At 49.0% G+C, this 1,118,541-nt stretch overlaps 4 protein-coding genes and 4 long non-coding RNA genes across 26 annotated transcripts; 4 read left to right on the forward strand and 4 right to left on the reverse strand.

Annotated features, from left to right (window-relative positions):
• Nucleotides 1–177,599: 177,599 nt before the first annotated feature.
• LOC101931550 (uncharacterized) lies at nucleotides 177,600–237,101 on the reverse strand. 5 transcript variants are annotated; one of them, XR_010590410.1, is made up of 7 exons: nucleotides 236,962–237,101; nucleotides 235,216–235,461; nucleotides 229,174–229,288; nucleotides 226,886–226,978; nucleotides 218,311–218,592; nucleotides 182,988–183,123; nucleotides 177,600–180,885 (listed from the first exon to the last, which is right to left on the reverse strand). It is a non-coding gene; the product is annotated as an uncharacterized LOC101931550 (long non-coding RNA). The 5 variants fall into 5 exon arrangements; XR_002889916.3 differs by lacking the exon at nucleotides 218,311–218,592; XR_010590409.1 differs by lacking the exons at nucleotides 177,600–180,885; nucleotides 182,988–183,123 and adding an exon at nucleotides 196,399–204,681 and having other exon boundaries at nucleotides 207,047–218,592; nucleotides 235,216–235,458.
• Nucleotides 235,228–700,360, forward strand: MID2 (midline 2). Of its 13 annotated transcripts, none has more exons than XR_010590406.1 (12): nucleotides 236,976–237,112; nucleotides 295,311–296,026; nucleotides 488,738–488,833; nucleotides 515,992–516,099; nucleotides 547,375–547,523; nucleotides 550,080–550,207; nucleotides 551,797–551,940; nucleotides 581,445–581,606; nucleotides 618,379–618,586; nucleotides 695,862–695,970; nucleotides 697,714–697,813; nucleotides 700,039–700,360. XR_010590406.1 is itself a non-coding variant. In XM_065557194.1 (12 exons), the coding sequence occupies exons 4-12, from the start codon at nucleotides 295,367–295,369 to the stop codon at nucleotides 652,559–652,561; spliced, it is 2,058 nt and encodes a 685-aa protein (XP_065413266.1). In that variant the 5' UTR covers nucleotides 236,978–237,112; nucleotides 252,950–253,023; nucleotides 278,516–278,665; nucleotides 295,311–295,366; the 3' UTR covers nucleotides 652,562–658,143. The 13 variants fall into 13 exon arrangements, 11 of the variants coding, with proteins under 11 accessions (XP_065413272.1, XP_065413273.1, XP_065413274.1 ...); XM_065557194.1 differs by lacking the exons at nucleotides 695,862–695,970; nucleotides 697,714–697,813; nucleotides 700,039–700,360 and adding exons at nucleotides 252,950–253,023; nucleotides 278,516–278,665; nucleotides 652,159–658,143 and having other exon boundaries at nucleotides 236,978–237,112; XR_010590405.1 differs by having other exon boundaries at nucleotides 697,714–700,360.
• Nucleotides 305,309–312,731, reverse strand: LOC135973524 (uncharacterized). The gene is made up of 2 exons (XR_010590412.1): nucleotides 312,594–312,731; nucleotides 305,309–307,202 (listed from the first exon to the last, which is right to left on the reverse strand). It is a non-coding gene; the product is annotated as an uncharacterized LOC135973524 (long non-coding RNA).
• LOC135973522 (SRRM2 protein homolog rsr-2-like) lies at nucleotides 313,016–318,608 on the forward strand. 2 transcript variants are annotated; one of them, XM_065557203.1, is made up of 3 exons: nucleotides 313,016–313,321; nucleotides 315,456–316,890; nucleotides 317,963–318,608. In XM_065557203.1, exons 2-3 carry the CDS (start codon nucleotides 316,338–316,340, stop codon nucleotides 318,511–318,513), a joined length of 1,104 nt encoding a protein of 367 aa, XP_065413275.1. In that variant the 5' UTR covers nucleotides 313,016–313,321; nucleotides 315,456–316,337; the 3' UTR covers nucleotides 318,514–318,608. The 2 variants fall into 2 exon arrangements, with proteins under 2 accessions (XP_065413275.1, XP_065413276.1); XM_065557204.1 differs by having other exon boundaries at nucleotides 315,888–316,890.
• LOC101953387 (uncharacterized) lies at nucleotides 338,507–381,802 on the reverse strand. The gene is made up of 3 exons (XR_010590407.1): nucleotides 381,291–381,802; nucleotides 362,714–362,813; nucleotides 338,507–340,556 (listed from the first exon to the last, which is right to left on the reverse strand). It is a non-coding gene; the product is annotated as an uncharacterized LOC101953387 (long non-coding RNA).
• LOC135973372 (CLK4-associating serine/arginine rich protein-like) lies at nucleotides 622,079–629,937 on the forward strand. The gene has a single exon (XM_065556327.1). The coding sequence runs from the start codon at nucleotides 628,923–628,925 to the stop codon at nucleotides 629,934–629,936; it is 1,014 nt and encodes a 337-aa protein (XP_065412399.1). The 5' UTR covers nucleotides 622,079–628,922; the 3' UTR covers nucleotide 629,937.
• Nucleotides 700,361–748,224: 47,864 nt separating the features above from the next.
• On the forward strand, nucleotides 748,225–756,342 carry LOC135973373 (uncharacterized). Of its 2 annotated transcripts, none has more exons than XR_010590179.1 (2): nucleotides 748,225–750,842; nucleotides 752,676–756,342. It is a non-coding gene; the product is annotated as an uncharacterized LOC135973373 (long non-coding RNA). The 2 variants fall into 2 exon arrangements; XR_010590180.1 differs by having other exon boundaries at nucleotides 748,225–750,834.
• A 57,707-nt stretch (nucleotides 756,343–814,049) lies between these two features.
• LOC135973523 (uncharacterized) lies at nucleotides 814,050–819,555 on the reverse strand. The gene is made up of 2 exons (XM_065557205.1): nucleotides 815,549–819,555; nucleotides 814,050–814,728 (listed from the first exon to the last, which is right to left on the reverse strand). The coding sequence occupies exons 1-2, from the start codon at nucleotides 816,084–816,086 to the stop codon at nucleotides 814,226–814,228; spliced, it is 1,041 nt and encodes a 346-aa protein (XP_065413277.1). The 5' UTR covers nucleotides 816,087–819,555; the 3' UTR covers nucleotides 814,050–814,225.
• Between the last annotated feature and the right edge of the window lie 298,986 nt (nucleotides 819,556–1,118,541).

Genomic DNA, 1,118,541 nt, shown 5'->3' on the forward strand with positions numbered 1-1,118,541 from the left:
TCTCTTGAGATGGAGTTGCTGCAGGTCCGGATAAGCTGAACGCCCAACCTTCTTCTATTAGTATAGGTTATTCGTAGACGAATTTTCTGCCCTTTGTCGACCCCCCTACTACACATTGATACTGGTACAGAAGGCCTTGACGGAGTCCTCCACCAAGAAGAGCCACATCAATGGAGACATGTTGCCTATGTTAGTAGGAGAAGAGTCGGACAAGACTCTTCAGTTCACATCGTAGAGTTCTTATCATTAAAGTGGGCTGTGACCGACAAATTCCCTGATTTCAGTCTGTTCTGATAATAATCCCTTAATTATACGCAGAAGTTGGCTCGTTTGGATGTCACAAGGCATAGGTGGCTATCAGCGTTGGCTACCTATTATGCTTTAAAATACAGTGGTGGTTTCTGATGCAGAAGGCCACAGAGAGAGAGAGGTTACCAGACCAGGAATGGTTTGATAGCCCAGCGCCTAGAGTGAGAGTTTTTTTATAAAATTGCTGAGACCTATTTTATTGATGTCATTGTGAACCAGATTCGTTTAGCAAGGTGCTTGGAGCCCTCCTTATACTATACCTATCGTGTGTACAAATGTCTCCTATACTGCACCCGAAGGTTAACCAGAGTACTCGGCGTACAGCACCTAGCCGAAATTGATTCTGACTGCCAAAGGACTGGGGAGACCTGTGACTACAATACAGCATGCCCATCCAGATACCAAACTGATCTTGAGCGAGTGAGACAGGCTGATATTAAAAGGGGGCCTGTTATATTGAGAGACGAGGCACTCTCTCCATCACCATCAGCTGGTGATGCCTAGTGCTGAAGTCCTTACATGATGAAGGCGGGCACTTTGGGGTAGACTGGACTCTTGAGCGGGTAAGTAAAAGATTCTATTGGCTCACATCAGTGAGGGATGTAAAGGACTATTTTAAGAATTGCACCAGATGTTTAGCTTGGAAGACGTTATCCAAACCACCTTCCTAGTTAGTTACCATCCAAAGCAAGGGACCACATGGTTCTTTTGTGTATTGACTTTCTGTCCTTAGAACCTGACAATAAAGATAACTGGTACCAGATCATTTCACTCAATACGCACGTGTTCCCCATGAAAGATCAGTGTGCTTCCGCTGTAGACAAGATACTATGGTTCAAGTATTTTGGATGGCCTGCCAGAATTCACTCGATTCCTTGGCATGATTTTGAAAGTAGATTTAAGCACAGAACCACTACAAATAATTGGGGGGCAAAGAAATCCCAGACCATTCCGTATCACCCACAAGGAGACCCACAGCCAACAGGATTCTTTTGAACATGTTTGGGACTGTCAGCTTGATAGAAATTCACAAATGGAGCCAACATATTTCACAGATTCACAGCTTACAGTTGTGCTAGTAATGCTATTACTGGATGCTACGCTTATCAGCTAATTTTTGGGAGGGAAGACTCCAAAGAATTAGGAAGAGGCCACGTGGAAGCAAAGAAGACATGCTTCATGAAGTAATGCAGCGGTCCCTTAAAAGAATCTAAAAGCGCAGGAGTGGAGGGAGAGTGAAAGGAAGCTCAACCAGCAGAATGAGGAGCGCTGACAGAAAAGCGCAGAGCTCCGGTAGCAAAGCATTGATGGGATGATAAGCATCATGGAGCACGAAGCGGTCTTGAGCCAGGCGCTCGTAGCCAGTCACACAGAGCACTACCACGCCCACTCCACCCTGCAGCCGGTGTCCCCAAACTCTTTCCCTTCTGCCTCCATGTCACCTCTAACCCACTTTCCCCAACATCTGGGTTCTTATCGCAATCAGCTGCCTCCAACATCTGCAACTTTACCATCCAGCCCTGAAAACTACGACCCTTACCCACTGCAAACAAACCCCATCAGCCATGCATCATAGCCTTCCTGAAGTTGCACAGCACTCTAGACAGGAAGGCTGTCTAGAGTATGATAGGACATACGCAAAGCTAAGATTGTACCATTCCCCACCCACTTGCCCTTTCTCTTTGCCAAGGAGTTGTGGGGAAGCTTCGCCAGGAGGATCCCCTGCTGGCCGAGGGGTCACGAGATCCTCCCAGCCCTTCCCCTAGGCATAGGTACGAGGGGTCTCGGGAAGCCATCGGAAGCCATCTGATCACTCCCAGCTTAAACAGCCATTGGTACCTGCGCTGCATCTGCCAGGCTAATTATACAGGGACCGGCTCATGCGAGTGATCCTTTTCCTCCAGCTGGGCAATCAGCTATTTTTGGTGAGCCTCCCAAAGCGCAGCCCCCTCTGCCTGCACAGCTCCAGCAGGTCGCTCTTAAGGCGCTTACTATACATCTTTCTGCTAGCCTGTGTGCTCGCAGCACCAGGGTTTCCAGCGTTTCTGCAGATCACCACCTCTCAGGGGCTAAGCATAGCTCCTCCGACCCCACAACCACTTCGCTCTTCATCTTCAGCACACCTGGTCCCCGTCAAGCCCCCTTCGTTTTACTGCTCCGCTGTCACTTACTGCAGGAAGCTCCATTAACGGGGTGCAGCACATCCCACCTCTGCCACCAAGTGTCACGGAGTGTGGGGAAGTAAGGACCCTGCACCCCCCCCTCCACTTCCTGCGACTCACTGTGACAGACATCCAGAAGGTTTATTAGCGATGACAGGAACACAGATCAACCAAACCAGAGCTTGTGGGCACAGGGAGGGGGGCTGTCAAGGAGATTAAACCCCAAACTTGTGGGCTCCCTCCTCTTCTCCAGCGCACTCCACACTGAAACCCCCTCCAGCAGTCTCACCCAGCCTCCCCCCCAGCTCCTCCCCCAGGCTTTGTCCAGTTTCCGGGGCAAAGGTGTCACCTGACCCCCATCCCCTCCCAGCTCAGTTAGGCTCAGACGACAGTCCCAGGTGAGTCCGCCCGGATCTCTAATGCGTCGCAGGATTTTAGACCCCAGCCTTTGGGTTCCTTTCGATTCCCCATCCAGCCCAAAACTGAAAACGCTCCAGCCCCTCCTCTCCCTTTGTCTCTTTCCAGGGCCAGATCGCTTTGTTCTTCAACAACTTTAGTTGGCAACTTTGCAGGAGTGTGTGTGTGTGTGTGGGGGGGGGAACACAAGGCCCCGCACCCCCGGCTTCGTGCGATTCACCATGACTCTCAGCCAGCCAGTAAAGCAGAAAGTTTATTTAGACGACAGGAACACAGTCCAAGATAGGTCTTGCAGGCACAGACAACAGGAGCCCTCTCAGAGACGTTCATCTTGGGGTCCCAGGGCACCACAGCGCCCTTGGGGGGGGCCAGAGCCCCGTCTGCCTCCCAGCCCTGTAACCCCCTCCTCAGCCTTGTTCAGTTTTCCTGGCAAAGTTGTCACCTTGGCCTTGGTTCAAGGTGACGGAGGCTGTTTCAACTGTTTGAGCATAGCTGTATTTGAGCAACGGCACGGCGCAGTGTCTGGGAGGAGCGCTGTGCGAACACTGACAGGTTCAGACATTTGCACTAAAGCAAAGTCGCTAGCCTCATTTAGGACTCAGTTCACGCACCCAGACTTTGAGCCTCAGTATTTTCTAGATGCCTCCATAGTAGTCATGGCCGAGTCACATGCCAGGATCTTCCTCCAGCCCAATGTCACCATTTCTAAGGGGCCAGCAAGTGAAAGGTCTTGTCTCCAGGGATAGCAAACCTGGAGAGGTTTGACAATGATTTTATCTCTGGAATGCTGGGCCGAGACAGGGAGGCCGTGGGGGAGGCAATGTTGGAGTGCCGAGGGCATGAACGAAGGTTTGAGCAGTGGGGATAGAAGGGAAACTGTGGGTCCAAGCGTCCTTCAGAGGGAGACGCTTCAAGGTTTGGCAGGGAGCACCCTCCCGCCCGATCCCAGCCCACCCCCAGCCCTCTGCCCTGATCCCTACACCCCCCCCTCACACCCCAGCCCCCTGCACCCCCCCACGACCCCAGCCCTGACTCTGGTACCCCCACACACATTCCACCCCCCCTTCCCCAAGGCCCCGCTCCTGCCTCTTCTTCGCCTCCTTCCCTGTCAGAGTAGCGAGGGTGCTGGGGCTCTTCTTCTCCCCTCCCTCTCAAGGGCCATAGACGGCAGGGAGGGTGAGGAGGCGGGGCATGACGCAGAATGCTGGGGGACGAGGTGGAGGAGGGGGAAGCTTGGCTGCCGGCGGAGCCTACCCTACAGCAGTGACCGCCAGGACCAAGCTTGCTTCTGCCTCCTGCCCCCGCCAGAGAGAGCGGTAGTTGGGGGGGGGGGCGAAGAAGAGCAGACTGGGCCAGGCAGGCTTTTTAATCGCACGCTGCTGCCTGCTGGGTTCCCTGCCGTCGGCCCCGCTCAGCCCGCTGCCGGGGTTCGGCAGCGGGCTGAGCAGGGGCAACGGCGGCCGCAGCGTGCCATTAAAAATCGGCTTGCGTGTCTTCTTTGGCACGCGTGCCAAACATTGCCGAACCCTGGGATAAAATTTCAGTTCCCTGCACATCATCGAATCATTCTACGGTGGCGGAGAGGAAAATGAGCAATGAGCGGCTGCTAAAAATATCAGGTGCTAGACCAACATGGAAAAGTACATGTTCGCTGTGTGTACTTACAATTGTAGGTTGCTGGCGAGGGCGGAAACGTTAAACCATCTGATGGAGTAGAAGAAAAGGATAAGATGAGATAGCCTTGGTGTCTCGAAACCCGACGAAAGAAGGAGCTGGAAGTCAACTGGAAGGATAGACGTGCTGTGAGGCTTGGAAAGGGAGACGGCGCTAGAAATGTTGGAGGAGTCGGATTTATTGTCTTGTTCTTTGAACGTCATATCATGCCACCTATCATCACGTATTGGCGTGTTGCATCTTCAGATGGAGTCAAAAGCTACCCTCAAGGTCATCCCAGCCTACACTCCCACAAGTGCAAGTGAGGACGAAGTGGAAGACATCGACCTAGAGCTCGAAAGAGCCCTCGCGCAAAAGTCCACTTACACTGTCATAATGGGAGATTTTAACGCCAAGGTCGGGCAAGGGAAAGCTGGTGAAAAGTTCATAGGGAGCTACGGCAGAGGCAAAAGGAATGAAAGAAGAGAAAGGCTGGTAGCGATAGCAGAAATAAAAGAAATCTATGTGGCGAACACCTGGTACAAAAAGAAGACCGCAAGAAGGTGAACGTGGATTGCGCGAAACGCGATGAGCAAGAATGACAGCGACTATATTTTAGTCAATAAAAGGCACATCGTTCAAGACGTCTCTGTGATGAAGCCTTTCAACACTGGCAGTGACGTTGATTTTCGAGGAAGCAATGGAAAAGAAGGCATTACAGATGGCAAATAGGAAACAGCGGCCGAAGACATTCGATGAAGCAAAGCTGAAGAAAGCAATTTCTGGGTTTGACTGAAGCCAGACGGAAAAGTGTGATGAGGACTATAGCATCTTTGCTGACAAGCTGGGACGTTGCCTAAAAGCAGCTGAAATTGAAAAGCTGAAGAAGGAGAAGGGAAGACTCTCGAAAGAAAGGAAAAGCATGTTGGAGAAACATGAAAAGGAGCTCGGATAACAATCTTGAGTACCTCTACTCTGTGCAAATTTATACGGCAAAAACTGAAGGACGACTTTGAGAACTTCTGGAAAGAAAAGCTCGTCAAAACAGATGAATTATACAAGAGCCTCAAGACATGCAGGGCGGGAATTGACGCAGTATAGAGTAAGTGTAACAGCATTGAAGAACAAGGACGGAGAGACTGTAATCGATAGAGCAAGGATGGCGGAGTTATGCAAGGACTGCTATACAAAACAGTTCAAATCAAGAATCAAAGTCCCCGTCCCAACGCTCCAAAAGTCAGAAGAACGCGTCCAAACCAATAATTGTCAGCAAAGTACAAAGCGCACTATACCAGATGAAGAAGGAAAAAGCTCCAGGCAAAGATGCAATAATGTCAGAAATGATTTCTGAAGAAGAAAAAAACTTTGGAAGGTCCTCGTTTTAAGATTCTGTCGATATCTTGAAGAAGGAAAAATACCATCAAGCTGGAAGGAGTCGAACACCATCATGTTGCATAAGAAAGGCGATCAAGAAAATCTTAAGAACTACCGCCGTATATGCCTGCTCTCTCACGTGTACAAGCTCTTTACAAAGGTGATAACAAACAGACTCTCGCAGAGTCTGGATGAACAACAGCAGAGAGAGCTGCACGGCACTGGGGGCTCAGTCCCTGGGTGACAGGCAGTCACCCAGCCTGGTGGGGAGCCTCATCAACCCCACAGGCTGCGCTAGGAGAAGAAGCGCTGTGTCGAGTGGGCATGGTGACACCACGCAGCAGGGCCATCCTGAGCAGAGCCAACTCCTCCCAGTCTGGAGCGAGGCGGGTGATCTCTCGGTCCCCCGCCCATCCAGGTCTGTTGGCTCGCTGGCGATAGGGTCATTTGCAGCTTAGCTTTGGGTCGCCAGAGACACCAGCTCATTCCGCACATTCCGCAGAGCAGCTGTCACGGAATGATTACGACCAGTGCCGGGCTCTGGGCCCAGCTCCCATGCCCTGGAGCCGCTGCATCCTTCAGGGGATGGGTGGGAGGTGGCTCTTCGCTTAGGTTGGGCTCGGGCCATCACTTTTATGAAATAATGAAACACCCATTTGAGATGCTTAATTTAAAGCAGGAGCCAATTAATTTTTGGGGGGCTGTAACGTGCATGTTTCATTTCTCAATTGACAGCCTGGGACATGCTGAGAGGGAGGCAAGTGCAGAGGGCCGCTCACAGTGTTTATGAGGGGCGTCTAGATGAGTGGTGGCTCATAAATTTCTCTGGCTGTAGTTAGTTCTTGAGGCACTCAATGTCATCAGCTCCTGTGGAGCAGTCACCCCCGCTCTGGCTCCCTCTCTCAGCCCACTGCTACCATCGGTGCATTTTTCATTCTCTCCCCGCACTCCGGAAGGGGAGAAGACCCTGCTGCAGCCCCCCCCCCCGCAGGCCTGAGAGTGGGGGTAAAACCCAGGAGGAGCAGAGGTGATGCTGGGGGGGGGGCGGCTGGGACAATGTGGGGGGATAAGGTAGAGACAGAACTAATGTGGGAACTGGGGGTCCAGGACGGGTTTGGAGGTTTGGGATAAACTTAATTGCTGGGCAGGGGGACTGGCAGATGTGGGGGTGACATGTCCTGCAGCGAAGGTTGAAATCACTTTATCCGATACCTCTGGCAGAGCAGGCAAGAGGAATTGTCCCAACATCTATGGGGATGGGAAGGGGCAGTTCAACAGTCAAAAGATGGACCAAAACATGGAATGTTTTAAAACATTTCCTGGGCTTTGGGGCTGCTGATGTGGGCTTTTTGAGAGAGAAGGGGAGAGACAAAGGCAGATCTAGTTTTGCTACCGAGATTGGGGGATAATTGGTGGTTTCTTGGGCTGGTGCCATCCCAGCCAGGTTTCTGCGCTGGGGCAGCAGGAGGAAGCACAGACCGGCCCTTGCTCAGCAGCCAAAGAGACATGCTGAGTTAGCACAGCAGAACCCTCCTTTCCTGACTGAGGCCAGGCCACCCCTCACTACCAGCTGCCTCCAGAAGCCGTCAGATCACATGGTGGCTCCATTGATCCATGTGAATGCTCAGTACTGTCTGGCATGCACAGATTCAATTGGCTGTACTCTCCCACATGCCACAGGGTGAGGTTTCTAACGTGAAGGTTCATCCCACAGAACATGCTCAGAGATGTAGCATACTCGTACCCCCTTCCCCGCACTTGTGTAACCACCACATTTAGAGCTTCTAGTGAGAGACTGAGAGCCTCTAGTGGCCCCTATCCAAAGGTCTACAGCTCTGATGGCTACCAGCACCCTCAGACGCCAGCATGCTTGGAGTTGGAGTAGGGCCAAAGGAACTAGAAGCCCTTGCAGAGATTAACAGAGAGTGCATGGAGTGATCTGGCTGAGCAGTGAACTGGAGCCATGAAAAGCCAGGGCTGCCCAGCGCCAGTGGGGGCTAGCCTGGCTATGCTCAGAGAGTGCTGGTTTAGTTTGGAAGCTGGGAGAGAGGGGTCCCAGCTAAACTCCCACGCTGACCAAAGGGAGTTCTTGTACTGTTCTGAGACCTATTGCATGGACCCAGCAGTCCCAGCACTGCAGCAACCAGCATCCAGCAGAGAGAGTCACTCAGGGTGGAGCGTGCACAGAGAGCAGGGGAAGGGTACACAAGGCATGGGGAAGGGACGTGCAGTGAGGGTGGTTTCACTGAAGCCAGTGAACTGATTCCAAACAGGTGATAGTGGGAGCTGCGCACCTGATCCAAAACCTGGGCACTGAAAAGAGACCCTGAAATCCCCTGGGCTTCGCCTCAGGCCCTAAGTCCTGAGGCTGGGCAGTGTGTAGTTGTAACCAACACACCTCCTGGGTATGGTGTTCTGTCCCATCTAGTGGCATCGAGTCCATTTAGAGTTTAATGAGTCTCCTACAGCCTTAACTAAGGGCATGTGGCTTTTAGCTCAGGAAGTAGAGGCTCATGCATTTAGCTCCCGAGGTCCCAGGTTCAATCCTGCCTGCTGACAACGGGGGTCTGTGGGTGTTACATAGTGCATGGGTTGAAATTCATGCCCCTAGGCCTATTTCAAGGTGCCTGGATTGGGCAGTGCACAGCACCGGACTGACCCTGAAACGGTGCATGTGTCGGTAATAGCCAGAATGAGGCAGGTCTGTGCAGAAATACCAGCATGAGGTGGTGTGGGTGGAGATGCCCTAGCACTGCAGGTGCCCCACGGGCAGAGTCAAACTTCCATGAGCTCCGTACCATTGTCATTTCCTGCTGTGCCAGGGTTTTGCCTTGCAGCCATAACGTCCATCCTGTGGAGCGTCCTGACTGTTGAACGTGCACTTTGACACATTTTAAACAATGAGCAATGAGGAGCCCATCGCCCTCCACCCCTCCCCCTTGTGGCAGCCAGATGTGCTGTTCAGCAACAGCAGCCTCCCCATGTGCTCCACTCTTATGGGGGTCTACATGTCCCTGGGCTGATTGTTAGTGCTATGCCCAGGCAGGATGCCCAGGAGATTGCAGGAGCCTGAACTGCTGCAGCTTGGGGGAACATGGCCCCAGGGTACTGCTGGGCTTCGATTGTGTTTGGAGCACATGGGTAACTCCTTTGCCTTGATACGCCCTTTGGCAGCACTGTGCATAGCACAGTCAGATGAGGGCCAGCTTGCAACACAGGGGAGAAACACCATCCTGACTTCCCACACCCCGCCTCTGCACATGCTCGGTGGAAGCTGACAGGCAGAGCTGGCTGGCATGTTTTGCGTGGGCCTGGAAAGCAGTTGTTCAGACATTAAGGATTCCAGTCCCTTGGAGCCCAGCACTGCACCGGGCCAGTCTGAGGACATTGGGAACTGAGGGTGATGCCTTTCACACAGCCCTCACCCTGGCCTCACCCAACCCGGCCTCCTTGGGAGCTGGGCACTTTGCTGCACTCATACACCAGCCAAAGTTTGATGAATTCCGGTCAGACGGGACCATTGTGATCATCCAGTCTGACCCCCTGTATTGCACAGGCCACAGAACTGCCCCACAATCATTCCTGGAGCAGGTCTCTTAGAAAAACAGCCAATCTGCATTGAAAAATGGTCAGTGATGGTGAATCCACCAAGACCCTTGGTAAGTTGTTCCAGTGTCTAATTACTATTTCTGGTAAACATTTACACCTTATATCCGGTGTGAATTTGTTTAGCTTCAGCTTTCAGCCATAGGGTTGCAGTGATGGGGGTGTAGGGCTGGTGGGGAGGAGTTGTCCAGAGTCTGAGGCTACTGGCGCCAGCAGCGGACTCAGAAAGATTGTCCAAGGGCGGGAGGATGGTGCTGCTGGGGCGTAGGTGATGCTGGTGAGGTGCTGCTGGGTCTGGCCCGCCCCTGACTCCATGAAGTGGCTGGGCCTCCCCTCCAGCAGCTCTATTCCCAGCACTCGGAGACAAGAATACCTCAAATTCCTGAGTGCCGGTGATGGGGCGACAGACCACGGTTTGCAACCCAGCTTGAGACCAGCCACAGGAGGAATCATAAGAATAATAGAATATTAGGGTTTTAAGGGACCTCAGGAGGTCATCTAATCCAACCCCCCGCTCAAAGCGGGACCAATATACAACTAAATCAACCCAGCCAGGTAGCCTGACCTTAAAAACCTCTGAGGAAGGTATCACGGTTCCTTCCCCACTCTAAATTTTAGAGTACAGATATGGGGACCTGCATGTGAACCTCTAAACTGAATTATCAGCTTAGATCTGGTTTTGCTGCCACCACCCCCAATTACTAACTCCCTTCCCTGGGTAGCCTTGAGAGACTTCTCCACCAATTTTCTGGTGAACACCGATCCAAACCCTTGGATCTTAAAACAAGGAGAAATTAACCATTCTCCCTTCTTTCCCCCACCAATTCCTAGTGAGTCCAGATCCAATCCCCTTGAAACTTAAAACAAGGAAAAATGAATCAGGTTCTTAACAAGAAGGGTTTTAATTAAAGAATGAAAGGTAAAAAAGCATCTCTGTGAAATCAGGATGGAAAATAACTTTACAGGGTAATCAGATTCAAAGAGCCCAGAGGAATCCCCTCTAACCTTAGGTTTGAAGTTACAGCAAACAGAGATTAAACGCTCTAGCAAAAAGGAACATTTACAAGTTGAAATAACAAAGATAAACCTAACACCCCTCGCCTGGCTGTTACTTACAAGTTTGAAATATGAGAGACTTGTTCAGAAAGATTTGGAGAGCATGGATTGATGTCTGGTCCCTCTTACACTACCCATTTCTTCACAAAGTATGTAAAATATTCTGGAATTTGTTGGCTGTGATTTTATTAAATTCACCATTTTCACTGCATTGTCCAGCACTTCCTTCAGTCCCTCAGACATGCGTTTTGCTGCAAGGCTTGTCTATGGATACTGCAATGAGTCCAAGAGATGTTTGATGCAACCTTTTTTGGTTGAGCTACAAATCCGGTATACTTCCCCGTCATTGATGTGGCCCCATCAGTGCAAATGCCTAGGTAATGAGACCAACTATTTCCTTTTCTTGAAAATATGCATTAGTCAGATTGAAGATATCTTCTCCAGTTGTATGTTCTTTCCATGGTCTGCAAAATAACAAGTCTTCTTCAACCATACCTTCATTCACATAACATACAAACACTAGCAAAATAGATAGATTAGCAACATCGGTTGATTCATCCAACTATATAGCATAATATAGACTATTTTTCACTCTATGTACAATTGTGGCCTCTATATTACTTGGCATGTCATTAATTCTTTGCAACAACGAATTATGGACAAAGGTACTACCTCAATCCTTTTAGCAGCCTTTGCTCCGAGCATGCAATGAACTATGTCTTTTATACATGGACCAATCAAGCTCTCTGCTATGGTATGGGCTTCTGATGCTGTTGCTACTCAGTAGCTCACTCAGTACGATGCTTCAAGTGCATTTTCATTCTCAGTATTTGCTTTGGATACAAAACTGGTAATGTCACTATTCCACTTGGCTAATTTTCGCTTGAAAAAATCAACAGGCTTCTCGCGTTGTGCGGATGCCTAGTTTCTAAGTGGCACTGAAGTAGAGAAGGTTTGAGGCTGCTGTCTGCTAGAATATCACCACAAATTATGCACTGTAGTTTTGAACACTCTTGCTCACCAATGCATGTAACGCCATATTTTATATAATCATTGTCATATTTTCTTTTCTTCATAAGTAACTTTCCAGGACCATCATGATCACTTGACTTAGATTTTCCACACTTTGGACTTGACGAAACACTAGCTGATGTCGAACGTTAGTTTTCTCATGTCTTTACACTTTCCATTTTCATACACTTGTCCATATTGGGTGTACAACAGTTCAAATAAAAATAACACACTGAGAACGCTAACAAACGAACAAACTAGTAAATGAGAAGATTCATTCACATCTCATTGGAGCAAAATGGCACGCTACAGTGAATGACTGAGTATGGACTAACTGAGGGTCGTTACTGCTAAATTGGCTACAATGACCTTGGTTCTGGCTGATTTGGTGCACAAACATTTTTCTTCCGCCATCAGGGGGGTGCGGGGCCAGGGACAAATTAGCCTCGATGGCCCTCCCAGCTACAGCGTGGCTCCCCCTCCCACTCTGCCCCTCATGCTACCCAACTTTCCATGTGTGCCAGGGACAGGGTCCCTGCTGCCACCTGCACACCTAGGGTCCCCGTTGCCCGGCCCCGCCTGCCATGAGGCTCGGGCTGCCCGGCCCCAACCACCACAAGGTCCCTAGGGATGGCCAACCAGCTTCTTGAAAAAGACGGTTTAGTGTCTCTTTGGGCAATACAGATATTGCCCTCAGAAGTTGGTTCATGTCGGCCCAGGTGGGATTATAACACTGGATGACCATTTTTAGTTGTTCCTGTAATTTTACAGGGTCTTCTTTTATCTTGGGAAATTTTTCAACCAGGTTATATAAATCTGAAGGGGCCCACGGTGCGTGACATAGTTCCCCCTTTGTCCCGATCTATCCCAGGGAGTTGGCGAAGGGGAAACTGTAAAGTCTCTTCTGGGGTTGTTTTAAAAACTTCCTGTATCCTTTTAAGGGCCCCCTGATATCTAGTGTTTTTTGCTGGTGGTGAATATTTATATTCCCTATATTCGGGAGACTTAACGAGTTCCTTCATAATTGCAACATGATCAGACAACCGTCGGAACGGGGCATCCCTTAAGTCCGAATCTGAACATTCAAATTCAGTTAATAACCTCTCTGCCCGTTTAGTTCAGTCTTCAATGGGGTCTAATCGGGCGTTTGAGGAATTCGCAATCAAGGACGAGGACGGTGTGGGTGTAGATGTAGACCCGCCAAGCGGCGAGGTCTGGGTTGACATTGCCACAGCTGAAACCGTGGGAGAGGCCTTGGGTCTGGGCTCCTGGGCAGCAGGTTTCTCTGAATAGTCTGGGGCCCGCAACTCAGGGGGACCAGCTTCCCCCATGGCTTCTTCACTGGGTCGCGGAGGGGGAGGCCACTGTCGGCTTTCTACAGAAAAATGTATGAGATCGGTGGATGGAGCAGAAGGGGAAACCCTACGGGGTAATGGAGACATAGCAGGATAGAGGGGGGGCCTGTTGGCTTATTGGGCCGTGGCCTATTGCCAATTTTTTCTTTGTCTCTTTTAATTGAAAAAAGAAGAACAGGAGTACTTGTGGCACCTTAGAGACTAACAAATTTATTAGAGCATAAGCTTTCGTGGACTACAGCCCACTTCTTCGGATGCATATAGAATGGAACATATAGTGAGGAGATATATATACACACATACAGAGAGCATAAACAGGTGGGAGTTGTTTATGCTCTCTGTATGTGTGTATATCTATCTCCTCACTATATGTTCCATTCTATATGCATCCGAAGAAGTGGGCTGTAGTCCACGAAAGCTTATGCTCTAATAAATTTGTTAGTCTCTAAGGTGCCACAAGTACTCCTGTTCTTCATTTTGCGGATACAGACTAACACGGCTGCTACTCTGAAACCTGTCTTTTAATTGAGTTTTAAGCTTTTCCTGGGTGTCCCTAAGACCCCTCACCTGCGATTCATGGCGCCATTTCTCGGTTTCCCCATACCAATCTGGACCCTATATAACATGTGCTGTTAATGGCTTGCCCACCTCCTTTCTAGTAGACACTGGCGCTTCCCAATCCACCCTCTGCGCCAGTGATTTCCCCTCTCTCCCTTTGTCTTCTGAAATTGTAAATGCAGTGCGGGTCGGCAACATTCCCATACCCCATCCTGTCTCTTCACCCTTGTCTATCGCCATTGGTCCTTTATCAGACCGTCATGCCTTTCTCCTTAGTCCTTTCCCCTTGACCACAGAATCATTTGTCCTTAAACGTCTAAACTTTGCAGAACCTCTTCAAAAAACCCCACCAAAGTCCTCCCGCCCCCGGAATGGTGTAAAACCACTACCCTTCCGTAAAAAAACAAAAAAATAATCAATCCCTAAGCCTCAAAAAAACTGGGTCTCATATGGGGTATCAGGGTAACACTTTTTTGACTATTTGCAAACTATTGCAAATACTAGCCATTTGTCAAACTGTTAAATTTGTGCCCACGGTCCAAAACATGCAGAACATCGGGTCCTTCTTTTTAGTATCCCTAACAATAATTCCTGAACTCTTAAAAAAAAAAAAAAAAGTACCTGGCTCGGGCAACTGCTAAAGACATACCTCCCACTTTTGCCTGGTACATAAAAATTTCCCCCAAAGAAACCTCCATTTTGTGTATTAAAGCAAATCAAACATTAAAAACCACTCCAGTAAAGAACACCCAAAGCTGCCAATATATATTAAATTATGAAAAAAATAAAACTTTCAAGCTAATTGGTTCCCCGTCCACCAAAACCTAATGTAAAAACCTCAATTGTTATTTTTATACAATCCAATCGGCCTTACAATTATTTAACAACAAATGAATTCTTAGGCCAAATTCTTCCCTTTGTCACGCTAATACCACCTTTCTGTTAAATAAAAGCGTTCATCTTATGAGCCAGCCTGGTATGCAAAAATGCCTCTAATACTGAATCTAGCCTCTAAAAAGGCACCTGCAAGTCCAAAGGAAAAGGTGCCCTGTACCATGCCATCTATCAAAAGGGTGTGTACTGGCTCTGTAAAAAAAAAGGCATATAAAATTTTGCCCACTAATTAAACCGGCACCTGTAGCCTGGGGTTGATTGGTTCTGGTGGGTCTGTTCATAAAACCATCCCAGAACACCAAGTAAAAAACTATGGTAGCATCTCAAAGGGCCAACGCGTCTGGGGCATATTAGTCTCGCATTATGGGGTCGCGGTGGCCTTTAATAAACTCAAAACCCTGTTAAAAGCTTTAAAGACCTTAGGCAACACCACTGCCAGCGCCCTCCGCTCCCTAAGTGGCAAGCTAGGTCAAGTTCGTAAAGTGTCCCTCCAAAACCAAATGGCTTTGGACTTTTTGTTAGCCGCAAAGGGGTGTGTGTGTGTGAGCTAATTTGGAAAAAATGCTGTGCATATGTCAATAACACCTCTCAAATCATAAAAAAAATGCTTCGGCCATTAAGAAAGCAGTAAGAAGGGCTAAACAACCAAAGGCCTAAAATAATCCTTTGTCTTGGTTCACTAACATATTTTCTTCATGATCTCTTCGCTTAAAGCAAATATTTTTTGGAATTATTCCTGTATTGTTGGATGTTGTTGCTATATGTTTGGTGTTCAGGTTGGGTTGCTGTCTTTGTAATTGCTTGCCTTGTTTATCGAAAAAAACACCTAAACCCCCCACAAAAAACAAGTGGCTTTAATAATTGTTAACAAAATGTATAATAAAAGTTGAAATAAATTAAAAAAAGGGCTCATAAATATAAAAGTTTAGGCCAAGGTGATGCCTACTTGGCATCAAAAGCGGGGGGGGGGGGGGGGGGCTGTTGTAGAAAATTTCTGGGCTTAAACTTGGTGGGATCCGGCTAGGCCTGTATTTTTGTCCTGGGCCTGAACATTAGTCAAGTCAGACAGAAGGAAAGGGGTTTTTGGAGAAAAAGGGACTTTTGGAAAGAGGGTAAAGGAAAAGTACAAAAGAGGAACTACCTGTAGTCACAAGGCTGGTAATTCATAACTGCCTACTGTTAGTCTGTAGGAAAGCATGTAACCACAAACGGCAAATTAAGAAAAACAGGAAAGCTTGCTATGCTATATTCCCTTTTAAGAATATTGTATTCCATTTATGGCTATAATGCTAACAAGAAAGTATGAATTAATAATTGTGGTTTTGTCCTATATAAGCTACTAGATTTTATCTGTTGGGTGGGTGTTCGGCTGCCTTAGCTGACTCCCCCATGCATGTTTGGTTAATCAATAAAGGAGCCTTAGGCTGTCTGATCCAAAATCTACCGTGTGGTCAATTTTTCCACAACAATAACTTCAACTACAAAAATGATACACACATAAAGCGAGCATAATCATAACCAGCAAACCATAACCTTGTTTTAGACACCTCATTTGACCGCCTTTATACAAGATTTGGTGCCACTACAGGACTTTGATTGCACCCATGTTCTATATTGTCCCAGATTATGTCAATAATGTCACAGCTGAAAAGGAAGGTTTTTTTGGGGGGTGGGGGAAACAGACGGAGGGGGAGCAGCGGCGCATGAAAGGGCCGCTCGGGATCTCCCCCTCCCTCCCAGGTTTGAGAGCCTGGGAGGGAGGGGGAGACTCCAAATGGCCGCGGCGCAGTTGATTCGTGCACCGCTGTTCCCCCTCCCTCCCAGGTTTGAGAGCCTGGGAAGGAGGGCGAGTAGCGGCGCGTGAATCAGCTGTTTCGCGCGCCGTGGCAGCAGCAGCGGAGGTGAGATAGGGCAGCCGGGGCACATTTTTAGGGGCGGCATTCTGGCGCCGGCCATGTCGCCCCTAAAAATGTGCCGCCCCAAGCACCAGCTTGTTTTGCTGGTGCCTAGAGCCGGCCCTGGGCGCGAAGCTGGTGCACAGCTCCTAGATTTGCTGTTGCTGCTTATGCCCAAGGATTATGGAAAGGCTCACCTCTTCTATTCCATTTCTACCACCATGTCAAGGCTAATTCCCCACTCTGGCACTTCGAGTGCAGAAAGTGGGGACCCACACGGATTCTAAAAATTAATACTGGCCACTCCAGGCTTGTATTAAACTCCCAAGCTTACGGCTTTTCTCTCCCCTTGAATTGGTAAATGGTGCCACCACCCAAGTGCAGAACGCCTTTCAGAGCCCAGGAAGGTACACTTGGGAATTCCTTCCTGTGGGCTACCCTCAAGCCCATTCACACCCCCTCTGGGGAAGAGCTGAGAAAGAAAAAAAAAATGAAATCAGCTGTTGCCATCAGCTAATTAAACAACATGCACAAACCTTTTAAGACACAAAAGTCCAATTCTGCTCTTTAAAAAGGTAAATTTTATTAATAAAAAAAGAAAGAAAATACATTTGGGAACTCAGGCTATTGCTAAATTTAAAAAAAAGCAACTACAAGGATTAAGCATCAAGAATAGCTTTCTTGAGGTCCAGCTTAAAGGTTACAAGCAAAACAAAAGCACCTGGGTTTAGCACAGAGGAATCCACTAGCCATAATGTAATAAAAGGGATCATAGAATCATAGAATCATAGAATATCAGAGTTGGAAGGGACCTCAAGAGGTCATCTAGTCCAACCCCCTGCTCAAAGCAGGACCAATTCCCAGCTAAATCATCCCAGCCAGGGCTTTGTCAAGCCGGGCCTTAAAAACCTCCAAGGAAGGAGACTCCACCACCTCCCTAGGTAACGCATTCCAGTGTTTCACCACCCTCCTAGTGAAATAGTTTTTCCTGATATCCAACCTGGACTTCCCCCACCGCAACTTGAGACCATTGCTCCTTGTTCTGTCATCTGCCACCACTGAGAACAGCCGAGCTCCATCCTCTTTGGAACCCCCCTTCAGGTAGTTGAAGGCTGCTATCAAATCCCCCCTCATTCTTCTCTTCTGGAGACTAAACAATCCCAGTTCTCTCAGCCTCTCCTCATAAGTCATATGCTCCAGACCCCTAATCATTTTTGTTGCCCTCCGCTGGACTCTTTCCAATTTTTCCACATCCTTCTTGTAGTGTGGGGCCCAAAACTGGACACAGTATTCCAGATGAGGCCTCACCAATGTCGAATAAAGGGGAACGATCACGTTCCTCGATCTGCTGGCAATGCCCCTACTTATACAGCCCAAAATGCCGTTAGCCTTCTTGGCAACAAGAGCACACTGTTGACTCATATCCAGCTTCTCGTCCACTGTGACCCCTAGGTCCTTTTCAGCAGAACTGCTACCTAGCCATTCGGTCCCTAGTCTGTAGCAGTGCATGGGATTCTTCCGTCCTAAGTGCAGGACTCTGCACTTGTCCTTGTTGAACCTCATCAGGTTTTTTTCTGCCCAATCCTCTAATTTGTCTAGGTCCCTCTGTATCCGATCCCTACCCTCTAGTGTATCTACCACGCCTCCTAGTTTAGTGTCATCTGCAAACTTGCTGAGAGTGCAGTCCACACCATCCTCCAGATCATTAATAAAGATATTAAACAAAACCGGCCCCAGGACCGACCCTTGGGGCACTCCACTTGAAACCGGCTGCCAACTAGACATGGAGCCATTGATCACTACCCGTTGAGCCCGACGATCTAGCCAGCTTTCTATCCACCTTACAGTCCATTCATCCAGCCCATACTTCTTTAACTTGGTGGCAAGAATACTGTGGGAGACAGTATCAAAAGCTTTGCTAAAGTCAAGAAATAACACATCCACTGCTTTCCCCTCATCCACAGAGCCAGTTATCTCATCATAGAAGGCAATTAGGTTAGTCAGGCACGACTTCCCCTTCGTGAATCCATGCTGACTGTTCCTGATCACTTTCCTTTCCTCTAAATGTTTCATAATTGATTCCTTGAGGACCTGCTCCATAATTTTTCCAGGGACTGAGGTGAGGCTGACTGGCCTGTAGTTCCCCGGATCCTCCTTCTTCCCTTTTTTAAAGATGGGCACTACATTAGCCTTTTTCCAGTCATCTGGGACCTCCCCCGATCGCCATGAGTTTTCAAAAATAATGGCTAATGGCTCTGCAATCTCACCCGCCAACTCCTTTAGCACCCTCGGATGCAGCGCATCCGGCCCCATGGACTTGTGCACGTCCAGTTTTTCTAAATAGTCCCGAACCACTTCTTTCTCCACAGAGGGCTGGTCACCTTCTCCCCATGCTGTACTGCCCAGTGCAGCAATCTGGGAGCTGACCTTGTGCGTGAAGACAGAGGCAAAAAAATCATTGAGTACATTAGCTTTTTCCACATCCTCGGTCACTAGGTTGCCTCCCTCATTCAGTAAGGGGCCCACACTTTCCTTGATTTTCTTCTTGTTGCTAACATACCTGAAGAAACCCTTCTTGTTACTCTTAACATCTCTTGCTAACTGCAACTCCAAGTGTGATTTGGCCTTCCTGATTTCACTCCTGCACGCCTGAGCAATATTTTTATACTCCTCCCTGGTCATTTGTCCAATCTTCCACTTCTTATAAGCCTCTTTTTTGCGTTTAAGATCAGCAAGGATTTCACTGTTTAGCCAAGCTGGTCGCCTGCCATATTTACTATTCTTTCTACACATCGGGATGGTTTGTTCCTGCAACCTCAATAAGGATTCTTTAAAATACAGCCAGCTCTCCTGGACCGCTTTGCCCTTCATGTTATTCTCCCAGGGGATCCTGCCCATCTGTTCCCTGAGGGAGTCAAAGTCTGCTTTTCTGAAGTCCAGGGTCCATATTCTGCTGTTCTCCTTTCTTCCTTGTGTCAGGATCCTGAACTCGACCATCTCATGGTCACTGCCTCCCAGGTTCCCATCCACTTTTGCTTCCCCTACTAGTTCTTCCCTGTTTGTGAGCAGCAGGTCAAGAAAAGCTTTGCCCCTAGTTGGTTCCTCCAGCACTTGCACCAGGAAATTGTCCCCTACGCTTTCCAAAAATTTCCTGGATTGCCTGTGCACCGCTGTATTGCTCTCCCAGCAGATATCAGGGTGATTAAAGTCTCCCATGAGAACCAGGGCCTGCGATCTAGCAACTTCTGCTAGTTGCCAGAAGAAAGCCTCGTCCACCTCATCCCCCTGGTCTGGTGGTCTATAGCAGACTCCAACCACGACATCACCCTTGTTGCTCCCACTTCTCAACTTTATCCAGAGACACTCAGGTTTTTCTGCAGTATCATACCGGAGCTCTGAGCAGTCATACTCCTCTCTTACATACAGTGCAACTCCCCCACCTTTTCTGCCCTGCCTGTCCTTCCTGAACAGTTTATATCCATCCATGACAGTACTCCAGTCATGTGAGTTATCCCACCAAGTCTCTGTTATTCCAATCACATCATAGTTCCCTGACTGTGCCAGGACTTCCAGGTGGCTGCAACATGCCCTTAGTGAAATGTCAGAGGAGGGCAGATTGACAACGCTAAAGATGAGACAGGCACCTAATTGCTTCTTCCTAGACATTTCCTGATCTACTTACATCTCTGGGGTTTTAAATCAGTATGATACTGATTTTTTTCATACCTGGCCCAAGCATCTTACAGCATAACTGCTCTGTCCACATCTCCCCGGAAAAAAAACAGACAGGCAGACAAAAGGGGAGTCTTTTCTCAGTTTAAAAAAGTTCTAGCCTTCCCATTGGCTTTTTTGGCCAGGTGCCCACTCACTTCCTTTTACCTATGCATAGCAGTGAGACTTTTTAACCCTTTACAGGTAGAGCAATTAAAAAACAGCTACTAAGAGGAATTTTATAGCTACTGGCTGGCTGGGTGTCCATAAAAGGGAACTACAACCCAACCCCTTCATTAATCACAGACTCCCAGTGTGATCTTGGACAAGTCACTGCCCCAGTTTGCCTGTCTGTACAATAGGAATCATCTCGACCTACCTCACGGGGTGGCTGTGATGCTCAGTCAGTTGTTGGTTAAAGCAGGTGGAGATTTTTTAACAGAGAGGCTATTGACTTACAAAGCACTAGTAGAATTGTTCAGGGAAGCATGGGTTCCAGTCCCTGAAGCTGCACACTGCCCATGTTATGCTTATAAGAAGCACACGGGATCTTTTTCAGGGAAAAAGGCAATACGCCGCATTTATTGAAGATAAAATAATTAGCATATGCATTCAATATGCAAATTAGAGGATTGGGCCAAAAGAAATCTGATGATGTTCAATAAGGACAAGTGCAGAGTCCTGCACTTAGGAAGGAAGAATCCCATGCATCACTACAGGCTAAGCAGTAGTTATGCAGAAAAGGACCTGGGGATTACCTGAAAGGGGGGTTCCAAAGAGGATGGAGCTCAGGTGTTCTCAGTGGTGGCAGATGACAGAACAAGGGGCAATGGTCTCAAGTGGCAGTGGGGGAGATCTAGGTTGGATATTAGGAAACACCAGTTAATGTTATAGTTACCAGTCAAGAGTCCAGATCAATCAAGATCAAGTCCAGATAGGAGCTGGATTCTGTCGGTGGCGACATGATGCTCTGAGGAAGTCTTGGCAGGATGAACCCCAAGTTTCATGGCAAGGCACCCTGTTTATGTAATGATTTTCCTTCATTGGGCCCAGTTAGTTTTGCACTGTCATGCTGTAATGAATGACAAGTGCTTGTTTTCTTAAATTGTCCTTTTCATTCTTTATCTTGTTCTTTTATCAAGTTTTTCAGGGAGTTATCCCATGCTGGTTTTGATCACAGCTATTGTCCCCATTGATACGTGCCTGTCTCATCTTTAGCGTTGTCAATCTGCCCTCCTCTGACATTTCACTAAGGGCATGTTGCAGCCACCTGGCACCCTTGTGTCTGTGTCACGTTCCTCACTACACTATCTGGTTCAGTGATGGCCTTCACACTTATCTCTTAACACAAATTCCTAATTCACACACAAAACAGAATTAATTTACACAGAACATTTTGAACAGGAACATCAAGTTGCAATGCAAAAGAAAAACCATTATGACATTCTTTTACTTATTTTAAAATGCTAAACCTACAACAAAGTGGTGACCCTTAAAGGTGTGTTACTGTCTTGAAATCAGTCCAGTCACAAAGAAATTCTGGCTGATGCATCTCTACCAATGGCACATTAGGCCATTCCTTTCTGCTATTCAAAAAGGGTGGCTGGTAGGATATGGTCAAATCATACATTAATACATTTAATACATGCTACATTATCTTATTATTCTTTATCCTTCATTCTAAATTATACAAAATACAAACATAAAATCCTACTCTTACACCCTGACAACTTAATTGGAAGGGATGTTCACATTCCTGACAGGCCCTCCTCCTAAACATACACACGCACACACCTTCATACACAGACAGACTTGCAACACACACACATATTACACACACAGATAGTTGCAACACACACACACACACCCCCCTACGACACACACAGAGAGACCTATACAGTTACCTATAACACAGAAAGACATATTTGAAACACACACAGACCCCTGCAATGTTCATGAACATATAAACACATATAAGTCAGCAAACAGTTGCCGTATGTATAATATACCTCCCCTCTCCACACACACACATCAGCAGGAGAAGAGGTTGCGTCTCCAGGGGTTTCTAAAGCTGTCTTGTCAGTTGCATCCTTTGGAAGATGAAATTGAAGGGGCCTTTTGGTCTGTTTCCTAATCTCTGACTGGGCGCTAGATGGAGAAGGACACCAGGAGTCTGATTGCAGCTGCTGATGGAGATGGATGGGTTACAGGAAGCAATCTGAAAGCAGTTACGCCCCACAGCTAGAGCTGTCTCAGGGTGAGTCAGTGCCTTGCACAGAGTGTTTTGGGTTTGTGTCTTCCCAGCTGCTGGAGAGAGCGAAACACACAGATATTCCCGCTGCAGAGTCACTGGCCTGGGTAAGGGCGAAGACCCAGGCCACCAGAGCCTGCAGCTCAAGCGGAACACAGGCATCTCCTCCAACTGCAGTGTGTGGAGTGGCAGCATTCAGGGCTCTCAAAGCGCGTGGGTCCCCCCTGTGCAGCTTCCTAGGGGTGCCCAGGCTGCGCAGCCCTGGTGCCAGGTATGTGCCAGGCACAGGCCAGCCCGCTATCTGCTCCAGTTCACTGGGCCAGCAGAGCAGCCCAATGGAGGCTGTGGGAAACCACCATAACTTAGAGCAACCCCTGTGGGCTAATCAGGGCCGGCTCCAGGCACCAGCCCAGCAAGTAGGTGCTTGGGGCAGCCAAGGGGAAAGGGTGGCATGTCGGGCTCTTCGGGGGCGGAGAAAAGTACCTGTCGCCGAAGAAGAAAGCGGCGTGGTGGAGCTGCCGCCGATCGCAATTGCGGCTTTTTTATTTTTTCCCTCTGCTTGAGGCGGCAAAAACCCTGGAGCCGGCCCTGGGGCTAATAACAATAATAGTACCAGCCAAGCAGTGATTTGCAGTCAGTCTGGTCCCAGGAGGCTGTGGGTCCCACTCTGGCCTGTCATTCCCGTGTAGCACACAGGCTGCAGTATGAACACCAGTGCCGTCAGTGTACACAGTGTGCCTGGGCAATCACATTCTGCAAGGCCCATCTCTGACCATCCTCCGCAGCCTGGAAGCCATCCTATCCGGAGTACGTTTGTTATCGCGACAGGAGGATGTGACCAGGGGAGGGCGCAGAACTGGGACAGAAGCAGACAAATGAATGAGCAGTGACTTCAGAGGCCAGCCTGGAACATCAATAATTAAAGTAACTAGACAAATCTCCGCTGAGTGCCTTTATCTACAAACATGCGGTGACCAGAGGCTAGGTCCTGCCTCAAACAGCTCTCTCTGCGGAGAATGTGAACTCTCCAAGGCAGCATGAAGGAGAGAGGGCTCCACACTGCAGCACATTTGTCGAGTGTCCTCCTGCCTTTGTCAGGTTGCAGGGGCTGTTGCTGATGAGCCTGGGAGTCAGTAAAAGGCTGCGGGAGCTGACAGGACAGGAACTGATTTTGCACAGTTTGCCTGCTGGACTGAAGCCCAGACTTGGGTGCGCAGGGATTGCAGAACAGCCTTGCTGCTGCAGAGCTGCATAAGGGCCAGTACTTCTCTGCAGAGACACAGAAAAACCAAGATTCAAGATTATGCCTCTGCTACAACCCTAATGTAGTGCATGCCCCCAGGCACCCTGGGATGCCCCTCTTCCTCTTTTGCACCATGCCTTAGTTTGCTCCCTAGTCCCTACTACACAGCTAATCACCTACAGGCATTTCAGCCATTCATAGAATCATAGGGTTAGAAGAGACCGCAAGGGTCAGCTAGTCCAATCCCCTGCCTAGATGCAGGATTTGTTGGGTCTAAACCATCCCACACAGGTGGCTTTCCAGCCTCCTTTGGAAAACCTCCAGCAAAGGGGCTTCCACAACCTCCCAAGGCCTCTGTTCCATTGTCCTAGGATTCTTACAGCTAGGAAGTTTCTCCTGAGATTTAATCTAAATCTGCTATGTTGTACTCTCAACCCATCACCTCTGGTCCTACCCTCTATGGCAAGAGAGAACAACTTTTCTCCATTTTTTATGGCAGCCTTTCAAGTATTTGAAGACCATTGTCATGTCTCTCTTTCCTTTTTTCCAAACTATAAACATACCCAGTTCTATTAGACTATAGATATTCAGGCCTGCCTGTAAAGCCTATACTTTAAGAATTTAGGTATATTTTTATCACTTAGCTACTTACAGGAGTATAAAACAAAGAATCAAAATCACAGACAGCCTGTGTATGGGCCTTCTCTCACTAGGATAGTATGAGGCGGAGAATGGGAACAGGGAACAGGAACACAGGCAAGGCTCTGTGGAGTCAGAGCCGGGAAGGGAGACATGGTGTAAATGCTCTGCGGCGTCAGAGCCAGGAAGGGACCGAATGGCTAGGCAGCAGTTCGGCAGAAAAGGACCTAGGAGTTACAGTGGACGAGAAGCTGGATATGAGTCAACAGTGTGCCCTTGTTGCCAAGAAGGCTAACGGCATTTTGGGCTGTATAAGTAGGGGCATTGCCAGCAGATCGAGGGACGTGATCATTCCCTTCTATTCAACATTGGTGAGGCTTCATCTGGAATACTGTGTCCAGTTTTGGGCCCCACACTACAAGAAGGATGTGGAAAAATTGGAAAGAGTCCAGGGGAGGGCAACAAAAATGATTAGGGGGCTGGAGCACATGACTTATGAGGAGAGGCTGAGGGAACTGGGATTGTTTAGTCTGCAGAAGAGAAGAATGAGCAGGGGTTTGATAGCTGCTTTCAACTACCTGAAAGGGGGGTTCCAAAGAGGATGGATCTAGACTGTTCTTAGTGGTACCAGATGACAGAACAAGAGTAATGGTCTCAAGTTGCAGTGGGGGAGGTTTAGGTTGGATATTAGGAAAAACTATTTCACTAGGAGGGCTGTGAAGCACTGGAATGGGTTACTTGGGGAGGTGGTGGAATCTCCTTCCTTAGAGGTTTTTAAGGTCAGGCTTGCTAGAGCCCTGGCTGGGATGATTTAGTTGGGAATTGGTCCTGCTTTGAACAGGGGGTTGGACTAGATGACCTCCTGAAGTCCCTTCCAACCCTGATATTCTATGATTCTATGATTCTAAGAGAGACATGGGGTAAACACTCTGCAGCGTCAGAGCCGGGAAGGGGGACCCGGGGTAAACGCTCTGCAGCGTCAGAGCCGGGAAGGGGGACACTGGGGAACAGACTCTATCGACATATAGAGATAAGCCTGACTGGTATGAAGGTCATCGGAATATGCTGCTCGGAAACTAAACCCAATAAACATCGCATTGTCTGCACTTCGGACTTCTGGTCTTTTGCTGCTTGCTGTCTGTGCGACAAGAACTGGGGAAGTGGGAGGGTGAAGGGAAAGCCCGTATTGCTCGCATTCCATCCCTTTGATCTTCTTTGTCGCTCACCTCTGGATCCTTTCCAGTTTCACCACATCCTTTCCATACATTAGTGACCAAAACTAGACACAGTACTCCAGCTGAGGCCTAACCAGTGCCGAGTAGAGTGGTACTGTCCCCTCCCATGACTTACATGCTATGCCTCTGTTAATGCAACCTAAAATTACATTTGCTTTTTTTGCAACAGCATTGCATTGCTGACTCATCTTAAGGTTGTGATCTGCCACAATTCCCAGACCCTTCTCAGCAACGTTGCTGCCAAGACAGTTATTCCCCATTCTGTATTTGTGCATTTGGTTTTTCTTCCCTAAGTGTAGCACCTTACATATGTGTTTGTTGAATTTCATTTTGTTGTCTATAGCCCAGTTCTCCTATTTATCAAGATCCCTTTTAATTTTAGCTCTATCCAAAGTGTTGGTAACCACCCTAGCTTTGTGTCATATGAAAATTTGATCAGTATGCTCTCTATACTTTCATCTAGGTCACTAATAAAGACGTTAAACAACACCGGGTCCAGAACAGATCCCTGTGGAACTTCACTTGAGACTTCCTTCCAAACCGACATCATTCCATTAATAGTTACTCTTTTGTTTGCAGATGTTTAACGAATTATGTATCCACTTAATGGTAGTTCTGCCTAGCCCGCATTTCTCCATCTTACTTATGAGAATGTTATGTGGGACTGCGTCCCTCACCAGGCTAACACTGTAGGTGGGACGGCACCTCCCCTGCCTCTGTGACCCACCGGTACTTACTGCTGTCTGACCAGCAGTTGAGGAGGCTGTGGGTCCCACTCTTTTGGGCCCTGGCATGGCACATTGCCTATGATTTTGCTATGAGTGGGTGAGAAGCCAGAGACTGCTGAACAAAGGGCAGAGGGAGAGGATGGGAGAAGGTGACATTGCATTTTCAAAAACCTGGGAAGAGGGAAGGGGAAGGAGAGAGAGGCAAACAGTCAGGAGTGTTCTGGTAGCAGCATTAAGGAAGCAGGAGCTGGGGCTGGAGCACCGGCTTGGCAGCCTGCAAAGCTGAGTTTTGCTCTTCCCATCCCCCCATTCTGTTATAAACAGGAGCATTTGGGGCTTAGCTGCGGTATCGTGTGGAGACCTTACAATAAAAGCAATGCTCAGCAACCAAGGATCTCAAAGCACCTTCTAAGCACGGGCAAGTAGCACCAACCCCTTTTCACAGGCAGGATAACTGAGGCTTGCAGAAGTAAAGTGTCCTATTCCAAGTCATCATGGCAGAGATGGAAATGAAAGCCAGGTCTTGTGACTCCTAGCTTAGTTCCCTATCCTTTGGAGCACCCTATCTCCTAGCATCTGGGGCTGTAGTTGCCTGTGATAGCCACAGCCACAGAGCCAACCTCACCATGTGTGAACTCCTCTGAAAGTTAATGGACATGTAGGAAATGACAGGAGGCTGCCGTGGTCCACGCTGTCTGCCCCCTGCAATTGCAAGGAACTGATTGTATCTGATGCACTTGCCCGAACCTAATGTACAAACCCAGCTCCGCACGCTCTAATGAATGCTCATTGGTTAAAGTGCCAAAAGGTGAATTTCGTTATATATTATTCCACACCAGCTGGAGGCTTTTACCATTTCCTCGTCAACAATGATGTCAACACAATTCACTTGTGTCGTCCCACATTACGGTACACCAAAGCTGGCTGAAAGTGCTGTGTGAGCCATTATTTTGCTTGAGAAAAGCTTTAAAGCTCAGCTAACAGCAGCAGCAACTTGAGTCAAATGACTCTCTCACTTATTTTATGGAAACAGAACCTATCTCAAACTGCCCAGGGTCTCTGAAGAAAGAAGGAGCTGGAGGGTGGGGTGCTGGGTTTCCAGCACACCCCAATGCACACACTGCATTGAAGAAGAGCCAGCAAAACTGGAGCCGGTCAAACGTTTTCTGACAGAAGAGTTTTCCTGTTGCAAAATGCTGATTCCACAAAATAGAAATGTTTTGCAGGAATGTTGGTGTCACTAGGCATAACCCTAGGTAACTCGGGAGGGTGGAAGGCCACAAAGTGTCAATGAAGCCTTCCTGCACTAGTCCTATATGAACCAAACTTCTTCCATGTTTAAACTCTAATCAACCTCAAAAGCCAGGTGCAATTGGAATACATAAGCAACCAGTTATCTGTGTGCAACCCCCTGCTCACACCAGTATCAAGCGGTAATAATGAGGCCTGAATGTTTATGGCTGAAGGGAAAAAGGACAAGATAACAGTTTAAAGAAGTTACTAACAAGCTAGGCTTATAGATGCCAAGAATGACTTAACTGCTTAAATGTAATCGTTATTTGCTTAGTAACTGTTACCAGGGAAGGGAGGGGTAGAGGGGGACAAAAGGAGGGGGCGGTGAGGCTTAACTGCAAAATGTATAAAAGAAGAAAAACTGTTTCTGTTGGTGTTTTTGATTTGAGACTTGCCAGTCTCCTTGCACCGCTTTGGGATCCCAAATAAATTTGGTTTGCTTCTCCACCCCTGGTGTGTTTATTGGCATGAAGCACACCGGGCAACGAACCCCGCTGTTGCTGTCCTCAGGCACTCTGTGCCGGCAACAGGAAGTTATTTGATTTTGTTTAAATTTTCAATGGGAAATTGTCAAAGTGTTTCTTTTTGACTTTATTGTTTTGACTTTTATGCTATTATAATAGAATAATAGAAGATTACGGTTGGAAGAGAACTCAGGAGGTCATCTAGTCCAACCACCTGCTCAAAGCAGGACCAACCCCAACTAAATCATCCCAGCCAGGGCTTTGTCAAGCCGGGCCTTAAAAACCTCTAAGATTGGAGATTCTACCACCTCCCTAGGTAACCCATTCCAGTGCTTCACCACCCTCCTAGTGAAATAGTGTTTTCTAATATCCAACCTAGATCTCCCGCACTGCAACTTGAGACTATTGCTACTTGTTCTACCATCTGCCACCACTGAGAACAGCATAGCTCCATCCTCTTTGGAACCCCCCCTTCAGATAGTTGAAGGCTACTATCAAATCCCCCCCCACTCTTCTCTTCTGCAGCCTAAATAACCCCAGGTCCCTCAGCCTCTCCTCAGAAGTCATGTGCCCCAGCCCCCTAATCATTTTCATTGCCCTCTGCTGGACTCTCTCCAATTTGTCCACATCCTTTCTGTAGTGGGGGCCCCAAAACTGGACGCAATACGCCAGATGTGGCCTCACCAGTGCCGAATAGAGGGGAATAATCACTTTCCTCGATCTGCTGGTAGTGCTCCTACTAGTGCAGCCCAATATGCCATTAGCCTTCTTGGCAACAAGGGCACACTGTTGACTCATATCCAGCTTCTCATCCACTGTAATCTCCAGGTCCTTTTCTGCAGAACTGCTGCTTAGCCAGTTGGTCCCCAGCCTGTAGCAGTGCATGGGATTCTTCCGTCTTAAGTACAGGACTCTGCACTTGTTCTTGTTGAACCTCATCAGATTTCTTTCGGCCCAATCCTCCGGTTACTCTGGACCCTATCCTTACGCTCCAGCTTATCTACCTCTTCCCCGAGTCTAACATCATTCGCGAACTTCCTGAGGGTGCAAGCCATCTCATCATCCAGATCATTAATGAAGATGTTGAACAAAACCAGCCCCAGGACTGACCCTTGGGGCACTCCGCTTGATACCGGCTGCAAACTAGACATGGAGCCATTGATGATCTAGCCAGCTTTCTATCCACCTTATAGTCCATTCAGCCAATCCATACTTTTTTAACTTGCGCCATAATGTGATACCAGTCAGCTCTGTGTTCTTGGGGAACCAGGGCACAGTATCCAGCCTGTCTGACTCATGAAAGATACCCCTTACCGCGACCAGCCTCTGCTTAAACTAAAACCCATCATAGTAAAGACTTGCAGAGAGCAAAGAAGGGCGTTGGGAGACACACCTAGACCGCTCCTGACAAGGGTGACAGTGTTAAGACATCTTCATTAGCATACAGAATGAAGAATAGAGACAACTCCCCTAGCCTCATCTGCATGAAAGATGGGACAGGGAGATATCTCAATTTGAATACAGAATGGAGAACAGAGAACTGCATTGAACTCTGGGACCAGAAAAAGCTGGGAAGCACTGCATCATGGGAATCTCTGCTCCAGATGTTAATGAACGTATGCCTGCTCACACCCAACTCAGTAGTTATCAGACCAATTCTAGTAATGAATCCTTGATTGATATCCAAAATACTTAAGCAGCCTAGTTGCATTGTGAGCTCCTTGGAAGAAAACACCACCCATAGCCAAGAGTGATTAGCTCCTATTGTCTAGCCTAAAGAAAACCCTTGCGTCATCAGTTTACCTATAAACAAATCTAGTGTTCTCCCTTGAACCATTGTATTTTCTCTATAGAAAATCCCGACTCACCCTCCAGTAAGTGTTCTGATGCTTAGATGCAAACTATGCATCAGTTCCACTGGGACTCCATATTCTCCTGACTTATCGTGCTGGGGGCTCTGCCTGTCTCCTGCCCTCAGCACCCTGAGCTACCACCATCACCTGGGAACCCTGACCAGTTCAAGCTTCAAGGAGCGGTGAGATTCCCCTTCTCTTTCTCTCTCTGTTTTCCTTTCTACCTTAGGTACTAACTAATAATGTATGTTATGTTGATTTAGCCTCCTTGTGTAATTATCACTATTATTCAATAAATAACTTATGGTTAAGTTGGTTGCTTCTCTCTCTCTCTTGCTGAACTTTACTCTTTTGTGTTTTTAGCTTCCCCCATTCACTCTACAGCAACGCTTCTTTTGCCTAAGCTAAAGATCCCTGCAGCACCCAAAATACTGTGGGGTTTGCTCATCAAGTAGATTACTGCCAGTACAATTGTGATGTGAAAGTGGGGATAGGGACGTGCTGAATCTGGGATGCATAAGGGTAACAGCATGAAAGTGCTGCTTGATCCAGTCCATGGAGCCCAGGGGCATATAAGGAGAGGGAGCTTGAAAGTGCTGCTTCATCCAGCCCAGTGAGTCCAGAGACATAAAAGGGGTCACCTCGACAGCGCTGATTGACTTGGTCTGCTCAGACTTGCTCTGTTAATGTATGTGTGGGTGTGGGTGTGTTCATCTGCGTCCAGCCCTAGGGAACCTAGGTCCTGCAGGATAGCTCCATTCGGGAGGGGACTTGCAGAAGGGAGAAATAGAGCGGCATATGAAAACACAAGTGACACAAGCAGTACATTGATAGAATTACAGAACACCCCGCCCCCTGAGAAGAGTAACCCGTATAAATGAGCGTACCCCAAAGTAACTGGCAAATCTGGTAACTTTGTGGTAAGGCACCTCCTTCGTCTCCCCAGACTTAGTGCTTCCTCCTCTGGTGATGGCAGGCCTGGGGTAATCAGCCCCACTCAGGGCAGGGTTCGCCTTTCCCCTTCTGTGCTCCCTTGGTCATTCTTTCAGGGTAGGCCTGAGGGTAGGCCTGAGGGACGGCCTAAGGGGTGATCCTCCACCAAATAAAAAGGAAACAGTCTCATAAACAAAAAAGCTCAAGGGGATACCTTTCGCTGCCCCCCTCACTGGTGCAGAGTGTCATCCTGTTGGTTTTCCCTGGGGTGTCAGTCCTTCCCCTAGCCAGAACTCAGGTTTGCCTATTTCCCCTCCCACAGCCTCTCACCCTGGAAAAGCTTATTTACCTACTGCTAGGGTGACCAGATAGCAACTGTGAAAAAACGGGACAAGGAGTGGGTGGTAATAGGCGCTTATATAAGAAAAAGTTCCAAAAAATGGGACTGTCCCTATAAAAACAGGATAGCTGGTCACCCTACCTACTGCCTTAGCCTGGCAGCAGCTTGTCTCTCTCTTCCCCTTTTCTCTGCCCAGAGGAGGGATTTTTATAGGCCCCAGGCAGCCCTTAATTGGGATTAGGTGTTCCTAATTGACCTGAGATAACCCCTTCTCAGCTTGAAGGGAAAAGGGCCTTTAACATTGTAGGGCTAATATATCGGCCTTCCAGAGGCAAAATCCAAGGCTCTGAAGGATAAAAAGGCCATCTTGAAAGGAGTCCACAGTCACAAGAAGAAGAAAATCAGGACATCTTCCACCTTCAGGAAGCCTAAAACTTTACGATTATGGAGACAGTCAAATATCCTAGAAAGAGTGCTCCTTGGAGAAACAAGGTTGACCACTATCCCATTATCAAGTCCCCTCTGACCACAGAGTCAGCCATGAAGAAGATAGAGGATAACAACACCCTGGTCTTCATCGTAGATGTCAAGGCCAAGAAACATCAGATCAAGCAGGCTGTCAAGAAACTGTACGATATTGATGTGGCCAAGGTCAACACATTGATCTGGCCCGATGGTGAGAAAGAAGGCTTATGTCCGTCTTGCTCCAGACTTTGATGCATTGGATGTATAATCTAAAGTGCGTCCACCAAGAGCTGGGAGGTTGAGATAAGAATCTTTGTAAAACAAAAAAACAAACAAAAAAGACCCTCTTGCAGCTGTCCGGCCTGACTTTGTCACAATAATATAATATGTAAGACAAAAGTCATAATGATGAAGTCAAAGTGACCTATTATAGAATATTTTGATTTGCAAAAACTTCCAAGATTTCAGCTTTGTATCCTGATTTGGCATGAAACAGAATGTTGAAATCTGAGAATTTCCTGCAGAACAGAATTTCGGTGTTTTGGACAACTCTCTGCACGGGTACAGAGCACAGCCAGTCAGGCTGGTAGCTAGAGCATGTACTCTTGGTCTGCAGGCAGTCATGCCGACTAGTGCAGTGACTGAGTACCATGCCTTGGCTGCAGCACACTGAGACTTGGCTGATTTTGAATATCTGAACTTGCATTTCTAGGTGTAGTTAGTGCCAGTGGAAGATGCTGGGTTGGCAGTGGTGGAGACCAAATTCCTTCATTTATCCATAGAACAGGTGCAGCATGGGCAGCGCAAGGCAAGTCTCCCCCTCAATATCCCAGTACCCTTGTACCTCATCCCAGCCCTGGAGGGACTCTACATGTAGGAGTGGGAATGGGGGTAGAACTCAGTCTCCATGGCCCATTCAGTTCCAGGCCTCTCTGCTGAAGCAAACAGCTGGTGGTTTCTGAGATATGGACACCTTCATTTGGATTTTTGTGACCCACCCAGTTTGTCAGTGACTGACCCTCAATAACCAGGACTGTTGGGGCTCTGGAACACAACTGCTGTCCCACGAAAGCAGATCTAGCCCGTTCTGCATGGCTGTCATGATGTTGGCCTGGATAGGGAGGGTGCAGTTGCTCTCCCTTTTAGCAGAGCTGCCTTCCCTGTGTTCATATTGGTGAAGGAGTGCAGGAGCCATCCCTGTCTCTCTTTAGGAAAGTTGAGTTCTGCAGAGGAAGAGCAATTCTTTCTCTAACACTTCTGCTTCTGAATTTGAATAATACAGCTAAATGCAAGGTCAAATATATAGGAATCAAGAATGTAGGTCACACTTAGAGGATGAGGGACTGAATTTTGGAAATAAGTGACTGAAAAGAACTCAGGTATCCTAATGGATAGCTAAGGCTCTCAGTGGCTGAGAGACAGAGAATGTAATCCTTGGATAAATGAGCAGGAAGGTGGTGCTATCACTGTGTATGTCATTATGAGACCTTCAGCGGAATATTCTGGGTGGTTCTGATGCTCACACTTTAAAAGGGATGTGGACAAATTGGAAAGTGTTCAGAAAAGAGTTATCAAAACAATTCGAGGTCTGAAAAAACCTCCTGTCAAGTGAGAGACTCAAGCTCAGCCTAGCTAGTTTATCTAAGAGAACAGTCAGAGGTGGGTTGAGCATCTATGAGGACTTACGCAGGAGAAGATTTCTGCTAGCAGAGGCTTGCTCTTCACTCTAGTGGCGAAAGACAGAACAAGATCCAGCGGCTGGAAGCTGAACCTCAGACATTCAGACTAGAATTAAGGCGCATTTTTTTTAACAGAGCAGGGAATTAGCCATTGGAATCATTTACCTAGGGACATGCTGGATTCTCCCTCACCTGTAGACAAGGTTGAGTGCCCTTCTGAATGAGATGCTTGAGTTCAATCACAGGTTACTCGGCTGGATGCCGGATTCCCTGGGGGAGGGTCTGTGGCCTGCACTATCCAGGCATCGGACGGGATGATCGGAACAGTCCCTTCTGGCCTTAAAAACTATCCCTCGTCCTGGAGGAGAGGCGGCCCATGTAGTGGCATGCACAGGACTGCTCTGGGACTGTCTGGCCCTGCCTCCCCTGAGACATGCCCCCATTCCCTCACTAAGTATATGGCTGGGGCAAGGCAGAGCCTGTTCCAGGGTGAAAGGCAGATTCCTGCTGGTCGACTGACAGCTAGGATGCACGGCAGCAATAGCAAGAGGTCCCAGGGAAGAGAGCTGGCTGACAGGCCCCAAGCACAGGCTGGTGGACCAAACACAAAGGGACTTGTGAGACTCTCACTACACTGCATGCTAAGCCTGGGCTCGGACTCAGGTTTGAGCCCAAATCCCGCTGCTGTCCGCACACAAATCAGTCTGACTTGGGGCAGCAAGCACTCAGGAGCTGGGTCCTGCTCGGGGAATAGGTCAGAGCCCAAGTCCCACTGTGACTCAGTCCAAGCCCTGCCACTTCACAGCGTGGACACAGCTCAAGACACAGACCTGAGTCAGAAGGTCTGTGTCATGCAGTGTGGACACGTTAGCATGGCTGCAAGGCTTACAATGTAGTGTGAACGCTCAAGCATGGGCTTGGAAACACCAGGTCCACAAGCCCGGGTGTCACAGACACAGGTTTGTAGTGCAGCCTAGACATCCCCTTACTGTGACCAGAATCCCTTGTGTGCAAGCGTGTGTGTGGGGAAAGGGAGCTGCATGAGCAGCATCAGAAGTACTATCAAAGCCAAGGCGGGGGGGGGGGGGGGGAGAGAGAAGGGTTGTTGCTGAATACTTTTTTGCAGTACTCCTCACCCCCAGCTCTAATTAGCATCAGTTCCTGACATGTCAGTGTCCGGGGAATCTAAGAGAGACAGAGCTGCCCAAGGGTTTCCCAGGAGACACTGTTGTGCAATGAACTTCTTAGGTGAGGCAACTTTCAAATGCTTCTGCCTTTGGAAAATAAAAGCTATTGGGCGGGGAGGCAGGGTACATATGTGTGCACAGGAAAGAGGGGGGCATGTGAAACGGCTGCAGAAACTACCTTGGGGCTACTGGTCCTGTCAAGAGAAGTCATTTCAGTTTTAAAATGCACAGCGAGCTGCACTGAGAGCTTGAAGTAACAGGCCATGATTACAGGTTTGCTATGGTGCTGATTGGCTGCTTGATGACTTCTATTTGATGTCTGTCTTCATTTCTCAGTTTGCTCGCAGCCCCTGCTGTCAGTTTTCCCTCTCTAATTATCGCTTTCCCCATTCTAGTATCTCAGCCATAGCTCAGGGGGTCATCTCAGCCAAGCAGCACAGGAGTTAAACGTAGTGCGGTAAAGGATTGCCTCTGCTCAGCATGCCCCAGGAAATTCGTAGATTCTAAGGCCAGAAGGAACCATTATGATCATGTAGTCTGACATCCTGTGTAGCACAGGTCAAAGTAATTCCCAGACAAGAGCTTTTAAAAAACATCCAATCCTGATTTTAAAATTGTCAGTGATGGAGAATCCACCACGACCCTTGGTAAGTTGTTCCAATGATTAATTTCTCTCACTATTAAAAAATTACACCTTATTTCCAGTGTGAATTTGTCTAGCTTCCACTTCCAGCCATTGGCTTGTGTTAGACCAGGGGTCGGCAACATTCGGCATGCGGCTCGCCAGGGTAAGCACCCTGGCGGGCCGGGCCAGTTTTATTTACCTGCTGACGCGGCAGGTTCGGCCGATCGCGGCCCCCACTGGCCGCGGTTTGCCGTCCCGGGCCAATGGGGGTGGCGAGAAGCGGAGCGGGTGAGCGATGTGCTGGCCGTGGCTTCTCACTGCCCCCATTGTCCTGGGACGGCGATCCGCTGCTAGTGGGGGCCGCGATCGGCTGAACCTGCCGCATCAGCAGGTAAATAAAAGTGGCCCGGCCTGCCAGGGTGCTTACCCTGGCGAGCTGTGTGCCGAACGTTGTCGACCCCTGTGTTAGACCTTCCTCTGCTAGGCTGAAGAGCCCATTATTAAATATTTCTTCCCCATGTAGGTACTTATAGGCTGTGATCCAGAGACCCCTTTCTTTGTTAGACTCAAGAAGTTTGATATATTTAGCTTATCACTATAAGACATGTTTTCCAAACCTTTAATCATTCTTGTGCCTGTTTTCTGAACCCTCTCCAGTTAATAAACATCCTTCTTGAATTGTGGGCAGCAGAACTGGATACAGGATTCCAGCAGCAAAGGTAAAATAACCTCTTTGCTCCTACTCAAGATTCCCCTGTTCATACATCCCAGGATTGCATTAGCCCTTTTGGCTACAGAGTCACACAGGGAACTCACAGTCAGCTGATTATTCACCAGCACCCCAAAATCTCTTTCAGAGTCACTGCTTCCCAGGATAGGATCCCCCATCATGTCAGTATGGCCTACGTTCTTTGTTCCCAAATGTATCCATTTACATTTAGCCATATTAAAATGCATATTGTTTGTGTCCAGTTTACCAAGTGATCCAGATCGTTCTGTATCAGTGATCTGTCCTCTTCATTGACTCCCCCAATGTCTGTGTCACCTGCAAACTTTATCCATGATGTTTTAAATGTTTTCTTCCAGATCTTTGATTAAGATGTTAAATAATGTAGGGCCAAGAACTGATCCCTGCAAGCTACCACTAGAAACAGACCCTCTCAATAACAATGCCCATCTACAACTACATTTTGAGATCTACCAGTTAGCTAGTTTTTAATAAATTTAATGTATATGTGACAGTCCCCTGGTGTTATCTGGACTGGTGATCTGCTATGTCACTCCAGTCCTCGGTTCTGGGAGCCAGCCTTACCCATCTCTGCTGTGAGAACCCCCCCCCCCCCCCACTCCTGGGCTGTTCATGCATAGCCTATAGCATGTACGCTGATCCCAGCTACGTGAGTGAGCATTTTTGACCAGCCGTTCCTTGGATTGTACAACTGAATGACACTAGCCAATATCTCCGGTCCCAGACTCTAGGAACCTCCATCTTGCAGTGTCCAGTTATGCCCACTGGACGCTGCAAGCTTATATGAGTCCGTCAATTTAACAAAGACATTGATATGTACCAGGCTTGTTATCCCAAGGGGAGTCTCTGACACGCTTCAAACCAATCACACTGCTTCAGGTAGAATAAACAAACACATTTATCAACTACAAAAGATAGATTTTAAGTGCTTATAAGTCAAAGCATAACAAGTGAGATTTGATCAAATGAAATAAAAGCAAAATGCATTCTAAGCTGATTTTAAACACTTTCAGTGCCCTGTGACAGACCCAGACCAGTGGGGTACAGGAGTCTGGTAGAGGGCAAATATACTGGTCACTGGATGAGTAGTTTTCTGTTCCCTGAGTGACCAGAGCAGGGGCTGCACTAGAGTAATCAGGAACCTGCTAGAACCAGTTAAGAAAGGTAGGCTAATTAGGACACCTGGAGACAATTAAGAAGAAGCTGCTAGAATCAATTAAGGCAGGCTAATCAGGGCACCTGGGTTTTAAAAAGGAGCTCACTTCAGTTTGTGATGTGAGTGTGAGGAGCTGGGAGCAAGAGGCGCAAGGAGCTGAGAGGGTGTGCTGCTGGAGGACTGAGGAGCACAAGCATTATCAGACACCAGGAGGAAGGTCCTGTGGTGAGAATAAGGAAGGTGTTTGGAGGAGGCCATGGGGAAGTAGCCCAGGGAATTGTAGCTGTCATGCTGCTGTTACAGGAGACACTATAGATAGCTGCAGTCCACAGGGCCCTGGGCTGGAACCCGGAGTAGAGGGCGGGCCTGGGTTCCCCCCAAACCTCCCAATTGACCTGGACTGTGGGTTCTTCCAGAGGGGAAGATCTCTGGGCTGTTCCCCAACCCACATGGTGAATCTCTGAGGCAAGAAAATCCACCAATAAGCGCAGGACCCACCAAGATAGAGGAGGAACTTTGTCACACTGGTGTTAGGAGTGGGCTCTTGGGGTGCACAGCGCGGCGGAAGAAGGAGGGTGATAAAAAAAAACAACAACAAAAGAACACACCAACAACAAAACACAAAATGGACAGGGTTTATATTTTTGCCCCCATCACAATGGATGACGTAGTGCGGGCACTGATAAAAGCTACGGCGGCCCAGCATGAGGCTACCCGTGTCCAGGCAGGCTCCCAACAGGAGGCAGTGTGCAGCTGCAGCAAGAGACTAATTGCCTGCTGATGGACCAGGCTGCTCAAGACCGAGCTATGTTGCTGGAACTGGTAAACCAGGTAAAGTCCCTTACAGAGCTGAATCGCGGCCAAGATGGGATGCGGCTCATACGGGCCAGCCATTGGCTGCAGAAAATGACACGGGAGGATGATGTATGGGCATACCTTCTGGCCTTTGAGAGGACAGCCCTATGGGAGGCCTGGCCTTGAGATCAGTGGTCTGGCATCCTTGCCCCATTCCTGTGTGGGGAGGCCCAGACGGCCTACCATGATCTGCCTGAAGAGGCTGCGGCAGACTACCCCCAGCTGAAAGCAGAGACCCTAGATATGGCCAGGATAACGACAGCAGTGCGGGCCCAGCAGTATCACGGTTGGAGGTACCTGGAAGACAAAACCCCGCGGTCCCAATTGTATGACCTCATCCATCTTGCACGAAAGTGGTTGCAAACAGAGTCCCGGAGTCCGGAAGAGATACTAGCGGTTCTGGTCATCGACTGATACATGAGGGGACCACCACCAGACCTTCGTGCCTGGGTAAGCCAGAACGAACCCTCCACCTATGACGAAGTTGTCGCCCTGGTAGAGAGGCGAAGGACAGTGAGGGAGCTGACCCGACCAGTTAAGGAAGAGGCATCCTGGGTTAAACTAGTAGCACCAAGCCCTAAAGTTCGGGTGACTGGGCCACCAGGAGGGCCCAGGTGGAAAAGAGAGGCTGAAGGCCCATCAGAGGCTACAAAGAGTCGGAGCACTGAGGGAGAAGAGGATCGTGATGTTAGACTGCCCAAACCAAGAGACCGGGGAACGTCTAGGGCTCCATACAGATGTTATGCCTGCGGGGAGTGGGGACACATAACTGCACAGTGTCCCAATGCTGAGGAGCCTATGCAGTGTAACCTGGGAAACTGGGCAGATCCAGGCTCCCTAATCCACCTTGTGGGGGTCTCACTAACCCCACATATGTATACCAGACCAGTGAAACTAAATGGGGTAGGGACCACGGCACTGGTTGATTCAGGGAGTGCTATCACGCTTATCTCAGGGAAGCTAGTGAAGCGTAGTCAGCTGCTGCAGGCTAAATGTACAGTGATAACGTGTGTCCATGGGACAGTTAGTTACTACCCCACCATCCCAGTAAAAATTGAGATCCAAGGGAACACTACTGAGGTAGCAGCAGGTGTAGTCCCTAAACTCCCATACCCGGTGCTCATAGGGAGGGACTTCCCAGGGTTTGGAAACTTACTCCCAGTAGGGGGACTGGAGAAAGATGGGGACCCTAAAATTGAGGCATCCACAGCAGACTGTCAACCCCCAATCTTCTCTGAAATATCCCCAGATTTGTTCTCCACTCCCAGACAGGGTAGAAAGACAAAAAGGGAAAGAAGGGCAGCTAAAGCCTTGGGAACCCGAATACTGACTCAAAGCCAGAGGGTCGCTCTTGTAGGTAGGCGGACCCGCGCAGCTGAAAAGGAGGCCACGCAGGAGGGAGAAGCACCTGAGTCTAACCCCCACCCTAATGCTTGTGAACCAGTAGAGGCAACAGAGACTGGGCCCCTAGATCTTGGGCAGATTAGCCCCGGGAGAGGAAATTTTGGACGGGACCAGGCAGAAGACCCAAGGTATGACAACATTAGGAAGGAGGTGACTGAGATAGATGGGGTCCCTGTGGAAGGAAAAACCCAGGGACCAGGACCCTACTTCATAGTGAAGAAGGATCTCTTATACCAGGTTGCACCAGTACCGGGGCAGAAGGTACAGCAGATCCTAGTACCTCAAAAACACCAGAACACTGTATTAAGTCTTGCTCATAGCCATCTTTTTTGGAGGTATTTGGGGGTAGAGAAGACCCTGGCACGAGTCCTACGATGGTTCTTCTGGCCCGGAGTACATGAAGAAGTGCGGAGGTACTGTGTCTCCTGCCCGGAGTGTCAGCTGCACAATCCCCGTCCCCACTTGAGGGCACCTTTAGTACTCCTTCCCATCCTAGAGGTCCCCTTCGAGCGAATAGCCATGGACCTAGTGGGACGCCAGGAGAAGACGGCTCGGGGCCACCTATTCTTGTTGTTTTGGACTATGCTACTCACTACCCAGAAGCCATCCCCCTGCGGCACAAAGCCTCTAAAACTATAGCCAAAGAGCTGGTGGGGATCTTTGCCCGAATGGGGCTACTGAAGGAGATATTAACCGACCAAGGAACCCCATTTATGTCGAAGCTAATGAAGGACCTCTGTACGCTGCTCCATATACATACCCTGAGAACTTCGGTCTACCATCTGCAGACTGATGGGTTGATAGAAAGGTTTAACCGAACCCTCAAGCCTATGATAAGGAAGGTGGTAAGTCGGGATAGGAAGGATTGGGACACCCTACTACCTTACTTTATGTTCGCTATCCGGGAGGTACCACAGGCCTCAACTGGGTTTTCCCCCTTCGAGTCACCCCCGTGGCATACTAGATATCGCCAAAGAGATCTGGGAAGAGGAACCCAATGAGGGGAGAAATATAATAGAGCATGTAATGCAGATGCTAAATCGGATAGCCCGGGTTACCCCTATTGTACGGGAACATTTGGAGAAGGCACAGGAGGCCCAGCGAACCCATTACAATCGCCAGGCAAGAGTGCGACAGTTCCAACCAGGGGATTGGGTTATGGTGTTGGTACCCATGGCAGAAAGCAAGCTTCTGGCCCAATGGCAGGGGTCCTATGAGGTGGTTGAACCCATGGGGGAAGTAACCTACAAGGTGCGGCATCCAGGATGCAGAAAACAAGAACAGATTTATCATGTTAACCTTCTGAAACCCTGGCATGCACAAGAGGCATGCACAACGGTCCAAAAAGACCTAACCCAGAAAAACAAGCCTTCCAAACAGGTGAGAGTGTCTCCCGATTTAACACCAGACCAGAAGAATGAGGTGTCTGAGATGATCTTCTGGAACCAAGATGTGTTCTCAACAAAACCGGGTCGAACAACCGAGACATATCACCACATCGTCACGAACCCTGGGGCCAGAGTAACAATGAGGCCCTGTCGGGTGCCAGCGGCAAAAAGGGAGGAAATAAAAGCAGAAGTAAAAAAAAAAATGCTGGAGTTGGGGATCATCGAAGAATCCCACAGTCAGTGGTCCAGCCCAATCGTGCTGGTGCCCAAACCTGATGGCACCACAAGATTTTGCAATGACTTCTGGCAACTAAACGAAGTATCCCAGTTCGACACGTACCCCATACCTCGCATAGATTAGCTAGTGGACCGTCTGGGTAGTGCCCGGTATTTGACTACCCTAGACTTGACAAGGGGTACTGGCAGATTCCCCTTGCAGAAGACGCAAAGGAAAAGACTGCATTCCCTACAGCAGAGGGTCTTTTTCAATATACTGTCCTCCCTTTTGGACTACATGGGGCCCCAGCTACCTTCCAGCGCCTCATGGACAAGCTATTATGCCCGCATAAAGTTATGCTGCTGCCTACTTGGACGATGTGGTCATTCATACCCAAGACTGGGAAATCCACCTGGAGAAGGTGGAGGCAGTCCTCGATACCTTCAGGCGAGCTGGCCTTACAGCAAACCCTGCCAAGTGCGCTGTAGGGTTTACAGAAGCCAAATATCTTGGCTACATTGTGGGAAAAGGTTTGGTAAAACCCCAAGTGAACAAGTTAGAGGCCATCCAGAATTGGCCCCGACCAAGTTGCAAGAAACAAGTCCGGGCGTTCCTAGGTGCGGTGGGGTATTACCGACTATTTATCCCCCACTTTGCCACAAAGGCAAGCCTCCTGACAGACCCAGTGAAAGCCCATGGACCTGATCTGGTGATATGGTCTGACGCAGCAAAGGAATCATTAATAGACCTACGGGCTGCCCTCTGCAATAACCCCATACTGATAGCCCCTGATTTCACCAAGGAGTTTATCCTGCAGACGGATGCATCGGAAGTAGGGTTGGGGGCCGTTCTATCACAGATGGTCGGGGAGGAGGAACACCTAATTCTATACCTCAGTCGGAAACTCCTTCTAAGGGAACAAAAATATGCAGTGGTAGAGAGAGAATGCCTCGCTGTAAAATGGGCCATGGAAACATTGCGCTACTACCTGCTCGGGCACAGATTTGTCCTCGTGACCGACCATGCCCCTCTTCAATGGATGCAGCAGAACAAGGAGAAGAACACAAGGGTGACCAGATGGTTCTTATCCCTCCAACCTTTCCAGTTCTGTGTGCAACCCAGAGCAGGGAGCCGTCATGGCAACGTCGATGGCTTGTCACGTGTGCACTGTCTGGCGTCCCAAGCTGCCCAACCCCTTGGTGTTGAGCAGGGGGGAGGGATATGTGACAGACCCAGACCAGTGGGGTACAGGAGTCTGGTGGAGGGCAAATATACTGGTCACTGGATGAGTAGTTTTCTGTTCCCTGAGTGACCAGAGCAGGGGCTGCACTAGAGTAATCAGGAACCTGCTAGAACCAGTTCAGGCAGGCTAATTAGGACACCTGGAGCCAATTAAGAAGCTGCTAGAATCAATTAAGGCAGGCTAATCAGGGCACCTGGGTTTTAAAAAGGAGCTCACTTCCGTTTGTGGTGGAAGTGTGAGGAGCTGGGAGCAAGAGGTGCAAGGGTGTGCTGCTGGAGGACTGAGGAGCACAAGCGTTATCAGACACCAGGAGAAAGGTCCTGTGGTGAGAATAAGGAAGGTGTTTGGAAGAGGCCATGGGGAAGTAGCCCAGAGAATTGTAGCTGTCATGCGGCTGTTACAGGAAGCACTATAGACAGCTGCAGTCCACAGGACCCTGGGCTGGAACCTGGACTAGAGGGTGGGCCTGGGTTCCCCCCAAACCTCCCAATTGACCTGGACTGTGGGTTCTTCCAGAGGGGAAGGTCTCTGGACTGTTCCCCAACCCACATGGTGAATCTCTGAGGCAAGAAAATCCGCCAATAAGCGCAGGACCCACCAAGATAGAGGAGGAACTTTGTTACAGCCCTTACAAACTTAGATGCTTCTCACCGCAGGCTGGCTGGCTGCCCTTCAGTCAGCCTCTCCCCTTTGATCAGCACTTCAGTCGCTCGGTGGTGGTGTCTGTAGATGGAGGTGGGAGAGAGAGCGCGCATGGCAAACGTTTCTCCCTTTTATCATGTTCTTTCTTCCCTCTTGGCTTTGCTCCCCCCCTTCAGAGTAAGGTGAGCACTACCTCATCGTAGTCCCAATCTGACCCAGGGAAGGGGGGTGACTCACTTGAGAGTCCAACAGATCCTTTCTTGCTGCCTAGGCCAGTGTCCTTTGTTCCTGTGAGGCTGGGCTGGGTTTGTCTCATACATGCCCTGATGAGGTGTGAACCGCCCCTCTGCTCCTGGACAGTTTTGCCTGGGCTTGTTTTAAGCCATGAGGACACACTTTCAGCCTCATAACTATATGCAGGAAATTACAACCTATAACATTACTATAACAACAACGCTCAGTGCATTATGAGCCTTCCGAAGACACCCGACATGACAAACTTTGCATTGCATACCACACAATCATATTAAAAGGATGAACGTGGGGGTGCAGGGTGTTTCCCCCGAGGTACAAAGCATCACATTATGCCATCTTCATTTTATAGCATTCTACTTTTTTAATCAAATACCAAGTCAAACACCTTACAGAAGTCTAAGTAGATTATGTAAACACTATCACATTTTTCAGACAAATTTGTAATCTCATCAAAAAAAGATATCAAGTTAGTTTGAAAGGATGTATTTTCATAAACGCCTGTTGATTAGCATTAATTAAATTACCCTCTTTTAGTTCATTGAGTCCCATATCAGCTGCTCCATTATCTTGCCTGGAATTGATGTCAGGCTGACAGACTAATCATTACTTGGGTCATCCTGTTTACCATTTTTACCTGGCACAATATTAACTTTCTTCCAGTCTTCTGGAACTTCCCCAGGGCTCCAAGACTTATTGAAAAGCAACATTAAATGATGCAGGGAGCTCCTCAGCCAGCTTTTTTAAAACGCTTGGATGCAAATTATCTGGACCTGCGGATTTAAAAATGTCCAACTTTAGTAGCTTCTGATTAACATCCTCCAGAGATACAAGTGGAATGGAAAATATGTTATCACTATATGATGAGACTGCATCATCTGTTTTTTCCCCAACTACAGAACAGAAATGTTTACTGAATATCTCTGCCTTTTCTGAGTTACTACTGATAATGCTACCATTTCCTTCTTGTACTGGACCAACACCATTGTCAGGATTCTTTTTGTTCCTAATATAGTTAAACAACTCTTATTTAGTGTTCTTTACTCTGCTGGCAATTGAGTTTTCCTTGTGTCTCTTGGCTTCCCTTATAAATTTCCTACAGTTTTTAACTTCTGATTTAGTTGCATTACTATCAGCTTCCCATTTCTTCCATTTGTTGTGTGTGTATTATACACACACACACACACACACACACACACACACACACACACACACACACACACACACTATATTTATTTATTTATTTACAGATGCCTTCACTCCCCTTCTAAACCAGGTTGTTTGTTTTTTTTTAAATAAGCACAACCTTCTTCCTCCATTGTGGGTGTGATGGGATCCCCAGGATGCAACCTAGGGCTGTGAGACCGTTGTGCCCCCTTCTCTCTCCAGCCTGGGCTGTCTCTCAACGCTTTGCTAGTGAAAAGCAGTGAACCCCTCCAGGCGCTATTATCACTCAGCACGACAGCATGTGGAGCCCCACACCCAGCTACATTGCATGAATGCTCCCAGAGCCACTCATGAATCACACATAGAAAAGCACCAGCCAAGTCTTGCCAGCTGCCAGCCTTGTACCCTAGGAATATACCATCTTGCCCTGCTCAAGACCCTTTCTTGAGCAATGCAGGTTTATTAATTGTTTCACCACTTCATCCATGGAAAGTGGGCATACACCAGCCTTTGTGTCCTGAGCTGATTTACTAAACACTTCAGTCAAACTCACTGGTAAAGATAAACAGTAAACAAGTTTATTGATTACAAAAGATAGTTACCAATCACTCAAAATCTATCTCTGACTTTTTGCCTAAGAAAACGAAATAAGTGCACAATCTAAATACTAAACCTAGGCAGTATTTAGATTAAGCACTTCTCTCACTCCACTGGATGTTACAGTTCATAATACACAGATTTCACCCTTGAACCCTGGGCCAGATGGAGTCTTCTGAGCATCCTTGTTGCTTGCAGTGTAGGGGGGAGGGGGAGAGGGGGAAAGGCAAAGCTTGGGGCCACTATGTGATTTTTATACCCTTAGTCCATATACTTGGAGAATATAAGACCAGGCATGCCTGGTAGGCACTGCTGAATCACCAGGCAAGGTTGAGCAGTTCCCCTGATGTGGCCTTGTGCAAGTGAGTCATTGAATTGTAGCTCCCTTGCTGGACAATGGCTGTTGATGGTTGTTCAACACCCACCCAGGCATTTGTTAGCTCCCTTGTCCTTGTCTCTGGGGATCTAATATCTGGGCAAGTCCCCAACTCACAGCATATTTTAATGACCACCCTAACTTCACATGCACTAATGATATACATATTTAGATAGAGCAGTGTCTTTCAGCAAATCATAACCTTTCCCCTGATACCTCATATGACATGCTTTATGTGCAATATCACAATTATATATAAATGATGAATATGGGGGTGTGATGCCTGCTGCTGGTCATCTTGGGAATTAGCTCTCCAGCATATGGAGCGCCCTCTGCAGGCCAGTGTCTCACCTGCCGCAGTCCCCATGTCCCTCCTGGACCCTGGTGCCCTTTACCTCGGGGTTCTGCCCCAGCAGTACGCCCACACTCTGGGTCTCCCCTCGCGGGGAACCCCCAACCCTCTAACCCCACTTTGCCTCATCATCTAGCCCCTGCTCACTGGGGCAGATTGCAGTCTGTAAAGGCCACTCATCATTGGCAAGGGAGTCAGACCAGCTGTCTCTGCCTAAGCCCGGGCTGCACCTCTGCAACTCCTGTACCAGCTTTGGCCTTTAGCCAGGCCTGCAGCCTGGGGATTTGCCAGGCTGGAGCTCCCCAGCTCCTCTTGCCTTTCCCCAGCACTGGTCTACTCCCACTAACCTAAGCTCCCAGGCAGCCAGGTCCTTCCCTCTCCTGAGCAAGAGAGGGACTCCTGCATCCTGGCCCCACAGCTTTCTTATAAGGGCCAGCTGGGCCCTGATTGAGCTGGCCACACCTGTGGTCACCTACTCACTCAGCTGCTCTCACTCTCCAGAGCTGCTTTTAACTCTTGTTTTCCAGGAGTGGGGCAGCTGCCCCACTACAGGGGGTTACAGGGCATTCCTCTGAGGTATAGAATGTGACAGTGGATTTGTGGCACCTAGTAAGGTGTTTTTACCACAATTATCATTCACATGTTTCTGACTGAATTCTTCCCCACTGCTGATTTGGCTCATAATTGTTTTCAGCTTTGAGAAATTGGCCCTATTAAAGCACCAGGTATAGATATTACTGCTCTGGACTTTATTCTGCTTGCACATTATAAATGTGATCAAGTGACAATCACTTGTACCTAAGCCACAATTAATGTTTAGTTCTGTCATCAGCTCCTCTGTATGTTAGGACAAGTGCTAATATAGAATTCCCCTGTGTTGGCTGCAATACTATTTGAGTTAGGAAATTGTCATCTATAGTGTTTAGAAATCCCAAGGATATTTTAGCACTGGCAGCGTGGCACCTCCAGCACCTGTCACTCAAACTGAAGTCCCCATGAACACACATTTTTTCCTACACATTATAGATGAGTGCATAAGGAGGCAGTCATCCTGTTCCCTAGTGTGAGTTGGAGGTGTAACAAGGTTGGGACTCACCACCGCAGTGCCTCCTACTGGTTACTCCGGGAATTAGCTCAGACCAATGGAGCGTCCCCTCTCGGTGGTATCCCGTCTGTTGTCTTGCCCTCGGTTGGCTTCTGAGCCCACGTCGCTCACCAACTCGCGGTGTCCTCTTCAGGACCACTGCCCTCTGGCAGTGCCCCTTAGTCCTTCCACACCCCCTTCAGGGTGGGAGGGGGGGAAGAAATCAGCAGTCTCTATGTCCAGCCACCGTGGTCAACCACACACCCCAAAGTCTAATCCCTCCTGACGGGGATCTGGTGTGGTCTGTAATGGCCGCTCCCTACGGCCAATGGCTGGGTGTACGGGAAGGGGGGGGGGAACCAGGCCCACCCTCTACTCTGGGTCCCGGCCCAGGGACCCTCTGGCAGTAGCCTCGCTGTCCTCCTTCTCTCCACTCCATCTGCCTACTTCCCTGGGCCGCTTCCCCTATGGCCCCTTGCACCCTTCTCTCTCTTCAGTGCCTGCAGCCTGGCAGGCCTCAGGTTAGAGCGCCCTTTTGCTCCCCGAGCCTGGCCAGCACTGCGCTGTCCACGGTGCTAGTCTCCCTTTGCTCGAGGAGCAAAGCAACTGCAGAAACAAAGAGAATTCAAACCACAGAGAAAAGATATGCATAAAAGGGATTCCTAGAATTAGGACTGGGAAGCAGAGGTGGGTGGCCTGTAGTGTCTATGAAAGGGTTAATATCTGACGAGAGAGCTCTGAATCCTGGCTTTGCAGTAAAACCTTAGGGACTTTATCTACACTGGAGCGGGAAGATGTGATTTCCAGCTTGAGGCGACATACGTAACCTGAGCTAGCTTTGATCAAGCTAGCACACTAAAAACAGCGGTGTAGCCACAGTGCTGGGTGTGGTGGGAGGGGCTAGCCACCCAAGTACGTAGCTAGGTCTCGGATGGGATCATTCTCAGATGGCTAGTCCCTCTCGTCAATCAGAGATAATGCAGGGACATCTGCCTGAGCTGGAGACGACATCTCCAGCTCTAGTGTAGACATACCCACTAACACGTGGCTGATTCTGCTGGGGCGGATGAGTCCAATCTTGCAAGGTGCTCAGGCCCGGATCCTCAAAGCCTTTTAGGCACCTACTTTTGATGGGAGTTAGGTGTCTAAATACCTTTGGAGGCTCTGGGCCTCAGTGCGCCACACTTCAGCTCTCAGCCAGCACTCAGCACCATGCAGATTCTGGCCCCCATTCCTCCAAGTGCTGGCCTGTAAATGGTTAAATTATCCACCACAAAGAAATCATCTGGTGAGTTCAGCCCTGGTTTTCTGTTTGTGAATCATCAGGAACTCAGTCCCAATTTCTGCAGCTATATTTGTAACTTGTAATGCACCAAATTCTGCTGATTGACAAAGTTTGGCTAGTGGGTTACTTGCCGGTTGTTATTCATAATGCATGATTGGCCAGCCAAGTCACATGATATTGTTTCTACCTACTGATCGGATGGCCTGGCAGTTTTAAACAGGAGTATAATCTACACAGCGAATAATGAAGAGCGCATACACTTTTGCCTGTGCACAATACTCTGTTCACAGGAAAATATGAATTGGACCAAGAACAGTAATGTGAACAAAATCCTATTTGAATGTATGTTTGCAACTGAAATTGGGCACAAACACAAGAGTTCAAATGAGGAAGCACTGGGAGGTCTTTTGCTCCTTAATCTGAGTCCACTTGGAAAACACCGCCCCTGGAAAAGATGGCATCTGCTACCTGCTGCTGAAGAAGCGAGACCCTGGCTGCTTGGTGCTCACTGCCATCTTCAACAAATGCAAGCAGTTCCATCGCGTTCCCCGCTCCTCGAAAGAGTCCATGACTGTGCTCATCCACAAAAAAGGCGAACGAGATGACCCCGGCAACTGGAGGCCCATCTCCCTCTGCTCCACATCTACAAGCTGTATGCCAGCTGCCTCGCGGCAAGGATCACAGACTGGTCAGTGTGCGGGGGCGCCATCAGCTCAGTGCAGAAGGGTTTCATGTCCTGCGAGGGATGCTATGAGCACAACTTCCTCCTTCAGACGGCCATCCAGGAGGCCAGGAGGTCCAAGAGGCAGTGTGCAGTAGCATGGCTTGACCTGACCAACGCCTTTGGGTCCATACCCCACCAGCACATCTCTGACACCCTGGGAGAATTCGGGATGCCAGAAAGCTTCATCCAGATCCTCTGGGACCTCTACAAGGACTGCACCACCACCATCCATGCCACGGATGGAGAGACAGACGCCATCCCCATCCGCCATGGCATGAAACAAGGATGCCCCCTTAGCCCCATCATCTTCAACCTGGCCATGGAACTGCTCATCTGAGCCATCTCCAGCGGCCCGACCGGCTTCGACCTGCATGGCAAGAAAATCAGCATTCTGGCCTACGCGGACGATCTGGTCCTGACCGCGGACGACCCAGAGAGCCTCCAAGGTATGCTAGATGCCACCAGCCGAGCTACTGACTGGATGGGGCTCAGCTTCAATGCGAAGAAGTGCGCAACTCTGCACACTGACAGCAGCAAAAGGGACTCGGTGCAGGCAACGGGGTTCCAGATCCAGGGTGATCCTGTCATCCCCCTGGCAGAGGGGCAGGCATACCAGCACCTGGGCACGCCAACAGGTTTCCATGTCCGGCAGACACCTGAGGACACCATCCAGGAGATCTTGCAGGACGCCGCCAAGATTGATGCCTCCCTGCTGGCACCTTGGCAGAAGATAAACGCCCTGAACACCTTCCTAATCCCATGCATCTCGTTCACCCTAAGGGGATCCGCTGTGGCAAAGGTGCCCCTCAACAAAGCAGACAAGATCATCCAGAAGCTGGTGAAGAAGTGGCTGTTCCTTCCCCAGAGAGCCAGCAACGAGCTGGTCTACATCACCCAGAGGCACGGCGGCGCCAACATCCCCCGCATGGGTGACCTATGTGACATCGCGGTGATCACCCACGCCTTCCGCCTGCTGACATGTCCTGATGCCACAGTAAGGAACATCGCGGCGAACGCCCTGCGTGATGCGACAGAGAAGTGGATCAGCAGAGCCCCCTCCAACCAAGACATCGCCACCTTCCTGAGCGGCTCCATGGATGAGGAATTTGGACGGGATGGGTGCGATATCGCTTCACTGTGGTCCCGCACTCGCAACGCCACGCGTCACCTGGGGAAGCCCATCGGCTGCCGCTGGGAGTGGTGCGAGGAACACCAGGAGCTGGGAGTCCGGGTGCCGCAGATCAGGTCCGACGACAACCATCGTCACCCCGAGCGCCAGGGGCTTGCTGGAGAGGACTCTGAAGGACGCCATCCACTCGCTGTACGTGGAAATCCTGAAGTGTAAACCGGACCAGGGTAAAGCCTTTGAGTTAACCAGCAAGTGGGACACCAGCAACCACTTCTTCGCCAGGGGTGGCTTCACCCGTTTCGCCGACTGGCGGTTCATCCACCGTGCCCGGCTCAACTGCGTCCCGCTCAATGGAGCCGTCCGCCATGGGAACCGAGACAAGGGTTGCAGAAAGTGCGGCTACTCCAATGAGACCCTGCCCCATGTCCTGTGCAGCTGCAAACCCCACTCCAGAGCCTGGCAGCTGCGTCACAACGCCATCCAGAACCGCCTGGTGAAAGCCATCGCACCACGCCTGGGGGAGATTTCCATGAACTGCACCATCCATGACATGGTTGTCACCAATGAGGTCCAGAAAAAGATCATCCTCGTCGACGTCATGGTCTCCTTTAAGAACAGGACCCCGGCATTTCGCGAAGCCCGAGCTCGTAAGCTGGAAAAGTACGCCCCCCTGGCTGACACCCTGAGAGCGAAGGGCTACGAGGTGCAGATGGATGCCCTGATTGTCGGAGCCCTGGGCGCCTGGGACCCCTGCAACGAGCATGTGCTGTGGACCTGCGGGATCGGTCGACACTACGCACGGCTCATGCAGCGCCTCATGGTCTCGGACACCATCTAATGGTCCAGGAACATCTACATCGAGCACATCACTGGCCACCGACAGTACCAGGAGGCGTGAGCCAGAGTGACATCGTTCTCCCACTACGAGAAAGGGACTGAGTGACTTTCTCCATTGGATCATATCAACTGGAACCATAAACTCTCTGAACATTATATCTCACCAAATGAGGGTCAATCCATCCTCATCATCATATCCACTCATTATACTCCACACCCGAACATAGCCACTCTATGAACTTCATACCCTCATATTTCAATGCCTGTACCTTGACCCATCAACCTTTTACCCCCAATCGGGGATATTGCAGATTATGTATTCCTTATGCCACCTGATCTTAAACCAAACTTTGCACCCTCGATAATCTGCACGTTATTCCCTGATAACCAGAAACTTCTATGCTCAAACTCTGTTCACTTTTTTTTTAACATCATCTTAATAACATTTTTAAACCTGTTCTTACCTAACCTAGCATGACTATATCCTGTGATGAGCAAATCCCCCGTGTTCTGCTCACAGCACAAAAACCCAAGCTCAGCTCTCAATATTGTGATTAGGTTACATGCTGGGAGTGCTGATGGTTACGCATCATGGGGTTTAATATCTTTTTACCATAATTTCACTCAAACAAATTTACAAATAAAAGAAGGCGCAAATAAAAGAAGGGCAACAAAGAAAAACCATTATTAAAAACAAGAAAAGGAAAATATCTGAACATTATGTATAGAGATAAGGGACAGCACATCTTGCTATTTCCATAATCTCCTTGCTGAGACGTGGACTGCCTTCTCCTACGTGTACTGGTTTTCATTCTCTGCACTAAAAGTATCTTCCGTACAATCCCCATTCTCAGGGAGGGCAAGTCACTGTAAGAATTTAACCAGATGAAGTGATGATCTTCTAGCATTAGCGCTAGATCATAGCCTGATAGTTCGTTAATCAAGGGTATGTCTTCACTACCCGCCGGATTGGCGGCTAGCAATCGATCTATTGGGGATCGATTTATCGCGTCTCATCCAGGCATACATACGGGGTGACCAGATTTCAGTGCCAACAGAGTCGATATGCTGAACTGCATACAATTTACTCTGTCTGTCTGAGTGTGTGTCTTTCAGAGGAAACCTAAAAACCTGAAGGCCTGTCTGCTCTCCATGGCAATTTAATATCTCCAAAAGCTCTTAGTACAAGACAAACTTAGCTCTGCCCAAATTTTTCCTCCCTGTTCTGCATGAGGTGGTTGGTAGGGTTACCATATTTCAGCAAGCAAAAAAGAGGACGGGAGGAGCCCCGCCCCCGTCCTTCCCTAGCCCCGCCCCTGCCCCTCCCACTTCCTGCCCCCCTCAGAACCCCCCAACCCTCCCCCCCATTCCTTGTCCCTTGACTGCCCCCTCCTGGGACCCCTGCCCCTAACTGCCCCCCAGGACTCCACCCCCTACCTAAGCCTCCCTGCCTCTTGTCCCCTGATTGCCCCCTCCTGAGACCCTCCCCCCATCCTAACTGGCCCCCTAGGACCCTACCCCCTACCTGTACCCTGATTGCCCCAACCCTTATCCACACCCCCACCCCCAGACAGACCCCTGGGACTCCCACGCCCCATCCAACCACTCCCCACCCCTTGACAGCCCCCCCCAGAACTCCCGACCCATCTAAACCCCTCTGCTCCCTGTCCTGACTGCTCCGATCCCTCTCCCCACCCCTGCCCCCTGACAGCCCCCCCCCAGAACTCCCAAACACCCCCCCGCTCCTTGTCCCCGACTGCTCCCTCCTGGGACCCCTGCTCCTAACTGCCCTCCAGAACCCCACCCCCTACCTAAGCCTCCCTGTTCCTTGTCCCCTAACTGCCCCCTCCTAAGACCCCCCAAACTGCCCCCCAGGACCCTACCCCCTACCTGTACCCTGACTGCCCAAAACCTTCTCCACCCCCCCAAAAAGCCCCCCCCGAACTCCCGACCCCGCCCCCGTCTCTTGACTGCCCCCTCCAAAATCTCCCTGCCCCTTCTCCTGCCCCCTGGCCCCCTTACCCCGTCGCTCAGAACAGGGTGTTGGGCTCTGTGCGGAGCCGGACACGTGGCTGCGCTCCCCAGCGCAACACACAACCCGGTCCCTGGCCCTGCACAGTGCTGCCAGAGCAGGGCGCTGGGCTGCAGGGGAGGAGGAGCTGCCAAGGCCGATGCAAACGGCCCGGCAGGCCGGCCGGCTCAGAATGCGGGGGGGGGGGGGCGGGGAGGAGGAGCTCTACAGCTGCTCCGGAGTCCAGCCCGGCAAGCTGCGGGGGAAGGGCTCTGGCTGCCAGCGGCTGACTTTCCTGCAGCCCTCCCAGCCGCACCTCGCTCTGCATGGGGGGGAAATCCCGGACATTTTTAGTGATTTACAAATTCCCCCCTGGACGCTATTTTTAACACAAAAAGGAGGACATGTCCGGGTAAATCCGGACGAATGGTAACCCTAGTGGTTGGGACTGCCAGCGACACCAGCCTGGAGCAGTTCGTCACTGGACTCTGACTCAAAAGGCAGGGGGGACTCCAGGGACCAGACACAATTTAGGCCACAGTCTGTAATGCACTTTGGGATGCTGCGGGCTGCAGGCTGAAATTCTGCACTGGGCTAATGGGAGGTGCAGTACAGGAAGTCACAGCTGGGGAAGGGATGCTAAAATGGTTTTAAGCCAACTTTGTGCCTCTGGGATTCCGGGTTGTCTCAGGGGTCAGTGCAGTTCCCAGTTGCTCTAATTGATGGTAGGGTCCCAAGGGCAGCCTATGGGCTGTTGCACAGCTCAAAGCAGTCCAGCTTCCCCCTTGAGTGCTGGGGGATCTCCCCTTGTGCCTCCAACCTACTGTCCCCCAGCCCCGAGTCAGGGCTTGCAAGGGGAACTGCGAGTGCATGCATCGGAGGAATTCCAGCCTCTGTGCACTGCTGCAGTGGTGCAGATTCCTTCTCTAGTGCATTATTGTTATTCTTTATCGCTTTGCTTGGTTCTGTCTCCAGTCCTAGCGATGCCTGGGTGGAAGGGCCTTGGGAGTTGGCAGCTTCACTCACTAACAAGTGCTCACCCCAGGAAGAGCCTCTATCTCTGTAACAGACCAAGGGGTGCATTTGAGAGTAGTCTTCTGCTGTTCTGAGGCCAGTCATATGCTGTAACAAATAATATGGGCTCTTCCATCCAGCTTCTCTTCCAGGGTTGTGTCGTGGTCTTCAGAGTGAGGAGATTGCCTGGAGCACCGCCTGTATGGATCCATCATGTGAGCAGGCAAAGAGAACACACTAGACAGCATATCTCTGGTGCTGGGTGAAGCATCTGAGACCACGTCTCATGAGGTCTTCCTTGGGAAATGACTGCAAATCAGCTTGGAAAGGAGCATGGTCTCGTACAGGAGATAGTGCAGACTGAACTGGGCTTGGGAGCTCTCCCTCTGCTTTGATCAAAGAGGCAATTCTCCTCTCCCGAGGCCATGCAGACAAAAAGGCTGATGAATACCGGCAATGATAAATAGCCATGTCTGAGGTGTGGGGGGCAGTGCAGAGATTGCTTTTAGGTCTGGCTTATTTAGCATCATCATTAAGGATTCATACATTCCAAAGCCAGAAGGAACCACTGTGATCATCCAGTCTGACCTCCTGGATCGCACAGGCCAGAGACCTGCCCCCCAATAATCCATGGAATAGATCACTTAGAAACACATCCAGTCTTGATTGAAAAATGGTGAATGATGGAGAATCCACCACGACCCTTGGTAAATTGTTCCTGTGAAAAATGTACACATTATTTCCAGTCTGAATTTGTCTAGCTTCAACTTCCAGCCATGGGATTGTATTAGACCTCCCTCTGAGAATAACTGAAGAACCTGTTATTAAATATTTGTTCCCTATGTAGGTACTTACAGCCTGGGATCAAGTCCCTCCTAAACCTTCTCTTTGTTAAAATAATTGGATTGAGCTCCTTGAGTCTATCATGGGGGCGGGGGGAGGGGAGGAAAGGGGGGAGATAAACAGAATGGTAATTTCAGTTGCAGCTGACACTAAGGACCCAGCTAAGTAGCCCTATTGCTCTCTGGAGTGCTGGGGAACAGAAGCAGCTGAGCAGAGGGGCTCCTAGGCACTCTGCCTACATAGGGCCAATGCCAACATAGTCCCCTGGGGGCACAGCATGCCTTATACCAGCTTGTGAAAGACACCACTGGTGTCTCCTCCCAGATGTGAACAGGAGAGAACTGAGGGCTGGGGGGAACCTGCCTGCAGCACCGCTGGCTAGACCCCCATGGGACCATGGAGCCAAGCCAACAGCTCAAAGGTTTATTAGATATGACTGTCACACACATGGCTGCCCAGCAGTGGGGAAAGGCGCATCCATGGAGCATGCAGAACATTGCCTCAAACAGGGAGGCATGGCCAGCACCAGCAAAGACAGGCTGGACATTCAAAGGGACGTGGAGGTGTTAGAAACAGGGTCAGCAAAAGAGAACCAAGAGTCAGCCAGAAGAAATGCACATGGATACATCTCAGGGGAAAGCACTCAGAAAGGAAAGGGGCTCAATGCAGGTGGGGGTATAACCTGAGCCCACGGGTACTTTGGGGGAAGGGGTAATCTGAGACACAGGTTCCCGGGGCTGGGGAGGGATAATCTGAGATGCAGGTGGGGAGCAATAATCCACAGTGCAGTTACTCAGTGGTGTGGGACAAGGCACAGGGAAGCAGGAATAGAGAACTGGGCAGAAATGAATAAACTGGGCACCAAACTTTTTCCAACCCCCTATCCCCACCCCAGAAAGATCCTTGTGGAAGCAGGGAGCTCTCTCATTCCCCTACACACAAGGGCTGGTCTATACAGTTTTTGTAGCACTATCTCAGTTTAGGAACCAGCCTAGTTCAAGCAATGCAGCCCCCGTGTGGACGAGCTATACAGTGTAACAGAGCCCCTAGAGCTACAGCGTATTCCCCTAAACGTAGGGTCTAATGCACATGTCAAGGCTGAATCCCCACTCTGGCACTTCGAGTGCAGAAAGTGGGGGCCCGCAAGGATTTAAAAAATTAATATTTGCCACTCCAGGCTTGTATTAAACTCCCAAGGTTACAGTTTCTCTCTGACCTTGGCTTGGTAAACGCTGCCACCACCCAAATGCAAAAAAAACCCCTTGAACCCAGGAAGGAACACTTGGGAATTCCTCCCTGTGGGGTACCCTCAAGCCCTTTCTCCCCCCCTCCCCCCCCGGGGAAGAGCTGAGAAAGAAAACAAAGGAAATCAGCTGTTGCCACCAGCTAATTAAACAACGTGCACAAACCTCTTAGGACACCAAAAATCCAATCCTGTTCTTAAAAAAGGTAAATTTTATTAAAAACAAAAAGGAAGAAAATACATCTGGAATTTAGGCTTTTGCTAGATTTTAAAAGAGCAATTCCAAAAATTAAGCACCCAAAATAGCTTTCTTGGGGGTTCAGTTTAAAGGTTACAAGCAAACAAAAGCATCTGGGGTTAGCACAGAGGAGTCCACAAGCCCTGACTTTGCTCTGTTCCCCCCTCTCCAGAGAACAACCACAGACACAAAGGGAAAGCTTCCTTCCCAATTTTAAAAATTTCTAGCCTTCCCATTGGCTCTTTTGATCAGGTGCCACTTTTCTTTACCTGGGGGACTTTTTTAACCCTTTACAGGTAAAGCAAGCAGAGAACAGCGACCATGAGGGATTTTATAGCTAACTGGGTGTCCATCAAAGGGAGCTACCCACCCCACTTCATTTATCACAGCACATTAGACACGTGGGCTTGGCTGAACCTTCCCAGCACAGCCCTGCATTGGGGCAGGCTGGCTCTAAGGAGCACAGCACCAGCTCTTTTCCACCCCAGGCTGGCCCAGAGCCAGGGACACAGAGACCCCTCACCCCTAGGGTCACTGGGGGTGCTATTCTCACTCAGATCTCATGCTGGAGTGGAGGCGCTGGCCATGGGAAGTGTCCTTGCTCCTCCCTTGTCCTGTGCATCCACCCTGAGCTGGGCACCTGGTGGCTGAGGAAGAGGAGTGTTAAACATGGGCCTGGAAACAGCTGCAATGTGGATGCTGGGAAAAGCACAAGGATGGGGCTGTCGGAGTGATACAGTTAGACAGGGTATGGATATGCCTGGGAGTGAAAGGGGGGGGGCAGCAGCTGAGGAGGGACGATGAAGGACGAAGATGTTTGGGTGTAAACTAGACTTAGAACCTCAGTGGGTGTGACACCTATTTATGCCAGCTAAGAATCTGGCCCTATATGGGCAGGAGAATATGGTCACTATTGTGGAATACAGACTGTTCCCCAGTAAACCATTTTAAGGGAGAGCACCCAGACAGCTCACTTGTGGGCCTTTGGGCCTTGCTCTGGGTGTCCCCAGGCCCTGCCATCTCTGAATCCCTTCTCTGCAGTTAAACAAACAAAAAGCAAGTCTCTCGTGCCAGGGGAAAATATGTTTTTTGATCCCCACCTCCGTGGCTGAAACGAGGCCTAACAATCTCTGGTGCGCCAGTGCTACTGCTGGGCCCTATGGCTGCACATTGTGATGTGGGGAGTTTTATTTGGTGTTATGCACATCTGAGCTCCTTTGTTCAGGGAGGCTGCCGCTCTTACGATGGGTAATTAAGTAACTATCAACATAGAAATTATCTCTCCCTGAAGAAATATACAAATAAAATAATTTGCAGCTAACACCACAGAGTGATTAACTGCCTGAGTGGCAAAGGGACAGGAGGGAAGAGAAGGCTGCAAATACACCAGGGCAGAGACAGCCAGGAGCTCCCACACAACTGAGCTTCTTTTATAGCTGCACACTCTGCTCTCAGGACACGAAGGAGCGCAGCTGCTGCCCCTGGAAAGCCCTGGACTATAATGACTGCTAGCTCCCTTGGCTCAGTGATGCACCCCCATGCTGGGCAACAGTGCGCACCCCACCTCTATCTGCCTCCTGCTTGGCTATGAGCTGTCTAATGTGCAATGATGCTTGGTCTGCTCCCAACTCCGATCTCTCCTGGGGACCCCCCCAGCCAAATGACAGACAGCTGACACTGGTCTAGTGGGTTTCTCCCTACAGTGACCCTTAACAGAGGATGTTTTCTGGCACTTCCTAACCAGGACCCCTCGAGGACAGCCTACCCACCAGTATTTCAGCTAGGAACAGGCCTGAGTTGAAGGAGCTGGGCATTTTTAGAGCTCTCTCCGAGCGCATCACTCCCAGTCCTGCTCCCAGCTGGCAGTCCTCCTGCAAACGCAGTGACTAAAACTGTGCCAAGGTTAAGGGGAAAGAGTCTAACCTAGGGGTGGTCAACCTGTGGCTCTGGAGCCACATGCGGCCCTTCAGAAGTTAATATGCAGCTCCTTGTATAGGCACCGACTCCGGGGAGTGCTCACTGCTCAACGCCAACTTTCCAATGTGCCGGGGGCTGCTCACTGCTCAACCCCTGGCTCTTCCAGAGGCCACAGGCCCTGCCCCCACTCCACGCCTTCCCACACCCTCCCCTGAGCCTGCTATGCCCTCGACCTCCCCCCTCTCCCCCAGAGCCTCCTGCACACCATGAAACAGGTGCAGGGAGGGAGTGGGAGGCGCTGATTGATGGGGCTGCCGGTGGGTGGGAGGCACTAGGAGCAGGGGCAGGGGGGAGCTGATGAGGGGCTGCTGATGCATTACTGTGGCTCTTTGGCAGTGTACACTGGTAAATTCTGGCTTCTTCTCAGGCTCAGGTTGGCCACCCCTGGTCTAACCTGAGCCCAATCTCACTGCCCATCCCTAGAGTGGCATTTGGGTGCTGGTGGGTTTGGTTTCCCAGGTTCATTTTGGCCTAGAGATGTGAATATGCCAAGGAAACTGTTCTCCAAATACTACAGTGATGGGAGCATGAGAAATTGGTCCACAGCCAGCCAGCCAAGATGATAGCTCTGTAGACAGACCGAATAGCGTCTCCTCACTTGGGCTGATCCAGCACAATCACCCCCTGCAAACAGGTGCCAGAATAGTGGCTGTTCCATGAACCACACCAATTAGTTGTGTGCTCCAATAAAGCTAGGTGACAGGGGCTGAATCGTTTAACTGCCAATTTGGAAACGGAAAGACACTTCAACATGCATGAATTATTTTTTAAAGGCAGCTTTACTCTCGTCTCCCCTATTCCACAACAGACTTGCAGTCCTTCTCTGACTCAGTCTAAGAATGAATTTGACAATATATTTTATTCATTTGAATAATGTTATATTTTATGGACCCACAAAGTCCATGTTTAATTTTCCGTCAGCCTTCACAGTTCCAGCAGGAAGGAGGATGCTGGAGCAGAGGTGTTGAATGCAATTGGGATCAACACTTTTCTGCTCAGAACTGACTGACGAACATTATGTGAATTTGGAGAGGTTGATCCCTAAGGCATGAGGTGTTCAGCCTGCTTTGGCCACATGAACAGAGCATTAGTTGCTCTCACAGTTTAAGGCCAAGAGACAACCCAGAGAAACTAACATTTCAAGGGACATAGAGAGACAAGGTTGGGGACAGAATAACTTTTATTGGACCAACTTCTGTGGGTGAGAAAGACAAGCTTTCAAGCCACCCAGAGCTCTTCTTCAGGGCTGGGAAAGGAACTCCCAGCATCTCCGCAAAATGCAAGGTGGAAGTGATGTCACTTCCAGGACCAACTGTGCCGGGGGTGGGTAGGAGCCCCAAAGAGCCATGTGTGGCCCCGCCCACACTCCACCACCCCAGGGGCCCGTTTCAGTGGTGCCGCTGGGCTCCGGGGGGCTGGGGCCACACGGCCTGCCTTCCCGGGCTGGGGAGGCTGCAGCGGCACTACGTGCACTCTGGGGCGTGCGCTCTCCTTTGGGTGAAAGGGGCGGGGCTGCGGGTAGCCTCCCCCAGCCAGTGGTGCACTCGCTGCCCATGCAGCGCTGGCCAATTGCGCTGGCCCGCGGGGCCCCCCAAAGCGCAGGGCCTGGAGTGGTCGCCCTGATTCGACATTCCCTAGGGACGGTTCTGAGCACAGTGGTTCTCAACCCATGGCCTGCACGTGGCCCAATTAGCACCCAGCTGACGCCTAGCTGAGTGCTAAAAAAAATTCAAAATTTGCCATGCCCAGCTTCCCTCCATGGGTGTCTGAGGGGCTCCTGTAGGAACCTTCCTGTTCTCTGCAGCCCTCAGCCTTTGCAGAAGTATCTTATCTGTCTACAAACCCACCCATCTTTCTTCCCACCCTCTCTCCCCACATCCACCCATCTAACACCCTAGGCCTCTCCCTTCTCTAGCCTAGATACCTGAATGAGTCACATGATCTTCTTCTCTTTCCTCACCTGGGAAGGAGAGTTGCTGTGTCACAGGTTGGGCTGAGACCTGTCTCCCTTTCCAGGGCCAGCCACCCTCTGTTAAGCCCATTAATCTGCTACGGTGCAAGAGGAAGCGGGACAGCAGACTGTGACCTAGGCACTCCTGTATTCACACCCCACACCCTGCTGCCTTGTGAGCTATCGTATGGAAGCTAATACCAGGCTGGTTAGTAATAGCATTCTAACATGCAGGTGTTAACGCTATAAGTGAAGTTCTGAATTCCCCCTGTATGATGTTACTAGAACATGTTGAAGACCCAACAACTTAGCTTAGATAAAGGTAATAAACAGGTCTGGCCTAGGCGAAGGAATATGGGTTACCTCAATTTACATATTAGCAGTAAGCAAAGCCATGGAGCTGAACGAGCAGGGGTTATCCTGGGGATATATGAGACAGACAGAGACTCCATCTTTATCCATCATCTTAGGAGACAAAGGAACCAAGGAATTTGATCTGTGTGATGGGTCCAGGCCAGGCCAGCAAAAAACTGGAAAGGAGATGTAGATGAGACAAGCCATGTTGAACAAAGACCATAGTTTGCTAGATTATGTTTTCGACTGTTAGATGGATGTTTTCACTTGCTTGTAACCATCTCTGTCTTTATCCTTTCTACCTGGTGTCACTTAACCCCTGCTCTTTTGTTAATAAGCTTGCTTCACTTTCATTAGAAATCAACAATGCTGGGTAAGGTCAATGAAGCATGGACTTATAGCAAGCTGGCAGCTGGGCTGTTGGCTTGTCTCTGCAGAGGCTATGAACCTGAAATTTTCTCTAGGACAGAGGGGTCAGTGAGAGGGACTGATCCCTGCAGGAGGATGATCTGGGGGCTGGAAGGGTGCTAAGGTTGGCCTGCCAGGCATAACCACATTGGGCAAAGCCAGGGTGAGGCTTGTGGGCTGCTGGCATCAGAGCTCTAACCCAAAACTTCACAATCACCAGGGCTGCAAGGCAGATGCTGACTGAACCCCTTCCCAGCCTAGGTGAACCCCCAAATGTCGCACAGAGCACCCGAAAGCAGAAGTTGGTGCAGTTACAATTGGGTGAGTTCTTTACTGAATGCTCTGCAGCAGTGACTGTCCCGCCAGCCTGGCAGTGCAGGGAAAACCTCTCTCCAGCAGACTGGACACTTTGCCAGTTGTCTGCATTCCCTACCTGTCCCAGGGCTGCAGGTCTGGAGCACGTCTGCCCTTTCTCAGGGCTTCATCTCCCTGCTGCAGTGGGGAAAGCATAGCCAAGTCCCCTGTCTGGCTTTGAAGCTGCCTTCTACACTCCATGGATTTCCTGCCACAAGAGAGATGTGAGGTGAGCAGGCACCAGAGCTGTGCAGAAATTAAACTCATTAGTCAGGTATCTTTAATGAAGCACCTGGGAAAATTGCTGTTAGCTGAAGATGGCCGCAGCAAAGAGGCAGCTCCTGGGGGACTGAGAGGATAAACGCAGGATCAGGAAAGTACATTAGGAGCGAACCCAGGAATCCCACTAACATCCCCCAGGCCAAAGTGATGGGTCCTCCCCTCACCCGTACACGGGAGAACCCCATGAGAGTGGAACAAGACAGACACAGAGCCGGGCTGTGCTGCCAGAAAACCATGGCACTGGCAGGCAAGTTGAGAGAAAGCTGCCTATTTATCGTAGCAGCGCCGCCTGTGAAAAGGTGGCAGCAGAGGAGTGGAGCTGGCTGGCATGGCACGGTGGGCGTATGGTCCCCCACCAGGAACAAATTCAGCCCCATCTCTGGTGCTTCCCTTTCTCCGGCCAGGCATTAGAATGTGAATAGCTGATGAAGGGGAAGGGGGACGCACAAAAACTGTGCTCAGAAAAGCAGCACCTATTCTAACACCTCTCTTAGTCTGGCTCAGGCAGAGCTGGTGCAGGTGGGCCCGCAGCAGCACTCTGCATGTCAGGGCATGTACACAGTGCAGATCAGACTCCCCAGCCAGGGTACAGCAGCCCCACTCAACACAGAGAGCGGATTGCCAGTTGGCTGGCAACAGCTTCAAGTGGCTGAGGACTAATGAGCAGGAAGGTATTTCAACATGCATCTCACTGGATACAGTGGAGTACGTGTCTGTTGGCTACAGCTAGCACATGTGAGGCACAGTCATGGGATTGGAGGAGGCCCAAAAGATAATCCCAGTTTGCATAGATTCACAGGAGTTACCAGTGGGACAGATCTGCTGCACCACCCCATCCATCTCCTGCCGGATGGACTAACATGCGGGCTTCCGAGGGGGTTCCAGCATAGTTCTCAACGTGCCCCTAGACCTGCCTTCAAAAGATGTGTCTCACTGAGGCTGAAGATTGAGAGAACAACCTGACAATGTTGAATTGCTTCATTTCATGAGCACTCAGAAGTCTTTCTCCTCACTCACGATGCTTTCCACCCAAATGCAAGTGTTCCAGCACACCCATTTCTGGGCTAAGCTGTTCAAACACAGCTTGCGACTTAACATTCTGTATAATAACAGGGATGCCAATTCTCAGTTTTATCAAAGGTCGCATGATATTTGGTGTTTTTCCTATAACCCCCCAGCTCCTGGAGTCATGTGAGCATGGGAGAAGCTCAGCTTGCATTTGAAAATGTGACCTGAATTAGAGCTCCTGGAACAATGGGGATCAGGAGGCCATGGCCCATCACTTTTTACTGGCCATAAGGGTGTGCAACTGGGGGGAGGGGGCGGAGAAGAGCGAGCGAGGGTGGGGTCTTGGGGGGAAGAGGCAGGGCGGGGCCTTGGGGAGAAGGGGCAGTGTGGGGATGGGACCATGGTTCAGGCACCTATAGTCCCCCCCCCACCATTTTTAGGGAGCTTCCACCACTCCCGAGTCCTCACCTGAATGTGACATAATGGCTAAGAAAAAGGAAGACAAATGCAAAGACAATCCAAACATATCCTTTTCTTTAAAATCTCTTGATTTTGGAAGGCTTGGAGGGGTGATACTGCAGGAAGGCAGGTGTATTCCCTTGCTCCTCCACCCGTTATCCTGGTGCTCAAAGGCAGCTGCATTGTTATTGCTTAAACATTGCTCCCAAAACTGAGCAACGAAAAAGCCCAGAAAATGATGACCACCGTGTCAGAAATTTACACACAACTGAAAATAGGGTGTGAGAATGGAAACTGTAGCAAAGCTAGTTATATGGGGAGCTGGGATCTGCCCATGTAATGAGCTCAAGGGTGAACAGCTGGGATTGGAGAGGGGCCAGGCAGATCCAGCAGAGCAAGGTAGTGGGGAAAAGCCAAGGCAGCAGGACATGAGAAGTGATGACGGCTTTCCCTGTGCACCCCTCCCACCAATCCTGGGGCAGGACCTCTCCGACCCTCATTCATCTGCAAAGGGGGGGGGGGTGAAAGAGTAACATTTCCAGATTTACTAGTTGTTGTGTCAGCCCATCCCCTGTCCCTCAGCATCCACCTGGGACACCCAAAGAGAAACACATCCATGATCGCAGCCACACAACCCATCCGAGGAGGAGACAGTGATGAAGTGCGAAAGGGAAGGAGCTAAAGCAGAGCAGCTCTCCCACCCTGAGAGAGAGCGAGCGAGAGCAGCTGCAGTATCTCAAGAGAGAATGAGCCACATGTTTATGCAACAGACAATATGTTTGCAGCAGAGAATGTTCCCAAGAGGCAGTTTCTAAATGAAGCCTATATATATATATATATATATATATATATAAAATAAAGTGGGAGCAGCTACTTTACCAGACACTCATCCCACCGCTGCCCCAACTGACAGGCAGATGCCTTACAAATTTAAAGGTGCAGAATAGTAAAAAGCAAAGTCCTTGTATCCGTTTCTCTTGTAGCTACACACTATACATTGCAGGTGCAGGCACAAATGACCTTATGTCCTAGTGAGCTGTCCCTCTATTTTCCACCAGCAAAGGTAAGAGAGGCCATTTAGAGTCACTGTTTTCCCGATACAGCTTGACTCTGGACAACGTGTTTCATGCCAATTGTGGGCTTTAGCAGGGAAGGGATGTGTCAGGAGTGACGTCACACCAGCAGCTGGGGCCAGAGGTCTTCTGCTTCTATAGGAGAGAGGCAAGCACCGACTGAAAAGAGCACAGGGGGAAGGGGCTCCTACAGCTGCCTTCTGGAGATGCGGCATGCGCTCCCCATCAGTGCTTTCCTATCACGCAAAGGAGCAAGAGTTTGTTGTATTAATTTTGATGGAACAAGTGGCCTCAGAGGTCTTACGATGACTATGTCACTGTCCATCATTAACATAGTTAGGAGAAAGGCATGGCATTTTGGAGTACAGAGACCTTGGCCGCTTAACACCAGGGCAGACAAACAGCCATTAAAAATCCTTTTCACCTCCTATTAGGGTTAAAGAAAAATAAAAAATAGTTAACGTATTTGGAGTGTAAAGTATAAATAAGGCTTCCATTTAACAATATTCCTTGGTTCCTTTAGACAGAGAGAGTTTTTAGAAGGACAAACCCCCTGTCTGCATCACAGCCAGCCAGAGGTACTAGCCAGAGCCAGAGTTCACAGTCATGAGACAGGAACCAAGAAGCAGCTGGGTCAGGACACTAGGAAGTCAGAGGCAGGAGACGAAGTGGAGATCAGATCCATGTATTGGAAACCAGAGTCAGGTCAGGCCAGGATGCCAGGGGCTCAAAGGCAGGAGACAACCTGGAGGTCAGGACCTACAAGTCAGATACCAGGAAATCAAGCCAGCAAGTGCAAGACACATAGTCCAGAGCAAGAGACTTTTAGTTATTCAAATAACTTCCTGCTCCTGCTTCTGGCTTAAGTAGTGTCAGTGAGCCAATCAGCTACAGTGGGACTCTCCCAATTGGACCTCAGGGGTGGAGCTTCACAGTGGGGGCTGGGCTTCATGGGTCCCAGGTAAACTAGCCCTAGCTTGCTGGCAGGTGGAGGGTTGGAGCATGGCTGTCCCATGAATTTTAAGGGCCCAGGTTTGTGACCTGTAGGGCATGGCAATTTGCCAGCTCTTTTAATTGGAAATGAGAAAAAGTTTGAGATGGGCTGGAGCTGTTGTTGTGGCTGTTGTTAAAGTCCGACTCCTAGAAGACCAAACAAGACAAACACACATAAAAGGGGAGAGGAAAGAGCAGCAAAGAGGGAAAATGCAGCTTCTGTCTCTGGTGTTGATTCTCACTTGCAACCTCCCTGCTGGAGAAACACAGGCCTCAGCTGCTCTGAGACCTGGCAAAGTCTCACATCTTGGGTGGTGTTTAGGATCTAGCCAAAGCTGGTGGAGGTGATGATGTATTCTGGAGCCCTGTGATGGGATAGACTAGATCCAGAGGCCCCCTGCTGGAAGCCTTATGGCCCTGCCACACTCTTCCCCAGAAAAGGGCAGTAGAAAGGTCCTCCAAGCTCTCTAGAGTGGCAGTATGGGAAGCAGCCAATGAGGGCCCAGCAGGCTAGTATAAGAAGAGCTGCAGGGCCAATGAATTCAGGTCTTTGCTGCAGCTGGGGGACTGTGGATGGTGCTCCTGGCTGGCTGAGGGAGCTACAGGATCCTGGACAGAGCAGTGCTGGGACTTGGCTTGGACAAGGCCCCAAGGTAAGAATGAACTCGGGCCACATGAAAGTGGCTCAAGGAATTGTAGCAGTGATGCAGTTTTTCATAGACTATCAGGATTAGAAGGGACCTCAGGAGGTCATCTAGTCAACCCCCCTGCTCAAAGCAGGACCAATCCCCAGACAGATTTTTACCCCAGTTCCCTAAATGGCCCCCTCAAGGATTGAACTCACAACCCTGAGTTTAGAAGGCCAATGCTCAAACCACTGAGCTATCCCTCCCTCCAATTTAAAGGGACATGACAGATAGCTGCTATCTATAGGGTCCCTGGGCTAGGACCTGGAGTAGAGGGAGGGCCCAGGGACCGGCAAAGAGGCTTGCACTTTGATACACCCCAGAAGGGGAACTGAACTCTTTTAGTGGCCCAGCTGAAGAGTTGGGGCCAGAAATGGCCCAGAAAGGTGAAGGGTCTCCAGGGAGGGAGCCTTGGGCGATGTGGCCCCATACAAGGGCCAGGACTGCTTGAAGAGCAGGGACAATTTGAGGGAGTCCAGAAGGGGCTGAGAAACCGTTCAAACCAGGGTACTGTGATAGGCCCTGATGGCCTGATTAAGAAGCGACCCAAAGATAGTTCTGCAGATCAAAGGACCTTACAGAGGGCGCTGAGATAGGCCCCCTGTTGGACATATATCCCGGAAGGGGTTTTGATCTTTATCTCACATACAGACTGTGTGACTCGGCTGGGGGGCTGAGTCACCAAAGATCAACCACAAACAGAGAGAGAGAGAGAGAGAGAGCAGGCACATAGACTGAGACCGGGGGTGCTCATGAGAGGCGAGTGCACCCCATTCCAGGCCCTCTCTTTGGCCTGGTCTGCTCAGGACGTCTCTCAGCATGAGGATGACAAAGGCCCAGCTGTGTCATAGGGGATGCTTGGGTCTCAGGAGACCGTGAGATAGCAGCCTTGATGGTGAAGCTTGTTTTTTTCAGTCCACTCATCTCTCAGTCAGACAGCCTGACTATCCCCCCAAAACCATTTTTTAAGGCTCCCGAAAGGGAGTGATGGGCAGAATAGCTCCCCTCGTTATTTGGTTCACCAGTTAGGCCTAATTTACAGCACACCTATTTTGGTCCATTGATTTCTGGTTCCACACTTCTCTTGTTTACCAGGCATGATCTTAAACACAGTCCTTGGGTTATCTCAATAGCCATTTTGTGTGGACTAATTCAGCCTTTCTAACTCCCTTTTGGATCTTTTTCCAGCACCATTTATTATCAGTTATTCCCTCACCCATCTTTTCTCTTTAATACTCTGGGACTGACATGGCTACAGCTACGCTACATATTGGTTATTGTGACATTTTTTATGAACTTCCACTCACTTCTCACAGCTGAGCCCACAGCTGGGGTAGATTTGTGGATCCAATTTACACTGCTCTACAGCCAAAATGCTTCTGAAATAAATGTAGTCAAACTTTACTAATTCTGGGTCACTGAGAACGAAAATGCTGCTTAAAACTGTTGATTGGCTCTAGTTTTCAAGATATGCTATTGGGTCAGTATATACGACCCTTGACTTGGGAATGGCGGAGGATAAGTGAGTTATAAATGGAAGGGATCTCAATTTAAACCAGAAATGACTAAAATACATCTTTGACTGGATCTATGAATAAATCTATGACTGGGTTTGGACAGTACTTGCTTTTTAGGCAAAACAATGAATGATGCAATCTGAAGCTGGTATTGCATCATGCATGATATGAATTGCATCATGTTATTTCTAGAAGTCATGGATGATGCAATCATAATGAAGCTTACATCACTCTGCTGAACAAATTGCCCTATAACAGCTCTAGAAATCATACAGTGTCGTGCTCTCTTATTTGTCAGTGTTTGATTTTGGAAAGGGACACATTTCTGTTTAGCCAAAGTGAGCAGAGATGCCTCGTACTTGTGTGAACAGTGCAGATAACTTCTGCTATGTTTGTGGTGAAGTGACTTTTGCATCACAAAAGCGCAGTATAACCACTATGGTTAAGAGAGCCTATCACCTTTATTTTGGCTGCAAAATTGGAGCTCAGGACAAGAGGTGGGCCCCACACATATGCTGCAACACTTGTGCAACAAATCTTCGCCAGTGATTGAACAGGAAAAGGAAATCTATGCCTTTTGCAGTGCCAATGATTTGGAGAGAGCCAACAGATCATACCAGCAATTGTTACTGCTGCATGGTGCCTCCAGTTGGGAAAGGTGTGTCAAAGAAGAAAAAGTGGACTGTGCATTATCCAAACATTCCATCAGCTATACGCCCAGTACCCCACAGAGAAGGACTGCCGGTTCCTGATGCACCAGAATCATTCTCACTTGAGTTAGACGAGGAAGAGGAAGAGGATGAAACTTCTGGTCCTGAACCATCAATGTCACAGGACCCACATTTTCTCCCATCCTCCTCCTCTGAACCACACCTCATTATGTTAGCCAAATGGGCTCGTTTCCCCCTGGAGCTGCCCAATTACCCCAAGGAGGCACGGGAGTCTAGAAGACGGCTTCAAGTTCTTTATTGTTCAGTCAGCTGAGCGGGTGTCCCCCTCGACTCATGCCAGAGGGAGGAACATACCTTAAAAGCGTAGAGCAAGCCTTTTTATACCCAGTAACAAATGACTTAACGTGCATACATTCTGCTGACCTATGGAATTTTTAAATTCCTTTCTAGGGGTAAATAGGATACATCTGTTGGGGCCGTAAATAGGATACATCTGTTGGGCCTCTTTGATTGTCTTGCTATACGTTCATATACGGGAAATAGAGCTATGGCCATGGGGAACAGCTGGGATAATAGGCGAGTATTTGGCCTTTGTTCTAACAAGGTTCTCCCCCCTTAAAAGCATTTTGAGAGCCCTATGGCCCCCAATCCTCCACTTTAACCGGTTGATATAGTGCCATCATGCGTTGGCGTACAATTTGATTAGCCATTCGTCGGACTGATGCAACTACACAGGGAGCAAAGCAAGCTAGGGATAATAGGGTTGTAATAAAGAGTATAAAGAGAAGAAGGCCTTCTCGGAGCCATCCCAGTTGCGGTAACCAGGACGTGAACCAGTCCATATTCCACCCGCCCCACGTTTGGACCGGGACATGGGCTAGCTTCCTCATTTCTTTTGTTAGCTGTTTTACCGCCTTTCCATTATCATCTATTTGTAAACAGCAATTAGATTCGTTTAATTTTGCACAGATTCCTCCTTCTTCTGCCAGCAAATAATCAAGAACTAGATGGTGCTGGTAGAGCACATTCCTCATCTGAGTGGACTGATCAGCCAAAAGATCGAGAGCTGCAGCCGTTTGATTAGTTATTACTTCTAAAATGGCTTGCAACCTAATTATCCGATTTAGGTTGTAAATGGGCTCCCTTGCCCCTGAGATCCACTCATTAGGATTCCATGTAGCTGGACCATAATGTTTTATAATTCTCTCAGGGGGCCACTCTTGAGCTCCCCACGTTTGGGAGCTTCCAGCAGTTAATGCGGGATCAACGGACCGCCTCTCCCTAATCAAGTCGTCATATACCTTAATTCCTAATTTATTTCCCTGAATTTGGGGTAGTAGAAAGAACAAGGGCCTAATGTACCCAACATAACATATTCCTGACCAATTTGGAGGCAATCTTCGATAAGCGTATTGCCCACATATCCAGTAATGGCCTTTTAGGGCCCATTGTCCATTCGCAAAGGGGCCATCCCAGGTCTGGGGGTAATCCTCAGGGCCCGGTTCTTCATAATACAAAGGGTTACCCATCTCCAAGGGCCCCCCTAGTACAATAGATATACCGTCAGGATTACAATAGTCACACTTCCATGCCCCAGCCCCTTCTCTCTAAGCACAATTACAACCAAATTTAGGGCTATTGGTAGTAGACCAAAAATGGTTAAAATGGATTACCCGAGTTCCATTAGAGTGTTGCCATGCCCACTGATACCAGCGTACCACGTGATCCTTACTGGCGGTATTATCTCGCTGGCAGCTTAGAAAGAGGGCATCAAAGAACCCATCTTGTCCAACTGCCTTACAGCCTTCGCCGGTATGATGTTGGTAGGAACATCTTACCCAGCTATGGTTAGTGAGTTTTACGTGGGTATGGTTCCATCGTCCTTGATATTTAGAACAGTCATATGTATGGCAACTAGGGTGACCATAACAGTCAAATCCTAGAGATAGAGTCCAGTCACATCGGCTTTTGCCCACATACACCCCTTCTTGTTTTGTTCGGTTGAGACAAAGGATCCCTACTTCAGAGGAATAGAGTCGCCAAGGGCTACTATCCTCAGTCCAAACTTCTGTTCCTTTGTGGACTATACTTAAATTACTGATCCACCATTTAGCTTGCACTGGCTGGGCTACCCAAGGCCATTCATTTAATTCCCCTGGGCCTCCGCATACCCAACAGTTACTGAGGTTAAAGGATTCTGCTATTGTCTCCCCTAGCTGTAAAAACCTATTTTCCCAACCGTAATAGTGCTGGAAGTACATAAACAGAGACATTAACAATAATTTCATTATCTTTTCCTAAACAGTCCTTTTAGTCCGTCCAGCTGCTGGTACTCCCAGATGGAGTCGTCCGGAGCCGGGGTGGGCAGAGGGCTGGTGTCCTCTTCCGCTGATTCTGTCTCCAGGCTAGGGTTCAGAAACCGTTTTACCCACGTATGGTGTGTCCATTTGTCACTCCCAAGAACTTTAACTGCCGCCTGGCTGATGAGCCAGACAGTGTGCGGGCCGTCCCACCATGGTGTAAGGGGGTCACGCTTCCACTTCTTGACAAGGACCTGATCACCGATCTGGAACGGGTGCACGGGCTGATCCAAGGGAAGGGCCTGAAAAGGCACCGCGTATCGATGTAGCTGTAACAAGACAGATTGCAGCCCAGAGACCTGTTTCCATAAGGAGGACTTCCCCATTTCCCAGTTTACATCCTCCTGGAACCCCGGGATAAGGATTCGGGGAGGGAACCCGAAGACCAGTTCAAAGGGTGAAAGCTTAAGACCCTTACGTGAGGCCCTCCAAATGCGGGTAAGGGCGAGCGGTAGCGCATCAAGCCACTTTAAACTAGACTCTGTGCATAGTTTAGTGAGGGTATCCTTGAGAGTTCTATTCATTCTTTCTACCTGACCCGAGCTTTGCAGCCTCCAGGGTGTATGCAACTTCCATTGTATACCGGGTGCCTGGGACACCTGTTGGACCACTTGTGAGGTAAAGTGGCTTCCCTGATCAGATTCAATCATTTCGGGGAGATGGAATCGGGGAAGTATTTCATGCAACAGGGCCTTAGTAACAGCCCGGGCCTGGCAATGCCGGGTGGGGTAACACTCTACCCATCCAGTAAGCTGGTCCACAAATACGAGTAAGTATTTATAGCCCCTGCAAAGGGGCATTTCTGCAAAGTCAACTTGCCACTTTTGGAAAGGGAATGTGGCCCAGGGCCGGCCTCCCATTGGGGCGGGAGGGCCACATCCCTTTTGGTTGGTTCGTTGATAAACAGGGCAATTGATAACAATTCTCTGGCCTGAAGCTGTGATAAATCCTCTCTCTCTCCACAGGGTCCCGTGAGCATGTACCACCATGTAGGCATAGCGACTATCAGTATACAGGTTAATAGTTTTCCCAGTCCCCAACCGGAGAGCCTCAATAAGAGCCACTAGCTCCGCCGCTTGGGCGGACAAATTAGGGCTGAGTTTAAACTTGTATATTCCTTTGTCCTTAATTACTACTGCTGCTCCGGTATACCGCTTGCCATCTATCACATAGCTGGACCCGTCAACGTACCCTTCAATTTCAGGGTTGGGCCACGGCAAGTCTGAGAGATCAGGGCGGGGTTTGGTTTCCTGTTGCAAGACTTCAATACAGTCATGAGTGGGGCTGGTCTCATGGGAAACCCGAGGATCGGGCAATAGGGTAGCTGGGTTGATGGAGCTAACTGTCCTAAAGGTTAGGTTAGGGGCTAGCAAGAGCCCTACTTCCTATCTGGTATGTCGGCTGGGATGTAAATGCTTTTCCCCAGCGCCTGTCCCCAGTATTTGAGGCACCCCGTGGGGAACCACAACCTCAGTGTCCCCTCCCAGGGTCAATTTTTCAGCCTCCTGTACAAGGAGAGCGGTTGCTGCAACGGCCCGTAAACAGGCAGGCCACCCCTTGGCGACAGGGTCCAACACCTTTGAGTAGTATCCAATGGGTCGCCAGGTTGGTCCCGATCTTTGGCACAGAACTCCAGCAGCCACCCCTCCCCTCTCGTGAACGTATAGAGTAAATGGCTTCCGGGGGTCTGTGAGGGCTAGAGCGGGAGGCTGAACCAAGGCTTCTTTTAGCTCTCGAAATGCTTTTCCCATCTCCCACGTCCAATGGAGCAGACCTTCTTTAGTTAAGGATTCATACAGTGGTTTGGCTCTTCCCCCCGTAGTCAGGGATCCAGAGCCGACAAAAGCCAGTCAATCCCAGAAAAGCCCTTAATTCTCGGGGGTGCCGGGGTTGAGGGCTATTAAGTATAACCTGGATTCTTTCTTTACCCAGACTACGACTTCCTTGGCACAAATGATACCCAAGGAAAGTGACCTGCTGCTTAACCAGTTGTGCTTTTTCCTTTGAGACCTTATACCCCTGTGCCCCAAAGTAATTAAGGAGCTCTATAGTTTGCTCTTTACAGGCTGCCTCTGTTTCAGTACTTAAGAGCAAATCATCGCAATACTGGACTATGTTACATGAGGGGTGTCTAGCCAGGAATGGGGCGAGGTCACTTCTTAACTGGCTGCCAAAAATCTCGGGTGCACAGGTAAGTCCTTGTGGGACAACGGTCCAAAGGTATTGAGCTTTGTAGTGGGTATCTGGGTCCTCCCACTCAAAGGCAAACAGTCTATGCTATTAACTTGTTAATTTGTCTTAGGTCCTGGACCAACCGATACTGCCCATTAGGCTTAGGCACCCCCATTATCGGAGTATTGTATGGGGACGTGCCTTCCCTGAGCCACCCGCACTGCAGAAAACTTTTGAATCAGAGGTTTTAACCCGATTCTAGTGGTCAGCTTAAGAGAATATTGTCGAATTCGGACCGGCCTGCTTCCTTCCTTAAGGGAAATATGCACTGGGGAAGCATTCCGGGCCCGACTGACGCCTCCCTCCTCCACCCAAACCTCAAGGTTAACCCCTGACAGCTGGCTCTCTTCATTCTTCCCCTGGCAGTCCGGAAAGTGATTTCCAGCGCTTATCAGGGCCATCTGGTAATTGGAGGACTGCTGCTTAGGGAGTCTAACTTCCATAGTCCCTTTATCGAACGAGATTTCTGCCTGAAGTTTAGTAAGAATATCTCGTCCGAGCAGCGCGATGGGGCAAGAGGGGCTGCAAACGAACTGGTGGGAAATTTGACGGTCCCCTATTTTTACTAGGAGAGGCAAAGTTTTTTCCAAAGCTGTAGTTTGTCCCTCAATCCCCTGGACTATGGCACGTCCCCGAGCTCTATCTCGGGGAGGCTTATTAAGGGGGAGCAAACTAAGAGTGGCCCCAGTATCAATAAGGGCTTCAATTGGGCGGCCCTCCACCTTAATTTTTACCGTGGGATCCAGGCTGGCAGCTTGTGCTGTCAGGAGAGGCCGCTGGGTCCCCCAGCCCCCCTATGGGGAAGACTCCTCCCCTGAACGTCCTGTACTGTTGTAGAGGATGGGAAGGGACGGGGTTTTATCTTTACGTTCCTTTCCCATGGCCTGTCACCGGGGGCATTCATTCTTCCAGTGCCCCTCTTTCCTACAGATAGCGCACTGATTTCAACCCAGGCAGGGGCCCCGCCCCTTCCCAGGTGGCCCTGGCCGTCCCTTAACTTTGTCCCCCCTTTCTTCATATCCTTCCCTTAGGGCCATGGCTAAAATGCAGGCCCCTTTCTTCCGAGAACGGTGGATTCTGTTGCTTCCAATTATATAGATCACTAGTGGTAAAGGGAACATATACCATAGTGAGATTGCCCTCAGGGACTACAGTTTCCCGCAGTGGACACAAATAATTCTGTTGCAGGGGCCCTTGGAGTACCGGGCCACCCTTGCTCGATGAGCTAATAAGGGTAAACCGAATATCCCCAGAGTTATAGTCAGATGACAAGTTCCACTGCGTTTCGGAGCTCTGAGCTGTCACGGGGCCAGTCTTTCTCCTGGTGTGGTTAGACACCTGGGAGCTCAGAGAGATCGGAGGGGGCTCCCGTTTGGAAAAGTCCTGGTCGCTTGGCTCACCCCTTTCAGTTGAGGCATTATCCTCAGAGGAGGGGGTGGGGATTTCAATTGAGGGTACCGGAGCCGGGAGGCCAGGATACAAAGGGGGAGGGGGCATAGGATCAGGGGCAGAGGGAATCACAGCCTGCAGACAAGATTTCTTAACAGGGGGACAGGGTTTCCTAATAGGGGCACGGGCCATCAAGGTCTTAATAGTTTGTACTTTACATTTCTGTAACCATGGGGGAGGATTGGCCACGAGGCCCTGCCAAATATCTATATAGGGATATTGGTCCCAATGCCCATCCCGGGTCACAACGCTATGTACTGCTTGTACAATTTCTGGCTTGAGTGTCCCCCCTTCGGGCCATTCCACCCCGAAGGTTGTCCATTCAAGAGTACAAAATCTTACAAGATTGTCTTTGCATAATACAGTTCCATAATCAGCCTGGCGTCTAAACGCCTTCCAGTTATCCAGCATACATCCCAGGGGCGTACTGGAGAAGGTGCTTTGTCCGGACCCCATTATGCTTTACCCAGGGGTTTGTTCGAGACAGAGGTATCAAGGGGGTTTTAGGGATCTAGTTTTAACTCAGATATCCGCTGGGTCACGAGGTTCGGCTGACCCCCCCTTGCAATCAAGATATCCTGGTCACCGGGTTTCCCCTCGCAGGAGTCTTGGGGCGGCTGAAGTCAGCTTAAGCCTCAGACCTGTCAGCGGCACTCACTCATCTTTTACACAGATCCCTTAATCAGTTACAATCTTGGTTTCCAACACACCATTAAGAGGAGAAACAAGATTACCCTTCCTATAAACAAGAGTAATCCCTGAGGTTGCTCCAAGTCCCAATAATTGTTAAAAACGGCCCATGGACTTGTGGAGTTAGTTACGTTACTCATTGGCCATTATTTGCTTAACCTTTAACCAAAAACACAACAACAAGACATTTACAAAGCTACAATAATGTTAACATACCTTCCCGTATACAGGCTGCCTAGGGGATTTCCACCGTCCAACACACACCTCGGGGGCGTTATTCCTTAAACCCAGGAGGTAAACGCACTTACCGCCCGAAGTGGCCGCGTCCGGCAGTCAGACTTCCCCTTCTTCTGAAGCCGTCTTGCTTCCGTGTCCTTCAGAGTTCTCTTTAGAGAGGACACAGCCGCCCCGGCCGATTGTGACGACCCGAGGCCCGAGCAAACCAACCGCTCGAGGTGGCCACTCCTCGGAATCGCCCTCGGCCGTCGGTCAGTGCCCTTTACAGGGAGAGAAGTCCCTTCGTGGTCGCCATTTGTTAGCCAAATGGGCTCGTTTCCCCCTGGAGCTGCCCAATTACCCCAAGGAGGCACGGGAGTCTAGAAGACGGCTTCAAGTTCTTTATTGTTCAGTCAGCTGAGCGGGTGTCCCCCTCGACTCATGCCAGAGGGAGGAACACACCTTACAAGCGTAGAGCAAGCCTTTTTATACCCAGTAACAAATGACTTAACGTGCATACATTCTGCTGACCTATGGAATTTTTAAATTCCTTTCTAGGGGTAAATAGGATACATCTGTTGGGGCCGTAAATAGGATACATCTGTTGGGCCTCTTTGATTGATTGTCTTGCTATACGTTCATATACGGGAAATAGAGCTATGGCCATGGGGAACAGCTGGGATAATAGGCGAGTATTTGGCCTTTGTTCTAACAATTACACAAGGTGAACTGAATGACCTTGTCAGGGATTTGGAACTACCCAAGAGTAAGGCAGAGCTGTTGGGCTCCAGACTACAGCAGTGGAATCTCCTGGCAGGTGATATTAGGGTTTCCATGTTCCGTGACCGTCAAAAGGATCTTGTCCCATTCTTCTTCATGGAAGGTGATCTTGTAGCCTGTAACAACATCGATGGTGTGATGGCAGCCCTCAACATCGTTCATGAGCCAGGTGAGTGGAGACTGTTCATTGATTCATTGAAGACGAGTCTTAAAGCTGTTTTACTGCATAATGGCAATGTTTTGCCATCAATTCCAGTTGGTCATGCAGTCCATATGAAGGAAACCTATGACAACATGAAACAACTTTTGAGGTGCATAAACTATGACCAACATCAGTGGCAGCTTTGTGGCGATTTGAAGGTTGTTGCTCTCTTGCTTGGTCTGCAGGCTGGATACACAAAGTACTGCTGTTTTCTCTGCGAATGGGGTAGTCGTGCAAGAGATTCCCACTACATCAAGAAAGATTGGCCACTCCAACAGTCATTGGAGCCTGGGAGGAAAAGTGTTCAGCATCCACCACTTGTTGAATCAAGGAAGATTTTGTTACCACCCTTACACATCAAGCTGGGTCTGATGAAGAACTTTGTCAAGGCCATTGACAAAACACAAGCAGCTTTCAAGTACCTCTGTGGAAAATTTCCAAGGTTAAGTGAAGCTAGGATAAAGGAAGGTGTCTTTGTTGGTCCTCAGATTCGTGAACTTCTTTGAGATGATGCATTTGACCATGCACTGCGTGGCAAGGAAAAGACGGCATGGAAAGCCTTCCAGTTAGTGGCAATAAATTTTCTCGGAAACAACAAGGCAGACAACTACAGGTTGTTGGTGGAAAACCTCCTCAAGGCATACAAAAGCCTTAGTTGCAACATGTCACTAAAGATACATTTTTTGCACTTTCATCTAGATTTTTTCCCACCGAACTGCAGAGCAGTGAGCGACGAGCACGGCGAGCGATTTCACCAGGACATTGCAACAATGGAGAAACGCTATCAGGGCAAATGGAGCCCATCAATGCTTGCAGACTATTGCTGGACAGTGACAAGAGATGCTCCATTTAATGAATATAAGAGACAAGCCAAGAAGCGCCGAGTAGACACTGAATAGGACTAAACTATGTACAGAATAGTTTTTTGCCTTTTGTTTCATAATAAATTTTATTTAGATAACCCTTTTGCTGATTTTTAAAGTGTTACATAAACAGGACAGGTAAAATATTATCATGTAAAGCAACCATAAACACATGAAAAGACCTAGGTTTACAATTTATGATTAAAACTCTACTACCTACACAATATACATAGACATAAAATGTAAAAACTTAAATATCTTAGAAACAGTAGCCAGTTGTTTTAATTGTCATATTTGAATTCAGCACATGAAAATACATAATAAATAGCACATTTTATCTCTGAAGCAGATGACTTCTCAAAAATTGTAGACCAGTGTTATCACAACAGGTTTCCTGTGCCCTCTCCTGCCACCTGAGCACAGAATCTGGCCCTGAACCTCAAAGCACTTCACAGAAGCAAATAATTCAGTTTCCTGGACAAGTTCACTTCACTGAGAAACATTCACATTCTACATCAGGTTTTTCTAAATGGTCCAATTTTGGGAAGAAGCTTATGAATGGCACCCAAAGCCACAGACTGATTTTATTTCTGATTTCAGTGAAAACAAGTGTAAAAAGTCCGATGTAAGTGTTCTCAGCCCTTGTGGCTGCAGAGACAAGCTGGAAAGGGAACCAAGTGCAGTCTGAAGGCCCCAACACCACCGGAATGGACATTAAAAGAATCCAAGAGTTATGATTTTTAAGCCAATCTCATGATTTTTAATGCCTGGGGTTGGCGGTTGAGCATCCTCCTGTGTGCCGGGAACCTAGTTTTGCATTTGTGCTCACATGGAAAGAGAAACTGATCATTCACAGTGCGAGCTGAATGAGGCACAAAGGAATAAACAATATCACTGGTGAAGAGGAAATTAGATTTTAGAAAGAACAGGAGTACTTGTGGCACCTTAGAGACTAACAAATTTATTAGAGCATAAGCTTTCGTGGACTACAGCCCACTTCTTCGGATGCATAGATTTTAGATTTTAGAATCTTCCTTCTATTAATCTCAGTTGTTAGTACTAACTCAGGGATCTGAGAATAAATTAGATTTTAATTGGTGAGTATTCCACTAGCAGAGACATGGGGCAGGAATCATCAATCTCCTTGTGAGAGGGGTAACTGGTCTCGGTGATTATCTTCCCAGCAAGGTGCCGTTATAATCCAGCCTGTGTTTCTGGGCATTTATATACCAGAGCTTGTGATTTGGAGCTTGACATGGTAGCTTTGCATCTGATGGAGTACCACATCTCACCATCTCTGTGCTAGGCACCAATTTAACAGAGAGGGGAAAAGTCAGTGCACAGACAGAGCCAGGAATGTTGCAGTCAAGCTTTGATTTATGTTTATTTTCAACAAATCTGGATTCATATAAAAATCCCAGGCAGAGGAAACAATCCTGTTAATTGCACTGGGTATTCTCCTGTCTGGTGTCCTGGGCTTAGGAGAGATTTGAGCTTGGTACACAGCCTGCCTGCTAGGCTTACATCCCTTGCTGTTTGTTAAGTCCAGTACATTTGCAGGTTTAGGAGCCAGGCTAATTAAGGCAAAGGTAAAAGAGATAAGAAATCGGTTGCAAAGGAATAGTAACAAGACAACGTTCCAAATCAGCTACCTTGCAGTAGGGTACCTGTCATGCTCTGTGTGTTTGAGAGTGACCTGGGGGAGGGGCAAGTAATATATTTTATTGGACCAATGAATGCCAAGAGAGTGCATTCCTTCCTCTCCCACAAAGTGTGTCCTGAAAGTAGAGGTCTCTACATTTCTAGACATAATTGTACTACAGTGCTGCCTATTGTAACATCCCTTTTGTCACATTTATCTCAGGTAGAGGTAGCAAAATTAAACATGAATCTCACAGCCTACTCACATACTCAGCAGTCTGTTACACCCCTATAAAGTCTAGATCCTTGTCGCAGACTGGCTGGCCCTTCAGATGACAGGAGACCGCTTTGCACTTGGCTCTTTTACGGGGGTCGTGTTTTGAGGGTCTGTTCCAAAATCTGTCCATTGTTTGTTGGCTTGTGTTCCTGCCGTGTCCTGCTGATCAAGTCCCAGCAGAGGGGGTATTTCACTGTCTTCCTGATGCATTGTTTTGTCTTGTGTTCACAGTGGGTGAATGTTGTGACATTCTACACCTTGGGGGAGTGCCCTGTAACCTCCAAATACCTCATTTATATATAATTGTGATATTTCACACAAAGCGTGCCATGTGAGGTATTGGGAAAGGTTATAATCTGCTGAAAGTAATTTTTCTATCTAAATATGTATATCATTAATGCATATGAAGTTATGAGAATGTGTTTTATGGTTATCACTAAAATATGCTGTGGGTTTGAGACGCAGGAGACACACCTGGGTATTGCTTCACCTTGGGACTCAACAATGCCCACCAGACATTCCTGGACTTGTGTTCTCCAAGCACGTGGACTAAGGGTATAAAACAGAACACAGTGCCACATGCTTGGCCTTTCTCCTTCCCTCACCTATGCTGCAAGCAGCAAGGACACTCAGAAGACTGAAGACTCCAACAGAGGAGACTGGCCCAGGTTTAAGGGACAAACCAGTATATTGAGAACTGCAATACCCAATGGGGTGAGAAACAGCTTAATCTAGATGTTGCCCAGCCTAATAGTGTTGAGAGTTTAGACTGTGTGCTTATTTTATTTCTTTTGGTAACTAACTCTGACTTTTTACCTATCACTTCTAAAAATCTATTTTTTGTAGTAATAAATTTAACTGTTTTTATCTTTACCAGTGAGTTTGCCTGAAGTATTTGGTAAAGGTGTTTGCTCTGGTTTACAAAGGCTGGTGTAGATCCTCTTTCCATTGATGAAGTGATGAACCAATTAGTAAATTTGCACTGCTTGTCTTGAGCAATGCAAGATGGTATATTTCTGAGGTACAAGGCTGGGAGCTGGGGGAATTTGATTGGGCCTTTCTCTGTGTGATTCATAGACGATTAGCATTGGAAGAGACCTCAGTGGGTCATCTAGTCCAACCCTCTGCTCAAAACAGGACCAACCCCAACTAAATCATCCCAGCCAGGGCTTTGTCAAGCAGGCCTTAAAAACCTCCAAGGATGGAGAGTCTAATACTTCCCTAGGTAACCCATTCCAGTGCTTCACCACCCTCCTAGTGAAATAGTTTTTCCTAATATCCAAACTAGACCTCCCCCACTGCAACTTGAGACTATTACTTCTTATTCTGTCATCTGCCTAACTCCATCCTCTTTGGAACCTCCCCCTCAGGTAGTTGAAAGCGACTATCAAATCCCCCCTCATTCTTCTCTTTTGCAGACTAAATAAACCCAGTTCCCTCAGCCTCTCCTTGTAAGTCATTTGCCCCAGCCCCCTAATCATTTTTATTGCCCTCCGCTGGACTCTCTCCAATTTTCCCACATCCTTTCTGTAGTGGGGGGCCCAAAACTGGATGCAATACTCCATCAGATGTGGCCCCACCATTGCCAAATAGAGGGGAATAATCACTTCCCTTAATCTGCTGGCAATGCTCCTACTAGTGCAGCCCAATATGCCGTTGGCCATCTTGGCAACAAGGGCACACTGCCGACTCATATCCAGCTTCTCATCCACTGTAATCCCCAGGTCCTTTTCTGCAGAACTGCTGCTTAGCCAGTCAGTCCCCAGCCTGTAATGGTGCATGGGATTCTTCCTTCCTAAGTTCAGGACTCTGCACTTGTCCTTGTTAAACCTCATCAGATTTCTTTCAGCCCAATTCTCCAATTTGTCTAGGTCACTCTCGACCCTATCCCTATCTTCCAGCATATCTACCTCTCCCCCCAGCTAAGTGTCATCTGCGAACTTGCAGAGGGTGCAATCCATCCAATCATCCAGATCATTAATCGAGCATTGAACACTACCCATTGAGCCCGACAATCTAGCCCGCTTTCTATCCACTTTATAGTCCATTCATCCAATCCATACTTTTTTAACTTGCTGTCAAGAATGCTGTGGGATACCGTATCAAAAGCTTTGTTAAAGTCAAGATATATCACATCCACTGCTTCCCCCATATCCATTACAAAAGGCAATCAGGTTGGTCAGGCATGACTTGCCCTTGGTGAATCTGTATTGACTGTTTCTGATCATCTTCCTCTCCTCCAAGTGGTTCAAAATGGATTTCTCGAGGACCTGCTCCATGATTTTTCCAGGGAGTGAGGTGAGGCTGACCAGTCTGTAGTTCCCCTGATTCTCCTTCTTCCCTTTTTAAAAGATGGGCACTATATATTCCTTTTTCCAGTCATCCTGGTCCTTGCCCGATCGCCATGAGTTTTCAAAGATAGTGGCCAATGGCTCTGCAATCACATCAGCCAGCTCCCTCAGCACCCTTGGATGCATTAGATCTGGCCCCCACAGTGGATTCTCCAGCTCCAAAATGCTTGCTACTGGTCAGCAGGAAATCTGGCCTTGCAAGTTTCCGCAGTGCGATCACCACTCGCTTCTTCACTGTCGGTGCAGATCTCATTCTGGTGTCCCTGCAGTGGAGGTCTGGGGCGAACTTAGCACGCAGATTCAGGAATGTGGCCTTGCACATCCCAAAGTTCTGCAGCTGTTGCTAGCCATCCAAAGCCTGCATTATGATGCGATCCCATCAGTCATTGCATGTTTCTCAGGCCCCAAAGCAGCACTCCACCATTTGCACCTACTGTGTGAACACAACCAACAATCTTGAATTGGTCCTTGCAAACCCACAGCAATCTGATCTCTAGGAAACGGTCATTGTCCCTGTGGCTTTTCTTGCGGCTCTGCAAATACCAGAGGATCATGCGTTCTGTGCTTACAATGCTCATAACAACAGTGCAGAGCTTACAGGCTCCATGTTTCTGTTAGAGATGGCAGACAGTGACAAGTCCTCGGGGTGGGGAGAGAGATTTTCAAAAGAGGTTTGAAAATTATGGGATAGAGATGGCATTATGTGGTGGAGAAAGTTGCATGATGGGAACTTGACCCTGCAGTTCCACTCATCCCGGCATGACTAGTTTCTGCCCTACTATGCCTTGCCAAAATGTCCCAAAAGACTGTGCACTGGACAGTGGTGAGTTGCACACTGGGATACACTGCATCAATACAAGCACTTCTGGGGAGTAAGTGTAGCGCTGATGCAAGAGGCCAAGTATCCACATACAAAACAGTGATATATTAACTGCGATGGCGATGTAACTTGCATCAGCAAAAGTTTGCAAAAGACGTACCCTAACTCTCCTTTGTCTAATGACTGCAGCTTAATTGCCCACTTTAATTCGAATGATTTCTTGCAACATGTGTTCATTCCTTACACTTAACAATCTGTTCCATCTTGTGTTTAGCTGTGACACTCTGAATACATTGCCCAGCCCTGAAGAAGAGCTCTGAGGTTGAAAACTCATCTCTCTCACCAACAGAAGTTGGTCCAATAAAAGACATTACCTCCCCAACCTTGTCTCTTTAAAATGTAAAAACCTGCCAGGCCTGATTGCCCCAGCTACCCTGGGGCGAGACGGGACAGCTGCCAGAGTGGTGCAGTTCCCACTGGCAGCAAACAGCCTGCTCCAAGCTGTTGAGATGAGTTCCTGTCTGCATCCTATAAAACTTGCCCATACCAGTATTGCCCTGGCCTCTTCTTTTGTCATTCAGTGTTGCACGCATTCTAAAGCAATATGCATTTCCTCACCTTTTGGGGGCGAAGCCAGACTTTGAGGCACCTGCTCCCCTACTTGGTGTAAACTTTGCTTGTGCCAATCAGAAACGAACACAAACAGGTTTTGGGCCCCGTCCCCTATGACACTTCTATGATGTCATAGTTGGTACTTTATGGGCCTGCCTGCCATGTGCAGGCAGGGAGAGGAGAAAGAAAAACGAATCCTGTGTATCCTGTGTACACCCGTAACCGAGCCTGATCACCTCGAAGCCTCTCTCTCAGCTCACGTGTTTCAAACAGTGTCTACGTTTGCCGGTCATCATGCGTTGGTTGGTATTTGTAAGTATCAGTTATTACTAAATGCTGCATCTTTGTTTATAAATATTGTTAGTAGATATTTTAGTCATTGTGTGTTTTAAGTTTCATTAACTCTATTAGCTAATCAAACGCTGCTCCCTTACCCCTTGTAATTATCCCCAATAAAACTTTAAATTGATTAATTTTAGTTGTTTGTGTGTGTGTGTGTCTGCAGTTTGCATCGTAACCCATACTCTCCTTGCATTCCTTACCAATATAGTCTATTGCCACGTGCAGCCTGGTAAATAACAGGCCTGCATTTTCTTTCGCCCCTGCGTGCCCGTGGCAATCCACATGGCGTCACGAACAGGATGCAAGGGAGTTGGGCCATTCCCGTGGCACGCTGCAGACCGCGCAGATGATGAAACTGAACAGTTCCAATATTTGCAGTTTCACCTTTTTACTAGCCAAAATTCGACTGATCCAAAAATAGAATGGACCTGTTCCCTTGGCTCGGGTAAAACTCTAAAAGGCTATACTGTACCATTAACCCTGGCAGATACGGGATGCCTCTTTCGGTGCCACCCGAGCTTTAGGTGTCAGCCAGCCGATTGTTCCCTACAACCTCAGTGCACGGAGGCTGTGGAGAACCTCGGTACTGCAGATCCCTCTCAGCTTTGGAGAGAGTGTAGCCACATTGTTAGAAAATCTGGAGGTACCGTTTCCAAATTGATTCCCCCACCTCGGGTAATACTTGCTGATCCAGCACACAGATTATTATGCCAGATGATAAAAGAATTAGATTTAATTAAGAAAACCAAAAAATTGCGACCCGATGAATATAAATCTGAGGATGTTTCCACCGTCCTGTTTAGCATGATATGTAAGGCCCTCGATCTGTGCTCTGTCCTCCACGAGGGCACAATGTTTGCAGCTAAACAGGCAGCCCCAGGCTCTCCTAAAGATGATAATGAGGAGAAGACAGAAAAGGTAGAGCCCATCACTACCTCCCCCTCCCCAGGTCCCTCTCAGAAAATTTTGCCACCCCCATATGAAGCTCCTAAAACTCCTGTGTATCCAGCTCTGCCAACAGCCCCAAAATTGACTGAATCTGAAACTGTAGCAGAAGCTTTGCCTATTGCGATAACTAAAACTAAAATAGATGTACAAACAGGCAATACCACGCAGGTTACTGAACTGCGAACACGTACTGTGGGGACTTGGGGATGAAGATTGCAGTGAAAGGCAATTCGCCTGGCCAGCCGTTGTCTGCGTTGTCTGGGTTGGGATATTTGGGGCTGAGCTCACCCCTCCTCTGAGTTCCTTTTGTCTGAATCTGCAGTGAAGTCACTGTGTGTCTCCTGCTATTGGAAGGCTTGTGATGTCACCCATTCAGCACTTTGACTTCGCTGCAGGTTTCAATGAGAGAAGAGGGGTGTGATGGGGTGTTCACCCCACACTAGCTTAGAAAGGGTTAATGATGCTGAAACAGGGCCAGTTAAGCAGATAGGCCACCTAATTCCCCTTGCTGTGGCCTAAATAACCCCAGATTGATGATGGAGTCCAGCTGAGAAAGAACAGGTGGGGCTTGTATGGAGCCAGGAAGCTGGCAGCAGAAGGGGGGCTGCAGAGAGGGAGTTTGCAGCCATTTTCTGGAAAGGAAGGACCTACCTACCTGGGGCAGAGTAGAAACCCAGGGGTCTAGGCCCTGCAGAAAGGGTTTACCCAGGAGAGTGGTGGAGCAAATAGCCTGAGTAGGAAAAGGAAATAGCAGCAAGATGGGACATTACAGACCTTGCCACTGATTAGAATAGGGTTACCATATTTCAACACTGAAAAAAGAGGACACTCCACAGGGGCCTGGCCCTGCCCCAACCCCGCCCCTTCCCCACCCAGCCCCGCCCTAACACCACCCCAGCCCCGCCCTAACCCCGCCCCCTGCCCCTGCAGCCTCTGTGATCCCTGCTCCCCACTCACCCTGCAGCCCCTGCACCCCCCAGCCTACCCTGCCCCTGCAGCCTCTGTGACCCCTGCTCCCCACTCGCCCTGCACCCCCCAGCCTACCCTGCCCCTGCAGCCTCTGTGACCCCTGCTCCCCACTCGCCCTGCAGCCTCTATGCCCCCGCCTGCCCTGCCCCTGCTCCCCCGCTCACCCAGTCCCAGCCGCAGTTTCCTTCCTGCCGCCGAGCACGTTCTCCGGCCTGTCTGTTCCCGCCGGAAACAGCTCCCGCGGCACCGGGTTATAAGCTGTGCGGGGTAATGGGGCCACAGGAAGGGTCCCCCAGTGGCTGGGGGGCCTCCGCCCGCGAGGGAAGCCCGAGCCCCCCCATTCCCCACCTGAGCATTGTAGCTGGGGCAGCTGGGCTGCACTGCGGATCTGGCGGATCGTGCTGGGCGGACCCTGGCTTATGCCTCCCTATTTCCCCGGACATGTCCGGCTCTTTGGAAATTCCCCCTGGACGGGGATTTGAGCACCAAAAAGCCGGACATGTCTGGGGAAATCCAGACGTATGGTAACCCTAGATTAGAAGGTCTCAGACCTGGAATGTATGGCAGGCCTGGGTTCCCCTATCAGCCGCTGGGGAAGTGGCACAGTCTGGGCAGCGAATGGGAAGGCTGCCTGAGGCAGTTTAAACAGAAAGATTTGATACCCCAGAACAGAGAAAACACATAGTGACCTGGCTGGAGGGTCAAGATATCATAGAATTATAGAATATCAGGGGTGGAAGAGACCTCAGGAGGTCATCTAGTCCAACCCCCAGCTCAAAGCAGGACCAATCCCCAACTAAATCCCAAAGAGTTGCAGAGGTAGACAGCAGGGTGTGCAAATGAATGACAGAAGGGGGCATCAGGCCTGGAAGGAGCTAATCCCTAGAGCAGCCAGGAGGAGGTGAACTAGCAGTGAGTGAACTCTATTACAAGGGGCTACGCTGGGGGAGAGGACCCAGGGTGTTAACCTAAATCTGCAAATATCAAATGTGACGGAAGGCTGCAAAGCAAGGAACAGACAAATGGATTTCTGGTTTCAGCCTGATTCACTGGAAGTCGTGCCAGGGAACAGACCCCACTGTAGAGCAGGCTGCTCACCTGGTACCTAGGAACAATGGCAACTGGCCCATTATATATGCAGTCCTAAATAAAACAAAGTATCAGAGGGGTAGCGGTGTTAGTCTGGATCTGTAAAAGCAGCAAAGAGTCCTGTGGCACCTTATAGACTAACAGACGTATTGGAGCATGAGCTTTCGTGGGTGAATACGCACTTCGTCGGATGCATCCGACGAAGTGGGTATTCACCTACGAAAGCTCATGCTCCAATACGTCTGTTAGTCTATAAGGTGCCACAGGACTCTTTGCTGCTTAAATAAAACAAAGTAACTGCATGGTTTTGGGCGAGACCAATGGAAGGTTGTGGCTGGAGGTGGGGTAGGGAGGAGTCATCAAACATAGACGTAAGAGGCGTTACATTTTCGCTCAGCCAAAGCACTAACTTTGGGAGCAACTGCTCAGGTCCCATTTGGGATAAGAGCTCTAGGTGATTTTGGGCGACCTAAAATGGCTCAGGCCTGAGGGGTCTTTGGACAGGCAGGAAGATAAAGACCATTAGCATCGCCAGCTAGATCCTCCATGGTTGCATATAGCATCCATGGATTGAGGTGAGACCACTGGAGCTATAAAGGGAAATGAGGCAACTCTTCCAAAACTGGACTTGCAGCAATAAGGACTGTGCTGGGTCTTGACTTGGCTTTTGAGAATTAAGAACCTTATACATCCTCTACAGCCCCGATACCACTTGTAGGGAGGGGGAAGCAGATGTTGCCATTTTATACAAAGAGAGCTGATTAAGCCTGAGCAAAAGCTAGAGTGATGCACAGATATTGTAATCAGGCTAGCTATAAATTTAAACCGATTAGTCTTAATCTCTGCTGTCTTCTAGTTATTACCATTGCAGTTCAAGGCGCAGCACGCCTTGTGCTCATCTGCTTTAATTAAAAAAGGAGGAGTGGTCCCAACTGTTTATTAGGTTCATGATTTAAGGGCCAGATCCTGCTCTCGTTAGGTGACACTCCGTGAATATTTTCACTGAAGTCAACAGGACACTTTGTGGAGCAAGGTGCCACTTAATATGAGACAAGGTGGCAGAATCTAGTCCCAAATACAGAGCAGGTATTTGCACCAGGTAGCATATGTTTCCAGCTCTGCTTTGGCTGGACAGTGAGCTGATGACGTGCTCCCCCATTATCCCATCTGGCCTTTAAAGATACCCAGGCACCAGCGTGTCCTGATTGGAAGAAGTGAGTTCTGTCGATCCTGCACATAAGTCACAGGGCTGTTGTGAGAATTAATTAATGTTTATAAATCATATTAAGAGCCTTGTCTGGAAGGTGCTTGGGAGTGAAATTGTTGTTGTTCTCCCCCTGTGCTGGATTTGCCTGAGTTCCTTAGCTCACCAGTAAGTACAGACTCTGGGAAGCATGTAGAGGCAAAGGGAATTTCCTGTATTTGGGGCTCAGTGGGCTTACCACTGCTGGAATCAGGAATGGGGGGGAAGGCACCGAGATGTCCCCAGTTGCGGGGTGTGGGGTGAGCAAGGCAGAGGGAATCTCCCCAATTGTGGGTGTGAGGAGCAGAAAGGCCTCCATTCCCATCCCTTGTGTGTTTGAACTGCAGCTGGAACTCCCGAATGTGCAGCTTGTATTTGCAATAGGCAGATGCGTGGGTCGTGCTCCCAGCTGAGTTGGGAGGCAGAAGCATGCAGATAGGCTGCCATTTGTTGGTGTGTTTCAATCCAGACAGCATAGGCTCTTCTGTGAGGATACTGTGGAGATGATATATCATGCTGTTTAGAATATTAAACTTCACATCCAGAACATCAGCCAAAGTGGTGGCACCATCTAATGTATAATCATGGACCCCAGCACACAGCTCTGTTAATGAATCTGACTGTATGTTTCCAGCACACCCAACATACCCGCCAGTGCTCCTCAAGTCTTGATCTGCAGCATGCTCTGCTATTCCACTCCCGTGCCTGGGTTTCTCCCTGTTGTGAGTTCTACACACCCAGGGCCGGCTCTAGGTTTTTTGCCGCCCCAAGCAAAAAAATTTTTGGCTGCCCCCCACCCCAGCCCTGGACTCTCACCCCGTCCCACCAGTGCCCTCCCCCACCTGGACCCCCTGCCATCCCAGGCCTGGTCTCTCTCTCCCCCCCCACCCGCACTCCCTGCCGCCCCAGCCCTGGGCTCTCTTCTCCCCCCCACCCACACCCCCTGTTGCCCCAGCGCTGGGCTCTCCCACCTATCCCACCCCACCCACACCCCCTGCTGCCCCAGCCCTGGCTCCCCCCAACCAGTGCTGACTCCGCCCGCATCCCCCCTTGCCTCCAGCCAGTCTGGCACTGGCAGGGTCGGGTAAGCAGTGGGGCTCTTGGGCCGCGCCTCAGCCCAGGGTCCCTCCAGCCAGGGATCCCACCTCAGGACTGGCCGGACCCGGGAGGGCAGAGCTGGGGAACCGCCCTGGCAGGGGGCTGAGGAGCCGGGACAGGGTAGCCCCAGAAGGAGTGGAGCCCCGGAGAGCGGGATGCGGGCCCCGCATGGCAGCACCCCGCTCTCTATGACCCCGCTGCTGCTTCTGCTTCTGGCTGCCCTGCTGCAGTCCCTGGGCAGCTCGGGCTGTTTCGCCCAGCCCCGGCTGCAGCACTGGGGGGCGGCTGCCCTGCGGTACCTGCAGGTGGCTCCCTGTGCCCCGCGGGGCGGCCCCCAGCACGAGTATCTCCTGCTCGGCCCAGCCACAAGGTACGGGCACTGCTCCCCCACAGCTTGAACCGTAGCAGCCCCAGGAGCGCCCTGCGCGCACCACGCACTGCTGCTGCCAGGGCCGGCTCTAGACTTTTGCCGCCCGAAGCAACAAAAAACAAAAACAAAAAAAAGATGGCCAGAATGCCGCCCCTGAAAATGTGCCACCCCAAGCACGTGCTTGGTTTGCTGGTGCCTAGAGCCGTCCCTGTACACACCTCTCCAAAGGCCTGTGTGGGAGACCACCCAGCTAACTTTCACTCAAGACCTAGGCATGGATTTGAGTTGGTCTTGAAAGACCACAGCTGTTTGCTTAACCTCCTACAGCCACACTGTAAGGGGAGACCAAGCCACAGGCTAAATAACAGCATTGCTGCTAGGAGCAATAGCCAGCAGAGGCTCATAGATTCATCAATTTCAAGGTCGGAAGGGACTGTTGTGATCATCTAATCTGACCTCCTGCATAGCACAGGTCTCCCCTGAATTAATTCCTGTTTAAATTAGAGCAATGGTTCTCAACCAGGGGTATGTGTGCCCTAAGGGTATGCAGAGGGCTTCCAGGGGGTACATAGAATCATAGAATATCAGGGTTGGAAGGGACCTCAGGAGGTCATCTAGTCCAACCCCCTGCTCAAAGCAGGACCAATCCCCAACTAAATCACCCCAGCCACGGCTTTGTCAAGCCTGACCTTAAAAACCTCTAAGGAAGGAGATTCCACCACCTCCCTAGGTAACCCATTCCAGTGCTTCACCACCCTCCTAGTGAAATAGTTTTTCCTAATATCCAAGCTAAACCTCCCCCACTGCAACTTGAGACCATTACTCTTGTTCTGTCATCTGGTACCACTGAGAACAGTCTAGATCCATCCTCTTTGGAACCCCCCTTTCAGGTAGTTGAAAGCGGTTATCAAATCCCCTCTCATTCTTCTCTTTTGCAGACTAAACAATCCCAGTTCCCTCAGCCTCTCTCATGTGCTCCAGCCCTCTAATCATTTTTGTTGCCCTCCGCTGGACTCTTTCCAATTTTTCCACATCCTTCCTGTAGTGTAGGGCCCAAAACTGGACACAGTACTCCAGATTAGGCCTCACCAATGTCGAATAGAGGGGAATGATCACGTCCCTTGCTCTGCTGGCAATGCCCCTACTTATACAGCCCAAAATGCCATTAGCCTTCTTGGCAACAAGGGCACACTATTGACTCATATCCAGCTTCTCATCCACTGTAACCCCTAGGTCCTTTTCTGCAGAAACTCATCTAGAGCTATGCAAAGTTTTACAACAGGCTACATAAAAAGCACTAGCGAAGTCAGTACAAACAATTTTCATATAGACAATGACTTGTTTATACTGCTCTATATTAGAGCTGTCAAGCAACTTAAAAAAATTAACCGTGATTAAGCACACTGTTAAACAATAATAGAATAGTATTTATTTAAATATTTTTGGATGTTTTCTACACTTTCAAATATATTGGTTTCAATTACACCTCTACCCCGGTATAATGCGACCTGATATAACACGGATTCGGATATAACGTGGTAAAGCAGCGGGGAGCCCTGGGCCCTTTAAATCGCCGCCCAAGCCCCTTTGCTGGTGCTCCGGTGCTGATTTAAAGATCCCCGCAGTGGCTGGAGCACAGGGCCCTTTAAATCACTGCCGGGGAAGCCTGACCGTACTGGCTTACTTTAACCTCTGGATATAAGCGGTGAGATTTTTTGGCTCCAGAGGACCGCCTTTTATGGGGGTAGAGGTGTACAACACAGAATACAAAGTGTACCGGGCTCACTTTATATTTTTGATTACAAGTATTTGCACTACAGTACTTGTATTGGGTGAATTGAAAAATACTATTTCTTTTGTTTTTATAGTGCAATCTCTTTATCATGAAAGCTGAACTTACAAATGTAGAATTATGTACAAAAAACAGAATTCAAAAATAAAACACTCTAAAATTTTAGAGCCTGCAAGTCCACTCAATCCTACTTCTAGTTCAGCCAATCGCACAGACAAAGAAGTTAGTTTAGATTTGCAGGAGACAACGCTGCCCGCTTCTTGTTTGCAATGTCACCTGAAGGTGAGAACAGTCATTCTCATGGCACTGTTGTAGCTGGTGTTGCAAGATATTTATGTGCCAGATGTGCTACAGATGCATATTAGGGCTGTCGATTAATCGCAGTTAACTCACATGCTTAACTCAAAAAAATTAATCGCAATTAATCACAGTTTTAATCGCACTGTTAAACAATAGAATACCAATTGAAATGTATTAAATATTTTGGATGTTTTTCAACATTTTCATATTGTATTCTGTGTTGTAATTGAAATCAAAGCATATATTTTTGATTACAAATATTTGCACTGTAAAAATAATAAACACAAGAAATAGTATTTTTCAGTTCACCTCATACAAGTACTGTAGTGCAATCTCTTTATCATGAAAGTGCAACTTACAAATGTAGATTTTTTTTGTTTGTTTGTTACATAACTACACTAAAAAAAAAAACGAAGTAAAACTTCAGAGCCTACAAGTCCACTCAGTCCTACTTCTTGTTCAGCCAATCGCTCAAACAAGTTTGTTTACATTTAGAGGAGATAATGCTGCCCGTTTCTTGTTTACAATGTCACCTGAAAGTGAGAACAGGCATTTGTAGGGTGACCAGACATCCTGTTTTTAAAGGGACAGGACCGTATTTCAGCCCTCCTGCAGGTGTCCTGACTTTTTCTTAAAAACGGGCAAATTGTCCCATATTTTCTGTCTTCCCCCTCATCAGTACTGGTGGGTCCTGCTACTGGCCAGATTGCTGCTTGCCAGCTGCCTGCCCACCAGCGGCTGGGGGGGGAGGGTGTCCAGTGGCCGATGATTGGGGTGGGTGTGCAAGGCTAGTGTCAGGGCAAAGATGCAGCGTGCAGGGCCTGTCGAATCCCACTCCCAGTGCTGTGCAGAGAACCAGCCCCTGTTCAGCTCACCAACAGCCTGGCCGACAGGCTCCTTCCTTCCCTCACTGCATTGGGCTGGAAAGCCCAAGAGCCTTTGGCCCGGGGCATTAGCCAGGAGGAGCTGAGCCCTGCATGTACCAAAGCCCCACACAATGCTGGCACAGGGAAGCCTCTCTGCCCCTCAGCTAAGCTCAGGAGTGGTGGTGGTGGGTGGGGAGGTGAAGCAATTTCCAGCCTGTTTACACCTCAGCCCTGCAGGCTCCATAGCAGCTTCCCAGGCAGAGACATAGCACCTTCTTCACCTGCCCCTACCGCCCTGGCTCCCACCCCCAAGTTGTGCGCGTCTGCTCCATCCCCTAGCCACCCTCTGCTGAGCCACCATGGGTACCTGGATGGAGGCCTGAGGCTGGATCACTTTAAGGGAACTATGTATTGTTTGGACTTCTGAGTAACCAGTAAGGTAATAAAGAAGCTGTTTTATGCTGGCTTGGTAAATCTAAGTATTGGAATATCCACCAGCTTTATGGGGATTGTCTGCTCCATTCTTTGCACTTCACCCTAATTGAGTGACCACAACTGGCCCCCACTGGGACCCTGGTCACAACAGAATTCACAGATTCCAAGGCCAGAAGGGACCACTGTGATCATCTATCTGACCTCCTGTACAGCACAGACCAGAGAACTTCTCCCAAAGAATTCCTAGAGCAGAGCTTTTGGAAAAACAACCAGTCTTGATTTAAAAATTCAGTGATGGGGAATCTACCACAACAATTAATTATTTTCATCATTAAAAATGTGCACCTTATTTCCAGTCTGAATTTGTCTTCCTTCAACTTCCAGCCATTGGATCATGTTAGACCTTCCTCTGCTAGACTGAAGAGCCTGTTATTAAATATTTGTTCCCCATGTAGATACTTATAGCCTGTAATCAAGTCATCCCTTCAGCTTCACCTTCTAAATAGATTGAGCTCTTGGAGTTTCTCTAGGAGACAGGTTTCTGATCCTTTAATCATTCTTCTTCTCCAACCCCTCTCCAGTTTATCAACATCCTTCTTGGATGTTCAAATGCTTCTAACTTTGATAATCAGACACCCTCCGTGCTGGAATGCACCCCTGTATTCACACCCTACAACTGTTGTAATAATCTTTGTACAAAATGTGCCTTGTACGGTATCATTTGAAAGCTAATAACTTGCTGGTCAATAATATCATGGTAAATTGTATGTAACAACATTGTAAGTTGGGTTAGTCAATAGGCACACTGCGGGCCAAATCCAAACTACCAGATGCTTTTGGACAGGCCCCAAAATCTTTTTTACTTATTATAATTATTGTATTTTTATTACTTTCTGTGACCTCTGGACTTTGACTACACCTTGACTAAGAAATTTGGACCTTGACAAAAAATAATTGACTACTCTTATTATAAGTAAAATTATGAACATAAGCTGAAATCATGATTGAAGTGTGTTTACCAGACAAGGCGGGGGAGTAGGTAAACCTGTTTCTCAAAGACAAAGGACAAGTTTACTCCCCAGCCAGGTGTCATCCAAGCTGATGGGCCATCACCTATCAAGTGACCATTCTTTGGCAAGGAACAGGGGCAGGAACAAACAAATCTGCATCTCTGGGCTTGGCTACACTTGCAAGTTAGAGTGCATTAAAGCAGCCCCAGGCGCTCTAACTCACGACTCGTCCACACTGGGAAGGCACTTAGAGCACCTGGACTCTGCAGCTGGAGTGCTCCTGGTAATCCACCTCCACGAGAAGCATAATGCTTGCTGTGCCTTGGCTGAAATGCTGCAGTGTGAACGAGGTGTTGCATTAATGCGCTTTGATCGGCCTCCGGAAACATCCCATAATCCCCTTAAGTCAAGTGGCCACTCTTGTCATTGTTTTGGAATCGGCTATAGGAATGCGGATATGCCCTTTCAAAGCTCTGTTTCTGACAGACGGCATGCTTATCTGCTGTGGGACAAAGCAAGCCATTAGTGTGGAATGTTGCTTGCTGTGAGTGTGTGAGAGAGAGGCGGAGGGGGGACTGAACTTACAGAACAGCATGCTGACACACTCTCAGCACCCCAAAAACCAACTCTCTCTCCCCCCACATACACACAACACACTCCCTGTCACAGTCCACCCCACCCCCTGCATTTGAAAAGCACATTGCAGCCACTTGAACGCTGGGATAGCTACCACAATGCACTGCTCTTTGTGGCGTTGCAAGAGCTGCTAATGTGGCCATGCCAGTTCACTTCCAGCTGAGTGTGTAAACACTCAGCAGCATTTTCCCTGCTGTGGTCTCCAAAGGCTGGTTTAACTCCCAGCGCTCTACATCTGCAAGTGTAGCCATGCCCTTAGCAAACAACTTAGCAAACCTCCCCCCACCCCACCCTGGCCCCCTTGCTCTGAGCTGGAAAGAACTTTATGTAGGGGTCATTCTCAGCAAGTTGCATTTCAGAGGGTGACTGAACTATAAAAGTGAGGGGGAAAAGCACCCCAAATTCTCTCTCCATCTCTCTTGAACCTAAGAAGACAAAAGAATCCAGCAATTTGACTTTGGAAGGGATCCTAACCTGAAGCCTGGTCAGCAATGCTGTTGGGAACATATGGTAAGAATTTTACCTTGAACCAAGCCTAGGTTAAGTTTAGTACTAGGGAGTGTTTGATCTTTATTTTTTTCTTGTAACCATTTCTGACTTGAATGCCTTAATACTTATATTCATTGAAAATCACTCTCTTTGTAGTTAAACTTTTCTTTTGTTCTTGGATCATAATTAACCCAGTGTTGTGAACTGTGGGGGAAACTCCATTTAAGGTGACAAATTGTTGTATATTTTTCCCATATAGGGACAAATGACCATTGTTATCTGAACCGTCCAGGAGAGGGCTGGACAGTGCGGTACAGAACCCACATTTTTGGAGGGAGGAAATCTGGGAGTGTGTTGGGTTCATCCTGCAGGTGGTAACGAAGGCTGGTGGAAGCCAGAGGGTGGCTGGTGTTTGCTGACAGACTGCGGGGGTGTGAGCTGCTGGACCAGGCCTGTGGCTATACATAAACACTCAGGGTGTGACGTGCATGCTATTAGGCTGTTTGTGAGGAGCCCAGGTTGGGAGCCACAACAGCAAAGCATGAGGAGCAGAGCCGGCTCTAGCGTTTTTGTTGCTCCAAGCGCGCGCACGCGCACACACACACACACAAAGCCGCAATCGGCAGCAATTTGGCGGCAGGTCCTTCGATCCCAAAGGGAGTGACGGCCCCGCCGCCGAATTGCTGCCGAACGGCCGGACGTGCCGCCCTCCCCTTCATTGGCCGTCCCAGGCACCTGCTTGCTACGCTGGTGCCTGGAGCCGGCCCTGTTTGGGAGGCACCGAAAGCTGCAGGACAGGGGTGACACAGCCCCCCACTGGTCTGGCTGGCACCCTAAAATGTCATCTCCAAAGCAATCAGAGGCACCAGTCCTTAATGAGTACTCTATCCAAGCCAAATTTCAAGTTGCATGGTTCAGCCATGTTTGACATAGTCCTGTTCAAAATGTCTAGAAAGTTTTAACATGGGAAAAGTGTATTTGTTGCCTAAATTAAAAAATAGCCGACTGGACTTTGCTCAGACTTGCTAAACTAATTCCCCCCAGGCAGAGACTGAGCCTACAAAATATTCAATGCAAATTGTGAATGTTTTAAAGAGTTAACATCTGGGGAAGCTGGGTGGAGGATTGGAATGGAAAATGCTTTGCAACCTGAACAGCAGAAAAAGCAAATTATCGAACTGGTCACAGGTGTTAGCAATTTCAGGCTATTTTTTTTTTTTTAATGCCTTGACTCCAAAGTTTTAAAATGAAAAATGTCAAGCTATTGGTTCACAGTGCAAAGTGGAGCTTTTGGGAAATGTGGAGCAGGAAGACTTGAAAGTGAGTTATTTTGCATGCACGTTATCTTTGTTTCAACCCAGATCTCCCAAGCCTTTCAGCCTCCCATGACTTTGTCCACATGTGTGGCAGGTACATTAACCTGCTCTCCCATGTCAATAGTCCATGTCACAGGGTCCTGAAGAGCTCAGTGACACAAGAGAATGCAATAGCTCACTCCAAGTCCCATGGACATTGTGCATCCACACACAGGGCCCCTTTTCTAAATAAAGCCAGGCATGCTGGGAAAGAGGTTGAATACACATGGGTAGAATGGCAGGGGCTGCCAATAGGGCTGGGCAGGAAACGGTTTTCCCGTTCTGTGAGAATCTCTGAGATTTTTGACATTTTTTCCTGCACTACACTGCCCTGCCCTCCACTGCACGATCCTGCTCTGCTCTGCCCAACACTGCCCCAGTGCCTCACATCCCTGTCCCACACTGCTCCATACCAGACCGCCCTGCCTCATAGCCGCATTTAGGGCATGGCGGTTTCTTCACAACTTCACCCACGTATCTATTCCTCCTAGATTTTGGAGAACTCTTTTTTTCCTCTTCCCTACTAAACCTGGGGCCTGACGCTAGCTGACCCAAATGCTTTACCTCATCCCCTCTACAAGGGATCAGTCACTCCCTGTACCCCATAGCAAGGGCATTAACTCAAAGGTGAAATTTCCTCTGACTGGAGGAACAAAATGAATTCTCTTCTTGCAATAATTACCCCAACCATTGCTCAGCTCAGCAGGCAGGCTCCTGCTAACAGCACAGCTAATTCCTTGGGCATGGAGCTGTCAGCGACAGAAAGGGAAGGGCCAGGTATAGCAACCAGGAAGGGGAGCTTGCCTTTGTTTCGCTTTGCACATGGCGTTCCCACCAGCTCGGCGGCCTCTTCCTGGAGCAGTGCGACAGTCTTACAGTTTTCGCTGGAGCAGGGCAGGATGAAATCAAAGCAATACGCAAAACTTCTCCATAGAAAGAAGCCCCAGTGCCAGCAGGAGCTGGCAAGCCTCCCACTTGACATGCTGCATGCTGTTTGTTAGGGCATGTGCTGGAATCTCCTGGTGCAGGAAGCAGGCATTTGGGAAGCAGGAAAAGTCCTAATAATGAATGTCCAGCCCCAGCACTGTACAGATCCCAGGGAAGGACTATCCACCTCCACCTTGATGCTCCCGGGGTCCCTGCCCAGCGGCTTTGCCACAAGCCCAACCAGAAGCAGCACATTGGGGTTGAAGGACCATTTTTAATGAAGGATGAAACGGCAAGGGAGACAGCCCCTTCCTAGCACATGGCTTGGGGACATCAGATGTGGGGGAGGGGGGCAGCATCTCACATGTGCAACCCTGTGCATTCCCTGCCGAATGTGTCCCCCACAATCACGCAGAAGCCACCTGCTGTTGCACTGAGTGGACCTGTCTCCTCTGCTATCAGCAAGGCAGAGGCAATTCCCCACCGATCCCTCATGCTGCCTCTGTGGCACTGTCCCTGCGGGGAGGGGGCAAGGGGAGGATATGCCTTGCGGAGCTTGCAGCACACATCAGTCCTGGAAGGGGTTATCCTAGAGGCAATGGCTCTGATGGAGCTGCTCTCAAAGAGCTAGGAGGGGACGGACCAAGGGCTCCAGAGTCAGCATGGGAGCATCAAGGTGGAGGTGGATGGTCCTTCCCTGGGATCTGTACAGTGCTGGAGCTGGACATGCTGCCTGTTGCACAAGGGAGGGAGTGGATGATCCAGAAACACCCGTCTCCCGATGGCCTGCTGTGATCACAAACACATTGTGTGCCAAGATCTCGCCTGATGCTAATAATACAGCAAAAGGCCCAGCAAAGATCAAAGCCCCTGCCTGTCTCCATAGCCCGGCCACCCCAGCACACGTGGCATGGGGCATAGGCTGCCTACACCTTCCATTCCCCATCTGTCAAATGGGTGTAAGGGAAGAGGAGAACGGCCAGGGGTGAGTGCGCACAATGGCTGATGTTGTAGAGCTGCCTCCATCTTGCTCAGTCAGCGTGTGGTTGTAGCAGCATGGGGTTATAGGGAGCTGGAAACAACCCCCTGAGCAGGATACCCCCTGATCCATTGGATACCAGCCCTGCATGACTGTTACCAGGGCCATTAGAGCTGGGCAGCTAATGGATCTTTTGGTTCGCTGGCCAAAAAAAAATTGGTTTCAGGTAGACCTAAATTGTTTGGAATCTTCAACAAATTGAAAATAAAATTAGTTGGGATTTACCTAAAGTTTTTGTTCCACCTGTAACAGAAGGTTCAGTCTCCATTATGACCATTTCAAAAGATTTTTTGTTTTTTATCTTAAATAAAATTAAGAGAAATTTCAAACTAAAATGTTATTTTGAACACCCCAAAAAATCCAGACATTTAATTTCAAAATTGTCAAATCAAACTATTTCAACTTTTTCAGCATATTTTTCTGACAAACAATTCAGTGAGACATTTCAGTGTTGCTCAATCTGCATTTTTCACTGAGGGGGAAAAAAAAAGTTTTGGACAAACCATCGTGCAGTCCGCTAGCTGGCATACTGTCTGGCTTGCCCAGCCTCAGGGATTCTATCTGACCAGCTCTTGGAATGTCCTGGCAGCAACACAGTAATTAGGAAGATGTGGAGAAGGCTTCAGAAGTGACTGCTCCATCTAATTGGCAGCGATTTCCATAGCAATAAGCTATTAAACCTAATGGTGGCCTAATAAGTGTTGCTTGTTAAATAGCAAACCCCAGCGCAGGCTGCCTTAGTCAGTGGCTCCACTGCAGCAGAATGAGCATAGGATCAACATAAACAGGTTCCCAAAATTAGGTGGGACTCACTGTTCATGGCCCGAATCTTCAGTCCATCCTCCCCTGAGGACAGGGGTACACACAGTGTTCCTGCCTTTTGAACAGATTTATGCTCATGACTGCACCTACTTCCAAGCAGAACCCTGTCCCCTAACAACCAGAGCTGCCTGTCCCAAACCTCTTCCACACTCAGTTTGGAATTGAGCAGAGTCTGACACAGGCTTACTCTGTGACCTCAGGCAAATCACCCCTCTGTGCCTCAGTTTCTCCATTGGTAATTGGGTGTTAGGGCTGTGAGATCTCAGCAGGGAGGTGCATAGTACTTCTGGACTTTTTTCTGACAGGCTTCAACTGAAAAGATGAAATGTCCCAACAGAGGCAGAAATATTAACTGAGAATCTTTGGGAGTTAACTCACTGCACTGGAATCCATACAGATGAGCTGGCCTAGTAAATCCTGACCAGGAATTTGTCAGCTGTCCCTTGATGTTCCAAATTAAAGTCACACCCTTCTTCTTTCTCCTTCAATATTTATGTTTTGGTAGCACCTAGGAGCCCCATCCTGGACAGACCTCATTGTGCCACTCCCCACTGTTTTCCAAACTGGCCCCACTCCTACTTTCTGTCCCCCACTCCTGCTGCCTCCCCTGCCCCAGGGCTCTCTCTTAGTGAATGGTGGGGCCAGGATCCTAAACAGCATGAAGGATGAGAGACACTGAATGTAACTGGAACATACAGTCAGATACACCAGAATGTTGTAACCAGGACACAGAGATACTGGAACACTGTAACTGGAACACTCAGTCAGAGACACCAGTATGTTGTAACCGGAACACACAATCAGCGTTACCAAAACACTGTAACCACAATGCACAGACAGAGATATCAGAATGCTCTGACATGAGAACACTGTGACATGATTTTAAATCAAAGTCGGAACTATTCCAAAGACTCATAGCACTAGCTGGTTCTTTAAGTAATGTTAATTTTATTCAAAATAAGCTCCTGATTTAATGAGATTGCTATGAACATTTCCAGTATCAGAACATTACTGTTCCAGCATTGCCTGAGTCATTAACACTACAGCTCGAATTTCTTACAAGCTTTCCTTCCACATTTTTGGCTCGGCTGGCCAAAGCAATGTGCTCAGCATTTATGTAACTTGAAAACGTGGAAATTCCGAGGCTGCTTTAAAGCCTCATAAGACATCACTTCCTAAACTGACACACTCCTTTATGGCTGTTTCCTTATGGTGAAATAAATCAGGTTAAATGCAGTGCAATTGCCACTTTATCTTAGAAGAGCCAAGATGTCAAAGACATCTGATTTTTGAGGGAAACATCAGACTTTAAATTGGTCTAAGTGGCAGCATCCTCTAGACAATGAAAAGTCTGACAAGGAAAGACGGCTTCTCAGGGAGCAATCTTCAGAGCAAAGAGGAGCCTGCCCTGCATGCTCAGCTGTGCAAAGGCCATGTTTAGCTTACAGGTGGAAGTGTGAGATTGGGAAATGCATGTGTGTGTGCAGTGGAAAGTTACCCTGTTAAATGGGAGCCATGCTGCAGCTGTATTATTTGAAGGAGAAAGGGAAAGCTGCTTTAACCTGGTTTTGATTCTGGTTCACTAAGAAGATTAAAGCTGAGAGAGGTATTCTTGGCCACTGATTCATTTGATGAATTCAGCCAATTATTCTGTTTTGCAAACTATCAGCAAGAGAGGCGTGGATTTTTGTGAATGTGTTCATTATTCTACATTGCTCAAAAAATGCTTTCCTGGTACATAAACATTGCAGCTGATGGACAGCTGGCAAACTGCTTTGACTGTCTGCTCTGTGTTATTCATGGTACATGAATCTGGGCTTCTAAGTCACATGGTTTATACTCCATGATTGAATTACTAAAATGTTGTCACTGGCAGAAGGGGTGTCACAGCCCCACCTGTGACAAGGTTAGCTCACCTCCCCAGATGGGAAAATGCTTTTGGTCACATGACAGGAAGGTCATGTGACTAACTCAGGCCAGGCCTAGGGCTATAAGAGAGAAGCCTCAGAACAGGAGGAGCAAAGTGGGAAGTAGTGATACTCTAGTTAAGCAGGGTAGGGGTACCAGCCAGGCAGGCATGACAGACGACTGAGAAACTGCAGCAGACTTGAAGAAGTAGCTGCACCTGAGTGCTGCAGGGAGTAAGACTGGCTCCTGCAGGGAGAGAAGGGACTGTTTGGTTCACAATCCAGTTTGGGGAAGAAGGACTAGGGGCTCCTGGCTCAAACAGAGAGAATGAGAACTATCTGAACCATCAACAGAGGGTCCTGTGGCACCTTTGAGACTAACAGAAGTACTGGGAGCATAAGCTTTCGTGGGTAAGAACCTCACTTCTTCAGATGCAAGTCAAGATGTCTTGCATCTGAAGAAGTGAGGTTCTTACCCACAAAAGCTTATGCTCCCAGTACTTCTGTTAGTCTCAAAGGTGCCACAGGACCCTCTGTTGCTTTTTACAGATTCAGACTAACACGGCTACCCCTCTGACACTATCTGAACCATGGAACTGGTGGTTGAAGGGGCCAGCTGGGTGAAGCCAGAGTGAAGTATTACATGGCTGTGGGCTGGAGGGCTAGTATTCATATGTATTAAATAAAATGGATCCCCCCTGGAGAGAAATGTTTTAAAATTATATGGACTAGATAGAGTTTATTGAGGATCCTGAGAAAGGAAACAGAGGCAGGGTGCTGCAGAGACACCCCAGCCCATGAGGGTCTGTTCTGGAGATGGCAACCCAGAAACAAGGAGAGACAAAGAGGTTTAATTGTGACTGCTGAACTTTCCTTAAGGATTCCTCTCAACTGTCAAACACATCAACAAATGACACCAGCAATATATGGAACACCTGGGTTCTGTTGCAAGTTTCACCATAGTTGACAAGTTAGAATGGGGGCTAATTATAAAACCTGGTTTTAAGGATATTTTCTCCCTGTGGTTAATCAAATCAACCTGCTTTTAAAACAAGAAAACTGGGAAAAGAAATTCCATCATGTGCAACCATAAGGCTACTCCCAGCTGAGCGCAGCACCTCCAGTCTCCTGCCCCAGACCGCTACCGTGGGAGCTCAGGGGGGATTGCTATGCTCTTGGCCAGTAGGTTACACAGCTATTTGCTAGGCAGCAGTAGAGTATTGGAGCTCAGGAATCCTGGATTTGGGCTGGCTCTGAAAGGGGAGTGTGGCTGAGCAGTGTTTGAATACCTATCGATAGCTCATTCCATCTGAAAAACGATGTGGTTGAGTGGCTGTACCAGACACCTGGGATCTATTTCTGACTCTGCCTGCCATGACTTCATGCAACCTCTCTGTTAATTTATGTATGTAACAGAGTGGGAAATACTTGACTGACTGCTAGGGTTGGGGTACGAGACCTTGGTTAGTAATAGGGGCTATGAAATGCACAAATTTATAAACAGCCGTCATTAGAACTGTGACCAGAGCTCATGATTTCCAGACTTTCAGCTCAGTGCACTGTCCCCTTGGCTAAAACAGCCTTTTGCATGGGGAGGAGGCCTTTCTTACTGGAACTGATGGTGTAGCAGAACATGCAGCCTCATTCAGCTGCAATGGAAATATTTTACAAAATCCACAGCACTGACAAGCTCATGAGACTTTTATGTCAGGTCAAAGTCCTTATGAACAAAGACCTGCCTTTATATGAGAAAAATGATTTCAAAGGGGGAGGAATCCCCCCACGAGCAGCGTGTGGGTTTGGATCTGCCCAGTTCTGAGCAGGGGGCGCCATGTGTCAAGGCTGCTTCCCCACTTTGAACTTTAGGATACAAATGTGGGGGCCTGCATGAAAACTTCTAAGCTTAACTACCAGCTTAGCTCTGGTCCGCTAACACCATCCCAAAGCTAATTCCCTTCCCTGGGTAGCCTTGAGAGACCTTCACCAATTCCCTGGTGAATACAGATCCAAACCCCTTGGATCTTAAAACAAGGAGAAATTAACCATCCCCCTCCTTTCTCCCACCAACTCCTGGTGGATCAAGATCCAACCCCCTTGGATCTAAAAACAAGGAAAAATCAATCAGGTTCTTAAAAAGAAGGCTTTTAATTAAAGAAAAAGGTAAAAATCCTCTCTGTAAAATCAGGATGGAAAACAACTTTACAGGGTAATCAAATTTAAAGAGCTCAGAGGACCCCCCTCTAGTCTTAGGTTCCAAGTACAGCAAACAGAGATAAACACTCTTAGCAAAAGGTACATTTACAAGTTGAGAAAACAAAGATAAACTAACACGCCTTGCCTGGCTGTTTACTTACAAGTTTGAAATATGAGAGACTTGTTCAGAAAGATTTGGAGAACTTGGATTGAGGTCTGGTCCCTCTCAGTCCCAAGAGCGAACAACTTCCCAAACAAAGAGCACAAACAAAAGCCTCCCCCCCCCCCCCCCCAAGATTTGAAAGTATCTTGTCCCCTTATTGGTCCTTTGGGTCAGATGTCAGCCAGGTTACCTGAGCTTCTTAACCCTTTACAGGTAAAAGGATTTTGGAGTCTCTGGCCGGGAGGGATTTTATAGTACTGTACACAGGAGAGCTGTTACCCTTCCCTTTATAGTTATGACACGCCCCACAAATCACAGATAGTGTTGGACAGCCAGTTCCACACTGGCTGTGATTTCTTCCTGGAGCTCTAGGAGAAAACAGAGTTAATAAGACACATGCACCTTTAGACATACTACTGATTATATAAAAACTAACAATATGTTCCGCATTCCAAGAACAATTTTTAACCAGTTGATTCTGGGAAACTTTCCCGGGAGAGTGCATCAGCCACTTTGTTAGAAGCCCCTGAAATGTGTTGTATTTCAAAATCAAAATCTTGGAGAGCTAAACTCCACCAAAGAAGTTTTTTGTTATTCCCCTTGGCGGTATGAAGCCACTGTAGCGCAGCATGGTCTGTTTGTAGTTGGAAACGCCGTCCCCAAACATATGGGCGTAGCTTTTCCAGCGCGTATACAATGGCGTAGCATATGTAGCATGACCAGTGGCTTTCCCTCTCAGACAGTTTCTTGCTGAGAAACATGACAGGATGGAATTCTTGATCCGGTCCTTCCTGCATTAAAACTGCTCCTACGCCCCGCTCGGACCCATCTGTGGTTACTAGGAATGGTTTGTCAAAGTCTGGGGCCCTTAGCACAGGGTCAGACATGAGTGTCGCCTTAAGCTGGTGAAAGGCCTTTTGACACTCATCAGTCCACTGAACTGCATTTGGCTGTTTCTTTCTGGTTAGGTCTGTCAGCGGGGCAGCAATTTGTCTGTAGTGTGGTACAAATTGCCTATAATATCCGGCCAAGCCTAAGAAGGATTGGACCTGTTTCTTTGACTTTGGAACCGGCCACTTTTGGATAGCATCCACTTTGGCCTGTAGGGGATTTATAGTTCCTTGACCCACCTGGTGCCCCAGGTAAGTCACTCTGTTTTGGCCTATTTGATGCTTTTTAGCCTTAACAGTTAGTCCTGCCTGCCGGATGCGCTCGAAGACTTTTTTCAGGTGCTCCAGGTGTTCTGTCCATGAATCAGAAAAAATGGCCACATCTTCGAGGTAGGCAACTGCAGATTCTCCCAATCCCGCTAGGAGACCATCTACAAGTCTTTGGAAGGTGGCGGGTGCATTTTGCAACCCGAAAGGGAGTACATTGAATTCATACACCCCTGCCTGGGTGACGAAGGCTGACCTTTCCTTAGCGGGTTCATCTAGTGGTACTTGCCAGTACCCTTTGGTTAAGTCTAAAGTAGAGATGAATTGGGCATGTCCCAATTTCTCCAATAGCTCATCTGTGCGTGGCATTGGATAGTTGTCAGGACGAGTTACAGCATTTAGCTTACGGTAGTCCACGCAAAAGCGTATTTCCCCATCTGGTTTGGGAACTAGAACCACTGGAGATGCCCATGCATTGTTAGAGGGGCGGATTATACCCATCTGTAGCATGTCCTGGATCTCCCTTTGTATAGCAGTTTGGGCATGAGGTGACTCCCGGTAGGGTGGGGTTCTAATTGGGTGAGCATTAGCATTACCTGTGTCAATGGAGTGGTATGCCCGTTCGGTCCGTCCTGGGGTGGCTGAGAAAATTGATGCAAAGCTTGTGCACAGCTCCTGTATCTGCTGTCGCTGCAGACGTCCAAGGGTCGCGGAGAGGTTCACCTCTTCCACGCCACCATCCCTTTTTCCTTTGTAGTAGACACCTTCAGTGTCATCTGTTTCCTGGGCTGTAAACTGGCAAACGTTTAATTCTCTGGAATAAAAGGGCTTAAGAGAATTAACATGGTATACCTTACGCTTTATGTTGGAGGTGGGGGAGGCTATGAGATAGTTAACAACTCCTAGGCGCTCATGGACCGTGAATGGTCCTTCCCACGACGCTTCCATTTTATGGGCCTGGAGCACCTTTAAGACCATGACTTGGTCTCCTACTTTGAAGGACCGATCTCTGGAATGTTTATCATACCAGGCCTTTTGCTCTTCCTGAGCATCCTTTAGGTTTTCTTTAGCAAGGGCTAAAGAGTGTCGGAGGGTGCTTTGTAGGTTGCTTACAAAGTCTAGAACGTTAGTTCCTGGAGAAGGCGTAAACCCCTCCCATTGCTGCTTCACCAACTGTAATGGCCCCTTAACCTTGCGGCCATACACAAGTTCAAATGGTGAAAACCCTAAACTGGGATGTGGTACAGCCCTGTAGGCAAAAAGCAACTGCTGCAACACTAGGTCCCAATCATTGGAGTGTTCATTTACGAATTTACATATCATGGCCCCCAAAGTTTCATTAAACCTCTCCACCAGGCCATTGGTTTGATGGTGATAAGGGGTGGCAACAAGTGATTCACCCCATGAACTTCCCACAGGCTTTTCATGGTCCCTGCCAGGAAATTAGTTCCCGAATCTGTAAGGATGTCGGAGGGCCACCCTACCCTGGCAAAAATGTCTGCTAATGCCTGGCACACACTTTTAGCCCTGGTGTTGCTTATGGGTACTGCTTCTGGCCATCGGATAGCAAAATCCATGAAAGTTAGTATGTACTGCTTTCCTCTGGGTGTCTTCTTTGGAAAAGGACCCAGAATATCCACTGCTACTCGCTGAAATGGGACCTCAATTATGGGTAGTGGCTGGAGAGGGGCTTTAACCTGGTCTTGGGGCTTTCCCACTCGTTGGCACACCTCACAAGACCGGACATAATTAGCAACGTCCTGGCCCATTTCCTCCCAGTGGAAGGACTTCCCCAACCGGTCTTTGGTTCTGTTCACCCCAGAATGGCCACTGGGATGATCATGGGCTAAGCTCAAGAGCTTTACCCGATACTTAGTGGGAACTACCAACTGTCTTTGAGGATGCCAGTCTTCCTGGTGCCCACCAGAAAGAGTCTCCTTGTATAAAAGTCCTTGTCCTACAACAAACCGGGATCGGTTAGAAGAGCTGAGAGGTGGTGGGGTGCTCAGTGCCGCCACCCAAGCTTTTTGAAGGCTGTCATCTGCTTCCTGCTCAGCCTGGAACTGTTCCCTTGATGCTGGAGATATCAGATCCTCCTTGGACTGTGGACTGGGGCTTGGTCCCTCTGGAAGCGATGCAGGTGCTGGGGCTGTTTCCGTTGACTGTGAACCGCTGTCCGCTGGTGCACTATGTGGTATCTCAGGCTCTGGCTGAGCCTCTTGGGTAGGGTTATCTGCTGCTTCCGCCAGGTCAGGCTCGCTGGTGCCCTCTGGCATTGGAGTTGTAGACGGGTTTGCAAGCGCTGGACTCAGTGCTGGCAATGGTTCTGGTGCTGGTTGCGTTGCCAGTTCCGGTTCTGGGACTGGCTTTGGCTGGGTCTCTGGGATTGGATCCACTACGGCTGTTGCAGTCGTTGGCAGGGGATCCGGTTCCACCACCTTTGTTTGGGTTTCTGGTAACACAGACGGGGCCCTGGTGGACGGCTCAGGAACAGGGATGGGGGTGAAAGCTTGCTTAGCCTGGCTGCAGGTGACTATTCCCACCCTCTTGGCTAGCTTCACATGGTTGGCCAAGTCTTCCCCCAGCAGCATGGGGATGGGATAATTGTCATAGACTGCAAAAGTCCACATTCCTGACCAGCCCTTGTACTGGACATGCAACTTGGCTGTAGGCAAGGTTACAGACTGTGACACGAAGGGTTGAATTGTCACTGGAGCCTCCAGGTTGATGATTTTGGGGTCCACTAGGGACTTGTGCCCCAGTGTCCCTCCAAGTGATAACCTTCTTTCCGCCCACTCTCAAGGTTTTCCTTCGCTCCGAGGGTATGAGAGAGGCATCTAGGTCTGGGGATATTTGGTGTGATTGGGGTGTAATGAACTGTAATCGGTTGGGGTTCTTGGGGCAGTGAGCCTTTATATGTCCCAGTTCATTACATTTAAAATATCGCCCTGCTAAGGTATCACCGGGGCGATGTTGGTTGGTGGAGACTGGTATGGTGGGGTGAGAAGGCGTCTGGGGTTTCCCTTGGGATGTGGGTGGGGCCTTGGGTTGTCCCCAGTGGTAAGGTTTTGTTTCGGCTTGCCCTTTCTGATATTCGCTCCAACTGCTACTAGTTTTTTTCTTTTCTGCCACCTCCTCGGTTACAGTTTTGGGCTTCCCATCTAGGATGTACCTTTCTATTTCCTCAGGAACACCCTCTAAAAACTGTTCCATTTTTACTAGGGAAATCAGATCTTCCAGAGATTTAACATTTGCTCCTGATACCCAGGCATCACAATTTTTGTCAATGTGGTAGGCATGTCGGGTAAATGACACGTCTGGTTTCCACCTTAGGGCTTTGAACCGCCGACGGGAATGCTCGGGTGTTAGCCCCATTCTGAGTCTGGCCTTGTTTTTAAAAAGTTCCTAACTGTTCATGTGTTCCTTAGGCATTTCAGCCGCCACCTCTGCTAAGGGTCCACTGAGCTGCGGCCTCAGCTCTACCATGTACTGGTCTGTAGTGATGCTGTATCCAAGGCAGGCCCTTTCAAAATTTTCTAAGAAGGCCTCAGTATCATCGCCTGCCTTGTAGGTGGGGAATTTTCTGGGATGGGAAGTGGTACCTGGAGAGGGGTTGTTAGGATTGGCTGGTGTATCCGGCCTAGCCCGTGCTAATTCCAGTTCATGCTTCATCTATTTTTCTCTGAGCTCCATTTCTTTTTCTTTTTGCTCCATAGCTCTCTTGTGGGCCTCCTCTTTGGCTTTTTCTTCTCTTTCATGGGCCTCCTCTTTGGCTTTCTCTTCTCTTTCTCTCTGCTCCATAGCTCTCTCATCAGCTTCTTTCTCGAGTTTTTTTAATTGAAGCAGTCTCTGATGTTTCCTTTCATTTTCTTCTGCTTCTAGTCTGGCCAGTTCTAGTTTGTTAGCTACATCACTGGTACTCATTTTCCTGTTTTCTTGTGCTGGGTCACACCCCTCTGCAGTTGACTGAACCTGGGATGCACTCAGCTAAGGCTGCTGCTGAGGTAACAGAGACTTTCTAACTGGCTATCCCCGAGTAGAAAAAAAAAAACAATTCAGCTTGTAAATTCCTTTTACCAGTTGTTTGCTCACTGACTGAACCCTTCTCTTAACAAAGACCCTTGTTAAAAAAAACTTAACACCTCTGCCTTCAGGCAAGGAGAGATAAGATATGCATCTACCTTCAGCTCTGCTTTCCAAGCAGCTAGAAAGGAGAAAAAAAAATCTTACTGGCTTTTGGTTTAAAATGATCCTACGGCTGCCACCATGTCAAGGCTGCTTCCCCACTTTGAACTTTAGGGTACAAATGTGGGGGCCTGCATGAAAACTTCTAAGCTTAACTACCAGCTTAGCTCTGGTCCGCTGCCACCATCCCAAAGCTAATTCCCTTCCCTGGGTAGCCTTGAGAGACCTTCACCAGTTCCCTGGTGAATACAGATCCAAACCCCTTGGATCTTAAAACAAGGAGAAATTAACCATCCCCCTCCTTTCTCCCACCAACTCCTGGTGGATCAAGATCAAGGTAAAAATCCTCTCTGTAAAATCAGGATGGAAAATAACTTTACAGGGTAATCAAACTTAAAGAGCTCAGAGGACCCCCCTCTAGCCTTAGGTTCCAAGTACAGCAAACAGAGATAAACACTCTAGCAAAAGGTACATTTACAAGTTGAGAAAACAAAGATAAACTAACACGCCTTGCCTGGCTGTTTACTTACAAGTTTGAAATATGAGAGACTTGTTCAGAAAGATTTGGAGAACCTGGATTGAGGTCTGGTCCCTCTCAGTCCCAAGAGCGAACAACTTCCCAAACAAAGAGCACAAACAAAAGCCTTCCTCCCCGCCCCCCCCAAGATTTGAAAGTATCTTGTCCCCTTATTGGTCCTTTGGGTCAGATGTCAGCCAGGTTACCTGAGCTTCTTAACCCTTTACAGGTAAAAGGATTTTGGAGTCTCTGGCCAGGAGGGATTTTATAGTACTGTACACAGGAGAGCTGTTACCCTTCCCTTTATAGTTATGACACCATGTGTTACAGGCTCTGTGCGCTCTCATGGTGTAGTATACAGCCGGGGGCTCACCACACTGTGAATAGTCCCACTGCTGAGCTGGCTTCTGTGGAGTGGCCCTGTGACCCCTGGGTATTGGGGCTAAGCTCAACCCTTTTACAGCCAATTGGTGACTAGCAGCCCCTTTGCCTTTACCAGCCAGCCAGAAGAGTGGGTCTTTTGGACTGCGGTCACAAGACCATCTTCGTGTCGTCTCTGGCGGTGGGAGCCAGAGAGGGAAACAAAGAGTAGGTTGGGTTCACTGCATGTCTCCTGCCTGTAATGAGCAGCAGAGAGAGGGACTTTTCCCATTGTCCACGTGCTGTTTGTGGCTGCAGTAGATGAGGGGGGATGCCACATTTATGGGGGACGGGTAGATAGCTAGATAGGCGCATATAGAGGATGGAGAGATATTTCTGAAGGCATTATCTTTCTCCTAGTTAATGGTGGCTGCAGTGACCCTTGACCCTTCCCTGGCTCTGGTTTCTCATGGCAGCAACCCCAGTCCCACAGAGATCAGAGGCAGCCGCTTCCTGGGAGCCTCTCCGGGTGGTGAGTTATCGCAGCTGTCTGGCCCTCCACCAGCACGCAGGACAGTACATCGCTTTGCCTCTGCTGTGGGGGTATTGCATCAGGCCCAACCCCATCCTCTTGTGTGAAAGAGAACATGGCCCAAATTGCTCCTGAGAAAGGCCTCCCTGGCCACACAGCTCACTCCAGCCCCCCGCAGAGGTAAAGGCCAGCGGCTCCTACAGAGATCAGACAGGGATGGGGACAGGTTGAGCCCAAATCTCCATCGCTCGGTCAGCCAGCACCTCATGTGTGTGAGATATGATGGGCAATGGGGGATGGACAATAAGCAACCGGAATATGCTTTATGCAAAAGGTCTCTTGTAAGGTATCATTACAAAGGTTCATAATTTTACCCTGTATAAGCTTTATACAGATTTATTTCGGGTTTGGATCCCATTAAGAACTGGGTGTCTGGGTGCTGGAAATAGGTAACCTGCTGAATGGTTTTCAGTTAAAGCCTGCAGATTTTGGGGCGTGGTTCAGAACTTGGGGCTGTGTTGCAGCAGGCTAGCATTTCTGGCTCAACAAGGCAGGGTTCTGGAGTCCCAAGTTCACAGGGAAAACAGGCTCATAGGTAATTCCAGCACGTCAGGTGACAGTCCCAAGGAGGTCTCAGTGAATGAACCCATCACAATGGTGTAGTTGAACAGGATCTGTGCACAACTGATTGCTTTGAGATACTGGTAGTGATTTTAAGTGAGTTTTAAGAGTGGTGGCCAGAGAACAGACAAAGTGGTTACTGGTTTATTATTTTCTATTTGTTTATTTGAATACCTATCGATAGCTCATTCCATCTGAAAGACGATGTGGCTGAGTGGCTGTACCAGACACCTGGGATCTATTTCTGACTCTGCCTGCCATGACTTCATGCAGCCTCTCTGTTAATTTATGTATGTAAAAGGGTGGGAAATACTTGACTGACTGCTAGGGTTGGGGTATGAGACCTTGATTAGTAATAGGGGCTATGAAATGCACAAATTTATAAACAGCCGTCATTAGAATTGTGACCAGAGCTCATGATTTCCAGACTTTCAGCTCAGTGCACTGTCCCCTTGGCTAAAACAGCCTTTTGCATGGGGAGGAGACCTTTCTTACTGGAACTGATGGTGTAGCAGAACATGCAGCCTCATTCAATGGAATGGAAATATTTTACAAAATCCACAGCACTGACGAGCTCATGAGACTTTCATGTCAGGTCAAAGTCCTTATGAACAAAGACCTGCCTTTATACAAGAAAAATGGATTTCAAAGGGGGAGGAATCCCCCCACGAGCAGCGTGTGGGTTTGGATCTGCCCAGTTCTGAGCAGGGGGCACCATGTGTGCAGAGTTACAGGCTCCCTGCACTCTCATGGTGTAGTATACAGCTGGGGGCTCACCACACTGTGAATAGTCCCACTGCTGAGCTGTATGGCCAGGGAGGCCCTCCTCAGGAGCAAACCAGGCCATTGCAGACAACTTTTTATCTCAGAAGGTTGAAAAAGCTACTGGGGGGAAGCTGTTCTAGACTTGGTGTCAAGTATCAGGGGGTAGCCGTGTTAGTCTGTATCTACAAAAACAACAAGGAGTCTGGTGGCACCTTAAAGACTAACAGATTTATTTGGGCATAAGCTTTCGTGAGTTAAAACCTCACTTCTTTCTTTGGAAGAAGTGAGGTTTTAACTCACGAAAGCTTATGCCCAAATAAATCTGTTAGTATTTAAGGTGCCACCAGACTCCTTGTTGTTTTTGTTCTAGACTTGATTTTAACAAATAGGGAGGAACTTGTTGAGAATTTGAAATTAGAAGGCAGCTTGGCTGAAAGTGATCATGAAATCATAGAGTTTGCAATTCTAAAGAAGGGTAGAAGGGAGTACAGCAAAATAGAGACAATGGATTTCGGGAAGGCGGATTTTGATAAGCTCAGAGAGCTGATAGGTAAGGTCCCATGGGAATCAAGACTCAGGGGAAAAACAACTGAGGAGAGTTGGCAGTTTTTCAAAGGGACACTATTAAGGGCCAAAAGCAAGCTATTCTGCTGGGTAGGAAAGATAGAAAATGTGGCAAAAGACCACCTTGGCTTAACCACGAGATCTTGCATGATCTAAAAAATAAAAAGGAGTCATATAAAAAATAGAAACTAGGACAGATTACAAAGGATGAATATAGGCAAACAACACAGGAATGCAGGGGCAAGCTTAGAAAGGCAAAGGCACAAAATGAGCTCAAACTAGCTACAGGAATGAACAAGAAGACTTTTTATCAATACATTAGAAGCAAGAGGAAGACCAAAGACCGGGTAGGCCCACTGCTCAGTAAAGGGGGAGAAACAGTAACAGGAAACTTGGAAATGGCAGAGATGCTTAATGACTTCTTTGTTTCGGTCTTCACCGAGAAGTCTGAAGGAATGCCTAACATAGTGAATGTTAATGGGAAGGGGGTAGGTTTAGCAGATAAAATGAAAAAAAAACAAGTTAAAAATCACTTAGCAAAGTTAGATGCCTGCAAGTCACCAGGGCCTGATGAAATGCATCCTAGAATACTCAAGGAGCTAATAGAGGAGATATCTGAGCCCCTAGCTATTATCTTTGGAAAATCATGGGAGACGGGAGAGATTCCAGAAGACTGGAAAAGGGCAAATATAGTGCCCATCTATAAAAAGGGAAATAAAAACAACCCTGGAAACTACAGACCAGTTAGTTTAACTTCTGTGCTAGGGAAGATAATGGAGCAAGGAATTAAGGAAATCATCTGCAAACACTTGGAAGGTGGTAAGGTGATAGGGAATAGCCAGCATGGATTTGTAAAGAACAAGTCATGTCAAACCAATCTGATAGCTTTCTTTGATAGGATAATGAGTCTTGTGGATAAGGGAGAAGCTGTGGATGTGGTATACCTAGACTTTAGTAAGGCATTTGATACAGTCTCGCATGCTATTCTTATTGATAAACTAGGCAAATACAATTTAGATGGGGCTACTATAAGGTGGGTGAATAACTGGCTGGATAACCGTACTCAGAGAGTTGTTGTTAATGGTTCCCAATCCAGCTGGAAAGGTATAACGAGTGGGGTTCTGCAGCGGTCTGTTTTGGGACCGGCTCTGTTCAATATCATCATTAACGACTTAGATATTGGCATAGAAAGTACGCTTATTAAGTTTGCAGATGATACCAAACTGGGAGGGATTGTAACTGCTTTGGAAGACAGGGTCATAATTCAAAATGATCTGGACAAAAAGTCTGAGGTAAACAGGATGAAATTTAACAAAGACAAATACAAAGTGCTCCACTTAGGAAGGAAAAATCAGTTTCACACATACAGAATGGGAAGAGACTGTCTAGGAGGGAGTACGGCAGAAAGGGATCTAGGGGTTATAGTGGACCACAAGCTAAATATGAGTCAACAGTGTGATGCTGTTGCAAAAAAAGCAAACATGATTCTGGGATGTATTAACAGGTGTGTTGTGAGCAAGACACGAGAAGTCATTCTTCCGCTCTGCACTGGTTAGGCCTCAGCTGGAGTATTGTGTCCAGTTCTGGGCACCGCATTTCAAGAAAGATGTGGAGAAATTGGAGAGGGTCCAGAGAAGAGCAACAAGAATGATTAAAGGTCTTGAGAACATAACCTATGAAGGAAGGCTGAAAGAATTGGGTTTGTTTAGTTTGGAAAAGAAAAGACTGAGAGGGGACATGATAGCAGTTTTCAGGTATCTAAAAGGGAGTCATAAGGAGGAGGGAGAAAACTTGTTCACCTTTGCCTCTAAGGATAGAACAAGAAGCAATGGGCTTAAATTGCAGCAAGGGAGGTTTAGGTTGGACATTAGGAAAAAGTTCCTAACTGTCAGGGTGGTTAAACACTGGAATAAATTGCCTAGGGAGGTTGTGGAATCTCCATCTCTGGAGATATTTAAGAGTAGGTTAGATAAATGTCTATCTGGGATGGTCTAGACAGTATTTAGTCCTGCCATGAGGGCAGGGGACTGGACTCGATAACCTCTCGAGGTCCTTTCCAGTCCTAGAATCTATGAATCTATTTCGCGTGAAGGAAATAAGCACAAGAAAGCAGGAAAATGACTACCAGTGAGGCAGCTACAAAACTAGAGCTGGCCAGACTGGAAGCAGAAGAGAAGGCAAAGGACTGCGAGTTTCAAATTTGGCAGGCAGTAATGAGGCTCAAAGAAGCAGCTGCGGCCAGGGAAACCATGGAGGCCCAGAAAGAGGCTCAAATTAAAGCACAGAAAGCTGCTCACAAAAGAGCCATGGAACTAAATGACAAAGAGCTTGACGCCCAGAGGCTAGAACAGCAAGATGCTCAGGAGGAGAAGGAAAGAGAGAAACAGCTAGCTCTGGAGTTAAAAGACAAAGAAATTGAAGCCCAGATTGCGACCCAGAAGCATGAACTAGCTGTAATGGAGTGGAAGAGACAGAACCCTTCAGCAGCTGGCTCCACTTCCCCAAAAATCCATAAATGGGAGCGGTTATGCCCGCAGTATGATGAATCCAGTGATATGGCCGAATATTTCATCACCTTTGAGAGACTCTGCACTCTCCGTGCGATTTAAATTGACTGGAAGAGCTGGACATATTCAATAAGATGCCTATTGATGATGCTTCAAACTATGGTAAATTTAAGGAACTGGTTTTGAAACAGTTCCAGATTACACCTGAAACCTACAGAGTAAAATTCAGGAGTTTTAAGAGGGGATCTGGGTTGAGTAATGTGGCTTATGTGAATGAAATGAGGGATTTGTTAGACAAGTGGGTGAGGGGAAAAGATATCACAAGCTTGGAAGAAATGTGTGATTTGGTTACTCAGGAACAGTTCCTGAATATGTGCAGTGATGATGTAAAACAGTATTTGTGGGACAAAAAGGTGGATGCAGTGGGTGAATTAGCTGGGTTTTCAGATTCTTTTGAGCAATCACAAGCTGCAATTAAACATAAACCACTGGCAGAGGGTTGATGGAAAACACAATCACCATTTTACCCCTGGGAAAAAGAAGTCTGGGTGTTCACCTCCCCATTCCCCTATTACTTGTCCGAAGTCTCCTGTGCAAGCAGAGGAGCCCAAAAGGTGCTTTCATTGTAAGTCCACTGAGCACCTGAGGAATAAATGTCCTTGGCTGAGTGGGAACAGGCACCAGGTAACACATGAAGCTGCTGATTCTCAGAGTACAGGGATATCCCAGGCTACAGCCTCTTACCACATAAAATTTGTAAAGGTTGCTTCTACACAACCAAGCAGTGAGCATATGCATACTGTTAAGCTCAATGGCAAAGTGCTACAAGATTGGAGGGATACTGGTGCAGAGATCTGTGTGGTCAGGAGGGACCTGATCCAAGAGAAGGATTTGTTACCAGAAAAATGGCAGAATTAGAATTGGTGGGAGGTTACAAAGTCCTTGCACCTTTAGCTAAGGTACAAATGGAAACTGACAGGTTTCAGAGTAGCAGCCGTGTTAGTCTGTATCCGCAAAAAGAAGAACAGGAGTACTTGTGGCACCTTAGAGACTAACAAATGTATTAGAGCATAAGCTTCTTCGGATGTGATTTTGGAGGCTGAACTGACTGTTGCAGCAGTGGCACACAATTTTGCACTGTTTCTAATGGGGAATTATTTTTTTAATGTGGCAGAATCTATCTATCCCTAGGGGAGGGTGAAGTCACGTGCTGCTGAGGAAATAGGGGAGTGTCTCTTTAATTCCTTAGTAGCAATGGAAAATGGGTTGTGTAGCCCCAGGGCTCAAGGCAGGTCACTGCAGGAAGGGCTGGATAGAGCCAGCTCCTGTCCTATGATCATCTCCATGGGGGAGGGGGATGTTCCACCTTGTAACAGGGAGGCCTTCCCAGCTGCTGACTGCCAGGAAGTTGCAGGTCAGCAGGGCACAGTTCCTGCCCTGGGGTGCACAGAAACATGTATCCCGGAGATGGAAGTTGGGGTCCTGACAACCGCTGCAGTGGGAACAGACCCCAAGGGCTCTATAGCTGGAAGCAAGCCCAACATGAGTGAAACGGGGGGCAGGTTGCTGGCCAGTGAAGGGTCTGTCATAGCTGGTAGCTATGAGCCCACAGCTGGATCAGGGTCACCTTCTCTTTTGGAGGACACAGGGGTGTCTGCCTCAGGGGGGGAGCCAGAGAGAGAAGTCCAGACGGAAGGGGAGGGTCTGCCCACCTTTTGTAGGAAGGCTTTTCCCCAGGAGGAGGGTGAAGGATCTGCATCTGAAATGCCAGACCCCTCACCTGTGGGTCAGGTTTTAAGGGAAAACTGGGGGTCAAATCTCCTGGAGGGGAGAGTCCACCCAGCTGACCTTTTGGAAACAGAGAGTGGGGTGACTGAGGTGATCTTACCAATCCAAAGCACTCCATTGAAAGATGTTGTTCCTGCTAGTCTTGTAAGAGACAAAACTGTCTCTTCAAGGCAGGAGAACGAAAATCTTTGCATTTGGGAAGCTTCACTAGCGGGTGGGGCCCAACACAAAGAGATTCCAGAGGAAGGGGCCAAGTGCAGGCATGGTTGCAGTGCACCCTTTCCTTGCCAGGACCCCAACACATACCTGAATTAATAGCCGTCTCCAAAGAGACAGGAGTATCTGTATCTGAACACTTACCATGGTACACAAAGGGATTGGGAAATGGAATAGGCACTGAACAAGCCAAACTGTGTGAACAAAGTCTTTTTGTCATAAATTGGCTGTTAATCTTGTGTCTTTTCTACTTCATCTATGGGTCAAGACAATGGAACTGATGCTATGGACAAACCCTGTGAAAATGTGTAACTTACCTAATTTTGGGGGAAAACTTTTGTACATGCTAGGAATGGTAACAAGACAGTATCACAAACATGATGCCTCTCAACTAATACTGGTAAACAGGCTTAGAGCTTGTCACAGCTGCAAAAGCATAACAGGCCTACACAAAGGGCGTTATGGACGTAAGAATCCCATTCATTGTTACAGACTAGGGACCGAATGGCTAAGAAGCAGTTCTGCAGAAAAGGACCTAGGGGACACAGTGGACGAGAAGCTGGATATGAGTCAACAGTGTGCTCTTGTTGCCAAGAAGGCTAATGGCATTTTGGGCTGTATAAGTAGGGGCATTGCCAGCAGATTGAGGGACGTGATCATTCCCCTCTATTCGACATTGGTGAGGCCTCATCTGGAGTACTGTGTCCAGTTTTGGGCCCCACACTACAAGAAGGATGTGGAAATATTGGAAAGAGTCCAGTGGAGGGCAAGAAAAATGATTAGGGGTCTGGAGCACATGACTTATGAGGAGAGGCTGAGGGAACTGGGATTGTTTAGTCTCCAGAAGAGAAGAATGAGGGAGGATTTGATAGCTGCTTTCAACTATATTAATATATGGAGATATACCTATTTCATAGAACTGTAAGGGACCCTGAAAGGTGATTGAGTCCAGCCCCCTCCCTTCACTAGGGGGACCAAGTACTGATTTTGCCCCAGATCCCTAAGTGGCCCCCCTCAAGGATTGAACTCACAACCCTGGGTTTAGCAGGCCAATGCTCAAACCACTGAGCTATCCCTCCCCCTGCTACCTCTGAAAGGGGGTTCTAAAGAGGATGGATCTAGACTGTTCTCAGTGGTACCAGATAACAGAACAAGGAGTAATGGTCTCAAGTTGCAGAGGGGGAGGTTTAGGTTGGATATTAGGAAAAACGTTTTCACTAGGAGGGTGGTGAACCACTGGAATGGGTTACCTAGGGAGGTGATGGAATCTCCTTCCTTAGAGGTTTTGAAGGTCAGGCTTGACAAAGCCCTGGCTGGGATGATTTAGTTGGGAATTGGTCCTGCTTTGAGCAGGGGGTTGGACTAGATGACCTCCTGAGGTCCCTTCCAACCCTGATATTCTATGATTCTATGATACACTGCTGTGTGGAAGGGGAAACTGAGGCACACCGCCTCATGGCATTGGTGGCTAAATGCCAAGACACCTACACTTTAACAGATATTGCTATCTGCATTCTGTTAGCAATACTACACCCCAACATATTTTCAGGCACCCAGAGACCAAGAACCCGAAACTTTGATAGAACACCTATGAATGACATTTTAGGGTTTAAATGTACTGGGAAGGTGTGTAACCAAAGATGAACAGGGATTTTACATGTAGTACCTCTGCAATGGACAGTGTCCAAGACTCCGGCAGTAAGTTCAGGAGGAGGGTGTGATGTCGGCATCCATATGCTTTATGAACGTGAATATGATGTAACTGGAATATGATTTATGCAAAAGGGCTCTTGTAAGGTATCATTACAAAGGTTACAATCTACTGAATATATTCATCCTATTTGTATGAATGTATCATTCTTGTATCTGAAACTAGAAATATGACGTATTACTCTGAGGTCCTACTGTAATTATGTAAAGTGCGGGCCATTAATGATGGCTTAGGATCTTGATGGCTCCCATTGACTAGGACAATTGATTGTGAATGGGTTTATTTACCTGCAAGCCTTCCTGTGTACATGACCTGACATGGGTAATGAAGAATGAGGTCTTACAGTGACATGTGACCATGACACATGATACTGGAATCCATCTTAAACCTGGTGCTTTTCCATTTAGAAGGAGGGGTGGGGACCCAGAGAGACAAAAGATTCCTGTCTTGGGCCAAGGCTATAAAAGTGGATGGAACAGAACAAAGGGGTGGCCAAGTCATGAGAAATCCTCTAGTTACCACCTAAGCTGGAACAAGGACTGTACTGGGGAAAGGATAGGTCCCAGATTAGGAAGGAGTCTTGTCTGTGAAAGAAGCTTATGGGAACATCTCTGAGGGCGATATTTACCTGTAAACAGTTTCTTACTGTATTAGGCTTAGACTTGCGTGTTTTTGCTTTATTTTGCTTGGTGACTTACTTTGTTCCGTCTGTTATTGCTTGAAACCACTTAAAGCCTACTTTTTATTCTTAATAAAATCACTTTTGTTTATTATTGAACCCAAAGTAAGTGATTTAATACCGGGGAGAGCAAACAGCTGTGCATATCTCTCTATCAGTGTTATAGAGGCTGAACAATTTCTGAGTTTACCCTGTATAAGCTTTATACAGAGTAAAACGGATTTATTTGGGGTTTGGATCCCATTGGAAACTGGGTGTCTGGGTGCTTGAGATAGGTAACCTGCTAAGTGGTTTTCAGTTAAATCCTGCAGATTTAGGGGCGTGGTTCAGACCCTGGGGCTGTGTTGCAGCAGACTAGCGTGTCTGGCTCAACAAGGCAGGGTTCTGGATCCCAAGCTATCAGGGAAAACGGGCTCAGAGGTAATTTCAGCACATCAGGCGAAAGTCCCAAGGGAGTCTCTGTGACCGAACCCGTCACAACAGGTGGGGCTATAATAATAGCTCTGACTCCGTGGGGGGTGTTTGGCATGTGTGTTGTATTTATTTCAGCGGGAGGGAGAGATGCGTCAGGAAGTGATCACTGCCAGAGTGGAAAGCCAGACTTTGTGAACCAATCATTATACTGTTACATCAGGTGCCACCAGATGGCATAGTTGCCCAATGTCTTTTTCCTAGCACACAAGCAAGTTTTGACTATTGGGAAGACACACTGTGTTGTGGTTAGTCTGGGTCCTGCGAGGCATTGGGCAGGGGGAGCTTTGTTAGCAACAGGTATGTTTGCTCTCTGCCTTGGGCTCTGATTAGTGTCAATCCTTGAAGAGACATTGCTGCCTGGGCTGGGCACTGGCTGAAATTCCTGGGAGAAGGGTATGTCCTGCAAGCTGGGTGACCATCTCACTCCTGGATTGCTGAGGGGGGAGAGGATGCGTGGGGGAGGGGTGTGTAAATAAAGCAAGTTACATGTAGAGTATGCCCAGATTCCACATCATTGGTTTCTCCTCCAATGGGAAGCCAACCTGCAAGGGCCCGGAGAACTGCTAATGCTTGGCACGTATGGCAAATCCTTTGTTCTTTAGCCTGTAACTCAGGGGCAATTCCCTGCTGTGCCACAGATTCCCTTGTGTGATGTTAGGGAAGTCTCTTAGCCTCTTTGTGCTGTGCCCCAGTGCCAATCTGTAAATGGAGGAAATGGTTCTGTCCTGCCCCACCCCCCTTAGCCCCCGTGGCATGAGGGTATATGCACCAAAGATGGTGAGGGGCTCAGATACTACTGGGGCTGGAAGTGCTGGCCAAGTCATGCAAGTCAAAGGGGAGCAGTGCATGCTGGGATCTGTAGTCTCCAAGGCCCCAGTGTAGGGATGGGCTTGTCTGCAGGACTCCATGTCCCATGTGGTGGCTGGTTTAGGTGATGAGCTATTGCAGGAGTGGGTAGGTGAGATTCTGTGGCTTGCACTGTGCAGGAGATCAGACTAGATCAGTGGTTCCCAAACTTTTGAGGGTTGTGCTCCCCCTTACCCAGGTGTGAGGCCGGGAGATGGGGACACAGCTGGGGATGGGATGTGAGCAGAGCTGGGGGCAGGGAGGGGCTGGGTGGCACTCCCTCCCCGCCCCTCATGGAGGCTGGCCCTGGTCCTGCTGTGCTCACCCGTACTTTCCTCCATGCCCCCCAAAGAGGGCACAGCCCATAATTTGGGGACCTCTGGACTAGATTATCATGATGGTATCTTCTGACCTTAAAGTCTATGAGAACTGCCTCCCAGGGCTGCAGCTGGAATCACCCAGCACTTTACCCTTAAACCAGATGCTCTATGGTCTCTAAGGAAGTGGAATAAGGCAGCTCCAGGAGGCGCCCTCTTTCCAATGCCCCAGCACAGCCACCATCTTAGCACAGGGCCTGTGCATGCCTTGCAGGGAGTAGACCCAGGACTGGAAAAACACAAAAAGGCCACCCTGGACAGCCTTGAGCTGCTCCCGTTCCTGTGGCTTCCTCTGGGTGGCGGTTGTTATGTGTTATTTGTACTACCATAGCACCTCAGAGTCCCAGTCATGGATCAGGACCCAGAGTGCTGGGGGCTGTACAATCACAGAACAAAACAACCGTCCCAACCCCAATAAGCTGACAATCCAAATATAAGAAAATAAATATCAGGGGGACACAGACAGATGGAGGGAGGGGTACAAGGAAACAACAAGGCAATATTGGCAGGGTGCTGCCAGGCTGTGGTCTCAGCACACTAACTGCCTCGCCATTGCCATGTTTTCTGTAGGTGCCATGGCAGAGGAGAGTATGAAGGCGGGATCTGAAGGAGGATGGGTTACTAATGGGTCAGTTTTGCAGATGTTTACAGTGAGCTCCTCCCAAGCAGAAAGAGCAGCAGGGGAGAAAGTGCAAAGGGGCTTGTTTGAAAATGTAACAAGTGACCAACAGAGGCAGGTGTCCGGGGCTAAATGCAGGTGGGAGTCAACCTCGGGATAGTGAATGAGAGATGACAGGACAGGGAGGATTGGCTGGGAAGGGCCTTGAAAGTGAAGACACACAACTTATGTCTGATGCAATAGAGAAGGGGGAGCCAATGGAGGGATGCAGAGAGAGGATGACGTGGTCAAAGCTGCGGGCGAGAAGGATCCTTGCAGCAGCGTTCTGAATGGGCATGAGTGGGAAGAGTGGGTGTCATTGGTCAAGGCCAGAGAGAAGGATGTTGCAGTGGGTGAGATGCAGATGAGAGCCTGGGCGAGGATTTTAGCTGTGTGGATGGCTACGAAAGGCGTAGCTTAGACATAGCGTGGATGAGAGGACCTAGAGAGAGAGCCTAGCAAAGATGATGCCCAGGGTATGGGCCTGAGCGCCAAACAGGGTTGTTGTGTTGTCCACGGTGATCCTGCAAAGAGATAGCAGAGAGGGCATGGGAGGGGGGGAAGATTAGGAGTTCTGTTTCAGCCGTGTTGAGCTGATGGCCAGACATCTGTGATGTCGGAGAGACAGGCTAAGATTTTAGTCAGGACAGAAGGAAACAGGTCTGGAGTAGAAAGGCAGATCTGTGAACCAGCCACACAGAGATAGTAGTTGAATTTGTGTTTGCGGATGAGATTACCAGAGATAAGGTGTAGAGGGAGAAGAGAAGGAGACTGAGGACAGAGCCCTGTGGAACCCGCACCGAAAGCTGGAGGGGGAATGAGGAGGATCCTGCGAAGGACACGCTGAAGGAACGACAAGAGAGCTAGAAGGAGAACCAGGAGAGGACAGAGTCACAGAAGCCAAAGGACAAGATTTCAAGGAGAGCTTGGTCAGTGGTGTAGGAGGTGGCTGATAGATCAAGAAGGATGAGGATGGAGTAGTGGTTCTGACCGTTGGCTAGGAAGAGCTCATTAGAGGTTTGAGTGGGAGCAGTGTCAGTCAGGTGCAAGGGGAGGAAACTGCACTGGAGAGGGTCTAGGATGGAATTGGAGCAGAGGAACTCTTGTCAGGGATTGTAAACGGCATGTTCAATGAACTTAGCGATCAAAGGGAGACGGGAGATGGGGTGGTAGTTGGAGAGGCAAATGGAGTCAACGGTGGTTTCTTTAAGATAGGAGAGACTAGAACATGATTGTATTGAGAGGAGGGAGAGCTAGAGGAGAGATTAAGGAGAAGAGTAAAGCTTGGGATATAAGAGTAGGCACAAGGGAGATCAGGAGGTGGGATGGGGTCATTGGGGCAAGTGGAGGGGTTAGAGAAGCAGAGCAGACAAGAAACTCCTGTGTCTGTGATGAGGAGAAGGTGGACAGCTCTGTGGGTGGGGTGGTGGAAGGGAAGGCAAGCCCACTGCATTTACTCTGGGAGGAAATAGGTGAGATCCTGCTTAGAGAGAGAAGTGGAGGCAGGAGGAGGTGGGGGTTTTGAGGAGGGAGTCCAAGATGGTAAAAAGACATCTGAGATGGCCGATGTGGAAGCCAATTAATGCAGAGAAGTCGGGGGGGGTTGGCCAGAACTGGCAGAACTGAAGGAGGAGAGAACGGATGGGTAGTGGAGGAAGTCAGGATTTCCACCAGAGACTCTCTGCAGCTCAAGAGGAGCAGTGGAGGAAGTGAATATTGTGAGTAAGCCAGGGGTGGGGGCTGGCAGGGTGGACTTGCGATGGGAGAGAGGGGCAAAAGAGTCCAGGGTGGAGGAGAGTGAAGCATGAAGAAAATCGACAAATCAATGAAGAAAGGGAAGAGAGGGCTGGGAATAGATGAGAAGTCATCAGTGCTGAGGGACTGGAAGTCATTGAAAGACCAAGTGAGGGGGCATGAAGGGGCCAATGGGCAATATGGAAAGAGACCAGGGGATGGGCAGAGGGGGGAACTTGGCAACAGCCAGTTCAGAGGGAGCAGTGCTTGGTCACAATCAAGTTAAGTGAACGACCTTTTTGTTGAGTGGGGGAGTTGAACCAGTGCTGCAGCTCAAATCAAGAGGGGAGGGGAGAAAACATGCAGCTGAGGGTCTGATGGCTCATGCGTGTGGAAGGTGAAGTGAGCAAGGGTGCATGTGGGGGCACTGTGAGGAGAGGGTGAGAGAGGATGAGCCAGGGCTGAGCTCAGAAAGGAAGGCTGCCAGGGAGGAGTTGGGCAGACAGCTGGGGACAGCAATGTGGAATGGGAGGGGAGAAAAGAGTTGGACGGCAGGCTGGTCAAAAGAGGAGAAGGAGTAGGAAGGGAGTGGAAGTGGCAGGAACAGGAGAAGAGAAGCTCTACATTCCCACCACAGTATCTCCGTAAAAGATGGTGGCTGCACAGGCACTGACAGACAGACGGGCCAGGTCTCTGTGAGAGCTGGGAGCTGGAGGGAGGGAGGGAGATAGGAAGAGGTCATGGATAACTGTGAACTTTTCAGAGATGGAGTGAGCATTCCAGAGCCAGCAAGAGAAGGGCAGGTGGATGCCAGGTGAAGAATGGTGGCACCAGAAGCGTGGCGGTGGTGTCAGGGGCGAGTGTGGGAGATGGGAGAGGATGGGGATGGAGGGAGGGCCAGGGTTGGGGCAGATGTCACCAGAGGGGAGGAGGAGGCGAAGGCAGAGGAGGGTATTGCCCCACGGAGGGGGAAGAAAGTGGCTGGGCTGCACCACTGGGAGGATCTGGCCTGGGAGACCCCTGGGAGATCAGCTGTGTGCTCTGCTGTGCATCCCTTCCCAAGCTGGCTGGGCGCGCACGCAGGAGCAGGAGTGCAGATGTTTGATATAGATGAGCTCTGAGCTCTCCCATCCCACCAGACCCTCTTCCTGCCCTAGGGGTATGGACTCTGAACCCAAACCAAAAAGTTAGTAAAATGACCCTAAATCTGAATAAATGGAGTGATTCCTCCAGGACGAAACATATTGAGCCCAGCTAATATCTAATAGGCTTTGAAAGGCTGCAGCAAGGGAAAGAAACGGAACTGACAGGAGCCATTCATGCAAACGTTTGCCCTTTTGAGCATATGGAGCAGGCCTCTGCACTTCCCCCACCCCCTTTCCTCTCTGTCTCACTGCCCTTTGCATTGAGGTAATCACAGAATTGTAGGACTGGAAGGGACCTCGAGAAGTTATCTAGTCCAGTCTCCTGCACTCGTGGCAGGACTAAGTATTATCTAGACCATTCCTGACAGGTGTTAATCATAGAATCATAGACTTTAAGGTCAGAAGGGACTATTATGATCGTCTAGTCTGACGTCCTGCACAACACAGGTCACCCACTCCTGTATCAAACCCCTAACCTGTGGCTGAGCTATTGAAGTCCTCAAATCATAGTTTGAAGACTTCAAGGTGCAGAGAATCCTCCAGCAAGTGACCCTTGCCCCATGCTGCAGAGGAAGGCGAAAAACCTCCAGGACCTCTGCCAATCTGCCCTGGAGGAAAATTCCTTCCTGACCCCAAATATGGCGATCAGCTAAACCCTGAGCATGTGGGCAAGACTAACCAGCCAGACACCCGGGAAAGAATTCTCTGTAGTAACTCAGATCCCATCCCATCTAACATCCCATCACAGGCCATTGGGCATATTTACCACTAATAGTCAAAGATCAATTAATTGCCAAAATTAGGCTATACCATCATACCATCCCCTCCATAAACTTATCCAACTCAGTCTTGAAGCCAGATATGTCTTTTGCCCCCACTGCTCCCCTTGGGAGGCTGTTCCAGAACTTCACTCCTCTGCTGGTTAGAAACCTTCATCTAATTTCAAGTCTAAACTTCCTGATGGCCAGTTTATATCCATTTGTTCTTGTGTCCACATTGGTACTGAGTTTAAATAATTCCTCTCCCTCCCTGGTATTCATCCCTCTGATATATTTATAGAGAGCAATCATATCTCCCCTCAGCCTTCTTTTGGTTAGGCTAAACAAGCCAAGCTCTTTGAATCTCCTTTCATAAGACAGGTTTTCCATTCCTCGGATCATCCTAGTAGCCCTTCTCTGTACCTGTTCCAGTTTGAATTCATCCTTCTTAAACACGGGAGACCAGAACTGCACACAGTATTCCATATGAGGTCCGCATTAGCTTTTTTCACAGCCATATCACATTGGCGGCTCATAGTCATCCTGTGATCAATGAATACTCCGAGGTCCTTCTCTTCTTCTGTTACTTCCAACTGTTATTAATCCCTAAATGCATGACCTTGCACTTTTCACTATTAAATTTCATCCTATTACTATTACTCCAGTTTACAAGATCATCCAGATCTTCCTGTATGATATCTCGGTCCTTCTCTGTATTGGCAATACCTCCCAGCTTTGTGCCATCCGCAAACTTTATTAGCACATTCCCACTTTTTGTGCCAAGGTCAGTAATAAAAAGATTAAATAAGATTGGTCCCAAAACAAATCCCTGAGGAACTCTACTAGTAACCTCCCTCCAGTCTGACAGTTCACCTTTCAATTGTAGTCTCCCCTTTAATCAGTTCCTTATCCACCTTTCAATTTTCATATTGATCCCCATCTTTTCCAATTTAGGTAATAATTCCCCATGTGGAGCCATATCAAATGCCTTATTGAAATCGAGGTAAATTAGATCCACTGCGTTTCCTTTGTCTAAAAGATCTGTTACCTTCTCAAAGAAGGAGATCAGATTGGTTTGGCACAATCTATCTTTTGAAAAACCATGTTATATTTTGTCCCAATTACCATTGACCTCAATGTCCTTAACTACTTTCTCCTTTCATACTACAGATGTCAAACTAACAGGCCTGTAGTTACCCGGATCACTGTTTTTTCCTTGTCTAGCCTGTTCTTAAAAACCTCCAATGAGAGAGATTCCACAACCTCCCTAGGCAATTTATTCCAGTGCTTACTACCCTGACAGTTAGGAAGTTTTTCCTAATGTTCAACCTAAACCGCCCTGCTGCAATTTAAGCCTATCTGGTTCTTGTCCAGGCCTCAGAGGTTAACGAGAACAATTTTTCTCCCTCCTCCTTGTAACGACCTTTCATGTACTTGAAAACTGATATTATGTCCCCCCCTCAGTCTTCTCTTCTCCAGATTAAACAAGCCTAAATTTTTCAATCTTCCCTCATAACTCATGTTTTAATAATTTTTGTTGGACTCCTCTGGACTTTATCCAATATGTCCAACTTTTTTCTGAAATGTGGCGCCCAGAACTGGACACAATATTCAAGTTGAGGCCTTAGCAGCACGGAGTAGAGCAAAAGAATTACTTCTTGTGTCTTTCTTACAACACTCCTACTAATACATCCCAAAATGGTGTGTGCTTTTTTGCAACAATGTTACACTGTTGACTCATATTTAGCTTGTGATCCACTATGACCCACAGATTCCTTTCTGCGGTACTCTTTCCTAGGCAGTCATTTCCCCTTTTGTATGTGTGCTTCCTTTCTAAGTGGAGTACATTGCATTGTCCTTTCTAAATTTCATCCTATCTAATTCAGACCATTTCTCCAGTTTGTCCAGATCATTTTGAATTTTAATCCTATCCTCCAAAGGGCCTGCAACCCCTCCCAGCTTGGTATCGTCTATAAACTTTATAAGCATACTTTCTATGCCATTATCTAAATCATTGATGAAGATATTGAATAGAACTGGATCCAGAACTGATCCCTGTGGGACCCCACTCGTTATACCCTTCCAGCATGACTCTGAACCACTGATAACTACTCTCTGGGAATGGCTTTGCAAACAGTTATGTATCCACCTTATAGTAGCTCCATCTCGGTTGTATTGCCCTAGTTTGTTTATGAGGCAGTCATGTGAGACAGTATCAAAAGCCTTATCAAAAATCCAGATATACCGCATCTACCGCTTTCTGCCCCTGCCCCCATCCACAAGGCTTGTTACCTGTCAAACTGGTAGACTGGTTTGACATGATTTGTTCTTGACAAATCCATGTTGACTGTTACTTATCACCTTCTTATCTTCTAGGTGTTTGCAAATTGGTTGCTTGATTATTTACTCCATTATCTTTCTGAGTACTGAAGTTAAGTTGACTGGGCTGTAATTCACTGGGTTGTCCTTATTTCCCTTTTTATAGATAAGCACTATATTTGCCCTCTTCCAGTCCTTTGGAATCTCTCCAATCTTCCATGAGGTTTTTGAAGATAATCGCTAATGGCTCAGATATCTCCTCAGTCGGTTCCTTGAGTATTCTAGGATATATTTGATCAGGCCCTGGTGACTTGAAGACATCTAACTTATCTAAGTACTTTTAAAACTTGTTCTTTCCCTATTTTAGCCTCTGATCCTACCTCATTTTCACTGGCGTTCATTATGTTAGAGGTCCAATTGCTACTAACTAAAACCAAAAAGTCATTTAGCACTTCTGCCATTTTTCTGTTATTGTTTCCCCCTCCCAGCCCCGCATTGAGTAATGGGCCTACTTTGTCCTTGGTCTTCCTCTTGCTTCTAATGTATTTGTAGAAGGTTTTCTTGTTACCTTCTATGTCTCTAGATGGTTTAATCTCGTTTTGTGCCTTGGCCTTTCTAATTTTGTTGCTACATACTTGTGTTATTTATTTATATTAATCCTTTGTCATTTGACCTCGTTTCCACTTTTTGTAGGACTGTTTTATGAGTTTCAGATCATTGAAGATCTCCTGGTTAAGCCAGGGTGGTCTCTTGCCATACTTTCTATCTTTCCTACACAATGGGATAGTTTACTCTTGTGCCCTTAACTGAAAAACTGCCATCTCTCTTGAACAGTTTTTCCATTTAGACTTGCTTCCCTGAGTTTTCTAAAGTCTGCCTTCTTGAAATCCATTTTCTTTATTCCGCTGTTTTCCCTCCTACCATTCTTTAAAATCAAGAACTGTACCATTTCATGATCACTTTCACCCAAGCTGCCTTCCACTTTCAAATTCTCAACCAGCTTCTCCCAGTTCATCAAAATCAAATCTAGAATAGCCTTTCCCCTTAATAGCTTTCTCCACCTTCTGAAATAAAAATTTGTCTCCAATGCATTCCAAGAACTTGTTGGTTAATCTCTGCCCTGCTGTGTTATTTTCCCAACAGAAGTCTGGGTAGCTGGAGTCCCCCAAGACCACCAAATCCTGTGCTTTCGATGATTTTGTTAGTTGTTTCAAAAAAGCCTCATCCACCTCTTCTTCCTGGTTAGGTGGTCTGTGGAAGACCCTTATCATGACCTCACCCTTGTTCTTTTTACCTCTTTTATCCTTACCTGGAGACTTTCAACAAGTCTGCCTCCCACTTCTATCTTTAACTCAGTGCAAGCGTACACATCTTTGATATACCAGGCAACACCTCCTCCCTTTTTTAGCAACTGTGCTAACCTTGCGATTTTACTATTACTTTCATCCAGAAGAAAACTGCTCCCAAAACAGAGAATTTTCTGACTAAAGAACAAGGCAAGTTTAGCCCCAAAAGATGTAAATTGGAGCAAATATTTAGTCTGCCTTTGTTAGGCAAGAAAGTCCTGGGTGGTCCATGTCTTTGTGGATTTTGCAAAGGCATTTGACAGCATATGGCACAAACCTCTTTCGTCAATCCTGCAGCTGGCTGAAATTGGTGAAAATTGAATAAGGCTGACACACAATCTCTACAGAAGCGTGACAGCTTCAGTGTTTGTGGGGTTGTTGGTAGTTGGTTTTGTTTGAGGGTGTCAGACAGGACTGCATGTTATCACCAGCTCTCTTCAACTGCTACCTTGAAGAAATCTTAAGAAAAGCCACTGATGCAAATGCACAGAAGGGCTTACCCACTGGTGCAGGAAAAATTAGTCATCTGTGCTTTGCCAGTGATATTGACTGATTGGATCCTTGCAAAAAGAGGTACAAAAATTGCTAGAGAGAGTAGCAGCGGAAGCAGAGTAGTTACGTCTCAAGATATCACATGAAAAGACAAAGACAATGGTGACACCTGAGTCAGTTGAGAAGGCGAAAATATTCCTACCCAAATCGACAGAGGCACTGGAGTGCATTGACCACTTCAAATACCTTGGCGGCATGACTCCCAGGGATGCTAAGCATCGCGCCGAGATCCAACAGAGAACAGGACTCGCAAATGCTGCTCTCTAGCAGCACTCCGCCACGTTCGGAGAAGCAAAGGTGTTACTATGATGTGTAAAATGAAATTGCGGCTGGAATCTTTTGTCTTCAATATCTTGCTATATGCATATCAGACTAAGGAAACAGGATGCTAAGAGGCTTCCTACCTTTGAACTGAAATGCTACAGGTGAGTGCTGCATGATGGTTATCCTTGCATACAACAAACAAAGAGGTAACTGCTTGAATTTACAGCATAGCTGGAGTGATACCTGACACCATGAAGATGAAGACTTGAGTTTGTGAGCAGCGGGTTGGCTGAGGGGAGGAAGGTCGTCCAAGCAGTCTTTAGGGACAGGTGCCAGGGGTAGGGGGTGCCTGCAGCCAGCGTGGTTCGATGGTGTATCTGCCTGGACGGGACGTGGTATGGCATGGTTCTCAAGGCAGTGTGAGGACTGAGAAACAGGGAGGAAGATTGTTGGCCATTGACTCCCCACTCCCCCGTGTTCACTCTGGTTAGAAGTTGATAGATGTTTGGCTGCGTGTGTGTGTTTCCTCTGTGTGCCGCCCCAGCTCTGCACAGACAGCTGGCACGGCAGAACTTAAGCGAACCACCCAATGACCACAAGTTCCATTAAGGGACAAAGGCACCCAGCCAGGTTTATCAACAAAGCACAGTACTAGTATCCGGCAGACTCTACCTGACCACTAATACATATATGCCTGTAACAATGGACCAGCTCAATGAATGGCGGGACTTTCTGTTCTTCCCTAGGCTAGACAAAAATACACCCTCTGAGATATATTTTTATACCCTGATACAAACAAATTAGTACTGCCCATCTGACATAGGTACTGTAGTTACTGCCCCCTGATGTGGGTAGTTATTACTTATTCTTGTACATATTGATTTGATTAAAACATTTCTATTATGTACTGTTATCCTGACCTTATCTTTTAAGAAGGGTCAGTGTGTTCCTGTTATCCGCAGGGAATGTTTTTTATACCATCCTTGATATCGGAATGTTCTGGTACCACTTGATATTGGAATGTGTTCATGTGAGTACTCTGTGACTAGCACTTCTTAGGAATGTGTATTTCTGCAATATCAGCCCTGTTCTTGCCAGATTCTGTGAACTAGTCATACCAAGCCTCTGATACAAGGGCTTATGTCTCAAGCTCTCTTCCTACTACATTCACTAGTCAACGTGAGGGGACTGTGGTGCTTGGCACAACGATGGTAATAACAGTATGCTCTGTGTTTGGTCTCTCTGTGGCTCCACTGAGGCAAGGGCAGAGAGCCTGAGTGTTGGATTTGTGACAGGGCATCTGCCCCCACACAAGCTGAGTGAAACATCCACCAAGCCCCACTTTGGGACCCCTCTGAACAGGGCTGAAATTGAGCCTGTGACATGCAGGTGAAATGCTCTGGTCCAAAGCCTTCCAACCATCCTGCCCTTCCATTTGCCGAGCCTGGGGAGTTTCCAAAGATGCCATAATGCCCGGCATGAACAGAATCCTCCTTTTCTTTCCACCGAATCCATATCCTCCGGCAGACCCAGGCACAGGACAGCGCTGCAGCTGCCACATGGGATGAACAAAGGCTTGACCTAGATACATCAACCAATAAACCCCTCCCACAGCACTGCAGCAGGAGGGAGAATTTCACATGCAGTAAACCCCCAACTCGCTCGGCTTCTGCAGATTAGACCCTGATATTAAGTGTTCGAACGGATCAAATGGATTTCAGCACTAGATGGATCGGGATTGAGAAGCGCTGCAGCTGCAAAACCAGCCCCAGAAACACTGTCCACACCGGTGCTCCCATCGCCATGGGGCAGCCATGTGTTGCAACGTGCCGGGTGAGCCATGGGGCTGGTTAGGGAGACATGCTCGTCGAATCCCTCCCACACAAACACGGTCTCCACCAACTGTCTGGATGTTGCTCTTCAAAATAGGAGGGTCTTGGGAAAACTGCGTGGCCCCATGGCGAAGCAACCCCCACCCAAAGCATTGGGATAGAGAGCGCAGGGCAGCTCTGCAGCCCCAATGCAGTGGGGGTGAGTGGGGGAAGCACAGTTCCAGGCAGCCCCCACTACACAGTCCTATATTATCAGTAGGGAAGAGTCCAGCCCTGCGCTCCTTTCAGGACTGGTTCCAGGCACCAGCTTAACAAGCAGGTGCTTGGGGCGGCCAAGGGAGAGGGGCGGCACCTGCGGCAATTAAGGGGCTGCAGGTCCCTCACTCCCTCTAGGAGCGAAGGACCTGCTGCTGAACTGCCGCCTCCAATCGCAGCTTTTTTTTTTTATTATTCCAATTGCCGCCGCTGGTCGCGTTTGCGATTGCGGCTTTTTTTTTTTTTTTTTTTTTGCTTGGGGCGGCAGAAATATTGGAGCCGGCCCTGGCTCCTTCTCCCACCCCCTGTGGGGATCTGCTCCCCGCCCCTTGCTGAAGAAGAGCAGGGCGTTGAGGGGGTGTTACACCTTTGGCTGGAAAGCAGGGGGTTGTACTATTCCCCTGTGGTTTCTGGGCCGGTAGGGCCTGGGAGCGACTCCAGGCAGCTGTAGTAACAAAGGTGCTGCTGTCCCATCAGCATCTGGTGGCCAAGTCTGGCCAGGCCTTGCACTGCAGCGTGCTCCTTGGGGCTCTGCATGGCAAGTGCTCAGACACGTCCACCAGGTGGAGTGATGCCCACCTCCCTGACATGGAGCTGTCAAGGGTGCACCACCCTCCAGCGAGCTCCTGGGTGCTGCCTTCACCATCCAGCCCTAACTGGGTTAAGGCCTGGCTTCCTGGGGATCTGCCAGCCCTGTTCATGCTCCTGTTGGTGGCACAACAGAGCTAACTGGTCAGACGTGTACAGCTGGGACTGGGCGTTCCCACACTGCAACCCCCCCTGGTCTGACAAAGCCCGAGTTTGCTGCCTGGCCATGTGTGGGTCTGGGGAGTGGGGGCTGGGCTGCACTGCAGGGGGAAGGTTTGGTCGCTGAGTCAATTATTTGAATGGTTTGTGGTTTATATTCTGTCCAGGCCCTGAGGGATGCTGATGGACGCAGTGAATGTGCTGACAACTGACTCGCTCATCACACTGCCATAGTGCAGGGCAGAGGCTCCTTCCTGACATCTGCAGGCTCCCTGTCACTGGAGCATGAGGTTACATTGCCCCCCGCTTATAGCATGCATTTCTGAGCCAGTCCCCTGCAATTGTTCCAGGCAGTCTTCTCTCCCATGAATCCTCTGGCTCAGCCCACGTGCTCCCTGTCAAGGGGACACAGCGTGGCAGCAGTCACCTTCGCTGTGTCAGCATCAGAGAGGCTTTGTCCCCTGTGAAGCTGTCTAGCTTTTGGTTCCCAGTAGGTCACGCCTCCCCCTGCAGTGACAGTCCCAGGCACGTGGCTTCGCATCAGCCAGACCAATGTACCAATGGTGTTTTGGTTGCTCTCAAGGAGGAGCCTGAAGCAAAGACCCCACATCAGTGTCTGGGTCCCGTCCCCCCCACACTTTTTCCCAGCTTGGGCTCAGACTGTATCGGCTGGCTTTGGCCCCAGGAGGAGGCGATGGGGCACGTGTTAAGATTGGCTTTTACAGGCCAAGGATTTTTTTCCCTGCAGTTAATTGCAAAATGACTGTGCAGCTGGAGATGAGTCTGGGTTTGTTGGTCATGCCTTGGTGCAGGTGCCTGGGGGGATCAGCTTGTGGTCTCTGATCGGAGAACGCTAGCACACAATGTGACACAGCTGGCAATCTATGCTCTTGAGCCAACCGGGTGCATTAGAATGTGTGGGCAACCCGGGGCTGCATAGGGTGGGTGGGAGGAAGGAGGGGGAAAATTGAGGGGTATAGGCAGAGCTGCGTGGTGGGAGCCCATGGTTGGAACAGCAGGGAGCTGTGGGTTGGGATTGAGGGGCATCAGCAGAGCTGGAGTGGGAGGAGCCCAGGGCTGGAATAGCCGGGGACTGCGGCTCAGCATTAGAGCTAGTTAAAGTTTTTCTTCTGGGCTTTTTTTCAATATAAAATGCCCCTTTTGGAATACTGGAAACTTTCACAAAAAGGAGTTTTTTCAAATGTCCCAGGTTTTGGTGGCACGGGCAGTGTGAGAAGTGGCTGTTGGAGACCATGAGGGTTTGGGTGGGGCGCTTTCCCCTTTGTCCTGCTTAACGCTTTGGACTGCTGGTGTAGTAGGATGGTCAGTGTGGCGGGGGGGAAGGGTGGCAAGTGGTTCATTTTTCTTTCTTCATTCTTCCATTCAAAGTTACGGAGTGGGAGAGGGGCAAATACAGAGAGATCCACCCCGGGCAGGGGCAGCTGCAGCCCTCGGGCACCTGCTGTTTTATCAATGCAGCATGTGGGGGGCAGTATTCAGGCTCCCGACCTGCCCCTGCTGCTTGTCTCGCACACCCAGGCTGGGCTGATCAGCAATCTCCCTTCGTAAACACAGCATGAGTCCCGTGTAAGGTGACAAATGTCTCATTTTAGCCAGGACGGTCCCTTTTTTTTAGCCCTGTCCTGGCCTTCCAACTGGGCATATGTCCCATTTGCTCTTGCCAACAGATCATCAGTTGGCCAGAGTAAACTGGACAAATGCACAGTTTTGCCAAAAAACTGGGATACGAGCCCTAGCAGGGCACGCAGGAATGTGCGGGGGTGGGAGAATGGCAATGCCAGCCCTGTGTGGGAGGGAGGGCTTGGAATAGTGGCTTGGGCCATTCCAGCCCCGTGTGCAAGGCTGGGGGTCTTGGGTTGGCCCCATGTGCGAGGGAGAGAAGGGGGGCCTCAGACTGGCCCCGTGCAGTGTCCTGTTTTCCCTTTGGGAAAATATGGTCACCCTAGTCCCACATGTTCATTACCCCAGACCCTGTGCTGCTGCCACGCCAGCGTCACCTCCACTCCACCACTGCAGCCAGGCAGACAGCTGGGGGGAGCAGTGTTCTGACCCAACAATGCCCTATGTTGGACACAGGTGCTTGTTGCTTTAAGTCCTGGCTTCATGGCAAGAGCAGCTTGTTACATTGATGGTGCAAGATAATGACATGATGGATCAAATATCAAATCACTGTCCCCACATTTAAAAATATGTGCACAACTTCCTGCACAGTGCACTGCCCAGGCCAGGCAGGGCGGGTGTTGCTGGTTGTTGACTGTTCTGGCATAGTGGGTGTCCTGTGCCAGTGAGAACACAGAGCACCCAGCATCAAGACAGACAAACAAGCCTATGAATCAGCCCATCTTCGGCACTGGAGACTGGAGCACCCCAAGCCAAATTTGCTTTCAGCTTTGTCTATGCCACCCCACTGCTTTCCCAGAGGGGCACAGAGCAGTGCCCACTCACTTATTATTCCAGCATTTTAATTTCCGATGCTATGCCTTCCCTCTGCCCTGCCACTCCGTTCAATCCTGGCTTTACATTTTCAATCTCTTTTCTCCTGTCTTGCGCTTTTTTTCATTAATCTTCCCCCTCCTTGCAGACACAGAGATTCCTTTGTGGGTTAGCTGTGGAGCCTGCACTGCTGTGATTGTGTGGGATTATTCTCTGCAAGCGGCCTGGCATGCTGCTGAATAGCCAGAGATACACTAGCTTCTGTTGGAGACAATTTTCTCTTTCTCGGGCTGCTGAAAAGGTGATGGAGAAGGGGATGCAGCCGGAGCACCATACTGATAAATGTTGCTTTGAAAAGAGTAAATACCCTTCGAATAGCAAGGACCTGACTCTAGCTATCTGCACGAGACATTACACAGGAGCAGAGCTGGCAGGCAGTTCCTCTCCTGGCAGAGGTGTTGTGGGATTAGCATCCAGCACTGCACGGCAAAGTCGTTCACGGGGATGGAATCTTGGCCACTGTGACTCAGGTTTGTGATGTTCTCCCTGCCACCTCTGGCTAGGGTGCTCTCCCTTGGCCAGGGCAGGAGTGAGAGACCACAGGGGGACATCAGCACAGATCCCAAAGCTCAGAGTGTGGGGGTTGTGACGTTGCACTGTATATGATTTTATGAAAATATGCTAATGAGTGTGAATATAATGTAACTGGAATATGCTTCATGCAAAATATCTCTTGTAAGGTATCATTACAAAGCTTATAATTTACTGAGTGTGGTCATCCTATTTGTATAAATGTATCACTCTTGTATCTGAAACTAGAAATATGAAATATAACTCTGAGGTCCTATTGTAGTTATGCAAAGTGTGGGCCATTAATGGTGGTTTGGAATCTTGATGGCTCCCATCAAACTAGGACAATTGGTTGTAAATGGCTCTGTTTATTTACAAGCCTTCTTGTGAGTCAGGCCAGGAAGAATGAAGGCTTGGGATCTCACAGGCCATGTGACCACGTCACCTGGTATTGGAATCTATCTTAAACCTGGTGCTTTTCCATTTAGAAGGAGGAGTGGGGACCCAGAGAGACAAAAGATTCCCATCTTGTGCCAAAGCTATATAAGGGGGTGAAACAGATCAAAGGGGGTTCCAGTCATGAGAAATCCCCTAGTTACCACCTGAGCTGGAGCTAACAAGAACTGTATCGCGGAAAGGATTGGGCCCAGACTAGGAAGGAGTCCAGTCTGTGAAAGAAGCTTATTGGAACATCTCTGAGGGTGAGATTTTATCCGTAACACTGCTCTACAGCCAAAATGCTTCTAAAATAAATGTAGTCAAACTTTACTAATTCTGGGTCACTGAGAACGAAAATGATGCTTAAAATTGTTGATTGGCTCTAGTTTTCAAGATATGCTATTGGGTCAGTATATACGACCCTTGACTTGGGAATGGCGGAGGATAAGTGAGTTATAAAGGGAAGGGATCTCAATTTAAACCAGAAATGACTAAAATAAATCTTTGACTGGATCTATGACTAAATCTATGACTGGGTTTGGACAGTAGTTGCTTTTTAGGCAAAACAATGAATGATGCAATCTGAAGCTGGTATTGCGTCATACATGATATGAACTGCATCATGTTATTCCTAGAAGTCATGGATGATGCAATCATAATGAAGTTACATCACTCTGCTGAACAAATTGCCCTATATCAGCTCTAGAAATCATACAGTGTCGTGCTCTTATTTGTCAGTGTTTGATTTTGCAAAGGGACACATTTCTGTTTAGCCAAACTGAGCAGAGATGCCTCGTACTTGTGTGAACAGTGCAGATAACTTCTGCTATGTTTGTGGTGAAGTGACTTTTGCATCACAAAAGCGCAGTATAATCACTATGGTTAAGAGAGCCTATCACCTTTATTTTGGCTGCAAAATTGGAGCTCAGGACAAGAGGTGGGCCCCACACATATGCTGCAACACTTGTGCAACAAATCTTCGCCAGTGGTTGAACAGGAAAAGGAAATCTATGCCTTTTGCAGTGCCAATGATTTGGAGAGAGCCAACAGATCATACCAGTAATTGTTACTTCTGCATGGTGCCTCCAATTGGGAAAGGTGTGTCAAAGAAGAAAAAGTGGACTGTGCATTATCCAAACATTCCATCAGCTATATGCCCAGTACCCCACAGAGAAGGACTGCCGGTTCCCGATGCACCAGAATCATTCTCACTTGAGTCAGATGAGGAAGAGGAAGAGGATGAAACTTCTGGTCCTGAACCATCAATGTCACAGGACCCACATTTTCTCCCATCCTCCTCCTCTGAACGACACCTCATAACACAAGGTGAACTGAATGACCTTGTCAGGGATTTGGAACTACCCAAGAGTAAGGCAGAGCTGTTGTGTTCCAGACTACAGCAGTGGAATCTCCTGGCAGCGGCAGCAAACAGGGCGGCTAACAGGGGAGTTTGAGAGGGAGTTCTCATTGGAGGAGAAGGTACCTGTATTTGCATCTGTCCTTGTTGTTCTTGTGTGTTCTTGTGTGTTTGTTTGTAGGGGCCGGCAGGGGCTGGGTGCTGGGAAGGACGCCGAGCCCTGAGTAGGGGGCGGGGCTTGGCTGATTAAGGGGCCCATAAAAGCGGCCACCCAGCCAGGCAGCGGTACAGCTGCGAGCAGCGGCAGCAAACAGGGGAGTTTGAGAGGGAGTTTGCAGGGGGAGGCAAGGGGGGCGCGGTGCGTTCTGTGCTCCATTCCCCCAGGTGTTGTGGGCAGGGACCGCAGCAGCCATGAGCCAAGCAGCAGCAGCAGACAGAATGCAGATGGCGACATGTGGGAGCTGTGGTATGTATATAGTCCTAGCAGGAGACCTGGAACTAAGGTATGTGTGTATGAAGTGTCGCCTGATAGTGTTACTGGAGGAAAAGATTAAGGGGCTGCAGATGCAGGTAGATACCCTGGTGGAGTTTAGGCGGGGGTTTGAGCAGCTGATGGAGGAAAGGCAAGGGGGGGGCTGAAGGAGAATGCCCTGTGGCGGAGGTAGAGGCAGAGGTAGAGGACGGTGAGAGGGGAATGGAGGGGGGAGAACATGGGAGGTGGAAGCATGTGACTGTGAGAAGTAGGCCAAGGAAAAGAAGGGCCAGTGAGGGGGGAATAGAACTCAGGAATAGGTTCGAGTGTTTGGATAGTGAGGTGGAGGGGCAGCGGGTGGCGACTGAAGGTGGGAGGGTGAGGAAGAAGAGAAGAGCAGCTAGTCCAAGAGAGAGAGGGGAGGAGTTGATGGAGACAGCACCAATTCTGGGCCCCGGGAGGATTCAGGAGGGCATAAGGGGGAGCATAAGGGAAGATAGGAACAGGCACAGGTCAGGACTAGAGGGATCGGAGACTAGATTACTAGATCGCACTGTTGCCAGGCAACGGCAGGTGTATGTGATTGGAGACTCTTTACTGAGGAGATTGGACAGGCCTGTGACCAGGGCGGACCCGGAGAACAGAAGGGTGTGCTGTCTCCCGGGCGCAAAGATACGCGATGTGGACCTGCGGTTGAAAAGGATCCTAAAAGGAGCAGGTAAGAACCCCTTGATAATCCTTCATGTGGGAACGAATGACACGGCTAGGTTCTCGTTAGAGAGGATCAAGGGAGATTATGCCAGGCTGGGGAAGACGCTCAAGGAGATAGAGGCTCAGATTATCTTTAGTGGGATTCTGCCCGTTCCGAGGGAAGGGCAGCAAAGGGCTGATAGGATTGTGAGAATAAATAGTTGGCTAAGGGAGTGGTGCTATAAGGAGGGCTTTGGGATGTATGGCCACTGGGAGGCTTTCGGGGACAGACACCTGTTCTCGCGGGATGGGCTTCACCTGAGTAGGGAAGGAAATAGACTTCTGGGAGGGAGGCTGGCTCATCTAATCAAAAGAGCTTTAAACTAGGAAGTTTGGGGAGACGGTTGGGAGATGCACAGTTAATCTCCATGCCAGATTCCAGTATGGAAAAGGTGAGTAAAAGGAGAGGAGACATAGCCGGGGAGATGAGATTGGACATAGGAAGGACAGGGGGGACGGACACAAGGAGGCCCGCAACATATAGTGCTGCTAATGGGAGATGGGCTAAACGACATACATTAGGGTGTTTATACACCAATGCCAGAAGCCTAGGTAATAAAATGGAGGAATTGGAGCTCTTGGTCCAGGAACTGAAACCGGATATCGTAGGAATAATGGAAACGTGGTGGAATGGCAGTCAAGACTGGAACACAGGTATGGAGGGGTATGCGCTGTTTAGGAAAGACCGGAACAAAGTTAAAGGTGAGGGGGTGGCCTTGTATGTCAATAGTGAAATAAACTGTAAAGAAATAATAGTGGATGGATTAGATAACACAGAGTCTGTCTGGGCAATACTCACACTGGGTAATAGGACTACTAGAGCCTCTCCGGGGATAGTGCTTGGAGTGTGCTATAGACCGCCGGGATCGACCCAGGATATGGATAAGGAACTATTTAATGTGTTTAGAGAAGTAATTACTAACAGAAACTGTGTAATTATGGGGGACTTTAACTTCCCGGATATAGATTGGGGAACAAACGCTAGTAGCAATAACAGGGCTCAGATGTTCCTAGAAGTGCTTGCTGATCAATTCCTCCATCAAGTGGTAACTGAACCGACGAGGGGGGAGGCCATTTTAGATTTGATTCTGGCAAGTAGTGAGGACCTTGTTGAGGAAGTGGTAGTAGGGGACAATTTGGGCTCCAGTGATCATGAGCTAATTCGGTTTAAAATACATGGAAGGAGTAACAGAATTAAATCAAAGACTAGGGTTTATAATTTTAAAAAGGCCAATTTTAACAAACTAAGGGGACTGGTAAGGGAAGTGAACTGGGCAAACGTATTAATGGATTTAAAAGCAGAAGAAGCCTGGGATTACTTTAAGTTAAAGATGCATGAGCTGTCGGAGGCCTGTATTCCAAAAAAGGGAAAAAGATTACTAAGCAAGAGATTTAGACCGAGCTGGATGAGCGACCGACTCAAAGGGGCGATTAGGAAAAAACAGAAAGCGTATAAAGAGTGGAAGAGGAGAGGGATCAGTAAGGAAATGTACCTAAGTGAAGTCAGAGAATGTAGAGATAGAGTGAGAAAGGCCAAAGGCCATGTAGAGTTGGACCTAGCGAGGGGAATTAAAAGCAATTGTAAGAGGTTTTACAGCCACATAAATAGGAAGAAAGCAAAGAAAGAAGAAGTGGGACCGCTGAAGTCTATTGCCGGAGAGGAGATTAAAGACAATCTAGGCATGGCGAAATATCTTAATGAATATTTTGCATCGGTGTTTAATGAGGCCAATGAAGGTATTAGGGATACTAGCACCACTATAGAGGGGCATTCGGGATGGGGGATTACCGTATCCGAGGTAGAAACAAAACTTGAACGCCTTAATGGGGCTAAGTCGGGAGGACCGGACGATCTACATCCGAGAATATTGAAGGAATTGGCGCGGGAAATAGCAGGCCCGTTAGGGTCTGGAGGGTAGTGGCAATTGCGATAAATTACAACATGGTTTTACGAAGGGCAGATCGTGCCAAACGAATCTGATCTCCTTCTTTGAGAAAGTAACGGATTTATTAGATAAGGGAAATGCGGTGGACCTAATATACCTGGATTTCAGTAAAGCGTTTGATACTGTACCCCATGAGGAATTATTGGTTAAACTGAAAAACATGGGGATCGATATGAAAATCCAGAAGTGGATAAGGAATTGGTTACTGGGGAGAATGCAGCGGGTTGTATTAAAGGGTGAACTGTCGGGTTGGAGGGAGGTTACTAGTGGAGTGCCTCAAGGTTCGGTTTTGGGACCCATTTTATTTAATCTATTTATAACTGACCTCGGAACCGATTGCAGGAGTGGGCTGATAAAATTTGCGGATGATACGAAGGTGGGAGGCGTTGTAAATTCAGAGGAGGACAGGGATATCCTGCAGGGAGACTTGAATGAGCTTGTGAATTGGAGTATCAGAAATAAGATGAAATTTAATAGTGAAAAGTGTAAGGTGATGCATTTGGGGATGACTAATAACAATTTTAGTTACAAGATGGGGACGCATTGGTTAGAAGTAACGGAAGAGGAGAAGGACCTAGGGGTTCTTGTAGACCGCAGGATGACTATGAGTCGACAATGTGACGTGGCGGTGAAAAAAGCCAATGCTGTCTTGGGATGCATTAGGCGAGGTATATCTAGTAGGGATAAGGAGGTCCTGCTTCCGTTGTACAAGGCACTGGTGAGACCTCATTTGGAGTACTGTGTGCAGTTCTGGTCTCCCATGCTTAAAAAAGATGAACTCAAACTGGAACGGGTGCAGAGAAGGGCCACTAGGATGATCAGAGGAATGGAAAAGCTGTCATACGAAAGGAGACTAGAGGAGCTTGGGTTGTTTAGTCTGACAAAGCGAAGGCTGAGAGGGGATATGATTGCTATCTTTAAATATATTAGAGGGATTAATACAAGGGAGGGAGAAGAATTATTCCAGCTTAGTACTAACGTGGATACCAGAACGAATGGATACAAACTGGCCGTGGGGAAGTTCAGACTTGAAATTAGACGAAGGTTTCTGACCGTCAGAGGGGTGAAATATTGGAACGGCCTACCGAGGGAAACGGTGGGGGCGACGGACCTGTCTGGTTTTAAGATAAAGTTAGATAAGTTTATGGAGGGAATGGTTTAATGGTAAAACATAGTAGTCAAGGAAAGCCAAGCAATGGTGGGTAAATAGTATAATGGCTAACGGGGTCGGGCTGGAGACTCTTGCCTATATGCTCGGGGTCTTACTGATCGCCACATTTGGGGTCGGGAAGGAATTTTCCTCCAGGGCAGATTGGCTGAGCCTCTGGAGGTTTTTCGCCTTCCTCCGCAGCATGGGGCAGGGATCTCTAGCAGGAGGGTCTCTGCCGATTGCAGTCACTAAAAACAGGATTGGGGACTTCAACAGCAGAGTCCAGGGAAGGGGTAGGGACGGTTTTATGGCCTGCAGCATGCAGGGGGTCAGACCAGATGATCATAATGGTCCCTTCTGACCTTAAAGTCTATGAGTCTATGAGGTGATGTTAGGGTTTCTATGTTCCGTGACCATCAAAAGTATCTTGTCCCATTCTTCTTCATGGAAGGTGATCTTGTAGCCTGCAACAACATCGATGGTGTGATGGCAGCCCTCAACATCGTTCACGATCCAGGTGAGTGGAGACTGTTCACTGATTCATCGAAGACGAGTCTTAAAGCTGTTTTACTGCATAATGGCAATGTTTTGCCATCAATTCCAGTTGGTCATGCAGTCCATATGAAACAACTTTTGAGGTGCATAAACTATGACCAACATCAGTGGCAGCTTTGTGGTGATTTGAAGGTTGTTGCTCTCTTGCTCGGTCTGCAGACTGGATACACAAAATATCATAGAATCATAGAATATCAGGGTTGGAAGGGACCTCAGGAGGCCATCTAGTCCAACCCCATGCTCAAAGCAGGATCAATTCCCAACTAAATCATCCCAGCCAGGGCTTTGTCAAGCCGGGCCTTAAAAACCTCCAAGGAAGGAGATTCCACCACCTCCCTAGGTAAAGCATTTCAGTGCTTCACCACCCTCCTAGTGAAATAGTGTTTCCTAATATCCAACCTAGAGCTCCCACTGCAACTTGAGACCATTGCTCCTTGTTCTGTCATCTGCCACCACTGAGAACAGCCGAGCTCCATCCTCTTTGGAACCCCCCCACAGGTAGTTGAAAGCAGCTATCAAATCCCCCCTCATTCTTCTCTTCTGGAGACTAAACAATCCCAGTTCCCTCAGCCTCTCCTCATAAGTCATGTGCTCCAGACCCCTAATCATTTTTGTTGCCCTCCACTGGACTCTTTCCAATATTTCCACATCCTTCTTGTAGTGTGGGGCCCAAAACTGGACACAGTACACCAGATGAGGCCTCACCAATGTCGCATAAAGGGGAAAGATCACGTCCCTCAATCTGCTGGCAATGCCCCTACTTATACAGCCCAAAATGCCATTAGCCTTCTTGGCAACAAGAGCACACTGTTGACTCATATCCAGCTTCTTGTCCACTGTGACGCCTAGGTCCTTTTCTGCAGAACTGCTACCTAGCCATTCGGTCCCTAGTCTGTAGCAGTGCATAGGATTCTTCTGTCCTAAGTGCAGGACTCTGCACTTGTCCTTGTTGAACCTCATTAGGTTTCTTTTGGCCCAATCCTCTAATTTGTCTAGGTCCCTCTGTATCTGATCCCTACCCTCCAGCGTATCTACCATGCCTCCCAGTTTAGTGTCATCTGCAAACTTGCTGAGAGTGCAGTCCACACCATCTTCCAGATCATTAATAAAGATATTAAACAAAACCAGCCCCAGGACCGACCCTTGGGGCACTCCGCTTGAAACCGGCTGCCAACTAGACATGGAGCCATTGATCACTACCCGTTGAGCCCGACGATCTAGCCAGCTTTCTATCCACCTTACAGTCCATTCATCCAGCCCATACTTCTTTAACTTGGCAGCAAGAATACTGTGGGAGACCGTATCAAAGTCAAGGAATAATACATCCACTGCTTTCCCCTCATCCACAGAGCCAGTTATCTCCTCATAGAAGGCAATTAGGTTAGTCAGGCATGACTTCCCCTTGGTGAATCCATGCTGACTGTTCCTGATCACTTTCCTCTCCTCTAAGTGTTTCATAACTTTGTCAAGGCCATTGACAAAACACAAGCAGCTTTCAAGTACCTCCGTGGAAAATTTCCAAGGTTAAGTGAAGCTAAGATAAAGGAAGGTGTCTTTGTTGGTCCTCAGATTCGTGAACTTCTTCGAGATGATGCATTTGACCATGCACTGCGTGGCAAGGAAAAGACGGCATGGAAAGCCTTCCAGTTAGTGGCAATAAATTTTCTCGGAAACAACAAGGCAGACAACTACAGGTTGTTGGTGGAAAACCTCCTCAAGGCATACAAAAGCCTTGGTTGCAACATGTCACTAAAGATACAATTTTTGCACTCTCATCTAGATTTTTGTCCACCGAACTGCGGAGCAGTGAGCCATGAGCATGGCGAGCGATTTCACCAGGACATTGCAACAATGGAGAAACGCTATCAGGGCAAATGGAGCCCATCAATGCTTGCAGACTATTGCTGGACAGTGACAAGAGATGCTCCATTTAATGAATACAAGAGACAAGCCAAGAAGCGCCGAGTAGACACTGAATAGGACTAAACTATGTACAGAATAGTTTTTTGCCTTTTGTTTCATAATAAATTTTATTTAGATAACCCTTTTGCTGATTTTTAAAGTGTTACATAAACAGGACAGGTGAAATATTATCATGTAAAGCAACCATAAACACATGAAAAGACCTAGGTTTACAATTTATGATTCAAACTCTACTATCTACACAATATACATAGACATAAAATGTAAAAACTTAAATATCTTAGAAACAGTAGCCAATCAGTTGTTTTAATTGTCATATTTGAATTCAGCACATCAAAATACATAATAAATAGCACATGTTATCTCTGAAGCAGACGACTTCTCAAAAATTGTAGATCAGTGTAATAAGTTTCTTAAAGTATTAGGCTTAGACTTGCGTGTTTTGTTTTATTTTGCTTGGTAACTTACTTTGTTCTGTCTATTATTACTTGTAACCACTTAAATCTTACTTTTTATACTTAATAAAATCACTTTTTGCTTATTAATTAACCAGAGTAAGTAATTAATACCTGGGGGAGCAAACAGCTGTGCATATCTCTCTATCAGTGTTATAGAGGGCGAACAATTTATGAGTTTACCCTGTATAAGCTTTATACAGAGTAAAACAGATTCATTTGGGGTTTGGATCCCATTGGGAGCTGGGTGTCTGGGTGCTGGAGACAGGAGCACTTCTTAAGCTGTTTTAGTTAAGTCTGCAGCTTTGGGGTGCATGGCTCAGACCCTGGGTCTGTGTTGAAGCAGACTGGCATGTCTGGCTCAACAAGGCAGGGTTCTGGAGGCCCAAACTGGCAGAGAAAACAGGTTGAGAGGTAGTCTCATAGTCCTAAGGGGTGATTGAACCCGTCACAGGGGTAATACAGTCAGAGTTGTTCTCCGACAGACAGGGCTCATCATTTATTTGCAGGGCCCTACCAAATTCACGGTCTATTTTGGTCAATTTCACGGCCAGAAGGTTTTTAAATGGGTCAATTTCACAATTTCAGATATTTACATCTGAAATTTCATGGTGTAACCATGGGGGTCTCAACCCAAAAGGGAATCATGGGGGGAGTCCCAAAGTTGTTGTATGGGGGTCACAGAATTGCTACCCTCACTTCTGTGCTGCCTTCAGAGCTGGGTGATCAGATTTCATGGGAAGGGCTTATTTCACAGTTGGTGACAGGTTTTTCACGGCTGTGAAATTGGTAGGGCCCCACTGTTTCTCCATACTTATACTGTAAGCTCTTGGGGCATGGACCATCTTTCTGTTCAGTGTTTGCACAGTGCTGAGCACAACAGGGTGCTAGTCCCAGCAATACAAATAATAATAATGTCCTGGCTTCGATGTGCCTGGGCTGTGCTGGGTGACAACACTAGAGGCACAGTTCAGTGGGTTCCCCAGAGGCATCACCAGGCAGACTGGAGAGACCATATGGATCAAATTTGGACCTACCTGCAGTGTGCATCCAACCCATATGCCCCCTGCCACCTTCTGGGGGTACCTATTGGCATGTGCCCCCTTCACCCTAGTGTCTTTTGTGGCAGGGTGGCTGGCCCCTCTCCACTCAGGAGGGACAGATTTCCCCGACAATGAATATGTTTTATCTCCCAGCTCACCTCTCACAAAGGGGAAGTAGCTGCAGCAGCTCCAAAGCCTCTGCAGAATGAGTGGAGTGGGGAAGGCACTGGTCTGAAATCTCCAGGAGCTGGGGCAGAGCGGGCTACCTGAGCCTGCCTCAGGAGAGCCATGGTGACCGCTGCCCCCATGGCCCTGAGAGGAGTTTGGGAGGTGTTGGGGGGTGCAGATTCTGTGTCATGCCCCTGAAGCCAGCAGAAGACAAGGGGAGAGGCTGGGGCCCTGCAGAGATGGGGTCCTGTGGGTATCACAGCGCTAGGGCTGAGGCACTCACCACATGCAAGGCGAGGCTGTCTGTCCAGGTACTTGCACAGCCCTCATCTCCGCACTATCTGAGCACCCCAGCCAGTAAGGGATTTCCCTTCACACGTTCCAGGGGGTCAGGGCAGGGCTAGTTTCCCCATTGTACAGATGGAGAACCGAGACCCAGGGTAGATCAAGTGACTCACCCAAGGTCCTACAGGAGGCTGTGGCAGGAATTGAGCCTAGCTCTCCTGCGTGCTAGTCCAGGCCCTATCCATTGGACCACCATTCCTCCCTGCCATCTGGACAAGCACAGAGGTGGAAAAGGCCTGTTCTCTTGCCTGATCCCACTCTGTCCCCCAACCCCACAGTCATGCAGCACTTGTCCCTACTCTACACCATCGAGTGCTTTCTCCATCTGAAATGTTTCAGCGATGGGGACAGTGGAATTGTGCTGCTTGAGATGCCTTAGGAGGCCCATCCTCACCACAGTGGTATGGCGCTGACAACCGTGGGCAGAATTGCTATGTATGTAGGAACTCTACCCCATGGTGCAGGCTGTGTTCTAAGTGTGTAGCCAGGGAGAAGACCCCTCAGTCTAGCATGCAATTACACTGTACAAGCACGGGCTTCCCAGCTGCCATGAAACATCAGGAGAACAGCCCTGAGAATGTATCACCACCATTAGGTTGCTAAGGGAGCCCCTACTGGAATAATCATTGTAAATTGCAGGATTAACGGCTGTTTATATAGCACGTTACAGCACTAATTCAACTGCTTCCTGTGAAGACACTTCCCCTGCCTCCCTTCCATTCCCTCTGCTGGGCAGGGGCTGGGGGCTGCTCACGGAGTCACCAACTGTTGATGGGGCTACAAGTGTGATGAACTCACTCTCAGGAAAGTGGTTTCCTCTATAAGTAAGACCCGAAAGAACTCTTCCCTATGATGTGCCGTGTGAAGCACTGACTGATGGGCAATGGGTGATCTCTTGACAGATAGTGGGGACCCCTTGGTGGATGGTGTCCCTTCTTGTGGGGTGAATGGGAATCCCCTCCAGAGCTCTCCAGTCCTGGTTCTCCTCCAGTTCATCCATACGGGGCTGGTCGGAGGGAGTGGTGGGCAGAGGATTTGATGGGGGATTGTCAGAGGTGGTTCATGGTGTTGTACATGGCCACCTTCATGTTTCTTTACTATGCTGGGGTGGCGTATGGGCTCTGCAGCTCCCAGGATGCACTGCACCTTGTTCAGAACAGACGGTCACTCAGATCAAGAGTGACATAGCAATGCATGCTGGAACCTGTAGTCTCTGTGAGCCATGCCACTGGCGGAAGAGGAGGGCAACTGCATTGTGTTCAATTTTAGGCACATTGGGGGCAGCCCATGGTGGCACCCCATTATAGGACACTATGGATGTGACTGCTGGGCTGTGCACTTCATCAGTGTATCACTCACCCCATGAAGAGCTCTTCAGACCCCAGAATTTGCTGTGAGGCTCATGAAGACTAGAATGGGTTACCTAGGGAGGTGGTGAAATCTCCATCCTTAGAGGTTTTTAAGGCCCAGCTTGACAAAGCCTTGGCTGGGATGATTTAGTTGGTGTTTGTTCTACTTGGAGCAGGGGGTTGGACTAGATGACCTCCTGAGGTCTCTTCCAACCCTAATATTCTATGATTCTATAATTCTAAGGCTGATGGTGCTGTCTGGACACCAGAACCTTTAAAAACACCCTCTTATATAAACTGCCCTTCAAGTGCTGCTCTTGAGTCAAAAGCAGCTTCAGCCTGCTCGTGCCCTGGGCTTCCCTGAGCAGGAATGCAGGCTCAGACAGAGGAAATCACATCTCAGCCCGAGACACTCCTTCAGAAAAGGCCCCAGTTCTTTATTCCTCCATGTGACACCAGCCTGACTCCAGGGACTGGCTTTGGAGAACCAAAGGCTGGCCCCTTGTTTGGAACTTGCAGCCCCTCCACATGGGGCAGGCCTGCTGCCACACAGCACAGAAGGATACAGACTGTGCTCACCTGCTCATCACTCACTGCCTCTCTGCACAGGGGTCCTCCTCAGCCCCTGGGCCTGGCCCTTGCTCAGGCCCACAAGTTTTTGCCTCTTTGGCTGTCTTAGCAGCCTGAAAGCAACACATCCCAGGGGACGGGCTCCATCTTTGTCCGTTTGGAATGTGAGTCTCCTGCGCCCCTCTGTCACTGGGTTCTTCCAGTGGAGGGGTTTCTGCAGGCTACTCGGCCATTTCCACTGATCTGTTTTTGGATGCTTGTCACTTTGTCAGCCAGTTGCCTCTATGGGCTGCTGTGTACAGCCTGGCCAGACATCATGAGGCGGGCCCCAAAAATCACGACTCTGAACAAAAATGGGGACATTTTACAAATCATCCTTGCTAGGTTCTTTGTCTTCGCTTTATGGCAATGGAGCCATTTGGAGTCTCGATCTCAGGCTTTCTCTGCAGCCCAGCAGGTGAGACACTGACTTCTTTTCAAATGAAAGTTGAGAATGTGTAGGTGCTGCTTGTGGGGAACATGCAGTAATGCAAGTAGGGCGGTACCCTCCAGTATGCAGTACCGGCAAGAGATTTTTAGCAGGTATGGGGTACCGGAAAGACTTGGGGCTAACCCCCCTCTCCGGAGGGGTGTGGGGTGGGGGCTGTGCTCAGCTCCTTAAAGGAGAAGAACGCAGCTAGGGAGGGCATTCAGTCTTTATATGGCTTTAACAGCACAATACATATGCTAACAAGCCTTTGTTGTTATGTTGGTCAGGAGTCCTCAAGAGGGGAGGTAGGGGTCGCGGGGGGGAATGGAAGGTTTTTAAACAGTGGTTTTGATTCTGTTTCTCCCCATTGGTCTGAATTATCCATGACATTCATACTGCATCACATCAAGTCCTAATCATTAGAGGAATGCTTCTGCTTGCACTGACCAGAGGATGTTTGGATTCTGATATCAGCCCAGTTCTGCAGCCTGACAGGAATCAGATATTGTCCCCAGTGTACATAGAATTCTTCTTTGCAGCCAAACTAGTCAAACATGCATTGTGTTAACTAGAACTGGAGCAGCAAAAAAAAAAAAAGAAAGAAAACAAATGTCTCATTTTCCAGCTTTGTGGGTGAGAGAACTATAAGTGAAGATTATAATGCCGGACACTGACGGCTTTAAACCAGCTGCCTCACAAATCTGCCAAGAACTTTGCTGAAAATATGTTCCTCATCTTAGCAACGGAGCCAAGACTTATCACATATCTGCCCACCTTTATTTGAATGAAGCTCCTTCTGATCTGACAGCTCAGGCATTGTCAATTTCATCCAGAACAATTTACAAACTTGGAACTTAATCCCGTAAACCCTTAATCATTTGATCAATCCCATTGAAGATAATGGACCACTTTTGTGGTAAGAGTTTCAGGAGTCTGTTCTGTTCCTATAAAGGAAGTTGAATCTCCCATTGAAATGCAATGTTTGGGTACAATACCATAAAGCAGTTTAGGATACAGTTCTACTTAAAAATTGTCTTTTAATAAATCATACATATGCTGAAATGGCTTCTCATTTAACTCCCATATTCCATATAAACAGACTGAAATACTACATATTTGGGGGGAAAGTGAGTAGTTAAGCATGTTGATGTTTGTATATACAAACACCCATTTCATCACTGTATTGGAAAATATAGTTGAACTTAATTTTCTATGGAATTTGAAGAAAGTTTAACAGCCCCAATTGTTTTCTGTGTTAATCAATTTGTACCTGAAAAAATTACATGCCTTCTAAAGAGAAAAGAATCAGTCCACTCTTACTGAAAAAAAATTCCTTCCAACTGGTGTTCAGAAGAGTGCTACAAGACACATACATAACCTCATGAGCAGAGGGTGGAGAGGATATTCTCCCACATTATAACCAGCAAAAAATAAAAATAAAATTAATAATAATAAAATCTCAAAGAGGCAGAGGTTCAGAGATTTGCAAACCTAAAACCCTGAGTTATGCTTTAAACCACCTCAGCACATACCAGGTTTATGAACATTAAAAAGTTAACTACAAAGGAACACTGAAGCCCATTAACCTGAATGTGTGCCAGCCAGTATGCCCTCACTGACTAAAGGTACAGTCACACCTGAACAGCTAAAAATTAACCTTGCCCTTTTAGGCTAAACAGAGTCATGTTTAGGCTCCATCTCTGTTGTTACATAACTGATAACAAAACTCTAGTGGGGCATGGTGCTGGCACATAAGGTCTCAGGTATGTGATGTGATTTTTCAGAATCTCTTTTGGGAATAGTCATGTATGTGGTGAAATAGCTGGTACTTATGATTATGCTATTTCTATGCATGTATCATCTTGGTATCTGAAGTTATGAATGTTAGCTATGTTTACTACATGGTTGCTCCTGTGGTAATGCCCACAAGGTATTTAGCCAGCAAATGAAGGAACAAGTCAAGTTGAATAGCCCATTAAGGAACAATTAGCTCGCAATAGACCCTGGAAAATGCATCTACACTGAATGGACTTTTCCTGTGAACGTTCTAACTAGAATATGGGTGGGGGTGATGGACATGTAACTTGCCCATGTGGCTCCAAACACCATCTTTCACAGTGAGAACAGATTTCCCTTCACTTGGCAGAAGGCAGGGCCCCGAGCTGGGGACAGGGCAGGAAGGAGTCACGTGGAGGGTCACGTGGGGAGGTCAGGTGCCCCCTCTCCTCCCCCCCCCCGTCCCTCCCATGAGTGCAGTACGGGCAAGAAATGATTTCTGCTTGCACCACTGGGAACATGCACATCAGAAAGGGTCTTGCCTTCTGGAGCCTGGATCCGTGGGAGCTGCACTGGTGAGGATGGTCACAAGGAATGACGCCTGGGTTCCATTTACCCCCATTCCTGCACTTGGGCCTCCCTTCTGGGAAATGATGCAAAGCTGCAATTAAAAGGGGCTTTCTGTATTTAATTGCGAGCAGGCTGAGCTCAGACACTTGTCTCTCGCGGCCATCACAAAAATGATTAGGGGACTGGAACACATGACTTATGAGGAGAGGCTGAGGGAACTGGGATTGTTTAGTCTGCAGAAGAGAAGAATGAGTGGGGATTTGATAGCTGCTTTCAACTACCTGAAAGGGGGTTCCAAAGAGGATGGATCTAGACTGTTCTCAGTGATACCTGATAACAGGACAAGGAGTAATGGTCTCAAGTTGCAGTGGGGGAGGTTTAGGTTGGATATTAGGAAAAACTTTTTCACTAGGAGGGTGGTGAAGCACTGGAATGGGTTACCTAAGGAGGTGGTGGAATCTCCTTCCTTAGAGGTTTTTAAGGTCAGGCTTGATAAAGCCCTGGCTGGGATAATTTAGTTGGGAATTGGTCCTGCTTTGAGCAGAGGGTTGGACTAGATGACCTCCTGAGATTCCTTCTAACCCTGATATTCTATGATTCTATGATCAGCACTGTAATGAGAAGTGAAAAGGTTGAGGATGGAGTGAGTTTGGCATTTGCTGGTTTGACTAGTCCATTTTTCACCCTGTCCCTCTCGTGGCCTTGCGGGAACTGTATGAAGAACATATTTCTGAACGTTCGCTGGGAGACAGAGGAGCCGCCAGCGTTCCCAGCGTGCAGTTCTGTGCCGCAACTGCGTTAAATATTAAACACGGGACTTCCCCCAATAAGCAAGAGTAGCTCTGATCAGCAGGCCACATGTCAGGTTCAAAGGAGGGCTGGTGCTTTGCACGGTGCTGCTGTTAACGTTCATGTAGAATTAAGCCCCTTTACACACTGTGCCTACGCACCGCTCTCAGAGATGGTCAGCCACCCTCGGCAGGCTGATCACCCAAGAACCCAGCTTTTGTCACATTTTAACACCTGCTCTTCCCTCTGCTCTCAATGTCTGCCTGGCTTTGGTGGAGGGTTTTCTAGGCATCACACCAGAGGTGTCTGATTATGACCTGCAAGCCGTGGTGTGTATGAACACCCTCCCCCTATCAGAGACATGCTGGCTGTGGCAACAATAGGTGTAAGCACTCAGCCTGGCTGCTCTGGTAGATAGACCATTGCATCCAGGAACCTCTAGTCTCTGCTTACAGGGTGAGGGTGGCTGGAATCTCCTGTATAAATCATATGTGTGCCTCAGTACATGTGCATGTGGGTGTGTGTGCCTTTTGAGAGCAGGTTTGTTGGGGTTGCATAGCACAGCAGTGGGTTTGCGGGTTACAGACAGGGGACTCGAGTGTGTAATTGCATTTATCAGGTAATTACACAGGTTTGCTCATAATTTCCTGTCTGGGGAACGTGCTAATGGCTGCGTGCTGCGCTCTGTCATTACCATGCAATCAGCACAGTGTGACATTGCAAAGGCACACCTGTTTGCGAGGCAGCAGTGACCATCCTCTAATCCCATCATCAGAGCCAGAGAGGCATGTGCATTCAGGCGTGCAAGGGCTGGTTGTTTGCCCAAGGTCCTTTGACTGGAAACAAAATCTTGTATGTCAGCGCTCTGAAATAAGCATGTCTGGGGGAGAGAGATCCAGGACTCGGCTGCCCCCGTCATGGGTCTCCCTTGTGCCAGCCCACCCTGCTAGATGCCCAGGCTGGTCTGAAGAAATGACTAAGAGGAATAATAGGTCATTCCTTCCTGGCTGACCCCAGTCCCTCTCCAGCTGGGCTGTGGGGGACGAGGGGTGCTCAATGTGCAGACGGAAGAGCCGGGATGGGTTCCATGAGCGCGAGTGACTGAGGAGTGAAGGGCAGTGATGGATATGAGGGCTGAGAGGTTCCCCAGGAGTGCTGGGGCTGGGTGGGGAGCAGGGACAAGGGTGGGAGGAGGGGTGTAAAGAGAGTGATTCATGTTGAGAAGTAGGAAGTGATGAAGGAATGAAATGGAAAGATGCGTCCACTGGTGGGAGGGCAGGCCGGGGTCGTTAGGAGGGCTAGTCAATGAGGCAAGGACGGAGCAACTGAATTAAAATCCACTTCATCAGGCTCCCTGTTGTAAGGCGAAGGCCCTGCCACACCGGGGGCAGGGGAGAGCTGGTGTGCCCGTTGTAAAGAGGGGTGGGATTTAGCCAGTCTTGTAGGAAGCTTGGGGCAGGGGCAGCACTAGAGCCCACATCTCTTAATGCCCTGGTCTGCGCTAGCCAGCAGCCCAGCCTTCCTGCCGGCGCCCCTAGGAGCTGGGATCTGAGCTCTCCCATGTACCCGCAGCCTGCACTGTTGACATCACACACCCGTGAGTGATAGAGCTCACAGACAATGCGCCAGGCTGAGCCTTGAGATTTACCTGTCTAATACCTGGCCTGTGCCTTTGTACAGCTGCGTAAGCTCATTGGTTCAGTGGGGGCTATAATATTTCTGTGGCCCGCCACACCCATGGCACCTGAGCACCCCAGAACGGTTACTGTATTTACCCTCCCACACCCCTGTGTGTAGCACAGGTCTGTTATCCCTATTGGGCAGATGGGGGGCTGCAGCACATAGACTGAGTGATTGGGCCAGGGTCACAGAGGCTCTGTGACAGAGCACAGAAATGAACAGCACTCTCCCAAGGGGCAATTCCCACCCCCACCCCCCAGAGGGCCAGCTGCACGGGCTCATGGATAGTGGAAATGGGGAGGTCTAATCCCAGCACTGCCACTGGCCTGCTGGGTGAACTTGGCAAGTCTCATCAACTTTATGATCATCATGATAATCTAGTTTGACCTTCTGCACATTGCAGGCCACAGAACCTCACACCCACCCAACCCCTGGCTGAGTTACTGAAGTCCTCAAACCTTGATTTAAAGACTTCAAGTTACAGAGAATCCACCATTTACTCTAGTTTAAACCATAAGAACATAAGAATGGCCGTACCGGGTCAGACCAAAGGTCCATCTAGCCCAGTATCCTGTCTACCGACAGTGGCCAATGCCAGGTGCCCCAGAGGGAGTGAACCTAACAGGCAATGATCAAGTGATCTCTCTCCTGCCATCCATCTCCATCCTCTGACAAGCAGAGGCTAGGGATACCATTCCTTACCCATCCTGGCTAATAGCCATTAATGGACTTAACCACCATGAATTTATCCAGTTCTCTTTTAAACTCTATTATAGTCCTAGCCTTCACAACCTCCTCAGGTAAGGAGTTCCACAAGTTGACTGTGTGCTGCGTGAAGAAGAACTTCCTTTTATTTGTTTTAAACCTGCTGCCTATTAATTTCATTTGATGACCCCTAGTTCTTGTATTATGGGAATAAGTAAATAACTTTTCCTTGTCCACTTTCTCCACATCACTCATGATTTTATATACCTCTATCATATCCCCCCTTAGTCTCCTCTTTTCCAAGCTGAAGAGTCCTAGCCTCTTTAATCTCTCCTCATATGGGACCCGTTCCAAACCCTTAATCATTTTAGTTGCCCTTTTCTGAACCTTTTCTAGTGCCAGTATATCTTTTTTGAGATGAGGAGACCACATCTGTACACAGTATTCAAGATGAGGGCGTACCATCGATTTATATAAGGGCAATAATATATTCTCAGTCTTATTCTCTATCCCCTTTTTAATGATTCCTAACATCCTGTTTGCTTTTTTGACCACCTCTGCACACTGCATGGACATTTTCAGAGAACTATCCACGATGACTCCAAAATCTTTTTCCTGACTTGTAGCTAAATTAGCCCCCATCATATTGTATGTATAGTTGGGGTTATTTTTTCCAATGTGCATTACTTTACATTTATCCACATTAAATTTCATTTGCCATTTTGTTGCCCAATCACTTAGTTTTGTGAGATCTTTTTGAAGTTCTTCACAGTCTGCTTTGGACTTAACTATCTTTAGCAGTTTAGTATCATCTGCAAACTTTGACACCTCACTGTTTACCCTTTTCTCCAGATCATTTATGAATAAGTTGAATAGGATCGGTCCGAGGACTGACCCTTGGGGAACACCACTAGTTACCCCTCTCCATTCTGAGAATTTACCATTAATTCCTATTCTTTGTTCCCTGTCTTTTAACCAGTTCTCAATCCATGAAAGGACCTTCCCTTTTATCCCATGGCAGCTTAATTTACATAAGAGCCTTTGGTGAGGGACCTGTCAAAGGCTTTCTGGAAATCTAAGTACACTATGTCCACTGGATCCCCCTTGTCCACATGTTTGCTGACCACTTCAAAGAATTCTAATAGATTAGTAAGACACGATTTCCCTTTACAGAAACCATGTTGACTATTGCTCAACAGTTTATGTTTTTCTATGTGTCGGACAATTTTATTCTTAACTATTGTTTTGACTAATTTGCCCGGCACAGACGTTAGACTTACCGGTCTGTAGTTGCCGGGATCACCTCTAGAGCCCTTTTTAAATATTGGCATTACATTAGCTAACTTCCAGTCATTGGGTACAGAAGCCAATTTAAAGGACAGGTTACAATCCAGCAAGTGACCCCTGCCCCATGCCGCAGAGGAAGATGAGAACCTCCCTCAGGTCTCTGCCAATCTGACCTGGGGGAAAATTCATTCCCAATCCCAAATATGGTGATCAGTTAGACCCTGAACTTGTGGGCAAGACCCACCAGCCAGCCAGACACCTGGAAAATAATTCTCTGTAGAAACTCAGAGCCCTCCCCATCTGTGTCCCATCTCCAAAGCCTTGGAGCAAGGACCTGAAATTTGGCAAGGGAGGGGTCACCCTGGTGTCAGGGGTGTGTTGTTTGCTGTGAAAAACTACCCAAATCTGGCCAAGTATGAGTCTTTGAAAAAATCTCAGTGTGCACATGCTCAGTAGAGACTTGTTAGAGTTTGGCTGCTAAACTCTCCAAAGATTCCATCTGCACTGAGCATGCCCCAGCTGCTCACAGCTACTCCATGTGACTGGATTGGGGATGCTGCAGTGTGCCATCCACCCAGAGTGGCTGAGCAAGCTTCATCCTGGGGCTGCAGGGGCAGAGCAGGACCTTCCCTGGAATTGCTGTTCTCATCTGCCAGGGGCTGCTGTGGTGCAGACAGTGGAATGGAGATCGGGGATATCATTTGTCCTGCATTGTCAGTGCTGCCTCTGATGGCACCCTGGCAGTGCAGAGGGAAAGGAGGAAGCTCCTGTCTGGAATGCAGAGGGGTGAGAGTAGGAAGTGGGAGCTGCAGGAGCCAGAGATTGGGAAGAGCAGATAGGGTGGACAATGGGGGTCAGTGAGGGGATGGAGAAGAGCAGAGGGCTGGAGCTTGGGTGTGGAGGTAGGTAGGAGCACAGTTGGAGGGGCACAGGAGCTGGAGCTTTGGGGTGCAGAGAAGGGGGCAGGGACAGCACCCACGCGAGGAAGGACAGGAGCAGAGGAGGACAGAGACAGACTTGCAGGGACATAGGAAAGACAGGTCTGTAACCACTAGAGAACTCTACCCTCTGGAACCTGGACTAGAACCCAGAAGTCCTGAGTCTCACCAGTCTTCTACTGTGAAACCCACAGGTAAAGTGTCTGTCTCAGCCCAATCTAGTGCTAACAGCTGTAGCAAAGTGGCCCTGACAGGGCTAGCTGGGCTACCCAGAGAATTATGGGATGGAGCCAAGCTCCAGTCCTGCCTGACTTCCCATTCAGTCAGTGGGAGTTCTCCCCCTCCTGGTGTGAGGCAGTTACACAAAACAGCCAGTTCCCTGCTTGCAGTCCTGGGAGCAGACTTATTTCTGTTGCACTGAGCAGTTCCTGCACAAAACCAGCCTGCTGATGCTGTAGGTTACTCCCTTAGCTCAAGGGGCAGAGGTCTGTGCCAAGGATCCAAAGGCCCAGCCCTGCTTGACCCAGTTGGGGATCAGTTTGGTTCCATGCAGTGGAATTTTGGGGGGTTCAGGTTTTTTTTTTTTTTAACTTAAGAAATTACATCAAAAAAATTACACTAAGGCTGCAAATAACAGCTCTCAGAAGTTGGGAAATGCCAGCTTTAAAGATGGCTGGTGCTCAGGGAATGGAGCAGGGCTGTGCAGTGTTGTCTCTAGGGCCCTTTAATTCTGCAGGACGGCCAGCCTTGGCGCTGGCATTCTCTAACTATGGTGCGCTGAGCGTTGCAACCCTAGCATTGGTTACTCTAGTTTTTATCTGATGTGATCATTGTTATTCCTACTAAGGTAGCCCCCTGCTGAGAGCAGCTCCCCCCCACCCCCCGCTCATTGTTTTGTGCATGGGAAAAGAACCTAGTAAGCAATGGCTCCTGCCCTGCAGAGCTTACAGCTCAAACCAGACAAGGCAGATAGGCTGGGAGGGGAAAGGACTTGCCCAATATCACCCCACAGAGCAGTGGCAGAGCCAGGAGACAAGCCCAGCTGTCCTGAATCTTAGTCCTAGACTGCACTGCCCCCTCTCCGGGGCCCAGTTCGGGACACTGGAACCTGCTCTCAGGGGGCCATGCCTGCATGTTAAAGGGGAGTCTGCTCCATGGGAAGCAGCCATTTGTGGATGGGCTCCCAGTAACCAGGTGTAATCCCCTCCCCAGCCTTCCTGACAGCATTGTCCCCAATTCTGCACCCCCCACGACCCAGGTCTGCTCTTCCTCCATCTCTGCTTTCCAGCCAGCCACATGCTGGGAGACCCAGAGGAAGACACAGCAGGAGGCTGGCTTCTTGCCAGCAAGTGAAAGAAGTATGGGCTGGATGAATGGACTATAAGGTGGATAGAAAGCTGGCTAGATCGTAGGGCTCAACGTGTAGTAATCAATGCCTCCATGTCTAGTTGGCAGCCAGTATCAAGTTGAGTGCCCTAAGGGTCGGTCCTGGGGCCGGTTTTGTTCAATATCTTCATTAATGTTCTGGAGGATGGCCTGGACTGCACCCTCAGCAAGTTTGCAGACACTAAACTGGGAGGAGTGGTAGATATGCTGGAGGGTAGGGATAGCATACAGAGGGACCTAGACAAATTAGAGGATTGGGCCAAAAGAAATCCAATGAGGTTCAACAAGGACAAGTGCAGAGTCCTGTACTTAGGAAGGAAGAATCCCATGCACTGGGACCGAATGGCTAGGCAGCAGTTCTGCAGAAAAGGACCTAGGGGTTACAGTGGATGAGAAGCTGGATATGAGTCGACAGTGTGCCCTTGTTGCCAAGAAGGCTAATGGCATTTTGGGCTGTATAAGTACGGGCATTGCCAGCAGATTGAGGGATGTGATCATTCCCCTCTATTTGCCATTGGTAAAGCCTCATCTGGAGTACTGTGTCCAGTTTTGGGCCCTACACTACAAGGAAGATGTGGAAAAATTGGAAAGAGTCCAGTGGAGGGCAACAAAAATGATTAGGGGGCTGGAGCGCATGACTTATGAGGAGAGGGTGAGGGAACTGGGATTGCTGAGGGAACTGGGAACTGGGAAGAGAAGAATGAGGGGGGATTTGATAGCTGCTTTCAACTACCTGAAAGGGGGTTCCAAAGAGGATGGATCTAGGCTGTTCTCAGTGGTACCAGATGATAGAACAAGGAGTAATGGTCTCAAGTTGCAGTGGGGGAGGTTTAGGTTGGATATTAGGAAAAACTTTTTCACTAGGAGGGTGGTGAAGTACTGGAATGGGTTACCTAGGGAGATGGGGGAATCTCCTTCCTTAGAGGTTTTTAAGGTCAGGCTTGACAAAACCCTGGCTGGGATGATTTAGTTGGTGTTGGTCCTGCTTTGAGCAGGGGGTTGAACTAGATGACCTCCTGAGGTCCCTTCCAACCCTGATATTCTATGGCTGGCTGTTGGCTGGCCAGAAGGGAAGGTCCCCTTCCCACAAATCCTTCCCCTGTGCACGACCCTGGGATTCCTCTCCCCTCCCCACAGCACAGAGAGCTGGGGGACAGTGTTCTGTATGGGGCTGCCAGGGACTAGGTGAAGCGAAGCTGTGGGGTTCCTCTCTCCTCTCCCCACATCAGAGGGGAGGGGCCTGACGGCTCCTCTTGTCCTTCACGTTCCTTAGACGGGTGGCTGAACTGCAGCTGGCTCTAAGCAACTTGAACATAGATCATAGCTCCTCCTCTGCACCTACCACATGGGCCCCAGGGACTGGCAGCTGCCTGGCCTCTGTGCGCAGTAGGATCTGTGGGGCAACTTGACATCCCTATTCCTGCAATTAATGCTTGTGAAGTGCGTCCTCCCAGCCTGTGTAGCCCCGGGCCGGGCAAAACTTCATCTTCATCATCACCATCATCACCCCGACGGATCCCATAGGCACATGGCCTACGTGCAGAGCAAGTGCCCCCTGGAGCTAGCTTGGTCCTGAAGAAAGTCCGTCTGGATGTTCTGTCTCGGTGTGTCACTGGACAAAGGGCCCCTAGGATGGCCCGTCTCTGCTGAAGTCCTAACATCAACCGGAGGAGCGGTTACTTCAGCTACCAGCTGATTCTCCAGGAGCCCTAAATCTTGGTGATGAGACAGAGCTGGAAGTGTGTCCACACTTTCCAACCACTTGGAGATATTACAAAAAGGAAGTGATAGTATTTTTTAGGTCACCTGGCTGAGCTGGCACCCCAAAGAGCTTGCCAGCCGGCACTCACTGCATCTGCAGCACAAGGAGCTTGAGTGGGTTTGGTAGAGAGGCCGCAGGGGGGATTTTCCCACCATCCAAGCAAGCATAAAAAGGGGGACTGTCCATATATGGAGTGTGCATTTGCCGGGTTTTGTGGCTGAACTAACACTGGAGGGCAGGGGAAGGGGCAGAAACTGTCCACAATTCCGGTGATGGTGGGGAGGAAACCCCAGAGGGACCTGATAGATACAGCCTCGGCCTACTCTCTTGTAAAGCTGCACTGGATGATTCCTGGAGCCAAGATGAACCTAAAATGTGTCCACGGGGATAAGAGACAGTGCCCTATGGCCCAGGTGCCCCTTGAAGTTCGGGGAAAGTTTCGGTGGAAATGGGTCAGGGTAGTGAAGGGGCTGTCTTATTCAGTAGTGTTGGGCACGGACTGGGACACCTTCCCAGGAAAGAAAGGAGGTGGTGGGAGGAAGCCCACGGTGGGGAAAAGGAGAGGTCCCCCCCAAAATGGGGTGGAAACCCCTAAACCACGAAGCCCCATTAAGAAGGTAGACCAATGTCCACAGCCCGAGTCGGAAAGGAAGTGAGGAAGGAGGGTTGGGGGAAGACATCCCACCCAGGATTTTTGCCGCCTCAAGCAAAAAAAAAACAACCACGCTGGCCGCACTGAGAGGGAGGGAGAAGCGAGTTGCAGCGCGCTGGGAAGAGGCGGAGCAGAGGTGAGCTAGGGCCCGCGGGGAGTAACGGGGGGCCGGGAACCGCTCCCCGGCCCGCCCCAGCTCACCTCTGCTCCACCTAGGGTGACCAAACGTCCCGATTTTATCGGGACTGTCCCGATATTTCCTCGTTTGTCCCGCGTCCCGACGGACATGCGGTCGGGACACTGGACAAACAAGGAAATGCCCCGGAGCCTAGAGCCCGGAAGTGCTCGCACCCCGACTCCGCCCCCTCCTCCCCCGATTGGCTCCCTCCCCGAATCCCCGCCTCTTCCCCGGGCTCACCATTCCCCCTCCCTCCACAAGCGCTGGAGGGAGGCCCGGGAGACACAGGGGAAGCGCGGGGCCGGGGTGAGTAACAGTCCGGCCTGGCCGTAGGGCGAGGAGGGGGGCGGCCCGCGGGGCCAGGCGGCGGCTGCTCTCCCCCCCGGGCAGCGGGACTCGGGAGCAGCCGCTGCTGCAGCTCCCACTGCCGCGGGGGAGGAAGCGGCCATGGCGCTCCGCGGCTGCAGCTCTGGCGCCCCCGAACCCCCCGAGCCGGGGCCTGCTGCGGGGACCCAGCAGTGCGCACGCTGCGCCCAGCCCCTGGCTAGGCACGTCTGGGCTGCCCAGCTGGTGCTATCCCGCGGCGGCCCCGGGGCGGAGGCATCGGCAGCCCAGCCCCGTTCGTTCCCCTGCGGGACGGGGGGGCTGGGGCCTGCTGCCCCCACTCCGGGGCCACTGCGGGATTGCACCAGCTGGGCAGCAGCCCAGACGTGCCTAGCCAGGGGCTGGGCCCAGCGTACGCGCTGCTGGGTCCCCGCAGCAGGCCCCGGCTCGGGGGGTTCGGGGGCGCCAGAGCTGCAGCCGCGGAGCGCCATGGCCGCTTCCTGCCCCCGCGGCAGTGGGAGCTGCAGCAGCGGCTGCTCCCGAGTCCCGCTGCCCGGGGGGGAGAACAGCCGCCGCCTGGCCCCGCGGGCCGCCCCCCTCCTCGCCCTACCTCCCAACTGAGTCCTGCCTGCTCGGGGCCAGGCCGGACTGTTACTCACCCCGGCCCCGCGCTTCCCCTGAGTCTCCTGGGCCTCCCTCCAGCACTTGCGGAGGAAGGTTTTTTGTTTTTTTTTGGCCCCGCCCCCCGCCACGCCGCTGCGCCCCCCCCCCCCCCGCGTCTCACACACACACACACACACACCCGCGTCCCGATATTTGTCTTGGGTGATCTGGTCACCCTAGCTCCGCCGCCGCCATCCCCCGAGCGCGCCTCAACTCCCCTTCTCCCCCCTCCCTCCCAGGCTTGCTGCGCGAAAGCGCTGGGAGGGAGGAGAAGCGAGTAGCAGCGCGTTCGGGGGTTGGCGGAGGTGAGCTGGGGCCGGCGGGCACGGGGAGTAACTCTTGGGGGGGGGCAGGGAACCACTCTCTGGAAGGGAACCACTCTCTGCCCCAGCTCACCCAGCTCCACTGCCACCATCCACCGAGCGCGCCACAACTCCCCTTCTCCCCCCTCCCTCCCCGGCTTGCCGCAGGGGAGCAGAGGTGAGCTGGCGGGGGGCGGCAATTTTTTGATGGCCTAGGGGCGGCAAATTTGTTAATCCGCCCCTGGGTCTGAACATAGCCACTGGGACTTGACATGACAATGGAGCCAGCTGTTGGGGTTATTCCTGGGCACAGAAATGCTTGTGCAGGGCTGATCCTGGGGACTGTGAAGGGGGCAGTTCTGCCTGGCATCACCTGCCTCATAAGCCAGGAGTGGCAGCAAGGCAGCCCTGGCATCTCTTCTTGTAAATAGGAAGATGGAAGGGGTGAGATCGGCAGGGGCCTCATCAGGAGGGGAGCGGGGAGAGGGATCTGGCGGGCCAGGTCCCAAGAGGCTGGTTCAGGCAGCAGGTGCTACAGAGGAGAAGGCTCTTGCGTCGGGCATGGTGAGATTGCAAGAGGGCGGCGAGTGCAGTTGGAGAAGCAGAAAGAGACGAGATCGGGGAGGTCCAGAGCAGCACGTTGCTGCAGAGGGAATTTGCCCCAGGTCCTACAGTGCACGTGGGACCAGTGGAGTTGCCCACTCTTGTGCAAGCAGGTAGGTGACAGCTTCCTATCTGTGATGGAGTCTGGAGAGCAGGGGCATGGGGAGGGGGCAGGGAGAGGCATTTGCAAGAGTTGAGGGGCCAGAGGTGCAGGGGATCAGGCTACAGACCCTAGTGAAGAGGATTGTTGGGTCACCTGTCATCAGGGTGAGCGTCACTCAGTGCAGCAGATGAAAGGTGCTGGTGCCTCCCTGTCACGCTTGGTTTGTCAGTTCTGTGGGTATTCAGAGACCAGCTGGGGGCATGAGCTTAGCTGGCATCCAGCTCCAGCCAGGGGGGAGCCTGATGGGCTGGAGACCCTGCCAGAGGCTGGCTCTGGGGCCCCAAGGTCTAGACTCTGTCCCCTGGATGCCTGCATCTCTCATTGGAGGTGTGGTCCGCAGAGCCCAGCATGAGCTGTTGCACCGTGACCCCTGTAACTCTCACAGCCGGGCTGCCCCCTCTAAGACAGGAGACGGAGGCAGCAGTCTGCTCCATTCATCAGGCAGCAGGGTCAACCTAGGGCGCCCCTGTCCCCTCCTTGCAAATGCTGCTGCCCCTCCCTGAGAGTCCATCTGGAGCGGAACTGGCAGCATTTTCAGACTGCACACGGTTTGCGTCACCTTCCCTTTGTGTGATGGGCACATGGGGCTGGCTGAGCTCGGCTGCTGATGTTCTGGGCGAGGGTTTGGCCTCCAGAGAGATGCTAACATCTCCCAGCCAAAGCAGGCTGCTCTGCCTGTGGGCTGGTCTACACCGAAAACTTAGGTCGACCCAGCTACATCTCTTGGGGACGTGAAAAATCCACACCCCTAAACGACACAGTTAAGCTGACATAGCCCCAGCATAGACAGTGCTAGGGTTGATGGAAGAATTCTTCCATCGACCTAGGTACTGCCTTTCAGGAGATGGATTGCCTTCAGTGATGGGAGAACCCCTCCCATCGCTGTAGTGAGTATCTACACTGACCCACTGTACCTGTGCTGCTGTAGTGTTTTAAGTGTAGCCCTGGCCTGTCTGAATAGACCCTGCTTTAACCCTGGCTCAGGAAGGTGTTTCCCAGACAGCTCCAATCCCAGCGGAAGGCTGTTGTTAATCACGAAGCAAATGATCACCTCTAACTGCCCATTTTGGCAGCCTCTCCTGCCTCCCGAGGCACGTAGGCAGACTCAGCAGGTTAAACATGGAGGTGATCAAGTCCAGCATGCTGCTCCTCACCTGCTCTCCCCAAGTAGCCACTTCCTTAGCACTGCATCTCCTTTGGCTATGAAGCGCTGGCTTCCAGCCTTTGCATCGCCTCCCTGTCTCTCTCCTTTGCTAAGTCAAGCTTCCTGGCCTGCCCCCTGCTCCCCAAATCCCAGTTGGAGCAGTGAGGGCAAGGTGCAGTCACGTGGCCTGCCAGCTGCATGCTGAGCTCTCTGAAAGAGCTGAGCTGCGCCATGCGAATGTCAAGGGAATAGAGGAGGCTGGGAAGCCTTTGGGGTTTCCACATCAAACACTTGCTTGAGTAGAGAGAAAAAGAGCAAGGCCCTCAAAGCAGGCGAGAGAGAGAGGTGATTATGATAGCAGAGAAACTGGGGCAAGAGTGACTTTATGCAGAGAAAAACTAGAGCGTCTCCTGGCTTCCAGCCTCTTGTCCGCCCCAAAAAGGCTGAAAGATTGTGCTGCTTTCATGTGCTGAATTGATTTGTAGGAAGGGGCAAGGATCTGAAGATCTAGGCTGGGGAATGGGGCCAGGGCTAGTAAACACTTGAGAAGCACTAGTGTGGGCTGGGGCCCAGATGAAAGAGCAAATGCTTTTTGTTTTTAATGATCTCACAGGACTCTGAAATGAAGCCCAGAGGATGATTTCAAAAGACAGCAGAGGGCTGGGAGCTGACATGTGTGTTTCTCTGCTGTGGACCCCACCCAGACAGAGAGGTTCAGGGTATGGAAAGGTGAAACCTGCTGCAGTCTGAAGTGAACAGGCCAATGAGAGATGGGCAACATGGCCTTCTGGACATAAAATCTATTGTCAGCTGCATGCAGACATTCTGTGGTGTCATCCCCGTGGGACTGGCAATTATCAAGTGACATCCCTCTACAGAGACACCATCCTGCCTGCTCCGATCCCACCGCAGCACCTATGGCTATACAATGCCTTTAATTAAGTTTGGTCACCTTACAGCATCTGTTTCTGCAAACCGTATCAGCCCCCCCAATGAAGAACAGATGCTTGTGTCTCTCTTATTTGTGCTTTGCTTAATTCCCTTTTTTCAGCTTCTCCCTCTGCCCTTTGTAGTTACAGATTGAGCTTGGGCTCATGATGGGGAGGAGGGGAATGAAGAGGGCTTCTGATTTCTGGGGTTTATTTTTAGCACTTTTTTGGTTTCACGTAGATGTCCAAAACTGGTGTGTTTTGAGGGCTTTCTCTTGTATATACTGTAATCAGGAATCTTGTCATCATGTCCCATATGCGGCCCCATACCAGCAGCTCCTCCAGCACAGCTGTACCACCCCAGCCTGGCCCCACCCCCAGCCCTGTCCTGCGGTGGGGCTGCTATACAGACCCCAGAAAGGGCTCAGGAGACACAGCTGTGTGGAAGGGCTGGGGGCGGGGCTGAGGGCGGTTACAGATGTGCTGGAGAAGTTGCTGATATGGGGTCGCCCAGCGGCCCCACGTTCTGCTCCTCCTGTGTCTTTCCAGTATGGCATACCGGCTATAAATAGCTTACTGGTACGGCAGACCAGACCGTCCTATTTGCACCGCTGTGCACTTTAGAAACCACCTCCCTGGAATCCACATTAGACACCCCGAGATACGAGCCAGGGAGCTGGGACATCGCCTGTAGAAACAAACTGCCCCAGAAAAGGAGGGGAGTTAAGATGAAGGGAGTAACCATTTCCAGTGTCTATTGGATAAACACCAATTTCATTTTTGCAAGGTTTTTTTTTATCAGTGTTTATTGGTTAAAACCAAAACTCAGATGCTCTGTGTGTAAACTAAGAGGCAGTAATTTCTGGGGGTGAGATGCCCCATGAGGAGCACCAGTGTCAGACCTAGGCCCCGCTTAGATACATCCAAAAAGAGCTTAGGGCCAGATTTCCAAGCGGGCAGCACCCATAATTGGGGCCAGATGGTCAAACATCCCAGTGCCCAGCATGAGTCCTTCTGAGAATCTCCACCGTGCGGCTCTAGTGGGACATTGGTGCATAGCCTGGCACAAGCCCTCTGCACCTTTTGCAGAGTGGAGCAGAGGTGATGAAATAGGGACTGCAGGTTTTGGGCTGGGCTTCCTTGTAATCCAGTATTGCCTTCAGTGTCTGTAACGAGGTGTGAAGTCCAACCCCCGTCCACGTGTCCTGAGTGGCAGCACTGCAGGAATGTAACCCAGAGAAGTGGGGAAAGTAACCCCCCGTTGCTGAAAGCCAGCTCACTGAGCCCTTCCAGCTGCTGCCTGCATTGCATTGGCAGAGGGCGTGTTACTCTCGCTAGTGTAGCTGATCCCTGGACAGTAACACTCGCGCTCACAGTGCAGATTCCCAAGGACCAAGGCACCCTGGAGCTGGGCCTGGCACATGGACACTCCCACTGCCACCCCACATCCTGAGTCTGGAGTAACCAGAGCTGCTCTGCAGGGGGCAACAGGGGGTTGATCAGTGCCCTCCTGTCCCCCCCTCCCCCCCTGCGCCCAGGCCAGGGGGTTGTGGACTCCACGCATGGGTTTATTGAATCTTCCCCTTCCTCTGACCGGCTCCATAGCATCTGTGAGTCTCTGCAGCCTCTGAGCCAGGCACAGGGGTCAGCCCCTAGTCAGCAAGTCCCACATGGGCACATCTAGCAGACAAGGTAAAGAGCAGGTGTATAGTGCCAGCTCTTTGAGCTGGGAGGCAGAGTCTGACCCAGGCCCAGGATGGTATCTCAGAGTCCCACTGTGTTCATAAAAGTGTCCCAAGAACCAGTGCCCCTTCTCATTGCTCAGCTCAGCAACCTGCCTGCACTGACACTGGCAAGTCATTCACATGGAGCCGACTCAGCGCCAGGAGAGTGAGCCGGGGGCTCTCCTGCCTCACGCAGGGCTGGATTAAAGAATTCCGGAGCCATGTGTGCTATGGAAATTGCCCCCTTCATTCAAATTTGGCCTGGCCATCCTTCCAGCCCTGTCGTGAGGGAGGGGCAGCTAGGCCAAACCTGAGCAACGCTGCAACTCTGCTCTAGCTGTGCTTCAGATGTGCTAGCCCTGCCCGGCCTGAACGGGGTGTGACATTCCCCTGGTGTTATCTGGACTGGTGATCTGTTAGGTCACTCCAATCCTTGACTCTGGGAGCCAGCCTTACCCGCTCTGCTGTGAGAACCCCCACTCCTTGGCTGTTCATGCACAGCCTCTGGCACAAAAGCTGATCCCAGCTATGTGAGTGAGCACTTTTGGCCAGCCACTGCTTGAATTATGCAACCGAATGACACTAGCCAATATCTCCGGTCCCAGACACAACCCTAGGAACCTCCATTGTGCAGTGTCCAGTTAAGCCCGCTGGACTCATAGACTCATAGACTTTAAGGTCAGAAGGGACCATTATGATCATCTAGTCTGACCTCCCGCATGATTTTCCTAGACTTGATTTTAACAAATAGGGAGGAACTCGTTGAGAATTTGAAAGTAGAAGGCAGCCTGGGTGAAAGTGATCATGAAATCATAGAGTTTGCAATTCTAAGGAAGGGTAGAAGGGAGAACAGCAAAATAGAGACAATGGATTTCAGGAAGGCAGATTTTGGTAAACTCAAGAGAGCTGATAGGTAAGGTCCCATGGGAATCAAGACTCAGGGGAAAAACAACTGAGGAGAGTTGGCAGTTTTTCAAAGGGACACTATTAAGGGCCCAAAAGCAAGCTATTCCGCTGGTTAGGAAAGATAGAAAATGTGGCAAAAGACCACCTTGGCTTAACCACGAGATCTTGCATGATCTAAAAAATAAAAAGGAGTCATATAAAAAATGGAAACTAGGACAGATTACAAAGGATGAATATAGGCAAACAACACAGGAATGCAGGGGCAAGCTTAGAAAGGCAAAGGCACAAAATGAGCTCAAACTAGCTACGGGAATAAAGGGAAACAAGAAGACTTTTTATCAATACATTAGAAGCAAGAGGAAGACCAAAGACAGGGTAGGCCCACTGCTTAGTGAAGAGGGAGAAACAGTAACAGGAAACTTGGAAATGGCAGAGATGCTTAATGACTTCTTTGTTTCGGTCTTCACCGAGAAGTCTGAAGGAATGCCTAACATAGTGAATGCTAATGGGAAGGGGGTAGGTTTAGCAGATAAAATAAAAAAAGAACAAGTTAAAAATCACTTAGAAAAGTTAGATGCCTGCAAGTCACCAGGGCCTGATGAAATGCATCCTAGAATACTCAAGGAGCTAATAGAGGAGGTATCTGAGCCTCTAGCTATTATCTTTGGAAAATCATGGGAGACGGGAGAGATTCCAGAAGACTGGAAAAGGGCAAATATAGTGCCCATCTATAAAAAGGGAAATAAAAACAACCCAGGAAACTACAGACCAGTTAGTTTAACTTCTGTGCCAGGGAAGATAATGGAGCAAGTAATTAAGGAAATCATCTGCAAACACTTGGAAGGTGGTAAGGTGATAGGGAACAGCCAGCATGGATTTGTGAAGAACAAATCATGTCAAACCAATCTGATAGCTTTCTTTGATAGGATAACGAGCCTTGTGGATAAGGGTGAAGCTGTGGATGTGGTATACCTAGACTTTAGTAAGGCATTTGATACAGTCTCGCATGATATTCTTATCAATAAACTAGGCAAATACAATTTAGATGGGGCTACTATAAGGTGGGTGCATAACTAGCTGGATAACCGTACTCAGAGAGTTGTTATTAATGGTTCCCAATCCTGCTGGAAAGGCATAACGAGTGGAGTACCGCAGGGGTCTGTTTTGGGACCGGCGCTGTTCAATATCTTCATCAACGACTTAGATATTGGCATAGAAAGTACGCTTATTAAGTTTGCGGATGATACCAAACTGGGAGGGATTGCAACTGCTTTGGAGGACAGGGTCATAATTCAAAATGATCTGAACAAATTGGAGAAATGGGCTGAGGTAAACAGGATGAAGTTTAACAAAGACAAATGCAAAGTGCTCCACTTAGGAAGGAGAAATCAGTTTCACACATACAGAATGGGAAGAGACTGTCTAGGAAGGAGTACGGCAGAAAGGGATCTAGGGGTTATAGTGGACCACAAGCTAAATATGAGTCAACAGTGTGATGCTGTTGCAAAAAAAGCAAACATGATTCTGGGATGTATTAACAGGTGTGTTGTGAGCAAGACACGAGAAGTCATTCTTCCGCTCTACTCTGCTCTGGTTAGGCCTCAGCTGGAGTATTGTGTCCAGTTCTGGGCACCGCATTTTAAAAAAGATGTGGAGAAATTGGAAAGGGTCCAGAGAAGAGCAACAAGAATGATTAAAGGTCTTGAGAACATGACCTATGAAGGAAGGCTGAAAGAATTGGGTTTGTTTAGTTTGGAAAAGAGAAGACTGAGAGGGGACATGATAGCAGTTTTCAGGTATTTAAAAGGGTGTCATAAGGAGGAGGGAGAAAACTTGTTCACCTTTGCCTCTAAGGATAGAACCAGAAGCAATGGGTTTAAACTGCAGCAAGGGAGGTCTAGGTTGGACATTAGGAAAAAGTTCCTAACTGTCAGGGTGGTTAAACACTGGAATAAATTGCCTAGGGAGGTTGTGGAATCTCCATCTCTGGAGATATTTAAGAGTAGGTTAGATAAATGTCTATCAGGGATGGTCTAGACAGTATTTGGTCCTGCCATGCGGGCAGGGGACTGGACTCGATGACCTCTCGAGGTCCCTTCCAGTCCTAGAATCTATGAATCTATGATGCAGGCCACAAAGCCGTCCCAACCCCTTTCACTTGACTCTGCTGTTGAAGTCCCCAAATCCTGTGGTTTAGAGACTTCAAGTAGCAGAGAATCCTCCAGCTAGCGACCCCTGCCCCATGCTGCGGAGGAAGGCGAAAAACCTCCAGAGCCTCTGCCAATCTACCCTGGAGGAAAATTCCTTCCCGACCCCAAATATGGCGATCAGTAGAACCCCGAGCATGTAGGCAAGATTCTCCAGCCAGACCCTCATTGGCCATTGATACTAATTACCAGCAATGGCACGCTGTTCATTTGACTAAAATCACGTTATCCCATTAAACCATTCCCTCCATAAACTTATCTAGCTTAATCTTAAAGCCAGACAGGTCCTTCGCTCCCACCGTTTCCCTCGGAAGGCTGTTCCAATATTTCACCCCTCTGACGGTTAGAAACCTTCGTCTGATTTCAAGCCTAAACTTCCCCACGGCCAGTTTATATCCATTCGTTCTCGTGTCCACATTAGTACTGAGCTCAAATAATTCCTCTCCCTCCCTGGTATTTATTCCTCTGATATATTTAAAGAGAGCAATCATATCCCCCCTCAGCCTTCTTTTGGTTAGGCTAAACAACCCGAGCTCCTCAAGTCTCCTTTCATACGACAGGTTTTCCATTCCTCTGATCATCCTAGTGGCCCTTCTCTGTACCTGTTCCAGTTTGAGTTCATCTTTTTTAAACATGGGAGACCAGAACTGCACACAGTACTCCAAATGAGGTCTCACCAGTGCCTTGTACAACGGAAGCAGCACCTCCTTATCCCTACTAGATATACCTTGCCTAATGCATCCCAAGACCGTATTGGCTTTTTTCACCGCTACGTCACATTGCCGACTCATAGTCATCCTACGGTCTACCAGGACTCCGAGGTCTTTCTCCTCCTCCGTTACTTCCAAGCGATGCATCCCCAGCTTGTAACTAAAATTCTTGTTAGTCATCCCTAAATGCATCACCTTACACTTTTCACTATTAAATTTCATCCTATTTCTGTTACTCCAATTTACAAGGTCATTCAAGTCTCCCTGCAGAATATCCCGATCCTCCTCCGAATTGGCAATACCTCCCAACTTTGTGTCATCCGCAAACTTTATCAGCCCACTCCTACAATTGGTTCCGAGGTCAGTAATAAATAGATTAAATAAAATCGGACCCAAAACCAAACCTTGAGGAACTCCGCTGGTGACCTCCCTCCAACCTGACAGTTCACCTTTCAGTACGACCCGCTGCAGTCTCCCCATTAACCAGTTCCTTATCCACCTCTGGATTTTCATATCGATCCCCATCATTTCCAATTTAACCAATAATTGCTCGTGCGGTACCGTATCAAACGCTTTACTGAAATAGAGGTATATTAGGTCCACCGCATTTCCCTTATCTAATAAGTCTGTTACTTTCTCAAAGAAGGAGATCAGATTGGTTTGGCACGATCTGCCTTTGGTGAAACCATGTTGTAATTTGTCGCAATTGCCATTGACCTCAAGGTCCTTAACTACTTTCTCCTTCAAAATTTTCTCCAGGACCTTGCACACTACAGATGTTAAACTGACAGGCCTGTAGTTACCCGGGTCACTTTTTTTCCCTTTCCTGAAAATAGGAACCACATTAGCTATTCTCCAGTCCAACGGTACCACCCCCGAGTTTAAAGATTCATTAAAAATTATCGCTAAGGGGCCTGCTATTTCTTCCGCTAGTTCCTTCAATATTCTTGGATGAAGATCATCCGGTCCGCCCGACTTAGTCCCGTTAAGGTGTTCAAGTTTGGTTTCTACCTCGGATACGGTAATCCCCCCTCCTGTATCCCCCTCTGTCACGCTGCCAATATTTCTAAGCCCTTCATTGGCCTCATTGAAGACCGATGCAAAATATTCGTTTAGATATTGTGCCATGCCTAGATTATCCTTAATCTCCACTCCAGCTATAGTCTTCAGCGGTCCCACTTCTTCTTTCTTTGTTTTCTTCCTATTTATATGGCTATAAAACCTCTTACTATTGGTTTTAATTCCCCTCGCAAGGTCCAACTCTACACGGCTTTTGGCCTTTCTCACTCCATCTCTACATGCTCTGACCTCAATAAGGTAAGTTTCCTTACTGATCCCTCCCCTCTTCCACTCTTTGTACGCTTTCTGTTTTTTCCTAATCGCCCCTTTGAGACGGTCGCTCATCCAGCTCAGTCTAAATTTCTTGCTCACTAACCGTTTTCCCTTTCTCGGCATACAGGCCTCTGACAGCTCCTGTAGCTTTAACTTAAAATAATCCCAGGCCTCATCTGGCTTTAGATCCATAAATATGTTAGCCCAATCCACTTCCCTTACCAGTCCTCTTAATTTATTAAAATTAGCCTTTTTAAAATTGTAAACCCTAGTCTTCGATTTAATTCTGTTAATCCTTCCATTTAGTTTAAACCGAATTAGCTCATGATCACTCGAGCCAAGGTTGTCCCCTACAACCATTTCCTCAACGAGGTCCTCACTACTCACCAAAACCAAATCCAAAATGGCCTTCCCCCTCGTCGGTTCAGCTACTACTTGATGAAGGAATTGATCAGCAAGCACATCTAGGAACATCTGAGCTCTATTATTGCTACTAGCATTTGTTCCCCAATCTATATCTGGGAAGTTAAAGTCCCCCATAATTACACAGTTCCTATTAGTATTTACTTCCCTAAACACATTAAATAGTTCTTTGTCCATATCGTGGATAGATCCCAGGGTCTATAGCACACCCCAAGCACTATCCCAGGGGAGGCTCTAGTAGTTCTTTTACCCTGTGTGATTATCGCCCAGACGGACTCCATCTTATCCATTCCATCAGTTATTATTTCTTTACAGCTTACCTCATTATTGACATACAATGCCACCCCCCCACCTTTACCTTTGTTCCGGTCGTTCCTAAACAGCACATACCCTTCCATACCTGTACTCCAGTCATGACTACCATTCCACCACGTTTCAGTTATTCCTACGATATCCGGTTTCATTTCTCGGACCAGGAGCTCCAATTCCTCCATTTTGTTACCTAGGCTTCTCGCATTGGTGTATAAACATCCTAATGTATGCCGTTTAGCCTGTCTCCCATTAGTTATGCAATTTGTTACAGACCCGTTATGGTTCATCCCTCCTCTCCTTCTTATGTCCAATCCCATCCCCCCGGCTATATCTCCTCTTATCTCATCACTCTCCTTTTCAATGTTGGAATCTGGCGTGGAGATTAACTGTACATCTCCCAACCGTCTCCCCCAACTTCCTAGTTTAAAGCTCTTTTGATGAGATGAGCCAGCCTCCCTCCCAGAAGTCTATTTCCTTCCCTACTCAAGCTTATATGAGTTCGTCAATTTAACAAAGAAATGTATATGTATCAGACTTGTTATCCCAAGGGGAGTCTCTGACATGCTTCAAACCAAATGAATTGCTTCAGGTAGAATAAACAAACACATTTATTAACTACAAAAGATAGATTTTAAGTGATTATAAATCAAAGCACAAGTAGTCAGATTTGATCAAATGAAATAAAAGCAAAACGCATTCTAAGCTGATCTTAACACTTTCAGTGCCCTTACAAACTTAGCTGCTTCTCACCACAGGCTGGCTGGTTGCCCTTCAGTCAGGCTCTCCCCTTTGATCAGTGCCTCAGGTGGTGGTGTCTGTAGATGGAGGTGGAAAAGAGAGAGAGCATGGCAAATGTCTCTCCCTTTTATCATGTCCTTTCTTCCCTCTTGGCTTTGCCTCCCCCCACCCCCCAGAGTCAGGTGAGCATTACCTCATCGTAGTCCCAAACTGACCAAGGGAAGGGGGGGTGACTCACTCGAGAGTCCAACAGATCCTTTGTTGTTGCCTAGGCCAGTGTGCTTTGTTCCTGTGAGGCTGGGCTGGGTTTGTCCCATACCCCTGATGAGGTGTGAACTGCCCCTCTGCTCCTGGAGAGTTTTTGCCTGGCCACATTTTCAGCCTCATAACTATATACAGAAAATTACAACCTATAACATTACTATAACAACAATGCTCAGTGCATCATGAGTCTTCCGAAGACACCCGACATGACAAACTTTGCATTGGATATTATAAGGATGCACATGGGGGTGCAGGGTGTTCCCCCGAGGTACAGAGCATCACACAGGAGCTGCCAGCAAAGCTCCCCCACAGATCCCTGAGTGCCTCTGCCCCCATATGGCCCCCAAACCCTCTACAAGCCCTCTCTTGTCCTCACAGCCCCCTTCCCTGCACAAGCGTCCCAGCAGCCCTGACATATATCCTGCTTTCTGCAGTCCCCAACACCTCAGCCCCACCTGCCACAGCCTCCAATGTCCCCCACTCACTCCAACATCCTGGCCCCCAAACCCACTGCCCTCAATATCCCCCCCAACATTCCCCTCATCTACAGCCCCCCAACGCTCCCCATACTCACCAAGTCACTCCCTATCCCCAGGACCTTCCTGGCCACTCCACTTCCTTCCCGGGCAAGGTGGCTCCTCCCAATCCTACTCCATCCAGCTGCTTTGCTCACTCCTATTGCCTGCCTTGTGCTCACAGGGTGAAGGCCAAATTTCAGTGAGGTGGCCAAATTTTCAGTGACCTGGGGCACAGGGTGGCCCGTTGCAGTGCCACCCACCCAAATCCAGTGGTCAGCCCCCTCCTCCATGGCGTGTGTGCCCCGCATTGAACTAGAAAGGGTTAACCTCACTAAGAAGCAATGGATGTGAGACCTCCGAGCAGCCCAGAGAGGGTGCATGAGGTGCAGCCAATCAAGGGGGAATTACAGGGAGCAACCAATCCCAGCCCAGCAGGCTCAGATAAGAGGAGCTTCAGGGCAGAACAAGGTTAGTTGCTGCTGGGAGATCAAGGAGTGAGGACTGTGTCTCTAGTGGGCTGACAGACCTTGGACAGAGCAGCTGCTGGCAGGGACCTGGGGAGCAAGAGGGAGCTTCTGACTGGCTGCTGGGACTGAGGCTGTATGTCCTGAGGCTGGGGTGAAGAAGGTCCTGGGGAAGTGGGCCAAGGAGACATCGCAAGAAGCTAAAGAGCTGTAGCAGGAGGCTGCTATCTATAGAGTTCCTGGGTCAGGACCCAGAGTAGTGGGCAGGCCTGGGTCTCCCCACGCCACTGGGGAAGTGGCTGGAATATCGGACTGCGATACTAATCCCCCCCCTCCCCCATGGAAGGGAGAAACATGGATGGTGACATGACTGGAGGGCTGAGCCACAAAGAGGACACTGTAAAAAGCAACAGAGGGTCCTGTGGCACCTTTAAGACTAACAGATGTATTGGAGCATAAGCTTTCATGGGTGAATGCCCACTTCGTCAGATGCATGTAATGGAAATTTCCAGAGGCAGGTATAAATATGCAGGCAAGAATCGTTCTGGAGATAACGAGGTTAGTTCAATCAGGGAGGGTGAGGTCCTCTGCTAGCAGTTGAGGTGTGAACACCAAGGGAGGAGAAACTGCTTCTGTAGTTGGCTAGCCATTCACAGTCTTTGTTTAATCCTGATCTGATGGTGTCAAATTTTCAAATGAACTGAAGCTCAGCAGTTTCTCTTTGGAGTCTGGTCCTGAAGTTTTTTTGCTGTAAGATGGCTACCTCTACATCTGCTATTGTGTGGCCAGGGAGGTTGAAGTGTTCTCCTACAGGTTTTTGTACATTGCCACTCCTGATATCTGACTTGTGTCCATTTATCCTCTTACGTAGTGACTGTCCAGTTTGGCCAATGTACATAGCAGAGGGGCATTGCTGGCACATGATGGCATATATAACATTGGTGGACGTGCAGGTGAATGAATCGGTGATGTTGACACTGCCGTTCTTGAGGCTGAGAGAGGGGCTGCAGTTGGATAACAGAGTGACAGTGTGCAGATCATGGACAGAGGGTGTCGGCCTCGAGCTAATCCTCAGAGTGACCAGGAGGAAGTGTCAGCCCAGCGGTGAGTAATGCACCCATGACCTGAGGGCACTGCAAATGCACTGAGTGCACATTGGTTAATCCAGATCTCATTTCACACATCATCAACACAGGAGTCAGGCCAGGTCTCGTTGTAGCCTATTAATGTGCCAACCTGAAGCAGGAGACGGTGCTGGAGTGATGGGCATCCCAATGTGGCAGCTCATGCCCTGGGCATGGCACTTTGGAGCAGAAGGGGTTTTAGAGCCAGGAGGGGACCCAAAGGTGCCACAGAGTCCCAAGACAGTAGTGGAAGCAACCAGAAGGGCAAAGATCCTGGGCCTGATCCTTCCTGCCAGGCACTGTGTGTTGCCATTTACAGCTGTCAAATGTCTCCTGATCCAGCAGTATTTCACCATCACTCTGCACAGCTGCCAGCAACAACAGGTGCTAGGCCAGGGCCAAGCAGGCCCTGCTTCTAGCCAACCCTCATTCAGGGAACCATCAGCAGGGCTTATGCAGTGAAACCCACATCAGCAGCACAGGAGCAAAGGGATGGGGGCGAGGTGTTTGGGAGAGACAACTGCTGGGCTATGGATGCACCACGTGCAAAGGGAATGTCAGTGCAGAGAGGAAGGGGAGGTGGGCTGGTGTCTTCAGTGAAAGGAGAAAGAACCTCTTTAGGAGCAGTCTGGGTTTAATTTGCATTAGCTCTTCCCAAATTGAGTCAGATCTGATCCATATTAGCTTGTTTCTAAAGTGCCTCTCACCTCAGTGTCTAAGTGCCCAGTGTAGGCCAGCGGGGATATGTGCCTTTGCCCCACCTGGTCCGTTCCATGCAAGATGGTGGGCCGAGAGGCTGGTCTGAACCATACAAAACTCAAGCACGCCTGGTATCAACAAATCCACAGGCACTGTCTGAAATTGGTTTATTCTTCTCCCTTCCATGTGCATCTTAGCAAGTTCCAGTGAGGCATAGTGACCATATCATCCAGGGGCCTGATCCAGCCAGGATGCTCTGTTAGTGAGGCTGCTCAGCACCTCCCAGCAATGGATCCTGAATCTGCAGGATCAGGTCTATTGTCTCTGAATGGCCTACTTCGAGCATAAACTCACCCCTAAGATCAAGCAGGACATAACAAGGATTTATTCATTTTGATATAACCAATCCCACTTCCAAGCTACAAACAGCAACGATTACTCTGAACTAGCCAGAAGCCTTGTGTGCATACGGCCCTTCTACATTAATAAGTATTTATGAATATAACAAATGAGTTGAGCTTTGGAAAGGGATATTTGTGAGCAGAGATTTGCTGATCTTCCTGAAACTGACATATGCTTGTGAGCTGTGAAATGTGGTAGGATTACTTAATGTAGTTGACAAACAAGATTGCAATATATCATGATTTCATTGGCTGTTCTGCACCTTGGGGCTGTGTACTGGCTTGTAGCAGATGTTGCAAATTTTATGTTAATATGTGCTCAAGCAGTAAGAGAAATGTGCTGTCACAGAGCACGTAAGTGTTCTGGTGAGCTGCTCTCTCCTATGCATCTGAGCAGGGGCTGCAGATAAAGACAAGACCATAGGGCTTAAGAGAGGGAGCTTTCATATCTGTAAGAAAGTTACCTGGGAAATATTGTCTCCCTCACTGCAGGCAGAGAGTGCAATTGACAAGAGCAATCCAGGCAGACAGCCTGGGAGCTGTCATTTCAATTTTCCCAACAGAAAATCCAAAAAATTCCTGTAGAACATTTCAATTTTGTGAAAAGGGCAATTTCAGTCAGAAAATAATCCTGATGAATTTCTGACCAGCTATAAGAAGAACAGGAGTACTTGTGGCACCTTAGAGACTAAGGTGCCACAAGTACTCCTGTTCTTCTTTTTGCGGATACAGACTAACACGGCTGTTACTCTGAAACTTGACCAGCTATAGTAATGATACTTCCCTACCTGGTGGGGGTGCTGTGTTAATAAATTCATATTTGTGATGGGCTCAGTTTCTGCAGTGGTGGGGCACTTCGGAGCACCTAGGAGGCTAGAACAGCACAGTGATCACACCAAAGGCTCAGCTTGCTTGCAAAACTGAGAAGAGATTGATTCAGCGGTTCCAAGGCCAGGGGGACCAGGGGTGGCCAAAATATGGCCCACAGGCCGGATCTGGCCCATCTAACATTTCTGTCCAGCCCGCCAGGCTCTTTGGCTGCCCCCTCGCAATCTCCGGGCTGCTAAAAGTCCTGCAGCGCAGCGAGGCGCTCAGGCAGGCTGCCTGCCTGCCATGGCCTCATGCCGCTCCCGGAAGCAGCCAACTGCTGGTGGCATGTGTCTGCATGTCTCTGGCGGGGGGGGGGGGGGGTGGAGGAGCAGGGGGAGGGAAGGCGGCTCCACATGCTGCCCCCATCCCCAGCACTGTCCTCACAGCTCCCATTGGCCGTTTTCCGACCAATGGGAGCTGCGGGGGCAGTGCTTGCGGGTGCGGACAGCGCACAGAGACCCACTGCCCCCCTCCCCCCCAGGGGTGCACAGAGATGTGCCACGAAGCCAGCAGCTGGTTGCTTCTGGGAACAGCGTGGGGACACAGCATGCAGGCAGCCTATCTGAGTGCCCTGCTGCGCTCCCAGGCAGTAACCGCCTATGGTAAGTGCCTCCCGGCCAGAGCCTGCACCTCGCACCCCCTCCCACACCCCAACTCCCTGCCCCAGGTCTGAACCCCCTCCTGCACTCAGATTCCCTCCCAGCCCCCGCACCCCTTCCTACACCCCAATCCCCAGCCCAGAGCCCCATCCTGCAGCTCCCTCCCAGAGCCTGCACCCCCTCCATTAATATAGTAGAAATGTGCGGCCCGTGACAATTTACCAAAATTTGTGGAGTGGCGCCTCCTGCAAAAATTATTGCCTACCCCAATCTAGTTTGATCTCCTTATAACAGGCCAGAGAACTGCCTCCCAATAATCCCTAGAGCCGCTGTTTTAGACAAACATCCAATGTTGATTTTAAAATTGCCAGTGATGGAGAATCCACCACGACCCTTGGTCAGTTGTTCCAGTGGTTGATTACTCTCACTGTAATAAATTTAAGGAAGGGGTGGTTATAGCAGTACCTATGTGCCAAATAACGTTGAGCGAATAAACGATTGTTTTCAATTTGGAGGGCCAAACCAAAAAAAATCTGGCTTGTTTCAAACTAAAATTGACTATTTCAAAAATTTTTGCCAAATCAAAAACAGTTCTTTTAATTCAAATCAATCAGTGCAGATCAACTCAAAATTTTTTTTTTCAGTTTTGTGATTAATTTCAAGTTGACCCAAAGATTGTGTTTTACGCAATGATTTTTTTTAAGTTGTTCATTTTCAATGTGACGGGCTGTTTTTCACCCCTTTTTGTGTGGTTTATGTAAAAATTGGCCAAATTTGAAAACAGAATGCTGTTTTTGAAATAAAAAATTCAAAATGAAATCGTTTCAAAATGATCAAAAGAAAACATTTTGACTTTTTTGGGGGGAAAAATCATTTTTTTTGTTTTTTTTTCCTGAAACTATTCATCAAATTCTACCCAAAATCACACATAGTGGCAGAGCCCTGAAAAATGTAGTTTTGTGGCAAAATTTCTATTTGCCAAAAGAAAAGTCACCAGCTCACTAGTACTGCCACAGAGTCACCAGGGTGATGCTCTGGAACTACTCCGTATGAAGCCAGCCAGGTCTCTGGGGGAGCCTCCTCTCTCTGAGCATACTGTCGCCAGGGCAAGAAGCTTACACAGCTTTGACCTTCCTGGGTCTGATCTCGGAGCATCCAGCATCCCCTTCCACACCGTGTGCTTCCTGCAGCAAGTCCACCCGGGTGGGGCTCCTGGGGAAGCCAGAGGGTCCTGCACCCCAACTCCGCAGTCAGACGTGACTCTCAGCCAGCGTAAAACAGAAGGTTTATTAGTCAACTGGAACACAGCATAGAACAGAGCTTGTTAGCACAGAAATCAGTGACTGTCAGCCAAGTCCATCTTGGGGAGTCTTGGGCCAGGCACATAGGCACCAACTCTGTGGGTCCTCTGGGGCTGGAGCACCCCCAGGGACAAATTAGGGAGTGGTCCGCACCCACTGGCAGCCCAGCTCTCGCCTCCTTCTTCTCCCCCCCCCCCGAGTGCACCACATCCCTGCTCCTCTCCCTCCCTCCTAGCGCTTCCCACCCCCCTCCCCCCTGCTGCCTAACAACTGTTTAGCGGTGCTTAGGACTTTCTGGGAGGGACGGAGAGGAGCGGGGAATGTGGAAGCGGAGAAGAGGCAGGGCGGGGACTTGGGGGAAGGGGTGGAATGGGGGTGGGGCCAGAGTTGGTGCAGGGGTGTGGCCAAGGGCTGGGGGAGGTGTGACGTTATTGATATAATCTGGGACCATACAGATCAGTGTTGCAACCAAGGTCCTGTAGTGGCACCCAGATCTTGTATAAAGGGGGTCAAATGGGGTGTCTAAGACAAGGTTATGGTTTATGGGTTATGATTATGCTGTCTATATGTGTGTATCAATTCTGTAGTTGAAGTTGTGAGTATTGGCTCTATACTGTCTGTGTTTCAAACTTATGCTATGCTGCTGGGTGACATCCCAGACAAACTGATGCTAGCTCTGCCTAGCCTGCTTGATGGCCCATTAAGGACCATCAGCTATACAATTGACCCATTGAGAGAAGGCAGATACGCCTTGTAACTCAGCAAAGTATGCAGGGACTGGCCCATGTGACTCCAGGCTCCATTTTGCTGTAATTTTCCACAGTAAGAACAAAGAGGTGTTCTTACACCTGAAAAAGACTATATAAGGCTGATGCCTCATCTCCATCTGGTCTTCAATCCTGCTTCATACCTCTGGAGGAACTTTGCTACACTGAAGCTCTGAACAAAGGACTGAGGACCCATCCCAGCGGGGGATGTATTCCAGAGACTTGATTTGAACCTGCAGTTTATTCCATCGCTGCTGCAAGCCTGAACCAAGAACTTTGCCATTACTATATGTAATTGATTCCATTTAACCAATTCTATCTCTCATCTCTATCTTTTCCCTTTTATGAATAAACCTTTAGATTTTAGATTCTAAGGGATTGGCAACGGTGTGATTTGTGGGCAAGATCTGATTTGTATATTGACCTGGGTCTGGGGCTTGGTCCTTTGGGATCAGGAGAGCCTTTTTTCTTTTATTTGGGTATTGGTTTTCATAACCATTTGTTCCCATAACGAGTGGTACTGGTGGTGATACTGGGAAACTGGAGTGTCTAAGGAGATTGCTTGTGAGACTTGCGTTTAGCCAGTGGGGTGAGACCAAAGTCCTCTTAGTCTGGCTGGTTTGGTTTGCCTTAGAGATGGAAAAACCCCAGCCTTGGGCTGTAACTGCCCTATTTGAGCAATTTGTCCTGAGTTGGCACTCTCAGTTGGGTTCCGCCAGAACTGCATTGTCACAGGAGGTCGAGCATCCACCAGGCAGAGGGGAAGTCGGCGCCTATGGCCAGGTGGCCTGGACTCCTCCTCTTCCAGTCCCCCCAAGCAGACTGCCAGCTTCCATGGCCCGACCTCAGACACCTCAGTTGCTCCTCCTCCTTCTCTTTGTCTCGCTTCCCTGGCAGTCACCTGGTTGCAGCCCCGTCCTGGGTCTCAGGTTACAACCGGTCATAGCATACATGTAGACAACTGGAACAGCCTCACCTGCCCCAAAGGTCTAAGCCAAAGTCACACACCCCTATTCCCACCACCAAGGTATTGGTGCAGCACACAGGGAAACTGAGGCACACATTATTCATGCAAAACAGTAAAACTCACATGGGCACAACATAACAAGGGGAAAATCCCCACTTCATCACAAGTACCAAATAATGTGACAATGGGACAGCTAAAATGTGGCCTGCACCCAGCTTGATCTTGACTATGGAGGTGGGGCTTACAGAGACCTCAGCTCCCAGCATACAATGTGCCAGCTTGGGCTGAGCGGAAGAATCTCTAGTCCCTAAAGGCAGCATCTTGGTGTTAAGGATGAGAGGTGACTCTGCCTGCTCCATTTTTGCCTTCAGCTGTGCAGGACCCTGACTATTTTCTGGCTACTAGCCTTTTGTGACCAGCGTAAACAGAGTCTGAATGAGCTCTCCCTTAATATCTAATAATGCACCAGGGGAAAAAGACTTCAGGGAAAGAACTTGTTTGCATAGACATACCTATTCTGACTAAGTGCATAGCATGATGGGGCTGCTTTGCCTAAATGATCAATTTTGGCTGGTTTGGGTTACAAATCACTCTAGTATTCAAATGCAGGGGTAATGAACTGTTATCCTTATGGTGCAAGTAAAAGGCAGCAGAACTGGCATGCATGGGTGGCGGGTATAATAGGCAGGGGAGTCTCAACCTGCTGCTGCCTCCAGACCCCAGTTGTGGGGTTTGAGGGGGAAGTTTCTGCTTTATTATGCCCCATGCAGGTTCCGGGTGGCTGAGGATGCTGTATGTGCTATTCAGTTTCCTGGGTTCAGCATAATCTCCCTGGACTCTAGAGAGATTACTGAGGAACCCAGGAAGCTGAGTAGCAAATATCACCTTCTCAGCTGCCCCAGAACCTGTATGGAGCATATGAAAAGCTTCTTCCGAGGACAGTGAAATGCTTTTCTCCAGGGCGGCTTGAGGTCTGGGGAGGAGAGGCGTGGTGCGGCTGGCCCAGGGCACCTCTGGGCAGGTGGAGGAGGTGACTCAGGGCACCTCTGGGCAGGTGGGGGGGAAGAGCTTGGGCCTCTGGCCATCCCAGGGCTCCTATGGCCAAGGGGAGGGGGCGGTTGGGCCTCTGGCCAGTTCGTGGCTCCTCCAGCCAAAGGGAGGAGGAGGGGGCTTGGGATTCCTCCGGGTGGGGAGGGGGCTTATGGCTCCAGCCATGGGGAGGGGCAGGGGTTCTCAGGGCTATGGCTGTAGAGGGTGGCTCTGGGCAGGGGCATGGGTGGAAAGGGTAGAGCTGGGGGCTAGCCTCCACAAAGGCTCTACCCAGCACCCATACTGGCATGCTCTGATCAAGGGTCTCCTTAAACTGAAGCTCACTTGCTCAGCAAGGGGTAGGGATGCCAGATCCTAGTGAAGATGGGGATAGATGTGGTGATGTGGGTTTTGCCTAAAGAGTCTTAGACACTGCTTCATCTGTACCTCTCCCACTTTTAAAGACAAAATTGATAAGACCCAATTAAGAGTCCTTGTTTCCGGTTGGTGATTCCTAGAGCTGTCCTCACTATTGAGCAAGTTTAGAGGCTAAGCCCTAGACCTTGTGTGGAAACAATGAAAGGCAGCACAAACTGCCCTGGCAGTGGGGTTCACCGTTACCTGCTGAAGTCACTGAGAGCTGTGTTACATGGTGAAACCTCAGAATGGGATATTGCAGCAGCGGCAGCGAGAAACAGTGGCTGTTGTGAGCCAGTTGCAGAGGCTGTGGCTCAACACCATCTCCCCGTGAATGCACCTCTTGGGTCTTTGCTAGCCAAGGACTGTGAGTGGGGTGCTGTGGAGTCAGAGGGAAGTGGTGTGTTAAGGAATATTCGTTTGGTGGAATTTCATATCACAAGGTGAGAAGCTGAGGCAAAGGACACAGTCCAATGCACTGTGCAGTGGGCGTTTGCCTATGGTCACATGCTTTTCAATTGTGATTGTGGTCTTTTCCCTAGTTAATGTTGGGTCCCCTTTTCCTTCTTGATGAAAGTTGTATTGTCAGACACAGACTCGGTGCTTGTGAGAGGGGAAGGGTTGCCTCCTAGAAGTGCCATGGGATGGTGTTTAGTTTTCCCAGACTACTAGGAGAGGCTCAAGACTGTTCTATTTTCTGTTAAGAGAAAGCCCAAGATATTGAACCCAGCCCTTGCTGCTGCCGACTCCACTTGGCAGAAGGGTTACAATAGAACAGAAGAGCTCCTTAAGAACAGAAGGTTTGTAGGAGAGTAGTCATTGTACGGGCTCCATGCAGGGAGCTGCAAAGCTCCACTGATATTGTAGTCTGTAACTGCAACTTCCCCACCAAGAATGCACATGCTGGGGGGTTGCAACCCATGTGCCATGTACAGCTATTAGCGAGGGAGGTAATGTCTTTTATTGGACCGACTTCTGTTGGTGAGAGAGACAAGCTTTCAAGCTACAGGGAGTTCATCTTCAGTCTGTTATGACATGGGCATCGTAGCAGCAGTCAGGAGTTGTAACATAGTGTGCGTCACTAACACACTTATGCAATGTCTGCCGACCTCTGGGCACCAGCAAAGCTTTCTCACTAGTGTCAGGAACATAGTGCTCAGATCTCATGGTAAAAATGGCCATCTCCCACTAGCTTATTACTGCTGGTAACTGGCTGAGCAAAGGGCTGTGAATGGCTGCCTAATAGTTTATTTGTAATGGTTAAACCCCATTTCAGAATTGCAAAGACACTGCATAGAGAGCATTTCAGGGAGATTATGTACTCCTCCATCCAAACATAACAGCATCTGAGGTGAGATATAGTCACCCAGAAACTCACTCTCATTTGTATTTTATTGCTTAATTAAAGAATCCTAAGTGTGTGTTTAAATGATAAAGCATAATGACACTGGAGCAGCCATTACTGATCAATGAAGAGTGTACTGAAGAGAGACCAAGTGCTCACTGACAGGCACTGACTCATACACTTCCACAGGGAGCTGGGCCAGTCCTCAGGATGAGTCAGCTCATGCAGTGCTCAGAATCTTCCCAACTAGCCACAAGAGTCTTCACCCAGATGAGGAGAGTGACTGTTTTCCCCCAGTGGCTCAGGCTTCTGGAATTGACTTGCTCGCTCTGCACACCAGGGTCTCCAGCTGGTGGGACATGAACTGTCTTTCTGTTGCATGTTTGTACAGCGCCCAGCACAGTGGACTCCTACTCTGTGACTGGGGCTTCCCGTTGCTATGATATTACTTCTGATAATAATCATCATAATAAATTGTTTTGTGATGTCAAGAATCAGAACCTGCAGCACAGCTGGACTCTGGGCAACCTAATGAGTGCAGGTGGCCTGTTGTAAGCTGCCTGATTGGCTACACCCCCTGATTGGTTGGAAGAGTGAGCAGACTGGGTTTTAAGCCCAGCAGCAGTTTAGTGGCTGGCTGCTCAAAGCATTCACCCATGGCAGTGATGGCTCCTGCACCTGCCTTATTCCCAACCCTGCTTCTGCCCCACTCCCGATAACCTGGTCCTAATCCTTGCCTGTGATTTCTGACTCTGGCTTTGACCCTTGGCTCCTATTCCTGGCTATTGATTCCAGTTCTAACCATGAGGTCTGACTCCTGCACTGACCTCTAGGCCCAACTAGCATGTGGTTTAGTTCCTCATTTGGGAGGAGGGGCCATTTTTACCAGTTTTCCAGAATAGTAAATGGTTCTGTTTTTGTTGTTGTTTGTTGGGGGGGGGGGGCAGTGACATCAGCCCAGAACTCTGACCTGGGGGGAATTTAAAATAAATCCAAGTAGTCAGAGCTCAGTTTCTATCAAAAGGGCACCATCCTGGGGGTCATGGGCATGCCCTGAAGTTATTAGACCTAGTCACTTTCCACTGCACAGCTGTCCAGAGAGCTGAATGGAAACAGTTTCCCATCCTAAATCTCACCTTGTATTTCCTTGCGATGAGATCAAAAGGTCTCTTGGTAGGTTTTTACTGATCTGGTTCTGCCTTTGTAATCTCTGGTCATCCCAGAGCCTGCTGCTCTCTTCAGAATTCAGACTCTCCTTTCTGAGCCTTGTGACTGTGAACATAAAATAAAAATACTGAGGAGTCCTTGTGGCACCTTAGAGACTAACAAATTTATTTGGGCATAAGCTTTCGTGAGCCAAAACCCACTTCATCAGATGCATGGAGTGAAAGATACAGTAAGCAGTAAGTCTATTTTTCACTCCATGCATCTGATGAAGTGGGTTTTAGCCCATGAAAGCTTATGCCCAAATAAATTTGTTAGTAGGGTATGTCTACACTATGGGATTAATCCGAATTTACAGAATTCAAATTTTGGAAACAAATTGTATAAAGTCAAATGTATGCAGCCACACTAAGCACATTAATTTGGCGGTGTGCGTCCATGTACCGGGACTAGTGTCAATTTCCGGAGCGTTGCACTGTGGGTAGTTATCCCATAGCTATCCCATAGTTCCCACAGTCTCCCCCGCCCATTGGAATTCTGGGTTGAGATCCCAGTGCCTGGTGGGATGGGATGTCGCAGGTGGTTCTGGGTACAGCCTCACCCCTCCCTCCATGAAAGCAACGGCAGACAACCGTTTCGCGCCTTTTTTCCTGGGTGAACACAGCAGACGCCATATCACGGCACAAGACAGCAGTCATGAACATTGTAAACACCTCGCGCATTATCGTGCCGTTTATGCTGAACCAGGACCAAAAAAACGAGGCAAGGAGGAGGCGGCGACGGCAGCGCGGTGATGAGCGTGCTGAGGACATGGACATGGACATGGACACAGAATTCTGTCAAACCGCGGGTCCCGGAGATCATGTTGTTGATGGGGCAGGTTCTATCCGTGGAACGCCGATTCTGGGCTGGGGAAACAAGCACAGACTGGTGGGACCGCATAGTGTTGCAGATGTGGGACGATTCCCAGTGGCTGCAAAACTTTTGCATGCGTAAGGGCACTTTCATGGAACTTTGTGACTTGCTTTCCCCTGCCCTGAAGCACCAGAATACCAGGATGAGAGCAGCCCTCACAGTTGAGAAGCAAGTGATGATAGCCCTGTGGAAGCTTGCAACGCCAGACAGCTACCGGTCAGTCGGGAATCAATTTGGAGAGGGCAAATCTACTGTGGGGGCTGCTATCATGCAAGTAGCCAAAGCAATCATTGAGCTGCTGCTACGAAAGGTAGTGACTCAGGGAAATGTGCAGGTCATAGTGGATGGCTTTGCTGCAATGGGATTCCCTAACTGTGGTGGGGCGATAGATGGAACCCATATACCTTATCTTGGCACCGGAGCACCAGGGTACCCTGTACATAAACCGCAAGGGTTACTTTTCAATGATGCTGCAAGCACTGGTGGATCACAGGGGACGTTTCACCAACATCAACGTGGGCTGGCCGGGAAGGGTTCATGACGCTTGCGTCTTCAGGAACACTACTCTGTTTAAATGGCTGTAGCAAGGGACTTACTTCCTGGACCAGAAAATAACCGTTGGGGATGTTGAAATGCCTATAGTTATCCTTGGGAACCTAGCCTACCCCTTAATGCCATGGCTCATGAAGCCATACACAGGCAGCCTGGACAGGAGTCAGAAGCTGTTAAACTACAGGCTGAGCAAGTGCAGAATGGTGGTGGAATGTGCATTTGGCCATTTAAAAGGTTGCTGGCGCACTTTACTGACTCGCTCAGACCTCAGCCAAACCAATATCCCCATTGTTATTGCTGCTTGCTGTGTGCTCCACAATCTCTGTGAGAGTAAGGGGGAGACCTTTATGGCGGGGTGGGAGGCTGAGGCAAATCGTCTGGCTGCTGATTATGCACAGCCAATTCCAGGGCGATTAGAAGAGCACACCAGGAAGCGCGGCGCATCAGAGAAGCTTTGAAAGCCAGGCTACCGTGTGAAAGTTCTGTTTGTTTCTCGATGAAAACCCGCCCCCTTTATTGACTCATTCTCTGTAGGCCACCCACCCTCCCCCTTCGATCACAGCTTGCTTTCAAAGGAAATAAAGTCATTATCATTTAAAAATCATGTATTCTTTATTAATTGATTATAAAAAGAGGGAGAGAACTGACAAGATAGCCCGGGTGGGGTTTGGGAGGAGGATCAGAGGGAAGGAAAAGGCCACTAAAAAAAGGTTAAAATAATGACAGCCTTTTGCTTGGGCTGTCCACTGGGGTGGAGTGGGAGGGTGCACGGAGCCTCCCCCCCCACACGTTCTTACACATCTGGGTGAGGAGGCTATGGAACATGGTGAGGGGGGAGGGGGGTTATATAGGGGCTGTAGCACCAGTCTGTGATACTGCTGCCATTCCTGAAGCTCCACCAGACGCCGGAGCATGTCTGTTTGCTCACGCAGCAGCCCCAGCGTTGCATCCTGCCTCCTCTGATATTCCTGCCGCCACCTCTCATCTCGAGCGTCTCTCCTCTCCTCACGTTGGTCCCTCATGTCCTCACGTTCACTGGCATCTTTCCTATATTTTGAAACCGTGTCCTTCTACTCATTCAGATGAGCTCTTTCATTGTGGGTGGATTCCATGATTTCCGCGAACATCTCGTCTCGCGTCCTCTTTTTCCGATGCCTTATCTGAGATAGCCTTCGGGACGGAGGAGGGAGGCTTGAAAAATTTGCAGCTGCTGGAGGGAGGGAAAAAAGGAGAGAATTTTTTAAAAAGATACATTATACAGAACAATGCTTATACTCTTTCATGGTGAACAACACTATTCACATTACATAGCACATGTGATTTCTGTGCAAGGTCGCATTTTGCCTCTTAATATTGAGTGCCTGTGGCTTTGCTGCTAGAGATCACAGACGCAGGTCCGGGCAACAGAATTCGGCTTGCATGCGGCCATGGTAAGCCATTGTCTTTCGGCTTCTGCGTCCTCCTTTCCCACATACCAAGCAAAGCCCGTTGAGTGCTGTTAACCTTCAGCAGCAGAAAACAAACTAACCTCCCCTCCCCATCCAATTATCTGGGATGATCGCTTTATCCCTCCCCCCACTGCGTGGCTGGTATCAGGGAAGATCTCTGCTAGCCACACGTGAAAAGCTTAGCGCCAAACTCTCCCCCCCACCCACCCCCCGTGCTTGGCTTACTACAGGGAAGGATTTCTTTTCAGCCACAGGCAAACAGCCCAGTAGGAAGGGCCACCTCTGTCCCCTTAATTAAATTCCCATATTTCAACCAGGTTACCATGAGCGATATCACTCTCCTAAGGATTACACAGTGAGATAAAGAACGGATGTTGCTTGAATGCCAGCAAACACCGGGACCATATCCTGCCAGGCTTTGTCATGCAATGATACCAGATTACTTGCTACTAGCATGGCATGGTCAAGTGTCCTACCATGGAGGACGGAATAAGGCTGCACTGCCCAGAAACCTTCTGCAAAGGCTTTTGGAGTACCTCCAGGAGAGCTTCATGGAGATGTCCCTGGAGGATTTCCGCTCCATCCCCAGACACGTTAACAGACTTTTCCAGTAGCTGTACTGGCCGCGAATGCATCCCAAGTCCTCAGGGCAAATTAATCATTAAAAATGCTTGCTTTTAAACCATGTTTTATATTTTAAAAGGTAAACTCACCTGAGGTCCCTTCCATGGGGTCGTGGTCTTGGGTACTGGCTTGGAAGAGTACTTCAGTCAGGCTGAGAAAAAGATCTTGGCTGTTGGGGAGAACGGAGTACTGTGTGCTCTCCGCAAGCTCCTCCTCCTCCTCTTCCCTGTCTGCAGAATCCTCAGGTGTGGCTGATGAGATTACCCCCGCCTCGGAATCCACGGTCAGAGGTGGGGTAGTGGTGGCAGCCCCCCCCCCCCCCCGAATTGCATGCAGCTCATCGTAGAAGCGGCATGTCTGTGGCTCTGACCCGGAGCGACCGTTTGCTCCTTTGTTTTCTGATAGCCTTGTCTGAGCTCCTTGACTTTCATGCGGCACTGCTCTGAGTCCCTATTGTGGCCTCTCTCCATCATGCCCTTGGAGATTTTTTCAAAAGTTTCGGCATTTCGTCTTTTCGAACGAAGTTCTGCTAGCACTGAATCCTCTCCCCATATAGCGATCAGATCCAGTACCTCCCGTACGGTCCATGCTGATGCTCTTTTTCGATTATCGGCCTGCATGGTTATCTGTGCTGATGAGCTCTCTGTGGTCACCTGTGCTCTCCTGTGCTGGGCAAACAGGAAATGAAATTCAAATGTTCGCAGGGCTTTTCCTGTCTACCTGGCCAGTGCATCCGAGTTCAGATTGCTGTCCAGAGCGGTAACAATGGTGCACTGTGGGATAGCTCCCGGAGGCCAATACCATCGAATTGCGGCCACACTAACCCTAATTCGAAATGACAATATCGATTTCGGCGCTACTCTGCTCATCGGGAGGAGTACAGAAATCAATTTTAAGAGCCCTTTATTTCTAAATAAATGGCTTCGTTGTGTGGACGGGTGCAGGGTTAATTTGATTTAACGCTGCTAAATTCGAATTAAACTCATAGTGTAGACCAGGCCTAAAGTTTCACAAGGACTCGTTGTTTTTGCTGATACAGACTAACACGGCTACCACTCTGAAACCGGAACATACAATGTACATAGGCTGATTGTATCTGCAGCCAGAGGGACTGAAACAATAGAGCCAGGAGAGGTGGGAACTTCCTGCCCCATTTACCTTAATGGAGTGTTGACGTCAAACACTTGTGCCTTCTTCAATATGCAGTATGGTTAACTCCTTCACTTCTGACTAGCACACCAGGTAAACCCAGCAAAAGTGCTGATCCAGTGCACCTAGCCCCTCCCTTCACATGAAAGGAATCCAGCATGTACCGGCTAACTAATACCACAGAATAGATTAGATTGGTTACCATGGAGATCAAAGTTTTGTCCTCTCCTTGAATGTTGCATTCAATTTGGTGGCCTTGGTAACATTATCAAAAGCTAAGGGCTTGTCTGTACGGGGAAGTTTGATCAATTATACCACCAGGTACAGTTATCTGGGTATAACCCTCCATGGGGCAATCTTATTCTGGTTTAAGGATTTGTCTTTTTGTTGTTGCTTGATTCCCCTTCCCCAGTGACAAAAGCTAAACTGGAAAAAGACCACTGTTCTACCGGGAGAGGTGTCCACATAGGGGAGGGGGGGGTTCTAACCAGTTGTTTCAATTCACACCTTAGGTTATATGGAAACAAATCCCCATGTAGATGAAGCCCAAGTCCCATTTTGAGAAGTGAGTTAGCCATTTAGGGCCCAGCTCTGGGATTCTTAGAGCCTGGGGCAGCTGACTCAGGCTTGTGCTAGAGGGGCTAGAAAGAACAGTGTAGACATTCAGCCTTGGGCTGGAGCCTGGGCTCTGAGACCCTGACCCAGAGGTGAAAGTAAGGCGGTATGGTACGGTACGGCACAGCATGGCATACCGGCAAGAGCCAGTACGCCGTACCGGACTGGACCGGCTTCCGTGGTGGTTATTTAAAGGGCCCAGGGCTCCAGCCGCTGCGGGGAGCCCCGGGCCCTTTAAATCCCCGCCAGAGCTCCGGCAGCTGGGCTCCCGCAGTGATTTAAAGGGCCCGGAGTTCCGTGGCAGCCAGAGCCCTGGGCTCTTTAATTCACCCCTGAGCCCCGGGGCTCCCAGACGCCTCAGCAGCTCGTAGCTCCGGGGTGATTTAAAGGCCCTGGGGCTCCCAGCCACAGCCGGAGCCCCAGGGCCTTTAAATCTTGAAATGCCATGCCTCTTCCGGTTGAGGCCACGCCTCCGCTCAGGACTCCAGCAAGTCCTTTAAGTTACTTTCACCCCTGCCCTGACACTCCCCCCCCCCATTGCCGGTTTTCCAAACTTGGGATCTAGTTTCCAAACTTGGGATCTAGCCCAGGGGCAATGGAAGCTCCCTACAAGTGTGTGTGTGTGTGTGGGGGGGGAGGCACTGCTGCCCTTCCCCCCCCCCAAAGATTCCACTTGCTCCTCTCCACCCTATCGCCCCTTCACTTGCCCTTATGGCGGTAAAATGTGGGAGGGCATAGTCCTCAAGAAGACTTGAGAGCCTGGGAGGGAGGGGGAGAAGCGGCGCCCGCGCCGTGGCCACTCGGAGTCTCCCCCTCCCTCCCAGGCTCTCAAACCTGGGAGGGAGGGGGAGACTCCGAGTGGCCGCGGCGCGGCGCCGCTTCTCCCCCTCCCTCCCTCCTAGGCTTGAGAGCCTGGGGGGAGGAGGCAGGGCTGGGGATTTGGGGAAGGGGCGGAGTTGAGGCGGGGCCGGGGGTGGGGTAATTAAATAAGGTTGGGGGGCGGCCAAAATTGTTTTTGCTTTAGGCGGCAAAAATCCTAGAGCCGGCCCTGACCATGGGGCCAGCAGCCCGGAGCCCCTGGACTTCCAAGAGCTAAGCAGATCAAAGCAAGCATATCTATCACACTGTGGAGATTTAAACTTCAAGACTCCTTATAAGAAATGGAAAGGGAGGTGGATATTTTTTGCTGTCTTTAAAATTAAATAGGCAGCTAGTATTGTTTTTAAAATTATTATGAAGAACAAGTTTAAGCTTTGTTGTAATGTGCGTTGTTTGCCTGGACTGCTCAAGACCTGAATGTTTGTGTAGGAGGAACGATTTGAGTTGGCTTCTTAAATACCTTCATGCTTGTTTCACATCTGATACTCCTTGACGAAACATAGGAGCCTAGTCTTATAACAGGCTTATTCAAAGTGATACAAGCTACGAAAGTGAGATCTTGGAAGAGTGTTGCCGTTTTCATAATGTAATAAAAATACTGTAATGATAATCATTAATAATAAATAGTGTGTAATAAGCATGTCATAAAAACAAATTTTATATTTCCAAGATCACTGCTTTTATAATTTATACTCAGGTAAAGGAGACAATCCCTGGAAATATTCATTTTTAGGAGGGGGTTCGCGAGACTTGACAGTTTAGTGAAAGGGGTTCACAGGTTGTTAAAGTTGGGGAACCACTGCTGTAGTGCAAGCCTGAGTCAGTTGACCTGGGCTCTAAGACTTGCTGCTGTGGGTCATTTTTTGCTGTGAACATAACATAAGAACGGCCGTACTGGGTCAGACCAAAGGTCCATCTAGCCCAGTATCCTGTCTTCTGACAGTGGCCATAGGTGCTGACTCCATGGGTGCTCCGGGGCTGGCCTCTGCCTCCTCCCTGAGCGCACCACATCTCCGCTCCTCCCTCCCTCCCAGCACTTGCCACTGCCAAACAGCTGTAGCAAGCACTGGGAGGGAGGAAGGAGGAGCGGGAATGTGGCACGCTCAGGGACGAGGCGGGGAAGAGGCAGGACCTGGGCGGGGATTTGGGGAAGGAGTCGAATAGGGGAAGGGAGGGGGCGGAGTTGGGGCGGGGACTTTGGGGAAGGGGTTGGAATGGGGTCGGGGCAGGGGTGGAGTCAGGGCAGGGCTGGAGGCAGTTGGGGGATCGAGCACACACCAGTGCCAGAAGAAGTCTGTGCCTATGACAGTGGCCAATGCCAGGTGCCCCAAAAGTGATGAACAGAACAGGGAATCACTAAATCATCCATCCCCTGTTGCCCATTCCCAACTTCTGGCAAACAGAGGCTAGGGACACCATCCCTGCCTATCCTTGCTAATAGCCATGATGGACCTATCCTCCATGAACTTAACTAGTTTGCTTTTTTTTTTTATAATCCTGTTATAGTCTTGGACTTCACAACTCTGGCAAGGAGTTCCACAGGTTGACTGTGCATTGTGTGAAGAAATATTTCTTTTTTTTAAACCTGCTGCCTATTAATTTCATTTGGTGACCTAGTTCTTGTGTTATGAGAAGGAGTAAATAACACTTCCTTATTTACTTTCTTCACACCAGTCATGATTTTATAGACCTCTATCATATCCCCCCTTAGTTGTCTCTTTTCCAAGCTGAAAAGTCCCAGTCTTTTTAATCTGTCCTCATATGGCAGCCATTCCATTCCCCTAATCATTTTTGTTGCCCTTTTCTGAACCTTTTCCAATTCCAATTTTTTTTTTTTTTTTGAGATGGCGTGACCAGTTCTGCATGCAGTATTCAAGATGTGGACATACCACGGATTTATATAGAGGCAATATGATATTTTCTGTCTTATCATCTATCCCTATCTTTATGCTTCCCAACATTCTATTAGCTTTTTTGACTGCCACTGCACATTGAGTGGATGTTTTCAGAGAACTATCCACAATGACTCCAAGATCTCTTTCTTGAGTGGTAACAGTTTAGACCCCATCATTTTATATGTATAGTTGGGATTATGTTTTCCAATGTGCATTACTTTGCATTTATCAAAATTGAATTTCATCTGCCATTTTGTTGCCCAGTAACCCAGTTTTGTGAGATCCTTTTGTTGCTCTTTGCAGTCTCCATGGGACTTAACTATCTTGAGTAATTTTGTATCATCTGCAAATTTTGCCACATCAGTGTTTATCCCTTTTTCCAGATCATTTATGTACAGACCCCTGGGGGGACACCGCTATTTACCTCTCCATTCTTTGTAGTTGTACCCTATATCTCATTGACTTTCAGTGGGCCTTAGGCTGATAAGTACCTATGTCACTTTTGAAAATGGGGCTTAGGCTCCGAAATCACTTTGGTGCTTTTGAAAATGTTGCCCTCGGGATATGAGACAGAAGATGCGATAGAGCTTTGTACAATGATGAGTGTGCACAGGAAGCAACCAAGTGTTCCTAGCTAGTTCTTCCCATAATCAAAAAGTCAGAGGGCACTGGATAGAAGTAAAAAGACAACAATTAATAATAAAGACTCATTGAATTACAGCAAATCTAATTAACCTGTGGAGTATCCATGAGATTAAAGGAAAGTGATTCGATAAAGCATGGCATCTGCAATTACATTAGCTGGGATCAAATTAAAGGGGCTATCAATCTTCATGCTCCTGGGCACTGCACCAGCTGGGGTCAGGAAGCAATTTTACTAGGGGTGAGGTTTGCATAATTGAGTAGATTACAGGATGTGTTAACCATGCAGTGAAGCAGTCAGCATCAGCCATTGTTGGAACAGACTGAATTAGATGGACCATTGAGCTGTTCCACAATGGCAGTTCCTGTGGATGTTACATAGGAAACTATTGCCAAATGGCATGTAGGGGGTAGCCAGTAGGTTAACCTCCCAAGTCCTTCATTATTATGGTTATCCCCCAACCCAACAGGTGACAAGTGATTTTCCAGCAGCGTCAAGTAAAACTTCCCAAGGAGTTGATGGACATTTCATGCCCATTTCCCTGAAAATCACAGTTTACATTTCATTCTTTTCATTGAATATCAGGGTTGGAAGGGACCTCAGGAGATCATCTAGTCCAACCCGCTGCTCAAAGCGGGACAAATCCCCAGACAGTTTTTTTTACCCCAGTTCCCTAAATGGCCCTCTCAAGGATTGAACTCATAACCCTGGGTTTAGTAGGCCAATGCTCAAACCACTGAGCTATCCCTCCTATGGCCTTTTGGAGGTCTGCTCTCCCACTGAGGCCCAGTTTAGCCAGGCAGCAGACAGATTAATTGTCCTAGAAAAAGGATCTGTCCTGCTAGCAGTGGAAGGGGAGACTCCTCCCCAGACTACTTCATTGTTTCTTATCGGCGTAACAGAGGAACTCCCCGTACACTTTCTTGTAATGAAAATGAACCGTTTGGGGGCTGGAGTTTGGCAAAATAAGAAGTGAAAATGAACGTGCTTCAAGCTTTAGCCAGTTTGGGATTTTGGCGGAAGAGGGAATGGGGTAAAATGTGTAAATCTGAGCCAGAGGCATTTGAGCAATTAATGCCTGAAAACCATGGTTCATGGAAACAGTGATAGAACTTCAACTACAGCAGTGTGCGGAGAGCTGTTAATACAATTAAATTAACTGTGCAATTAAGTCCCACGGCCACAGCTGAGGCTTCATTACTTTTGATCAGTGTAGAAGTCACCATTTAAAATATACAAAACCCTGCCACTGTTTTTCTTACCAATTCATTACTGCAAAGGTCCTCGGTTCAGCCCTCCAGCCTATTGTCTAATACAGAGGTTCTCAAACTTTTTGGGGGCTCCCCTTTGAAAATATTTCAGGCTGTGATGATGTCCCCCAAACCATGCCACTCTTACCTCTGCACTGCTGCTGACGGCACTGCCTTTGGAGCTGGGCACCCAGCCAGCAGCGACCCCCTCCCAACCACCAGCTCTGAAGGCAGCGCTGCTACCAGCAGCGCAGAAGTAAGGGTGCAATATTGCAACACCCCTACAATAGGCTTGTGAGCCCCCCATTTTGGTTCAGAACCCCCAGTTTGAGAAATGCTAGCCTAATACATTCCTTAGCACACTCCCACCATCTCCAACTGAACATTGGCTGGCAAGATATCCTCTTGGGGTTTACACACCATTTGGCGTCATCTTTCCAGCAGTTCGGCCTGCCAGAGAGTGGGAGCTATTAGGATAACAGTAGTTTGTCTCCTTAAGAGCTGAGGACAAATGACCCAAAAAACCATTTGATATTGGCAGTTAGGGAGACTGATTTCTAGCATCACCCAAAGGAAAGGGAATGAAAAAGTGCTTCCTGATATGTTGCACATTCCCTTTGTAGTGTCCAATGGCTACTGTGTCTTTGTACACTGTATCATCCAGGCATCACAGAAGCTCGGCAAGGTTTTAGTTCTGGTATTGTGTGGGCTTTATAAAAACCCAGTCTAGGCACGAAGCATGAAAACCGCCTGGCGTTCCCGAATGTGCAGGCATCCGATCACTCAGGATTAGCGTTACATGGCTAGATCTTCCATCAGAGGGTGCGTAGCAAGCTTAGCAAACAAAAGGCTTCTCAAAATAACTTTTTAAATAGAAAATACTGTATTTTGCAGTTTAAAAAAAAAGTTAATCTGTTCACATATCTATACACCCAATTCAAAAGGATCCAGCTACGGGGAAGAGATGCCTTGAGTGACTGTTAAAAGGGATTTACATGAAGGTTTCGCTGGAGGCATGCATGTTTAATGAATTAGCCCCTCCATAGTCACCCCAGGGATACCAGATTTCCTTGATTTTGAATCTATTTTTTCTTCTCTGAAATGAATCTCTCCCTAATTAGGATAAATATAAATATGGTTATAAAAATAATAGGCTAGATTCTGTGTATAATATGGGGGGAATTTGCATTGACAGAAAAATAAAGCAAAGGGTATGCAATCTTTGCAATGTTTCAAGCCCCAGAAATGTTAACAGATCTTTCCAAGAGAGAAGAATACCAAAACAGAGGGGAAGAATAAAAGGCACATGTCCCTCAAAGCTGCTAATGGAGGATTCCCTGAGGCAACTCGTAGAGCTGGCAATTCTTCTCAATTTATTTCTTGACAGGCTGGCATCTTTGAGTGAGCCATCACACCAGACAGCTCTGTATTTCAACACAAAAAGGCTGCCATCCACCAGCAGGAAGGGCCAGTAAGGAACAGCCAGAAATCAACTGAGATGCAACATGTGCCAAAACCAGAAACTGGATAATCCTTCCTCAATCTTACATTTTTTTTTTCTTCTCTTGAGCTGCTTGCTGAGATTGGTAAATGTTTTCCTTTTTAATGACATTAACGCTGACTTGTGTAATCCTGTATTTATAGCAGTGGACTAAATTGGACAGGGATTTGACTAGAGATTAGAAAAGCAAGCACTCAAGCCCAAACTAACCTATAATCCTGCTTGCTAACCAAGATGTTTAAATTGATGGATTGTACAGAGTTCTAAAATGCACTCAGATCCTATAAGAGTTGGAATAAAAATGACTTGTTGGCCCTTTGCATGTCATTCCCCATGCCAATGGCCTTTTGAAGACAGACCATTACCAATCAGTGTGCGGACAATGGTAAGCAGTGGCCAAAGCCGCATGAATGAGAACCTCAACATTTCAACCAAAATTAATTCTGTAACTTTGGCTAAGAAAATTGTTTGGCCTGAAAATTGCCAGATTTACTCTAAAGGGAATGGTGAACTTTTCTGCAAAGTTTGAGGACAATTGGTCAAACTGTTTTTGAGTTACAGGGAACTAAAATATTACACTAATTTGACATTTTTGATAAAGTCTAGCAGTTTTTTGTGCATCTCTAGCAGAAATATGGCTTGTTACTATCCCATCAAATCTTCCATATATTAAAACTGCCTTGACAACTAATGCCTGCGCTATATATGAAGAAAATAGATCATAAATAAGTGATTGTTTTCTATAAGTTAATGGCTATAGTGCACATGTAATCATGTTGCCCTCTAGTGCAACGGAACGGCCTCGGTGTGAGGAGAGATTAATAAGACCGGGACTTTACAGCTTGGAAAAGAGACGGCTAAGAGGAGATATGATTGAGGTCTATAAAATCATAACTGGTGTAGAGAAAGTAGATAAGGAAGTGTTGTGTACTACTTCTCATAACACAAGAACTAGGGGTCACCAAATGAAATTAATAGGCAGCAGGTTTAAGACAAACAAAAGGAAGTATTTCTTCACACAACACACAGTCAACCTGTGGAACTCCATGCCAGAGGATGTTGTGAAGACCAAGACCATGACAAGGTTCAAAAAAGAACTAATACATTCATGGAGGATAGGTCCATCAATGGCTATTAGCCAGGATGGGCAGGAATGGTGTCCCTAGCCTCTGTTTGCCAGAAGCTGGGAATGAGTGACAGGGGATGGATCACTTGATGATTACCTGTTCTGTTCATTCCCTCTGGGGCACCTGCCACTGGCCACTGTTGGAAGACAGGATACTGGGCTAGATGAACCTTTGGTCTGACACAGTAGGACCATTCTTATATTCTTATGTAGTGGCTGGTTATAGCTTAAAAGGAGCATACCGGTCTTTCTACAGGTTTCAGCTAAGGAAGAGTTTTCCAGTGCTTTTTTGAGGTACAAGATTTAGGTTCTAGTCTCAGGCCCCAAGGGGTGTGCATATACATTCTACTGTGTCTAGTATATTGAATCCCACCTGGTTGCGAAATATCTAGTTGTGACAGGTTGGATCACAGAAACCCCCTTGGGAAATGCCACCTGATGTGCCTAGACTACTTCTGACCCTGTTTTCCCTGCCAACTTGGGACTTCAGTGCCCTGCCTGGTTTGAGCCAGACACGCTTGCCTGCTACAAACCTAGCTCCAGGTCTGAACCATGTCCCCTAAAAGCTGCAGGCTTAACTGAAAACGGCTTAAGAAGTGCTCCTGTCTCCAATACACAAGTACACAGCTCCCAATGGGGTCTAAACACCAAATAAATCTGTTTTACCCTGTATAAAGCTTATACAGGGTAAACTCATAAATTGTTTGCCCTCTATAACACTGATAGAGAGATATGCACAGCTATTTGCCTCCCCCCCACCCAAGTATTAATACATACTCTGGGTTAATTAATAAGTAAAAAGTGATTTTATTAAATACAAAAAGTAGGATTTAAGTGGTTCCAAGTAATAACAGACAGAACAAAGTGAATTACCAAGCAAAATAAAGTAAAATACGCAAGTCTAAACCTAATACAGTAAGAAAGTGATTACAGATGAAATCTCACCCTCAGAGATGTTCCAGTAAGCTTCTATCACAGACTGGATGCCTTCCCAGTCTGGGCCCAATCCTTTCCCCTGGTACAGTCCTTGTTTCAGCTCAGGTAGTAGCTAGGGGATTTCTCATTACTCCATCTTGGCCACGAGGGCACTAAAGTTACATTAATAATCAAAGGTGCAGAGCTTGGCTTTCACAATGAGTCATTTCTTCAGTGAATTTATCCTTTTGCTGTTCACAAATTGTCCACAAAGAGATCACGAGTCCTTTCCCATTTAGTTACCCTTTGAGTTAATTTTTTTCTTTGAAATTATTCAAATACGTTCTGCAAATAACACCCAGTTCACAGCTTGCTCATTAGACGTGTTGCAATTATTCCATATTCAAAATTAGATCTGGTTTGACTGGTCACACATGGTATTGCTTCTGTGCCCTGGCTGGATGAGTATAATGCTTTACAATCAGGTTTCCCATGTGAATGTTCATAATTATATATTTTAAATTAATTTCTCAGGAATGAGCTGCAATATGTGTGTTAAAACTGCAGTTTTGGCAGCAGTTTGAGGTTTGCAAAGCAAGCAGAAGGAAAGTGAATTTGATTGAAAATGTTTTCCATATTTGCAGAGTTCCAGCTAAGGAAACACAGACAGGGACGTGTGTTTTTTAGAACACACACAATATTTAAGCTGACAGAGTCCCTGTACATCAATGTGAAATTTCTGCCGTGCAATTGGTCTGTTTTCCTTTAAACGGCACTTGGCTTCTCAACTTGGCATATTCGGTATAAATAGCTGTGACAAGACTTGTCAAATCTGCTCTTGTGTAAAGTTACCACTGACCCTATGGCTACAAGAGCTTCTCCCATATTTCTTTGTTTCTTTTTTAAGCAATTGGCCTCATTGTGTTGTGGATTGGAACCTGGAGTCCTGCAGGATGAGTGCCTCAATAGGACTTCAGAAAGTGTTTGCGCTGGCAGAGATGACCTGTAATTGCCATGGAGTGGCAGGGTCCTACACACAATTTAAAGGTTCGGTTGCTCCCAGAACATCTTGAGTCATGCCCCCATTCTCAGGCTCAATTTTGGATACATTTACCTTAGCCTGTAGGGGGTTGATAGTACCTTAACCTACCTGGTGTCCAAGGTACATTACCCTTTTAGGCCTATTTGACACTTTTGGCCTTAATGGTTAATCCTGCCTCCCTTATGCGCTGGAAGACAGCTTGGAGGTGTTCCAGGTGTTCTGCCCATGAATCTGAGAATATAGCCACATTGTCGAGGTAGGCGACTGCAAATTCCCCAAATCCAGCCAGAAGGTTATCTACCAGCCTCTGAAAGGTGGCGGGCACATTTCGCAGTCCAAAAGGGAGCACATGAAATTCATACTGCCCTACATGGGTGATGAAGGCTGACCTTTCCTTGGCTGGGTCATCTAGTACTTGTCAGTACCCCTTAGTTAAGTCTAAGGTGGAGATGAACTGGGCACATCCCAGTTTCTCCAGTAGCTCATCTGTGCGTGGCATTGGATAGTTTTCTGGGCGAGTTACAGCATTTAGCTTACGATAGTCCACACAAAAGCGGATTTCTCTGTCTGGTTTGGGAACCAGAACCACGGGAGAGGCCCATGCACTTTCAGAGAGACGGATTACACCCATCTATAACATGTCCTTGATCTCCCTTTCTATTGCGGTTTTGGCTTGAGGAGCCATCCAGTAGGGTTGGGCTCTAATTGGGCGAGCATCACCTATGTCAATGGAGTGGTACGCCAGTTCTGTCCGTCCTGGGGTGGCTGAAAACATTGGTGCAAAGCTGGTGCACAGCTCCTGGATTTGCTGTCTCTGCTTATGCCCAAGGGTTATGGCTCACCTCATAAAGGCTCACCTCTTCCATGCCACCGTTGCTTTTTCCTTCATAGTATACTCCTTCGGGCCACTCAGTGTTGTCTTTCTCCTGGACTGTAACCTGGAGAACCTTGATTTCTCGGGAATAAAAGGGCTTTAGAGAATTAACATGGTATACTTTAGGGTCTGGGAACGCTATGAGATAATTAACAGCTCCCAAGCGTTCTCGGACCATAAATGGCCCCTCCCATGACGCTTCCATCTTATTAGTCTGGAGTGCTTTCAGGACCATGACTTGGTCACCTACTCCGAAGCAACGCTCTCTGGCAGGAATAGCATCCCCGATACTATCATGGCAAACCTGGTGGCTGAACTTTGTGACTTTGTCCTCACCCACAACTATTTCACATTTGGGGACAATTTATACCTTCAAGTCAGCGGGACTGCTATAGGTACCTGCATGGCCCCACAGTATGCCAACATTTTTATGGCTGAATTAGAACAATGCTTCCTCAGCTCTCATCCCCTAGTGCCCCTACTCTACTTGCGCTACATTGATGACATCATCATCTGGACCCATGGGAAGGAGGCCCTTGAGGAATTCCACCATGATTTCAACAATTTCCACCCCACCATCAACCTCAGCCTGGGCCAGTCCACACAGGTCCACTTCCTAGACACTACAGTGCTAATAAGCGATGGTCCCACACACACCACCCTATACCGGAAACCTACTGACCCCTAGACTTACCTACATGCCTCCAGTTTTCATCCAGACCACATCATATGATCCATTGTCTACAGCCAAGCTCTAAGATACAACCGCATTTGCTCCAATCCCTCAGACAGAGACAAACACCTACAGGATCTCTATCAGGCGTTCTTAAAACTACAGTACCCACCTGCTGAAGTGAAGAAACAGATTGACAGACCCAGAAGAGTACCCAAAAGTCACCTACTACAAGACAGGCCCAACAAAGAAAGTAACAGAATGCCACTAGCCGTCACCTACAGCCCCCAACTAAAACCTCTCCAGCGCATCATCAAGGATCTACAATCTATCCTGAGGGACAATCCCTCACTCTCACAGACCTTGAGAGACAGGCCAGTCCTCGCTTATAGACAGCCCCCCAACCTGAAGCAAATACTCACCAGCAACTACACACCACACAAGAAAAACACCAACCCAGGAACCAAACCCTGCAGCAAACCCCGGTGCCAACTCTGTCCACATATCTATTCAAGGGACACCATCATAGGATCTAAGCACATCAGCCACACCATCAGGGGCTTGTTCACCTACACCTCTACCAATGTGATATATGCCATCATGTGCCAGCAATGCCCCTCTGCCATGTACATTGGCCAAACCAGACAGTCTCTACGCAAATGAATAAATGGACGCAAATCTGACATCAGGAATTATAACATTCAAGAACCAGTAGGAGAACACTTTAGTCTCCCTGGTCACTCAATAACAGACCTCAAAATGGCAATTCTTCAACAAAAAAACTTCAAAAAACAGACTCCAACGTGAAACTGCAGAACTAGAATTAATTTGCAAACTGGACACCATCAAATTAGGCCTGAATAAAGACTGGGAGTGGTTGGGTCATTACAAAACCTAATTTCCCCTTAGTGTTACCCACATCGTCTTGTCAACTGTTTGAAATGGGCCACTTTCATTACCACTCCAAAAGTGATTTTTCCTCCCTTGGTATCCTACTGTTAATTGAATTGTCTCATTAGACTGACCTCCCACTTGGTAAGGCAACTCCCATCTTTTCATGTGCTGTGTATTTATACCTGCTACTGTATTATCCACTCCATGCATCTGATGAAATGGGTTCTAGCCCACGAAAGCTTATGCCCAAATAAATTTGTTAGTCTCTAAGGTGCCACAAGGACACCTCGTTGTTTTTGCTCTCTGGCATGTTTATTATACCAGGCCTTTTGCTCCTGTTGAGCATCCTATAGGTTTTCTCGAGCAAGGACTAGAGAATCTTTGAGGGTGTTTTGCAGGTTGGTTACAAAGTCTGAAATGTTAGTTCCTGGAGATAATGTAACCTCCTCCCATTGCTGCTTCACCAACTGTAATGGCCCCTTAACTTTGTGGCCATAAACGAGTTCAAAGGGTGAAAATCCCAAACTGGGATGCGGTACAGCCCTGTAGGCAAAGAGCAACTGCTGCAATAGTAGGTCCCAATCATTGGGGTGCTCATTCACGAATTTACATATCATGGCCCCCAAAGTCCCATTAAACTTCTCCACTAGGTCATTTGTTTGATGGTGGTAAGGGGTGGCCACCGAGTGGTTCACCCCATGAGCTTCCCAAAGACGTTGCTTAGAGCTACTGCTTCCAGCCATCAGGTGACAAAATACATGAAAATCAGTATGTACAGCTTTCCTCTGGGTGTCTTCTTAGAGAAAGGACCCAGAATATCCACAGCTACCTGCTGAAATGGAACCTCAATGATGGGGAGTGACTGGAGAGGGGCCTTGACCTGGTCTTGGGGCTTTCCCACCCTTTGGCACACCTCACAAGACGGGACATAGGTAGAAATGTCCTTGCCCAGTCCCTCCCAGTGAAATGACTTCCCCAAATGGTCTTTGGTCCTGTTCATCCCAGCATGGCCACTAGGGTGATCTTGGTCTAAGCTCAAGAGCTTTTCCCTATACTTAGTTGGAACTACCAACTGTGTCTGAGGATGCCAGTCCTCCTTGTGCCCTCCTTGTGCCCACCAGGACTCCTTGTATAAGAGTCCTCCTTCTATAACAAACCTGGACCTATTAGAAGAGCTGAGAGGCAGTGGGTCACTCTGTGCCGCCGTCCAAGCTCCCTTGAGTTTTTTATCTGCTTCCTGCTCTGCCTGAAACTGCTCCCTTGATGTTGGAGACATTAGTTCCTCTCTGGGTTGTGGACTTGGGCTTGATCCCACTGCAAGCAATGCAGGTGATGGGGTTGTTTCTGTTGACTGTGAACCGCTCCCCGCTGGTGCACTAGGTAGTATTTCAGGCTCCGGTTGAGCCTCTTGCTTTGGTTTAGCTACTGCTGCAGGTGCAGGCTCTGTGGCGCCCTTTGGTGCTGGCTCCCCTGACTCTGGTGGGGTTGCAAGCATGGGCTCTGGTGCTGACTGCTCCACCAGTTCCGATCCTTGGGCTGGTTCTGGCTGGGTCTCAGGAACTGGATTTACAACTGCTGCCATAGACTCTGGTCTGGAGTCCTGTTCTACCACCTCTGGCTGGGTTCCTGTAGGAGGCTCAGGAATGGAGTTAGGTGTGGAGGTCTGTTTAGCCTGGCTGTGGGTGACCATCCCCACCCTTTTTGTTAGCCTCATATGGTTGGCTAAGTCTTCTCCCAGCAGCCTGGGAATGGGATAATCATCATAGACTGCAAAAGTCCATATTTCTGACCAGCCCTTGTACTGGACAGGCAACTTGGTTGTAGGCAAGTTAAAAGAGTTGCCCTTAAAGGGTTGCACCATAACTTGGGCCTCTGGGTCAATGAATTTGGGGTCCACCAGGGATTGGTGGATAGCTGACACCTGTGCACCAGTATCTCTCCATGCAGTAATCTTCCTTCCACCCACACTCACAGTTTCCCTTCACTCTGCGGGTATTTGCAAGGCATCTGGGCCTGAAGGCTCTTGGTGGGACTCCAGGGTGATGAGTTGCAGTCGGTTGGTGCTCTTGGGGCAGTTGGCCTTCATGTGTCCCAGCTCATTACATTTGAAGCATCGCCCAGCTGACTGTGGGCTGGGGCAAGGTGGATGGTTGGAGAGCGGGGTGGTGGGACGAGAGGGCATCTCCCTGGCTGTGTGAAGGGCTCCTCCTTGCGAGATGGGGCTTTGGGCTGACCCCGATGGTGGGGTGTTGTCTTGGGTTGCCCCTTCTGGTATCTGCTCCAATTGCTACTAGCTTTCTTCTTCTCTGCCACCTCCACCCATTTGGTTCCGATCTCCCCTGCCTCGGTTACAGTTTTGGGTTTCCATCTAGGATGTACCTTTCTATTTCCTCAGGAACACCCTCTAAGAACTGCTCAATTTGCATTAGGAGAGACAGATCTTCCAGAGATTTAACACTTGCTCCTGTTATCCAGGCATCCCAATTTTTTACAATGTCATAGGTGTGTTGGGAAAATCCCACGTCTGGTTTCCATCTTAGGGCTCTGAACCACCAACGGGCATCCTCGGGTGTTAGTCCCATTCTAATTCTGGCCTTCTGTTTAAAAAGTTCATACTTGTTCATGTGTTCTTTAGGCATTTCAGCTGCCACCTCTGCTAAGGGTCCATTGAACTGCTGCCTTACTAATAATTACATGAAGAACTAAACGGTACTTTTTACATTTCAAGGACTACAATGATTTAGAATGCAGGGACATTTTTATCCAGCTGATTCTGGTAAACCTTCCCAGGAGAGTGCATAACCACTTTGTTAGAGGCTCCTGAAATGTGTTGTATTTTAAAATCAAAGTCTTGAAGAGCTAAACTTCACCAAAGAAGTTTTTTGTTAGTCTCTTTGACTGTGTGAAGCCACTTCAGTGCAGCATGGTCAGTCTGCAGGTGGAACCGCTGTCCCCAAATGTATGGGTGTAGCTTCTCCAGAGCATACACAATGGCGTAACATTCTTTTTCTGAGACTGACCAGTGACTTTCCCTCTCAAAGTTTTTTGCTGAGAAACACGACAGGATGGAATTGTTGATCTGGTCCTTTCTCCATTAAAACTGCTCCTACACCACACTTGGACGCATCTGTGGTTACGACGAAAGGTGGGTTGAAGTCTGGGGCCCTTAGTACAGGGTCAGACATAAGGGCTGCCTTAAGCTGGTTAAAGGCTTTTTGACACTTCTTAGTCCACTGAACTGCATTTGGCTGTTTTTTCCTGGTTAGGTCTGTCAGTTGTTGCTCCTGCCTCTCTTGTGCAGTGTGGGAGCCAGGGGGGCTGGCAAACCCTGGGGGGACATATGACCCCGCATCCCCCGCCCCACATATCGCCTCTGTTTGCAGCCACATTGTTTCGTTATATTGCCTGCTGCCTCCACTGCCTTCCATCAGATTGCGAGATAATTTGTGATATACAGATAAAAGATCCAATCACCCAGGTACTGGCCACAATACAAAGATTCAGCAAAACTGCAACAGAAATGATCACATTTGTCAACACAACCCGCGTCTGCTCTGGTGCCATTACAACCACAAAACCCATTTCATCCATAGATACCAAAACACTTTACAAAAGTATCCTTATCCCCATTTGGCAGAGAAGGAAACTGAGGCAAAGTGAGCTGAATAGCCTTGCACAAGGTCACACAAAGCTGAAATTCTAACACAGGCCTCCTGGCTCCCAGGCTGCTGTTCCAGCCATTAGGTCCCATTACCATCAACTAGCCTCTCTCCCATCCCTCTGGGGCATCCACAAATAGCTGCAGCACCCTGTGGCTTTCAAATTCCAACAGCCCCCCAGGGAATTACTAAAATGGTGTGTCTGTGTAACACCGACAGACCCCGGTTATCGGCGTGTGGGATCGAACCTGGAGCTTCTTGAACTTAGTGCATGAGCCTCTACCGCATGAGCTAAAAGCCAACTGCTTGTTAGCTAAGGCTGTAGAGCAGACTCATTAATCTCTCTCTGAGTGGTCTCGGTGCCACAAGATGGGACACACCACCACATCCAGAAGGTGTGTGGGTTACATCTGCATTTTTCCATTGGCCTCTCTGCTGTCTAATGTCAATGGTGCTGGACACGAGGGGATGTCTTACACCAAAGCCCTGCAGTACTTCGCATACTATTCACTTCTGCACAATAGCCTTTAAATCGAGGCTAGCCGCAATGTGGGCCAAAGGTCACATGCAGACCGCTGGCGTGGACCGCCCTCCATCCTCTCATCTTCAGAGGCATGGCCCATGGAGAAGATGGGAACCTGCTAGTAACCTGGGATCTAAGAGCAATGCTTTATCTAATTAACCCACTGCAGTACCAACTATTGGTATTGAGCCGAGTGGAAAACCAGCTGGATCTAGGCGGAGTGCAGTGCTGGGCCTGTGGATGTTCTGCAATGCTCCTCTACATCGCTGCTGCTGTCTGCTCCATGTGACAGAGGTGCAGGCCTTGTGATCCTGGCATGCTGGGTAAAGTGTGGGTTCCGTGCTGAGTGGCCCAATATTTCACATTCGCAAGCAGGAACCACCTTGTCCCAATATTGAGTGTTTACACAGTTTGTTGGTTAGCTCTGAGGCACTAGCTTAGCTGTCCTGGCCTCGTCCTCAGATCTCGCAGACCTCAGACAAAAGTTTACTGAAGGGAAGAGATGAAACAGAAAAACAAAAATGGAACCAGATGCATATTTTAATGGTTGTTTAATAATGCATCGATTCCAAGATCAGACGGGACCATGATGGCCACATACTCTGACCTCCTGCAATAAGTCAGGCCAGGGGACCTCAGTGACTCCTGCATCAATTCTGATTGCTAGAGCCAATCTGTTAGAAAGTCATCCAGTCTCGATTGTAGAGACTTTGAGTGATAGAGAATCCATCATTTCCCTAGGTTAGCTGCTCCAGTGTAGCATTAAACTCACTGTCTAAAACATACACCTTACATCTAGTCTGTATAATAATTAATAAATACCCTACAGTAATAGAGCACCTTCCAGCTGAGGATCTCAAAGCATCAATCCCCACTGTACCCTATGGGATCTATAACAGAAATTAGCATTATCCTTCTCCTACAGATGGGTAAGTCGAGGCCCAGAGAGGTTTTGGGACATTGCTATAGTCACACAGTGACTCAGAGATAGAACCCAAGGGGCTTGACTTACAGTCCTCTGCTCCAACCGCTAACCAATAGAGAACTGGGCTGTGGTGTCGTTATTCAGGGTTTCCCCTGGATTTTCCAGGCAATAACAGATGGAACAGTACTGAGGCAGCCACTCGTTTCTAAGCCAAATATATAAGGGCCCTGCTGGGCCAGCGGGGTCAATGAGAGTGATGAGCATCAGAGAGCAGCTGCATTCAGCTCATTGGGAGACCTGCCTTCCACCTCCCACACAGCGCACCGCCCCTGGGGAAACAGCCTGGCCCTCCTGATGGAGCTATAACGGCATTGCCCGCTGTGCTGGTTGGACATTGTTGGGGTGTAAGCATCTCCCCAGAGTCGGTTGTTTTGGAATAGTTAGATCGAGGCTTAGGAATGAGTGAAATGGCAGCCGTGATGAGACTTTAATGCTGGGTGCATTTAAAGCTCTCCCCGTGAAATGCTTTGTGCATGTCAGGGTGCATCTGCCAGTGGCACTGAATCTCCGAGCCTGGGTCAACTGATGGAGGCTCACAGGACTCAGGCTGCAGGGCTAGATATTTGGGCTCAGACCATTCCCCCTTGCAGGGTTTCAGAGCCCAGCTCCAGCCAAAACCCGACCATCTACATGGCTATTTTTAATCCCGCAGCTCAAGGCAGCTGACCCAGGCTCTGAGACTCACTGCCTAGGGGTTTTCATTGCTTTGTAGATGTACCCTAACCTGTGTGGGTTCTCCAGCACAACATATCCTCTTGCCTCCCCACAGATTTGGGCCAGGAGTTACTCTTATACATCTCCTCAAGATAGCACCTACAGGCCTCACCCAGGCTGGGTGTCCATCAAAGGGTGCTACCCGTCCTGTCCCCCCCGCCTTCATTATCACAGCATCATAGAATGAATACAGCCTGCCATGCAAATGGCCCAGGTGGGCTTCAGCTAGTTTACATCACCCTGGTTGCCACTGATCTCAAGGTGATGCTTTATTACACTGAGCAGCTCCTGTGCATGCTGAAGCCATTGTCTTGGCTGACATTACAGCGCCACAAAGGCCATGGAGGTGAATGGGGAAGCAGGCTGCTAGCCCCTGTGCTGCTGTGATGGTGGTGATGTACTGTTCACACAAGCCCGCTTGCATGCAGAGGGCTTTAGGGTGGGCTAATGGTTTACCAAACTGATTCACAGGGCTAAATTGTGACTCTGTGCAAGCAGGGACGACCGGCAGGCAGCCTTCTCCTCTCACCACCTTGGAGTGCTGGGTGTGGGACAGGTGAGGCTCACCTGCAGTCCTGCAGCCCAGGGTGACTGGGTTCCCCACAACCAGAAGGGAGGAGCCACATCCCCCAGAACAGCAGAACTGGCGGCACATGGAGCAGGGAAGCGAAGGCTGCCTCTTTGAAGGGAGCTGCAGTGGCTGGGCAGAGGTTACACTCTGCAGGGGAGAGCACCCAGTGCAGGCACAGCCTGTTCTGCTGCACGTGCCCTGCCGTGCTGTATCTTCCCCACTTCTGGGTCTCGACACACAGGCATCTGCACAGGAGTTAACGCTGAGACTTACGTTCTCCTGACGTTGAGGCCCTGAGCTCCACTTCGGCTGCTTTTCTCCCCATGTCATTGGGCTGAATTCTCCCCCTGAAGGCGGCCCATGATCACACCCCAGTATTTTCTGCCTATCTTGAAACTGGGTAACTGCTGCTCAGCACAAACTGAGTCCTTTTGGCCTCTCCCTATAATGCTGATGAGCCTCCTTCCCTGCATGTACAGCCTGACCCCCTGCCACATATTAAAGCCAGCCAGAGCTCTGAGAGCTCAGTAGTTCTCAGGATCAGGCCTAGGGCCCCGTCCAGCAAAGCACTTACACATGCTTACCTGTAAGTGTGGGAATAGCCCAGTGAAGTCAGTCAGAGACAGCGTGCTCAGCAGCTTGCAGGATCAAGTCCTTGTGCAGGACCCTTCCCCACCTTGGGACTTAGTCCTGGGAAGTGTAGAGTTCCCGCCCCCTCCCACTGCAGGATCAGTGATTGCTTGCTGATGGCAGGACTTGGCCGGGTGAGGTGAAAAGGAAACTTCCTACGCCCACATGCCTGCTGTTAGAGCGAGGTCACAAACTGCTGCCCAAGATCATCTCTTCTGCCTCTGGATCCATTATTCCAGCCCAGGCTCAGTAGCTCATCTTCCACGTATATGAAGTTGCAACAACCTGCCCAGGTCACTACATCATCCACTAAAGCTGGCCCCAGCAATTTACACAGTAGCTACCTGCTATGGGGGATAGTTATGTGATGTAGTTAAAAACGTTATGTCTGAAAAAAAAAATTGAAAATAACGATTTTACCCTCCTGCCACTATTAGATGGCACGCGCCCCAACTGGTAAATCTTGGCTAACTGGCAGATATTTAAAAACTTTCATTCATCGATAATCTACCATATGAACCAGAAGGGTTTTGTAAAGGTCCTAGTAAACCAAGATTTGTGATTGTTTCACTCTACAGTAAAAGTGGAATCCATTAAAAAGCGCACAGCTGTTAAAGAGCACATTTCTCTGCACCCTGTGAGGCAAAATTACAATAATAAATTGCTCGGGAATAGATCCATTTGAAGAATAGATTGTCTGAACCACAAAGCAAATACACAATCTCCATAATACAATGGAGCCTTCTGACAAGAATGCCTGCTAGTGCCATGTGGGCTATAAAAAGGTCACTGTTTAATCAAAACACCATCACTAATTTCCTTCCTCTGATAGTTAGCAACTTGGACCCCAGACCTGGCTGGAATTGCAGGAATAATCTCACAGACCTATTGGGATCCAGGAAGTGGGCGGAAAGGATCCCCCCCAGCCTAAGGGGGTTCCACAGGACCTGGAGACCAAAAAATTACGGGGGACAACTAATAAAAGAACAGGGACAGGAGTGAGGTCAAAGGGTCAAACGAAGCGAACCAGACGGGGACACCGAGCAGAGAACCCCGGACAGAAGAGGGCAGGCAGGCCTTTGACTTGAAGTGACGACTAGTACTAGCCAGGGTCCTGCCATGCCACCAGTGCTTAGCAAAGCTTCCACAACATTTCTGTGGGTGAGGGAGGCAGAGGCAGAGAGAAGCATTGTTATTCTAATACTATTAGGTAAATTGATTTCCCTGTTGGGTATTGGCTGTCTCCCAGCTTCTGCCTTTGCACAGCATGTGGTAGAAAAGGAGGGGGTTTTTATTTTTTTTTTCTGTCAATTTCGGGTGGGTTAGTTGGAAAGCGGAGTGCCCCAAGGGTCGGTCCTGGGGCCAGTTTTGTTCAATATTTCATTAATGATCTGGAGGATGGCGTGGTCTGCACCCTCAGCAAGTTTGCAGATCACACTAAACTGGGAGCAGTGGTAGATACGCTGGAGGGTAGGAATAGGATACAGAGGGACCTAGACAAATGAGAGGATTGGGCCAAAAGAAATCTGATGAGGTTCAACAAGGACAAGTGCAGAGTTATGCACTTAGGACGGAAGAATGCCATGCACTGCTACAAACTAGGGACCGAATGGCTAGGGCAGCAGTTCTGCAGAAAAGGACCTAGGGGTTACAGTGGATGAGAAGCTGGATATGAGTCGACAGTGTGCCCTTGTTGCCAAGAAGGCTAACGGAATTTTGGGATGTATAAGTAGGAGTATTGCCAGCAGATCGAGGGACGTGATCATTCCCTCTATTCAACATTGGTGAGGCCTTATTTGGAGTACTTGTCCAGTTTTGGGCCCCATGCTACAAGAAGGATGTGGAAAAATTGGAAAGAGTTCCGTAGAAGGCAACAAAAATGATTAGGGGATTGGAGCACATGACTTATGAGGAGAGGCTGAGGGAACTGGGATTGTTTAGTCTGCGGAAGAGAAGAATGAGGGCGGATTTGATAGCTGCTTTCAACTACCTGAAAGGGGGTTCCAAAGAGGATGGATCTAGACTGTTCCTGGTGGTACCAGATGACAGAACAAGGAGTAATGGTCTCAAGTTGCAGTGGGGGAGGTTTAGGTTGGATATGAGGAAAAACTTTTTCACTAGGAGGGTGGTGAAGCATTGGAATGGGTTACCTAGGGAGGTGGTGGAATCTTCTTCCTTAGAGGTTTTTAAGGTCAGGCTTGACAAAGCCCTGGCTGGGATGATTTAGTTGGGGATTGGTCCTGCTTTGAGCAGGGGGTTGGACTAGATGACCTCCTGAGGTCCCTTCCAACCCTGATATTCTATGATTCTGTGAAAGGGCTGGCCAGGAGAATGCAGCCATCTGGGACATCATTATGCACGTCACTGATACTCTACCAACACAGGAGCACAGGCCTGGCAGGGAGGGGGTATGACTGAGAGAAAGGGGGGTATATACAGCAATGAGCTGCCAAAATCTTAACAACCGGTTCCCTATAAAAAGTTCTGATTTAAGGGATGTGCCACTGTATGTATTTTTTGTAGCAATAGGGTTACCATACGTCCGTATTTTCCCTGAAGGAATTTTTAAAATTTAAAATTTAAAAATTCCTCCCGGACAGCGATTTAAGAACCAAAAAGCCTGACATGTCTGGGAAAATACAGATGTATGTTAACCCTACCTAAAGTTCTTTTTTAAAAAGATGGGCCTGAACTAGAAATGAGCTCCGTTTCACATGTGTGGGTCTAACAGAACCGGTGTACCATTCATAGGCCATGCCCTTCCAAACATAATCTCGAAGGGATTAAGCCCTAATCTGCCCTTTGGGAGAGCGTGAACTAGGAGCAAAACAAGGGGTAAGGCATCAGGCCACTGTAGGGAAGCCTCCTGGCAGACCTTTGAGAGATGTCACTTGAGTGTCTGATTTGTACACTTCACTACCCCACTGGCCTGCAGTCGCCATGGAGTGTGGAGCTTCCAAGGGATTTGCAGGGCATCCGATATCTTCTGAACGACTTGAGATGTGAAGTGTGTTCCGTTGTCAGATTCCATCCACTGGGGAGTCCGAAGTGGGGAATGATTTCCTTGACAAATTTAAGAGCCACCGTTTTGGCAGTGTTGTTTCGGCATGGAAAAGGCTTCAGGCCATCCGCTGAATCAATCCACCAAGACGAGGAGGTATCTGAACCCTTGGGTTCAGGGGAACTCAGTAAAATCTATTTGCCAAACCAGTCCTGGGCCTGGGGTAGGTTTCAGAGTGGCTGGTGGCACTGACACTCCCGGTCGAGGGTTATTCTTTTGGCAGATCAGGCATTCAGCCTGTACCTGGGAGGCCAGGGGTCTAAGGCCAGGGGTTAGAAAATATTTATTCATAAGCTGGGTAAGAGCCTCCCTGCCAGCGTATAATTCTTTGTTTCTTCACCATGGTCAGTTCTTAATGTCATTTGTAGTCAGGAATTCCTGGACTTTGTGGTTTCAATGAAGCAAGTGTTTTGTCTTTTCTTTTCCTGAAACAGTGTGGTTCAGCATCATACAAGGGAGAGATTACTAGCACATTACCCTGTAATGGTTTTGCTTCTTTTAGAAAAATCCAAAGGCATAGTAGGTCTGTCAGTGGACAAGGGAGAGGTTATTAGCACTTCACCTTGTCCTTTTTTTTTTTTCTGCTGTCCAGAAGGCACAGCAGAGCTAGAAGGAGAAATAGGCTTATCATCAGTTGGAGAGTTCTCCCGAGGTGGAGGGGTCTTTTTACAGTGAGAAGCATGGGTCCAGGTAGGCAGTCCTTGGCAAATATCTTACATGGCATATCTGGCATAACTCATTGCAATTTTACAATATTAGTATTCATAATATCCTAAAGTGTCCCCCAGATTCCATACAGCATCACACACAGCACTCACTGGACTCCCTGCATGGGGAGAAGTGACATGTTTAAAGTCACCAACCCTGCTTCTCTGTGTCTAGGAAAGCTGCAGAGGAATGAGGGCTGCTTTCAGCAGTATGGCATCCCTCCAGTTACATCGCATATGTTGTCATTACAGGGTGGCCAGAGGTGAACAGTCAAAAATCACAAGTCAGGCTTCCAAAGTCATGAGGCGGTCTTAAAAATCATGAGGGGTTGTGGCAGGGCTGGGGTAAAACCCCTTGAATGCCCTGCCAAAAGGCTGGCCAAGCCCTGCTTTCTGGTAGGGAAGCCAGGTGCAGGGGCCCCGGCAGCCAGCAGAGAGCCCAGCTGCAGGCCTTAATGAGGGACAGTTCACAGCAATGACTTGAGCTAAGTAGACACAGCTGGGCTGAGGGCTATAAAAGCCCTGGAGAAAGCTCAGTGAGGAGGCTTACATCTCGATCTCCTCACCAAAGGCAAGGAGTCTCATGGGCCAGGAGACCCTGAGAAGGGTCTGACTGGGGATAGCTGTTGTGGGAATAAGGGGGACTATACTGTTGCACTGTAAATAAAGACACAAGGCTGAAGCACTGAAGAAGGCATGGGGACTTTTAATTGAACCAGCCAATGCAGGGCACAGGCTCGGGAGGGTGGAGACCTGTGTGTATCCTGTGACACTGGGGGCTTGTCTGGGATCCTCCTAGCCATTGTTACTGGGGTCTGCCAAGATGGAGGAAACCCTAAAGTGGCCGGTGACCATGGTGCAAGAAATGCAACAGTCCCAACAGATGGAACAACAGGCCCTGATGACCTCGCAGGCAGACCAACAGAGGGCACTCCAGGAGTTTATCACGGAACAGTCGGCGACCCAACAACAGCTCCTCCAAGGAATGGTGAGTCTGGCCATGGGGAGATGGAACCAGGATGCCGGAGTGGGGGCTCTGCAAGATGAGCCCTGCAGATGATCCTAATGCATTTCTTGGGAATCGACGTGCTTACTCCACCAGCGGAGGTAGGAGTAAGCGCCGTCGACGGGGAGCCGCGGAGGTCGATTTTGCCGCCGTCCTCACAGCGGGGTAAGTCGGCTCCGATATGTCGAATTCAGCTACGCTATTCGCGTAGCTGAATTTGCGTATCTTAAATCGACCCACCCCCATAGTGAAGACCTGCCCGTAGACTGCTTAGTTGTTTAAAATATTTTTCTTTCTTTCTGATGTTAATCTTTAAAGACTGTCTGATCACTCTTCAGCACTGGTCACTGCTCCCACAGGAAAGAACTGCAATTGCTGCACCCGGGAGGACCTGCTGCTTAGCCACAGTTGAAGCACATGGTATTGTAGCCCAGGGCCCAGCCTATGAAGAAGAGAATCACATGATTCCACCCCAGGAGGGGTAAAGGCTCCAGGTCTGACCCTGAGAGACCAGAGAGGGGCCAGAGGAACAGCTGGCCTGGTAACCATGACACTTGTGATAAAATCATGAGAGTTGTCAGTGCTGTCATCATCCCCAAACCCGTGCACGGTGCAGGACAACTGAAGAGCCCAGAGGTTTGTAACTTGAAATGCAAACCTCCTGTAGTTTAGGAGGAGGCATGAGTCTGACCTACGAACCCTGGGAGGTTGTTCCCTAGGGCCCGCTTTCTGATGATTTCTAATATAATTTTAAACGTGCTTATCTTGGAGGTGTCCATCCCTTCCCTGCAGGTGGGGCTGTACCCATTGCACTCTCAAGCAGTGTTCCTGATATGCACCTTAAATTCTCCCTCTTAACATTGTCCCCTTTCTCTTGACTACACTGCCTTGTGCTGTCCAGAATCAAGGCAGCTTTACACTGCAGAAGCCCTAATGTAGACAAGCCCTTAGTCACCACTTAGCCAAGCTGCAGACATTTAACTCTTGGGTTATAACTTTTTTTGTAACCCTTCCTGCTAGCGCAATGCCTTACACCTCCTAAATCAGTTGATTTGCTCTTCTTGAACGCCCTCCAGTTTGTCATCCACTTTCTGCTAACGAGGTAAAAGACAGCTCCAAATACAGTCATACCAGAGCCATCTGGGGACAGGCGACTATCTCCCTGCAGGGTTACATGATATTGGGTGAACAAGCCTCAAACGGCATTAATTACTTTTGCTGCCACCTTGCATTGCAAACTCTGCTGTTCTGCCTCCATTTCTTTCAGCATCACTGCCTCCCAGCTTCTCCTGGCAGTTCAATAGTGGTGTGTTGAATCATTTTTCAAGATGTACTCACCTGCATTTTTTCACGCTGAATCTCATTTTGTTAGTTTCTATCTAAATCAAATCTAAATAGGTTATTTTGGGATCTGCACTGTGGTACCTGAGTGCCAGTTCTCAACTCTTTAGCTCTCCCTGTCCACACAGGTGTTTATAGCGTCTCTCAAGCTAGTGTCCTAATTTAGTGAATTTCAGTAACATGCCCTTTACTCCCTTCCCCAGATTATTAATGGAGATATTAAATAGGAGTGTATCTAATTCTCTCTTGGTCTTAAGAAACAGATGCAAGATGTGCATGGACACATGCACACACAAACACACCAGTACTCCTATAAAGGGAAAGCTCTGCTCTCTGCTCTGCATGGCAGATCTCGGGCTTGAGCCCCTATTGCCCAGCGCTTTGCACAGTCATTCACATCCATGCAACATAAGCAAAAATGCTACCACGTCAGAATGGTGATGGTTTGTACCACTTTGCATAGAGGTAATGGCTGCCCAAGGCGAAGGGCAATGGGGGCTCAGAATCCATGACTGAAAGTCTGCTCTCCCTCCATGCATAGAGAGGGGCCTATCAGATCTGAGATCCCCTGTGCATAGCTGAGAAGGGGATTTTGCTATAGATGGCTTAGCATGCATGCTTTGGGGGAAAGGAGAAAAACCTCAGCAAAGCCTGTTATGTAGCTTAAACTTATCATCCATCTATCGAGAAGACTTGCTTGAGAATTCCTCCCATTCATACATTCTCTGCTACAGCTCCCTCACCTGCCCAATAAAATAGCTTAGCTTCCCAGCAGCACTGCTACCCAGGACAGCGGTGACCATATTTCTTCTGTACTGAACTGCTCTTCATGGGACAACACTCCTCACAGTGAAATATCACATTCCGCAGTATTTACATCAGGAGCAAATCCATATTTTCCTTTGTTTAATTTCCTCCTACATTGATTGCTTTGGGCCTGTGCAATCAAAATGAAATCTCCCCAGATGAATGGTTCAGGGGACTGACTGATAATGGGATATGGAGCCTTTCATAGCTAGGTTGCTGGGCTAAATCCAGGCCAGCTGGCAGTGACAAAACACCACGAATATCTGATGTGAATTGTATTAGCAAAGTTCAGTGTGGGGGAAATAAAGTCTTTGAACCCCTCCTGGTATACCCTAGGGACCTGTCCATGTAGATGGGGGGCCAGGGTCATTGAGGACAATTCAGCCCTTATTAAATAGCTACAGCTCCATTTTGGCCTATTGCGTTGCACATCTCTGAGTGATCCTGGTGAACTTCTGCCAATGGACAGAAAGGAAAGCTGGTCTCTCGACAGGGTGGATGCTGAGCGAGGCTCGGAGTGGCTAAGAATTGCACACATCTTAGTATGTTTGTTACCCTGTCTTCCACCAACTTGTTTCTCATCCGCCTGTGGTCTTGTCTTTGGGCTCTCTGATGGCCTGGTCGTGCCCTTGAGACACAACTGCAGTGTAAATGTTAAATTGTGTATGAAAGAACTACATTAAAGAACATTATTGAGGTGCAAAACCAAGCACTCAGAAGTTAGGAAATGCCAGAATGAAGATTGCCTCTGCAACCTTACTTCAGCCCCTGCCACCATGCATATATATTATTATACAGTCTTTAATCATCTGATCAGAGAGTATTTTTTCCAAAAGATCGCTGCCTCATGAGGTGCCCTGGGGCGTAGTTCTCCCTCAGTTGATAGTTATTCAGTATTTCTTTGTATGTTCATCATCGAACGAGTGGCCACAGGCATTATTTACCACACACCAGCCAAATACTGCACTGCGTCTGGAATTATTAATTTTCTCATGGGCTTTTCTGGGGAGCTCATTATCATATTATGTGTACTTCACAACCACTAATGAATGCATCTTCATGACACCCTCGGAGGCTGGTTGAGGTGTGATGGTATTATTCCAGCACAGAGACTACCACTTGAGCTAACAGAGTAACTGGTTGTAGTAGTAGGCTATTACCCTCTATGTCAGTGTTTCTCAAGCTTTCTGGGCTCAGGACCCAGTTGTAAATGTTTATGGCCTATCGTGACCCAGTAAATAGTCTGGGGGTGGAGGCTGTGGGGTGGTTTTAGTTGGGTCCTGCCCCCTGGGGGGGTTGGGTCCAGCCTGGCACTCACCCCCCAGAGGCACTCCTGCAGTTCCTGTGCTGTGGGGCCAGCTGGGCTTGGCTCTCAGCTCTGGCTGTTGCAACCTCAGGGGTTGCAGTTCCGCTCAGGTTGGTCCCCCCCTGCCTGGACCAAATTTGTGTGAGTGGAGCTGGGACCTCACTTGTGGGGTTCCAGTGACACTTGCAGAAATTTGGCATACCTGGACTCCTGTCATCATGATGGCTGGGCCAAACCTGAGTAATGCTGGGACCCCAGAGGTTGCAGTGCCTGGAGCAGGAAGGTGAGCCCAGCCAACGCCATGAGCTGCCACACGACCCTTTGTAACATTCATAGAATATCAGGGTTGGAAGGGACCTCAGGAGGTCATCTAGTCCAACCCCCTGCTCAAAGCAGGACCAATCCCCAACTAAATCCTCAAATCCCTAATGGCCCCCTCAAGGATTGAACTCACAACCCTGGGTTTAGCAGGCCAATGCTCAAACCACTGAGCTATCCCTCCCCCCCAGTTTTGTGTCCTGACCCACGGGCTGAGAAACCCTGCTCTCTGCAGGGCTGCCCAGAGGATTCAGGGGGCTTGGGGTCTTTGGCGGCAGGGGCACTTCGGCGGCGGGTCCCAGGGCAGACGGACCCACCGCTGCGGGTCTTCAGGACACTTCAGCGGCGGGTCCCGGGGGCGGAAGGACCCCCCGCTGCCGAATTGCAGCCGAAGACCCGGAGTGGAAGAAGCTCCAGGGGCCCGGGCCCCATGAGAGTTTTCCGGGGCCCCCAGAGCGAGTGAAGGATCCCGCTTCAGGGGCTCCGAAAAACTCTCGTGGGGGCCCCTGCAGGGCCCAGGGCCTGGGGCAAATTGCCCCACTTGCCCCCCCTCTGGGCGGCCCTGGCTTTCTGTGGAACTACCAATAGAGGAGGATGACACACACTTTGCTAGTGGATTTCACAGCTGACAGTAGAGGAATGAGGAGACTCAGGAATTCTGGGTTCAATTCCCAATTTTGTAGGGAGTGTCCTCTAGTAGTCATTACAGACCCTTCTGCCTCTGTTCTCCCCTCCTTCTGGAAAACCTGCCTTACACTGGTAGACTCACAGAGCTCAAGCAATTTAGCCTAACAAAGAGAAAATTAAGGGATGACTTGATCACAGTCTATAAATATCTACATGGGAAACAGAAATGTGATAATAGAGGGCTCTTCCAATGCCTGGATGCTGAAGCTAGACAAACTCAGACTGAAAATAGGGTGCAATTCTTTAACGATGAGGGTTATTAACCATTGGAACAACTGACCAAGGGTCACGATGGATTCTCCATCACTGGGATTTTTAAACAAGATTGGATGTTTTTCTAAAAGATTTGCTCTAGTTCAAACAGGAATTAATTCAGGGAAGTCCTATGAATCATAGAATCATAGAATATCAGGGTTGGAAGGGACCTCAAGAGGTCATCTAGTCCAACCCCCTGCTCAAAGCAGGACCAATTCCCAACTAAATCATCCCAGCCAGGGCTTTGTCAAGTCGGGCCTTAAAAACCTCCAAGGAAGGAGACTCCACCACCACCCTAGCTAATGCATTCCAGTGCTTCACCACCCTCCTAGTGAAATAGTGTTTCCTAATATTCAACCTGGACCTCCCGCACTGCAACTTGAGACGATTGCTCCTTGTTCTGTCATCTGCCACCACTGAGAACAGCCGAGCTCCATCCTCTTTGGAACCCCACTTTAGGTAGTTGAAGGCTGCTATCAAATCCCCCCTCATTCTTCTCTTCTGGAGACTAAATAATCCTATGGCCTGTGTTATACAGGAGGTCAGTTTGCATGACCAATATAGTCCCTCCTGACTTTATAATCTATGAATCTATGCCCCCTTCTGTCCCTGTCCCCTAGCACAGTGGTTCTCAACCTGGGGTATGTGTGCCCCTGGAAGTACGCAGAGGTCTCCCAGGGGGGACTTCAACTCATCTAGATATTTGCCTAGTTTTACAACAACAGGCTACATAAAATGCACTCGTAAAGTCAGTACCAACTAACATTTCATACAGACAATGACTTGTTTATATTGCTCTGTATACTATACACTGAAATGTAAGTACAAGATTTACATTCCAGTTGATTTATTTTATAATTATATGGTAAAAATGAGAAAGTCAGCAATTTTTCAGTAGCACCGTGCTGTGACACTTTTATATTTTTATGTCTGATTTTATAAGCAAGTAGATTTTAAGTGAGGTGAAACTTGGGGATATGCAAGACAATCAGACTCCAGAAAGGGGTACAGTAGTCTGGAAAGTTGAGAGCCATTGGCCCTAGCATGTACCCCAGCAACCTTTCTCTGCTCCTTCCCTGCTCCTGTGCTCGCCACAGGATGGCTCTGGCCTTGGCTACACTTGCGAGTTACAGCGCTGTAAAGCCGCCCCCAGCACTGTAACTCACTCCCCGTCCACACTGGCAAGGCATTTGCAGCGCTGTAGCTCCGTGGTTGCAGCGCTGCATGTACTCCATCTCCCCAAGAGGAATAGCGAGTATTGCACTGCCGCTGCAGTGCTGCGGCGCCAGTGTGGCCGCCAATGCGCTGTGAATGGCCTCCAGAATTATTCGGCAGTATCCCACAATGCCTGTTCTAGCCACTCTGGTCATCAGTTCAAACTCTACTGCCCTGGCTTCAGGTAACCAACCATGTGACCCACCCTTTACATTCCCCGGGAATTTTAAAAATCCCCTTCCTGTTTGCTCAGCCTGGCGTGGCGTGGAGTGCTATCAGCGAATCTTTCCAGGTGACCATGCCTCCACGCGCCAAGTGAGCCCCAGCATGGAGCAATGGCGAGTTGCTGGACCTCATCAGTGTTTGGGGCGGAGGAAGCTGTACAGTCCCAGCTGCGCTCCGGCCGTAGGAATTACGATACCTTCGGGAAGGTATCAAAGGACATGATGGAAAGGGGCCATGACCAGGACGCCCTGCAGTGCAGGATTAAAGTGAAGGAGCTGTGGAGTGCCTACCGCAAAGCCCGCGATGCAAACGGCCGCTCGGGTGCTCCCCCCGCAACCTGCCGATTCTACAAAGAGCTGGATGCGATGCTTGGGGTTAACCCCACCTCCACTTCGAGCACCACCATGGACACTTCAGAGCCGGTGTGGGGGGGGGAGAGGAGGAAGAGGAGGAGGAGGAAAACGGGAGTGAAGGTGGTGGGCCGGATGGAGACACCCCGGAATCCCTGGAGCCATGCAGCCAGGAGCTCTTCTCAAGCCAGGAGGAAGGTAGCCAATCGCAGCGGCCGGTACCTGGTGGAGGACAAACAAAAGAGCGGGTTCCCAGTAAGCAGTTTTTTTTTCGGGAAGGAATTTTTTCGGTGCAGGCTCTTTGGAAGAGGAGGGTTAGGCATGCATGCCTAGATGCGGAACAGTGCATTGATGTGGTTTATCACATCACGGTAATCAGCCTCGGTAATCTCCTTGAATGTCTCATCCAGAATGTGTGCAATGCGCTTGCGCATGTTTATCCGGAGAGCCACCGTGGTCCTTGTCCCAGCCAGGCTAACGTGTCCGCGCCACTGTGCCGCAAGGGGCGGGGGGACCATTGCTGCACACAGGCAAGCTGCATATGGGCCAGGGCGGAAGCCGCATTGCAGTAGAAGACCCTCCCTTGCTTCCCAGGTCACCTTCAGCAGCGAGATATCGTCCAGGATGAACTCCTGTGGAAAATGTTGGGACGGTGTTCAGTGTAGGTGCCCCCTGAAGCTGTTGGCTCTCCCCAAGGCACAGAAATCCAGAGGACAGTGCAGCCCTGAAACAATCAGTCCCCCTTACTCACCATTTTGAGGCTCCCGTGGTATATGTGTGCTCTGTTTCGGACAGGAAACTTATGCTATTGTGTAGACCCTGTGTGTTTCCCCCCGCACTTAAGGAGTAGAAATCATTACTCTGTCTGGTATAAACAACGCTGCCTCTGTTAAATGTTGCATTTTGCCTATACAGCAGCATCAACCTTGAGCCTCAGCCGTCCCTCTTATCGCCTGCTCAGAGACTGCAAAGACTCAGGAAGAGACCGCGAAAAAGCAAAGAAGACATGCTGCAAGAAGTGATGCGGCAATCTATTAAAGAGAATGAGAAAACATAGAACTGGAGGGAGAGAGAAAGCAGGATCCGCCAGGAAAACGCAGCGCACCGGCAGCAAAGCACGGAGCACTGGCAGCAAAGCACGGATCGGCTCATAAGCATCCTGGAGCGCCAAGCAGACGCTATCCAGGAGCTCGTAGCCATGCAGAAAGAGGAGCAGTACCGCAAACGCAAACGCCACCTCCCCCCCACAGCCCTTGTCCCAAAACTCTTTCCGTTGTGCCCCACTGTCACCTCCAACCCACTTTCCCCAACTTCCGTGTTCTTCACGCCACCCGCTGCCTCCAACAGCAGTATCTTCACCATCCAGCCCTGAAAACCATGACCCTTACCCTCTGCACTCAACCCCCATCACCAGGCAGTATAGCTATCCTGAAGTGCAGCACTCACTGCACAGCACACCAGACAGGACATATGCGAATCTGTGATTGTACCGTTCCCCACTCCACCCCCTTATTTCTTTTCAATAAATGGATTTTTTGGCTTTGAAAACATTCTTTATTATTGCATAAAGTAAAAGACTCCTTAGCCCCGTAAATAAACAGGCACTGCAAGTCTGCTTATCTGCTTAGCAGACACTGATTCCTAAAGATTGGAACTACTGCACTTCACTCCTGTGCACGGCACCAGATATCACTGCTGGTTTTCAGCCTCAAATTGCTCCCTCAAGGCATCCCTAATCCTTGCAGCCCCACGCTGGGCCCCTGTAATAGCCCTGCTCTCTGGCTGTGCAAATTCAGCCTCCAGGTGTTGAAACTCGGAGGTCCATGCCTGAGTGAAGCTTTCACCCTTTCCTTCACAAATATTATGGAGGGCACAGCACACAGATATAACCGCGGGATGCTGTTTTCGGCCAAGTCCAGCTTCCCATACAGAGATCGCCGGTGGCCCTTTAAACGGCCAAAGGCACACTCCACAGTCATTTGGCACCAGCTCAGCCTGTAGTTGAACCATTCCTTGCTGCTGTCAAGGCTCCGTCTAGGGTTTCATGAGCCACGGCATTAACGGGTAAGCGGGATCTCCAAGGATCACAATGTGCATTTCAACTTCCCCTACTGTGATCTTCCACTCTGGGAAAAAAGTCCCGCCTGCATCTTCCTGAACAGCCAAGTGTTCCGAAAGATGCGTGCGTCATGCACCTTTCCGGGCCAGCCTGTGTTAATGTCAATGAAATGCCCACGGTGATCCACAAGCGCCTGGAGAACCATAGAGAAATACCCCTTCCGATTAACGTACTCAGATCCTAGGTGGGGTGGTGCCAGAATAGGAATGTGCATCCCATCTATCACCCCTCCACTGTTAGGGAACCCCATTTGTGCAAAACCATCCACTATTTCCTGCACATTACCCAGAGTCACGGTTCTTCTGAGTAGGATGCGATTAATGGCCTTGCAAACTTGCATCAACACAATTCCAACGGTCGGCTTTTCCCACTCCAAACTGGTTTGCGACCGACCGGTAGCTGTATGGAGTTGCCAGCTTCCAGATTGCAATAGCCACCCGCTTCTCCACTGGCAGGGCAGCTCTCAATCTCGTGTCCTTGCGCCGCAGGGTGGGGGCGAGCTCCTCACACAGTCCCATGAAAGTGGCTTTTCTCATCCGAAAGTTCTGCAGCCACTGCTCGTCATCCCAGACTTCCATGAGGATGTGATCCCACCAATCGGTGCTTGTTTCCAGAGCCCAAAAGCGGCGTTCCACGGTGCTGAGCATGTCCGTGAATGCCACAAGCAATTTCGTGTCGTACGCGTTACGCGTCTCGATAGCATCGTCGGACTCCTCACTCTCACTGTCACTTTGGATCTTAAGGAATAGTTCGACAGCCAAACGTGACGTGCTGGCGAGACTCGTCAGCATACGCCTCAGCAGTTCGGGCTCCATTTCCCGCAGACAGATCGCGCTGCACAGAAACTGTTGAAAGATGGCGCCAAAGGTGAACGGAAACAAAGGGATTTTTGGGATGCAAAGCGATGCATCACGGGGCGTTGGGACAGGACCCAGAATGCCCCGCACCCACGCCCCCTTCCCACAACCCATGGCGCCAGAATGAGAAGAGGTGCTCTGTTGGATAGCTGCCCATAATGCACTGCTCCCAATAGCACTGCAATTGCCGCAAATGTGGCCATGACAGTGCACTGGGCAGCTGTCAGTGTGGACAGACTGCAGCACTTTCCCTACTCAGCTGCACGAAGTCAGGTTTAACTCACAGTGCTGTCCATCTGCAAGTGTAGCCAAGGCCTCTGCCTCCCTGTAATTTTCTTTACCTGCAGCCTGTCTCTACCCCTTTTCCCACCAGAACAACTCTTCCCCTATCGCCCCCTCCACTCCACACCGCTCTGCACTCCATTCAGGCTGTTTTCTGCTTCTCTTAGGTGCCAGCAGGGGGAGCATTGAGAACACAGAAAAGAGAGTCCCTGAGCTCTTAGTTCTTGTGCCCAGTGTCATACCGGCCTGGCAGCCTGAAGGAGAAATTGTAGGGAGATTATTACTCAGACCCTGCATCCCTCGGCTGGAGCATGCTCAGTTGCTCTCCCGGGAATGGCATATGCACAGTCCAGTCTGCACGTAGAAGCTCTGTGGGTCTGGAGACTGTCCAGTGCAGATGAACTCTTTGGAGAATTTCAGTATTGACAACCCCAACAGTTCAAAAATCGTGAATTAGAGCCAAATAAATCATGAAATTCACCCAAAATTCATGCATTTATTTATTTTTAAAAAAGATTATATTCGGTTTTTGGTCTGTCTTTAGATTTTTGAATTCCCCCGTTCACTCCCAGGGCATGTGTGTCGCCAAATGTATAGATGAAGGTGATTTGGGGCCCTGCTGCTGAGACTTTCAAAAGAAAAGCACCCTGAAGCAGACACACAGCATGAGACATTTAAGTCCAAATGGTTAACATAACATTTGGCAATTATAAGCAACTGACAACAGGTTCTTATAACACTGGTCTACAATTTTTGAGAAGTCATCTGCTTCAGAGATAAAATATGCTATTTATTTTGATGTGCTGAATTCAAATATGACAATTAAAACAACTGATTAGCTACTGTTTCTAAGATATTTAAGTTTTTACATTTTATGTCTATGTATATTGTGTAGATAGTAGAGTTTGAATCATAAATTGTAAACCTAGGTCTTTTCATGTGTTTATGGTTGCTTTACATGATAATATTTCACCTGTCCTGTTTATGTAACACTTTAAAAATCAGCAAAAGGGTTATCTAAATAAAATTTATTATGAAACAAAAGGCAAAAAACTATTCTGTACATAGTTTAGTCCTATTCAGTGTCTACTCGGCGCTTCTTGGCTTGTCTCTTATATTCATTAAATGGAGCATCTCTTGTCACTGTCCAGAAATAGTCTGCAAGCATTGATGGGCTCCATTTGCCCTGATAGCGTTTCTCCATTGTTGCAATGTCCTGGTGAAATCGCTCGCCATGCTCGTCGCTCACTGCTCCGCAGTTCGGAGGAAAAAAATCTAGATGAGAGTGCAAAAAAATATATCTTTAGTGACATGTTGCAACCAAGGCTTTTGTATGCCTTGAGGAGGTTTTCCACCAACAACCTGTAGTTGTCTGCCTTGTTGTTTCCGAGAAAATTTATTGCCACTAACTGGAAGGCCTTCCATGCCGTCTTTTCCTTGCCATGCAGTGCATGGTCAAATGCATCATCTCAAAGAAGTTCACGAATCTGAGGACCAACAAAGACACCTTCCTTTATCTTAGCTTCACTTAACCTTGGAAATTTTCCACGGAGGTACTTGAAAGCTGCTTGTGTTTTGTCAATGGCCTTGACAAAATTCTTCATCAGACCCAGCTTGATGTGTAAGGGTGGTAACAAAATCTTTCTTGATTCAACAAGTGGTAGATGCTGAACACTTTTCCTCCCAGGCTCCAATGGCTGTCGGAGTGGGCAATCTTTCTTGATGTAGTGGGAATCTCTTGCACGATTATCCCATTCGCAGAGAAAACAGCAGTACTTTGTGTATCCAGTCTGCAGACCAAGCAAGAGAGCAACAACCTTCAAATCGCCACAAAGCTGCCACTGATGTTGGTCATAGTTTATGCACCTCAAAAGTTGTTTCATGTTGTCATAGGTTTCCTTCATATGGACTGCATGACCAACTGGAATTGATGGCGAAACATTGCTATTCTGCAGTAAAACAGCTTTAAGACTCATCTTCGATGAATCAATGAACAGTCTCCACTCATCTGGATCGTGAACGATGTTGAGGGCTGCCATCACACCATCGATGTTGTTGCAGGCTACAAGATCACCTTCCATGAAGAAGAATGGGACAAGATCCTTTTGATGGTCACGGAACATGGAAACCCTAACATCACCTGCCAGGAGATTCCACTGCTGTAGTCTGGAGCCCAACAGCTCTGCCTTACTCTTGGGTAGTTCCAAATCCCTGACAAGGTCATTCAGTTCACCTTGTGTTATGAGGTGTGGTTCAGAGGAGGAGGATGGAAGAAAATGTGGGTCCTGTGACATTGATGGTTCAGGACCTGACGTTTCATCCTCTTCCTCGTCTGACTCAAGTGAGAATGATTCTGGTGCATCAGGAACCGGCAGTCCTTCTCCGTGGGGTACTGGGTGTATAGCTGATGGAATGTTTGGATAATGCACAGTCCACTTTTTCTTCTTTGACGCACCTTTCCCAACTGGAGGCACCATGCAGAAGTAACAATTGCTGGTATGATCTGTTGGCTCTCTCCAAATCATTGGCACTGCAAAAGGCATAGATTTCCTTTTCCTGTTCAACCACTGGCGAAGATTTATTGCACAAGTGTTGCAGCATATGTGTGGGCCCACCTCTTGTCCTGAGCTCCAATTTTGCAGCCAAAATAAAGGTGATAGGCTTTCTTAACCATAGTGGTTATACTGTGCTTTTGTGATGCAAAAGTCACTTCACCACAAACATAGCAGAAATTATCTGCACTGTTCACACAAGTACAAGGCATCTCTGCTCACTTTGGCTAAACAGAAACGTGTCCCTTTGCAAAATCAAACACTGACAAATAAGAGAGCACGACACTGTATGATTTCTAGAGCTGATATAGGGCAATTTGTTCAGCAGAGTGATGTAAGCTTCATTATGATTGCATCATCCATGACTTTTAGGAATAACATGATACAATTCATATAATGTATGACGCAATACCAGCTTCAGATTGCATCATGCTTTTTAGGCAAAACAATGAAAGTACTGTCCAAACCCAGTCATAGATTTATTCATAGGTCCAGTCAAAGATGTATTTTAGTCATTTCTGGTTTAAATTGAGATCCCTTCCCTTTATAACTCACTTATCCTCCGCCATTCCCAAGCCAAGGGTTGTATATACTGACCCAATAGCATATCTTGAAAACTAGAGCCAATCAACAATTTTAAGCATCATTTTCGTTGTCAGTGACCCAGAATTAGTAAAGTTTGACTACATTTATTTCAGAAGCATTTTGGCTGTAGAGCAGTGTAATGGAAAAGTGTCCTGCGTGTGTCACCTACATTGGTGGTCTGCTAGGATTAGGGCTGAGGAGAGCAGGGGAAAGTGAGACATCGGCACTGGGTCCCCAAGCTCAGGGGGCCCCCAAAACATCTATGGAAAATGAAAAGAGAGGGGCTGGGCTGGGGCCTAGTGAACATGATGTTCTGAGGCCTGAAGTTTCTCTCCATGGGTCTGGCTAGGATACACAGAGGAGTCTCACTAGGAGAGAGAACAAAGCCGCATTTCGGCAGAAGCTACAGAGAGGGTTTCAGAAGCTATACATGGTGAAACAAGACCCTTCTAGGCAGTTTATCATAGCACCTGCCCAGCTGAGGCCAGAGCGTGGGGAAGCCAATAACAGACATTGGAAGCATAAGAACGTAACATAACAATGACCATACTGGGTCAGACCAGTGTCCTATCCAGGACCGGCCTTAGGGAAAATGGCACCCTGGGCGAACTTGCATTTTGGTGCCCCTGGACCCATGGGTGTGGTGTGCCTCTCCCACCATTGCCTCTGGTCCCACATGGGCTCCCCACCCTCCCTTCCCCCTAGCCCCTGCACTGTGCCACCTTCACCTCTAATCCTGCACCTCCCTCCTGTGCCCCCAACCCCTGCACTGTGCGTGCCCCCTCACCCCAACCCCTGCATTCCCCTCCTGTGCCCCTAATCCCTGCACCCCTTCACTCCGACCCCCTGCACCTCCCTGCTGAGCTCCCAAACCCTGCACTCTCTTCCTGTGCCCCAATCCCTGCACCCCCTTCACTCCTACCCCCTGCACCTCCCTCCTGCACTCCTAACCCCTCCAGTGTGTCCCCTTCATCCCAACCCCGGCCCCCTCCTGTGCCCCAAATCCCTGCACTGTACCCCCTTCACTCCTACCTCCTGCACCTCTCTCCTGTGCCCCTAACCCCTTCACTGTGCCCTCTTCACTCCTACCTCCTGCACCCATGTGGGGAAACTGACCCAGCTGGATGCACAAAGCGGCTGGCATTGCTGCTCGCTCCCCCACTGGACTGCTGCTCCTCTGCCACATGCACCCTGTGGGCTGTGTAAGGAGAGGGCAGGAGAGCAGCAGCTGCTGATGCCTCAGCACAGCCCAGGTGGGGAAGTGACCTGAATACAGGGAGCCCTGGTGTTATGTGTGTTGGGGGAAGTGTGTGTGTGTTTGTTTTTTGAGGGGAGTGTGTGACAGAGTGTATGTGTGAGGTAGTGTGTGTTGTGTTGAGGGGAGTGTGTGTGTACCTGAGGGTATGCGTGCGCTATCTCTTTAAGAAAACACTCAGAGGCAGGAGCCTGAAGGCTTGTGTTCAGACACAAGCAGCCACCAGCCACTCTGGACCCAGAGAGGCAGCAACACACACACAGATTCCCCTGTCCCGGCCGTCACCCCAGCTCAGTGGAAATCAGGTACATGGGGGACACCCCAACAACAGCCCTCTTTCCCCCCCTCCAGCAGACAGGAGGGCGCTCCCAGTCCGGAGGAAGAGGGGTGGGCAGGAACAACGGTGGCTAAACATGTGGAGCAGGGGGAAGGAGGGGCATCCCTGCTCTGGAGGAGTCACCTGGTTCAAACAGCTGGTCATCCAACTGACCCCTGCAGCTCGGGTCTCTCCCCGGGACCCCTCTCCAGAGCTGCTGCTCACCTGCCTGACTGCCTGCCACGGCAGATCACGTGGGAATCCAAACCCTGCTCATGGTGCCCTCTTTGGCGGGCTGCCTTGGGTGGGGGCCCAGACAGCCCATCCCAAAGGCCGGCCCTGGTCCTATCTTCCAACAGTGACCAATGCCAGGTCCGTCAGAGGGAATGAACAGAATAGGTAATCACTGTTGCCCATTCCCAGCTTCTGGCAAATAGAGGCTAGGGACACCCACAGCACAGGGTTGCATCCCTGCCCATCCTGGCTAATAGCCACTATTACCCTGTTTCCCCGAAAATAAGACATCCTCCGAAAATAAGGCCTACTTACAGTTTTGCCTCTCGTTGTAATATAAGGCATCCCCCCGATAATAAGACCTCCCCGATAATAAGGCATCCACCGATAATAAGGCATTTTTCATTTCTGAAAAATAAGACATCCCCTGAAAATAAGACCTAGCGCATCTTTGGGAGCAAAAATTAATATAAGACACTGTCTTATTTTCGGGGAAACAGGGTAGTTCTTTATCCAAGCAAAATCTTTTTCCAAAAAAGTTATTAAATAGAAGTCCTTAAACCAAAAGATCCTCCAGGATGGTCTGCCCCTCCCCCATTATTTCTTCTGATGCTGCCACCACCACTTTGATTTTGCAGCTAGCCTTGCCCTTGCCTCCACTGCCCCCATGCTGCAGTACTGGGAGGACTCGATTCATGACAGCCTCTGTCAGATCCCTCGCTGCCTAGGTCTCTGGAGGTGAGGTGTGCTGTCGAAGGGTCCCTCTTGGGCACTAGGGAGCAGTAACAGTTTCCCACTTCTCTGACTAGGCATGCTTGGAGCCGGGGGAGCCGGAAAAGGGGGGCCAAGTCCACTTTTCACCACAGGCCCGGCCCTCTGCTCTTCTTCTTCTCCATGAGGCCTTGCCCATGGCCAGGCTGGAAGCTGGAGCCTGGCCCGGGTAAGAGTGGCCTGGGGAGCCCAGGCAGCCAGACCCTCCACCTGTCCAGGTTCGGGAGCTGAGCACAGGCCCCGTCCGTGACCCCGTCCCCCAGACTCCTCATCCAGGGCAGATGGAAGGTCCGCGTCTCTCCATAGCTGTCCCGAGCGGTTCTTACCATGGCCTAGCTGCAGCTCTTCAGCCTCGCTTCCAGGCCAGAAGCCAAAGCTGGGTTGTGGTAACAGTCGTGCAGGCAGCTGTGGGGAGCCACGGATCCTCCACCTGCTCTGTGGGGTGGGGTGGAGACACAGGCAGGGGCTGCTCTTGGATCCCCCCACCCTGGACAGGTGGAGGGGCCTGGGCTCCCCAGCCAGGATCTGGCTTCTGGCTTTGCCAGGGGCGGGGCTTGGAGGGAAGAGGAGGGGCAGGGGTGGGGCCATGGAGGGGTAGGACTTTGTGCCCCTCCACTTTTAGGAAGTTGCCCTGCGTGGAGCACCACTGCATTGGCTTCAGAAGACTCATTGGGTGCAGGAAGGACACGATGCAAATGGCCATCTGGAGATGAGAAAAGACTTGAGGGGTGGAGAAGGGCAATGCTCAAAACCTACAAGCTTAGACCTGGGCAGACCAGCCATAGGGGAACCAGACGACCCATAGCCAAGTGACTGGGAGTGAAATCCTGTTCTCATTGATGTTAATGGAAGTTTTGCCATTGACTTCAGGGCCAGGATTCCACCGCTGGATGTCTAAGCTGAACTCACAGATGACTTGAGGCTGAAGCTACTGGAAAGCAATTTTATCTGAAGTACATCTTTTCATTTTCCTTCTGTTAAGAGCGACTGGGCTAAGTGCAGAATGAAGTGACTCTTCGAGAAACACTGCAGAGATGGTTTATGTGCACAGACTACAGCACACAACGTGTTCTAGAAGACAATACACTGGCACCGGATGAGAGAAGTCAAACACTAAAGAGATACTTTAGCCTGGCTGCTGATACTCCTATCTGAGAGAGCTGAACAATAAAGCACAGGTTGGCACTGATGAAGAGCAGGACTCTCAGGATCGATGCCTTTCAGAGATGAATAGAATTTGTGCTAAGTGAAAAAGAAGCCAGAAGTGCTTGTGTCAAGGTAGCTTGGAGAGGCCTTTGGATCGCTCATCATAGGGGCCAGCTGAGATTCTGATTAGACTTGGAAATTCCAAGGATCATTGTAAGTACCCACTCCATTTGTGAACTAGAAGCTGCTGTTCCATGTGCATTTGATGGGTAAAAAAATGCATACCTTTGGTTTAAAAATGAAGAGGAAGGAGGTGCTAAGGAAACCTGGAAAAGCTGAGTCATCCAAACTGGAGTAATTGCTCAGTGCTGGAAAATTAGAGATTCCTTTATGGGAATCTATCTAGGTGCGTCCATGACCCCCTAGCACTATCTTCGGGAATAAAACACATGGAAAATAATAAAACACTGGCAGCTGGGAAAGAAACAGACACAGACGTTCAAGATTTAAGCAAAGTGGATGATCCTGACCCTGCTGTATATAGAGGAATAAGAACAAGCTCTGGAATCAGGAAGTCCTGTGTTCTAATCCTGGCTGTGTTGTTGATTCACTAGGTGACCTTGAGCAAGGTGTGTCCCTTATCTGCCCCAAGTCCCCATCTGTACAGTGTGGATGATATCACTTACCTCCCAGCTCCCAGGAGTCTTGTGTAGAATATCATTTGTGCTGGTGCTGAGCACTCACAACTCCCAAAGTACTTCAGTGGGTGATCCAGGATTCCTTCGACTCTGCAAATCAGGCCTGTAGGGTTTCAAAATGCATGTGATTCATTTTAAAATAGTTACCATGTTAGTGCAAAGAGCTGTGCTGGGTTAGTGCTGTATTGCACAATTCACCCCTTATTTGGCCATCTGCTTTTCTGTATTAAAAAAAGGAAGTGAACAAACAGCTATTTGTAAACATTTGCCAAACATCACCTATGGCATTTCCAGCCCCAAATGCTGGAAAGAATTAAGCTTAGAAGAACTTTTTAGACAGAGGATGCATTTTGATGACAGGGTCCTCTCTACTTGTTTCCCAGGCTTCTTGCATTTGTGTATAGGCACTTAAGATAACTCATGATAGTCCCTCTTTCTCAGCATGAGACAGGAGTCCTCCCCTCTTGCGCTCTCCTGCTTGTGCTTCCTCCCAGGATCCCATTTCCCCACTTACCTCAGGGCTTTGGTCTCCTTCCCCCGGTGAACCTAGTTTAAAGCCCTCCTCACTAGGTTAGCCAGCCTGCTGGCGAAGATGCTCTTCCCTCTCTTTGTTAGGTGGAGCCCGTCTAACGAAGAGAGGGAACAGCATCTTCGCCAGCAGGCTGGCTAACCTAGTGAGGAGGGCTTTAAACTAGGTTCACCGGGGGAAGGAGACCAAAGCCCTGAGGTAAGTGGGGAAATGGGATCCTGGGAGGAAGCACAAGCAGGAGAGCGCAAGAGGGGAGGACTCCTGTCTCATGCTGAGAAAGAGGGACGATCGGTGAGTTATCTTAAGTGCCTATACACAAATGCAAGAAGCCTGGGAAACAAGCAGGGAGAACTGGAAGTCCTGGCACAGTCAGGGAACTATGATGTGATTGGAATAACAGAGACTTGGTGGGATAACTCACATGACTGGAGTACTGTCATGGATGGATATAAACTGTTCAGGAAGGACAGGCAGGGCAGAAAAGGTGGGGGAGTTGCGTTGTATGTAAGAGAGGTGTATGACTGCTCAGAGCTCCGGTATGAAACTGCAGAAAAACCTGAGAGTCTCTGGATAAAGTTGAGGAGTGTGAGCAACAAGGGTGATGTCATGGTTGGAGTCTGCTATAGACCACCAGACCAGGGGGATGAGGTGGACGAGGCTTTCTTCTGGCAACTAGCAGAAGTTGCTAGATCGCAGGCCCTGGTTCTCATGGGAGACTTTAATCACCCTGATATCTGCTGGGAGAGCAATACAGCGGTGCACAGACAATCCAGGAAATTTTTGGAAAGTGTAGGGGACAATTTCCTGGTGCAAGTGCTGGAGGAACCAACCGGGGCAGAGCTTTTCTTGACCTGCTACTCACAAACAGGGAAGAATTAGTAGGGGAAGCAAAACTGGATGGGAACCTGGGAGGCAGTGACCATGAGATGGTCGAGTTCAGAATCCTGACACAAGGAAGAAAGGAGAGCAGCAGAATACGGACCCTGGACTTCAGAAAAGCAGACTGACTCCCTCAGGGAACTGATGGGCAGGATCCCCTGGGAGAATAACATGAAGGGCAAAGGGGTCCAGGAGAGCTGGCTGTATTTTAAAGAATCCTTATTGAGGTTGCAGGAACAAACCATCCCGATGTGTAGAAAGAATAGTAAATATGGCAGGCAACCAGCTTGGCTAAACAGTGAAATCCTTGCTGATCTTAAACGCAAAAAAGAAGCTTACAAGAAGTGGAAGATTGGACAAATGACCAGGGAGGAGTATAAAAATATTGCTCAGGCATGCAGGAGTGAAATCAGGAAGGCCAAATCACACTTGGAGTTGCAGTTAGCAAGAGATGTTAAGAGTGACAAGAAGGCTTTCTACAGGTATGTTAGCAAGAAGAAGAAAATCAAGGAAAGTGTGGGCCCCTTACTGAATGAGGGAGGCAACCTAGTGACCGAGGATGTGGAAAAAGCTAATGTACTCAATGATTTTTTTGCCTCTGTCTTCACGCACAAGGTCAGCTCCCAGATTGCTGCACTGGGCAGTACAGCATGGGGAGAAGGTGACCAGCCCTCTGTGGAGAAAGAAGTGGTTCGGGACTATTTAGAAAAACTGGACGTGCACAAGTCCATGGGGCCGGATGCGCTGCATCCGAGGGTGCTAAAGGAGTTGGCGGGTGAGATTGCAGAGCCATTAGCCATTATCTTTGAAAACTCATGGCAATCAGGGGAGGTCCCGGATGACTGGAAAAAGGCTAATGTAGTGCCCATCTTTAAAAAAGGGAAGAAGGAGGATCCAGGGAACTACAGGCCAGTCAGCCTCACCTCAGTCCCTGGAAAAATCATGGAGCAGGTCCTCAAGGAATCAATTATGAAACATTTAGAGGAGAGGAAAGTGATCAGGAACAGTCAGCATGGATTCACGAAGGGGAAGTTGTGCCTGACTAACCTAATTGCCTTCTATGATGAGATAACTGGCTCTGTGGATGAGGGGAAAGCAGTGGATGTGTTATTCCTTGACTTTAGCAAAGCTTTTGATACGGTCTCCCACAGTATTCTTGTCGCCAAGTTAAAGAAGTATGGGCTGGATGAATGGACTGTAAGGTGGATAGAAAGCTGGCTAGATCGTCGGGCTCAACGGGTAATGATCAATGGCTCCATGTCTAGTTGGCAGCCGGTTTCAAGCGGAGTGCCCCAAGGGTCGGTCCTGGGGCCGGTTTTGTTTAATATCTTTATTAATGATCTGGAGGATGGTGTGGACTGCACTCTCAGCAAGTTTGCAGATGACACTAAACTAGGAGGCGTGGTAGATACACTAGAGGGTAGGGATCGGATACAGAGGGACCTAGACAAATTAGAGGATTGGGCCGAAAAAAACCTGATGAGGTTCAACAAGGACAAGTGCAGAGTCCTGCACTTAGGACGAAAGAATCCCATGCACTGCTACAGACTAGGGACCGAATGGCTAGGTAGCAGTTCTGCAGAAAAGGACCTAGGGGTCACAGTGGACGAGAAGCTGGATATGAGTCAACAGTGTGCTCTTGTTGCCAAGAAGGCTAACGGCATTTTGGGCTGTATAAGTAGGGGCATTGCCAGCAGATCAAGGAACGTGATCGTTCCCCTTTATTCGACATTGGTGAGGCCTCATCTGGAATACTGTGTCCAGTTTTGGTCCCCACACTACAAGAAGGATGTGGAAAAATTGGAAAGAGTCCAGCGGAGGGCAACAAAAATGATTAGGGGGCTGTAGCACATGACTTATGAGGAGAGGCTGAGGGAACTGGGATTGTTTAGTCTCCAGAAGAGAAGAATGAGGGGGGATTTGATAGCAGCCTTCAACTACCTAAAGGGGGGTTCCAAAGAGGATGGAGCTCGGCTGTTCTCAGTGGTGGCAGATGACAGAACAAGGAGCAATGGTCTCAAGTTGCAGTGCGGGAGGTCCAGGTTGGATATCAGGAAAAACTATTTCACTAGGAGGGTGGTGAAACACTGGAATGGGTTACCTAGGGAGGTGGTGGAGTCTCCTTCCTTGCAGGTTTTTAAGGCCCGGCTTGACAAAGCCCTGGCTGGGATGATTTAGCTGGGAATTGGTCCTGCTTTGAGCAGGGGGTTGGAATAGATGACCTCTTGAGGTCCCTTCCAACTCTGATATTCTATTATTCTATTCTATGATTCTACTTGTCAATCTATTAGGAAAATTGCTTGTGAACTGAAAATGCCTCTTTTAATTCAGAGTCACAAGAGCTTAGTAAAATCTGTCAGGTGAGCAAGCTGGCATCTAAAGAGAAATACACCAACTGCATTTTTAGGTCCAGGAAGTGCTTAATGAAAGACCAAGGAGAAATTAACAGAAACTGGGGCAGCACAAATCCTCCCACTTTAGAAAGGGAGGACATCAAAGGAAAGCCGGGAGGATGCAAAAAAATCATATTGATCTTAACTGTGCTGTGTAGTTCCAGCCTAATGGATCGCAACCCATCGGCATTAGAATAGCTGACACGCTTGGCAGATGGCTCCCAGCAGGGGCAGGGGCACAACTGTGCACATCTGTCACTGGCGCTAGATTGGTAATTGTGTGGTTGCCAGCAGTCAGCAGATTTCTGAAAGATGCACACAGATAGAGAGAGGAGTGAGAACCACTGACACTCATTTTCCTCCACATCACGCTCAAGCCTGAGTTGCTACTCCAGCTCCCCTCCTCCGTGCTGAGTACCTGTCAGCTTGTTTACCTTCCTCAATGACTGAGGTGCAGTATGTGTGCTGGAGCTTAGCTGGGAGACCAGGATACTGTGTGCCTGGCTGCTACACACGCTACCTGCTGCCAGGGCTCTATTTCATGTCAGCACCCTTTCCTTTACAAAGAGTGGTGTCTTGTAATGGTTCCCTCACAAGAGGAGGAGAGACGTGGGGCTCTGGCTTTCTGAATTTGTGACCAGGCCAGGACACCAGACCCCTCTTAGATGCAGTGATTCTGAACATGGCAGAAAAGGAAGCTCTCTTTCAACTAAGCCTTGCTTAGAAACCTGCAGGGTCCATTTCAGAGGGTGTGGCCATTTTTGTAATTTCCTTGTATTCATTATTTGTCAACATGGCCTGACTTTTGTGCCAGACCTATACCCAGGCCCATGGCACTGGGCTGGACACCTGCTCTGCTAGTGCCATGATCACAAGGACTTTTCTCCCCTCATTGCTTTGTGTTAATGTTTACACCATGCTTTGTCTCGCATCTTCCCGTCTCCTGCCTCCCCAGTAACCCAAACCTTGCCGCACATTCACACTCTGAGGCTGAGATGGGCAAACAAAGTCACAGCCGGCCTGTCCACTGCCTGGCACCTTGTGTGATCATTTACACCTGATTCTCATCCCACTTGCACTGGAATTCCAGAGCAATACCACTGAATTCCACACTGTGACTTGCGATTTGCACCAGTGTAAACAAGATGAGAATCTGGCCCTATCATTCCAAGCTGGCTGTGCTTCATCCCCACTTCACATAAGACTCAGGCCCAAAGCAGTTCTCAGTTAGTGATCCATGATGGAGTGATCCCACTTGTGGTTGTGACCTGCTGCACTGCCAAAAAAGGTGTGGTTTTGCTGCAAGATGACTGATGTGCATTAGCGATCGTGCTGTGAAATCCTAGTGGAGACATAAGATAAATTAAGTGAGGTCAACTATGGGCAGGGATGTAGTGCTGATATCATCCAGCTACCTCACTGGAAACGCTGCAGGTGCCTTGTCACACCATGGATTTTAAACCAGGGTAACTAACACATGTTAAAAACTCTACCTCTTTTGACATAGCCATAACTAACACATGTTAAAAACTCTACCTCTTTTGACATAGTGAGCTAAAAGCAAAGCTGGGACCAGAACCCAGGTCTCCACATTTGAAGTCTCCTTCCTACAACAATTCCTTCCTCCCATTTAAAAAAACAAGTCACCCAGTGGTTCCCAACCTTTTTCCCTGCATGACCCCATTTTCAGCAGTATTGTTTCCCGTGACCCCGACAGACTGGAAGGCGCCATTTTAAAATGGCATCTTCCCTACACCGTGACCTCGCACACACCATGTGTGCAATGGGATGGGGTGCAGGGTTGAATGCAGGCCAGATGGGCCAATTATTCCTTTAGACAGCTGATTAAAGAGGCTCAGCTGGGCAGGAATAGGCAGGGCTTATAAAACCCAGGAGCTGAAAGGAGAAGGGGTGGCTGGGAAAAAGGCAGATGCTCTGAAAGTGAGGCGAGAGTAGGGACTTCAGTCACTCCCTGGGAAGTGGGAGGAGGCTTTGGGGAACTGGTAGGCCCAGAAAGAAAAGGGGAAGCAGTAGCAGCCCAGGGGTAGAGCAATGAGGCCAGAGAGAGAAGGCCCAGACTGCTGAGGTGAGGGTCCCTGCGCTGGAACCCAGAGTAGAGGGCAGGCCTGGGTGCCCCTACCAGCCACTGGGCAAGTAGCACCAAGGCAGTGAGTGAGAGGACTGCCGAGGGGGAACACAGACAGTGATATGGCTGGAGAGCTGACTCACGAGTTGGATGCTGCAGTTCCTGAGGCTGCAGGAGGAGCTGCAGGCAGATGGTGTAACAGTGTGCAAACCGCAGATGGGGCAGGGTTTTGGTCTTGAGCTAATCCCCAGAGAACCAGGAGGAGGTGCCAATCTGTTGGTAAGTGGTGTACTCTGACATGCAAGATTGTAAAATGCCATCCTCCACACATTCAGGATTGTCCAGATCCAATCCACTGATGGAGTGATCCCACTTGTGGTTGTGACCTGCTGAAATAAACAAACAAGGAAGCAATAGCCTGGAGGTATTTCTTTGCATATTTATTCTTAAAGAGGCAGATAACTTTAACTTGCTGGGCAGGTATAAATAACCGATTCAGAGTGTACCTATATTATGGGAGAATCATTATGTTTCTGGGATTAACTTCCCCTCTTTTGCTTTCTTTTTACTGTTACTAATGTATAGAGGTGCACTTTATAAATACCAATAACAATTCAAACTTATCAAAGTGTCTTTAGTGTATTAAATGTACCAAACACCCTTCCACACTTTTCTGAACTAGAAGAAAAAAATCTCATTATTTCTCAGCTGTATCTACCAATGGAAAAGCAAACACATTAAAAGTGTTTCTGCAAAGAAATTGAATCTCAACTTACTGTCTCCTCCACTGTGATAATGAATAATAAAACATTCCATGGATCTCATAAGGCCTTGGCCTGACACCTGTATGTGACTACCTTTGTAATCTTTACTTCCTTGTGAACAGGGAAGAAATATTCCTTAGTGGCCCACTCATACTCCTTTCTGTCCTGCAGGGTTCAATACATGCTGTTGCCAGAAACTTTAGCCCTGATTCTGTAAACTAACCCACAGAGGATGATCCTGGCTGGTGGGACTCTGCATGGGCTCAAGGGTTTATCTGGGTGGATCAGCATGCTGAATTGGCCCTCCTGCTCCATCTATGAAACCCAAACTCATGGAGCAAAACCATCAATAATTGCAGTGGTTTGGAAGGGCTCAAATTCCAAATTACTGAATTGTTGTCATATGCTATATGAGCACTGTCAAACATAAGTGTGAAGGAGTGGGGTGGGAGTGTATGTGAGCCTGCCCAGAGTAGAGGCAGCACTCTCCTTGTTCTCCTCCATCTCAGACTTCATTTTTTTTAAAGTCAGTCTCTGGCTGCTATAGTTGTAAATGGCTTGCTGTAAATGATGCAGCAACATCTTCCTGAGTTTGCAGAAAGCCTGAAACAATAGCTCTGAGGTGTGACCTACCCCTCCTACTTTCCATGGGCACTATACTCAGTTGCCATTGATGCTATATTAAATGTCAGCTTAGTTAAGGCTAGGGCTGCTCTCCAAAGCTGTGGGGAAGGTGAGGCAGGAGATTACAGAAGAACTACACCAGCCTCTGCTAAAGTGTTGGAAGAGCCAGCGAGGGTGAATCCCAGCTCTAGGCCTTTCACAGCACATGGATGGAGGGGAGTGTCAGACTGGCTTCGCTAGCGTGAAGCAGGGCTCAGCTTGCCGAAGCTTGGAGACCCCAGCTCCCGACGATGGGAGCGGCAGGGACCGGCTGTCTCCGTGCCCAAGGCAAGTAGCAGCTTAGGGCCGGGCGCCGCTCTCCGCCCTGAGGAAGGCTGTTGGGCATGGGGAGACCTGGGTGCGGGGCTGGAGGCGGGAGCAGCTCAGACCCGGCAGGAACAGGCTTCCTTGGCCGGGAACCTCCCGCCGGCTTGCAGTCCAGGCAGCTCCGTGTGCCCTTACCTGCGGGGAGCGGAGCCGGGGAGGCGGGGCGGGAGGCGGCGCGGCTCTGCCCTGCCTCCCCGCTCGTCGCCGCTCGCTCCCCGGCCGGCGCTGTGTCTTCTGCGCCTCCAAGATGAGCGGGCAGCGGCGAGGCGGCTGCCGGAACCCGCTGGTAGGTGGGAGCCGGAGCCAGCCCGCCCGCCCGGGCACGGCGCGCTGGGGGATGGGCTGCCGGGCTGCCCTGGGGTGGGGCGGCGAAGCCTGGCGCCGGCAAGGGGCTGGCCAGGCAGGTCCGTGTCCCTGCTGCTTTATGGGCGCTGGGCGGGCTGGGGTGGAACTTGGTGCACGCTGCGCGCCGCTGGTGGGAAGGGAAGGGGTTAATGGTGTTTGTCTCCAAGGGGAAGGAGGTCGTTTGATGTTGGAATAGGGGCGTGTGTGAAGCACCCCCCCCCCCAACTGGCTTCCCAGGGGAGCTCTTAGCCCAGGGCCTGGCTTGTTTGTTTGGCAGAGGGCGAGCAACTGGCGCAAACAGCAGCTTGTTGTGAGGGAGTTGATGCGAAACCCGATCCCTGTTCCTGGCAGGGCAGCGTCCTTGCCGTTTGGGGTAGGAGTGCGCTTCCTACTACCAGCCCTGGCCTGGTCCTGACGTTGAAAGGTGGCTGGGGGAGAGCAAATCCACCGTGCAAGGCACGGCTCCCCCAGCATGGGCAGAATTAGCAGGTCAGAGTCCCGCGCTTCTCCCCTCTTGTTTCCTACAAAGCAAGGCTTTTCTAACTGCCAAGAGTGTCTGCCCTAGTGGGGCAGATAGATTAGTTAGTACTGCCAGTGCTTCGCAGCTTGTTCCCTTCCAAAGCAGGAAGTTAGGTGCCTTGAGTCCATCCTTAACTCCGGCTAATAGCAGCTGAAGGAAGAACTCCCCCTCTCCCCTTTTCCTTTCCAGGTCTCCCTGAACAGTTACAGTTCAAACATCGATTTATTTACTAGTAGCTTTTCTGAACTTGTCACTTGCTGGGCTCCGCTACCTACCCCCCAGCTTGGTACATGCTCCTGGTCCTGTATTAATACATAATAATTAATAATAGTCTCTCTCCAGTCTGACTTTGCAGGCTGGGTGGTGGCCTTTCCCTCTTTAAGTCTAGAGACTAAATTTTCAGTAATCATGTTTCAGTTTCAAGCTTCCCTTCTGGTCAGCAGGGTGCAAATGCTGTAGGCTTGCTCCAGTCTGATCTTGTTGCTAACAGAGTTATTCAGCTTTAGTGGCCATAAAGTTTAGTTAAATGGGAGTTAAGAGATAATGGGTTTCTTGTTATTTAGACAGCTCTCCTCTGAAATCAAAGGCAGAGCTAGGGAAGTGCACACATAAGGACAATAATAATGCTAATTTGTCAGTTTTGAGCGGTGAGGTCTGAGAGAGTGGCTGGTATTTGAAAGAATGTTTTGCTATTGTTTTTTTATTGACTTTCTGCTTTTACTGATGTGATCACTGGCTTTGAAATGTAGCATATTATGGTTGAATGTCTACCTTGTCAGATATTCAAATGTGTCTGAGTTAGCACTATTTTAATTCCTAGTTTTCAAGCCTTACTCATAGCTTTTGGAAGCACAATGTGCATCACCCGTGTAGTTTATGACTATAATACATATATTTATGCATGCAGCTGCAGTGGTTCAGGTGCTTAATGGCAGCTCTGGCAAATGCGATGGGGGGATTTGGGATACATGTCTTGGTTTCTCACAGTTCTCTCAAGTCTGAGTGTGTTGATGGGTTAAGCACTGCCTGTTCCCTGTGGTCGTGGGTGTGATGCCTCCGCCCCATGGAAAATGAATTCTGAATCCTTGATTCAGTCATTGTTCGATAATAATTCAAACTAGAACGTCCCCATCCAAGGAGCTGCCACAGCTTAGACAGACTGGTAGCCTGTACCCACTACAGCTCTGCAAGGCACAGTTGCTGTGTGTTTCTAGCCTAGGGTGACCAGACAGCAAGTGTGAACAATCGGGACAGAGGGTGGGGAGTAATAGAAGCCTATATAAGAAAAAGCCCCAAATATCGGGACTGTCCCTATAAAATCGGGATATCTGGTCACCCTATTCTAGCCAGTGTGTTGTTTTTACCCATGAGCAGCGAGGTCAGTGGTGGGCAGCATGCTGGGAATTTGGAGTGCAGTGCCAATTGCTTGTATTGGGGACTGAGATGTGTTGGGCACAGGTTTGAGCAGCTCCTTTATCCTATGAATAATATTAAACACCCCCTTCCTTCTCGCTACTTTAAAATAACCCAAGTACCCCTGTCTATAAATAGCACTGATGTCCTGCTCACGAACGGGGAGGCAAGAATGTCACCTGATGTAGATGATGACAGACAAATTTGAGGACAGGCTGCTCACCACTGCCATATTTCCTGTTTGCTGTGCCTGTCACTGCTGCCCATAACTTGTTAAGAATCTGCTTGTGTTGCTTTCCCTTTTCTTTTCCTTTTAATGAATAAATAATAAACACACTCAGAAATGAAGAAAAGCAACAACTTGCCTTGATGCAATAGAACAAAACACACAAGTGACTGAAACTGTGTGTACAATGAAGCTACAGGAAAGAGAGCAAGCAGGGTCAAGATCCCGAAGGAGGAAGTGCCTTTGGCAAAGGTCCGTTGCATGGAGTTAGGTGGTGGTTGCACCCAGAGCCTTGGGTGTGCCTGATGTTTACAAACAATTACAGACCAGTCTGTGCCTGGAGGAGCCTTTTGCAGTGCCAAGGGAAAGCCGTATGCACCCTGTATGTGCTGAAAGTTACCCTGCCTGGTTTGTAAACATTGCTCTTCTGAAGCTACTGCTGCTGATGATAAATTCCATCCACTGAAATAGACCACTTGCATTAATAATGGGAGCCGACAGCATCCCTGACAGAGGCACAACATGTTAAGTGACTGCTAACTGTTATGTGTGCAGACAGACATACGTGTGCGTTAAGATAGGGGAGGTACAGTTTCTGAGAGTGCACGTGATTGGCTTCTGACAATTAAAAACATACTGTCACTTTAAATCACCCTCTGTTCAGGGTTGAATCACTTTCCCAAATGTATATATTTTTACCCTTAAAGTCTGGCCTGATTTTTAGGTTTGTTTTAGTTGATGTTTCTGCCCCCTGTTGGGTGTTCCTCAGTCAGTTCTGAGATGACTGTGTTCTGTTTAACCTGGCAAGTCTTGGGCAGAGGTGATGAGAATTGTCCCAATGGTGCATTTCCCAGTGACAGCGCTTTCAAAAAGGGCTTATGGCTGCTAAGATTAAGTGCCTTGGTTTTCAGTTCCAAGTGAAGCCAAGGATGACGGGTGACCAGCCCCTCTGGAAATGTGTGTGTCCCCAGTCGAGCACTTGAAACCATTCTTTTTTTTAAAAAGTGACTGTACCCTGTCCCTTAGGGGTCGGTCTGCTCTAGTGGGATAAGTCTGTGCTATTCCCTGCAATATTGCACTATGGCAAGGAATAAAGGGACTCTTTGGGACAGAAGCCATTTAAGGCTGAGTTCTGCTCATGTAATTCTGTGGTACAGGCTTAGATCTGCATATTGAACTGCTGTGTACTGATGCCACTGAACTCACGGCTTAAATGGTCCCAAATGGCAAGCCTGAAGGCCAGTTAGCAGCTGCAGTCTTCTTCTGTGATATTTAAAACCTTGTTCTCCCCCTTAAAAGAAAAAATAACCTGGGTTGGTTTTGATCTGGATTTCAACCCCCCAAGTTGAGGAGTGTCCGGATCTGGGGGTTTGGTTGGGCTCCCAAGCTGAGATTTGGGCCCAGCGCTGCTCATTTTGCTTGCCAGGTCCCTTGTAGCCAGCTGAGTAGGAATGATTGTCAGCAGCGCTGCTTTGGCTTTCAGTCTCCTTAGAGCTTTCGGCGCTGTGTGTGTACCTGCCAAAACAAAACTGCTGTGCCTAGCCCTAGGAACCCTCTAACTCTGTTAGTTGCACTGATTAATGAGCAGAATACACAGTAGGGAAGGAAACTACTGACCTTATTGGACCTTCTGTTCAGGTTATTTACTTTAGGGTTACCATATTTCAGCAAGCAAAAAAGAGGACAGGAGGAGCCCCGCCCTAAGCCTGCCCCTGTCCTGCCCTAGCCCCGCCCCTGCCCCTCCCACTTCCCGCCCCCCTCAGAACCCCCAACCCTCCCCCCACTCCTTGTCCCCTGACTGACCCCTCCTGGGACCCCTGCCCCTAACTGCCCCCCAGGACTCCACCCCCTACCTAAGCCTCCCTGCCTCTTGTCCCCTGACTGCCCCCTCCTGAGACCCTCCCCCCATCCTAACTGGCCCCCTAGGACCCTACCCCCTACCTGTCCCTTGACTGCCCAACCCTTTTCCACATCCCCAGACAGAGCCCTGGGACTCCCACGCCCCATCCAACCACTCCCCATCCCCTGACAGCCCCCCCAGAACTCCCGACCCATCTAAAGCCCTCTGCTCCCTGTCCCCTGACTGATCCGATCCCTCTCCCCACCGCTGCCCCCTGACAGCCCCCCCCCCGAACTTCCAACCCCCCCCCCTCCTTGTCCCCTGACCACCCTCCTGGGACCCCTGCTCTTAACTGCCTTCCAGAACCCCACCCCCTACCTAAGCCTCCCTGTTCCTTGTCCCCTAACTGCCCCCTCCTGAGACCCCCCCCACCCTAACTGCCCCCCCGGACCCTACCTGTACCCTGACTGCCCAAAACCTTATCCACACACCCCCAGAAAGCCCCCCCCACACTCCCGACCCCCCCCCCGCTCCCTGTCTCTTGACTGCCCCCTCCAGAACTTCCCTGCCCCTTCTCCGACCCCTTGGCCCCCTTACTCTGCCGCTCAGACCAGCGTGCTGGGAGGAGGAGCAGGGGGAGGAGCTCCAGACTGCCGGTGCGAACGGCCGGCTGGTGATCTGCGAATGCAGGGAGGGAGGGAGGGAGTGCTCTCAGCTGCAGGGGAGAGAAGGGGGAAGTGGAGGAGGGGGCTCTCTCTGGCTGTCGGTGCCCCATGTAAGTGGCACCATCCGGCCGGCTGCCCTGTCAGCCGCGCGCTCTCTGCATGGGGGGGGGGAGGGGAGTCCGGACATTTTCAAATTCCCCCCGGACGCTATTTTTAACTCTAAAAGCTGGACATGTCTGGGGGAATCCGGACGAATGGTAACCCTAATTTACTTGGTTGCTGCGTCTTGTTCATGTAGTGACAACACTGGGTTGGAACTTGAAGTCCCAAGAACACCGGCGAAGATTGGTTATTTAGGGAAAAATTCTAGCACTTGTGTGAGGCTGAAATACCCATATTGTGCTTTGTGCTACACCACTGCTGGGCTGTGAAGAATCCCCACGCCAAAGCGGAGTTCCCTGGGCTGGACAGATCTTGGGAATGGAATGTCTCAGCCCTTGAATCAGATACCAGCTTCCTGTTTTCCCAAGTGTGGCTGTTAGCAAATGTGAAAAGGAACTCCTTTGCCAGCGGCCTAGAACGTATTTTTGTCCCTCTCCGGCTGTGGAGGAGGAAGCAGAACAAGGCCTTAGCCCATGCACACTTCATTCAAGAAAGCGATATGCTCTAAGCACTGCAAACACTCCCTGCGCTGTGTCAGGACTGGCGTGTGGGGCAGGAAGGGTTGGGGCCTTGGCCAGCTTTAGTAAAATGTATCTCACTTGTTGGCTTTAAGATCCCCCACCGTGTGCACTCCTTGGTCCCTCACCGAGCCCCTAGGAGTGAGGGGCAGGCTGGGGAGTACAGGAGAACTCCTGCATGGCTGGATGTACTGGCTCCTCTCAGGAAATACACCAGGGAGTGATCACTGAATACAATAGCTGAGCAGGGGTCTCCCAGCTCCGATTTCCCTCTGCGGGGCTTGTAGCCATCCCCAGTTAGGTGCTGCTTGCACTCTGCCCCTGCTCAGCCCGTCTCTCTTCTCTCCCATCTCCTTTTTGGCCTGTCTCTTCCTAGTGCGTTTGCTGCCCCCACTGGGGCAGTGGGGGTGGCACGGCGGGGGAGGGGGACAGAGAGCCCTGGGCTGGCAGCTCCTGTGGACAACTCCCCTAGAGACCCCTCGGGAGCCAAGAGGGTAGGCAGGTGGCTTTGAAGGAGCATGCGGGCAGATCCACTGGCTTTACCTGCAGCCGTGGGGGAGGAGGGATGGATCTGGGGCCCTGCAGCCCTCCCTGTCCCTCTCCCTTGCCCTCTTCCTCAGCCTGGCTTAGTGCCTCCGAGCGCTGCAGGTTTTTGTGGTGTTACATGATATGTGTAAATGCCACAATCTTGTCCTGTGTTGCATGTGTGCAGGGAAGAGTAGCGGGAAGGGTAGCGGGATATGGAGCTCATGCTCCCTTGGGCATCAGGCTGGGGTCCTGCTGCTGCATCCAGCGATGCTCGCCTGCCTGAAGGCATGAGGAGGCGACCAGTTCTCAACTCCTCTCGGGCAGCAGGTTTTGGGGAGGGGGCTGCACACTGCTCTGCTTTAGGGCGTCAGAAAGGAGTACGGCTGAGTACACTGCCCCCTGTCTCCCGGGGCCCCATAGCCCTGAATGGCTCAGGGCCTCGGCTCAGTGCTCCATCTCTGCTACTGCCTTGCAGCCCCTCACCTTGGTCAAAGCAGAATCTTGCTAAAACGCCCACCCTTTTTACATCCGGTATTTAAAATAAACTCCCCCAAGGTTGAACTGCCTCCGGGGAGGAGAAAACCGAGTGAGCTGGCAGGAGACAGCAGGTCTCCAGTGACTAATTTTTCCAATTCCCCCCCAACGCACTTTTGTGTTTAAATGGTCTGTGTCCAATCCCGGCCTGCTGGCCCCAGCACTGCACCGGCCTTGCGATTGGGACTGCACACGCTTGGCGAAGTGATCAGAACGGTCATCTGCTTGCACTGTAACTGCTGCAAGCTCCTCGGGGTCTGCTGCAGAAATGCGTGGCGTTTGCTCCGTGCTGCTGCATTGCAGCCCACGTCCCTATTTTTATCTCCCCTCTGCAGCATTGGAGGCAGCACTGTCACCAGGGCGGGGATGGACCACAGTCAGCCTCTTGCTTCACTAACAAATCCCCCCTGCTCCGGGGAACCATTCCAAACCACGGCAGTGTATGATGTGATAGCTCCTTAGGGAGTGGGTGGGGGCTACGGTCCATGTGGGATCGCAGACCCTTCTCTCACCAGCCTGGGTGCCTTAGGGATTTTGAGGCATGCAGTAAAGAAGAGCGGCTAGTGCTGCTGCTGGGATGGGGGCAGGAGAAGCTGAAGCAAAGGCTTGGTCCCTCACAGCTTGTGGGGGTGCAGGCTGTGGGCAAGGGGCTGTGCCCTTCTTTGTTCCTCTGGGATGTGGGAGGGTGAAGGGTTCGGTGTATTGTTTTTCTTCCCCTCCGAAAGCCGTCTCTTCCTTGCTTGTGCTGGAGGACTCCTTGGGAGTCTGGGATGTGCCTTGTGAGCAATCCCCCCCCCGCCTGCCTGGGTCCAGGCTGCCCAATGGAGGTCCTTTCTTCCAAATGCCGCTAGTCAGAGGTGCGACCCAGCGAACACAACTGATAGTTCGGAGCAGGCTGCGGCTCTGATCCTGCCCAGACTCATGTATGTATTCTGGTGAAGGTGTGGGATGAGGCCTGCTGACCCCAGTGGGATTCCTTGTATGAGTCAAGCTGCCCATCACCCAACTCTTGCTGTAACTTTGTCAGTTCTCTGTCACCACAGTGTCTCCTAGGGTGGGCAGGGCCCAAGTATCCAACCTTTTGGGTTTTAAACTACTTTAAGAATCAGAGAAGGGCACAAGACCAATATATTCCCCCTTTGCAGGCCCCTTTTGTGACAAGATCATCTTTCTCATTAGTACTGCTTTTGCACAGAGGGGCTCTGCCTCTTTCCCGCCATCCCAGTGTTACATCTGGTAATATGATCAAGGCACGCTACGCTACGGGTGTGTAAGTGGCCTCTGTTGATAAGGCAGGGCATGGGGTGAAGAGGGATGATTATAATGGCCAAGTCCCACGGGGAAAGGTTGAGACTGCTGATCTATGTTCAAGCAGGCTTGGAGAGATTCCAGATGCATCTGGTTTTTCGGCCGAGTGGTGAGGAAATCTGGGGGATTGCTCTGTAGCTAGACTGCTTCCTCCCTAGCAATGGTGTGCAGTGTGACTATGAAGTGAGTGGCCATGTGAGCCCTTTCCCCAGGAGCATTGCCGCTGGATGCGATGAGCAGTGTGACAGAATATACTGCTTATCACTTTCCTGTGTAATTATTTATGGGTGTGGAAAACGCGTACATGATCAAAGGCAGAGGCTGCCTCCTGGTCTCAAGCCGTTAGGGGTTCTCTGTTTGCGCCCTGTTCTCCGTTTAAACTGGGACAGGAGTGTGACCATCCGTCATGTTTCGGTCCAACACTGAGCCAAGAGGAGTCTCCGAATAGGCAGCAAATGTTACTTAAGGGAGCTGGAGAGTATTTCCCAATAAAACCCACATTTATTATTTAAAATTGCGCTAACTAGGATGTGGCCAGAGGGAAAGACGTGCTCAGCATACTATGGCAAGCAACCAGGCTTAATAAACGGATGTCCGTTCTCCCCCACCTGCTGCATTTCTGGTGTAGGGATCGGTAAACAACTGCCAAGTGCTTGAAGGGAAATAAAACCAGGCTCTGCTTCAGGAATATCAAAGTAGCATGCTCAAAACATGGAGTGTAGGGTGTGCTTATTGTATGCTCTTCCCCAGCATCTTGCATATTCTGGACCTGATCTTGCAGTCCTTTCTTAGGCAAAACTCCCATTGTGGATTGGGACTTTTATATTCACCCATGCAAATTAATGGCAAAACTCGCTCTCTCCTCCAAAACCTCCAAGTAAGTTGGACTCTTAAAAAGTCTGCTGAAGCCACTCTGAGCACACATGCCCCTGAAGTTAGCATGAGTTCTAGGGTTGAGGATAGGACTCAGCATTGGAGAGCAGAGGGGTGAAGCCCAATAGATCATAAAAAGAGGGGGAAGTGTTACTTTCCCCATCTGTGATGCCAGGGTAAAAATTATGGTTATCTGTAGAGTGGTTTGAAATTCTCACCTGAAACAGGCTATACAATTTATTATTATTGCTAGAATTCATGTTGAATAGTGACATTAATCAGTAGAAAGAACAGGAGTACTTGTGGCACCTTAGAGACTAACAAATTTGTTAGTCTCTAAGGTGCCACAAGTACTCCTGTTCTTTTTGCGGATACAGACTAACACTGCTGCTACTCTGAAATTAATCAGTAGGTCTATTTATTTATTTCTTATATTACAGACACAGTAACTAGATCACATTAAGGGTAATGGCCTAGGAAAATTTCATTTAAATCCAGTGTTGAGCTAGTTGAGCAAACCAAAGCAAAAAAACCCAAAAGTCTTAACTTCTGTTAGCAAGCAGAAGTGTTATAATGGCAAGTTTCAGCACCAGTATAATAAATGCAGACTGGGAGAAATGCTGCATGGAAGTAAACATAAAAGATGCTAAAAAGATGCACTCCTCCTGCAGCCTCCTTCAGCAGCAAGTCAGAGATGCCAGGGACTAAATTAGCTTCTGTGTTCTTCAAAGAGACACGGAGCGTATGAAATGTGTGTCATGGATAGGTATCAAAACCACAACCAGATTTACTGGGATTCAACTGGGCTGATTAAAATTAGGCTGTTTAATTATGCTCAAGCACCTGAAACGCAGTGTGCTCTGGAGAGCAGTGGAGCTGCGAGTTAAGCTGTGACATTAGCGCAAACATGAAGCTATTAACCTGCTCTGCTGCGGGAAGGCTCCAGGTGCTAAGACAGGGCTGATGATGTCACTGCCTGATGTGGGTGCTCTGTGGCAAACCCACTTTATTTATTTGCCTCTCCTGGGGGGTTCCCAGCTGTGTCCCCCAGGTGGGAGAGGCACACTTGAGGTCCTCGTGTTGCTACTAAGTTACATTGCATTAGAATGCACGTTAGCTAGCACCGGGCAAGCATGCAGGCTCTGATGGTTCCAAAAGGGTCGGCACTGGCTCTACCCTGCCTCCATTGAGCTGTACCATTGGCTGTTGTAGGAGCAGAGTTAGGCTGACTCTGAGGGCATCTGAAACACCCTCTCTCTGCGTAGAACTGGCCCATTGTGCTTACAGTCCTGTGGCCTGGCCCCGGGTGCACTGCAGTTAACCACAAGGAGCTGAGGCAGTGTTAGGCACCGCAGGGCATTCTAGGGAACGTGTCCGAACTCAGGTAGTTTCCCTGTGAAGACGAGCCCTGATGGGCTGGCATTTGCCTTGCCAGTCACCTGCAGGCCATTCAGAAGGCACCGGATGCTGTTAACCAGCAACTTAACATCCAGCCAGAGGAGGGCGCCATAAACCCCACAGCACAACCAGGTCAGGGTAGTCCAGGGTCAGGAGGAAGCCAGAGGTTGCCCGTGAGCAGGTGACTGGAGAGCACAGCCTGGCAGCTGTCGGTGCACGGAAGGCTGGGCACTAAGCAGTCCAAGAGCCAGGACAGGCAGGGAAGCATCTGGGTGCTTGTCGCTGGCAGGAGGCCAGCAGTAGGGTTACCATATTTCAGCAAGCAAAAAAGAGGACGTGAGGAGCCCCGCCCCCGTCCTGCTCTAGCCCCACCCCTGCCCCTTCCACTCCCTCCCACTTCCCGCCCCCCTCAGAACCCTCAACCCTCCCCCCGCTCCTTGTCCCCTGACTGCCCCCTCCTGGGACCCCTGCTCCTAACTGACCTCCAGAACCCCACCCCCTACCTAAGCCTCCCTCTTCCTTGTCCCCTAACTGCCCCCTCCTAAGACCCCCCACACCCTAACTGCCCCCCAGGACCCTACCCCCTACCTGTACCCTGACTGCCCAAAACCTTATCTACACCCCCCTCAGAAAGCCCCCCCCCGAACTCCCGACTGCTCCCTTCAGAACCTCCCTGCCCCTTCTCCGATTCCCTGGCCCCCTTACCCTGCCGCTGGGGAGCGGGGGAGGAGCTCCAGACTGCAGGAGGCGATCTGCGAATGCAGGGAGGGAGGGAGGGAGTGATCTCTGCTGCAGGGGAAGCAGAGGAGGGGCTCTCTCTGGCTGTCGGAGCCCCATGTAAGTGGCACCATCCGGCCGGCTGCCCTGTTAGCCGCGCGCACTCTGCATGGGGGGGGGGAGTCTGGACATTTACAAATTCCCCCCGATGCTATTTTTAGCTCAAAAAGCCGGACATGTCCGGGGGAATCCGGACGAATGGTAACCCTAGCCAGCAGCATTTCTGGCAACGGGGAAGCCCCAGGGGTGGGGGGTTCCCCTTGTACCCGGTACTGAACTGCCCCTAGGGCTGGGCTAGGGACTGCTGGCTTCTCTCTCATGGTGGGGCTGAGGGTATTTGCACCTGTTATTTCTGCAGCCTAGAAAAGCATCATCTGTTCCCTGCAGTGCGTGAGCATTAACGGGACCCCCGAAAAAGGAGCCTGGTGCTGGGAGCACCTGCTGTGCACTGAGCAGGCTGCAGAGGGGGCCGCTGTGTCACGCAACACCCTGCAGCGGGATGTGGACACCGTGTTTGCTTAGAACATGGGGAGTGGTTTTCTCCTTAAGGGTCTCATGGCTCTTCACAGGGATGGATCAAGGGGTGGGGAGAGACACCTACCACAGGGCCTAAACCTGCTGCTGCTGTGTCCATAAAAAAGACGGGGAGTTGATCAGGGAGGTCCAGGGGCAGTGCCCTGAGGAAGAGCTCAGTCCCCTCCTGTATCCTTTCTGCCACGTGGCAATGGCAGTGACCAGGGCTGTGTTCAGGATTGTGCAGGGACTGGTTAGAATAACCAGAATAAATGGCTCAAGATGACTTGGGGATACAAATACAATTTCTTTAGGGTACAAAACAAACCAGCTAAAACTAGTTAATTAGCGAATGGCTGGTCACCCAACTGGAAACTCCACTCCTTGATAGGTTAAAATGGGGCTAGATGGTTCAGGGGCCTGGAGCTGAGGCTCCTGGATGAAGCCGGCCAGCAGATGCCACTGGATAAATAGAGGCAAGGTGGTTGTAGGGCAGAAATTCTCCTTGTCTGGTGTGTAGGCAATGCCAGTGAGACGTGGCTGGATCTTTGTCATAGGGCTGCCTGCCAGGAGCGCCTTCTGTCAGCTGGCTGTGCGCTGCCTCAGTTTCCCCATTCAGAGTCCCTGAAACAGTCCAATTAGTCTTTCTAAAAAAAAAAAAAAAAAAAAAAATTAAACAAAAGGGAGATATACCTATCTCATAGAGCTGTAAGGGACCCCAAAAGGTCATCAAGTTCAGCCCCCTGCCTTCACTAACAGGACCAAGTACTGATTTTTGTCCCAGATCCCTAAGTGGCCCCCCTTAAGGATTGAACTCACAACCCTGGTTGAGCTAATGCTCAAACCACTGAGCTATCCCTCCCTTCCTTCTGAATGCCAATAGCCTGTGTGGGTTTAATTTATAACAAAAGCACGCACCCACGCCCCCATAACAAGCCCCAACACCGTAGTCCAGTCAAAATATCAAATGCAGCCCTGGCTTCCCAGTCAGCCCTGGCACCCCTCACTATGCCCCAGCTCCTTTCCCCTTCCAACTGGAGTCCTGCCCCACTCTGCAACCCCACAGCCTCTCTGTTGGGAGCATCCCTTGCCCCCTCAGCCCTGTCATGGTTCCTTTGGGTCCAGGAAAGTGGTTAGTCCAGCCCTGGAGATGTCAGTGGATGCGCCCCTGCATTGCTCTCTTCAGCCCTCCCTGGCCCTTGGCTCTGGCTTAGAGCCAGCAGGCAACCCCCACTGCTGCTTTCTTGCCTTCAGTGTTCTCCCAGGAACCAACTTCTGCTGGCTTCCAGGTCTCCCCCCGGTCTCTGACAACTCTCACCTGCCCTTCCTGGCTACGCCCATCTGTTCCGGCTTACTGGGACCCACTTTATAGGCCCCAAGTGCTGCCCTGCCCTTTTAATTGGCCAAGTAGGGAGCACCCATTCTGGCAGGGGAGCTGGATATACTTCATTCACATGGGGCAGCCACCCTGGAACAATCCAGTGCCCACATCGCAGAAAACGTCACTGCGGCTGGCACTGATTGTCCCTCTTGTATGCAGTTTCAACAGAGGCAAAGGGGTGAGCGGGCCCTGGGGAGTGAACTCCAACCCTACCAGGGAGGGACCACAGGAGCAAGAGGGAAGGGAGAGTGGCGTGGGAGAAGCTTGCAGCAGTTTTGGCTGTGCTGCCCCTGCTCTGTGGGTGAAGGGTGAATCTCCAGAGCGCCAGTGCAGCACTGAGGTAACAGAGAAATAATTGTTCCAAAGGCGTCCGCATCCCTCCCCCCAGAGAGCTCGAGGGGAGAGCGTAGGGATCTCCTGCATGATGCAGGGAAAAATCATAACTAATGGAATAAGTATCAGAGGGGTAGCCGTGTTAGTCTGAATCTGTAAAAAGCAACAGAGGGTCCTGTGGCACCTTTGAGACTAACAGAAGTACTGGGAGCATAAGCTTTCGTGGGTAAGAACCTCACTTCTTCAGATGCAAGAATAATAGTTTCCAACATTGTCCCAAAGTGACTTATGGGTAGTATTCTGGCTTGTGCTGCCCCTTGGTGTGTGCTGGAAACCTACCACCAGTGCTGCACATTTGGTGGCCCCTCCAAGATATTGCAACGGCTTTGGACCGGCCCACAATGGAGGTGCATTACAGGGTATGTCTCCACTACAGTTGGCGAACCAGAGCTTGCTCGCTCACAGTAGTTGCAGCAACACAGGTCAGCTGACTATGTTCCTCGGGTTCCGGGTGGGATTGTACTTGGGTGACTACCCTATCCCACTGCCTGTGCTGCTGTGGTTAGCTGGATTGAGGCTAGCTTGGGTGTGCCTACATTGCACCTTCCAGTGGCTGAGTTGACATCTTCTAAGATCTCATGCAGATGGCTGCTGCCCAGGGCCGGCTCTGGCTTTTTTGCCACCCCAGGCAAAAAAGCCTCCGGCTGCCCCCCCCCCAGCGCAGCAGGGGAGGGCGGCCGGAGCCCCGGGGGGAGGGCAGCGAGCCCCGGCTGGGGCTCCGCTCTCCCCGGCTGGGGCTCCGCTCTCCCCGGCGGCCAGAGCTCTGGGGGGAGGGCGGCGAGCCGCAGCCGGGGCTCTGCTCTCCCCGGCGGCAAGCCCCAGCCGGGGCTCCGCTCTCCCCAGCGGCCAGAGCGCCGGGGGGAGGGTGGCGAGCCCCAGCCGGGGCTCCGCTGTCCCCGGCGGCCAGAGCGCTGGGGGGAGGGTGGTGAGCACGCCCGGGGCTCCGCTCTCCCCGGCGGCTAGAGCTGGAGCACCACGCTGCCCCCCTCCAGGTGCCACCCCAAGCACAAGCTTGGTGGGTTGGTGCCTGGAGCCGGCCCTGCTGCTGCCTGACCCAGGCTCCTCACGGTCACTGTCTGGTTCCCAGGCACAAGCCCAAGGCTGCTATGTTTGTGTTAGAAAGCCACTTAGCCTGGATCTTGAACGCTTCAGCTTTGCAAACATTTGTCACTATCTTAGGACTCACTTTCCTCTCTTCCTCATGCCCAATAAAATGCAGTTGCCTGGGGCGGGATGGTGGTTTGAGGACGTGCACCACTGCAAAGTGGTGTGGAACTTTGGGGAGAGGTGGGAACAACTTTGAGAAAATGTCCCCCACCAGAAAGCACAGAGTTAGGGTTACCATTCGTCCGGATTTACCCGGACATGTCCTCCTTTTTGTGCTAAAAATAGCGTCCGGGGGGAATTTGTAAATCACTCAAAATGTCCGGGATTTCCCCCCTCCCCGGCAGAGCAGAGTGAGTGGCTGGGAGGGCTGCAGGAAAGTCACGGGCTGGACTCCGGAGCAGCTGTAGAGGAGCTCCTCCTCCCTCCCTGCATTCTGAGCCGGCAGCTCCTCCTCCCTTGCAGCCCAGTGTCCCGGTCCGGCAGCACTGTGCAGGGCCAGGGACTGGGTTGTGGGTTGTGCTGGGGAGCGCAGCCACGTGTCCGGCTCGCACAGAGCCCAACACCCTGTTCTGAGCAGCAGGGTAAGGGGGCCAGGGGGCAGGAGAAGGGGCAGGGAGGTTCTGGAGGGGGCAGTCAAGAAACAGGGGGGGGGGTCGGGAGTTCAGGGGGGGCTTTTTGGGGGGAGTGGAGAAAGTTTTGGGCAGTCAGGGTACAGGTAGGGGGTAGGGTCCTGGGGGGCAGTTGGGGGGGGTCTTAGGAGGGGGCAGTTAGGGGACAAGGAACAGGGAGTCTTAGGTAGGGGGTGGGGTTCTGGAGGGCAGTTAGGCGCAGGGGTCCCAGGAGGGGGCAGTCAGGGGACAAGGAGCGGGGGGGGGTGGGGGGCTGGGAGTTCTGGGGGGGGAGCTGTCAGGGGGCAGGAGTGGGGAGAGGGAGCAGAGGGGTTTAGATGGGTTGGGAGTTCTGGGGGGGGGCTGTCAGGGGGTGGGGAGTGGTTGGATGGGGCGTGGGAGTCCCAGGGCTCTGTCTGGGGGTGGGGGTGTGGATAAGGGTTGGGGCAGTCAGGGGACAAGAGGCAGGGAGGCTTAGATAGGGGGTGGAGTCCTGGGGGGCAGTTAGGGGCAGGGGTCCCAGGAGGGGGCAGTCAGGGGACAAGGAACGGGGGGAGGGTTGGGGGTTCTGGGGGGGCGGGAAGTGGGAGGGGCAGGGGCGGGGCTAGGGCGGGGCTCCTCCCGTCCTCTTTTTTGCTTGCTGAAATATGGTAACCCTACACAGAGTGTTAGCGAAATGATGGCCTTACGAACTGGCTTTTGTTGCTGAAGTTTCTGATGCAGCCCAGGGTGACAGCAGGATGGTTAAGATGCTGTGGCAGAAGAAATCCAGAAACTGCGAGTTGTTACTGAGATTTATTGGCACAGTCTGCATAAAAGCATTTTATTTATCTGAAAGCATCTGACACATACTTAAACCTGGCACTTTAAAGTTTCTGGAATTCTTCCGGCATAACATTCCCTGGAGTATCATTCACACACGTTGTCTCTCTCCTAAACTTTATATGTAAACACTGAAAGCTCATTTATGGAACGTGCACGCTGTAAAGTAACTTCTCTGTTTCCCTGTTTTAGCCCTGGCGCTTTGTGTCCCATCTTCCTATGCCCTTGCAAGTTGAATCCAGAGTCTGACATACTGAAAACCCCAGGTACCTTTCCCCGGAGCTGAAATGTTTATCCAGGGATTTGAGTGCTGCAGCATGAGAATCTGGGCCCTCTGGTGCTCTATGCTGACACACAATCTGCAATTCACTCTCCATCTTGTAAGATCCTGTCTGTTAGGGGCATTCTGGAAATGGAGCCAGAAACAATTCAGTTTATTTAGCAAATTGTCCCTGATTTCTCCCAGTCTGTGCTTTACATTATGGATGGGGAGTGAGTGCTCCAAGACATTGTTTTAGCTCCCCTTAAAAATGCCTTTGTCTGCTCCAGAAATGTGCTCTGGCTTTACTTGGAGGATTTCCCTGGCTGCTGATGGTTCTGTCTTGCTCCCGGGTGCTGGAAGCTTTTGCACATGCATTATTAGAAAGGGATGGTCTGGGACTGTGTGTGTAGGACCCAGCTCTGCCCCTCTCTGTGCCCCACTCTAACTACTGCACTGCTCCTTTGCTTGCAGTGTTGCTGTTCCAGCACGGTTCGTGATTAGCACCGCAGCTCTTAACTATGCCAGTAGCCAGGCCTTGCTCGGGTTGTCTCCTGAGCCCATAGTTCTCTAGCTTTGCATCCCAAACTTGCTTCCCCTCCTCCCTTTCTCCTCAGGACTGTGGCCATTTCTTCAAGAGAACATATGCAACGAGCTTTCTGATTCTGCTCCCGCAAACACCTCTCCTCTCCTCCAGCCAGACACCCACTCCTGGATCCCCAAATGTTTCTTATTAGCTCCTAAGCCCTGACTCCACTCACTTTTGACTTCTCTGGGCCACGCGCTCACATAGACCCCAAGTCCCATTCCTTCACCCCACCTGGCTCTCCAGCTGCTGCCTCCTCCCCTTTGCCTTTCAGCTCCTGACTTTCTGCTGATGCCCTGATCTCCTCTTCTCTGCAATCCTCGCCTCCCCTGAAAATATCCTCCCAGGGCCGCCTCCTGCTTAGGTCCATGGGCTCTCTTCCTGCCTACCGTGGGGCTGCCTCCCTTGATCTCTCCCTGCTCCTGTGCTCTAAGTCTTGGCTATTCCTTGGATCTCCTCTTCCGTCTTCCCCTCTCTGTTGGCTTCTCTGGGTTCTGTCTTCAGTCTCCTCCTTTCCAGTGCGTCCTTGTCCGCTTTCAGGGCCTCTTCAGTTGCCAAGCCCAGTCTCCCTCTCCTCTCCTGTGCAGACTCAAAAACCTCCGACGCATGCTGAGCTCAAACTTCTTCAACATCCTCCAAGCCTCTCTTGTCCTCCCATCACCCAGTGCACAGTCTCAGTGTCCTGTCTCCTTTAGGGTGATCTGATGTCCCAATTTTATAGGTACAGTCCCGATATTTGGGACTTTGTCTTATATAGGTGCCTATTTACACACACATACACACACACACACCCCGCCCCATCCCCTGTCCCGATTTTTCAGACGTGCTGTCTGGTTATCCTAGTCTCCTTCCATCCACTGTCTGTGCCGTGTGCTGTCGCTCTCCTGCACCACCACCCACCCTGATCCCCACCCGTCCCAAATGGCTTGACCACCTCTCACCTCCACTAAAGCAAACGGCTCCTCCTGGCCACCCTGCTCCTCACCTCATCTCCCACCCCTCCCCCATCCCATCCCAAATGCTGCTGCTCAAATCACCTTCCTCTGATGGCTCTGCACCTCCCTTCAGAGCCATCCAGCAGCTCCCAGCTTCTGACCCTCAGTGCCGGGCATGGCTCTGCCCTGGCACATGTCTCTGCTCTCCCTTCTCACTCCTTTTTGATCTGCACAGCCAGCAGAGCTTGCTGCTCCCTTTGTGTCCTCTGCTCACCCTCAGTTGTGTAAGGCTGCCCTGTCCCCATCCTCACAGCACACTCCTTTGTGCGGGCCTTTCAGCAAGGATCTCCGGGAACGTCAGAAACGGTCTCAAATTCATACTGGCCCAGCTGTGTCTGCAGCATTTTAAGCTCCAGGAGGTAGGTCCTGTGTCCCTTCTTCTGTTCTCACAGCACGATGCACCCTGCCGCCCCTTGGCCAGAGAGCGCACTCATCGCTTTCACTTCCTGGGGCTCATGCGCTAGCGTCAGGCGGCAATGTCTATGCTGTATTTAACGTCCACCGTTACAAATGGGTTGAAATGAAATTTGAAAACCTTAATGAAAAGAGCCTGTATTAGTGTGAGGGGCAACCGAACCTGATGTGTGGATCCCTACCGGTGTCACCTTTATTGCTCTACGTCTTGGCGTTTGACATGTTCTCTCATTTCCAGAAGGACATAATAGCGCATCCTCCTTTAATTCCTGTTATCCCCCCGTGACTCCTCAAGTCATTTAATCAGCACTTCATCTAATGAATAATTATCAATCAACATTATCCTTTCGGACGTTAGGAGGTGATTATAAATAGTCTGTTTAGCTAGGTGATTAGAAGTGAGGTAATGTTCATTTCAGCAATCTGTATGCTCCTATCAGTTGTGTTTTTGCAGCTTCCCAAAGCGAATATAAGGGGTAATGTACACCCAGCCTCTGGAATACCATTGTGGGGCTATGGTGATGTGGCAAACCTTGGGAGAAAAGTCAGAATGGTTTGTTAATGTCACCAAACCACACAGATTTATGCTTGTCTTGGGAGCATGTTATTCATTGCATGTGTGCAAACAAATTCTTTGTTTTGATGCTTCCTGTTTATCTCATTCATTCTTTCTGCCTCTTCTTTCTCACCTCATCCCCCCATCTTCTCTCTGTAGAGGGAGTCTGATCTAGTGCTGAGACCAGGGTACTAGGAGTCAGTAGACCTGGTTCTGGTTCTGTTTCTGTCTGTGCCCAGCAGTGTGTGGCCATGGGCACATCTCTTAATTTTTTGTTGCTCAGTGTTCCCATGACCTACCCAGCTGCCTATAAGGCCCCGTCACTGTAGCATGTGAACTAGCCCACAGAGGGTTTTTGAGGCTCTATCAGTAATATCTGTGAAGTACTTTGAGATCCTCAGATGAAAGGCATTATGTAAATATTATGCCCCATGCCACCGAGGGTCTTTGCCTCCCTTCCCAATCTCTCCCCCGAGCACAGCCAAGCCAGTGATGCGGTGGCCGTGATGGGAGATCTAAAGTGTATTCTGGATGTTGGGAGACTGAATTGATTTAAACTCCTGCCCTTTCACACATATTTCATTAAGCCCTTTGCTGCTGGCGGGTTCTCATGTAGTCGTGTGATCTGAGAAAAGTGCCCCCAGCTCCCGATAGTGTCCTCAGGATTAATGTATGTGTATTACAGTTGAGCAGTTGTATACTGTGCCATTGCACACATGGTGCTTTCTGTAGAGAATAAAGGCACAGTTGCTCTCAAGGGGAGAATATGCCTGTGGATATAATGCTCTTTTTCTCGCGAGCCTGTTCCAAGCTCTGTGATTATTCCACTGATCTGCTGCTGCTCCGTGCAACATACTCAAAATGCAAGATACAAAGCATTTATTTTTCTTTCTACTCATTAAAGGAAAACCCCAGTGTAATATACCAGGCATTATCCCACAATACATCTCATCACGGAGATGGCCAATCACTGAGAGCCATCCCTTCCACTCCTGTTGGGTCACAGGGAAAGCTGTGCTGTGTGTAGGTAAATTAACATTGTAGTTAACTGCCTCATGTCTGGAATTGCACCTAAGGAAGGTTGTGCTGCTGCTGGATGAAGAGAGAAGCTGTAGCCTGTGTCTGCTGACAAAACTATTCCAGGCCAGACCTTAAAATAAAATTGCTCCTAGTTGTGGCAACTGGTAAAGATAGCCTGACCCATAGGGCAAGGAATGTAAGTACTCGAGAATGGCAAAATCTAACAAACTGCTGTATGTGTAGAACAGAGGTCGGCAACCTTTCAGAAGTGGTGTGCCAAGTCTTCATTTATTCACTCCAATTTAAGGTTTCGCGTGCCGGTAATACATTTTAACATTTTTAGAAGGTCTCTTTTTATAAGTCTATAATATATAACTAAACTATTGTTATATGTAAAGTAAATAAGATTTTTAAAAAGTTTAAGTAGCTTCATTTAAAATTAAATTAAAATGCAGAGCCATAAAAAGGGTGTGGATAGGGGTTGGAGCGGTCAGAGGGCGGGGAACAGGGGTCCTTGGGGGGGGGGCAGTGTGAGTGCCACTGAAAATCAGCTCATGTGCCGCCTTCGGCACACATGCCATAGGTTGCCTACCCCTGGTGTAGAAGTATAAGCGGAGAGAAAAATGGTATGTGGTTGAATTATCTGGCATGTGATCATGTAATTAAAGACTGTCTTGTAATGCCAAGGGGACAGAGTTAGGGGTTGTGTTGGGTTTTTCACACCCCAATTGATGCCAATGAAATCTAGCCTTCTTTATTTGTGCTTGTGTTCCCTAGTGGTTAGACCTCAGGGCTGAGTGTCAGGATTCCATGCTTGTAGTGGTTCTCATTCATTCGGTATTACCATAGCATCCAAAAGCCAGAGCTGTGTGTGAAGCAAACCAAGTGCTGTAGAAGAGACCAGGGCCGGCTTTAGCAGGTGCGGGGCCCCACATGGGATGTGAATTGTCTCGCGCCTCCCCCCCTCCCCGCCCCGACTCCGCCCCCTCCCTGCCCCATTGGATCCTCCCCAAATCCCCTCCCTGGCCCCGCCTCTTCCCCAAGCACGCCGCATTCCTCCTCCTTCCCCCTCCCTCCCAGGCTTGCGCTGATCAGCTGTATGGCAGCGCAAGCGCTAGAGGGAGGGGGGAGAAGCAGGACGTGGCTTTTTTTTTTTTTTTCCCGCTCCACCGGCAGCCCCGGATGTTGTGGGGCCCTCTTACGCGTGGGACCCCATTCCGGGGAATCGGCCGAATCGGCTTAAAGCCGGCCCTGGAAGAGACAGTATCTGCCTTTGAGAGCTAGTGGTCTGAAAAGGGACAGAGATGAGAGCCTGGGGACAGAAGATCTGGTCAAATAAACACAGTGATAATTGGTGCAGTTGTGGTATTTACCTGCTTTGTTGTTGTTGTTTTGAAATTGGAGGCAGAGGGGAGTGAGGGCCAGTGACCCCTCACTGCCCATCTGTCTGGGTTTTGCCTTGGCTCTGTACTGATGTTCTGTGTGGCTTTGGGGAAGTCATTTAACCTCTTTATCCAGCTATAAAAAGGGTATAACGCTTGCCTGCCTGCCTTGCCAGGGTGTTCTGAGATGCCAGCACTTGTTTTCTCTGCTAGCGCCCAGTTGTAAAATTCACACTGTCGTGTCTTAACTTGGATCATAAGCTCCTTTGGGCAGGGATATTGTCTTGTACCTGCATGTAAAATGCCATCAGGATCAGTGCAGAACATAGAATCCTAGAATATCAGGGTTGGAAGAGACCTCAGGAGGTCATCTAGTCCAACCCCTGCTCAAGCAGGACCAATCCCCAACTAAATCATCCTAGCCAGGGTGTTGTCAACCTGACCTTAAAAACCTCTAAGGAAGGAGATTCCACCACCTCCCTAGGTAACCCATTCCAGTGCTTCACCACCCTCCTAGTATAAAAGTTTTTCCTAATATCCAACCTAAACCTCCCCCATTGCAACTTGAGACCATTACTCCTTGTTCTATCATCTGGTACCACTGAGAACAGTCTAGATCAGAGGTGGGCAAACTACGGCCCGCGGGCCACATCCGGCTCACAGGACCCTCCTGCCCGTCCCCTGAGCTCCTGGCCCAGGAGGCTAACCCCCGGCCCCTCCCCTGCTGTTTCCCCTCCTCTGCAGCCTTAGCTCACTGCGCTGCCGGCGCAATGCTCTGGGCGGTGGGGCTGTGAGCTCCTGCCGGCAGCGCAGCTGCAGAGTCACAGCCTGACCCGGTGCTCTGTGATACGTGATGGTGTGGCTGGCTCCACCTGGGTGGCACAGCTGCCTGTCCTTGTGCTCTGGGTGGCGCTGTAAGGGGGCAGGGAGCAAGGAGGGTTGGATTGAATGCAGGGGAGTTCGGGGTGGTGGTCAGGTGCGGGGGTGTGGATAGGGGTTGGAGTGGTCAGAGGGCGGGGAACAGGGGTCCTTGGGGGGGCAGTCAGAAAGGAGGGGGGGTTGGATGGGGCAGTGGGGGGCAGTCAGGGGCAGGGGTTCGGGGGCAGTCAGGGAGAAGGGGGGGTCGGATAGGAGGCGGGGGCCGGGCCACACCTGGCTGTTTGGGGAGGCACAGCCTCCCCTAACTGGCCCTGCATACAATTTCAGAAACCCGATGTGGCCCTCAGGCCAAAAAGTTTGCCCACCGCTGGTCTAGATCCATCCTCTTTGGAACCTCCTTTAAGGTAGTTGAAAGCAGCTATCAAATCCCCCCTCATTCTTCTCTTTTGCAGAGTAAATAATCTCAGTTCCCTCAACCTTTCCTCATTAAGGGTCTGGGGCACATGACTTATCATTTTTGTTACCCTCCGCTGGACTCTTTCCAATTTTTCCACATCCTTCTTGTAGTGTGGGGCCCAAAACTGGACACTGTACTCCAGATGAGGCCTCACCAGTGCTGAATAGAGAGGAATGATCACGTCCCTCGATCTGCTGGCAATACTCCTACTTATAAAGCCCAAAATGCCGTTAGCCTTCTTGGCAGCAAGGGCACACTGTTAACTCATATCCAGCTTCTTGTCCACTGTAACCCCTAGGTCCTTTTCTGCAGAACTACTGCGTAGCCACTCGGTCCCTACTCTGTAGCAGTGCATGGGATTCTTCCATCCTAAGTGCAGGACTCTGCACTTGTCCTTGTTGAACCTCATCAGATTTCTTTGGCACAATCCTCTAATTTGTCTAGGTCCCTCTGTATCCTATCCCTACTCTCCAGCGTGCTGAGGGTGCAATCCCCACCATCCTCCAGATCATTAATGAAGAAATTGAACAAAACTGGCCCCAGGACCGACCCTTGGGGCACTCCGCTTGATACCGGCTGCCAACTAGGCATGGAGCCATTGATCGCTATCCGTTGAGCCCGATGATCTAGCCAGCTTTCTATCCACCTTATAGTTCATTCATCCAGCCCATACTTTTTTAACTTGCTGGCAAGAATACTGTGGGAGACCGTAACAAAAACTTTCCTAAAGTCAAGGAATAACACGTCCACTGCTTTCCCCTCGTCCACAGAGCCAGTTATCTCATCATAGAAGGCAATTAGGTTAGTCAGGCATGACTTCCCCTTGGTGAATCCATGCTGACTGTTCCTGATCACTTTCCTCTCCTCTTAAGTGCTTCAAAATTGATTCCTTGAGGACCTGCTCCATGATTTTTCCAGGGACTGAGGTGAGGCTGACTGGCTTGTAGTTCCCCGGAAACTCCTTCTTCCCTTTTTTATAGATGAGCACTACATTAATCTTTTTTCAGTCATTTGGGACCTCCCCCGATCGCCATGAGTTTTCAAAGATAATGGTCAATGGCTCTGTAATCGCATCCGCCAATTCCTTTAGCACCCTTGGATGCAGTGCATCCGGCCCCATGGACTTGTGCTTATCCAGCTTTTCTAAATAGTCCTGAACCACTTCTTTCTTCACAGAGGACCGATCACCTCCTCCCCATACTGTGCTGCCTAGTGCAGTAGTCTGGGAGCTGACCTTGTTCATGAAGACAGGCAAAAAAAGCGTTGAGTACATTAGCTTTTTCCACATCCTCTGTCACTAGATTGCCACTCCCCATTCAGTAAGAGGCCCACACTTTCCCTGACCACCTTCTTCCAACATGATTCTGAGGAATTCATTAGCTAGTGTTTGTAGAAGTTACTTGAAATACTGTGATGCTGGACACTATAGATAGGGTGACCAGATCAGCGCTATAAAATATCGGGACGCAAGGGGGAGGGGCGAGCAAAAAAAGAGGGGGGGTGGAGCAAAAAAAAAAAAAGTTTCAAAGGGGCCGGGGGCATTAGCAGGCCCTGGCCGAGCGTGCTGCCCTCCTTGCGGAGCCTCCCGGCCCTCCACGGGCATATGCGGTGTGCGGTGGGTCCGGGCGGGGGCAGCGCAGAGCGAGCAGGGGCCAGGTGGGCGGCGTGGGGGCGTGGGCCGAATCCCCGCTGCTGCTGGGGACCCCCGCGCCTCTCCCTCCCGCTCGCGGCTGCGGCGCCTTCCTAGCGGGACGCGCCTCCCGCCGCCCCAGCCACATGCGGTGCGCGTCCCCCATGCCTAGTCTCCCTCCGGCCGGGAAGGAGCCGCTGGACGCACGCCGCATGTGCCCGGGGCAGGCCGGGGGGCGCGTCCCGCCGGGAAGGAGCCGCAGCCGCAAGCGGGAGGGAGAGGCGCGGGGCTCCCCGGCAGCAGCAGGGATTCGGCCCACGCCCCCGTGCTGCCCACCTGGCCCCTGCCTGCTCCGTGCTGCCCCCGCCCGGACCCACCGCGCTGCCCCACGGGCTGCAGGGCTGAAGCAGCCTCCAGGCTGCGCTCCCGGCCCTGGTGTGCAGCAGCCCGGGCAGGAGCCCTCTGGCGTGCCGGGGGGCTCAGAGCTGAGCCCCCCGTTTTCCCTCCCTTGCCAGTCCCCCTTTGCCCTCCCGGTGCCTGGGTGCCGGAGCTGACTCACCAGCTCCAGGATCCAGGCACCGCCACCACCCCTTCCCTCCAGGCTTGCTCCGCCATGCAGCTGCAAGCCTGGGAGGGAGGAGGAATGCTGCGTGGTTGGGGAAGAGGCGGGGCCAGGGCAGGGATTTGGGGAGGGAGCCAATGGGGAAAAGAGGGGGTGGAGCCGGGGCGGGTGGGGCGTGAGCACCAGAGCGGAGGGCAAAATTTCTTGTTCGTCCAGTGTCCCGACCAAACATTGGTCGGGACGCGGGACAAAGAAGCAAATATCGGGACAGTCCCGATAAAATCGGGACGTCTGGTCACCCTAACTATAGATGTGAAAGAATATTATTATTGCTCTAGAATATCATCCAGGAGACATCCTATCATCCTGTGGCCTGGGAATGTCTCCACTCATTTTACCTGTGTGCACCATTCAGGTCTGACAGTATCTGAAATGTTTCTTCATTGGCGCATTGTTAATGCAGATTTGCAAATGAAAGACTTTCTGATACAGCAATATGTATCTTCCCTACTGCTTAGTGTTATCTGATGGCTGGTAATGAAAGACTCTCTGTCCTGGTTTTTCTATGTCCCAGAGGTGGGCTATACCAGCTCTCTCTTTCCTGCCTGTGGGACTGTGGGTTTAAATTTCAGCCTAAGCATTAACAGTTCCTTGCAATTAGCTTTTCTTTTTGTACCTCCTGTTGTAGCTTTGTCAGGGTTGCTGACATTGGATGCCCCATTTAGCAGGTATGTTGGTGTTTCAGCATCTTCCCCTTGTGTCGGCTGCTTGCAGCTTAGAAAGTTCAAGAGGGTCTTTCTAAAAGTGAAGCTGTAGCTCAAGTGATGGAGCCTGCACTGTTGGAGCTGTAGAAAGCAGGGCTCTCTCTGCAGGTCTCTGCACTGTAGGAGTGTGGCTTATTACTGAGAGGTGATAGGTTTCAGAGTAGCAGCCGTGTTAGTCTGTATCCGCAAAAAGAACAGGAGTACTTGTGGCACCTTAGAGACTAACAAATTTATTAGAGCATAAGCTTTCGTGGACTACAGCCCACTTCTTCAGATGCATATAGAGTGGAATAAATATTGAGGAGATATATATACACACATACAGAGAGCATGAACAGGTGGGAGTTGTAAGTTGGTAAGACAACTCCCACCCGCTCACGCTCTCTGCATGTGTGCATACACATCTCCCCAATATCCACTCCACTCCACATGCATCCGAAGAAGTGGGCCGCAGTCCACGAAAGCCCACGCTCTAATAAATTTGTTAGTCCCTACGGTGCCACAAGCACTCCTGTTCTTTTTAATCTAAGGTAGTTTTTTTGTTTCCATGCTTTTGGGGTTGTGTGTTGAGTACATTGTGTGTGTGTGTGTAGCCATCTTCCCTGTTTAGGAAATAAACACAAAATTTTGTTGTGGGGGAAGAGGATCCTTGATCTATACCTTGAAGTACAGCTACTGCTAGAGAAGTTTCCATCTATCAGCAGCTGCACTTCTCTGAAACAATAAACCTTCTCTGTTATCGGATAAAATCTGACTGAAAGGTGTAACTGCTGTCAAAGTTTTTATGCGTACACTAGAGAAGATTTCAGAGTAGCAGCCCTGTTAGTCTGTATCCGCAAAAAGAACAGGAGCATTCGTGGCACCCTAGAGACCAACAAATCCATCAGAGCACAAGCTCTCGTGGACCACAGCCCACCTCCTCGGATGCATACAGAGTGGAACAAACACTGAGGACACACACACACACACACACACACACACACACACACACAGCATAAACAGGTGGGAGTTGTCTCACCAACTCTGAGAGGCCAATTAAGTAAGAGAAAAAAAACTTTTGAAGTGATAATCAAGATAGCCCAGTACAGACAGTTTGATAAGAAGTGTGAGAATACTTACAAGGGGAGATAGATTCAATGTTTGTAAGATTCAATGTTTGTAATGGCCATTACAAACATTGAATCTATCTCCCCTTGTATTCTCACACTCACACTAACAAATTTATTGGAGCGTGGGCTTTCGTGGACTGCAGCCCACTTCTTCGGATGCATGTGGAGTGGATATTGGGGAGATGTGTATGCACACATGCAGAGAGCGTGAGCGGGTGGGAGTTGTCTTACCAACTTACAACTCCCACCTGTTCATGCTCTTTGTATGTGTGTGTATATATATCTCCTCAATATTTATTCCACTCTATATGCATCCAAAGAAGTGGGCTGTAGTCCACGAAAGTTTATGCTCTAATAAATTTGTTAGTCTCTAAGGTGCCACAAGTACTGCTGTTCTTTTTGAGAGGTGATAGTTGAGGTTGCATTACAAGGATGATATTGTTCCCTATTCTCATGCTGTTGCATTTTCAGGGTTATTGCAACATTTTTCTTTATTTACGTTTATTTAAAAAATGGAACGGACTACACCACGCTTAGCACAAAGCGATATCCCAGAGTCTGATTATTTATCACACCCACATACTGAGTGTTGTCTTAGATTGGATGGCAAGCTCTTTGGGGCAACTCTCTCTCAATATGTGTTTGTACAGCACCTAGCGCAGTCAGACCCCTGTCCTGACTGAGGGCTTCAAGTGCTACAGCAGTGCAAATCAATAATAATCTCAGTGACACCTGGATTATGGTTTGGAAATGTTGATCAAATTGAATGGGGAGCGGGGGGGGGCAAAAAACCTAACTGGCTTCAAGACTGAGCGTGATAAGTTTATGGAGGGGATGGTGTGATAGGATGGCCTACAGTGGATGTGGCCCATCGGCAACTACTAGTCGCAAAAATCCCCAATGGCTGGAGACGGGACACTAGATGAGGAGGGCTCTGAATTACTATGGAGAATTCTTTCCCAGGTATCTGTCTGGTGGGTCTTGCCTACATGCTCAGGGTCTAATTGATTGCCAAATTTAGGGTCGGGAAGGAATTTCCCCTGGGTTAGATTGGCAGAGAGACCCTGGAGGGTTTTCGCTTTCATCTGCAGCATGGGGCATGGGTCACTTGCAGGTTTAAACTAGTGTAAATGGTGGATTCTCTGTAACTTGAAGTCTTTGATCATGATTTGAGGACGTCAAACTCTGCCAGTGGTTGGGGTCTGTTACAGGAGTGGGTGAGTGAGGTTCTGTGGCCTGCAATGTGCAGGAGGTCAGACTGGATCGGGGCGGGCCAACTTTTTGGCCTGAGGGCCGCATTGGGTTTCGTAAATTGTATGGAGGGCCGGTTAGGGGAGGGGGTCGTGGTCCGGCCCCCACCTTCTATCTCTCCCCCCCCCCCTCGGGACTCCTGCCCCATCCAACACCCCCTGTTCCCTGACGGCCCCTCTGGGACCCCTGCCCCATCCACACACACCCCGCTCCCTGTCCCCTGACTGTCCCTGGGCCACCGCCACCCCATCCAACCCCTCCTCTCATTCCTGACAACCTCCCCGGGACCCCTACCCCATCCAAACATCCCTTCTCTCCCTGTCCCCTGACTGCCCCCGGAACCCCTGCCCCCATTCAACCCCCTGTTTCCCCCCCAACCACCATCCACACCCCCACCCCCTGCCCTCTATCCAACCCCCCCCCCGCTCCCTGTCCCCTTACCATGCTGCCTGTAGCACCGGTGGCTGGCTGCGCGGCCAGCTGGAGCTGGGCTACGTTGCTGCCATCGCCACCATGCAGCACAGAGACCAGGTCAGGCCGGCTCTGCAGCTGCACTGCCCCAGGAGCTCATAGCCCTGCTGCCCAGAGCATTGCGCCTGCGGCGGAGCGAGTGAGTGAGCTGAGGCTGCGGGGGAGGGGGAGGGACAGCAGGGGAGGGACCGGGGGCGAGCCTCCAGGGCCAGGAGCTCGGGGGCCGGGCAGGATGGTCCCATAGGCCAGATGTGGTCTGTGGGCCGTAGTTTGCCCACCCCTGGACTAGATGATCACAGTGGTCCCTTCTGGCCTTAAAGTCTGAGAGCTTTTTGAGATTAAGGGTAACATTTTGAAAGCATTGGAAAGTCCCATTTTCAAAAGTGACTGAGGCGTTTAGGAGCCTAAATCTCACAGTAAGTCAGTGGGGTCAATGAGTTGCTTTTGAGAATTTTACCTCACAAGATGTTAAAATGGTCTTTTTTGAACATGCTTGTAGAACATCTACCTCATCCGTACACTGGGATAACAGCACTGCCCTGCCCTACAGGGATATGAGGAGAAATACAGTAAACACTGGGAAGTGCTTTGAGATCTACTGATAAAATATCTACTGATACATAAACGGTTGTTACAAGGAGGAGAGAGAGAAATTGTTCTTAATCACAGAAGATAGGACAAGAAGCCATGGGCTTAAATTGCAGCAAGGAGGTTTAGGTTGGGCATTAGGAAAACCTTCCTAACTGTCAGGGTGGTAAGCACTGGAATAAATTGCATAGGGAGGTTGCTGAATATCCCTCATTGGAGGTTTTTAAGAGCAGGTTAGACAAACGTGTAAGGGATGGTTTAAATCAGGGGTTCTCAAACTTCATTGTACCGTGACCCCCTTCTGACAACAAAAATTACTACACGACCCCAGGAGGGGGGACAGAAGCCTAAGTCTGCCTGAGCCCCACTGCCCCAGGCGTGGGGGCCAAAGCTGAAGCCCCACTCAGGGCCGGCTCTAGTGTTTTTGCTGCCCCAAGCAGGGAGAAAAAAAAAACAAAAAACAATCCCACGATCGCGATCGGCGGCAATTCGGCAGCAGCTCTAGCACCGCTTCATTCTATGGCGGCAATTCGGCGGGAGGTCCTTTGCTCCCAGAGGGAGTGATGGCCCCGCCGCCGAACTGTTGGACGTGCTGCCCCCCTCTTCGTTGGCCCCCCAGGCACCTGCTTGCTATGCTAAGGACTTCAGCCCCCGGGCAGGGGGCCTGTAACCTAAATCCCACCGCCGAGGGCTGAAGCCCTCAGGCTTGGGGCAGTGGGGTTGGTCCCCAGCAAGTATAAACCAGCCCTGGTGACCCCATTAAAGGGGGATCGCAAGCCATTGTTTGTGAATCACTGGTCTAGATAATACTTATTCCTGCCATGAGTGCAGGGGACTGGACTAGATGACTTCTTGATGTCCCTTCCAGTCTGACAATTCTATGATAAAGAGTGCTATATAAGACCTAGTTAATACTTATTATTATAATTTAGGTGACCTGTATATTGTCAGGGCTGTGCAAAAAAAGGGAGGACTCAGTTGGGAGTCTTAACTTTGGCAATGCTCCTCTTCTTCAATCTAATTTATAAGTTTGAGGACCCATCTGACCCACTCACGTGCACAAAAGGGAAATTTGATAATGATCAATAACTTCATTTAAAAAAAACAGACCATTACAATCACTTCCTGATCATGTTGTACTTACCCATTCCCTCACTTCCAAAGCCCAGGCATTTGAAAGCAGAGCGATGACTAGATCATAAATCTCATACTGCCCACAAAATAGCAAACACAGCCTTATAGTTGGGTGTACAAAATTTTAACAAATTTATTTGAGCATAAGCTTTCGTGGGCTACAGCCCACTTCTTCGGATGCATAGAATGGAACATATATTGAGGAGATATATATATACACATACAGCGAGCATGAAAAGGTGGGAGTTGTCTTACCAACTCTGAGAGGCCAATTAAGTAAGAGAAAAAAAACTTTTGAAGTGATAATCAAGATAGCCCAGTACAGACAGTTTGATAAGAAGTGTGAGAATACTTACATGGGGAGATAGATTCAATGTTTGTAATGGCTCAGCCATTCCCAGTCTCTATTCAAGCCTAAGTTGATTGTATCTAGTTTGCATATCAATTTGAGCTCAGCAGTTTCTCATTGGAGTCTGTTTTTGAAGCTTTTCTGTTGCAAAATTGCCACCCGCAGGTCTGTCATTGAATGACCAGACAGGTTAAAGTGTTCTCCTACTGTTTTTTGAATGTTCTGATTCCTGATGTCAGATTTGTGTCCATTAATTCTTTTGCGTAGAGACTGTCCGGTTTGGCCAATGTACATTTTTTTTCTCTTACTTAATTGGCCTCTCAGAGTTGGTAAGTCAACTCCCACCTTTTCATGCTCTCTGTATGTGTATATATATCTCGTCAATATATGTTCCATTCTATGCATCCGAAGAAGTGGGCTGTAGCCCACGAAAGCTTATGCTCAAATAAATTTGTTAGTCTGTAAGGTGCCACAAGTACTCCTGTTCTTTTTGCGGATACAGACTAACACGACTGCTACTCTGAAACCTGTACAAAATTTGAAGTTCTTCAAAATGCAATCCCCTTAACTCTGACCTCTCATAAATGCTGTTCTTTCACTAGTGATCACAAGATCTAATTACAATGCCAAACCCTCTGAAAAGCAAAATTGATGAACTTGAGTCATTGCTGTGTGACTCCTGTTTTATATGCAATAATGATGCTGTCATGAGTATTGATCAGCCTGAAAAGCCTATCTACAAAATCCCATCATTCTGCCATAAATGCATAGTGTTAGACTCTTCCTGTTTAAACCATCTAAGTATAGATTATTCTCATGAAACCTCAATTATAAGTGTTACACTAAAATATTCCATTTCCTATGTAGCAGGATCCCTTAAAAAAATTAGATACCCAGGTCTGTGACTGGGCTCTTAGGTGCTATGATAACACAAATTATTAATAACAGAACACCACAAATACTTTGACCCCCCTCACCCCTGCCCAAACATTGTGTAGGTCAGAGTTAAAGTGGTTGTGTTGCGATGAACTTTACATTTCCGATCAGAATAATGCGTGTGTCATTGCCAGTAGGATCACAGGTGTGGTGCCCTTAACTCTCCACTTCCTTGCCTTGGAGTTCTGGTGCTTTGCAGCCATCACTCAGTTCTAAAAGGAAGGGTTCGGCTTTGGAGTGTATAATGTGCTTTGGGCTCTCCCGATGGGAGGTGTTGCAGACAGCGCAGTACTTGCGTTCCTCCATCTTGTGCTCAGTCTGTGCTGCCAGCCGTGGGTTTGTTACACTGGAGCAATTCTACTCCTTTTCCTTGTGATGTCCCCAGGGAAGCCCTGTGCGGCTGAGTGACTCATTGACTGAGCTGCCATGGTGCCTTGGAAATGGACCTGGAGCCCTTTCAGTGGCCAGCAGTTCTGTTCTGCCCCCTCCCCCCAGTAGATACCCATCAAACCCCTGTCAGCTCATGCTGCCACAGGGAGTGGGGTGTGCAGTTTTGGCTGCTGATTGCCCCACTTACCCCTCTTGTCCTGCCGCTTGGGGCACTTACTCTCTCTGACCCCATCTGCCTTTTGGGTTTTGGCAGCAGTGAGATGAGATTTCTTCCAAGCCGTCATCTTAACTCTACCTTGGTATAACTACTTTTGAAATGATTTTTTAAGATCTGGTCTCCAGTCAGTTCTAAACTCCAGTGTCCTGCTGCTCCTCTGGATGATTTATACGCCATGTTTGCAGGAGTCCCTTCAGCAGAGTGGAGCTAGTAAAGCTGTGATTTGTTTGTGTCCCGTTCCTGTCCGGGAGACAAATGGCAGCTATGAAGCAGCCTGATGAACAAAAATAAAAAGGTGATTTGCTCGCCTTGTAGAGTTCTGATGATCGGGCATGGCTGGCGAGGTGAGCGTCCCAAAGGAAGCCTGCCTGTCTCTGTGTTAATAACTCAGGAGGTGTAAAGCCCATGCCGAGAGCACCGGAGCAGGCTGTTTGGCTCTCCCCAGATCTCCGGAGGGAATGAGCAGATCATGCTCAAAATATGCTTTTCCTTTGGGATCGCGATGTTTAAAGGTCAGCAGGATTAATGTGCAGTTACTTGTAGTATATTCATCTGTAATTTTGCAAAGGAGCTGCTGGCACCCTCGCAGGCCAAGCACGGAGGAGCAGGCTGAAGCACTGAGAGCTGCAGTGCTGCCCTGTCAATGCTCACTCTTCCCTTCCAAAGGGAAACTCCCACACCTTTGGAGTGTTGAGTTAGGCACTGAAATACCTGTAAGGATCTGGGCCCTAGAGCCCTGGTGGGTGCACTGAGCAGGACTGGGGTGGAGAAGGGATGGTCCGGGCACTAGCCTGAGACTTGGGAGACTTGATTCCATTCCCTGCTCTGTCACAGACTTTCTGTGTGATGTTGGTCAAGTCCCTTAGCCTGTCTGGACTCAGTTCCCTGAGGATGCTAGCACTGCCTTGCGCACGGAAGCACGTGAGGATACAAGCATTACAGACTGCAGTCCGCTCACCGTACGGGGTTCTGCCTGTGTTTGCCCTGTGCAGACAGGAGGCCTCACAGCTTCTTTAACTCCATGCAGCATCCTCCTGGGAACACGAGCGCCACTTACCCTTGTGCCTACAAGCGAGGGGTTGTTACGGCATATCAGCTGTTTTCATAGTAAATAACCAGTTAACCCCCAGCTCTGCTGCTGTCACTGTTCAGGTTTGCTGGCAACATGGAAATAGGTGGACTGTGCTGAGCTTCTGAAAACTTGCTAAGTTATTGGGTGAGGAAAAGGGGGAAGAAATGTAGGAAAGCTGGGAGGTGTATGCATGTGTAGGGCATTGGAGAGCTGGCTTCTGTCACTGACTCCGCTTGTGTGACCCTGGGCAAGCTGACTGCCAGTACTGTGCCTCAGTTTCCCCCTCTGGAGAATAAGATAATGAGCCTTACTTACCATTGCAAAGTGAGATGTGACCCTCAGTTAAAAGTGCCGCGTAGGTCCTAAGTATTTGCTGCTGTTGTTCCCATGAAAGGCCCAACGCATGGATGGGAATTTGCATTTCTGAGCATGGTGCCGGTCATGCAGCGGAGAGGAGGATCCTCATCTGGAAATAGCTGCACTTTGCAGCTGCCCTTGGGTCGCTTCCTCCAGCAGCAGACGGTGTATGAATTGGCCTGAGCCAGACCTGCTGAATTGATTCTTAAAATGTTTGAATTTATTAAAATTCTTGTTTAAGTGTTGTTGATTTTATAGTTTCGCCTGCGTTACAATGACAGCCGCTGGCACATTGATTTCATTGTGGCATAAAGAGCCATTGCCCTCTGCTATAGTGCTCCAGTTTAAATCCGTTCAAAGCAGATATTCTTCTTTGAGTGGTGTCCCTATGGGTGCCCCACTGTAGGTGTGTTTGCGGCCCCGTGCTGCTGATTGGAGAACTTCAGAAGCAGTGTCCCTTGGGACCGCACATGTGTTGTCTCCCTGTGCTGTGCCACAAGGCTAGCCAGTGCAGGCTTACCCCTCTGAGTTCCTTCTCAACCGCCCCTGGCTAGAGATGGAGCCATTACTTGTCAGTTAGTGGATCGTTAACTCTCCTTTTCATTTGTTAAACTTCAGCTTTTAGAAACCTTCTAACTTTCTTCTGACTCTTTATTTGGCCACACCTGAAAAAAGAAGAAAGAAAAGACTTTGTTCTTTTGCTCAACCCCGGTGGTGGTGGGGAACCCCCTGGACAAGTGTATACCTGGCTCTCTGGGCTTCAAGAAGTATTGCATTTGTAGTGAGGTGATTCCTGGCTGCGGACAAGTGTTCCCAGTGCATTTCGCTGCTTCGGTGAGGGCCACATCCAACAGTAGTGTTCCCTCTGTCAAGATCCCACAAGGACAGAGAGCGCCGCCAGAAAATCATCTGTATGGATGCAGCTCTTTGACCCCAGCCCTCCGACTGTCATGAGTCTTCCCCTCAACCTTTGACTTTGAAGAATAGTGAGTTGCAGAAATGGGCCAGGGACTCCTTTCACAAGTCGAAAAAGAGAGTGGGAAGTTCCCTCAACAAGCTCAGGGATAGCCAAAAGTGATCACCATCTCACTCAGTATCCTCAGCAACGAGATCGTCTGGCACCTACACCTCACAGCGACCGTCAGTGTCCAGTACCGTTGATAGGCCCACGGACCCTTTGGGCATGGGCACCGAATCTTCGGTACAGAGACACAAGGGCAAACACCCTAAGATGCTCCTGGTACGCAAGCTGATGTTGGTACCGCCAGTGGCATCAGCCCACCCGGCACCGGAGAGATGGGTATGGGCGAGGTCCCCATGTCCCCCAACACTAGGACACTTGGTATCGACGGAATTCCATCATGAGCATGTTGGAAGCTTGACTCTCTGTCCCTCGGTACCAAGATCATGGCGCCAAGCCATGGTCACCTGAGGGTATTTCCCCACTATCATGCCATGCCCCTCCAATGCCAAGCGAGGGATTGGATATCAAGCCAGAAGGAGTTTCACAATACTCCTCCCAAACTCCATATGGGACCCACTATTAACAGGGTCCGGGAATACACCACCAGATGGCACCACCACCATCCTGGTGCACCACCCATGGGCACCGCCACCGGGCCCTATGCCACTGCAATTGCTATACTGGGACCCCTGGGCAGTGCACAGACAGTCTGCCTCAAGGGCACCGAGCACTGCCCAAGAACCTCCCAGACATGCTCCCTCGGCCACAGCATCAGGGGCCTCAGGGCCTCAAGACGTGGAGAAACAGGAGGACGAGGTAAGACCTAAGGCTGTATCCTATTCTTCACTGGATGAAGTGGTCATGCCATCACCATGAAAAGAATGGCGGATGCTCTCCACATACCTAAAGTGCCAGTCAAATCTGCCTCCAGCTCCTGGTGCATATGGCAGCCGGCACGGTGGTGGTTCGTACGCCGGACTCCACGTGCAATGCTTATAGTTTTGGTTTATCTCGATTTACTGACCGAACAGGGACAGTCTGGACAAACCCCTGTCACTGCCCAGCAGGATCAAGAATTCCCTGGGCTGGTGAAAGAACCCGGCCAATGCATGTAAAAGGATCCCCTTTTCACAGGCACCACCTTCATCGCTCCTTACCACCAACACCTCCTTCATTGGATGGGGCGTGCATTTGAACGACCTCATAGCGCAAGGCAAATGGTCGCCTGCGGGGATCTCCCTGCACATCAATCTCCTTGAGCTGAGCGCGGTCAGGAATACCTGTGCCCATTTCCTCCCGCTGATAATAGGATCACGTACAAAAATCTTAACAGACAACATAGCCTGCATGTAGTCTATCAACCGTCTGGGAAGGGCCAGATTGCCCTCCCTATGTACGGCGACAATGAAACTATGGAACTGATGCATCTCTCACAACGTCACCTTGTCCATGGCTTCCCTTTTGGCCATGCAAAACTCGATAGCAGACAAACTCTGTCAGTCACACATTCCCTCACGACCACGAGTGGTAGATGCACCCATCAGTACTTCAGGACTTGTTCACATGGTGGGGAACACCATCCACAGATCTGTTCGCCACTACCAGATCAAGAAGTGTCCGCGATACTGTTCCAGGGTGGGGATTGGACGGCACTCTCTGGGTGATGCTCTCCTCCCCCCGTGGGACAAGAACCTTCTTTACCTCTTCCCCCCCATTTCCTCTTCTTCTGAGGGTCCTGCTAATGATAAAGAGGGACGGAACTTGTGTAATTTTGATTGCTTCCATGTGGCCGACACAGACCTGGTACCCTTGCCTCACGCAGTTTGTGATGTGTCCACCAATCTCCCTTCCGGCTACTTTGCACCTTCTCTCTCAGGACAAAGGGCACACCCACACATCCCAGTGTGGGGATTCTGCAGCTCAAAGCATGGTTCCTACATGGTTCCAGCACCTAGAGAGCTCATGCTTACAGGAAGTGCAAGAGGTTCTACTGTACAGCAGTAGACGCACTTATCCGCAGAAATGATCCAGGATCCAGATTTGGTGCACATCCCAACAGATCTCTCTGGTGTCAGTAACTCTTCCACATATTCTGGAATATGTCCTGACCCTTAAGGTTGGGGTTATCCCTGAGCTCTCTCAGGGTCCACCTCACAGCTACCACAGCATTTCACCAGCCCGCAGAGAGGTGCTCAGTACTATCACACCCAACAACTAAGAGGTTCCTTCAGGGAATTACAAACCTTTTCCCTCAACCTCGGCTTCCTACCCCCTCATGGGACCTAAACCTAGTGCTGAAAGGGCATATTAGGCTCCCCTCTAAACCTACGGCCACCTGTTCACTACCATACCTATAGATTAAAATGGTTTTTCTGATCAGGGTTTCCTTGGCTAGAAGAATTGGGGAAATAGCAGCTCTGATGGCACATCCCCCACACAGTGATCTTCCCAGATAAGGTCACACTCAGCCCACATCCAAAAGTGACCTTTTTTCACATGAATCAGTATATTCACCTTCCCCGCCTTCTACCCCAAGCCTCATCGAGACAATAGGGAGGCCATACTGCATACCCAGACGTTAGGAGGGCCCTTCATAGAATCATAGAATATCAGGGTTGGAAGGGACCTCAGGAGGTCATCTAGTCCAACCCCCTGCTCAAAGCAGGACCAATTCCCAAATAAATCATCCCAGCCAGGGCTTTGTCAAGCCGGGCCTTAAAAATCTCCAAGGAAGGAGACTTCACCACCTCCCTAGGTAACGCATTCCAGTGCTTCACCACCCTCCTAGTGAAATAGTGTTTCCTAATATCCAACCTGGACCTCCCCCAATGCAACTTGAGACCATTGCTCCTTGTTCTGTCATCTGCCACCACTGAGAACAGCTGAGCTCCATCCTCTTTGGAACCCCCCTTTAGGTAGTTGAAGGCTGCTATCAAATCCCCCCTCATTCTTCTCTTCTGGAGACTAAACAATCCCAGTTCCCTCAGCCTCTCCTCATAAGTCATGTGCTCCAGCCCCCTAATCATTTTTGTTGCCCTCCGCTGGACTCTTTCCAATTTTTCCACATCCTTCTTGTAGTGTGGGGCCCAAAACTGGACACAGTATTCTAGATGAGGCCTCACCAATGTCGAATAAAGGGGAACAATCACGTTCCTCGATCTGCTGGCAATGCCCCTACTTATGCAGCCCAAAATGCCGTTAGCCTTGGCAACAAGAGCACACTGTTGACTCATATCCAGCTTCTCGTCCACTGTGACCCCTAGGTCCTTTTCTGTAGAACTGCTACGTAGCCATTCGTCCCTAGTCTGTAGCAGTGCATGGGATTCTTTCGTCCTAAGTGCAGGACTCTGCACTTGTCCTTGTTGAACCTCATCAGGTTTTTTTTGGCCCAATCCTCTAATTTGTCTAGGTCTCTCTGTATCCGATCCCTACCCTCTAGTGTATCTACCACGCCTCCTAGTTTAGTGTCATCTGCAAACTTGCTGAGAGTGCAGTCCACACCATCCTCCAGATCATTAATAAAGATATTAAACAAAACCGGCCCCAGGACCGACCCTTGGGGCACTCCGCTTGAAACCGGCTGCCAACTAGACATGGAGCCATTGATCACTACCCGTTGAGCCTGACGATCTAGCCAGCTTTCTATCCACCTTACAGTCCATTCATCCAGCCCATACTTCTTTAACTTGGCGGCAAGAATACTGTGGGAGACCGTATCAAAAGCTTTGCTAAAGTCAAGGAATAACACATCCACTGCTTTCCCCTCATCCACAGAGCCAGCTATCTCATCATAGAAGGCAATTAGGTTAGTCAGGCACGACTTCCCCTTGGTGAATCCATGCTGACTGTTCCTGATCACTTTCCTCTCCTCTAAGTGTTTCATAATTGATTCCTTGAGGACCTGCTCCATGATTTTTCCAGGGACTGAGGTGAGGCTGACTGGCCTGTAGTTCCCCGGATCCTCCTCCTTCCCCTTTTTAAAGATGGGCACTACATTAGCCTTTTTCCAGTCATCTGGGACCTCCCCCGATCGCCATGAGTTTTCAAAAATAATGACTAATGGCTTTGCAATCTCATCCGCCAACTCCTTTAGCACCCTCGGATGCAGCGCATCCGGCCCCATGGACTTGTGCACGTCCAGTTTTTCTAAATAGTCCCGAACCACTTCTTTCTCCACAGAGGGCTGGTCACCTTCTCCCCATATTGTGCTGTCCATTCTATCTTGGTAGGACAAAGGCCTTCAGAAAGTCCCTAGACTGTTCCTCTCTGTGGCAGAAAGGTCTAAGGACTCAGCAATATCAGCCCAAAGACTCTCCAAGTTGTTCTTGAATTGCATCAGACACTGCTACCAAATTTGTAACATGACCCCTCCAGACTCGATCCATACACATTCCACAAGATCGATCTTCTCATCTCTCGCCTTCTTGAAGGACGTCCCCATCTTAGAGATCTGCAGAGCGGCAACGTGGGTGTCAGCTCACACCTTCACGGAACATCATGCGATCACTGGGGACTCTGCCTCTGATACCATCTTTGGCTACACAGTACGGTCATCTGTGACTGACCCGACTCCAAAGTCCCAGCCCTCCAGTGCAGGTACTGCTGGGAGTCACCTACAGTGGAGCACCCACAGGGACTCTACTCGAAGAAGAAGTTACTAACCTTGTGCAGTAACAATGGTTCTTCGAGATGTGTGTCACTATGGGTGCTCCATGACCTGCCCTCCTTCCTTCTACTTTGGAGTTCTCGCTATGACTCTGGGTAGAGAAGGAACTGAGGACTAGCCCGCACGCACTGGCTAGCCTTGTGGCACAGCACAAGGAGAGACCGCGTATGTGCAGGCCCAACAGACACTGCTTCCGAAATTCTGCAATCCGCAGCGCAGAGACGGAGACACACCTACAGTGGGGCACCAATAGGAACACTACTGGAAGAACCATCATTACTGCACAAGGTGAGTAACTTCTTCATCCTAGAGGAGCAGTATGCTGTGGGGGGCGTAATCTCCCAGTGCTGCCTCCTATTGGCCGCAGTAAATTGCTATCACACAAGGTTATGCTTCATTAGGGCTCAAACTCTCCCTGCACTGGGACACAGAAATTGCGGCATAATAGAAACGGCTGTTGGCTTCCCATTGCTAGCTGTTCTTTTCAACCCCCTTTCCTAGTTAGTGTAAACAGACCTGGATCCAAGTGACTACTGGTGCCAATGAAAACAGGTTTAATTCTTGAACGCTGAGTGCTGGTGTTGCCACTAGAATGCCCCGCAGCCAGCATAACCAGCAAGAAAGTAAACAAGCAGGTTTTCAGCTCTCAGCGCGACTGAACGCAGCTTTTCATGCTGCATGCTGGCGGCTGGGTTGTGGGTGGAATCCCATCTACTGGCATATGGGAAGGAATAAAAGCCTTCAGGGAAGCAATGAAGGAAGGGAATCATTCCCAGTGTCGGAGGATGGGATGAGAAGCTGAGGCTGGTAGTGAAGGGAGGAGGAGTTTAGCTTAAATATTAGGGGGAAATTGATGTGTCCCACTGCAAGCATGTGATACCCGTGCTTTGCATTGATGCAGAGTTCATGGGCCAGAACCAACGTCTTACAACTCAAGGGGTTTGGGACAAGAATGCGTGTGATTGTCACTCTGTGTGTTCCATCCTGCCATGGTGACTGGAGCTACCAGGATTTAAACAGGGTTTGGCTGGCCAGTTATCTTCTATGAAGAGATCAAGGCTTTGGTATGCATTCCCCTCCCCTGTGGCTTGCAGACCTCCCAGGTGTGCAGCTTGGGCTGCTGAGTAGTTTGAGGGGGTTGGAGCCTGGTGCAGTGGTTTGCTCTGGTTTTTGTTGACTGGCTGTTAATTGCACAGGGAGGAGATCGGAGGCTGATGCTTCCTGGCTTGTGGTTGCCAGAATGCTCAGAGCCGGAATGGATGCTGCCTTGACTAGAAATCAAAGGAAGCAAATGAGAAATAATGATGCGCTTGCAGCCTTGCCGAATTCTGGGGATCAGGCAAGAGGCGCTCTGCCCACTTTTATGGTCCTTCATTCCACAGGCCTTTGAAGGAAGCAGAAGGTGAAGATTTTCACAGCTGGTGTGTACAGCTGTGGCAGCTGCAGCTATCAAAGCCCTCCACGCACTGGGGGTGGGGGTGACTTAGTGAGTGGCTACAGAGGTGATTTTAAACTACTTTGATTGCAGAAAAATACATGTTGCTTTTCCTGCACACATGACACAAATCAGCTAAGCAATGGTAAGAATCATAGAATAGAATCATAGAATATGAGGGTTGGAAGGGACCTCAGGAGGTCATCTAGTCCAACCCCCTGCTCAAAGCAGGACCAATCCCCAGACAGATTTTTGCCCCAGATCCCTAAATGGTCCCCTTAAGGATTGAACTCACAACCCTGGGTTTAGCTGGCCAATGCTTAAACCACTGAGCTATCCCTCCCCCGTAGGTTAACACACTACATGTGCGCACACGCAGCATATTGCACTAAACAAGCCCTAGACATTGGATTCTGTTGGAGATTCAGATAGACACAGGCTCTTTGGCTCTCTCGGCATTGCCTGTAGAGGGGAGGGAGGAGGCTGCAAATTCTGTGGGGCCAGGGGAGAGTGTTATTCTTTATTTGTGTAGTGTGGAGTATTTGTGGGTGTTCCTAGAAACTGTAGTGAGGGTCTCAATCCAGAACCCCATTTTGGCCCCTTTAGTGTTGCTCCTGCAGTATCAAGCAGTTGGAAAGCCAGAATCTCCTCAGTGGGGCAGTGGAGAGCAGCCATGCTTTCCTCTCCAGGTCCTGTCAAAGGGATCATGCTTGGTCTGTTCCAGGGTGAGAAGGCATGGTTGTAACGTCATGCAGCACCCTTGGACTCCAAGAATGTGGACAAATTGGAAAGAGTCCAGCAGAAGGCAATGGAAATGATTAGGGGGCTGGGGCACATGACTTATGAGGAGACGCTGAGGGAACTGGGATTATTTAGTCTGCAGAAGAGAAGAGTGAGGGGGGATTTGATAGCAGTCTTCAACTATGTGAAATGGGGCTCCAAAGAGGATGGAGCTAGGCTGTTCTCAGTGGTGGCAGATGACAGAAAAAGGAGCAATGGTCTCAAGTTGCAGTGGGGGAGGTCTAAATTTTTCCTAATATCCAACCATTTCACTAGGAGGGTGGTGAAGCACTGGAATGGGTTACCTAGGGAGGTGGTGGAATCTCCATCCTTAGAGGTTTTTAAGGCCCAGCTTCACAAAGCCCTCGCTGGGATGATTTAGTTGGGGTTGGTCCTGCTTTGAGCAGGGGATTGGACTAGCTGGCCTCCTGAGGTCTCTTCCAACCCTAATCTTCTATAATTCCAGCAATCTCTGGCTGACAGGTGGCCCTTTTTGGGTCATTGCTATTTGGGTGATTTGATTTTTTTTTTTTAGAGCAGCCCTGCACTGCTCAGATTGCCCCAGGATTGAGGTGCTGCAGATGGCTCCTTTGTAGCTTCCGCAGCTCGGCTGCATCGAGTGGACTGATCTGAAGGTTGACCCCTTACCGTGCAGTCACCACCACCAAGAACCTCTCATGTACAGGTAACCTCTGTCATGTGGCATTCTGTTCTCTGTCTGCTAAGGGCCGCTGCTCGTGGATGCTAGTGCCTTTGGATAGTTTACAGGTTTCTGTAAAATCCTAACAAGTACACTGTAAACCTACCACCCATGGTCATCGTGAAGGATGGCTTGGCTTCAGACTCTTGCAGAACAGGGCTGGCTATATAGATCACCGGTTTCTAAGTGACATATCTGGTGTATGGTGTGTTAGGGAGCCTGCTTAAAAAAATACCATAGTCTTTGCTCCCAAGTACATCCTAATCCAGTCAGACTAAGCAAATGGAATAATAGCAGCTGATGGTTAAACATTAGGCAACATCTGTTATTGACATGATCCTTCCCCACTGCAAATTTTCCAACCCAGAGGACTATGACTCTTCATTTCACACTGGGTGAGTAGGAAATTGCTGCAGAGGGAAAGGTTTCATTTCAGTGTCAGAACAAATACCTTAATCAATTGATTAAACAGTATTAGCTGTTTAGAATGATAGGAAATACTTAACTTTGGTACGATGGAAGAAGAAAGAACTGCGGAGCATTGTGGACTGAGAGAATTTTGGGCAAGGCACAAATATAGAGATTATAACTTCTAGGTCATGACCTTTGATGGGGTGACAGGTATTTTGCATATGGAGAAGCCTAAAAATGTTGCTGTGTTGTTAGACGGCAGGGATACACGCAGAGCTGCTCAGTAAAGCAGAGATGTTATCGGGAAAGAACTCAACAAAACAAAACAAGCCACTTGTCCTGTTGTGTCAGGAATTTGTCCTTCTCTGTCAGTCATTCTGGGAAACTAAAGCGTACACAGCTCTCTGCTTGCAGTGGAAAAAAATAAGAGCAAACTGCTACAGAGTGCAGGTTGCATGGCAGCTTGCCTGGTGGCCCAGGGATGGATGTGTACACTGGGGCGAGTGGCCCTTGGCGCTCTGACTGCAGGGGCAGCACTGAGAGGTCAGAGCTGAAGAATCAAAGGAGCAGAGATGGGATTAATAGGACGTGTGACATCAGAACGGCCTGGTCCCGCCCTCCTGTTGAGGAAACTGGTGTTATGATCTCAGGGGGCCAAGGTAATATGGTGGGAGGGACACCCCCCTGAGTTGGCACCTTGTTATGGAAGAGGTGGAGCCTGGTCTTTGCTCATGCTTGGAGGGGATATCTCCAGCCTCTGGAGCAATGGTTGTGAGAGGTACACAGGCTGTGCCAATAGTGGATTCTATCATTAGGAATGTGGATGGTGGGTGGCTCGCCTACGGGCAGCAGAGGGTCGCATCTTGCAAGGCACTGAGACAGATTTCCAGACAGGCGTGGCCAGGGAGGAGCCCGTGTCTCCTGGTATGGTTAGGGAGGTGTAGGAGACAGGTCCTGGAAGCTACATTTAGATTGCTAGGAGAGAGAGGCCTCTGTGGCAGCTTTCCCTGGAATGCCTCCAGTTCCACACACACAGCCAGCTAGACCAGAGGGCACCTCAGAGCCCAGGTGAAGGTGACGGAAAGGAGTGGTTTATGTCTGGCAGTGGGAAACTTTTTGGGGAGGGCAGAGTCTATATGGAAGGGGAGCAGGGTTCCACACTTACCCAAAGGAGAGCCAGACAGCTGACATGCCCAGCTAACAAGGTTTCAGGGGGTTATTTATCCTAGTGGGAGGGGGAAAGGAGCATTCATGTTGGAGAAAGATCTCTGCTAGGGATGTTTATAACACAAAAGTCTCTTTATAGCCGGGAAAGGACAGGACAGAAATTATAGATAAACTGGGGCAGAGACAGATTGAGATCAGAGGTAAATTCTGAATAGGATCAAGGTGTTCGCTAAAGAAGCTAAATGAAAAATACACATTGCCAAAAATATAACAATAAATGTCTGTAGAGCAACACAAGAAGCTAATGTCTCAAAATGGGTGAACTCAAATGCCAGGCAATGGAAAAGGAGCCTGAGATGACAGGGATCACTGAGACCTGGTGGAATGACAAAGATCCACGGAAAAAGAAGAACAGGAATACTTGTGGCACCTTAGAGACTAACAAATTTATTAGACCATAAGCTTTCGTGGACTACAGCCCACTTCTTCGGATGCATAAGTGGGCTGTAGTCCACGAAAGCTTATGGTCTAATAAATTTGTTAGTCTCTAAGGTGCCACAAGTATTCCTGTTCTTCTTTTTGCGGATACAGACTAACACGGCTGTTACTCTGAAAGATCCACGGGATAGCGAGCACAGCAGATCAGTGTGCTAAACCTGGCTCTAAAGTACCCAGCAAGGACAGCTGAGATCCTAGAGGTGGGAGGGCATCATTTACCTGGAAGATTTCATAGACTCTAATGAACTAGAACTTCTAAATGGAGAGAGCCATACTGAGAAATTGGTAATAGTTTGTATCCAGAGTCACCAGAATACAAAGGTACTACCAGAGTTATATTGCTGACTCTTGATCATGGAAAGGATGCTGAGTATCTAGTGCTGAGGGAGTTTAAAGAGGCAACTAAGTCTAATAAAACAGCAATAATGGGTGGCGGCTCACATGTTAAGTGGTCAGATGTCACAATCAGACATGATTTAGAGAAGCAGTTTCTTGACACCGTGAGTGATTGCTTCCTGCAACAGCTAGTTTTACAGCACATAAGGAGAGAGCTATTTGAAGACAGCTAGCCAAAGACATAATTAAAACAACCCAAAATAACACTAGCAGCCGCCAAGGACCAAGAGATCCTTTCAGAATCTCAGAAGAGGCAAGCCTGTGAGAGAATGGGGGGTCTGCTAGACAACCAGAGAGTAAAGGAAGAAATTAAGGAAGAAGAAGAAGGATGTTGCAGAGAAGCTAAATTATTTCTTTCCATCTATCAAGAGGCAGTTGGGGAAGATAAAGATGAGCTATGGCAGAAAGTGAGATGCTGGAATAAATGGCTAAATTAAACAGCAGCAGATCATCAGGCCCTGTGACTGCTGCCAACTGTTCTGGAAGAATTCAGAACTGAAGTGACTGAGCTGCTAAAAGATCTTGTAATCTCTCATTAAAGTCAGCTGCTCCACAGGAGTAAAACCTTGTTGACGCTATCTTTAATTTAAAAAAAAGGTAGAAGGAGGGATTTTGGGAATTTACACACCAGTAAGGGCTTTTTTTAGTGCCAAGAAAATTAGTTGAGAAAATAATTAAAACTAGAGTTAAAAAATACTTTGCGGAACGTGACAGATTAGGGACCCCCAAACATCATTTCTGTACAGGAAAACTAGGCCTGTCTAGTCTACGAGGATTCTGTTAGCATTTCAACAAAATGATAGTGGAGAACTGGCTGAGATAATTTATTTGGACTTTTAAAATCCTTTGTCAAAGTCCATGAGTTATTAAGGAAACTAGATAGTCATGGGATTAGAGTAAAGTTTTTTGTCATGAATTAGAAACTTACTTAGGGCTACTCTGCAGTTCTGTGCTACATTGGCACAGCTGCAGGGCATCTGATGAAGATGTAATTACTCCACCTCAACAAGAGGCAGAAGCTGCTGACATAACGTGCTGTAGACACTGCTTTAAATTGATGTAATTTACATCACTCAGGGGGGTGGCTTTTTCGTACCCTTGAACGACATAACTTACATCGACTTAAGCAGTAGTTGTACACGAGCCCTAAGAGTCAGAAAACAAGAGCAAGATTGTGTGCACATGTATGCATGCACAAACACTAATGTGCGCACACAAACGCTCAAATTTCAACATTGCCAAAGGTTTTTCACATTCCAGGTTTCCGTTCTGGGCCTGGTGGTTTTTGTTTATTACATTTACACACACACACACACACACACACACACACACACAGAAAAGATGGTGCAAAGTAAAGCATGACAAAGTTAGGAAATGCCAGAATTAAGGTTGCCTGTCCAAATTTAATTTGGCCTTCTTGTGTGTATGCATTGTGACAGTCTTTGATTACGTCATCACATACTGTTTTTTCCACAGACCCCCTGCCTCATTCAGTGCACAGGATGGATCTACTCTGGGGATGCATCAGGGTTGGGCAGTGAAGGGGACTGTCCTCTGTAGGACCTGAGCTTCCTTTGTTGCAGAAGCTGGAATGTGTTTAGAGAATGAGGCAAGGACATTCTCATGAGTAGGGCAATTGAATTTTGCCCTGAAGAACTGGATTGTATCCCGCCTGCTTCAGAGTATAGTGGTGGTTGAGCTTCTCAGAGAAAAGATCACCGAATTTTTTAACACGAGCAAAACATGTTTATCCTGAGACTTGTTCTTAGAAATGGCTGAACTGTTTTGGTTTAAATAAGTAAAAAAAAAAAAAAAAAAAAAAAAAAAAAATCAGCTTGAGGCAGACACCCAGCATGGAAAATTTTGGCCCAAATGGTAAAAGTTACAAGTGGAAAGTTACAAGCAACTGAAAACGGTCTTAAATTGGGAAGTGTCAGGTAACCTTAACAGGTGGTGCTGCCAGCTCTGGCTTTAATTATCTGCAAAAAGAGTTGACTAGTGAGCTGCAAAACGTGCAGCTAACACACGAGTATTTTGACTAGTCAGTTCTAAAGAAGACTGAGGAATTGGAGAAGGAACTAATAGAGGTGAAATTCAGCACTGGCAAATGCAAGACAATGTGTATTGGAAGGGAGAATGTGATCTATTCATGCACCTTGGTGGGTTCTAAATTAACTGTAACCACTTAGGCAAGAGACCTGGGTGTCCGTGTACACTGGTCAATAAAACTACTGCTCAGTATGCAAAAGGCATACTTAACCTGTGGAACTCATTACCACAGGATAGCATTGAGGCCAAGTGCTTAGGAGGATTAGATTTTTATGGGGTAAAGAGATTATCCACAGCTATGTTAGGTAGGATTTTTTTAAAAATGTGGTAGTACCTTCATGTTTCAGGGCATAAATTAACTCCCTAATCAGATGGAATTATGAAGAAATATTCTGTTTGTGGCGATTCTTCCATAATTGGCTAATATGGGGTTTCTTGCACTTTCTTGTGAAGCATCTGTTACTGAGTCACTGTCAGAGACAGGCTAGCAGACTGTAAGGATCACCGGTCTAATCTGGTGTGACAAATTCCTAACAAATGCATAGAAACGGCAGCCATCAGTTTTGAGCATAAAGGTACCATGTTGAGCTGTAACTACATTTTGGGAGTTGCATGGACTGGATACATGAGAGTGGGCAGTTCACTCCTCTCTGGTCACTGGTTGCAACAGCTGAGTGAGCTAAGCAGTGCTTACAGTAACCCCAAGGGATGCCATACAGTAGCGGAGATAAATCCCACAAGACATTGGTTTGGGGAGGATCAGAGCCAGAGTTTAAGGTTCTAGTGTGGGCAAACCACGATTAGGAGAAGAGGGAGAAGATTTTGCAAAATGATGTTTTTAAGGTGGGTGTATCTTGGGAACCCCTTGCTCCAATGACTAGGGTTGCCAACTGTCTAATCACACAAACCCAAACACCCTTGCCCTGCCCCTTCTCTGAGGCCCCGCCCCCCACTCACTCCATTCCCCTTACCCCGTCACTCGCTCTCCCCCACCCTCACTCACTTTCAGCTGGCTGTGGCAGGAGGTTGGGGTGCAGGAGAGGGTGCCATTCTCTGGGCTGGGGGTTGAGGCCGAGGGGTTTGGAGTGTGAGAGGAGGATCCAGGCTAGGGCAGGGGTTTGGGGTGCAGGAGGGGGTGCAGGCTCTGGGAGGGAGCTTGGGTGCAGGAGGAGGCTCAGGGCTGGAGCAGGAGGGTGGGGTGCAAGAGCAGATGCAGGCTCTGGGAGGGAGTTTGGGTGCTGGGAGGGAGTTCCAAGCTGGGCAGGGGGATGGGGTGCAGGAGAGGTGCGGGGTGTGGCCTCTGGTTGGGCGGCGCTTACCTCGGGCGGCTCCCAGAAGCAACTGGCATGTCCGGCTCCTAGGCTTAGGGGTGCCCAGGTGGCTCTGCGAGCTGCCCCTGCCTGCAGGCACCGCTCCCGCAGCTCCCAGCCAATAGGAGCTGTGGAGTCCTGCGGTCAGAGCGGGGACAGCGCGCAGAGAACTCCTGGCTGCCCCTTTGCCTAGGAGCCAGAGGGACATGCCGGTCACTTCCGAGAGCCATGTTGAGTCGGGGCAGGTTGGGAGCCTGCCTTAGCCCCGGGCCCTCGCTGCACCACCAACTAGACATTTAGCGGCCTATTAAAATCTCCTGGATGGCTTTCAATAGCCGCCGGGAGATTGATGCCGATTCCGGGAGACTCCTGGCCAATCTGGGAGTGTTGGCAACCCTACCAATGACCCCAGGTTTGGACTGCTCATGCTACCCAGTGAGGCATTACAAATTTTGAGATAATCCGAGTAAGTGTGCCCTTGTTGCTAAGAAGGCTAATGGCATTTTGGGCTGTATAAGTAGGGGCATTGCCAGCAGATCGAGGGACATGCTCATTCCCCTCTATTTGGCATTGGTGAGGCCTCATCTGGACTACTGTGTCCAGTTTTAGGCCCCACACTACAAGAAGGATGTGGAAAAATTGGAAAGAGTCCAGCGGAGGGCAACAAAAATGATTAGGGAACAAAGAGTAATGGTCTCAAGTTGCAGTGGGGGAGGTTTAGGTTGGATATTAGGAAAAACTTTTTCACTAGGAGGGTGGTGAAGCACTGGAATGGGTTACCTAGGGAGGTGGTAGAATTTCCTTCCTTAGAGGTTTTTAAGGTCAGGCTTGACAGAGCCCTGGCTGGGATGATTTAGTTGGAGATTGGTCCTGCTTTGAGCAGGGGGTTGGACTAGATGACCTCCTGAGGTCCCTTCCAACCCTGATATTCTGATTCTAAGCATGCAGATTTTAGAGCATGGAGAAGTCTCGCCCTTTAAGCAGATAGCGATGCTCAATCTTACCTACAGTGGAGTTGGTGCTCCGCTATAATACCTGCTCTGCAATCTATATAGTGTCAATGTTGCATTCAATGACTTCTGCTGTCTTTGTCCTCTTTATTTGGCATACATTGATTCCCACCCCCCCTCCTTGTGTTTTGAATGGAGCTGAAATTAACACAGCTGCTTTTGTTTCTCAGCATCAACAACAACTTGCCATCAGTGTTGTTTTTATCCTGCCACAGCTTCTTTGTCCTTTTTCTAATAGGCCGGCACTCTAGTGAACAGGAAGTACCCATGTACTGATACGTATGACATGCTTGGCAGAGCAGAATCTGCCTATTCTATTAGGAGAAAAAGGATTACAAAAGGGTGGAAGCGACTAAGTAGAGACCTTTGTTCACACCAACTTGCTGATAATGAGCTCCAGCGAGAGAGGCTTGTTGCTTCAGAGGTGAAGGTTCTGGCAGGCCACAGCGGGTCCTTGCATCAGGGATTTAAGGTGAAGTCAGAACCAGAACATGTTCGTTGCAGTAAATGAAAATCTGGTCAGTGACTGCCCTGCCAAGCACTCTCTGCACTGCAATGGCACCTACTGATCCCAGGAACCATTAACTTCTCTTTGATTTTGCAAAGCCTCCAACAGGAATATTGAGGTTACTTTCCAGCACTGTCACTGCCTGAGACTGCTCCTTAATTGGGATAAAATAGCCTCTGATTAACACCACCATCTCAGAAAATCTCCTTCCCTGTTTCCCATGTGCTCTCATGAAACCAATTGACTTGACAGTGCAGGGCACAATCGGCAGGGTGCTGGGGCAGCAAAATAGCTAATGATGGTGTGTTGTGGGAGTGGCTGCTAGGATGAAAACTGTGATTATTTTCCACATTGCCCAGGCTGGTGAGAGTTCTGGGGCAGAGTTGCTGAGGATCTCCTCAGGCATATTAGGAATGGGCCAGCACTGCTCCTAGGATCCCGACCCTCAGCGGCCTGTGTTGGGTTATCTGTAAAAGGATCTGTAATCTGCTTCTGTGCGCAGTGCTGCTGAGTTCTCTCTTCTTCTCTTTTAAACCCTGTTGATCAAGTTCCTTTGACTGACTCACCTGCACTCTGCCCACTAACTCACCTCTGTGTTTAGTGATGCAAAGTGTGGCTCACACATCAAGTGTGGAGTTCTGGATTGTGGTACGTGGCTGCTTTTGTCTTCAGCATAGAGTTGTAGCTCACAGGCTGCAGCTCCCAGCATGTAATGCTCCATCCTGACCAAAAGGGGCTCTGCCGGCCACGTCCTGATGTTAAAGATGAAGGTGGGTTGTGGGTACTGGCCCCACTTTGCCTGCCCCTTTGCTGGAGAGTTAGAGGAACCCTGGCAGCAGAATGAGACTTTCAGAATTTGATCTACATTTAAAATTGCCCCCTTAGGTGCTAAATATTTACCAATTTCTTACTGAATTAGCACCTTAGATGAGATTTTGATCAAGCAGAAAGAATGCTGGAAATAGCTGATGTCTGATACCTGAACCCCTCTGCTGAGTGGGTGGGAGACTATCGGCTGCTGCCTGGAATGAACTTTCAGCAGAATTTCTGCTTAAATATCAATGGAGACCAATGTGAAGCTGCTTGTTACACCAACATTTTGACAAGCAGAGGCCCTGGGTAGATATGCTGTGAAGGCAACGTGTGTACCGATGGATTATATAACTACATGGAAAGTCATCCCACCCAAGTGTTTCCATGGCAAAAATATTTGCTTTTATGTTGAACTTTACTGAAACACTGATTCCTGTAACTGTAGCCCTGTCCAACAGCTGCTTTCCTGTAGTTTCCCCAGAGGGTGATTTGTGCTGTGGTTTGGAATAGTTGATCTCGCAGACCCTCATGCAGAGCCTGTGCATTATGACACATGCTGCTGCCCTCATATGCCTTGTTAATATTGTATAGTTTTTATATTTAGGGAGTTAATTACTGTAAACAAAGCAGATTTTAATCTAATCAGCTGTTCTATCCGCTGCATCAATCACAGACATCAAAGTGAACATAAAAGAAAGAAGAATAAAAGCACTTTGAAAGCAGAGCCAACTGATTCACCCAGGTGCATCTGGACTAGCTTCCCAGTCCATGTCGTTTCTCTGTTTGCTTTAGACCCATTTCAAGACTTCTTTCCGTTATCCTAGATCTGTTAGATATTGCAGTGCTGGGCAAAGGAGATTACCATAAGAATGGCTGTATGAGAACAAAGCAATGTAGTCCAGTTTTTTGCCTCCTAGTGCTTGAAGGAAGGTGTAAAATCTCTACAGTGCATCTGCCTGTGTGATGCCGTCGTGAGGGACTAACTAAAATGGTGAGCAATTGTGACATAAAGCAGTGGTTCCCAAACTTTTCCCCTGCATGACCTCATTTTCAGATGCATTGTTTCCCGTGATCTGGACAGATTGGTGTCCTTCAGACAGCATGACCTGGCATGGACCCTACGTGCAAGATCACACTGTGATTTTACAAATTGGTGTCCTCCACACACCTGGGATTGCCATGACCCAATCTGCTGATGGAGTGTCCCAACTTGGGATCGCGACCCGTAGTTTGGGAACTGATGCCGTAAAACAGAAGGATGCAAGTCCCTTGGGAATATCCTAGACATTGTAGCTGCAGCAGGTGTTATTCTTACTAACCAGTTGCACCAGTGACTCCATAAAGAAGGTTGCAGAAATCTTCCCTTTATAATCCTTACCTGCATATCCTTTATTAAGGTTTTTAGAAAGGCAAACAAACCCATTTAGGGCTCATTTCTGCAACTCTTGTATTGCCACTGATCTGAATGAGATTACTCATGATCGTAAACCCTGCTCTGTGCGGACTGCTGAATTCTGTTTATAAGCATTGGCCTCTTAAAAATAAAGCAGGTGGGCTTACCTAATTGGAGGCTCCCGCCTCAGCAAGTGACAAATGCTGAGTCAAGGGTGGTTTGTAATGTCAGAAGGTCACAACATTCTGAACAAACCAAAGGAAATGCAGTGTAGTTGCTAGCAGCAGCAGCAACAACAGTGAGGAATAGCCAGCATGGTGGTGAAACAGATATTTAACACAATCCCTACTATCTGCACAGGCCTGGATATCACAAAGGAGTACGGCGGAGTCCATTTAGGAGATGGAAGTATTGGGGCACGTGGGAAAAGCTTTCTTGGCTGCTCCCCTCACTCTGCCATGGCCCAGACAGGAGTTGGGGTTTGAGAACTGATACTAGGGCAAAGGGAAAAGCTAGTGCTGGGAACAGTTTCCTTTCTCCAAATGTTTTTGGACACAGCTGCTTTTCCACACTCCAAGTCCTTGGGTACTTTTGGAAGGCCTCAGAAAGGTTACTGCAGCAGTAAGATACATTACATTTTTAATTACTTAATTTTATAAGCTCTGCGAGCTGGTGCAGGCAGAGACGAAAGTCTGCTCGAGGCACTTGCAAGTGTTATTCTAGGCAGTTCGGAATAGATTGTATGATATGCGGGGACTGGCTCAGGCAGCTTCCAACAAGCTGCCTGCGTTATTGAATGTTTGAAGATGCCTGAAGCTGGGCAGGGAAGCTGGGTCCCCAAGTCATGCTGCTGTCAGTCCACTTGTGGTCAGGGAGCGGCTGCTGGTACTGCCCCCAGGTTGCGTAGGAGCCTGTCACCTCCCTGTGATCTTAACGATTGCTCTGGGCTTTGGAGCCATTTAGGGAATTGCTCTTGTTGGAGTTGGAGAGAGAAACCCACGGTGGGACCCCGAGGCAGCAGGAGGAGGAACTGGCCCGGTCAATATGGTGCAAGGGTCTTCTGTCCCTAAGATTAACTTGTGACATTCCCAAAGTGCCCCTACTCCTACTCCTGTCTGTCAAATCCTCTCTGCCCTGAGCACCACTGTGCTGAACCCTCGAGCGCCATCCCAGCTCTCAAACCTTCCTGATCACTCCCCTTCCAGTGAGACGCCTCCAAAGTGTCTCCCAGCTACCAAACCCTCTTTTCCAGCTGCCAGAGTGCTCTCTGCCCCACCTGTTCTCATGTCAATGCCTAGGTCTGGGGATGGTAATTAGAACAGATTCCTTTATCTCCAAAGTTACGCGCTCTCTCCCCCACAGTGACTGTGGCATCAAGGGAGGGTGCTCTGCCCTTCCCAGATAATGTAGGGGAGTTAGAGCTTTGAGAGTACCTGACAATAGGGCATGTAGCCATTGCTAGCCCCAGACAGCCAGGCTCTGCGCTCCCAGTGTGCCCTCTTTGTTGCAGTCCCACGGATTTCATTAGAATTACTCCTGACTTACACCAGCGAGAGACCAGCGTGGCCCCAGGCCTGCAGGAACTACAACAAGAGACGTCTTGTGCAACGTTTTATTCCAAGGGTAGGTATTGCTTGGAGCATCTGCTCTGAAGGAATTCAGGCAGGCAGGTCTGCGCGTGGTCGGCACATGCTAGTCAATCCGACATGCAAAGGAACGACAAAGCTGCAAAGCGGATCTGCTGAGTCTGATTGTTTCCACCAATGGTGTTAGGGAGATGGCATTAGCTCACCCAGAGGCTAGTGCATGGCTGTGGCTTAGGGAGCTGCAGTGATACAATGCTGGGGGAATGGCAGGTCCTTTTAGCTGGATCAGAGGTCCCTCAGTTGAGGGAAGTGCTGATGCTTTGGAGTGGTGGGTGGGTTCTTTCCATCGGTCATAGGTTTCACCCCCACTCTGGACTTTAGAGTACAGATATGGGGACCTGCATGTGAACCCCTAAACTGAATTACCAGTTTAGATCTGGTTTTGCTGCCACCACTCCCAAGTTCTAACTCCTTTCCCTGGGTAGCCTTGAGAGACTTCTTCACCAATTTCCTGGTGAACACCGATCCAAACCCTTGGATCTTAACACAAGGAGAATTTAACCACCCTCCCTCCTTTCCCCAACCAATTCCTGGTGAGTCCAGATCCAATCCCCTTGGATCTTAACACAAGGAAAAATCAATCAGGTTCTTAAAAAAAAAGGCTTTTAATTAAAGAAAAGAAAGGTAAAAGAAACCCTCTGGGAGATAGCATACAAGCTGATCTCACAGACAACAGATTCAAAACACAGAGGATGTTCCCCTAGGCAAAAACTTAGTTACACAAAAAATACCCAATTTAATTATTCCCTAATGCCCAAGACAAGTTACAAAGAAAATAAACATAAACCTATTTATTCCCTTCACTAATACTCACTACATGATAAGAGGCTGATTTCTGGACCTTTCCCACTCTGGTCAAAACTGAAACTAAACTCTAAAGGAAGGAAACTTCCCTCCTTCCTTTTGAAACATCTTATCCCCCCATTGGTTCCTCTGGTCAGGTGTCAGCTAGGCTAGGTGAACTTCTTAACACTTTACAGGTAAAAGAGGCATTAAACCTTAACTATCTGTTTATGACACCATCCGAGGCTGGTCATAAATGCTAAGAGAGTTCGTGTTCCTACCAAATGGTTGCAGTAACTATTCAGATTGGGGACCTTTCTGGTACACAGGACTCTCTCTCAGTGGCAGCTCTGTTCCTGAGGGAAGAAGTGTGTCACTGCAGTGATGGACACAGTCATGTACTTTGGATCACTGCCTCTGATGTCAAAGTGCCCCATTACTCACAGTGTAATCTGAGGTTTTGCTACCAGGATCTTCCCACAGGAATGACTTAGTGCAGTGGTTTTCAACCTGTGGTCCATGGACCCCTGGGGGTCCACAGACCATGCTTAAGATTTCCAAAGGGGTCTGCACCTTCATTTGAAAATTTTTAGGGGTCTGCAAATGAAAAAAGATTGAAAACCACTGATTTAGTCTATTAATTCTTTCAGAATCAGGGACGTTATATTGAGGAACAGATTTTACTTAGACCACATTGTAGGGTTTTGTGGGGGCAATGAAAGGTGCTGTGGTCTAGTGGATTGAGCATGGGGCTGGGATCCAGGAAGCTGAGTTCTAATCCCATTTGTCACCAATTTGCTGTCTGGACAAGTCTCTAACTCCTTTATGCCTAATTTTTTCCATCTCTGAAATAACTCCTCCTTACCTACCTCTCAGGAACTTGTAAGGATGACTGAGTCATTGCCCGTCAAGCACTCTGCTATGTCAATGCTAAGGACTGTGTTCTCTTGAATCTAAATAGATTTTAAAGTAACTTTGTTGCTAAGATGTAATAAGAGTAATCGAATGTGATGATTTAGATTTAATATTCAAAAGCTGTGTGAGAAAGCGCCTGTTGCTCTCTAGCAGAAATTAATGAGTTTCCTCCATTCCCATGGCTGTGCATTTATCACTGACAGTGCTGCTGCCTCAGACACAGGAGTAAACAAACAGCCGCCTGCCCACCACTAGAAATGTGGCACCTCGAGTAGTGCGTGGGAGGGTGTTTGCAAGCGTCTCAGAGGTGTGACAGACCAAGGGAACATCTGGTGCCAATCTGGAATGACTAGGGCTGGGTTGTTGGCTGGTTTTCTTCTAATTTTGAAGGCAAAGGGCAGGCTGGATAACTGACCCCTCCTTTTACTGGTGGGGTTTCTTCTGAGAGCCCCCCTCTAAGTGTCTATCCACGGCCTTGCCCAACCGCCGTGCCCTGGGCAGAAGAGGCTGGGCCTGCCCATAGAGAAGGGCTGGCTGCTCTTTCAGAGTGGCCCAGACTTGGTGGGGGCTGGAGGAGCCGCCCTGTGTGAGGGTGGGAAACAGCTGCCCCATTCCTCAGTGGAGAGTCCCCCCGCTGGGCTGAGGGGCAGGGCGAAGGCACAGGAAGGCAGGGAGAGGCCATGGGGCTAATGAGCCTCCCTAGCAAACAAAGACAGCTACGGGTGGGGGGTAGGGGAGCAGGGGAGAGCACCTAGCAGTAGGCAGCACTCCTACTCCTTCCCACAGGGTCAGCCAGCACTAAGTTACCCACAGGCAGTTTCCCTTTGCCCTCCTGGGAGGAGAAAGAGAGGAACAGGAGTCTGTGTGTCTTGCCCTGGGTAAGTGTCCCCCACACCCACCACGCACACACCAGGAGTAAGAAACCCTCCAGGTCAGCCACGTGCCCATCCTGCCCATCCCTCTGAGTCACGGCAGTGCCACGACAGCTTGGCACATAACCAGCTCCTTCCAGATATTCTCTTCGATAGCCAGCTCAGAGCATTATGCATTGCAGGGCCTCTACCAGCCCAACTGTTTATTGGTTTGCCAGCAGTGCAGTGCGCTCCTCTTTAACACAGAACAGAACTAGTGAGAGCACGTGTCAGATATACACAGCCAGACTGTCCCGCAGCCTACTGCAGTGCCCCTGCTTGCTGATTAGCCTCTGTCACTCTGCATCATGCCAGGCGTCAGGAGCCTTTGGGTCAACTTGTTTTTTCCTCTCCTTAGTGCCTGCAGTCCATTATTCTAGCGTGTTTCAGAAGTGAAAATTTCCCCCTGGAAAAGAAGCTGGTGTGAGGTCTGGAAGTGGTTTTACCAGGCAACCTCCACTGCAGATGGCCATTGCTCATCCAGCAGGTGTTTAATAATTACACTTGGAAGGATTAGATTTGTAATGGTGAATGTTGGTACACGTCAGTTTCACAGTACACACACAAATTGAGGAAAAAGTATTTCCAGCAGTAATAATCAAAAAGTAAGAAAAATGCCACTTGAGAACTTCTGAGCATTTAGGGATGTTTCCATTGTATATTTTGACATGTGATCATGCTAAATTGGGTTTTAATGGTTATAGAGCTTTAACTTTCTGACTTTCAGTGTCTACTGCCATTATATCATTATTGTCTTGCTCCGCTTGTGTGTGACCCCTTCCCATAATGTTGAGGAACTGTGAAAAAAACTAAAAAATGGATTGAAAATAAACATCAATATTAACTGTTGAAATGATCAAAACCCACAAACTTCTGCCAAGCCTGTTGATAACGTACCTGTAGAGAGTGTCGCATCACTTACGCTTTTTTTCCAGCCATCTGAGGAGCTACTGCCATCTAAACTCTGCTAATTGCCTCTTTTTAAGCATTTTTGTTGAAGGCAGCTGACCTGGACTGAGGGGTGGGAGAAGGTTGGGATTGGGGCTGGGGGGGATGGGTGAGCTGCTACTCAGTTTGTCAGGAATGAAATGGAGCAGCCCGTTTTACCCAGGGCAGTGGAGAGCAATTTGAGTTCATGCACTGTGAAATCAGAGCCATTTATTGTTCTGTGCTCGGAAATGCATTTTGTGATGCAGCTTAAAGCCGGGCATCTGAACAGAGCCCATTTCAAACCTTCCTCAGAGGAGGCTGTGTAAAAATATAGCCCTGTTTTCCTCCAGCTGGAAATGATTTAGGATCCCCTGCATTCTTCCTTGAAGTGCTTTGGAGAAAATAGAGCGATGGAAGTTTAGAGACTATCAACTCACTCTCCTCCCTTCCCCACCCCAAAGACTGAGGAGCTGGTTCAAACACACAGCAAAAGAACAATACATTGGAGTCCCTGACTGTTTTGCTTGGTCAGAGGTTCCAAGTCTCTCCCTTCCCATGCTTTTCCTGGGATCCTTCACTGAAAAGAAGTAGGTGCTTTCTAATCAGTAGAGTAAATGTTTAGGGTTTTATCATTGCTGCTTGTTTTTCCTCCTTGATGTACACCAGAATTCTCATGCACACAAGACAGGCATGATCCCCTCTGTTTCTTGTCTTCTGCAGTGTGAAATTGTGCAGTTTTCCTTGCCTTAGCTTTTTGCATTGATGTCCCATGCTTCCTTCCCAGGCGAGAGGGAAAGCCTTATAGCAGAGTTGGCTTTTTTTTTAAACCTCCCCCCCCCCCCCCATTTCCTGTCTGTAAATATTCCTGCAAACTCATAGACTCATAGACTTTAAGGTCAGAAGGGACCATTATGATCATCTGGTCTGACCTCCCGCATGATGCAGGCCACAAAGCCGTCCCTACCCTTTCCCTTGACTCTGCTGTTGAAGTCCCCAAATCCTGTGGTTTAGAGACTTCAATTAGCAGAGAATCCTCCAGCTAGCGATCCCTGCCCCATGCTGCGGAGGAAGGCGAAAAACCTCCAGGGCCTCTGCCAATCTACCCTGGAGGAAAATTCCTTCCCGACCCCAAATATGGCGATCAGTAAAACCCCGAGCACGTAGGCAAGATTCTCCAGCCTGACCCTCATTAGCCATTATACTATTTACCTGCCATGGCACGCTGTTCCTTTGACTAAAATCATGTTATCCTATTAAACCATTCCCTCCATAAACGTATCTAGCTTAATCTTAAAACCAGACAGGTCCTTCGCCCCCACTGTTTCCCTCGGAAGGCTGTTCCAATATTTCACCCCTCTGACGGTCAGAAACCTTCGTCTAATTTCAAGCCTAAACTTCCCCACGGCCAGTTTGTATCCATTCGTTCTCGTGTCCACATTAGTACTGAGCTGGAATAATTCCTCTCCCTCCCTGGTATTTATCCCTCTGATATATTTAAAGAGAGCAATCATATCCCCCCTCAGCCTTCGTTTGGTCAGGCTAAACAACCCGAGCTCCTCGAGTCTCCTTTCATACGACAGGTTTTCCATTCCTCTGTGAGTCAATGTCTCAGCTTTGCATGAATATGATCTTGAGGATGTGATGGAAGGTTTTGGACCATCCCCTGCCATGCTCATGTGAATGCGGTGCATTTAAGATCCACACTGGCTGCATGTCTTATTTTTCTCTGTCATCCCTCCCTCTTTCCCCCAAGAAAATGTCTGGTCTTAGTTTCTGGCAGGAAGGAGTCACTGCTATTTTTCCTTTTGCTGATGCTAATGTAGTTCCTGATGTCTCTTGTATTGAGTAGCTTGCTCTCATGCTGCTCCTTTCTCCTGTTCTCTCCTGTAGGTATCTGACCAGCTTCCCTGGTTTTTGATGCTGAAGCAGGATTGTTTTAACTAAAGATGGAAACACTGGAGTCGGAATTGACCTGCCCAATCTGCTTGGAGTTATTCGAAGACCCTCTGTTGCTGCCGTGTGCTCACAGCCTGTGCTTCAGTTGTGCCCATCGCATCCTGGTGTCCAGCTGCTCCTCCAGTGAGTCAATAGAGCCCATCACAGCATTCCAGTGCCCTACCTGCAGGTATGTCATCTCCCTTAACCACCGCGGCCTAGAGGGCCTCAAGCGGAATGTGACCCTGCAGAACATTATAGATCGCTTCCAAAAGGCTTCTCTGAGTGGCCCCAACTCCCCTAGCGAGAGCCGCCGAGAGAGAACGTACCGCAAGAGCCCTGCCATGTCCAGTGAAAGGATAGCGTGTCAGTTCTGTGAGCAGGACCCGCCGCGGGATGCGGTGAAGACCTGCATAACTTGCGAGGTGTCCTACTGTGACCGCTGTCTCCGGGCCACGCACCCCAACAAGAAGCCGTTCACCAGCCACCGCCTGGTGGAGCCCGTGCCGGACACACACTTCCGAGGACTCACTTGTTTGGAGCACGAGAACGAAAAAGTGAACATGTACTGTGTTGCGGACGACCAGTTGATCTGTGCCTTATGCAAACTGGTGGGACGCCACCGGGACCACCAGGTGGCGTCGCTGAGTGATCGATTTGAGAAGCTCAAGGTAAGAGTCACTGGCTTTCCCGAAACGAGTGGTGTGAGCTGGGGAGGGTCCTTCGCAGCTCGCTGGGCTCGCACGAAACCAAGGGTGGCCGAATTGTGCAGGAAACGGAGCAGGTGCCAGCTGGGAGCCTGATGAAGCATTGCATGCTGGGAGCTGCAGTTTCAGTGGGCCTCAGCTCTATGGTGAAGTGTCATGGGTCAAATGGTGGAACGCTGTGAACTGTTGCTCTTTGGCCAGTGGCAGAGCCCTAGTGCCACGAGGAAGGCTGCTGCTTGCTGGGAGTTGGACAGCCGTCCTTGTAGGGACCATGGTTTTCCAGTGGAGTATTTTCAAAGCTAAATCAGTTCCAGATGTCCTAGTCAGTCTCTTATTTACACCTAACTAACCCTCCAGGCTTTAGAAGGTCCATAGGTTAATGAAAACTGCACGATCCTTTAGCGGCGAGCTCTCCAGACCATTGGCAGCTAGAGGGTTAAGCAAACCACATGAGTGAGAGATCCTGCTTGTATGATTGCAGGAAAGTTGTTCATTTTCTGCTGATCTACATGTCACGAGTTCAGTCCTCAGGCATGCTAACAAAACCATAGAGCCCACAAAGTACAGAGCAAGCCTCCCCGTGCCCCAAATTACAGGGAGTTGTGTGTAATAGAGAATGCAATGGTGATTCTGGGCAGCAGCACCAAGAATGTCCACGTAACGGAGGGTGCAGGGCTGGTTCGGGGCAATGGGCGTGGGTGGGGAGGGGGAGCTTCAAGGTAATGGAGAAGCCAGTACTAGGGCTAGGCACTAGGTGCAGGGACTTATGAGATCTGGTGCTGGCTGTGGCTAGTGGACCCAGGAATCTCAGGGATTTGCTTAGTATTTACTGCGCAGATTCTCCTACTGAAAAATCTTCTGTGCATGTCCCTGCAGATTTCCCAGGTTCTGGATCTTCCAAGCTGCTGCTCTCCCTGCCCTAGCAATGGGTTCTGCGTGCAGACACTTGCTATGTCTATTGGCTGGCTGTAATTTCCGCAATGAAGGATTATTGGAGATGAGGTGTGTCTGACTCAACACAGATCAGTGGTGAAGTGCCATTGAAATTAGAGGTGTACTGTCCCCCTGATTCACTCCCTGCAGTGGAAGTGATTTGGGGGTGCATCTGTTCCCTCCCTGATGCAGGCATGTAGTGTAATCCCCCTGAATGGGAATTGTGTCTGCACGCATTGCACGTGAGGAAATGTCCTCCTATCCTTCCATATTTGAAGCTGGAATCCCAGCTTTGCTCCCATTGCTAGATGGGACCGGTGTCTTACATCTGGGACTGCAGGGTGAGTTGGACTAAGCAGATCATCTAGGGGCACTTTGCCACAAACAGCAGATCCCGGTCCGGGTGTGAATATGGTGGCGTGCATTTAATTGTGGTACAGTAATGACTATGCAAGTTAGATTTGGCCCTCAGGCCCCAGGCAGTTTGTCATTGGGGGGCTCCAGGGTTTCTCGCTACATTGGCCAGGCCCTGGATTAAAGTTCTTGGTTTATTAACCAATGGGAGCCTTGTCTCTCTGTTTTGCCTCAACTCACACTCCCATTCCCCCTCTATTCAGTGCCCAGGTTCCTTAGTTTCTCTGCACTGAAGAGATTTGGCAGCCTTTATTTATCCTGTAAGGACAAAAGTCTTCTGTTGCCTTTCTTTGTCTCTGGGGGTGGCTGGTCTGTCTAGCACTAGTGGGGGTATTACTGCCAGCCATCCCCAGGTTGGCTTGTCCAAAGCTTTGTTGGGGTGACTCCACGATTGGCTCTTGTTCCATGAGATAAGGCCTGGAAAATGAAGGTTACTCAATGGCACTTGGTCAGAACACACACACTGCTCAGCGAATAGCTGACTGAATGCTGAAGTCAGTAACCTATCTGGCAGCATGGCTGCATCTCCCTGCTCGACTGCCTTCCTTTCTGCTCAGCCCCTGTAATCTCCAATAAGCCACCGGCTCCTCTTTATTAGAGGCAGAAAAATGAGCAGATGAACCTGTCAGCTAGACTTGCTGCGAAGATGGCAAGGGCTGGTTAAACGGATTGCAGGGTAGGTTCCTTCTCCCTCCCCGTATGTCTGGCTCTTCAGGAGTTCTGCTGACTCCGTCCGTAGGAGCAGTGCTGACTGTGGTGGAGCTGAGCTCCAAAGGCCATGGCAGAATTCCTGGGTTCAAGTTGCTTGCTTAGACTGCAGGAAATGCACAGGGGCCTGGGAGAAATCATGAAACCAAGGGTGCCAAACCCAAGAGGCGCTGTGACCAGTGTGCCAGGTCACAAAGCCCAGAGCCACCACTGCAAAATGATCACAGCTCAGTCTCTCTCTAGCTAGCCCTGGGCCCCCCCCTCCACATTGGGCTAAGATCAGTGCTGGGGTGGAGGGTGCTGCTGCAGGCGATTAGTGCCGCCTGTAGCTACAATATAGTGCACCCATTGAATCTGGAGGCTCCATCCGCCCCGGGAGCTCTACCCTGGTCTAGCCAGGCTGGGCTGGAGGCAGAATGGGAGGGGTAGACATCCTCACTGCAGAGACTGAAGCTGATGTCGGTGTGGCTGAGGAGCCCTGATCAGACGGGGTGAGCTAACCAGCCTTGTACGATGCAGTTCATATGAGTCTGTTTCTGTGGATAACGGTCCTGGGGCCTGATGCTTCCAGGCGTGGTGTGTTCTGTCCTGCTAGCTGTGATGTGCCCTGGGAACTTCCCTTTCCCCAGCTCCTACTTCTGACAGGTACCGACTGCATGCTGCTCATTGGCCCCGTCAGCTCAATCCTGACAACATCTGTCCCCCTTCCTCTGTCGGTCTCCTGCTAACCGATGCCATTGCAGGATCTGTGCTGGGGATAGCCTCCTCCGGCAGTACCAACAATAAACTCCCCAGCACCACTGAAGTGCACCAGACAGTCTCCCCTTTCCTGGCCCTGTTGGCCAAAGCTCTATATCTAGCCATCTGTCCCGGGCTATTTGGGCACCTATTTGGGGCTTTCAGCACCACAGCTCCCCAGAGGCATGAAGTGCTGTTATCCCATCGTATAGGTACAGAACCAAGCAGCAGGGGAGATTAAGTGACTTGCACAAGGCCTGTGGTTGAGCTGGGAATTGGCTCTCCTGTGACCTGTCCACTGCACCATCCTTCCTATCCTCCCATCTCAGCTGTCTCTGCCATATAAGGACCATTTATCATTTTCATCAGCCTTCTTTTCCCTCCCTCCCCACCTCCTCCCAGTCCCTGCAGAGATACGCCTGGAAGTAGCCTCAGGTGTGTTGCCGCCTTGCTCTCTGTGGAAGCCTGTGTTTTCCAGCCGGAATATCCCCCACAGTGAAGCAGCAGAAATGGGTAATCATCCCCCCAACACAAGTATATAGCATGTGTTTGATCTGAACTGAATTACTGTTCTGTGCTCTCCAAGTTGGAGAGATCAAACTTCCTGGAATACTTCCCACGGTCCCTGAGGAGTACTTTGAAGCCTGATTTTTAAGCAGCACTAGTGGCTCCACTGAAACTGAAGTGAACCTGAATGGCTGATATTTGACCTACATACAAAATATAAAATTAGAAATCTCTCCCCCCTCCCCCGATGCATTTCATGTGAATCTGCAAAATAGTTTTAACTAATTTTCTTTTCAGAAATCAGTTAGTCAGATTTCCATTCGAACCCTCTTTCACACGCTCATAACTTTTTCATCACTTCTCTTTCCAGTTGAAATTTTCCAGGCTTATTCTCAGCCTGAAGATGATTTCTTTTTTTAAACATTTAAGCAAAATCAATTCACCTACTTTTGTTATGTGAGGGGGCAGGAAGAAATATGTTTCCCTCTCTAGCAAAACCGCCAGGCACTCTTTCATGCACAGGTTAGATTTCTAAATAAAAGGACTGATGATTGGACAATGAAACTTTCCAGAACTCTTGTCCTAACTGAGGGCTATTCTCCAGACTAATTTGCATAAACAGAAACAAACACTAACCACAAATTGTTTAAATTTACTATTTTTGCACATTTATAGTGTGAAAATACTGTCTAAGGACTATTGGATAACAGAAATAAATGAAATGGTAGCAATTGAAACAGTCAGCATTTGTCAATGGCAACCCCACATTGGTGATGCTGCTTCGGTTTCTTATTAAAGTGTCTCAGATACCACTGTGATAAATAGTGATGTTTAGTGGTGACCTCTGCAACATAGGCACTGACTCTGTGGGTGCGCCAGGGCTCAAGCACCCATGGAAAAAAAATAAGTGGTGCTCAGCACCCACCAGCCAGATCTGTTCGGCGGGACTGCTGATCAGTGGCTTGGCGGCTGTCGGACGGCGCTCAGGGGAGGGCAGAGAGCAGTGAGAGCGGAGCCAGGGCGGGAACAGGCAGAGCGAGGATGAGGCCTCAGGGGAAGGGGCGGAGTGGGGGCAGGGCCTCAGGGCGGAGCAGGTGTGGAGCACCCTCTGGGAAAAATAAAAGTCAGCACCTGTACTCTCCAATATTGTAGTTTCCTAATTCTGTAGATGTTCTTTGTATTGGTGTTTCAATGCAGCGTTCTGTTTGGGTCACAATTGCTTTGGGGGAGGATAACAGAGGCTCCCCTGGAATAGTACTTGGGGTCTGCTACTGACCCCCAGGATCAGTATATGGCTATGGATAGAGATCTATTTAATATTTTTAATGAAATACTACTGGAAATTGTGTGATTACGGGAGACTTCAATTTCCCAAATATAGATTGGAGGGCAAGTGCTACTAATAATGGTAGGGTCCAAACATTCCTGGATGTGATAGCTGATGTATTTCTTCACCAAATAATTCCTAAATCAATAAAAGGTGATGCCATTTTAGATTTAGTATTGGTGAGTAGTGAGAACCTCATAGAAGAACTGGTTGTGAGGTCAGCTTTGGTTTGAGTGATCATGAGCTAATTCAGTTTAAACTAAATGGAAGGATAAATAACAATAGATCTGCAAATTGGGGTCCTTGATTTCAAAAGGGCAAACTTTAAAAAAGGGAATTAGTTAGAGAAGTGGAGTGCGCTGAAGAACTCAAGGATCTGAATGTGAAGGAGGCCTGGAATTACTTTGTCAAAATTGCAGAAATTATCTGAAGCTTGCATCCCAAGCAAAGGGAAAAAATTCATAGAGAAGGATGGCAGACTAAGTTGGTGAAGAAGCACCTCAACAGGTGATTAAGAGAAAGCAAGGAATGGAAGATGGGATGGATCAGCAAGGAAAGCTACCTCTTGCAGGTCAGAAAGTGTAGGGAAAAAGGGAGGACTGTCAAAATTAAAGCAGAGTTAGCCTTTGCAAAGGAAATTAAAACCAATAGTAAAAGGTACTTTAGCCAGATAAAGAAAACAAGGAAAGAAGTGGGACCGCTAGACACTGAGGATGGGATGGGGATTAAAGATAATCTAGGCATGGCCCAACATCTAAACAAATATTTTGTCTCAGTTTTTAATAAGGGCAATGAGGAGCCGGGGGACAGTGGCAGGATGGCTAATGAGAACAAGGATATGGAAGTAGAAACTACCACATCCAAAGTGGAAGCCAAACCCAAACAGTTTAATCAGGGGTCCTGGATAATCGCCATCCAAGAATATTAAAGGAACTGGCACATGAAATTGCAAACCTAATAGCAAGGATTTTTAATGAATCCAAAAACTTGGGGGTCATATCCTATGACTGGAGAATTGCTAAGGTATCTATATTTAAGAAAGGGAAAAAAGTGTTCTGGGAAACTGCAGGTCTGCTAGCTTGACCTCAATTCTGAGCAAGGTCTTAGAACAAAATTTGAAAGAGAGAGTGATTAAGGACATAGAGGTAAACAGTAAGGGAGTGGGGGAGGCAACAACATGATTTTACAAAAGGTAGATTGTGCCAGAAACCTGATCTCTTCCTCTGAGAAGATAACCTATTTTCTAGACAAAGGAAATGCAGTAGATCTAATCTACCTGGATCTCAGTAAAGCAACTGATACAATTTCATGTGGGAAATTATTAGTTAAATGGGGATTAATATGAGACTGGAAAGGTGGTAGGGTGACCAGATCACCCAAGTCAAATATCGGGACGCGGGGGGGGGTGAGGGGGGAGCATGGCGGGAGGGGGCAGGGCAAAAAAAACCAAACGCCCCCCCCCCCCCCCTTCCTCCACAAGTGCTGGAGGGAGGCCCGGGAGACGCAGGGGAAGCGCGGGGCCGGGGTGAGTGAGAGTCCGGCCTGGCCCCGTGTGCAGGCAGGACTCAGTTGGGCGGTAGGGAGAGAAGGTGGGCGGCCCACGGGGCCAGGCGGCGGCTGTTCTCCCCCCCTGGGCAGTGGGACTTGGGAGCAGCCGCTGCTGCAGCTCCCACTGCCACCGGGGAGAAAAGCGGCCGATGGCCAAGCTCGGTGGCTGTGGCTCTGGCGCCCGGGCCCGAACCCCCCGAGCCTGGGCCTGCTGCGGGGACCCAGCAGCGCGCGCGCTGCGCCCAGCCCCTGGCCAGTTGCGTCTGGGCTGCTGCCCAGCTGGTGCTATCCCGCGGCGGCCCCGGAGTGGGGGCAGCAGGCCCCAGCCCCCCAGTCCCACTCAGGTCCTGCAGGGGAATGAACGGGGCTGGGCTGCCGATGCCTCTGCCCCGGGATAGCACCAGCTGGGCAGCAGCCCAGACGCGACTGGCCAGGGGCTGGGCGCAGTGTGCGCGCTGCTGGGTCCCCGCAACAGGCCCAGGCTCGGGGGGTTCGAGCCCGGGCGCCAGAGCTGCAGCCGCGGAGCTTGGCCATCGGCCGCTTCCTCCCCCCACGGCAGTGGGAGCTGCAGCAGCGGCTGCTCCCGAGTCCTGCTGCCCGGGGGGGGAGAACAGCCGCCACCTGGCCCCGCGGGCCGCCCCTCTACTCTCCCTACCGCCTGACTGAGTCCTGCCTGCGCTCGGGGCCAGGCTGGACTCTCACTGACCCTGGCCCCGCGCTTCCCCTGCGTCTCCCAGGCCTCCCTCCACAAGCGCCGGAGGGAGGAGGAATGGCGAGTCTGGGGAAGAGGCGGGGATTCAGGGAGGGAGCCAATGGGGGAAGAAGGGGGTGGAGTCGGGGGGGGGGGGGCGCGAGCACTTCCGGGCTCCGGAGTATTTGCTTGTTTGTCCAGTGTCCACACCTAACATTGGTCGGGACGTGGGACAAACAAGGAAATATCGGGACAGTCCCGATAAAATCGGGACGTCTGGTCACCCTAAAAGGTGGGTAAGAACCTGTAAAAGAGGAGACTACAACAGATCATGCTGTCAGGCTGGAGGGAGGTTACTTGTAGAGATCCTCAAGGATCTGTCTCAGGTCTAATCTTATTTACCATTTTCATTAATGACCTTGGGACAAAAAGTGGGAGTGTGCTAATAAAATTTGTGGATGACACAAAGTTGGGAGGTATTGCTAATATGGAGGAGGACCAGACTATCACACAAGAAGATCTGAATGATCTTGAAAACTGGAGTAATAGAAATTGAATGAAATTTAATAGTGCGAAGTGCATGGGACTTAGGGACTAACAATAAGAATTTTTGCTATAAGCTGGGGATGTATCAGTTAGCAGCGACAAAGGAGGAGAAAGATCTGGGTATATTGCTTGATCACAGGATGACTGAGCTGCCAATATGATGTGGCTGTGAAAAAGGCTAATCCAATCCTAGAATGCATCTGGCAAGGTATTTCCAGTAGAGACAGGGAAGTGTCAGTATCATTATACAAGGCACTAGTGAGACCTCATCTGGAATACTGTGTGCAATTCTGGTCTCCCATGTTTAAGAAAGATGAATTCAAACTGGAAAAGGTGCAGAGAATGGCTACTAGGATGATCAGAGAAACGGAGAACCTATCTTACGAGAGGAGACTTAAGGAGCTTGACTTATTTAGCCTAACCAAACAAAAGCTGAGGGGTGATATGATTGCTCTGCATTAATACATCCGAGGAACAAATACCAGGGAGGGAGAGGAGTTATTTAACGGTTAACATTGACACTAGAACAAATGGATATAAATTGGTCATCAGTAAGTTTAGGCTTGAAATTAGATGACGGTTTCTGACCATTAGAGGAGTGATGTTCTGGAGTAGCATCCCAAGGGAATAATGGGGGCAAAAACCCCTAACTGGCTTCAAGATTGAGCTTGATAAGTTAATGGAGGGGATGATACGAGATTGCCTACAATGGCACATGGCCCATATCTTCAATGGCTGGAGATGGGACTTTAGAGGGGCGAGGGCTCCAAGTTACTACAGAGAATTCTTTCCCAGGTGTCTGGCTGGTGGGCCCCATATGCCCGGGGTCAAACTGATTGCCATATTTGGGGTTGGGAAGGAATTTTCCCCCAGGTCAGATTGGCGGGTTTTCGCCTCCCTCTGTAGCAGGTGGCACAGGTCACTTGCTGGTTTTAACTAGAGTAAATGGTGGATTCTCTGTAATTTGAAGTCTTTTTAAATAAAGATTTGAGGATGTCAGTAACTCAGCCAGAGGTTATGGGCCTATGACAGGAGTGGGAGGGTGAGGTTTTGAGGCCTGATATCTGTAGGAGGTCAAACTAGAGGATCACAATGATCACTTCTGGCCTTTGCGTCTATGAGCGGTGCACACGGTGGCACTATAAGAATGTGGTGATGTCAGAAGAGAAGTCAATGTTTTCAATCCTCTCTCCCGGTTATTTTTCTGTAACTTTCCATCATCTGTTTTGTCTTCATGTAAACTGTCTGTTTAGTTTCATTGTTACAAATTGACATATTCTGGAGTGTGGGAGAAAGAAGGGTCTGGTAGTAATGGTAGTAACTCAGCCAGTTGCACCTACGTTATGGGGTTTTCCAGGAAATCTCTTGGATGTGCAGCATGACAGAGTTGGTGTTGCTATGCAAACCTTTTCTTTGGCATTTTGATTGTTTCCTTTTCAAATCATTAGTGTCACATTCACCTGAGTTTCTTCCTTTAATATGGATTTAAACTGGAACTGTTTGAAATGTTTTGTTTGGAACTTTTTTCAACCAAAAAAAAAAATAGCATATTAATCAAACCTGAAATTTCATCAGGAAATGGTCATTTTTGATTAAATATTTCAATTTTTTTCACAGAAAATGAAAAATTTTACTTTTTTGGCCAAACTTTCTTAGGCCAAAATTTTCAGTAAAACCAAAATGCTTGCCTGCCTAGCCAAAATGTTTTGGTTGCCAAAATACAAAAAAAGTTTTGATTTTTAATTTTTTGTATGAAAAACCTGAAATATTTTGTAGAAAAAAATTCACAGAAAGGGAAACATTTCCTTTTTCATTACATTTTTTTGCAGAAAAATAATAAAACAGAATCCTGACCAGCTCTAATTTATACACAAGGAGTGTAACTTTGCAGGTGGATTGTCTAGGTAGGAAGATAGAAGGTTGGGGTCTCCTCTCCTCTGTCCATTCTGCTTGTAGATGTGCAGCTACTGGTATTCTTGTGGGAGATGCTGCTTTCCTCTTCCTTGATTTAGGGTCCTTGATAAGGTGCTTAGTTAGAGAGGACATCCAAAGCAAAGTACAGAAGGATTTATTTCCTGCTTGCTCTTCCTTTTATTCCCTTTGATCAATGCTCTATATACTTTTTTTCCTTCCTGCATCTTATGAGGAAGGTAGGATTCCCACACCTGATCAAACCAGTGGCCCACATAACCCAGTATTCTGTCTCTGATGGAGACCTGTACCAGCTGCTTCAGAAAAGGTCCAAGTAATGTTGTACTGGACAATTCTGGGATGACCTGGGCATGATAGAAATTTATTCCTAATCCCAGGCAGTTAGTGGTTGGTTTATTCTCTGAAGCCTGAGAGTTGACATCCATCTGAATGCCTAGCTGAGCTCATATAGCTGAATATTTTTACTATTCACAGAAATGCACAGTCCTCTTCTGCATCACATTATGTTCTTTGCCTTAGCAATACACCTCTACCCCGATATAACGTGACCCAATATAACATGAATTCGAATATAACGCGGTAAAGCGGGGCTGCGCGCTCTGGCGGATCAAAGCAAGTTCGATATAATACAGTTTTACCTATAACGCGGTAAGATTTTTTGGCTCCCGAGGACAGCGTTATATCATGGTTAGAGGTGTATCTGGTGGCATTGAGTTCAGCAAATTAATTATGCATTGTGTGAAAATATTTTTTCCCCAGTTTTAAACTTGTTGTCTTTTAATTTCATTGGTATGTTCCCTTTGTCTTGTGTTAATAGGCATGCCCTATGCTTCTAATTGTTTACATGCCTCTATCAAGGAACTTCTATTTAGTCTTCTACTGAAAAAAAGTCACAATCTTTTTAATCACTGCCCATATCAAGTCTTTTCATGCACCTAATCACTTTATTTGCCTTTCTGTGGATCATTTCTATTTCTGTGTCATCCTTTCAACGATGTGGTGACTAGAACTGAACATAGTATTCATAGTTAGGTGGGTGGGGCCAGTGTTTTCATTGAGCTGTCCCCAATGATGCCCATGTCTTTCTTGTGTGTGGTTGCAGTTCATTTAAAACGTATTGATGAATATAAGTATAGGAGCAGAGATAGTTCCTTCCGTTATGCATTGCCTTGCACTTGCCTTTCATTAATGTAAGCTGCTGCTGTAATCTCCAGTCATTTAGTTTCATTAGGCCTTTCTGAAGTTTCTCACAATCCTTTCTCTGATGACACAATTCTACATCACCTGGAAATTGTTACCTCCTTTCTCACCCCTTCTTCCAAATCACCAATAAATATATTAAATTGAACCCATCTTAGCATGGATATCTTTAACATCCTTGCATACTAAACACTGACCCATTTCACTTATCTGTTTTCTATCTCTTAACTAGGGCTGATCAAAAATTTCACATCAAACAGTCTCTGACAGACAACTGGGTTTGACAAAACTATTTCTTGTAGAAAAGTGTCTGCTTTCCCTGGAAAACTTGTTATTTTGCTGAAAAATGGAATGCCTGAAACCAAAATATTTTGCCTAAAAAATGAGAGATTTTGATTTCCAAATGTTGCCCTGGTGCCTCATGGAAGTTGTAGTTTGGTGCCTCGAATCCCCATTCTCTTCTATGGGCCAGGCTCACCAGCTGGATTACGACTCCAGTGATGCACCCAGGAACTCCCATGATGCACCATTTCCTCTCTTCAGGAGGGGAGACTATGATCTTACTTTATCCCCTATGATGCGCTGGAGAGTCAAGCCTATGGAAAAATGAAAGCATGAGGCACCATGGCAGCATTTCCAAATCAAAAGAGGTGACATTTTGGCCAATTTTTTTAGCATTTGAATATCAGCCAAAAATTCAAAATTTCTGCAGAAAATCTCCCAATTTTTTTACCAGCTCTACTCTTAACCCATGTCCAATCTATGGCAGTACATTGTCACTCTCCTCATGTTATACCAATAGAATAAAAACCAGCAGGATCTTATTAAGAGGGATAAGGCAAAGATGCCACATTTATTGTAAATATACTGCTAAAGCAAAAGATAAAAGTAAACAACATTGTTTGACTACTTATTTTTTATACACACACACACAGATATATATATATAGATAGAGAGAGAGAGAGAGAGAGAGAGAGAGAGAGAGAGATTTATTTACACAATTATTTGATTAAGTTCTGTATAGGTGTTATAGTTACCAGCCTAGAAGTTGCTCATGCCAAGTTACTGGCCAGGTATTTTGGTCATGAGGATGGAGCCGAGTCTATGTCAGGTGCACCTGATGCTCCTGGAGGTTGGCAGCAGAACCAGAGACTTAAAGTCATCAGTCTTTAGAGTCCATTCTTATAGGAATTAATTTCTATGTTAGTCTATGGGAACTGTTTTATCCTGCTGTTGCTGACTCAATCAGCAGATGGCACATTTCTGTCCAAAGTGGCACATTCCTGGTGGCTCCACACTGTCCAAAGTTTGTGTTTCTCATTCTTCCAGGTGATGGGGTGGATCCCAGTTTACCCTCAGGGGGTTGTCTGGTGGTCCTACTCGACACATTCTTCGGCGGATGGATACTCCCTTTCTAGGCTGGCACCTTCCTAACCATTCATGTATAGGTTTCAGAGCAGCAGTCGTGTTAGTCTGTATCCGCAAAAAGAACAGGAGTACTTGTGGCACCTTCGAGACTAACAAATTTATTTATTCATGTATATTAAGCATTCATCAGCATACATTCCATACCTTAACCATATTTTAATTTACTGTTTCCACCACTTTCAGGGTGTGTGCTAATTCATTTGAGACTCCCGGCCCTTTAATCACAGAGGGTGGGGGTCTGTCCTAGGAGCCCTTGAATGAAGTGAAAATCACTTAATGGCTTATAGTGTTTGTTTACATTGTATCAATTACTTCAAGAACAAAGTCAGTTAACTTGTTTGTAAGTTTTACATAGTAATAAAGTATCTTTCACAGGATAGATATAATTAATGGTTTCTACAGACAGTAGCTTACAAGTTTTAACAGAAGACCCAAGAGATTTTTGTACTTGGTGAAACTGTTGGATTTTAAAGTGTGGGGGACAAATTATGAGGGGGTCACTGTCACTTTACACTCATGCCTACTTAGTTCCTTTAACAGTCTCTCACGGAGAACGTTATCAGTGGCTTTTTGAACATTCAGATACGTTCTGCTACCTGTTCTCCTTTATCCATTAGTTTGTTGACTCCCTCAGAAATCAGACTTAAAAGTGGCAATTCTTCAACAAAAAAACTTCAAAAACAGACTTCAATGAGAAACTGCAGAACTGGAATTAATTTGCAAACTGGACACCATCAAATTAGGCCTGAATAAAGACTAGGAGTGGATGGGTCACTACAAAAAGTAATTTTCCCCCTGCGGATACTCAGACCTTCTTGTCAAATGTTGGAAATGGGCGACGTCCACCTTGATTGCATTGGCCTTGTTAGTACTACAAAAGTAATTTTCCCTGTCTTGATATTCACCCTTTCTTGTCAACTGTTGAGAATAGCCCACTTCCACCTTAATGGAATTGGTCTTGTTAGCACTGACCCCCCACTTGGTAAGGTAACTCCCATCTTTTCATGTGCTGTGATATATATACTGGTTACTGTATTTTTCACTCTATGCATCTGATGAAGTGGTTTTTAGTCCCTGAAAACTTATGCCCAAATAAATTTGTTAGTCTCTAAGGTGCCACAAGGACTCCTCGTTGTTTTTGCTGATACAGACTAACACGGCTACCACTCTGAAACCTGTCAGAATTCTGGTAGGTTGGAGAGGTACGATTCTCCTTTAGAGAAGTTGTGCTGACCTTTCCCAACCAGATCCTGCTCAGATAGGGTTTTTAGAACCATCTTTGATCCTTTTGGAGATGTTGTGTCCCTTGTCAGGTCATGCATCATTAGCTCCACTAGGTTATCTACAGGGCGGGAGGAAGAAATCAGTAGCACTAAGCATGAGCAGTTTTCCTGAACTTTTATAAACTTGACTCAGGAACCTCCTCTGACTTTTCAGCAGAGCCTGAAGAAGTTCAAATTTACGTTGCTGTCCCAATGAGCAGCTGTGTGGCTGTTCTTTTTTTAGACCATATAAACAGTTGTGCTCCTGTTTTGGAGTCTTCCTTTTGAGGCTGAATAGTTCTTCCTTTGTTAAAATGGAAAAGTTCATATCGCAGCCTGGAATTTCTGAACCTGCCACCTGGTATTTAATACAATACACAATGGAAGTGCTGCCTGTCTGACAGCTGTGCTGATTTGCTTGGTACAGAGGAGTTTTCACACTGCTCACACATCTGCACCATCAGGAGATTGTCCTGTACCTGTTTTCTTTTTAATGCCACATTGTGCCACGGGCTGGCCCTTTTTGAAGGCAGCTCCATCTCTGTGCTGTCCAGGGCAGGAGGCATAATCTGCCACTGAAGCAGCAAGTAGCATCAATGATGTAAACACCGAGCATAATAAAACAATCGATTAGTCACTGTTATTCTTAGTTTAGCCTGCTGTGTGATGCCTAGGGATTTACACGTAATTCCGTGCACCTGTTTGAGAATAAATACATTTAAAACTAGGCATCTTTCCTACATTCTGTTTCAGATGCTTTGAAATATATCCATTGCCAGCTTTGCTATTTCATATTGATGCTTCTGATTCAAACAACACTGTCAGTTCTCATTGTGCTAGAGGGCGGGACTTGGCCCCTTCAAGGCATCTGAGTTTGACCAAAGCTGCCCTCTTGTCTATGGCAGATGCTTTTGCCCTCTGTTAGAAGGTGCAGAGACTTTCCTCTCGCTTCTCTTGCTGTTAACCACAGTCTGTATTTGCTCAGGGGGTGGATGATGTGACTTTCTAAATAAACAAATAGGCCATGAGCTGTGATGAGCAATGTTAAAAGTTTGGCAAGGTTTGTGGAGCTAATATTGTGAACAGCATGATGGTCAGCTAGGAGTTCTGCTGGGAGCTCTTGCCAAGGGAAACTCAATGGGTCCATACACTTCCATTTTTTCAAGGACTTTGGAATAGGTTCTACATCAAAGGCTACTGGCTGAAAGGCAGAGATGAGTAAATGAGGGCAAAATAGCTCCTTGGATAGAAAAGTGGCTCATGAGAGAGAGTGGCTGGTCACAGTAAGTGTACTGAGGCTCTCATAGAATTGTAGCTATGAGAGATGGAGAGACCTGTGGTAGTGGTTTGCTGGGTGGGTGAGAATAGGAAAGTGGATGATGCCAGAATTTGTTGCTTGTAGCAGAACTGGAGGGACAACAGATAGTGTCATTGCAACCAGATGGAGGGTTGTGTGAGTGCAAATAGAGAGCATGTGCTTAATGTGATAGGCATGCAGCATGCTGGCCTGGAAGGGGATGTGGCAGTTATACTGGGACTGCAGAAATCCTTGCCTGTCAGTCTAGCATGGGGCTGTGATTAAAGAAGGCAAACTAAGGACTAGGCTATATTAACTAAGGGTGAGATAATGCATCAAAAGAAGGGGAAGATGTTTAGTACAATACATATGGCACTGGTTAGAATTTAGGGTTCAATTGTGGCCTCCCCGATATTACTGCCTGATTAAGTATCCTGCAGGACGTCCAGGGTGATTTTAGGTTTCAGAAGTATACTGCAGAAGGAGTTTAGCACTTTTCTACTGGAGACAAGACGACTATGAAGCGGTCCAAGGGAAATGTTCTGAAGCACGGCAACAGGCCGGCGAAGTACAACGACAAACTGTTCGTGGATGAGAGACTCAGAAACCATCACTTGCGGATAGAAGTACTATGTAATCGAGTGTGGGCAGCTCAAGCATTATACTTATACATCTGCTCATACAGCTCCTGATATAGCTGGAAACACTGGACATGTAACAACAACCAAATATGAAGAAGATACAATGCTAAAATCAGAAGACTGAGTAAACAGCAAAGCTGCGTAGACCCCGTATCACTCAGCTGCAAATATGGAATAAGTTGCAAAGTGGGGTTATTGAATCAAACTGTGTTAAAATACATTAAACATTGGGCACTCATGTAGAGAAACTTAGTGACAAAGCAACAGCCAGTAATGCCATTCCACATAGGAAGTAGACCCTAGACCTGAAGAGGAGCTCTGTGTAGCTCGAAAGCTTGTCTCTGTCACCGACAGAAGTTAGTCCAATAAAAAAAATTACCTCTCCCACCTTGTCGTGCCCCATACGAGTTACTCCAGGGGTTCTTAAATGCCATCTCCTCCCAGGCAAGGAGATTGTGCACATGTAACTACCCAGCAGAAGCATTTCTCTTTGTGAACTCTACTGGTTGGGAAAGTGCAGCGGCCAGAGGTCACATGTAGCCCAGGCCACGCGCTCTGATGAGGCAGAGTAAATACCCTACGGCTGCAAGCAGAAGAGTCTCTTTCTCTCTCACACACGTGTGCGCGTGCGCACACACACACCAAAAAACAACAGATTCCTTTTTCATAACGAATTGCATTGCAGAATATGACTGTAGCTCTTCTTTATTAAGGCATCTCTCTGTTAATTGCTGTGAATTTGTTAGCCCCTCTCCCCCAGTGTTTCAGATCTTATATGTAAGAGATAGAGGGTTTGGAAATCTGCCTGGAATTGAATAGTGAGAGGATATTTTCTTAGTCTGTTCTAATAATGAGGTTTAGAGTGCTGTGTATAACTAGGGCACTTTCTATAAAAAATGGGCTCAGCTGAGACTAGCTCTGTTCAGCTGTGTCTGATGACATTAACAAGTTATGGCAAAATCCTTAGGATGCTGAATTTCAAACGGGTTTGTGTTTAGTTTTGATGAGTTAGCCTTTGCCCATGTTAAATCCATGCTGTATCTTAATCACAACAGGAAAAACACAATTCTAAACTCACTACATTTTTTGGTCACACCTTTTGGGCCTCTGCTGTTTGGTTTGTTAAAAGTTTCTAAGAATGATCAATTTCAGAGAATTCTGTTGCAGTGTGACCTTAAATGGTGAGAGACCCACTGAAATATTCATATCTGATTTTACAGTGACAAGGCACAGCACTTCAACCATTAAGAGTGCTTACCTTTGCCTTCTACATATTCATCTAAAACAGCAATGGGTAGAGGGGGGAAGTGCTTTTCCTTTCTCCTTCTTTAGACAAAATGGAATTCGCGTCATATTTACCTTTCCTGGATTGTGTGTGTCTGTTCCAATCTTGCCTGCTAACCTGGAGCTTTAAGAGATTGCGCATGCACGGTCACATAGGCTTTTATGGCAGGGAACTGTAATGCTGCTGGTTTAGAATTCAACTGGCAAGCTGATTATGTTTGTCTGGAGCAGTCGCCCTCTGCAAATCAATTGGCAACTGGACAGTGTGCATTTAGCTGAGAGAAATTTGTGTGGCGGTCTGAGAGGATGACTATATGTAAAGCTGCGTCTTTGGATGAAAGCAGCAATAGCACTCCCATCAGAGGGCTTCCGCTGTTCAGTTCCCAGGCAGTTATCTATCTGAGAGAGTTTCGGTATTAGCAGTGTGAAACTGTACAATCCACCCTGAGTTTGCCTCTGTGTTTTGTGCAACGCCTTGTAATGAATTTGGTACTTGGAAGTGAGGCGTTAATAATGTAAGGCAGATCCACTGGACAGCCTCTTGGCAAGCTTCCCCCAAACACAGCTCTGCCAGCGTCTCTTGAGGATGACCCACAATACTCTGTGCTGTTTCAATCTTGATTTTATCTTGGCCTGAGACTGCTAGTCATGCCCAGCTGTGTGGTGCGCTTGGGTCTACTAGTTAATAACATGAGACCAGCTAACTCATTTGTATTTGTTACCGGAGTTAGCCAATGTCTCCAGAGGCAAGAGGACGATGATGCATCGTTTCTGAAACCCTGGCTTCTATTGAAGGGAAAAAGGTAGTTTGACTTTATTGCTTATCTTTTCACTGTGTTCTTTGTGTTCAGAGATGGATGGAAAATTGAATACAATCTGGTTTATGGTAGCGGTAATGCAAAAATTCCTGAGTTAGTCACTTACTAAAAATTAGCATTACAGATCAAATTAAAAATTAATGCAGATTAAGAGTGAAAGTAATGCCTTGACCTAGATGAAACAAATGCCTGGAATAGCAGTGCACTATCAATGGAATGAAATCCCTGCCAATTAAAAAGTCAGATTAGTTGAAACTCTCACTATTGATTCTCTCTGTGGAGCCTAACGTGCAGAATCCTGTCCTTTCATGCCACACATGTTACTGTACACTGTAGCTGTTTGGTGCTGATTGCTAGTTTGATACCCCTAAACAGTGGGTCAATCTGTGGGCCCCATGGGGGTCTGCAGACTATGTCTAAGGGGTCTGCGAAAGGTTGTCATTACCACAGAACAATGGTTTGCAACCTGTGATCCACAGACCCCTTGGAATCCAGAGACTGTCTAAGATTTCCAAGGCATCCGCACCTTCATTTCAGATTTTTTAGGGGTCTGCAAATGAAATAAGGTTGCAAACCTCTGCTCTAGAACTATAACTGCAGGAGGGGAAGAGCGCCAAGGTTATTTTACAAAGTGCTTGTGTGTGAGCGATTTATATTGGGAAGGGTATTTGGTACAGAGCTCTTTCAGAATGCTCCCATTCATGATTTGTGGCAGAGAAAATAGCTTTCCAAAAGGAGGTTTATTTCCCCCCCCCTTGCATTAATCACTTCATACCAATCAGCACTCTTTCCATCTGTTCTGTGTCTCCTTTTGCAGAGATCAGACAGCTTAGCACAATGTTTTCCTTTGTCAGTGCCTAGATGTTCTGGTGATTGGCATTCCCTAAATACCAGAGACATGCGTTTGTTTTGTAACCTTTTATATTGGCGGTTCACGAAGTACATACTATATACGGGCCAAATTCCATGGTCAGTTACACTTGGATAGATCCACAGACTTCAGTGTGCTCACACGATTGTGTGGAAGAAGTTAGAACTGGGCCAGCATGTTTTTTTTCCTACACAGAGAAGCTGCTGCCCGTTCTAGTGTTCTTATGTGAATGGTGAAATGAATTACTAAGAACTTGCATGAAATATGGACTTTTTTGCCTATGGACTTTTGAAAATCTTTTCACTTCTACTGTGAGAGTTACTGAGAAGATCACTGCTTAATTTATAATTTACTGATAATGCTATGAGGCTAAATTGAAATCTCTTTCCATGTCTTTCCCACACAAAAAAATGAGTTAGCATATATTGTTAAGGTTGCAGCTGTGGTTACTATGACCCTTATACTAAGTCTGTAACAAGTTTATTACCATTTTAAAAGTATCTCAGCCTGGACAGGAAGGAAATTAGAATAAAGGTAATTTTATATGACTGTTCTCTGACACTAACAGGTCAGACATTTGCTTAATGACATTATTTGCTCTCAAAGTTCATCCTACCTCAGAGGTCCCCAAACTGTGGGGTGTATCTCCCTATGGGGGCATGGAGGAACATTTTGAGGGGATGGGGGGGGGGGCTTGGGCCAGCTGCCACAGGGGACAGGGAGGGAGCACTACCCAGCTCCGCTCTGGCACCGCCTGCAGGCCCAGCTCCAGCTCTGCCCCCAGCCTTGCCCTTTGACTGCAGCCCAGCCATGGCTCTGTTCCCTGCCCCAGACCCTAGGTGCTGGAAGTAGGGGTGCTAGGGGTGCAGCAGCATCCCCTGGCTTGAAGTGGTTTCCATCATATACAGGGTTTACAGATTTGTTCAATGGCACTCAGCACCCCCACTATACAAATTGTTCCAGCACCTATGCCACAGATGTGCCCCCAGCTGTGGCCCCCTTACATCTGTCCGCCCCTCCCCCCAACGAGCTGTGGCCCCACTCCTGGCTTTCTGGGGTGGAGTACTGCCAAGGGTAAGGGTGTGTGTGACCATGAAAAGTTTGGGGACCACTGTCCTATCTATTCCAAGACCAATCTTAATTCTGACCCAAAAGATGTCAAATTCTTTCAACATGTAAACAACCAATGATCCAGTTTACATGGAGTAACATACGTTTATATGTTTCTCTCTCTCTCTTGCACCCTAGCTTACAGAGAGATGTCTAAACACAGCATCGACTTAGTCGTGGCCAGATGCACACCTAACTTGATTTGCCAGATAATTTGGATGAGACCACAGAGTATTCAAGCAGGATTCAAAAACCATGCGCCAGCCTAAGTTCCCAGCTCGGCTAGAACATGGTTATTCTAAGATGGTACGGTCCGTTCACAAACTACACCTCTACCCCAATATAACGCTGTCCTCGGGAGCCAAAAAATCTTACCGCGTTATAGGTGAAACCGTGTTATATCGAACTTGCTTTGATCCGCTGGAGTGCTCAGCCCCGCTCTCCCGGAGCACTGCTTTACCGCGTTATATCCGAATTCGTGTTATATCGGGTCGCGTTATATCGGGGTAGAGGTGTAGATTAGAACCCCATTTGCCCCAGTCAAGCTCAAACTTCTTAAATTCCTGTCAGGCTAGTGCAGACAGGTGCCTCTTTGTTTCTCTCCCTCAGGGAAAGAGACTGCTTCCTCCTCCTCCCTCCGGCCTGGTCTACACTACGACTTTAATTTGGATTTATCAGCTTTAATTCGAATTTACCCTGCAACCGTCCACACAACGACGCTATTTATTTCGATGTAAAGGGCCCTTTAAATCGATTTCTGTACTCCACCCCGACGAGCAGAGTAGCGCCAAAATCTATTTCAACATTTCGAATTAGGGATAGTGTGGCCGCAATTCGATGGTATTGGCCTCCGGGAGCTATCCCACAGTGCATCATTGTGACCGCTCTGGACAGCAATCTAAACTCGGATGCACTGGCCAGGTAGACAGGAAAAGCCCCGCGAACATTTGAATTTCATTTCCTGTTTGCCCAGCGTGGAGAGCACAGGTGACCACAGATAGCTCATCAGCACAGGTAACCATGCAGGCTGATAATCGAAAAAGAGCACCAGCATGGACCGTGAGGGAGGTACTGGATCTGATCGCTGTATGGGGAGAGGATTCAGTGCTTGCAGAACTTCGTTCTAAAAGACGAAATGCAAAAACTTTTGAAAAAATCTCCAAGGGCATGATGGAGAGAGGCCACAATAGGGACTCTGATCAGTGTCGCGTGAAAGTCAAGGAGCTCAGACAAGCCTATCAAAAAACAAAGGAGGCAAACGGTCGCTCCGGGTCAGAGCCGCGGACATGCCGCTTCTACGCCGAGCTTCATGCAATTCTAGGGGGGGCTGCCACCACTACCCCACCTGTGATCGTGGATTCTGGGTCGGGGATAGTCTCATCAGCGACGCCTGAGGATTCTGCCGATGGGGGAGAGGAGGAGGAGGAGGAGGAGGAGGAGGATGAGCTTGCAGAGAGCACACAGCACTCCGTTCTCCCCAACAGCCAGGATCTTTTTCTCACCCTGACTGAAGTACCCTCCCAAGCCTCCCAAGCCAGTACCCAAGACTCTGACCCCATGGAAGGGACCTCAGGTGAGTTTACCTTTTAAAATATAAAACTTGTTTTAAAAGCAAACGGTTTTTAATGATTACTTTGCCCTGAGGACTTGGGATGCATTCGCGGTCAGTTCAGCTACTGGAAAAGTCTGTTAACGTGTCTGGGGATGGAGCGGAAATCCTCCAGGGACATCTCCATGAAGCTCTCCTGGAGGTACTCCAAAAGCCTTGCCACAAGGTTTCTGGGCAGTGCATCCTTATTCCGTCCTCCATGGTAGGACACTTGACCACGCCATGCTTGCAGCAAGTAATCTGGTATCATTGCCTGACAAAGCCTGGCAGCGTATGGTCCCGGTGTTTGCTGGCATTCAAGCAACATCCGTTCTTTATCTTGTTGTGTAATCCTCAGGAGAGTGATATCACTCCTGGTAACCTGGTTGAAATACGGGAACTTAATTAAGGGGACAGAGGTGGCCGTTCCTACTGGGCTGTTTGCCTGTGGCGGAAAATAATTCCTTCCCTGCAGTTAGCCAAGCGCAGATGGGAAATTGGCCCTGAGTTTTTCGCGTTTGGCTAGCAGGGATCTTCCCTGTTACCAGCCACGCGGTGGGTGGAGGGGTACCGTGATCATCCCAGAGAATTCATGGCGGGAGGGGGGCGGCGGCGGGGGGGGGGGGCGGTTAGTTTGGTGCCTGCAGGGATCTTCCCTGATACCAGCCACGCGGTGGGGGGGAGGGGTACAGCGATCATCCCAGAGAATTCATGGCGGGAGGGGGGGTGTGGTTAGTTTGTTTTCTGCTGCTGCTGAATGTTAACAGAAAAACCGCAGCACTCTACAGGCTATGCTTGGTATGTGGGAAAGGAGGGCGCAGAAGCTGTAAGACAATGGCTTACCATGGCCGCATGCAAGCCGAATTCTGTTGCCCAGATCTGTGATCTCTAGCAGCAAAGCCACAGGCACTCAGCATTAAGAGGCAAAATGCGACCTTGCACAGAAATCACATGTGCTATGTAATGTGAATAGTGTTGGTCACCGTGAAAGAGTATAAGCATTGTTCTGCAAAATGTATCTTTTTAAACAATTCTCTCTTTTTTCCCCTCCCTACAGCAGCTGCAAATTCCTCAAGCCTCCCTCCTCCATCCCGAAGGTTATCACAGATAAGGCGTCGTAAGAAGAGAACGCGAGACGAGATGTTTTCTGAAATTATGGAATCCAGCCGCAGTGACAGAGCTCATCTGAATGAGTGGAAGGAAACAGTTTCAAAGTATAGGAAAGAAGCCAGTGAACGTGAGGACAGGAGGGACCAACGTGAGGACAGAAGGGACCAACGTGAGGACAGGAGGGACCAACGTGAGGAGAGGAGAGACGCTCGAGATGAGAGGTGGCGGCAGGAAGATCAGAGGAGGCAGGATGCAACGCTGGGGCTGCTGCGTGAGCAAACAGACATGCTCCGGCGTCTGGTGGAGCTTCAGGAATGGCTGCTGGAAAACAGACTGCCGCTTCAGCCCCTGTTCCACCCTCCCCCATCCCCATGTTCCGTATCCTCCTCACCCAGACGTGTAAGAACGCCGGGGGGGGGGGAGGCTCCGTACACCTTCCCATTCCACCCCAGTAGACAGCCCAAGCAAAAGGCTGTCATTTTTTTAACCTTTTCTTAGTGGCTTTTTCCTTCCCAGCAATCCTCCTCCCAAATACCACCTGGGTTCCCTCCCTCTTTTTCTAATCTATTAATAAAGAATAAATGATTTTTAAATGATAGTGACTTTATTTGGTTTGAAAGAAAGCTGGGGGAAGGGGGAGGGTGGGTTCCTTACAGAAAATCAGTCAATAAAGGGGGCGGGTTTTCATGAAGGAGAAACAAACAGATATTTCACACTGTAGCCTGGCCAGTCATGAAACTGGTTTTTAAAGCTTCTCTGATGCACAGCGCTTCCTGGTGTGCTCTTCTAATCGCCCTGGTGTCTGGCTGCGCGTAATCAGCAGCCAGGCGATTTGCCTCAGCCTCCCACCCCGCCATAAAGGTCTCCCCCTTACTTTCACAGAGATTGTGGAGCACACAGCAAGCAGAAATAACAATGGGGAGATTTCTTTGGCTGAGGTCAGAGCGAGTCAATAATGATCGCCAGCGACCTTTTAAACGGCCAAATGCACATTCTACCACCATTCTGCACTTGCTTAGCCTGTAGTTAAACAGCTCCTGACTCCTGTCCAGGCTGCCTGTGTACGGCTTCATGAGCCATGGCATTAAGGGGTAGGCTGGGTCCCCAAGAATAACTATTGGCATTTCAACATCCCCAACGGTTATTTTCTGGTCCGGAAAGTAAGTCCCTTGCTGCAGCCCTTTAAACAGAGTAGTGTTCCTGAAGACGTGAGCGTCATGAACCCTTCCCGCCCAGCCCGCGTTGATGTTGGTGAAACGTCCCTTGTGATCCACAAGTGCTTGCAGCACCATTGAAAAGTACCCCTTGCGGTTTATGTACTCGGTGGCTTGGTGCTCCGGTGCCAAGATAGGGATATGGGTTCCGTCTATCGCCCCACCACAGTTAGGGAATCCCATTGCAGCAAAACCATCCACTATAGCCTGCACATTTCCCAGAGTCACTAACTTTCGTAGCAGCACCTGAGTGATTGCTTTGGCTACTTGCATCACAGCAGCCCCCACAGTAGATTTGCCCACTCCAAATTGATTCCCGACTGACCGGTAGCTGTCTGGCGTTGCAAGCTTCCACAGGGCTATCGCCACGCGCTTCTCAACTGTGAGGGCTGCTCTCATCTTGGTATTCTGGCGTTTCAGGGCAGGGGACAGCAAGTCACAAAGTTCCATGAAAGTGCCCTTATGCATGCAAAAGTTCCGCAGCCACTGGGAATCGTCCCACACCTGCAACACTATGCGGTCCCACCAGTCTGTGCTTGTTTCCCTTGCCCAGAATCGGCGTTCCATGGATAGAATCTGCCCCATTAACAACATGATCTCCAAAGCACCGGGGCCCGTGGTTTCACAGAATTCTGTATCCGTGTCCATGTCAATGTCCTCCTCATGCTTGTCGCTGCGCTGCCGCCGCCGCTGCCTCCTCGCCTCGTTTTTCTGGTCCTGGCTGAGCATAAACTCCACGAGAACGCGCGAGGTGTTTACAATGTTCATGACTGCTGTCTTGAGCTCAGCGGGCTCCATGCTTGCCGTGGTATGGAGTCTGCAGTGTTCACCCACCCAGGAAAAAAGGCGCGAAAATGGTTGTCTGCCGTCCGTTGCTTTCATGCAGGGAGGGAGGGAGGGAGGAGGGAGGGAGGAGGTGAGGCTGTACCCAGAACCACTTGCGACGATGTTTTTTGTCCCATCAGGCACTGGGATCTTAACCCACAATTCCAATGGGCGCGGGAGACTGCGGGAACTATGGGATAGCTATGGGATAGCTACCCACAGTGCAACGCTGCAGAAATCGACGCTAGCCCCGGTACTTGGACGCACACCACCGAATTAATGTGCTTAGTGTGGCCGCATACATTTCGACTTTATACAACCTGTTTTTCAAATTCGAATTATATAAATTCGGATTAATCCCGTAGTGTAGACATACCCTCTCACACAGCTAACCGTTCCTGGCTGGCTGCTGTAGCTTTGGAATTACAGGCTAATGTAATTTCCTTAATTTAAAGTCAAAGCCGCTGTGACTACTGACAGATGTTTCATTACAGGCAGAGCACACAACCCTCCACCTTCCTTTCCAGCACCTGATCCTTAACATGATCTGAGATTTGTAATCTTTCTTTTTCTTCCTCTCCTGTGCAGACCACAATTCCCTGCTGAGCTCCAGCAGTACACAGGTCGTTTTTAAATGCTTGAAGGTCATGAAATGAACACGAGCCAACCAGCACAATTTCGTCTATTTAGTTACCTCTGTGTTGAGCCTGTCAGCAGCAGACATTGCTAGAAATCTCTCTGAGCTGGGGAGTGACTTAAAATAGGTCCTCAGCACAGCACTAAGCATTTCCCTCAGTTTGTGTTCAGGAAAGCCAAATGCCTTGTAAACCAGCAAGAACTTAATTGATGTTGCATGCACACAAAAGAGCATCTTGTGTTGTCCTTCACACAGATAAAGGCCTTTGGTCCCTTGCCAGATTCCCAGATCGAATGATTACCCAAGTCTCCATACAGCAGTATAGTGTGCTCGTCACATCGAAACGACTTTGATTTCTTACAGTGCAAGTCAAGATAGTGATTGTAATTTGGTCTAAAGGCAATGGTGCCAGTAATTTAGCCAGCTGAGGCCCATGCTGGTAACCTGCCAAAGAGGACAAGAGTTGCACCTAATTTCTGCTTAATGAGGAGGAATGGCCCATGAAAGAATACTGTGCTCCGTGTCAGTCCAAGCTGAGACTGCACAAGAGCCAGAAGGAGCATTGCAGCCTGGGATTTGTAGTCTTTATGGGCCTCATTGCTGTACAGACGCTCCCTGGGTTATGCAAGACCTGACTTACGCAAATTCGCACTTATGGAAAAAGTTCCATAAGCCAGAAATAGGATTTTTGAGTTGCGGAAATTTTTGCATAACATACGGGTATACGTTTCCGACTTACGCAAAATTCGAGTTACGCAAGGCTTTCCAGGTGTCTGTATTAGGAACCAAGGTGACTTCACTTTCTGGATTAGTGTCTTGGCCTCTCGCCCACATTTTGATCAGCTTGCCTAAAGAGACTGGCCATAGCTTTAGATCTTAAGCATGTGATAGCTCCTTCTGCAGTGGGATATGTTTGCTTATATGTACCATGGTTTGGTTCTCCATTCAGGGTCATCTGTTTGGGAAGTTGTGGTTTTGACATCATCTGAGACGGAGAGAGCCCTGCACACAGGACAAGGCTTGCAGGGAGCTCTATCATAATTCCAAGTCCTGGGATCCACTCTGTTCTCTGATCCTGTTCACGCTTGCTCACGCCTTTATCATGTGCACAGAAATGACTGTAACTGAATATGTTAATGTGGTGAAACACCAGGTATAATTAAGGCTACTTAGGCTGTGTTGTTAAATTCTGACATCAAGCAACAGAAACCAGGAATGTGTTGGTGAGGAACTGCATCAGTCTTAAGATTTATTTAAGCGTCATGAGTCATACTCAAGTTTGAATTTTCCTGGCCTTTCTCCCTGATCTAGGAGATGGGTCAGAATTTGCAATGGCCTCTGGTGGAGGAGCTAACTGATTAAGTGCTGAACCAGTGCAAAAAAATAAAAAAAGTAGTGGAAGTCCTAAAGATCAGTGACAATTTTCAGTCCAATAGCTTGTGGGCCAGTGGAACTGGAAATAAATACTATTTGCCATCAGGCTGCTGGGATACCTAGCTTTTAGAAGCATACTGCATTTTTTTTTAATCCATGGCAGGTTGTGAGATTTCAGACCTAAAATGCATAATTCTGAATGATCATCTTGCTTTTTTTCTGCCCCACTTCATTTCCCACCTGACTTCAGTGTCAATGTCTCAAGAGCTTTTAGGGCTAGGAACGGAAAGCATCACACTCTACTAAAGCACCTGGGGATGCTTGTCTTTCAGACAGGATAAAGCATTAATCTCTAGCTTTTGTATTCTGAGAGAGAGCAGGCCAGAACTGAAGTGTGTGCACATGTTAGAGAAGCAAGGGTCCCAGAGCTCAGGCTCCAGACCGAGTCTGAACGACTACACTGCAATTTTACAGCCCTGTAGCCCGAGCCCCATGAGCTCAAGTCAGCTGACATGGGCCAGCTGTGGATGTTTTAACTGTAGAGTAGACATACCCTTAGTCTTTCTGTGTCTCAGTTTCCTGTCTATAAAGTGTGGATAATAGCACTGTCCTGCCCCACAGGCATGTGAAAAGATAAATATAGACTGTGAAGTGCTCAGATACTGCACTCACCAGGGCTACAGAAGTGCCTAAGAAGGATAGAAAGCTGAGAACTTAAATCTGCGTTGAGGCCCTTAGAGCAGTGGCCTGATTCCCAGAGTGCCAAGCACCTGCAGCTCCCAGTTAACACCAGTGGAATTGTTAATGTCTGGTGCTTTTGCATCTCCAGGTATTTATTTAGGTGATCCGGCCTGGCTAGCCCATGCTGCCGAACGTTTCTTACCGGGGGAAACTGGGGCATGGATGGCATCAAGCAGGCTGAAGCTCCATGTGGATAAGACTGAGATGCTGGGCAGGGGAAAGTGCCCAGGAGAGACGGTGAGGGTGACTGAAGCAGGGGGCAGGGTGCCTGACGTTTTGTGACTCGTGGTTGGTGCTCCAGAGATGCTGTTGGATCCCCAGCTGCTGTCATGCAGCCAGATTACAAAAGTGTCCAAGGGCGGCTTTTCCCCATCTGGGCTTGGTGAAGCGTTTGCGACCGTCTCTTTTCTTTCATTCTTTCATGCTGTTATCCCCTCCAGCCAATATCACCGCAGTCTGCTCTACGTGGGGCTGCACCTGGAGTCAGTCTGGACACCTCCACCAGTGCATTCTGTAGGGGTGAAGGGTGCCTGTCAGTGGGAGCATGTCACCAGCATGCTTGACTGCACTCCCTGCCTTTCAGTGTGCAGGGAGAGATTAAGATGTCGTTTTTCACTTTTAAATCCTTAGGACCTGCCTACCGGCTAGACACATATCTCACTTGGCCATAGAGCAGCAGCTTGGTCAGTAGAGCTGCCCAAGCTGGAGTGCCCTCCATTTCAAAGACAAAGGGTTGGCAGCAGAGCACTCTCTGTTAGGGTATCCTCAGCTCTGTAACTAGTTCTGCCCCTTGGTCTAAAATAGCCTTTAGGGCACTGCTGCAAGGTGCATTGATTTACTGGAGCTGGGTAGAGGTGGGAAGCATTGTACGTATTTTGTGTCTGAGCATGTGCAGTAATCTGTGGCCTGATTTGTCGGACCATAGTACAAAACTGGTTCGGATCACGTGATACTGTTTCAGCCAATCAGAATTGAGGAGAAAGTATCGTTTAAATTACTTGTAACATTTACTTAGCAGCTGTATCGCTATGGGCATTGAATCACCACTAATGCTGAAGCTAAAGCAGCACAAGAGGTCCCATTATAGCTCCTGTGCTTATGTGTGCTTGTAACTTTGCAAAGCATTTGTGGTTTGGGTTTAAATTTTCCATCCTTAGCCTCTGCCTGACGGTGTTGGAAGTTTTGTTTTTTATGGGTTTTTTAAGTTTGAGAATATTCTCTTTGGTTGCTTGATGAGTTATGGGAGATGTGGAAAGCCTCATCTTTGGCACTGACTATATTTAACTTAGGAGTCAAACCCATATCAAGTCTGTGTGCAGGGAGCAGGCAGGAATGGATGGCAGGGAGCTGAGAGAGTGCAGAATGCCATTTAGTTAGATACTTTAAATTGTTTGCACTGGTGAACTGGACAAATGTTGCATGGGCTCAGGTGCGTCTGGCTGGTGATTCCATAAGCCCTCTGTGCTATGCAGAAAGTTGGAAAATGCCAGTTCCTTACTCTCGTACAACCTGAGCCACTGGGGTTGGCACAGGTGCCCTCTGTGGGCTGGGGAGGGGGAATGGAATGGAATCCTTGATGCACGGGGCACAGAGTCATTTTCCGGTGACTGTTGTGGCAGTGGCAGCTGTACTCCATCTCGGGTACAGCTCTGGTCAGTGGGTGTGTGTAGCCCCTGGCCTTGCCCACCTCCACGCTCCCTGGGGGGTGTTGGGGAGAAGTCGTTGCAGAGGCATCACGCAAGGGTGCATGGGCACTGTGTCCATCTCTACCATGGACACTGTCTGTGCAGAAGAACTACACCAAGTGTGCCTCTGGGACTTTCTATGGCCCCTCCACAGAACACAGAGATTTTCCCTGTGGCAGAGCCTACAGGGAAATGTGGTAGCTTCGGAAATGGAGAGTTTGAATTTTCATTTGGAACAGCAAACCATGCCTGTGGGTAGAATGTGGAGGGGGAATTGTTTGGTATAAAGATGGGCAAACCCACATCAGTCAGGGTCTGGATTTGCCAAAGGCCAGGAACGGTTTGGCTCTGGACCTCACGTATCCACCTGCTCCCTGCCCCGATGCTTAGGGGGGAGTCATTCTCTGGGGAATGGTTCCATCTCCCCCCCACCCATTGTCTGTTTTGATGTGCTGGTGCTGTTCCTCTTTTGCTCCTGCAACACTCTGAGATCCTCACAAAGACCCTCACCATGGCCCTACATCCAGATTTTCCCAAGGGCAAAAGGCCCTGTTCACCATGGCAGGTTACTATGATGATGATTGTTTTGTGGTAGTGCCCAATCACAGACCAGAGCCCCATTGTGAAAGACGCTGTACAAACACAGAGTAACAAATGGTCCCCTCCCTTAAGAGCTTACAGTCTAAGACAAGAGACAGCAGGTGAGGGGAGCACAAGGAAAAGCATTGACAATAGGGGTCACAGCACACCAGCTGCCTAGCCAGTGGAAAGGGGCCCTTCCATTTTACACACATGCTCTTGTGTGCTTTTGCAGTTGCATGTGAACATTTCTGTGTGTTGCATAGTCGGAACATGCAGCTTCTTCTGATCTCTGTGGGCAGCAGGCAAGCAGCTCTGTTTTCTCCCCTCCCTGGTCCTATTGGTGAAGAAAGGACAAGAGCATGGGCTGGATCTTATTCAGTCACAAGAGCTATCAGAACACATCACAGTGCACCTACATTGGGTGGAGTCTGGCCAGTGGGACATTTGAGGTACATGAGGCCACAGCTGCTAAAGGAAAGGAGCAAATTATGTTCTCAGTGTTTCATCTATCTCCTGTAGCAGGGTGGCCTAGAGCAACCAAACCTGATTATTGAAGAAACTGCTCCAGCCCACCTGTGCTGCATTAACAGCCTGGATGGAGCCTGATGGAGAACAGCTGATTGTCCTAGGAAGGAGATCAGGATGCTGTGGTGAAGGGGGAAAGCGCAGGAACCTGCAGAGAGTGAGGGAGGCTGTTGCAGGGAAGACCCTGACATCAGAGTTGTTGAGACGTTAAAACAAGGAGGCTGAACTCCAGACCAATAAAGCCTGGGAGTTTCTGGGATGTGGATTCCTTACTGAACGGGGGAGAGACAATGAAGTGGGGTTGGGTCCTGGATGGCCAATGTGTACCCAGAAGATTGAATAAATTGGACCCGCAGAAGGGGAGTGTTTTAATTAACTTTGGGTTATGTCTTTGAGTTTGAGGACTCGAGGGGAAATAGAGGCAGGGTTCCGCAGGGTGGCCTCTGGCTACAAGGGGGTGCTGAGGAGACAGGATGAGTCAGGGACCTGGAAATGGGATCTAGAGCCTGGGTCCTTTGTTTGAATGTGTCTCGGGTCAGAGGCTGGGAGCTGGCAAGGGTCATAACCTTTCACCTCTAGGGCTCAGGTTTCAATTTGGCCCTGCTCCACATTGACCAGAGTTCCCATCTGATGCCTGTGATGGGTACCTGGTCCACATGGCTCCATACCAGGAACCCTGCGGTCCTACCACACCCCACCCCAGGACGCAGCGAAAGGAGCAGTGAAGCTGGATCCTCCAGGGGTGCCTAGAGAGGACTCTTTGCTCAGCCACTTTGGAACCACAGAGACCTAGTCCTCCCAAGGCTAGATGGGCTAGTGACAGCCAATCAGGGCCCAGCAGGCTGAGATAAAAGGAATGGCAGGGCCCTAGCTGGAACAAGAAGTGAGGAGAGGAGCTCTGTTCTGGCCAGAGGAGCTGGAGGGGCAGCCAGTGTCTGTTCTCCAGCCACATTTAGCACAGACGGGTTTGCAGGGGGAGAGGACCAAAGAGCCTTAACTCTGAGCTGAGGGTGAAGCTGAAGGGGTCTGGGGGGAAGAGGCCCAGGGAGAAGCAGCGATGAATTGACTCAAGCCGTCCATGGCTGTCATGTCTAGGGTCACTGGACTGGTTCAGTGGAATAAACCCCCAGAAGGGGACTGGGGCCTGAACAAAGAGCTGTATTTAAAGAGTCTAGAGTGGGGGCTGAAAACCCAAGCGAGGGTGCTTATTGGACTCTGTCAGGGGATTGGCCCTGCTTTGAGCAGGGGGTTGGACTAGATGACCTCCTGAGGTCCCTTCCGACCCTGATATTCTATGATTATTCTATGATTCTATGAATACCCTGGACGGGGCTCATTAGAAGTTGGTGACTTGGCCAGAGTGCTAATCCACTGAAGACCCAGCAAGGTTGGCTGGCATTCTGCAGGGGGCCCCAGGGATGCAAAAAGGACTATGATACAGCACCCGCCTCTGGGAGGTGCTTCAGAGGTAAGCACACCATTACAATGCTGTGCAGTGATCTGTGTTTAATGAGGTGGCGGTCACAGCCCAGCTTCTAGTAGGGAGTCCCTTATGTCACACTGACATTGTTAATTTGCATGCCTAATGCTGATTTCATCAGAGATGCACCCTGGTTAATGACTGTTCCCCTCCAGGTCTGGATTGAGTTTCAGCAGTAGGGGGGCAATGAATAAGGCTGACAAACCGTTCTGTCCCTGCTTTGTGGTTAGGTAACCTCAGTTTCTGGAACGGTGAGTGTGGCAGCTTTTCACCAGATTGAAATTAGGTTCCTAGGCCCAGGTCACAGTGCTTTTGGACAAGGGCAGCCTCCGTCAGGGCCAGCTCTGGCTTTTTGGCCGCCCCAAGCAAAAGAAAAAGAAAAAAAAAAAACGGGCGGTGCGGCCGGAGCCAGGGGGGAGGGGGAGGGAGAGAGAGAAGGAGGGCGGCCAGAGCGTAACAACACACACACAAAAAAAAGCAGCCGTGCCGCCCTAGGATTGGGTGGAATGCCACCTCCTACAAGCTGCCGCCCCAAGCACCAGCTTGCTCAGCTGGTGCCTGGAGCCGGCCCTGGCCTCCATGCAGGTGTGGTGCACGGGACCTTTACATAGGGAGAATTGTCTGAGCAAAGATGGCTCATTCTGCTTATCCCAGAAACCCACTTCCCCTTCGCTCTGCTCTCAGAGCCTCCTTGAGTGCTGGGCAATGGAACAAAGGGGCCCTCCAGCCAGATAAGAAAAATCAATGTCAACTGTCAAAAAGAAAGGGACTTTCTGGTGCAGCCACGTCAGTCACCACTGCCGATTGCTGTGTGGGAATGGAGTCAGGAAGGAGGATCAGAAAACAGATGTGGTTTTTGGAGCAGTTCCTGCAGAGCCTTTCTGTCCTGTGCAGCAGACACAGGGAATTAAATGCAGTTGGAGGGAGAGATTTCTCCAGCTTTCTTCACCAGTGCATTTGAACAAAAGGAGGATGTAGTAAAATGTGAGTGTGATTTGCCAGCTGGGAAAGAAAAGCCGTGTCTGTGTCCTGGAGACATTGTTTAGCAGGGATTGATTGTTTTGGAAGGATTAGCCCCATACAGTAGAGCCCATGGAATATTTGTACACCCTGGGCACGCAGGACTCGGCTATGCTACTAGCCCAGCTTCCCCAAAAGTCTTTTAAGTCAAGTGAACCCATGCAACACAAGCAGCTCCACCAAGCTGAAAAGTTAGCTCAGATGCTTCCAGGGAAAGGGTGTAAACTGCAGGGGGATGGAAAGGAACTTTACAGCATGCACAAATGGCCAGGTACCATGAGCATGAGTTTTTTTTGTCTCCATCTGGCGATGGCTGCTGCCAGATGTGAGATGCAAGGCCGGTGGGATCCAAATGTTTTCTGCAGTGTTGATGCCTCTTAGTTCCTCAGTTTGCTTTTGTGAATTGGGAAGGGGAGGAGGGAGGAGAACCTTCTAGTTTGTGCCAGGCACCTGCTGGGTTTACATGTGTTAATATCTCTGGGGCAGCCAATGGGAAGCAGGTGGGCTGAGGATAAACCAGGGAGCTCTCTACTCAGGCTCGCAGCCACCCTTCTCTGTAAAGGGACACAGTCAATTCAGTTATCACAGCTCTGCCTTGCAGTGTTGTATCACAGTACTTACAAGTGACCTCTCTGATTGTCAGCCCTGGTCTACAGTTAAAACTTAGATCAACATAAGTACAGTGCTCAGGGGTGTGAAAAATCCACACCCCGCAGCACTGCAGCTAGGCAAACCTAAACCCCTGGTGTAGATACAGCTAGATCGACTGAAGAATGCTGCTATTCATCCAGCGACTGCTGCTTGGGGAGAGGGAGTTACTACAGTGATGGAAAAACCCCTTCCATCACTGCCATATGCGTCTACACTCGGCGCCACCGTGGCATAGCCCTGGTGCGCTAGCTGTGTTGCTGTAGTGTCCGTAGTAGAGATGTGGCCTCTGTTTTATCCATTGCTTTACTCCGTGCATTCAACAGCACTTTGCTTAGCTTCGTCATCATTCCTTCCTAGTTGGAAAGACGCTTAGAAACATTGGTGGGGGAGGGAAACATTTATATAGTGTTTAAAAAAAAAAACAAGCAGGCCCCACTGTGCTGCAAGTTGGGTGCTTGGATCAAGATGAATCCTTCATGCTGGGGCCAACCGCCTCTGTGGGTAGACGGCTATAGCCCTGTCACGGAGTTTGGGGGAGACAAGGCCCTGCACCCCCGGCTTCCTGCGATTCACCATGACTCTCAGCCTGCCAGTAAAACAGAAGGTTTATCTAGATGACAGGTCTTGCAGGTACAGACAACAGGACCCCCTCAGTCAGGTTCATCTTGCGGGCCCAAGGGAGGCCAGAGCCCCATCTGGGCTCCCCTCCATTTTCCCAGCCAGCTCCAAACTGAAACTCTCCAGCCCCTCCTCTCTGGCCTTTGTCTCTTTCCCGGGCCAGGAGGTCACCTGATCTCTTTGTTCTCCAACACCTTCAGTTGGCATCTTTGCAGGGGAGGGGCCCAGGCCATTAGTTGCCAGGAGACAGAGTGCCGGCCATTCTCTGTGCAGACAGTATGTTGCAGAGCCCAAGAAGGCCCCTGTGAATCATACACCCTGATCCCCCCCACCTAGATACCTAAGAAATGCATAGGGGAAACTGAGGCACCCACACAGTATTCAGAGAAAACATTAAGAACATTCCCACTTCGTCACAAGCCCATTCTATCTAATGTGAATTAGGTGCTGCCTTCTGGGCTTCTGTCAGGTTGCCAGTGCCGCCAGCAGTTGGATACCCTCATTCCTTACCATCAAAGTTCCTCTTCTGATCTAGGACTACAACAGACATGCTCCGTCCTTCCAGCATCCTGCTTTCAATGTTTTCCTTATTTCCTATTTGTGTGTGTATGTATCAAACATTCACGGCACCACATTTAATATCTCTCCATTGAAGATCTTTTTTTGTTACTTCATAAATAGGTTCCGAGGCCAGCAGTGCTAATATCTCAGATCTGCAGGAAGGGGATTATTCTACTTTGGAATTTAAGATTGCGGTTTCCAGGTCAAGTAGAGTATGAGTTTTCTATAAGGGGTGGAGAAACAGAACTTTTTTTTTTGAGCAGGGGATAAGAGCAGTCCCCGCCGGAATGCAGCTATTTCATTAGCGAACTAACAAGAAACAAAAAACACATCCAAGTTACTGGTGGGGGAAGGAAAAGTTTTGGCAGAAGTTGCTGCACTGCTAAATTAGAAATGAAAAATTTATGAGCGTGTTAAATTGTACAACTGCAGCAGCTCCAGATCATTAGGCATTAAATTCCTGGTTAACTTTATACCTTATGATGATTGACTTTTATACAGTGATTAGTTGGGTGGGAATAACTTGTGCACAAATGTTCCTTGCACCTCCCCTGCCTGAGCTTTAAACTCTTGTCACGTTGGCTGAGGCAGGCAGCACTCATGATTCTTGGGAAGGAGAGAAGCATTAGACGCTGGAAGTAAATAATTTCCTGCTCTAAAGGGCTTGCAGAAGAAATGGGGTGTGTAACAAGGGAAGGAATTCGTTATCTCTGCAGCGTGGTTTGTCTTTCTGCTGGGAGATCAGGAAGCACATTTCGCCTTCATTTAAACTATATTTTCAGTTGGCAGAGCCTAGTTGTTGTGTATCTTTGTGAACATTTTCTCTCTCGCATTTCAGATATGGTAGGCCAGCTGCCTCTGGTGAGTGCCAGGAAAATGATTTGCTGATTAAAACAGAAATCTCGAGATTCCATTGCTTCAGATGGGGTTTGTCCCCAAGCTCCCAAAGCAGAAAATGAACACACAGCATAAAATGAGCATTGTCTGCAGATGTCTAATTACCATTCCCTTTTTTCCTAATCACCCAAACCTGCCAAAACAAGATGCTACACACTGTAGATAGAACAGATCATTGTATCAGGAGTGTCCCTCTTCTTTTATCCATGCAGTGACGACAGCTCATCCATACCCGTTTTGATGATGTTTTTTTGTGATGTGCTCCCCTATGCTCTTCTTTCTTGCATGCATTAATCCACAGGGAAATAGCTAAGTGTTGTCACTTTAACACGTAATTGTTAGGCTTCAGCGTTAATGGCGTGTTGAGATGGGCAGGGTACTTTGCAGCTCTCAGAAGTATTGTTTCAGGCTGTCTGCAGATTCAGGCTGATGTCACTATGCACATGGGCCACAATTTGACCGTTTCTTTAAAATTGGGTTTCCGTCCTGCGGCTCTCTGTACCTCAGCAGGGGACACCTTATAAACCAGGGGTCGGCAACCTTTCAGAAGTGGTGTGCCGAGTCTTCATTTATTCACTCTAATTTAAGGTTTCATTTGCCAGTAATACATTTAAACGTTTTTAGAAGATCTCTTTCTATAAGTCTATAATATATAATTAAACTATTGTTGTATGTAAAGTAAATAAGGTTTTGAAAATGTTTAAGAAGCTTCATTTAAAATTAAATTAAAATGCAGAGGCCCCTGGACTGGTGGCAGTGTGAGTGCCACTGAAAATTAACTCGCGTGCCGCCTTCGGCATGCGTGCCATAGGTTGCCTACCCCTGTTATAAACGCACGTAGTCAATAGAAGGAAACCCTTTAAAGTACACTTTCCTTAATGCTGGGAAAAGGCACTGTCCTCAAGGCCCTGGAGACCAAAGAATTGTGTGTGTCCATAGAGCAGGCACTGTTTGGGCAGCACAAACTTTTCCCACATGGTGCCCCCTGCAGGGACCACCTGTAAGGGGAGAGGGGAAGTTCAGTCTCTAGTAGCCCTTGGCTAGGATGCCAAAATACATGCCTGTTTTGATGATTTTTTTTGTGACGTGTTGACCCGTGCAGTAGAACAGACCCAGCTTGTACCCCCAGCTCATGTCATAGAGATTATTCAGCATCCATCAGATCACTGGGCTAGATTTGAACCAGTTACCCAGGTGAAATGCTCTGCATTCCTGAGCCATCCAGGCCCATTGGTTGCTCCACCATTTAAACAATTAGCAGCTATATCAAAAGATTGATATTCCAGCCCTAAGTAGATGTTGTTTAATATTCAGGCTATATTCCCTCACTTGTATAATGAATATTCAGAGTGTGAATTAACAAAGCTGATTCTGATCTGTGTGCAATATGGAATGTCCTGATTTTATTATGGTGGGGCTCAGTAATTCAGCATGCATACTGTCACTTGGAAAATGGATCTGAGAAATATTCAGCATCTTTAGGTAATTTGGAGAATCATCTGTATAGTCTTTAGTGAGGGTAATGTGAATTTCTTACTAGGGGTAAGCTCTGAGATGCTGAATATTACTATTATTATCAAATTAGCCCCTTAAATAGGTTTACAAGTGTCATTAAGTGATTTTACCATGACAGATGACAGGCTTGTCTAAGTTTAATTTGAATATCACAGCAGTGTATAGTGGATGTAGATTTAGAAATTAATGTACAGGAGCAGTGCAGCTACCTATAAAAACCCTTTGCATTGGAAGTGGCCGTCGAACTAGAGAGAGCCCACCAATGAGGTTATGTGGTCCATCCGGTCTGGGCTAATGCAGGAGCGCGGCCCTGTCATGCATTTGCTAGTGCTTTGTGCTGTCTAGTTTTATCACAAACCATTGGGCTTCCAGAACCTTCACTGGAGAGACACAACACAGCCCCAACCCCCTCTTTCACAGGAAGCCTCATCTTATATTGGGAATACTTCCCCCCCCCCCTTCTTATTTTTAGCCTGTCACTCTTAGTTATCCCCATTGTAGCAGGAATTAGTGTGTGTGTCCTTCAAATGTGAGCAAACTGGTATGTCTCCCTCCCCTTCACACCCCAGACACCTTTTGTCATTGGTAGGCCATGTGTACACTAGTAATTACGCTGGCAAAATGTCTGTTGTTCAGGCATGTGAAAAATCACCATCCTGAGCGACAGAAGCTTTGCCCCCACAAGTGGTAGTGTGCACAGTGCTATGTCAGTGGGAAAGCAGCTCCCTCAGCAGACACAGCTACTGCCGCTCGTTGGGGGTGGTTTAATTATATCGATGGGAGAGCTTTCTCCTATTAGCATAATGTGGCTACACGAGAACTCTTACAGCGGCACAGCTGTATTGGTACAGCTGTGTCACACTGTAAGTGTAGACCTAGATTCCTTCAGTTGTTGTAATCCCTCTTCTTACATGAGCTCCTCCAACAGTGTGATCAGTTTTGTTGCTCTTCTCTGCACTTCGTCCAGTTTCTTAGTGTTCTGGTAACGGGGTGCTCAGAACTCAGCTCTGTGACCCGGGTCTCTCTCGAGCTCTGGAGATTGTCTCCCTGCTCTATGGAGTGGATCCATGTGGGAAAGCAAAGCACTTTCCTGGAAAAGGTTGGATTTCTCTCCAGGTGCTTATTGGACTCTCTGCAGCGGCGTACAAAAGCTCTTCTCATTCAATAATGGATTTATCCTCATGTGCCCCTGTGGAAGATTAGATGACTCATCCAAGATCACCAGGGAAATCTATGTCTGAGCTGGGAATTGAACCTGGGTCTCCTGAGAACTACCACAATCCCCAGTCCGTCCAACCCCCCTAAGCAGCAGTTCAGGGTCCTTGCACTAACCTACATTAGAACTTCACATCTATTGCAAGTTTGCCGCATTTGGCACAGTCCAGAGTGAGTGAACAAATTAAAAACCAAGAAAGTTGCAAACTGTAGCTTCTGTCTATTGATACCTCATTAGTCCCTTGGTGAATGGCCTGCAGTGTATTTTGTGTAGTACTGAAGACAGGGGACCTCATCATATGTCCATCTCCTATCTTCTGTGAGTTTTCTATGTAGGAATTATGAGGTGTGCAGGTGAATGAATTTCCAGCGGATGAGCAGCCTGCATAATGGACATATACTGAACTCTAGATGTTTAGCCTTTGGTAGTAACTGAATCCCAAATCTGAGTCCTGGGGCTGGCCATTGGGAGTCCCTTCAGGCTCAGGACTGGAGAAGTTTCAGGGCGGAATGAGAGGCTATTCTAGAAGTAGGGGGCAGTGCTGGGAGGATGAAGGTTGGCAGGATCAGGCTCTGTGGCTACATTCAAAATGCATTGGTATTTAGGCCCTGTAGTACACTGTGCAGGCATAGCAGAAGCAGGGTAAACTGGGGGCCGGGGGGAGGGGGGGAAGATACCAGGCAAGCACCAGAACTTGTCAGAAGGGAGTCAGAGCGGACCTAAAATGGCTGATGTCAGCATGTGGTGGCAGCTATCTCAGGTGTTTGCTGGGACTTTTCATTGGCTCTTGTAGAAGTTGGCTGCAGGTGTCAGGGTGCGAGAAGAGCCTTCCTCACGTTCCTTGTGAAAAGCTGCAGCTATGCGTGCTTCAGAGTGGGGTGTGGGCTTGTTCCATATCATTGGTGTGATGCATAGTTATGTGTGATAAAGCTGCTGCAAGGCCTAACCGTAGCAATAATTTTAAAATTAAGACTGGATTTTTTAAAAAAGGGTATGTGCTGGTTCCCCCAGGAATTATTTTGGGTAAATACTGTGGGCTGTATTAAAAGAGGTCAGACTGGGTGATCACAGTAGTTCCTTCTGGTCTTGGGATCTGTGACTAGCCAGGACCAGGTGCTTCCAAGGAAGGCATACCTCCCATCCCCCACATCCCAATGGACAAGTGTTTGAATAACCTGCCCACAAGAAAAGCTTCTTCCTAACCCCAGCCAGTCAGTCACTGGCATATGTCCTGAAGCATACCAGGTTTTCAGTCCCAGGTAAATTTCTATCCTTCCTGTCTGCGGATGTTCACATTCTACACATTGTACACGTGTCGGTCTAATGCTTCTTAGTACCTTGCGAAAGCTTTGGTCTCAGTAGTACCTTGTGGCAGTGAGTTCTGCAGATTAACTCAACAATGGGTAAAACATTTATTTCATGGCCTTGTGACTGATGGGTAGGAAATCAACCTGGGTCATGGGCCTGTGTTATACAGGATGATCTAATGCTCCTTTCTGGCCTTCAACTCTATGAATCATGGTGTTCACTTCCCAGGGGGTAGTTATGGGAGTGAGAAAAAAGGAGACCTCTCCAAAAAATGCTCGGAATGGCTTCATGAGCCCAAAGGAACTAGCTGCTGGATTAGGAAGGGGTTAACACTTGGAATGTCTTGCCAGGTTTAACGATGCGTTCTGGCAGGACCCAACTGAGAGGGCCAATTCAGGACCAATTGCTTAAAACAGGGCAGTTACAGCCCAAGGCTGGGATTTTTCCACCTCTAAGGCAAACCAAACCAGCCAGACAAAGAGGACTTTGGTTTCACTCCCACTGGCCTACCACAAGTCACACAAGCAATTCCCTTAGACACTCCAGTTACCCAGTATCACCACCAGTGCCACTCGTTATGGGGACAAATGATTATGAAAACCAATACCCCATTAAAAGAAAAAAAAAGCTTCTCCTGATCCCACAGGACCAAGCCCAAGGTCAATATACAAATCAGATCTTACCCACAAATTACGCTGTTGCCAATCCTTTAGAATCTAAAATCTAAAGATTTATTCATAAAAGGAAAAAGATGTAGATGAGAGCTAGAATTGGTTAAATGGAATCAATTACATACAGTAATGGCAAAGTTCTTGGTTTAGGCTTGTAGCAGTGATGGAATAAACTGCAGGTTCAAATCAAGTCTCTGGAGTACATCCCCAGCTGGGATGGGTCATCAGTCCTTTGTGTAGAGCTTCCATTCGTAGCAAAGTCCCTCCAGAGGTAAGAAGCAGGACTGAAGACAAGATGGAAACGAGGCATCAGCCTTTTATAGTCTTTTCCAGGTGTAAGAACACCTCTTTGTTCTTACTGTGGAAAATTACAGCAAAATGGAGTCTGGAGTCATATGGGCAAGTCCCTGCATACTTTGCTGAGTTACAAGGCGTATCTGCCTTCTCTCCATGGGTCAATTGTATAGCTGATGGTCCTTAATGGGCCATCAAGCAGGCTAGGCAGAGCTAACACCAACTTGTCTGGGATGTTTCCCAGAAGCATAGCATAAGTTTGAAATACAGATAGTATAGAGCCAATATTCACAACTTCAACTCCAAAACTGATACACACATATAGACAGCATAAACATAACCAGCAAACCATAACCTTATCTTAGACACCTCATTTGACCCCCTTTTTACAAGATTTGGTGCCACTACAGGACTTTGGTTGCAACCCTGTTCTATATGGTCCCAGATTATATCAATAATGTCACACCAGCTGTTCACTGAATAATACTTAGGGCCTGGGTCTATATGTCTGCAGCATATAGAGAGTTCAGGGGTTGGGATACGTTGTGACAGTGTACAAAGTGTTAAGAAAACATCAGCATGGTCTATGCAGTCAGCACAGGTGGCAGCACTGACTTATCTGCTGTGACCTAACTATGATTTAGTGATTGAACTAATTAGACAGCGGCCTGACCTATGCTTCCTTTAAAATTGTGTTCTAGCAATACCCCAGGGGATTTACATGGCTATCTTCCATTAATACTGATGGGAATTACATGCATAAATCTGAGTGCTCCCTGCAATGTTGCTTCTTTTCAATATGAATGTGCTTATCACCAGATAATGTGTAGAGGTTCACTCTGAATTTCCAAGGGTTTTGACCTCAGGGAATGGGCCAATGGGGCCTGACCTTTTGGGGCAATGTTAACCAGTTTACAGATTAAGATACTGGGGTGCTTTTGAAAATTTTACCAAGTCCCATTTTCAAAAGTAATTTAAGCACATTCGAGACTAAGGGCCAGATTACAAAGGTATTTAGGCACCTAAAAATGCAGATAAGTGCCTGGTGGGATTTACAGCAACACTTAAGTGAGTTAGGTGCCTGACTCCCATTGGCTTTCAATGGGAGTTAGGCACCAAACCTGCTTAGGCACTTTTTAAATCCCATGAGGCGTCTGGCTCCATCTTTTGGAGCCTTTGTGAATTGGGCCCTATGTCTTATTGAAAGCAAATTGGATTTAGGCTTTTGAAAATGAGACTTGGGTGCTTTTTGAAAATTGCACCATTATCAATACCAGCCTGTGCTTACCGCCTGCCGGGAAGAATCCCCCTTGCAAGGGGAGACGAGAACACTGATTACAAAAGCCTGAAGCATCAGTATGAGTTGTGTGACCCATGGAACTGTGGATCAGTGAGCTAATGCACCTGTTTTTAGGAATAAAGCTCTGTGTTCCTGTCTTTGCTACTTTGAGCAAAGTGATCCTGGAACGTGATGAATGGAAAAGATTCCGTTAAGAGGTGCTATCTCCCAGGAATGGGTTAGGTGTCTCGTTTCTGCTCCTGCCTATTGTGTTCCTTTTATCTGTCTGTCAGCCTTGCTTTCGGAGGACCACTCACTCTGCATGGGGTGCTGTGTGAAAAATGTTCTCTGGGAGACCGTTATAGCAGTGTTAGTGTGTTGCTTGGGGCGAGGATATGATAAGGTCTGTCTGCCTGCCTATCTTGCTAGAATTGCCAAAGGAGCACTCTATTAATCATTCCCTGAAGATAGCCCACAAACTCCTGCAATGCAGAGATACCTTGAGAACACAACACTAACAGTTTTTACAGGTCATGGCCACAGATCTTTTGGGCAAGTCTGTGTTGTTTTGACTTTCTTCCTCTTCTTCCTTCTCCTCTCCTGGTAACAGGGCTGTAATCTACCTCAGCTATGTACAGGGATCAAAAACACTCGACTTGAAGATCATGTCTTTCTAGTACAGTGGTTGAGCCAATGAAGTGCATCTCTGGCAAAGCTATATAGGTTCTGACACACTGCATTGTCTCCAGAGTGTGGATGCGCCGAGTGTCATCCCTGTTCATTGAGCTCTGGCCCTTCCAAGCAATTCAGGGTGGAGGCAGGTGTGGGCTGATTGAGGACAGCAGTGTTGGCCCAGATGGCAGACTTTTGCTTTCTGAAGGTGGCGGAGTCAAATATTACTTTTAGTCTGTGGAAAGTAATCTGATTAATCAGTTGCATCCAGCTGTGCATTGCAAGTAGAGCAATTAATGAATCCCGTTCGAACCCATCTGTGTGTGCTGAATGGGCGGAAGGAGAGGTGGCCAGAGATCATTTGACAGGTTATTTTTATTGGGTATGGCTCATTTGTGCTTGAATTTGGAAAACATGTGATTGCAGAGAACTAGCATTTCAGGTGACTCTCCATGTGCCCTTTAAGTAAGTTTCTTCTAAGGACAAGTAAATGTATTTATGAAAGGAAACGGAGTTCTTCTGACTCAACTCATTTGCACTTTGTGTAGCATGAGGGGTGTGGTTTCAAGTCTGTCTCAAGTTCAGTTGAGACAGATCACACAGTATTCTTTTCCTGTTGAGTAGTTCTGTTAGGTAAAAAAGCAAGTCCTCACTCACCTCTCCAGCACCCGAGTTCGTGCGGAGTTGGTATGGGCTCACAATCTGTCAGAGACCAGACACCAATTCGTTGATCAACAGGCTCACACTATCCTTAGCTTGAAAGGCTTCAGAGTAAGTGTGGCAAGTTTATTAGGGGTGAGCATCAATATTTATACACAGAAGTAAACAAAGTGATTAACAGATCATAATGGTCATGCATAATCAAACAAGATTCTACAGGATAAAACAGGTTAAAATGTAAATTCAAAAAGAGATAAGGGGAGATGGCTACTTAAGGGGAGGGGGGGTGTCATGAGTAGTTCGCAGGTCAGAGCTTTGATTAAAAGTTCAGACAGAGACATCAAGTCTGGGTTAAGTTTAAGCTCATCAAAAGTTCAGACTCAACATTCCTCCATTTGTAGCTTTGGGATAACTATTTACCAAAAGCTACACCCCATTTTAAGGAGCCAAGGGCCGCTTGGCAATTTCAGCCTGGGCCAACTCGAAGAGAGTAAGGCCCTTGGCTGAAGTAGGAAAAGAATAAACTGACTTACATGAGTCTATGAGGGAGGGGACACACTGAATACAGCAACACAGTATTATAAGGATTACTATGGCCCCAACAATACCCACCAAGAGTTTTTTAACCCACCCAAATCCAGGCAGCCAATTCCATAAGGCTCCCCACCAATCATAAGGTGGCTCATTATGTCTAAAGCCATTCGGTTTTGCAAAGCTAACTGGCCCAGCTGGGACATTTCCCCAGCCTGATTCTCAAATAGGGTCGCAGTTTCATTGGTTAAAGATTCTAGTAGTCCCTGTAGACGGATGACACCACCCCTCAAGCTAATGAGACCAGCCCACCGCTGCCACGACAAACCATCACGGATATTAATATCTCTGAAGGTTTCACGGATGTTACGAACGTGGGGAAAATGAGGGGGAGTGAGGGAGATGCGAGAAGGCGGTGTTAGCCATGCCAAATAACATGACCCTGCCCAATCAGGGGAGAGAAAGTAATAAGCTTTGGGCCCGCACACCCAGTATGTTCCATACAATGCGTTTCGGGTATTCCATTTCTCAAAGTAGGAGGTAACCCACCACCCGTTGGACCACTGTTCCCCTGGTAACGCAGAGGGGTCGTTGTGCGAACTGCAGAGGCACAATTTGGTAGTGGTGTTTTCAAAGGGCAGTGTAGTACTGCTTGAGCAGTTGTAGAAGGCAATCGTATGTCCCTTAGCAATTAGTTGGACACCCTCGTGATCTGAGCAGGGCTTCTTAAAAGCTGACTCTGAAGGCCTGCCCACCCATGAAAAAGTTGGATTGGGGTGAGGGATCCACATGTGGGATAAGTGGGATGCGCAAGGCTTGAAGCCAAGATTTTTACTAAAGGCGGTGCCATTAAAATACATGTTGCATTTACTTGTTCCCACAAAAGTTGACCCCTCTTCTTTAACAAAACACAGTGATCCTGTCTGATTGGTTACCCTGAGATATCTGTTAATTGGCACTCCTGTTTTGTCCCATGTAAGATTGTGTGGGACTGGATCTTTTACTCTAGCCGGTGGCATCCAAGTCATATTAGCAGTGGTCAGGGGAATGGGTGTGAAGGGGAGTCCCTGTTCTGCATTTACTGGAAATTGAGTACATACCCAGCAATTACTTCTATTTCCTAAAATACGAGTTTTAACCTCGTGGGAATATCTAATAAAAGCATTATCTTCATAAGCAGAAAATAAACGAAAAAGGCACAATAAAAAACATACAGTTGTCAGAATAAAAGGTCCTCTCATTTTTTCCGAGTCAATTTAAGTCTGATGTCTGAAAGAGGTAAGCTGGTCCACTGGTCGGAGGCAGTGTCCTCAGTGGTGGCAAGAGCTGCTGGTCCGTCACTGTGGTCCACTACGGCTGGCTTGACGTGGGAGTGGTGGATCCAGGATTTGCGTCCTTCCAGGAACACTGCAGTCTGGGTTGTTAAAAGAACCTGGTGGGGTCCAGTAAACCTCGGCTGGAGGGTGTCGCCACGAATGAACTTTTTGGCCCAGACGAAGTCCCCTGGTTGGAACGGGTGGATCTGTTCTTCCAGCAGCACGGTCTGGGAAAACTGCGAGGCTTTCCAAAGGGTACGGAGGCGAGCCTGTAGGGAGAGAAACTGGCACGCGGTCATATGATCCCCTCCCAATAGTGAAACATCAGCACGTGGTAGCGCCCCGCCTTTGCAAGGGGGGTGTCCATAGAGCAGTTCAAAGGGGGATAATCCCAATACACGGGTTGGGCGAGTACGAAGGTGAAACAGGACCAAGGGAAGTACCTGAGGCCACTTTAATCCTGTTTCCTGACAGTATTTAGCCAATGTAAACTTAAGCTCCCTATTCATACGCTCAACTTTCCCGCTAGACTGAGGGTGGTAGGGTGTATGAAAGGAGTGTGAAATGCCCAGTCCTTGTTCTAAACGGCCAAGGACATGACCAGTAAAGTGAGGTCCGCGATCTGAGTCAAGCACGAGAGGGATGCCAAAACTGGGTACAATGTCTCTAAGGAGAATCTTCGCCACTGTGGCAGCAGTACAATTAGCAGTAGGAAAAGCTTCGACCCAGGAAGTCAGAGGGCAAACCAAAACAAGGAGGTGCTTTTTCCCAAAAGCCTTTGGCATATCTGCAAAGTCAATTTGAAGATGTTGAAATGGAGCAGCAGGCGGAGGTCTTCCACCCTTAATTTTTTTAAGAGGCGGAGCAGGTCCATTACGCTGACATGTGCTGCATGCTTTCACTATTGACAGGCAGTAGGGTTGAATGCCTGGAGCATACCAAAAGCGAGCAATGGTGTCCACAAGGGCGTGCGTGCCGTAGTGACCCCCCTTATCATGGTGCCAGCGAACTGCCACGGGGTATGTGGAGCGAGGGAGGCAGGCTCGGCCATCCGGCATAAGCCAGGTCCCTTTGACCAGAGTGGCTCCGAGGCTTTCCCACGACTGTAGTTCAGCAGCGGGTACTGGTACGGGGTACGGTGGAGTAAAGGAGGAGGCTGCAATAGCCAACATGGGCATGGCTAAGGGTAAGACAGCAGCCGTCTTGGCGGAGGCGTCAGCCAGGGCATTCCCATGGGTGACGGGGCTATCATCTTTAGTATGGGCCCGGCAGTGAACTACAGCCAGGACCGAGGGTTCTTGGAGGGCGTCCAAAAGCTTGTGGATGAGGGGGAGGTGCTGAATGGGTTTACCGGCAGCTGTCTGGAAACCTCGAAACTTCCAGAGGTGGATGTGACAATGCACAACTCCAAAAGCATACTTGCTATCAGTAAAAATGGTAACGGTCTTACCAGCGGCCAACTGGCAAGCTCGGGCCAGGGCATAGAGTTCGGCGGCTTGGGCTCCCCAGTTGCCTGGCAGTGAGGCGGCCTCTTGAATGTCCCATTCAGAGGTGACTGCATAACCGGTGAAACGCTTGCCATCAACATAGAAGGAGCTTCCGTCCGAGAAGAGGATGCAATCAGGGTTGTCCAGTGGCACGTCAAACAGGTTGTCCCTTATCTGTAAGATGCTATAAACTACTTCCACACAGTCGTGCTGATCCTGGAGGACTGGCAGGTCAGGAAGCAAAGTAGCTAGATTAAGGGGCCCACACCTTTCAAAAATTAGGTTAGTGTCTTCTAAGAGTTCGGCCTCTAGCTGTTGCTGACGATTGGCCGAAAAGACTTGGGTTGTGCCCCTACGCAGAAGGGCTGACAAGGCATGAGAGGTCCAAACCGTGGTAAAATGACCCAGGGTCAGGCTCCTTGCCTTTGTGATCAGCAGGGCAGCTGCTGCCAGAGTCCGGGTGCAGGATGGGGTTCCCTGAGCAACAGGGTCGATCTGCTGAGAGTAAAAAGCAAGCGGGAAATGGTGGGGCCCGCTCAGCTGGGTAAGGACGCCACTAGCAATTCCGCCCCTCTCGTGGACAAAAAGGTGAAAGGGTTTGCTATAATTGGGGGGGGCGGAGAGACATGGAGGAGGCCACACTGTCCTTGAGTAACTGAAAGGCTTGGATTGTGTCCGGGGACCACTGCAAAGGGTCAGGAGCAAGGTTAGCAGTGAGTCGGTGGAGCGGTTTGCTTAACTCCCCGCAGGACGGTAACCAGGGGCGACAGAAGCCAATTAATCCTAAGAAACCTCGAAGTTGTTTCTTGGTGTTTGGCAGAGGGCAGTTTTGGATAGTCTTTATGCGAACTGGGTCCATTTGTCTTCCCTCTGGGGTTAACAGGAAGCCCAGATATCGGACCTTCTGTGAGACCCACTGAATCTTGTTAGGGTCTACCTTGTGGCCTCTGGTGTGTAGGTATAATAAAAGTGCCTTACCATCGATGCGGAGGGCAGCTTCTTCGTGATTACCTAATAGGATGTCATCTACGTATAGGACTAACGTGGATCCCTGCGGACTGGTGAAGCCTTCCAAGTCGTGGCGGAGGCATTGGCTGAAAATCGTGGGGCTGTCTCTGTAGCCTTGAGGAAGTCGTTGCCAGACATAACTTTGTCCCTTCCAGGTGAAACCAAAGAGATACTGAGAGTCTGGGTGCACAGGAATGCTGGAAAAGGCTGATTTTAAGTCAATAACAGTGAACCACTCAGCATCCCAGGGGATTTGGCTGATGATAGTAGCTGGATCAGGAACTACTGCATGAAGAGGGACCACATACTGATTAACAACCCGTAGATCCTGTACAAAGCGCCAACGAATAGGGTCTCCGTCCTTTTTAGGAGGCTTTTTGACAGGCAGTATAGGGGTGTTACAGGGGGTGCGCTGAGGGCGGACTAGCTTTTGTGCAATGAATCCCTCGATAATGGGGCGGATGCCCTCCAGGGCTTCCAACGACAGGGGGTATTGAGGGACTGACGGGGGGAGGGGGTTAAGGAGGGCTTCACTTGAATCCTTACTGGCTCTGCTGAAAGGAGCAGGCCAACATCAGTGTCAGAAATTCCCCAGAGGGTTAAAGACAAGTCAGTGAGGTCAGGGGAGAGAGATGGGGGGGTTTCCCAATTACCCTGAGTTGGGGCCAAATCTCCTAACACTGTCATCAATAATCCTACCCCTTCAGGAGTGCAGGTTAAAGTAGCCTCAAGCTTACAGAGTAAATCCCGGCCCATCAAAGGGATCGGACAAGCTGGGGAAAAAAGAAAACGGTGAGAAAAACATTTATCAGCATAAATAACATTTAGAGGCAAAGTGAGTCCCAGAGACTGTGGGTTGCCCTCCACCCCAGTTGCAGTTTTAACCTCAGAGGATAGCCAGGGAGAGGGGGCATGATTTAAAAAGAGAGAAAGTAGCTCCAGTATCAATGAGGAAGGAGACAGGCAGTCCCTGGACTGAAAGGGTTAGACGAGGCTCTTTGCTGGGAGGGGAGAAAGTGAGGAAGGAGCCGGCTAAAGACATTAAGGGAATAAGACCATCACATTGTTTGCCTTCGCCCCCGGGGTACCGTCATTGAGGAGGCTGAGTTTGCTGCAGCTGCTGCTGTTGCCCGTAGTTGATCCAGGCCTGGGGAACGGGCTGAGCTGGTGGTGCAGGGGTGTATTCGTCCCTGGTGTAAGTATCTGCGGATGCAACCAGACCCTCTGGGCGTCCCCAGGGGCATTCACGTTTAAAGTGACCGGGCTGTCCGCACTGAAAACAATTTCCTGGTGGCTGGGGTTGCCAGGACCCTCTTCCCCGAGCACCCTGAAATCCCCTGCCATGGCCACGGCCTCTGCCTCGAACACCGCCGTGAAAAGCTAAAGCCATCAACTTATATTCTTCCTTTTTCTCTTTCTTTTTACTACTTTCCCTTTCTTTCTCCCATGCAAAATCAGCTACGTCCAACACTGAAGTGACTGACTCACCTCCCCAACCAGGGCGAAACTTTAAGAAATAATCCCTTACAGGGGGCACTGACTGATTCACAAAAAATGAAATAAGAGTAGGGTGGTCTGCTTCTCTCTCAGGATCCATCTGAGTGAACATTCGGGCCCCCTCCAATAGCCTCGACCAGAACTTTCTGGGTGGCTCATCAGATTCCTGCCGAATCTGCATGAACTTAGCCTGATTAGGCGAGCGGCGAGCCATTTCTTTGAGTCTCTCTAACAATCGCTCTCGATCTATTCGCAGCTGAGTCAGCCTTGGCTGACTCCAGTCTAGGGGATTCCAGCCAGCAGCTTGATCCCGCCTATCCATCCAAGTAATATTAACCGCATCGCTATCCCCCCATGTCCTTTCTGCCATCCACAATCTACTACGTTCCTCTCCGGTCAAAACTCTACTTAACAACTGATCTACATCCATATAAGTAGGATTATGACTTAAACAATCTTTCTAAAAGTTCTGTGATCTTTCGGGGATTTTCCCCAAAGGACCCCGACAACCGTCCCCACTCTTTCAAGTCCCATTCTAGCCATCCTTTATATTCCACAATATTAGTATGTTGTAACTGGCCATCATTGCCCACAAAAGGTTGGTCGTGCACCTGTAAAGGCATTACTCTACTTTCACCTTTATCACTCACAAAAGGTTTGGCGGAGGCAGCCTCTGGGCTATTCTCAGGGGAGGGGTATGCAACCTGCTGCATCTGCTTGATCTTTTGCCTAGTAATTACTCCTCCCGAGGTGTGCCCTTCCATTTCCCCCTTATCCCTCTGCAGCGATTCCGACCTGGAGTCCTGCAGATTCCCCTCTGCGCCCTGGAGAGAGTCCCCCTGCGGAGGAATAGGGGCAGGTGCAGTGGGGACCAACTGACGAATCAAAACACGCCGTGGTTTACACCCTTCATCGAAATAACATGGAGGGGGTTCACTCTCGGGAGAATACCTGACTGCCATAATTTTTAAAGATCTCCACAGCTCTGCTGCTGTGTCCCAACAAAACCAGTAACATAACTGTCCCGGATGGTCTTTTTCGATCTGGCTCCTTACTCCTCTTAAGGCAGCCTGCTCGAAAGAGCCATACGAAGGCCACCTCATCTCCGGGTTGGCCAATACCGCGGTATACCCAGTCCAATTCCTTACACACAGTGTGTACAACTTTCTCCTAGACATTCCTGTCTGTACTGGGAGTTTCCCTTCGTTCCATAACTTATTTACAATCCCCAACGGACTCTCAAGAGGCACGCTAGTCCCTTGACCCATGGCGTCTGACAGGAGCCCTCCAACTGGCGTTTACCCTGCTGTCCAGTACACGACCCCTCAATATTGAATTGGCTGGGAGAAATCTCCCGTGGCGCCTGCCAATTTGTATATGAGTGGTCTGACCACTGGACAGAGGCACCGCACCAGAAGGAAATCCCGGACGAGCCCCCAAATTGTTAGGTAAAAAAGCAAGTCCTCACTCACCTCTCCAGCACCCGAGTTCGTGCGGAGTTGGTATGGGCTCACAATCTGTCAGAGACCAGACACCAATTCGTTGATCAACGGGCTCACACTATCCTTAGCTTGAAAGGCTTCAGAGTAAGTGTGGCAAGTTTATTAGGGGTGAGCATCAATATTTATACACAGAAGTAAACAAAGTGATTAACAGATCATAATGGTCATGCATAATCAAACAAGATTCTACAGGATAAAACAGGTTAAAATGTAAATTCAAAAAGCGATAAGGGGAGATGGCTACTTAAGGGGAGGGGGGGTGTCATGAGTAGTTCGCAGGTCAGAGCTTTGATTAAAAGTTCAGACAGAGACATCAAGTCTGGGTTAAGTTTAAGCTCATCAAAAGTTCAGACTCAACAGTTCTGTTTCCTTTGACCAGAGGAACAGTGTTTTCTGTCTGAATGCTGCTGTTGTACCAGTTTGTGTTCACCACTGCATACCCATGGTACTGTATGAAAGGCTGGAAATATTTCAAGTCTCAAATCTAGTTTCAAGAGGCTTTGATTTATCTGAAATTAATCTTACTATAAAAGCCAGCCTTAGATTTGTAGATATCCTGGTAAACCCAGTCAGTAGATCCCTTCCATCCCTCCTTGTGTCTGTATTGCCTACAGTATCATTCCAGAAAACAAGAGTGCAAAGAAAAGTCTTGTGGGATATTTCAAAGAGATAACAGGAGAATCTTCACTTGCTTCTACAGGGGGATTTTGAGAATCAGAGCTCTGGTGATTACTGATAGAAAATGTTTGTATAGTTTTAGACTGTGGTCTGAAAATAAAGTTCATGATGGATGAGAGCTTCCTATAGTTATTAATGTTGCTGAGTGTAGAGTCCCAGCGATTACTCCACATTTAAGATTGTAGGAAAGTATCCATACGAAGCCAGTTGTTTTACCCCCCATCCTTAGATTCACTGGAAAAGAGCTTTTCTTTCTGAAGCTTTTGTTTCTTCCAGGCAGGAAGAGATGGTTTTGATTGAAGAATTTGAGGATAATTAGACTAACTTGAGTTATGGGACTTGGCACAGTTGAAGTCTTCTAATGTGTTTGTAGAAGCTGTGACAGACCCAGACCAGTGGGGTACAGGAGTCTGGTAGAGGGCAAATATACTGGTCACTGGATGAGTAGTTTTCTGTTCCCTGAATGACCAGAGCAGGGGCTGCACTAGAGTAATCAGGAACCTGCTAGAACCAGTTAAGGCAGGCAGGCTAATTAGGACACCTGGAGCCAATTAAGAAGAAGCTTCTAGAATCAATTAAGGCAGGCTAATCAGGGCACCTGGGTTTTAAAAAGGAGTTCACTTCAGTTTGTGGTGGGAGTGCGAGGAGCTGGGAGCAAGAGGCGCAAGGAACTGAGAGGGAGAGGGTGTGCTGCTGGAGGACTGAGGAGCACAAGCGTTATCAGACACCAGGAGGAAGGTCCTGTGGTGAGGATAAGGAAGGTGTTTGGAGGAGGCCATGGGGAAGTAGCCCAGGGAGTTGTAGCTGTCATGCAACTGTTACAGGACGCACTATAGACAGCTGCAGTCCACAGGGCCCTGGGCTGGAACTCAGAGTAGAGGGCGGGCCCGGGTTCTCCCCAAACCTCCCAATTGACCTGGACTGTGGGTTCTCCCAGAGGGGAAGGTCTCTGGGCTGTTCCCCAACCCACATGGTGAATCTCTGAGGCAAGAAAAACCGCCAATAAGCGCAGGACCCACCAAGATAGAGGAGGAATTTTGTCATGAAGCTTAGCTCAGAAATAGCTTGGTCTAAAAACTTCACACTGTTTTTAAATATTATTGCACCGTGCCAGCTAGTGCATAGAACTATCATTATTAAGATTGGGTTGAAAATCTTGGCGTTATTAGGTGCAAAGGTTTAAACCTCTGGGATCTCCATGAAGGTATCTATGGACATGAAGTGGATAAGGAGTCTTGAGGAAGTTTTAAGCAATGTGAGAGTGCCTGGGGAGTTTTAAAATTTGGAGAGACTAATAACTAGGGTAATACTGTGATAGTTTCCATTATAAACCCAATTTTCTTCTAACCCAGCTCTAACTTCACGACAAAAGCTTCTTTTTGCCTGTGGTTTCTCATATTTGGTTTACCACTGGAAGAGAACTATTCTGGATAGTTTGAGAATAATTGAATGAGCCAGTTTAGAGAAATAATTTTTGGGGGGGAAAATGGCAAAGAATTCTGTGTTTCAGTGACTTGTAACTCCAAAGTAGCTTAGCCTGAAGACTTCAAATTGTTTTCAATAACGACAACTGCATAGGACTGTTCTGCTAAGGTGGGGTGGGAAACTTGTGAATTCTTAAAGATAAAACATGGCTGAGAGCCACGTGAAGGTCTACAGATGCTATAAATGCCATAAAGGGATTTCTGGGGCCTGATCTACACTGGGGGGGAGGGGGGAGATTGATCTAATTTACGCAACTTCAGCTACATGAATAACATAGCTGAAGTCGACGTACTTAGACCTACTTCTCGGTGTCTTCACCGTGATGAGTCGACTGCTGCCATTCCCCCGTTGACTCTGCCTGCGCCTCTCGTGGTGGTGGAGTACAGGAGTCGACGGGAGAGTGCTTGGGGGTCGATTTATCGCGTCTAGCAAATTGACCCCCCACCGGATCGATTGCTGCCCGCCGATCCGGAGGGTGGTGTAGACATAACCTAAGAGTCAGGAATAATTTGGAGAGCATCTGTATTGTTTGAATGTGCCTTGACGCCAACATGCACAGATGCTGCTAGCACAGCCAGCAGAGATTGTAATTTCTGTGAGAGAAATTACTGCAGATTGCTAAAGGCTAAAAGGTCATTCTGATGTATGTCCTGTGAGAGAAAGAGCTATATGGTTCATGGCACTTACTATCTCTGAGAACACAGCCTGTAATCCCCAGAGCAGAAATATCGACATCCTTGCAGGGAGATTAATACAAACCAAAAAACAAAACCCCACCACAGTAACATTCACTTTAAAAAGGGGAACTACACTAAATGAGGACACTTGTTAGATGGAAATTAAAAGGAGCTGTTGCAAGGGTTAAATCAGGGGTCGGCAACCTTTCAGAAGTGGTGTGCCGAGTCTTCATTTATTCACTCTAATTTAAGGTTTTGCGTGCCAGTAATACATTTTAACGTTTTTAGAAGGTCTTTCTATAAGTCTATAATATATAACTAAACTATTGTTGTATGTAAAGTAAATACGGTTTTGAAAATGTTTAAGAAGCTTCATTTAAAATTAAATTAAAATGCAGAGTCCCCCGGACCAGTGGCCAGGACCTGGACAGTGTGAGCGCTACTGAAAATCAGCTTGTGTGCCGCTTTCGGCACACGTGCCATAGGTTGCCTACCCCTGGGTTAAATTCTTGCAAGCAGCACGGGGACTACTTAAAAACAGCATGGTAGAGGCTCAGACTAAATGTATATCCCCGATCAGAAAAGACAATAAGAGGAACAAAAGAATGCCACTGGGGCTATAAACAACAGAGTAAGGGAAGCTGTTAATGGCTGTGACGGGTTGGATCACAGAAACCCCCTTGGGAGCTGCCACCCGATGTGCAAAGACTACCTCTGCTCCTGTTTTCCCTGCCAGCTCAGGACTCCAGCACCCTGTCTTGCTGAGCCAGACACTCCCATCTGGCTCCAGACACAGACCCAGGGTCTGAATCACTTGCCCCAAAGCTGCAAGTTTACCTGAAAACAGTTCACAGAAGTTTGCTTGTCTTTAGCACTCAGATGCCCAACTCCCAATGGGGTCTAAACCCAGATAAATTTGTTTTACCCTGCATAAAGCTCATAAATTGTTCGCCCTCTATAACACTGATAGAGAGACATGCATAGTTGTTTGCTCCCCCAGGTATTAATACATACTCTGAGTTAATTACTAAATAAAAAGTGATTTTATTAAATACAGACAGTAGGATTTAAGTGGTTCCAAGTAGTAACAGACAGAACAAAGTAAGTCACCAAGCAAAATAAAATAAAATGCACAAATCTATGTCTAGTCAAACTGAATACAGATAATCTCACCTTCAGAGATGCTTCAGTAAGTTTTTTCTCAGACTGGACACCTTCCAGGCCTGGGCACAATTCTTTCCCCTGGTACAGCTCTTGTTGCAGCTCAGGTGATAGTTAGGGGATTCTTCATGATGGCTCCTCCCCCCCTTGTTCTCTTCCACCCCTTTATATATCTTTTGCATAAGGTGGGAACCCTTTGTCCCTCTGGGTCCCCCCCCCCTCACTGGAAAAGCACCAGGTTAAAGATGGATTCCAGTTCAGGTGACATGATCACATGTCACTGCAAGACTTCATTACTCACTTGCCAGCACACACACATACAGGAAGACTCACAGGTAAATACAGCCATCTGCAGACAATGGGAGTCATCAAGATTCCAAACCATCCTTAATGGCCCACACTTTACATAATTACAATAGGCCCTCAGAGTTATGTTTTATATTTCTAGTTTTAGATAAGAGTGGTACATTTCTACAAATAGGATGATCACACTCAGTAGATTATGAGCTTTGTAATGATACCTTACAAGAGACCTTTTGCATGAAGCATATCCCAGTTACATTATATTCACTTATATTTTTATAAAACAATATAGACTGCACAACGTCACAATGGCAAAAAAGCATCCTTTAAAATTTGGAATCAAAACCTAGTGAGGATAATAGGAAGGAGCACAGACTCTGTCAGGTTAAGTGTAAAAAAATTAGGCAGGCCAAGAAAGAATTTGAGAAGCACCTTGCTGAAGACCATGGGCAGGTCTACACTTAAAACATTGCATTGGCGCAGCTGCACCGGTATAGCACTTTAATGAAGATGCTCCTATACCGATGGGAGAGTGCTTTCCCATCAGCATAGTTAATCCACCCCCCTGAGAGGCAGAAGCTCTCTCTTCAGCATAGCACTGTTATATGGGGATTTGGATCAGTCTAACCACGTCACTCAGGAGTGTGGATTTTTCATACCCCTGAGTAATGTAGTTATACCAATATAGGTCTGTAGTGTAGACCAGACCCCCAGAAACTAAGAGCAACATTTTTTTAAGTACATCAGAAGCAGTAAGCCTGCCAAACAGGCAGTGGGGCCACTAGATGACAAAGCTGCTAAATGAGCATTCAGGAAGACAAGGCCATTGCAGAAAACCTAAATTAATTTTTGGCATCGGTCTTTGCTGCAGAGGAGGTAGGGGAGATGCCTACGTTGGAGCTAATCTTTTTGGGTGACAAATCTGAAGTATTGTTCCACGCTAATGTGTCAGTAAAAGAGGTTGTAGAACAAATTTGATAAATTAAACAGTAATAGGTCACCAGGACCAGATGGTATTCACCCAAGAGTTCTGAAAGATCTCAAATATGAGATTGCAGAACTATTAATTGTAGTATATAACTTATTGCTGAACCAAGCTTCTGTACCAGATGGCTGGAAGATAGCTAATGTGACTCTTATTTTTAAAAAGGGCTCCAGAGGTGATCTGACAATTACAGGCCAGTGAACTTAACTTCAGTATCAGGCAAGTTGGTAGAAACTATAGTAAAGAACAGATTTATCAGAAACATAGATAAACACGATTTGTTGGGGAAGAGTCCCCCACACCAAAGGCTCTTAAGGAAACTAAGGTCTGGTCTACATTAGTCTGTTATTTCGGAATTAGCCGAGTTAATTAAAAAAAAAAAAGATTCCGTCCACACGACCAAACAGTTTTTTTCGATTTAAAGGGCTCTTTAATCCAATTTCTGTACTCCACCTCAGCAAGTGGACTAGTGCTTAAATTGAAATCGCAATCCTGGGTTAAAGGTATTGTGGACGCAATTAGACGTTGGCCCCCGGGAGCTATCCCAGAATGCTCCCTTGTGACCGCTGTGGACAACACTCTCAACTCCGATGCACTAGCCAGTTGGGCAGGAAAAGCCCCGGGAACTTTTGAATTTCATTTCCTGTTTGGTCACCATGAGCACAGGTGACCATCAGCACAGTCCACCATCACAGGCAACCATGCAGAGTCCACCATCACAAGAGATCACGTAGTTCTGGATTCGCAGACAAGCTCCAGCATGGTCCGAACGGGAGGTACTGGATCTCATCACATGTTGGGCAGACGAGTCTGTTATGGCAGAACTATGTTCCAAAAAAAGGAATGCAAATACGTATGCTAAAGTCTCCAGGGCCATGACGGAAAGAGGCTACTCCAGGGACACAGAGCAGTGTCATACAAAAATCAAGGAGCTCAGGCAAGCGTACCAAAAAGCCAGGGGGCGAACAGGCGCTCTGGGTCACAGACCCATACATTCTGCTTCTACCATGAGCCGCATGCAATTATGGGGGGGTGACGCCACCACTGTCCATGGACACCTGCAAGGGGGGAGTTGCACGGAGCGAGGAGGAAGAGTCATTGGAGGACGAAGAGGAGGAGGAGGACAGTGCACAGGCGGCAAGTGGGGAATGCGTTTTCCTCCCTAGCCAGAAACTATTCTTAACGCTGGAGCCAATAGCCTCCCCCCACTCCCAAGGCAGGATCCCAGACCATGACCCTTGAGAAGGTACTTCTGGTGAGTGAGAGCCTGATCGGAACCACGTGGTGGGGGGTGGGGTGGAAACCCAGCCACGCTGGGCTGTTCGCGTTTAGTTTAAAGGGCTCATCCCTGCTCAGAGCCTCATCGGAGCCACACGGTGGGTGCGGGGGGGTGTTGTTGTGTGAAGCGATCATCCCAGAGAGCCCGCAGGCCCTCCTTTTATATGGCAAACCCACCAGGCATTGCTTGCTATGGGAAAGGGGACCCAGCAGTTTGAAAGCATTGAAATGAATGTAGAAGAAGCAAAACCCTGTGTGCCCCTAGGCTGCCTGCAAGCTGAATTCTGTTGCCCGGCCGTGTGTGATGGCTTACTCACACCAAAGTGTCCCCTTTGTTCTCTGAAATTTATCTTTTAAAATACTACCCTCCCTTTTTCTCCTCCTGCAGGTGCAAATGTTTCAACGCGGCCCTTATCTACTCCTTCCCAGAGGCTGGTCCAGATTAGAAGGTGGAAAAAATGAATTCGGGATGACATGTTCGCCGAGCTCATGCAGCCCTCCTGCACTGATAGGGCCCAGCTGAATGCATGGAAGCAAACAATTGCAGAGTCCCGTAAAGCATTACGGGAACACAAAGAGAGGAGGGATGCGTGCGATGAGAGCAGGCAGGATGCTATGGTCAAGCTCATGGGGAAGCAAACTGACATGCGGTGGATCTGTATGGTGGATCTAATGCGGGAAAGGCAGCAAGACCACAGACTGCCGCTGCAGCCCCTGTATAACCGCCCTCCCTCCTCCCCAAGTTCCATAGCTTCCTCACCCAGATGCCCAAGAACACGAGGGGGGAGGCTATGGGGACCCACACACTCAACCCCAGAGGATCGCCCAAGCAGCAGAAAGCTGGCATATGCAAACTTTTTTGATTTGGTTTCTGGACTTGTCCTTCTCTCTTTCTCCACCCCCCAACCCAATACCCCCCTCTCCCCTGGTCTACCTTCTGATTTCTCTCAATGTGTTGTGCAACAAATAATAAAGAACAGTTTTTAAACAATTTTGACTTTATTTCCTTTCATATATATACATATACATATATAGGAGGCAGGTAATTTCAAGAGAAACAAACACAACTGTCACACTGTACCCTGGCCAGTCATGAAACTGGCTTTCAAAGGTTCTCTGCTGCGCAGCGCGCCCTGCTGTGCTCTTCTAATCGCCCTGTTGTCTGGCTGTGTGAAATTGGCCGCCAGGCGAGTTGCCTCAACCTCCCACCCCGCCATAAACGTCTCCCCCTTATTCTCACAGATATTGTGGAGCACACAACAAGCAGCAATTAGCTGTCGGGCGTTGCAAGCTTCCACAGTGCTATGGCCACTCGCTTCTCAACTGTGAGGGCTGCTCTCATTTTGGTGTCTTTTTTGCTTCAGAGCAGGGGACAGCAAGTCACAAAGTTCCATGAAAGTGGCCCTACGCATACGAAAGTTTCACAGCCACTGGGAATCATCCCAGACCTGCAACACTATGTGGTCCCACCAGACTGTGCTTGTTTCCCGGGCCCAGAATCGGCATTCCACGGCATGAACCTGGCCCAATGCCACCATGATCTCCCAATCGCCACATGCTGTGCTTCTAGGAACGTCTGTATCCATGTCCTCATCAGTATAGTAATCGCACTGTCGTCGCTTCCTCGCCCGGTTTTGCAGGTACTGCACATACTGCTGGATAATGCACAAGGTATTTACAATGGTCAAAACTGCAGCGGGGATCTGAGCGGGCTCCATGCTTGCCGTGCTATGGCGCCTGAACGGGTAATCTTGGGAAAAGGGCGCGAAACGTAGGAGAGCTGTTCGGTTCAAGATGGCTGATAAAAGGCGGTAAATGGTTGTCTTCTGTAGCTTTCACGGAGTCGGGAAGCTCGCGAGAGCTGCAAGAGTGGGAGAGCAGAGTTTGCGGCAGAAGCTGTGCGATGTTCACGCACAGTTCACGATGGCCGAAAAACGGCAGGGAATTGTTGCCGTCTGTAGCTTCCACGGGATCCCAGGACCGACAACATGGAAAAAGCAGCGGAAGCTGTGCGGCTCAGTTCACGATGGCCGAAAAATGGCGGGGAATTGTTGCCTTCTGTAGCTTCCACGGGAGCCCAGGACAGACAACATGGAAAAAGCAGCGGAAGCTGTGCGGCTCAGTTCACGATGGCCGAAAAATGGCGGGGAATTGTTGCCTTCTGTAGCTTCCACGGGAGCCCAGGACAGACAACATGGAAAAATTAGCTAGCCATGCAAGAGCGGGAGAGCAGAGTTTGCGGCAGAAGCTGTGCTGCTTGGTTCACGGTAGCCGAAAAAAGGCGGGAAATGGTTAGATAAAAGGGTAGATAGAAAGACGAGAGGATGGATTCATAGAGACAGGCGGTGCACCGTACTGCACCGTCTGCTGGCAGTATGGCGTCTGCCATAGCTTTCACGGAGGAAGGAGCGAGTGACGGCACACACCCAGAAACACCCGTGAGAATGTTTTTGCTCCATAGTGCACTGGGAGCTTAACCCACAATTCCAATGGGCGTCGGGACTGTGAGAACTGTGGGATTGCACCGCTCTGACATTCGATGCTAGCCTCGGTACTGTGGACACACTCTGCCGAATTCACGCGCTTTAGTGGGGACAAAACACCGAATGTATAAAATTGCTTCCGAAAATTCGAATAGAATAAGTTCGAATTAATTTCATACTGTAGACGTACCCTAAGTAGTCATGGGATAAGAGGGAAGGTATTCTCATGGTCAAAAGATAGGAAACAAAGAGTGGGAATAAATAGTCAGTTTTCACAATGGAGAGAGGTAAATAGCAGGGTCCCCAAGGATCTGTATTCCTTAATGATCTGGAAAGGGGAATGAACAAAGCGTCAAAGGTTACAGATGATACAAAATTATTCAAGATAGTTAAGTGCAAAGCTGACTGCAAAAAATACAGGGGGATCTCAAAAACTGAGTGACTGGGCAACAAAACGGCAGATGAAATTCAATATTGATAACTGCAACGTAAAGCACATTGGAAAACATAATCACAACTACACATATGGGTTCTAAGTGAGCTGTTACCACTTAAGAAAGAGATCTTGAAGTCATCGTGGATAATTCTCTGAAAACTTCAGCTCAGTGTTAAGCAGTGGTCAAAAAGGCTAACTGAATGTTAGGAACTATTAGGAAAGGGAAAGAAAATAAGACAGAAAAATATCATAATGCTACAGTATAAATCCATGATTACCCTTTTTGAGATGGGGCATAGTGGAAATGGAAAAGATTCAGAGTAGGGCAACAAAGATCATAGAATCATAGGAAGAGACCTCAGGAGGTCATCTAGTCCAACCCTCTGCTCAAAGCAGAACCAACCCCAACTAAATCATCCCAGCCAGGGCTTTGTCAAGCTGGGCCTTAAAAACTTCTAAGGCAGGAGATTCCACCACCTCCCTAGGTAACCCATTCCAGTGCTTCATCACCTTTCTAGTGAAATAGTTTTTCCTAATATCCAACCTAGACCTCCCCTACTGCAACTTGAGACCATTGCTCCTTGTTCTGTCATCTGCCACCACTGAGAACAGCCTAGCTCTATCCTCAAGGGTATGGAATGGCTTTCATAAGAGGAGAGACTAGAAAGATTAGGGCTTTTTAGCTAAGGCCTGGTCTACACTAGAAAATTAGGTCAGTTTAACTATGTCTGTTGGGTGGTTGGTGAAAAATCCACACCCCTGATTGGCGTTGTTAAGCCGACTAAGTCCTTGTGTAGACCGCGCTAGGTTGATGGAAGTGTTCTTTCATTGACCGATTACCTACACCAATGGGAGACCCCCTCCTGTCAGCATAGGTGGTGTCTACACTGAAGTGCTGCAGCAGCACAGCAGTGCCTCTGTAGTATTTTAAGTGTGACAAGCCCATAGAAAAGAGATGATTAGGGGGAGATATGATAGAGATCTATAAAATCATGAATACAGGAGTGTTATTTATCCTTTCTTACAATACAAAAACCAGGGGTCATCCATTGCAGTAATAGACAGAGGTTTAATACAAACGCAAGGACATACAGTAGCTCCTCACTTAAAGTAGTCCTAGTTAGTGTTGTTTCGTTGTTACGTTGCTGATCAATTAGGGAACATGCTCGTCTAAAGTTGTGTAATACTCCCTTCTAACGTCGTTTGGTAGCCGCCTGCTTTGTCTACTGCTTGCAGGAAGAGCAGCCTGTTGCAGCTAGCTGGAGGGGGCTTGGAACCAGGGTGGACTGGCAGCCCCCCCATCAGCTCCCCCATCAGCTCCCCGCCCCCTCTAAGTTCCCTGTGCAGGCTAGCAGTTGCAGCTGTCCCTCCCCCCACTGCCATGTGCTGCTCCTGCCCTCTGCCTTGGAGCTGCTCCCTGAGACTCCTGCTTGCTGTGCCGGGGGGAGGGAGGGAAGGAGGGAGGCTAATGTCAGAGTGTCCCCCTCCACCCCGCTTACCCCATCTTCCATAGAGCAGGGGGGATACACCAGGGCTCAGGACGGAGGGAGCTTGCAGCAGCTGCGGTCTCAGCGAGCTGATCTAATTAACAAGGCAGTGCACTTAAAGGGGAAATGCGCATATCTCCCTCCATTCTTGCTGCCTTGTAGAGTGAGAGAGTTAACCCTTGAGGGCATAGCCAATTGCTAGTTCATCATTTAGCAGTAAGGGAAATATCCCACCCTCTGACTCCTCCACCTCAACCAAGCTTCACAATCATCATCACTGTGTACCAGTATTAAATTGTTTGTTTAAAAATTATACTGTATGTGTGTGTGTGTGTGTGTGTGTGTGTGTGTATGTGTATATATATATATATATATATATATATATATATATATATATATATATATAGTCTTTTGTCTGGTGAAAAAAATTTCCCTGGAACCTAACCCCCTCATTTACATTAATTCTTATGGGGAAAATGGATTCACTTAACATGGTTTCGCTTAAAGTCGCATTTTTCAGGAATAACTACAATGTTAAGTGAGGAGTTACTGTACTTTTTTACACAACGCTCAGTTAACCTGTGGAACTTATTGCAGTGGGACTCTGTGATGGCCAAAAGTATAACTGGGTTCAAAAAAGAACTAGATAAGTTCATGGAGAATAGGTCCATAAATGGCTCTTAGTTCAGGGATGTAACTTTATTTTCAGGGCGACCCTAAACCTTTGATTGCAAGAAGTCAGGAGGGGAAAACAGGGATGGATCTCTCCAGAATTGCCCTGATCTGTGCACTACCCCTGAAGCTCTGGTACTAGTCACTGCTGGAGACAGGATACTGGGCTAGATGGACCATTGGGGTCTAGCTCAGCTGTTGGAACTTGCTGGTACTAAAAGAGAAATGGATATTGTTCCTGGTGTTTGTGAGCTCAACTGGCAATCCACCAATGCAGTGGGAGCAATAGCTCAGGCCATGGTGCTCAGAAATTCTCTTGGCTCTGTCAATGGAGAGCCGCCTTCTTCTTCAAGTGCTGGTCCCTGTGTATTTGTGACATTTTGGGGATTGCAGAGCAATAAGGGGTTTTGTCATCCCTTTCTTTGTAACTTTGGGCATGTTAATACTCTGGTGCTATGGTTCAGTGCACTGACACCAGTAGCCAGTCTACAAGCATATGGTCCCTCCCTTCTTTCTGAGTGATCTCAACAATTCCTTCTGATCCCAAGTCCTCCCAAATCCATCTCCCCAAGTTCTTAACTACCTGACACTTGAAATTTTCCCCTATGGTTCATCCCCCTCAAAGAACTGAAACCTGCCCTCAGTCATCAGTTCACTTTGCACAGATGCTCCACACGGTTTGCATAACAGAGATCTGCTTGGTGTGAAAATCAACAAAAAGTTTACTTAATAGAAAAATTACAAATTCAGAGATGAAATAGTAAGGAAAAGCAAACACATTCAAGTTACACAGAAAATAAACATAAAGAGACAAATCGATTTCAGGCTTTGCACTCCCTTTTCTAATACAAGTTATCTATTGCCTCAGCTCAGTTTCCTCTGTCCTAGAGGGGATCCAGTGTTTCACAGACAGCACCCTGCTTAGATGCTGGCCCTCAGTTTCTGGATGTTTTTTAAAGTTTTTTTCTCTCCTTTTTCCCCTCTATCTCCTAGAATGTTGACTCCTGGTTGTTCAGAATGGGGAGGAACTCCCTCCTTTCCAGGACTGGGGTTTTCTTTTTCAGTTTCAATGTCTTTCCATTAATTGTAATGGTCCACCATTGTGTCCTCCTGTTGCCGTGTTTTCCCCAGGAATTGAAATTAGGGGAGGGGGGGTGTAGTAGGTCTTAGCCGGGGCTCGACCCTTCCGGGCAGGAGGGGAACCACACCGACTCACTACTGTGGGAACAAGCAGTCAGTTAGGGCTGGTCCCCACTTAGTCCGGACTTCGGACTAAGGTACGCAAATTCAGCTACATTAATAACGTAGCTGAATTCGAAGTACCTTAGTCCGGACTTACCGGGGTCCAGACGCGGCCGGAAGTCTCCCCCCGTCGACGCCGCGTACTCCTCTCGGAGAGCTGGAGTACCGGCGCCGATTGTGGGCACTTCCGGGATCGATCCGGGATCGATTTATCGCGTCTTAACCAGACGCGATAAACCGATCCCAGAACATCGATTGCGTGCCTCCGGACCAGCCGGTAAGTGAAGACTAGGCCTTAGTCCCGAAGCTCCGGCTCTTTGGTGCAGGGCCGGAGCAACCACAGTTAAAGCTCAGGCCCTTGACTGCAGGGGCGGAGCAAACACAGTGAAGCTCAGACCCTTGACTGTAGGGACTGCGCGAGCCAACAGTTCAGAGCCCAGGCCCTGAATCAGGGCGGGGCAAACACAGGTAAGCTCAGGCCCTTGTTTGCAGGGGCTGAGCGAGCAAATAGTTCAGAGCCCAGGCCCTGGATCAGGGCGGGGCAAACACAGTAAGGCTCAAGCCCTTGTTTGCAGGGGGCTGAGCGAGCAAACAGTTCAGAGCCCAGGCCCTGGATCAGGGCGGGGCAAACACAGTTAGGCTCAAGCCCTTGTTTGCAGGGGGGCTGAGCGAGCAAACAGTTCAGAGCCCAGGCCCTGGATCAGGGCGGGGCAAACACAGTTAAGCTCAGGCCCTTGTTTGCAGGGGCTGAGCGAGCAAATAGTTCAGAGCCCAGGCCCTGGATCAGGGCGGGGCAAACACAGTTAGGCTCAGGCCCCGGTTTGCAGGGGGCTGAGCGAGCAAGCAGTTCAGAAGCCCAGGTAAGGCACGCCTAGGCTTTCTGTAGCCGAGCGTTGGGTGAGGGGGAAACCTGCCACCCGTGAGCGGGGGTGGCAGGGGGGAACGCAGGCCCACCCACTCCACTGCGTTCCAGCCCGGGGCCCTAGCAGCGGTTACTGCCGCTGCTGGTCAGTGGGGTATCCAGACCGCAACACACTGACATAGGCTCACACTCGGTTGCAGCCGGACCGGGGTCGGCTACCCCCGGGCTACTTCCACGATCCCCCTCAAAGCCTACCTCGTTCGTCGCGCCGGGCTCGGGCCAGTCCATCTGCATGGGCTCCTCTCTGCCAGGGCTCGGTGGCAGGTCCGGTAGCTCTGCCGGGAAGTCAGGCCAATGGTCCTCAGGCGGCTCCTCTGGGTAGCAGCAGGGGCGGAGGGGTTCGGGTACAGTCTCACCCTCAGGGTTGGTGGGGTGGGGTTCCCAGGGATTCTCCCAGTGACGGGAGCGGACGGGCTCCGGTGGCTCCTCCTCGTAGCGTGCCCGGGGTAGCTCGGGCCAGCTAGGGTCCAGGCCTCGGTCTTCGGCGGTCTCCTGGCCGGGAGCTCCCAGCCACACGTCTGCTCCCTGCGGTGGCTGGCCCCCGACTGAGCTCTGGCGGCCGGCCTTTATACTTCCTGTCCCGCCCCTTGACTTCCGGGGGGCGGGGACAGGTGGTGGTGGTCCCACCCACTCTGGTGCCTGCACGTGGGCTCCCTCTTCTGGGCAGGAGGGGAGCCACACCGACTCACTACAGGGGGGTGTTCAAAAATACAGTAGAAGAGGGTGAGGACTGATGAGGGGTAAGACTATTAGCCAGGATGGGCAGGAATGCAACTCCATGATCTAAGAGCCTCTGTTTGCCAGAAGCTGGGAGTGGATGACGGGGGATGGATCACTCAATTGTCCTGTTCTGTTAATTTCCTTTGAAGCACCTGGAATTGGCCACAGTCGGAAGACAGAGTACTGGGCTAGATGGATCATTGGTCTGACCCAATATAGCTGTTCTTATATAAAAATTAATTATAATATAATAAAAATGTTTAGTACAGAAACTCCAAACACCAGCCAAAATTGGTCTCTTGGGCAACACAGCTCTGTCTGCTGGATACTAGGCAGAGTAGGTGAGTTCATGTAAATAGTCTGGTCCTTAAGCTTTCCTCCCTCCCCAGGCTCATCACTAGCTGTCAGTGGAGAGCTCGTTGAGACCTTGCTTACAAATCATCATTTGAAATTATAAGGTTGGCCAACACTGCCGAAATGAATCTGCTGATATTGTTAGAAAAAACAGCGGTGTGAGGAAGCTGGTCTTTGTTCATACTTTTCAAACCTATTATATGTTTTCAGGTACAAGTATTTTATCATACACTGGATATGCTTTTAAAGTGTGTATTAATTTTTCAGTTTCAATTCAAATTTCCAACCAATGACTAAATTGGCAACACTGCATGTAACTAGTTGACTACTGGGGCTGGGGGGTGTTGGGGAAATTCAGGGGGGGTGTAGGGAAATCCCTGCCTGGTTGGACAATGGATAGGTATTTTAATTTGCTTTTCTGAAAACAACTAGCTTGGGAGGTGCCCCTCCCTGCCTGATTACTTCACCCCCTGTGGTCAGATAATGTTGTAGTTGCACTACAATTACAATGTTGTACATGAATACATTCACAGCCGTAACCTGTAAATGGATCTCCTAATGACCATCAGGTTCAGAACATTATAAGCTTTCATAAGGCTACCTCAGCACCTGCCTCAGAACTGATGGTACTCATGCCATGGGGATCTGCACAACCCCCCTTTGACCCTTCTTATTGCCCATAGCGGGGACCATAGGACCCATACCCCCCCTTTACAGGGTCGGAACAAATCTGTCCACCCTTCCCCTGCGGGATGACAACCAAAGCTTTCTACTGACCCTGTGGAAGAAGATTACCACTAGCTGGATTTGGTGGTTCCACCGGTGGTAACAAGACTGTCCTCATCTCTGGATGCAGCTGTCACTCCGATATCCCCATCCCTCAACAGATGACCATAAGCAGTTCCAGGAACTGTTGTTTAGGGTTAAAGCGGAATTATAGAGCTCCCTAGAGGAAGTCCAGGATCCAAAGCATAACCTCTTGGACATCTTACAACTTTTGGGATTCAGGTGAATAGTACTTTCTGTTAATGAAGCCATAGTAGAGCCAGCTAGAGCAGTCTGGCATACCCCAGCAGTCTTGTGCCCCTACCGCTAAGAGGGCTGAGAAACTCTATTTTGTCCCAGCCAAGGGGCGGGATTTATTTTTTTCTCATCCTGCACCTAATTTCCAAGTTGTCCAGGCTGCCATGAAGAGATCTAGATAGCAACATCCTAGAGCTACTCTGGTTGATAAGGAAGGTAAATGCCTAGATTTGTTTGGAAGGAAAGTCATCTATTAGCCTTCAGTTCAGAATAGCCAATTACCAAATGCTGTTTGCTAAATATTCCAAGTTCACAGACTTCATTAACAAGCTTCCTCAATAAGATAGGTCTCAGTTCCATTCTCTCATTGAGGAAGGGAAGTTGGTTGCCAGAACTGCGCTTCAATCAGGAATAGATGAAGCAGCTACATCATCAAGGTCAATGGCAACAGCCATTGTGCTGCGCCTTTGAATCATGGCTTCACGCTTTAGGGTTTCCCAGGGAGGTCCAGAACACCATGGAGGATCTGCCCTTTGATGAAGCCCATATTTTTAACCATAAGTCCTTATATAGTCCAAAATAAGGGTATTTTCTCTCTCTAAAAATGGCTGGTATCTCCATCAAGTTTGTATGGGAACACCTGGCAGCTATCAGTGTGTACCACCCATCTTTATGTGGATATTCAATTTTTGCTCACCCACTAACTAGCAGGTTCTGATTAGTCCTTTCCAGAATCTTTTTGCCAGTAAAGAAACATACTCCTCAGTGGGACTTAAACCTTGTTCTTTTGATACTCCCTAAACCTCCCTGCAAACCACTAGCTACATTTTCCTGTCTCTCTCCTATCTGTGAAAGTTGCATTCTTTGTGGCCATCACCTCAGCCAGAAGGGTAGGTGAGCTCGGAGCACTGATGGCGGGTCTGCCTTACCCCATGTTGCATAAAGACACAGCCTCATTACGTTTACATCCTAAATTCCCCACCAAAGAAGTTTTAGAGTTTCACCTGAGTCAGTCAATCCACTTACCTGTGTTTGTTTTGTTTGTTTGTTTCTGGGTGTTTTTGAAGCCACATGCATCTGAAGAAGAGAGGAGACTTCATTCCCTGGATGAGCTTTAGCCTTTTACCTGCAAAGAACAAAGCCAGTCAGAAAATAACCCAGACTGTTTTTCACTGTAGCAGAATGAGTCTGAGGTCAAGCTATATCCTTTCAGAGGATCTCTAAATGGATCTTCTGCTGTGTCTTACTCTATCATCTTCCTCCCCCTCATGGTGTGAGGGCTCCTTCTACAAGAGCACAAGCGATCTCAATGGCATCACTTCAAGAAGTACCTCTATTTGACATATGAAAAGCAGCTCCTCTGCTGATGCATCCTTTGGGACAGTGGTAGTCCAAATGGCTCTGCCACCTGCATCTTCACACCCTCTTCCTACCTGAGTTCTGCTAGTTAGTAACCCACCGTGGAATACGCATATGGACCAGCACTCAACGAAGAAGTTACTTATCTTACAGTAAGTGGAGATTGTTTGAGATGTGTGATCTGTATCTGTATTCCACTACCCACTCTCCTTTCTCCTCTGCTTCGGATTATTCTTGGATTTGCTGTAGAGAAGGAACTGGAGAGGTGATTGGTCCACCCCATCCTTTATCTCCTCAGTTGGAGGCATGAGGAGAGCGAGGGCACATGCATGGACCAACAGTCACTACTTCCAAGAATTTTCTGACTCTGGGCACACAGAGACCATGCGTACCCACAATGGAATATAAATAGGGACTGCACATCTCAAAGAATGTCCAGTCACTGTAAGTTAAGTAACTTATTCATTCCAGCTCCCAATGGCACAGCCAGGACAGCATGTGCTTTTCCTGCTATGCGTTACTGTAAGGAAGGGGGTAAAATTGGTCCTTTGGACAGGACTGTCATATCTAACAATTACATTACATCCTTCTCATGCCAGTGTTGGTGCACAGGGCAGAAACTAGATATTTCTATTCCTCTCTGTCATTTGCTGCTGCTTCTCTCTTCTCTATGGTGTTGAGATCAACTGTTCTGCTCCTCCTGCTAAGAGTACTCCTTAAAGTTTCTCTTCGGCACCCTTGTTTCCTCACACCAGTTGGTTTCCACTTGATAGCTTTGTGTGGGAGTCTGTGTGTTGGCATCTGAAGTACATGCCCCAAATATGCCCAGTGCTTTCTTCTGATTCTTGTGGAAACGAGATGCTGGTTGGTGATTTCTCATCTCTCTCCATTGATAATGAAGTCTTTCCAACCAGTGCCCAGAATCTTTTGTAGGCATTTACTTTCAAAGGCATCTAGTTTTCTGTCTTAACACTTTGATAGATCTCCAGCTCTTGCACCCATATGTTAGCACTGAGATTACGTCTGAATTGAAAAATCTTAGTTTTGTTCTGGTGCTATATATCTTTGATATCCATACATTATTAAGTTTACTAAATGTTGTGGATGCCTTTCCTATCCTTGAAGGCACTTCCCTCTTGAGGTCTCTGGCCGATATGATGCTGCCTAGGTAGGTGAACTAATCTACTTTCTTGGGGTTTTTTGCCTTCTGATGTGATGTTACTGCTTGACATCTGGGTTTTCAAGGATGTCTGTTTAGCATAACTAATTTTGAGTCCTGCTTGGCCTACTGTTTTTGCCAGGTTGTCTGTCTGTCTTTGTTTGTAACTGTTCAGGGGCGCCGCCCATAAGAACATAAGAATAGCCATACTGGGTCAGACCAAAGGTCCATTTTGCCCAATATCCTGTCTTCTGACAGTGGCCAGTGCCAGGTGCCCAGAGGGAATGAACAGAACCATCAAGTGATCCATCCCCTGTCGCTCATTCCCAGCTTCTGGCAAACACAGATTAGGGACACCATCCCTGCCCATCCTGGCTAATAGCCATTGATGGACCTATCCTCCATGAATTTATCTAGTTTTTTTTTTAACCCTGTTATAGTCTTGGCCTTCACAACATCCTCTGGCAAGAAGTTCCACAGGTTGACTGTGTGTCATGAAAAAAAAATACTTCTTTTTGTTTGTTTTAAACTTGCTGCCTATTAATTTCATTCGGTGGCCCCTAGTTCTTGTGTTATGAGAAGCAGTAAATAACACTTCCTTATTTACTTTCTCCATACCAGTCATGATTTTATAGTCATCTATCATATCCCCCCTTAGTCGCCTCTTTTCCAAGCTGAAAAGTACCAATCTTATTAATCTCTCCTCATACGGCAGCTGTTTCATACCCCTAATCATTTTTGTTGTCAGCAAAGTCTAGGTCTTCTAGGCATTTGCCTTCTACCCATGCTATACCAGTGCGTGTTTTGCTAATATGCTTCTTCATTATCCAGTCTATGGCAATGTCAAACAACAGCAGAGATGGTCTTGATTCGGCCCAAGAGATCCTGTGTAGATCACGTATTCACACTAAGGATCATAATAGAAGAACATGTAGAATAGCAGCTCCCCTTATCAATTTCATGGATTTTCCAAAGGCATTTGACAGCCTGCACAGACTGGAATATTCTTCAGTCCTATGGAATGCCAGCTAAAGTTGGAAATTTTCCCTAATATCTAACCTAAATCTCCTGTTTTGCCCTTAACATGTCTGTAGACTATGAGGTCCCCCCACAGTTTTCTTCTTACAAGACGAAACATGCACAGGTTTTTTTTTAACCTTTTTGTTGCTCTCCTTTGGACTCTCTCCAGTTTGTCCACATCTTTCTTAAAGTGGGGCAGCCAGAACTGGACATGGTACTCCAGCTGAGGCTTCACCAGTGCTGAGTAGAGCAGGACGTTACCTTCTAGGTCTTAAATACAGCACTCCTGTTAATATACCCCAGAACATTAGTCTTTTTCACAAGAGCATCACATTGTTGACTCATATTCAATTTGTGATCCACTATAACTCCCCTGATGTATTTCTGCAGTACTACCACCTAGTCAGTTATTCCCCATTTTGTAGTTAAGCATTTGGGTTTTTTCCTTCCTAACTGTAGTACTTTGCACTTGTCTTTATTGAATTTCATTTTGTTGATTTCAGACCAATTCTCCAATTTATCATGGTTGTTTTGAATTCTAATTCTGCCCTCCAAAATGCTTGCAAACCCTCCCTGCTTGATGTCGTTCACAAACTTTATAAAGTATAATCTCCACTCCATTATCCCAGCCATTAATGAAAATGTTGAATAGTATCTGACCCAGTACAGACCCCTGTAGGATCCTACTAGGTAAGTCCTCTCAGTTTGACAGCAAACCATTGATGATTACTTTTTGAGTACAATCTTTCAAGCAGTTGTTCACCCACTTTATAGTAATTCATCTAGACCATGTGTTCAAGACTGGGGGTGGGGATAGCTCAGTGGTTTGAGCGTTGGCCTCCTAAACCCAGGGTTGTGAGTTCAGTCCTTGAGGGGGCCATTTAGAGATTTGGGGCAAAAATCTAACTGTGGATTGGTCCTGCTGTGAGCAGGGGGTTGGACTAGATGACCTCCTGAGGTCCCTTCCAACCCTGATATTCTATGATTCCATGATCAGGCATTTTCTGTTTTGCCATATTACTTTTCCAACAGATATTTGGTTTTTCTTTGAGTGCTTGTTCACGTCCATTCCACATTAGGTGTGTGCACGCCGCATGCACAGACGTCGGAAACTTTTTCCCTTAGTGGCTCCCGTCGGCAGGGCCGGCTTTAGGCCGATTCCACCGATTCCCCTGAATTGGGACCCGCCCGTAAGGGGGCCCCGCGCAGATCAGGCAGTGTCCCTGCCTGAAGCAAAGCTCTGTGGCTCTCCCGGAAGCAGCAGCTGTCGCTGCTAGGCAACGAGAGACGCTGGGCGGCAGGGGGCTGAGGCAGAGGCAGCAGCTGCTGTTGCAGGTCAGGAGGAGGGGAGAAGGCACATGTGCTTTGCAGCCTTCCCCTCCCCTCCCCTCAGCACTCACCTGGAGGAGACACCTAGGGGGCTTCCGGTCCCGTGGGAGACAGGAATCTCTGCAATGTGGACCTCACTCACCTGAGCAGCTGCTGGGGCTTCGGGTCGGTAAGTGTTTGACCCCGTGATTCCCCATAGGTTTGTAATATTGGGTTGGTTTTGTGGTTTTCGGTGGTGTTGCTGTTTGAGGGTGAGTTTGTGCCTGCCTGTGTCTGTTTCAAAACTAAACTCGGGATCATGTAACCCAGGAAGAAAGCCCCGAGCCAGTACTTAGAGCTGTGAATTCCAGGTGAGAGAGAGAGGGAAGTTTGGAGGAGGAAATCAAATACACCAAGAGGGGAGAATGCGAAAGGTCTGCAACAGGGCAGGCTGAGACTTTTATCTCTCCCCTCTCCCCCGAGAGAGGGGAAACTGAGGCACGGAGTGATCTGATTCCCCTCCGCAAATTATTTTGCAAAGGAGGGGGAAGGGGGCTCCTATCCAAACCAGTTCCCTTCCCATCAACTCTGTTTCCCCTGCCTCAAGACCACTGTAGGGGCTAAATATTTCCATTAAACTCTGACTCCTTCATTTGCCCTGCAACAATAAAATAGACCGGCTTTGGGGGGGAGGAATATCCCCCCCCCTCCAAAGCTGTGTGGACATTACGTTTTTTGGGGGGGGGGCACAATAATATTCCAGATTGATCAAACACCCGCTCAGCTTTCTAGCCATCCAGCAGCTCTAGGGCAGGGAAGGAAGGTGCTCTTGGTGCAGAGTGGTCACAAAATAGGGGTGAATTTAGCGAGGGGGGGTTGAAATCCCACCCGATGCAGCCACACAGAATCACTGGCGGCGCTAGGAGAGGCCAGGAGTGGAAGCAGGTGGCCCGGGAGGTGCGGGGACATTTGCTAGATGGTTGGTGGGTTCAGTCTAGTCTTCCAGCCTGTTGCTCTCGCTGGGGTTTGTGGTTTTCATCTGGCTCCACCGAAAAGATCAAACAAGCCCAGTAGAAAAGGGGGGTGAGAGAGGCGGGAAGAGGTTTGTAAGGGGTTAAAGTGACCCATCAACGAAAGAGTAAAAGCAGAGTTTGACTGGGTTTCCCCCCAGCCACCACTCCTGCAAACACTGGGCAAGGGGCAGCCCCATCCCCCACCGAGGCTATGGTGAGGGGCCGCAGGGGAGGAAGGAAGCCACATGTGATGGCAGTCCCCTCCCCCCCCCCCCCGCACCCACCACCCCCTCTCCGGCCTCCAAACTCTGTCCCAGAGCCTGCACCCACCCCTCTGCACTCCCTCCCAGAGCCTGCACCCCTCCACCCATCCTGCACCCCACACCGTGCCCCAGCCCGGACCCTGCACCCAAACTCTGTCCCACTCAGCCCTGGGCAAAGCTCTTCTTGGCTGGCTCCCAGCCCCTCTCCAAGGGTTGCAGTTGTCTGGAAGTGCCTGCCTTCCACACCTTCCTCATTCACACCTCATTCATTCAACAGGTCAATTGATTACAAAGTGGGGGGAAGATCTTATTCTACTTCTAGCATAGGGTTACCATACGTCCGGTTTTTCCCGGACATGTCCGGCTTTTCGGCAATCAAACCCCCGTCCGGGGGGAATTGCCAAAAAGCCGAACATGTCCGGGAAAAATACCGGCCAGGCACTTCCTCTCCCGCGGCTGCTCTGCTCCTCCCCGGACTCAGACTTCGGCTCTGTTTAAGAGCCAAGCTGCCCGAGCCAGTGCTACCGGCTTCGGGCAGCCCCCTTGCCTCCGGACCCCAGCCGCCGGCCGAGCACTTCCCCTCCCGGGCTCCAGCTGCTCTGATCCTCCCCTGACTCTTCGGCTCTGTTTAAGAGCCAAGCTGCCCGAGCCAGCGTTACCGGCTTCGGGCAGCCCCCGTGCCTCCGGACCCCGAGCCGCCGGCCAGGCACTTCCCCTCCCGGGCTCCAGTTGCTCTGCTCCGGCGGCGCAGGGTACGGAGGCATGGGGGCTGCCCGAAGCCGGTAGCGCTGGCTCGGGCAGCTTGGCTCTTAAACAGAGCCGAAGAGTCAGGGGAGCAGAGCAGCCGGAGTCCAGTAGGGGAAGTGCCCGGCCGGGGGCGCAGGGTCCGGAGGCATAGGGGCTGCCCGAAGCCCGAGCACTACCGGCTTCACGGGTTTGCTGGGCAGCCTCCAGACCCTGCGCCCCCGGCTGGGCGCTTCCCCTCCCGGGCTCCAGCTGTGCTGGGGAAGCGCTGGCCGCGGGCGCAAGGTCTGGAGGCTGCCCGGCAAACCGTGAAGCCGGTAGCGCTTGGGCAGCCCTTTTCGCGTGGCTGGGAGGGAGGAGGGGGAGTTAGGGCAGGGACTTTGGGGAATGGGCAGAGCTGGGGCGGGAATGGGTGGAGTTGGGGCGGGGCTGGGGGTGGGGAAAGGGGCGGGGCCAGGGCCCCGTGTAGTGTCCTCCTTTTTTATTTTTTAAATATGGTAACCCTATTCTAGCAAAAAGACATTTTTCTTTTACCTTAATTATACTACCTTAGGGGCCAGCTATAACATTACCAAGGTTCAATACAAAGTCATATAAAAGTTATACAAAAATGCATAATGCAGAGATTTATCTACAATTGCACTGATTGACTGCTGTGTGCAGTAATATAGTGACCCCTGGGTCTTTGAATGAGGCTTTATACTTGGGTGGCGGGGGTCGAGCGGCGAGCGGGTGGGCAAGTGGCAGGTGGGCAAAGAGGCAAGCAGTGAGCCAGCAGGGGTTCTAGAGGCGGGCATGGGGGTTTCTGGCAGGGGAGGGAGAAGGTGAAAGGAGGCAAGTGGTGGGTGGGGGACTGACTAGGAGGGACACAGCAAGCCAGCAGGGGGCTAGGGGGTGAAGAGAGGTGTGATGGTGGGGCCGAGCGGGGAGGGGTCGGGTCCTATTTTACTGCTGTGATCTGGTCACCCTATGTCAACCCCCCACCCCCACCCTTCCTTTTCGGCCCACAGCTGTTTCAGCGGGGCGGCGCTGTGGAAGCAGGGTTTGTTTCCGCGGGCCGGGAGGCGCTGGGGGGAGGGGAGAGAGGAGGGCACAATTTTATATTAATAAGGAAATATTTTATAAATTTTAATAAAATAAACATTATTGAAGAAAATCAGTTGTACAACTATCAAAACATGAATTATTTTCCTAATATGAAAGTGAAAATCAGCTAATTAATATATGATGTAATGTATGTAATATATAATTTTGTTATTATTTATATAGTCATGGAAAGTAAATAATACGTGGAAGAAATGAAAGGGTTCTTTTTAAGTGGTTTTTTTTTTAGTCATCCCTGCTGGGGCCCTGTCGAAACTGTTCGAATTGGGCCCTGCACTTCCTAAAGCCGGCCCTGCCTGTCGGGTCAGCAGGAGAGCCCGCCAGAGCAGCGCCTCCACGCTAGTGCATATATACCCCTGCCGACCTGACCCCCCTTCAGTTCCTTCTTACCGTCTGTAGCGGCGTTGGAACAACTCTTCTCTCGCTTGTGAGTGATCCCTTAGCATATCAGTAGTTAGCAGTTATCTGTTCTTAATAGTTATAAGTAGTGAGCACTTCTTAATAGTAGATAGTTAAGCTTCCTTAGGTGTCTGGAAGTTGTTTCCAGCACCAGCCCTGGGCTGTGGGGCATGCTGCAGGCCCAAGGGTTTAAGGCTTGTGCAACGTGCTGCAAGCCCATGCCGATAATGATGCCCACAACTTGTGTCTCTGTTGTTTGGGGGAAGCGCACCAGACTGAGCGCTGTAAGATCTGTAAGGCCTTTAAGCCAAGAACTAAGAAAGAGAGAGACTTTCGCCTCAAGCAGTTGCTCATGGAGGCCGCGCTGCAACCTGCGGCCTCGGACCAGCCGGTTTCAGTGCCGGCATCCTCGGTGCGGAGTGCCCCGGCATCAATCCGTGATCCAGCACCGGTGGGTCACCGCAAGCATGCGGCACTGAAACAGTAGGACAAGCCCAGCCATCGCTCGACCTCTCCAGTACGGTCAAAGGGGCAGCCGAAAGGCGATAGAGGGCGCTCCCCACATAAGAAGGCGGCACCTCCCAAGGGACCGAGCACTCAGAAGGGCAGTGCGACCCCAGGACATGCACCAACACTGGTGGCTTCTGAGCCGCAGGGCCCGTCAAGCCCCGGGCTAAGTGGGTCGAGCGCAGAAGAAGGGCTGGAGGACATCTTAGAACAACCCTCCACGCCAGACACCTTTGAGGCGGCAAAAGATCTCATCGAGCAGTCGGCAGCAAGCCCCCGCCCTGGCAAGGAGCAGCCTCCGGCACCATCACCAAGGATGCCGTCCAGGGGCAAGCCGGCAATGGTGCGCCGCTCGAGGTCACTCCCCCGGCACCGGTCCTGGTTGAGCTTAGCCTCTGTGGACTCCCAGCTACCTTTGACGCAGCGGGACTCGATGGCACTGGAACCAAGCCAGCACACGGCACCGGCTCCCCCGGTGCACCGCTCCCCGGGCACTAACACTAAGCCAGTACCAAGGAGACATAAGGCCACAATCCCCAGCCCCGGGTAGAAGGCAACAATCCCGGTCCTGAGAGCATCGGTACCGATCCCGGTCGGGGAGAAGCCGCTCTCCAGCCCCTCGACGGCACCGTGCCATGGCACCGCCTTGGGCCTTCGAGATTGGCATCCTCAGAATCCGAGGTCGACTCAGGCCGCTCCAGCTATGCCCACAAGGCACCGGCTAGCAGGGAGCCCCAGACCGAGTGGCATCCCCAATGGGCACCGCCAGGCCAATGGCCCTTTTGAACACCCTGGGCCTATCATCATTAGCAGGGGACCTCCTCCAGAGCTTTGAGTTCCAACTATTCGGTGCACCGGTCCCAGTCCCCACGCAGACACCCCTCCACACCCAAGGAGGCTACGGTATCCAGGCCGCCAGATGCTTCTCCGGAACACCGGTGAGCGGAAGCGGCACCGAGCCCAGGGCTGTTCCAGGGACAATCTACCAGGCAGGGCTCGGATGTGCCCCCGACATATGACGAAGGGCAGGAAGAACAGATGGAGGAGGCACAACAGGCCCTCACCTCCTCATCGTCCCTAGATGAGGCTGTGGCCTCCCCTGATCGACCACAGGGCACATCAGGAGCTGCTCCACAGGGTCGCCCAAAATTTGGGCCTACAGGCAGAGGAAGTGGTGCAGCAGGAGAATCCTATGGTGGACATACTAAGCCCTGAAGGTCCCTCCAGAATTGTGCTCCCGCTCATAAAAACCATCCAGTCTAACTACAAGACGGTCTGGCAAACCCCAGCCTCCAGCGCACCGACAGCAAGGAGGGTGGAGAGGAAGTACTTCGCCCTGTCCAAGGGATAAGACTTCCTATTTCCTCATCCAACCCCTTGTTTGCTGGTCATCTCAGCCATGAATGAACGGGAGCGTCATGGCCAGCAAGCCCCGGCCCCCAAGGCCAAGGAGGCTAAATGTTTGGACCTCTTTGGCAGGAAGGTCTGCTCCTCTGGGGGCCTCCAATTACGGATTTCGAACCAGCAGGCGATCCTAAACAAGCACAATTTTAATTCCTGGGCAGCAGTTTCCAAATTTAAAGACTCATTGCCCCAGGGCTCTCAGCCTGAGTTCATGGCCCTCGTAGAAGAGAGAGAGGCAGTCGTCAAGACCTCTTTACAGGCCTCTCTGGACTCAGCAGACATAGCAGCCAGAACAATCGCCTCAGGTGTGGTGATGAGGCGTTCAGCGTGGCTTCAGGCTTCAGGACTTCCGCCAGAGGTCCAGAACACCATCCAGGACCTCCCCTTCAAAGGGTCTGGTCTCTTTTCTGACCCGACGGATGCCAGGCTGCATAGCCTTAAAGACTCTCGGGCAACCCTCAAGTCATTAGGCATGCACATCCCGGCGACTCAGAGAAAGCCATTCAAACCCCAACCGTCACAACAACAGCACCAGTCCCGCCCTAGGCAGGAGCCTTACCGCAGGAGGGGCAGAGACAGCAGGCACAGGTGGAATAACATGCCTAGTCAAGGCCAGGGCCAGGGCAAGCCCCAGCCTGGCAGCAAGCAGGGGTTTTGAAGGTGCACTCGAGGACAGCGTACCAACCCAGCTCCCGGATCCTTCCCCATGTTTCTCAGACCGCTTGTCCCACTTCTACCAGGCGTGGTCCCGTATAACGTCGGACCATTGGGTCTTACGCACGGTATAAGTGGGTTACACGCTGCAGTTCTCCTCCTTCCCAGCCCCCTTCCCTGTCCCTCTTCAGGGACCCTTCTCACGAGCAACTCCTTATGCAGGAGGTACAGTTGCTCCTAGAGGCGGGGGAGATGGAGGAAGTCCCTGGGGAACTAAGGGGAAAGGGGTTTTACTCCTGCTACTTTCTCATCCCAAAGGCAAAGGGGGGCCTTCGGCCCATTTTAGACCTTTATGGGCTCAACAAGTTCTTAGTCAAGGCCCGCTTCCATATAGTCTCCCTAGGCACTATTATCCCGTCCCTGGATCTGGGAATTGGTATGCTGCCCTCGATATGAAAGATGCGTACTTTCACATCACTATTCACCCCGCTCACCGGCAGTTCCTACGATTTGCCATAGACCAGCACCATTACCAGTTTCCGGTCCTCCTGTTCGGCCTGGCGGAAGCCCCGCACATCTTCACAAAGTGCATGTCAGTATTTACAGCCTTCCTGCGAAAGAGGAGAATACCCATACCTAGACCATTGGCTCCTCGCGGATTGGTCTGAAGAGGAGGTCTGCTCCCATGTGATGGTGGCCCTAGATGCATTCCGCAAGCTGGGCCTTCTAGTCAACTTGCCCAAGTCTACCCTGATATCAACCCAAAGGCTGGAGTTCATCGGGGCAGTGCTGAACTCGGTGCAGGCGCGAGCGAGCCTTCTGGAATCCAGGTTCCTGGCCATCCAGCGGGTAATGGACTCAATGCTAAGGTTCCCCACTACCACAGCCAGATGCTGCCTCCAGCTCCTAGGGCACATGGGCACTGTGCACCCACATAGTCAAATGTGCTCGACTGCGGCTCAGGACTTTACAAGCGTGGCTTGCCCAATCGTATCGCCCGGGCAGAGATCCCCTAGACCTTGTTGTGATGGTCCCGGCCCAAGTGTTGGACTCCCTGCGCTGGTGGCTGAATCGGCCGGTAGTATGCGAGGATATCCCTTCGCCGCACCGCAGCCTGCTCTGACGCTGGTGACAGACGCGTCAGACCTCGGCTGGGGAGCTCACTTAGGGGACCTAAGGATGCAGAGCTTGTGGTCCGAGGCCGAGATGTCGCTCCACATCAATGTGAAGGAGCTCAGGGCGGTTCGTCTAGCCTGCCAAACCTTTCACGCTACTCTGGAAGGTCACAGCATGACAGTTCTGACAGACAACATCACTGCCAGGTTTTACATAAACAAGCAAGGTGGAGCCCGCTCCTCTCCCCTCTGCCAAGAGGCCCTTCTTCTGTGGGACTTTTGTATAGCCCGCTCCATTAATCTTGTAGTGTCATATCTCCTGGGAGAACGGAACAAGCTAACAGACAGCCTCAGCCGGTCATACCGCAAGCACGAGTGGTTGATAAGATCGGACATCTTGCAGTCAGTCTTCCAGAAGTGGGGATTTCCCCAAATGGACCTCTTTGCCACCAAGGACAACAGCCAATGTCTGTGGTTTTGCTCGTTCCAGAACCACAGTCCGGGTTCGGTCGCAGCCGCTTTCATGATCCCTTGGAGCGGGAGTCTGAAGTACGCCTTCTCTCCGCTCCCGCTCATCCACAGAGTCCTCCTCAAAGTTCGCAGGGACCAGGCGATGATAATTTTGATTGCCCCAGCCTGGCCTCGGCAGCACTGGTTTACAACCCTGCTAGAGCTGTCAGTGGCCACTTGGATTGCCCTGCTCCTACACCGGGACATCATCACGCAGGACAGAGGGCGCCTGCTCCACCTGGATCTGCAGTCTCTGCACCTCATGGCGTGGAAGCTCTCTGGCTAAACGCTATGGAGAGCCAGTGCTCTCTTCCGGTATGACAAATTCTCCTTGGCAGTAGGAAACCTTCCACTAGGGCGGCCTACCTAGCTAAGTGGAAAAGATTTTCCTGCTGGTGTGAGCCTAAGCAGATACAGCCATTCCAGGCCACTATCCCAGTCATCCTAGAATACCTCCTGCACCTCAAGCATCAGGGTCTCGCTCCCTCCTCAATCAGGGTGCATCTAGCTGCCATTTCAGCGTTCCACCCAGGGGATTCCAGATGCTCTGTGTTCTCTAACCCCATGGTGGTGTGGTTCCTCAAAGGACTGGAGAGAGTGTTCTCCTACTCATGCCCGCCAGTCCCTCCCTGGAACCTTAATCTGGTCCTTTCCAAGCTTATGGGGCCCCCGTTCAAGCCCCTGGCCTCTTGCTGTCTCCAACACCTCTCCTGGAAAGTGGCATTCCTGGTGGCCATTACATCGGCAAGGAGGGTGTCCGACTTACGAGCCCTAACCTCGGAGTCTCCTTATACAGCTTTCTATAGGGACAAAGTGCAACTCAGATCGCACCCAAAATTCCTCCCTAAGATAGTCTCGCAATTCCATATGGGCCAGGACATTTGTTTGCCAGTGTTCTTTCCTAAACCACACACGGACCCGAGTCACTGTAGCCTGTACACTCTGGATGTTCGAAGGGCCCTGGTGTTCTATTTGGAGTGAACTAAACCTTTCCGCAAGTCGACGCAGTTGTTTGTCGCCATAGCTGATAGAATGAAAGGGCTTCCAGTCTTGGCGCAACGCATGTCATCGTGGATTGCGGACTGCATCCGCACTTGCTACGAGCTTGCCAAGGTTCCAGCCCTGACAATCACGGCTCATTCAACAAGGTCATCGGTGCACTCTTTCACAGCCTACTATGCAGTCAACCAGCAAGCCAGAGATGATGCGGTGGTTGGCAGGGCTGTTCTTCAATCAATTGCTCCATGACTCCTTCCCTCCTCCTATGGTAAGCTTGTGAGTCACCTAACGTGGAATGGACATGAACAAGCACTCGAAGAAGAAAAATGGTTACCTACCTCTCATAACTGTTGTTCTTCGAGATGTGTTGTTCACGTCCATTACACTTCCCACCCTCCTTCCCCTCTGTCGGAGTCTCCGGCAAGAAGGAACTGAAGGAGGGTCGGGTCGGCAGGGGTATATATGCACTGGCGTGGAGGCGCCGCTCTGGCGGACTCCCCTGCCAACCCAACGGGAGCCGCTAAGGAAAAAAGTTTCCGACATCCGTGCATGCGGCACGTGCACACCTAATGTAGAATGGACCTGAACAACACATCTCAAAGAACAACAGTTTGAGAAGGGGGTTGGACTAGATGACCTCCTGAGGTCCCTTCCAACCCTGATATTGTATGATTAGTGCCCACGTGGATGAGCAGCACGGGGTAATGGTCAGAGGGATGGATGAGCCTTGTAACCTTTCCGTAACATCTCAGATGCAGGCTCTACACAAGCATAACACGCCCAGGTTGCCAGGTCAAGTCAGCAGATGGATGCCTCCATCCCCCTCAGAAAGGGATCTCCAGCATTGTACCTGGCTCCTGGCAAGTGGTACTGACTGGCCAAGAGTGAAGGCACTCTGCCCTTTCTGCCCTACTTTGTATAAAAGGAGCTCAGATGGACTTAGACTGGCCAGGTGAGGTACAAAAGAAACACGACCAGAGGGGACGCTGTTGGCTGGATTATATTTATTTATTTTAAAGAAGAATTTCTCCCTGTTGGGACTGTTGCATGCTGGGAATAGGCCACTCTTACTGCATTGCTAATGGTTTTGAAGTTACTTGTACCAGCCTTTGTCTGATTCTTCTTGATCACATATACCTGTTTTTTCTCTGTACCGTCTCCTTGCCCTGATTTCATTTGTTCAAGTGCATGATGAGAATCTGGATGCTGATGGAGTGTACAGGGTGACATTGAAGGAGGAGAGCTGCAGCACTTTAAGTTCACACTTCATTTTATGCATGATGATGTTGGGCCACTTCTTGCTGCACCAGATGTGGGCATGTAGGGTCCTAAAGGCAGCAGGATCACTTCAGTTCTGCTCTAAAGGCAGGTGCAGGCCACGGGGAGACTACACAGATGCTGCTCTGTGGGGCTCAACCTCCAGCTCCATGGGGCTGTTTGGGCGTAAAATGAGGATGTGCTGGAGATGGGGCTGGCATTGACCTCTATTTGGAGGACATGAACAGAGTCTGTTGTATAGGAGGGTTTATGTTTCTGCCAAAAACTCTGCAAGATATGGATAGAGAAGCTGGAAAACTTTGTGTCCAAGCCCTGGGTTCAACAGAGTCCATCATAGGCTATTCCTGTGTGAGGAGCTCAGATGGATGTGTCTAATCAAGTCCAGGTGAACTCACTCCCACAAGCAGGTATCCCTGTGAAATTCAGCAGAGGTGGTGCATGGGCAGCATATGGGTCAGCAGGTCATAGGTATATTTGCAGTGTCCACACTGAGGTAGCCCATCAAATTACCTGGGGTGTGGTTCAGTGGCCAGAGAGGAAAAATAATCTACCTGGTAAGTAGCAGGATTAATAATAATGCTAATATGCTCCTGTCGACCCACGGCTAGCAGGATCTAGCCATTAAGGAGGAGTGGGTATGCTTAGGATACATGGGAATTTCCAGACTGGATCAGAGCAGGGGCCCATCTAGATGAGTGTCCTGTCTCTAACAGCAGCCAACACCAGATCCTTCAGAGGAAGGTGTAAGAATCCTGCACTGAGTAATGGTGGAATAAGTTCATAACCTTGATCGTAGGGGGTGTTTCTTCCCAAACCATGAGTCAGAGGACAGCTTAAACTCACAAGCAGGAGAGTTTATATCCCTGCCAAAGTCTGTTTTGTTTTTTAAATCCTTACTTTCATACCTCTGCATATTCTTGATTCTGGATTGTCTTCTAATTAGGAATATATGCTAATCTTTTATCTGTGTTCTGTGCATATTGTTCAGCAGCATAACTACTATGGTATGAAGATGACTAATGCATTCTCATGTTGGTGGTCACTGATAGAATGCAACTCCTTAAAATCTTGGTGTATTTGGGAAGCATAAACTCGGCTCTGCGTTCCCTGGAGCATTTGAATGAAGGGTTTTTTTTTTCTTTTAACTCTTAACAGGATTAAAGATGACATGCACTCAATGTCCAGGCATGTGCCTGGAACTTTAAACATTGTCTTAGCAAAGATTTTTATGTTGGTTCAGACAGTTTGAGAATTCTGTTGCTTCTGCAGGCTCTTCTATGCCAAGTACCCAGAGACTATGTGTAGATGTATCCTGACAGTTAGCAAAGCCCAGTCTGTTCTTCCTGGGGTGAGAGAAGTTAGCCTAATTCATCAGTCATAAATAGGCTTGGCAGAATTTGATTTTTTTTTTTTAAATATAATGTTGACAGATAATGTCAATGTTTATTTTTAAAAAATTATAGAGTTTTGTTGATTTAAAATTTCATAGGTGTGGGAAATTATGTGGGGAAGGGAAGATGATAATTATTTAATGACAGTCGATGTTGAGATTCAAAAAGTTAGTTTTTTATAACCATTGAAACACAAATTGTCAACATCACATGTCAAAATATACAAAGTAAATATCCACAAATCAGCTTCTCAAGCAAATTTTTTCTCACTTTTCCTCTGTAAATTGCAATTATTGATTGAAATATTTTTCATCAATTTTAGTGTATATGATGAAATAGACATTTACCAAAAAAAAAAAAAAAAATCCGCTGGGCTCCATGGGGCTGGGGAGGCTGCAGCGCTGCCGCGGTGCGCTCACCCACCCTCCGCACTCTCCCTCAGGTGGAAGGGGTGGGGCTGAGGGTAGCCTCCTCCACCCAGCGCTTCACCTGCTGCCCATGTGGTGCCGGCCAATGGCGCCGGCCCCTGGGGTATCCCAAAGTGCGGGGCCCGGAGCAGTCGCCCCGATTCGCCATGCCCTAGGGACAGCTCTGAATATAGGTCTGACTTGAAGTACTGATTATTACTGATATTTAAATTACAATGTACTTGAAATCAGAGTGTACATTTATTAATCACCCTTGATTTCTTGTTTTAATTTAATTATTTGATATGTTTACCAGCTACCATGAGCACTTTTATGTAACTATCCCTAGTTTTAGAGATACATAAACATTGTCTTATTATAGAAATAGGGCCGAATTAATCTTTTGTGGGCCAGGCGCCAAATATATTTGTAGGCCCCCATGGGGGCAATGGAACATTGGCGTGGGGAGGCTGGTCCCTGGAACAAGAGGCCGGCCAGGGGTAACGGGGCATGGCATGGCGGGGGCAGCCCCACTCTACCCAGTGTGAGGGCACTGTTTACAAACCATCAGTCGCCAGATACACACTGGACCGCCTGGCCCTGTGCTGCTAGCGTGTCCCTTCCCCTTGGGGGAGGGTCCATGCAGCGCCACCCAGCACCCCCCCACACACAAATGCACAGCACCCTGCACACCCACCACCTCTGCCCAGAGCCCCCCTGCCTTCAGGCCCACCACAACTGCCCAGCACCCCACACACAACCACCACTCCCTAGAGCTCCAACATGCACAGATCTCCCCCACTGTCCAGTACCCTTTCCTACAGCCCCACCACCACAACTACACAGCGCCCCCCCCCCCCCAACAGACCCTCGCTGCCTAGGATCCCAAAACACAAACCTCCCCCACGCCCTGCCCCCCGGCCCTGCTGAGCCAGAGCAGAGCAGGGATCCCCCCTCCAAACACAGTGCCAGGGGGCAGGACAGCTGAAGCTTGGGAGCACAGAGTGGCCCCGTCCCCCGGCGCTCCACCCAGCCCTGCCTGCCTGGCACTGGAGGTGCCCACAGCGGAGGAGGCGTTTCCTCGCATGGGCTGCTGGGGGCGGGCAGGCAGCCATCAACTTCCCAGCCCACTGCTTCTGCAGAGCAGTAGGGAGAGGTGGGCCCCGCCCCCGAGGAGCCCAGAGCGGACGGTCATCAGCCGAGGGCTCCTCTCCGGCCCCATCTCCAATGGCAGCTGCCTGCCGGTGACGGGGGCAGACAGGAGCCCTCAGCCGGCTGCCGGCCAAGAGGAGCGAGCGGTGGGGGGGGGAGGAGCCGGGGGGGTGGAGAGGACCCAGCTGCTCCGGGCGCAGCACAAGTGGAGTGGGCCGGGCCGGGGCCCCTTTTGAATCATTGTAAACCCAGTATTGTCTAGAAATACTGTATTTACCTTAATTTAGATGCAGTCCTCTTTCTCTTCAGTTACTGTGAACACCCATAATGTTCTTAGGAATCAGTCTTGCAGTTAAATTGGCTTCTATGTGAAGAAGAGCCAGTGAAGAAAATCTTTCTTTTCTCATCTATTCTATGAACACATCCAGTTTCTAATCTGTCCCGTAGCAGAAAAACTTTTGGCGATGTGGCCGTTCCAACTGGCAATATGAGAGCTAACTGAATGAGTTTGTAATAGTTTGGGTACATGATTTGAGGTATTTCTTTTTAATCTTTGAAAGGTAACAAGAAATTCAGTACGGGCAAAAAGGTCTATTTCTCCAGCTGCAAGGTGAGGATTTATGATGAGTGGGAATGCATATTTCTGCAAGAGTGGCTGAATGCCATTTTTGTCACAACTTAACACTGAATCACAGACCTCAGCAATTTCCATTGATTCTTTTGAGAATAGTCTCTCTAATTCTACAATTATATAATCCAAAATAGGAAGGTGTAACTGCTGATCTCACTTGTTTTTTTCAGGAGCACTTATAGTCTCGGGTGTTTCATGAGGATTTGTTGGTTCTTCTACATGCTCTCTCTGACCCACAGTTATTGGGACAATGAATTCCATAAAGATTGCCAAGGCTTTTACAATTCTCCTTCTTTTTTCTTGGTTGAAGTATCTTCATCTGGCACTGCAATGTTGCGGTCTCGGCAAAATTCTGAGATTTCTTCCCATGTTTCTTTCCAGCCTTCTTCACGTCTGCATTTTTCAAAGTACACTTTCATTTTTCCTATGATAGATAAAGCATTTGCAAGCATGGTACCAACACCTTGAAGTCCTTTGTGAGAGACATGAACAACTTTCATAATATTGTAGTGCCCCTCTCCACCTCTTTACCTCTTTTAATGCCAATCCACTTACAGGTTTTGATGGAGAGGTCTGGGTTCTTTTGGATTCCGCCACCCACTCAGCAGGGTGTATCTTCTTTCTTTTTTTCCTATGAAATTATTTGGCGGTGCCTCCACCCCCCTCGCTCCTTCCTGGCAGGGTCACCAGGGCAGCTTGGGCGGAAAATTCTAACTACAGAGTAATCCCCACTTACTTGCCAGATAGTTGGAGACTTCCAAGAAATAAACACAAACACATAAAAATATATTCAACACAATAATTATATTAAACAGGAGACAAATACAACATAACAGGGTGAAACACTATTTTTAGGGTCACCGGTGCCCACACTGAAAATACACGCGACTTGATGTAGCAAATGTAAAATTAGTGTCCTGTTGGTACGTGTACTTTGCTGGGGCCCTTGATGACATATAACCACAAAATTCTTCTCTGCAGTGGTTTAGCAGTGTGGCTGACTGGGTTCAGTACAGCCCAAAGGACTCACAAGTGGGAGGAGGTGGTAAATCCCTCCACAGGTGTAATATGCAGCAGGTTATAAAATCCTCAAACCCTTACTCCCTGGCTTGAGGACACAGTTCAGGGAGTAGGGGGTCCCCAAAACAAATTCCCTGATTAACTAACTAAAAGATGGTGCACTCACAAACTCCATGAATGATCCTCAGGTTCGAAGATGACGCTGGACTCCTCAGTCACTGCAGAGGGGCTGCTGTCTGCTGGCAGGAATCCTCCTCAGGCAGGAATCAGGCTGTGTCCGTCCCAAGATTTCCCTTCACCACAAAGGGGTGCAGGGCTCAAGGTGTAGGTTATACAACTACACTAACATCCAAACTTTAGCCTCCTAGCCCAGCCTCCAGTCACACACTCAGCAGGCAGCTTCCCTGGACTAGCAGACAGAGCAGAACTGACCATGTGGTGACTGATCTCACCTAGGGAGCTGGAGGGCGAACTCAGCCTGGCTGGAGAAATTTCCCAGCAAATGCTACAAATTGGGAATCATCAATGGGGAAGGAAAAACCCAGCTGAGGGATCTGCTGTCAGATCCCTAGAGGCCTGTTCTCAGGGGGAACCATGCATGCAGGCCTGGGACTCACCAGCTCCTCACACAGCCAGTCCTGCCCTTTTCATGGCTGGCTCCAGACTGATTACAAAATGGCTTCTCCCTGGGAGGGTCTGTCACTCCCTATTGGTTGCTGGGCAGACTCTGAGTCTGCCTTGGCTCCCCCTCCCTACCAGGGACAGTGTGCCTCTCCCTGAGCTGCCAGCAAACAGAGTCCCAGGAATCTATGTAATCTCCTTGGGGGTTACACTATGCTGAAAGATAATCACGCAATGAATGAAACTCCACACATGATAAAGGCCATTTGCTTCTACAGACCACTTTTTGCCTTGTTCGCTGAGTTCTTTAAGACACCGCATGATGGTAGTGTATTGCGTTTTTACTGCAAACACACTTTTACATTTACATGGCCAATGCGTGTCACTGGGCTGCACAATCTCTTGACGCTTAAGACCTAAAGCTTTCTGCATGTTGCAAAAACTCTGATTGCTTGGCTCCACAAAGACTGAATACAATTTCTCAATTATATTAAGAAAGCCCACAGGACTTCAACTTACTTTACAGCATTCCACGAGGATGAGGTTGAGTTTGTGTGCCATACAATGTACATATATTGCAGTTGGATGGTCTTTTTCATTAAGTGCTGAACCCCAGCTACATGTCCTGTCATCACAGAAGAACCATCATAACATTTGTTAGTCTATAAGGTGCCACTGGACTCTTTGTTGCTTTTTACAGATCCAGACTAACACGGCTACCCTTCTGATACTTAACATCATAAGACTGCGCAACAATCAGCAGATTCTGTAATCCAGTTGTCTCCAAAGCTTTTCTTATTGCAGTATAAATGCCATTTGCATTTTGGGAAGGCGAGCAATTGATGAAGCACACAAACCTTTTTTTAATCCCTAGGTCTTCGTATCAGATACAAACTGAAAGCTGCTCTGTCTTAAATGACCTGGCCTCATCTGAAATTACAGCAAAAAAACCAGTCTCATTCACTGCCATACAATTTCTTTGCAAATTAAATCTGCACAAATCTCTAGCACTTCATTTTGAAAGACAAGGCTTGTGTAGTTAAAATAATTTGCCTGCATTTTCTTGAAAGTGGCATCAGATTTTGAAAAGAAATTACAAAATTAAAGAAAATTCCCTTTCAATTTAGATTCTTTTCCCTCATCATGTCCTCGAAATGATAAACCAAGCTTTGAAAGTAACTTGACAATATCACAAATCTTTGTAAGGTAATCTCAGTTTCTGTCCACACTACTTTTATGATTTGCTGAAATAGGGTTACCATATTTCAACAATGAAAAAAGAGGACACTCCACGGGGGCCCTGGCCCTGCCCCAACTCCGCCCCTTCCCTGGCCCCGCCCCAACTCCACGGGGGCCCTGGCCCTGCCCCAACTCCGCCCCTTCCCTGGCCCCGCCCCAACTCCACCTCAGCCCCGCCCCTTCCCCAAAGTCCCTACCCCAACTCTGCCCCCTCCTCTGAGCACCCTGCATGCCCCCTCCTCCCTCCCGCTATGATCTTGGTTGGGGGTTGCTAAGTGCTTCCCTGCTCCCCACTCGTCCTGCAGCCCCTGCACCCCCACCCCTGCAGCCTCTGTGACCCCTGCTCCCCACTTGCCCTGCAGCCTCTGCCCTCCCCGCCTGCTCTGCCCCTGCACCCCCCGCCCCTGCAGCCTCTGTGACCCCTGTACCCCACTCGCACTGCAGCCCCTGCACCCCCCGCCCCTGCAGCCTCTGTGACCCCTGCTCCCCACTCACCCTGCAGCCTCTGTGACCCCTGCTCCCCACTTGCCCTGCAGCCTCTGCGCCCCCCGCCTGCTCTGCCCCTGCACCCCCTGCCCCTGCAGCCTCTGTGACCCCTGCTCCCCACTTGCCCTGCAGCCTCTGCCCTCCCCGCCTGCTCTGCCCCTGCACCCCCCGCCCCTGCAGCCTCTGTGACCCCTGCACCCCACTCGCACTGCAGCCCCTGCACCCCCCGCCCCTGCAGCCTCTGTGACCCCTGCTCCCCACTCACCCTGCAGCCTCTGTGACCCCTGCTCCCCACTCGCCCTGCAGCCTCTGCACCCCCGCCTGCTCTGCCCCTGCACCTCCTGCCCCTGCAGCCTCTGTGACCCCTGCTCCTCACTCGCCCTGCACCCCCCGCCCCTGCAGCCTCTATGCCCCCGCCTGCCCCTGCTCCCTCGCTCCCCTGGCAGCCTCTGCCTGCTGGGGGCTTCAGACGCTCAGCGGTGCTGGTCCCTGCAGCTCCGGCTGCAGCTTCCTTCCTGCTGCCGAGCACGTTCCCCGGCCTGTCTGTGCCCACCGGAAACAGCTCCCGTGGCGCCGGGTTCTGAGCTGCGCAGGGCAACGGGGCCACAGGAAGGGTCCCCCAGTGCCCGGGGGGTCCCCGCCCGCGAGGGAAGCCCGAGCCCCCCCCCCCCTTCCCTGCCTGAGCATTGTAGCTGGGCTGCGCTGCGGACCCGGCGGATCGTGCTGGGCGGACCCTGGCTTATGCCTCCCTATTTCCCCAGACATGTCCGGTTCTTTGGAAATTCCCCCCGGACGGGGATTTGAGCACCAAAAAGCCGGACATGTCCAGGGAAATCCGGAAGTATGGTAACCCTACTGAAAGCTTCACTACTACTGATCTTGTTTCTTCACTGTGTTTGAAGCATTGCCACTTTTCCATACATTTCACATGAACCTGGGAAATAGCATGTTAAAAAGACAATTTTTCAGAGATTTTTTTTGCAGTTCTGCACACCTCTTTTGATTACCTGAATTATCCATAGTCCTTCTTAGAGTGGAAGCTATGGCATGGGAAGCAGAATACAGCATCTTGTTGAATATTTCATTCAACCCAAGGACATTTTTTGTAATGGAAAACTGAAAAAGAACAGTTGTGCTTCCCAAACATTCTCCTTTGAAAACCAGGCAGATGTGGTTGATTAGGCCAATTAATTATTTTTTTTGTTGCTGAGACCTATAGGAACAGTTAGGTTCTCATGTCATCTTCAGTCAGACCTGTGCTGAGAGAACCTATACTCAGAATCCCTTGCAGTACTTGCGATAAAGTGTCTAGAGCTGAGGCAGGAGGTGACAGGGCCCGGGTGCTGTGAAATCCTGCTGTGGCACAGGCGCCGATGCTTCCACAGTAGCTTTTACAAAAAAACTTCTGAAGGTCCATTTTATGTTTCCTGGCTTTTGGATAAGACCATCAAGTTATTTCACTTGATGTTAAACATTAAAAGGTTCGTTGCAATGTTTTAAAGTAGTACTCATGCTGTACGGAAGGAAGTACCAATGATGGTGTCAAAGATGTGGCACCACCTACCAGCAACACCGAACTGTATAAAAGCCTAGCCATGCATTTGAGCGCTCTTTGTTGTAATGTATAGATAGCAATATTTGGGAGTATGTTTCTGAAATTGTTGGTAACTCAGCTCTTCATGTGTGTGTCTGTTTGCACCACAGTATCACCACTCTTACACACTAACATGTCATCTAAGACCTGGTCTACACGGGGGGGGGGAGGGGGAAGGGGAGAGGGGAATCGATGTAAGTTATGCTGAATAATGTAGCTGAAGTCGATGTACTTAGATCTACTCACTGCGGTGACTTCACTGCAGTGAGTTGACTGCTGACACTCCCCCGTCGACTCCGCCTGCACCTCTCGCCCCGGTGGAGTACAGGAGTCGACGGGAGAGCACTCGGGGGTCAATTTATCATGTCTAGACTAGACGTGATAAATTGACCCCCACTGGATCGATCGCTGCCTGCCAATCCGGCGGGTAGTATAGACATACCCTAAGTCAATTGGAAATAGCTAGCCGCTAATGAGGCAGTTGCATATTGTTGCATCATCTTCAAATCCCGATCACACAGCTACCAGCTGTGAGGGGCAGACATAGGGGAGACAGTTGGGTTCCAGTTGGCTTCGCCCCGATGTAAGAAATCACAGGTGCATAGAAAATATTAGTAATTTTTTATTAACATACATAGTTTGGGGGGGCAATGCCCCTGCACACACCCCCATCTCCACCCGTGGAGCTTGTGACAGGATCAGGCCAGATGGCTACAGGAGAGTGGTGGAAGGTAGATACATTAGCCCCAGATTAAGCAGGTCCCTTTTCCATAGGTAAAATAACAGGGACTATTCCAGAACAATCAGGAACCTGCTAGAACCAATTAAGGCAAGCAGGCTAATTAGGACACCTGGAGCCAATTAGGAAGCTACTAGAACCAATTAAGGCAGGTAGGCTAGTCAGGGCACCTGGTTAAAAAGAAAGAGCTCCCTTCAGTTAGGGAGAGGTACGTAAGGAGCTGGGAGTGAGAGGATGTGCTGCTGGAGGACTGAGGAATATGCAAACACCATCAGGCATCAGGTGTTGCAGTGAGGACAAAGAAGGTGCTGGGGGGAGGTCATGGGGAAGTGGCCCAGGGAGTTGTAGTTGTCACACAGCTGTTACAAGAACAGGAGTACTTGTGGCACCTTAGAGACTAACAAATTTATTAGAGCATAAGCTTTCGTGGGCTACTGCCCACTTCTTCGGATCCATATAGAGTGGAACATATATTGAGGAGATATATATACACACATACAGAGAGCATGAACAGGTGGGAGTTGTCTTACCAACTCTGAGAGGCCAATTAAGTAAGAGAAAATTTTTTTTTGAAGTGATAATCAAGCTAGCCCAGTACAGACAGTTTGATAAGAAGTGTGAGAATACTTACAAGGGGAGATAGATTCAATGTTTGTAATGGCTCAGCCATTCCCAGTCCTTATTCAATCCTGAGTTGATTGTATCTAGTTTGCATATCAATTCCAGCTCAGCAGTCTCTCATTGGAGTCTGTTTTTGAAGTTTTTCTGTTGTAAGATAGCCACCTGCAGGTCTGTCATTGAATGGCCAGACAGGTTAGAGCGTTCTCCCACTGGTTTTTGAGTATTATGATTCCTGATGTCAGATTTGTGTCCATTAATTCTTTTGCATAGAATTAATTCTATTCCAGGTGATGGTGCGTCCCGGCGCCATTGATCGGAGATCTTCGGTAGCAGTGCTTGGTCAGGACGCATGCGCTCAACTACTGTCTCGCGTCCTCGTTAGAGTTTGCCTGAGTGCGGGCATCCCGCGCCCCCTTCAGTTCCTTCTCAACCGTCCTCAGCTGAGGACGGGACTCGGGGCAGTGCTGAACCTCTTCCCTGGTCACTGAAGGAAATAAGTTCAAAGACATAGAAATACCTAAGTTAGAAACATCCCAGCTATTTCCCTTCCTTTAGAATAGTTACCTAGTTTAAAAAAGAAAAAAACAAAACTTTTTTTCCCCTCAAGTTTGTCTCCTGTTGAGTCACTCTCCCCTGGCATTCCTAGTGCAGTAATGCCAGGGTCTTCAGGATTTATGAAATGTGACTCCTGTCAGGAGTCTATGCCACGGTCCGCCGGACACTCATGCTGTGTGAAGTGCCTCGGCGAGACACGTCCCTGCCAAGTGTGTCCATTGTACCAGCCTGAAAACTAGGGCTCCTCGTGACAGGAACCTGCGGCTGAAAATGCTCCTGATGGAGAAATCCCTACAGTCTGCCTATGGAGACGAGCAATGTCAAACCCTCTCCCTCACGCTCCCCAGCCAGGTCGAAACCGATGGGAGCACAGCTTCACCCTCTCAAGCGAAGAGGCAGGAAGCCCAACTGTCTCCGTGCAGAGCCTTTCAAAGGGATAAAGGGTCTCCTGCGAGATCCTTACCCTCAGTGCTGACAGCACCGTAGGAAGGCACCTCCGACCGTCCTAGGACCTCAGCCACGGCTCCTGCGGCGTGCAGAGGCAGGGACCCAGCTTCACATAGCGGGGAGATCTCCTGGGCACTGGTCCCCTTGGCACCGAAAATAGACCTGGTGCCAACAGCACATTCTACCCAGGTGCTGACAAGAATGTTGGCACTGAGCCTGCCTATCACTCCAGCAGCAGGAGTGGACCTCCCGCAGGGGGCCTACAAATGGCCCACGGCACCAGCGAGAGCAAAGCATAAGTCAATATGTGCTTCTGATCACATATCATGCTCAGCAGGATCACAGCCCAGGAGCAGAGCAATTCTTAAATCAGGACGACATCTCAGTGGCACCTGAGCCTGACTCTCCATTTCTTGACACACAGCGCTCACTGTTGACCAGCCGCTCTCCACACCAGACCTGGCTACCTTCACTGACAGTGAACTCGATATGCAACAGCAGGCCGAGTTCTCCCCACCTGCCTCTCTTCCTCCAGCGGAACCATTTTTACCTCAGGACACGGCTCACAAGCACCAGCCTCAGTTTCCCTACTTTGCTCCCCCGTGGGCGGAACCTCACTTCTCTTATCCCATGCCTTGGCCTCAGTGCTACGCTTAGCCGGCTCCTGCTGCCACTCGCCCTCATGATTCTTCCACTAGACCACAAGCTTGTTCTGTGCCTCTATCTCTAGCCCCGTCTACGTCTAGAGCGCCTGAACCCCCCCAGAAGAGGTAAGCTATGAACCATACCCTGATTCACCGACTCCTAACTCTCCATCAGCTTCAGATGGAGCCCTCGTGCCTCTGCCTCCACAGAATGTGGACGACTTTAAGCAATTCCAGGAACTTTTCAAGAGGGTATCTCTAAGCAACGACTTTCCAAGTGGATCATCTGGAAGGATTCAAATGAGGAGAACAAATGAAAACAATGTGCATTTTTTCCCCTCCTCCTAGGAAGTGACAGCTACATTACTGTGGAGCTCAGTCTCGGCACCTGGAGAGTTATTAATGAAATGGTAAAGTAGGAGTCAGACACACAGAAACAGTCGCCAGCCCCAGGGAATGCACCTTGTGCAAAATAGGAAAGCTTTTATGTTAATTTAAACTACACCATCCTGATCTGTCATCTCACAGGCAAACACTGGGATTTACCAACCGCACTGCAGAGGCTCCAGATTCCTTTTACACTGAACACAGCAGACTGTTTCATTGTGTGTTTGTGAGTGCACGCCACAGGAAATGCATATAAAAACCAAACACTTCTACTGTAATGGTCCTTTTCCACCACAGTCTGAATAAGAAATAAGCAGTCATTCCATTCTGGTTGCAACATCAGGTAAAGGAATATAACACTGAATTTTTCTTGAAGCATGTATATGACACTGAGTTTTGAACCACCTATAAATGTACATTTGCATTGCTCTTCAATATCACACCTTTCATCCAGAAGCACATGACAGCGATTGTGCATGTGCATATTATTATACTTACACATGCAAATGTGCGCACATGCACTGTGGAGATATCCATGTGATCAAATGGGGAGGCATGTGAACTATTTCCCTCAAGGGCTGCCATCCAAATAGTGAAAAGGCCCAAACCTCCTTAGCATGCAAGGCCTAACAAGATAACAGGAAGTGGTGGACTGGCAGTGGGGTCACAGTTCAGGTGTACTAACAGAGCTGGGGGGATGGGGGAGAATGCTCTCTTTTGTGCATTGTAAATAATAGCTGGCTCTGTTCAGTCCCCAGACGAGGATAAAAGTGTCTACCCCAGGACAACTCTCTGTCCTCAGCCATTTCAGACTGCAGATGGGATTTTCACTTCCCTATCAGCCATGCAGACACGCTGGCAGACCGCACAGTCGAAATTCTATTTTCTCCATCTTTTGTTCTTATGACTTTCATCTTAAAGGAAAAAGAAAAGGAACTTTGAGAACTCCAGCAATAAGGGAATAGGAGCAGCACAAGCCTAGTGGCATTCGAAAGATAATTATAATGGATGTGAATTCTTTTATTCTGATGTACTATAAACATCTGACATTTAGAGTACACTAGGAGCCTGCATGCATCCAAAGAGTAATTTGTCATAGGAACTGCTTCAAAGGAGTGACTTGTTGAGTGATGCACCGGCTGGGAGTCCATGAAGGAGCAGCCATGGAGCATAAACACATGCTCCGGCACCAGAAGCATACAGATCAGAAGTTTGTCTCAAGAGGAAATGTGTGTGTCTTCCAGATTTAAGGTCAGAGGAAATGGAAGATTTTGGGCTCCCTGCTCCAAGGCCCCTGGAGAGGCAGTCAAGTTCACGTACTTCCCGAGTTGCCTGCGTAAAACAGACTCCGAAGTTTGTAAATCTGAAGTGGGGTTGTATAGAAGGAAGATGTCATGATCCTTTGTTTTTCCAGACAGATCAATGGTCTGTACAACCCCAAGGTCTGGCTGCCTTGATTTACATCTCTGCCGCCCTTTTTCATGCGTTTTCTCAGCAATCAAGGAGCTGCAGCTGAAACACAAACACTCCAGCAGGGCAGAGGCTCTGAGCTTTTAGAAGTGCTGGTTCAATCCTAGCAGCAGCAGAGTTCAAGTACTCCTGTTCTTCTTTTTGCGGATACAGACTAACACGGCTGCTACTCTGAAAAGAGTTCAAGTTGACTCTGGAAGGAGGCAGTGCATAATCTTTACCCCCGTTGGAGAGAACAGGCCCCTTTTTTCCCTATAAGGAAGCAATGTGCTTTCTCTGAAGATCAGGGAGCAGAGTTAAACAAACAAACAAAATCAGCATCCTACATGCCTCTTCAGGCATCTGATAACACAACATGGCCAGGGAGGCACTTCAAACTTGCTGCTAAGTAAATAGTGGCTTACTAAGGAAGAGACGGTTACTCACCTTGCAGTAACTGAGGTTCTTTGAGATGTGTGTCTCTGTGGGTGCTCCATTCCAGGTGATGGTGCGTCCTGGCGCCGTTGATCAGAGACCTTCAGTAGCAGTGCCTGGTCGGGATGCATGTGCTCAGCTGCTGTCTCGAGGCCTCGTTGGAGTCTGCCTGAATGCGCGTGTCCTGCACTCCCCTCAGTTCCTTCACTACTGTGGAGAGGTCAGAATAGTACTCCAATAGAGGGGAGGAGGGCAGGGAGTGAAGCACCCACAGGGCACACATCTTGAAGAACCTCAGTTACTGCAAGGTGGGTAACTTTCTCCTCTTCTTCGAGTGCTGTCCCCCTGCGTGTGCTCCACTCCAGGTGAATGTGAAGCAGTACCCAAGATGGCTGGTGGGACTTTGGAGTTGCGGCAGTGACAACTATAGACAGTACTGTGTGGCCTACTATGGTGTCTGCCATGGTATCCTGTTTGATAGCATAATGTTTGGCAAATGTGTGGTCAGATGTCCACGTGGCTGCTTTGCAGATGTCAGTAATAGGTACGTTATGGAGGAAGGCAACGGATGTTGACATCACCCGAGTAGAATGAGTTCTGATGCCCTTGGGTGGTTGGGCGTTCTGAGTTCGGTAACAGGATATTGTTCAGATTGGTGGAAAAGGACCATTACAATAAAAGTGTTTGGTTTTTATATGCATTTCCTCTGGCGACAAACACACAATGAAACAGTCTGCTGCGTTCAGTGTAAAAGGAATCTGGAGCCTCTGCAGTATGGTTGGTAAATCCCAGTGTTTGCCTGTGAGAGGACAGATCAGGATGGTGTAGTTTAAATTAACATAAAAGCTTTCCTATTTTGCACAAGGTGCATTCCCTGGGGCTGGCGGCTGTTTCTGTGTGTCTGACTCCTACTTTACCATTTCATTAATGACTCTCCAGGTGCCGAGACTGAGCTCCACAGTAATGTAGCTGTCACTTCCTAGGAGGAGGGGAAAAAATGCACATTGTTTTCATTTGTTCCCCTCATTTGAATCCTTCCAGATGAAATGCGAGATGAGACAAATACCCCGGAGATTTGTCAACGTGCATAAAACTTCCCCAGTGCAGCTCCGCAGTCCTGTTGTGTTTTAGCTCCCAATATGCTTGATGGGAAGTTAATCAAAGTGTCTCTATTCATCCTATTCCACAGCTCAGACCCAGTAGCTGAGGTCCCTTTAGATTTCAGGTGCAGCTGACGGTTGCATTCTCTCTGGGTCTGAGGCTCCACTTGTTCACACTTCCCTGCTGCTCATCCCATTGGCTCAGTGATGCACATGGTAGGGCTGGGTTGAGCTAGCATGTAAGGAAACACATTTCCCACCCGAGCTGTTCTTTCTTGGTTGGATGCATCCATATCATAGGATACGGAACCGAAGGCAAACAGCTGTTCAACCCAGAGCCTCCCTGAAATATGCAAAATGGAGTGGCACCTGTCTTTTCTGTTTCAACTCATTTACTTATCTTTTTGTACTAGTGCTTCAGCCTCTGCTTGCTAGCAAGGCACTAACATAGTGTACCCTGGCCAGCATAGGCAAAGTATGCAGGCACAGAATGGCGCTCTTGCGCCCTCCTATTCTGCAGTCTGTTTTTGTGAAATAGTCACTAACGTTTGGTCACCCATGTCTACGTAGTGGGAAAAGCTCGTGAGAATGTCGACTAAAGAGAGCTGGCCGAGGGCTGCTGTAATTCATGCCTGACTCTGGCTGCTTCTTTGAAGAACTAAACTTGTTTTTGTTAGCAGATAAATGCTCACTTGATTGGCAGCATGGATGAGTGCTGATATTCCTTCAGCCAATTCAGTTTTAGATGCAGACAGTCCCTAGGGTAAATGCAGTGGAAAATGCATGCGCTCCATAAGTGTCCCTGCAATAAACAATGCAGAATAACAGGCAGTGCATTCTGGGGATTAGCACATGGCAGGTGGTGCATTTCTAAAGGCTGAGAGCCCAACCTCGGGGGGTGAAGGGGTACTCGAGAATGCCGGGTACTGCATTTCTCTGGGAATCATTCCTGAATGAGTGACTGTACGGGGAAATTGCCACATCTAAGCATCCGGTGACATGCCAATCTTGGGACACAAAGGTCACTAGAGCTTACCTTTCTCTGGATCCAGGTATTTCCCCTTCAAACCATGGAGTCTCCCAGAGAGGCCATTAGCACCCATGCCCAGTAAGCATGCTTTAGTGTTTTGACACTGTAAAGCTGATGAGAGAACATCCTTGGCGCCAATGTGGAAATGGATAATATGTGTCAAATTCTCTTCCTTGTCTCCTCATCGATAAATGGAGAGATGGGCCCTGCTGGGGCAAGGCAGCAAAGGATTGTAAAATGGCATTTTGGTGATGTGGGGGATTGGTAACTTGTGGGGGCTGATAACACCTTTTTGACAGCTTAGGCTGTTAGCTAGCTTCCCGCAGCATGGAACTGGCTGTAAGGTAAGATGGTCACTTCATCTTGTGCAATGTAGGGGGGCTAACAGAGGAGGAGTGACTGTTATTGTAGCGGCCATGCTGGTAACCAATGGGATTGTTAACACTACAAAGCACTCCACGCACTTGTTTCAGCTGTTGGTTGTCTTGGCTACTGACATGATAAAGCAAGTAATTGGTACTTGAGTGGTGCCCTGGGACCTTCCATTTCGATAGCTGACATTCGGATAGCATCAGTGATGGGTTAGTTTGATATGACTACAACAGTACCTGTAGAGGAGGGTCTGCTTATTTTTGGCTTCTCCCACTAAGCCCTGTGCAGCTGTTTGCCTGCCCATAGGCTTAGGTTATGGAGCAGGGAAGGGACAATGACAACAGCTAGGAATGTGCATCCCCCATGATGCCGGTGCATCTGGACACAGATACTAGTTGCCTGCATGGATCTGGATAGTAATTTGCAGATTGGTTCTTCGTAGACCAGAGCTATAAACACAGGGTCCATGAGCAACCCCGACTGATTTATAGATGATGTATGGACATACGAAGAAATAATATAAAACTTTGGGGCTTGGATGGACCCTCTGGTCAGGGAATCATGAAATAATTCTGTTAGCATCATTATCCCGCAGGGGCATGGGGATGGGTACTCAGACCAGGAGACAGCATAAGAGAAGCAAGTGCCAGGAAATTCAGAGGGTTAGAGAGAGTGAGTTCCTGGGCAGGGGTGCCATGGAGTAAGAGAAGGCTGGAGCGTCTAGAGAGATGTGGTAAAACTTCTGCTTAGTTGCCTGCAGCTGCTGGTACTAGGGTGACCAGACAGCAAGTGTGAAAAATCAGGACGGGGTTGGGGGGGGGGTAATAGGAGCCTATATAAGAAAAAGACCCAAAAATCGGGACTGTCCCTATAAAATTGGGACATCTGGTCACCCTAGCTGGTACCATTCCCCATCCAGCGTGAGAATTTGGGGAGACCTGTATAATCCCCTCTGCCTCACATGCTCCACACCTAGGAGAGAAAGAATGTCCTCCTTGACACGATGGTTTGTGTGGGGAAGTGTTTGGTATCTCCTTTGCGGGCAGGAATGGGACAGATATACCTTGAAGAGAATCTTCCTTGTACCTCAATTAATTCCTTTAGAGCTCATGGGCTCAGCCTGATGAATTTGGCGTGCCCTCCAGAGCAGGGACTGTTCCTACCACTATCCCAACATCAAACACACTCCCCAGGAGGGAATAGATAGGGAAAAAATCCAGCACCCCTTCCCAAACATACTCCTCTCTCATCCATTGACCCAAACACGCATGACCCATCCTGATGAGCAAACCTCTCCCATTCACCAAGCCGCACTGTAGGCAAGCCCATCCTCGCTGCAAAGCGATTAGTTCATGGAAGAGCAGCTGAGAGAAGGCATTTGAGAATCAGCAGTAATGTCCAAAGGGAAATGAGGTAACAGTCTCAGGGGAACAGGATGAGAGACAGATGGATTTAGACACAAGGGTCTGACTGACTAAACTTTCCTGCACTAGTTGCTTTCATCCTGTCACTGTAATTTTGTTAATTTTTTTTAAACAAAATTTGTTATGAATCGAAATGTTTTAATGAAACTTGTTTGGATTTAAACATTCCCAGGTAGTTATTGCAACACAAAAATTGCAGCCTTGTGCTAATGTGGACGAACCAAGAAGTGAAACTGACTAGAAACAGAATCATAATGCAGCGTCCTCTGTATATACATACACCACTCACATTCCCACACATTACAGTCTGGCAACCCCAAGTGATCAAAAATCATGAGTCAGTTTCCATAAAAATCATATTGATTTAAAAATCAAGGATTTTTAAAAAAAATATTGGGTACTTTTCTTTTCCCTTTGCGTTTTTGAGCCTTTAGTGCAATCAAGCCACATTTTCATGTTTTTTCTCTGCAATCATGAGGGCTAGAAACTTATGTTTTTAAAATGCAATCTGACATCCTCCCCATGTCACCTTACTCCCAGAGCTGGAGCTTTAAGTAAAACACCAAATATCGTGAGACTTGCAGTAAAATCATGAGAGTTGGCAACACTGGAATTATGCCTTGCACTCCTCCTCTGAGGTAAGTTTGCACCACAGTATCAGCACTCTTACTCTTAAGAACATAAGAATGGCCCTACTGGGTCAGACCAAAGGTCTGTCTAGCCCAGTATCCTGTCTTCCGACAGTGGACAGTGCCAGGTGCCCCAGAGGGAATGAACAGAACAGGTAATCATCAAGTGATCCATCCCCTGTCACTCATTCCCAGCTTCTGGCAAACACAGGCTAAGGACACCATTCCTGCCCATCCTGGCTAATAGCTATTGATGGACCTATCCTCCATGAATTTATCTAGTTCTTTTTTGAACCCTGTTATGGTCTTGGCCTTCACAACATCCTCTGGCAAGGAGTTCCACAGGTTGACTGTGCGTTGTCTGAAGAAATACTTCCTTTTAAACCTGCTGCCTATTAATTTCATTTGGTGACCCTAGTTCTTGGGTTATGAGAAGTAGTAAACAACACTTCCTTATCTACTTTCTCTACACCAGTCATGATTTTATAGACCTCAATCATATCTCCCTTTAGCCGTCTCTTTTCAAGCTGAAAAGTACCAGTCTTGTTAATCTCTCCTCATACGGAAGCCGTTCCATACGCCTAATCATTTTTGTTGCCCTTTTCTGAACCTTTTCCAATTCCAATATATCTTTTTTGAGATGGGATGACTACATCTGCACGCAGTATTTAAGATGGGGGCGTACCATGGATTTATATAGAGGCAACATGATATTTTCTGTCCTATTATCTATCTATCCCTTTCTTAATTATTCACAGCATTCTGTTAGGTTTTTTGGCCGCTGCTGCATATTGAGTGGATGTTTTCAGAGAACTACCACAATGACTCCAAGATCTCTTTCTTGAGTGGTAACAGCTAATTTAGACCCCATCATTTTATATGTATAGTTGGGATTATGCTTTCCAATGTGCATTACTTTGCATTTATCAGCATTAAATTTCATCTGCCATTTTGTTGCCCAGTCACCCAGTTTTGAGAGATCCTTTTGTAGCTCTTTGCAGTCTGCCTAGGTCTTAACTGTCTTTAGTAATTTTATATCATCTACAAATTTTGCCACCTCACTGTTTACATCTGACAGGGAAAATGAGGTATAAAGCAGTGAAGTGACTTACCCAAGGTCAGTAGATGAATCAGTGGCAGCTCTGGGAATAGAGATCACATCTTTTTATGCTGTCATGCTCTAACCATTGGACCATGCTTCCTTGACTAACAAATTCCAGACTGAATGAAGTGCAAAAAGGAAACAAGCAGCATATTAACAGTGAGAGCTCATAAAAGGCCAATCCTGGCCAGGGCTTGAGCATCACCAGCTCCCATGGGGTTTGAGAGTACTGAACATCTGGGCAGGAGGTGCTCACCACCATGCAGCATCCAGTCCTACATTTTAAACGTTCTTTCCAGTTGAATCTGATGTGAAGCCGTTTAATTCTTAAAACCATGATTTTTAATTTGACAGTGTCCCTTTAAATTCCATCAGGAGCTGCATTTGGGACCAGCTGAGAAACACAGCCAAAAAAAAAAAAAAAAAAAATACCAAAAGGTTTGCAGTACTTTGATCTATTTTTCACAGAGCTCAGTAAGAGAGAGAGTGATTAGTCTCATGCAATCTGTTTGCTGCTCTCTTGGTACTAGAGGAGGACACAGGCTATACTGATCAAAATCTTAAAAAAGAATAATCCCAAACCCACACTTGCAATTAAACATGTTGCTTACTGAGCTCCAGAGTTTAATCAAATATACATCCTTTTTTGTTTTTTCATTCTGTTTCTAAATCCTCATCTGAAGGCAAGTAAGTTGGGTGAATTCCACATCAGTCAGATGCTGTGCTGTTCATTTTCTGGTCAGGCTTAATTAATGAACAACATTAACATGTTATGGTATAGTCAAAGTACAAATATGCAGAGGGGGAATATATTATAACAGAGGGCACTTCTCTAAAAGGAGCTTGGAATGGACAAAGTAATGGGGTCAGAAATCCTGTTTGGAAAATAGATTTTAGGTTCCAAGTGTTTGCAACATTACTGCTGAGACTGCCTGAGATAACCTGCTTGGTTGGCAAACTCCATTATTATCTAGATTACAAAATTCATCTCCACAAAACGGTTGTAAAAATTATGTGCTGTAAAATTGTCAATCGATGATTGCTTCGTCATGAGGGATGTGTGTCTGTTGCTGATAAACCAAGATGTTGTTAGCTAAAATGGACTCTACTGTGTAGCGGGTCTCATCTCTTGAGGGCTGTTGGAATCATCTGACTTTTCTTCTTGTGCTCTGACTCTATGATAACTTTTAAATATTACCTTTTTGTAAGTTCTCCCTTTGATTTCAGAAACTAATTACCTTAAATGTATTACGCAGACTTCCTCATGGATCTTTCCATAGCCTATCCCCCTCACTGATGCACATCCTACCCCTTGGTACAATATCATTCTTTACTGATCTGTGTGTATTTTTAAGCTGTAGCTACCCTGACTTAAAAATATATCTATTGAATAGTTTCCCTGTAAAGCTTTTGAACAGTCAAAAGTGAGTCTTAAAGCCTTTAGTCTGAGAATTATATGGACAGTAAATCGATATACGCCACTCTGTGGTTTTATAGGAGTATTTTAGTCGGATAAATAGGATGTATTGGTCTAAACTTCTTTCACTCCAAAGAAGCAGCACTATAGAGGCCAGGCGGGCAAAGGCTGTGAAATACTTTCAGTGCTGTTGACTGTGCCCTGAGATTTCTGGTGCTTCTCTTTCTTGTCGATAGGATGCTTTCAGAACCTTCTTGTCTGCCTTTGTGTCAGTGAAGGACAGGAGAAGGGAAAGATGCAAATTCTCCTGCTGGCGCCTCCATTCAGAAGTCACTGCCTCTTTTTGTTTTATTTATCTTTTGGGATAAAGTGACTTGAACAAACACTCAGGTACAGAATAAACTTCTAGAGCAAATCTACTTGTTAACCCAGGTGCACTCTGCAGAACGAATCGCTATGATGGGAATTGACAGCCCAGGGCCAAGTTGTGCCCTCAGATATGTGTGCATCTCCCATGGTAGTCTGAGGGCAGAATCTGGCCTTGAAGGCATATCACTCCTTATGTGTTAAGCATGAGAGGAAATGGACTTGCACTTGGATGGATTAAAAAGTTGTTAATGAAAAAAACCTCTTCAGTGTATGAACCTAAAATATACAGACACCTGTTCCCATGGAACATCGGGAATAGGTAACAACTTCCATCAATGATGATGATAATTTTGTGGTAGCACATAGGGGCCCAGATCACGAACACATTGTCCCAGGGCCTCTGACACACACAAAAAGGATGAATGTGAGACCAAAGGTGATTAGCGGTGCTGTTCCATGTTGTCTCTTCTTGACTGTGCTGGGAGTTGCCCTCACTCTCCAGTCTTTCTGTGTTTTTCCAAGAACATACAACTACCCTCTTTCATTTCCCTTTTTCTTCTCTCTAACAGTGCTGCTGTCTTTCCATCTTTCTCTCTAATACTGGCTTCCCCAGAACACAGAGCCTAAGAAGTAGTTAATAGTAGGCTGCAATTTCAGTCTCTCTGTTCTGTTCCCATATCTCCCCCTTTCCCCAAGTCAGTCTGTCCACACTGGACTAAGCCTAAATTAAAACTTTCATGGCTGCTGCTGGGTGGGTATTGACTTTGAGCCCTGCTAGGCTAAGATGCAGTAACTCTTCAGTACACATGGAGAAAATGTCCATTTGCCAGATTGGCATTTGGTTCTGGTGTGTGGAGAAGGTGGGGATAAAGGTCTTTGAAAAAAACAAAAAAACCCCAACCACCTAGCCCCTTTCTCACTAGCCTCACCCCACACCCAGAACTGCAACTGAAGGCCAGAACCTGCCGCTGTTACTCCCCTCAGCAGTGCCATTGGTTTCACTTAGATGAGAAGAGCTGCAGGCTTGGACTCTAATTCCGGCTGGATGTGGAGGGTGTCTCCTTGCAATGATCAGCTCTAGCTAGAAACTGGAGTGGTTGCTGGGCTTTGCACACTTCTTGGACCTTGCATACTGAACACTGACTAAATAAATATGAGACTAGATGGCTTCCTACCACCAAGCTGGAGGCAGCTAAAATAAATAGTGTTACAATAGAGGGGGCTCTGATGGCAGAACAATGGGATTGGCAAATCGGTGCATTCTTATATCTGCTTTTCCCCTCCATGCAGGAAATGAATGTGGAGTGAGGAGATGTTTGGCAGCGCAGATTTCATTATTGCCCACGTGGTTTGTTATTTACAGTGACCGAAAGATGTTTTCAAATCTTCTTTTCATTCAGGTGATTGTCAGGCTCCAGGCTGTATATCTGCTCTATCGCTGCACATACAAGATTGCAGTCGTGCCAGACTAAATACATTTCTCAGCTTGAAGGATTGCTAACTGAATAATAGCCAGAAGCGAGGACAAGTGCGCACACTTGAGGGGCATATTTGGACATTAACTCTTGTAATCCTGTGCTCTACTTGAGGTTGCGCTATATGTTCTGAACATGTAGTAGCCATGAAGTGCTATGTCCTTAGATTTATGTCTATATGCTGACCAAGTGAAGGACCAGTGTTTATTTCTGCTATCATCACGGATCACTGGATGCATGAATAATGCATGACTGGAGCAGCCATCTTCTCTGGGGTGTCCGTGCAGTAAGCAGCAGAGAAGCACATATCCTCCAGCCTTATTCCTTTGAATAATTTTTGATGAGTTATGATTAAGTAGCTGCACAGCCTGTCTATTTCAGTTTTGCTTCTGTCCTCCTTCGGGCCAGCTCTGTTCCTGTGACAGCTAACCTTTACCTGGTGATGCTGTCCACTAGTCGTTTCCCCAACAATGCGCTTCACAAGTGATCAGAGTGTGACTTACACTTGCCCCTTGCACAAGGAGTGTGAGCACAGGAATGTTTCCAGTTCAGAGTGGTGGGTGAATCTAGACCAGGGGTGGGCAAACTTTTTGCCCAAGGGCCACATCTGGGTATGGAAATTTTATGATGGGCCATGAATGCCCATGAAATTGGGGGTTGGGTGAGGGAGGGGGTGCGGGTTCTGGGGTGGGGCCAGAAATCAGGAGTTCAGGGTGCGGGGTGGCGCGTCGGGCAGGGGCAATGTGCGGAGCCCCCTGGCTGCCCCTATGCATAGGAGCCAGAGATGGAACATGTCGCTGCTTCCGGGAGCCACGTGGATCAAGCCCCCGACCCCACTCCCCAGCAGGAGCTTGAGGGCCAGATTAAAATGTCCGAAGGGCTGGATGCGGCCCCTGGGACATAGTTTGCCCACCCCTGATCTAGACGCAAGAGCCACTGGGACAGAAATGCTGATTAGAGACCCTAGCTGGTGTCGCCACTGTCACTGATGTGAATTTTAAAGAAATGGAAGCGTTAGTCTATCCAGCACAAAGACTGTAACTGTGGTTGGTCTACCCTTTCAAACTTGAGTTTTGCCATTAATAACAGCCCCATACAAAGGACAGTGCAGGATGAAAATCATTGCAGAAATGGAAGCGGCTTTGCCCAGCCCATGGAGTCCTCCTGCTACATTGGCAATTGGGCTATCTCTATATTAAGCTTGCTATTGAGAAGAAATTTCTGTTGAGTGAAGGGATCAGGGAGTTCTGGTGGCTCAGTGCTGGGAAGAGTGCTTGGCTGTAGTGCAGTAGCTCAGTACCTTGCATTCTTATAAGCTCAACAGGAACCTTGAAATGGCGATGTGTGTGCTGAGGGATTCTTTTGTGGGATGAGTGGGTCCTGCCCTGTGGAAAACTTGTTAAAGCCAAGATATCGTCTAAGGAGGAAGAGAACATGAGCACCACTAGGTGGGTTAATCCAGTTGGTGCTCGCTAACCAAAGTCCTCTGAAGACAAACATTCCCTCTCAAAGTTAATGTGGGTCAATCTTTCCATTAAGCAGTTGGACCCTCCCTTTCCCATTGTAGTGCATAAGAACATGCTGATGTTGCCTTCTGTTTGCCTTCCTATTATTTCCTTCTACATTGTGGCCTTTTTACATATTTATCCTTTCGCTGCAGCTTCATCCAGGAGATGTGGCGCTCTTTCAGTTTGCCGATAACAGAGAGCCCCCAGTGAGGTGTGGCAGTCAAGCGCATCATTGGAATAAATGGTGTCATAAATTATCAACGAAACCCGCTCCTTCCTTCTAACAGAGCTCAGCGGTGTCCCAGCCATCACAACCAAACGTGTTTTAATACAACAGCTTCAAAGGAGAGGCCTTTTCAGTATCCCTCTTTTTTATTTTCAGCTAGTGTTTGGGGAAAACAGGGTGTAAAACATATAGTTCAGATCCCTCCAAACAAAACAATTGAAAATACACAGTGGTTTTGCCCTAATACTTTGCATTTTCCCTTCTCTGCTGGCTTGAGCTCCTGCACTGCCCTTCCATACCCCCAGAATGAACCAGTTTTTAGCAAACCAGGAAAGTCCATCACTCACTACAAAAGATTTGCAGAACATACAAGGGCACTAACAGGTTGGGCCAATTTTCAACTTCGTATCCAAAATGAGAGATGAAGAAAGCAGCAAAGAAGGAGCTGGCCACACAGACAAGTGACTCATACTCTATTCTGTCTCCTCTCTTGTTCTGGTACCTTGGAAAAATTGGTTTTACAAATTACTATTTCTCCCTGCTAGGTTCTTTGAGCAGGAGGCACCTGTACTGATAGAGTCCAGCTCCCAGAGAAGGGTGCCTGACCTCAGCAGTATTACAGTGTGCCTGTTTTTCACATGGATAAAGTGTTCTTTAAAATTTCTACAAAATATCCAGCCCAAACAGACTTCAGGCAAATAAGTTGCTTCTTGCTGCTCCTTGGGACTGGTTGTCTGCTGTGTCTAGATTCTGTATGTGTAAAAATACAGGTTGAAGTCCTGGTCCCATCAAGTCTATCTCACAATTCCCGTTGACTTCAGTAGGGTCACGATTTCACCCCAGTGTGTAATAATTTTTCAGATAGCTCTGTGTATTTTTCTTAGTTTATATCTCTGTACTGATAGAGGTCCAGGGTGGGCAAGCTTTGGTACTAGCTTAGCGACATGTTTAAAAGCCCTGTATCTCATGTAGCGCTAGAAATTAGATCTTTTTCCCAATGGCCAGACCAGGGGTGGCCAACCTGAGCCTGAGAAGGAGCCAGAATTTACCAATGTACATTGCCAAAGAGCCGCAGTAATACATCAGCAGCTCCCCATCAGCTCCCAGCGCCCACCGGCAACCCCGCCGAACTGCGCCTCCCCGCACCTCCCAATCAGCGTGGCGTGCAGGAGGCTCTGGGGGAGGGAGGGGGTAGAGCGAGGGCACAGCAGGCTCAGGGGCGGGAAGGGGTGGAGTGGGGGCAGGGCCTGTGGGAGAGCCAGGGGTTAAGCAGTGAGCCCCCTGGTTCCCCCCAGCAGATTGGAAAGTTGGCGCCTGTAGCTCCAGCCCCCTCCAGGTGCCTATAAAAGGAGCCGCACCCCTGGGCCAGAGGATCTTCCTAGCTTCCCCATGGGGGACACAGCACCAGTTTAGTCTTGGAAGGACCTCAAATACTGGGCTCTGAAGATCTTATTTTTAGTACAGAAAAGCTATATGATCTTATTCTTGGTCATTTGATCAGCTTTTATGGCACCCTTTTAGTCTTGTACTGTTGGAACCCAGGGCAAGTCAGGCACTTGGCATTACAGATAGGATACGAGCAACTGTCCCAATAAAACGTTTGAAAAACTCTCTAAACCATTTTTGAAATATTTTATTTTCATGTAACAGATAGGGCATATACTGAGTATGTGAATTATTTCTCTCCATAGGTATATAATGTACAGTAATATCTTAGCTATGATGCTTACATCTTTCAGTTTAATGCTAGTCAATATTTCTGTGGTGCTCTTGGACCTTCTCACCTTGGCTTTAAAGGGAAATGGCTAGGAAGCCTTGACTGACTTGTGTTGAATTAAAAAAAAAAAAGAGGTCAATGAGTGGCAATAAAAATGAACCGTGGTTGGTAGAACCACTCATATGGAGCACACAGATCCACAGCCAGGTTTGCACTCTGTCTAGGTACGTATACAGCCCTCAATGCACACAATAGGATCATAGCAATGTACGGCTGGAAGGGATCTCGAGAAGTCATCAAGTCCAGCCCCCAGCACTGAGGAGGACTGAGTAAACCCAGACCATCCCTGATAGGTGTCTTCCAACTTGTTCCCAAATACCTTCAGTGATGGGCATTCCACAACCTCCCTTGGAAGCCTGTTCCAGAGCTTAACTATTGTTAGAAACTGTAACTATTAGAAATATTTCCTAATATCTAACCTAACTCTCCCTTGCTGCAGTTTAAACCCATTGCTGCTTGTCCTACCTTCAGTGGACATGGAGAACAATTGATGACAGACTTGTTTATAGCGCTCTTAACAGATTTTAAGACTGTTACAGTAGAACCTCAGAGTTATGAACACCTCAGGAATGGAGGTTGTTCATAACTCTGAAATGTTCATAACTCTGAACAAAATGTTATGGTTCTTTCAAAAGTTTACAACTGAACATTGACTTAATACGGCTTTTAAAATGTACTTTGTAGAAGAAAAATGCTGCTTTCCCTTTATTTTTTTAAATAGTTTACATTTAACACAGTACTGTACGGTATTTGCATTTTGGTTTTTTTTATCTCCTCTGCTGTTGCCTGATTGCGTATTTCTGGTTCCAAATGCTGTGTGTGGTTGACTGGTCAATTTGTAACTCTGGTGTTTGCAACTCTGAAGTTCTACTGTATCAGGACACTCCCCCACCCCCATCCCCCTTCGTGGTCTTCAAGACTAAACATACCCAGTTTTGTTTAACCTTGGCTCATAGGTCAGGTTTTCATTTTTGTTGCTTTCCTCTGGACTGTCTCCAATTTATTCACATTAATTCCTAAAAGTGTCTAAAGTACTCTGGCTGAGAGCTCACCAGTGCCCAGCAGAGCGGAACAGTTACCTCTTGTGTCTTATATACGACGCTCCTGTTAATACACCCCAGAATATTAGCCTTTTTTACAACTACCTCCTGTTCAATTTGTGATCTACTATAACCCCCAGATCCTTTTCCGCAGTACTACCTCCTAGCTAGTTACTCCCCATTTTGTAGCTATGCATTTGATTTTTCCTTCCGAAGTGTAGTACTGTGAGTGCCTCTCACGCAGTGAGTGAGGGCTCACAAACACTCCTATGACATAGGAAAGTGTCATTATGTCCATAGTACAGGTGGAGAAGGTGGGGCAGAGAGAGAGGAAATGGCTGTCAAATGGGGTCTGTGGCAGGGTTGGGACCTGAACGTTAGACACCCTGAGTTCTTTGTAATGATGCTCACATAGACCTCCCAAAATAAATGTGCAGAACCTCATAGACTCATAGACTCATAGACTTTAAGGTCAGAAGGGACCATTATGATCATCTGGTCTGACCCCCTGCATGCTGCAGGCCATAAAACCGTCCCTACCCCTTCCCTGGACTCTGCTGGTAATGGCTCTGCTGCCCTCTTATCCCATGTGTGCTGTGACATATGCCCTTCTCTCTCTGAGTGCAAAATGGATCCCAAATGTTATGGGTCTTTCCCTTTAAAGATAAAAATAGAGAATACCGTGACCACATGTGTACTCCCCAATTAAATACTCATTATGCCAAAACCTAACCCAGAAGCTGCTCTACTTTTGGAAATTCAAGGCATTTTTTTTTCTTTCCCAGCATGATAGCTTCACACAGCAAAGGGATGTAGATCTGTAGGGAGAGGAAAACATCCTGCTCCACCGAGACATAGTTGTGGGGCTGAAAACAGAGCAGGCGTCATTGTGTACGAGGGACCATTTCAGCACGTACCCATGAGAGAGAGAAGGCCATTTCAGAAAGCATAGCTCTCTGTGCCACAAGAGAATTCTGCCTGACCATCGCTTGTCTGCCTTCAAGTCATTAACTGAACATGTGAAATGGTGACCACACGGTGGTGCTGAAAAAGTTTGAGAAGTCACTGCATGTAACAGGGTGGGTCTGGGCAGTAGGCCTGAAATCTTCAGGGTGATAGAGGTTCTGATGTGGGTCTAAGCAGTGTCTTGGCATCAGAATAACAGACAGTGTAGCGCTAGTTCTGGGCAACAGCTGCAAGGATTACAGACTCCTGATTTAATATGCATTGTGCATGTTGCCATTAATAATAATAATTAATAGCACTTTACCCTTCTCAAAGTCTGTCACAAACCCTGCCTAGCTAGTCCTCATTGCACACGCGTGAGGTACCTGTCGGTGAGTGGGGTTCCTCTCCCGCAGAGCAAGAAGTGAGGTGCCGGGAGGGGAAGTGGTTTGTTCCAGGTGACACTGAAGAGGCTGGGACTAAGTCTGAGGAGTCCTTCGCTCCTGTGGAGCATGCTTTGCCTCAGGTTGGCATGCATTTTAACTAGATCAGGGTGTGTTTCCAGGCCCTCCGTGCTGCGTTCATCCTGGAGGTTCGAGCAGCTTGTCTGTGGGTTTGCAGCGCTGGCAGTGAATGCAGCGAGGGAAGATGCTGGCTGTTACGCCCAGCACATTGTGATGCCTCATGTATGGCTTAATTCTGCCCGCTGGCATCCGTGCACTCTGTTTGCAGGTGGCATGTAGTGGCTGAAGCTTCTTCCATTCTCACAGCCCTGTAAATACTGGCACACGAGGGCAGGCCTTTCTGAAGTGTTTTATCCCTTAGGAGTCTGTTGCCCTTTGGGGGTGCTACATTAGGGTGGTGCAGAGTTCCCTGTCACAAGTGTGTTTTGGTGGAAAATCAGGTTTTTGACTAAACAAAATTTTCCACAAAATGTGTCTGCTTTCCAGGGAGAAATTCTTTTTATTTTTTGTCCAAAAGCGGAACACCCAACCCCAAAGTGAAATGCTGCTGCAGAGCCTCATGGGAGTTGTAGTTCAAGTGCCTCGTGCTCTCGTTCTCCTCTACAGACCAACTTTCTAATCACACAAAACCGAACACCCTTGTCCCACCCTGCTCACTCCATCCCCCCTCCCTCCATCGCTCACTCTCCCTCAGCCTCAATCGCTCATTTGCACCAGGCTGGGGAGGGTCCCTTTTCGACCGGGTGTTCCGGTTGAAAACCGGACACCTGGCAACCCTATGTAACAGCCAGACTTCCCATGATGCACCGCGGCCATGTCACTGCCATGATTTCCCACCACCCCCCTCTACCAAGAGGGGAGAGACCATGGTGCATCATGGGAGATGTAATCTGGCCAACAAACCGAGCCTGTATGGGAGCATGAGGAACCTGTGCTACAACTCCCAGGAGCACCGCAGTGGCATTTCAGAACCAAAATATTTTGGATTTTGATTTTTTTGTAGGAAAACGAAATTTCCTGTGTGTGTTTTTGTGTGTGTGTGTGGGGGGGGGGGAACCTATTTTCCAGCCATCTCTAGTCGGACACCTTTAAGGCTAGCCTGTTTCTGAGGGGAACTTTGCCAAGTTGTGATAAATAAAGGGAGGGGAGGTAGCTCCCTTTGAAGGACACCCAGTTAGCCAGTTAGTTCTAACATCCCTCTTGGTAGCTGTTCTTTACTTGCTTTACCTGTAAAGGGTTAAAAAGTCCCCCAGGTAAAGAAAAAAAAGTGGGCACCTGACCAAAAGAGCCAATGGGAAGGCTAAAACTTTTTAAAATGGGAAAAGAAACTTTCCCTTTATCTGTGGTTGCTCTCTCTAGGCTGCAGGAACAAGGAGCAGCAATACTATATGCGGAAATACTGCGTAAGGTTTGAACCAGGTATGAAAAATTATTTTCCATACCTAGCAGGACTCATTGGGATAGGGAATGTTTAGGTAGACATGATCTGGTTATTTCTTTATTTTGGTTTGTGGCTCTCCTCTGTGCTAACCCCAGATGCTTTTGTTTGCTTGTAACCTTTAAGCTGAACCCCCAAGAAGCTATTTTGGGTGCTTAATTTTTGGAATTGCTCTTTTAAAATCTAACAAAAGCCTTAGTTCCAAATGTATTTTCTTTCTTTTTGTTTTTAATAAAATGTACCTTTTTTAAGAACAGGATTGGATTTTTGGTGTCCTAAGAGGTTTTTGCATATGCTGTTTGATTAGCTGGGGACAACAGCTAATTTTCTTTTTCTTTTTCAGCTCTTTCTTGGAGGGGGGAAGTGAAAGGGCTTGAGGGTAACCCACAGAGAGGAATTCCCAAGTGCTCCTTCCTGGGTCCAAGTTTTTTTTTTTTGAATTTGGGTGGTGGCAGCGTTTACCAAGCCAAGGTCAGAGAAAAGCTGTAACCTTGAGAGTTTAATACAAACCTGGAGTGGCAAGTATTAATTTTTAGAATCCTTGTGGGCCCCCACTTTCTGCACTCGAAGTACCAGAGTGGGGATTAAGCCTTGACACAAGTGAAGGGAAGTTTTGGAAGCTGGACAGTGGGTCCCCCTCATTCTCTGATTCTGCTCTGTCAGTTCTCTGTCCTTCTAGTTCCTGACCACTCCCTCAGCCAGGGAGAGGCAGCAGGACTGCAGCAGAGGGGAATTGTTACAGGGTTGAAGGTGGCTCCATGCAGGCTGGTGGGTTTGGACATTGGCCTGTTAAAAAGGACTCGCTATGAGGGAGATCATTAGAGACTGGAGGAAGGGCTGCTGTGGGAAGTGCAAGAAGGCCACAGGGTCACAAGCTGCATTTACTCCTCTGAGGGTTAACTGAGGAGATACCTGCTCAGGGTGTCCCTCCATTTCCATGTGGACCTGTCTGTGTCCATCAGTCCCCGAGCAGCCTCATGTCTGTCATTCTATCCAGTGCACTTGCCTCATCCCTATTGCCCTAGCATCTGAACATCCCACATTGACGTCTCAGACCTCGCAACACCCCTGGGAGGAGGGAAGTGCTGTTATCCCCAGGTGACTGAGGCACAGGGAAACCAATGGCTGGGTTTGCAGAAGTGAACATGCCCAAGCTCACCTGCCCAAGGTCGCACTGGGGGGTGTCTCTGGCAGAGCAGGGAATTATTCCCGTCTAGAGCCCTAACCATGCGGCCAACCTTCTCACCTGCAGTTTGTGCCACCTTCCATGCTGATGATCAGCCACAGCCTGTCTCTGCAGAGCAGTAGAAACACCCTTGTATTCCCACTGGACCACTGGATTGTAACTGTTCTTCACAGTTGCACAATTAATTCCATATTCCCCTAACCATGTCACAGAGTGAGCCAATTACTGCCGAGAAACCTGAGCCCGGAGCATAGGCAGCTCCCTGCCCTAGCATTTCTGTGAAATTCCTTCTGCTCATTCTAGGTATGCATTTGCCAAAGAAAGTGTTTGTGTGTGTGTGTGTGGTCAGGGGCAGAAATTATTTTTGGCAAGCTCAAGTCCTGTTTCCCAGCAGTTTTTAAAAGGGCTTTTTGCAGTTTTCCTTCTGTGTGCGTTCTGCTGAACTCTTGTCTCATGGCTTCAGGGAATGATGTGGGAGAATGCTTGCTCTTCTGGCCCAAATAATCTTTTTTTTTTTTCAAATACATTTTGATGGTTTACTATTGTTGGGCAATGTTGTGGTTGACAGACCCATAGAACTTTTCAGTACACAGTGAGTATGTCTACGCTACAGTAGAACACCCACGGCTGGCCTGTGTCAGCTAGCTTGGGCTCTCAAGGCTTGGACTGCGGGGCTATAAAATTGTGGTACAGACATTTTGGCTCTTGCTGGAGCCCAGACTAGAACCTCATGAAGGGGAAGGGTCCCGGAGCCTGGGCTCCAGCCTGAGTCCAAACATCTACACTGCAATTGTATAGCCCCGCAGCCCGAGTCAGCTGAGACAGGGCAGTGGCGGACGTTTTAGTGCAGTGTAGACATACCCTAGGTGTGTGCCCCAGATGTCAGGTATGTGCGTACATGCCTCAGAAAGCAGAAGCATGGTTATACATTTAGGACGCTCTCCTGTGCTGTTGTAGAGCATCTTCTATCCCAAATCAAAGCATGTTAGATTCAGGTGATCACATACTAACAAGAATCATATCCACTACTAAAATGCAGCCTCCTGTGGGGTAGAATGTAGCAGATACTGAACAGTGTACATCATGATTATGCACCAGTTTGGGACAGAAAGTGAAGAGAAGAATCTCTCCATGGTTCCTGGCTTTTGAAGGTCTTAACTGTTTTAAGCGTGATTCATTGACAATTTATTCTAAATCCTGAGCAGTTTCTGCAGTGATGGCCTAATTTTTGGGCTTGGATTTCCAGGCTACAATATGTTGGAAGTGTCTCACTCTTTTTTCTTTTTTTAATTTTGTTTAATACACATTTAAAAAACAAACATATTTTGAGAGCCTGTGTAACTGAAAATCACCAAGCCTCTCCCATTACATTTCCTTTCCTCGCCCTTTAAGCCAACCTCTTTGTTCAGAAAACGGAACCAGTTATATTAAAGAAAAACATGGAGAATGTGTGATGAGCATGCATAGTAAGCTTGGCGCAGCTACTTGGGAGGAGAGAATCCTGTTTACTAGGGTGGTGGTGGTTGGGGTCTTTACAAAGGATGCAGTGGGGCTACGCTTTAAAGTGGTAAGAGAAGCTAACGTGGAATTGGAAATAAGGAAGAATTGTGACAGCTTTTGAAATCATTTAAATCCCAGTCATGCAGAACCAAATGGTTTATCTCTCAAATTATCCGCAGCTGAATTTTGTTGAAACTTGGATAATTTTCTGAGTAATCTGAGGGCTTCCTTGACACATTTGATAATATCTGTACCTGAGATATTTATTTAGCACTGCAATATCTGCTTTTAACATATTTTAAAACAGTTCATTTGGAAAAATAAAAATAAAATGCTAATTGGTTTGGTTCCAAAGCCTTTGACAATACCTTCTAGAGAAGATATATATTTGCAACCCTGCTTGCCAACACATAAATTAGTGGTGTCAAATGGAACAAAAAGTTTAGTTTTTAACAAAAAACAAGGTGAAAAAAAAATCCCAGATAAAGGTTTTCTGAGTAACCCTCTTTATGGAGTTCTGTGTCAGGAAGATCAATGTGATTTTTTTTTTTATTATTGTGCTGTGACACTGCTAAATTATGAAAGAGTCTTTTGAACTATTTGTTAATGTGCTAGAGAGAAGGCAGGCAGTTTAAATGGCTAAAGGAGGAACATCTGAAAATGGTGTGGCAGTAGGAGCAATGTTTACTCTTGTAGCATTTTATTATAATAATGCACGGGCTTGTTTAAAAGCTTTTCATGTCTTATGAATAGGGCTGTCAAGCGATTAAAAAAATTGTATTCTGTGTCGTAATTGAAATCAATATATTTGAAAAGGTAGAAAACATCCAAAAATATTTAAATAAATGGTATTCTATTAACAGTGCGATTAATCACAATTAATTTTTTTAATCGCTTGACAGCCCTATTCGTAAGACATGAAAAGCTACATTTCTACATTTGTAAATTCAACTTTCATGGTAAAGAGATTGCACTACAGTACGTGCAGTGGGGGAATTGAAAAATACTATTTCTTTTGTTTTTTATGGTGCAAATATTTGTAATACAAATAAATATAAACTGAGCACTGTTAATAGAATACCATTTATTTAAATATTTTTGGATGTTTTCTACCTTTTCAAATATATTGATTTCAATTACAACACAAAATACAAATAAAGTGAGTACTGTACATTTTGTATTCTGTGTTGTAATTGAAATCAATATATTTGAAAATGTAGAAAAACATCCAAAAATACTTAATAAATTTCACTTAGTATTCTATTGCTTAACAGTGCGATTAAAACTGCGATTAACTGCAATTAATTTTTTTATCACGATTATTTCTTTTGAGTTAATCGCGAGTTAACTGTGATTAATAGACAGCCCTGCTAATGAAATAAAGGGCCTCTGTGTTCTTGATACTCAGTAGGGGCGAACCGAAAGAGTGTTAGCGAAGGCATTTCCAAGGGTGAACACGCCATGCCTTATTTCTTCAGCCTGCAAACTGCCCTGCCGAGGAAGGGACTTTTCCTGATTTTAGCATCATATTTTAATTTCCCCCATGTTGTCCCTCCAAAAAGCTCTCCTAGTTCAGTGTATTTCAGTGGAGTTAGAGAGTGTTTGTGAAGGCTAGGACTATAACAGCATTTAAAAGAGATCTGGATAAATTCATGGTGGTTAAGTCCATTAATGGCTATTAGCCAGGATGGGTAAGGAATGGTATCCCTAGCCTCTGTTTGTCAGAGGATGGAGATGGATGGCAGGAGAGAGATCACTTGATCATTGCCTGTTAGGTTCACTCCCTCTGGGGCACCTGGCATTGGCCACTGTCGGTAGACAGGATACTGGGCTAGATGGACCTTTGGTCTGACCCGGTATGGCCGTTCTTATGTTCTTATGTTTATACTTCCTCCTGTCCCCACCCCACAGTAGGGTGACCAGACAGCAAATGTGAAAAATCGGGACGGGGGTGGGGACTCTTATATAGGAGCCTATATAAGAAAAAGACCCAAAAATCGGGACTGTCCCTATAAAATCGGGACATCTGGTCACCCTACACCACAAGTGCCAATCCATAGAGAGGAAGGATGGTACAGTGAGTAGGATGTTAGCTGGGGATCTGGGGGAAGCTGGTTCAATTCTTGCTGTGCACAGCATGCCCGTGTGACCTAGAGAAGGGCACTTTGCCTCTCCGTGCCGCATCTGTAAAATGGGGACAGTAGCTCTACTGTGAGCAGAGATCCAGGAAAAGACTGTGAGGCACTCAGGTATTGTGATAATGGGGACTGTATAAGTACTTCAGATAGGGTATATTTGAGATTGCCATGGATATGAATGTACTATATCAGGGGTCGGCAACCTTTCAGAAGTGGTATGCCGAGTCTTCATTTATTCACTCTAATTTAAGGTTTTGTGTGCCGGTAATACATTTTAACGTTTTTAGAAAGTCTCTTTCTATAAGTCTATATTATATATCAAAACTATTGTCTGTAAAGTAAACAAGGTTTTCAAAATGTTTAAGAAGTGTCATTTAAAATTAAATTAAAATGCTGATCTTACGCCACCAGCCTGCTCAGCTCGCTGCCAGCCTGGGGTTCTGTTCACCTAGGCCAGCAGTGGGCTGAGCAGGGCCTGCGGCCGGGACCTCAGACCTGGGGGGAGGTGTTTCAGGGGTCAGGGCAGAGGGCTGGGGGAGGGGGTTCAGGGAAGAAGGCTGGGGTGTGTGTGGGGTTCAAGGGTCAGGTCTGGGGACTGGGGGGGTGCAGGGCAGAAGGCTGGGTGTGTGTTGGGGTGTGGAGGGTTCAGGGCAGAGGGCTGGGGGTGTGTGGGGGGTGCAGGGCAGAAGGCTGGGGGTGTGGGGGGTGCAGGGCAGAGGGCTGGGGGGGGTTTCAAGGGTCAGGGCAGAGGGATGGGGCTGTGGGGGTGCAGGGCAGAAGGGTGGGTGTGTGGGGTTGGGGGGTTCAGGGCAGAAGGCTGGGGTGCTCGGCTCATGGGGGTGCTTCCAGCCCCCTGTCCTGAGCGGCTCAGGGCAGGGGGCTGGAAGGGATATGCCCTATTCCACCCTCTTCCCCCAGGCTCCGTCCCTACCTCTCTCTGCGTCCTCTACGGAGCTGTGTGCATGCTGCCGCTCTTCCCCCTCCCCCGTGCTAGGGCCATCAGCTGATTGGTGCAGGGAAGGAGGGGAGGAGGGGCAGGAAAGCACCACGCTGGGGGACGAAGCGGGGGAGAGGGGAAGCTTGGCTGCCGCAGAACCAAGCTTCTGCCTCCTACCCCCGCAGGGGAGAGGGGTGGGTGGGGGGGCTGAGTGGGGCCGGGGGCCAGGACCACGGCAGGGAGCTGTGTGCCACTCAGAATCGGCTCGCATGCCGTGTTTGGCACGCATGCCGTAGGTTGCCGACCCCTGTACTATATCAACACTAACTTGCTAACTCCTGCAGTGCATGAAATTGAACGTGGTATGTTGATGATTTTTAGTTAGCTTGGCTTTGTCCAGGGGGTCTTGTGTGTTTGCCATTCTCTGCCTGCTTGGTGCCTGTGGTAGAACAGGCTTTGTCAGTTTACAAGGCCTGCGAGGCCTCCCATGTGAATGAGGTGAGAAGTGTTGTTATTTTACCACCTTGCAGAGACATGGAAGGGGGAGGTGACTTGCCCAGCGCTGGAGCTGTTTTTATAACTTGTGAGATCCTGGCTGCCAGTGCTAAGACCAGCCTGCTAGCCCAGGAGAGACTCCATCTTCTATTCAACAGCTGCACCAGTTTGAATGTGCCCAATCTCACCTGCATTGAGGTTACTCGGGGTGGGGGGGGCTGGATAAGGAGAGCCTATAGGTCTGGGGCCGTTATCCTGCATGCTGCTCCACCTGGAGGGACCCCTGTCCCTGTGTGGAGCTCAAGGGCTCCACCTGTATTGAGCAGCTTGTACATTGGGTTCCTGGTCAAGCACTGCATGGGGTAGAGGTGTCACAATGTGACCTAGTTGAAGGCCACATTGGCAGCTGGACAGGATCCAAAAATGGGAGCAAATTGCAGATGCTCTTGACCTTTAATAGTGGATCCATCTTGTGGAGAGTACAGGTGGCTGTTAGTAATCCTGTTCATTACGGTAGTGCCCAAGGACCAGCCAAGTATGGGACCCATTGAGCTGGACACTGCACAAACACAGAGCAGTAGATGGCCTCTGCCCCAAAGAGTTTATAATCTAAGCAGACAAAACAGACTCAGGGTGGGGGAAGGAGTAGAACACAGCGGCAGAGTGAACAATGGGATGGCCACGAACATCAGGTTAGTTCCATACTTCATTTTTTTGAGGTGGTAGGTTTAGTTAGGAGGGGATCAGTTAACTGGGAAGAGAAGTGAATGAAATTGAACTTGATTATTTTTAGTTAGCTTGGCCTTATCCAGGGGATCTTGTGTGTGTGCCATTCTCTGCCTGCTTGGTGCCTGTGGTAGAACGGGCTCTGTCAGCTGACCGACATCCTGCTATATTTGTTGCGATAAACCTGCTACGTTTGTGGCTTGCATTGGCAAATCCTGGCGTCGTCACTGCTGGATCTGGAGAGTTTAAAATGAGCGTCAGTTTCTAAGCTCCTGGCAAAGCCGGATATAGGAGTTCTTCACAGAACTTCACAGCCTCTGGCACTGATGGGTGTGCGGTGCGGGTAAGGAAAGTGGCCAGTGCCAATGTAAAAGAAAAGGTAATCTTTGTTGTTGCTTTCTACTCTGTGTGCTTTACACTGCATTAAACATAATCACTTGATTAAGATTCACCTACTTTTTTCCATTATCAAATGACCCACATGTGCTGCAGTTGCTTTCCTGAGTGGTCTATACTATTACTTGCATAGTTACTCTATGCTGAAACCAAGAGACGCTAAAACCTTTCTGATCTCTAGCTGTTCTGTCAGCCTTAGGTGACTGCATAATTCCTCTCTTCAGTCCTTTTTGTTCTTGCTAAAATCTGGCCCTTGCCTTTCAAGTTCAGTGAGATCAGCCATAATACTAATGAGACGGAATCTCGACTGGAAGAAGTTTGCTACACAGTGCTTTTTGCCGTAACATTCACCAGGCAGTGTAAGTAGCCTCGCAGAACCTGTCAGGTGAGTGAGTAAATACTGTTGTCTCCATTTTACAGGTGGGGAAACTGAGGCAGACATTTTCAAAAGTGACCTATTTTGGGAGCCTCAGTTCACTGTGGTCCTAGTTTGCACAGGTGCTGAAACCACCGACCACTCCCACTGAGTCTAAGTGTGCAGCACCTCTGAAAATCAGACTTGAGGCTTTGAAAGTTGAGCAACCTCTGATTAGGGTTACCATATTTAACAAATAAAAAAAGAGGACCCTCCACGGGGCCCTGGCCCTGCCCATTTCCCACCCCAGCCCCGACCCCAACTCCGCCCCTTCCCCGCCCCAACTCCGCCCTAACTCCGCCCCCTCCTCCCTCCCACTCCCAGCCACACGAAAAGGGCTGCCCGGCAAACCGTGAAGCCAGTAGCGCTTGGGCTTCGGGCAGCCCCTATGCCTCCAGACCCTGCGCCCCCGGCTGGGCACTTGCCCTCCCGGGCTCCAGCAGCGCAGGGTCCGGAGGCATAGGGGGCTGCCCAAAGCCCGTAGCGCTCGGCTCTTAAACAGAGCCGAAGAGTCAGGGGAGGAGCATAGCCGCCGCGGCCGGAGGCTCTGCTTCTCCCCTGACTCTTCGGCTCTGTTTAAGAGCCGAGCTGCCTGAGCGCTACCGGCTTCGGGCAGCCCCCATGCCTCCGGACCCTGCGCCGCCGGAGCCCGGGAGGGGAAGTGCCCGGCTGGCGGCTGGGGTCCGGAGGCAAGGGGGCTGCCTGAAGCCCATAGCGCTCGGGCAGCTCGGCTCTTAAACAGAGCTGAAGAGTCAGGGGAGGAGCAGAGCAGCCGCGGGAGGGGAAGTGCCCGGCCAGCATTTTCCCGGACATGTTCGGCTTTTTGGCAGTTCCCCCCGGACGGGGGTTTGATTGCCGAAAAGCCGGACATATCCGGGAAAAAACGGACGTATGGTAACCCTACCTCTGATAGATCAGGTTTAGAATTGATGCCCAGTTCTGTGCTCATTCCACCAGACTGTGTTGCCTCTTGTCAATGATGTGAATGAAGAATAGTTTGAGAACTCATTTCTGTTTGGGTGACAAAATACCAAACGTTCTGGAAGCATCTCTGCACTTGCTAGCATTGTCTGGGGTCTGTGTGTGTACACACTGAGAGGAATGGCACAGGAGGTGTTAAAAGGTACAAGCCAGACCTTTATCCCAAAACTGGAAGGAGTGGTGGAGGCCGTTCAAGTGGCATATTTGGTAAGTTAATCATATAATTCAGTATCTTAAAAAAAAAAAAAAAAAAAAGTCCAATATATTCTGTGAGCTAAAGGCATTCCAGTACTTCTCCATATTCAGTTTGAAAACCGAACCGCTGATGCCAATAATTTACACAGTGCTATATACCTTTAAAAGATGAATGAGCTTGGAAGAATGTGCTTAACGTATAAAAATAAGTGGCTAGCAATTCCTTAGAACTTTTGGCCAAGTTCTTAAATAGAAGAGGGTCTATTTAAAAGGATACGCTTGAAGCGAGCTGTTTGCCAATCAATGCTCTAACGGGCTCCAGATGAATACAAAGTGGCAAGTGCCATCTGAGTTTGGGTGAAGTATGAATATCGCCTTGTCCTGTGTGAGGTGCTGATCCTGCCAGGGGCCTTGTGCCAGTGTGGCTCCCTTTGATGGGTTAGGGTCTCAATCACTCTCTCTTTTGTTGTTCTTTTATCAGAAATGGAAGCTGAGAATGCAGTAGTAATGTTCGGTTTGTGCTTCCTGGACCTTACCTCTCTCCACTTTTTTTTTTTTCTGGAGTCCCAGTAACTTTTATTCTTCATTTTTTAAGGAAAAAAAAATTAAATGCAATTTCAGTGCCAGGTTTTGGAATGGGGAACGAAATGCTCTTTTCATATTTGAATGGATCATTTACAGTCCTTGAATTAAAGACCCCCTCCCCACCGCTGACCCTTCTTTAACATCTTGTTTATCATAAGTGGGTCACATTCTCTATCTAGGCCACATCTGATCTGCTTTTGAAATAATTGGTTGGTGGTCCGCATCAGTGCTTCATCTTTCTTTGGTGCCTCCTCAAGGCACGGTTCCAATCTGGTGAGAATGGATACCTCTGTTTACTGGAAATAATACCCACTGCAGAGGTTTATCCTTTCGGAGAAGAGAAGAGGGTTTTCCCTGCCAACATCAAAGCCAGGGGTTCTGTGTTGCTGCTGCTGTACTTGGTGGCCAAGGAGCTCTGCTTTGGGTGTTGTGATGCCATGAAATGCCACAAGGGAAGGCACCAGTCAGTAGCAGAGGGGGTGATTCTTACTGCTGTTGTTTTAAAAGGTGTTTGTAACTTTTGCGTGTGCCCATTTACGCCCTTTGGGCTGGACTGTTGCAGGCCTGGCTCAGCCACGCAGGGAAGCTAGCTCTGCACTGCGCTGGCTAGGCTTGTGACACTAGCCATGGGGAGGAGCGTACAGGTCATTCACCCACTACCCTCTGCGAGCAAGGGAGGGTGGAGGGACCCATCATGTGCATGAGAATCTCAGCTTTCATTTAAAAAAAAAAAAAGTGAGTTTCTAAGCCTCATAATTGTGGAGGAAACCTGGAAAGGGTGACTCCTAATGGCCCTACAAACAGGAGGCTGATGATGAGAACCCAACATTTCTTACTTTTAGAAATCTTATAGTTTTTAAAGCAATCTTTTTTTTTTTTTTTTTTTTTGGGGGGGAGGGGGCCTGACTCATGAATTTTGAACACAGTAGGGTTACCATACGTCTGGATTTTCCCGGACATGTCCGGCTTTTTGGGCCTCAAATCACCGTCCGGGGGGAAATCCCAAAAAGCCGAACATGTCCGGGAAAATAGGGAGGTGCTGGGCCGGGGGCCGGGGCTGGCGGTGCTGGGCTGGGGGTGCTCGGTCGGGGGCTGGCCCGGGGGTGCGGGGCTGGGCCGGGCCCGGCGGTGCGAGGCCGGCAGTGCTGGGCCGGGGCCGGGCCAGGGCCGGTAGTGCTGGGCCGGAGGTGCTGGGCCGGGGCCGGCGGTGCTGGGCTGGGGGCCGGGCTGGGGGCCGGCGGTGCTGGGCCGGGGGCCGGGCTGGAGGCCGGCAGTGCTGGGCTGGGGGTGCTCGGCCGGGGGCTGGCCCAGGGGTGCGGGGCCGGGCCCGGCGCTGCGGGGCCGGCAGTGCTGGGCCGGGGGCCGGGCCGGGGGCCGGCGGTGCTGGCCTGGGGGTGCTCGGCCGGGGGCTTGCCCGCCCGGGGCCGGCACCCCAGGGCCCAAGCCGAGCCGGGCTGGGGCCGGGGCTGGCCGCCAGAGGGAGCTGCTCGGTTGGGGGGGGGGGGCAGACTGGGCCGCGCCTCCTCCCCCCAGCTTACCTGCTGCCTGCTTCAGGCTTCCCGCGAATCAAATGTTCGCGGGAAGCAGGGGAGGGGGCGGAGTTGGGGCGGGGACTTTGGGGGAAGGGGTGGAGTTGGGGCGGGGGCGGGGGGCAGGGCCGGGGCCCTGTGGAGTGTCCTCTTTTTGGACACTCAAAATATGGTAACCCTAGAACACAGGAGGTTGTCTAGAATGTCCTTCCATGCTGGAACGTTGTGGGGACACCTCCAGGGTGTAACCTGGGGCTTAGGAGGTGGTGGACATAGAGCTGCTGTGTAATCGTATGAACGCTGTATGTGAGCTGGACAGAGTGGTAGAGCTGCTATGCAACTACTTTGGGTTATTGGCCTGTCCTGGAGCAATGCTTTGGTCTAGCTCTGGGGGGGGAGAGGCTGCTGGAAGAACAAGCAGGAAGGCAACCTGATGGCTGTAGAGGAGCAGCCTCCAGGAAACTCTTGGGGGCCATTACAAGCCAATGGCTGAGCTGTTAGTGGTGAAGATGCTGCTCCCGGGCCCCAGCCCAAAGATACCCAGCTGCTGCCAAGGCTAGCGATCACAGGGCACTAACGTGTGAAAAGACTCCCAGGGGAGAAGAGGAAGGGAGCTGGGAGAGCTGCTCATGGTGGAACAGGCAACAGGGACACAGAGGGCATGTCTCCACAGCAATTAAACACCCGGGGCTGGCCCCGGCAGCTGACTCAGCTCACAAGGCTCAGGCTGCGGGGCTGTAAAATTGCGTGTAGACATTCAGGCTTGGGCTGGAGCCTGGGCTCTGGGGCCCTCCCCCTGCAGACAGGTCCTGAGGAGTGCTGCCCCAAGCGCCCGGGGGAGCAGTCTGTGTATCGGCTCTTTAAGAGCTTTTCCCTTGAAACGCTTTGGTTCTGAACAAACACCGCTCTGCTGCATGAAGCCCATCTGGACCCTGGGCAGCATGGGTCACAGCTCCCCGAGGGGCTGACCCCAAGCAGGGCCTGCGGAGGTGATCACGGTTAGTACCAGGGGACTATAGCCCCCAACCCAGTCTGAGAATCATGGGTTTCCCCCTGAGAGTGGTGATACCTCCAGGCCTTCAAAGGGGAGTGCGCTCAGAGACCCAGAGGTTGACTGTGCCATGGGACACAGAACATTGAGCATTAGTAGAAAGCAAAAAGTCCTGCCAGAATTCATTCAATAGGGGGAGAGAGAACAAATGTGAAAACAGAAACATACCTAATGGAGGAAGAAACATGTTGGTTACTAGAACTTGCCAGCCCCATCCACTGTAAAATCCTGGCAATACCTTTAAGTCAATCTAAAAGATATAAAATGGGCTAAATACTGGCAGAAATGATCACAAAGCTCTGTTTCTAAGGCCTTGGCTACACTTGCAGCTGTACAGTGCTGTGAGGTAAACCTGTCTTCGTACAGCTGAGTAGGGAAAAGCGCTGCAGTCTGTCCACACTGACAGCTGCAGCGCAGTGGTGTGGCCACAACTGCAACATTTGCAGCTGTGTTGGGAGTGGTGCATTATGGGCAGCTATCCCAGCATTCATGTGGCTGCAACGTGCTTTTCAAAACGGGGGGTGGGTGGGGTGGATTGTGACAAGGAGTGTGGGGGGAGAGAGTGTGCTTTTTGGAGCATGTCAGCTCTCTATTTTGCAAGTTCCGAACTCCCGGCCCCCTGCTCATTCATTTACTCACTCAAAGCAAGCTGCAAACTGTTTGCTTTTCTCTGTGGTACGAGCTTTGAAACCGGCACTTCCGCATTCCTGCAGCGGGTCACAACAATGGAGAGGATTGGCCACTTGACAAGGTGATTAGTACAGCGCTGCAAGCGTTTACACTCACACCCGTGTGTCGTAGCCACTCTGCTGCAGCTGTTATTCCTCTCAGAGATGTGGAGTACCTGCAGCGGTGTACCCAGGGAGATACAGCGCTGTAAGTGCCCTGCCAGTGTGGACGGGGAGTGAGTTACAGTGCTGGGGGAGGCTTTACAGCACTGTAACTTGCAAGTGTAGCCAAGGCCTAAGGGTTCAGCTTGGAAAAAAATGGATGTTTCTGACTAGCAGCAGTGTTAAAAAAACCCAGAGAGAGATGCTAGGGATTAGTTTCAAGGCTTGAACTGAGAAAGAAGAGAGGGAGAAAAATAACCGTGCAATACTGATATTCTTAAGAGTAACTATTACCAAAGCAAAGATAAGACAGTGCCCAGGGAGGATGGAGTGAGAGTGCAGGAGAAGGGATGGCATCAGGAGACCAGAGTCATCGATTCTAAGGCCAGAAGGGACCATTGTGATCATCTAGACTGTTTTCCTGTACAACACAGGCCATAGGACTCCCCTGAATTAATTCCTGTTTCAACTAGAGCAGATCTTCTAGAAAAACATTTTCTCCTGATTTCAAATTTTCTGGTGATCGAGACTCTACCACAGCCCTGGGTAAGTGGTTCCTTTGGTTAATTGCTCTCACTATTAAAAAATTTTCACCTTATTTCTAGTCTTAATATGCCTAGCTTCAACTTCCAGCCACTGGATTTTTGTTAAATCTGTGTCTGCTAGGTAGAAAAGCCAATTATCAAATTTCTATTCTGCACATAGGTACTTACAAACTATGATCAAGTCATTGTGTTCTCTTTGTAAACTAAATAGATTGAGCTCCTCGAGTCTCTCACTATAAGTCATGTTTTCCAATCCTTTCATTATTCTCATGGCTCTTTTCTGAACCCCCTCCAATTTTTCAAACATTCTCCGTGAACTGGAGACCCTAGAACTGGACACATATTTCAGTAGTGGTTTTACTGATGCCACATGCAGAGGTAACGTAACGTCCTACTCCTGCTCAAGAATCCCTTGTTTGTACATTCAAGGATCACATTAAGCCTTTTGGCCTCAATGTTGCATTGGGAGCTCATGTTCAGCTGATTATCCACCTTAAGTCCCAAGTCCTAGATTCACTGCTTCCTAGGATAGTCTCCCCCATCCTGTAAGTATGGTCAGCATTCATTGTTGTTAGATGTACACATTTACATTTGACCATATTAAAACATGTATTGTTTGGTTGCACTCAACTTACCACGCAGTCCAGATCACTCTGTGTCAGTGACCCGTCCTCTTCGCTATTTACCACTATCCCAATCTTTGTATCACCTGCAAACTTCATCAGTGAGAATTTGATGTTTTCTTCTAGGTCACAGATAAAAACATTGAATAGTGCAGGGCCAAGAACTGACCCCCACAGGATCATACAGGAAACTCACCCACTCGGTGTTGATTCTGCATTTACAATTACATTTGGAGACCTGTCAGTTTTTAATACATAAAGGCCTTGGCTACACTTGCAGATGTACAGTGCTGTGAGTTAAACCTGACTTTGTGCAGCTGAGTAGGGAAAGCGCTGCAGTCTGTCCACACTGACAGCTGCCCAGCGCACTGTTGTGGCCACATTTGCGGCAATTGCAGCGCTATTGGGAGCGGTGCATTATGGGCAGCTATCCCACAGAGCACCTTTTCCCATTCTGGCGCCGTGGGTTGTGGGAAGGGGGCGTGGGTGCGGGGCATTCTGAGTCCTGTCCCAACACCCCGTGATGCATCGCTTCGCATCCCAGAAATCCCTTTGTTTCCGTTCACCTTTGGCGCCATCTTTCAACGGTTTCTGTGCAGCGCGATCTGTCTGCGGGAAATGGAGCCCGAACTGCTGAGGCGTATGCTGACTTATCTCGCCAGCAGGGCCGGCTCTAGGCACCAGCAAAGCAAGCAAGTGCTTGGGGCGGCAAATTTGCAGGGGCGCAAGAATCCCGCATGAGAGCTGAGAACCAACAGGGAGCCCTGGGAGCTGTAGTTCCTTGGTTAGTTCCCTGCCTATAGAGCCAGCCCTGGAGCAGGGAAAGAACTACATTTCCCAGCATTCCCTTGGCCGCAATTAACAGGAAAGGAAGGGGGAAGGAGTGTAGAACTGAAACCTCACGCTGCAGCTTGCTGTAAACGGTAGGGACAGAGCCAGCTCTAGGATTTTTGCCGCCCCCCCACCCCAGCCCTGGCTCCCCCCGCACCGCTGTGTTGCTCCAGCCCTGGACTCTCCCCCACCCACACCCCCTGCTGCCCCAGCTCTGGCTCCCACCTGAACCCCCCTGCTGCCCCAGCCCTGAGCTCTCCCTCCACCCGCATCTCCTGCCACCCCAGCCCTGGGCTCTTCTCCGCCCCCCGCACCCGCACCCCTGCTGCCTCAGCTTTGGCCCCCACCCACACCTCCTGCCGCCCCAGCCCTGGGCTCTCACTCCACCCGCATCTCCTGCCACCCCAGCCCTGGGCTCTCCCCCAAAGAAAGAATTGGGTGGACTAAATGCACATTGCACCTCTCTATCTGAAGCCTAGCAAGGCAGGTACGTGGATCCCACTAGAATTTTAAAATGAAAAGTAAGGGAGGGGAGGCTCCACTAGACTGGGCAGCTTTAGATACAGTACCAGGCACATAGGAGGATTTACACTTCTGAGCCATGGAATCAGAAATTGACTTTTCTTTTCCAGATTTAGCTAATATTCAGAAAGGGAATGCAGCACCTGCCTTCCAGATTTGAACGCCCTCAAAATTCCAGAGTGCTCAAGCTCAATTGGGGCAGCTGTTACTTCATTTCCCCCAAATCAAATATACTGATCCACTGAAACTTGCTGTAGGAAAAAGTAGAATAAATTGAGCAAAAAATGCTTCCCAGTGGTTATTAGGACTGGAATTGCTATTGCTTTTTTTTTTTTTTAATTTTTAAGTTTTAATTTTATTTGTTTAAAAGGAAGACAGTGATATTGCATTGGCAAATTCCCCATAGAAACAAAGAATGGAACAAAAGAATAATAAAGGCACCTCAACTTTTCCTCATTTATGTAGGACAGTCTTATATCCATCCAGATAGCCTTCAATCACACAAACTGAAAATTGTTCCACTTTACTGCAGTTCTGTAACCATATGGGAACCAATCCTGTCTGTGTTCTGTGCACATCCAAAATTCCTGCTGAATGACCCGCCCTGGGAGCGAGTTACCAGTGACCCAGGGCTGGGGCGGCAGGAGGGTGTGGGGCGGGAGCAGCCAACATTTTTTTTGCTTGAGGCAGCAAAAACCCTTGAGCCGGCCCTGCTCGCCAGCACGTCACATTTGGTTGTTGAACTATTCCTTAAGATCCAAAGTGACAGTGAGAGTGAGGAGTCCGACGATGCTATCGAGCCACGTAACGCGTACGACACGAAATTGCTTGTGGCATTCACGGACATGCTCAGCACCGTGGAACGCCGCTTTTGGGCTCGGGAAACAAGTACAGAGTGGTGGGATCACATCGTCATGGAAGTCTGGGATGACGAGCAGTGGCTGCAGAACTTTCGGATGAGAAAAGCCACTTTCATAGGACTGTGTGAGGAGCTTTCCCCCACTCTGCGGCGCAAGGACACGAGATTGAGAGCTGCCCTGCCAGTGGAGAAGCGGGTGGCTATTGCAATCTGGAAGCTGGCAACTCCAGACAGCTACCGGTTGGTCGCAAACCAGTTTGGAGTGGGAAAGTCGACCGTTGGCAAGTTTGCAAGGCCATTAATTGCATCCTACTCAGAAGAACCGTGACTCTGGGTAACGTGCAGGAAATAGTGGATGGCTTTTCACAAATGGGGTTCCCTAACTGTGGAGGGACGATAGATGGGACGCACATTCCTGTTCTGGCACCACCCCACCTAGGATTCGAGTACGTTAATCAGAAGGGGTAATCTATGGTTCTCCAGGCGCTTGTGGATCACCGTGGGCGTTTCATTGACATTAACACAGGCTGGCCTGGAAAGGTGCATCTTTCGGAACACTTGCCTGTTCAGGAAGATGCAGGCCGGGACTTTTTTCCCAGAGTGGAAGATCACGGTAGGGGAAGTTGAAATGCCCATTGTGATCCTTGGAGATCCCGCTTACCCGTTAATGCTGTGGCTCATGAAACCCTACACAGGGAGCCTTGACAGCAGCAAGGAACGGTTCAACTACAGGCTGAGCCGGTGCTGAATGACTGTGGAGTGTGCCTTTGGCCGTTTAAAGGGCCGCTGGCGATCTCTGTATGGAAAGCTGGAGTTGGCCGAAAACAGCATCCCCGCGGTTATATCTGCGTGGTGTGCCTTCCATAATATTTGGGAAGGGAAGGGTGAAAGCTTCACTCAGGCATGGACCTCTGAGGTTCAACACCTGGAGGCTGAACTTGCACAGCCAGAGAGCAGGGCTATTACAGGGGCCCAGCGCGGGGCTGCAAGGATTAGGGATGCCTTGAGGGAGCAATTTGAGGCTGAAAACCAGCAGTGATATCTGGTGCCCTGCACGGGAGTGAAGTGCAGTAGTTCCAATCTTTAGGAATCAGTGTTTGCTAAGCAGATAAGCAGACTTGCAGTGCCTGTTTATTTCCTGGGCTAAGGAGTCTTTTACTTTATGCAATAATAAAGAATGTTTTCAAAGCCATAAAATCCATTTATTGAAAAGAAAAAAAAATATTTATTGAAAAGAAACAAAGGGGTGGAGTGGGGAACAGTACAATCTGGTGTGCTGTGCAGTGAGTGCAGCACTTCAGGATAGCTATACTGCATGATGATGGGGGGTGAGTGCAGAGGGTAAGGGTCATGGTTTTCAGGGCTGGGTGGTGAAGATACTAGTGTTGGAGGCAGCGGGTGGCGTGAAGAACACGGAAGTTAGGGAAAGTGGCTTGGAGGTGACAGTGGGGCACAACAGAAAGAGTTTTTGGACAAGGGCTGGGGGGGGGGGGGGGCGCTGGCGTTTGCGGTACTGCTCCTCTTTCTGCATGGCTACGAGCTCCTGGATAGTGTCTGCTTGGTGCTCCAGGATGCTTGTGAGCTTCTTTGCCGCTGGTGCGCTGCGTTTTCCTGGCGGATCCTGCTTTCTCTCTCCCTCCAGTTCTGTGCTTTCTTATTCTCTTTAATAGATTGCCGCATGTCTTCTTTGCTTTTTCGCGGTCTCTTCCTGAGTCTTTGCAGTCTCTGAGCAGGCGATAAGAGGGACGGCTGAGGTCTCAAGGTTGATGCAGCTGTATAGGCAAAATGCAACATTTAACAGAGGCAGCATTGTTTATACCAGACTGCGGGTATGTCTACACTACGGGATTAATCCGAATTTATATAATTCGAATTTGAAAAACAGGTTGTATAAAGTCGAAATGTATGCGGCCACACTAAGCACATTAATTCGGTGGTGTGCATCCAAGTACCGGGGCTAGCGTCGATTTCTGCAGCGTTGCACTGTGGGTAGCTATCCCATAGCTATTCCATAGTTCCCACAGTCTCCCGCGCCCATTGGAATTGTGGGTTTAGATCCCAGTGCCTGATGGGACAAAAAACATTGTCGCAGGTGGTTCTGGGTACAGCCTCACCTCCTCCCTCCCTCCTCCCTCCCTCCCTTCCTGCATGAAAGCAACGGACGGCAGACAACCATTTCGCGCCTTTTTTCCTGGGTGGGTGAACACTGCAGACTCCATACCACGGCAAGCATGGAGCCCGCTCAGCTCAAGACAGCAGTCATGAACATTGTAAACACCTCGCGCATTCTCGTGGAGTTTATGCTGAGCCAGGACCAGAAAAACGAGGCAAGGAGGCAGTGGCGGCGGCAGCGCAGCGACAAGCGTGATGAGGACATTGACATGGACATGGACACGGACACGGATACAGAATTCTGTGAAACCACGGGCCCCGGTGCTTTGGAGATCATGTTGTTAATGGGGCAGATTCTATCCATGGAACGCCGATTCTGGGCAAGGGAAACAAGCACAGACTGGTGGGACCGCATAGTGTTGCAGGTGTGGGACGATTCCCAGTGGCTGCGGAACTTTTGCATGCATAAGGGCACTTTCATGGAACTTTGTGACTTGCTGTCCCCTGCCCTGAAACGCCAGAATACCAAGATGAGAGCAGCCCTCACAGTTGAGAAGCGCGTGGCGATAGCCCTGTGGAAGCTTGCAACGCCAGACAGCTACCGGTCAGTCGGGAATCAATTTGGAGTGGGCAAATCTACTGTGGGGGCTGCTGTGATGCAAGTAGCCAAAGCAATCACTCAGGTGCTGCTACGAAAGTTAGTGACTCTGGGAAATGTGCAGGCTATAGTGGATGGTTTTGCTGCAATGGGATTCCCTAACTGTGGTGGGGCGATAGACGGAACCCATATCCCTATCTTGGCACCGGAGCACCAAGCCACCGAGTACATAAACCGCAAGGGGTACTTTTCAATGGTGCTGCAAGCACTTGTGGATCACAAGGGACGTTTCACCAACATCAACGCGGGCTGGGCGGGAAGGGTTCATGACGCTCACGTCTTCAGGAACACTACTCTGTTTAAAGGGCTGCAGCAAGGGACTTACTTTCCGGACCAGAAAATAACCGTTGGGGATGTTGAAATGCCAATAGTTATTCTTGGGGACCCAGCCTACCCCTTAATGCCATGGCTCATGAAGCCGTACACAGGCAGCCTGGACAGGAGTCAGGAGCTGTTTAACTACAGGCTAAGCAAGTGCAGAATGGTGGTAGAATGTGCATTTGGCCGTTTAAAAGGTCGCTGGCGATCATTATTGACTCGCTCTGACCTCAGCCAAAGAAATCTCCCCATTGTTATTTCTGCTTGCTGTGTGCTCCACAATCTCTGTGAAAGTAAGGGGGAGACCTTTATGGCCGGGTGGGAGGCTGAGGCAAATCGCCTGGCTGCTGATTACGCGCAGCCAGACACCAGGGCGATTAGAAGAGCACACCAGGAAGTGCTGTGCATCAGAGAAGCTTTAAAAACCAGTTTCATGACTGGCCAGGCTACAGTGTGAAATATCTGTTTGTTTCTCCTTCATGAAAACCCGCCCCCTTTATTGACTGATTTTCTGTAAGGAACCCACCCTCCCCCTTCCCCCAGCTTTCTTTCAAACCAAATAAAGTCACTATCATTTAAAAATCATTTATTCTTTATTAATAGATTAGAAAAAGAGGGAGGGAACCCGGGTGGTATTTGGGAGGAGGATTGCTGGGAAGGAAAAAGCCACTAAGAAAAGGTTAAAAAAATGACAGCCTTTTGCTTGGGCTGTCTACTGGGGTGGAATGGGAAGGTGTACGGAGCCTCCCCGACCCCCCCCCCCCCCCCGCGTTCTTACACGTCTGGGTGAGGAGGATACGGAACATGGGGAGGGGGGGAGGGTGGAACAGGGGCTGAAGCGGCAGTCTGTTTTCCTGCAGCCGTTCCTGAAGCTCCACCAGACGCCGGAGCATGTCTGTTTGCTCACGCAGCAGCCCCAGCGTTGCATCCTGCCTCCTCTGATCTTCCTGCCGCCACCTCTCATCTCAAGCGTCCCTCCTGTCCTCACGTTGGTCCCTCCTGTCCTCACGTTGGTCCCTCCTGTCCTCACGTTCACTGGCTTCTTTCCTATACTTTGAAACTGTTTCCTTCCACTCATTCAGATGAGCTCTGTCACTGCGGCTGGATTCCATAATTTCAGAAAACATCTCGTCTCGCGATCTCTTCTTACGACGCCTTATCTGTGATAACCTTCGGGATGGAGGAGGGAGGCTTGAGGAATTTGCAGCTGCTGTAGGGAGGGGGAAAAAAGAGAGAATTTTTTAAAAAGATACATTTTGCAGAACAATGCTTATACTCTTTCACGGTGACCAACACTATTCACATTACATAGCACATGTGATTTCTGTGCAAGGTCACATTTTGCCTCTTAATGCTGAGTGCCTGTGGCTTTGCTGCTAGAGATCACAGGTCTGGGCAACAGAATTCGGCTTGCATGCGGCCATGGTAAGCCATTGTCTTACAGCTTCTGCGCCCTCCTTTCCCACATACCAAGCATAGCCTGTAGAGTGCTGCGGTTTTTCTGTTAACATTCAGCAGCAGCAGAAAACAAACTAACCACCCCCCCCCCCCCGCCATGAATTCTCTGGGATGATCGCTGTACCCCTCCCCCCCACCGCGTGGCTGGTATCAGGGAAGATCCCTGCAGGAACCAAACTAACCCCCCCCCCCCCGCCATGAATTCTCTGGGATGATCACGGTACCCCTCCCCCCACCGCGTGGCTGGTAACAGGGAAGATCCCTGCTAGCCAAATGCGAAAAGCTCAGGGCCAATTTCCCATCTGCGCTTGGCTAACTGCAGGGAAGGATTTATTTTCCGCCACAGGCAAACAGCCCAGTAGGAACGGCCACCTCTGTCCCCTTAATTAAGTTCCCGTATTTCAACCAGGTTACCAGGAGTGATATCACTCTCCTGAGGATTACACAACAAGATAAAGAACGGATGTTGCTTGAATGCCAGCAAACACCGGGACCATACGCTGCCAGGCTTTGTGAGGCAATGATACCAGATTACTTGCTGCAAGCATGGCGTGGTCAAGTGTCCTACCATGGAGGACGGAATAAGGATGCACTGCCCAGAAACCTTGTGGCAAGGCTTTTGGAGTACCTCCAGGAGAGCTTCATGGAGTTGTCCCTGGAGGATTTCCGCTCCATCCCCAGACACGTTAACAGACTTTTCCAGTAGCTGAACTGACCGCGAATGCATTCCAAGTCCTCAGGGCAAAGTAATCATTAAAAACCGTTTGCTTTTAAAACAAGTTTTATATTTTAAAAGGTAAACTCACCTGAGGTCCCTTCCATGGGGTCAGAGTCTTGGGTACTGGGTTGGGAGGGTACTTCAGTCAGGGTGAGAAAAAGATCCTGGCTGTTGGGGAGAACGGAGTGCTGTGTGCTCTCTGCAAGCTCATCCTCCTCCTCCTCCTCCTCCTCTCCCCCATCGGCAGAATCCTCAGGTGTCGCTGATGAGACTATCCCCGACCCGGAATCCACGATCACAGGTGGGGTAGTGGTGGCAGCCCCCCCTAGAATTGCATGCAGCTCGGCGTAGAAGCGGCATGTCCGCGGCTCTGACCCGGAGCGACCGTTTGCCTCCTTTGTTTTTTGATAGGCTTGTCTGAGCTCCTTGACTTTCATGCGGCACTGATCTGAGTCCCTATTGTGGCCTCTCTCCATCATGCCCTTGGAGATTTTTTCAAAAGTTTTGGCATTTCGTCTTTTAGAACGAAGTTCTGCAAGCACTGAATCCTCTCCCCATACAGCGATCAGATCCAGTACCTCCCTCACGGTCCATGCTGGTGCTCTTTTTCGATTATCAGCCTGCATGGTTACCTGTGCTGATGAGCTATCTGTGGTCACCTGTGCGCTCCACACTGGGCAAACAGGAAATGAAATTCAAATGTTCGCGGGGCTTTTCCTGTCTACCTGGCCAGTGCATCCGAGTTTAGATTGCTGTCCAGAGCGGTCACAATGATGCACTGTGGGATAGCTCCCGGAGGCCAATACCATTGAATTGCGGCCACACTATCCCTAATTCGAAATGTTAAAATCGATTTTGGCGCTACTCCGCTCGTCGGGGTGGAGTACAGAAATCGATTTAAAGGGCCCTTTACATCGAAATAAATAGCGTCGTTGTGTGGACGGTTGCAGGGTAAATTCGAATTAAAGCTGATAAATCCAAATTAAAGACGTAGTGTAGACCAGGCCTGCGTAATGATTCCCCCAGCACTTAAGGAGTAGAAAACACACAGGGTCTACACAATAGCATAATTTTCCTGTCCGAAAAAAGAACAGGAGTACTTGTGGCACCTTAGAGACTAACAAATTTATTAGAGCATAAGCTTTCGTGGACTACAGCCCACTTCTACAGAGCACACATATCCCATGGGAGCCTCAAAATGGTGAGTAAGGGGGACTGATTGTTTCAGGGCTGCATTGTCCTCTGGGTTTCTGTGCCTTGGGGAGAGCCAACAGCTTCAGGGGGCACCTACACTGAACACTGTCCCAACATTTTCCACAGGAGTTTGTCCTGGACGATATCTCGCTGCTGAAGGTGACCTGGGAAGCAAGGGAGGGTCTTCTACTGCAATGCGGCTTCCGCCCTGCCCCATATGCAGCTTGCCTGTGTGCAGCAATGGTCCCCCTGCCCCTCGCGGCACAGTGGCACAGACATGTTAGCCTGGCTGGGACAAGGACCACGGTGGCTCTCCCGATAAACCTGCGCAAGCGCATTGCACACGTTCTGGATGAGACATTCGAGGAGATTACCGAGGCCGATTACTGCGATGTGATAAGCGACATCAATGCACTATTCTGCATCTAGGCACGCATGCCTAACCCTTCTCTCCCAAAGAGCCCGCACCAAAAAAATTCCTTCCCGGAAAAAAAAAACCGCTTACTGGGAACCTCCTCTTCTGTTTGTCCTCCACCAAGTACCGGCCGCTGCGACTGGCTACCTTCCTCCTGGCTCGAGAAGAGCTCCTGGCTGCATGGCTCCAGGGATTCCGGGGTGTCTCCATCCAGTCCACCACCATCATTCCCGTTTTCGTCCTCCTCCTCCTCTTCCTCTCCCCCCCCACCGGCTCTGAAGTGTCCATGGTGGTGCTCAGAGTGGAGGTGGGGTTAACCCCAAGTGTCCCATCCAGCTCTTTGTAGAATCCGCAGGTCGCGGGGGGAGCACCCGAACGGCTGTTTGCGTCGCGGGCTTTGCGGTAGGCACTCTGCAGCTCCTTCACTTTAATCCTGCACTGCAGGGCATCCCGGTCATGCCCCTTTCTATCATGTCCTTTGATACCTTCCCGAATGTATCGTAATTCCTACGGCTGGAGCACAGCTGGGACTGGACAGCTTCCTCCCCCCAAACACTGATGAGGTCCAGCAACTCGCCATTGCTCCATGCTGGGGCTCGCTTGGCACATGGAGGCATGGTCACCTGGAAAGATTCACTGATAGCACTCCACGCCACGCCGGGCTGAGCAAACAGGAAGGGGATTTTTTAAATTCCCGGGTAATGTAAAGGGTGGGTCACATTGTTGGTTACCTGAGGTCAGGGCAGTAGAGTTTGAACTGATGACCAGAGTGGCTAGAACAGGCATTGTTGGGATACTGCCGAATAATTCTGGAGGCCATTCACAGCGCATTGGGCGGCCACACTGGCGCCGCAGCGCTGCAGCAGCAGCGCGATACTCGCTATTCCTCTCGGGGAGGTGGAGTACATGCAGCGCTGCAACCACGGAGATACAGCGCTGCAAATGCCTTGCCAGTGTGGATGGGGAGTGAGTTACAGCTCTGGGGGCGGCTTTACAGCGCTGTAACTCGCAAGTGTATCCAAGGCCTTAATGTGTGCCATGTTGATTGTGTATCATTCTAGTTTCTCAACCAAAAGCCCTGTGATACCAGTCAAATACCTGACGTAAGTCTTAGTGTATCACTCCAACACTGGAGCCTTTGGGCCGCTACTCACTGCAAAGTTAACTGGAGCTATAAGTGTTACCCCTAACTCTAGTCCTGTCCACACACAAGAATCCTTCACTTCAGTGTGGTGGGACTTTTAAATGGAGGTGGCTAGCCTGGCAGGGGTCTACAGCTCAAGTGAGCATAACTGGTCAGCTGCTCACATGATCAGTCTGCAGTGAGGATGCAGGCTAGTGCCACTTGAGCGGTGCTAGTCCTCCAGTACCTTCCCACAGTTGCCCCTCCTGTGCCCAGAATGGAGAGATAAGATTTCCTGCAATTCCCTGGGAAAGAATTCATGGAGCAGCGTTTCTCAAAGTGGGTCCTGACCCAAAAAGGGGTCGCAAGACTATTGTAGGAGGGTCACGAGAACAGCAGCTGCTGTTCTCAGCTCTGAAGGCAGCGCTGCCACTAGCAGCAGTGCAGAAGTGAGGATGGCATGGTATTGGGGGGTGGTCATCACAGTTTGAAATATTTTCAAAGGAGGTCCCAGCAAAAAAAGTTTGAGAACCCCTGTCATAGAGCATCTCATCTTAATGCAGCACTCAAAACCATGGGATATGCTCTTAGAAGCCTTAGTGCCACACACAAGTGACTAAGCACCAGTGTTATTTCACTGTGGCCACTCTCAGTCAAGCGAGGCTAATTCCAGAGGAGAAACTCATGGAGTGTAGTTAACTTGAGGTAACTTGGCAGTGAAGACATGCCCTCAGATGCACATCCCTGCTTCATGAGCAGAGGAGGGCTGCAATGGCCTCGCAGGAAAGAGATGCAGTTGCAAGAAGGCAGAATTCTAACCTAAGTGCCCCAGCCAGCTCTACTGGCTGGTGTGTAAGGAGAGTGGGGAGGGGGCCATGCCTCTGTCATCTCCTTGTCTTCTTTGAGGTGTCTTAGGTCTTAAGATATTTGGTATTTGTTTGGAACCCTGCCTCCTGGAGGGAGGTGATTATGTGGGAAGCTCGGCTTTCATTAAAAATAAAAAAGTAAGTTCCTAGCCCTTATTGCTGCAGAGGAAAGCTTGAAAACAAGATTCAAGTGTACTCTAAAGGCAAAAAACAAAACAAACCCCCCCAGAAGGCAAACAAAAATGTATTATTTTTAAAACAATCTTAAGATTTTTAAACCAGTCTCGTGACTTTTTGGGCCCTGGTGCATGATTTTTGAACACTTGTGGTTGGCAGTACTGCATAGCTGCAGATATAAGATATGAGTATACAAAATGGGAAGAAGAACAGGAGTACTTGTGGCACCTTAGAGACTCTAAGGTGCCTCAAGTACTCCTGTTCTTTTTGCGGATACAGACTAACACGGCTGCTACTCTGAAAATGGAAAGGGAATTCTCCTATGCAATCCAAAATCTGATTGAAGTTAGAGTGGGGAGAATAGTGCACATTCATTTAAATGTTTGATCCTCTATTTTTCTAGTTCTTTTTGCTTTACTTTAACATACTTTTATTTTGCATTCCTGAAGGCTGTGAGCAATGAAGTAAACTAAAGTTAGTGTAGTGCTCACTGCGAAATAGGGCTTTCTTCACTGCAGCTAGCTAGCCAAGTCCTGCTACTAAACAGCACTGAGACTACACAGAGTGATTAGATTAGCAGTTGAAGTTGTGCTAACTCAGCTGCAGCCCATGGCAGCATTACCAGCTTGAGCATCATCAGCATTCAAGCTTCAACCAACCTACCCACCCACCATCTCCCCTGCCAGTCCAGCTAGCTCCAGTTGAAAGCACCACTTAATGCACGCTGGACATTTTTGTATGTGGATGGGAGTCAGGTTAGGGGCAACACTCAGGTTATACCTTGAGTTAACACTGCAATAAAGACAAGTCCAAAGATGGGTAAAAGATACACTTTTAGCAAGGGAATGTTTGTGCAGTTGTGCTTAATATTAATGGTGTGTCCCATTACAGGGAGCAGTTGAGAGATAAAGCCCAAAACTTGTTTCACTTTCAGGTCCAGAGCATCTTTCATTAAGGCCAGATCTTTCCTGAAACCTAAACATAGTTTAAAAAGAGAGAAAAACACTTATCAGAGTTTACTAAAATCCAGGAATTTCAGAGCTGTTACCTGACCTAGAGAAAACTGTCTGTAAATAATGCCAAATGTAACGATCTCTAAATAAATCTATTCCTGGCTGGATGTTTGAGTTGTAGTTAGATATTTATCTGACTAGCAGTTGCCTGCAAACTGCTGGAGCGTCTCATCAGAGGTCTCATTTTAAAAAAAATGTTGCTTTGGAGAGTTATATTTTCAATCTGAAGGAAAACTGGAGTTGGATCCAAAGTCTTGTACCAAGAGAGTGTGAACAGCTTGCTTTGTTACTGGACCAAGTTTCCTTGTCATCCCAAGAAGGTAAGACACGCAGGCCACTCATTTTGTGTATCCAAATTGAGGCACCAGGCTCTGGTTGTCCAAGGTGCTGGGAACCGAGGGCTCCCATTGAAGTCAGCGACTTTGAAAACTAGGCCGAAGGTTGCTCACATTGGGAACCCAGAAATTACAGCACCAGAACCAGTGGGTGATTTTGAAAATGTTGCATTTGTTTTGGCAGAAAGTGGTTGATAGTGGCCCCAGCTTAGGGTGACCAGATCACACCACTAAAATATCAGGACACATTGGGGTGCCGTCAGCCCATGCCCCCCGCGCCCTTCCTCATCCCCCGGCTCCCTGCTGGCTTGCTGCGTCCCTCCTCAGTCCTCCACCCACTGCTCACATCCTTACCCCGCCCGCCCACCTGCCTGCCACTCACCTCTTCACGCCCCCGCCCGCCACTCAGCCCTACGGCGCTGACTTCCCCTCTGCTGGGTGGGTGCTTGCCCACCTCCCACCTTTTCCCGCCCAAGCATCCATCCTCGCTCCGCCTCCATTCCATCCCCTTCCCCCAAGTCGCTGCCCCTGCCCTGCCTCTTCTCCACCTCCTCCCCTGAGCACGCTGCGTCCCCGCTCCTCCCCCCTCCCTCCTGGAAAGCGCTAAGCGCCGCCAAACAGCTGTTAGGTGGCGGGAAGCGCTGGGAGGGGAGAGGAGCGGGGACGTGGCGCGCTGGGGGAAGGCGGGGAGAAGGAGGTGAGGAGGGGGGGAGCACCCACGGAGTCGGCGCCTCGCTCACCTCCTTACCTGAATATTGGGACAAATGGCATCCTGATTGTACATTGATCAGGACGCGGGACAAACGGTTAAATATCGGGACAGTCCCGATTTTATTGGGACATCTGGTCACCCTACCCCAGCTATATTGCATTTGAACCTGAAAGCAAAACAGTGAACATCAGTTAATCTGACCATTTGAGCCCTCCTTCTCCCTCCCACCCCCCCAAAAAAAGTGTTGCCCACAATGCCCTGGATTCTCTGCATTCCTCATTAGGAATGAAAAGCACTTAGAATGTACTAGCTTGCAGCAGGGTCTACTTACAGCAACTGCCAAGCTTCAGATAAACATGTGAACATAAATATAGCAACAAGATAAGTGTTCTCTCCCCCCTCCAACTAGCTGAGCTGCGATTTGAAGAACATGAAATGCCACTACGTGTCAGTTCAACAAAAACAATGAAAGACACAATTGCTTTATTTCCTTTTGTATTAATTTTCACCAAGGCCTGTTTTTCATTTAAATGATGGGAGTCCAACCAATTCTGGAAAAGGATTGTCCTGACAAACCAGCGACTCACTAAGCAATAAAAATAGTGGATTGCATCGTTACTGTCTTCGTTGGGATGAGTGTGATTTACATATTTATTTTTTCTGGTAGCAACGGAGACATGCAGCTCCCTCGGAAGCCTGGGCTTTCCATACAATTGGGTTGATTGCTCTTGGGTTTGCATTAGATATATATATAAAGCCTCTGTAAACCAGTGATGTGAAATGCGTTTCAGTGTACGCCAAGTCACTTTGTATTAGGGGGGCTCCCTGTTCTAGTGCATGACGAAGACTTTTACAGAACTCTCTCTGCCATGCAGGAGCGCAGAGCCACTGGAGTGCCTGTGCCTGTGTTGTCAACTCGGATGCACTCAGAGTGGGGATGGGTCGCAAAGCTTCTAGCATGAGAATTTAATGGCCTGATCCTGCGAGGCACTGTTGAAATCAATGGGAACTGAGAATACTCTGCTTCTTGCAGGAGCTCTGTTTGTGGTCGGTAGGTATGGCCCATGTCCTCCCTGGTGTTTAAATACCTTTGAGGATCTGGTTGGGGGTGGAGCATTCAGTCATTTTGTCACCTTTGTGTCAGGCTGATCACCTTTAATTTAGGGCCTCACACCCATGGAGTAGGGCTGCAAAGGAGTCCAAGAGAACTTCCTGCAGTCACATGCCTAAGGTTCGTATCACAGCCTGCACTGGTAGAGGCTGCCGTTAGCTGGTGTGGTGATTTCCCACTGATATCAATGGGGAGTTCTGCCTATAGCTCAATGGACGATAAGACTATGTAGCGGTTGTCCTACGCTGTGAGCTCACTTGTGCTTCCTGTGAACTATGTTAAGCCTGCATCTGACCTATCAGTGACCAGGACATGGTCAGTCATGCCTAGTGGTTGGAGAAGGAGTTGAGAATTGGAGCCATCAGGTCAGAGTTGGGTTACCTGGAGTGAGGCATGGCTGGGTCCAAGGTAGAAGCTATCACAACCATGAGCAAATGCTTTTGAGCAGCCAAGGAACTGCTGCTGGGCTTAAGAAGCAATCTGCTGACTCTTCCAACCAAACAGGTGGCGTAGCCAATCAGGCAGCCTAGGACAGGCCACCTGTCCTTGCACTTGTTAGGTTGCCTGTGCTGCAGGCCGTGATTCCCAATACTACTAACAAAGGCCCTCTGGGCTCAGCAGTGCTGTCACAGCACTCCCTGACTACCTGCACACTGCTTCTTGTAGCTCATCCACATGGGGAGAGAGACTTTAGCCCAGTGACTGTAGCACAGTAGACCTTCTGCAAATAGGTATCTGATTGGTACTCTCCTGTGGCGATATGGAATCCTGGGGAACAGCTAGCTTTGACAAATGTTGATCTGCTCATGGATGGAGAGGTAGTGTTGCCGGCTTTCACGATATCCAATGTTATTCTTAGAGTCCCAGCTCTTGGAGTTAGGGGTTATATGAGAATCTCCACTTGCTTTTATTAATTCAAGTTTCTAACCCTCATGGTTGCAGAAAAGAACTTGAAAATTTGACCCCTAAAGGCTCAGAAGCCAGAAAGCAAATAAAAAAAACCCCTCCTGTATTATTTTAAAAAAAATCTCATGACTTTGGAGGGATCTGACTGGTTTTTGAATGCCTGGAGTTGTCAATACTGTTAAGCAGTGAATTGCCAATGTGCAATTAGTGAAGAGAATTAATGCTCCATAAAATGAAGTGGAAAATGGTTTAGATCAGTACAGCAGAATCGGTGAGGCTCTTGTTATGACTAAAATGAAGGAGAGAATAGGGAGGTAGCTTCTGGGGTGTGGGGGATGAATCCATTGGCACTGTTTTATTACTTATTTATTCTTTTAGATTCTTCTTTCTGAATGAATTTCTGCTGGTTTTAATTCCAAAGTGGCAGAGATTTTGTGGCTTGTAAAGTGGTGCCTGTACGTACAAAGTGCTTTTCATAATGCTTTTATCATGCACAGTTTAAAAACCTATTCAGATGAGCTACAGCGAATGTGTTATGTAACACTGACTGCAGCACCAAAGCGGTGGATTCGGTTTATATTTATTCTGGATTCCACCACTCTCGCTCTTCCACTTGCAACAAACACCCTCTCTGTGTTTCCTATTATGTTCAACAATTTCCCAATTAATGGATCTAAATAGAGATCAATCCGGGTGCCACCCAATCTGCAAGGAGGTTATGTCCCTTTAAAATCTGCCATGATGACGAGGATGACTCCCCAATTAATACTCCACTAATCTGCACAACTCCAATGGCTTTCAGTGGCTTTGCACCACTGCACTGCAGCATTTAACCCTGTATTATATATACATCATTACATTTGATGTGATCTGTAATTTCAGGACAATAAATCTGCATGCCTTTTCTGTACATATCTGTCTGTGGCAGTGCGTGTTGTAGGCATGGCTATTATTATTAAAGCTGCCCAACACTTCCTGTTACACTGCTCTACAGCCAAAATGCTTCTGAAATAAATGTAGTCAAACGTTACTAATTCTGGGTCACTGAGAACGAAAATGATGCTTAAAATTGTTGATTGGCTCTAGTTTTCAAGATATGCTATTGGGTCAGTATATACGACCCTTGACTTGGGAATGGCGGAGGATAAGTGAGTTATAAAGGGAAGGGATCTCAATTTAAACCAGAAATGACTAAAATACATCTTTGACTGGATCTATGAATAAATCTATGACTGGGTTTGGACAGTACTTGCTTTTTAGGCAAAACAATGAATGATGCAATCTGAATCTGGTATTGCGTCATACATGATATGAATTGCATCATGTTATTCCTAAAAGTCATGGATGATGCAATCATAATGAAGCTTACATCACTCTGCTGAACAAATTGCCCTATATCAGCTCTAGAAATCATACAGTGTCGTGCTCTCTTATTTGTCAGTGTTTGATTTTGCAAAGGGACACATTTCTGTTTAGCCAAAGTGAGCAGAGATGCCTCGTACTTGTGTGAACAGTGCAGATAAACAGTGCTATGTTTGTGGTGAAGTGACTTTTGCATCACAAAAGCACAGTATAACCACTATGGTTAAGAAAGCCTATCACTTTTATTTTGGCTGCAAAATTGGAGATCAGGACAAGAGGTGGGCCCACACATATGCTGCAACACTTGTGCAATAAATCTTCGCCAGTGGTTGAACAGGAAAAGGAAATCTATGCCTTTTGCAGTGCCAATGATTTGGAGAGAGCCAACAGATCATACCAGCAATTGTTACTTCTGCATGGTGCCTCCAGTTGGGAAAGGTGTGTCAAAGAAGAAAAAGTGGACAGTGCATTATCCAAACATTCCATCAGCTATACGCCCAGTACCCCACGGAGAAGGACTGCCGGTTCCTGATGCACCAGAATCATTCTCACTTGACTCAGACGAGGAAGAGGATGAAACTTCTGGTCCTGAACCATCAATGTCACAGGACCCACATTTTCTTCCATCCTCCTCCTCTGAACCACACGTCATAACACAAGGTGAACTGAATGACCTTGTCAGGGATTTGGAACTACCCAAGAATAAGGCAGAGCTGTTGGGCTCCAGACTACAGCAGTGGAATCTCCTGGCAGGTGATGTTAGGGTTTCCATGTTCCGTGACCGTCAAAAGGATCTTGTCCCATTCTTCTTCATGGAAGGTGATCTTGTAGTCTGCAACAACATTGATGGTGTGATGGCAGCCCTCAACATCGTTCACGATCCAGATGAGTGGAGACTGTTCATTGATTCATCGAAGACGAGTCTTAAAGCTGTTTTACTGCATAATGGCAATGTTTTGCCATCAATTCCAGTTGGTCATACAATCCATATGAAGGAAACCTATGACAACATGAAACAACTTTTGAGGTGCATAAACTATGACCAACGTCAGTGGCAGCTTTGTGGCGATTTGAAGGTTATTGCTCTCTTGCTTGGTCTGCAGACTGGATACACAAAGTACTGCTGTTTTCTCTGCAAATGGGATAGTCGTGCAAGAGATTCCCACTACATCAAGAAAGATTGGCCACTCCGACAGACATTGGAGCCTGGGAGGAAAAGTGTTCAGCATCCACCACTTGTTGAATCAAGGAAGATTTTGTTACCACCCTTACACATCAAGCTGGGTCTGATGAAGAACTTTGTCAAGGCCATTGACAAAACACAAGCAGCTTTCAAGTACCTCTGTGGAAAATTTCCAAGGTTAAGTGAAGCTAAGATAAAGGAAGGTGTCTTTGTTGGTCCTCAGATTCGTGAACTTCTTTGAGATGATGCATTTGACCATGCACTGCGTGGCAAGGAAAAGACAGCATGGAAAGCCTTCCAGTTAGTGGCAATACATTTTCTCGGAAACAACAAGCCAGACAACTACAGGTTGTTGGTGGAAAACCTCCTAAAGGCATACAAAAGCCTTGGTTGCAACATGTCACTAAAGATACATTTTTTGCACTCTCATCTAGATTTTTTTCCACCGAACTGCAGAGCAGTGAGCGATGAGCATGGCGAGCGATTTCACCAGGACATTGCAACAATGGAGAAACGCTATCAGGGTAAATGGAGCCCATCAATGCTTGCAGACTATTTCTGGACAGTGACAAGAGATGATCCATTTAATGAATACAAGAGACAAGCCAAGAAGCGCCGAGTAGACACTGAATAGGACTAAACTATGTACAGAATAGTTTTTTGCCTTTTGTTTCATAATACATTTTATTTATATAACCCTTTTGCTGATTTTTAAAGTGTTACATAAACAGGACAGGTGAAATATTATCATGTAAAGCAACCATAAACACATGAAAAGACCTAGGTTTACAATTTATGATTCAAACTCTACTATCTACACAATATACATAGACATAAAATGTAAAAACTTAAATATCTTAGAAACAGTAGCCAATCAGTTGTTTTAATTGTCATATTTGAATTCGGCACATCAAAATACATAATAAATAGCACATTTTACCTCTGAAGCAGACGACTTCTCAAAAATTGTAGACCAGTGTTACAAGATTCTGTTTTCTGTTGTTTATAACTTTTGCAAAAGGTAACTGTTTGGGCTGAAATTTTCTGTCTGCCTCAGGTTGTTTGTTATTTTTAAATTTCACCCAGAAAGATTGGGCAGTTTCTGAGAACAGGGGAAGGGGAGGTGGAATCTCATAGTTTTGCCAATGTGCAAAAATTCTGGTGAACTTTCCTTTCAGCAGTTCTAGTGCCTCCATGCTATGAAGCAGGCACTTGAAATTTAGCAGGGTGGTGGCCTTTGTGTCAGTGATGTACCGTTTGCTGTCCCCATGAAAATTTGGCCAAGTTACAAGTTTTTGAATAATTGCAGTTTGCATGTGCTCAATAGAGACTTTGATTTTAGCTTCAAAAGTCTCTGAAGATTCTGACCTCACGGAGTGTGCTCCATCTTCTCATGGTTCCTACTTGGGGACCAGAATGTCCATGTGCCACCCCCAAAGAGCAATTGAGCATGCTCCAGCCCAGGGCTATAGAGGTGATGCTGGACATTCCCCTGTAATGGCTAGTCCCAGCTGTTTTGGGGCTGGAGTTGGGTCAGGCAACCTTGCCTGGAACCTTTAGATCCACTAAAAGAACAGGAGTACTTGTGGCACCTTAGAGACTAACAAATTTATTAGAGCATAAGCTTTCGTGGGCTACAGCCCACTTCCTCGGATGCCTATAGAATGGAACATATATTGAGGATATATATACACACACATACAGAGAGCATGAACAGGTGGGAGTTGTCTTACCAACTCTGAGAGGCCAATTAAGTAAGAGGAAAAAAAAACTTTAGAAGTGATAATCAAGATAGCCCAGTACAGACAGTTTGATAAGAAATGTGAGAATACTTACAAGGGGAGATAGATTCAATGTTTGTAATGGCTCAGCCATTCCCAGTCCTTATTCAATCCTAAATTGATTGTATCTAGTTTGCATATCAATTCCAGCTCAGCAGTCTCTCGTTGGAGTCTGGTTTTGAAGCTTTTCTGTTGTAAAATAGCCATCTGCAGGTCTGTCATTGAATGACCAGACAGGTTAAAGTGTTCTCCCACTGGTTTTTGAGTATTATGATTCCTGATGTCAGATTTGTGTCCATTAATTCTTTTGCGTAGAGACTGTCCAGTTTGGCCAATGTACATGGCAGAGGGGCATTGCTGGCACATGATCCACTGCCATTCCTAGTCTCCACTACCCCATCCTACACCCCAGCTCTGGGTTCTTTGTCCAATCTCAATCCCAGTCTCCCCTCTTCATTATTCCACCGGGTCTGGGTCTTCCCCCTCTGCACATGAGGAGGGCTGTTTCCTCCTCTTTGTTGCCTGGGGGCTATCAGGGGAGTGCTGAGGGCACAGGAGAGACAGCCTCCCTGCCCTCAGGTCCTGTAGCTGGTGTCAGAGCAGTCCACAGCAGTTAGGAGGAGCAATCCTGCTCAGCCCCTGCAGCCCCAGGATGGAACATGCTCAGTTGGTCTGGGTGGGATGGTGCACACACAGTCCTGCCACATAGAGGAGCTGTGTGATGCCAGAGCATGCTCTGTGCAGATGGGATCATTGGACAGTTTAGCAGCCAAAGTCTGGCAAGTCTCTACTGAGTATGTGCAAACTGAGATTTTTCAAAGGCTCATAACTTGGCCAGGTTGGGGTGATTTTTTCACGAGAACAGCAAAAGGCATATCACTGACACTAGGGTGACTTTTCCTCTGCCAGATTTCAAGTCCTTGCTTCAAATTATAAGAGCACTAGAGCTTTTCAGTGAAATGATTTGTAAGACTATTTTTAATGTAGGGAAACTAGTGATGTTTTCCTTAGTCTCGCTCTTGCAATTGGCTGAACCATTTTGCTGAAACCTTCCAAAAAGATTCAGCATGAAGCAGATGCTCCATATGGGAAATTTCAGCCCGGATGGTTCAGGTTCGGCAAAGTTGTTATCAACTGCAAACAGGGTTTTGCAATTGGAAGTGTCGGGCAGTGTTAACTATTGGAGGCTCTGCTTGTTTGCAATACCCTTACCCTTGGAGTTGAAATTGCTTTAGGACTTGCACTAATGCCCACTCCACCCTGTTTTCAGAGAGCTATAACTTTCTGAAAAATCCTGCTTTCATGCTGAAATTTCTCAGGCTTGTTCTTAGCCCAAGGTTAAGATGAACAAAATTGGAAGAGTGCGGGGGAAAACACATTTCCTTTTTTAAGTCAAGTTTTTCCAGCTTCCCCAAAGATCTTTCTTTTTCTGCCAGGGCCAGTGTTGCTGCAAGCACCAGATTTTGTGTCTTTCAGATGACTAGTTGGGAGGTCTAATGTGGGGAGCAGCTGCCTGGAGGTATCCAGGAGAAAAGCTGCTGGTTTCAGCGCAACAGCAAAGGGCAGCTGCCTGTTAGCACTGCAGTGTTTGGATGTGCCAACTGGGACAAGGTCATGGTTACAGTGAAATCAACGGGGACCTATTAGATAACTAAAGGCAATCCTGGTTTATTAGGACACCTGGTCACTCTCCTTAAACTGTCCAAACCCATTCACCTTCAGGCTGAGACCAAGATTGGAAAAATTCAGGCCACGAGGAATTTCTGAGCCACTAAGCTGGGCAGGTGGGAGGCAGGAATTGGCATTGTAACTGCTGCTGTTATGTAATGCAGGCATGCAAGGGCAATATGTGAGAGTGGAGAGAGTGATGGAAGTTCTATTTCCACCAGTTAGAGATGACCTTTCGTAACTCAAGAGTGGCAAAGCGAAACCACAAGGTCGTCCCTAAACAGTGGAAATTTCTCATGTCACACGCTCCCTTCTCATGTGTTTGGTTTGTGCTGCAGCCTCGATTATCTGACGGCCAGGGAAAGTGCCGAATAAAGTTCAGTTGATCAAGGAACACTTCGGGGCAGTTACAGATACTGAGCAGCATCACCCTGCTTTGACTAGTGGGGATGGGGTTTGAATGATGAGATTAGGGACAGCAGAGGCTGTGCTGTATGCAGTTTGCACACTCAGAGAAAGCTGTCAAATTCTGTAGCACTCACTGCTGTGTAAAATCGATGTGTTATCTAATCCACTGGTTACCATGGCATCATATGTTTTCCCTTAAGTAGTTGGTAAAGCTGGTTGCAAAACATGCCCAATGTTATCTGAGCCTGGCTGTTTTAATTGGCTAAAAGTTGATCCGTGCTTCGTGCTGGATGAATTAGTGGAGCTAGTGTTTGGTGGTCATCATTTTAGCTCCTACGAGTGTGCCCCGAATCACCAGATAGGATGGGAGCCTGCCCTGAGGAGCTCACAGTCTTGATGGATTTGACAGATAGGTGGCTATAACATACACCAGGCCTGGTGGACTCTGGCAACAGTTGCTCTGCCACGTGATCACTTGGGTTAGGTGTGCATTCGCTTTAGTGAGTCAAATGTTGTTTGGAGTTTTTTAAAGAGTGAATGCACTGATTTTCATAGGCGATGCAGCTTGAGGTGGTGGGGACAGTTACAGCACAGGCCATGTCAGAAAGTGCTTGGGCACCATGCTGTGAGAAGCTAACAATGGCAGAGGATTGGGTGTGCTTAGATTAAGAAAGGGCTGGTGGGTGTATCATCTGTGACAGTTGCAGTGGGGCTTTTCTGGGTGGAATTTTCTTTAGTTGCTGAGCCGAGGGAAATAAGCTAGCTTAGAGAGTGCTCTGTGTCCAGTGGATCTAATGCTTAGCAGTGATGTCTGGCATATCTGGTTATTTCTTCTGCTTAATTTCTAGATTTTTGTTTTGTTTGTTCATTTTTAGTGCAAAAATAGTGACTGGGAGGGGAGAGAAAGGGGAAGGCGCTTCCTTTTTGATCAAATCTGCCCAATGGACTAAATCTTTCCATGGTGTAATCCACTAAAGTCAATGCAGTTACTGCAGGGCTGAGTTTATGGCTGTATATATGTATCTCTAGATCTGTCTCTGTTTTTAAATATTTCACTGTGGCTCAATATAAGCAACGTGGGCAGCCAAAATCATCTGTGTCTTGGGCAGATGCTTGGTGTGTTTTATCTGCTTATGAGAGAAACTCGAGAGTTTGGTTTCCTTTGACAAGACTTGCAAACTGTCCTGCCAACAAAGCATTATTGAATGGAATGAACTGGATGGGAGAGGGGAGGAAAAATGAAGCATTATTCAGGCTTCATCTCTGTCCTTAATTTTCCTTGTTGTACCCAGGTGCTGTAGCTGCCTGATTAGTATGTAAATTCCTGCTAGGCCCCCAAAGAGAGAATCGTATGGTCAAAAATATCCAGGAGGCAACACGAGAGAAGGAAAGAACCTGAGCATTAAACCCCATGTGAAATGAGCTCTCGGTGGAAATCATTTTTAGGTGGGCCCATTGCCTGTTTGATTCTGCTTTTAAATATGCAGATATGTAAGTCCCTTCAAGGTTGTTTGCACATAAATGCCAAACAATAAATGAAATTGTATCGTCTCGCACCCCACCCTAGTTCAATCTGGATGAGTCTGGATTAGCTTGCGCAGTAAGCTTTATGTGAAGGAGCACTGTGATTTTGACAGCAAGGCCCAGGAGGTGTGGCAGGTACTTCTCAGGAACCCAGCCCCTGCTCTCCATGTGTCACCATCCAGCAAGGCCACAGAATGCTTGAGTTTGTTCTCTTGCTTGACTTTGCAAGTGCATAGTGCCCTACCTCACTGTGATCTGGAACAAGATTACCCGCTCTGAAATCCAGCATGCAGTGTAGACAGTGTTATACTCCCTCTGCTTGCTGGCCTGTGCACATTCCGTTTTCAGCAACTAAGCTCCTGGCCTAAGAGATGGTCTGTCTGCGTTTCCCAAATGATTGTGTCTTTTTCAGAGGAGTGGAGGAGGATCATGCTTTTGCCAGGGCCGGCTCCAGGGTTTTGGCCGCCCCAAGCAGCCAAAACAAACAAACAAACAAAAAAAGCCGCGATCGCGATCTAAAAAAAGCCGCGATCGCGATCTGCGGCGGCAATTCGGTGGGAGGTCCTTCACTCCCAGGCGGAGTGAGGGACCGTCCGCCAAATTGCCGCCGAATACCTGGACCTGCTGCCCCTTTCCGGAGCGGCCGCCCCAAGCACCTGCTTGAGAAGCTGGTGCCTGGAGCTGGCCCTGGCTTTTGCTTATCCTCAGCCCATATTAAATCCAGGCCCATAAGGCTTTGAAGTTGGACTGTCCCCAGTTACATGAAGGCCCTTACCATACCATGCACCCTGCTCTGGAGATATACCAGTCATTTACTTCCTAGTCGCCTCTGTATTTGGTTGGCTGTGCAAGCTAAGAATTTCGTAGAGGGAATGCTGCTACACTCGCAAGGCTCATGTAATAATACAACATGGCCACTGTGTATTTGCCAAGCCTGCAATAGGTTCAGTTTTCCTCCTGTGCACTCCTGATGCCCGCCCCGTTCAGCACATCTGACAGGTAGGTGCGTGTGTTACCTTCTGCGTTGTCTCTGTGTGACGCTGCACGGTGCTGTGACCGTCTAGAATGATGTGTCCCTGTACTGCTGTCTCCCAGCGCCCCAGGCAATGGGTATTGGTGCCAAAATGAGGTGTGATTGAACTCAACATTGGCAAGAGTATTTCCAGTTCAGGCTCGGCCACTGGACAAGCCTGCTTAGAGTCTGAGATAGCCATTCTGGTCTGCAGTGGGAATGACACATCAGTCCTTTACTTTAACACTGCAGCCTCATTGTAAGAGTGAACTGCTGATGGGAGGTTAGCCTCCCAATGGGCAGGAGTGTATTTTATGTTTAATCATCCCCATTTGTCATAGTCTTACTTTGCGCAGTGCTAACTCAAAACCAGATTTCGAAAGCAGCCTCGGGGCCTCTTTCAGCTGCTGTAAACCAGGAGCCACAAACCCCCAAGTTTGAATGTGGCTTTTCATTGGAACGAGTGAGTTTTCTGGTCACTGGCTTTCTCCCCTTAGGTGCAGAGCAGAGGGCAAAGTTTGATAAAGAGAGGCTTTCTGTTTTCAGATCAAAAACCAAGTGGCATTTAGAGAACTTAATAAGCAAAAGCGTTTTCTGGTAACCACTCAAAACAAGTCTCTTTTCATGTCTTCAGGTTATCAAAAGGAAAAGCACTTGGCTTTATTTCCTTCAAATAAGTTACTCAATAGAGCGATTTAAATCTATAGCAAACAAGACTGCAAGGGCTGAATACAGTCAGAGGATCCAAGAATATCCAAGCCATCTTCTGGGTGTTCAAGCATGTGCTTAATCATTAGCTGTGTTTGCAGCACTCCACTCTATTCCCCCTCAAGCATCCTGCTGCAGTTGTTTTCTGCTTCACTCGAGCTCTGTTCTCTCAGCCTTTTATGTTCAGATGGCCCATAAAGCAAGCCAGAGTCCAGCCTTCCTCATGGACTCCGAGGCAGTGTGAATCCAGGGCCTGATTCTACTCTCCTTCCTACTGGTGTAAATGGAGAGTAACTCAGTGATATCACACCAGCGTCAGACTGATGCCAGCGAGGGGCGATTCAGGCCTGTAGGACCCAATCCTGGCTGGCGAATCTCCTGTTGGCGTCCGTGGAAGAGAAACTAGTGAGGACAGTGGGACTGGGCCTCAAGGGAGCATCATGCTGGCTAATTAATTGGAATGCAAATGCCCTTTCTGTCCTGAAAGGAAACTGCCCCCATCCTCCCCAGCCCCGCAGTGCAGAGCATCCCAGAGTGAAACACGCTCATCATTGCCTTGAGCACAGAGCGAAAACACATTCTCTTAAAAACCCTTTTGTTTCTGATTGGCATGTTGAGCTGAGGGCTGGAGGCTGCCACCTTGCAGAAGAAGGTGCCCTTTTGGTCCATTACAGCAGGGGGAGGGGGGAAATGGAGGACAGGAATGGCCATGTGACCTGGCTGTGCTCCTGCCCTCCTGTTGCTTTCATAGTCAGCAGGGGATCCTTCATATTCTGACAGTGTTTCCCATGGCTAGCTGGCATCTGGGGCCTGTTGCGACCTGGTGCCCCGATTGCATTGGCAGGGGAAGCTGGGCAGAGGTGGCCTCAGATACTGTGTCCTGCGCAGCACGGTGACACACCGCAGCCCTGGCTGCTGCTTTGGAAGGGTGGTTCAGGTGCTCCCGCTAGAGACTGCTGCCAAACACACCAACAAGCTCACAGGGGAGGGGCAGCCTTGACTACAGCCTCCACCCCAGCAGCCATGGGGTATCTTGGGCACACAAGTGAGGCTCCAGTCTTAGTGCTCCAGGGAATGCTGGTTCTCATGGGAGACTTTAATCACCCTTGATATCTGCTGGGAGAGCAATACAGCAGTGCACAGACAATCCAGGAAGTTTTTGGAAAGTGTAGGGGACAATTTCCTGGTGCAAGTGCTGGAGGAACCAACTAGAGGCACCAACTAGGGGCAGAGCTCTTCTAAACCTGCTGCTCACAAACTGGGAAGAATTAGTAGGGGAAACAAAAGTGGATGGGAACCTGGGAGGCAGTGACCATGAGATGGTCGAGTTCAGGATCCTGACACAAGGAAGAAAGGAGAGTAGCAGAATACGGACCCTGGACTTAAGAAAAGCAGACTTTGACTCCCTCAGGGAACTGATGGGCAGGATCCCCTGGGAGAATAACATGAGGGGGAAAGGAGTCCAGGAGAGCTGGCTGTATTTTAAAGAATCCTTGTTGAGGTTGCAGGAAAAAACCATCCCGATGTGTAGAAAGAATAGTAAATATGGCAGGCGACCAGCTTGGCTAAACAGTGAAATCCTTGCTGATCTTAAATGCAAAAAAGAAGCTTACAAGAAGTGGAAGATTGGACAAATGACCAGGGAGGAGTATAAAAATATTGCTCAGGCATGCAGGAGTGAAACCAGGAAGGCCAAATCACACTTGGAGTTGCAGCTAGCAAGAGATGTTAAGAGTAACAAGAAGGGTTCCTTCAGGTACGTTAGCAACAAGAAGAAAGTCAAGGAAAGTGTGGGCCCCTTACTGAATGAGGGGAGGCAACTTAGTGACCGAGGATGTGGAAAAAGCTAATATACTCAATGACTTTTTTGCCTCTGTCTTCACGAACAAGGTCAGCTCCCAGACTGCTGCACTGGGCAGCACAGTATGGGGAGAAGGTGACCAGCCCTCTGTGGAGAAAGAAGTGGTTCGGGACTATTTAGAAAAACTGGACGAGCACAAGTCCATGGGGCCAGATGCGCTGCATCCGAGGGTGCTAAAGGAGTTGGCGGATGTGATTGCAGAGCCATTGGCCATTATTTTTGAAAACTCATGGCGATCAGGGGAGGTCCCGGATGACTGGAAAAAGGCTAATGTAGTGGCCATCTTTAAAAAAGGGAAGGAGGAGGATCTGGGGAACTACAGGCCAGTCAGCCTCACCTCAGTCCCTGGAAAAATCATGGAGCAGGTCCTCAAGGAATCAATTCTGAAGCACTTAGAGGAGAGGAAAGTGATCAGGAACAGTCAGCATGGATTCACCAAGGGCAAGTCATGCCTGACTAACCTAATTGCCTTCTATGAGGAGATAACTGGCTCTGTGGATGAGGGGAAAGCAATGGATGTGTTATTCCTTGACTTTAGCAAAGCTTTTGGTATGGTCTCCCACAGTATTCTTGCCAGCAAGTTAAAGAAGTATGGGCTGGATGAATGGACTATAAGGTGGATAGAAAGCTGGCTAGATTGTCGGGCTGACGGGTAGTGATCAATGGCTCCATGTCTAGTTGGCAGCCGGTTTCAAGCGGAGTGCCCCCAGGGTCGGTCCCGGGGCCGGTTTTGTTCAATATCTTCATTAATGATCTGGAGGATGGCGTGGACTGCACTCTCAGCAAGTTTGCAGATGACACTAAACTGGGAGGAGTGGTAGATACGCTGGAGGGTAGGGATAGGATACAGAGGGACCTAGACAAATTAGAGGATTGGGCCAAAAGAAACCTGATGAGGTTCAACAAGAACAAGTGCAGAGTCCTGCACTTAGGACGGAAGAATCCCATTCACGGTTATAGACTAGGGACCGAGTGGCTAGGCAGCAGTTCTGCAGAAAAGGACCTAGGGGTTACAGTGGACGAGAAGCTGGATATGAGTCAACAGTGTGCCCTTGTTGCTAAGAAGGCTAACAGCATTTTGGGCTGTATAAGTAGGGGCATTGCCAGCAGATCAAGAGACGTGATCATTCCCCTCTATTCGACATTGGTGAGGCCTCACCTGGAGTACTGTGTCCAATTTTGGGCCCCACGCTACAAGAAGGATGTGGAAAAATTGGAAAGAGTCCAACGGAGGGCAACAAAAATGATTAGGGGTCTGGAGCACATGACTTATGAGGAGAGGCTGAGGGAACTGGGATTGTATAGTCTGCAGAAGAGAAGAATGAGGGGGGATTTGATAGCTGCTTTCAACTACCTGAAAGGGGGTTCCAAAGAGGATGGATCTAGACTGTTCTCAGTGGTACCAGATGACAGAACAAGGAGTAATGGTCTCAAGTTGCAGTGGGGAAGGTTTAGGTTGGCTATTAGGAAAAAACGTTTTCACTAGGAGGGTGGTGAAGCACTGGAATGGGTTACCTAGGGAGGTGGTGGAATCTCCTTCCTTAGAGGTTTTTAAGGTCAGGCTTGACAAAGCCCTGGCTGGGATGATTTAGTTGGGATTAGGTCCTGCTTTCAGCAGGGGGTTGGACTAGATGACCTCCTGAGGTCCCTTCCAACCCTGATATTCTATGATTCTATTATACTGGGTTTCTGTGGGCATGGGTTGGGAAAGAAATTCCCTCCCCCAGCCCCATGTCTGTTGCTCCTGTAGAGAAGCAATCGGGATTGGGTCCAACACAGGCTGGAAACTGGCTGAGGGAAAGAGCGCCAAAGTGACTTACTAGCCCAAATCCCACTGAAAGTCACTGACCATTGAAACCCCCCTGCCTCTTTCCCGGGGACTCGCACGGGTCTAGAACCATACACATGGCATGGCTCTTCAGCAAAATGGCTGCCCCCAGCATGAGGCCCCCAATGGCCAACTAGAGTGTTAAAAAGATACACGTGTGTGTGTGTGTGTGTGTGTAATTTGTGTGCGTGTTGGGGGAACCTGTTGCTTTTCATCTTGTGAACTTTCACAAGGTTGGACTAAGAAAATGGCATCCGTTTCCCCTTAATGTCCGTCCCCCCTCCCTCTCAGCAACGCTGCGATGGGTGATATTCAGATTCCTGGTTTGACGAAGCTCAGCATTCGCCCCTCTCAGTGACCTGGAGCCGTGGCTCAGTCCAGACTGTCTCCTGCCTGGAGTGGTGCCTCCTTGCTGTGAGACAACGAGAGGGGTGAATGCCCTCCATGGGCACTTGTTGACATCACTATACAGCTCAGTTTAGACGTGTCCACTTTTGGATGACTGTGTCCGGGGGGTGTTGGGGAGAGGCTGGCCCCATTACAGCCCTGAAATGGGAACTGGAAAGTTCCTTGGCAATGAATAAATCCGTTCCTCTGACTCCTGTTACAAAGTGACCTTGCTGGTGTTGTATGTGCGCTCCAGGCAGAGCACTATTGTACATTAGTTTCAAAACACATCATGTCATTATCTACTTCATTACAGCTTCCCAGATTAACAGAGCGGCCACACCAGAGTCTGGGGAGAGAGAGCCCAAATACAGCCAGGCCCCCAACTCCAGCTAGAGCTGTGTGAATAAATCATTGAGTGCGAAGCAGCAGCATCAGGGGCTGAGTTAGCTGGAGGGGGTTTTCTGGCTAAGAGCGCTCATATGGTGCACCGCTGGCGATTCACTGCCTGTTTGCAGTCACTGCTAACAAGGCCAGCAGAGCAAGACAACAGCCTAAGCCAGGGGTGCATACTGGAGTGTATTTTGCTGTTTTCCCTCACCGACGCCGATGCCAGCACCGCCAACAAACAGTGGCAGGGTTTATGTGATGGCTTTGAAAAGTTGATACTGATGTTTTGTGACAATCTGGCTATTTATATCACGTTATTAATATTATCAAGCTGCCACGGTGCTAATTATATGTCTGCTTAACACTGACTATCAGTGCTGTTTAAAATGCAATGTAATTTTGCTTGACATTATCCCTACCATTAATAGTAACTCCCTGCTCTCCATGTGTCAGTATATAATGCCTGCATCTGTAACTTTCACTCTATGCATCCGAAGAAGTGAGGTTTTTACTCACGAAAGCTTATGCCCAAATAAATCTGTTAGTCTTTAAGGTGCCACCAGACTCCTTGTTGTTCCTACCATTAATGTTATTTGTTGTATGCTAGGGAAAATAATTTGATGCCTCTAATCACTGTGTTGCCAGTTATGCAAACCATCCCCGTTTGTAGAAGCTTTTGCGGTTGATGCCACCAAGTGGTGTAACTTTTCTAGTGATGTTTCCCTGGGACATTCTGAGCTTCCCCTAAGCACTTTGTCCAGCTGACCTTTTCAGAGAGATGCTGTTAGTAGAGTCTTGAAAACCACATCTTCTGGAGAAATCCTACAAATAATGAAAATTAAGCAATGTTCCTTGACCAGCACTAAATATCATTTTTCTTACTAGGTCTTTAGGAAGGCTGCTCATTTTTGAAGAGGCGCACAGCTGAGCCATGGCGGCCCCAAATTTGACCAACTGTCCCATAACAAAATGTCCCTTTAGGTAGATAAAATGTGCTGTATCTTATGGCATTGATCTGTAGTGTTCAGAGATCATCATCCCCTGTTGAAATGTAGCTAACTCTGGGGTGGAAGGTGGCAACTATATGTTGGGTTTGGGATCTGGAGGAGCTGTAGGAGCTAAACTGAGTAAATACACTTTTAACTTGAACAAGTGAACCCTTAGTTGCATTTCAATGTACATTCACGTCACTTTATTCATAGACAACACTCATTTGTAAACGATACCAGGCTAATCACTAAAGACCTGCATGTTTAGAGTTTGGCTCCTAAATCTGTGTTTCAGGACTTAGATCAGTGACTTGATTTTCAGATTCCCCTCAAATCCCATTGCAGTCAGTGGGAGCTACAGGTGCTCAGCACCTTGAAAATTAGGCCTCTTATGTTTTGGTGCCTCAATATGGATGTAAGAGCCAAATTGTAGACCTTGAAGCTTTAAAAGTGTTGACTAAGTGCCTAATTTTCAAAAGCAGTGAGCATCCAAAGCTCCAATTGGCCCTGGCTAAAATTTTCAAAAGTGCATAAGTGATTTAGGAATCCAGGTCTCAACTTAGGTTCCTAAGTCACTCAGGCATGTTTTAAATGTTCCCACTTAACTTTTCTACATGCGGACTTTGTTGGCCACTTATAGAACTCTGTGACTGCTGTATTCCAGGCTACCCTGGCTGCTGACTGGAAGCCGATGTGCTCTGGGGCTCCAGGCTATGTTCAGCAGAGGCTGTCTCATCCCACTCCCTGCCCTAGTGGATTACTCTCTATTACTGGTTCGTTGTCCACCCTGGTTTAAATGTATGCAGTGATGGAGCTTCCACCACTTCCGTTAGGAAGCCATGCCCCAGTCCACCTCCCTGGCTAGAACTGAGGTATTCAGCTGAACTTTTCTGTTTCTTCATGTCATCCTATTACTCTGGTATTTAAAGTTTCTTACCCACATGATTGAAGAGTGTGTGTATAATCAAAGAGCCTGCCAGGCAGTGTCATGAGAGAGACCAGACCAGCCAGCATTGACGATCAGACTGTGATTGTCTGCAGAAGGAGGGCTTGAGATGTGAAAAGCAATTTTGGCTACTGATGCTCTAGATATTTTTGTGCACCATCCTCCCCTCCCCTCCATATTAGTGAATATCCTGGCTGTGCCATGGAGTACTGGCTGAGCCAGACCCTTTACACTAGTGTAAGAGAATCTCTGTGAATGGGTTTATTCTGTTGCCTGCATCGACAAGGTGAGGTGGTCAAAAATATTAAAAGGTGCCAATAGTCACGGATAAAAGGCAGCAACTGAGCACTACAGTGTGGTTCCCCCCGCCCACCGCCAGACAATGGGTTTTAAATAGAGAGAGCCTCAGATACAGGGGGAAAGGGAGAGAAATGTTTGTTGGTACCTTTTTACGTCTCTTGGAGTCCCTTCTGGTGACTTGGTGTTCTCCCTTCCTCTGGTGGAGGGGCGGGTGTGTGTGTGTGTGTGTGTGTGTGTGTGTGTGTTTTCCTGCTGCTGAGACATCAGGACTCTCCAGTAAAGCCTGTGTGGGAGATCGAGGGTGGAGTGAGGAAATGCAAAAGGAGCTGTTTTTCCACTAAATATCTAAGAGAAAAACCTCTAGCTATGTGAGTTGCTGGAAACCCAGCTGGCACGTTGTTTGATTGCCAACCCTCACTGATGGGTTTAGGGGAGGTGCTCTGCCAGTCTGGCTAGTGGGGCTCCCTGTTAGAGCAAAGAAACTTCAAAGCAGGCAGCTCCAGCCTCAAAGCCATCCCTTAGTAAGAGAGTCTAGCAGGGAGATAAGGAAACCTGTAGAGAGCTGCGTACTGATCATAGAATAGAATATCAGGGTTGGAAGGGACCTCAGGAGGTCATCTAGTCCAACCACCTGCTCAAAGCAGGACAAAAAGAAAAATTAAAGGTTATCAAGTCCAGCCCCCTGCCTTCACTAGCAGGATCAAGAACTGATTTTTGCTCCAGATCCCTAACTGGCCCCCTCAAAGATTGAGCTCATGACCCTGGGTTTAGCAGGCCAGTGCTCAAGCCACTGAGCTATCCCTCCCCCTGATGAAGTGCTGCTCAAGCGAGGGTCTGGGCCAGGAACAGTCAGATCAGACTAGTAAATATTAGAGCAGCAGGAGCTTTGGCAGGGAGCTTAACCTTCCTGCTTCAGGGTGTGATCTAACCTGGAACGACTGAGGTCAGGAGGAAACTTCCCTGCGGCAGGTTATCCCGTGACTACTTGTTGCAGGGCTCCTTTCTCTGTGGGCTGGCTGCTCTTGGGACAGCACACTGAATGAGATGGGCCACTGGTCCAATCCAGCCTGGCGCCTCCTGCGTACCAGAGAGAAGCCTTATGTTGTGCCTTTAAGGTTGCCAAACTTGGTGTCCTGGGGGTAGCAATGTCCAAAGTTGAGAGCGCTCTGCCATTAGTGCTGGGCATGGTGTGCGTCCCAAAACCAACAGGCAGGGCAATCCAGCAGATCCCATCTGCTCCAGCCTAGAGGGAAGAGGTCTCATCTGGTAGTCTCTTAGGCGAGGCTTAGGGGGCTGTGATCAATGTGCTGCACCTGGAAACAAACCAGCAGAGCCCTGGTCTAATATGCGCATAGTGACACGTCCCACTAGGGAGATGAGTGGCTTGAGCAGGAGGAGATTGGTGTCTCGTCCCCATCACCACCTTCTTGTGAGTCTTCTGAAGTCTGCAGGAGGGAACAGACCACCAGGCTTTTCTGCTGGGATGGGGAGGTCTAAGGCATGGGTCTGCATCACATGTAGTGTGGCTATTGTAGGGCTGAATGGCTTCCTCTTTTTGCATCCCAGAGGACCAGTGGTGGATTACCCACTGGGCCAACAGGGCCCATGCCCAGGGGCCCTGGCCAATTGGAGGGCCCCAGAAAAATGGGCATCCTCGTGCCCGACCCCGATCCCTGGCAGGAGGGGCGGACGGGGGAAGCCCCTGCACCCCGACCGCATTTCCCCGGCAGTAGCTGTCACGGAGTGTTGGGGAACTCAGGGCCCTGCACCCCCGGCTTCCTGCGATTCACCATGACTCTCAGCCAGCCAGTAAAGCAGAAGGTTTACCGCCATCTCTGCCTCCCAGCCATCTCTCCAGCTCGCTTCCCACACTCTGCCTTCAGCGACCCCTCCCACAGCCTTTGTTCAGTTTCCCGGGCCCCGGAGTCACCTGGCCTCCAACCCCTTCCTGGGTTCTCATGTTACAAGCTCAGGTATGTTCCCTCGGGCAGACTCCCATCCCCCGATGCAGACTATCCTAGCCACAGTCGCCTGTCAGCATTCACACACCCCAGCAAGAACAGGCCCAGTTCGTCACATCTCTCCCCCCTTCGAGACCGAACTGAGCAGGGTCACTTTAGCCAGTGACCTGGGGAAGTTCGAACCTACCCCCGTTCCCATGGATGCCCCCGCATCCCTCCCATTCCTTGGTGAGAATTACACCAGGCCCCTCCAGTTTCACGCCCCCCCTTAGGTTGGGGGTGCTTGATGGCACTCGCAGTTCGCATGTGGGAAGGTTTATGCGGCCTGTGCCCTTTTCCCACCCCCATACCTCTGGGGCTCCAACTGGGCTGTGGTCTTCTCCCAGCGCTCCAGTCTGGAGGTCTGTGCTTTGGGCTCTCTTGGTTTAGAGCCGCCCTTTTAACCTTGGCCACCCTCCGGAAAGGCTCCTCTATGCTGGGCAAGGGTCCTAAAGCTGTTTTCCCCTTGTCCCAGGCCTTCCTCCCCCTCTGACAGGGGTCACAGGATCCGCAGTACTGTCGGACAGTAACAAAGACCCCAGGCCAGTAAAAGCTCCGTAGCAGCCTCTGCTGGGTACGCCAGGTTCCCTGGTGCCTTGAGAGGGGAATGTCATGGGCCCGGCACAGCAGCTGGCGGCGATACTTCTGGGGTACCACCAGCTGCCTCCTGATCCCCCCTGACTCCATTTTCCCTGGGGGAGCCCATTCTCGGTACAGGAACCCCTTCTCCCACAGGAACCTTTTCCGGCCACCTCGTCCTATGGTCTGTACCGCATTGAGGTCGGCCAGGTCCCTTATCTTCCGCAAGGAGGGATCTCTCTGTAACTCGGCCTGGAACTCAGCAGCTGGGACAGGGATGGCCACCTGCTCTTTCTCGCCCGCTGGGTCCGAAGCTGCAGCCTCCCTGAGCCGTGTCCCTGGGCGTTCCCTCCCCACCAGGTTAGGGTCCTGCGCCTCAGGCAAGGCACCCCCCCCAAGGCCATGGCGCAGTGCCCCTCGCCGGCTCTGACTGCGGGTCACAACTAAGGCGGTCTGGGGGCTGCTTGGCCAGTCCTCTAGGTCCCCCCCCATCAACACCTCAGTGGGCAAATGGTGGTGCACTCCCACGTCCTTGGGGCCCTCCTTGGCCCCCCATTTCAGGTGTACCCTCGCTACGGGAACCTTGAATGGGGTCCCGCCCACCCCGGTCAGGGTCAGGAAGGTGTTGGGCACCACCCGATCTGGGGCCACCACCTCGGGCCGGGCCAGTGTCACCTCTGCGCCCGTGTCCCAGTATCCATAAACTTTCTTCCCATCCACCTCCAGGGGAACAAGGCACTCGCTCCGCAGGGACAGCCCCGCGCCAACCCTGTAAACGGAGAACTTTGAATCCGGAGCATCTGGCCCCCCAGAGAAGCTGGCCTGGGGCCCTTCTCTCTCTTGAGCAGTTGATAAGCTGCCAGCCCCTCTTGCGTGAGAAGCCTGCCCCTCGTCCGTCTGGGCCTCTACCAAGTTAACCCGGTGCGGGTTCGGTCTGCTCAGTCTGTCCTTGAGCTTGGGGCACTGGGCCCGAACGTGGCCTCTTTGGCCGCAGTAATAGCAGCTCATGTCCCGTGGGTCCCCTCGAGCCGGTCGGTTGTCCCTGACGCTGGGCATTCCCCGTGGGAGGGGATTCCCCATATTCCCCCTTTGGGAGGTCCCAGGGTGACTCTCTCTCTGCATCGCGGCGGGCCTGTTCCTTTGGGGCTCCTCCCTGCCACCCCCTGACCGGCTCTTTACAAACTCATCAGCCACCTGCCCTGCGTGTCGCGGGTTCTCTGGCTTTCTGTCCACCAACCACAGCCTCAGGTCGGATAGGCACCGCTCATACAGTTGCTCCAGTACCAGCAGTTTAATCAGGTCCTCCTTCGTCTGGGCCCCACCAGCCCACTTGCTGGCGTATCTTTCCATGCGGACGGCTAGTTGCAGATATGAGATCTCAGGGGTTTTATCCTGACTCCGGAACCTTTCCCGGTACATCTCAGGAGTCAGCCCAAACTCTCGTAGCAGGGCCTTTTTGAATAGTTCGTAGTCCCCTTTCTCTGCCTCTCCCAGTTGGCGGTACAATGCCACGGATTTGGGGTCCAGTAAGGGGGTAAGGACCCGGAGTCTGTCCGCGGGATCAACCCGGTGCAGCTCGCAGGCCGTCTCAAAGGCCTCCAGGAAGTCATCCATGTCCTCCCCCTCCTTGCGTGGGGCCAGGATGCACTTATCAAAGCTCCGTGCAGTCCTGGGTCCCCCCTCACTCACCGCAGCCGGGGGTTCGCTGCCCTTCAATCTCGCCAGTTCCAGGTCATGCTGACGCTGTCTCTCATTCTCCTCCCGTTCATGCTGTCTCTGTCTCTCTTTCTCCTCCCGTTCACGCTGATGCTGTCTCTCTTTCTCCTCCCGTTCATGCTGTCTCTGTTGTTCACGATCCTCCAGCTCTCTCAGTTTTAGCTCTTTCTCCCATTCCAGCCAGTTCCGCTCCACGGATGCCGAACGTCGCCGGGAGGATCCTCTGCTGGCCGGCGGGCTTCGCCGGGGGGATCCCCTGCTGGCCGGGGGGGTCACGGCGCCTTCGGTATTTGCTGGGCTCCTCCCCACCCTTCCCCTAGGCATAGGAAGGAGGGGTCTCGGGAAGCCCTCAGCAGCCGGCTGACCACTCCCAGCTGGGACAGACACTGGTGCCTGCGCTGCATTTGCCAGGCTGCTTCCCTGAGACACAGGGATCAGTTCATTCGCGCGATCTTCCGCCTCCAGCTGGGCAATGAGCTGTTCTTTGGTGAGCCTCCCAATGCGCAGCCCCCTCTGCTTGCACAGCTCCACCAGGTCGCTCTTAAGCCGCTTGGCATACATCTTCCTGCTGGCCACTCACCGGCCTGTGTGCTCACAGCTCCCCACAGTTCCCAGGGGGACCCCTAGTGTGCCAGCCCTTCTCGAGGTCACCACCTCTCTGCCAGGGTCGAGCTGCAGACTCCTCCGCCCCTGGGACCACTCGCTGCGATCCCCCCGGGGGACCCTGTTACTGCAAAAGTCCTTCTCGCTGGTCACACACTCCCAGGGGTAATAACCGTCTCTCTCTCACTCTTCAGCACGCCTGGTCCCCGTCAATCCCCCTTCGTTTTACTGCTCCCCAGTCACTTACTGCAGGAAGTGCCGTCCACGGGGTGCAGTAGATCCCGCCGCTGCCACCAGTTGTCACGGAGTGTTGGGGAACTCAGGGCCCTGCACCCCCGGCTTCCTGCGATTCACCATGACTCTCAGCCAGCCAGTAAAGCAGAAGGTTTATTTGGATGACAGGAATACAGTCCAAGACAGGTCTTGCAGGCACAGACAACAGGATACCTCTCAGTTAGGTCCAGCTTGGGGTCCCAGGGCATCCCAGCCCACCCCCCTTTGGGGGGTCAGAGCCATCTCTGCCTCCCAGCCATCTCTCCAGCTCGCTTCCCACACTCTGCCTTCAGCGACCCCTCCCACAGCCTTTGTTCAGTTTCCCGGGCCCCGGAGTCACCTGGCCTCCAACCCCTTCCTGGGTTCTCATGTTACAAGCTCAGGTATGTTCCCTCGGGCAGACTCCCATCACCCGATGCAGACTATCCTAGCCACACTCGCCTGTCAGCATTCACACAACCCAGCAAGAACAGGCCCAGTTCGTCACATCAGCGCAGATGGGTGGGGGGGGAACTTGCTCTGGCCCAGGGCTCCACAAAAGCTTATTTTGCCTCTGCAGAGGAGGCGTTCAGCACAGTAACCTGGTGCATGCTGACAGAGGTGGTCACTTAGTGCAGCTCCAGCCGATTAGTGGGACAGGCCCAGCCTGCTTGTGTTGGCGTCACCCTGGTTCCCTACAGCCCCACCTCTTCGGCTGAGTTGTATGGAATGTAGGGCACAGTTACTAGATAGGGGTTTATCTCACCATCCTTGGAGTGCAAGGTGCCTTGTCCAGCTGAAGGCGGCTCAGCAGTGACTGAAGCAGGAGGCTGCTCCAAGCCTGGGGTGCAGCGGGGAAAAGACGAGGATTTTTTTAAAAAAATGAAAGATTTGCATTTTTAAAATGTAATTTAAAATACATTCTTTAGAAAATGTTCAAAAATCACATTTGAAATTCTGACAACCTACATCAAGGCCTAAACTAGCCATAGTCTATTAAAATCACTGAAATAAAACAATGCTTCATCTGTGAGCCTTCCTCCGATTTTAATGAGTTAGAGGGTGCTGTCTTTTTAATTACATAGAGAATCAGGGAGAAAACATCTTCCCTGGTTTGGGCAACTCAGGCTTTATAAGTACACCTCTACCCCCATATAACGCTGTCCTCAGGAGCCAAAAAAATCTTACCGCATTATAGGTGAAACCACGTTATATCGAACTTTCTTTGATCCTCCGGAGCGCGCAGCCCTGCCCCTCCAGAGCACTGCTTTATCGCGTTATATCTGAATTCATGTAATATCGGGTCGCGTTATATCAGGGTAGAGGTGTATGTCACAATGTCATGTGACTCATTAAGTATCTCTGTTATTGTCACTCATCACAATGGAGTGAATTCTGGTATTTGCATTTTTTCAAATGTGTTTTCAGTTTCTGTGCGGCAGAAAAGCTGATGCAGAGAGAATATTTTCTTGTAAAGAGTTCAAGAAGCAGGAAAGCTTATTTTCCTCTCCTAGTCTATGAATAAAGAGCCAGGTGGGAGATGAGATCTGCTAATTTAAAACACTTGAAGGACATGGGCCAGATTGTCAAAGGAATTTAGTCACCTAAAGATGCAGCTAGGTGCCAGGTGGGGTTTTCAAAAGCACCTAAACAGATTAGGCCCCTAACTGTGACCTTAGACTCCCCTGTATTCAGACCCCACACACTTCTGCAATGATAGTTGTACAAACTGTCTTGTGAGGTATCATCTGAAAACTAATAACACACTGGTCAATAATATCTTTGTGGAATATATGTCACACTGCTGCATGTGGAGTTATGGATGTAATCTGATATATTTTAAAGTCTGTATTGAACAAAGTAGAAATTTACATGTGCAGTAAACAGAACCATCAAAGCTCACAAGGTGGTTGTGGTATTGGCATATCTGGAACATAAAGAATTGTGTATTTGCTTATGTAACCAGCATCGTCGTCAGGCAGAGACAATGAAGGTACATTTACATAAAAGGTAAACAAAGCCATCAGGCTAACAGGGGAGGAGGTGACGACTCAATTATCAACAGGAGATGGAGACAGCGCCTTGAGGAAGTCTTCTTGCTTCTTGCCGCAAGAAGCAATGAACTTTGAGAGATGCTTTTCAACTGTTTACTGGACTATACAGAGAGGGGTGGTGAACCCTTGAATTATCTTTCATGTAAGATTAAAAAGGAAGCCAGCACCTCGTAGTTCTTTGGAAAGTCCTGACTGAGAGACAGTCAGCCATGCTGGACCAAGAGTAACTGGTGAGCAAAACCATCTTGAACAAAGGCTGTGCCTTGCTAGATTAAGTTTTAGATTTTTAGATGTGTTTTCACTTTTATTTGCTCGTAACCATCTTGTCCTTCAAGCTGGCATCACTAACCTATGTCTTGTAATAAACATGTTTTATTTTCATCTAAATCAGCTCAGTGCTGTGCTTGAATTGAAGTAATTGTAAATTCCAGTTAATGTGGCAGGCTGCTGGGTATTGTCTCTTTAAAGGAGCCACCAATCCTTATTATTTATCTGAGTAGTCCAGAAGAAGGCTGAACACTCCAGAGTGGGCGGTTTTGGGGAAATTCAGGACTAGGAGTGTGTTGGGGTCATTTGGTTAGTAGTAGCCAAGGCTAGTGAAGACCAGAGTGTGGCTGTGGTGTAACAAACAGGCTGCTGGAGTCAGAGTTACTAAACCAGGACCGCTTACCACACAGACCCTCAATGCATGCTTGTATGCTGGCTGAGCATGTCCAGAAAAGGGAGGTACAGTAGCAAAGCATTTTAAGGCACCAAGGGTTGCAGGGCAGGTGGTGACACAGTCTCTCAATGGTCTGGATTACACCCCAAAATGTGACACTAGCTCCTATTGATGTCAACTGTATTGACTGTCAGTGGGTTTTTGGCTCCGAAATGCCTAATCCCCTTCTGAAAATGTACACGTGCAGAATATGATTAGAATAGGTGGTGTATGTCACAGTTCACCTTGCCAAAACAAACACTGCAACAGAGCAAGATTTTCAGACTCCTTGCAGGGCTCCCTGCCCCTCAGATCTATCAGCCAACCCCCCTACTGGGGGCCGCAGTGGCTTGGCTGCTGCATCTCAGCCTGGGAGGGGGATGGGAAGATTCCAGCTCCAATGGACTTTCCCTATTTACTCAGGCTGCTCACTCAGGGGATATGCGAGCCAGGGCATAAATAACAGCTCAGTCCAGAAACCAAGTGTGCAACGGCAAGAGGGCAGCTAACTCGGAGAGCTGGTTCCAGGGATGCTTTGAGGAGGCTGAGTCAGCCAAGGCCTTGCAGACCTCTTGAAAGAGAGAATCAACAACTTCCACTGGAATCTCCTTCCTCTCGCCCCCAAAACACCTTTCCCATCACTGCCCAGGAGGTCTCCTGCCTTCTTTGTATTGCCACCTGCCCCACTGCTCCCAACCTTTCCTGCCTTCTTTCTTCCATTTGCCTCAGATTTATCCCCTCCCTCACTGTCCTCCTCAGCCTCTCCTTGGGTTTTGGCTTCTTCCCCTCTCGACATAAATGAGCCCTGGTCTCCCCTATCCTCCAAAGACTGTCCCTTGCTCCAGCTACCTTCCCCAATGCTTTCCCACTTCATAAAATCACTGAGCACACAGTCTGCATCCAGTGTCCCAATTTTCTGTCCTCCAGCTCTTGGCTTACTTCCAGTCAGGCTGGCTTCTGACATTTCTGCTCTAATGAACCCGCTCTCGCTCTTGTCACTAATGACGTTTTCCTGGCCCAATCTCAGGGCCTCTATTCTGTCCTCATCTTGCTTGACCTCTCTGCTGTTTTTCATATTGTGAATCTTCCTCTCTTTTTGACCATCGTCTCTGTACGGACTTTCTACTCTCCTGGCTGTCCTCCCACATCGCTGATACCTCTTCTCATCATCTTTCAATGCTGCCGCCTCCTCCCCCTCCCTCTCTTGCCATCTCTCCACCGCCAGCCTGTCTCCTTCTCTCTGACATCTTCACTGGGTGTATTCTCATTAGCTTAAACTGAACACGGCCAAAGCTGGACTCCTAATTTCCCCTCTCCCCTTCCCTACTTCCCCATCACTCAGACCTTCTATTTTAGGGTTATTTTCCACTCCTTTTTCTTCCTTTCTTCAGGCCTTTTCCAGATCCTACTGGCTCCTTCAGAGTGTCTAAGAGATGTCCTCTTTTTCTCCATCTGAACAGCCAGGTCTCTTGTTCAGGCCCTTGTTACATCCTGCCTTGATGGTCAACACCCACATGGCCTGCTTCAGTCCCTGCAGAATGCTATGGCTAAATTCCTCTTCCTTGCCTGTCAGTCTGATCATGTCACTCCCCTCATGGAGTCTCTCCACTGGTTTCCCATCCAATATTATAGCAAATTTAAACTCTTTGCCACCGTCTTCAGAGCTCTGCATCTCTCTGTCCCTCCCTACTGATCCTCCCTTGTCAAGTTTCATGTTGCCCTCACCCAGTGATGAGCTGCCAAAATCTTAACAACTGGTTCCCTATAAAAAGCTCTGATTTTAAGGGATGTGCCACAGTATCTATTTTTTGTACCAATAGGGTTACCATACATCTGTATTTTCCGGACGGCGATTTAAGAACCAAAAAGCCTGACATGTCCGGGAAAATACGGATGTATGTTAACCCTACCTAAAGTTCTTTTTTAAAAAGATGGTCCTGAACTAGAAATGAGCTCCGTTTCACATGTGTGGGTCGCCACCACTCCCTGGGGGTGTGCTAGGGTGACCAGATGTCCCGATTTTATAGGGACAGTCCCGATTTTTGGGTCTTTTTCTTATATAGGCTTCTATTACCCCCCCACCCCCATCCCGATTTTTCACACTTGCTGTCTGGTCACCCTAGGATGTGCACATGTGAGGGTCCCAGCTGCTCCCTGCCCCCCTCATTGAAGCAGGTGTGCAGGGTTACTGCCCTGGAAACTGCAGGGCACCAGAGGACGTGGGGCTGGCTGCAGACAGGGGCGTGGGGGAAGGCTAGCTGGAGGCAGGGGGCGCGGGGCTGGCTGCGGGTAGGGCAGGGGGTGCGGAGCTGGCTGGACACAGAAGGGTGCTGGGTTGGCTGGAGACAAGGGGGTGCGGGGTTGGCTGGAGACAGGGGGTGTGGGACTGGCTGGAGGCAGGGCAGGGGCTGACTGGAGGTAGGGGCTGGCTGCAGGCAGGGTAGGGGGGTGCGGGGCTGGCTGCAATTGGGGGAGTGGGGCTGGCTGGCTTTGGGCAGGGCCCCAGGGGAGTGCGACAAGGCCTGTGGTTCCCATCCTCTGTCTCTCTGTCTGTCCTTTGACTGTGAGCTCTTCAGAGCTGGGACTATATCTGAGAGTTTGGAAAGTGCCTGGCACACATTGGGTGCTGCCATTAATAGATAATGACATCCAGAAAAACAGGTAAAGTGTTCGTGTATGCCCCAGAAATGGTAACTCAGCATTTGATCAGAAATGACATAATGATGGAAGCAATAAAAACACCCACTACAATAAAATAAAATCTGAGCGGCTGGGTCAATTAAACTTGTCACGGAATAACGTGGGATCCTTTTTCCTCTGCGCTCTGAAACTAGCGGGGATGCTTGGAAGCAATCCATATTTTACATACTTTTAACATGGTCCAAGAAATTTCTATAGACTGCATTGTGCTCTGGTAGTTCAATTTATAAATTCATCTTCCAAATGATAGAGCTACATTATTGTGGTCGTCCTGAATTCTTGGGCTGTTGTCAGGGCTCTGATTGTGCAATAATAAACCTATCTGCACAGGGTCAGGCTGTACACAGCCATCCTTTCAGTCTCCAAATAATGGGTGACTTTAAGGAAGAGTCATACAGGAAGATAAATTGTATGTTTTGTTGCAAATTAATATTTTGAATTAAATTCATGCTCTGCAATATTTTTGCCCAATAAACATAAACTCTGAGGCAAAGTCATAATAGGAATGAAGTTCCCTGGGAACTTATCACTCTCCCAGTATTTATCACCAAGCTTCAAAGCCGCATCTTCCCAGCTTCTGCAGAGACCACTGTATTCTGTGCAATAATTTAAAATGCATAAGCTTTAACTTTGCTCCCATGCTAATTGTATGCTTATAATTCAAAACACCTTCCCATTGTCTAGGAGTGGATTCTGCTTCTAATTAATTTTATTCATTTCGTTTTCAATTTTTAAAAGCTCTTTGGATATTCCAAGCTGACCCCAGAGAGAGATGAGAAATGGATATTGCATGTATCCGTCTTGAAATATTTCATTACATTTTCATCTCTGAATTTTTCATCAGATAACCAAGTTTTAAGGTGCAACATTTAGGGACTGAATGAGACAATTAAAAGTCACTGGTAAAACCATTCTTGATCTGGTGATAATCTTGAAGGATCTTGTAATGGAGACCAGATGTTCATCCAGAGCACACACAAATCTCCAATGAATTTAACTCTCAATACTTTTCTGAATTTTCTGTGGCATGAATACCCATTGAATTTTAGTGTTTCATTCTCCCAACCAGAAAGAAGATTCTTATTAAGTGCCAAGGTGATTTTACCTAAACTATCAGCCAAATTCCGAATTTCTTTCCTGTCTTTCAAAATTGGGTTCTTTGGATGATATCATTAGGCTGGAGAGGCTGTCAAATATTTCAGGTATATGCTGGGATTTCATATTGCATATAGTCCACTGAATGATTTCATACTTCCTTAGAATGCATGAGGCAGTCTCTTCAACTTTCAAACTATTTAAAATGCTGGCAAAAACCTATATAAGCCAGTGTGGATTTATATACTTACACATTACAACTTTTGCTGAAGGAGTCACAGGGGCCAGGTGGTTGATTATGCAATCATGAAACCAAAATAAGTATACTAATATTCCTTCCTGCATCACTCTATTCTCCAATTTCAAGAGAGTAATACAAAAAAGCTTTTGACTAATGATGCTTTCTGGGTTATGAAATAATAGGCCGCCAGAAAGTTTCTATGATAGTATTTAGGCATTAAAGATGCAGATAGGCATGTAATGGAATCTTATCTGTACCTTTAGGGCACCTAAATACCTTTTAAAATTCTGGCTCTCAGTTCCTGTTACTTTCAGGGGCTGGTTCTTTGGGAGGAAGGAGCACTGATCAGATTTTTTTCATGTTGATCACTATTGGAAGTTAGGAGGCTGTACAGAAACTACTTGGCATCTTGGATGTCTTTGGAATGCACAGCAGTATCTTGGGAAGGAATCTGCATTGCAGCTGGCATACAAAATCCTGTATCTCCAATCTGGGGATCTGCAGTGATGTCTTTAGGGGTGACATTAGTTTGTTCTCTTGCAACTTCCAGATAGATATCAGGGAAGATCATTAATTTGTTGTTTTTCCAGTTCAATGAAGCTGCATTTCTAGCAAATTGACAGATTTTTCTTCTTGTCCCCTCAGTGTGAAAACCTAAAGGGGGTGGTGGTGATGGTGGGGGAGACCCTTGTAAATGGTTTGCTAGATTGCTATGGTTGCATGGTTAACCACTTACAGGTCAGGGAGTTAAAATGTCATGTACAATCTTCCCACTGTCTCTTCGTGAATGTTCCTTAGGATATAATCTTTCATTGAACACCTGCCATCAAATTGGAACTAATATATAATAGATCATGTTTGGGAAATAAAACACTAATTTATTTCCAGATACAGAGAAAGTTAAACATAGGAATGCAAGAAATGCCAGACTGGATCAGACAAATGGCCCACCTAGCTCAGCATCCTGGCTTCATCATCAGCCCCAGTACTAAATACTGGGTAAGAAATCTCAGTTATGGAATCACCTGCCCATTGGGGGGAAGTTTCTTCCTGACCTCAGGTAGTTAGCAGGTGGCCTGTGTCTTGAAGCATGGAAGTTTATATGTCTCTTAAATATTTTAATGCTATCGATGAACTTCTGTATGTAAATTAAAAATAGTTTATTATTTCCTCTTTATCTGCTTTATTTTGTTGCCTTTCAATCTCACTGACTTTCCCCTGGGTTTCGTATTATGAGGAGATAAATAGGAGCTCATAATTTACCTGCCACACATCAGCTCCCTCTGTCATGTTCCCATTTATTTATTTCTCCTCTTTAAACTAAGTGTGTCAGTCCTTTCAGTCCTGCCTCATAGTGAAGTCTCTCCTGACCCTTAAGGCCTTATCTACAAGGAAAGGTTTTTTCCCCATATAACTTAGTGTCAATTTAAATGGATACTTACCCTGGTATAATCCCCCAGGTAGGCATTCTTATTCCAGTATCAGAATGGCCATTTTTCAGTTTAGCTTATGTCACTTGGGAAGGGTGTTAAACTAAACAAACAAACAAAAAAAGCCATTCGTGTATTGGATTAAGCGTAGCCCCATGTGGGGCTATGTCAGAATAACTATATCTGTACACCTGTATTTCTGAATCTGGTGAAACTTTCCCCTGTAGACAAAGTCTACCATTTTCAACCCTCCTCTCTGAATCCTGTCTGTTTCTGCTATTAGAGAGACAAGGTGAGTGAGATAATATCTTTTATTGGATCATCTTCTGTTGGTTAGAGAGACAACTTTCAAGCTTCCACAGAGTTTTTCTGTGACAGAGTGACCAGAATTTAGAAAAGCATGCCAGATTAGAATATCCCACTGACTCATTATGGCACTATAATACTTTGTGATGGTTCAATTTCTTCAATGGGAGGATGGAAAGCTGGGATATCATTCCCTGGAGAATATTTGCTTTCCAAAAATTCCTGGAAAAAGTGATTGCGATGGGGGAATGATTTCTTTAAACAAACAAAAGGTAGGAGGATAGGTCCCTCAATGTCTATTAGCCAGGATGGACAGGGATGGTGTCCCTAGCCTCTGTTTGCCAGAAGCTGGGAATGGGCGACACTTGATGATTACCTGTGCTGTTCATTCCCTCTGGGGCACCTGGCATTGGCTACTGTTGGAAGACAGGATACTGGGCAAGATGGACCTTTGGTCTGACCCAGTATGGCTGTTCTTCTGTTCTTCAGGTAGAAGGGAGTTCAGAAGACTCCAAAGCCAGGGGGTTCTGTAAACCAAAAAATACAAACTCAATAAGATGTATCAAAACCATGTTCTGTTAGATTAAAAAGTCTAAATTGGGGAGTAAAGCATCAAAGATGTAAGGCAACTCACACATTTCGATAATGATTCGATGGCTTTGGTAATGAAAGAAAAGCCATCTTGTCACCGTCTGGGCGAAATTAATAAAATATTTAAACACTTTTCAGCAGCACTGCAGTGGCACAGCAAACTGTTATAATATCCAGAAATAGGAGTGCTATAAACAGATCAAACCCACTGGCACCAGCCTACCTCAGTAATCCTTTTACACTTCAACAGCACTGTACAAATGTCAGTTAAATAAATCACTCTCCCCATGTTATAGATGGACAAACTGAGGGACAGTGAGGTGAAGGGACTCACCCAAGGAACACAGGTTAGAACCAATGCCTCCTGATCCCTTATCTAACACCGAATCAACTAGTATCACCCAAGCCAATTATGTCACCTCTATAGGCTTCAGTAAATTGTGCAGGGCAGTGCGGTAATGGCACTTCTGTATGCACCTCAGAGAGATGCCCACCCTCTTAATGAACGTGAATCTGGCACTCAATATACTGGCCTCCTCGTTCACTGGCAGTTTCCCTCCCAACGCACAGGCAATAAGTATCACGTGCACTGATTGGGTCAGCTTTGGGGAAGGAATCCTGGATCTGTCATTACGTGGATGCCTTTTTAAAATATGGGTTCAATATTTGCTCCCTTCCAGTCCTCTGGGATAGTGGTTGTTTTTAATGATTGCAAATTTTGCTAGCAGCCTAGCTATTGCATACATAAGCTCCTTCAGAACCCTTAAATGGACCATCTGGGCCTGGTGACTTGGTGCGTTTTAAATTATTAGGTTGCTCCAGCATCTCTTCTTCAGTCATCTCATTCTTATTACTAGTAAAGACCAGGTCCAGAGTAGGCATCTCCGCAACATCCTCAGTGGTGAAGACTGATGCAAAGAAATAATTTATCTTCCCAGCAGTGTTGTTACATTTCTTAGCTGTGCGCTTTAGCCCCGGGTTATCCCTCTAGAGCGATTTTCATAGTTACATGAGACACTGTAAAGCAAAAGATGCTAAGGAATTTCATGGGGTAGGTCCAGGCAGTAACAGGAGAGTAAAAGAGAAGGTCTCCTAGAAGTGCAGCACACTCCTCCAGTGCAGTGGAGAATTCACATTTATCCTGGGCTCTCTTCTTGCTATCAGGATGGAGTGCAAGAGATTAAACACAGTAGGCTGGCTCTTGTTTATCAGATTCTTTTGCGGGCTTCCTACTTCTGATAGACTGAAGACTCTCTTGTTTGTTTTTGCTTTGGGATAACGGAACAGCCTATGCCAAGGACTTGCAAGTGTTCGGACCATAACAGGTCTAAAGAGAGATTTCAGAACAGAAATCTGTGTATCTCTCTGTATATCAGGGACAGCACAAAGCAAACTGGGTGGAATTCAGCTCTGTGAACAGCCAGACAGTGAGACCTGCCACAAAGCTGCTCCAGACCAAGTCTGCAGCTAATCAGTGGCTTCTGGAGAGATGACACTGTTAAAAGATGTCATGTTTTTCCCCCCTGCAACTCTGATTTATAAAGGAATTAGCAACCCCACATCCAAACCCTGGATAACTTTGTGGCTGAGCAAAATATTTCATGATGCTCTCAGGGACAGCAGGCAGTTGCATGGGTTTCTGTTGGGGTGTGCATGCTGGTGTCCTGGGAGCCCTGTCCAGTCCCTGCACATCCACAGGCTGTTAGCTTTACACCTGTCCTTTCTTGTCTCATTTCTAAAGTTAAAAAAAAAAGTGAACAATTAAACTTCCAAAAATAGAGGGAAACCTGAGAGTGTGAGTACAGCTGAGGGGCAAGTCTGCCTGGTATGCGAGAGATCCCCTTTGCTCTTGGCTTTGTCATTCTCCAATGTGCTCTCTGTGGGCTTCCAGGTGCTATTTTGGAACTACAAATGTAATGAAGCAGGGGGCTGAACACAGACTGTTGAGAGGGATATGTTAAAAGAGAAGTGTAATCAGCCCTCCCCATTAGCAGTGCAGAGGTTCAGTTATGTGTCTGGGGCACTTCGGTAATTCTGGGGAGATGCTGTGACCCTTGGCTTACTCCATTAAGATGGCCGAGAAGATGCAACATGCCTGGGATACTCCAATAATATTGGGGTAGGTTGGGGTGAAACTGACTCGGCTAGAGAGTGGGTCTTGGTCAGTGGTGTTCTTGATGACCTGTGGCCAACAGAGTTCTTGCTGATGGTTTGTGGAAAGCTGGCTGTTCGTATGGGGCTGGCTCTCCTCTTGGTCCTCCGCTGCTAAGTTGCATTAAAAGGAGTTATAAATGGAAGCTATTGAATACTTTCCGAGTGTGACTTTTCCGGTGAAGCAATTGCTGTGACTGCCACGGGAATGTTATGTGGCTGCCAAAGGGAGGAGAGGTCTGGGAAGGGTGTCATTCTGTGTGATTGTGAATGGGGGAAGGTGTCCCAGAGGCAGGTCTGAGTGCCCCTAACGAGCATAGTGTCATTCTGGATTCGTTCGCTAGGAGTGGACAGTGTCCTCAGCATGGGGAGAGGCCTCTGGCATGGCCCCAGGAGCTTGCAGTCTAAAGAGATGTGGCAGACTCTGATTGTCCCAGCGGAAGGATGCCCCTCAGTATGCCATGTTAGCCTTTCTAGGTGTTAGGTCAGGAGCTTAGTGCCAGTGAGTTTCACAGACGGAATTGGTTTTGAGGTGGGATATGACTGATGTGAGGGGAGGCCCCTGGCATCCTGGGCTGGGGGAGGGGAGTCACCAGACATGGGAGTAGAAATTCAGAAGGGCATGTGAGGGGAGGAGACAAAGGCATCACACTAAGAGAAGTTCCCTGCTTGCTTTGCTCCAGTAACATGGGGCGCTCTAGCTACTGGAACCTGTCTGCCCAAGTGTTCATACTGCACTCCTCACCGTGGTGTCTGAGGGTCACATCCTCCGCGGGTGTAAATTAGGGTCAGTCCTTTGAAGTCAATGATGGTAGGACAGTTTATATCCATTGAGGAGCAGGCCCAGAGTGCCTGTACCCGCTGGGGTTACTCCATTGCCCCAAAGAAGAAGAGCGATGGAACCCTTGCAAGTCCCACCGATATAACAGAGCCCATCTGGGGAGAGACCCTCCCCAGCCGTGCATGATAACAGAATTGCTGCTATGATGCTGTTAAATTCTCAGAGACACCCTCTGATGGGAGGACATGGGGATTAGCTGTATGGGTCTGGCAGTTTGAGCATAACACAGCCAGACCCATGCATTAATGTCTGTCTGTCTCCCTTTGCAATCTTGACTGAGAGAACCCAGAGCAGCAACACTTCTCTCAGCAGGTGAGTGGAAATCTAGATACACAAAGTAACAGTCCTGTCTCCTCTCGCCCCACCCAAAAACTCTTTGCTTTGTGTGTTCATCTCTCAGGCTTTGAAGCATGTTGGCAGTGGGAGTTAATGAAATGTCCAGGCTGTCTGTGTTCCGATCGCCCAGACAGGATTGGCTTTGTTGTGGGAAGTTCACCTTGACTGAAGTTTGCTCTCCTTCTATCACTGAGTTTTAGAGGTTACCCAGACCTGACCTGTGTAATTAAAGACTCTACTCCCCTGCCTTCTACACTGGGGCCTGGGTGATCAGCTCCCAGCAGGGTTTATGCTAGCTAGCTTCAGGGCAATGCTTGGTACACAAACCTTGGGTTTTTTGCACATCTGAGTGCATGCTGGTACCTCTTCTAACCCTGCAATTCCTGCTGTCTGAAGACAAGCTATTCTGCTACTGTGTGGTCAGATCCCTGTAAGCAAAGGTCATAGTAGCTTCAAGAATAAAATGTGTTTTTTTAAGTATAAATTACATCCAGAAACCTTCAAGAAAAAAATGTTGAGCATTCTTATAAATCTTCAAAGAGACAAGACTTCGTCCCAGGTTTGCGGGACACAGGCTGTGGTATATAGCACGTGCCCTACACAATGTAAATCTGCCTTTCCACTGTCAGTACTTCAGAAGTGTGGATGAATCTCCCCAGGTGGAGCTGACAGCACTGTGAACCTGGGTGAGCAAAATTATGACATATCCTTAATTTTAAGTGATGATTCATTTTGATTGCGAGATTTTTCCAGTGGCCTCAGTGGTCAGGAACCACATCTGTGTAAATCGATCATGATTACTGTAATTCTTTTTCAGAGCGATGCCTTTACAGTTTCCATCCTCCCAGGCCTGCCAGAAAACACAGCTCATGAGAAACCACAGGAATAATGGAATTTCCTGAAAAGAAGAAACGAGCACATTCTCATTACCACATTTTTGTCGCTACAAATGATTCTCATCCATTCATATATTAAGGAGTTCTTGTTATTCATAAACAGTCCCGTGCAGTAAATGGTCTCCAGCTGATAATATAGTACAGTGAGGCAGAGACAGAAATGCCTTGGCAAAGTGCAGGGTGGGGACCTGACCACTTGTCTGGGTTTCTCACAGTGAATCTCTCGTCCTTTCCATATTCAGGAGTAGGGGAGGCCACTGGAATCGTCTCTTCATTATTAACTCGTTTGCTCTTCAGCGCCAGATGACTCATCATAACGAACCAATTTGAGATGCGTGCTTCAGAGACGCTCTTTTATTATTCAGACAACTGTGGCTGAATTAATGGACCTGTCGTTGAATGTGCGATTGATAGGCGATATCAGTCAAACATGTTGGGGGAATGCTGGCACTGTAAGAAAGCAGGATGCCTTTAGGCTTCAGGGTATTTTGTGAACGGCAGGGTCAGGCTTGCTGGGTCAGTGAAGAGGGAAAGGCAGTGCCAGTAGAAAGCCGAGGTTGGTCAAAGCCTGGCCTGTGCAGCCACAATGCAAGCATCCTCCTGTGCCACATGGAGATGTGGCCTGCACAGTGCCTAGGGCCCGAGACTAACGCAATGCCTGGATCCCAGCATGCAGCACTTTCTCTGAATCCCACCAGCCTTCAGCAGCCTCCTTTGGCTTGGTCGCAATGGCAGAGATTGAGAATTCATCCACTCTCCCAAGTCATTCAATGTTAAGTGTGGTGAGTCTTCATTGTTAGCAGGGTATAGTTAGTGAGTGGGGTGGGGGAGGGGAGGACAGGAGAGAATGAGATTTGGGAAGAATCAGGGAAGCTGCATGGAGTGAAGGCTGAGCTCAGAAGAGTGCACAGAGCTGGCCTGGGTTGCCAGATGTCCCCTCCTCCGAGGGCATATAAACCTTGTGGCAAAAGAAAATAGCAAGAAATGTGGCAGGTAGTCGAACGCCTGTGCTCTGTTCTTGACTCTGTCACCTTGGGCATGTCAGTGCCTTTCTCTGCACCTCAGCTTCCCGATCTGGAAGCTAGAGAGTATTGTTGTTGTAATGGGTTGTTGTGAGGCTCAGCTAATTAAGGTGGGTGAAATGCTTTGAGATCATAGGATAAAAGAGTTCACACGTTCACGCACAGTGAGGTAAGATGTCAGCTCGGAGTCGCACACAGAACGTGCTGCTCACATGCTGGTGCCTCTGCCTCCCACTATCTCTTTCCTTCAGCGGGATGGTTCTTACCTTGTACTTTCCGGCATGTACCCTTACCTAGCCCAGTGCAGTCATGCGTTCTTCCTGATGTCGCTTGTCGCACTGCAGTCCTCTTCCCCCCAGTTTGTATTGGAAGTGAGGTGTATCTAGAGGTCTGTTCAGTTGCTGTAAATGATATTTATACACGATGGCTGTTTACCTATTTCCACACATTTACTGCACCTCTGTCTGACTTCTCTCTGGGAAGAGCGGGTTACCCTTATTTTTGCACACAGGGGTTGCAGTCAGGATTAGGGCCCCACTGTGCTGGGCACTCCAAAAATATAAAAAGACACTTCCTGCCCCAAAGAGCTTATCATCTCAGTGGAAAGAACAGGAGTACTTGTGGCACCTTAGAGACTAACAAATTTATTAGAGCATAAGCTTTCGTGGACTACAGCCCACTTCTTCGGATGCATATAGAGTGGAATAAATATTGAGGAGATATATATACACACATACAGAGAGCATAAACAGGTGGGAGTTGTCTTACCAACTCTGAGAGGACAATTAAGTAAGAGGAAAAAAAACTTTTGAAGTGATAATCAAGATAGCCCAGTACAGACAGTTTGATAAGAAGTGTGAGAATACTTACAAGGGGAGATAGATTAAAAGTTTTTTTTCCTCTTACTTAATTGGCCTCTCAGAGTTGGTAAGACAACTCCCACCTGTTTATGCTCTCTGTATGTGTGTATATATATCTCCTCAATATTTATTCCACTCTATATGCATCCGAAGAAGTGGGCTGTAGTCCACGAAAGCTTATCCTCTAATAAATTTGTTAGTCTCTAAGGTGGAGAATCCTGTACTTTTGCTAAGAGCTCAGTTTAGCAGCCCTCCCCCATATGCATTATAATGAAGTCAAGAGGACCTTGTGGGTTATCAGTCATTGTACACCAACTTTGTACAGATGTGTGCTGTTAAATAAATTAGACCAGTGCTTTTCAACCTTTTTTCATTTGCGGACTCCTAAAAAATTTTGAATGGAGGTGCTGACCCCTTTGGAAATCTTAGACATAGTCTGCAGACCCTCAAGGGTCCACAGATCACAGATTGAAAACCACTTCTCTATGGTAATGACAACCTTTGGCGGACTCCTTAGACATAGTCTGCAGACCCCCAAGGGTCTGCGGACCACAGGTCTAAAACCGCTGAATCAGACAGTCACCCCTGACAGTTCATTGATTAAATTGCTCTTTTTATGGTACATACTGTGGTTAGGTTCAAGGCTGCTGTCTCAGGCAAGGAGCATCTTTGGTGTCCACTGCCTCCATTTGTTAAACTTTTGAATGCCTTCTTTTTTTTATTGCATTTGTAACCTATTTCACGACTTGTTGCACAATCTGCATGCAAGATTTATCCCTGTCATATAAGATGATAAATTTGCACAGTAGGATCTGTATATCTGTATTTATTCATGCCATATATAAGCAAATTAAAAAAGTTTCCTCTAAGTTTATAGAAACTTTTAAGAATAACTGAAATGTACTAACATCAAGAAATTGAACCGTGCACCAACATTGGGTGGACTAGTATTAAATAGTGTTACAGTAGGTGACCGCTTTAGAGAAGGCTAGTGAAACATATGGAATACCTGAAACATTTTACTTCAAACATTCTATTTTCCCTTTTGTCACTAACAAAAAAACCAGCACGCTGAACCTGGCATTTCCCAAGCCCTGGCACCCCAGGCACCCGCCTGGGTCACCTGACCCTAAATCCATCCCTGGTTGGATTCATATTTAGACTCGACTGTAGGTTGATTGGATTAGCTGTAAACCATGACAGTTTCATTTTACTACCTTTCCCACCAGAGGTGAGGTAAGAAGCATCTTGCAGGTTATACTTGTTGGACAAGAATGTTTGCATGCAGGCAGTTCTCTTAGTCTGGAAGCAGCAATACCGTTCCACTCCCTGGTTTTAGGTGGCAGGATAGCATAAGAATCCTCCTTGTGCCTCTCTGTGAACCCACAGTGGCTCACTGTAAATTGGAAGGAGAGTTTCCAAAACCTCTGAATCTGGTAGGTCCCTACCCTTTGATGGTTAAGTTATTACACTCTCAATCAGGCATGCAGAATACCCTGTGTGTTCATGTGCGTGCACATGCATTCACGAGCCATGCAAAGTGCACTTCCTTTTCTATCATGACCGTAGCATCGGTTTGGCTCTAATGAAGAGTTCTGCTTTGATGTCAAGCCAAGCCCTTGGGAATCACTGAGAAAATTACCTGAAGCAACCTGTGTCCAGAGCAATAAAAATGGCAGCAATTAGTTTGGAGGATCAGAGCTGTTTCCTAGGAGGATGGGATTGGGAAAAAATTTCAGCTGCCTGACTGTCTCCCAAAAGGTAGCGTGTCCTCCCCATTGAGAAGAACTGTATGCAAGAGGGCAGGCATCACACGTCTGCCTAAAGAAAACCAGACCTTTAAATGCAAGGAATACGCTTTTTGCAGAGCTCCCTGCAAATGCAGGGCCCTCTGTAACATGTGCACGTCATGGGTGTGGGATGTTGCTGTTGCAGTTCTTCAGAAGGCGATATGCTGCTGAGCTAAAGCGATACCTGGGCTGAGTGGGGAGAATTTGCCAATCTAGTAGGCTTTGTCAAATTAGTTTTATTTCACTGACACTCTAGGCTGTTCTGGAAACACCAGGACACTTGCCTTCCCCTTGAGAAGAAAGTGGAAACTTCTCTTAAAAACAAACTACACAGCAGATCCTGACCCCTTGTCAAGATCTGAACGCGGACCCTTCATGGCAGTTGTGATTCTCTGCTCAGCCGGCAGCGGTGGGAGTTTGAGCTGGGCTTTGCCATTCATTTCCCCCTTATCACTGTCAGCAGCCAAAACAGCACAGTTGTTAATAAATCTTTGGATGCGATAGCTACTAGATTCCTACAGGCAAGTATTTTCTTTAACACCTACATGCTAATATACACTGCAACAGCTGTCATAAAACAGTACAACAAAATACTACTTAGAATTAGTTACAACTGGAAACACATTATTGAAGTTACAGTATATCACCAGAAGGCAATTTGCCAAGATGCTGGAAATCTGACTAAGAAATGACCTCGGGTCTGTGAAGCTCAGATTGGATCCAAGATCAATATCTCATTTTCTCCCCCTGCTAATTTGAAATGGTGAGGAGGAGGGGGGAGAAAAGAAGCATGAGAATTAGCCAAGTATGAAATGGGAGAGAGTGAGGGGAAGCAGTGGAGGGTGACAGTGGCAGTCTCACTGCACAACTACTGTGGAAGGAAGGAGTAAATAATGCATTATGGTTTTGGTAATTAAGTAAACTTCCATGCAGACCCATCTGATCTCATTAGGCCACTGTTGGATTCTTTCAGTTAATTATATGAGTGTCCTGGTGGTGAACCTGACATGTCTGTCACATGGACGGTGCAGCTGGTTTCTTTTGCTTTTCACAAAGGAGGGGGTGTCTTGCAATGGGGGGAAAATTGCATTACAGTACATGTTTTATTATCTTGTGTGCGACAAGATGTTTATTCTCAACAATTGAGTGTAGTAAGGATGAGTTATGGAAAGGCTGATTAACTCCGTCCAAGAGAAAATGCTTGAAAAGCACTAAGAAGACTGAAATCCAATATGTGCTAATTAGCCAGTGGCACAACAAACTCAGCTGCATTTTTTGCATTAAATTAGCCCTGGTTGCTAGTTGTTGTTTATTATTTTTTTATTTACATTTCCAGGCAGGCATTGGCTACAGCATATGCTAATTCAGCCTGCTTTGAAATGATGAATCTAGAGGTGCTTGTTTCTGCTCTTGTCTGCCTGCAGCAGCAGACCTGTCCCACGGGAATATTCTGATTGGTGTCAGAAGAGTGGTGGATCTGGACTCCAGGAGTGTGATTTTCCTTTCACATCAATGTAAATTGGGAGTAAAGCTGTAGGGCTGGTGGACATGAGAGGGCAAGCAGGTCCGGGGGGAATGATGGAAGAGGGAGGGGCCCACTGGTGCCCAAACTGTGGCCCCGCCGTAGGGTGACCAGACAGCAAATGTGAAAAATCGGGACAGTGGGTGGGGGGTAATAGGAGCCTATATAAGAAAAAGACCCAAAAATCGGGACTGTCCCTATAAAATCAGGACATCTGGTCACCCTACCCCGCCCCCATTCCTTCCCCTCAAGGTCCTGCCCCCGCGCCGTCCCTCCCCCCAAAACTCCACCCTCTCCCGCCCATCGCTTACCCTTATGGCTGGTAAAAAGTGGGAGGGCCTTGGCCCCCCCCCATTCCAATGCCCCTGGGTTCAGGCTTTGCTGAGCTAATTGCCTTTGAGCTTAGGTGGGCCACGGAATTGCTCGTCTTCATCTCTGTGGGAGTGAAGCTGCTAGTGGGATGCAGACCAGGGGGTGAGCCTATGGTTGCCAACTTTCTAATTGCACAAAACCGAACACCGCTGCCCTGCTCTGCCCCTTTTCTGAGGCCCCGACCCCTCACTCCACCCCCTTCTCCTGTTGTTGCTCGCTTTCCCGCACCCTCACTCACTTTCACCAGGCTGGGGCATGGGGTTGGGGTCTGGGAGAGGGGTATGGGCTCTGGCTGGGGTGTGGGCTCCGGGGCGGGGCCAGAAGTTAGGGGTTCAGGGTGTGGGAGGGGGTGCAGGCTCTGCGGTGGGGCCAGGGATGAGGGGTTTGGGGTACAGCAGGGGCCTCAGGCAGGCGGTTGGAGTGTGGGCTTCGGGAGGGAGTTTGGTTGTGGGAGGGGGCTCAGGGCTGGGGCAGGAGGTGTGGGCTCTGGGAGGGAGTTAGGGTGCAGGAGGGAGTTCAGGGCTGGGACATGGGGTTGGAGTGTTGGAGGGGGTGAGGAGTGCAGACTCCAGCCAGGCAGCGCTTACCTCAGGCAGCTCCATAAAACGGCCAGTATGTCTGTTTCCTAGGCAGAGGGGCGGCCACAGGGGCTCCGCCCGCTTCCCCCACCCACAGGCATTGCCCCTGCAGCACCCACTGACTGTGGTTCCCAGCCAATGGGAGTGGCGGAACCGGCACTTGGGGCGGGGCAGTGCACGGAGCCACCTGGCCACCCCTCCGCCTAGAAGCCAGACATTCTGGCTGCTTCCGGGAGCCGTGCAGAGCTGGGCAGAGAACCTGCCTTACCTCTGCTTTGCTGCCGACCTACCTTTTAGCGGCCCGGTCAGCGATGCTGATCGGAGCCGCCAGGATCTCTTTTCGACCGGGCGTTCTGGTCGAAAACCGGATGCGTAGCAACCCTAGGGGAGCTCAGGGCTGGGGCATGGAGTTGGGGTGCGGACTCCAGACATCACTCATCTCAGGCAGCTCCCAGAAGCAGTGATGTGTCCCTCCAGCTCCTAGGCACAGGGGGTGGCTAAGTGGCGCCATGTGTTGCCCCGGCCACAGGCGCTGCGCCTGCAGCACCCATTGGCCAGGAATGCAGCCAATGTTAGTGAGGACCTAGAGAGTGCGTTGGCTCATGCCACCCATCCCCCACAGAGATGACCCCTTCTTGTGAAGAATCATTATGTTTGAACCATTGATGATCAGATTTTGTGGGAAATGAGACATGGAGCAAACTTGCTGTGAAAAACCTGACGGTGTGGTACAATCTCTGGGGAGAAGCAGGAAGGCAAAATGGTGGTTCTGAATAGTGATATTGGTAATAGCCTGTGACCCCTCTCACTGCAAAGGGTTTCACACTTTGCTGTGCATACACACAGTGCTCCTGAAATGCAGCCGCCTCTGTGGAGGAGGGCAACAGCCATCATAGCAAGCCCAGCATGATGAGTGGGTAAGGGCTTCTTGGCCCAGCATCTGAGGTAAGGCCATCTTTATGGAAATGGCCACAGCGTCTGCCTCTTCCATGCAGAATGGGTAGGACTTCGCTTTTCAAAGTGGTGCACATAGGCCCCATGTAGCAGAATGCCTAGAGAGCAGTCGGCGTGTCAGGAGCTGAATTTGTGGTTCCATGGAGCCTCGGTATTTCAAACCCGATGCCTGGATTCAAAGCGTCTGTTAACTGCCCTGAATTGACAGACAGATACATGCCAGGGTATCCGCGTGGAAAGGGATGGCAAGTGGGGGCTGGGATCTACCTGAGCTTTGAAATGCTGACAGGACAGCTGGAAAGCAGCTCACAGGCATGCTCATACTTGCTGGGTTTTAGCATAATATAAAATTTCCCTGTGATCTGCACTGTGTTCAGTGCTTAACTAGATGGCTAGTTGTTTCTGGTCCAGGAGGAGTGTGAACTGTATGTGCCTGGTGGTGATCAGCTGAAAGAGAAGGAGGGTCCATGTCAGGAATTTCTCCCCTTAAGTATGGAGGCTGGCACTGTACCATTGAGCATCCAAAGGGTTAATAGAGTCTGCTGCTCTTTCAGCTGCGTGCAGTTTCCCACTGTTTGAGGGGAAGAACAAAAATGGAACAATGCTGTCTTGTTGGGCTTTGAGGATCCTCTGCAATTTAGAACCAGAGGATCAGAACAGGGACAAAGACCCAGGAGGATCCAACACTTTTCCTTCCGCATCATGGAGGCATGATCATCAATTTGGGACACTCATGCATCAAAACAGTGCCCAGGACACAATGATTTCATTAATGTCAGTGACTGAGATGTGACCTGAGAGAAGAGTGGGTGTCTGAATGCTCTGCTCAGAGCTACAGTTTAGTGTGTGACCTCAGACTAATTAGGCAGAGCAATAAAAGATGGCATGATAAACATGCAACCCTGTCATTGCTGGGGCCTTCCTCTAACTGATGGGATAATTATCAGTCTCTCTTTTGGCTCAAAGCTTCATTTCCAGACTATATTGAGCCCAATTATAAACACTGTCATAACTTCACCATAACAAATTGTTTGATTTTCTAGGTCAAATCTGCTACTTAGGGTGATATCACTCATGAAAGCTGGTATTTTATTTCAGCTTTTACCAGCATTATTTTGCTTCAAAATGACTTAAAATGCATTAGTGTCATAGCTGTGAGCTACTCGGAGATTTTTGGCAAACTAAATTGTACCTTTCCTTGCCTTGTTCTAGTAGCTATTGCAATTTTTTCATTAAGTTACAAAAACGGAATAAATTGTGCTCATCTTCAATAGATTTTTTTCCTAATTAATTTTGCTAAAACAGTCAGGGGAGAGAAAGAGGAGGGTGATTTTTAAACACTGCATCAGAGATGGACACAACTAGTGCAGCTAATGAGGACCTCCACCAATACTCCTGGGGCCTTTCTTCTGATGCGCGCTCTGGATAGCTGAGGTCAGCCAAAGCAGTTCTGTTAACAGCTCCAAGACTTTAAACTCTTTGGATCTGGCATTTTCCATGGAGGGAGCTCCTCAATTCTAGCAGACTTGTCTTGTTAGTGTGCCAGACCCTGAGTTTTCAGCTAGGCAGTGGGAAGTTGTGATCACTGCCCTGATTTGCCCACGTCCTATTATCACCACACTCTCTCCCCTCCACTCCAACCCATGTGTTTGACTCATCCACCTCTTCCATCTTGTCTTTTCGACACTAAGCTCTCTGGGGCATGTTTGCACAGTGCCTGGAACTGTGGGGCCCAGTCTGGTTAGGTTCTTGCTGCTACTGCAATAGTGTGTTAAAAAGTCATAAAAGTTTGTTCACCTTCTATGGAGGGAGCAAGGCCCATGTGTTTATCTGGGCCTTTGCCTGCACTGGAGTTCCATTAAGTGTTGGATGGGGTTTGGGTTTTATCCTCCTTATGGTTGTGTCTGGTAAGTGATTTGGGTGTTGCCTATTTGTGGCCAGTTGTTGGCTATTTGTGATGAATTTTGTAATTATTTTTTTCCCAGTGGCTTGGGCAGCATGTGCCTATTTTTCTGATATGGCTAGCATTACAGCTACTGTGTGTGTATTGACACGGCCTGGTGCATACAGGGCAGGTGCCATATTTCACTCATTCCTGTGATCCTTATTGGCCCAGGAAAGAGGGGACCTTAGTCTTCTGTGTGGGTCATCATCAGCGTTGAGGCTGGTGACCCTCAAGAACAGGGAGTAGTTGCAGGAATCAGCATTGGGGATCCAGTTGCTCTGTTGTGGGTCTGTGAAGAGAACGAAAGCTATCGTTCCTTTAGTTAAAACTGAGTTACCACAGTGAAATGAGTGTCTGAGGCCTGCCCTGGAGATGTGGAGGGATGCTGCCCAGGGCCCTAGCCTCACTTTTAGGGACGAGAGGCGTTTCAGTGACAGGAATGGCTGCTTTTCTGTGCCACTGCATCTAGCTGGCAATTCCAACCTGGTGAATAGTCAGTCATGTTACATCTTCGCCTCTTAATTGGTGACAGGCGGTGAGACTTCTGAGTGCCATCAAGGCCTTCCCAGGCTCTTGCCAGGGCCGGCTCTGGCTTTCTGGCCACCCCAAGCAAAAAACAACTGTGGCGGCCAGGACAGCAAAGCAAAAAAATAAAAAAAAACCTGCGGAGCCATGGTGCAGGGGGACTCCCTGCCCTGCAGATGTGCCCCGGGGGAATGGGGAGGGAGCGGGGGAAGAGAGAGAAGGGGGCCGGGAGGGCTCCGCACTGCTCCAGTCGGCTGGGAGGGAAGGACGCGGGCTGCCCTACCGGGCTTGCTGCAGGGCGCTCCCGTCCTCCGCGCTGCCTCCCCCTACAGGGCGGCCGGAGCGGAACAACAACAACAAAAGCGGCCGTGCTGCCCTAGGATTGGGCGGAATGCCGCCTCCTACAAGCTGCCGCCCCAAGCACCAGCTTGCTCGGCTGGTGTCTGGAGCCGGCCCTGGCTCTTGCCCCAGTGTAGCACCTAAACCTGCCCAAGAAAAAAGAATATTCAGAAATGTCCTTCCGTGGGGGGAGGTAGAGTTACTTTCAGGAAATAGCCCCAAGAAAAATGCCCCGGCCCTGGAGCCAGTGGGGAATGGCCATTGTGCCCAAGAGAGCATTCTGAAAATGTATTTTGAACAGAATTTTTGGAAAATAGAGAAGGCCTTGTATCCACAAGAAAGCTACACCAGTTTAACATCTATCAGTTTTTAAACCTATTTAGTTAAACTATTGCAAACCCCAGTGTGAATAATATCAGAGGGGTAGCCATGTTAGTCTGGATCTGTAAAAAGCAACCAAGATTCCTGTGGCACCTTATAGACTAACAGATGTATTGGGGCATAAGCTTTCGTGGGTGAATACCCACTTTGTCAGACGCATGTGAATAATATGATTTGGTTTAAGGATGGCTTATTTCAGTTCAGCTCATTAAATGCCTACTTGACTTTGGCCAAACCAAAATGAGCCTGGTTCAAACCAAACTGAGTGTCCACATGGCCTTTTGTACCAGCTTAACAGATTTGGTTTAAAATCACATTTAAAAAAAATTAAACTAGTGTAGCATTCTCATGTAGACAGTCTCAGAGTAGCTCCACCGGTTTGCATTTCTGCACTGCTGCACATACAGGTTCAGGGCAAGAGGGATTCAGTTGGTACTTAGCAGATGCCCATGCAGTTTGATTTGCAGCTAAGGGATGTTTGATAACCCAGCTAGGAACTGAATTGATGTACATTCCTAAGGCAATAAGTGAATCTCACAGGCTTTGCAGCTCCCCGGGCTCCTTTACTTACATGGAGAAGGCAATAGTGTGAAGTAGGTCAGCAGGCGTTGGATTGTAAAAGTATTTGGTTCAGAGCATCCATTTATTTGGTTTTAGGACGTAACCAGGATTATGGGATTTAGCTGGGAAAACATAATAACATAACGTAAAGTTGGACTGGGTGGCATAGTTGATGTTTGGAGACCAGAAAACTGTCTCATTGATGAAACCAGGCTTGCTTTGTTGACCTGGACAATGAGTACAATTAATGCATTCCAAACCAATGGTGATAAAACCAGTAGGAATGGACAGTGGTATCAGTATACTGTGTTGCTGTGCAGGAGATCAGCGCTCATGAGCAGCATGGCTCACAAATAATATGTTCAAGGACACTGGGTGATGTGGAGGGGAGGTGGGAGGAAAAGCTGCACTGTTCATATACTGCCAATTCTACTCTATATTATTATTAGTCATATTTATTGAATTATTGTCAACAACTTGCTCGGTGTTGGACAAACCCTTAAGAGAAAGACAGTCTCTGCCCCAGAGAGTCTGAGATGCTGTACACTGGGAAATCCAGACAGGGCAGGGCTGGGATGCTCACCACTTACACAAACCATCAGCCCTCCATTTTGGGGAAAGTAAAAAACCTTATAAAGAAGTCTTGTCTTCCCCATGTCAGCGCTCTTCTCTTGTAGAGTTCTGTGATTTGTATATTACAGTCCCTTGTTGCTTAAAGAAATTCTGCTTGAATTGTTTATTCATTAGTCCCTTCAGGCCCCTGCTCAACTTTAGCTCCGTGTGCCTCCTTTTAAACATAGTTTGTGTCTCCAACTGCTTATCTTCTCTGTCAATCTCCTGCTTAGAGTCAGTACATAGATATTTAACACATTCCGGTGGGTTATCATAAGAGGCAAGTGTAAACGTTGTGGGAAGGTTACACTTGCCTCTTATGAGAACCCACCGGAATGTGTTAAATATCTATGTAACACCCAGCAGGGGCCGCTCACATTTCTGTGTGCTAGATCTCTCAGCCCACTCAGGTGATCTGAGAGCAGTTGTGGCTGTTGCTGTGTGCATCTTCAGACTGCCAAGAGACCTGCTTGCTGGGAGGCTGATGGCTTTGCCCTGTTTGTTTCAGTGGTGGTGGTGGTTTTAAATAGATTTTCCCCATCTCTCCTAGGCCAAAATAGCTTATATCTGTGACCTCCTGAGCATGCTGCACAGCCAGTTCGTGTGGGCTGTGTTTGGGGAGAGCCAAGATGGGTGGGGATGTGAAGTGGTGGGAGTTTTGTTCTGTGATGGCTGTGCCCACTGATGAGTGTGCTGTGTGATAGGGGGGACTAGTGTGCTTCTGTTTCAGTTTGACATTTTGGGATTGTGTTTGTAATTAATGGCTGGGGTGCCCCGGATGGGCGTCCTCTTTAAAAATCCATATAAAGCTGCAAATTTAAACAGCACTCAGCACAAGCAGCCTTTTGTGCAGGGAAATGCAGAGCCAGAGTCCTTTGAGAGCCCTTCCTCAGTTCTGGAATAAGCAAATCACGATGCATTCATTTCGCATCCATTTGCTGCCTTTCTAATGAAGCGTTAGTAGTATCTGATGGGGTTGGATTTAAAGTGAATTTAGTGTGGGTGAAAGGCAGCACATGACAGCCCAGGAGACAGAGTTCCCTTTGTATATCCACTGGGGTGTGAGTCTCTGGGTGTAAAGTGCTCCAGGCATTTCCCCACCAGCAGGAAAGGTAGACACTGACCTTTCTGAAATGAAAGCTGAGATTCTCCTGACTCAAGGAGCTGCAGCTTTAAGAGCCTTGAAGTGAGGCTACTTTCCAGGGATTCAAGTATCAGGGGGTAGCCGTGTTAGTCTGTATCTACAAAAACAACAAGGAGTCTGGTGGCACCTTAAAGACTAACAGATTTATTTGGGCATAAGCTTTCGTGAGTAAAAACCTCACTTCTTCGGATGCATAGAGTGAAAGTTACAGATGCAGGCATTATATACTGACACATGGAGAGCAGGGAGTTACTTCACAAGTGGAGAACCAGTGTTGACAGTGCCAATTCAATCAGGGTGGATGTAGTCCACTCCCAGTAATAGATGAGGAGGTGTCAATTCCAGGAGAGGAAAAGCTGCTTCTGTAGTGAGCCAGCCACTCCCAGTCCCTATTCAAGCCCAGATTAATGGTGTTGAATTTGCTTGAATAGGGACTGGGAGTGGCTGGCTCACTACAGAAGCTAGATGGACCTTTCATCTGACCCAGTATGGCCATTCTTATGTTCTTAGCTGTAGATCCTGGATTCCTAAACAGCTATTTGAGAATTTCATGTAATGAAGGATTTAACTGAAAACTCACTTCTCCCACCCTCCTTGCCCCTCCTCAATGGCATTAGATCATTAAAGAAGATCAACTCCCATTTCAGCGCAGAAACTCCAGTGTAGCCAAGTCAATGATGAGAAAGATAATTAGCATGTTAAATGCTCAGTGTTTTATTCAAATTATGTTTAATAATATTGAGCTATAAGAAAACAGTGGCAAAAACTGTTAACAGCTGGCTTTTTCATTATAAACGTAGGTTTGTTTTGCATAGCATTTTCAGCTTAATGAAAGCCGCTTGAGTTTCATGTCGTTTTTCAATCCTATTTCTTTATTATGTTTTTCAGCCATTGGCTAGCAATTCACAGGATTGCAAATGAGCTCTGAATATTTTAGGAGCCGGTGGGTTTCAGGAATTAATGATTTGCCTGTATTTTATGACTGTGATTCAAGTTCCATTGGCTAACCAGCCCCAGAATTATATGTGCATGCAGAGGGAATCCTTGTTTATGGGACTGTTAGAGTCTTGCTGGGAGCTATGGGCTGCAGTTCCAAGCCAAGTATGAATAAAACACCACGGGGATTCTTTTTCGGCTTTGAAGCTTCAAATATTAATAGGGTATCATTTTCATGACAAGTATTGCAACAGGTTGTGAGCACTTTGTTATAAAACATTTTCTCTTAGTGGAAGCACATATTTTAATGGAAATGTGATGTCATTTAAATTATTGATATCCAAAAGCACAAGTCCACTGTGTGTCCACAGATATTGAAATAGTTTCAAATGGGCTCTCTTCTAGCTGCTCCTATGTCTGTTAGATTGCATTCCTCTCCATAAATATTACATCAACCAGCACACCAGGACCGATGTGGCAGCAAACCAGCATTTAGCGTAATAGGCAGCAAGTGGAAGCATGATTGCAAACTGTCTCAGTTCATCTAAATGGCCCAGGCTTCCACACAAAACCTTCTAGTTGTGGTTAACCACAAATGACTTTTTTTATTTTGCTATAATATTAACAACCCCCCTTCAGAAATTTGGGGTTTTGTGGGGTTGATGGTGCGAGGGTTGTGATTGTATTTCTGACATTTGAGACTGTAGTTAGACAGATTGACCAAGGTGCACACTCTGGCTAGGGGCTGTAAGGCTTCTACAATGCTGCATCTCCATTGGGTGGGGGAGCAGGGGAGCAACATAACACTTCAGTGTATGTTAAGATCAAAGTTTGTTGTATTTACCCATCTGCTAACCCAAGTTTTCTCTCTCGAAGTTTTGAAGCGTGTTTCAGCACACTGTGTGTGCGCTTGCTGGGCTGATTTACACTTCCTCACGCTTGCTTAGAAAATAAAAATCTCTCTCCACCTCCATGCATCTTGCAGATCTTGCATCTGAAGAAGTGAGGTTCTTACCACGAAAGCTTATGCTCCCAATACTTCTGTTAGTCTTAAAGGTGCCACAGGACCCTCTGTTGCTTTTTACAGATTCAGACTAACACGGCTACCCCTCTGATACTCTCCACCTCCTGTTCATTGGCCCCATTTTAGAAAGGATTCCCCTTGCTTTTGGACCCACCCTTTCAATTAGTCACAAGAAAACCGGTTTCCCATGTCCCATCTCAATTCCATCCCTTGACACAGCAGCATCAGTACAAGGCTGTCTAGGTGCTGGACAGGAATCAAACAGTCCCCTCACTGTACATGTGCACTTTGAAAATGTTAAACTCTAGCTCTTTATAAATACAAGAGGATTAAAGGGTCTGAAGGAGCTTACAGTGGGATGTCCAGAGAATCCAAAGTGATCAGTCAAAATGTCGGCATAACCATCAAAATAAACAATCTCTCGGGAATCTCTGTCTGCTTTGGTTGAAATCCTGCTTTCTGTTATTAAATTGTAATTTACCAAGAACAAAATGTTAGTCCAATTGGGGAATTGGCAATGGAAATGAAGACAGCTTGTAGTTATGTCGCTGAGACCACAATTTTTCTCCCAGGAGCCTTTTATCTCAATAACAGACACAAGATGAGGAGGGGAGAGAATGGATAGAAAATAGAGTAACTTATTCATATCAGACAGGTTTCCCAATTGAGAACTGGATGCAGAATAACATCTCGTGCTGCTAAAAGAAGAGTTGGCTGAACAATGTCCAGCTAGGGATGCATTGGCAACTTGTCAGCAGCCTCAAGGGATGCACTGCACTTGTCTCAATCAGCGCAGATTGCAGTCTCCCTCATCTCCTGAAAACTGCAAGCCATGAAAACTACAAATCCCAGCATGCAGTGCTCTGTCTTTACCTGAGTAGCTTAGAGGTAGGCTTGGAAGGATTAGATTTTTATCAGCAAATGTCGATAAACGTCAATTTTATCATACAAACACACAACTGATAAAAATATTTTCATTGATGATGATAAAAATTTACAGATAGTGTGACAAAGCTCTGTCCTTGTCTCCGTGGGTCCCGCATTTCCTGGCGGATTTCACTAGCCTCAGAGGCTCATTGTGACCCTCCACATAGCCCTTCTCTCTCTAGAGGCAAGGGTCACAGCTTACTGAGACATTTTCATCATAAGCCAGCAAGGGAGGTGAGGAGAAGCAACCCTCCCTTGCACAGTCTCTGTTGTCTCCTAGTCTCAGTGATTGCTCGGGGAGGGGAGGGGGGAGCCCGGGCCCGCCCTTTACTCCGGACTCCAACCCAGGGACCCTAATAGTAGCAGCTATGGTAGCTGACTTTTTGGAAATAGGATGTGTACAATTCCCTGGGCCACTTCCCCACAGCAGGCCCCACTCAATACCGTTACCGTTACCTCAGGGCCTCCTTCCTTGCGCCTAATATGGATTTGTACTGCTTAGTTCTTCCAATAGCGCAGCTTCCTCCTACCGCTCCTGATACGCGTGCCTCACTGACTAACTGGGAGACTTTTAACTAGTTCCAGCCAGCCCTTGATTGGCTTCAGGTGTCCCAGTCAACCTAGCTCTCTCCACTGCTTTCTAGAAGGATCTTAACTGGCCCCAGGTGTCTTGATTAACCTGGAGCAACTGCCATTTGGTTACCATAGTACCAGGGATTTGTTTAACCTGGGGCTAACATACCTGTTCCTCATTACTTTACTATAGCCATCTGGCCTTGCCCCATCACAATAGGCAAAGTAAGGAAAACGCTCCTTGAGAACTTATTAGAGTTTGATTTAAGAGTATTTACTTTATATATTTTGACACATTACGTAGACAATTTGTATTTGAATGGTTATAAAGCTTTAACTTTTTGAATCTCAGCAGTCTAAAGTAATTAAATAATAATTGTCTCCCCTCCCCATTCTCTGATGCTGTTATAATTTCCCACAATTGTGAAAATTTAAATAAAAATTTAAAAAAATGCTTAAAAATACACATTCTGACAAAATTATTTAAAAAAAAGGAAATTGAATTCTGCCAAGCCTACGTATATGTATTGCTATATGAAAGTTGGGAAAAATAGGTGTGTGATTTTTATGGGTTTTATAATGTTCAATGGAGCCTGAAGCTATTTAACAAAAAGCTGTTTGCTTTTTACTTTAGAAATATGAGGAATATCAAGTCTGGTCTGCCCTGTTTTTGTTGAAGGACTCTTTGGTAACAATGTGAGATTCCTCTGCTTGCATTTGGAAGGGAGGAAAGATGGGGAGATGTATCTTTAACAAAAGAGCTTTTCTTCCAGGTGTGTGTAGGACATTGGAGTTGTATGCTGTAGCTATTAACATAAGTGCAGTGTGTTTAGTGTCTTCACTTCACTTTCCCATGCCCGGCATCTTTTGATGTCATAACATCAGAGCTGCCAACCCCAATTATTTAAAAACAGGTGCCAGGTCCCAAAAAATCACGACATTTAAAAAATATGGTGTTCTTTTTATTTTCCTTCTGGTTTTTGAGCCTATAGGGGTCCTGTTTTTCAGCTTTGCTCTGCAACCTCAATGATTAGAAATGTATGTGTTTTAAAAAAAAACCTCATATAATCTCATGACTCCAGGAGCTGGGGCTTTTAGAAATACCCCTAATATCATGGGGAAATTGTAAGAGTTGGAATAATCGATTAGTTCTCCTGCTGTGCATAGAGTTTTCCAGGAAAGTCAGGAGAGTCAAACTCAGTTTTGTACATTAAAAGACAAAAAGAAAAAAAATCAAGGCAGGATTAAAAACCCACCTCCCAAATTCCAGGCCTTCGTCATAAATCAATAAAGTAATAGAGGAGGCACAAACACAATCCCTCCTCTGTGCTGATGACCTTTAAGGGTGCAGGCTGCGTTGCCAAACCCTGTGGGTCACTTGCACTGTGCTGCCCTCTAGCCACCCATGAAAGTTACTGTAGCTGTCAACCTGGGATAATGAAATAACATTAGCTTTGGCTTAGAAGCAGGTTATTGTGCCTCCCTTTTCTACATGAAGCAGCATTCCAGCATTCTGTGGTAGCTGCAAATGGCCCAGGTGGAAGCTGCCAATGCAACCAAGCATCTCTGCCCAAAGCTGTTAATGTGTGTGTGTTTTGTCATCAAACATGACCACTGGATAATGTTCTGAGATGTTATAATCCGTGAAGCCGGTTCTCCAGCTCTGCTGATGCTTACACTCTCTTTCTTTTTTTCCTTCCCGTTTCTGTGCCGGCAGCAAACCCTGGAGACGAACCTCACCAACCTGGTTAAACGCAATAGTGAACTAGAAAACCAGATGGCCAAGCTGATTCAGATCTGCCAGCAGGTGGAGGTACGTGGTGGCAATGCTTCAGAGAGCGGGAGTCCATGCTGGCTGAGGGGTGCGTGCATTGGGGGTGTGATACCTGCCTGCAGCATGGGAACCCTGAATCGGGGAGAGGGGTTATTTAGGGTGATGATAGGGGGGCAATGGGGTGAAATTTGGAAAGGGATCATGCAGGGGAAAGCCTTGGCATGAGATGAATGAGGCTGCAGAATGGTGTCCCAAGGGCAATGGCAGAAACCCCATACCTTGATTCATTTAAATCTAGGCAGGACAGACTCCTGGTAAATACACTACATTACAATGAGCAAACTGCACTGGTAATGGGGGAGGTGGCCTAATAGCATGATCCCTCTACCTGAGATTGTTCTGTGCAATTCTCCCATGGCAGCTGGATGTTGGGAGGTGGACGGTGTCACTGATGAGTGGGGCCATGCACTGCCTGACCACTGTGGGTACGTCACCCTCTCGGGGTGTAGGAGGATTAGTTGACACAGGGAGGTGTAGTTTACATCTCCTTGCCCCAGCTTGGGCCAGTCTGGCCCAATATAGCTAGAGCTGTGAGCCGGTAAAGTGTCTGAGACAGTTTCCCGGGAGAAGATAGAGTTTGTCTGGAGAAGGGCAAATGGAAGTGGCTGATGGACCATAAACAGAATAATTATAACTGTACTGTGGAGAGAAGTATGGAGTAGGCTGCATGGGGTCTGCCTAGGAGTCTATCCTCATAAGTGCTGTGGAGGAAGCAGCAACCCGTATGCAGTGAGAGCTGGAGAGACCATGTCGTAAAACACAGGGGTTAGAGGACAAACAAGCGACAATCAATGAGATGAGAGGTAGCGTAGATAGTTGCAGAGGGAACACCTTCCAATCCCAATCCTACAAGGTGATGTGCGCATGTGAACATCTGCTATTGCAGTGGGGCACTGTGAGAGCATAGGGCCCACGTGTGGGCTCAGGGCTCAAGGGGGGAAGTAGGAAGGAAGAAGGAATTCTGTGCTATTTGGAATTTGAGTGCTGCTACATGGTCACAAACTGGCCTGTGTTGCTTGTGAGTGGTTGCGGTTGTGATGGATTGGACCCCCATCCTGGGCCACCACCTGATATGCTAGGGTCTCACTGAGCCCATCCTTTCCACCAGCCTGGGTTTCCTCACCCTGTTTTTGCTGTGCTAGGCTCTCAAGCCTTCTCTAGTGCGCGCACGCACACACACACACACACACAGAGGTAAGGCCACACCCAGCTGCAGACACAGACTGAAATCAGCTCTGTGTGGGAAGACTTAGGTAGGAGAATGGCCAGCACTCACGTGCACACCTCCTTAGTCTCTTTACAGGCTAAACCCCTGTTCTCAGCCTGGACTCATCCCTTGCCTTCCCATAGCTTAGTTCCTTGGTTTCTTCAGGAGCTTTCAGCAGTCTTCCTTCTTGGGTGGGGAGGCAAATGGAGAGCCCTGATTGCCTTGCTTCCCAGCCTTAAATAGAATTTACATAAGGTGGGAAGCCTTTGTTTCCAGTGGAAAAGTACCAGCAATGTCCCAGGTGGTATTTTGTACCAGGTGACCTTATCACCTGACCTTGCAGTGTCAAAGCAACCATGAAACAAGGTTTATTTGCAATGTCCACAGGAAGGAACTCCAGGGAAGATGGGAGATGCGCACATCTTCAAAGACTCATTGTTTTTCCTAATGGCCCTTTAAGGCTGATTGCTTAGTCTGGTGGGTCTTTCCCAAGTACACACAAAGTTGTAATTGATACATAGACAATATTCCTAACTTCAGATACAGAAATGATACATGCATAAAAATTGGATAAACACATTCAGTAAGTATCAGGGGGTAGCCGTGTTAGTCTGAATCTGTAAAAAGCAACAGAGGGTCCTGTGGCACCTTTAAGACTAACAGAAGTATTGGGAGCATAAGCTTTCATGGGTAAGAACCTCACTTCTAATCTGAAGAAGTGAGGTTCTTACCCACGAAAGCTTATGCTCCCAATACTTCTGTTAGTCTTAAAGGTGCCACAGGACCCTCTGTTGCTTTTTACACATTCAGTAAATCATAACCTTTCCAACAATACTTCACACAACCCATCTTGCATAAAGCATGTCTTAGTTATGCCATATTCATATCATAACCATATTTCTACGAAGAATATGAGGTGTAACGTCACAGTGGTGTCTATGCCACTAACTGGTTATAGAATCCAGATAATCGTCATGCCCGGTCTGGGCCACTGGATAGGGTTGCCAACTTGCTTATTGCACAAAACCAAACACCTGAGGCCCTGTCCTGCCCTACCCCTTCTCTGAGGCCCCGCCCCCACTTACTCCAGCCCCCCTCCCTCCATTGCTCACTCTCCCCCACCTTCACTCACTTTCACTGGGCTGGGGAAGGGGGTTGGGGTGTGGGAGGGAGTGAGGGCTCTAACTGGGGGTGCAGACTCTGGGGTGGGGCTAGGGATGAAGGGTTTGGGGTGCAGGAGGGGGCTCCGGGCTCGGGCCAAGGAGTTTGAAGGGCGGGAGTGGGCTCAGGGCTGGGGCAGGTGGTTGGGGCATGGTGGGGTGAGGGCTCCAGCTGAAGGTGTGGACTCTGGGATGGGGCTAGGGATGAGGGGTTTGGGGTGCAGGAGGGGGCTCCGGGCAGGGGCCAGAGGCTTTGGAGTGCAGGAGGGGGCTCAGGGCTGGGGCAGGGGGTTGGGGTATGGGATGTGGTGAGCGATGTAGGGTCTAGGAGGGAGTTAGGGTGCAGCAGGGAGTTCCAACCTGGGGCAAGAGGGTCGGGGTGCAGGCTCCAGCTGGGTGGCGCTTACCTCAGGCAACTCCCGGTTCATAGCTCAGTGGGGCTAAGGGAGACTTCCTGCCTGCCCTGGCGCCACACGGCTCCCGGAAGCGGCTGGCATGTCTGGCCCCTAGGTGGAGGCACGGCCAGGTGGCGCTGCACGGTGCATGCTGCCCACGCCCGCAGGCGCCGCCCCTGCAGCTCCTACTGGTTGTAGTTCCTGGCCAATGGGAGCTGCGGAGCCAGTGCTTGGAGTGGGGTCAGCACGCGGAGGTTCCCTGATTGCCCCTGCGTCTAGGGGCCACAGGGACATGCTGGCCGCTTCCTGGAGCTGTGCGGAGCCAGGGCAGGCAGGGAGCCTGCCTTAGCCCTGCTGTGCTGCTGACTGGACTTTTAATGGCCCGGTCAGCAGTGCTGACCGGAGCCACCAGAGTCCCTTTTCAACTGGGTGTTCCAGTCGAAAACTGGATGCCTGGCAACCCTAGCACTGAAGGGTGCTGCTGAGGGCTGGGAGGGTAACGAGTGGCACATGATCTCACAGTGTGAAGCTCTAGCAGAGTCAAGCCAGTGCTGTACTGGGATATATCACTTAGGAAGTGGTCCCCAAACTTTACCAAAGCGACCCTCTCCCCTTCCCCCCGGCCCCCACTGCCTTTTGTTTCGTTCTGTGAACCAGCATTCCATAAATACACCCTTTGCCCTGGCACCACAACACTAGTCCTGACCCGGCCCCCTCTGCACTCATCCTGTAGTGGCAGCTCCTGTCCCACAGTGTTCAGCCCAATGCCCCACTCTAGGTATTGTGACCTGGTTCATGGGGTCTCACACCAGGCTGGGAGAAGTGTGTGTTTGCCTTGGCCATGGCCCAGGGATGGGTTAATCCAGCCCTGGATGTGGCAACTAATCTAGAACCTTCCCACAACCCACTGTTTGGGAAACACTGAATTAGGTGACTCAACATCCTCTGACCCAAAACCTGTTTGTCAACTTTGTTGTGGACACAAATTTCATACATGACTCCATAAATATTGCAATGATTATGAAGATCAGGATGACATAAGCTTTTGTTAGCTATCTTACGTTATATTCTCTCTGGATAAATACTAGGAAAGCAGTGTGCTAGGTGTAGTGAGTTTGGCACGGCTGTTAGGAGCCTTGACACAGAGTATTGACTCTTTTCCCAACTGGTACCAATTGACCTCAGTGTCACACAAAGGAGCTTGGGAGGGTGGGGATGGAGGGGAAATGTGGAATTGCTGGGCAAGGTGACGGGGACTGAAAGGAGGAAGACTGGGACTAGTAATAGTTGGGAGAGACTGAGACTAGGACTGGCTGGGCAAAGAGACTGAGACAGGGATCAGAAGCCTGGGACTTGGTAAGCAAGGAGAATTATGATGGCTGAGATGATGGCCCAGGAGTGGGGAAGAGACAGGAGTGGTACAGGGACAGGTTGGGGCAGAAGGGGTCAAGTTTGAGGGAAAGAGGCAGAGTCTGAGCCCCTTAAAGTACACTTCCTTCCAGAATCTGGAATGAAACTCAAAATTCCTGAGTTTCACCATTTCTCTGCTGTCAGCAAATATCTGTGAAACCCACTGGCAAAGTTTATGGCTCACCGCTCTCTAGTTGCTGGTCCACATAAAGGATGACAACCTAATATTGCTATTAGTTACTCTTAGTTCAAGTGGCAGAGTCTGTGTAGTGGATCTAAAGGTTCCAGCCCTGCTGATGAGCCACGTCGGTTACCTTTTCAGTTTTCTTTTTTTAAAAACTTAGGAAATTTACACACCAAACCTACATTAAAAGATCATTATTGTGGTTGCAAAGTCAAGCACTCAAAAGTTAGGAAATGTCAGAATTAGGACAACCTTAATTCTACCCCCTTGTGCATGTGCATCATGACACCATCTTTAATCACATGATCACATATAGTTTTTCCACAGGCCCCCCAGCCTCATTCAGTGCACAGAATGGACCTGTTCTGGTGATGAATCAGGGGTATATGGTGAAGGAGGCTGTTGTCGTTCGTTGCAGAAGTTGGATAGCGTGTAGTGAATGAGGCAGGAGATTGCAGCAAGAGAAGAGATGGTCTGATGGTGAAGGCAGTTGAATGCTGCCCTGGAAAACTGGATTCTGTCCCTGTCTTTACCACAGAGTTCCTATGCAATTCTGGGCAAGTCGCATAAACTAAACTTTTCACAGGTGGTCATTAACTGTGTGTTCCTCATTTTCTGGGTACCTGACTTGAGACCCTGGGGTCTGAAGTGCTGAGTTCTCACAACTGAAGTCAATAGGAGCTAGGCTTTGAGCATACAAGGTGCTATATAATGCTACATGATCCCCAAAATCCAGTCCTAGATTTCTCATTTTGGGTCCCCAATCTTTAATGGAGGCGTTTGATGTTAATCTCTTCTTCAGCCCACCACCTGTAAGATATCATCACCACTCCTCTTACAGGAGCATTGGGAAGAGAAATTAACAAATATTTGTGAAGCCCTTGGATACCATAGTGATGAGCGCCACAAGAAAACAATTCTGTCTCCAGAGCAGGGTTTGAAGAGTGTGCAAAAAGTAAGGCAGGGGCAACACCCTGAAGAATGTGGATAATGCGAGATTTGGAAAAGCTGCTCCTTGAGTGAGCACCATATATTCTGTGCACTGAATGAGGCAGGAATCCTATGGAAAAAATTGTATGTGATAATGTAATCAAAGACTATATCATGGTGCATATGCACAAAGGAGCAGAATTAAAGTTGCACAGGAAACCTTAATTCTGGCATTTCTTCACTGTTGAGTGCCTGACTTTGCAACCTTGATAATGTTCTCTTGATGTATTTTGAGTGTGTATAATTATACAACTACATTTGAAACACTAGAGAGAATGCAAAACAGATTGATAAAGATGATGAGAGGAATGGAGCGCATGGCCTAACGAAAGAGAGATGAAGGCAAATGAATATGTGCAGTTTGGAGAAGCAGGGACAATGGGTAAGTGATAACTGGAAGTGCTTGAAAGGTAATGACACACAAGGGGCAGAGGCAGGGCCGGATTAAGACCTTTAGAGGTCCTAAGCACTGAAAAGATTATGGTATCCCCCCCCTATGTAATTCAAAATAAAAACAATATTATACCGTAAAATAAAATTTTATTTTTCGAAATGACACAAAACTTACATGTATGCTGAAATTAAAATAGCTTCTTTCTAGATTTTCTAATTGCAAAATTCTGGATAAGTTCATCGAAGCTGACTTGACGAAGCATGTCCGCTTCCATACACAATAGGAAAAGTGAATCAAGTCTGTCTTGACACATTGTTGTTCTCTGAGGGTTTTTTATTCTTTTCAGCTGAGAAAAAGAGCGTTCTGCGGAGCAGTTCATAATCATCAATGTTAGAAAAATACGTAGTGCAATCTCTACATTTGGAAATCCCATTGTATTCCGTCTTTCAATATTGTGTCATGAAGATCAATGTGACTGAATTTCATTTTTCCTGTTTCATTAAACTTTACGCGCATATAGCTTTCTTTGATAGGATAACGAGCCTTGTGGATAAGGGTGAAGCTGTGGATGTGGTATACCTAGACTTTAGTAAGGCATTTGATACAGTCTCGCATGATATTCTTATCGATAAACTAGGCAAATACAATTTAGATGGGGCTACTATAAGGTGGGTGCATAACTGGCTGGATAACCGTACTCAGAGAGTTGTTATTAATGGTTCCCAATCCTGCTGGAAAGGCATAACGAGTGGGGTACCGCAGGGGTCTGTTTTGGGACCGTCGCTGTTCAATATCTTCATCAACGACTTAGATATTGGCATAGAAAGTACGCTTATTAAGTTTGTGGATGATACCAAACTGGGAGGGATTGCAACTGCTTTGGAGGACAGGGTCATAATTCAAAATGATCTGGACAAATTGGAGAAATGGGCTGAGGTAAATAGGATGAAGTTTAACAAAGACAAATGCAAAGTGCTCCACTTAGGAAGGAGAAATCAGTTTCACACATACAGAATGGGAAGAGACTGTCTAGGAAGGAGTACGGCAGAAAGGGATCTAGGGGTTATAGTGGACCACAAGCTAAATATGAGTCAACAGTGTGATGCTGTTGCAAAAAAAGCAAACATGATTCTGGGATGTATTAACAGGTGTGTTGTGAGCAAGACACGAGAAGTCATTCTTCCGCTCTACTCTGCTCTGGTTAGGCCTCAGCTGGAGTATTGTGTCCAGTTCTGGGCACCGCATTTTAAAAAAGATGTGGAGAAATTGGAGCGGGTCCAGAGAAGAGCAACAAGAATGATTAAAGGTCTTGAGAACATGACCTTAGAAGGAAGGCTGAAAGAATTGGGTTTGTTTAGTTTGGAAAAGAGAAGACTGAGAGGGGACATGATAGCAGTTTTCAGGTATTTAAAAGGGTGTCATAAGGAGGAGGGAGAAAACTTGTTCACCTTAGCCTCTAAGGATAGAACCAGAAGCAATGGGTTTAAACTGCAGCAAGGGAGGTCTAGGTTGGACATTAGGAAAAAGTTCCTAACTGTCAGGGTGGTTAAACACTGGAATAAATTGCCTAGGGAGGTTGTGGAATCTCCATCTCTGGAGATATTTAAGAGTAGGTTAGATAAATGTCTATCAGGGATGGTCTAGACGGTATTTGGTCCTGCCATGCGGGCAGGGGACTGGACTCGATGACCTCTCGAGGTCCCTTCCAGTCCTTGAATCTATGAATCTATATAACAGTGGAACTGCCGTACTTCTCGACAGATAAACTGAAGTACCCAGCAGTACTTATTTCATCCACAATAGCTGAACAAACGTTGTCATTCATTAGACCACTGAGTTCATCACGTATTGTCTTGGATAAGTATGATGGGTTACCTTTGCCAGCATTCCCATATTTTGAAATATGGCCTGCTAAAAATGGGTCAAACTGAGCCACAAGCTCCAACAATCCCAAGAAATTTCCATTCTGCAATGATCCAAATGTGTCATTTGATCCCCGGAAAGGCAGACCACATTAAGCTAATGTTTGAATAACAGCTATAACATGCTGCAAGACATGTTGCCAGTACTCACGCTCCCCTTTAATTTGTTCTTCCAATTTTTGTGTCAATCCAAAGCCCTGTCTTCGATTTGAATATGTCAACATTGAATCTCTGTGAGTAGTTCTATTTTCATGTTGTTCAATTAAAACAGTATTCTGCCAGTCACTAAATCCATCTGCAGCAAACCGGGATGTTGAAGGTTTATATGCAAAAAGTTTGCAAACAAAACAGTACACAGACCCTGTTGATGGTGAATACAGTAGCCATTCTCAAGTGTATTTCTCACCATTTGCTTTCATGCTGAAAAATATTTTTTGGGGACAATATCTTGTATGTTTGCCATTGGTAAAAGTCCGACGTGATTTCTCAAATGGCCCAGTGTGGTGTTGATGGTCATTTGGTCCACAATCTATCCAGTAAACTACACCATCAGTACTGAAATCAACCCACATACCAGGATCTTTTCTCCTATTATTTACAGCTTGAGCAGGTTCAGTCTCTGACACATCCACACCCTCTAGAACAATGTCTGTTTTACCACCAGGAGTAGGATGATCAGTTACAGTCTCTGATTTCCTCGCATTATTTCAATCTACATTAGTAGGACGCCCCCTTGGTTTAGGTGGGGATAGGTAATAAAAAGAGAACAGAAAAATGGGGGAAGAGTGTGTAGTGGAGTGTAAGGAAGTCTAGCAAAGTTCTGATTTTTCCCATGATGATTACTTTGATGCTCTTTTTAAAATATCAAATATCAAATTTTTTTCCAAAAAAAAACCTTCTTTTTTTTTTGGCGCCCCCTGCTTTGCTGGTGCCCTAAGCATGTGCTTAGTTTGCCTATTGGGTAATCCAGCCCTGGGCAGAGGTTGAAGGTGGTGAAATGGGTGGGGAATGTAAGCCAGAGCAGTGGCCTGGAATTAAAGCAGGATGGGTTTCAATTGGAGTCGGTCCTATTCCAGGAGGGAGGTTGAACAGCATTTGCCAAGGAATGTAGATGCAATGGAGGCATCAACATGGGAGGTGTCTGAAAGCAGAGTAGCAAGAATGTTTACAATAAGAGCGGATGAGAACATCCTTCCCTAGTGAAGGAGGAGATGGGCTACATGACCCAGGAGAGCCCTTTCCAACAAGCCGTTTCCGCCGTAATTCAGCGGCTGTTATATTTCAGCTGCTGACACTCGCCCATCAATAGGCAGGCAGCTTGCCACAATTATGGGTAAGTATTTGACATACCTGGCCCCTTTGCAAAACTACTGAAACCTTGTGGGAAAGAAAAGAAACAGCATCTGCTTAGGCCAAGCAGTCTCATCGTTTTCCTCACAAAATGAAGGGGACGTTTTTGTTTGAAAACAATGAAAAGGCTTAGTGGGCGGTGACAATGCAAATGAGAGCGTGTTTGGGAAGCACACTGACAATGCAGGGATGAGCAAGTGTCATACTCCAGCCTGTCAATAAACCAATGCGTTTTGTTCTCTGCAAGATTTCAATTCTTACTGCACCTCAAACCATTGGCCTGTCCTAATGCATCCCAGCAGAGTCTTCTGATGGCGGCATGAGCAAAAGAGCAGCTTCCCAGGCCTTTTGCAGTGCGAGGGGGCACCTAGCCATCCCTTTGCCCTGTGCACACACCCATGGCAATGTTGTGTGGAAATCACAGGCAGTCACGCTAGGCAATCAATCCTGCTATGTACACTGGGACAAAACCCCTCTTGAACCTTGTCCGTGCTATGACTGTGCATCCTCCAAACCAAGCCTTTTAAAGAGTAATTTAAAAGAATGTTGCAGCATGGCATATGCATCCAAAGAGCCATGGTATGAGGCACTGTAGATGACTGAAGTGGGCTCTGCCAGCTCTGTGCCCTCTGATACCCCTCCCCTCAGAATAGAAGTCATTCTGGAGCATGTCGGGAACAAAGGGAAACCTGGAAGATGCTGTGATCCACTGTTACCTCCCCCTCAGTACTTCAGCTAGCTCGTTGCAGTTGTTGGGCACCAGAGTCTAGAGCCTAGACAGGGAGGGGTCAGGGACTAACCTAGTTGGTTCATGACAAGCTTTCCTGTTCCCCCTACATACTTCCTCTCCTGCTCAATCTCGTTGCAGCACCACCCCGCCCACCCCCCATTGCCCAGGAGACACACCTCCCCCCCCGGCCTCGTCCCCGCAACTGCTTTCCTAGCATGAGGGCAAGTGTCAGACCCACTCCAGAGAGGTCCCATCTCCTGCATCCAGAGCTCTGCTCCATCCCAAGCCTGAGGAAAGGGACATAGTTGCGGACTCTCACCCTCTTACTCTGCTGGGTTATGCATGCCTAGGTAGGGTGGGAAAGGTGGGCTGCTGAGCCCAGAGGGGCTGGTTGCACTGGGGGTTCTGAGGCACTGATGCCCATTTTGGAATTAGCAGTTTGTCCCTTTAAGGAACAATAGCAGAGCAATTAATAAGACCCAACTGAGCCACAGGGTCTGCGGCCCTAGGAGCATGCATGGAGTAGGGTGGGGGAAATGTGCCCCACAGTCCATTTCAGATGGGGAATTCACTATCACCATGGGTTATCACCACAGAGGAGAACATGAGCTAGCAGCACACCTTCTGGGAGAGGACTCAGGGTTCCAAGAGATCTGGAGTCCACAGCAGGGCAGGCTCCGGACACAAGGGCAGATTAGAATTTATTTGTCAAAACTGTGTTTTGATGGAAAATTGGGTTTTCAATTAAACAAAATTTATGCAAAAAAAGTTTTGCTTTCTGCTGAAAATTTTATTTTTTTCCATATAAGGTTTCTTCTCTGTAAGCCAGGATTCCCTGGCAGCTGAATTACATCTTCTGTAATGCACCATGGCCAGGAATTGCATGATGCAAATCATTCCCTCACCTAAAGGGGAGACCAGGGTGCATTATGGGAGCTGTAGTCAAGAGGGGCAGAATGGGGACACAAGGAGCAAACTATAACTCCCAGGAAGCACTGCAACTCCAATTTTTAGCCAAAAACCTGATTTTGTGGTTTTGGTGAAAAGTCAGAATTTCCTGTGAGGGAAAAATTACCAAAAACATTTTTTTTTTCATTTCTGTCAAAAATTTTCCACCTGGGGAAAAAAAAATGTGGACCAGTTGTGCTGGACACATTGCCATCACTGTCTTGCCCCTGGGGCATTCAGTGTGGCCTTCCTGGAGAGTCTGAGGCTATTTCTACACTTAAAATGCTACAGTGAGACGTCACAGCTGCAGCTGTGCCACGGTAGCACTTCAGGGTAGACACTCACTACAGTGATGGGATGTAATTAATCCACCTCCCCCCGAGAAGCGGTACCTAGGTCAATGGAAGAATTCTTCTGTCAAGCCAGCACTGTCTGTACCGGGGGCTAGACTGGCATAGCTGCATCTCTCAGGAGTGTGGATTTTTCATGTCTCTCAGAGACGTAGCAATACCAAGATAAGTTTGCAGTGTACAACAGCTCTGAGACTCTCATAATCTCATTAAAATGAGATTTATTAGTCAGAGTCAAAGGTAGAGTTGCCAGGGGTCCATTTTTTTACCAGAAAGTCTGGTCGAAAAGGGGACCTGGCAGTGTCCAGTCAAAAAATCCGGTTACCGTGGGCAGGGTGGGAGGCGCTAGGTCATCAACCTGTGCCAGCCCCTGCTCAGCCAGGGCTGCCTCCTACCTGCATCTCATGGGTAGGTAGGCAGCAGGCTGCAGCGCTCATCCCAGCCCTGGAGCAGAGGGAGCCAAGCTGCAAGTGCGGGGGGGAGTGGAGAGGATCAAGTACTGAGGGAGGGGGAAGAAAGGAGCAAGCAGGGGGTGGGGCCTTGGAGGAAGAAGCAAGGTATGGCCTTGGGGGAAGAGGCGGGGCAGGGGGTGGGCCTTGGGGGAAGAGGTGGGACAGGGGCGGGGCCTCACGGGGAGAGGCAGGGCAGGGAGATCCAGTTTTCAGAAATTAGAAAGTTGGCAACTCCTAGTCAAAGGAAGTCTGGTCAAAACCAAAGAAACAATCCCCTACATAGACCTATCCTGACCCTACAGAGCTCTGCCAGATGGGTCCCCATTGTGGCATTACATGACAGTTCCTTCTCCAACATGTATCATCTCTCTCCTCTCTGACCCTTCTGGCTGGCAGTCTGTCAGGGTATGTTGACACTGGGGTTTTTGGTAATTGATTGTTGATTAACTGGCGGTGGTTAACACCTCTAGAAAGGCTACTCCAGACACTACCTAGATGTTTGTTCCAGTACTCTTCTACTTTCAAATATGAATGACACCAGGTCAGACTGCTAATGAGTGTTGGGCAGGCCCATTGTCAAGGTCACAGAATACAGATGTTTCCAAGAAAGAAGCAGTAGGACAAGGTAGACTGTCTTCTCCCTCTCTGCATTCTCTAAACATACTGTTTTTTTCCCATCGTGCCTAAATTGTTTCCTTCCGCTTTTCTCCCTCTCCTCCGAAAACATGATTATGAAACTACACCCTTCCTGCTCTCAGAAACCAAGATTAGAATTTCTATTGGCTGAATTCTGTAGCCGAACAGCAGATTTAGCAGGCAGGCCAGCAGCAATTGGAAAACGTTTTGTATTGAGGATTACAGGAAAGAATCAGAGGAAAAGAGAAGATCACCTTTAATCCCATTGAAGAAAGGGACTGAGCTGACCTTGCTACTCTGATCACTTGATCTATAAAATTCTTTGTCTTGCTGATTAGCAATCAGGCATCCTTTGTTTGCATTTCCAAGGGAAACCTCCGTAGAATGCACACCCAATAGAAAGTGTATGCCAACAGATTAATGCTTCCTCTTGGCTATTACTGCATGAACCAGGAGTTCATAAATAAGGAGCCCTCGCAAATAACAACTGAAGGGAAGAAAGTGGTTAATAACATATTGTTCTTTCAAAGTGCATAACAATTAATAGTAAATTAGTTTGCTATTTTGTTTGCTGAGGTGATCCATGGAGAGAGACCATTGCAATTATTTTCTTCCTAATGGGCTATTGATTTTCAGTTACTAAATTAAGCAGCAGTTCCTCAAACAAGTTCCTTTAAAAAGAATAAAGACACTGATCTACTGCAGGGATCTCGGAAATGGATTTAGGTTATTTTTGTCGATACTTCAGCAAATTTGTCGTGAAGGTTATTTATCTAGTTGAGTTACATTCCCCAGGCCGAGACACCTCCCCCCTCACACCTGCAGTGGATAGAATGCTCCTACTACTTGGCCTTGCTATAACTTTCGATGCAGCTGCTGACCACAAGCTGCTCAGGGACTAGCTGCAGCCACAGATGACACAGAACTATAGTGGCTCCAATCATCCCTCTCCAATAGGACCCACAGAGTGGTGATGGGTACACTGCTTCTCACCTGGAGTCCCACAAGGACCCCGCTGCCCTCCCTCTGCCTGAGAGCAGAGGGAGAAGTGCTGAGGCTCCCCGACCAGCCAGCTCTGAAACTGCAGGTTTTGGCTAAATCATGTGCCTGTTCTTTGACCAGCTCCACTCTTAATCCAGGAAGGGGAGACAAGAAGCAAATCTAGTCAGGCCCTCCCCATGCAGAGGTAATTTATCTGTGACAGCTGCAATGGACATTAAAGAAAGTCCTGAGTGAGAGAGTGAGCAATCTATGTGAACTTGCTTTTGAATGATGATTTGAGCTTTGTTCTTGCTCAAGTTTTACAGAGATGCAATTCCAGTGGTTTTGTGCCTTGGCATCTGTATCTGAGAGAAATGACCCGGCATTAATCCAAGAAGTGCGGCTGTCACTGTTGCCTCCCTATGACTGGCTGAGGATAGTCTCCCCAAGGGAAGGTTTTTCCTCTAATGGGCATCCTTCTAGCCATGTTCCCAGGGCTCCTTCTCTCCCTCCTGTCTGTGCCCCTCACTGTAGCTCATGACAGAGAGCATTAATAAGGGGGAATGAAGAGTGAATGGATTTTTGCAAGCAGAATACTCAGAGCAAGAGCTGTAACTTCACCAGGCAAAATAAAGTGACTAACATTCAAAGTTTTTATAGGTCAGGGTATGACTCAAAGGCCCTGCCGGGGATGGAAGAGGGACACATCTGGATATGTCAGTGCCTTCAGTTTGTGAAAGGTGGTCATCTAGGGGATTTATATAGAGAGCTGCTGGTAGGCTCTGTGTGTTCAGCTTTCTGAACTGTGTAATGAGTAAATGACAAGATTTTTTGACCTTATGTTAGATCCCCAAGTGAGATCAGCTCCTGCATTAACTATTGCTCACATTTTATAGGTTGCCTTTAAGGTCATCTGCATCAGTCCCATCTGTGAAAGGCTGGCTTCCAGTCCTAAAGCTGAGCGGACTGTGTGGCCGATCCTGATCCAGTAGTAGGGAGTAGATGTAGAGTTAAATATTAGAGACATGTTTTAAACAAAAGATCGTCCTGCAGGGAAACAAAGGTACCTAAATCTAGGTCTTGGCCAGTGCAAAGAACAAAGGAGGGGGCTGTGTGAGAGAGAGATTTGTTGGACAGGAGAGTAGGGGAGTGAGAGTTCACTTCTAGTGAAGACTCTGACTCGTGTTTTTATTTTTATGTTGGGAAGAGGCACTATGTATTTATCTCTGTCAAACAGGTCAGCAGTGTTCAATGCCCTTTCTACTCAGATGGACCACAGAGCCTAGATACACAACTCAGCAGAATCTTTGAATTCTTTGAAATATACGCCCTTGAATTCAAATGTATAACACATCCTGTCACTCCTACATAATCTGTTCCACAGGTTCCCGATCTGCCTGAGAGCAGGATTCCAACTCTAAACCCCTTCCTAGAGAGTGATACATTGTAACCCTTTCATGGCCTCTCACTTTCACTGTAGTGGGGTATCTTCTTCCTGCTGCTCCTTCCCTAGTTCAAATATTGCAGGTATTTGAAGTTTGGGGTGAGAAAAGGGTCCATCAGGGATTAGTTAGCCTGAGTTAAATGAAATGCATTTATAGAGACAAGCCAGCTCCTGACTTCTCTCTCCTGCATTCATTCCACTTCATCACAGGGGTGCTGGAATGGGTGGGGGCCAGGAGCTATGGGCCATGCCCCTCCCCACATTCTACTGGCTGTAAGGGCGAGCAACGGGGGAGGGGGCGGAGAGGAGTGAGTGGGGGGAACGGGTGGTGCGAGGGCGGGGGCTCGGGGAGAAGGAGCCAGCTGGGGGCACAGGGAGAAGGGACGGTGCAAGCATGGAGTCCCAGGCAGTGCAGTGTGTGGGGGGGTGGGGTTCAGGTGCCTGTGGCCCCTCCACTTTTAGAGCACTTGCGCGGCTCCTGCTTCATCATGAATAGTAAGGAGAGCCCTAGAACTGGCTGGTTTCTCAAGCTCACTGACCAAAACCTCTGTTATTAGGATCCTAATTATTTAGTCTGTGTTTGGCCCGTATTCACACATATCAGTAAACAGTGTGTGTGCACTTCATATTTTGTCTTGACTAGATTAGATTCTGCAGGATCCTCTTGGTAAGTGGCTCCGAAACTTCTGCTGTGATTCATAGATCCCAAGGCCAGAAGGGCCCACTGTGATCATCCGATCTGACCCCCTGTATCCCACAGGCCGGAGACCTGCCCCACTATAATCCCAAGGGCAGATCTTTTAGAAAAACATCCACTCTTGCTTTTAAAATTGTCACTGATGGAGACTCCACCACGAGGTGCTGATCTTTCCATTAGCTTGTTTCTAGTCTGAAACTCTCCCTCCAGTGTGTCACCTGTCTCCAGTACAGCTCCACACAGGTTTACCAACCCTTCCCATAACATTCCTTTTTCTATTCCCTGGCAGAAGGCTGCTGTTGTAGTGCCATGGCGTAGATATGTCCTGCATCAACAGAAGGGATTTTTCTGTCGATGTAGGTAATCTACCTCCCCAAGCAGCAGTAGTTAGGTCGATGAAAGAATTCTTCGCTCAACCTACACCAGGGGTTAGGTTGGCTTAACTACAGCGCTCATCACAGCCTGGAGCAACAATCTAAATTTTAAGTGTAGACCAGGGCAAAAAGGTGTTAAGTCTTTAGCTAGAGGTGGCCAGATTTGAAATATTAAGGTCAAGAGATAGTGGTCACGTCTTAGTGGAACTAGTTATTGTATTGCCTGGGTCACCTTTCAGCACATCCTTAATCTGACCTTGGGACAAAAGGAAATCTCCTCCTCTGGTGTAACCCTTTGTGAAGTGCTGAGTAGAGAATCCAATCCCTCTTCTTTGCATTGCAAGTCTCTAGGGACCTGTGAAATTGTAATACACACCCAAAGGGTTCAGTGCCCTTTTCTCCAGCTGTCATGACCCATTGTGTTCTTGGATCTAGCCAAGGTGGAGTCCTGAGTGATAGGATGATATTCGCTTCATATGGTTTTCCTTCTTTTAAGAAGGGAGTGGAGGTTGCAGCTTATCCAGCTGATGCGCTATCATCTTGATGAGACATGTAATGGAGTCTAAGGCCATACAGCCAGCCAGTTCCTACCTACTATGGGATAGGACCATTTCATTCTCCGTTTTCCCCTTAACTGGATACCCAGTTTTCACTGGGCCTTGTAAGTGTCAGTGTCCGGGGAAGGGACTGCCTGTGAGACAAGGATGGGCAGTGCAACTCTGAGTTCTTCAGCACAGCTTGTGAATGCTCCAATCCCCTGCAGCTGCGGCATGCTATGTTTTTTGCAAAGTAGGTGCCCGTGACAAATTGCCATAAGGGCCATAGGATGGTCTAGTCTGGAAGGCCCTTGGTTCTAACCTATAGGTGTCTTGGCAAAATGGAGATGGGCTTGTGTCAGGTCAGCTTGCAGTAACTGCTCTTGAGCGTGACATTCAGCAGCCGTCTTGGCCTTAGGCTGGGTGTCTAGTCACTGGAATCACACAGCTGCTGTAGATGCTGGAGGAGGGGAGACATTTAGATATATACACAGTATGTATGTTTCTCTCTTAAGTTTCTTCAGCCCTGTTTTAATGTCATACAAGCCATGGCCCCTTCTGGCTCACTCACCTGGAGCTGCCCTGAGTAATGCCACCAGCCGTTCTCTTACTCGGGCTATGTCTACGCTACGTAAGTCAACCTATGCTACGCAACTCCAGCTATGTGAATAACATAGCTGGAGTCGACATACCTTAGGTCAAGTTACCACGGGGTCTACACTGCGGGGGGGTCGATGGGAGAAAATCTCCCGTTGACTTACCTTACTCTTCTCACTGGGGGTAGAGTACAGGTGTCAGCTGGAGAGCAATCTGCAATTAGGGTAACCAGACAGCAAATGTGAAAAATCTGAGAAAAAGACCCAAAAATCGGGACTGTCCCTATAAAATCAGGACATCTAGTCACCCTATCTGCAGTCGATTTGGCGGGTCTTTACTAGACCTGCTAAATCGACTGCTGGTGGATCAATCTCAGATTGTTGATCCCTGCTATAGTGTAGACCTGCCCTCAGTGTCTTAGCAAGGAGATAGAATGTGTCCAGGTACTCGGCCTCTAGCTCTGTCTGATTAGGCTTTGTTCCTGTGCCCAGAGCAGACAGACTCACAATCTAGGCTGGTGAATAAGAATCCCCCAGACCAGATTTTCTGACTGTAAAAAATCAAAGCCCTTACCTTTCAGCCCCGTGCTGGCTCCACCCCGCTCGGCCAGCAAGCCAGCCCACCAGCCCAGCGCTAGGATCCTGTATTCTCTAGGGATAGCTCAGTGGTTTGAGCATTGGCCTGCTAAACCCAGAGTTGTGAGTTCAATTCTTGAGGGGGCCACTTAGCGGTCTGGGGCAAAATCAGTACTTGGTCCTGCTAGTGAAGCCAGGGGGCTGGACTTGATGACCTTTCGGGGTCCCTTCCAGTTCTAGGAGATAGGATATCTCCATATATTATTTTTTATTATTATATTCCTGGTAGCTATTAAAGAATCTAATTTCTTTTCAATCCAGCAGGAACCAGTCCCTGTGATACACTGAGTTCTAGGTTAAGTTCTAGACCAGGGGTCAGCAACCTTTCAGAAGTGGTGTGCCGAGTCTTCATTTATTTACTCTAATTTAAGGTTTCGCATGCTATTAATACAGTTTAACATTTTTAGAAGGTCTCTTTTTATAAGTCTATAATATATAAGTAAACTATTGTTGTATGTAAAGTAAATAAGGTTTTTAAAATGTTTAAGAAGCTTCATTTAAAATTAAATTAAAAAGCAGAGGCCCCTGGACTGGTGGCCAGGACCCGGACAGTGTGAGTGCCACTGAAAATCAGCTCATGTGCCGCCTTCGGCACACGTGCCATAAGTTGCCTACCCCGTCCTAGACATTAAGTAATACGAATGCCCCCTCCCCAAGCTGCTCATCACATGGCATGTAGCTCTGTGTTTTCTTTCCTCTTGCTTCTCATAGATCAAAGGGTTTTTCACTAGTATTTTGTGCGCTTTATTTTTCCAGCTCACAGCTGCTCTGTTAATGAGGCAGACTTGTCAGAACTCCCCTCTCTCTCCAGAGTAAGATACATTCCTCTCCCAGACCCGCCTCATGTGAGCCAGGAGAGGTCTGTGGGCAGCAGGAATGGCACAGGATGTCTATTATTTCTTGCATAGTATTTTAACATGAAGATGCTCATTAATCAGAAATTGAACTAGTGCGAATGACGGCCTTTTGCATCTGTATTCAGCACTGCCTCCTCTCTGAGTACCAATTGGGATTGATTTGTAGTAAATGAGGTCAATAAAGTCCTGGAAGCTGCAGGAAACAACCCTTGAAGGCAGCTAACAAGCCTTTTTGACACTAATTATGCAGGTAGCATGTGGCATCCTGTGCTGTTATAAATGAGTGTTCCACCACAGCGGTGGTACAGTAACATTACTCCACTGGCAGCAGCCATCCAATGGTTCCTTGCGTGGATAGTAAAGACCGCAGTCTGTCTAAGCTTAGAGTTACCCTGGTCTGGTAAATGTAAGCCCTGGGTGCTGTACCTTTTGCCATAGATGGGTGTGGGTGTGTACATGAAAGTAACTCGATAAACACGCATATCTAGTCCCGGCCTTGCCTGACTGCAGCACGATTCCCTTCCCTTTGTGCCATTCCAATAATGATAGCAGCACTGAGGTGGCACTGATCACATAGTGCTCAAAGCACTTTTCACGTTAACTGAGACAAGTGTGCTTGCTCCTAAGATCTGAATCTTAGTGACAACGATGAGTAAATGCTTCCTCTGTCTCTCTCTCCTCTTGTCCCTATTCCCCCGCACTACGTCTGTCTCCTCTCAGCTCAAGAACGAGACTCCTGCTTCTCATCATGGCAGGGACCAAAGAGGTTGGAGAAGACACCCATGTCCCCCAGTGGGTGGAAGACCTCATGCTCCCATCCACCACTCTCTAGCCTTCATATATAGAGGAGAGAGCTGCTCTGGGCTGCATGCCAGGTCCTCTGAGTGCCACCTGCCCATCAGTAAGTGGGAATATAGCACACCAAGGGAGGGCAAGCTGAGTTCTGGCGGAGAGGTCAATTGGGGTTTGTTCTAGGCAAGGACAGAGGCCGCTCCATGGCCCTGTCACAGCACCCCCAAAGGCCTTCCTTCAGAACAGTCCTATCCTTAAATACTCTGGCATTAACTGCAGTCTGAGGAGTTACTAAATTAAGCCTCAGAACTCCCCTGCAAGGTGGGTCAGTGTCATTATCCCCTTGTTAGAGGGAAACTGAGGTATAGAGGGGGATAGGGGCCTGCACAAGGTTACACAGTGGCAGGACATGGATTGAGGAGTCCTGATTCCCCATCCTTTGCTCAAAGCACTCAAAGAGCACTGACTCAGAATGCCATGGAGTAGATGGGGCAGCACCTAGCCCGCAGTAGATGTCTTCCCCTGCAGTATTTTGCTGACCAGAAGATTTTTGGGCTGGAGAGGGAGGGAGAGTAAAAATTGCCTCCTCTTGGAAACAATGACACATTCGTGGATGCTGTTGGCCAGCAGGGCGTGGTATGATCTGGCCTGATGTTCTGCGTGACACGGACCAGAAAAGGAGACTCAGGGCTACTGCATCTAGCTCAAGTATCAGGGGGTAGCCGTGTTAGGATGCATCCGAAGAAGTGAGGTTTTTACTCACGAAAGCTTATGCCCAAATAAATCTGTTAGTCTTTAAGGTGCCACCAGACTCCTTGTTGTTTTTGCATCTAGCTCAGTAACTTCTGGTCAGGCTAGTGCATAGCTTTTGGAAAGGTTCATCCAACCTGATTGCATTGCCCCCCAGTGGGGTTGCAGGCTGCAGTGGCCAGAGCTAGACCATGTCCTTCTCTCCTCCAAACCCTGTTGCTGACCAACAAGGCCTTCTGTGGAGCGAGTCTGGAAGATGGCACCAGTGTCTCTTGTGGCCTGTGCCCTGGGAAGGAGAAACTCAGTCGGGCTGTATAGCTCAGACTCGTTCCTTTGTCACTAGACCCCAAACACTGGTGGTGAGGCTGGGGAGATGGGAACATCAGTAAAGGGCCCAGAAGCTAAATGGATATTGCTGTGAAACTGCAGGTTTTTGTGGCTCATCCCAGAGCTTCATTCAGTGCTGGCACACCTGGGGCATGGGCTCTCCCCACTGGGAAGTGTGGGAGTGTCCATTGTAGCAATAGCTCAGTGATTTAGCATTGGCCTGCTAAACCCAGGGTTGTGAGTTCAATCCTTGAGGGGGCCACTTAGGGATCTGTGGCAAAATCAGTACTTGGTCCTGCTAGTGAAGGCAGGGGGCTGGACTCGATGACCTTTCGAGGTCCCTTCCAGCTCTTCTGAGATAGTGAGGAGGCGGAGGCAGGAGAGACCAAGCACATGCCTTAAAAAAAGTATGCCCATGCTTCCCATAGCATGAGGCCAAATCCAAGGGGCTTGAGGGGCTAGTGCCCCACTTCTGGAACTATACTGAATTCCAGGGGACAGATGGCTATTTGCCTGTCTGGGGGAGAAAGTGTAAGGGCACAGAGACTTATGGTCAGGATGCTTTCCAGATCAGGTCTTGATATTAGAGCTGAGCAAAATTTTTGGGACAAACCATTTTCCCCCCTGAAAAATGCAGATTTAGGTTAACAGAAACTTTTTACAAATTCAGCTCAAATTCACCAGATTGTTTTGGCCAGGGGGGAAAAAACAAACAAAAAATCTGAAGGGAAAAAAAAGTGGAACCATTTCATTTTCATAGAATCATAGAACTGGAAGGGACCTCAAGAGGTCATCTAGTCCAGTCCCCTGCATTCAAGGGAGGACCAGGTATTATCTAAATCATTGATGAAGATATTGAACAGACCCAGACCCAGAACCAATCTCTGCAGGACCCCACTCGTTATGCCCTTCCAGCATGACTGTGAACCGCTGATAACTACTCTGGGAACGATTTTCCAACCAGTTATGCACCCACCTTATAGTAGCTCCATCCAGGTTGTGTTTCCCTAGTTTGTTTATGAGAAGGTCATGCAAAAGAGTATCAAAAGCCTTACTAAAATCAAGATATACCACATCTACTGCTTCCCCCCTATCCACAAGGCTTGTTACCCTGTCAAAGAAAGCTATCAGGTTGGTTTGACACGACTTGTTCTTGACAAATCCATGGTGACTGTTATTTATCACCTTATTTTCTTCTAGGTGTTTGCAAATTGATTGCTTAATTATTTGCTCCATTATCTTTCCGGGTATAAAAGTTAAGCTGACTGGTCTGTAATTCTCAGGGTTGTCCTTATTTCCCTTTTTATAGATGGGCACTAGATTTGCCCTTTTCCAGTATTCTGGAATGTCTCTCATCTTCCATGACTTTTCAAAGATAATTGCTAATGGCTCAGATATCTCCTCAGTCAGCTCCTTGAGTATTCTAGAATGCATTTCATCAGGCCCTGGTGATTTGAAGACATCTAACTTGTCTAAGTAATATTTGACTTGTTCTTTCCCTATTTTAGACTCTGATCCTACCTCATTTTCACTGGCATTCACTATGTTAGACGTCCAATTGCCACCAATCTTCTTGGTGAAAACTGAAACAAAGAAGTCATTAAGCAGCTCTGCCATTTCCACATTTTTTGTTATTGTCTTTCCCCCCGCATTGAGTAACAGGCCTACTCTGTCCTTGGTCTTCCTCTTGCTTCTAATATATTGTAGAATGTTTTCTTGTTACCTTTTGTGTCCCTAGCTAGTTTGATCTCATTTTGTGCCTTGGCTTTTCTAATTTTGTCCCTACATACTTGTGTTATTTGTTTATATTCATCCTTTGTAATTTGACCGAGTTTCCACTTTTTATAGGACTCTTTTTTGAGGACTTTTTATAGGACTCTTTTAGTTCGTTGAAGATCTCCTGGGTAAGCCAGGGTGGTCTCTTGCCATACTTCCTATCTTTCCTATGCTCTTGTGCCATTAATAATGTCTCTTTGAAAAACTGCCAACTGTCTTCAATTGTTTTTCCCCTTAGACTTGCTTCCCATGGGATTTTACCTACCAACTCCCTGAGTTTGCTAAAGTCTGCCTTCTTAAAATCCATTGTCTTTATTGTGCTGTTCTCCCTCCTACTATTCCTTAGAATCATGAACTCTACCATTTCATGATCACTTTCACCCAAGTTGCCTTCCACTTTCAAATTCTCAGTCAGTTCCTCCCTATTTGTCAAAATCGAATCTAGAACAGCCTCCCCCGCTAGTAGCTTTTTCTACCTTCTGAAATAAAAAATTGTCTCCAATATATTCCTAGAACTTATTGGATAATCTGTGCCCTGCTGTGTTATTTTCCCAACAGATGTCTGGGTTATTGAAGTCCCCCATCACCACCAAGTCCTGTGCTTTGGATGATTTTGTTAGTTGTTTAAAAAAAACCTCATCCACCTCTTCTTCCTGGTTTGGTGGTCTGTAGTAGACCCCCTACCATGGCATCACCCTTGTTTTTTACCCTTACCCAGAGGCTTTCAACAAGTCTGTTTCTTATTTCTATCTCAACCTCAGTCCAAGTGTATACATTTTTAATATATAAGGCAACACCTCATCCCTTTTCTCCCTGCCTGTCCTTCCTGAGCAAGCTGTATCCTTCTATACCAATATTCAGTCATGTGGAATCCCACCAAGTCTCCGTGATGCCAACTGTGTCATAGTTGTGTTTATTTATTAGCATTTCGAATACTTCCTGCTTATTTCCCATTCTTCTTGCATTAGTATACAGATATCTAAGATACTGATTTAATTCCCCCCCCCCTCTCCCGCCAGTTCTGTCTTCTCTCTCCCTTATTTCTGCTTAACAGCCCATGCTCCCCACAAAGTCTGACCCTTCTCCCAGGTCTCCATGTTTTTGACTTATCTGTGGGCTTTGGTCACTTGCCCCTGTCAAATCTAGTTTAAAGCCCTCCTCACTAGGTTAGCCAGTCTGTAGTCAAATATGCTCTTCTCCTTCCTCGATAGGTGGACCCCATCTCTGTTTAGCCGTCCTTCTTCCTGGAACAGCATCCCGTGGTCAAGGAAGCCGAAGCCCTCCTAGTGACACCATCTTTGCAGCCAGGCATTTACCTCCAGAATGTATCTGTCTTTGCCCAGGCCTCTACCCTTGACCGGAAGGATCGAAGAGAACACCACCTGCGCTCCCAACTCCCTTACCCTTACTCCCAGACCCCTGTAGTCACTTCTGATCTGCTAAGGGTCATACCTTGCAGTATCATTAGTGCCCACATGGATGAGTAGCATGGAGTAGTAGTCAAAGGCCAGATGATCCTTGACAGTCCCTCCGTAATGTCTCAGATATGGGCCCCTGGCAGGCAGCATACCCCCTGAGATGCTATGACAGGGCGACAGAATAGTGCCTCCGTCCCCCTCAGAAGAGAGTATCCAACCACCAATACCCTATGTTTCCTCTTGGGAGTGTTAGCTCTGATCCTCCCAGTCTTGGGGGTACGTGGCTTCTCCTCTTCAACCTTTGGGGTGATTCCTCATCACTTGTTGCCAAGGCAGCATAACGGTTCTCTATCACCATAGTGGGTGGGTTGGGAGTAGGGGTGGAGCACTGCCTGCTGCCAGAAGTAACCAGCAGCCAGTGTCCTCCCTGTACCAGAGCCTTATCCTTCTCCCTCGGTGGCATGACAGCAGTCCTCTCTAGCTGGATAGTGTCCTCAGCCTTGGGGCAACAAAAATGATTAGGGGGCTGGAGCACATGACTTATAAAGAGAGGATGAGGGAACTGGGATTATTTAGTCTGCAGAAGAGAAGAATGAGGGGGGATTTGATAGTTACTTTCAACTACCTGAAAGGGGGTTCCAAAGAGGATGGATCTAGACTGTTCTCAGTGGTACCAGATGACAGAACAAAGAGTAATGGTCTCAAGTTGCAGTGGGGGAGGTTTAGGTTGGATATTAGGAAAAACTTTTTCACTAGGAGGGTGGTGAAGCACTGAAATGGGTTACCTAGGCAGGTGGTGGAATCTCCTTCCTTAGAGGTTTTTAAGGTCAGGCTTGACAAAGCCCTGGCTGGGATGATTTAGTTGGGGATTGGTCCTGCTTTGAGCAGGGGGTTGGACTAGATGACCTCTTGAGGTCCCTTTCAACCCTGATATTCTATGTCTCCATATGAATACTCTCGAGAAATTCCTCGTGTGCACGTATACTCCTCAGCCTGGCCAACTCCTCCTGTAGCTCTCCCAGCTGCTTCCTGAGAGATTCCAGCAGCAGGCACCTCTCACACTGGATGGTCCCCCCCCAGCCTGGCTTTCTGTGAGTGGGAAATGCAGGCCACAGTCTTTGCAAATCCACACCAGTATCTGGGTAGAGGCATTAACTGTTTTGAAAGCAGAAGTTTTGTTTTTTCAATTCAAATTTAATTTTTATTTGAAATATACTTTGGTGTCCTTCCCAAAACATTTACAGGGTAAAAAAATCAGGTAATGGAACATTTAGTTTCTGATCTAACAAAATGTTGTTCATTTGACCCAGGGACCTGCTGTCTGCCCCACTGCAAGCTGCACGACTGACCTGGTGGGCTCTGCCCTGTGTCTAGTTGATGATTATCCATGTTAAAGCAAACCCCGCGATTCCATTAGGCATTGGCCCCTTTGTCAGCAGAGTCAGTGGAGAGGGCAATGGCTGAATGTGCCGCTGAGACTGTCCTTGTCACTCTCTCTGAGAGCAGGGCTGAGTCCCGCTGGCTGCTTAGCGTGAGTGAAGCAGGCCTGCTGCTGCCCATGCTGAACCTGTTCGGTGGATTAGGGGCTTCCTGCTGAGCACCCTCCATCCAGCTGAAATCTGTCCTGAGCACCTTGGGGTGGCTCCCAGAGGCCGTCACTCTCCAGGGCCGTTTCACCAGCACTCAGGCCTTTCAGTGCTTAGGACCAAATTTACAAATCACTGGAGAGAGAGAGAACAGTGGTAAAACAAGGGAAAATAAGCTGGCCTGTCCCCCAGGAAACAGCAGGCCAGCTTTCCTGTTATTCCTTCATTTAGCCATTTGCATGTAAATCTGCTGCATCTTCTTCTTTAATCCACTGCAATTCCCTTCCCGACTGATGTCCTTTTTAAGATCTGCTGTGTTCCTCACCGCCTGCCTCAGCCCCTCCTCCCTCTGGCCCCAATAGCATGGTTGGCTTCAGATCGCACGTGTACAGAAGTGTCTGATAATCCTCCAGCTGCTCCTCAGTGCTGAGGCCTGAAGTGAGCTAGAGCTATACTGCCAGAGGTGAAAGTAAGCCGGTACAATGTACTGGCAAGAGCCAGTACGCCATGCCGGACTGGACCGGCTTCTCCGGCGGTGATTTAAAAGGCCAAGGGCTCCAGCCACTGTGGGGAGCCCCGGACTCTTTAAATCACCGCTGGAGCTCCAGCAGCCGGGCTCGGGCGGAGATTTAAAAGGCTCGGAGCTCCGGCCCCTATGGGGAGCCCTGGGCCCTTTAGAGTGCTGCCTGAGCCCTGCTGCTAGAGCTCCAATGGCGCTTTAAAGGGCCCGGGCCTGGCTCCCCACAGCGACCGGTGCCTCTGGCCCTTTAAATTGCTGCCGGAGCCCTGCAGCTGGGCTCAGGTGGGGATTTAAAGGGCCCGGTGCTCCGGCAACTGCGGGGAGCCCCGGGCCCTTTAAATCTCTGCCCGAGTCCTGCTGCCCCGGAGTAGCGGCGGCAGGGCTCCCACGGTGATTTAAAGGGCCCGGAGCTCTGCGGTGGCCGGAGCTCCAGGCCCTTTAATTCGCCCCTAAGCCCCGGGCTCCCAGCCGCCTCTGCAGCTGGTAGCTCTGGGGTGATTTAAAGGCCCTGGGGCTCCCAGCCACAGCCTGAGCCCCAGGGCCTTTAAATCTTGAAAGGCCCCGCCTCTTCCGGTTGAGGCCACGCCCCCCCGCTAAGGACTCAGGGGGACTGGTAAGTCCTTTAAGTTACTTTCACCCCTGTATACTGCAGACCTTTCTGCACCAACCTAGGGACTTTGGTACTTTGCACCTGGCCCTGCTGCATAAATGCTGCATCATTTTAGCTGCATCTGCCTACAGGAAAGCAATGGATTCTGTCTTGTAGTGTAAAATGGCAAAGCTCTATTCTAGCTGCTGCCTGCTATTCCATTAGAAGCCTAATTCATCCCTCTCATTTTATTCTTTCTCCATGCCCTTTGATGGTGACAGCTTAGTGACTCCTGCTCTGCAATCTCACATTGCTTGAGAAGGTCATGGACCCTTTTCTTTGTCACAATCAGTCGGAAGGACCCCTTTGGATACGTGCTCTGTACAGACAAGCTGGGCCCCAGTATGCTGGGGCATTAAGGCAGGTTGTGGAATCCCTGTCACTGTTGGTTTTAAAGAACAGGTTGGACAAATACCTGTCAGGGATGATCTTGGTTTCCTTGGCCCTGCCTCAGTGCAGAAGGCTGCATTAGATGACCTCTCAAGGTCCCCTTCAGACCTATATTTCTATGATTCTAACTATTAGACCACTGAACCTCACTGGTACTAGCAAGGTTCTAATGGTTGAGCTGTCTGTGCTGGCCTGTGGCCATTGGTATCCAGAAGAAGGCTCAGATTGTGTCATGTGAACTGATTGTATTAAAGAACGTATCTCTTGCTCCCTTCTGGTCATGGCTGGACACCCAAGGGAACGGCTCTTTCCCGCATCATGAGGGGCCCTGTCATTTGACCTAAGGACAGAAGCTCAGGCTCCAGCTCTGAAGAGGTTAATATCTGGCCTTGCTTTGGTGCCTTCCTCCTGATGCTAAAATGGGAATGAATACAGGACATGGCAGCCTGCTTTTATTTTTGTTGCCTGCACAGCAGTAACTGTTAAACAGTATTATATCCTCCCCACTTCAGTCCCTGACTCCCTGGCAGCTGGCACAGACCTTGGCTGACAGGAGGGAGCCTGTGGTGCTAAGCTGTTGCTTATCTCTCTGTCAGAGATGTCAGAGCTGCTGGTGTTGCCAGGCTCTGAGCCAGCGTGTTGCATTCTAACAGCTTGGGGTTTCTGCTGTTTCTGCCTAGGTGAACACAGCCATGCATGAGGCCAAGCTGATGGAGGAGTGTGATGAGCTCATGGAGATCATCCGGCAGCGCAAGCAAGTGATCGCTGTCAAGATCAAGGAGACGAAGGTAAGTGTCGCTCTGAGGTGTGTTTTTCTATGGGTGCACATATGTGGCCAGTGCTGATGCCACAATTACTTGGGGGAAGCGCTGTGGCCACTGGTGCTGCTGCTCCTATGACATCCCTGCCCCAGATTTTCAGCTCAGCTTTGCCAACTTGCCCAGTCCTCTTGGTTTCATGTTACAGCATCCTCTCCAGGATAGCATGCTCCCATCCATGGGGCTGACGTGTCAGCAAACAAAGCCACAGAGGAGGGAGATGTACCTTGAGTAAGTGGTGTAAGAGTCGGGGAGACCCACTGGAAAAGATTGGTGTGTCTGGAAATTAGCTTCAAGTCTCAGCATTTCAGAGGTTGTCAATGGAGTGGCCAAGAATTTGCCTACAGAAGGGATAGGATATGCCAAGGCTGGGTCCTCTAATGCTTTTAAACATAGAGGGCAAGGCAAGGGCTGCTTTTCAGAAATGCTTTATGTGATGCTGGCAGACCAGGTGCCAGCTCATGCCAAGGTCCCCAGGTCTCAACTGAACACTGACAAACACCTAGCTGGAACCAGTCTGGCTCACCTGTGGGTTAGTATAATTGAAACATTAAAATTATAAGAATGTGTTTAGTGTTTAAACTTTATAGAATGCCTGTGAGTTGCTGCCTGCACTAATCTCACTCACAGCATTGGTATCCCACAGTTGAGCATTGGTACTGTAAGCCTCTGGAATGATGTAAATCACTAGACAGGAAAGAGGCATTAAGTAATATGAAGTGCCGCACTGCAACCGACAGTGTTATGTCCTGCCCGACAGGAAAGGCCCATCAACACCAGAAGGACTATTATGGCTTGTTAAAGTGGTCAAAAGACTTTGATGCTCTGCTCTTCCCCTCCCATGAAGACGAGTCTTGCAAGTGGATTACTCCCATTGGCTGAGTTTGCAGCTCAGAGCACATGGGAGGAAGGGAATAAAATCCCCTAACAAGATGGAACTGAACCTCTGTGCTGGTTGGACTCAGGGGGGCAAGGTTTTCTAGGCGTAAGCAAGGGATCCCCAGCTGCTTAGCCTGGGTTAGCCCTAAAAGACATACAGAGTTTACTTATACAAGTTTCTGTCATCTTCTGAAATTTAAGATTATAACTAATTTTTGTGTGTGTTGACCTGCTTTAAATAACTCTTTTGTTTCCTTTTTCTATTTAATAAATCTGTATGTAGTTTATTAGAGGATTGGTTGCAAGTGTTGTCTTTGGGGTGAGATCTAAAGTGCAATTGACCTGGAGTAAGTGACTGGTCCTTTGGGACTTGGAGTAACCTGAATATTGCTGTGATTTTTTGGTGTAAGGGACCATCTGTCACAAAGGCAGGCTCACCTGGGTGACGAGATAGATCGGAGTACCAGGAGGACTGTCTGTGACGCCATGTTATGGCTGTTCCAGTGCCTGAGTTTACACTTGAACATGGAGAGTAAAATCTTAGTATAGACCTCACAACCAATTAGGGGTGGGTGCCCCGTTTCCTAAGCTTACAAGAAGTGAAAGGTTGGACAAATGACCAGGGAGAAGTATAAAAATATTGCTCAGGCATGCAGGAGTGAAATCAGGAAGGCCAAATCACACTTGGAGTTGCAGCTAGCAAGAGATGTTAAGAGTAACAAGAAGGGTTTCTTCAGGTATGTTAGCAACAAGAAGAAAGTCAAGGAAAGTGTGGGCCCCTTACTGAATGAGGAAGGCAACCTAGTGACCGAGGATGTGGAAAAAGCTAATGTACTCAATGATTTTTTTGCCTCTGTCTTCACGAACAAGGTCAGTTCCCAGACTGCTGCACTGGGCAGCACACTATGGGGAGAAGGTGACCAGCCCTCTGTGGAGAAAGAAGTGGTTCAGGACTATTTAGAAAAACTGGACGAGCACAAGTCCATGGGGCCGGATGCGCTGCATCCGAGGGTGCTAAAGGAGTTGGCGGATTATTTTTGAAAACTCATGGCAGTCGGGGGAGGTCCCGGATGACTGGAAAAAGGCTAATGTAGTGCCCATCTTTAAAAAAGGGAAGAAGGAGGATCCGAGGAACTACAGGCCAGTCAGCCTCACCTCAGTCCCTGGAAAAATCATGGAGCAGGTCCTCAAGGAATCAATTCTGAAGCACTTAGAGGAGAGGAAAGTGATCAGGAACAGTCAGCATGGATTCACCAAGGGGAAGTCGTGCCTGACTAACCTAATTGCCTTCTATGAGGAGATAACTGGCTCTGTGGATGAGGGGAAAGCAGTAGATGTGTTATTCCTTGACTTCAGCAAAGCTTTTGATATGGTCTCCCACAATATTCTTGCCACCAAGGTAAAGAAGTATGGGCTGGATGAATGAACTGTAAGGTGGATAGAAGGCTGGCTAGATCGTCGGGCTCAACGGGTAGTGATCAATGGCTCCATGTCTAGTTGGCAGCCGGTTTCAAGCGGAGTGCCCCAAGGCTCGGTCTTGGGGCCGGTTTTGTTTAATATCTTTAGTAATGATCTGGAAGATGGTGTGGACTGCACTCTCAGCAAGTTTGCAGATGACACTAAACTAGGAGGCGTGGTAGATACACTAGAGGGTAGGGATCGGATACAGAGGGACCTACAAGAAGGATGTGGAAAAATTGGAAAGAGTCCAACGGAGGGCAACAAAAATGATTAGGGGGCTGGAGCACATGACTTATGAGGAGAGGCTGAGGGAACTGGGATTGTTTAGTCTGCAGAAAAGAAGAATGAGGGGGGATTTGATAGCTGCTTTCAACTACCTGAAGGGGGGTTCCAAAGAGGATGGAGCTCGGCTGTTCTCAGTGGTGGCAGATGACAGAACAAGGAGCAATGGTCTCAAGTTGCAGTGGGGGAGGTCTAGGTTGGATATTAGGAAACACTATTTCACTAGGAGGGTGGTGAAACACTGGAATGCGTTACCTAGGGAGGTGGTGGAATCTCCTTCCTTGGAGGTTTTTAAGGCCCGGCTTGACAAGCCCTGGCTGGGATGATTTAGTTGGGAATTGGTCCTGCTTTGAGCAGGGGGTTGGACTAGATGACCTCCTGAGGTCCCTTCCAACCCTGATATTCTATGATTCTATGATTCAGTCTCCCTGAGGTTGGTGCTCAAGCTCTTAAGTCATTGCAGGCAGTATGACATTGTCATAGTTGGCAGGATTCATACCACAAGTGAATGAAGTTTATAGATCATAACCCCAGCGCTGTTAAGGTTTTACCTCAATAGTGAGAGTTTTACAGGTTATAGAATGGACACAATGAGTGACCACAGTTATGTAATGGTCTTGTAAGAAAAGAACTTGAACAGTTATGTAAGCAGGGCGGACTATCCTATAAAAAGATAAAAAAAGTTCAGGAGCTGAGAGCTTTGGTTTTAAGTTCTTACCCCAGGTGCTAGGGGAAGGCGAGGACCCTCCAGCCCCAGACGCAGCAGAGAAGACCACTGCAGGGGAATGGGCCCAATTACAGCAACTGAGAGCACCTGAAGAATGTGAGCATCAGAGACTGATGGCAGAATTACCAGTCAGGGAGACCAAGGCAGCTGAGGCAGCTGAGGAGAGAGCCCACCAAAGACACAGGGAACAAGTAGCCAACAAAGGAGTGGGCTCACAGGTGTCTGATGGAAGCTCAAACCTTTCAGCCCAAATTACTGGAGCAGCAAAAGGAGCCAGTGAGTACACCTGCCACCCCACCCCCCAACACAAGGGAGTGGGAGAAAGTCTGCCTAATGTATAAAGAAACTGAATATACAGAAGAGTTCCAGTCCACCTTGGAGAGACTGCTTAGGCTGCACAATATCCCCGCAGATAAAGAGATGCCTGTTCTCTTAACCAGCTTATCTGGGAAGCCAGACAAGTTTTAAATGATCTGGAGGAGGGTGGTGTGAAGGTGAAGAAGAAATTTAAAGAACATTTATTGGAAAGATTTAAGATTACCTGTGAGATCTATTCAGGGGTGAAAGTAATTTAAAGGACTTACTGGTACGCTGGAGTCCTGAGCGGGGGCGTGGCCTCAACTGGAAGAGGCGGGGCCTTTCAAGGTTTAAAGGCCTTGGGGCTCCGGCTGTGGCTGGGAGCCCCAGGGCCTTTAAATCACCCTGGAGCTACCAGCTGCAGAGGCGGCTGGGAGCCCTGGGGTTCAGGAGCGAATTAAAGGGCCCGGGGCTCCGGCTGCTGTGGAGCTCTGGGCCCTTTAAATCATCGCCCGAACCCTGCTGCCGGAGCCCCGGCAGTGATTTAAAGGGCCCAGGGCTCCCCGCAATGGCTGGAGCCCCGGGCCCTTTAAATTACCGCCATGGAAGCCGGTCCAGTCCGGCATGGCATACTGGCTCTTGCCGGTGTGCCGTACCGGACCGGACAGGCTTACTTTCACCTCCGGATCTATTGATTGAAGGCTAGAAATATCAGCCTGTTGGACAATGTCACTCATGTTGAACATGTGCTTAAAATATCATAGAATCATAGCATATCAGGGTTGGAAGGGACCTCAGGAGGTCATCTAGTCCAACCCCCTGCTCAAAGCTGGACAAATTCCAAACTAAATCATCCCAGCCAGGGCTTTATCAAGCCTGACCTTAAAAACCTCTAAGGAAGGAGATTCCACCAACTGCCTAGGTAACCCATTCCAGTGCTTCACCACCCTCCTAGTGAAAAAGTTTTTCCTAATAGCCAACCTAAACCTCCCCAACTGCAACTTGAGACCATTACTCCTTGTTCTGACATCAGGTACCACTGAGAACAGTCTAGATCCATCCTCTTTGGAACCCCCTTTCAGGTAGTTGAAAGCAGCTATCAAATCCCCCCTCATTCTTCTTTTCTGCAGACTAAACAATCCCAGTTCCCTCAGCCTCTCCTCATAAGTCATGTGCTCCAGCCCCCTAATCATTTTTGTTGCCCTACGCTGGACTCTTTCCAATTTTTCCACATCTTCCTTGTAGTGTGGGGCCCAAAACTGGACACAGTACTCCAGGTGAGGCCTCACCAATGTCGAATAGAGGGGAATGATCACGTCCCTCGATCTGTTGGCAATGCCTCTACTTATACAGCCCAAAATGCCATTAGCCTTCTTGGCAACAAGGGCACACTGTTGACTCATATCCAGCTTCTCGTCCACTGTGACCCCTAGGTCCTTTTCTGCAGAACTGCTTCCTAGCCATTCTGTCCCTAGTCTGTAACAGTGCATGGGATTCTTCTGTACTAAGTGCAGGACTCTGCACTTATCCTTGTTGAACCTCATCAGGTTTTTTTTGGCCCAATCCTCTAATTTGTCTAGGTCCCTCTGTATCCTATCCCTACCCTCCAGTGTATCTACCACTCCTCCCAGTTTAGTGTCATCTGCAAACTTGCTGAGAGTGCAGTCCACGCCATCCTCCAGATCATTAATGAAGATATTGAACAAAACCGACCCCTGGGGCACTCCACTTGAAACCGGCTTCCAACTAGACATGGAGCCGTTGATCACTACCCGTTGAGCCCGACGATCTAGCCAGCTTTCTATCCACCTTATAGTCCATTCATCCAGCCCATACTTCTTTAACTTGCTGGCAAGAATACTGTGGGAGACTGTATCAAAAGCTTTGCTAAAGTCAAGGAATAACACATCCACTGCTTTCCCCTCATCCACAGGGTCAGTTATCTCCTCATAGAAGGCAATTAGGTTAGTCAGGCATGACTTGCCCTTGTTGAATCCATGCTGACTGTTTCTGATCACTTTCCTCTCCTCTAAGTGCTTCAGAATTGATTCCTTGAGGACCTGCTCCATGATTTTTCCAGGGACTGAGGTGAGGCTGACTGGCCTGTAGTTCCCCGGATCCTCCTCCTTCCCTTTTTTAAAGATGGGCACTACATTAGCCCTTTTCCAGTCATCTGGGACCTCCCCTGATCGCCATGAGTTTTCAAAGATAATGGCCAATGGCTCTGCAATCACATCCGCCAACTCCTTTAGCACCCTTGGATGCAGCGCATCCGGCCCCATGGACTTGTGCTCGTCCAGTTTTTCTAAATAGTCCTGAACCACTTCTTTCTCCACAGAGGGCTGGTCACCTTCTCCCCATAGTGTGCTGCCCAGTGCAGCAGTCTGGGAACTGACCTTGTTCATGAAGACAGAGGCAAAAAAATCATTGAGTACATTAGCTTTTTCCACATCCTCGGTCACTAGGTTGCCTTCCTCATTCAGTAAGGGGCCCACACTTTCCTTGACCACCTTCTTGTTGCTAACATACCTGAAGAAACCCTTCTTGTTACTCTTAACATCTCTTGCTAGCTGCAACTCCAAGTGTGATTTGGCCTTCCTGGTTTCACTCCTGTATGCCTGAGCAATATTTTTATACTCCTCCCTGGTCATTTGTCCAATCTTCCACTTCTTGTAAGCTTCTTTTTTGCATTTAAGGTCAGCAAGGATTTCACTGTTAAGCCAAGCTGGTCGCCTGCCATATTTACTGTTCTTTCTACACATTGGGATGTTTTTTTCCTGCAACCTCAATAAGGATTCTTTAAAATACAGCCAGCTCTCCTGGACCCCTTTGCCCTTCATGTTATTCTCCCAGGGGATCCTGCCCATCAGTTCCCTGAGGGAGTCAAAGTCTGCTTTTCTGAAGTCCAGAGTCCGTATTCTGCTGCTCTCCTTTCTTCCTTGTGTCAGGATCCTGAACTCAACCATCTCATGGTCACTGCCTCCCAGGTTCCCATCCACTTTTGCTTCCCCTACTAATTCTTCCCTGTTTGTGAGCAGGAGGTCTAGAAGAGCTCTGCCCCTAGTTGGTTCCTCCAGCACTTGCACCAGGAAATTGTCCCTTACACTTTCCAAAAACTTCCTGTATTGTCTGTGCACCGCTGTATTGCTCTCCCAGCAGATATCAGGGTGATTAAAGTCTCCCATGAGAACCAGGGCCTGCAATCTAGTAACTTCTGCTAGTTGCCGGAAGAAAGCCTCGTCCACCTCATCCCCCTGGTCTGGTGGTCTATTGCAGACTTCCACCACAACATCACCCTTGTTGCTCATACTTCTAAACTTAATCCAGAGACTCTCAGGTTTTTCTGCAGTTTCATACCGGAGTTCTGAGCAGTCATACTCCTCTCTTACATACAATGCAACTCCCCCACCTTTTCTGTCCTGCCTGTCCTTCCTGAGCAGTTTATATCCATCCATGACAGTACTCCAGTCATGTGAGTTATCCCACCAAGTCTCTGTTATTCCAATGACATCATAGTTCCTTGACTGTGCCAGTACTTCCAATTCTCCCTGCTTGTTTCCCAGGCTTCTTGCATTTGTGTATAGGCACTTAAGATAACTCGCTGATTGTCCCGCTTTCTCAGTCTGAGACAGGAGTCCTTCCCTCTTGCACTCTCCTGCTCGTGCTTCCTCCCGGTATCCCATTTCCCCACTTACCTCACGGCTTTGGTCTCCTTCCCCCGGTGAACCTAGTTTAAAGCCCTCCTCACTAGGTTAGCCAGCCTGCTTGTGAAGATGTTCTTCCCTCTCTTTGTTAGGTGGAGCCCATCTCTGCCTAGCACTCCTCCTTCTTGGAGCACCATCCCAAGGTCGAAGAATCCAAAGCCTTCTCTCCGACACCACCTGCGTAGCCATTCGTTGACTTCCACAATTCAACGGTCTCTACCCAGGCCTTTTCCCTGCACAGGGAGGATGGATGAGAACACCACTTGCACCTCAAACTCCTTTATCCTTCTTCCCACAGCCACGTAGTCTGCAGTGATCCGCTCAAGGTCATTCTTGGCAGTATCATCGGTGCCCACGTGGAGAAGCAGGAAGGGGTAGCGATCCGAGGGCTTGATGAGTCTCGGCAGTCTCTCCGTCACATCATGAATCCTAGCTCCTGGCAAGCAGCAGAGCTCTCGGTTTTCTCGGTCGGGGCGGCAGATAGATGACTCAGTCCCCCTGAGGAGGGAGTCCCTGACCACCACCACCCTCCTCCTTCTCTTGGGAGCGGTGGTCGTGGAACCCCCATCCCTAGGACAGTGCATCTCATGCCTTCCAATCGGTGGAGTCTCCTTTTGCTCCCTTCCCTCAGATGTATCATCTACTCTACTCTCTGCATTAGTACCTATGGAGAGAACATGAAAACGGTTGCTCACCTGTATCTCCATTGCTGGTACATGGACACTCCTCTTTCTTCTTCTGGAGGTCACATGCTGCCAATTTTCTTCACCGTCCCTCAGTCCCCTCTGTGCAACCTGCTCCGATTCTTCAGAACGTTGTGCCTGTAGAAGCATATCCTGACATCTGTCCAGGAAGTCTTCATTTTCTCGTATGCAACGCAGGGTCGATATTTGTTTCTCCAGACCTCGAACCTTCTCTTCCAATATGGAGACCAGCTTGCACTTTGTACAGACAAAGTCGCTTCTGTCCTGTGGAAGAAAAACAAACATGGCACAACCTGTGCAGGTTACAACAACTGAACACTCACCTTCCATATCACCTTCCTTCTAAGAGCTTCCTCAGCTGTTGCAGCAACTCACAGAAACCTGCGAGATGTAAGGCTCAGTGGGCTATCCGCAGGCGAAATCCCAGGCAAACTCCCTCGGTTAGCCTCCGCTGTTCGCCGCTCAGCTGGTTCGCTGCTGACTGCCTTTTTATACCAGTCAGGCCCACTCAAGGCCCACCTGGAACAAAGCACTCCCAATTCACACTGTTCAAACAAACAATCAAACAATGAAGCACATGGTCAAACTGACAAACTGTCCCCTGCAACAGACACTCAGATACTCACCAACACAGCCCCCCTCCTAAAATATGTATTTTAGGAGAAAATGGATAATGGGGGTGGGGGCTGAATGTGGTGATGGAAAACTGTTTGAGCTGATAGCCCAGGAGCAGTTGTTCTGGGTGGTTACAGATGAGGTGAAGGCAGCCATCTGTGACAAAAAGCCATCCACAGTTTTAGAGGCTGCAGAAATTGCTTATGATGTTGAGTCAAGGGCCCATGGGGGCGGGGGAGTAAATCCCAGGGGAAGGGAAATCCCTATGTCACTCAGGGTAAGAGGGAAGTAGTGATTGGAAAGAAACCTAACCCCACTTAGATAAAACCCCTGAAGGGAACCCAAGTTTTAAAGCCACCTACCAACAGGAAAGGCAGGTAAATCACCAGAAGGGAGAGAGGCATTAAGTAATGTGAAGTGCTGCTCTGCAACTGAAGGTGTGACATCCTGCCTAACAGGAAAAGCCAGTTGACTCCAGAAAGACTATTGTGGCATGTTAAAGAGGACAAAAGACTTTGTTGCTCTGTTTCCCCCTCCTCCCCCATGAAGAGAGGGTATTCACGCATGTTAATGCTGATATAGTGCCTGAGGATTTTACACTTGATAATTGGTTGGGAACATCTAAGTACAGAACTCACAGTCAATTTGGGGTTTTTGCCCAGGTCTTACCAGCCTGCCCTGAGGTTGGTGTTCATGCTCCTGAGTCACTGCAGACAGCTTGACACTTGGTAAAATTCATTTTCCTCATTCAGCTCTTATGGCAATGAGACTAATAGCAAACGATGCTGTAGCTCAGTGCACAGTACTCCCTGGAGCCGTAGCTTTGCAGAGCCCTTCTAGGGGGCCAGCACCTGCACTGTCCAGTCACTCTAGAGACTCACATACCTTACAGCACACAGGCCCAGGCTGTATGTCATGTTGGTATCATTGAGTTGTGCTTCACAAATTCATGAGATGCTGTTAATTTGTCCTACTCCGGCAGCACTTTTTGGGATAGGCTTTGAATAGCAGCTGTAGCTCAGAGCTGTGAGTTAGATCCCGAAAGTGCAGGGGAGTGCAGCAGCTATTCTGTATCAGCTCTTACACAGCCATGGACCAGGATGCTGGCTGCCACGTGCACATGAATGTCTCTCTGCACGTCCTATCAGATAAACCAGAGCCCCTCTGGTGTCTACCATCTCTTCCACATGTGATGACATTGCAGTGACACCCGGCAGCCTTTTTAAAACAGAGTAGGGATTATTAGTCAATTGGGATACCGCATCGGGAAGTCCTTAGGGTAGCCGAGAGAAACAAAGGTGAAGATGAAGTTCAAACTGGCCAATGTCAGGGTTCTACCCAACCAAGCCGCTATAGATTGGCTCTGGCTAGGTCTACACTACGGGGGGGGGGGGGGGGGGGTAGGGGCGGGGGGGGGGTGTCGACCTAAGAGACGCAATTTCAGCTATGTGAATAGCGTAGCTGAAGTTGCGTATTTTAGGTCGACTTACCTGGCTGTGAGGATGGCGGCAAGTCGAGTGCTGCCGCACCGCCGTTAACTCCGCTTCCGCCTCTTGCCACGGTGGATTTCCGGAGTCGACAGCAGAGCCATCGGGGATTGATTTTATTGCGTCTTCACTAGACACAATAAGTCGATCCCCAATAGATCAATTGCTACCTGCCGATCCAGCGGGTAGTGAAGACGTGCCCTCAGTCCCAGTTGAGAGCTCCTGTGTCTCTCCAAGGGCTAGCTCCTAACACAGCCACCTCACACCTTTTGCTCCATTGTCCTCCTCCTGCCAGGACCCATGCTGAGTTCACATGTTCTGCCTGAGGGAGTTTCCCATTATTAGGTGTTAGTTGTTCTGCCCTTGGGGTCCTGTTGTCTTTCCAGATCCTCCATTGATATGGTCAGTTTCAGCCAGTCCTGAATGACCCACTCCTACCTCCCCAGACAGTTGCATGACCCCAGTACCTCAAGTCTTCTGCTCTGCCCCAGGAGCATTTTAACCTTTCTGCACCTCCTGGGTAGCAATCCCTGGTCAGGTAAGTCACTGTTATTCATACAAATATTACAGAAAATTCCTACTTTGGCCCAGCGATAACCCACATCGTTTGGAACCAAATAGCATTCAGACTGTGGCCAGAGTTACACGTTATTACAGAGTATTGTTTGTGAGAATCTTCTCCAGTTTTGCTCTTTAGTGTTTTAACATTGTAACATCATCAACCGGAAGGAGTTGTTATAATCTGTGTAATATGTGAAACATCTACTCCAAAGAGACTCTCATGGCCTGACTGTTAACGCACTTTTCATTCCCCACCTCCCGAAGTTATATGTGAATCTGGGTGGCTCCTCACTGCTCTTATCCCCAGGGTTCAACTGTCTTGGACAAATTAATGTTTGAAAGGCCACGGATGGTATCTGGTTTGGGGAGGAGAATGGCATAGATTTGCATGATGGATTGTTGTAGTCACATCCACCCAGATAATTTCCTAAGGGGTTTTATAACACTGCTGTGTTACTATGATAATGTTAATGTCGAAGGGCCATCTTAGACCCACACAGCAGATCAGTTAAACGCTGAAAACTCTGCAATACACTTAACCTTAAGTTTGCTGGGTATTCCAGTGGTTTCTGTATAATAGGGAGATACGTGGTGCTTGAATTAACTCTGACACTAACACTAGCGTGGGTTCATTAATATAACTAGGTCATATTATCAGTACTGGTGCGCCAGCCTTTTAGATGTTAAATGTTGCTCCACCTCTGTGACAGTGGCCTCACGGAGTTCCATAGTCGTCGTGTATGAACTGATTTCCTCTCTCAAATTTGCTCTGGTTGTAAGTAAAAGGATGTTCTCCAACTGCCAACCCTTCAAACTCACTCTAGCATTTGACGGTCAGCTCAAGCTCTTTCCATCTTGTGCATCATCCCAGAGAATAAAGGGGTCTGAGGGCCCAATTCCAGCCCCGGTGATTGCACAAGTGTCACTGACCTGCAGGTTATGCTGCTTGGGAGGGTCTGTGTGACAGAGCACAGCTTGACTTTCAGATCCCAGAGAGAGTTTGCAGGGATGGCCCTTGTAACAGGGTGGGGGGGGGGGGTTCTTTGCAACCTGAGCAAATGTGGAAAGGAAACGAGTGATACCCAGTGGACAGGGAACCTCACAATGCCATTTATAGAGTCACTTTTCAGGGGAGAAGCAACAGAGGGTCCTGTGGCACCTTTAAGACTAACAGAAGTATTGGGAGCGTAAGCTTTCGTGGGTAAGAGCCTCACTTCTTCAGATGCAAGTCTTGATCTGAAGAAGTGAGGTTCTTACCCACGAAAGCTTATGCTCCCAATACTTCTGTTAGTCTTAAAGGTGCCACAGGACCCTCTGTTGCTTTTTACAGATTCAGACTAACACGGCTACCCCTCTGATACTTTTCAGGGGAGAACCACCATTTCATGACAAGTCTCCAAGAGGATGCCTACAGAAGAGCTGGGGTGTAATTCTCAGTTCAGGTAGGCATGCATGCATTAGCTGTGCTTGAGCTAGTGCCTAAAAATAGCAGAGTGGCTGCAGCGGCTTAGGCTAGCCACCCAAAAAGTCCCTCCTGACTTTTCCCTCCCTCCCCTGCCACACACACATACACACACTGCATACGCACTCAGGTAGCCCACGCCACCGCAGTCCCACCACTATTTGTAGGTGTTAGCTCAAGCAGCACTAATGCGTGTATGCCTACACCAGCTGTGAACTACACCTCCCAGCTGCAGTGTAGACTGTACCCTGTTTGTGCCTCTTGTCAGCTGCCAGTGCCATGGACATTCTAACTCACTGTGACATAAGGACGGCAGTCACAGATAGCCTGAGCTCCATTGTAGGTTTGATCGTGCACAGCTGAGTGGGAGTCTGGCTCCTGGAGTTACGTCCTTAGTCTGGGAAAGTACGACAGAGGCCCCAAAAGGCTGGGGACTGTTCAAATTCCATTCTGCACCCAACGACAGTCAGATCACATGATGCTGGTTACAAATAATACTGGAAAAAGGACAACACTTCCCTGTGTGTTTAGAGGGGAAGCTGAGCTGGTGATACTTCTGAGCACTGTAATGACTGCCACTGGTCAGCCTAGCTACTCTCCAGGCTAACAAAATGTAAATAAATGCCAAGCTGTTGGGGCTCCAGCTGTTTTCTCTCTGTAATAAAGAAGGAGCCTCTCCACCCCCCCCCCCCAGGATACTTGAAGGAGATTGAAACAAAGGACAGTAACTGCAGGGGGTGTGAGTGATTGCTGGACCCAGGCTAAAAGGAGATTAGCCTGTAAAAGGGAGCACTCTGGAATTGGTGAGGAAATTATCTGTATTCAGTTTGATTAGGCATAGATTCGCGCATTTTATTTTATTTTGCTTGGTGACTTACTTTGTTCTGTCTGTTACTACTTTGAACCACTTAAATCCTACTGTCTGTATTTAATAAAATCACTTTTTATTTAGTAATTTACTCAGAGTATGTATTAATACCTGGGGGAGCAAACAACTGTGCATATCTCTCTATCAGTGTTATAGAGGGCGAACAATTTATGAGTTTGCCCTGCATAAGCTTTATGCAGGGCAAAACGGATTTATTTGGGTTTAGACCCCATTGGGAGTTGGGCATCTGTATGCATCCGAAGAAGTGGGCTGTAGTCCACGAAAGCTTATGCTCTAATAAATTTGTTAGTCTCTAAGGTGCCACAAGTCCTCCTGTTCTTCTTTTCTCTGTAATTCGGAAGCAATGTTGGGAACCAAGCAGCTGGAGCATTATAGAGATGACCAACGGTGCTACTTAATCAAAGGTAACCGAGTACCAATATGGAGTGCATTTCCAAGAGCAAAATGAAAACCAATCTCTTTGATCAGCCCCCAACTGCAAATATTTGTAAATCTGCAGGGAAAAAAATCAAAAAGTGGGGGGAGGGGAGGAAAGGGGAGATGGGTAGCAAACTGCAGATAAATTAAATATTAAAAACTGACAATCAGGAAATAGTTTATGACTCATAAATTGCCATTTCCTTTTCCATACGTTCTGGAGTGTTTGTTCTGACTCTGGTGAATGACCCTACTTAGATGGGATGGGCCACATCAGCGCATCAGATGGCCTGATAGCAGCAGGTGGGTAATTGTTGGGTTTTAATAATAATAATAATAATAATGGAGATATCCCATCTCCTAGAACTGGAAGGGACCTTGAAAGGTCATCGAGCCCAGCTCCCTGCCTTCACTAGCAGGACCAAGTACTGATTTTGCCCCAGATTCCCAAGTGGCCCCCTCAAGGATTGAACTCACAACTCTGGGTTTAGCAGGCCAATGCTCAAACCACTGAGCTATCCCTCCCCCCGAGGGGGGGATGTTACTGTTAAAGAAGTTGTCAAGGATATTTGTACCTTGTACACCTCTGCCCCAATATAACGCGGTCCTCTGGAGCCAAAAAACCTCACCGCATTATAGGTGAAACTGCGTTATATCCAGAGGTTAAAGTAAGCCAGTACTGTCAGGCTTCCCTGGTGGTGATTTAAAAGGCCCGGTGCTCCAGCCACTGCAGGGAGCCCCGGGATCTTTAAATCACCACCGGAGCTCCGGCAGCGGGGCTTGGGCGGCGATTTATAGGGCCTGGGGCTTCACACGAATTCAGATATAACGCGGTAAAGCAGCAGGGCTTGGGCGGCGCTTTAAAGGGCCCCGGGCTCCCCGCTGCTTTACTGCGTTATATCCGAATTCGTGTTATATTGGGTCGTGTTATATCAGGGTAGAGGTGTATTTCTGGTAGCCTTAGGAGAGGGCTTCTCTCAATTATGTCGTGTGCAGGTGTCCGGGGGAGCCTCCCAAGAGCTAGAGCATGGAAAGCCCAGTGCTAGGTGCACCATTGGCTTAGGGGCCTAGGTGCTGCTAGGCTGCATCCCGGTACCCCCCGCTTGCTGCAATGCCTGGGTGCTGCTCTGTTGGCCAGGGTACTTGAGCCCAGCTTTATTTGCAGGCTGGGTTTTGTCTTGTTTTAATACATCATGGCTGCAATCTTTGGTTGGTTCTAAAATGTGGTAGAGGGAACCTCTGTCTCCAAACTAGCACTATGCACCTCTGAGGAACTAAAAACCCCAAAGGAGGCATCTCTCTAATGCATGGCGTAACCTGGGCTTTGCTCATCAGGGCTTTTTGCCACTCAAATGCTTTTCTAGTCTTTTTTAATACAGCAAGGCTTTCCTTTCTCGTTCCTTTTCTCCTTTTGATAATTTTCCTGATGAGTCTGGGCATAAAATGAACCATCCATCAGCCCATTAAGTCCCAGCAGGAGAGTCACTGCCTTGTGCAAATATCCCTTTGAAGTTTTGTCCACCCTACTGTTAGTCAGAATGAGCCTGCATGTCTCACTCAGCACAGGCCGTGATGGTTTGGTTCCCATAATGATGAATGAAGGTGTGCATTACAGATTGGCAGGAGAGATGCATGGCCCATTGGCAGAACAAATGGATTAATCAGCCCATGCTAGCATTCATCACTCTCTCCCCCAGCCCCCAGTAACCAAGCAACACCCGAGCCCAGTGCAGTTGTGTTGGTATTGGGGTGTAGGGAGGAGAGAGACTCACAGTCCAAGTGCTCTGGGATGGGATAGCCCAATGCACAGAGCAGGAAGAGATCAGCTGTGTGAGGAGGAGGGCAATGCAGGGCATGGAGGCAGCAGGACATGTGGTTGCTGTGAAACTGAAATAGGCCATATCAGGCTACTCTGTCTTAGGTACACAAAGGGAGAGTACCTGTCCAGGAGCCATTATTTTGGAAGGAGTGTTTGACTGTCTGGAGTTCCACTTTGTTTGTGTGGCAAAAAATGCAGATTCAGATCAACTGCAACATGTGAGACAGATGTGTCTTGGTGCCCAGTTGGCAAAGGGTTCACTCTCCTTTACAAAAAACTTTTGTCTCAGACCAGACCAACTCACTACACCTAAGATATCGCTTTCATCAATTTATCCATAAAGGGCAGCATGTGAGGTCTCTACTGAAAGCTTGTAACTTACCGTAGTGCCCCTCTCCACCCAGTTACCTCCTTTTGTGCCGATTTCCTTTTTGATGGACAGGCCTGGGTTCTTCTGTATCCTGCCTTCAGCTCAGCAGGGAGTAACTTCCTTATTTTCTTCCCATATGAATTTATTTGGTGGTGCCTCCACCCCCATCGCTCCTTCCTGGCAGGGTCACCAGGGCAGCTGGAGAGGAAAATTCTGACCACAGGATAACCCCCACTTACTTGCCAGAGAGTTGGAGACTCCCAAGAAATAATTAACACACACAATATATTCAACACAGTCATTATATTAAACAGGAAGTGAATATAATATAGCAGGGTAAAAACTACTCTCAGCGTCACCAGTGCCCACGCTGATAAAACCCATGAATTTCCAGTCACGTTACCTAATATAGCAAATGTAAAATTAGTGTCCTGCTGATACGTGCACTTTGTAGGGGCCCTTGATGGCCTGTGGCCACAATAACTTCTGTGCAGCAGTTAGCAATGTGGTGAGTCCCTCCACAGGTTTAATAGGCAGCAGATAATAAAATCCCAAAAGGCTCATCCCTGGCTTGAGGACACAGTTCAGGGATCCGGTGGTCTCCCAAACAATCTCCCGGACTATCTGGCTGAAGGATAGTAACTCACAACTCGGTGAACAATCCTCAGGTTCAGAGATGGCTCTGGGCTCCTCAGTCACTGCAGAGGGGCTGATCTCTGCTTGCAGGAGTCAGGCTGCTTTTGGTGTCAGGATTTTCCCTCCCCACAAAGTGGTGCAGGGCTTAGGGTGCAGGTTACAAAACTCTACTAATATCTTAGTCTTAGTCTCCCATCCCAGCGTTCAGACGCACTCGCAGCCAGAGCAGAGCTCGCCATGTGGTGACTAATCTTGCCTAGGGAGCTGCAGTGCTAAGTTTCCTCAACAAAGTTCTACAAACTGGGAGTCGCCTTGGAGAGGGAGAGGCCCAAGCTGAGGGATGTTGCTGCCAGGCCCCCAGAGGCCGGTTTTCAGTCCCCACTGCCAGCCCTGCCCTTTCCCTGGCTGGCTCCAGCTCCTCCAGACTGACTTCTCTCCTTTCCAGGGCTCCTATTAGGCACTTGGGCAGGCTAGCTCTTCTTCCCTGGCTTTCCCTTGTCAGTCATTTGACTCTGCCCCCTCCTTTCTCTCAGGCACTGCACCTCCCCAGAGCGGGGGCCTTGCCACCCTCCTTGTGCCAACAAGGCCCCTGTTCTAAACAGCGTCTCTTCTCTCCCTCTGGGCTGCCCAGAAAACTCTGAGTCTGCCCTTGGCCTCTTCCTCCCAAGGACAGTGCCCCTCCCTGAGCTACCAGCACACAGGGACCCAGAGGCCTAGGGGTTACACTCTCCCTGGGTGAAAGTTCTTGCCATCGTTGGCAAGACTCCTTTCTCCAACAACTCAAATATGCAAGCTCCTTTTCCTCAGGTCATAGTAAACATTGTAAAGCTGACAATGTTATTGTCCAACAAGCAGGTATGGCCATGTCAGAATACAACAATAATTTAAAAACAACCTTACATTGCTGTGCAATTTACATTAGTAACCCACTCTTACTATATTGAAATAAACTACTTCTTAATAAACTTGGAGTCTCCAGGGGGAACTGTCAGGCAAAAACAATAATAGACCACCAAACCCATCTATGTACTAAGAGCAAAGGAATTGGAACATCATAAGTGAGCATCTGTAGAGTTTCTCACTCTCTTTCTGAATGTTGAAGTACAGAAGCTTCTTAGGTGTTGGGGTTTTCAACAGTAATGAGTGCAGAACAATCAATGATTTCCCGTTCTGCATCCTCTGTAGGTGGAACTATACTAGCTTGTGGACCACTTGCTCCTCGGGGCCAGCAAATGCTGCAAAAGAATAAAGTTTGGGGTGAGAATCTGCTTAATTAGATAGGAGAATGACTATTAATGACACCCTAGTTCACATTTTATTATTTAGTTTTGTATGTGACCATTTGTTTCCATCACTCACACTTGTTTCTGTTTGAATCTCTGCTCTTTTTTAAATTCATTTCCTTTTGTTTTACTGTAGCTGAATTCAAGTGCTGTGAGAGACCACTGACCTGTATCTGAGGTAGAACTGGTAAACTGGGGTGCACTGTCCTTTGGGAACAGCGGATCTGGGTTTTCTTGAATACCCAGTGATCAGGAGCTGGACACCACAGGGGACTCGGGGGTTGGGTGCATCTGTTGTCAACCTGGAGGGCGAAGGCAGGGCTGGCATAACCCAGAGGAGAGTGCTTGGGGGACTGACAGGCTGGTGGCAGTCGGGCACTAACACCCAGCGGGCACAGGCCCCACTCCCTCATGCTGGAGGCAGATGGCAACAGGGTTTCTCAGCCCTGGGGGCCCCGAGAGAAGCGGCACAGAACGCTTAGTGAAGTCATAACTTATGACCTCATTCCTAGTCAGAGACTTTATGCAATAATCCATCATGGGCAACTTGGGCAAAAGCTTTCTGAAAACATTAAGCATATTGCTTCCCCTCAGTCTACACCCAGAGCAATTTTACTGAAAACAAACAAGTGTCAGGGTTGCTTAAAGTGATTTATCTTTCATGCATTCATTGCACCCTTAAATAACGCTCTTGCTCTTCCAAATGTTTCCTTATAATAGCAAATGCCCTTGCAGAAACGTTTCCTGCCCAGTCACATGTTCAAGCCTTTCTTCTGCTTATTGACCATTCCCTAGTTTCAGGTAAGGAAACCTTGTCCCTCAGTAATAGTCATATACCTATCATCTTGGGCATATTTTTAGCATCATTGGGAATGAACATTTAGGGCTTGTCTACACTGGCGCTTTACAGCTCTGCAACTTGCTTGCTCAGGGGGGTGAAAAAACACCCCCCTGAGCGCAGCAAGTTTCAGCGCTGTAAAGCACCAGTGTAGACAGTGCCCCAGCACTGGGAGCTATGCCCCTCATGGAGGTGGTTTTATTAGAGCGCTGGGAGAGCTCTCTCCTAGCGCTCTGCCACAACCACACAAGCCATGTTAAAGTGCTGCTGCGGCAGCGCTTTAACCTTGCCAGTGTAGACTAGCCCTTAGTGCTACCATTTCTCACTCAGTAACTTTACATCATAAAAATAGTTATAACAATTTGTGACGGGTTGGATCACAGAAACCCCCTTGGGAGCTGCCACCCGATGTGCAAAGACTACCCCTGCTTCTGTTTTCCCTGCCAGCTCAGGACTCCAGCACCCTGTCTTGCTGAGCCAGACACTCCTGTTTGGCTCCACACACAGATCCAGGGTCTGAATCTCCTGTCCCAAAGCTGCAAGTTTACCTGAAAACAGCTCGCAGTAGCGCGCTTGTCTTTAGCACTCAAATGCCCAACTCCCAATGGGGTCTAAACCCAGATAAATCCGTTTTGCCCTGTATAAAGCTTATGCAGGGCAAACTCATAAATTGTTCGCCCTCTATAACACTGATAGAGAGATATGCACAGTTGTTTGCTTCCCCAGGTATTAATACATACTCTGAGTAAATTACTAAATAAAAAGTGATTTTATTAAATACAGACAGTAGGATTTAAGTGGTTCAAAGTAGTAACAGACAGAACAAAGTAAGTCACAAGCAAAATAAAACAAAATGCGCAGATCTATGCCTAAACAAACTGAATACAGATACTTTCCTCACCAGTTCCAGAATGCTCCCTTCTACAGGCTAATCTCCTTTTAGCCTGGGTCCAGCAATCACTCACACCCCCTGTAGTTACTGTCCTTTGTTTCAGTCTCCTTCAAGTATCCTGGGGGGGGTGGAGAGGCTCCTTCTTTAGCCAGCTGAAGACAAAATGGAGGGGTCTCCCACAGGTTTAAGTAGACTCTCTCTTGTGGGTGGAGACCTCCCTCCTCTGCAAAGCCCAGCTCCAAGATGGAGTTTTGGAGTCACCTGGGCAAGTCACATGCCCCTGCATGACTCAGTCTTTGCATTGTCCACATGGCATCTTGCATGTCTCCAGGAAGACTTCTCATGTGGATTGGAGCATTCCAAGATGCATTGTTCCCTAAGTGTCTCCTGATCAGGTACTTAACCTGGCAAATTCCTTCCTAAAGAAGCTGACCAAATGCCTCACAAAGCTTACTTAGAAATCAGGCAAGCATACAGCCCATATTCTTAAGCTTGAGTAGAAAATGATATATACGTACAAATAGGATGAATAGATATAGTAGATCACAACCCTTACGGAGATATGTTACATGGCACAGGCAGCATAAAACATATTCCAGTTATGTCATACATACATTTATAAGCACCCCCTCCCCATAAAGCCTTATGGGGTACACTGTCACACAATTATTATACATATTACTTGGTTTGCTGCTCTTTTAAATGCTGACCCAGCAAAGCACTTCAGTGCGTGCTTAGCTTTAAGGATCTGACTGGTCAATGGCATTGCTCACATGGGACTGATTTCAATGTCCCCATTGGTTCAGCTTTCAGCCCTTCAGTCTCATATTGTTTATCATAACAACCTTAGCCTGGCTGAATAATTAAGTGATGGGACATGATTCTTTTCGTGGGACATCTTGGACTTGGGAAATGAGCGAGGCAGAGTCCCAGCACCGTGCAGCTACCTGCATTTCACTCATCAGCAAGGAGCAAACACAAAATCATCAGTTGTCCAAACCTTCTGCTGAATCCTCCATGGGCAGGGGAGTTCAGAGTTGGGAACAGTCACGACTTTAGCTCTTGACACTGGCAATACGGAGGAGCACCATGCTGAGCGCTTCTGGAATTCCAGCCCTGCTTCCCCATTGGGAAAGGGGTTGGAGTTACATGTTGATTATAGCTGTTAGGGGCTTTCCTTCACCCCTCCCTGGTTCTTGTCATGCAGACAGAAAGAAGAAGACTAGAAGTCCAAAGTGCAGGCAGTGTGATGTTTATTTGGGTTATTCAAGCAAGCATATCCATAGCTCTGCATGCCAGTAAAGCTTTTTTCCCAGTGTCCCAGTTTCCCCTTCCTTAGCAGGTATAATTATACCTGTAGTGCACGCCCTTGGTCCCACCCCTTACAATTTGTGGTCATGTTCTGTTTTGGAGGGTCTTGCGTCTGGGGGCTTCAGTGCCACCTTTTTTGTAGCCCATGGGAGGGGTAAGGAGTGAGGTGGTGCTTTAATCAGGGCCAGGCATTTTTTCTTTGGCTTTTAGTGTTTTTTATACCTCCCCCCACCCATCCCCTGACCCCTCCTAACTGGTTGCTTGACCTTATCTCGGTCTTATGTCCTTTGAGTGCACACTTGTATATTACACTCCCACTCTACCCAGCAACTCTTTAGCTCTATCTCTTATCTCTTTTCCCCCCATCTGCTTGTGGGCAGATGTAACACACAATATCTTTGTTCACACATATTAATAAGAATATAAAAATAGCAAAAGTCAAATGGGCAAACAAGACTCAAAATTCTATCTCAGGAAAATATACATGCCTGAATACTACATCATTATCAGTAACACTCCTAACAATAGTTCTTAAAGGTGCAGGCCTGGATTTTCTTTTCAACTCTCTCTCTCCCTCAGCCTGCTCTCCTGAACACCTGTGATTTGATAAGTGGGTTTGTCTTCTTAATTATTTAAAAATCCAGCAGCTGTCATTGTAAATTCTCAGCAGGATCTGCCCAGTGCTGCTGCTGCTTCAGCCCTTGGCCTTGTCAGTAGAACTAACACTTGACTCCTGCAGTCGCAGCACCAGTTGCATGGTACTAGTCAGGAGGGTAATACCTGCTGCCTGCCCAACGTGTGCCCACCACAGGGGCTTTGCTAATGGCCGTGTCACCATTTGAGTTGATGGGCAGTCCAGTATCACTGCCTTGACTCCACATGTTATTGTTCATTTCTCCTTTGTCCCATACATGGTACTTTCCCTGGTTTACTTCCCTCTGCTGAATGTGACCCATACCTATTCACGTCTGGTCTGTTGGGCTTTCTTGAAGTTGCGCTAAAAATTTCAAGGCTCCATTTTAAAATTAGGGATGTGGTTTGTGCAGAAAGATTGCTAGGACTTCCACCCAGCTCTCCCTGGGAGCCCCGATAGCACAGACCTCAGGACTAGAGATGGGCGTTGTTTTTCCAACCAATAGTAAATTCACTGAAAAATGCATTTTTCATGACACCAAAACTAACTGTGAATTCGGGTTGATTTCGGCTAGGGAAAAAATGGGGAAAAGTAATTAGAAAAAATCAAAATGGTTCATTTTGAAAGAAAACATTTCAACTTTAGTTTCAAAATTTAACTAATTGGAAAAAAAGTGGCGAAAACACCCCAGAATGGGTTGCAACCCAGGGGTGCACATGCTTGGGTGGCAGGTGACTTGATCAGTAGAGCAATATTCTCAAACACAGTCATCAAAATTGCCCTCACAAAATTTCATTTGGGTGGGGCAGGGGAGATCTTGTGCATGTAAATATTACCTAAAAGCCAGAGCACAGCAGAGTGTCACGGAGTATTGGGGAACTCAGGGCCCTGCACCCCCGGCTTCCTGCGATTCACCATGACTCTCAGCCAGCCAGTAAAGCAGAAGGTTTATTTGGATGACAGGAATACAGTCCAAGACAGGTCTTGCAGGCACAGACAACAGGGACCCCCTCAGTTAGGTCCATCTTGGGGTCCCAGGGCATCCCAGCCCCCCTTGGGAGGTCAGAGCAATCTCTGCCTCCCCACCATCTCACCACCCAGCTTCCAAAACTCTGCCTTCAGCGACCCCTCCCACAGCCTTTGTTCAGTTTCCCGGGCCAAGGTGTCACCTGGCCTCCAACCCCTTCCTGGGTTCTCATGTTACACGCTCAGGTATTCGCCTTCGGGCAGACTATCCTAGCCCCACTCCCCTGTCAGCATTCACAGACCACAGTAAGAACAGGCCCAGTTCGTCACACCTTCCTCCCCAAATCACCTCCTCCCATGCATTGTTTGCAGTGTCATCATAACCGAGTTAGTGTGAGGATTTTAGAGAGACAAAGTGGTGTCTCATTTCATGACATCAGAGTTACTGTTCTGGGTAACAGTACGTTGGAACTGTCCTGGGTGCTGTATGGCTCAGAATATACGGCTGCCTATGCTGGCTCTGGCTTGTGTTTTGGAGTTGTATCTGGTGTATTTCCTCTTGTGGCTGAAAGTCAGGGTGCACCTTTCCCATTGGCGCTGGGGCCTACTTGATTATCCTCCCCGCATAGATCATTAGAACTGATGTGTTTCCAGAGGGTTCTGCAGGAGAATGCCGTTCAGCCAACATATCACTCTGTCGTTTCCCTGATGGGCCTTAGTGATCTTCTGTCCCTTCCTATCGACACAGTGGCTCTCTCCCACCTGCACTGGCTTATGGATGGTCTATGACAGAGGAAGTGAGATAGTATGCCAGTGGCACAAGTACGATGCCGTGTTTGTGGGACTGTAGTATAGAGAATACTCAATGTCTTAGCCTCAGCTTTGCGGGCAGCAAAGACAGCTTCCTTCACATGTACCACAGGGCCGGCGAAGTCCTGAGCAGCGGGCGCCTTCTGGGACGTGGATAATCAGCAGGCTTGGAAAGATTCAATTTCTGTTGTTAATCACCAGTAAATATTGATTTCAGCTCACACATGGAAATTGATAAAAAATATCCATTGATGATAATGGAATGGGGAGGTACCAGGGTGTGAACAATGCCAGGGTAGAATGTGGTGGTGGGAGGGGGAGGGGGAATCTCTGCTCTGCCCAGTAAGCAGAGCCTCCCCTGCCCCTAGCACCCACAAGGATCTGGTTCCTGGGCCCCTTGACCACATAGGGAGTCTCTTGTAGCCCCATTGCAGTTGGCACCTTGGCTATGCAGGGATGCTCCTGCAGCTCTGCTGTCACCAGACTCTGCTTGCTCATTCACCTGCCAGGAGAGCAAGGGGCACCCTGCCACCCCTGAACTGCTCAGCAGCAGAGTAGCCTCCCGTGCAGCGAGGCGCTCATCCGCCATATCACGGTCCTGCAGGAACCAGACACTTCCTTGGTGAAGTTGGCTATGCAGCCAGGCCATGGCACTCGACAGGAGCAGCAGCGATCATGTGACAAAGGGCTACAGAGGCCACCAAGCAGTGCTGCAGCTGAAGATTAACCGTGCTGGCAAATTGTAGTGCTGAGCATTTGAACAGTGTCATTTGAAATTAAAAGAAAGTCAAGCAAAGGGAACTCAACTTTTGATAGAAGCCTGGATGGGAAGAATGGGAAAAATGAAAGAAGAAGCTGCAGATTTCCACATCGTCTGGTACGTGTGACGTGCTTTAAGGTGATTCCAATCAATGCTGGCTGTGCTTCGAGCTTTTCATTAGCTCTGCTTCACAAGCATGCACCGGCAGTATACACTTCGCCATTGTGTCAGCATCTGGAACACAAATATCTGCCTGAAGCTTTTGCTCACACTAAGCTGCAATTAAGGATCTTTTGAGTGGTGAGAAATTCTCTTTAGTACTTGATGAAACCCCAGAGTTTGCTGGACAGCCAGCAGTTAACGTGCTTGCGGTGTTCTGCAGTGACAAAAATAAATCAATAAATACTGTTCTAGTAAAATTGTCTGTTCTTCAGTGCAGCATGGGAGTCATTTCAATTTGGATTCAAGATGTGTTGTGAGAGTACAGCTAAATGTGGGAAAACTGTGTCCATTAACAGTGACTCTGTAAGGCGCATGCAATGGTTAGTAAAGGACTTGAAAGATCTGCATCCACATTCTGTATTCACATTGCTGCGCATTCCATTTGTTCCTCATCTTTTGTAAGTAGCCATTGATCATGCAATCAAAACAATGAGTTCCATTCTGGCAACGAATGTGTGGTACATTTTCCAGTGATATTTAAATATGCCAACAGGCAAAGGTGAGCACTTTTTAAAGTCTGTGCAAGCAACAACGTGACCCCATCGGGGTGCATGTGTCCCCTTGTGTTGTTCCATTGTGCTGGATTTCCTGGCTCAAGGCAGCAAAATTCTTTCATGCGCACTGGGACAGCGTGACAGACTTTCTCATTAAAGAAGAGGATGCAGTCGCTTCAAGACAATGAAGTTATGCCGGATGGAAACCAATGAGAATGTCTTACAAGTTATCTTTTTTGTGTGTGTGTGTTTTTGGGGAAAATCTACGGGGTTCATTTCCAAATGGAAATAAATGCATCGTGATACATCACATTGATATGCTGCTTAACTGCAGTTTATAAGTTGCCGCTGATGTAGATAATGCCTTAAAAGAAATGGAACTCAAGTCAATGGGCTCCAAAAGGCAATTCTTCCATATCAGCATTTCAAAGCAAACTGAAGGCAACCATACCTCACAATGTCCCTGATGGCATATTGGATCTTGTGGATTGGGATCTCTTTTGCTAACTCTAAAGTACTTGATCCATTTGTCAAGGCTAAGATGTCACACAATGTTAGCAGCCCATGGAAATATTCTGGGTGTTTTCCCTTAAAAGGCAGAAGAGTGGAGGCATGATTTTAACTTGTACATGGAGCGTGAAGTGCCCTGTGATGACAGCATAACGGCACTTGAATACAGGAAAAGTGAAACCCAGTCATTGCCTGTCATATCTAGTGTGGCATTATGTGTACTTGCAATGCCACTAACGTTGGCGTCTGTGGAAAGATCATTGTCCTTTCAGAAAAGTTCAAGACAAATGTTGCATGTGCCTCTACGAAGACCAACTTGGGCCGCTCAACGTTTTGTTCTACAATAAAGACATATGCTTAAATTTTGAGGGCTTTCAAAAATCTCATCTGCTGCTTCTAACAAATAATTATGCATTCCAGTACCTGTAACAAAAATCCTGAAATTTCTTAATTTTTATTTATTTATTTTTGCTCAAACTTTGTAGCTGTTGGAACTGAAGACTTTAACAGGCAAAATCCAGTGTTTTAGTCTTTTGAATTAGGCTTGTAATTTGGTTCTTACAAATGAATAGTAAAAACAGGTCTGATTTGTTGATTTAAAGATGTTTACTTTGTATATTTTGACCTGAGATGTTGATGACCTTTTTTTAACAGTTTATAAAGCTTTAACTTTTTGAATCTTAACATTCGCATTCAGTTATTGTTGCACCCATCCTTCATGTCCAGCAACTGTGAAAATTAAAATTGATAAAAATTAAAAAGATGCTTAAAACCTATAATTTCACACAGATGAGAAAATTTAAATTGATAAAAATCTTAAAAATCAATCTCGATATTTGTCAATATTATATAAAATTGACTCCTGCCTGTCCTAATAGTCAGTTAATTGGGAATGTCTCCGCTCAGGTACCAAGCTGAATTTTCTCACAGTAAGTCTTCGTGGATGCTGTCACTCAGCTCTGGACTGACCTATCAGCCTCTGGGCTGGCAGGGCAACATCTGAAGGGGACCAGAACTGAGTTTTGTCTGCTTGTGTTCCACTGGGGTTGCGCACTGTGGTTGTGGAGTGATGTGGGAGTTCCAGGTGACAGTGTCCCAGCTAGGCCCTTACCCCTCCTGGCAGGTGAAAACCTGTGGGGAAGTGCTGGCCCCCTTCTGGTGAGGATTGCCGAGGCCACTTTTCAGCTAGTTAGGGCCAGTTATCCCGAAGGAGGCTATAGCACAGCCCTGCTGGAGAAGCCATTGTTTGTCATTGACAGTAGGGCTTGGTGAAAATATTCTTTCTAAACTGTTTTTTAAGGAAACGTTTAGTTTTGGATTAAATGAAAATTTTCAGAAAAAGAGTCTGCTGTCCAAAACCATTGATGTTTTGATGAAAAAATGAAATATTTTGGCCAAAATCAGAAATATTTTGGCTTTTTAATTTCTGCCAAAAAAATTGTAAATATACAAGAATACGAGAAAATTTCATTGACATTTTTTGCCAGAGGTGCAGCAATCCATTCTCCAACCAGTTCTAATTGAGGAGGCTGCCACACCTCAGTCCGCCTTCCCCCTTGTTAGTACAGGGAGCTGAGAGGGTTGTGCCGGGCAGTTCTAGCTAAGATTTCCCTCACCCAACTCAGTCTAGCCTCAGGCCTAGGCATGGCAGGGGCACTGTGGAGTGGCCCCATTCCTATCTCTTTGACAGGTCCCTGAAGGTTGTTTCGAGTGATGGCTTGTTTAACCCATGGGCTCTCTCGGACGGGATGTCTCTGAGTCCATCCTCTCACCCCATCTGGTCACTGTGCATATGAGGCCCTCTGGCCAGCTGGGGAGTTTACAGTGCTTCCACTATGCTGATGGCACTCCATCTCATCGGCTGTTGTTGATGCAAGGAGGTGACTTGCTCATTGTCTGAATGAGGTTGGTGCTGGGATGAAGGCCAGTGGGCAGGGTGAGATGAGATTAAGGGGGCTGTTGGTAGGTTGGGGGAAACAACTGGAAGAGATGGCAAGACGATATCTGCATCTGCCACTTGTCCAACAGGTTCACAGTCTGGGTGTCGGGTTAGATCCTCGGGTACAGGTGGATGCACAGGTGACATCTGCACTCAGGGCGCTGTGTTTATCTGAGCTTGGTAAGGGTGACCTTTTCTTCGGCTGCAAGGTCCTTGCTATCTTGATTCAGGTCTCCAGATTCAGTAGTGTTCTCTGTTTGCCAGAAGCTGGAAGTGGATGACAGGGGATGGATCACCCAATAATTGCCCTATTCTGTTCATTCCCTCTGAAGCATGTGGCATTGTCACTGTCAGAAGACAGGACACTGGGCAAGATGGACCATTGGTCTAACCCAGTATGGCCATTCTTATGTTCTGTAAATGAGGTAATACCTTGGAACCATTCAGAAGTTTAAACTAGGGCTGTCAAGGGATTAAAAAAATTAACTGCGATTAATCGCACTAATAAACAATAATAGAATACCATTTATTTAAATTTTTTTGATGTTTTCTACATTTTCAAATATATTGATTTCAATTACAGCACAGAATACAAAGGGTACAGTGCTCACTTTATATTTATTTTTATTACAAATATTTGCATTGTAAAAAACAAAAGAAATAGCATTTTTCAGTTCACCTAATACAAGTACTATAGTGCAATCTCTTTACCATGAAAGTTGAACTTACAAATGTAGAATTATGTACAAAAAATAACTGCATTCAAAAATAAAACAATGTAAAACTTTTGAGTTTATAAGCCCACTCAGTCCTACTTCTTGTTCAGCCAATCGCTCAAGCAAACAAGTTTATTTACATTTACAGGAGATAATGCTGCCCACTTCTTGTCCACAATGTCACCTGAAAGTGAGAACAGGCGTTCGCATGGCACTGTTGTAGCTGGCGTTGCAAGATATGTACATGCCATATGCTCTAAAGATTCATATGTCCCTTCATGCCTCAACCACCATTCCAGAGGAGATGCATCCATGCTGATGATGGGTTCTACTCGATAACAATCCAAAGCAGTGTGGACTGACGCATGTTCATTTTCATTATCTGAGTCATATGCCACCAGCAGAAGGTCAATTTTCTTTTTTGGTAGTTTGGGTTCTGTAGTTTCCGCATTGGAGTGTTGTTCTTTTAAGACTTCTGAAAGCATACTCTACACCTCGTCCCTCTCAGATTTTGAAAGGCACTTCAGATTCTTAAAACTTAGGTCAAGTGCTGTAGCTATCTTTAGAAATCTCACATTGGTACCTTTTTTGCGTTTTGTGAGATTTGTAGTGAAAGTCTTCTTAAAACGAACAACATGGGCTGGGTCATCATCCGAGACTGCTATAACATTAGGGTTACCATTCGTCCGGATTCCCCCGGACATGTCTGGCTTTTTTGAGTTAAAAATAGCGTCCGGGGGGAATTTGTCAATGTCCGGACTTCCCCTCCTCCCCCCCCATACAGAGCGTGCGCGCGGCTTACAGAGCAGCCCGGGCTCCGACAGCCAGAGCCAGAGCCCTTCCTGCACTTCCCCCCTCCTCTCTCCTGAAACTTGACACCACTCCCCTCCTCTCTCTCCCTCCCCCTCCCTCCCTGCATTCACAGATCGCTGTTTGTCTGGAGCTCCGAGCCTGCTCCCCTCCCCCGCTGTCGAGCGCGCTGCTCTGCAGCACAGTAAGGGGGCCGGGGGCCAGAGAAGCGGCAGGGAGGTTCTCGGGGGGGGGGTAGTCAAGAGACAGGGAGCAGGGGGGAGGGTTGGATGGGTCAGGGAGTTCGGGGGGGGCTGTCTGGGGGTTGGGGGTGTAAGGTTTAGGGCAGTCAGGGTACAGGTGGGGGGGGGTCTCAGGAGGGGGCAGTTAGGGGACAAGGAACAGGGAGGCTTAGGTAGGGGGTGGGGTTCTGGAGGGCAGTTAGGAGCAGGGGTCCCAGGAGGGGGCAGTCAGGGGACAAGGAGCGGGGGGGGGGGTCGGGAGTTCGGGCCGGGCTTTCTGGGGGAGGGTGGATAAGGTTTTGGGCAGTCAGGGTACAGGTAGGAGGTAGGGTCCTGGGGGGCAGTTAGGGAGAGGGGTCTTAGGAAGGGGCAGTTAGGGGATAAGGAACAGGGAGGCTTAGGTAGGGGGTGGGGTTCTGGAGGGCAGTTAGGAGCAGGGGTCCCAGGAGGGGGGGGGGACAGGGAGCAGAGGGGTTTAGATGGGTCAGGAGTTCTGGGGGGGCTGTCAGGGGGTGGGGGTGTGGATAAGGGTTGGGGCAGTCAGGGGACAGGTAGGGGGTAGAGTCCTAGGGGGCCAGTTAGGATGTGGGGAAGGTCTCAGGAGGGGGCAGTCAGGGGACAAGAGGCAGGGAGGCTTAGGGAGGGGGTGGAGTCCTGGGGGGCAGTCAGGGGACAAGGAGTGGGGGGGAGGGTTGGGGGTTCTGAGGGGGCAGGAAGTGGGAGGGAGTGGAAGGGGCAGGGGCGGGGCTAGGACAGGACGGGGGCGGGGCTAGGGCGGGGCTCCTCCCGTCCTCTTTTTTGATTGTTGAAATATGGTAACCCTATATAACATGAAATATATGGGAGAATGCGGGTAGAACAGACCAGGAGACATGCAATTATCTCGCAAGGAGTTGAGTCACAAATTTCATTATGTGTTATTTTTCTAACGAGCATCATCAGCACGGAAGCATGTCCTCTGGAATGTAGGCCAAAGCATGAAGGGGCATACGAATGTTTAGCATATCTGGCATGTAAATACCTTGCAATGCCGGCTACAACAGTGCCATGTGAATGCCTATTCTCACTTTCTAGTGACATTGTAAATAAAGAAGCGGGCAGCATTATCTCCTGTAAAAGTAAACAAACTTGTTTGTTTGAGTAATTGGGTGAACAAGAAGTAGGACTGAGTGAACTTGTAGGCTCTAAAGTTTCAGATCTCAACATAATTGCCTAGGAGGCCCTCACCCGAGCACAGTCCTGAGGTGTTCTGAGCACTTCAATATGACATTTCCCTTAGTATGGACTTCGGGATTTGACCCCATAAGAAACACTGTTCATTCTGGTTTCATTGCAAACTCCACTGTCACGAGCTGCCCTCAGTTTTGTCACCATGCTTTGCCGAAAAAAGATCAGAGAGATGATACCACAGAACTTCAAATATCAGTGCTGTGAATTTTTGGTTTATCACGTGTATTCTTAAACAGCCAATAAACACACTTAAGGAATTCCCTGCCGAAAAAGCTGAATTGTTGGAAATTTTTCCCTGAAAGTACTGAATTTCTTCTGATTTGAACTTTGGCTAGGGCACAGTATGACTTCCAAAATGCAGCAAAGACTTTGAAGCAGGGAATGGTGACAAGTTAATTGTTATCCTGCCACTTAGAAATGGGCTTCCTGATATCCAAATGCAGCTTGGTGCAGAGTGGGGCTGACTGCTTTTGAGATGTCTGTCATTCTTTGTGCATGCTCAAATCTGATCATGTTTACAGCTGGTTGAGTTTGCATCTGATTCCAGGTGTCACAGCTTGCTTCCCCATCCCATGTTATTGCCACATCTCACCCCCTGGTTGCAGTTATAAAACTATTTGTGGCTGAAACTGTAATGCTTTCTGAGTGCAAGTCTGAGCTGTGCACTGACTGAGCCACTCTAGAGAAGTGTGAAGTTTCCTTGTACTGTTCTGACCTGCTTTCAAAGAAGAGATTCGTCCCTAAACTAGGGCCAACTCGAAAAGGGGTTACATGAATGTCTTATTTTTTTGTGCTAAAGTAAAGGGAATGAGGTGAGATTTAAACCCTCAGAGTTTGAAAATGTGGAAAGTGAAGAGCAGCTGCATCACTTTTGATCACACAAACCTTTAGAGCAACCAAGAGCCTTTTTCCCAGGGTTTCAGTCTGTCTGTTCTGTAATCTAAATGAACACAGAGAGTGCACCTTTAAATGCTTCTTAACTCTCTTTTCCACAACAAGCTGTTTGGCTGGGAGGGGCCGGAGCACAAGGCTCTGGCAGAGTTTTACTCCTGCTGACTTCCATTGAGAAGCTTCCTCTGCTAGGACCAGTGCTTTCTCCTTTGGTTTTAAAGCAATGCCTTTGATGTGCTCACAGGGCGCTGCAGAGGATAAGCCATCAGGGCAGCCTCTCCGTCAGCCTTGTCCTGAACAAGGCAGCTTTAGCCAGTTGATTAATAAGCCCAATTCCCAGGCCTCCTTGCTGATCTCCTTCAAGTGCTGTTTTCTGTTTTTTGTTTCCCCTCTGCTCCTCTCTCCAAGGTTATGAAGCTGAGGAAGCTGGCCCAGCAGGTAGCTAACTGTCGGCAGTGCCTGGAGCGCTCCACAGTCCTTATCAATCAAGCGGAACATATCCTGAAAGAGAACGACCATGCACGGTTCCTGCAGACTGCCAGGAACGTGGCCGAGAGGTGGGCTTGCTAGATGTTACCGGCCAGCTAACTCGGGTTTGAATCCCCAGGGGAAAATGGTGCATGTGATTTTTTTGAGTGGTAGAAAAAATAGCTGTCTCAGCAGTTCTGAGCACAGACCCTTATCCCTTGGAAGCTCATTTATCCTGTGAGATTTTTCCCTCAACCCTGCCTGTTTTCTGAACCATCTTTATCTATTTACTAATCCCCACAGCCACAGAAGTGGTGCTCACAAAGAGTACTCTTAGAATAATAGAATATCAGGGTTGGAAGGGACCTCAGGAGGTCATCTAGTCCAACCCCCTGCTCAAAGCAGGACCAATCCCCAGACAGATTTTTTACCCCAGTTCCCTAAATGGCCCCCTCAAGGATTGAACTCACAACTCAGGGTTTAGCAAGCCAATGCTCAAACCACCAAGCTATCCCTCCCCGCTCTTGCCAGCTATCAAAGTTCTTTACAGTGGTACAGCATGCAGCATTGCACAGGGCCACCAGCAAATTGTATGACAGATACAGGAGTTTGAGAATGGCCGTTGAGAGTAATAGGTGAAACATTGAAAGAATGGTGGCACTAGGCTTCATCTGCTGAATAATTACTGGTCATGGTTACCTCCCTTTCAGTTCCACTAGTGGTGGTGGTGTCAGCCGCCCTCTGGGCTGAAACACCAGGGATTGAACTGAGGACCTCCAGAGCTAAAAGCACAAGCTGCTACTGCGTGAGCTTAAGTCAGGTTCTTTAACTGGGGCTGTAACTGGCTCATAACCTCTGTGGACTGGCCATAGATGGAAACCTGTAACATACACTCACTAGTGGGTATAGACAGGGCCCCAGGAGATTACTGTACGGTTACCATTCGTCTAGGTTCTGCCGGACATGTCCGGCTTTTTTAAATTAAAAATAGCGTCCGGGGGGAATTTGTAAATGTCCGGACTTCCCCCCCATGCAGAGCGCGCGCGGCTGATAGGGCAGCCAGCCGGATCGTGCCACTCGCACGGGGCTCTGACAGCCAGAGCCCCTCCTCCGCTTCCCCCTCCTCTCCCCTGCAATTTGAGACCACTCCCCTCCTCTCTTTCCCTCCCTCTCCCTCCCTGCATTCGCAGATCGCCGGCCGGCCGTTCGCCTCGGGCCTCCGGCAGTCTGGAGCTCCTCCCTCTGCTCCCCCCTCCCCTGCTGCCGAGCGTGCTGCTCTGCAGCACTCTGTTCTGAGCGGCACGGTAAGCGGGTCAGGGGGTCAGAGAAGGGGCAGGGAGGTTCTGGAGGGGGCAGTCAAGAGACAGGGAGCAGGGTTCGATGGGTCGGGAGTTCGGGGGGGCTGTCTGGGGGTTGGGGGGTGTAAGGTTTTGGACAGTCAGGGTACAGGTAGGGGGTAGGATCCTAGGGGGTCAGTTAGGGTGGGGGGTCTCAGGAGGGGGCAGTTGGGGACAAGGAACAGGGAGGCTTAGGTAGGGGGTGGGGTTCTGGAGGGCAGTTAGGAGCAGGGGTCCAGGAGGGGGCAGTCAGGGGACAGGGAGCAAAGGGGTTTAGATGGGTCGGGAGTTCAGGGGGGGGCCAGGGGGTGGGGAGTGGTTGGATGGGGTGTGGGAGTCCCTGGTGTCTGTCTGGGGGTGGGGGTGTGGATAAGGGTTGGGGCAGTCAGGGGACAGGTAGGGGATAGGGTCCTAGGGGGCCAGTTAGGATGGGGGGAAAGTCTCAGGAGGGGGCAGTCAGGGGACAAGGGACAGGGAGGCTTAGGTAGGGGTGGAGTCCTGGGGGGCAGTTAGGGGCAGGGGTCCCAGGAGGGGGCAGTCAGGGGACAAGGAGTGGGGGGGAGGGTTGGGAGTTCTGAGGGGGGCGGGAAGTGGGAGGGAGTGGAAGGGGCAGGGGCGGGGCTAGGGCAGGATGGGGGCGGGGCTAGGGCGTGGCTCCTCCCGTCCTCTTTTTTGATTGTTGAAATATGGTAACCCTAGATTACTGGGTATTCCAATCCAACCCTGTTTAGAGCCGACCTGCACAACTTAGTGCTGAAAACACTGGTGGGTGCTGGTGCTCTAAATCACACCATTGCAGCCACCAGTGGAGATGCAGCAGTGGGAAATATTAGCAGAAATGTCCTAGTGCGGACAAGGCCTGTGAGAATCCTCACTGGGGATCGTATCAGGTGTGGGGTGCCACTCACTCTGGAATCACGAATGTCCAGCTGGGACAATGGGAGGCAAGTCATTCAGAAGGTGAACATGAAGTGTGAATGGGAGCATGTTCTTCCTTGGAAGAACAGGCAGCGCTGTCGCTTAGGTAGCCCTGTCTAGCCCAGCGTAATGTTTGTGATTGTTTCAGAGAGCAAAAGGAGGATGCTTCGGTCACTAATAACAACAACAAAAGCAAACAAAGCCACCAGGCCCTTCCCCAGGGGCTTGCTGCTTTGCTTCTCCAGAGAAGCCTGCTTTGGGTGATGGTTTTCCTCCTGGCATGTTACATTACTGCAAGGCTGTTTGCGCCTTTTTAATCATCAATCTAACTGCCGGCTGGGTTGTCCAAATACACCCTAATGTATATTGATGCTCTTTTCTTTCTTTCAGGGTCGCCATGGCAACTGCATCCTCTCAAGTGCTGATACCAGATATCAATTTTAACGATGCCTTTGAAAACTTTGCTTTAGATTTTTCCAGAGAAAAGAAACTGCTGGAGGGTCTGGATTATCTAACAGGTGTGTGCTGATCCTGCTTTCCTAACACACACTGTAACCTTCTTTGTCCTCTCAGATGAAGTAGAAAATATTTTAATATCAACTACATTGTAAGTTGTTCTAGTCTTTTAAACTGCTTCTTGATGCTGTAACTTGGCATGGTAATGGAGCGGCCCAGTCATCAGTCCTTGGGCTTTTGGTGTTCAGGCATGTTCTTAGGGTGGCTGTTTCTGAAATCTGTTACAATTCTCTGCCTTTTCTGCAAAACCTCTAAGTCACGCTCTCATCCCCTGGCTTGAGTACAGCATCCTTCTCCTCAGACCCTTCTCTTCACCCACATCACTTCTGTCCAGTCAGCTGCTATGGTCGTCTTCCTTCTGACCATGTAACCACCCCATCCCACTTTAAATCCTTCTCATGGTTCCCCTATTTCCACCCCATCCAATTGAAGTGTTTCACTTCCAAGCATCTTCACAGTTCTGCCCCTTCATATCTGCTCTCATCACATTGGCTGCTATCTCCTGCTTCCCCTTTCCCGTCTCCTCTGCTCCACCAGTGGTGCTGACGTCCGCTGCTTTAATGAATGCAGGGAATGCCCTCTCTGAAAAAATCCCTGGAACCTCCTTCTTCAAATCCCACTTCCTGCCATGCTGTCCACAGGAAATGAGCAGCCAATAGTACATTTGAAAAAAAAAAAACATGTAATACATTTAACATGTAATATAGTTTAGTGTTTCCTCTTTGCTGCCCTTTGTATGTGTCTTGAGGCCTTAATTGAAAGCTCTTTTGGATGGGGATCACGTCAACCTTTGTGTTCAGACAGCATCTAGCACATGGGGTCTCTGATCCAGATTTGGGTCTCTGGGTGTGACGGTAATACACATAAGAATAAAAGGTATACCGTAATGCAAGTAAATAGCAATGAAGGGCTACTCCCGTCCTGACGCGCTACAGTCCTTTTTGACGGGTTTTCTTCTACATTTGAAGAAAGTGGGGGAAAAGCTGCCCATGTAGTGTATGGTATCTGCAGAGGGCATAGCCTCAAGGTAGCACACAGAAAATAGCCATGCTGCCATGGCCACACTACTATGTTGAGCATGCTAGCTCAGCTCAAGCTATTATGGGTACGTCTACTTGGACTGGGAATTACTTTGCCCAACTGCAGTATAGATATACCTGTGTTTCTTTACAAGGCTACTTAAAGCCACTGAGGAGACAAACGCACCAGAGAAGCAAGCTGATCTTTAGGTCCATCTATCAGATTTCCAAGCAGATAATATAAGAGGAGAAATATCATATGTGTCCAGAACATTTATCAGATAAAAAGGTTGTTAAAAAATCAGTGCCAACCAGAGGCGGGGCTTTAATTAGCGGCCTAAACCTTCAATGTGACCACATTAATAATGGGTCTCCTAGCCTTGTCCCTGTTGCCTCAGCCCTTCCAGGAGCCTCCATTTTACTCCAGCAATCACTCAACAACACATAGAATTGTTTTTTCTGTGCAGTGGCTGTGCTCCCTCCATATAGAGACTGTCTCCATTATGAGGTGTCACCCAAGTGGATGCGAAAACCCCTTCTTATATCTACATTGTCATCTGTCGCCCATGCAGCACCCAATCCACCGTCTGTCCGAGAGGAGCTTTGTACAGCTTCCCATGACACCATTACAGTCCATTGGATCTCGGAGGATGAGTTCAGTGTCAGTTCCTATGAGCTCCAGTACACCATCTTCACCGGCCAGGCCAACTTCATCAGTAAGTAGCCATTTGCTTGCAGGGAATGCAGTGTTGCAGTGAAGAAAGTAAAGATGGCATCACCAGGGATTACAGTCGAGTCTGGCAGGAAAGATGCCATCGGTCAATGTCAGGAAGGATTCAAGGGCTACAGTAGCATCGCAGTTCCCATATCAACTTGCCAGGAACCTTGAGAGCTGTTTAACCCCCAAATTAGTTTTGGTTAGAAACAAAATTTTGCAAAACTCAAGCACAGGAGAAAATTTTGCTCTGTTTTGGTTTTTTGGGGATATTTTTGGAAGTCCGGTGAAAACAGCATGTGGTTGTGATTGCTCCCTTCCCCTGCAGCATTTGCAACCCAGCCTTGCCATAAAGGGCTCATGCACGAGCGCAAACAAGGGAAACTGGCCAATCAATTTTCATTCTTCAAGGTTGGCAAAATGGCAAAAGTAACCAATAAGTGTTAACGAGACAAAAGTAAATGAGGTTTCCCCTAAGGATTGCCATTTGAGAATGAAGATGGGGTTAACAATCCTGGCAAGCATGTTCATCTTGTTTTCTTAATGGGAATTTTAGCTTGACTGTCTTTTTAAAGTGTTCTCTGCATCCCGTTTGTAAATGGGTTCTGTGCGGGTATCCAGTGTCTGGGGGGGATGGGAAGGAGAGCACTTTAGAGAACAACAAGGAATCTGGTGGCACCTTAAAGACTAACAGATTTATTTGGGCATAAGCTTTCGTGGGTAAAATCCTCACTTCTTCAGATGCATGGAGTGAAAATTACAGATGCAGGCATTATATAGTGACACATGAAGAGAAGGGAGTTATCTCACAAATGGTTCTATATTTGTGAGGTAACTCCCTTCTCTTCATGTGTCACTATTGTGACGTTGTGCAGTCTATATGGTCTTATAAAAACTTGATAATAAGTCAATATAATGTAACTGAGCTGGTTTTAGAGAAAATACGGTAATAAGTGAATGTAACGTAACTGGGATATGCTTCATGCAAAAGGTCTCTTGTAAGGTATCATTACAAAGCTTATAATCTACTGAGTATGATCATCTGATTTGTATAAATGTACCACTCTTGTAGCTAAAACTAGAAATATAAAATGTAACTCTGAGGGCCTATTGTAATTGTGTAAAGTGTGGACCATTAATGATGGTTTGGAATCTTGATGACTCCCATTGTCTGCAGATGGCTGTGTTTACCTGTGAGTCTTCCTGTATATGTGTGTGCTGGCAAATGAGTAATGAAGTCTTGCAGTGACATGTGATCATGTCACCTGAACTGGAATCCATCTTTAACCTGGTGCTTTTCCAGTGAGGGGGGGTGGAAACCCAGAGAGACAAAGAGTTCCCGCCTTATGCAAAAGATATATAAAGGGGGGAAGAGAAGAGAGGGGGAGAGAAGCCATCATGAAGAATCCCCTAGCTACCACCTGAGCTGCAACAAGAGCTGTACCAGGGGAAAGAATTGTGCCCAGGCCTGGAAGGTGTCCAGTCTGAGAAAAACTTACTGAAACATCTCTGAGGGTGAGATTATCTGTATTTAGTTTGATTAGGCATAGATTTGCGCATTTTATTTTATTTTGCTTGGTGACTTACTTTGTTCTGTCTGTTACTACTTTGAACCACTTAGATCCTACTGTCTGTATTTAATAAAATCACTTTTTATTTAGTAATTTACTCAGAGTATGTATTAATACCTGGGGGAGCAAACAACTGTGCATATCTCTCTATCAGTGTTATAGAGGGCGAACAATTTATGAGTTTGCCCTGCATAAGCTTTATACAGGGTAAAACGGATTTATCTGGGTTTAGACCCCATTGGGAGTTGGGCATCTGAGTGCTAAAGACAAGCACGCTACTGCGAGCTGTTTTCAGGTAAACTTGCAGCTTTGGGACAAGTGATTCAGACCCTGGGTCTGTGTCTGGAGCCAGACAGGAGTGTCTGGCTCAGCAAGACAGGGTGCTGGAGTCCTGAGCTGGCAGGGAAAACAGAAGCAGGGGTAGTCTTTGCACATCGGGTGGCAGTTCCCAAGGGGGTTTCTGTGATCCAACCCGTCACAACTATATAATGCCTGCATCTGTAATTTTCACTCCATGCATCTGAAGAAGTGGGTTTTTTTACCCACGAAAGCTTATGCCCAAATAAATCTGTTAGTCTTTAAGATGCCACCAGACTCCTTGCTGTTTTTGTAGATACAGACTAACACGGCTACCCCCTGACACTTTAGAGAGGATTCCCTGCAATTTTCACCTTCCTCCCTGGAGGCTCTTCACCCGGGCCACTGGTCTTTGGCTGAGAAGGGTTGCATGGGCACTTTCCACTGAGGGCGGGCTCCAGATTGACACAGTGTGTTCTGCCCACCCCCCAGATCCCACTCCCTGGGTACTGAATATTTTGCCACTTCCCTAGCACCCTACTTCTTGTCAGACTGGGGCCCAAACTTGGGATCCAAACCTGGGGGTGTCACAGCTTGGTGCAGGGCACTGAGGTTGCTAACCCACAGCAGTCTCTGCTGATTTACCATTAATACTGCTAACACTTTGCACTCATACACCTATCAGTGAGGAATGGTTTACCTGCCCCGCTTAGGAAGGCAAGTATCAGCCCCCTGTTACACATGGGGAAGCTGGCATTGAGGGGAAGTCAATTGTCCAAGGCCATATAGGTAAACAGTGGAAGAGCTTTTTTCAGAGTAGCAGCCGTGTTAGTCTGTGTCCGCAAAAAGAACAGGAGTACTTGTGGCACCTTAGAGACTAACAAATTTATTAGAGCATAAGCTTTCGTAGCCCACGAAAGCTTATGCTCTAATAAATTTGTTAGTCTCTAAGGGTATGTCTACACTACGAAATTAGTTCGAATTTATAGAAGCCGGTTTTATTGAAATCGGTTGTATACAGCCGATTGTGTGTGTCCCCACATAAAATGCTCTAGGTGCTCTAGTCGGCGGACCGCGTCCACAGTACGAGGCTAGCGTCGACTTCCGGAGCATTGCACTATGGGTAGCTATCCCACAGCTATCCCACAGTTCCCGCAGTCTCCGCCGCCCCTTGGAATTCTGGGTTGAGATCCCAATGCCCGGATGATGCAAAACAGTGTCGCGGGCAGTTCTGGGTACATGTCGTCAGGCCCCACCCCCCCCGTCACAGCAACGGCAGACAATAGATTCGCGCCTTTTTACCTGGGTTACCTGTGCAGACAACATACCACGGCAAGCATGGAGCCCGCTCAGCTCAGCTGAGCTCACCGTCACCATATGTCCTCTGGGTGCCGGCAGACGTGGGACTGCATTGCTACACAGCAGCAGCTGCTAACTGCCTTTTGGCAGTAGACGGTGCAGTAGACTGGTAGCCTTCATCGGCGATCTGGGTGCTGGCAGCCGTGGGGCTGCATTGCATCAGCCCCTTGCCTTTTGGCAGTAGATGGTGTATTACGACTGTTAACCGTCCTGTTACAAGTTGGGTCATCGCACATTAGCAGAGTCTTCCCCGAGCAGCAGATCGTGCAATAGGCCTGAAGACCATCATCATACACTAACTGCCAAGCGCCCAGTATTTGCTGCCAAGCACCCAGAAAGATGCCGAGGGCTATCAGTCACGCTGCACCGTCGTCTTAAGATGTAAAAAATAGATTTGCTCTGTATTCATTTGCTTCCCCCTCCCTCCGTCAAATCAACGGCCTGCTAAACCCAGGGTTTTCAGTTTAATCTTTGGGGGGACCATTCTGTGTGACAGTTGTTTGTGTTTCTCCCTGATGCACAGCCACCGTTCTTGATTTTAATTCCCTGTACCTGTACGCCATGTCGTCACTCGGCCCGCCCTCCCTCCTTCCCCTAGTCCGTCAGATACTACTTTCACGCCTTTTCTTTGAATTCTGGGTTGAGATCCCAATGCCCGGATGATGCAAAACAGTGTCGCGGGCGGTTCTGGGTACATGTCGTCAGGCCCCTCCCCCCCCGTCACAGCAACGGCAGACAATAGATTCGCGCCTTTTTACCTGGGTTACCTGTGCAGACAACATACTACGGCAAGCATGGAGCCCGCTCAGCTCAGCTGAGCTCACCGTCACCATATGTCCTCTGGGTGCCGGCAGACGTGGGACTGCATTGCTACACAGCAGCAGCTGCTAACTGCCTTTTGGCGGTAGACGGTGTAGCATGAATAATAGCCGTGGGGCTGGCAGCCGTAGGGCTGCATTGCACCAGCCCCTTGCCCTTTGGTAGGCGATGGCATATTATGACTGGTACCCATCGTCGTCATACTGGAGTGGCTGTCAATCATGGCCACCTGGGCAGACATGCTACTGTTTCGATGATGATGGCTACCAGTCGTAGTATACTATTTTCTGCCAATTGCCCAGTATTGTCTGCTAAGCACCCAGAAGAGGCCGAGGGCGATGCTGGGTGCTGGCGGACGTGGGGCTGGCAGACGTGGGGCTGCATTACCACACAGCAGCAGCCCCTTGCCTTTTGGCAGACGATGGTATATTATGATTGGTATCCGTCATCATCATACTGCAGAGGCTATCACTCATGCTGCACCGTCGGCTGCCAGCTTAAGATGTAAAAAGTAGATTTGTTCTGTATTCATTTGCTTCCCCTTCCTCCGTGAAATCAACGGCCTGCTAAGCCCAGGGTTTTCAGTTTAATCTTTGGGGGGACCATTCTGTGTGACAGTTGTTTGTGTTTCTCCCTGATGCACAGCCACCTTTCTTGATTTTAATTCCCTGTTCCTGTACCTGTACGCCATGTCGTCACTCGGCCCGCCCTCCCTCCTTCTCCTGGTCCATCAGATACTAGTTTCGCGCCTTTTTTCTGACCAGGCGCCATAGCTAGCACTGGGATCATGGAGCCCGCTCAGATCACCGCGGCAATTATGAGCACTATGAACACCACGCGCATTGTCCTGGAGTATATGCAGAGCCAGGACATGCCAAGGTGAAACCCGGACCACCCGAGGAGGCGATTGCAGCGCGGCGAAGAGAGTGATGAGGAAATTGACATGGACATAGACCTCTCACAAGGCACAGGCCCCAGCAATGTGGAAATCATGGTGTCACTGGGGCAGGTTCATGCCGTGGAACGCTGATTCTGGGCCTGGAAAACAAGCACAGACTGGTGGGACCGCATCGTGCTGCAGGTATGGGACGATTCCCAGTGGCTGCGAAACTTTCGCATGCGTAAGGGCACTTTCATGGAACTTTGTGACTTGCTTTCCCCTGCCCTGAAACGCCAGGATACCAAGATGAGAGCAGCCCTCACAGTTGAGAAGCGAGTGGCGATAGCCCTGTGGAAGCTTGCAACGCCAGACAGCTACCGGTCAGTCGGGAATCAATTTGGAGTGGGCAAATCTACGGTGGGGGCTGCTGTGATCCAATTTGCCAGGGCAATGAAAGACCTGGTGATATCAAGGGTAGTGACTCTGGGCAACGTGCAGTCAATAGTGGATGGTTTTGCTGAAATGGGATTCCCAAACTGTGGCGGGGCCATAGACGGAACCCATATCCCTATCTTGTCACTGGAGCACCAAGCCACCGACTACGTAAACCGCAAGGGGTACTTTTCAATGCTGCTGCAAGCCCTGGTGAATCACAAGGGACGTTTCACCAACATCAACGTGGAATGGCCGGGAAAGGTACATGATGCTCGCGTCTTCAGGAACTCTGCTCTGTTTCGAAAGCTGGAGGAAGGGACTTTCTTCCCGGACCAGAAAGTAACCGTTGGGGATGTTGAAATGCCTATCGTGATCCTTGGGGACCCAGCCTACCCCTTAATGCCATGGCTCATGAAGCCGTACACAGGCAGCCTGGACAGGAGTCAGGACCTGTTCAACTACAGGCTGAGCAAGTGCCGAATGGTGGTGGAATGTGCATTTGGACGTTTAAAAGCGCGCTGGCGCAGCTTACTGACTCGCTCAGACCTCAGCGAAAAGAATATCCCCATTGTTATTGCTGCTTGCTGTGCGCTCCACAATATCTGTGAGAGTAAGGGGGAGACCTTTATGGCGGGGTGGGAGGTTGAGGCAACTCGCCTGGCCACTGATTACACGCAGCCAGACACCAGGGCACTTAGAGGAGCACAGCAGGGCGCGGTGCGCATCAGAGAAGCTTTGAAAACGAGTTTTGTGACTGGCCAGGTTACTGTGTGAAACTTCTGTTTGTTTCTCCTTGATGAACCCTCCAAACCCCCCCCCCCCCCGACCCGGTTCACTCTACTTCCCTGTAAACCAACCACCCCACCCCACCCTCCCCTCCCCAATTCGAGCACCGCTTGCAGAGGCAATAAACTCATTGTTTTTTCACATTCATGCATTCTTTATTAGTTCCTCACAGAAGTAGGGGGATAATTGCCAAGGTAGCCTGGGATGGGTGGGGGAGGAGGGATGGAAAAGGACACACTGCATTTTAAAACTTGAAGTCTTATTTAAGGCCAGCCTTCTGATGCTTGGGCGATCATCTGGGGTGGAGTGACTGGGTGGCCGGAGGCCCCCCCACCGTGTTCTTGGGCGTCTGGGTGAGGAGGCTATGGAACTTGGGGAGGAGGGCTGTTGGTTACACAGGGGCTGTAGCGGCGGTCTCTGCTCCTGCTGCCTTTCCTGCAGCTCAACCATACGCTCGAGCATATCAGTTTGATGCTCCAGCAGACGGAGCATTGACTCTTGCCGTCTGTCTGCAAGCTGACGCCACCTATCGTCTTCAGCCCGCCACTTGCTCTTTTCATCCCGCCATTCAGCCCGCCACCTCTCCTCTCGTTCATATTGTGCTTTTCTCATGTCCGACATTGACTGCCTCCACGCATTCTGCTGTGCTCTATCAGCGTGGGAGGACATCTGCAGCTCCGTGAACATATCGTCCCTCGTCCTACGTTTTCTCTTTCTAATGTTCACTAGCCTCTGCGAAGGAGAAACATTTGCAGCTGGTGGAGGAGAAGGGAGAGGTGGTTAAAAAAGACACATTTTAGAGAACAATGGGTACACTCTTTCATTACAAGGTCGCATATTTCGGCTTGCAGGCAGCCATGGTAGGCCACAGTGTTTTGGCTTTTTTAACCTTCTTAACATGCGGGAAAGGTTGCAAACAGCAGCGCATTTCCCATATCAAGGATGAATTGGGTTGTCCATTTAAAATGGGTTTTCAATGTAAAAGGAGGGGCTGCAGTTTCCCGGTTAACATGCGGCACAAACCCAAGTAAACCACCCCCCACACACAGACACACGATTCTCTGGGATGATCACTTCACCCCTCCCCTCCACCGCGTGGTTAACAGCGGGGAACATTTCTGTTCAGAAGAGCAGGAACGGGCGCCTCTGAATGTCCCCTTAATAAAATCACCCCATTTCAACCAGGTGACCGTGAATGATATCACTCTCCTGAGGATAACAAAGAGAGATAAGGAATGGATATTGTCTGCATGCCAGCAAACACCGGGACCATACGCTGCCATGCTTTGTTATGCAATGATTCCAGACTACGTGCTACTGGCCTGGCGTGGTAAAGTGTCCTACCATGGCGGACGGGATAAGGCAGCCCTCCCCAGAAACCTTTTGCAAACGCTTTGGGAGTACATAAAGGAGAGCTTTCTGGAGATGTCACTGGAGGATTTCCGCTCCATCCCCATACACGTTAACAGACTTTTCCAGTAGATGTACTGGCCGCGATTGCCAGGGCAAATTAATCATTAAACACACTTGCTTTTAAACCATTTGTAATGTTTACAAATATTTACAAAGGTACACTCACCAGAGGTCTCCTGTGTGCCCTGAGGGTCTTGGGTGAGTTCGGGGTTACTGGTTCCAGGTCCAGGGTCACAAACATATCCAGGCTGTTGGGGAAACCGGTTTCTCCGCTTCCTTGCTGCTGTGAGCTACCTACAGTACCTCCATCCTCATCTTCCTCGTTCCCCGAACCGTCTTCCCTGTGTGTTTCTCCAGTGAGAGAGTCATAGCACACGGTTGGGGTAGTGGTGGCTGCACCCCCTAGGATCGCATGCAGCTCCGCGTAGAAGCGGCAAGTTTGCGGCTCTGCCCCGGACCTTCCGTTTGCTTCTCTGGCTTTGTGGTAAGCTTGCCGTAGCTCCTTAATTTTCACGCGGCACTGCTGTGTGTCCCTGTTATGGCCTCGGTCCTTCATGGCCTTGGAGATCTTTTCTAATACTTTGCCATTTCTTTTACTGCTACGGAGTTCAGCTATCACTGCTTCATCTCCCCATATGGCGAGCAGATCCCGTACCACCCGTTCGGTCCATGCTGGAGCTCTTTTGCGATCCTGGGACTCCATCACGGTTACCTGTGCTGATGAGCTCTGCGTAGTCACCTGTGCTCTCCACGCTGAGCAAACAGGAAATGAAATTCAAACATTCGCGGGTCTTTTCCTGTCTACCTGGTCAGTGCATCTGAGTTGAGAGTGCTGTCCAGAGCGGTCACAATGAAGCACTGTGGGATAGTTCCCGGAGGTCAATAACGTCGAATTCCGTCCACACTACCCCAATTCCGACTCGCAAAGGCCGGTTTTATCGCTAATCCCCTCGTCGGAGGTGGTGTAAAGAAACCGGTTTAAAGGACCCTTTAAGTCGAAAGAAAGGGCTTTGTCGTGTGGACGTGTCCAGGCTTAATTCGATTTAACGCTGCTAAAGTCGACCTAAACCCGTAGTGTAGACCAGGCCTAAGGTGCCACAAGTACTCCTGTTCTTTTTAGTGGAAGAGCTGGGGTTGGAGTCTGAGTTGCTGTCTCCCATGCTCAGTCCTTTAGACGCCAGCACCCTTGGACAGTCTGTAACAAAGAACTCGCCATCCTGTTGGCTACTGATTTAATCAACATGCAGCGAGAGAACAGAAGTTCCTTTTCCCTCATTACTTTTGTAAGGCCCCAGGACACTCTCCATTCTCCCCCTGCCTATGTCCTATTTGGGTATCATAAATAAACCACAGAAGCTTTGTGCTCTGGCAGTTAGCAAGCTGGCTTGCCCAGGAGACATGGGAGTTTGGAGGAAGCTGTGAGAATAGGTTTGCTGAGGACATGTCTCAGGGCAGTAATCGAAATGATTAAGGAGCAGAGAGGAACTTTGAAGTGCAGTTTGTCAACTCTGTGCTTTGGGGGTCCAGAACTGAATTGTTTTGTGCTGCACTGAGTGTCCAACATCCTTCAGTTCACTGAAGCATCCTCAGCATTAGCAAATCTAATCTGTCTGGTGGCTGGTCATTCGGGGAGCTACCAAGAGACATGTGCATAGCAACACGCTCACATAATTCCCTAGGATTATACAAATAGGACAAAGCTGGTATTCAGCGAGCTGCAGGCTAAAAATGAAATTTGTTTTATTTATTCTCCACAACAATACCAAGAGAAGTCTCTAGGTAATTCATTCAGAAAATGCCTGTCTTATCTAATTACTCGTCAACCCCGCTACACCTTTGCTTGGCCAGCAATAAGATTAAAGGAACGTGTGGGGCTCTTAGTGATTGAAGCCTGTCGGCACCTAATCAGTTAGTAAATGGGCTGTGGTCAAATGATGAGGAATCATCAGTGTGCGCTTCAGTTCCCACCTCATCAGCAAGGACTTGGACAGTGAGCAGCGAGTGCCAGCTCTCACATGGCAGTAGGCTCAATGCTGCAGTAGCCATGCTGTGTTAAGGGCCGTCTTTACAAGGATTCCACAGGGTTGTAACCACCCCCAGTCTTGCTGCTAGAGCAAACAGGGAGACAACTATTTTCATTTGTAACTCATCCCTAACCATCTATTCTGGGTCAAAAAATTTGGAAAGCAGCACCGCAGCCTGGCTGGGATCTCCTTGAACATGAACTCCTGGTTGTGTCCTAACCAAATACTTTGTGCTCTTGGGTTTGTTGACCTATTTTGTGCAATTCACCCAAACTTGTCGTATTTATCCCTACCCTGTTTTATGCCCAGTAGTGAAAAAGAGAAGGCTTGTCCCCTCTACGCATGCTAGACACACGCTGTGCTTAGATAATAATTAAATGGGAGGTTTGTTGGTTTTTTAATCTGAAAAATATTTTCATAGTATATTTAACAAATGGCTCCCATGACTCAGGAAGTTCGTAATGGGATACAAAGTCTTTCACGGGATTTATTGTTATGTATTTGCATGGCACAATAGGTGGACGTGGGGCTATTCAAACGCAGAACATGAGAGAAGGCAGGCTTGTGAATAGAAGTATTTTAAAGACATTTTGTGTCCCAGGACACTCACTGTTTGCAATGAATAAGGATCAAGAGTGGGGACACAGCAACAGAAAAGGGAAGAAGAGAACCCCATCCTAAATTCTGAGAAGGGGATGCTGCTCTTGGAGATGGTTACCCATTGTTTTGTTGAGACAATAGATCGTCTGTGCTGATTTGTTCTGAATATTTCATCTGTTACTGCTGTCCTAAACTAGAGGGTCAAGAGCTAGATATACTGTAATTATATTAGCACTGGAACAGAGGTTAATGGTGGGGAGATCAAGTCTTGCCCAAAAAGCTAGTAACCCAGTCTACATGGGACGTTAGTGCACAGCAAGCCGGGGTGGGAATCTGCAGCACCTTAGCTTGCCATGCAGTAACGTCCTGTGTGGACACTGCTACAGCGCACTAAAATGTGTGTAGTGTGCTGTGACGGACTGCTGTGTGAAGCGGGAGCATGCTGTGTTGTCATCATCTGATGGCTGTCCAGTGGCTTGTGTGAAATAATTTTGGGGCTCACAGTCCCACTTCATACTGCCCAGTTGTGCTGCAGTTGGAGTCAGGGGAGCAGGATGGAGCCCCTACTGGACACTACACACGTCACAAAACCAGGCACTGCAAATGGCACCAAGTCCCCTCGTTGGCAGCCTCAACAGAGAAGCCAAGGACTGAAGAAGGCATTGAAAGATAGCCCCAGAGGTGGGTGCTGCATGCCGGGGGAATGTCAACAGACTTTTCCAGCCACTGCCACTGCAGGACCTGCTCTGAGGTTGGCACAAAATAGAATGTCCTCTAGAGCTGTCAGTCCAGCACCTTTCCCCAGCATTGCAATCACATAATGTAGTTTTTTCTCTGACCTCGCCGATTTTACCATCTAGTCTCAGATGCCTGCCTCTGATTTTGGAGTACCTCACTCACCTCCATGGTGGGGTGTGCACTAGGGTTGGTCTATTACTATTCATCTTTGTCTCTTGTATAACAATCTCTGCCTAGCAGCAAAGCGGTGGTTGTAGTTTTTTCACAGTACCATGCTAGCCTGGGTCAAACAAAATCAGACAGCACAAAGGAACATCAGAAAAGGCAGATCTGGGCTGGCTGTTCTTCTGATCAGGCTCCAGATACAGCAAGTCTGCTGTTTAAAATAATTGTATTTACCATTTCAAAGTTTACATCTGACATTAGCTAATATTAGAACAAAACTCCAGTCACTAGTCAGAATTTCTTCAGACATCAGAAATCAGCTGAAGTCTTGGTGATAAAGCAATATGCAAATTGCCTTGGGGTTAAAATTTAACAAACGTGCTAAACATCTACTTGATTCCCCTGCCCCAAATTAAGAATACCAAACAAGGTTATTGCCAGCTCTTTGCTAGCACCATTGATTATTATTAAGGAGACTCAGTAAATTACAGACTGAGGAGACCAGAGATTCAAAACTGTGGTTGAGATGACTTGTCTTCAGTATCTATTTACTCTTGGTCATTATTCATCATCAGAGCTGATCAAAAACTTGGTTGTAAACAAAGAAAATGTCTTTCTTTTGATTTTTACAGATGTGTGGGGTAAGTGGCAAAAGCACAGAGCCTTTAAAGCCAAGGGCTATTGATTCTGCCCTCAGACACAGTGATTCATTTCTCCAGTAGCCGGACTCATCCTCATGGCATGAGGGAATATGTGAATTTTCTCATTTTAGAACATTGCCTCCCTCACCTTTCAAATATGGTGTGAAAAATTAGTACAATCTGAAGAAACAGGTACAAAGTTCCCATGACAGTTTGTGGAGTAGGTTTTGAGAGGGCTCTGGTGAAGGTCCCTCTCGATATCAGAAGTATTATGCATGTTCAAACGGGAAATTAAGCAAGAGCCACTTAACTACATGATCACTTTCCTTTTTCAGGAAGGTATAATGCTTGGGCAATACGAGCTGTTCATACATTTCCAGCATGTCCACATTTCTATGTGACAGAAACACTTGCTTCTTTAGTCTCTTGAACATCTATCTAAGGCTCTCATCAGTGCACCTCACAATTGTTAATGTCTTTACCCTGACCCACCTTTCTGAGGCAGGGTAGTGCTGTTATGCCCATTTTACAGATGGGGAACTGAGGCACAGAAAGTGACTTGTCCAGGGTCATGCAGGGAGTCTGTGGCGGAGCTGGGAATTGAACTCAGCTCGCCCAAGCTACTGTGCTAGCCACTGGGCCAGCCTTCTTTTCAATAACTTGTTTTCCAGCAGATATTATTTCCTCTTCCAAGTCAGGGCATTTTAAAGCTACCGTATATTCACATATGTTCAGGGCTGTTCTAAAGAGGATGGTGGACAATTGGTTTCCATGTCCACTGAGGGTAGGATAAGAAGGAATCAACTTAGTTTGCAGCAAGGGAGATTTAGGTTAACATTGGGAAAAACTTGGAATCCCAGTCACTGGAGGTTTTCAAGAACAGGTGAGACAAACATGTCAGGCATGGTCTAGGTTTACTTGGCTTGCCTCAGCAGAGGGGACTGGACTCTTGAGGTACTTCCAGCACTACATTTTTATGATTCTGTACTGAATTAGTTTTCCAAAGAATCAGAATTGGTCTCTGACCTGACTGTTACAGAGAAGGTATTTTTCTTCACTGCAGCTTGGACACTGAGGTCGGTGCCAAAGGCCTAGAATCTGGTCTTTTCTCCTGGTAACTCAGCTGTGTGGAGGAGGAAGGATGTGACAGGGACTTCGAGAGGAACGAGTGCCTCTGATTCAAACACTCTGTCCCAAGCACCTCAGTGAGACTCAGCGGCGGGAAACTTTTGTCTCAAGCTATTTCTAGAGCTTCCTTTGGCTGCACGGTGATGACAAGGGGTTGAGCAAAGTGTCTCCTAATGCAGGGGAGGAGGAGAAGAAACAATGTTATAGGAATCCAGCTGAAGGTGGTTAAAATGCATACTGCGTCAGGCTGGCCGACCAAGTCCTCCTGCTAATAGAGGAAAGCAAAAAGTTCTTCCTCCTGTGGCGGGGTGTCCAGCCCAAAAGGCCCAGGGACCACAGTCAGTACTGAGGGACAGGCTCTCTGCCCTGTCTCATGTGGCTGGCACAAAGGAAGCAGAATCCAACCTGTGGGAGAATCCCCTTGTGCAAGGACTCCTTGGCAGGCATAAGGCTGCTGTAGATGCCTCCTTTGCCTCTCTCCTCCCAGCATCGGTGCAAGGGTGGGGAGGGGGAGTGGTTGGACTGTGCTGTGCTTCAGCTATCCACAGCCAGTGTACAGTCCTGTGGGGGAGGGGAGCATTGCCAGCTAGCATCCACTAGAGCAGCCCCTGGTCTCTAACCTGGGCCAGGGCAGGGCTCTAATGGCTATTAGCACTCTCAGTTTCTGCTTTCTTTCCCCCTGTGGAGCCGCGTGGGGGAGGAGATCTGTCCTTTGCTAGGCTCTGCCCCAGATTGAGGCAGAGCCAGTCTGGCTCTCCTCCTGGTCTCCATGAAGCTCCCGCAGCTGGCAGCGATGCAGGTGGTAGAGCCGCTGGTACTGCTCTCCTCCCTCAGCTGGGATGCAGCAGGTGGCCAGCGCAGCGTATGTGAGCAGCCACAGCAGGGAGTGGGCAGCAGGCTCTCGCTGCACTCCCAGAGCTATGCCTGGGGCTGCTGGCAGGTGGTGGGAGGTAGCGCCCCCTACCTCCTCCCTGTAGGGACAGGGCTGCTTCAAACACTTCAATATAAACGTCACCAGGCCTGGCTTAGGGATTCAACTCACCCTCAAAGGAACATTGTATTTTCAGATCAGTTGCCTTGGAGGGGCACAGCGTGGCAGACACCCCTGCTGTACTATACAGAGTTCTCATGTTATTTTCAAAACAGCTGCGATTCTCCCCCCAAAAAACTCCAATTAAATAAAAAGAGGAGAGGGGGCTAAACTCCACCGAATTACCAGCAGCTTCCCTGTTTTGTACTTATAGCTGATCTGCAGTGAACTCCACCCGCGGGCAATTGGAGGAGCTCCACAGGCCAGCTCCTCAGCTGGTGTAACTCAGTGTGGCCCCTGTGCTGGTTGACTCCAGCTCTGAGTCTGCCCCAGAAATGTGCTGCTTAGGATGCAGTTAGGACTAATCCAGAAAGAAACTCCCAGCGTGTCGTTAGATGTATTTAATGAAGGCATTTCCCAGTAACAATTGGAATGGGTACAATGCAAGTGATTTATAGTTGAAGGTTTGAATCGTCTCCTTTCGCCAATGAACTCTCCTGGCTGTGGAATCCCTTGTCTCAGCCCCTGCAGGGTACAGTGTTCGATCCTTTGGGAAGGAGCTTTTAGGAACAGAGTGGAGGCAGTGCAGACTAGTGCCATGGGCCAGCTCCAAGAGCCACACTGCTCTCCAGGGACCATGCTGACAAGAGAGGGTCTGGGTCTTCATTAGAGCTGGTTGGAAAATAGGCTTTCCCCCCCTGGAAAATTTCCGCAAAAATGAAAAAAAAAATATGTTTCCATCAAAATTTCCCATGGAAGAGTTTGGCTTTTAAGCAAAAAAAAAAAAAAAAGCCAAAATCTAAAATATTTTAAATCAGAAACGCTGCTGTGGTGCTTCACGGGAGCTGTAGTTTGGGTGCCTCATGCTCTCATTCTCCTCTATAGGCTGGGATCACCATTCAGACTGCATCTCCCATGATTCAGCATGGTTCCATGATGGGAGTCCCTGGCTGTGGTGCATCATGGGAGATGTAGTCCAACTGGGGGGAGGCATAGAGGAAAAGGAGATCTTGAAGAATCAGAACTACAACTCCCATGTAGTACTTCAACTGATTATCCAAATCAAAATATTCTGGGTTCCGGGTGTGGGTTTTTTCAATGAAAAATTGCAGTTTCCTATGGAATGCATACACTTGTCATGAAAACATTCATTTTGTTGAAAATCCAGTTTTCCATCAAAAAATAGTTTTGATGAAAACTTTTTGATCAACCCTAATCTTGGTAACCCAACTGTAGCAGGTACAGAGAGAATAAGAATGCAGCAATGGGATTATACATCACTGGGCTCTGTCCCTAATCGTGCTCCCATCAGGGGAGGGGCAGACTAGTTCACCTGCCCTGATTCTAGTTGAAGTCCCTTTCTGGTCCTCACAAACTGTCGTTCAGTTTAGAGCCAAGGGAATCAACTGGCTTGTTTCTTATTTCTGGGGCAAAAGCACCAAATTCACTTCATTGGCCAGTTGGTGATCTGCAGGGCATTGAGGTATGTGGGAGGTCCTACCTATGGACTTTCATATCCCCACCCATTACCCTCATGCAGGTGTTTCTCCGAGAGCCAAGGCTGGCTTTAGTTTCTGAAGTGACTCAGAGAGTAAAAGGGCCGTCCTGTCTGTACCACATGGGAGGAAGAAAATTAATGTCAGGTTACACAGTGAAATTGGAATTCAAGTGGTCTAGCTGGCATGTGGGGTTTCTAGGTTTTTTTCCTGAATTAGTGTGTGCTTTCTGCAGAAGTGTAACACTCTCAGGGAAGAGGTGATAAATTTAACTCCAACTGCGCTCTCATTTCATTGCTTTTGCAGCAATGTTCATTTCCTAGCCACTCACTCCTTTTGGAGTAGTTTATTACAAGGAACATCTGTGGCCTTGAACCCTGTGCCTCTGTTACTGACCCAAGCACTGTCACAGCCTATGTGCTGTTAGGAGTCGAGCCCTGGCTGCAGATAAAGGAGTGCTAGTCAGTGCAAAAAAGGAAAATGCAGTGTCACAACAGAGGGAGATTTCTAAAGGAGCTTATTAAGTGCACCTTAAATATGCAGGAGGCTTCCAATGAGAATGGCAGAATAAAATCTTCAAAACTGATATAACCTGCCTATCCAGCCATCTCTGGCATCCTTTGTGCTTTCATTAAAAGGAAAAATCCCATTAAGCTTTTCTCTTTGTAGTCAGACATCAGTTGACAATTAACAAACTTTACTTGTTCCTCCCACTGTGTTCCAGCTGTTAGGCGGTAACCAGCCAAGAATCTCAGCGCTCTGATATTCTGGTCCACAGGGCAAACCATTTGTACAGTCACACTTGGTATTTGGCACTATACTCTTACCTCCTTGCATGCTTCCCCCTTACGGAGTGGGAAGCTGCAGTAGAGATGTTTTAAAGCCATGTTCCTTGGTCTGTGGCACCATCTCGCCTCCCATAAAGCAAGAGGCTGAAAATAGTAACTAATCTGGCAGCAAGTTTTCAGTATCTGGCATGTGACTTTCATAGAATCATAGAATATCAGAGTTGGAAGGGACCTCAAGAGGTCATCTAGTCCAACCCCCTGCTCAAAGCAGGACCAATTCCCAGCTAAATCATCCCAGCCAGGGCTTTGTCAAGCCTGGCCTTAAAAACCTCCAAGGAAGGAGACTCCACCACCTCCCTAGGTAACGCATTCCAGTGTTTCACCACCCTCCTAGTGAAATAGTTTTTCCTGATATCCAACCTGGACCTCCCCCACTGCAACTTGAGACCATTGCTCCTTGTTCTGTCATCTGCCACCACTGAGAACAGCCGAGCTCCATCCTCTTTGGAACCTCCCTTCAGGTAGTTGAAGGCTGCTATCAAATCCCCCCTCATTCTTCTCTTCTGGAGACTAAACAATCCCAGTTCCCTCAGCCTCTCCTCATAAGTCATGTGCTCCAGACCCCTAATCATTTTTGTTGCCCTCCGCTGGACTCTTTCCAATTTTTCCACATCCTTCTTGTAGTGTGGGGCCCAAAACTGGACACAGTATTCCAGATGAGGCCTCACCAATGTCGAATAAAGGGGAACGATCACGTCCCTCGATCTGCTGGCAATGCCCCTACTTATACAGCCCAAAATGCCGTTAGCCTTCTTGGCAACAAGAGCACACTGTTGACTCATATCCAGCTTCTCGTCCACTGTGACCCCTAGGTCCTTTTCTGCAGAACTGCTACCTAGCCATTCGGTCCCTAGTCTGTAGCAGTGCATGGGATTCTTCCGTCCTAAGTGCAGGACTCTGCACTTGTCCTTGTTGAACCTCATCAGGTTTTTTTCAGCCCAATCCTCTAATTTGTCTAGGTCCCTCTGTATCCGATCCCTACCCTCTAGTGTATCTACCACGCCTCCTAGTTTAGTGTCATCTGCAAACTTGCTGAGAGTGCAGTCCACACCATCCTCCAGATCATTAATAAAGATATTAAACAAAACCGGCCCCAGGACCGACCCTTGGGGCACTCCGCTTGAAACCGGCTGCCAACTAGACATGGAGCCATTGATCACTACCCGTTGAGCCTGACGATCTAGCCAGCTTTCTATCCACCTTACAGTCCATTCATCCAGCCCATACTTCTTTAACTTGGCGGCAAGAATACTGTGGGAGACCGTATCAAAAGCTTTGCTAAAGTCAAGGAATAACACATCCACTGCTTTCCCCTCATCCACAGAGCCAGTTATCTCATCATAGAAGGCAATTAGGTTAGTCAGGCACGACTTCCCCTTTGTGAATCCATGCTGACTGTTCCTGATCACTTTCCTCTCCTCTAAATGTTTCATAATTGATTCCTTGAGGACCTGCTCCATGATTTTTTCAGGGACTGAGGTGAGGCTGACTGGCCTGTAGTTCCCCGGATCCTCCTTCTTCCCTTTTTTAAAGATGGGCACTACATTAGCCTTTTTCCAGTCATCTGGGACCTCCCCCGATCGCCATGAGTTTTCAAAAATAATGGCTAATGGCTCTGCAATCTCACCCGCCAACTCCTTTAGCACCCTCGGATGCAGCGCATCCGGCCCCATGGACTTGTGCACGTCCAGTTTTTCTAAATAGTCCCGAACCACTTCTTTCTCCACAGAGGGTTGGTCACCTTCTCCCCATGCTGTACTGCCCAGTGCAGCAATCTGGGAGCTGACCTTGTGCGTGAAGACAGAGGCAAAAAAATCATTGAGTACATTAGCTTTTTCCACATCCTCGGTCACTAGGTTGCGTCCCTCATTCAGTAAGGGGCCCACACTTTCCTTGATTTTTTTCTTGTTGCTAACATACCTGAAGAAACCCTTCTTGTTACTCTTAACATCTCTTGCTAACTGCAACTCCAAGTGTGATTTGGCCTTCCTGATTTCACTCCTGCACGCCTGAGCAATATTTTCATACTCCTCCCTGGTCATTTGTCCAATCTTCCACTTCTTGTAAGCTTCTTTTTTGCGTTTAAGATCAGCAAGGATTTCACTGTTTAGCCAAGCTGGTCGCCTGCCATATTTACTATTCTTTCTACACATCGGGATGGTTTGTTCCTGCAACCTCAATAAGGATTCTTTAAAATACAGCCAGCTCTCCTGGACCCCTTTGCCCTTCATGTTATTCTCCCAGGGGATCCTGCCCATCTGTTCCCTGAGGGAGTCAAAGTCTGCTATTCTGAAGTCCAGGGTCCGTATTCTGCTGCTCTCCTTTCTTCCTTGTGTCAGGATCCTGAACTCGACCATCTCATGGTCACTGCCTCCCAGGTTCCCATCCACTTTTGCTTCCCCTACTAGTTCTTCCCTGTTTGTGAGTAGCAGGTCAAGAAAAGCTTTGCCCCTAGTTGGTTCCTCCAGCACTTGCACCAGGAAATTGTCCCCTACACTATCCAAAAATTTCCTGGATTGCCTGTGCACCGCTGTATTGCTCTCCCAGCAGATATCAGGGTGATTAAAGTCTCCCATGAGAACCAGGGCCTGTGATCTAGCAACTTCTGCTAAAACAACAAGGAGTCTGGTGGCACCTTAAAGACTAACAGATATATTTGGGCATAAGCCTTCGTGAGTAAAAACCTCACTTCTTCGGATGCAACTTCTGCTAGTTGCCAGAAGAAAGCCTCGTCCACCTCATCCCCCTGGTCTGGTGGTCTATAGCAGACTCCAACCACGACATCACCCTTGTTGCTCACACTTCTCAACTTTATCCAGAGACTCTCAGGTTTTTCTGCAGTTTCATACCGGAGCTCTGAGCAGTCATACTCCTCTCTTACATACAACGCAACTCCCCCACCTTTTCTGCCCTGCCTGTCCTTCCTGAACAGTTTATATCCATCCATGACAGTACTCCAGTCATGTGAGTTATCCCACCAAGTCTCTGTTATTCCAATCACATCATAGTTCCCTGACTGTGCCAGGACTTCCAGTTCTCCCTGCTTGTTTCCCAGGCTTCTTGCATTTGTGTATAGGCACTTAAGATAACTCATCGATCGTCCCTCTTTCTCAGCATGAGACAGGAGTCCTCCCCTCTTTCAACCCAGAGCTCGCTGATATTAACAAGACTTCACATCTTTTCCCCTGAACATTGTGATGAGAATGGCAGTCCTCTAGGACTTCCCATACCGGGCTCTTGTGCATTTATACCTTCCATCAAACGTAGCCATCGGGGACCTTCCATACCTTGCATTCTTCAACCAGAGTATGGGAGTTCTGATCTAACTTTGAGTCACATTCTTAAGCAGCCACCAGAGTTAATATGACCTGGATCTCCAAGCATAGCAAGCACATTTGAACGGGCTTGGATGTGAACATTGACACATGGATTAGAAGCTGTGAAGGACGATGCAGCCACAAGCAGTGTGTTGAGCTGACAGACAGCACCTAATGGGCACCAAAGTCATTAACATTAGGACTTGTTTTATTTAAAATGTTCATTAACAGTTCAGGAAAGAGAGTAAACAGCAAGTCAATGACAATTTCAGATTAAAAAATCAATAGTACCCCTTCACCTGGAATAACCCATTCAGAGACAGGTGATGAGCAGGGGCGGCTCTAGGCACCAGCAAAGCAAGCACGTGCTTGGGGCAGCCCATTTGCAGGGGCGGCAGGGATCCAGCATGGGAGCTGAGAACCAACAGGGGGCCCTGGGAGCTGTAGTTCCTTGTTTAGCTCCCTGCCTATAGAGCCAGCCCAGGAGCAGGGAAAGAACTACATTTCCCAGCATTCCCTTGGCCACTACCAACAGGAAAGGGGGAGGGTGTGAGGAAGCTGAGACCTCATGCTGCAGCCTGCTATGAATGGAGAGCTGCATGAGTAGGGATACCATATTTTAACATTCAAAAAGTAGGACAGTCCACAGGAAGGGAGGGTAGCCCCACCCTGCTACCATCCACTCCCTCCGACTGCCCCCCACAGAAACCCCAACCCATCCGACCCTTGCCCCAACTGCCCCCCCCCCAGGACCCCACCCCCTATCTAAGCCCCACTGGTCCTTGTCCCCTGATTGCCCCCTCCCGGGACCCTACCCCCATCTAAGCCTCCCTTCTCCTTGTCCCCAACTGCCCCGTCCTGAGACCCTCCCCAACTTCCCCTCTAGGACCCCACCCCCTACTTGTCCCCTGACAAACCCCTGGGACTCCCATGCCTATCCAACTGCTGCCTGTCCCCCTGACTGCCCCCCCAACCCCCTGACCTATCTCCAGACACGCTGCTGTATGTATGCGGCCGTGCTCCCCTGCGGAGCTACAGCCCCCACCCCCCCCTCCAGCACCTGCCTTCCAGATTTGAACACCTCAAAATTCAGGAGTGCTCAAGCTCAGTTTGTTACTTCATTTCTCCCAAATCAAATATACTGATCCACTGTAACTTGTTGTAGAAAAAGTAGGATAAAATTGAGCAAGAAATGCTTCCCAGTGGTTATTAGGACTGGAATTGCTATTTTCAACAGCCATTGCCTTTTGTTTGTTTGTTTGTTTAAAAGGAAGACAGTGATATTGCATTGGCAAATTCCCCATAGAAAGAAAGAATGGAACAAAAGAATAATAAAGGCACCTCAACTTTTCCTCATTTATGTAGGACAGTCTTATAATATGCATCCAGCTATCCTCCAGTCACACAAACTGAAAATTGTTCCACTTCACTGCAGTTCTGTAACCATATGGGAACCAATCCTGTCTGTGTTCTGTGCACATTTAAAATTCCTGCTGAATGACCTGCCCTGGGAGCAAGTTACCAGTGACCCAGGGCTGCGGCGGAAGGAGGGTGCAGGTGGTGGTGGGCGGGGGAAGAAGAGCCCAAGGCTGGGGCAGTAGGAGGTGTGGGGAGGGGGCAATGGTGAGGGGATAGGGGGGAGCCCAGAGCTCGTGCAGCAGGATATATATATATATATATATATGGGGGGGCAGGGCTGGGACAGCAGGGGGGTGCAGTGAGGAGCCCAGGGCTGGGACAGGGGGCAGCCAAAAACTTTTTTGCTTGGGGTGGCAAAAAACCTAGAGCCGGCCCTGGTGATGAGAATATTAGAGGTCTGGAAAAACTCTCTGATGAAGAAAGATTGAAAACATTGGAATGTTCGAGAGGACACATGGTAAATATATAAAAAATAATGGCTCATCTGGAGAAGGTACTCTGTTCATCCTTTAACATAATACAAGAACATGGGGACATTCAATTAAAGGAAATACTCTTTCACACAACACACAATTAGCCCTTGGAACTCATTGCCACAAACTATCTTTGAGACCAAGAGCTTAGCAGGATTTGGAAATTTATCTGGATAGCAAGAGCACCCGGAGTTAAAATAAAAAGGGTTTAAAAAAAAAAAAAGGCTTGGGCAGGGATATAAACCTTCATATTCAAGGCATCAGCCAACCCCTGATTGATAGAGGAATTAAGAAAAAATTTTCCCCATGTGCAAGTCATTCCATAACTGCCCACTACAGACTTTCTCTCGCCTTCCTCCAAGGCTTCTAGTGTTGGCCACTGTCCGAGACAGGATACTGGGATAGATGGATCACTCCCTATGCTTCTAAACTGGGTGGAGTTTTGAACAGCAGTGAAAATGAAGAAAGAACCCCCAGGGGCCGCGGGGAAATCTGACGTGGGCAGGAAAGATGAAGATGAGTCAGTTGGGGAAATTGCCTGAAATCAGTAGAAAATTGATCACAGAACCCCGGCCATTCAATGGGAGGGGTGAACGTCTAAGGCAGCAATGCCACAAGATACCTACTGCAGGGGACCAAGTGGGCAGTGCGATTCTGGAGCTGAGAGTTTACAATGAGCAATGTCAACACAAAGGCAGTGGAATGGCTCCGGGTCACAGAGGAGGGAGTTATGGGGCTCTGGTGAGACCACAGCTGGAAAATGGCATTAGTTCTTGGACACTGCATTAATAGAAGGGTGCAGTCAGACCAGAGGAAGTACGTGCAAGAGCAGCAAAAGTTCCTGGATGGTTGGAGGGCTTACGAAGAGACATTACAAGAGTGTAGTTGTGCAACAATATAGGGTACACGTGATAAATCTCTGAGCATTTGAAGGCTGCAGAGCCCGAGGAAGGCAATTGGTCAGTTATTTGGGGCAGAGTCTATTTTGTATCTCTTTATTGTAGCTATTTCACCTTGTGCTTAAAATAATGATGCCCTGATCCTCTAAGTGCTTTAAACAAACATTTCAAACAAAATGCATATGGACACGTGCAACCTGTCCTCCCCTTCTTGTGATCTGAGCTAACCAGTCAGGAGCTAAAAACCAGAGCAATGACTCATACCAGGCATTGCCCTAGTTACACCCAGGGATAGAACTGAGAGTGATGGAGCTACAGTGAGGAAGAAGAACAGTAAGGTGAATCCCAGGAAAGGCTTCCTGAGCATGAGATGTATTGGGTGGAGGGATGGGAGCAGTGTGAGTCCCCTGCTTGGGCCATTTAAAACTGGCCTGCAGGAGATACTAGAAAGTGAATTGTGGGACTCAGTCTGATGCTGGCCCCAAGGGATGGGCTGGATGGGACCTAAGAGTCCTTTCCCATCTCAAATGCTTATGACATGATTACAGTGTTTGCTCATGGGGGGTTGGGGAGACCACAGTTAGTCAACCCAGCCTTCCAAACTCCAGCTCACCCTGCTGCATGACCCATGGGTCTCAAACCTGGGTCTGCAGGAGCAGCCATGCTCCAACCCTCCACCAGATAGCCTGCTAATGCTTGCGTACCTGGGACCCATGAAGCCCAGCCCCAGTTTGAGGCTCTGCCCCTGCAGTCCTATTGGTGGAATCCTGGAGCAGCTGATTGGCCTATTGTCCCTATTTAAGCCAGCAGCGGGACCAGGAAGCTGTCTGAACTGGGCTCCACCCTGTTCTAGACTGTGTGCCCCCTGTCTTGATTTCCTGGCATCTGATTCGTGATTCTAACCTCCTGGTGTCCTGACCCAGCTGACTCCTATCTTGTGACTGCACTCTAGCTCTGACTGCTATGTCTGGCTGCCCACAAGCTGTCCATGACAGGCTGTTCGGACCACACTAGAAGCATCAGACTCGCCCAAATATCCCCCCTCCCCCCGCATAATCAAGCACTGCAGGCACAAATTACGCAGATGACCTCAGACAACTAGCAGCTGCAGGAGCAAGTGAGGCAGCTGAGTGGAGAATACTGTGCTGCCAATGCAGTGTGCAGTGCCTGGCCCTGAACAGGAGCCTGCAATACCATTGCCACAATGGCTTGACAGGAACCAGTGGCAGTTCCAGGGCTTCATGAACCAATGCCCCCTTCTGTTCCAGGTGCATCCCCAAATCTGTGCCTCTGACCAGGCCAACGCAGCCCTGGTAATCAGCCTGCTGACAGGAGATGCATTAGACTGGGCCTCCCCCTTGCTGGAAAACCATAGCCCAGTGCTGTTGGACTGGGATGCTTTTCTCCAGTTGATGTCAACCATCTTCGATGACCTGCACTGAGCGCAAGCAGCCGAGGCAGCCCTGAGAGGGCTCCGGCAGGGGCCAGGCATGAGGGCCTCCTATGCAGCACTCTTCCGCCACCCTACAGCACATACGGAGTGGAACGAAGCAGCGCAGCCATACCAGTTCTGATGGAGCTTTCAGGAAGAAATCAAAAATGAACTGGTCCATGTAGAGATGACAGCAGGCCTAGATGCCTTTGTGGACCTTACCATACGCATGGATAATCAGCTGTGAGAACAAAGGGAGGAGAAAGCGGTTGCCTGCAACCTCCCTTGCCATGGACCATGACCCCAGCTTCTGTATCACCTGCCGAACCCATGCAAGCCAATCTGCCTGACCAGCGACTCACACCTGAAGAAAAGGAACGACACCGTCAGCACCACTTGGGCTTCTACTGTGGTGAAACTGGCCGTGCCATCTCAGCCTGCCCAGTACGAATGCCAAAGAGCCTGGGGACCAAGCCGACCCAGGACCGGTGTGGGGAGCCAGCATGGACTTTGAAAGAAGAGAACTTCCCCATACCCTAGTCCTCACTGAGCTGCACACTGAGCCCCATACACAGGCTTCCCCTTTGCAGGTGCCTATCAAGCTGTGCATACCGGGGGACCCTGACAGATTCCCCTCCACCAGGCCCTCATCAATTTGGGAGCAGTGGACAATTTCATGGATGCAGCTACAGCTCAGACTCTAAAGCTCCTCCTGCTACACAAGGCCATGCCCTTGATCCAGTTGAGGAGGAGACTGTCCTCCTGGAGGCTGTTATTCAGGAACACAGAGAAATGATGCAATTCAGTGAGATCCATGTCCCACATTTTCCCCTGATCCTTGGCATCTGTTGACTGACCCTTCATGACACCCTCATTCACTGGTGAGAATAGAAAGTTACCTTCCCTTCAGAACTCAGCTGACTGTAGGAGCCAGCGAATGTTGCACGCAGACCCAAGAAGGCTCAAGTAGGGGTAGTTGGCTGCACTGAAACACCTACTGGGGAAGCTATGGAACTTCCCTCCCCACCCAAGGTTGTGACAGTGGGCTCTGCCTTTGGCTACTAGGTCTGGCCCCCCATGACCCAGCCATCCAGCACAAGTGAAATGTTGGGGCTAGGGAGGGAATTTAAGCAGCGAACTAGTGGCTGCTAGCACCCACCTTCTCCGCATGCTTCTGTTACAGCCCAGCATGCATAACACACTTGAGTGGCGGTGCACAGCTGCTAGAGGATGGAAGCCACCTGCACTTTCCTCCAGCCATGTTCCCATTGTCATCAGGAGAAGGCCATTGGACCTCCTTCAGTAATCCAACATCCCCTTCCCTACAACTCATTATTACCTCTTCATGCCTTACTCCCCCCCCGCCCCAGGAGCCAGCGCCATTCCTCCAACTCCCACCTAGCCAGCATCAGAGCCCCCTCACATCCTCAGTCAGCACCATTCCTCCACCTCCCACCCAGCCAGCGCCATCCCTCCACCTCCAACCCAGCCAGCTCCCCCTCACGTCCTCAGTCAGAACCATTTCTTTACCTCTCACCCAGCCAGCACCCCCTCATGTCTTCATCCAGCACCATCCCTCCACCTCCCACCCAGCCAGCACCTTCGCCCCATCACATCCTCAGCCAGTGCCAGCGCCCCCTCACATCCTCAGCCCGTGCCATCCCTCTATTCCCACCCAAGCAGCACCTGCGCCCCCACACATCCTCTGCCAGCGCCTGTGTCCCCTCATGTCCTTAGCAAGTGCCATTGCCCCCTCACGTCCTCAGTCAGCACCATCCCTCCACCTCCCAACCAGACAGCACCTGCACCCCCTCAGTTCCTTAGCCAGTGCCATCCCTCTGTGATGGGTTCGGTCAGAGACACTCCCTTGGGACTGTCACCTGATGTGCTGAAACTACCTCTGAGTCCATTTTTCCTGCCAGGTTGGGACTCCAGAACACTGTCTTGTCCTCAGCCAGCACCATTTCTCCCCCTTTCACCCAGCCAGCTCCCCCTCATGTCCTCAGCCAGCGCCTGCGCCCTCTCATGTCCTCAGCCAGCACCATTTCTCCCCCTTTCACCCAGCCAGCCCCCCCTCATGTCCTCAGCCAGCGCCTGCGCCCTCTCATGTCCTCACCCAGCACCATTTCTTCCCCTTTCACCCAGCCAGCTCCCCCTCATGTCCTCAGCCATCACCATCGACCCCTCACATCCTCAGCCAGTGCCATCCCTCCACCTCCCACCCTGCCAGCACCATCCTTCCACCTCCCACCCAGCCAGCGCTCCCTCACATTCTCAACCATCACCATCACCCCGACGTCCTCAGTCAGCACCATCCCTCCACCTCCCACCCAGACAGCGCTCCCTCATATCCTCAACCATCACCATCACCCCCTGACATCCTCAGTCAGTGCCATCCCTCCACCTCCCACCCAGCCAGCACCTGTGCCCCCTCATGTCCTCAGCCAGCACCATCCCTCCACCTCCCACCCAGCCAGCGCTCCCTCATGTCCTTAGCCAGTGCCTGTGCCCCCTCACATCCTCAGTCAGACCATCCCTCCACCTCCCACCCACCCAGCACCAGTGCCCCTTCACATCATGAGCCAGCAATAGTAGTCACAATCATTTAACACAGCCGTGCAGAGTCGTCACATAGATCTACCAGCGTAGCCAAGGTGGGCTAGTGGATTGTTTCCTGGGATTTTGCATTTTTGTGGCTCTTTTTGTGAAGCGTTTTTAGATTGTGTTGAAATCTGCTCCATACTCCCCATCTCTCAGACAAATTACGTGTGGTCCTTTCTGAAAATCTGTTTTCTAATCTATGTGATATTACTGTTTTTTTAACTCCAACTGTTCCTTTCACATTGAGCTTGTCCTAGTGTGTTGATAATCGTGTTTATGATATATTGATTTCTATAATTTGAAAACATATTGGTAACAGCCCAATTTCCATTTTCTGCTTATGTTTTTTTACCCCTCCAATCCGTCCCACAATCCCAAGCAGAGCCCCTTTGGCCATTTTTCTTGCTATACTCTTTGTTTCTCAGAGGAACTGTCCTCTGCTCTACATGACGTGTGAGGTGTGGAGCAGTTCCCCATCTTCTTCCACGTAGACATGCACACATATGGATTTTTTTAATACTTCCTCCTGTTGCACCCTATTCAGTAGGTTCCTTCATTCTCTAAATTTCCTTCCCTGAAATCCAATAGTCATGTACTGCTTTATTCTGTGCTCCACCCTTTACCAACCTGAATCCAAGTAGCCTGTAATCATAGGTTCAAATTTCCTTATTATTCTTGTATTCCCAGCTGGTTCCTCTCTGTTGATAAGAAGTAGAGCTATGTTGGATTCCCTGTCATAAAGCTGTTTTCTGATTTACCTGGGAACATCTTTGGTACCCATGCCTGGGTGTCTGTCATGCAACAGATGATACTTGGGTAGTTGCCATCCACCTAGACCATGGGTCTGAGTACTTCAAATTGGTCCAGGAATGTTTCATTGTCTGTTTCCTCCAGTCCTGGTGGTCTATAGCAGCTATTCACTGCAGTTTCTTCTCTAATTGACATTAGCACTTGCTTATAGCACAGATATCTGTAATAAGAATGTCCTCCATGGATGCAATGTTGCTGTTTTCCTTTCCCTTGCTACTTTGTAATCCTGTTTTAGTACAGGATATCACATAATGTGCCTGTATAATGACCACCTAATTGGGGACCCTCAATGCTAAAAGAATAATCCTCCACTGCTTCTGAGCTACTTGAATAACTCCTTTAGCTGATAGCTTTAGTAGACTTTTAATCTCTTATATGAATCAGCCACTAGAGGGAGACAAAGTGACATATTACTAGTATGAGTTACACTAGCCTGTAGTGTCACTTGTGGATTAATATTAATTATATCTGTACCTTCTTTTCCCCTTTTAATCTGTGAGCACTGAGTCCCATGTGGTATGTATGTGACGTGACTACCAGTGGGAAGGTATTAGAACCATAAAGCAGCACAAATGTCATATTTCCTTTTATTTTTAATAGGCTGTGTCACAGGGCTGTGGTGTCACCCATTACAACTTGCTGAGTGACACAGCAAGATTTTCCTGGAGGAGAGAGAAATTGTGAGAGGCGAACAAGCTCATGTTTCATTCAAGAGAGGCCATTAGGCAATGGTACATAGACCTTGTGCTGGCTTGCTGTATGGAGGTGAATGCCCTTTACCCTCATGGCCTTTAATGGTAGCAGCAATGGCTAATGAAAAGGAATAAATATTGACCCCAGCCATAAATGCTGTTTGGTGAATTTGTGTATGGTTGTGGGAAATTTACACTTGCAGCCAGGACAGCAGTGTAGGAGAGAAGTGGACATCGTCAAGGGAAACGTTTTGTTCTACAAGAGGGTGGAAGCAGCTGCAGGGTTCCAGCACCATCCTATATGGAGAACAGACAGAACTGCTGTACTGACAGTGCTTCTTAGCTCCACCCTGGTGGGTTCTCCTTGCATGCTGAGCATGTGTGGAAGGCATGTGTGAGGTGCGTGGGGAGGGTCATCACATTAATGTTCTTAACACTACAACCCACTGAGCAGTGAAAAGGACACGCCAGCATGGCAGGATTACGTTGGCTGGTGAAAGCACGGCTGTGCATGAGGTGGCCTCCAGATAATGAAATTCCACTGGCAGGCAGCATGTTCTGCAGGGTGTTGCTGCCAGTCCATTTCCCTCACTGCCTTTGTTTATTACAACCAAGTAAACGCCATCAAGAGCTCACAGCCTTTCCAAGGTGCACTTCCTGAAGCATTTGTTTCTCATTTTGCTCATGTAAGTCCCCTTGCGGTATTTTATTTGCATTTTACATGGCAACTTGAAAAGGAGACTCAGTGAGGCTGCAGCATATTAGCAGCATTGCTCAGACCCTGTTGCAGTGGTAATCCCTGTAGACAGGGAAAGCTAATTTGAGTGGCTGCAGTGAGGGTGGGTTAAGTTTATAGGCACTGATTCATAGAAACCAGCTCAGGCAAAGACCTTTTGTCTGATAAACAAATCGCTCTGCATTAAGTTACAAACTGTGAGAGCTCTCCGGTCACCCAGCACATTTGGCAAGGCCGGGGGCGCAGCTGCATGCTCCTCCCGGTGTGACCACTGGTGCTGCTCTCCCACAATTAATGGGAGAGCTTACACCTGGAGCTCATTAGCAGCCCTTTTATGCAGCTCTGATGAATGTGAGTCCTAAGCCAGAGACAGACCAACAATCAAGCTTGGCCACTCAGTGAGGTCTCATCAGCAGCTCGTTGTATTTGGCTTATCTTGTCTTCTCCCAGGTGTCCTCTGCTGGATGTTTCATCTTCCAGATGGCCTGGACCTGGAAGAATCTTTATGTTTTAATTTCTGTTCAAAGCTTTCTCTGGCCCTCGCCTCCGTCCCTTCCCCAGATAACAACATGACAGGCTGACTGCAATGCCTGCATCCCCTTTCTCACCATTCCCTGGCCGTGCCAGATTTGACTTATCAAGCTTCGCTTTCATGTGATAATTTAAAAAAAAAAAAATCCCCCAGTAGCCGTTTTCTTTCGTTTATGTAAATTTTCTTTCAGCCTCTTCAGCAAGTTTCTGTTGTTAACTCCTGGGCAGACAGTAAATCAGACTGAAGGATGCATAGCCCATGAACTCCACTTTACCAGCTTGTGTTGCCTTTGCATTATATCTTGTCCTGTGACTCCATTACCTGGTAATAAATCTCCTCTCCATGCCTTGCTCCTGAACTGCAGGTCTGTACAACTCTATGGATAGCTGGATGATTGTCCCAAACATCAAACAGAACCACTACACCGTGCACGGGCTCCAGAGTGGCACCAGATACATCTTCCTTGTCAAGGCCATAAACCAAGCTGGCAGCCGGAACAGCGAACCTGCCAGGCTCAAGACAAACAGTATGTGCCAGGGCTTTTTTTTTTTTCAGGTTGGGTGGGAAGTAGAAAAGCAGCTTTATCAATCTTGGAGTTTAAAAGGATATTGCTGAGATTTTCTTTAACTCTTTAATTGCTGGGGCTTATAACCATCCTTTGGAAACTTGACATCTTTGTTGTTTCCTTGTTTGACTTGTTTTTTCTTCCCATCATGCTCAGAAAGGCCAGATTGCACGTGAGCCCTGGGCATTGCATGCTAGCTGGTGTCTCTAGGGTTGCCTCAGAATGCTGTGTCCATGTTGCTTGTTGGGTATGGTTTGTTATTGTAGGGTTATTCATGAGCTCCTTTATGCAAACACGTCTGTCTCTACTGTTCCCTCGTCCCCAGTCCCTTCCCCTCCATTCAGCTGTTGCATACTGTCTAAATCCTAGGCTCTGGGGCAGGGACTGTTTGGGCAAATGTTCAGGTCAGTTCATATCCACTCTGAACCCACTTCTCCAAATCATATCCAGAAATCTGGCTTGATCAAGAAGCGAAAGTAGCAGAAATCTGGTTGCACAACCTGTTCTTAATGAGCATTCCACATTTTTGGTGCTTAATAAAGTCAAACCTCTTGAAATTGACCTCTCACGTACTTCTGAGCACTGAGCTTGGTGTCTACTGGTTTGTTAAGAGAGGGTCACTCGTGTGAACTAGACAGCTCACTGGTTTATTATTGTGGGGTTATTTGGGAGGACTGTGAGGCATGTGCTGGTTTGTTATCATAGGGTTATTAGGAAAAGAAACCTGAAAAGCATCTATATGGAAAATGTCATGGGCTTTGCCAACAAACATGAGAAAAAAGTTAGTTCAGACTTCGGTTCTTCCAATCTAAATTCCCTCAGAGGGGAGGGAAAGAGTTAAAGACATTCTAAAAATGGGAGCGGGATCAGACAACAGGCTCATTGACTTCAAAGGGAACAGGATTGGATCCACTCTGGCCATGGAGTAGAACATGATATGTGGAGGATTTATACCTCATTTCCCATTAGCTCAGTAACACATCTGGGATGATTATTTCACTCTTAGTGATGATTTGTAATACAAAAAATAAAAAGGTAAAAATGTGAGAATGGGCAGTCGGTATCCAAAGTAGTTGCAAGTAGCTTGTCTCTCCGCTTTTGTCCAGCAGTGGCCATGCCTTGTTGATGATTATAAGATTCCTCTGTCTGGTCCTGACGTGCCCAGAGTTCTTTTTTGTTCCCTTTTCTTGATGTTTCAATCATGTCTGAATTCTGCACTTGAGTAGGCTTGTGAAATGATTTATTGCTTCTACCGCCTCAATCTTTTCATGAAACTGTGGCAACTTTAAATACAATACAATTAAATAAAGTCCATACATTGGAGAGAATGGATAGAAGCTGATGAAAAACAAACTCCAATCTAATTTTCTTTTGTTTATTAAAAATGTATCCCTCCCTCCAATGCTGTTTAAAAGCACGCTCCCTGCTTTGAACTACACTCAAGATGGAAATAAGAAATTGGTGACTTGACAGGCCAAAAGCTGATATGACAAACCTACTCAGAAGAAAGGAAAATAGGTTAGTTTTAGTAGCTCCCTGGGGAGGTTGCAACTTGTTATTTTATTCAGTGTCAGTCATCAGAGATATTAGCGCGCTGCTAAGTGTGGTGCTTTACAGACGAGCCTGATTTACTGAAATATATACGGGATCAAATTTTTAATTCTGATTGTTCACTGTCTCTAGCAGCTTCCTAATTTGTCAAACTGTAAAGCAGGAATTGCATAAAGTGCTATAAGAAGTGCTCAACATTGCTGATATGCATATTACAAAATGAATCTCTAACAGTGGGATTGTATGATCATTTAAATCACTGGTCTACAATAGAAAGGTTTAACCGAACCCTCAAGGCTATGGAAGGTGGTAAGTCGGGACGGGAAGGATTGGGACACCCCACTACCCCACCTTATGTTCGCTATCCGGGAGGTACCTCAGGCCTCAACTGGGTTTTCCCCCTTTGAGTTATTATATGGGCGTCACCCCCGTGGCATACTAGATATCGCCAAAGAGATCTGGGAAGAGGAACCCAATGAGGGGAGAAATATAATAGAGCATGTAATGCAGATGCGAGACCGGATAGCCCGGGTTACCCCTATTGTACGGGAACATTTGGAGAAGGCACAGGAGGCCCAGCGAACCCATTACAATCGCCAGGCAAGAGTGCGACAGTTCCAACCAGGGGATCAGGTTATGGTGTTGGTACCCACGGCAGAAAGCAAGCTTCTGGCCCAATGGCAGGGGCCCTATGAGGTGGTTGAACCCATGTGGGAAGTAACCTACAAGGTGCGGCAGCCAGGACGCAGAAAACAAGAACAGATTTATCACCTTAACCTTCTGAAACCCTGGCATGCACAAGAGGCATGCACAACGGTCCAAAAAGACCTAACCCAGGAAAACAAGCCTTCCAAACAGGTGAGAGTGTCTCCCGCTTTAACACCAGACCAGAAGAATGAGGTGTCTGAGATGATCTTCTGGAACCAAGTTGTGTTCTTGACAAAACCGGGTCGAACAACCGAGACATATCACCACATTGTCACGAACCCTGGGGCCAGAGTAACAATGAGGCCCTATCGGGTGCCAGCGGCAAAAAGGGAGGAAATAAAAGCAGAAGTAAAAAAAAATGCTGGAGTTGGGGATCATCGAAGAATCCCACAGTCAGTGGTCCAGGCCAATCGTGCCGGTGCCCAAACCTGATGGCACCACAAGATTTTGCAACGACTTCCGGCGACTAAACGAAGTATCCCAGTTCGACACGTACCCCATACCTCGCATAGATGAGCTAGTGGACCGTCTGGGTAGTGCCCGGTATTTGACTACCCTAGACTTGACAAGGGGTACTGGCAGATTCCCCTTGCAGAAGATGCAAAGGAAAAGACTGCATTCCCTACAGCAGAGGGTCTTTTTCAATATACTGTCCTCCCTTTTGGACTACATGGGGCCCCAGCTACCTTCCAGCGCCTCATGGACAAGCTATTACACCCGCATAACAGTTATGCTGCTGCCTACTTGGACGATGTGGTTATTCATACCCCAGACTGGGAAACCCACCTGGAGAAGGTGGAGGCAGTCCTCGATACCTTCAGGCGAGCTGGCCTTACAGCAAACCCTGCCAAGTGCGCTGTAGGGTTTACAGAGGCCAAATATCTTGGCTACGTTGTGGGAAAAGGTTTGGTAAAACCCCAAGTGAACAAGTTAGAGGCCATCCAAAATTGACCCCGACCAAGTTGCAAGAAACAAGTCCGGGTGTTCCTAGGTGTGGTGGGGTATTACCGACTATTTATCCCCCACTTTGCCACAAGGGCAAGCCCCCGACAGACCTAGTGAAAGCCCATGGACCTGATCTGGTGAGATGGTCTGATGCAGCAGAGGAAGCATTCACAGACCTACGGACTGCCCTCTGCAGTAACCCCGTACTGATAGCCCCTGATTTCACCAAGGAGTTTATCCTGCAGACGGATGCATCGGAAGTAGGGTTGGGGGCCATTCTATCACAGATGGTCGGGGAGGAGGAACACCCAATTCTATACCTCAGTCGGAAACTCCTTCCAAGGGAACAAAAATATGCAGTGGTGGAGAGAGAATGCCTCGCTGTAAAATGGGCCATGGAAACATTGTGCTACTACCTGCTCGGGTGCAGATTTGTCCTCGTGACCGACCATGCCCCTCTTCAAGGGATGCAGCGGAACAAGGAGAAGAACACAAGGGTGACCAGATGGTTCTTAGCCCTCCAACCTTTCCAGTTCCGTGTGCAACACAGAGCAGGGAGCCGTCATGGCAACGCCGATGGCTTGTCATGTGTGCACTGTCTGGCATCCCAAGCTGCCCAACCCCTCGGCATTGAGCAGGGGGGAGGGATATGTGACAGACCCAGACCAGTTGGGTACAGGAGTCTGGTAGAGGGCAAATATACTCGTCACTGGATGAGTAGTTTTCTGTTCCCTGAGTGACCAGAGAAGGGGCTGCACTAGAGTAATCAGGAACCTGCTAGAACCAGTTAAGGCAGACAGGCTAATTAGGACACCTGGAGCCAATTAAGAAGCTGCTAGAATCAATTAAGGCAGGCTAATCAGGGAACCTGGGTTTTAAAAGGAGCTCACTTCAGTTTGTGGTGCGAGTGTGAGGAGCTGGGAGCAAGAGGCACAAGGAGCTGAGAGTGAGAGGGTGTGCTCCTGGAGGACTGAGGAGTACAAGTGTTATCAGACACCAGGAGGAAGGCCCTGTGATGAGAATAAAGGTGTTTGGATAGGGTTACCATACGTCCGGATTTTCCCGGACATGTCCGGCTTTTTGGGCCTCAAATCCCCGTCCGGGAGGAAATCCCCAAAAGCCAGACATGTCCGGGAAAATAGGGAGGGAGGGGCCGGCGGTGCTCGGCCGGGGGCTGGAGCCGGCGGTGTTTGGCTGGGGGCCGGGGCCGGTGGCGTGGGGCCGGGGCCAAGCCGGGCGGGAGACGCTGGGGCCAGAGCCTCTTGGCCTGGGCCGGCCGCCAGAGGAAGCCGCTCGGCTGGCAGGGGGGCCGGACTGGGCCGCGCCCCCCCCCAGCTTACCTGCTGCCTGCCTGCTTCCTGCGAATCAAATGTTCGTGGGAAGCAGCGGAGTTGGGGTAGGGCCGGGAAGGGGCGGGGCCGGGGCCCCGTGGAGTGTCCTCTTTTTGGACACTTAAAATATGGTAACCCTAGTTTGGAGGAGGCCATGGGGAAGTAGCCCAGGGAGTTGTAGCTGTCATGCAGCTGTTACAGGAGGCATTAGAGACAGCTGCAGTCCACAGGGCCCTGGGCTGGAACCCGGAGTAGAGGGCGGGCCTGGGTTCCCCCCAAAACCTCCCAATTGACCTGGACTGTGGGTTCTTTCAAAGGGGAAGGTCTCTGCGCTGTTCCCCAACCCACATGGTGAATCTCTGAGGCAAGAAAATCCACCAATAAGCGCAGGACCCACCAAGATAGAGGAGGAACTTTGTCACAGTGGCCATACTGTAAGCCTTTGAAAAATCTCAGGTCATACCTGCTTAGTAGAGACTTCAGTTTTAGCAGGTAAAATCTCCAAAGATTGCTTCCACAGTGGGCATGCTTGGGCCTCTCACAGCTCCCAGGGCTGACCAGACTGCATGTACACCATGCCCATGGAGCCAAATGAGCATATTCCAGCCCTGGGCTACAGGAGCAATGCTGGACTTTCCCTTTGATGGCTGCTCCCAGCTGCCTTGGGCCGGGGTGGAGTTGGGCTGGAACTGAAGAGCTGGAAGCCTGTCTTTCCTGTGCTCTCAGTAACCCTCCTATTGCAGTTCAGGCAGGAAACAATCTGATTTGAGTGCCCAGAGGGCAGGGCAAAAGCTGGACTGGGGCAGGGAAAGGAATAGTTTGGGACAAGCAATCTAATAGGATTGGAACTGGAGGCAGGGGGAGGTGAGAAACTGTGACTGGGAATTGGAGGCTGAGAGATTGAACCTGAGTGTGTGGAGGGAGGAGCGTGGGACTGGGCTTATGGATAAAGCAGTTGAATGCAGCCCTGGAGAATTGGATTTTATCCCTGCCTGTGCCACAGAGCTCCTGTGTGATGCTGGGTGAGTCACTTAAACTGGTCACTGTCTGTTCTTAATTTTCTGGGTGTCCAACTTGAGACCCTGGTGTTTGATTGTATAAGTGCTGAGCGCTCAGAGCTGCAACTGGAGTCAACAGTAGCTGTGCTTTGAACATAAAGTTTTACATGTGCTATGAAAAATCAGATCCAAGGTGTCTCGGATTGGGTACCCAAAATGAGTACTTTAATCTTTCTGCCTCAGTACCTCCTCTGTAAAATGGGGATCTTGTTGTGAAAATAAATTGATGTTGGTGAAGCAGTCAGAGAGCGTCATGATGAGTGCCTCAGAAAAGCTCAGGAGGAAATGAATGATTCTGCCCTCACAGCAGGGTTTGAATAGTGTGCAGTAAATAAGGTAGGAGGCACACACTGAACAATGAGAAGAAAACAAAATATTGAATAGCTGCTAATTAAGTGAATGAAGCAAGGGTCCTGTGGGGAAAAAAAAAATAGTATGTGATCACGTAAGACTGTGTTATAATGCATAAGCACAAAGGGGCTGAATTAAGGTTGCACAGGCGACCTTAATTGTGTCATTTCCCAACTTTTCAGTGATTGACTTTGCAACCTTAGTAATGTCCTTTTAACATAGTTTTTCTGTGTTTTTATTTTTATATAACAATATATAGTTACAGATAAATAAACTCCACTATGTTGCAGCATGGCTGCCATTTCCTGAGCATGCAGAGAATGAACATGTGAAGGAACCTGTCTCTTTAAGGTTCTCCTGTGGGTATTAATAGGCCTATTTGCTGCACACTACAAACAAATGTATTGTTCTTTGTGTATGAGGATCCTACCACTTTGTACTGGGTTTGTAGTGGTTTGCTCTTGGTTATTTCTCCTTCCTGTATTTGTCAGTGTAGAACCCGGTGTGCAGCAATTTATTATAGTCCTTCAAAACAGCCAATTATAACAGAGCACATACTTCACAAATGATGTCACTTCAGAAAAATGTCAACAGTGGTACAAGAAAAGAATGACCCATTAACCTATTTCAGATTCTACTCTCTGCTTCTGAAGTAGTGTTTTGAGAGATTCCACCGTAGACTTAAGGCCTGTGGCAAGACAGATATTAACTCCCAGAACGCAACAGTGTCAGTGCTCCCACTGAATCCTCATTCCTTAACTGGTCAGAACGTAAAACCAACTAGCGTGGAGGGTCTATTTTGGTTTTAAGACGGTGAAAAGCCGATGTTTCTGAAGTAAGCACATGCCCTTGGCCTCATTAAGTGTCCCAAAGTGTGCCGGGCTCCTCACAGAATACAGAGAAAGCCACGGCTTCTGTACTGAAGGGAATAGAGGGGAGATAGCTTTTAGTGGTGGAGCTTTGTCCAGTGCTTTAAATGCTCAGCCCTCTACTGACTCATGCTGATGATACGTTTCCACCTGTTGACATTTATGCATCACTTTGTAATGTCTGATGAGCTCCGGGCTATGATAATGTGTGTCCCATGGGCTGGTTTTCTGTAAGTCACAAGAAGTGGAAATCATCATAACATTATTTGGAAAATGGAAATTAATAGTACAGCTAGAAGGGCCCCAGGTTCTGCTCTTAGTCCAGATTAAGGGTTTGTCTTGCTGGGGAGGTGATTCCTGAATAAGGAAGGGTGTGAATTTAAAGTACTGTAGCTTTTGCAGAATAAGAATGTTCACACAAGGAGTTATCCCAGAATAGCTATTCCAGTCACTTTCCCTGTGTAGACAAGCTCTAACCTCTTTGAAGTCGATGTTCTGGACTTACACTGCTGTAACTGAGAGCAGAAGTTGACATCTGGTTAGGAGCTGAAGGAATCAGACCCACTTTCCATTGTTTGTCTCATAATGCATTATGATGATTGAGTACACAGAGAAATGCCTTCACTTCAGCAAAGAAATGTGACAGGTGATTCTAAGGCCATTGCCCCATTTAGCAGGTGTTTCCCTCTGGGCTGTCTGTTGATTTTAGGAACAGTTGGAAGTGTGTATCCTGCACACCCTCATAGGTTGGGTCTATGACAGTGGTTCCAGTTTGGATTTACAGTGGTGGCACGTCAGGCAGAGGCTAGTCTGAGTTTTGGACCAGGGCAGGTCTTTGTTTGTTGTGGGTTCACATTAAGGGCTGAGATTTATCTGCATTTGGGATGAGGGCATTGGCTGGTCCAGTTTTCAGACTCCAAGAAATTATTCTAACTAACAATAAAACACTAGCCAAATGCTAAGGAATGGCCCCCGTCTCTTCTGTGAGGATCCCAATACCACCACACACAAGATACACCTTTTCACACTCGCCTGCCACACACATGACACGCCATCCACAGCCTCAGAAACCACCCTGACATTATCAAAGAGGCTGATAAAGGAGGTGCTGTTGTCATCATGAACAGGTCTGACTACCAAAAGGAGGCTGCCAGACAACTCTCCAATACCAAATTCTACATGCCACTTCCCTCAGATCCCACTGAGGAATACACTAAGAAACTGCACCGTCTACTCAGGACACTCCCTACACTAACACAGGAACAATTCAACATACCTTTAGAGCCCCGACCGGGGTTATTCTATCTACTACCCAAGATCCACAAACCTGGAAATCCTGGACGCCCCATCATCTCAGGCATTGGCACCCTCACTGAAGGACTGTCTGGATATGTGGACTCCCTACTCAGACCCTACGCCACCAGCACTCCCAGCTATCTCTGTGACACCACTGATTTCCTGAGAAAACTACAATGCATTGGTGACCTTCCAGAAAACACCATCCTAGCCACCATGGATGTAGAGGCTCTCTACACAAACATCCCACACACAGATGGAATACAAGCTGTCAGGAACGGTATACCTGATGATGCCACAGCACAACTGGTTGCTGAGCCTCTGTGACTTTATCCTCACACACAACTATTTCAAATTTGACGACAATATATACCTCCAGACCAGTGGCACCGCTATGGGCACCCGCATGGCCCCACAATATGCCAACATTTTTATGGCTGACCTGGAACAACGCTTCCTCAGCTCTCGTCCACTCATGCCCCTTCTCTACCTACGCTACATTGATGACATCTTCATCATCTGGAAACCATGGGAAGGAGACTCTGGAAAAATTCCACCACGATTTCAACAGCTTCCACCCCACCATCAACCTCAGTCTGGACCAATCTACAAAGGAGGTCCACTTCCTAGACATCACGGTGCAAATACGTGACGGTCACGTTACCACCCTATACCGAAAACCCACCGACCGTTATGCCTACCTTCATGCCTCCAGCTTCCATCCCGGACACACCACATGATCCATTGTCTACAGCCAAGCACTGAGATACAACCATATCTGCTCCAATCCCTCAGACAGAGGCCAACACCTACAAAATCTTCACCAAGCATTCTCAAAACTACGATACCCGCATGAGGAAATAAGGAAACAAATCGACAGAGCCAGACATGTACCAAGAAGCCTTCTACTGCAAGACAAGCCCAAAAAAGAAACCAACAGAACTCCACTGGCCATCACATACAGTCCCCAGCTAAAACCTCTCCAATGTATCATCAGTGATCTACAATCCATCCTGGACAACGATCCCTCACTTTCACAGGCCTTGGGTGGCAGGCCAGTCCTCGCCCACAGACAACCCACCAACCTGAAGCATATTCTCACCAATAACCACACATCGCACCATAGTAACTCTAACTCAGGAACCAATCCATGCAACAAACCTCAATGTCAACTCTGCCCACATATCTACACCAGTGACACCATCACAAGACCTAACCAGATCAGCCACACCATCACTGGTTCATTCACCTGCACATCCACCAATGTAATATACGCCATCATATGCCAGCAATGTCCCTCTGCTATGTACATCGGCCAAACTGGACAGTCCCTACGTAAAAGGATAAATGGACACAAATCAGATATTAGGAATGGCAATATACAAAAACCTGTAGGAGAACACTTCAACTTCCCTGGACACACAATAGCAGATTTAAAGGTAGCCATCCTGCAGCAAAAAGACTTCAGGACCAGACTTCAAAGAGAAACTGCTGAGCTTCAGTTCATCTGCAAATTTGACACCATCAGCTTGGATTAAACAAAGACTGTGAATGGCTATCCAACTACAAAAGCAGTTTCTCCTCCCTTGGTGTTCACACCTCAACTGCTAGAAGAGGGTCTCATCCTCCCTGATTGAGCTAACCTCGTTATCTCTAGCCTTACTCACTCTTGCTTGCATATTTATACCTGCCCCTGGAAATTTCCACTACATGCATCCGAAGAAGTGGGTATTCACCCACGAAAGCTCATGCTCCCATACGTCTGTTAGTCTATAAGATGCCACAGGACTCTTTGCTGCTTTTACACATGACATAAACCACCTTTAGCACCATCCTTCTCCAGCTACTATACTCTGGGCAAACCAGTTGATCATCTACTGTAAGAGCAATTCAGCTGCTGTCATGTATTATTCAATAATTTTTAAACCTGTTTGAAAAATTCAAGTTGGGAACATCTGAAAGTTTGATCTCATCCTTGGGGGAGTTGATTCACCATGGGTTCTGCAGCTCTGCTGGGTGAGCACCAGCTCTCTAAGATCTTTCTGTTAACACATATGTTCTGAGGAGCTGGATGCTAGGTAGCAAGCAATCCCTAAACAAGAAAATCCACAGGGAGTCTGTTTGGAGATTTGTATGTTTTGATAGTTTTATTGTGTTTCTGTTATTCAGCGGCTCCATTGCAATCTAGCTGCTTTCCCTTCTCCAAGACAGTATCAGAGAAGAGGAAGATAATCACCAGTTTTCATGCCCACTCTCAATCCTGTTCTCTGCTTTGCAGGCTTCATTCACCGGTTAGTTTTCTGACGCAAGTTGTGGGCTTGCGTACCATACTGAGGGGTCTGGTCTTGCTTGCTTTTTTTCTCCTGCACCCTCAGAGGCATAGTGCACCCAAGTGTTTCAGCCATTTATTTTGGTCTTATGCTGGTCTGTTCAGGCTTCTCAGTGTCACGCTAAGGGATTTAGCGTCTTTCTCTGGGCCAGGTATAAGGATGTAAATTGACAGAGAGAGGCATCATCTAGGGTGACCAGATGTCCTGATTTTATAGGGACAGTCCTGATTTTTCTTATATAGGCTTCTATTACCCCCTACCCCCATCCTGATTTTTCACATTTGCTGTCTGGTCACCCTAGCATCATCAGCCAGGCTTTGCATCCTGGTTACTTCTGCATAATCAGAATCGCTGACTTCTTAGCTGACTGACTAGGACTGGAACATTGCTGGTTCTGCTCTCCAGCTGAAGTAGGCAAGAAAAAGCACTGCAAAGAAAGGTCTCAGGTGTGTGCTGCTTGCAGCATGTTACCCTGGGATTATTCGCTTGGTTTGCACTTCAGCCATGCAGACCGCAATGGGTGTCTGCTCCAGCGCCAGAGATTGAGTCCTTCCTAGACGTAGGAGTCCCAGATCCTCCCTGGGCAATGTTGTATTGAAAGCCAAGCCCAGATCAGGGTTTCAGTTTCTCACCGTCCCTTCTCTCTAGGACATAAATCCAGGTGACCTCAGGAGGGTCTCTGTCCCAATTCCAAACTACCCTGGGGGTCTGCGTTCCTCTCCTGAAGAAGTGCCTTGGGACCAAGACTCCTGGAGGCTTTAGTCTTGCCTCCTTTGCTGTTCCCCAAGATGTAGAGAGTAGGGCCATCTGAAGGTGGGGGAGGATATGCTGCACACACCCCCCCCCAAGGGGAGGTAGGCTCCCATGGTGCTGTGCCCACATGCAGTCCTGCACTTTCTGTTCAGTCTGGCTCTCTGTGCCTTCAAAGAAATTCAAGCTTCATTTCCATGCTGATAGCTAGGGAGGAGAGTGACAGAGCCATAAAACCTAACACAATGCCTCTTCCCAGCAAAATGGCAGAGGCTTAATGAACAGAGTCGCCGTTTACTCATTCTCTGTTTGAATCAATAGGGCTAGAACAATTGAGTGAATAAGTGCTCTTTCAGTGCTGGTTCTGCAGACCAACGGAAGGAGCCAAATGAAGATACAGTCTGAGAGCTTTGTAAAATGCAGAGCCTTGGCATGTTTGTATAATAAGGTGCTTTACAAATGAGGCCACATTGTGCAGAACTCTGGCATGCATCTCCAAAAGCCTGGGCTAGCATGTACCAGTAGAGCTGGGACCTGTGGCAATTGCTCAGCATACCCACAGGTTTGGTTCCCAGACCTAAAATCTACAGAAGAGGCATAAATAGGAGAGGGAGATGGACTGGGGCTCCCAGTCCATCCCCATAGCTTCTACCAAGCCCACCAGCCTAACTGGGCCAACCAGTAGCCTGTTATTAACCCTTCCTACTTGATGGGCTTTCAGAAATAGATACTTCTTCATCTCTAACATAAATATCTCTTCATCTTCAGTTCCTTGTAAAGAGACAGCATGCAGTTCCTATTGACGGGGGGGGATTTGCTGGGGGGGGGGGGGGGGGATTTGCTAGACATCTCTGGCAATCTGATCTCCAGTGCCCTAAGGAGTGTGTGACTATGGCATGTTGACATTGCCCAGTGTTGGTTGTACAGACCAGGAGGCGGGTACCATTTGGACTTACCTCTGCTGGCAGGACAAGTGGGATAGCAGATCCTGCTGAGCATAATTGTAAATTACTCCCCTGCCAGAGTGCTGAGAAGGAAAAGACAGCTTACACTGACTGGCCCATTAACTATCTTTGTCTCACTGACAAAGTACTGCTTAGGTAAACAGAAAAACACATCTCCTGGTCTAAATATTAATGCCCAACCACAATGGAACTGAAACACATGCAATTAAACTGCAGGGAGGTGAAGCAGAGTGAGAAATTATCTGTAGAGAATGACAAAGAAATATTTCTTTAAAAGACAAAAGCAGTTTCAAAGTGTCATATTTTCAAGGAGCTTTGATTTAGGTGGAGACATAGAACACGTTGGGGCCAGTGAGTGGAAATGGCAGGCACCTGACTATCCTGGGCTTTCAAAAGAAGAGGACATCTCAGAGCAGTTACCTTGGAAATTATTAGCGACAAATCCCAAAGCTTTACAAATGAGATGTACGTTGAAAGAGACAGGTTAGAAAAAGGAAAGAAAAGGAAGGAAAAACCATCCAGGCTGAAGACAAGCTGAGCAGGGAAATATTTCCAGTTGTGGTTGAGAGAACAAATGAAAAAACAGCCTGGTTTTTGAAGTACAATCCCAAGGGAAACGAGCAGGGGATTTGAAGAGAATTTTCTCTAGCTCTTCTGTGTAGCCAGCAGGAGGGCACCGTGCTCAATACCCAGTGAAGTGCCTGTCCAGAGTCTGATCCCAGCACAGCAGGAGCCTTTGTGCTCTCCAAGACACCAAGTTAATTTGACAAGCGATGTCCATGTGCCCACATGAAAGGAGAGACAGGAAAAGGACAGAGCAGGCTGCAGTAGCCCAACATATGCTGAAACAAAGACCCTTTTAGTTGCTGAAAGAGAGGCCTTAAAATGATCCTGCCTTGAGGGTTTTACCCTGACAGTGCCCTGTGGCTTCCATCCAGCTATTTCTGCACCCAGCGTCTCTGCAGCATTACAGGTGTGGACGAAGTGTGCCCTGGCAATAGCGTGACAGATTCATGGCCCACACATTGGGACACAGGGCTCTTCTGTTGAGATATCAGGTGCTTAAGCTCACTGTTGGGATGCAGAGGGTATTTCTAATGTCACACTAAGGTTAAGTCAGGGGTGTCTATTCAGCATCAGTCTAGAAGTATAAGAGGGGTTGGAGTAGCTCTCTGAGGCTGAGGGAAGTAGGGGCAGAGACAGAGAGATCCTGTAGGGACAGCCCAGGCGGCTAGAGAGAGCTTTAGTTGATGCTTTTGCTTTGATGGGTGTAGCTCAGACTCTGAGCCCTATGGACGAGTTGGGAGTGTCTGGTGTTCTCAGGAAGAGAGATGCAGCTTCAGAATGGGGGAAGAGGTCAGCCCCAGAAGGAACTCAACAGGCTTTCCATCTCTTGTGCTGAAATGTTTGTAAAATGTCACTCAGGTTCACAGGGATCAGTGCCCCCAGCCATACCACGTAGATAACAAGAAACCTGAGGTGTGCCATAGAGGATTAGCTTCATCGATTCTGTGGCCAGAAGGAACTATTGTGATCATCTAGATTGACCCCCTGTATAATGCAGACCAGAGAACTGCCCCACAATGATTCCTAGGGCACAGCTTTTAGAAAAACATCCCATCTTGATTTAAAAATTGTCAGTGATGGAGAATCCACCACAACCCTTGGTGAATTGTTCCAATGGTTAATTGCTCTCAATGTTCTAAATTTATGCCTTATTGTGAGTCAGAATTTGTCTAGCTTCAGCTCCCAGCCATTGGATCATGTTAGACCTTTGCTAGACTGTAGAGCCCGTTATTCTCTCCCCACATAGATACTTATAGACAAAATCAAGTCACCCCTTAACTTTCTCTTTGTTAACCAAAATAGATTGACTTCTGAGTCTGTCACTATAAAGCAGGTTTTCTAATCTTTTAATCATTCTTGTGGCTCTTCTCTGAACCCTCTCCCATTTATCAACATCCTTCTTGAATTGTGGGCACCAGAACTGAACACAGTATTCCAGCAGCAGTCGCACGAGTGCCAAATACTCAAGGTTCCTCTGCTTATATATCCCAGGATTGCAGTACAGTAGAATCTCAGTTACGAACACCAGAGTTTCAAACTAACCAGTTAACCACACACCTCATTTGGAACCAGAAGTACGCAATCAGGCAGCAACAGAGACCAAAAAAAAAAAAGCAAATACAGTACAGTACTAAAAAACTAAAGGGACAGCAGCATTTTTCTTCTGCATAGTAAAGTTTCAAAGCTGTATTAAGTCAATGTTCAGTTGTAAACTTTTGAAAGAACAACCATAACGATTTGTTCAGAGTTGAAGAGCCTCCATTCCCGAGATGTTCATAACTCTGAGGTTTACTGTAGCTCTTTTAGCCATTGGAGCTCATGTTCAGCTGATTATCTCCTGCTCCCCCTCCTCCTTCTTCTCCCCTGTCTCCCCCCAAGTAACTGTCCATCTATCCTATGTGCTAGCAGATGACAATACCTGAAGTTTCAGAGGAAGGAGAAATCCTTCCCCCCACTGCATCTTAACCAATTATATAATATTGTTGGTTGTACAAGAAATTATCCTCTTTTGACCCCAGCAGGCATTCAGCTTGTTTTTGACTCCAGCAGGCAATCAATTTGCTATCCCTATATTTGTCTTAGCTTGCATAGCTACCGTTGCTCTTAATGGTCATGAAGCTACCCATGGTGGTGCGCAAGAATCCTGCATCTGCCCTGGCATGGAATCCAAAATGCCCTTCCATTTCCATCAGTGTTTGTGTCATCGATCCTCCTAATTAACTTTCAAAGTTTTCCTTGAGGCATCAGCAACTCTTTAGGAAAAAACAAACTCCCTCTTTCCTCTGTAACCCAGCACACCCATAAACCCAGCCAGGATTTCCTCCTCTGAGTTCAGTACATTTCTGCAGTTCCTGAAACTCTCCAGGGAAGGAAAGTAAAATTCAAATAATAAACAGCCCAGAGGGTGTATCCTTGTAGTGTCTGGCCTTGGAGTTGGTTGACCTCCTGCATAGGTGGCGCAGGCGCAGCATGTGAACGAAGAATTTAAGGACTAAAGGGACTAGTCCAATAAGCTGAATTTGTGAGATCAAAGCTACCTGACTGACAGGACTGGAATAGATGTTAATCAAATCTGACAGCAGAAGCTGTCATAACTCCTAGCTCTCTGACAGGCAGCACTGTACTGTACTGTTATCAAGAATGAGGAGGTGTCTGCTAACTTGAGAGCGGGGGAGGCTTTGGGACAGTGAGCAGGGAGCAGAGATGCTGCTCTGCCTGCATTCTCCCTCATGGAATGAAAAGGCCATGCTAGAATATACTGCAGGAAATAGTTTTACCCTGTGCCCCTGGGGGCAAGTGACTGGATGGCACCTAACAGTTCCTCTCCAGCTCTCAGTAATCTCATCCCATTACCTTTTTTTGCAGCCCTTTGGCACTGAAGGCTTGCTTTATAGCAGCACCTTTGAATTGACTGTGACAAAGTTCCTCCTCTATCTTGGTGGGTCCTGTGCTTATTGGCAGATTTTCTTGCCTCAGAGATTCACCATGTGGGCTGGGGAACAGCCCAGAGACCTTCCCCTCTGGGAGAACCCACAGTCCAGGTCAATTAGGAGGCTTGGGGGGAATCCAGGCCCGCCCTCTACTCCAGGTTCCAGCCCAGGGCCCTGTGGACTGCAGCTGTCTATAGTGCCTCCTGTAACAGCTGCATGACAGCTACAACTCCCTGGGCTACTTCCCCATGGCCTCCTCCAAACACCTTCCTTATTCTCACCACAGGACCTTCCTCCTGGTGTCTGATAACGCTTGTGCTCCTCAGTCCTCCAGCAGCTCACCCTCTCAGCTCCTTGCACCTCTTGCTCCCAGCTCCTCACACTCCCACCACAAACTGGGGTGAGCTCCTTTTTAAAACCCAGGTGCCCTGAATAGCCTACCTTAATTGATTCTAGAAGCTTCTTCTTAATTGGCTCCAGGTGTCCTAATTAGCCTGCCTGCCTTAACTGGTTCTAGCAGGTTCCTGATTACTCTAGTGCAGTCCCTTCTCTGGTCACTCAAGGAACAGACAACTGTTCAGCCAGTGACCAGGGTGTTTGCCTTCAAACAGACTCCTGTACCCCAGTGGCCTGGAGGAAGGTAGGTAGAGAGCTGCTTCTCCTGCTTAGGGCTACCATATGTCCGGATTTCCCCGGACATGTCCGGCTTTTCGTTCTATAAATAGTCGTCCGGGGGGGATTTTTAAAAATCTAAAAATGTCCGGGATTTCCCCCGTCGGCTATTTATAGATTGAAACGCGGCGGCCAAGTGCCGCTGGGCAGCCAAAGCCCCTTCCCGGCTCCCCAATCCCCTGCAGCCTTACCACTCCGCCGGCCCCGCAGCTGTCTTTCCCCCTCCTCCCCTCCCCTGAACGCTCCGCCCCCTGCTCCCCTGCTTCCCGCGAAGCTCGAAATGAAGCAGGGGCAGGCCGGCGGCAGCAGCAGGTAAGCTGGGGGGGAGGAGGAGGAGAGCTCCGGGGAGGCGCGGCCCTGGCCAAGCGGCGCCCGGCGGCCCCAGCAGCGCCGGCCCGGACCCGGCCCGGCCCAGGCCCCAGCACCCCAAGCCCGGACCCGGCCCAGGCCCCAGCACCCCAAGCCCGGACCCGGCCCAGGCCCCAGCATCCCCGGCCCGGACCCAGCCCGGGCCCCAGCAGCGCCGGCCCCCAGCACCCCCGGCCCGGGCCCCAGCACCCCAAGCCCGGCCCCGGCCCAGGCCCCAGCACCCCAAGCCCGGACCCGGCCCAGGCCCCAGCACCCCAAGCCCGGACCCGGCCCAGGCCCCAGCACCCCAAGCCTGGACCCAGCCCAGGCCCCAGCAGCGCCGGGCCCCAGCACCCCAAGCCCGGACCCGGCCCGGGCCCCAGCACCCCAAGCCCGGACCCGGCCCAGGCCCCAGCACCCCAAGCCCGGACCCGGCCCAGGCCCCAGCACGCCCGGACCCGGACCGGGCCCCGGCACCCCCGGCCCAGCCCAGGCCCCGACACCCCCGGCCCAGCCCGGGCCCCAGCAGCGCCGGCCCGGACCCGGCCCGGCTCGGGCCCCAGCAGCGCCGGCTGAGCACCTCCGGCCCGGCCCCAAGCCCTGCAACCCCAGCCGGAGCGCAGCCCGATTCCTGGGCTCTTTAAAGCTGGCCCTGGTCAGGGGACAGGGAGGGGGGGTTGGATGGGTCGGGAGTTTTGGGGGGGGGGCTGCCAGGGGGGCAAGGGTGTGGAGAGGGGTTGGGACAGTCAGGGACAGGGAGCAGGGGGGGTTAGATGGGTCTGGGGTTCTGGGGGGGCTGTCAGGGGGCAGGGGTGTGGAGAGTGGTCGAGGCAGGCAGGTAGCAGAGGGGGTTGGATGGGTCAGGAGTTCTGGGGGTCCTGTCGGGGGCAGGGAGCAGTTGGATAGGGCATGGGAGTCACCAGGGGTCTGTCTGGGGGCAGGGGTGTGAATATGGGGTGGGAGTATGGATAAGGGTCGGGGCAGTCAGGGGACAGGTAGGGTCGTAGGGCATTTTCAGGAGGGGGCAGTCAGGGGACAAGGAGCGGGGGGTTGGGGGTTCTAAGGGGGGCAATCAGGGGGTGGGAAGTGGGAGGGAGTGGATGGGGGTGGAGCAGGGGCGGGGCTAGAGCGGGGCTCCTCCCCCGCCCCCAGTGTCCTCTTTTTTGCTTGTAGAAATATGGTAACCCTACTCCTGGTTCTAGGCCCTGGGTTTTCCCTACAACTGCTGTCTGTTGCTGCTGCTCCAGCTACTCTCCTGGCTGGGCTAACCCCCCCCCCCCCGCATCTCTACTACCTGATTGCTGGCTGGCTGGCTGCTAGACCCCCACCCCTCCTTGGTTGCTGCTGCTCCAGTTACAGCCCCTTGGGGGGGCGGCTGCTGGCCCACTCCCCGGAGGTGGGGAGAGAGGAAGCCAGCCATTGCTCCTGCTGCTGAGGACACCATCGACCACCACCTGAGGGGGATCCTTCCTGCTGGCCACCAGACTGCAGCCTAAAGCTGCTGTGTTTGCTGCTGGGAGCTGCTGAAGCCCCGAAGAGGAGGAGAAGGAGAAGAGGACCATTTGCCAGTAGGGGAGCGCCTAAGAACATACCACCGTGGAGGGGGTTCTCACAGACTGAGTAACTTTTGAACTGTGCTCTTGTGGTGGGGGTCTAGACTGCGTTTGTGGGACACAGGGGGTGTGGCGTGGAGCCTGCCCCCTGGTCCATCAGTGTCCCCCCCCCGACCCCCACCACCAACATCATTGTTGCCCCCTCCACCATCCCCACTGGCTACTTACCATCTGCCTCGGGCTCCTGCCTCTGGGACTCAGCTGCTCCCCAAAGCTTGCCACACCCTGTTGCCACCATTGGGCCTGACGCAGCAGCCAGCTTGCAAGGACTTTCTTTTTTGTTGCAAGCGCACATGGGTACACGTGCCCCCCCTTTTGGACTGACCCTTTCCCCCCTGCAGCAAGCCCCCAGCTTTGCCCCTGTTACCTACCCTTTGCCCCTTACAACCTTTTGCCCCTCTCCCTTGCCCCAGCCCCTCGCTAGGTCCAATTTGTTTGCCTGCCCCGTCCTTTCCCTCTGCAGCCTTTGTTTAACCCGCCCCAGCCTCTGAAGCTAGCCTCGTGGTTCCTCTGCTCCATTTCCCGCCTGCCTGGTTGCTCCCTTCCCCCTGCGGTCCCCTTGCCCTGATTAGCCCCTCCCCTCATGCGCCCATGTCCCCTCCTATGCGCTTGTGCCCCTCCCCGTTTTAGTTTGGATTCTGTCTCACTGCACGCCCCCAATGCTGTTATTTCCTCCCTTCCTTGGTGCAACAAGAGGAGCCAGAAACCTTCTCTGAGTCGCTGACTGACCCCTAGCCCTTAATAGCCCCCCATCCACCCCACCCTTTTTTTTTGTCGCCCTCCTCCCCTGCCTACAGCCTAGCGGGGAGGAGTGGTCGACCTGCTTCCCCCTTCCCTACCCCTCCTCCAGTATTTGCTCTCCCCCCGTCCTCATTATGGCAGGGGACGATGAGAGTGAGACCCCTCGGGCAGACCCTGCTGCCCCTCCTCCACCCGCCCCACCATCATCCCCCCTAGCCTCTACCTCAACCGCCGCTGCTGAGCCACCTACTACCACCCCTGCTGGAGCGCCGGCAGCAGTGGGTAACGAGGTGACCTCCGCTGCTGCCACGTCCCTCGCCCCCTCTGACTCTGGGGGAGTCCCCACAGCCGGCAGGAAGGGCCAGGGCACGAAGAAGGGTAAAGGCCCCGCTAAAAAAGCCAGGCCCTCCATGGGCCCACTATCGCCCCTTCCCCTGTCCCTATTCCTGACTCCGACGCTGCCCCTGTCACTGACCCCGTCCCTGTCCCCTCCACTTCCCATGATGCTATTGCCGCCCCTGGGGTTGTCTCCTTCCATATCCCAGAGGATGACCCCCAAGGAGCGGCCTTTGTTTTTCCCTGTCCCGACCCACCAGGGGCTGCTATTTTCCCTCCGCCGGCCCCCATTGAGCCAGGGTCTGAGGCAGGCCACGTGGCGCGAGCCCATCGGACGCCACGTCGAGGGTCTGCCCCCTGCTTGCCCGTCTCGGTGGGCCACGGGGCTGTGACAGGGGCCCCGCTGGGGGATAGCCATAGATCAATAACCCCACCCCCCCATACGCTGAGAGAGGAGCTACGGGACTTCCTTGAGGACGTCCGTGGCTCCCGCAACAAGGTACAGCTTGCACTCCAGCAATGGGGGGATTTCCATCAGATCCTCCGGGCCGCGAGGACCCTCATGGGGGAGGGTAAGAGGACCGGGAGGCAGGCCGCCATGGCCTACCAACGGGTCCGCCTCTTCCGTGACTCCTTAATCGCTTATGGGGTAGGTCACGGATTGTTGCGCGGCCTGACGGAGGCCGTGGGTGTCTCTGCTAGCGAGGATCCCCCCCAGCCCTCCTCATGGCACCGATCTTCTTCGCAACATTAAACACCCGGGGCTGTAGGATGGGTCTCCGCAGGAGCCAGGTGCTCTCCTTCCTTCGGGAGGGGGGGTACTCTGTGATTTTCCTGCAGGAGACCCATACGGATCCGGCTGCTGAAGCTAGCTGGCGGCTGGAGTGGGGGGACAGGGTCTATTTTAGCCACCTCACAGTTCGTACGGCTGGAGTGGCGACCCTGTTCTCCCCCGACCTACGGCCCGAGGTGCTGGGGGTCACCGAGGCTGTGCCGGGCCGCATGCTGCACCTCCGGGTCCGCATGGAGGGGCTTGTGGTTACTCTCGTCAACGTTTACGCCCCGACATTGGGCCCGGAGAGGTTGTGTTTTTATCAGCAGGCGTCCGCCTTCCTCGGCACCTTGGATCCTCGCGAGTGCCTGGTCCTGGGCGGGGACTTTAACGCCACCCTTGAGGAACGGGACCGCTCGGGGATCGAGCAGCACCAGGCCGCTGCGGACGTCCTCCGGGAGATCGTCGAACATCACTCCCTGGTGGACGTCTGGCGCGACCACCACCCGGATGACGTTTCGACATTCACTTTTGTCCGGGTGGAGGTCCGTCGGTCGTACCGTATCTATATGTCACGCTTCCATCTTTCCTGGGCCCACTCCTCCAGCGTCCGGCCGGTCCCTTTTTCAGATCACCATCTAACCACCGTGACAGCCTCTCTCTGCGTGGAGAGGCCGGGGCCGGCCTATTGGCACTTTAATAATAGCTTGTTGGAGGATGTGGGCTTCATGGCGTCCTTCCGGGAGTTCTGGGTGGCCTGGCGAGGGCAGCGGCGTGCCTTTCCCTCGGCGCGACGGTGGTGGGACCTGGGGAAGGTGCGCGCCCGGCTCTTCTGCTGTGACTACACCCGGGGCGCCAGCCGACGGAGGGATGCGGCGATAGGGCAGTTGGAACGGGAGGTCTTAGAGCTGGAGAGGCATCTGGCCGCCAGCCCCGGTGATCCATCCCTCTGCGGAGTGTGCTGGGAGAAGCGGGAAGAGCTGCGGACCCTCGAGGACCATCGGGCCCGAGGTGCCTTTGTTCGATCCCGCATCCGCCTCCTTCGGGAGATGGATCGCGGTTCCCGCTTCTTCTACGCCCTGGAGAAAAAGAGGGGGGCTAAAAAGCACGTCACCTGCCTTCTAACAGAGGACGGCACCCCCCTCACGGATCCGACGGAAATGTGCGGGAGGGCCAGGGCCTTCTACGCAGGCCTTTTCTCCCCGGATCCGACCAATCCTAACGCTTGCAGAATGCTCTGGGATGAACTCCCGACGGTCAGCGCGGGCGACCGAGACCGGCTGGAGCCTCTCACTCTGGCCGAGTTCTCGGAAGCCCTCCGCCGCATGCCCACCAATAAATCTCCGGGCATGGACGGGCTGACCGTGGAGTTCTACCGTGTGTTTTGGGACGTCCTCGGCCCGGACCTTGTCACCGACTGGGCCGAGTCCTTGCAGGGCGGGGTCCTCCCTCTTTCGTGCAGGCGAGCCGTGCTGACCTTATTGCCGAAGAAGGGGGACCTCCGCGATTTACGGAATTGGCGTCCCATCTCGCTCCTCAGCACGGACTATAAAATCATAGCAAAGGCCATCTCGCTGCGGCTAGGGTCCGTGTTGGTGGACGTGATCCACCCAGATCAGACCTACACCGTCCCGGGCCGCACCATCTTCGACAACTTGTATCTGGTCCAGGACCTCTTGGAACTCGGGTGTAGGGATGGTCTGTTGTTCGCCCTCCTGTCCCTGGATCAGGAGAAGGCGTTCGACAGGGTGGACCACGGGTATCTCCTGGGCACTCTGCGAGCGTTTGGCTTCGGGCCCCAGTTTGTGGGTTTTCTCCAGGTGCTGTACACCTCCGCAGAGTGTTTGGTCAGGCTCAACTGGACCCTGACTGAACTGGTCAGCTTCGGGCGAGGAGTACGTCAAGGGTGCCCCCTCTCGGGCCAGCTGTATGCTCTGGCGATCGAGCCCTTCCTCTGTCTCCTCCGTAGGAGGTTGACAGGGTTGGTGCTGCGGGAGCCGGAGCTGCGGCTGGTCCTGTCGGCGTATGCCGACGACGTGCTCCTCGTGGTCCAGGACCCGGGCGACTTGGTGCGGGTGGAGGCTTGCCAGACCATCTATTCGGCGGCCTCCTCTGCCCGGGTTAACTGGGTCAAGAGCTCTGGCCTGGTGGTAGGGAACGGGTGGCAGGCGAGCTCCCTCTCACCCGCGCTTCAGGCCATCCGGTGGAGCGCGGGTCTGCTGCTCTATCTCGGCGTTTACCTTTCTGCCACGCATCCGTCTCCGCCGGAGAACTGGCTAGGTTTAGAGGGCAGAGTGTCAGAGCGGCTCCGGAAATGGACGGGGACTGCTCCGGTGTCTCTCCCTTCGAGGGAGAGCACTGGTGCTCAATTAACTAGTCCTGTCCATGCTCTGGTACCGGATCAACACCCTGACCACCCTCCGGACGTTGATTCTGGAGTTCTTTTGGTCAGGACTGCAGTGGGTCTCTGCGGGGGTTCTCAATCTACCCCTGGAGGAGGGAGGGCAGGGCCTGAAGTGTCTGCACGCTCAGGTCCACATCTTCCGCTTCCAGGCCCTGCAGAGGCTCCTTTATGGTGCAGGTAGTCCGGCATGGAGCGTATTGGCGCACGCCTTCCTGCGCCGCTTCCGAGGGCTCCGATATGACCGGCAGCTCCTTTGTCTCCATCCGAGAGGTCTTCCGCGAGGCCTCTCCGAGCTGCCGGTCTTCTACCAGGACCTCCTCCAGACCTGGAAACTGTTTTCAGTGACCAGGTCCGTGGCGGCCACCGTGGGGGCAGATCTCCTCGCGGAGCCCCTGCTACACAACCCCCAGCTTCGTGTGCAGGTGGCGGAGTCCCCCATGGTGCGCCAGAGGTTGGTCCTAGCAGAAGTCACCAAAGTCGGAGACCTCCTGGACTACGACCGGGGAGACTGGCTGGATCCCCTGACGCTCGCTCAGCGCATGGGGCTCTCCAGACCTCGTACTCCCCGGCGCGTACTTCAGGAGGTGAGGGCAGCTTTGCCGCCCGCTGCTCGGGACTATCTCGATCGGGTCCTGCGAGAGGGCACGCCCCGCCCGCCCACCCTCCACTCCAAGCCCTCCAGACTTTTTCATCGGGCCCCTGCCCCGTGGACCCAACCAGACCCCTCCCCGTCCATTCGCCATGAGCTGGCTGCACCAACTGCAGCCGGTTCTGTTCCGGACCACGCCAAGGAAACATCTATACACGCTCGTGCTCCATGTTCTTCATGTCCTCACCCTCGCGTCCCGCCCCGATACGAAGTGGCGGGACCTTCTGCCACCTCTGGAGGGTGAGGAGCCCCGGTGGGCCAGCCTTTATTCTGCTCTGATCCCGAAGCCCACCGGGGACATCAGTTGGCGGCTCCTTCACGGAGCCATGAGCACGGGCGTGTACTTGGCGCGGTTTACCCCTATCCCAGACACCTGCCCCTTTTGCGGCGTTAGGGAGACCCTGGCGCATGTTTACCTGGAGTGCGCCAGGCTGCAGCCCCTATTCCGGCTCCTCACGGATATTTTGTTAAGATTTTGGTTGCACTTTTCCCCTCACCTTTTTATTTATGCACTCCCTATCCGTCGCCCCACAAAGTCGCGGGACCTCCTGGTCAACCTCCTTCTGGCCCTAGCGAAACTGGCCATCTATAAAACCAGAGTGAGGAGGTTGGCCGATGGAGTTTCCTGTGACTGTGGGGCGTATTTCAGGTCCTCCGTTCTTTCACGTATCCGGGCAGAGTTCCTCTGGGCGGCGTCCACTGGCTCCCTTGAAGCCTTCGAGGAGCAGTGGGCACTGTCCGGGGTTCTCTGCTCAGTGTCCCCGTCTGGTTCGCTTCGTTTGACCCTTTGACCTCACTCCTGTCCCTGTTCTTTTATTAGTTGTCCCCCGTAATTTTTTGGTCTCCAGGTCCTGTGGACCCCCCCTTTAGGCTGGGGGGGATCCTTTAGCAGTGCGCGGGCTTTGCCCGCCCATTCCTGGATCCCAATAGGTCTGGTCACTCAGAGAACAGAAACCCTGTCTGACCTGGGACTAATAAATCACTCTCCTGTAGCCCTCTGGCCTGGAGGGAGGGAGGTAGGGGGCTGCTCCTCCTCTTTCTCTGCTACCTGTTTGCTGACTGGCTGCTAGACTCACCCACACTCTTGGGTGCTGCTGTTCCAGCTACAGCCCCTTGGGGGGGGGCCTGCTGGCCCACTCCCCAGAGGAGGGGAGGAAGAGACCCCAACCATTGCTCCTGCTGCTGGGGATGCCACCACTGCCACCTCCACCTGAGAAGGGTCCTTCCTGCTGGCCACCAGACTGCCGCCTGGAGCTGCTGCATTTGCTATTGGGGAGCTGCTGGAGCCCTGAGGAGAAGAAGAGGACCATCTGCCAGTGGGGGAGCACGTAGGAATTCTACAGACCACCGTGGAGGGGCCCTCCCGGACTGAGTAACTTTTGAACTGTGCTCTTGTGGTGGGGATCTAGACTGTGTTTGTGGAGACACAGGGGGTGTAGCGTGGAGCCTGCCCCCTGGTCCATCTGTGTCCCTCCCCCAATCTCCACCACCACCATCATCATTGCCCCCTCCACCACCCCCACCAGCTACTCACCATCTGCCTCAAGCTCCTGCCTCTGGGACTCAGCTGCTCACCTAGGCTTGCCACGCCCTGTTGCCACAATTGGGCCTGATACAGCAACCAGCCTAAACTGCCTTTCCTTTTTGTTACAAGCGCACGTAGGTGCATGTGCCCCCCCTCTTTGGACTGACCCTCTCCCCCCTGTAGCAAGCCCCCAGCTTTACCCTTGCTACCTACCCATTTGCCCCTTGCAGCCTTTTGCCCCTCTCCTTTGACACAGCCCCTCGCTAGCTCCAGTTTGTTTGACCCACCCCAACCTCTGAAGCTAGCCCCGTAGTTCCCCTGCCCCATTCCCAGCCTGGTTGTTCCCTTCTCCCTGCGTCCCTTTGCCCTGATTAGCCCCTCCCTTCGTGTGCCCATGCCCCCTCCCATGCGCTTGTGCCCCTCCCCATTTTAGTTTGACCCGTTTCACTGCACCCCCCTATGCTGTTTATATCCCCCCTTCCTTGGTGCGACTAGAGGAGCCGGAAACCCTCTCCGAATCAGTGACTGACCTCTAGCCCTTGATAGCCCCCCATCCAGCCCACCCCCTTTTTCTGTGCCCTCCTCCCCTGCCTGCAGCCTAGGGGGGAGGAGTGGTTGACCTGCTTCCCCCTTCCCTACCCCCCCTGCAGTGTTTGTTCTCCCCCGTCCTCATTATGGCAGGAGACGAGGCGAGTGGGACCCCTCGGGCAGACCCTGCTGCCCCTCCTCCACCCGCCCCACCATCATCCCCCCTAGCCTCTACCTCAACCGCCGCTGCCGAACCACCTGCTACCACTCCTGCTGGAACACCGGCAACAGCGGGTAACAAGGTGACCTCCGCTGCTGCCACATCCCTCGCCCCCTCTGACTCTGGGGGAGTCCCCCCAGCTGGCAGGAAGGGCCAGGGCACAAAAAAGGGTAAAGGCTCCGCTAAAAAAAACAGGACCTCCATGGCAGGGGGTGCCCCCACTGCCACGGCCCCGCAACTGGCCACGGCGTCCCTCCCTGTTGTTCCCTCCACCAGCTCTGTGGGTGTCCCTCCCCCGGCCCCCAGGGCATACGCCCAGGTGGCGGCGGCCCCCCCACCTGCCGCTACGTCATCTCCCCCTCTGCTACCATCTATAGTGGCCGGGGCCCCTTCCCCACCTTGACTAGGAAGCACGGCGTCCGTTGCCTCCTGGTACCCGCCTCGCCCCATGTGGAGACCTACGTGCGGGCGTTGGCGAGGGTGGTGGGGCCCACGGCCATTGTGGCGGCCTCCAAGATGTACGGAAAGGTCGTCTTCTTCCTAGCATCGGAGGCCGCCGCCCAGGAGGCAGTGGAGAAGGGCCTGGCGGTGGGGGGCGTGTACGTCCCCCTGGAGCCGCTAGAAACCTGGGCACCCGTCTGGTCCTGACTTCTGTCCCTCCCTTCCTTCCAAATGCCGCCCTGTTACCCGCCCTCTCTACCCTGGGGAGGCCGATCTCTGTGGTCAGCCCTCTCCCATTGGGCTGCAAAGACCCCGCCCTCCGTCATGTCCTCTCATTCCGCCGGCAGGTACAGTTACAACTGCCGCCGGCGGCACGTGACGGTGAGGCGCTCGAGGGGTCCTTCTTGGTCCCCTACCAGGGGGCCTGCTACCGAGTGCATTATTCAATGGGGGAGGCCCGCTGCTACCTCTGCCGGGTGATGGGACACGTCCGGAGGGACTGCCCCTTGGCCCGGCACGGAGGGACATCCGGGACCCCCGAGCCCCGGCAGGGCGCCGGTGCCCCTAGCTGCCCAGCGTCCGAAGCCGCCCCTCCTCCTTTCCGGCCCACCAATGCTCCCGCTCGGGCCCAAGGGGTATCTCCCCCAGTGCGCCTAGATGAGCGGGAGGGCCCCGCCTCTGCCTCGTGCGATCTGGCAGGGCCTGTGGAGGAGGGTGAGGTAGGGATACCGCCGGGCATAGAAGAGGACATGCCCCAGGGAGAATCCTCCCTCCTACATGCTACCCCACCATTACCTCCCCGAGTCTCTAAGCCTTCGCCCTTGCTCCCTGACCCAACACCTGTTAGCCAGGTGGAGGGCTATTCATCCAGTGACCAGTATATTTGCCCTCTACCAGACTCCTGTACCCCACTGGTCTGGGTCTGTCACATGACTTGTATCTCCTCTTTTCTTTCTTTGCTGACTTCTCTGTGTCCCTTAGGAGATTGGGATAGTGCTGTTTCAGATACATGTAAGAATCAAATAGCTCTTGGTATTTACTTCCTTGTTTGTATGAGTGGTATCTGAGCACAGCCTATCGAGAGGTGTGAGACAAACACCATTATCCAAACCTCCATTAGCTGAACCTTTGTTTTCCTAAACAGGGTGAAATCCCTGGATTTTTAATTCTCCAAAGCCTTGGTTGTCATTAACGATTGTTCATTGTCCCTCTGCTTATGGAGAGTGTAATGTGCCGCAGATGCCACAGTAAGTTCGGTGAATGCTGGGAGGGGTCACAGGATAGTGGATGTGAGGTGGCAGGTGACTGAGAGTCTGTTCATTTGTTTAATTTTCTAGCGCCAGGGAAGTATTTTTTTAAGGCAGGTCAGATTTTGGAGCTAAGCTACAAGACAGCATCCCTTTGAAATGCCCTTGCACCAACAGCAGGGCTTGCGATACCAGCCACTCTACTCAGTAACTGTGATATTCAGAGTCAATCCTTGTTTTGTGGATGGTACTTGGAGCCCATGGGCTAGGAGTCACACTCATAAATCTGAGGCCAAGGTTTGACACCATTTGTTTGTATTCACCTTCCAATCAGGTCATCTTTACAACAAGAAAAGTGACTGTCTCTTTCCTGACAGAGTGAAGAATTTTAGCTCTAACTTGCGAAGAGCTTGTCTCTTTCCATTATTGCAGGAAAAAGACAGATACGGAAATATTAAAATAACTGGGGGGTTGAGGATTGGCCTTTTCCAACTGGCAGCTTTATTTTCAGGCCTCTCACTTCAATTATCTTGCAAATTGGACACTGTGAAAAATAAACACTCACTGGCACCAAATTTCACAGGCTATAGGAGATAACCTACATTACAGAGGACACACTCAGCTCTCCAGACTGGCTAATGTTACCCCAGTATCTCCAGTGTTCCCTATTCCTGGCTCGGCAACTGTCTTGCTGAGTGACATTGGCCAGGTTATGTCACCTCCCTGAGCCTCAGTTTCCTCAGCTGAAAATTGAGATAGAAACACCAACCTTTGCAAAGTGGTTTGAAATCTAGTGGTGCAAAGTGAAGCACTGAGTGAAAATGCTGAGAATTACACCATTATTATTAACTTCCCTATGGTTAGTACAAGGAACACTCCAAAAACCAAGGTAATTTTATTTAGTTAGCTAAGGCTACGTCTACACTACATACTACTGGCAGCGGCGTGTAGGGTAGGTGTAGCTATATACTGCAGTGAAAAGCAAGCTGCATCCACACTATGATGTGTAGCTACACCTGTTGGTGAGTGACAGGCTCTGGCAGAGGGGAGGCAGTGGGGAAAGGCTCCGCTTCAGTAGCCTTTCCTTGCTGCAGTGGAAGGCTCCAACAATGGGGAGCTGGCAGAGTCTTTCCTCACAGCCAGAGTCATTCCCTGCAGCAGGGAAAGGCTCTGGCAGCAGTGAGACACTACACTGCTTTTTTGGTCTTTGGCTTTTCAATTAAAAAACTTAAATTTTGTCAGGGGAAGAATGTCCAACCTTTTCCAGAGGAGCTAGAAATGGTTACCAGCTAATAAAAGTGAAAACGCACATCTAAAAGTGTAAAACTTCATCTAGCAAGTTTTGTTTCAAGGCTTTGTTTAAGATGGCCTTTCTCATCCATAGTTTGCCAGCAAGATGGTGACTGACCCTCCCTTCGGTCAGGATGTCTCTCAAAGGCCCAAAGGTACTGGTGCCTTTGTCTTCTTAGGTGAAAGATAATTTTGGGTTCTTCTTCAAGGTCTGATCCTGCTCTGTAGTCCACACGTGGAGTACACATGCGCCCCATGCGCCCCAGTCCAGAAATTTTAACAAGCAGCGCCCGTTGGCCCTCATATGCACGGTAGGTCTCCTCGTGCTCCTACCGAGGGTATAAGAGGCAGTGTGGGCCGATGCCTCTCCAGTGCCTTCTCACTGCCGCATGGCCTGCCTTGGAATCCTGTGTCTGCAGATTTCTCCAGCTTTTCATAGAACCTGTAAATAGTTTGTTATGCTTCTTGGCCTATTACTATAATTAGAGTTTTATCGTATAGTTAGTGTATCTTGTTTTTCCTCGGTTGGGGACTCCCGCCCAGTGGTCTGGGACTATGCCCAGAATCCTGGGGTTCAAGAACTGAATCTCTTGCCCTCTCACTCCTTCTCCGTCAGCGATGACCACCAATGCAGCTTCTACTGCTTGGGTTAGATGCATATCTCAGTGAAGTTCAATATGTATTGCTTGTTTCCATAAGAACTCATGAAGCTCATGAGCTTTGCCTAAGGAAACACCTGATGGAGAAGGCTATGAGACCCCTCACTGATTTAGGCCAAGGAGACCCCCGTGTATATCAACTCCAACTACTGAGCAGCACCCCTCCAAGCATGTGCTTAGAAGTGGAGTCTGCATTTCCTAAGCCCAAGGAATTTTTGTTCTGCCATCCCACCGCCAACTTTCTGGAGGTAGAGGCAGAGAGGACTAGGTCACACCATAAAAGGCCACCCTGACAGACAGGGGCTCAAAGAGGCCAGACCTCCTGGAGAGAAAGGTCTTTTCCTCTGTGGGCCTGCAATTTCCTGTTGCTAACTATCAGGCACTGTTAGCGAAATACACCATGAACAACTATTCCAGGCTGGTGGGCTTTAAGGACAAGCTCCCCACAGAAGACATAGCCCAGTTCCAGTCCTTTATAGAGAAGGGCAAGTTAGTGCAGTAGAGGCAGCAGATATGGCATCCACAGGGCTGGCCACTGGCATATTCATGAGGAGGGATTCTAGGTACAATTGGCAGGTTTCCCTAGGGAGGTCCAGAACTCCACTCAGGGCCTTCCCTTGATGAGTCAAATCTCTTAAACAAGAAAACAGATGAGTCCCTACACTTGTTACAGAACTCGAGATCGACCTTACGCTCCCTGGGGCTCCAGCCCCATGGAGGAAACACCAGAAACAAACCTGTAAACCAAGGCCACCTCTTCCTCACACGTTCTACTGCCAGCGTCCACCGAGCCTCTGCGGAGACCTCAGAGGGTTCAGAGGCCTCGGCCCCCTCTGTCACCATGTCCTCTACCCATGCCCAGTCACCTGCAAAGGGCTACTTTTGATGTCTCACTCAAAACCCTCCTAGCACCACTGATGCCAACCAGCTCTTCCCCCATTATTTTCAGGGGCCATCTTATGCAGTTCACCACAATTGAGAATTGATCACGACAGACAATTGGATCTCAGAAATTATCCATCGAGGATACTCCATGGAGTTCCTCTTCCTCCCCCACTCACAAGCCCCCTTCCCAGTCCCCCTTCAGGAATCACTCTCGTGAGGTGACTCTTCAACAAGAGGCGGACCTCCAGCAACAAGGGTCAACAGTCTCATCTCAGTATCAAGGGAGAGGGTTCTAGTCCCCGTATTTCCTAGTCCGCCAAAAAGGAGGAGAGTGGAGACCCATTCTAGACCTTCAGCAACTCAACATCTTCATTCAAAAATTGGAATTCCGGATGGTAATATTAGCAGAGGGGATGTGGTTTTCAGCTCTTGACATGAAGAATGCATATTTTCATATAGACATTCCTCCCCCCCCGCCCAGGAGGTTTCTGTGGTTTATGGTGGGTCAAAAATATTTCCAGTACAGAGTCTTCCCCTTTGGGTTGGCGACAGCACCTATAGCGTTCACTCCCATGACTGCAGTGCATCCTCGGAGATGTAGTTCAGCCAGAGATCATGACCCTTAGGGGAGAATGGGGGCACATGGGATGTGAAACTACACCTGCCAGCAGTCACACTGGCTGCTCAGGTGGACAGAGACGTTAATGTCGATCTCCTCTGAAACATTTTGACATATTTGATTCAAACATTTTCAGAACTTTGTGCTGCACATGAGGTTTCGATATTTCAGCTTTCATCCCCGTTCAGGATGTAAACACATGTTGAAATATTGGAAGTTGCTATTGAACGGAACATTCGGTCAGCTCTAGAACTGACTATTGTCAGAAGTTGGGATCAGGGCCGGCTCTAGGCACCAGCAAAGCAAGCAGGTGCTTGGGGTGGCAAATTTGCAGGGGCGCAAGAATCTAGCATGAAAGCTGAGAACCAACTGGGAGCCCTGGGAGCTGTAGTTCCTTGGTTAGCTCCCTGCCTATAGAGCCAGCCCTGGAGCAGGGAAAGAACTACATTTCCCAGCATTCCCTTGGCCACAATTAACAGGAAAGGGAGGGGGAAGGAGTGTAGAACTGAAACCTCATGCTGCAGCTTGCTGTAAAATGGTAGGAACAGAGCCAGCTCTAGGTTTTTTGCTGCCTCCCACCTCAGCCCTGGGCTCCCCCCGCACCCCTGTGTTGCCCTAGCCCTGGACTTTTCCCCGCCCACACCCCCTGCTGCCCCAGCTCTGGCCCCCACCTGCACCCCCTGCCGCCCCAGCCCTGGGCTCTTCCCCCCGCTTGCACCTCCTGCCACCCCAGCCCTGGGCTCTTCCCCCCCTCCACCCGCTCCTCCTGCCACCCCAGCCCTGGGCTTTTCCCCCCATCCCCCACCCGCATCTCCTGCCACCCCAGCCCTGGGCTCTTCCCCCCACCCGCATCTCCTGCCACCCCAGCCCTGGGCTCTCCCCCCCCCCCCGCGCATCTCCTGCCACCCCAGCCCTGGGCTTTTCTCCCCACCCTGCACCCGCATCCCCTGCCGCCCCAGCTGTGGCCCCCACCTGCATCTCCTGCCGCCCCAGCCTGGCCCCCCTCCCCCGCCCCCCGCACTTCCTGCCGCCCCAGTCCTGGGCTCTCCCCCAAAGAAAAAATTGGGTGGACTAAATGGACATTGCACCTCTCTATCTGAAGCCTAGCAAGGAAGATACGTGGATCCCACTAGAATTTAAAATGAAAAGTAAGGGAGGGGAGGCTCTACTAGACTGGGCAGCTTTAGATACAGTACCAGGCACGTAGGAGGAATTACACGTCTGAGCCATGGAATCAGAAATTGACTTTTCTTTTCCAGATTTAGCTAATATTCAGAAAGGGAATCCAGCACCTGCCTTCCAGATTTGAACACCTGCAAAATTCAGGAGTGCTCAAGCTCAATTTGGGCAGCCGTTACTTCATTTCTCCCAAATCAAATATACTGATCCACTGTAACTTGCTGTAGGAAAAAGTAGAATAAATTGAGCAAGAAATGCTTCCCAGTGGTTATTAGGACTGGAATTGCTATTTTCAACAGCCATTGCTTTTTATTATTATTATTATTATTATTATTAAGTTTTAGTTTTATTTGTTTAAAAGGAAGACAGTGATATTGCATTGGCAAATTCCCCATAGAAACAAAGAATGGAACAAAAGAATAATAAAGGCACCTCAACTTTTCCTCATTTATGTAGGACAGTCTTATATCCATCCAGATAGCCTTCAATCACACAAGCTGAAAATTGTTCCACTTTACTGCAGTTCTGTAACGATATGGGAACCAATCCTGTCTGTGTTCTGTGCACATCCAAAATTCCTGCTGAATGACCTGCCCTGGGAGCGAGTTACCAGTGACCCAGGGCTGGGGCGGCAGGAGGGTGCAGTGTGGGGGGGGGGGCAGGCAGCCAAAATTTTTTTTGCTTGGGGCAGCAAAAAACCTAGAGCCGGCCCTGGTTGGGATGTGGGGGAGAGTTTTTGGGTGTGTCTGCAGTGCAGCTGGGAGTGTGTTTCCCAGCACGAGCAGACAGACGCGGGCTAGCTTTGTTTGAGCAAGCGTGCTAAAATAGCAGTGTAGTCGAGGATAGCACAGGCAGCAGCTCAGGGTAGCCATCTGAGTACAAACCTGCGTGAACCCCTAGATACATACACAGTCCCTTGCCCAGGCCACTGCTACCCCCAGCTACACTGCTATTTTCAGATCACTATCTCAGGCAGAGCTAGCATATCTGTCTCCCATGCTGGGAAGCACACACCCAACTGCAGTGTAAACACACCTTTGAGGGATGTCTATATTGCAGTTAGACACCTACGGCTGGCCCCTGCCTGCTAACTTGGGCTCGCACGGCTCAGGCTAAGGTGCTGTTTCACTGCAGTAGAGATGTTCAGGATCCTGCTGCAGCCCAAGCTCTGAAACTCTCCCACCTCACAGGGTCCTAGAGCCCAGGCTCCAGCCTGAGCCAGAACATCTACACCACAATGAAACAACCCTTTAGTTCGAGCCCTGCAAGCCCAAGTCAGCTGGCCCAGTGTCTAACTGCAGTCTAGATATACCCTTAGAGATTCTGCTTGTGCTGGGTCACACCACTTGCCTCTCCCGGACAGCCTGGTGGGTGCAGCTCAATGGCGATCCAAAGAGAGGCCATCCCTTTGGTGTATGCAGACAGCCTTCTGCATGAGCCAATCCAGATTGGCTAGCCCAGCTGCAGCGCCTCCTCACCACTGCTGTTTGTGCAGAGATTTATGGCGCCAGGTTACGTTCTGGGAAAGGACAGCTCATTATAAGCTGCTCATATTTCTCCCAGTACAGTTCATCGTGAGCACAATAACCATCTCTCTCCTGCTGTCTGGCTGCTGTTGAAGCCCTCCACTGCTATCAGTAGTGCCCATCTCCAGCTGCCATCCTTCCTTTCCTTGTCATCTGTGCTCAAGTTTGAAGCAAAAGAAAATGGCCTGCTTTCTAAACAGTGAAGAGATTTGTTAGTAAGCCTGTGCTTCTCCGGCTCCTCTGCCTCTTTCAGCCTGTTAGAGAGTATCACTAAAACTCTTCAGTCTCCCTTGCAGCGCAGCCTCCCATTGGTCCCTCATTTCAGTCCTTCTATGACTACGAAAGCCACTCTTGTTTTAACAACCCTGGCATTTTTACAGCAGCGCCCAGCCAGCACCTGAGCACCCTGCAGACAACGGATTTGCCCTTTCAGTGTCCCTGTGAGTTAGACAAGTGTTACTATCCATTCTACGGATGGGGACACTGAGGCACGGAGAGGTAAGTGAGTAACCCAGGCTCACTCCACACGTCCATGGTAGAGCTGAGAATAGGGTCCAGGTTTCCTGAATGCCAGTCCCATGCTGTAATCACACTCCCTATCTAGTGCCAATCACTGTCCAGATGCTATTGCTATAATATCCTGGGGCTGGGCCAAGCTGTTAGAATCTCAGTTTGGCTCTCAGGATGCATCTCTGGATGCATTCTGCCCCCTCCCATGTTTCTCCCCAGCTAGCCCTATTTTTGCTGTGCGTTTTCCCTTTAATCTAAGTGCCTAATGATCCACTGATCAGTTAATTCTGACTCCTGCAGCTCTGTGAAGGACCAGGGGCACTCTGCTCTGGAGTGCCTCAGGACTTAACTGGCAGGGCTGAGGTGCCCTGGAAATGCTGTATGTAAATCCAGGACTGGAGTAGCAGGGGGTTGGAGCGCTGTGACAGAGCCGCGTGTGTGAGGCCCATTGGGCTGGAACAGCAGGGCGGCTGTGGGTCAGGAGTTCAGCCAGCTGTATTTGTGAAGCCCACTGGCTCGAATAAAGTGGGGGGCTGCAGGTCAGGACTGGGATTCTTTGGCCGAGCTGCCGGCAGGCTGGAGGTTGGGAGCCAGACTAGAACAGCAAGGGATGCTGAATGTCCAGCTTACGGTGGCAGAGCTGGCTGCACAGAGCCTACGCACACTGCGCTTGGCCTCCCACTGGGGAAACATGCAGCATCTGCCCACACAATACCTGACTCAAGGCGATGCTCTTAGGGGCTTGCTTTCCTGGGCAGTAAATTCACACTGTTTTTTTCTGAGGTGCAATCTGGGTGATTGGTTCAAGCTGTTGTAGCTCAGGATGCTGCTGCGTAGGTTGATAGCACAGAATTCCCCAGCCCTCCAGATTTAAGGGCACTCGCTTTGCAAGAAACCTGTCTCCTGCGCAAATGAAAGCCAGGCTCAGGAGCTGTCAGCGTGTGAGTTTGCCCTGCCATGAGGCTGTGCAGAGTCAGATGAATCATTCCTTTTTTCCCCGGTTCAGAATCTGATCCCGTTCATTTATAGCCAGGGCAGCATACCTTTCCCAGCATAGCAAAGAACAGAGGCTTTCAGAAAATCCTTAGCACTTATTTTTGTGCTGGTTCCCAGAAAAGACAATTGTGGATTGCTCCATGTTTATCAGCATGAGCAAGGCCAAATGTTCCTTGGCTGTAATGAATCTTTAGAAGGGTTTTATCAAAGCGAGCGGGAGAGTGAGTGCGTGTCAATTAGGAAATAGTTTGGCGTTCTGACGGCTGGTAACATGACAAAGGAATTTCAGTCGTGTTCCAAGCCAGCATTAAAAGACCTGCAGAGAACCCCTCAAAATCTGTTCCGTTGATTGAGAATGAAGTACTCTCTCTGTCAGTGCATGTGCCACAGCGCCTGCTCTTTGATGCCACCGGATTGGGGAAGTATCAAGCTTATGAGCACAGCCTGTGCAAACCCAGATTTCATTGTATGCCTTTGGTTTGTTTCTGTAACTAGAGTGGTGTGTAAGGCACAGCCTGCGAGCAGAAGACACTGAGCTGAAACTTTCAGCTGGCAATAGAAAAAGTACTGAGAAACTAAGGGCATGTTTCCTGCAATGTGTAACATACTGTGGGGAGTAAACGGCATCGGCTGGAGGTGGGTGTGTGGAGATTGGCTAGATACATTGGCTAGTGACGTTATTGTACCAGTACTCAAGGGTCTATTCACCTTTCAGTATGTTTGTATAACTTTCATTAATGCTAATAGAGCTAATAGAACCTAGAGGTCCGCAGACTATATCTAAGACTTCAAAAGAGGCCCACACCTCCATTTGAAAAAAAAATGGGTTTCGCAAATGAAAAAAGGTTGAAAACCCACTGTAATAGAGAATAGACCCATTAACGAATTCAAACCGCTTACCATGCTTGGATTTGGTTTCCACTGCTTTACAGCATCCTAGGCTCCACTTCCATTATCTGCAACCAGCTCCCCATTTCTGTTAAAGAGAATGTGTTTACTGTGGTAAGTCTGAACAATGTAACACAATTAGGGAGGGGGGGTAGCCCAGGACTGAGAGTTTCCCACCCAAACATCCCAGCTGGGATGATTATACAATACCATAGCACTCATCAGCTACCCAGAACCCTTCATGGGTATATCTCAAAGCACTTACATAGGAGGGGAAGCCTCCTTATCTGCCTTTTACAGATGGGAAAACTGAGGCACGGGGGCGGTTAAGTGAGTGCCCAAGGTCACACAGCGAGTCTGTAGCAGAGCTGTGACCTAGCTCTCTTCAGTCCCAGTCCTGTGCCCTGTCCACACTAAGGAGAAGCCATTTATAGACTTCAAAGAAAATGTAAAAATGGCCCCCATGCTATAGACCAGCAGTTTGGAGCAATGCTTGACTCCATTCTTAAGTGGCCAAGCTTTCACTCTCTTTTTAATTATTGCTTTTGTTCCAACTATAATTAGACTTATTTCTCTCTAGCGCAACTTCATAAACCTCTTCTGATTTCACCTCCGAGCTATTCCTCCCTTCTCTGCATTAGGTCGATGAAGATGAAATAAATTCACAAGGCCAGCACACCACCTAGCTCCTGCCTGTGTCCTGTTGTGATGACTTACATGGGACTCAAGTGATGCATGGGCCGTGTTAGTATTAGAGGGACCTTTTGCTCTGGAATCAGCTTTTGACAGTAGATTAGTGAGGCATGTGGTTGAGCCTTGTCCTGCCAGCGTGGGGCAGCCTGGAGGGTGCCAAGAATACATGGTACTTTTTATGAATGCTCTGGTATGTGGTTGGAAGGACCAGGTACCCTGGCTGATGCCCTGTCTTACATCCCATGGCTTGGTGTAACAGGCAGAAGAGAGGCAATTCAGGGTTCAGCCTGCGTGACAGGGAAGGAGACACACTAACCATTGGTATTTCTGTCTCCTTTCAGGTCAGCCCTTTAAGTTGGATCCCAAGATGGCTCACAAGAAGCTGAAGCTCTCCAATGATGGGCTGCAGATGGAAAAAGATGAGAGCTCCTTGAAAAAGAGCCACACGCCTGAGAGGTTCAGCGGCACTGGGTGCTACGGAGCAGCAGGCAACATATTCATCGACAGTGGGTGCCATTACTGGGAAGTGATGGTGGGATCTTCAACCTGGTAAGCAGATCTGCCAGGAAGTGCTCCATTCTCTTCCCCCTTGGTCCCTGCCCTGAAACTGACTGTGAGACAGTATAATGAAAGGACAGTCCCTTTATAGGGCCGTGTCACGGACAGAGGGGTGGCTGTTGCTTTCCCTACCTGCTTTCTCACTGCTCAGGGAGCTGTAACTGCAGACTAATGCCAACAGCGAAGTGAGACTCTGCAGTAACCCTGTACAGGTGATAGGTCACAGCCCCTCCCACAGGCTCTCAGGTCAAATCCGCTCAGGTTCCATGGTGCAGTGTAGAAACAGCTGGTGCTGCGAACTCCCGCCAGGACGTGAACCCCAGCTCGGTGTGTTCTGCCCGACATCAGCCCTAAGCACGGAGGTCCTCCCATAAGATCTCCGCTGGCTGTTTCACAGAAGACACACAAGGCTGGACTCCAGCTTGCTGGTCCATAGCCCTGCAGGCTCCTCAGGGCTCATGGGCTAAGGCTCATGTGTCTTAATGAAGTCTGTGGCTCTGCCTCAGCTCTGAGGGGTAAGAAGTTGCTGCTGGGCCAGCCCTAGACACGCAGCCACAGCAGGAGTGTTACCTGAGGACAGAGTGTTTAATCAGGGTGACAGGGACCTGCTGCTGCTTGCATTGCTGGCGGGCTCCCCTTTCACGGGTTCCGTAACAGGACCTGCGTTTTCCTTACTGTGGCCCCTGGAGGATTAATGTGTCATTCCTCCTCATCTTGACAGTCCCGTGTAATGGCAGGCCCAGCCCTGCCATCTGTAGAGGTTGTCTCTGTCTCAAGGGGCCCTCAGAAAGTTTTGCTGGCTCCAGCATGTGCGACATTTCTTCGCATGCTATGTAAATTCACAGATTTGTACCCCAGCCTGGGCCCTCCCTGGCACTCCATCATGGAAACATTCTGCTGTTCAAGGGACCTCGGGACACTCTGCAGCAATAGATCATGTTACCCATGTCTAGTGCCCCAGCCTCTCCTTCTGAACAAGGCTCAGGAGTGCCACAGCTTAACACATGTGGTGTCACAGGTGCTGCGTGTAACAGACAATGCAGCACTGGGAATTTCAGGCCAGGAGAGAAGAGCATCATCCCTAGGCGGCAGCGCTGGTGAAATTAGCAGGGTAATAGCATCACTGGGGATGTTAAAATAATGTAGACTGGAGTGCCTACCCTGGGCAGCAGCAGCCTGGACAGCAGGGGTTGGTTTGCTATTCCGCAGGCTTTCTCCATCCCCATGGTCTCCTCTGGGGCCTTACAGAAATGAAACGGACACCGTTACAAAGTTAGAATCTGGAAGGTCAGCGGGGGATGGAAGGGGAGAAATGAACGTGTCGGGCCCACAAGACCAGAGATCATAGAATCATAGAATATCAGGGTTGGAAGGGACCTCAGGAGGTCATCTAGTTCAACCCCCTGCTCAAAGCAAGACCAACCCCTAACTAAATCATCCCAGCCAGGGCTTTGTCAAGCCTGACCTTAAAAACCTCTAAGGAAAGAGATTCCACCACCTCCCTAGGTAACCCATTCCAGTGCTTCACCACCCTCCTAGTGAAAAAGTTTTTCCTAATATCCAACCTAAACCTCCTCCACTGCAACTTGAGACCATTACTCCTTGTTCTGTCATCTGCTACCACTGAGAACAGTCTATATCCATCCTCTTTGGAACCCTCTTTCAGGTAGTCAAAAGCAGTTATCAAATCCCCCCTCAGTCTTCTCTTCTGCAGACTAAATAATCCCAGTTCCCTCAGCCTCTCCTCATAAGTCATGTGCTCCAGACCCCTAATCATTTTTGTTGCCCTCCGCTGGACTCTTTCCAATTTTTCCACATCCTTCTTGTAGTGTGGGGCCCAAAACTGGACACAATACTCCAGATGAGGCCTCACCAATGTCGAATAGAGGGGAATGATCACGTCCCTCAATCTGCTGGCAATGTTCCTACTTATACAGCCCAAAATGCCGTTAGCCTTCTTGGCAACAAGGGCACACTGTCGACTCATATCCAGCTTCTCATCCACTGTAACCACTAGGTCCTTTTCTGCAGAACTGCTGCCTAGCCACTCGGTCCCTAGTCTGTAGCAGTGCATGGGATTCTTCCGTCCTAAGTGCAGGACGTTGCACCTCATCAGATTTCTTTTGGCCCAATCCTCTAATTTGTCTACGTCCCTCTGTATCCTGTATCTACCACTCCTCCCACTTTAGTGTCATCTGTAAACTTGCTGAGGGTGCAATCCATGCCATCCTCCAGATCATTAATGAAGATATTGAACAAAACCAGCCCCAGGACCGACCCTTGGGGCACTCTGCTTGATGCTCGATGCTAACTAGACATGGAGCCATTGATCACTACCCGTTGAGCCCGATGATCTAGCCAGCTTTCTATCCACCTTATAGTCTATTCATCCAGCCCATACTTCTTTAACTTGCTGGCAAGAATACTGTCGGAGACCGGATCAAAAGTTTTGCTAAGGTCATCCACTGCCTTCCCCTCATCCACAGAGCCAGTTATCTCATCATAGAAGGCAATTACGTTAGTCAGGCATGACTTGCCCTTGGTGAATCCATGCTGACTGTTCCTGATCATTTTCCTCTCCTCAAAGTGCTTCAGAATTGATTCCTTGAGGACCTGCTCCATGATTTCTCCAGGGACTGAGGTGAGGCTGACTGGCCTGTAGTTCCCCGGATCCTCCTCCTTCCCTGTTTTAAAGATGGACACTACATTAGCCTTTTTCCAGTCATCTGGGACCTCTCACAATTGCCATGAGTTTTCAAAGATAATGGCCAATGGCTCTGCAATCACATCCGCCAACTCCTTTAGCATCCTCGGATGCAGTGCATCCAGCCCCATGGACTTGTGCTCGTTCAGCTTTTCTAAATCATAGAATCATAGAATATCAGGGTTGGAAGGGACCTCAGGAGGTCATCTAGTCCAACCCCCTGCTCAAAGCAGGACCTAATCCCAACTAAATCATCCCAGCCAGGGCTTTGTCAAGCCTGACCTTAAAAACCTCTAAGGAAGGAGATTCCACCACTTCCCTAAGTAACACATTCCAGTGCTTCACCACCCTCCTAGTGAAAAAGTTTTTCCTAATATCCAACCTAAACCTCCCCCTCTGCAACTTGAGACCGTTACTCCTTGTTCTGTCATCTGGTACCACTGATAACAGTCTAGATCAGGGATCGGCAACCTACGCCGATTTTGAGTGGCACGCTGCCTGCCCGGTGAGAGGAGGAGGAGGAGGAGGGGCAGAGGGGCCGGAATGCACCAAGTTGTGGGAAGAAGCGGGGGAGGCGGGAAGCTTGGCTGCCGCAGGACCAAGCTTCTGCCTCCTGCCCCTGCAGGGGAGAGCGGTGGTGGGGGGGTCCCGGCCCCCCGCCCCATTCAGCCCCGCTGCCCACCACTCTCCCCTGCGGGGGCAGGAGGCAGAAGCTTGGTCCTGCGGCAGCCAAGCTTCCCGCTTCTTCCCACAACTTGGTGCATTCCGGCCCCTCTGCCCCTCCTCCTCCCTTTCCCTCTCCCTGCCCGCGATGGCCCTTGCGAGGGGGAAGGGGAGCGGAGCAGAGCCGAGCAGCAGCATGCTCGCTGCTCCATAGAGCAGGCAGAGAGTGGTAGGGACGGGCCTTGGGGAAGGGGGTGGAACAGGGCATATCCCTTCCAGCCCCCTGCCCTGAGCCACTCAGGGCAGGGGGCTGGGAGCACCCCCACGAGCCGAGCACCCTAGCCCTCTGCCCTGCACCTCCACACACACCCCAGCCCTCTGCCCTGACCTCGAGTCGCCCCCAACACCCAGCCCTCTGCCCTGAACCCCCCCCACACCCAGCCTTCTGCCCTGCACCTCCACACAGCTCTCAGCCCTGAACCTCCCCACACCCAGCCTTCTGCCCTGCACCTCCACACACACCCCAGCCTCTACCCTGACCTCGAGTCGCCCCCAACACCCAGCCTTCTGCCCTGCACCTCCATAGAACCCTCAGCCCTGAACCCCCCAACACCCAGCCTTCTACCCTGCACCCCCACACACCCCAGCCTTCTGCCCTGAACCCCCCACATCCCCACTGCCCTCTGCCCTGACCTCTGAACCCCCCTACACACACCCAGCCTTCTGCCCTGCACCCTCTGCCCTGACCCCTGAACTCCCCCGCCAGGTCTGGGGTCCCGGCTGCCGGCCCCTTGCCAGCCGGTGTCCCGGCCACAGGCCCTGCTCAGCCCGCTGCAGGCCTAGGTGAACAGAAACCCAGGCTGGAAGCGGGCTGAGCAGGCTGGCGGCGTAAGATCAGCATTTTAATTTAATTTTAAATGAAGCTTCTTAAACATTTTGAAAACCTTGTTTACTTTACAAACAACAATAGTTTAGTTATATAATATAGACTTAGAGAGAGACACCTTCTAAAAAACATTAACATGTATTACCGGCTCGCGAAACCTTAAATTAAAGTGAATAAATGAAGACTTGGCACACCACTTCTGAAAGGTTGCCTACCCCTGGTCTAGATCCATCCTCTTTGGAACCCCCTTTCAGGTAGTTGAAAGCAGCTATCAAATCCGCCCTCATTTTTCTCTTCTGCAGACTAAACAATCCCAGTTCCCTCAGCCTCTCCTCATAAGTCATGTGCTCCAGACCCCTAATCATTTTTTGTTGCCCTCTGCTGGACTCTTTCCAATTTTTCCACATCCTTCTTGTAGTGTGGGGCCAAAACTGGAAACAGTACTCCAGGTGAGGTCTCACCAATGTCGAATAGAGGGGAACGATCATGTCCCTCGATCTGCTGGCAATGCCTCTACTTATACAGCCCAAAATGCCGTTAGCCTTCTTGGCAACAAGGGCACACTGTTGACTCATATCCAGCTTCTCGTCCACTGTAACCCCTAGGTCCTTTTCTGCAGAACTGCTGCCTAGCCACTAGGTCCCTAGTCTGTAACAGTGAATGGGATTCTTCCATCCTAAGTGCAGGACTTAGTCCTGAACCACTTCTTTCTCCACAGAGGGTTGGTCACCTCCTCCCCATACTGTGCTTCCCAGTGCAGTAGTCTGGGAGCTGACCTTGTTCGTGAAGACAGAGGCAAAAAAAGTATTGAGTACATTAGATTTTTCCACATCCTCTGTCACTAGGTTGCCTCCCCCATTCAGTAAGGGGCCCACACTTTCCTTGACCACCTTCTTGTTGCTAACATACCTGAAGAAACCCTTCTTGTTACTCTTAACATCCCTTGCTAGCTGCAACTCCAAGTGTGATTTGGCCTTCCTGATTTCACTCCTGCATGCCTGAGCAATATTTTTATACTCCTCCCTGGTCATTTGTCCAATCTTCCACTTCTTATAAGCTTCTTTTTTGTGTTTAAGATCAGCAAGGATTTCACTGTTAAGCCAAGCTGGTCGCCTGCCATATTTACTATTCTTTCTACACATCAGGATGGTTTGTTCCTGCAACCTCAATAAGGATTCTTTAAAATACAGCCAGCTCTCCTTTATTCTCCCGGGGGATCCTGCCCATCAGTTCCCTGGGGGAGTCAAAGTCTGCTTTTCTGAAGTCCAGGGTCCGTATTCTGCTGCTCTCCTTTCTTCCTTGTGTCAGGATCCTGAACTCGACCATCTCCTAGTCATAGACTCATAGACTTTAAGGTCAGAAGGGACCATTATGATCATCTAGTCTGACCTCCCGCATGATGCAGACCACAAAAGCTGACCCACCCCCTTTCCCTTGACTCAGCTGTTGAAGTCCCCAAATCCTGTGATTTAAAGACTTCAAGTCGCAGAGAATCCTCCAGCTAGCAACCCCCGCCCCATGCTGCGGAGGAAGGCGAAAAACCTCCAGGGCCTCTGCCAATCTACCCTGGAGGAAAATTCCTTTCCGACCCCAAATATGGCGATCAGTAGAACACCGAGCATGCAGGCAAGATTCTCCAGCCAGACCCTCATTGACCATTGATACTATTTACCAGAAGATGAAGAAGTGGTTCAGGACTAAGTCCTGCACTTAGGACGGAAGAATCCCATTCACTGTTACAGACTAGGGACTGAGTGGCTAGGCAGCAGTTCTGCAGAAAAGGACCTAGTCACTGCCTCCCCCATCCACTTTTGCTTCCCCTACTAATTCTTCCCTGTTTGTCAGCAGCAGGTCAAGAAGAGCTCTGCCCCTAGTTGGTTCCTCCAGCACTTGCACCAGGAAATTGTCCCCTATGCTTTCCAAAAACTTCCTGGATTGTCTGTGCGCTGCTGTATTGCTCTCCCAGCAGATATAAGGGTGATTGAAGTCCCCCATGAGAACCAGGGAGATGTTTTCCAGGGAGATCTGAGAAGAACTTGGGAGTCAGTGACAGGTCTCTGCATGTCTGGGGTAGCTCAGAGGAGTTCCTCCTGTGGCCCACGCTGGACAGACACACAGTGGTCCCAGCATAGGGGGGTATGAACAATGGGATGCAAGCATGATAGCTACTCTCTTGGTTGGTTCCCCAGGGATCAAACCAGGGACCTCCAGGGCTAACAGCCTGAGCTAGAGAGCCCAGGCTCCCGAGGAGGGGGATTGGAACAATTCATCTCCTCTGCAGATCGGCCTTGGGGGGACCTGTCACACACACTCACTAGCAGGCTACGTAAGCGGCGACCACGATGCCACAGCTAATGTACTGTGGAATGGCACAATCCAGCGGGGAAAATGTGTAATCAGAACAAAGTCTCCTGGCGCCATCCGTCACAGAACTCCGAGCACTTTCCTATGGCGGCTGGATATCGTTAATCCCCATTGCAGGGCGGGGAGGGGTGGGGGGCACAGAGAGTGGAAGTGGCTTGCTGGCGGTCACCTTGCTGAATTGGGAGGAGACCCCAGGAGTTCTGAGTTCTAGTGCTCTTCTGTCTTGGTGGAACCCTCTGAACAGCTGGAGCACTCACCATGCCCCTGGCTGGGATCTCTGGGTACAGGAGGGCAGCCAGGCTGAGGAACCACCAGTACAGGAGTGTGGCAAAGTGTAGCGACATCACTGATGGGGAAGCACCATCAGGAGGGGCAGGTGCCAGGTGATGCTGCCAGCAAAGAGGAAATAAGAAGTGTGGGGAGTAGGTAGCGCAGGTGGGGAGTCTAGTGCTGCTGGGGAGAGTCGTGGAGCCGAAGGAGGGCTGGAGGGTATCAATGTGGTGGGAAGTGTAGGGCTGACCAGGATACTTGGCAGAAGGGCACAAAGGTCTGTGGTAGGACAGGAATCAGGGACTGGACTGACTAGGGGAGCAAAGATGGGAGGGGTGGGCAGGAATCTGCCTCTGCTGCTGCCCTGTGTAGGATGAACAAAGCGACATGTGCTGTGCCATGCTGCAGGCAGAGGGTTGGTAAGGAGTCATGCTTTAGCCAGGCTTTAGCCCTTCAGGATCCCCTTCCCCCAAAGGTGCAAGCCAGCACTGAAAGGGTTAACAATCAGAGAGCACTGCCAGGCGCAGGTTATCTATATGGCTACATTGCCCAGGAGAACGTGTATCGCTGCCTTTGGGCAGGCAAAGGGGGCTGAAGCTGTTCTCTAGGCTAGTGCATCTGGGCTCAGTGGCACTGGCAGTGAAGAACTAGTTGTTGTTCACTCTCCATTGATGTGCTACGGGGATGCTTCTGCATTGTTTTGGGAGAAGCCTCATTCACTGTGACGAGCTTCAAGCTTCAGGGAGCAGGATAAAACATCTTCATCGTGTCAGTGAAAATGCAAAGGTCCGTGTATTTCCTGTCAGTGTGCCCTGGGACAAGCTGAAGGCGCCATGCAGTTGTTAGAACAGCTGGAGTAATGGCAGATAGGGAGCCTCAATACATCATTTCCAAATGTGATCTCTGCTGCATGCCTTTACTGAAGTAGCTTACAGGGAGCGGGGAGGCTGGTTTCCCCCAGAGAGTGTCTGACAAAATGCTGTAACCCCAAGCCGGGCTCCTGTGCAGAGTCATACCAGCTGCAGGAGAGTCCAGGATGTCCCGACTCGGGAGAGAGTGGCTTTAGTCAGCTGTTCTGGTGGAGCTGCAGAAACCTGGGAACTGGATTCAGTGCAGGAATCTGTGAGCACCCTCTTGTGCGAAATCAGCAGCTGCTCTGCTGAGTCACAGTGGCTGCAGCAGGGTAAGTGAGATCAGGATCTGTCTTTCCGTCTGCTCCCTGGTTCAAGGTTGGATGGTTGACCTCAAGGCCAAGCTCGGAATGTGGAGTTCACTGTGGGAGGCTGTAATTGCCTGGGAGGCTGTAATTGCCTGGGATGATTATTTTATGTGACACTTAAATGTATGCAGCCCAGTAAAAGGGTGTTTGCTTTGCTTGGTTCCCTGGGATCTGCAGCTGGTGAGTTGGTACTGAAAGCGGGAGGATGTTTGCTGCTCTGCGTGTGCAGTGAGCTGTCATCCCAGCATTCAGAAGCATGGCTTGGTTTATCGTGGGGTTGGAGTGAACATCTCCTCAAGCCTGGGCTGAGGTGGCCACCTGCACCGAGGCTCTGGTCCTGCTCCCACTGCAGTCAGCAGCAACTCCCACTGAGTTGTGCAGGGCCAGGAGCAGGCTGGAGGGAGATGGAGGCTGAGTGGGAGTGTGGTATGTTCACGCCTGGGTTGGCACATGAACAGATTCTCCATTGTCCTGCAGCCTGTGGAGTCATTGACGCCTGTGCACGGTGGGTTTAAAACGCTGCTATTATGATGGAGTGATGTCTCGCACTCACTGGCCATGGCCAGAAATGGCTGCAGGGTCGGGGACAAATGGCGCATGGGCTTGGACCTGCAGCGAGAGGAGGATCCTTCAAATACAGTCCATGAGAATGGGACCATGTCAAGAAATATCAAGCAGACTCAGCAGATTCTTCATTCCCCTTGCCAGCTGCTCTGAGCTCACTGCAGAGCAATGGCTCCTTCTGGGCAGCTTCTCCCCTCTGCACTGAAGCATTCATTGGGTGTGCAGAGATGGAGACTGCTGCTGCTCCTCACCTCCCAGTGACATGCATCGCCTTGTCTCCTCTCCTGGAGGTGCCTTCACCCCAAGGAAAACTCGTACTCAGTCTTTGAGAGGCTCCCTTTCTGAGCGCAGTCTGTGTGGCCAAGCCCTGCCTTGGCCAGCACCACAAGGGAATTGACGTGTTGCCCCTTGGGTGTGCTGCTGGGGCAAGGCAGGCCATGCCACTGGGGTGCCTTAGCTCACCCCTTGCTGCTTAACGGCTGCTGCAAATGGTAGCTTGTCTGCTGGCTGGGGAGCTGAACACGGAGTCACAGTCCTGTCCACCCAGACCCCACAGTGGGTGCTGGGTGGCATGTGAAGATATCCTGCCTAACCATAGCAGTGTTGAGGGAAGACCCTCTGCCTCACTCACCTGTCACCCAGCAGGCAGGATTCAGCCTCACTAAAGGCTCACTCAGCCCCTGTGATTGTAGAGACAGGACTGGAAGGGACCTCCTTGGGTCAATGAGTCCATAGACTATCAGGGCTGGAAGGAACCTCGGGAGGTCATCTAGTCCAACCCCCTGCTTAGAGCAGGACCAATCCCCAGACAGATTTTTGCCCTGATCCCTAAATGGCCCCCTCAAGGATTGAACTCACAACCCTGGGTTTAGCAGGCCAATGCTCAAACCACTGATCTATCCCTCCAGTCCTCTGGTGTCACAGAGTTAATTAAGGACAGTAAACCCTTCCTAATTAATAGTTTCACCATTGACCTGATTCTTCCCATGGCACCAACAGCCTAACCTACCCAGCGAGTTCAGCATCTGATCAGAAGAAGCCATCTGACCAGCATCAGAACTAACCTGGAGAATATGCAAGGCAGCATTGCCCCGTTCTCCCAGCTCTTTCCAGCCTCTGTTGGGAGAAGCAGAGCCTGTCATGTCCCTAGCACAGCGTAGGAGGGGGAGCTGCAGAGCAGCATAGAGCTTGGCAATTTGCTTTGTAAGTTCTTTCACAGGAAGCTGAATTTTATTAGGGGCTGTGCTTTAGAAATGAATCAGTTCTTCTTCGAGTGCTTGCTCATATCGATTCCAATAGGTGTGTGCGCACGCCGCGTGCACGGTCGCCGGAGAATTTTCTACCCTAGCAACACCCGGCGGGTCGGCTGTGGAGCCCCCTAGAGTGGCGCCTTCATGGTGCTGGATATATACCCCAGCCGACCCGGCGCCCCCTCAGTTCCTTCTTACCGCCCCTGACGGTCGTTGGAACTGTGGAGCGCGGCATAGCTGTTCTCCACTCTCCCTAGCTTATCCTGTTATTCTGTAGATAGTTGTAGTTATAGTTGTTGTATAGTGTTAGATACTTGTTCATTTTACTTTTTAATAGTTGTAGATAGTTAGCGGGGATTAAGGGGGTTGTTCTCCCCCCTTCTTCCCCCCGGCGCATAGCCGGGCTCATGCCCAAGGCTCCCGGCTTTAAGCAGTGCGTGTCCTGCGCTAAGCCTATGCCCACGAGTGATCCGCATGACTCGTGTCTGAAGTGCCTAGGAGAATCCCATCAGACAGATAAGTGCAAAATCTATAAGGCCTTCAGACCGAGAACCAAAAAGGAGCGGGACTTTCGGCTTCGGCAACTCCTCATGGAGGCGGCACTTAGCCCGGACCCTCCATCGGCGCGTCAGGCTCCGACACCGAGCGCCTCGGTGCGCAGCACCCCTGCAGCACCGACTGGTTCTGCACCGCGGGTAGAGTCGGACAAGCCTCCACGGCACCGACCTCCTTCGGCACCGCACCCGCCACAAGGGCCTCGGCGCCGATCCTTGTCTCCGGGACATAAGAAAGCCCGCAAGGCACAGGATACTGCCGTCCTGAAGACGCCGGCTCCCCCGGTGCCGGGGGTAGAGCCGCGTCCGCCTTTGGATCACCAAAAGCAGGTGCCTGCTACGCCGTCGACTCCGGCTCCGTGGCCGTTGAGTCCGGTGCGGACTGGATCACCACCTCGGTCGGTGGTGGAGCCTTGTCTTCCGTCGACCCCAGAGACCTTCGCGACGGCGAGAGACCTCATTGCTCTCACAGAACCGGCACCGCTCCAACCACCAGCACTGTTGGTTCCTCGCCCGGTGCAATCCAGGGGCAAACCTGCCCTGGTGCGCCCGCCATCTCAGGGAGTGGACTCACGGCACCGCTCCAGGTCGCAAAGCAGGTCCCGACACCGCTCGCAGTCCCGGCGCCGACTATCACCTCAGCACCGGTCATACTCGCGGCCAAGATCCTCGTCGCGGCACCGCTCTACGTCTCGGCACCGTTACGATCATCAGTACCGATCGAACTCCAGACGTAGTTCCCGGCACCGGTACAAGCGACGCTCGGCTTCGAGGGGCCGCTCCCGGCACCGTGTCTACTCGCGGTCGTCTTCATCCAGATCCAGATCAGGATCTCGGCACCGACGTGGTCATCGTCACCGATCCTGATCTCGGTACCGCTCACCGGCACCGCACAGGGACCGATCATCTCCGGACCGGAACCGAGCGGCACCATATCATCTGGAACCGATTTCGGCGCGATCGGCACCGCCCTGGCCCTCGAGATCGGTGTCTCGTTCCTCCGATGGGGCCTCGAGATCGGCATACCCCCCTCAGGGGCAGGCCGCTGAGGCTGACATGAGCCACTGGCAGGAGGTAGCGGAGGATCCCGCTCAGGGACCTAAGCACTGGTCGTTCTGGACCCCGTGGGCGTATCACCAAGCACAGGGGGCACCACCATCAGCCTCTCACTCGGCACACTCTAGGCACAGGGCTCCGGAGGCCACCATCTCCCGCCCCCCCCCCCCCCCCCCCAGGGGGCATGGAGGCTCCCGTGCCTGCACCACCTGAGGACCTGGACCCAGGGGCAGGCGACGCTCTGCTTCAGGGTCCCTTGGAGCAGGACCCGCCATTAGATCCCTTGCCACCTGAGGCATCCTCCTCATCTTCCCCAGATGCGGCGGTGGCGGGCACAACAGCCACACGTCCGCCCCCGATAGATCTTTGTGCACACCAGGACCTATTACGTAGGGTGGCACGTAATATGGACCTCCAGGCAGAGGAGATAGTGGAGGTACAGGACCCAATTGTGAACATCCTCTCTGCGGATGCCCCATCCAGGGTGGCATTGCCCCTGATTCGCACGATTCAGGCTAATGCCACTGTGATATGGCAAACTCCTGCCTCTATTCCACCCACAGCCAGAGGGGTGGAAAGAAAGTACTTCGTCCCCTCAAAGGACTATGAGTACTTATACACTCATCCCCAACCGTGTTCACTAGTGGTGTCATCGGTGAACGCAAGGGAGCGCCACGGTCAGCAGGCTGCAGCGCCCAAATCGAAGGACGCTAAGCGCTTCGATTTGTTTGGGCGTAAGGTATATTCAGCCGGAGGGCTGCAACTTAGAGCAGCTAACCAGCAGGCGCTCTTGAGCCGCTATAACTTTAATTCCTGGAACTCTATGGGGAAGTTCAAGGAATTAGTCCCCCAAGACTCCAGGGAAGAGTTCGGGGCCTTAGTGGAGGAGGGTAAGAAGGTGGCACGGACCTCCTTACAGGCCTCCTTGGATATAGCGGACTCGGCTGCGAGGACGCTGGCCTCAGGTATCGCCATGCGGAGAGTCTCCTGGCTCCAGGTCTCGGGCTTGCCTCCGGAACTGCAGCAAACCCTGCAGGATTTACCCTTTGAGGGACACGGGTTGTTCTCGGACAAGACGGACTCTCGACTGCAGAGCCTCAAGGACTCGAGAACAATCATGCGCTCCCTGGGCATGCATGTTCCAGGACCCCAGCGCAGACCCTTTAGGCCCCAGCCTCAAAGGTTCTACCCCCCCCCCCCGGCCTCGTCCTAGACAGGACTCCGCCAGAAGGCGGGGACGAGGTGGTAGGAGAAGGTTGACCAGCCCTCAACCCGGTCAGAACCAGGGGCCACCTAGGCCACCTTCAGGCCCTAGGCAGAACTTTTGAAGGTGCGGTCGAGGACGGCGCCCCAGTCATCACCCAGGATCTAGCTCCCTCCTTTCGGGATCGCCTCTCCCATTTCCACCGTGCTTGGTCCCTTATAACCTTGGACTGTTGGGTCCTTCGCACGGTGGAGAGGGGATACGCTCTCCAGTTTTCTTCGTTCCCTCCCTCCCACCCCCCCTCCCCGTCCCTCTTCAGGGACCCTTCTCACGAGCAACTTCTTACACAGGAGGTTTCTACGCTCCTATCTATGGGGGCCATAGAGGAGGTTCCACTAGAATTAAGGGGCAGGGGGTTTTATTCCCGCTACTTCCTGATCCCCAAGTCCAAAGGGGGTCTGCGACTCATCTTAGACTTACGCGGACTCAACAAATTCATAGTAAAGTTGAAGTTCTGCATGGTCTCACTGGGGACCATTATCCCTTCTCTGGATCCTGGAGACTGGTTCGCCGCCCTCGACATGAAGGACGCATGTTTTCATATAGCAATCTACCCGCCTCACAGGCGCTTCCTGCGATTCGTGGTAAACAAGGTGCACTACCAATTTGCAGTCCTTCCCTTCGGCCTATACTCGGCCCCAAGAGTGTTCACAAAATGTATGGCTGTCGTGGCAGCATACCTTCGTCGACAAGGGATACAGGTGTTCCCGTATTTAGACGACTGGCTGGTACGCGGCCGCACCAGGGAGCAAGTTCGAGCTCACGTCCACATAATAGTACACACATTCCACGAGTTGGGCATTCTACTCAACAAGGAGAAATCCACTGTAGAGCCTACCCAGAGGATAGAATTTATTGGGGCAGTCCTAGACTCCAGACGTGCACGGGCTATTCTACCAGACAATCGCTTTCATGCCATCACAAGCCTCATTCGAGGGCTCAGGGCCTTCCCGATTACTACAATGAGGACGTGCCTCGCCCTGTTGGGTCACATGGCCTCTTGCACATACGTAACCAGGCATGCCAGACTTCGGCTTCGCCCAATTCAGGCCTGGGTATCATCGGTATACCGCCCGTATCGGGACAGCCTGAACATGGTGGTCACGGTTCCGAGCTCGGTCTTGGCCTCCCTCACCTGGTGGTTGGATCACAGTGTGGTTTGCGAGGGAGTGCCGTTTCACGCCCCGCAACCCTCTCTGCACCTGGTCACAGACGCTTCATCTCTAGGTTGGGGTGCCCATCTCGGCGAACACATCAATGTTCGAGAACTGATGGCGGTGCGCCTGGCTTGCCAGGCATTTCTCAATCTGCATGGCCGCTGTGTGTTAGTTCTCACCGACAACACCATGGCCATGTTTTACATCAACAAGCAAGGAGGAGCACGTTTGTCGCTTCTATGCCAAGAGGCCATTCGCCTGTGGGACTTCTGCATCGCCCACTCGATACATCTCACGGCATCGTTTCTTCCTGGAGTCCAGAACACACTAGCGGACCGACTCAGCAGGTCCTTTCAGACGCACGAGTGGTCAATTCGCCCAGACATCATCTATTCCGTTTTCCAGAGGTGGGGGTTTCCCCAGGTAGACCTGTTTGCATCTCGAGCCAACAGGAAGTGCCACGCGTTCTGCTCCCTACAAGGGCGAGCTCTGGGCTCTCTGTCAGACGCGTTTCTTCTACCTTGGAAAGACCACCTGTTTTACGCTTTCCCTCCATTTCCTCTGGTCCACAAGGTGCTGCTCAAACTGCGCAGAGACCAAGCACGAGTAATTCTAGTCGCTTCAGCTTGGCCGAGGCAGCACTGGTACACCACACTGTTGGAGCTCTCGGTTCAAACACCGATCCCACTTCCGTTGTGTCCAGATCTCATCTCTCAGGACCACGGCCGACTATGTCACCCCGACCTACAATCACTCCACCTCACGGCGTGGTTGTTCCATGGCTGAACCAGGTGGAGCAACAATGCTTGCAGTCTGTCCAGCAGATTCTGCTGGGCAGTAGGAAGCCTTCGACACGGACCACTTACTTAGCCAAGTGGAAGCGGTTCTCCTGTTGGTGCGAACAACGAGCCAAGTCCCCGTTACAGGCGCCTATTCCTCTCATACTGGAATATCTCCTATCCCTAAAACAGCAGGGCTTGGCGATATCTTCCATCAGAGTTCACCTCGCCGCTATTTCGGCCTTCCACCCAGGAGAACTCGCTTCCTCGGTATTCTCTAACCCGATGGTCGTTAGAGTCCTCAAGGGCTTAGACCGGATGTACCCACAACAACGTCAGCCCGTTCCGACGTGGGATCTCAACCTGGTTCTCTCCAAGCTCACAGGGCCCCCATTTGAGCCACTGGCTTCCTGTTCACTCCTGTACCTATCCTGGAAGACAGCCTTCCTTGTAGCCATCACCTCAGCGAGGCGCGTTTCTGAACTTAGGGCACTTACGTCCGAGCCCCCATACACAGTTTTCCATAAAGACAAAGTGCAGCTTCGCCCACATCCTGCCTTTCTTCCCAAGGTGGTCTCACCATTTCACGTGAACCAGGATATATTTCTGCCGGTCTTCCATCCTAAGCCACACGCTACTTGCCAAGACCAGCGTTTGCATTCTTTGGACGTACGCAGGGCCCTGGCTTTCTATATTGACCGCACGAAGCAGTTTAGAAAGACGACGCAACTCTTCATTGCAGTGGCCGACCGGATGAAAGGCTTACCGGTCTCCTCACAATGCCTGTCCTCTTGGATCACGTCTTGCATTCGGGCTTGCTATGACCTGGCCGGTGTCCCGACGCCGCACCTCACCGCTCACTCCACGAGGGCCCAAGCTTCCTCGACTGCCTTCCTGGCTCAAGTCCCGATCCAGGACATTTGTAGAGCTGCAGTTTGGTCATCAGTCCACACATATGTAGCTCACTATGCACTGGTGCAGCAGTCCAGGGACGATGCTGCATTCGGATCAGCGGTTTTGCACACAGCAATGTCTCACTCTGACCCCACCACCTAGGTAAGGCTTGGGAGTCACCTATTGGAATCGATATGAGCAAGCACTCGAAGAAGAAAAGACGGTTACTCACCGTTGTAACTGTTGTTCTTTGAGATGTGTTGCTCATATCCATTCCAAACCCACCCCCCTTCCCCACTGTCGGAGTAGCCGGCAAGAAGGAACTGAGGGGGCGCTGGGTCAGCTGGGGTATATATCCAGCGCCATGAAGGCGCCACTCTAGGGGGCTCCACAGCCGACCCGCCGGGTGTTGCTAGGGTAGAAAATTCTCCGGCGACCGTGCACGCGGTGCGCGCACACACCTATTGGAATGGATATGAGCAACACATCTCGAAGAACAACAGTTACAAGAGTTGGTTTCTCGATGACTGAGTTGTTCAGTCCCTGTAGCTGAAGAAATTAATTTAAAATATACAGCAGTACCATAGGCTCTGAACAGAGGTGTATTCAAGAGACAGCCATGTGCTGCAAGAAGGCAAAAGTATAATGGGGTTGGCTACAGCTGTGATTGAGTGAGCCTGGAGCCTTGTGTCTCATGGGTCTTGTCTACACTGCCACTTTACAGTGCTGCAACTTTCTCGCTCAGGGGTGTGAAAAAACACACCCCTGACCCCTGCAAGTTTCAGCGCTGTAAAGTGGCAGTGTTGACAGTGCACCAGCACTGGTAGCTACTCCCCTCGTGGGAGTGGGTTTTTTACACAGCCACGTTAAAGCGCTGCCATGGCAGTGCTGCCACAGCAGCACTTTAACGTTGCTAGTGAAGAAATACCCATAGAAACTTACAGCATTGATCAAAAGCACAGCAGGGCCTGCAGCTTTCTGCAGCCTTCAATAAATACTCCATCTCCCCTCTGCTCAGCCCCCACCCAAAAACCCAATCAAATGCCATCCCCCAAGCAAACATGTCTCCTTGTCCCATCACTTCATTGTCACAAAGGACAGAATTAGATTTGGTGCAAATGATTTGCTGATTTGCAGGGCTTCTCAGTGTGAAGACAGCTGTGTCAAACTCCCTTCCCCCCCATCCCCGCACAGCTGAACACAGCCAGCGTTCCCCGCCTCTGTCAAGGACTGAGAGGTGCCAGCTTGTGCTGGCAGAAGCAAATCAAAAAGTGATAGAAGGAAATGAAGTGGCTCTTTGGTGGCCAAAGCTTCAACTGGCAGGTTCGTTAATGATGGCCTGAGGGAAATGCCTGCAGTCCGTGACATTCCTGCTTCGGTGCTTTCTCCGGCTGCTATTTCTTGGACAAAACTCCTAGCCTGTACAGTTCACCTGCTAGCTCCCTGGCTGGAGCCATATAATGAGGAACCCAACAGCTCTTCGAATGCTTCAGGGTCAAGGCTCTCCTGATGGGGCAAAAATAATCAGATGCTTCTCCTTTCTCTGCCCTTAGAAGATAGAGAGGAGTTGAGATAAAAGTGCCCTTTCAGGAAGGATAATACAGCCCAGCTAAAAGTGTATGCCCCGCTCTTTGGGTACTTTAACTTTTTGATTTGTGCATGAATAGCCAAGCAAGGTTCAGATCTTCCAGACATCTGAGACCCACCATCACATCTCTCACTAATTCCTACTCAAGCCTTGTGGAGAAATACAACTGCTCTTTCATGAACAGGCTGCCAGCTGACCCTCAGGAATGGATGTTTGGCTATTTGTGCATTCCTTCCATTCTATTCCTGCACGTTTTCCCCCTGTCCTTCCTCCCACATTTTAGAGTAGTCTATGTAATGGGATCAGTGTTGGGTTATATTGGAGAAAAACTAATAGAGATGTATTTAAGGCTTCAATAGTGGCAAAAGCCTTGAAACCTCAAAGGACTCCCTCTTGAGGGTACTTATCTGGCCCTCATTACCACAGTATGCCAGCCCCTGATCAGGGCCGGCTCTAACTTTTTTGCCGCCCCAAGCAAAAAAGAAGAGCGCCGCCCCACCATAACAGCGTCCCCCCTCCCCCGGCGCCGCATCGCCGACCCCACCCCAGTGCCGTGCTGCACCGCCTAAACACACACCCCCCGGAGCGCCTCGCCGGGCTGCCCAAATCCCCGCCCCCCAAGCGCCTCGCCGGGCCACCCAACCCTCCCCCCGAGCGCCATGCCGCCCAAACCCCCACCCACCGACCCCCAGCGCCGCGCTGCGCTGCACCGCTGAAACACCCTGCGCGCTGCCCGGCCGAAACAAAAAAAGACCCTCGAGCGCCTCCCCGCCGAACAACAAAAAAACCAAAAACACTGCGAGTGCCCCCCGTCACGCCAACACTGGCCGCCCCTTCTAAGGTGCTGCCCCAAGCACGTGCTTGGTCAGCTGGTGCCTGGAGCCAGCCCTGCCCCTGATTCTCTTGTAAGGTATTGCCCTTCACAGCACCCCAGTGCCAGGGGCGGCTCTATGTTTTTTGCCGCCCCAAGCACGGCAGTCCGGCGGCTTTTGGCGGCATGCCTGCTGGAGATCCACCGGTCCCGCGCCTTCGGCGTCCCCGCCGCCAAATTGCCGCCGAATCCGCGGGACCAGCGGACCTCCCGCAGGCATGCTGCAGAAAGCAGCCTGACCACTGCCCTCAAGGCGACCGACAGGCTGCCCCCCGCGGCTTGCCGCCCTGGTGCCTGGAGCCGCCCCTGCCAGTGCCAAGGGACAGTGCTAGCTATTTTAAAAACAGAGAACTGAGATGCAGAGACCTAAGGTTTTGTCCAGGATCACACGGAGAACTGGGACAGAGTAGGGAATTGAACCTGAGTTTTCCAGGTCTTAAGCTAATGCCCTGACCACTAAGCCATCCTTTTTTGAAACAGATCTCAAACAGAGGTGCGGTCTTACAGGGCTGTGCTAGTGATGAAAGAAACTAGCCAGCTGTTCTGCACAAAAATGTGTCTCTTTCCAGTTTATTAACAAAAATCAAGAGCTGCATATTAGTCACATCAGGTTTATCTTTGAATGTAAAATGTATGACTAGGAATATGAGCCACATACCTGCAGTGTGTTACATCTGTTTTAAATAACATGGCAGGAGGTCAGTCTTTTAACATGACACGTGTACTCTAAAGGATCCAAATATACTGTCCCCATAATGCAGTTACACAACAAGCCAATCTAGTTGGGGACAGATCATTCTCTCTGTCTGATGAGCAGAAGCAGCCCTGGGATTAGTCTCCCTTTAAGAGAACAAGTGCATTTTTCTGGCACTGCTGAAGTGGCAGCCGGCTCCTGGATACTGCAGGCCACGTGAGGCACAGCAGGGCTGGCACATGAAAGGACGGGCTGGGGGAGTGTACATGGATGTGTGGCCTCCTGCCCCATGGCTTGGCAACCACTTTTCAATCAGCAGCATTCCAGACTGTGTCAGGCTATAGGAATGCTGCAGAATCAGATTAATTTATACCTGCTTTTTCTGCAGAGGTGCACACGCAGCATGCACTTTGGCCTCATTGGGTTCATACCTGGTGGAGACACGTGCACTTCTGACTCCCAGAGTATGCACAGGCATCACTGAGGCAGAACTGGATCCAGCATGCTTGGGTTTCATTGCCTTTGAACGTGTGCATTGGGGAGCTGGCAGGGTCAAGCTGCATGGATGACAATTCAAATATGCCCACAGCAAGGTTAATGAGATCTGAACAAAAGAGAAAAATCCATCACAGAAGGAAACCTTGCATGTAAATAATATCTTCTCCTTATCAGGATGCATCCTCCCTCCTGCTCTAGGACAGTGGTTTTCAAACTTTTTTTCTGGGGACCCAGTTGAAGAAAATGTGTGGGGCAGAGGGTTGGGGTCAGGAGCGGCGCCAGGGTTTTTGGCGCCCTAGGCAGGGGTCCTTCCGCGCTCCCGGTCGTCGTCGGCAATTCTGCGGCGGGGGGGGCCTTCCGCGCTCCCAGTCTTCGGGGCACTTCGGCGGCAGGTCCCGGAGCGAGTGAAGGACCCGCCGCAGAATTGCTGCCGAAGACCCGGAGCGCGGAAGGACCCCCCCACCGCCAAATTGCCACCGATGGCGGCAAAATGCCGCCCCCCCCCCAAATCCTGGTGTCCTAGGCGACCGCCTAAGTCGCCTAAATGGAAGCGCCGGCCCTGGTTGGGGTCCAGGGGTGGGGCTGAGAATGAGGGGTTCAGGGTGTGGGAGGGGACCCTGGGTAAGGGCAGAGGGTTGGGATGTGGGAGGGGGTTGGGGGTCAGGGCTCTGGGCTGGGGGTGCAGGCTCTGGGGTGGGGCCAGGGATGAGGGATTTGGGATGCAGGAAAGGGTTCCAGGTTTGGGGAGAGCTGAGGGCTGGGGCAGTGGATTGGGGCACCAGGTTGGGGCATGGACTTTCCTCCGCCGGCTCCTAGTCAGCAGCGTAGCCAGGGTGCAGAGGCAGGCTTCCCACCTGTCCTGGCACTGTGGACCGCGCTGCGGCCCAGAAGCGGCCAGCAGCAGGTCTGGCTCCTAGGCAGAGGTGAGCAAGCGGCTTCGCACGACTCTCGCCCGCAGGCACTGTCTCCCCCTACCCAGTTCCCATTGGCCAGTTCCTTGCCTAGAAGCCAGACCCACTGCTGGCTGCTTCCAGGGTGCAGCGCAGTGTCAAAACAGGTAGGCACTAGCCTGCCTTAGCTGAGCAGCACCGCCGACGGGACTTTTAACATCCCGATCGGCAGTGCTGACCAGAGTGACCCAGTGCCTGACATGCTGCGACCCAGTACAGAGTTGCGACCCGAACTTTTAAAAATGCTGCTCTAGGACATTAAAAGGCCAAGAAAATGGCATTAAAAGGGTTCTGGTAAAGCAGAAACAGAATCATAGAAAAATAGGACTAAGAGGTCATCTATCCCAGTCTTCTGCCCAGAGGTGGGACCAAGTAAATCTATTCTAGACCATCCCTCGCAGGTGTTTGTCCATCCTGTTCTTAAAAACCTCCAGTGATGGGGATTCTACAGCCTCCCTTGGAAGCCTGTTTCAGAGTTTAACTGCCCTCGTAGTTAGAAAGATTTTATTTTCTTAAGACTAAACATGCCCAGTTTTTTTAATCTTTCCTCACAGGTCAGGTTTTCCAAACCTTTCATTTTTGTTGCTCTCCTCTGGACTCTCTTTGTTTGTCCCCATCTTTCCTGAAATGTGGTGCCCAGAACTGGACACAGTACTCCAGCTGAGGCCACAGCAGTGCTGAGCAGGACAATTACCTCCTGTTTCTTACATATGACACTCCTGTTAATACACCGCAGAATGATATTGGCATTTTTCACAACTTCATCTCATTGTTGACTCAGATTCATATTTGTGACCCACTATACCCCAGATCCTTTTCAGCAGTCTTACCCCCTAGCCAGTGTTCCCTGTTTAGTAGTTGTGCATTTGATTTTTCCTTCCTATGTGTAGTACTTTCCACTTATCATTATTGAATTTCATCTTGTTGATTTCAGACCAATTGTCCAGTTTGTCAAGGTCATTTTGAATTCTAATCCTGTTTTCCAAAGTGCTTGCTGCCCCTCACAGCTTGGTGTCATCTGCAATTTGTATAAGCATACTCTCCACTCCATTATACACCTCATTAATGAAAATATTGAACAGTACCGGACCCAAGACAGACCCTCTGGGACCCCACAAGACACACCCTCCCAGTTTGACCATTGAGTTCTGGCTACATAGATCATAGAATCATAGAATATCAGGGTTGGAAGGGACCTCAAGAGGTCATCTAGTCCAACCCCCTGCTCAAAGCAGGACCAATTCCCAACTAAATCATCCCAGCCAGGGCTTTGTCAAGACGGGCCTTAAAAACCTCCAAGGAAGGAGACTCCACCACCTCCCTAGGTAACGCATTCCAGTGCTTCACCAGCCTCCTAGTGAAATAGTGTTTCCTAATATCCAACCTGGACCTCCCCCACTGCAACTTGAGACCATTGCTCCTTGTTCTGTCATCTTCCACCACTGAGAACAGCCGAGCTCCATCCTCTTTGGAACCCCCTTTCAGGTAGTTGAAGGCTGCTATCAAATCCCCCCTCATTCTTCTCTTCTGGAGACTAAACAATCCCAGTTCCCTCGGCCTCTCCTCATAAGTCATGTGCTCCAGACCCCTAATCATTTTTGTTGCCCTTTGCTGGACTCTTTCCAATTTTTCCACATCCTTCTTGTAGTGTGGGGCCCAAAACTGGACACAGTACTCCAGATGAGGCCTCACCAATGTCGAATAAGGGGAACGATCACGTTCCTCGATCTGCTGGCAATGCCCCTACTTATACAGCCCAAAATGCCGTTAGCCTTCTTGGCAACAAGGGCACACTGTTGACTCATATCCAGCTTCTCGTCCACTGTGACCCCTAGGTCCTTTTCTGCAGAACTGCTACCTAGCCATTCGGTCCCTAGTCTGTAGCAGTGCATGGGATTCTTCCGTCCTAAGTGCAGGACTATGCACTTGTCCTTGTTGAACCTCATCAGGTTTTTTTTGGCCCAATCCTCTAATTTGTCTAGGTCCCTCTGTATCCGATCCCTACCCTCTAGTGTACCATGCCTCCTAGTTTAATGTCATCTGCAAACTTGCTGAGAGTGCAGTCCACACCATTCTCCAGATCATTAATAAAGATATTAAACAAAACCGGCCCCAGGACCGACCCTTGGGGCACTCCGCTTGAAACTGGCTGCCAACTAGACATGGAGCCATTGATCACTACCCATTGAGCCCGATGATCTAGCCAGCTTTCTATCCACCTTACTGTCCATTCATCCAGCTCATACTTCTTTAACTTGGCGGCAAGAATACTGTGGGAGACGGTATCAAAAGCTTTGCTAAAGTCAAGGAATAACACATCCACTGCTTTCCCCTCATCCACAGAGCCAGTTATCTCCTCATAGAAGGCAATTAGGTTAGTCAGGCACGACTTCCCCTTGGTGAATCCATGCTGACTGTTCCTGATCACTTTCCTCTCCTCTAAGTGTTTCAGAATCGATTCCTTGAGGGCCTGCTCTATGATTTTTCCAGGGACTGAGGTGAGGCTGACTGGCCAACCAGTTGTGCTCCCACTTCATAGTAATTTTATCTAGACAACCTGGGCTGGGGATACTGTCAGGGCCGGTGTAACCACTAGGCGAACTAGGCGGCTTCCTAGGACGTCAAGATTTGGGGGCGGCAAAAAGCGATGCCCCAAAAAATTTTTTTACACTACAGTGGAGTCACATCTTACACGGGGGTTAGGTTCTAAAGTCACCGCATACGAGGAAAATCGCGTATAGTGAAAATTACCATAAAGTACAGTATATACAGTATACACTAGAACAGGGGTCCTCAACCTACGGCACGCATGCCAAGGGTGGCACGTGAGCTGATTTTTTTTAATGGCAGGCTGCAGGTCCCGGCCGCCGCTGAGCCTGCTGCTGACCTGGAGTTCCGTTCACTCAGCCGGCAGCGGGCTGAGCAGTGGGCCAGCTCCTGCCAGCCGGGGTCCCAGCTGCCAGCCCCGCTCAGCCTGTTGGGGTCCCTGCCAGCTCCGCTCAGCCTCCTGCCGGCCTGGGTGAATGGTCTGGGGTTCCGTCCACCTAGGGTTCTGTCCGCCGGCCTGGGGTTCCGTTCACCCAGGCCGCCAGGAGGCTGAGCGGATCTGGCGGCTGGGACCCCGGCTGGCAGCGGGCTGAGCAGGCTCAGTGGGTTGAGGTCCCAGCCACCGGCCCCGCTCAGCCCGCTGCCGGTCTGGGGTTCCGGCCGCCAGATCCACTTAGCCTCTTGGCGGCCTGGGTGAACGGAACCACAGGCCAGCAGGAGGCTGAGCGGATCTGGCGGCCGGAACCCCGGCTGGCAGCGGGCTGAGCAGGCTGAATGGGGCCGGCGGCTGGGACCCCTGCTGGCAGGAGCCGGTGGACGAAACCCCAGACTGGCAGTGGGCTGAGCGGGGTCTGGGGTCCCGGCTGCCGGCCCTGCTCAGCCCGCTGATGATCTGGGGTTCCAGCTGCTGGCCCCTTGCCAGCCAGGGTCTCGGCCACCGGCCCCACTCAGCCTCCTGCCGGCCTGGGTGAACGGCAGGAGGCTGAGCGGAGCCGCTGGCTGGAACCTCAGCTGGCAGCTGAATGAGCGGAACCCCAGGCCGGCAGCAGGCTCAGCAGTGGCCGGGATCCGCAGCCTGCCATTAAAAAAATCAGCTCACGTGCCACCTTTGGCACACGTGCCATAGGTTGAGGACCCCTGTTCTAGTGTATACTGTACTTTATGGTAATTTTCACTATACGTGATTTTCCTCTTATGCGGTGACCTTAGAACCTAACCTCCGCATAAGATGTGACTCCACTGTATTTCTTTTTGAAAATTTATAATAAGTGATGCTCTGGGGGGTGGAGGGAGGGAGCTCAAGGTAGAAGTTTCGCCTAGGGTGCAAAATATCCTTGCACCGGCCCTAGATACTGTGTCAGCTGATCCCCACATTCTCCAACCTACCTGGGCAGTACACCAGACATGGCCCTGCCCACTAGCTCCTCTCCACTCCCTAGCCCACCCACCACTTGCCCCTCTCCCCCCGTCACGCTTTTCTGGCAGCCCTGTTGTCAGGTATCCAGTTTTAGACTGGAAACTCCAGTAGAAAACGGGACCTGAGTGTCCGGTTAGCAGTGCTGACTGGAAACTAAATGTCCGGTTATAGGAGTAACCACATTAGCCTCCACTCCCAACACCCACCCCAGAGGGCTGGAAGAGAACCTGTCCTGCTGCTGTGGGAGGAGGGGCAGCTCAGTGCAGAGAGAGATAAAGAGAATGGGCTAGAACCAGGTAGGTACCCGCTCTATGTGGGCAGGGGCGGGGGGGATCCTGTTTACCCCCTCCCCAGCCCTGCTGCGTTTGCAGTTTACCCCTGACCCCTCCCTTGCTCCAGAGACTGACCCTAGCTCCTGCCCCACTGTGCTTTTATCCCCAGCCCCTTTTACAATCATTCCCCAGGGGGGCCCACACATATGTTTGGCGCCGGGCCCACAAAAAGTTAATCCGGCCCTGGTGCCAGGCAGCACGCGAGCAGTGCTAATGCAAATGTCAGGGGTTTTGGCTGCAAGCCAGTCTTGTGTTACACATAAAGTCCAATCATGGCCTAGCTTGGGGGTGTTTGTATAACTTTCCTAGAATCCAGCATTTCCTCTCTAATGGCTGGAAATCTGGGGAAAGATATTAACTGCAGTGATAGCTAGAGATTTCCTGGGAGAGTAAGCAGGCTAGCCTGTGCCTTTGGGATAGAATGTCATAAGTTTTAGCCCCAGGGTGCATAGAGTTCTACAATCTGCTATTGCATGAGTATGCTGGCAGATGGTAAAGGGCTCAGACAGCAAGACAGAGCCCTCAGACTTGAGAATATCAGTCAGTTGAACCAGCAAAGTAATGTTGCATATTGTATAAGATCATTGCCACCGTGAAAAGGCATATGCCCCAAATATTGTGTGTCCCAGTTTCTGCAACATTAAAAGCAAGGTAACGCTCTACTTCTGGAGTATTCATTTCTTTCTGTTGCTTTCGTTACTACATGATTAACAGAAGCTGTTTTTTAGAAATTAATTATCACAAGGTAGAGATGTGTACATATGATTTAAAAATATGTAACAGACCTTCCTGCAAGCCTCAGAGGTGGGTGTATGTGTGTTTGTCATATTAGAGCTGTGAGTTCTATTCCCAGCTTGTGTCACTTCTCAAGTAGGTAGGAGGCCTTGCTCAGAAATAAGGACTGTGATGGGCATAAGCGCTAAATTTCTCTGGTGCCGGTGGGTGCTCACGTCCCCCCGCCCCTGGCCCCACCCTGACTCCATCCTTTCCCCACCCCTGGCCCTGCCCCCATTCCAACCCCTTCCCCAAATCCCCACCCCAGCTCCACCTCTTCCCCCGGCACGCCGTGTTCCCCCTACTCCCCCCTCCGTCCCTGCCCCGCGAAACAGCTGTTTCGTGGCGCAAGCGCTGGGAGGGAGGGGGGAGAAGCAGGACGTGGCGGCACGCTTTCGGAGGAGGTGGAGGCGAGCTGCAGTGGGGGGGGGGGTACCTTGATGTGGGAAAAGCAGCAGTTGCAGGAGGAGGATTCAGACCCATTGTCATCCATCCTATTCAGAGCAGTTCTGTGTAACTAACATGCTGAAGCGAGGTTCCTGTGCCTTGCTAATGGAATGTTCAGGGGTTTGGCAGCAAACAAAGAATAAGCTGTACTGAGCAAAACCACCCATGACAGGGGTGGGCAAACTACGTCCCGGCCCGCGAGCCGTTTTAAGCCGGCCTGTGAGCCACATCACGCGGCTTGGCACAGAGTCGGGGGCTGCACCACGCGGCTTGGCCCCGCTCTGGCCTGGAAGCCGCAGCATGGTTCCACTCCGACTTCTACGCACTCCAATGGGAGCTGCAGGGGCGGTGTCTACCAATGAGGCAGCATGCAGAGCCACCTGGCCACACTTCCTTGTAGGAGCCAGAGAAGGGACATGCCACTGCTTCCAGGAGCCGCTTGAGGTAAGTGCTGCTCAGAGCCTGCACCCCCTGAGCCTATCCCCGTGCCCCAACTCCTTGCCCCAGCCCTGATCCCCCCCCGCTCTCCAAACCCCTCAATCCCAGCCCAGAGTACCCTTCTGCACTGCAAACCTCTCATCCCCACCATAGGCGCCGACTCCGTGGGTGCTCCGGGGCTGGAGTGCCCACAGGGAAAAATTGGTGGGCGCTCTGCACCCACCGGCAGCCAAGCTCCCTGCCCCGCCTCCCCAGCTCACCTCCGCCTCCTCCCCGAGCATGCCGTGTCCCCGCTTCTCCTCCCAGGCTTGCCGTTTAACAAGCTGTGGGAGGGAGTGGGGAGGAGTGGGAACGTGGTGCACTCAGGGGAGGAGGCGGGGAAGAGGCGGAGCCAGGGCGTGGATTTGGGGAAGGAGTCCAATGGGACAGAGAGGGGGTGGAGTTGGGGCAGGGACTTTGGAGAAGGGGTTGGAATGGGGGTGGGGCAGGGGTAGGGGTGGAGTCGGGGCACCCATTGGCACCAGGAGAAGTAGGCGCCTATGATCCCCACCCCAGAGCCCGCACCCCCAGTTGGAACTGGCACCCCTTCCCCAGCACTGATCCCCTCTCCTGCCTTCTGAACCCCTCAGTCCCAGCCCAGAGCACCCTCCTACACCCCAAACTCCTCATCCCCAGCCCCACCCCAGAGCCTGCACCCCCAACCCCAATTTTGTGAGCATTCATGGCCCGCCGTACAATTTCTATTCCCCGATGTGGCCCTCGGGCCAAAAAATTTGCCCACCCAGGAAATGGCAAAAGCTCATAACTTGTGAAAATTTGAACAGGCTGTTGTGAAACCAGCAAAAGGCTCCTCCTTCACCCCAGGACTAACCCCCTGCCTCATTTCAAGATCCTCCAGCAAACCACATGGGCCATAGATCTCTTCATATCAATTAGAAGAATTTTTATGATGGAAAGTGTTAGGCAGTCTCAGTACAGGGCCTGTTGCTGTTCCCCTGTAATGTCCCCGTAACTCACATTGTTATTGAGTGGAGCTTAGGGGAATACTCATACTTTCCCACAGACTTCCTAAAAACAGTGAAGCAATAAGACATTCTGTCAGAGGCTGGGTAATTGTGTGGCCAATAGTATTTATGCTCAGTAGGCCATTCGATCAGTTCTCACAATGCAGCATCCACTGGTCACCACAGGGCCCGGAAGGCAGTTCACTCATACACAGGACCATACCAAGGGGCAGATGCTCTAGGGTTTGGGGCTGGTTTGTTTTTGCTTGTTTTGTTTCTCTGAAGCACCCAAGCTTGGCCAATGGTCTCTAAACTGGTACAAACCCCATGTTCCTGTCACTGGGAGCCGGCATGTTCCCTTCTGCCTTGGCTGATTCCTAATGCAGCCAAACTCTCTGCTGGAGGCTCTCGGGCCCCTCACAAGCTGACAAACCTTCCAAGAGCCCTGATGCCCCCAAATGCCTTTCTCCACTCCCTCATGAACTTCAGCATATCCCTCCCACGGCCAAGCCCTCCTTTAAAGTCCCTTTGACTGCCCCCTGAACCGCTATTTCCAGATTGTCCCACTGGTGGGTGAGTTGTTGAATGGGTTAATCCCACGTGATTTGAGTGTAGCACATGGGCCACAAGCTGCTGCCACATGTTCCTCTGTCATGAGGTCACCCTCAAAGCTCCACAGGTGTTAAAACAACACCCTTTCATCAGGAAGCTCCTGCTGTGCTCAGATTTGGCTATGAAGAATTGTGGTTTGCTAAACTCTAAGAAATCCCTGGCAGCCAGATTGCTGGGAAGGCTCTGCTTCTGATCATCACCATGCATGGTGCGAGTTAGCCGTGAGTCATTACAGAAACATCATCAAGCTGATCCAATTTTTAAAGCTGTTTTGCCTTGGCTGTCACAATGGGCCTAAAATGGAAGGCTTCTGATGAAAGAGCCTGGCTGTGTCACTTCTAGCCCTCTTCCTTCCTGGCAGGGGGAGATTGTGCTGGGAAGAAATAATGCTTTTCTTAGCAGCACTTTGGCAGGTTAATTTTCTATAGAGTAAAGCTGGTTTTATGCTGCTTTTACACGGTCACATGTAAGGCTGTGGCAGCCCATTCTACGTGTCATGAGGCTCAGTGTAGGAGGAAACAGATGGCATGTTGTGAAACAGCTGGATAGTTTATACACTGAAAACGTAACAGTTTCTTTGCTGAAACCACTGTGAATTCTCCAGGGGATAAGAGGGAAGGTCCTCTCATGGATCACTAACTGGTTAAAAGATAGGAAACAAAAGGTAAGAATAAATGGTCAGTTTTCACAATAGAGAAATGTAACTAGTGGGGTCCCCTGAGGATTTGTACTGGCACCTTTGCTGGTCAACATATTTAGAAATGCTCTGGAAAAGGGGGTGAACAGAGGGGCAAAATTTGTAGATGATACAAAATTACTCAAGATAGTTAAGTCCAAAGCAGACTGTGAAGAGCTACAAAGGGATCTCACAAAACTGGGTGACTGGGCGACAAAATGGCAGATGACATTCAGTGCTGATAAATGAAAAGTAATGCACATTGGAAAAGATAATCCCAATATACATATAAAATGTTGGGGTCTAAAATTAACTGTTACCACTCAAGAAAGAGATCTTGGAGTCCTTGTTGATAGTTCTCTGAAAACGTCCACTCAATGTGCAGCAGCAGTCAAAAAAGTGAACAAAATGTTAGGAACCACTAGGAAAGGGGTAGATGAGAAGATGGAAAATATCATAATTCCTCTATATAAATCCATGCTACCCCCACACCTTGAATGCTGTGTGCAGTTCTGGTCACCCCATCTCAAAAAAGATATATTGGAATTGGAAAAGATACAAGGAAAGGCAACAAAAATTATTAGCATTATCCATATGAGGAGAGATTAAAGAGATGGGAACTTTTCAGTTTGGAAAAGAGGTGACTAAGCGTGGATATGATAGAGGTCTATACAATTATGACTGGTGTGGAGAAAGTGAAGAAGGCAGTGTTATTTACTCCTTCTAGGGAGACCAGATGTCCCGATTTTATAGGGACAGTCCCAATATTCAGGGCTTTTTCTGATACAGGCGCCTATTACCCCCCACACTCTGTCCCAGTTTTTTACACTTGCTATCTGGTCACCCTAACTCCTTCAGATAACACAAGAACCAGGCGTCACCCAATTAAATTAATAGGCAGCAGTTTTAAAACAAACAAAAGGAAGTATTTCTTCACACAATACATAGTCAATCTGTGGAACTCCTTGCCAGGGAATGTTGTGAAGGGTTCAAAGAAGAACTAGATACGTTTATGGAGGTTAGCTGAGCTATTAGCCGAGATGGTAAGGGATGCAACCCCATGCTCTAGGTGTCCCTAGCCTCTGATTGCCAGAAGCTCGGAGTGGATGACAGGGGACGGATCACTCAATGATTGCCCTGTTCTGTTCAGTCCCTCTGAAGCGCTTGGCATTAGCCACTATTGGAAGACAAGATACTGAGCTAGATGGCCCATTGGTCTGACCTGGTATGGCCATTCTTATGTTTATTCTGAAGAGTGCATTCAGTTCTCCTGTATTATTAGTGTGCTGATCACGCCCAGAGGCCGCCCATCTAAGACACAAGGAGAACTCTCACCGTTAAAAATGTACACCTTATTTCTAGTCTGAATTTGTCTAGCTTCAACTAGGATCGTGTTAGACCTTCCTCGGCTGGATTGAAGAGCCCATTATTAAATATTTGTTCCCCATGTAGATAGTTAGAGACTTATCAAGTCACTCCTTAACCTTCTCTTTGTTAAGCTAAATACATTGAGCTCCTTAAGTCTATCACTCTAAGGCAGGTTTTCTAACCTTTTACTCATCCTCATGACTCTTCTCTAAACCCTCTCCAATTTTTCAACCTGCATCAGAAATTGTGGGCCCCAGAACTGGACACAGGATTCCAGCAGCAGTTGCACCAGTGCCAAATCCAGAGGTAAAATAACCTCTCTACTCCAGATTCCCCTGTTTATGCATCCCAGGAGCTCATTTGCTCTTTTGGCTACAGCGTCACACTGGGCACTCATGTTCAGCTGATTATCCAACACCTTCTCCCCTCCCCCAGAAAAAAATCTTTTTCAGAGTCCCTGCTTCCCAGGATAGCACTTCCCCACCTTGTAGATATGGCTGACATTCTTTGTTCCTAGACAATACATTTACATTTAGCCATATTAAAACACACTGCTTGCACCCAGTTTACCGAGCGATCCAGATCGCTCTGTATCAGTGACCTGTTCTCTTCATTCTTTATCTCCCCTCCCCCGTGAAATTTTGCGTCATCTGCAAATTTTATTAGTGAGGATTTTATGTTTTCTTCCAGTTCACTACTAAAAATATTAAATAGCGTAAGGCGAAGACCCGAGCCCTGCTGGCCCCCACTGGAAACAGACCCACTCGATGATGATTCCCCCGTTACAATTACATTTTGAGACCTGTCTGTTATGTGTAGTTGCAGTGAACGGGGGAGGAGTAAGTTGGAGCTGCTTGGGAGAGTTGTGATTGTGATGTGAGGAGAGTGTGTCTGAACCCTTCTCCCCTCCCCCCCATGTGTGTGATGAAAGGAAAGGGGCCCGTGGACTGCGAGGGTCCAGTCTGCAGCATGTCTGTACAGGACTGTGCAGCTTGTGTCAGGAGTAGGCTACTGGGGTGGGATACGAGAGCAGGCTGGATTGAATGATGGGATGGGGAAAGTCCAGGTTTAGGGGTAGCCTGTGTGCAGGTGTGAAGGGGCTGTAGAAGGGTACAAAGTGGTTGTTACATTTGACAGCAGGGGCGGCTCCAGGCACCAGCGCACCAAGCCCTCCGTGAGGGCGGCAATCAGGCTGCCTTCGGCGGCATGCCTGCAGGAGGTCCGCTGGTTCCGCAGTTTCGGCGGCAATTTGGCGGCGGGTACACCAAAGGCGCGGGACCAGCAGACCTCCCGCAGGCATGCCGCCAAATCCGCGTTACCAGTGGGCCTCCTGCAGACAAGCCGCCGAAAGCCGCCTGACTGCCGTGCTTGGGGCGACAAAATACATAGAGCCGCCCCTATTTGACAGGTGTGGTGTTCTGTGGGGGGAACGGTGTTTGAGCACAGAATAGGTATAGGTAGTGCCTGGCCATTACTGTGACAAGGCAGAGTGGGAGTGAGTGTGTCATGGGTGTGTTGGGGCATCACTCAAAGAGGGCAGAGTTAAGGCTGTGCAGGCGTTTACCTTATCTCTGTATTTCCTGGTTTTCAGAGGTTTGAGTTTTGCTGAGCCTGGCACAAGGTATCACTCGGCAGCCTGAACTCTGCATTAGCGAAGGGGTTTTTTCTATTTAGTTTCCTAGTTGTTTAAACAGAAACGTGTTTGTTGGTAGGAGCTACTGGTCATTTAGGCCGTTGTATTCTCACCTCGTTGTTAAGTTGATATGCTACTGTGCCTAGGTAATAATCAAAAGCCCTAGCTCTGATCTAGTGCTTTTCATCAATAGATCTCAGAGAACTTTAGAGCATTACCCCCATTTTACAGAAGGGAAACTGAGGCACAGAGAGGCAACTTGCCCAAGGTCACCCAGCCAGTGGCAGAGTTAGCAATAGTTCCAGTCCAGTGATCTCTCCACCTGGATACACGGTTGCCCTGTTATTCCTCAGTGCTCCCTCCCCTCCTGTATCGTTTGTTATACTGGAATGGTCTGGCTTTGAAAGGTTTGCAGTGTGTAGCTGCTAACAGGGCCCTAGAGAAATCCCATCCATGCTCTATGTCCCAAACCTTGACAGCTTTATGGCAGGCTTGTTACAGTAACTGACCTGTCAGCAAGTGAGAGCAGGCTGGTATGTCTCTTTCTCCACCCCCTGCCCACCCCTCACCTTCAACACTTATTCCTCCCCCTCCCTTTCCCGTCCCACTAAGCCATGAGCTGGCCCTGCAAAAACCAGGGACATGTCTGAAGTTACTCCTTGCTGACTCCTGCCCTGCACTGCTGTGCACACGTCACAGACTATTACTGGAGGGCCTCATGCTACCTGGTTCTGTAGCCCAAGCTGCACACTGAGCTGGGCCCCTCACTCCCATTACCACACACACACACACACAGCTGGGACTCCTGTCCCTGCTTCAGCCAGGCTTCCCCAGCCATGCCCCTAGCCCTCCCACCCTTCACCCCTCACCCCACACAGGGGAAACATGTATCTTAACTATTAATTTTCTGGATTTCAGATGTTTAAATTTGTTGCCTTCATTCCCTGCACCCCAGATCCCAGCTCACATAGAGGTGCAGGGAGACGGACTCAGACATCCCAGGGGGAGCAGTGTCCCCCAGACTTCAGAGGATATAACAGGTAGGGGGCTCAGTCCCCTTGCAGAGGCATAGGGCTCCCCCACTCCCATCACACACAAGGAAGGGGAGAATTCAAGGCTGAAAGCCCCACCCCTAAACCCCCAACTTCCTCTGCTACACCTCATATTCCCCAACCTCTCCTGTCTTCTCCTCTCCTACTCCCCCAATACCTCCCCCCTTATCTGAGCCTCCCAAACCCTCATGCTTCCCACCACCCATTCATCGCTCACCATAATACCCCCATCCCTCACTGCAGACCCAAACCCCTCTTCCCCCTATTACCACCTACTGTTCCATCCCTGGATACCCCTCCTTTCCCAGTGAGGACTTGCATGCATACTTTCTTTTCAAAAAATAGTTTCATCACCTTCTGAATATTCTGCTGTGCTTCGATTCCATTTCCCCAAATCAGAAATTCTCGATGACAGAGCAATATGCCTCCCTTTTTAATTCCCGATTTCTGCTCTGGGTTGTGTTTGAATTGCCGGTGCCTGGGGCGGTGCTCAGATTCAATGACCAAAACACACCCTCAGAGCCACCCAGGTCCTGTGATGTAGCGGTAGTACTGGTTTTCCAGATGGGTAGCCTCTCTCTCTGCACGTGCTCAGTGTAATACAGTAGGAGCTAGAATGAGCACTTGAGGCTTGTGAAAATTTTAACTAGACAAGCAAAATCTTTTTGAAATGACACTGTAATTTGATTTCCCCCAAAGGGCCATCAGGTGCCATACACTCTGTCTTTGAGCATTGGTGCGATGAGCTGACCCTTGGTTTGATCTCTATCTTGAGCAAAAAAAAAAGATTGCCTGAATCTCTCAACTTTAAGAAAAGCTGGGAGTTTTTTTCTTCTTGGGAACCCCTTGGTCAACTGTCCCCAAATTTGGGCCACTGACCAAACCCCATGTACCCACGAGATGTACCAAATTTCAAGGGAATTGGAGTAACCATGTACATTTTAGGGCAAATTTTAAATTGATGGCTGGATGAGCCCTCCGGGACATGGTTTGTGCATTCTGGAGGGTCTAGGTCAGTAACGTGTGTCCCTCTCCTAGGTACGCCATTGGCATCGCCTATAAATCAGCCCCAAAGAATGAGTGGATTGGCAAGAACTCCTCATCCTGGGTCTTCTCCCGCTGCAACAGCAACTTTGTGGTGAGACACAACAACAAGGAGATGCTGGTGGACGTTCACCCACAGATGAAGCGCCTGGGCATCCTCCTGGATTATGACAACAACACCCTGTCCTTCTACGACCCGGCCAGTTCTCTCCATCTGCATACATTCAACGTTTCCTTCATCCTGCCGGTATGTCCAACGTTTACCATCTGGAACAAATCTTTGATGATCCTGTCAGGCCTGCCTGCTCCAGACTTCATCGATTACCCGGAGCAGCAGGAGTGTAACTGCCGACCGCAGGAGTCCCCGTACGTATCAGGGATGAAAGCCTGCCACTAAGCAGCAGCCAACCCCTGTCATGCTCCACAGTGGATCACAGGAAATGTTTGTGGGGGCTTCTGAAAGCTGGGTTGGAAAGCAGGCCCTGACGCCAGAGAAATAACGCTTGGCGAGTGAGCACCTCCCACAGGAATCTCATTTTTAAGGGAAAAACAAAACTTTAAAAGCGATTGACATAAACTCTGTGACTGAGCTCTGTGTGTGCGGGAATATGGCTTGTGAAACTCCTTTGTAGCGGGATGGCGTTCCTACAGCTGGACTGTCACAGGGCTTGTTTGGGAGTGAGTGAAGGGGGATGTGGGCAGTGCTTGTTCCAGGGCCCCCTAGGAGTGTGGGCAAGGGAGGGGATCCTGGGCAGAGCAGGGTGTGGCCTGGTAGGGGCCAGCTTGAGCACCAACCAGCTCCATTGACCATCGCCATTTAGATGGGGGGCTGCAATCGGCCGCATCTCAGGAAGGATCCGTCACATAAGCAGCGTGGCTTTCAATGTCACCCAGACAGGCGGCCGCAGCCAACCTCAAGAGCCATTCAACTGTATGCAAATTGTGAAAGTGGAACCCGCTCTAAGAGAGCCATCCAGCTGCTTCGCCTGCGGGGTGTGGCTGGTGTGTTTAGTTGACAGGGGCACACGCTTCCTCCCGCTCGGGGGGACGCTCAGACCTGAAATCCGGCTCCCCCCAGTGCTCCCTCTTCTTCCGTTATAACTGCCTCCTTTGGGAGGCCCTTTGTCATTATACATCAGGGAGGCCCCAGCCAAGCCCAGCTCTGGTTAATATCTGATCTGTGAAATGGAGCAAGCTGAGGTGTCTGTCCCCTCCAGTGCCCATCTGGGGCCTGTGGAGAGCACAGGCCCCATCATGCAATGCTACTTCTTGAGGCTGGGCTAGGTCATGCTCCATGGTAGAGATGCGTCTGGCCAAAGGATGCACTGGTTTAATGTAGGCCATCCCCCTGGAAAGAGTGTGTGTTGGGAGTGGGGAAAGGGCCCAGTATCACCTGGTGCTGCTGCTGCTGCTGCTGCCGCCAGGCAGGAGGAGTGGAAGCTGGCCAGACAGCACTATCTCCAGAGAAGCAGGAGAGAGCCAGTGGGCCATGGGGTGTATAACTACTGTAGTGTACAAGGACTGTATCCATTATTTATGCCTCTGCACACAGCCCTGATCAGAATTCACTTTCTCCTCTGTACGTTGTGTTGGTGTGAGGGTGACTGGGGGCTACAAGGGAGTAAAATCTAGAAGACCAAATATGAGCGCTGATAGCAAGCAAGGCAGCCTGGCCGGGCAAAGTCCGTCTAGCTCGTTCTCTGTCCCATGCTGGCTGGTTCTTGGGGTCGCCTCTGGAGTCAATGCAGAGCTGTTCCTTTCACTCTGAAGTTAACCTATGGGGCGGAGATCAGAATCCAGTCCCCGGACCTTTATGTTTGGGTAACTTTGCCCCCTCTCATGCAGAGACTTGCCCAAGGTTTTTGTTCCCCATGAATCCCAGCTGGTCTGACCCTCCCTGGAAGGCACCTTGCATCATCACTTACGCTGGGACCGAGCAAGGGCAAGTTCTGCTAATCCTCAGCTCTTCCCTTCCTGATGCTGGGGGAGCGTGTTGCGTAGATAGCTGTGAATGACAACAGGAGCTGGGCAGGGGAGGATGGGCCTGCATGTGTCAGAGGAACCGCAGGTCATGGGGAGACAGTGCCCAAAGCACACAGAAAGCTGCCTCGTGGAGCCTTTGATCTGAATTGGGAGAGGGATAGGCAATGTCTTAACTTTCATAGGTGCAAAGGGAATGCCGTCACCAGCATGTGCGACTTACGATGTCTCGGTTCCAGCTGCTTCTGCAGCTGTGGGCAGGTCTAGCCTGGGTTTGCAGCCTTCCACACCAGAGCCGGTGCTGCTGCAGACCCTCATTCCATGCTGTGGACATGGCTGTCTGAATATCAGTCTACTGACTTTTAAAGTCTGGTTCTTTCACACACAGCTGGTGCTGTTCTGCCAGGGACCCAGCATCCAACCAGCTTTTAGAACTGGCGCTAACAAAACCTCCGTATCTTGGGAAGTCTCTCCTTTGGAACGAGGTTTGGCTCTTTTGTCCAGCCAAGCACCAGGCTGGCAGTATTGGCTAGTGCCGGTCCAGGGGCCAGGTTCAGTGTGTTCTTTGGAATGTCCCTTCTGTTAGTCTCTCCTTAGTTTTGTTGCATGGGGCCGTGTGATCCAGGACAGGAGAAGTTGCCTGACTGCCCTTGTGTGGCTTAAAACTCTGCTTAACTTTTCCTTGTTTCAAACAGGAAGAGACCTCTGGACCTTGCTGATCAGAAACCTACCTCATAGCCAAGCCTCCGGGGAGCAAGTGGATTGATTGATCCAGGGGTAGTCTTAGTGTGTGTGCGCTACTTAGTGTTAGGATGGAGTGGGCAGAGCATGGCTCACCTGGCTGGAGGGAGGTTCCTGCCTAGTTTCAGGAGTGGAGGTCAGAGAGAGGGTGGTTTGGCTCAGATGGAGTGAAGTGTGACGTGTGCACTGGACCGTTGGCTGCTGTAAAGTCCTGCTGCTAGGCTTTGAGGTCGCGGGTTGAAGCCAGGCAGCCTGTGAACCAAACCCAGTATTGCCCCTTGTGACTCATCTGGGTTCACTTAATGCCTCCTTCCCTCCTGCCGGCCCTCAGCTATCCGAGGTGCCCCGACTCGAACTGATGTGCTCCCATCTTTCGGTTCTCTCTGGAAGCTTTCTTGCCTGATACAGGCCCCTCTGAAGCTCATTAAGCAGCCTCCCCAGCTCATGGACAGTCTACCGAATGCCGTTGTTCTTTGGGGTGAGTCAGGATGAGGTGTGCATGTGGCCCCTGAAGCTATGTCAGATGAGATCTGTGGCTGGCTGATCATAAAAGGTTACCATGCCAGCTGATGTGCTGCAGAGCCTTGAATGAGCTGTGCTGAGGGATACTTTTCATTAACACTAAATTGCCATCAGGATCAGCAGAAGATTGATACCTTCTTGCAGGCACAGGGTGTATAAAAATGAACCTGACTTTTCTCCCCTTTCAGTATTCAACATTTATGATGACTGGCTGCCTAATGAAAGGGTGTGTGGGGTGGGGGGTAATATGGAAAAATTATATGCCACCTTGTGCTATGTTGGGAATCAGAAAGGTCTTTTCGTTCCCTGTCTCTGGTCTAGGCAGCTTTCCACAGAAGGCCCTGTGCTGTTTGCCCATAAATTGCAGTGTGAGATGCATCAGTTCAGAGCTGAGGGAAGATTTCTATTTGCTCCTGCTGGCCCAAGCTGCTGATGGTGGTGTGTGGGGAATTCACATCGCCATTCCTGCCTTGCCCTGCAGCTAAGCCCAGAATCATTTTAAGCAGATAAATTGCCATTTTCAAGTTGATTTTTTCAAAGGCACATAATGCCCCCTTTGTACTGACCCAGAGTGTTCCCAACGGGGGGACTGCTTGTGACGGAAGCTGTCTCAAACAGACGCCTGCATGCTGTAGATGGATTTTAACATTTGAAAAATAGGGGCCAAGCTTTTCAGCTGGCCCTGTCGCTGTTTAGATGGGATCGTTGTTGGAGACTCTGCCACATCCTTTAACTCGGAGTACAAGAGCCATTCATGTGACATTGCACCTGAGGAAATTGCACTAATTACATTGGGGTTCTGAAGAACTGTACCAGTGACAGGCAGGAGGGCACTGCGGAGAGCTTGTCTGGGAGAATGGAAATGGGAAGGCCAGCTCAATAAGCTGACTGGCCTGGGGTTCATCGCTTGCATTCCTCTCTGCTGGTTGTTAAAAGCAAAACCCAAACATGTCTGTCAGTGTGGACAGTTGCTGTCCTGTGCTAAGTCCAGCAGCAAAGCCTGGCTCCTTCACTGCGGAAGTCAGGCCCCTGCACTAGAGAGCTGTCCTCTGCAGATGGAAATGGATCCTCAAAGCTCCCCTGTTGCATCATGGCCTTTGCCTCCCACCCATTAGCGAGCAATCCCATTGGTGAAAATGCCCGGTGTCATATGACGCTGCGATAGTTCCAGCCAATCTGAGCCTATCCAGCCTCTGCTGCCCATGGTTGGAAATTAACATAGAAATGCTTTCTTCCTTTTTCTGTCATCCTGTTGGAAGCAGGTAGCAGGATCGGAGGGGGCCGGTTCAAGTCATTGCAGGTAGTTCATTTGTCATTTATATTTCTGCCTCATGCAGAGCTCTGCGGCTGCTGGATGTTTTTATCATAGTAAATCCATTGTATCTGATTTGGGATGTGGTGAAAATCTGATTACAGTGAAACCTGTCATACTTTCTCTTCATATGTAACATAACTGGGGTTTGGGTTGTTTTTTTTTTTTTTTTTTTGGCAATTTCTTTGTTAATGTGTATATATACACTGCTGGCCATGTTTGTGTATGGAGGAGCTGCTACCACATCTGACATCGCACTCATTCTGGTAATCTCATCTTTGAACATTATATCAACCTTAGAGGGACCCCTCACTTGAGCTGAAGATACAGAAGTCAGTCATGTTAAAACCAAAGGCCACAGCTCCCAGAGCAGGGTTCCACTCCTCATCAGTTTCACATGCAATCTTTTCAAATCACCTTTTCTCTGTCAACTGGCTCTCTTTTCTCTACTCAAAATCAGCTGGAACTCTGAAGCCACATCGCAGGCTGTTTCATGTCGGGGGTTGGGGGGAGGGAATGCTGTTATGCTGATATGTGAACTAGCAACCAAGATGCCTTAACTAATCCAAAGCCCCAGTAGCCACATCACAAAGTGAGGTAGCCCTGTTTAGACACTTTAGTGAGTGAGACGAAATCACGGCAGTAAATTAGATAATCACAGCGGAGACAATCACAAGAGTTTGTGTGGGGCAAACGTAAAGCTGAGATTCCAGTGCGGGACTCTGATATTGTATAACCAGGGGAGACGAGGGTCTCCTGTTATAATCCTTCACAACAATCCAGGTGCTTTTCCCAGGATCCCTTCCTAGGCACAAGAGAGACCCCAATTGAGCTGCCCTATTAGAAAACCCCCACAGCCTGGCCATGTAGGGCTGACTGGGCAGAATGGGAGTTGGGGGGAGCTGCTCTTGCAGTAGAGCTCTGTGTTGTTTGTTAGACCTACCCAAACACTTGCTCTTGAGGGCAAATCAAACTGTGGCAAGCTGCTGGAGTTTCCAGAACTGTGCGCCCCTGTGTTACCCCCTCAGCCTCAGCAAGTGAGAGCGTTGCTGCTGCTAAGCTATGTGTCAGCTCCCTGGCACACCAGCTTGTCTGCCATGGCAGCAAACTCTTCAGGACTCTGCCCAGCCAAACCTGGTAACAATCAGTTAACCCCAGTTCCTGAGTTCCTCAGAGACGTCGCTGTGCACTGCTCAGCCTCTCTGTCTGTAGCTCTCACCAAACCTTATCAGATTTGCTGCTCCTTTAAAGAAACCATACATAGCTGCTTATTAACTTAACGTGAGCTGACAAACCCTCCACTTCAAACAGAGCACTGAGTGGGTTTATGGTAAAAGTAAAACAAGTTTATTAACAAAACGGTGGAGGGTTAAGTGATACCAAGTTGAAAGACTAAAGATAAAAATGGTTGCAAACAAACAAAAGTAAAACACACTTCTGTGACTAACAGCTCTAGTTATCGTTCAAGATGGGTTCCCTACATACAGCAAGTTCTCCAGCGAGACTGGCTGGGATCCACCCTGACACAATCAAAGTTCTGGTTACTTTGGTCCCTCAGGAGACAGATAACCTAGGGGTTTGCTCCCCCCTCTCTGTATAGCCCAGTAACCCTTGGACATGGGTAAAGTGCATTTCTCTTGCTGCGTGTGGATGCCATGCTGTCTGGTGTAGACTCCAGGCTGGTTCCTCCCTCGCTGGTGATTTTCACAGTGCAAATGTTCTCTTCCTGCAACCCGACACAAATGGCAACCTACTGAATTTGGCCACACTTGGGTTAGCCTTTTTCCTTTGCCTAAAGAAAACCTGTTTCTCAAAGCCCCTGACATTTTAGTCACATATTTCCAGCACATCTGTGAAGTTCCATGTGGGTTAACCATACTTGCATCACACAGGAATATTAATGATCAGTGAGTTGTTAGTTTTCCAGTGGTCTATTACATGCCATCTTTTGGGGAAGTCCCATGAGAATCATGTGTCATCTGGCATTGGGCTGCGCGCAGGGGCCCAAACACCTAGCTACCCATATATAGTGGTAGGTAACAAACACTTTCAACAAACACAACAAACATCCACCGGGGGGAGGGATAGCTCTGTGGTTTGAGCATTGGCCTGCTAAACCCAGGGTTGTGAGTTTAATCCTTGAGGGGGCCATTTAGGGACCTGGGGCAAGGGGGATTGGTCCTGCTTTGAGCAGGGGGTTGGACTAGAGGTCCCTTCCAACCCTGATATTCTATGATTCTATGATCCTAAAGCAGAGGGTCTCATGCTGTGGCTGGTGCCTTGCTGGAGGAACTGTAGGGAGATGGATGGTCACATGGGGCTGGCTCTTTCTCCCATCTGCTCAGTCACATTCAAAGAAGGTTCAATATGTGCACATATAAAATATCCCCATGTGCCTTGTCCCTGCTAGTGATCACTGCTCTGGGGCTGGTGTAGGCTTGTGAAAGTGAATGGGGGGGCTCTAGGAAACAACCTCGCCATGAGCTGTTTCATGAAAAGGGCTGAGAAAGGCTACCAATGAGCTGTGCAGAGAGCCCAAATTATGGCCCTGTGCCTTCACTGTGGCCAACAGGCTTGCATGGGTGGAACAGAGCAGAATGGGGCCACTGAGTGCACGAACGGCACCCACTGCTGCACAAGCAGGTCTGCACAGCTGGACAGCACAGGGGTGTTCTGCACCCACTGTGTGGCACAAAAGGGGCGGCAAATAGGCAGAGTTTTAGTTATCCAAATTGGAGCACGGCCAGGTAACCAGGATCTGCAGCCCGCTCCTCTTGTGGGAAGTGCCAGGGATTCAGGCTCTCCATTGTACATCCCCTCTGACAACCAGCAAAATGGTGCCCATAATGCCCATGCTTGGGGCCTAGCTCAATACTGACCCTGCTCCCTACAGCCCACCATGCTTAGCCCGTGTGCTGAGAGCTCTCTGCCCCAAGTGTCATGGTCCCTGAGCTCAGCAAGCAGATTGGTGCAATGCATGCAGATGGCCCAGAAATGGGGGGACTCAGAGGTTGTCATGCTCCCTGGGGTGCTCTGTCCCCATTTGAGAGGGTGCAGCATTTGGTTTGCCTGTGCCCAGCTGCTGCTGGTCAGTGTGGAGGGGAGGCAGAGTTGTGGACTCATCCCCATGCCTCTTCTCTAGGGGGGGCTAAACTCAGGGCCGGCTCCAGGCACCAGCTTGGCAAGCAGGTGCTTGGGGCGGCCATTCCGGAGAGGGGAGGCAGGTCCAGTTATTCGGCGGCAATTCGGCGGACGGTCCCTTACTCCCACTCGGAGCGAAGGACCTTCCGCTGAATTGCCGCCACAGATCGCGATTGCAGCTTTTTTTTTTTTTTTTTTTGGCTGCTTGGGGCGGCCAAAACCCTGGAGTCGGCCCTGGCTAAACTCATAGGGTGCCTGCACTCCCCAGCCAGGACAGGGTCCTAGACCGCTCCTTTGGATACATTCTAGGCCTTGCACAAGCTGTCGTGCAAGGGCTTAGCTTTGCACTCTGAGCTGGGGACAGCTTTCCCTGGACACTGGCCAAGACACATGGCATTTAAGGTGCATTTAAGTGAGTCCAGGAGTCCGTGTGAGCCTTCAGTGTCTGGGGCTGGGTTTCAGGTGTGGCACCTGAGCCCTCAGCCACCTGGCTGGTGCTGCAGGAGGCCAGGGAAGAGGTGCAATCCGGGACATCATGCTCCATGGGACCAGGCTGGCCACTGAAACCCAGCCTCATCCCCTGAGCATGCAGAACCAAGGGGCTTGGTAGCACAGGACTGGCACGGAGTTGTGTTCAGTGTTTACAAAGTAAATGCCCCAAACAGTCAGGGCGAGAGAGGGAGGCGTCCTGGCAACTTGTGGTTGTAAATTGCCTGACAAAGCCTAAAGCCCTCGGATTTCAGCCCTGGGCACTGGTCTGGCAGCAGGCAGCTGCTGGCCCATGCAGCAGTGACGATACACGTCACAGCACTTCCTCCTCAGGCCAATCTCACCCAGCTTCCTCATCCGCCCTCTGCTCTCACCATGCACGTCAGTCTCAAAGTCCCCGCGTGAATTGTTCTGCAGACTTGGCAGCTAAGAGGCTTCCAGCCATCCACAGCTCCAGGCTTCGGGGCTCGGAGCAAGGGCACAAGGACAGGACATCGGTTCCAAGAGGCATCGCCAGCACCCAACCCCGTGATACAGTGGACATGTTCATGTGCCAGGGGTCAGCTGCCCCAGACTGACAGTCAGTGTTTGGGGGATTGGAGCCATGTGGGGACTGTTTGAGCATGTGCATCACACTTCCCCAGTTGGACCCAGCTTATGTGGGGCCCCTGCTGTCACTGCAAGGTGCATTTCACAGGGCTTGTTCCATGCTAGGGTGTGCATTGTTGCATTGGGGATGTGAAAACCCCAAGCAGTTGTTCTCAGCATAAGTATGGCTGCACTGCAAAAAGAACCCAAAACCTGCATCAGTGAGTCTCAGCACCCAACTCATGTGGCGTGGGCCACATTAGCAGCTGCAGATGAGATGCAGGGCATGGCTCATACAAACATGCGGTCCAGAGGGACTTAACTGCACATGCAAAGGTAGGTTGCCAAGCGCATCCATTGCACCATCCTCCTTTGAGACCCCTGGCCCACTGCATGGATAAGCCTGGCCCTGCTGACGGCTTAGGGTTTCCTTTCTATATAAGAACCATCTGGGGCCTAACCCTGTTCCCATGACTGAGATCGAGAGAAAAGGGCCCAGCAATGTCAGTAGGAGCCAGAGCAAAGTTTGAATTTTTTGATTAATTGAGTGAGGCCCACAACAGAGACTTCACCAGGGGTCCTGTACATCCCAGCTGAGCTGTTCTGGGGAGGGTCTCGCATGCTCTCTTCTTTGTCATTAAAACTGCCCAAAGGGTTCGGTTTTGTCCACTGGAGACTGGGAAAATGTTTAAAATCTCCAAGATTTTCATAGGATGGAAAAGCAGCTCCAGCCATCCTCTCTCATCAAACCGTGAGAGAGAGAAAAACGTGGCCCCAGCTCCCGCTCAGTGAAATCATAGCTGCAGAGGCACTAATCCCAGCCCTGAGTCAGAGAACTCCTAAATGGGAGTTCGGCATATGTCAGTAAATGGCAGTGTGTAAAACACATGACGCTCCTGTCCTGGGCTGTTGTTACCATGGCTGCTCTGTGTGTGTGTGGGGGGGGGGGGGAGTGAGAGGAGGTGTAATTAAACGGGCGACATGGCTAAAACTGAAATACCGGAGCAATATACAAAACAACCTGGGAGTGCAAAATCTGTCTGCCTGCCTTTAATGAGTTCGATCACTGCAGCCGTCATGCCAGGAGAACATAAGACAGGGCCAGGAGTTTAACGATGGAAGAGACGTGACAGTTTCCATCCCCCAGGGGACAATACAAGATGGCTGCATTTACTAGCATTTAATCCAGCCCTGTTTTACACATGCCAAACATGGTGACTTCTGGCACCTCCCTTAGGACCGGTGCACCAGCTAGTCCATCTTGCCACCAGCAAGTCTGGCCTGATTACACTTTACATTTGCCACTTTCCCGTTGTAAATTTCATCCCAGCTTTCCTAGTTACGCCCCTTTGTACTGCCTGAGTTAATTCCTCTCCTTCCCCTGGGGCTTGCACGACTCAAATAGCTGTGGCAGCTCATCATGTCAGTCTGCCTAAGTCACTGAATGACCAAGCGATATACAGTCAGTTCCTTAAATCTCTCCTTGTAAAGCAAGTCCACCAGGCCTCGGGCACGGCTGCTGCTCTTCCCCGAACCTCAGATGGTGTTTTGTTGACAGTGGTGTTCGGAGCCCAGTGCAGTGGCCCAGGTGCAGCTTTACAGACCTAGGTGGCAAGGGCTGACTACCTCCCTGCTCCATGATGGGAGGTAGTATAGGCCAGTGGTTCTCAAACTTTTGTACTGGTGACCCCTTTCACATAGAAAGCCTCTAAGTGCGACCCCTCTTTATAAATTAAAACACTTTTTATGTATTTAACACCATTAGAAATGCTGGATGCAAAGCAGGGTTTGGGGTGGAGGCTGACAGCTCGCGACCCCCTCATGTAAGAACCTTGTGACCCCCAGAACCCCCAGTTTGAGAACCCCTGGTATAGGCTACGCAACATTCCATGGGCTGTTTGTGCTGTCATGTAGCCTTATAAATGCCTGCCTACTTTACTCTCCTTTGGCATCTCTGCTTTTGCAAGTTCTCTCTGCCGTGGAGTCTCTTTTAGAGTCTTTCACTCAGCTGCATTTTTCTAAATTGATGTTAATTTTCTGCTCCTGTAGCTAATCTCTCAGAGCCCTTTGGCTGTGTTTCTAAATCTAGATTTAAAAATTGCCTGTGATGGAGAATCCACCGCGACACTTGGTAAGTTGTCCCAGTGGTTAATTACCCTCAGTTTTAAAAATGTACATCTCATTTCCCATCTGAATTGGTCTAGCTTCAGTCTAGCAGATAGACCTTCCTCTGCTAGACTGAAGGGCCCATTATTAAATACTTGTTCCCCATGTAGGTACTTATAGCCTGGGATCAAGTCACCCCTTACATCCTCGGTCTGGAGCATGAGGAGAGCAACTGTGCAGCTGTGGCCCACCAGACACCAATTGTTGGAAAGCTCTGAGCTCAGGCGGATGGTGCGCATGCATGCCCATGTGTGGAATACAGCTAGCGACCCCACAGCTCAAAGAACTTCCACTTACAGGAGAGTAACTTCCATATTGAACCCGGCCTGTGTTGCTGCTGACACCACCTGGCAAATGGGTTACAATAGCAAAGAAACACTAGGGGACTAGCCGGGTGCCATGCTACTTGCTATACGATTAGCTGAATTGCAAGTGTACTTAGCCATCTAATTGCATAGCACAGGCAATGTATTTACACCTTCAGCATGTGATTTCTTGAAAGCCACTCTGTCCAGCTGTAAGGCTTCCTGCTGCATTACCCACGGAGCAGAATAAAGCCTGACTAATGGTGTGCTTGGAACTACGTCCCTCGTGTGATGGAGGAGCGAGCAGCAGGAAGAATGGAGGGGAGGGAGTGTCCTGGCTCCAGCTTGACATTGCTGAAGCTTAATGCACCACTGGGAGGTGCTCAGGTACAGGGTGATGAGTGTGGAGTAAAAGCCTGCCTAGAATCGACCAGCCCAAGGCACTGGTGTTTGGGAGGGCAGCCATGTGCATTTATTCAGAGGGGGGATTTCTCTCAGGACCAGAACAGGGGCAAAGCTAATGTTGCTGACTTTTCACTAGTGACAATTAAGCCATTTGGGGCGAAATGAGACACCCTCCTCCCAGCCCCACGGTACAGCTGATCCCAACATGGAGCTGGGGGAGATGCACTTTGCTCCTTACTGGCCAGGGACGCTTTGCAGTCCCTCCACCTCAGGCTGGGGGAGGCCGGGAGGGGCTGAAATGCTGCCCTGGTGGCTCATCTTGGTGCCATGCCAGTGTGACTGGAAAAGAAGAGCTGCCATTGAGAGCACCAGGCCCTGTCCAGGCCCACAGGGCTCAGAGGGCTGGAACAGGGGCCGAACTCGACAAAGGTTTGGGGGTTTCCAGCCGATGAGCTTGGAGACTGCCCGCATCAGCAGTGGCCGCCCAGGGATAATTATAGGAGCATGATGAAAATGCTGCTGGCAGAGGCTGTGCTGGGGCTGCCTGTGAGCACCCACTGCAGTGACAGGTCCACCCAATGGTGTACAGCATGCATTGCCTTCTCGCCCAGCCAATCAGTTCACTGGGATGGTGGGGGTGGGTCTATGGCCTTCCCCTCCCCATTTTAGCTAGCCAGCAGTGGTTGTACAGCAATGATGGGAAACTCCTTGCTTCCTCTCTGCGCCACCTCCCCCCCCAGGCTCACTGAAATCCAGGGTGGGTATTTGCTCCCTGAATCACTTTCTGAGTGCCACCCTTTGGTTACGGATAGATCCAGATCCCCCAGGGGCACGCGCCTGGGTTACACACACAGTGGCACAGCGAGAGGTCAGCACTTGGAGCGGCAGCTACCGTGCAAAGGATTTGCCTAGGATGTGGGGGAGGGGTGACACCAAGCCTCCGAGATCCATGACTGCTGCAGGAGCCTTGCCATGGGCACTAGCTAGAGTTGCCATCTTGGAGTTACACAAAATGGGGGTACTCATAAACTATGCCAGGTTTATAAGCCTGAAGCCCATAAACCTGGCATAGGAATAGCAGAATCTCCCTAAAAGTGGGGGAGCCACTCGTGTCACCCCTTCACCCCAAGGCCCCATCCCTATGCCACCTCTTCCCCTAAGACCCCACCTCCCACTTGGTTCTCTCTGCCCCCTTCCCCCATCACTCACCCTTATGGCCAATAAAAAGTGATGGGACCATGGCCCCCAACCCCTCCTGTTCTGGCACCCCTGACCTAGATTGAGTCCTGAGCTCCCTAATGGCTTTCCCACATCAGCTGCCTCTACAAAGGGATGATCCTGGAAAAACCTTGGCAGGTGCCAACCCTTTCTCCAGCAGCCCGTGTTGTGTATATATAAATGGTAAGTGTGACCCAGGGTGCCTGGAGGCACCCTTCACTGAAAATGCCAAGGTCAGGGCAGGCTACAAAAGGAGAGCAGATACTCCCAAAACGGGTGGTTAACACTGTAATTCAGGGGTCGGCAATCTTTCAGAAGTGGTGTGCCGAGTCTTCATTTATTCACTCTAATTTAAGGTTTCGTGTGCCAGTAATACATTTTAACGTTTTTAGAAGGTCTCTTTCTATAAGTCTATAATATATAACTACACTATTGTTCTATGTAAAGTAAATAAAGTTTTTAAAATGTTTAAGAAGCTTCATTTAAAATTAAATTAAAATGCAGAGCCCCCCGGACCAGTGGCCAGGACCCAGGCAGTGTGAGTGCCACTGAAAATCAGCTCGCATGCCGCCTTTGGCATGTGTGCCATAGGTTGCCTACCCCTGCTGTAATTAGACTCACCAACCAGTCACAAACTGTGCTCCTGATCTCCCCCACACTGGTTATCAAGAGGCTAAAAGAATAAATCACACAGCCCCCTTTATTACTTAAAAACTCTGCTCACATATACCAAATGTTCTTCTGACCCCCAAAGGACCAACCATATTGCCAGGTCAATATTATGTGGCAAGGCACCTTCTCGGTCTCACCAGCCTCAGCTGTTTTTAGCCTTGGTGAGACGGGCTAGGGGTAAAACAGTTCCTCTTGGCTGCACGGGGGCAGTCCGTAATTCTCTCAGCCAGTGTTTTGGGCTTGTTTTTCTCCCTTATGGGAGGGAATGCAGCCTCCCCTTGCTGCTACTCACCTACTGGTAGCTTGACTCCTTCTCTACCCCCCCGGCAGGGATGGTTTAAAAAGGTATCAGGCAGCCCTTAGTGGGAATCAGCTGATCCTAATTGATCTCTGGTAACCCCTTCTCAGCTGAACCTGATTGACCTGTAGTCACCCCTCCCCAGTTGATAGGGAAGGGGGCCTTTTAACTTTCTGGGACTGTTTTCTACCCCCCGCCCCCTTGCAGCTGTTTGTCCAGAGTTTATCACATACCACCCCCACCCCACCCCGCTCAACACTACGTGATTGGGGTACTTGGGTCGGCAAACAGTGCACCCTCAACAGGCCATCAGCGTTGCCATGCTTGATTCCAGATCTATGTTGTACTCTGAAGTGGGAAGGTTGTAGTGATAGGAATCACTCTTGTGTTTCTTTCTTTGTTTTGGTGCATCCACCTCAGAGGGGCATGGTCCGTGACGAGGGTAAACCTCCATCCGAATAGGTAGTAGCGTAGGTTTTCTACAGCCCACTTTACTGCCAGGCATTCCTTCTCTACTATGGCATATTTTCGTTCTCTGGGCAGGAGTTTCCTACTGAGGAACAGAACTGTGTGTTCTTCTTCTCTGACCATTTGTGAAAGAACCGCTCCCAACCCAATGTCAGAGGCATTGGTTTGTAAGATCGGTTTGTAACTCCTTCTCAAAGTCTGGAGCTACCAGCACTGGGTCAGTGCAGAGGGCAGTCCACAGATCTGCAAAAGCTTCCTTGGCCGCTCTGGTCCATCTTACTATGTCTGGGCCACGGGTTTTTGTTAAGTCTGTTAACAGACATGCCCTGGTAGCAAAGTGGGGGATGAACCATCTATAGTATCCAACTAGTCCCAGGAATGCTCTGACCTGTTTCTTCCGGACTGGTCAGGGCCAATTCTGTATTACCTCTAACTTATTCAGCTGGGGCTTCATCACACCCCTCCCCACGATATACCTGAGGTATTTGGCTTCTTCTAGCCCAATCACGCATTTGGAGGGATTTGCAGTCAGTCCCACCTTCCTCAGGGTGTCCAGGACTCCTTCCACCTTCTCCAAATGCGTCTTCCAGTCTGGGCTATGTATAATGATGTTGTCGAGATAGGCGGCCGCATACTTGCCATGTGGATGGCAACAGCTTATCCATGAGACGTTGGAAAGTTGCGGGAGCCCCATGTAAACCAAAAGGAAGGTGAGTGTACTCACACAGTCCTTCTGATGTTGAAAAGGCCATCTTCTCTTTGTTGGCCTTGGCCAGGGGGATTAGCCAATAACCCTTGGTCAGGTCAAGGGTGGACAAAAATTGTGCTTTTCCAAATCGGTCAATTAGCTCGTCTATCCTGGGTATAGGGTACACATCAAATTGGGAAACTTCATTCAGTTTCCGGAAGTTGTTGCAGAACCTCATACTGCCATCGGGCTTCGGTACTAGGACAACTGGACTGGACCATTGGCTATGAGACTCTTCAATGACTCCTAACTTCAGCATTTTCCTGACTTCTGTCTTGATCTCTTCTCTTTTCACCTCCGGGATCTGGTATGGCTTGACATTCACCTTCACTCCAGGATCTGTTAGGATGTGATGATGAACCTCAGTAGTCCTGCCTGGCTTTTCCAAGAATACGTCCTGGTTGTGTTTGATCATGTTGATCACTTCAGTTCATTGGGCAGGGGTCAATTCCATGGATATTCCCACTTGGCCATGCCAGTTGCTTTTGGGGGGGTGGCAACCCTAGAATGACCACATGAGCTTCTCTGTCTTGCCAAGGTTTCAACAGGTTTATATGCTAGAACTGTTCCGGCTTCCAGTGACCAGGCTGTCGGACCTTATAGTCAACCTCTCCAATGACTTCTATTATCTCATATGGCCCCTGCCATCTGGCCAGGAGCTTGCTCTCCGCTGTGGGTATGAGCACCATTACCTGATCTCCCATCTGGAATTTTCGGATTGTTGCTCAGCGATTGTAGTATGTCCGTTGGGTCTCTTGCACCCTCTCCATGTGTTCCCGTACTAAGGGGGCGACTTGGGCTATCCGGTCTTTCATCTTCAACACATGCTCAATGATGTTTTTCCCTGGGTTCAGCTGTTTTTCCCAACCCTCTTTGGCAATGTCCAGTATGCCATGGGGTTGGCGACCATATGACAGCTCGAATGGGGAAAACCCAGTTGAAGTCTGAGGAGCCTCCCTTATAGCAAGCATTAGGTAAGGCAGCAGGGCGTTCCAGTTCTTCCCATCCTGGCTCACCACCTTCTGCATCATGTTCTTTAATGTTCTATTAAAACGTTCGATGAGGCCATCGGTCTGCAGATGATAGACTGATATTCTTATGGTCCATATGTGGAGCATTGCACACAAATCCCTCATTAATTTAGACACAAAGGGAGTTCCTTGATCCATCAGGATCTCTTTGGATATCCCTACTCTAGAGAAGATTTGGATTAATTCCTTATCCTCTGGTCTTGGACAGGGTGTTTCATAGGGGTATGGCCTTAGGGTATTGGGTGGCATAATCTAGCACAACCAGTATGTGCTGATGGCCCCAGGCTGACTTCTCCAGTGGGCCTACTAGGTCCATAGCTATCCGCTCGAATGGGACGTCAATAATTGGCAGAGGTACCAAAGGGGCCTTTAAGTGTAGTAGGGGCCATGTAATTGGCATTCAGAACAGGAGGCACAACATCATCAGACCTCTGCATAAATTCTGGGCCAAAACAACCTCTGTAGAATTTGATCGAGGGTTTTATCTACCCCTAGATGCCCCCCGAACAGATGGCTGTGGGCTAGAGCCAGCACACCCCTCTGATGTACTAAGAGCTGTTCCACGACTTGTTCTTGGATCCGGACTACTCTGTATAGCAGATCCCTCTTTATGATATAATATGACCCTGGGCCCTTGGTTCTCCCTTCCACAGGGACCCCATTCACCTCAACTACTTCTTTGCAAATATTGTTATGTATTGGATGATTGGCCTGATCCTGCCCAAAATTCTCCAGCGAGGGTTCAATTTGCCCAAACTCAGGAGGATCTATTTCCATCTCCCTCTCGGGAGCAGGGGGTCCCCAGGGAACTGGGTCTGGCTTCTGGTTCATTGACCCCCTGCATAGTTCCCTTGTCAGTGGGGCCAACTCGCTCCCCTACGAGTGTAGGCTTTTGGTTCTGGGCCAAGATTCTCGTTCTCCTCCTCTTATCTGCCCTCCTTTCTTGCCGGGTCTTCCTGGGCTTCCCAGGGAGAGAGAACAAATCCTGGGCAAATTCATGGAAGATCAGGAGGGTGCTAACTATCGGGGTCATCCCACTGCTGTTGGGATTATTACCTTCTTCTGACTCCCCTCCGGGGAATAGGCTGCCAAACCCTGGGAAGTCTCGTCCTATGAGGACTGGATACGGTAGCTTCGGGACCACCCCCACTGTCACCTTAATGGGGTTTCCCAGGACTTCTATTCTTACCGGGATGGTCGGGTAGTAGTTGACATTCCCATGTACACAGGATATTTCTGTGCGTTTTGCCTGGGATAGTTGGTCTTGCCCAACTAGTTTTCCCAAGACCAGAGTAACCGCACTTCCCGAGTCCACTAACACGGTGGTCTCTATGCCATTCATATTAACTGGTCTAGTATACCTATGGGAGACCATCACAACCCCTACTAGATTTATTAGGTTGCATGGGCCTCCTAGATCTCCCAGGTCGCATGGCATGGGCTCTTCTAGGTTCAGGCATTGGGCAGCTATATGCCCTATTTCCCCACATGCATAACATCTGTACCCTGCTTGGGGCAGCCCCCTATTTTTTGGGCTGTTGGGCCTTACCCCCCCAAGTCTTTCTCCCCCAGTCCCCAAGTCCCTCCGCGATCTCTGGTCGCTTTTCAGCCTCCTTCCTCCCCTCCATAGTTCTGCCCGTGGCTATGGCAACTCGGGCCCTCAGCACAGAGACTTGCCTCCTATTCTGGCACATTCCTTCCCCGGTGGTCCGAGAAAGTTCTTGGGCTGCTAGGTGTCTCTCTATGAGGGCAACTAGCTTGTCATAGGAGGAGGGATCATTTTGCCTGACCCATCCTCGTATGTCCGGTGGTAGCCCTCTCACGTACCTGTCCAAAACTATGATTTTCTCTATTTTCTCTGGGCCATGGGTCTTGCGGTGCAGCTACTTCTGGGCTAGGTGGATCGGGTCAAACAGTTGGGACCTCAGCGCTTTCCTGTCCTGGTATTTCCACTCGTAGAACCGCTGGGCTCTTATAGCTGTCGTCACGCCAGACCTCGCCAGAACTCCACCTTCAGTGGGGGTAGCTGCTTCTGTTGTCATGTCAAAATACGCCTTCTGGGCCTCCCCACACAGAAAAGGAGCAAGGATACTGGCCCACTGGTCTTGGGGACAGGCCTCCCGCAGGGCCGTTCTCTCGAATGCAAGGAGATATGACTCTACGTCATCATCCATTGTCATCTTTTGTAAGTAGCTCCTTGCCCGCAGGGGCCGGGTCCCATGGGGGCCGTGCATCAGAGTGGTCAGGGCCTTTAGCTGGTTCACAACCTCATGCAGGGTGGCTCAATCCTGGGCTGCCTGGCTCATCAGTAATTGATTTGTCTCCTGATGTATTCGCACTGACTCCTGCTGGGTAGCCATCTGAACCCTGGTAGCCTCTTGTTGGGCCGCGGTGGCCCGCACCAACGCTTTCACTACATCCTCCATTTTTATTTATTTTTTTGTTGGGGGTGATTTACCCTGCCCCGAGATGGTTTGCCACAAAGTCTCACTCACAGATCCCACATGTGGCAAGGCACCTTCTTGGTCTCACCAGCCTGCACTGGTTTTAGCCTTGGTGAGACGGGCTTGGGGTAAAACAGTCCCTCTTGGCTGTACAGGGGCAGTCTGTCCTTCTCTCAGCCAGTGTTTTGGGCTTGTTTTTCTCCCTTATGGGAGGGAATACAGCCTCCCCTCCTGGAGAGACTTGCTCCCTTGCTGCTAGTCTCCTACTGGGAGCTTGACTCCTACTCTCCAGGGAAGGGTTTAAAAAGATCTCAGGCAGCCCTTAGTTGGAATCAGCTGATCCTAATTGACCTCAGGTAACTCCCTCTCAGCTGATCCTAACTGATCTCTGGTAACCCCTTCTCAGCCGAACCTGACTGACCTGTAGTCACCCCTCCCCAGTTGATAGGGAGGGGGGCCTTTTAACCTTCTGGGACTGTTTTCTACCCACCCCCAGAGCCATTTTCCTGAGTTTATCACAATTAGTTTGGATCTTACCCATAATATCATGTTGCCAGCCAATCGTTTAGTATCTAAAACGAAAAGATTATTATAAAGAAAAAATAAAGAATGAGAGTTGTTAAGTGGTAAAGCAATCAGGTACATATATAAGACTACAAAGTCCATATATCAGGTTCTTAGCAGTGTTGGAGAGTTTGCTGGCTTGAAAGTCCCTCTGGAACACATCCAAAGCATGGATGGGTCATCCAGGCTTTTGTTCAGAGCTTTGTTTGTAGAAAAGTTACTCCAAAGGTAAGAAGCAGGATTGGCCAAATGGAGCTCATGCAGCTGCCCTTTATATTCCTTTTGCCATGTGGCTTGTACTTCCTGTGTCACAAACACAAGCTTCACAGCAGATGGCATGGACAAGTCTTAGGCCTTGGCTACACTTACCGGCAAGTTCGACGGCTGGAAATCGAACTTCTGGGTTCGACTTATCGCGTCTAGTCTGGACGCGATAAGTCGAACCCGGAAGTGCTCGCCGTCGACTGCGGTACTCCAGCTCGCCGAGAGGAGTACCGCGGAGTCGACGGGGGAGCCTGCCTGCCGAGTGTGGACCAAGGTAAGTTTGAACTAATTCGAAATAAGGTACTTCGAACTTCAGCTACGTTATTCACGTAGCTGAAGTTGCGTACCTTAGTTCGAATTAGGGGGGGTAGTGTAGACCAAGCCTTAGAGTTCTCTGTCCACCAGCATGCTCCTCCAAGTCCCGCTGACTGAATAAGGTGTAGCCCCTGGCTTCTTTCAGTGGATTCTTTGTACAGCTGATGACCCTTGATGGGCCATCAAACAGACTAGGCAGTGCTAATGCTAATCGGTCTGGGGGTGTCACCCAGAAACACAGCAAAAGTTTTGAAATACAGATATACCTATAACTCACAATACAAAGGCGATACAAAGATATAAACAAGATCATCATACTTGGCAAATCATAACATTTTCACAGCTACCATACACGGCACATCTGGTCAGATTCCTTGCAATTTCACAAAGTGTTCCACATATTCCATAGAGCATCACAGTAGGGAAGAGGCCAATAATCACTAAAAGTTTCCCTGGGAGGAGACGCCAGCTGGTAAGGGAAGGGAATAAATGCCCAGTTCTCCAGGGAGGAAGCCACAGAAGATTCAGCTTGGGCTTGTTGAGCAAAGTCGCTGAAATATTTATAAAATGGACAGCATATGGTGCAAACCAACACTGTAAAATTAAATATTTCTTACCTTATTCCTTTGCTCAGGGCTTTTTCCCATTAAACATTAAAAGCCAACGCTCTGAGACAGGCCTCAAGATTGTACAGCTTCCTTTGTTATTGGGACAAATCTACAGCGTGTGCAATAGATCAAACTGCTGTTGTCGGTACATAATTGAGTTGATACACACAACTGAAAAGATCTTTTGCTAGGGCGCTAATGGCACTTCAGTGTTTCTATGCCCTAGTGCATCTCAGTCACCGATCTGGCAGCATCTTACTAAACTGGGTCAGCGTCATTAACTCCAGCCAAAGCACAGAGAGAGGTCATGGCCCACTTTTCCAAAAGCAGCCTGTGACTTCAAGGCGGCGGCGGTTTGAGGTTCCCTGCTTTGCACACCTAAGGCCTCATTTTCAGAAGTGCTGAAACACCACAAAACCAGCTGTGATCGTTGTATTGCTATTTACTGCGGGGGTGGGTGGGGGAGTTTTTTAGCCTGTATTGCACAGAAAGTCAGACTAGATGATCAGAGTGGACCGTTCTGGTCTTTGAATCTAGGCATCTATGAGCCGTCCTCCCACCTGTTGCCTGCAGTCCATCATGTACATGGGGAGCTCGCTGGGGCAGAGACTGTCTTTATGCAAGGGTCTATACAGACATGTTATAATGTAAGGGTGCCTAGACAAATGAAGCCAATGGCACCTCTAAACCAGGTCCAGAAGGTTCTGTGCTGAGTACCTAGAGCATCAAGCACCCTAAGTTACAGGACAGGGAGGAGGAATAGCTCAGTGGTTTGAGCATTGGCCTGCTAAACCCAGGGTTGTGAGTTCAGCCCTTGAGGGGGCCAGTTAGGGATCTGGGGCAAAAATCTGTCTGGGGACTGGTCCTGCTTTGAGCCGGAGGTGGGACTAGATGACCTCCTGAGGTCCCTTCCAACCCTGATATTCTATGACAGTTGACAATTTGCACCTGGGTATATGACTCAAGATCATGGACAAATGACCAGAAAAGCTGGGAACAGAACCCCACTACCTGACTCTGCCCTTGGTTCCCAGTCCTACCCAGAGAGCAAGTATGCCTGACAGCTGGGTTTAAGGCCCAATATAGGGTTTGTGTGAAACAGCAGTGTGGTGCGGTCACACACCTCCATTATGATGAAGATCATAACGTCTCTGTGCTCAGATTGTGACTGACAGTCCTGGGAAGAGACTACTCATAGAATCATAGAATATCAGAGTTGGAAGGGACCTCAAGAGGTCATCTAGTCCAACCCCCTGCTCAAAGCGGGATCAATTCCCAGCTAAATCATCCCAGCCAGGGCTTTGTCAAGCCGGGCCTTAAAAACCTCCAAGGAAGGAGACTCCACCACCTCCCTAGGTAACGCATTCCAGTGTTTCACCACCCTCCTAGTGAAATAGTTTTTCCTGATATCCAACCTGGACCTCCCCCACCGCAACTTGAGACCATTGCTCCTTGTTCTGTCATCTGCCACCACTGAGAACAGCCGAGCTCCATCCTCTTTGGAACCCCCCTTCAGGTAGTTGAAGGCTGCTATCAAATCCCCCCTCATTCTTCTCTTCTGGAGACTAAACAATCCCAGTTCTCTCAGCCTCTCCTCATAAGTCATGTGCTCCAGACCCCTAATCATTTTTGTTGCCCTCCGCTGGACTCTTTCCAATTTTTCCACATCCTTCTTGTAGTGTGGGGCCCAAAACTGGACACAGTATTCCAGATGAGGCCTCACCAATGTTGAATAAAGGGGAACGATCACGTTCCTCGATCTGCTGGCAATGCCCCTACTTATACAGCCCAAAATGCCGTTAGCCTTCTTGGCAACAAGAGCACACTGTTGACTCATATCCAGCTTCTCGTCCATTGTGACCCCTAGGTCCTTTTCAGCAGAACTGCTACCTAGCCATTCGGTCCCTAGTCTGTAGCAGTGCATGGGATTCTTCCGTCCTAAGTGCAGGACTCTGCACTTGTCCTTGTTGAACCTCATCAGGTTTTTTTCTGCCCAATCCTCTAATTTGTCTAGGTCCCTCTGTATCCGATCCCTACCCTCTAGTGTATCTACCACGCCTCCTAGTTTAGTGTCATCTGCAAACTTGCTGAGAGTGCAGTCCACACCATCCTCCAGATCATTAATAAAGATATTAAACAAAACCGGCCCCAGGACCGACCCTTGGGGCACTCCACTTGAAACCGGCTGCCAACTAGACATGGAGCCATTGATCACTACCCGTTGAGCCCGACGATCTAGCCAGCTTTCTATCCACCTTACAGTCCATTCATCCAGCCCATACTTCTTTAACTTGGTGGCAAGAATACTGTGGGAGACAGTATCAAAAGCTTTGCTAAAGTCAAGAAATAACACATCCACTGCTTTCCCCTCATCCACAGAGCCAGTTATCTCATCATAGAAGGCAATTAGGTTAGTCAGGCACGACTTCCCCTTCGTGAATCCATGCTGGCTGTTCCTGATCACTTTCCTTTCCTCTAAATGTTTCATAATTGATTCCTTGAGGACCTGCTCCATAATTTTTCCAGGGACTGAGGTGAGGCTGACTGGCCTGTAGTTCCCCGGATCCTCCTTCTTCCCTTTTTTAAAGATGGGCACTACATTAGCCTTTTTCCAGTCATCTGGGACCTCCCCCGATCGCCATGAGTTTTCAAAAATAATGGCTAATGGCTCTGCAATCTCACCCGCCAACTCCTTTAGCACCCTCGGATGCAGCGCATCCGGCCCCATGGACTTGTGCACGTCCAGTTTTTCTAAATAGTCCCGAACCACTTCTTTCTCCACAGAGGGCTGGTCACCTTCTCCCCATGCTGTACTGCCCAGTGCAGCAATCTGGGAGCTGACCTTGTGCGTGAAGACAGAGGCAAAAAAATCATTGAGTACATTAGCTTTTTCCACATCCTCGGTCACTAGGTTGCCTCCCTCATTCAGTAAGGGGCCCACACTTTCCTTGATTTTCTTCTTGTTGCTAACATACCTGAAGAAACCCTTCTTGTTACTCTTAACATCTCTTGCTAACTGCAACTCCAAGTGTGATTTGGCCTTCCTGATTTCACTCCTGCACGCCTGATTTCACTCCTGGTGCCATGGGTCAAGGTTAGAGATGGTTAACACCCAGGTCCCATGGCAGAGACTCCACGTGCTGTATTAGAATCACCCCTGCACAGTGGGACATGAGATGCATGTATGGCATGGCCAGTGAGTCTGTGGAAGGATTATGACCAGAACATAGGGCCCCATCTCCCAGCCCCCTGTTTTAATCACCATATACGCTACCATCCTAGCTCATCTGATAGAGCCCACCTTGAGTGAGTGTGTGTGTGTGTGTGTGTGTGTGTGTGTGTGTGTGTGTGTGTGTGTGTGTGTGTGAGAGAGAGAGAGAGAGAGAGAGAGAGAGAGAGACAGAGAGACAGAGAGGGCTGCTGTGTCTAAGTATAAATGTGCAGATCACCAAGCGTCACTGTCTACTTCTGCCCCCAAATCCTGTGTTAGAGGCTAGCAAGCAGTGACAGCAGCCAGGCTGTTGGCTCTAGAGAAAGCCCCCATGCAGTGCAGAATATGATAACATGGCATCTGATTGCTTAGTACAGTCCTTCCTATAAGGAGAGCTTGCGAACGGAGAAGCTGCAAGGCTGCATGTGTTTGGAACAAAAGAGAGACGGGCCAATTCATTGAAATGAAGGGCAGGTAGCAAGGGGTGGAGAGACGTGGCATTCAAAGCACCTAGAGACAGACCCACACTTCCCTCCCTGCTCTGGTACCCGACTGGGGAACCTGCTCTCCAGACAATAACATTTACGTGCTATCTCTGTTAGGACTCTAGTGTGAGGGTGCTGCTTTCTGCTACTTTGTAGGTAGCGAGACTCAAACTGCTCAGAACCAGTGGTTATTTTCCTTGCTTATGCACTACAGCAAAACATTTCTGCATTAATGATTCAGACCATACAATCTGTTTAGGTTTTGCTCTGGGACATGAGCACTTTCATTCACTGTCTCCCTGCCAGTTTGGAAAGCTCAGTATAGTAAGCAGCAGCTGTTGTGATGCGGACAGGACCAGCCGGCCTATGGTCCTGGTGGGGGCCTCTCCCATGGAGTCAAACAAAAATAAAGTTGGCTTGTGTCTTATGTCCAGAGAAGAGCTTTAGAATTCTGTCTGAGCTATTTCTACTTCAGACTCAAGCAACGCAACAAGCCACCTACAATAAAGTATCATTATGGGACAGACAAACCCATGGAAGCTAGAAGAAGGGGAGGGAAAGGAGAGATTACTTACCTTCTGCAGTAACTGGAGTTCTTCTAGGAGTATGTCTGCAGAACTGGCATTTATCAATTGAAAGCTTCAATCTATAGGCCTCCAACCTGTCAAGCACTTTAAGAAGTCTTTCTTCATGCTCCTTCAAGGTTCCTCCAAATATAATCAGGTCATGCAAATAAACTAAGACTTGCAGTAAGTTCATGTCTCCCACAACTTTCTCCATAAGACGCTGATATGTGGCAGGTGCTTCAGAAATCCCTTGAGGCACGCATTCAAACTGATAAAATCCTAATGGGCAGATGAATGCTGTCTTCTCCTTGTCTTCTGCTCCCAGAGGGATCTGGTAGTATCCACTTCAAAGATCCAATACTGAGAACCACTGGCTTCCCAGTAAACAGTCTAAGGCATCTTGGACTCCAGGCTTGGTGTACTGGTCAAGTACAGTGCGGCTGTTCAGGGTGCGGTAGTTGATACACCTCTGGATTTTCCCATTTTCTTTTCGGACCTCCACAATGGGTAAGGCATATGTGCTGCAGGACTCAGTAATTATGCCATTTGCAATCAGCTCGTGAAGATGATGTCGCACATCTTCCATCTCTGAGACAGCAATCTTCCTAGATCTCTCCCTGAAGGGTCAGGAGTCATGTAGTCTGATGTGCTCTCCCGCTTTTGCACATCCCACATCACACTCACGCAGTGAGAATACCTTGGTTCTTTCACAAAGTTTCTTCCTCAGGCAGTCCTTCCACTCCTCAGACAATGGCAAATCTCCAAAGTCAAACCTTGCAGGGATCTATTGCCAGAACTTGACTTTCACACTGGGGTCTGACAATGGATTCAGGATCAACATCATGGCTTGTTTCATTAGCAATCAGTATAATCACCTTTTCCTGGGCTGCAGCTGGACTCCACTGGGGACCAGCACTCCTTTGGGGAGCTCTCCTTCAGCTGGCTGCTCTACCATTGTCAATGCCCCTCTACTGCCTTTCAACCAGGTACTCATGACAAGTACTTCTTGCTCTGCCCTTGCAGGCACTACAAAGGGAGTCGTGACCACATACCTCAATACTCCCATTGGTAGCTCAGACATCTCCTTTTTAGTGCCCTCAATTTTTCTATAGGCTTCATCACAAAGCATATGGATCATCAGGGTGTTTAGGTATTGGGCCCCAGCTCATTGTCTGCACTAATCCATGAGCACCTTGAAGACACTGGAGTTGGTCCCTAGCAGCACAGACACATCAGAGATTCCTTTAGGATCAGGGCATATTAAGGCAGTGGTGTCTACCTCTTCTCTTACCCCAGCAACCGCCTCTGGAAATTCCAGGTGCACTATGACATACCCTTGGTAGGGGTATTCATTCATGCTGAGGCCACACAGGCCAAGGTCTGTCAATGGCTGTATAGGCAGGTGCCTAAGCATCCATTGGTAGAATGATTGAAATATAAACGTCACTTGAGATCCAGTGTCAAGCACTGCTTTACATTCTGTCCCTTCAATCCTCACCGTGACCTATCAGTCCTGAGGGGATCACAGCTGGACTGTCTTTTCCAGGGGAGCCTTCAAGTCCTATGGGGCTGGGTGGCCCCCGTCCCCAGATCCTTCAGCAGTTCCTTGACCCCTCCCAACTGGTTGTCAGCTTTCCATACACTAAGGAGGGATTTTCTTCATTATGACACTTTGTAGCACTGTGTCCATCCTGTCCACACTGGTAGCAGAAGAATTGTCCTTTCCCACTTTGCCCAGGTGGGATGGTGGCTCTAAATGCTGACTTCTCCAACATCACAGCCAAAGGCTCCTTATGCCTGGAAGTCTTAGTTCAGTCAATGGTGCTTTGCAGCTCAGCTATCTGTTCTGTTAGGACCTGCACTTGTTGGGCAAGTTCCTCTCTGGTGCTCACCATGAGTGCACTGGCTATTCGCAGAGGTGCAGTGCTGGCTGGCTCAGATAGTTGGGCTTCCCAAAACTCACTGGCAGCCTGCCTTTCTTCCTCCTCTCTGACCTCTTTTATCAGCTGGGAGTAACCCAGGGGACATTCCTGTCGTTCTCTTAACTGAAGACAAAGTAGAATTGGGTTCTGATATTGAGTTCCTCTTACGATTTGAGCCGGTCTGGTCCATCTGCTCAGCAGTCACTGCTCCCATTTTGACAGCTCCCTGAAGCAGTCTCTCCAGCCTCTGTATATAGGCTGAAACCTTCTTGTCCCTTTGCTGTTGGGAATTAAGGAACGTACAATAACTGTCCTCAGAGCCCTCTATGCTCCCAAAGGTGTGCTCGAGGGCCTCTAGGCAGTCCGTCACACTCACCTCAGGGTTAGTGAGCTTCAGGGTGCGAATCACATCTAATGCTGGGCCCCTGAGGCTCTCTACTAGACATCTTCCCTTTTCTGCAGCGTTTTAGTGGTATGTTCCAGCCAAGGTTCAAACTCCTCTTCCCCAGGTATTGGGATGAGACCCCCAGCAAATAACTTTAACTTACAATAAGAGCTTGACGTAGCATGGGACAGCACAACCTTTTCCAATGTTTGCCCCAGTGCTTTTGCCCAATCATTGGCCAAGTCTGCAGCTCCCGAGCTAGGGACTGCTGAGTCAGGGCCCAACAAACCTGACATATTAGCCATTTTACAAACAGTGATTTCCTCAACATATAAACAGAATTGTTTTCCCAACTTAGTGAATCACTCAAGATGTGCTTTGCGAGGGGTACTGACCCAGCATCCTGGACAAGCCCCCCAAAATGTAACCCTTCTGCCAGGCAGAGCCAACAGCAACCAGGGCTGGGTTCAATATATAGTGATTTCTTTCGACAGATACAACACAGAATCGGCTCGAGCCCATACCCAGTAACCTCCGAAATTTACACAGCACCCCATGGTGCCTCTGAGAGGCAATACTTCCCCACTCGCAAGCACAGAGTCCGAGTATAGAAAATAAACTTTTAATAAAAGGAGGGAAGTAACTCAGCGTTAATTTGGAAAAACACCACAAACAGGGTTCATAAACATAAACCATGAGCAAAAGACCCACCCCCCCAAGTAAGCTGGGCAGTGTCCTTTTCCCCTCAGGTTCTTAAGTCCAGCAACCCAAAAGTCCCTTTAACGTTCCTGTCCCTTCTCTGTACCCCACTCACAGTTGCTGTCCTTGGTCAGTGTAGATCTAGAGTTCAGATGTGCATCTGCAGAGTTCACTTCCCACCCTGGGTAGAGGTAAGGAGGCACCTTACTCACTCTGCTGCTTTGGCACTTGCTCACCATCCCTCTCTACCAGCTGTCCTGCTGGCTTCTTGCTCTGCACACTACCTCCCCAGCCACTTATTTGCCATCTAATTATCAGTCACTTTCTGTTGCCACCTGCTGCTCTACTATGTCCTCTACACATCAGTCTCTCAGTGATTTTCAGGTCTTTGTAAGCTAGATAGAGAATTTTTCACTTGACCAGAGTGATTTCAGCTCTTAGTAATTAAGAATTTAAAATAACAAAAGAGGCTCCTAATGAACCCTATTTAACTCTTTCTTTGAACAAGGAGGATCCTTGGGAAGAATTTATAGCTTCCTGGCTAGAACACCTGTCACCACCCTCCTCTTGCTTTTCATAGGGCTCTGGCATTGGAGTCCCTGGCTTAATGAGGTCCTTTCAGCTGAGGGCGACCCCCTCATTTTGGCCAGGTTAAGCACAGTTCTGCTCCTCTTTATTCACAAAAATGCCAACATTGGTAACAGCATTTCACTACCCCTGTATTCAGTAATAAGGTGATTTGTAACCCACCACCAGCCAAAGTTGATCACTTTGAATATCTGCTTAGATATTCACTCTATCTGCCGAATATCTAAGCAGAGTAGGTGTGTTCATGTAAATACAGATTGCTCTTGAAGTCTCTCCCCCTCCTAGCTAGCTGTCAGGGAAGAATTCAGCAGACCCTGCTTACTTGCACCTTTTTTCCTAAGCCTGGGTTACCTGTGCAGACGCCATAGCACGGCAAGCATGGAGCCCGCTCAGCTGTACACTGTTATTGTGAGCATTACAAACACCTTGCTCCTTATCTTACAGTATTTGCTTAGCCAAAGCAGGAGCTGCTGTGTGGAACAACATGATGCCACGCAAGCAGCCCTGCTAGAAGCTATGGAGAGGAGCAATTTACAGATGCTGATGACAGCTGTGCATCACCTTGATATAGTGGAGTGCTGCTTCTGGGCTTGGGAAACAAGCACTAACTGGTGGGACCACATTGTTATGCAACTATGGGATGATGAGCAGCAACTGCAGAACATTCAAATGAGCAAGACCACTTTCTAGGAACTATGTGATGAGCTTTCCCCAGCCCTAAAGCACAGCAATACTAAAATGAGAGCTGCTCTGATAGTTGAGAAATGTGTGGCAATAGCTCTGTGGAAGCTTGCAATGCCAGATTGCTACCAGACAACAGGGAATCAATTCAGAGTGGGTAAATCTACCATGGGGTCTGTTGTGATCCAAGTTGCTAGAGCAATCAATAGACTTCTGCTAAGAAGGGTAATGACTCTGGGAAACATGCAGGACATAGTGGATGGTTTTGCTGTGGTGGGGTTCCCTAACTGCAGTGGGGCGACAGACAGAAGGCATATCTCTATCTTGGCACCAGACCACCTTGCCAAAGAGTACATAAATTGAAAGGGGTACTTCTCAATAGTGTTGCAAGCACTGGTGGATCACAGGAGCTGTTTCACCGACATCAACATGGGATGGTTGGGAAAGGTACATAACACATGCATCTTTAGGAATTCTGGTCTGTTCAGAAAGCTGCAAGCAGGAACTTTCTTTCCAGACTGCAAAATAACCATTGGTGATGTTGAAATGCCAGTCATGATCTTGGGAAACCCAGCCTACCCCTTGCTCCCATGGCTCATGAAGCCATACACAGGCAACCTGGACAGCAGTAAGGACTGGTTCAACCATAGGCTGAGCAAGTGCAGAATGGTGGTGGAATGTGCCTTTGGATATTTAAAAGCTCACTGGCATAGGCTGCTTACTAGGTTAGACCTCAGTGAAAACAATATCCCCATTGTTGTTGCTGTATGCTGTGTGCTCCATAATATCTGTGAAACAAAGGGAGAAATGTTTCCGCCCGGGTGGGGGATTGAGGCAGATTGCCTGGCAGCCAATTTTGAGCAGCCAGGCACCAGGACAATAAGAAGAGCACATTGAAGGGCACTGCATCTCTGTGAGCCTTTGAAAATTAGTTTCATCAATGGCCCACAGTAATGTGGCACTTACGTGTGTTGTTCCTTACCAAGCTATCCCCTTTATTGCATGTACTCCCCTGTAAACTACATCCCTGGTAACCACAGTGTGCTGAAAGAATAAAGAGCCTTTTCTCCTCAATCCATTAAGTTTTATTGTGCTCACAAACACTGAGAGACAGCAAAGAAAAGTAAGATAACTTGGGGCAAAAGAAGGACAGTTTGCTTACAGATGCACTGCAATAACAATCAAAGGTGTGGGAATGGGCGCCTTCTGGTCCTTGTACCCTCCCCTGGAGTTGAGTGCAAGGAATACCAGACTTCGCCCCGCCCCCATGGCCACATCCTAGGACGTCTGGGAGAGGAGGATGTGGAACTTGGTGACGATGGCAGCAGGTTCAGCATAGGCTGCAGCAGGGCTCTAGCATCCACCTGTCTTTCTTAAACCTCAACCAGACACCTCAACATGTCTGTTTGCTCCCTTATAATCCGAACCATCTCATCCGGCGTGTCACACTCCTCTTCCCTGCATGCTCTTCTGTCCTCACGGTTATTGTGCAGACTCTCTGACAGTGTCATCCTCCATGCGCTGAGCTCCGTCTTGTCACTCTTGGAGGCACGCATTAACTCACTGAACATGTCCTCCCGAGTCTTCTTTTTCAGCCTTCTAATCTTGGAAAGTCTCTGTCCTGGTGTGGAGGATGCGCTGACGGACAAGGTTTCAGCTGCAAAGAATACAAAGCACAAGGGTAGCATTAACAGTGCATACATTGTTTCTGGTGCAAGGTTAAATCTTTTTATAAAAGAAACACCCCTCAATGCACTTCCCTGCAAGCCACAATGTAATCAGAACCACCGGGTACTGCAAGAGTCAGTTTGCTGCTCCAGTCTTTTTCGGAGAGCACCCCTACATAGCTGGAGTGGCCACTATCCCAATATTTTGTTCAGATTCAACATTAAAAATAATAGCATGTAACCCCTACAGTTTGTAGGTGCCTTCTCTGGCATCACGCTCTGCCGACAATTGGTCCTGTGAAGGGATGAGCTCCAGAGTTAAAAATAGTTCTTGGCTGTCAGGGAGAATGGATCCTCCGCTTGCCTGACTCACATTCTCCTCCTCCTCCTCCTTTTCCTCATTAACAATGTCCTCCTTGTTGTTGCCCGAGCTGGCCAGGGGCTCCTGGGAAGTATCCATGGAGCATTTTGGGGTAGTGGTGGGGGTCGCCGCTGAGAATTGCATGCAGCTCTTCATAGAAGCGGCATGTCTGTGGCTCAGAACCAGAGAGACTGTTTGCCTCCCTTCTCTTCTGGTATGTTTGCCGAAGCTCCTTTATTTTCATGCAGCACTGCTGTGTGTCCCTGGTATAGCCCTTCTCCCCCATGCCCTGAGCAATTTTGGCACAGATGTCAGCATTTCTTCCGCTGAATCGGAGCTCTGCCTCCACAGACTTTTCTCCCCACACAACAATAAGATTCACCACCTCCTGTGTGCTCCATGCTGGAGCGCATTTGCAGCCTTGAGCGTAATGAGCTCTCTACGCCGATCAAACAGAAAATGAAAATTCAGAAGTTCCCGGGGCTTTAACAGGGGGATGGCTGTTTCCTGTGTACCTGGCTGAAATGCACTGGAGTTGAAAGTGCTCCCCAGAGCAGTCACAGCAGAGCACCGTTGGACACCTCCTGGAGGCCAATTCAGTCAAATTACACAACGCAGTGTCTACACTATCCCCATGTCAATGTGTGGATGTCGACTGAAGTGCTATGCCTCTTGCGGAGGTGGAGGACAGAAGTTGACTTTACAAGCCCTTTAGGTCGGTAGAAGGGATTCAGTAGTGTAGACACATACAGTATTAACTCGACCTAACGGGGCATATGTCGACCTAACTTTGTAGTGTAGATCTGGCTTAGATGTGTGTCCCTATGGGTACTCCGTTTCAGGTGCACATAGGCTCTTGTACCTTGATAGGAGCTTTTTTGGTAGCAATACCTGTTCAGCTTGTGCATGCACTCTATACATCCTTGTGCCCCATACCATGAATGTACAGGCGAGTCTCATCTTACGCTGGGGTTACGTTCCGCTGTCAGCGAGTAAAGCAAAAATCGCGTATAGTCAAAATTACATTGAGTGTAATGGCTGGCGGAATCGCCCGCACTACAGGTATAGTATTTAAATTGTTATTTTTCTCTTTTTTTGTTGTTTTTTTTGTTTTTGCTGACCGCGCAAAGCTGAATTCACACATGTTAAATGCGCATAAGATGAGACTCGCCTGTATAGGGCTGCATGGGTGAACCACCCTCAGTTCCTTCTCTACTGCAAAGTTCTGCCAAGGAAACTCCGAAGCAGAGGGGAAGTATGGCAGGTAGCGGAACACCTGTAAGGACACACATCTCAAAGAACTCCAGTTACTGCACAAGATGAGTAACATCTTCTTCTTATTTAAGTGTGTCCCTTTGGGTGCTCCACAGGTGACTCCCATGGCATAGCCCCACAGTGAAGAGAGAGCTTTGAACTAGCGTCTAACTGAAGGCAGAACTGCCTTGCCAACTGCAGCATCTAATCTAGAGGCATGAACCAAAGCATAGTGGTTGGAGAAAGTTTGTACTGAAAGTGCAGCTTGCAGATCTGCAAGTTTCAGCTACTGGAACATTCTTGCATGGATGCAGACTATGACCTTGTAGAATGGGTCAATATTCTAGAACAGGAGAGAGCAAACTATAGCCTGCGGGCCAGATCCGGCGCACCAGCCATTTTAAGCCAGCCCTCGAGCTCCCGCTGAGGAGCGGGGTCTGGGGCTTGCCCTGCTTCAGCGCTCCAGCGCTCCAGTCAAGGAGCAGGATTGGGGGCCGATCCACGCTGTTTCTGAAAGCAGCGGCATGGCCCCGCTCCAGCTCCTATGAGCCAGGGGGCTCCGCTCTGCACACTGGCCCTGCCCCAAGCACTGCCCCCACAGCTCCCATTGGCTGGGAACTGTGGCCAATGGGAGCTGTATGGGTGGCGCCTGCGGATGGGGCAATACGCAGAGCCGTCTCGCCGCAGCTCCATGTAGGAGCCAGAATGGGGACATAGCCGCTGCTTCCAGGAGCCGTTTGAGGTAAGAGCCGCCTGGAGCCTGCACCCCTGAGCACCTCCTAGACCCCAACACCCTAACCCAGCCATGATCCCCCTCCCCCCCTCCAAACCCCTCATACCCTCCTAAATCCCAAACTCTTCATCCCCAGCCCAACCCTAGAGCCTGCACCCCCAGCCGGAGCCTTCACCCCCACCCCTCTCCCACACCCTGAACTCCTCATTTCTGGCCCCACCCTGGAGCCCGCACCCCCAACCAGAACTCTCATTCCCTCCTGCACCCCAACACCAATTTTGTGAGCATTCATGGCTCGCCATACAATTTCTATTTGCAGATGTGGTCCTTGGGCCAAAAAGTTTTCCCACCCCTGTTCTAGAAGAAGGTTGAATGTTGGCGGAGACATAACATGAAATGGTACACCCAGAGAGCCCTCTTGAAAGCCTGTGGGTGGAGATTGTGGATCCTTTGGGTATGTTTGCAATTGAAACAGCGGCTGTGAAAGTTTCTGAATGGTTTGATTCTGTCCAAATAGAAGGGTAATGACCTTTGCACATCCAGGGTATGAAAGGCAGCTTCCTGCCTAGTCTGATGTGGGGGAAAAAAGGGAAGAAGGAGGATCTAGGGAACTACAGGCCAGTCATCCTCACCTCAGCCCCTGGAAAAATCATGGAGCGGGTCCTCAAAGAATCAATTCTGAAGCACTTAGAGGAGAGGAAAGTGATCGGGAACAGTCAATATGGATTCACCAAGGGCAAGTCATGCCTGACTAACGTAATTGTCTTCTATGATGAGATAACTGGCTCTGTGGATAAGGGGAAAGCAGTGGACGTGTTATTCCTTGACTTTAGCAAAGCTTTTGATACGGTCTCCCACAGTATTCTTGCCAGCAAGCTAAAGAAGTATGGGCTGGATGAATGGACTATAAGGTGGATAGAAAGCTGGCTAGATCATCGGGCTCAATGGGTAGTAATCAATGGCTCCATGTCTAGTTGGCAGCCGGTATCAAGCAGAATGCCCCAAGGGTCAGTTCTGGGGCCGGTTTTGTTCAATATCTTCATTAATGATCTGGAGGATGGCGTGGACTGCACCCTCAGCAAGTTTGCAGATGACACTAAACTAGGAAGAGTGGTAGATATGCTGGAGGGTAGGGATAGGATACAGAGGGGCCTAGACAAATTAGAGGATTGGGCCAAAAGAAATCTGATGAGGTTCAAGAAGGACAAATGCAGAGTCCTGCACTTAGGACCGGAAGAATCCCATGCACTGCTACAGACTAGGGACCGAATGGCTAGGCAGCAGTTCTGCAGAGAAGGACCTAGGGGTTACAGTGGATGAGAAGCTGGATATGAGTTGACAGTGTGCCCTTGTTGCCAAGAAGGCTAACGGCATTTTGGGCTGTATAAGTAGGGGCATTGCCAGCAGATCGAGGGACGTGATCATTCCCCTCTATTCAGCATCGGTGAGGCCTCATCTTGAGTACTGTGTCCAGTTTTGGGCCCCACCCAACAAGAAGGATGTGGAAAAATTGGAAAGAGTCCAGCGGAGGGCAACAAAAATGATTAGGGGGCTGGAGCACATGACTTATGAGGAGAGGCTGAGGGAACTGGGATTGTTTAGTCTGCAGAAGAGAAGAATGAGGGGGGATTTGATAGCTGCTTTCAACTACCTGAAAGGGGGTTCCAAAAAGGATGGATCTAGACTGTTCTCAGTGGTACCAGATGACAGAACAAGGAGCAATGGTCTCAAGTTGCAGTGGGGGAGGTTTAGGTTGGATATTAGGAAAAACTTTTTCACTAGGAGGGTGGTGAAGTACTGGAATGGGTTACCTAGGGAGGTAGTGGAATCTCCTTCCTTAGAGGTTTTTAAGGTCAGGCTTGACAAAGCCCTGGCTGGGATGATTTAGTTGGGGATTGATCCTGCTTTAAGCAGGGGGTTGGACTAGACAACCTCCTGAGGTCCCTTCCAACCCTGATATTCTATGATTATGATTCTATGTGGTTTTTGGGGGAAAGTTGGGAGATTCCTGCCTGGAGATTCCTAGGATTTCCTGTGGAGGAAGTGCAAGTTGGTGGCTGTGGTGGAGAAAAAGATTCTTGGACTAGAGGGGCAAGTTGAGATGCTACTAAGAATGAGAGAAGCTGAGAAATTCCTAGACCGCCAGGTTCAGGAAACTAAAGGACTAAAGGAGCTGACCACACAAGAATCGGTGTGAGAGGAAGTCAGCGAGGAGGCCAGGCAGTTTGTAACCACCACAGGCAAGAGGTCTTGCCAGCATTCTACACAGCTGGAGATAGATGAGGATGGGCAAGCTGTGACCACCAAAGAGAAGAGGACCTGGATGAATTACACACAACTAGAAGTTTCAAATTGATACCTCAGTGTGGAAACTGTAGAAGGTACCTGTCACGATCGAACAGGTCCAAGGGAATGGAGATATGTACGGGACACATGTGTGGATGGCAGGTCAGCCCAATCTGTAAGAAAATCAAGCTTACCTGCAAAGAGTTTTCCAACCATCCAACAAAGACAGACAATCCTTGTTGGAGATCCAATACTCAGAAGAACTGAAAGAACATTCTGCAAGGAACAGGTGGACAATATGACAATGTGCTGCCTTTCCAGAGCCCAGGGCTGGCTCCAGCTTTTTTGCCGCCCCAAGCGGCGAAGAAAAAAAGAAAAGAAAATGAAGAAAAACCCGATTGAGCTGCCTCCCAAGTGCCGCCGAAGAGGAAGAGATGAAATGAAGGACCCGCCGCCGAATTGCCACCGAAGACTAAAACAGAGTGCTTCAGCCGCCGCTGAAGCGCTGTCGAAGACCTGGACATGCCACCGCAATAACGGATGGAGTGCCGCCCCTTTCTATTGGCCCCTTTCTATTGGCCCCACCCCTTCGCTGGTGCCTGGAGCCAGCCCTGCCAGAGTCAAGACACAAAATGTCACTCTAAGGCTTCTGAAGTCGATGGGCAAGGATCCCTTGGTAATGGTTCATAATGGCACTAATGACCCTGCGCTGTGGGATACCTCACAGATAGTAGATGGCTTCAGGGAACTCTGAAGAGATCTTCTCTGAGACCTTCCTGTCCCACGAGCAAAGGAAGACAGAAGGCAGAAGACTCTGGAAATGAATCACTGGCTAGGAAAGTAGCACAGGCTGCAGGGCTTTGCTTTTGTGGGACATGGGTCCACCACAAGGAAAGGGGGCTGTATAGTTTGGATGGTCTCCGCCTCAGCAGAAGTGGGATCAATCTCCTTGGGGACCAGCTGACGAGAATAGACAGGAAAAAGGGGAAGGTAAAAACAGGGAAGCACAAAATCAAGAGGTTGAGAACAAAATTAGTCAAGAAACCAAAAACCATGAAGAGGAGAAATTCCTGAATTGCCTATACATTGATGCTAGGAGACTGCTGTAACAAACAAAAGGAATTTAAATTGCTCATTTATAAGCATAAATTTGATCTAGTTGGTATTCTGAAACCTAATGGGAAGATATGCACAACTAGAATGTTAAAATCAAAGATTACAATCTATTTAGGAAGGATTGAGTGGGCAAAAGGGGAAGGGGAGGGGCACTCTGTTAAAAATGGCATTACCTCTTTCTGAGTCACTGATAACTCAAAAGAAAATGGTCTTGAATGCTTACAGATCAATGTTCTAAGAGATAAAGCACAAGATGGGGTAATAGTTTGTGTCTCCTACAGACCTCCAAATCACACTAGAGAACAGGATGACTGCCTCCTTATGCACTTATCTATAATGCGTAGGGAAAAAACTGTTCATGGGGACTTCAATTTGAATGACAGGAGCTGGAGGTCTCATGCTGCCAGTGCTAAAACATCCTTGAAATGTCTAAACACTATAGATGACAATTGCTTAACTCAAAAAGTGTTGCAGCCAACAACAGGGAATTCTGTATTAGACCTTGTCCTAACAGATACAAAGGAACTGATCACAGAACTAAAAGTTAATTGTGGCATAGGTACAGGTGATCATGATTTGATCACATTTATAATGTGCAAGCAGAATAAAGTTCAGACCAGTAATATCTATACCTGGTGCTCTAATAGGCCAATTTCACAAACCTGAAAACAATTATGAGCCAAATCAGCTGGGGGGAAGAACTCAATCAGAAACATGTGAATGAGCATAGTGATAAGAACACCTTACTAGATGCCCCCAAAACCACAATCCCACAATAGAGGAAGAAGGTCATGCTGGTTAAAAAAACAACCTACTTTAGAGGGGTAGTGAAGGCATATGTAAAAAATAAATAATATATAAAAATGGAAGAAAGGGGAAGTTGACAGTAATGAATATAAATCATAAGTTAAAAACTGTAGGATATTGATAAGGGAAGCCAAGGGACACAAGAAAAACATAGGGTCGTATGTGCTCCAGGAGTCAAGCACCTATAGGGACTGTACTCAAAGAAAAAGGAACAGTTATAAACCTTTATAACTCTGCACAAGGCTTCAACTCTGTTGAAGTTTTCAGCAAGTGCAAGAGGAAAGACTATTTTGTACTTAATCCTAAACAACACCCAGGAGTTGGTTCATGAAGTAACAACAGCTGAGCCACTAAATTAGAATGATCACTAAAGAATTCTGTGCCGCATTCTTGGGGGAGCAAAAGTAGCACCATGACACTAAGCTTTGCAGAGGGGATTAAAAAATATAAGCTAATCAAAGAGGCTCTATGGTTAGAAGTGAGGAAATTAAACTCCTTAAACTCAATGTGGAGACTATAGTAAGCATTCGTAGCAGAATCCCAGATTATTCCACTGCTGACTCCTGCAGGGTTCTTGTACCTTTCTCTGAAGCATGTGATGCTGTCTACTGCGTGGTCCCAAGCCTGAATGTCTACACCACAATTAAACAGCCCCTTAGCCAGAGCCCCATGAACCCAAGTCAGCTGGCCCAGGCCAGCCGTGGGGGTCTAATTACAGTGTAGACATACCCTAAATGGCATTTTCAAGCTAGGCTGGGGAATGCCTAGCTCACTATTGGGACCAGTCATGTAGGTGTGCTGAGAGCATGCCTGACACTGGTTACCAGCCAGGCCCTGCATCAGGAGGGTCATACACAGCCCATTGATAGTTGGCGAGGCAGCACAGCACCCACTCAAAAGAGACAAGGACACACGGAAACTCAGAGTGAGCGCGAAAGAGCCACTGAGTGTGAGCAAGACTCGAGAGACACTGACAGACTGGGGGGCATCTGGGGTACCCAGATAAGGCAGGGAAGGGGACATGCAGGTAGTCAGGGCTGGGAAGCTCTCCTTGAGGAAGGAGAGAGAGTGTGACAGATTTCTGTTACCAATCTGCCTGAGGCATCAGGTGATCAGGCTGAGGCCACAGGATCATTAGGGTAGGAGATGAAGGACCACACCAGGTGACTAATTTTAAAGCTTTATTAATTAAATAACAGTGGTGAGTGTTAGTGCCCGTCCCCCCTCTTCTTCTTACGTTACACCCAGGCTTGGCCAGCCTTGGGTTGTGCATGTGTGAGTATGAAAGTGGGTTAGGGCACAGGCACTAACACTTTTTTCCTTCCTTTGAGTGACGTGGGGAGCACCCAGCACTCACCGCTGTTATTTAATTAATAAAGCTTTAAAATTAGTCACTTGGTGTGCTCCTTCATCTCCAACCCTATGTGACGTTATTGACATAAGCTGGGACCATATAGATCATTGTTGCAACCAAGGTCCTGTAGTGGCACCCAAATCTTGTATAAAGGGGGTCAAATGGGGTGTCTCGGACAAGGTTATGGTTTACTGGTTATGATTATGCTGTCTATATGTGTGTATCAGTTTTGTAGTTGAAGTTATGAATATTGGCTCTATACTGTCGGTATGGCAAACTTATGCTATGCTTCTGGGTGACATCCCAGACAAGCTGAGATTAGCTCTGCCCAGCCTGCTTGATGGCCCATTAAGGACCATCAGCTATACAATGGACCCATTGAGAGAAGGCAGATACGCCTTGTACCTCAGCAAAGTATGCAGGGACTGGCCCATGTGACTCCAGACTCCATTTTGCTGTAATTTTCCACAGTAAGAACAAGGAGGTGTTCTTACACCTGGAAAAGACTATATAAGGCTGATGCCTGATCTCCATCTGGTCTTCAATCCTGCTTCTTACCTCTGGGGGAACTTTGCTACAAACTGAAGCTCTGAACAAAGGACTGAATGACCCATCCCAGCTGGGGATGTATTCCAGAGACTTGATTTGAACCTGCAGTTTATTCCATCGCTGCTGCAAGCCTGAACCAAGAACTTTGCCATTACTGTATGTAATTGATTCCATTTAACCAATTCTAACTCTCATCTCTATCTTTTTCCTTTTATGAATAAACCTTTAGATTTTAGATTCTAAAGGATTGGCAGCAGCGTGATTTGTGGGTAAGGTCTGACTTGTATATTGACCTGGGTCTGGGGCTTGGTCCTTTGGGATCAGGAGAACCTTTTTCTTTTACTGGGGTATTGGTTTTTATAACCATTTGTCCCCATAACGTGTGGCACTGGTGGTAATACTGGGAATCTGGAGTGTCTAAGGAGATTGCTTGTGAGACTTGCGGTTAGCCAGTGGGATGAGACCGAAGTCTTAGTCTGGCTGGTTTGGTTTGCCTTAGAGGTGGAAAAACCCCAGCCATGGGCTGTAACTGCCCTATTTTAGCAATTTGTCCTGAGTTGGCGCTCTCAGTTGGGTTCCGCCAGAACCGCATTGTCATACCCTAACGATCCTGTGGCCTCAGCCTGATCACCTGATGCCTCAGGCAGATTGATAACAGAAATCTGTCACACTCTCTCTGTCACATTTTTGGTGGAGAATTGCGGCGGGGGGGGAGGGGAGACCCCGCGGAACGCACCAGCTGGTCTGCCCTTGGTATTTCATGTTTGCTCTGCCCGGCACAGTTGGTATTTCATGTTGAGGATTTTATGATTAAAGGTGTGCCCACCCTCAGCCGTAGTATTCCTGAGAAACAGAGAGAGGGTTTAACATTCCTCTCTCCACCCCGGTCCACTTTGGGCGGCGGGGGAAGTCATTGCAGGTGGGTATACCCCCGGTTGTAGACGTCCTGGGCAATAGGAGGAGGACTTAGAGAGCCTCGCTCCAAGTGAAAGGAAAAATCCTCGGTGCATACACCCTCAGCCGTAGCATGGCTGAGCGTAAGAGGAGAATTTAAGGTTTCTTGCTCTGCCCGAGAAAGGTTTTGGATTTGGTGTATGGACCCTCGATGGTAGAGGACCAAGTATTATGGAGGGAGGCTTAGCGTCTTTCCCTCTGGCCCCGGGGGGTGAACATTGTAAGCCCTGGTGCCGGCATGGGCAGCGTGAAATTTCAAGGGACTGGAAAAGGTCTTAGGAGTTATACTAACGGATTGTGACAACATGTTCGGGAAACAGAAGGGTACAGCTGCAGACTCGGGAGTCCCGCTGTCATGGGCGATGGCATCATTGATGGGTTCACGGCTGGACGCATGGGTATTAGGAAGCGTGGATACGAGAGCCCAGCTACTTGGCCTGTTGGGGTCAAGGAAGGCTGGCAAACTGGATGCCCGTGCTATGGGGGAGGCAGCAAAGAGGGACGGGACCCTGTTGCCTCTTTCAAAGGGGGGTGAGGGCATCTCCCAGTTGGAGAGGGCTCTCACCAAAGTGGGATACAATCCCTGGGGTTTCATGGCAGAGCTTCAGAGAAGCGTGCATACTTGACAGGATTTGTAGACCGGTATGCCGAGTATGAAAAGCAGAAGGGTAAAAGCCTAGGGGGCAGCTGTGGGATTAATATGGACTGTGGCGGCCATGTGATATCAAATGTTGTCAGGACAAAAAGAGGAGTTGGGGAGAAGGGAAGAGGTGTGTAGCTGACAGCTGGTAGAAATTGAACAATTGAAAGTGCAAATCACTAACCAGGCGGCAACCCAAGCCTATGCCCAGGACAAGTTGCAAGCCTTAAGACAGGAGTTCCAGGTGGAAAAGGCAGAACGCACCTGCCTGGAAGCACTGGCTAAGCAAGTACCGGTCCTTCAGGGACTCATCAAAGACTTGACCATCCGTGCTCAGCATATGCCGCAATGGCAGTGTGCTCACCATGAAAAGGAAATCGAACAGTTGAAAAGCCAATTGGCCATGCGTTCGGTCCAGGTGGCAGCCATTACAGCAGGTGAAGGGGGAGAAGGTCATATGTACGGCACCCCCAACGACAAAGAAGAGCACCCCGTGGGGTGATTACGAAGAGGAAAGGGACCAGGAGGGGTGGGGGCTAGTTAAGGAGCCCACCCTCCTTGCTAAATTGGTAGTGGAACAAAGCCTGTGCCCATGGAAAGGGATGGTTCAATGAGAAAAACAGGATCGGGCCCCAACAAGCAGGCAGGCAACTGATAAAGAAATTGGAAAACGGGTTGGAAGCCCTGACGGCACAGTGGCAGGAGTAAGGAAAGGAGTAAGTACAGACATGGGGAATTCAGATCCCTGAAATAGTACTTGGAATGGTGAACTCTGAGTTGATGAAGGTGTCATTTTGGAAGATAAGCAAGTGATTTAAGGAAAGAGAGTGAGAAGTTAACTCTGCAGAGGCTGGAGGGAATTAAGCAGTTAAACTTTGTGAAAATGTCTAAAAGGAAGTGTTATAAAAAGAAAATTCTTGGTTTCTTCTCAGCCATTCTGAAGGAAAAATGGGCCCTTTTCCAAAGGAATGTCTGTAAATAATCCAGGCAAAGAGACAATCTAATTGAAATCATTTGACTATGAACAAGTTAGTCAAATTTGTTAAAAGAATATAAGGGGGTTCTATTGGAACTTAACTTCCCCAAATGTATAAAGAGAGTGTAATTTATATATAACTGTAAAAACAGAGCAGTGTAGAAGGAATGTGCATTTTCCCCAGGACATGTGCAGTGTATATTGTAGAAAGGGTAAAAGAAAGGAATATTTTAAGCACCCCCAAAGGGGTAGAAACATGTTCTTTTTGTCTTTCAGAAAATCAGGAAAAGCTGATATCAGCTGAAGAGCAACCCAAAATACCATGAATCTACTGTCACAATAGAAATTGTGTTTTGTGTTCTATGTTTTGTCTTGAATTGTTTGTCTTGTTGCTAGCACTGCTGGCTACCCCAGACCTCAAGACAGTGGACTGGGGAGAATGGAAGTGTATGTTGCAAAAGCTGGGGAAGGCGGCCGTGTCATGGAGTGTGGGGGAGTCAGGGCCCTGCACCCCCCACTTCCTGCGATTCACCGTGACTCTTAGCCAGCCAGTAAAACAGAAGGTTTATTAGATGGCAGGAACCTAGTTCCAAGCAGAGCTTGTAGGTACCACCAGGACCCCGCAACCAGGTCCCTCTGGGGGGCAAGGATCTTAGACCCCAGACTTTGGGTTCCCTGCCTCTTCCCAGCCAGCCCAAAACTGAAACCAAAACCCCCTCCAGCAGGCTCTCTCCCCCTCTCCCTTTGTCCAGTTTCCCGGGCAAAGGTGTTGACTCGCCCCACCCCCCCCTTCCTGGCTCAGGTTACAGGTTCAGGTACCGTCCCTCACCTAAAGTCATCCCCTGCTCTCCCATCCCCCATGCAGACAGTCCAGTAAAACTAAACGACATTCCCAGGTCAATCCACCCCACTCCCTACTGCATCACATCTCATTTGAGACTGAACTGAGCGGGGTCACTCTGACCAGTGACCTGGGGAAGTTCAGGGCCCCCTCTCTGGGCCAACGCATCTGCTATCATGTTGGCACTTCCCTTCACATGGACCACATCCATATCATAATCCTGCAGGAGCAGGCTCCACCTCAGGAGCTTGGCGTTGACTCCTTTCATCTGGTGTAGCCAGGTCAGGGGAGAGTAGTCGGTGTACACAGTGAAGTGTCGCCCAAACAGATATGGCTCTAGTTTCTTAAGGGCCCACACCATGGCCAGGCATTCCTTCTCGACGGCCGCATGGTTTTGCTCCCGGGGTAGCAACTTTTTGCTCAGGTACACGATGGGGTGTCTCTCCCCCTTTTCATCATCCTGCATTAACACTGCCCCTAGTCCCGTGTCTGAGGCATCAGTGAACACCATAAAGGGCTTGTCAAAGTCTGGGTTTGCCAGAACTGGGCCACTGACCAGAGCCTCCTTCAGCACCCGGAGAGCCTCCTGGCACTCCTCGGTCCAGACCACCTTGTCTGGCTTCCCCTTCTTGCAAAGCCCAGTGATGGGGGCAGCTATGGTGCTAAAGTGGGGCACAAACCTTCAATAGTACCCCGCCATCCCTATAAAGGCTTGGACCTGCTTTTTGGTTTGTGGAGCGGGCCAGTCCCTGATCACCTCCACTTTGGCTGGTTCCGACTTTAGGCAGCTGCTTCCCACCCGATGGCCCAGGTAAGATACTTCAGCCACCTCCACCTTGCACTTCTCAGCTTTTATGATCAGCCCAGCCTCCTGGAGTCGGTCCAGCACAGGACACGTGGTCCTCCCAGGTCTGGCTAAAGACACAGATGTCGTCAATATAAGCCATGGCAAAACTCTCCATCCCTCTCAGTAGCTGATCCACCAGGTGCTGGAAGGTGGCCAGCGCTCCCTTGAGGCCGAAAGGCAGGGTCAGAAACTCATAGAGCCCCAGAGGGGTGATAAAGGCCGATTTCAGCCTGGCATCTGCATCTAGCGGCACTTGCCAGTAGCCCTTTGTAAGATCCATGGTGGTAAGGTACTGAGCACCTCCCAGCTTGTCTAGGAGCTTGTCAGGCCTGGGCATGTAGGCATCAGATACAGTGATGGCATTAAGCTTCCGATAGTCCACACAGAACCAGATAGACCCGTCCTTTTTGGGGACCAGCACCACTGGCGAGGCCCAAGGGCTGGAAGACGGTTGGGTCACCCCCAAAGCCAGCATGTCCCTGACCTCTCTTTCCAGGTCCTGAGCAGTTTTCCCTGTGATGTGGAAGGGGGAGCATCTTATAGCAGGATGTGATCCGGTCTCCACCCGGATGCCGAGCTTCGCCGGGAGGATCCTCTGCTGGCTGGTGAGCTTCGCCGGGAAGATCCCCTGCTGGCTGGGGGTGTCAAGGTGCCCTCGGTATTCGCTGGGCTCCTCCCCACCCTTCCCCTAGGCATAGGAAGGGGGGGGTCTCGGGAAGCCCTCAGCAGCTGGCTGACCACTCTCCGCTCGGACAGACACTGGTACCTGCCTTGCATCTGCCAGGCTGCTTCCCTCAGAGACAGGGATCAGTTCATTCCAGCGATCTCCCTCCTCCAGCTGGGCAATGAGCTGTTCTTTGGTGAGCCTCCCACTGCACAGCCCCCTCTGATTGCACAGCTCCACCAGGTCGCTCTTAAGCCACTTAGCATACATCTTCCTGCTGGCCACTCACAGGCCTGGGTGCTCGCTGCTCCCCACAGTTTCCAGGGAGACCCCCCAGGGTGCCAGCCTCTGCCAGGGTCGAGCGGCAGACTCCTCTGCCCCTCGGACCGCTCGCTGCAATCCCCCGGGGGACCCTGTTACTGCAAAAGTCTTTCTTGCTGGTCACACACTCCCAGGGGTTAGTTGACCCTGAAACCATCCCTCGCTGACTCTTCAGCACACCTGGTCCTCGTCAATCCCCCTTCATTTTACTGCTCTCCAGTCACTTACTGCAGGAAGCGCTGTCCACGGGGTGCAGTAGATCCCACCATTGCCACCAATTGTCACGGAGTGTGGGGGAATCAGGCCCCGCACCCCCCACTTCTTGCAATTCACCGTGACTCTCAGTCAGCCAGTAAAACAGAAGGTTTATTAGACGACAGGAACCCAGTCCCAAGCAGGGCTTGTAGGTACAACCAGGACCCCCCAGCCAGGTCCCTCTGGGGGGCAAGGATCTTAGACCCCAGACTTGGGGTTCCCTGCCTCTTCCCAGCCAGCCCAAAACTGAAACCAAAAACCCCTCCAGCAGGCTCTCTTCCCCTCTCCCTTTGTCCAGTTTCCCGGGCAAAGGTGTCGACTCGCGCACCCCCCCCCCTTCCTGACTTAGGTTATAGGCTCAGGTACCCTCACCTAAAGTCATCCCCTGCTCTCCCATCCCCCATGCAGACAGTCCAGTAAAACTAAACGACATTCCCAGGTCAATCCACCCCACTCCCTACTGCATCACAGGCCCACTCTCTGGATGTCAAGTGGGTGGGTCCCTATCCCATTGTGTACCAGCTTCAGCTACCAGGCAAACTAAAATGGGCGCATGCCGGTCAGCTCAAAACATATTTTTCCCTCTGTTTCTGGTCATGGCATCGTGGGCCTCGGTTGTGGACCTGCCATCTGCCTGAACTATCCGGGTTTCTGTTTATGGGATTATCTGGATAATTATGAGGAGGGAAAATACCTCCAGAGGCTCTCCCTGTTTTGAGCTGCAGACAGGGCTTGAGATACAATGTGACATAAGGTTGGAGGGGAGGAGCCATGGAGGCAATGCATAGTCCGGATAGACACAGTAGGGCCACAGCAAAATACCTCATGGGTGGCCCCAGACCTTCCAAGGATCCCAGAGGGACAAATCCTGTTTCTCATGTGGTAGCCTGGGGCGGAATGAGAGACCCTTTGGCAAGCAATAGCAGTCCCTGGATGCAATATTGTTGTTGTGACCTCCTAAACCAGGCAAACAGCATCCATGATGGAAGCCAGGAAGGGCTGTAATGGGACGGCTAGTAACTTTGAGAGTTTTTGCATGTGCCTCAGTTTCCCCAATAGGTGCATTTACACCTATACTCTTTTTCTTTCCCTTCTGCTTTGTTAACAGGACAGGCAGTAATAGTGAGAGCCCAGGGACACCCCCAAACAGGAGTGGTGGGATCGCTCTTGCTGTTTCAAGCCCGCAGAATCCTTTATTGTGATACGATGTATGTATGGTGGCATATTTTTAAGGGATTCCTTGGGTTTCCGATGTTTTTGTCCTCCTCTGTTAATTTTACCATTATCCAAAATTGGATGGTGGAAGAAGAGGTCTATTGTCCATTGGCAAGGGGGCAGTTGCGGTGCATCATCGTGGGAATGTGGCACTGCGTATTACCTGGGTGTTTTTCCAGAGGCGGCCCCCTGCCGAGAGCCCCAAGTCCCCTGGCCCTGCATATCCCTCCCCAATTGGATCCCAGATGGGATTAATCCAGAAGGGCTCCTTACCTCGCCAGGCAACACCACATGATACAACATTTTGTCCCATCGCTGTCTGAACCCCCATCCCAAAGAGTTTGTTTCTACCTGGGAACAATGGCCCCTACCTTTGGAGGAGGAAGATCTCCATCCATACTGTCTGCGCTTATGGTTCCACTGGGAAGGGGAAATCTGGGAACGATGGCTCGGGTGGACCACCGATGAGAAGGTATATGGGTAGGTTTTCAATGTCACAGAGGTATTGGTACCCGGATGGTGTAGGGTTCAACCTAACCCCCACAATTCCAAATGTTGGTATATCACGCATATCACCCACTCAGACACACACACGTCCCGCCAGTGTGAGGAGGTAAATATTACCTACCCCGAACGCTTTCCAGCATCCCGTCTAAATTGTAATTGTAGCCTCCTCCACCTAGCCCCTAGTCTTCAGGGAATGACTCTAGGAAGGCACCGCCACATCTCCCCCCACCAGCGGAGGTGGCAGATTTTACCAGCCACCAAGTGAGAGGCAGCCACTCAACGATGGAGCCTCCTCAGTGCCACCTTTACCTGCCCCTGACACACTATCAGGTCCCCATCTTCCTCACCAATTGTACCAGGGGGGCCATCCTCCAACTTGCCCTCCTTAGACAGACGTTGTCCTTGTCCCCCCGAAGAAGGCAGACCTTAGTGAGCTCGTTGTGGGATGGGGCCAATATGGCAGCTAGTATTTGGAACATTCAGCAAGGGGCCCTGAGAGATGAACGGTTTGGACCATTGGTACAGGCCATGGGGTTGGTTACAAGTGCGGATCTCACCCACCTTACAGTGGCCACCTCCACACTTAGGCACACTGCTGAATTGGCCCTCCACATGCAGAACACCTTACGGGGATTGATTGAGATCATAATTGAGGCCGGGGATCAACTAGCATGGGATTCGGTGTGCTCCCAGCTCCAACAATATTTGACTCAACAAGTTCAGAGCATCCAGGAGGATGTGCTCTATGGAGCCTGGCCTGGGGAAATCCATTTCCACTCAGGGATTCCCTGGGAGCAATGGCCTTTTCGCTGTTCCTGGAAGCTCACTAACTGGAAGTACACAGGCATAGCCTGCTCCTTCACGGCCTTTGGTCCCATGAAAGGGGTGTGAGCCCCTGATATAAAAATCCAACCAGGCCTTTGGGAAGGCTGCCTTTGGGATTGGGTGGTCCATCGTGATGTGTGGGAGGTGGCTCCCCCCAATGACACAGCTAAGCGGTATGTGCTCATGGCAGCCCCTGACTATCCTTACATATGGATTGCAGAGGGCAACACCTGGCAGCTATGGCCTATGGAGCCCCCTCAAATGATGTGTAAAGAAAAGGTAATGCCGGTCTGCTTTTATGAGGTGGGTCAACACATCTGCTGGGCAGGGGAGGCATCGGGATATGCCCCCACTTAGGCACATCTGTTCACCAATACCTCCACATGTGTTTGGCGAGCCACCTACCCTAGGGTGCCCCCTGAGTTGCAATTGCAATCTCGAACGCAAAATTTTTCAGTGCATTGTATTTAATTTTTCATGGGATGTGACGTTATTGACATAAACTGGGACCATATAGATCATTGTTGCAACCAAGGTCCTGTAGTGGCACCCAAATCTTGTATAAAGGGGGTCAAATGGGGTGTCTAGGACAAGGTTATGGTTTACTGGTTATGATTATGCTGTCTATATGTATGTATCAGTTTTGTAGTCGAAGTTATGAATATTGGCTCTATACTGTCTGTATGGCAAACTTATGCTATGCTTCTGGGTGACATCCCAGACAAGCTGAGATTAGCTCTGCCTAGCCTGCTTGATGGCCCATTAAGGACCATCAGCTATACAATGGACCCATTGAGAGAAGGCAGATACGCCTTGTACCTCAGCAAAGTATGCAGGGACTGGCCCATGTGACTCCAGACTCCATTTTGGCTGTAATTTTCCACAGTAAGAACAAAGAGGTGATCTTACACCTGGAAAACACTATATAAGGCTGATGCCTGATCTCCATCTGGTCTTCAATCCTGCTTCTTACCTCTGGAGGGACTTTGCTACAAACTGAAGCTCTGAACAAAGGACTGAATGACCCATCCCAGCTGGGGATGTATTCCAGAGACTTGATTTGAACCTGCAGTTTATTCCATCGCTGCTGCAAGCCTGAACCAAGAACTTTGCCATTACTGTATGTAATTGATTCCATTTAACCAATTCTAACTCTCATCTCTATCTTTTTCCTTTTATGAATAAACCTTTAGATTTTAGATTCTAAAGGATTGGCAGTAGCGTGATTTGTGGGTAAGGTCTGACTTGTACATTGACCTGGGTCTGGGGCTTGGTCCTTTGGGATCAGGAGAACCTTTTTCTTTTACTGGGGTATTGGTTTTTATAACCATTTGTCCCCATAACGTGTGGCACTGGTGGTAATACTGGGAAACTGGAGTGTCTAAGGAGATTGCTTGTGAGACTTGCGGTTAGCCAGTGGGGTGAGACCGAAGTCTTAGTCTGGCTGGTTTGGTTTGCCTTAGAGGTGGAAAAACCCCAGCCTTGGGCTGTAACTGCCCTATTTGAGCAATTTGTCCTGAGTTGGCACTCTCAGTTGGGTTCCGCCAGAACCGCATTGTCACACACGGCTAAGCGGTATGTGCTCATGGCAGCCCCTGACTATCCTTACATATGGATTGCAGAGGGCAACACCTGGCAGCTATGGCCTATGGAGCCCCCTCAAATGATGTGTAAAGAAAAGGTAATGCCGGTCTGCTTTTATGAGGTGGGTCAACACATCTGCTGGGCAGGGGAGGCATCGGGATATGCCCCCACTTAGGCACATCTGTTCACCAATACCTCCACATGTGTTTGGCGAGCCACCTACCCTAGGGTGCCCCCTGAGTTGCAATTGCAATCTCGAACGCAAAATTTTTCAGTGCATTGGCCCGCGGTTATTCAAAGTAGTGTTAATGTTTCTAATTATATTGTATTTAATTTTTCATGGGTTACGTCCAATATATTTCTTCCATTGACGCACACCCAGGAACAACTGACCGTGTTCCAGACAGATGCCTCCTCCCTTACAGTGTTGCAGCACACATTTAATCTGGAGAAAGCTGCCTTTGTCACAGCCATCTAGATGGGACATCTTTGCCAACAAGGGGCTGTGCTATGCTATGTTACTAATGAAGCCAGAAGCCACTACTGGCTGGTGTATGCAATTGTTGCTGCCCTAACACTTTTGTTTGTGCTGTATTGCTGTTGGTGTCGGAGGCCAACGGTGACCCTAGTCATCGTGTCAGAGAGAGGGTGGAAACCTAAGTGGTGACCCCTCACAACAGAATGTTGATTCGGGGTCAAGGGGGGGACTGTCACAATAAAATTGCTCCCCCCATGGGGTCCCCTGGGTAAGCACCAGCATTGTATATTGCTAATGCTTTGAGATGCACTGGAAAGGATTTCGGGGAGGGCTGAAGGAATGAGTGTGGAGTGAAAGGTTCCTTTGCAGGTTGTGAGAGGCCGAACGGGGAGGAAGGGAGAAGAGAACGGGTTAACTCGATGCCTCAGCTCAGTCTGAAGATAAGATGCGGGCTCCAGTCCAAGGTCACAGTGCTCAAACAGACTCTATGCAGCCAAGAAGCCTGCAGCCATATATGTATCTTACCCAACCCCCAGCCAACCGTGAGAAAAGAGAAGTAAGCTGAACAAGACTGCAGGAGATTGCAAAAACCATTGAGATGGTGAAGGCCAGTGAGGGGAAAAACAACAGTTTCGCGTCCCTGAAGCCGGTGTGTTTTGGGAAAGCTGAGGAAGCCACGGAAGGCCGGTTTGGACTGGTACAAAGAGCATGGGGGACAGAGGTCCCTGAATGAAATGCTCCCAAAAGACCCCAGGACTTAAAACCCTCCTGAGAGCTGAAGCAAATCGGAGATCAACAGCAGACCCTGGACAGCCTGTGCACAGGACAGAACTCTCGTCCACCCTTCCCCCTCTTCTTCTTATGTTACACCCAGGCTTGGCCAGCCTTGGGTCGTGCGTGTGTGAGTATGAAAGTGGGTTAGGGCACGGGCACTAATGCTTTTTTCCTTCCTCTGAGTGACGTGGGGAGCACCCAGCACTCACCGCTGTTATTTAATTAATAAAGCTTTAAAATTAGTCTCTTGGTGTGCTCTTTCATCTCCTCCCCTAACGATCCTGCAGTCTCAGCCTGATCACCTGACGCCTCAGGCAGATTGGTAACAGAAATCTGTAACAAGAGGGCCGGGTCAGGGCTAGAGCGAAGGGATGCTCACCAGAGGGTGGAAGCAGGAATGGAGAGGACTGGGCTGCAGGGGAGGGAGGGAAGAGGTTGGAGAGGAGGAACAATGTTCGGCACCTACGTGTGCTGTGCAGCAGCTCGTGCAGGAGACAGACTGAGGGGAGGTGGGGGGGCTCAGCCAGAGGGGCTGGGGCCTCACCCTTACCCCTCCCACCCCACACCCTGGTTCCTATCTACAAAATACACAGCCCAGACAAGGAGCTGGAATCGGGCAGGTTTTCCCAGACAGGGCTGCAGGAGGGGAGCCCAGAAATTCCCTGCTGCTAGACTATTTGCTTCTATTGCTCCCTCCATCTGCTGGAAGCGTTTGTGTAGCTACAAACTGTGATCATCTCAAGCAGCAGCTCTGTCAGGTGAATGCAAGGAAGGAGTCTGCCTGCTCCCTGACTGGCCACTGTGAAGCCAGGAGAAAGCTGGGTAACTTCAGCAGAACCATTTAGCAGCAGGGATTTCAGAGGCGGGAGGTCTCCCCTATAGCTAAGAGGAATGGCAGGACACAGAAGGTGGTAGACTCCCAGACCGGAAAAGGAGGGTAGGTCTAGTGGTTAGCTAAAGAGACCCTGGCAAGCTGGACTTCTGGGTTCTGTCCCTGGTTCTGACACCAGTTTAGTGGGTAACCCAAGGCCAATCACTTCCCTCAGTGTGTGCCAGTCGCCCCTCCCCTGACACACACATATCTTCAAACCTGGGGATGCCAACACTTCAATACCTTCCAGCGATTGCTACAGCCAAGGCTGCAAAATCTTCCCCATTTTAGTCCCGTTTTCACATGCACAGAGCTTTCTGCAGCATTCACCTTAGGAAGTTTTACAGGTGGGGTTTTCAGAAGTCGGTTTAATTCTTTGCCCATCAATGTCATCAGGAGCTATGCTACTGATTCCAATGAGCGCACAGGCTCTCAGAGACACTAGCCAGGAACAAAGTTGGGCTGGCAATTAAAAGAAGGTCTGTAACCATCAGAGGGGTGAGGTTCTGGAACAGCCTCCCAAGAGGGGGCAAACAACTTAATTTGATTTGAGAGCGAGCTGACGACATTTCTGAGCGCTATTGTGTGACGACGGGGCTTGTGACAGCAGGGGTACAGTTCGGCAAACAGGGCCTTACATCCACTTTATGGCTTATGTTCCTAAAGGCTCATGCTTCAAGGCTTCCGCTGACCACTTGTGGGGGTCAGGAAAGGTTCCCCCTCCCCAGTGTATTCTGGGAGGGCAGGGTTTGTTCTTCCTATGAAGCATCAGAGATGGCCACAGCTGGAGATGGGACATTGGGCAAAGTGGGCCAGGGCTCTGAGGGGCAGTCTCTGTGTCGGGGGTGGGGGTGTGGTGCTTGGCTGGCTGGTTCTTGCTCACACATTCAGGGTCTAAGTGATCACCATACGTGGGGTTGGGAAAGAATTTCCCCCCAGGGCAGATTGGCAGTGACCTTGGGGATGTTTTGCCTTCCTCTCAGCATGTGAGCATGGGTCATTTGCCAGGATTATCTGGGTCTATCTCATGATCAGTTATCTACCATTGCAAGGGCCTGGGGCACCAGTGCACCTCAGCCCCTCCTATTCCCTGCCTGCAGCACATAACAGCCTAGGTTCCCCTGGACAGTAATACCCTGGTCGAATTTTGGTGGGTGGGTTCAGTGTGCAGGTGCTGGGGGCCTGTGATGCCCAGGAGGTCAGACTAGACGATCCAGTGGTCCATGCTGGCTAGAGATGTCCCATCCCTGCCGATACTGGGGGGGGATGGAGGGCCCGGGGGGGGTGAGAGTGAGGGCAGCCACCTTCAACAGTGTTGGTTAGAATCCATGTGAGCATGCTCAGTACAAGCCAAGAAGCAAATTGGGGGGGGGGGGTCATGTGACCCTGCATGCCCTTCCCATGCATGGCCTCTGCTTCTGGCCTTAAACTGTATCACTCTAAAGCTGTTCCCATGATACAGGCCCCAGGAAAAAACAGCCTCCCTTAACATTCATGCATTTAGGCAACTCATTTCTGCACACAGATCCCAAAGCAGGGCTGACCTCACAGCACCAGTATCTCAAACACCTCACCGGATGTATGCCGCCCCTTGCCCTTTGGGGGAAAGCTAATTATAACATTCTTAGTCAAGGAATTTGGTTTGTCAGGTCAGCGTGTCAGCCTTGGAGGTGCTTGGCAGTTTGCCAAAGAGCTCGCTGCACAGGTGCAGAGAGACAGGCTAAGTGGCTTGAAACCAACTTCTGCGTCCCAGGACCTGGCTGACTCAAGGGGGACTGTTCCAGCCATCAAGCAGCAGCCAGGCACTGAGAGTCCCGAGAGAGCCCTAGGCAGAAATCTGAAATAAAGTGAGGCAGCTTGCTCCAATCTGCCGCTGTCAAAGGCGGTTTTCTTATTTGGGGAAAATCTGAGGCCTGCAGAATATTCCGAAGGCCCTGAAACTATTTTGGAAATGAAAAAATAAACTATTACACATGCATGGTTTGCTGGGCAGGAAGGTGATTGGGGCTGGAAGAGTTGGTGGGAACGGGAGTGAGTGGGGGGGTGCAGCAAGGGATTATGGGAGGTGAATAAATGGGGATGGGTGGGTAGGAGAAAGGTAGTGGGGTCGGTTGATGGAGAGGGGGCTAGGTGGAATGAGAAGGGGGGAAGAGACACTGGGAAGGGGGACATGGGGGTGAGTGACAGAGAGCTAGGGACGACAGGATCTGTGGGGTGCTGCCTCTCTTGTGGGGTCTGTGCCTCTCTCCTTACCTTCATGCATGTGCCAAGAGCTGGGGAGCGCCAGCCCCTGTTGAGGGCTCTGCCCCCCATGTGTCCACCTCATTTTAGCTCAGATATAGGAGATTTGCACTTCTAGGGGGTGTCTGAACCCCTCTCCCTGCCTTCCCATGTGTGTCAGAATCTGGGGGAGCCCTGTCCATTTACCCTCCCTACCCCCATGTGAGCTGAGTGCTGGAAGGTTGGCCCGTCTGGGGCAGGAGCTCTGACCCCTTCTCTCCCCGCCCCCCACCATGTGATCTGGGAATCTGGGGTGCCATGTTCCTCCAAGAGGTTCTGAACCCATCTCCCTACCCCTCACCTCACATGCAAGCCAGGATTTGGGGAAGCCCTGCCCTTCTGGGGGAGTAGCTGAGAACAGGTACGCTTGACATGTCAGACACTCTCCAGCACTCGTGGAAGAGGGAAGGGACCACCCACTGCCATGAATGGAGCAATGCAGTCTCAAAGCCGTTGTCTTAGGCTGTATTCATCTTCACTGGGTGCTTGCTTTCAGCTGAGAACATCTCATTGAGACGAATATGCCACTTAAACCTCTCTGGGCCTGTTGCTGTGCTGCTGACAGATGTGTTGAGCCCTTCTACTCCATGCTCCTCTAATTTCATGCAATATTATCGTGGCATGCCAGTTGCCAGCTCTGCTCTAGCTAAGGTTGGGGAACCTTCCTGTTTAAAGGACAGCTCTTCTAAGTGTGCTGAAGCCTGTGTGCTTACACAGATTGCCTTGAAATTTGGCGTGCAGAATGGGGTTAGTGATGCAAATGTGGTTGCGCAAGGAGTTCCCAAGATACAGCCCCCAGAAACACTAAAACAGCACTGAGAAAGTTCCCAGATTCTAGCACCTTTGAAATATGAAACCAGAAATCTGGGAAGGAGCTGTCCACATCTGGGAAAAGTCCACCTCTGGCAAGTTTTTCTTTTTTTAAAGAAATGGACTCTGAGCACAGCAAAATTTTCAGAAGATGCTGAAACTATTTTTGGATGCAAATAAATTACACCTGTGAATGCTCATTGGGGGAGAAGGGTGATTGGGGGTGAAAGTCTAGGTGGTAATAGGGGAAGAGGGGGGTGGGTCAGTAGTGAGAGATGGGGTTATTTTGGGGGATAAATGGGAATGGGTGTTAGGGAAAGGAAGAGGAGTTGGGTGGGTCGGGCGAGGATTTGGAGAATGTGAGGGGGAGCAGAATAAGTTGGGGGTTTAGGGGTGAGCCCTGAATTTTTCCCTTCTGTGTGTGTGCTGGGATTGGGAGAGCCCTACCCCACTGCAGGGGTCTGAGCCCTTCTCCCTGAGCATGTAACCATAACTCTGGCCCTTTTGAGAGACACTCTGATACACCCATGACACCCCCTCCACTCTGCCTTCTCACAGTAATGGTCAGGTGCTACCTGCACCTACCCTGTGCTCAAACACTGAGCCTGCTCCCCCAGCAGAATACCACACTTGTAAAATTTAACAGCCACTTCACACCTTTCTACAGCCCCTTCACACAGGATACCACCTAACCCTGCCATTTCCCCATCCCATCAGTCAATCCATAGTCTGCGCTCATATCTCACCTCACTGCTGATAATCCAGATGGCAAGACTATCCCAGTGCCCTGCCCCTGATACAAACAACACAATGCTGTATTGAAATAGTGCTGACTGGAACCTCAAGGTCTGCATGCACCTCTTTCCTTCCATCACGCACATGGTGGATCTCAGAGCCAGACCTCTTCATACAACAGTAACAGCCCTGTGATGCTCCTTAAACTAGTCCTCAGAACTCCTCAGCTCACAGACACATCTCTACCAACCTCCCCACCTGCTGCCTCCACTGGTCAGTACAACTACACCTAAAACACTGAAAGCAACAGGAGAGCCTGCAGATAATGCACAGTGACTCTTGCCAGCACCAGGAGCAGGGTGAAGGGAGGGGGAAGCGTTAAGGTTGCACAGGCGTTTACCTAAACTCTATTTCCTGGATTTCAAACTTTGAGTTTTGCTGAACTGGACATTGTGCAAGAGCGTAAGCTATCACCTGGCAGCCTTAAGTCGCTACATTGACAAAGGGCTTTTTGCCATTTCATTAACGGTAACTTGCCCACAGTGTAGCACATTCGTTGGAGATACCACTGGGCAGGCAGTTCTGTCGGGATATGGAGCCACGTACAGATTCCATTTTGAACTCAGAATCAGGTTTGTGAATGTGTGTTTACAAGAGTTGCATTCATCCAATCAGCCAACATAAACATACCATGTGACCTGTGTGTCCAATCAAAACAAGTCAACATAACTTAAGTGTCAGACACTCCCAGTTTTTAACAGCCAGGAGCAGGCACTATTCACAGGAATCATTTGGCAAAGTATTAAAGTCCAGAAATCGTAAGCTGCTCAGTTTACAAATGCTTAGGCATAGATAATTCACCTGGCCTTAGTTGTGACATCATGAGACAGCATTTGTACCATGCCACTGTAATGTCACAGAAACAACTTAATCCTGGCAGACAGTTCTAAAAGTGATTCTAGCATAGGGTTGCCAATCTTGCAGGGTTGTTCTGGAATCTCTGGAAATTAAAGATGAATCTTTAATTAATGATTAGGTCATGTGATGAAACCTCCAGGAATATGTTCAACCAAAATTGGCACCCCTATGCTAGCAGAAAAACTCCAGCCACTAGGGGACAAACAAATCACAAATCCACGAGCAGGTCTGAGTCCACTCAACAGCTAGCAGCATTGCACAAGCACACAAGAAGACCTCTATTCTCTATAGCTGCAGTGGACACACATATCACAGAGAAACAAAGTGGGTGAGGTAATATCTTTTATTGGTCTGATTTTGCCTGGCAGAGGGAAGTGCTAACGTGGATGCAGATCAGCATGTAGCCAGTAGAGACCAGGAATTATGGAGATATGTCCATACAGCAAACCAGGCACCGAGCTATAGGGCACGGGGACTATATAAGCATCTTTGAACCCCTGAGGAGCAGCAAGGGCCTGATCTGTAGGACAAAAATCAAGGTGAGAAACAACATACACTAGATTTAATTGCTCCAAAAGTCTGCACAAGGGGACATCTCTCTCTCTCTCTCATATCCCCTCTCCGCCCCCCTCTCTCCAAGTGCGCCAGAAGTACTAGGTAGTGTAATATCAGTTGTCAGGCAATAATGACATTATTCTGAAGCCAGTATCAACAGATCTGCTCGCCATCTTCCTCCTAAAAGAGCAGACTATCCTCTGCAGTCTATGTCATTAGTAGTAGTGGCCTGGATTCAATCCCTCCCCCTCACCTCTGCCCCACTGTCAAGTACAGAGAAGAAAGTTCTACAACGTAAAGACTATATTACATACAAAAAAATCCCACGTTAAAAGAACATTAATAAGGTTGCAAAGTTAGGCACTGCCTGTGCAACTCTAAATCAACCCCCTTGTGCATATGCATTATGCTACAGTCTTTAATTATATGCTCACATGCTATTTTTTCCTATAGGATGCCTGCCTCATTCAGTGCATAGCATAGATGCCACTCATTGAATGAAGCCGCTATTCAATGTTTCGTTCCATCTACTTCATTCAATGTGCATTTGCTGCCTTATTTAACCACACAGCAGCCAAACCCTGCGCTGTATGTGGACTTCTTAGTTTCCTCCTGAGCTTTTCTATAGCACTCAGTGCTGTAATAGCTGAGTGCTTCACAACTGGTAATAAATTTCAAGAATGGATTTTAAAAAAAAGACATAGTCTAGTTCACAGGAATTATTTTGGGGCAGTTCTCTGGCCTGTTATACAGGAAGTCAGACTAGATGATCACAATGGTCCCTTCTGACCTTAGAATCTATGAATTTATGTTCACAGCAGCCCTGTGAGGTGATATTATTACCTCCATTTTATAGATGGGAAACTGAGGCACAGAGCCATTAAGGACATTATTGTCAAAGGTGTCCACTAATTTGCCATTGGGAGGTGCAATGGCAGTGCATGGAGCAAACTTGAACTCGCTGGGATCCAGCTAGCTCGCTAAAAATAACAACGTAGTCATGGCAGCTCAGGCAGCGGGATGGGCTTGAACACACACTTAGAGTCCTGGGCGAGACTGTGCTTGTGTTGGTGTCATTAGGCATAACCCTAGCTAACTCGGGAGGGTGGAAGACCACGAGTGTCGATGAAGCCTTCCTGCACTAGGCCTAAATGAACCAAACTCCTTCCATGTTTAAACTCTAATCGAGCTCAAAAGCCAGATGCAGAAATTGGAATGTGTAACAATTTATCATGTGCAGCACCACTCATATTGGTACCAAGCGGTAATAATGAGGCCTGCATACTTCTGGCTGAAAGGCAAGATAACAAATCAAAGGAAAGGGACAAGATAATAATACAAGGAGAAGTTACTAACAAGCTGGACTTATAGCCGCCAAGAAGACTTAACTGCTTAAATGTAATTGCTTGCTACTTGCTTAATGTAAACTATTATAGGAGGAGGGAGGGGGAAGGGGGGGGATGAAGCCTAGCTGCAAAAAGAATAAAAAGGGAAAACTGCTTGTCTCAGTGTACTTGATCTGAGATGTGCCAGTCTCCTTGCACCGCTTTGAGATCTCAAATAAACTTTGATTGCTTCTCCACCTTGGTGTGTTCATTGGTGCGAAGCACACCGGGCAACGAACCCCACTGTTGCTTTCCTCGGGCACTCTGTGCCGGCAACAGTTTTGGCGCCCAACATGGGGCTCGAGGCTGAAATTTAGCCTTGCCCGGACCCCTCTCGGAGGTTGACGGATTGCGGCGATGACCGACGCCCAGCGCGCACCGGTGACTTCATCGGGGGCCTCGGCGGAGACGCGGTTTGGTTGACCCTGGAGGGCACAACGGTGCAACGCGCTCGTACAGTGGAGAAGTGGCTGCGGGCGACGGTGGGGAACCGGTCCCGTGGATAGGGCGACGGTGTGAAACCGGACCCTTGGATAAGGTAGGAACAGTCCAGTGGTGTGGACTTTTACCTGTCTTGACCTGGGGACGCCCAGTGTCTCCCTAGGGTATGGGGCAGGGACAGAGTACTCTAGGCAGGGCAAGGTGTATGCCCTTAGAATGCATTCTGGTGAACTGGAAAGTGTTTGAATCGGATCCATTGACTAAAAGTAAACTAAAAAGGTTCTGTACAGTAGACTGGCCTCAGTACCAGCTAGAGGACCAGGAAAGGTGGCCACCGGAAGGATCAGTTAATTATAATACGATCCTTCAGTTACTTCTGTTTTGTCAGCGAACGGGTAAATGGAATGAACATATGTATGTACAGATGTTTATGTTGCTAAGAGATAGGTCAGATCTTTTGCAGAGGTGTAATTTAACCCCGGCAGGACCGGCAGTGGCTTAATATTAGTCCTTCAAACCCCTCCCCGGTTGTGATGGTGGAGCCGGTGTTCCCTTCGGCTCCAACACCCCCACCATATGAAGACAAGATCCCAGAGATTGCCCCCTCGGTGGGATTCTATCCATTGATTACTGAGACTCGGATAGCCTGTCCTGAAGCAAACAATCGCCCAGCCACTACCATGCAGTCTATACGCATGTGCCTTTTAACCCAGTGGACCTAGCAGCCTTTAAGGCACAGGCAGGGGAATTCTCCACGAACCCAAGCAAGTTTATCTCGCACGCCTTTGAGGCGTGCCTGGCTAGCCATAAGCCTGACTGGGATAATTGTAATGTCCTTATGCGGACCCTGCTGTCTGAGGTGGAGCGTAATCAGGTCGTGTCAAAGGCACGGGAGGAGGCACAGCGTAGACATGAGGGAAACGCTGCTGCAGACCAGGTCCCTATAGCAGACCCCCAGTGGAATCCTAATGAGCCTCAGGATCAGACCCGCCTCAATACGTATAAAGAACTGCTTTTACATGGTCTCCGACACTTGGCTGTCCGACATAACAATTGGGCAAAGCCATATGAGCTAGTACAGGAGCCAAAAGAAAGTCCGGTTGCTTTTCTGCAGCGTATTCGGGATACCATCAGGCAAACTACTAATGCCAATCCCAATGATCCGGCCAATGAGGCAATTATAAAGGGTATCTTTACCAGCCATGCCGCCCCTGATATTAAAAGGAAACTACAGAAAAAGGAGGATTTGATGGGCATGACCATGGCACAAATTCTGGAAACTGCAAACAGGGCTTACAGCCTTAGGGAGGGAGAAAAGGAAAAGAGGCAAGTGAAAATGATGGTCGCAGCAGTACAGGCCAATGGCAGGGGAAAGTTTCAGGAAGCTGGAAGGGGCCGGGGAATGAGAGGCCATGGACGTGGGTGCCCTGGCTCACAGGAAAGGTGTCTGGGTCGCAACCAGTGTGCCATATGCCGGAAGGAGGGCCATTGGAAAAATGAGTGCCCCGAAAGGGAAGGTACCCCTATGATGGCAGCGGAGGATCAGGAATAGGGGTGTCAGGGGAGACGGACTATCCTGCCCCCCGGAACCCCGAGTAAAAATGCGGGTGGGAGATTCGGACATAGACTTTTTAATAGACTCTGGAGCGGCACAAACCGCCATAAACCAACCCCTTCAGCTGCCCGTGGCAGACTCCCTCACTGTGGTGGGTGCCACAGGAAAAGGAACCAAGTGCCCAGTGTATGCCCCAGCGGAATGTGCTTTGGGAAACAGAACTCTATCTCACAAACTGGTTTACTTCCCCGATTGTCCAATGCCTCTACTAGGACGGGACCTGCTTTGTCGCTTAGGTGCCACCCTGCATTTCACCCAAGATGAAATAACCCTCACCTTACCCCCTGAGAATGTGTGGATAATGACCCTTCCAATTGAGCCCTCAGCCATGCAAGCCCCAGAATGGAGCCAGTGGGAGGAGCGGGTATACCCTCTGGTATGGGCGTCCGGGGTCCCAGGAAAAGCAGCCCATCAAACCCCCATTAATGTTCAGCTCTTGCCAGGAAAAGGTCCGGTGCAAATCAAGCAGTATCCGATCAAAAGGGAAGCCAGAGAGGGACTGCAGGAGACTACAGACCAGTTCCTAAAGTATGGGGGTACTTTGAGAATGCCAGTCAGCTTGGAACACTCCCATCTTGCCTGTACGAAAGCCCAATGGCACATATCGGCTGGTCCAGGACCTGAGGGCGGTTAATGAGCGGGTTAAGACTCTGCACCCCCTTGTTCCAAACCTGTAGAGGCTGTTGGCCTCAACAGGGGGGCAGTACACCCATTTCTCGGTCCTAGATTTAAAAGACGCTTTCTTCACGATTCCGGTCGACACCCAATCTCAGGAGATTTTCTCCTTCGAGTGGAAGGACAAGAGAAGGGTTAAAAAGCAGCTTTGCTGGACAGTGTTGGCCCAGGGATTTAAAAATTCCCCCACCCTTTTCGGCCAGGCCCTGGCCACAGACTTGGAGGAGTGGGACAATGAGGACAAGGTCCTCCTCCTGCAATATGTAGATGACTTGTTAATTGCCGCTGTGGGTCTAATCCCTTGCCTTAAAGCCACTGTGAGCCTTCTGAACTTTGTTGGACTCCGAGGATATCGGGTAGCACAGAGTAAGGCTCAGATTGCCCTCCCAGAAGTACAGTACTTAGGGTTCCACATAAGGCAGGGGGAGCGTCAACTTTCAAACGAAAGAAAGGAAGCTATCTGTCAAATTCCTATCCCTAGCAATCGTAAACAGCTCAGGGCGTTTCTGGGCATGGCAGGCTTCTGCAGGATATGGATCCCAGAGTTCGGACTGTGGGCTAAACCCTTGTACGAATGTGTTAAGGGAGCGGATCACGACCCCTTTCACTGGTCCTCAGAAGCCGACAAGGCATTTAAGGTTTTAAAAAGGAAACTGATGGAAGCCCCAGCCCTGGGTCTGCCGGACCTCACTAAGCCGTTCCAACTGTATGTGCATGAAAGAAAAGGGGTGGCCCTGGGAGTGCTTACTCAGTTATTAGGCACCTGGAAACATCCCGTGGCATATTTCTCTAAACAACTGGATCAAGTTGCCAAGAGGTGGCCGGCATGTTTACGGGCGGTCACAGCAACTGCCCTAGTGCTTGGGGAAGCCGAGAAACTGACACTGGGGGAAATTGTGCAAGTGTATACTCCCCACATGGTCCAAGCCCTGCTGGATACTAAGGGTGGTCTCTGGCTTACACGGGCACGGGTAGCTCGGTATCAGGCTAAACTTTTAGAAAATCCTGAAGTTATCCTACAGACCTGCCCCTCCCTTAACCCAGCCAACATGCTGCCAGAAACAGAGGAGCAGGAACACGACTGTTTGGACGTCATAGATGCCCAATACTCCAGCCACCCGGACTTAAAAGATCAACCACTCCCTAATGCGGACTGTGAGTGGTACACTGACGGCAGTAGTACTGTTACAAACGGACAAAGGAGGGCGGGCTATTCTGTTGTAACTCTCCATGAAACCGTGGAAGCAGAGGGTTTACCTGCTGGGACATCAGCCCAGCTGGCTGAATTGATAGTCTTAACCCGTGCACTTGAACTGTCAAAAGGGAAAAGAGTTAATATTTTTACTGATTCCAGATATGCTTTTGGAGTGCTACACGCTCATGCTGGTCTGTGGAAGCAAAGAGGAATGTTGACAGCCCAAGGCTTTCCGGTCAAGCATGGGCTTCAAATTCTCCGGCTTTTAGAAGCGGTACAACTCCCCTCAGCGGTAGCAGAGGTGCACTGCAAGGCTCATCAAAGGGAAGATCAAGATGTGGCTGGGGTAATGCGAGGGCGGAGAGGCCAAGCGAGCTGCTACCCTGGAACCACAGGAAGCTGAGGATGCCCATATGCATGCCCTCATCTCATCAGTGGGGGAGCTCCCGACCCCTCACTACTCTCATGAAGAGAGGAACCTGGCCGACACACTTGGGCTCCAGGAAAAGGAGGGATGGCTCCACTCCACGGAAGGAAAAATCTTCCTACCAAAGAATCTAATATGGTTAGTGCTACAGAAACTACATCAGACCACCCACGCTGGCAGAGAGGCTCTTACCCAGCTTATGAATAAATATTTTCTAACCTCTGGACTTAGACCCCTGGCCTCCCAGGTACAGACTGAATGCCTGATCTGCCAAAAGAATAACCCTCAACCGGGAGTGTCAGTGCCACCAGCCACTCTGGAACCTACCCCAGGCCCAGGACTGGTTTGGCAAATAGAATTTACCGAGTTCTGAAGCCTGAAGCCTGAAGCCTTCCCATGCCATAACAACACTGCCAAAACGGTGGCTCTGAAATTTGTCAAAGAAATCATTCCCCACTTCGGACTCCCCCAGTGGATGGAATCTGACAACGGAACACACTTCACATCTCAAGTCGTTCAGAAGATATCGGATGCCCTGCAAATCCCCTGGAAGTTCCACACTCCATGGCGACCGCAGGCCAGTGGGGTAGTGGAGCGTACAAATCAGACACTCAAGCGACATCTCTCAAAGGTCTGCCAGGAGGCTTCCCTACGGTGGCCTGATGCCTTACCCCTTGTTTTCCTCCGAGTTTGCGCTCTCCCAAAGGGCAGATTAGGGCTTAGTCCCTTCGAAATTATGTTTGGAAGGGCATGGCCTATGAACGGTACACTGGTTCTGTTAGGGGAGTGGGAGGTAGGCTGTGGCTTCTTATCTCAGTACATGTGCTCTCTGTCTGCTGTTCTCTGTTCTCTCCACAGGCATACCAGAGATTTGCAGCCTCTCCCGCTGGATGCCCCTGTCCACTCCCTGCAACCAGGTGACTCCGTTCTCATTCGTACCTGGAAGGACGAGCCTCTCCAAGAGAAGTGGAAGTGACCCCACACCGTCCTGCTGGTCTCACACACAGCAGCAAAGGTTGAGGGACACAAAAACTGGATCCATCACTCTCGTCTAAAAGAAGTGCCCGCTCCTGAACGGTGGACCGTCCAGCCTACAGAAAAGACTGCCAACGACGACCTGGGACTTAAACTGTTATTCAAAAGACAATAAGGTCTGCTGGGAATGCCCTGTGACCTCTTTGGACAGTCACAGCACACTCCCCGCGAAAACTCTGAGCATTGGTTGTGTTTATTTTCACAGGGCCGGCCTAACCTGGTGACCTGGTCCCTTTTGTTTTTAGTCTGCCTGCTATTGGTAATTGTTATTTTGTGGGTATTTGAGGAATAGTAATTGTTAGACCCCAGGGTCACCTGCCCAAAATGGAATCAGGTTCAGGGTCTGCCACTGTGTCACTCTTTGCCATAGGGGCGCTCCTCTCATTGACTCCAAGGCACATGCGGGATGGAAAGGAATCCTTATCAACTTAGAAACCAATACATATGAGGCCCTGAAGGTTTGCTTTACCCAAGAGTTTAACCTCTCTAACTGCTGGGTATGCTCCCAAATCCCGCACCACGCGGCAGGGTTACCTTGGAGGGTAGTCCCCCAAAATTGGTCAGATATCTGTTGGGGATGGTTCAGTAGGGGAAGAAATACCTCTGGTTCCCCCTTGTCGCAAAACTGTACCATTGAATCCCAGTATGCATTGAGGGATGACCCCTGGAAGCCGCAGGCCAACTCAACGCATCTCCCTTCCCCTATTAGGCTGCGGTCAGTGGCCCCCGGGTTGGTGTGCTATCGACAGTTCAAGTCTAGCAATCACACCTGGCCTGCTGGGAATAGCACCTGTCAGTATCATTTATCCCCTGACAGTGACGCTTCCATCCCTGTCTATGTTAATGGCAAATCCGACTCTACTGCCCGGTTCAGAACGTTTAGTGACACCCAAACAAATAGGTGGAGTAGCGGTTATAATGGCTTGGTAGGGAATGGCCACTCCTTTTACATTTGCGGTACCTCTGCCTATAGGTGGCTACCGCATCGGTGGTATGGAAGCTGCTATCTAGGATATCTTGCCCCTCCCCTTCGTGTCCTCCCTAAACTGCCCCCTGGCCGCCCCAGACAGCGTAGATCTTTGTATGCCACCCCATATCCCATTATGGAAGGAGACAGGTTGGGTATGATCCTCCTCCCATCCTATGGGGTGGGACGGCTGGCTCAATTTTATCGTAGGCTCTCTATGTTTCTCACCAAGTTCGCCAATGAAACCTTGGCCATAGAGAAAAGCCTTAACTCAGAGCTTTACCAGCTCTGGTTGCTGTCCCTGCAAAACAGACAGGCCTTAGATTATGTTTTAGCCTCTCAGGGCGGGGTGTGTGCCCTTATTGGGAGTGAATGTTGTACTTTTGTCCCGGAAAACTCACAGGACATTAACAAGCATGTCCTGTCAGCCGAACAGGCTTTCGAGCAGTGGAAGGCCCAGGAAAGGGAACCCATGGTTTTCAATTCCCTTTGGAGTTGGTTGCCTGACCTGGGAGGACTGGGGGGTGGCCTTGTGTGTCTCCTCCTCACCGGTGTGGTACTCTGCCTGGTCACCCTCCTCCTGATCACTTGTTTTAAAATGCTCCTCCATAAGCTTTGTGCCCCCCGTTCCCCAAAAGTCCCAACATGCCCTCTCATTTATAACCCCAGCTCCATGGCACTCAATCGGATCTTGTCCACAGAATATGAGAAAACTCAGCCAAAGGCTTGTTGAGTATTCTCAAAGGAGGGAGTTGTTGGTGTCATTAGGCATAACCCTAGGTAACTCGAGAGGGTGGAAGACCACAAGTGTCGATGAAGCCTTCCTGCACTAGGCCTAAATGAACCAAACTCCTTCCATGTTTAAACTCTAATCGACCTCAAAAGCCAGATGCAGAAATTGGAATGTGTAACAATTTATCAGGTGCAGCACCGCTCATATCAGTACCAAGCGGTAATAATGAGGCCTGCATACTTCTGGCTGAAAGGCAAGATAACAAATCAAAGGAAAGGGACAAGATAATAATTCAAGGAGAAGTTACTAACAAGCTGGACTTATAGCCGCCAAGATGACTTAACTGCTTAAATGTAATTGCTTGCTACCTGCTTAATGTAAACTATTATAGGAGGAGGGAGGGGAAAGGAGGGGGAGGGAGGGGGAGTGAAGCCTAGCTGCAAAAAGAATAAAAAGGGAAAACTGCTTGTCTCAGTGTGCTTGATCTGAGACATGCCAGTCTCCTTGCATCGCTTTGAGATCTCAAATAAACTTTGATTGCTTCTCCACCTTGGTGTGTTCATTGGCGCGAAGCACACCGGGCAACGAACCCCGCTGTTGCTTTCCTTGGGCACTCTGTGCCAGCAACACTTGGGTGGCTAGCCCAACCTGCTGCCCCTGCTGCTGCAGCTAAGCTGCTATTTTGAGCAGGCTAGCTCAGGGATGCCCACACACGCCATTGCAGGGCAGACAGTCCCTAGAGCCGAAGCCAGGAAGCAGCCAGTTTGTCCCTGTCCAGGCTGCATGAGCAGTTTTGGAGCCGGCTGTGAAAGCCACCGTATGGCCCACATTTGGTTTCTGCCCCAAATCCCAGCAGTTTGTGAGCAACGGATGTTTCTTCTAGCTCCTCCCACTACCCGGATCCTGCCCCATCCTGAGAAGGAGATTGACAAGTGCCCTCTGCAGAGAGGGTTTCCAAGGCACTATGGGTCCAGCCACGTGGTCCAAGGACACTGGCTCCCATTCCACCCTTTACCAGGAGGAGGGGGAAGCAGGACTATAAAGCGCACCACGTGCCCAGCAAATGGGCAGTAAAGTCATACACAGGGGTGGGTGGAGGGTGTCTTGATTTTACCTCCTTGGCTGCAGCCCCAGGACAGTTTGTGAGGAACTGAGAGCAGACAGCTCCAGAATGGATTCCTGAGCCTCTGTAGCCATTGCTGCTGTCGTCTGGGGCAAGTCTCCTAGATGTGCCATGTTGTATTTCAGGAGCAGCCCCTCTAAAGGGGTGACACTGGAAAAATACATCAATAAAAAAAGGAACAGCTTACCAGCAGGTCTAGCTGACCAGCAGTCATCCATCTTCCACATGGAGGCCCTGGCAGGTTTCAGAGTACGTCGGGGCCTCGGCATGGCCTGCCCCTCTGGTCAGTCTCCTGGCAATCTGTTCTTGGAAAGAGTGCATGTGCCCTGTCTGCCCCACTTTATAGAGTTCTCAGTTCTTTGTCTGCCAGGTCTCTGGAATGAGGCCAAACCAGTCTACACCATTGCACCCAGTAGGGTGACCATTCCCCAGGCTTGTTACCCACCTAGGGACTGGCAATAGTTACCCCCCTGCTCCTGCAGAAAGCCTGTAATTCCCCCACTGAGACAGGAACCCAGTTCCTAGCCATAAGGATGCATAGTATGGTTATAAAGTTGATACAATAGTCTTTGACTATTCCATGTGTCCTATTAAACTCCTCAGGCCCTGAGGGAGCTGCCAGGGGCTCTTCTGCTTGTGTGAACCCTAGGGAAAAGTCATGAATTCAGGCTCTCATCTCCTTTGCGTCCAACACATTAATCCTGAAACTCTGGCAATCCACATTTGGATGGCCACACTTAAAGGCACAACAGCACTGTAGTTGTGTAATCTGCACCATCACGCGGCATTACATGCTGGAGGCCTCAATAGGTGGCCATGTGGGGGTGCACAGGCACAATGCTGCTCCCTGGCTGGCGAGGAGGGAGCGGAGCCGGAGCCCCACATTCATCTGTCCCTTTCTTACCGCTTTGGGGAGCTAGTAACTCTGTAGGCAATCGCAGACTGCTATCCAGTCGCAACATGAGAATTCTCCTTGCCTCTCCCTGCCTTTCTCACACAATCACACCAAACTCAGCACAGACTAGTCCTACATTTCTCAGTGCCTTCCATCATACAGGAACCTTTCCCACATGCTGGAGCATTTCTATAATTTCTGATCATCGTCTTTGTACGGTTTCTATCAGGTTCCCAAATCTACGCAGAGAGGAGAGCAATGTTTCTTTGCCTCTTTCTTCTTTTATTTGGTGCCTTTCTCTAATAACTTCCAGATCTGTTTTCCAGGGAATATAAGCCATTGTTTGATGGTCACATGTGAAAGTCAATCGCTGATCGATACAATGTGCACACGCATCACAGGTTGCTGTAGGAAAGTGAAAGCACTTTACAGAGCAAAGGTGAAAAGTGAACTTTGATTCTGGAAAAGCAGCAGCTTAGCAAACACCCTGGGCTGAATGTCACAGGGGCATCAGATCAACTGGAAATTGCTACTCTGGAGTCAGCCAAGAGGGATAGATCAGCCTGGGAACTATTAGCATAACACTGCCTTCGAACGATGTTAGCTAACAGAGGTATATCAGCCCAGAACAGCATGGCCCAAGAACAGAGGAGCCTGCTGTTGGGACTAGCTCGGAAGAACACCCCCCATTACCAATGAACCCCATGTAAGGTTGAAACCCCTTTCAAATAGCATGAGAGCTAGTAATATACCCCTCTCCTGCCAGTGATGCAAGTGCCCATGATTTAAGGCCCTGAACGTGGAAGAGAGGGCAAGCTGGCTACGGAATGAGTGTCTCATCACAAAGTTGTCAGTGGGTGGGGTCCAGACACCACGCACAGCTCGGAAGGGCTGTTCCTGGGAATTGGCTTAATATCACTTGTCTGAAAGAGAAACTGAACACTGGCTGAAACCTGCCTAGGGGCCGAACTAGGCCAGGAGCCCTGCACACACATACATGCGCAGGCGCCAACATAGCTCTGTGAGCCATCAGCCGTCACTGAATTGCTACACATTGGCTCTTCTAGCAGCTTTCTCAGGAAGGTCAGAGAGCACTTTGTGCAATGCAGGGCCCCGTCCTGCATTCCATGAGCCCCCAATGCTCCCATGACAGCAACTATCCAACACGTTAGGAACAAAACTGAATTAAAAAGCAGTTTGTTCCCAGACCCCAGCCAGCAGACCTGAGCCCCCTCCAAGACACCATCCAGAACTCCTCTCCTGATACAGCTCCAGCCTCATCACACCCTGGCCTCTGCAGCAGACTTCACAAATAGGGTACTTTGCAGTGTGTCCCATAGAAGCGAAGCCAGTAAAATCCATTATCCCCATTTTAGCAGAGAGGGGCCTTGCCCAAGGGCACATGACCATTGTCAGAGCCCAGAAGAGAAAGTTTTCTCTGCAGCATTGGCCTCTTATGGGATTGGGGGCAAGCACAAGTGGGAGTGCAGGGGGCTGCAAGTCTGAACGCTGGGTTCCATTCCCAGCATACCACAGCTGTGGTCTTGGGCCAGTCAGTTCCCCTCTCTATGCCTTAGTTTCTTAACCTGTGAAATGGGGACAGTGTTTCCACACTCTGAGGGGAGTTGTGAGGGTTAATTAATTTACGTGCTTTGAGGTGCTCAGAGGGCTGGTGCTATATAAAGACAGGCTGAGTCCTCTACTGCATCCGTCTGCCCCAAGAGCAAGGACTGCAGGGTTAGGTGCATGCTGTGTAGGGTGACCTCCTTTTCAAAATGCAAAAACAAGACACATGCAGGAGCCCTGTCCCCGGCCTTGACCCCGTCTCTTTCTCCTCCTCTCCCCTGAAGCCCTGCCCCATGACCAGGCCAAAAGCCAGAGCTCGGCATTGGTAAGAGCCACCCAGGGAGCCAGGGCCACTGTGTGGAGTCCTGCCCCTCCACCTGCCCTGGGTGGGAGGGGGTGCCAGGGTGCCCAAGAGCACCCCCTGGCCTGTGTTCCCGCCCTCCATGACATGCTGCCCAGGGGAGGTGGAAGGTCCGGGACTCCAGGACTCCCCATAGCAGCCTAGGCTCCCTGGGCGGCTCTGACTACTTCTGGGCTCCAGCTTCTGTCCTGGCCAGGGGCAGGGCCTCAAGGGAAGAGGAGGAGCAAGGGGAAGGGCCTTGTGGTGAGGGTGGGCTAAGGCCCAACTCAGTCCTGTTCCCCCCTCCCCCCCGGAAAGATGCTGGTGCCTCTCCTGAGCCTCGGGCAGGTGTGGAATGGCATTGCAAGAAATACAGGACAAATGCTGTCCCGGAGTCATTTAGCCCAGGACCGGGACTTGAAATGATAGAATCATAGAATCATAGAATATCAGGGTTGGAAGGGACCTCAGGAGGTCATCTAGTCCAACCCCCTGCTCAAATGTACATTTCGTGACTGTCCTGCCCAATTAAGGATGGGTGATCACCCTAATGTTGGGCCAGGGGTGAAAGTAAGTTAAAGGACTTACCGGTACGCCGGAGTCATGAGCAGGGGTGTGGCCTCAACTGGAAGAGGCGGGGCCTTTAAATCAAGCCCCTGGGCTCAGGGACGATTTAAAGGGCCCAGGGCTCTGGCCACCGCTACTGCAGTGGAGCTCCGGGCCCTTTAAATCCTCGACAGAGCCCTGTCGCTGCTACCCAGGGGCTCCGGCAGCCGGGCTCAGGAGGCGATTTAAAGGGCCGCGGCTCCGGCCGCTGTGGGGAGCCCCGGGCCCTTTAAAGCGCCGCCCTAGCCCCACTGCTGGAGCTCCGGGGTAGCGGCGGCAGGGCTTGGGCAGTGATTTAAAGGGACGGGGCTCCCCGCAGCGGCAAGAGCCCCGGGCCCTTTAAATCACCACCAGAGCCATACCGCAGCTACCCCAGGGCTCCAGAAGCGGAGTTCGGGAAGTGATTTAAAGGGTCCTGGGCTCCAGCCACTGCGGGGAGCCCCGGGCCCTTTAAATTGCCAGCCTGGGGAAGTCAGTCCGGTCCAGCACAGTGTACCGGCAAGATGTGTTGGGCCATTGTCAGTCTGTTGTACTGATGGCTTATTGTAACTGCACTGTGATTACCTAAGTGGCATCCTGCATTTCAACATATTCATAAAATCCCACTCCAGTCTTGTGGCAGCGGCTAACGAATGTAGGGGATTAAACACAAAAGCAGCTGCATCCATGAAGCAAAGCAGATTAGAGCTTCCGGTTTATGAATGTGTGTCCAGTGTGAGGCTAAGTTGTACAGAATTGGCTGTTTAAACATAGCAAAGAAAGTCAATTTTAAATTCCCTGAAAGGTGAATATAAAATGATTGTCAGAGCTGCCCAAGATCCCATTGCATCCCACTGCCTGCACAGGGGCCCTGGGGCTCAGAACTAGAACTGGGCAAATAACTGATTTGTCCGTTTGCTGGCAGTTCACCCCCCTCTCCCCAATCAATTGGAGCTGAACCAAAATTGAATTTTTGGTGAATCAAAAGAAGGCGACAAAAATTTCATTTGGGATCAAACAAAATGGTTCACTTCTGTGCATTTTAAACCTTATTTTAAATCACAGCAAAGGAAATGAAGGGCGAGAGTCACCAAACAGAAGGTGGGGGGGACCCCATTATGGCTCTTAGCCCAGTGGTTGACACTCACCTGGGAGGGAGGCAACCTAAGGGCATGTCTACACTGCAGTGGGACAGCTCCAGTGCTGCAGCCGTACCGCTGTAGTGCCATAGTGTAGACATTTCCTACATCGACAGATGGGGGTTTTTGGTTAGTCCACCGTTCCGAGAGACGGCAGCTAGGTTGATGGAAGAATTCTCTCATTGACCTCGCTGCGTCTACACTGTGGGGTAAGTCGAACTCACCAAGGAATCAGGGCATGCTATTTTTCACAGTCCTGACAGACGTAGCTAGGTCAGTCTAATTTGTAAGTGTAGACCAAGCCTAAGTTCAAGTCCGTGCCCCAGCGTGCCCTAACCACCAGGCAATTAACTAGTCTGGTGCAGGGCTCGCTCAATCTCTCCTGCTGAAGCTGTGTCACTGTGTATAACTCACCTGTGAGAGAGTGCGCACAAGCACGAGTGAATGATGCCAAAGTCCAGTGGTTTGGGCACCCACCTGATATGTAGGGGACTCACGTCCCTTCTCCCATGGCTATTTCATTACTTACCCCATGTGGAACAGGTTCAGCAGGAGAGACTGAGAGAGCTCCAGCCCAGAATAGACAAGAGCCAGATGTTTAGGACAATCACTTGGGAAGAGGAGATCTGTATTGAAGTCCCTGCTCCAAATCTGGGGTTCAAACCTAGAGGTCCCACAGCACAGGTCGGCACACTAACCACTGGGTTATTGGCTATAAGGGGGTCCCTGTCATTTGCTCCCTTTTTTGTGACTAGAGCCTGTGTCCCCTTGTGAATCAAGCCTAACTTTTTTTTGTCCAAAACTATAGTGACATTCATATCAAATTCACAAATCGCTTCAGTTGACCCAAAACTGCATTTTTGGGGGGCAAATCAACTATTCGTCCAAATAATTTCACCCAGTTCTACTCTGCACTCCTCAGACTCAGTGTACAGAATAAGCGACAAAACCAGAATTTAAATGATAGCTAAACTAATGACAGTGAAAAACTATCTAAAAATAATCCCATTTGTAGCCATTCATTAACAACAAGGCTAGCAGACAAGTTATGGGATAATCTCACACAGCAATACAACGTGACATAATTCCCCTATCCATTAATGAATAATACTTTAACTAGTGAATTTGCTCCAGGTAAAACACAACGTTTTATAAATGGAAAGAGCAGAAAATTCCAACCTGGAGCCTGTGATAGATGGCATCTGTTATGTGATTGACATTCTTGGTATTATGCTCTCTGAGCCAGTCCATATTAATCCTCCCTAGAACTATAATTGGGATTTTTAAATCTCTAGTGGAATAGACCCCCTAAAACTGGTAGGCCTTAATTGTTAGACATGTTAAAGCATTGTGCATGATGTCATTTTAGAATCACTGGTTTGGTTCAGGCGTGATTGATTGGCAGGTATGCAGAACATGACATGAGACCAGCTATCCTTTCATGGGAGTAAGTAGTAACTATTTAAAATGTAAGCTGGGGAATGGTCTCACTGTTGTGGGGAACTTTTCTGGCTTATACACTACCCTGGTGAAATGGGCTAGTGAATGGATCTGAGTCCTTGCTCCCACTTCCTTTACCCAGAGGCCTGCCTGACCGCAAGCCAGGGGTGGGCAAACTTTTTGGCCTGAGGGCCACATATGGGTATGGAAATTGTATGGCGGGCCATGAATGTTCACAAAATTGGAGGTTGGGGTGCGGGAGGGGGTGAGGGCTCTGTGGTGGGACCAGAAATGAGGAGTTCAGGGTGTGGGAGGGGGACTGGGGAATGGGTTGGGGTGTGTGGGGGGGTGAAGGCTCCAGCTAGGGGTGCGGGTGCGGTGGTGGGGATGAGAGGTTGGGGGTGCAGGAGGGTGCTCTGGGCTGGGACCGAGGGGCTTAGAGGGCAGGAGGGGGATCAGGGCTAGGGCAGGGGGTTGGGGCGCAGGAGGAGGTCAGGGGTGCAGGCTTACTTCAGGCAGCTCCTGGAAGCAGCAGCATCTCCTCCCTCCGGCTCCTATGTGGAGGCACGGCCAGGTGGTTCTGCACGCTGTCCCATCTGCAGGCGCTGCCCCTGCAGCTCCCATTGGCTGTAGTTCCTGGCCAATGGGAGTTGCAGAGCCGGCGCTTGGGGCAGGGGCAGCATACGGAGCCCCCTGGCTGCCTCTACATGTAGGAGCCGGGAAGGGGGGACATGCCACTGCTTCCGGGAGCAGCGCGGAGCGGGGCAAGCCCCGGATCCTGCTCCCCGATGGGAGCTCAAGGGCTGGATTAAAATATCTGAAGGGCCGGATGTGGCCCCCGGGCCGTAGTTTGCTCATCCCTTCCTCAAGGGCTCCCCTTCCACTCTTCTGTGTGGCAGAGTCCTCGTAACCCCAACAAGGCTGGGCCCAGGATTCCTGGGGTCTTGACCCCCAACCTTGCCGTGGTCACTTAGGGCAGGGAGTAGAGTGTCCCCACCCCAGGGTGCTCTCTCTGAACTGGATGCTTCCCTGACCCACTGATCATTACATACAGTTCAAAGCAAATACAATTTATTAAACAGCAATCAATTAAAAAAATAAAGAAAAATGGGAAAGGTTAAAGGAAAACACGTCACCCTGCTTTGCGGCATGGGGACATCACAACCAGCATCTCTGGAATGTAAGGGAAGTTCAGTCTGTTCCTCACATGTCTCAGGCCCCTTCTCAGGCCCTAGCTGTGCTGCAGGGATGCTGCGGGTTGGAACTAGCTCTGGTGGCGGCCACATGCCCTCAGGCTCTAGGTGGCAGGACCCTTAGACTCATAGACTCTAAGGTCAGAAGGGACCATTATGATCATCTAGTCTGACCTCCCGCATGATGCGGGCCACAAAACCTGACCCACCCACTCCTGGAAGAATTCTCTCCCTTGACTTAGCTGTTGAACTCCCCAAATCATTATTTAAAGACTTCAAGTCGCTCAGAATCCTCCAGCAAGCGACCCCTGCCCCATGCTGCGGAGGAAGGCGAAAAACCTCCAGGGCCTCTGCCAATCTACCCTGGAGGAAAATTCCTTCCCGACCCCAAATATGGCGATTAGCTGAACCCCGAGCATGCGGGCAAGATTCTCTAGCCAGACCTTCTGGAAAAGTTCTCTGTAGTAACTTTTAATATCCCATCATTGACCATTGTTATTGACCTATTGACTAAAATCACTGTATCCCATCAAACCATCCCCTCCATAAACTTATCAAGCTTGATCTTAAAGCCAGAGAGGTCTTTTGCCCCCACTGTTTCCCTCGGAAGGCTGTTCCAAAACTTCACCCCTCTGATGGTTAGAAACCTTAGTCTAATTTCAAGCCTAAACTTCCCGACGGCCAGTTTATATCCATTCGTTCTAGTGTCCACATTAGTACTGAGCTGAAATAATTCCTCTCCCTCCCTGATATTTATACCTCTGATATATTTAAAGAGAGCAATCATATCCCCCCTCAGCCTTCTTTTGGTTAAGGTAAACAAACCGAGCTCCTCGAGTCTCCTTTCATACGACAGATTTTCCATTCCTCGGATCATCCTAGTGGCCCTTCTCTGTACCCGTTCCAGTTTGATTTCATCCTTTTTAAACATGGGAGACCAGAACTGTACACAGTACTCCAAATGAGGTCTCACCAGTGCCTTGTATAACGGAACCAGCACCTCCCTATACCTACTAGAAATACCTCGCCTAATGCATCCCAAGACCGCATTAGCTTTTTTCACGGCCGCGTCACATTGCTGACTCATAGTCATCCTGCAATCAACCAGGACTCCGAGGTCCTTCTCCTCTTCCATTACTTCCAACTGATGCGTCCCCAGCTTATAACTAAAATTCTTGTTAGTTAGCCCTAAATGCATAACCTTACACTTCTCGCTATTAAATTTCATCTTATTACTATTACTCCAGTTTACAAGGTCATCCAAATCTCCCTGCAGGATATCCCGATCCTTCTCCGAATTAGCAATACCTCCCAACTTTGTGTCATCCGCAAACTTTATCAGCCCACTCCTACATTTGGTTCCGAGGTCAGTAATGAATAGATTAAATAAAATCGGACCCAAATCCGAACCTTGAGGACCTTCTTCCCAGCATCAGCCCCCTTGTCGGGGTACCGATCCCCCTCCAAGTCTGGCCTGTCAGGCATCTTAGCTGGGGCATCTCCCTGCGCTGGGCCCGCTGCTGAGGGTCCCCCTTGCTCTCCCCAGTTGCTCACTGCACCCGGCTGCAGATTGCTCCAGCCTCAGCTCCAGCTCCACCACTCTGCCTCAGCATGGCTGCTGCTCTGCCTCCAGCTCTCTGGGCTATTTTTCTGGCCCCTCTGGCTCTGGTTGCTACATCTCTCTTTCTAGCACAGGTCTGCTCTGTGGGCTGCATCTAACTCTGCTCCCAGCACTGACCTGCATCCTGGGCTGCTTTTCTGGCTCCTCTGGCTGGCACAGCTCTGCTCCCCAGCTCAGCTTGGGCCCCTGCTCTCTCCTTAGCTCGGCCCCACTCTGTCTGACCCAGGCAATTCCAGCTCACAGGAAGGATGGGACCCACCCCCCGGCCTCCTGATTCCCTGATTAGCCTGCCCGCCCTGTCAATCAGGCTGACCTGGAGCACTGGCCTCCCCATTGTTCCTGGGGCCTGTCGGTCTCACGATCCTGATTTCCCATCGACCCTTCCCCTTTCTTTTGGTACTGGCAGCTAGCCAACCAAAACATCCCCACTGAGTGTTAGGAAGGGGACAACAGTCCCCTTACAAAAAGGACCCAGTGGGAATGAGCACGTGCAGAGATTGTTATGTGACGGCTCCTGGCATTTTGATTTGGAAGTAACAAACACTCAAAATGGATTGTTTTGTTTTAGTGGAAGTAGTGAACTTCATAACCAGAAATAATTGATCAGTTGCTACCAGGAGCTGGGTACAGACAAGCACATGAAAGGGGAGTGGCCCAGATTCTCAAAGGCATTTAGGTACCAGTGATTCAATGGGAGTTACAAATGTAAATACCTTTGAAGTTCTGGGACAGTGTTTTTTCACTTGAAAGTTAGGGCATGCCTACCAGAAACTACAGATAGGAGACAGTGTTCAGGGGCTGGCAATCTGCATTGCAGAGCAGCTGGCTGGAATGGAATCCAGGCAGGTCCATAACCTCTGGATTTTGGACTGTTTAAAGCAGAGGTGGCCAACCTGAGCCTCAGAAGGAGGCACAATTTACCAATGTGCATTGCCAAAGAGCCACAGTAATACGTCAGCAGCCCCTCATTAGCTCCCGTCCTCCAATCCCCAGCACCTCCCACCTGCCGGCGGCCCCGCCAGTCAGCGCCTCCCGCCAGTCAGCGCCTCCCACCTGCCGCAATCAGATATTTCGCATGCGCAGAAGGCTCTGTGGGGGAGGGGGAGGAGCGAGGGCTCGGGAGAAGGGGCAGGGGCCTTGGGGGTGGAGTGAGGGCAGGACCTGGGGCAGAGCAGGGGGTTGAGCAGTGAGAACCCCCCTGCACATTGAAAAGTTAGCATCTGTAGCTCTAGCCCCAGAGTCAGCGCCTATGCAAGGAGCCACATATTAACCTCTGAAGAGCCACACACGGCTCCGGAGCCACAGGTTGGCCACCCCTAGTTTAAAGCCAGTCTAGAGATGTTATACACACACTTTCTTTAAGCTTATTTGCATTTATCTGTTACTAAATGGCTTTCTTTCTTTCTTTCTGTAAAACTGCCAAGGAAAGCTCCTTTAGTTCAAGCCCATCTGAGCAGGCGTTCACTGGGGAAAGCTGAACTCTGGTCTCGGGGAAGGCAGGGCACAGAGTAGAGACATGCCCTCATATCTGGGTCAAGGTTACGAAAAAAAAGAGGGTTTCCTTTCTAAGCTGGGTCAGAAAAGAACTGGAGGCCAATTGTGGGAAGCGAGGGCTCTGGTTGGCCTCCAAGCAATAGCAGGAATAATGCCCTGGGAGGACGTTAAAAGGTCTCAGTGAGGAAGGTTCCAGGATCAGGCCACTCATCAGTGTGTGCAATAGCTCCATTTTGTACAAGATAAAGAGGTTAATGGAAAAGCACCACGAGCTACGTGTACCTGGAGCCAGGAGGGCAGCACCGCAATATGCCAGGGGGATTCAGGGGGCCAGATACATTCTAGTGCATTCAGCTGGGGGCCAGGCCTAGCTGTTTCAGGGAGCACGCTGCAGTTTGGGGCCTTTTGGGGGTGGGTAGCGTAGCAAGGAAATACTTTCCCTCTTTTGCATGCTGAGGGATGCCTGGCCCCTGCCTTCCTCTTCTGGGGGGGGTGCTGTGATGGGGAAATGGCTCTTCCCCGCCAACCTCTATGGCCAGTGGGAGGGGAGCATGAAGGCAGCTCCATTGTAACTGGAAGTTGGGCAGGCAGGGGGCACACTGAGTTGCCCTCTGCTAGGCCTCTGGGCTTCAGGCTGCTGCTCTGCTCCCCAGGCTGAGCTAGCAGCACTCTGACCCAGCTACCAGCAACGTTAGATGTGTGAGCCCATGTGCCACTGCTAATAGAGGCAGACCAAGACAGCCAGACCCCACTCATCCCTCTTGCTACTGCAGAGCCAGAGGGGGTTCACTCCAGGTGAAATTGTTCAGCTGCTTGCTAACAGTCTTGGCCCCAGGAAGAAGCAGCTCCATGTTCATTATAAAGGCAAGTTTCTAGCCCTGGCTTCTCCTTGTGAAGAGCCTTGGAGACGTAACTGATATAAACAGGGCTGAACGGAACAGGCAGCTGGCTGCACTTCTACAGAGCCTGGCAGGAACCTAGACAAGGATGCAGTGTTTGTGTAAGGGGCATGGCAGATGCACAATCGAATTGCCCTGAGCTCAGACCAGCCCTGTGCACAGAGGCTTGCGGAGAGAGAGCAGGAGCCGCTGGCACAGCAGTAAGGTTGGTAAGAGAGGCCAAGGAGAGCTGTGCTTGTGAGCCATTCAGCCCCCTCGGAGACTGCACTGGCCATGGCTGCATGAGCTGCTGAAAGAATTCCCTTCTCAGGCTATAAACTCCTCAGGCAAAGAGCTTGTCTTACTCTGTGCAGTGCCCAGAACACTGGGCCCCCTCTGGGCACTACAGCAATAATGAACAACTGCAACTGCCTCTCTCCCTACACTCTGGCTGCCCAGTCCCAGTCTGGAGCTTGAGAAGCTGGTATGGGGAGGGAGCCTGGAGCCCTACTCCTTCCAGCTCATCCCCCACCCCAATCAGCCACCAGGCGACCCACTCTACATCCCCCCATACATTAGCTAAGGTCTGCTCCCGTCACAAGCCACCCCAGATCTAGGGGGCGGCCACCACTTGTAGGGCAGGCACCGAGGGGAGACTTCAGGAAATGCTGGGGAAGGGAAAGCATTGAGAGTTTAGAGCAGCAGTTCTCAAGCACTGGCTGTGTCACCCTGCACTGGCTGGCACATGACAGATCCTGCAGGGGCTAGAATCCAGCAGGGGAAACAACAGATTGCTCCCTTTGGCATCCCTCTTGTTGTTATGTTTGCCTCCGGCTCTGATTCCACCCCCTATGCTACCTGCCACTTCAAGGGACTGCAGCAATGGCTTCACACCCTCTTGGAGCGTGCTGCCTAAGGCAGAGCGTAGTCCTTCCACTCAAGAGCACCACCCCTGAGCCCACCATCCCCTATCCCAACTCCCACACTCTTGTCCACATGCAAAGGATTATGAGATAGGGAGGGTCCTGGGACCATTAGTCAGCCATTTTGTGGGCCACCAACTAAAAATGGCTGAGACATTAAGAACATAAGAACGGCCATGCTGGGTCAGACCAATGGGCCATCCAGCCCAGTGTCCTGTCTTCTGACAGCAAACAGTGCCAGATGCTTCAGAGGGAGTGAGCAGAACAGGGCAATTTATCGAGTGATCCATCCTCTGTCGTTCAGTCCCAACTTCTAGCAGTCAGAGGTTTAGCAACAAGAAGAAAATCAAGGAAAGTGTGGGCCCCTTACTGAATGAGGGAGGCAACCTAGTGACCGAGGATGTGGAAAAAGCTAATGTACTCAATGATTTTTTTGCCTCTGTCTTCACGCACAAGGTCAGCTCCCAGATTGCTGCACTGGGCAGTACAGCATGGGGAGAAGGTGACCAGCCCTCTGTGGAGAAAGAAGTGGTTCGGGACTATTTAGAAAAACTGGACGTGCACAAGTCCATGGGGCCGGATGCGCTGCATCCGAGGGTGCTAAAGGAGTTGGCGGGTGAGATTGCAGAGCCATTAGCCATTATTTTTGAAAACTCATGGCGATCGGGGGAGGTCCCAGATGACTGGAAAAAGGCTAATGTAGTGCCCATCTTTAAAAAAGGGAAGAAGGAGGATCCGGGGAACTACAGGCCAGTCAGCCTCACCTCAGTCCCTGGAAAAATTATGGAGCAGGTCCTCAAGGAATCAATTATGAAACATTTAGAGGAAAGGAAAGTGATCAGGAACAGTCAGCATGGATTCACGAAGGGGAAGTCGTGCCTGACTAACCTAATTGCCTTCTATGATGAGATAACTGGCTCTGTGGATGAGGGGAAAGCAGTGGATGTGTTATTTCTTGACTTTAGCAAAGCTTTTGATACTGTCTCCCACAGTATTCTTGCCACCAAGTTAAAGAAGTATGGGCTGGATGAATGGACTGTAAGGTGGATAGAAAGCTGGCTAGATCGTCGGGCTCAACGGGTAGTGATCAATGGCTCCATGTCTAGTTGGCAGCCGGTTTCAAGTGGAGTGCCCCAAGGGTCGGTCCTGGGGCCGGTTTTGTTTAATATCTTTATTAATGATCTGGAGGATGGTGTGGACTGCACTCTCAGCAAGTTTGCAGATGACACTAAACTAGGAGGCGTGGTAGATACACTAGAGGGTAGGGATCGGATACAGAGGGACCTAGACAAATTAGAGGATTGGGCAGAAAAAAACCTGATGAGGTTCAACAAGGACAAGTGCAGAGTCCTGCACTTAGGACGGAAGAATCCCATGCACTGCTACAGACTAGGGACCGAATGGCTAGGTAGCAGTTCTGCTGAAAAGGACCTAGGGGTCACAGTGGACGAGAAGCTGGATATGAGTCAACAGTGTGCTCTTGTTGCCAAGAAGGCTAACGGCATTTTGGGCTGTATAAGTAGGGGCATTGCCAGCAGATCGAGGAACGTGATCGTTCCCCTTTATTCGACATTGGTGAGGCCTCATCTGGAATACTGTGTCCAGTTTTGGGCCCCACACTACAAGAAGGATGTGGAAAAATTGGAAAGAGTCCAGCGGAGGGCAACAAAAATGATTAGGGGTCTGGAGCACATGACTTATGAGGAGAGGCTGAGAGAACTGGGATTGTTTAGTCTCCAGAAGAGAAGAATGAGGGGGGATTTGATAGCAGCCTTCAACTACCTGAAGGGGGGTTCCAAAGAGGATGGAGCTCGGCTGTTCTCAGTGGTGGCAGATGACAGAACAAGGAGCAATGGTCTCAAGTTGCGGTGGGGGAGGTCCAGGTTGGATATCAGGAAAAACTATTTCACTAGGAGGGTGGTGAAACACTGGAATGCATTACCTAGGGAGGTGGTGGAGTCTCCTTCCTTGGAGGTTTTTAAGGCCCGGCTTGACAAAGCCCTGGCTGGGATGATTTAGCTGGGAATTGGTCCTGCTTTGAGCAGGGGGTTGGACTAGATGACCTCTTGAGGTCCCTTCCAACTCTGATATTCTATGATTCTATGATTCTAGAGCTACTCAGGGCATGTTCTAGTCAAAAGCGGTGCTGGATGGACATTTTTGGCAGGGTGATGGTACTATACCCAGGAATATCAACCATTGCATTCACTGAAGAAGCTCCTGTTAAAGTGTTGGTCACAGATCACTGCCTAGCACCCAGCTTTATTGACTTGTCAGGCAACCACCAAACCCAGCAACCACTTCTGTTGGCACTGGTTCAGCTTCAGTGGCTTTCTTGGTATGGGTATGTTATAATGGAAGACCAATGATAACATCAAAATCAAAAGGTTTTGCTGACATGATGAACAAAAACTGAATCTACAAACAGACCACCTTGTGCACCTTACCAGATATCCATCTGGGTGCACTCAATCTACAAGGAGGCCCGCTTTGGGATTTTGCCAGCGTCAAAGAGAAGCGGGCTGGCTTCTGGTGCATGCAGGGTATAGCACCATCCATACGAGTCCAGTGGATGTGCAGCTGCAGGTTAAGACACAGAGAGCTGGAGAAGAACAGGTCCTGGATATCTCAGAGTCGGGAATACTAGGGGACACGCTTTGGACCGGGCAAGATCACATGGAGTGGCAGAACCTTTAATCAGCAGGGTGACTGTGCTGAATAACATTTATTTTCATGTCAGGATCCCAGGGGATATGAAAGTAAATGTTAATTTCACCTGGGAGCACTGTGGAGGAAAAAGTTTGCTAGGGCCTAAACTTTAGTTGTCTCGGGCCTGAACTTTGGTTCAGACCTGAACATTAGTTAAGTCTATTGTAGGTGAAAGGTTTTTAGAGGCAGAATAGAGGAAAAGTATAAAAGCAGAACTATCTATAATTATAAGACCTGTGATTCATAGTGCTGCATTGACAGTTTTGGAGAAGTCTGCAAATCGCAATAAGGCAGACTGTGAAAAACAGGAAAGCTTGCTAAGCTATATTCCTTTTATGGAGAGTGTATTCCAAATATGGCAATAATGCTGATAAGACAGTATGTATCATGTAATTGTGGTTTTATGCTATATAAGCTGTGCAAGATTCTGTAATCAGGGGGATTGCTAGTTTACTGGTACCCCCCATGCATGCATGAAAATAAAAAGGCCTCAGGCGATTCTGATTCAAACACAACGCGTGGTCATTTTTCCACAACAATCTTGGTGCCAGTGACTCGGATCCACAGACTGTCCACCGGACCAGGAGACCACGGACCATTCCCCTCCGAACCCAGCCGGCACTTGATAGGTGAGAGACCTTTTAAATCTCTATTTGGGTTATCGGTGGAGGACTGTCCGTAGGCCCTGGGTCGGGTGAGTAGCAAGCTGGATACGGACCTTTTGCTGCCAGACTCGCCTGACAACTTTTTGGTTTCCCGGGAGGAGCCACGGGTAAGTGGCGGGGAGTCGGGGTTCCCACAAGGATAGGCCTTGGTTTTAGGCCTTACCTCAGTGTTTGTGTGCAAGTGTGAATGACTGAAAACGAATGAGGGTCATAGGAAGACGCCCAGAGCTTTCTGCGAGGCCTTGAGGCTTACAACCAGGAATGTCTCTAAAGCAAGCCCTATGACCCGTGTGAATGGCCTGATATTGTTCAGGGAAAAAGGGATTATAGGTTTAGGAAGACGCTATCGGAAACCTAGGGATTGAGAGATTGGATCTCACAGTCGGTAACCTCGGGATAGCTGACCAAAACCCTACAATCAGGTAGACTCCAGGAATGTAAATGTAATTGGTATACCAGAGATGATAAAAATTTGTAATTTCCATTAGAAGAAAGCTTTGACCTTGACAGGATTGTGTACCTCAGAGGCGCACTTCTTGCCAACAAAGTCGGACAAGATCAGTTTGATGTATATTTTTATTGGTGTAAGGAAACAGTAAAACGGCGCCATAAATCTCAAGTAGGGAGTCCCAAGGACTCCCAAGAAAAGCTTAAAAAAAGATAAAAAGAAAATTGACTCTTTTCCGTAACCCCGCTGGCCAGCAGATATCACTCTATTCATCTAGACCCCTTCAGGAGGCAAAGCCCCTTTGGAGTATCCCCTCCACACCTCCTGACGATCTTATAGACCTGTTATTGTCAATTTTTCTTTTAGTCCTTGTTTATCGGTTAACCTTTTGGGAAAAGACTTGCTGTGTAAATTAAATTGTATAATCTGCTGTACCCCAGATGGTGTGTATCTGGACGTGCCTGGTCCCGCTCACAATGAAGTCCTGGCAGTTTATGGGAGAAAACTGACCCCAGCCCTTCCTCGTTGCAACAGGAACTTCTGGTTAAGGTCTCTCCCTCCCTGTGGGCTTTGTGAGCCGATCATGCCAACCAGGTTGGGGGCATTGAGTCTGCCCAAGCCGTTAAGATTGGCCTAAACCCAACAAGGTGCAGCAGTACCCTCTATCAAAACAGGCCAAGGAAGAATCCAATGTGTTGTTATCTCCTTGATTTAAAAAAAAAGTCATTATTTCTATGGTCAGTAAGTGTAACTTCCCCGTTTTATCATGCTGTTCATGCTGTTGTTCTTTTTTCCTCTCCCGTTGTCCCTAGCCCTGTTATTATTCTTTTTTATAATGCACCAGTGCTGAGGGGTTATTATCGCCTCAAGAAAAGATTGTATTAAGTCCAGACATAAAGAATTAAAGTTGTTATTAAGTAAGATGCATCTAGATGTAATGTGTGTATATAAATAGGTGTATATAAATAAAGAAAAGGGGGGTTAGTCATAATGCCCACCCTCCTTGCTAAATTGGTAGTGAAACAATGCCTGTGCCCATGGAAAGAAATAATGCAGCAAAGAAAAAAGGATCGGGCCCAAAACAAGCAGGCAATCACAGTTTGAGGAAGTTGAAAGAAAGAAAGTGAAAAGTTAACTCTATAGTTACTGGAGGGAATCAAGCAGTGAAACTTGGTAGGAATGTCTGTAAGTAATCCAGGCAAGAGGTTATTTAAGTGGAATTATTCAACTATGAATAATTTAGTCGAATTTGCTGAAGAACACTCCTGCTGTGTAAAATTTTTATTTTATAAGTTTGAGATGAATTGGTATTGTTTAAAGTTGCAAAACTGAAAATACTTTTGCCAGACACAGGAAACTAGTGTTGTTTAAGGTATTTAGCATTAAATCCTTAAGGTGACTTAATGCTTTACAAGATTTAAAATGTTTTAAATAAAGACCAAAGGTTGTGGCTGCAGCAGGGTAGTCAAAGCCAGGAGAATAAAAGATTTGAATTTGTTTCTGGGTAACGAAATAGCAGATAAAAGATCTGGTAAAGAGAGAGAAGGACAGTGCCACTGGTTCTGTGTGGTCGAGCTGTCACTTTGCTGTGGGTGCATGAAGATTTTGTAAGCACAAAAGAAACAGTTACACCTTGTGTAGAAATTAATGAAGAGAATGTGCATTTTCCCCAGAACATGTGCAGTGTATATTGAAGCAGAGGTAAAAGAAATGCAAACCTACCAAAATAGGTTGTGTTGTCTTTTTCAGATCACTATATGTTTGAAAATAGAAGTTAAAAGTTAATTGTGTCCTTTTTTTAAGTAAGAGTCTTTAAGCTGTGGATAGCTTTCGATCCAGAAGCAAGCCAGAAAGCATCTATACTAATGCAAATTATCTTAACTGATAATGTAGAAGCCACTGAAACCTGGGCTGCCTATAAAACAATTACAAGGAAATATGGGGTAATTCCTCTGTTTTGCCTGAAATCAAGAGTATTTGTATATAAAGGAAATATTTTAAGCAATGACTGACTACCCAGAAGGGGTAGGCTTCTATTCTTTTGTCTTTCAGATCATCAGAGAAAAACAAATGCCAGCTAAATAGTATTCAACGTACCATGCATTTATTGGTATAATAGAAATTATTTTTGTGTTCTATGTCTTGTCTTGTGGTGTTTGTCTTGTGGCCAGAATTGTTGTTTCCTATTTTTATAGGACAGTCTAGTTCAAAATTAAATAGAACGGTTAAATCAAAAAAAAAAAGCAGATATTTGTTTTATTCAACTTGGAATACAAAGTGTTTGGATAAATCAGGAAAATGTGATATACTAAAGTCTAATACATTTGCTTAAGTAAGAAAAAGAAACTTCATTGGCCAGATCTTTTAATTGAAAAAAATTGTTGTTAAAATTTGCATACCAACAGTCTTTGGAAGCAAGGACATGAAAGGTTAACCCACTCCCTATATTGCACATGGGATCCTTCTGGCTACCTCAGATTTCTAGCCAGAGGGCTGGGGAGGGAGGAAAGCTATTGGACATCAGAGGTTGTACCGAGTGGACTCCTCAAAAGTGGGTGTGCTTGTCCTGGTTTGTTGCTCCATAGCTCTGTAATAAAGTTATTTTATTGGAAGGGTATATGTGGCATATGTTGAATAATAAGATTAATGTACTGTATAATGGCAATGTGTATGTGTTCATTGTTGAGAAAAGGTGTATGAGTGAGGAGTGGAAGTTTCCTTTGTAGGTTAAAAAGCCAAGAAGGGGAGAAGGAAAAAGAATAGAACGAATTAACTGGAAAAAAAAAAATAGCTAGTAAGCTCAGTCCAAAGATAAGATGCTGGCCCCATTCAAGGACACTGCTACAGCTAAGACTTGGCTGACAACCAAGAAAAGGGGGGGCTTGAATGTGCCCAAGCAGCTGTAAAAATATCTGCAAAACACTGCCAGGCATTAATGAAATGTGTTAGGTTTTTCTCACAGGTAAAGAAGTGCTATCCAAAGACCCTAGCAGCCCTGCCATTCATTGAAACCAGAAGACTGAGTCTACGTAAAGTCCATCAAGGAAAGACTGCTTTGGCTCCATGCTGGAAAGGCCCTTTCCAAGTCCTGTTAACCACCAACACCGCTGTGAAGTGCCAAGGACTACCTGCCTGGACCCATGCTTCTCACTGTAAAAAGACCCCTCCACCTCGGGAGGGCTCTCCAACTGATAAGCCTATTTCTCTTTCTAGCTCTGCTGTGCTTTCTGAACAGCAGGGAAAAAGGACAAGGTGAAGTGCTAGTAACGTCTCCCTTGTCCACTGACAGACCTACTGTGCCTTTGGATTTTTCTAGAAGAAGCAAAACCATTACAGGGTGATGTGCTAGTAACCTCTCCCCTGTATGATGCTGAACCACGACTGTTTCAGGAAAAGAGAAGAAGGAACACTCGCTCCATTGAAATCACCAAAGTCCAGGGATTCCTGACTACAAAAGATATTAAGAACTGACCCTAGTAAAGAAGCAAAGAATTACACACTGGCAGGAAAAAACTTGTGGGACCCATGCTTAGGAATGTGGTATTGATTGGATTTTGGGGTTTATTCTACAGGCTGTGCCCTGTGTTTTGGATAAGTCCTTCAGCATGTATTGCCCTCCCTAATTGAATTTTAAATGACAAGTACCAAAGGCACCTTGTTGCCACTGCCCCTGCCATCTCCTCCATTACACTATTACCCCTGTAACACATCCAAATATAGATAGTGCCATAGATTTGATAAAACCAATGGCCAAGGCCTTCACACTTTAGTGATTTATTTAAATATTGTTTAGTAAAAGAAATTATTTTTAAGGTTCAGGATATCCCATATAAGTGAACAATTGAATGGAAAACAAGTGGATCAGTGGAGATAAAAGTATATGATATCTCTACCAGTGAACCCCAAGAATTTGTAATTGCAATTGATGGGTTCTATAGCAAAGTAGACATGATGGCCATCCCCGGGGTTTGTAACACCTCAACAGGGAAAGGTCCCTTTTGTTATTTAGTCACCCAGTTAAAAGGGGGTCAAATATATACCCAAAGGCTCTGTTCAACCTCAAGAAATTTTAATTGTATTCACACAATTCCCGTGACCATTGATGTAACCTGTACCCTATTGCAGTATGCCCCACCCTATGTTTTTAGAGTTAACGATTTCCAAAAATATGTGAAGGTGTTCAGTCAGCAAATGTGGTATAAGACTAACCCTAAAAGGGATATATATGGAAATCGATGGACCATAATCAATGCCACCCTGGGAACCATAAGATTTATGTTACCTTTGTCTAGTTTCCAAATTACTTTTAAATATTATAACTATTCAAGGGGGGCTGCTCTCCGAATAGCTCAACTACGGGCATGGGCTTTCCCCAAACGAAAAAGAGATTTGACTGGACATCTGTGGGATGGAGCTAATGGTGTGGCTACAATTTGGAATATCTATAAAAACCAACAGCATGCAGAAAAATTGGGCCAATGAGAAAAGGCTTCAGGACTTATTACAGGGGCACAACTAACCCAGGTGCAAGCCGGGGTAGGTGAATTACATGTCATTTCTGCCCTTGGTTCCTTAACCCAGAGACTTCTGGCAGAGATGGTATGGAACATCACTGGTGCTGCGGAGGCATTGCGGTGGGACACAGCATGTTCAAAGATCCAGGATTTTCTGAATGATCAATTAGCAACCATTCGAAGTGATCTCGAACACCAGGCCTGGCCCACTGCCCTCACAGACACCTCAGGAGTACCATCTGATCTGTGGCCATGGAGACATACCTGGAGGTTTTCAGGGTGGAGATGTGTACAGTCCCAATGCTCCTTCCAGCCGTATGGACCAGTTAAAGGGATATGGGCACCCACTTACCGAATCCTGCCTGGTCCATGGGGAGGATGCATCTGGGACTGGGTGATTCACCGAGATATATGGGAAATAAAACCACCTGGTTTACCTAGCCGATTTATAGTCGGTGCCCCTGAAATAACGCCCAATATTTGGATTAGATTAGGAAACCAATGGACACTCTGGCCATTGGAACCCTCACAGATCCAATGTATATGTAAACTCAAACCAGGGAAAGTTGTCACTGTCCATAACAATGTTTGTTGGGAAGGTAAGGGACTGGAAACCCTCCTGACAGAAGTCATGATCTTCCAGGTTAATAACAGCTGTATATTTGTTAAGGCCCATATTGTACACAACGCCCATTTTAACCTCACTATGACTTCAGGCAGCCATGTTATTTATTGGCCTTTGGATAAAAATTTGCAATCAACTCTCAAGTATAAAATGCCCTTTAACTGGACAACCCTGGTACCAGACTGTTTCCAAAATTTGCTTTCATTGATACCCAAGGTCCAGAAAATTTCTGATTTATAGGGACAAATTCATGTCCTTGAAAATATGTATCAAATAGGAAAAGGTGCCTTTCAGACAGCCTATTGACTGTCTTCCTTGTGCACTAGTCGAGACATGCTGTGTACAGTGACCAAAATTATATACGAACCACACCATGTTGTTGTTATAAGCGGATTGATTATTGTATTAGGATTGCTTGTTTTAGGATTGTGTTTTTGCTATTATTGTTGTAAGGGATATTGCTGTGTCTGTAATTTTTGCTAGGCCCACTGCAAGGGAGCAGGTAGCCTTAATGATTGTTAATGAGGTTTATGATAAAAGTTGGGATGAGATAAGAGAAAAGGAAAAGACAGAAATTAGAGGGCTCATGAATGTGGAAGTTTAGGCCAAGGGTGGCGCTGGAAGCGCCAAAGGGGGGAATTGTGGAGGAAAAAGTTTGCTAGGGCCTAAACTTTAGTTGTCTCGGGCCTGAACTTTGGTTCAGACCTGAACATTAGTTAAGTCTATTGTAGGTGAAAGGTTTTTAGAGGCAGAATAGAGGAAAAGTATAAAAGCAGAACTATCTATAATTATAAGACCTGTGATTCATAGTGCTGCATTGACAGTTTTGGAGAAGTCTGCAAATCGCAATAAGGCAGACTGTGAAAAACAGGAAAGCTTGCTAAGCTATATTCCTTTTATGGAGAGTGTATTCCAAATATGGCAATAATGCTGATAAGACAGTATGTATCATGTAATTGTGGTTTTATGCTATATAAGCTGTGCAAGATTCTGTAATCAGGGGGATTGCTAGTTTACTGGTACCCCCCATGCATGCATGAAAATAAAAAGGCCTCAGGCGATTCTGATTCAAACACAACGCGTGGTCATTTTTCCACAACAGCACTAACCTGGAAGACCAGACATCAGCTGTGACACATCAGTGATAATTATATAATGAGCTGTACCATTGGTGAAAGCTCTGTTATGACTGAGGTGAACACTGCCAGAAACAATTACACGCAAGTCAGCGGTTTGCAGAAACATGCCAAAATACCTGGATAAAGGGCAGCCGGGAACTTCCCACCAGCCGCTCAGTGTTTATTTAACAAAGATAACCCGCCAGGTTTAGTGATGGCCTATTGTGCTGTCCAGGGCAGGGGAGGGGAATCCTGCTTCGAGTCCCTCTCACTGGCACCTGGGGAACCAGCGATGGAACATGTGATGTTGCTCTTGGTCAAGGCAGGAGCAGCCCAGACTGCAGAGCAATGGCATGGCAAGAGGCCAGATTGGAGGGGGCAGGAATATAGGGAGGATCCAGCAGGGCCCCAGTGCCATGTAAAAAGAAAGTCAAGAGGACATGCATCCACCAGACTCTTGAGCCACCCATGGTTCCTACAATAGGACAACACTTCCTCCCCCAAGCATCCCCTAGACCCAGCACCGTGCAGAGGAGACCATCCCCCTGGGGTACGAGGCCCCATGTAGCCCCTCACTTCCTCCCAGCCATGTGGCCTCCACAACAGAACCAACTAGGGGGGCAGAGTCAGCCGGTGGGAGACAACTCAGAAGCAGGCACAGCTGCACCAGAGGAGAGGTGGGAGTTAAGACCCAGCTTCTGCTATTCCCTCCTATGCCCCCAAACCCAGAACCCCGTGAGAAATCCCAGGGGCACCAGGCCCAAGCCATGTGGGATTGGGAGGGAGAAGTGCCAGGGCAGAGCCAGATGGGGCAGAGACCCAGCCACCAGGAGGCAGCACAGCAACCCTCAGACGCTGATGTCACCACTCTGACTCTAGCCATTGGGTCCAACGCCCTCCCTAACATGAACCTCACTGCCCCTGCCCTCCACATCCCCTACCAGACATGCCATGGTGTATGCTGGGTAATGCCCCCCACCAGCAATTCCTTACGGTAACAGCTACCCGCAGCCCCCCTCTCTGCTTCCACATACCTGTTGGTAAAGCAGGAAGAGTCCTGTCTTTCCGGGAGGGAGGCTGGCGATGAGGGCTGGCCCTGAGGGGCGCGAGGTCAGGGAGGCAAGCTGCAGAGTGAGCCCACCCGCACTCACCCCCCAGCGGCGGTTCCTGCTGCTCCTGTCCTGCAGGGCTGGTTGGAATTAGCTCCCAACTCAGGGCGATGCAACCTGGCCTGTCTGCAACGGGGTCGCAGCACCGCTCAGGTTTGGCCAGGGTCCTTGATGGGAGGATGGTGCCAGGCCAAATTGGAGTGAGCAGCATTGTGACCTCATGTGCCAGAGGGCAGGAGTGAGGAGCCAAGCCCAGCCAGCCATGTGGGACAGGAGGTTTTGTGGGTCAAAGCAGAACAGTCCTGCAACACCTGAGAGTGTCAAGGGGTCCAGCTTGCGCAGCTCCCTCCACAGTCTGGCTTGCTCTCTTCAGCAACCCACCCCATGTAGAGTCGCCACCTCCGAGATGCAGCAAAACTGTCCACGGCCCCCCACCATAGCCTGACCTGTCCCTTCCCCACCACCAGTCTGACCCTCCTCTTCCGCACGGGAATGGGTTATCTAGGGAGGTAGTGGAGTCTCCTTCCTTAGAGGTTTTTAAGGTCAGGCTTGACAAAGCCCTGGCTGGGATGATTTAGTTGGGGATTGGTCCTGCTTTGAGCAGGGGGTTGGACTAGATGGCCTCCTGAGGTCCCTTCCAACCCTGATATTCTATGATTCCCCTTTCACCCTACCCTGGACTTTCACGTTTGCAAATTCCGGATGTGATTGTCCATTAATCAAGTGTGGGACCCTCTTGTCCCTCGCTTGCCTGTGGAACAGTGACACAGAGTGGATACCACTGCTGCACCAGCTTGCTTAGCCAGAGACACATTCAGTTAAAGCAGGGTCCCCAAACTGTGGGGCATGCCCCCCTAGGGGGGTGTGGAGGATCGTTCAGGCAAGCATAGCAGGGACTTGACCAGCCCCCACCAAAGGTGGGGAGGGAGTGCCACCCAGCCCCTGCCCCGCCCCCAGTTCTGCTCCTGCCCCACCCCCAGCCACAGCCCCAGGTTCCGGCCCTGCACCCGGCCCTGTTCCCAGCTGCTACTCTGCACCCAGCCCTGGTCCCAGCCCTGGCCCCGCCCCCAGCCTCAGCCCCTGGCTGCAGTTCCATTTGCAGCCCTATTCCTGGTCCCCAATCCACTCCCCAGCTGCAGACCCAGCCTCGGCCCCTTTACCTCGGTCCGGCTTGAGGGGGTGGCACAGACAGGGATAAGGGGGCACACGATGCTGAAAAAAGTGTGGGGACCACTGAGCTAAAGCACTGTGCTTAGCAGGATCAAACTAGCCCCAGGCACCCTCCCTCTTACATGGGGACTTGGGCCATCCCTATTTGTAAACTGGGGGGGCGGGTCTTAACAGTCTTTTCACACGTCAGCCTTTATGAAAGTACAGCCTCACAACACCACATCCCATAGCAGGGAGACTGCAGTGCACCGTACTATACAGGGCAATTTCATTTTTTCAGGGGATTTAAGTGCAGACAGTGTAAAGTGCACGTCCCACTAACAGGGACATAATGAAAGCACACTAATGCATGGGAAAACTGTGTATGATGATTGTTTTTGAAGCATTCGTGTGCCCGGTCCTGTGGAACGTGTAGGAGACACCAACACTTGCGTGTCTGACTAGCACGGGCTAACAGCACGTGGGTACTACAATGATGGACACTAGACAAGACACTAAGATGGAGATAGACATCTCTGCTCATCTATGGTCCCATGCCTTCCATAATTACTCCTCTCTTTAATGTGCCTTTCCCTTCTGGTTTTTAATCTTCTCAATGACTTCCCTTCTCATCACTTGTGTCTTGCTTTCTGGCTGGTGCCCCCATTCTCCATACTGGGCCCCATCCTGCTGAACTCAGTTGTTTCTAATTTAACAGGATTATTAGACTGAAATATGTTTCTGGTGCTTCTTTCCGCAGAAGTCACCCTCCTGAAAACCCTCATTACCGTCTGCTCTTTGACAGGAAACATGCTGTCACTTTGATCACTTAAACACAGCAGCATTGAATTCAGATGACACATCTGTGGTCATGTTTGGCTGCATGTGTGTTTTCTTTCTGCATGCTGTACTGACTCTGGCCAGATAGCCTGATCAAACTGCCCAGTAAATCCAGAGACTCGGTTTTCAGTGAAGGAACTTGGTCAGGTTTATTGACGACAAAGCACGGTGCTAATGCCCTGGCTCAATGGTTACAGGTACACTTACACACAGTGATAAGCTGCTAAAATTTTAACAAGCGGTTCCCTATAAAAAGTTCTGATTTAAGGGATGTGCCACAGTATGTATTTTTTGTACCAATAGGGTTACCATACGTCCGTATTTTCCCGGGAGGAAAATTTAAAAATTCCGCCCAGACGGCAATTTAAGAACCAAAAAGCCTGACATCTCCAGGAAAATACGGATGTACGTTAACCCTACCTAAAGTTCTTTTTTAAAAAGATGGGCCTGAACTAGAAATGAGCTCCGTTTCACATGTGTCGGTCCCCGCCACTCCCCGGGGGTGTGCTAGGGTGACCAGATGTCCCGATTTTATAGGGACAGTCTCGATTTTTGGGTATTTTTCTTATATAGGCTCCTATTACCTTCCACCCCAGTCCTGATTTTTCACACTTGCTGTCTGGTCACCCTAGGGTGTACACATGTGTGGGTCCCAGCTGCTCCCTGCACCCCTCATTGAAGCAGGTGTGCAGGGTTAATGCCCTGAAAACTGCAGTGCACCAGTGAACATGGGGCTGGCTGCAGACAGGGGTATGGGGCAGGGCTAGCTGGAGGCAGGGGGTGTGACATGGGCTGGCTGCAGGCAGGGGCTGGCTGCGGGCAGGGGGGTGCAGCAGGGGCTGGCTGCGGGCGGGGGCTGGCTGTGAGCAGGGGGTGCAGTAGGGGCTGGCTGCGGGCAGGGGGTGGCTGCGGGCAGGGGCTGGCTGGGAGCTGAGGGTGCAGTAGGGGCTGGCTGGGAGCTGGGGCTGGCTGTGGAGAGGGGGTGCAGCAGGGGCTGGCTGCGGGCAGGGGCTGGCTGCGGGCAGGGGGTGCAGCAGGGGCTGGCTGCGGGCAGGGGCTGGCTGTGAGCAGGGGGTGCAGCAGGGGCTGGCTGCGGGCAGGGGTGGCTGTGAGCAGGGGGTGCAGTAGGGGCTGGCTGGGAGCTGGGGCTGGCTGCGGGCAGGGGGTGGCTGTGAGTAGGGGCTGGCTGTGAGCAGGGGGTGCAGTAGGGGCTGGCTGGGCGCTGGGGCTGGCTGTGGAGAGGGGGTGCAGCAGGGGCTGGCTGCGGGCAGGGGCTGGCTGGGCGCTGGGGCTGGCTGCGGGCAGGGGGTGCAGCAGGGGCTGGCTGCGGGCAGGGGGTGCAGCAGGGGCTGGCTGCGGGCAGGGGGTGGCTGTGAGCAGGGGCTGGCTGTGAGCAGGGGGTGCAGTAGGGGCTGGCTGGGAGCTGGGGCTGGCTGCGGGCAGGGGGTGCAGTAGGGGCTGGCTGCAGGCGGGGGGTGGCTGTGAGCAGGGGCTGGCTGTGAGCAGGGGGTGCAGTAGGGGCTGGCTGGGAGCTGGGGCTGGCTGCGGGCAGGGGGTGCAGCAGGGGCTGGCTGGGAGCTGGGGCTGGCTGTGGGCAGGGGGGTGCAGCAGGGGCTGGCTGTGGGCAGCGTGGTGGGTACTCACATGGGGACAATAGCTCAGAGCAGCACGATGCAGCCCAGGCCCAGCAGAGCAGTCGGGGACCCACCAAGCAGTAGCTGGAGCCCCAGGGCCAGAGGTATGAGGAGCAGCAGCAGCAACAACAGGGCCAGGAGGCAGCCCACATGGCTCCCTCAGTGCAGCACAGCGCCCCTCGGCGGCCGGGAGGAGGAATTACACGCTTCCCAGCCGGAGCCCATCAAAGCTTCCCTCGCAATGAAGCCAGTTAACAAGCGGTTCTAAAACCGCTTCAAAATTTAACAACCGGTTTGTGCGAACCGTCTCCAGCTCACCACTGCTTACACATGTATGCCTGTGACAATGGACTGGTTCAGTGTATGGCGGGACTTTCCATTCTCCCCGCGGCCAGACGAAGACACTCCCTCTAAGATAAATCTTTATACACTGATACAAATGTGAAAGTGAAATGAATTATATTAAAGAAATAGAATGAATTAAAGAATGCTGTATGTACCTTTAAGTAGAAATGAGAAATGCTGCAAGCCAGGGGACAGGAAAGCAGACATTAACTGCTTAACTTGCCACTTAAGGGCAATTGGTGAAGCATTAGTCTTAGATCGATAAGAGTTAACAAGGAAGCAGGTTATGCATATTGTGCTCCATGCATATTTTACAATTTTGCTCTCTCTGTCCCTTTGTTTAGTTTGCACCCTTTTATCTGTATAAATAAGACTGTTTGAATCTTGCATGGAGGCTCACATTATCTGAATGTATTAGCAGAGCGCTGTGCTAATAAAACAAAGTGGTCTGACAAACTATGAGTCCTGAGTCTAACTTTGACACAAACAAGTTACATATTGCCCCTCTGACATATCTGGGTGCCACCCTCTGATGTATTTGGGTGCCACCCATGTTCCTGTGGGTTCAATCAAAACATCTCTATCCATCATGCTGCCATCCTGACCTCATCTCTAACACCAACAATCCCAGAATCCTCAGAGCTACCTGCCATCACAGCTGCCAATCCCAGACTACTAGAGAGGCCTGGGATGAGAGCTGGGAAAGCTCAGGGATAGAATTTGTAAGGCCTATGAGTTTTTTTCATGGTTTCGAAGCAGGGGGGCTGGAACAAGGGGGACCAGGGGGCCTTGGCCCCTCAACTTTTAAAAGGGGGAAGAGGTGGTGCGGGGGCAGGGTCTTGGGGGAAGGGGTGGTGTGAGGGTGGGGACTTGGGGAAGGGACAGTACAAGGGCGGGGTCTTGGGGAGAAGGGTTGGTGCGGGGGCAGGGCCTCGTGCGAGTGGCATGGCAGGCAGAGCCATGGTTCGGACGCTTGTACCCCCCCCCCATTTCCGCTGCATCTGCTGTAACTACAAATTTCTGTGTTTATTTCAATCTGAGAGACACACGTGGCATCTGTCACCAGCTCTCAGCAGCTCTGACACATTTTAAAAAGATACACAATAACCACCAAATAATGTGTTAGCAGCATAATTTTAACCCAACAGCAAAAAGTCTACATGTATATTTTTGAACACTTTGCTGTAGTTCTGCGTTTGTCCATTGCATTCTCTGGGTTACTGTGAGCCATCACGGGTGTCTCCTGATAACTTGCATTTCATAGCCAAGTTTCTATTGAGGAGGGTCTGTTCCCTAGTGACTAGTCTCTGGGCAGAGGACTGGGAGTCAGGGCTCCTAGGCTGTGTTCTTGACTGTCTTGCTGTGTGACCATGAGAATAATCTAACTTCGCTATCCATCAGTTTCCCCAGCTGTAAAATGGTTTTATTAGCACCTCCCTACCTAATAAAAGTATTGAAGTTTAATTAGTTAACTTTACAAATTTACCTTAAGATCTAACGGTAACTGCTATAGACAAGTAAATTATAATGTTATTTCTGCTTGACAACATGCAATGACTGCACAAACGCATACCCATATCTCCCCTAATGACTTGTTCCTCACACGCATACACACAAACCCTCACACCCCTATCCAGACATGTAAATTGTCACATTCAGAGCAACTGCACCAATATTTCCCCTCCATGGTCTACCAAAGGCACCCACTCTAGGCTCCTGGTTCCTCAGCCATCATCTCTCTTGGATAGAGACCCACATCTCTCACCCTCTGGATCTGACTTTTTTGCAGGCTGCACAGTTCCCTGTCTAAACGGTATTATTCCCAGCAAGCTCAACTGCCTAGACGGGCCAGTGTCTGCACTTTGCTTTCTCCATGAAGGCTTGTAACAGGGTGCTGGCCAGGAGGTCCTGAGCCAGGCCCCTGTTAGCCCAGCTCCAATTAAGAAGCATTAATTGAGGCTGGCTGAGTATGCCACACCTAATTGCTAGAAGAGAAGCACCTACGGGCCTTATTAGCCAGGGGGCTATATAAGGCTGGCAGGGAGGAAGAGAAAGGAGAGGGAGGAGCCAAAGGCTGTGCATCCCTGCTGGCTGGAGAAGCTAGCTATCCCCCAGATTGCTGGTTTGGAGCAGTCTGTAAATAGAAGGTGGTGGGAGCTGACACTGAAAATAGAAAGCACTGGTGATCGCACTCAGAAGGGGTCTCTGGCTGATTTGTTGCGAGGGCAAGTGAAGACCTTGTTACACGTGGGGGCCAGCGAATGTGATTGGGGGCCCGGATATGGAGGTTTATTAACAGGTTAAAGCCAGCAAACATGTACACACAAAGGAGTTATCATCTAACTCCTAAAAGTGACAGAGTTGTAGTGATCTGTCAGTTCAAAGTGTCTTTCAGGGCAGCCCCAGGAGGCAGTCCCCTGGGGATCTCTGGCTTCAGTTTGGCCTCTGGCCCTGTGAGAGCTCAAACAGCAAAGAGATGAAAAATCTTCACATCAGCTATTTGTACTTCCTTTTTCTACCATTCAGAGCAATGGGACAAGACCTTCTACCCATACTTCTCCATGGGTGGATGCGGCAATTAACAAAGCTTTTGTCTGATAATGGCCCACTTACATTTTGATAGTCCACCAGGATGGGCGGGGGAAGAGGATTCCCATACCTGGGTTCACAAGTTCAAAGCAAACATTGTCAAAACTATAAAGCAAAATTTATGTATTTTCTTCTAGCCTGGAATACCGACATTACAAGTTAGATTAATGCATGTAGCAACTTGCAAGTATCTCCTAGAGTCTAAACACTAAATACATTCTTAGAAGACTAATACCTATTTTGAGCAAAACTAACATACAGGTGACCTGGGCTGGTCTCTAGTTGTGAGTTTGTCTGTTCTTTGCTAGCATCTGATGGTTTGCCAGCATCACTTCAGGCCTTTTCCATCATTCTGTCTGCTCCTTCAGTCCTCTAGCTGCCCCACGTGTGCCCTCAGCTCTCCATATCCCTGCAATGACCCCTATCCAACTCCCTTTCAGACGGTGACTGGTCATGCAGTACACACCAGCCTTGCAGCAGGAGAACAGGACAAGGCAGCACTGTTTCTCCCACCTCTCTGTTCTACTGCGAGCCAGCATGGGAGGTGGGTGCCTGTCCCATCTTGTCAGAGTTAATCACAGTCTGCCAGAGGCACACGTCCAGGTGCATAAACTAACAAGTATCTTTATTTGCAGGTATTCTGTTCTAGGAAGAAAGAGCGTGAAACCTTGGTGCTCCAGGGGTCATGTAAAGGACCCTAACAAAGGTACAGTAGCTCTGCCAGCCCCCCGCAGCAGCCAGCCCCTCCAACATGGCCTTGCTTCCTCTCTGCTTCAATTCTGCTTGTGCTGCCATCGGTGACAGAGACATGAAGATATAAAACCAAGAGGAGAATGCAGGTGATTTCCTTCTAGTCAAGTGTCTGTTGTTTTTTAAGGTAAAACATTAAAATATCCTAAACTATTAGTGATTATACATAGACACTGAATTACAGGTAAAGGGCAGATAGCATAATGGACCAGTCAGGTGACCTGGGCTTTTTAGTTCAACTCTACTACTGCCTCACTGTGTGACCTAGTGCAAATCCTGTGCTTTAGTTTCTCTATGTGTGATCACTGATACCCATACAGATCCTCTTTTGAACTCTATGCATGAAAAGTAGATGCCCTAAACATTCGTATTACTACCCTACTGTGACTGAACTCAATGGCAAAAGTCCCACTGGAAGCAGGATCAGACCCAAATATATATCAGAACAAAATAGGGTGCTGCCAAGTTCCTTTTTTGTTCACCTGTCAGTATCTGAGTTCCAGGACATCACAGACACCTTGGGCAGAGTGAGGCGATCTAGGAATGCAGCTGCTGGTTTTTAGCATAGGCTTTGTGGAAGCAGAGAAAGAACTGACAGGAAGGGGATGCAATGCATGACAGTTCGTTAGCAAGAGTTAGGCTAACTGTAACCCTAATAACGCGAGATTTGTAGAAGCGAGGAATGTGTGAGGCAAGTGGGAAAGAACTGTGTGAGAAGTTGCTGCGACCTTGTGTAGATAATATGGAATGTAGACTAAGAGTCTACATTAGTGAGCAAAATAAGATATCAAAATGACCTATGTATAAACAAAATGCAACTGTTGCTCATTATTGTCTGTAACAAAAGGTATAAATGCTTGCTGTAATTGTTTACCTGTTGAGAGACCTGCTTAGCTCTCTCCCTCTGCGCAATTGTGAGAGTTAATAAAGCATCTGACTTGCTATACCTAAACAAATAGTGAGAACTCTGTTTTTCTCCGACAATTTGGGGGCTCGTCCGGGATGGCAACGCCCGCAGAGGCACCGGCAGCTGCTACGGATCGTTCCCCTTTGAACCCCATGGCGCCACAATAGAGGTAGGAGACCTTTTGAAATCTCTATTGGGGTGTCGGAGGAGGACTGTCCGTGGAGCCGTCTGTCCCTGTTGGGCTCACGCCATCCGAACTTATTGACTGTGCAGCAAGGTCAGATGCTGAGCGGCTTAGGGGAATTGTTGCCGCCCCCTGTATGCATATGCGAGGTGCATAGGGTTTGCACCTGTGTTGAGGGGTTGTTACCGCCTCAGGAGGGGTTTTTACCGCCTCGAGTGATGCATCGAGGTACTTGGGAATAGTACCTGGAGGTACTTGGGAATAGTACCTGGAATAAGGCCTTGGTGTGTGTGTGTGTGTGTGTGTGTGTGTACACCAGTGTGAATTGAGTGTTACCGGAAGACGCCCAGAGTACTCTGCGAAGTCTTTTGGCTCGTGACCAGAACTACTCTAACGCAAGCCTGGTAACTAGAGGATCTTTTAGGAGATCCGACCCACGGTGGGCTAACTCAGCCTGGCATCGTCCGGCGAGGAGGCTACCTGGGTCTAGGAGTGTGTGAACCCATCTTCCCTCCCCCTTTTCCTCTCTGTGTGAGCCACTGACAGTCTGATCATCTCACTGGATGTAACAGAGTAAGCGGCGCCGTCTCTCTGAGACTAGCCAACGCTCTTTGCTGAAGGGAGGTGTAGGAGGGTCGTGGCCATCCTTGTTAGTCTCTCCTGTGTGAATACCCTGTAGGGAGAGATCCTTAGTTTATGTGCCGCTAGCGCGGACAGGGCATCCTCCTCCCTGTGTGTGTGATTGGAAAATGGGTGGGGGACAGTCTAAGGATTCCCTCTCACCCACTAAGGGTACCCCAGCTTATTTCATGTACGTACATTATGGTACTAAAATCTGCAGGTATTTAGAGAATTGAAATCATTACACGCGTGAAAAATTCATCTAAACAATGCCCACTAGAAGGTACCTTCAATCTAGATAAGATCATACATCTCAGAGGAGCTTTTAATCACCAAAAAGCCTCTGACACACAATGGGAGCAATTTGTCTATTGAGGAAAGGAACGGGTTAATTTGAAATTCAGCTTGGTCCAGAGATAAAGAGAAAGTTAATCTGCGTTCAAGGTCAAGAATCAATGCAGACCAGGCTAAGTACAAAGAAAAACTGCTTTCGGCCCCAGCTGACTGTGAAAAAATATAGACATAGTCAAACCAAAGGCAATACAAGTTACAGTGCTGAGATTACATTTGCAAAGCTTAACTGTCCAGTGAGATCCAACAGTCTGCCTTTGCGACCCTGGAGCCGGCGTGGTTTGGGGAAGCTGAAGAAGCCACAGGCAGCCGGCCTGGACTGGAATCACTGAAAAGACGCCCCAGGAGACCTCAGGGTGTAAAAGAACTGCCCTCCCAAGAGAGGAAGCAAGTTGGAGATTGCACAGCACCTTCTCTGAACGTTATACACAGACGTGGCCAGTCTGGACGTACGTGTGTAAGTATGAAAGTGTGCCTACTCTCAGCCGCAGTAAGTCTGAGAACCGGAGAGGGATTTAGCATTCCTCTTTCCACCCCGGCTGACCGGGAAGGGTGTCAGGTGGATCTACCCCAGTCGTAGCAGGACTGGGCAATAGAGAAGTTGGAGAAAAGGGAAGAGTTGTTTACTTGATAACTAGAATTGAGCAATTAAGAGCATAGATCATGAACCAGGCAGCAACTCAAACCTACGCCCAGGGCAAGTTGCAAGCCTTGAGACAGGACTTCCAGGCAGAAAAGGAAGCACTGGCTAAGCAAGTACCGGTCCTTCAGGGACTTGTCAGAATTTAACCATTTGTGTTTGCATATGCTGTAAGAGCAGTGTGTTTGCCACAAGAGAAAATTGAATAGTTAAATGCCAATGGGTCATGCGTTTTGCCCAAGTGGCAAGCCTCACGAGGGAGGACTCGGGTAGCCTTGTGAGTAAGAATGTTTAAGAGAAGAGACCAGGAAGGGTGGGGGCTAGTTGAGAAGCCCACCCTCCTATCTAAATTGGTAGTGAAAAAGCTGGTGCCCATGGAAGGGACGGTTCAGCGAGAAAAGCAGGATCGGGCCCAAGCGGGCAGGCAATAGATAGAGAGATTGGAGAACAGGTTGGAAACTTTGAGGGCATAGTGGAAGGAAAGGAGTAAGTAATTATAAGCATGGGGATTTCAAATCCCCAGGATAATAATTGAAATGGTAAAATGTGTGTAAGACAGAGTCTTTGTACCAAGGTGCAAGGCTCTCCTTTCTTCTGCTGAATAAAGCAACTCTTCCTTATCCCTGTCTGGCTGTTATTGGCTCTCAGCTAGGTGGACCCGATATTTTGGTGACAGTTACTGGCGACTCCGGTTAATGAATTTCTGTCTTATACATTTAGGTGTTAGGTGTGTGGACGGAACTGAGCCTCTCATTTGTAATTCCTCAGAGTGGAAGCCATCGCGTGCAATGAAGCTCTGAGGTTGAATTGGGATCCTTCTGTCCCGTCCCCTGTAGCGGTCAGTATTAGTAGAAATTCCTGTAATAGGATCCTATTAGGCCATAATTCCCTCTGTTCTCTGTGTAATTCTCTGTTAGAGTGTCAGCAGGCAGATGGGTGGGTCTCTGGTAAAACCCTCTAAGGATAGCCCTTTGAATTATATGTTAAGTAAATGGCCTTTACCCGGTGTTCAGGAAAGAATAAAGATTTGAATTTGTTTTTGGGTAACAAAATAGCAGATAAAAGATCTGGTAAAAAGAGAGAGAAGGACAGTGCCCCTGGCTCTGTGTGGTCGAGCTGTCACTTTACTAGGGGTGCATGGAGATTTTGTAAGCACAAAAGAAACAGTTACACCTTGTGTAGAAATTGATGTGGCTAGTGTTGTGGAAATTGAATTGTGGATAGGATGTGCATTTTCCCCAGAACATGTGCAGTGTATATTGTAGCAGAGGTAAAAGAAATGCAAACCTACCAATATAGGTTGTGTTGTCTCTTTTCAGATCACTGGGTGTTTGAAAGCAGGAGTTAGAAGTAAAAGGCAATCAAAAGTCTGGGAAAGTTAATTGTGTCCCTTTTTACATAAGAATTTTTAAGCTGTGGATAGCTTTGAATCTGGAAGCAAGCCAGAAAGCATCTGTATTAATGCAATTTTCTAACTAATAAGGTAGAAGCCACTGAAACCTGGGCTGCCTATGAAACAAATACAAGTTTCATGGGGTAATTCCTCTGTTTTGTCTAAAATCAACAAGAGTATGTGTGTATATAAAGGAAATATTTTAAGCAATGACTGACTACCCAGAAGGGGTAGACCTCTGTTCTTTTCTCTTTCAGATCATCAGAGAAAACGGATGCCAGCTGAACAGCATTCAATGTACCATGCATTTACTGGTACAATAGGAATTATTTTTGTGTTCTTTGTCCTGTCTTGTGGTGTTTGTCTTGTGGCCAGAATTGTTGGGTTTAATATTTTAGACAGTCTAGTTCAAAATTAAATAGAAGGGTTAAATCAAAAAGCAGATACTTGTTTTTATTCAACTTGGAATACAAAAAGTGTTTGGATAAATCAGGAAAATGTGATATACTAAAGTCTAATACAGTTGCTTAAGTAAGAAAAAGAAACTTCATTGGCCAGATTTTTTTTTTAATTGAAAAAATTGTTGTTAAAATTTGCATACCAACAGTCTTTGGAAGCAAGGACATGGAAGGTTAACCCACTCCCCATATTGCCCATGGGATCCTTCTGGCTACTTCAGATTTCTAGCCAGAGGGTGGGGAGAGAGGAAAGCTATTGGACACAAGAGGTTGTACCGAGTGGACTCCTCAAAGGTGGGTGTGCTTGTCCTGGTTTGTTGCTCCAAAGCTCTGTAATAAAGTTATTTTACTGGAGGGGTGTACATGGCATACATTGAATAATAAGACTAATGTACTGTATAATGGCAATGTGTATGTGTTCATTGTTGGGAAAAGGTGTATAAGTGAAGAGTGGAAGTTTCCTTTGTAGGTTAAAAGAAGCCAAGAAGGGGAGAAGGAAAAAGAACAGAATGAGTTAACTGAGGAAAAAATAGCTAGCAAGCTCAGTCCAAAGATAAGACGCTGGCACCATCCAAGGATACTACCCACAGCTAAGACTTGGCTGACAGCCAAGAAAAGGGGGGCCTGAATGTGCCCAAGCAACTATGAGATCTGCAAAACACTGCCAGGCATTAATGAAATGTGTTAGGTTTCTTTTCTCACAGATAAAAGAAGTGCTACCCAAAGACCCTTGCAGCCCTGCCATTCATTGAAACAAGGAGACTGAGTCTACGTAAAGTCCATCAACGAAAGACTGCTTTGGCTCCACACTGGAAAGGCCCTTTCCAAGTCCTCTTAACCACCACCACTGTGAAGTGCCAAGGACTACCTGCCTGGACCCATGCTTCTCACTGTAAAAAGACCCCTCCACCTCGGGAGGACTCTCCGACTGATAAGCCTATTTCTCCTTCTAGCTCTGCTGTGTCTTCTGGACAGCAGGAAAAAGAAAAAAAGAAAAAAAAGACAAGGTGAAGTGCTAGTAACCTCTCCCTTGTCCACTGACAGACCTACTGTGCCTCTGGATTTTTCTAGAAGAAGCAAAACCATTACAGGGTGATGTGCTAGTAACCTCTCCCCTGTATGATGCTAAACCACACTGTTTCAGGAAAAGAGAAGAAGGAACACTTACTTCACTGAAACCACAAAGTCCAGGGATTCCTGACTACAAGAGACATTAAGAACTGACCCCGGTGAAGAAACAAAGAATTATACACTGGCAGGAAGAAACTTGTGGGACCCATGCTTGGGAACGTGGTATTGATTGGATTTTGGGGTTTATTCTACAGGCTGCGCCCTGTGTTTTGGATAAGTCCTTCAGCATGTATTGCCCTCCCTAATTGGATTTTAAATGATAAGTACCAAAGGCACCTTGTTGCCATTGCCCCTGCCATCTCCTCCATTACACTATTACCCCTGTAACACATCCAAATACAGACAATGCCATATATTTGATAAAACCAATGACTAAGGCCTTCACACTTTAGTGATTTATTTAAATATTGTTTGAAAAAATATATTTTTAAGGTTCAGGATATCCCATATAAGCGAACAATTGAATGGATCAGTGGAGATAAAAGTATATGATATCACTACCAGTGAACCCCAAGAATTTATAATTGCTCACAGAGGGCTACCATTAGATTAGCACAATAGAGGGCTTGGGTTATTTCCTCTAGAAAGAAGAGAGACTTGACCGGATCCCTTTGGGATGGGGCCAATAATGCAGCAGCAATTTGGAATAATTTTAAGAACCAAGAACATGATGAGAAATTGGGGCAACTAGAGAAGGCCATTGGCCTTGTTTCTGGAGCACAACTAACCCAGGTACAGGCTGGAGTTGGTGTGTTACATGTTATTTCCGCCCTTAGTTCAATGACCCAGAAGTTGCTGACAGAGATGGTATTGAATATCACTGAGGCTGGGAAGGCATTGCAGTGGGATCTAGCATGCTCAGAAATTCAGGATTTCCTGAATGACCAGCTAATGGCCATTCGGAATGATCTAGAGCATCAGGCTTGGCCCACTGCCCTTACAGACACATCAGGAGTACCATCTGATCTGTGGCCATGGAGACATACTTGGAAACTTTCTGGGTGGAAGTGTGGACGTTCTCAGTGCTCCTTCCAAGCATATGGACCGGTTCAGGGGGTGTGGGCTCCCACATACCGAATCCTGCCGGGTCCATGGGGAGGATGCATGTGGGATTGGGTAATTCACCGAGACATCTGGGAAATTAGACCTCCTGGTATGACCAATCGATTTTTAGTCAGTGCTCCTGGGATTACATCTGACATTTGGATGGGGTTAGGGAGTCAATGGACATTTTGGCCGTTACAACCCCCACAGCTTCAGTGTATCCGTAAACTGAAGCCAGGAGAAGTTGTTACTCTTCATGACTACGTTTGCTGGGAGGGTAGGGAACAAGGAACTACCCTGACAGGACACTTATTTTTTTAAGCTAATGATAGCTGTGTGTATGTTAAAGCCACCACATTGCAAGACATACATTTTAATCTCATTACCACTGCAGGCAATCATATTATTTACTGGCCTGCAGATAGAATTTTGCAAGTAGTCCTTAGGTTCCAGATACCCTTTAATTGGACTAGTTTAGTACCTGATCGATTTCAAAATTTGCTTTCACTGTTACCAGAGGTTCAGAAAATCTCTGAAGTACAAGGGCAAATTCACATGCTTCAAAATATGTATCAAGTTAAAAAGTATGCCTTTCAGACAGCTTATAGAGTATCCACCTTATGTACTAAGTATGATGTATTTTGTTATATGACTAAGATTGTACAACAACCCCATCATATTATCGCTATGGGAATGTTATTGCTTGTGTTGTGCAGGAGTATGTTATTGTTGTTGTAAAGGACGTAATGATAGTAATACCTTTCATGTCCATGCTCATCATGCATTGTCATTACATCCAATCAAAACCCCTAAGGTTGAAGCATCTGATGTAGAATCTGAATTCCGAGATTTAATGCAAATAGAGATTTGAAAATGTTTGTTGTACTAGTAGTACAAAAGGGGGGGTTGTGGAAGCAGAGAAAGAACTGACAGGAAGGGGATGCAATGCATGACAGTTCGTTAGCAAGAGTTAGGCTAACTGTAACCCTAATAACGCGAGATTTGTAGAAGCGAGGAATGTGTGAGGCAAGTGGGAAAGAACTGTGTGAGAAGTTGCTGCAACCTTGTGTAGATAATATGGAATGTAGACTAAGAGTCTACATTAGTGAGCAAAATAAGATATCAAAATGACCTATGTATAAACAAAATGCAACCGTTGCTCATTATTGTCTGTAACAAAAGGTATAAATGCTTGCTGTAATTGTTTACCTGTTGAGAGACCTGCTTAGCTCTCTCCCTCTGCGCAATTGTGAGAGTTAATAAAGCATCTGACTTGCTATACCTAAACAAATAGTGAGAACTCTGTTTTTCTCCGACAGCTTCTTATGCCATCAGCTTAGAACCACAGGAATTGCCCTACCCAATGAGATCAATGGTCCATCCAGGGCAGCATGCTGTCTGACAGGGACCAGTTCCAGATGCTTCAAAGGAAGTTTCTTCCTAAGCCCAGTCAGCTGGTGATTGGCCTATGCTTTGAAGCATGAGGATTTCTATCTCTTAGACATGTTTATCCTGTCTAATGTAACCACCCACATCCCTCTTGCCGCTCTCACAGCCATGGCTATGCTGCTCTAGTTTTACCATGCTAGCTCAATCAGAACTAGTACCGGCACATCTGCTTGAGCTGGGAATTACAGTCTAGCTCAAAGCATAGATGAAGAAGTCTAAGAAGATGAGCAACATACAAAGAGCTGGGGAGAGGTAAATAACCAACAGATGTAATGATGTGACTTTCCCCATTGCCTCTCAGCCTGGCCATCAGACTGGTTCCTTGTAGGAGTTTCAGAGGAAGTGGGTCTGGAGAAAAGATGTGAGGGAGGAGATTTGCCTTGCAGTTCAGGGAAGGCATTCCCTGCATCTGGAGTGTCATGAAAGACACCATGAGAGACAATGTGGTCTGGTGGACAGGGCCCCATGCTGAGAGCCAGGAGAACTGAGACCTATTCCTGGTTCTTTGTGACCACAGCAAGTATTTTGCCTCTGTTTCCCCTCCCACCCTTTCTCTGTTTAAACTGCAAGGTCTTTGTGGCAGAGACTGTCTCTTGCCATGAGTCTGCAGAACTCCCCGCACAAGGGGCCCTTGATCTCAGCTGAAGTCTCAAGGCGTGACTGCAATACCACAGTCATTTTTTATGACAGTTATCGATAACCGTACTAAATAGCGATTTTGGATGGAGCAAAGCTGGCACCACTGGTGGAACAGAGGCGAGGGCAGTCTTGCCAGCTTCAAGCATTCAGAAATCATGAGTCAGGCCCCCAGCATCATGCGGCTGGATTAACCATCCTGAGATCTTTTTCCTTGCCTTCTGATTTCCGATCCTTCAGGGCTGCACTTAGGTCACATTTTCCAGCTTTTCTCTGCAACCATGAGGATTAGAAATGTCCTTTCTTGTTCAGTGCAAGCTGAGAGTCTCACCTAATCACAGGACTCCAGGAGCTGGGGCTTTAAGAAAAACTACTAGATAGCAAGAGACTTGTGACCAAATCATGAGAGTTGGCAGCAATGGGAGGGAACTTGTGAAGACCTTTGAAAGGTTGAACAAGGAACCCAAGTTCTACATGAAGAAAGGGGGTAGGCAAAAGAGGGATATAAAGGTGGGATGGGAAGGAAGGGTGAGTTGGCCAGAGCAACAGGCAAGGAAGCTGATTTTAACAGCTGTGTTTTGTATGGAGGGGAGGGGACAGTGTGGGGCCAGAAAGCCGTGGGGGAAGGAGGAACATACAGTAACCAAGGTGGGATTCCATGAGCGTGGGGGTTAGCTGCCTGGGCAGGAAGACTTAGAAATGCTAGAGGAAGAAATGGCAGGGCTGGACACAGCCTAGATGTTCAGGGCAGGCAGGTGGAAGATGATTCCTGGGTGACAGGCCTCTCAGCACTGGTGTTTCCTGTGGTAGGGTGACCATGCCCTATGCTGGAGTAGGCAGGGAAGGGGTTAATCCCCTAGGAGGAAAGCCAGGCGGGCAGCCAGCTCCACCCCATACAACCTGCTCTGCTGGCCAACCAAGGCAGGCGTTTCCACCTGGGTTAAGGAAGGCAGGTACTTAAGCCTGGAGAGGGATTGGGACCTGCTCTTGCCCAGCGGAAGCTGGAAGAGTCCTGTGCCTGGGGATAATCCAGCCAGGAGGGCATAGTACTGATTGGAGACTCGAAGCTGGGTCTGAGGAAGTCCAAGCGGCAGGCAAGCCAAGCTGCATAGGAAGTAGCCTTAGGGGACAATGAGGTGGGTGTTTGAGGCTGTTTCATTAGTTGGAGCTGAGGGTGTGGGGGTGGTTGAGGCTGTAGTGGGGGCAAGGCATGGACTCAGCAGCCCCTCCTGTAGGAGCAGGCTTGGAGGTCAGGGGGGAAACTGCCCCCCCAGCATGAGCCGGCGGAGCAGAGCGGGTTGGGGCCAGGTCGCTCCACATCCTGCCGCCCGGTGAGTGCAGGGCAGGCCCGACCCCTCACTCACGGGGCGGTGGGAAGTGGAGTGACCCGGCCCCAGCCTGTTCCGCTCTGCTCCCCTGGCTCCCAGCCTTGAGTGGCAGGGGGGAACCGCCCCCCAGCACTCACCAACGGCGCGGCTGGGAGCTGGCGGTGCAGAGTGGGCTGGGTCTGGGTCACTCCACTTACTGCCGCCTAGTGAGTGCAGGCCCAACCCCTGCTGCAGTCCTCAGGGGAAGGGCTGGAGTGGGGGCAGGGCTGGGGCAGAGCAGGGGCGGGAAGAGGCGGGACTGGGGCAGAGCAGGGGTTGGAAGAGGCGGGGTGGGGGCAGAGGTTTTGGGGAAGAGGTGGAGCAGGGGCTGGAGCAGCACACAGCTGCATAGGTGCCCCACATTTCCTGGTGCCCTATGCAGCTGCGTATGAGTAGGGATGGCCCTGGTCCTAAGGTTGAGGAGAGAAGGTCTGGCTGGTGTTTTCTGTTTTGACTTCCCTGGGCTCTGAAGGGCCTAGCGACCCTATCAGCCAAGGGAGAATGCAGAACCGTGAGGAGAAATTGAGGCACAGGTACACCTGCTGATGGGGAGATCAGATCATAGAATATCAGGGTTGGAAGGGACCTCAGGAGGTCATCTAGTCCAACCCCGTGCTCAAAGCAGGACCAACACCAACTAAATCATCCCAGCCAGGGCATTGTCAAGCCTGACCGTAAAAACCTCTAAGGAAGGAGATTCCACCATCTCCCTAGGTAACCCATTCCAGTGCTTCACCACCCTCTTAGTGAAAACGTTTTTCTTAATATCCAACCTAAACCTCCCCCACTGCAACTTGAGACCATTACTCCTTGTTTTGTCATCTGGTACCACTGACAACAGTCTAGATCCATCCACATTGGAACCTCCTTTCAGGTAGTTGAAAGCAGCTATCAAATCCCCCCTCATTCTTCTCTTCTTCAGACTAAATAATCCCAGTTCCCTCAGCCTCTCCTCATAAATCATGTGCTCCAGCCCCCTAATCATTTTTGTTGCCCTCCACTGGACTCTTTCCAATTTTTCCACATCCTTCTTGTAGTGTGGGGCCCAAAACTGGACACAGTACTCCAGGTGAGGCCTCACCAATGCCGAATAGAGGGCATGTCCCTCGATCTGCTGGCAATGCTCCTACTTATACAGCCCAAAATGCCATTAGCCTTCTTGACAACAAGGGCACACTGTTGACTCATATCCAGCTTCTCGTCCACCGTAACCCCTAGGTCCTTTTCTGCAGAACTGCTGCCTAGCCATTCGGTCCATAGTCTGTAGAGTACAGGGGATTCTTCCATCCTAAGTGCAGAACTCTGCACTTGTCCTTCTTGAACCTCATCAGATTTCTTTTGGCCCAATCCTCTAATTTGTCTAGGTCCCTCTGTATCCTATCCCTACCCTCCAGCGTATCTACCACTCCTCCCAGTTTAGTGTCATCTGCAAACTTGCTGAGGGTGCAATCCACGCCATCCTTCAGACCATTAATGAAGATATTGAACAAAACTGACCCCAGGACCGACCCTTGGGGCACTCCGCTTGATACCAGCTGCCAACTAGACATGGAGCCATTGATCACTACGTGTTGAGCCCAATGATCTAGCCAGCTTTATAACCACCTTATATTCCATTCATCCAGCGCATACTTCTTTAACTTGCTGGCAAGAATACTGTGGGAAACCATATCAAAAGGTTTGCTAAAGTCAAGGAATAACACATCCACTGCTTTCCCCTCGTCCACAGAGCCAGTTACCTCATCATAGAAGGCAATTAGGTTAGTCAGGCATGATTTGCCCTTGGTGATGACCCTGCCAGCAGGTAGGGGATCTTGGGGGACAACTACTGCACTGGTGGGGTGCAAAATAAACTTTATTAAGAAAATGCAAAAACAGGGAAAATTCAATAGTGAGGGGTACGGGGTTTGTTAAGATAGACAATTGGGGAGGGGTTTCTTTTAGTAAATAGGATAGGGGGTTTCAATAGTGGGGTACAATACAGTGGGGTCCAATACAGTTGGTAACCAATTAACACTGAAGTATAAATGTAACAGGTATCTAACAGTTCCTATGTAAAGGATGTGTCACAGCAGCATATAACCAACTAACAGTTATGGGTAAAATGTGTTAAATAACCATAAACTCTAGGTAAAAATATGTCACAGTGGTGTAAATGTAAAATGTGAGGTGTGTTAGAGAGAAAAAGGGTAACCAATGGGGTTTTATGCTAGACTTCAGTAATACAATTGAGGTTTGGCAGCAGCAGGAGCAGGGTGAGCACGTGGGGGAAGGGATTAAAAGAGAGAGAGAGAGAGAGAGAGAGAGAGAGAAAGGAAGGCAGTGGTAGAGGAGTGAGGTTGGGGGATGGGGGAAGAGGAGCACATGGTGGAGCAGAGACCAAAGGCAGAGGCGCTGCGGAGGGAGATTTAAACTCAGGGAGACACAGAGAGCAGACAGGCTGCAAGTTTAAACAACAGAGAGACTGCAACGAGTGACTGGGGAGCTCGGGGGGAGACATGGACAAGCTCGGGGGGGCGGGTTAGGGCAGCAGGAAGACAGACTTAACCACAATTATACAGAACACAGTAAAATCTTATCTATGATCTAACTTAACCAAGACTACACAAATTAGCAAGTAACAGAACACAATGCAACATTTTTTTTAAACCTAACTTACAGAGCACAATACAAACAATTCTTTAAACCTAACTTAACCACAGCTATGTAAAATGAAATTACAACTTATCTAGACTAAGAACCTGATTCTAATAGGTGCACCTTACACTATGTCGCTTCTTTTATCGGGAAGGGGAGCAGGTCTGGAGGGCAGAGTGGTGTGTGCCCAGGGTACAGCCCCGGGGAGAGGGAGTGGGGGGTTAACTAGTGTTGGCTGCAGCAGTGGGGTGGCTGCAAGCCGGCAGCCCAGGGTACAGTCCAGGAAGGCACAGCCTAGCAGCGGCACAGGCTTATTTCCGGGAGCAAAGGCGCTGCGGAGCAAGAAACAGATTACAGATACAGACCAAGGAGTTAGCTTGGGTCTGTCTGCTGGGGAAACAAGGCCAGCAACTAGGACAGGGGGAGTTTGCAAGAGGGAGTTCTTACCAATCCCCAGGACAGCAGCAAGCACAGAGACAGGAGCGGCAGTAGCATCGGAGGATGGAGAGAGGACTCAATTCACTTACAATAATCAGGAGATCTCCAGGCACAAATTTGTTGTTCGTGGAAGGGGAGTTTAAAAACGGGGGTACGCTCAAAAACAAACGAGAGCGGGGAGAGGGCCCCCCAAAGACCCCTAGCTGATCAGACCAGGTGGCAAAGCAAGGACCTTCTCCGAGGTCTGATCAGAAAATGTCCGGCTTTAAAGGCAAACACAGGCAGTTTCCCACCAGTACTTTTGATTGGCTCCTCTTGATACAGGGGAGGAGAGAAGGCAGGGAAAGGCTGCAGGTAAGCATAGGCATGCCTGGGCATGTTCTGAGCCACAGGTATGACTCATATACTTAATTAGTTGGCCACTTCAGGTCTTGCATTTCTGGGCAGCGCCCCCCACACCGAGCCCGGGTCTGAACAAAGGACACAAACAAAAAAGCAAGAAGCCCCCTCCCTAGGCAGAGCAATGGCTCCAGTTAGTCTGTATAAGCCATTCCTAGGAATAGGGCTGTGACTTTAGTTAGCACAATGGCCGGGAGGGGCGGCCACACAGGACAAACAGAAAGGAGAGGAGAAAAAGGAATGCAGCAGGGAGACAACTGTAACAGACAGGTGAATCCATGCTGACTGTTCCTGATCACTTTCCTCTCCTCTAAGTGCTTCAAAATGGATTCCTTGAGGACCTGCTCCATGATTTTTTCAGGGACTGAGGTGAGGCTGACTGGCCTGTAGTTCCTCAGATCCTCCTTCTTCCCTTTTTTAAAGATGGGCACTACAGTAGCCTTTTTCCAGTCATCCGGGACTTCCCTCGATCACCATAAATTTTCAAAGATAATGGCCAATGGCTCTTCAATCACATCTGCCAACTTCTTTAGCACCCTCGGATGCAGTGCGTCTGGCCCCATGGACTTGTGCACATCCAGCTTTTCTAAATAGTCCTGAACCGCTTCTTTCTCCACAGAGGGCTGCTCACCTCCTCCCGATACTGTGCTGCTCTGTGCAGTTGTCTGGGAGCTGACCTTCTTCATGAAGACAGAGGCAAAAAAAGCATTAAGAACATTAGCTTTTTCCACGTCCTCTGTCAGTAGGTTGCCTCCCCCATTCAATAAGGGGCCCACACTTTCCCTGTTGCCTTCATATAGTGCTCTTCTCTGGCAATGTTCCAGTTCTGCAGTAGGAGGAACACAGCCTGAAAACTGGTGGGTCTTGGGAGGGAAGTGACTCAGTCTCCCTGTAGAATGGATTGTTTTCATCTAAGGGCCCCATTCTTTGTTGCACTCTAGCCCTGTTTGCCACTCCACCAATGCAAAGGGGCCAGAAACCCAACTGATCTGGCCAGCTGGGGATCCCTCCTGCACCGGAGGAATGCCAGCATGGCAGAGTTGGTCTACGGCTCTGTTCCTAGTTTAGAGGGTGTGGCTGGGCGAGACAGAGAACGGCTGAAACATGTGTGTGCTCCCTTAGAGTCATAGGCAGCTGGGATACAAGAGGGTGCTTTGACTTATGCCAGGAGTTCAACTAGCCTCCAGATAACCTCAATCTGGAGCCGCACAGGTTGTGTAATGCTACCTTTGTCTCCGTGGCACTGTGCCTGGCACATCTGGTCCAGACACCAGAATCTGGCCCATAATGTTGACTCCTGTAAGTTACCTGGGGATTTCCAGAAAAATTCTCCACTTTTGAATGCATCAGGCAAACTCAGGGCCTTGGTAAAGAAAAAAGGTGAGGATTTCAAAAGGATTTCTTGAAACTTCAATTTTTCAACTCTTTGGTGGTGCTTGAAATACACCCATTAAAGTTTTTTAAATTACATCTTTGAGTTTTTGGTACACAACCCATTTCTGTAAGATCACTCTTAATATAATGCACTGAATTTTCCAAAATGTGTAAAGGCTACTTTTTCAGTGAAAACTTCTTGGAAAAATTTCCGCCCCCTCTAGCAAACACTGAGAGACAAATTAATTCCTGGGGCAGCTCCACAGACCTCAGTGCAGTCACACCAGAGATGGGCTCTTCCCTGGCTGAGTAAGGGGTAAAGGCCCCTTCTGCTGTGGCTGGAGCCTCTTCTGCTTGCCTGGCAACCTGTGGGCAGCACACTGAGAGCTAATGTGGAGCGTGGAATACTAACAAGATCCCAAGGTGAAATGTGTGTAAGCTTTCTGCAACAGAAATGGAAAGCCCTGAATTCAGGTAGCGGCAGATAAAACACTCTTCAGCTCTCTGAGAACAAAACTACCCAGAGATGGGCCGGAACCACATATCTGAGCATCCCACAGTCTGGCAGAGTTCAGCTCAGGTTCTGCTGGTTGTGGCTCCGGGCCCACCTTTGAGGGGGAGACACCCACAGCAGTTGCACCAGCTTTAATCAGCCAAGCTATCTCCCATGTTAGACTATGGCCAACACTTTCAAAACTGGGTGCCTAAAATTAGGAACCTAAATCAGTGACTGGATTTTTCGAAAGCATTGTTTGCCCAGCAGCTCCTCTTGAAGTCAATACAATCCAAGGCTGAAATCCTGACTCTCAAACAATTTAACTCCTTGTTTTGGCCATTTCCTCCCCTCCCTCATGCATGAGTCAATTAATTAAATATTCTCCCCTACAGATTGCTGGCTGAGGGTGACACCCGTTTAATGAACAGCTGTAGGCCCCTAATCACACTGACAATTAGGAATGTAATTATAGCACTTGCAAATGGTTTTCATGCTGATAAAACATGACAGAATGGAGCATTTTCACTCACTGTCAGCTGCCAGACAATCTGTTACCCATCTAATGGCAATTTAGTTACAAATTCCTTCACTGTCTTTGTTTCCAGATTGCCCTGGTCCCTGGCTTGGGCGGGCAGCCTTCTGGATCTGAATGTAATGCTCCTTGACATGGATCTAGAGGTGTGAGTGACACAGCCCAACCTGAGACCAAGGATTTCAAAGCAATGGCTCCAAACTCTTCTGCGTGTCTCAGGGCGGCTGATACTTAACCCTACAATGGGGCTCGCCAGTCAAATATCTTCCTTTGAAAGGGGTGCAGACCTGTCGTAACAACATTTTCCTGAGGGTTGAACTGAAACAAATGGGGAAATACTCAGTAGCCCTCTAAGGGAATCCCTGGTTAAAGAATGAACCCATTTAAAAACTAACTCCCTGTGAAGCAAACGGTAAAACCTAAGCCAAAACTCTGAATCACTCTGCTAAATGGAGACATCATTGTGGACAATGCCTCCTCCGGAGCAGCCAGGCCCTTCAGACAGGTCCCAGTTGGAGGATGAGGCCTGGTCATTGTAGACAGTGAAGGTGTAGCTGATCTGATTGGGTGCCCCACTGCACTGCAGCCAGGGGAATCCAAACTTCTGCACCCTGGGAGCCCAAGTGTTCTAAGCCTTCAGTCTTGGGGTCCCTAGGGTGCAGACCCAGTGGCTAACACTCCCTTCTGACAACTGAAACCTGCTGCCTAATCCCCCTGTGTCCAGTGCTAACCCTTCAGAATCCCACATATGCAAACACAGCCTACCTCCAGACTTCATGCTGAGATGTAAGCTGTCTGGGTCACAGCTGAACTTGTTGCAGGAGGTGCTGGGCAGTTGTGGAGCATGCAACACACACAGACGCTCTGCACTGATTCTAACACCGTTGCTCTTAATAATATAGTGCACAAGAGAGCTCACTTGGGAAACAATAAACTTCTGAGCCCCAGTGCCCCTTGCTAGCCCACCCTTCCCTTGGGAGCTGGGGAGGAGGGTGGCTGTCTGGGCTCAGGATAGCAGACAAACAGTGTCACAGAGGGTTCATGACCATGACAGCCAACCTCAGGCGAGACTGTCAAAAGCAGGGTAGACACCCCAGACTGGGGGTATTTCCTATAATTAGATTTCACCAATCCAGTAACAAGTGTGAACTCCTGGATCACTATAACAGTCCTCTGGGGTTTCAGAGTAGCAGCCATGTTAGTCTGTATCCGCAAAAAGAACAGGAATACTTGTGGCACCTTAGAAACTAACAAATTTATTTGAGCATAATCTTTCGTGGGTTCTCCAGTCTAATTGCCACCCAAGCAAGCTGGACTTAGAGATCACGGACACCAAGGATCACAAAATACTCAGGTTGTTTCAAGAGACCAGTCACTTCCTCCAGATCAATTTGTACCTTAGATCTCACACCAAAGACAATACTGGTAGCCAGTCCTAGAGCAAACGAATTAAGGATTTATTAACTAGGAAATAGAAAGGAGTTATTTACAGGTTAATGCAGGCAAGATGTATACACAAATTAGTTCAGTTTATGGTTCCAAAAAATGACAGAGATGTAGCAATCTGTCAGCACTGAATGGCCTTTAGGGCTAACCCTGGGGATTGCTCTTTTTTGTTTCTTAGCTCCAGCCCATGTAAGAGTCCAAACAGCAAAGAGATGAAAAATCTTCACATCAGCTAGCTTTATTTCCCCCTTCCAGAACTCAAGCTGGTGGGATGTGCTTTCTCACACCTAGCACCTTCAGGGGTGTAAGAGGGCCATTGAACCAGCCTTTGTGTTTGTGATGCTCCACAATGGCCTATTTAGTCTTGATAGTTCTTCTGTATGGGAACCCCTAGGTTCACAAGTTCAGAGCAGGCATTTTTCCAATTATAAAGCAAAACTTTTATGGAGACTATACACATTCTTACAAGTTCAGCACCTGGCTTGAACAATACTAAAAAACAGGTGAGCTAGGCTGGTTTCCACCTATGAATTTGTCAGTGCTCAGCTGACGCCTAGAGACTTGGCAAGAGCTGCCACCTGGTTTGCCAGCATCACAAGCTGGGTTTCCCATTCTGGATGGTGTTTCCCTCATGGAGTCTCCTTCCCCAGCTTCCAGTTCCTCCGGGACTGTTCCTCAGCTACGCTGTGTGACTCCTTAGTGAAATCCCACAGAATCACCTGGCTTTCTTCCTTCCAATGTCATGTTTGGTAACTTTCCATTGCTCCTGCCTTAATTCCTCCTCTGTCTGCAGGGGGCTGGGATCTTCCCCCTGCGGAGCAAACCCACCTGGTCGAGCTATTATGGGCAAAGCACAATTGTTTAAATATACGTACTTTCCCATTGTCCTCACTCTGGAATGTACCCGCTGTGTGTCCTGTCAGCAGTGATGAATCTACACCACACAGTCATTTCATGATATTTCATAATAGCAATCAAAATTCATAAACTGTACAAAGGCCCCAAATCCTCACAGAAGGCTAGTATGTTTTTACTGTACCATGCATCACGGTAATGGGAACAGCAGTATGTGCCTGAATTGCGGGGACACCCCTCCCTCCCATGGAAATGGGAATTACCCGGCTGTAGTGAGAGGGGAGGAACTTCAGATGGGATCATCAGAGGCACCAGTGGGGGTTAGGGGCCTAAACCCCACATAATTTCAATGAGATTTGGGTGCCTAATTCCTTAGGCTCCTTTGAAGATCCCAGCCTTCTTCATGATAGAGGCTGCCGGCCAGATCCACAGCTGAGGGGATCACTACATGGAATGATGCTTCCTGACAGCAGCTGAAGGTCTGACCCTGTGAAGCCTTTAAAATACTCAACACCAATTTAAAGGAGGTGAATGAATGTAGCTAGCCCTAGCTCTGGATGGAAAACATTAAGATTTGCAGTGAGTTATGAAATGGTAAAAACCATCTTTAAAAAACCCCTGTGGATCGTTTTTGTTATATTGCATTTAACTGAACATGCACTGCAACGTCCAGACAAGGTCTGCTGCAGGCTTTGTAGACCATTGAAGCTAGGCATTTCCTATCTGTAACTAGATTACATAGATTATTGCTACTTTATTTTCAAGCCCACATCTTAGTGCAGCTCTCTTGTAGCCCCATGTCTCTTCCACCAGGCCCCACTGGACAGCCCTGCCCACTCAGGGGGCCCCAGCTGACTTGAGAAGTGAGGCTGAGGATTATCTGTGCTCTGAGAAACTTGGGAAGCTCTTCTCCAGCCCTCCTCCTCTGCCTCAACATGACCTTCTCCACGGCATATCCCTTCTCTCACCTACTTCCATCTGTACTGTGATTGCCTCTACAGAGACTCACACACTTGTCTGGATCTTCTCAGTCTTGTGATCATTCCATAGCTGAGGGAAGGACGTTGTGCGAGTCCATGAAGGAGCCAGGCTGCCCTTGCTGAGAGGCCACTGGCCACAGCAGCAAATGGGGGAGTTACAAAGACCCCACGTACAGTCATTAGCAGCACATCTGATCACTCCACTTCTGGAAAAAGAACAGGAGTGCTTGTTGCATCTTAGAGACTAACAAATTTATTTGAGAATAAGCTTTCACTTCTGGAGCGATTGACCTTTATCCAAAGATGGCGTGGAAGGCCAAAACCAGAGGGCTGGACTGCTGGATCTCTCACGAGATAGGCACTGGCTACGTTGGAAGCTAGTTCTTGTCCCCTCCTATGCAACCTGGAGATGATAATCCTAAATTCCTTAGTGAAATTGTCCAAACAGGGCGCCTTGCATGGCTTGGTGGATTAAATACCCCTTTAAACAGGGATAGAGGTGGCATGTCTTGTTCCTTAAGGAGCAGATTCTGCAAGGCAATGTGTTGCCTGATGCCGGGAGGGACAATGTTGGACAAGATCGGCAGCTATGCAGGGCTGGTTGGTCTCATAATACCTGTTTCATTCAGCTGAGTGTCTACTAGTCCTGTGTGAAAGGAGCCGGCCACACCAGGGAACCATTTTCTGCCCCAGAGTAGCACAAGGCAAGCCTAGAGTTTTAGGGTTTGCACACTGGCTCCCTAGGCAGGGCCGGCTCTGGCTTTTTTGCCGCCCCAAGCGAAAAAGCCTCCCGCCGCCACCTCCCTCCCCCTGCCAGGAGCGCGACAGGGGAGGGCGCCGAGCCCGGCCGTGGCCCCGCTCTCCTCGGCCAGCCGGAGCGCCGTGAGGAGAGTGGCAAACCCGGCCAGGGCCCCGCTCTCCCCGACCGGCCAGAGCGCTGGGGAGGGCAGCCCCGCTCTTCCCGGCCGGCCGGAGCGCCGGGAGGAGGGCGGAGAGCTCAGCCGGGGCCCTGCTCTCCCCAACCAGCCAGAGCGCCGCGGGAGGGCGGCCCCGCTCTTCCCGGCCGGCCGGAGCGCCGGGAGGAGGGCGGAGAGCCCAGCCGCAGCCCCGCTCTCCCCGACTGGGCGGAGCGCTGGGGGAGGGCGGCGAGCCCGCCGTGGCTCCGCTCTCCTCGGCAGCCAGAGCGCTGGGGGGAGGGTGGAGAGCCTGGCCGCGGCCCCGCTCTCCCCGGGTGAGCGCCACCCCCCTCCAGGTGCTGCCCCAAGCACATGCTTGGAGGGCTGGTGCCTGGAGCCGGCCCTGTCCCTAGGTAGAACCAGCTAATCTGCTGATCAGTTTGTTTCTAATCTTTATTTTCAGCAAGGTCTTGGTAAGGTGTTCTTTGAAAGTCAAGATATGGTCCAGTGAACACCTAGAAACATGGGCTATGGGTCATGGTCCATCCTGTGTCCATTCAGGAAGCTGTTAAGCTGTTTGTAGGCCTTTATGTGGTATAGATGGAAGCAGCTGGAAACTTTTAAGATGGTTTAAGTCAACATCATTTACAATGGTGGGACACCTCTTTCATCTTAGCATTCAGGGCTTCTAGGTGCCAGACAGATGTTATAAACTCACAGACTTTAAGGCCAGAAGGGACCATCATGATCATCTAGTCTGACCTCCTCTGCACATTGCAGGCCAGAGAACCTCACCCACCCACTCCTGTAGTAGACCCCAACCTCTGTCTGAGTTACTGAAGTCCTCACAACATGATGTAAAGCCTTCAAGTTACAGAGAATCCACCATTTACACTAGTTTAAACATGCAAGTGATCTGTGCCCCATGCTGCAGAGGAAGGTGAAAAACCCCTAGGGTCTCTGCCAATCTGACCCAGGGGAAAATTCCTTCCTGACCCCAGATATGGCAATCAGTTAGACCCTGAGCATGTGGGCAAGACCTCCAAGCCAGACACCTGGGAAAGAATTCTCTAGTAACTCAGAGCCTTCCCTGTAAAGTGTCCCATCACTGGCATTTCGAGATGTTTGCTGCTAGCAGTCACAGATGGGCTACGTGCCATTGTAGGCAGTCTAATCCTACCATCCCCTCCATAAACTCATCAAGCTGTCTTGAAGCCAATTGGTTTTGTGCCCCCACTACTCCCCTTGGAAGGCTGTTCCAGAACTTCACTGCTCCGATAGTTAGGAACTTTCATCTAATTGCAAGCCTAAATTTATTGATGGACAGTTAATATCCATTTGTTTTTGTGTCAACATTGGTGCTTAACTTAAATACCAGCCAGGGAGAGAAGTTATTTGCTCTCTATAAATACATCAAAGGGATAATCATATCTCCCCTCAGCCTTCTTTTGGTTAGGCTAAACAAGCCAAACTCTTATATGGTAGGTTTTCCATTCCTCACATCATCCTAGTAGCACTTCTCTGCACCTGATCTAGTTTGAATTCATCTTTTTTTAACATGGGAGACCAGAACTGCACACTGTATTTCAGGTGAGATCTCATCAGTGCCTCATATAATGCTGCTAGCAATTCCCTATCTCTAATGGAAATACCTTGCCTGATGCATCCTAGGACTGCATTAGCCTTTTTCATGGCTGCATCACATTGGTGGCTCATAGTCATTGTGTGATCAACTAATACACCATGTCTTTCTCCTCCTCTGTCACTTCCAACTGATACGACCCCAGTTTATAGCAGCATTTTTTGTTGTTAGTCCCTAAGTGCATGACCTTGAACTTTACACTATTAAATTCCATCCCATTTCTATTATTCCAGTTTTCAAGGTCCTCCAGATCTTCTTGTATGATATTCCGGTTCTCCTCCACATTGGCAATAGCTCCCAACTTTGTGTCATCCACAAATTTTATTAGTATACTCAGTCTTTTTGTGCCAAGGTCACTAATAAAAATGTTAAACAAGATAGGTCCCAAGACCGATCCTGAGGTAACTTCATTAGAAACCTCCCTACAGCCTGACAGTTCACCTTTCAGTATGACCTGTTATAGTTTCAGAACTGCTGGAGTTCCAGTTCCTTATCCACCTTTCAATTCTCATACTAATCCCCATCTTCTCCAATGTAATGAATAATTTCTCATGTGGGACTGTATCAAATGCCTTACTGTAAGCCAGGTAGCTTAGATCTGCTGCATTTCCTTTGTCTAAAAAAATCAGTTAGCTTCTCAAAGATGGAGATCAGGTGGGTCTGGCATATCTACCTTTTGTAAAACAAATTTGTATTTTATCTCAATTACCATTCACCTCTATGTCCTTAACTACTTTGTCTTTCAAAATTTGTTCCAAGACCTTGCATATATGTGAGGTCAAATTAAGAGGCCTGTAGTTTCCTGGATCACTTTTCCCTCTTTTCTTACAAATAGGAACTATATTAGCGATTCTCCGGTCAAAGGGTATGACCCCTAAGTTTACAGATTCATCTGCATAGATAAAATGTCTGGCAGTGGTGTTGTACACAGGTTGAAAAGTGTCAATGCTAGAACTGAGACCTCAGGTAGACTGTTGTGTTGGGGGCACCCAGAGCTGGGGGTTTGTTTTTGCCCAAGTGAAACTTGGAACCTGCAGCAGTTCCACAGCCATGACAACCCACATTGGTAAGGCCAATGACTGTTTGTACAGGAGGCGTGTATACCTGACCGTGTCATATGCAGCAGTAAGATCTTTGAAATCTGCGCCTGTCTTCTTCCTGGCCTGGAAGCCATTCTCGATGTAGGTGGTGAGAGCCAGCATTTTGTCAGGTACTGCTTCTTGGTCTGAAACCTGCCTGATCCACACTCAGGATATCACCAACGGTGGGAATAATTCTCTGAAGAATAAGGTTTTCAAGTAATTTGTACACACAGCTTAGCAAAGAGATGGGGCAGAAACTTGTCACATGTCGGTGGTCTTTCTCAGATTTTGGCAAAGCTATTTTGCTTTGCACCAGATCTTAGGTATTTTATTCTAGAGACTCTAAATAGGAAGATGGCTAGCCATTGTCTGCTAGTTTTTCTCAGGTTCTTCAGGAATTCAGGAAGATGTTACCAAGCCCATAGGCTTTACCTGTTTTCAAGGTTTTGATCCCGGTGGTTGACCCTGCCAGCAGGTAGGGGATCTTGGGGGACAACTACTGCACTGGTGGGGTGAAAATAAACTTTATTAAGAAAATACAAAAACAGGGAAAATTCAATAGTATGGGGTACGGGGTTTGTTAAGGTAGACAATTGGGGAGGGGTTTCTTTTAGTAAATAGGATAGGGGGTTTCAATAGTGGGGTACAATACAGTGGGGTCCAATACAGTTGGTAACCAATTAACACTGAAGTATAAATGTAACAGGTAGCTAACAGTTCCTATGTAAAGGGTGTGTCACAGCAGCATATAACCAACTAAAAGTTATAGGTAAAATGTGTTAAATAACCAACAACTCTAGGTAAAAATATGTCACAGTGGTGTAAATGTAAAATGTGAGGTGTGTTAGAGAGAAAAAGGGTAACCAATGGGGTTTTATGCTAGACTTCAGTAATACAATTGAGGTTTGGCAGCAGCAGGAGCAGGGTGAGCACGTGGGGGAAGGGATTAAAAGAGAGAGAGAGAAAGGCAGTGGTAGAGGAGTGAGGTTGGGGGATGGGGGAAGAGGAGCACGTGGTGGAGCAGAGACCAAAGGCAGAGGCGCTGCAGAGGGAGATTTAAACTCAGGGAGACACAGAGAGCAGACAGGCTGCAAGTTTAAACAACAGAGAGACTGCAACGAGTGACTGGGGAGCTCGGGGGGAGACACGGGCAAGCTCGGGGGGCGGGTTAGGGCAGCAGGAAGACAGACTTAACCACAATTATACAGAACACAGTAAAATCTTATCTATGATCTAACTTAACCAAGACTACATAAATTAGCAAGTAACAGAACACAATGCAACGTTTTTTTTAAACCTAACTTACAGAGCACAATACAAACAATTCTTTAAACCTAACTTAACCACAGCTATGTAAAATGAAATTACAACTTATCTAGACTAAGAACCTGATTCTAATAGGTGCACCTTACACTATGCTGCTTCTTTTATCGGGAAGGGGAGCAGTTCTGGAGGGCAGAGTGGTGTGTGCCCAGGGTACAGCCCCGGGGAGGGGGGGTGGGGGGTTAACTAGTGTTGGCTGCAGCAGTGGGGTGGCTGCAAGCCGGCAGCCCAGGGTACAGTCCAGGAAGGCACAGCCTAGCAGCGGCACAGGCTTATTTCCAGCAGCAAAGGCGCTGCGGAGCAAGAAACAGATTACAGATACAGACCAAGGAGTTAGCTTGGGTCTGTCTGCTGGGGAAACAAGGCCAGCAGCTAGGACAGGGGGAGTTTGCAAGAGGGAGTTCTTACCAATCCCCAGGACAGCAGCAAGCACAGAGACAGGAGCGGCAGTAGCATCGGAGGATGGAGAGAGGACTCGATTCACTTACAATAATCAGGAGATCTCCAGGCACAAATTTGTTGTTCGTGGAAGGGGAGTTTAAAAACGGGGGTACGCTCAAAAACAAACGAGAGCGGGGAGAGGGCCCCCCAAAGACCCCTAGCTGATCAGACCAGGTGGCAAAGCAAGGACCTTCTCCGAGGTCTGATCAGAAAATGTCCGGCTTTAAAGGCAAACACAGGCAGTTTCCCACCAGTACTTTTGATTGGCTCCTCTTGATACAAGGGAGGAGAGAAGGCAGGGAAAGGCTGCAGGTAAGCATAGGCATGCCTGGGCATGTTCTGAGCCACAGGTATGACTCATATGCTTAATTAGTTGGCCACTTCAGGTCTTGCATTTCTGGGCAGCGCCCCCCACACCGAGCCCGGGTCTGAACAAAGGAACCAAACAAAGAAGCAAGAAGTCCCCTCTCTAGGCAGAGCAATGGCTCCAGTTAGTCTGTACAAGCCATTCCTAGGAATAGGGCTGTGACTTTAGTTAGCACAATGGCCGGGAGGGGCGGCCACACAGGACAAACAGAAAGGAGAGGGGAAAAAGGAATGCAGCAGGGGGACAGCTGTTACAACAGTGGTGAAAGGCTGGACGTCTTCTTTGGGTTCAGGTATGCACTGTTTGTATTGTTGCCATCTCTTCTTCACCTCTCCTTCAGACTTTTTCTCCTTATCCGCCTTTGTGGCATTTATCAGGTGGGTAGCAGCGCTGTTTGCAGAGACTAGGTAATGGTGCTGTGCTGGAGGCTTCTAGGAGCACCTAGTTTTCTGACTGGATCATGGCATGTTTAGTAGCCTGCACCCATCTTGCTCTTCTAGAAGCTGCTCTAGATCACTACTCTCTTCATAGTGCTTGAGGAGTTCGGTACACTCCTCATCTAGACTGGAAATTGAGGTCTTAGAAAAACCTGTTGGGGTTGACTTGGTGGCAACTTTGTAAATGGCTTTTGTGAGATGCATGTAAACTTCTTCAATAGAGATGTTGTGTGGGATACAAGTGATGAAGAGGTCGGTGAATTGTGTAAAGCTGGGCCAGTTTGCTTTCCGATTGTTCCAGTGAGGGTTTTTATTGGTGCTCACAATAGGTACGGCCACTCCAACTTTGGTAAGGATTGGACAATGTTGACTACATGCAAAGTTTTTTAATACACTGTGTATAGTTTGTAATGGATGATTGCCTGTGCTGGTGGCCGAGGTGAGGTTAGCGGAGTAGTGATGTTTCTGTCTGGTAGAATGAAAAGTAACCTGTTGTTTTGGGTCATGGAACAAGACCCAGTCCAAAAGATTAACCTCACTTTGATCTGACTTTGAATCCTCAGGTGATGTGAGAGATATTAAAATCTCCAATATAGATGGCAGGATATAGGAGCTTAAGAAGAATATTTGGGGTAGGCTGGGGTTAATTCGGGGGCTTGTACACAGTCATCGCTCTGAAATGACTGACTCTCACAATATCACAAAGGTCTGAGTTAGATGGGAGTGGTTCTGGGTTACAAGATCTGCTCTAACATAGGTCGCGTGGCCATACTTGTTCTACTGAGAGTAACACACAAGGTCATAACCTTTGAAGTTGAGGCAGCTGGCAGAAAGGGAGTCGATATGTGTCTCCTGAAGGTAGATTACATCCATGTTCTATTTAGAGGATAAGATCGGGAGAATAAAGTGTCTAGCAGCTCACATGCCTTCAATGTTTAGCTGAAGGATTTTCAAGGATGGTCCAGTGACCAAAGTTCTTTGATCATGGAAAGTCCATGCTGACCAATGTTCCCTCTAATTTTTTCCATCCATGTGCAGAATAAATTTTGTTATGTGCACCAAGGTATGTGGGGATGTGCGCCACCAGTAGAAACAAAAAACATTATATATACACACACACACACATATATTTTTAAGTTACTATAGGGATACTTACTCCAATCAGGACAGGTTAGGCATTTTTGAACTCACTACTCAAAGAATTAAATGTAAGTGTAAGAGAAATAAAAATTATGAAATGCATAGACCATCAAAACACTAAAATAACACACTTTGAAAGAATAAAATTACAGACAATATATGTGCATTGTAGAAAATACCAAGAAGTAACAACAACAATATTACAAGTATGTGTTGGGAAGTGAGTGTGAAAGAGACAGTGTGTGTGTGTGACAATGTGAGTGTGTGACACAGAGACAGTGTGTATGACAGTGTGTGTGCTGGCTGCTGGGAAAGTTTCTGAGAGACGCGGTGCGCTCTCTTTAAGGCATTCACTGAAAGCTCTCCTGCTCTGTCCTGAGCCCTGTCTCTCCTGCCCACGCTCTGCGGAGATGGGGTACATGGGGTACAGAAAGAGAGAGTGTGTGTGTGTGTGTGTGTGTGAGAGAGAGAGAGAGAGAGAGAGAGACAGTGTGAGCTGGCTGCTGGGGAAGTCTCAGACAGTGTGTTGTCTCTTTAAGAAAGGCACTCACTCACTGCCCAGAAGCTGGAGTCTTCAGACCTCAGCAGCTCTGAGTCCTGAGCAAGGCTGTCCCCTCTATCCTGCTCCGCGGAGATGGAGTACAGAGGAGGGAGGACACCCTGACATCAGCACCCTGCTACAAACACACACACACACACTCTGCACAGCCAACAGGAGGGTCCCGGGAGCAGCTGCAGGAGGAACGTGGCTGCAAAACAGCAGAGGGAGGGGCACCTGAACACACAGTGCTGGATGTGCGTGGCCCTGCTAATCAGCTGTGCGGCACTTGAATCTCTCCTGGGTGGCTGCCCAACCACACAGCTTACAGGGAACACAGATGCTGACACGGATCTGAAAGATTTGGCCTGATAGTTGCAGCTTTGTATTTCCCTGGTGAAACATATTACTTACGGGGTATACGACTGGAACATAGCTACATAATACCCCACGTACTCCATAGCCTTCCCCCACTCAATGACATCCAGAGTTGGCAGTGGTGTTTGTGCAAAATGCATCTGAGGACTCAAGGAAGGAGGCCTGGCAATACTGGTGAACGTGAGCAGCTGTTGGATTTAGACTTTGGAGAACTCTGTAGATCATAATGACGAAGGGTCTATGTGGTTAAGTGTACCTGCGCTGTGTTTGAGCTGCCATGAGGATGCATATGCATGCAAAATCTGGAGCTTGTGCAGAGTTTCTCTGCTAAACTCTCCATTGTGCAGAGTCAGCACAAGGCCTCATTTACAGATTCATAGATTCCAAGGCCAGAAGGGACCATTGTGATCATCTAGTCTGACCTCCTTTATTATAACACATGCCAAAGAACTGCCCCAAAAGAATTCCTTGAGCAGTTCTTTTAGAAAAACATCCAATCTGGATTTAACAGTTCTCAGTGATCCTTGGTCAGTTGTTTCAATGGTTAATTACTCTCACTGTTAAAAATCAGAGGGGTAGCCGTGTTAGTCTGAATCTGTAAAAAGCAACAGAGGGTCCTGTGGCACCTTTAAGACTAACAGAAGTATTGGGAGCATAAGCTTTCATGGGTAAGAACCTCACTTCTTACCCATGAAAGCTTATGCTCCCAATACTTCTGTTAGTCTTAAAGGTGCCACAGGACCCTCTGTTACTGTTAAAAATGTTTGCCTTATTTCCAGTCTGAATTTGTCTAGCTTCAACTTCCAGCCATTGGATCATATTAGTCCTTTCTCTGTTAGACTGAAGAGCCCATTATTAAATATTTGTTCCCCATGTAGGTACTTAAAGACTGTAATCAAGTCACCCCTTAAACTTCTCCTTGTTAATCTCCATTAAGCCCTCACATAAGGCTTAAGTGGAGCATAGACCTTATTATGATACTGTCCCTCTGCACGGGGGAGGATTTCACCCACTGTGATTCTCTATTTATAGGGGAATGAGAAAACATGAGATGCAGAGGAGGCATTTTAAACATTCCCTCTACGAATGGGAATAAATCGTTGAGCAACAAAATATGGAAATGCAATTCTCCCCTGAAGAGCAACTTGGTTAAACTTGGGGACTAAATTCAATCATTCCGTTGCTGGCAATTTTTAAAGGAAGTTTTCATAAAAAGCTCTGCTCTAGGAATTATTGTGGGGCAGTTCTCTGGCCTGTGTTACACAGGGGGTCAGACAAGAGGATCACAAAGGTCCTTTCTGGCCTTGGAATGTATGAAGGAAAATGTGAAATAGAGGGATTTTAGCCCTGTTTTAACTGCAAATCTTGATAAGCCTTAACTATGGAGCAGCTAGAGCATCTCCATAATTAGTTACAGGAGGTGAAGGCTTACCGTGAATGGGGGGTGAGTGGGTGAAGGGATAGAAGGGAAGTAACGGGGGGGGGGGGAGGGGGGAGATAGCGCCAGGCTGGGAAGGAGGGTCTCAGCGATTCCCACTTGCCCCATTTACTGCTTCCCAACCTGCTCTCGGGCTCTGTGGCAGTCGCTCCAGCCCCTCTGCATCCCATTCTTGCCTGGCATGCATGAATTTACATGGCAGAGCCCTCACCATATTTTCCATTGCAGGGGCACTAGCACTGTCTGTCCCCCAGTTTCACTGCCTCTGGTTAGTCAGCATGTCTGCTTCTGGAGTAGATGCAGTGTATCTGTGTGTGCCTTTCCCTCTCCTTGATTGCTGCTGAAACCATAGAAATGTAGGGCTGGAAGGGTCCTTGAGAGGTCATCTCATCCAGCCCCCTGCACTGAGGCAGGCCAAGTAAACCTAGACCATCCCTGACAGGTATTTATGCATTTGGATTTCCTTGCTCCTTTGCACTTGTCTTTATTGAATTTTATCCTATGTGGACTTTGAAAACAGTTGTCCAAAAAGAATCTGTTCAACAGGCCTTCAGTAGTGAAAGACGTGTGAACAAGTGTTTAGATCTTCTTCTATACTTAATGCATCCAACTGTTCTTAAAAACTCCAGTGATGCTCATTTTACAACCGCCCTTGGAAGCCTGTTCCATGGCTTAACTGCCCTTTATAGTTAGAAAGATTTTCTTAATATCTAACATAAATCTCCCTTGCTGCAGACTAAGTCCATTACTTCTTGTCCTGCATTCAGTGAACATGGAGAAAAATCGGTCCCCGTCCTCTTTATGACAGCCCTGAATAATATTTGAAGATTGTTATGTCCCCCCTCAGTCTTCTTTTCTCCAGACTAAACATGCCCAGTTTTTTCAACCTTTCCTCCTAGGTCAGGTTTTCTAAACCTCTGATCATTTTTGTTGCTCTCTTCCAGACTCTTTCCAATTTGTTCACACCTTAAAGTGTGGTGCCCAAAACTGGACACCAGCTGAGGTCTCACCAGTGCCAAGTAGAGTGGGATGCTTACCTCCCCTTTCTTATCTACGACACTACTGTTAATTCACCCCAGAGTGACATTTGCCTTTTTCAAAACAGCATCTCGCTGCTGACACTCATTCTATTTGTGATCTGCTATAACCCCCCAGCTCCTCTTCTGTAGCACTGCTGCCTAGCCAGTTATTCCTCAGTTTGTATTTATGCACTTGGATTTCCTTGCTCCTTTGCACTTGTCTTTATTGAATTTTATCCTATGTGGACTTTGAAAACAGTTGTCCAAGAAGAATCTGTTCAACAGGCCTCCAGTAGCGAAAAATGTGTGAACAAGCATTTAGATCTCCTTCTATACTTAATTAAATGTATTCAAAGTGTTCTGCTTCGCAGTGTCACAGCTACAGGCGTGGCTGCACCTGTGTCCCCTTTCTAGCCTCTGAGTGCACTCCCTTGGGTGTCAGGCCTTGTGCCTTTACCTCTCTGGTGGTAGAATTCTGCAGTTCTCCCAGTCTTAGACCAGGTCCTGGGCTACAGCACCCTGTACATTGCTTGTACTTACCTGACACGTCTGAGTGGGTCAGGGCACCTGCAGTTCTTCCCTTTGAGAGTTTGTGATCAGTGGTGAATAGTGACAAAACAGCAACCTTAAAACCAAAGTATTTTGTTTAGATTAGGCTCAAAGCATTAGAGATAATGATTTTGAAACAGCCTAGCACAACAGGGCCCCTGGTCCATGACTGATGCTCCTGGGTACTACAGTAAAAAATAATAGACATGCATGTATTATGATTATTTATCTTATCTATAGCCTCCTGATGGTAACCTAGGCATGTCTAACTACTTTTGACTCCCATAGCAGGGTTCTGGGACTCAGTCTGGTTTCCTCAAACAATGGTTGCCTCTGGAGGAAGAGGGTCCTTTCTAATTCTCCCAGAGTTCTTTTGTTCATCTGTTCCTGGGCTCTGACCTTTCTGGTCAAAACCACTTTTGTAGGTTGGCTGGCATGGGAGATAAGATCAAGTAGTTCTGGCATTGTCCCTTAACAACTCAAATATTTTCTGAGAGGTGTCTACCTTGAGCCATTCTCTTCCTTCCTGCCTATATTTCTATGGAGCTAAATCAGTATAGTCAACACAGCCAACATATAGTATCCATGAAGTATTACAGAGCAACTCCAAAAGCCACCACAGGCAGCATTAAGCACTATGTGAAATTTAGACTCCAGGGGTCCTAAACACACATGAGACTCTCGTGAAAACTTTCCAAAGGAGTGATTCTCATTACCTTGGGTCTTGGTCTCATATCCAGATCTGCAACGACAGACCCAGGCTGTGTAAAATCACAGGACTCAGCTGTGAGGGGGTCCCATTTAGCACCACCTTATTCATTACTCTCCTTTTGGAATGCTGACTGGTAGCATTCCTTTTTTATAAAGGAATTTACTCAGATTCATGGCTGTTAAGATTCATGGCTGTTAAGTCCAGAAGGGACTGTTATAATCATCTAGTCTGACCTCCTGTATAACACAGACTAGAGAACTGCCTCAAAATAATTCATAGTGCAGATTTTTAGAAAAGCATCCAGTCTTGATTTTAAAATGGTCAGTGATGGAGAATCCATCACAACCTTTGCTAAATTGTTCCAATGATTAATTACCTTCACTGTCAAAAATTTGCACTTTATTTCCTGTCTGAATTTTTCTAGCTTCAACTTCCAGCCATTCGATCGTGTTAGACCTTTCTCTGCTGGACTGAAGAGCCTGTTATTAAAGATTTGTTCCCCATGTAGGTATTTATAGACTGTGATCCAGTCACCCCTTAACCTTCCCCTTGTTAAGATAAATAGATTGAGCTCCTTGAATCTTATCACTATAAGGCAGGTTTTCTAATCCTTTTATCATTTTTGTGGCTCTTCTCTGAACCATCTCCAATTTATCAACATCACTCTTGTGTTGTGGACACCAGAACTGGACACAGGATTCCAGCAGCAGTCGCACCAGTGCCAAATCTAGAAGTAAAATAAACTCTCTGCTCTGACTCGAGATTCTCCTGTTTATGCAGCCCAGAATCACATTCGCTTTTTTGGTCAAAACGCCATTCTGGGAGCTCATGCTCACCTGATTATCCACCATGATACCCAAATCATTTTTGGAGTCACTGCTTCCCAGGATAGAGTCTCCCATCCTGTAAGTCTGGCCTACATTCTTTGTTCCCAGATGTATACATTTACATTTAGCCATATTAAAACACATATTGTTGCTTGTGCCCAGTTTACCAAGTGATTTTGATCACTCTATATCAGTGGCCTGTCCTCTTCAGTATTTACCATTTCCCCAGTTTTGTGTGTCATCTACAAACTTTATCAGTGATGATTTCATATTTTCTTCCAGGTTGTTGCCGGCACAGAGGCCCGAGGACAGCAACAGCGGGGTTCGTTGCCCGGTGTGCTTCGCGCCAATAAACATACCGGGGTGGAGAAACAATCAAAGTTTATTTGAGATCTCAAAGTGGTGCAAGGAGACAGGCAAGACTCAAATCAAGCACACCAGCAAAAACAGTTTCTCTCTTCTTATACATTTTACAACTAAGCCCCCCCTCTCTCCCACACACCCCTCTCTAGCACCCCCCCTCTATCTCTCCCTCTACTCCCCCTCCCCTCCCTACCGAAGGCATGTTTATACATTTAAGCAATTAAATCATTCTAGGGCTATAAATCTAGCTTGTTAGTAACACTCCTCTAAACAGTTATTTGGTCCTGTTTACCCTTAGTTTATTACCCCTTCTCCAGCTAGAAACATGCAAACCTCATCATTATCGCTTGGTACCTGGTATGAGCAAGGTCGTAATTGATAACTGCCTGTTTACACATTCCAATTTCTGCCCTTGGCTTTTGAGGTCGATTAGAGTTAAACATGGAAGGACAGAGTTTAAACATGGAAGAACTTTGGTTCACTAGGCCTACTGGCATCAACAAGGTCATTGATAAAAATCTTTTAATAGCAAAGGGCCAAGAACCAATCGCCACAGGAGAAGAACCAATTGCCATGGAACACCACTGGAAACAGACCCACTCAATGACCATTCCCCATTTACATTTACATTTTGAGACCTATCCATTAGCCAGCTATTTAATGTGCACCATGTTAATTTTATATGTATTTTTTAAATCAAAATATAATGCAGTGCCAAGTCTAATGCCTTACAGAAGTCTAGGTATATTGCATCAGCACTATTACCTTTATCAATCAAATGTGTAATCTTATTTTTTTTAAAAAGCTATTGTTAGTTTGACAGGAACTATTTTCCATAAACCCATGTTGATTTGCATTAATTACATTACTTTTAGTTCTTTACTAATCAAATCCCATATCAGCCACTCCATTATCTTGCTGAAGATTGATGTCAGGTTTGACAGGATTATAATTATCTTGGTCATCCTGTTTACCATTTTTAAATATTGGCACAACATTAGCTTTCTTCCAGACTTCTGGAACTTAACTAGTGCTCCAAGATATTTGAAAATCAACATTAATGGTCCAGTGAGCTCCTTAGCCAGCTTTTTAAAAACCCTTTGATGCAAGTTATCTGGACTCGCTGTTTTAAGACTTTAGTAGCTTCTGTTTAACAGTTTCCAGAGATACTAGTAGAAAGGAAAGAGTGCTATCATCACCATATGATGAGACCATATCATCTGTCTTTTCTCCAAATACAGAACAGAAATATTTATTGAATACTTCTGCCTTTGCTGCATTGTTATTGATAATTCTACCATTTCCACCTAGTAATGGCCCAACATACATTGTCAGGATTTTTTGGTTTCTAATATATTTAAAAACTCCTTCTTATTGTCCCTATCTCTGCAGGCCATAGAGTTCTCCTGTCCCATGGCTTCACTTATCAATTTTCTACAATTCCTAACTTCCACTTTATATTTATTACTATCAACTTTTCCATTCTTACATTTGTTGTATATACTTTTTTACAGCTGCCTTCATTTCCCCACTAAAGCTGTTCTTTTAACCAGCACAGCCTTCTTCCTCCATTGCGGGACTGTGATTTTTTGGGCATCTAGTAAGGTGCTCTTAAATGATTCCCAATTATCATTCACATGTTTCTGATTGAATTCTGGTTTGGCTCATAATTGTTTTCATCTTTGTGAAATTGGCCCCATTAAAGCACCAAGCATAGATATAACTAGTCTGGAATTTATTCTGCTTGCACATTATGAATGTGATCAAGTCATGATCACCTGTACCTAAGGTACAGTTCCTCTGTATCTATTAGGACAATGTCTAATATGGAATAGCCCCATGTTGGCTGCAACACTTTTTGAGTTAGAAAATGGTCAGCTATAATGTTTAGAAATCCCAAGGATATTTAGAACAGGCAAGCATGGCACCTCCAGCATACGTCACTCAGCGTGAAGTCCCCCATAATCACACAGGTTTTTTCCTACACATTACAGATAGGTGTGTAAGGAGCCTGCCGTCCTGTTCCCTAGTGTGATTTGGAGGTATGTAGCAGACACCAACTTACACCCTATCTGGTGCTTAATCTGTTAGACCATTGAGCCATAAGCATTCAAGTTCATTTTCTTCTGAGTTATCAGAGATTTGAAAACAGGTAATGCCATTTTTGACAGAGTGCCCTTCCCCTCCCGTTTTGCCCACTTGATCCCGCCTAAATAGGTTGTAACCATTGACCTTAACATTCCAATTGTGTGAGACATCCCATGAGGTTTCAGTAATATCAACTAGATGAAATTGATGCTCATAAATATGCAATTCCAATGCCTCTTGTTTGTTACCCCGGCTCCTATCATCAGTGTATAGACAATTCAAAACTCTCTTCTCTTCATGGCCTTTTGGTTTCTTGACTAATCTTGTTCTCAACCTCTCAATTTTGTGCTGAGTGCTCTTATCTTCCCTCTTTTTACCCTCCTCCCCTTTTGCTATTAGTTTAACCCCCCTCCTAACTATTCTCATCAGCCTGTCCCCCAAGAGATTGGTCCCACTTCTACTGAGGTGGAGACCATCCGAACTATACACCCCCCTTTCCCTGTATAAGGTGGACCAATGTTCCATAAAACCAAGGTCCTGCACCTAACACCCTTTACCTAGCCAGCAATTGACTTCCAGAATCTTCTGCCTTCTGTCTTCCTTTGCTCGTGGGACAGGAAAGATCTCAGAGACGATTGCTTGGACATTCTTCTTCTTTAGCACGCTTTAACGTTCCCTGAAGCCATCTACTATCTGTGAAGTATCCCACAATGCAGGTCATTAGTGCCAATATGAAATATTGCCAAGGGATCCTTGCCTGTCGACTTCAGAAGCCTATCCAGTCTTAGAGTGACATCTCATGTCATGGCTCCAGGAAGGCACCACACTGTTCTGATGTCTACCTCTTCCCTTGCGGAATGTTCTTTTGATTTTTCTGAGTATTGAATCTCCAACAAGGATCATCTGTCTTCCTGGGATGGATGGAGAACACTTTGTGGACAAGCTTGATTTCCTTACTGGTTGGGGATACATCCATGTATCCTGTCCATCTCTCCGTTCCCTTAGATGTGCTGGATCTTGAGAGGCATCTTCCCTAGTTCCCATATTGTGGAATCAATTTGAAATGAACCTGCCCTGGAAATTCTGCTCTACCCTCTGTTTTTTAGGGGTGTTTCAGTCTGGGCTGGGTGTGGTTAGGCCCCTTTGCTCTGCTACTACACAGAGACATGGAGGACAGCAAGAATGGAGAAAAGAGAGCGGCCTGAATCAGCAGAAGGGAGGTGGAGCCTATGCACTATGCTCCTCCCCCTTCCTGGGAACTTGATAAGGGACTTTTGTGGTTGTGGTTCCCGAGGTCTGGAGGTGCGGAGGCAGTAGCCCTCTATGTGGATCATTGCTGATGTAAGCAGGGGAATGGTCCCGCTATTGTGGGGAACTTTCCTGGCTTCTGCACTACCCTGGTAAAGTGGGCTAGCAAAAGGATCCGAGTCCTCACTCCCACTTCCTTTACCCAGAGGCCTCCCTGCCCTTGAGGTCTCCCCTTCCACTCTCCTGTCTGGCAGAGTCCTCATAACCCCGACAAGGCTGGGCCCAGGATTCCTGGGGGGCTCGACCCCCAACCCTGCTGTGGTCACCTAGGACAGGGGCTAGGGTGTCCCCACTTCGGGGTACTCTCTCCGCAGTGGGCACCTCCCTGACCCACTGATCATTTCATACAATTTAAAGCAAATACAAGTTGTTTAATTAACAATTAATTTTAAAAAAGAATAAGGAAAAATGGGAAAGGTTAAAGGAAACACATCACCCCGCTCTGTGGCAGGGAACATCACAAACAGTGTCTCTGGAACGTCAGGGCAGTTCACAGTCTGTTCCTTGTAGGTCCCAGGCCTCCTTCTCAGGCTCTGGCTGTGCTGCAGGGATGCTGCGGGTTGGACACTTGCTCTAGCGGTGGTCACACGCTCTCAGCCTCTAGGTGGCAGCACCCTTCTTCCCAGCGTCGCCCCCACCCTGTCAGGGTTACGATCCCCCTCCAAGTCTGGCCTGCACAGCCTCTTGGCTGAGGCGTCTCCCTGTGCTGCGCCCACTGCCCTGGGTCCCCCTCGCTCTCCCCAGCTGCTCACCACACCCAGCTCCAGACTGCTCCAGCCCCAGCTCCAGCTCCACACTGCCTCAGCACGGCTGCTGCTGCTGCTCTGCCTTCAGCTCCCTGGGCTGCTTCTCTGGCCTCTCTGTCTCTGGTTGCTACAGCTCTGCTCCCAGGACAGGTCTGCTCTGCAGGCTGCTTCTGTGAGACTGCTCCCAGCTCTGACCTGCTTCCTGGCTGCTTGTCTGGCCTCTCTGGCTCTGGTTGCTGCAGCTCTGCTCCCAGGGCAGGTCTGCTCTCTCTGGGCTGTGCTCTGGCTTTGGGGCTGCAGCTCTGCTTCCAGCAGCTTAGCTTGGGCCCTTGCTCTCTCCTTAGCTCGGCCCCACTCTGTCTGACTCAGGCAATTCCAGCTCACACGGAGGACGGGACCCTCCTGACTCCCTGATTAGCCTGCCCACCCTGTCAATCAGGCTGACCCGAAGCATTGGCCTCTCCCCATTGTTCCTGGGGACTGTCAGTCTCAGGCTCCTGATTTCCCATCGACCCTTCCCCTTTTAGTGTTGGGAGCTAGCCAACCAAAATACCCCCACTGAATGTTAGTAAGGGGGCAACAGTCCCCTTACACTGATCTGACAATTTCCTAGTGATTGTCAGGTGGACAGGCTGAGGTGAATGGGGGGATGGTGCAGGGCATGTGAGGAGAAGGGGGGGCTGGGAGCTATGGCAGGGACAGGTGTATGCTATCCCCTTGTCTTTCTCTAGCATATCCCCACTCTAATAGCTGCAGAAACAGCCACGTTTCTCTCCCCATTTCAGTAGGAGCACATGAACACAGGCAGTCTGGGTTTGGGCAGGCTCACCATGGGCAGCAGCACGGGAGCCTGGAGGAACAACCAGTGCTTTGAAAACCATTTTAGCACCTATCTTTTATACTAAAAACCCCAACTGCCTCTGCTGCCTCAGGAGGGAAGAAACATGGGGGGTGGGGGACAGTGGAAGAATTCACATTTCATGCAGCCAGACCTGCTCCTTTCTTTGAATTAAAGAGATGTCAGAGCTCCCTCCATAACATATCCTTGCTCACAATAGATGGCCCCTAAAACTATTTCACCCTAAGCACATCACTGTAGACCTTTAGTAAGAATTCATTCTATTTTTCCCTACCATTGTTTTTAATTAGCCACAGTGTTTACTGAGTCTTCAGTCATTAAACACTTTGTGGATCTGTCTTGTACTCATTAACTCCAGCCTCAGCTTAGTGTTAGCATCAGAGCAACAAAGATGTTGTATGTATTGTACAGCCTTGTAGTCACGCTAGCAAGTGCCAGTCACGGCTGAGTCCCAGCTCCCATTCTAGTCCCCGCTGTTTTGGATCGGCATTTTTCCATACTCAGTCTCACCCCAGAGATCATTTCAGCCAATGCCATACAGCCGAGTGTGAAGGACATGCAGCTGCCTGGAATCATTTATTACTATTCTATGTTCTCTGCTTGTTGTTACGTTGTCTGCTATATCACTCAAGCAGCGGTTAGTTGCACCTATGCAGGAAAGAGCACAATAGCATCCCCCTCTCCTCCCGGCCTTTACTGATACATAAATGAAGGAGTAATTTGTTTTGCTGTTTTCCCTCTAAGCATACAGAGCTCAACAGTCTGGGTTGGCCTGGGGCGGAGGCTGTCCAAGCAGAGGAAAGTGGAACAAAGAACTTGGGGGGAATAAAAAGATGGTCCCTGAAGGACTAGGGAGAGGGCAGGGAAATTGTTGGGGAGTAGATTGAACCCTCTCCCCGGAGGTGGGGATGTACTGGGATAAGCTAGGCTCTAGGGAGGACAACTATTTGGTATAGACCTTTCATTGCGTTAAAAACACTTTCCTCAGGTTATGCTTTGTTCCTACTCTGAAGCTAAAACAACCCTGTGGTTTTGGAGGGCTGGCTGGCGTCACTGCATTCACCACTGGTCAAAGTTCCCAAAGGGAATATTTGCAAGTGCTGAGCCCAGCTGGACTTGCTGAGGAATCATGGCTGGCAAGTGGGGGGCTGTAGTCTTGGGACCCAGACTGAGGGCAGAGAATCACAGGATTCTACCCTGAGACAGGTGAAGGCGCAGTCTGTCTCTGGAGGGCTGCCCTCAGTAAGACAAGAAAGGGGTCCAGGGTGGGCTAGCTTTGGGACCGTGACATTGAGTTCTGCACTTCCTCCTCCCCATGGTCTGATTAAGATTTCAACATTTGAAAAATTTCAAAATGCTGAAGCTACAGATCCCAAATGTGGCTTTTTTTGTGCTCCTCACTGAGGCCCTGATCCTGCAAAGGCTCACCCACGTGTTCAACCTCATTGAAGCCAATGAGACTACTCATGTAAGGAAAATTAGGCAAATTCATAAGTTTTGCATGATAGGAGCTTAAGACGCTGGGACTGGGAAGGTGGGGTTCTGCCAGTTCTGCACATGCTGGTGGAGCATTTCCATTCCTTGTGTAAAATCTGGGTTTGTAATGGGTTTAAGCTTCCTGGTTGGCCTAGAAAGCTAGAATAATGGCGCATGTTGGAGAGGCCGAACTGCCCCAGGTCTGAGCTGATCTGAGTCTGCGGGCACCACAATTGAGGCCCTCCCAAGTGTTGGGGCAGGTTAACCTTTAAGTTCGCAGGGAGCTTGAGGAGCTCTAGCATCTGGCCAAAACGTTTGAGACATCCAAAATTGAATTTTTTTTCCATTGGAATGATTTTCTAATGGGCAAAAAAACCCTTTTCACAAAACTGAATTTTTCTATGATAAAAGGTCAGTGTTGCCAAAAAAATTCTATTTTCATTCAGTCAAGTCTCTGGCAGCAAGTGCAGTTGACAAGAGCTTTCCCAAAGAATTATCACGCTGAAAGCCCCAGGGTACTCAGCCCTTCTCTCTTCCCGCTGCGGGAGTCAGCGAAGCAGGAGGTTTATTGACAAGAACCTTCCAGGCAGACACCTGGAAAACTGAAAACCCCATTTTGTTTCCCCTGAAACAGACATGTTCCTGGAATCTCTTCCCTTGAGCAATTCTGCATTTTTGATCTTCCGTCCTGGCTCAGGGCATCATTGTTTTTCAACTCCCTGAAATTTTTCCCAGGAAGGGATTCCCAGTTTTTGGTTTGCTCCACAAAAGAGTTGATTGAGAATGGCTGAACGGAGGGAGCAGCACATTGTTCGGGACAGTTGGAGGCCCACGTTAAAGACATCCATCCTCAGGAGTCAGACAGCCCTGTTAAACTCTGAGCCAATTATTTGGCTGGGATACAATTTCCAGAAGTTAAATTTTCCTGTGGAGTCTTCCTCAGGGCTCACCTCCTGCTGACCCCCAGCCCAGCATTCACGCTGGACAGGATCCACAAATGCATATGTACTAAATTAGCTTAATCACATCATTGAAAAAAATCCCCCGCCAGCACACACTGCTTCAGGCCCAATTCCTCTACCACTGTTGCCCTACCCTGTTCACATTGTTCATTGACATTGCTTGCCAGTGCTGGCCATGCCCCTGCAATGAGCTCCATGCTCACTGAAGCTAGTGGCACGCCGTGTAGCTGCAAGACTCTGCTCAAATAGGGTACATCTACACTGCCATAAAACCTGCAGCACCAAGTCTCAGAGCCCAGGTCAATTGAGTTGGGCTCGTGGGGCTCTGGCTGTGGGGCTAAAAATTGCAATTTAGATGTTTATATTCAGGCTGGAGCTTGGGCTCTGAGACTCACCACCCTCGTTGGGTTTCAGAGCTGGGGCTCCACTCCAAGCCTGAAAGTCTACACTCCAATTTTTAACCCTGCAGCCCAAACCTGAGTCAACTGACCCAGGCCACGGGTCTTTTCTTGCAGTGTAAACATACTCATTGAGCTCATTGCAGGTTTGGGACCTTCCATTATTAACTCCTGGGGGACAGAGAATGTTATTTTAGTTGTGTGAAACCTCTGTTCACATCCGCGGAACTATAAACATAGTGGGGACAGATTGGACCCCCGTCCATGATGCTACCTGAAGTACTGGTGTTTCAATGAGCCTGCATGCTCCACCAGCCTGGTCCCCCTTTCCCTCTGTCTTGCTGAATCAGGCTCTCTGGCCTCTTGCAGCACACACACAGGTAGGGAGCACCAGCTGTAGAATCACACAGGGTCTGCAAACAGCGCTCTATGGGACGATTCAGCTAGGAAATTGCCCAGCACTCAAGTGGACCTCCTCTCTGGAGAGTAAACCCAAGAGAATATTGCCCTGTGCTGTATAGAGAAATCTGTACAGCGTAAGCTCATAAAAATCGCCCCCTCCCTCAATGTGGAGGGAGATATGCATAGCTTCACCCCCCTCCCTCAATATGAATTGGCACAAACTGGGTTATATTATAAACAAGAAATAAGTTTATTAACTACAAAAAGTAAATTTTAAGTGATTATAAGGGATAGCAAACAGAACAAAGCAGATTACTGAGCAAATAAAACAAAACCCACAAACTAAGCTTAATACACTCGAGACACAAGTTACAAAATGTGATTTCTCACCCTAAATGTTGTTTTAGGCAAGTTGCAGAATTTCTGTAGCTTAGAGTTCCAGTTATTTCTCTTTACAGACTAGACTCCTGTCTCAGCCTGAGCTCAGCCCTTGCCTTTCCCCCAGCTTAGTTCCTTTGTCTCTTCAGGTACTTTCAGCAGTCTTTCTTCTTGGCTGGGAAGGCAATGGAGAAGAGTCCTCATTGCCTTGCTTCCCACTCTTAAACTGAATTTACATAAGGATGGAAGCCTTTGTTTCCAGTGGAAATGTACCAGCAATGTCAGAGGTGGTATTTTGTATCAGGTGACGTTATCACCTGACCTTGCAGTGTCAAAGCAACCATGAAACCAGGTTTACTTGCAAGGTCCACAGGAAGGAATCCCCAGGAAGATGGAGGATCAAAATCTTCAAAGACTCATTGTCTTTTCCTAATGACCCATTAAGGCTAATTGCTTGCTGTCTGGTGGGCGTTTCCCCCAGCACATACCCACAAGCTGTAATTGTTACATAGACAATATTCCTAACTTTAGATACAGAAATGATACACACATACAAATTGGATAAACAAATTCAGTAAATCATAACCTTTCCAATACCCATCTTGCATAAAATATATCTTAGTTATGCCATATTCATACCACAAGCATATTTCTATAAAGAATATGGAGCATCATGTCACAATAGCAAGTAATTCCTTTTCTTTCTTTCTTTCCTTCCATGCACAAAGACTAATGTTAATGAAACATTCAGAGATTCCAAGGCCAGAAGGGACCATTATGATCATCCAGTCTGACCCCCTGGATAACACAGGCCAGAAAACTGCCCCAAAAGAATTCCTAGAGCAGATTGCTAATTCAAGATGGGATGTTTTTCTAAACTATCGTCAGTGATGGAGAATCCACCATGACCCGTGGTAAGTTGTTCCAGTGGTTATTTACTCACAGTTAAAAATGTATACCTTATTTCCAGTCTGAATTTGTCTAGCTTCAACTTCCAGTCATTGGATCACATTAGACCTTCCTCTAGTAGACTGAAGAGCCCACTATGAAATATTTGTTCTGTTACCCCTAACATTAGTCACCTCTCAACATTGTTTTGAGAAATGAAGCCCACAAGAATTGGGATTGCAGAACTTGTCCAGGGCTCCTAGCCCAACTGTCACTGCTGTCTGGCAGTCAGACACCTGGGAGGCCCAGGTCTGAGCTTAATCCATGGGCTGAAGTTGATATGGCCTTCCAGACAGCTGGGTTCAGTGACCCAGCCGGCACAGACAGGATCAGCTCCTATACAGAACTGTTTGGCTCAGTTCTTCACTGCCTCTCATCTTAGGACCCAAATCCTTTATGGCAGTGACAGTGGATGCTGCTGAGTTGCTGCTGCTGGAGGCTGCCAGTCTAGTCCCCATCACCTGAGAGACTCCTTGCTGACAAAGGGGAGGCCATGTTTGAAGAATCTGTACGGCTCTGGGCACTTGCTGCCTTTTGAGTGCTTTGTTCCTCAACATCTGTGTCAGAGGGTGGCCGCATGTCCTAGTTCACTGCGATGGGCCTGGCTGGTAGAACAGTCTTGGGGTCAACGCTGGATCACCCTAGGCTTTGCCTCGCTATCACTACAATCAGACCAGCATCCATTCTGCCCCATCCCCCGGTCTTATTTCCCTGTCTACCCCGTGCAGGGCTGTGCCTCAAGGCACTAACCGCCATGATATGGGTCACCGAAGTATTCTGGGAGGTGGTATAGCCTGTAATCCATTACACAGTAAACTCTGGGAGAGAGCAGTGGTGCATTGAAACCCAGCAGAAGCAACAGGAGCTAGGTGGGATGTCATTGTAGCCCCAGGAGCAACAGCAGCACTGGGGCTCAACTGCAGTCACTGGGCTCCAAGGTGCCCTATGGTAGAGGGTGGGAAACAGAGGGGGTGTGAAGAAGGGATGGGAAGGGTGGACACGCTGGGGTGCAGCTGCATGCCTGGGGTAGTTAGAATGAATGGAGATGCCTGTGGAGAGGGGTAAGAAGTTGAAGAAGGAAGCAAACACATTCCCACTCTGCCTGCCCCCTACATGTTCCCACTTCCCCATGGGGACTGGTGTCCTGGCTTTGCTTTGCAGAGATCACCCCAGACCATTTGGCCAGTGAGAGTTGCAGACTATTGCAAAGCTGTTATGATGAAGGCAAAACTGTTCCTCTGTAGAGAAGCAGCCAATTGGCACCAGTGCATAGGATTTGCATCTCATTATGGGGGTGCACCATGGAAGGAGATGAAAGCACAGAAAGAACCTTCCCTGGCTAATAAGCAAGCGGGTGATTAACAGGCTGAGTGGCAGCAGCCTGTGAGAGAGCAGGTGAGGGAGACAAAGGCAGCAGCCTGATCAAGATGAAATACATTTTTATAACCACTTGTGAAAATTGATTCCACAAGCATCTCCCCCACCTCCACTGACGGAGTCATTTCCCAGAACAAAGAGCTCCTTTATCTCCCCGCTGCCTGGATATTGAACCTGAGCCTCCATTAATGAATCATCAGGAGCCAGATAAGTGTGACTGCTCTGATTTCCAAAAGTGATGGATGTGGCTGTGTTTTAAACACTTAGTGCGGAGTTACTGTCCATCTTTCCCTCCCCGGGCAGGCTGGGCGCCGACGGCACAGAGCTCTGCTAATGGGGAGATTTGTATATTATTCTTTGGCAGCTGGGGTTTCAAAGTTGTTTCTTCCGGTTGCCTTTTAAATCTCCCTAAGAGTGAATGAAGATACTGACAGCTAGATCTATGGACCTCAAAGCATTTTACTGGTGCCTAAAATACATTCATCAATTTAATTCTTGGAGCGAGATCTCAAGGCCCTACATATACACAACAACAGCAGCGCATCTTTCAAGTGGGAGACCCGGCACCCCATAGCAATATTTAGGGATGCACAGAGCATGCAATAAGCAGTTAGGCAGTGAGTGACAAGGAACGTCTTCGCAGATTCAGCTTCCCTTTCGTTGCTAGCATGCAGTTCTTGGAAGGATTTTTATCCAGGGATCCAGCTACACTTGCCAGGCAAATGGTGTTAGTGCCTCTAAGGATCTGCAGCAAAGAAAGGTGCTTCACACAGTCCAAGCATGAACCCTGACTGTGCAGAAGTGTTAGTTGCCCTGACTATCCAGATTACAGGAGGAATTGGAGAGTCTGCTAGATGGAGCCTCAGCTGCCCCTTGTTAGCCCTGGATTCCTTCCCATCTCAAAGGCTTCCATTCCCTCTGCAGATCTTACCCAATCGCCATGTTCTTGTGTTTAAAACCTGCTGCAGTGAATTTCAGAGCCCAGGTCTACAGACTCAGGCTCATGAAGCTCATGCTAAAAATAGCCATGCAGATAGGGTGACCAGACGTCCCGATATTTTCTTGTTTGTCCTGCATCCCGACCAATGTTAGGTCGGGACACTGGACAAACAAGCAAGTGCTCTGGAGCCCACAAGTGCTCACGCCCCCCCTCCTGCCCCGACTCCGCCCTCTCCTTCCCCCATTGGCTCCCTCCCCCAATCCCCGCCTTTTCCCCAGGCTCACCATTCCTCCTCCCTCCGGCGCTTGTGGAGGGAGGCCCGGGAGACGCAGGGGAAGCGTGGGGCCAGGGTGAGAGAGAGTCCAGCCTGGCCCCGAGTGCAGGCAGGACTCAGTCGGGCGGTAGGGAGAGTAGGGGGGCGACCCGTGGGGCCAGGGGGCGGCTGTTCTCCCGCCCGGGCAGCAGGACTTGGGAACAGCCGCTGCTGCAGCTCCCACTGCCGCGGCGGGAGGAAGCGGCTGATGGCCAAGCTCCGCGGCTGCGGCTCTGGCGCCCCTGAAACCCCCTCCCCCCCGAGCCTGGGCCTGCTGCAGGGACCCAGCAGCGCGCACGCTGCGCCCAGCCCCTGGCCAGTCACGTCTGGGCTGCTGCCCAGCTGGTGCTATCCCGCGGCAGCCGCGGAGTGGGGGCAGCAGGTCACAGCCCTCCCCCGTCCCGCTCGGGTCCTGCAGGGGAACGAACGGGGCTGGGCTACCGATGCCTCTGCCCCGGGGCTGCCGCGGGATAGCATCAGCTGGGCAGCAGCCCAGATGCGACTGGCCAGGGGCTGGGTGCAGCGTGCGCACTGCTGGGTCCCCGTAACAGGCCCCTCCCGCCACGCCCCCTCCCCCCCCCGATATTTGACTTGGGTGATCTGGTCACCCTACATGCAGATGTTTGGGCTTGGGCGTGAGCTCTGAAGCCCGGGGGGTGGACTTCAGAGCCCGAGTTCCAGCCCAAGCCTACATGTAATGCCAATAGTCCCTGGTTGTTGGCAGGCAGGATCAAACCTATAAACTCAGGAGCATGAGCCTCTACCACATGACATAAAAGCCAACTGGTTGTTAGCTAAGGCTGTAGAGCAGACTCATTTTACCTCTCTCTCTCTAAGTGGTCTCAGTGACACTAGATGGGACAGAACATCACACCCAGAAGGTGTGTGGGTTACATACACAGCTGTTTTTAGTGCTGTAGAGGGAGCCCGTCAAGCCCAAGTCCGTAGACCAAAGCTCAGAGACTCACTGCTGTGGATTTTAAACTGCAGTGTAGACATACCCTGAGAGAGTACGGTCCCTGGGGCAGGAGCTTTGAGCTCTGTTTATAGACCGTGGAGCCCTGTCATGGGGCCTGTAACAGTGCGCACCACTCGTCTGGCACCTCCTCCTGGTCACTCTGGGGATTAGCTCTTGAGGTCAATGCTCTGTCTGCTGTCGCTCTGTCTCTCCCTCTGGTCTGCAGTCCCTCTCAGCCCTAGGAACAGCAGTGTCCTCTTCATGACTCAGCCCTCCAGCCAGGTCACTCAGTGTCCCCCCTTCTGGGGTAGCAAAGTCCCTTCTCCCTAGCAGTCCTAGGCATCTTCCCTTCCACTGCCTCAGTGCCACTCTCTCAATGGCTGGCAGAGGAAGCCAAGCCCACCCTCTACTCCAGGTTCCAGTGCAGGACCCTCAGCTCAGCAGTCCTGGACTTTCCTCTCCCAGCCCTCACTGCTCCTTCCCTGGACTGCTTCCTGCCACTCCTGGTTCCCTTCCTTGTCCTGGGCATAGCAGCACCAAATTCCCCTCCCTCTTCCCAGGGAGTGACAGCTTCCTGCAGGCTTTCCCTGCAGCCCCCAGTTTCCTAGCAGCCCCTGTCTGTAGCCAGCTTCCTGGCTTTATAGGCCTTGCCTGTTCCTGCACAGGTGAGCCTCTTCCTAATTAGCTGCCTCCAGCTCCCCTAGTTACAGCCTAATTAGCTAATTGGGCTCACCTGGCCCAATTCAGCTCTTGCAGGGCCAGTGTGGGCAGCACACCCCATCACAGGCCCACAAGACAAATAATAAATAAAATAATTCTAATGAGTATCTATTTACTACCTGGCTCCAAGATCATATCCCTGCCTGGCCCTGGCCATTACATTCCCATTGACTCAACCTATTGCCCATTGTAGTCAATGGGAGTCCGTCAATGAGTATTTAGACCCTTAGTGTCCATCACTGGTGGTCTACCCAGTCATGATCCTTCATAGATTTGCTATGTCCTCCCTTCTCTGAGCAGCTCATCTCCACCACTGCTGCACGTTTACTCTGCTCCCTAGTCCTGCCATCTTCTCCCTCACCTCTCTATGGCAGAGGGTAATTCTACCTCATCTACCCCTTCTATCTGAGCCCACATGTCCATCCTATCTTTGCACCCCTCCTTAAACCTCCCTCTTCTCTTTCTCCCTAGACTCGGCTCTTAGCCCCGGAGCCCTTTGTTATGCACGGTGTCAAGGACAGTACATAAAAATAAATGGTGTGGTATTTATGCTCCTCTGGATTGTGTGTGAATGGGACCAATGTAATTTTAAAAGCTTTTATAAGCAGTTTACGGACATAGATTTCATTGCTGGTGACATTTGCAACTTGATGTTGCTAAACACTTGAGTGTAGCTCATTTGCAGCTGTTAACACAGGAGGCGTGTGAGGCATTAACAAAGTGTTGCTAATACCTTATTTATAATACTTTGTCTCCTGATATTACAAAGCTGAGAGCTGTTAGTCTGCAACTGGAGCATACATTTTCCTTAAATGCAGCATTAGACTCTCAGCCAGCATCACTCCCTTTACTGGTTAGAGGTGTAAATCCTGCTGGTCTTTTAGTTCTTCTATCGTATTCTTTAAAAGAGCAACATTAGAAGTCCATATCTAGGTTGGGTGATCCAGTTCATAGGTTCCAAGGCCTGAAGCGCCCATTGTAATCACCTTGTCTGCCCTGTATGATATAGGCTAGAGAACTGCCCCACAATAATCCCTAGAGAAGATCTTGTAGAAAATTATTTTGGGGGAAATTGTTTGGCTTATGCCAGAGGTCAGACTAGATGATCATAATGGACCCTTTTGGCCTTGGGCATCTATGAATCTAAAACCTGGATTGCCAGCCTAGACTTGGACATCCAACATTGCTGGTTTTTAAGCCATAGGAGAGAAGAAGAAGAATTGATTGCTTCCTGCAGCATGGAGTGGAGGGCAGAGATACCACCAGAATATGATCATTTGGGACATTGATTGAGGAGGTGTTCCTTAGTTGGAAGTCCATTTCTGCAGTCACAAATAGGATTGTGTCTCAGTCCCCATTTGTGGAGAACCATGTGGTCTGTAGATGTGATTAAACTGGACAATATTTTCTGTGGGAGTGAAAAGTCACTGAGTTCTTCGGTTGGGTTCTTGATGAGGTGTTTATTTGGGATGTTGGTGTCCTCCCATCTTGTTCACCACTGACCTTTGGGTTGGGACCTGGCCTAGTGGGTGGGCCCAGGTCCCCCCAGCAGCCATCAGAAAAGTGGCCTAGGCCACAAGAAGGGGCTAAGAGTAAGACTCTGTATTAAAAGTCCAAGAAAGGGGCTGGGACTTTAAGAAGGCTGAGGTAGGGGCTGAAGACCCTGGAGAGGGCCCACCCTTTGTTGAATTTTGTTACCCCTCCCCACAAAAGGGGACTGAAGTTAAGTGACCTGGCTGGAGAGCTGGGACACCACAGAACCACTAAAGGCAAAGAATCTCCAGGGAGAAAGCCCTCGGGGCACTGCTCTAACAGCACAGGGACAGGTTTAAAAACTAGCCCAGAAGAGGCTGAGAACTGAGCCCAGGGGCAGGGCCACAGATACCAACAAAGGCACTTATAATCCTTGTTGGACCTTTATTATCCCGGAAGGGGTTCATCCATTTTAGACTGTGTGTGACTTAGCCAGAGGGCTGAGCCAATGACGGCCAGATGAGGGGAACAGCCAACAGGGGGCACCGTGCACATGAGAGAGAGCAGGTTCACACCCAGCCAGCAGGAGGCGCTCACAAGAGGGAAGTGCACCCCGCCACATTCACATTTCCTTCTTCCTCAAAGTATAGTGTCACTTTTGCCATCTAGAAATTTTTGCTTTACAGTATGTTTGTGTTCTTCATGGCAGGACTCACCAACATCAGTGCTCTATATTTTGCTTGCTTTTGACGGTAAGCCTGTGACAAACTCTTGCAAGGAAGTCAGCAAATTAACAGCAACAACAAGATCCAGACTTGGCTTTTGAAGCTTTATACTAGTTTTGTTATACCTTTCTAGTATCACACTCATACTCAAAGGCAGTTTCCAATTGGCACATTTTCTTGTATAACAATCATGCTTACCTGTGAGTTTCGCTGTTTTCTTTGGCATTGTCCATTGTTTCTTTCAAACAACACTGAATGCCCTCATAGTTCACTACAGTTGTTTACAAGATTCAGAAAGACAGGACCATCTCATATCAGACAGGGAATTCTCCTTGCTCACTCTTGGTGCACAGAAGCTGCCATCACCTGGGTGATGCTGCAAAAAAAAAAAAAAGCAAAAAAAAAAAAGCCATATAGTTTCTGAAAACTGAAGACGTTTATGACTTCCATGCAGGAATCAATGCTGCATATTCCAACTAAGTTCAGAAAATGAGCTGTGCATGGCATGTGCAGAGCTAGTGGCTTTAGTCCTTTGATCGAAGCTTGAAAACCTTTATACTTTCCAGACAGGATACTTGTGTTATCATATGACTGACCTCTGCAGTTTTCAATAGCTGTGTTGTTTGTGTCCAACAAAAACTTCATAGTCTTGAAAAGCAACTTACCCCGTGGCTTTCAATAGGCATAAACCCAAGGAAATGCTCATTTATGGCACCCTGTAAGCAGTACCTTAAAACAGCAGATAACTGATCAACATGAGCAATATCAGGAGTTGAGCCTACTATCGAAGAGTAGTATTTCACCTGTTTGGCTTCATTTACAATGAATTCCAAAATCTTACATCCTATTAGCTCACCGAACTCATCACAGATTGTTTTAGACAAGTAGGATGCGTGATCTTTCCCTTTGTTTCCATAGCATTTAATATGCTCATTTAGAAGCAGGTCAAATTTGGTGATGACTTCAAGAATACCTACATAATTTTTTCTGTTCAAAGGCGAGCTGATAACAGCCTCTAAATACTACACCCTACTCAGAGAGAAGCTTAGCAACTGTCCCAATATGCCTTAGAACTGCCTTCCAGCAAGCAATTTGCATTAAAATCAGCTGTACCATCTCCCTGTTGATGCGATTCTTGCCTTGCAAACATGCTAGCCAGGCAACCATGGTATTGCAATGTTCCACACTGTTTTCATGAGAACAAGTCTTCTCCTTGTTATGGACTGGGATGTGGGCAGTCTGGCCTAGTAATCAGAGGAAGAGTCAGATCTAGAGGGCAGAGCAGATGTCCAGGTTGGGGAACAAAGCCAAGGGTCAACTGCCAATTACCAGAGCCAGTGGTGCAGCCAGAGTCAGAACCAGGAATCTAAGCTGAGGGTCAGAGACCAAAGGCCAGAGCAAGTGTCAAGCCAGAGACAGGCTCAGAAGTCAGAGGTGGAGTCAGAGCCAGGACTGGTAATTGATGATGGGAGATGAGGTGTAAATGCAGGAACTGGAGGAGAGGCAAAAGTCAGCCTGACTTCAATACCTAGGAAGCTACTAGAGCCATGTATAAAACATTCAGTTTGCTAATACCTGGAGGGTGAAGGGTGATCACTAGCAGCCAACATGGATTTACCATGAACAAAGCATGCCAAATCAGTTACCTTGTCAAAGAAGGAAATCAAGCTGATTTGGTGGATGGGGGAATGCAGTGGACATAATATACCTGGACTTCAGCCAGACTTTTGACAAAGTCCCACATGACATTCTGATAAGTAAGCTGGAGAAGTGTGGGCTTGGTGGAACTACCATTAAATGGGTACATAATTGGTTAAACAATCACAAACAAAGAATCACTAATAATGGAATGATGTCAGATTGAAAGGTGGTCTCAAGTGGGGTTCCACAATGATCAGTTCTGTGTCCGGTGTTGTTTAACATCTTTATTAATGACCTGGATGTAGGAATGGAGAGCATACTGATCAACTTTGCAGATGACACAAAGCTAGGAGACTGCAAACACTTTGGAGGATCGAGCTAAAATTCAAAGGGATCTTGATAAATTGGAGAACTGAGCTATAGACAACAAAATGAAATTCAACAAAGAAATGTAGAGTGCTACATGAGTCAACAATGTGATGCCATTGCAAAAAACCACAAATGCAATTTTGGGTTGCATTAAGAGAGTTATGGCATGCAAGTCATGGGAGGGGATATTCCCACTCTACTCAACTCTGGTTAGGCCTCAACTGGAGTACTATGTCCAATTTTGGTCATCACTGTCTATACAAAGGATGTGGAGAGGGGAGAGACAAAGATGATCAAAGGGATGGAATGCAAGCCATATGAGCGAAGGCTGAAGGAACTTGGTATGTTTAGTTTGGAAAAGAGGAGATTGCAGGGGGACATGACAGCGGTCTTCAGATACTTGAAAGGCTACCATAAAAAAGTTGGAGAAAAGTTGTTCTCTTCCCACAGAGGGCAGTACAAGAGGCAATGGGTTCAAACTACAGCACAGCAAATTTAGATTAAATTTCAGGAAAAACTTCCTAACTGTAAGAGCAATAGGACAATGGAACAAAATGCTTGAGAAATTGTGGAAGCTCCTTCATTGGAGGTTTTCAAGAGGTGGCCGGAGCCATCTGTTTTGGATGGTCTCTAGACACAACAAATCCTGTATCTTGGCAGGGGGTTAGACTAGATGACCCTTTCGGTCCCTTCTAACTCTATGATTCTTACTCAGGAATCCCCAGCTACCCCTTTCAGGCTGCTTTCTAGCTGCTTGGCGCTGCCTGATCAGCACCAAGTAGCCAGTCAGGGGACTATGGATCTGATCTATGACTTTTTCCCCCACTGATTTCCCCGGGTATTTTTAAAGTAAAAACCAGGGTGAAATGCCTTTGTTCAATAAGCAAGTTTAATTAACATTAAAATAGTCTTAATTAGGCTGCGACGTACACATCTTGCTGATGTGAATGGGATGATGGAGAGACACTTGCTCCCCTTTGCTGCTGCTGTGTTGAGGCTGGGTTTGGAGAAGAGCAGCACCTCAGTTTCCCTTGTGATGGGTGCATCCTCCCAGTGGAGAAGGACTGAAGGGTTAAGGGAAGGTCTATACTACCATTTAAGTCGATGTAAGTTACGACGTTCAGGGGTGTGAAAAAGACAAGTTACGGCAACCTAAGTGCTGTCCATACTGGCGTTATGTTGACAGGAGACAGCTTCCACCTCTCATTGAGGTGGAGTAATTATGCCAACTGGAGAGTGCTCTTCCATTGGCGGAGAGCGCTCTTCCATTGGCATAGAGCGTCTTCACCAGACGCGCTACAGTGGTGCAGCTGCATCAGTGCAGCTGTGTCAATGTAGTGCTTCTAGTATATACCTGCCCTTAGAATTTGCAGAATGCAGCCAAAATTGTGGCAGGCCTCTGGATTGACAGGGTCTGTGATCTTGGTCTTACACTCGGTTTTCTTTTGCTCCTGATGTTAATGCACTTTACTGGAAGGGTTTTGCTGTGGGTGTTACACTCTCCTTCATGCAAACGCCCCAAGCAGCAACAGCTCCATTCCCTGTTGAGCTGGCCAGAGAAACGTGAAATCTACCTTACCCCTCAGTGTGAGGTGACAGAGGATATCAGGGCTTCATTAGACTGCTACAGATCTTAGCAGATGCACACTGAGCAGGCTCAGCAGTGATAGCCCACTGCTATGGGGCAGTTAATGAGGGGGAAAGTTTCAAGGTTCAGAATCCGACCCACTATGTGGAATTGATGAAGCCCCTGCTCCCAGTTTCTTTGCAAGAGGAGGAGGAGGAAGTTGGGTCAAAATTATTCCTTTTCTTATCAAAACTAGGCTTATTTTGATGCTGCCTGCCCCTTAACACTGCATTTCCTTCCTTTACCCCTATACTGAGTCATGCCGTAGGGGGTGCTCCTGATTAAATACTGGTGGTGGTTCTCTCGGTTCAGTGGAGGGACAGGAGAAATCTGTAAGGCCAGATCCACAGCTGGTATAGATCCATGTATTTCCACTGAAGTCAGTCCTGCTGCCCCTCCCACTGAAGTCAATGGAGCTCTGCCAAACTATGCCAGCAGAGGACCTGGCCCTGATTGGTGGGGAATCTGCCATGCCCAACCCTGGCCAGGGGGCACCTGTAGTGCTGCCGTGTTTCTTTGGGTGAAAGGCTGTGTCCAATGTAGCTAGAGGGACATGATAAGCATCCACAGCCTCTGTGGTCCATTCAGACCTTGGTTTCTCTGTAGCAGGGGCCAGTCAGTGCAGCAGCTATAGAAGTTGTCCACTAGGAACTAGATTGAGACGACCCATTTGTTTCACATAGGAGCCACTGAAGAGACATCAGAAGATAATTATTCCTCCCATTACTAGCCAGATTTTGACCCAGGGTAGATTTCCTTCAATAATTAAGGGTGTGAAAGACTTAGGGTGACCAGATCACCCAAGACAAATATCGGGACGTGGGGGGGGCGTGGCGGGGGGCGGGGCCAAAAAAAAAAAAACCCTTCCTCCGCAAGCGCTGGAGGGAGGCCCGGGAGACTCAGGGGAAGCGCGGGGCCGGGGTGAGTAACAGTCCGGCCTGGTCCCTTGCAGGCAGGACTCAGTTGGGTGGTTGGGAGAGGAGGGGGGCGGCCCGCGGGGCCAGGCGGCGGCTGTTCTCACCCCCGGCCAGCGGGACTCGGGAGCAGCCGCTGCTGCAGCTCCCACTGCCGCGGGGGCAGGAAGCGGCCATGGCGCTCCGCGGCTGCAGCTCTGGCGCCCCCGAACCCCCCGAGCCGGGGCCTGCTGCGGGGGACCCAGCAGCGCACACGCTGGGCCCAGCCCCTGGCCAGGCGCGTCTGGGCTGCTGCCCAGCTGGTGCTATCCCACGGCGGCCCCAGAGTGGGGGCAGCAGGCCCCAGCCCCCCCCGTCCCGCAGGGGAACGAACGGGGCTGGGCGGCCGATGCCTCCACCCCGGGGCCGCCGCGGGATAGCACCAGCTGGGCAGCAGCCCAGACGCGACTGGCCAGGGGCTGGGCCCAGCGTACGCGCTGCTGGGTCCCTGCAGCAGGCCCCGGCTCGGGGGGTTCGGAGGCGCCGCAGCCGCCAAGCGCCATGGCCACTTCCTCCCCCGCGGCAGTGGGAGCTGCAGCAGCGGCTGCTCCCGTGTCCCACTGCCCGAGGGGACAACAACAGCCGCCGCCTGGCCCCGCGGGCCGCCCCCCTCCTCTCCCTACCACCCAACTGAGTCCTGCCTGCTGGGGACCAGGCCAGACTGTTACTCACCCCGGCCCCGCGCTTCCCCTGCGTCTCCCGGGCCTCCCTCCGGCGCTTGCGGAGGGAGGGGGAATGGTGAGCCCGGGGAAGAGGCGGGGATTCGGGGAGGGAGCCAATCGGGGGAGGAGGGGGCGGAGTCGGGGCGGGGGGGGGGGGAGGGTGCGAGCACTTCCGGGCTCTAGGCTCCGGGGCATTTCCTTGTTTGTCCAGTGTCCCGACCGCATGTCGGTCGGGACGCGGGACAAACAAGGAAATATCGGGACAGTCCCGATAAAATCGGGACGTCTGGTCACCCTAGAACACATGTGTCAAACTCAAGGCCCGCGGGCCACATCCGGCCCGCCATACAATTATATCCGGCCCGCGAAATCGTTTTATATATCTGTTTTTAATGGCCCTGTGATATGACGCCCCAATAACACACACTACAAATCCCATGATGCAGTGCAATTGCCGCCAACGGCAAGCCACGGTTCAAGTTCGCGGTCTGTTGATGTATACAACGCTAATATCAAATCAAAGCTAGACCCCAACAATGGCCAAGAGAAAAATTGATTCTGAAAACCGAGGCTTTCAAAGCCGGTGGGAGAATGAGTATATGTTTACTGAAATTGCAGGTAAACCAGTGTGTCTCCTTTGCGGGAGTAATATCGCTGTAATGAAGGAGTATAACCTAAGACGGCACTACGAGACGAAACATGAGAACAAATTCAAAAACCTGAGCGCAGGACAGAAGCTACAAAAGGTAGAGGAGTTGAAGAAGAATTTGACATCCCAGCAGACGTTTTTCACCAAAGCAAAATCACAAAGTGAAGCTGCTGTGAAAGCAAGTTTCATTGTGGCCGAAGAGATCGCCAAATCATGACGGCCGTTTACCGAGGGGGAATTCGTAAAGAATTGTATGATGAAAGTGTGCGACGTCCTTTGTCCAGATAAAACGCGAGCGTTTGCAAATGTAAGCCTCAGCAGAAACACTGTTGCTAATCGGGTTTGTGAGATGGCGACTGATTTGAAAACACAGTTGATTGAAAGAGCAAAAGATTTTGTTGCATACTCCCTTGCCGTGGATGAAACTACTGACGCGACTGACACTGCACAGCTGGCGATATTTATCCGTGGTGTGGATTCCAATTTGTGCGTAACAGAGGAAATACTGGACATTAAATCGATGCACGGGACAACGAAAGGAGAAGACATCTTTGGAAATGTATTTCAAAGTGTAACCGACATGAAACTGCCGTGGGAAAAACTCGTTGGACTTACAACAGATGGCGCACCTGCTATGTGTGGTGAAAAAAATGGACTGGTGGGAAGGATGCGCTCAAAGATGCGGGAGGAGAACTGTGCCGGTGAGTTGACAGTGTATCACTGCATCATACACCAGGAATCGCTGAGTGCTAAAGTCCTAAAAATGGATCATGTGATGAACACTGTAACACAAACCGTCAACTTTATCAGAGCCCACGGTTTAAATCACCGCCAATTCCAGTCTTTTCTGCGGGAAATAGATAGCGAGTTTGGCGATATGCCATATCATACGGAGGTCCGGTGGCTAAGTCGGGGAAAAGTTCTCAAAAGACACTTTGAGCTGCGAGAGGAAATCTGCCAGTTCATGGACAGTAAGGGGAAAGACTGCACAGTTCTGCGGGATGAAAAGTGGAAATGTGAGTTGGCGTTCCTGGCTGACATAACGTCGCATCTTAGCGCTTTAAACCTTCAACTCCAGGGACGGGAGCACATAATAACCGATATGCATGATGCAGTGAAGGCATTTCAAGTGAAGCTGCGCTTATGGGAGACACAAATGCACCAATGCAACTTGTCTCACTTTCCCTGTTGCCAAGTAATACGGAACCAAGAAAGTGCCACAGTTTTCCCAAATGCCACCTTTGCTGAAAAACTCAGCGCGCTGCGCACTGAGTTTGCACGGCGCTTCAGTGACTTTGAGGCACAGAAAAGTAACTTCGAGCTGCTTCGCAACCCATTTGCAGTCGATGTGGAAACCGCACCTGTAGAAATGCAGATGGAGCTGATAGAACTGCAATGTAACGGGACACTGAAGGCAAAGTACGACACTGCGGGGCCAGCACAGTTCACTCGCTTCATTCCTGAAGCGATGCCGCAGCTCCGCCAACATGCGGCTCGAATCCTGTCCATGTTTGGCAGCACATATCTGTGCGAGCAGCTGTTCTCTGTGATGAAAATTAACAAAACGTCACACAGGAGTCGCCTCACTGATGAACACCTGCAATCGATCCTGAGAATCTTCACAACACAGAACCTAACCCCAAACATAAACGAACTTGTTGCAAAGAAAAGACTCCAAGTATCAGGCTCTGACTAAATAGGACAAGAAAATGGAATGTTATGATTTGTTATGATTATACTTTTGCTTTAAATTCAATTTTTTATTTATATTTTCAGATTTTTTAATATTCCAGCATGTACAGATTTTGAATGTATTGTATTGACAGGATATTTTTTTATGAAGAGCAAAATATTTTAAGTTGAAATGTATTTATTTTGGAATGATATCCTGTATTTTGGTTCATATTAATGGTTAAAAAACATAAATATTTAGTCTGTTAAATAAATGGTTATACTGTTCGGCCCGCGAGTTTTGAGTTTTGGCCCCCTGTGCAATTGAGTTTGACACCCCTGCCCTAGAAAGACTTCATTACCCACCTCTAACTCCCAGAGCCAACCAATGCCCTATAAAGAGCTTTAAATCAAGAACCTTTAGCCAATAGTTACACACAGCAAGTAATTCATTGCTTCCAGGGTAAGACACACACACACACACTTATTTATTGAACTCAGAGAATGGAATCCAGTCTGTTCAAGAAGAGCCTGAGCAGACATGATTTAGAAGCCATGGGCTATTGGCAGTTCCTAGCACAGCTCACAACAAGCTGGCTGGTGCTCAGCAGTCAGTATAATTTATTAACTCTGTGTTGCTAGAGTGTCATATTATTAATCAGTCATATTCTAAGAGAGCCAAATTTATGTTGGCTTTAATTAGACTGGCCTTTTAAAAATCTCCTAGCAGGACATCAGACTGACTGAGAATGGAAATCTAATGAAGGGTATATTCTGGGAGCCAACAGTGTTTTCCCTTCCTTGATGTACCATTATAACGTTTGCAGGTTGCCATTAACATGCAGACCCATGATGACACAGCCATGCATCATCCCATCCTACCCGCAGAGTCATCAGCAAGATCTCTTTGGAATTATTTTGAAAAGGTAAAACCAAGGCTATTAAAGAAAGACCTTGAACTGAATACACTGAAGGCAGAAACAATGTGTTTGGTATGCAGCATAGCTGCAGAACAGTGAATTTTCCTGGACTAGAAAAGGAATGCTAAGAGTTAAGCATTTTGAATATGTGATCAGCTGGCATTTCTGTTCCACTGGGGAAGAAGAGGGGTCAGGTCTAGGGATCCTCTTCCTATGGAATCAGCTGGAATTTAAGTTAGGGTTGCCACCATCCAGGTTTTACCTGGACAGTCCAGCTTTTGGCTTCTGTGTCTGGGTGCCATAGGGTTGCCAGGTGCCTGGTTTTCAACCGGAAAGTCTAGTCGAAAAGGGGACCTGGCAGTGTCTGGTCAGATGTATTGAGGCCACCAAAAGCCCAGCTACCACAGGGTGCGGGGAGGCGCCAGGTTAGCCTGCATCAGTCCCTGCTCAGCCAGAGCCATCTCCTACCTGCAGGCAGGCTCCTTGTCAGGCTGCAGCCACTCCTGTTCCAGCCCCAGAGCAGGAGTGAGTCCTGCTGGGGGGAAGAAAGGTGGAGACAATCCAGTGAGTGACAGGGGAAGCGGGGGGAAGAGGAGCAAGTGATGGGGCGTGGTCTTAGGGGGAAGAGGCGGAGAAAGGGGCAGGACATTGAAGGAAGAGGTGGTGTGGGGTGGAGTCTGGGGGGGGGAAAAGAGGTGGGGCAGGACCTCAGGAGTCCAGTTACCAGCTATTAGAAACGTGGCAACCCTAATTTGAGCGCACAGGTCCAGCAAACAGTTGTGTTTGGAGTAATATAGCAACTAAAGGTCTGGAGATATGAGAGAGAGAGAGAGAGAGAGAGAGAGAGAGAGAGAGAGAAAACACACAACTGAGTTCTATAGGAGTTTAAATGAACTAACACAGGGAAGCCAGGACAAATCTCCAACTGTCCTCTGTGTCTGAAAACACACCAGCACAATGGCATGTAACAAAACAATCATCCAATGAAACATCACATTGGCACCATTACATCAGATCAGTTCTCATTGGCTGGTGTCTAATGTATCATGCCTAGCATCTGCATCTTTTTTCTTATATTAAGCCTTTCATGGGTGTCATACCTATTCATATATTTAGATGTAACTTAGGCATTTCTAAAGGACAATGCTACTGCACTATCTTTGTGTCAGCTATGGAGCAGGGTAATCTCTAAACCTGTGTAGCATAACACAGGCATGGTCTACACTACAACATATTACCGTTAAATTTTGCATTATTTCGGCACACTCAATCTGGAGTCTTGCCAGTAATACCTTGACTTTGTCAGTCATGTTATACCACTTCCCCCATTGACACAAGCTCTGTAGTGACACAATGTTTGTGTGAACACTGCAGTACCAGTAGTGGATAAAACAGTCATAGAATCATAGAATCATAGAATATCAGAGTTGGAAGGGACCTCAAGAGGTCATCTAGTCCAACCCCCTGCTCAAAGCAGGACCAATTCCCAGCTAAATCATCCCAGCCAGGGCTTTGTCAAGCCGGGCCTTAAAAACCTCCAAGGAAGGAGACTCCACCACCTCCCTAGGTAACGCATTCCAGTGTTTCACCACCCTCCTAGTGAAATAGTTTTTCCTGATATCCAACCTGGACCTCCCCCACTGTCCTCCAGCAACAGTCCCATAGGCATGTGACCACCCAAATCAGCACCCTTCCCACCAGTTTACAGTCATTAAACTCCATAGACAGAGAGCAGCACACTGCAGTATTATGGCACACTGTTAAAGTGGTCTTTTAAGGTCTCCCTCAGCCATACACCACCACAATGCACTCTTATAATTGTCCTTGTGTTTGGCTGTTCAAAGTCACCAGAAAGTCTTTTCAGGTCACCCCCCCCCCACACCCTTGCTTCATAAATATTATGTAAGACACAACATGCAGAGATGACTGGGAATATTCAGCTCGCTGATGTCCAGGCTAGTCATGAGACATCTCCAGTGTTCTTTTTAATCTACCAAATACACATTCAATAGTTGTCCTGAAATTGCTTGGTCAATAGTGAAATCTTTCCTTGCTGCTGTCTAGGTCTCCGGCATATGGCTTCATGAGCTAAGAAAGCAAAGAGCAGGCCAGGTCCCTGAGAATCGTAACTGGCACTGAAACCCCACCAGTGCAAATCATAGGCGCCAACTTCCCCTCTTCCCGGTGGGTGCTCAACCCCCTCTCCCCCGCCCCTGTACTGCTCTTGCCCCGCCCCCATTCCACCCCTTCCCCAAAGTCCCCACCCCTGCCCTGCCTCTTCTCCACCTCCTCCCCTGAGCATGCTGTGTCCCCGCTCCTCCCTCTCCCTCCTGGAAAGTCCTAAGCGCCACCAAACAGCTGTTAGGTGGTGGGGCAGTGGGAAGCACTGGGAGGGAGGGGGAGGAGCAGGGATGCAGCGCACTGCGGGGGGAGGAGGAGGCAAGGAGGGGGAAACTTGGCTGCCGGTGGGTGCAGAGCACCCCTAATTTTTCCCTGTGGATGCTACAGCCCCGGAGCACCCACACAGTCGGCACCTATGGTGCGAATGTGCCGATCTGGGGAAAAGGGCCCTGCTTGTGGCTTTTCAAAAAGACCAGCATTGTAAAGATGCAGCGTCATGCACCTTCCCAGACCAGCCAATGCTAACATCAATGAAACAAGGACAGAACAAGAAGCAATGGTCTCCAGTTGCAGTCTAGGTTGGATATGAGGAAACACTATTTCACTAGGAGGGTGGTGAAGCACTGGAATGGGTTACCTAGGGAGGTGGTGGAATCTCCTTCCTTAGAGGTTTTTAAGGCCTGGTTTGACAAGCCCTGGCTGGGATGATTTCGTTGGTGTTGGTCCTGCTTTGAGTAGGGGATTGGACTAGATGACCTCCTGAGGTCTCTTCCAACCCTAATCTTCTATGATTTTCAGGGATAGACAGCACGGAGAAGTAACAGACCAAAACGCCCCGTCATCTCTGGGTGAACACTTTTCACAAAATGACGACTCCATATCTGACCTCTCAGTCCTCATCTTCAAAGGAAACTTGAACACCTTCAAAAGGGAAGCCTCTGGGTTTAAATTCATAGCGGTGCTAGACACTAAAAATCCAGGACTCGATAAAGACGCTGGATTTATGGCTCATTACAACAATCTGTAACCCACTAACCCTGCTTTGTCCTGTGACTACAGAGGTGTTAACTGCCCACTTCACCTTGAATGGTCTCTTGCAACACATGTTAACGCCTTATGCTTAACAATTGGTTCCACTTTGTGTTTAGCTGTGACACGCTGGATAGGTCCACACGGTGATAAAAAAAATCCACGCAGCAGCAAGTTTAAGCACCCAGCCAGCTCACTTGGGCTTGCAGGGCTCAGGCTGCAGGGCTGTAAGATTGCAGTGTAGATGTTTGGTCTCAGGTTGGAGCCCGGGTTCTGGGACCATTCCTCCTCGTGAGGTCTCAGAGCCGAAGCCTAAGGCCGAGCCCAAATGTCTCCACTGCAATTTTATAGCCCTTCATCCCAAGTCAGCTGACCCAGGCCAAACACGGCCATGCCATGTGTCTTTTATCACAGTGTAAACCTACCCTCTGGGTACCTTTCCCAGACATGAAGAGGATTCCACTAACAGAAGTCGGTCCAAAAAAAGATAGCACCCAGCTTTGTCTGTCATGGAGAAGTAGCCCTTTCTGTGTATGTACTCAGAAATCAGGTGAGGGTTAGAATCAGGATATGCATTCCATCTATCATCCCCCTCACACACACACTATTATTTCCTGCACATTGACTAGAGTCACAGTCCTGTGCAGCAGTCCACTCTTGTCATCCAGGTGTGCAAGCCTGGTAACTGCCCCCACCATAGATTTTCCAACCACCGATCAATAGCAGTGCAGGGTTGCAGGCTTCCTGAACAAAATTGCCACTCATTTCTCTGCTGTCAAAACATCTCTAATTTTAGTGAGTCTGCCCTGCAGGGCTTGAGTGAGCTTGGCACAGCAGTCCACAAATTCTGCATTCGAAGTTCTGCAACCACTGCTGATCATCCCAGATTTACATCATGAACCAATTCCACCACTCGATGCTCTTTTCATGGGCCCAGAAGTGCCATTCCACCATATGTAGCTGGTGAGCGAATGCCTGCACATCTGGGGACTGTCATTCACTGTTACATCATCCACTCCCCCTTGGTTTTCTATTTTTGCTGCTGCAGGACCTGTAGTAATAGTTACCAAAGTTCCACAAACACAGAAATATCAGACACTCTGTCTTTAAAACAGATGTGAGAACTCTGCTGATCGCTTCACCATCCATGTTTCTGCCAGTGAGATGCCAGAGAAATTGAAAAGCAGCATGAGGAACTGTGGAAAAAGAAAATATGGGATGGAACAAAGGGAATTGTTGGGACTTGACCCCAAGCTCCCATAATTCCCTGAAAGGAGTGCTGGTATCCCACAATGCACTGCAAAAGTGTCCCACACTGGCATGGAGCACACTGGCGGGGGGGGGGGTGTCACTGGGATGCCTACCTACTGTGCACCATGTCTTTTGCCAACACAACCAATGACAGCACTGGCAAAGGCAGCCCAGGGGGCATGCACTCTAACAACATTGCAGAATTGGCAGCTGTATACCAGCAAAAATGCTGCTGGTGACATTTTCCAGTGTATACCTGGTCTCAGACTAGAACCAATGGGAAGAAGAGAATCCCGCCCATGTCCTTCAATCCACACTTGAGGTATCTCTGCCACCCAGGGCGGGAGGGGAATTCACTCTCCATGGAAGACATCATTCTTTATTTCTTTACAGGGGCTGCCAACGGAGGGGTCCGGTTTGGTGCCAGATGCGACAGTGCTATAAACTGGGCAGAGATCCATCCAGTCATTTTCCACAGGCCACTGAGCAGGCATCTGACAGGGCCCTGTTCTGCCAATCTCCCTCATGGTGAGGAGGTTTTACTGATGCAAGCAGCCCCGTTGAGAAGACACATGAGCACACCATTGTGTTTGGGGGCATTCTAACACACAGCTGACTCATGTGGCTATTAGGCTTTTGTAAAAGACAAATGGTCCATTGTACACCCCCTAGTTCTGCTGTCTGACTCACAGCCGAGAGGACAAAAGCAACCATTACAAGGCTCCATGGGAAACTCCTTTGCATACATAGTTTCTTAACAAACAAACCACAATTTACTGCCACTGCTTGTATGAGGCAGACACCTGTGCATCAAGGCAGGATTTTCCAAGGGAAGTAAGAAAGCTGAATTTCAGTGAGGTCTGGGTGCCTAGTTTGCTTAGGGTATGTCTACACTACGAAATTAGTTCGAATTTATAGAAGCCGGTTTTATAGAAATCGGTTGTATACAGCCGATTGTGTGTGTCCCCACATAAAATGCTCTAAGTGCATGAAGTCGGCAGACCGCGTCCACAGTACGAGGCTAGCGTCGACTTCCGGAGCATTGCACTATGGGTAGCTATCCCACAGTTCCCGCAGTCTCCGCCGCCCCTTGGAATTCTGGGTTGAGATCCCAATGCCCGGGTGATGCAAAACAGTGTCGCGGGCGGTTCTGGGTACATGTCGTCAGGCCCCTCCCCCCCCGTCACAGCAACGGCAGACAATAGATTCGCGCCTTTTTACCTGGGTTACCTGTGCAGACAACATACCACGGCAAGCATGGAGCCCGCTCAGCTCAGCTGAGCTCACCGTCACTATATGTCCTGTGGGTGCCGGCAGACGTGGGACTGCATTGCTACACAGCAGCAGCTGCTAACTGCCTTTTGGCGGTAGACGGTGCAGTAGACTGGTAGCCTTCATCGGCGATCTGGGTGCTGGCAGCCGTGAGGCTGCATTGCACCAGCCCCTTGCCTTTTGGCAGTAGATGGTGTATTACGACTGTTAACCGTCCTATTACAAGTTGGGTCATCGCACATTAGCAGAGTCTTCCCTGAGCAGCAGATCGTGCAATAGGCCTGAAGACCATCGTAATACACTAACTGCCAAGCGCCCAGTATTTGCTGCCAAGCACCCAGAAAGATGCCGAGGGCTATCAGTCACGCTGCACCGTCGTCTTAAAATATAAAAATTAGATTTGCTCTGTATTCATTTGCTTCCCCCTCCCTCCGTCAAATCAACGGCCTGCTAAACCAAGGGTTTTCAGTTTAATATTTGGGGGGACCATTCTGTGTGACAGTTGTTTGTGTTTCTCCCTGATGCACAGCCACCGTTCTTGATTTGAATTCCCTGTACCTGTACGCCATGTCGTCACTCGGCCCGCCCTCCCTCCTTCCCCTAGTCCGTCAGATACTACTTTCGCGCCTTTTTTTTTAATTCTGGGTTGAGATCCCAATGCCCGGATGATGCAAAACAGTGTCGCGGGCGGTTCTGGGTACATGTCGTCAGGCCCCTCCCCCCCCGTCACAGCAACGGCAGACAATAGATTCGTGCCTTTTTACCTGGGTTACCTGTGCAGACAACATACCACGGCAAGCATGGAGCCCGCTCAGCTCAGCTGAGCTCACCGTCACCATATGTCCTCTGGGTGCCGGCAGACGTGGGACTGCATTGCTACACAGCAGCAGCTGCTAACTGCCTTTTGGCGGTAGACGGTATAGCATGAGTAATAGCCGTGGGGCTGGCAGCCGTGGGGCTGCATTGCACCAGCCCCTTGCCCTTTGGTAGGCGATGGTGTATTATGACTGGTACCCATCGTCATCGTACTGGAGTGGCTGTCAATCATGGCCACCTGGGCATACATGCTACTGTTTCGATGATGATGGCTACCAGTCATAGTATACTATTTTCTGCCAATTGCCCAGTATTGTCTGCTAAGCACCCAGAAGAGGCCGAGGGCGATGCTGGGTGCTGGCGGATGTGGGGCTGGCAGACGTGGGGCTGCATTGCTACACAGCAGCAGCCCCTTGCCTTTTGGTAGACGATGGTATATTACGATTGGTAACCATCGTCATCGTACTGCAGAGGCTATCACTCATGCTGCACCATCGGCTGCCAGCTTAAGATGTAAAAAATAGATTTGTTCTGTATTCATTTGCTTCCCCTTCCTCCGTGAAATCAACGGCCTGCTAAGCCCAGGGTTTTCAGTTTAATCTTTGGGGGGACCATTCTGTGTGACAGTTGTTTGTGTTTTTCCCTGATGCACAGCCACCTTTCTTGATTTTAATTCCCTGTTCCTGTACCTGTACGCCATGTCGTCACTCGGCCCTCCCTCCCTCCCTCCTTCTCCTGGTCCATCAGATACTAGTTTCGCGCCTTTTTTCTGACCAGGCGCCATAGCTAGCACTGGGATCATGGAGCCCGCTCAGATCACCGCGGCAATTATGAGCACTATGAACACCACGCGCATTGTCCTGGAGTATATGCAGAGCCAGAACATGCCAAGGCGAAACCCGGACCAGCCGAGGAGGCGATTGCAGCGCGGCGAAGAGAGTGATGAGGAAATTGACATGGACATAGACCTCTCACAAGGCACAGGCCCCAGCAATGTGGAAATCATGGTGTCACTGGGGCAGGTTCATGCTGTGGAACGCCGATTCTGGGCCCGGGAAACAAGCACAGACTGGTGGGACCGCATCGTGCTGCAGGTATGGGATGATTCCCAGTGGCTGCGAAACTTTCGCATGCGTAAGGCCACTTTCATGGAACTTTGTGACTTGCTTTCCCCTGCCCTGAAACGCCAGGATACCAAGATGAGAGCAGCCCTCACAGTTGAGAAGCGAGTGGCGATAGCCCTGTGGAAGCTTGCAACGCCAGACAGCTACCGGTCAGTCGGGAATCAATTTGGAGTGGGCAAATCTACGGTGGGGGCTGCTGTGATCCAATTTGCCAGGGCAATGAAAGACCTGGTGATATCAAGGGTAGTGACTCTGGGCAACGTGCAGTCAATAGTGGATGGTTTTGCTGAAATGGGATTCCCAAACTGTGGCGGGGCCATAGACGGAACCCATATCCCTATCTTGTCACCGGAGCACCAAGCCACCGCCTACGTAAACCGCAAGGGGTACTTTTCAATGCTGCTGCAAGCCCTGGTGGATCACAAGGGACGTTTCACCAACATCAACGTGGGATGGCCGGGAAAGGTACATGATGCTCGCGTCTTCAGGAACTCTGCTCTGTTTCGAAAGCTGGAGAAAGGGACTTTCTTCCCGGACCAGAAAGTAACTGTTGGGGATGTTGAAATGCCTATCGTGATCCTTGGGGACCCAGCCTACCCCTTAATGCCATGGCTCATGAAGCCGTACACAGGCAGCCTGGACAGGAGTCAGGACCTGTTCAACTACAGGCTGAGCAAGTGCCGAATGGTGGTGGAATGTGCATTTGGACGTTTAAAAGCGCGCTGGCGCAGCTTACTGACTCGCTCAGACCTCAGCGAAAAGAATATCCCCATTGTTATTGCTGCTTGCTGTGTGCTCCACAATATCTGTGAGAGTAAGGGGGAGACCTTTATGGCTGGGTGGGAGGTTGAGGCAACTCGCCTGGCCGCTGATTACGCGCAGCCAGACACCAGGGTGGTTAGAGGAGCACAGCAGGGCGCAGTGCGCATCAGAGAAGCTTTGAAAACGAGTTTTGTGACTGGCCAGGCTACTGTGTGAAACTTCTGTTTGTTTCTCCTTGATGAACCCTCCAACCCCCCCCCCGACCCGGTTCACTCTACTTCCCTGTAAACCAACCACCCCACCCCACCCTCCCCTCCCCAATTCGAGCACCGCTTGCAGAGGCAATAAAGTCATTGTTTTTTCACATTCATGCATTCTTTATTAGTTCCTCACAGAAGTAGGGGGATAATTGCCAAGGTAGCCTGGGATGGGTGGGGGAGGAGGGATGAAAAAGGACGCACTACATTTTAAAACTTTAAGTCTTATTGAAGGCCAGCCTTCTGATGCTTGGGCGATCATCTGGGGTGGAGTGACTGGGTGGACGGAGGCCCCCCCACCGTGTTCTTGGGCGTCTTGGTGAGGAGGCTATGGAACTTGGGGAGGAGGGCTGTTGGTTAAACAGGGGCTGTAGCGGCGGTCTCTGCTCCTGCTGCCTTTCCTGCAGCTCAACCATACGCTCGAGCATATCAGTTTGATGCTCCAGCAGACGGAGCATTGACTCTTGCCGTCTGTCTGCAAGCTGACGCCACCTATCGTCTTCAGCCCGCCACTTGCTCTTTTCATCCCGCCATTCAGCCCGCCACCTCTCCTCTCGTTCATATTGTGCTTTTCTCATGTCCGACATTGACTGCCTCCACGCATTCTGCTGTGCTCTATCAGCGTGGGAGGACATCTGCAGCTCCGTGAACATATCGTCCCTCATCCTACGTTTTCTCTTTCTAATGTTCACTAGCCTCTGCGAAGGAGAAACATTTGCAGCTGGTGGAGGAGAAGGGAGAGGTGGTTAAAAAAGACACATTTTAGAGAACAATGGGTACACTCTTTCATTACAAGGTCGCATATTTCGGCTTGCAGGCAGCCATGGTAGGCCACAGTGTTTTGGCTTTTTTAACCTTCTTAACATGCGGGAAAGGTTGCAAACAGCAGCGCATTTCCCATATCAAGGATGAATTGGGTTGTCCATTTAAAATGGGTTTTCAATGTAAAAGGAGGGGCTGCGGTTTCCCGGTTAACATGCGGCACAAACCCAAGTAAACCACCCCCCACACACACACGATTCTCTGGGATGATCACTTCACCCCTCCCCTCCACCGCGTGGTTAACAGCGGGGAACATTTCTGTTCAGAAGAGCAGGAACGGGCACCTCTGAATGTCCCCTTAATAAAATCACCGCATTTCAACCAGGTGACCGTGAATGATATCACTCTCCTGAGGATAACAAAGAGAGATAAGGAATGGATATTGTCTGCATGCCAGCAAACACCGGGACCATACGCTGCCATGCTTTGTTATGCAATGATTCCAGACTACGTGCTACTGGCCTGGCGTGGTAAAGTGTCCTACCATGGCGGACGGGATAAGGCAGCCCTCCCCAGAAACCTTTTGCAAATGCTTTGGGAGTACATAAAGGAGAGCTTTCTGGAGATGTCCCTGGAGGATTTCCGCTCCATCCCCATACACGTTAACAGACTTTTCCAGTAGATGTACTGGCCGCGATTGCCAGGGCAAATTAATCATTAAACACGCTTGCTTTTAAACCATGTGTAATGTTTACAAATATTTACAAAGGTACACTCACCAGAGGTCTCCTGTGTGCCCTGAGGGTCTTGGGTGAGTTCGGGGGTTACTGGTTCAAGGTCCAGGGTAACAAACATATCCTGGCTGTTGGGGAAACCGGTTTCTCCGCTTCCTTGCTGCTGTGAGCTACTTACAGTACCTCCATCCTCATCTTCCTCGTTCCCCGAACCGTCTTCCCTGTGTGTTTCTCCAGTGAGAGAGTCATAGCACACGGTTGGGGTAGTGGTGGCTGCACCCCCTAGGATCGCATGCAGCTCCACGTAGAAGCGGCAAGTTTGCGGCTCTGCCCCGGACCTTCCGTTTGCTTCTCTGGCTTTGTGGTAAGCTTGCCGTAGCTCCTTAGTTTTCACGCTGCACTGCTGTGTGTCCCTGTTATGGCCTCGGTCCTTCATGGCCTTGGAGATCTTTTCTAATACTTTGCCATTTCTTTTACTGCTACGGAGTTCAGCTATCACTGCTTCATCTCCCCATATGGCGAGCAGATCCCGTACCTCCCGTTCGGTCCATGCTGGAGCTCTTTTGCGATCCTGGGACTTCATCACAGTTACCTGTGCTGATGAGCTCTGCGTGGTCACCTGTGCTCTCCACGCTGAGCAAACAGGAAATGAAATTCAAACATTCGCGGGTCTTTTCCTGTCTACCTGGTCAGTGCATCTGAGTTGAGAGTGCTGTCCAGAGCGGTCACAATGAAGCACTGTGGGATAGCTCCCGGAGGCCAATAACGTCGAATTCCATCCACACTACCCCAATTCCGACCCGCAAAGGCCGGTTTTATCACTAATCCCCTCGTCGGAGGTGGTGTAAAGAAACCGGTTTAAAGGACCCTTTAAGTCGAAAGAAAGGGCATCGTCGTGTGGACGTGTCCAGGCTTAATTCGATTTAAAGCTGCTAAAGTCAACCTAAACCCGTAGTGTAGACCAGGCCTAAGATTCCTTTGAAAAGGTCATCCCAAGTCTGCTCACCAGCAAATACTTTGCCTCAGCCAGGGTGCAGTCATCTTGCTCAGCAAGCAGAAGTCTTAGCAAAAGCAAGAGTGGATGCAGGATGAACAGAGAGACACTTCAAAGGGTGGAGTCTTCCTAGCACTACAAAGAATGGGCAGTAACGTTCAGTACCTGGCGGAGGAGAATTTAAATGAAGGTATGTGGAAGAGGGAGGATAATAGGCTACTTTATTGCAGTGTTAGGATGGTACCTGGAGCAGGACTATGCAAACAGAGGCAGTAAGAAAAGGTTCCATGTTACATTATGATCTCTTGCCCATGCAGCACTGGGACTTGAAAGCAATTCCCTGATCTGTCAACACTTTGACTGGGTATCCATAAGGCCTTACAAAATACATCCAGAAGGCCTGGGCCATAGTCTGCTCAGACAAATCCTTCACAGGAACCACCACCACAAATGTTGTGTAATCATCAGTCATGATGAGCACACGATGCTGTCAGAGGTTGTGTTGGCAAAAGATGTGGTGCACAGTGGGTAGGCATCCCAGTGACCCCCATGCCACTGTACCCCATGCCAGTGTAGGACATTTTTGAAGTGCACTGTGGGATACCAGCTTCTGTTAGTGAGAGAGACAAGCTTTCAAGCTACACAGAGCTCTTCTTCAGCTGACCCAAAGAGAGCTTTGTGTATCTCCAAAGCTTGTCTTTCACCAACAGAAATTGGTCCAAGAAAAGATGCTACCTCACCCACCTCCCCTCTCTCTCATATCCTGGGACTGACACAGCTACAACACTACATACAGACCAATGCTAGGAATTCCAATTTGAATGAACGGTATCTCATCATTTCTTTCAGATCCTTTTAAGCCTCAACTTGCACAAGCAATCACTTGCTCCCTATCATCTTGGTCCTGAGCAAGGATAGCTCCCAATCCTTTGTTGCTGGCATCAGTAGACACTCTAAATGGTAGTTCATAATCTGAATATGCCAGGCTAGGTGATTTCACTAGGAGAGATTTCAGTTCTTCAACTATTGCTTGGCATTCTGCACTCCATTTTACCTGGGCAGTTTTGGTAATTTTCTTATCTCCAGTATTTCTTAGCAATTCATGTGATGGCAGAGTAATATTAGCAAAGTCCTTTATAAATCAGCAATAATAACCAACAAATCCCAAGAACTTCTGTATGTCTCGTACCATAGCAGGTACCGGCCATTCCTCTACCACTCTCTGTATCAGGAAGGAGGTCCCAGAGCTCAGACTCCATGCTGAGCCTGAATCTCTACACTGCAATTTTATAACCTACAGCTTGAGCCCCCACAAGCCCAAGTTAGCTGACACGGGCCAGCCGCGGGTGTTTAATTGCGGTGTAGACACACTCTATCTGTCCCAAAAAAGTTCACCTTTTCTTTTAGAAGATGACACTTGAAGGTTTAATTTTTAATCCATATGGTGTGAGTCTTTCAAATACCATACCCAAAGTGTTGTAACTGTTCCTCAAAGGCTTTGGAATATACAATGATGTCTCCTAGATGCAATAAAAGGGTATCAAACTTTTCAGAATCTCGACAATGCTCCAAAAATCTCTGAAAAGTCCTCAGAGCATTACGTAATCCTAATGGCATTCTTGTCAACTCAAAGTCCCGTGGGTGTCACCAGAGCATTTTTTTCTTCATATTTTGGTGCCACTTCCAATTTGCCAATACCCACTTGCTAAATGGACAGTAGAGTAGAAAATTGCCGACTTAAATTCCATTAAGGAATCTTCAATTCTTGATAAGGGAGAGGCATCTTTATGGGTGACCTGGTTCAGTTTTTGGTAATCTACACAAAAGTCTAGTTTCTCCATCTTTTTTCTCAACTAGCCCAATGAGTACTACCCCTGCACTATCACTCTCTTTTATTACATTAGCTTCCAACATCCTTCACTGGTTGTACAAAGCTGGATCAATTGGTCAAAATGGTTCCCTAATTAGAGGCTGTACCCCGGTGGGTATGGTGTGCTGTGTCTGGTGGCATACCCACAATCCAAAGGAGGTTGTGAGAAAGCTTTTTCATCTTTCTCAATCAACTGTACCAACCTGTCAACATGCACTGCGGGTGCTGAAGGCACTCCCAAGTCTATTTTCTTCGTCCATGCGTATGGCTCTGTCCCGCCATCCTGGATTACTATCTGCAGGTATCCCGCTTCCACAACCTATTCCTTGAGCACCAAAATGTTCTCCCAACCTATGCACATCAGACGCCAGCCACCTGATTTCTATTTAGTGTCACAGTCTGGCCCCATAATTTAGCATCCGGACTGATACTAATCCTTTTTCCACAACACCACTTTTTGCCACTGTTGTGGAATCGCCTTTTGCCAACAAGGTTCCAGTAAAACACCACAATCCTGACCCTGCAGACCAGCTTTTGTTTTACAAATAATGGTTTCTCTATATAGCCAGCACATGGGATAGCCAAACCATTTCCTGCTACCAATTTCATCCTGTTCTCAATCAATCTGGAGTCCAATGTTTCCTAAAATGTTGGCTCCATAAGGTAGTGACTCGAGACCGGTATCTAGCAAGGCCCACATTTCTAGCCCATTAATCTTATCCAACACACTTGGACACCTTCCTACAGCAGTAGTCTGCCCTTTAATGTCATTTGGGTCTATTCTCTGTCTCCCTGTGGTCTGACCCCCAATCCAGGAGACTGTGTTTAAAGCCATGGCATTAATATTCCCCTCTCTATATATTCCATCTCACTATAACTTCTGCAAATAGGGTTGCCATCATGATCAAATTTAGCAGTTGTCCCATTTACCCTATTCTGACTCCCTGTAGCCTGTACTTGTATTCTCTAGGTGCCGGGAACTCCTATTTCAAAGCCAATCTCGTACATTGAATTTCTTTCCTTATGTCATCAATGAGTTTTTTCAATTCCTCTATCTCTCTTTTAAATTTTCTTTGAAAAGTATCTTCCATTCCAGAATTACCATCCTCTGACTTCTGGCTAGTCTGCCCCACACAGTGCCCACCATCTACAGGCTGCATGTCAACAGATTTGCAACTATGTTGTGGACACATGGTAACTACCCTGTCTGGTCCTTTCAGGGCCGGCTCTAACTTTTTTGCCGCCCCAAGCAGCAAAAAAAGCGCCGCCCCGCCGTAACACCCCCCCCACCCCCCCAGCGCCACCCCGCCGAAACACCCCTTGGCGAGCGCTGCGCAACACTTCCCACCGAGCGCCGCCAAACACCCCCCGCAGAGCGCTGCACTGCCGAACCCCCCCCCCCCCCCCCGCACGGAGCACTGCCAAACACCCCCCCGCCCAGCACCGCCGAACCCCTCCCCACGGAGCGCCGTGCCGAACACCCTCCGCCGAGCGCTGCGCCGCCAGAAACCCCCCCCTCCGCGCGCTGCACCATGCCCCGCCACCCCAAGATTGGCCGCCCCAAGCCCGTGCTTGGTTGGCTGGTGCCTGGAGCCGGCCCTGGGTCATTTACCACCCAGAAGTTTTACAACATACTCCTTAAAGTCTAGAAAGGAAATTTCTGGATTCTACCTTAGTAATAGCCTTAGTTTCCTCCGTAAAGTATCATCACCCCTCAACAAGTTTGTCCTTCAGCATTTTGACAGTATCTAGGGCTTCATGAAGTTCTAACTTTTCTATTGCTTGCAAAGCTGCTGGGCATACCAATCCATATTCCCCTAGACTCTCTACTGGACTCTGGAGAAGAACCTCTGCTTCACTTCTGACAAGATGCAAATGTCAGACACACAGCGTAGCCTTCTAACTATCCGTTCTACAGCTCCTTTTTCATTTTCTGGCCATGTCTGCACTTCCCATCTAGCTGTACCCTCTAATTGCCCCAGCAGAATCTGTTTTTTGTCTTTCTGGCAGCGCATGCCATCTGAACATTGACTGAAGTATTGTTTTAAATTCCCCAAATGACAGTGTTACTTTCACAGTTTTCTCCAGAAAAATCTAGGGAATCTGGGTGTGAAGGGGTCGACTCACTGCTTGTACCTCCTTGTGGCTAGGAGTGATCTCTGTGCTGGGGGGTCTCCCAAAGGTGGATGCTCCACTTCTGTCATGGCCTGCCTCTTCCTGTGACTTGGCCCTCAGGCCAGGTCACTTCAAAGTCTCTCCCCTTTTGGGAGAGTCTATGAACAAAAAGCAAGGAGAATTAATGCAAATAAACTGAGTTAGTAAGAGAGAGGAGGGAATGACTCTCTCTCAGGGTGCATCAGGATAAGGCCCTCCCTTCGCTCAGGGAGGGCCCTTCAGGCAGTGGTTGTCTGAGAAACTCCTGCCTTCCATCAGCCCTTTCCTCAGGAGCTGAGCATCTGTTCTCTTCCATGGTCTGCCCATCAGTGAGCTGCTGTGCTCCCCCTTTTAACTCCTCCTCCAGCCTGTATGAGTGGCACAGGTGTGGTGGGGCGGGGCTGGCTGATCCTAACCCTAGAGCAGCTCCTTAACTCCTTGGTGTCCAGTGTGGGGTTTGTACACCCCATCACACGTGGTAGGAGTATCTGTACAAGTGGCAGTTGGGCCCCACCCTTCGACCTTTCCCCTGTGCTATCCCCTGACGGACTCATGTTGTAAGATGGTTACCCTTGCTTTGGGCTCCTCCTATCCTGGTCATGATGCCAGTTGCAGGGAGCCAGACCCAGCTAGGCTGTGCCTACGGGGAGAAGAGGCAGAGGCAAACCGATACAACGGAGATCACCTTCCATTTTAAACTTTATAATGAAAAAAAAAAACTAGAAAATTGGCTGGAACAACAACATGACAATATAAATAAGATGAAGTAACATCAGATACTTGCTGACGAAAATGATAACCTGTATGTTACTGTGACAGGGTTGGGACTCACCACCGCAGCGCCTCCCGCTGGCACGTCTGGAAATTAGCTCTGTCCTCTGCAGGGCACCCTTTGCCAGTGGTGTCCTGTCTGTCGTCTGCTCCCCTGTTGGTGTCCAGACCTGCATTGCTCCCTGCTCAGCGGTGTCCTCTTCAGGACAGTGCTCTCCGGCAGTGCCTACTGCTCTGGTCTCACCCCCTTCCGGGGGTCTGGTGTTATCAGCAGCCCTACGTCTGCACCAATTCTAGTGGCCGGATGCAGCCTCAAAGTCTAGGCCCTTTGTCACATGGGCCAGCCACAGCCTGTATCAGGCCACACTCCTCCTCAGCCAGGTGTAGTACAAGGGGGTAGGGGGGTGACCCAGGCCCACCCACTACTCTGGGTCCCAACCCAGGGACCCTCTAGCGGCAGCCTCCCTGCCATCCTTCTCTCCCCTTGTCAGACTTTTGTCCCTGGGCTGCTTCCCCTTCGGCCCTGTGCACCCACTCAGCCCTTTGTAGCAAGCAGCCTGAGGTTTTCCTTGGCTGGGGCTACCCAGCTCCTTCTGCACTTCCCCAGCACTGATCTGTTCAAGGTGCTACCTTTCAGCCCAGGAGCCAGCCCTCCTCCCTTGGTAATCAGGAAGAAACTGCCTTTCCTCCTGCTAGGCAGCCTTTATATAGGGCCTAACCCAGCCCTGATTGGTTGCCTCTGCCCTGCCCTGATTGGCTCCTAACAGGCCTCTGTTGATTGGCTGCCGGCCTGCGCAGCCTCAAAGGCCTGTTCCAGACTTTTTCTCAGGGCGTGGGACACCGTCACACCACAGTTACCATCACCATAAGAGAATCTTTTCACACCACACTGGGTCGCCTTAAGGGGAGTCAGCTCCTCCCATCCCTGACGCCAAAGTCCTGCTTCCCCCCAGCTGTCCTGCCTTTGTCTCTCTCCGGCTGACAATGCTCCTTTGTTTCGATGCTGAGGTGCTGCACCTCTTTCCAGCAGGCCCATCCGCAAACAACAGCTCTTCACCCAGAGGGAAAACCTAGGGTGTTCCCTAGGCACCCGAATTGTCTCCCTCTGTCAGTGTTCCAATGGTCAGCCTCACCGGCAGGGCCGGCTCTGGCTTTTTTGCCACCCCAAGCAAAAAATAAATAAAAAAAAATCGGGGCGGCCAGAACTGCACAGCAAAAAAAAAAAAAAAAAAAAAAACCCTGTGGGGTGGCCGGAGCCAGGGTGCAGGGGGACTCCCTGCGCTGCAGACGTGCCCCGGCTAGCGGTGGGCGGAGGGAGAGGGAGCAGGGGGAGAGAGAGAAGGGGGGCAGCCAGAGCTTCAGTGGGGCGCTTGCCACGCGGCCCCGACCGCCGTGCCGCCTGCTGGGAGGGTTCCGTGCCGCGCCGGTCGGCGGGGAGGGAAGGACGCAGGCTGCCCTGCCGGGCTTGCTACAGACCTGGCACCAGCTGGGGCAGATGGAGCACGCAGCCCGCTCCCAGCAGGGCGCTCCCCTCCTCTGCACCGCCGCCCCCTACAGGGCAGCGGATCGGCGAACAAAACATGCTGCCCTAGGAATGGGCGGAATTCCGCCCCGTAGAATCTGCCGCTCCAAGCACAAGCTTGCTCGGCTGGTGCCTGGAGCCGGCCCTGCTCACCGGTCAGACGTTCTCTGCCCCTTGCAGCTGCGCTCCTTGCACACGGCCCTTCAAGGTTCAACTTCCTCAGCAAATCCTCTCTTTACACCTCCTTTTTCTTTAACTGTCTTCCCACTGCCTCCTTTGAGAGGATCCAGAGCTCCCTCCCCAGCTTGGCCTGCCCTCTCATGGGCTCTCTCGCCTCCACCCCCACCCCTGGACAGCATTCAGTGCTGCTGTAGTACAGCTGCAGGACCTATCACCACCCCCTTGGTCGAGATTGCAGCATGTGCTAGTGTCAGGGCCAGGGATACTACACAACCTGCTAGGCTAAGGGTCATCCAGCCTCATGTTCCAGGTTGTAAAGAGATCAGGAAGGAATTCCCTTATGCCTCACGTACAGCAGTGCACATCTGGTCAGGTACATTATGGTAAAGGTCTTGGCCTTTCTTTGAAGTATCAGGCACTGTCACGGGCAGGATACTCAACTCAACAGACAATTAGTTTGACCCAGTGTGGCAAATCCTGTGTTCCATTGTCTCTTCTCCTGTGTCACTCTGCTGTCCCAAAAAGGCTGGGTCTAATTTGGAAGAGATTTTATCAGACACACATCTGGGCTAGTGCATGTCATTTGTGGCTCTGAGACATCTGTCTCATCAGTATGATTTAATCCGTCCTGATAAATATGTCTGTGTCTGGAAGTGACATGAAACGATTTTATCGCTGCCTGTAGGCACAGGATGAGAAATTCAGCTAGAGAGAGTTTATGACAGGGAGTGTAAAGGTCCGGTGTGGGGGTTGGGCCCTCTCCGGGGCCGTCGGGAACCAGGCCACCTCACTACACAGCCTGGATCGGTCTCTGCAAGGGGCTACCGCCCTCCGTCAGGGCTAGGCAGCAACCCTGGTCCGGGCTCCGGTTCTCACTGCCGGAGCTGAGAATTACAAAGTCAGTTAAGCCCACGCGCTAGCTCAGGGCGGGCAACACACAAGGGTTCAGGGGGGCTCAGAACCTTCCTGAAGGCTGAGCACTCACACAGTTAGTAGCTAAGGCCCGGCCCTCAATCAGGGCGGGGCGGCACACAATAGTCCAGGGGGCTCAGAACCTTCCTTCAGGCTGAGCAGTAACAAAGTTAATAAGCCCAGGCCCTTAGTCCGGGCGGGGCAACAAACAATAGTTCACTTGCGATGCCGGAACGCTGGCTGGAGGGGGAAGCTGCCACCCGTAAGTGGGGTGGCAGGGGGGACACAGGCCCACCCACTCCACTGTGTCCCAGCCCGGGGCCCTAAGAGCGGCAGTCAGTCTGCCGCGGTGTCGGTGGGGTCCTGACCGCAACACACCGACATTGGCTCCTCTGCTGTAGCCAGACTGGGGTCAGCTACCCCCGGGCTACTTTCCATTTCCCCCTCCATTGGTACCTGCTCATCGCTGGGCTTGGCAGCGGGGTCCCACACCATGGGTTCCTCAGCTCGCAGAGGGTCATCTGGGTCGGGCTGCTCCTCCGGTCTCGGGTCAGGGGGGCGCTCGGGCTCCCCCTCGAGGTACCGTGCCCGGGGCAGGCTCGGCCACTCCACTTCGGGGTACCTTGCTCGGGGAAGGCTCGGCCAATCCGCGTCGGGGTACCTGGCTCTGGGGAGCTCCGGTCGGCCGGCGTCCGGGTATCTGGCTCTGGGGAGGCTCGGTCCGTCCGCGTCCGGGTACCTGGCTCTGGGAAGGCTCGGTCTAGCCGGAGCTCGCACCGGCACGTCTGGCCTCTCCGGCCGCTGGGCTCCAACTGAGTGCTGGGGCCTGGCTTTTATACTTCCTGTCCCGCCCCTTGACTTCCGGGGGGCGGGAACAGGTGGCGGTGGCTCCGCCCACTTGGGTGCCAATTCAGGCTCCTCTCTTTCAGGGGCCGTCGGGAACCAGGCCGGAGCTTTCTGTGCTCCCTTCTCCCTCCGTTCTCCCTGGCCCTCTCCTGCTGCTGCTTGCTGCTCTCGCTGTTGCTGCTGCTGCCGCTGCTGCGTGGGTGAGTGAGGAGTGCGGTGGGGGGGGCCTTGCCGGCCTGCCCCCCCCCCCTCGCCCTCGCCTCCGGAGGGAGAAGCATCGGCCCCCCCACACCAACACCAATACCATCTGGGGGCCCACCTGCCTGCTTGCTTGCCTGCCTGGCCGGTTGCCCGGCCGGCTGACTGCCACTCGCTGCTGCTGCTGTTGTTCCTGTGTGGGAGCCGCTGCCTCCGTCGCGGAGAGCGAAGAGACTGCGTCCCTGGTTCGGGAGATTGTGGAGGGGGTTGTTTGAGAACTGTGTTTCGAGTGACTTTGCCATCTTTGCTCCTGGGGTGGTGGTGCCCCCGGTCGCGTTAGGAGTGTGGACGGTACTGAGCCTCTAGCTCGTAATTCCTCGGACTGGAAGCCATCGCTTGCCAGGAAGCTCCGAGGTCGACTTGGGATCCTGCTGTCCCGTCCCCCGTAGCGGACTGTTGAAGGGGACGCGGGGGGGGGGGTGCGGTGCCCCCCCCCTTCGTCCATCTGCTCCCCCTCTGCCACCACCCCCACCGCCGACAGCTGCCAACAACCCCTCCACCGCCCCGCGTGCCACCTGGACCTGCTTTTCGCCCCTCGGCGGGGCTGTTTGCTCCCCCCGCCTCTTCCACCGTCCGGGACTGTTTACTTGCAGCAGTGAACGGCAGAGCCTGCGCTTCGCGAGCGTTGTGGGTGCACCTTTTCCCCTGCCCTGGACTTCTCCTGCCCCCCAACTGCGTTTAGCTGGTGGGGTCCCCTCCCTGTAGCCCCCCTGTATTAGTTGGCCCTACCCCACCCCCCACCCCCACTTTTTTGAGTCCCTTCGGTTTATGTTTTTGGTGCCCATTCCCCCCCCCCCCTCGGTTCCTAGCCTGCTGGCTGTGTTCCCGGCCCTGTCCTTGGGCTGCGGCTGGCTGGAGTTTTTCCTCCTACCCCTCCTTGTCCTTGGGCTGCAGCTGGCTGGACATTCCATTCTGTTTCTGAGCCGCTGCTCCGGTGCGCCCCCCCCCCCTCGCCCCCCCGCGCGCGCTTGTGCCCCCGTTTTGTTGCCCCCCCCTTTGCACTGTTCACCCCCCCCTTTACTGTTGTTGTAGTCCCCCCCCCGCCCCAGTGCAGCCGGGGGAGCCGGCTTTCTTTTTTGGCACTTGTCCCCCACCCCTCTCTTTTCGCTCCTGTGTGCCCTCTCCATTGGCACCCTCCTCCCCAGCCTGCAGCCTAGCGGGGGGGAGTGGTTGCCTTTCCCTCATTTTGTCCTTTGCCTAGAGGGAAGGAGCGGCTGCAGGTTGTAATGGCGGGGGACTCTGCCCCTGCCCCTGCCCCTGCCCCTGCCCCTGCCCCTGCCCTGTTGTCCCCGCCCACCCCAGTGGCCGGCCCCTTGGCTGGCCCTGTCCCGGATACCGCCGCTGCCACGGCTGCCCCCTCCACCGGCAGGAAGGGCCAAGGGAGGAAGAAGGGCAAGGGCCCCGCCCGTGGAGCCAGGCCTCCTGCGGGCGGGGCTGCGATCCCCGCCGCGGCCCCGACACCGGCCGTGGCCCCTCCCTCTCCTGCCGTCCCTTCCACCAGCTCTGGTGGCGCTCCACCTTCGGCCCCCAGAGCATATGCCCAGGTGGCCGCCGCCTCTTTGCGTGCCGCCGCGCCGTCCGCCCCGACCGCCGCCTCTGGACCCGTCCCTGGTGACCACGGCCCCTTCCCCTCGCTGACTAGGAGGCATGGCGTCCGTTGCCATTTGGTGCCTGCCTCGCCCCACATTGAGACCTATGTGCGGGCGTTGGCGAGGGTGGTGGGGCCTACGGCCATCGTAGCGGCCTCCAAGATGTACGGGAAGGCCGTGTTCTTCCTGGCGTCGGTGGCCGCCGCGCAGGAGGCGGTGGAAAGAGGCCTGGCGGTGGGAGGCGTGTTTGTGCCCTGGAAGACCTGGGCGTACGGGTGCTCTTGACCTCCGTCCCGCCCTACCTCCCTAATGCCGCCCTGTTGCCTGCCCTCTCCACTCTGGGGAAGCCCATTTCTATTCTAAGCCCTCTCTCGTTGGGCTGTAAGGACCCCGCCCTCCGGCATATCCTGTCTTTCCGCCGGCAGGTCCAGCTCCAGCTGCCGCCGGCGGCGGGTGCCGGAGTGGCGCTCGAGGGGTCCTTCCTGGTGCCCTACCGGGGGGCCCATTACCGGGTCCACTATTCGACGGGGGAGGCCCGGTGCTTCCTCTGCCGGGCGCCGGGGCATGTCCGGAGGGACTGTCCCCTGGCCCGGCCCGGAGGGGCGTCCGAGACCCCCGGGGCCCGGGAGGGTGCCGGCCCTGTCGTCGCCGGCGACCCTGGCGGTTCGGACACTGCTGCTGCCGCCGCCCCTCCTCCTTCTGCCGCGGTTCCCGCTCTGGCCGCGGAGACGGCCGGGCGGGCGGGCCTTGCCGTCGCCGACCCTGGATCGGCGGGGCATGTGGAGGGGAGGGCGGGGCAGCTTCCGCCAGCCGCGGGGAAGGGCCCGCCCCAGGGGGAGGTTTCCCTCACCCCTGCTGTCCCTCCGACCCTGCCGCCCCAAGCCCCGAAGCCATCGCCCTTGCCCTCTGGCCCTGCCCCTGCTGACCGGCCCTCCACCTCCTCTTCCACCTCGGGGGGCTGGGTGACCGTCCGGGGGAAGCGCGGCGCCCGCAGGTCGCGGGCTCTCTCCCTCCCCTCTGATGAGGAGGGAGAGCAGGCCCCCCGAAAGATGCCGCGGGGGGCCGACGTTGTTAGCTCTGTTTCCGCACCCCCGGACGGTGCCCAGCAGGAGGTGCCGGCCATGGAGACCGTGGATGCCGTGGCAGCGGCTGGGGAAACTTCTGTCCCTTTTGTTGGGCCCACGCCTGAGGAGGCTTCAGCAGCAGTTCTCCCGGCCCTTGCTCCGTCTGTGCCCCCCGCCGCCGCCGCCGATGCCGGGGCGGCCCTTGTCCCTGTGACTGGCGGGGAGGTGGCCGGGGCCGAGGGGACCGCTTTCGCCTCCATTTTCGATGAGATCGAGGCCCTGGGTCTGACCCCGGTTACCCAGGGGGAGGACGACCCTCCGCCAGCGGGCCCCGATCCGGGTGCTGGCTTAGTCCCGCCCCCTTCTCCTGCTCCCGGTTCCTCGCCCCACTCTGCCACTCCCGACTTAGTCCTGGGAGAACCCTTAGCCCTACCTGCCAGCCCGGCCGCGACTACCATCTCGTGCACGGCCGCCGAGCCCCTCGGGGCAACGGCCGTTGCTGAGCGGCCGGTTCCTGCCCCCAATCCTGCCCCTTCCATCGTTCCTGCCCCTGAGGCTTCCCCTGTCCCTGCTGCCTCCGTCCCCTCGGATGCTGACCTTGGCCGAGGAGAGCCGCAGTCTAGCGGCTTGGCAGCGGGAGATGGGGAGCCCGTTCCCGTCCCTGATCCTGTCCCCTCTCCTGCCCAAGTCCCTGTTCCTGCCTCGAGCCCCGCCCCTATTCCCGCCCTTGCCCCAGATCCTGTCCCCGAGGTGTCTCCTTCTGCCACCTCTGGTGTTACTGCCGCCCCCGGGGTTGTCGCATTTCCGTTGCCTGCAGACAACCCTCAGGGGGCGGTTTTCGTGTCTCCCCTTCCTGCCACTGTTGGGGCTGCGTTGTTCCCTCAGCCGCTCTCTCCTTTGCCGGGGATGGGGACGGGCTGCCTAGCGCAGCAGCGCCGGAGCTCGGCCCCTTGTTTGTCCGTCACCGTGGGCCGCGAGGACCCTTTAGGGGCCCCCGCCGGAGGTTGGCGGCGGCTTGGCCGCTGCCTCCCCCTCCGCGCTGCGGGATGAGCTGCGCCTCTTTCTATTGGATTCCCGTGGTTCCCAGGGTAAGGTGCAGCTCGCCCTTCAGCGCTGGGGGGACTTCCATCTCGTCCTCCGGGCCGTGAAGGCGCTTTTGGGGGAGGGGCGGGGGTCCGGTCGGCGGGACATCACGGCCTATCGGCGGGCCCGCAGATTCCGCGACTCCCTTTTGACCTTCGGAGTCGAAACCGGGATCTTGCGGGGCCCGCTGGGGGCCGATGGTCCCTCCGCCCGTGAGGATCTGCCCCAACCCTCCGTATGACAGCTACCACCTTTGCATCGCTGAACACCCGGGGCTGTAGGGTGGGTCTCCGCAGGAGCCAGGTGCTCTCCTTCCTTCGGGAGGGGGGGTACTCTGTGATTTTCCTGCAGGAGACCCACACGGCTCCGGCCGTCGAGGCTAGCTGGCGGCTGGAGTGGGGAGACGGGGTTTATTTTAGCCACCTCAGCGCCCATTCGGCTGGGGTGGCCACCCTGTTCTCCCCGGGGCTGCGGCCTGAGGTGCTGGGGGTCGCCGAGGTCGTGCCGGACCGCCTGCTGCACGTCCGGGCCCGTGTGGAAGGGCTGGCTCTGAACTTGGTCAACGTCTATGCCCCGAACACAGGCCTGGAACGAGTGCCTTTCTATCAGCGGGCGGCGGCCTTCCTCGGCACTCTGGACTCTCGCGAGTGCCTGGTCCTGGGCGGGGACTTTAACACCACCCTCGAGGACCGGGACCGCTCCGGGCTTGAGAATTCCCAGGCAGCCGCGGGCGTCCTCAGGGAGATCGTAGACCATCACTCCCTGGTGGACGTCTGGCGCGAACACCACCCGGACGACGACACCACCTTCACCTATGTCCGGGTGGAGGATGACCGGTCGCGCCACTCCCGGTTGGACCGGATCTATCTGTCCCGCTTTCATCTGGCGCGGGCCCATGCCTCCAGCGTCCGGCCGGCCCCGTTCTCGGATCACCATCTGGTGACCGTGACGGCTTCTCTCAGTTCCGAGCGGCCGAGGCCGGCCTATTGGCATTTTAATAATAGTTTGCTGGAGGACGTGGGCTTCGTGGCATCCTTCCGGGAGTTCTGGCTGGCCTGGCGGGGGCAGCGGCGCGCCTTTCCCTCGGCGCGGCGGTGGTGGGACGTGGGGAAGGTCCGCGCGCGGCTCTTCTGCCGGAACTACGCCCGGGGCGCCAGCCGGCGGCGAGATGCGCTGATAGGGCAGTTGGAGCGGGAGGTCTTGGAGCTGGAGAGGCGTCTGGTCTCCGGCCCCGAGGATCCACCCCTCTGCGCGGCGTACCGGGAGAAGCGGGAGGAGCTCCGGGCCCTGGAAGACCACCGGGCCCGGGGCGCGTTTGTTCGATCCCGCATCCGTCTCCTTCGGGAGATGGATCGCGGCTCCCGCTTCTTCTACGCCCTGGAGAAACGGAGGGGGGCCAAAAAGCATGTCACCTGCCTCCTGGCGGAGGACGGCGTCCCCCTCACAGATCCGGAGGAGATGCGTGGCAGGGCCAGGGCCTTCTACGCCGCTCTTTTCTCCCCGGATCCGACCGACGCCGAGGCCCGCAGGGTGCTCTGGACCGGGCTCCCGACGGTCAGCGCGGGCGACCGAGACCGGCTGGAGCTGCCTCTTTCTCTGGCCGAGTTCTCGGCAGCCCTCCGGCTCATGCCCACTAACAAATCTCCGGGCATGGACGGGCTGACCGTGGAGTTCTACCGCGTGTTCTGGGACGTCCTCGGCCCAGACCTCGTCACCGTCTGGGCCGAGTCCTTGCAGGGCGGGGTCCTCCCTCTCTCGTGCAGGCGAGCCGTGCTCGCCCTGTTGCCGAAGAAGGGGGACCTCCGCGATTTACGAAATTGGCGTCCCGTCTCGCTCCTCAGCACGGACTATAAGGTCGTAGCGAAGGCCATTTCGCTGCGGCTGGGGTCCGTGCTGGCGGATGTGGTCCACCCCGACCAGACCTACACCGTCCCGGGCCGGAGCATCTTTGACAACCTGTACTTGGTCCGGGACCTGTTGGAGCTGGGACGTAGGGATGGTCTGTCGTTCGCCCTCCTGTCTCTGGACCAGGAGAAGGCGTTCGACAGGATGGACCACGGGTACCTCCTGGGCACTCTGCGGGCGTTCGGCTTCGGGCCCCAGTTTGTGGGCTTTCTCCAGGTGCTGTACGCTGAGGCGGAGTGTCTGGTCAAGCTCAACTGGACCCTGACCGAGCCGGTCAGCTTCGGGCGGGGAGTACGGCAAGGGTGCCCCCTCTCGGGCCAGCTGTACGCTCTGGCGATCGAGCCCTTCCTCTGCCTCCTCCGTCGGAGGTTGGCAGGGTTGGTGCTCCGAGAGCCGGAGCTGCGGCTGGTCCTGTCGGCGTACGCCGACGACGTGCTCCTCGTGGTCCAGGACCCAGCGGATCTGGTGCGGGTGGAGGCCTGCCAGGCCGTTTATTCGGCCGCCTCCTCCGCCCGGGTCAACTGGGTCAAGAGCTCTGGCCTGGTGGTCAGGGACGGTTGGCAGGCGGGCTCCCTCCCACCCGCGCTTCAAGCCATTCGGTGGAGCGTGGGTCCGCTGCTCTATCTAGGCGTTTATCTTTCCGCCATGCATCCTTCTCCGTCGGAGAACTGGCTGGATTTGGAGGCCAGGGTGCGTGAGCGGTTGCGGAGATGGACGGGACTGCTCCGGTGTCTCTCCCTGCGGGGGAGGGCGCTGGTGCTGAACCAGCTCGTCCTGTCCATGCTCTGGCACCGGCTCAACACCCTGAGCCCAGCCCCGGAACTCCTGGCCAGGCTCCAGAGGATAGCCCTGGAGTTCTTCTGGCCTGGACTGCACTGGGTCTCTGCAGGGGTTCTGAGTCTTCCCCTGGAGGAGGGGGGACAGGGCCTGGTCTGCCTTCGTAGCCAGGTCCATGTCTTCCGCCTCCAGGCCCTGCAGAGGCTCCTTTACGGTGCGGGTAGTCCGGCATGGAGCACGTTAGCGCACGCCTTCCTCCGCCGCCTCCGAGGGCTCCGATACGACCGGCAGCTCCTTTTTCTTCACCCGAGAGGTCTTCCGCGAGACCTCTCGGAGCTGCCGGTCTTCTACCAGGACCTTCTCCGGACCTGGAAGCTTTTCTCGGCGACCAGGTCCACTGTGGCCACCGAGGGTGTGGATCTCCTCGCGGAGCCCCTGCTGCACAATCCCGATCTCCGTGTGCAGGTGGCGGAGTCACCCTCGGTGAGCCGGAGGTTGGTCCTGGCAGAAACCACCAGGGTCGGAGACCTCCTGGACTACACCAGAGGGGACTGGGTGGATCCCCGCGCGCTTGGTCGGCGCATGGGGCTCTCCACCCTCGCGACCCCTCTGCGTGTACTCCAGGAGGTGGGCGCTGCATTGTCACCTCCTGCTCTCGGCTTCCTGTGGCGGGCCCTGCGGGAGGGCGCTCCCCGCCCACCCCTCACCCCAGGCCCTCCGGACCTTTTTCTCGGGCCCTTGTTCCGTGAGCCCCCCCGCTCCCATAATCCGAGCCGGCTGCACACTCTGCAGCCAGTCCGGTTTCAGACCGCGTCCAGAGACCACCTGTACACGCTCGTGCTCCACACGTTGCATCACCTCACCCTCGTGTCCCGCCCCGACACCAGGTGGAGGGACTATCTGCTACCTGTGGAGGGTGAGGAGCCCCGGTGGGCCAGCCTTTATTCCACCTTAGTTCCCAGGCCCGCCGGGGACATTGGTTGGCGGCTCCTTCATGGAGCCGTGAGCACGGGCGTGTACTTGGCGCGGTTCACCCCTATTCCCGAGGCCTGCCCATTCTGCGGCATCAGGGAGACCCTGGCGCACGCTTACCTTGAGTGCGCCAGGCTGCAACCCCTTTTCCGGCTCCTCCAGAACCTCTTGCTGAGGTTCTGGCTGCACTTTTCCCCACACTTGTTTATTTATGCACACCCTATCCGTGGCCCCACAAAGTCGCGGGACCTCCTCATCAACCTCTTCCTGGCACTGGCCAAACTTACCATCTATAATACCAGGGAGAGGATGTTGGACGAGGGGGTGCTCTGCGACTGTGGGGCCTACTTCCATACCTCTTTGGTCTCACGTCTCCGGGCGGAGTTCCACTGGGCAGCGTCCGCTGGCTCCCTTGCCACCTTCGAGGAGCAGTGGGCGCTGTCTGGGGTTCTCTGCTCGGTGTCCCCATCCGGTTCCCTGATTTTGAACCTTTGACCGTCACCTCGCTCCCTGTTTTTTTATTAGTTGTCCCAAGTAATCATTTGGTACTGGGTCCAGTGGTCCCTCCCGCTAGGCTGGGGGAGGGGCCTTTAGTAGTGGGCGGGTGAGCCCGCCCACTTCCCGGTTTGCCAATACGACCTCACTACAGGGAGCCAATGCTCACCCACCTCTGGGACTTGTACATTTTAAGACCAGGAGACACCATTACATCACCTAGTCCACCACAGGCCAGAGAACTCCATCCACTTCCCCCTACTCTGAGCCCAATAGCTTCTGTTTGGCTAAAGCCTCTCCCAGAAGGGCAGCAGGCTGGATGCGAAGACATCACGAGATGGGGAATCCATCACTTCCTGGGGGAGGTTCATCCCAATAGTTAATCACCCTTGCTGTTAAAAATGAATGCCTTTGTTCTGACTTGAATATGTCTGTGTAGCGGGGTGGTCACCCCGCTCCTGCCTGGAGGGGTTAAAAGCAGCCCTGGGGAGGGCTGTGGCTGGGAAAGGGTGATTGGGGAAGCAGCCTCAGCGGTGGCCATACCCCAATCAGGGCCCAGCTAGCCCTTATAAGAGGGCAGTGGGCCAGGAGCAGAGAGTCTGTCTCTAGAGGGAGAAGGGCCTGGCTGCTGGGAAGCTGAACCAAGTACCTAAAGTGGAGCAGGGCTGGGGAAAGGCCAGACGAGCTGGGGAGCTCCGGCCTGGATAACCCCAAGGCTGCAGGCCTTGTTAATGGCCGAAAGGGTACTGGGGTTGCAACGAGGCAGCCCAAGGGTAGGCAGAGGCAGCAGGTCCAAACCCTCCTTGCTGGTGATGAGTGGCAATTATACTGCAGTCTGCCCCAGTAAGCGGGGGCTAGATTGTGACCGGCAGTAGCCAAAGACTGAGGTGAGGTGGGGATAGGGGGTTGGGGGTTCCCTGGGGAGGGGAGACCCAGAGAGACTGTGGGGTACTGCAGGGGGCAGAACCCCGGCAGAAGGGGCACCGGGGTCCGGGAGGGACACGGGGGGCCAGCGGCATGGCGAGACACCGGACTGCAGAGGGTGCTCCTGAGTCGAAGAGCTAATTCCCAGGACAACCGACAGGAGGCGCCGCAGGGGTGAGTCGTTGCCCTGCTATAGTCTGGTTTTAATGTCCAGCCATTGGCTCTCAGTCTGACTTTCTCTGCTAGATTAAAGAGCCCTTTGTTACCTGGTATTTTCTCCTCTTGTAGGTACTTACATACTGTACTCAGGTTAGCTTTCAATCTTCTTTCTGATAAGCTAAAGAGACTGAGGTCCTTTAAATCTCTCCCGGTAAGACATTTTGGCACAGATTCATAGATTCTAAGGCCAGAAGGGCCTCTACTCTGACATCCTATTTAACACAGGCCAAGAACTTCCCCCAAAAAAATTCCTAAACAAATCTTTTAGAAAAAAATCCAATCTTGATTTAAAAATTGTTAGTCATAGAGAATCCACCATGACCCTTGGTAAATTGTTCCAGTGGCTAATTACCCTTCTTGTTAAAAATTTACACCTTATTTCCTGTCTGAATATGACTAGTTTCAACTTCTAGCCCTTGGATCATGTTATTCTGTTTTCTGCTAGACTGAATAAACCATTATCAAATATTTGCTCCCCATGTAGGTACTTGTAGACTCTGATCAAGTCACCCCTTCACCTTGTTAAGCTAAATAGATTCAGCTCTTTGAGTCTATCACCATAAGGCATGTTTGCCAATCTTCTAATCATACTTCCGGCTTTTTTCTGAACCTTCTTCAATTGATCAACATCCTCCTTGAATTGCGGGCACCAGGAATGGACACAGGATTCCGGCAGCAGTTGCACCAGTGCCAAATACAGGGGTAAAATAACCTCCCTGCTCCTACTGGAGATTCCCCTGTGTCCAGGGATCACATAACCCCTTTTGGCTACAGCATTGCACTGGGAGCTCATGTTCAGATGATTATCCCCCATGACACCCAAGTCTTTTTCAGACTTACTGGATCCCAGGATAGAGTCCGCCATTGTGTAAGTGTTGCCTACATTTACATGTAGCAGCATTAAAATGCATATTGTTGTCTTGTGCCAGCTTTTCCAGCCCTCAAGTTGTTTTTGTACCTCTTTCCGGGACCCTCTTCTATTTAAAATGTAACACCAGAACAGGACACACTATTCTACTATGGTCTCCTCAGTGCTATGTACAGAGGTAAAATCACTTCCCTACTTCTCACCACTCCCCTGTTTATACATCCAAGGATCGCATTAGCCCTGGTTGGCCACAGCATCACATTGGGAACTCACGTTGAGTTGTCTCTTCACTCTGACCTCAGAGTCGCTGCTTTCCAGGCTACAGTACCCCATTCTGTAGGGGCTGCCTGCATTCCTTGTTCCTAGATGTATGCATTTGGCTTTATTCAAATACATTTTGTTGGAATGGGCCCACTTTACTAAATTCTTCAGATTTCTTTGTACGACTGGCCTGTCCTTGGTATTAGTTACCACTCTGCCAGTCTTTGTGTCATCTGCAAATGTTAGCAGCAGTGATTTTATATTGACTTCCCGCTCATTGATGAAACTTTTAAAATAGCATCAGGCCTAGTATGGATCCCTGCAGAACTCCCCCAATCTATGATGAGACCCCATTGAAAAGCTCATCGACTTGATCTTTTGTCAAGGGACAACTTTTTGCCCAGTTGAGCCAAACCAGTTGTCCAGGGGGGAAGCTGGAGGTTTGGGCAGGTGGGGATGGGAAAGCTGGGATTTCTGGCATAACGGCTGGTGGTTTGGGATTCTGTGACAAACACATTAGATGAAGGTTTCTGTTAAAACAGGGGTGGGAAAACTACGGCCCACAGGGCTTTGGATCCGGCCCACGGGATTGCCCCCCGTGGCGCCGCAGGCCCCGCACCACTCTCAGAATTGGCCCTCGGACAGGGAGCAGAGGGCTCCACGTGTGATGCCCTTGCCTCCAAGCACTGCCCCCTGCAGCTCCCATTGGCTGGGAATGGGGAACCCTGGCCAATGGGAGCTTCAGGGGAGGTACCTGGAGGCACGGCAAGGGCAGCGCATGCAGACCCCTCCACCCCTTCCCCCCCCCCCCCCCCAGGGGCTGCAGCGCTTCTTGGCGTAGCGTGGGCTGGGGACAGGGCAGGCATGCAGGGAGCCTGCCCTGACCCTGGTGCATGTCGCTGCCACCCCAGAGCCGCTTTAGGTAAGTGGCGCCAGGCCGGAGCTTGAACCCCTCCTGCACCCTGCCCTCCAACTCCCTGCCCTAAGCCCCTTGCCTGCACCTCGCACCCTCCCTGCACCCCAATTCCCTACCCTGAGCTCCCTGCTGCACCCTGCATCCCTGTGCACCCCAACCCCCTGCCTTGAGCCCCCTGCTGCACCCCGCTCCCTTCCTGCACTCCAACCCCTGCCCTGAGCCCCCTGCCGTAAGCCTCCTCCTGCACTCCGCACCCCTCCTGCAACCCCCTTCCCTGAGCCCCCTCATACACTTCACACTCCTCCTCTGCCCCAATCCCTTGCCCTGAGCCCCTTCCTGCACACCGCACCCCCTCCCACACCCTGCACTCCCTCCTGCACCCCAATCCCCTGCCCCGGCCCTGCATACAATTTCCCCACCCAGATGTGGCCCTCAGCCCAAAAAGTTTGCCCACCCTGTGCTAAAATGATCAGTAGTTAAGTGATCAGCATTTAAACATTCTTGATTAGGTTTCAGAGCTAACACCCTATACAGATGAATGAGAGCATTTCACACCTTTCTGTGCTATTGTTTCAGGCTGGCTGAAAATTCAGGCAGATGCCACTGCATTGGTTTCAACTCGTTTCACTGTTCAAAGGGTTACTTTGCAATGATAAAGGCCAGAAATTTAAAAAATGAAATCTCAAATTTTGGATCCAACGTACCAAAGTACACTGCTGTGGAATCGTGGAGTACATGGTGCTGCAGTTATAAACATTTAAAACAACAACAAGTACTTGGCACTCTTCATCTGGTGAACTCAAAGCAGGTTACAACGATGAATAAGAACTATTATCCCCCACTTTTCAGATGGGGAGGCTGTGGCACAAGGGGATTAAATGACTGGCCCAAGGTCAGACAGTGAAACATTGGCAGAGCTGGGGAGGGAAGCCAGGTCTTCTGAGTCCTAGTCTGATGCCCCAGCCAATGTGCCATTAACCCCTTCTTCCCATAAAAGCCCTGCTGGTTTTGACCTCAGCTTATGTGGAAACATCAAATGCTAATAGTTGCATCTTCCCAAAGAAGGCTCAGATGCTCTGTAAATCCAAAGCCCTTCTCTCTCCACCATCAACGTGAGCTCGGGTTGGCCTTGATGAGACTCTTCCCTTTTCTTCATTAGCACTTGGCACCGGAAGGATCTTGGAGGAGGTTTCATGTGTCGTTCCCTGAGGTTATCCTTCTTTTTAGTGAACTTATGGAAGCTCAGCAGAGGCAGGAAGGCTTTGCAAGAGTAGGACTAAGGCTACATCTGGATGCTTAAAGCAACTCTGGAAGGTGCTTAGGTACCCCAGTGATGAGGGTGGGATATGAACCTGCATAGAATTGAATAGAATAGAATCCAGAACCACACACATCCAATTCTGTTGTGAAATTCAGTGCTGGAGTCGTATTCTGAGACAGCACTGGGAGTTCTAACAGCTGAAGGAGCAGGCCCTGTCTGATGAGCTGGAATGAGTCATTATCTCCTGCAGCCTCAGACTGGAGAAATTTTTATCATGTATTTAAACTACACCATCCTCAGGGTGCCACCACGCCAAGCTTTTCAGCTAAACAAACATTTCTTTTAATAGAGGGTTATTACTGGGCTGTTTATTTCATCCCTCAAAAAAAAAAAAAAAAAGGAATAAAAGTGAAAAATGGTGTTTTTTATTTACTTGTAGCAGAGGCAGCACAGGAGCTAATGTTCTCAGGAACATCTGTCCCCAATGCTGTAAATGCCTCATCAACACAATGAATAAAAATGACAGAGATTCAGGAATGAAATCGGGGCTATTACTAGGCAATTGCACTGCACTGGCAAGCATCACTTGGATGTGTTTTAACCATTGTGGCTTCCCAAGATGCCATTGCACCAGGGCATTGCTAGTTAAACGTGAAGAAGCAGAGGCCAAGAAGAACTGTTTCTGCTTAGATAGAATTAGGAGCAGTTTGATATAGACTCAGGATTGCTGTAACTTTTCTCATTAAGATTATACAAATATCCCAGGCAATCCCTTAGCGCCAGGGCAATATTTGCATCTTTATGGCAAGGGGTTTTTATGCCTAATTTTCTCTCTCATTTGCCTGAGTCTATTACACCCTCAATTACCTTGCAGAGCTGAAGGCAGCTGTAGCAACGAACCCCGTCAATTCTGCAGGGCTATTGTACAGCACCTAACCCTCCATCTTTCCTTTCCTGGGCCTGATGATCTCTCCACAAGTGACTTGAGCTCTGGCTGTAATGTAGAAATTCCTCCTTGCTGGCAACACCCTGGCATAGAGAAAGGGCAGCCAGTGAACCACGTGCTAGGGTAATCTGCTGAGCCTGAGACTACACAGCAGTGCAGGCTTTTCAGAACAGAATGGAATCTGTGACAAGATGGAATTGAACTGCCTGAGTTCAGTTGCTCCACCAGTGCTGCTCTAGGGCTTATTGCTATTTACTATTCTATGGCAAGCCCCTGTTGGGGCAATTATTCAGGGGGTCAGTTGAAACCCTGTTGAAACTGGTGGGCTTGCCCTACAGGCAGGATAAATGTGAGAAGCAGTTTATCTGGAGTAAGACTAGCTGTAACCACCAACCAAAACACAGGCCCCATGCAAGGCCAGTCAGGAACTAAGCTATGTGGGCGAGCGGGTTTTGCTGAGTATTGTTTTGATGGGGCTGGGGTGAGGGGGGCAGATGCAGCCAGAAACACCACAGAAGGGGTCAACAAACATGTGGACAAGGGGGATCCAGTGGACATAGTGTACTTAGATTTCCAGAAAGCCTTTGAAAAGGTCCCTCACCAAAGGCTCTTATGTAAATTAAGCTGCCATGGGATAAAAGGGAAGGTCCTTTCATGGATTGAGAACTGGTTAAAAGACAGGGAACAAAGGGTAGGAATAAATGGTAAATTCTCAGAATGGAGAGGGGTAACTAGTGGTGTTCCCCAAGGGTCAGTCCTCGGACCGATCCTATTCAACTTATTCATAAGTGATCTGGAGAAAGGGGTAAACAGTGAGGTGTCAAAGTTTGCAGATGATACTAAACTGCTAAAGATAGTTAAGTCCAGGGCCGGCTCTGGCTTTTTTGCCGCCCCAAGCAAAAAAAACAAACAACAACAACAAAAAAACACTTGCGGCGTGGCCGGAGCCAGAGCGCAGGGGGACTCCCTGTGCTGGTGCCCCAGCTAGCCGGGGGAGAGAGAGAGAGAGAGAGAGAGAGAAGGGGGAGGCCAGGGCTTCAGTGGGGCGCTGTCAGCGGCCCCAGCTGCCGAGCCGCCTGCCAGGAGGGCTCCTTGCCCCAGTCGGCTGAGAGGGAAGGACGCGGCTGCCCTGCCGGGCTTGCTGCAGGGCACTCCCTTCCTCCGCCCCCTACAGGGCAGCCAGAGCGGAACAAACAAAACAAAAAAAGCGGCTGTGCCGCCCTAGGATTGGGCCGAATGCCGCCTCGTACAATCTGCCTCCCCAAGCACGAGCTTGCTTGGCTGGTGCCTGGAGCCGGCCCTGGTTAAGTCCAAAGCAGACTGTGAAGAACTTCAAAAAGATCTCACAAAACTAAGTGATTGGGCAACAAAATGGCAAATTAAATTTAATGTGGATAAATGTAAAGTAATGCACATTGGAAAAAATAACCCCAACTATACATACAATATGATGGGGGCTAATTTAGCTACAACAAGTCAGGAAAAAGATCTTGGAGTCATCGTGGATAGTTCTCTGAAAATGTCCACGCAGTGTGCAGAGGCGGTCAAAAAACCAAACAGGATGTTAGGAATCATTAAAAAGGGGATAGAGAATAAGACTGAGAATATATTATTGCCCTTATATAAATCGATGGTACACCCTCATCTCGAATACTGCATACAGCTGTGGTCTCCTCATCTCAAAAAAGATATACTGGCACTAGAAAAGGTTCAGAAAAGGGCAACTAAAATGATTAAGGGTTTGGAACGGGTCCCATATGAGGAGAGATTAAAGAGGCTAGGACTCTTCAGCTTGGAAAAGAGGAGACTAAGGGGGGATATGATAGAGGTATATAAAATCATGAGTGATGTGGAGAAAGTGGATAAGGAAAAGTTATTTACTTATTCCCATAATACAAGAACTAGGGGTCATCAAATGAAATTAATAGGCAGCAGGTTTAAAACAAATAAAAAAGTTCTTCTTCACGCAGTGGACAGTCAACTTGTGGAACTCCTTACCTGATAAGGTTGTGAAGGCTAGGACTATAACAGAGTTTAAAAGAGAACTGGATAAATTCATGGTGGTTAAGTCCATTAATGGCTATTAGCCAGGACGGGTAAGGAATGGTGTCCCTAGCCTCTGCCTGTCAGAGGATGGAGATGGATGGCAGGAGAGAGATCACTTGATCATTGCCTGTTAGGTTCACTCCCTCTGGGGCACCTGGCATTGGCCACTGTCGGTAGACAGGATACTGGGCTAGATGGACCTTTGGTCTGACCCGGTATGGCCTTTCTTATGTTCTTATGTTCTTAAGTAGACAGAGGAAGCAGCAGAAAGCCAATGACAGCCAGAGAAGCACATGTAGTGTGACCCTGAGAGAAACTTAAGAGAGAGAGCTTTTAGGCAGAGTGCTGGCTGTGAAAAAAAGGTTTGGAATGCTGGGCAAGGAAACTGTCTGCTGTTGTTTGAGTCCTACTGTGCTCAGGAAAACAAGACTTCATCTGTTTTCTTTGTAAACAAAGGATTGAACCAAATAAATGGACTGTATCAACAAAAGAGGTAATGAGGGGGATCAGTGCTCCATTGTGCTAGGGTCTTTGAAATCCCACAGTATGGCACCATCCCCACCCTGAAGAGCCTACCGTCTAAAATGGCCCCAAACAGGCTAAGGGTGGGACCCAGGCTACAGGCTTTGTTTGTTGGGGAACACCTAGGCGCAAAGGAGTGGGCAAGAGGAAAGATAGGGAGGGAAGGCTAGAGGGGATTTGGGGGGCACAGAGAGTAGGGCAGAAAGAAAAGTGGGAGGGGTTGGGGCAAACAACAGGCATAGGATAATGTGCAGAGTCCAAATGGCAAGCAGCAGGCTACTGACTTCACAGAGGCTTGGGATAGCAGGGGGCTCTGACTGGACCTCTCCTACCACCCCACTACTGGCCCAGCTCCTGTCAGCATGCAGTGGATGCTTCACTTCCAAGGCTGGCTGGCTCTGCAGCTACTGTGTGCTTTTAGCAGCAGAGTCCTTGTTCTTGCAATGTCACATTTCAATCAGCCATGTTTGGGTGAACCCCTGCATCACAAAGTGTCTGCATCAGTGAAATCAAACAAGCCACTGCATACAACCTCAGCTCAGAGAGCATTAGGACCGGGATGAGGACAGTCAGACCTAGCGGTCAGCACAGGAGTCAGGCCAAGTCAGGTGCCCAGAATCTGAGATGGGCCAGAGGGCAAACCTAGAGTCAGGCAGGATCAGGGTACCAGGAGATCAGGGTTGAGCACCAGGTTACAGAAAGCAATGGACTAGCAAAGTCAAGGACAAACCAGGGTCAGAAACCAGAGTCTAGGGTCTAGTGCAAGCAGGATGTGGCACAGACAGTCAGTGTTGCTACTCAGACAGCTTCTCTTCATGGCTTCCTGTTTTAAGTACTGGTATCAGCCAATCAGGGGGCTGTGAGGGGCCACCGCTCAGGTCCTGCTGGGTGATACTTCCTGCTGGACCCAACCTCACAGGGCCCTCCTCTATGTCCTTAACCTAAATCTCCTGTGGTGATGCAGAGGTGTCAGTGGCTCATAAACCCCATAGGCCTAGGTTCCAGCCCTGTAGGCTCTAATACAGTAGCTCTTAACCTGGGGCGCATGCATCCCCTGGGGATGCAGCATGCCCTTTCTGGGGGTGTGAGACATGCCAGATTTTTTTAGAGGGTAAATCATCAAAAACACAAATTAAGCACAGGCAGGTAAGTACAACTACTTTGTTTAATCAAACCTATGTATTTATTAACATTATACATTTTTAACAATTACTATAATATGCAAACAAAAAATATATCAAGGTTTAAAGAACTGACCTACTTCAATGATTTTTGATAAGGGGTGCAAGAACATATTTTGATTTTTGATAAGGGGTATGAGAACATATTTTGAGAACCAAAGGAGTGCAGGCTGCAGTAAAGGTTAAGAACCACTGCATATCAGCACCAGATGGGACCCCTGCTGGAGCTTTTAGACAGCAGTATCACCAGCCCCAAAGGTTCAAAAATCACAGTCAGTCTCCCAAAAAATCACAAGATCACAAAAATCATGAGATATTTAAAACAAGGTTACATGGTGCTTTTTTCATTTATCTTCCACTACCCTCCTTTCCTCCCTCCTGCTGTGTGCATGTGTGCGTGCACACATGCATGTGTGTACATGACATTTCATCCCAATTGCTCACAGGAGGGGAGAGGGCAGAGCCATCCTGAGCTGCTGGGCTTTTTCTGCTCCCCCTTCCCTCTCCCCTCCTAAGAAAATGGCTTCCCATTGCTGAAGGGAGGGGGGAAGAGCTCTGTCTGCCTCCTGCAGCAGCTCTGACTAGCTGCTCTTCAGCAGGAGGTGGGGCACTGTGGAAAGCAGCCAATCACAAGGAGTCTGCTTCCCTCCTGCAGCAAAGCTGAAATTCACTAGAGGGCTGGTGCTTCTGGGTTATGGCCAGTCTGGCTTCAGCTCCACCTGAAAACTCATTGCTTGTGAGGAAATAAAAAGAACTGGTGGCACTGGTGCAGCCTCTGCCCGTAAAACCTGTCTGTCTATCTCTATGGTGGGAGAGGTGGGATCTATGACAATGCAGAATTGGCAGTAAAGTGTCAACAAGAGTGAAAGCAGGTACTGTAGAAGGAAAAAGCACAGAGAAAAATGTCTCATAGTCTTTTCAGGAAATGAATAGTGAAAAGAAACAGGAACATGAATTAGGAATTGCTGAAGAAACAGAAGCTGTTGAACTTGTGAGAGCAACAAGACTTGTCTGCCACTGAGCTGAAGAAATCAGAGAAGATGAGCCATGGTGCACTCAGTGTTGGGGAGGTGACTGTGTCTGTCTACCTGTGTTGTTTGTGTGTTATGCAGTGTCACCAACTCTTGCTATTTTCTCACAAGTGACACCATGATAGGATTGCGGAGGGTTCGGAAGCCCAACCAGCAATTACGTGAGACGCACCAGCCCCCTCGAGTTCAGCCCTGCTAGCAGCCAGCAGACCCTCTCCCCTCTGCTCATGGCTTTCATGGCAGGGAAAGAAGAAGGAAGCAAATAGCTCAACAGCAGGGCTGCCCAAAGTGGGGGACAAGTGGGGCAATTTGCCCTGGGCCCCACAGGGGCCCCGCGAGCCCTGTCCGAGAATCCCTTCTCTGGCTACTCACTCGGCGGCAGTCCGGGTCTTTGGCGGCACTTTGGCGGCAGGCCCTTCAGTCGCTCCAGGTCTTTGGCAGCATTTCAGGGGCGGCTCCTTCAGTGCTGCCAAAGACACGGAGCGACTGAAGGACCTGCCGCTGCCCCAGACTCTGAGTGCTGCCCGGTGAGTACAAGCACCGCAGCAGGTAGCGCCTTTTTTTATGTCCACTCCCCGGCTTTGCCCCAGACCCCCTGAATCCTCTGGGCGGTCTTGCTCAGCAGCTCAGGGATGCCCCACTCTCTCCTCCCCCTCCCCTTTTGTAAGCATCAGGGACAGGACAGTGCTTCTGCTCTTACACACCCACTCCATCTGCACCACCTGCCTGGGCAGGGGAAGAGGAGGCTGAAGAACTCCTGGAGCTGCCCCCTACCCCAGCCTGGGAAAGGGGAGACAGGAGAACCCATGGTAGCCTCCCCGCCTCAGCCTGGGAGATGGGTGAAAAACCCCAGGAGGAGCAGAGGTGAGGCTGCAGGGTCGGGGGACTGAACTGGTGGAGGCTTGGTGGGAGAAGGAGAGAAGCCCTAAGGGCTGCAGGAGGGAAGAATAACACTGCTCTACAGCCAAAATGCTTCTGAAATAAATGTAGTCAAACTTTACTAATTCTGGGTCACTGAGAACGAAAATGATGCTTAAAATTGTTGATTGGCTCTAGTTTTCAAGATATGCTATTGGGTCAGTATATACGACCCTTGACTTGGGAATGACGGAGGATAAGTGAGTTATAAAGGGAAGGGATCTCAATTTAAACCAGAAATGACTAAAATACATCTTTGACTGGATCTATGAATAAATCTATGACTGGGTTTGGACAGTACTTGCTTTTTAGGCAAAACAATGAATGATGCAATCTGAATCTGGTATTGCGTCATACATGATATGAATTGCATCATGTTATTCCTAGAAGTCATGGATGATGCAATCATAATGAAGCTTACATCACTCTGCTGAACAAATTGCCCTATATCAGCTCTAGAAATCATACAGTGTCGTGCTCTCTTATTTGTCAGTGTTTGATTTTGCAAAGGGACACATTTCTGTTTAGCCAAAGTGAGCAGAGATGCCTCGTACTTGTGTGAACAGTGCAGATAACTTCTGCTATGTTTGTGGTGAAGTGACTTTTGCATCACAAAAGCGCAGTATAACCACTATGGTTAAGAAAGCCTATCACCTTTATTTTGGCTGCAAAATTGGAGCTCAGGACAAGAGGTGGGCCCCACACATATGCTGCAACACTTGTGCAACAAATCTTCGCCAGTGGTTGAACAGGAAAAGGAAATCTATGCCTTTTGCAGTGCCAATGATTTGGAGAGAGCCAACAGATCATACCAGCAATTGTTACTTCTGCATGGTGCCTCCAGTTGGGAAAGGTGTGTCAGAAGAAAAAGTGGACTGTGCATTATCCAAACATTCCATCAGCTATACGCCCAGTACCCCACGGAGAAGGACTGCCGGTTCCTGATGCACCAGAATCATTCTCCTTGACTCAGACGAGGAAGAGGATGAAACTTCTGGTCCTGAACCATCAATGTCACAGGACCCACATTTTCTCCCATCCTCCTCCTCTGAACCACACCTCATAACACAAGGTGAACTGAATGACCTTGTCAGGGATTTGGAACTACCCAAGAGTAAGGCAGAGCTGTTGGGCTCCAGACTACAGCAGTGGAATCTCCTGGCAGGTGATGTTAGGGTTTCCATGTTCCGTGACCGTCAAAAGGATCTTGTCCCATTCTTCTTCATGGAAGGTGATCTTGTAGCCTGCAACAACATCGATGGTGTGATGGCAGCCCTCAACATCGTTCACGATCCAGATGAGTGGAGACTGTTCATTGATTCATCGAAGACGAGTCTTAAAGCTGTTTTACTGCACAATGGCAATGTTTTGCCATCAATTCCAGTTGGTCATGCAGTCCATATGAAGGAAACCTATGACAACATGAAACAACTTTTGAGGTGCATAAACTATGACCAACATCAGTGGCAGCTTTGTGGAGATTTGAAGGCTGTTGCTCTCTTGCTTGGCCTGCAGACTGGATACACAAAGTACTGCTGTTTTCTCTGCGAATGGGATAGTCGTGCAAGAGATTCCCACTACATCAAGAAAGATTGGCCACTCCGACAGTCATTGGAGCCTGGGAGGAAAAGTGTTCAGCATCCACCACTTGTTGAATCAAGGAAGATTTTGTTACCACCCTTACACATCAAGCTGGGTCTGATGAAGAACTTTGTCAAGGCCATTGACAAAACACAAGCAGCTTTCAAGTACCGCCGTGGAAAATTTCCAAGGTTAAGTGAAGCTAAGAGAAAGGAAGGTGTCTTTGTTGGTCCTCAGATTCGTGAACTTCTTTAAAATGATGCATTTGACCATGCACTGCGTGGCAAGGAAAAGACGGCATGGAAAGCCTTCCAGTTAGTGGCAATACATTTTCTCGGAAACAACAAGCCAGACAACTACAGGTTGTTGGTGGAAAACCTCCTCAAGGCATACAAAAGCCTTGGTTGCAACATGTCACTAAAGATACATTTTTTGCACTCTCATCTAGATTTTTTTTCCACCGAACTGCAGAGCAGTGAGCGACGAGCAAAGCGAGCGATTTCACCAGGACATTGCAACAATGGAGAAACGCTATCAGGGCAAATGGAGCCCATCAATGCTTGCAGACTATTGCTGGACAGTGACAAGAGATGCTCCATTTAATGAATACAAGAGACAAGCCAAGAAGCGCCGAGTAGACACTGAATAGGACTAAACTATGTACAGAATAGTTTTTTGCCTTTTGTTTCATAATCAATTTTATTTAGATAACCCTTTTGCTGATTTTTAAAGTGTTACATAAACAGGACAGGTGAAATATTATCATGTAAAGCAACCATAAACACATGAAAAGACCTAGGTTTACAAATTATGATTAAAACTCTACTATCTACACAACATACATAGACATAAAATGTAAAAACTTAAATATCTTAGAAAGAGTAGCCAATCAGTTGTTTTAATTGTCATATTTTAATTCAGCACATCAAAATACATAATAAATAGCACATGTTATCTCTGAAGCAGACGACTTCTCAAATTGTAGACCAGTGTAATTAAAATAAAAATGAATTATTTTCAGCTATTTGGAGAATTAATTATGAACTCTAAAAAAATAATAATGCATTGTAATTACTGGATAATGTATATGTTATATATATGTAGTTATCAAATTTATACAGAGAAAGAGGAATGATTTAAAGTTATTTTAAAATACTTTGAATGTGATTGAACTGATTATTTTAATAAACAATATTTAGGGATTATATAATACAATTAGCGCATTGACATATGGAAAGCTCTAAAAGCTGGCTGATGTTATAACAATATTCTTGCATGCAAAGATCTTTGCTGCTCACATAAATCTTTATTGAAAAATTATTGGCAAACTTGATACATAGAGAGAGTGCTTTCTATTTCTTGGATGATCATTGTTCAATTTCCAGCTCCATTTTATAGGTCTTGTACAGTAGATTCCTAAATACGTGTGAAATAGATTTTTACATCATATTTTAACTTTGTCACACTATAGAGCCATTCACTGAATACTTATGTTAGACCTGTGCACAAGAATCTAACATAAGAACTCCCCCTTTCTCCCACTAGCATGGGTGCCTTGCCTCCTCCCCATCTCTACATTTTTGACGTGATACTTTTGAGGGGACATCCATCCTAATAACGCAATCCGTTAACAGAAGCAGTAACTATATTGAAACGAGCCTCTCGCTACTTCGGACTAGCCTAAATAAACCAAAGAATGAACCATTTTGCATTGTCTCTGTGATGTTGTGCAGTCTATATGGTTTTATAAAAACTTGATAATTCAATATAATGTAACTGAGATAGTTTTAGAGAAAATACGGTAATAAATGAATGTAACGTAACTGGGATATGCTTCATGCAAAAGGTCTCTTGTAAGGTATCATTACAAAGCTTATAATCTACTGAGTATGATCATCTGATTTGTATAAATGTACCACTCTTGTATCTAAAACTAGAAATATAAAATGTAACTCTGAGGGCCTATTGTAATTGTGTAAAGTGTGGACCATTAATGATGGTTTGGAATCTTGATGACTCCCATTGTCTGCAGATGGCTGTATTTACCTGTGAGTCTTCCTGTATATGTGTGTGCTGGCAAGTGAGTAATGAAGTCTTGCAGTGACATGTGATCAAGTCACCTGAACTGGAATCCATCTTTAACCTGATGCTTTTCCAGTGAGGGGGGTGTGGAAACCCAGAGGGACAAAGGGTTCCCGCCTTATGCAAAAGATATATAAAGGGGGGAAGAGAACAGAGAGGGAAGCCATCATGAAGAATCCCCTAGCTACCACCTGAGCTGCAACAAGAGCTGTACCAGGGGAAAGAATTGTGCCCAGGCCTGGAAGGTGTCCAGTCTGAGAAAAAACTTACTGAAGCATCTCTGAGGGTGAGATTATCTGTATTCAGTTTGATTAGGCATAGATTTGCGCATTTTATTTTATTTTGCTTGGTGACTTACTTTGTTCTGTCTGTTACTACTTTGAACCACTTAAATCCTACTGTCTGTATTTAATAAAATCACTTTCTATTTAGTAATTCGCTCAGAGTATGTATTAATACCTGGGGGAGCAAACAACTGTGCATATCTCTCTATCAGTGTTATAGAGGGCGAACAATTTATGAGTTTGCCCTGCATAAGTTTTATGCATAAGTTTTATGCAGGGCAAAACGGATTTATCTGGGTTTAGACCCCATTGGGAGTTGGGCATCTGAGTGCTAAAGACAAGCACATTACTGTGAGCTGTTTTCAGGTAAACTTGCAGCTTTGGGACAGGAGATTCAGAACCTGGATCTGTGTCTGGAGCCAGACGGGAGTGTCTGGCTCAGCAAGACAGGGTGCTGGAGTCCTGAGCTGGCAGGGAAAACAGAAGCAGGGGTAGTCTTTGCACATCTGGTGGCAGCTCCCAAGGGGGTTTCTGTGATCCAACCCGTCACAGTCTCCATTCCAATTCTCCTCACATACGTTTGTGTACCTCCAGCATATGCTGAGTCTCCAGCTGAGCATTCAGGGAGAGGCATGCGGGCACTAACGGTTGACTTTCAACTTGAAATTATAATAAACACACATTTCCAGAAGAGTAGAGAGGAGTTAAAAAAGTCAAAAGATGTACTGAAAAAACATGATCTGAAAATCTTTTTTTAAGGATCTGGCTCATGATTCTTGATCTCTTGAGGCTAGCAGTAGTGGCTGGGTGTGTGTGTTTGTGTTGTGTTGTGTGCCAGCTACTCTGGGTGTGTGCTGGGTACTGTGTGTGTGCACGGCTGAGCAGGCTCTGACAGAACATGGAACTAGCTGCCCTCTCTGATATGACTTAATCCCCTTCCGCAAGGTCACTGGGTGTTCTCCATTTCTGTAGGCACTCCTGGGGCAGGCTGTGATGCAGGCTGAGCGGGGTGCCCGATGACTTCCTTGATGTTGGTCATGACCCTGGTGGATGAGATCGGCCTGCTGTGTGTGTGGTGCTAATGCTCTGGCCCATCTTCATGGGTAGTGCTCTACAGTACTCTGCTGGTCCTCACGATGGCTGCACTTATCCCTGTTCGATACCGTACCTAGCAGAGAGCCCAGCACCAGCCAGCCAATAGTTCTTGTTTTCCACCAATGTTCAACCAACAACAAGGACTGTCCCTAAACAATCACATCAGTTGTGGCAGCAAGCCAAGCTACCGCTCTAGCGTCATATGGTGTGTTCCCAAGGTAGCTCACCATGGCCAGCTCTCTTCTGGAGAATATTCGTCCCTGGGAAGAGGCCCAGCACAAAGCCTAGCACAACCTCATCCCCACTGGAACCCAAAAGACTGGCCCCTTAGCCAGACTGATCTGCACTACTGTGAAGTTTCAGGTACTTATTGGTGTGGAAGCAGGGTTGGGTTCAGCTGGAGTTTTGAGCACTGGTGCCAGCTGGTTCTTGTTTTATCCAAGCTGGTGGCTTGCTGAGACTGAGTATGATACAGAAAGGAGATGTCAGGAAAGTGACGGGTGGGGAAGAAAGACGGACATGAGCATGGAGTGGTTATGGAGAGGTGGTTCATGTTTTGTGTGACAGTGAGACTCTCCATGGGATAGGCTCAATTTCAATGAACTGTAGATAATAAGCACAATGGCCAAGATGTTCCAGACTGGGGACCTAAATCCATATTTAGACACCTGAATAAGTGCCTTGATTTTCCAAAGTTCTGAGGTCCTGTTGCTCCCACTGCTGTCAGGGGGAGGTCTGAGTTTTCAGCACCTTCGAATTACAGGCCACATTATTGAGGTACTTAAGTGTGGATTTTAGGTGCCTAACTTTAGGCAGCAATATTTGGACATTTGGCTGTAAGCTGTGTGTTCCATCATTCCCCATTGACCTCATGGGGGTGAGGCGAAGCTGAATTCATTCCCACTCGGGAAGCGCTTTGCTGCCCTCAAGCAGAAGGTGATGCAGGGAAGCAGAATGTGACCATTGTAATAATGGGGAGGTGTGTCGGCGTAAGAACAACCTAGCAGCACAGTTATTAGACAGCAGCTGCTGCTGAGTAATAGCTCCATTGCTGATCTATTATTGAAAATAATGGAATAATAATACACTGAGGAGAAACCAGTTACTGTCACATCAAAGGACATAAAGTAAATTATCTGATGCAAATGCTCCAACAGTCCTTACTGGTAAAGTCTGATAGAGTGTAATAAAAGCTCTCATCCTCAGAGTATTTTAAAACAGCTTACAGAATTCTGTAGGAGGAATATGGCATTGTATAAATCAATTGTCCATCCTCATCTAAAGTACTGTGTGCAGTGCTGGTGATCCTATCTCAAAATGGGCATTTCAGAACTGAAGGAGGTTTAAAGAGCTGCAACGAGAATGATTAAGGGCCTGGGAAAACTCTCCAATGAAGAGAGATGGAAAAATTGGGGTAGATTCCTATAGAAAGGAGACGAATAAGAGGGGCCATGATAAACATATATATACAATCATGCAAGGTCTAGAGAAGGGGGATCGGGAGCTTCTGCTCTCCCTGCCTCATAATACAAGAGCAAGGGGACAGTCCATGAAACTAAAAGGTGGGACATTCAAAACTGAGAGAAGGAAACACTTTTTCACACAGCTTGTAATTAAAATGTGGAACTCATGGCCACAGGAAACCATTGAGGCCAGGAATTTAGTAACATTGATATCCAGAGTTATAATAGTTAATAACAACACGATTTTTAGAAGAGATATCAAACCTCACGTTTCAGTGTTTCTGCCAATCTCTAACCATTAGACATCAGGAAGACAGATTACCCCACATATGCTACTGCAGAGTTCTTGGACCTTCTTCGGAAGCATCTGATACTGACTACTGTGGGATACAGGATAATGGGCTAGAATGGCCAGTGTATCCAGGACCAAGGGGAATTCTCAGAGACACAGTGTTAGGGGTGTGGCCAGAGAAAAAGGGCGTAGCCAAAGGTAGCCATATTTATCCTCAGTTTCAGCCTCGTGGGGTCATTAATAGAGGGTGGAAGTTACAGCTGCTCTCAGGTGGGGATTCCTTTCCTTACTCCCTGCTCCAGGGCTGAGGAGCAGTGAATATTCACAGCTTTTCACCAACTGAGGGCATAGCTGTGAAATTGCATCTTGTGCCCTGGCTACAGAAAATTCTGCTAACCCGAAGGATTCAGCCTCCACCTCTCTGAGCAGGAGAAACAGATTGTCTTTATCTCCCGGAACATCGAGAGAGCACTTACAAAGATTGAAGAGCTTAATTAAAGGGAGGTTTAACAAAATTAAAGTTCTTTGGCATGCTCCCAAGGCACAAGATCCTCCCCTGTCTCTCTCACTCTGACGCTCCTTCTCTGCATCTCTCATTTGCCACAGAAGCACATAACCTTTGGAGCCCTGTCAGATCCCAGGGGTTTGCTGTCTGGGTCACTGTGGGGGTGTCTCATAGAGAGCCCTATGCTCTGGCCAGGCTCTGGGGGAGATGTGTCCTTCCAGGTGCAGCTGTGTCTCCTCGCCCAGGCACAGGGGAACTTCTCAAGATGCTGAGCAGTTGAGGTAGCGGATGCAGTGCTGACCACAATGTAGTAATCAGCACAAATTACATTAATCATCATGGCAGCTCACCCAGATTACACCCAGCCAGGTGCAGGGTTTAATCATGGCCAAATGACATGATTTCTCTTGGTCCACACTCATTGCTCTGTCTTATATTGTGCTAAGGTTATGTACAGCCATACATCACCATAGTATCTGAGCTCCATGCATGTAAAATTGATAGCAACAGCGAAGTCCCTAGTTGGCTCTATGGAGTTTTCAGCTGGCTTTTCTCACTTTCAGGGATATAGAAACTCTGCTGGGGTGGGGGGAGAGTCTTGGAAGAGGGATGTTATGCTTTTGTTTGTACGTTTATTTGTTTTGTTTTATTTGGGGGGGGCAGATAGAAGGAGGTGTCAGTGTTGTATGTGTCACTCTTGCTATGAGGCCTTTACAAAGAGGGAGATTTTGCAGTATTTTCTAAATGTGGTCAGGCTCAAGATCTGCCTGACCCCCTCTGGAAGGCTGTTCCATAGTCAGACCCCCTCTGCAGAGAATGCTTTGTTCCCAGCTCTCACAGGCTTTGTTTGGGCTTTGGAGATTTGCATTATCCCAGAGGAACACCTCTGTTGGGATGGTTCAAAGATCAAAATTTTGTCTTTAGTGCAACTGGGGCTTGATCCATGAATTGCTTAGGAACATAAGGACCAAGGCCCTAAGCTAGCATGGAAGCTGATTGGGAGCCAGCCGAAGGACTTGAGCACAGGTGCTGACGGCAGCCTGAGCCCTGGAGGAGATGGGCAGACTGGCTTGGCACCAGCTGGAACTTCTGCATCATCCCACCGTTCAGCTTCAGATCAGGGAGTTACAGTAGGCTAGCCCAGAGGTGACATATGCATAGACTGGTCCAAATCAGAACAAAAACAATTATTTTTGAAATTTCCTGTGAAATGGAAATTCCATAAACATTTGTTTTGGAAAAATGTCGAATTTTAATTTCAACATGAAATTTTTGTCTGGAAATATATTTTATTATATGTTTCTTTGTCATTTTTATATTATTTTTTATTATTTTTACAATGTCACGACAGGTCAGTCATAGCAGTGATGTGTCATATGATGTCATGTCAGAATGAAAGAGAATCAAAAGGTGCACCTGCAGTATAGCTGTTCCATAGATGCACAGCATTCCATTCCTCCCACTTGACAGCTTTGATTGCCTTTGCAAAAAAATCCAGATTTACAACCTCTCACGTGAGTTCCATTATGCGGTATCTCTTTATGAAATTCAGGCTTTTAGAGAGTGCTGCCATTTCATTTAGCCTGCCTACTCCTCCCAGGTAATAATTCTGTGAGAGACAGCTAGTTTGATAGCTGTATGAGTAATGGCTGTCATTTCAGTCATGACCACGGACTTTCAGAGCTAAAAGTGTAAGCCCCAATAGCATAAGTTAAAAGACTAACTCTGCCATCATAGCAGACACAAATCCTCTGTGGTCGAGAACACATAACATGCATTGAGTTAACTGCTCCATAAGATTGCTCAGTTGGGGCCCATTTCGCGCAATGGAAAAACTCGATTGACTTCAGTAGCAGCAAACTCATAAATCAGGTCTGGAGACATTTATGACAAAGAGTTTTCCTTACAGGTTAGCTCCATCAGGGCCTACAAACTCCATCAGGGCCTTCTCTTTTCCTGTCGGCCTAAGGGTAATGAATGGCAGAGCGTCTGTACTTGATAGGGTTACCATATTTCAGCAAGCAAAAAAGAGGACGGGAGGAGCCCCGCCCCCGTCCTTCCCTAGCCCCGCCCCTGCCCCTCCCACTTCCTGCCCCCCTCAGAACCCCCCAACCCTCCCCCCCATTCCTTGTCCCCTGACTGCCCCCTCCTGGGACCCCTGCCCCTAACTGCCCCCCAGGACTCCACCCCCTACCTAAGCCTCCCTGCCTCTTGTCCCCTGATTGCCCCCTCCTGAGACCCTCCCCCCATCCTAACTGGCCCCCTAGGACCCTACCCCCTACCTGTACCCTGATTGCCCCAACCCTTATCCACACCCCCACCCCCAGACAGACCCCTGGGACTCCCACGCCCCATCCAACCACTCCCCACCCCTTGACAGCCCCCCCCAGAACTCCCGACCCATCTAAACCCCTCTGCTCCCTGTCCTGACTGCTCCGATCCCTCTCCCCACCCCTGCCCCCTGACAGCCCCCCCCAGAACTCCCAAACACCCCCCCCGCTCCTTGTCCCCGACTGCTCCCTCCTGGGACCCCTGCTCCTAACTGCCCTCCAGAACCCCACCCCCTACCTAAGCCTCCCTGTTCCTTGTCCCCAAACTGCCCCCCAGGACCCTACCCCCTACCTGTACCCTGACTGCCCAAAACCTTCTCCACCCCCCCAAAAAGCCCCCCCCGAACTCCCGACCCCGCCCCCGTCTCTTGACTGCCCCCTCCAAAATCTCCCTGCCCCTTCTCCTGCCCCCTGGCCCCCTTACCCCGTCGCTCAGAACAGGGTGTTGGGCTCTGTGCGGAGCCGGACACGTGGCTGCGCTCCCCAGCGCAACACACAACCCGGTCCCTGGCCCTGCACAGTGCTGCCGGAGCAGGGCGCTGGGCTGCAGGGGAGGAGGAGCTGCCAAGGCCGATGCAAACGGCCCGGCAGGCCGGCCGGCTCAGAATGCGGGGGGGTGGGGGGTGGGGAGGAGGGGCTCTACAGCTGCTGCGGAGTCCAGCCCGGCAAGCTGCGGGGGGAAGGGCTCTGGCTGCCAGCGGCTGACTTTCCTGCAGCCCTCCCAGCCGCACCTCGCTCTGCATGGGGGGGAAATCCCGGACATTTTTAGTGATTTACAAATTCCCCCCTGGACGCTATTTTTAACACAAAAAGGAGGACATGTCCGGGTAAATCCGGACGAATGGTAACCCTAGTACTTGATATCTCTCTACTTCAGAAAGCCCTCAAATCCACAGGTGAGGGGTGAGTCTGCTGCTGTTTGTGGTGCATTAAAGTACTCATTCCTGTGTGTGCAAAGGGCCCTGAGGTAGTCTAGATTAATGTAATTTACATGCCAAGGGGCTGTAAGAGAGCGGGGCAGCAAGAAAAGAAGCTAACAGGAGGATATAAGATGGCCTAAGTTTACACAGCCTCCCTTACCCCAACTCTTCAATTCACACCTCCCCCTGGAAACCTGCCATTACAGTTATCCATACCCAGGCTCCCTGGCAGACAAGTAACTCACACTACCACATACATCACCTCAGAATTTGTCCCTGGTTCAGTGCCACCTTGCTAAAGATGGAGATAACTTGCATCACCGCAGCTGGCACTCACTGGCCTCTTTAGAACCAGCTTCGGCAAAGGGGCCAAGGCTTGTGGGCTAATGAGAGTACATGCCCTGCCCCCACCCCAAGACGTGACCCTTCTAGGGCAGGCTGGAGCTGCAATGGCAGGGCAGTGCCTGTGGGAAGCCACTGCCTCTGCTGTGTGTGCTCTGAGATTCCCCCAGTGCTATCAATCTGGCACCTGCATCAAATTCCCACTGCTTAGTGCGAAAAGCAGCGATTTGCACCTGGGCTGCACTGTGCATGGTGCTCAGCATTGAGTCATTGCTTGCACCTTCTGGGACAGGAAAGGTGAAGAATGGCCATGTCCAGAATTCCCCAGATAATGGGCCTGTTCTGCACTAACCCGGTGCAATTCACAGCCCCTTCAGGAGAGTCACTCTGGATAGACAGGGGTGTAACTGAGAGCAGAGTCTGGCCCTCTCTGTGGCTCACCCATCACAAACTCCTAATCCTTCCAGACCCTTTCTGCTCAGATTAAGTGTCATATTCTGCATGCACACTGGATTTTTCTCCCTTGTTCTGGCTTCCCTGTGTAATAGCAAAGCATAGCATGCTATGCTCTCAGCAGTGTTGTTTATGGGCCCCAGGAGGCTCTCGCTGCAATTGTCGTCCTTCTGCCTTCTCCAAAGACCTAAGCTGCACAGACTGGCCATGGGGGCAGATTCTCTGTGGTGCCTGCAGTCATTGTGCTCAGTAGTCTGGGCACAGCTGCCTCGCCTCCCTTCTCACCTCCAGGAAGGAACACTCCCTCCAAGAGGGAGACCCATGCTGTGGCGAGGCCTGGGGACACTTGTATCTCTCTCTAATAGGCAGAGATGGCAACAAAGTGTCAGGTGCACTGTAGTGGGGTGGCTCCCTCACTCCAGCGGAAAAAGGGTTAAAGTCAGCCCTGGGAGAAGGTTGTGGCTGAGAGCTGCTAAGCTGGGCTGTATAAAAAGGCTGTGAGCAAGAGGCTCAAGAGGCTCTCTCCCCAGGCTGGGAGAGAGTAGGGCCTGGCTGTCTGCAGAAAGTGTACTGGGAGTGAAGCAGGGCTGGGGAGAGACAGAGGAGCAGGGGAGCGCCAGGCTGGCAACTCCCCAGGCTGAAGGGCCTGGTCCAAGGCCCATAGAGGTACTGGGAGGCAGAGGAAGGCAGCAGGTCCAAACCCCATTGCCTATGATGAGTGGTTTTTACACTGCAGTCTGCCCCAGGGAGCGGGGTCTTAATGATGACTGGCAGTAGCCCAGACTGAGGAAAGGTGGGGATTAGAGGGTTGGGGGTTTCCCAGAGAGGGGAGGCCCATAGAGACTGGTGGGGGTATTGCCAGGGGGCAGCCCCTGGGTAAAGGGGCACCGGGTCCGGGAGGGACACGGCGGCCAGCAGCAGCAGGACCGGCCTGCAGAGGGCACTCCGAGGGCTGGAGAGCTAATTCCCTGAGACGACCAGCAGGAGGCGCCGCAGGGGAGAGTCCCGCACTTTTACAAGCACCCAGCAGACACTCAGTACAGTACAGATCCCACCATGACATACAACCTGAGCACAGGGAATGCTGCAGCAAAGCTACTCCTGTGGCAAGGGAAAGGTGCCCATTGGGAGGGCTCAGCAGCCTTTTTACACTGCTCCATGCTGATCACTGGGGCACAGTCTCTGCCACTCCACTCCCCTTCCCACTGTCCTCCCAAGTCTTTCTGTTCATCTCGATGTGACAAACTGGGACTGTTCTTAATGTGGTCTTTGAATGCTGAGTGGGGAGTGTGGCTAGGACGATCTGCATTGGGGGATGGGAAACTGGCATTGAGGGAAGATACCTGAGCATGTAATGTGAGAACCCAGGAGGGGGTTGGGACAGGTGACACTTCTGCCCAGGAAACTGGACAAAGGCTGGGGGAGGAGCCGGGGGAGGCGGAGTGAGAGACGCTGGAGAGAGTCTCAGGAGCTGGCTGGTGAAATGGAGGGGAGCCCAGACGGGGCTCTGACCCCCCAATGGGGCTGTGGTGCCCCTGGAACCCCAAGATGGACCTAACTGAGGGGGTCCTGTTGTCTGTGCCTGCAAGACCTGTCTTGGACTGTGTTCCTGTTGTCTAAATAAACCTTCTGCTTTACTGGCTGGCTGAGAGTCATGGTGAATCGCAGGAAGCTGGGGGTGCAGGGCCTTGTGTCCCCCCACACTCCGTGACACTCCCGCAATGCCTCCCCTCATTCTTTTATCCCACTGTCTCAGATTTGCCCATTTTCCCACAACCATCCCACCATCACTGTTAGAGCTTTACAACTAGATAAGGATTAATAGAGCTGGACAGGAAATGGATTTGTCATTTCACAGGGAATACCCTAATGTTTCTTTCTTATTGTTTTGCTTGTTTCAGTTTTTCTTTCTAAACAAACTTTCATCTAAATCATTTTTCCACAAAATATTTTGTTTTCAATGAATCAGCATTTTCAGACCAAAAAATGTTCCGTAGGAAAAATAAGAACATAAGAAAGGCTATACAGTACTAGGTCAGACCAAAGGTCCATCCAGCCCAGTATCCTGTCTTCCGACAATGGCCAATGCCAGGTACCCCAAACGGAATGAACAGAACAGGTAATCATCAATTGATCCATCCCCTGTCGCTCATTCCCAGCTTCTGGCAAACAGAGGCTAGGAACACCATCCCTGCCTATCCTGGCAAATAGCCATTGATGAACTTATCCTCCATGAATTTATCTAGTTCTCTTTTTAACCCCGTTATAGTCTTGGCCTTCACAACATCCTGTGGCAAGGAGTTCCACAGACTGACTGTGCTTTTTGTGAAAAAATACTTCCTTTTGTATGTTTTAAATCTGCTGCCTATTAATTTCATTTGGTGACTCCTAGTTCTTGTGTTATGAGAAGGAGTAAATAACACTTCCTTATTTACTTTCTCCAGACCAGTCATGATTTTATAGATCTCTATCATATCCTCCCTTAGTCATCTCTTTTCCAAGCTGAAATGTCCCAGTCTTATTAATCTCTCCTCATACGGAAGCCGTTCCATACCCCAAATTCTGATTAGCTGTAATGATTATTAATATTATATAATAACCTTATCTCCAAATCTTTCAATCTGTATCCCTTCCTCCCCCGACATAATCTTCCCACGTCTACCACTGGTTGCATTAATAGCTTTGAGAATGTACCCTGTCTAAGATAATAGGTGCTAGAGCCAAAGTACTGCCTACCCATCTGATATGCATAGGTGGTGGGTGTAATAAGTCAGGGGAAGCTAAGCCTCTGCTGGTGCAGACACTGCCTATGTGCTGCTGGACGCCTGGGCCGTGATGGCCCTGCCAGCGCTCCACTTCTTCCTCGAGGCCCCCACTGCTTGCTGTATCCATCCCCTCTCCCTGCAACGCCCCCACCGCCTGCCTCTGCATGGTGAGTCCCTCCTCTCCTCCATTCCACCTCCCCACTCTGGAAGGTCCCGCTGCTCCCTGCGTCCCTCCTCTCCTCCACTCTCCTCCCCCGCAGGAACCCCCCCTCTTGCCACAGGGGAAGGGGATGGAGGAGAGGAGGGACACAGGGAGCAGCAGGCAGTGGGGGGGGGAGAGGAGAGGAGGAATGCTGCGAGTGGTGGCGGGGGGGGGTGAGCAGGGAGGGGGCAGAGCAGGGTCAGGTCCTGGGGCAGGATTGCAGGGAGAACAGGGGCTAGCCTTCCCCAGGGGAAGCTTCACCCGCTGTCCATGATGATGTCGGAGATGGATCCATACCTGGTAACTCTCTGCATGGACATGCATCTTGTTCAGGAAATATATCACTTCTCTGTACTATTTATTCACCCACAATGGTATTTCTTAAATGCATTTTTTTTAAATAGCTGTGCAGCAATATTACTCCTTAATGAAACAAGTACAGTGTGCGCTTGGCTCCCTGTGTTATATGAACCATATTTGCTTCTATTAAGTTTTTATTTCTTTTGTTCAATGCCAACTTGTAATTAATGTAATTAGGAGCCTACACGATGGGAATTGTGATCAGTGGAAAAAATCAGTTGACAAGGACGGGAAAAAAATGCCTCTTTCCCCAGATAGCCACTCAACTGAATTGCACTGTGTGTGTAATTAATGAAATCTCCTGCGACAAGCACTAACCAAGTGTCAGTGGCTGTTGTTCCTTCAGAACTGAACCACTGCTGCAGCATAGAGCATGTTATTTAAAGTGTGGCAATTACATTTGCCGTTTGACTGAAATGCATTTGTCTCTACTCCTGGCCTCGCAGTTTGGAGCCAGTCGTTACACACATTAGTGAATCTTTGTTACTTCTTATGGTACAGAAGTGTCAGTCACTTTAGACTGCCTCATCATGACAGTGAGGGCTTTCAATCTCCAATGTGTTCATTACCTGGGAAGATTCAGTATAGTTTTTTCTTATGCCATTACTGTTATTTATTATTTATTGTATTAGAGGGATTAAGTTCCCATATGTCGAAGTCGTGGGTGAATAAAAATACATTCAGCCATTTCATCACCATCGAGAACTGGTGGCTCCATCTCAGACCCTCATCACTAAGCAGCATTATGCTCTCCCTGTGTCCCCCACCCCGTTTGGACAGAGGGACAGGCTGGAAAGCAAGGACATTAAATATTCATGAACGAACAGACCCAGCTTGTACATCTGATCTGAAGCATTCCAGGAACAAAAGCCAAGTCATACAAGGAAGAGATCAGCCAGCCTGGGCCAATTTATCTGATTGTGGCTCATTGCTGGCACCTAATAGTCTGTACACACTTGTCAAAACTGGAACTGCCCATGCCTGAGCAAAGCCGAGCAACTGGGTTGAACTGAGTAAAAATTTGGCCAAAGATGTGATAACTCGGAAAGCAGCATTTAAATGGCCAGGTCAAACAGAGAGCTAACGTGGCCCCGTCCATCAGTTCAGAATCCACTTCATTCAGGGCCTGGTTCATAGTCCATTAAAGTCAAGGGGAAAACTGCCATTGACATCAATGGGCTTTGGATCATGCTCTAGCCGGTCATTACCATATTGTGAAAGTTAATGAAGATTTTAACACACAGTCAGGAAATGCCCAAGTTCTCTGCAGGCCTGCATTACAACAGTCTGTTGTTTGATGATAGTTCCTCTCAAATATATCATATAATATCACACTTTATTTTCCTAGTCTTACAAACACACATGCATTCGTCCACCACTAGGCAGGTGGGAAGTAGTTACTGAGAACCAGCTCATTAAACAAAAGGCTGGACTCTACATTGCAGCTGCCTTCCAGGACAGTAGAAAAGCAGAAAAATGGGCTTGTGGTTACAGCACAGAACTGGGAACTAGGTAACCTGATTTCTGTTCTCCGTTTTGCCCCTGACTTCTGGTCTGGCCTTGTGCAGGTCATTTCATCTCTGAAATGCAGCTAATAACATGAAGTCTCTCAGAGCGTGTCTTTGTGATGTTAATAGATTAATGTTAATGCTTTAAAATCTTTGGAAGGAAGGAGCTATCCACTGGGCACCATTAAAAACTAAACGTTCACCACCCCACATACCTGCATCAACCCTATTCACTAACAAATCTTAAGGATAATATGTTAAGACAATTTGGTAATGGAATTTAGCTCTGGCTCTATCGATTTTAGGTATGTCTAAGGCCTGTGACAGTGTTCACTCACCATGGCAGCACCTCCTGCTGGCCATCCTGGGGATTAGCTGTGCCAGTGGGTGTGCCCTCCTCCAGTGGTGCCTCTCCTGTTGTCACCTCTCCTGCCTTCCCATGTCAATCCAGGAACTGCAGCGTCCTCTTCATGACTCGGCCTACTGGCCATGCCACTATCCATGTTTCCTCCTTCCAGGGGTGGGTACCATTGTTCAATAGTCAGGCCACATTCCCAGTGGCAAGTGGAGGGGATGTGGACCCACCCACTACTCTGGGTCCCTGTGATGTTGCACTCCATATGTTCTATGGAAATATGCTTATGAGTATAAATATGATGTAACTTAAATGTGCTTTATGCAAAAGGTCTCTTGTAAGGTATCATTACAAAACTTATAATCTACTGCGTATTCATCCTATTCGTATGTATGTATCATTCTTGTATCTGAAGCTAGAAATATGAAGTATAACTCTGAAGTCCTATTGTAATTATGCAAAGTGTGGGCCATTAATTGTGGTTTGGAAGCTTGATAGCTCCCATTGACTAGGACAATTGCTTGTAAATGGCTCTGTTTACTTGCAAACCTCCCTGGGTACATGTGGGCCAGCCCTGGAAGAATGAAGAATGAGTCTAGTCTGGTGAAAGAAGCTTATTGGAACATCTCTGAGGGTGAGATTTTATCTGTAAACAGATTCTTAATGTATTAGGCTTAGACTTGCATGTTTTTGCTTTATTTTGGTTCGTAACTTACTTCATTATGGCTGTTATTACTTGAAACCACTTAAATCCTACTTTTTTATACTTAATAAAATCACTTTTGTTTGTTAATTAACCCAGAGTAAGTAAGTAATATCTGGGGGAGCAAACAGTTGTGCATACCTCTCTATCAGTGTCATAGAGGGCGGACAATTTATGAGTTTACCGTGTATGAGCTTTATACGGAGTAAAACAGATTTATTTGGGGTTTGGATCCCATTGGGAGCTGGGTGTCTGGGTGCTGGAGATAGGAAACCTCCTGAGCAGTTTTTGGTTAGAGTCTGCAGCTTGGGGGGCAGTGGGGTTGGACCAGACCTGGGTCTCTGTTGCAGCAGGCTAGTGTGTCTGGCTCAACAAAGCAGGGTTCTAAGTCCCAAGCTAGCAGGGAAAATGGGCTCAGCTGTAATCTCAGCACATCAGGTGACAGTCCCAAGGGGGTCTTTGTGACCGAGCCCATCACAGTCCCAACCCAAGGACCCTATAGATAGCAGCCTCCTGCTGTGTCTCCTTAACTTCCTTCAATGCTGCTTCACTTCCCTAGGCCATTTCCTCATGGCCCCAGCACCTTCTTTGCCCTTACCTCAGGACGTTCCACCAGCAAGTCCCAGCAGCTAGCCAGGAGCTCCCTCTTTCTCCCCTGGTCCCAGCCAGCAACTGCTGTGTCCAAGATGCTACCCTTACTGCAGCCTGCTAGGAACAGTCCTCACTCCTTCGGCTCCCCACAGCAACTGCCCCTGTTCTGCCCTGCAGCTTCTTTTGTACTAGCCCACTGGGCCATGACTGGCTACTCCATGCAGCCTCTCCCCAATTGTCCGCTTCCTGTGAAGCCTCCCTAGGCTGCTAGGAGGACTCACCTCCACTAATCTTTTTCAGGCTGGGTTGTGGCAGGCCTACAAGGCCTCCGTTAACCCCTTCCATTCCTATGTGAGCTGAACATCCTATCACAGGCCACTGAACACCTCACGGTCTCTAATGCATTCATCCTCACAACACTGATGTGTGTGTGTCAGCGCAGTGCTATTATCCCCATTGTACAGAAAGGCACAGAAAGATTAAGGCCCACATCTTCAAAGGGACTGAGGTTCCTAACTCCCACTGAAATCCACTTTAATGGGAGTTAGGAGCTGTCATAACTATAAAGGGAAGGCTAACAGCTGTCCTGTGTACAGTACTATAAAATCCCTCCTGGCCAGAGACTCCAAAATCCTTTTCCCTGTAAAGGGTTAAGAAGCTCAGGTAACCTGGCTGGCATCTGACCCAAAGGACCAATAAGGGGACAAGATACTTTCAAATCTTGGGGGGGGTGGGAAAGGCTTTTGTTTGTGCTCTTTGTTTGGGAAGTTGTTCGCTCTTGGGACTGAGAGGGACCAGACATCAATCCAGGTTCTCCACATCTTTCTAAACAAGTCTCTCCTATTTCAAACTTGTAAGTAAATAGCCAGGCAAGGCGTCTTAGTTTTACTTTGTTTTCTCAACTTGTAAATGTACCTTTTACTAGAGTGTTTATCTTTATTTGCTATACTTTGAACCTGAGGCTAGAGGGAGGTCCTCTGAGCTCTTTAAGTTTGATTACCCTGTAAAGTTATTTTCCATACTGATTTTACAGAGATGATTTTTACCTTTTTCTTTAATTAAAAGCCTTCTTTTTAAGAACTTGATTGATTTTTCCTTGTTTTTAGATCCAAGGAGGTTGGATCTGTATTCACCAGGAGTTGGTGGGAGAAAGAAGGGGGGGATGGTTAATTTCTCCTTGTTTTAAGATCCAAGGGGTTTGGATCTGTATTCACCAGGGAATTGGTGAAAGGTTTCTCAAGGCTTCCCAGGGAAGGGAATCCATTTGGGAATGGTGGCAGCGGACCAGAACTAAGCTGGTAGTTAAGCTTAGAAATTTTCATGCAGGCCCCCACATTTGTACCCTAAAGTTCAAAGTGGGGATACAGCCTTGACAGGAGCCTAAGTGACTTGTCCTGTGATGAAGTAAGGAATTGAACAAAGGTCTCCTTCCCCAGTATCCTTGCTGACACAGGGCTAAGGGTACTAGTGCAACATTGGATGCAGGGCCACTAATACATAATGAAGAAGGAGGAATGGTTACTTATTTTCAGCTGTATGGGTTTGGGCAGTGCTGGCTTTAGGTTTTGGGGACAGTTACTGACTATTATTCTGAACATTCATTCTGTGGTAAGCACACAGACAGGGAATTCCCTGTCACCTGAGGGCACTTGTGTAAGTCAAGTGTATTTCAAGGAGGATTTTCCAAGAATAAGAACAGCACCTGGAAGCTTTCAAGGAATCTGGAGACCCAGCAAGAAGCCTGGAACAGGAGACAGCTATGATCAAGCTTAGCAAAGTGTCAGCCTGTTTAAATTAAATGTTTCACTACGTACTGTTACTGAATCCATGACTAAGCATCAGTCCAGGACTGGTTTCCTTTATTACACACAGAGCAAGAAGTATGTAAAGGAGCAGAATTAATCACAGAGTCCAATTTTGTAATTGTGAATGGGAAAGTATTCTGATGCAGTTTAGAAGTTCTGCATGTGTGGCTAACCCCCAGATTGGTAGTTAATGGGAAAGGAACTCAATGTTCAGCTGTGATTGACAGGAAATGGGTCTTTCTTCCACACAAATGCCAATGTCACTTTTCCCTTCAGCTGTTTGAGCAATTCAGGCAAGTTTGGGGAAACCAAAGAGACCCTTCAGCAAAGGAGGAACAGATACTGAACTCTGGATTTTTTAAAGTGCATACCACTTTGGAGTACCCCTGTGCTGGGAGCCCAGCGTGAAACTCTAAGCTAGCCATTTCCAACCTGAAGGCCAAGCGTGTTATTCCAGAAAGAGCACAGGGACACAAACAATATTTAGGGGCAGATTCTCTGTCCTGTCCCAGCTTGTGCACACAGGAAGCCCTGCAGGACAGAGAGGGAGGGGAAGGTTTCTAAAGGAGAGGAGGCAAGGAATGAAAGGCTGAGGGGTGAGGGAAGAAGAGAGAATTAAATGCTCAGGTTGGTTGTCTGGGGACTTGAGAAGGAAATGCTGGGTGTGTGGGGTCAGGACTGGTAATTAAATGAACTCACAGCAAGCTCCAGATTTACTTGAACTAGTCCTGGGGCGGAAGGTTCACGATTGCTCTTATTTTGTCCATACCAGTTTGACCATCACTCTACTCCAACAATAGACCATTCAGCTGAGGAGGGATCAAGGAAACCAGCTGCAGTGATTTTTTGTGCACAGAACTGTTTTTTCCAGAAGCCACCCAGCCTGCCAGGACCCCTTGAGGAAGTTACATCTAGTTCACGTGAGAGTAGGAACACTATGTATCATGCTTCGGCTCCACTGAAACAAGGGTGTAACACAGATGCAAACAAGATTAATTAAATAAACAAAGTCAGGGAAAGTTGCTAATTACCCATGAATAACAAACTGCAAACACATAACAGAGTTAATTAGAAAATAAATTAATCATCACATGGAAGAAACACATTTAATTATCACAAAACATTGCACCATGCAGTAATGATGTGTTTGTTACCAGTGCTGGTAAGTGATGGCTGTGTTTGCGATCTCATTACAAACAGGTTCTCTTGCTTCATTCTGATTAATGCATCCATATAGACTTGACACACTGCTATGTCTGCTTAAAATGGTTGCCTCTTTATGGGGATTTTGTTGGCTGGTGATAAGTCAGAGCCCCATCACCCCTGATAAGCTGTGCTTTACTTTGTGAGTGGTTCCACAGATTTGGTATGGGAACACTCTCAGATCTAGAAGCAGGGATGCTACTGTAACTCTTCTGCCTGGTGGAGTCGGCAGTGACAAGGGCCAGGTTCAATATCTAGGGGTTCCTTTTATCAATACAACACAGAACCAGCTCAAGCCCTGTCATAACTATAACGGGAAAGGTAACAGCCCTCCTGTGTACAGTACTATAAAATCCCTCCTGGCCAGAAACTCCAAAATCCTTTTACCTGTAAAGGGTTAAGAAGCTCAGGTAACCTGGCTGACACCTGACCCAAAGGACCAATAAGGGGACAGATACTTTCAAATCTTGGTGGGGGGAAGGCTTTTGTTTGTGCTCTTTGTTTTGGGGGTTGTTCGCTCTTGTGACTGAGAGGGACCAGACATTAATCCAGGCTCTCCAAATCTTTCTGAACAAATCTTTCATATTTCCAACTTGTAAGTAAACAGCCAGGCAAGGCGTGTTAGTTTTTATTTTTGTTTTCTCAACTTGTATATGTACCTTTTTGCTAGAATGTTTGTTTTCTCAACTTGTAAATGTAGAGTGTTTTTTTCTGTTTGCTGTAACTTTAACCCTAAGGCTAGAGGGGATTCCTCTGGGCTCTTTAAGTTTGATTACCCTGTAAAGTTATTTTCCCTCCTGATTTTACAGAGATGATATTTACCTTTTTCTTTAATTAAAAGCCTTCTTTTTAAGAACCTGATTGATTTTTTCCCTTGTTTTTAGATCCAAGGGGGTTGGATCTTGATCCATCAGGAGTTGGTGGGAGAAAGGAGGGGGGTGGTTAATTTCTCCTTTTTGTAAGATCCAAGGGGTTTGAATCTGTATCACCAGGGAATTGGTGAAGAGTCACTCAAGGCTACCCAGGGAAGGGAATTAGCACATTTGGAAGTGGTGGCAGCGGACCAAATCTAAACTGGTAGTTAAGCTTAGAAGTTTTCATACAGGTCCCCACATCTGTACCCTAAAGTTCAGAGTGGGGAAGCAGCCTTGACATGGTGGCAGAGGTGGGATCATTTTAAACCAAAAGCCAGTAAGATTTTTTTTTCTCCTTTCTAGCTGCTTAGAAAGCAGAGCTGAAGGTAGATGCATAGCTTATCTCTCCTTCCCTGAAGGCAGAGGTGTTAAGATTTTTTAACAAGGGTCTTTGTTAAGAGAAGGAGTCAAGCAGTGAGCAAACAGCTGGCAAAAAGAATTTACAAGCGGAATTGTTTTTTTTTTTTTTCTTTTCTTTCTATCTCTCGGGGATAGCTAGTTAGAAAGTCTCTGTTGCCTGAGCTGAGTGCATCCCAGTTTCAGTGAACTGCAGAGGGGGTGTGACCCAGCACAAGAAAACAGGAAAATGAGTACCACGGACGTAGCTAACAAACTAGAACTGGCCAGACTAGAAGCAGAAGAAAATGAAAGAAAACATCAGAGACTGCTCCAATTAAAAAAAAAGAGATGGAGCTAAAAAAAAAAAGAGATAGCCAAAGAGGAGGCCCACAAGAGAGCTATGGAGCTAAAAGAAAAAGAGATGGAGGACAGAGAGAAAGAGAGAGGAAGCATGAACTGGAATTAGCATGGGCTAGGCCAGATATACCAGCCAATCCTAGCAATCCCTCTCCAGGTACCACTTCCCATCCCAGAAAATTCCCCACCTACAAGGCAGGTGATGATACTGAGGCCTTCTTAGAAAATTTTGAAAGGGCCTGCCTTGGGTACAGCATCACTACAGACCAGTACATGGTAGAGCTGAGGCCGCAGCTCAGTGGACCCTTAGCAGAGGTGGCGGCTGAAATACCTAAGGAACACATGAACAGTTATGAACTTTTTAAAAACAAGGCCAGAATCAGAATGGGGCTAACACGTGAGCATGCCCATCGGCGGTTCAGAGTCTTAAGGTGGAAACCCGATGTGTCATTTACCCGACATGCCTACCACATTGGGAAAAATTGGGATGCCTGGATATCAGGAGCAAATGTTAAATCTACGGAAGAGTTGCCCTTCCTAATGCAAATGGAGCAGTTTTTAGAGGGTGTTCCTGAGGAAATAGAAAGGTACATCCTAGATGGGAAGCCCAAAACTGTAACCGAGGCAGGGGAGATTGGAGCCAAATGGGTGGAGGCGGCAGAAAAGAAAAAAACTAGTAGCAGTTGGAGCGAATATCAGAAGGGGCAACCCGAAACAAAACCTTACCACCAGGGACAACGCAAGGCCCCACCTACATCCCAAGGGAAACCCAACCCACCACCAACCAACATCGCCCCAGTGATACCTTAGCAGGGCGATGTTTTAAATGTAATGAACTGGAACATATAAAGGCTTATTGCCCCAAGAACCCCAACCGATTACAGTTCATTACACCACAATCACACCAAAGATCCCCAGACCCAGATGCCTCTCTCATACCCTCGGAGCGAAGGGAAACCTTGAGAGTGGGCGGAAAGAAGGTTAACGCGTGGAGGGACACAGGGGCACAAGTGTCGACTATCCACCAATCCCTAGTGGACCCCAAACTCATCAACCCGGAGGCTCCAGTGACAATTCAACCCTTCATGTCATACTCTGTAACCTTGCCTACCGCCAAGTAGCATGTCCAGTACAAGGGCTGGTCAGGAATGTGGACTTTTGCAGTCTATGACAATTATCCCATCCCCATGCTGCTGGGGGAAGACTTGGCCAACCATGTGAAGTTAGCCAAGAGGGTGGGAATAGTCGCCTGCAGCTAGGCTAAGCAAGCCTCCACCCCCATCCCTGTTCCTGAGCCGTCTCCCAGGGCCCCGTCTGTGTTACCAGAGACCCAAACAAAGGTGGTGGAACCGGATCCCCTGCCAACGACTGCAACAGTCGTAGTGGATCCAATCCCAGAGACCCAGCCAAAGCCAGTCCCAGAACCGGAACTGGCAACGCAACCAGCACCAGAACCATTGCCAGCACTGAGTCTAGCGCTTGCAAACCCGTCTACAACTCCAATGCCAGAGGGCACTAGCGAGCCTGAACTGGCAGAAGCAGCAGATAACCCTACCCAAGAGGCTCAGCCAGAGCCTGAAATACCACATAGTGCACCAGCGGACAGCAGTTCACAGTCAACGGAAACAGCCCCAGCACCTGCATCGCTTCCAGAGGGACGAAGCCCAAGTCCACAGTCCAAGGAAGAACTGATGTCTCCAGCATCAAGGGAACAGTTCCAGGCCGAGCAGGAAGCAGATGACAGCCTTCAAAAAGCTTGGGTGGCAGCACGGAGCACCCCACCACCTCTCAGCTCTTCTAACCGATCCCGGTTTGTGGTAGAACAAGGACTTTTATACAAGGAGACTCTTTCTGGTGGACACCAGGAAGACTGGCATCCTCAAAGACAGTTGGTAGTTCCCACTAAGTATCGGGTAAAGCTCTTGAGCTTAGCCCATGATCATCCCAGTGGCCATTCTGGGGTGAACAGAACCAAAGACCAGTTGGGGAAGTCCTTCCACTGGGAGGGAATGGGCAAGGACGTTGCTAAATATGTCCGGTCTTGTGAGGTGTGCCAATGAGTGGGAAAGCCCCAAGACCAGGTCAAAGCCTCTCTCCAGCCACTACCCATAATTGAGGTCCCGTTTCAGCGAGTAGCTGTGGATATTCTGGGTCCTTTCCCAAAGAAGACACCCAGAGAAAAGCAGTACGTACTGACTTTCATGGATTTTGCTACCCGATGGCCGTAGGCAGTACCCTTAAGCAACACCAGGGCTAAAAGTGTGTGCCAGGCATTAGCAGACATTTTTGCCAGGGTAGGTTGGCCCTCCAACATCCTTACAGAATCGGGAACTAATTTCCTGGCAGGGACCATGAAAAACCTGTGGGAAGCTCATGGGGTGAATCACTTGGTTGCCACCCCTTACCACCATCAAACCAATGGCCTGGTGGAGAGGTTTAATGGAACTTTGGGGGCCATGATACGTAAATTCGTAAATGAACACTCCAATGATTGGAACCTAGTGTTGCAGCAGTTGCTTTTTGCCTACAGGGCTGTACCACATCCCAGTTTAGGGTTTTCACCATTTGAACTTGTGTATGGCCGCGAGGTTAAGGGGCCATTACAGTTGGTGAAGCAGCAATGAGAGGGATTTACACCTTCTCCAGGAACTAACATTCTAGACTTTGTCAGCAACCTACAAAGCACCCTCCAACACTCTTTAGCTCTTGCTAAAGAAAACCTAAAGGATGCTCAGGAAGAGCAAAAGGCCTGGTATGATAAACATTCCAGAGAACGGTCCTTCAAAGTAGGAGACCAAGTCATGGTCTTAAAGGCGCTCCAGGCCCATAAAATGGAAGCATCGTGGGAAGGACCATTCACGGTCCAGGAGCACCTAGGAGCTGTTAACTATCTCATAGCATCCCCCACCTCCAACATAAAGCCTAAGGTATACCATGTTAATTCTCTTAAGCCCTTTTATTCCAGAGAATTAAAGGTTTCCCCATTTACAGCCCAGGAAACAGATAACGCGAAGTGGCCTGAAGGTGTCTACTACAAAGGAAAAAGTAATGGTGGCGTGGAAGAGGTGAACCTCTCCGTGACCCTTGGACGTCTGCAGCGGTAGCAGATCAAGGAGCTGTGGTTTAGCTTTGCACCAATGTTCTCAGCCACCCCAGGACGAACCGAACGGGCATACCACTCCATTAACACAGGTAATGCTCACCCAATTAGAACCCCACCCTACCGGGAGTCACCTCATGCCCAAACTGCTATAAACAGGGAGATCCAGGACATGCTACAAATGGGTATAATACGCCCCTCTAAGAGTGCATGGGCATCTCCAGTGGTTCTAGTTCCCAAACCAGATGGGGAAATAGCTTTTGCGTGGACTACCGTAAGCTAAATGCTGTAACTCGTCCTGACAACTATCCAATGCCACGCACAGATGAGCTATTGGAAAAATTGGGACATGCCCAATTCATCTCTACCTTAAACTTAAACAAGGGGTACTGGCAAGTACCACTAAATAAACCTGCCAAGGAAAGGTCAGCCTTCGTCACCCAGGCAGGGATGTATGAATTTAATGTACTCCCTTTCGGGCTGCAAAATGCACCCGCCACCTTCCAAAGACTTGTAGATGGTCTCCTAGCAGGATTGGGAGAATCTGCAGTTGCCTACCTCGATGATGTGGCCATTTTTTCTAATTCATGGGCAGAACACCTGAAGCACCTGGAAAAAGTCTTCGAGCGGATCAGGCAGGCAGGACTAACTGTTAAGGCTAAAAAGTGTCAAATAAGCTAAAACAGAGTGACTTACCTGGGGCACCAGGTGGGTCAAGGAACTATAAATCCCCTACAGGCCAAAGTGGATGCTATCCAAAAGTGGCCGGTTCCAAAGTCAAAGAAACAGGTCCAATCCTTCTTAGGCTTGGCCGGATAATATAGGCGATTTGTACCACACTACAGCCAAATCGCTGCCCCGCTGACAGACCTAACCAGAAAGAAACAGCCAAATGCAGTTCAGTGGACTGATGAGTGCCAAAAGGCCTTTAACCAGCTTAAGGCGACACTCATGTCTGACCCTGTGCTAAGGGCCCCAGACTTTGACAAACCGTTCCTAGTAACCACAGATGCGTCTGAGCGGCGCGTGGGAGCAGTTTTAATGCAGGAAGGACCGTATCAAGAATTCCTTCCTGTTGTGTTTCTCAGCAAGAAACTGTCTGAGAGGGAAAGCCACTGGTCAATCAGCGAAAAAGAATGCTACGCCACTGTGTACGCGCTGGAAAAGCTACGCCCATACGTTTGGGGACGGCGTTTCCAACTACAAACAGACCATACTGCGCTACAGTGGCTTCAGACTGCCAAGGGGAATAACAAAAAACTTCTTCGGTGGAGTTTAGCTCTCCAAGATTTCAATTTTAAAATACAACACATTTCAGGAGCTTCTAACAAAGTGGGTAATGCACTCTCCCAGGAAAGTTTCCCAGAATCAACTGGTTAAACATTGTTCTTAAAATGTGGAACATATTGTTAGTTTTTATAATCAGTAGTATGTCTAAAGGTGCATGTGTCTTATTAACTCTGTTTTCTCCTAGAGCTCCAGGAAGAAATCACAGCCAGTGTTGAACCGGCTGTCCAACACTATCTGTGATTTGGGGGGCGTGTCATAACTATAAAGGGAAGGGTAACAGCCCTCCTGTGTACAATACTATAAAATCCCTCCTGGCCAGAGACTCCAAAATCCTTTTACCTGTAAAGGGTTAAGAAGCTCAGGTAACCTGGCTGACACCTGACCCAAAGGACCAATAAGGGAACAAGATACTTTCAAATCTTGGTGGGGGAAGGCTTTTGTTTGTGCTCTTTGTTTTGGTGGTTGTTCGCTCTTGGGACTGAGAGGGACCAGACATCAATCCAGGCTCTCCAAATCTTTCTGAACAAGTCTCTCATATTTCCAACTTGTAAGTAAACAGCCAGGCAAGGCGTGTTAGTTTTTATCTTTGTTTTCACAACTTGTAAATGTACCTTTTTGCTAGAGTGTTTATCGTTATTTGCTATACTTTGAACCTGAGGCTAAAGGGAGGTCCTCTGAGCTCTTTAAGTTTGATTACCCTGTAAAGTTATTTTCCCTCCTGATTTTACAGAGATGATTTTTACCTTTTTCTTTAATTAAAAGCCTTCTTTTTAAGAACCTGATTGATTTTTTCCTTGTTTTTAGATCCAAGGGGGTTGGATCTTGATCCACCAGGAGTTGATGGGAGAAAGGAGGGGGATGGTTAATTTCTCCTTGTTTTAAGATCCAAAGGGTTTGGATCTGTATTCACCAGGGAATTGGTGAAGAGTCTCTCAAGGCTACCCAGGGAAGGGAATTAGCACATTTGGAAGTGGTGGCAGCGGACCAAATCTAAGCTGGTAGTTAAGCTTAGAAGTTTTCATGCAGGCCCCCACATTTGTACCCTAAAGTTTAGAGTGGGGAAGTAGCCTTGACAAGCCCCCACCCAGTAATCTGGGAAAATTACACACTACCCTTGGACACCCCTAAGAGGCAATACTTCCCCTCCCGCAAGCACAAAGTCTGTATAGAAAAGAAATCTTTTAATAAAAAAAGGGGAAAGGAACCTGGCATTAATCTGAGAAAAGACCACAAGCATGATTCAAAAACATATGATCATGAGCAAAACACCCACTCCAGAATACATTGGGGAGTGTCCTTTGCCTGTTTCTCACCTTGCGCTGTGAAAGTCCAACAAACAAATGTTCCTTTAGCACGCCACTCCCCTCTCCCTCCACTGCACCCCACTCACAGTTGTTGTCCTTGATCAGTGAAGATCCAGAGTTCAGAGGTGCATTTGCATGAGTTCACCTCCCATCCCGAGTGAGGGGAGGCATCGACCAATACCACCGCACCATTCACTCTGCATCACTGCCTGCCACTGCTGTGCGCTGCATCGTTGTCTACTCTGCTGCTGCATTGTCATTGTTCACTCCACCTCTGGCCTCTCTACTGCAACTTCTGCGATGCCTTGAGGTCCCAGCAACTTAACACAGGCATCTCTCAGTGATTTCAGCACTTAGGGCTTGTCTATACTTACGCGCTGGTTCGGCGGCAGGCAGTCGAACTTCTGGGTTTGATTTATCGCGTCTTGTCTGGACGCGATAAATCGAACCCAGAAGTGCTAACCGTTGACTCCGGTAATCCTGCTCGGCGCGAGGAGTACGTGGAGTCGACGGGGGAGCCTGCCTGCCGCGTCTGGACCGCGGTAAGTTCGAACTAAGGTACGTTGACTTCAGCTACGTTATTCACGTAGCTGAAGTTGCGTACCTTAGTTTGAATTGGGGGGTTAGTGTAGACCAGGCCTTAGTGAGGGAGCCTCACTGCTAGTACAAACTGGTCAGTCTCTTTCACTGAAGACACTGCCCCACAGCAGGTCTTAGACGTATCACCTAGACCTGGTTATCAGTGATTTCAGCTCTAGGGATCTGTAACAAAAGAAAAGACTCTCAATTGAGTCTAACCAGCTCTGTCATTAAACAGTCGAGAGGAGAAGTGCCAAATGGTGTCTAGAACTCACAGGCAGAGCCCACACCACCCAGTCAAAACACGTGTCCCCACCCTCTCTCTCCTTCCCTGGGATTTGGCATCCCTGCCCCCCGCTTAGCGACTGCAGTTCAGTTGAGGGTGACCCCCCCCCCAACCAGGGCAGGTCAAACGTCCACTTACGCAACAAGGGCAACAACCTTTCATCACCCCTACATTCAACACCAAAGTGACTTGCAAACCAACAAAACTTGCAAACAGCCAAAAATGACCATTTGGGCAAAGCAGCTCCATCGTGCTGCACATCGAGGCAGAGTAGGCATATCTATGCAAACAAAGTCGGTTCCTGAAGTCTTTTCCCCCACCTCATCACTAGATGTCAGGGAAGAGCTCATTCAGACCCTGCTTACACGACCATCTGCGTTAACGAAGAGTCTGCTCTCACTAATCCTTCTCCCAGCTCTCCAGAGGTGATACCATCGTCTGCCTTCTTCACTTAGTTCTTTATAAGGCACCTGTCAGAATGGTAGCCAAGATCTGCTGTGCATGCAGGTTTTGTACAGCTATCACTATATCAATCAGAGGTGTGATTTTTTTACCAATAGGGTAATATTAGTTCAAGCTCCAGTGTGGATGCAGATACACGGTTATAAAGGTGTCTTATAGTGGCACAGTTTATTCCCCTTCTCTATAGGAATGGCTATACAGGTACAAAGCCTCTTTATACTGATACCGTATAACTGTGTCTACACTAGGTGTGTTATCCCTCTTTGACTACACTAGTACAGTTAAAGCAGGGGAACTTTTGTGTTTAGACAAGCCCTGAGACAGTGACTAGATTTTCAGAGCTTGAGTCCTGAGGACTTTTGAAAATCTGTCCTCCTGCGTCTGATTCTCTGACAGGCACCTTGTGTTGTAATTTGCACTTGTGCACAGTGGCTGTGTGAATTCTCCACTCAGTGTAGGAGGTTTTCACACCCACTTTGCAGAAGTATAAATGATCACTTTCTATTTTTTACTTTTTCCCATTGGAAAAGAGGTGGGAAATTTTTCCCTCTACAGGATAAAAAAAAGTAAAAGAGGGAAAGTTGCAGGGAAAAAACCCAAACCTTTATAATTTTCTTCATTTTGTTTCATTTCAAATTTTTTCATTGAAAAATCTTCATGAAACATATTTACAGAAATGAAAATTGTTTGTTTCCTTCAACATTTTTTGCAAAAAATAGGAAAGTGTTTTTCAACAAGCCCTGCTCAGCACCTCACAGGATTGGGACCTCTGTGTTCTTCTACACCACAAAACTAAGGCTAATGTCCCCCTCCTTTGTGAATGGGCTCAGTATTGCTATGAAGAGAGCCTCAGTCATGTGGGGTTATCCAGTCTGATCTTCCTGAGGCGACTTGGTGCCATGTCTCTGAGCAGTCACTCAAATCTGACACTAGGCAACAGTGCTTGAATATTTCTCCTCATCTTGTTCTGCAAAAGTCCACTGGGAAATGGACAGAATCTTAATAAAGCAGGAGGAATGTGTCAATTCCCCTTCATCACTTCTGCTGGGTTGAGGTTAATTAGATAATTACTCACATGTTGCCAGCTTGTCAGGCACTAACAACACAGTTATTACCAATTATGAAAGCTTTAGTTCCCTGAGAATTCTATTTCAAATGTGGTGCTTAGGACATTGCATTTACATAGGCATACTGCATTGTTATGGAAATGAACCCATGCTCTTCTGTAGCCCAGAGAAAGGAGATAGAATTATCTCAATTTTGGCTTTGCTAGTTAATTAATTGCTTAGGGTTTCTTTTCCTTTCCTTTTTCACAACACATTGTCCAATTAACTCAGTTATGATCCTATCCAGTGGCCTTCCAATGTCATTTGACAGCCCTGCTTATTACAGTATGTCAACAGGAATATCATGTCATTGAAGATTTCTATGCAACCGAAGCACTCTTTCTGTGAGTGTACAAATAGGCCTCTTGCCCATACAGTGAAGCCCAAGTTTTGGGATATCTGTGTGTACAGTGCTTCCCATCATGTGTATGCATAAAACATTACCAACATCTTGTAGGCCAATAGCAGTGTGAATTATCAGACATTTCCTAGCACCAGTAAAAAATCTTTTTCAAGCCATCAGCTCTTGAAGGATTACATTTTTGTTACTGATGACATGCAGCACCGGTGAGATTTAACAACACAGCACCTTATAAATTCACCCTGGATAATATGTTCAACAGATTATGGAGTGATGGACTGTCTCTCAGCATTAGCCTAATAAGGCACGATGTGAAAATGACATCGTTAAGATGGTACTTCTGTCAAGATTGCCCATGCGAAAAAAATCACATGGGAATTTTCAGAGGCAGAGCCGTTGTTGCTTCCTTCTGCTGCATGACATTCATCAGAAGCCAATACCTTCTGGTGCCATGTCCAAGATGGAATCTGACCAGGAGAGTGTTCAGTTCATTTTCTTTCTCTTTCCAGCCCACTCTGATGGGATCCAGTTGCTATCCAGTCATTCTCATTTGGGATGATTAATTCCTTACTGTTACCTTCTGAACATCTGGCGACAATCAGAAGAATTAGAAGGGCTAAAAATACCAACATTATGTAACAAAAATCCATTACAAAAATGGCTTTGTTTCCAACAACCACAGTTCAAATCGAAGGGATCAAAAGACAAACCAGCTCAGTGATATCCAGCTAAGTGCTGCAACCCATGTCTGTTAAGCTTAGGAGTTTACTTCTGGGAATGCACAGATAGTCTTTGTTAATGGAAGCCAGTGCTCAGACCAGGACTGCAGCCTCTTACAGTGCAGTTCTGCACCAAATAATGAGTATGTAAAAATGGCCCCTGCTTACACAGACCTGTTCTTTGCCTGTACCAGAGTTAAAGCTGCTAACTACAGAGAAAGCAAGTAAAATCATACTCCTTTTTACTGCTGTCAGCCCTGCAGATCCAACCCCACTCTGGGAGAGGGAACTGGAGTCTTTTCTTGCTCACAAACTATCAAAAGAATTGCTAACCCAGTTCAGACTGCAGAATCTTTATTGTTGGTAACTCCAGGGCCCATCCAACCCCACTGGAATCAGTACAGTTGGTTTGGGCCCTATAATCCATTGACAAAGTCACCTGTCTAGCCAAATTCTATCCCCCAGTTGCACACATACCATCTCTCTGGGGACAAGAGTGTCACAAGTAGTTGCCACTGAAGACAAGAGGTTTGCACAGGTGTCACCGAGGCAGCATTAGGCATTATTCCCAGTGATGATGCACAAGCCAGAAAGAACCCAGATTGATCCTTAGAACCCAGGGGAAATCTGTGGTTCTGGCAGGTACAGAAACCATCTTTTTATTTATCAGAGGGGTAGCCGTGTTAGTCTGAATCTGTAAAAAGCAACAGAGGGTCCTGTGGCACCTTTAAGACTAACAGAAGTATAGGGAGCATAAGCTTTTGTGGGTAAGAACCTCACTTCTTCAGATGCAAGTAATGGAAATTTCCAGAGGCAGGTATAAATCAGTATGGAGATAACGAGGTTAGTTCAATCAGGGAGGGTGAGGTGCTCTGCTAGCAGTAGAGGTGTGAACACCAAGGGAGGAGAAACTGCTTCTGTAGTTGGATAGCCATTCACAGTCTTTGTTTAATCCTGATCTGATGGTGTCAAATTTGCAAATGAACTGGAGCTCAGCAGTTTCTCTTTGGAGTCTGGTCCTGAAGTTTTTTTGCTGTAAGATGGCTACCTTTACATCTGCTATTGTGTGGCCAGGGAGGTTGAAGTGTTCTCCTACAGGTTTTTGAATATTGCCATTCCTGATATCTGACTTGTGTCCATTTATCCTCTTGTGTATTGACTGTCCAGTTTGGCCAATGTACATAGCAGAGGGGCATTGCTGGCACATGATGGCATATATAACATTGGTGGACGTGCAGGTGAATGAGCCGGTGATGTTGTAGCTGATCTGGTTAGGTCCTGTGATGGTGTTGCTGGTGTAGATATGTGGGCAGAGTTGGCATCGAGGTTTGTTGCATGGGTTGGTTCCTGAGTTAGAACTGTTATGGTGCGGTGCGTGGTTGCTGGTGAGAATATGCTTAAGGTTGGCGGGTTGTCTGTGGGCGAGGACTGGCCTGCCTCCCAACGTCTGTGAAAGTGAGGGATCATTGTCCAGGATGGGTTGTAGATCACTGATGATGTGTTGGAGAGGTTTAAGCTGAGGACTGTAGGTGATGGCCAGTGGAGTTCTGTTGGTTTCTTTTTTGGGCCTATCTTGTAGCAGAAGGCTTCTGGGTACACATCTGGCTCTGTTGATTTGTTTCTTTATTTCCTTGTGTGGGTATCGTAGTTTTGAGAATGCTTGGTGAAGATCTTGTAGGTGTTGGTCTTTGTCTGAGGGGTTGGAGCAGATGCGGTTGTACCTCATCACTTGGCTGTAGAGATGATGGATCGTGTGGTGTGTCCGGAGTGGAAGCTGGAGGCATGAAAGTAGGCGTAGCGGTTGGTGGGTTTTTGATATAGGGTGGTGTTAACGTGGCCATTGCTTATTTGTACTGTGGTGTCTAGGAAGTGGACCTCCCGTGTAGATTGGTCCAGGCTGAGGTTGATGGTGGGGTGGAAGCTGTTGAAATCATAGTGGAATTCTTCCAGGGTCTCCTTCCCATGGGTCCAGATGATGAAGATGTCATCAATGTAGCGTAGAGAAGGGGCGTGAGTGGACGAGAGCTGAGGAAGCGTTGTTCCAGGTCAGCCATAAAAATGTTGGCATATTGTGGGGCCATGGGGGTGCACATAGCGGTGCCACTGGTCTGGAGGTATATATTGTCACCAAATTTGAAATAATTGTGCGTGAGGATAAAGTCACAGAGCTCAGCAACAAGTTGTGCTGTGTCATCATCAGCGATACCGTTCCTGACAGCTTGTATTCCATCTGTGTGTGGGATGTTTGTGTAGAGAGCCTCTACATCCATGGTGGCTAGGATGGTGTTTTCTGGGAGGTCACCAATGCATTGTAGTTTTCTCAGGAAATCAGTAGTGTCACAGAGATAGCTGGGAGTGCTGGTGGTGTACGGTCTGAGTAGGGAGTCCACATATCCAGACAGTCCTTCAGTGAGAGTGCCAATGCCCGAGATGATGGGGCGTCCAGGATTTCCAGGTTTGTGGATCTTGGGTAGTAGATAGAATAACCCCGGTCGAGGCTCTAAGGGTATGTTGATTTGTTCCTGTGTTAGTGTAGGGAGTGTCCTGAGTAGATGGTGCAGTTTCTTAGTGTATTCCTCAGTGGGATCTGAGGAAATGGGCCTGTAGAATTTGGTATTGGAGAGTTGTCTGGCAGCCTCCTTCTGGTAGTCAGACCTGTTCATGATGACAACAGCACCTCCTTTATCAGCCTCTTTGATGATAATGTCAGGGTGGTTTCTGAGGCTGTGGATGGCATTGCGTTCTGCACGACTTAGGTTATGAGGCAGGTGATGTTGTTTTTCCACAATTTCTGCCTGTGCACGTCAGCGGAAGCATTCTATGTATAGGTCCAGACTGTCATTTCGACCCTCAGGAGGAGTCCATGTGGAGTTCTTCCTGTGCTGTTGGTGGGAGGGTGTCTGCGTATCAGTGCGCTGTTCAGTGTTATCTTGAAAGTATTCTTTGAGTCGGAGGCGGCGAAAGTAGGCTTCCAGATCACCGCAGAACTGTATCATGTTCATGGGGGTGCTGGGGCAAAAAGAGGGTCCCCGAGATAGGACAGACTCTTCTGCTGGGTTGAGTGTGTAGCTGGATAAATTGATGATATTGCTGGGTGAGTTAGGGGTATCCCTGTTGTGGCAGGTAGGATTTTAGACAGCTTACGGTCCTTTTTGCTTTGTAGAGAGGTGAAGTGTGTAATGTAGATCTCCTGTCTTATTTTAGTAAAGTCCATTTGTGTGGAGGGTTGGTTATTTATGAAAGTCTCCAGGTTGGAGAGCTCTTTTTATTTGGAAATCCAGCAAATTTGATATCAAAATCACTGAGAACCAATAAATGGGGAGTGTTACACTATGAAAGGAAAGGAAAGTCTTGAAATGCAACCAAATGGCTAAAACTCTTTTAATCAAGAGTGTATCTCTTAGGATCTCTGCTTGGTTCTGAGCACTGGTAGAATATTTTATTTGTTCTAAGTTGGCTGCAGTTTATTACTGTTACTTACAGAGCATGTGCAGGTCCCGTACAGAAAGGAACAAACACAGAGTTTGACTGCACTAGGGAAATTGGTTGAGATTGGGTTGAAATTAGCTAACACATGCTAGCCAACCCTCACCTAAACTCAGAGGTGCTGGATCTAGGGGTGCTGTGGGGTGCTGCTGCACCCCCTGGCTTGAAGTGGTTTCCATCATATACAGGGTTTACAGCTTGGTTCAATGGCTCTCAGCACCCCCACTATACAAATTGTTCCAGCACCCCTGCCTAAACTCTGCCTTTTTTCTTAGGATAGATACAGGCTAATACATTTTACTTCAATTGAGCTTGTCAGGTTGGAGAGCTGTGTTAGCAAACTCAGACTTAACCTCATCCACTTTTCCTAATCTAGATAAAGCAACAGGTGGCCAGTGGTAGATACAACAGGCACAGGCGCTGACTCTGTCGGTGCTCTGGAGCTCGAGCACCCACAGGGAAAAAATGGTGGGTGCTGAACACCCACTGGCAGCCCCCCATATCAGTTCCTCCACCTCCCCCCAAGTGCCTCCCACCCTGTCAGCAGCCCTGTCGATCAGCTTCTTCCCCTCCCTCCCAGCGCCTCCCACCCACTGCAGATCAGCTGTTCTGTGGCATGCAGGAGGTGCTGGGGGAGAGAGGGAGGAACGGGGGCAGGGCACACCAGGAGGGAGGGGGCAGAATGGCATGGGAAGAGGTGGGGCGGGGTTTGAGGGAAGGGGAGGCGTGGGGGTGGGGCCTGGGGCACAGTGAAGGTCGAGCATCCCCAGAGGTGAAAGTAAGTCGGTCCGGTGCACTGTACCGGACCAGCTTCCCCAGGCCCACGATTTAAAGGGCCTGGGACTCCCGGCAACGTAGCAGCCTTTAAATCGCTCTGGGGCTCCCAGCCGCCTCAGCAGCTGGTAGCTCCGGGGGTGATTTTAAGGGCCCGGGGATTTAAATGCGCCACCTCTTCCAGTTGAGGCCCTGCCCCCAGCTCAGGACTCCGGCGTACCGGTAAGTCCTTTAAGTTACTTTCACCCCTGAGCACCCCCCAGCACATTTGAAAGTTGGCACCTCTGACAACAGGAGTGCTTTAAAGAATATGTTGGTCTTCCAGAGCTTTTTGAAGGAGGAAAGACTGCAGAATAGAGAAGACCAGAACCAAACCCCCCAAACTTTGGGAAGAACCAGGTTTAGCTTAGACCAAACCTTACTAATGAAAGCTGGATAGATTCACATCTGTTCCAGATGATCATGTGACAGAAGTTGCTTAACGGGAGCCAGTCCGCAAGGGGTCCCTTGATTAGTCCCATCTATTTGTTTTGGAAGTCAGTCCAATATTCTCACATTCATCCAAACTGCTCAGAACATTAGAACCTTTTAAGCCATTTTACTGCTCTGTAAAATGACAATGGCTAATTTAATACACATTCTTGTGGTAAGACCTCATGTGCATAAGGTTTGGGAAAGGGGCAATGCATGAGCTGTCCACAGAGCTGTCCCTTTTTGACTTACGTGCCTCCTACTAGGGGGCTTTGCCAAAGCATTGAATGCAAGGAACATTTATGCCAAGAGTTTCTTTAAGAATCAAAACGCTGATCCTTGAAAAATGGAAAATGCCAAATTATCTGAATATTGTATAGGCTCTGTTAGTATCCTCAGCCCTTTACCATCTCATTCTGTGATCTTCTTATAAAGGAATGCAGCTTCTAGTGAGGGCAGGAGCTGGATGGGAGACCTTCAAGGAAAAGCCAGATGTTGTAGGGAATAGTGGTTTAGCAGAGGATCCTCTTCTCTCACTCAGTCCTGAACCAGTGTTCCAGGGGTCTCATGGACTTTAAGGCCAGAATGATCCATTGTGATAATCGAGTCTGACCTCCTGCACATCACAGGCCACAGAACCTCACCCACCCACTCCTGTAATTGACCCTTAGTCTCTGGCTGAGTTACTGAAGTCCTCACATCATGATTTAAAGACTTCAAGTTACAGAGAATCCACCATTTACTCTCATTTAAATCAGCAAGTGACCCATGCCCCATGCTGCAGAGGAAGACATGAACCCCAGGATCTCTGCCAATCTGACCCGGGGGAAAATTCCTTCCCAACCCCAAATATGGTGATCAATTAGACCCTGAGCATGTGGGCAAGACCCCCCCACCACCCACCTGGGAAAGAATTCTCTGTAGTAACTCAGAGCCTTTCCCCTCTAACATCCCATCTTAGTCACAGTTGGGCCACATGCCATTGTTAGGCAGTCTCATTATCCCATCCCCTCCATACATTTATCAAGCTCAGTCTTGAAGCCAGTTAGGATTTTTACCCCCACTGCTCCCCTTGGAAGGCTGTTCCAGAACTTCACTCCTCTGGTGATTAGAATCCTTTGTCTAATTTCAAGCCTAAACTTGTTGATGGCCAGTTTATATCTATTTGTTCTTGTATCACCATTGGCACTTAAATAAATACCAGGAGGGAGTGGAGTTATCCCTCTGATGTATTTATAGAGAGCAATCATATCTCCCCTCAGCCTTCATTTGGTTAGGCTAAACAAGCCAGGCTATTTGAGTCTCCTCTTATAAGTGTAACCCTTCTGCCAGGCCAGTTGATAGCAGCAAGGGCCGGGTTCAGTACATAGGGGTCCCTTCCCAACAGCGAGACACAGAACCAGCTCGAGCCCCCACCCAGTGACCTGGGAAAATCTTACACACACCCCTGGGCGCCTCGAAGAGGCAATACTTCCCCTCTCGCAAGCACAGAGCCTCGGCGTAGCAGAAAATGTTTAATAACATGAGGTAAATGACATAGCATTAAATTGGGAAAACACCACAACTAGAGTTCATAGACCAAACCATGAGCGACGACCCACCCCAGCAGATTGGGCCGTGTCCTTTCCTGTTGGTTCTTGAAACCAGCGACCCAAGAATCACCAAAGTCCCAAAAGTCCAACAACCCCAAAGTCTCTTGGATCCAGCAACCCAAGAATCACCAAAGTCCCAAAAGTCCAACAACCCCAAAACCTCTTGGATCCAGCAACCCAAGAATCACCAAAGTCCCAAGAGTACAACAACCCCCCACAGTCTCTGTCCCTGGTCAGTGCAGCCCCAGAGTTCAAGGGGGGAGGGGGCGCGCAGAGTGTTAAGGGGCACCTTATGTGATCTGAGGCCGACCAGCTACTTCTCTGTGGGGTTTGCCGCAGACTTCACCACGAGCCGCTCCACTCCACCCGCTGTCCTGTGAGCCACTCCTGCCGTCCCATGAACTGCTCTGGCAGCTGCTCCGCTCCACTTCAGCCATCCCTTGGGCCGCTCCCACAAGGCTCCGCTCTGCGCTGCTCTGCTAGCTGCTCTGCTCACCGACCTGTGAGTCGCTCAGCTCCGCTCATCCCCGCGAGGGTCCACTCTGCTAGCTGCTCTGCCAGCTGCTTAGCAATATAGCTTCAGGCTCCCCCACTAGTTAACACAGCCTCAGTGATCTCAGCTCTTAATAACTTTAGCTCTTTTGTGATTTCAGCAAGTAGTAGGGGAGCCCCAGTGCTGGTGCACTATTGGCCCAAAGTGAACTCAGCTCAGCAGCCTGTAACTAGACTCCTAGTGGAATCAAAGTTAGCTCTGACATTCAACAGTGGAGAGAGGAGGCAGTGCAATTGGTGTTTCAGGCTCTGAAAAGGCACCCACACCACCAGGTACTACACTTGGACCACAGCTCAAAAATACCTGCTCCCCAACCTCTCTCAATTCACTGGGTTTTGTAACCCATGCCCCTTGTCAAGCAAGTGCTACTTAGGTAATGGTGAAGGACTCACTCAGTCCTTCTGTCATACAACAGTTCCACTGGCCTTGATTCACAGAATCAGGGTAACAAAACTTTATTCTTCCTGCCCCAGTAACAGAGAAAACTGGGGATCCCACACCAGCCAAAGTAACCACTTTAAGTTGCTGTTGTTTCATGCCAGGCGAGTGGGTGTGCCTATGCAAACAAGATCAGCCCCTGGAGTTCTTTTCCACACTCGCCATAATTCACCACCAGATGTCAGGGTAAGGCTCATCCTGACTCTGCTTACATAAGGTAGGTTTTGCATTCCTTGGATCATCCTAGTAGCCCTTCTCTACACCTGTTCCAGTTTGAATTAATCTTTCTTCAACTTGGGAGACCAGAATTACATATAGTATTCCAAATGAGGTCTCACCAGTGCCTTGTATAATGGCAATAAAATTTCATAGAATCATAGAATATCAGGGTTGGAAGGGTCCTCAAGAGGTCATCTAGTCCAACCCCCTGCTCAAAGCAGGACCAATTCCCAACTAAATCATCCCAGCCAGGGCTTTGTCAAGCCGGGCCTTTCCCTATCTCTACTGGAAATACCTCGCCTGATGCATCCTAGGACTGCATTAGCCTTTTTCAAGGCCGCATCACATTGGCACTTCATAGTCAATCAGTACACCCAGGCCTTTTTCCTCCTCTGTCTCTTCCAACTGATATGTCCCCAGCTTATCGCAAAAATTCTTGTGGTTAGTCCTTAAGTGTATGACCTTGCACTATTAAATTTCATCCCATTTCTATTATTCCAGTTTTCAAGGTCCTCCAGATCTTCTTGTATGGTATTTCAGTCCTCCTCCGTATTGGTAATACTTCCCAATTTGTGTCATCCTCAATTTTTATTAGCATGCTCCCACTTTTTGTGTCAAGGTCATGAATTAAAATGTTAAATAAATATTGAACTCCAGTAGTAATCTCCCTCAGGCCTGACAGTTCACCTTTCAGTATGACTTGTTGTAGTCTCCCCTTTATCCAGTTCCTTATCTACCTTTCAATTCTCATATTAATCCCCATCTTCTTCAATTTAACTAATAATTTCTAATGTGGAACTATATCAAGTGCCTTACTGAAATCCAGGTAGATTAGATCTGCTAAATATTCTTTGTCTAAAAAATCAGTTAACTTCTCAAAGAAAGATATCAGGTTTGTCTGGCATGATCTACCTTTTGTAAAACCATGTTGTATTTTATCCCAATTATCGTTCACCTCTATGTCCTTAACTACTTTGTCTTTCAAAATTAGTTCCAAGACCTTGCATACAATTGAGGTCAAACTAACAGGCCTGTAATTTCCCAGATCACTTTTTTCCCCTTTCTTAAAAATAGGTATCATATTAGCAATTCTCCAGTCATAGGGTATGACTCCCAAGTTTAGGGATTCATTAAAAATCCTTGCTATTGGGCTTGCAATTTCATGTGCCAGGTCCTGTAATAGTCTTTGATGGAGATTATCCAGGGCCCACCGATTTGGTCCCTTAAACTGTTTGACTTTCATGTTGAATGTGGTAATTTCTACCTCCATATCCTCATTCCCATTAGCTACCCTGCCACTACCGCTAAACTCTTCATTAGTCTTATTAAAAACTGAGGCAATGTATTTGTTTAGGTGTTGGGTTATGCCTAGATTATTTTTCATCTCCACCCCATGCCCAGTGTTTAGCGGTCCTACTTCTTCTTTCCTTGTTTTCTTCTTATTTATATGGCTATAGAACCTTTTACTAATGTTTTGATTTACTTCACAAGGTCCAACTCTGCTTGGGTTTTTACAGTTCTCACTTTATCCCTACACATTTTGACCTCCAAGAGGTAGCTTTCCTTGTTGATCCATCCCATTTTCCATTCCTTGTAGGCTTTCTGCTTTCTCTTAATCACCTGTTTGAGATGCTTGCTCATCCGGTTTGGTCTGCAACTCTTCCCTATGAATTCCCCCCCCCCCTTGCTTAGGATGCAGGCTTCAGATAGCTCTGCAACTTTGATTTAAAGTAATTCCAACCTCCTCCCCATTCAGATCATTGAGTTCTTCAGTCCAGTCCACTTCCCTAACTGATTCCCTTAATTTTTTAAAGTTTGCTCTTTTGAAATCAAGGACCCTAGTTGCAGACCAATTGTTGTTTATCCTTCCATTTAGGGTATGTCTACACTACGAAATTAGGTCGAATTAATAGAAGCCGGTTTTATAGAAATCGGTTGTATACAGCCGATTGTGTGTGTCCCCACATAAAATGCTCTAAGTGCTCTAGTCAACGGACCGCGTCCACAGTACCGAGGCTAGCGTCCACTTCCGGAGCATTGCACTATGGGTAGCTATCCCACGGTTCCCGCAATCTCCGCCGCCCATTGGAATTCTGGGTTGAGATCCCAATGCCCGAATGATGCAAAACAGTGTCGCGGGAGGTTCTGGGTACATGTCGTCAGGCCCCTCCCCCTCCGTCAGAGCAACGGCAGACAATAGATTCACGCCTTTTTACCTGGGTTACCTGTGCAGACAACATACCACGGCAAGCATGGAGCCCGCTCAGCTCACTGTCACCATATGTCATCTGGGTGGCGGCAGACGTGGGACTGCATTGCTACACAGGAGCAGCAAACTGCCTTTTGGTGGTAGATGGTGCAGCATGACTGGTAGCCTTCATTGGCAATCTGGGTGCTGGCAGCTGTGGGGCTGGCAGCCGTAGGGCTGCATTGCACCAGCCCCTTGCCTTTTGGCAGTAGATGGTGTATTATGACTGGTAACCGTCCTATTACAAGTTGGATCATCGCACATTAGCAGCGTCTTCCCTGAGCAGCAGATCATGCAATAGGCCTGAAGGCCATCATCATCATACAGGAAAAATGTGGCTATCAGTCTTAGTACACTAACTGCCAAGTGCCCAGTATTTGCTGCCAAGCACCCAGAAGATGCCGAGGGCTATCAATCATGCTGCACTGTTGTCTTAAGATGTAAAAAATAGATTTGTTCTGTATTCATTTGCTTCCCCTTCCTCCGTGAAATCAACAGCCTGCTAAACCCAGGGTTTTCAGTTTAATCTTTGGGGGGACCATTCTGTGTGACAGTTGTTTGTGTTTCTCCCTGATGCACAGCCACCTTTCTTGATTTTAATTCCCTGTACCTGTACACCATGTCGTCACTCGGCCCACCCTCCCTCCTTCCTCTGGTCCGTCAGATACTAGTTTCGTGCCTTTTTTCAGACCAGGCGCCATAGCTAGCACTGGGATCATGGAGCCCGCTCAGATCACCGCGGCAATTATGAGCACTATGAACACCACACGCATTGTCCTGGAGTATATGCAGAGCCAGGACATGCCAAGGCGAAACCCGGACCAGCCGAGGAGGCGATTGCAGCGCGGCGTCGAGAGTGATGAGGAAATTGACACGGACATAGACCTCTTACAAGGCACAGGCCCCAGCAATGTGGAAATCATGGTGTTACTGGGGCAGGTTCATGCCGTGGAACGCCGATTCTGGGCACGGGAAACAAGCACAGACTGGTGGGACCGCATCATGCTGCAGGTGTGGGACGATTCCCAGTGGCTGCGAAACTTTCGCATGCGTAAGGGCACTTTCATGGAACTTTGACTTGCTTTCCCCTGCCCTGAAGCGCCAGAATACTAAGATGAGAGCAGCCCTCACAGTTGAGAAGCGAGTGGCGATAGCCCTGTGGAAGCTTGCAACGCCAGACAGCTACCGGTCAGTCGGGAATCAATTTGGAGTGGGCAAATCTACTGTGGGGGCTGCTGTGATCCAAGTTGCCAGGGCAATGAAAGACCTGGTGATATCAAGGGTAGTGACTCTGGGCAACGTGCAGGCAATAGTGGATGGTTTTGCTGAAATGGGATTCCCAAACTGTGGTGGGGCCATAGACGGAACCCATATCCCTATCTTGGCACCGGAGCACCAAGCCACCGAGTACATAAACCGCAAGGGGTACTTTTCAATGCTGCTGCAAGCCCTGGTGGATCACAAGGGACGTTTCACCAACATCAACGTGGGATGGCCAGGAAAGGTACATGATGCTCGCGTCTTGAGGCACTCTGCTCTGTTTTGAAAGCTGGAGGAAGGGACTTTCTTCCCGGACCAGAAAGTAACCGTTGGGGATGTTGAAATGCCTATCGTGATCCTTGGGGTCCCAGCCTACCCCTTAATGCCATGGCTCATGAAGCCGTACACAGGCAGCCTGGACAGGAGTCAGGACCTGTTCAACTACAGGCTGAGCAAGTGCCGAATGGTGGTGGAATGTGCATTTGGACGTTTAAAAGTGCGCTGGCGCAGCTTACTGACTCGCTCAGACCTCAGCGAAAAGAATATCCCCATTGTTATTGCTGCTTGCTGTGTGCTACACAATATCTGTGAGAGTAAGGGGGAGACATTTATGGCGGGGTGGGAGGTTGAGGCAACTCGCCTGGCCGCTGATTATGCGCAGCCAGACACCAGGGCGGTTAGAGGAGCACAGCAGGGCGCGGTGCGCATCGGAGAAGCTTTGAAAACGAGTTTTGTGACTGGCCAGGCTACTGTGTGAAACTTCTGTTTGTTTCTCCTTGATGAACCCTCCGCCCCCCTCCCACCCGGTTCACTCTACTTCCCTGTAAACCAACCACCCCACCTTCCCCTCCCCACTTCGAGCACCGCTTGCAGAGGCAATAAAGTCATTGTTATTTCACATTCATGTATTCTTTATTAATTCCTCACACAAGTAGGGGGATAATTGCCAAGGTAGCCTGGGATGGGTGGGGGAGGAGGGATGGGGTGGAGTGACTGGGTGGCCGGAGGCCCCCCCACCGTGTTCTTGGGCGTCTGGGTGAGAAGGCTATGGAACTTGGGAAGGAGGGCTGTTGGTTACACAGGGGCTGTAGTGGCGGTCTCTGCTCCTGCTGCCTTTCCTGCAGCTCAACCATACACTGGAGCATATCAGTTTGATGCTCCAGCAGACGGAGCATTGACTCTTGCCTTCTGTCTGCAAGCTGACGCCACCTATCATCTTCAGCCCACCACTTGCTCTGTTCATCCCGCGATTCAGCCCGCCACCTCTCCTCTCGTTCATATTGTGCTTTTCTCATGTCTGACATTGACTGCCTCCACGCATTCTGCTGTGCTCTATCAGCGTGGGAGGACATCTGGAGCTCCGTGAACATATCGTCCCGCGTCCTCCGTTTTCTCTTTCTAATGTTCATTAGCCTCTGTGAAGGAGAAACATTTGCAGCTGGTGGAGGAGAAGGGAGAGGTGGTTAAAAAAGACACATTTTAGAGAACAATGGGTACACTCTTTCGTTACAAGGTCGCATTTTTCCTCTTATAGTGAGGGCCTGCCGGTTTGGTATGAGAGATCACTCACGCAGTGCCAGGCAACAGATTTTGGCTTGCAGGCAGCCATGGTAAGCCACAGTCTTTTGGCTTTTTTAACCTTCTTAACATGTGGGAATGGTTTCAAACAGCAGCGCCCTCATTTCCCATATCAAGGATGAATTGGGTTGGCCATTTAAAATGGGTTTTCAATGTAAAAGGAGGGGCTGCGGTTTCCCGGGAAACATGCAGCCCAAACCCAACTAAACCACCCCCCACACACACACACCCAATTCTCTGGGATGATCACTTCACCCCTCCCCCCACCGCATGGCTAACAGCGGGGAACATTTCTGTTCAGAAGAGCAGGAACGGGCACCTCTGAATGTCCCCTTAATAAAATCACCCCATTTCAACCAGGTGACCGTGAATGATATCACTCTCCTGAGGATAACAAAGAGAGATAAGGAATGGATGTTGTCTCCATGCCAGCAAACACTGGGACCATACGCTGCCATGCTTTGTTATGCAATGATTCCAGACTACGTGCTTTGGGAGTACATGAGGGAGAGCTTTCTGGAGATGTCCCTGGAGGATTTCCGCTCCATCCCCATACACGTTAACAGACTTTTCCAGTAGCTGTACTGGCCGTGATTGCCAGGGCAAATTAATCATTAATCATTAAACACGCTTGCTTTTAAACCATGTGTAATATTTACAAAGGTACACTCACCAGAGGTCCCCTGTGTGCCCTCAGGGTCTTGGGTGAGTTCGGGGGTTACTGGTTCCAGGTCCAGGGTGACAAACATATCCTGGCTGTTGGGGAAACCGGTTTCTCCGCTTCCTTGCTGCTGTGAGCTACCTCCATCCTGATTTTCCTCGTTCCCCAAACCCTCTTCCCTGTGTGTTTCTCCAGTGAGGGAGTCATAGCACACGGTTGGGGTAGTGGTGGCTGCACCCCCTAGAATGGCATGCAGCTCCGCGTAGAAGCGGCAAGTTTGCGGCTCTGCCCCGGACCTTCCATTTGCTTCTCTGGCTTTGTGGTAGGCTTGCCGTAGCTCCTTAATTTTCACGCGGCACTGCTGTGTGTCCCTGTTATGGCCTCGGTCCTTCATGGCCTTGGAGACCTTTTCTAATACTTTGCCATTTCTTTTACTGCTACGGAGTTCAGCTAGCACTGATTCATCTCCCCATATGGCGAGCAGATCCCGTACCTCCCGTTCGGTCCATGCTGGAGCTCTTTTGCGATCCTGGGACTCCATCACGGTTACCTGTGCTGATGAGCTCTGCGTGGTTACCTGTGCTCTCCACGCTGGGCAAACAGGAAATGAAATTCAAACGTTCGCGGGTCTTTTCCTGTCTACCTGGTCAGTGCATCTGGGTTGAGAGTGCTGTCCAGAGCGGTCACAATGAAGCACTGTGGGATAGCTCCCGGAGGCCAATAACATCGAATTCCGTCCACACTACCCCAATTCCGACCCGCAAAGGCTGATTTTATCGCTAATCCCCTTGTCGAAGGTGGTGTAAAGAAACTGGTTTAAAGGGCCCTTTAAGTCGAAAGAAAGGGCTTCGTCGTGTGAACGTGTCCAAGCTTAATTCGATTTAACGCTGCTAAAGTCAACCTGAACTTGTAGTGTAGACCAGGCCTCAGTTTAAACTGAATTAGCTCATGATCACTCGAACCAAAGCTGTCCTCTACAACCTGCTACAATCCTAGCTACTCACCAATACAAAATCTAAAATGGCATCACCTCTTGTTGGTTCAGTGACTATTTGGTGAAGCACTCTGTCAGCCATCAGATCCAGGAATATCTGGGCCTTACTATTATTGGTATCACTTATCCTCCAATCTATATCTGAGAAATTAATGTGCCCCATAATCACACAATTCCCAGTAGTATTTATTTCAATAAGAATATTAAAGAGGTCTCTATCCATATCCAAATCAGATCCTGGGGGCATGAGCAGACCCCAAGAACTATCCCAGTGGAGCCTCTGTTACCTTTCTTCCCCAAAGTGATTTTGACCCAAACAGATTCTGTTTTATCCATCCCATCACTTCTAATTTCTTTAGATTCTATTATTAATATACAATGCTACTCCGCCACCTTTACCTTTATTTCTGTCTTTCCTGAACACTTACCCTTCAATATTCTGTGCTCCATTCAGGATTACTATTCCACCATGTTTCTGTTACCCCTTGGACGATGCGGTTCTGGCGGAACCCAACTGAGAGTGCCAACTCAGGACAAATTGCTCAAACAGGGCAGTTACAGCCCAAGGCTGGGGTCTTTTCCACCTCTAAGGCAAACCAACCAGCCAGACTAGGAGGACTTCGATCTCACCCCCTGGCTAACCGCAAGTCTCACAAGCAATCTCCTTAGATACTCCAGTTTCCCAGTATTACCACCAGTGCCACTCGTTATGGGGACAAATGGTTATGAAAACCAATACCCCAGTAAAAGAAAAAGGTTCTCCTGATCCCAAAGGACCAAGCCCCAGACCCAGGTCAATATACAAATTGGATCTTACCCACAAATCACGCTGTTGCCAATCCTTTAGAATCTAAAATCTAAAGGTTTATTCATAAAAGGAAAAAGATAGAGATGAGAGTTAGAATTGGTTAAATGGAATCAATTACATACAGTAATGGCAAAGTTCTTGGTTCAGGCTTGCAGCAGCGATGGAATAAACTGCAGGTTCAAATCAAGTCTCTGGAATACATCCCCCGCTGGGATGGGTCCTCAGTCCTTTGTTCAGAGCTTCAGCTTGCAGCAAAGTTCTTCCAGAGGTATGAAGCAGGATTGAAGACAAGATGGAGATGAGGCATCAGCCTTATATAGTCTTTTCCAGGTGTAAGAACACCTCTTTGTTCTTACTGTGGAAAATTACAGCAAAATGGAGTCTAGAGTCACATGGGCCAGTCCCTGCATACTTTGCTGAGTTACAAGGCGTATCTGCTTTCTCTCAATGGATCCATTGTATAGCTGATGGTCCTTAATGGGCCATCAAGCAGGCTAGGCAGAGCTAGCACCAGTTTGTCTGGGATGTCACCCAGCAGCATAGCACAAGTTTGAAACACAGACAGTATAGAGCCAATATTCCTAACTTCAACTACAAAATTGATACACACATATAGACAGCATAATTATAACCAGTAAACCATAACCTTGTCTTAGACACCCCATTTGACCCCCTTTACACAAGATCTGGGTGCCACTATAGGACCTTGGTTGCAACAATGATCTATATGGTCCCAGAGTATATCAATAACGTCACACCCCTATAATACCTGATTTCACTTCCTGCACCAGAAATTCTCATTCCTCCATTTTGTTACCGAGGCTCCTTGCACTGTTGTACAGACATCTTAGTTGTTTCTGCTCGGCTTTACCCAGATTTCTCACCCAATTAGGTACAGTCATTCTACTGCCAGTATTGCCTATCTTACTTAGTGCCATTGGTACTGGCACTATCTTTCCTCTTGATGTCCATTCGCCTATGCTCTGTTGTTCCTTTCTCCATTCTGTATCCTCTCTTACTTGATTTTCCTCCTGCTCAATGTTAGAAACAGGTGTTGATATTACATAAGCATCTCCCAAACATCTCCCCCAAATTCCTAGTTTAAATCTCTTTTAATCAGTTGTGCCAACCTCCATCCCAGAAGTCTATTTCCCTCCCTATTCAGGTGGAGTCCATCCCGTGACAACAGTTCTCTGTCCCAGTAGCCCCTCTTATAGCACCACTACCTGAGCCATCTGTTGATCATCATAATCTTTTCCCACCTTCGTTCTCTAGGGAGAGGTAGATTGAAGATTATCTGAGCTTCCATTTCTTTAAGCATCTCTCCCAGCCTGGCATAGTCATCCTTGATACGTTCCAGTAAGAATCTAGCTGTATCATTTGTTCCCACATGAAGGATAATGAGTGGATACTTTCCAGCTCCCATTAGGATCCTCTTCAGCCTCAGGTCCACAACCTGTATCTTAGCTCCCGGCAGACAGCACACCCTTCTGTTCTCCAGAGCAGCTCTGGTGATAGGTCAGTCCATCCTTCTTAGTAGGGAATCCCCAGTCACATAGATCTGTCTCTTCCTGGTGCTGATGCAGTTTTCAACCTTCCCCCTTCTGTTCTTTCTGGTGCCAAGTCCTCTGTCTTTTGCTCTCACTTGCAGTTTTCTGCAAGTCATCCTCTATCCTCCTGGGGCTCCAAACTCTGGCTATCTCCATTGACTCTTTCCCTCTTCTTGTAGGACTAGGCACTCTTCTCTTCCTCCTTGCCCTCCCACCTCCTGTTACTGCCTGCTATGCTTCATTCTCCAACTCAGCAAACCTGTTCCTGAGCTCTATTTTTCCTTCACTAGCCTTTCTTTTGCTATGATTGGTTCTTGTAGTCCCTTTGCAGTGGGAGGTTCTTAAAGGGTATGTCTATCTTGGGTAATTTTAGCCCCAGTAATTACTCTCTGCCTTCCTAAACTTACCCTGCAGTGTCAATTATATACGACATTCTCCATTTTCTGCCCTAAAGTGCTGTGCAGTGTTGCTATGCACTTTTCAACAGCTGCTGCATTTATGGGGGAAGTTCCCTATCTATAGTTTGAAATACCAGTTTGTCAGGCCCATTGAAGAGATCACTAAATAGGATATTCTTCTTCTGATGCCTCAGTTTGTATACATCCATCTTGTTTTGTTACTGCATATAATATTTGGGATTGTGTATTACCAAGGCCGGATTAACTGACCTGTGGGCCCAGGGCCATTAGATTTTGTGGGGGCCACAGTATACAAGTCTTTTTCCTAATTTAAAACAAAATGATCAAAATTATGGCATTGAGGCTATTAATACCCTAAACTTGCCTTTTAAATAACATGAAGCCATTTTGTGGTTACATTTCAGTCTTAAAACATGTAGAATATAGTTACGTTAATTTAAAATAGCCTACTTCTTACCTTAGAATAGCTGTTAAGTTAGTTTCTTTCTGGGAAGGAGTTTGAGTGCAGGAGGGGGCTCCAGGCTGGGGCAGAGTGTTGGGGTGCAGAAGAGGGTGAGGGGTAAGGGCTCTGGGAAGGAGTTTGGGTGTGTGACTTTATTGATATAATCTGGGACCATATAGATCATTGTTGCAACCATGGTCCTGTAGTGGCACCAAATCTTGTATAAAGGGGGTCAAATGAGGTGTCTAAGACAAGGTTATGGTTTATTGGTTATGATTATGCTGTCTATATGTGTGTATCAGTTTTGTAGTTGAAGTTCTGAATATTGGCGCTATACTGTCTGTATTTCAAACTTATGCTATGCTTCTGGGAGACTTCCCAGACAAGTTGTTGTTAGCTCTGCCTAGCCTGCTTGATGGCCCATTAAGGACCATCAGCTATACAATTGACCCATTGAGAGAAGGCAAATACGCCTTGCAACTCAGCAAAGTATGCAGGGACGGGCCCATGTGACTCCAGACTCCATTTTGCTGTAATTTTCCACAGTAAGGACAAAGAGGAGTTTTTACACCTGGAAAAGACTATAAAAGGTTGATGCCTCTCCGCCACCTTATCGTCAATCCTGCTTCTTACCTCTGGAGGGACTTTGCTACAAACTGGAGCTCTGAACAAAGGACTGAATGACCCATCCCAGCTGTGGATGTACTCCAGAGACTTGATTTTTAACCTGCAGTTTATTCTATCACTGCTACAAGCCTGAACCAAGAACTTTGCCATTACTGTATGTAATTGATTCCATTTAACCAATTCTAGCTCTCATCTATATCCTTTTCCTTTTATGAATAAACCTTTAGATTGTAGATTCTAAAGGATTGGCAATAGCGTGATTTGTGGGTAAGATCTGATTTGTATATTGACCTGGGTCTGGGGCTTGGTCCTTTGGGATCAGGAGAACCTTTTTCTTTTACTGGGGTATTGGTTTTCATAACCATTTGTCCCCATAACGAGTGGCACTGGTGGTAATACTGGGAAACTGGAGTGTCTAAGGAAATTGCTTGTGTAACTTGTGGTTAGCCAGTGGGGTGAAACCAAAGTCCTCTTTGTCTGGCTGGTTTGGTTTGCCTTAGAGGTAAAAAAAACCCAGCCTTGGGCTGTAACTGCCCTGTTTAAGCAATTTGTCCTAAATTGGCACCCTCAGTTGGGTCCCGCCAGAACTGCATTGTTACAGGGTGCAGGAGGGGATTCTGATCTGGGGCAGGGGGTTGGGGTGCAGGAGGGGGTGTGAGGTGCAGGCTCCGGCCAGGAGGCGCTTACCACATGTGGCTCCCAGCTGGCGGCACAGCAGGGCTCAGGTAGGCTGCCTGCCTGCCATAGCCCCACACTGCTCCCGGAAGCAGCCGACTGCTGGCATGTCTCTGCATGCCCCTGGGGGAGGGGGACAGCGCGTCTCCATGTGCTGCTCACGCCCGCAAGCACTGCCCCCGCAGCTCCCATTGGCTGGTTCCCTGCCAATGGGAGCTGCAGGGACGGTGTTGGGGGCGCGGGCAGAACGTGAATCCACCTTCCCCTCCACCCCCCAACCAGGGGCTGCAGAGACAGGCCAGCAGCTGTCCACTTCCGGGAGCGGTGTAGGGATATGGCAGGCAGGCAGCCTACCTGAGCCCTGCTGCACCGCTGGACTTTTAGTGGCCCGGAGATTGCAATTGACTGGCAGAGACTCCAGGATTGACCAGTCAATCGCAATCGAGAGGTTGGTGACCACGGAATTGTATATAATTATGGATTTATTTTTGCAGGTCTCCCCTTAGCCTGAGGCCCGGGACTGCAGCCCCTAAAGCTGCTGCATTAATCCGGTGCTGTGTATTACTGGATCTATAATTATAAGCTTTGTACTCCATTCCCTTGTATGCAGTCATGTATTTTGGGACTTTTGGGAAAAGACTATTACAAAACAGAAAGATAAGAGGGCAGTGCACGCACTGCTCTGAAAGTTAACAAGGCTGATTGCAGGTCTTTTAAATTCCTCTTTTAATATAAAGAATCACAGGGACTCCATTAACTAGACACCCGAGTTGCACTGCTCATCAAGAAAGCCTTGTCCTTGGGTCGTTCAGGCAGTCGGGTATAAATGATCTCACTGAATAGCAGTGCTGAATTCCATGATCCATTTTACAAGTGATATTTATCTTGTAATCAAGCTGCCAGAGTCACTTTGCTCTGGAGTTTCTTATCTATTTTAAGGAACTATATTTCTTTTGTTATTGTATTTAATTCTATCCCAGCACCTTCCTCATGTCACCTCAGGGTTCATGTGCAGTAAGAGTCTTGTCAGTGTTGCTGATCTCATTGGATCATGGTGCACACTGAGAATGTGCTGTTCTGACAAGGTTGTAAGTGCAGCACCATACATGTGTACATGTGTATGGAATAGACAAACAATACAGCAGTTATTGGGAACATCACGGAGGGTCCTGGAGTTGGAATTTAATCACAAGCCACCAAAGTTATTGATTTCCTGGGCATCCCCCAGCATGAGTTAGGAGAGTTTACATTTTTCAGGGCTGATTACCATGTTGTCAAAGCCAATGGGAAAGCAGCAAGTGCCGAGTGACCTCCCAGCAGCAGGAAAAATGTTACTGCTGATGACAGGGAGACAGAAGAGGGACTCTTCTGCGGGGCTCAGACAGCCTGGAATGGTGTTTACTCTCTATCCACAACAGGTTTGTGAAGCCCTTTAGTGGATGACACAAATGAAATGGAGCCAGCTTCCTTGTCCAGTCCATTGGTATCACTAACCATGACTCTGCTGCTCCAGGAGTCCCTGCTGGCAGCTTCCAGGAAGCTGGAGGCAAACATGAGGTGACTCCATTCTCCAAATGTTGTGACAGTGTACCCCATAAGGCTTTATGGGGAGGGGGTGCTTATAAATGTTCGTATGACATAACTGGAATATGTTTTGTGCTGCCTGTGCCATGTAACATATCTCTGTAAGGGTTATGGTCTACTATATCTATTCATCCTATTTGTACATATATATCATTTTCTACTCGAGGTTAAGAATATGGGCTGTATGCTTGCCTGATTTCTAAGTAAGCTTTGTGAGGCATTTGGTCAGCTTCTTTAGGAAGGAATTTCCCAGGTTAAGTACCTGATCAGGAGACACTTAGGGAACAATGCATCTTGGAATGCTCCAATCCACATGAGAAGTCTTCCTGGAGACATGCAAGATGCCATGTGGACAATGGCGTTGGCCTGCAAAGACTGAGTCATGCAGGGGCATGTGACTTGCCCAGGTGACTCCAAAACTCCATCTTGGAGCTGGGCTTTGCATAGGGGGGAGGTCTCCACCCACAAGAGAGAGTCTACTTAAACCTGTGGGAGACCCCTCCATTTTGTCTTCAGCTGGCTAAAGAAGGAGCCTCTCCACCCCCCCCCCCCCCCAGGATACTTGAAGGAGACTGAAACAAAGGACAGTAACTACAGGGGGTGTGAGTGATTGCTGGAACCAGGCTAAAAGGAGCTTAGCCTGTAAAAGGGAGCACTCTGGAACTGGTGAGGAAATTATCTGTATTCAGTTTGATTAGGCATAGATTTGCGCATTTTATTTTATTTTGCTTGGTGACTTACTTTGTTCTGTCTGTTACTACTTTGAACCACTTAAATCCTACTGTCTGTATTTAATAAAATCACTTTTTATTTAGTAATTTACTCAGAGTATGTATTAATACCTGGGGGAGCAAACAACTGTGCATATCTCTCTATCAGTGTTATAGAGGGCGAACAATTTATGAGTTTGCCTTGCATAAGCTTTATGCAGGGTAAAACAGATTTATCTGGGTTTAGACCCCATTGGGAGTTGGGCATCTGAGTGCTAAAGACAAGCTGTGAGCTGTTTTCAGGTAAACTTGCAGCTTTGGGACAGGAGATTCAGATCCTGGGTCTGTGTCTGGAGCCAGACGGGAGTGTCTGGCTCAGCAAGACAGGGTGCTGGAGTCCTGAGCTGGCAGGGAAAACAGAAGCAGGGGTAGTCTTTGCACATCGGGTGGCAGCTCCCAAGGGGGTTTCTGTGATCCAACCCGTCAGTCTATACACCAGACCAACTGTCCCAAGTTCTTTCTGAAGCAGAGACTATTCCCCTGCATTTTCTCAATGTAAAAACTGAGACGTGGCTAAGATCTGAGTGTGAAAGAGGAATCGGCTTATCCCTGACACCATGGAGGTGCATTACAGATGTAGTTAAGGGCTGTTCTGGAGGTGCAAAGTCTGCCTGTGAAATGCAAGTGACAGTTGTGATGTTCTGGAGCTAACTTCTTCTCTTTTCCCCCTGTAGCGAAGAGGTGTGGCCACCCTTGGAGATTGGGCAGAATCTGGAAGGCCACACACTCCATGCTGGAAGCAGAGGGGCGGGACAGAAACAGGAAGTATAAGAGGTGGGCCCTGTAGCTCAGTTGGGGAGCAGTTGCCAAGGAAGACAGACGCATTGTCCCCACTGTGGATGCAGGAACCCACAGAAGACTTCTGCTGTCCCGAGGACAGCCCCAAATTACCTGTATGGCCAGACACACCGGATGCTGAAGAGTTGCTTGGACTGCCACTCGCAGTGTATCCTGGGGAGATGGAGGATGACCCTTGGAAGGTACACCCGAGGGGGAGTATAGGAAGCAGCCAAGAGGAACCAGACTACCGTCTGGCTGTGGTGCCGCCAGAGACATGGTCAGCGTGTTGCAGGTGGATTCCCCACTGATCCAGTGGTGGACCACTCTGCTGCTGTTAGGGCCCTGGGCTGGGATGTGGTGGAATTGGGTGGGCCTGCGTCCCCCCTGCCACTCCTCCCCTGGGGTGGCAGTACTCCCCCCTCCTTAGGTCAGGAGACTATGCTTGCAGGGCACACCCTTTGCCTGAGCCCCCTAGACTGCGTTGGGGCGCTCCCCCTTTGCCAGAGCCCCCTAGACTGTGTTGGGGCACTCAGCCCTGCCTGAAGGCCAGGCTCCTGGGCCCTTACCTGCTCTACCCTGCTTGAGGGTTGGAGTTCTAGACTGCTTGGTGCCCTGCCTAAGGGCCTGGGTCCCTGAACTGTTCACTGCTCTACCCTGCCTGAGAGTTTGAGCCCTAGAGACATCTAATTTACCCCTGTACACACCGTCATTCCAGGTGAGTGACAGTGAAGAGGCGTGGCCACCCTCGGAGATTGGAAGTGAGGGGTGGCCACGCAAGCCTACCCCCTCCCCCATAGGACAGTTATTATCATCTTTGACAAACCTTTAGATGGTTTTAAATGGGGGGACGGTGGTGGGAGACCCTATAAAAACTAGAGCAAAAGGGAACATGGGATTTTGTTAAAATGAAAGCTTTAATATTTTACATTACTAATGCTTTAACTATTTCTTCTTTTCTTTCTGTATCTTTAATAAAAGCTGATAGTTGAAATGGTGGCTGTTGCTATGATACTAAGATGGCTGAGGTCTCTGTATTCAACACCCCAAACCATGTTGAGCTGTTTAGTGTTGGGTGGTGCCAGGGTCATGGTGACACCTGTGATTTGGTGGGCCCATTCATTCTATCATTATTAATATAACAGGCTCCAGATTCCCCTGCCCCCTTTGGCGGGAACTGTGTGTGACACTGTGCACCCCATATTCACTATAGTGGTATAATTATGGTATGATTATGGTATAATTATGATGTATTTCATATAAAGTATGTCATGTCAGGTATCAATGGAAAAGTTATGATTTGCTGAATATGATTATCCTATTTGTGTAAATGTATCTTTTTTGTATCTGGAGTTATGAATATTGACTATATCTATATTTCAAATGTGCTTGCACCTGGGTAACACCCACAAAGCTTTACATACAGTCTAGCCAGCATGTTATGAATGGCCTATTCAAGTTGAATAGCCCGTCAACAAGACCATGGGCCATGGAAAAGTTATCCTCAACTGTGGACACTTCAGTCAGCCTATGGATAATGGCTGCCATGACTCAGAGTATGCAAAGGCTTGAGACTAGATCACATGATACTGAACTCCATTTTGGTACCTGTATTTTTCCACAAACTGGGCTGGGAACTTGCCTTGGTACAATGGGATTCCCACCATATGGAATAAGCTATAAAAGAGGGAAGTGACATCACCAAGAGGCCTCCCTCCCCACACAACACAATACCTGGAACAAAGACTGAACTGGGAAAGTGGGGTCCCAGGCAGGAAAGAAGGAAGCGTGCCTGTGTATGGAAGCTTGGTGGACTGTTTGTACTATCTAATAGGGTGAGACACTGCTTGATTCAAATCCTATCTACTATATATGTCTTAGATTGCAAATTTGTTTATTTCTTAGGTAACCATCCAGGGCCGGCCCACAACATTTTGGCACCTGAGGCAAGGAGCTCAAATGACTCCCCCATGTCCCCTCACTTGGGCCAAAACTTTGAAAGGTCTCAATTCTGCCTTCTTCCTGTTCTACTCCTCTCATTGTACTGCTCTGCTACCTACCCCAATAAAGGAGAACTAACAACTTAAAATGCCTTGTTCAAAAATTTTAAGTAACACTTAACTTTTAAACTCCTGAACAGCAAATGTAACTTTTCTTGTCTGCATAGTAAACACTGGCATTTTTATCTATTTGAATAATCAAAGTGGTGCTTTCCTTGCCTTCTTGGTTGCAAAGATTTGAACTATCAGAGGGGTAGCCGTGTTAGTCTGAATCTGTAAAAAGCAACAGAGGGTCCTGTGGCACCTTTGAGACTAACAGAAGTATTGGGAGCATAAGCTTTCGTGGGTAAGAACCTCACTTCTTCAGATGCAAGTAATGGAAATCTCCAGAGGCAGGTATAAATCAGTATGGAGATAACGAGGTTAGTTCAATCAGGGAGGGTGAGGTGCTCTGCTAGCAGTTGAGGTGTGAACACCAAGGGAGGAGAAACTGCTTCTGTAGTTGCATAGCCATTCACAGTCTTTGTTTAATCCTGATCTGATGGTGTCAAATTTGCAAATGAACTGGAGCTCAGCAGTTTCTCTTTGGAGTCTGGTCCTGAAGTTTTTTTGCTGTAAGATGGCTACCTTTACATCTGCTATTGTGTGGCCAGGGAGGTTGAAGTGTTCTCCTACAGGTTTTTGTATATTGCCATTCCTGATATCTGACTTGTGTCCATTTATCCTCTTGCGTAGTGACTGTCCAGTTTGGCCAATGTACATAGCAGAGGGGCATTGCTGGCACATGATGGCATATATAACATTGGTGGACGTGCAGGTGAATGAGCCGGTGATGTTGTAGCTGATCTGGTTAGGTCCTGTGATGGTGTTGCTGGTGTAGATATGTGGGCAGAGTTGGCATCGAGGTTTGTTGCATGGGTTGGTTCCTGAGTTAGAGTTGTTATGGTGCGGTGCGTGGTTGCTGGTGAGAATATGCTTAAGGTTGGTAGGTTGTCTGTGGGCGAGGACAATAAATTGTGCTGTGTCATCATCAGGGATACTGTTCCTGACAGCTTGTATTCCATCTGTATGTGGGATGTTTGTGTAGAGAGCCTCTACATCCATGGTGGCTAGGATAGTGTTTTCTGGGAGGTCACCAATGCATTGTAGTTTTCTCAGGAAATCTGTGGTGTCACGGAGATAGCTGGGAGTGCTGGTGGCATAGGGTCTGAGTAGGGAGTCCACATATCCAGACAGTCCTTCAGTGAGAGTGCCAATGCCCAAGATGATGGGGCGTCCAGGATTTCCAGGTTTGTGGATCTTAGGTAGATTCTTTTGCATAGAGACTGTCCGGTTTGGCCAATGTACATGGCAGAGACAAGCACCTACAAGATCTCTATCAAGCATTCTTAAAACTACAATACCCACCTGCTGAAGTGAAAAAACAGATTGACAGAGCCAGATGAGTACCCAGAAGTCACCTCCTACAAGACAGGCCCAACAAAGAAAATAACAGAACACCACTAGCTGGCACCTTCAGCCCTCAACTAAAACCTCTCCAGCGCATCATCAGAGATCTACAACCTATCCTGAAAGATGATCCTTTACTCTCACAGATCTTGGAAGACAGACCTGTCCTCGCTTACAGACAGCCCCCCAACCTAAAGCAAATACTCACCAGCAACCACACATCACTGAACAAAAACACTGACCCAGGAACCTATCCTTGTAACAAAGCCTGATGCCAACTCTGTCCACATATCTATTCAAGTGATATCATCATAGGACCTAATCACATCAGCCATACCATCAGGGGCTCGTTCACCTGCACATCTACCAATGTGATATATGCCATTATGTGCCAGCAATGCCCCTCTACCATGTACATTGGCAAAAGAATTAATGGACACAAATCTGACATCAGGAATCATAATACTCAAAAACCAGTGGGAAAACACTTTAACCTGTCTGGCCATTCAATGACAGACCTGCGGGTGGCTATCTTACAACATAAAAACTTCAAAAACAGACTCCAAGGAGAGACTGCTGAGCTGGAATTGATATGCAAACTAGATACAATCAACTCAGGATTGAATAAGGACTGGGAATGGCTGAGCCATTACAAACATTGGCTCTATCTCCCCTTGTAAGTATTCTCACACTTCTTATCAAACTGTCTGTACTGGGCTATCTTGATTATCACTTCAAAAGTTTTTTTCTCTTACTTAATTGGCCTCTCAGAGTTGGTAAGACAACTCCCACCTGTTCACGCTCTCTGTATGTGTGTATATATATCTCCTCAATATATGTTCCACTCTATATGCATCCGAAGAAGTGGGCTGTAGCCCACGAAAGCTTATGCTCTAATAAATTTGTTAGCCTCTAAGGTGCCACAAGTACTCCTGTTCTTTTTGCAGACAGATTGTTACTAATACACTGAACGCATACTACAGTATTATGACTAGGGCCAGATTATTTTGCCCTGAAAATATTTGCCTAGAGATTGCATTGATTTTGCATTGTAGGAAGGGAGGAATGGCATTATTTTCTTGTGAACGAATTATACTGTGTCTTAGTGAAATTCCAGGAACTGACAGGATTAAGAGGAAAAAAACCCACTGCAACTTGGCAAAAAGAACTGTAGTAAAGCATCCCTACTACATTTGGGCACCCTGTGATCTGCAAAATGTGTGTGTGAGCTGAGCCCATTTTAAAAACAAGAGTCACCAAACAAGGGCATTAGACTATAGATAATGGAGTTAGACTTGAACATGTTTTTCTTCAGTGGTATCAAAAATGAGATTTCCTGGCCCAAAGTACTTTTAGCCTTATCTGGTAAACACATTTTAGTCATACTTTCCACTTATGTTCATAACTTTGCATATAATGTTACTACACACATTTCACCATGATATTCTTGACCAGTGAGTTATTCGTTTTCAAATGATAGCTCACAAGACATATTTTATACAAAGGTTTTTACAATAGAGTATAGAGTGTGAATACAGGCGTGCATTCAGTCTCATACCACCACTCCAGTCACTTTAGTTCCTACAGTAAACCCTTTAGCTCCCTCATTAAAGCAGGAATACAATCACTAGTTAGCTCATAAAGATATGTGTGACATTTATATAGAGTTGGTACAACAGCCTTGGAATATTCCACATGTCCAAAACATCTGTCACATCTCAGTATAATAGTCTTTGAATATTTCATTTTTCCAGAGCACCGCATTGGTCACAGTCAGTATAACTGCTCATTCACTTACTGAAGAGTAACTGCTGGAGGTGAATTCAGCAAAAACAACCACATTCAAAATACCTTTCCATGTGTTTTTTGATAAGTGAGTTTTCCCATCACAAACATTTACCAAACACTGTTAAACCAAGATGTTACTGGAGGGTTGTTTTTAATTCCAATGATTTGCACGATGCGGTTTGGCTGCAACTAATAAGTGGGGGGATTAATTTCAAATATTAATGATTTTCCAGTGGAAAGCCCAACAGTAAGACCGATATATGTAAAGGTAAATGATACATGGTGGCATCTTTAATTTGCTGGCACACGGGTTTCCAACACTTTTCGTCTTAGCACATGACAGTTCTATGGTTGCTAGGAAGTCACCTCACGTTGCACTATCTCTCCTACAATCAATCATGTTTATTACAGTAGTGCCTAAGAACCAACCAAAAAGGGTGTGTTGGACAGTGCTCTTCAGGACCCAGGGCAAATGATGGGGCAGATTCAAATTGGGTGGGAAAGTCCACAAATTTTACTGAAGAAGTTTGTCATGGACTGCAATAGTCTCATTAGGCCCCTCAGGCCAGTTCCAGGAAGCACAAAAAACCCCAAGAGTCTTTTGAAGGAAAACCAGGAAATAATCCTATGGAGAAAACAAACAGAATAATTCTATGCCAGGCCTACCTTCCTCCAGAGAGGATCTGGTAGTCAGCAGTCTCTGGATAGGTCCTGGAGTCAGCTGCCCTGCCCTCAGGGAACAAGGACTGCTCTCCTCCCTGGTCAGCCAACTACTGAGCTGTCTTCTTCCCTTTTTAAAAGCCTTCTCACCACCTGCCAGTGAATGCAAGTGTAGCTGAGTGGGCCTCCTGGAGCTTGTTAACCCTTGCTGTACTAGTTTGGGGTTGGTAAAACGCCTCACTGGCTCCACTGTGCTAGGCACCGTACAAACACAGAGAAGTAGACAGTCACTGTCTGAAAAAGCTTACATCCAAATCAATCCCCATTCCAATCAACTCTGCCTTACCCATAGCTCTTTTTCAATCTGACGGAGGTAAAATCCCACTGATGCAGTATTTTGTAATAATTTTCCTGTTAAAACAGAACACATTGAGACCAAGGTGTGACGTTATCTGATTAAAATATGACCATATAGATTATTGATTCAACCATTGTTATATATTTGCAAAAAATATTGTACAAAGGTTGTCGAGTGAGGTGTCTATGAAAAGATTATAATTTGCTGGTTATGATTATGCTACCTGTATGCATGTATCATTTTTGTATTTGAAGTTATAAGTATTGGCTCTATACTTGGATTTCAAATGTTTGCTCCTGCGGTAACGCCCACAAAGTAGCTAGCCAGTACATCTTGGAGGTACAGTTCAAATTAAGTGGTTCATCAAGAAACACTTGGTTGACAATGGACCATGGGAGACGCCCATCTACACTGAGTGGACTGTCATGTAAACATGCTATCTGGAGTGTAGGTAATGGCTTCCTGCAATGACTAAGGGAAATTGGGCATAAACATGTGACTTGCCCATGTGACTCCAAACTCCATCTTGTTGAGGTAATTTTCCACAGTAAGAACAATGGGATGCCCTCCACATGGCAAAAGCTAAACAAGACCCTGGAAACACCTCCATTTGGTCTTCAATCCTGCTTCTTATATCTGGAGGAACTTTGCTACTCTGAAGCTTTGAACAATGGTCTGAATGACCCATCCAAGCTGTGGATGTACTCCAGAGACTTGACTTAAGCCAACAATTTATTTCATCACTGCTACAAGCCTGAACCCAGAACTTTGCCATTACTATATGTAATGATTCCTTTAACCAATTTTAACTCTCACCTTTCTTTCTTCTTATAAATAAACCTTTAGATTTTATGCGTTTGACGAAGTGGGCATTCACCCACGAAAGCTTATGCTCCAATACATCTGTTAGTCTTAAAGGTGCCACAGGACTCTCTGTTGCTTTTTACAGATCCAGACTAACACGGCTACCCCTCTGATACTATAGATTTTAGATATTAAGGGATTGGCATTAGCGTGATTTTTGGGTAAGATCTGAGTTATAAATTGACCTGGGTGTGTGGCTGGTCCTTTGGGATTAGAAGAACCTATTGTTTGATGAGACTGGTTGTAAAGAACTGCTCATCTCTGAATCCAGTGTTTTTGGTGGTGATATAAGAACTGGAATGCCTGAGGAAACTGCCTTTATGTTTTCTTGTTAACCAGTGTGGTGAAACAGAAGTTTACTTTTGTGGCTGGTTTGGTATATCTTATAAAAGAATAATCACCAGTTTTGGGTTTTGTTTGCCCTATTTCTCAGCAGTTCATCCTGAATTTGGCATCCTCAGTTGTGACCCACTAAGACACGGTTACACAAGGTACCTGCTTTCCAGCTGTCCTTCCACTCCTCTCCAGCAATTTTTCTCCCTATATCTTGCAGCCAGGTAGTTTCCATTGCTGAAAGATGCTAAAGCCTCTTTGGTTTTGACATGCTCGACTTGTAAAAATTCAGAATATGGGAACTTCCATTTTTTCTTAATCTGTTCAAAATCTAAGAATGGTTTCAGTTTGGAACATGGCCTTGGATGCAGAAATTTCTGCCTTTCCTCACCTTTGAAGTTCTGCTGCCTAAATATTGTTGAGGATCAGGGCCTAAAATCCTCATTTTCACTTAATGGTGAGAGTAGGATTTAAGTGGTTCCAAGTAATAGCAGACAGAACAAAGTGAATTACCAAGTAAAATAAAATAAAGCACGCAAGTCTGAGTCTAATACAGTAAGAAAACTGAGTACAGATAAAAACCTCACCCTTAGAGGAATTCCAGTAAGCTTCCTTTTACAGACTAGTTTCCTTCTAGTCTGGGTCCAGCAATCACTCACACCCCCTGTAGTTACTGTCCTTTGTTCCAATTTCTTTCAGGTATCCTTGGGGGTGGAGAGGCTATCTCTTTAGCCAGCTGAAGACAAAATGGAGGAGTCTCCTAGGGGTGTAAGTAGACTTTCTCTTGTGGGTGGAGACCCCCTCCTCTCTCCTATGCAAAGTCCAGCTCCAAGTTGGACTTTTGGAGTCACATTGGCAAGTCACATGTCCATGCATGTCTCGGTTTTTACAGGCAGCAGCCATTGCTTACCTGCTACCTTGAAAGTCCTCATGTAGACTTCTTATGTGGATTGGAGCCTCCCAAGATCCATTGTCCCTTAAGTGCTTCTTGATTGGGCGCTTAATTTGCACATTCCTTTCTCAAGAAGCTGACCAAATGCTTTACAAAGGCTACTTGAAAATCAAGCCAGTACACAGCCAATATTCATAACTTTGAATACAAAAATGACACATGCATACAAATAGGATTAATAGATAATATAGATCAGGGGTAGACAACCTATGGCACGCGTGCCGAAGGCAGCACACAAGCTGATTTTCAGTGGCACTCACACTGTCTGGGTCCTGGCCACCGGTTTGGGGGGCTCTGCATTTTAATTTAATTTTAAATGAAGCTTCTTAAACATTTAAAAAACCTTATTTACTTTACATACAACAATAGGTTAGTTATATATTATAGACCTATAGAAAGAGACCTTCTAAAAACGTTAACATGTATTACTGGCATGCGAAACCTTAAATTAGAGTGAATAAATGAAGACTCGGCACACCACTTCTGAAGGGTTGCTGACCCCCTGCTATAGATCATAACCTTTACAGAGATATGTTACATGGCATATGTGGCATAAAACATTTTCTAGTTATGTCATATATCACATTCATAAGCATATTTCCATAAAGCCTTACAGGGAAGGCTTTAAAAACCTTTAAGGATGGAGATTCCACCACCTCTCTAGGTGACCCATTCCAGTGCTTCACCACCCTCCTAGTGAAATAGTTTTTTCTAATATCCAACCTAGACCTCCCACACTGCAACTTGAGACCATTGCTTCTTGTTCTGTCATCTGCCACCACTGAGAACAGCCTAACTCCATCCTCTTTGGAACCCCCATTGAGGTAGTTGAAGGGTGTTATCAAATCATCCCTCACTCTTCTCTTTGCAGACTAAAAAAGCCCAGTTTCCTCAGCCTCTCCTGGGATGAGCAGCCAAGGTCTGCTCTGTCAGACCCCTTACTGCTGCCTCCTTGGATTCCTTTCTACCATTAGCCTTTCTTCAGGCTTTCCCCCCAGCCCTTCCTGGGCTGTTTGTAATGAGTGACACCTCCCAGGGCTTCTCCCCTCAGGAGCTTTGTAAGGTTCAGCCACAGAAGCTTGCTCCAATCCTGTATCTTCTAGGTGTCTCCTTGCAGGTCTCAAACTCCAGTCCAAATGCCCCTTAGACTTTACCAGCACTATCTTTCTGTGCATCACTGTCTCCAACTCCCTCTTGCCCCAGGCTTCCTCCTGGCTCAGGACCCTCCACTTCTGGCTCCAGATCTCCTCAGCTGCTCTCAGTCTATAGCCCAAGAGAGGAAACTCCCAAATGCCTTTCACCTTATTCTCCTCCCTGGTCTTCCTCCCATCACCCTGTGAACATCCAGCTCCTCCCCAACTGGTCTGATCTCCATTAATGTCTGACACCCCGCCTGTGATGGTTTGGATCTCAGAAACCCCCTTGGGGCTGCCAACTGATGTGCCAAGACTACTTCTGCCCCTGCTTTCCCTGCCAGCCTTTGGCTCAGGCTCCTGTTAACCTATGGAGAGCAACACGAGTTTTATATACCCCATCACAAATGCCTACAAAAACCTTGTCAACATTTAGGCTGCTGGTGTGGTGAGATCACAGCCTGTCATGATGTTCAAATGTTAGTCATTATCTTCATCATCATCATCATCATCTTCCTCAGCACCATCATCCTGGCATTGCCCAAGAGCTACACCTGTACTCCCACATCTATCTCTAACCATCTGTTCTCTCTTGTCTTGCAAACTCTTTGAGGCTGGGACCATCTTTTTGTTCTGTGTTTGTACAGCCCCTAGCACAAGGGGGTCCTGGTCTGTGACTGGAGCTCCTATATAAATTATAAATAATACTAATTAGGACTCCAGTGGTTACTGTTAGATCGTCCCCATTTAAAAAAACTCAAATGCAAGTAAAACATAACATACAGAAAAACCCAGTAGAAACCAATGCAATGAGTTAATAACATGCAGAAATGGTTGGACATCTCTGATCCTCAATGGCTTTTTGATCACACAACCACTTCTTGTTCTCAAGACAGTTGCTTCTGCAGTGACCTGTTCAGCTGCTGAGATGGCGCTGGCACCTGGCTGTGTGTCATTGGGTTTCTTCTGCCAGTACAGGAGCATGGTCAGTAATGAGCTACTGCCCTGCTTCATTTTGGTTAGCTGTCTCTGTTCCTGATGTAGGGTGCTTATGATGCATGATCCTGATGTAGATGGTTTAGTAGTAATCTGGCCCACATTCTTATTATACAATCTCTTCAGTTCTAGTTTCCTGGCATGTAGCTCTTTGGTAACTATCACAGGTAGTTGTCTCCTGCTCAAGAAGCTTGTTAGAAGTTAACACTAAAGCTTTTGTCCTTGGCCCAGATCCACAAAGGTATCTAGCTCCTAACTTCTGTTGATTTCAATGGAAGTTAGTAGCCTAAAGACCTTCATGGATCTGGGCCTTCTGTCCATTAGTGTCTGAAATGCTGAGCATAACAAAGCATTGTGATGCGGGGGCTGGGTTATTTCAACATGCTAACTAAGGATCCCTTTCTCTGCCAGAGTTTGTTCATATTAAGTTCTAGACAATACATGTTGACAATCCATTTGATAGGGTATAACAAGATCTTAATGTGGTGGACTTGAATGGTTATATAGAAAAGAAATGCCGAAATAAGCCACTTATGAATAACGAGCCATTATCTGTTATTAACTCACTGGAATTATATTCGGCTTCCTGCACTGATTACAAATTTCACACTTGGATACATTATGTGCGATGGCAGAGTTAATGCTTGGTCAGAATAGAAATCTGGGTCAGTTTTATAAGAGGTTAATAGCCACTGCATGAAGGGGTTAGTACCCACTGACTCCAATGGCTACTCTTACACAAACAAAGCAAATTTATGGTATAGACCTACTATTTTAATCCTTTTATCATTGAATTAGTCTTTATTTTAGTAACAAAGGGTTTAGTTATCAGACCAAGTAGAAGAAGAACCACCAACCTTTTGGGTTCTCCTAAACAGAAATAACAACTCTGATTTACATCCATTTCAACCTTGGACTGAGGTGGAGATGGACGTAGGAGACGGAAGTGTTGTGAGTCTCTGGGTTAGGATAAAAGGGGTAAAAAACACGGGTGATGTCATGCTAGGAGTCTACTACAGGGCATCTAACCAGGTGGAAGAGGTGGATGAGGCTTTTTTTAAACAACTAACAAAATCATCCAAAGCCCAAGATTTGGTGATGATGGGGGACTTCAACTATCCAGATATATGTTGGGAAAATAACACAGCGGAGCACAGACTATTCAATAAGTTCTTGCACTGCATTGCAGACAACTTTTTATTTCAGAAGGTTGAAAAAGCTACTGGGGGGGAAGTTGTTCTAGATTTGATTTTAACAAATAGGGAGGAACTCGTTGAGAATTTGAAAGGGGAAGGCAGCTTGGGTGAAAGTGATCATGAAATCATAGAGTTCACAATTCTAAGGAAGGGAGAAGGGAGTACAGCAAAATAGAGACAATGGATTTCAGGAAGGCGGATTTTGGTAAGCTCAGAGAGCTGATAGGTAAGGTCCCATGGGAATCAAGACTTAGGGGAAAAACAACTGAGGAGAGTTGGCGGTTTTTCAGAGGGACACTATTAAGGGCCCAAAAGCAAGCTATTCCGCTGGGTAGGTGTAGGGAGCCGATATTGGTGAACCGGGAAGTGGGCGGGCTCACCCGCCTACTACTAAAGGCCCCTCCCCCAGCCTAGCGGGAGGGACCACTGGACCAAGTACCAAATGATTACTTGGGACAACTAATAAAAAAACAGGGAGCAAGGTGACGGTCAAAGGTGAGGACCTGCCAGCGGAAAGACCGGATGTGACGGAGGGCTCAGAATGGAAATGGGCTTCCCCAGGGTGGAGAGGGCAGGCAACAGGGCGGCGTTGGGGAGGTAGGGCGGGACGGAGGTCAAGACCACCCGCACGCCCAGGTCCTCCAGGGGTTCCAAGGGAACAAACACCCCCCCCACCGCCAGGCCTCTTTCCACCGCCTCCTGCGCGGTGGCCTCCGACGCCAGGAAGAACAAGGCCTTCCCGTACATTTTGGAGGCCGCCACGATGGCCATGGGTCCCACCACCCTCGCCAACGCCCGCACATAGGTCTCAATGTGGGGCGAGGCAGGCACCAAGTGGCAGCGGATGCCGTGCCTCCTGGTCAGCGAGGGGAAGGGGCCGCGGCCACCAGGGATGGGTCCGGAGGCGGCAGTTGGGGCGGACAATGCGGCGGCACGCGGAGGGGGGTGGCCACCTGGGCGTACGCTCTGGGGGCCCGAGACAGAGCACCCCCAGAGCTGGTGGAAGGGACGGCAGGAGAGGGAGGGGCCGCGGCAGGTGTCGGGGCAGCGGCGCGGACCGCAGCCCCACCCGCGGGAGGCTTGGCCACACGGGCGGGGCCCTTGCCCTTCTTCTTCCCCTGGCCCTTCCTGCCGGTGAAGGGGGCAGCCATGGCAGCGGCGGAGTCTAGGGCAGGGTCAGCCAAGGGGCCGGCCCCTGGGGCAGTTGGGGACAACAGGGAAACCATGGGGCCAGCAGAGGAAGGGATAGGGGCGGGGGCAGGGGGAGGGGCAGGGGCAGGGGCAGGGGGAGGGGTCAGAGCAGGGATAGAGGGAGGGGCAGGGACAGGAGCAGGGTCCTCCGCCATAATGGCCCGCTATGGTGGGGGGGGGCGTAACAAGCAACCGCTCTCCCCCTCCAAGCAAAATACAAAGGAGAAGGGCCCAACAGGAGGGGCGGGGGAATAAGGGAAAGAAGGGAAAAGGGGCCAACCACTCCTCCCTGTTAAACTACAGTAAGGGAAGGAGGGCGCCCCAGGGGTGGGTAGCAGGGGAAAAAGGAAAAAGCAACCGCTCCACCCCGCTAGGCTGTAGGCTGGGGAGGAGGGTGCCAACAGAGGGGGCACACAGGGGCAAAAAAAGCGGGGGGGGGCACAGGTGCCAGAAAGGAAAGCCGGCTCCTCCGGCTGCACTGGGGGGGGGGGGGGGGAGGACCACAACAACAGTAAAAGGGGGCGTGAACAGTGCGAAGGGGGGCAACGAAACGGGGGCACAAGCGCGCGCGCGGGGAGGGGGGGGCGCACCAGAGCAGCGGCTCAGGAACAAAATAGAAATTCCAGCCAGCTGCAGCCCAAGGACGGGGTTAGGAGGAAAAACTCCAGCCAGCCACAGCCCAAGGACAGGGCTGGGAACACAGCCAGCAGGCTAGGAAGCGAGGGGGGGGGAGAGGGGTGGGGGGGAAGGGGCACCAAAAGAATAAACCGAAGGGGCTTAAAAGGGGCGGGGTAGGGTAGGGCCAACTAATACAGGGGGGCTACAGGGAGGGGACCCCACCAGCTAAACGCAGTTGGGGGGGCAGGAGAAGTCCAGGGCGGGGGAAAAGGTGCACCCACGGCGCTCATGAAGCGTAGGCTCTGCCGCTCACTGCTGCAGACAAACAGTCCCGGACGGTGAAAGAGGGCGGGGGGAGCAAACAGCCCCGCCGAGGGGCGAAGAGCAGGTCCAGGTGGCACGGGAGGCGGTGGAGGGGGTGGCGGCGGTGAGGGTGGTGGCAGAGGGGGAGCAGATAGACGAGGGGGGGGCTCCGCGCCGCCCCCCCCCGCGCCCCCTTCAACAGTCCGCTACAGGGGACGGGACAGAAAGATCCCAAGTCGACCTCAGAGCTTCCTCGCACGCGATGGCTTCCACTCCGAGGAATTACGAGCGGGAAGCTCAGTTCCGTTCACACTCCTAACGCGACTGGAGGTACCCCCACCCCAGGAGCAGAGATGGTCAAAGTCACTCCAAACACAGTCCGCAACCAATCCCCTCCACAAGATCTTCCAACAGGAACGCAGTCTCTTTACACTCCTCAACGGAGGCAGCAGCTCCAACACAGCAGCAGCAAGCGGCAGTCAGCCGGCCGGGCAGCCGGCCAGGCAGGCAAGCAGGCAGGAGGCCCCCAGATGGTGGTGTCGGGGCCGGTGCTTCTCCCTCCAGAGGCGGCGGCGGGGAGGGGGGGGCAGGCCGGCAAGGCCCCCCCCACCACACTCACTCACTCACTCGGCAGCAGCAAGAGCAGCAGCAGCAGCAGCGGCAGGAGAGTGCCAGGGAGGGACGGAGGGAGAAGGGAGCAGAGAGAGCTCCAGCAACCGATCCCTCCCTGTAGGGAGCCAGGGTGGCTGCCCTCCAAACCTGAGGGTAAAGGGCCTTTCCCTCAGCCTGAGTGGGCGGGGCCAGCCCAAGCTTGCTCCACCCCCCGGAAGGGGAGGGGTGGAACAGGAAGTATAAAGGGCGGGGCCCTTAGCTAAGTTAGGGCAGCACTAGGGAGGGAGGCAGACGCAGACCGCGGGCTGCTCCCTTCAGACCCTCCTGCCACGCCAGGGGAGGCCCTGGACCAGTGGAAACCTCACTTGGAGGACGGACTGGGGCTGCCAAGACTGCCCGCTGCCGAGTACCCAGAGGAACTGGAGAGCCGGAGGGGGAGCTGGGGCTGCCAGCAGCCAAGGACCAGGAGGATCTGGAGGAGCCTGAGCCTGAGCCTGAGCCTGAGGGGGAGCTGGAGCTGCCAACAGCGGACTACCCCGACGCACTCACGGGACCAGAGGGATTCGGGCGAGCAATCGGGTAGGAAGTAGCCCAGGGACAGAGCTGCACAGTGGTGAGTCTGTATTGCGGAAGGACCCCGCTGATCCAGTGGCGGGACCCTCGTCCTGCTACTGTCAGGGCCCTGGGCTGGAACGCAGTGGTGTAGGGTGGGCCTGCGTTCCCCTACCCGGCCGAGCCACGCCGGGACCGTGCCGGCGCTCCCCAGCCTGAGGGGCGCGCTATTGACCTTTGCCGGCGCTCCCCTGCCTGAGAGGCGCGCTATTGACCTTTGCTGGCGCTCCCCTGTCTGAGGGGCGCGCTACAGACTCTGGCTGGCGGCCTTCCCGCCGCTAATTCCCCGCTGGCGGAGGCCTGACCCAGGCCGGCCAGTGACCTCGTAGCTCCCCACCGCCCCCTAGCGGGTAGGTGGACCGACACCGATCACAGTAGGAAAGATAGAAAATGTGGCAAAAGACCACCTTGGCTTAACCACGAGATCTTGCATGATCTAAAAAATAAAAAGGAGTCATATAATGGAAACTAGGACAGATTACAAAGGATGAATATAGGCAAACAACACAGGAATGCAGGGGCAAGATTAGAAAGGCAAAGACACAAAATGAGCTCAAACTAGCTACAGGAATAAAGGGAAACAAGAAGACTTTTTATCAATACATTAGAAGCAAGAGGAAGACCAAGGACAGGGTAGGCCCACTGCTCAGAGAAGAGGGAGAAACAGTAACAGGAAACTTGGAAATGGCAGAGATGCTTAATGACTTCTTTGGTTCGGTCTTCACCGAGAAGTCTGAAGGAATGCCTAACATCGTGAATGCTAATGGGAAGGGGGTAGGTTTAGAAGATAAAATAAAAAAAAAGAAGTTAAAAATCACTTAGAAAAGTTAGTTGACTGCAAGTCACCAGGGCCTGATGAAATGCATCCTAGAATACTCAAGGAGCTAATAGAGGAGGTATCTGAGCCTCTAGCTATTATCTTTGGAAAATCATGGGAGACAGGAGAGATTCCAGAAGACTGGAAAAGGGCAAATATAGTGCCCATCTATAAAAAGGGAAATAAAAACAACCCAGGAAACTACAGACCAGTTAGTTTAACTTCTGTGCCAGGGAAGATAATGGAGCAAGTAATTAAGGAAATCATCTGCAAACACTTGGAAGGTGGTAAGGTGTTAGGGAATAGCCAGCATGGATTTGTAAAGAACAAATCATGTCAAACCAATCTCATAGCTTTCTTTGATAGGATAACGAGTCTTGTGGATAAGGGAGAAGTGGTGGATGTGGTATACCTAGACTTTAGTAAGGCATTTGATATGGTCTCGCATGATATTCTTATCAAGAAACTAGGCAAATACAACTTAGATGGGGCTACTATAAGGTGGGTGCATAACTGGCTGGATAACCATACTCAGAGAGTAATTACACTGCTCTACAGCCAAAATGCTTCTGAAATAAATGTAGTCAAACTTTACTAATTCTGGGTCACTGAGAACGAAAATGATGCTTAAAATTGTTGATTGGCTCTAGTTTTCAAGATATGCTATTGGGTCAGTATATACGACCCTTGACTTGGGAATGGCGGAGGATAAGTGAGTTATAAAGGGAAGGGATCTCAATTTAAACCAGAAATAACTAAAATACATCTTTGACTGGATCTATGAATAAATCTATGACTGGGTTTGGACAGTACTTGCTTTTTAGGCAAAACAATGAATGATGCAATCTGAATCTAGTATTGCGTCATACATGATATGAATTGCATCATGTTATTCCTAGAAGTCATGGATGATGCAATCATAACGAAGCTTACATCACTCTGCTGAACAAATTGCCCTATATCAGCTCTAGAAATCATACAGTGTCGTGCTCTCTTATTTGTCAGTGTTTGATTTTGCAAAGGGACACATTTCTGTTTAGCCAAAGTGAGCAGAGATGCCTCGTACTTGTGTGAACAGTGCAGATAATTTCTGCTATGTTTGTGGTGAAGTGACTTTTGCATCACAAAAGCTCAGTATAACCACTGTTGTTAAGAAAGCCTATCACCTTTATTTTGGCTGCAAAATTGGAGATCAGGAGGACAAGAGGTGGGCCCCACACATATGCTGCAACACTTGTGCAACAAATCTTCGCCAGAGGTTGAACAGGAAAAGGAAATCTTTGCCTTTTGCAGTGCCAATGATTTGGAGAGAGCCAACAGATCATACCAGCAATTGTTACTTCTGCATGGTGCCTCCAGTTGGGAAGGGTGTGTCAAAGAAGAAAAAGTGGACTGTGCATTATCCAAACATTCCATCAGCTATACACCCAGTACCCCACGGAGAAGGACTGCCGGTTACTGATGCACCAGAATCATTCTCACTTGACTCAGACGAGGAAGAGGATGAAACTTCTGGTCCTGAACCATCAATGTCACAGGACCCATCCTCCTCCTCTGAACCACAACTCATAACACAAGGTGAACTGAATGACCTTGTCAGGGATTTGGAACTACCCAAGAGTAAGGCAGAGCTGTTGGGCTCCAGACTATAGCAGTGGAATTTCCTGGCAGGTGATGTTAGGGTTTCCATGTTCCGTGACCGTCAAAAGGATCTTGTCCCATTCTTCTTCATGGAAGGTGATCTTGTAGCCTGCATGAACATCGATGGTGTGATGGCAGCCCTCAACATCGTTCATGATCCAGATGAGTGGAGACTGTTCATTGATTCATCGAAGACGAGTCTTAAAGCTGTTTTACTGCATAATGGCAATGTTTTGCCATCAATTCCAGTTGGTCATGCAGTCCATATGAAGGAAACCTATGACAACATGAAACAACTTTTGAGGTGCATAAACTATGACCGACATCAGTGGCAGCTTTGTGGCGATTTGAAGGTTGTTGCTCTCTTGCTTGGTCTGCAGACTGGATACACAAAGTACTGCTGTTTTCTCTGCGAATGGGGTAGTCATGCAAGAGATTCCCACTACATCAAGAAAGATTGGCCACTCCGACAGTCATTGGAGCCTGGGAGGAAAAGTGTTCAGCATCCACCACTTGTTGAATCAAGGAAGATTTTGTTACCACGCTTACACATCAAGCTGGGTCTGATGAAGAACTTTGTCAAGGCCATTGACAAAACACAAGCAGCTTTCAAGTACCTCCGTGGAAAATTTCCAAGGTTAAGTGAAGCTAATATAAAGGAAGGTATCTTTGTTGGTCCTCAGATTCGTGAACTTCTTTGATATGATGCATTTGACCATGCACTGTGTGGCAAGGAAAAGACGGCATGGAAAGCCTTCCAGTTAGTGGCAATAAATTTTCTCAGCAACAACAAGCCAGACAACTACAGGTTGTTGGTGGAAAACCTCCTCAAGGCATACAAAAGCCTTGGTTGAAACATGTCACTAAAGATACATTTTTTGCACTCTCATCTATATTTTTTTCAACCGAACTGCAGAGCAGTGAGCGACGAGCACGGCGAGCAATTTCACCAGGACATTGCAACAATGGAGAAACGCTATCAGGGCATATGGAGCCCATCAATGCTTGCAGACTATTGCTGGATAGTGACAAGAGATGCTCCATTTAATGAATACAAGAGACAAGCCAAGAAGCGCCGAGTAGACACTGAATAGGACTAAACTATGTACAGAATAGTTTTTTGCCTTTTGTTTCATAATCAATTTTATTTATATAACCCTTTTGCTGATTTTTAAAGTAGTACATAAACAGGACAGGTGAAATATTATCATGTAAAGCAACCATAAACACATGAAGAGACCTAGGTTTACAATTTATGATTAAAACTCTACTATCTACACAATATACATAGACATAAAATGTAAAAACTTAAATATCTTAGAAACAGTAGCCATCAGTTATTTTAATTGTCATATTTGAATTCAGCACATCAAAATACATAATAAATAGCACATTTTATCTCTGAAGCAGACATCTTCTCAAAAATTGTAGACCAGTGTTATTAATGGTTCCCAGTCCTGCTGGAAAGGTATAACAGTTGGGTTCCGCAAGGGTCTGTTTTTGGACCAGCTCTGTTCAATATCTTCATCAATGACTTAGATATTGGCATAGAAAATACGCTTATTAAGTTCACAGATGATACCAATCTGGGAGGGATTGCGACTGCTTTGGAAGATAGGGTCATAATTCAAAATGATCTGGACAAACTGGAGAAATGGTCTGAGGTAAACAGGATGAAGTTTAATAAAGACAAATGCAAAGTGCTCCACTTAGGAAGGAACAAACAGTTTCACACATACAGAATGGGAAGAGACTGTCTAGGAAGGAGTACGGCAGAAAGGGATCTAGGGGTTATAGTGGACCACAAGCTAAATATGAATCAACAGTGTGATGCTGTTGCAAAAAAAGCAAACATGATTCTGGGATGCATTAACAGATGTGTTGTGACCAAGACATGAGACGTCATTCTTCTGCTCTACTCTGCGCTGGTTAGGCCTCAGCTGGAGTATTGTGTCCAGTTCTGGGCACTGCATTTCAAGAAAGATGTGGAGAAATTGGAGAGGGTCCAGAGAAGAGCAACAAGAATGATTAAAGGTCTAGAGAATATGACCTATGAAGGAAGGCTGAAAGAATTGGGTTTGTTTAGTTTGGAATAGAGAAGACTAAGAGGGGACATAATAGCAGTTTTCAGGTATCTAAAAGGGTGTCATAAGGAGGAGGGAGAAAACTTGTTCATCTTAGCCTCTAAGGATAGAACCAGAAGCAATGGGCTTAAACTGCAGCAAGGGAAGTTTAAGTTGGATATTAGGAAAAAGTTCCTAACTGTCAGGGTGGTTAAACATTGGAATAAATTGCCTAGGGAGGTTGTGGAATCTCCATCTTTGGAGATATTTAAGAGTAGGTTAAAGAAATGTCTATCAGGGATGGTCTAGACAGTATTTGGTCCTGCCATGAAGGCAGGGGACTGGACTCGATGACCTCTCGAGGTCCTTTCCAGTCCTAGAATCTATGAACCTCCACCTCTCAGTCACTCTAGTTTCATTCACCAAATCTATCAGGAGGATGATCTGGTATCTGATCCCCACCATCTTGGGTGTGCACCCTGTAGGCCACAATAGAGGGAAGCAAACTATCCTGGTTTGATTACTTGTCTATGAAGGATGTGGTGGGTCTAGGAGATACCAGGAATTTCCCAAGTACCTGACAGACTTGGAACCGGTCTGGCTAGTAGCATCAGTCCTGGACTCCCTGGTCCAGTTCCTCTATTCTCAAGAGCCACCCAGTCTCTGGGATATGCAGTGACATCAAAATCTCAGATATCAATCTCCCCAAGGCTAGTTGGGTGAGAGAGTGCATGTTTCCCATTGCCCTCAGCAGCCCTTTCTCTTGAGCTAGGTCAGGCAGGTGCCCTTGGGCCAATGCAGCTCTGCCTTTTCTTGACGAAACTTTCATTTCAGGAAAGCTTCTCTCCAGCATCTGTTGCAATGCTCACTGAACTCAGACTGATTGGGACACACGTGTTTGAAAGAATCATCAAGGAAGCTGGGCTTTGACTGACATTTCTAGTCGTGCCATCATGCCCAGCTGGAAGATGTCCAGGATCATGCTCTAATGTCCGACTTAGGGTTCCACTGTCACATTAACAACCCTGAACGGGATGCACCTCCTCAGGCTTCAGCCTATGGTACAAGCCACCAGGAACTCACATCAGCCTACCGGTGGAGTTTCTAGCATGCTGTTCAGGCCTCTGTCAGGGTTCACCTTACCTGTCCAAGATGGCTCCTCTCACTTATGGGGGATGCTGTCATATTCTTCTCAGTGATCTCACACATGTCTGCTTCACCTCAATACTCATTAGGGAAAACTGTCTGTCCTTGCAAAGGCTTTGCTTGAAGGTCAGCCTCATACCACTGGAAGAAAAGGGTCCCAATTAGGGTTTTCTGGGATTCCTATTGGCAACATGCAATCTCATACTATGGATAGAGTCTAAGCCTGTGTCCCAGCCATGGCCTTTCCCTCCAACTCCATTCCTCTTTATTTCCCAGTCAGGGTCCAACCAAGGTCTTCCTCATTTCCACCCAATGAGCAGCCCTGTAGCACCTCACTCACTGCAGCTCCTGCACTCCTGACAGCTGCATTTGTCAGGCAGGGGTTCTCCTCCTTCCACCCATGGAAATGCAGTGGATTCCCACTTTTACCAGCTTTGTCCAGCCCTCCCCACAGGGCCATCCCAGGGCACCAAATTGCCCCAAATTTCATGGTGCCCTCGGCAGCTGCGGGCTGCATACGCGGCAGCACCAGCCCCGGTGACCAGCCCTATCCCTCGACCGGCCCCCCCTGCAAGGGGCAGGCAGGGCCGTCCCTAAGGGGGTGTGGGGCCTTGGACAACTCCCTCCACCCTGCCTCTTACCCTTCCCCCCTCACTGATCCCACACTCACTGGCAGCGGCGGAAAGCAGAGCAACCCGGCCCCAGCCCGCTCCACTCTGCCAGCTCCCAGCTGCGGCGCTCCAATTCCAGCCACCAGTGAGTGCGGGGAAAAGATCGCCCCCCACACTCACCGGCAGCAGGAAGCAGAGAGACGCAGCCCCAGCCCACTCCGCTTCCCTTGCCCCGGCACCAGCCATGTCGCTTGGGTTGGGGAAAGGACCAGCTCTCACTGACGGCGGGAAGCAGAGCGCCGCAGCTGGGAGCTGGCGGAGTAGTGCAGGCTGGGGCTGGGCTGCTCCGCTTCCCGCCGCTGCCGGGGGGGAGGGAGAGATCCATTCCCCCAAGCCCTCTCCCCCAAGCGACATGGATGGGACCAGGGTGAGGGAAGCAAAGTGGGCTGCTCCCGGCCCCCCTCGCCACTCTTGGCCTGTGGGGCCCCCCAAAGTGGCCCCCCAGAGCTCCTGCCTCACAGATTCTGGGGGGGAGGCCTGGGACCCCACACAGCCCCCCTGCAGGGGGGCTACGTAGGACACCCAAATGGCTAGGGACAGCCTTGCCTCCCCCATTGGTGTGGTAGTGTCATTCAGATATTCATGGATGTAACCCTTCTGCCAGGTGGAGTCAGCAGGTTCCTTTTCAACAATACAACAGAACCAGCTCAAGCCCCCACCCAATAACCTGGGAAAATTACACACCACCCCCTGGGTGCCTCAGATAGGCAATACTTCCCCACTTACAAGCACAGAGTCTGAGTATAGAAAAGAAACTTTTAATGAGAGGAGGGAAGTCACCCAACATTAATTAGGGAAAATGCCACAAGCAGGATTCATAAACATAAAACTGTGAGAGGGACGCCCACCCCAGAGTGCATGGGGCAGTCTTCTGCCTCATGTTCTTCAGTTCTACAGCCAAAAGTTCCTTTACTATGCCCCCCTCTGCTCCCTCACCATGCCCCACTCACAGTGGTTATCCTTGGTCAGTGAGGAGCCAGGTTCAGGGGTGCACCTGTGTGAGTTCACTTCCCACCCAGGGAAGCAAGCACTTTGCTTGCTCCACCATCTGAGCACTTGCTCTGGCTGGCTGCCTCCCCAGCCACTGTTCCTTGCCACTGCTCGCCACCCACCCATCAGTTACATTCTGCTGCCACCTGCCTCTCTGCTGTGACCTCTGTAGGTTAGTCTTTTAGCTCTCAGCAGGCTGGGCAGAAACACTGCCCCACCACAAGTGATTTCAGCTCTTATTGAGTGCTTGAAATAGCAAAAGGCTCCTGATGAGGCCTATTTAGCTCTATCTTTGAACAGTGGGGAGGAACAAGTTAAACCAGACCAGGGACCCTTGGTGAGAGGCCACACCTCCTGGCTGGGACATCTGTCCCCACATCTCTTACTTTCACAGGGGTCTGGTGTTCTAGCCTCTGGCTTAATGAGGTGCTTTCAACTGAGGGTGACCCCCTCATTTGGGACAGGTTAAGCACAGTTCTACTCCCCTTTATTAATACAATAAAGACAACAGCATAGATAACATTTCGCTCCCCTGCATTCAGTACTCAAGTGATTTGTAACCCAACACCAGCCAAAGTTGATCACTCTATCTGATGGATATCTTGGCAGAGTAGGTGTGTTCATGTAAATACAGTTTGCTCCTGAAGTCTCTCCCGCTCCCTGACTAGCTGTCAGGCAAGAGTTCATTCAGACCCTACTTACATCGATTCCAAGGCCGGAAGACTGTAATCATTTAGGGTACATCTACACTACAGCGGGGAGTCGATTTAAGATACGCAAATTCAGCTACGTGAATAGCGTAGCTGAATTCGACATATTGCAGCCGACTTACCCCGTTGTGAGGACGGCGGCAAAATCGACTTCTGCCGCTTTTTGTCGGCGGCGCTTACTACCACCTCCGCTGGTGGAGTTAGAGCGCCGATTCGGGGATCGATTGTCGCGTCCCGACGGGACGCGATAAATCGATCCCCGAGAGGTCGATTTCTACCCGCCGATTCAGGCGGGTAGTATAGACCAGACCCCAGTCTGACCTCTGGTGTAACACAGGCCAGGGAACTTCCCCAAAATAATCCCTACAGCAGATCTTCCAGAAAAACATCCAGTCTGGATTTAGCAACAGAGGGTCCTGTGGCACCTTTAAGACTAACAGAAGTATTGGGAGCATAAGCTTTTGTGGGTAAGAACCTCACTTCTTCAGATGCAAGTAATGGAAATCTCCAGAGGCAGGTATAAATCAGTATGGAGATAACGAGGTTAGTTCAATCAGGGAGGGTGAGGTGCTCTGCTAGCAGTTGATGTGTGAACACCAAGGGAGGAGAAACTGCTTCTGTAGTAGGATAGCCATTCACAGTCTTTGTTTAATCCTTTGTTTAATATTTTTTCCACAATAACCAGATCAGCTACAACATCACCGGCTCATTCACCTGCACGTCCACCAATATTATATATGCCATCATGTGCCAGCAATGCCCCTCTGCTATGTACATTGGCCAAACTGGACAGTCACTACGCAAGAGGATAAATGGACACAAGTTAGATATCAGGAATGGCAATATACAAAAACCTGTAGGAGAACACTTCAACCTCCCTGGCCACACAATAGCAGATGTAAAGGTAGCCATTTTACAGCGAAAAAACTTCAGGACCAGACTCCAAAGAGAAACTGCTGAGCTCCAGTTCATTTGCAAATTTGACACCATCAGATCAGGATTAAACAAAGACTGTGAATGGCTATCCAACTACAGAAGCAGTTTCTCCTCCCTTGGTGTTCACACCTCTACTGCTAGCAGAGCACCTCACCCTCCCTGATTGAACTAACCTCGTTATCTCCATACTGATTTATACCTGCCTCTGGAGATTTCCATTACTTGCATCTGAAGAAGTGAGGTTCTTACCCACAAAAGCTTATGCTCCCAATACTTCTGTTAGTCTTAAAGGTGCCACAGGACCCTCTGTTGCTTTTTACAGATTCAGACTAACACGGCTACCCCTCTGAATCTGGATTTAAAAATTGTCAGTGATGGAGAATCCACACTGACCTCTAGTAAATTGTTCCAATGGTTAATTACACAGTTAAAAATTGTCTTATTTCCTATCTAAATTTGTCTAGCTTCAACTTCCAGTCATTGGATCATGTTAGACCTTTCTCTGTTAGATGTAATAGCCCATTATTAAATATTTGTTCCCCACATAGATACTTATAAACTGTGATCAAGTCATCCCTAACCTTCCCTGTGTTAAGCTAAATAGATTGTGTTGTATGACCACAAAGCATGTATTCCAATTTTTTTAATCATACTCATGGCTCTTCTCTGAACATACTTCAATTTATCCGCATCCTTCTTGAATTGTGTACACCAGAACTGGGCACAGCATTCCAGAAGCAGTCACACCAGTGCCAAATACAGAGGTAAAATAACCTCTTTACTCCTACTCGAGAGTCTCCAGTTTATGTATCCAAGGATTGCGTTGGCCCTTTTGGCTACTGTGTTGCACTGGGTATTCATGTTCAGCTGATTAGCCATCATCCCCAAGTCTTTTTCAGAATCACTGCTTCCTAGGCAGGGGTAGCAAGCTGTATGAACCCGTGGTGCCTGTGCTCCACCAATATGAGAGCATGGGGGTGTGGCTCCACCAAAGTTTGGAGCCGGGTCTCTCCCCTGGCCCTGCCTGCCGCCCCTCACACACCTCCCCGGAGCGTTCCCTTGGCCCTGCCTGCCGCCCCCAGGTGATTTAAAAGGGCCCAGGGCCCCCACCGCCACCACCGGCAGTGCAATGGGGCTAAGATAGCTTCCTGCCCGCCCGCCCACTCCGCTTCTGGAAGCGACCGGCATGTCCCTGCAGCCCTGGGCGGAGCATGTCTCCGCACGCTGCCCCCACCCCGAGATGCAGCCAATGGGAACTGCGGGGGTGGTTCCTGCTGGCAGCGGCGTGTGGAGATCCCTCCGGCCCCTCGCCTAGGAACTGCTGCCAGAGGAGTGTGCGGTCGCTTCCAGGAGCCATCCGAGATAAGCATTGCACCCCTCACCCCCTCCTGCACCCCAACTGCCTGCCCCACCCCAGACCACATACCCTGCACCCAAACTCCCTCCCAGAGCCCATCCCCCACACCCAAACTCCCTCCCAGAACCCACCCCCTAAACCTCCTCCTGCACCCCAACCCCCTGTCCCAGCCCAGAGCCAGCACCCCACACCCAAACTCCCTCCCAGAGTCTTAGGCGGGGGGCGGGGGGATGACTTGGACCCGTTCTGGGCACCACCAAAAAATTATACAAACTTGCCACCCCTGTTCCTAGGGTAGCGTCCCCCATCCTGTAGGTATGACCTGTATTCCTTATTCTTAGATGTACACATTTAGATTTAGCTATATTAAAATACAGACTGTTGCTTGCACCCAGTTTACCAAGCAATCCAGACTGCTCTATATCAATGACCCGTCCTCTTAATTACTTATCACTCCCCCAATTTTTGTGTCACCTGTAAACTTTATCAGTGATGTTTTTATGTTTTCTTCCAGGTCATTGATAAAAATGTTAAATAGCATAGGGCCAAGAACCAATCCCCGTGGGACCCCATGGGAAACACACCCGCTAGATGACAATTCCCAGTTTACAATTACATTTTGAGATCTATCAGTTAACCAGTTTTTAATCCATTTAATGTGTGCCAACACAATTGTCAGAATTCTTTTTGTTCAATGATCATTCACATTTTTCTGATTAAATTCTTCCTCCCAGCTGATTTGGCTCATAATTGTTTTCAGCTTTTGGGAAATCGACCCTATTAAAACACCTAATGTCTGTATATTACTGGTCTGGAATTTATTCTGCTTGTATATTATAAATGTGATCAAGTCATGACCACTTGTATCTAGGGGTACATCTACACTACAGGGGGAGTCAATTTAAGATACGCAAATTCAGCTACGTGAATAGCGTAGCTGAATTCGGCGTATCGCAGCTGACTTACCCCGTTGTGAGGACGGCGGCAAAATCGACTTCTGCGGCTTTCTGTCGGCGGCGCTTACTACCACCTCCGCTGGTGGTAGCGCCGATTCGGGGATCGATTGTCGCATCCTGACAGGACGCGATAAATCGATCCCCGAGAGGTCGATTTCTACCCGCCGATTCAGGCGGGTAGTATAGACCTAGCCTAAGAGTATGTCTACACTACGAAATTAGGTCGATATAATAGAAGTCGATTTTTTAGAAATTGATTTGATACAGTCGATTGTGTGTGTCCCCGCTAAGCCCATTAAGTCGGCGGAGTGCGTCCACAGTACCGAGGCTAGTGTCGACTTTCGGAACGTTGCACTGTGGTAGCTATCCCACAGTTCCCGCAGCCTCCGCTGCCCATTGGAATTCTGGGTTGAGCTCCCAATGCCTGATGGGGCAAAAACATTGTCGTGGGTGGTTCTGGGTACATGTCATCAGGCCTCCCTCCCTCCATGAAAGCAATGGCAAAAAGTCGTTTCTTGCTTTTTTTCCTGGGTGACCCGTGCAGACAACATACCACAGCAAGCAGGGAGCCCGCTCAGCTCACTGTCACCATATGTCTCCTGGGTGCTGCTGGCAGACACGATACTGCACTGCTACACAGCAGCATCCCCTTGCCTTGTCTTGCCTTGCCTTGCCGACGGCAGATGGTACAATACAACTGCTAGCCATCGTCGTGCTCCTGGCCGACCTCGGTTAGGTTGGTCAGGGGTACCTGGGCAGACCAGCCTCAGTGAGGTCGGTCGGGGGCTCCTAGACAAAAATGGGAGTGACTCCAGGTCATTCTCTTCTTTAAGTTTCGTCTAATGGAGATTCAGTCCTGCCTGGAATATCATACCAGCTGGAGGCTTCTGCCTCAGGCTGCTCTCCCAGTCGGCAGCACTGCACGGTCGCACCTACCCCAGCCTACCTCTTGCTCCCATGGTTTATGAAGCCTGGACAGTAGTAAGGAGCAGTTCAACTATAGGCTGAGCAAGTGCATAATGGTGGTAGAATGTGCCTTTGGACGTTTAAAAACTTGCTGCCACAGTTTACTGACTCGGTTAGACCTCAGCAAAACCAATATTCCCATCGTTATTACTGCTTGCTGTGTGCTCCACAATATCTGTGAGAGTAAGGGGGAGACGTTTATGGCGGGGTGGGAGGTTGAGGCAAATCGCCTGGCCACTGATTACGCGCAGCCAGACACCAAGGCGGTTAGAAGAGCACAAAGGGGGCGCTGTGCATCAGAGAAGCTTTGAAAACCAGTTTCATGACTGGCCAGTCTACGGTGTGAAAGTTTTGTTTGTTTCTCCTTGATGAAAACCTGCCCCCTTGGTTCACTCTACTTCCCTGTAAGCCAACCGCCCTCCCCTCCCCGCTTTGATCTCCGCTTGCAGAGGCAATAAAGTCATTGTTGTTTCAAATTCATGCATTCTTTATTAATTCATCATACAAATTGGGGGATAACTGCCAAGGTAGCCCGGGAGGGGTGGGGGAGGAGGGAAGCACAGGGGTGGAGTAGTTGTAGGGGCACCCCCTAGAATAGCATGCAGATCATCATAGAAGTGGCATGTCTGGGGCTCTGACCCAGAGCAGCCATTTGCCTCTCTGGTTCTTTGGTAGGCTTCACGCAGCACTGCTGCGGGTCCCTGTTATAACCTCTGTCCTTCATGCCCTTGGAGATTTTTTCAACTATTCCGGCATTTTGTCTTTTGGAATGGAGTTCGGATAGCATGGATTCGTCTCCCCATACAGTGATCAGATGAGGGTCCATGCTGGAGCTCTTTTGCAATTCTGGGACTCCATGGTCACCTGTGCTGATGAGCTCTTCATGGTCACCTGTGCTGATCAGCTCACTATGCTGGCCAAACAGGAAATGAAATTCAAACGTTCATGGGGCTTTTCCTGTCTACGTGGCCAGTGCATCTGAGTTGAGAGTGCTGTCCAGAGCGGTCACAATGGAGCACTCTGGCATAGCTCCCGGAGGCCAATACTGTCAAATTGCATCCACACTACCCCAAATTCGACCCAGCAGAGTCGATTTCAGCGCTAATCCCCTCGTCAGAGAGGAGTACAGAAATCAATTTTAAGAGCCCTTTAAGTCGATAAAAATGGCTTTGTCATGTGGACGGGTGCAAGGTTAAATCGATCTAATGCTGCTAAATTCGACCTAAACTCGTAGTGTAGACCAGGGCTAAGCTACCATTAATTTTTAGATCTGTGATCAGTTTCTCTTTATCTCTTGATTTCCCCCACGTTGGCTGAAACACTTGTCTGAGTTAGGAAATTGTCTTCTATAATGTTTAGAAATCCCAAGGATGTTTTAGCACTGGCAGCATGGCACCTCCAGCATATGTCACTCAAACTGAAGTCCTCCAGGATCACACAGCTTTTTTCTCTACACATTATAGATAGATGCGTAAGGAGTCTGCCATCCCGTTCCCGAGTGTGATTTGGGGGTCTGGAGCAGACACCAATTAGTACCCCATCTTGTGCTTTCTCTGTTAGGACATTATTCCATAAGCATACAAGATCATTTTCTTTTGCGTTATTAGAGAAACAGGTAATGCCATTTTGGACATATAATCTCCCTCCCGTTCCTCTTTTGCCCACTCAGTCCTTCCTAAATAGGTGGTAGCCACTGATTTTAACATTCCAGTTGTGCAAATCTTCCCACCAGGTTTCAGTGATCCCAACTAGATCGAATTTATGCTTGCAAATGAGCAATTCCAATTCCTTTTATTTGTTATTCAGGCTCCTAGCATAGCTGTATGGCAGTTCAACAATATCTTCTCTTCATGGACTTTGGTTCTTTGATTATTTTTGTTCTCAACATCTCCATTTTGTGCAAATGGAATTTCACATAAGAACGGCTGTACTGGGTCAGACCAAAGGTCCATCCAGGGCCGGCTCCAGGCACCAGCCCACCCAGCTTGTGCTTGGGGCGGCACCTGGAGGGGGGTGGCGCGGTGCAGTGCTCTGGCTCCAGCCGCCGGGGAGAGCGGGGCCACGGCTGGGCTCGCCGCCCTCCCCCCGGCACTCTGGCCGCCAGGGAGAGTGGAGCCCTGGCCGGGGCTCGCCTCTCTGGCCGCCGGGGAGAGCGGAGCCCCGGCCAGGCACTCCGCCCTCCTCCCAGGGCTCCGGCCGCCCTCCCCCCCGGCGCCCTCCCCCCGGCCGCCGGGGAGAGCGGAACCCTGGCCGGGGCTCGCCGCCCTCCCCCCAGTGCTCTGGCCGCCGGGGAGACCGGAGCCCCAACCGGGACTCGCCACACTCCTCCCGGCGCTCTGGCCGCCGTGGAGAGTGGAGCTCCGGCCGGGCACTCCGCCCTCTCCCCGGCGGTCTGGCCGCCGTTGAGAGCGGAGCCCCGGCCGGGGCTCGCCGCCCTCCCCCTGGGGCTCCGGCCGCCCTCCCCTGCCTCGCTGGGGTGCGGGGGGGGGCGGAGGCTTTTTTGCCTGGGGCGGCAAAAAAGCCAGAGCCGGCCCTGGGTCCATCTAGCCCAATATCCTGTCTTCCTACAGTGGCCAATGCCAGGTGCCCCAGAGGGAGTGAAACTAACAAGTAATGATCAAGTGATCTCTCTTCTGCCATCCATCTCCACCCTCTGACAGAGTCTAGGGACACCATTCCTTACCCATCCTGGCTAATTGCCATTAATGGACTTAACCTCCATGAATTTATCCAGTTCTCACCATACACAAAACTTGTCTTGGACAGCTGGAGGCTCCCCAGAGGAGCTGGTTGTGTCCTACATGCATAGAGTTTAGCACATAGGTGCTTCAAACCCTTAGGCCCCCTAAGCTCTAGGCCTTGCTGGGATCTCCATTAACCCACACATATGCAGTAGTGAAACAGCGTGCAGTAGGGCCGGGCAGTGGAAAAGGTGCCATGCAGGCACATGAGATCATAGATACTTAAAGAAAGACGAATAGACAGTCCTTGGATACAGCCCAACAGGTCAGTAGCAGGGTGCAGAGTCAGCTTTGATGCTGGTGTCTCCGTGAGTCCATTAGCAGAGATGTCTCTGCTCCTCTGTCCCTCTCTTGGGGGGGGGCAAACAAAGTCTTTGGTCCTTGTTCTCCCCAACAATAGTTGGGGATCTCCATGTTGTCCTCCTGTCAGCTAGCCACATCAGATGTGTCCTTCTCCCAGGCTGCTCCCTATGGGTGACAGTTAAATTACAAGCCCCCTGACCCCAGGGTGGCTTGGTTGAGAATTGCCTGCCCCATGCCCCATGAAGATCCCCAAGGCCAAATAACCATGACTCAATTCTGGGGTCCCATGGATCATTATCCCCCTAGCATTCTGTGGCAGTACTGTATCCCCATTGAAGTGATCTACCAAACAGGGACCCTGGCTCTTTCAGGGCTGTTGGGCTCTTAAGCTGTTCCCTCTGTGATTAAGGGCTGCTTTTGCTGGCCCTGCTCCCACTCCTGCAATCTGGAGCTAGACTGGTCTCTGCCCATCCCCCAAGAACCCATGCTGTGAACGCAATCAGATCTTTGCCAGACCTGTCAGCTTGCTCCTCCTGAAGCTGATGAGCTGTTCCCCCTGGAGAGCAGGCGAGCTCTGCAATGTACCATGCTCCCCTGACTGCAGATGTTGGTGTGCCCCGCTGGTGAGGCAAGCCATTAGCTCATCAGAATGGAGCTAAACGCCTGCTCGATCACCTGCTCGCAAAGGCAAAGTGACATTTTACAGACTAATTCTGCTTCTTTTACACAAACGGCATGACTTTTTGTAGTGGGTGAAATCAATATACTGAGCTGTTGGTGCATCCCAGCAAGGCAGCATATTGCACTGCTGCTCTCAGGGGACTCAGGCCTCAGTTCATTTGTGAAGAGCTTTCAAAAGCTTATTTCTCTTTGTCATCAAATGAAACAACCACATAGAGGTAAAAATCGCGCCACTGCCCCAGCAATCCCTACACAGGTGAGCTACAGGTTGAGCATGAGCAAGGTTGGCTCAGGACCCCCGGCAGTTCTCATCAGTTCACTCACTCAGAATGCTTTTTAAGCATTAGCTGCTCCACCACTCAGTAGCTTGGTGACCACTTGGTGTAATCTTGGTGCTGTTTGGGGCCAGCTGTGTTTATTGGAAAACACAGGTTGGAAGAAGCCTCTTGCTCTGGATTACAGTGACGCAAGGGGTTTTCCTAGGGTTACCATATGTCCGGATTTCCCCGGACATGTCTGGCTTTTTGGTGCTCAAATCCCCCTCCGGGGGGAATTGCCAAAAAACCGGACATGTCCGGGGAAATAGGGAGGCAGCATAAGCCAGGATCCGCCTGGCCCCAGCAGGACCTGCCGGGTCCGCAGCGCAGCCCAGCCCAGCCCAGCCCAGCCACCCGGCTACATTGTAGCGAGCTCGGGCGGGGGAAGGAGGGGGGCGCAGCCACAGAAAGCGGCAGAGGGGCCGCTGCTGCCCTCGGAGGCCAGGCAGACCGCGCGCCCCAACCGAGCCCGCATGACCACGGGGAGGCCGGGCCCAGCCAGTGGCTCGGGCTTCCCTCACGGGCCGGGACTCCCCGGCCACTGGGGGACCCTTCCTGCGGCTCAGGGTGTGTCTTTTAGGACCTCAGTTCATGATTTAACATCCCCAATTGCAGCATTGCAGGGATCACACACACCATCTGGGTCTGGATACACCAAACTGATATTATTTAACTTGCTCTCATCACTGCGTTCCTCGGGGTTTTGTTAAAGGACAGCCACAATGCTGGGCTCAAAATGCAGCAGTAAGGGTCCAGCAAATAATTATGATTAACAATATTTATCCTGCTATGTGAATGTACAAGCACTTCCAAAGCAAGGGCAAATTCCTGCTCTGACTCACCACTGGGCAAGCAAAGCAGTAGTGCAAGCAGATGGTCTGGGAGTGAGGCTCTCCTTACAGAAAGGCCCAGAGACAGTAAACACTGCAGCACTCTTCACTACCTATAAAAGCAGCTGTGTGCAATATCCTCTAACCGATCATAGCATGTCAGTTGGACCCCGTCTCCTAGTGGTCAAGAGAGCACTAGAGGCAAGATTTTCAAAAGAGCTCAGCATCCAATGTGCTGGTGTTAGCCAAATGGGCTCGTTTCCCCCCTGGAGCTGCCCAATTACCCCAAGGAGGCACGGGAGTCTAGAAGACGGCTTCAAGTTCTTTATTGATCAGTCAGCTGAGCGGGTGTCCCCCTCGACTCATGCCAGAGGGAGGAACACACCTTACAAGCACAACTGGGCTTCTTTTATACAGAGAGACAAACAACTTAGCGTGTCTAAATTCTGCTAACCTATGCATTGTTTAAATTCAGTTCTAGTAGTAATCAGGATACATCTGTTTAGCTTCCCGTCCTTCACATTCCTTTCCCAGGGTCCGTCCAACCCCCTCCCCTTTTCCATATATCTTCTATACATCCTGTATACGTGCAGCTTCATGCATGGGAAACGACAGTGAGAACTGAGATAACCATGTTTACTGGGATAACAAGCAGAAGCCGAGATAAACATGGTTTTCGGTTTTTGGGCCTAACACTGGGCTCTTCTGCATATCTGGCCCCAGGTCTGAGTGCTGAGCCCTGCTGAAAATTGCATGCTCAAAGTGCACCCTGCCTGCCGCTGAATGAGTGTATACATGGTGAGGAAGATGCAGCCTGTGCCTCCTCCTTTCCTCAGCCTCGCTCAAAGGCACCCACAAACCACTGGGCAGGATTTTTCCCTAAGTAACAAAATAAAATCTCTGGCTCAGGTTATAATCTGGGAATTGCTATGGCCTTGTTGTATTCATGCAGTTTTTATATTGGTAGAGACAGTGTGGCTTAGTGGATAGCACACTGGATTGCGACTGAAGAGACCTGGCTTCTATTCTTGGGCTCCTGGGTGATCTCAGGTAAACCTTTTCCCCTTCTCTGTGCCTCAGCTTCCCCATATTTAAAACGGGGGCAGTGATGCTGCTGTCCTTTGTAACATACTTTGAGATCTACCAATGACAATTGTGTATAAGAGGTAGGTTGTAGTAGTATTATAACAACTAGGGACTTCTCTACACAGGGAAGTTATCCCAGAATAAGGTAGGGTGTGAGTTTAAAGCACTGTAGCTATTCCAGAATAAATCCCTTGTGGACACTCTGATTCTGGAATATCTCTGCCAGTCAGTCACTGCATGTAGACAAGCCTGTCTCAGGTTGTGGTATTTTTTTAACCAGAATAGCTAGGACAAACTCCCTTTGTGGGGCTGTAGTTCTACCTTTATAATGGTGCTCATACTGGTATAGCAGATCTTCCTTCCCTACAACTACCTCCACTCTGGGGCAGCGGGGTTGTGCTGCTTTCAATACCCAGTCATTCCTATGGCAGTGGACTGACACTATGTCCACCTTTCGGAGCCAACTGCTATAACAGGTTACACGTGTGTATATAACATATGGCTCTGCTCGAGTCTCCAGGTCCCAAAGCTTGCCAAACTGCCCATATGGTTTCTCCAGGACAGGCTGGGATATCAGCAGAATTTTCTGGTCTCACTGAAGGCCAAGTGAGTCTGAGGAACTTCTGAGCATCTTTACAGATGTTTAGGCCAAAGGGCAAGTCCCACTTACAATACAGAAGATGTATATGTTCTCCATTGCCCAGCTGCTGGAATATTACAACACTAGTCAAGCAGGATTTTTCCATGGAGTTCTTTCTATCACTCCCACAGGCTGTTCTTTCTGCTGGTTCAAGTGAAAGACAAGCTAAATGGCAGATGTTTATATTTATTCTTAAACTATCCTTTGCACTGGATTTTTAAAGAACAGTAGTGATTTGGGATTTTGTTCCTCACCTTCTTCCTAATTTAAGAGACCAGTTAGGTGATCTTAGTAAGGTTTATGTTGAACATACAGTAATAAGAATAAATCACACACAGTGAAAACAAGTGCTGTGCAAGATTTTCCCAGACAGCTATGCTAATACATCTCTGTCTTGCTGCCTGTTCTAGTCCTAGGCTCCCAAACTGCTCAACAATTCAATTCAGTCCTCAACTGCAGCTCCTCTTGCTGTTCTAGCCTGAGGTCCCCAGTGGCCTGGCAAAAAACGGCTATCCTGAACAGAAACATTTCCCTCCATCCCCTTGCTAGTCTAGCCTTGGACTTCTCCACAGCTCTGCCAGTGCACTTTGCTCCTAACTTTCAGCATGCCCTGCTGCTCCAGCACAGGGCCCACACAAAGCTATGTCATGTTCCTCAGTGCTGACCTGCATCCCCCTGCTATTCTAGCCTGGGGACTTCCTCGGAGGGAGATTACTAGTCATGCAAGATTCCAAATTTTGGAACAAGACCATCGTCAACTAATATGACATGTGAACAACATTGACTAGAACCCAGATGTAAGGAGATGTTCAGCTTCAAGTGGGGAACAGGAAGCCTCTGATGGTCTTCCAGAAGTTCAGATGACCCTTAGTTTTAGTGGTGGCTTAACTCCAGAACCCCCACTATGTCCTAGTTTAATTTATTGCTTCATTCCACTTTTTTGCCTTCCTGTTCCTATTAAGTATGGATGCTCTTTGTTTTTCCTTCCATTGAAGAGGTATTTTGTCAAGTCTTCAACGAACTCTAATCTGTTATCCGAATCTGACATTGTATGTTGCTTTCCTAGTAATCAATTACCGTTTCAGAGACCCTTATCTCACTCCTCTTTAAAAGAAAATGCACCCACTCCACAAGGAGACCATGCAGTGCACTTTGACCCTGGAAAGGGGGGGCATTTCCCCTTTAGAGAGATGTTTATACATGAAATAATGGGGCAGAGATGTCCATTTAACATCTGTCTCAGCCACACAGAGTACAGAACATCCCACACAAGAGGATGACTGGACTGAAGAAGACAATCAAGGTGGACAATGGAAATAGATGATCATTCTGGTCATGGTCAGAACAGAGACCAGTGACCACCAAACACCATGCAGCTCTGCAGGATATTTCAGACTTCTGTAAGAACAAGTGAGCAAATTGCCCCTACTATAAACCAGACACTTCTTCCTCAAGATGGGTATTATCCTGGGAATGTCACCCTGAGGCTCCCAAATAGTAGGATTTGTCCTACAAAATGGATTAAGATGAGTAACTGGGATTGGTGATTTACATCTTCATACTATGATGTACTGTCACAAAGCCCCAGTACTTGACATATATTTGTGACACTTTGCTGGGGACTAGAAGATTCTGACAAGAGAATCTTTTAACATCGTCAGAGACAAAATCTGCAGGGTTATAATAAGTACTCTCCCACTTTTAAATTTGATATCACAGTCTGCCGCAGGGAGCTGCAAACCTGCTTACAAGACCAGGTTGAAGTGACTAGCAGAGCATGACCCTGACTCAGCGATTCCTCTCAGATGAGAGAATAACGATGGGCAGCTTCTCCAAATGCCCATCAACGTCAGGTGGAGAGTGCCACAGGGCTCAGTGCAGTCCTTAGTATTGACATGAGACCATGCGGCATTCTCCTGAGATAGATGCCAGAAAAACATTAATGACATATGGCTTTACAGTGTGATCAACACTGTTGCAAGGGTACTTCAGCAGATGCCTCCTAATGAGCTTGGGTAAAAGCAGAGTGCTGCTGATGGAAGGGAAAATTCCATGAGGAGCTAAACAAGACACTAATCTTCCTACCCTTCAGCAAAGTAATACAAACCCTTAGAGTCCTATTGGACCGATCACTAACCCTAGGCACCCAGGCATTAAAAATGAGAGCCACCTGCTTCCACTGTGGCTTGCTAAGAAGTTGTGCTCTTCTTGGATGAGGATCTAGCCACAGTGGTGCATGCATTCACCACCTCTTGACTGGATTATTGCAATTTCCTGCACCTGGAACTAGAAGAGGAAGGAGCACAGCCGTTCCAGATGGTGCAGCCCACACCCTGAGCAGAACAAGCCAGCAAGTGTACACCACACACTAGTGCTCCTTTGGATCCTGCTTCCGGGGCCAATCCAAGGCCCTAGTATTGATCTTGAATGACCTCCATGGATTAGAACCTATACACATCAGAGTATCAGAGGGGTAGCCATGTTAGTCTGAATCTGTAAAAAGCAACAGAGGGTCCTGTGGCACCTTTAAGACTAACAGAAGTATTAGGAGCATAAACCACCATAATCTGCTTGAATAGACACTTTCCATGTTTCTAAAACAATTTTTATGTTTTAATAAGTAACAGAAGAAGTATTTGTTTAGCTGGTTTTCATTACTATGTATAACAATTATTGTTTTGATGGAATTTTTACATCTCCTTCAATGGAGCCAGAAGATACCAATGCATTAAACAGGAATAATATTCCATTGATAATACAATGCAAGTTAAACAGGCTCAATGAGGGGATGTTAAGGTAGCATATGGTGTAAGTTATTCATTTCATTTACCTTAATTTCCACAACTTGGTGTACTAACTTTGAGGATGTCAACAAACGTGAATTAGGGTGACCCAGTGGATACAGTGTACCTGGACTTTCAAAAAGTCTTTGACAAGATACCTCACCAAAGGCTCTTAAGCAAAGTAAGCAGTCATGAGATAAGAGGGAAAGTCCTCTCATGGATCAGTAACTGGTTAAAAGACAGAAAACAAAGGGTAGTTTTCAGAATGGAGAGAGGTAGGTTCGCCCAGGGATCTGTACTGGGACCAGTGCTTCTCAAAATATTCAAAAATGATCTGGAAAAAGAGTAAACAATGGGATGGCAATGTTTGCAGATGATATAAAATTACTTAAGATAGTTGAGTCCAAAGCTGACTGTGAAGAGTTACAAAGGGATCTCACAAAACTGTGATGTGACACTGGCAAACTAGGTGCCAGTTTATGCCAAGGACTTCATGCCTCACTTGTATACTGACCAATACATGGCTGGAATTAGTCTGGCTCACTTGTGTGTTAGTGTTGTGAAAACAGGTATTAGAAATATAAAATGTGCTCAGCGTTTAGACTTTATGAACTGCTTGAAAATTGCTACGGGCGTTAATCTCACTTATAATACCTGTGTCCCATGTGATGAAGTGATATTTATGTGTTTGCTCTGTAACTGTAAATCACCAGACAGGAGAGAAGCTGGTGTGAAATACTTGTCTCCAACAGGAGGTGTTATGTCCTGCCCAACAAAGCAAGGCCATCAACATTGAATGAACTATTGTGGACCCCTCAGAAGACAAAGATTTTGTTGATTTCTCCCTTCCACTACCACCCCCCCAACACCCAGCCACCCATCCACCATGAAGGGGAAATGTGCAAGTGAATTCCTCTCATTACCTGAACTGGCAGTTAAAGAATGGAGAAAGGGAATAAAAATCCCTGACAAGGAGAAACTATCTCTGTGCTGCATGGACTCTCAGGGGCAAGGTTTTCTAGGCATAAGCAAGAGACCCCTGGTGATTAGCCTGGGTTAGCCCTAAGGGATATATAGTGTTCACTTATTGTAGAAGTTTCTATTACCTTTTGAAACTTAAGACTGTAATTCATTTCTGTGTATGTTTACCTGCTTTTACCTTGTAAATGATCGTCTTATTTCCTTTTCCTAGTTAATAAATATTTAGATAGGCTACAGGCATGGTCTTTGGTGTGAGATCTAAGGTGCAACTGGCCTGTGATAAGTGACTGGTCCTTTGGGGCTGGGAGTTATCAGAATATTATTGTGATTTTTGGTGTTAGGGTCTATCTATCACAAAGGCAAAATTAGCTGGGTGGCAAGACAGATCAGAGTACCCAAAGGGGTTGTCTGTGACTCCATGTTAAGGCTGATATAGTGCTTGAGGAGTTTACATTGGATAACTGGTTAGTGAAATCTAAGTATAGAACTAACCGCCAATTTGGGCTTTGTGTCCTGCTCTTTAGCAGTCTCCCCTGAGCTTGGTACCCACACTCTCAAGAAACTGCAAGACAGCTTGATATGGCTGACTAGGCAACAAAATGAAATTCAACATTAATATGTGCAAAGTAATGCACCTCGGAAAACACAATCCCAATGATATATACAAAATTATGGGGTCTAAATTAGCTTTTACCACTCAAAAAAGATCTTGGAGTCACTGTGGATAGTTCCTTGAAAAAAATCTGCTCAATGTGCAGTGGCAGTCCAAAAAGCTAACAGAATATTGGGAATCATCAAGAAGGGGATAGATAATAAAACAGAAAATATCATAATGCCTCTATATAAATACTACATGCAGATGTTGTCGCCCCATCTCAAAAAAGATATATCAGGGTTATGGAACAGCTTCCATATGAGGAGAGCTTTTAAAAACGGACTGTTCATCTTTTAAAAGAAAGGAGTAAGAGGGGATATGATAGAGGTCTATAAAATCATGAATGGTGTGGAGAAAATGAATAAGGAAGTGTTTTTTTTCTGGTTCACATAATACTAGAACAAGGGGCCACCCAATTAAATTAAAAAGGCAGTAGGTTTAAAACAAACATAAAGAAGTACTTCTTCACACAATGCACAGTTAACTTGTCGAATTCATTGCCATGGGATGTTGTGAAGGGGATGGATCACTTGATAAATTGCCCTATTCTGTTCATTCCCTCTGAAACACCTGGCACCAGTCACTGTCAGAAGACAGGGTACTGGGCTAGATGAACCATTGGTCTGACCCAGTATGGACTTTCTTATGTTTGAATGTAAGTACGTTTTATGGTTGGTTGTGCCCCTAAAGGCAGCAGGGACCCTTACCCAGTGTCCCTCTGCTTTAGCTGCAGTAGATTTCAACAGCCTGGGTTCTTAGCTACTAACTGGCAGTGCCTCCACCTGACTGTTTAATAGTCAGGAACCCACCTTATCTTCTATGTAGTTTGAACTATCCCCGACCTGGTACTTACCTCTATGATTAGCCTGATACCTCGTACATTAAGTCACTGGACTTACTTTCACCCCTCACTGGAACCCAGAGTAAAGGGTGGGCCTGGATTCCCCTACCATCCGCAGCAAATTGGCATTACTTGGGGCAGTGAATGGGAAGACTGCCTGAGTATTTGCGGCAGTGACATAGTCAGGGCAGCAGGTGTGAGGAATGCCTGATACTGCTTGTGAAATGAGACTTGGAAAGACTCCCCCAGAAGGGGAGTCACAGTGTGATCTGGCCAAAGGGCCAAGTCACAAAGTAGCCGTACTGAGACTCCATGAGCAGGAGAACTACTGCAGTGGTGGAAGAGAAGAAATGGGGAGCTGAACCAGGCAGTGGAAATGGCCAGAAGGAGGTGCCACCCAGTGGTGAGCAGAGCAACCAATGACACTGAGGCAGTCAAAGAGGGGAGCCCACGCTCCCCTCAGGCAGGGAGACCCTCATCCCCTCTCCGATTGGCTTAGTCAGCCTTCAAGCGTTTGCCCAATCACAAGGCTCAGCATCTTTGGCAAGGTGAGCACACTACAGTTTTACCTGTCTCTCATCTACTCCCGAACAAGGTTGGCTGCCTTTTTCATCAGACCCATGAACCCAGGTTACGCCCATGTACTGTTGTACTGGGATGCCAAGAATGTGACTGATCCATTTCTTTCTTATGTAACCTTATTTATGGCTGTGACAAAGTGGAGTTTTATTCATCTTGTTATATTGCAGTGCTCTAAAAAAACCACCTCCACAAGAGGTGTAGCTCCCAGCGCTGGTGCACTGTTTACACTGGTACTTTACAGCGCTGAAATTTGCTGTGCTCAGGGGTGTGTTTTTTCACACCCCTGAGGGAGAAAGTTGCAGTGCTGTATATTGCCAGTGTAGACAAGCCCTTAGTTTCCCTGTGTACTGCACCAATACTTTTGTGGTGGGAATTGGGTGTGTGATTTTTGCTGAGGCCCTCAGGGCAGGTGAGGCTGCCAAGCTGTTTGCACCTATGTAACCTGAGACCCAGGAGGGGGAATGCGATCAGGTGACACCTTTTGCCAGGGAAGTGAGACAAAGAGATGGAGGAGGAGCAACGGGGGGTGCCGGAGGTCGGGTGGCTGGAAGCTGGCAGTCTGTGTAGGGGGACTGGAAGAGGGGGAGTCCAGGGCATCTGGCTGAAAGTCACTGATTTCTTAAATAGCAAGTTCTGTCCTACGCTGTGTTCCTGTCGACTAATAAACCTTCTGTTTTACCGGCTGGCTGAGAGTCACTGCTGGCTGCGGAGTTGGGGTGCAGGGCCCTCTGGCTTCCCCAGGAGCCCCACCCGGGCAGATTTGCTGCGGGAAGTGCACGGTGTGGATGCTGAATGCTCTGAGGTCAGACCCAAGAAGGTCGAAGCTATGTAAGCTTCTTCCCCTGGAGACAGTATGCTCAGAGAGAGGAGGCTCCCCCAGAGTCCTGACTGGCTTCATATGGAGTAGTTCTAGAGCATTGACCCAGTGACTCTGTGACAATGGTAATTACCACAGGAACTTCTTGTACTGAGTAGAAGCCAAGTGACCTTTGCTACCTGTAACCCTTCTGCCCCTCTGAGTTGGAAGAGCCGGGTTCAGTATCTAGGAGTTTCGTTTCAATAACGCAATTCAAAACCGGCTCAAGCCCCCACCCAGTGACCTGGGACAATTACATACCACCCTCCCGGGCGCCTCTTGGAGGCAATATTTCCCCTCTTGCAAGTACAGAGTCTGAGTGTAGCAAAAGCCTTTTAATAAAGAGGGAAACAATGCGGCATTATGTTGGGGAAACACCACAAACAGGATTCATAACACAAACCACGAGCAAAAGACCCACCTCCAAGTAAGTTTGGCAGTGTCCTTTTCCCCTCAGGGTCTTAAGTCCAATCACCCCAAAGTCCAACAACCCAAAAGTCTCTGTCCCTGGTCAGTGCCGCCCCAAAGTTCAAAAGTTTATCTGCAGAGTTTAACTCCCCCAGCCTGGGTGGAAATGGGGTGAGGCACACGTGGTGTTAAGGGGCACCTTAGGTGGTCCGAGGCCTACTACCCCGCCTCTCCGTGGAGTTCTGCTGCAGCCTTCACCACGAATGGCTCCGCTCTACCAGCCGCACCGCACCGCTCAGCTCCTTCAGCTGTCCCATGAACCGCTCCAGCTGCCCCCGCAAACTGCTCCACTCCGCTCCAGTCATTGTTCCATGGGCCGCTCCAACCGTCCCACAAACTGCACCACTCTGCTAGCAATATATTTTCAGGCTCCCCCACTAGTTAACACAGCACTCAGTGATCTCAGCTCAGCAATTTTGGCTGAATTCTTAATACAAGCAAAATTAGCTCTGTTATTCAACAGTAGTGCAATTGGTGCTCCAGGCCCTCAAAAACAAGACCCCTAATCATTTTAGTTGCCCTCCGCTGGACTCTTTCCAATTTTTCCACATCCTTCTTGTAGTGTGGGGCCCAAAACTGGACACAGTATTCCAGATGAGGCCTCACCAATGTCGAATAAAGGGGAACGATCACGTTCCTCGATCTGCTGGCAATGCCCCTACTTATACAGCCCAAAATGCCGTTAGCCTTCTTGGCAACAAGAGCACACTGTTGACTCATATCCAGCTTCTCGTCCACTGTGACCCCTAGGTCCTTTTCAGCAGAACTGCTACCTAGCCATTCGGTCCCTAGTCTGTAGCACTGCATGGGATTCTTCCGTCCTAAGTGCAGGACTCTGCACTTGTCCTTGTTGAACCTCATCAGGTTTTTTTCGGCCCACTCTAATTTGTCTAGGTCCCTCTGTATCCGATCCCTACCCTCTAGTGTATCTACCACGCCTCCCAGTTTAGTGTCATCTGCAAACTTGTTGAGAGTGCAGTCCACACCATCCTCCAGATCATTAATAAAGATATTAAAAAAAACTGGCCCCAGGACCGACCCTTGGGGCACTCCGCTTGAAACCAGCTGCCAACTAGACATTGATCACTACCTGTTGAGCCTGACGATCTAGCCAGCTTTCTATCCACCTTACAGTCCATTCATCCAGCCCATACTTATTAAACTTGGCGGCAAGAATACTGTGGGAGACAGTATCAAAAGCTTTGCTAAAGTCAAGGAATAACACATCCACTGCTTTTCCCTCATCCACAGAGCCAGTTATCTCATCATAGAAGGCAATTAGGTTAGTCAGGCACGACTTCCCCTTGGTGAATCCATGCTGACTGTTCCTGATCACTTTCCTCTCCTCTAAATGTTTCATAATTGATTCCTTGAGGACCTGCTCCATGATTTTTCCAGGGACTGAGGTGAGGCTGACTGGCCTGTAGTTCCCCGGATCCTCCTTCTTCCCTTTTTTAAAGATGGGCACTACATTAGCCTTTTTTCAGTCATCTGGGACCTCCCCCGATCGCCATGAGTTTTCAAAAATAATGGCTAATGGCTCTGCAATCTCACCCGCCAACTCCTTTAGCACCCTCGGATGCAGCTAATCCGGCCCCGTGGACTTGTGCACGTCCAGTTTTTCTAAATAGTCCCGAACCACTTCTTTCTCCACAGAGGGTTGGTCACCTTCTCCCCATGCTGTACTGCCCAGTGCAGCAATCTGGGAGCTGACCTTGTGTGTGAAGACAGAGGCAAAATAATCATTGAGTACATTAGCTTTTTCCACATCCTCTGTCACTAGGTTGCCTCCCTCATTCAGTAAGGGGCCCACACTTTCCTTGATTTTCTTCTTGTTGCTAACATACCTGAAGAAACCCTTCTTGTTACTCTTAACATCTCTTGCTAACTGCAACTCCGAGTGTGATTTGGCCTTCCTGATTTCACTCCTGCACGCCTGAGCAATATTTTTATACTCCTCCCTGGTCATTTGTCCAATCTTCCACTTCTTGTAAGCTTCTTTTTTGCGTTTAAGATCAGCAAGGATTTCACTGTTTAGCCAAGCTGGTCGCCTGCCATATTTACTATTCTTTCTACACATCGGGATGGTTTGTTCCTGCAACCTCAATAAGGATTCTTTAAAATACAGCCAGCTCTCCTGGACCCCTTTGCCCTTCATGTTATTCTCCCAGGGGATCCTGCCCATCTGTTCCCTGAGGGAGTCAAAGTCTGCTTTTCTGAAGTCCAGGGTCCGTATTCTGCTGCTCTCCTTTCTTCCTTGTGTCAGGATCCTGAACTCGACCATCTCATGGTCACTGCCTCCCAGGTTCCCATCCACTTTTGCTTCCCCTACTAATTCTTCCCTGTGAGCAGCAGGTCAAGACTGGTGGAGAGGCATGGAGAGTGGCCAGCAGAGAGGCTGGTGGAGAGGTGCAGCGAGCAGCCAGCAGGGTGGCAGGCTGACAGGGCCAGAACAGAGCCTTGCAGAAAGGCACAGCAATTGGCTGGTGGAGCAATGAATGGGTGCCCGAGCAGTGGAGCATGTAAGGTGCCTCCTTATCCCCCCTTCCACCCAGGGTGGGAGGTGCACTCTGCGGATGAACCTCTGAACTCTGGGGCTGCACTGGCCAAGGACAGCAACTGTGAATGGGGTGCAGAGAAGAGACGGGCACATTAAAGGGACTTTTGGGTTGCTGGATTTAAGAACCCGAGGAGAAAAGGACGCCGCCCAACTTACATGGGGGGTGGGTCTTTTGCTCATGTTTTATGTTTATGAAACCTGTTTGTGGTGTTTTCCCAAATTAACAAAAAGGGCAGGGATAGGTCAGTGGTTTGAGCATTAGCCTGCTGGACCCAGCGTTGTGAGTTCAGTCCTTGAGGGGGCCACTTGGGGATCTGGGGCAGGGTTAGTGCTTGGTCCTGCTGGTGAAGGTAGGGGGCTGGAGTCAATGACTTTTCAGGGTCCCTTCCAGTTCTAGGAGATAGGATATCTCCATTATTTTATTTATTAATGCTGAGTTACTTCCCTCCTTTTATTAAAATTTTTTTGCTACACTCAGACTCTGTGCTTGCGAGAGGGGAAGTATTGCCTCTTAGAGGTGCCCAGGGAGTGGTGTGTAATTGTCCCAGGTCACTGGGTGGGGGCTCAAGCCGGTTTGGTGTTGTATGGTGAAAAGGAACCCCTAGATATTGAACCCGGCCCTTATTGCTGCTGGCTCCACCTGGCAGAAGGGTTACACACATAAGGAGTTCAGTTAGGATAAAGAAGAACAGGAGGACTTGTGGCACCTTAGAGACTAACAAATTTATTAGAGCATAAGCTTTCGTGGACTATAGCCCACTTCTTCGGATGCATAGCTTATGCTCTAATAAATTTGTTAGTCTCTAAGGTGCCACAAGTCCTCCTGTTCTTCTTTTTGCGGATACAGACTAACACGGCTGCTACTCTGAAACCTTCAGTTAGGATAAGCAGCCCAAAGCACCTGTGTCCTCAGATTTCCATCTAGCCTGGGTTTGATTAGGCCAGATCTCCCTAGTTGAAGGCCAATCGTTCACCAGTGAGTTTTGGAAGAAGGTTCAGCCTGGGTAAGATTTTCTCAGAACTGGCTCACCAGAATCTAGCAATAACAGAGATGAAAATACAAATAATAGAGCCAACTGGAAACTGGAATTTCTGTGCAGCAGAATTTCAGTTTTTCAGCATTTGTCTGCATCCCGAATCAGACCAAAAGTCAAAATATTGGATTTTTTCACAGAAGGAAGAATTCCAGAAGTTTGGATCTGGAATGTTTTGTTTCTGGTCAGTTGACACTAAACTGTGTCTGACTGAACTGCTGTGGTGACTCATGGGAGTTGTAACTGGGTGCTTTGTGCCCCTATTCCCCCCTGTGGGATGGGCTCCTCAGCTGGACCCCAACTATCAAAAAAGTTGGGAATTCAGCAGCTTTGCTTTAATAAAATTAACAATTGCTACAGATTGATTTAAGATAGGGATCCAGGTTCCTGCCAGCAGGATCCTCCCTGTGAATCCTGGGCAGGATGAGGAAGCACCCATGAAGCACCATGGTGATTCAGCCAGAGCGTCACATCATGGGAGATGTAGTTTGGCCAGGGAGCCCATCCCACAGAGCGGACTACAACTCCTTTCAGGCACTGTGGTAGTTTAAGCAAATACAGACAAACCAAAATGTTTTGATTTGGGACATTCTGATCCAAAATTAAATATTTTTTTCTATTTTTCCAATAGAAAATCAACTGGATTTTAAATTTGGTAAAATTGAGCTCCTTTTGCAGAATAGTGTGATTTTGTGGAAGTTGCATTTTCTGTCAAAAACCAATTTTAATAGAAAATTCCTGACTGGCTCCATTAAGCAAACCCGTAAGTACAACGCTGCCGTCACATGAATGGCAACCGTCTGTTGATTGTTGGGACTCTCCACACAAAGAGAGTCCCATAAAGCAAGAGGATCCAAAATGGGATGCTTGTTGCTTAAGCTCTCAATGCAAAGGGAGGTAGTCTCCAGCTGAGCTTCCAAAAGGCTTGAATTTAAATTCACTTCAGCAGCCTATATGCTTACGAATATGCCACTCCATTCCATCAGCAGAGATCTGTCCAGCCCTTTACAGTGTACTGCACAATCCCATTGCTGAGATTCCCCTTTGTGCAGCTCTCTTCTCACCCTACCATGTCCTCAAACTCCCCATGAATCTAGCATGTCCTTGGGTGCAGGCATTTCTCTTTGTACACTTCTCTCTTGCTGCATAAATGCTGACAAATCGGATCACATGGAGCTAAACTGAACATTAATGGTTCACCCTATAAAAACCACAGGTGCAGCCTCACTGCGTGATCTAGAAATTGTTTTACAAATGTGATTGAAATTAAATTGATGTCTTTTGAGCCAACTATTGTTGGGAGAAGGTTGCTTTACAAGAGCGGGTGTTTCTAGGAGAGAGAGAGAAAAAAGTTGTGCAAGTAGTAACATCATGTACCTTCATTCTGATCTGCAAACTCCTTGCTATTTCAGTCCCACCTACCACATCACACCTCAGTTTTTAGCTACAGCACCCAGGAAGGCCGGGTCGGTCCTGGGGCCGGTTTTGTTCAATATCTTCATTAATGATCTGGAGGATGGCGTGGACTGCACTCTCAGCAAGTTTGCAGATGACGCTAAACTGGGAGGAGTGGTAGATACGCTGGAGGGTAGGATACAGAGGGACCTAGACAAATTAGAGGATTGGGCCAAAAGAAACCTGATGAGGTTCAACAAAGACAAGAGCAGAGTTTTGCACTTAGGACGGAAGAATTTCACTCATTGTTACAGACTAGGGACCGAATGGCTAGGAAGTAGTTCTGCAGAAAAGGACCTAGGGGTTACAGTGGACGAGAAGCTGGATATGAGTCAACAGTGAGCCCTTGTTGCCAAGAAGGCTAATGGCAGCGGAGGGCAACAAAAATGATTAGGGGGCTGGAGCACATGACTTATGAGGAGAGGCTGAGGGAACTGGGATTGTTTAGTCTCCAGAAGAGAAGAATGAGGGGGGATTTGATAGCAGCCTTCAACTACCTGAAGGGGGGTTCCAAAGAGGATGGAGCTCGGCTGTTCTCAGTGGTGGCAGATGACAGAACAAGGAGCAATGGTCTCAAGTTGCAGTGGGGGAGGTCCATGTTGGATATTAGGAAACACTATTTCACAAGGTGGGTGGTGAAGCACTGGAATGCGTTACCTAGGGAGGTGGCGGAGTCTTTTAAGGCCCAGCTTGACAAAGCCCTGGCTGGGATAATTTAGTTGGGAATTGGTCCTGCTTTGAGCAGGGGGTTGGACTAGATGACCTCTTGAGGTCCCCTCCAACCCTGATATTCTATGATTCCCTGCTAGCCAGTCGCTGCACCTCTTCACCAGCCACCCTGCCGGGCCGGCCAGTCGCTGCACCTCTCCAACAGCCTCCCTGCTGGCCCGTCGCTGCACCTCTCCACCAGCCGCCCTGCTGGCCAGTCGCTGCACCTCTTCACCAGCTGCCCTGCTGGCCAGTCGCTGCACCTCTTCACCAGCCGCCCTGCTTGCCAGTCACTGCACTTCTTCACCAGCTGCCCTGCTGGCCAGTCGCTGCACCTCTCCACCAGCCGCCCTGCTGGCCACATGCCGCACCTTTCCCCCAGCCCACTGCCTACCCCAACTACACATAGTTTACTCTTCTCAGTTCTCCCCTTAGCCTCCCCCCTACCTCAGCTTCCCCACACACACACAGACTCTGTTCAGCCCACAATGGTAGCTGTGTCAGAGTACTCTGCACACTGCCCTAACAGCCAGACCCATAAAGCTCCATTGGAAAACCACAGATTCCCCAGGACCTAATGCCTCTGCCTCTGCCTGGGGGGAAGCCAAGGGCAGACCCAGCTTCCATGCTGGTGCTGGTGAGCAAGCCTGGGCCTGTGGGCTCTGATCAGTGCATTGCTCACATGGAAACCACTCCAGGGAGGAATGAAGCCTGTATTACGAGGCCTGGCACTCTGCAAGAAAGCATGGCATCTGCCTTCTTGTGCATCTCTCAAGTTAATACTGATGCTGCTTTGGACAAGGCAAGAAGGAGACTGAGTGGGTTTTTCAGATTTAATGGGGTTCCCCCAAGGCTGCCAGTCTGCTGGTGGGAAGAGCAAAGAGAGAGTGGCAAATTGCTCACTTGCTTAGATCAGGGTTCTCCCCACATTACCCGGGGTGCTCTCCCATGCTAACAACACCCCTTCTCCCTCCTAGTCCAGTCGCACCCTGGCATTGGGGCACAGGCTTGGCCAGTTTTAGACATTGATCACTAAACTGTGCTAGGGTTTAACCCTATTAAGCAATCAGTGGTCAATATGGCATGTATGACAATGAAAGTTTAATGGTGCCTTTCATCTGCTGTGCACTGCACCTTTAAATTGCAAAGAACTCACAGATTCATGGACCTTAAGGTCAGAAGGGACCACTGTGATAATCTAGTCTGACCTCCTGCACATTGCAGGCCACAGGACCTCACCCATCCACTCCTGAAATAGACCCAGAACCTCAGTCCCCAGTTACTGATGTCCTCAAATCATGGTTTAAAGAATTCAAGTTACAGAGACTCCACCACTGACACTAATTTAAACCTGCAAGTGACCTGTGGCCCAGGCTGAAGATTTCAGCAGCCATGCTGCTCTCGGAGTTGCTGTAGCATGTTTCTGAGGAGACCCACACTGCGTTCCCACTCATGGAGACTTTACTTTGGTTCTTTCTTACTGTCATTTCCTTTAATCTGAAATAAAAGGCATTGTACACTGCAAGAGTGTGCTCTGGTGTATTCTGTATGGAAATAGGCAGTCAGTATGGACCCTAAATTACACCACAGGGTCCTGTCCAAAGTCCAGCATCAGTAATTCCATTCTGCTTCCTTAAATTCTCACAGTTGGGCACTGTATTCTCCTTTGCTTCTCTCTGGAAGAGTGGCATGCTGTTGCTGTGCAGATTTTCACCCATAAGGTCAGTGAGGATGCTAGGGACAGGTTCTGATACCCTCCTAGCACCTAGAACCAATGAACCAGATTCCACCACAGCCCTCTCATCCCCACCCACCTTTTCACTTTGAATAGCGCCTTACTCAATTGCAATAGGACTCTCTGCAAACTAAGGCACTACTCAGCAAGAGGAAGGGTGGCAGAATCTGTCTCTTCATTAGGACGTAGTTTCAGCTGAATGTATGTATCAATTGAGTCTCCCTAACATCCAGTAGGTGTTGTCTACTCTACAACACACATCGGCCCTCTCCCCACTGCACCTTCCCTTCCTCCTGGCCGGGTATGGAGAAAGGACTGGGCACTTTTGGGAAGCAACAGCCACATGACAAGCCAAGAGCTGCAGAGAAGCTGAATGCAGAGAGGAATCCCCAGGAACTGTACGTGGAGCCACGTGTGAAACAGGCTGCGTGTATCAGACTTTATCGCAGGGTCCATTTCTTTGTGGGACTTCTGGGGGAGCAGCAGCATCTGGGGAGGGAGCCACTGCTGAGGGGCCCCAGTGAAAGACACTAACTGAGCCTGACCTGGAAATCTGCAAGTGCCTATTTGCTGGAACAGAGTGGCCTGAGGAACCCTGACTCTCGATTGGACAGCCCCAGGGACCCAAGCATTTACCACTATTACTAACTTTGCACTGTACCGAGGAGATCTGCAGCCTTCCCCTTTCCTGACAACCCTAGTAAAACACCCTTTCCCTTTGCCATGTGTCTGAGTGGTAACTGGGACCCACCAGTCATAGTGCACCTTGTATTTGGCTGGCACCCTTGGGGTTTGCTGTATTCCAACACTGAGCAGCTATAATAATTACAGTGTATGATAACTTCCTTAAAATACTTCTTTTACCTCCAAAAACCATTACATGTATTAAAGGCTGGAAATAAGCAGTTAATGGTCTCAGCCATAGCCATGACACAGATTCCTTCTTCACTTATCATCCCACCTGCATTATTAATTAGTATTATTACTGTTGTTGTCATTGTTATTAATTTATGTAGCACCTAGAGATCCCAACCAAGATCAGGTCCCCACTGTACTAGGTGCTGCACTCATTCATAGTGAGACAGCCCCTGCCCCAAAGAGTTTACAGTCTAAATAGACGGACAGACCAAAGAGTGGGCGGAGAGAGAATGACACCCCCCCCCCCCCCCACCCGCAACCTTATATTCTGAAATAATCATATATTGCTGGATGGCTACAGAAGAACCAACATGATCTGTGTTTAATTAGAATTAAAGATTTCACAGCTAATATAATCCCAGGATGCATTAGCATACGCCAGAGCTGCATAATTTTTGGCTATTGTGACATGGTGATTAATTAGTAAGATGTTTTTTATGTATAAAAGGAAAAACATTATATTCTTAGCCATGTCGGAGTGCTGAATATAGGATGTTTTACATTTCTGTAAGGATATGTGGATATGCTAATAGTTACACTGCCCTGTAATGTTTATCAGCAAACATTTATACTAATTCTTTTAAAATAATAACATAGAATATGCTAAAGTTATAACACATTGGGAATAGGCCCTCCGATAAGGAAATGGGATTTTACAATCTCCCAATGCAGTAACCACATTCTTCCTAACTTTCCATGTATATATGTAAATTATCAGAAGGAAAGTTAAGTTTGGGTGGGGAATGGAATTTGCAAGGGGAGACAGCTAGTGAAGAATAAATATATGGCAGGAGTGAAGTGGCTAGGAATTATTCTGTGGCAATTATAAAACAATGTCCGGGAGTTAGAGAGAACTTTTTGATACAGCAGACAACCGTTCTAGGCAGCAGGGACTTTTCTCTGCTGCGGGGTGTATGTGCAGCATACTTTTCATTAACACTGAAAAGCTGGGGCTCCATATAAATTGAAGGCAAGAGAAGGACCAAATTCTGTTCTTGAAATTTCAGGTTTTGCTGTGGTTTGTGGTTTCTCTACTGCAATGTTTATTTTTGTTGCAAAGGCATGACGGGGAAGACAAATACATTAGCCATGAGTCTGAACCAGACTCCGAGAACCAGCACCCTAACTCTTTAGGGCTTTGAGTGAACACAAGTCTTGTCACTTCTGAGACCTTTGCCTTGCTTATGTCAGAAAGTTGCACCAGTGTAAATTAAATCATTTTTTAAACCAATTTAGTTAAACCAGAGCAAACCTCCACTGGTTTGGAATTAAGGTGGCTTCTTTCAGTTTAGATTAATCCTGTTTCCAATCGATTTAAACTAATCCAAAATAAGCCTCTCTTAAGCAGCAGTAAATGGTCATGCACAAACTTGTGCCAACTTAACTTTATTGGTTTAAAAACAAGCTTGTGCAAGACTGTGTGTAGACAAGACCAAGGGCTTAATGACAGAACCATCACTCTGCATAGCTCACCTTGCAATAGCAGAAATGTGAACGGCCTGACAATGTTCGTTTGGGAGACGACAACTAAAGTTGTAACCCACTTGGGTCACAACTCAACCGCTAAACCCAGGCTGGGGAGAGGTGGTTAAGCCCCATCTGTCAGGTAGGAGGCAATGGGTATGATTTTCATTTACACTTCAGGCTTGTTAACAGGGGAGATTTTTCTATTTACACCGCTATAGTTAGGCTAACTCCCCCTGCCAATGCTCTGATACTGGAATACACCAAACAAACTTTAGTGCCTTAATTTCCCACTCTCCCTTACCCACAGTATTACAAACTTCAAGGGATCAAAACTCCTGAGTCAGGCCTCCAAAATCATTAGATTTTTTTAAAGATGATAATGCATTTTTTCACTCTATTTGATTGTTGAATTCCCTCTGCCTCCCCCCTCCACCCCCCCGCCCCCACCACAGTGTCTGGGTGACAGCCAGTGCTGCGCACTCTCCCACATGTAATGAGTAAGGGGATTCTGGCCCCTGCTTCAGGAGCTCTCACCCCACATCTGCCCATCCCCTGTCAGCAAATTCATTTTACCCCCCCCCCTTCCAAATCAATACTGTCCCCCCAGATCTCCATCTGCCCAACCCCCAGCCCCCATTAGGTCAGCGCCCCGCCACCTCACCTCTGCTCCTCCTGAGACCTGGGGATGGGGCACCACAGTAGGGCCTCCTCTCCCCCTTCCAGATTGGGTGGTGCGGGTCCCAGATGGGTGCTGCAGGGAGGGAGGGTGAGGGAGCAGATGAGCCATCTCATCCCCATTGCTCATGGAGAGGGAGAGGGGAGGAGGGGGTGGAGCTGCCCTGAGCTGCTGGGCTCTTTGCTCTCTCCCCTCCCCTTCCTGTGAGAATGGTTTTGGGTTGCTATGGTGAGGGGCAGGAGCAGATTTAAGGGTCAGAGCATGGTCAGGTTACATGCAGCATGGGTCTCAATGGTCACATCACCTTAGGCTTTATTCAACATAAAAAGTTAAAAATACATTTTAAAAAATCCCAGGCCTAAACAGAAGTTGAATCTCACCCAAATTGTGTTGGTTTCTGTATTTCCAATTATTGGAACCTTGCCCTGCCGCGACATGTTTCCTTGGCAAATTGTTCTGTGGTGCTGTCTAGTTCCAACCTTGCTCTCCTGTCTTTCTCAACTGCAAGGAGAGCAAGGTCATTCAGCCGTGTCTGTGACAAGGTTGAACACATGTCGTTTTTGACACATCTTAATGTGCTTATTGTGCGTTCAGCACTAGCCACTCCAGTTGGTGAGAAAGAGTCAACACAACATTTCTATTTCTGGTAAAACATCAAAAGAACTTGACACTATAAAATGCAAGTAACTCCAGACTCCAAGTGACAAAATGAACCCCTCTCTTTCCTTTATAAAATAATACATCTTGAAAGACATAATCTTATGAACTAAATCTAAAGAAAAGATGACTATAATCTCATGAGTTTAAGAACTTCCTCTTTTGACTCTTCTAAAATTATATTTTGAAATTGCCTGGGATGGAGGAAACCAAATAGAGTAGCTACCTCTTGAAATCCCTCACATGGAGATTTTAATTCCCCAATCATATTGTTAAGACCTCAAAATATTTCCTTTGATGGTTATTCTTTCTTTATAACACAGAACCATGTGCAAATTCATCATTCTTATGGCATGTACATCTCTTCCTGTGACTTGGATAGTTTGTATTTTCAAAACCCATTTCTAAATGAGTTTGCTGAGCTCCTTTACAGTGCTCTCAAATGTCTGAAGAACTTGAAACAGGTCTATTTTCTTTGACTGAAGGAGTCTAGAGGCTGAAGCCATGATAACTAAGGTCCTATGCCACCATAACAGATTGGGGTAAAACATCCAAGCCATCAAAGACAGGTTGCTTTTTGGCAGAGGTATGTCCTCACTACTCCTACATTCAGCAACAGTTTCATCTTCTAAACATTCAATTATACTCTGAAAATTTACTATCGTTGCTTCAGTGGCTTTCATTTGAGCTGCCCATCTAGTCGTGCAGAGTGCCTTTAGAATGATATATAGGTCGCCTTCTTTCTTCAGAAGCTTATTCAATTTCATCTGCTGCATCAATCCTGTCAATTTCTTCAGGGGTCTGAAGTGGATCATCAAGTTCCTCTTCCCCTTGCAAAACAGTAGTCTCTCAAGCAAGAATTTGAACATAAGGATTATTTAGACTTGATCATTAGTTTTTCCTGTCAATGGTTACAGTCTGAAAAATATTTATACATTTCCTGCAAAGCTGCAGGTCTGGATTGGTCTTATCTTAAGCAGCATGCACTAAAACTAGGTTATTTTGATGTGCTGGGCAATGGATGTACAGTACATACATTTTGTCTCCCGTGCCTGAGATATCTCATTTTTGTTTGCAAACCTCTACGAGCTCTGGTCATAACACTGGTCTTTTCATATCCCTGTCCAGACATGTATTTGGGTCTAATATATACTTGCAGAATAAAACATTAGTTAACTGGGCACACAAAGATGCAGCCTCTGCCTCACTGCCACAAAGCTTACAAAATGCGCTGCTTATCTACTTTTCCTTGGATATGACCAATATTAAAGCAAAGCAAAATGGCCATTTTATCAACATGGCTAATATCTGTGGTTGCATCTGCAAAAACAATCAAAAACTTAGCTTCTTTGCAGTTAAAAGGCTTATAAGTTCATCAGTAATCATCTTGCTAAAGTATTTGATTCTCTTGGTGTCACTGATATGTCTGGCAAGTTGCTTAACAATGCTAAAGTAAATACCACAACGGTTGCTCTCCAGCACTTCATGGTGGCCGTGGAAGGGGAAACCTAAACTAGCTAAAGTTTTAACTGTGTCAAGTAATATTTATAACACTTCTTGCCACTACCTAATATTTTCAGATGCTTGTTTATCAAAAATGCATTGATACTATGACCCGTTGTGAACAACAGAGCTTCCACATGTGACAGCACACATTATTTGCTCCTCCTTGAACAGACATTGACTTTAGCATAGTCTTCCAATCACTGTGAACCATGTTGATTTTTGAGTTTTGTAGTCCCGAACAACCAACAAATAGGCAAAATCTGAAAGATAGGATTATGCTAGCCACTTGACATGCAAATCTTCATGTCGTGCATTTTTCACTCTGTAAAATGAAGATGAAAAATGGTGACATGTAGGAAGACAAGCAAAGTGTCCATTTGGCATATAACTTTCAGTGGGCTGACAAGGACCAATCTGTGCAAGCACAGAATCATGGAAATGCGAGACTGGAAGGAATGTCAATAGGTCTTCTAGTCCAGTCTTCTGCACTGAGGCAGGACCAAGAACTATCTAGAGCATCCCTGACTGGTGTTTGTTTAACCTGTTCTTAAAAATCTCCAGTAACGGAGATCCACAACCTCCCTAGGCAATTTGTTGAAGCACTTAACTATTCTTACAGATTTTCCTAATATCTACCTAAATTTCCCTTGCTGCAATTTAATGCCATTACTTCCTGTCCTATCCTCAGTGGTTAAGTATAGCAATTTATCAGCCTCCTCTTTATAAAAATCCTTTATGCAATAGAAGACTGTTATCATGTCCCCCCTCAGATCTCTCTTCTCCAGACTAAACAAACCCTGTTTTTTCAATCTGTCTTCATAGGTCATGTTTTCTAGACCTTTCATCATTTTTGTTGCTCTCCTCTGGACTTTCTCCAATTTGTCCACGTCCTTCCCAAAGTGTGATGCCTAGAACTGCACACAATACTGCAGCTGAAATCTTAGCAGCACAGAGTACAGCGGAAGAATTACTTCTTGTGTCTTGCTTACAACACTTGTGCTAATACATCCTAGAAGCATAAGCAATTGTTCAAGTGATAAAAGTTTTTTTCAGGATTCAGGTTTATCAGATGGAAACATTAAACCCATTTCAGAAGGAACATTGCATTGACCTGCTTCATTGTTGTCCTGCTCATCTACAGTGTCTTTGGGATTTGGGGTTTTAATATCATCTATGGATCTTTGCCTTTGTTGGTTTGTAGCTTGTCACAGGGTCTTCAGTTGTGCTGGTTTCAAGCAAAGTTTCTCTGTAAATATCACTACTACTACAGGTGCAACTTCAGTGGTACTGCACAAATCATTTTTCTGACTTGACACAATGACAGATTCAAATAAATTCCTGGTCTTAATAAAAGAGAAAAAAATGTAATCACTTATGTTAAAATTAAGTAAATATGTTTTTAGTGGAGTGAAAAACAATTGACTAAAATAGAGTAGATAATGGCAGTAACACAGAGTATGTCAGAGACAGTACGCAGATTTTAAGCAGATTTTATTTATCTCTACTAAAGATAATGTACAAGATATCAAACTTGCGTTTCTGATATCTGTGTTAAGGCTCCAAAACTGATACCTCAAGGCTTGGGATTGAGAATATCTTGTATTAGCTCTTGATTGCTCTAAATTTACCTATAAATTTAAAATATGGCTGTAATTGCTGTTTGTATATTTTTTTCTTTCTTTATATAGGAATTATACACAGTGCTCCTCTCAGCTAATCTCTAAGTTATTATCCGCAAAAAACTAGAGTTTGCAGGTGCCTACATAGCCCCTGGAATCACAGTTAAAGTTGCCTCTCCCCATGGGGTCCTGGTGGAGCAGTATACCACCTGCCAACGGTCAGAGGGCAGAATCGGGCACGTAAGACTGCAGTGCGACCATGCAGCTGGGGGTGTGGGGAGCAGCGTTGGCCTTAGGGGTGGGCAACTGCCCAGGGTGCCAGTCAGGGGGGCACCATGATCAAGAGGCAAGGACCGGGGCGGCCCTGGTGTGCATGGCTGCAGAAGAGAGCTCAGGGCAGTGGGGGGGAAGAAGGGGTGGCAGTGCTTAATTTTTGCCACGGCTTGGCAGTTCATAGTCCCAGCACCTCTGGGCTCCTGGCCAGCAGCTGTCACTCTCCGGCCACCCAGCTCTGAAGGCAGCGCTGCCATCAGCAGCAGTGCAGAAGTAAGAGTGTCAATACTATACCATAACAAGGAGTCTGGTGGCACCTTAAAGACTAACAGATTTATTTGGGCATAAGCTTTTGTGATTAAAAACCTCACTTCTTCGGATGCATAGTGTGAAAGTTACAGATGCAGGCATTATATACTGACACCAGGAGTTACTTCGCAAGTGGAGAACCAGTGTTGACAGAGCCAATTCAATCAGGGTGGATGTAGTCCACTCCCAATAATAGATGAGGGGGTGTCAAATCAGGAGAGGAAAAGCTGCTTCTGTAATGAGCCAGCCACTCCCAGTCCCTATTCAAGCCCAGATTAATGGTGTTGAATTTGCAAATGAATTTTAGTTCTGCTGTTTCTCTTTGAAGTCTGTTTCTGAAGTTTTTTTGTTCAATGATAGTGACTTTTAAATCTGTAATAGAATGACCGGGGAGATTGAAGTGTTCACTTACTGGCTTATGTATGTTACCATTCCTGATGTCCGATTTGTGTCCATTTATTCTTTTGCGGAGGGACTGTCCGGTTTGGCCAATGTACATGGCAGAGGGGCATTGCTGGCACATGATGGCATATATAACATTAGTGGATGTGCAGGTGAATGAGCCCTTGATGTGGTTGGGTCCTCTGATGGTGTTGCCAGAGTAGATATGGGGACAGAGTAGGCAACGAGGTTTGCTACAGGGATAGGTTCCTGGGTTGGTGTTTCTGTGGTGTGGTGTGTAGTTGCTGGTGAGTGTTTCCTTCAGGTTTGGGGGTTGTCTGTAAGTGAGGACTGGCCTGCCTCCCAAGGTCTGTAAGAGTGAGGGATCATTTTCCAGGATAGGTTGTAGATCGTGGATAATGCTCTGGAGAGGTTTTAGCTGAAGTGAGGTTTTTACCCATGAAAGCTTATGCCCAAATAAATCTGTTAGTCTTTAAAGTGCCACCAGACTCCTTGTTGTTTTTGTAGATACAGATTAACACGGCTACCCCCTGATACTTAATACTATACCATGCCACTCTTTGAAGACAGCGCAACCTTCAGAGCAGGCACCTGGCCAGCAGCCACCACTCTCCGGCCGCCCAGCCAGTGCTTAATATGTGCTGGAGCAGGGGCACCAAAATATGCATTTGCCCACAGTGCCATTTTCCCTAAGGCCAGCCCTGGGGGAAGGAGCCTGCCCTCCCCCTCCTCACAAGGGCTGCTAGAATTGCCATGTGACCTGTGTGCAACCCTGAGGTAAATAAAGAGAGCATCACACTCCTTGCTTTTTCAATTCATGACTGGGGAGGGGGGGAAGCTGACTCTTGATTTTTGAACATTTAGGATTGATGTACACAACAATACACACAATGGCAAACGACAGATGTGGAGTTCTCTGCAAGAGCCAGCGCCATCACCCTCCAGCTTGCACATACACACACATCTCCCTGCTCCTGCTGATCCTCTCTCACAAACACACACATTTCCCACAGTAGGGATGCCATCACCTGCCCTCAGAATCACACAAAGCAGACTGTTGTGTTGCTGGGTGGTGTCCAGCACAGAAGTGTGCAGGGCTTCATCAAAGAGAGTTCACACGTAAAGTCTTTCGTGCTTTTCATGTTTGGAGAGGACAGGAGGAAGCAGGGGGAAAGCTATAACACAAATGGTTGCTATCTGGCACCTTATTTGTGCTACACACTCTGCCTAGCTGTGGCATACTGTAACTGCAACAAGCGCTTGATCACAATGCATTCTTGTGGCCTGATTTACGTCAGGCAGGAGACCATAATTTCAAATACGAGGCTTGCTAAAGGAGTGCAGATTGTGCACAGCAGAGGTGGATTGGATTTTGGTGTGTGTTATTTGTGAATAAATACCTGAAAATGCCTTCTTTTTAATTACATTCATAAAGAATGGGAATATATCAATCACTGGCCTTCTGTTATGGTTATAAAGAGCATTATAATCAAATCACTAACACACATAAAACGATGGGTAATTAATTTTAGTATTAACATTAACATCATCATGTGACTTTATTCCCAGCCCGACCTTCAGGAGGGGACATCAATATTATTAATTCAATAACATCTTCCAAATTAGTTCTTACCAGTAGGTAGGAACAGATTTTTAAGAGCCCAAGGCTAAACTGAAAGCCCATTAATTCTGCCAAGCTGGCTTGTAGACAGAGCTGAAGGATATTGGGCTGGGTTGATGTGCAGTCATTACCACATGCTACACATGAACAGGCTGTGCTTAGCCAGGGCTGGTAAACATGTGGGTGGGCAGGGCTATTGTTTTCTGCACTGGTTGAGTGGTCAATGTCCCACTCTGATCTCCTTAACTCAGCGTACCCCATAAGGCTTTATGGGGGGACGTTTATAAATGTATGTATGATATAACTGGCTGTATGCTTGCTTGATTTCTAAGTAAGCTCTGTGAGGCATTTGGTCAGCTTCTTTAGGAAGGAATTCACCAGGTTAAGTACCTGATCAGGAAACACTTGGGGAACAATGCATCTTGGAATGCTCCAATCCACATGAGAAGTCTTCCTGGAGACATGCAAGATGCCATGTGGACAATGGCGTCGGCCTGCAAAGACTGAGTCATGCAGGGGCATGTGACTTGCCCAGGTGACTCCAAAACTCCATCTTGGAGCTGGACTTTGCAGAGGAGGGAGGAGGGGGGTCTCCACCCACAAGAGAGAGTCTATTTAAACCCAGGGGAGACCCCTCCATTTTGTCTTCAGCTGGCGAAAAAAGGAGCCTCTCCACCCCCCCCCCCAGGATACTTGAAGGAGACTGAAACAAAGGACAGTAACTGCAGGGGGTGTGAGTGATTGCTGGACCCAGGCTAAAAGGAGATTAGCCTGTAAAAGGGAGCACTCTGGAACTGGTGAAGAAATTATCTGTATTCAGTTTGATTAGGCATAGATTCGCGCATTTTATTTTATTTTGCTTGGTGACTTACTTTGTTCTGTCTGTTACTACTTTGAACCACTTAAATCCTACTGTCTGTATTTAATAAAATCACTTTTTATTTAGTAATTTACTCAGAGTATGTATTAATACCTGGGGGAGCAAACAACTGTGCATATCTCTCTATCAGTGTTATAGAGGGCGAACAATTTATGAGTTTGCCCTGCATAAGCTTTATGCAGGGTAAAACGGATTTATCTGGGTTTAGACCCCATTGGGAGTTGGGCATCTGAGTGCTAAAGACAAGCGCACTTCTGTGAGCTGTTTTTAGGTAACCTGCAGCTTTGGGACAAGTGATTCAGACCCTGGGTCTGTGTTGAAGCAAGACAGGGTGCTGGAGTCCTGAGCTGGCAGGGAAAGCAGAAGCAGGGGTAGTCTTTGCACATCTGGTGGCAGCTCCCAAGGGGGTTTCTGTGATCCAACCCGTCACAGTGGCATAGTCGAGCAGGGTCTGTGCACAGTTGATTGCTTTGAGATACTGGTAGTGATTTTAAGTGAGTTTTAAGTGTGGTGGCTGGAGAACAGACAAAGTGGTTACTGGTTTGTTATTTTCTGTTTGCTTATTTCGGGCAAGGGACGTAGGGACAGAAAAGGAAGCTCTCTGTTAACTAAGAATCCCCTGAGCTGAGTGCATCTCAGTTTCAGTGAACTGCAGAGGGGTTGTGGCCCAGCACAAGAAAGCAGGACAATGAGTACTAGTGATCTCAGTTCCAGTGAACTGCAGAGTGGTTGTAGCCCAGCACGAGAAAGCAGGACAATGAGAACCAGTGACGCTGCTATTAAACTAAAGCTGGCCAGGTTGGAAGCAAAAGAGAGAGAAAGTGAACATAAGAGACGGCTGGAACTAAGACAATTAGAAATTAGTGCCATGGAGGCAGAACATGCAAGGGAAGAGGCTGCCCACAAGAGAGCTATGGAGGCAGATGCAGCGAGGGCGGAGGCAGAGGCAGCGAGGGAGGCAGTGAGGGCGGCAGCGAGAGTGGAGGCAGAGGCAGCTGCCCACGAGAGGGCTATGGAGGCCCAGAGGGAGGCCCGGAAGCATGAACTGGCTGTTATGGAGTCAAAGAGACGAAACCCTCCCCCTGCTGGCTCCACTTCCCCAAAAATCCATAAATGGGAGCGGCTATGTCCACAGTATGATGAGTCCAGCGATATCGCCGAATATTTCATCACCTTTGAGAGACTGTGCACCCTCCATGCCATTCCTGAAGATCAGAAGATGACCACATTGATAGCAAAATTGACTGGCAGAGCTCTGGACATATTCAATAAGATGCCTATTGATGATGCTTCAAACTATGGTAAATTTAAGGAACTGGTTTTGAAACAGTTTCAGGTTACACCTGAAACCTACAGGGTTAAATTCAGGAGCCTTAAGAGGGGATCTGGATTAAGTAATGTGGCTTATGCCAATGAAATGAGAGATTTGGTAGATAAATGGGTGCGGGGGAGACGCATTACCAGCTTTGAAGGGATGTGTGATCTAGTTACTCAGGAACACTTCCTGAATATGTGCAGTGATGAGGTTAAACAGTATTTGTGGGACAAAAAGGTAAATGCAGTGGGTGAATTAGCTGAGTATGCTGACTCTTATGAACAGGCCCAAGCCGCGATCAAACATAAACCACAGGCAGAGGGGTATAAGGTTGGGGGAAAGCAGAATCACCGTTTTACTCCGGGGTCTGGGAAAAAGGAGCCTGGGCAGTCACCCCCCCATTCTCCTGTTACTCGTCCCAAATTTCCTACACAAGCCGGGGATCCCAGAAGGTGCTTTCACTGCAATTCCCCAGGGCACCTGAGGAGTAGCTGTCCCAAATTGAAGGAGAGTTAACCTCCCTTGTCCCATGTTAGCTCGGTTGCCTTCAGCCCTGAGGGCCCAGAGGGCACCCCCCACCTCTTATCACACCAGCTTGGTGGACATGGGGCCTGGTGAAGCGGACAGGGAACACATCAAGGTCGTCAAGATTGATGGCATGGAGTGTCTGGGATGGAGGGATACGGCGGCTCAGTTCTCTCTGGTTCGACCGAGTGTGGTCCCAGACGCTAGTGTCCTGACTGGGCAGATGACCCACATTAAGGGGGTGGGGCCACAGAGGTTCCCTGTGCCCCTGGCTAAGGTTCATGTGGAATGGGAAGGTAGGGAAAGGGATTTACTGGTGGGGATGCTCGAGGACATCCCCGCGGACATGTTGCTGGGAAATGATTTTTTCAGCAGAACTAGGACTGTTAGTGTTGTAACTCGCAGCATGAAGAAAGGCTGTGAGGGGGAGGCTGTTCCGGCTGATGACTGTAAGTCTGATGCAGCTGAACAGCCAACCCCTCCTGCCCCAGGGAACATGGTAGTGGGTGACTCAGAGGGAGCCCCCAGGGATGGGGCGGGGACCTTGGAACCCATAGGGGAGTTGGGGGAAGGTCTCAGTGACAGGACAGTGCAGGGAGGCGGGGTACTTCCAAATATGGGAGAGACAGAGCCAGGCCTCTGTCTGGCTGAGGACAACAGGCTCCCAGGGGTGGGGGCCGGGGAGATGCAGTCAGTGCCCAGGGACGGGGACGCTATCTCAAGCGTTGTCTGTCAGGAATTTGCAGCTAGACAAAGGGCGGACCCCTCCCTTGAAAGTATAAGACAGTGTATCTCGGAGGGAACTCCAGGAAGGAAGGGGGGGAGAAGATTTTTGAAGAAGACGGGAAACTGTACAGGCAGGCCCCTGTAGGTAAAAACCAGGGTCCCGGTCAACCCTATAAGCAGTTGGTTGTACCCAGCCAACACCGGGGGGAATTAGTGCTGGTAGCGCATGACAGTCCCTTTGCTGGTCACTTGGGGGTACAGAGGACATATGACAGGCTGAGGAGGAATTTCTACTGGCCAGGGATACAGAACGATGTGAGAGATTATTGTAGGACTTGTGCGATGTGTCAGGAGAGGTAGAAGCCGGGGGGACCCCAGAAGGCCCCGCTGCGTCCCTTGCCCATCATCCAGGAGGCATTCCAAAGAGTGGCAATAGACATAGTGGGTCCTATGCCACGCCCCACTCGGAGAGGGAACAAGTATATCTTGGTGGTAGTAGACTTCGCCACTCGGTACCCTTAGGCAATTGCACTGTCTAACATAGAAGCCGAGACAGTGGCAAGAGCTCTGCTCACCATATTCAGCAGAGTGGGCTTCCCTAAGGAGATTTTGTCTGATCGGGGGGCAAACTTTATGTCGCAGTTGTTCAATGAACTATGGAAGATGTGTGGAGTGAAACAGCTTAAGACGGCCCCCTACCACCCCCAGGCCAATGGGCTGGTGGAAAGATTCAATGGGACCCTAAAATCCATGCTGGGGATGTATGCCAAAAAGAGGGGCCAAAGTTGGGATGAACTATTACCGTTCCTGCTGTATGCCTACAGGGAGGTACCCCAAGAGTCCACAGGCTTTTCTCCATTTGACCTTCTGTATGGGAGGAAAGTGAGAGGACCCCTCGATCTCATCAGGGATACCTGGGAAGGATGCAACACGGTAAGGGAGGAACCTGTAACTGAGTATGTCCAGAGGTTCAGGAGGGAGTTGAAAGACATGATGGAGATTGTACAAAACAACCTCCAGAGCAGTCAGGCCAAGCAAAAGGCGTGGTATGATAAAAATACTTGTAAACGCACTTTTGATGTAGGAGATTTGGTCATGGTACTCGGCCCTGCCAAAAAGTTCAAGATGCAAAACTCCTGGGAGGGGCCCTTTGAAGTGGTTGAAGTGGCGAATGAGGACACTTACAAAGTTAAAAAGCCCCTGGATGATGCGGTACCCCAGTTGGTACATGTAAACAGACTCAAGGCCTATCACAGCAGAGTGGCCGAGTTAAACATGATCTGTTGTGTCGAAGGGGAAACTGAGGCACACCCACTCACTGATCTGATGGCTGAATGCCAAGACGGGTCGTCCCTTGAAAGTATAGAAATCTGTAGTGAGCTGACACCACTCGAAAGGAGGGAAGCGTTGTCAACACTGCAGAAGTACAGTGAGGTGTTTTCCAATAAACCAGGGAGGACGCACTTGCTGTCCCATAGGATCCTCACGAAAGGGGCTCAACCTCCTCCTTCCAGGCCTTATAGGGCCACCGGCAAGGTGAAGGAGCAAATTCAGGCTGAGATACAAAGCATGTTGGACTTGGGGGTAATTAAGGATTCCGACAGCGCATGGGCTTCCCCTGTGGTCTTGGTCCCCAAAAGAGATGGCACCGTTAGATTTTGTGTAGACTATAGAAAAATCAATGCTGGATGTGCTGAGCCAAGCCAAGTACCTTAGTACCTTTGATCTGACCAAAGGTTACTGGCAGATCCCTCTGGAGGGAGAGGCACAACAAAAATCAGCATTTATCACGGACATAGGGCTCTATGAATTCACAGTGTTACCTTTTGGTCTGGTAAATGCGGGTGCCACCTTCCAGAGACTGGTCAACAGAGTGTTAAATGGCTTACAGCATTATGCTAGGCCGTATATAGATGACATTGCTGTATTCAGCAACACCTGGGGTGACCACAAAGAGCACCTGGAAGTCGTGCTATCAAAGCTCAAAGAGGCTGGGCTAACTGTGAAGCCCTCCAAGTGCAAGATAGGGGCAGCCAAAGTCCCTTATCTGGGGCACTGGGTAGGGGGGGGGTAAAATATCCCCCGACCCTCTTAAGGTGGAAGCCATCGTGAAATGGCCTGTACCCCAGACTAAAAGGCAAGTCCAATCCTTCATAGGCTTGGCAAACTATTACAGGAGGTTTGTGGTGGGGTTCAGTGACGTTGTGTCCCCAATCACGGACTTATGTAAAAAGCATCAACCTAATAAGGTCATTTGGTCAGAGGCATGCCAAAAAGGCTTCAACAAGGTGAAAGCACTCCTGTCTGCGAAGCCTGTGCTGGCCAGCCCTGACTTCGAAAAGCCTTTTGAGTTGTGCACTGACGCGTCAGACACAGGGTTGGGTGCTGTGCTGATGCAGACAGGGGAAGACAGTAAGAAGCATCCCATTGCCTTCCTGAGAAAAAAACTGTCCCCGGCCGAACAGAATTACTGTGTCATAGAGAAGGAATGCTATGCCATTGTGTGGGCCGTCAAACAATTAAGACCTTACCTTTTTAATAGGAGGTTCAGAATTCTAACTGACCATTCACCTTTAGTATGGCTCCACCGAACTAAGGGCACCAACTCCAAACTGCTACGCTGGAGCCTGGTCCTACAGGAGTTTGACATGGAGATTACTCATATTAAAGGAAAGGAGAACTGGGTAGCAGATGCCCTGTCCAGAAAAGAGGAACTTTAGGTATACTGCCTCCGCCATGGACAGTGTCCAAGTCTCTGGCAGTAAGTTCAGAGGGAGGGTGTGACAGCGTACCCCATAAGGCTTTATGGGGGGACGTTTATAAATGTATGTATGATATAACTGGCTGTATGCTTGCTTGATTTCTAAGTAAGCTCTGTGAGGCATTTGGTCAGCTTCTTTAGGAAGGAATTCACCAGGTTAAGTACCTGATCAGGAAACACTTGGGGAACAATGCATCTTGGAATGCTCCAATCCACATGAGAAGTCTTCCTGGAGACATGCAAGATGCCATGTGGACAATGGCGTCGGCCTGCAAAGACTGAGTCATGCAGGGGCATGTGACTTGCCCAGGTGACTCCAAAACTCCATCTTGGAGCTGGACTTTGCAGAGGAGGGAGGAGGGGGGTCTCCACCCACAAGAGAGAGTCTATTTAAACCCAGGGGAGACCCCTCCATTTTGTCTTCAGCTGGCTAAAGAAGGAGCCTCTCCACCCCCACCCCCCCAGGATACTTGAAGGAGACTGAAACAAAGGACAGTAACTGCAGGGGGTGTGAGTGATTGCTGGACCCAGGCTAAAAGGAGATTAGCCTGTAAAAGGGAGCACTCTGGAACTGGTGAGGAAATTATCTGTATTCAGTTTGATTAGGCATAGATTCGCGCATTTTATTTTATTTTGCTTGGTGACTTACTTTGTTCTGTCTGTTACTACTTTGAACCACTTAAATCCTACTGTCTGTATTTAATAAAATCACTTTTTATTTAGTAATTTACTCAGAGTATGTATTAATACCTGGAGGAGCAAACAACTGTGCATATCTCTCTATCAGTGTTATAGAGGACGAACAATTTATGAGTTTGCCCTGCATAAGCTTTATGCAGGGTAAAACGGATTTATCTGGGTTTAGACCCCATTGGGAGTTGGGCATCTGAGTGCTAAAGACAAGCGCACTTCTGTGAGCTGTTTTTAGGTAACCTGCAGCTTTGGGACAAGTGATTCAGACCCTGGGTCTGTGTTGGAGCAGATGAGAGTGTCTGGCTCAGCAAGACAGGGTGCTGGAGTCCTGAGCTGGCAGGGAAAGCAGAAGCAGGGGTAGTCTGGTGGCAGCTCCCAAGGGGGTTTCTGTGATCCAACCCGTCACATCAATATCCCACTCTGAACTCCTTAACTAAGGCAGCTGGAGCAGTTAAGGGATCCTCGCCTCCCCCTGCAGGTCGCGGGGCAGGATGAACTTAGCAGGCATCACTTCTGGCTCCAGCAGGTGCGTCTGAGTTTCGAATGTACAGATACTCTCCGGGTTAGCAGAGCCATTAGGCTCAGCTCAGAGTCAGAGGCACTGCGGAAGGTCTGATGTCTCAAAGAGACACAGGTCCCATCCTACTCCCTCTTGCTCCTTTTCAGGGTGCAGCATACTGGGCTGCTCGCACCCAGCAAGCCCCACTGCGAGAGGGGGAGGGACAGAGCCCTGGCTCCACCTGTAGGACCGATGAATGAAATTGTTTTTAATTGTTTACTTTATTAATGTAACTTCATAAGTACAGTTTTATGAATGAAACAATATTCATTCATAAAACCGGTTACCCCAATAACTGGCTAATTAACAGTTAAGATGCTTGTTAAGAGCCATAGTTGTTCAGTCAGCTGCCTTTGTAAGTTTCACTATCAATCCAATTCCTGCTTAAATCACTGAGACTTGCACTGTTTCAGTATTGTAATTTCTGTTCACCATTTATTACACTTGCCTACAGTGTAACTTCTGTTCACTGTTTGCCATCCATTATACTTGTCTATATTGTAACTTCTGTTCACTCTTTGCCATACTGTAATTCAAACCCCTTTTTAAAACGCTTACTCCATTTTGTAAGGGCTTGCTGCAACCTTCATTTTTGCAAACCCTGCTTTAATCTTATTAGTTTAGTTTAGATGTGTGAATGAGGTATGTATGGATGATGGAATCAACCTCCAGCCCCAGCCTGTCCTTATTAAATAGAGTTCAAACACCAACGGCTGAAGATGCAGACAAGAGCCCTAACAAGGTAAGAAGAATCCACCCTAAAAAGAAAAGGTACAATAGAAGGAAGATCAAAGCCGGGTCCGAGGCTGAAAGTCATGTCTGCAATTGACTGGTGATCAGTCACCAAACCCAGAGGCAGCGTGACACAGCAAGACCTGTAGACTCTGGATTCAAACTAAAGCCTACAAAAAGGATGGGTGAGATGGAAAACTTTGAAGGAGGGTAACATTCTGTTGCCAACATGGAAGGGCATCGGTGCATGCCCAACAGAGACCTAGCTCGTCCTTGTGCCCGGCTTTCCTGGCCAGTTAGCCGCCACAAGCTACGAACCCAAGCTGCAAACTCAAGCCACAGACTCAAGCAGGACTGGTAACTATGCAGCAGCTGCAGAACATCTGATGAATGTGTGTGTGTGTGAATATGTGTGTGTGTGTGTAGGTATTAAGTATAATGTGTGTGTATAAGGATTAAGATATTAGTTATTGGTCATAAATCAAATTGTTATCATAATAAATGTGGCATCTTTATCTTGTCCCTTTTAATAAGATCCTGCTAGTTTTTATTGGTATAACACACCACTCCCTAAACCTCCCCACTCCTTCCCTACCTACTGGCTCCACTGCTCTGCCTCTCCCGTCCTAGTGCCTGGAGCCACAATCTTGGCAAGGCTGTCATGGCCATGCAGGGGCATAACAGGAGCCTTTAGCTCTCTGCATGGCAGCCTGGCTCAAGGCACACTCTCACTCATGGTGAACTAGGACCCAGTCCTGCCCCGACTGAACTCCCATTGGCTCCAGGGATGCAGGGCCCTTCCTGACCAGAGCTCTCCCACTGTCCTGCCATGGAGACATGCCCTGTTCACAAATGGATGCACTACAAGCTAGAGCAGAGCCCACCCCACTCCCTGGGCTTCTTCCTGTGCCGTAGTTACCTGGGTGAGTCACTGCGCCAGGAGAGGATGATGCCCCAAGGTGAAAAGGGGCTGGATAAGTAGATGATGCTTTTGTGCCTATCGTTGAATCATAGTCCTGAGGAAGGGGGTTGCAGGGAGGGCATGGCATGGCTGGGGGCTCTTTTCCATATTTAACACATGCGGTATGTTTTCCTTGACACTGTCATTATCCATCTCAGGGGGAAAGATGCTGTAGAAGGTCCAATCTACTCCAGCGCTGCCGGGTGCTGCCCTTTCCTGAGGTCTGCAGTGTGTAAGGCTGAGCTTTGGGGTGGGAGGATGAGGGAACCCAGGATTTGCATCCTCAATAAAATTTCTGCCTGATTTTGGCAAGTAGGGGATATTGCCTGTTGGCAAGGGGCTGGTGTGACAGTGAGTGGTGTGGACAGGCCAAAAAAGAACCTGGGTCCAGATCCCAAAGCCAGGGCCATGTCTCAATCTGAGTTCACAAACCTATCTTCACTGTGGGTTGAATTCATACACCCCAGCCTATTCTCAAATCCCATTCCCCTTTGGAGTTGCAGGTGGGAACTACCAGCTGGTGTCACTATAAGCCAGTCCTAATATTCCCGAACCCAGTTTGCTGCATGTCATAACTGCAGCCATAACTAATTCATGTGCTACCAGATGAGCTAAAAGGAAGCTTCTTTTCACATTCTAGCCAGGGCACCCTTTTGGAGCATGGGTAAGCACTACTTTTATTGGATGTTGCTCTGATAGGCAAGTTAGGTTAATAGTCTGAGTCAAACTGACCACTCATATGAGACAGAACAATTCAATTGACTCCAAGGGAGTCAAACCAAATCATGCCAGTAGTGACTGGGGCCTATTTCTTTCTGACAAGGTCTGGTGTGAACACATCAATGCTGGTACAATGGATTTAGGAGCCACCTTCTAGGAGAGAGGAGCTTGAGAAAAGTCCAGGTTTAAAACATATCAATACAGACTAAAAGGGAAATTCTTCGCTCTCTCGTCATCTCAGCCTTATGTCTATGACCTACCGATGCACAGTGCAGATCCAGCAGTCAGACAACTCTACTGGCTTATTGACATCTGCACTACCCTTCTTGTTTTGTATATTAGCCAGAAGCCACATTTTAGCATACACAGGCGTAAGTGGGTTGCAACAAGTCACACTGACAAGCCCAAAGTTCCTACCCAGGAATCTTTACAGTTGAGTTTTTGCTGGTTGTCATCTCTCATGGACTGAGTAAGTGCAACATGACTTGAAAGAATTTCTAACTTTGTGGATAAGTGCCTAGTTTCTCTAAATCCTCAAAGATGCTGAGTGTATGGAAGCTCTGCAATCCAGTGTGTGGACTCTGACCTCATTAGTGCTAGTTCAAAAACTCCATATCCTTTACCATATTACGGACTCCTCTGAGCTGGTACAACTCTGCTGAGGACTGTTAAACTCAGGAAATCATGTGCCTCCTTCATTGTCATCCTCTAAGGAAGTGGATCTCAACCAGGGATACATGTACACCAGGGGGTATGCAGAGGTCTTCCAGGGGGTGCATCAACTCTTCTAGATATTTGCCTAGTTTTACAACAGGCTACAGAAAAAGCACTAGCAGAGTCAGTACAAACTACAATTTCATACAGACAATGACTTGTTTATATTGCTCTGTACACTGTGCACTCAAATGTAAGTACAAGATTTATATTCCAACTGATTTATTTTATAATTATATGGTAAAAATGAGAAAGTCAGCAATTTTTCAGTAGCACCGTGCTGTGACACTTTTGTATTTTTATGTCTGATTTTGTAAGCAAGTAGTTTTTAAGTGAGGTGAAACTTGGAGGTATGCAAGACAAATCAGACTCTTGAAAGGGGTACAGTAGTCTGGAAAGGTTGAGAACCACTACACTAGTGCCAAACTGGGGGGCATGCCCCCATAGGGGGGCACGGAGGAATGTTCTGGGGGGCGAATGGCAGGGACCGGGCCAGCCCCATAGGGGATAGGGAGGGAGTGCCACCCAGCCCTACTCTGCCCCAGCCCAGCTCCGGTCCCAGCCACAGCTCCACACTGCCCCCTGCTCTGCCCCCATCACAGTTCTGTTCCCAGCCACAGCTCTGCCCCCATTCCCTGTCTGCCCCCAGGCCAGCTCTGCCTCTAGCTCTAGCTCCAGGTCCTCTCCCATCCCCAGTTCTACCCCCAGCTCCACTTTCAGCCCAAGATCCTCTGCTGAGCCAACTGTGCAGTAATGGAGGGAGCACAAACAGATTCCATGAGTAGTAAAGGCGGGGGGGGGGGTGACAGGAAAAGTTTGGGGACCGATGCTGTAGTGGTATGTCTACACTTCAATGTAAGCTCTAGGTCTGAGACACTTGAGTCTGCAGACTTGGGGTTTCTAAGTTTGGCATTGAGCATCCACACTGATTAGTGACCCTGGGTTTACAATTTTTGGACCTACGTATCTTACCTGCGCTTATAGATCCATACTGCATTACCCAACCCAGAGTCAAATCAGCCTAGACTTCCTAGTGCCCTCCCCAGATGTAGTTGCTCTAGCTCTTGGGTCAAGGTACACTGTGAGAAAACTTGACTGTCCAGCCCATGGCACTTTACCAAAAGTTCTCACCCCATCAACACATCCAGCCAAGCTTCTTTTGGGTCTGCACCCTCCCAGCAACATGGATGAGGCACCATTTGCAGAACTTGTCCTGTTTGCATTTTCCCTCCTATTTCAGTAAGTGTAAGCAGAGTCTGAATGAGCTCTCCCCTGACATCTAGTGATGAGCTGTGGAAGACGACTTCAGGAGCTGATCTCATTTGCATGGGCCCAGGTGCTCAGCATGATGAGATTGCTTGCCCAAATGATCACTTTTGGCTGGTGTTGGATCCCCAGTCTCCTTGTTATTGGGGCAGGAGTAATAAAGTGTTATTATCCTTGTGGTGTTAATCGAAGGTAGCAGAACTGTACTTGGTATACCCCGATAGAGGGACTCACCCTCAACTAAACAGCACTCACTAGGCAGGGAACATGGGTTCCAAAGTCTGGTGACTTGACAGAACGTGGGGACAGATATTTGTACCTGGTAGCATGGGCCCTGCTTCAGGGTTATAGGCACCATTTAACCTTTTGCTTTCCACTGTGTTGTAAAATAGCTAATTTAAACTCAACTGAGAGTCTTGTTACATGTTGATATTGCTGATATCTAGGTCTAAGTATTAGCTCTGCTTTGGGATAGTGTCTCTGATGCAAGAGACTACCCAGTATGCACTAACAGTGAGGTTTTTCTACTACTAGTTGAAATCACTGAGATGTGTGTTAAGTGGTGAGCCCTGAAGATATCTCAGTAAGCAGACTCCAGGATATCTGGCAGAGAGGGCCAGAGCAGAGAGGTATAGCAATTGGCCGGCAGGGCAGCTGCAAAAAGGGGTGGTGTGCAAATGCCTGAGCAGTGAAGCGAGTAAGGTGCCTCCTTACCCCACCTTCCACCCAGGGTGGGAGGTAAACTATGAAGATGCATATCTGAACTCTGGGGTCTACACTGACTAAGCACAGCAGCTGTGAGTGGGGTGCAGAGAAAGAATGGGCACATTAAAGGGACTTTTGGATTGCTGGACTTAAGAACCTGAGGGTAAAAGGACACTACCCAACTTACTTGGGGGTGGCTCTTTTGCTCATGATTTATGTTTATGAACCCTGTTTGCGGTGTTTTTCTGAATTAATGCCGAGTTACTTCCCTTCTTTTATTAAAAGTTTTTTTCTACATTCAGACTCTGTGCCTGCGAGAGGGGAAGTATTGCCTCTTAGAGGTGCCCAGGGGGTGGTGTATAATTGTCCCAGATCAGTGGGCAGAGGCTTGAGCCGGTTTTGTGTGGTATTGTTGAAAAGGAACCCCTAGATATTGAACCAGGCCCTTGTTGCTGCCCACGCTGACTGGCAGAAGGGTTACATAAGCAAGGCAGAGCATCCATGAGATACTGGTGGACATTTTGGCGGTGTTTTCTGTGCTACCTGAAGCACCTCACAGAGGAGGAAAAGGATGGTACAGACATGTCAGACTCCAACTGGCTGATGTGGCTCCAACTGACTCAGGATAGCTGCTGATGCCCCCTTGTATACAGGTGCTTCTGGAGCAGGGCCACATCCAGAGTGGTGGGGTCATATTGTCCTGCGAACCTGTGATGACCAGCAGTGATTCCCAAGCTTCCACATGAAGAAAGCAATGTTTCTTGAGATTTGTGAGCAGTTTGTCCGACCCTTCAGCGTCAGGACACACTCACGAGGTGGGGCAGACTCACTGGACACAAGTCTGGGGACCCAGGCTTGAGCTGCCCCCAAACTATAAAATAATAACATTTGGCCCAAATCCCAGTGGGACTTGGGCTCGGACCTACACTCTTGGTGGGTCCTAAGGGCATACTGAGCCGAGTCGGACAGTTTTGTGTATGGACAGAAGGGGGGGGTTGAGCTCAACTTGAATTTGAGCCTGGGCTTACATTGCAGTGTAGACTTACTCTACACTGGCCCCAGCTCTAAGGATCATAATTCACAGATGGGAGTTTCTGGTCAGGGCAGGAGGATGGCTGCCTTGAACTCTCTCTCCGGGTATGTGATACACTATGTGTAGATAATGTAGACTGTGATACAGGGGGCCAGGGAGCAGTGGGAGAGTGGAAGAGGAGAAGTATATAAGCCCTAGGCTAATTAAGGTGTGGTTCCCTGTAGACTAGGGAGGGTTGCTACAGGTTAATTGGAGCACCTGTAGTCAATTAAGGCCCTGTTAGCAACCTAATAAAACCCCCTGCTTCAGGCAGGCAGGGGAGAAGGAGGAAGGAGAGAGAACTGGAGCTTGGAAGTGTGCTGTGAGACTTGGAAGATCAGAAAACCGGAGTAAGGGAGACCCTGCCCCAGCAGGGGAGGGAGACTCCCTCCCCCCAGCGTTTAAGGACCGAAGGTACTCCACACAAGGAGGAAGAGGGTAAGAACCAACAGGGGTTGAGAGGGGCTGGGACTCAGAGTAAGGAGCAAACCCAGACCCCTCCCCCGCTTCCCTCCTTTACCACCTTCCTGGGCCACTAGCGAGGCCCTCGGTGCCCCAAAAGCAGGGGCAAGGGGTGGCATCTTAGCCCTCTGCCAAGAAAAGCGCAGGACCCACCATACTACATCGGCCATCTTGTCACATGACACACACACAAACGCATGTACACACATTGACTGTTAAGAGATCCTGTGTGGACCAGTTGTGCACACTAAGGCCCACCATAGAAGAATGTGTAGAATGGCAAGCTTCCCTCTTCATCAGCTTAATTGATTTTAAAAAGGCATTTGATGGCCTGCACAGACATACATTGTGAAATATTCTCCAGTCCTACAGAATCTCAGCTAACGCTGTCAACAGCATCAAGGAGAGACTTCCGAGATTCATCAAGCCCTCGGATCGCTACCCCTTCCTGCTTCTCCACATGGGCACCAATGATACTGCCAAGAATAACCTTGAGTGGATCACTGCATATTACGTGGCTCCGGGAAGAAGGATAAAGGAGTTTGAGGCGCAAGTGGTGTTCTCATCCATACTCCCCGTAGAAGGAAAAGGCCCGGGTAAAGACCGTTGAATAATGGAAGACAATGAATGGCTACGCAGGTGGTGTCGGAGAAAAGGATTTGGATTCTTTGACCATGGGATGGTGTTCCAAGAACAAGGAGTACTAGCAGGGCTGGCTCCAGGGTTTTTGCCGCCCCAAGCGGCGGGAAAAAAAAAAGCCACGATCGCGATCGGCGGCAGCTCAGCCGCATCACTTTCTTCTTCAGCGGCAATTCCGTGGCAGATCCTTCCCTCCGAGAGGGGAATGAGGGACCCGCCACCGAAGAGCCCAACATGCCGCCCCTTTCCCTTGGCTGCCCCAAGCACCTGCTTGTAAGCTGGTGCCTGGAGCCGGCCCTGAGTGCTAGGCAGAGACGGGCTCCATTTAATGAAGAGAGAGTAAAGCATCTTTGCAAGCAGGCTGGCTAACCTAGTGAGGAGGGCTTTAAACTAGGTTCACCAGGGGAAGGAGACCAAAGCCCTGAGGTAGGTGGGGAAGTGGGATGCCGGGAGGAAGCACAAGCAGGAGAGCGCAAGAGGGGGAGGACTCCTGCCTCATACTGAGAAAGCAGGACGATCAGCCAGTTATCTTAAGTGTTGTAGCAGGGTGGTTACCCCGCTCCTGCCCTGAAGGGCTTAAAACAGCCCTGGGAGAGGGCTGTGGCAGGGGAAAGACTGGGCTGATTGGAAAGCAGCCACAGCTGTGACTGGCTTAATGAGGGCCCAGCTGGCCCTTATAAGAGGGCTGGGGTCAGAAGCCAAGACACACTCTCTCTAGCTACATGGAGAGAGGAGGACCTGGCTGCCTAGGAAGCTGAGGAGGGTACCTAGGGCAGAGCAGTGCTGGGGAAGGGCAGAGGGAGCTGGGGAGCTCCAGCCTAGCAGAGCCCCATGCTGCAGGCCAAGATGAGGGCCCACGAAAGGGTACTAGGGCTGCAGAGGGGCAGCTCAGACTTAGGCAGAGGCAGCTGCCAAATCGCCTTGCCTATGATGAGTAGCTTTTACACTGCAGTCTGCTCCAGTAAGCGGGGGCTGGATGGTGACTGGGAGTAGCCCACGACTGAGGCAAGGTGGGGATAGAGGGTTGGGGGTTCCCCTGGGTGGGGAGACCCTGAGAGTGTGGGGATATTGCCAGGGGGCAGCACCCCAGAGACAAGGGGCACTGGGTCCGGGGAGCGACACAGGGGCCCGCAGCAGCGGGACACTGGCATGCAGAGGGTGCTCTGGAGCTGGAAAAAGAGCTAATTCCCAGGATGCCAGCAGGAGGCGCCGCAGGGGTGAGTCCCGCACACTTACAAGTGCATATACACAAATGCAAGAAGCTTGGGAAACAAGCAGGGAGAACTGGAAGTCCTGGCACAGTCAAGGAATTATAATGAGATTGGACTAACAGAAACCTTGTGGGATAAATCACATGACTGGAGTACTGTTATGGATGGATACAAACTGTTCAGGAGGGACAGGCAGGGCAGAAAAGGTGGAGGAGTTGCATTGTATGTTAGAGAGGAGTATGACTGCTCAGAGCTCCAGTATAAAATTGCAGAAAAACTTGAGAGTCTCTGGATAAAGTTGAGAAGTGTGAGCAACAAGGGTGATGTCGTGGTGGGAGTCTGCTATAGACCACCAGACCCGGGGATGAGGTGGACGAGGCATCTTCCAGCAACTAGCAGAAGTTACTAGATCACAGGCCCTGGTTCTCATGGGGGACTTCAATCACCCTGATATCTGCTGGGAGAGCAATACAGCGGTGCACAGACAAACCAGAAAGTTTTTGGAAAGTATAGGGGACAATTTCCTGGTGCAAGTGCTGGAGGAACCAACTAGGGAAAGAGCTCTTCTTGACCTGCTGCACACAAACAGGGAACAATTAGTAGGGGAAGCAAAAGTGGATGGGAACCTGGGAGGCAGTGACCATGAGATGGTTGAGTTCAGGATCCTGACACAAGGAAGAAAGGAGAGCAGCAAAATACGGACCCTAGACTTCAGAAAAGCAGACTTTGACTCCCTCAGGGAACAGATGGGCAGGATCCCCTGGGAGAATAACATGAGGGGAAAAGGAGTCCAGGGGAGCTGGCTGTATTTTAAAGAATCTTTATTGCGGTTGCAGGAACAAACCATCCCGATGTGTAGAAAGAATAGTAAATATGGCAGGCGACCAGCTTGGCTAAACAGTGAAATCCTTGCTGATCTTAAACGCAAAAAAGAAGCTTACAAGAAGTGGAAGATTGGACAAATGACCAGGGAGGAGTATAAAAATATTGCTCAGGCATGCAGGAGTGAAATCAGGAAGGCCAAATCACATTTGGAGTTGCAGCTAGCAAGAGATGTTAAGAGTAACAAGAAGGGTTTCTTCAGGTATGTTAGCAACAAGAAGAAAGTTAAGGAAAGTGTGGGCCCCTTACTGAATGAGGGAGGCAACCTAGTGTCAGAGGATGTGGAAAAAGCTAATATACTCAATGATTTTTTTGCCTCTGTCTTCACAAACAAGGTCAGCTCCCAGATTGCTGCACTGGGCAGCACAGCATGGGGAGGAGGTGACCAGCCTTCTGTGGAGACAGAAGTGGTTCAGGACTATTTAGAAAAGCTGGACGAGCACAAGTCCATGGGGCTAGATGCACTGCATCCGAGGGTGCTAAAGGAGTTAGCGGATGTGATTGCAGAGCCATTGACCATTATCTTTGAAAACTCTTGGCGATCGGGGGAGGTCCCAGATGACTGGAAAAAGGCTTTAAAAAAGGGGAGAAGGAGGATCTAGGGAACTACAGGCCAGTCAGCCTCACCTCAGTCCCCGGAAAAATCATGGAGTAGGTCCTCAAGGAATCAATTCTGATGCACTTAGAGGAGAGGAAAGTGATCAGGAACAGTCAGCATGGATTCACCAAGGGCAAGTCATGCCTGACTAACCTAATTGCCTTCTATGAGGAGATAACTGGCTCTGTGGATGAGGGGAAAGCAGTGGACGTGTTATTCCTTGACTTTAGCAAAGCTTTTGATATGGTCTCCCACAGTATTCTTGCCAGCAAGTTAATGAAGCATGGGCTGGATGAATGGACTATAAGGTGGATAGAAAGCTGGCTAGATGGTCGGGCTCAACAGGTAGTGATCAATGGCTCCATGTCTAGTTGGCAGCCGGTATCAAGCGGAGTGCCCCAACAGTTGGTCCTGGGGCCAGTTTTGTTCAATATCTTCATTAATGATCTGGAGGATGGCATGGACTGCACCCTCAGCAAGTTTGCAGATGACAAACCCTGTATTCGACATTGGTGAGGCCTCATCTGGAGTACTGTGTCCAATTTTGGGCCCCACACTGCAAGAAGGATGTGGAAAAATTGGAAAGAGTCCAGCAGAGGGGAACAAAAATGATTAGGGGGCTGGAGCACATGACTTATGAGGAGAAGCTGAGGGAACTGGGATTGTTTAGTCTGCAGAAGAGAAGAATGAGGGGGGATTTGATAACTGCTTTCAACTACCTGAAAGGGGGATCCAAAGAGGATGGGTCTAGCCTGTTCTCAGTGGTACCAGATGACAGAACAAGGAGTAATGGTCTCAAGTTGCAGTGGGGGTTGGATATTAGGAAAAACTTTTTCACTAGGGGGGTGGTGAAGCACTGGAATGGGTTACCTAGGGAGGTGATGGAATCTCCTTCCTTAGAGGTTTTTAAGGTCAGGCTTGACAAAGCCCTGGCTGGGATGATTTAGTTGGGAATTGGTCCTGCTTTGAGCAGGGGGTTGGACTAGATGACTTCCTGAGGTCCCTTCCAACCCTGATATTCTATGATTCTATGATTCTATTCTAAGGCTATGTACAGGGATGCAAAGTGTTCTGTAAGGGCGAACAATCAGACAACAGAATGGTTAAGTGTGAACAATGGCATGACACAGCATTTCCTTTTTATCTCCTCTATTTGGCATTATCATAGATTGGATATGAGCAACACAAACACTGGTATAGCATGGGTAGATGGCAAATGCCAAGAAAACCAAGACTTTGTTGATGATATTGCTCTACTGAGCAACTCCCCTGAAAAGCTACGAAGAAAGACAGACAGACAATCTGGCAAAACAGGCCAAACAGAGCTCAAAATTAGTTATGCTGAAACAATATCCTTGAAACCTAGGAGTCAAGCAGTAACATCATATTAGAAGGCAAAAATATCAAGTCAGTAGAACAATTCATCTGCCTGGATAGCACCATATTGGCCAATAGAGACTTCAAGAAAGAAGGGGCATCAAAGATAGGAAAGGTATCCATAGCATTTACTAAATTTAATAGAAATAGAAGATACACAGCATCAGCACAACTGAGAATTTTCAGTTCAAATGTAATCTCAGTGCTAACATAAAGCTGCAAGAACTGGAGATCTGCCAAAACATTGAACAGAAAACTAGACGCCTTCGAAAACAAGTGACTATGGAAGATTCGGTACAACAAAGAGATCCATGAAATCACCAGCCAGCAGTTTGTTTCCACCAGAGTCAGAAGGAAGCAATACGGCCAACCCCAAATGTTAAAAATCATGAGTCAGGCTCATCAGAAATCATGATATTGGATATTGCTTGTCCTTTTGCTGAAATGCAGTTTTGCTGCCACCGAGTTACTGCCATGGCAAAGACTGGAGTTTGCTTCCAAAGTGGAACCTGCAAACAGGAATCAGCTTACTATGGATGCGTCTCTGCTCCTGGAGTCCTAGGGACAGATAGCGCTAGGCAGCATGGGTAACCACCACCCCAAAAACTTTTCTATCCAGGCCTTGCTTTCTAACCCCGCTGTCCCCCTTCCCAAAAATAACATGGACAGTCTGTTAGCTGCCTTTGTGTCTGTAGCCTGGAACTGCACAAAGGATAGAATGAAGGCCACCTCTGATGGGCTAATTTCCCTTCAATAAGGGAGAAATTGCCTGTATTCAAGCCACTGGAAAAATAAATCAAAAGGCACTTTTTAAAGGAACTGAATAGCAAGAAGAAATCCATTCTGCACCTCAATTAACTCCACAGCTCTGGTGTTGAGCTAGATGGGGAGAGGGAGGGAGGTGTCTGAGGGGATCGGTAATTACTTATTCCACACTTGCAGAGACCCAGAAAACGACAAAAGGCCTTTTCTTTGTTCTTTGACTTTATGCTAATACTGTTGGGGGTTTTGGGGGGAGGGGTGCTTGGGGGTGATTGCTGTTCACTAAGTTAAACTGGGCTCTGTGTGCGCATGTGTGTTTGTGTGCGAGAGAGACACACAGAAAAAAATTAGCACCCACTGGCAGCCAAGCTCCTCCCCCTCTCACCCCAGCACCTCTTGCCTGCTGCGCATCAGTTGTTCTGCAGTTTGCAGGAGGCACTGGGAGGGGAAGGAAGGGAGAGAGGGCGTGCTCGGGGGAGGGGGCAGAACTGGACAGGAAGAGGTGAGGCGAGGCGGGGCGGGGGTAGGAGGTTGGGGAAGGGGTGGAGTGGGGGCAGGGCCTGGGGCTGAGCAGAGGTTGAGCAGCCCCTGGGAAATTTGGAAGCCAGAGCCTGCGGCCTGTAGGCAGTGTGTATAAGTATGCATGAATTCAGGCTTTGTAAGGAAGTGGAAGAGAGGATGTGAGATCTGCTCTGGATGTGGCGTGTAGAGAAGTCTGTGTGTCAGACCTATGTTCAGGGCCAATCAGAGGGGGCACCAGGAGGGCCATTTGGCCTGGGCCTCAAGCTCAAAGGGGGCCTCAAATTTAGACACTTGTTAATTTTTTGGCATTTGATAAGTTTTGCAACTTGTTTTTATGCGCATCCCTATTGGACTGCTTAGAGCTGCAAATTTAAGCAAATAAGAGATGTGATTTGCTAAAAGACATAATTTTTTTGTTAACTGATATAGATTTTGTCATATCAAAGAGTTAAAAGTGTTCATAAATATTAATAAAATATATCGGTTCTGATGGCACAAGATTAGACCACGTGTCGTCATTTTTTATTTTTATTATAGCTAGGGGCCTCAAAAGCTGGAAGTGGTCCGGGCCTCTCTGGACCTCTGAGAGGGCCTGCCTATGTTAGGAGTCAGAGTGTGTGTGCACCCAGGTTGGTGTGGGTGTGCGCACATCCACTCAGTTGTGAGAGGGCTGTGAGTGTCTGAGCTGGTGTGTGTTCGTGTGATACATACTATGTGTCTGAGTGCTGATGGGGTAGTGTGTGCCGGACTGATGCATGAGTGTGCATTCACCAACTTTACATTCCATTAGACAAAAGTGTGAGTGAAAGGGAAGAGGATTTGCAGCCATTTGAGCGAAGGGGAAGGACTGCCAGCCCATGCTGACACTTTTGTTTGTTTTAAACCTGCTGCCTATTAATGTCATTGGGTGACCCATCATTCTTGTGTTATGTGAAGGAATAAATAACACTTCTTTGTTCACCAGTCAAGTTTTTATAAACCTCTATCATATAAGAACATAAGAACGGCCGTACCGGGTCAGACCAAAGGTCCATCTAGCCCAGTATCCTGTCTACCGACATTGGCCAATGCCTGGTGCCCAAGAGGGAGTGGACCTAACAGGCAATGATCAAGTGATCTCTCTCCTGCCATCCATCTCCATCCTCTGACAAACAGAGGCTAGGGACACCATTCCTTACCCATCCTGGCTAATAGCCATTAATGGACTTCACCACCATGAATTTATCCAGTTATCTTTTAAACGCTGTTATAGTCCTAGCCTTCCAACCTCCTCAGGTAAGGAGTTCCACAAGTTGACTGTGCGCTGCGTGAAGAAGAACTTCCTTGTATTTGTTTTAAACCTGCTTGTTTTAAACCTATTAATTTCATTTGGTGACCCCTAGTTCTTGTATTATGGGAATGAGTGGAGCGGCTCGTGGTGAAGGCTGCGGCGGAACCCTGTCGGCCTCGGATCACGTAAGGTGCCCCTTAACACCCTGCGTGCCCCCCCCCCCCGAACTCTGGGGCTGCACTGACCAGGGACAGAGACTTTGGGGGTTGTTGGACTTTTGGGACTTTGGTGAACCTTGGGTTGCTGGTTTCAAGAACCCAAGGGAAAGGACACAGCCCAACTTGCTGGGGTGGGTTTTTTGCTCATGGTTTGTGTTATGAATTCTGTTTGTGGTGTTTTTTTTTCCAATTTAATGCTGATGTCATTTACCTCATGTTATTAAACATTTTCTGTTACACTCAGACTCCGTGCTTGCGAGAGGGGAAGTATTGCCTCTTAGGGGCGCCCAGGGGGTGGTATGTAATTGTCCCAGGTCACTGGGTGGGGGCTCGAGCCTCTCCGGGCTCCGCCTGTGCGCCGGAGTGGAGGGCAAAATTGCTTGTTTGTCCAGTGTGGGACAAACAAGCAAATATTGGGACAGTCCTGATAAAATTGGGCTGTCTGGTCACCCTAAGCATGACCTACTTTCTCATCCCTTTATATTTTGTACCCTGGTATTACCATGTGCCATTGATTATCATCATTTCATGAAGTTTATGTAATGCCTATTATTTCAATATCCTCATTTAATATCAGACAATACAGTTCACCCATCTTATTATTTAGACTTCTAGCATTTGTATATAAGCACTTATAAAATTTGCCACTTTTTAGGTATCTGCCATTATGTGATATAATTGAATAGGACTCTCTTTCATTTGACTGTTTCTCATCAAATACTACCTGTACTTTATCATCTTCCATCCTCTCCTCCTTAATAGGACATAGAGAATCCCCATTAACAGATTTTCCCCTAAGGGATGTCTCTGTCTGAATCATGTGCTCCTCTGCCCCTGCTGGCTTTCCCCCAGCCCTTAGTTTAAAAAGTCTTCTACAACCTTTTTAATTTTATATGCCAGCAATCTGGTTCTGTTCTGGGTTAGGTGGAGCCCATCCTTCCTGTATAGGCTCCTCCTTTCCCAAAAGGTTCCCCAGTTCCTAATAAATCTAAACCCCCTCCCTACACCATCGTCTCATCCATGCATTGACACACTGCAGTTCTGTCTGTCTAACTGGCCCTGAGTGTGGAACTAAAAGCATTTCAGAGAATGCTACCATGGAGGTCCTGGACTTCAATCTCTTATCTAGAAGCCTAAATTTGGCCTCCAGGATCTTTCTCCCACTTTTCCCTATGTCACTGGTACCTATATGTATCACAACCACTGGCTCCTCCCTAGTACTACACATAAGCCTGTCTAGATGTCTCCAGAGATCTGCAACCTTTACGCCCAGTAGGGACAAGTCTCTCCAGCAGGGCTGAGTATTTGGGGAAAGAATCAGTTCTTCTATGTTTTCTGTGATTTGTTCTGGTCAAGTGTTTGTAGTTGGTTAATTAGGAAACAATGCAGAGGGGGAAATCAATTAAAGAGACATCATTATACTCATACACTGAATGAGCTGAAGGGATATGGAATATAGCTGGCATTTGTCTAGGCACTACATACACATTTTGTACTCTTGCTTTCTACCTGGTATTTAGGTTTATAGTCTTAATTAATGTTGTGTTCATTCCATCAAAAACTAATAAAGAGAAATGAGAAAAGATAAGCACCAATCAGTAAGTCCAAATAAGGAAGGGAATACTATAACATGATAGCAATTCATAGCCACGAAAAGAAAAAAATAGCGATATCTCTATTTGGTAAGCACAGTGCTTGCATAATAATCTTGTGAGTAACAAGCCTTAATGAAGGCTGACAGATGCTCATTCCAGAAATAACCATCAAACACTCTTCTATCAGTAAGAAGGCCTGATCCACAAATCAAAACAGACTATAGTATTGTTGGCTGGGAAAAAGAGAAGAATTCCTAGTTAAATCATCACTGGAGTCAACTGCATTTCCTAAGTTGTCTTCACCGCAACTTCAGATAGAGACAACAAAAAACATCTAGCCTCACTGAAGTCATAAAAGATACATTTCTACTGAGAGCTTAGTAGGAAATCATACAGAACTATCAGCTTTCATCTCGGAAAAATCTGCCCATAAGAAGATTTGGAGGGAGGGATAGTTCAGTGGTTTGAGCATTGGCCTTCTAAACCCAGCATTGTGAGTTTAATCCTTGAGGGGGCCGCTTAGGGATCTGAGGCAAAATCAGAACTTGTCCTGCTAGTGAAGGCAGGGGGCTGGACTCAATGACCTTTCAGGGTTCCTTCCAGTTCTATGAGATATATCTTTTTTTATTTATTAAAGGAACACTTTATACAATAAAAAATGGGGAGTGAAAAGAGACTCCTTATTTGGGTTACCAATAACCAGGGCTGGGTGACTGAATATTACATTGGCAGACTAGCATAAATATTGGCAATCGTGAAATCATGGATGAAAAACAGCTGGCTAAAACTTACCCCAGGCAAGACTGAGGTGATGTTGGTAGGAAGAAAAAAACACTCTGAAGATCTTGCCAAGACCTTAATGTCTCTAGCTATTGTGGGAATCTGCCCTGTAGTCATTAAGGGCTGGTCTACACTGAAAACTCACATCAGCATAGCTATGTCTCTTGGGGTGTGAAATCCACACTCCGAGAGATATAGCATGCTGACCCAACCCCAGCATGCTGACCTAACCTCCAGCTGAATTTAAATCCTGCATCTAAGGCAATATTTAGGTGTCTAAGTGCCTGATTTCCAATAATGCTGAGCACCCACAGCTCTCATTGACTTTTCTTTGTTCTGTGCACATGAGGTCCTTGTACACACACGAGTATTAGCAGCTTCTGCTTACTCAATGCAGTTAGACTCACAGTGCTAGACTGATCTCTTCTTTACTCTTAAGGAGAAAGATGACCACCAGGTCAGGACATGTTATCAAACTAGTATTTTAAGTGCTCTCTGTATTTTGATGTTTACAGAGTCTAGCAGCATTTGTATCTCTCTGCAGCACCACCCACTCCATTAGCTGCCTAGCTCCCACTTGGATTTATAAGTAGGATAAGAATGCTGAATGGAGTGCACAACCCACTGACTTATTGATTTTCCGACACAAAGAATCACGGCTCCATCCATTTCCTGACGTTGTTCTTCTTTCATCAGTTTGCCTGAGCTGCTGTGTTTTCCTCCATCCCTGTTGTTGAATGGCTCAGACTGTAGAGTGTGAACATCACATAGACCATTATCACACTGGGGCAGGACTGTATTTAACTAAACATACATCTAGATTAAACCACAGAGAGTGACTGAGCAGGGCTGCTTTCTCTTTAAATTGCAGGTTACATCACTGGAGGAAACAAGGGCTAATATTGGTAATGCACAATCCCTACAAAGCATGACTTTTCCAAGGCAATCACCAGCTTAGTGAACACTACAAGCAAAGTCTGCACACATGGGAATCATTAGGAACAGAGTTGTTGTTACATGGATCAGACCATTGGTTCATAGTAGGGTGACCAGATGTCTCAATTTTATCGGGACTGTCCCAATATTTCCTTGTTTGTCCCGCGTCCCGACTGATGTGCGGTCGGGACACTGGACAAACAGGGAAATGCTCCAGAGCCCAGAAGTGCTCACGCCCCCCCCCCCCCGCCCCGACTCCGCCCCCTCCTCCCCCCATTGGCTCCCTCCCCGAATCCCCGTCTCTTCCCCAGGCTCACCATTCCTCCTCCGTCCACAAGCTCTGGAGGGAGGCCTGGGAGACGCAGGGGAAGCACGGGGCCAGGGTGAGTGAGAGTCCGGCCTGGCCCCGAGCAGACAGGACTCAGTCGGGCGGTAGGGAGAGTAGGGGGGCGGCCTGCAGGGCCAGGCGGCGGCTGTTCTCCCCGCCTGGGCAGTGGGACTCGGGAGCAGCCGCTGCTGCAGCTCCGAATGCCCCCCCGTCCCGATATTTGACTTGGGTGATCTGGTCACCCTAGTTCGTAGTGTCTCAAATGTATCCCTCCTCCTGCCATATGAGATCAAAGAGTTGATCCCCGGAGGCTAGCAGTAATCTAACACACCTCTGTCAGTGACTGGAACCATGGCTGTAACACAGTACTATGCACACAATGGGTATAAAATGCCCCCTAGTGGTCGTTCTGATTATAGTTCTTAGTACAGAACATTACCAGTTGACCAATACAACCCCCAAATCATGGCCTAATGGAGAATATGAAAATAGCCTAATATCTGTTGTGGACTGTCAAAGGCTGGCTGGCCTTTTAAGGCACACCAGCTCAGCCTTGCCTGTGACCAGACAGCTACCCCCCAAACGATTGCCACCGAGACTTAATTATAATGTCTAACTCCAGCTGCAGGGGATCAGAGAAAGGTCAGATTGAGCTAGTGTGCTAAAAATAGCAGTGTAGCCATGGTGGTATGACTGGGGGGATGGGCTACTCGCCATGAGTAAAATCCTGTGCAAGATCCTAGATAAGCACTTGGCGTCACTAGCCCCTCTCCCTCCTCTCACAGCTGCAGCTACACCGCTACTTAGTGCACTAGCTCTATCAGAGTTATTGTGAATAAGTCTACCTGAAATGGGGACTCCACCTTTAGCTCCAGCACAGCCACACCCTTAGGGACCAGGGAAAGGGTGGCATCAAAACCCGGAGTACATCTTCCAAGAGGGAAGGGTCTCGGGAGGGCCAGCCAAGAGTCTGGCAGCTGAGGACGAGGAATGGGGCGTCTGTCCCACTTATGAGACTGCTGTTTGCCTACAGAATATTTCATAAGCCATGTCAGGCTGAGCACATTCCTTTCAGATAGTGGAGTTTCTCACTAAGTGGTCAATCATGATAAATCCTCCAGGTATTTAGTGTGAGAACATTAAGCTGGAGAACTCATTTGATTGCACTGTGCCTGTACAATAATGTCAAACTGCCTCGTAACCCCATAAATTAGTGTCTGCTCTCATTGTGAAACATTACGGCCTGTCTGGAGACTCGGCTATTTAAACATGTTTATGGGACTTTATTTTCTACTGGTGAAATGCACTGTCCCCCCTTCCCTCCTATCACGAGGCGCTCTACTCCCTACTAGGGGCACTTCCTTGTGGCCGCATCTGGTGATTAGCTCCACTCAGATCTGATGCCCCCTTCTGCTGCTCATTGCACACCCTGCCGTCTCTCTCTCTCGCTCCCTGCGATTCAGGGTACTCTGCTTCTGTGGCTTGGCCCTCCAGCCAGGTCACTATAGTCTTCCCTTTCCAGGGTATCAAAGCCTTTCCATGCCAATGGTCTCAGGCAGTCTTCTCATGCACCATACAGATGGTGTCACTTCCCCAGTGGTGGATAGGGGAACCCAGGCCTGCTCACTCCTCCAGGTTCCAGTCCAGGGACCCTGTACCTGGCAACTCTGCTTTCCCTTGGACCCTGCTGATCCTTCCCTGGTGACCTTCGTACAGCTTCTGGTTCACCCCTTCGCTGGGTGTGCCAGCTGAAACTCCCTCCTCCCAGGGAATCATTGCAGAATACTGAACCCTATAGCCTAAAACACACCTCCCTACTCCCAGGGAGTGACTGCAGCATACTCCCCTGCAGCCCCTTTCTGCTGCCAACTTCCTGGCTTTATAAACTCAGCCCGCACCTCCCCCAGCTGGACATCATCAACAAATTAGGCTTTAGCACTCCCTGGCTTTCCTCCAGGTGCAGCCTATAGGCTAATTGGCCTAATTTGCCCCTTCAGGCCTTGTGTGGGGTGGACACCCCATCACACCTCCTTAAAGCATTTAATACATCATGGCAATCACTTGGGATTGAGCAGTGTCAGGTAGTACTATCTCTGTGGAAGTGGGGGCTCTCTTCAGAGCAGCTCTCGGGTAGGGGACCTCAGGTCCTAGAAGCAGGGAGAAGGAAAGAATGCTGGAAGCTGTCTGTATTTCTTCCCAAACCTCCCCATTGCCAATTCCAGCAGGGCCCAGAGAACAGCAGCACAGTAGGAAAGTACTGTGGGGTAGGGAGAACTGGGCAGCCCCATGGACAGATTCCTCACCCCCAGAACACATGCAGGGGGTTCTCTGACCTGCCCTCTGTATGCGTGCTGGGGGCGGGAGGGTTAGCTGAGCAGGTTTCTGTAAGCCCCAGGGACTAGCGTCCTCCAGCCTGGGTACAATAAGAGCAGCAGAAGCTGTAGCATTCCCTTCTGGTCCCTGCTCGGTGTGCCTCACCTCATGGTGCCTCCACAGGGGAGAGGGAAGCTCAGCCTCTTGGTTCCTCAGTCCTTGACATCTCTCCAAAGGCTGCTAATTTCTTCTAACTGTGATGTGGTCACTTCTCTATCAGGCAGAGTTGGATAAAGGCAACTGAGGCCCTCGGCACACTCCATATGGGCTCCTCCTGACCCTGCCTTCATGCTATAGTCCAGCCCCTCCTTGGGGTGGCAGTAGCAGAGGCCATTCACACAAGTGCTATCTCCCAAGTAGCTTTCCCAGCTGTTGCTCTGTACTTCAGACCCCAGCAGCGTGGGGGGCCTGGTACCTAACACATGGTACTGCCAGCCGTGAGGCTGCATGCCTAGCAATGCTCTTCTGTCCTGCACAGCACCCTGGAGGGGATGTTACGAACCAATCACAGCAGGAGTCAAGCATCCTGGGTCCTATTCCTGGCTCTGCCACCTTCTTGCTGTGTGACCTTGGGCCAGTCATTCCACCACTCTGTGCTCCAGTGCCCTTTCCTGTAACAGGGAGATTCATAATGGGGCCTCACACAAAGGATGAAAATGTGAGGGGATGCTCAGGAGAGGCCCACTCTGGAGCTATAGCCAGTGCTAATAATAATGACTGATCCCAGTCCTGAAGTAAACGACTCTGTAGACATGCAAAGCAGTACCGCATACCATAATATCTGGAAGCCTTTCATACGCTTCCTATAGTGTTCCCTCATGCATGATCTAGTGGAGATTTCAGTATCTCACACATATAAGGGACATGCTTTGCCAAAGCAGCTGCATTATTGGATGCCATCCCAGAGAACTGATTACTCTTAATGACACAGAGAGGTAAAGGAACACGTATTCTTCCCTGATCATGGATGGTTAACAGATGGGCAGACCTGTCAATCATCCTTAGAGAGTACAGTGTCTCACCTGGGATGTCTCTCTCACCGGCTGACTATTAACGCCTCCCTGGAGCATCTATCTTATTGGTGTGTCCCATGAAGACTTGACCAGTTGAATTGCTCCACATGACAGACAAACTGCTGAGTCCAGGCTGCCCCAACTTCGCAAGAGAGCTGGTAAGTTTTCATGGGGAGAAGTGCTTCATCTGTCCTTTTGGACGAGAGCATTTGGATCCATACTGGATTGACCAATACAATGGTACCAGTAGAGGCACAGAAAAGAGAAGCAACTTGCCCAACATCATACTGATGACCCAAGACAGAGAACCCAGCTCTCTTGAGTCCCAACCCAGTGCCATACCCACTGGACCATTCTGCCTCTTGTCTTGTATCCATATTTGGGTTGCTTGGCTTTCTTAGTGCCTGGGCAGTACTGGTGCATGAATGAAAACAAGTTGGCAGAGACTCAGTCTGGACAAGCTACCGCTGATGCTGGCTGGCAGAGATAAGCATAGAATCATAGAATATTAGGGTTGGAAAGGACCTCAGGAGGTCATCTAGTCCAACCCTCTGCTCAAAGCAGGACCAATCCCTAACTAAATCATCCCAGCCTGGGCTTTGTCAAGCCTGACATTAAAAACCTCTAAGGAAGGAGATTCCACCACCTCCCTGGGTAACCCATTCCAGGGCTTCACCACCCTCCTAGTGAAAAAGTTTTTCCTAATATCCAACCTAAACCTCCCCCACTGCAACTTGAGACCATTACTTTTTGTTCTATCATCTGCTACCACTGAGAACAGTCTAGATCCATCCTCTTTGGAACCCCCTTTCAGGTAGTTGAAAGCAGCTATTAAATCCCCCCTCATTCTTCTCTTCTGCGGACTAAACAATCCCAGTTCCCTCAGCCTCTCCTCATAAGTCATGTGCTCCAGCCCCCTAATCATATTTGTTGCCCTCCGCTAGACTCTTTCCAATTTTTCCACATCCTTCTTGTAGTGTGGGGCCCAAAACTGGACACAGTACTCCAGATGAGGCCTCACCAATGTCGAATAGAGGGGAATGATCACATCCCTCGATCTGTTGGCATGCCCCTGCTTATATAGCCCAAAATGCCATTAGCCTTCTTGGCAACAAGAGCACACTGTTGACTCATATCCAGCTTCTCGTCCACCGTAACTCCTAGGTCCTTTTCTGCAGAACTGCTTCCTAGCCATTCGGTCCCTAGTCTGTAACAGTGAATGGGATTCTTCCGTCCTAAGTGCAGGACTCTGCACTTGTCCTTGTTGAACCTCATCAGGTTTCTTTTGGCCCAATCCTCTAATTTGTCTAGGTCCCTCTGTATCCTATCCCTACCCTCCAGCGTATCTACCACTCCTCCCAGTTTAGTGTCATCTGCAAACTTGCTGAGAGTGCAGTGCATGCCATCCTCCAGATCATTAATGAAGATATTGAACAAAACCGACCCCAGGACTGACCCTTGGGGCACTCTGCTTGAAACCAGCTGCCAACTAGACATGGGATCCTTGAATGCTTTCATCGTGTGGGCCACATTTTAATGTAGAGACTATGCCGTGAACACTTCTCTCATTCAGTCATGTGCATTCCCTCCCATTGTATAACAACTCTGTGGCAGCTGCGGCCATTGCTGACATGGAAAGGAAAGTTAGGAAAGTATTGAATGTATTTTTAGATTCTTTAAATATCGTTTGGCAAGTCGAATTGCAGATGACTGCTGTAGCCAGGAGTGTCTTTCTCATCACTGGTTGGCAAGTAGGTGCAAGGAACTTGCCAGTTACCTTTGTGACTTCCAGCCTGCATTGCTGGACTATGTTCCACTTGGACTACACACAAAGACCATCCAGAAGCTCCAGCCAGTGCAGAAGGTGGCTGTTTGCCTACTGGGTGGTGCAAGCCACTCAGAGATAGAGTTTGCAGATGGCACAAACATTGGTGGGAGGTGGTAAATAATGAAGAGGACAGGTCACTGATACAGAGTGATCTGGATGGTTGGTAAACTGGGTGCAGCCATACAATGTGGCTCAATGTAAATGTATACATCAAGGAACAAAAAGTGTCGGCCATACTTACAGGATGGGGGACTCTGCCCTGGAATGCAGGGACTCTGTAAAAAGTTTGGGGGCCGTGGTGGATAATTAGCTGAAAAATGAGGTCCCAGTTTGACGCTGCGGCCAAAAAAGCTAATGCCAGCCTGGGATACATGAACAGGGAATCTCAAGTACGAGTACAGAAGTTTACTCTACTTCTGTATTTGGCACTGGTGCAACCACTGCTGAAATACTGTGTTCAGTTCTGGAGCCCACAATTCAGAAAGGATGTTGAGAAATTGGAGAGGGGTCAGAAAGCAGCCACAAGGATAATTAAAGGATTAGAAAACCTGCCTAATAGTCATAGATTCAGAGCTCAATACACAAGGGGGGCGATGAGGGTAGATGACTATGTGATGGATTAAACAAGTCTTTAATTCATGGTAGATATTGCATATCACACAGTTTCATCATGAGCTTTGCTACGCTCTGAACCAGTTTTGTACTGGACATGGAATTTGTGCTGCAGTGGAATTTTGGTGCTGTTTTAGAGACAGTGCGCTATGTCGACGTGGGCAGCCAGAAACCATGACACACATGGTTGAGGACTGCAAAATGACTCAACTTTCTGGAGGTCTTTGTGCCTTGAACATCGTTGATAAGAACACTGTGGTTTGGCTTGACCAGATGGCATACGCCAAATAAATAATAATAAACAAAGAGCTCAATCTATTTAGCCTAACCAGGAGAAGGTAAAGGGATGACTTGATTAAAGTCCCCACCTGGGGAACAAATATTTCATAATGGGCTCAACAGTCTAGCAAAGAAAGATATAACATGATCCAATGGGTAGAAAGTGAAGCTAGACAAATTCAGACAGGAAATAAGGCATACATTTTTAATAATGAGGGTAATTAACCATTGGAATAACTTACTAAGAGTCGTGGTGGATTCTCCATCACAGAGAATTTTTAAATCAAGACGATGTTTTTTCTAAAAGATCTGCTCTAGGAATTATTTGAGGGAAGTTTATCATGGTGGTCTCTTCCCATCTTGGAATCTATGCATATACAACTGCAGGCTACGTGGCATTTGGATCCATGTTTTCACCTTCATCTGTGAAGCCCTACTTGACCTTGGAGTGGCTGCTTTTCTATGAACACTCCCATCAATGAAATCAACTGGGGTTCTTCTGCTGACTGTGCCCAGAGGTGTCAGGGGGCTGTGGCCTGGGCACTCTCAGCAGAGAGCCCTTGTCGCTGGAATTCACTTCCCTGCTGCTCTGCCAAACCTCTGTTCGTTGGCCTTCCAAGGGCTGTGCAAGATACTGTAGGTGAGGGGCTGTTTGTGTGCTCGAAGGAGGCTTATTCTGGACACTGGCACAGTGCTGGTTTGCAGTTAATATGTGTGTTGCAGCGCCGTGTGTGCGCAGAGGCCTTTGATGAACTCCTTTTATAAATCTGAAGAGTGAATAGATCAGTGTAGTGGAGGTAGCTGCAGGTCACTGATAACACCCCCCTTCCTGGGCCGCCCTCACGATTAATCTATTTCAGATGAAGCAGCAAACCTTGTGATAATGCAGCTACCTCCAGAAAACCGCCAATAAATGTGCTGTTTGTAAGACAAGGTGTCTGGGAAGTCTCTTGGGAAAGCTGTAAAAATACTGATGTAGGAGCAACCCCCCTGCTTCTATTTGTCCATTTGTTTTGAAAACATCCCCCTATGGCTTTTACAAAGCAGGGGTGTGGGTGAGCTAGGGGACTGGGCAGATGAGCAGGAGCTCCAACAGTCAGCTGCTGTCCCCAAATCTGTTTCTCCAATCCCAGGAAGAGCAGAGAAAGCAGCTTATGCTGTGGAGCAGACTTTGCTTCATGCTGCTGCTTTGGAGTGCCTCAGTAAACCTGCAGACAGCTCTGTCCTGGGCTGAGAGTCCTCCCATCTGCTCCTTTGCATGGAAGAAAATCTGTTTGCAGAGGAAACATGCATAAAAATAGAGGAAAGCAAAATCTATTCTTTCCCCTGAATCCCTTCAAGCTCCATTGCACCCTTCATTCCAGGATTTGCTGAAGGCCATTCTGTCTCCACACACGAGCTCTGCAAAATAGAAAAGAAAAAAAATTGATGTTACTCACCATGCCAATGAAAGGGATGTTGCAATGATAGATATATTCTGGGGACTCCAAATAACTGTGAGGTGCCAACTCCATCTTGGAGCTGAAGGCTGTGATGTGTTATGGGAATGTAAATTCACCTTGGGTGTGCGATAAGGAATTGACCTAGGACCTTAATATCATGAAAGGCATTCATGTTATACCTGTTCTTCAGGGAGATACTCATCAGAGACAGATTGTCCGTCCTGATCATCCTTCTTTGTGCATTCTCATAACTGCATGAAAAAGAATGAGGGGAGAGGAGTGCGTATTGGTCAGTCAAGATGGACTGAAAACTCAATCCATGGATAAAACCTTGCAGAAGGTTTGGGGACCAAATCTCCCTGTCACCAATAACTCGCCATACTGAGCCCAGTGGCTCCTGTCTCGAAGTCTCACTGTGCAGTGTGTGAGAGGAGATCCCCTGCACTAGCCACTAGGTTTCAGTGGACTATATTAACCGTAGGAACTTTGGAGTAGGAACCAAAGTTACCCACAGTGTTGAATGGAGGGGAATCATGGGCAGTGGGTAAAGAGTCCAAGGGAGGCTAAGCCTCCCCAAACAGCCGGCCCACTGCCTTTGGAGTGTGCCGCTAAACCTCTTCCCCCGAGGCTCTGCCCTCCCTCCACCTCTTCACATCCCTGCTCCATCTGCATGGAGGCCTCGGGGGAGGCTGTGAAGAGGCGCGCACAAACGGTGAGCAGGCAGGCAGCCCGGGGGGGGAGGGGGCTGGGAGAGGGGCAAAGAGGCACGAGCGGTGGCTGGGCAGGGTGGGGGAAGGGGCGAAGAGGCATACGGGAGTGGCAAGTGGCTGGCAGGCGGGAGTCTGGGGGGCAAAGAGGCGTGTGCACAACGGTTATGGGGCCCCCGGGGGAAGAGGTGCGAGCAGCAGGTGGGGGAGGCCTCGGGGGGGAAGAGGCATGAGAGGCAGGCAGGAGGGCCTCGGTGGAAGGGGTAGGTGGGGGGGGTGGCTGAGCGGGGCCAGGGGTGGAGCGTGGGCAAGGCTTTGGGGAGAAGAGGCCGAGCAGTGGTGGGGCTTTGGGGTGGGGCCACGATCCAGGTGTGCTCACCCTCTCCAAATGGAGGAGTCATGTGCCGCCCATGAGGGGAATTAATATGTAGTGGACCTTATCAGAAGAAGGATTGCTATGGGCTCGTGGACCCAGCCAGTCAAGTCAGGAATGTAGAGTTCTCAGGACCCAGTTAAGTAAAGTGTTCGCTGTTATTTAAAACATTTCCAATATCTTTTCTTATGTTATGATAGCAAGTTGGAACAGCTATTACTTGGTGTCAGAATAAAACTAAAAGTAAGATAATAGTAAAACCAACCTTATATGACACCAAAAAATAAAAAACTCACCACCAAACAAAAAATGGACCCACTAAAGCCTCCAGGAAAGTTAATGTTTGAAGGAATTGCAACAGAAAACAAGAGAAAGTGAAAGCAAGGCTTTGAGCTGTACAGCATTGCAAGTGGGTCAGACAGAAAGGGTGAGCTGCCGCAAACAGCATTATTTCTTCATATAGCAGGTAAGGAAGGAAGGAAGACATTTAATACTTTTCAGTCTGATACTGCAGCAGATAAAGAAAAAATACAGATCTTGAAGAATAATTTTGAAGCATATTGAACACCACAAGAAAATGTCACGTATGAAAGGCATAAACTTTTCACAAGAAGTTGGACACATGGGGAAAATACAGACCCATATGTGATTGATTTAAAAGGGGCAGTATAATCTTGCAAATTTGAAGAACTTGTGTGAATCACTCATTAAAGACAGCATTGTGTGTGCTATTGTGTCAGACTCAGGGCAAGCTAATGTTGCCGGCACAGGGGCCCGAGGACAGCAACAGTGGGGTTCGTTGCCTGGAGTGCTTCGCGCCAATAAACATACCGGGGTGGAGAAACAATCAAAGTTTATTTGAGATCTCAAAGTGGTGCAAGGAGACAGGCAAGTCTCAAATCAAGCACACCAGCAAAAACAGTTTATCTCTTCTTTATACATTTTACAACTAAGCCCCCCCCTCACCCCCTCTTTACCACCTCCCCTCTACTCCCCCTCCCCTCTCTACTGAAGGCATGTTTATATATTTAAGCAATTAAATCATTCTAGGGCTATAAATCTAGCTTGTTAGTACCTTCTCCCTAAACTGTTATTTGGTCCTGTTTACCCTTAGTTTATTACCCCTTCCCCAGCAAGAAACATGCAAACCTCATCATTATTGTGTGGTACCTGGCATGAACAAGGTCGTAATTGCTAACTAGCTGTTTACACATTCCAATTCCTGTCCTTGGCTTTTGAGGTCAATTAGAGTTAAACATGGAAGGACAGAGTTTAAACATGGAAGAACTCTGGCTCAGGCAGGCCTAGTAACCCCAACACTAGGTTGTTGAGGAAGACTAATTTAACCCTTGCATGTGCTGTGGACATATGTCATGCAGATGAACTGACTGCAAACCAGTGAAAGAACTGGGGTGAAATGGAAAAACACATGCACACGTTGCAGCATAAGTACGCCTTTAGTAACCACCCACACATGCAGTCATGGACAGGAGGGTGTCCTGCTGCTAATAAAAGCCTGCCACCAACAGTGAAAAAAGAGCAGTCAGAGGCAACCAACAGTCGTTCTGAATGAAGCTGTAGCCATACTGTCAGGAACTGTCCTGCATATAGGCTAGAATGCCGAAGGTGTGGCAACACAATGACATTTTGCCAAAATGTGCAACTCTGGAAAGGAAAAGACCCCAGAGCAAACAGATTTCACCCTCACAGAAACAGATGAGCATTCGCAAGATCTGTTCCTCCATATGCTGAGTACTGAGGCTCCCAAGCATGAGAGGAATGTGGATTTGCTCGTTAATGATCACAAAAAGGTGAGTTTTTAAATTGATAGAGGGCCACAGACCAATGTGATTCTGTAAAATCATGGAATCATACAAATGTAAGGCTGGAAGGGACGTCGAGAAATCGCCAAGTCCAGCCTCCTGAGTTGAGGCAGGACCAAGTGAACTTAGACCATCCCTGACTGGTGTTTGTCCAACCTGTTCTGAAAAACCTCCAGTGATGGGAATTCCACAACCTGCCTTGGAAGCCTGTTCCAGAGCTTAAGTGTCCTGACAGTTGGAAAGCTTTTCCTAATATCTAACCTAAATCTCCCTTGCTGCAGATTAAGCCCATTACTTCTTGTCCTTTCATGGACAGGGAGAACATAAGAATGGCCATACTGGGTCAGACCAACGGTCCATTTAGCCCAGTATCCTGTCTTCCGACAGTGGACAGTGCCAGGTGCCCCAGAGGGAATGAACAGAACAGGTAATCATCAAGTGATCCATCCCCTGTCGCCCATTCCCAGATTCTGGCAAACAGAGGCTAGGGACATCATTCCTGTCCATCCTGGCTAATAGCCATTGATGGACCTGTCCTCCATGAATTTATCTAATTCTTTTTTGAACCCTGTTATAGTCTTGGCCTTCACAACATCCTCTGGCAAAGAGTTTCACAGGTTGACTGTGTGTTGTGTGAAGAAATACTTCCTTTTGTTTGTTTTAAACCTGCTGCCTATTAATTTCATTTGGCAACCCCTAGTTCTTGTGTTTGGAGAAGGAGTAAATAAGACTTCTTTCTTTACAATTGATCACCATCCTCTTTATATTAGTCCTTAACAAATTTGAAGACTGTGATCAGGTCCCCTTCAGTCCTCTTTTCTCAAGACTATATATACCCTTTTTTTAAATATTTCCTTATAGGTCAGGTTTTCTTAAGCTTTTATTATTTTGTTGCTCTCCTCTGGATTCTCTTCAATTTGTTCACATCTTTCGTAAAGTGCGGCACCTACCAATTGGACATAGTACTCCAGTTTGAGGACTCACCACTGTTGAGTAGAGCAGGACAATTACCTCCCATGTCTTACATACGACACACCTGTTAATACAAACCAGAACTATATTAGCCTTTTTCACAACTTCATCTCATTGTTGACTCATATTCAATTTATGATCCACTATAATTCTCTGGGTCCTTTGTTTCTTCTTTTAAAGTTTGCCCTTCTCCTGTCTTTTGGGTCCTCAGCAACTCTCTTTGAGAACTCATGGCAGATGGATAATGGTTCTGAGATTGCTTCAGCTAGTTCCTTAAGTACCATAGGGCAAATTTCATCAGGCCCTGCTGGCTTGAATATATGTAACGTACCTAAATATTTTAACCTGTTTTTTCCCTATTTTGGCTTGCCTTTCTTCCCCCTTGTTATTTATATTAATTGTGTTGAGTATCTGGTCACCATTATCCTGTTTAATGAAGATGAAGCAAAACGAGCACAAAACACCTCCGATTTCTTGATGTCATCTGTTATTAGCTCTCCTTCCCTGCTGGATGTACACATTCCTTTTTCTTACTCCTAATGTATTTAAAGAACCTCTTGACTTTTATGTCTCTTGCTAGATGTAACTCATTTTGTGCCTTAGCCCTTCTGATTTTGTTCCTACATGCCTGTGCTATTCTTTTGTACTCCTCCTTAGCAATTTGTCCACTTTTTGTAGGATTCCTTTTTAATCTGCAGGTCATTAAAAAGTTCTGGATGGAGCCGTATTGGCCTCTTACACTTCTTCTGATCTTTCCTTCGAATCAGGATAATTTGCAGTTAGGCCTTTAATATTATCTCCTTGAGAAACTGCCAGCTGTGCTGAACTCCTTTTCCCCTTAGATTTTCTTCCCATGGGACCTTACCTACCAGATCTCTGAGTTTCTTCTGTATGTTTGTACAGCACCCAGCACAATGGGGCACTTTTCCTATGGGAGCCTCCAGGCACTACCATAATATACATAATTCATGGCAATAATAATTACATGCAACAAGGACTTGTAAAAATTAAAGAGAAAATCCTCAGCAAAGATCAATATATAGGTATTATATACTGGCCGTACAGGCCCTTGAATGCTGCTCACTGCCTGCAGCCACAGGTGTGCACCCAAAGAACAGGGAGAAATGTGACTGTGACAGCTCTGCGTCAAGCCTGCTGGGGTCTATTGAATTGGAAAGGAGGTTTGTTTTTTTCACTATGGCTTCAAATGCATATACGCCTCTTTCCTGCACAATTGGAGATGCTGATGATGAGGTCCTGGATGGTATTTGTGGCAAAGGTGAAACTTGTAAAAAAGCTCAGAAATAGATGAGCTCTTTTAAATCTCCTTTGAATTGCAGGGGGCTTGAGGGGATGGGTTGAATTAGATCCTGGGACCCAGTCCTTCACCTGCTCTATCTATTCACAGTATGGGCCTGTGCTTATCCTCAAGAACAGCCTGCCTGAGTTATAAGAATCACAGGCCATCTCTGTCAATAAAAGGGGCTTCTTCATGTGCATGTGGCCGTTGTTTATCTTTTCCTTGTATCTAGTGGGGATGGGGAACTGGGGCAGAAGAAATAAAAAACAGGTGAATCTGGACCAAGGACATGGTCCCCAACCACCTGTGCTAGTCTCAAAAAGGGCTTAAGTTTGTCTCCTCATTCTGAACTGCCTTCTTCCATCCCTGAGCCTGCCTTCTCCTCCCTGACCCTGCCTCCTACCCTTGCCCAGCTCTTCTTCCTTGACCCTGACCCCTTTTGTCCCTAACCCCTGCCTCCTATCCAGACCCCATCTCCTCTGCACTGACCCTTGCTACAAACAGAAGTGAAGACAAGGCCTCAGACCCAGACTGACACATGGGAGCGAGAAGAGCAGCAGGGCTGCTGTCAGCCGGAACCAGGGTGCATCACAGGGCCACCATCTTTGCTTTCTAAGAGAATGCGAGTTGGGACAGTTCTGTTCCTGTCGCTGGAGAAGAAGCTCATCTCCCTTAGCTTGGAGTGCGACTGATCAAGCTAGCGTGCTAAAAATAGAAATGTGGTTGCGCAGGTGGCGGGAGGGGCTAGTGGCCTGCATACAAACCTAGGTTTCTGGGCAGGATTGCATGCAGGTGGCTAGTCCACCCTGCTGCCTGCATTGCTGCAGCTACCCTGCTATTGTTAGTGTGCTAGCTCCATCAAAGCCAGCACGCGTACGTCTACCCAAGCTGGAAATCACACTTCCAGATGTACCTGAAGAGTCACCTTGATCCAATCGGGGAACAGCAACAGACGATGTGACCTGCAGGTGCAATCAAAATAGCTCGCATTCTGAATACCACATCACAAACATGCCACAGACCAAGAATTGTTCAAAGAAATTATGGAGTCAATTTAGAACAAATGCTTTCTCACTCTTCCTCATGGATAGGTGGTCAGGCAAGAGGTGAAATGCAGCAAATAAATTCTTTGTTACAAATTATTCTGTCCACTCCAACCTTTCGCAGAAAAAGGGTGGGAGCTGTTGAATATTGAGGAATTTTTAGGGCCTGTTGAGGGAGAGGGGATCAGGAAGCCCAGATTCTGTTGGGAGGATGGTGCTGGCACTGGGAGAAAGGGGAAGGAGTCATGTCATTTAGGAGGAACCATGCAGAAGGCAGAGGTGGACAGAAGACCTGTGAAACATTTGACCTAATTTCACTGCCCCTCTCTCCCAACACACACACTTTCCTTACTTGCAGTAAAAGGTTCTGCTACCAAACTGCACCATGAATTCTTGCATGGGTTAATTATATTTGTTCTATGAATGGGGTAAACTTGGCAGAGATCTGCTTAGGACTGAAATATTCAGTGCCTGCAGGGACTTCTGGGTTCTTGCAATTACATTTTTTTTCACCATGAGTATATGGCAACATTTGTGTGTCTCACATGGCACTTCATAACAACACAATCAAAGAGAGAGATCAAATTACACAATGCAAAATAAAATATAATCAAATCAAACAGCAGAAAATTACACCAGAGTTTAGATGCAATTAGACAAAAATGTGTTTCAAGTTTTGCATATGGAAGCATCAAGAAGCAGCTCCACTGAGCCCTAGAGAGAAACTCCACCAACTTGTCCCCAAATGAGCAAATGCAGGGAACTTGGGAATGCCAAACAGCAAACAACCGAATTCTCTGTTGCTGCAGGGCACCTGGCTATGCCATCGGTATCTCCTGGTCTAACTGAGGGTGTGGCTATAATACAGCTGCTACAGCGGCACAGCTATGGCACCACAGTGTAAACACTTCCTACATCAACAGAAGGAGTTTTTCCATCGATGTAGTTAATCCACCTCTCCAAGAGGTGGTCGGCACGTCTCCACTGGGGGCTAAGTCCACCTAACAGTGTTGCACAGGGTGCGAAATTCTTCAGAGCCCTGAGTGACATCACTAGGTTGACCTAAATTCTAGGCATGGCCCAGGCCAAAGAGTGTAGTACAGTACCTGCCCGGAATGAGTCAAAGTGTATCAAAATATCCCTCTTTCCTGTATCAGCCCCGCTTGCCTCACTGGCCCATTCTGTTGGAAGGGGGGACCAGGCGTTGCACTGATCTTAGCACTTGCTTCCGTGCTTCAAAGTCTGACACCCTTTGAAGCACTCAATTTTATTTCTTGATTTTCTGGCTTTGTACCAACCATTCAATCGAAGTTTGTTCTACACATCTACCCAGAGGCTGACATACCCAGGTATTTCTGTGGAGTTCCAGGTGCCAGGTCTGAATATGGAGGTATCTATAGACCCATGGCTGCAGGTCCAAACACACACGGAAGGAGCCTGCAGGTACCATGGGGCATGTTCTCACCACAGAGAGAGCACTTTACAAAGGGCTCTGTATTAATGTCCTGAGGTACAAAGACTTGCCCAAGGTCAGATTATGATTAAGTGACAAAGACAGGGCTAGAACTCAGTTCCCCTGGCTTTCCAGCCAATGCTGTAATCATGAGACCATGCTGCACAGGTACAAAAAAAGCTGCTGCACACTTGAGTCTCTAACATCCTGGGACCAACATGGCTACAACAACTCTGCAAACAACAGGCCCCTGGGTCAGAGAAGGGCAGTCTGATCCCACACAGCCATGAGCTCAGTCAAACTGGGGTCTGGTCCCTTCCATCCAGTTACACTAACTACAGGTCCAGTTTTGACAGTTGACTTCCAAAACCTTGCACACCAGCTTGTCGCCTGATGTCATAAAATAGAACAGGGGTTCTCAAACATGGGGTCACAAGGGAGTCACAAGGTTATTACGTGGGGGTCGCAAGCTGTCAGCTTCCACCCCAAATCCTGCTCCCCCTCCAGCATTTATAATAGTGTTAAATATTTTTAAAGTGTTTTTAGTTTATGGGGGGGTCCACACTCAGAGACTTGCTGTGCAAAAGGAGTCACCAGTTGTCATAACTATAAAGGGAAGAGTAACAGCCCTCCTGTGTACAATACTATAAAATCCCTCCTGGCCAGAGACTCCAAAATCATTTTACCTGTAAAGGGTTAAGAAGCTCAGGTAACCTGGCTGACACCTGACCCAAAGGACCAATAAGGGGACAAGATACTTTCAAATCTTCGGGGGGGGGAGGCTTTTGTTTGTGCTCTTTGTTTTGGTGGTTGTTCGCTCTTGGGACTAAGAGGGACCAGACATCAATCCAGGCTCTCCAAATCTTTCTGAACAAGTCTCTCATATTTCAAACTTGTAAGTAAACAGCCAGGCAAGGCGTGTTAGTTTTATCTTTGTTTTCTCAACTTGTAAATGTACCTTTTACTAGGGTGTTTACCTCTGTTTGCTGTAACTTTGAACCTAAGGCTAGAGAGGGGTCCTCTGGGCTCTTTAAGTTTGATTACCCTGTAAAGTTATTTCCCATCCTGATTTTACAGAGATGATTTTTACCTTTTTCTTTAATTAAAAGCCTTCTTTTTAAGAACCTGATTGATTTTTCCTTGTTTTTAGATCCAAGGGGGTTGGATCTTGATCCACCAGGAGTTGGTGGGAGAAAGGAGGGGGGATGATTAATTTCTCCTTGTTTTAAGATCCAAGGGGTTTGGATCTGTATTCACCAGGGAATTGGTGAAGAGTCTCTCAAGGATACCCAGGGAAGGGAATTAGCACATTGGGAGTGGTGGCAGAGGACCAAATCTAAGCTGGTAGTTAAGCTTAGAAGTTTTCATGCAGGCCCCCACATCTGTAGCCTAAAGTTCAGAGTGGGGAAGCAGCCTTGACATGGTGGCAGAGCAGTGGGATCATTTTAAACCAAAAGCCAGTAAGATTTTTTTTCTCCTTTCTAGCTGCTTGGAAAGCAGAGCTAAAGGTAGATGCATATCTGATCTCTCCTTGCCTGAAGGCAGAGGTGTTAAGTTTTTTTAACAAGGGTCTTTGTTAAGAGAAGGGTTCAAGCAGTGAGCAAACAGCTGGCAAAAGGAATTTACAAGCTGAATTGTGTTTTTTTTCTTTCTACCTCTCGGGGATAGCTAGTTAGAAAGTCTCTGTTACCTGAGCAGCCTGAGCTGAGTGCATCCCAGTTTCAGTGAACTGCAGAGGGGGTGTGACCCAGCACAAGAAAACAGGAAAATGAGTACCAGTGAAGTAGCTAACAAACTAGAACTGGCCAGACTAGAAGCAGAAGAAAATGAAAGGAAACATCAGAGACTGCTCCAATTAAAAGAACTCGAGAAAACAGCTACTGAAAGAGAAGAGAAAGCCAAAGAGGAGGCCCACAAAAGAGCTATGGAGCAAAAAGAAAAAGAGATGGAGGAGAGAGAAAGAGAGAGGAAGCATGAACTGGAATTAGCACGGGCTAGGCCGGATATACCAGCCAATCCTAGCAACCCCTCTCCAGGTACCACTTCCCATCCCAGAAAATTCCCCACCTACAAGGCAGACGATGATATTGAGGCCTTCTTAGAAAATTTTGAAAGGGCCTGCCTTGGGTACAGCATCACTACAGACCAGTACATGGCAGAGCTGAGGCCGCAGCTCAGTGGACCCTTAGCCGAGGTGGCGGCTGAAATGCCTAAGGAACACATGAACAGTTATGAACTTTTTAAAAACAAGGCCAGAATCAGAATGGGGCTAACACCCGAGCATGCCCGTCAGCGGTTTAGAGCCCTAAGGTGGAAACCAGACGTGTCATTTACCCGACATGCCTACCACATTGGGAAAAATTCGGATGCCTAATGCAAATGGAGCAGTTTTTAGAGGGTGTTCCTGAGGAAATAGAAAGGTACATCCTAGATGGGAAGCCCAAAACTGTAACCGAGGCGAGGGAGATTGGAGCCAAATGGGTGGAGGTGGCAGAAAAGAAAAAAAATAGTAGCAGTTGGAGCGAATATCACAACCCGAAACAAAACCTTACCACCGGGGACAACCCAAGGCCCCACCTACATCCCAAGGGAAACCCCAGACGCCTTCTCACCCCACCACACCAGTCTCCACCAACCAACATTGCCCCAGTGATACCTTAGCAGGGCGATGTTTTAAATGTAATGAACTGGGACATATAAAGGCCCACTGCCCCAAAAACCCCAACTGATTACAGTTCATTACACCACAATCACACCAAAGATCCCCAGGCCCAGATGCCTCTCTCATACCCTCGGAGCGAAGGGAAACCTTGAGAGTGGGCGGAAAGAAGGTTATCGCGTGGAGGGACCCTGGGGCACAAGTGTTGACTAGCCACCAATCCCTAGTGGACCCCAAACTCATCAACCCGGAGGCTCCGGTGACAATTCAACCCTTCATGTCACACTCTGTAACCTTGCCTACAGCCAAGTTACATGTCCAGTACAAGGGCTGGTCAGGAATGTGGACTTTTGCAGTCTATGACAATTATCCCATCCCCATGCTGCTGGGGGAAGACTTGGCCAACCATGTTGTGGAAGCAGAGAAAAGAACTGACAGAAAGGAACTGCAATACATGACAGTTCGTTAGCAAGAGTCAGGCTGACTGTAACCCTGATAATGAGAGATTTGTAGAAGCGAGGATTGTGTGAGGCGGGTGAGAAAGAACTGTGTAAGAAGTCACTATGACCTGGTATAGATAAGGTGTAGAAGACCTTGTGTAGAAAAGGTATAGAAAATATTGTATGTTGGCAAGAGTCAAAACAATTTAGGAAATGAGATATCAAGATGGCCTATGTATAAACAAAATGCAGCTGTCCCTCATTATTTCTGTAATGAAAGGTATAAATGCTTGCTGTAATTAGTTACCTGAGAGAGATCTGCTTAGCTCTCTCCTCTGCGCAATTGTGAGAGTTAATAAAGCATCTGACTTGCTGTACCTAAACAAATAGTGAGAACTCTGTTTTTCTCCGACAATTTGGGGGCTCGTCCGGGATGGCAACGCCCGCAGAGGCACCGGCAGCTGCTACGGATTGTTCCCCTTCGAACCCCATGGCGCCACAATAGAGGTAGGAGACCTTTTGAAATCTCTATTGGGGTGTCAGAGGAGGACTGTCCGTGGGGCCGTCTGTCCCTGTTGGGCTCACGCCATCTGAACTTATTGACTATGCAGCAAGGTCAGATGCTGAGCGGCTTAGGGGAATTGTTGCCACCCCCTGTATGCATATGCGAGGTGCATAGGTTTGCACCTGTGTTGAGGGGTTGTTACCGCCTCAGGAGGGGTTGTTACCGCCTCAAGTGATGCATCGAGGTACTTGGGAATAGTACCTGGTATAAGGCCTTGGTGTGTGTGTGTGTGTGTGTGTGTGTGTGTGTGTGTGTGTACACCAGTGTGAATTGAGTGTTACCGGAAGACGCCCAGAGTACTCTGCGAAGTCTTTTGGCTCATGACCAGAACTACTCTAACGCAAGCCCGGTAACTAGAGGATCTTTTAGGGGATCCGACCCACGGTAGGTTGACTCGGCCTGGCATTGTCCGGCGAGGAGGCTACCTGGGTCTAGGAGTGTGTGAACCCATCTTCCCTCCCCTTTTCCTCTCCATGTGAGCCACTGATAGTCTGATCATCTCACTGGATGCAACAGAGTAAGCGGCGCCGTCTCTCTGAGATTAGCCGACGCTCTTTGCTGAAGGGAGGCGTAGGAGGGTCATGGCTATCCTCGTTAGTCTCTCCTGTGTGAGTACCCTGTAGGGAGAGATCCTTAGTTTATAAGCTGCTAGCGCGGACAGGGCATCCTCCCCCTGTGAGTGTGTGATTGGAAAATGGGTGGGGGACAGTCTAAGCAATCCCTTTCACCCACTAAGGGTACCCCAGCTTATTTCATGTACGTACATTATGGTCCGAAAACCTGCAGGTATTTAGATAGTTGGAATCTTTTCACGTGTGCAAATCCATCTAAACAATGCCCACTAGAAGGTATCTTCGATTTAGATAAACTTAAATACCTCAAAGAAACCCTGGCTTCGCCAAAAGCCTCTGATACACAATGGGAGCAATTTGTCTATTGAGGAAAGGAACGGGTTAATTTGAAATTCAGCTTGGTCCAGAGATAAAGAGAAAGTTAATCTGCGTTCAAGGTCAAGAATCAATGCAGACCAGGCTAAGTACAAAGAAAAACTGCTTTCGGCCCCAGCTGACTGTGAAAAAATATAGACATAGTCAAACCAAAGGCAATACAAGTTACAGTGCTGAGATTACATTTGCAAAGCTTAACTGTCCAGTGAGATCCAACAGTCTGCCTTTGCGACCCTGGAGCCGGCGTGGTTTGGGGACGCTGAAGAAGCCACAGGCAGCCGGCCTGGACTGGAATCACTGAAAAGACGCCCCAGGAGACCTCAGGGTGTAAAAGAACTGCCCTCCCAAGAGAGGAAGCAAGTTGGAGATTGCACAGCACCTTCTCTGAACGTTATACACAGACATGGCCAGTCTGGACATACGTGTGTGAGTATGAAAGTGTGCCTACTCTCAGCCGCAGTAAGTCTGAGAACCGGAGAGGGATTTAGCATTCCTCTTTCCACCCCGGTTGACCGGGAAGGGTGTCAGGTGGATCTACCCCAGTCGTAGCAGGACTGGGCAATAGAGAAGTTGGAGAAAAGGGAAGAGTTGTGTACTTGATAACTAGAATTGAGCAATTAAGAGCATAGATCATGAACCAGGCAGCAACTCAAACCTACGCCCAGGGCAAGTTGCAAGCCTTGAGACAGGACTTCCAGGCAGAAAAGGAAGCACTGGCTAAGCAAGTACTGGTCCTTCAGGGACTTGTCAGAATTTAACCATTTGTGTTTGCATATGCTGTAAGAGCAGTGTGTTTGCCACAAGAGAAAATTGAATAGTTAAACGCCAATGGGCCATGCGTTTTGCCCAAGTGGCAAGCCTCACGAGGGAGGACTCGGGTAACCTTGTGAGTAAGAATGTTTAAGAGAAGAGACCAGGAAGGGTGGGGGCTAGTTGAGAAGCCCACCCTCCTATCTAAATTGGTAGTGAAAAAGCCGGTGCCCATGGAATGGACGGTTCAGCGAGAAAAGCAGGATTGGGCCCAAACAGGCAGGCAATAGATAGAGAGATTGGAGAACAGGTTGGAAACTTTGAGGGCATAGTGGAAGGAAAGGAGTAAGTAATTATAAGCATGGGGATTTCAAATCCCCAGGATAATAATTGAAATGGTAAAATGTGTGTAAGACAGAGTCTTTGTACCAAGGTGCAAGGCTCTCCTTTCTTCTGCTGAATAAAGCAACTCTTCCTTATCCCTGTCTGGCTGTTATTGGCTCTCAGCTAGGTGGACCCGATATTTTGTTGACAGTTACTGGCGACTCCGGTTAATGAATTTCTGTCTTACACATTTAGGCGTTAGGTGTGTGGACGGAACTGAGCCTCTCATTCGTAAATCCTCAGAGTGGAAGCCATTGCGTGCGATGAAGCTCTGAGGTCGAATTGGGATCTTTCTGTCCCGTCCCCTGTAGTGGTCAGTATTAGTAGAAATTCCTGTAATAGGATCCTATTAGGCCATAATTCCCTCTGTTCTCTGTGTAATTCTCTATTAGAGTGTCAGCAGGCAGATGGGTGTGTCTCTGGTAAAACCCCCTAAGGATAGCCCTTTGAATTATATGTTAAGTAAATGGCCTTTATCCGGTGTTCAGGAAAGAATAAAGTTTTGAATTTGTTTTGGGGTAACAAAATAGCAGATAAAAGATCTGGTAAAAAGAGAGAGAAGGACAGTGCCCCTGGCTCTGTGTGATTGAGCTGTCACTTTACTAGGGGTGCATGGAGATTTTGTAAGCACAAAAGAAACAGTTACACCTTGTGTAGAAATTGATGTGGCTAGTGTTGTGGAAATTGAATTGTGGATAGGATGTGCATTTTCCCCAGAACATGTGCAGTGTATATTGTAGCAGAGGTAAAAGAAATGCAAACCTACCAATATAGGTTGTGTTGTCTCTTTCAGATCACTGGCTGTTTGAAAGCAGAAGTTAGAAGTAAAAGGCAATCAAAAGTCTGGGAAAGTTAATTGTGACCCTTTTTAAGTAAGAATCTTTAAGCTGTGGATAGCTTTGGATCTGGAAGCAAGCCAGAAAGCATCTGTATTAATGCAATTTTCTAACTAATAAGGTAGAAGCCACTGAAACCTGGGCTGCCTATGAAACAAATACAAGGAAATATGGGGTAATTCCTCCGTTTTGTCTAAAATCAACAAGAGTATGTGTATATAAAGGAAATATTTTAAGCAATGACTGACTACCCAGAAGGGGTAGACCTCTGTTCTTTTGTCTTTCAGATCATCAGAGAAAACGGATGCCAGCTGAACAGCATTCAATGTACCATGCATTTACTGGTACAATAGGAATTATTTTTGTGATCTTTGTCCTGTCTTGTGGTGTTTGTCTTGTGGCCAGAATTGTTGGGTTTAATATTTTCATAAGACAGTCTAGTTCAAAATTAAATAGAAGGGTTAAATCAAAAAGCAGATACTTGTTTTATTCAACTTGGAATACAAAAAGTGTTTGGATAAATCAGGAAAATGTGATATACTAAAGTCTAATACAGTTGCTTAAGTAAGAAAAAGAAACTTCATTGGCCAGATTTTTTTTAATTGAAAAAATTGTTGTTAAAATTTGCATACCAACAGTCTTTGGAAGCAAGGACATGGAAGGTTAACCCACTCCCCATATTGCCCATGGGATCCTTCTGGCTACCTCAGATTTCTAGCCAGAGGGCTGGGGAGGGAGGAAAGCTATTGGACACCTGAGGTTGTACCGAGTGGACTCCTCAAAAGTGGGTGTGCTTGTCCTGGGTTGTTGCTCCAAAGCTCTGTAATAAAGTTATTTTACTGGAAGGGTGTACATGGCATACATTGAATAATAAGACTAATGTACTGTATAATGGCAACATGTATGTGTTCATTGTTGTGAAAAGGTGTATGAGTGAAGAGTGGAAGTTTCCTTTGTAGGTTAAAAGAAGCCAAGAAGGGGAGAAGGAAAAAGAACAGAATGAGTTAACTGAGGAAAAATTAGCTAGCAAGCTCAGTCCAAAGATAAGACGCTGGCCCCATCCAAGGATACTACCCACAGCTAAGACTTGGCTGACAGCCAAGAAAAGGGGGGCCTGAATGTGCCCAAGCAACTATGAGATCTGCAAAACACTGCCAGGCATTAATGAAATGTGTTAGGTTTCTTTTCTCACAGATAAAAGAAGTGCTACCCAAAGACCCTAGCAGCACTGCCATTCATTGAAACAAGGAGACTGAGTCTACGTAAAGTCCATCAGCGAAAGACTGCTTTGGCTCCACACTGGAAAGGCCCTTTCCAAGTCCTGTTAACCACCACCACCACTGTGAAGTGCCAAGGACTACCTGCCTGGACCCATGCTTCTCACTGTAAAAAGACCCCTCCACCTCGGGAGGACTCTCCGACTGCTGATCAGCCTATTTCTCCTGCTAGCTCTGCTGTGCCTTCTGGACAGCAGGGAAGGAGGACAAGGTGAAGTGCTAGTAACCTCTCACTTGTCCACTGACAGAACTACTGTGCCTTTGGATTTTTCTAGAAGAAGCAAAACCATTACAGGGTGATGTGCTAGTAACCTCTCCCCTGTATGATGCTAAACCACACTGTTTCAGGAAAAGAGAAGAAGGAACACTTGCTTCATTGAAACCACAAAGTCCAGGGATTCCTGACTACAAGAGACATTAAGAACTGACCCTGGTGAAGAAACAAAGAATTATACACTGGCAGGAAGAAACTTTTGGGACCCATGCTTGGGAACGTGGTATTGATTGGATTTGGGGGTTTATTCTACAGGCTGCACCCTGTGTTTTGGATAAGTCCTTCAGCATGTATTGCCCTCCCTAATTGGATTTTAAATGATAAGTACCAAAGGCACCTTGTTGCCATTGCCCCTGCCATCTCCTCCATTACACTATTACCCCTGTAACACATCCAAATACAGACAATGCCATATATTTGATAAAACCAATGACTAAGGCCTTCACACTTTAGTGATTTATTTAAATATTGTTTGAAAAAATATATTTTTAAGGTTCAGGATATCCCATATAAGCGAACAATTGAATGGATCAGTGGAGATAAAAGTATATGATATCACTACCAGTGAACCCCAAGAATCTGTAATTGCAATTGATGGGTTCTATAGCGAATGTTCCTGGAATTTGCACTGAGAGAGGCCCTTATTGTTATTTGGTCACCCAATTAGTGAACAATTAAACGAATACCCAGAGTTTGTTTTGCCACTGGAAATTTTACCTGCATAGAAATTATTCCAGTGATTAAAAATGTGACCTGTACCTTATTGCAATACACCCCTTCTTATGCCATTAATATCAATGCCTCCCGGAAGTACATAAAGGTGTTCAACCAAAAGATGTGGTATAGTACTACACCAAAGAGAGATGTATTAGGATATCAATGGACTGTGATTAACACTACACTAGGGACTGTTAAATTTTCATTGCCCTTATCCAGTTTCCAGATTACCTCTACATACCCAAATTGCTCACAGGGGGCTGCCATTAGATTAGCACAACAGAGGGCTTGGGTTATTTCCTCTAGAAAGAAGAGAGACTTGACCGGATCCCTTTGGGATGGGGCCAATAATGCAGCAGCAGTTTGGAATTATTTTTATTTTTAAGAACCAAGAACATGATGAGAAATTGGGGCAACTAGAGAAGGCCATTGGCCTTGTTTCTGGAGTACAACTAACCCAGGTACAGGCTGGAGTTGGTGAGTTACATGTTATTTCCGCCCTTAGTTCAATGACCCAGAAGTTGCTGACAGAGATGGTATTGAATATCACTGAGGCTGGGAAGGCATTGCAGTGGGATCTAGCATGTTCAGAAATTCAGGATTTCCTGAATGACCAGCTAATGGCCATTCGGAATGATCTAGAGCATCAGGCTTGGCCCACTGCCCTTACAGACACATCAGGAGTACCATCTGATCTGTGGCCATGGAGACATACTTGGAGACTTTCTGGGTGGAAGTGCAGACATTCTCAGTGCTCCTTCCAAGCATATGGACCGGTTGGGGGGGGTGTGTGGGCTCCCACATACCGAATCCTGCCGGGTCCATGGGGAGGATGCATGCGGGATTGGGTAATTCACCGAGACATCTGGGAAATTAGACCTCCTGGTATGCCCAATCGATTTTTAGTCAGTGCTCCTGGGATTACATCTGACATTTGGATGGGGTTAGGGAGTCAATGGACATTTTGGCCGTTACAACCCCCACAGCTTCAGTGTATCCGTAAACTGAAGCCAGAAGTTGTTACTCTTCATGACTACGTTTGCTGGGAGGGTAGGGGACAAGGAACTACCCTGACAGGACACTTACTTTTCCAAGCTAATGATAGCTGTGTGTATGTTAATGACACCATATCACAAGACATACATTTTAATCTCACTACCACTGCAGGCAACCATATCATTTATTGGCCTGCAGATAGAGTTTTCCAAGTAGCCCTTAGGTTCCAGATACCCTTTAATTGGACTAGTTTAGTATCTGATAGATTTCAGAATTTGTTTTCACTGTTACCTGAGATTCAGAAAATCTCTGAAGTACAAGGGCAAATTCACATGCTTCAAAATATATATCAAGTTGAAAAGTATGCCTTTCATACTGCTTATAGAGTATCTACCTTATGTACTAAGTATGATGTATTGTGCTTTATGACTAAGGCTGTACAACAACCCCATTATAGTATTGCTATGGGAATGTTATTGCTTGTATTGTTATTAGTTAGTTTAGGATTATGTTATTGTTGTTGTAAAAGACGTAATAATAATAATAATAATACCTTTCATGTTCATACTAATCATGCATTGTCATTACATCCAATCAGAACCCCTAAGATTGAAGCATCTGATGTAGAATCTGAAGTCCAGGATTTGATGCAAATAGAGATTTGAGAATGTTTGTTGTACTAGTAGTACAAAAGGGGGCGTTGTGGAAGCAGAGAAAAGAACTGACAGAAAGGAACTGCAATACATGACAGTTCGTTAGCAAGAGTCAGGCTAACTGTAACCCTGATAACGAGAGATTTGTAGAAGCGAGGATTGTGTGAGGCGGGTGAGAAAGAACTGTGTAAGAAGTCACTATGACCTGGTATAGATAAGGTGTAGAAGACCTTGTGTAGATAAGGTATAGAAAATATTGTATGTTGGCAAGAGTCAAAACAATTTAGGAAATGAGATATCAAGATGGCCTATGTATAAACAAAATGCAGCTGTCCCTCATTATTTCTGTAATGAAAGGTATAAATGCTTGCTGTAATTAGTTACCTGAGAGAGATCTGCTTAGCTCTCTCCTCTGCGCAATTGTGAGAGTTAATAAAGCATCTGACTTGCTGTACCTAAACAAATAGTGAGAACTCTGTTTTTCTCCGACAATGTGAAGCTAGCCAAGACGGTGGGAATACTCACCCACAGCCAGGCTAAGCAAGCTTTCACCCGATCCCTGTTCCTGAGCCATCCACCAGGGCCCCGTCTGTGTTACCAGAGACCCAGCCAAACGTGGTGGAACCGGATCCCCTGCCAACGACTGCAACAGCCGTAATGGATCCAATCCCAGAGACCCAGCCAAAGCCAGTCCCAGAACCGGAACTGGCAACACAACCAGCGCCAGAACCATTACCAGCACTGAGTACAGCATTTGCAAACCCATATACAACTCCAACGCCAGAGGGCACCAGCAAGCCTGAACTGGCAGAAGCCGCAGATAACCCTACCCAAGAGGCTCAGCCAGAGCCTGAAATACAATATAGTGCACCAGCGGACAGTGGTTCACAGTCAACGGAAACAGCCCCAGCACCTGCATCGCTTCCAGGGGACCAAGCCCAAGTCCACAGTCCAAGGAGGAACTGATGTCTCCAGCATCAAGGGAACAGTTCCAGGCCGAGCAGGAAGCAGATGACAACCTTCAGAAAGCTTGGGCGGCAGCACGGAGCACCCCACCGCCTCTCAGCTCTTCTAACCGATCTCGGTTTGTGGTAGAACAAGGACTTTTATACAAGGAAACTCTTTCTGGTGGGCACCAGGAAGACTGGCATCCTCAAAGACAGTTGGTAGTTCCCACTAAGTATCGGGTAAAGCTTTTGAGCTTAGCCCATGATCATCCCAGTGGCCATTCTGGGGTGAACAGAACCAAAGACTCGTTGAGGAAGTCCTTCCACTGGGAGGGAATGGGCAAGGACGTTGCTAATTAACGGTCTTGTGAAGTGTGCCAACGAGTGGGAAAGCCCCAAGACCAGGTCAAAGCCCCTCTCCAGCCACTACCCATAATTGAGGTCCCATTTCAGCGAGTAGCTGTGGATATTCTGGGTCCTTTCCCAAAGAAGACACCCAGGGGAAAGCAGTACATACTGACTTCCATGGATTTTGCTACCCGATGGCTGGAAGCAGTACCCTTAAGCAACACCAGGGCTAAAAGTGTGTGCCAGGCATTAGCAGACATTTTTGCCAGGGTAGGTTGGCCCTCCGACATCCTTACAGATTCGGGAACTAATTTCCTAGCAGGGACCATGAAAAACCTGTGGAAGCTCATGGGGTGAATCACTTGGTTGCCACCCCTTACCACCATCAAACCAATGGCCTGGTGGAGAGGTTTAATGGAACTTTGGGGGCCATGATATGTAAATTCGTAAATGAACACTCCAATGATTGGAACCTAGTGTTGCAGCAGTTGCTTTTTGCCTACAGGGCTGTACCACATCCCAGTTTAGGGTTTTCACCATTTGAACTTGTGTATGGCCGTGAGGTTAAGGGGCCATTACAGTTGGTGAAGCAGCAATGGAAGGGGTTTACGCCTTCTCCAGGAACTAACATTCTAGACTTTTAAGCAACCTACAAAGCACCCTCCGACATTCTTTAGCCCTTGTTAAAGAAAACCTAAAGGATGCTCAGGAAGAGCAAAAGGCCTGGTATGATAAACATTCCAGAGAACGGTCCTTCAAAGTAGGAGACCAAGTCATGGTCTTAAAGGCGCTCCAGGCCCATAAAATGGAAGCGTCGTGGGAAGGACCATTCACGGTCCAGGAGCGCCTAGGAGCTGTTAACTATCTCATAGCATCCCCCACCTCCAACATAAAGCCTAACGTATACCACGTTAATTCTCTTAAGCCCTTTTATTCCAGAGAATTAAAGGTTTTCCAGTTTACAGCCCAGGAAACAGATGACGCAGAGTGGCCTGAAGGTGTCTACTACGAAGGAAAAAGTGACGGTGGGGTGGAAGAGGTGAACCTTTCCGCGACCCTTGGACGTCTGCAGCGACAGCAGATCAAGGAGCTGTGCACTAGCTTTGCGCCAATGTTCTCAGCCACTCCAGGACGGACCGAACGGGCATACCACTCCATTGACGCAGGTAATGCTCACCCAATTAGAACCCCACCCTACCGGGAGTCACCTCATGCCCAAACTGCCATAAAAAGGGAGATCCAGGACATGCTACAGATGGGTATAATCTGCCCCTCTAAGAGTGCCTGGGCATCTCCAGTGGTTCTAGTTCCCAAACCAGATGGGGAAATATGCTTTTGCGTGGACTACCGTAAGCTAAATGCTGTAACTTGTCCTGACAACTATCCAATGCCACGCACAAATGAGCTATTGGAGAAATTGGGACATGCCCAATTCATCTCTACTTTAGACTTAACCAAGGGGTACTGGCAAGTACCACTAGATGAACCCGCCAAGGAAAGGTCAGCCTTCGTCACCCAGGCAAGGGTGTATGAATTCAATGTACTCCTTTTCGGGCTGCGAAATGCACCCGCCACCTTCCAAAGACTTGTAGATGGTCTCCTAGCAGGATTGGGAGAATCTGCAGTTGCCTACCTCGATGATGTGGCCATTTTTTCTGATTCATGGGCAGAACACCTGGAGCAACTGAAAAAAGTCTTCGAGTGCATCAGGCAGGCAGGACTAACTGTAAAGGCTAAAAAGTGTCAAATAGGCCAAAACAGAGTGACTTACCTGGGGCACCAGGTGGGTCAAGGAACTATAAATCCCCTACAGGCCAAAGTGGATGCTATCCAAAAGTGGCCGGTTCCAAAGTCAAAGAAACAGGTCCAATCCTTCTTAGGCTTGGCCGGATAATATAGGCGATTTGTACCACACTACAGCCAAATCGCTGCCCCGCTGACAGACCTAACCAGAAAGAAACAGCCAAATGCAGTTCAGTGGACTGATGAGTGTCAAAAGGCATTTAACCAGCTTAAGGCGACACTCATGTCTGACCCTTTGCTAAGGGCCCCAGACTTTGACAAACTGTTCCTAGTAACCACAGATGCGTCCGAGCGGGGCATGGGAGCAGTTTTAATGCAGGAAGAACCGGATCAAGAATTCCATCCTGTCGTGTTTCTCAGCAAGAAACTGTCTGAGAGGGAAAGCCACTGGTCAATCAGCGAAAAGGAATGCTACGCCATTGTGTACGCGCTGGAAAAGCTACGACCATACGTTTGGGGACAGCGTTTCCAACTACAAACAGACCATGCTGCGCTACAGTGGCTTCATACCGCCAAGGGGAATAACAAAAAACTTCTTCGGTGGAGTTTAGCTCTCCAAGATTTTGATTTTGAAATACAACACATTTCAGGAGCTTCTAACAAAGTGGCTGATGCACTCTCCCGGGAAAGTTTCCCAGAATCAACTGGTTAAACATTGTTCTTGGAATGTGGAACATATTGTTAGTTTTTATATAATATATATATATATATGTGTCTAAAGGTGCATGTGTCTTATTAACTCTGTTTTCTCCTAGAGCTCCAGGAAGAAATCACAGCCAGTGTTGAACCGGCTGTCCAACACTATCTGTGATTTGGGGGGCGTGTCATAACTATAAAGGGAAGGGTAACAGCCCTCCTGTGTACAATACTATAAAATCCCTCCTGGCCAGAGACTCCAAAATCCTTTTACCTGTAAAGGGTTAAGAAGCTCAGGTAACCTGGCTGACACCTGACCCAAAGGACCAATAAGGGAACAAGATACTTTCAAATCTTGGTGGGGGGAAGGCTTTTGTTTGTGCTCTTTGTTTTGGTGGTTGTTCGCTCTTGGGACTAAGAGGGACCAGACATCAATCCAGGCTCTCCAAATCTTTCTGAACAAGTCTCTCATATTTCAAATTTGTAAGTAAACAGCCAGGCAAGGTGTGTTAGTTTTATCTTTGTTTTCTCAACTTGTAAATGTACCTTTTACTAGGGTGTTTACTTCTGTTTGCTGTAACTTTGAACCTAAGGCTAGAGGGGGGTCTTCTGGGCTCTTTAAGTTTGATTACCCTGTAAAGTTATTTCCCATCCTGATTTTACAGAGATGATTTTTACCTTTTTCTTTAATTAAAAGCCTTCTTTTTAAGAACCTGACTGATTTTTCCTTGTTTTTAGATCCAAGGGGGTTGGATCTTGATCCACCAGGAGTTGGTGGGAGAAAGGAGGGGGGATGATTAATTTCTCCTTGTTTTAAGATCCAAGGGATTTGGATCTGTATTCACCAGGGAATTGGTGAAGAGTCTCTCAAGGCTACCCAGGGAAGGGAATTAGTACATTGGGAGTACATTCTATATGCATCCGAAGAAGTGGGCTGTAGTCCACGAAAGCTTATGCTCTAATAAATTTGTTAGTCTCTAAGGTGCCACAAGTCCTCCTGTTCTTCTTTTTACATTGGGAGTGGTGGCAGCGGACCATATCTAAGCTGGTAGTTAAGCTTAGAAGTTTTCATGCAGGCCCCCACATCTGTACCCTAAAGTTCAGAGTGGGGAAGCAGCCTTGACACCAGTACAAAAGTTTGAGAACCACTGAAATAGAGCCATTGGCAGAAGGAGAGATTTGATTGATTCTCAGCTGTTGTTGGGGGACCTTTCATTTGGCAAATCATTATCCATTCCCTCCACTAGCAGCAGTAGGTGCTGTCAATGATGAATATAAAGATGAATCTTTGATCTATTACTGAAGCATCATTTTATCACCTAGGAGGGACAGTCTCCAGGCTGAGGTTATTGAAAATGAGGGGGACTTATAAATTGCTGTTTTCCAAAGCTGGCAATTATTTCCTGAATTTCTCAATCATCTTATTACTAGAATTGGGCTCACTGCAAGTGTCCAACATATCAATCCCAGTCTAAAAACCTTCCTTGACGTCCTCTGAAGTGTCACAAGTTATTTTACTTAGCTGCAAGGTCTGGAGAGCTGGAACACAGTATATATACTTCACTCATCTCCTGCTGTTCATGGGAACACCTAGCTGGACTGGGAGTCACTTGGTCTATCCTGGCCATGATCTGGGGAGAAAGGGAAGCAGAGTGTTTGGTAAAGAGGACTCTTGATTATGGATCCCATTCCCTGTTGCTATTGTACGCAGGAGGTTTGTCCCACCATAATATGGGAATTTTTCTGTACACAGCACCCTGGCTGAACCAAGTGACACAAGGTTCTGTTCTGATTCACTTCACCCTGGTATTGCCCACCTTGACTTTCCCTCCAGCACAGGGACGACTGAGCCCAGGGGTTTACCTAAAACTTTCCGTGGGCAACTCGGGGCACGGACGAGGTTGCCCTGACTCCAGGATACTCCTAACTCACCTGTTATCCTTCTAACCCACGAGCCCTGCAATTCCCTTAAACATACATACAATGTATTTACCCCAGCACTGTTTCTTTGTGTTAAAGAAACTTCACAGCATCAGCATGGGGAGGAAACAGCCAGGGTACAGTTCAGTGCAGCAGTCTCTAAAGTGAAATAAACTTTACACTTACAACACATTTATGAGTCCAGTGTCTTTTTCCTGGATCTGGACACACTGCTGTGATGCTGCTCAGGATGGGTTTGGGCTCCTGTGACAGAACCCATTCACCATCTTCAGTTCTGGCCTCCTGTCAGGCCACCTCCCCCTCGAGGGCATCACATGCCAGCCCCAGACTGGCCATGTCCCTCTCTGGGGCTGGCACATGATGCCCTCGACTGGCCACATCCCCCTCTGGGGCCGGCATGTGATGCCCTCCTGACAGACGCTGGGAAAGGCCCTGTGATGTTGCACTCTATATGATTTTATGAAAATATGCTAATGAGTGTGAATATAATGTAACTGGAATATGCTTCATGCAAAAGGTCTCTTGTAAGGTATCATTACAAAGCTTATAATCTACTGAGTGTGTTCATCCTATTTGTATGCATGTATCATTCTTGTATCTGAAACTAGAAATATGAAATATAACTCTGAGGGCCTATTGTAATTATGCAAAGTGTGGGCCATTAATGGAGGTTTGGGATCTTGATGGCTCCCATTAAACAGGACAATTGTCTGTAGATGGTTCTGTTTTACTTGTAAGTCTTCCTGTATATGTGTGTGCTGGCAAGTGGGTAATGAAGTCTTACAGTGACATGTGATCATGTCACCTGAACTGGAATCCATCTTTAGCCTGGTGCCAGAGGTGAAAGTAAGCCGGTCCGGTCCGGCATACCGGCAAGAGCCAGTACGCCGTGCCGGACCGCACAGGCTTCCACGGCAGGGATTTAAAGGGCTCTGGGCTCCCCGGCGGGGAGCCCAGAGCCCTTTAAATCCCGCCCGCAGCTCCGGCGGCCGGGCTGGGGCCCATGCACCCAGGAGAGGGTGAGAATGTGGCAAGGGCTTGGGACAGTGCTCTGTGGGGAGCCGAGGCCTGGGCAAGCGGGACTGGGTCGGGCAGCATGTCCGGGGAGCAGCGGCTAGCAGGGGGTGCAGGGAGCTCAGGGCAGATGCAGTCAGAGAGTGGCTCTGCCGCCGGGCTGGCTCCCCCAGCCAGAGGCTTGTACCCCGAGGGGCTGGCCGAGCGCTAGCAGCCCTTGTGAGCTGGACACGGGGCTCCCGGGGGCTCTGCCCTGGACTAGGTGGAGGTCGGGCTCAGTGACTGAACGGTCCCTTTGGGGTGGAACTGGCTCTTGGAACACCCTGCCCCCACCCTGTCCAGGGGCAGCCAGAGCCCCCCAATCAGGGCTGAGCAGCCCCTCTTTGCCCGGGCACATTTCCTCCCCAGGCTGCTCCAAGCCCCTCCAGGGTGGGGGAGTCCGATTCGCCCAAGGGAGGCAGCTGCCGTGGGGCAGCCTGGCTGGTGGCAGGGCCAGAGGCTGGCCCAGGACTGGAGCAATCACTGCTTGGGAAGCGCCGGGGCAGGACCCCAGAGCCCCAGCAGCGGGGCAGCCCCGGGCCCACGCAGGAGCAGGGAGCAGAGTCCAAAGCCCAGGAGCTTGTCCATTCCTGAGGGGGAACCAGGGGAGCTCTGGGCTGGGCCCTCTGCTTCCAGCGCAAGGGCTTGGCCCTGCTTGTGCCAGTGTGAGCGGGGCCAGGCCTGGCATGGGGATCAGGCTGCCTTGCCCAAGGACTGAGCTGCCCAAGCTGTGCCCACCAAGGGCAGCCTGCAGAGTCCCCATATCCCTGCAGGCAGAGTGAGCTGCTGGCCCTGGCCAGAGGCTGCATCGCTGTGGGGTGCCACCATGCTCACCCCTTCCAGGGAGGGGTCCCAGGCCAGCCAGGGCCCCGAATTGGTGCTGAGCAGGGCCCGTGCATGGAGCAGCTCCGAGCAGAGATATTTACTGGGGCCCAGACCCAGCGTCCATTGCCCAAGCAGCTCGGCGCCCAGGCTGGGGCCAGGATTTCTGCTGCAGCTGGGAGCCCCGGGTTGATTTAAAGGCCCTGGGGCTCCCAGCCACAGCCGGTGCCCCAGGGCCTTTAAATCTTGAGAGGCTCCGCCTCTTCCAGATGAGGCCACGCCCCCTCAGGACTCTGGCAGTACCGGTAAGTCCTGTAAGTTACTTTCACCCTTGCCTGGTGCTTTTCCATTTAGAAGGGAGTGGTGGGGACCCAGAGAGACAAAAGATTCCCGCCTTGTGCCAATGCTATATAAGTGGGTGGAACAGAACAAAGGAGGCAGCCATCATGAGAAATCCCCTAGCTACCACCTGAGCTAGAACAAGGGCTGTACCAGGGGAACAGATTGTGCCCAGACTAGGAAGGCGTCCAGTCTGTGAAAGAAATTTATTGAAACGTCTCTGAGGGTGAGATTTTATCTGTATTCAGTTTTATTACTGTACTAGGCTTAGACTTGAGTGTTCTATTTTATTTTGCTTGGTAATTCATTTTGTTCTGTCTGCTATTACTTGGAACCACTTAAATCCTACTTTCGGTATTTAATAAAATCACTTTTTACTTATTAATTAACACAGAGTATGTATTAATACCAGGGGAGGGGGGCAAACAGCTGTGCATCTCTCTCTATCAGTGTTATAGAAGGTGAACAATTTATGATTTTACCCCGTATAAGCTTTATACAGGGTAAAATGGATTTATTTGGAGTTTGGACCCCATTGGGAGTTGGGCATCTGAGTGTTAAAGACAGGAACACTTCTTAAGCTGCTTTCAGTTAAGTCTGCAGCTTTGGAGCACGTGGTTCAGACCCTGGGTCTGGGTTGGAGCAGACTGGCATGTCTTGCTCAACAAGACAGGGTGCTGGAGTCCCAAGCTGGCAGGGAAAGCAGGGGCAGAAGTAGTCTTGGCACATCAGTTGACAGTTCTCAAGGGGGTTTCTGTGATCCAACCCGTCACAGGCCCCATCTCCCCCAGCACCCTAGACCAGCACATACAACTGTGCTGCAACAGCAGGAGTCACCCCACCACCATAGCTGCAATGCGCCACCGGTTCTGGCTGCAGCTCAGGCTGCTGCATACCCCTCCCCCCAGCTCTGCCTTACCCTACCCTATCAATCTGGCTGAATTGGAGTGCTGGCCTCTCCCGATTGTCCCTGAGACCTGACAGTTTCAGGATCCTGGCTCCTCTTCTGCCCTTCCCCTTTCTGTTGGCATGGGGAGAGAACAACCAAAACCCCACCAAGTTCCAGTGAGGGGCCAACAGCCCCGTACACTATTCTGAGCATGCATCATGTACAAATGGCACCTTCTCACCCAGCATCTCTGCCCCTTGTGTTTGAGCCGCCCTCATTCCAGCTCACCCGGGGGTGCGTAGTGCTTCCTGGGCAGTTATGCTGACAAGCCCCATCCCTGAGGAGCTCCCTGCCCAGTCCCCTCGCAGCATTCCTCCTCCTGCAGAAGCTGTTTTGGGACAAACCCATCCCCAGCAAACTGGTGTGTGCAGTCAACGAGCCCCAATGCTCCAGCCTTGCTCCTGCTCCAGTCCTGTTCCTAGATATGCTCCAGCCCTGCTGTTGCTCCAGCCTTGTTCCCAGCCCTACTCTTGCCTTGTCCAGCTCCACTCTGGACTCCTGATTCTAGCTCTGATCCCTGGCTCTGGTTCCTGGGCCACCTGCTGTTGCTCTGACCACTAGGCCTAACCATCCCCCATCAGACAGGATGTTTAAGCCACTGGTCTCCAGTTTTTACCATACTGCTGTAAGGGGACTGTGCAATACCCTCCTTGGAGGCATACATGGACAACTTGTTTTTGCACTCACTGTCCTAGTACCTAGGGCTGGGGCCTCCAATTAACTCCTTCCATTTCTCAGACTCTTCTTTAAGATTTGCATCTCATGTCCATTGGACATCTTTGCACATAGCACTATCGGGTTGCTGGTTTGAGCAGCTAGATTAGGCACAATTTTCCCTATATAGTTCACCATTCCCAGGAATCTTTGTGCCCCTTTCTTGTCTGTTGGGGCAAGCAAGTTGGTGATGACCTCAACCTTACTGTGATCTGCCTGTACCCCTTGCTGTGTTAACTTCTCTCCCAAGGATGTTATTTCCATTACACAGAATTTACATTTTTGTTTGTTTCGCTTTAACCCAGCAGCTTTGGTTCTTTCCAAAGCTGTTCAAAGGCTCTGTCATGTTCTGCTACAGTTTTTCCCCCACATCAAAACACCCTCTATATAGACCTTAATACCCTCTATACCATCAAAAAGGTGTTGTAATTTCCAGAGAAAAGGTGCTGAACACAACACAACCAGTGGTCTGTGGAAAGAGTCTCTCCCAGAGGAGGTGTTGAATGTACACAAACATGTACCCTGTTTTTCTAAGGGCACCTGCCAGAACCCTGCTGATGGATCCAGCATAGAGAAAAAATATTTGAATCAGCCATCTCCCCCTTTTTATATATTGATTCAATTCTTTGGGTTCTGTACATAAGCGAAGAGTTACATCTTTTTTTTATGAGCATAACCACTCTCTTGGTTCTTCTGTTTACGCTATCATTTCAAAGCAATAAGCCCATCCAGCTCATCTGCTAGCCTCAGAGCAAGGGGAACTTTCCTAGGGATGCAAGTTCTGGGTTCTGTGCTCTGTTGACAGCTTCCCTATCCTCTAGAAGATGTCCTCAAACTCCTCAATGATTTTGGTCCCCTGCCCCTCCAAAAAGTGCACATTCTTGATGAAACCAAGGTTTGACCTGCTTTTAATCAATAACGGGTAGCTCTATTACAAATTTTACATTTTCCAATGTGTTATTTATCCATACATCTAGCTCAGGTATTTCCTTAGCGAGGATAAGCTCATTACCGTAAACCCTGAATTTTACCTGTTTGTTCTCCTATACCTGTAGCTTTTCTTTAGTGCAAATAATGCCGTTTCTGGCAATGCAATGGTTTGAGTACCAGCATCCAACTTACACATAATAATTACCCCATTTGCTTTCAGGCTGACAGTCCAATCAGCTTCTGCTGCAACATTGTTCATTGCTCCCAAGAATTCCTGTGAGCTAGTGATGCTGTCATCACCCTCTTTGTCCATGCTGTGCATGCTCTGCTGGTGCTTGCAAACTCTGACAAAGTGATGAAATCCATTGCAGTCCTTGCATCTTTCCCCATATGCTCAGCATTGTCTTGGTTTGTGCTGGTTGCCACAGCATCTGCATACTTCAACTTTGAGTACCATATGCCTTTCTGCTTCAGGTCTCTCTTGTAGTATTTTGGCCAGAGTGTCAGAGCACTGACCACCATTCATAATTGCTTTCTCAAAGGTTAATTCTGGGCCTTCCAGCAGTTGTTCTCTCAGTTGTTTGTCTCAATTCCCAACCACAATTTGGTCTCTTATCAGGTATTCAAGCCCCCCAAACTTGTAAGACTGGCTCTTCAGCTTTCGATCAGACACAAACTCTTGCATGATTTCACCTTCTTTTTTCACTTGTCATTTAAAAGCATATCGCTCATGATTTGTTTTTATGTGCAGTGCTGAACTCCTGACATTTCTGTAATACAGTTTCACAGTCAGCCTCCTCTGCCTGAGGTAACTGAAAACTGTTGAACACGTCAAGTGCTTCAGAAACAAGGCGACCCTCTGACTGGCTGCCATTCGATGTCACCCATTGCTTGCAGATACAGAGTGAGATTGTTGAAACCTTCTCCAGTTGTGAGCCACATTTCCAGCGAGTTTCAGCTCTGCGGGGGCTTTTAGCAGCCCCATTCTTCCATTCAGGGTCTTTTCTTAGTTTGTTTTACTCTTGGTACCATGTGGTGTGGTGTGATCACTCACACTCAGTGGCAGAGAGCTGCTTCATTCAGTGTCTGAGCTCTAGGTGAGCAGCATTGCGCCTCTGCACAACACAATCACCAGTTCCAGCTAGCTTTTGTCAGAGCCTCTTTTGGTATGTCTACACAGCAATTAAACACCCACGGCTGGCCTGGGTCAGCCTACTCAGGCTGTTAAACTGCCCCACAAGGGGGACAGGTCCCAGAGCCCCAACTCCAGCCTGAGCCTAAATGTCTATAAAGCAACCATTAGCCCTGCAACTTAACTGAGTTGACGCAAGCCCGCCAGAACCATTCTACAGGGGGTTTTGTTGCAGTGTAGACATATCCTTTATAAGTAGTGGGGGGAGGTGCACTGTACTTTTAAGGGCACTTGAATCTAGCAAAGCATAACAAGATCCATGCCTTGAAACAAGTCACCAGAGTTAAACAAGAAATAAGACACTTAGGGTATGTCTACACTGCAGCTGGAAGCAAGCCTCCCAGCCCAGGTAGAAAGACTTGGGCTAGCAGGGGTTGTGCTAACATGATACAAATAGCTGTGTGGCTTGTGATACTGACAGAGGCTTGGGCTAGTCACCTGAGTTCTGACCCAGGTAGAATGGATCTGAGCTCAGGTGGCTAGCCCAAGCCTCCGCAGGTGCTGCAGCTTCCACACAGCTATTTTTAGCACACCAGCACAAGTCTGTCTACCCAGGCTGGGAGGCTTGGGTCCAGCTACAGTGTAAACACAGCCAAATTCTTAACAAGGATGGTAAAATGTTCCAAAGGTGAATTACCCAAGGATGTGGTGGATTATCCATCATTTGCTATCTTTACATTAAGACTGGCTGTTTTTCTGAAAGATATGCTCTAGCTCATCCACAAGATATGGACTGGATGCAGGAATCCCTGGTTGAAGTTCTCTGCCCTGTGTTTTACGAGAGGTCTGACTAGATCAGTGGTACTCAGACTGAGGCTTGGGAGCTGCAAGTGGTTTTTTAATGTGTCTCCTGTGGCTCTTTGCAGCACATAAGAACTGCCACACTGGTCAGACCAAACATCCATCTAGCCCAATATCCTGTCTTCCGACATTGGACAGTGCCAGCTGCTTCAGAGTGAATTAACAGAACAGGTAATCATCGAGTGACCCATCCCAGCACATGATATGAAACACTGGGTGATGATCACAATGGTCCTTTTTGGCCTTAAAAGCTATGACTCTCTCACACTATCTGCCTAATCTATCTATACCAGGCTCATCACCGTGGTGTCTGAGTACCAGTCCTTCTCCCGTCTTTGGGGACTCTTGCCCCACAATATACAGGACATTAATAATGATCAGGTCCCTAACAGTTTCACAAAAAATACTAAATGCACAATTAATGTACAAAGGGCAAGTAGTCCAAATAAAGCCAAAAGCAGGAGCAAAGTAAACAAAACACGTGAGCCACCATAGACCTGATTCTCCATGGACGTGTACCTCGGACCTGGCTCTACCTACCAGTTGACACCTGTGCAGAGTGGGTGCAAAATGCTAGTGTGACAGGGTCCTATGCACCAGAGTGGCGCCTCCTGATGGCCATCACACGAATCTGTGCTAGCTAATGCACCCTCTCCTGGTGATGCTTCTGCCATCCCGTCTCCACCTGCAGACCTGCCTCAGTCCAGGACCCAGAGTGTCCTTTTCATGACTCAGCCCTCCAGCCATGCCACCATCCATTTTTCCCCCTTTCGCAGGGAAGGTATCTTTGTCCTAATCCTACCACTTCCCCAGTGGTGAGTGGGGGGATCCAGGCTCACCCACTACTCTAGGTCCCAGTCCAGGGACCCTGTGGATCAGCCTCTTGTTGCAACTCTCTAACTTCCTTCTTTTCTGCTTAAGCTCCCTGGGCCATTTCTCCATGGCCCCAGCACCTTTTTTACCCTTTCCTCAGGGCCTTGAGCCAGCTAGTCCCAGCAGCCAGCCAGGAGCTCCCTTTTGCTCCCCCTAGTTCTGCTAGCAGCTGCTCTGTCCAAAGTACTCCTATTCTCTCAACCTCTCAGGGACTCAGTCCTCAGTCCTCACTCCCTGAGTGCCCAGCAGCCACTGACCCTGCTCTGCCTTGCAGCTCCCTTTTATGTGAGCCCGCTGGCCCCTGATTGGCTGCTCTGTGCTGCCTCCCTCTGATTGGCTGCTTCCTGTGAAGCCTCCCTGGGCAGCTTGGAGGACTCACCTACACTGCTCCTCTCAGGGCCAGCGTGTGGCAGGCCCATGAGGCCTCCGTTAACCCTTTCCTCCCCAGTGTGGGGTGAACACTCCATCACAGCTAGCAAATCAGACATCTCCCCTCACTAGCAGTACAGTAGTGTTTTACATGCATTGTGGCTGGGTGTAGCTGGTGACACAAGGTGCTGGGCTGGGCAGGATCAGGTGCTGAATGGATGCACTGGAAGGGTGGACAGCCACACAGGATTTGTCACATTATCTGCCATTTCATTTTTGCCCATTTTTTAAAAAATCACGAGTGACAAGGATTCCACAGCCTCACTAGGAAACCTGTGCCAGAGCCTAACTAGCCTTGGAATTAGAATTTTTTTCCTAATATTTAACCTAAATGCCCCTTGCTGCAAAGTAAGCTATTACTTCTTGTCCTACCCTTGGTGGTCATGGAGAACAACTGATCCTCATCCTCTTTTTAACAGCACTTAATATACCTGAAGACTGAGCAGGAGCCAGGTTTAGACGCTCAGGACTCCAGGGTGGCGCTCAGAAGTTGTGCCCATTCCTTCTGGTGTAGGAGCTCCCCCCAGGAGCCAGGCACCCATAACTCCAGTGTTGCTGGAATGACTATTTAGGTTTTCTTTGACATCACTCGTCACCTGCAACTATTGTTCTGGGGCCAGTGCTCTGTAACTTGCAAGGGTGGAATTCACCTCCATGCAGGAGTTAGCACAAGACCGAGGCACCAGTTAAGTCCCACTTCAGTCTTCAAACCAGGGATTCAGTGAGTGGTGAGTGATGCATGGCCATTGTGTCAGCCTTAGGAGGGATAGATTGCACCCTAAATGCAGTTCAGTTAATACTGATGGGTAGATAGGTGGGTCCCTCAGTGCTGCTTTAGGGGATGTGGATGCCTAGTTCCCATTGATTCATTTCTGATGGGAATTGGGATCCAAATTGCTCAGACGGCTTTGCAAATCCTACCCAAAAGCTTTCAGTTATAAAGAACCAGTCCATAGGTCTGATCCATCCACCAGTGGAGCCAGTCTTGTCCATTTTCCAGTTAAATGTGGTCTAGATTAAATTACTATAAGGTGGGTGCACATGTGATTGAAAAACCATACTGGGGGAAGGAGACCAAAGCCCTGAGGTAAGTGGGGAAATAGGATCCTGGGAGGAAGCACAAGCAGGAGAGCGCAAGAGGGGAGGACTCCTGTCTCATGCTGAGAAAGAGGGACGATCGATGAGTTATCTTAAGTGCCTATACACAAATGCAAGAAGCCTGGGAAACAAGCAGGGAGAACTGGAAGTCCTGGCACAGTCAGGGAACTATGATGTGATTGGAATAACAGAGACTTGGTGGGATAACTCACATGACTGGAGTACTGTCATGGATGGATATAAACTGTTCAGGAAGGACAGGCAGGGCAGAAAAGGTGGAGGAGTTGCGTTGTATGTAAGAGAGGAGTATGACTGCTCAGAGCTCCGGTATGAAACTGCAGAAAAACCTGAGAGTCTCTGGATAAAGTTGAGAAGTGTGAGCAACAAGGGTGATGTCGTGGTTGGAGTCTGCTGTAGACCACCAGACCAGGGGGATGAGGTGGACGAGGCTTTCTTCTGGCAACTAGCAGAAGTTGCTAGATCGCAGGCCCTGGTTCTCATGGGAGACTTTAATCACCCTGATATCTGCTGGGAGAGCAATACAGCGGTGCACAGGCAATCCAGGAAATTTTTGGATAGTGTAGGGGACAATTTCCTGGTGCAAGTGCTGGAGGAACCAACTAGGGGCAAAGCTTTTCTTGACCTGCTACTCACAAACAGGGAAGAACTAGTAGGGGAAGCAAAAGTGGATGGGAACCTGGGAGGCAGTGACCATGAGATGGTCGAGTTCAGGATCCTGACACAAGGAAGAAAGGAGAGCAGCAGAATACGGACCCTGGACTTCAGAAAAGCAGACTTTGACTCCCTCAGGGAACAGATGGGCAGGATCCCCTGGGAGAATAACATGAAGGGCAAAGGGGTCCAGGAGAGCTGGCTGTATTTTAAAGAATCCTTATTGAGGTTGCAGGAACAAACCATCCCGATGTGTAGAAAGAATAGTAAATATGGCAGGCGACCAGCTTGGCTAAACAGTGAAATCCTTGCTGATCTTAAACGCAAAAAAGAAGCTTACAAGAAGTGGAAGATTGGACAAATGATCAGGGAGGAGTATAAATATATTGCTCAGGCGTGCAGAAGTGAAATCAGGAAGGCCAAATCACACTTGGAGTTGCAGTTAGCAAGAGATCTTAAGAGTAACAAGAAGGGTTTCTTCAGGTATGTTAGCAACAAGAAGAAAATCAAGGAAAGTGTGGGCCCCTTACTGAATGAGGGAGGCAACCTAGTGACCGAGGATGTGGAAAAAGCTAATGTACTCAATGATTTTTTTGCCTCTGTCTTCACGCACAAGGTCAGCTCCCAGATTGCTGCACTGGGCAGTACAGCATGGGGAGAAGGTGACCAACCCTCTGTGGAGAAAGAAGTGGTTCGGGACTATTTAGAAAAACTGGACGTGCACAAGTCCATGGGGCCGGATGCGCTGCATCCGAGGGTGCTAAAGGAGTTACTTTAAAGTGAGCTAGGGAAGGGGTGGACAGCTGCGGGGCCCTGTTAGGCACCGCTTTTGAAAAATGTGATGAGGGGAAGCGGCTGCTTCCCCTGCACCCCACTAGCTACACTAGTGCTCCTGACTCTAGTTTTTGTTTCCAACTTTTGGTGGCTGAGCATACAAGATGGCTGTGGGTTATGCTAAGTCCATACACAAGAAGGCTGTGGGTCATGTCAAGAACAGGCCTCTCGTTACAAGTGGAGCTTGTTTTAGGCTGCAGATCCCTGAGCTGTCACCTTCACCCCTCAGAATCTTGAGACCTGTTGGGGGTCAGGGGAGATTCTAGGATGCAGGGGCTGCAACTGCAGGACAACCAAACCATGGACAAGCTGTAGGGTTACAATGAAACCCAAACCCAGGGGCTTCCTCCTGGATATCCCCCCACCCCCACCAGAGTCCCCACCTCTCTCTTCCCAAGGATGCACATGGCTCCTCCAGTGGTTTACTGAATACCCCACATAAGCTGAAGAATAGTGACAAGCGGCGAAGGAGAGCATGTGTTAAACAGAGATTATATCAGGAAAGTAACTAGCAATGGCCCATGGGCGGCAGGTATCATATGCTGGGGAAGGCTGTGCCTTCCCAAACAGCCAGGCATGGCCCTGCCCACCTCCGTCCCAGGCCCCCTCCTGCCTCCTGCTCTGGCCCACTCTTCCCAGTTCTCCTGTGCAGTGGCCCCGGTTCGGGCTGGGGCTGGGGAGCGCGCACCACCCACCCGGTGCTCCAGGGCTGGGACCAGGCCGCTTGCCCTCCCGGCACTCCAGGGCTGGATCCGCACCACCTGCCCACCTGGCGCTCCGGAGCTGGGGGGGGTGGGGCTGTGGGGACAGCACTTTTCAAGGTGCGGCACTCTGGCTTTTTTTGTTTGGTTGGTTTTTTTGCTTTGGCAGTGGCACTCCGGCTTTTTTTTTTTTTTTTTTTTTTTTGCTTGTGGCGGCAAAAAACCTGGAGCCAGCCCTGCCCCTGTGGCTTGGAAGGAGCTCAGCTGGCAGCCTGCTGCGTCTCCCCGCACTGCAGGAACACACTGCCAGGTATCCAGTTAACACTGGTGACCGGACACTAAAAATCTGGTCACCACGGGAACCCGTGTCAGCCATGGGTGTAGTTTCAGCATTACCCCCCACCCCAGCTCCCCCGATTTCTCCGAAGCTCTGCTTACCTGTCAGGGAGGGAAGAGGCTCCCTCTGTCCCTCTCCTCTGCTGAAGCTGGCAGGCAGCTCCAGGACGCTGCCTCCTGGGTCCTAGTGCCCATCACCATAATCTTCTATGTGTACTGGGTCCCATTTCTGGATAACTGGTGAGTGCCTGAGGGGAAGGGGGGCAGGGCAAGGAGATGCGGGAGGAAGGGGCAATACCAGAGTGGTAGGGTGGGAAGCTTGCACAGAACCTGGACACACTCTATCCAGCTCCAACCAGAACTATTGCCCCTCCTATGTATAAGGAATGAATTCCCACACACCTGTAGGAAAAACAAAACAAAACATCCCATTCTGGATACCAGTATTTTAACTTTTACAGTACCTTCCATCGAGGGGCTTCAGATTCATAATGCACTGTGTTCAATACTGTATTGAACTGTACTAAATATAAAAGAAATCAATTTTTTTTTCTTTTACTGGGACAGGGATTGGCAACCTTTGGCACACAGCCCTCCAGGGTAAGCACCCTGGCAGGCCGGGCCGGTTTGTTTACCTGCCACGTCTGCAGGTTCAGCCGATCGTGACTCCCACTGGCCAAGATTCGCCACTTCAGGTCAATGGGGGCTGCGGGAAGCGGCGCGGGCCGAGGGATGTGCTGGCCGCTGCTTCCCACCGCCCCCATTGGCCTGGAGTGGTGAACTGCAGCCAGTGGGAGCCATGATCGGCTGAACCTGCGGACGTGGCAGGTAAACAAACCAGCCCGGCCCACCAGGGTGCTTACCCTGGCGGGCCATGTTCCAAAAGTTGCCGATCCCTGTACTGGGATGTATTTTTCTGTACTGGGCTGCACAGGCAACTAAGTTCTTTCCTTATGCTCATCCTAGTTCCAAAGGCCAACGCATCTTTCTACTTTTAACGGGTTGCAAAGGCACTGGAGGAAGCTCAACACACAGTGTTGTAGGTTTCTCTTTCCCCTCTCCCTCAAGGATTTTAAATCCTCTTCTTAGCAGGCTATGATAGAAAGACTGGCTGAATAAGCTAAAGGCAGGTTCTGTCCATTTGCTAGTTCTCTAGCAGTTCAATCCATCATAAAAGTACCTCACATTTGACCTCTGTTGAATTTCATTCCAAAAACTTAAAGCTAAATAAACCTGAAGTTAGTCCTCATTTTTCTGCCCCAACTCAAATTAACTTCTTTCCGAAGTGGAAAATATTGGGTAAGCATGGAATGTGATTTGAGAAGGGAATGAGAATACAGGCCGATTCCTGCTGACAGTTACACCTCTGTAGCCTTATTGACTTCAGGGAGAACAGATTTTTGCACAAGAATAGATTTTGGTCCCTTCTGCTTTTCACACCTGGTATAAGCAGAATCTCATTCACTTTCCTCCCCTAAACTCTGAGCACTTTAAGGAAAAAAATAAGCAAGGTCTGCTTGATTAACACATGCAAATGAAACAGGTGTTGACGTCACTAGGCATAACCCTAGGTAACTCGGGAGGGTGAAAGGCCACAAAGTGTCAATGAAGCCTTCCTGCACTAGGCCTAAGTGAACCAAACTCTATCCTTCCATGTTTAAACTCTAATCAACCTCAAAAGCCAGGTGCAATTGGAATATGTAAGCAACCAGTTATCTGTGTGCAACCCCCTGCTCAAGCAGTAATAATGAGGCCTGCATGTTTCTGGCTGAAGGGAAAAAGGACAAGATAACGGTTTAAAGAAGTTACTAACAAGCTAGGCTTATAGCTGCCAAGAATGACTTAACTATTACCAGGGATGGGAGGGGTAGAGGGAGGAATGGGGGGGAGAAAGGGAGGGCTAGAGCGGAAAGTGGGGGGTGAGGCTTAACTGCAAAATGTATAAAAGAAGAAAAACTGTTCCTGTTAATCTGCTTGATCTGAGATGTGCCTGTCTCCTTGCACTGCTTTGGGATCCCAAATAAACTTTGTTTGCTTCTCCCCCTGGTGTGTTTATTGGCGCGAAGCACACCGGGCAACGGACCCGCTGTTGCTTTGCCTCGGGCACTCTGTGCTGGCAACACAGGAACACTAGCTTTAAACAAACACCAGACCTGATGTAACAAGGGTGTCACTATAGCAGCCTTGGTGGGACTGTTCTTTTGAAAGATCCTTAATGGTTCTTTTAAGATGCTGCTTTTCAGTGAAGTCTTTTTGTTCAGGGGGGTAGAGAACACAACAGGGAATAACTCTGTTTTGTCAACTCCTAGTCATTCAAAAGCTGAAAGGCTTTAGATTACGTTTGTTTAATGTTTGTACAGTGATTTTGAAGAGCTAACATAGTACAGAAGTGCTAAATATTATGACTGGACAACCATCTAAAAGTCTGTGTCCCTTCTAGCTGCTACCATTTTCTTACAGAAAGCTTAAAACAAACAAATTGAAAGGTGGATAAGGAACTGGTTAAAGGGGAAACTACAACGGGTCGTACTGAAAGGTGAATTGTCAGGCTGGAGGGAGGTTACTAGTGGAGTTCCTCAGGGATCGGTTTTGGGACCAATCTTATTTAATCTTTTTATTACTGACCTTGGCACAAAAAGTGGGAATGTGCTAATAAAGTTTGTGGATGACACAAAGCTGGGAAGTATTGCCAATACCGAGAAGGACCGGGATAACATACAGGAAGATCTGGATGACCTTGTAAACTGGAGTAATAGTAATAGGATGAAATTTAATAGTGAAAAGTGCAAGGTCATGCATTTAGGGATTAATAACAAGAACTATTGTTATAAGTTGGGGAGGCATCAGTTGGAAGTAACAGAGGAGGAGAAGGACCCCGGAGTATTGGTTGATCATAGGATGACTATGAGCCACCAATGGGATATGGCCATGAAAAAAGCTAATGCGGTCTTGGGATGCATCAGGCGAGGTATTTCCAGTAGCGATAAGGAGGTGTTAGTACTGTTATACAAGGCACTGGTGAGACCTCATCTGGAATACTGTGTGCAGTTCTGGTCTCCCATGTTTAAAAAGGATGAATTCAAACTGGAACAGGTACAGAGACTACTAGGTGACCCTGTCAGCAGGTAGGGGATCTTGGGGGACAACTACTGCACTGGTGGGGTGCAAAATAAACTTTATTAAGAAAATGCAAAAACAGGGAAAATTCAATAGTGAGGGGTACGGGGTTTGTTAAGGTAGACAATTGGGGAGGGGTTTCTTTTAGTAAATAGGATAGGAGGTTTCAATAGTGGGGTACAATACAGTGGGGTACAATACAGTTGGTAACCAATTAACACTGAAGTATAAATGTAACAGGTAGCTAACAGTTCCTATGTAAAGGGTGTGTCGCAGCAGCATATAACCAACTGACAGTTATGGGTAAAATGTATTAAATAACCAACAACTTTAGGTAAAAATGTGTCACAGTGGTGTAAATGTAAAATGTGAGGTGTGTTAGAGAGAAAAAGGGGTAACCAATGGGGTTTTATGCTAGACTTCAGCAATACAATTGAGGTTTGGCAGCAGCAGGAGCAGGGTGAGCACATGGGGGAAGGGATTAAGAGAGAGAGATAGAGAGAGAGACACAGAGAGAGCAGACAGGCTGCAAGTTTAAACAGCAGAGAGACAATTATACAGAACACAGCAAAATCTTATCTATGATTTAACTTAACCAAGACTACACAAATTAGCAAGTAAAAAAACACAATGCAACAATTCTTTAAGCCTAATTTACAGAGTACAATGCAAGCATATAACCAACTAACAGTTATGGGTAAAATGTGTTAAATAACCAACAACTCTAGGTAAAAATATGTCACAGTGGTTAAATGTAAAATGTGAGGTGTGTTAGAGAGAAAAAGGGTAACCAATGGGGTTTTATGCTAGACTTCAGTAATACAATTGAGGTTTGGCAGCAGCAGGAGCGGGGTGAGCGCATGGGGGAAGGGATTAAAAGAGAGAGAGAAAGAGAAAGGCAGTGGTAGAGGAGTGAGATTGGGGGATGGGGGAAGAGGAGCACGTGGTGGAGCAGAGAGGGAGGAGGGAGATTTAAATTTAGGGAGACACAGAGAGCAGACAGGCTGCAAGTTTAAATAGCAGAGAGACAATTATACAGAACACAGCAAAATCTTATCTATGATTTAACTTAACCAAGACTACAAAAATTAGCAAGTAACAAAACACAATGCAACAATTCTTTAAGCCTAATTTACAGAGTACAATGCAAGCAATTTTCTAAACCTAACTTAACCACAACTATGCAAAATGAAATTACAATTTATCTAGACTAAAGGCTAAATCTAACCTAATGGGTGCACCTTATACTAGGGGTAGTTCCAGAGGGCAGAGTGGTGTGTGCCCAGGATACAGCTTCAAGGGGTGGCGGGGTTTAACTAGTGGTGGCTGCAAGCAGGCTTATTTCTAGCAGCAAAGGCGCTGCGGAGCTAGAAGCAGATTACAGATACAGACCAAGGAGTTAGCTTGGGTCTGCCTGAGAAAGCCAGCAGCTAGAACAAGGGGAGTGTGCAAGAGGTTTTTCCTTACCAATCCCCAAAGCAGCAGCAGGAACAGCAGTTTCAGCATCAGAGGACGCAGAGAGGACCCGATTCGCTTACAATAATCAGGAGATCTCCAGGCACAAATTCGTTGTTCATGGGAGGGGAATTTAAAAACGGGGGTACGCTCAAAAACAAACGAGAGCGGGGAGAGGGCCCCCCAAAGACCCCTAGCTGATCAGACCAGGTGGCAAAGCAAGGACCTTCTCCGGGGGTCTGATCAGAAAATGTCTGGTTTTAAGGGCAAATTCAGGCAGTTTCCCGCCAGTAACTTTGATTGGTTCCCCTTAATTCAGGGGAGGAGAGAAGGCAGGGAAACTGCAGGTAGGCACAGGACATGTCTGGGCAAGTTCTGAGTCACAGGTATGACTCGTATGCTCAGCTATGTGGCCACTTTAGGTCTTGCATACCTGGGCAGAGCACCCTACACCGAGCCGGGTCCGAACAAAGAAGCTAGACAAAGGAGCAAAAAGCCCCCCCCCCCCGAGCAGAGCAATGGCTCCAGTCAGTCTGCACAAGCCATTTCCATGAGCAGGGCCAGGCTGTGACTTTGGTCAGTTCCATGGCCGGGCTGGGGCCGGGGCCAGGGGGGGGGGGGGGGGCAGCCACTCAGCACAAACAGAAAGGAAGGAGAAAAAGGAATCAGAGGAATAAATACCAGGGAGGGAGATGAATTATTTAAGCTTAGTACCAATGTGGACACAAGAACAAATGGATATAAATTGGCCATCAGGAAGTTTAGACTTGAAATTAGACGAAGGTTTCTAACCATCAGAGTGAAGTTCTGGAACAGCCTTCCAAGGGGAGTAGTGGGGGCAAAAGACATATCTGGCTTCAAGACTAAGCTTGATAAATTTATGGAGGGGATGGTATGATGGGATAGTCTAATTTTGGCAATTAATTCGTCTTTGACTACTAGCGGTAAATATGCCCAATGGCTTGTGATGGGATGTTAGATGAGGTGGGATCTGAGTTACTACAGAGAATTCTTTCCTGGGTGTCTGGCTGGTAAGTCTTGCCCACATGCTCAGGGTTTAGCTGATCGCCATATTTGGGGTTGGGAAGGAATTTTCCTCCAGGGCAGATTGGCAGAAGCCCTGGGGTTTTTTCACCTTCCTCTGCAGCATGGAGCACGGGTCACTTGCTGGAAGATTCTCTGCACCTTGAAGTCTTTAAACCATGATTTGAGGACTTCAGTGGCTCAGACACAGGTTTGATACAGGAGTGGGTGGGTGAGATTCTGTGGCCTGTATTGTGGAGGAGGTCAGACTAGATGATCATAATGGTCCCTTCTGACCTTAAAGTCTATGATTCTATGAAACCGTAGGGGGCTGGTGCACACAGAACTCATGCTTAAAAAACCTCATGTCAGAGCTGCTGATCACACATTCTAGAATAGATCATACTTAGTCCTACCATGAGTGCAGGGGACTGTACTAGATGACCTCTCGAGATCCCTTCCAATCCTATGATTCTATTCTATGCTTCTAATTGTGGAAAAGCTTGGTGACAGAATGGCCTGATGTGGTGAATCACTGGAGATTAACTACACAAACTGGGTATCATCCCACAAATAATATTTGGGTTCAGTGTGAAAACACTGCAACACTGGGAGGCAGCCAGTGCAACACTGGGAGGCAGCTTTCAGAGCAAGACGTCCTAAAATATAATGAACCCAATGTAATTTCCCCCCTACTACTTCCTCTACTTCAGTGGATTTTACAACTGAGTGGTTTTCTTTTACATAATAAAAGCCGACTGCCTCCCAAACTGCAGGCAGAGTGAGATAGGGTATGTGGTGTAGCGTCCATAGCTTGGGGGAAACACCTGAAGGGTTTGGCTTTGCACTGTGCCATGAGGAGAGCTGAGGGTAGAAGCACAAGGTTGAGAGAGGATAGCAGGAAGGGGAAAGTTGCAGTGTTCACCCTCAGACGGGTAAGCACTCCACTACCTAGGAGGAAGGAGGCCTAAGAGAAGGACAGTGTAGCATCCCTCGGGCTACCTCTTACTCAGAAGTATCTGTTTGAAGGATTGAGAGTCGTGAGAGTAGATAATAAACTTGTTAATTTTATATAAATACATAATATGTAAATATGTATGTAGAGAAATGTTTGATGACTTTATTATTTTTTTTGCAATATGTAATTCATACTTAGGTCCTGCCCTCCCATTAGCCTTCAGCCCCTCATAACCTTAATCCAGCCTTGACAACGTCACTTTGCTTACTGTACCCTTCCTTTAAATGATCAGTGTCTTTAGCCACCAGGCAACACCAGAGGTTTGCAGAAATGATTAAAAGCTCAGGACTGGCAGATCAAGGACCGTGTGGGTGAAACAGAGAAAATTAATCAAATGCTTAATGAGAGAGGACGTGACTAATGCCCCACAATAACAAAGAGAGCTGGGAGGAGGAAGAGCTGAAGATACTGGGTTTCTAATAATAATCAGACCCTCCTCAGACATGAACCTAGATATTGACTTGGGGCCTTGTGAAAGGGATGCTGAAGTCTTCTGGGAAAGATTGAGAAATGATATGGAGGAACAATCCACCATGTTCCTTGTGGAATCTCTGTATTGCTCTCACTCAGACTTTGACACTCAGAAGTGTGTTTGCGTCCCAGAAGCTAGAGGTCACTCAGACCAGTTCCTGGCCACTGCAGGATTGCTCCTTGTGGTACATTGCCTTGTGTCTTGTCCACTCTAGTTTCAACAGACCAAAGCAACTGGGCTTTTGCAACTTCCCTTGGGAGATAATTCCACAGTCTGACGGGTGTCCCGCTCAGGACATTCCCCCTGCTGCTCCATGTCACCAGCCCCCTGCCTGTCACATCTCCTCTTTGGACTTTCCCTCTGTGTTCAATGGCCACAGCCAGACACCTTAATGCAGTGGTCCCCAAACAGTGGGGTGTACCACAACCACGGACCCAGCTCCCAACTCAGGGGAGCGCAAACAGGGTAAGAGGGGAAGGGGCATGACCAAAAAAGTTTGGGGACCGCTGCCTTAATGGGAGCAAACACTTCTGTCTGACTGCGACCATGCATGGTGGTTAACTTAGGTTCCAGAAAGTCCTTGCCCTTCAGCTCTACTCCAAAGATGCTGAGAGATTCTCATCTCTTTGGGAACAACTGCGTGAAGCTACCCAGACAACAGTAATCTTCTTAAAAACAGGAAATATTTAAACATAGTGAGCGAACGGCAATAAAACCAAAGAAACAGTCCACAAAACATAACTCATCCAAACACTCTGAAAAGCCAACCGAGGTAACTCAGCTTCTCTTGGCTTGCTGCAGAGAAAAGAAGACCTTACATCGCTAGAAATAAGTTCCCTCTGATCAGCTTCTGACAAAGCATTCCCCATAGCTCACATAGCTGCTTACCAAGGCCCAAGTGCTCGAGTTCACTATCATTCACTGACAAAAAACGTCATCAGCACAGAGTTAAGGGTGCCCAGTGACAGCTCATGCCCTTCCAGAACATGGAGTCCAGCAAATCTTTCAGCTCTGAAAACCAAGACATATGGAGTAAAGGCAAATAGCCACACAGCCATCACTTTGCCCCCTTGGAGATGGCAGTAGCTGCTGGGAGTTACCTGCCTGCACTCCAGCTGAATTCACTGTGTTAGGGGTAGCTGTACTGACTGGGACAGGAGCTACTTGGAGCAGCATAGGAGAGCTGGGATTGTGACCTGGGAAGCCCTGTCCCTCTGGGGGCAGAGGCTGACGACCCTCTTCCTGACACACACATGCCTGTGGTGTGGTCAAAAGGGACACCTGAATGTGTACAGTGAGAGATCTCAGGTGGTGCAGAGTTCTGTAGGATGTGTCAGGAGCAGGGCCTAGGGATTGCCAGCAGAGAGATGAGCTTAACCAGGCTCCATAGATTTAGTGATGGCTAAGTGAAAGTGTTAGATGGCAGCCTGTGCACAAGGGTGATGGGGTTATAGTAAGTTTAAATGCATGAGATAAGATTGATGTCCCATCTGTCCCATCAACCCCTCAACCTATAGGCCCCCACCAATATTTCCAGCTCACCCTCCCCTTGTCCCTCCTATCACGTTCTGGCGTGAGGGTTGTGTCACCCCATGCCCAGTAACCCCAAGTGCTTCAAAGGCTCTGCTGGTGCAGCCATCTGCCTGGGTTGCTCACAGTCAACAACAAGCATGTGCTCTGCCTGTCCGCGGTGCAGCCCTGATCCAGTACTCTGACATCAGCAGCTTACTTTCTGCAGCAACGCCGTCGCTTCCTGGTTTCCACCAGCTTTGGTGACAAGTGGCCCAGTGACCCCAACACCACCCAGTCCTGAATTTTCCCAAAAATGTGTGCTCTGCAATGTCCAGAACTTTTCTGGAACAATCAGAGGAATTATAAGGTCTGTTTGCTCCTCTAAAGAGAAAAACGCACCGCGTATCACTTTAATCGGAGTTAACATTCACCTCCTTTCAAACACAGCACTGGGCTGGTTTAGGTTAAAAGTAAAACAAGTCTATTAACAAAAGGAGAGAGGCTTTTAAGTGATACCACGTAGAAGGAATACAGTTAGAAAGGGTTACACACAAACAAAAGTAAAACCATGCTTTCTAGTGACTAACCCTTACCAAAACCACAGGCTTGCTTCCAGGTAAGAGTCTCACCACACCTCCTTCCCGCAAGATGGCTGCCCACCACCTCGGTCAGGAACTCCCACAAAATCCAAAGCGCTCGGTTCCTTTGTCTTCTTAGGTGAATGATCCCTTCGGGTTCTTTGCCTCCTGTATTATGGTCCAGGGAGCCTTTGAAAGTCTTATGAAGGTTCCCCCCAAAGTAACGTTAATTCAAGTTGTGAGGAAGGCAACATGGAGTCTGGTAGTGAAGGAGGGTCTGTGCTGGCTTCTTCCCCTGCTATAATGCACACTGATCTGTTCCTGCCCCCTCTCTGCAAATAAAAGGCCACTTGCCATGTGATTGCCAGGCGAATGAGGACATGTGGCTGGAGGCTTGTCCTCTGTCTGGGAGAAACCTGTTTACCACTCCCCAGACTTGTATGGCAAACAAATTTTTTTAGTCTCATGTTGCCCTCTGGCACTGGGATGCTCTTAGCTTACACATCTCATTAAGCTATTAGCACTTTCGGAAGCTATTAGCAGGTAAAATGTTTCTCCTTGCTGTCTGGCGCCCTCTGCTGCTGTGTACATGCACCACAGGTACCAGCTTACTACAGGGTCACACACTTCCTTGGTTACGTAGGCCAAACTGACACCCAGCTAGGTTCCCTTCTCTCTTCCTAGCCAGGTACCCCCATCCCCACTCAGCCAGGCTTCCCCAGACATGGCCCTGCCCCCGTCCCCAGCCAGCCCCACCCTACACAGGGCTGGAGTGCACTGTAACTCTGTATTTCCAGGTTTTCAGAGGGTTAAGTTTAGCTGCTTTCTGCATTCTGGGGTGCACAAGGCACCACTGAGCAACCTTAACTCTGTGTTAATGATGTTTTGGGGCATGTCATTTTGTTGGTTTTTAATAGAATAATTTCCTAGTACCCCAGCCTCGTTCTCCCCCTCTACTGCCTCTGGCTCCTTGACAATGATAACCCCAGCCACAGAATGCACTGGCTGCATGTTAGTCCCTTCCCTGCCTGTCATTAATGAAGGGGGGTAACTCCCTTTTCTGAACACCCAGCCAGCCAGTTAGCCATAAAGTCCCTCTTGGTAGCTGTTCTCTGCTTGCTTTACCTGTAAAGGGTTAAAAAGTCCTCTAGGTAAAGAAAAGGGAGTGGGCACTTGACCAAAAGAGCCAATGGGCAGGCTAGAACTCTTTAAAATGGGGGAAAAAGCTTTACCTTTGCCTCTCTGTTGTTCTCTCTTGGCTGAAAAGACGGGCGCAGCTGCAATGCTGTGTAAAGTTTGGACCAGGTATGAAAAATCATCGTCCATACCTAGAAGGATTCATTGGGACAGGGAATGTTTAGATAGACACAATTAGGTTTATTTCTTTTATTTTCTGTAAGGCTTGTGAACTCCTCTGTGCTAACCCCAGATGCTTTTGTTTGCTTGTAACCTTTAAGCTGAACTCCCAATAAAGTTATTTTGGATGCTTAATTTTTGGAATTGCTCTTTTAAAATCTAGCAAATGCCTAAGTTCCAAATGTATTTTCTTTATTTTTGTTTTTAATAAAATTTACCCTTTTGAAGAACCTGATTGGTTTTGTGTCCTAAAAGGTCTGTGCATATGTTTTTCAATTAGCTGGTGGCAACAGCTGGGTTTTGTTTGTTTTCTTTCTTGGCTTCCCCGAGGGAGAATGGAAAAGCCGAGGGGCCTCAGGGAAAACTTCCCAAGTGAGTTTTTCCAGGATTTGCAAAAGGCAGTTTTTCACTTGGGTGGTGGCAGTGTTTACCAAGCCAAGGTCAGAGAAAAGCTCTAACCTTGGGGGTTTAATACAAGCCTGGAGTGGCAAGTATTAATTTTTAAAATCCTTGTGGGCCCCCACTTTCTGCACGCGAAGTGGCAGAGTGGGGAATCAGCCTTGACATGGTGGCAGAGTGGTGGGATCATTTTGAACCGGAAGCACAGACCTCAGGATTTTAAAAGGACACAATTCTCCTTTTTGCAGCCTGCAAAGCTGGGGAGTCCAACAAGCAGTTTATTTTTTTTTCTTTTCTTTTCTATCTTCGTGGCAATGAAATAGTTAGGCTAGAGTAGGGCAGCCTGTGCATGAGGTTGAGGTCAAGCACCGAAATCCTAGAGAAACCAGTCTTCCCAAAGTGGCACGCTATGGAGAAGACAGACCCAGATCAAGCCCAGATATCCAGCTCCATGACAGAAATGCAGGGAGGGGATGGGGGAATAGGAACTTCCCAGGAGGGAAGGGTCAGCCCTTCCCTGACCAAGATCCAGGTGCCAGGATGGAGGGATGCCCTTAACCCAGTCTGAGTTCTAACTGAGGCAGAAAGGAATCTCTTCCTAGAGGCAACCCGCTTGGAGGAGAGGAGAGAGGAGAAGCGCTTGGAAATGAAGCGCTTGGAGTTGGAAGCAGAGGCAAAGTACTTAGAAGCAGAGGCGGAAATGCAGGCGAAGCGCTTGGAGGAGGAGTTAGAGCTGAAGCGCTTAGAGCTGGAAAGGGCTAAGCTGGGTCCACCAGGTAACCCTAACAGTCCTTCTCCAGGTACCGTTCCCCATTCCAAGAAATTCCCCATACATACAAGATAGATGATGATACTGAGACCTTCTTAGAAAATTTTGAAAGGGCCTGCCTTGGGTACAACACCAGTATATGGTGGAGCTGAGGCCACAACTCAGTGGACCCTTAGCAGAGGTGGCAGCTGAAATGCCTAAAGAACACATGAACGAGTATGAACTTTTTAAACAAAAGGCCAGAATTAGAATGGGGCTAACACTGAGGATGCCCATCGGTGGTTCAGAGCCCTAAGGTGGAAACGAGACATGGCATTTTCCCGACACGCCTAACACATTGTAAAAAATTGGGATGCCTGGATATCAGGAGCAAGTGTTAAATCTCCGGAAGATCTGTCTCTCCTAATACAAATGGAGCAGTTCTTGAGGGTGTTCCTGAGGAAATAGAAAGGTACACCCCAGATGGGAAGCCCAAAACTATAATCGAGGCGGGGAAAATCGGAACCAAATGGGTGGAGATGGCGGAGAAGAAGAAAGTTAGTAGCAGTTGGTGCGGATACCAGAAGGGGCAACCTGAGATGACACCCCACCATCGGAGTCAGCCCAAAGCCTTACCTCACAAGGAGGATCCCTCCACACAGCCAGGGAGATTCCAGACGCCCTCTTGTCCCACCACCCCACTCTCCAACCACCCATCTAGCCCCAGCCCACAGTCAGCTGGGTGATGCTTTAAATGTAATGAGCTGGGGCACGTGAAGGCCAACTGTCCCAAGAGCACCAGTTGACTGCAACTCATCACCCCAGAGTCTCACCGAGAGCCTTCAGGCCCAGATGCCTCACAAATACCCCCAGAGCGAAGGGAAACTATGAGTATGGGCGGGAGGAAGATTACTGCATGGAGAGACACTGGAGCACAGGTGTTAGCTATCCACCAATCCCTGGTGCACCCCAAATTCATTGACCCAGAGGCCCAGCTGATGGTGCAACCCTTTAAGGCCAACTCTTTTAACTTGCCTACAGCCAGGTTGCCTGTCCAGTACAAGGGCTGGTTAGAAATATGGACTTTTGCAGTCTATGACGATTATCCCATTCCCATGCTGCTGGGAGAAGACTTAGCCAACCATGTGAGGCTAACAAAAAGGGTGGGGATGGTCACCTGCAGCCAGGCTAAACAGGCCTCCACACCTAACTCCATTCCTGAGCCTCGTACAGGAACCCAGCCAGAGGTGGTGAACCAGAGTCGAAGGCAGCAGTTGTAGATCCAGTTCCTGGGACCCAGCCAGAACCAGTCCAAGCAGTCAGCACCAGAGCCCATGCTTGCAACCCCACCAGAGTCAGGGGAGCCAGCACCAAAGGGCACAACAGAGCCTACACCTGCAGCAGCAGCTAAACTGGCACAAGAGGCTGAACCGGAGCCTGAAATACTACCTAGTGCACCAGCGGAGAGCGGTTCACAGTCGACAGAAACAACCTGCATTGCTTCCAGTGGGACCAAGCCCAAGTCCACAACCCAGCGAGGAACTAATGTCTCCAGCATCAAGGGAGCAGTTCCAGGCAGAGCAGGAAACAGATGAGAGACTCAAGGGAGCTTGGACAGTGGCACAGAGCGACCCACAGCCTCTCAGCTCTTCTAACAGGTCCAGGTTTGTTATAGAAGGAGGACTCTTATACAAGGAGACCCTTTCTGGTTGGCACAAGGAGGACTGGCATACTCAGAGACAGTTGGTAGTTCCAACAAGTATAGGAAAAAGCTTTTGAGCTTAGCCCATGATCATCCTAGTGGCCATGCTGAAGTGAACAGGACCAAGGACTGTTTGGGGAAGTCATTCCACTGGGAGGGGATGGGCAAGATGTTTCTACCTATGTCCGGTCTTGTGAGGTGTGCCAGAGGGTGGAAAAACCCTAAGACCAGATCAAGGCCCCTCTCCAGCCATTCCCATCATTGAGGTTCCATTTCAGCATGTAGCTGTGGATATTCTGGGTCCTTTCCCTAAGAAGACACCCAGAGGAAAGCTGTACATACTGACTTTCATGGATTTTGCTACCCGATGGCCGGAAGCAGTAGTTCTAAGTAACACCAGGGCTAAAAGCGTGAACCAGGCATTGGCAGACATTTTTGCCAGGATAGGTTGGCCCTTGGACATCCTTACAGATTCAGGAACTAACTTCCTGGCAGGGACCATGAAACGTCTTTGGGAAGCTCCTGGGGTGAACCACTTGGTTGCCACCCCTTACCACCATCAAACAAATGGCCTAGTGGAGAAGTTTAATGGGACTTTGGAGGCCATGATACATAAATTCATGAATGAGCACTCTGTAGCGGGGTGGTTACCTGCTCCAGCCCTGACAGGGTAGAAGCCAGCCCTGGGAGAGGGCAAGGGGCTAGGAGAAAAAGCCCAAGCTGATTGGGGAAGGAGCTACACCTGGGCCACGCCCCAATCAGGGTGGCTGAGCCTTATAAGAAGGCCAGGGTAGCCAGAAGCTGGCAGAGTCTCTCCTCTAGCTGTGGAGGCAGACTGGCCTGGCTGCAGGGGAATAAGTGGGTACCTGAGAGTGAAGCAGGGCTGGGGAAGAGCCAGAGGAGCAGGGGAACTCCGGCCTGGCGACTCCCCAGGCTGCAGGGCCTGGTCCCAGGCCCATAAAGGTACTGGCTGGTAGAAGAGGCAGCAGGTCAAACCCCTTTGCCTGTGATGAGTGGCTTTTATACTGCAGTCTGCCCCAGTGAGTGGGCTAGGTGAGGACTGGCAGTAGCCCAGATTGAGGCGAGGTGGGGGTAGTGGGTGGGGGCTCCCTGGTCAAGGGAGACCCACAGAGATTGGTGGGATATTGCCAGGCAGCAGCACCTCAGAGAGAACGGACACTGGGGTCCGGGGGGGACATGGAGCTCAGTTGTGGCAGATCACCATCCTGCAGAGGGTGCTCCGGGCTGGAAATCAAGCTAATCCCCTGAGAGACCAGCAGGAGGGGCTGCAGGGGTGAGTCCACATGCTTAGAGATTCCAATGATTGGGACCTAGTGTTGCAGCAGTTGCTCTTTGTCTACAGAGCTGTACCACATCCCAGTTTGGGATTTTCACCCTTTGAACTCGTTTATGGCGACGAAGTTAAGGGGCCATTACAGTTGGTGAAGCAACAATGGGAGGGGGTTACATCTTCTCCAGGAACTAACATTTTGGACTTTGTAACCAACCTGTAAAACACCCTCAAAGACTCTCTAGCCCTTGCTCGATAAAATCTACAGGATGCTCAACAAGAGCAAAAGGCCTGGTATGATAAACATGCCAGAGAGCGTTCCTTCAAAGTAGGTGACCAAGTCATGGTCCTGAAAGCGCTCCAGACCAATAAGATGGAAGCATCGTGGGAGGGGGCATTTATGGTCCGAGAGCACCTGGGAGCTGTTAATTACCTCATTGCGTTCCCAGACCCTACCCTAAAACCTAAAGTATACCATATTAATTCTCTAAAGCTCTTTTATTCCCAAGAAACCAAGGTTCTCCAGTTTACAACCCAGGAGAAAGATGACTCTGAGTGGCCTGAAGGAGTTTACTATGAAGGAAAAAGCAACGGTGGCGTGGAAGAGGTGAGCCTTTCCATGACCCTTGGGCATAAGCAGCGACAGCAAATCCAGGAGCTGTGCACCAGCTTCGCGCCAACGTTTTCAGCCACCCCAGGATGGACAGAACAGGTGTACCAATCCATTGACACAGGTGATGCTTGCCCAATTAGAGCCCAACCCTACCAGATGGCTCCTCAAGCCAAAACTGCAATAGAAGGGTAGATCAAGGACATGTTACCGATGGGTGTAATTCGCCCCTCTGAAAGTGCATGGGCCTCTCCAGTGGTTCTGGTTCCCAAACGAGATGGGGAAATCTACTTTTGTGAGGACTACCATAAGCTAAATGCTTTAACTCGCCCAGAAAACTATCCAATGCCATGCGCAGATGAGCTATTGGAGAAACTGGGACGTGTTCAGTTCATCTCCACCTTAGACCTAAGGCATACTGGCAAGTGCTGCTAGATGACCCAGCCAAGAAAAGGTCAGCCTTCGTCACCCATGTGGGGTTGTATGAATTTAATGTGCTCCTTTTTGGACTGCAAAATGCACCTGCCACCTTCCAGAGACTGGTAGATAACCTTCTGGCTGGATTTCAGGAATTTGCAGTCACCTACCTTGACAATGTGGCTATATTCTCAGATTCAGGGGCAGAACACCTGGAATACCTCCAAGCTGTCTTCCAGCTCATAAGGGAGGCAGGGTTGACCGTTAAGGCCAAAAAGTGTCAAATAGGCCTAAACAGGGTAATGTACCTTGGACACCAGGTGGGTCAAGGGGATTTCTTGGTGTGGACCCAACCAGGCTGGTCAGCACTGTCTGTGATTTGGGGGGCATGTGATAAATAAAGGGGGGGTAGCTCCCTTTTATGAACACCCAATTAGCTATCAAGTCCCTCTTGGTGGCTGTTCTCTGCTTGCTTTACCTGTAAAGGGTTAAAAAGTCCTCTAGGTAAAGAAAAGGGAGTGGGCACTTGACCAAAAGAGCCAATGGGCAGGCTAGAACTCTTTAAAATGGGGGAAAAAGCTTTACCTTTGCCTCTCTGTTGTTCTCTCTTGGCTGAAAAGACGGGGGCAGCTGCAATGCTGTGTAAAGTTTGGACCAGGTATGAAAAATCATCGTCCATACCTAGAAGGATTCATTGGGACAGGGAATGTTTAGATAGACACAATTAGGTTTATTTCTTTTATTTTCTGCAAGGCTTGTGGACTCCTCTGTGCTAACCCCAGATGCATTTGTTTGCTTGTAACCTTTAAGCTGAACCCCCAATAAAGTTATTTTGGGTGCTTAATTTTTGGGATTGCTCTTTTAAAATCTAGCAAAAGCCTAAGTTCCAGATGTATTTATTTTCTTTTTGTTTTAATAACATTTACCTTTTTTAAGAACCTAATTGGTTTTCTGTCCTAAAAGGTCTGTGCATATGTTTTTCAATTAGCTGGTGGCAAAAGCTGGGTTTCCCTTTTGTTTGTTTTCTTTCTCAGCTTCCCCAAGGGAGGGGTGGAAAAGTCTAGGGGCCTCAGGGAAAACTTCCCAAGTGAGTTTTTCCAGGATTTGCAAGAGGCAGTTTTTCACTTGGGTGTTGGCAGCGTTTACCAAGGCAAGGTCAGAGAAAAGCTGTAACCTTGGGGATTTAATACAAACCTGGAGTAGCACGTATTAATTTTTAAAATCCTTGCAGGCCCCCATCTTCTGCACTCGAAGAGCTAGAGTGGGGAAACAGCCTTGACACTGCCCCTGGAACATCTGTTTGTCTCCTGTTTCTCTGCCTGGTTCTCCCTCCTCAGCCCCAGGAGAGGCAGGCACTAGCATGGAACACACATGGTGGGGAGAGGCTGCAGGAACATTGCAGGCACTGGCATGGAGTCAGTGGGGAGATCTATTGAAGGGGAGACACACCAGGGGCATGAGAGGAAGGATGGCCCAGGGGTTCAGGTCTTGAGAGACCTGGGTTCAATTCCCTGCTGTGTGACTTCCTGTGTGACCTTGGGCAAGTCCCTTCGTCTCTCCTTTCCCCAGTAGGATAATAGCACTGCCCTGCCTGATATATATATGGGGGGGGGGGGGATTAACCCATTACACACCATGCAGAGCTCAGATATTACAGTGAGTGGGACCAGATAAGTACTTATCCTTCATTGATTGGGGAGGGATAGCTCAGTGGTTTGAGCATTGGCCTACTAAACCTAGGGTTGTGAGTTCAATCCTTGAGGGGGCCATTTAGGGATCTGGGGTAAAAATCTGTCTGGGGATTGGTCCTGCCTTGAGCAGGGGGTTGGACTAGATGACCTCCTGAGGTCCCTTCCAACCCTGATATTCTATGATTGATGGGCAGTTCAGAAGAGAGAGCTGTAGCCCCTGCAACCTCTCTCATTGCACAGTTCTGACCCCCTCATGCTGAATGTTTCCATCTTAATTGATCAAACACAGATTTGCCTCTTTGAAAATCCCTCATCAATTTTCCCTTGCCATGAAATTACTGACCGACTCCTGGTCTCTGTCACACATGCTCCCTGGATTAATTTCACCCCATCACTGCTAGTTACAAAACAACTCCTTGTTTCCCTAGGGTTCTGCAGCTGCAGCTGCTGTTCTTCCTCATCTGAAATAATTATCCTCTTTGTGACAGGCTAACATAGGGTACGGCTGCATTGCAATGAAACACTCGCGGCTGGCTCACGTCAGCTGCCTTGGGCTTGAAGGGGCTGTAAAATTGCAGTGTAAACATTCAGGCGCAGGCAGGATCCCGGGGTCTGGGACCCTCCCCCTTGTGGGCCTGGGGGCTTAGGTTCCAGCCCAAGCCAAAACTTCTGCACCACAATTTTACAGCCAGATAGCCGGAGCCCTGTGAGCCAATTCAGCAGACTCAGGCCAGCCACGGGTGTTTAATTGCAGTGTAGACATATCCATGTACACATCAAGGGACTCTGACACCATGAGGACAGCAGAGCTGTAATGTCACTTTAGCTGCCCTCATAGATTTCCAGTCTTGGCTTTTATATGGAGAGCACAAATTTTCAGCAAGGCACCATATTTGTATTAAGATCAGATGCAGAATGCCTCTCTACCCAGAACCCCTCAGCCTGTGCGTTTGCTTTAAGTTTCTGCTTCTTGGATAAATACATAAAACCAAGAGAAAAACAACATCAATGTTTTCTTGACAATTTAATGCCAATTAAAGCACCGGCAGCAGCAGAACATGCCCATATTCACACCATGTCAGCAACAGCAGGGCTGGTCTGTTATTTGTTTCAGGGTTCTGCAGTTGACGCTAGCTATTAAGTCAGGCTTTAGAGCTGGGTTTATAGTTGGCTGGCCTGGGTCAGGTGGGCTGGGTTCAACTCTCACCTGTGTTGCGGGCCAGAAACTCAGCTCATCATCTGTAGAAGGGGGACAATAATCCTTCCGTTGGCCTGGTCTGCACTTCAAACAGATACCACCATAGCTGTGTCAGTTGGGGGGAGGTTTTACCAACAGAGCTATGCCTGCTGGAGACACACTTATACCAGCATAAAAGTGAATTTGTTTATGCTTATGTCTCTTGGTGAAGTGGGGTAAACTATACCTGTCAAAGTACTATTATGCCAGTATCAGCTGTAGCTACACTAGAAGGGTTTACGCATATAGTGTCACAGGGTATTTGGCCTTTTAAATGAACCAGGTCCAGCTCCCCTGGGCCAGAGCATGTGCTCCCAGTTTGGCCAGTTAAGCAAGTGAAGCAGCCCCTGTGGATATAAAGGATCAAGGAGAAGTAGAGGGGCAAGGGAGGTCTCTGAAAGCAGCTGATTTGCCAAGCTGGTAGGCTAGGGCTGGAGGGAACAGTGGGAGTTGACCGTGCACTTCCAAGCCAGAGATGAGGGCTGGAGAAGATTGAATGCCAGGGAACAGCAGATGTCTCCATGCTGGAGAGATGGAGCCATAGGGCCCGAGAGGGCTGAGGGCCAGGGGAATGGAGGCAGGGCCCACCTGCTGGTCTGTCTGAAGTGAGCAGTTAACTGAGATGCAGGGCAGTCGTTTCATGTATAACTATACTGGTTGACCTGGCCTTTGTCTGTTTAGACTGTCCGTTCTTTGGGGCAGGGACTGTGTCTCTGTAGGTCTGCGCAGCACCCAGCAGAAGGGGGCCTGATCCCGCTGAGATCTCTAGTGGCTACAGTCAAACAAATGACAGCAATAAGCTGCTGTCTCTTGGGAAGCCCAGTGGTGGCCTGTCCACTTGGTGCCTCGCACTCTGGCAGTGTTTCATAACACAACATTGCAATGCAAAGTCACCACACTGTGTTCTCTGGGGGGCAGGCGAACAGATGCTACAGGCTGCTGCAGGGAACCTGGGAGTCCATCAGCCAGAGCACAAGGCTGGCCTGCTCCCAGCAGGTGGCTTGGCAGTCTCTTGGCAGGGTGCTGCGTGGAGTTCAGCACAGCAGCCAGAGGTGTATTTCAGACAGAGGAGAGGCGTGCGTTTCCCACCCATTAAACCATGCTTTGTTCTAAGTGTAAGTTCTAACCAACATTTACTTAATTTGCTGAGAGTCATTTAACCAGTGACATGGATAGTAATGACATTGTTCCTGATACATTTAATATGCATGGGGGATGCAGGCACCAACTGGCAGAACTTGTCCAATTAGGGAACAGGAGACACGTCTTCTTGTAACCAGAACTGACACTGATTGATCACCGTGAGTGACATTCATCTCCCTCCTGGCATGCTAATGAGCTGAAATGAGCTCTTCAAACAGGCTGTGCACTAATGAGCCATACCAGACCCTGGATGTGAAGCTGGGCTGGAACGTTAGGGGACTGAATCCCTGTGATGGGGAAGATTTTTAACCACCGCATCTCTGCTTTTTTTGCATTGAGATGCTTACAGGGCAAGTCCATTTGGCTCCTAGCGACTGAGGGGTTTTGAAGGGGTCCTGGGTCACTGATGGAGCTGTGGGGGCCTCAGCCCAGAAGCTTTGTGTCATGGCTGCTTGCCTGGATGAAGAGAGCTGGATCATATGCTCTCGATTGTGAGCTGGTCACTGAGCAACTTGAAGTGCTCTGAGGAGTGTCACACAGTTTAAAGTCAGAAGGGGCCACCAGATCCTCTAGTCTGACCTCCTGCATGTCACAGGCCATGGAGCAGCTGGCATGCAGCCTCTATGCCATGCATTCTGTTACATCTAACAGTACCCGGTCCCAGCTGCTTTTCAGTCCACGTCTAACAGCTGCACGGTGAAGTCTCAGAGTATCTGGTATTCCATCCAAACTGTCCCCAACTATGTGCTGCAGACGAGTGGCAAAGGTACAGGCAAATAATATCTCCCTCACCTTGTCTCTCATCTTGGGACTCCTTTTCCCTTAGGAGGTGCTGCTTTACTCTCTGACCACCTGTGTACAAGCTACTGCATAGAATTACAAGCTACTGCCTGAGCATGTTCTCCATTCCCTAACTTCTACCTCCTCACTTATGCAAGGTCTCCCCTGCAACCTGATTATCTTGTCAATAAGGTTGCATCATGCTCCATATATTGTCATTCTGCAATCCCATCAGAACTGAATGGAGGAACATGCTTTGTACAAAGGCAGGGTCATATCTTAGGTCAGAGTCAATTTCTTGTGAGGCAAACAACGATTTCTATCTCAAATCAAGTGCTCGGACTAGGAAATCCTGAGGTGTCTTTTCTGGCTTTTGTGTTGCACTTGAGGCATCAGTAGGATGATCAGATGACCCGATTTTATAGGGACAGTCCCAATATTGGGGCCTTTTTCTTATACAGGAGCCTATTACCCCCCACCTCCTGTCCCAATTTTTCACACTTGCTATCTGGTCACTCTAGGCATCAGGTAAAATTCAGTGGCATCTTTTTCCTAGTAATAGGACCTTAAAACGCTTCTTAGTTTTGGCAGGCTCAGATTAACTTTTCCCTCCAAGTAGTCCCTGAGGCTCAGTCCTGGGCAGACTCCCCAATTACAGTTTCCAGGATCTCTGCCTCAGTGTACCTATTTGGTGTGCTCACTGCACAGAAGAAGGCAAGCACATGTGGTATGGGTTTCAACCAGGTGGCAACATTAGTCAAATTAGAGCCAAAGTTCCTGTTGGGTGCCAGTGACTGTACTGGGCTGTCCCCCCATTGATCCTTTGCCAATTCTTGGCACTCCCACCACAAGGGGAGCCACTCATCACCCTAGAAGGGTCTCTGGGTACCTCCACTCAACCACTAGCAGCCCTCTCCCTTTCAGGGGTTGACGTTAGAGAGGACCTCACCCCCTTACCCAACAACACCATCCAGCACATTGGCAGGGCAATCTCCCCCAGGTAGTGCCTCGACCCCTGGTTCACATTTGCCCCCAAGGGGTTAGACATGATGCCCCCATCTCATAAGGAGATGCCCACTATGTTACCTTTTTGGATCTGGAGCCTAAATCAGCAAGTTCCTGCACTGGGTACCTGACAAAACATGCAACAACTCTCACATAGGTCCAAACTGTGACCCAGTCCTCCACTTACCCAAAACACAACCCTTGGGTTTCACTGCAAGGAGGGTGGAAAAACCCAACCAGCCTTGGCCAATACTTCCCAGCCCCAAGTGGCAACTAGCCCACAGAAACCTAGGCCAGGGAGAGAGGGTGGCTGACTGCTGGACACCAGCAAACGGGAAGTGGCTTTTGACCATAAAAAAAAAACGATGCCACAATACAGCAACTTTAAGAAAAGCTGGGATTTGGGGGGACCTGAATCTCAGGAACCCTTTGATCAAGTGACCCCAAATTTGGCTCATTGCCCAAACCCTCTGTCCCCAGGAAGCACACCAAATTTCAAGGCAATCCACCTAACCGTGCAGATTTTAGAGCACTTAGAAGTATCAAGCTTTAAACAGAGAGCTGGTCCTGCACTATAATAAGGAAGAAATGTAAAAAGACCCTTCTCTCTGTGGCTGGGTATGGGGTGGAGGTGAACAGACCAGCACTCTTCAGAGTATGAATGATGGGGAGGGCTGAACCAATCCCTCAAAGGGGTGCAGTGTACGGGTGGGTTTGGGGCTGTCTGTACTGGCCCCTCTGCCCCTTCCAAGCCACATGACTGGAGCAGCTGAGAAGGCAGAACTGCTTTAGCAGTAAGTTTGATTTTATTTCTTCATTTAAATTCCTTAAAGTGCAATGACTTGCCACCAGGGTCATCAGCCACCCTCACTGAGAGACATAGCAGGGTGAGGAGCACGCGAGCAGAGAGAGCACTGCAAAACAGGCAACTCCCTGAGTGCCTTGACTGCTGCTTGGCTCCTAAGATTCACTGGGGCAGGGTCTACGCAGCCAGAGTATGCAGGAAGACTCAGCACTTCCCCATAGGCCCTAAAGCTCCCCTCAGTAACCTAATTATGAACCAGCCCCAGGCCAAGAAAGGAACTGAACCCAGTGCAGGCCCCACTAGGGCCTGGTTTGGTGAGGTATCTGAATCCAGCCCAGTGTTCCACAGTCAGACTATGCAGCATAGCATTTGTTCCAGCAGCACATGTCCCCAGCACTCCAGCCTCCCCACTGCTACAGCCCCAGTTAGGGTGACCAGATGTCCCGATATTTATTTGTTTGTCCCACATCCCGACCGATGTTTGGTCGGGACGCGAATTGTCCCGATATTTTGCATTCAGGCACACAGGCGGAGGGGGCTCGTGCCCCCCCCCCCGCTCCCAACTCAGCCCCGGCCCCGCCCCAACTCCGCCCCCTCTCTGCCCCATTGGATCCCTCCCCAAATCCCCGCCCTGGCCCCACCTTTTCTCCAAGCATGCCGCATTTCTTCTCCTCCCCCTTCCCTCCCAGGCTTGCGCGAATCAGCTGTATGGTGGCGCAAGCGCTGGGAGGGACGGGGGAGAAGCAGGATGTGGCAGCCTGCTCAGGGGAGGCAGAGGCGAGCTGGTGCGGTGGGGGGAGGGGCGGGGAGCTGCTGATGGGTGCTCAACCCCCACCAATTTTTCCTATGCTCCGGCTCTTTTATTTTTTTTTTTTGCTCCGCTGCTGCCTCTAGTTTTTTTTTTTCTCCGCTGGCGACCTTCCCCCCGCCCCCCCCCACCCCGTGTCCCGATATTTCATGTCTCTCATCTGGTCACCCTAGCCCCAGTGCATGATGTGTGGGTTTCCCTGAACAGCTGCCTGGAAAAGAGCTTCGTAACAGGTGCACCAGCTCTTCCACTACCAGCATATGTGCTTTCTAGAACCAACCACGCTTTGGAGCGATGCTCTTTTAGCTGGTGGGGGCACACACTGCCCATCCCCCAGCGTAATTTAGAACAGACTCAGGGCTGCCAAGTCCTGACACTTTCTTCTGCTTTGCATTCACTAGCTGTGATATGTTCACATTTTCTCCTGCTGCAAACTGTACAAATTTGCAATAGGCAAACTGAGGTCCAGGATCTGTAAGAAAAATCTCTGGAATTCTATACTAGGCACACTAGGCTTTGCTGCATTCAGTGATGGAGGCTGCTGTTGTTGTGTATAAGGAATCTGTTTGCCAATAATCAGAATAGACTCAACAGTCACAGGGTATGTTTGATCTCCCATTCTACATAAAGCCATGCCCAGTGTGCTCCATGATTGGTCAGGTATCTTGTGCATCCCTTTGTTGAGATACTGCATGAATGTATGTTTGGCCACTACAGGACATCTTGGGCCTTGCATAGACAAGCTTCAGCATCAGCATGGCTCGAATGTACAGGGGTTATACCATTTCAGGATGCATATCTCTCACTGTCATGCATAGACAACCGGTGCCTGCTGACGGGGGGCACAACCCCAGAACAACTCGAGTCACCCTCCTCTTGCAGTCCTCCCCTCTTGGAAAGCAGCAGCCCCTCTGTGCAGCTCCCAGCTGTTCCTCTGCTCCTGCCTCTCCCTGTCTGGTGCAGCTTGCTGGCTCAGCTGCCCCACATGGAGGGGGCCTGGCCACACCATGTGACTCAGCAATCTGGGGGGCATGTTATCCCTGCCTGCCCCCACACACGCATCACCTCTGCTGTCATGCAAACTTTTCTGGACCTTGAATAATTTTTGTAGCCACTTTTCTGAACCTTCTCCAACTTTTCAGCATCTTTTTTGGTGTGGACACCAGAACAGGGCACAGCATTCCAGCCAGTCTCATCAATGCTGTATACAGAGTAGGGTGATCAGACAGCAAGTGTGAAAAATCGGAATGGGAGTGGGGGGTAATATGAGCCTATACAAGAAAAAGACCCAAATATCAGGACTGTCCCTATAAAATTGGGACATCTGGTCACCCTAATACAGAGGTAAGTATTGCCTCTCTACCTCTGCTCATATTGCTCTGCTCATACTGTTGCCCCTTGGCCTGAGCAGTTAGCCAGTATTTGAGGTCTTTATTGGGGCTTGCTTCCATGAGGAGGAGAAATTGATTATGAGTCAGGTATGTTCTCTGGAGCAATTCTGTTTATTTTCAAAGAATGCCCACATCAGGGGTCTCAAACTCAATTTACCTTAGGGCCAGTGATAGTCCTCAAATCCTCCCAGCGGGCCAATAATGTCACTGAAGATGGTTTTCAGAAAAGAAGATGTTTGTATTGTATTTTTTATTTCGAATTTCTTAGAAATAATAAAACTGTCATACAACTTTATACAATTCTTCGCCTGCCAGAGAGTTTTTAGTGTTTGCCACACTTCAGTTCTGTCAGTTGTTGATGTTTGACCTCAGTGACTGAGCAATTGAAACCTTCAGGATTGCAGCAAGGTGTGCATCAGATAGTTGTGTTCAGTATTTTGACTTGTTTATATTCATTGTGGAAAAAAGTGACGCTGCCTCCATAGCTGACTCTGCCTGGTTACTAATGATGCTGCCTCCATGGCTGACTCTGCCCTAGTGATGGTATCTCTGTCCCTCTCCCCCAGCCAATGGGAGCAAGAGAAGCCTGTCTGCATGCATCTCTCCTCCGTGGGCCGCAGTGGGGAGGTTCTCAGGCCGTAGATGGCCCGTGGGCCAGGACTTTGAGACCCCTGGCCCACATAGTCCTGTTCTCCTGAACACAGCAGGAACAAAGCGCAGCAGGCTTCTTGCTCACAATTCCCAAGCCTGCCTTTCCAGCCAGTCCTGTCCCATAAGCTCTCTGCATCTGCTCCCTCCTGGGGCTATGCTACTGATTGCTTCTCTGGCTCTTTCTCCTCTCTTTCTGGTTGTTTTCTGCCTCTGACACATATAACTCCAACCATTCACTGCCTCAGCCTCTGCATTTGCAGTCCCAAGGAAACCCTTCTTATTCTCCCTGAGTTAGTTTGTGCCCAGACCTTCCCATGAGGTCCATACCTTATGCAGTGACTTCTATTGTTTCAGCTATTTCACACCATAGAAGAGCTTAATTTAGTGGTTCTCTATCTTTTGTATTGGTGACCCCTTTCACACAACAAGACTGAGTGCGACCCCCTCCCTCCCTTATAAATTAAAACCACATTTTTTTATATTTAACACTATTACACATGCTGGAGGTGAAGCAGGGTTTGGGGGTGGAGGATGACAGCTCGCAACCCCCATGTAATAACCTCCTGATCCCCTGAGGGGTCACAACCCCCAGTTTGAGAAGCCCTGACTTAATTGCTTCTTCCATTCAGTCTGAATGAAAGGTGGCTAGCACACTCATCAGCTTTAATGAGGCCTGGGATCACCCACAGATCAAAGACACACTGGCTGGCAGCCACCAACACTCTCCACCACAACAACACATACCCTGGAACATAGGAATTGCCAGAGCGGATCAGATACATGGTCTCTGGCACTGGCCAGCACCAGCTGCTTTAGAGAAAGATGCAAGAAAGTCCGCGCTAGCAGTGGTGGGATAATCTGCCCCCCCAACACACACACACACACAGGTCTCATCCTGATCTCTTTTACTTTAAAACCAGCTTAAGCCCAGAAGCATGAAGTTCAATATCCTTTCCAAAGTGTTTGGCATTGTGTGGATATCACTGTGATCCATATAAAGAGCTAATCCTTTTTTTGACTCATGCTAAAATCTTGGTCTCAACAAAGTCCTGTGGCTATGAAGCCCACAGTCTGACTTCACATGGGGTGGGGGTTATTTCCTTTTGTCAGGCTTGAATTTGCCACCTTTTAATTTCAGTGAAGGGAATTCTTGTACAAACACAAACACCTACTGTTCATCTATAGAAGAAGCTTGTTCTTTCACCTTGTACATTGAGTTTTGCCTATGGGTTTGACATGAAATGATTATTTTGTGCTTGTTTATTTAGATATTTTCACATAATTGCCGGCACATCAAATAATGACTTGAATCTCCCTGAAGATTAAACAGCTGCATTCTGCAAAATACAGGCTTGGAAATTCAGCAGAGGTTGCAGTGTTTTTAATTAACATTTTATATTGCAAGGGAATGTTTGAAAAATAGATTATGTCTGGAAGCATATCAGTGCTGTGTGAGATGGCATCATCTGTCCTTCCATTAAGGCAGCTAAAGGAACATTCCTCATACCCTAGGTGAAGCCCTGATGATCTCCCTACCTGTCCATTCTCTGCTGGGCACTAGACAACAGGACTGAGTGTAAAACCTGAGTCTGGTCCTTTCTGGAGCACTAGTGCAGGAGGACCTGCAACTCTCTATTCTCCTTTTCTTTGTCCCCAGCCAGTGCCTCAAGGTTATGTCCTGAGACCAGTATTGTGTAATATATTTATTAAGGATGTCGAAAAGGGTGAACAGAGAAGTGGCAATATTTGCAGATGACCCAAAATTGTTTAGGATAATCCCAACTTGAAAAGACTGTGAAGACAGACAGACAAGCTTAGACAGCAAGGCTATTGCCCAATACAAATGCAAGTGTAACCCGCAAGGAGCTTACCTACGTCCCTGGGTCTACGTGTGCTGGTAGCTTAGCATGAGGCACTGCCCCTGGGAGGAAGGGGGCCAAGGGGAGATTCAAAGTCTGCTGGGGAGCCCAGAGGGAGAGAGGAGAGACGCTGTTCAGAGCGACAGGGTCCTCTTGGCATGGGGAGAATTGCAGGGCGCTCGTTCCAGGGAGGCAGGGGCAGCTCTAGCTTTTTTGCCACCCCAAGCACGGCAGGCAGGCTGCCTTTGGCGGCATGCCTACGGGACGTCCACCGTTCCCGCGGCTTCAGCGTACCCGCCGCCAAATTGCTGCCGAATCCACGGGACCGGCGGACCTCACACAGGCAAGCCGCCAAAGGCTGCCTGACTGCCGCCCTCGCAGGGACCAGCAGGGTGCCCCCCGCGGCTTGCCGCCCCAGGCACGTGCTTGGAGTGCTGGTGCCTGGAGCCGCCGCTGCAGGGAGGGGCAGTGCCTGAGAGAAAGGACAGGGCAGAGTCAAATGATCGACAAGGGAAAGCCTGAGAAGAAGAGCTAGCCTGACCAATAGGGAGTGAGATGCCTGCACTGGGAGCTCTGGAGAGGGGAGAAGTCAGTCTGGAGGAGCTGGATCCAGTCAGGGAAAGGGCAGGGCTGGCTGTGGGGGCTGGTGAGGCCCAGGCTTGCCTGCAGGGTTCCCCTGAGAACCGACCTCTGGGGCCAGGCAGCAACATCCCTCAAACAGGTGACTCCCAGTTTGGATTTGCAGGGTTAGCCCTGCAGCTCCCTAGGTGAGATCAGTTACCACATGGCGAACTCTTCTCTGGCTGTGAGTGTGTCTGAACGCTGGGATGGGAGACTAAGACTAAGATTTTAGTAGTTTTGTAACCTGCACCCTGAGCCCTGCACCACTTTGTTGGGAGGGAAATCCTGGCATCAGAAGCAGCCTGACTCCTCCCAACAGAGATCAGCCCCTCTGCAGTGACTGAGGAGCCCAGAGCCATCTCTGAACCTGAGGATCATTCGCCGAGTTGTGAGTCACCATCCTTCAGTTAGATAGCCTGTTTGGGAGACCCCCACACCTCAAACTTTGTCCTGAAGTCAGGGGTGAGGGTTTGGGGATTTTGTTACCTGCTGCCTATTAAACCTATGGAGGGACTCACCACATGTGAGTCTCTTGTGCTGTACTGAACCCAGTCACCCACGTCACTAACTGCTGCACAGAAGAGTCATGGTCACAAGCCATCAAGGGCCCCTACAAAGTGCACATACCAGCAGGACACTAATTTTACATTTGCTATACCAGGTCATGTGACTGGGAAAATTCACAGGTATTATCAGTGTCGGCACCTGAGAGTAGAGTTTTACCCGGTTATGTATCAGAGGGGTAGCCGTGTTAGTCTGAATCTGTAAAAAGCAACAGAGGGTCCTGTGGCACCTTTAAGACTAACAGAAGTATTGGGAGCATAAGCTTTCATGGGTAAGAACCTCACTTCTTCAGATGCAAGTAATGGAAATCTCCAGAGGCAGGTATAAATCAGTATGGAGATAACGATTCAATCAGGGAGGGTGAGGTGCTCTGCTAGCAGTTGAGGTGTGAACACCAAGGGAGGAGAAACTGCTTCTGTAGTTGGATAGCCATTCACAGTCTTTGTTTAATCCTGATCTGATGGTGTCAAATTTGCAAATGAACTGGAGCTCAGCAGTTTCTCTTTGGAGTCTGGTCCTGAAGTTTTTTTGCTGTAAGATGGCTACCTTTACATCTGCTATTGTGTGGCCAGGGAGGTTGAAGTGTTCTCCTACAGGTTTTTGTATATTGCCATTCCTGATATCTGACTTGTGTCCATTTATCCTCTTGCGTAGTGACTGTCCAGTTTGGCCAATGTACATAGCAGAGGGGCATTGCTGGCACATGATGGCATATATAACATTGGTGGACGTGCAGGTGAATGAGCTGGTGATGTTGTAGCTGATCTGGTTAGGTCCTGTGATGGTGTTGCTGGTGTAGATATGTGGGCAGAGTTGGCATCGAGGTTTGTTGCATGGGTTGGTTCCTGAGTTAGAGTTGTTATGGTGCGGTGCGTGGTTACTGGTGAGAATATGCTTAAGATTGGCGGGTTGTCTGTGGGCGAGGACTGGGCTGCCTCCCAACGTCTGTGAAAGTGAGGGATCATTGTCCAGGATGGGTTGTAGATCACTGATGATGCATTGGAGAGGTTTAAGCTGAGGACTGTAGGTGATGGCCAGTGGAGTTCTGTTGGTTTCTTTTTTGGGCTTGTCTTGTAGCAGGAGGCTTCTGGGTACACATCTGGCTCTGTTGATTTGTTTCTTTATTTCCTTGTGTGGATATCGTAGTTTTGAGAATGCTTGGTGAAGATCTTGTAGGTGTTGGTCTCTGTCTGAGGGGTTGGAGCAGATGCAGTTGTACCTCAGTGCTTGGCTGTAGACGATGGATCGTGTGGTGTGTCCGGGGTGGAAGCTGGAGGCATAAAGGTAGGCGTAGCGGTCGGTGGGTTTTCAGTATAGGGTGGTGTTAACGTGGCCATCGCTTATTTGTTACCCGGTTATATTTATCTCCTGTTTAATATAATGACTCTGTTGAATATATTGTGTGTGTTAGTTATTTCTTCGGAGTCTCCAACTATCTGGCAAGTAAGTGGGGGTTACCCTGCGGTCAGAATTTTCCTCCCAAGCTGCCCTGGCGACACATCCAGGAAGGAGCGAGGGGCGTGGAGGTACTGCCTAATAAATTAATATGGGAAGAAAATGAGGAAGTTACACCCTGATGAGCTGGAGGCAGGATGCAGAAGAACCTAGCCCTGTCCATCAAAAACCGTAAGGAGATTGGCGCTAAAAGAGGTAACCGGGTGAATACGAACACTATACAAGGTAATTGGAAAGAATGAACTATGCATACACATTGCTAGGATATAAATTAACTGTAACCTCTCATGAAAGAGACTAGGGACCACAGTGTACAGCTCAATGAAAACCTCTTCTCTGTGCAAAGTTATTGCTGTTATTTTCTCCAGTGCCTTAAAATCACACTTGAGTGTGTAGCTTTCCCTACTGTTAGCAACCCTGGGACTGTCCTATTGGCCCACACCAGTGGGTAGGGGGAAGTGGCTGCAGTGCTTGTGAAAGCTGTCAAATTGGCAGACCTGGAAAATGAGGCTTCTCTCCGATACATCCACACAACAGGCACAGTCAGAGGCCTGAACTGACCTGGAAACGATGGGTCCCGTTTATCTTCAGAGCAGGTGTAACCTAGCCCAGGGTGGCTCTTTGGTCCCAATTTTCAAAGGTATTTAGGCCACTAAAGATGCAAACACATATGTAATGGGATTTTCAAAAGTACCTAAGCAGCCCCCCTATGGACTCCAAGGGGAACTGGGCACCTAACCTGCTTTGGCACTTTTGAAAATCCCATTCAGCACCTGTGTGAATGTTTTGGTGCCGCCATCTGTTTGAGAATTGGGCCCCTTATCCTCAGTGGCTATTTCACATAAGAGGATAAGAGTAGAGCTGGGCAAATCATGGATTTTTTGGTTTGTTGGCAATTTTGAAAAATTGAAAGAAAAACTTGTTTCAGGTCCGACTGAAAATGACATTTGTGAAAGTTTTCTGTGAATTGAAAATCTGAAAAAATGGAGTTAAAATGTTTTGGCAACCATTGAAATGAAATGTTTTGACTTTCAGGCAATTTTATTCACAAATGACCAGAGAAGGAACCCCCTCCCTCATGTGCTTTAGCCCCCACAGTTAGGGCAGTCACTTGGGCTAGGGGAGATCCAGGTTCAGTTACCCCCTCTGCCTGATGTGGAGCATGGATTTGAAATTGCATCTCCCCCCTTAGAAAAGAGTGCTTTAGCCACTGGGCTGTGCAATAGTCTGGGCTGATGGTTTCTCACTCTCTTCTTTTAGCTTTTCCAGTCTTGCTCTTGCTCCATTGTCATTCCTAATGGCAATTCCTAGTTATTCATTATGACAATGAATAATTATTGGGCCATACATTTTATATTCAGATTTTCCATGCATTATTATATGATATAAATACACATTAAAAAACAAAGTACAGCATGTCCAAGCAGAACAAATACCAAAAACATGGGCTTATGAGACAAGATCCCCATTTCATCCAATCTTCCAGCACCGACAAGTCAGCATTCAATCTCCATTCAGCTATAAGAAAGGAAAAAGCAAAATAATGTTGCTCTTGTTTACTATCACAGTATCTAGCAAAGGCCCTGTCATAACTATAAAGGGAGGGGTAACAGCCCTCCTGTGTACAGTACTATAAAATCCCTCCTGGCCAGAGACTCCAAAATCCTTTTACCTGTAAAGGGTTAAGAAGCTCAGGTAACCTGGCTGACACCTGACCCAAAGGACCAATAAGGGGACAAGATACTTTCAAATCTTGGTGGGAGGAAGGCTTTTGTTTGTGCTGTTTGCTTTAGGGGTTGTTCGCTCTTGGGACTGAGAGGGACCAGACATCAATCCAGGTTCTCCAAATCTTTCTGAACAAGTCTCTCGTATTTCCAACTTGTAAGTAAACAGCCAGGCAAGGCATGTTAGTTTTTATCTTTGTTTTCTCAATTTGTAAATGTACCTTTTTGCTAGAGTGTTTATCTCTGTTTGCTGTAACTTTGAACCTAAGGCTAGAGGGGATTCCTCTGGACTCTTTAAGTTTGATTACCCTGTAAAGTTATTTTCCATCCTGATTTTACAGAGATAATTTTTACCTTTTTCTTTAAAAAGAAGGCTTTTAATTAAGAACCTGATTGATTTTTCCTTGTTTTTAGATCCAAGGGGATTGGATCTTGATCCACCAGGAGTTGGTGGGAGAAAGGAGGGGGGATGGTTAATTTCTCCTTGTTTTAAGATCCAAGGGGTTTGGATCTGTATTCACCAGGGAATTGGTGAAGAGTCTCTCAAGGCTACCCTTGGAAGGGAATTAGCACTTTGGGAGTGGTGGCAGCGGACCAGATCTAAGCTGGTAGTTAAGCTTAGAAGTTTTCATGCAGGCCCCCACATTTGTACCCTAAAGTTCAGAGTGGGGAAGCAGCCTTGACAGGCCCTCTCTATATAGAACAAGGTTATTGTCATTGTCTGAAATCTTCACAATCTGGGTGACAGGCAGACTGGGTTTAACCTTGTTTTTCTCTTTTTAATTCTTTTTATTGTTTTACTGTTTCAATACAGCTGACACTAAGCACCGAGATACATAGACAGAACTGGGGACTGAATTGTCCCGGAAGGATCTGAGGCTATTGGATCACTTTTATATTCACAGCATATTTCACAGATGCCAATAAGTCTAGCTTCATTGTCTGTAGCTTCACATCGGGAAAACCTCCAGATATCTTAAATCTCCATCCACAATGTATTGGGGAGAGAAGCAGAGAAGCAACGACTAGCCAAGCACATCACAACAAATATTGAACAGACTCAGCAAAGATTTATTGCTGAGAGGCTCTTTATTTCTAACCCAATAAGATTTTACAAGCAGGACCTCTCATCAAATTGTAGATATTTACTCCTGCAATTTCCTTCCTCACCAGCTTCATTTTCCTCCCTAAATTCAGCTGGCACGCAATTAACTAGTTTTGAGTTCCAAACATTGTAAGCTTTCATCATATACACTGGACTAAGTTAGGAATTGAAAAAGAATTCTGTTACTGGTAATTTGCATATTTTATTTCACATTCATGTCTTTTGAGGGTTTCATTTTCATATTTTATCTTTCAACACTGATCACCCAGGAAGCCAGGAAGGTTAAAGACACATCCTTGCCCCTCACATAAAACGCGTGTGTTATTTTGAAAATCCCAAAATACCTTTTAAATTCATAATATTTGCCAAGGGGGTTTTAATGATTTGTCTTTATAGAATTTCCCATCTTCCCATGCACTAGCTCCCCAGAGTGTAGCTAGGACTCACCAGGGTGGGAGCTGTAGATTGCAGGCGTTTGCCTTTGTCTTTCCCCAATAGTTCTGAAGTATCTCCAGGAGTGGGTGTTTAAAGAGCACTGTGCTGAAGGGGACTTCTTCAATCCTTCATCTCCCTTATCAGCTGTCAGTCATCATAAATGCCTCCAGTGCGGGTTGCAAAGACCTTCCTGAGAACCAACTGTTCATGGTCATTGGCACAAACCAAACTGTACCCAAATGCTCTAGGACTGCAAGCCATCAGACAGAGTCTAACATCCTTTGTGTCTCCCCTCAAAGACCAGATCTCACAGCATGACAGCAATGTTAGCTGCGGCTCAGGGAGATGAGCCACCACCTCTGGCTGGAACTTTCCTACCCTTGTTGAAAAGTGCCTGGAAGCCCAATATTGTGCAGAAATCCCATGACCAAAATATTAGCATATGCTAATTGCTAATTAACATATGCTAACATGTACAGAGGAATGCGAGAGATTTAACAAAGACTGAGAGTGAGCAGAAGCAGCAGAATGGTGTCCCTAGCAGTCCCTGGGTCAGAGCAGGTGTGGCATGGCAGTGAGAACAGAGAGGAGTGAACAAGAGGGAAACCGTCATCCATGAACTTACTCTGCTCTTTGATGATGTGTATGGGGAACGCTACCCACCCTGGTGAGGCTATAGAGATAGAAGGTGTCTTGGGTGAATGCTATGGATGGCCATAGAAAGAAGATGGAGAATATTAAGAATATTGTTATTACTTATTACTTGATTATAATGAGAGCCCTCATCATGGACCAGGACCCTATTGTGCTAGGCACTATACAAACACGGATCGAAAATAGCGTGACCTCCCCAACCAATCCTGGGTTGTAGATGGTGACAGTACAGTTTCCCCTCACATTTATAAAGGTGCAGCTGCTGAACATACTGCCTCCTCTAAGAGGAGTCAGCCATTGATGGGTCCTCCAGACAGGGGACACCTCAGACTAGAGGACACCAGAGGCCTGACTTGCAGGTACGCCCTTCCTAGGCTTGGGGTTGGGATGGATGAGGAGAGTCGGGGAATTTAAGACACCTTTGCACTCCCTGTATCCTGGTTCCAGGCATGGACCTGCCCAGCGCCCATGTAAATTAGAGTCCATCCTGTCCCAGCTAACACTCTGCTTCCTATGTCCCTGGGAAGCAGAGAACAGCCATAGCGCAGTGCATCCCAACATCACCCCACAGTCCATTCCCTACTCTGGGGGCTAGCAGCAGGGCTGAACTGAGTTAGTTTTTCCAGAAGCAATTTCATATGGGGCATTGAGTATCCCCCAGGAGATAAGGCAACCCTCATATCCATGGTATCTGCACAGAGCTGCAGGCAGAGACTAATCCACTGCAGCCTTTGAGGAGCACTCATTGTCAGTTGCTGTTCATGTAACTACAATGCATCCATGGCACCCTACTCCCAGCCCCTCTGTTTGTGTGATATTATGCTCTGATGGGGAGGGCAGGCAGGCACAGTCCATGCAAACATCTCTCACCCATCCTATTGGTAGCTTCAGATATACCTAGTTCCCAGCCTGAGTTGGAGCCAGACAGTGCATCTGCAGGAGATCTTCAATAACTGAGCCTCCTAGTCTCCCCAAAAAATCCTAGTGAAATCCTACAGTCCCAGACAGAGCTGATCTGCTTCCCTTCCATTCATATGATGTCTATCAGGCTATTATAACCACTGTACCTGAAATGGGACCCTAGTTCACAATATGGAATAATGCGCAACAGTCTGTGAAAAGGATTTATTGCATTTGTAAAAGCACTTAACACAACTACTTAATGTGCAATGAAAAATACCAGAAAACTGGGAAAAGGTAATCACAACTGAAATCCTGGGATGGAGTCTAGACATGATGTGTGAACACTTTGAGGCCTTAGAGAGAGGAGCCAATAACTGTTGGAGATGCTGCAGGGAGAAGATGCCAGGGTGTACCCCATCAGGCAGTGTCTGTATATCCTATCTCTCTGTGGGTAGCCACTGCATTTCTGAGTGACCTCTTGGGCTTCACTCGCTTCACATACTTGTGTGTGTGAGGCTATGGACTCCCTGAAGTGATCTCTTCCCTGAGAAAGGGAAAGAGAAGGAACACAGACTGAGGACCACAGTAAAATCCATCAGAACAAATTCACTGAAGTGGCCTGAGCTATCTTGTAAAGTTGGATGGTCATGAACAGTAGTGAATGGGCTGCATATGGAGAAATTAATGAATTCTGCAGGCTGGGAACCAATAACAATGTAACTAGCTCAGTTTGAGGCAGTTTGTCTCCCAGATCAAGAGCAAAGGAAAGTCCCAAGACTCTGGCTACGATGGATTATATATTGCTGATTCAGCAGTCACAGAGACAAACTGGAACTTGCCATTTCTACCATCTCTCTCTAAAGAGAAGACTGAATCTATTTTGAAAAAAGTACATCTACCTTGTTATCTTGTCACAAGCTGATTCCCTCATCCCTAAATGGTTCCATGCCCCCAGCACCCATCTCCTTCAATTCTCCCCTCCCATCCCCTACCCAATCCCCAAATAACTGATTCCCATGACCTGTTCTCAGCCTCTTCTTGCCATTCCTCTCTATGGTCCTTAGACAATCAGTTCTCCCAGCACCCACCCTATGGATCACTCTAGGAATGGGATCCACACCCAATCATGCCCCAATCCTCACATAAACAGGGTAGAGACCCACAAGCCTAGTGGAAGAGTCCTCCATGATTTCTATTCCACATGGAGCTACTGATTTCTTCAAGAGGTGAGCTCTGAGTGAAGCTTTTCCCACACTCAGCACAGTGACGGGGTTCACTCCAGAGTGGATTTGCTGGTGTGTAATGAAGTTTGAGCTCATCACACTTTCAGTGCAGTGATGGGGTATCTCCCTTGTGTAAGGTTTCAGAGTAGCAGCCGTGTTAGTCTGTATCCGCAAAAAGAACAGGAGTATCATAGAATCATAGAATATCAGAGTTGGAAGGGACCTCAAGAGGTCATCTAGTCCAACCCCCTGCTCAAAGCAGGACCAATTCCCAGCTAAATCATCCCAGCCAGGGCTTTGTCAAGCCGGGCCTTAAAAACCTCCAAGGAAGGAGACTCCACCACCTCCCTAGGTAACGCATTCCAGTGTTTCACCACCCTCCTAGTGAAATAGTTTTTCCTGATATCCAACCTGGACCTCCCCCACCGCAACTTGAGACCATTGCTCCTTGTTCTGTCATCTGCCACCACTGAGAACAGCCGAGCTCCATCCTCTTTGGAACCCCCCTTCAGGTAGTTGAAGGCTGCTATCAAATCCCCCCTCATTCTTCTCTTCTGGAGACTAAACAATCCCAGTTCTCTCAGCCTCTCCTCATAAGTCATGTGCTCCAGACCCCTAATCATTTTTGTTGCCCTCCGCTGGACTCTTTCCAATTTTTCCACATCCTTCTTGTAGTGTGGGGCCCAAAACTGGACACCCGAAGAAGTGGGCAGTAGCCCACGAAAGCTTATGCTCTAATAAATTTGTTAGTCTCTAAGGTGCCACAAGTACTCCTGTTCCCTTGTGTAAGGTATCTGGTGGACGATGGTCCCACTGCAATCCCTGGGTCGTCTTTCCTTGGGAGTTGATTTATGATTCCTCTTCTATGCAGTGTGTCTTTGCTGCCTACCTGGCCTGCACTGAATCTCACTGGAATTTTCCCAGTCAAAACTCAAGGAACTCTTTCTTTTGGACCTTGCTGCTATCACTCACTGTGGTTCCACTTCCTGCTGAGTATTCTCCTCCTCACAGTTTCTTGTGATCCCAGCACCTGCTGTAATAAAAAGAGAAACAAGACATGATTCTTTCTCTGAGCTTCAGAGAAAAGAATCTCTGACTATGGAAAGGCCACAAAGGACGTAGGCTTCCTCACTGCATGCTGTAGTAGCCCATCACTCATTCCGCCCCCTCCCCAATGCACATTCCCTCCACGGGTCACAGGTCCCTTCTGAATGCCTTCTGGGTAAGGCCCTCCTGTGCACGCTCCCCAATGAATCCTGCATTGGAGAAAGCCCCCTCTCTGTCCTGTGATTAAACAGGGCTGAACTCTTTGAGAGAGTCTCTGGCTAGCAGCTAATCTGGAAGGCAGTTAGAGCTGCTGAGCCAATGAGATGTGAACTTGCACAGTTCTGTCTCATCCCAACAGTTTCATTCAAACTCAAGCTTTTCCTCTGTAGTGTAGGTTATGTCTACACTACCATTTACACTGGTATAACTTATGTCGCTCAGGGGTGTGAATAAAACACCCCCCTGAGGGACATCAGTTACACCGACAGAAGCGCTGGTGTGGACAGCGCTATGTCAGCAGGAGACCTTCTCCCACCAACATAATTACTGTCACTCGTTGGGGGTGGATTAGTTATGTCGATGGGAGAGCTCTCTCCCATTGGCATAGAGCAGCTACACTGGAGATCTTACAGCTGTGCCGTTGTAAGCTCGCTAGTGTAGACATAGGCTAGGTCTACACTACAGACCTTACAGTGACACAGCTGTACTGCTGTGTCTGTCTCCTGCCAACATAATGCTGTGCACACTGGCACTTTTGTTGGTGAAACTTATATCACTTAGGGGGGCATTTTTTCACACCCCTGACCAACAAAAGTACTAGTGTAGACATAGCCATAGACTAAAACAGCCGAAACCAGACACAGCTCATGGCACTAACTCCGGCTGCCAACTCACACTTCTGAGAGTTGGAGGAGAGGGATGGAGAACAATGGAGCCTGACCAACACTCGGATCCAGGGCTCACCCCAACGTTGCTGCTTGGTTTCTTTGTCTTTGTATTAACTGAGGCAAATGGTGTGACTAACAGAGGATTTACTGTAACTAAACTGAGAAGTGAGCACACATCAGGGTTTCAATGCCAAAGGAAACAAGGACTTAACAGTCAAATAAACTGTACTCAGAGTGCCTTAGAAGCTGTTACAGGATCCACATTTCTTATTCACTTTAATTAAGCTTATTATCCCAACTCCACCCAGCAGGGCCAGGGGACCATGAAGCCCCTTCCAAGGGGCCCAACTCTGAACTCCTCACTCTTCCCTCACTCAAGCAATGCTCTAATTGAAATCTATGAGAGTTTGGAATGATTAGGGACTGAAGAATTTGACTGAAGGAGAGAAGCACTGAGCCTGCCAGTGGGTCCTGTCTGGAATAGGGGATTTACAATGATACATAGAAGTCAGTACAGCCACTCTGTTCCCTTCTTCATCCCTGGGTCTTCTAGGGACACCTGCTCCCTACTAACCTCACTATTATGTTTCTGAACCAACTTGTAAATGTAAAAAAGTTGGGGGAGGATGAAACATGAGCTAAAAGCAAAGGTGCAAAGCCATCCACAATGTCACGCACATTGCCCAGAGTCATGGTCTGTTGGAGCAGGATGCGATTAATGGCCCTGCAGACTTCTGTCAACACAAGTCCAATGGTCAACTTTCCCACTCAGAACTGGTTAGTGACCATTTGGTAGCAGTCTGGAGTAGCCAGCTTCCACAGTGCAATCACCACATACTTCTCCAATGGGAGGGCAGCTCTCATTCTTGTGTCCTTGCGCCGCAGAGCTGGGGCGAGTTCGTCATATAGTCCCATGAATGTGGCTTTCCTCATGCGAAAGTTCTGTAGCCACTGCTCGTCATCCCAGATGTGCATCATGATGTGATCCCACCACTCAGTGCTTGTTTCCCGAGCCAAAAGCAGCGCTCCACTGTGGTCAGCACCTCTGTGAATGCCACAAGCATTCTCGTGTCATAGCTAGTATGTGTGGAGAGATCAATGTCACATTCCTCTTGCCTTTGTAATTTAAAGAATAACTCCACTGCCACTTGTGATGTGTTGGTCAGAGTGAGCAACATACTGGTCAACAGTTCGGGATCCATTCCTGCAGCCCAAAGAGGCAGGGTGTGCAGTACACAAACCGTTGAAAGATGGTGCCAAATGCAGATGGAAGCACAGGGATTGCTGGGATGCAAAGCAATGCATCACGGGGCATTGGGACAAGACCCAGGATGCCCTGCGACCCTTCCCACAACTCTTAGCAGCAGAAGAGAAAGAAGTGCTCTGTGGGATAGCTGCCCAGAGTGTACCGTTCCGAATACTGATGCAAGGGCTGCAAGTGTGAACACGCTATTGTGCAGGCAGCTAACAGTGTGAACACACAACAGCGGTTTCCCTTCAACACTCTCTGAGCGGCGCTGTAACTCCCAGTGCTGTAACTCTGCCAGTGTAGACATGCCCTAAGCAAACCCTAGCCCTCTATGCAGTTAGGTACATCAATTCACACTTCAATTCTGTTCTCATATGAGCCCATAATGTGATTCACACACACCCCAAGTTCATTATTTAACATGTCATTCATAAGTTAATTCCATGGCAATCAAGCCCACATCCTTCCCAAGCACTGGACTCCTCCACCCCCTATCAATTTGCCCTCCCCCCCCCCCCACAAGCACATTCTTACAGGTACTATTCCCCTTCTTCCATTGGGCCATGAAAATCCATAAGGTGAGAACACAGAGCATCCCTGACTTCTGTTGCCCAGATGCAGCCAGCTCCAGCAGTGGCAGGTGCACTTTCTGTCTGAGCATACTGATTCAACTGCCCCTCACTGTCATAGGTCCCTTAAGGGGGGGAATGGCTCATCTCTGGCTTCACAAAGGTTGGGAAGAGCACAGTGAGCCACCATAATGCAGACAGCATTGATGACAGTGGAATACAAACAGGTCTGTAGACATCTCCAGTGGGATTTTAATCTGTCAAAAGCACATTCAGCAACCAGTCTACACCTGCTGAGAATGTAATTAAACCTTCTTTTGTGAGGGCCTCTGAAATCAGGGTGTGGTTTCATAAGCCAAGGCAAAGGGAGCTGTGACAGGTTGGATCACAGAAACCCCTTTGGGACTGCCACCATGTGCCTAGACTACCTCTGAGCCTGTTTTCCCTATCATCTTGGGACTTCAGTGCCCTGCCTGATTTGAGCCAGGCACACTTCCCTGCTACAAACACAGACCCAGGTCTGAACCATGTCCCCCCAAAACTGCAGGCTTAACTGAAAACAGCTTAAGAAGTGTTCCTGTGTCCAGCACTCAGATACCCAGATCCCAATGGGGTCCAAACCCCAAATAAATCCGTTTTACCCTGTATAAAGCTTATACAGAGTAAACTCATAAATTGTTTGCCCTTTATAACACTGATAGAGAGATAAGCACAGTTGTTCCCCCCTCTCCCCCCCCCCCCAGGTATTAATACATACTCTGGGTTAATTAATATGTAAAAAGTGATTTTATTAAATACAAAAAGTAGGATTTAAGTGGTTCCAAGTAATAACAGACAAAACAAAGTAAATTACCAAGCAAAATAAAATAAAACACATACAAGTCTAAGCCTAATACAGTAAGAAAACTAAATACAGATAAAATCTCACCTTCAGAGATGTTTCAATAAGTTTTTATCACAGACTGGATGCCTTCCTAGTCTGGGCACAATCTTTTCCCCTGATACAGCCCTTGTTCCAACTCAGGTGGTAGCTAGGGGATTTTTCATGACTGCAGCCTGGCTTGTTCTGTTCCACCCCCTTATATATCTTTTGCACAGGTGGGAATTCTTTGTCCCTCTCTAGGTTCCCACCCCTCTTTCTAAATGGAAAAGCACCATGTTAAAGATGGATTCCAGTTCAGGTGACATGATCACATGTCACTGTAAGACTTCATTACCCACTTGCCAGCACACAGATGTACAGGAAGACTTACAAGTAAACAGAGCCATCTACAGTCAACTGTCTTGGTTAATGGGAGCCATGGAGATTCCAAACCATCATTAATGGCCCATACTTTGCATATTTACAATAGAACCTCAGAGTTATATTTCATATTTCTAGTTTCAGATACAAGAATGATACATACATACAAATAGGATGACCACACTCAGTAGATTATAAGCTTTGTAATGATAACTTACAAGAGACCTTTTGCATGAAGCATATTCCAGATACTCATTAGCATATTTTCATAAAATCATATAGCGCGCAATGTCACAGGGGGTACGTGAAGTCCCCCAGAATAACTGTGGGGACAGTCAGAGCCGTCCCTTGGGTATGGCCAATCAAGATGATCGCTCTAGGCCCCATGTTTTGGGGGCTCTCGCACTTCAGTGGGCGTGTGTTGTGTGGGGGCCGGTAGGCCAGCCCAGAGGGGGTGGGGTTACGGGTGCCTGGAGGGCCAGGCCAGCCTGGGGGGTGGGGTTAGGAATTTGGGGGGGCCAAGCCAGGCTGGCCCGGGAGGCTAGCGGAGGGCCTGGCATGGGCAGTGGGAGTCAGGCCTGCACTCACCGGTGGGAAATGCTCATTGTATTTCTTTTTCTTGGTCGCCCGCCGCCACACCAACCGCCAGCGTTCTAGTGCCGCCAGAACACACCAGCACCAGGCTGACCCCATCCATTGCCCTTCCGCCCTGGAGCCCTCACTTTTCCAGGACCCCCCAGCACAGGGGGCCCTCTAGCACAGGTGCCACCCTGTGACTCTCCATTGTTCCTTGCCCTTACCTTAAAAACCTTTAAGGAAGGAGATTCCACCACCTCCCTAAGTAACCAATTCCAGTGCTTCACCACACTCCTAGTGAAATAGTTTTCCCTAATATCCCACCTAAACCTCCCCCACTGCAACTTGAGACCATTGCTCCTTGTTCTGTCATCTGCCATCACTGAGAACAGCCTAGCTCCATCCTTTTTGGAACCTCCCTTCAGGTAGTTGAAAGCTACCTGAAACCCCATTCTCTCTTTAATTCCTTGCATCTTGGGGTAACCCACACGACTGACTGCCTCAGAAACCTCTACCACCGCTTTACCCTCAGTTGACCTTCCAACACCAAACTAGTTGGCAACAGACCTGTAGCAGTCTAGTGTAGCCAGCTTCCAGATGCTTATAGCAATCTACTTCTGGACCAGCAAGGGTAATCTCATGTGTGTCTCTTATATTGAAGGGTTGGGGAAAGCTGCTCACAAAGCCAGGGACTCTGGAGATGGTTTGGTCTGACTCGGTTCTGCACACTGTAGTATGGATGGTCAGAGCTCCAGGTTTGAGCCCGGGTTAGAAAACATAGGGTTAAAAATCAGTATAGACACTCACGCTCAGGGTTCAAGACAAAGGTCAGCTGACTCAAGTCCCACTAACTCTTACATTGCAGTATAGACATATCCTCTGTGTCAGCCCATCACATTACATTACCAAATCCTCAACAGCAGTAGATTTTATTAACTACACTCAGGCAACCTCACTGTGGTATTTTAATCCATTTTCAGCATATAGATACCACACCAGGAAGCACTTTACCGGTGCTGATAGACAGATTAGAGTAAATTAGATTACATTTTGATATTAGTTCTTGCAACATGCAGTTTTCCAGAGCAAAAATAATAAAATGTTTAAGAAATTCCTGTCATTTGAAAATGAGACAACTGTCCACCATTGAAGCAGACAGAGGCAAGCAAGAGATGATGGATGCTATATTCTGTGACAGCCGCTCTCACTTGAGAATTCTTTCAGAGACCAGAGCAAAGTCACTATGTTTGTCTGGGGCCAATAAAGAGTGATTTTGCTGTGATGGAAACCCAGATACTGGGCAAAAGATGCAATTTCTGGCTGGGAAATGACGGCCCATTGTTGAATTCGATTTCTGGTAGTACATCACAGGCGAGGAGGTTTTGTCAAGCAGGGGGAAGACCCTATGTGAAGCTGTAGATGAAATAAGTGTGAGTATTCAATGATGATAGCCAGGCGATAGCCACCAGAGGGAAGATGGTCCAGAGAAAAATCACTGCTGATTTCCTCCCAGAGTTCTTTTGACAGGTCAGACATTGGAAGTGGTTGTGTTTTACTTGCAGGAACTTGGCATGGGATGTATGTGAGAAGCATGGGTTGGGCCTACTTGTCAGTGCCTGGGCACCTGATCTGTTCATGAAGGAGCTGTTTAGTCTTGGTACCACAATGATGTTCTTCATGACAAGGCTGGCTCCAGCATTTCTGCCGCCCCAAGCAAAAAAAACAAAAAACAAAAACAAAAAAAAAGCCGCGATCGGCGGCGGCAGTTCAGCAGCAGGTCCTTCGCTCCTAGAGGGAGTGAGGGACCTGCCGCCCCCAAATTGCGGCAGGTGCCACCCCTCTCCCTTGGCCGCCCCAAGCACCTGCTTGTTAGGCTGGTGCCTGGAACCGGCCCTGCTTCATGAGGAAGGGCGTGTGCTTCTGGCGGCAACAAGGTTGGAATTGTGAGCCAGGTGCCTGGTAGTAGTATCCCTTTGAGGTATGTATAGGGCATTCATACACATGCTGTATGAGCCATGCTGATAGACTGAAGGAAAGTATGATAGAAATTTGTGGAACATATGTCCTGGGCTGCTTGTGCTCACTTATTAAGTCCTGGAATGAGATTTGGGTGGGAGAAGGTGAGAGAAACTCATAGATTTTGGACATGGGGGGTACAGTAGGAAGAAGGGGCTGATTGGGTCCAGAAAAGATGCATGTAGGAACTATTGCCACATCGGCAGTTTTCATATGTCATCTCAATACATGCAAGACCATCTCTCAAAGTAGCTACTAGCTAACTGAGTGTAGAAGGAGTGAGACCTCCAGGGAGGGAGTGAGACCCAGGGCAATGTTTACATGTAGGGGAGTCAGCTTCTACGGGCAGGGTGCAGAAGAGGGCCAGTCACCTATGGGCTGTGTAACTGGGGGTGGTGGAGCCCCTGGGTAGATGAAGCATGAGCATGGTTCTAGGAGTATTTACATACAGTGGCTGACGTGTGCCTGTCAGTCACCAGGATTACTTCCCTCTCTCAGTACATGCATCCGACGAAGTGGGTATTCACCCACGAAAGCTCATGCTCCAATACATCTGTTAGTCTATAAGGTGCCACAGGACTCTTTGCTGCCTTCCCTCTCTCAGTGGCTTTAACAAAGAAAAGGAAACATTTCCCTGCTTTTCAGTTTCACAAATGCCACTCGCTCCAGCATGTATTTGGTTTCTTTAAATGCTAAATGGCTCTAGCCCATGCTTAACATCGGCTGCAAAAGTGAGAGATCGGAAGACATCCCTGATACAAAGCCTGGCAAAGAGCACCCCCAAGTGGACACAAAGGATACCACTCAGTACTGCGGTCAAGCTGCTGCATTTGGTGCTGGGGGGGGGGGATTTATTCTCTCTGGCTCACACACACGACTCCTTAGCACTGATGTGTTTCACGGATGTTTATTGAACGGGGGAGATTAGATGTTCACAAATTCTTCCCTCTAGACTGGTCATTTCCCCCTGTTAGTGATTGTGCTAACAGGACATGAAAAGACTTAAAAATACAGGCTGGAGAGAGCTTGCAAAGCATCTTCCCATTCCTGCACAAAATACCTGACAGCCAGTCACAGTTGCTGTCTCTGGATTCAGGAGAGCACAGGGGCTGCATCCTCATGACCCATCAGGGACTCACATTGTCCCAAATGGGATGGAATTCTTAATCTACTTCTTGCACTGATACAAGAATGTTTGAAGGAGCAAGCCCTGATGCAAGGGGAATTAAGAGGCCCTGCAGAAGGGTATGTCCACACGGAAGCAGCCTGGCGAGGATACTGTGGATGGATAGTGAAGGAAGTCAACATCTGCACTTATTTAGGGGTCCAGGCTGGGACTTCCAGTGAGGGTGGGAGGATGTCCCCCTCTTTTTACCTTCTGCCAACAAGGCAAATGGATGGTGAGCCCAGGCAGGAGGGGTAGAAGAAGAACACTAGCCCAGTAAAGGTGAGAGCATGGTGTGGCCTTGGGAGGGTGCACCCTCCTCAGCCAGTGGAGGAAGACAGTCTTGGACTCCCTTTTTACCCCCAGAAGTTGGGAATGGATGTTATGATTTGGCTGGAGGGCTAAATCATTAAGATTTAGCTTTCTCCTGTGGTGCTGCCATTTCTTGGGCCACTGCCACTACCAGAAAAATGTGCATCATCCCTGCTTAACATAGCCCTTCCCATCCCCAAACATGCTGTGTCAAGTGCACGACCGGGATAACATCACTGAAGTCCATGCAATTTCTCCAAGGATGGCTCTGGCCCTTCAGATGTTTGGCAGGAAATGTTGGGCTGCTGGCACTGGGGCCACATGAAAATGGCAATTAATGGCAGCTGCTGCCGCTCTGCTCCATTTTCCAACTCATGAGCAACCAGAGCCATTTGGGAAAGGCTGTGACATCCCCACTTATGCCACTGAGAGACACTGAATAGCCACCAGGTTGACACTGTGATGCTTGGTGCTACTGACCCACCCTGAGTGTGAATGGGGGCTGTATTCAGTCTGACTGAAAGACGCTGTCACAGTAACAGGGCCAGCCACATCTCTGCTTCCTTTCTGGTCTCTCTGAATGCACCCCTCTCAGATGTGCAGTCTTGTCTCACCTTTACCTGACTCATGACAGGATCTTGTGATTCCCCGACACTCAGAGCAGGACCCGGGTACACTGCCCAGTGCATATTCACTGCTTATCACCCTGCAGGCCTGTCTCAGCTGCGACCCTGCTTGACCCTCCCTTCAGGTAGGGTGACCAGACATCCCAATTTTATCGGGACTGTCCTGATATTTGCTTGTTTGTCCCGACTGATGTTTGGTCAGGACACTGGACAAACAAACAATTTTGCCCTCCGCTCTGGTGCACAGGCGGAGCCCAGAGGGGCTCTCTTCCCCCCCCGCCCCGACTCCGCCCCCTCCTTCCCCCATTGCATCCCTCCCCAAATCCCCACTCCCAGCCCCGCCCCCTCACTGCCCTATTGGACCCCGAGCCGGGCCTGGTGAGGAGACGCCCCTGTGCAGCAGCCTGCGCACACGGGCCATGGCTGGCCGGGACCGGGAGCGCTGCAGTGCAGCATGGAGGCTGCACCAGCCCTGCAGCCTACGGGGCAGCGTGGTGGGTCCGGGGGCAGCGCAGAGCGGGCAGGGACCGAGTGGACGGCACGGCCCAGGGGCGTGGGCCGCCCACCGGAGACACGCGGTGGAAAGGGGCTGTGGGGGCGAGACTTGTCCCAGGCGGGGCGGCCGGCGGACAGGGGCGAGGAGGCGGCCGGGGTCCCCCGAACCAATAAACTTCCCCGCCACTGCCGGGGAGCCCCGCGCCTCTCCCGCTCGGCTGCGCTCCACTGGCTCGCCCCGCCAGGAAGGAGCCGCTGGAGTGCAGCCGAGCGGGAGAGGCGCAGGGCTCCCTGCTGGTGGCGGGACGCGCCGCAGGTTCCCGGGGTGGGCCGGGGAGTGGGAGGCTCCATGGGGAAGGCAGCACACGCAACCGGGGCGTTGTGTGCGATCCGGCGGCACGGCTGGGGCCTGCTAATGCCCCCAGCCCCTGCAAAACTGATTTTTTTTTTGCTCCGACACCATTTTTGGGGTTTTTTTGCTCCGCCCCTCCCCTCCCCACCCCCTCCTGTGTCCCGATATTTCATCCCTGTGATCTGGTCACCCTACCTTCAGGGAACGGTGACTGTGATCATGACCAACTGCTTTTGTGAAAGTCTGTTTACTTACCAGGTGGAACAAAGCGTTAGAGAACAAGAATTTTAAAACAGCAAACAGTCAACATGCAAACTTAGCCTCATCCAGTCTTATGCTTCCCTCTGAGCTAAGGGAGACAGGCTTCTTCTCCAGAGACAGGAACAGAATTGATCCAACTCGCATTCTCTTAGAAAGCAAATATGGCAGCCCTGTGATGCATGCTGGTCCCGGCTGACAGCAGCCCTGCTGCTCTTTGTCTGCAGCCTTGTCTTCAATGCTAAAAGTAGTTGTACCTCAGGGTAACCAGCACCTGGGAGCTACACTGCGATGTGAAGGCAAGGCACTTTGGATTTGCTGCCTGGGGTTCATCGCGCCTTGTTTACTACTAAAGTGCCTTGACTTCACACAGTGTTTTTACATCCATGCAGTTCACTCACGTTACTTACCCTGAGGTAAAAACCACACTATTTTTAGCAGCAAAGACAAGGCCTTCGTCTCTCTGAAGGCGAAGAGAGGCCCTGCTGCCCCTTGAGCAAATCCATTACCCTAGAGCAGGGGTAGTCAATAGGCAGACCATGGGCCAAATCTGGACCACCAGACACTTTTTATTTCCCTATTATCATTATTATTGTTTTTGTATTATTTTCTCTGGAGTCTGGACCTTGACAATACCTTGACCAAGAAATTTGGATCTTGACAAAAAATTATTGATTACACCTGTCCTAAGGGCTCAATCCATTTTTGGTATTTTGGTGTTTTTGTTTACGGGACCAGGTGTGAAGTCTCCTGGTGATTTTCCCCCTGGGCCAGCACATCCAGAGGGCCTGTCCAAGAGGCCTGTCCTCCATAAGAGCTGCTCCATTGTTCGGGTGGTTGGACCAGCTTGGCCTTACTGAGCTGCCGTCATTGGCCTGATACCTGTGTCTCGCTGGTGGGGAACTGTTGGAACTATCTGAGCAGGTGCCTTCTCCCCCCCCCCACCCTCCCCTTTGGAAGGCTGCAACCCTGCATCTCATTTTGGATACAGATCAAAATATGCCATTAATAGTGAGATACACATGGTCTCCTATTGTCAGATGCTCTAGGCTATTTCCATTGGCCACATGTTCCTCCTGAGCCGTCGCTTTTGACTACAGCTCCATTGTGGCGCTACCACTAGCCCTCTAGAGCCTTTCATTTTTCATATCGGCAACTTCAAAGTAAAAGCAGCTGATTCCTACATGACAAGAAACCCCCCACCCACGTGTGTTAGGCACCCCCAGGATGCTAGTGAGCATGCCCGCTACCGCTAAGCTCCCCTTCTCTGCACATGTGACCCCACACTTTAATCCAGCCCTTCATCTTTATTGAAACACTTTGTCCTCTGAATAAAGTTCAGCCGACTCTTCACACAATTTAGGGGTGTTGCCAGAGCTGCAGTTTCAGGTGGTACCCAGCAGATGGCTGTCAAAGTCCATCCTGTTAAATAGCCATCTTGTCAGCTCGCACTGTCATGGGGATACTCACTTTGAAGGGACAGGAGCAGGAGGAGTTATTAAAGTGTAGCTGAAATGGGAACCATCAGTCACCAGGCGATAACTGTCGGTGTGTGATGAGGCCATGCAGAGGCAAAGACTTTCCCAGTTCCTGGGGGCTGCTCAACCCCCACTCCGCCCCAGACCACACCCTCACTCCATCCCTTCCCCCAAACCCTCACCCCACCTATTCCCGCCCACCCCTTCCTACCCTGTTCTGCCTCCTCCCCCTATCTCTTCCTGTCCCTGCTCCTCCCCTTCCCACCCAATGCCTCTTGCACACTGCTGAACAGCTGGTCGTGGTAGGTGGGAGGACTGGAGGGAGGAGGGGAAGGAGCTGATCTGCAGGGCTGCCAATGGGTGGGCGGGGTCCGGGGCGGAAGTGATGAATCCGTCACTTCCAGGACTGCCTGGGCTGGCCAATCATGCCTGCCCTCAGGGCCCCCCAAAGCATGAGACCCAATCCCAGAATGGTCTTGCACGCTTAGGAGCCCTGCAGCCCGCCTGGACAATTTAAAAGGGTCTGGGGCTCTCAGGCGCCACTACTGCAGCAGCGGCCAGGGACCCCCGAGCCCTTTTAAATTGCCTGGGCCCCTGGACAATTGCCTCCTTTGCCCCACCCCCACCCCATTCACAGGCCTGGATACAGTAAAGAAGGAAAAACATTTGAAATGTAAAGTATTGAGTAAGACTTTCCTTTAACACCATCCCTTGTCCCCTTTCCCTTTCGCTGGAGGGAGTTTGAGAAGGAATAAAACATTCATAAATTATCTGGAAAAGGGGGTTTGAGGGTTTACGCCCCTCGTTACAGGGCAGCATGGCCTAGTGGCCAGAGTCCATATAATCACCCCTGGTTACAGGGTAGCACGAGCTAACTACTGGCTCAGCGGGGGGGGGCCTACCGAAATACGCTGAGGCTTACCGGGGGCCAGGTACCAGTCTGTCACCTCCCCCGGGTCGCTTCCTTCCAGCTTGGGAGTTGGGGTCTCCCACAAATCCCAGGGTTCTCCGTGGGTCACCAGGCCCGTCACCTCCCCTGGTTCCTCCCGCAGTAGGGGATCGTGCCGGCCTGTAGAAGCCTCCATTCCCAGCAGCGGCAAGAGTGTCAGCTGGTCCTCTGCAGGAGCTTCCCAGTTAGGTCCTTCCCCTGCAGCCACCAGCCCAAACTGAGCTGAATTCCCTCCTTTTATACTCACAGAGCACTTGGAGCATGCCCAGTACGAACGGGGCGGGACTTCCTCCGTCAGAGCTACTGGTCTGATGCCGCTGGATCTAGTGCGGGGCGGGGCTACCCCATCACAGGGGTAAACAGTGAGGTGGGAAAATTTGCAGATGATACAGAACTACTCTAGATAGTTAAGTCCAAAGCAGACTGTGAAGAGTTACAAAGGGATCTCACTAACCTGGGTGACTGGGCAACAAAATGGCAGGTGAAATTCAATGTTGATAAATGCAAAGTAATGCACATTGGAAAACATAATCCCAACTATACATCTAAAATGATGGGGTCTAAATTAGCTGTTACCACTCAAGAAAAAGATCTTAGAGTCGTGGATAGTTGTCTGAAAACATCCACTCAATGTGCAGCGGCAGTCAAAAAGTGAACAGAATGTTGGTGTCGGAGAATAACAGAGTTCTCACTTTTTGTTTGGGTACAGCAAATCAGATACTTTATTTTCTCTCTATCAATTGCATAGAGGGAGAGAGCTAAACAGGTCTCTCCACAGGTAAACAATTACAGCAAGCATTTATACCTTTTGTTACAGACAATAATGAGCAACATAGCTGCATTTTGTTTATACATAGGTCATTCTGATATCTTGTTTTGCTCACTAATGTAGACTCTTAGTCTACATTCCATATTATCTACACATTATCTACACAAGGTCACAACAACTTCTCACACAGTTCTTTCCCACTCGCCTCACACATTCCTTGCTTCTACAAATCTCGCGTTATTAGGGTTACAGTTAGCATAACTCTTGCTAATGAACTGTCATGCATTGCATGCCCTTCCTGTCAGTTCTTTCTCTGCTTCCACATTGGGAATCATTAAGAAAGTGATAGATAATAAGACAGAAAATATCATAGTGCCTCTATATAAATGGTACACCCACATTTTGAACATTGCAGATCTGGTCACCCCATCTCAAAAAAGATATATTAGATTTGGAAAAGGTACAGAGAAGGGCAGGGCCGGTGCAAGGAAGTTTCACGCCCTAGGCGAAACTTCCACCTTGCGCCGCCCCCCCGCAGCAGCTACCCCCCTCTGCAGCTAACCCTGCTCGGGGAGCCCCCCTCCACGGCAGCTAACCCCGCCCGCCGCCCCCTCCCCCCATCTGGGGTTCCCCCCACCCGCGGCAGCTAACCCCGCCCGGGGAGCCCGCCCCAGCTCACCTCTGCTCCGCCTCCTCCGCTGAGCACGTTGGCGCCACTCTAATTCTCCTCCCCTCCCAGGCTTGCGGTGCCGATTGGAGGAGAATTAGAGCGGGGGCTGTGTGCTCAGCGGAGGATGCAGAGTGGAGGTGATCTGGGGAGGGGAGTGGTTCCCCTGTGCGCCCCCCTTGTTACTGCGGGCGGCCCTCCCCGCGCCCCCCCGCCCCAGCTCACCTCCACTCCACCTCCTCGCCTGAGAGGGCTTTTAGGCGCCCTCAACCACTCGGCGCCCTAGGCGGCCGCCTAGTTCGCCTAGTGGTTGCACCGGCCCTGGAGAAGGGCAACGAAAATTATTAAGGGTGTGGAACGGCTGCCATATGAGGAGAGGTTAATAAGACTGGGACTTTTCAGCTTGGAAAAGAGATGACTAAGGGTGGATATGATAGAGGTCTATAAAATCATGACTGGTGTGGGGAAAGTAAATAAGGAAGTGTTATTTACTCCTTCTCATAACACAAGAACTAGGGGCCACCAAATTCAATTAATAGGCAACAGGTTTAAAACAAACAAAAGGAAGTATTTTTTCACAGAACGCAGTCAAACCATGGAATTCTTTGCCAGAGGATGTTGTGAAGGCCAAGACTATAACAGGGTTCAACAAAGAATTAGATAAATTCATGGAGGGTAGGTCCATCAATGGCTATTATCCAGGATGGGCAGGGATGGTGTCCCTAGCCTCTGTTTGCCAGAAGCTGGGAATGGGCAACAGGGGATGGATCACTTGATGATTACCTGTTCTGTTCATTCCCTCTGAAGCACCTGGCACCGGCCACTGTTGGAAGTCAGGATACTGGGCTACATGGATCTTTGGTCTGACCCAGCATGGCCATTCTGATGACAATCTCTTAGCTACGTATCAAAGATGGTAATAACTGTGCACTTGGGCAAAAGAGAAGCTAGTTGAAATGGGCTGGAGCTGTTGTTAAAATCCGATCCTGCTGCCTTTAAGATAAAACACGATGAAAATGGGGATAGAAAAGAACATCAATGATAGAAAATGCATCATCTGTCTCTGGTGTTGACTCTCATTTGCAATCTCACTGCTGGAGAAACAGAGGCCCATCCCACAGTCTGATCAGCCGCTCTGAGGCCTGGCAAACATGTACCAGCATCAGGCTGTTCAGGGCCTTGCTTTTCACTACCTCTCTGGTCACAGGCTTGCATCAGTGTGGCAGAATATGCAGTCTTGGCCAGCTAAGCCAGACTTTCCTTAGACAACAGGGGACTGGAGAGAGAGAGGAAAGAGAAGAAATAAGGTAGGGCAGGAAAAGGACACACCAGGGTGTGGGGGAGACACAGGCTCACATCCCAGGTGGTATTTGGGAATTAGCCAGAGGAGCTGGTGATGCCATCGGGGTCCCTCTCCCTGGCCTAGTCTGGTCAGGACGTCTCTCAGGGTCACGACGACAAAGGCACAATATTGTCACTCTGGATCCCACGTTCCCAAGAGATGGGGGCGGGGGGGGGCAGCTGTGATGGTGAGCTCACTCCTCCCCTTCTTTCAGTCAGCCAGCATCATGGCAGCCAGCTGTTTCCTTCAGTCTTTATTTGCGGACCCAAAAAAGGTGTGATGGGCGGAATAATCTATCCCCTCATTATTTTATTTACCAATAAGGCCTAATTGCCAACCCAGCAATTTTGGTCCATTAATTTCCAGTCCCACACTTCTCTTGTTTACCAGGCATGATCTTAACACCGTCCTTGAGTTATCTCAATAGCCTTTTTGTGTGGACTAATTCAGGCTTTCTTTGCACCATTTCCCATCACCATTTATTGTTAGTGGTTACTGAAGGACACTTTATGAACAGACCGAGCTCACAATTAGGGTACATTGTAGGCTCAGTTATCCCATCAGGGGTGGCTCCAGGCACCAGCGCAGCAAGTGCGTGCCTGGGGCGGCAAGCTGCGAGGGGCGGCCTGCCGGTCGCTGTGAGGGCAGCAGTCAAGCTGCCTTCGGCGGCATGCCTGCAGGAGGTCCGCCGGTTCCGTGGCTTCGGCGGTAATTCGGCGGCGGGGATGCTGAAGGCGCGGCACCGGCGGACCTCCCGCAGGCGTGCCGCCGAAAGCCACCTGACTGCTGTGATTGGGGCAGCAAAAACCATAGAGCCGCCCCTGTATCCCATCACCTCCCCATGTCAGGAAGGGGATGATGATGGACCCATGGCACCAGTTGGCACTCTGCATGCAGGGCCGGCTCTGGCTTTTTTGCCGCCCCCGGCAAAAAAGCCTCCGGCCGCCCCCCCCCAGCGTGGCAGGGGAGGGCGGCCAGAGCTCCGGGGGGAGGGCGGCGAGCCCCAGCCGGGGCTCCACTCTCCCCGGCGGCCAGAGCGCCAGGGGGAGGGCGTCGAGTCCCGGTCGGGGCTCCGCTCTCCCCGGCGGCCAGAGCGCCGGGGGGAGGGCGGCGAGCCCGCCGCGGCTCCGCTGTCCCCGGTGGCCAGAGCGCCGGGGGCAGGGTGGCGAGCCTGCCCGGGGCTCCGCTCTCCCCGGCGGCCGGAGCCGGAGCACCGCACCGCCCCCCTCCAGGTGCCGCCCCAAGCACAAGCTTGGTGGGCTGGTGCCTGGAGCTGGCCCTGTCTGCATGTGACAGACAGTCATGCCGCCAGCCTTTTCCCATGGACCAGTGGGCATGACTGAGAGCAGTGAGAGCAGGAATGAGTTGAGTGGCCTTGCCAGGCCCTATAGGTCCCTGCACATGCTGGAGAAGAGGAATCAGTATGATTACCACCAGGGCACCACTATTACACCCGTTCCATAGAACTTTTACCTCTCTCATGGGCTGCGGGGTGAGCTTTGCTACTAAACGGTGCAGGGGGCATGGAACATGCTGGGTGTGTCCTTTGGAGTAGGAGCCAGCCCAGCCAAAGGCTGTTTGAGGGGACACAAATGTGCATGGTCACTGAAGGGCCTGCTCCCCCATGGTGCTGGGCCCCTGCTGGATGGTGCTGGAGACCTCCACTTTCTGGGGGCATTGAGGGGAATGGAGGAGGTACCACGCAGTGTCAAGCCTTCCATGTGTCGGATGTAGGTTGTAGTCTGTATATACCAATTTGCATCAAGTAGGGTGGGGCCTGGGTTTGTCTGAACATTTTTGTGTCACCAGCATGGGGTGCTAGACAGACAAAACTCACTCTTGTCCACACCACCCAGCATATCTTACTGGCAAGGGGAGTGATCCTGCAAATACTGAGTACTGAACATAGTGCTGGCTCCTGTGAGGCTCCCACTGGCCTTGTCTGCACCAGCTTATTTCTCCAAAAATTGCCCCTGTTGTTACCACTAAATCAGCTGCCCTGGTGGTAGCAACAGTGGCAATTAGACAAGGCTCCAGGCAGCCATGTCATATAGACCTGCTCTGAGCAGAGTTAGACTGCATGGAGCTTAAAACACCTGCAGCTGCATGGAACCCTGTCAACCCCAGCTCTCACCATTGCTATCATGAGGGGACCTGAACTGGTGGTCACAGTGATGGGAAATTGGAGGGAAAAACAAGCCCAGTGCTCACTAAGGCAATGGGAATCTTTGCTGTACTGGACACTAAGCCACCAGGAAGCAACGTAGAACCAATGGGAAGTATAATGAAAGAGAGAATCTATTTTATACCATCGTAGCTAGCCAAGGATTTCATATTTGTTGTCGTTGTTTCTCATAGACCATAACCCAGCTCTTCATTGTTGGCTGACCATGTGACTTCTATAGATGCATTCGTCTGCCAACAGGACCTTTGCAGATTCCCAGTGCCATGTGATACAAACAACTGCACAAGAAAAGGGAATATGCAGAGACATCTGTGAGAAGGGATGGAGACCTCTTCAGAAGGGATCCCCCGGGGACTGTCTCTAGAGGCAGGGGAGACGAGTCAGCTTCTTCCAACAATCCAGTCACTGTCTGGCTGTAGAATTTCCCAGAGTTTTTGCACTTTTGCACATTTCCAGGCTCAGTGTTTGATGAATCATCTTTCTGGCATTGGCTTATCTCTGATATACTTCTGTTTCTAAAGTCCCGGAGAGGCCACGGATAAACATGACCTGCAAAAAGAAAGACACTGGGTTTGTCCCTTCTTTGCTTGTTTTTTAGGGATAAAGTGGGCCTAAGAGGGTTTGTTTTGATCTTATTTAAAGGGTTTTTTTCTGTTTTGTTTTGTTTTTTACAAAAATTCAGGTCATATTAACCCTTTTTATTCTGGAGGACTCTATGGAGGCCTGGAGAACTGTAGGATTAGACTGTCAAAGATGCCATGCAAGTGAAAGCTGAAGTGAGAGGCAAAGTGACCTTTAGTCACACTGTTTAAAACTCTGGGTTTTGTTTGGTTTTGTTAACACTTATTCAGCTGAGATTACTGGGAGAAAAAGTCTCCATTAAAGATTCAGCACAATGGAAAATCCCAAAGGATTGGAGAGCTGCCAGCGTTGTAGTTCCAATATTTCTAAAAGGTAAAAGGGATTGACCAGGCAACTACAGACTAATTAATCCAACACTGATCCCAAGTAAAATAATGGAACAGTTACTCTGGCTAAAATTAGAGGATAAAAATATAATGAATGCCAGTCCGCATGGTTTTGTGGAAAGTAGGTCTTGTCAAACAAACCTGTTGTCTTTTTTAAAAAAAGATTATTGGTCTAGCTGGTAAAGGCAATTATGTTGATACAGACGCTCCCCGACTTACGCAAGCGTTCCATTCCGGAACACCTTGCGTAACTCGAATTTTGCGTAAGTCAGAAGCATATACCCGACCATTACGCAAAAAAAAAAAACTATTTCTAGCTTACGGAACTTTTTCCGTAAGTGCGGATTTGTGTAAGTCGGGTTTGCGTAACCCGGGGGGCGTCTGTATACAATATTTGGATTTCTCCAAGGCATTTGACCAAGTACTATATTACTTTTTGATTAAAAACTTGCATTACATGTAACTAACAGGGCACATATTAGATGGAATAAAAACTGAATGACAGCCAGGTCTCAAAATATAGTTGTTAATGGGGATAAATCAATGAGCCGGGCTGTTTCTAGCAGGGGCACAGTTCTAATTAGAGCAGCTCCCCTAGGAAGGTGTCCTCCCCCAGCCCCATCAGTTGAAGTGTTTAAGAGAACATTAGATGCCTTTGTGACGGTGCTGCCCGTGGGAGCTAGCTGAGGTCACTCAATCAGGGTGAACTGCAAACAAAACGGGGCAGACAAACCCCAAAAGCTGGTGGATATTTCAATACTTAGATTTACCAAGCCAGCACAAAACCCAGCTTTTATAGTACCTCACTGGTTACTTAGAAGTTCAAACAACACAGTTCCCTTAAAGTGCCCAGCCTTAGGATTCTGTCCAGACACACATGTCAGATATGATGATGATTACTGAAAATCTTATCATATAAAAGAAAAGGTTCTTCCACTCCCAAAGGATTGGCCACATACCCAGGTCCAATTATAACTTAGATCTTACCAAAAATACACGCTTATAGTCAATTCTTATTAACTAAACTAAAATTTATTAAAAAAGAAAAGAGAGAGTGTTGGTTAAAAGATCAATATACATACAGACTTGAATTCAACTCTTGAGGTTCAGATACATAGCAGAGATGAGCTTGTAGTTGCCAAAAGTTCTTTTAGAAATAGTCCATAGGTTATAGTCCAATGTCCATGCTCAGGGTGACTCCAGTCAGTGACTAGTCAGGGGGTAGCCGTGTTAGTCTGTATCTACAAAAACAAGAAGGAGTCTGGTGGCACCTTAAAGACTAACAGATTTATTTGGGCATAAGCTTTCGTGGGTAAAAACCTCACTTCTTCAGATGCATCCGAAGCCATGGGACCGGCGGACCTCACGCAGGCATTCCACTGAATCCGCAGGACCAGGGACCTCCCGCAGGCATGCAGCCGAAGGCAGCCTGCCTGCTGTGCTTGGGGCGGCAAAAAAGCCCCTGCATACAGTGGGTACCTACCTTCTCCCTGGTTCTGGCCCATGGTCTTCCTCTCTCTGCACTGAGCTGAGGGTGGGAGTGCATTGAGCACAGGGCTGGGGGTGAAGGGTCTGGCCAGGACCTAGAATGAGGGAGGGGGCTCAGGGTTGGGGCAAGAGGTTTGGGTGTGGGGCACTTACCTGGGTAGCTCCCATTTGGTGCAAGGGGTACAGGTGGGAATGTGGGGGGGAGGGTGCAGGAGCTCCCGTTTGGTGCTCAGGGTGGGTGTGGGGATGTGGGGGGGTGCAAGAGTCAGGATGTGAAGGGTGCATGGGGCGTGGGGTGGCTGGGTATGTGGGGGGTGTAAGAGTCAGGGCAGAGGGCTGGGGGCATGTGAGGGGGGTGCAGGTGTCAGGGCAGGCGGTGGGGGGGGCTTGGTATGTGTGGGGGTGCCAGAGTTAGGGCTGGGGTCGTGGGGGGGTGAAGGAGTCAAGCAGAAGGCTGGGTGTGTGTGAGGGGGGTACAGGGCTCAGGGCAGGGGCCTGAGGTGTGTGTGGGGCTGCGGGGCTCAGGACAGAGGGCTGGGTGTGTGTGAGGGGGGGGTCAGGGCTCAGGGCAGAGGGCTGGGGGAGGTGTGAGGGGGGGTCAGGGCAGAGGGCTGGGGGGCGTGTGAGGGGGGGGTCAGGGCAGGGGGCTGGAGGGGATATGCCCCTATTCCACACACACCCTTCCGCAAAGCCCTGCCCCCGCTTCTTCTCTGCCTCCGCCGGGAGCAGCGAGCATGCTGACTCTGCTCCTTCCCGACCCCCTCCCTCGCAAGGACCATCAGCTGATCCGCCAACAGGGAGAGAGGGACGGAGAGGAGGAGGAGGAGGGGCAGGAAACCAGCACACTACAGGAAGAGGCAGGGGAGCCGGCAGGACCAAGCTTTTGCCCCCTGCCCCTTACCCCCATGGGGGAGGCGGGGAGGGCAGAGAAGAGCAGGCCAGGCCGGGCTGGGCAGAATTTTTAATGGCACGCTGCTGCCTGCTGGGACTCCGGCAGGCAACAGCATGCCATTAAAAATCGGCTCACATGCCGTCTTTGGCACGCGTGCCATAGGTGCCGACCCCTGACCTAGACCATCCCTGACAGGTGTTTATCCAACCTGGTCTTAAAAACCTCCATTGATGGGGATTCCACAACCTCCCTCAGAAGCCTGTTCCTGAGCTTAGTTAGAAAGTTTTCCCTAATATCTAACCTAAATCTCCCTTGCTGCAGACTAAGGCCTCTTGTCCTACCTTTAATGGACATGGAGAACAATTGATCCCTGTCCTCTTTGTACCAGCCCTTAACAAATTTGAAGGCTGTGATCAGGTCCCACCTCAGACTAAAAATGACCAGTTTTTTAACCTTTCCTCATCGATCAGGTTTTCTAAACCTGTAATCATCTTTGTTGCTCTCCTCTGGACTCCCACCAATTTATCCATATCTTTCTTAAGATGGCACCCAGAATTAGACACAGTCTTCCTGCTGAGGCCTCACTAGTATCAAGTAGAACGAGATAATTACCTCCCAGGTCTTAGTTACAACACCCCAGAATGATATTAGCCTTTTCCGCAACTGATATCACATTGTTGACTCATATTCAATTTGTGATCCATTATTGCCCCCAAATCCTTCTCAGCAGTACGACCGCCTAGCCAATTATTCCCCATTTGTAGTTGGGCATTTGATTTTTCCTTCCTAAGTGTAGTACTTTGCACTTGTCTTTACTGAATTTCATCATATTGATTTCAAAGCAATTCTCCAATTTGTCAAGGTTGTTTTGAATTCTAATTCTGTCCTCCAATGTGCTGTCAATCTCTTCCAGCCTGGTGTCATCTGCAAATTTTATAAGCATACTCACCGCCCCATTATCCAAGTCATTAATGAAAATATTGAATAGTACCTGACCCAGGACTGACCCATGTGGGACCCCACTATATACACCCTCCCAGTTTGACAGTGAACCATTGATAACTGCTGTATTCTTTAAATACGGTCTTTCAAGCCGTTGTGCACGCAATTTATAGTAATTTCATCTGGACCACATTTCCCTAGTTTGCTTATGAGAATGCCATGTGGGACTGTGTCAAAAGCCTTATTAAAAATCAAGATATATCATGTCTACTGGTCCTACCCATCCACTAGGCCAGTAACCGAGTCCAGGAAGGAAATTGGGTTGATTTGGCATGATTTGTGCTTGACAAATCCATGCTGCCTATTCCTTAGCACCCCATTATCCTCTAGGTGCTCACAAATTATTTAATAATTTGATCCAGCATTTTTCCAGGTATTGACGTTATACTGGCTCGTCTATAATTCCCCCGAGTCCTCTTTGTTCCCCATTTTAAAGATAGGTATATGTTTGCCCTTCTCTAGTCCTCTGGGATCTCATCCACCTTCCATGAGTTCTCAACAATAACTAACTCAATCCTTCCAGAGCTTTTAGCCAGCTAGGTTGATTTTATAGGATCTGAATAGAGCTGGGTGTGAAATGTTTTTTCTGTCTCATGAAACTTTTCAAGATTTTGAAAAAGTTCCCACTCAGCATTGGGATGAAACTGGGGCCTTTTGAAGATTTTTGACAAAAATCTGGGAGAGACCCCTCTTCCTCACTCCTGAATAGCTAATATGTTGGTGTTTAGGGCACACATCTAGGATGTGGGACACCCAGGTTTAAATCCCTAATCTGCCTGATGCAGATCAGGGACTGTAACCTGTCTCTTCTACACTCCAAATGAATGCCCTGCCCACCCCACTGAAATTCTGTCCAGGACTTGAGAAACCTTCCCTGGAAAGAGTTTAGCCCAAACTGTACATTCCCATGAAATGCTTTCGTATTTTCCAAGGACAACCTGCTCTATTTCTGAGCTAGGCCAAGGGGACATGGCACCTGCTGGCCCAACAGCAGGTAAGAAGGTCTGATGTCCCCACCCTGCTGCTTCCTATGAAGAGCAATCTGCTCCATGCTCGTTGTCCTTAGTGGTTTATAATATCAGAGCCAATGGATACATCCTGCCTTCCTATACCCGTTACCCTCTCTTCCTTAGTCCCACCTCCCACTTCTCTGCTGTGCCTTTCCACACTGGGGACGAGCACACACTCCCGCCTGTGGAGGGTGCCAGTGCAACCTGCTGGTGAGTGTGTTAAGCCTGATGTCCTCTCTGAATCCTCCCGAGGCCAGCACAGCTCCCTCCAGTGCAGACTACATCTTAGCAGAGAGACTGTCGCGTGGACATTGGCCTTGGCAATCCTAGACCATCCCCCCGGAACTACAGCAGGCGCAGATATGGCACAGGGGTGGGGGGTGGGTTGCCATCTCTAGCGCATTGAGTGTGGTGTCCTTTGTGAACTGAGCTCTGCTCGCTGTCTCCTTTTGCTCTTCAGCCCTTCCCCCCTCCCATCTGTCCTGCTTCCTCAACTGGAAATGAGGAGAAGCCAGAACCATGTGACCAGTCAGCTGCGTGCATAGACCTCAGTTAGTGCTTCCTAGAGCACCGTGTGGCAGCCACCAGGGAGAGCTGCTGCTGCAGGGGTCATGCTGCTTGTTTAGCATCCAGCAGCAGAAGCCTGCAGATTGGATGCAGATGGGGCAGTCAGGGAGGAGGGGGAAGGGCAGTGCCCCTGAATGCCCCCTACCGACCGCCCCCTTGGAATCCTGACCATCCCTCCCATCATGTCTCCTCCAAGCCCTAGCACCCTCCTCCCCGCCAGACTCCTGCAGAGCCCTGTCACCCCCTTAGCCAGAGGGGTCACTGCTGCCCTTGAGTTCATCACACCTCCTCCTACGCCTCCCAGGCACTGCTCCCCAGAGGCAGGCCCCGAGGAGGGACAGAGCAAGAAAACCCACACGGCACCATCTGGATGCACTCAGTGTTTATAGCTCTCGCTAAGCTCCTTTCTGGCCAGGAGCCAAGTGAGATGTCTCCCCAGGCTCCTAAAACATGGCTCCGTGTGCTGGGCTTTTGCGACCAATTGCATCCAGTGAACAGGCCTGAGCCCTAGCCCCCTCCTGTTCATCCAGGTCTGGGCCAGGGGAGGTCTCCTCCCACAGAGACCCCAGTGCCAGGAGCACAGTGGGGAGTTCCCCTTATCCATATAGGGGGGAGGTTCACTCCCTACTGCTGTGAAGCCATGCGATCTGCGATGCAGTCAGCACTGCTGGATGCTGACTGAAGGGAGCTGGCTGCTGGCAGGACTGCGTGGGTTCTGTGTTCAGATCACTCACAAAGGATAACCACCCTCTCCAGGTTGGTTTTGCCATGAGCCAGGCCCAACTTCCACACACGGTCCCCCTAGTGCCCTCAGGTATGTGCTGTGCTTCCATTGTCATGCCAGGGGTGTCATGCTGTGGGGCAGTCCCAGGCCTGCAAGATGATGAACGGAGCCATCCAAACTGGGATGGCTCTCACAGGCCCCTTTACAATTGTGCCCCATTGTGCTGGGTGCTGTATGGCGCACCCATTCCTGGCTGGGGTGTCGTGTGCATGGTACCCTTTCATGCATCGCTTGTACACAAAGCATTTTCCCTGGTAGGTCTTTTCCAAAGCTATTTAGGGAATGTGAATGTTGGTTTCCACCATTATGAGCCTGGCTGGCTCTACTGACACTTTTAATCTGGCAATCATCCTGCCTTGCTAGTTATCTAACATTTTACAAATGGAACCATCATTTACCTGCACTAAGCAGAAAACACTAGATGCGCGGGGGCGGGGGGGGGACACACTCCAAAAACTTTAGGATTTTTGGGAGTCTGATTCATGATCTTTGAATGCTTGGGGTTGGCCATACTGCAAAATGTGGCTACCTATGAATTCATTTACCAGCCCAGCCACTTAAAAGCAAGGAAATAAGTAGTTAAGAGCATCATAAATCTCACATTGCCAGCATAATAAACATAAGTGCATCCTTCCCTAGAACAAAGAAATACACATTTCACCAGAGCGTAACCTTAACTCTGACCCAGACTCTTATGCACAGAGGCCTTGGTGTTTTGGGTTGGGCCCGCTGAACAATTCCCTGCACCCACAGCCCTTACACACCAGCATCACCATCCCATGAACAAGGCTGACCTGAGCACTCTGAAGGGCAGTGAGATGGCTCTGAGGGACACACCTGTGACGGAGCAGGGAGCAGGGCAGATTTGACCTGGGAATGTTGCAGGGGGATTGCAGTGAGGAGGGGGGACTTCCCTTGAAGGAAGCTACCTGAGCTGTAACCTGAGCCAGGAACGGGGGTGGGGAGAATTAACACCTTCTGCCCGGGAGACTGAACAAAGGAGAGGAGGAGCAGGAGGAGTTTGGAGTTTAGTTTCGGTTTGGGCTGGGTGGTGCAACGCAGGGAACCCCAAGCTGGGGTCTAAGCTCCCTGAACCTCCCAGAGGGACCTAATTGAGGGGGTCTGGTCGTACCTACACGCTCTGCTTGAGACTGTGTTCCTGTCCTTAAATAAACCTTCTGCTTTACTGGCTGGTTGAGAGTCGCAGTGAATCTCGGGAAGAGGGGTGCAGGGCCCTGACTCCCCCACACTCCGCAACAACACCTCACACCTGACTGACTCATTTTACACTGTGTGTGTGTGCGTGTGCACACATGGGTGTGCACGTATGTGTGAATGTACATGCATGTATGTGTCTGAGTGTGTGAATGGGTGTGTACATGTGTGTATGAATATAATTAGGTTTCTCCCCCGAGCCAGGTTCTGCTGCTTCTTCCATTCAGCCTGGCAATCAGTTCCCACTGGCTTCTATCTGATATATTTTGAATATTTTCTTTATTTCTCTGTTTTCACCACCCAAAGTGTGCTAGGGGGTGGATTTTTGATGATCGTTTAAAACAGCCTAGTATCAGAGGGTTGGTCGTGTTAGTCTGGATCTGTAAAAAGCAGTAGAGAGTCCTGTGGCACCTTTAGGAATAACAGATATATTGGAGCATAAGCTTTCGTGGGTGAATGCCCACTTCGTTGGATGCAGGTATTAAAACAGCCTAGGTATTAGTCCAAATTTTACAAATGCTGTGCACCCTTCAAGTCACTGGGAGACACGGGTGTAAGTGCGAGCAGAATGTGGTTTGCCTTAAACGGGGAGAATAATCTGTCATGTGGCTGCAAGAAAAATATAAGTTCGACAACCAGGACTTACCTGCCTTCTTCCAGCTTGAATCCCAGAAAACAATTGAAAGAACTGGGGAAAAAACAGATCCTTTTGCAATAGAGGCGTTCTGGTCTACCAGGAAATCACAAGATAATGAGATCTCTGGTTTTGAAAAGCACAAACAGGCCCATTGTATGTGCATATTTTGGTTCTTTGGCAGGAGTTCGAGGGTAATGTTGAGGTCAGTTGGGGAAAGGAACTGAGCTTTCTCTGGGGACCAGTACAGTTAGTTCCCTCTAGCAAAAGCTATTAGACTAATTCTGATCACATCCTGATGGTCGCTACAGGAAATGCCAGCCGCAATCACAGGATACAATATGGGTGGCGAATTGTGCTCTGGAGTCATCCAAGCGTTTGGTTTACATTGCAGTACAGCATAGCGTGAGACCAGGAGTCAGGACTCCTGGGTTCTATTCTTGGCTCTACCACTGACTCCTCTGTGACTTTGGGCATGTCACTTAATCTCTCTGGGGCTCAGTTTCCCCATCTGCAAAAGGAGGCAATGCTAGCTACCTCTCCAGAGTGTTGTTCATTCATTAACGCTTGCAAAGCACTGGGAGATGCTTGTATGGACAGTGTTAGACAAGTGCCCAGTGTTGTTACAGCTGTTGTGTCTGAAAGGTTAGTTCACTTTTGTGAATGGGGATGTAACAAAACGCTATTGCCATGTGTCTCAGTTTTATTACTGCATTGACATATTAACTTTGCTCTCTCCTGCTTACAGAAGCTTACAACTGACAGTTGCAGTATAATGACCCAGAAACCTGGAAAACCATACCAATCAGACTAACTGGCAACAAATAATAAATGATGGTAAATAGTCAAGCAGCATGAAAACAACCACTGGTGTAACTGAGACCAGCAATCGTACCGCCTCAGCTGTGCACCAACACCTCTTTCTGATCTGCAGCAGGGTGCGTGAGACACAAATCAGATCCTGCTCAAAGAACTGACTCTTGGTAGATGAAGCTGTGATGCCTTTTCTGTGTGTCCATGGCACCTCCCCATTCCTAAGCACTCGCCCCAGGTTTCTCATAAAAGGTTCACATGCTGCGCTCTCTCGAGGGGATTTTACTGCTGGTCTTTCTTCTTGGAGTTTTCCTTCATCTAAAGCCAAAGTCACGTTAGGCCGAGAGCGGGTGGTCCCCCCTGGACAGCACACTGAATGGCTAGCAGCTACCCAGGGGAAGGTGTCACTGCTGCATGGCAGCTGGAGCAAAGTAGTTCAATTTGCAGTTAAAATGTCCTTCTGCTCTGATCTTATACCTGTGGGCTGCACTTTGGCCCCTCACGGGGGAGTCTCAATACTTTAGGCCTCCATCTGCCATCCAGCACGGAGGGGAGCCCCCTGCACGTCATGGGAGCTGGACTGTGGGGAAAGCTGCCTGGGAACCACACACACACACACTATCCTCTCTGCAGGACAGCTGTGTACCCATGGGTTGCGTGGCAAAAGGGACATGACCAGGCAGTGAGAGGAACAGAGAACCACCACTCCTAGCCAGACCAAAAGCCTTGTAGAAAGGACTGATTCACTAATAATTGCTCTGCTTGTCTTGAAGCCACATCAGCCAACCTTCTCACTCCCCCCGGCCCCTCAGAGGGACAGGTCTACATGGTCAGGGTGGCACTGAGACCACATTTTCTGCTGCTCTGCTTTGGGATGTCCGGTGTTCTCTGGATTCCAGAAGTGCCACTGGGTTCCACATGGAGCCATGGTGACTAGCTGGCCCGGCTCAGATCCCTCACCAGGGAAGCGGAGGTTTGCCCTGCAGGGCTCTCTGGGGCATGACATTCAGCACCCAGGACCAGGGCAGCGAGGGGCATTTCTGGTTCATTCCCACCCCTCGTTCTCTGCTTTGAGGGACAGAGCCGGGATCTGAGTCTCTCCCAGGTGTGATGGGATAAGAACAGCAGGCTTTGAAATCAGGCCAAAGGGGTAGAGACACAAGAAGGGTCACGCACGGGGACCCTGCTGCACTGGGTACTTGCCTGCAGAGATGTGCTTTCCTCCTTCCACTGCACCAAAGGACAGTCCCCTCAGCTAGTGGCAGTGCTTAATGGCTGCAATGATTACTATTACTTATGGCCTGGACAGTCAGTGTTACCACTTGTATTCGTTCTATTCAGTCCTTTTTTCTCCCTCGCTAGTAGACAAAAGGGGAGGTTTTGACCTAGCTTCAGACTGCCCATCCCTTACTCCTTCCCCCTTAGGCCTGGCTTCCCTCCCTTCCCTTAATGAAACTATGGGATATACAGTGAACACATGCACCCCCCACGCGTGCCTGGCCTCAGTCATTGTTAGAGAACAAGTCTCTAGGGTTACCATATTTTGTGCCTCCAAAAGGAGGACACTCCACAGGGCCCCGGCCCCGCCCCCGCCCCAACTCCGCCCCTTCCCCAAAGTCTCCGCCCCCTCCCCTGCTTCCCACGAACATTTGATTTGCGGGAAGCCTGAAGCAGGTAAGGGGGAGTGTGGGGGGAGGAGGCGCGGCCCAGGCTAGCCCCCCCGGCGTTTCCAGCCTGGGTCAGCTCAGGCCGTGGGGTGCCGGCCCCGGGCCCGGCCCCCGGCTGACCACCCCCGGCCCGGCCAGCACCGCCGGTCCCCGGCCGACCACCCCCAGCCCGGCCAGCACCGGCGGTCCCCGGCCCGCCCAGCACTGCCGGCCCCCGGCGGCCCGGCGGACCCGCGACCCCGGCCCCGCGACTCTGGACCCCGGCCCGGCACCGCGCCCCCCCGGCTCGGCACCACGACCCCGGCCCCACGCGCCTGGCCCCGGGCCCCGCGCGCCCGGCCCCAGCCAAAGAGGCCCCAGCCGAGCACCACCGAGCCCTCCCTCCCGATTTTCCCGGACATGTCCGGCTTTTGGGGATTTCCCCCCAGACGGGGATTTGAGCCCCCAAAAGCCGGACATGTCCGGGAAAATCCGGACGTATGGTAACCCTACAAGTCTCCCCAGCCCACTGTTCCCCTAACCTGAAGTGGGTCACCTCTCCCATTACCAGGCCCCATTCTTCTGGCCCTGCCTGGCTGTGACAATGCGGTTCTGGCGGAACCCAACTGAGAGTGCCAACTCAGGACAAATTGCTCAAATAGGGCAGTTACAGCCCAAGGCTGGGGTTTTTTCCACCTCTAAGGCAAACCAAACCAGCCAGACTAAGAGGACTTCAGTCTCACCCCACTGGCTAACTGCAAGTCTCACAAGCAATCTCCTTAGATACTCCAGTTTCCCAGTATTACCACCAGTACCACTCGTTATGGGGACAAATGGTTATGAAAACCAATACCCCAGTAAAAGAAAAAGGTTCTCCTGATCCCAAAGGACCAAGCCCCAGACCCAGGTCAATATACAAATCAGATCTTACCCACAAATCACGCTGTTGCCAATCCTTTAGAATCTAAAATCTAAAGGTTTATTCATAAAAGGAAAAAGATAGAGATGAGAGTTAGAATTGGTTAAATGGAATCAATTACATACAGTCATGGCAAAGTTCTTGGTTCAGGCTTGCAGCAGCGATGGAATAAACTGCAGGTTCAAATCAGGTCTCTGGAATACATCCCCCGCTGGGATGGGTCCTCAGTCCTTTGTTCAAAGCTTCAGCTTGTAGCAAAGTTCCTCCAGAGGTAAGAAGCAGGATTGAAGACCAGATGGAGATCAGGCATCAGCCTTATATAGTCTTTTCCAGGTGTAAGAACACCTCTTTGTTCTTACTGTGGAAAATTACAGCAACATGGAGTCTGGAGTCACATGGGCCAGTCCCTGCATACTTTGCTGAGGTACAAGGCGTATCTGCCCTCTCTCAATGGGTCCATTGTATAGCTGATGGTCCTTAATGGGCCATCAAGCAGGCTAGGCAGAGCTAATCTCAGCTTGTCTGGGATGTCACCCAGAAGCATAGCATAAGTTTGCCATACAGACAGTATAGAGCCAATATTCATAACTTCGACTACAAAACTGATACACACATATAGACAGCATAATCATAACCAGTAAACCATAACCTTGTCCTAGACACCCCATTTGACCCCCTTTATACGAGATTTGGGTGCCACTACAGGACCTTGGTTGCAACAATGATCTATATGGTCCCAGTTTATGTCAATAACGTCACACTGGCATCTCACTTTTGCACAGCCAAGCCCACACTTCTGACGGTGCTGCTGCATAGGGGCTGCTGGCTGGGACAGGGCCCTTTTGATGCCTCTCCATTTAACAGTCCAGAGGAGGATCATCTCCTGACTGCTTTGCTGTCAGGGCTTTCTAGTTGTTTATTTTTGCATGGCAGTTCTAAAGCCCTCCCCTTGTGCTTAGGAATTTGATTCAGGGGGGACCCAGAAAGCAAAATCCCAGCATGCAGCTACACTACACATTCTTGTTGCACATATTCACTAAATGATGATGCAAAGTTTGCTGCGACTCCCCCATCCTGACCTGCAGCCTCTGCTATTCCAGCCCTGGGCCTCTCCTAAGACAACACTGGGTGTCCTGCCAACCTGAACCTTGCTGTGTGTTGGAAATGCATCTACTGGAAACTGCAGTGAGATGGCAAACTCCATGGCTACAGAATGCCTTTCACAGTCCTACCCTCTGCTTCAGTGCAATCGCTTAACCCTTTGACTCCTCTAGGCTGCACAACATATATCCTGCAATGCAGTGCATGCTGGGGAAAAGTCTCCCTTTGGGGCCCTGCATGTGACTCACTGACTTCAAGGTAGGTGCAGGTATTTATTTGAGAGCAGCATCTAGCCCACTGTGTGTGGCACAGGGTGGCATCATGGTCCTTGCCATGCAGGGGGATCTGAGGTGAAAATGGCTTCCACTGAATTTAGAGCTGGGAGCCTAGGGATTGCTGTCAGCAATGTCTATTCATTATTGAAGTATCTGTCTGGACAACATAGTGCAGAATATCAGGGCCCTGCCAGCCCAAAGCAGAGGGCAAGGTGTGAACCCACATGCCCTTGAAGCACTGCTACAGATTGGTGAGGCTGGTGAATGGCACAAGAGATATCAGAGTGGAACACCCCAGCAACATGTCTGACACACAGGCAGAGAGGCTAGCAAGTAATCAGTGAAAAGCTGGTGGAAGCAGCACGGTGTGGCTGGAGAAGTGCAGACGCAGGATTGACATGAGATCCATTATCAGCCTGAGGCAGGTATTTACATCGCATTTATCACTGGCATTAGAGCTGGGTGAATAGCTGATATTTCAATTTGGTGGCCAGGCCAAAATATTAAAAAGTTTCAGATCAACATGAAATTTTCTGCAAACTGAAAAAGTAAAAACAAAAATTAGAGGCATATGAAATGTTTCATTTTCAGGGAGTTAATAAGATTGCAGTAACATTTGAAAAGGCATTTCAAATTGAAATGTTTCATTTTGAAAGTGTCATAAATAAACTGTGAAGACTAAAAAAAATCTGTTTTTAAAACAATTTGGCAAATTCAACCTAAATTCAAGCATTGTTTTTGTTGACTTGAATCTGCATTTTTGGAAGAAAAAAGGTTTTGCACAACAAATCTCATCCAGCTGTACTGAGAGAAAAGAGCTCAGACTCACACTTGATGAATAAGTAGGCTCAGGATGGCTGGACGCAGGATTGCTCTGTCACCGACCTGCTGCATCAACTTAGGCAAGTCTTGTCACCGTTCTGTGCCTCAGTTTCCCCATCTATGCAGTGGAGTGGAAAGAACTTTGTGAAGCACCTTGAGATTGACAGCAGAGCAGCCCTTCATAAGTGAAAAGTACAGTTACTTCTGGGGTTTAGGACCAGGGCCGGATTAACTTTTTGTGAGCCCGGCGCCAAACATATTTGTGGGTCCCCATTGGGGAAATAGGGCATGTGATGGGGGGTGGTCCGCAGAGTGAGGGGCCAGTTGGGGGTAATGAGGCACAGTGGGAGTGGCCTCAGTCCAGCATAAGGGCACTATTTACAAACCCAAAACTGCTAGACGTACACTGGCCCACCCAGCCCTGTGCTGCCAGCGTGCCCCTTCCACACTGCCCCAGTGCCCTGCCCTTATGCCAGCGCCCCCTCATCCAGAGACTTCCCCCACAGATCCCTATGCCCAGCACCCCTTGCCTAGAGACCCGTCCCACTGACCTCCCACCACAACTGCACAGCACCCTGCACACCATACCCCCTGCCCACCTCCCCCACCCACAGATCCCCTACTGTCCAGCACCTCCTTCACAGTCCCACCATCACAGCTGTACAGTGCCCCATATTCCTGAGGGAATTCTGCATCAAATTCTGTGCATAATATTTCAAAATTCTGAATGTTTTTTTATAATAAATAAATGTGGAAGCTCCACCATGGCAGTGGGGAGCACAGGCCACTGGCTGCATGGAGGTGGGAGAATACCCTGCAGCCTCCCCCACCCCCCCGGGACAGGGACTTGGCAGTGAGGCTGAACCTGACCCTGACACAGCACAAGGGCCAGGCCTGCCACAGAAACACCCTGGGGCCCTGCCCCTTTTGTGTCAGGCACACCAGATGTGGGCAGGGAGGCTCGGCCCAGCAGCAGGATCCAAGTGCAGAGGGACTTAGTGTGGGGGTATCCAGATGGGGGTAAGAGCATTCTGTGTGGGGGGTAAGAGGGTTCTGCGTGGGAGCAGTCTGGGCAGGCAACTCAGTGGGGGATCTGGATGCACAGGGAGGTGCCAGGCACAGGGGCAATGGGAGTCTGCACGGGGGACCAAGTGAAAGTGGTTGAAGCTCAAGGGGGGAGGCAGTCTGAGTGCAGGTGAGGTGGGGTTGTTGTATTTAAAGTACTGCACAAGATCTTTTCAGGGGAAATAAGGCAAACGCCACATTCATTGGTAATACATGCATCAATCAACACTGTATCATATGCATATGATCTATATTACACTCATGCACTCACACTCTGTCTTGCTGTTGTTACCAACTAGTTGCTCCCCTTAACTTCACTGGCCAGGTGAGTTAGACAGGGAAGGGGTGGAGCCGGGCTTCTGCTGATCTGGATCGATGCTCCGATGTTGACAAGACGAGACCCGGGGTCCTCTGCAAGATACCTCACATTTATAGCAGCTTCCCTCTCATGCAAATCTGCACCAGATTCAAAATCTGTCTGTCGGTCCTTTGTGCTGCTTCCTTCTGGGTGTTGTCCCACTGCTATTCAAAGATGGTGTTTCCAAAAGAAGGTGCTTGCTTCTAACCCCTATCTTCCCCCACCCCCGGCCATCAATATGTCTGCTCTTCTTTAGTGAGCCCATTTGACAAGTTTTATTGTCCTTGGGTCTGGCTTCCATCCCCTGTGGGGATGTATCATCCCTACACCAACCTAATGAAAAGTTCCATGAGGAGGTAAGGGTCCCGATGGGACACTTGCCAGGTAAACAAATCATGGCCTTATGTAAGGCCCCCTGGTGGTCTAGGATTATATAAAATGATCATGGCCTTATGTAAGACCCCCTGGTGGTCTAGGATTATATAAGATGATCATGGCCTTATGTAAGGCCCCCTGGTGGTCTAGGATTATATAAGATGAGGTAAACAAGGTAATAAATCATGGCCTTATGTAAGAAGCGGTTGAACCAATCGGTGTGGGGCTATACATGTGATAAACACATGATTCTCCTTCTTGTCCAATCCGTAGATGTGTGATTATAGCCTAATTGTGTTATGCAATGTTGAGAAAAACTATAAAAGAAAGCTTGCAATAAACAGAATTCGGATTCAGCTTGCAACCACATTGGTCGTGTGCTTTATCTGCTCCGCATGGAACCCCACAAATGGTGACCGCGACGTGATTCGGCTTGGGCATCGAGGCAGCCGACTAAAGTGTTCGGTGAGAAAAGGCGGAGGTGGCAGCTGCGGCAGGAGGTACCGGAGGATACCGGCTCCTGGTCGTCCGAGAGAGACGTTCGTGAGCTCACAGCCGACTGAAGCGTTCGGTGAGAAAAGGCGGAGGTGGCAGCCGCGGCAGGAGGTACCGGAGGATACCGGCTCCTGGTCGTCCGAGAGAGACGTTCGTGAGCTCACAGGTGAGCGGCTGCATTTAATAAAATGGGCTCTGCTTTGTCTGCAGAGGAGGAGACGGTGCCATCGCTAAAAAGCGGAGAGAGAAGCTTCCCTCTGACGCGTTGTCCCGTTTGTTGAAATGGGGGCAGAAACGCGGGAATGTACAAACAGGGCCTTCAGCTACAGGCTGAATCAGTTGTCCCATTTGGCCGGTGAGAGCCATCCCCCGCAGTCCCACACATTGCGAGCCCTGAACCAGCCCGGCTTTTTGTACCCCAGAGTTCCGGGCGGAGTTCCCGGGGCAGGGTGAGCAGTTGCGGAATAGGCCACCGGATAAGATCCCTCCAGCGAATGATGTAGCTACCCCCTGTCCTCGTTGTGGTTTGTGGGGCTGCGCGATTGGGTGCACTGGACGGAATAACGTGTCCATGCACCGGCCACTGGACGCCGCCATGCAGAAGCCAAACGACGACCCCGCGACACCGGACCTGCACTTGTTGTTTGTCACAGCCTAAACACCTAATAATGCTGTGCTTCTGTTTGTTCGGACTCCTTATTATAGGAGCAGGGGTCTTTGTATGTCCAAACTCTGTACCTTTTGTTAACCCACGACAAAATGTTTGGGTCACCTGGGCAAACCAGACTGGCCAAGAAGCCCTTTTTGCTTGTCCATGGCCACCCCATCGGATCCCTTTAGAACATGTCTTATTGGCTATCCTTATTTACACCCCAATGGTTTTCGTGGGCATTTCCTTATTTAAGAAAAAGGGGGGAGGTGTGGGGATGTATCATCCCTACACCAACCTAATGAAAAGTTCCATGAGGAGGTAAGGGTCACGATGGGACACTTGCCAGGTAAACAAATCATGGCCTTATGTAAGGCCCCCTGGTGGTCTAGGATTATATAAGATGATCATGGCCTTATGTAAGACCCCCTGGTGGTCTAGGATTATATAAGATGATCATGGCCTTATGTAAGGCCCCCTGGTGGTCTAGGATTATATAAGATGAGGTAAACAAGGTAATAAATCATGGCCTTATGTAAGAAGCGGTTGAACCAATCGGTGTGGGGCTATACATGTGATAAACACATGATTCTCCTTCTTGTCCAATCCGTAGATGTGTGATTATAGCCTAATTGTGTTATGCAATGTTGAGAAAAACTATAAAAGAAAGCTTGCAATAAACAGAATTCGGATTCAGCTTGCAACCACATTGGTCGTGTGCTTTATCTGCTCCGCATGGAACCCCACAATCCCCTTTCCAACTAGCTGTCTGGAGGTGCTTGCCTTCCACGCCTTGCTCATTCATTCAACATGACAATTGATTTGGGGGGGGGGGGGGGGGGGAGAGAAGAGAGAGAGAGAGATCTTATTCTACTCCTAGCAAAAAAGACTAGGACATTATACCAAGGCTTAACACAAAGTTTTCTATAAGTTTTTCTACATAGGGATCTGATACAAAGTTCCTATATCAAAGAACTTCATACAAAGTGGTATGAAAATAGCTTAATGCAGGGTTAGATGAAGAGGCATAATACAAAGTCATATGAAAGTTAGGTTATATATGGTGTGACAAAGTTCCTCCTCTATCATGGTGGGTCCTGCACTTATTGGCGGATTTTCATGCCTCAGAGATTCACCATGTGGGTTGGGGAACAGCCCAGAGACCTTTGCCTCTGGGAGAACCCACAGTCCAGGTCAATTGGGAGGTTTGGGGGGGAACCCAGGCCTGCCCTCTACTCCAGGTTCCAGCCCAGGGCCCTGTGGACTGCAGCTGTCTATAGTGCCTCCTGTAACAGCTACATGACAGCTACAACTCCCTGGGCTACTTCCCCATGGCCTCCTCCAAACACCTTCCGTATTCTCACCACAGGACCTTCCTCCTGGTGTCTGATAACACTTGTGCTCCTCTGTCCTCCAGCAACATACCCTATCAGCTCCTTGCACCTCTTGCTCCCAGCTCCTCACACCACAAACTGAAGTGAGCTCCTTTTTAAAACCCAGGTGCCCTGATTAGCCTGCCTTAATTGATTCTAGAAGCTTTTTCTTAATTAGCTCCAGGTGTCCTAATTAGCCTGCCTGCCTTAACTGGTTCTAGCAGGTTCCTGATTACTCTAGTGCAGCCCCTGCTCTGGTCACTCAGGGAACAGAAACCCTGTCTGACCAGGGACTCATAGATCACTCTCCTGTAGCCCTCTGCCCTGGAGGGAGGGGGCTACTCCTCCTCTTTCTCTACTACCTGCTTGCTGGCTGGCTGCTAGACCCACCCACACCCTTGGGTGCTACTGCTCCAGCTACAGCTCGGGGGGGGCCTGCTGGCCCACTCCCCAGAGGAGGGGAGGGAGAGACCCCAACCATTGCTCCTGCTGCTGAGGATGCCACCACCATCTCCACCTAAGAAGGGTCCTTTCTGCTGGCCACCAGACTGCCGCCTGGAGCTACTGCATTTGCTGCTGGGGAGCTGCTGGAGCCCTGAGGAGAGGAAGAGGACCATCTGCCAGTGGGGGAGCGCGTAGGAATTCTACAGACCACCGTGGAGGGGGCCCTCCCGGACTGAGTAACTTTTGAACTGTGCTCTTGTGGTGGGGATCTAGACTGTGTTTGTGGAGACACAGGGGGTGTGATGTGGAGCCTGCCCCTTGATCCATCTGTGTCCCCCCCGTCCCCACCACCACCATCATCGTTGCCCCCTCCACCACCCCCACTGGCTATTCACCATCTGCCTTGGGCTCCTGCCTCTGGGACTCAGCTGCTCCCCAAGGCTTGCCACACCCTGTTGCCACCATTGGGCCTGACGCACTTTTTTTGGCACCCTCCTCCCCTGCCTACAGCCTAGCGGGGAGGAGTGGTCGACCTGCTTCCCCTTTCCCTACCTCCCCCTCCAGTGTTTGCTCTCCCCCAGTCCTCATTATGGCAGGGGACGAGGAGAGTGAGACCCCTCAGGCAGACCCTACTGCCCCTCCTCCGCCCGCCCCACCATCATCCCCCCTAGCCTCTACCTCAACCGCCGCTGCTGAGTCACCTACTACCACCCCTGCAGGAGCACCGGCAGCGGTGGGTACCGAGGTGAACTCCGCTGCTGCCACGTCCCTCGCCCCCTCTGACTCTGGGGGAGTCCCCCCAGTCGGCAGGAAGGGCCAGGGCACAAAGAAGGGTAAAGGCCCCGCTAAAAAAGCCAGGCCCTCCATGGCAGGGGGTGCCCCCACCGCCGCGGCCCCGCAACAAGCCGCGGCGTCCCTCCCTGCTGTTCCCTCCACCAGCTCTATGGGTGTCCCACCCCCAGCTCCCAGGGCATACGCCCAGGTGGTGGCGGCCCCCCCCGCCTGCCGCTACGTCATCTCCCCCATCCACCGCCTCTGCTACCATCTATAGCGGCCGGGGCCCCTTCCCCACCTTGACCAGGAAGCACGGCGTCCGTTGCCTCCTGGTACCTGCCTTGCCCCACGTGGAGACCTACGTGCGGGCGTTGGCGAGGGTGGTGGGGGCCACGGCCATTGTGGCGGCCTCCAAGATGTACGGAAAGGTCGTCTTCTTCCTAGCATCGGAGGCCGCTGCCCAGGAGGCGGTGGAGAAGGGCCTGGCAGTGGGGGGCGTGTATGTCCCCCTGGAGTAGTTAGAAAACCTGGGCGCCCGACTGGTCCTGACTTCTGTCCCTCCCTTCCTTCCAAATGCCGCCTTGTTACCCGCCCTCTCTACCCTGGGGAGGCCGATCTCTGTGGTCAGCCCTCTCCCATTGGGCTGCAAAGACCCTGCCCTCCGTCACGTCCTCTCCTTCCGCCGGCAGGTACAGTTACAACTGCCGCCGGCGGCACGTGACAGTGAGGCGCTCGAGGGGTCCTTCTTGGTCCCCTACCAGGGGGGCCGGCTACCGGGTACATTATTCAACGAGGGAGGCCCGGTGCTACCTCTGCCGGGCGATGGGACACGTCCGGAGGGACTGCCCTTTGGCCCGGCACGGAGGGACATCCGGGACCCCCGAGCCCCGGCAGGGCGCCGGCCCCGTCATCGCCGGCGCCCCTAGCTGCCCGGCACCCGAAGCCGCCCCTCCTCCTTTCCGGTCCACCAATGCTCCCGCTCGGGCCCAAGGGGTATCTTCCCCCAGTGCGCCCAGACGAGCGAGAAGGCCCCGCCTCTGCCGCCTGCGATCTGGCGGGGCCTGTGGAGGAGGGTGAGGTAGGGATATCGCCGGGCATAGAAGAGGGCATGCCCCAGAGAGAATCCTCCCTCCTCCATGCTGCCCCACCATTGCCTCCCCGAGTCCCTAAGCCTTCGCTCTTGCTCCCTGACCCAACTCCTGTTAGCCAGCCCCCAGATGATGCCATGGAGGGCTGGTCCTTAGTGCAGGGGAAGCGGGGCAAGCGGAAGGCTCGAACTCCGCTCCTTCCATCTGATGCGGTAGCCCCCCGGAAGACCAGGAAGGGGGGGAACCGATGCTGAGCCTTCCGCTTTGCCCCCGGGTGGGTTTTGTCCACCATTGCCGGCTAGGGAAGACGTGGCAGCATCGGAGGAAATCACTACCCCTCCTCCAGTGTCCCTTCCTATGGAAACCCCTGATGGAGCCCCTCTCGCCCCCTTACAATCTGAAGCCCCTGCACGCACCAAGGCGAGCGTCGCTTCGGGTGCAGGAGGGGAGAGCCCTGGGGTGGTGGAAGGTGATCTCCCTTCCATTTATGAGGAGATCAAGGCCCTGGGTCTGAACCCAGTTACCCAGGGGGAGGACGACCCTCTGCCAGCGGGCCTCGATCTGAGCGACCTCGCCTCGGCCCCCCTTTCCCCGTATTCCGTCCCCTTACCCACTGCTTCCACTCCTGCCCCCGAGGAGCCCCTAGACTCTTCCACCATCCCAACTGCAGATGGCACCCCGCTAGCGGCCGCCGAGCCTCTTGAGGCGATGGCCAGTGCCACGCAACCGGGACCCGAGTCACCAGGGGACTCCCTCATGGCTGAGGGACAGCCGACCTCCTTTCCGGGTGGGGGCCCCATCGTTGATTCTCCACCTACGGATGCCGTGGCCTTTCCATCTGCCTTGGAGCATGAGTCCGGCATCGCCGAGGGCCCACCTCCCTCCCTGCAAATCCCTGAGCCCCTTTGTGGGGTGCCACCCTCCCCACCCAGTGGCCTGGCTGCTGAGGCCCCTGATCCCACTATCGCCCCTTCCCCTGTCCCTATTCCTGACTCTGACCCTGCCCCTGTCCCCTCCACTTTCCATGATACTATTGCCGCCCCTGGGGCCGTCTCCTTCCATATCCCAGAGGATGACCCCAAAGGAGCGGCCTTTGTTTTTCCCTGTCCCGACCTACCAGGGGCTGCTATTTTCCCTCCGCCGCCCCCCCATTGAGCCAGGGTCTGCGGCGGGCCACGTGGCGCCAGCCCATCGGACGCCACGTCGAGGGTCTGCCCCCTGCTTGCCCGTCTCGGTGGGCCACGGGGCTGTGACAGGGGCCCCGCTGGGGGATAGCCATAGATCGATAACCCCACCCCCCCATACGCTAAGAGAGGAGCTACGGGACTTCCTTGAGGACGTCCGTGGCTCCTGCAACAAGGTACAGCTTGCACTCCAGCGATGGGGGGATTTCCATCAGATCCTCCGGGCCGCGAGGGCCCTCATGGGGGAGGGTAAGAGGACCGGGAGGCAGGCCGCCGCGGCCTACCAACGGGTCCGCCTCTTCCGTGACTCCTTAATCGCTTATGGGGTAGGTCACGGATTGTTGCGCGGCCTGACAGAGGCCGTGGGTGTCTCTGCTACCGCGGATCCCCCCCAGCCCTCCTCATGGCACCGATCTTCTTTGCAACATTAAACACCCGGGGCTGTAGGATGGTGTGAGGGAGCAGGGCAGATTTAACCTGGGAATGTTGCAGGGGGATTGCAGTGAGGAGGGGGGACTTCCCTTGAAGGAAGCTACCTGAGCTGTAACCTGAGCCAGGAACGGGGGTGGGGAGAATTAACACCTTCTGCCCGGGAGACTGAACAAAGGAGAGGAGCAGCGGGAGGAGTTGGGAGTTTAGTTTCGGTTTGGGCTGGGTGGTGCAACGCAGGGAACCCCAAGCTGGGGTCTAAGCTCCCTGAACCTCCCAGAGGGACCTAATTGAGGGGGTCTGGTCGTACCTACACGCTCTGCTTGAGACTGTGTTCCTGTCCTTAAATAAACCTTCTGCTTTACTGGCTGGTTGAGAGTCGCAGTGAATCTCGGGAAGAGGGGTGCAGGGCCCTAACTCCCTCACACTCCGCAACAACTGGTGGCAGCGGTGGGATCTACTGCACCCCGTGGACGGCGCTTCCTGCAGTAAGTGACTGGGGAGCAGTAAAACGAAGGGGGATTGACGGGGACCAGGCGTGCTGAAGAGTGAGAGAGAGACGGTTATTACCCCTGGGAGTGTGTGACCAGCGAGAAGGACTTTTGCAGTAACAGGGTCCCCCGGGGGGATCGCAGCGAGTGGTCCCAGGGGCGGAGGAGTCTGCAGCTCGACCCTGGCAGAGAGGTGGTGACCTCGAGAAGGGCTGGCACACTAGGGGGCCCCCTGGGAACTGTGGGGAGCTGTGAGCACACAGGCCGGTGAGTGGCCAGCAGGAAGATGTATGCCAAGCGGCTTAAGAGCGACCTGGTGGAGCTGTGCAAGCAGAGGGGGCTGTGCATTGGGAGGCTCACCAAAGAACAGCTCATTGCCCGGCTGGAGGCGGAAGATCGCGCGAATGAACTGATCCCTGTGTCTCAGGGAAGCAGCCTGGCAAATGCAGCGCAGGCACCAGTGTCTGTCCCAGCTGGGAGTGGTCAGCCGGCTGCTGAGGGCTTCCCGAGACCCCTCCTTCCTATGGCTAGGGGAAGGGTGGGGAGGAGCCCAGCAAATACCGAGGGCGCCGTGACCCCCCCCGGCCAGCAGGGGATCCTCCCGGCGACGTTCGGCATCCGTGGAGCGGAATTGGCTGGAATGGGAGAAAGAGCTAAAACTGAGAGAGCTGGAGGATCGTGAACAACAGAGACAGCATGAACGGGAGGAGAATGAGAGACAGAGACAGGAGAATGAGAGACAGCATCAGCGTGAACTGGAACTGGCGAGACTGAGGGGCAGCGAACCCCCGGCTGCGGTGAGTGAGGGAGGACCCAGGACTGCACGGAGCTTTGATAAGTGCATCCTGGCCCCACACAAGGAGGGGGAGGACATGGATGACTTCCTGGAGGCCTTTGAGATGGCCTGCGAGCTGCACCGGGTTGATCCCACGGACAGACTCCGGGTCCTTACCCCCTTACTGGACCCCAAAGCCGTGGCATTGTACCGCCAACTGGGAGAGGCAGAGAAAGGGGACTACGAACTATTCAAAAAGGCCCTGCTACGTGAGTTTGGGCTGACTCCTGAGATGTACCGGGAAAGGTTCCAGAGTCAGGATAAAACCCCTGAGATCTCATATCTGCAACTAGCCGTCCGCATGGAAAGATACGCCAGCAAGTGGGCTGGTGGGGCCCAGACGAAGGAGGACCTGATTAAACTGCTGGTACTGGAGCAACTGTATGAGCGGTGCCCATCCGACCTGAGGCTGTGGTTGGTGGACAGAAAGCCAGAGAACCCGCGACACGCAGGGCAGCTGGCTGATGAGTTTGTAAAGAGCCGGTCAGGGGGGTGGCAGGGAGGAGCCCCAAAGGAACAGGCCCACCGCGATGCAGAGAGTCACCCTGGGACCTCCCAAAGGGGGAATATGGGGAATCCCCTCCCACGGGGAATGCCCAGCATCAGGGACAACCGACCGGCTCGAGGGGACCCACGGGACATGAGCTGCTATTACTGCGGCCGAAGAGGCCACGTTCGGGCCCAGTGCCCCAAGCTCAAAGACAGACTGAGCAGACCGAACCCGCACCGGGTTAACTTGGTAGAGGCCCAGACGGACGAGGGGCAGGCTTCTCACGCAAGAGGGGCTGGCAGCTTATCAACTGCTCAAGAGAGAGAAGGGCCCCAGGCCAGCTTCTCTGGGGGGCCAGATGCTCCGGATTCAAAGTTCTCCGTTTACAGGGTTGGCGCGGGGCTGTCCCTGCGGAGCGAGTGCCTTGTTCCTCTGGAGGTGGATGGGAAGAAAGTTTATGGATACTGGGACACGGGCGCAGAGGTGACACTGGCCCGGCCCAAGGTGGTGGCCCCAGATCGGGTGGTGCCCAACACCTTCCTGACCCTGACCGGGGTGGGCGGGACCCCATTCAAGGTTCCCGTAGCGAGGGTACACCTGAAATGGGGGGCCAAGGAGGGCCCCAAGGACGTGGGAGTGCACCACCATTTGCCCACTGAGGTGTTGATGGGGGGGACGGGACCTAGAGGACTGGCCAAGCAGCCCCCAGACCGCCTTAGTCGTGACCCGTAGCCAGAGCCGGCGAGGGGCACTACGCCCTGACCTTGGGAAGGATGTCCCACCGGAGGCACCGAACCCTTCCCAGGTGGGGAGGGAACACCCAAGGACAGGCCTCGGGGTGGCTGGGGCTTCCGACCCAGCCGACGAGAGGGAGCAGGTCCCCATCCCTTCCCCAGCCGCCGAGTTGCAGAAGGACCCCTCCCTGCGGAAGCTAAGGGGCCTGGCTGACCTCAGTGTGGTACAGACCATGAGGAGAGGATGCAAGGAGAGGTTCCTGTGGGAGAAGGGGTTCCTGTACCGAGAGTGGGCTCCCCCAGGGGAAGTGGAGTCGTGGGGGATCAGGAGGCAGCTGGTGGTTCCCCAGAAGTTTCGCCACAAGCTACTGTACTTGGCCCATGACATCCCTCTCGCAGGGCACCAGGGGATCCGGCGCACCAGGCAGAGGCTGCTACAGAACTTTTACTGGCCCGGGGTCTTCACCAACGTCCGGCAGTACTGCCGATCCTGTGACCCCTGCCAGAGGGTGGGGAAGGCCCGGGACAAGGGGAAGGCAGCATTGAGACCTTTGCCCATCATAGAGGAGCCTTTCCAGAAGGTGGCCATGGACATAGTGGGACCTCTCAGCAAGACGACCCGGTCTGGGAAGAAATACATCCTGGTGGTGGTAGATTTCGCCACCCGCTACCCCGAGGCAGTGCCCTTATCGTCCATCGAAGCAGACACGGTGGTGGATGCGCTGCTGACCATTTTCAGCCGAGTGGGGTTCCCCAAGGAAGTCTTGATGGACCAAGGGTCCAACTTCATGTCGGCCCTACTCCGGTGCTTGTGGGAGAGATGTGGGGTCCGGCACAACTGGGCCTCAGCATATCACCTCCAATCCAACGGACTGGTGGAGAGGTTCAATGGGACGCTAAAAATGATGCTGAAAACATTTATGAATCAGCACCCGCACGACTGGGACAAGTACTTACCTCACCTGCTGTTTGCATACAGGGAGGTACCCCAGGAGTCTACCGGGTTTTCGCCTTTCGAACTGCTATATGGAAGGCGGGTAAGGGGGCCCCTGGACCTGATGAGAGACGAATGGGAGGGGAAGGCCACTCCTGACGGAGAGTCGGTGGTGGAGTATGTCCTGACCTTCCGGGAACGACTTGCCGAGCTCATGGGCCTGGCCAGGGAGAATCTGGCCAGAGCCCAGAGGAAGCAGAAAGTCTGGTATGACCGCACAGCACGGGCCCGCGCCTTCGCCACTGGGGATCAGGTGATGGTCCTCATCCCCGTGAGGAAAAAACTCCAGGCCGCCTGGGAAGGGCCCTTCAAGGTTGTCAAGCAACTAAACGAGGTAAACTATGTGGTGGAGCTGTCGAACCGGGCACACCACCACCGGGTGTACCATGTGAATATGATGAAGCCATATTATGACAGGGGGAATATGGTGTTGGCCGTGTGTGGACAGTGGGAGGGGCAGGGAGATGACCCTTTAGTAGATCTATTCCCTGGGACAAGAGTTGGCTTCCCCCTGGAAGCAATTCCCCTCTCTGATCGGCTAACCCCTGCCCAGCGAGCTGAGATCGGAGGGGTGCTGCATCTGTACCAACAGCTGTTTTCCAACCAGCCTGGACGCACTAATCTGACTGTCCACCGGGTGCAGACAGGATCGCACCCGCCTATAAAATGCTCCCCCTTCCGAGCCACAGGGAAAACTGCTCAGGACCTGGAAAGAGAGGTCAATGACATGCTGGCTTTGGGGGTGATCCAGCCGTCTTCCAGCCCTTGGGCCTCGCCGGTGGTGCTGGTCCCCAAAAAGGACGGGTCGATCTGGTTCTGTGTGGACTATCGGAAGCTCAATGCCATCACTGTAGCCGATGCCTACCCCATGCCCAGGCCGGACGAGCTCCTAGACAAGCTGGGAGGTGCTCGGTACCTTACCACCATGGATCTTACAAAGGGCTATTGGCAAGTGCCGCTGGATGCAGATGCCAGGCTGAAATCGGCCTTTGTCACCCCTCTGGGGCTCTGAGTTCCTGACCCTGCCCTTCGGCCTCAAGGGAGCGCCGGCCACCTTCCAGCGCCTGGTGGATCAGCTACTGAGGGGGATGGAGAGTTTTGCCGTGGCGTATATCGATGACATCTGTGTCTTTAGCCAGACCTGGGAGGACCACATATCCCAGGTTAGACAAGTGCTGGACCGACTCCAAAAGGCTGGGCTGACCATAAAACCGGAGAAGTGCAAGGTGGGGATGGCTGAGGTATCCTACCTAGGCCACCGGGTGGGAAGCGGCTGCCTAAAGCCGGAACCAGCCAAAGTGGAGGTGATCAGAGACTGGCCCGCTCCTCAAACCAAAAAGCAGGTCCAAGCCTTTATTGGGATGGCAGGGTACTATCGGAGGTTCGTGCCCCACTTTAGCGCCATAGCCGCCCCCATCACTGAGCTGTGCAAGAAGGGGAAGCCAGACAAAGTGGTCTGGATGGAGGAGTGCCAGGAGGCTCTCCGGGCGCTGAAGGAGGCTCTGGTCAGTGGCCCAGTTCTGGCAAACCCAGACTTTGACAAGCCCTTTATGGTGTTCACCGACGCCTCAGACACAGGACTGGGGGCGGTGTTAATGCAGGAGGATGAAAAGGGGGAGAGACACCCCATCGTGTACCTGAGCAAGAAGTTGCTACCCCGGGAGCAGAACTACGCGGCCATCGAGAAGGAATGCCTGGCCATGGTGTGGGCCCTCAAGAAACTAGAGCCATATCTCTTTGGGCGTCACTTCACCGTGCACACCGACCACTCTCCCCTGACCTGGCTGCACCAGATGAAAGGAGCCAACGCCAAGCTCCTGAGGTGGAGCCTGCTCCTGCAGGATTATGACATGGACGTGGTCCATGTGAAGGGACGGGACAACCTGATAGCGGACGCATTGTCCCGGAGAGGGAGCCCTGAACTTCCCCAGGTCACTGGTCAGAGTGACCCCGCTCAGTTCAGTCTCGAAGGGGGGAGAGATGTGACGGAGCAGGGCAGATTTGACCTGGGAATGTTGCAGGGGGATTGCAGTGAGGAGGGGGGACTTCCCTTGAAGGAAGCTACCTGAGCTGTAACCTGAGCCAGGAACGGGGGTGGGGAGAATTAACACCTTCTGCCCGGGAGACTGAACAAAGGAGAGGAGCAGCGGGAGGAGTTGGGAGTTTAGTTTCGGTTTGGGCTGGGTGGTGCAACGCAGGGAACCCCAAGCTGGGGTCTAAGCTCCCTGAACCTCCCAGAGGGACCTAATTGAGGGGGTCTGGTCGTACCTACATGCTCTGCTTGAGACTGTGTTCCTGTCCTTAAATAAACCTTCTGCTTTACTGGCTGGTTGAGAGTCGCAGTGAATCTCGGGAAGAGGGGTGCAGGGCCCTCACTCCCTCACACTCCGCAACAGATGGGTCTCCGCAGGAGCCAGGTGCTCTCCTTCCTTCGGGAGGGGGGGGTACTCTGTGATTTTTCCTGCAGGAGACCCATACGGATCCGGCCGCTGAAGCTAGCTGGCGGCTGGAGTGGGGGGACAGGGTCTATTTTAGCCACCTCACAGTTCGTACGGCTGGAGTGGCGACCCTGTTCTCCCCCGACCTACGGCCCGAGGTGCTGGGGGTCACAGAGGCTTTGCCGGGCCGCCTGCTGCACCTCCGGGTCCGCATGGAGGGGCTTGTAGTTAATCTCGTCAACGTTTACGCCCCGACATTGGGCCCGGAGAGGTTGTGTTTTTATCAGCAGGCGTCCACCTTCCTCGGCACCTTGGATCCTCGCGAGTGCCTGGTCCTGGGCGGGGACTTTAACACCACCCTTGAGGAACGGGACCGCTCGGGGACCGAGCAGCACCAGGCCGCCGCGGACGTCCTCCGGGAGATCGTCAAATATCACTCCCTGGTGGACGTCTGGCGCGACCACCACCCGGATGACGTTTCGACATTCACTCCATGTTCTTCATGTCCTCACCCTCGCATCCCGCCCCGATACGAAGTGGCAGGACCTTCTGCCACCTCTGGAGGGTGAGGAGCCCCAGTGGGCCAGCCTTTATTCTGCTCTGATCCCGAAGCCCACCGGGGACATCAGTTGGCGGCTCCTTCACGGAGCCGTGAGCACGGGCATGTACTTGGCGCGGTTTACCCCATCCCAGACACCTGCCCCTTTTGCGGCGTGAGGGAGACCCTGGCGCATGTTTACCTGGGCTGCAGCCTGGCGCACCCCCTATTCCGGCTCCTCACATATTTTGTTAAGGTTTTGGTTGCACTTTTCTCCTCACCTTTTTATTTATGCACTCTCTATCCGTCGCCCCACAAAGTCGCGTGACCTCCTGGTCAACCTCCTTCTGGCCCTAGCGAAACCAGAGTAAGGAGGTTGGCCGATGGAGTTTCCTGTGGCTGTGGGGTGTATTTCAGGTCCTCCGTTCTTTCACGTATCCAGGCAGAGTTCCTCTGGGCAGTGTCCACTGGCTCCCTTGATGCCTCGAGGAGCAGTGGTCGCTGTCCAAGGTTCTCTGCTCGGTGTCCCCGTCTGGTTCGCTTTATTTGACCCTTTGACCTCACTCCTGTCCCTGTTCTTTTATTAGTTGTCCCCCGTAATTTTTTGGTCTCCAGGTCCTGTGGACCCCCACCTTAGGCTGGGGAGATCCTTTAGCACTTCCTGGATCCCAATAGGTCTGGTCACTCAGGGAACAGAAAACTACTCATCCAGTGACCAGTATATTTGCCCTCTACCAGACTCCTGTACCCCATTGGTCTGGGTCCGTCACATATCCCTCCCCCCTGCTCAACGCCAATGGGTTGGGCAGCTTGGGACGCCAGACAGTGCACACGTGACAAGCCATCAGCGTTGCCACGACGGCTCCCTGCTCTGTGTTGCACACGGAACTGGAAAGGTTGGAGGGATAAGAACCATCTGGTCACCCTTGTGTTCTTCTCCTTGTTCCGCTGCATCCATTGAAGAGGGGCATGGTCAGTCACGAGGACAAATCTGCGCCCGAGCAGGTAGTAGCGCAATGTTTCCATGGCCCATTTTACGGCAAGGCATTCTCTCTCCACCACTACATATTTTTGTTCCCTTGGAAGAAGTTTCCGACTGAGGTAGAGAATTGGGTGTTCCTCCTCACCGACCATCTGTAATAGAACGGCCCCCAACCCTATTTCCGATGCATCCGTCTGCAGGATAAACTCCTTGGTGAAATCAGGGGCTATCAGTACGGGGTTATTGCAGAGGGCACTTCCTCTGCTGCGTCAGACCATCTCACCAGATCAGGTCCACGGGCTTTCACTAGGTCTGTCGGGGGCTTGCCCTTGTGGCAAAGTGGGGGATAAATAGTCGGTAATACCCCACCACACCTAGGAACGCCCGGACTTGTTTCTTGCAACTTGGTTGGGGCCAATTTTGGATGGCCTCTAACTTGTTCACTTGGGGTTTTACCAAACCTTTTCCCACAATGTAGCCAAGATATTTGGCTTCTGTAAACCCTACAGCGCACTTGGCAGGGTTTCCTGTAAGGCCAGCTTGCCTGAAGGTATCAAGGACTGCCTCCACCTTCTCCAGGTGGGTTTCCCAGTCTGGGGTATGAATGACCACATCGTCCAAGTAGGCAGCAGCATAACTGTTATGCGGGCGTAATAGCTTGTCCATGAGGCGCTGGAAGGTAGCTGGGGCCCCATGTAGTCCAAAAGGGAGGAGAGTATATTGAAAAAGACCCTCTGGTGTAGAGAACGCAGTCTTTTCCTTTGCGTCTTCTGCAAGGGGAATCTGCTAGTACCCCTTTGTCAAGTCTAGGGTAGTCAAGTACCGGGCATTACCCAGACAGTCCACTAGCTCATCTATGCGAGGTATGGGGTACGCGTCGAACTGGGATACTTCGTTTAGTCGCTGGAAGTCATTGCAAAATCTTGTGGTGCCATCAGGTTTTGGCACCAGCACGATTCGGCTGAACCACTGACTGTGGGATTCTTCGATGATCCCCAACTCCAGCATTTTTTTTTTACTTCTGCTTTTATTTCCTCTCTTTTTGCCGCTGGCACCCAATAGGGCCTCATTGTTACTCTGGCCCCAGGGTTCGTGACGATGTGGTGATATGTCTTGGTTGTTTGACCCGGTTTTGTCGAGAACACATCTTGGTTCCAGAAGATCATCTCAGACACCTCATTCTTCTGGTCTGGTGTTAAATCGGGAGACACTCTCACTTGTTTGGAAGGCTTGTTTTCCTGGGTTAGGTCTTTTTGGACCGTTGTGCATGCCTCTTGTGCATGCCAGGGTTTCAAAAGGTTAACGTGATAAATCTGTTCTTGTTTTCTGCGTCCTGGCTGCCGCACCTTGTAGGTTACTTCCCCCACAGGTTCAACCACCTCATAGGGCCCCTGCCATTGGGCCAGAAGCTTGCTTTCTGCCGTGGGTACCAACACCATAACCCGATCCCCTGGTTGGAACTGTCGCACTTTTGCCTGGCGATTGTAATGGGTTCACTGGGCCTCCTGTGCCTTCTCCAAATGTTCCCGTACAATAGGGGTAACCCGGGCTATCTGGTCTCGCATCCGCATTACATGCTCTATTATATTTCTCCCCTCATTGGGTTCCTCTTCCCAGATCTCTTTGGCGATATCTAGTATGCCACGGGGGTGACGCCCATATAATAACTCGAAGGGGGAAAACGCAGTTGAGGCCTGTGGTACCTCCCGGATAGTGAACATAAGGTAGGATACTAGGGTGTCCCAATCCTTCCCATCCCAACTTGCCACCTTCCTTATCATAGCCTTGAGGGTTCAGTTAAACCTTTCTACCAACCCATCAGTCTGTGGATGGTAGACTGAAGTTCTCAAGGTATGTATATGGAGCAGCGTACAGAGATCCTTCATTAGCTTCAACATAAATGGGGTTCCTTGGTCGGTTAATATCTCGTTCGGTAGCCCCATTCGGGCAAAGATCCCCACCAGCTCTTTGGCTATAGTTTTAGAGGCCATGTTCCGCAGGGGGATGGCTTCTGGGTAGCGAGTAGCATAGTCCAAAACAACAAGTATATATTGGTGGCCCCGAGCCGTCTTCTCCAGGGGTCCCACTAGGTCCATGGGTATTTGCTCGAAGGGGACCTCTATGATGGGAAGGGGTACTAAAGGTGCCCTCAAGTGGGGACGGGGACTGTGCAGCTGACACTCCGGGCAGGAGGCACAGTACCTCCACACTTCATGTACTCTGAGCCAGAAGAACCATTGTAGGACTCGTGCCAGGGTCTTCTCTACCCCCAATTGCCCCCCAAAAAGATGACTATGAGCAAGACTTAATACAGCGTTCTGGTGTTTTTGAGGTACTAGGATCTGCTATACCGTCTGCCCCTGTACGGGTGCAACCTGATATAAGAGATCCTTCTTCATTATGAAGTAGGGTCCTGGTCCCTGGGTTTTTCCTTCCACAGGGACCCCATCTATTTCAGTCACCTCCTTCCTAATGTTGTCATACCTTGGGTCTTCTGCCTGGTCCCGTCCAAAATTTCCTCTCCCGGGGCTAATCTGCCCAAGATCTAGGGGCCCAGTCTCTGTTGCCTCTACTGGTTCAGAAACATTAGGGTGGGGGTGTGACGTTATTGATATAATCTGGGACCATATAGATCATTGTTGCAACCAAGGTCCTGTAGTGGCACGCAAATCTTGTATAAAGGGGGTCAAATGGGGTGTCTAAGACAAGGTTATGGTTTACTGGTTATGATTATGCTGTCTATATGTGTGTATCACTTTTGTAGTTGAAGTTATGAATATTGGCTCTATACTGTCTGTATTTCAAACTTATGCTATGCTGCTGGGTGACATCCCAGACAAACTGGTGTTAGCTCTGCCTAGCCTGCTTGATGGCCCATTAAGGACCATCAGCTATACAATGGACCCATTGAGAGAAGGCAGATATGCCTTGTAACTCAGCAAAGTATGCAGGGACTGGCCCATGTGACTCCAGACTCCATTTTGCTGTAATTTTCCACAGTAAGAACAAAGAGGTGTTCTTACACCTGGAAAAGACTATATAAGTCTGATGCCTCCTCTCCATCAGGTCTTCAATCCTGCTTCATACCTCTGGAGGAACTTTGCTACAAGCTGAAGCTTTGAACAAAGGACTGAGGACCCATCCCAGCGGGGGATGTATTCCAGAGACTTGATTTGAACCTGCAGTTTATTCCATCGCTGCTGCAAGCCTGAACCAAGAACTTTGCCATTACTGTATGTAATTGATTCAATTTAACCAATTCTAACTCTCATCTCTATCTTTTCCCTTTTATGAATAAACCTTTAGATTTTAGATTCTAAAGGATTGGCAACAGCGTGATTTGTGGGTAAGATCTGATTTGTATATTGACCTGGGTCTGGGGCTTGGTCCTTTGGGATCAGGAGAACCTTTTTCTTTTACTGGGGTATTGGTTTTCATAACCATTTGTCCCCATAACGAGTGGCACTGGTGGGAATACTGGGAAACTGGAGTGTCTAAGGAGATCGCTTGTGAGACTTGCGGTTAGCCAGTGGGGTGAGACCGAAGTCCTCCTAGTCTGGCTGGTTTGGTTTGCCTTAGAGGTGGAAAAAAACCCAGCCTTGGGCTGTAACTGCCCTATTTGAGCAATTTGTCCTGAGTTGGCACTCTCAGTTGGGTTCCGCCAGAACCGCATTGTCACAGGGGGTCAGACTCAGGTGCTTCTCCCTCCTGCGTGGCCTCTTTTTCAGCTACGCGGGTCCGCCTACCTACAAGAGCAACCCGCTGGCTTTGGGTCAGTATTCGGGTTCCCAAGGCCTTAGCTGCCCTTCTTTCCCTTTTTGTCTTTCTACCCTGTCTGGGAGTGGAGAACAAATCTGGGGATATTTCAGAGAAGATTGGGGGTTGACAGTCTGCTGTGGATGCCTCACCAATTTTAGGGTCCCCATCTTTCTCCAATCCCCCTACTGGGAGTAAGTTTCCAAACCCTGGGAAGTCCCTCCCTATGAGCACCGGATATGGGAGTTTAGGGACTAGACCTGCTGCTACCTCAGTAGTGTGCCTTTGGATCTCGATTTTTTTTTTTACTGGGATGGTGGAGTAGTAACTAACTGTCCCATGGACACATGTTATCCCCGTACGTTTAGCTTGCAGCAGCTGACTACACTTCACGAGCTTCCCTGAGATAAGCGTGATAGCACTGCCCAAATCAACCAGTGCCATGGTCCCTACCCCATTTAGTTTCACTGGTCTGGTATACATATGTGGGGTTAGTAAGACCCCCACAAGGTGGATTAGGGAGCATGGATCTGCCCAGTTCCCCAGGTTACACTGCATAGGCTCCTCAGCATTGGGACACTGTGCAGCTATGTGTCCCCACTCCCCGCAGGCATAACATCTGTATGGAGCCCTAGGCGTTCCCCAGTCTCTTGGTTTGGGCAGTCTAACATCACGATCCTCTTCTCCCTCAGTGCTCCGACTCTTTTTGTGGCCTCTAATGGGCCTTCAGCCTCTCTCTTTTTCCACCTGGGCCCTCCTGGTGGCCCAGTCACCCGAACTTTAGGGCTTGGTGCTGCTAGTTTAACCCGGGGTGCCTCTTCCTTAACTGGTCGGGTCAGCTCCCTCGCTGTCCTTCGCCTCTCTACCAGGGCGACAACCTCGTCATAGGTGGAGGGTTCGTTCTGGCTTAACCAGGCACGAAGGTCTGGTGGTAGTCCCCTCACGTATCGGTCTATGACCAGAACCGCTAGTATCTCTTCCGGACTCTGGGACTCTGTTTGCAACCACTTTCGTGCGAGATGGATGAGGTCATACAAGTGGGACCCCGCGGGGTTTTGTCTTCCTGGTACCCCCAACCGTGATACCGCTGGGCCCGCACTACTGTCATTACCCCAGATCTGGCCAGGATCTCTGCTTTCAGCTGGGGCTAGTCTGCCACAGCCTCTTCAGGCAGATCATGGTAGGCCTTCTGGGCTTCCCCACACAGGAATGGGGCAAGGATGCCAGACCACTGATCTCGAGGCCAGGCCTTCCATAGGGCTGTCCTCTCAAAGGCCAGAAGGTATGCCTCTACATCATCCTCCCGTGTCATTTTCTGCAGCCAATGGCTGGCCCATATGAGCCGCTTCCCATCATGGCCACGATTCAGCTCTGTAAGGCACTGTACCTGGTTTACCAGTTCCCACAACATAGCTCGGTCTTAAGCAGCCTGGTCCATCAGCAGGCGATTACTCTCTTGCTGCAGACGCACTACCTTCTGTTGTCAAGTATCAGGGGGTAGCCGTGTTAGTCTGTATCTACAAAAACAACAAGGAGTCTGGTGGCACCTTAAAGACTAACAGATTTATTTGGGCATAAGCTTTCGTGAGTAAAAACCTCACTTCTTCGGATGCATAGAGTCACTCTATGCATCCGAAGAAGTGAGGTTTTTACTCACGAAAGCTTATGCCCAAATAAATCTGTTAGTCTTTAAGGTGCCACCAGACTCCTTGTTGTTTTTACCTTCTGTTGGGCGGCTGCCTGGACATGGGTAGCCTCCTGCTGGGCTGCCGTAGCTTGTATCAGTGCCCGCACTACGTCATCCATTGTGGTGGGGGAAAAAAAATAAACCCTCTCCTTTTTTTTTTTTTTGTTTAAATCACCCTCCTTCTGCCACGCTGTGCACCCCAAGATCCCACTCCTGACACCAGTGTGACAAAGTTCGTCCTCTATCTGGGTGGGTCCTGTGCTTATTGGCAGATTTTCTTGCCTCACATTCACACCATGTGGGTTGGGGAACAGCCCAGAGACCTTCCCCTCTGGGAGAACTCACAGTCCAGGTCAATTGGGAGGTTTGGGGGGAACCCAGGCCCACCCTCTACTCCGGGTTCCAGCCCAGGGCCCTGTGGACTGCAACTGTCTATAGTGCCTCCTGTAATAGCTGCATGACAGCTACAACCCCCAGACTACTTCCCCATGGCCTCCTCCAAACACCTTCCTTATTCTCACCACAGGACCTTCCTCCTGGTGTCTGATAACGTTCGTGCTCCTCAGTCCTCCAGCAGCACACCCTCTCCCTCTCACTCTCAGCTCCTTGCACCTCTTGCTCCCAGCTCCTCACACTCCCACCACAGACTGAAGTGAGCTCCTTTTTAAAACCCAGGTACCCTGATTAGCCTGCCTTAATTGATTCTAGAAGCTTCTTCTTAGTTGGCTCCAGGTGTCCTAATTAGTCTGCCTGCCTGCCTTAACTGGTTCTAGCAGGTTCCTAATTACTCTAGTGCAGCCCCTACTCTGGTCACTCAGGGAAGAGAAAACTACTCATCCAGTGACCAGTATATTTGCCCTCTACCAGACTCCTGTACCCCACTGGTCTGGGTCTGTCACAATGGATAGGCTTAATACAAGGTTATATAGAGAGGCATAATACAAAGTCATATGAAAGTTATGTGAAGATGCTTAATACAGAGATTTATCTACAGGGTTCATTTGGGTGGGGGTCTAGGTGTAGGTGGTTGGGGCTCAGTGGGGAGGATGTCTGGGGGGTGCTCATCAGGGTGGTACAGATGCAGGGGAGGTGGGGCTTGTCAAGGTGAGGGTTTAATGGGCCTGCTTAACAGGGGAGCCCCAGCTGCTGCCAAGGGGATCTGCATGCTGGGCCCCCGTTTCCCATATCCCAGGGATCGGCAACCTTCGGCACGCGGTGTGGGCCGGGACGGTATGTTTACTTGCTGCGTGTGCAGGTTCGGCCGATCGCAGCTCCCACTGGCAGTGGTTTGCTACTCCAGGCCAATGGGGGCTGTGAGAAGCCGCGGTCAGCACATACTGACCACTGCATGTTTTTATGGGGGGAAGGATCAGGAGAGTGGTAGCCTGTCTGCCTCAGATGCTGGGCCTGGAACTTGATTTTCTCCACTAGCTACAGCAGAGGATCTCAGTGTTTCACGAATGCAGGAGGTTGCTCAAACTTCTTGGACAGTGAATGTTCCTCTGTAGCTTCCTGTGGGAACCCCAGCGCAGCTTGCAAAGCACTGGGAGTGGGCGGGGGGGGGAGGCCAAGCGGACATAAGAATTTGCTGCCAAAGGGCTTTTATTTAAATCTTGGCAAGAAGAAAAGATCAAATAAAAACATGTTAAAATTAGCCTGTGTCAGGCAGGGGATAAAGTTTCCCAAAGCCCTGTAGGGAGAGCATTGCAAACCTTGAATCTGAACCATCTGCTCCCAGACAGGACCTCGCTGCAAGCTCCCTGCTACAAGGACAGTGAGGCTGCAAGGCGACCAAGGTCCTCCATCACTGCCCTGGCCACTGCATGCTGAACGGAACCCACATCAGAGAAGCTCTCTGGTCCGTGGCCAAACCCTGCAGGAACAATGATTATGCAGCCCAGCCTCACCACTGCATTTGTTTATTTTCCTTTAAGATGCCATGTGCTGTGAGCATTTCAGCCTCCTGAAGCTAAGCAGGGTAGGGGCTCAGCCTGTACTTGGATGGGAGACTTCCAAGCAACATGTAAGTCTGTTACTGATTGGGAGGATCTGAGTCTGCCCCAATCCAGTGCTGCTCCAGGGACCATGGTTGGGAGGAGATATAAATAGCCCAGGTCTTGACCTCATGTCACCATTAAAGCTCCTAAAGCCTGTATTGGAGGAACAGGAGTTTGAACTCCCATGTCTTGGCTAGTTTCCAACTCTAATTCCATTCTGCCTCACCAAATCCCCACTGCAATGTCTGCTGGACACAAGACTCCTTCTTCACTTCCTGCGTTGCTCGATGCCGTCAAAACATCGCCATACTCCACCCCAGAGGTGGCTGCACTTCAGTGGTGGCTTAACTGATTTTTCTTTATAGCTTACAAAATGCTGGGGGGAATCCTTCTCTAGAAATGCCAGAGTTTAGTCACTAATTGGGGTGATGTCCTGGATTTGGCTTGGCCAGTCAGTCCCCTCAATGAGCGATACATTGGAGGGCCTACCCATAGTAATGGACTGTACTATTGTCACTCCCAAAATATTTGGGAGGTTTTGGAAAAGGAGGAAGCTGAAAGGCCCATGGAAGCTCCAGAGTCTCTAGTGATGTCTGTGAATCCCAGCATCCGGCAACATCTCTCTTCTTAGTCTCAGTTTGGGAAGGAGCGACCCTGACCCCTTTCTCCTGGTTCAGGCCAGCCCAAACTGGCACCTCCTCATCATGGCAGGTGTGTGATGCCCCAGCAGGACCCACCCTCGTGCAGGAGCTAATGCTCACAGTGCATGTCAAGGCTCAGAGAAGGCCAGGATTTTATGTCTCTGTTTCACTGTCTTCTTATGCCAGCAGGAATCATGGGGCGGGGGGGAGGCTTCCAAAGAGGAAAACGTTTGCGGCAGGTCCAGCATAAACATTTACTTTAGTGTACGCTGAGCGGTGGGAGGAGGGCAGAGGCACGCAGCTGCTGTGGGGGCCAGGAACACTCACAGGAGAGGAATGCCAAAAGAATGCAAGCAGAACAGCTCACCATGTTTTCCCTGTTGCAGGCCTCCGTCCCCATGTTCCCATCCTCGGTCAGGGTGAGCAACGAACCCCCATCAGACCTCCCTGGCTCTTCCACCCCGATTTCAGGGGGAACAGGGCCATGGGAAAGCCAGGCCTCCACCCTGCTAGCCAGGTCTGGTGGGTGGCTCCCATACGGCACTGGCAACACAAAGTGTGCAGCTGCCATGGGCTGCTGCCCAGGCCTAGAGCTACCATTCACAACACACACACACCAGCTGGCCAGTGCAGGGGCAGGAAAAGGACTAAAGAGCCACAGCAATAGCTGAGAATAAATAAACAGCCACTGAGCCAGGTTGTGGGGCCGGGCCTGCCCAGCAATACAGTCTCGTCATTCCACACACCTCATCACATCTCTGCGTGTCAGTGCCAGGCTGCAGCCGGCAGTCTGACCCTCCTGTGCCTTTCCCAAGAAAGGGGTCAGGGAACAATGTGTACAGTGGCAGTGCTGAGAGCCATTGAACCAAACTGTAAACCCTGCATATGATGGAAACCACTTCAAACCAGGGGGTGAGGCAGCTCCCCCCACCCCCAGCACCCCTAGTTCCAGCATCTATGGCCTTTCCACCCCTTTGGCCTGCTTTCAAAGCCTGTTGTTCTTATCCCATCACACTGGTGCAAGACTGCTTCTGGCTCTGTCCCTCAGAAGCAGAAAACGGGTGGTGGGAAAGAACCAGAAATGCCTCTCGCCTCCCCTAGGCTTGGCACACCTAGAGAAGAGCCCATTCACTGGGGGCCAGACCCACCCAGGCCAGTGCAGCAGAAAAGGTGTTTTCCAATAGCTCCTGGCAGCCTGCGCTGTGACTTGGCTAGTAGATGACACCATGGTGATCAGCAGGAGCAAACCTGAGGCCTTCAGGATTAAAAGCCCTGCACCCCCAGAGCTCTCTCCTTCCCATGTCAGTCATGAGCTGCAGAGTCACCACAGCAGTCACTAGAGGGAGACATGATCGCAGGCACCTGGCTAGTGAAGGCAGCCAAGCCCAAGTTCCCACCGGTGTGGATGGGAATTAGGGGTGCTGGAGGGAGCCCGACAGGTTTCATCGCTCCTGAGTTTGCTTGCACACCATGTAACGGGGCAGCTCGTTCCCCAACGAGCCAAACAGCCACATCCACAGCATAGTGCCTTCCTCGGCGTGGGCATGGCCCCTGACTTCTCCCTCTTCAGAGGCTCTGTGGCTCCCTTTAGGACGAGTGAGGCCTGGGTTCTCCGGTTGCCTTTTCCCCATCCCCTCCACAGCATCTGCAGGGAGCAGGGTGAGCCCTACAGAAAGGGAGGATAGCCACAGAGAACTTGAGACGGACAGAAAGAAGGGAAAGGAGCTGTTCAGGAAAGGGAGCCAGGTGGGTTTAGCTTAGTGCTGGCTACCAGAGCAGGGCTGCCCAGGGATTCAGGAGCACACTTAGCACATGCCTTCTAGAGTGGAGGGAGGGGAAAGAATTTAGAACATGTGAGGAAGGCTAAAGCCGAAGGCCAGGCGTGTCTGCAGGATCAGGCTGTCCTGACAGGATGTGCACTAAGGAGTCCAGGACTGTGGGATCTGAAAGGGAGGACGGGGGTGTTGCTGAGGGTTTTTTAATGTTATTTGTATTGTTTCAGATTCCTTGGTATCATCGCAAAACCCACCCATGCTTGGAAAGGAAACAGCCCTAGGAAGGCGGAAATCACTTACCGCCGAGGAGGGAATCACATGGATACCATGACAGGAGTGCTCTGATTCTGCACCAATCCCTCTTCCTTATGGCACCAGGCCTGACCCTACTCCCCTGGGCCCCTACTCCCTGGGGGTCTGTCCCCAGAGTGAGCTCAGGACAGTGTGAGGAAGGATGGCAGCACATGGCCCTGTACACAGTGCTCCTAGACAGTCAGGGTTACAGAAATCTGATCCCCCTCCCTTCTGGCACCTGGTGTCCAGTTACCCCCATAGCTACTCTTCACTGAGCCCTTCAAGGCAAAAACCCTGTCACCCTCCTGTGTGGTCTTCTAGTAGGGCCCGATGCTGCAGCCACCACCAGGCAAAATCAATAGGACTCATCACAACAATAAGCAGTATGGACGGAGGTATCACAGGATCGGGTCCCTGTAATTTCACTGCGAGGCTGTCTGCATGTAGCATCTGGCACAGCACCAAAGCAATGTTGGAACCAGGGTAGGGGCTCTGGAGAGAGAGTGGGCTGGAGGAGGGGACAGGGACAGCCACCTGGGTCAAGTCCTGGCAAAGCAAACTTCCTCTGCAACCTGGGCCACTGCCTGCTGCGTCCCTGGGCAGGATAGTTGCCTATTGAGGGCCCGATCCTGAAGGCACTTGCACAG

Source organism: Chrysemys picta, chromosome 9 (genome assembly GCF_011386835.1).
Source record: "Chrysemys picta bellii isolate R12L10 chromosome 9, ASM1138683v2, whole genome shotgun sequence".
Classification (NCBI taxonomy): Eukaryota; Metazoa; Chordata; order Testudines; family Emydidae; genus Chrysemys; species Chrysemys picta.

What these genes read in the sequence shown, in the direction of transcription:
- LOC135973523 (XM_065557205.1), bottom strand. Translation starts at nt 816,086, where the DNA reads ATGAAGTCCCAGGATCGCAAAAGAGCTCCAGCATGGACCGAACGGGAG. An exon ending in GGGCACACAGGAGACCTCTG is followed by an intron (nt 814,729 to 815,548) that starts GTGAGTGTACCT and finishes CTCCTCCACCAG; the next exon opens with CTGCAAATGTTTCTCCTTCG.
- LOC135973522 (XM_065557203.1), top strand. Translation starts at nt 316,338, where the DNA reads ATGCAGGCTGATAATCGAAAAAGAGCACCAGCATGGACCGTGAGGGAG. An exon ending in CCCCATGGAAGGGACCTCAG is followed by an intron (nt 316,891 to 317,962) that starts GTGAGTTTACCT and finishes CCCTCCCTACAG; the next exon opens with CAGCTGCAAATTCCTCAAGC.
- LOC135973372 (XM_065556327.1), top strand. Translation starts at nt 628,923, where the DNA reads ATGCCCAAGGCTCCCGGCTTTAAGCAGTGCGTGTCCTGCGCTAAGCCT.
- MID2 (XM_065557200.1), top strand. Translation starts at nt 295,367, where the DNA reads ATGGAAACACTGGAGTCGGAATTGACCTGCCCAATCTGCTTGGAGTTA. An exon ending in TCAAGATCAAGGAGACGAAG is followed by an intron (nt 516,100 to 547,374) that starts GTAAGTGTCGCT and finishes CCTCTCTCCAAG; the next exon opens with GTTATGAAGCTGAGGAAGCT. An exon ending in GGGTCTGGATTATCTAACAG is followed by an intron (nt 550,208 to 551,796) that starts GTGTGTGCTGAT and finishes TCGCCCATGCAG; the next exon opens with CACCCAATCCACCGTCTGTC.